General features: G+C 32.7%; 12 protein-coding genes and 5 long non-coding RNA genes across 19 annotated transcripts; 9 read left to right on the top strand and 8 right to left on the bottom strand.

Annotated features, from left to right (window-relative positions):
• Positions 1–95,155: 95,155 nt before the first annotated feature.
• On the bottom strand, positions 95,156–96,502 carry LOC126744608 (putative nuclease HARBI1). Its single transcript, XM_050452100.1, has 2 exons — positions 95,632–96,502; positions 95,156–95,570 (listed from the first exon to the last, which is right to left on the bottom strand). The coding sequence occupies exons 1-2, from the start codon at positions 95,706–95,708 to the stop codon at positions 95,186–95,188; spliced, it is 462 nt and encodes a 153-aa protein (XP_050308057.1). The 5' UTR covers positions 95,709–96,502; the 3' UTR covers positions 95,156–95,185.
• Positions 96,503–148,936: 52,434 nt separating this feature from the next.
• LOC126744564 (gamma-aminobutyric acid type B receptor subunit 1) lies at positions 148,937–520,234 on the bottom strand. Its single transcript, XM_050452020.1, has 15 exons — positions 519,959–520,234; positions 299,548–299,811; positions 268,051–268,185; positions 218,102–218,328; positions 211,461–211,621; positions 200,470–200,556; positions 200,205–200,402; positions 200,016–200,143; positions 181,192–181,333; positions 171,974–172,124; positions 159,376–159,625; positions 153,337–153,576; positions 153,050–153,274; positions 149,332–149,469; positions 148,937–149,273 (listed from the first exon to the last, which is right to left on the bottom strand). The coding sequence occupies exons 1-15, from the start codon at positions 519,989–519,991 to the stop codon at positions 149,025–149,027; spliced, it is 2,628 nt and encodes an 875-aa protein (XP_050307977.1). The 5' UTR covers positions 519,992–520,234; the 3' UTR covers positions 148,937–149,024.
• Positions 514,484–516,089, top strand: LOC126744565 (uncharacterized). The gene is made up of 2 exons (XM_050452021.1): positions 514,484–514,804; positions 515,054–516,089. The coding sequence occupies exons 1-2, from the start codon at positions 514,618–514,620 to the stop codon at positions 515,779–515,781; spliced, it is 915 nt and encodes a 304-aa protein (XP_050307978.1). The 5' UTR covers positions 514,484–514,617; the 3' UTR covers positions 515,782–516,089.
• Positions 520,235–532,697: 12,463 nt separating the features above from the next.
• LOC126744813 (mediator of RNA polymerase II transcription subunit 22) lies at positions 532,698–539,519 on the top strand. Its single transcript, XM_050452376.1, has 3 exons — positions 532,698–532,903; positions 539,089–539,302; positions 539,363–539,519. Exons 1-3 carry the CDS (start codon positions 532,804–532,806, stop codon positions 539,466–539,468), a joined length of 420 nt encoding a protein of 139 aa, XP_050308333.1. The 5' UTR covers positions 532,698–532,803; the 3' UTR covers positions 539,469–539,519.
• On the bottom strand, positions 539,515–1,044,218 carry LOC126744810 (glutamate receptor ionotropic, kainate 2-like). Its single transcript, XM_050452372.1, has 18 exons — positions 1,044,014–1,044,218; positions 1,043,500–1,043,865; positions 1,032,331–1,032,805; positions 557,942–558,097; positions 557,516–557,873; positions 557,044–557,185; positions 556,084–556,218; positions 555,691–555,840; positions 555,382–555,632; positions 548,143–548,356; positions 548,000–548,084; positions 547,809–547,947; positions 546,561–546,698; positions 546,335–546,507; positions 540,291–540,548; positions 540,062–540,177; positions 539,697–539,852; positions 539,515–539,641 (listed from the first exon to the last, which is right to left on the bottom strand). The coding sequence occupies exons 2-18, from the start codon at positions 1,043,854–1,043,856 to the stop codon at positions 539,564–539,566; spliced, it is 3,381 nt and encodes a 1,126-aa protein (XP_050308329.1). The 5' UTR covers positions 1,043,857–1,043,865; positions 1,044,014–1,044,218; the 3' UTR covers positions 539,515–539,563.
• Positions 580,117–589,573, bottom strand: LOC126744812 (uncharacterized). The gene is made up of 3 exons (XM_050452375.1): positions 589,413–589,573; positions 580,366–580,596; positions 580,117–580,311 (listed from the first exon to the last, which is right to left on the bottom strand). The coding sequence occupies exons 1-3, from the start codon at positions 589,470–589,472 to the stop codon at positions 580,177–580,179; spliced, it is 426 nt and encodes a 141-aa protein (XP_050308332.1). The 5' UTR covers positions 589,473–589,573; the 3' UTR covers positions 580,117–580,176.
• Positions 623,910–635,400, top strand: LOC126744814 (uncharacterized). The gene is made up of 2 exons (XR_007663311.1): positions 623,910–625,679; positions 635,217–635,400. It is a non-coding gene; the product is annotated as an uncharacterized LOC126744814 (long non-coding RNA).
• LOC126744811 (uncharacterized) lies at positions 903,187–909,141 on the bottom strand. Of its 2 annotated transcripts, none has more exons than XM_050452373.1 (4): positions 908,993–909,141; positions 903,724–903,910; positions 903,510–903,669; positions 903,187–903,454 (listed from the first exon to the last, which is right to left on the bottom strand). In XM_050452373.1, the coding sequence occupies exons 1-4, from the start codon at positions 909,025–909,027 to the stop codon at positions 903,342–903,344; spliced, it is 495 nt and encodes a 164-aa protein (XP_050308330.1). In that variant the 5' UTR covers positions 909,028–909,141; the 3' UTR covers positions 903,187–903,341. The 2 variants fall into 2 exon arrangements, with proteins under 2 accessions (XP_050308330.1, XP_050308331.1); XM_050452374.1 differs by having other exon boundaries at positions 903,724–903,953; positions 908,993–909,113.
• On the bottom strand, positions 997,460–998,474 carry LOC126744816 (uncharacterized). 2 transcript variants are annotated; one of them, XR_007663313.1, is made up of 4 exons: positions 998,343–998,474; positions 998,099–998,274; positions 997,577–997,655; positions 997,460–997,520 (listed from the first exon to the last, which is right to left on the bottom strand). It is a non-coding gene; the product is annotated as an uncharacterized LOC126744816 (long non-coding RNA). The 2 variants fall into 2 exon arrangements; XR_007663312.1 differs by having other exon boundaries at positions 998,099–998,474.
• LOC126744817 (uncharacterized) lies at positions 1,022,360–1,025,481 on the top strand. The gene is made up of 3 exons (XR_007663314.1): positions 1,022,360–1,022,492; positions 1,022,925–1,023,275; positions 1,023,335–1,025,481. It is a non-coding gene; the product is annotated as an uncharacterized LOC126744817 (long non-coding RNA).
• A 6,822-nt stretch (positions 1,044,219–1,051,040) lies between the features above and the next one.
• LOC126744440 (cyclin-dependent kinase 2-like) lies at positions 1,051,041–1,059,342 on the top strand. Its single transcript, XM_050451864.1, has 5 exons — positions 1,051,041–1,051,268; positions 1,053,781–1,053,991; positions 1,054,047–1,054,319; positions 1,058,671–1,058,874; positions 1,059,083–1,059,342. The coding sequence occupies exons 1-5, from the start codon at positions 1,051,135–1,051,137 to the stop codon at positions 1,059,224–1,059,226; spliced, it is 966 nt and encodes a 321-aa protein (XP_050307821.1). The 5' UTR covers positions 1,051,041–1,051,134; the 3' UTR covers positions 1,059,227–1,059,342.
• Positions 1,059,343–1,071,729: 12,387 nt separating this feature from the next.
• On the bottom strand, positions 1,071,730–1,079,781 carry LOC126744684 (uncharacterized). The gene is made up of 4 exons (XM_050452195.1): positions 1,079,436–1,079,781; positions 1,072,569–1,072,840; positions 1,072,210–1,072,515; positions 1,071,730–1,072,154 (listed from the first exon to the last, which is right to left on the bottom strand). Exons 1-4 carry the CDS (start codon positions 1,079,602–1,079,604, stop codon positions 1,071,783–1,071,785), a joined length of 1,119 nt encoding a protein of 372 aa, XP_050308152.1. The 5' UTR covers positions 1,079,605–1,079,781; the 3' UTR covers positions 1,071,730–1,071,782.
• Positions 1,079,782–1,099,537: 19,756 nt separating this feature from the next.
• On the bottom strand, positions 1,099,538–1,101,816 carry LOC126744760 (uncharacterized). Its single transcript, XM_050452315.1, has 4 exons — positions 1,101,614–1,101,816; positions 1,101,269–1,101,428; positions 1,100,893–1,101,178; positions 1,099,538–1,099,723 (listed from the first exon to the last, which is right to left on the bottom strand). The coding sequence occupies exons 1-4, from the start codon at positions 1,101,741–1,101,743 to the stop codon at positions 1,099,538–1,099,540; spliced, it is 762 nt and encodes a 253-aa protein (XP_050308272.1). The 5' UTR covers positions 1,101,744–1,101,816.
• A 1,581-nt stretch (positions 1,101,817–1,103,397) lies between these two features.
• Positions 1,103,398–1,104,523, top strand: LOC126744751 (uncharacterized). Its single transcript, XR_007663305.1, has 3 exons — positions 1,103,398–1,103,638; positions 1,103,823–1,104,018; positions 1,104,079–1,104,523. It is a non-coding gene; the product is annotated as an uncharacterized LOC126744751 (long non-coding RNA).
• A 9,363-nt stretch (positions 1,104,524–1,113,886) lies between these two features.
• Positions 1,113,887–1,121,371, top strand: LOC126744677 (protein takeout-like). The gene is made up of 5 exons (XM_050452190.1): positions 1,113,887–1,114,129; positions 1,120,465–1,120,696; positions 1,120,762–1,120,895; positions 1,120,948–1,121,103; positions 1,121,156–1,121,371. The coding sequence occupies exons 1-5, from the start codon at positions 1,114,063–1,114,065 to the stop codon at positions 1,121,305–1,121,307; spliced, it is 741 nt and encodes a 246-aa protein (XP_050308147.1). The 5' UTR covers positions 1,113,887–1,114,062; the 3' UTR covers positions 1,121,308–1,121,371.
• Positions 1,121,372–1,136,031: 14,660 nt separating this feature from the next.
• LOC126744669 (SET and MYND domain-containing protein 4-like) lies at positions 1,136,032–1,149,246 on the top strand. Its single transcript, XM_050452182.1, has 7 exons — positions 1,136,032–1,136,370; positions 1,136,430–1,136,897; positions 1,147,405–1,147,756; positions 1,147,813–1,148,175; positions 1,148,545–1,148,682; positions 1,148,735–1,148,930; positions 1,148,985–1,149,246. Exons 1-7 carry the CDS (start codon positions 1,136,085–1,136,087, stop codon positions 1,149,195–1,149,197), a joined length of 2,016 nt encoding a protein of 671 aa, XP_050308139.1. The 5' UTR covers positions 1,136,032–1,136,084; the 3' UTR covers positions 1,149,198–1,149,246.
• On the top strand, positions 1,136,913–1,140,070 carry LOC126744670 (uncharacterized). The gene is made up of 3 exons (XR_007663280.1): positions 1,136,913–1,139,391; positions 1,139,454–1,139,761; positions 1,139,823–1,140,070. It is a non-coding gene; the product is annotated as an uncharacterized LOC126744670 (long non-coding RNA).
• Positions 1,149,247–1,153,433: the final 4,187 nt, after the last annotated feature.

Below are 1,153,433 nucleotides of genomic sequence, written 5' to 3'. Positions count from 1 at the left end.
ATGTATTTACGTATTATAATAACTATTCTCGTATATTACACTGGCGGAATTGAAAATTATAAATTAGTCTGTTTTATAGTAAGCAGGTGACACGGCATTAACTTTGTCTGGAAAAAGTGGGTAAAATGTAAAAGACAGTGCAACAATTAAGAAATAGGTGAGGTAAAAAACTGGTTAAACATTTTAATATTATCACTTAGCATTTCAAGAACATACTATATTCCATTTTTATTAACTGAAGCGAACTGCCCTATATTTAATTCTCTTAATATAGAACACAATACAGTGTAATTAAAGAAGTTTCCCTGACTAATTATTTGTGTCTTATATACCATAAATATCTAAAATGGAATCACTCCAAATTTAAAGCGAGATATTGCCTTGATGCTTGTTCGATGTTTATTAAGATTTAGTTTAGTTATTGATTAGATACATTATTGTTATATAAAGAAGACTATACCAGATTTCTTTAAAACCCTTAAATGTGTGTTACAGGTTTAATCTCCAATAGATATATTAACTGATTAATTTTTTTTTGCCAAGATAAAGTAAATTTCAACCATAGTTTCATTAAATAATTTATTAAAAAATCATATATAAATATATATACTACACAGATATGATACACCGTTAAGATGGTCCCTCCTAACATACCCGATCTGAAACGGAAGTAAAAACCATTATTGGATGAGGAAAGTAAATAATAATATGGGATATTGTTTCATAGTTTTGTTGATTGAATAGCATTAAGAACTGCCACTGATTTTACGTTCATTTTACCTTGCAGGTCAATTTGGCCTATTTTAGATTTTAATGAATACTGAGCACATATTAATTATTTGTTTATTTTGTTTAAGTCATAAGGATCAATAGTGATAAGAATGTTAATGTCAATCTGGTCTATCATTTTTTTTTGTAAATCATTGTTACTAAACCATGGCCTCAAGTTATAAGTTGCTCCATAGTTACAATTTACTTAAACCAATGTTGGTACCAGATAGTACCCAGTAGTTAAACCCATGTCAGCACCTAGGTACTTGACAGATAAGTGCATTCCTTAAAATCTGGGGATAACTGATAATCCTATTTTTAATAGATTCATTTTTTATCTGGTTCTAGAGTATGACAGATAGTTTCGCTTAATGCGGATGTGAAAAGGTAGACCCTATCTTAGCCTAATTTTTTGTTAGTGATTACTAGTATGTGCTAGAATGGCTTAATTGCTGATTTATCAAGTAGGCCTAAGAGTTTATAGGGCTCCTTGTTTTTTTGTGTTAAATAAACCACAGAAAAGACCACATGTGATATTGTTAATGTCCGGTCAATTTCTCTTTCGAAAGTTCGTTGCTTTGTTCATAAAAATTAGTGCCAATAATATAAATAAGCATTTAAAAATTTCCAAGAGAAATACAAATTTAAATAAAGGATTTATATAAATTTTTTTGTAACAAGCGTAACTTAGCGCTTGCTAAATTACCCAATGATATGTCTGAAAGCACATGTGCTTCACTACTCAACTACACTTCACAACATTATATTCTTATCCTAAAATATAAACAAATAATAAAAAATAAATAATATTAATAATAAATAAGTCTTTTTTGACATGGACTGAATTCCAGTTGTGTATAACTTATACAATATTTAAACTTTTTATCCCCTGATCATGGACACCGCTGTGTCAAAAACAAGTCGGGAATTATAAAAACTGAATAATGTTTAATAAATAAGTGGAAAAATACTATATGATTTTCATTTTACCTAAAAATTTTTAATATCTAAATTATTATTTCTCCTTTAATTACTTTTGTTATTGTCTAAAGCAGCAAGCTCTGGTTGTATTTTTTTGAACTTTTTAATTTATTTGTAATTATAACAAGACTTTTTCATACCTTTTGTGCTCTTTTTCTCACATTTAATATCTACCATATACTAATAGTGATATAAAAAATACCACAAGTAATAGAAACTACAAATATCCTCATTAAGCCCTTCCTAAATAATTTACAGACAGCCTAATCGTTATAACAATAATTGCAAGCGGCGCATCCCGGCCACTTTTATTATTATTATTGTTCCCCGCTATACAGGAAAACATTATTACTTTTCCGCATTGTTTATTAGATTATTAAGTAATCATAGTTTTAATAGAACATTAACTTAATTATCCCACGAACCTTATATAACAATGCTATAATTAAACGGCATTCATTATGAGTTTCTAGTTAAAGAAAAAGAGTTTTTTTTTTGCAGTGTAAACGTGCCGAATGATAAGTACTATACTTTGTGGCTGTTAGCATAATATACTGAGAAACTAAAAAATAAGCAATTTTTTACAAGACAGTTTTTATTACTTTAAGCAGAAACTTGTGTATCCACTTATATTCTTCATCAATAAGAGTATTTTCTATATTGTAATAATAATTTAATATAAAGTCAATAAAGTCACTTTGGGTTAGATGTACTTACTCCACATATCTATTTATTTTTTTATTTATACGTCAAAGCCATTTTACAAACAAAAAACAATACAAAAGAAATAATTATATATAAAGTAAGATTAGCTTAATAACCATTAAAAAAAAGGACAGAACAATGTCAGTAAAAATAAATTATATACAAAAAAAAATACAGTAACAAAATCAGTCTGCAACTTTTTATTTTATTTTAGATTTAAAGAAGCGTTCTTTCTTGATAAGTATTAAATAAAATTTCTTGCAAATAGTTGGACAATATAACCAACCTATAATACAATTTAATATTGACTGATTAAATTGTATTCTATCTTATAGTTGTTGTAATTGTATACCGGGTGGTGCGTCGTCGAGCGGAATATAGGAAATTCCATGTAAATTTTAAGGCGGTCAATTATTGGCTTCCCTGTACATTTTACAGAAAAATTGTAACATAACTTTTTGAAGAGACCAATCTGGCAAACGTTCTGCAAAGTTTCAAAAAATGTTAATAAGCGAATCCTGAATTATTCAATTAAATGTACTTGTAAAATTACCAAATTTTCGGTTCATGTAAAACCAAACACCACCCACCAGCCACCAGCAAACAATTTGTTATAAGGCTTTGACAAATCTGACGTACAGCCGAATACAAGAATTGTTTTTCGTTTTATCAATCTCACAACCATACATTCAAAGTAAGACACGTTAACATTACTTTTTTATCTAAACTTTTATTTAATATAACGATAAAGTTATATTAAATATTTATATCTATTTCTTCGTCGATTGAATAATTAATACTTGTTTTTAAATATCGAATGTCACTGATTTATTGACACTTTTCCTCACGTCAGTGACAATATTTATTTTACTGGTGCCCGTTTGGTTTTACCTGAACCAAAAATTTGGTAATTTTACAAGTACATTTAATTAAATAATTCAAGATTCGCCTATTAAAATTTTTTAAAACTTTGCACGAGGGTTTGCCAGATTGGTCTCTTCAAAAACTTATCTTAAATTTTTTCTATAAAATGTACAGGGAAGCCAATAATTGACCCCCTTAAAATTTACATGGGTTTTCACATGTTCCGCTCGGCGACGCACCACCCGGTATACAAACGATGCTATCTCGAATATTCATATACAACACACTGATCAAATTTAATTTAAGGGATTGTTGAGAAAATAAAGTTTATAGTGAACATAGTCTTTATCTATCGTCCAAACTATTTTAATCAGATAAAACATGAGTTGTCACTCTTACCACATGTTTCTATTATATTGAATAGTCTCTTGACACCTTCCATAAAGAGTTACAATACTGTCAAAATACGCTTGGTCCTTTCGAACATTTAATAAGAGTAGAGAATATATAAATCTCAAATGATTTATTTGAGTCCACCTAAATAAATTTGCCTTGCCTAACAATAAAACTAAGCCATAATCTGATTGTCCCATTAGTGCTTCAGTCGTGAAGGAAACAGATGGTGTCACTGCAACAATTACGTCAAAATTAGGCCCTCTTTGCGTGTCAGGCATGACCGCTCACCGCAAAATTACGACCATTCTGAGTGGAAGGGAAGGCTAAATACAGGGGCGTTCATTTTTCATAGTAATCTAGGGATTTTTTGTTACATTCATATTAGTCTTTTTTATTCTATTTATAGCAGGTTTTTTATAAAATATGATCAACAAATTGGTTATTGTGCCTTAGCTGTTATAATTGTAAGATAAATATTTGCTTCTTTTAAACTATTCTAACCTTTAATCTAAAGCTCTTTAATCTTATTGAGAGGTTATAGGTAACAGATTCTTTTCATGCCTTTTATAAGAATAGTTTTTAATTTTTTTTATTTAACATAATAAATATGACCTTCAGTAGAGGGATTACATACTACAAGCATGTTTGCATCCTATCTACTTTTGCTAAGTATTCAGCTATAATAATTTTTTCTTAATTTTTGCAAAAACTCCTAATAACACCAGTAAACGTGAGCATGATAAACATATTGAAGCAGAATCTTAAAATTTTTTCATATTTGGTTTTTTGTTAATAATTCATTTATAAAAAAAGAAGACTCAGAAGGCTCTCCAGAGAGTCAGGCAATTCATGTATATCCTCAGTTTAATATAGAGCCCAATGGGACATCTCTACATATGGCTGTAGTGACTGATGATTAATTTGTTCCATTGGTCCTTAAATTTCCCAACTGATGTCTATTTCCAACATATTGGTGAAACTGACTAAGTGCTACCCCTCTCACTCTAAAACTTTCAAGCTTTTTCAGTTGCAGTCAATGGTATTAATAGTAGGCCTTTGAGATGTTGAAGTAATTTTAATCATTTCTAATTTTAGTACAGTTTTCCAATAATTTTTGATCGGGCATGAAAAACAAAGATTTCTATAAATTTTCCTGGCAAAAATCCGAGCTGGTCGCCTTTAGGAATACTGATAAGGAATGACAGAAGTTTAATATACAAGATCATCTACTATTACGAGATCGACATATACGATACGACAACCTTCGATACCCAAGACAAAATTTGTATCAATATCATTTTAGTATTTTAAGAGAATTTGGAATAACGTCCATAGTGCTACAGTTATTAGTGATATACAAACATATTCAGCAATATGTTTAAGAATAAAAATGGGGATCCATAATAATTCAGAAAATTTTATATTCATCAACGGGTTCCAGGAAATAAAACTTTCCTCCTTATATCAATAATTATAAAGGACTCCTATTATAATTATTAATATATCGAGTGGTAGTGTTTTATTAAGGACTATTATTTTTTTTAACAAATCAAATTGGTCTTTAATAATGTCCACAATAACTGCTGGATCCTAACCATAATGTTATTGAAGATAAGTTTAAATTTATTTGCATACTATTGCTTTTAATGCATTATTTATATTTGCTGTAAAGAGATCAAACCTTTAAGGGACTGGCAGATTACAGCCACGATGCTTGATAATTGTGACATTTGAAAGTTGTCAACAGGAGGAAACCTGTATTATCATAGGCGTTTTAAAAAATTAGGATTGAAATCATTTTCAATTGACTATGACTTATAAAGGTTGCAAATGGATTGGATGCAATAACTGAGAGAATGCTTGCAAAAGAACGTTAGATGATAGCTGTGATGACAATGGTTGTACGTTTTATATAATGAAAGAGAATACCTGTAATATAATATGTATTTTTTTAAACAAAGGTTTTTAAATGTATTTTTTAGACATAATTATAGATGGCCAGATGGCAGCTATAAATTTGACAACTATGACAAGTATGACATTTAATTTTTAAACAATAACAGAGAGGATGCCATGATAATTATGATAACTAAGACCTTTGACAGTTATGATTTAGGTCTTTATCAATGAAATGGCGAAGGCTTGTGAAAGGCTGACAGCCATGACACTTGACAATTTTGACATTGGGTAGAAGAAGGATCTTTTAATATCATAAGCGTTTCTCAAAATCGAGGTTACTAATTGTCAATTTAAATTCACTGATACTGACATAATGACTGACATAATGTTTGACCGCTGTATTATTTGAAAAATAGTTACAACTGACCATACAATTTTCGAATATAATAAGTTTTTTCTTTTTAATAGAATATACTGTACAGGTAAGTAGGTACAAGTATTTATTTCTATAGAAAACTAAATATAGTGAATGGCAAAAATATGGAACAATTTCAATAAAAAATAAATGAGGGCGTGTTGAAAAAACGCTCGCACACGTTGATTAATATTTTTGCTTGCGCATTTTTTTTTATAAAAATTTATATACAGAATGTCTCATATAGCCGTGGTCAACACCAACTTTTTTATTTTTAATAGAATACCCTGTATGTGATAACATTTTTGGATTCTGCATAGAATTTTAAACATTTTGATGCATCACATGCCATACTTTTACTTAACAGTTTTTAAGATACGCGGTTTTGAAAAATGCTGTTTTTATGAATTAAAAAGCCTCTAAAACTTATTTTACTAAAAATAGAATAAGAAACGGATTTCACTTTTTTATTCTTACTTTTTCATTTCTTAGGAGGGGGGGAAGGTCAAAATAAAGCCGCATTTTCAATGACTCGAGATAAACTGTTGCTAAACCAACGGAATACAACACTGCGATAAATGAAATAGAATACAAGGTAAATTAAGTTACAGTCAACCAACACCTACTACGTAAGAAATATAAAGCAATGAAATAATGAAGTTAAATGACCCAATACTTAATATTTCTTATCAATAAGTAAAATAATTAACAACCAAAATAATCAAAATTGACACGTGACATTTTTCTAAAAACGTACAAAATATGATACATGCCAAAAATATGGACCAAATGCACTTATTGTTTAATTACAAATTGTTTATGCACAAATTGTTTAAGTATCTAACAAAAAAAGCAAGCATTACTTAAGGTATAAAAGATATATTATCACGATAAGTAAATTGTCAAATATTACCTATGTAAGTGCGTATTTAAAGTAAATATGGTTTTTTTTAAATGAAACTTAATTAATAACTAACATAACTAAAATTTTAATATTTAAAATGAATGAAAATACAAGATTGAATATTTTGTTAGAAGTGGAAGATAATTTTCATATTTTGTCGTCCGAAGTAGGCTCAAATAGGGTTGTTAGCCAACGAACAACTTTGCGTGTATTGAAGAAAGAAAAGTATCATCCATACACACTTAGTTTACTGCATAAGCTAAACGATGATGATCCTAATGGCGGACTAGAATTTTCTGAAAATTTGATGGAAATGTGCAAGTTAAATCCATTGTTTCATCGGCAGATACTATTTTGTGATGAAGCCATAAAACGTGGCTCTAAATAGTGTGGTAAAAAAGCAAAATCTTAGATATTGGAGTACAAATAGTCCCCATAGGATCATCTGCAAAAATTATATGTTTAGGTAGGGATTTTTAATAATAAAATCATTAGAATTTTTTTTTAACTTTCGCAATTTCTTTTCCATATCTAGATTAGCTTAATATGCCAAATAGATCTATTTGGTTTTAATGGGATGGTGCCCCACTCCATTTTGCTCATCCGGTACGCAAATATTTGAATGCGGTATTTCCCGGACAGTAGATTGGTAGGAGGGTTTCTACGGAATGGCCTGCAAGATCCCCAGATCTCATACCTTTGGATTTTTTTCTCTGAAGGTATTTAAAATCAAAAGTTTTTTAGGTGAAACCGCGCAATTTAGATGATATAAAATTTAAAATGAAATTAGTCAATTTAATGAACATACTCTTAGCAATGTTTTGGATGAATTTCTAAATTGACTAGCATGTCAGAATAGAGTTTTAGTTTAGACTTTTAATTTCATAATAACAGCAATTTTCAAAACTCTGTATCTTAGAAACACTTGAATAAAAATATAGAATTTGATACATCAAAATGTTTGTAATTGTGTGTAAAATCCAAAAAGATATTCACATATAGAGCGTTTAAAATAAGTAAGTTGATATTGACCTCGGCTACATGAGACAACCTGCAGACAATAAAATTTTTGTTGAAAAAAATGCGCAACCAAAAATAATAATCGAGGTATGCGAGCGTTTTTTCGAATACGTCCTAATTTATTTTTTATTGAATTTTCTCCATATTTTTGCCGGTCACTGTATAAAGGAAACATGAAAAAAACACTGAACCTAATAATTTAAAATAACTGATAAATATAAAAAATGTAACGAAACTCCGGAACACACTTCTGTCTGAAATACACTAACGTTACATTATTCGGATTACATATTTATATTAGAAACACATTCTTTTTATTGACAACGTCATGAGATTTTCACCTAATTCGCGTTGACTATCTATCTTTAATTGTTTCTAGGCTAAACAAAAAAACTGATTAAAATGTCGTGAAATGAGATTCTTTATAAAGATCTTGGAATAATTTGGAAATGCTTTAAAGTTTCTACATTCTTTTTATTAATAACGTAGATAATAATTTTAAAGCAATACTAAATAATCCAGAAAATTTTACCTAAATATCCTAAATTGGCGTCCAAATCAGCCACAACAAAATTAATAAAAACTAGACCCAAAGGGTGAAAATAATTAACTAAACGTAAGTAGAACCCTACATAAACTTCATTTACCAACTTAAAACTACAAAATAAGAGCAAAGCAGTGCAAAAACTATAGGAATAATTAAGGAGCTTGCGTTCAAAAGTGGCTACATCAATATTTTTGCCAATATATTTTTTTTGCAGCTATTTCACAAGATCTATCAACCGACACAATCATTTGCGATCAAAACGGTATATTTATATTTTAAAATGGTATATAAAGTCGGCCTTTAGCACCAAAATTGGTTATATCCTCTTTTTGCGATCAAACGTGATTATAACCAATAGTTCATTATATTCCAAAATACGGACACATAATGGTCTTTCTGGCAAGACCGTAAGATGTGTAGTCATACACTTGACGAGCTCACAAACGTCTCGAGTTCCGAGTTGACGATCAGTTATCATCTAAATACTGCGGAGAGTGGTGCTTGTCTGATCCCGAAATTAACGATAATTCACGTGCAATATGGATTAATTTACTAACGGAGCGCAGGGAAATAAAGGAAATAATTGCAGATCCCGTATAAAAAATATGACAATATCAGATGATGCTGAAGAAAGAAAAATACGATGACAAGCTAGTTCTTAACATAATAGAACCCAGAAAACTTTTACCAGATAAGAAGAATCTTAGGAGGATTTTGAAAGAGATATTAGGTGAAAATTAGATATCATGATCGGATCTAAAATGGTTTGAAGATTTACTTATTTTTGGTAATACAGATACCAAAACTAGCGACAAGGAAGGAAATGCAGGCAAGCAGCAGCAGGTTTGTTTAGATGATGATCTACTTTTTTGAAGAAAAAGAGTTGCTCTTCAAACATAAATAATTTATGCTTCAGTTGTTATTTGTCTGTTTTTGTTATCTATGTTCAAGCATTTTTATAATAAAATTATATTTTAGAGCTTTTTAATTTTTGAAGCTCTGCTATCAAAACCATGAATATCTAGATTAATATTTAATTTTTTAGAGGCTGTTCAAATATAAAAAAAAATTGCATTAAACTACTTCCCTAAAATACTAAAAACAACTTTTGGTACTATCTCCATGTATCGACGCGTCTTGATGAAAAGTTTTCATTTATTTTAAAACATTTCTTCAAAATGGATATAGCCGCTTTTAAACGCAAGATTCTTAATTAACGTATTTGCATTTTCATAATAATCTTCCCGATTTAAGTTTGATCGTCACAACCAATCAACACCTCTATGGTCAAACATGAGGCAACATGATTCATGACAATGCACTAGCTAAACGCGGTCTACAATTTTCATTGTCGAACATCTCCAGATCCAGTACATTAAGTTGTTGATTCTGGTGACCACTTGAAATAAACCCTCCTGATTTTTTTTTATCCTGCTCAATATTTTCTTTCTAGGTCGTCTCTCATAGCCTTGATGACGTCTTAATGTTTCTTGTATCGTTCTTCTCGTTCTTTTTGATATTCAGTCACGATTCTCTTACTCTTCTATCCGCTAATAGTCTCACTCTTTTTGATTTTTATTCTGCTTTTCAAACTTCTTTAATAGCAGTTCCATTAATTTTATAGCCTACTGGCCAGGAAATTAGACTTTCAGATAATTTTCTAGTTTTTACACCACTTGTAACGGAACTCAGAAACACACTGGAACACACTTTTATGTCAGGCAATCACTGTTTTTGTTGACAACGTCAGATTATAATTATCACGTTAAATAATTTTTAAGATGACTCACCCTCACGTGACTCGCTTTAACTGTCTACGTTTACTTGTTCGTTGCTGATTCCAGTGACCACATAAATTAGATCTTCCCATGTCTTCTTGTGATTTATCTTGCCCTTCATATTTTTTCTTCAGGTCATTTTATGGTATTGATCATGTCTTAAGATTTCTTGTCTTGTTCTTTTTGTTTACGATCTCCTTCCTTTTGTTCTTGGATCTATAAAAATTTTAAACTAAATATCAAAAAACCTCGATAAAAGAGCAACGTAGTACTAAAGCATTAAAAATAAATTAACGTATTTAAATTTTCATAACAATAAATAATAAAAGATAAATATAAAACATTTTACCGTTTTTTTTTAAATTATAGCTCCTATACCTGAGAAACTAAGGAACTTAAACTTTTTTCTTCCGTAGTTAGGAAAAACTGGTATATTTGAAAGATTATACTTGAAATATACTTATAATATTCCAGTGAGGTTTAATATTAATGCTAGGTGCTGCGCATGCAATAATGCTGATAAGTAATATCAACCTCCAAAAAAAGTTTTTCTAAAGATGAGAGGATGAAAAAATTGATAATATATAAGAGAATATACTGAGCATTTCAGATTAACAAGCTTTAATTCACATGAAGTTTTTAATTGGAATCGTCCTTAATACAATACCAGCAAATTATCTTAATCTTAAAATTATACTAAAATATAAAAACAAGTCAGAATCTACGACACTGTCGCCGGTCAGTTAATTCACACCAAACGCCGCATTATGGTTAAAATATCCAGGGCGCACGAAAATTAGTTCACCATACAGCCCTAAAGCACCTTTCTGACAACGAGCGCAAAGGGGGAGAGCTGAAAAAATGGTTATCTGATGCGATAAAAGTGGCGATCGAGAGATAACGACTCAAAACCTTAACACAATAGAGTGGGTTACTCGCACCTACGGTTTAACAAACAGCAGCCACTGGGAAAATGGCCATTTAGGATATCCTGCTTAGATTGCGATAAACGTACGTGTCCAACCACCATAAAAATTAACAAAACTTTTAATTTTCGTTTTAGCTATTAGGCAATTTGGATTTCTGCCTTAATTTAAAATATATTAAAATCACATTTGTAGATGTATTATGGCTATTCTACCTAGTTAATTCGGAATCGCTCGAAACAATTTGCAACGCTTTTAGTATATTATTTACGCTAGCTTGCCGCCGCCGTTTGTTATTTACTAGATAATAACGAGTTGCCCATTCTTTATTTAATGGTTTTAATATCTTGTAGAAACGGAATATCCATAATAGCGCTTAAACATTTTTATTGCTAATAATACTTTTTAAAATGGATTATTCAAGGTTATACAAATCATATTTTTATATGTGGTTATATTGCAAGATAATTTAGCAATAATAGCCATACAATCACCATTTATATTATTAATATACAGAGTGTTCATTTTTAGAGTGTGATTCCTGATGATTGCACAAACATTTTTATGATGAGGAGTTTTTCCTTTTGCCATTTATTATTGGAATTAGATGCTGTGGAGGTAAATTTTGATAAATAGTGTAAACATATTAATTTTGTTTAAATATAATTTTAATATAAGCTTTTGAGATAAAACTATGCTAATGAACTATTTGCTCAATATTAAAAAAAAAGACTGAATCTTAGATAAATAGATGCCCAACCCTGATTAGAGGAAGTTCTGCACCTTTCCGTTTATGTAAAAGTAACAATATTAGGGCTTTCAGTAATCTAAAGTTAGAGGTAATAAATAAAGAAAAATTTTAGATACTAGATTTAATAAAGTTATTTAATAAGTATATTTTATTATATATAATGCATGAATGCAGGATGCTGAAAAGGTGGTGATTATATACCCCAAATTATTTGCTTTGTAATAATGGCCACTATAAAACTATTCAACCGATTTTATTTTGTGCTATAATTTTTTTGGATATTCATATTATTAATTACCGATTTATTAAAATCATTTCCTCTGATAGCGTTCGATTCTATGCCAGTTTTGATCTATTGTAAGCTCTCTATATAATGCAATCTTGATTAAAAAAAAATATATATATCATTTTTATTGTCGTTTCTTTGATTGGAGGTACTATTATTGTTATAATTTGTGTGCGTCAAAGAGATATAAAGATATTAATTGCTTATTCTTTTTTAATAGCAAAGTGATATGATTCTCTCCAATAAAATAAAATTAATCGAGATAAAAAATATCATTTGTCATATTTAGCACTAAATAACTTACATCGGAACGAATGGAATGTAGTATTGGTATAGTAAGAAAAAAATTTATGCACAATTATGCATTTCCTTTAAGCACCATTGAGACTGATTTTGCATGGTACTAGTAGAAAATGTGCATACAACTATGAAGCACGTGACAGTGGAAAAGTCATAAAGCGTATTATTTTACATTTATTAAAATTTTTAAATCCTTGTGACAGAATTTAAAAAAATATATTTATAATTTTTAAAAACTTTTAAAAAAATATATTTATAATGGAAAAATTGAAAGAGTCTTGCTTCGACGCTGTTGGTCAATACCGATGACGCTTTAAAATAAATTGTAGATAATTGATTTGAACTTTTCACATGAAACAATCTCTAAAATATGACAAACGTAGTAGAAGATAAACATATTTCTCTTTTTAAGAATTGGATTATAAGCCTGTTTAATTTTGCTAAAGTTACTAAAGATGAGTTTGGCAAATATATTAACAAAAACCACCAGAATCTCACAAAATCAAAAAATCAAAAATCATTTATCGTCTTAGATATTAAAAACATAGCATAGACACGTCACGATTGCTATACAAAGCAATACATATGGAATACCCATACATGTATTCCTTATTCAGGAATTTGCTAAAACATATGAACATACATATAATAAAAATAAAATAATATATAAAACAATAAATATTAAAAAGATCTAACACAGATAAAATTACACAAATTAACACATATTTGGTATGCAGGATACACTCTAACATTTATAACATTTTAAGAAGGTTTGAAACTCTCCAACTGTGTAAAAAACATCGCTGAAGAGTAGTGTTTTAACTTAACGTAGCGATTTTGCCAATTTTACTTCTAACAAATTAAAAAGATGGCTTCCAGAATACAAAGGAGATTTTTTATAAAATTGGCGAGTATGCTTAGTGAAAAGTAAGTTGTTTTTTCCGCGAGTATTGTGCTGATGTCGATCACCCAATGTAATCAATTTACGCTTATTTTTCAATATAATTTGAAGAACTTTTAAAATATAAATACCCGCCACTGTTAAAATCTTTTTCTCCCCAAAGATTCTTCGACAAGACTGTCTGAATGGTATATTAAATAAAATCCTAATTATACGTTTTTAAATCACAAACGCTCTTTCTATATCCATGGCCCTACCCCATAATACTATGCAGTAACCCAACATACTGAAGACAGAGCTATAGTACAAGTGAATTTTTAAGTTGATTTATAAGATAGACATTTTTATTTAATTTTTTACATACAAGATTAATATGTTCCGACCAGTCCAAGTGTTTGTCAATCGTTATGCCTAGACGATTCTGAACCCGACAGAAAGTTGTCTTCAAAACTAAAAATAAATTTATTTGGCTTTCTATATTTATTATATATTTCAATCATATCAGTTTTCGCATGATTTAGCATAAGTTTATTCGATTTAGACCAATTATTGATTTCAGTTAGATATGACGTAACTTTGCGTTGTAAGTTTACCGAATCCGGATCTGAAATAACAGCTGTTGTGTTATCACAGAAAATAAAGATCTTCGCACTTTTAATACATTCTGCTTAAAGTCATTTATAAAAACTGTAAAAATAAGCGGCCCAAGTACTCTACCCTGTGGTGTACCCAGGTTCATCACGAAATCTGCAAATTGTTCATTTCCTATTTTCACATTAAACTGCTTATCGATTAAAAACGAAATTAAAAATGACCGAAACATTGAATTAATATTTCCTCTAATCCCCACTCTCTCCAACTTCTTACTCACAATAGTTGGGTCGACTGAATCAAACTCGCGAGATATCAAATAGCAATACAGCTATATGCTCATTTCTGTCAATGCAATCAAACATGTGCAGGGTCAGTTCTACTTCAGCACTCTCTGTAGATAAACCTCAGCGAAAGCCGTATTGGTTAGAGCAAAAAACCTTATTCGCATTAAGAAAATCAGTCATCATGAATCACCTTTTCAAAAATTTTGGAGAACACACTTAGAAGAGAAATAGTTTTTTAATTTTCTATGTTGCTTTGTTTACCCTTTACTGATCTTTTTAACTGGTGGGGAAAAAAGCCCTTTTCTACTGAGATATTGATAATTATAGACAGTATTGTTAAAAGTTCGTCAACACATGCTCTAACGAGAGACACTGGAACGTTGTCAGGTCCAGTGGACTTTTTGTTAGGTAGAGATTTTATAATATTTGCGATTTCTAGAGGAGTAGGCATAAAAAACATCGAGTTAGGGACATACTTCCCATAAATACATGTGCAGAGTGCAGATTGATGAGCATTAAAATAAATATGTAGTTTATCCTTTGCATCTATAGAAAGATATTTACCAAATTCATCTGCAATCTTCTTATTATTTGTTAATGTTTTTTCCGATGTTTTTATCTTATTTATTGTACTATACAATAGCGTTAGATACTCAATTGCTAAACGGTTTAGTTATTGTATTTTCTTAACCCTGATTATGTCCAAATCGTAAAAAGGAATAAGCTCCCAGCTTGCTTTAGTTTTATTTTAGCATCACCTATAACATATATAAATATATGTTAATTTATTGTTTACCTCTATTTTTTCTCTCCTTATATTATGTCGAATTTTTGGTTTAGGTTTGTTGTATTCTCCATGAATGCTGACTCTTTTTTTTCTTAACTAATTAAGGTTTGCTAGTTCTTCCCTTTGTTTTAGTTGTCCATTAGTGAAATGTATTTTGTACAATAATTTCCATTTTTTCCCTTGTTTTAGTGAGACATTAAAATAGCTCAGTAGTGTATCAAATAAAGATGATATTAAGTTAGTTTGATCAGTTTCATTAATCAAGTCATTCATAAAAGAACCAAGGCTTAGTTTAAAATATTCCATAGTTCTCCTGCTAAAATTCTAAAATAAAAAGAGGGTAGTAGAATTCGGACTAAAGGATTCCATATTAAAACTTATTAACTGGCTATAGTGATCTGAAAATCCTGGTTCAAAATTAATGGAACGAACAAATTCATTATTGTTAACAACATAATTATTGATGAAACAGATTTGTTATTAATTATACATTGACGAGTTGGCTGACTTATTAAAGAATTTAAATTGAATGAACAAAAGCCTCTAATGATTATAATCCTAAGGGTCGAACGATTTCTTGGATTTTCTAGCCAAAAATGAATCGAGCTTTTTCAGGCGGTTTTCAAGGTTAATCTCCAAAGTTCTAATTTGTCTTATCCGGATGTGCTCATACTCCAGTCCATGCGACATACTTTTATCGTAAGTAATACTCAGAGCATGATTAGTATCTGGACCTCAAACCCCGTCAATAAAACAATTCATATAAATTTGTTTCCGAATTTCTATTGAAGAAGGGTAAGCCAGATTTACTAAGCTAGCAATATCTGCCTCCAACAACTGAAGACCTGGCTTAAATGGAGGAAACCTCCTGGGCTAGATTAAGATTTTGTCTTGTCATACAACATTACTGTAAGATAGTGAGAGTTTTAAGCCGAAGTTATTACAATGTCATCATCCAACGACGCGAGTAGAAGGCTTCGTCCTCTTCTGTAAACTACGGACAGCTCTAAGCAGATTTCGCAGTGGCTATGGAACATGTACCAGGAGAAATACATGTAATTAAAAGATGTGAAACTATCTCAGGATTGCTCAAACTCTCCGTGCAGGACTGCTGAGAGAAACTTAATCTGATGAAAAACAACAATATTTTAATATAGGTTCCTGGTCACACAGAAGTGCATCCCTGGTCACAATCAACCATTTTTATAGGATTCCTGAGGATTTCTGGGGATTCTTACTTTTGGGAACACCGTAGGAACTTCAAATTAGAATGATCAAGGAAAAGCACATTCTATATGGAAGCTGATAAATTTTTGCGACATCCAATAACTGCAGGCAAAGCTGTCGCTGAAAATTGTGCCATAAATCCTGGCAACTATGAAGATCAAGAAAGCGATATACTTACAAAGGCCTTAGATATTATAAATATCTATTCAGTATGTTGGCATAGTAAACTATTTTCTATGAAATATAATAGATCTGTTTTTTTTTTCTCAAGTAATGACATAACTAAAAAAGTGCAAGTAGTATTTTTTACGCCATCCCAGCGTGCAGTTAAAATTGCGCCGTCTCTCCTCGCACTACTTCACAACAATTAAAAGTAATACGAGCTCAAATTGCAAGCAAAATTGTTATAAAAACCGTATTTACTTTGACGTAATAATATACAGGAAACCGATGAACATTCGTGTTACGATCATAATATGTATAAACATTGTGCTAAAGTCATGCACGATGATTATCACAGCCAGCAACAGATCCCATATAATAAGTGAAAGTATTACAATCGATATAGTGCGTGTTCAAAGAAACTAAATTAACATTATTAGAGCATAGTAAAGCACGTATTATGTTTAATTATGATTTGTCTATGGCCCAATTTGTAACAATATAGTGCGGGTTGTTTTTTAATTCAGTAAAGACAGTAATTTAGATTTAATGAAATTTTTATATAACTTCAAATGCGCTCAAAAGCTGTTCTCAATAATTCAGTATAAAATACCGTATAATGTATGTTATATTCGATAATGATCGGTCGCAGCTGTCTCCAGTCTTTGTCTCTAATGTCCTTTAACAGTCATTTAATGTGGCCCCTAAAAAGTTTATCAAAACGATAATGAAATATCATTTTAAGAAAATAATAAAACGGCACTCCGGAAGTGGTCACGAGTAAATTACAGGTTGCACGAAACCGCCGCAGTAGTATTTCGAAGGTACCCTTCTTCTTCTTCTTTCATCCCATTTTACACGATTTGACCAAATTAGGAGCGACGAGGCACCACTAAATTATGGGTTTAGAATTATACTTCACTAAAACACCGATTCATTCATAGAAATTGTCCATTTAAGGTTCTCAACGAACTTTTAAGTAACGTGGGCGGCCTCCGCAGACGGTAATTTGATAGTAGGATTTGACAAATTCTATGTAGTTTTCGTGCACTGGGAAAGATTTAAGTATAAGCAATAAAGAAAAATTTAAATTTAAGTCTTATAAATCGATTTAATTATGCATTTATGCATAACATAAATGGATATGGAGTACTTGTTTAGGCTGAACTGCACTTGATTAAGGTATACCTAATACAAATTATTCCCAGGAACTTGTACCCGATCCTACAGCGCTCGGCAAATTCCATTTTATGTTTTTTAGTTAAAGAACAGAATTAAGATCTACGAAATGCAAATTTTAATATTTCTACAAGTTTTAGTTGTACTGAGATATTGGTCCTGCATCATCGATTTTAAATATGCTTAAGAAATTTTAACAATATTTTATATATATAATTTATATAATCATTAAATATAATATTAGTCTATAATAATTTATCAATAATAATGCCAAGATATTTAGTGTAAGGAGCCTCTACTTTAATTCTACCCCACTCTACTCTAATTGTATTGTTAACATTTTTAATATATATTTGTAATTAAAATGAGGGCGGCCGGATTCTTTCTTATTTATTAATAATCAAACTTCATTTCAAAGTAAAATCCTAAAACTCTGATAGATTTAGGTGCTTTTGAACCTAGAAATTGACAAATGGGATATTTTATATTAAACAAAGTATCAGATAATTTACATTTTATAAATGTATCTTTTTGATGACGGGCCAATATTTAGGAAACTTACGAACGAATGAAAGATAAATTTAATTCGTGTAGGAATATTCACTTGGTTTGTTTGTTTTTTTTTGGAATTAATGTACAAGAACCCCATAGTAATTTTCCTAGAAACCCCTAGTATGTTGCCTGATACACTTTTATATATATTGAAAATACGAAAAACGAAGTTACATCTGTACAAGCCCCTAGTTCCTTTATAAACTTTGATTTATGTTCAGTGACCTACTAGCAAGTTTTTTAGAAACCTATTTTTTTTACAATAATTTTTTTCTAACTTAACCCGCTAGTATGTTTTTTAGAAACCTCTAGTTTCAGAATAAACTGTTTTTATTTTAACTACGAAGACAACTTGCTAATTTTTTTTCAGTAACCCCTACTTTCTTCCATTATACCTTTTTGAATTATGTTAAATTTTACGATGACCCACTAGTAATTTTTTTAGAACCCTCTAGTTTTTTCATGATGAACTCCTAACTTCAAACATGGAATCGAAATATGGCAAAATGTTATGGCTGTATTTTTAGTATACATTTAGGTTTATCACTCTGCAAGAAGTAAATATATCCTGTTTATCCCGGAAGCTTTGGAGATTCAAAAAAAACATTATTTATCACATTTGTTTATAATAATAGACAAAGATTGTACTATTTACTAACGATTAGCAACCCCATTTTCGTTAATTTTCTTAATTTTTTTATTGACAATCCCTGTTGTACTTATGCTGTTATTTTCTCTTTGATCCATGTGCAAATTTAACATAATAGGATAGTAAACAGTCAAATTAGATTATAAGATATATGAATTATATTTTATACTCATATGATCCACGCATCACCTTCTTCCAGAAGTTGTACGAGTTGGTGCATTAATATAAGCGACAAAACCAAAATATTTGAGTAAAGAAAGATATAAGTTTAGAGTATTTTTTTTTAATTAGGAATGTTTATATTTATATTCCCTAATAAGACATCGTATTAGGTATTTAATTTGTTATATTATTAAAAACTGCTTTAAAAAAATCTAAAATTTTATCATACTTTTTTAAAACAATACTGAATTTATAAGTAGATATTGTTATACAATATGACAGTTATATATGAGGTTGGACTTTATAAATATTATTATGCCATCATATATGCTTTAAGAAACATCCAGAATTCATTAAAGTGTATATTTCGGATATTTAAGTGTGATATATTTAAAAGTGTTTTATTCGATAGAATTTACCATTAATTAAATCCTGTTGTACTTCATTAACTAAAGACTTTAAATTTCGCAATATAATAATTCCATGCTGGTCAAGAGCTATTTTTATAGTTAAAGTCTATTTTCAACCTCACTAAATTCAACAGGTAAATATGAAAGATATTCTCTGTCAGTTGCTTTATGAATTATTTTATAGTTTAGTTTGTTTTAATTATTTGCTACAACATAATTTGCATACTTTTCATACTGTATTTGACGGTTTTTCGGTTTTAATAATAACATATTTGCTTTTATTATAGCTATTTGTTAGCTAGTTTTTTGCAACTTCTGGATCTTAAATAAACCACTCAACTTTTTCCTTTAAAATAAGAACATAGATTCTAAGTGTTTAAAGTCAATTATTCTCTCTTTCATGTATGACTTGCCTAAACAATATTGAAAATGGATTCAATTACCTCTAAGAAATTCAAAATTATTCTGTTAAAAATTGAGTACCTTTTTCAGGCACTTTAAATCACTTTTATGGGGTTAAAGATAATTTTTTGAGTAACTTTTAGGCGTTTAAAGTCAATGTTCTCCCTTCCAGGCAGGTCTAATCTGAATAATATTGATAATGCCATTAATAAAGTAAATTTTTTTGAGTATATTATTTATCACTCAACTGCAAGTACGGACTATTTCTTCGCTAAAAATTAAGTCGTTTTTTCAGGCACTTGAAGTCATTTTTAGGCAGTTAAATTTAAAAGCTATCAAAGTAAATTACTCTTTTAATTTATAAATGTTTCAGCTACTTAAACCACTTTTGGGCGTTCAAAGTCAATTTTCTTTCTTTCAGGTACGTCTTACCTAAATAAACTTGAAAATAACTGTCTCTATAACTGTATCTAAATTACACTATTAAAAATTGAATGGTATTTCCACTCAGTTGAAACATGAAGTTTTTCCGGCAAGTTATAGCTACTTGCAGGTGCATTTAACTGCCTGGACGAGACTATAAATTACCCTGTTAATAATTGAATATATTTTTTTAGGCAGTTGAAGCATTAAAAGAACTTGGCAAACTAACTTTTTATTCTTCCAGTTAGGTACTGCCTAAATATTATTGAAACTCATTTCAACTGCCTGGAAGAAACTTAGAATTAGTTCCTCGAAAATTCGGTACAGTTAAACCCTTTTTTTTCGGCAGTTGAAGCACTAATAGGCGTTAATTACTCTTAAGAAGAATATTGAAAAAGGCTTTAACTGCCTGGAAGAAATTTTCAATAACTCTGTTAAGAATTGAGTACAAATATAAAGAACTTTTAGACTTTTAGACTTTTTTAACTTATAAATGCGAAGGAAATTAATTAAATTTAAGGAGAACTAACGCGTATTTTTTATGTTACACTTAATATATCCCTAATTTGACCGCAAATGTTTAATGAGGTGAACGGAAGCCAAGCCGCCGGAAGCGGTGAGAAAATCGCCATTTAGTATACGCTAGTTGAATACGATGACGTGACGTACTCAACTTACCAAACTATTATCCCAAATCAGCTGCTCACGCTAATGCCCTCTAAAACTGCCTCTAAAACTTTTCAATTTGCATGTTTATGAGTGCTAACTGGTCACTTGCCACGGCGGCTATCGCATCTAAAACTTTAGATGAAGTAACCTTATCGTATATATACGGTCATTATTTTTCGATTAGGTCAAAACTTATGACTCAACTATGAGCCATGTATATAATAATTACAAGATATTAACAATAAATTATTTATACAGGGTGTCATTGAAATGGTGTAAAAAAAATCGGGGGGTGATAGTACTCCTAAAAATTTTAAAAAAAGTTCCTATAACTATAGGGCGGAAAATGCATATTAAGGGAGTTAGGGGCACTGAAAGGGTAAATTTAAAAAACGGTTTTTTGAAATTGTAGGCTTAAAAAACGAGATAAAATTTCGAAAAAAAATCCTCTGCCATAAATTTTGACCCAAAATTAAATGGTGATACTGAAAAATAATTTGGAAAATCGGAAAGGGTAGTTTTTGCAAGGGTAGGGGGTTAATTCGTGAATAACTTTTTTTAGGTTATTTTTTTCGCAACGTGGGTTCATTTTTTAAAAACTACATACTTTTTCCTATAAAAAAGGTACTCTTGTTGCACATCGCCCAGAACGATGGTTTTCGAGAAAATTGAAGGCAAAAAGTTTGCTCTGATGGGTTGCTAACTGGTTAAACAACATAAACCTATGAAAGTTATGGGGTTTCAAAAGTAAACAAGTAGTTATTAAATAATTAATTGAAAAATCTAAATTTCATGATTTTTAAAACATCGTATTGCTTTAAAAAAACGAAATAAACCAATTACCAAAATTCCTTATTAAATGCATACTTATTTGATTCATTAGCCTAGTTTACACCGCGAGTACCAAATATTCAATACGCGGACCCAATCCCCTATTCTCAAACTCAACGTGCGCGAGTTGACAAGTTTACACGTAAATTATTCCAAATTGTGACTTAATAGGTTTGAGAATATGTAGTAGAAAAAATTAATAGAGAAGTAAGTCAAAGCTGCTCTGCAGATTTTATGCTTTTTGTGCAAGTTTATCATGAAAAATTGTTCACTTAACTTATCATTTCAACACCGAGATGATTTTTTCTATTTTCTTTTATATGAAAAACGAAACTCTTCATAAAAAAATTAGCTAATGTTATGTTACAGTGTTAATGTTAGTTCATTTATTCAAACTTAAATAGATACAAATATTACTTTTGTTGGTTAAACTAGCTTAACTGGATTCAACTAACTTCACTGGAAATGAGTTATTTTAATGGTAGAACTATTAAAAAGGTCTTCACTTATATGCATAAAAATACTTCAATGAGTTTTAAAATATCGTACCAAAAAGTATTTTATGAAAAAAATGCAAAACAGAACGAAGAGAAAACTGGTCTTTGAAAGAGAATAGTAACCTTATCCTGATATTTTATATGTCGAATCATTAATTTATCAAAATGTTAAAATAGAACAAAGCCAAAACTACTTTTTAATAAAGAAAAATAATTCTGCCTTAATGTTTTATATAATAAGTTAATTACGAGAATAAATTCCCTAATATATGAATAAAAATAAGTTATGCATAACTTAAATGGATACGGCTATCACTATGATTTAGTATATCTATCCAAGTCTAGATCAGTGAACACCTTTGTTCTAAGATTCTCATCTGTAAATTGGCAATAACTGAATCAGACTTAAAACTATAAACATGTTAGACATATTAAAATTGAGTAAAAATTAATAAAAAAAAAACTTTTCGATATTTTATATTAAAATAAAAATTATTATCTCGATATATTTTTTTAATTAATTAATAAATGGAATTCATTTACACACAAGAGAATTAAAGCGTACTGTTTATATATCGAGTTGCGAATTCGTTTTATTTAAACTTTGTTTAGTATAGTTTTAAAATAACAGACGCCGTTTATTCTTTATCTCATAACATATTTCTCATAAACATTATCTTTGTACTTATTATTTGTAACAAGCAGCACAATATTCAGGTATTATCATGGTCTGCACAATCCTCTGACTACAATCCTATTGAGCACATTTGTGATCTGTTGAAAAAGCTTGTTTTAAATCGAAGATAAGTGTTCCAAACTCTTAGCAACTATTTTCTGGAAATCCTCAACTGTATGCAAGAGCAATTGTTATAGATTGAGCAAAACAACATCGACAATTTAATTTGGGGGATGTTAAACAGATGCTATTGACAACAAGGGTGGTTAAACAATTTTTCAATAAGGACTTTTTCTTTTATATTCATGTTTTCTTAAATCTTGTTATTTCGAATTTTTGTTATTGTACTTCTTCAAAATATCATACATTATTAACGTCCGGGTATACTACAAAGAATTTTTGCGTTTTTGATAAACTAATATTTGGCAGTATTTCCAAAATGAGTTTAGATATATATTTTCGATATATTCCATTTTCCAATTTTTTAACACCTTGATTTTTTAGACCATTTTGATGTGTGAATTTTGCGATATTTTAAATTATTGTTTACCTCTATGTAAGTAATTAATTCTTATTGAATACTGGGTGAAAATATTGCCTTTTTAACCTTATAAATTCAAATGTGTGCCCCTATCATTAAAAATTGATTTTTATTAAAAAAAATAATAATTTTAATTAATTTTGATCTAGACAAATTTGTGATTGTACAAAGTTTTAATTTTCGGACATATTATATAACCAAGTATCCAAAAAGTGAAAAAAGGCTATAACAAATCCATCCATACAAAAAAAAATTGTATTCGATGTATGTTCGATATATCGAACTTTAAGTTATTCTTGTAATACCGATATTAAAAAAAAAAACACCTAAATAAAATAGGGAAATTTATATTAAATTTCATTAGTTGAAGTTTTTGTATATGTGATATACCACTGTATCCACCCTATACATAATAAAACTGTAAAATACTAATTTCGTTACAATTACTGCCAGTTTAAATAGTTTTTATCTACTAAACAGTTCCATTATCCACTATTCTTTGAAAAAAAAAAACAACTTAACATTTCTTTTGAACTCCTAAACAATAATTCAGCCTGATATCATCATCATCATCATGAATGGCGATTACCGTAAAAAAGAATGATTCAATCCTAGTCGCATTCGACAAAGCAAGCTGGAGTGCCGCGATCGAAATAACTTATCCATTAACATTATGGTAATTTAATGGTCATTAGACCCGAACAAAATAGCTAAAAACCAAATTAATATACTTAAAAGGCCGGATCGGAAAGTCCTTGACTTTTTTTTTTAATTCATGTGCCTTGATAGCCGGTTATTAGTGGCGAATAGCATTTGCGTCTTGTCATTCGAATTTCGTTTTTAATCTGCCACCGTACCAATTATTTACTCGTTAGGTCCTATTAATGGGGTTTAATGGATTTCAATTTAAATATTATTTACTGCATTTAAAGAGTTTGCTTCATTACGAGTGTTCTGCATCTTTTTTATTACCTTTCTGTACAAATATTTTTCCTTCCTTCATCTCACAACTCCACTACAAAAATAGACTAGCTATTTCTCCAACTGTACATTTTAGAGTTGAGCATCTGTGGTATCCAAAAGACTGGCAACACGTTGATTTCACTGTTTTCGCTTTCTTTGGAGCCCATTCATCTTTGAAAATCCACTGTTGTTATTGTCTATTCATCTTTGAGTTGTATTAATAAATACATATTAATCCAGGTATGTAGCTCCGAAGAAACTCAACAGGCTATCAGAGTCGACCACACGATTTGGTCAGCTAACACGGCACTCATCTTGCCGAAATTTTTTTCAAAGACAATTTTTTATGCAAAAAAGTCAACTGTACTTCGCGATCATTTAAAATCATATGAAATTTTTTTTCAATCTGATGATACCCAATTTGGTAAAAATTTAAACTTGTATTTATATAATTGTGAGCACTAGAAATTATAAGAGCTAATGTGCCACGAACTGCATCTAACTCAGCTTTGATTTTTTTCAGCCTAATGTCTTTAAAATAAGCGCTCGAAACCCTTTTTTCTCTATTGTCATAAATAAACAAAAGTTGGTAACTTTAACCGACAATAGAAATAGCACTACGTAATGGATAAAACTAACATTTTCACAGATTTCTAGTTAATCATCCACTGTATTACATTTTCTGCATCTGTCGTCGACTTAAGGTTAAAAGCAGTGTTTCTCGTAATTTAGTGTTCTTATTACTATGGATGGCTATAAATAAACCCGTAATTTCTATGTAGAGGTGAATACTTACTAAGCCATGCTACCGAAGACGGTTTGTCAACATTTTCCGGTTGTAGACTTTTTGGGAATTTGCCATTAAGAGGTTGCTTCATCCATGCAGGTCGTTGGATTTAATGTTACATTCTGTGTAGTGTTACATCTCTGTATTGCATATTTAGAGGTGTATACACTGGGGCTTCCTGGGTTGCTAATCTCATTAACGTTATTGTCTTAAGACTTTGCACTTGAGTTTTCCATAACTTGTAGATATTTACCATTTCCCGATCATCTTTTTTTTTACGAGATAGATAAAGTCTTTTTATTGATGTCTAGTCCTTTAGATCTCCATTTTAAGTGGGTACCGCTACCACTACAGTTAAAAATTTAGGGCAGCGATTTGATTTTTGTCGGAGAGTTTGGTATTTTAGATCTTGACTACTCTCTTCTTGCGTAGTTGCGTGTGGTCAATACGTTGGTTTCGTGGAATTCTCAAATATTTATAAGTATTCTCTGGTTACAGATTATCAATGTTCTGAAACTGGTATATTTAGTTCTCCACTACGCCTTTCTTGGTGTTTCCAATAGCGCATTTATCAAGTTCAAATGACATGCATATGTCACTGTTAAATAAATTACCGATTTTAATTAAAGATTATAATCCGCCATGACTCTTTCCGTAAAGTCTCTTTCCAATCATCAACGTACACCATCTTTTATTTCTAATATTTTATTATTGGCATTTCAACGAAAATACTGGTCGGCTCCCATATACCATCAGACGAAAATCCATTGGACTTTGTTTAGACCATATATATAGAGTTAGGTGAACATGGATAAGTCTGCTAATTTAAGAGACCTGGAAAACAATCCAATAAGAAGTGCGGTTTATACCATAAGTAGTCATAAATGTTTAAAGAGCTGGACATTTGAATGCATTATTATTAATAAAATTAAGAGATAAAATAGCTAAAAGCTTAAAGAGCTAAGATGGAAGAATGCAAGCTTTTTTAAATTATGCTTTAAATTTAGCAAGGACTCAAATATAGTAACCATATTTTTCTAAAATACTGCCAGATAGTTCTAGAGATGAGATATAGATCTATTAAGAAAGACGTGTAAGCTATTTAGAACTCTCTGCATACAATTTTCTATAGAAAATGTGCAACGTGATGTCAAATTCTAGTACAAAGTATTTTTAATATCGATGGATCTAAGAGTTTTTCCGAAAACACACATTTAATTATTGTTGAATTTTTATCAGGTGGTATAACTTATAATTGTTACTTATATTAAGTCTATATTCAATATTTCTATTATTAAAGGGTGTCGCTAGAGTGTTAAATCCTAGGCAAAACCATGTCGGTGACAAAGAATTGCTTTAAAAAATTGCTCTTGAAATTTTTACTTTTCCCGTGTTATTGCTATTGAGAAAATTGTTAATATTAATAAAGATAAACTACAGCAAAGTAGAAAGAAAAGAAAAGAAAAGTTCCCCGAGTACCTACTAGCACCTATCTCACTATGAGGTGTACTTTGTAGATTTCCAGTACTTTTATTAGCCAGTTATGAAGGAAATAATAAGGCCCCATATTCGGTTATATTTTTTCGGTGTTATATATTCGGATGACTGACGTGAATAATTTGTATACAACTAGCAAGCATGCTATTCTTTAAAGTATCATCCAGCGCTGCTAACTATCTTTTTTGATCAGACATTTTTCAGATACTCATTTAATATATCTGCTTTTACATGGAATTTTCTGCATCCTGCGTCTTTTCTAAGCAGGACTATCGGTTTTTTGGTGTGTTCCTTTTTCTTGGTTTCTATTTTTCTTATTATAATTACTATTATTATTATTATTATTATTAACTTTACAGCCAGTTAAGGCTCGCACTCCCTCTAAGGAGGGGGGGGGGGCGGGGGGATCATTTACTTATCCCAGATACCTCCGATATCAAAAGAATTAAGTTCTGTGGTCTGTGGGGGGGGAGGCCTTTTCGGTACCCTTAAGTGACCTGAAATGTTGAGTTAGGTATCTCCTAGGAATTTTCGGGTGCTGCAAGCAGTTGCCAGTAGTACTGCCTTTTGCAAGTGCTTATATAGATGTTCGCCAGTTCCTAGTTGTTTAAGGTATTCCAGTAGACTCTTTGGTATTACACCCGTTGTCGATATAACAATTGGGATGGTCTGAACATTATCCATTCTCCATTGCCTTCTGATATGAATTTCTAGATCTCTGTATTTGGCGATTTTCTCAGAGTGTTTCTCTTGCAGATTATTGTTGTTCGGAATGGCTACGTCAATTAGAGTTGTTTTCCTGGAAATTTGATCTATTAAAATAAGATCTGGTCTATTATGCCTTACATGTTGATCGGTAAGTACACTGCGGTCCCAATATAACTTATATCGGTCATTTTCCACTACGGGTTCTGGAGTATATTTATAATACGGAACCTTCTCTTTTGTAATAAGTTCCAACTTCATTGCCAGCTTTTGATGTAAAATTTTCACAGCTGAGTCGTGCCGTTCTTTGTATTCTGTCGCTGCAAAGCGATGGCGAGTAGAAAGCCCTCGGTTTCTGGAAAGATCTTGCCTGATACCAACCAATAGTTCGAAGAAGCAGTGTCGACATGATTTTGGGTGATCTCATTAGGATACCGCCCATAAAGGGGCTTCTCCATCCAGATGCGGAGTTTTTCCTGGTCCGTATGATGGTAGCTGCGCGCTTCCTTGCTCTTAAGTTGTAGAGGAGTGGAATCGTCTATTTGATTTATTGCGCGATGCAGCGTGGAATTTTCTCCTTGCCTGTAAAAATAGGATCTTAAGTTAGTGATTTGTTTTTCAAGTTGTTTACCCAGATCTATTAATCAAGACTCCAAGGTGGCGGGGAAGCATTGTTCTTTCAGTGGCACTTCGAGGGTGGTGGTTGTGCATTTTAGTAAGTAGGGTCCTCACTTTTCTTTGTAGCCTTTCGATGTCTATCCTACTCCAATTAATTACCCCAAAAAAATAACTAAGAGCTGAACATGCGTAGGAGTTAAGTGCCTTAAACATATTTTTGCTGTTGAGATTGGTTCTCAAAACTTGTTTTACCCTTTTCACAAATTCGTTAGTCAGTTCGCATTTTATTGTTTGTTGTTCAATCGTTTGTGATTGTTTCATCCCCAAGTATTTGTAAATTTCGTGTTCGCCCATGGCCTCGATGGTCTGGAAATTCTGCATCTGATATTCTCCTGGCTGAAATTTTTCCTCGGATTATATTGAGACGGCATTTATCTAGTCCAAATTGCATGCCGATGTCGTTGGAGAACTCTTCTACTATATGCAGCATTTGGTTTAGCTGGTTCCTAGTTGCAGCCATTATTTTTAAATCATCCATATACAGTCAGTGATTTAACTTTGCAATCTCGGTGTTGTTATCTCGGATGCTAAACCCATAGTTGGTAGAGTTCAGACGGTTCGAAAGAGGGTTCATAGCAAGGCAGAACCATAATGGGCTCAGTGAGTCCCCTTGCAAGATTCCTGTTCGAATTGGAATGTTGTTTGTACTTACTACGCTTTTACCCTGTACTTCGAGCTGGATCGTTGTTCTCCAACTTGTTATAGCGCTCTCTAGAAAAGACAAAGTATTACCATCAACTTTATACACTTTTAAATTGTTTATAAGCCATTCGTGTGGTACTGAGTCGAAGGCTTTCTTATAGTCGACGTAGGCAGTAAAAATATTTCTCTTGTTGTGATATGCCTGGTTGTTGATGACAGAATCGATAATAAGTTGTTCTTTACAGTCCATAGAACCTTTAGCGCATCCTTTTTGTTATGAGTCTATGATGTTGTTTTCCTCACAGTGTTGATAAATGCGCTGTGTTAAACATGAAGTGATAATTTTATACAAAGTAGGTAGGCACGTTACCGGTCAGTACTTAGACGGATCTTGTGTGTTGTTCTGGTCTTTAGGCAGTAGATAGGTTACTCCTTGCGTTAGGAACGCTTGCATGTCCTGTGGGTTATGAATAACGTGGTTAATTAATTCTGAGAGTTTAGGATGCACACTCCGTAGTTTCTTTAGCCAAATGGTATGAACTCCATCTGGGCCAGGTGATTTCCAATTATGCAGTTTTCGGATAATCTGGTTGACTTCCTCGATTGTGAATGGTCGATGTTCCATCTGGTTATATTTATTACTGTTTTGTTTCTCTTCAGTAACCCAGCTTGCGTTGATATTGCATGTTGTTTGAGTTGCAAGTTGTTTGGCCCAAAAATCTTGAATTTGTTCTTTCGTGGGGTATTGCTTATCTGGGTGATCTGATTTTGAATTTAGCTCTCTATAAAATTGTTTTTCGGCCTTTTCAAAACGAAGATTGTCACGTTTTCGGTTATTACTGGTCTTGTATCTTTGTAGGCGCCCTGGAAATAAGGAAAGTTTCTGTTTTAGAGTATCCAGGCTTTGTTGAGCTATATTATTTTCTGGTTCATGCCGAGTGTGGATGTTATTTCTCTGCAAAATTTCATCAACTTTCTGTTTTAGTCTATTTGTTCGTGTACCCCTCAGATATTCTGTTAGTTGGCCGATATCTTTTCGAAACCTCTGAATTTTTCGTTGAAGTCTGGTCTCCCATGGCGGTATCGGGAGCTCGGTTCTTGCAGAGTCATTGTGGATCCTTATCTTAATCTTCATGGTTTTAGCAACGACAGCTGCTGCGCTATAAACTAAAAGGTGAAGAGATTGCATGTTATTAATATTTAAAAGATAAGGTGGAAGAATTTTGGTGTTCAAAAGTTCCATAATTTGACCTAGTTTTTTTGAAGAGCTTACTTTTGGATGTTTGGGTCTTATCATTGGGTTGGTTTCCTCAAATTCTAGCATCGCACGTGCCATTTCTGCAGATAGTTCGTGATATAGCTCAGAACTGTCCTCTTGGGTGTTTTCGGTATTGTTAAGTTCCTGTGTGTTATTTAATACGTTTTCTATTACAGGTTGCTCCTCAGCTGGTTCATTGTTAGCAGGGTCTTGTTCGTTGTTAGTTTGCGCTTGTATTTCTTCTTTAATAATATTGAGTCTTGTCTCTGGAATTAGGTGATTACGCATTATTACCCAATACTAGTTTGCTACTCTCTGTTCGGTGACTTGGAGATGTGGATAGATTCTCCTAAATTCGGCATGTAAAGGTTGTCTGTAGCCGATCATTTCTCGTCCCAGGTTGGTCACTTTATAAAAGCTGCGCATGACGGTTTCATTCATCGCAGATGTCCATTTGATGCGCTGTCTTTGTAGTCCCGCCTGGGTGAGCGCAGGAGGCTATTCTACCCCACGGGGTTTGGTTAAGATTTTATTAATATTATTATTATTATTATTATTATTATTATTATTAATATTATTATTATTATTATTATTATTATTATTATTATTATTATTATTATTATTATTAATATTATTATTATTATTATTATTATTATTATTATTATTATTAACGACTCCAGATGTAAATAATAGCGTCGACTTCTGCATTAGCTTATAGATGCTGTCCTTAAGGTTGAGCAGTTTTATGTTTTTGATCAGGCTCTTTGGTAATAAAAATACAATAATTGGAACTGTACGCACTTTCCTCATTTCTCATTGTCTTTGTATCTGGTGTTCTAGATCCCCGTACTTAATAATATGTTCGCTCTTAGGTTGTTATTATTGGGAATAGCTACATCAATAAGGGTTGGCTTCTTAGAAATTGTATAAGTTAGTATTAGGTTATAATATTATAGTACCTTGGCTGCTAATAAAAGGTTTGGAGGTTTTTCCGCGAGCTCTTATTATTACTATTATTATTAATTTGCTATTAGTTATATTTAAGAAAAAAACTAAAAATTGTTCATGGAATTCACGTCAGCTAGTTTCATTTTCTCAAAGTCAGTTCATAAGCCTTGATTGAAAAATATTGTAAATACTTCTATACTAAGTTTAAGTTTACTCGTGAAATTGGAAATTTTTTTAAGGATTACCTATCGGTAAAGTTAAAAGATGATGTTTTCATTGAAGTAACCTCTCCTTAGAATTTCTATTAAAAATATTTTATAATAAGTCATAAATTTTATTAGTTCACTTTTCCATTTGTTTTAACTTCTCTTCACAGACCCATGAGCTTTTGGTTCTTATTCTTTCCTAATTAAACATAACACGATTTAGAAACTGCTTGTTTGCATTCAAAGTTCAAGATTTAGTGTATTCGTAGGTTCCAACTGGTTCCAAATATAAAATATTTATTATGTTTTAGTAAAACTGATAATGTAAAAAATTTATATGATTTAAGATCGAATGTAAATGGGTTTATTCGATATAAATAAATTATTTTTATTATAATTCTAGGATTGTTCTCATTCTATTCACTTTAATAGGAAGCCTATAATACTAAGAAAAAAATTTATAATTTCTGTGAAATTAAATAAATATACTTCTAATATTTTTATATCCATAATTATTTTTTATACCTAGAAATCATTCAACCCACTTCCCGTCTCATTAAAGATGCATAAACGAACGTTCGAACGCTCAAACATAATGGGCATTGTATTATCGGTTATTTAGCCTATTACATATAATATAAGATTTTATATTTCTAATTAATGCTTTTATTAAATGCGGAAATTCACCTGTGGAAAAATATTAATAAAAATAATTTACAGAGAATAGTAATTTAGAATTACCTAACAAAATACGTATCGTGGGGTTCCGCATTTTTATTCGCGTGCTAGATGCGATTATTAATGCGTGTTATTTAATTTTTATTTAAAAATATAATATAGAATATATTGATTATACCCTGTAATAGACATGAGAAAACTCACCCTGTATAGTCTCATTAAATAATAACATTAAAATCATGACTCCTTGCCAAGAAGGAAATTTAACCGAGCAAATTGTTTCACCACGACCTTAATAGTTTTAGCATTATGTAGTGGAAGACATTCCGTTAATTATGAGTAATAAATCATATTCCCATTGTACTAGAACATTTTTTCTAGATTAACAATAAACTTTAACGAGGTCTGTTTCTACCTTATCTTATTTAAATAATCTCGGATTTGCAAACATAACGGTTTTTATTACCGCGATTTAATTGATTAAGTAATTATTTTCATGAGGAATATTTATTTATTTAAATTATATACCATACAAATCTAATTAAAAAAGGTAAGCTGAATTATTAATTTTCAAAAAGTAATTTAAATATAAAATTATACATGTATATAAAAAATTTAATATAAAGTTATAGAAGTGTATACTCTATATCAATTATAACTTTGAATTCCTTACGTGTTATATAGGTACTAGTTATACGACTATCAACTTGAAATTCATATGTGTCTAAAACGTTTACCTTTTCGACTTCGGATACCTTAATTTGTGTTTTGAAGCAAGTATAGATAGTGCCACATGTACACACTTATGCGAATATAATATTCTTATTTATTCATAATAAATATTCCTTATACAAAGTAGATTGTCGAATTCCACATATGTTATAGAGTACTTGTACCATTTTTAATTTTAAATTCATATTTATTTTAAAAAATTTACCTTTTCGGCTTCAAATACCTTAATTGACATTTCTAAGCAGGTATCTTAGATGGCGCGAGGCGTATAAAAAATATTTTAGTTGGCGTTTATAGGATTAGGTTGGTTCTTACACTTCGGTTCCTTTTTTATTTTAATTATAATATTAATGATAATAATACTCTTTAGTTCTTCCAATGAAAAGATTGAATTACATTATCTGCAAGGCAAAATATAAAAGAAAAAGGCCGTATTAAGTTGAGTAAGACTCAGTTTTCAATAAAGTGTTCTTCCACTCTACCAAATAATTGATGTGAAACCAATAATGATTTTAAATTAATTATCCGATGATCATTTAGCATTATAAAATATTCTTTCTAGTTTGTTCAATTTTTTTTTAACAAAGCCATAAAACCATTAAACTGTAGCAGTTACCGCGTTCAGATTCATAAACTACAACTGTAACAATTAACTTTCAAGGTTAAAGTAGCTTAACAGGAGGAAAACGGTTATTTAGCTCATCATTTTCTAAAACATGTGAACAATTAAGAAGTCAACCGAGTGTTACGAGCTTAAACGCACGGCAATAAAGTTTGCCCTCGTATTTTTTAACGTTTAGATTAAGATCTTTCTCATTACGATATGTTCAGTGGCTGACCAACTGTGCTGGTCTAATATAAAATTCTATAGAAAAAAAATCCTGTTTACTTCCTTAACAAAAGATTCTACAAACTTAGTGCGGACATAGAAAATTATCATTGTATAATTAAATTGATATTTTCTCTTATAGTGTTTTAAGAAGAATCGATTAAAAATATACTTTGCAATAAAAGGCCGATGCAAGGTTAGGAAAATAATTATAGAGCCTTGAAAAGTATTATGATAATAATTCCAATTAAAGTCAATTAATTTGGTATGTATTTAATTTTGAATTCATTTATGAAAATTAGTTCAAATGTATTAATAAATACAAGAACAATTGATTAGTTTCTTGTAAATTAATAATGGGATCATTCAAGAAAAGTGTTTTATATGTAAAACTAATAAACAACATAAATAAAGACTTGTAGGCTTTACAATGAATAAAATGATTTCCTATAAAAAAATTTATTCATATAAGATATTTCATTAAATATCGACTTAAAGAGTTGGCAGTTTGCGTGTTGCCTTGTTAACGCAAAGAAATTTTGGCCCTCTACTGAAGGTGCGATAATTCGAACTAATTTTGACATTTGTAAACCATAACTAATGGCAACCCGTCTAACCAATTTGATTTGAAAGAAGGCGTGGTCAAATCCGGCACCAAATTTGATTTCAATAAAACCCAACTTAAGAAACAACGTGCGGGTGCTCCACTCGATTAAAACAGATTGTTATCATTACTTGTATTATATCATACAATCCTTTTTTAGTTTTTTATGTTACGGAAAATATAAAAATATTATGCACAAAAAGAAGCAAATTTCAATGTTCCAGATACAAATCTAGTTTAAACAAGAGAACACCAGCTATCAATTTAATGTTCTTTCCTAAATTGGGCAAATATGTATAGAAGATAACTTGCAAATTTTGAAACTAAAAGAACTAAAAAACCTTCGTACTATTAAACAACTTTTTCTACTTCAAAATATGCCCTCGGGTAATATTGATACACCTTATGTCATGTACAAAAAATAATATTTTTTCAGTAATAATATCTGTTTAGATTTCAGCTATAAAAACAAGACATAACTGTATTATTTTAAGTACAGAAAAACATATTATTTAACAATCTAAAAAATCAAAATACAAGAATTCAAGTATTCTAATACAATACAAATTATAAAATAATAATAATAATAATAACGAGTATGAAAACTCCAAAATTCTAGGTAAATTATAATGTACTACATATTAATATGATAACAACTGCAATTGTAAAGCAAATTATGCAATATTTATTTATTTTTTTCTTAAGTTAAACATAAAGAGAGTATTAAGTTAATTGTTTAATAATATAAAATAAAATATCAATGTATAAAGTAAAACTTAAAACTTTCTAAAAAAGAAACATATACTAATTGCAAATAACAAAAAATATATTTGTTACACTAATGCATAAAAACAAAATATATTTTAATATATCAACAATCCCTATAAAAATAAATCTATATAAAAATTATAGTATTTAAATAACTGATATAAAGTCAACATAAAATAATAATAATTTAATTTATTTCCTCAGTACAAAGCACACATACAAGCATAAAGTTCTCTAACTAAAGATAAGTCAGATTCACAGTGTAAGAAAGAAAAAAATACAAATATTATTCAAACATCTTAATTCAATATACATAAATATACGATGTAATGACTTTAACTGGAATAAATTCAGTTAAAACTAATCAAAATTTATCTCGCAAAATTCCTGAGACCCGACGATTTTTGTTTATTTTTTTTTTACATTTCAAGATAGTCTTTGTATTTTTTCACCTACAGGGGGGGTCCAAATTAACCCCAACTTTTTTTTTTCAAATGGAAAGCCACTTTTTTTAAACTCTCATTGAAAAGAGCCCTTTTTCTTCATTAAATTGCCCTATTTACTTTTGTGATTATTTAAAGGAGAAATACGAAAAAAAAAAAAAAAACCATTAAATTATTAAAAGTTGCGTTTAATGTATAGGATGCTCAAAATGAGCACCATTTATTCGTTGGCAAAGCCCAAGACGATAATAAAATTCGTTTCTGACATTTTCTAACACATCTGGAGATATTTGTCGAATTTCTTGCCCAATACGTTCTTCGAGTTCGTCTAGGTTTCCTGGTTTGCTCATATAAATTTGACTTTTCAAATGTCCCCACAAAAAAAAATCAAGTGGGGTGAGATCGGGAGAACGTGCCGGCCACTCGATTGCACTTCTTCTACCAATCCATCTGTTTGGAAAATTGTCATCTAAATACTGGCGTACATTACGGGCATAATGTGGGGAAGCACCATCTTGTCGCATCCAGATTCTTTCATCATACAAATCTGGATCGAACTGACTCGGATATAAGGCACATAAGACTGGAACTAGTTCATGTTCAAGAAATTCTAGATATCTTTCCCCAGTTAAAGTATCATTGAAGAATATGGGCCCTATAACTTGCCTGCCAATTATGCCAGCCCAAACATTAGTTTTCTGGGGATATTGTGTATTAGTTTCCTTTACCCAGTGTGGATTCTCGTCAGACCAGTAGCGACAGTTCTGCTTATTAACATGGCCATTTCGGGTGAATGTAGCCTCATCAGAAAAAAGGATCCACTTCGAAAATATGCGATTTTCGTCAATGGCGTTCATCATTAATTCACAGAACTGAACTCTGCGATCTGGATCGTCTTCCAATAACTCTTGAACGGGTTGCATTTTATAAGATCATTTGTTGCTGTTGCTGTTTATGCACTTTTTAAAATTTTTAGCACAGATTTATGATGAATAAAGTTTTTGCGAGCTACTCTTCTGGCTGCAGTTACCGGGTTTTCTTCCATCGCTAATAATACATTTAATTGGGTGTTTTCATCGATTTTAGAAGACCTTTATCTTGAAACATTCCTCACGTGCCCAACTTCTCGAAATCTGCTTTCGATTTTACTAACCGTACCTTGGTTAATAGGTGGCAAATCTGGATATTTCCGCCTGAATAAGTGGACAACCTCTAGCTGAGTATGACTTCTGTCCCTATAACCAATCATCATTAAGATTTCAATCTTGTGGGATTCGGATAAATAAGGCATTTTTTCAATATAAGTTAACTTATTTAACAACTGGTTGAAAGTCACTTTAACAGTGACACTACAACAATGTCAGGAAATGTCTCGATACCAATAAAATAAACAAACACGCCAAAAATTTACCAACACAAAATATTTCGAGACTTAGTAATTTAATGGTTTTTATTTTTTTTTTTAGTATTTCTCCTTTAGATAATCGCAAAAGTAAACAGGGCAATTTAATCAGGAAAAAGGGCTCTTTTTAATGAGAGTTTAAAAAAAGTGGCTTTCCATTTGAAAAAAAAAGGTTGGGTTAATTTGGACTCCCCCTGTAGGTGAAAAAATACAAAAACTATCTTGAAATGTGAAAAAAAATAAACAAAAATTGACGGGTCTCAGGAATTTTGCGAGATAAAATTTGATTAGTTTTAACTGAATTTATTCCAGTTAAAGTCACCACACTGTATACATATATCTTATATACATATAAATTATTTAAAGTTCCAATTTACAAATACAACTAACTATTTAGTTCTAGAAAATTGCCCACCGGTACAAACATTTGCTGCTAGAAATGTTAGTAAAAAAACTCATTGAGAGAGTAGCAGCTTTTCTGGACCAGGAAAATGTTGAGCCTTTTCTTAAAAATAAATATATTTCAGGCATTTGTTATATTATGGTGCAAGTGACTATAAATCTTATAAGCAATATATACTCTAAAAATCAACAATAATTAATATAAAAATCTTATGGATAGCGCATGTATGTCAATTAATAAATTGCTGGTTGCATTGAATCGGGCCTAAAAGTTGAAGTTGTAAGAGTTGGCAAGTTGTATATAAAAAAATAAAAGACATAGCAGTAAAAGACACTATATATACTGGAAGATGTATTGTTCAACTAGTTGTTACACAACATTATATTTTATAGTAATAAATTGCCTATTAACAACAAAGTGATATAAAGTTGACTTGTTTTCAGTGTTTCTCTTTTGTAGTGGCTATATTAGTACTACATTGATTACAAATAGTTGCATAGACCTTCATCCAAATTAAGTGCAAGTCTTTAATGCAATTAATTATAGTTAACCTCCGCCTAAACCGTAAGTTGTGTAAAAAAAAAGACACTGGCATTTTATTAGTTTTTTAAAAACCTTAAATCATGAATATAAAAGCATGGTATACTTGGTTGGAGTTTTTACTTGGAGAACCTGAGCCTTTAAACCCTGAAATTCTTTGACTTGTCATAGCAATTGGGAGCTAATGAATTCCTTAGTTACTTCATTAAGATTTTCTTCTATAAACTGAAAATCTTTATCATCATAAAGAGACTTTAAAGAAGCAGTCTTTCATTTTTCAAAAGTTAATTTAGATAACTTGCTCATAATGGATTTATGGATGCTATACATTGCATATGTTTTGCTATACATTTTGTATAACATTTCCTGACATTTCCTAACAATTTCCTGCTCACAAGTTAAGCTACCTGAAAAACCAGCATTAGTTAAAATGCTTTTTCTATTTTCTAAGAGAAAAGAATACTTCAATCAAATTTGTTAAAATATTGGAGCAAACCCCGATAGTATTCGTAGTGAACTAAGAAATATTTAATAGTAAATAAGTACATTAAAAAAAAAGACCGGTTAACTTTCATATTTCTTCCATTCATTTATCCGATGTTATCAACACCAAGAAACCCTATGTCTAGAAAACTTACTACATTTCAAAGTCTATGCCCTAATTCCACAAATAATTAAACTTGAAACTAGAAATGTACAGTGAATAGAAAGTCGTTGATTTCTGCAAACTTTTTCTGACCCACGAGGCGAAAAAAATATCCCAAAACTAAAAATAAAAAAGGCAACGTCAAAAGTGTCACTACTGTCACATTTTCCTAATGTCAAGTCACCCTAAGATGGCCGCCGTCCGAAATGTCGTTTTTGGATGGAAATCGTTATCGTTTTTAATTTAATATATTAGCTGATCGTGCTTTTTTTGAATTATTTTTGTATGCGTTTTTCGTGTTACATTATATACATATCTCATTTAATTTGTAGACCTATTAAAAGGCTGTATCTCAGAAACTAATAATCATAGAACCTTGAAACAAAAAATTTTGTTATAAAAGCGGGAAAAAAAATGCTGGAAAATATTTTTAAGTTTATTAGTCGGACGCTAGACGGCGTTACAGCTACTTCAAAATTGAAAATTTTATTTTTTCCAAAAACCTTGCAATTACGGGCATCTTATAATATTATTGTAATAATCTCCAAACATTTCCACACAAAAAAGTTTACACAAAAATGTCTGTCACTTGTTAAATAAAGTGGCCGAGGGAGTTTTTAGCTGCAGTGAGAAAAACAGCTTAAACTCAACTCTGGGTGAGTCTCTTTACTGCTTTATTTTTATAAAAAAAAATATTGTTAGCTTTTATTAAAATCATATAGAAGGCGTTGATTTGGGATTTTTTTCTATTTGTCAAGTTATTTTAAAAAACTCAAATGTAACAATATATATACTCGTATATAATATATCCTCATGCTGTTACAAGCAGGTAATAAAGCTGAACAGATTGGTGAAAACCGCATTTAGATATCACTACTCAAACTATAGTTATTAAAAAAATGTTACCATTATAAAATAAAAATACAAAACTCGTCGTAAATTCCCATTGCCTAAGTTCAGTTGCTTTTAAATGAATGTTTACTTAAAAAAAGAAACTAAAAATACTAGTTATTCAAAATTCCGCGGGGCGGCGATGTTTAATACATTTATTTAGGCAGGACGTTTCATCGGGAATCTTCTGATCAATCTAATATGGGAAAAACTATACACAGAAAAATTGTAAATATTTGGCAAAATATTTTGATAATTGAGACACTTCTGGTAATGCCAAAAGTAGACAAGTAGAGATTAACTCGTTTATTTTAAATAGAACACCCTATATATAAGTTTATTTTTAGATTCTGCATGAAATTCCAAATTAAATAAGTTTAATAAAACATGAATAAAACATGTCATACTTCATTTGCTCGGTCAAAGCCATTTTGTCTACTTAGACCAGTTTTTTCTTATTAATTTTTGTTAAACATGTTTATAGTTTAAATGTAACTAAAAATATATGCACCAAATATATTTAAAAAAGTCAATATAAAAATGCAAATATAATATCATTCTATATCTGATAAATAGTGTTGATTTTACCATAGTAAATCTTAATTGTTTTTTTAGTTCAGTTTTGAAATATTAATCGGAACCAATTCCATCATGCACCATAACGATTTTTGAACTTTCTGAAGTTCTGATTTGCCTTATTCATGTCTGCCTTCTAGTTGCTTGAAAAGCCTCATACGCTAGTCTATGGGCCAAAGCCTGCGAAATAATTTTATGATGAGCCATCGTTAGAGCATGGCCACTATCTGGATCTCAAATTTCCCCAATAAAATAATTTATAGAAATTTGTTCTCGAAACTCTGTTGCGGCTGAAGGGTAAGCCAGATTTACTAATCGAGCAACATCGACCTCAAACTATTAAAGTCCTTCGTCAGATTGTTGTTGTCTCCTAGATTTTAATTGAGCTTGGCACACTTGCTGTCAGTTGGGTTGACCGAACACCATTCTTGCTAGATTGATTGCTTTTCCTTCATTATCCCAGTGGTAGCGGCCTCAACCTAATTTAAATTCGTAGGTACTCCATGCTTCTTTGCTCAAATTTTGGTAATTTTACTTTAATTATTGTTTGCATTCCAAAATCGGAATGAAGAGGGGCCCGCTGTTCTTAGACTTTTTTTTTGTACTTGGTCCCAATTCTTCTTCCACTGTTGCTTCGAAGTTAATCATTCATTGTTTCTGCATCATCTTCAGGTCTGCTCTAAGTTTTAAATCTGGTTCCTCTTGTTTTCTGTCTTATTCGTCCTGCTCCTTCTTTTAAATTAAGTAAGTCTTCTGTCATAATCTTTATAAGGTGTTCTTGTTTCTTGTCTCATTCTTCATCTTCTCTCTTCAGGTCATCCTTTATGGTCTTAATAAGATCTTCATTTTCTTTCTTTAGGTCATCATTCATGGTCCTAATCAGAACTTCATTATCTTTTGTTAGGTCGGATTTAATTGTCTTTAATAAATCTTTTTGTTTCTTATCTCGTTCTTCTTGTTTACAGTCTCGTTCTTCCTGTTTTACTTTTTGCTCGTCAAACTTCCTTAATAGTAGCTCCATCAATTTTTCAATATCCATCTACGCCTGACTTCTTGTTAAAGGCATCCACTAAAATAGACTTCCAAATATCCTTTACTTTTGATACCAATTTTCACGAGATTCAGGAACATACTTTTATTGTCAACATCAAAAAAACTGTAACCTAACTCGCTTTAATTGTCGTTTAATTGTTTCCAAGGTCAAAACTGACTAAACATTTAAGCGTGTCCTTTTTAAAGCCCGATGAAACAATTTTGAAATAATATACAAAAACTAGCAGACTAATTTACGTATTTACATTTTCATAATAGTATAAGAGTCCTTTGAGCCATTTTTTTCAGATTTTTAGAAGTCTCAGTATCATAGATTAGTTAAATTTAGGTAAAGTTCAATTATTATGATCAATTGTAAACATTTTTGAAAATTTCTGTTAATATCATTTAAAAGAATAATTATTGTTAATGACTATGATTTTATAGAATGTTATTTTCGAAATGTGATAGACATAAGTTTTGCAAAAAAGGAGTAATCTCGTTAAATAAATAAATAAATAAATTTAGAGAAGTCGAAGTATTGGAAAGTTTGTAGAACCCACCTGAGACATAGCTCCTAGCAAAAGCCTCTCTAGTTATTGACCTTAGAATATTGAAAGGCTAGAAGTAGTAAAAAACAACTTTTTTGAGTTTAATATGTATACACGTGCGTTAAAAAAACGTATAAAGAGTTCATAAACGGTAATATTGTTTATAATTCAAAGCATAATTTATATAATAATAAATATTTATCATTTTAATATTTTTTGACGACGTCACTGGTAAAAATTACTTGTGTCGGTGGAATCAACAATGCGATCGAGCGGCGTTGCGATGTTGTTGCCTTTTCCTGATATGCATTATCTGCATTTATTGAACTCTGAACGTTGACTTTCTAATAAAGTTTCTTATCATATTTTATCAAAAAAAAATGCTTCATATTTGACTAAAGAGGAATAGTATTGTTTTGCGCCTGTCAAAATAAGTAAAAAATGTTAGTGATATTATAAAGTGATTTTTTTTTGTCATTGCTACGTAAGCATTTAGCATCACTGCATAAGAGATGTTGCAAGCAAACAAACTGCCCATAGGCAATGTTAACTCTTTCAATACTCTAAGCTATTGACTCTTAAAATTTTTTTTCAGATTAAAATAATGGAGATGCTCCCTAAACTTTTATTTTTTTAAAAGAAACAAATAGAATTCTATATAAGTTAAGAATAATATGATTGTTCTCTTTATTAAATAACTATAAGCACTTAAGAGCCATATTTGTTAGCACACTGCTTATTCTGCATTAAAGCAACAAACCTTTTTCTTAATAATATATGTAAATTACTGCATAATTCTCAACTTCTTGGGCACATCCACAATGGATCTTAGAAACTCTAGAGATGAAAGTCGGATGCGAGGGAAATATGAGTAATTTACAGTACAGAATATAATAAGAAAATGTCTTGCTTACCAGTGTGTAAAATGTGAGTATTTAGGAAAGTCTTGCTGCCATTGTTCGTAAGATCTCGGGAAGTTTCTCTTGGCATGAGATTAACATATAAATTGGTGGGAATGGAGCTTGAGCTCGAAATAGTTTGCTACAGGAAAATTATATGGAAATTAAGTAGGTTAGTGTATTAAGTGGGTATTATAATTTACTTCCTACCTTCCTGTCGTTAGAAAGTTAACATTTTAATTATTTAGCTTAAAAGTCTGCTCATATAAACGTTAAAAAATTTCAGAAGTAATTTCCGTAAATGCCATCCCGTCTACCCAATCAATCCGACTAAGTCGTAATAACACACCTCGCTCGGCTCATATCAGCACAATCTTCGAAAGCAACAAATTGGTTTGAAATATCACGTAAAAGAATTAAATACAACATTCAAGCATCCTTTTACTTATCTCATTCGGGCTTTAGCTTTAATGTTCATCCGTTGCAATCAACCAGTTAAAATCTTAGGCCATCTTGGTACAATTTAAAATCCACTCTACGACTGACCGATTGTGTCACTTTAATGGCAAGCTCTTATTTTGTCATTACAGGAGTCTATGACTGAAAATTATACGCCAGCGTCATTCTTCGTTGCCGCGCCATTGGTCGTTTTGATTGCCAAAGCCCTCTCCCATCCAATTACAGTCAGCCATAAAACGTGTATCTAGGCATGGCGCTTATTATTATACTTATAAAGCTTATTGTCGTTTCGTGGAGGTATCATTTAACTTTCTTGCTAGGACGGCTTAACTAACTATGGGAATAGATCGATGATGATTTCAGTTTGAGCAATAATTGGAATTGACCAATTGATAGAAATAACCGTTTGCTTAATTAAAATGATTGGTCCAATAAATTATGATCCAAATATTATTATTAAGCTAAAAAGGATGAAGAAAATATTTGATGTTTTAATTTATGGAGCAGGTGCTGCGTTAAAGGGTTTCTATTGAGTCATTAGACAGTTTTTTGTAGAACAAGAAAATTTAACGTTAACCTTGCCACAGACGCTAATACTGACACTAATTGGCAGTTTATAACATAATTTTTGAGCCACGTATTAACTTCATTTTACGGTTAATGTAACCAAACAGCCAAGAAATTTGACTATTGTCAGCTGTTTACCTCACATTCTTTTTAAATATAAGGTTAGGTTATGTATATTGCGGTATTCTAATAGTAACCTTATTTACACAAAACAAACAGAGAAATGCGTGTTATTAATGATCAGATAAAAATTCCGTTGACAGCTCTATTGACGTTACTGACAAAGATGAAGGCGATCAAATTGGGTGGCGTCTGGCGGGAAATTTGAATCTGGTCTATTGCGCGATATTTGAACTCTATGTCATTCGCAGAATTACACAAGTTGATGAGTTTATAATGAAGATTGATGAGAGATATGTATATGCAAATAGAATTTAAATATAAATACGCTTATTAGTTTAAAAATACCCATATTTTACTAAAATTATTAATTTTGAATTTGAAAGGTGCGAAAGAAAAATAAATGGTAATACGGAATATATATCTCAGACATACCATATAATTTTTTTAAGAATTAACACACCTTTACATCTTAACACATTTAAGTCCGAACTTATGTGATGATAGTCACATGATAGCGTTAAAGACTGGGGTGATATTTAGATAAAGATACTTACTAATAATTATAAATTAGCCATAGGAATGGCAGCAAATTTTAAATTAAAAAAAAAAACCAATTTGTATTTAAAATGTTTTATTTTAGGTTGAAATAAAACTAATTTAACAAAGGGCTTTAAAACACATAAAATAGTTACAATACATTCTAAATTAAATACTTTATACTGGAAGCATGGTATTATTACGATCTTTTATGTATGAATATCGAATTGTTGCAGGCATAACGCATATTTTAATTGAAATCATAATAATTCATTGCCTTAAGAAAAAATTACCTGCTTTTTATTAATTCCATAAGTAATTAAAATATTATGAGAAATATGTTAACAGCACGTCTAAATAAAAATGATGATTTAAAAAATATCTGACCTGGGCTTTTACCATTATGTAAATAAAAAAAAATAAACATAGGTATATGTTTTTTAACCATCTATACAATCATAACAAAGTAATATATATCCACATATTATGGAACCAAAATATAAACCCTTATAAAACAAAACGAAAATCGTACAAAACCGTTACAATTACGTTTTTAAATTTTGTTCTTAAGGTAATCAAATAAAAACAAAATATAGATTTTATTTCATACCATGGATCATATGGATTGTAAATCTTTTATACGAGATAATATAGGTTTTTTTTCAATTCTTAGTTTTAATAATTATTTTGTAAAAAAATAGAAACAGGAATCTTGGAAGGTTTTCTTAGACCCCATTAAAACCAAAGCATGATTTGCCTGATAAGGGGACCTGCAAAACTCACCCAAATCCTTAAACCAAAGATCCTTTTCCTAGATTTTTCATAAAAAAAGCCCAGAAGTTAAAAAAAATGTTATCAAACATGAGTGCACTGCTGAATCCTACTCACAGACTTCACCTCCAACTACTATATTTAAGTATAAACTTAATGTGCTCACATTTAAAGAGAATATTGGACTGGAGTATGGACTAGAGAATGCAAGGTGATGATAATTGGAAAAAATGTGTTAAATACTTGTACAGTCCGGTACTACGTTTAAAAACTGAGGGAGAAGGCTTTATCCTTAATAGACTATGTACGGTCAGAAGGAGGACAATTTGCATTTAAAATTTGTAAATTTATAAAGTCTTTTATTACCTCATTAAGGTTTGTCTCGATGAACTGGAATGAGCTTAGACTTAAGCATAGATAGCTTACACATGACAGACGTACGCACTTTGTACCTAGACAGTCCTACCTTGCCCTTGTATTTATCACTAAGGTCTGTGTTAGTTTTCAAAACTGAGAAATAAGAGTTAAAGGATATTGGCGTACTATCTAGATTCACAATGTCTGAAGTAAAGTCTGTAGAGATGTTTAGTGAATTAGAACTTGCAAGTTTGCAACCCTGATTTTTGTAGATTTTGTTCTTGAATGGAACTTAAAGTTTCTTTATTAGCTGAATAAAGATGTTTTCTCTCTATTTAAGCATTATCAATAAATATAGGTTAATTCCGGGACTGTTTTGAATGACTTTTTTACATTAGAGGCCATTAAGTAAATATGCTTACCTTGTATTTTAATTTAATGTACTCACCATAGTAAAGCATCCCATTTAAGTCGCGCAGGATTATCAGGGTTGTTAAAATTAAAACCAGAAAAATGATTCGATATTTGGTGCCAATTTTATTACGTTTTTTTTATATTTTTACATGACAGATCTCACTCCTGGATTTTTTAAAGAATGGATACGAGGAAAATTTAAAAAATCTATGATTTTTGTGACTGTCTGGGCAATCACTGGTATACGAACTAGTAAATATCTTAGCCTAGATGAAGAAAAGGAAATGGAAATTTCCGGCACTTTGATCGGTGGAGGTCTAAGAATTAGAATTGAATTATAAAAATTGAGAACTGTGACATAGAGTTAAGATAGACGCTTGTGTCGGAATTGAACAATTTATCTGTCGTCTGCTTTGCGTAGTTGCTTGATAATTGGAGGTTTAGGCGCTTATAAGATAATTTACGAACCCATAGTACTGGAAAATCACAAAAACGTTATAAAATTAGTTAAAAACCTTAAATTAAAATAAAATCACGATGCTTGGCTTTGTTTTTGACCCAAATGGAACATTAAAAAAAGGAGTAGAAAGATAGTCGTTTATTACGACAGTTAGAATGTCATTGTTCTCATATTTGATGTACGTCAAATATTATCCATCTTCCGTTTCAGCCTATTTCGCTCTGTTATATTCAACCTTCATACCCTAGGTTTTATTTATTTAGATGTAGGCTTCATTCATTTGATACTGATGGCGAGTATAATTACATAGTTTTATTAAATGTTGAACATTTTTCTCAAAATATCATAAGCAGAATAGAGATCTATGATGCTTTTAATATATCCAATTTTACAGAGCAGGAATGCAAAGTGTATTTCCGTTTTAAAACAACAAAATATTAATGTCTAAAGACAACCAGATAATACTGGTCTTATTACGGATTCAAAAATATATTTTAGTTTGGTTTTTTTGCATTTTCCTCCTTTTGATAAAAAAACTTTTCTTTTTAAAATTGAATTTTTTCTTGTTTAAGGTTTAGCCTCTTCTCCTCCAACTCTAACTCTTTAAGCAGTAGCTTTAATTTCTTGGTTTATTTTATTTTTTTCTTCTAGATATTCTATAGTATTTTTTTTAAATATGGTTGTCTGGGATTCTCTATTTTTACGTTTTTACTAGGACCTGCAAAAGTGAAACTGATTTTCTTTTTAATACTAATAATAATAATAATAATAATAATAATAATAATAATAATAATAATAATAATAACAATAATAAACAGTTTTTATTTACCAGCATACAATAAAAAACATAATATCACAATCATCCTAAAACAATATCTGGTAAATAAAGGAGTATTGGTAGGCAACTAAGTGCCAATTCTTCCCGAATATCCTATTAAACTAGAAAAAAAATATCGAGACAAAATAGAATAACTATTATAAGTAGCACGCCAAAATATTACATATACTTATATAAGTTTAAAACATTGTTACTTAAAAACAAAAACAAAATAAATTTATATAGCTCGAGAACAGAACAAAATAAAGATAAAAACAGATATAGTTAAAATAGTTTCATTCGCAACCATTTCTCAAAATGAAATAAAATAAAACAAATTAAATATTTACAAAAAAAATATAATAATAAAAATTACACTTAGTAAACTTAAAATGGTATTACCATGTAGATCATACTCGCTGAGTCTGACTTGAAAACAATATATTCCACGTGCTTTTCCTATACTAATCAAAGGAAAACGAATAGTCGACAACAATATCCATAGCCACAGCCACATTGTAAGTAAAAGACTTTTAAATAATTTTTTCCTATGTCTTGGTATAGTTATGGTGTTTCTATGTATTAAATTTAAATTGTGAATGTCGGTTGGAAATGTTAGTCTATCAAAAAGATACTCTGGAATTTTCTCCTTTAGGATTTTATAGAAGAAGCATTTTTTTTGTAGAATAAATCTGTTTTGCATATTTAGCCACCTAATTTCTGTAAGCTTATGTGAAATCGGGTTTGGACTATTCTGGACAGCTATTCTGAACCTTTTGTACTCTGTTTCGATCAGCATAATCTAAACATGGGCTAAAGATAGGGCTACAAAAATTAGATAAGATAAGACTAGAGACTCGCAAAGCATGGTTTTTATTTTTTTACTTAAGCAATGTCTTTATCCATAAATAATTTTTAATGATCTATAGGCTTTCTTTAATAATAATAAAATGTTATCTTTGAATCTCAGCTTTTTATCTAATAAAATACCTAATCTTTTGCAACTTGTCACTCACCAATAGATATACTATTGTTACCATATGGAAGATACTCCTCACCAAAGATCAAAAAAGCTGACTTCATAGGATTCATTTTTAGAGCATCCTTAGATTTTAAATGAATATTTTGTAAATCTCAATTAAGATTTTTAATTGCATTAGCATACTCAGATTTTTTAAAAGAAATATAGAGTTGCGTATCGTCTGCGTATAAGTAATAATCACAAAAATTTAGACAAGAGTAAAAGTTTGCAGTATATAAAGTATATAAAAGGGGTCCTAAAATACTACCCTGAGGAACACCTTGCTCAACCGGAAGTGATAAAAAAAGACTATTATTAAGTTTGACTTGCTGTGTTCTACCTGAAAGATACGAGAAAATTAGATAACATGAATTGTCGGAAAAACCAAAAAAATGAAGAATAGAAACTAAAATTTTATGATTGATAAGATCAAATGCCTTCGTATAGTCCAGCAGTACAAGAATGGAAGCTTTGCTTTGATCTAAGGATCTTAGTATGTCGCCCGTCACTGCGGCCATTGCTGTGGCGCATGAAAAGCCTGATCGGAAGCCAGATTATTTTGCAGGTAATATCGCAGATTTTTGGAGGTGACTACGTATTTGAGACTCCAAAACCTTTTCCAAAACTTTTGAAAATGTTTGTAATATACTGATTGACCGAAGATATTTAAATTCTACAGGAGATGAGTTTTTCGGAATAGGTACAATAAATGCGTGTTTCCATTCTGTGAAAGGCGAGGTATTATATTGGTGTCAATCACGAGACATTTTTAGCACTAACCAAAACTCTTTATTTTACGCTCGACAAGTGTTTCATTAACGATATTAGCAGCTTCGAGAGAGGATTAAACACAAACTACAACTACTTACAAGTATTTTAAAGACTTAGAAATAAGATATATATATCCTAAAGAAAAAGATGGAACTAATAGAACGAAAAATGCAATGAAGCATTGCCGAATAAATCTTAAACACTAACTAAACTATACAATTGACTATAAGGGATCGGGCCTTCATTCCTATGAAGAATAGTCCTATGGTTGAAACCTTTGGTGTGATGCTCAAATTACGAGACAGTTTTACTATGAACCAAAACTCTTTAAAGATTTTGCTAAAAATTTGGTTAGTGACAAAACTGTCTCGTAATTTGAGCATCACACCAAAGGTTCCAACCATAGGACTATCAGGATGGCTTCACGGTCAACGGAACAGAACTTGTATTTTAAGATTAGTATTAAAATTAGATTAATTAATGCAGATGTTTTGTTTGTAAAATCTTGCAAACGCCTTTCAGTTTTTCCAAAGTTTATTGATGTATCTTTGAAAAGTAAATCTCAATTTGCCAAAAAGCCTGAAGTTTTTGCTAAGCAAAAATGGCTAGATTTAGAAATCAAACATTTATATAGTAATCGTAGCATTTTAAAATTAGAAGCAAACAAGTTTTGGTTAGTGGTAAAACTGTCTCGTAATTTAATCCTATTAAGAATGGTCTTTTGATTTTTGATTCTTTACTTTTAATGATTTTTTTTGAACTAATAACCCAATACGATTTATAATAATGTTGATTAATTAAACATAAATTTCTATAACCCAGATGCGTTCAAGTTACATATAATTTCGATTTTCCATTGCGCCCACTACCATTAGGTACCAGAGCATCTCATTCCAAGTAGGAGAATCATTATTATTCATCTACGTTATATTTCGTTTTCTATTATGTTTCGTTTTTTTCGTGTTTTATTAACTATATATTTTAGATGAATTTCGTTTAATTAATAAGTTTGTACCATCAAACAAATTGCATTAATATAGATTGTACCTTAGTACATTTAAAGGCTGGAAAAACTTCAATAGGTGGACAGGGGCAAGGCGGTGTTTTGTTTACAAACGATTCTCCGTTGTTTACATACATTTTCGAAAAAGGAAATTTTCAGCTATATATTAACACTTACAATAATAATTTAACTTATTGATGTAGAATTAAAAATAAAACGTAGAAATAGATATATGTTATCCTAGGCGCCAAAATACCAACCTTAAAGCAAAAAATATTAACATTCTTACTCCGAAAATCGCTTCTAAAAAGTTGAAAATGGCAACAAAAGTTGAACATGTCATCTTTTGAAAGGTCAACTTAACAAATGGCATTGTGTTTACTTTTGACATTTGTGAAGTTTTGTGTTTTTTCTTTAGTTTTTGGTTGAAAAAAAAAAAAGGTTGAGCCATTTCAGTGTTTTTAAAAACTTGTGCCGTTTGTGCCGTACCATAGGAAAAAGGCGATTTAGGCCAGTCTTTTCACAAGTAAATAAAGATATTGTCATAACATGATATTAAGGGACAACCGTCGCCATAAACGTAAAATAAAAAAAAACTTATTAAGAAATCTACAGGGTCTTTAAGAACTATGGGATCAAACTTGTAGGGGTTATTCAGTGCAACAGTAGAAAATATTTGAGTATAGAGACCTATGTCTGGAAAAGTGTCACTACGGCACTATGGCCCTAAGACGCGTTAAAATTTAGAAAGACAATGAATTGCTTAATAAGGATTTAATCAAAACATCTTGTCGGACTTGCATTGTCTTATTTATTTATTGTAACACGACGTTTCGGTTGGTAAGTATCTCCAACCGTTATCAAGTGTAAACTGACAGCAAACTACTATTCTATAGGCTTATATACTAGATGTGTGCAGCGATGTGGAAGGGGAGGGAAGGGAGGGAAAGTCATCCGTGAAAAAGAGTTGGAGGGGGGGAAGGACACGCGTCTCTCTAGATCCTACACTGTCCTGAGAGTAGAGGCTTCCAGATGTTGGGTATATCGACGCTTGGCTGGCTGAAGATCCTCTGATTCTGTGAAATGAAAGCTGCCTCTACGAACTTCCTCTTCCGCCAGTGCTGTTCCGTACACGAAACGTCGTGTTACAATAAATAAATAAGACAATGCAAGTCCGACAAGATGTTTTCACTGTACCATTGTCTACCACCTTCAAAAATAAGGATTTAATCCATTTAATTTCTGCGTTTTGTACATGATGTCATCATAACAATTGTTTAAAATGTGAACGTCAATGTCCTCCTAGCTCACCCGATTTTTTTTTGTGGGGAAATGTAAAGTTTTTGGTCTACGAAACTCCAGTAGAAACAGAACAAGGCTTAATTAGACGAAATTATAGTAGCATTTGAAATAATTTAAAACAAGGATCAAATTTTTAGTTATTTTAAATTTACAAAAGGCAAAAATTAAATGCATAAGATCCTAGGGTAAAGACCCCTAGATGCCAACTTAAGAGTTTGAAAATGTGTTGTGAACAGCAAACTTAATTAGTTATTCACTTATAATTTTTTTCAGTAAAATGGTATGTTTCTAAACAAAAGCCATAGACAGATCAGCTAAAAACATTTTTTTAATCTAAATTAATTTTGAAAAAGTAGCATTTTTTCACCAGTAGTTGCCAATTTTATCCAGTAGTCACCCTATTAAACACCAATAATTACCGATAGTTATTTTTACATAGTTTTTATTTAGAAAAAAAAATAAAAAAACTAGAGAAACATTTAAAGATCTAACATCTAAATTTCCTACCATGTTGGATTTTCTATTATAAATTTTTTGTACGGAATTTTAATTTGTCTTAAGACTGAGTTATGAATAGAAAACGGTCCAGTGCCGATCAGAATAATTTGCCCATATAACACATATTTTTGGTTTAGATAATTAATGTCAACTTTTTGGGGCCAGTTTAAACTGTTTTCGGATAATTTTTTTAAGTACTTAATTTTTAATCTAATTATATAAGAAAATAGATTCGTATAACATTCCTACCTATTATTAGAACCTAATATTGGGCAATTTATCGTCTTTTAAAATTTTGAAGAGTCTTAGGTCCGTGATGACATAGTGACCATTTTCCGGACATGGGTTCCTATACTCAAATGTTTTCTACTGTTACACTGAATAACCCCTACAAGTTTGATCCCATAGTTCTGAAACACCATGTATAATAATAATAAAATATGTAATTTCCATAAAAACGCTTTTTGTTAGATAAATATTGTTACTTTAATAAAGTACGTTAAAAAAAGCATAGAGTTCATAAACGGTAATATTAATCATAATTTAAAGCATAATCTATTAATAATAAATATTTATCGTGTAAATATTTTTTGAGGACGTCACTGATAAAGATCACTTGTGTCGGTGGAATTAACAATGCGATCAGGCGGCGTTGCGATGTTGTTGCCTTTTTCTCTAATATACGTTATCGAGATTTTACATAAACACTTATTTAATTTCTTTATAGAGTATTTTATCATATTTTATAAAAAAAATCATTCATTTTAGGTTCATATTTTATTAAAGGGGAATAGTATTTTTTTGCCTCTATAATAAGCGTCAAAATAAGTGACAAATTTTTATGATATTATAAGGTGTGTTTCTTTACCCATTGCTACATAAGCGCTTGACGCTTTTAAAGTTCTAAGGGTCCGAGTATTAATTTGAAAAAAAAACAAGTATATGAACTACTGAATTTATTCCAAGTTACAGACTCACACTGTACATATCGACGCCATCATTAATTCACTGTTAGGCAAAAAGCCATTTGTTACGAGACACGAAGAAAAAAGAGAAGCGAAACACAACATTTACTTGATAATTTGTGCACCCCCACGTACTAACGCTCATAATAAAGTGGTGATTAGAGAAAGCCAAGGGGAAAATGTGCCGCTTCATTGGCCATCTCGTTCCCTAATTCGCTGGAAATTGCCGACCATCCGACGCTGTCATCGCGAATCATGTTTCAGCATTGGAAAGAATTGCGCACCGGAGGAACTGAACTATAAAAAACACAAATTGGAAACTTGGTGATGTTGTTTTCCACTCTTGATTCTTTTTGAATATTAATATACTATATAACTACTGAATTTTTATAGTTAATTTGATTTTGAAGCCTTTGTTCTTTTTTAGTGTTTTAGAGGAGCACTAGCTTATTATTGTGAGTATTATAATATTAAATGTATACATAAAGCAATTGTAACTTACCTACAAACTTCGATATATCTCCCTTTAAACATACATTTAAGAATAAGACTTAAAAAAAGCGACATAGCATATTTACTATATTACTGTATTTGAGATTCAAAACCAAACAGCTCAAAAACCAAGAAAGCTAGAAACACGTGATGCTAAATTATTCTTTGTTTTGCTTGTAACCGCGTAGTTGGTATGTTTATATTTAGTATAACACTATCCATTTAGGTCTTTTTGAATTTCTTTGAATAGCTTATCTTTTTGGCTTTCGATACCTTAGTTCATGCTTTTAGGCATGACTTTTAAATGGCAACATGTTAAAGAATTAAAAACGGGACATTTTAGATGACTCCACACTTATTCTTTTTTTCATATTTTTCGTAAGAATGTTATGAGATACGTGCCTTTCTATTTAGGTTTTATTTAGTTATTTATTAATTTGAAATGTAAACTACAGTTAAACCAAATGGTCTATAGGAAAAAGGAAACAACTTGCAAAAACAATATGTATGAACTCAAAGCACAGTGTAGTACAATACATAAATCATAAATAGTTCAAACTTGACCTACAATAATAAAAACTAATTGTATTCATAGACAGTTTAGTCTCATACAAAAAATTTCGGGGTTAGTAAAGAGCTCCTTATCATAATTCTTTGCATAAATGCAGTTTGACCATAATTTGTCTGACAGCTCTGATTAAAATTAGCCTAGCTATTGCATTAGCCTAGGTCTCCTAGGTTCCTAGGTAGGATCCTAAATCAAAGATTACTAACGAGGTAGTCACAAGATAATAGATTGTTACTAAATTTGTAAAGAAAATAGCATAGGAATTAAATGGCGCTTTTCCAAGGATTGCATTCCATATATTAATAATATTTCTCTGCACTCTGTCAATCCTTTCCCTATTACAGGCATAAGCTCCGGACCATATAATGCTACAATATTCAAAAATGCTTCTTACTAAGGCACTAAAAAGGCATATTAACGCCCTTATATCAGTTATTACACTTAAACTTCTTTTTATAAGATCTTTTATTCTAGATGATTTGTATATAATATTATTCAAGTGTAGGTTAAAGTTAAGATGTTTGTCATAGATAACTCCTAATTAATTAATTTGATCCACCTCTCTTATAGGTGATAAATAGGACTTTATCCAGTAATAAAAAGAATGACACACGCCAGTTGCTAACAGCTTTCTCAAGAGGAGAGCATGGTTCACACTATTAAAGGCCTTTTATAGGTCTGTGTAGAAGGAGTCTACCTGACAGACCTTATCCAATGAATCAATAAGGTTAAAAGTTGATTTAGAACGATGCGATATGTATTAAATAAAGCTTTTGTAAGTATTGATTCCATTACTTTTTGTATAATGGAAACAAGAGAGACTCCTGTGTAGTTCGCTACATCAGACCTGTTACCGATTTAAAAACTAAAACTAAAAAGAGTGTAATTTTTTTCCAACAAGAAGAAAAGTGAATTTTGACGATAAACATATGATGAAACTAGTAAAAAAGTTTTGCCAGATACAGAGACCATAAGAATAAAAGATAAAAAATGCTAAATTAGCACATGTTAAATACGTCTATTAGATTTTTGATTATAATATGTTGGGTATCAACTTACATGGTTGGTAAATGTTCTTGTTAACGATATGTTTTACTTCATATGTGTGACAAAAATCTCTTAGTCTTTTGATGGTTGAAAACCTAAAGATGTCATCATTATATATTGTGAAACTAAAATGAACATTCAACAAATATGAGTATTTTTAGTCATATTATCCCACTTCTGAAAATTTGTACGAATCATTCGCAATAATATATTATTAGTTGTAAAGTAATGCTTTATTTTGCTTCAGAAATTTAGAATAGCTACAAACAAAAGACAAAATAGAAGTTGTCATGAAATAACCTAATCACTTATGGCAGGGACATTTGTGCTCCTTACTGTTTATGAGTATTACAAGTAGCTTTTCTATAAAAAAATATCTTATTTTGATTTAAATCTCTAAAAACTGTCTCTATTTCTAAAATAGATTCTAGAAACTGTTTACATCCAAACATGAAATATCCCACACAACAGACCGTGTTTAATCTATTAATTCGCGGGCACTTAAGGCTTTGAACCTAATGAATGGACACGTGTCGTTACAGTGAAACGCAACCGCTGAAACTTCAAGCTACACGTGACTCCCTTGATTTATATGATCGATTCATTAGGGTTAATGTGAAGTGTTACTTTTGAGAGCTCTACCATGAAACGTTTCTTTATTGATGTTTTGTGATTTAAGTCCAGGCGTAATTAGATGGTTGTTCAGTTTTTGGAAAATTACGTATATTAAGTGAATAAAACTTAAGCTTTAAAAAGCTTAAACACCAAGAGGTGCAGACTGTCCTACTGCATTGGAGGTACAAAACATCTTTATGGTCTAAGCGCTTTTAACTCCTACAGCTCATTATCAATGCCAATTCTAAAAGTTAAAACAAAAAATAAATATTTATGATATTATTAATTGAACTGTAGTTAGGATTTTATTAAAGATTTTTTTTCTACTTAATTGTCAATATTTATCCTAACAAGAATCCAAAAAGATAAAGATATGAACAGACATACTTCGGATGTAAATTAAGACATAAACTAACACTAGAGACTATTACAACTCACTCAATACTACTCTCTTTCTTTGACATCATTATGTCTTTGTTTAAAACAGAGATGACCTTCTGCGAGTGTCAACTTCATATGCTTCATAGCTGTCATGTAGGTCGATAAACAACAGCAAAATTGTAGGTAAAAATCATAAGAATGACACTTCAATAGTAAACAAAGTAAAACTCAATATATTAAATATTGCACCTTTAATTTACGAGAAAAACCTTAGACTTAGTGTGGTGTAGTGACGTTTTACACTTGATAACGGTTAGAGATAATTCTTAACCGAAAATATAGTGCTTAATTTAAAATAAAGACAACGAAAGTTCGAAAATTAGATCACACTACTTTACCAATGACAGATGTGAAGACATTTCAGAAATTAAATTATAATAAATTGGGGAATGGTTTTGCTCCTGGTATTGTAAGGATGTGAGCAAAGTTTGAGTTTGTGTGAGAGTTGAATAAAGCTTAAACCCCTTGTGAAAAATAAAGTTGATTTTTAGTTGGTGCCATAGAAAAATTGGAGCTGCAAATTTTTTCCGTTAGGAAAAATAGGAAACGAGGGCAACAATCATAAAACATTGAAAGGCGAGTTAGTTACGCAATCTTTTGTTATCAGGAAAGTAAGGTCTATTTAAGTTAGGTGGTTAAATATTTAGGCAATGAGGGCTATCAGGCATCACTCAGGTTAAGCAACTAGTCTTCATAAAACGAATTAGATCTTTTTTTAAGAATTAGCACCAAAATCTGACTAAGAATTGCTTAGATATTTATTTATTCGGGTCTCAACCAGTGCTACCTATTTATATGCAATTACTGGGGTCACAGTTCGGCCTATAGCCTAGAATCATTAATATTGCGGTCATACTAACTATTGTAGGTAATTTTTTTAAGGATGTTTAATTTTTGTACCTCTGCGTAGAAAGAAGGATTTTAAGGAACCATACCATTTTTTATTGATAAGGAGGATCTGACTCTGATAGATGGAGCATTTTAGTTTGTTAGGGGTCTGAAAGAGTTCGATCTAAATAAAAGGATTATGTCACTGCTTTCAAGTTAATGTATGAACAACAAATTCAGGGTATTTTGTTGAGATTATTAAGAAGAGCATTTGCCCCTTCAGAGCTGCAATCTAGGAAACAAAGGCAATTATTCACGTATCGGAACCATTGTAACATCTCTTTGTTGTCGTCATTAATTTAAAAGTTGGTTTCTAGATGGTTCATAAATGCATAGGAACGGTAGCATAGGAACGATGCATAGCAGCTAGGAACGGTGACAGGTGATTTCTTGGGAAAGACATAGGTAAACAGTATTGGTGTATTATTAAATTGTAGTAAATGACACAATACGAAATTGATTAAATAATTACTTTAATTTATATCAAATTACATGAAAATATTCTTATGTATTATTCGCGTGCCAGTTTACAGGTTGACTTTTTTCAAATTAGATGAAGTCTCAATTAATTGTGGGAAAAAGAGAGGGTGACTGTTCAGCCAATCCGCGTTACGGTATATCTGTACGTCAAACAAATTAGTATAAAGGGGAATTCACAATTGTTCTTGCGGTACGCAGCAACATCCAGCAATTTATAGTCCGCGCCCGCTGTTATTTAATCGATATAATGCCCGCATCTCCTGAAATTCCTAAGGAATTTTAATAATTTTTTATCCAGATAATAATAGTGAATAACTAAATCGATTTCTGATGGTAACAAACCCCTCCAAACCATGTTTTTTTAAATTAATTATTAAAAGTCAAACGTAAATTAAATGAAAAAGGCTCCTAAAAGATTTAGGTAACTCTGTTCTATATGTATAAATTATTATACATTATGAATTATTGCAAACCTACAAATGTAAGTTTTTTTAATAAAAAAATATTATATTGTAAGGAAAAGTTTTATCCATATCCTTTGGGAGTTTTAGGAATTATCGCCGTTTATATTTTTTAACATCTAACAGCCCAATAATTCTTTACCAAAAGACTTTCGTTGGTAGAGGTTTCCAACCATCTCAATTCTACTTAATTTATTATAGCGGGTGATACAGGAAAAAGGGAACACTTAATAACTAATTTACTTTTCAAGATAAACAAATAAAATTTGATATATTGATGGAATTGCCATAAGAGCATCTTTTGACATTTTTTAAAATAGCACGTTATTGGGAACAACCACTTTTAACCCTTTCAGCCCCAATGGGACAAATAAATACCAACATACATTTCATAACATCTGCGGGGCGCTATCTGTCCCGTTTTTAATGGAAATTGTCATTAGCGGGTATTTTAAGGTTTTAGCAATTTTTTGACAGGCAGCGACACGCTTTTTGGAGGTCATTCTAATTGTAAACGCCGAAAAGCGAGCACGTTGTTGGTTTAGACACTGTTTTTTTACAAATTTGATAGTTTTTGTGTGGTTTATAAAACAATCTGTTTAGGTAAGTTCAGCATATATAATAGCAAAGTATTTTGATGGTTTTTTTGTTTTGGTTTTTGCATTTTGGGTGTAATATTTGGCTATGGGATATATGTGTCCCAGTGGGTTTTCTGATAGGGTGATTTATATCCTAATGGTATTTTACAGTATGTCAAGAAAGAAGTTGACTAGGGCAGAGCTTCAAGATCTTGCTGACAATTTAGAAGAGTTGTCATCCGGAGAAGAGATGCAATCCCCATATGAAGACTCTTTATCAGAAGAAGACCCATTCCATAATAGTGAAGAGTCCGACGACTTGTATCAGCCCTCGGATATTTCGAACGAAGATAGTGGAGACATTGAAAGTGATGCAAACGAGACCCTAACCCAACCCAACGACGGCGTTATTTTTGCTGAAAATTCAGATCAAGAGGCTAAAACTCCTGTTACAACTGGTTATATAATTTGGTCATTACCTACAAATACCTATGTCCCAAGACTTAGCATTCCAAATGAAAGTCAATGTATCATACATCCTTCAATTTCTGCAAATGCCTCCCCGCTTGACATATTCACTAAAATTTGTCCCCGAAGCTTAATTACTTTTATTGCTAAATCTACAAACCAGCGAATCAAAATTTACAAAGAAAATAAAAAAAAGCAGGCGACTTTCACTGATGCAAGAAAGCTTTGATTTCTTGTCTAGGAAGCTGCGTTTTGGCGCGTTCTTGAATTATTTTTTAATTGACATAATACATGACATCTTGTCAAATTCAATTATTATTTGTCATTTGAATAAATTTGCCGCAGTTTTTTAAAAGAATTCTTGTGTTTACTATTATTTGAAATGTATACTGACTGTATTTCTGAAAAAGTCATTTAAGTAATAAAACACAATAAATATTATTTTTCCATGGTTACTTGATTAAATATTAAAATTTTCAATGCACTGTATGGCACCTTATTTTAAAATTTAAAAAATATAAAAGTATAAAACAAAAAGTAGCAAATGCGATATCATTATTCTCAGAATATTATTTTCTATTAAAATACATAATAATAGACCAACTGTCCCATTTGAAATAAAAAAGTTAGTGTCACTTCCTGTTAAACCGGAAGTAACAAAAAATAACAGAATAAGTCAAAAGATTCTCTTACGACTATTCTATTTATATACCAAATTTTATTTGTTTATCTTGGAAAGTAAAAAAGTTATTAAGTGTTCCCTTTTTCTGGTCACCCGGTATATTATAAAAAAAACTGTTTTTCAAATCCTTTGGGGGTTTTAGGAGCGTTTTTCATTTCTTTAATATTCGACTTTTTATAAAATAAATATTTTATAAATAATCGATCTTAGTTTGTAGAGGTTTATAACCGCCATAAATTAATTAAATTGTTCATTGTTAATATCTGGACACAAAATCATTAAAGTTCCTTAGGAATTTCAGTCATTAAATCTATTAAGTAACAGCGGGCCCGGACTATAATAGGTTGCTGACAAACGACATCTGCTGCGTTCTCGTTTTGGTTGCTACATATCGATGTAGTAGTAGTAGACCTAGCGCTAGTCTCCGCTCCACACACATTAATTTTGCGGCGTTTACTAGTATGAATAAGCAAAAAATTTGCCAGATTATAACAATATCCTTAATTACACAATTTTGTTAATATTTTCCTAAAAGGTAATATATAGTATAGTAATTAATATATGTGACTCATTTTAGACCTCTTTAATATTTTTCAGCAAAAATGAAGTTTTTAATTTTATTTCCAGGCGAAAGTTACAGCGTTACCCTTCTGTGTGGAAATTTGACGACTTAAAGAATCCAAATTAAAAATATTAATTATTATTAGTGATTAATATAAATATAGTAGAAAATAGTTTTTAAAGGTTATTAAACGAATTTTACTCTTTCTTTTGCTTTATAAAGAATGCAATTGAGTTTCTGCTAATTACAATAATTTATTACATTACTTTATTTTCTTTTGTTAAAATTAAGTATGACAGCCAATGTTTATTCTAATGTATTTAATGTTCTAAGCTGCCAAAATAAGTCCAATAATATAGCCTACTTTGGCACCCTATAAATGAAATTATTATACTTCGTCTATATAAATATACTACAATGTGTGATTTATTTTAATTTGTACAAAATAAAGTATGGTGAATATTTAGATTTTTAGTTTGTGAGTTATAGCCTTATAATAAGTCCATAGGTCCAAACCTGCAAAAATAACGCTAGAGAAGAGGCAGGGGGTACATCCAAGAGTGGATAAAACGGGCTGAGAAGGAGAAGTAATATATTTAATGTCCAATACGCCCTTAATATAACAAATATAAAATAATTTGATGTAATAGTAATAGGGTCTCTTTAAAAAAAAAAACATTAACTTAATTCTAACGACCTTTGAGCTAATCTCACTTTGTCTTTCACACAATCGTGGATCATCAAAATGACAAACCATTTCACTAATTTCCAAATATCCCTCGATACTACGGCAAGATAAAGGCCACCCCAAGCAAATTGCAGAAGAATGATGGTTGTCCGTTTAAGTGCTTATAAATGTTCGAGCCGTCGCCTACACAAAAGCCGGCGCCTAAGCGACCTACAGGTGCCGCGGGCTTGTCACCACCCCCCCTTCGGAAATTACTAGTCCTGGTACTATCGGAGAGAACCTGTTCATTCAGAAATTCAAAATTGGTTCTACCTGCTTCGAGCCCTCTTGCTGGGTTGCATCTAATTTGTTTCGACACCGCAAATTATCCGAGTCTCAGCTTGACCCGTAGGTAAATATTTACATATTTTTGGTTTTGTGATTGTGGCGTGAAAGCCGGTAGATTTTCTTTGTTTGCTTGATTCATATTTTAGAATCAATAAGGCTTACACCACCAGATATTGAGGCTAAATTTTATGTACTGCCCATATAAATCATAAACTGGAAAGGGATCGAGGCTCGAGAGATTCTATTTTATTTGATTATATTTTAAACTGGATTTAATGTATTTAAGCAAACTATAGTACTCGAAGAGGATAAATAGCGCTAGTGCTATGCAGATGTTTGTGGATATTTTTGTTCTGCAAGTTCTGCAACTTCTAATGCTCCGATAAGAGGTTCTTTGGAAGTTGATTCCATTTCAAAGGAGTTTCGTCAGATCACAGGACACTCAAGAAAAATATCATTAATGACCCAATATTTCGGACATTGATCGTATATTCGAGCGATAATTTTTGTAAAACATTGCTGTTCTGTTTTTGAGGTTTATTAAAAAAAACAGGAAAAATCCGCGAGCAGGAACAATAATTCTATACCTATAACGGGCGTCACAGCAACCATGTAACAGGCTTTCATTTTTTTGAGTGTTTGATTTTTTTTTCAAAATTTTTGATATGTTTATAAGCTAGGAATTTGCTTAACTAACATTAATAAAGTATTTTTTATTGCTGGTTTAACTGGAAATATCTAGAACTTACGAATCAATGGAGGTTACGTAGAACAAATAATTTAGGGGTCATTATTCTATGATTTTTATTATAATAAGTAATTTAGCATTAATTTAGAAAAAATTATGGACGTTTATTTTGTTAACTTGTTAAAATGCATCTAAGTTATAAAATCAAGATATCTAATATACGGATTCCCAGGCCGACATTTATTAACAATAGTTTTTTTACAAGAAAAGATTGAATAATTAGAATTTTTTACTAGAACTTTATCATACAGGGATACAAAAAAGTTTTGGTATTTTTAACATATGCAATATACTGCAGGTGGCGTCCTCTGCAAGGTATAGTGAATCCGTGAACGGATTTCAATTTCTCGTTTCCATCACACCTAATTTTAATTTAATATGTTATGAAACACTCGACTTACTTCAAAAAAACGATTTTATACTTCTCTCTTTGAGGCCCTGTATATTGAATACCGAGCGCCCAATTAAAAAATGGCATAACGAAAGTCGCATTAGTTTGGTCCACCCTATATGTGGCCGGCGGATTGGCCTCCTTTTTTCGGACACCCTGTATAACCGTATATATTTCTTATGCTATTCGCCGCGCATTAAAATTTTCTTTTTAGTGACATATAACAAGTTAATATTTAATTAAAAAATTACAGTTAAAAGTGATTTTAATGAAAATTATCTATATGGATATCGCTTTAGCAATTATTAATTGGTTTATTTACAAAAATTACTGATAAATAAGTCAAAATCAGTCAAAGAAGCATTATCTACAGTTCGCGCTTTTGAATTTACAACCTTATAAATTAGGCTTCAAAAATAATCTAAGAATTATTGCCCTTTTTCTTAGATGGCAATTTTATATTTTTAAAATGTTATGAGTACAACGAAATGCATATTATGTATATTCAGTAAAAGAAGCTCTTGCGGAATGGTATCTGTATTTCTAGTAGAATGATCTGGATTTTCTTGATTTAGGATAAAGTATATACTTGAGCTTAATAAGTTTGATAATCTCAATGATAAATCCCATTGGGTATTTTCTATTTTTTTAACGTAACCTACGGTAACGTGACGGTACTGATTTATCAAAAATTTCATTAAGTAGAAAATAGAAAGTCTCTGTGACAATATTAATATCAGTAGATACCCAAGATGTTCCTAATTCTGGAAGACAAAGATATTATACATTAGTAAAAATTTTGCCTTTCTAGAGTTAAATCTAGTAGTTGAGGTAACCTTGCAATAGTTAGGACGTTCTTCACCTTCAGGGAAATCACGTAAACATGGATGGTGAGCCCATTAACCCCAATATCATTAAAAGGTGCAAGAATATCCAAAAGTACATCATTGACTAGTGTAAAGTAAATATCACTTAAGTTATTTATTAAATTCAGCTTTACAGCAAAAACAGATAGAAAATTAGGTTGGGTTTAAGAGTCGCTGCAGCCGAGGTGACCATTTTAATGTAATCATCATCTCTATAGATCGTTATGTAATAATCTAAAAAATAGGGTCATTTTTTTATTAAAGACGTTTGTTTTTAATGCAACTATTTTATTGTCGGCATATTTTTTTTTAAATTTCTCTTCACATTTTAGTAATTTCCTAATAAAGTGTTTATTTTTTTACAAAAAAATCATAAAGCAATCCAGGAGCGCTTTCCAAATCTTATCGGTTTTTGAGAACTTATCGACATACCGGAAAACTCGGAAAAGCTCTCCGGATGATTACGGTAAAAGTGAATTTCGAACAGAGCTAAAAATTATGTCTGGATCGCGCGATTTCTGGATACTCGTAACGGCACAACGTCACGTATGTATCAGATAAACATTTCGTTGAATCGGCTCTATAGACTTGCGAGTTGCTGATGTAGTACGATGCTCTTGTATAGAAAAATTTGAAGGAAATTGGCAGAGTAGATATAAAAAAAATTAATTAAATTTTTAAGAAAATATTTTTTCTTATATAGAATGATTTCAGGAAAAAGAAATAAATTTAATTCAAGAAATTATATTGGATCTTAGATAGTTTATATCGTAGTTTTTAAAATAAATAAAGAAATAAAGAACGTTATTTGCAAAAAAATAACATTTAGATAAAAACACTTAATAATTATTGACAACAAAAAATTGTAATTAAATACACGCATGTCCCCAAATTCTAAATATCAGCACACTTAGCTTAAATAATTGCTAACGCGATCTTCATAACTATCTATAATTATAGATGATTTATATTGAAATTACTTTTAACTGTCACTTGTCAATTAAATGTCAATTTGTGATATGTCATTAAAAAGAGAATTTTATTGCGCGGCGAATAGCATAAAAAATAAGAAAGCTCTAAATTATCCCGGTTTATTCAAAAGTTAAGAATAAACATTTTTATGTAAAGTTAGCAAAATCATTACTTATGCACATATCCAGAAAAAAAAGATTCAAAATCGAAAAAAGTGAGAAGCTGTTACATGGTCCTGCGTAGTTATTCAAAAGTAAGCGAGATCCTTTCAGAGGCGTGATCTTTGCTTAAAAATAATGCAAAAAATTTCTCTTAACATGGGTCCGGAAACACTTTCTAAAGGAGTTATTCCCCTTTTAATAAATCATCTTAAATACGATTTTTTCTCTATAACTTTAAAACCGTTTACAATAAAATTTTGAAAATTAATGTACTGTAAAACATTAGATGGTAGTTAAAATAATAAATAAGAAAAATTACAAATTTTAGTCAGTGGGGTCACATACCGGGGGAAGAGGGACTAGGGGTTAAAACATCCCTATTTTTTTATGCTCTAAGTTATTGGAATTTTATTAAAAAATTATGAAACCTTAGTATTTTACGTAAGAAGGGTACTCTTAGTTCATTTCGATAAAGTGTACCATTTACGACTTTTATTCGTATTAAAACTAATACGCATTAAAAACCAAGTTCAGTACCTAATTTCAAATCGTGTATCGCAAATAGCTTCCATAAAACCCTTTTTTACTATCATGGTAATCATTACTATCATTGTAAAATACGTTTGACTTAGTCATAGCGATCAGTTAGAAGAGCGTTTTTCAGATTAATTTATTGATAATAAGAATCGCCTTTATTGACTTGATTTGTACTAAGTTTAAAGCGCAAAACTTAATTTTACTTATGAAGAACAAGCCGATATTCATATTATGCATGGAAGTGCTTTTGGTTTGGTGATTATAGGATAGAAGCAAGACGGTTGTATGAAGAGGCATTTCCTGATCGACGAGCGCCACGTTTTTCGATTTTCTTAAAAGCAAATACCTGCTTACATTTTACTCTAGGAAATTATTTAAAGACAGAAGTTAGAATGAAGAAATGCCTGAATTCTAGCAATAAAAGGACGAGTGCAAGCTGTTGAAAATTTAAAAAAAAAATAGTTGCCGGCTTTACAAGAAACGGAATTTTTAATTTCCGCCATTATTAGAGAATTTCCACTTCTATTACGAGTAGAAATGCGGTTTATACACGACGGGGCTCTAAAAAAAGCTTATATTTATAGCTAATAAAAGTTTACATAAGTTGTAGGGGTCCAGAGTCACGGCCACTACGGTCTGACCCAAATCCCCTTGGTTTTTACTAATGGAAACAGAAAACAGCTCGTTGATTCTCACCCAATATCCAATATTAATGTTTTTAAACAAAGAATAGAGGAAGGATTTTAAACACTTAAAAACAATCCACAAGTGCATCGTAATCTAATAAAAATATTAGCAGTTTGTCGTTAGCATCAGTACATCACATGGTAATAATTTTGAACATTTTCTCTAAAATTTTAAGTAAAAATGTTTTTTTTTCTCTATGAAAATGCAGAGTACATACTTAATTTTCATCAATAAATATACGCAAATTAAAATTATTTTCAAAGGTAATTTTCTCGTAAATGGAACACTTTATCGAAATGAACTAGAAGGACATTTTTTAAAGTTTTATAATTTTTAAATAAAATTACAATAATTTAGAGCGTAAAGGAAATAGAGATATTTTAACTCCTACCCATGCCTGTATGTGATGCCACTGAATAAGATTTTTAATTTTTTTTAATTTAGTATTTTAACTACGATCTAATGTTTTTATAGTACACCAATTTTCAAAATTTTATTGGTTTTAAAGTTATAGAGAAAAAATCGTCATTAAGGTGTCCTATTAAAAGAGGAATAACTCACTTATGAAGCGTTTATGGTCTCATGTTAATAGAAAATTTTGTCTTATTTTTATGCAAGAACCCCCGAAAGGATGTCGCTTACTTTTTCAATCACTCTTTATTTTATTAGTACTTTAAATAAACTTGCAAAAAACTGTTTGTAACTAAATTATGTATTGATCCTATATCATCTGAATTAAAAATCTAAAACTTAATATGCACATCGTTGCAAGCTTTTTCTGCAACGAGATTCGTAGTAAAAAGTTACTAAATGGTAAAATCTTTCTTTATCAAAAAACGTTGTGTTTCATTTTAGGTTTAGATTATTTTCGGTTTAAATCAAGGAGAAATATTTTCTGTGCATAAAGCATACTGTTCCTAGACTATGAATAACATTTTATCAAGTAATTAATAATTAATTAATAAAGCAAATTAATCACATATCATAGATAGCAATTATTAAAGAATTTATTAATTAATAGAACGCTATTTCGTTGTTTACAAATCATCCTGCTGAAGAACTTATATATCCATATCATGCTAAAGCAAAATATGTTAGGTAGTCAATTTTTTTACCATGTCAGATCGTTAACACAAAAAAGAATAAAAGCGAAGTAAGTTCAATTCCTACTGACAAACTCTCTTCAGTAGAGCCTGAGGTCAGAAGTTTCGTACTCTAATAAATAGAAAATAGCATCATAGTTGGAATTTAAGACAACTTACTTTTATGAATAATTGCTTTATAGATATAGTTAATAGAGATAGATTTCAGGAGATCTTTCATCAGCAGTTGCACGAGTAAAGGCACATGGCAAAAGTATGTCTTAAATAATTCAGAGGATCAATAGTAGAAAAGGAAATCTAATATTTCTCAAATCAATAAAAAGCCTCAATATTCACACAATTTAAAAATTTAATATTCACACTGGCACTATCCTTTAACCAACATGCATGAATGAACTAAATACGGTCCTATTGCACAGATAATGACCACCTTAAGTGCAAGTTCCCATCGGTCATAATATCCCAAAATGAAATGGGTTTCGTGGAGCTGGCTAATGTCATTTAATTTGAAGCATATGTTTAGGCGGCAATTCGGCGTGCACCTCGGTAATAACACTGTTCCATTTTTCGAAATGACATTTAATCGACGATTTTAAAGGACTAAATGACCATTATGGTCCTTCTTCGACCGACGAAATGATATCGAATTATTTCTTGGATGGAACCGCAAAAAATTGTCTGTGGGTTTGTGTGGTAAAATTGTTATGTTAGGTGAGTGATATCAAAAGCGGTTTATTTATTTGTTTTTTTTTTACATTAATATAGGCTTGCAGGTAAGTATCTAAAACGATTTTCGAGCAATGAATCAAATAAAATATTTGCTATTTTAGACAAAAATAAGGAGGCGGTCGGATTTTATTTTGATCTTTCAAAGGCTTTCGACACCATATTCGATTATCACTTTAAACTACAACAAGTTTTATATTGATTGTTTGAGTCAAGCATTACTGAAAATGTACTTTATCAATTTGCTATTAATAATTATACCCTTATAGCAGCAAAAAAAATAGAAATACTTTATTTAAAAAATGCACAGTTTTGGTATGGTCAATAAAAGGGTAGTGTGAGCTACTATTACATTGGATATGTATATCCATGCATGTAAGGTTTTTGGAAGTATATTATCATCCAGAATTGCAGTGGAATGGATGCATAGAACACTTACCAAAAAAACTAAGGTAGATATTTCCATTTCGGGTATTTTTGACTTATGAATGTTAGATTTTTGTTTTAAATATGATTGCGCTTCTTATCTACTGGAATTGCATTTGTGTATTTTGGCATAGTATAGAGACTGGTTTTTCATTGTATTTTCATTATAAGCAAGTGCTTTCTCAGTGAGTACTGCTAAGTGCTCACTGAGTTAAGTTTAGTTTTTTGCTTATCAATCATATGAGAAGTTCTATATTAACTTGCTGTAGTATGGTGTTGCGATTTGTATTTTTAGTAGTTATGACTTTCTTATTCATAGAAATCCCAAATAGAGATTTGGGACCTACACACTCAAAGAAGTCAATAGTTAGATCCAAGTGATCATATAAAAGAAACAAACTAATAAATACAAAGGAAATAAATAATTTAAAAGATTTAAGTATAAAACCAAAAATAGCCCAATTATATTTGGTGAATAGAAAAATGGAAAATAATTTAATTTTACTATTGTAGTACAACTCTTTCCCGCCAAGTTCAATGTGTTTTAGAATATTAAAAAAAAAGAGCATTCACACCAAATCAATGCGTCTGGAATCAAAGAATCGACCAAAACCAAATTATTTACTCGATTCTTTAGGCACAAATTTTTAATTTGACGCAATATTACAAGGAAACCGCACCGGGATGCGATCGAGGCGGATTTAGTAATGGTTTCGAATAATAAACATTTTTATGACTAAAGCAAACAAATCATTCATAAAATTGAATAATGGATTGAATTAAGTCGGTTTAAACCACAGAGACGGACTCCGATATTTTTCAAATAGTTCTGTTATACACTGGTAAGAAGAGTTATTAATTTAGTGATTGAATAATAAAAACCTTGATAAATAGATCGTTCATTAGATAGGGAATAATAACTTAATATGTGGGATAGCGAATATGTTTGAGCGAACCAACTACTTTCTTAAATCAGACAATTGGTAGAAAAATAGTAGCGAATTTAAATATAGTGTCAAAAATTAAATATGATAACATCGTAACAATCACAATATCTTAATGTCATACATATTTATTTAAACTAACTTTAAAAAATACCCTAAATCTAAAAGCGAACCTAATTTTCTATAAATAAAACTCAATTCATATCTAAAATAAAAATAGATTTATCTTAGGATATTAAAGATAATAAAGGTTTAAACACCGTAAAGTAAAGTACAATTTATATACAGTGTATAGCAATTTAGTGGTAATCTTCCGAGCTATCGGTATTTTTACGAAATTGTGCCACTTTTTCATCAAACTTGATCATATTTTAGTCCCTGTCTGTTCATAAAATTTAAATGAATCTATCAAAATAGAAATAAAAATAAGTGGTTATATTTGGCGCAAGTGTTATTAGTTGAATGACAAAATTACAAAAAAGGTGTCAAATCAAAAAGGGTATCAAAAAAGTTTTTCACATGGAACAACTTTTTTGATAACCTTTTTGTTGATTTCCTTGCAGATTGTAGCTGGCCTCATACCCTGCAGTAATTAGGCAAATGTGTTCCAGGATTCCCTGAGCTTGCCATACCTCTTCAATTAAAAGATAAATCACAAGACTAGTGGAATATGCTCATCAAACAGCCTTTGCTTTCCCATCTAGAGCATTATTCTTATGTCTAGAACATATAAAGACAAACGAGTTGAAACATACTGAAACTAGTTAAATCAGACCTAAGTAAGACTATACAATACGGATTGTTCACAGCATAGAACTATTCTTTAGAGCCATCAATAAGAGCGGTATTTCTGAACATCATCAAGTAAAGGCTTTGTTATTAAGTGGTTGACTACCAACCTTATTAACGGTTCTTTATGTTGCATAGTCCTTTTAATACAGTTTTTGGTACTTCCTTGTAGATTATATACGGCTTCACTTTCTGTCAATATGTTGATAAGAAACATGCCATTATGTTACCTTTTTGATTTGTTTACTGAAAAGAAAAGTTGGGTACTCTCTAACCTTCAATATCATCTCTCACTTAAGGCCTGAATGGCCTGAATAACGAATTTGGCAAGTTTATATTCTAATTCTTTTTAAAGTTGAAAATAATTAAAGTTTTCTAGCCATCCTATTACCACGAATATCATAAAAACTTTATAAAAATCTAGGGAAATCAAAAATATGCGGATTTCGTATATTCAATTTACTGAGATATACAGGGTGTTTGGCGAAGGGTTAGCTAAACTTGGTGGGCATATAGATAGGCTCAGATAGAAGATATTTTCTTAATAAACTTGTGTTCTAAAAGTCTCGGGTTTTTTTATATCATTGATTTTGTGTTATTTTCAGGATTTTCAAAAAATTATGCCTTTTGACATCTTTTTTCAGCATATTTTTCACGGTTTTTTTACATTTGTATTTAGTCTGTAATGTATCCTGAATATAAAAAAATCAATATCAAGTACAAATAATACCGAAATAATTCGTTTTGAGCTCAAAAAGTTAATACAAGTAGCAAAAAAAGTTATGAAAGGTAACTTTAACTTGACGCAAAAAAAAACTAAAATCTATCAAGATGTTGAGGTAGTTTTAAAAACATCTCCAGTTAATACTCTTTTCAATGATATACGACGTGTAACACAAAGCCGACTAACTTGCCACAATTCATGACTTTAAAGGACAATAAAGTAAAAAAACGAGGATGACTATCACTTTCTTATGAGTTTTCATACACCGCTTAAAAAAATGCGTTTTGAAACAAAGATATGGTTTCGTCTCAAGATGCGGGAACTGCTTTACCAAGCTACAGTGAACAAGCCCCATGTTGAAAATATAAGTTTTGCCAATAATATGTCAACTCATCAGCAATGACACACACTTTTGTAGCAACACCATTGGCTTCACCCGCTTATTCAACAGAAACAAATAGTTCTTACACAATTCTCCCCTAAAGAAAAAAGACATATTTTTACATTTACATTTCTATTTGTTTCTTTTTCTAAAATAACTATAACGAATCTGAAATAAAATATTTAAGTACTCACATATATCTAAGCATTTTTTTCTTACCACAACGTTACGGCAAGGCGTTCTTTAACGCTGATTGGAAGCCTCTAGTTTGTTGTGACTTTTTCCACTAATGGTGTTATACCATTTTTAATAAGTATGAATGTTTTCGAAATTTGTCAGGATATAGAGTTAATTCGAAGAACAATGATGAAATTCTCCGTAGGTTAATCGTTGACGATAAATTTCATGTACCCATTTATTTTTTTTACTTTTCATTTTTTTTATATACATATAGCCTAAAAATGAATTTTCTAATAATAATAATTCCATGGTAGCTGGAACTGACGCAGGCAGAGGTTTGAAAGTTACTACGCTTTTGTTTATCGCCTTGCATTAAAACACAACCAAAATATAGCAAGTAATCAAAAGCATAGCATCGCATAGCGTCGTATCTCGTAGCAAAGCTTATCGCTTAATCGCGTCCTGTGTGCACGTACACTTATGAGCAATATTTGAAAAAAAAATGTTAAATTCATCGGCAGTTATGTTACAATTAACGTTTTCTTTTGATTTAAAAATGCCCATATTAGATTTAATAACCTGCCAGAGTGCTTTCGATGTATTTTCAGATGAATTAATAAAGTGATCGTTAGCCTTGATTTTTGCTTGCAGTATGGCTGATCTGTAGATTATTCTGAAGTTTTTAAGTTTTCTGTTAGCAGCTGGAGAATTATATTGTCGAGAAACCTCACTTAAAAGATGCTAGTAGATGTTCCCGCATTGATTTTAGGTCAGCATCAAACCAGGTTATACCGCAAGTTTGATCAAAACTAATTTTAAATATTTTTTCTAGAAAGGACTGAATGTAGGTCTTCTTCAAAATTTCCATAAATTTCCTAAAACACTCACCAACATCCACATCAACATCCTACACAAAATTCCAGTCACACGAAGAGACTTTATCAAAGATTACAGACATACCTCTTCGCGTTAATGGTCGACATACCCTGTTACAGACCCTCACCCTACTATTGATATTGGCACCGATGGGTAGGTGGATTTTCTGTCCAAGATGATTAGATATTCCAACATTAACAACGTCCGATACAAAAGAATCCATCCCAAAGTTAATAAAGATATTGTATATACAAGTGCCAGAACTTGTATTGCTAATAATTGTTTTCTTGAACCCATAGCTTTTCAGGGTGTCAGAGAGGCTTAGAGCTTTTGGCTGGTTTGTGTTAAAGCGAACGTTGAAGTCCTCTTCCATAATAATTTTTTTTTATTATTAATCCCATTTAATAGTATTTCTAACAATTCCAAAAATGACTGAAAACTGCCTGATGTTGACCTATATAATGCTAAAACATACAAGTTAAAATCAGTAAGATGTACAGCACAACATTTAAGACATTTTTCTTTACAAAACACACTAACATCATAAGTTGAAACATTAAAACATCGTTTTACATATACATATACATACACCTTTGCCCTTATAGGTTGGCCTTGAGTAGATACAGGCTTGCTTGTATGAACCAACATGCTTAAGTGCTGTGGCCCTTTCTGGAGAAAGCCAATGCTCTGACATCCCTCCAAAAAAGCCTTAAAAGTAGTTCTATTTTGTTCCGTACTGAGCGGGTATTTATGTGCAATACATGTATGTCAAGTGCTTCTAATTTTTCTGCTGTCTCCTTTCTGGCCAGGGGTCGGCGCTGTAGGTTCCGAAAATGGTTCACAATTATGTCCTTGGGCAAAAGAGATGCAGACATATACATGTATTTCTTTTGTAGTGGAATTATTAGCTTAAACGAGCTGTATTACTTCTGTTTTACAGTAACTAGAGAACTTTAGTTATCATAGTATAATATATAACTATAGTTTTAAGAAAAAAAATTCTGGCTGGAAGCAATAGAGATTTACAAGAAGTATCTGGGGGCATAAGCCATGTCATAACTATTAAAGAGTGTGAAAATTATGGGAAAAATTTCAAAAGTTGACAACTCTTTTATAACACTTCTTTAGGTGCAACTTTAATGCACAAATTTAATCATTATTTCAAAACCCAACCCTGTCTCAGCAAGAATCAAACCGTGAAGACTGAATAAACCGCAAAAACTCGTGAACGTTTTCAATTTCGAATCTCATCTCGCTGGTATAAGACCAGGAGCCCTTATTTTTCTGTAAAGGTAAAAAAACAGCTTAAGCTGAATTATGTTTGTTTAGTGGTTAAGAGGCGGACGGACGTGACGATATTCCGATATCGTAATGGATTAAAGTCATCGGCAAAAACCAGATCTCGCTTAGCTATGCTCGCCAATTTGAATGAAAACTTAAAGGAAAAAAATTAAATAAGCCGGTTGGTGCAAACCGTCTCCTACTTCCACTTACGGAACTTAACAATGTCTAGCGTCTGTGAATATGCTCGACTCTAACAGTTTTTTGAATAATAATGTAAATTGCATTAAAAAAGCAGAAAGGCTCATTAAGTTATTCTTGATTAAGATCCCCCAACGATTAGCAGTAAATTGTTCTCATTATAGCAATTTTGTATTTTTAACTGGCTCATACATTATCTGCTCACTGGGCTCGCTCAACAGATAAATGAACACGTTCTTTTAGCGGAAATTCTTTTTTAAATGCTCGCCTTTGTTTACAAGTTAGTTCTGGCTCTAGAACTCTTGCTGTTAATTTATATTTTACTATATTTTTTATAACACACTTTAAACGAAAAAGAATTTAATTGTAATTGTAAAACTGTAATTGAAAAGTAATTTAATGGTAAACAAGGACTCTGGTTTGGGAGACTTTTGGTTCGTAGATCCCAGTCTAGCAAGGAAATCCGCTTTCTCAATTCCAGCAAAAATATACTTAAAATTAATGGGACAAATATTTTGTCTTACTATCAAAGTCAACACTTATTAGTAGATGTAAATTCTGTTGATGAATCCTAGAGACATTTTGAATTGTGTTCCACCATCTTTAAATGAAAACATAATTAAAACTAATTTGTCTTAATAGCAAGGAAAATCCTTTAAAAAGAAATGAGGTGATATTGGGCTTGTAAGGGTTTTTTTTAGGATACTTATTAATCATAGTCATATACGTATTAATCTCGGAATAATAAGAAAATGTCCATTTTAAAAGTGTAAGGAAGAGAGTGAAAAACAGATAGTAGCAGGGCAAGTAAAGAAAGTTCTTTGGATTAAGGAAAGGAAAGAGACAAAAAGAAAGATCATAGAAGTAGAAGGGATTATGTAAATGAAGGGAGTAAAAATATTAGGCATCAAGAAAATAGTATTAGCTATTTTCAAGGCAAAAATATATTTCTAGGGATAGATGAGATCTATCAAGATATAGTAGAGATCTACCAGAGGATAGATACAGAAGTAGGGATTATGGTAGGTACTTTTTTAAAGACAGGACTAATCGAATGGATTATTCAGGTAATAGATTTTATCGGGATTTAAGAAGAAATAGAAATAATTTCAACTATTCTAGAGTTAATAATTATCCTAGAGGAAATGTAAATAGAGAAATTATAGTTAGGGTGCCTCTAATTTTTCAAAAACTGACTGTAATAGGAACCAAGATATATTCTGGTACAAAATACCAAGGCTTAAATCATGTTACTCGTTTTTGTACAAAAAAGTTGGAAATCTTAAACAGAAATGGACCTTAGACCGTAATTGTGTTCCAAGTGTTAAGCAGTTGGTTAGATCTAATCATCAAAATAATGTTTGCTTTTCACAGAGTGAACTGAGCTTTTATAATAGTCACAGTAAAATTCTATTCTATCTATTCTCTCAGGTAGACTTTGCTTTTATTGGATTCTTTTTTTAAATCTACAAAAACAATTCCTTTTAATTATATACAATTTATGTCTTAATGAGTCCTGTAGGATTCTAGAAGTTCTGGATGGGTGTTGGAGTTTGGAATCAAGGAAGCCTTAAGAGTCAGGTGAAGTTTCTTTTGACAACTTGAAGACTTCACAGAGAGTCTAGAGAGTGTCCAAGGTCTGAGTTGCTCCTGCTTGAGTGGCTGTGGTAAAAGTTTAAGAAGCTGTTTCTCGGAATGCCCAAGAAATTTCTGGAAAATGAAATGTCGTACACAAAGTAACCTTGAAAAGTCTTATGGCTCTGTGGTAAGCTGGAGTATCGTCAGAATTTTCAAGGTATCTTGGGAGTCTCTATGGAAGGTTTTGGATAATCTGGGATGCTTAGATTCTAGGAGTTCCTAAGAAGCTTAGGGAGTCCTAAATCTTAGGTTAGGTGTTTGTGGGAAAGGTTTTAGAGACTGTGAAGATTCTATCTCATTTAAACATCTTTTGTGAAATAGCTATATGGCAACTTAATCCCATCGTACTAAATAAAATAGCAGTTGAATATTATTTAAATTATATTCATTAAATGCCTCAATATTATTAAATTACTTTAGAGTTGGATAGGATAATTGATTTTATTTGAAGATTTAGTAATTCCATTTAATTTAACCTTAAACAAAAATTTAAGTCCAATAAATTTTAAAGATAAAGTATAATTAGATGTCTTTAAAATTGCATCCAAGTAGACTAAGAGGAGTTATAATATGAAATTAAACTCAAAGTTGCTGTTCCATTTAGAACTGTAAAAGAACTTCTAATCACGAGAATAACTTAAGCTTAAGAAAAAGGTCATTGTTTTAAAGTGTAGTATTTAGTGATAGTCAATAAGATTTTAGTTAGTATTTCCTATGTTTTTCTCAATTTCTTTGTGTGCGATATTCCATTACTACAGTATAAGATATAGAGCTGTATGAAAATTATATCGTATCCTATACAGTGGTATATATTTGATATCGGGGTCATTTTATCACATATTTAAGGTGTTGTGATCGAATGTAAATCCGTTGTCAATTTTTTTAAACGCCAAAATTTTCTCCCTTGTGTAAAGAGAATTGTATATAATATACTCATATTCTACAGTTTAATAAATTTATCTTAATCATATACGGTTGACAAATATACCAATTGTTTTAATTTGAAAACTGTATTTTTGAACTTAGATAATGAAAAGTTGTCTAGAACCAAAAAAACTGAATTTTCACTTGTTTGCGATAAAAAATGGCACAACTACTGCAATTTTTATAGCGATACTTATACGTTTTTCACGTTTTACTTAAAAGTTTTAAGGTTATATGAGAAAAATATAGATACAAAAACTAGAGAGTTTTTATCACCTGTAATTTTCTTAAAAAGCATTTTTTTCTCAGGAAATTATTTTTTGTAAAAAAACGGTGAACTCTTTATTTAAATTTGATATAATTTTAAATATAAATATTTAGAATAAAAACAGCGTTATTAGATTGGATAATATGGACATATGGATAATATTGGATAATATGGACGAAAAACAGTGATTTTTGAGAATAATTTTATCAAATATTTGATATATACTAATCGACTTTAAAAACTAGATATGTTAATCCCGTGTCAATTTTTAAAAATGCGGAAATTTTCTCCCTTTTGTAAACAGAATCGTATATGATATATGTATATTCTACAATTTAATTAATATTATTTGACCCTATATGGTTGATAAATATACCAAAACCAAGAATTTCATTAAAAATCGTTGAATAAATATATATTTAACGATAATAATATCTGACGTCTTGCTTGAGTGATAATTTATGCAGATAGCAAGATACGTAAAAATGTTGTCCATATGTGAATGAGCATTCTATATTTTTTTATCGGATTTCCAAAAAAGTCGAGATCTTCTGTGCATTTGAGCTCTCAATATCATTTTACAGGTTTGTAATTGTACATTTATAGGTATTTATATATTTTTGTTTGAGTACGCCATAATAGTGTAATTCAATAATGAAACATGTGTTAAACTTCAACAATGTATAATTGTTTCCTATGGAGATTTAAGGCATTAAATCTTAAGTTAGGGAGTACTTAAAGGACCAAGAGATTACAAGACAAATGCAATATGGAATTCCACCCTTATGGTCACTTACGCCATCGTTGATTTTTAACAAGAACTTAGTTAATTTATACTAATTTTTTAGGGATGGATCAACTTGCACCAAAAGATGGCAACCTGTACTCTTTGATGTCAACTGACATTTAAGAGACCCGACATTTAATGTTAGTATTTTAGATTACTTATTAGTATTTCATTGGCAACATTGATGTTTATTTTATTTTTTGATTAGTCGGGTGCTGATTAGGTTAGAAATTATATTTTTGCGTTTTGAGGTTGGAATAATTTTTTTCACTTCTAGTGTGAATTACTAAATACCGGTAATTGAACATTGTAGTTGAACGAATATTGAGTATTTTGTAGTTCCGTTGTCTTTTTTGTTCGCCCGTAAATTTCGTTATATAATTTATAGTCAAACTTAAGCCAAATTATTGTATTCTCAAAAAAATGTATCTGTTTTTGATAAAGCATTTATTTCGAAATAACTCAGAGCTAGTAGGTTCAATAAAAATACTTTAAATGTATGAAATGGAAGCTACATTATAATAATAAGTTATTTTTTTGTCAAATTGATTCTTATTTTCAAAATTACCATATGATATATAGCATATTGAAAAGAGTTTTTTTAATTTATCATCTAGGTAAAAATTTTTGTTAAAATAGATCCAAATGGCAACCTAGAAGCTCGTAAAAATACGCGTTAACCAAATTTCAAGTACAGTTTGACTGTACTAAGAAACATTGAGTGAGAAAAGTAATGTAGCAAATAAAAGGATAGGCAAAATTCTATTGAAAAGAAGGCAAATGTCTTTGACTAAGCAATATAAAAGTCTTATTGAACATAAAAAAACAGATGGTACAACTAATATTGAAAAAATTGAAGTCTGGCAAAAGGTGGCAAACTCCCTTAAAAACTAGTTACCCCGAAAATAACCCGAGAAGTATAAAAAGTTCTTACAGGACCACCTCCTTCCTAAGTAAACCCATAATAAGATTCGATCTTGTTTATCATTAACTCAGGAATGGTTGTTGGTGTGGAAAGTCCATTTGATTTTGCCACGTCATCTATGTAATCTTCTTCTTCTTCTTTTATTTATTTGAGATCAAAGTAATTTGCTAATTCTCGGCTTGTCGTCGCAACATTTCGTGTCATGTAGATTCTCCAAATTTTTCATAGTCTTGTGGTCTGTAGGTGTTTCCTCTAGTGCTATGCGTGGTAACCTATGTTTGGCCATTTTAACATGGTTGTACCATTCTCTTCTTCTTTGTCTTTCCTATTTTACTATGTCTTGTCCATGTTTGTATTTCTTGTATGGTCTCTTCTGCTATTGCCGGCTATAGTTCTGAGCACCCTAATTTCTGACATGCGTGGCATGCTTTAGATTTTGTTTGTGTCTTTTCGCACTTCTATTGCATACATCACGACGGGTCTTATATATGCTTTGTACCTCCCAGGATTGCCACTTTTTCTATGTAGTCAGTAATATAAATTATGTAAATTATCGGTGTGTACAGAAAAAAAAATATAAGACATAAAAGAGTATATAGAGTTAATAACTCGAAAAATAATCATAAAGTAAGACTTAAGTAGTCGATTTTCCTGACTTAAAAATAGGAAAGTAAGGAACAAATTAAGGGAACCTTAACTTTGATATAAGAGACCATTAGAGTAAATCTCAGGAATGCCAGAAACACATGCATAAAGTAATCGTTTATGTCAAAAAATAACTAACATTTTTGATCTATTATTTTATGTTTCGGTAGATTGGTTATAAATAAATAAATGAAACAAATAAATCATTCTTCCTTAACTATATCCGTACGTTACCTATAAGATTATTTTTATAAGTCTTTAACGTATGGTTCCTTTAAGACATCAGTCTTCTATGTACCTATAATCTAAATAAATATATTTAATAATTAAATTTGCTCTCCTTATACCTCGAACTAACCCAGGCCTCACAAACAACTCTTCCAATTACTTTCATCACACCGGAGATCACTGATCACTAATTAGGTCCGATATCACATTTAAAAAGCGACTTAAAACGTAAATTAATGAATTGTTTTATCTGAATGGTGGTGTGTCTTTGGGCCCACGCGATGTTTTTGATGCGACTGAGATAGCGAGAGCATTAGGCTGCGACAAATCGTAAGTAAGATTAATCAGATATTTAGGACAGGGTACAAGGCTCACCTGGCGCCAGACTGGCCAGTTTATACTCAATAAACTCTACTCGGGGATGTAAAATGATTTAAAAACTTCTTTGTTCTATATATTTATTTAAGAATTTTTAATTTAATTTCAGAAGTTATTCAACCATTATTATTTATTGTAATAAGACTGGGAGAGTAAAGTTCTGCTAATGCTCGTATTCTTTGGAAGATAATTTCATTAAAATACGGGGCAGTATGCAGCTAAACACTAAGCATATGCAAATTTAAAAGAGATATTTGTGCCACGTGAATAAATTTAACTAATAAAGTAAAGGTATAACAGAACTGTGATAGCAGACCCGTGGTCATCTAAACCCAGTACAAAGCCTGCATTGTCCTAATCTATTTTTAACTTGGTATCATATTTTTGTATTATGTGATCCAAACCTAAGGATAACGCCCCTCTTTATAATTTAACGTTACGAAATTATAACAAAATATTTGCATATTGTTCCTATAAATATAAGTATTCAAAAAGGTACCAGACATTTTATTAATCTAATTATTCTTATTGGATATAGCGTAGATGGAGGACGCAGGTTAAGGACCAAGAAAACAAAAACTTTATTTTTTAGAAAGTAGCCGAAGTTTCGATGTTTATTTTTTCGAATTTTTATCTTGTAAAAAATAAAAATTTATGTCTTATAAGAAGATATTATGTTTGCGCTTCAAATAACATATATCTATTTAAATTTTTTTAAAATCAAAATCTAACATCAAAAAGTGAAGTTAATATTGTAATATATGGCTGAAAATTTTCTCTATTGAAAATGCGTATAAACTTGACAACAGAGAATCAATAAATATGCTCGTAAACAAAACACCCCCTATGCTTCTGTGCTCTTTGACTTTTTGTTGGATTCCTTGAGGAAGGGATATTAAGTAAAAACAAAATACACTGATTTTTCTAAGGCATTCGAGAGAATACCACACAAACCAAAAATGATTGGGATTGATGAAGCTACTTGTCTGATCGTAGACTGATTGTTAAAATTAGTACTTTTCTTTCTAAAACTAAACCTTTAGGTTCCATCTGAACTACCTTAAGGTTGTCACCTTGAGCCACTTTTTTCAAATATTTTTAATGATCTGGATTAATCCGTCACTATCTGGCCGTTTGGTGTAAAAGAAATCGCTTTCTTGTTCAAGAAATACTATTGATTTCGACTACATGATTGGTTATAACCTTGAAGGAATTTTTCTTTTTAAAGATTTGGATATGACTGTCGATATAAGCCTACAGTTCTCTGATCACTTAGACAATGTGGTCAATAAGGCTTTCCAAATTCTTGTTTTGTTAAGAGGTTTAGTCAAGAGTTTATAAATATGTTTATATGATGCACTTTAACTACTTAAAAAATATTATATAGCATATAAATTGAATATCTTGAATAATTTCAATGATACAGATATACTTAATATGCTAAATATGGCTCCCCTCACTCTTGGCCATAAGAGGAGAGATCCTATCACTTTTTCAATATCCCACATGGGAAATCTCAGCTCTGAAGAGAACTGCTTCAAAAAATTAATATTTATGCTCCACTGAAAACAACAAGAGCTACTGACATTTTAACTACACAAAACACCGTCTGTGATCTTATTAATTTACTCTCTAGAACCATCATCTATTTAGAAAAATAGTGAAAAAGTAATTTCTAGGTGAAGCAAGTCAGATCGAAATAAGAAGTAGTGATAGTGATAACGAGGTCTTGGCGGAGGTGCAAAAAAAATTAAAACTTAAAAAATCAAAAACGATAAAGAATTATGTAAAACCTGTGCCAAAATGGGAGTCACTAGATCTAAATTCAAGATCAGGTAAACGAGAATATTTTGAAGAAGTTTTACCAGCTTTTGCTCAAACAAGTGGTGAATGAGCACCCATTGATTATTTTAAATATTTCTTTAAGGATCAAATAATAGAATTCATATGTCAGGAAACAAATAAGTATGCGTCACGTAGAGGGTTTTACGATTTTTCTATTACTGTAGATAACAAAATGTAATTTTATCTGGCATGTTCCAGTAGCATTCAGCCAAATGTATTGGCAAACTAAAGCAGGTATGTACAACTCACTTGTCAGCAACTCGATGCTCAGAAACAAATTTAAAAATATTCGTCGCTTTATACATTTTTGTGATAATGACCTAATTGACAAAAATGATACAGCAGCAAAAATACGGCTTTTAATCAACCATCTAAACTGCTTGGATGAAGAATGTGTGCAATAGAAGAAGCTCCACTAAAAAAAGTAAAAAACGAAAAACGTGGATCTCATTGTACGCTGATTGAAAGAAACTTAAACATTACACTCACACATTGGCACTAAATAGTGGATGACAGCATTTTTAAAAGCAAGGATTCCAGTACTCTCTGGTCCAAAAACGGACGGTCAAAAGTTGCTATAGAGCACCTTTCTGTAGTAAGTTACTACAATAAAGAAATAGGCGGTGTAGACCGCTTTGATGAAATGCGTAGCCTTTATCGATCGAAAATTAGGTCAAAAAAATTATATTGGTTTGTTTTTTTCTGAACTGAGCCATCAACATGTGGAACCTACATAGGAGATGTTCTGTAAGCAATGAAAACCCAATATGTCTGAAAGACACATTGTCTTATTTATTCTACCCTCTCTACTTAAGAGAATTTCACAACAATTCTAGTAAAAATTACAAACGAAATTCGATTTATCATGAAAGCCAAATAGTACACCAACACGGATTCAGCGTAAGAAGTTTCTTAATATGATAGTCAATTACAGCGTTCAACTGACGAAATTCAAGACATTCGATTTGATGACATTTGATTGATAAAAATTTAGTTTAATGTAAATTTAAATTCGTTAAATGCAACGTTGGACTGCAGGCAGATTTCTGTTTCCAAGCCTATCATAAAAAATAAGTACATATGTTATGTAACTATATTAAATTTAAACATTAAATAAATATGCTTTTTCTAGTAAACTTTTTCATATCAAAATTTGCAATTTTTTATTTTCCAGATTCTCACCGTATGACGTCAAAAGAATTAAACTTAAAAGTTTTCAACAATTTAAAAAAAAAAACACTTTTTTTTAAAGTAAAGCCAAATACATAATAAAACCAAAAACTACCAAAATATATAAAAAAAATAATTCTGTGCATTAATAGGTTAAATTGTGTATTACTGTAGTGAGTTTAATAGTTTAACACAAATGTAATTGGGCTTTGCTTGTTTATAAATATATAAAAATATATGTCCTAAATATAAAATAAATATACTCAGTCTGAAATAGATATATTCAAAAAAAAATCGACAGAAAAGATTTTTAGCAAATTTCCTAATAATCGTGCAAATTTACATAAGCGCCCATACTATTACGCTTAGATAAAGAAAATAAATTAGCGATGACGGAAAAAGTAATCTATTTTGCGATATCTTTTTTTTGGCATCAAAGATGCCGCTATTGGTACGTTTCAGTGGCACGAAAGGTATATCTAAGCTATATCTATTAAAATCAGTAGTGGTGAACTAATACTCTGATTCTAATACTCCCACTGGCTGTCCTCTAGAATAGTTTAAAAGACAATTTTATATATTTAGTAAAGCTATTGCAAGTGTCTTAACAAATAATATGATTAAAATCCAGCTAAGCATCAACTCAATAAAAAAAATCCTTTCCTTGATGTTCGCCTTATTGCGGCAATTTTCAGTCAAACGTACCAAATCCGAATTGCTATTCATGGTCTGGGACCACGATGGCATTCGGCTCTTTTCTCAGGCAAGCATTTACATAATAAAACATATTCACAATCCGAATGCCACTTTGTACCGATGCCGTATTTGCACTTTTCTCCACGAAAACAAATTTAAAATAACCGCCATCGGTGAACTCGCAACACTTTTCATCTTTATAAAGCGGGCATCCATTTCCTTCTTCATGTCTCTACGGAAAACGCTTTTGAAGTTATTGCGCTTATGAATGCACGTGACAAAAATTTCATATATAAACAGTATGGGAACTTTAACTTATATGTAAAAAGTCCTAAAGGTAAATATATAATTTTTTATATTCAGATAATATGTTAGAACACAAGATATTTAGTGTTTATTTAAAATCTTCATATTTCTAATCACGGATAATAGATTAAAGTAAACACACTACAAAGAAAAAGTAGATCTAAATGTTTCCAATTTTTTTGGTCTGCTATATCAATCTGAACTATGATAGTCGTTTTAAATGTATTTACTTACAGGAACTCTACCCATATGCATCAATAAGCACAGAATTTTTAGTATTAAAAAGATGAACTGCATTGTATATAAAATAGAGCGGATAAACAGAGCTAACATATTAAGGAATTTTAGTGTTAAATAAACCATAAGAAAGTAGATGGCAGGCATTTATAAAAATAAGGTTATTTTAAGCCATTTTACAAATACTCTGAGACTTTCTAACAACAGAAATGAATTGGCAACAGTTATTTTGCACACGTTGCAAATGATACGGCGTCTTCTGGTCCAAACAATCAAAAAAAACTCTTGAACAATATTGAATTGAAAATAAAACAAAAGCTTTAGTAATTTTTTTAATATTGAAATTTAGATTTGATTTATTAGCAAAAAGCATGCGCATTAGCAAATAACACCTCTGCTTAGGAATACTGACATGATCTCTGAATATTAGAGAGTCATCCAAAGTTAAAGCCAGTACTCCAGAAAATAGAATTATTGTGTCGTTCAATTTAATATTGAGGGACAAAACAATATTTTTACGCGAGTTCTTGTTGAAAAATAGTATAATTTTGGTTTTCATGAAATAACTGAGTTATATTTTTTTGACTAGTTCGAGATTGAATTAAGTTCACTAATCAATTTGTTCTTAGCCAAATCATCGTCAGGATCAAAGTATATATCGTCAGCATACTGGTGAATTTCTATTAAATATAAAATACATGGTAGGTATGACGTGTAAAAAAGGAATAAAAGAGACCCAAGGATTACTTCTTGTACTACCATTGAAACTATACGTTTTGAATGAGAAAAGCTGTCGTGTATGCGTACTCTCTATAGGTATATCTTAAAAAATATAAAACACATCATTACACCCATAATATTTCAATGTCTTTGAAGGAAACAATTTTTTTGTCAAAGGTTCTTGTCAGTAATATTCCATAATGCACTAGTTGTGCTATGTCATGTTCTAGATTATGATTGCTGTACAAGAAGAATATTGTTAGTTATTAGGTAAGTAGAAAGTTGTATTAAAGCTACTCGTTCAAGGAATAACGATTGACTACCTACCAGGTTTTTAGAAAATACTATGTCAATAAACAACTAATAATATTATTTGTAATGTGAATACTGATATTATGAAGACACATTTTAACCATTGAGACAGTTATATACAGTTGTGGCCAGAAAAATAAAAGTGCATATTAAATTTCAAATTAGCTTCCCTATATCTTAGAATTTTGAAATAAAATACTACGCATTTTCTTCGAGCATTTACTTTGCTTACTTGGTCAAATTTATAAATAAACCAAGAATGCCTTATTTTTTAAAAGCATTTTTTTTTCATTATTGTTTAAAAATCTCGTGGACAAAAAAATAAGAGTATTTTTTTATTGTAACTATTTGGTCTCTGTTTATTCAGATAAAAGATTTGTTTGTGATATTTTCCATAAATACAAGTCAACAAAATCGTTGCATCGCGTTGGTAAATATGGGTCGCCCAAAGCATTGTAGCCCCGAAGAAAAGCGTCTAACTTTGCATTTAAAGAGTCAAAATAAATCCTATGGATTTATTGAAAATGTGCTTAAAAGATCGCCTTGTGAAATTTCCGGAGTTTTAAAAACACAAAATAAAAGGGAAAATGTTCCTGAAAATCGTGGCCGTCCAAGAAAAACCACACGGAAGACTGATAAGCTTATTGTACGCGAAACCAGTAAACAACCTTCTTCCACATCTATATAAAACGAAACTTAAGCTTAAGTATTAGCACTAGGGCAATAAGAAGACGTTTGCAAGACCAAAAATTATATGGTCGAGTGGCCAGAAAAGTCCCATTTCTAAGCAAAAAGAAGATAAAGCAAAGACTAACATTTATTAAGAATATCGAACCCTATTACAATTATTAGCAAAAATACAAAATCATAATCACAATACACAGGCATATAAAAAAACTAATTTACAAAAACTAAACGACTTTAAAAAACAGTTGATTTAATAATATTTTTTAGAAAAAATGTATAGAAAAAATTACAACAGAAAAACAAACAAATATAAAATTAAAAAAGCCTTTTTTAACCCAGTCAATTAAAAATAGAGACAAGTTATATTAGATATATAAACGATGACAAATACAAACTTCTCTTGGTAACTACAAAGATCATAGAAATAGAATGAATGAGTTGATTGATAAGCAAAAGAAGCATTACTGCAAGAACAAGATTATAGATGGAAAAAAGGATTCTAAAACCACTTGAAGAACGATTAATAAATTCACTTATAAAAACAAAAAGAAAAGTTTAATTTAATTACGGTAATTGTAGATAACCAAATTCCACTGAAAGAACCATATAGAATTACTAAAGTATTTAATAAGCATTATTTAACGTTTGTCGAAAAAATGGATAAGGACTTAAGCGATAAACAAAATTTATAACATCATCATGATAATCAGTTTACAAAATAATACAATCTTTGCAGTCCCTTTTTACAACCAGATACCGAGCAAGAAATAAGCAATATTATATCACTTCTTAAATAATTCGACCCCAGGACACCATCAAATAACAGCAAATATTTAAAAAAAACTCTGTAAACTATTTATTAAAGCCTATTATATTCTTAAAAAACAAAATATTTAAAACTGGAATTTATTCAGAAATATTCCTCTTTAGTCCTGATTTTTAAGTTTTACAAAAAAAAAGTTTGTTTTAAAAAATGGCTTATAAATGTGCTTACTTGGATAATAAAACATGAATTTTGAAAAAAGTTGTATATTTTTTAGGAAAAAAATTATGTGCATAATTATGCCGACCTGGTATGCACATATATACTTGATCTTTAAACAAAACAAAAAATATTTAAGTAAAAGACCTTGAGATTGAAAATTCTTTTTTATTATGCTAAAAACTAGCTTATCAGAAATACAAAAATGAATTTTATTTTCTATGATAAGCAACAAAACAATTTCGCTCCTTTTTAATACAGAGGTGAACACGACATTTTTCGCAATAGAAATGAGTTTTTTTGCTGCATTTTCCATTTTTACACCGTTTTCCTTCTTTGCATCCGTCGAGTTGAGGTAAAGGATCAATCAAATCATGCTGAACTTCAGGGAATGTTCTAAACTCTTCATTACACTTAGGAAATCGTTTTCTTGGAAGTTCTGGTGTTGCACTTGATGGTCTTCCTCTCTTGTTTTCAATTTTACTACCAACTTTTACCAAACATTCTGCCAAGCGAAAACGAAAGTCTAGTAAATCCATTTGAGCTTTTTTTGATATTTTCAAACGGTTACAGTCACGTCTGTACTCAAACCAGCTATTAACAATAGCAAAATCGACTGCATGGAATATAAGCCGAAGTGTCCATTTTCTTGAACGAATGTAAATTCTGTAGTGCCCGATCATTTGGTCCAAAAGGTCAACACCGCCCATCGCATGATTATATAATTTTACTATTTCTTGACGCGATACAGTAATATATTTATTTTCGGTTTTATCCCACCTGGACACTTCATCTTCACATCCTACACCTACAAAATTAAAAGCCAGAACAACGGAGCGATTATCCATCCACTTTACCAGAACGCCAGAACCAGAGTTCATCGTGAGATCCTCTGCCCCTATTTTTCAGGTACTTATCTTGTAAAAGGGGATGCTTGCTAAATCTATTTACTCGTGCTGTTTCAGCAGCAAATATTTTATTAGATTTTAGAATGTGAAGAAGTGGATATGAGGAAAAGTAATTATCGTAATACAATTTATGTCCTTCCTCAGAAATTTCTGGTAGACAAATGCACAACAGTGGCTGCGCCGAGACCAAACTTTTTTAGTGTTTCTTCACTCAATCCCGTTGAAGAACCTTGATAAATAATAAAATCATACGCTATCCTTGATTTTCCACAAAGGACAAACATTTTTACACCCCATGGAGTTGGCAATGGGTACAATCTGTTCATCAATGCACAAATTTTCCTCTAATTTCAACTCAAGGCAACGGTTTCTCAAGGCGTCATAAATGGGACAGACTTTATACAATTTATCAGTGCAATCATGAAGTTTCTCAAGGATATTTACACAGTGAAGGTTCGATCGGAGTTGGAGGAATCTATCTTGTATCATTATCTCGTGAAATAGATTGATAGGATAAGTGCTTTATCCCAGAATAAGCGAACTCTTGGAAATTTTAGACTTCCTACAGCTATATGCAGACCAAATAACTTTTTTATTTCTGCAGCGTTAGTGGATCTGAACTCAATGTTATTTTGAAGAGCATACATATTTGTGTATTCTGCCATTCTTTCAAATTCGGAGTCGCTAATATATTTTTGAAAGTAATCAAGAGGACTAAGAACCTCGGCTTCATTTTCAGCTTCATCAGAATCTTGCAATAATATTTCCGGTTCTACAAAGCCATCTTTAATCCATTTTATAAATTCTTTATGTGTATAATATTCTGAAGATTTTCTAACAAATGCAGATAAAGGTAAAAAATCTTCTTTGTCCCAATGTTCCTCAGGAATAAGTATGCATAAGTATACATGCTCCACATTACATTCCAATTGTAAAACCTTTTCATTTCGGTGCATTTCAGGGTTTTCTATAGTATTTGGCCCAACTTTATCACCTCCCAAACGAACAGCTTCAGTGTAATTATTAAAAATATTTTATTCTGTCCCTAGATCGTCATCGCTTAATTCAAGGTCAGACATGTCATCCAAGATATCAAGAAGAGTGGCAACATCTTTTTCATTATGTAACTCAAATTTCTTTCTAAAAATAAGAAAAAAAAGCATGTAAATTTGGAAAAAAAATTATAATAACACTCTTTCTAACCAAGTGGGCATAATTATGACCCTTAAAAAAAGACGCCATGTTTTTATAACAACCTTCAAAGTTTTCAAAAAAATATTGATACATATAACAATTTCAAATATTTAGCTATTATTTTGCAATAAAATACATCATTTTTTACAAAACATAACATGGATGATAACAGATTCTTTTTGTACTTACCAGAGGCACGTTTTATCTTGGCGGCCGAGCAAAACAAAATGTCTGTCTAATTGTAAATATTTTCACTATATTTAGAATTAATAGTGTATTATTATGCCGGGTTAGTCCAAGAGTACAGAAATAAGATTTGTATAAGCAAATGATGCAGTGTTATTTTTGGAAAAAATAACACTAAACATTTAAAGACGTCAATCTATCGCAAGCCAACACACCCAGGACAATACCTATACTAGAACTCTAATCGTCTTGGATTAACATAGGTGGGAATTATTAACACTTTGTGTAGAAGGGCAACCACAAAATGTAACAATAATATTAACCTTAAAAAGGAAATAGAAAACATCATCATCTGAGTATCCAAGCAAACCAATAAAGAACTATTAGGAGAAAAGCGGAAATAATAAGAAAATAGTCACAGCAACTAGAGGATCCTACAAGTATTCGTTACTACGGCACATCAAGAAATCAAGCGTATACAAAATCCCCTGTGAATGTAGAAAGTCATACGTAGATGATACAAAGCGACAACTGGAAATCAGGATGAAAGAACAACGAAAGTAAACTCGAATAGAAAAGGTTTCTAGATTAGGAATAACAGGACAAGCTTAGTCCAATGGCCACAATATATATTGGACAGAAAAAAATATTTTGTACAAAGAGGAACAATGGAAAAAAAGATTTTTGAAAGCAGCTTATATCACGCAAAACTAAGGACTCTTCAGCCATCCCAGTGTTAATATTCCCAACATCTAGAAATTCCTACTGTCAGGATAAGTCTGTAGAATAGTTATTGTTATTAGTTACGGTTGCAGACTTTCTAACCGAAGAGTCATGTTAAATTTAAAGAAAAGGCATTAAAAAATCGAAAATCTACCACTTTCAAAAACATATTATTGAACTTAGTGTATGCTTAAAATTTCTTTTAGGCATAAATCCCTTAGCTTATAGATTTCAGGCTCCTAAAAAAAATATCAAAAAGTGATTTAGCAGGATTTTACCGTTATTATACAGATCCATCGATTTTGATCCGGATTTTCCACGGTCATGCCGCTTTAAAAATCTAAAAGTCCCTAAAAGCACCCACCCCACATGTCGGCTTATCTTCCTTTGCTCTTTGTGTACAATAAAATTTAAGCGTTTCCTTATATGAGAGTGATTTATGTCTGTATAAATATTAATGAGTGCACCGATGACTATTTTCGTCCATTCATAGCTAATGTAACGTAAATATTCTTCAGTTCTGCACGGGGCCTCATAATAGCGATGACAAATTACCAATAAAACGACCCGACCGTTCGTTCTCCTACTTTGCTGAATTTTCGCTCTGATGGGGCGTTAATGGCCTAAATTCGTTATTTATTTATTGGAAATTGGATAGAAGTTCAACTTGATGTATGACCACGATAACTAGTTTATTAATATTTATTTGAAAATTACAACCCTTCTTCAGTTTATATAAAATCTAGATGTATTTTCGGGAACTAATAAATGATCTTTTATTAATCAGTATGTATTGTTTTCTTAAATACTGTTCGTTAGGTGTGAATTAAAATAATCGAAAATGGTCACGTGACTTATCTACACACTTTACTATAAAAACACGATCACTCACGACTACTAGAGATAATATTCTGAATTCGCTGAACTAACAACTAATAAGTATCGGCGATGCGGCTCCTTATATACTCGGCAGAACACTGTTCCGGAAGATTCCCGCTAATCTGCGAGACGTCGTGTGGTAAACCACATGTGTCATTTCGGAGAATCAGCTAGTTTCTCGGTGTTTACAATATCGTTACAATACATTTTGTTTTTGACGTAAATAGAGTAGAATAAGTAAAATTTATCTTGAAAGTAACAAAACTTGCAACAAAGATAAGGACAAATATTTCACGTATCTACAATCCTTTAGTGCTAGGTCTTTATAAACCACATACCGTACTTAAACCATGAAACAAAGGATTTACTTCAGGGTGGCACCTTGTTAGAAAGCTCTTTTAAAAAGGAAATTAGCGGTGTAATTTTCTTTTTGAAGAAAATTAAACGTGACTTTAAAATAGAAAAAAGCTCTTTAGAGGTATGAACATTAAAAACAAAACATCCCGACGTTAAATGCGAATTTTGTTTACCTTGAGAAAGTTATAAATTGAAAGGAAGTGACCTCTTGAGGTGTTTGTAAAGAACTAATAAATAAATAATATTGCCAAATGACCAATTTTTGGAATAATATACAAAACATGTTTTAAAATAGATAAAATTTTCTAAGAATGTATACGAAAATTCTTAATCTAGCTTTATCCATTACATGCAAATGGAGAAATATCCGTTTCATTGTAAGACACCCTGTATACTTCTACAGCTATAAGTAAATCTATTAAATAAAGTATATAATCTATTATAATCTAATATAATCTAACTAATTATACTTGATTCCAGCTTGAAAGCAGTTTCCATTATCCTTAAACCGAAATTTACACCACATTATGACTAAATACATATCCCATATGGGGTCAAAAGTAGGCACACGTGAGCTCTTAAAAATTCTATAGATTGAGCATTTGCCAGTCGAGCTGCGGTTTATCACGCCGTCGATCCGATCCTCTTAACGTGGGAGAGAGGGTGCAAAATGTAAGGGAGGTTTATAACACTGCATAAGTGACACTTAATCCGGCTTTTATTGCTTGCGAATAGTCGTTGTTCACTACATTTGTTATTCTTTCAAGGGCCGAAAGTTAAGTATTAAATTATGTGCTCTGTGAACTACCCAGAAAAATTAAACAGGAAGTTTATTTTTTAATAAAGTGTTATTTTTTTAGGGAGGTTTGGTTCATATTTTTCAATATTTGAACTAAATCGTAATGAAAGATGCATTTGTCAAAAATATCAAGGTACCTGCTTTGAATAAAATAAAGGCACTTTAAGTACTTGGTATTTTAGTCACTGCATCTTATGCAAAGTAGTAACGTTTTAAACCTTGTCAAGCTATCTTCTCTTTTTTTTGTCTCTAAATAGAATGTTAATTTTCTAGTACTGGTGATGTTAATCATTCATAAATTTAACCATTCAGTTACTGGTTCCACAAACTGTTTATTGATTTAGAAATAGAATTAAAGCTACGTAGGTTCTAAATATAAAATAAATTTTATAACTGAATATTGTCCTGAAAATTCCTTTGATCAAATTGCATTGACTTGCTATGAGTGCAGCTATTCGGAGATCACATATTAGATGCATACTCAGTGCGGTCGTACAACAGAAGTATATAATCTCAGACTAGTTTGATTATTGAAGTCCTTAGTATTACCAGTAATAAATCGAAGTAGCTTCAAAGCTTTACTTTAATATTAGTATAATGAGTTTAAATTCAAAGTTACTCTGAAACAGTATATCCAGATCTTAAATTTCAGTTGATCTCTTAAGTTTTCATTTCTAAAGATGATAATCACTTTTTAAAAAATTAAAATAATGCAACACTTCTTACAATTTACATGCATCCTGTTTCTTCTTAACCAGGATATAGCTAGATCTAGGTTATTTTGAATATCTGCTAGTGTCTTGATTATGATTTTTGCATTATTTAAGTGTTTAACCTAATTTATTTTTAATGCTCAAAAACGCATTGCTATATTGAGCAAAAAAAACAAAATTTTTCTTTTTAGGCATAACTTTTACTATAATTTATATATAAAAGATCAAAGTTTTTCGTAATAAAGTATGGAAAAAAGTAATGTTAGATAATGCCTTTTAAGTTAAAAAAATTTTTAAAGTAAAAAGTTGTTTGTATAGTATGCCACTAGTAACAGTATGTGAAATATAGAAATGTCGATAAACATTTTTCTGTAATTTATTATAATTTTAAAAAGTGCTATTTTTAGGGGATTGGAAATTTTTAGGATAGAATGGGACCTTTTTTGTTTTTGCCTGGTATACGTTATTATGACTCGAAGCGATATAAAGTATTGTTTTTTTGTGCAGATTATTATTTGTTTTTACAATTTTAAGCTTATAGTCAAGGTTGAATGTTTTAGTTGTTGTACATGTACCAGTTTTTACCCAGTTATAATATTTTCGTTTATTAGGAAATCAATGTCAATTTTGTTTGTGGAAAGTTTACTAATTTCAATTTTACTTACTTGTTACTTTTTTACTTCTTTAGTAACTTTTGAATGTCCTTATCCCACTTTTATTATTTACTTTTTCTGTACACTTCTCACTATCTTTTTAAAAATATCTATAGTTAAAAAAAGTAATAAAATTCACAAAAAAAATCGTTTACATGACAGATTGTAATCAGAAGCTGCTTGTTAATTTATATTTTTGCAAACCATTTTTTAATTGTATTTTATTAAGTAAATATTCTTATATATTCCTATATATGCACTATATAAATTTCACAATAATTTCAAAAACCAATAAAAAAGAACGTGTTGACTAAAGGAATCAAAGGTCCCGTTTCACCCGACATAACATGCTCCCATTTTACTTAAAGTAAATTTTTTTCATATTTTAACGAATTATTGGTGGACAATATAACCTTATATCAAAAGCATATACAACAATACAAAGTTTTGGCAGAATGTTTTTTTTTAAATAAAAAGGTCGAACTCCAAAGCACCAACAATTGTTAAGAGCTATAAAACTTGTTGGACAGTTCGATTACACATAATCATTAATGAAAGTTTATTGGAATTATAATAATAAGCAGATACTGGAGTGTAGAGTAGATGAAAAACATGAAAACATGAAAGATTCCATCCTATTTTTTTTATATATATTTTTTTTGCTACAGAGAAAAAAACTCATCTATTTGTCAACTGTAACTTACACTTTTTGATCTTTTCCGCTAAAATTTTAAATATTTGACCAAATACCTATAATATGAATTATCGTAAGCCATTTTTTCGACTTTTCTGAAAAAAATAAAAACTTTTTAAGGAAATTTATTGTTGTTCCTTTAAACCTTATAAATTTTTAGTTCGCTTGTTTTTTATGGCTTATAAGTAACAAAAAATAAATATAAATACTTTTTTTATTTTCTAATGTACTCCTTCCTATATTTTTTTTTATATAAAATTAATTACCTTATTTTTCGTAATATCAAAATAAGAACTTTTTAGGTAAGGCTTCGTTTATACGTTATAAATAGTAAAAAAATCAATTTGGTAAACTTTTTGGAATGAACATAAAAATACGTTAAAAATTAAAATTGTTTGAATTGGTCAGATGGATTTTTTTTTGGAATTTTGCAATCTTTTTAATTTTATTATTTATAACAGCCAAATAATAATAATAATAATAATAATAATAATAATAATAATAATAATAATAATAATAATAATAATAATAATAATAATAATAATAATAATAATAATAATAAAAATAATAATAATAATAATAATAATAATAATAATAATAATAATAATAATAATAGAAAATGCCTGCGCGTACCGGAGACAATTCAACATATAACATCAGGATGCATATCTCTATCTGCTGCCGAATATCTGCACCGACATAATTGTGTGGCAAAAAATATTTACCAAGAACTTTATCATCTAATTGGCGAAACTTGCCCCTATTACCAGTACAAAATAAGAAACTGTACTTGAAAATGACGACTTTCGCCTCTACTGGGACAGAACTGTTTTGACCGATAGGACGCTGACTTCAAACAGACCAGATATAATCTTAATAAACAAAGCCCAAAAGAAAACTTTTCTAATTGACATAGTTGTGCCAAATACCAATAGTGTCCTAGAAACGACATACACTAAACTTGCTATATACGCAGGTCTAGCTCACGAGATAAAACAACAATGGAGGCAGGATAATGTATATATACTCCCTCTAGTTATTTCATCCACTGGAATTGTCCCTTTAACACTGTCCAAAAACCTTGACGCATTGGGTCTTTCGTCCTGGACGATTGTCACTATACAGAAATCTGTTATACTGAATACATGCAACATTGTTCGAAAGTTACTAAAGCTACCATAATAATATTAATCTGCAACCAGTGGTAAATAGCTTTTCTAAATTAAACTGTAGATTCAATGCTTCTAATATCAGCAGGTAGCATTCTATAAGCCCAGGGCCCTATAACACAAACACTACAATTGTTACAAGTTTACAAGTTACAATAATTAATTTACCGTACAAGTCGTGATGAATTCAGTAACACATCAGAAACAACTACAATTGTACTTTTTTTATTGTAGGACTACGCGTACATATGTATAACAGACTTGTTAAAACGAGTTTAAGCTGTTTAGGATTAAAAGTTATGAGTTGTTTGTTAGTTTGTTCGTTCGTTTAAGCGATACGGTGAGAAGGCTGATTTCGGTTAGTAAAAATGTCGTCTAAACAATTTATTTTTAAAAGAAAAATGCACTTTTTGACAAAAATTAAAGAAAACAAGGAAATTCTATTTGGTGTTTTCTCAGATAGACTTAAAAAACAAGACAAAGTTGAAAAATGGAAGGAAATAGCCCAAGTAGCCCAAAGTATATGCTTAGTTTCAGTAGAGAAGGATTGGACCTACGTAAGAGATACTGTGTGGCAGAATTTGAAGAAATCTGCAATGGTGAGTCTTTCGTTATTGAGCAACCAACATAATTTATTACAAGTCATTTTGACATTAGGTACTAAACCCATTATAGATAAAATATACACAATGACATAATATACTATTTCGCATTTTAGCTTAAAATAGACAACGCGAAAAAAATAGGGACTGGTGGGAAAGGCATGTTAACGGAAATAGATAAGATGATTTTGGATATTGTTGGATAGGAATCTCCAATTATTTGTGGACTTGGAGTCTCTGAGTTATTCGAGGTAGCCCAGACTCAGTCAACAGAAACGCCTGTACCAAATGAGACTGTCCACCCAAGCGGACTTGAATGTGGACCATCTACTTCAAGGAAAGCCAATAAGTCATTCATTATTATCAACTCGTATAGACTAGTATATGGGTTTTACGTGTCTTTTGAAATAAAAAGTACAGCAAAATGCAAAATTTTATAACAAATCCATTTCCAATCCATCCATCTATTCATTTCCAATTTCCACTTTTCAATTGTAGGAAAGAGAAAAGTTGTCGAAAGCACGGGTGAAAGTGACGATAAAAATGAAAAGCTGAAACTACAAATTGAATAATAAAAAATAATATAATTAAATATAATTAAATAAAAAATAAAATTACAAAACTATAAAACCAAGCTGGAAATATTAAAATTAGAAAAGGACCTCAGGTTACCGTTTTCTAAATTTACCTCGCAGTTCCAAAATAACTTCCAATCAGAAAACGGCAAGACCTATTTATCTTTATAATAATTTATCTAGTACCTGTAGTTTAGATATAGTTTAAATCCTTCGCTAATAAAAGTTGTTAATAAATGAAATAAATATTTTCGTCTTTATTTTGTAGATATGTATATTTTTGAACTTTAGTGTAGAAATGAAACACGTTTTTAATAAATTTTAGAGCACCCTATATACATATTTTACTAGTAGAGTCTGTTGTTTCTGTTAAAATAATTAATCAGTTCGCCTAATCTAGCTTGCGCTCCAATAAGGGGATTGTCATCGAGATGTTCATAATTTTTTTCATTGTCTGATAACTCACCATTCACCATCGTCTACCATGAAATCATCCGCGTCCCCATCACCTTTTGAAATGTTGCATAAAGTGGCACAGTATTTAAAAACATTTGCAGCAAAAACAGGGCTTACGCGTAGGTAGTTCAAACAAGGAAATTTTTCTTTTAAAATCCCAAACGCATTTTCTATTACTCTTCTTGTTCGTTTGTGAGCTCTGTTGAAATCCTGTTGGGCTTGATTTAGTGGATTTTCAGATGTTGGTGGAATCAACCATTGTTTTAGCGGATAAGCTGAGTCTCCCAGAATCACTAAATTAGGATGGGGTCTCCAAGCATTTTCCATTCTTCGAAATAAATTACTGTTACGAAGTACTCTTGCGTCGTGAACGCTACCGGGCCAGTTAGCACTAACATAATAAAATTTTAGGTCAGGACCACAAACAGCCATGCAATTAATTGAATGTTTACCATGGCGATCTACAAAGGCTGGCTCGTCTATAGTCGGGGCATCTATATTTATCAGTGTTCCATCGACAGCACCACATACTTCGGGAAAACCGGCGATGCCACGAAATCTTTGAATAATATCCAATGTATTATGTGGCCATGACACGATTTCGTCAAATTTTATATCATTTACCGCATTAACAGTGTCATGTACGCATCGGCACACAGTCATTTTTGAAACTCCATGCATATCGCAAACGCCATGATAGTGACCTCCATTATGAGTTACTGATTATATTGGGTATTACGTCACTTATAGCAAAAATCAATTTAGAAATTTTTATCTCACACGCTCAACAATTATTGAAAAGAAGAAGAAAATAGACTTATTCACGTATTTAAAAGAAATATGAACTTAAATCTGTAACGATACCGTTCGATATACTTAATTTAATTTAAGTTCAATAAGTTTTAAATACAATAATTTACTTGAGGTATAATAGATTTTTTTATATACCTAGGAGCTGAGGTTCAATCTATTAATCTCTGAGCTCGTTTCTTCTTTTCAATATCCTACCTAATTTTGTTATGAATATTATAATTAAAAAACGATAAAATACAACAAGAAGACCTACTTTTTTTAAAAATACCTAATTTGAACCAACGTTTCGGTAGTTATATCTACTACCGTTATCAAGGTAATTAAAGTAAAATTAAATTAAATTAAAAATAAAATATACTTATCTTTCAAATTTTTAGTAATCCAGTCTCATCAAAATTTCTTCCTAATTCGAAAATACTTTATATACTTTTTTATATGATTTGACGGTTTATTAATAGTTTGACAAACTATTTTGAAAGATAACAAAATTTTCAAAGGTTACTTTTTTTAAAAATTAAAGGGGTGTGATCTTAATGTAAATTAATCATAGAAAATACATGAATATCAAATATTTTAAATCATTAATTAATTTTGAGAATACCCTGATCTACCTCTCTCTTTAGCAAAGGAATCCATGTATTATGAAAATCAACCGAACAAGTAGCTAAGCATTTATCTTCATTTAACATTATAAATGCACTTTCCTTTAGCTTACGTAATTTTGAAATTGGTTCCTTTGCTAAAATTGAGGAAGCATTCCAGTCTATTCTGTGGTTATTGTCGAATGCATGTTGTGTAATTTTTGATTTTTGAAAATCATTGTTTTTTATGTAAGATTTATGTTCATTAATTCTTTTTGGTAATGGTCTACAGGTTTCACCTATGTAAAATTTACCGCAAATACAAGGAATTTTATAGATTACATTTTTATTAAATTCATTTTCATTGAAAGGTTTAGTTTTTGTTAATAAGTATCGTAATGTGTTTTGTGATTTAAAAATAGTTCTTATATTAAATTTTTTAGCAATTCTTTTTATCTTATCAGAAAAACCTGGAATAAATGGTAAAATAAGATTTGTCGTAAAAAGTGGTTGATTCAATTTTATACGTGGATTATCAAACTCTTTAAAGCAATTTTCTAAAAATTCTTTGGGATAATTATTTTGAATTAAGATATTTTTAATAAAATCTTTTTCAGTTGTTAAATATTGATTATTACAAATAATGTGTGCACGATCATATAAACTTTTTACCACTCCTTTTTTTACCATTATTGGATGATTAGAATTAAAATTAAGATATCTATTAGTATGAGTTGGTTTACGGTAAATTCTAGTTTCAAAATTTTGTAAATCCTTTTTAATTAAAATATCAAGAAAAGGAAGCTGACCATCAGCCTCCTTTTCAAGAGTAAATTTTATAGTAGATTCTTTTGAGTTAATGTAATTTAAAAAATTTATAAGATCTATTTCGTTATGGTGATATATTGAAAAAATATCATCAATATATCGCCACCATATTTTAGGTTTTTTATCAAATGCATTAATAATTTCAGATTCAAAATTTTCCATAAATATATTACTTAAAATTGGTGAAAGAGGAGAACCCATAGCCATACCAAAGTTTTGTTGATAAAATTCATTATTGTATTGAAAATAAGTAGTTTTTACACAATAGGTTAAAAGTTCTAAAATTGTATTAACGCTTAGTGTTGTACGTTCTGCCAAATTATTATCATTCTCTAATTTATTTTTAACAATATTTAAAGTTTTGTCAACAGGAACATTAGTAAAAAGACTTACAACATCAAAACTTACCAATAGATCCTGAGGGTTAAAAGAAATTGTAGAAAGTTTTTCTAAAAAGTGTTGAGAATTTTTAATGTAAGAATCAGAATTATTAGTGTATGGAGTTAAGATATTTAAAAGATATTTTGCAAGAGGATGAGTAGGTGAATTTATGCTACTAACTATAGGTCTTAAAGGAACATTTATTTTATGTATTTTTGGTAAACCATAAAAATGTGGTGATTTACTATTATGTGGAGTTAATTTAAATCTATCAATATTAGAAAATTGGTTTTTATGCTTTTTAAGTAAATTATAAATTTGTCTTTCAATTTTTTCTGTAGGATTTTTAGATAATTTAGAATAATTGCCATCATTAATTATAAAATTTAATTTATTTTCATAAGTGTTAATATTTAAAAGAACAGTAGCATTACCTTTATCGGCTGGAAGTATTTTAATATTATTATCGGTTTTAAGTGTCTTTAAAGCTTTTAATTCTAAAGAGTTTAGATTTTGTTTAATTTTAATTGGTTTTTCAATTTCTATCTTTGCCCTAATTCTAAATTCATCTTGTTGATCCCTTGGTAAGTCTTTCGTTGCGTTTTCTATAGCTGAAATGATATTTAATTTTGGCAGAATTTTTGTAGTAATTGAGTAATTAAGACCTTTAGAAAGAACAAGTTTTTCTGTATCAGATAAAACTCTATCTGACAAATTAATAACAGTTTTATTTATAAAATCATTATTATTTGTGTTTAAAAGTTCTTGATTTATATTTTCATTATAAAGTAGATTTATTTTATTTATGTGAATTTGTTTTTGTTTTTGAAAATTATTTAAATAACTATTATTTATACAGAAACATATATGATTGAAATCATTTTGATTAACTAAATTAAATAAGTTATTTTTTAATTTTTGTATTTTATTATTTAAATTAATTTTATTATATCTATGAAATTGAATTCTTTCTCTTAATAACGCTTTACTTGCTCTTTCTAAGATTTTATATGTTTTATTATTTTTGTATGATGTGTGTAATCTTAAGCATTTTGGTATTAAATTATTAATTTTGCATTTATGTAAAAATGTTATACTATTTTCACTGTGAGATAGTTTAATATATATTTTTTCTAAACGTCTAAAAATATCTAAACAATTAGGCCCATACCTTTGATTTAAGTAAAATCTGTATTGTTGTGACGAATTCATAATGAGTTACTGATTATATTGGGTATTACGTCACTTATAGCAAAAATCAATTTAGAAATTTTTATCTCACACGCTTAACAATTATTGAAAAGAAGAAGAAAATAGACTTATTCACGTATTTAAAAGAAATATGAACTTAAATCTGTAACGATACCGTTCGATATACTTAATTTAATTAGGAAGAAATTTTGATGAGACTGGATTACTAAAAATTTGAAAGATAAGTATATTTTATTTTTAATTTAATTTAATTTTACTTTAATTACCTTGATAACGGTAGTAGATTTAACTACCGAAACGTTGGTTCAAATTAGGTATTTTTAAAAAAAGTAGGTCTTCTTGTTGTATTTTATCGTTTTTTAATTATAATATTCATAACAAAGTTAGGTAGGATATTGAAAAGAAGAAACGAGCTCAGAGATTAATAGATTGAACCTCAGCTCCTAGGTATATAAAAAAATCTATTATACCTCAAGTAAATTATTGTATTTAAAACTTATTGAACTTAAATTAAATTAAGTATATCGAACGGTATCGTTACAGATTTAAGTTCATATTTCTTTTAAATACGTGAATAAGTCTATTTTCTATTGCTATAAGTGACGTAATACCCAATATAATCAGTAACTCATTATGAATTCGTCACAACAATACAGATTTTACTTACCTCCATTTCCTAGCCAATGTAGAGCAATTAATATCTTCTGCTGTGGAGTCAATCCATACCACCGAATTGTGTTATTATTTAGTACGGCTTCAATATCCCGAACAAGACTTTGACATTGCTGTCCTTTCTTGAACCTTTCCTTGAACTCGCCATCGCTAAGAAAATTAAAGTCTGTTCTTATGTGGAATCGGTATTCCCTGTGGGGGGCACCTTCATTGTCACTTTCCGAGTCACTTGACCACATACCGAGAACGAAAACTAATGTTCACAGTGAGAAAGTTGATATTAAAATACTGCGTTTACCGAATTTACCCACTGATATAAATGGGTAGAACATTATTTACAATTGTGGGAAATACTTTAACACAAATATACAAGTGCTGAAGTTGTGTTACAGAATACGTCTACATATGTAAGAAATCTTCCGTAATTACTAGAGCCGCACAGGTAATTACAAGATTGTTCTGTTACGGAAAAATTACAAGTGTAGAAAATATTTTTACAAATGTATAACTTGTAGAGGTTGTATTACAGGGCCCTGATGGTGATATAATGAGAACCCCTTTCATAGTAAGCTGAATTATACAATGGACTGTGGAGATCGCTTCTATGTCGTGTATTTATAGTCACATCGTTAGTGTGTTTTTTCACTAATAACACTAAGGAAGAAAAGTATAAGGAGGGAAGGGTGAGTATTTTTAGTTTGCTGAAGTAAGGTCAACAGGAAGTTCTGTAGGTCAGGCCCAATAAAAAGCAAATGATACGCCTTGGCATTCTAAATATATCTAGAGCTCTTCTTGCTGATCATCAGAAACAGATACCATATTTTAAGATCAACTGTACCTGTCCGAAATAAAGAGCTTAAGAAAAAAATATGGAATTTTTTTTAATTTCAGAGTATTTATACATTGTGTTGCAATCTACAGTCCTTGAAGTAACGCACAATTTTATTGATATATTTGAGAGCATCTGTTCAAAGGGTGACCCCCTAATTTTATTTCTTTTATTTAGCCATTTTAGTCTTGTGTTTAAATTCATTTGAGAATTTTTATTTATTTAGCGTTTTTAAGGCTAGACTAATTCATTAAAAATTAATTGGGAACATTTTTCAAAAACTCGATGTTAGTGTATTTTGTTTTGACAAAATCGATGGCCCGAGCCTTTTTTTTGGAATTTGTTCTCATTTAATTTTTTATTGATTCAGCCTGACCTAAAATTGCAAAATTAATAGCGAATACGTTTTATTAGAACATAACTAATACAATATTAAGACCGTTTTAGTATGGAAAATACACTATCTTAATATGACATTAAAATATCTTAAGGTGATACTAAAGAAAAAATTTAGGACCTTAATATATCTATTTAACACTAATAAGATCAACTTATAGTCTTATCAAGACGTATATTGATAGTCACTAACCAATCTAGGATGGTCTTAAGATTATGTCTTATGATATATCTATTAAGGTGGTCTATTGATGGTTAGTGAGACGAAGCTGATAATTTTTTATCAAAAAACGACTAATAAAACCGCCATTAAAAAAGCAATTATCTTGGCTATAAGAATCATCTTTTCCGCATCAACAGAGGCGACATCCTTCGCCTCACAAAATGGTAACCGGATCGGCGCTGTAGCATTAGGAAGGAGAGCGAGAGGTAAAATATTTTCAAGAAAGCCCTACGCTATGTCCCAGTCCATGAATAACAATGTAAAACGAGCCCCAATTATCTTATCGACAAACAGATCTCGAACATATGGGGGTCCCTTTCCCGATTTAGCCCCCGCTTCATATCCAATAACCCTGCGCCCGGTCCTTATCATTCCTTTCGCGTTTAGGGATTCGAAATTTAAATTTGTGTCCTTTTGATATGCGCGTCCGATATCGTTTGATAATTGTTTTTTTTTGCCGATTTAAATGTTTGTATGGAAATACGAGAACGCTTTTTACCATCTGGTTGCAGTGTAAGTTTGCGAGTGCCAACTGGTGATATTTCAATTTATGAGATCTAATTGATTAAAGTTCTAAAAGAAATAAGGCAAGAATAATCAAAAAACAAGGCACACAAATAATATTTGCAATAAATAAAATATACCCTTTGTTTATTTGAAATTAAATGACCGTAAAGAAGGCGAAGAGAACAAAGGAGGAAAAGGCACTAAGCAACGAATATGGTGATGTATTATGGCAAAAAGGCGAGGCCGAGGCCCGGAGCAGCAGCCAGAAGATAAATGCGAATATGTAGTATTGTTTCCGGGTTCTCGAAAAGAAACCCTCTTAATTTGGCACGTTACTTAGTTAACGGGGGAGAGAAAGACGTCAACAATGGGGTTTGTCACCGTCGAAATTAGCCTTAAGTGAATTCTTTGGATGGTCGTTTATCAACTCGGGACTCGGCCTTCTTCTTTCCCTTTTATATCCAACCCCGGCTTTTATTTTGTCCTTCCTATATTGATTCACGACGACGATTTATTTTTGTGGTTGATGGTACTTAATTGACGCAAATTCCTTTTTTACTTAATTTTTTATATAAAGCCGATCATGTTGATTTTATAAATGGATTTAAAGTTAAAAAATAAAAATTCGTTAGAATATGATTTTCAGATTTCTGATTATTAATTATGATAAAAACAAAACTGATTTATCTCTTAATTACCACATTGAGCCAGCGGTTTATGAGACCTTCGAGTTATTTTAAATCTGCACTACTTTCTTAGTTTGGATAGTACACCTTAGTGCATCCACGTTACTGTACTTCTCTATACACAAATATAGAGAAATGCGTGTTGCCTAATGAACAGTCAGAAATTCCAGTGACGTTGTTGACAAAGACGGGTGCAACCATCTTGGGTGGCGTGTGGCGGGAAATTTAATTATTACGCGATATTTCAATTTGAAGTAATTTGCAGAATTACAGAAGTTGATGCGTTAACTGACGAGTGACGAGAGATATATTTAAATAGATTTTTTTTTAATTATTAAAATACGCTTATCAGTTTATTAATAACCACATTTTATTAAAATTGTTGATTTTAAATGCTGGGAAAAAAAAATTGCATCTCAGATATTCCTCATCACTTTATTCAAGAATTAACACATCAACTAAAATATTATTTGATTTAACACGTTAACTGCCAGTCCCAATTAGAAAAAAAAATTACCGGGTCCTACGGGCCACGTAACTTTTTTATTAAAAACAGTGTCTGTGTGCATCAAAACGAACACATGTGTAAAAATTTATGTAATTTTTGCTTTTTTTAGTTTAAAAAAGCTGTGTCCAACTATGGTACACATGGCACCTGATTGTACAGGTTTTATTTTTTGATGTCGTGTGCCATGTGTACCTTATCTGGACACATACAAGGTCAATGTTGATTCGCCTGGAGAGATGGCTGCAGTTGTACGGTTTTCACCAGAAGCGCAAATACAACGTGCATTTTATGTTTATTGCCTTTTTCAGTCATTCTTTCTATAAAAATCGGTGTAAAAACATGTTGTTTTGTGGGCTATAATTTGGAGGAGCAATGGCGTCAAAGAAAAGAATTATTTCTGATACTGAGATGCAACAAGCAGTAGAGGCTGCAACAGAAGAAATAGAGATTTATAGAGACCTCGACATGAGTGACGAGTTTTCAAATATCTCAGATTCTGATTTGGATCCGACATATTTGGCCGGCGAGATATCTTCAAGCAGTTCTGAAGAAGACCGCCCTAAAAAGAAAAAGATGAAGTATGTACGTCAGTTAGGTACGTAGGAGGTTTGGCAATTTCATTTTCTATACATAGTTTATTTTCTAAAATGTTATTAGAAAAAAAGAGTGTTGTAAAAAGTTTCAATATACTAACTCGCGTACGAAACTAAGTGGAATACTTATGTATATCAAATTTAACGTCTAAAATTCATATTCGCTCTTTCTAGTAATGATTATCTTCTTATACACTACCCTTCATTTTTTAGATACTTCCGAGCCTTCAATATCTGCTCAGTTAGATATAAACATAGATTCTTCAGGCAATGATGAAAGACCGGAGTGGAGACCAGCTTAAGGAAATTTTTCGACATTCACTCTACCAATGAATATTGGAATTTTACTAGCCTTGCAGACCCAAATGCGCGGTAAAGATGAACTTCATTTTTTTGAATTACTTGTATCCGATGTTATTAATAAGATCGATGTCGAAACAAATAGATACGCCGAACAGCAAATTATTTTTGCCATAACGAATGAAAATATTGTATGAAAATATTCTCGCCTAAATGCATGGGTGGATACTAATTATAACGAAATACGAACATTTATTGCTATTTTAATTTGGATGGGATTGGATAAAAAACCATCACTAAAAGATTATTGGCGCAAACATCCATTATATAAAAACGAAATATCAAAATATTTGCCGCGGAATAGATTTGAGCTGCTTTTACGTATGTTTCATTTGGCAAATAATGAAGATTGTCCTCCCAATGACCGGCTTCATAAAATTCAATGCCTTGTTGATATGCTGAACAGAATGCTTCTTTCTGCATTATTCCAGAAGAGTCTCTTTGCATCGATGAAACCATGATACCTTTCCGAGGTAAATTATCCTTTCGACAGTATATCAAAGGAAAACGACATAAGTTCGGCATTAAAGTTTATAAAGTATGTCTAGATGGAGGATTTACTTACAGCCTGAAAGTACGAGTATATTGTGGTAAAGAGAAAATAAATGGACAATCGGTTGCAGAATCTATTGTTATGGAAATGTTGCAACCATTGCTTGATAGTGGCTGGACCCTTTTTGTAGACAATTGATACACCTCTATTCCTCTTGCGGAAAACTTGCAAAATAGATCAACTCATCTAGTTGGAACGATTTGTAAAAACAGAAGAAACCTACCAAAGTCTGTAGTTGATGCAAAATTAAAAAAAGGGAAAATTGTTGCAAAACAAAATTAAAATAAAGTTGTTGTTATGAAGTGGCATTACAAGAAAGGCGTGCTCTTATCCACAAAATATATAGATGAACTTAAGGAAGTACACCATAGAGAGGGTCCTAGGCTCAAACCTTCTGCAATAATCGACTATAATAAGGCATTGTTGATATGTCAGACCAAATGTCAGCTTATTCAAATTCTCTTAGAAAGTCAATTAAATGGTACAAAAAATTGGCCTTTGAATTTATCACAGGTACCTCAGTCGTAAATGTCTTAAATCTGTACAATAAAATTAACGAGAAAAAAATTTCAATAACGACTTTCAAAGAAAATCTTGCCATGCAACTTTTGAAAACGGCAGTACCGCCAATCCCAATGAATCCCTGAAAAGAGTACAAAGTTTCCGAAAAGACAGATAACGAGAAAAAGCTAAAAAAAGGCAGGTGCAGATATTGCTATGAAAAAAACTCACGAGAACAGGGGCGTAATTATGCTGTAAAAAATACCAAAAGAGTTTCCTACATATGTCTAGGTTGTGACGAAAATATTTTTATTTGTGTGGACTGTTTTTTCCAAAAACATGTTTTTAAAAATATAAAATAATCTTTTTATTTTGAAGTATTTTGTTTTTAAAATTAGTTTTTTTTATTTTATAATTATAAATAATAATTTTACATGTTAAATACTGCCCATTGAAAAAATAAACGTATCATTTAAAAACGTCAATATTTTGTATCATATTATTTCGAAAAACAAAAATATTCCCGAGCCATTCTCAAACAAACTATTTCCTACGCCAGACCAATCCATACATACATTTCAATCAACGCTTAATGTGGCCGCCCCATGTACCCATGGCTTGGAAGGTAAGAAGTTCTGTGTCCACTGGTGGTACACATGGCGCTGAATAAAAATTGACTGTGTCCATATATGGTACACATGGCAGTTAACGTGTTAAATTTAATTATCAAGATATTACTTATTTAGGACATTTAAAATATTTAGATATAGATACTTACCAAGAATTATAACTTGGCACAATAGGTATGGGAACAAATTTGAAATAAAAAAAGCAAAACTAAACTTTTAAATATTTTATTGAACAAAGGGTTTTAAAACACATAAAAATAGTTAACAACATATTCTAATTTAAATACTGTAAACTCTAAGTATGGAAATAATAACACCTTTTATCTAAAAAATGGAAATGTGATGTTCAAAGCATATTTTAACTGGATTTCTGGATTTTCAGGAAAAATTTCCTGTTTTTTTTATTCGATTTTTTTTTATTTATATAAGTGTTTAAAACATTATAAGAAACATGTAACAAATATATGTAAATAAAAAAATTAAACATATATATTTTTTAACCATCTACACAATTGTAATAAAATAATATATATCCACATATGGAGAACAAATATAAACTCTGATAACAATGAGAACTGAACTTATTTCTTGAAATAAATCTGGCTTCTCATTGTGAATAAATTAATTAATAATGACTAGATATAACACAAATACATATGTATAAGTTAATATCCATGTTTTTTTTCTTTTTTATTTTTTTTAGTATAAGCAAATAAAAAGAAAATACAACTTTTGATTTTTGGTTAGTCACAATCGGGTATAAATACCACAAGTCAGTGGGGTTGTCTCCAGTAAATATGGAACATGAAACATAATAAAATAGATTAAGGCAGTATATTGTGTATTCAATATTATATCCTAATTGGGTAAAAATTAATTATCCTAATAAGTATTTTATCGTAATGATCCAAAATATGTAAGTCTTTATTATTAGTAAGTATTGATTATCACAGTAGTTATGATCACAATTAAGGTTCTAAATGATTATTAACATTCTTATTCCTAAAACTGCTTCAAAAATATTGAGAATGGCAACACTACAAGCAAAAACTGATGTTATCTTGTAAAATGTCATCTTGTCAAGCGGCTTTGTATTTACATTCGGTATTTGTAAAGCTCGGTGATTTTTCTTTAGTCTGTGGTGTAAAAAGAAAAAAGGTTTTATGTGAGTGTTTTTGTGAACACGATGGTAAAAACTTGTGCCGGTTTTGCCGCACTATGGGAAAAAAGGTGATTCAAATCGACCTTTTCAAAAATAAATACACGATATTGTCATAAAAATTATATTTATCACGTAAATATTTTTTGACGACGTCACTGGTCAAGATTCATTGTGTCGGTGGAATCATCAATGCGATCAAGCGGCGTTGCGTTGTTGTTGCCTTTTTCTCTAATATACGTTATCTGCATTCTTTTAACTTTAAGTATTGAATTGTTTATAAAGTATTTTATCATATATTATTAAAAAACGCCTAATATTTTATCAAAAGAGGAATAGTAGTATTGTTTTGTGCCTGTCAAAATAAGTGAAACATTTTTGAAATATCATTAAGTATTTTTTTGCTATTTCTACATTAGCATCAGAGATGTTGTAAGGAAACAAACTGTCTATGGTTCCACGGCAATGCTTATTCTAGCCTTTTAATATTCTAAGCCTTAGACAACACAACCATGTAGCAGCAAGCATACATCAACAGATTTGCATTGAAAACAATCTAAATACCATCCCCAACTATAAATATTCACAACCAGATAGTTGAGAATAATACGTGTTAAATCTATTGGGACACAGATATAATAACAAACAGAAAAATGAGACAATTGATCAGATATTGTCTAACTATAGACACAAAGAACCCTTTAATCGAAGTTACCATTCCTCCTGATGAAAATATCGGCTGCCCCAGCACAGAACCAAGAAGTACCAAGATCTAACAAACGAACTAAAGGGCATTTACCAGTTAAGGGAGGCAAAAATACTCCCAATAGTAATATCAGCAAACGGGCCCGGTTGAAAAAAAGCGTCATCTAATACCTCAAATAGCTAATTCGCATAAAAAGGCAAATATTTCAGGAACGTGCAATATTTTTCAAAAGGTTATGGCACCAAATAAGTCCCGGTTTGATCAAACACAACAAACCAAACATAGGTTGTGATTAAAAAAAAATATTATAATAACTTTGAAGCTAAACCAATCCTTTCAAAGCCTGATCCGTCGGCCCAGAGCATCTTATAAGGATTTATGGTTTTAATTTTAAGATGTCATCAACACGGCTTCCGTTTTAATTCCTATGATTAATTCCTTCGGTTCGGTAGCCGTAACAGCTTAAGAAATAGTTTTTTAATAATCGTTATCTAGCGAACGTCTATAAATAATCCCGAACCACTTTTTGAAATTTCAAGGTAATGTGGTGCTACCGATTAAAACGCTACGCCACAAATCGGTCCATTTAGATTAGCCTAATAGTGTTTGGTTGTTAGTTGCTTTATTAAATATTTAAATCTTTTGAGTGTGTTGATGGGACGTTGGTTTACGATAATTATCGCTGTTATTAAAACGAAATATTAATGGCTGAGTTATTATTAGGATACTTATGATCCAGGTCGTTGAATTAATTATCAGGGTCGATAAGAAATGTGTGAATGAGTGACAGAGATGAAGAATCTGATGCATTAAAATTTTGTAGAAAAAGGAAGCAGATGATATGTAGGAGAATTTGATATTTAAAAAAAAATTTTGAAATATTACTTAGAGGGTTTAAAACATAAAATTTGAAATTATTTTTTAACAAAATTGGAAAAGAAAGATATTTTTTTTTAAATTAAATTTTTTCATAAGTTTAAGGATTTTTTAGACTAGTTTTAACATTTTTATTTTTTATGTATTTTATTTTTCCTTTTTTAGCTTATCTAATTAAATGTTTAAATACCTAATCTTTTTAAATAAATTTCTTAGTATAAATACATGAACTTTAATTCTTATATTAATACATACGTAAAACTACTGAAAATCTAGTTGCTGACTTACACCAAGGCAAAAACATACCAGCAATATTAGTCCTCAATGACCCTTATAAATAGATATTATTATAAAGATATATATTTATTATTTTAAATAGATATTTATAATATAATATATATTTTTTTAGTTTACATATAAAGGTAAATGCATACAGTACTATAATTATATATTTTACAAAAAAAACTATAGGATTAAAAATAAAACAAACATTTAATACAGTGCAAACTTATTATAATATTTTTTTATTAGTTTGTGAAAATATATATTTCTTGACTTATAATATTTATTGGTATACCCCTGTTTTACCCTAAACCTTGCATTAAATAAAAATTTCTGGAATATTACAGGAATATACAACATCGAAAAGTATTAGGTACTAACTAGGACCATCATGTAACATCTGTTTAAAAAAAAGTTTCATTCCTTTTGATAGTAATTCTTATTTTATTATAATAAGATTAATTTAACCTTTCTAAGGTTACAAAAATTTAAAAAAATAGGTACCAGAAAATTATTAAAAATTGTTAAAATTCCTAATTTTTTTTTTCACTTTTAAGTCACTGTCCTTACTTGTTTGTTCCAATTTATAAGTTAAATAAAGATCTTAAAATAATAAAATATGATTTTTTACTCAAACTATCTAAATGTTGCATTATGTTTTAATTTTTAGATTCATCAAATGAATTAACTAAAAGATGCAACTGATGCAATGATGCCAAATGCTTATGTGGCAATGGCAAAAAAAACTTCATAATATCATAAACATTTGTCACTTATATTACTGGCACAAAACAATATTACTGTTCCTCGTTAATAAAATATGAAGCATTTTTTTAAATAAATCGTGTTAAAATATTCTTTAAAGAAGTCAATCTTCAAAAGTTGAATGAATGTAAATAAGGTATATTAGAGAAAAGGACAACAACATTGCAGCGCCGCTCAATCACATTGTTGATACCAGCGACAGAAGGACTTTTCACCAGTGACGTCGTCAATAAATATTTACATAATAAATATTTATTAATAATAGATTATGCTTTAAATATAAACCAAATTATCATTTATGAACTTTTTATCCATTTTTTTACGTATACTTTAGAATAAAGGTACCTGTATAATAAAAAACATTTGTATGGAAATTAAATACTTCACACAAGTCTTAAGATTCCAATTCTTAACATTTTAATATGGAATTCTCTGCAAAGACAACAAAAAACATAAAATTAACCCTGTTATTAAACCCATGGACAAACTCGAGTTTTTTATTCTTTATAGCCCATTGATAGAAATGAATTTAAACATATAAAGATTCTTGTATTTCACACATACTTTACATTCAAGTGTTTATTTAGGTGTGTTTTTACGATCCCCTATTCTACGATTATCATGATGGTTCTTCCTTGATTTGATGTTATGACAGTATCGATATTTAATTGTGAAAAGATCGGCTTCAATCGCCTTTTTCCATGATGAGGCTCAAGTTTTTACCATCGTAACACTTCACAAAAACACTCAAATGAGACCCTTTTTATTTTTCAATCAAAAAAATGAAAGAAGAAATACAAAACTTTACAAACGCCTAGTATAAGCACAAATCCGCTTTTGACTAGATGGCATTTCGCGCATCACTGAGCTTTTGTATGTCGCGTTGTTATTCCAATATTTTTAGATGCGGTTTTAGGAATACAAATTTTAATATTTCGTTTTTTTGGTTCAAAGATGTTATTTTTGCTATATGAATAAGTAATATCTACTTTTACTTTTTAGTTTTAATCCAAAATCCACCACAAATAAGTAAAAACAACATTATTATATGTGTTAATATATAGCTGAAAATTTTATATTTTAAAAATGTGTGTCACAAGCCCTTGCCTCTGAGCACATAATGATCTCAAACAAAGTTGGTGTTTACTAATTTTAGTCTTTTAGTTCTAAGATATAAAGATAAATATAAATTAGAAATCTTTAAAAAAATACGTACATACCCAATTTAACAAAAATTAACTATTTAAGTACATATTTATTAATATTTTTATTTTTATTTTTATTTTACTGAGAAGTATACCTAAAATAATCCTGAACGCACCAGCAATATACTACAATACCGAGATACTCCTACGATAATATGAGAGTATCCTACTATAATACGAGTTGTAACAAGCTTTATAATATTATATTAATTATTTGTTCCCAGTATAATATCATACTTAACTATCTGATAGAAAACAACCTTTTAACTTCCCTTTACTCCAAGGAAGTTTTAAAACATTCCACATAGCAAAAAAACTTAAAAACCTATCTCTCTCTCAATCAGGTCATATTTGTATTCTCTTGCGGCATCGGCCATTCAGCCGATATCGGCTCGTTTTACTGGATTTTCTCGATGTTGCTTCTCGCAACCTTTTCGATCACCAGTACCCCTTAAAAGCCCTTTCAATTTTTCAATATAGCCGTAACCCTGTTACGCTTCCGACCGGTCCTGTTTGTGTTTGCTCTATTCCAGACAAAGTGGCCCCATTCGCTTTTAAAATGCCTCTTTCTACTTGAATAGAGGCTTTTATAGTTCGCTTTGTGAATACCGATTCCGGGATATATCTGTGGAGTGCCGTTTAAGGTCAGATCGGTTACGTTCCGATACCCTGGAGGATTTTTCCTTTCAAGATGCTCGATATGACATGAATATGTTACAAATGTAACTTTTTCTCTTTGTTGATAGGGCTCTGGTTTTATTGGTTTAGTTTAAAATATACAGGATATTAGACATTCGCGACTTAAGGAGACAGGGCCAATAATTATTAAAAGAATGTTGAAAATTAAGGAACATTTTGGAAGCTTATTAACTATTTATTTTCAATTAGCTGTTAGTATTATTTCTTAGACTATGCGTCTTGGTAGTGCTACATAACTAACCTATTGGAAAACTCCTTTTCTTTGTACATGACACTAATTCAAATGTAAAGATGTATACAAATTCGCACTTTACTGTCTCATATCGCAAGGTCCAAATTTTTGGAGCGTAAAGTGCTTTTCTTTTTAAGTTAAAAAAACGCAAAACTTGTACATCTATTTTTATTTATTTCAAAGTTATACGCTTATGAATGTTATTTAAAGATAATATTAAAACTAAATTCGTAAAGTAAATAAAAAACTACTACAGAGATCACAAATACAAACGAAACTGTTTTGTGATAAACAAGATATTTATTCTCGGAATAAATATTTGCATGCAAGCCATAAGTAATAAACAGTACATAGTTATATAAATCAATAAGCCCTCAAAACAGCCACTAATAATTGAGGAGTTTGGGTGCAAAACTGGATATATCCACTTTTGACCGAAAATCGTTTTTTGACGGTTTCTGGATCTTTGTTATCATTTCTATAGGTTCATATATTTGTTTGGAAGCAAAACCGAGTAAATCCTATTTAAAACATTAAGTAAATTTCGACATTGGGAGCAAAACCGGATATATCGAAATTTTGATAACAAAAGCGGATATATTCAAATAAACAACTTGTGTGTATTCTATTGCACTTTTTATTATCTATTCTAGTAGTTGTTGTTTGGACGTTGAGTTGTAATTCCACGCGCTTTTAACTCCTGTAATATCAGTCAAATAAAAATGTTCTTTTAGGGATTTAAGTTCATAAGAAATCCATTGAGATATCCAGTTATTACAACAAAAGAAAAATACGTTGAAATATATTCGGAACTGGGTTTGGTAAAAACACTGGGCCTTGACTGGCAAATGTATAATGTTAAAGAACTGAAAAGGTATATAAAAAATAAAGGCAATTTCAGAATGCAAAAGAATTCACTTAAAAAAATTGAGAATGCACATAGCAAAACCACTGTTAAAATTAATATGTCTCAATTTTATCGGTTTACATCGTTGGGTGATACAGTTTGGGAATCACTTCTTAAGAAGGGAAAATCAGAAGACAACACACACTAGGTAATTTCATACCAGAAAAAAAGTTAAAATCATTTGATGGGACATTTTGGGGATGATTGGCGAAACAGGGGACATTTTTTGTAATACAAAAACCTATAACAAGACCGAAGCCATTGTAAATACTTCGGTAAATTTTAAAACCTAAGAAGAAAAAGAGCTATGCGAATGCCTGCATAAAGAAAATGCAATACATATTTAATCTTCCTTTTATTACTTTTGTCAAATTAATTAACTTGATCCAGTTTGTTTAAAGAGAAATAAATATATATTTTTGCTTACTATGTGTCATTTGTGTGCAAAAACGGATATATACAAACTTTTATTGCTAATAATGACGAATTGTTAATTTTTTTTGTTTCTATTTATGTTAATATTGGTCAACCCCGCCTAATTAAAGCTATTTTCTTAAAATATTGCCATCTTTAAATATAAATACACGGGGTGTTTTTCATGTTCTCTGGAAATTTTATGAAAGTGGATATATCCGGTTATGCACGCGAACTCCTCAATTATTGATATACAAGCGAGCAAGTTTAAGTGCAGCAGTGCAAAAGTGTGCTTCTCAAGAGTACGTAGACATGCATTGTAACGATAGAGCTCGTCAAGCATTCATGGAATATCGATAATCGGTTTGGAAATAGATGCAATCCTCATTACAGGACATTTCTGGGAGTACACATCCAATTTCGGGAATACGTGATGATCTTTTTGATCGAGTGTGAATTTACTAGCAGACTTGCATCAGTAAGTACTAGACACTGTTTTAAGGGATCCAATTATCAGTGTACGTCGAATCTGTAGGCAATGTCGGAGTTGCGAATGACTATTTGGTAAATTTTAAAGCGTGGAGGCTTACATTTGTATCATTATCGTAATGTACAAGGTTTGCTTAAGGCAAATATGCTCGTCTAGCTTATTCTATTAGTCCTTTGGACGGATGAAGCGATATTCGGAAGGCGTGGTATTATAAATCTGAGAAACCTGCATAGGTAGGAATCAGAAAATCTAAAAGCTGTTGATCCATGTAATTTTTAACATGAATTTTCTGTTAACGTTTGGGTTGCTCTAATCGATGACTTGTTAACTGCCCTTGTTGTGTTTCCTGCAAAGTTAAATGCGAACAGTTACCTTGAACTTCTTATGAACGAACTGCAAGGGCTTTTGGTGGATGTCCCACTAAATATTTGCCTACACATATGGCTCCAAATGGATGGAGCTTTATCACATTTCGGAATTGCTGTCCGAAATTAGGTTACCCTCAACTATCCAAAACGGATTAGTTAAGTAGGTCCTGTTGCCTGGCCACCAAGATCACCCGATTACAACTCTCTTGATTTTTACATGAAAAATATATTGTAACATATTCTATGATAACTACATCATCAGTTGGCTTACTGGCACAAGCCTGCATTGAACAAGGAGGTGGACATTTGGAAAATATTAACAATTTACTATTTTTTTAAAGTAAAATCAGTCTCTATTTTTTTTGTATATCTTCAAATAACATACATGAGCGTATAACTTTGAAATAAATAAAAATGGATATACAGGTTTTATGTTTTTTTAATTTAAAATGGAGTATACCTAATGCTCTCAAAATTTGAACATTACGATACGGGATACCTTGTATATTCTAACTGGTAATTTACAGCTTAGACATGAGAATAAAAGAGCTCATTTCCTAGTTTAGTTCTTCTTCTCAAACTTTCTTTTTTCTCCAACTCTCTTTTGTTATTCCTTTTTTTAACTCTGAAGCTCCTACTTGCACATAGCCTAAGTATAGATGATTAATCATCAACCAGAGTGTGAAATAAGCGATCAAATTAGTTATTCTTCTAGAGTCGATTTACTGACTCCATATTATCAAACTTTCATCTTTTTTGTTCTTGCTTCATACACCAACGACCTTGTTAAAATTAATATGTCTAGAGAATTCACATCCTTTGCAAATGACACAGCAATCCTGTGAAAAAGTAAATAGATTTTTGAGTAAACATAAAACTATAGCAAATGACGTCAAGAGCATTAAAGACTGGCTTAAATCGTCTTTGTTTAAACCTGGGTGAGACTCACATAGTCAGATTGAAATGTGACGTAAATGGTCTCCTCTCGCATAGTGATTCATTGGAAAAAACTGCAGTATCTAAGTTTCTAGGTATTCCAATCTACCAAGAAATGCGTTTTAAAAAACTTTCATTAGGATGGTTTGCTGTGCTGTTTTTAAGTGATAAGAAAAAAATTACTAGTCAGAGCCTACTGACTGTTTTTTTTCGTAAGTCAAAAAAGAGCACGTAACTCAAAGGGAATCTCGTAGATCACACTTTGTGATTCGAGAAATTTTAATTAAAAACTAGTAAAAAAATCCCTAACTTATAAGGGTCAAAAATTTGGTATTTATTTGCCAACAAGTTTGACAGCAGTTCGCTCTATTAAAACTTGCCTATTAAAGAAACTACTTTTACGTAGACCATATTACAGTGAGTTGAAAGAACTCGTCCATAATCTCAAACAGACCTACGTAAGTAAAGAAAAAATAAAAAACCATTTTAAAAAAGTCTCGATGTCAAAATATTTTTTGTATATCCCGAAGGTTACATGTTTCGCTTAAAAAAGCATCATCAGACCTTATAAACTAGTACTAACACTCACAAGATGACCTGCTTAGTACTTGTACTAGGGTTTTTTATTTTTTCTCATATTACAATAAGCATGAATTCTATTAGGACATGCTATAATGATAAATCTCTAATTTTATTGTTCAATAAAAATTATATATACTATTAATGTAATATTTTTTATACATTAATTAAATTTAAAAGTTTTATTACGTATTTAGTAGACCTTTTGTTAGGCATTTCTTATTAAGCACATAAGAATCACAACGAAGTGGCAAAATACAAAAGCCATCCAGTTATACAAGAAAGAAGATATAAGCAACATAGATAATAATCGATATATCAACTTATTATTACACTTATATAATATAATACTCCGTTTAGCCTTTGTCGACCACCAGAAGGCTTTTGATTCTGTCGAAACTTGGACAATTCTGGAATCGCTAGACAATGCAAGGATCGTCTTTAGATGCTCACGCTTCATCAAATATTTCTACAATAATGGTTCTCTTCATGTAAAAATAAATGATGATTTAAAAATAGATAAAATCTCAATGAAAGAGAATCTTCTTGAACTTTACCGAACATCGCTACAAATTGGACAAAAGACATCTAGGACTAGACTACCTAACTGTTAACAACTAATCCCTAAAAGTTGTCTCAGAATTCGGCCACAAAATTCAGCTTGATAAAGAAAATCAATCTTCTAAAATCACATAAGAAGAATAGGCCTATCCTGTGCAGCTATTGGCAAACTAGGATTTGTCATTAAATCTCATAAATTTTTTATATTTTTATAAATTTAAAAAGGAAAATGTTGTGTTGGATTTCTGTGTAATGCCGGCAATTACCCAAAATTTGCCGATAGGCTGCAAACCACCCAACGAGCAATATAGAGGGCTATGATATAAATGACTTTAAGGGCTAAAGTTTTCAATGAGGAAATTCGTAAAGGAACTAAAATAATAGATGTACTAAGGCTTGTGGCACAACTAAAATTAAGATGAACTAGTCTTATAGTAAGACAAAATGACCAAAGATGGGCAAATAAGATATTCATTTGGGACCAAGAGAGATTCAACGGAGCATCAGTAGACCCCAGAGACGATGGCGAGACGATATCCAAAATGTTGCAGGAAGGAATTGGATTCGTATTGCTAGGGATAGAAGAGCGTGGAAAATTTTGGAAGACGCCTACATCCAGGAGTGGATAAGCACGGACTGAGAAGAAGATGTGAGCTATGCTATACTGGTGCTTTTTAAAGAAGCTAAGGATTTACCCCTAAGAAACACGGCTTTTACTATTTGTAAAAATACTTTACTTTGGCACACCATCCATTGTATTGCTGGTAGATCTGCAGCTGAAATAATCCAGGACAGCATAATATCTATATTACACCAAATTCCTGTGGGCTTTGAGCCTGAAGGAGAACTTTCATTGGACCTACTCATATATTGTTAATCCTGTTCTTACATACAGAGCTATCGGTCAATAGCCCTGCATGGGTAGCTGGATAAAGTTCAATGCCTCCCTATGCCAAACCTAGGATCTTTGCGAATGATTTCAACAACTAAAGCCCTTGAGAATGCTAATGTTCTTGGTGAATTATGACACTGGCAATGCTAAAAACTGAAAGCAGGCCACACAGGAATTACGTCTCTATTTCAGTCATTATCTGGAGTCCAACACTCGACTATAAGACCTTCGTGGTCCGGTAAAGATAAAGGGACGTCTAAAAACCGATTTTTTTTTAAATTTTTACATGGAATATTAGATGTAGCTAAAGTAATAATAAAAAAGTGAGCGTATTTGGAAAAAATACAAAATATTGGAAATTATGAAGATTTTTCTACATACATTAAATACGTAATTATTGTCGGCTTGCACAAGGTTTTTTAACTCTTGATTTTGCTATAATTAAAAAATATATATATTGGGGCTATTTTGGAACATTTTGGGGGCTAAAATTGTAAATTTAAAGAATTTTTATCGCTTTGTACCCCTAAAATTACATATTTTGTAATTTACATACACGAAAAATAAAACAATTTTATTGGCAAAAATGGGACTGTTCATTATGTCCCCAGTAGTATTTTTTGGTTTTGTCTGGAACACTTTTTAGTTGGATGGGTGGGCTGTGGAGTCATTTTTAGATAATACAGGCATAATATAGTTAGATTTCATATTACATAAACAAAACACATTTATCAGGTGTTCAAAAATATACAAGGTATTATTTAGTTATATTATTTGATATTTTATGCAATTTAATATGTTATAAGTATAAATTTTGAAAAACAAAATGTTATTAATAGGTAAATAATAACGATGAGGTTTAATGTAAATTTACTTATAGTCAAAACAATAAATATTTTTATAATAAAACATTGATATAAATAACTTAGCGCAATTATACCTAATACTAGAACACTACTATATTATAGAACCTATATCCTAAACTATAATCTAATGATTAACAGGGTTACCTCCCGCATGTCAAAGATATTAGATTGGGATTTGACATGCACATGAGGCGTACGCTTGTAGATACATACCCACTCATATATAAGCACACCGGGCGCCAGCCCCGTGTAAATGTGTATACAAATTTCCTTACTACTATCCCATCCTTAAATAGGGTTCAAACGACTATCTAACCCACTATTTAGCGCCAACCCAAGGTATCAATCCCTTTTTACAATCCTAACTTCACATGTGCGTATGATTATATAAATAAACAAATACTTACCTATAATGAGCCAGAAAATTACGATAATTGTACTAGTACAGTAGCCATTTATGAACTTATCCGTATTTACATATTTGATATTCCTGATTCGGGTGTGGATATTTGTGTTTATGACCTAAAGAATTGATGCAAATCCTTCTAAGTTGCAGAATTTGGTCAATTCAGGGTTTACATTTGAACTAATAGCATATATATAATAATCAGTGTGATGGTTAGATGAATAGAGTGCAGTTAAACCGGCTGAATTTGTGAATTATACGTAAGTAAAAAATCCTTTAAAATTTCTAAAATTTTGCATTTTTTTTCTTTATCCTCACTTTATTATCAATAAAATGTTTCAACTCATTTATATATGTAAAAATTTAAAAAAAATCGGTTTTAGACGTCCCTTTACCTTCACCGGATCCGACCTTCGTGACTCATATGGCAGGCAAAGGTGAACGAAAGGACTCTTAAGCATGAGTACACTACATGTTGCAATATTAAGAACATGTTTGCAAATTATGAAGCTTCAAATTCCAACCCCCTTTTCAGCTTCGCAAACAATTAAAACTGACTAAAAACCCTCATCGTTGACAAATTTAAAATGCAAACGAACCCAAATTTATGTTGTAGATACTAATACTGCTCTTGTGTCCGAAGTAGTAACAGCAAATAGCAGGGGGTGCAATTCTATATTATCTCGCCCTCTTTAATGATCCTCCCTCGGCGCTTTAGATGGGTCGGGGGCGCTAATATTGAACTAATAACGCCGGTTTACACTTCCGGTCCGCTGAACCTAATTCTCTTACTTTATGGAGCATAATCGACGAGAGGAGAGTCGTGTTATTTCGGTGTTGTGTTACTTATTTTAAATTTGTGTAATTTAAAAAAAAATATATCTTTGCTGCTTGCTGCTTTATATCTCCTCTTGTCTTTGATAAATGTGACCAGAAAATTGTCATGTGTTTCTATTAGGCAATTTTTGCTGACTTTTCTTTCTATCTTCATATCTCTTGTCCTCTTCCAACATTAACAATAATTATCGCTATCTGTACTTTATTCACAACTTTTCTAAATAACCTGGTCATAGTCTCACCATACTATTATCGCAAATTCTTTAACCTATACTTGGATGCCCCAGTCTTCTTTTTCCTTCTATTTGACCTTTTATTATTAATTTGAGAAGTCTGTATTCTTCCACGACGTTACTATTTTTATTTTTATAAAATATGTGGTGTACTATTAATGTAATATTAAGATCATTTTTGGTACACAATACATTAAAATTATCAAAAATTTTAACCAGTTTTTACACCCGCGACAGGGAGTCCTATCCTTCTTTTTTGAGTAATATTCGTGATATAAATAGTCCTTTAAGCCCCCTTATGAATAGAGTAAAATAGTTCTTGTTCCAGCAAATTAGTTCCTAAAATTCCAAGCCCCATAAGTTTAAAGCTCCAATATTCTAAGTTGAAGTTTAGTTGTTAATGAAATCGAGATGACATAAGTGGTGGGCACATTTCGCGACATCTGTCAATATACGTGGAAGGTTACCGAACCTTTCGGAATAATGGTCAAGCTATTATACAAGGAGCCGGTTTAAGTGAGAATATTGCCGCAACTTTTATATCAAAATAATTAGTAAATAAATATAATATACATAAATGTTCTTAGTAATGTGTAATAAATTAGTTTCTTATTCTATAAATTAATAATTCAGTTATTTTTATGCATTGAGTGCAGCCACTGTTTCCGTAAAAAATCAAAGCTTATGGAAAGCAAACCTGCAGTAATAGTAGTACAACCGCTACTGTTCAACTCATACTTTGGACAAAAAATTTAAGAATTTAGAGGGTAAGTGCAATACAAGCCCTATAGCATCTAATATGCCGATGACACCGTGATCATAAATAAACCGTTGGAACGCTTGCAAAATATATTGAATAAATTGGTTCAATTCAGTGAGAAGTATCTCTTAGTCCTTAACGTACGGAAAACTAAATTTTAAAACATTTCTAAAATACCGGCGTTTAATGAACCTATTCAAGTAAAGGGAGAAACAGTACGAGTCGATATGTCCAATAACCTAGGGACATTGGTCACATCCAGAAATGACTACATAAAGGAAATACTTCTAGGTCCCACTTTCTTCAGGTAAAAAAGTTTATGAAGTAGAGAACTTAGTTTAGATCATAGATTTAAAGATCTACTTCTGGATTGATTGGACGATTGGTTAATAGCTACATAATATTCTATTTTCTATGGAGTGCTGAAGCTTGGACATTTAATGTAGACATATACAAAAAAATTAAGGCTTTTGAAATATGAACATTGTAAAAGAATACTAAATATATCTTAGGTAGACCAAGAATTACAAACGTTTGAAGTCCTAAGGCATTTAAATAAACAAAAGTCTATAAGAAAAATCAGAATTCTTAAATACCTAGGCTCTATCTCAAGAGGACCGAAATACTCATTGTTGCATATGACTATGTAAGGTAAAATTTAAAGCAACATAAATATTAGTAGAAGACTTACCTCCTGACTTGGGCCTTAAATACGCCTAATATAAATATTGTCACTTTATATAGGGTGACCAAAACTGCTACCCTTTTATTACTTAGAACCTCAGTTATTTTTGATAAAATCATATCATCATAAAATCTGTGGTCCCCTCTATTGACAACAGGCATAATTTTACTAAATTATTGACTTTAAATTTAGAGAAAACTATAGTGTTACGTGCGCCATCTCTTATTCATCTTATTCTACATACAGTGCTACGACTATTGATTTAACTTCATGACAGGGGATAAAATCAACATATGGATGAAAAGAATACTAAACCATTTGATTTTTTTTAATAATGTTTGTCAGAAAGATCGATATGAAATTTATAGAGTATAAAATATTTTCATTAAATTAGAGATTTGCTTTTTATTTAATAGAGGGTGCCGACCATTATCATGGTAATCAAAATAGTATAAGAAACCTCGTTTGTTTTTACTTTAAGTTTCAGTCATATTCTTGTTTAATATTGAGCAAACTATAAAAGTTAATAATCTACTATAAGCACTTATGCTAGGTAAATTTAACAGGCAGCTAGGAATACCTTTATATCCAAAACCAATTTGCCCATTAGTCCGCAGACTTTAAAAAGAATAAGTCAGAAATTACACACGACGCCTTCAAAAACCTTTTAAATAGTACTAAATATGATAATTGGCATGTAGTTGGTTACCTGAGATTTATCTTCTGTTTTGTAAATTGATGTTATATAACTAGTCTTGTTATATATCCAGTAGATTAAAAAGACTACTGAATATAGGGATTAAAATAAAATACAGAAAAAGGGACTGTTTTAAGAATATGGTGGGGAAACGATTTGAACCCTGATATAGCAATACTTAGGCTGCTTAGATCTAAATTATTAAAAATCATTTCAATGGCTATACAGCATGTTTTTTTGCGAGACATTTTTGAAAAGTATTCAGCAAATAGATCAACTATTTCTCAACTAAGCTTTTGCTTTATAGAAATTAACATTATCATATGATTTAAGCTCTATGTAGAATAAATGCATGAAGGGATACTGTATGTTTTTCATTTTATTCTAATCTACTACTCCACTGAAGGAATGGACTATTTTTTTAATATAAATTAGGAATTAACCTAGAGCTTATGTAGTTTTTTCTTTTCAACAATAAATGATTTAAGTTCACTGGAAAACCAAATAGTAAACCTATTTAATGAATATATTTTAATGATTCAAAATGGTCTGTTGTGCATAAGTACGATACATTAAAATAAACTTTACTCATATAATAAGGTTCATTCAAGAAAAATACATACAAAACCGGATATAAATATTAAAACAATTATAATCAACTAATTTTAAGTCTCTATAAAACTCGTTGCCTAGTTCCTTATTTCTCTTAATTGATCTTAAGCTTAACAGATAGTGAAAATTGAATATGGTATTTATCATCTGGGAGCACAATCTCCTTCTTAGCCAAATAGAGCCCAACGTCTTTATCTGCCGTAAATACCAATTTCAGCAAATAATTTTCTTCATATAATATATAGTTGGCTTGAAATAAGCTTTACAGAGAATACATATTTTGCAGCAATTCTGCTCTATCTTATTAATTCTGCGAATATCGTATTATCCTGGGAACCTCATTTATATGCCCAATTATAATACAGGTTAGTAATAATAATATATAAACAGATACAGGGCCACAAAGAGGTATGCAACGTATGCTTATTTGGCTTACATACATACGCCAAAAAATATTTGGCAACGTTGGATTTATTTCAGTTTTGTTTTACCGGTACATGTGTTGTGTTGTAAATCATGGCGTTGCATCAGAAACTAGGTAATATTTGCATTATTTTCGATGGTTTTGATAAAATACTGATTAAAATCAAATATATTGACTGCTATTTAGTAAATCAACAAATATACGTACAGAAAATATAACGTCGCTCTACAGAGTGTTCGGCTTTTGATTTTGTGCAGTATTTTGGACGTCGGGATTCCTGTATTTGGTTCAAGTTTTTACTTTTTACCAAAAAATTTTAAATTTTATTGTTGTTATTATTTCGTTTTTTTTTAAGGTGGTATGCAACAACTGACGGATAAAGATCTTAAAGAGATTCTTAATGACAGTGACTTCTACTTGAGCGATGATGATGAGGAAATCACCGCCGAAAATAGTGAATCAATTGAGGCAAATGATAATGAAGACGACGAGCCGGCAGACGCAGATTCGGTTTTTGATACCATTGAAGAGGAGTCTGATGACGATAATGTTCCCTTATCCAGAATAAGAGAGCAGGTTCTCAAGGAGCAAACAAAAAATAAAACCGCAGAAGGAAAATGGAAAAGAAATGTTTTTGAAAGTCGAGAAGATATCTACCTTGATCCGGAATGGCAGTTACAAGATGATCATGAGTATTGGATACCCCTGAACTATTTTTATGAATACTTTCCAGAATATTTTTGGGAAAATTTATCAGAACAAAGTAATATTCGTGCCATGCAAGCAAATGAAAAAAAAACCACTAAAGTCAACAGCCAAAGAATATCGATTATTGACTGGAATACATATTTTAATGGGCATTTTTGGACTTCCACGGCTGCGGTTGTATTTTATGAAGGGAATTGAAATATCTTGCATTACTCAGCTACCTAGAGACCGTATTTTTAAATTAAGAAATTTTCTACATGTTGTTAACAATCTTAGTGTTTCAAATGAGGTAAAGCAGTTAAATCGGCTATGGAAAGTTCAACCTATCATCGATGCGATTCGTAAAAAGTGTATTGCTTTACCAAGGAGTAAAGAATTGAGCATCGACGAGCAGATGATCCCCTTCACAGGCACTACTGCTCTCCGACAGTACGTTAAAAACAAGCCAAATCCAGTAGGACTCAAAAATTTTGTTTTAGCTACACCTTCCGGATTGGTTTTAGATTTTATGATTTATCAAGTTGCAAAAACTTGGCCAGATAATTCTCCCGATCAAAATTTGGGAATAGGTGGGTCGGTTGTAAAGAAGCTTTCAGAAAATTTGTCGCCAGGGCACATAACTTATTTTGATCGTTACTTTTCTTCAGTCAAGCTACTGGATCATTTACTAACAAAAGGAATTTTGGGAACAGGGACAATTATGAACAACAAAATTCCGCGAGATCTTAGGAGCAAAATAAAAAATGATAAAGAGCTCCTCCCAAATGGTCGTGGTTCCTTTGATGAGTTTGTGCGAGAAGACAAAAAAATTACCATTCTGAAATGGATGGACAATAGATCAGTAACAATGGCATCAACATCTTCAGGCTCTGTGCCAGTAACAGAAGTACGCCGATGGGACAAGAAAAATAATAAGTACCTTTTTGTTTCATGTCCAAACTCTGTCACTAGTTACAACCATTCTATGGGAGGAGTGGACATGTGTGATAGACTAATATCTTACTATCGCATTTGTATGCGGACAAAAAAAATGGCCGGTAAGAGTTTTCTGGCATTTTGTGGACTTGGCAATTACAAATTCATGGGTAGAATACCGCCAAGACTGCTTCGCTCGTGGAGATAGAAAAAACTCTATCATGGATTTACTTGAATTTAAACTGTATATCGGGAAATCTCTTGAAGCAAAAGGTTTTCAAGATCCAACTTCTTCATTAGATGAAGAAACAAGTCAACCTGCTGAAAAATGCAAGAAGTCGGAGATGCCACCAAGAGATGTCAGGACCACTGGTAATGAACATATACCAATATGCAGTGTTAATAACAAAAATTTCTATATGCGCTGCCGTAATCAAGGCTCTACAGAGAAAACAAGATTTTTTTGTGTAAAATGTAAGCTTCATTTATGCATTTTTCCAGAGAGGCAATGTTTTTTTGAGTTTCATAATTAGAGACTTAAGTCCAATTATCCAAAATACTGGACATGTCATATTTTTTCTGTAGGATTTTTTTTTTGCTTTTTTTAAATCTCAATAAACCTATTTTATTAAAAGTTTCACAAAAAAAAGTAAAACAATTTCTTGGGACTAAAGAGGTTAAGACTAATAGTTCGTAAAGGTAAAATACTAAAACGCAACTCCTACATTTTTGTTACACACCGGATTTCTAAAAGGAAAATTTGGAAAAATTCAAATTTTTTAACTCCTCTCTTGTAAACTCCCAAAAATATAACGTATACTTACTGGGTAATCTATCCAATTTAGTAAAACTAATTATCTGAATTAAAAGAGTATGAAAACCAATTCTGACCTGACCAGTCTTTTTCACGAAAAATTACTATACCAGTAATTGAGGAAACTATAAATAGTAGAATATTGGGATATCAGGATCATTATTGACATATGGTTGAAATATTTTGATAGCTTCGACATTTTTTGATATACCAGCTTCGTTAATTTAAATAAAACACCTTATTTACTATATTATTTCTACGATCTACATGAAAATCTAAACACAGTAAATTAGGCCACAACTTAGATTACTAATGTTATTTTATTGTTAATTCTGGTAGCTTCAATTTTCTTAACTTGCATATTTGCTTGCTTTGACTGTCAATATTCTCTTGAAATTATTTGTTTCCATCTGCAAAACAATCCGTCAAGTAAATATTGTAATCGGATGTTGTCAATAAAAAAAGGAATGTTTCTCTGATATAAAACTATATTCCTGGCTCAAGTGTTCTGTAGACAGAAATGTGTACCTGAGTTACGCTACAACTGGTGTCAGAAGCTAAGGATATTCAGAATTCCAATAAAGTGGATGCTTTTAACCAGAAGTCAGCCAAAGATGGAGACCAAAAAATTAATGGAGCAGTTATTAAAGAAGTTTGACAAGCAGAGAAAAAAGCAGGAGGTAAGGACCCATAAACAGAGAGAAGCACATAAAAATAAGAACGTAATGTTAACAGAGAGAAGAAGGAGACCCTAAACAGGGGAAAGAGCAAGAAAAACAAAAAGATTTATTAGACAACTAAAGAAGAAGACAAATAGATCCAAACTGAAGAAAGAAAATAAATATTTTATTAACACCATAGAAGATGACCTGTTGAAAGAAACTAAAGATCGAGATCGAAAATAAGAACACCTATAAAGACCATATGAAAGACGCCTTAATTATTTAAAAAAAAACAAGATGTGTTTTCCTTGCACGATAAGGAACTAGGAAGTACTAATTTGCTGCAGTATTGAATTAATACTGGGGATAATTATTTTATAATGCAAGCCCCCGAAGAATTTCGATAGCAAAACAAGGTAAAGTTTTATGTACTACAAGCTTTTTTGTAAACTACTGACAACTAAATGATATTACCAAGAAAGATAGTTATCTCCTATCAAGAACTGACACGACACCTTGGACACACCATCAGGTTCACAATGATTTCAATGCTGGCAGGTAAAAATGCATTCAGAAAATAAGGAAAAATAAACATTCTCGACTGGAATAGGACTTTGCCAGTTTACGGTCGTTCCCTTTGTCAATCCTTACTCTGTTATGCTCAAGCCACCTTTAAAGGGCTTATGGAATTATGCCTAGTTACCTGAATGAGATCATTATACCGTAAAAAATATTAAGTTACGGATAAATAATAAACAGTGAAGCTCCGAGAACATAACCTAAAATCCTAAAAAAATTTGTTTCTTTCAAAAAATCGGTTTGGGCCCTTGTATGGATTACAGAAGATTTGTAAGAAATTTCGTTAAGCTTAGAAACCCTCTACATAAGCTCACGAAGAACAAAATGATATTAAGTTGTGCAGCAGACTGTAAAGAAGCATTTTAAGTAGTAAAAAAGTACTGCAAACATCTTCAATTTTAACGTATCCAATTCCTGGACAAACGTTTATTTTGGAGACAGATGCCAGCAATGTTAGAATCTTGTATGGTGAACGATTCATCCCGACCATGCTACTCTAAAATGACTATTTTACTTTGATAAACCTAAAAAAAAGGAAGGTGGCTTCAACGGCTACCAGACTATTTCTTTACAATAGAACGTAGAAATTTACTGTTTTCTATGTTGTATCCTCGATGATTTACACAAAAGACCTTGTATTGAAACATGTCAATATTGTCCTTAAAATATATTGAAACATCAGCCAGAACTTGTCATCGTATTGGCACCGATCGGCGCAATGACCCAGGATTTAGCTTTATTTATAAACTAAAGTCTCGAGAAATTTCAAAGCAAGAATACAAATATATTTCTGACAACTCTCCAGAACTTAAAGCTTATTAGGTTCAATGGAATTCGTTGGTTTTTAAGATGAAGTTTAAAAAAAAGTCTAGGAAGATGTAGATGGAAAAGAAAAGATATGTTGGACAGTGGTGTTGGAGCTAGTAAAACGTTCGTAAAGTAAGGAAAAGCTTTTACTGGTAAAACCATTATGAAGATGTTGAATGCTGGTGCTGACAGTGTGAGCGATGCTCATCAACCAAGAGCCTAAGAACCCCAGACCAGAGGAAAAATTATGCGATATATTATTTGTGCATGTGCATTTGTTTGAATGAATTTTGTCGAAATTAGATAAAAATTCCACATTGGTTTAATAAAATTTAATGTGAATAGAAAAGTAAAATCTAACTAATAAAACAAATATAACCGACTCTCAAAGTTACAGGACAGAAAAGAAACGTTAAACTAAAAAGCCTCTAAAACTGGTAACGTAACGGTAAAGTAACGTAGTAATAGTTTGTGAGTCATATTCACATATAACTCTATAGTTTTGAAATCTTCTAGCTATATTCTCACTTACTACCTGATTAACCTTAGTCTTCTTAATAAATCCTTATTTGCTGACGCAGCATTTATTACAAGTGGATAAGCACAAGGTTGTACCATTAAACATATTTTAGATAAAGCTCTTTGATCTGCCCTTTGTTTTACCTCAACTTTGTTTGTATCTTCTTTTGGATAACCCTCTATGCAGAGCAATAGATTTTTATTAATAAGTGCCATTTTCATACCAAAGTCCAATTATTAGAGTTCTTTATACCGGCTAACTTCTCAAATTCCAAGGATAAGCTACTGCCATATGCCAATTTGTATAGTACAAGAATACAGTACATACTTAATTGAATACATGTCTGTATGTTTAATATGAAATAGTATCATTATTTTTACAAAAAATTTTCCACATTTGAGTTACGGGTATCAATTTTATCGAAAAAAGTTTACTTTTTTTTTCAACTTTACCATCCTGTAGTGTAAAATCTAAGACGTTTAAGACATATATTCATAGGAACTGTTTTGCTTGATTTTATCCAAGGAACCCGCTTCTGCATTTTGTCGCAATATTAAAAGAACACCCTGTATAATGTTGTATTTATATGAGAATGTAATTATATATAGAATATGCAATTTATGTTGCAAGTAAGCAACGAACTTCTACTCCCTGTATAACCAGAAATTCTAAAACAATATTTTCTATTTAAAATTTTGTCTATAATCCTTTTTTTAAGTCTTCGAATAAATAAGTTATTTCAGTTTTCACATCCTTAAAAGTTACTTTATTTATATAATTGGGTTACTATGGCCTCAAAATAAAACACAAAAATCCACTTTTATCCGAAATTTAATTTGACATAAGAATAGGTAGGTGATTGAATCTGAACACATATTTCTACACAGTAAACACTGAGTAGACTTACTAATGGATACTGGATACGCACAATAGATCTAGATGTATACACAAAACAGTGAAGTCTAATTTGAAAAATCACTTCAACTTTTTACATGACATACAGTCCTAAGATTTACAAACAGTAATAAATGACACAAACATCCAAAAACAAACTTTGTAAAGAATATAATTTGTAATATGAAAATTTGATATAAAAACGCTTGATTCTATAACATTCGTGGTTGTTTGTTATCTAAACATTTATCTATAATTATATATTATATTAAACAACTATTTAACATTTTTTTAAACCTATACAGCAAGGTTGGGTTGGGTTGAGTTTGGTTGCAGGATTTTTAATTACATATTTACACAGTAAGTTTACAAAAAAGAATCTGTCATAAAACATTTCAGATTTGAGGAGTGATTAAGAGATTTGTTAAAAAATTAACCAATTACAATAAATTAACTATTTTTATAATTCCTATTTAATTTTAGTCTAGTGCTTAAATTACTTACAATGAATTTTGCTATCTCGTTATAACAACCATCAGCTTAAAGAATGTTTTTTTTTGTAAATTTTTATACGTTAAGAACGTCATACTTAAAAGCTTATTTTTGAATCCTACAAGTCTATAACAATCTATCACATTATAATTTAGAATTTCTTATTTAAGCAATTATAAAAATTATCCTAAAGATAAGCCATATTCGGTTGCTCCTTTGAGAAATAATATCGATAAGAGAAATGTATTTGTAGAAAAAAATTTAAAGTTAGTAGGCTTTTATGCAAAAAAATTGCGCTATATGTCCCATATCATATAGACAATTTCTCGGATTTGGAAAACTTGGAAAAAAAAATTAAATATTTAAATACTTCTTCAGCAATCGACTATTAGATTTTCCAAAGAATTAATAAATAAATTATTCGTTAAAGAATATTTTAACATAATAAAATATTATATACGTTACAGTTGTAATAAATGTTGTATAAAAAAATTAATTATCTATATGTATCACTAACACCTTGAGCGACTCTATTATTTATACATTTTTCTTTACACTAAATGAATTTTAAATTAAGAAGACCAATGTTAGAATTATTACTATATTACAAAAAGATTTTTTAGACAATCCATGTAAGGCGACGATATAGTTCTTTTAGTGCCAAATTTTATATGTTTACATTAATTTATTATTATAGTCGAACCATTTTATATCCATAACTAATTAGGGAGAAATATAAATAAACTTCTAAAACTATATATTTTTTTTAACATCTATGCACACATCAGCTAATCAATACATTCAGGTTCAGTCTAAAGGTTCTTAAAGTTATTGATCATGTTTAGGTTTATTTCACCTAATAACAATATTATCGGATGCCATAAGTATTTTAGCATCGGTGGTTGTAATTATTTTTATGTTGTTTATTTTAAGTAACAAATATTGTCTCTTTTCTACTGAATTTGGTATCTGTAGTTTGGTGGTTTGACTAGAGCTTCAAAAAAGGTTTTTAATTAATATTTTGATCTTTGTAACATAATTCTGAGTATCATTCACATGTACTTTATGAACTAAAATATGGGCTTATTGTTCTATTTTTATTCTTCCTAAAATATATTTTTTATTTTTTTGTAAGTATTCAATTGGTACACAAAAGTTCTCAATAAAAGCATGTAAATCTTCGAAACTTGTCCTACTCTGCTACAAAGTTTCCACTTCCAATGGAATAAAACATTACTACCACTTTAGTCCCTAATAAAATAAACGACGTTTCAGTTTTAAGGATTTTATCATATTTTAGGGCTACAAATGCTTCTTGACACCCACATACTTTAAGTGTAAATAGCTCTTTGATCAGATTCTCTTTATCCTTGGGCCAAGATAACATAGTTTATTCCTAATAAAAGATCTCATAGGCACGACTATTCCAATATTCATGCCATATGCGTCCAAAATCAAAAAATTTTTGCAGAAATATGTGATTCAGTTAAAATGTATCTGTCAAATATGGCCTTTTCTATATCAGCCATTAAACACTTTTAAATTTTAAAAATATTTTATAACTATGGTGGATAATTTATTTGGTCATTGAGGTTTCCAGAGCTGAATCTTCGTAATTTTTTCTTAAATGCTGCTTGAAAGAAAATGGAGGAACCAATTAGTTATATAGTGAGGAAGAGCACGTGTATTTAGAACTTTCCAAAGGAATAATATTCGACGTTGCAGTATGGATATATATTAAAGCAGATAACAAAATTATAAATAATTAGACGACATATCCTTAGAGAAACTCTGAGAACCTCCAATTAAACAAAGGCTTTGATCTTTAAAGTTCGCTAATCTTATAGCTCCTATTATCTTCCCCTGAAGATGCTAACATAGTTTACGAAACATGTAATTAGGTAAGTAAGTTGATTATTATTTACTATACAGATAGATGTAGGCCACGAATTTCGAAAAGATTAATATTTCATTTATGTACTATTACAGACAAATTAACTTTACTGTCTTTACCCCGGATATGCCTTTTTAATAACTAACAATGTCAATGTCTTATTAAATTAATAATCTAATTACCTAAATTTGGTTACACTCCTATCTATTGATCAAGGAGCTTTTGAATAAAATATAATGCCGCTTAGGAGTTCAATTTCATAACCAAATGTTGGTCATTAAATCAAAATTCAGTCAGAGGACCAAGATTTACATAAAGTTGTCTCGATGTTGTAAGAAACCAGTTACAGTTTTTGGTAAGTATGCGTTTAATCTAGTGCTAAAGGTGGTTTAACTAAATGGAAAAAGAATTAAAAAATATATATATATTTGTAAAAATAAGAGAGTCAAACTCAGATCACCCAATATTTCTATTTTTATTATTGGTAATTTATTCCTCCTAATGTTTTATATACGCCTGGAAATTTTCTTTTCATGAAAGAGAAGTGTCCATGCGTTATTAAGTATTTAGTAATTAACTAACAGTTGAATCTCCTGTTGGGTCTCAGAATATCCGAACCAATCATAAAACTCTGATCATAAATTCAGTGTTACAAGTCCGATGATAATGTGCAATTTGCAGGAAAAAATATTTAAATTTGCTTGAGCGAATATCACTTGTTAATTCGGATACTCAAAATTAAATCACTAACTTACTTTTAGCAATAATAATAGAAATGTCTCTCCTATTGCGATTATAAAACTAAAGTATATTTAAGCAAAATATGAGCATGCGGCGCGAATTAACATAACACGCAACACAACCCGAAAATATAACACATCCTTTATTTTTAAGTGTGTAACTTGGACCTGTTGCAAATTAATACGAGTAAAGAAATTTAAATTAAGTGGCTTGGTGAAATTCGTGTGACTATTTTTATTATATAGATAGATGCAGGGCGCGAATTCCTAAAACTTTTCTATATTAGTCACTATTATAGACACTTATCTTTTAAATTTGTGACTTTGATTTGACAGGATTTGTTGTTGCAAGTTAAAATATTAATTCCTTGAGCAAAGACCCTAGTTTCCTCAGAAGAATATAGGCTTATCAGTAAAACTGATCTTGGCTATTCGATCCTAGTTTTCAAAATTTAATTTATATTAAGTTCCAACAACCATTAAACGTTGGACGACTAAGAGCAAGCCAGAGCAATGATTCCATTCCATTTTCTTGCCTTTATATAAGAAATGTAGCAGAATTATGCTTGGGATACTGAACGAGAGGCTGAAGAATGTCCTCCTGAGACAAATACCAGACGAAAAGACTATATTTGTTCCAAGAAACTCACGAACAGATCTTGAATGTTTTACAGATCATCGAAAAAGTCAGGGTGTTATATATTAAAATACTCATTTATTTTGTTCTTTATAAGAAGGCTTTTAATAAGGTTAAATGGTCGAAAAGAGTGACGGTACGAGTCAATAATACTCTATGACTATCGACTGCTGCTGGGTTGAGACAAGGCTACATTTTATCTCCCTACATTTATTCTCCTCAATATATATAGTGACAACACTATTGACAGATTTTTGAAGAGTAGCATCTTCAAATAATTGGAACGATAGCATCGCTGTTCAGTGGCAGAAATATTAAGAACGTACGGTACGCGGATTATCATGGTAATAACAAAAGACGAGCATGAACACATTAATATAATGCCTAAACTAGATAAACACAACAGACGATAAAGAAATCTATAGTTCTAAGACTAAAGTAATGATTGTTTACCGTGCTTATAACAACAGACCTGACATTATTTCAATCACAATTAATATCTTGGATCTGTCATGAGTAATACCGGAGATTGCGAAACTGAAATCCGTAGGCGTAACGAAACTCACTCATATCTGGAAGGACACTTCTATCACACCGAACTTTTATCTGCACTCTCATTTTCCTCATAGCGACTTATGTAGCAGAGACGTTGACAATAAAAATGGCAGAGTGTCATAGAATTGAGGCTCTAGAAATGCTCTCCGAATTCCACGGACAATACACCATACGAAGTCAACCAGAAGCAGTATTTATAATTGGACAAAAGACTAAAGGAAAAATCTAATAGAAAAAAGCCGGCAAGAGGCAATACACCATGCCCAGGATAGAGATTCCTAGGGGCAAACGATTGATGGACTGATTATGCCACCACTCCCCTCCAAGAGGCTTACGGATGACGAGCGAATAAATAAGCTTCTGCAATAATATGTAGTTTTGCCAAAAACGAAATTTTTCATGTCAGCAAGTAAACGGTTTTAAATTTAAAATGTTGGAAACTTATAATAACTATGGTGAAAATTAATTTAATCATCGAGGTCCTAGTGTCTGAATCTGCTAAATTTTTTAATGCTGCTTGAAAGAGAATTAAGGAAACGAATTCATCATGTGATTAAAAGAAATACGAAGTAATCTGTTGTATTTAAAACTCTCCAAAGAAATTGTATTAGACATTACAGACTATATAATAAAGCTGCAGCATGAGATAATTATTTATAAAAAAACATATATATTTAAAGATAATCCGAGAAACTGCAATTCAACAAGAGGCTTTAACAGAGTATTTAAGAGTTGAATCTGCGAATGTTCTACCAATTTTTTTTTAATAAATTGCATCAATTATAGCAGAAAAAACAGAATATCGATTATTATCAAATTACCTTTCCATACAGTTCATTGTACCACAGTATCCACTCTTACATTTTCTGCTTTATTGCATACATTTCAGGTCTTTGAAGTTCGCTTATTTTAAAGCTAATATACTTTTTTGTAGAAGATATTAAAATAGTTAGCGAAACTTGAAAATTTCTTAAGTAAACTGGTTTGGTGATATGGTAAGATTATTTTTATTTATTTTACAGATAGATGCAGGCTATGATTTTTTTAAAACAAATGATTTCACTTTATATACCAATTGGAATAAAAATAGTACTCTACAAAAAAATGGCTTTATGTTGGTTTAAGTATAAACAAATAACATTCTTTACCCCAACTATATTAAAATAATATTTATTTATAAACCATACCTTTTTAATTGATAAAAGTTTCAATGGAGTTATCAATTGCCCAAATTCGCTTAGTAATTTTTTATTAAAATTTAAGTTGTTCCTATAGAACTAAACTACATACCAAAATCTACCTCAATATCATAAGAAACAATACCGAAAATGGTTTTTTCCTATTATAGATTAAATCTTAAAATAAGGTACAGTTCCAAAACTTGCCGTATTTCTATCAAATATACTGCACCATAATGTTACAATTAATCTAATACATAAATTAACTACTCTTTTATACAACCGTATCGAGTATTTATGAATATCGAAAAAAACGTAAATAAGGAAGAAACGATACTAGACACAGAAGAATATTTAAAATTTTTTGTAATATTTGGTATTGCATTACAACTTTTAAAGGATTTTACGGTTTCAGATTGGAAGGAAACGTGTTAAAAGACTTGAAACTCACATAAGCTGGCACTTTTTATTTGCATCGACTAAACGCATTTAGTCGATGCAAAAGTCTGGTCGTTCTATAGTAATAATATAATTATGTATGGAAAGTAATGTTGAGCGAGAAAAATTGCAAAATTTTACCAAGTTGTAAACCCTTCACTTTGAAGTAGACTTGAAAGAAAATTCTTAAATATTACACTAAGACTATATAGGATCAAAACAACCTAGAGGAACTACATGTGGAAATTATGCAAAACAAAGTAGATGAAGCAGCTATTAAAATATCTAAAGTGGAAGAATTACTAGTACCATTTTATGTATTAGACGTTTTCAACAAGTCAAAAAAATGTTTTTTTATTATTCTGTTAATACTACTTTACTTTCACGTAATATAGACTCTTTTTACAAGCAAAATATGGTTTATTTTGCAATGAGTTATTTTCAAAAAATAGTTTTTTTATTTTTTTTTAAATTAATTTGACACACTTCTAAAACTTTTTTTTTCTTACTACAGTTCCAAGACTAGTTTTTTTGTTTTTTTAACCGTCATTTTATTGGAACTTTTTTTAAATTTTAATCCATATAATACCAACATAAACAAAAATTAACAAGTGACCTTATAAATTTTTGTAATAAATTAAAAAAAAATCAGTTAACAATAAATGATAGAAGAATTTTAGAATATCTTAAGATTAAGCAGAAGGGACAAAACGACTTATGGAAATAGCTAACCCAATGCTCAAACATTAATAATTTAATAATAAATTAACTTAAATTTAGCTGGAATCCTATTTATTGATCAGGGAACTTTTGAACAAAATATAATGCTGCTTAGGAGTGTAATTTAATAACCAAATGTTGGTCGTTAGATCATACTTGAGTTAGAGTACCAAGATTTGCGTCAAGTTGTCTCAATATTGGAGCGTCCATCCGCTATTAAGAATATTCAAGTAACAGTCCAATGTCCTGTTGGACCTGTGAGTACCCGAACCGATCACAAAACTCCGATCTTACATTCCGCGTTATGAATCCGATGATAATATGCAATTTGCAAGACTTTCTTTCACTTGCTTTATCCCTTTAGCCCTTTACTAATATTAATTAAAATTAATTTTGGGTTTTTAGAATATCTGTTTATTAAATCTTCAATTACCAGCAAAAGGCTGAAGTAGATAGGCAAAATCTTAGCAGCATGAATTAACATCGCACGGGCACAACTTGAGATCCATTGAACTCATCCCCTCTCACCACTTTAACTTCTGTTGCTTTAATGGGGATTGAACTTTACTTAGTAGAAGGAAAAAAAAGAAGAAACGCTATCTGCCGCTTTTATATTTGTGAGTTGTTGCAAATTAGTACAAGTGAAGAAATTTAAATAATGTGGTTTGCTGATATTTATAGAGCTATTTTTATTTATTAAACAGATAGATGACGGTCGGGAATTTTCAACATATATTTATATTTATATTTTAATTAGTATGAAATTTCTTTTTAAGCTTGACAACCTATTGACTAATTCCAACTTTATAGGTATCAATTCAGAGGCTTATTAGTCAATACTTTACTATATATTGCTAAATATATTTATCAAAATTAATCAAGATATATGTTAATTCTCTTAAGAAGATTATTTCAGTTTACGGGCAGTAATAGGGGTTTTTGAATGTTGGAATGCTCTCTTCAACTAATCGTCCTTCAAAAAAATACTCAATTACGCTCAACTCCTTCAACCTTTCTATATCGCATCTCTATTTCCTTCTATTAGACTTATTTTCTAGTTCAAACCACCCAAACCAAGATCCATAAATATTTCAAATACATTCGTGATGAATTTTCAAAAACTCTAACTAAACTCTGACTCGTTAATAATTTCGATTATACGTTCAATAAAAACACAATTTTTCACTGTTTCTATAACCTCATCGTCTCCTCGATCCGTCGACTCCTCTTGGACGTTTCTTCTACCGAAGGCCGATGCCTCAAAGTTGATAGTCATATCCGCTCATCTTTCGTATCTGCCAAAAAGAAAAACATTTTACTCCCAAAGAATGTTTAAATATGAGTATCTCGTTACAACATAAATTTGGCTGATAAGTTTTTGAGTGGGAGCAAAACCGTTTTTCTTTTTAACTTTATGTTATAACGAGATAGGGTGTCTACTTAGGTTTTAGTTAATGCTACTTAAGCTACTCTAGGACTACTATTTTTGAAACTAAGCTAATTTGTTAGATATATTTAATTTGTGCAAGATATTTTTTAAGATTTTTATTAAGACTTATACTAGAAGAATTACGAAATTAGATATAGAGGATAACGAAGCAATTATTTCAGAAGTTATTAGAGTAAAATTTAAGTTTACTGATCAGAACAATCAGAATACCAAAACAAGAAAGTAATAAATATAGTCAGCGATTAGGAAAAAGTAAAAAAGTAAAAAAGGCAGAAATAATATCACCATATAACGGACTAGTTTTTTAATGAATAGATTTTACCCCTAGCAGTAGACGAACATAAGTTGTAGATTTGTCGGGTTTATGCATCAGTACAGCTTTTTTGACTTTTTTATACAAAACCAACCTACCGTGTAGTCTCTACATCAATATTTAAGCTCATTTCTTGCACCCATAAGTGAAAAACAATCAGACGATAATGTAGATACCAAATTCAATCCGATCTCTAAAATCACATTTAAAGCCTTTTCAGTATTAAAAACAAGTCTTAGTAATTAGCATATAACATTTTTAATACCAACCTAAGAGATTCCTATGACTTCATATCATAGCTGTATCATCTGCAAACAAAACCTCATCATGAAGTCTCAAAAAATCAAAAAACATTTCTAGGAGCTTATTATAATAACAACAGCTACAACAAATGTTGGAAATGTCCACCATCCATTTCTGTACATCTTCTTACTCGACGAATCATTAAACGACGCACTCGAGCTAAAATTCGAGGTCTTTTTTACTTCTTCGCAAGCATTTACAATTTTATTTTTTAACTCTTCTATTGTTCATATGGGACTAGCATAAACTAGACTTTTAAGGTGTCCCCATAAATAAAAATCTATTGGATTTAGGTCAGGAGAGCGAGATGTCCATTGAATTGGTCCACCTTTAAAACGGTATTAATTTTTTTTTATCGAAAACGAAGTGAGATACGAAAAAAATACAAGAGGCAAAAAATTTGTACTTTTAAATGCTTAATCAAACATTAAATATTAAAGTTGCAAAAAAGGCAGTGGCGTAAATTTTGTTGTCAATAATATGTGCCCCGGAACACCACTTGACCTTATAATTTTAATCTAATTAGGGCTAAATTGGCCTCTTAATACAACAAGGAATACTGCCAAATTTCAAAAGAATCAAGTAAATATTTTGTTTAATAATAATAAAAAATTAATATTAAAAAAAAAATTACACCCTGTACCTTGAAAACTGTGAATTTCCGGACGAAATGTTTTAAAAAACTTTTTCTCATATTTTTTTACAAGGAATCACCCATTGAAACATCTCCGTCTTTTTTTCGAACACCCTGTATATGAAATCAATATAGTGGGGCTCAGTATAATGACTTTTAAGAAACACTACTACAAGTCAGCTTTCTAGTTTCTGATAAAGATACAGAGACCAAAACATTCTGAGTACGAGTATCTCACTAAGATTTAATCTCATTCAGAGCCACACCTCTGACCCATGTTTTACCAGATCTTAAATAATAGTATCAAGTGATTAAGGGCTTTGGACCAATCATAAAATACTGCTGCGGTAACCTGTAAATCGCGGGTTCAGTAAGAGTGGTATGGCTTACACGAATTTTTCTCTTTTGGCAAATATTTACCATAACGTAAACACTGGCAATTGATGAGATCGTTTTCTCATTATGTTTTTGATCAGCTACTTAGAATATACTTGGACCACTTCTTTCTAGTAGAATAACCCTAAGTACACCCTCTCTTAACTGTGAACTTTATTCATCTTACAATGATATTCTTTTTTGAAAAGAATCAGCCTTCTCTATCACCTTTATGAACTCATAGATAAGTTTAGGTAGTAAGTATTAAGTGGATTATCGGCGAATGTCTCCTCGGAGAATCAAGAATGCTGTAATAAAAACAATTAATTGTAATTCAGCAATTTGCTCAAGTAGTGCATCTCTCAGACTCTCCTATAAAATTATAGGAAGTTTCCTTTGTCATACTTCACCTTAAGCACAACGGATTGAAAACTACAGCTAAGAGATGGACATATCTATTGAATCTACAGTCATCAGTTAGGTCTGCTATTATTCTCCTATGCCAAATAAGCAGCCAAGCTGTTTAGCTTTCGTTGGGTGTTATAGCAGTTTCTTTACCTGTCGGCACCCCTTGTCCGATTCTCTCTAGTCTTGTCTTATGCCCAGTTAACGAAAAATATCTCTTCAGTAGGAAAGATCGTCGACTCGCTGTTGACTCTGTACTCTACTGTACCTGGAAACAACTTATTTGCTCCTACGCAACTTATTCAGTGGATCTCTGCACTCTTGCACTAGTTTGGAGCTGACTCAGGGTGTTTGGATGTCCTGGATCTTCGTTTTGTCATTTTTTAGATCTCTCATAACTAAAGAAAATTAACCTTTTTCTTAAGTTTTAATGTTTAACAATTTCAACCCATAGATTGACTAAAATTTTATATTGATGTCGGCTGATGATGAATGAATGAAATTGATAAAAAATACTGGCAAAGGCTATTTATGTCTCAGGAGCTCCATTAGATATGACAACAAAAAAAGTATGGTTAGATGTATTCAAAACAATGAGATGCGCATATAAACCGCCTTCTTATTATCAGTTGTCAAGTCCACTACTCGAATCCTAGTACAATAGAGTACAAGCTGCAGTTTCTTTAAAAATTAGTGATGCACCTATCTTAAGCTTACAAATGGATGGTTGGTCAAATTGTAGAAATGACTCTATATCCAATTTTGTTATTAATACACCTCTTTCGGTATTTTATAAATCAATTCATACCAAAGATAACAGACATTTAGCAACATTTTTGGCCTCAGAAATTGAAAAATTATTGGAAGAATTGGGAGCTTTAAATTTTTTGACTATTGTCACTGACAACGGAGCTAACATAAAAAAGGCTCGTGAAATAGTTAGCAGCAAGTACAATTACATAACTTTATGGTTGTATTTGTCACGGTCTAAACCTTCTGGTTGAAGACTTCTTGAAATTAGACAATTTTGCCAATTTTAAAAAGCACATAATTTCAATTGTATCAGAGTTGAAAAATTCGCAGATTTTACATGCAGGTTTGAAAAAATCCAGTTAAACAAAACGGGGCGATACATCTCTTTAAAATTGCAGGTAAAAACAAGATGGTGTTTCTTTGTTTCTTGTTTAAAAAGCTTTTTGGACACTAAACATTCATTGAAAAGTTTAGCAGTTGCTGATAACCCAGATATTTCTGATGTTCTTTCAACAAATACAGTAAGACTTCTTCATCAAAATGAATTTTGGTTACAAATAGAAGCAACTTATGACTTATTCCAGCCAATCTCTAAGTGGATAACGTTTTTTGAAGCTAACGGGCCAACAATCTCAAAAGTGTTTATCTGCTTTTTTGAAATAAGATCTATATTACGTTACAAAGTATCAAATTTATCCGTTACTATGTTGGAATTCCAGAAAATATATTCAATTCTTGAAAAACGAGAAAATAAATGTTTAAAACCCGTTCATCTTGCTGCTTACCTATTAGAACCAAACCAATGTGCCAACAATTTAACTGAAGCTGAAAATTTAGTTGCGATGAAGTTCATCTATGAAACTGCAAGGCGTCATCCAAAATATTCTTCAGAAGTAGGTCTTATTATGGAAGCACTTGCACAGTACAAAATTAGAGGTGGTAATCTTTTTGCTAAGGAATTCGTTATTGCCAGCGAAAAATCTATGTCTGGGCATGTTTGGTGGGCAGGAATTTGCTCCAGTTCTAAAATAAGTAGATTGGCTGTAGACACTGTAGACACAATTTAAAAAAATTTACCATCCACAATAGCCCCAACCGAAAGAACGTTTAGTACTTATAGATTTATTCATCGGCAAAGAAGAAACAGACTTACCGTGGAAAGAGCCAGAAAACTAACCTATATTGCCCATAATTATAATTTACCAAACGAAGATCATTTAAGAAGAGAAAAAGCTACTGAGGATTCTGAGGAAGAAATTGAAAAAGAAGATCTCGGTTTTAAAATTATAGACTTGACTGAATTAACCAAGGAGAAAGAAGAATCAGATGAAGAGGTTGGGGATGATGAGGATGATTTACCATTATCTACTCTATTACGTAGTTCATTCTGACTCGTATTTTTTTGTGTTTCCTAATGTTTTTACAGTTTTGAATTAAAAAAACTAGTATTAGTTAAAAAGCTGTTTTTTTAATAAATTACCAATATTACCGTAATATTACCAATATTACCGTAATATTACGTAATATTACCGATTTTTAAATTACCGGTAATTTTACATCTATAGTCCAGAGTATATAATTCACTGCACTCTATTGTTCTATTTATGAGATTTTGTAACCCCTCTATGCTCTCGGCAAAAACGACGGTATCATCAGCATAACAAAAATTGTTACCTCTTTCTCCATTCAGGAATATTTTTGAATCTGTGTGTGTACTAAGGTTTCCCTAAATATTAATTCTAAATAAATATTGAATAATAAGAATGAGATAAAGCAGAGAAGCCTTACATCCCTCAGTATGTTCGTTTCCTCTATTGTTTCAATCCCGATTCTGACAGAAGCATATTGATTCCAGTACAGGTTGACTATTATGTTCTGTCTATCCAAGCCTACTTTTTTTAAATTTGTACCGTTTTTTGATGGTTCACTCAAACCTGTACAAAAACCAAGAAAGAGTTAAGAAAATATGCAAACACGCTCCAGTTTATGTCTCTGCAACGTTAAAACTTGGATGCTATATAGAACTGTGTAGGTGCTATGTTCTCTTCGCAGATCCTGTAGATTATTCTATGTATGATTTTTCGAAATAGTTTGAGTAGATGGCTCATCAGACTTATTGTTGTAAACAAAATTGGTTTTCTATAAGATACTACTTTATAAATTATTTAACCCTAGCAATAGTATCTGATAGCACCTGGTAGACTTTTAAAAACCGTTTTTTCTACAATAAGTAGGATTTGATTTGAGCAAGACCAATTCTGTGCTCTGGTCTAAGTCTCGATGGATCCCTCGAAAGCCCGTTGGTAATTATCTAGAGTATGCAAAATTGTTATGTCATCAGCAAACAGCGTGTACTCATCACTGGTGTCACTTATTAGCAAGTCGTTTATACCTACAAATAAGAAATAAAATAGGACCAAGCACAGATCTTTGTGGAACACCAAAATTAATGACACTATCCGCTGTAACACTATTTGGCTCCTAATTTTTTAAGAAAGGTGTTGAACTCCGATAAGAGCTACTCCTGCGGCATTTTAGAAAAACCGTATATCTTATTTAACGCAATTGTTAACTATACCTTCATGCTGTCTTTACCAAAAATTTTTAAGAACTCTTTATTTATATTATAAGATCCCGGGGATTTTTCTTTCTTCATGGATATTATGACTGCTCTGACCTTGTCAATCAAGATACCTGGACCTGTATCATTATCTACTTTAGGAGGTTCGGGTCCGGTCATAAAGATAATATTCTATATACGTTTCTCATGTGTCTTTTAAGTCAGCAACATTAATTATAGGTTTATTTTATAGGTTTGTTAGGGTGGTCACATGTTTAAGTATAGAAGTCCCAATTGACTCGTTATATTTATACATATATTATTCTTTTTAGTATCTTCATCTTTATCCTGAATTTCTTGGTATAACCTTAATATAGTTACTTGATTAATTGGGATTGTAGCAAATTTTTCTTTCTTATTGTTGAGTTTTCTTCAAGTTTATTTACTATCTGTTAAAAATAACTGATTAAATGTAATAAATATTGAGCGGGACGGGCTAAACGGGATAGTGCGGCAGCAAAAAACCAAATCGAATTACCAAGTGCCGAGTGTCGGCGTGCAAAACAAAGACTTATTTGTATCGGGCCAAGTGTTCATTATTTTAGTTTTTAGCTTAGTTAGTCTTTACTTAGATTTGTTCAAAGTCGGGTGTCGCTTAATAAAAGACTTGTTTACGACCCGGGCGTTTTATTTACCTTTTTGCGTAACGAACTGCATAACTTGGGTAAAATTTAATACTATCGTTTTTTCGATTTCTATTCTTAAAACTGTTGGTAAGCGTTCATTAGCAACAAATTTTTAAAAACTGCTATTTTCCGACTGTATATAAGAACAATGGTAAAAGACGGCTTATCACTAGTAAGTATTATATTTCCCTAATATGCGTGATATTTTAGTTAAATATTTGCCAACTCAGATTCAGTGGGTACCGATAACCGAACCAATACCGATATTAATTTTTGCTTCGCTATCCTTTATTTCTTAAATAAAATTCCACAGAATTTAGTGACAATAAATTTTAAATTTGACATAAAAAAATTCTTTCTAAGATATTTAATTGATATACTCTATATTATATTAACATTGTTTTAGAGAATAACCACAGTCAGTCTGATATATGAAATAACATTTTATAAAAGCGTTGACAGTATTTGTAATTTATTTAAAAAGTGGCGATATAAAAATAAATATAAAGTATATTTTAATAAATATTAAGGAGGTTTTTGATAGTTAAAGCAGGGGATAATTGACAATAGATTAGGATCATAAGGGTAAAAATGTGCTACTTATTTTTAGTTTAATTATTTATACCTGAGGTCATAGTTATATTATATAAGTGTGAGATTTGCATATCATTATCAAAGGAAATTCTCTCTAGGTGTAACATAGTTCTTTGCAATAATTATACATACAACACTATTAATAATTTTCTACAAAAAAGCAGCAGGTTAGCTAACATAGACAAACCATAAACTTCCAATAGTATATATAGGTAGAAAAATCGATGAAGTTATTATTTTAAATATTCCAGTGAAATGCTATAATCTGTATTATATAAGAGCTTCACGATTTTAACATGCTATCCACTTCTTTAAAGGAATATGATACATTGGTTGTTTTTGAGACAAAAAATTAGAGCTTGTGTTTTGTTTTTACTATTTTAATTCTATATTTTAGATGTTTCTATTGTTTTATCTTTTTTTTTGCATTTAAATACATTTATGTTGTCTTATTTTACTATTTTATTTTAAGGTTATTATCGGTTTTGTACGTAGCATTTTGGTTAAATAAATTATTGATTGATTGATTTTTTAACTTGTAATAGTTAGTAATAATAGAAATAATTTAGGAAAATTTGTTGAAAAAAAAAATTACAATTATATTATATGAAATACGTAAAATTTGAAAAAAAAAGAAATAATGATAATTGGTAATATATTAATTTATTAAAAAAAAATATGTATTTTTTAAATAATTAAAAATTTTTTTAGCAACTTATATATAGAACAAAATAAAAAAAATGTATTACGTAAGGAAATATAAAAGGTAAGTTTTGGTTGGTAAGCTTTTAGTAAGTTTTGCTAAATTAAAGAGACACATTAAATATATGAAAGAAAAAAATATTTTTTCAATAATTAGTTTTCAAAAAAATTAGATATTACGAAAGAAGGAAGTTAAATAGGTCCTAAAGTTTTAAATTAACCTATGTACTTATTTGCTTTTCAAGAAAAGTATAAAGGTATTTAAGATATTTTTAAATTTTTATTTATTTTAAATTCCACATAATACATGTACAGTGTGCTAATCAGTATCAAGCTTTAAAAGCTTTTATAATTTTGTTATATATTATTAGTTTTTTTAATTTTAGTGTTTTTATCTACTTGCTGATAAGCATGTCATTTCAAACAGGTTGTAACAAATACGACAATAGTACAGAGACCAGGAGGCAAAACACAAAGGATCAGAAATTTATAAAATATCAATTTTTATCCGATTTAGTAAAATGTGACGCCCTGTGTATTGTGATGAACTATTTTGATAATTTATTGTAGAGTTTGTAAAAAATAAAATTAAGTACCGAAAAGAAAATACAAAATATTAGAAAAAACTTAAATTTCTCACCCTCTATAGGTTTCTCAACCAATAGTAAACACTCTGTATATTCAAAAAATTACGTTAAATTTCTGTATTAAAGAACAATTTTCGAATAACAAAATATAAGGTTTGGGAGTTAAAAAGATATACCACGAAATTTACCTAAACGACAATGCAAATAAACAAACACGGCAAACCCAAAGCAGCATGTCATTTGTTACCAATAGAATCGAGGGGCGGGAAATTTAAATTTACATAGAGACTTTATCGCCTGAAAATTTATACGGTTGGCAGCTAAATTACGTCAAACGTGACCTGCAGCGAAGTTTGTTTGCTATGTGCTACTGTAATACATATGTTAAAATAAAATTCGGAATTGACTGCTTGGATGCCACAAGTTTAACATGTAATATCTCAGGAACCTCCTGGAGTTCTATAGTATTATATTTTATAGATAAGTGCATATTCCTGTAAAATTTCTGCACGGTTTCTCTCTATTATTAGAACAACAATAAAGTAGTGATTTACTTATTTTGTTGGGTGTTATGTCTATTTTATAATAAAAATCAACCTCAGGTGCTCAAATATTTAAAAAAAAAGAGAAAATAGACCTATTCATGTACTCAAAGAAAATATGAACTTAAATCTTTAAGGATACATTTCGTTATGTTTAATTTAGTGTAAGTTAAATAAATTTTAAATAAAATAATTTACTTGAGGTATAATAGATTTGTTTTATATACCCATGAGCTGAGGTTTTCTCTATCGATCTCTGATCTCGTTTCAATATCCTACCTAACAAAATGCCAAAACTAAAAAATTACAAAACCTATTTAATTTAATAAAAATACCTATTTTCAACTCACGTTTCGGTAGTTATATTTACTACCCTTATCAAGGTAAATAAAATAAAAATAAAAAAAAATAGAGAAGGATATTAATTTTTTTTTAACCTCTCGTTTGCCTTTTTACTCTGATCCTTAATTCAAAATTAATTTTAGTATATTTTTTTTTCATTTAATAATTATATAGGGTAATAAGCTGTTTTAAAAAGCAACACATAATTTAAAGGTTTCTTTAAAAAAAAAAAACTTGTTCTTTTTAAAGGCTTACTTAATTACTCCAAAAATTCCGCCTAAATTAAATAAAACTTCAGCCATAGAAAATGCAACGGAAGACTTACCAAGGGATTAACAAGACGAATTTAGAATAGGGACAAAAAAGAATTTAAAAAACCAAAAATTAAAGAAAATTTAAACGCTTTAGAATAAAGAGCTTTAAAAACACTTGAATCCGATAACACTATTAAAATTCTTCTTGCAGATAAAGGTAATGCTACTATTCTTCTTAATATTTACACTTATTAAAATAAGTAATGATGGTAATTATTTTAAATTACCTAACTATTCTACAGAAAAGATTAGAAGGTAAACTAATAATTTACCTGAAAAACATAAGAACAAATTTTCTGATTTCTGATTGATAGATAATTAATTCTACATAATAGTAAAAAAGCACGTTTTTATGGTTTTGCAAAAATACATATATATAAAATATATTATAATAAATATTCCTGTAAGACCTATAGTTAGTATCATAAATTCACCTACTCATCCTGGTGCAAAATATCTTTTAAATATCTTAATTCCATGCACTAATAATTCTGATTCTTATGTTAAAAATTCTCCACACTTTTTAAAATAACTTTCTACAATTTCTCTTAATCCCCATGGTCTTTTGGTAAGTTTTGACGTTGTTAGTCTTTTTACTAGTTTTACATGTTTCAGTTAATAAAACTTTAAATGTTGTTAAAAAATAAATTAAAAAAAGATGATAATTTAGCAGAACACACTACAACTTTAGAATTTTTAACCTATTGTGTAAAAACTACCTATTTCCAATATATTAACGAATTTTATCAAGAAAACTTTGGGTTTTCCTTTTTTACCAAGTTTAAGTAATATTTTTATGGAAAATTCTAAATTATTAGTACATTTAATAAAAAACATAAAATATAGTGGCGGTACACTAATGATATTCTTTTAACATATCATCATGATGAAATAGACCTTAATAATTTCTTAAATTACATTTACTATAAAGAATCTATTATAAAATTGACACTTAAAAAAGAGGCTGATTGTCAGATTTGTTTTGTTAATATTTTAAATAAAAATGATTTAGGAAATTTTGAAACTAGACTTAACACTAAAACCAGTCCATAGTATGACTTAATTTTAATCATTTAATTATGGTAAAGAGAGGAGTGGTAAAAAATTCAAATGGTCGTGCAAACATTATTTGGAATAATCCACATTTAACAACTGAATAAAATTTTAGTAAAGATGTCTTAATACAAAATAATTATCAAAAAGAATTTTTTAAAAACTCCTTTAGAGAATTTGATAATTTGCGGATAAAACTAAATTAACCACTTTTTGCCACATATCTTAGTCTACAATTTATTCCAGGTTTTTCTGATAAAATCAAAAGAATTGCTAAGAAATTTAACATAAGAACTATTTTAAATTCGCAAAATAGATTAAAATATCTATTAGCAAAAACTTCTTTTTAATGAAAATGAATTTAATTAAAATTTAATATATAAAATTCCTTACCATACTTGTGGTCAATTTTACATAGGTGAAAACAAAAAAAATTAATGAACATAAATTACCACAAAAAAAGGTAAAAGATAAACAGTGCTCATCAAATAACCTTTGAAGGAGAACTGGTAAATCAAGGAGTGGTTATTGTACAAAAATTTAATAAATATTTTGTAGATAGTATCGGCAGTATTATTTAAAATATCCACAATCTCCAAATATGATAACTCATTTTACCAGGGCCCCTTAACCTAATAAGTTCTTATCCGAGTTTAAAAAAATTTCAATGAAAAGAGTGAAAGAAATTTTAAAAAACGTAGGAGGAAGTAAGAGTTATACATCCAAGGTTGTGTTGTCTGAGGTATCTTATGCTATAGGTGACCGTCTGTTAAATATCATAAAGAGTTCTTTAAGCAACGGTATGTTTCCAGAATCCTAGAAACTGTCTACTGTTATTCCTGTTTCAACAGTACAAAATTCCGTTAATCACAATGAATTCAGACGCATAACCACCGTACCTGTCTATGAAAAGCTCCTTGAGATTTATGTAAAAGAACAACTTCTTGATTTTGGCAACCAAAATTCAATATTCGTTTCTAATCAATAGGGTTTCCGTGAGAATCACTCTTGTGAGTCTGTGGTTGTTGATATTTTTGTGATAATTTTCTCAGAGCCATTGACAGTGATAACTATATTTTAGCAGTATTTTTAGATTTTAGAAGAGCTTTTAGAAATATTTTAATTTAAAAATTAGAAATATTAGAAATTAAGGGTACAGTCTTAAACTGGTTTAAATATTATCTATGTAACAGAGTCCAACGTGTTAAGTATGTTAGTTGTCTGTCTGGTGTTCTTGATGTTAAGTTTGGTGTACCGCAAGACACAGTGTTAGGTCCATTATTGTTTATACTATATATTAATGATATGATAAAAGTAGTCAAAAAATGTAAAATTGTATTATTTGCAAATGATACCATGATTTACACAGTTGGTAAAAATCTAAAAAAACTGGTCTCTTATATAAACACTGATCTTACTAACCTATTTAGCCTCTGCGACAATAAACTGGGTTTAAATACCAATAAATCAAAATTCTGTGTGTTTAACAGAAAATCATAAATAAAATACTTAGGTACTATTTTGGACGCAAACCTAAACTTTCATGCGCATGCTAATTAAATCATGAGGAAGTTTTCAAAGAAAGTTGAATTTATAGCACGCATAGGAAAAAATCTAATTTACATTACAATCAAATTTAATTTACCCCAATATATAATAAACCAATTTGAAATATTACAAAATAGAGCTATGAGACTAATTCTTAAATGTAATCGTTGAACTCCAGTAGATTCTATGTTAAAGGTCCTAGGTATGTTGTCTGTGAACCAAAGAATTATGTTTAATGTTTTTCTTTTTATTTTTAAATTAAAACATCGTCTGATACCAGACTATACCTGTGTAATAAATTGACAGTTTTTAGTGATGTTCACAATTATCATACTCGCAACTGAACAGATTTTCTAGTTGACAGATGTAATACAACTCAGTTGCTTAAGTAGGTTCGGTAGGTTACCGGCTAGTGGTAAATCCTGTGATAGTTTTTTAACGTGTTTAAACGGTTATTGAGAAAATTTGTTCTAGAGATGTATTATTTGTCTTTTATCTTTATTCTGTTTTATGAATTTTATATTCTGTGTTATATAAGTTTTATTTTATAGGTTTAAATTATTTTATGTCATTTTAAGTTTTATTTATTATTTATTTACTTTTAAGATGTTATTTGTATAATTTTATTTTTGCATTGTATATGTTTGTTCCTCTTACCTTTTTTTAAATTCCCACTCATATGTAAATGCATAATCTTAAACGTATTTATTTGCCAACAATACTCGTATCTTATACCAGCACTAATATTGTAATATTATCCTTATTTTTTGGTTATTTAATTTAAGCTTATTAATTTTAATATTATAATAAATGCCATACTATGTATTTTATTTTAAGGTAGCAGATTTTGCTAAATAAAGAAAGATTATTAATATACCATAAATCTTACATGAAACTCAATGATCTTAAAAAATCCAAAATTACACAACATGTAAATTATTGTATTTAAGATTTATTGAACTAAACATATAAATATAATATATAAGTTCATGTTTCTTCTAAGTAAGTTAATAATTAAATTTTTTTCTTTAAATATTTGAGCGTATGAGATTTTTACGATAAAAGTGACATAATACCCAACAATCTAATTATAAATAACTACTCATTATAAATTCATCAGAACAACACAGATTTTGTTTAAGCGTAAATTAAATTCGGATATATGTACATCTAAGAAATAATAATTTTTCTAACCCCAAGCCTGATTTTTCACAAGAGTAACCTTTTCCATTTTAAATTATAGACTTAATAAAACCTTTTTAGGTTGTTTACAAATAACTTTCACTAAACTCAATATCAGACTGACTGTATCTCGAAGACCTCGTGTAAGTGGAAACTCCTCCGCCCAAAGCAGAGTCTGAAGTGCCGGCATCCGTAATGAAATCAGCCACGATCAGCGTGTCCTTACCTTGCATTATCGTCGTTGTGTTCGGTGACACTATTTTTACCCTGTTGATGTTCTGGTTTTTTTCTTTTTCTTGGATACGCTCACGAAGTAGACGAATTTTGTCTTCTTTCTAAAAATATTTTAATTTTTTTAGTAATAGTTAATAATTATTAAATAAAGTTTATTACTTGTGCAATTAGTCGCTGTAGTTCCTCATTGTCACCCAACAATTTCTGATACCGTTCTTCGTCTTCCTTTGAGGGTCGCTCGTCGTGATTGTATTTGCTTTCTGCCTTATCACTAGCTCTACTTAAGACTGCTATTACCTACGGATCAAATAATTTAACATAATGATAATATAAATTTAGTTAAGGAAGTAGTATAATGTATTTTAGTTATATATAGAGTAATAAAGTTTCATTAAGCTTAAATGAACTTATCATTTCTAATCTGAACTTTATCGTCATCGTTTTAAATACACATTAAAAATTATTGAGGACTAATTTCTGATATTCAAGTTCTTCCAGATAGTTCTTGCCCTGAGGTATAGTCGACTTACAAAATTAAAATTTTATTCTTAATAGGATAATTTAAAAAAAAATTAACTCAACAAATTACGAAAATATATGTATTAATAGCTTTTTTATTTAAATTTTTCAAGATATTTTCCAAGGCGAAAGAAAGTTTCAAATAACCATCATAACTTTATTTCACGTATCGGCTTGATTTTTATTTTAAAAGTTTCTTTGGAGTATTATTAAGCTTGTTTTAAATGAAGATAAATTTTTTATTCACATCAGGATAAGAGCCAAGCATGATTCACGTTTTAAGTGTTTTTTTAATTTTTTCTTAAATAAATGTTATTTATGTTTATAATATTTATAGTATTTGTCAGCAGTCAATAACTTCTTCCCGCTGTTATCCTCATTAATTATCAAATGCCAATGACAGCCTTTAACATTTCAAAAACACAACACAACAAATCTACATAAATGTAAATTTTGATCCTATTATATATTTTATACGGAGCGACCGGGAAAACGAATTCCTTAATAAAAAATGTCACTTTTCAAACGTTTAAAAAAAAACGAAATAATGTTAAAGAGACGTGTGTGAAAATGAAACATAACAGTATGCCTATGTGTAAACAGGTTGTTAACTAAACATGTAGCAACAATTTAAGGGATAATTCCTAGGAATATTCTAAGGATATTTTGTCCTTTTACCATCTAAAGTAGTAGGTAGTTCCAAATCTTTCACGTAGCCAAAATAAAAGTACAGCGAGCACACATGACATACCAAGTAATAAAAAAATTAATAATTCCGTTGCTATCTTTTAAAAAAATTCAGATTATTGTAAGCGAAAAAACAATTTATGTCAAAATTTTAGAAAAATTTAGACGTGTTAATACTTAAAATCTTGTTAGTAAAGTCATCTATCGTGAATAAAGAGATGGCTGACATGCATTACATCTATCGACTCCTGATTGCAATTCATTAGAATCTAGTCGGTTGTACCGTGAACGATTTCCTAATCTTATTGTGCCCAATAGAAAAACCTTCCATAGTAGAAGTGGAAGACTAGGAAGGACAACGACAGCAATAACAATAGAACTAGAAGACAATATGCTGGCCATGGTAGAAAAAGATCCAGATACCTCAACTTGAAAAATTTCACTTACTTTAAATGTTTATAACGGGACAATTTAAACGATTCTTAGAGAATATTTGTTGGGTACAATACAGCATGTACCACGTACAACGCCTTCAGGCACATCTTCCTGCAAATTTTCCTTCACGTATTACAATCTGTCAATAGTTTTTGCACACGTTGGTTCAAATTCTTCAACTACTGACTTGCATTTACCTATGAACCCAGTTTCTTAAGAAATTCAATGAGGAATTTTCATAATAACCTTGTTTGAGTAAATTCACATGATGTGCTTAACTTAAAGTAAAGGCTTACTGACGAGGTATGCCGCAACTTTTTGGAACAAACGCTTCCTCAGCTCCGGGAGGATGTACTATTGGATACAAGAAATGCAATGTAGTTTATGCACAAACGCATTTTAGAATTTTGGCTCCACAGTTTTTAACAGTAACATACGGAGATCGCTAGATTGGTCGAGATGGACCTGGGCTATGGCCTGATTTATCTCCGGACCTAAACACCTTGGATTATTTCCTATGAAGACACCTAAAGTCATTAGTTTATACTACGTTAGTGGAAAATGTAGAAGATTTAAGAATTCGGACAATTACTGGATATAACGCAATCAGAAACAACCTTGATGTTTTGAGTTTGGAAGTCGATGAGGGGGATATTGGATTCTTGCATTCCAGCAAGGGGTAGTAATATAATTTTTGTAATAAATAATTCTATTTTGTCCCGTATCTTTGAAACAAAACATTATACCAAAAACCATAAATGGACAAAATATCCTTATGCCCAAGAAATAATCCCTTAAATTTTTCCCATACCCTGTATATTATAATAAAGTATAATAACTCTTTTTTCTTTAAAAAGGGTACCCTTAGGTAACTTAGGTATTAACGTATATAACTTATTGTACTTGTATATAACTTAATGTATATGCACAATGCATAAATACTGTGGGGAACAAAACTATGGAAACATTTTATAAATTAAGTTAAGTAAATTAAAACAAAAACTCTTCATACGGTTCAAATTAGCTGAATGGGAAGGCCAATCCAATTGTCGAATTTTTTCCCTTTGAATGCCAATTCTAAATTAATCAGGAGGTATATCATTATCTATAGGAGAATCCCCAATAATAGTTTTTCTCAGCATCCATATACCTATCAATTTTGATCAACCACTTCCCGATCGCCTAAAATACGCTCCATGCCAGATTTGATAGTTGAAATAAAATACTTTGGGTTCTATATTTAACCAGGAGACTTTTTTTACATATCTTGTGGAATCATCTTTAAATAAATTGAACTGGCTTCTATTGATGAAAAGTGCTTTATAGGATTAAGATCCAGTTAGCAAGACGGCCACTCTAAGACACAGGAACATTTTGACCTTCTAAGAAACATTTTGCAATTCTGCTGGTGTGTGGAGGTGCATAATTTTTTAAAAAAATCGCGAAAACTAGCCTGACTATAGGTTGCAAAACTAAAGCAATATCACTTTGACCGAATGGGAATTAAAGAAATCATATATCCACCCCAAATTATTATAATACCTCTCCTTTGTATTGGGGTAGATTTGGCAGCACAGAGACCAGCTCTATCTCTTAAAACCTAAAAGTTGTAAAGCTCTGGATGATAAGTTGTAGGATTTTTTCTTGCTATTTGAGCTATAGAGCAATGGTACCTTTCTGTACTGACTCTTTCACAACTTCTCCTCGGTTCAATCTTTAGTGGTTCCAGAAACCTTGAATACAATCCCTTGTGAAACCCACGCCATTCTTGCAATCTGCTTTAGTGCTATGCCTAACTCTGATAAAGTAATAATTCTTCCCCTCAAAACTTTTAATAATCCCACGTACTAATATGTTTGAAAATAAATAAATAATAAACTTAATGCGACTTGCAAGCGAAACAGTTGTGTAGAGCGATTAAGAAAACGAATTCTTCAACAATAAATGTAATTTTTCATCGATTACAGAAATTTAGTTATGTTAATTAAACGTATGCGAAACCGAAAGATAACAAAAGCGCAGAACTTTTATTAATTTTTAATATTATACGATAAATTCGACGATAAAAAACCAAAATTCCATTACGATTTGTAAAAACAAGTTTAACATTTTTTACGCTTTATCACTAAAATTACTCAGGTTTGACAAACAAAGAAAGAATAGATAAAGACGTAGATACGGTAATTGTAAAAAATAGTAAAAATATACAGGATGTAAATCAAAACCCAGTACTTACCTTAGGTAAAAATATTAGGGCCATACACAAGAAACAACAAAAAGTAATGGCCACCGAAATGAAGGCATAACTGGCATCCTGTTGGCTAGAAATCACCATCGTAACTGGAACAGTGATTAGGCACATAATCACCACATTATAAATAGTGAGAGCCACATATTGTGAATCATTTATTTGCTTTATTTTAAGTGATCTAGTTTCGTAGGCAAGAAACAATCCGAACAACTAAAAAATATATAATTTTTTTATATTTCGCATTTATGTATATTAAAGTGTTTAACAGTTACCAAAACTAATCCTTTATAAGCAAATATGACAGAGAGCCACACGTTATTATGTCTGCTCTCGCAGTGTTCTAGCTCAGGTCGTATTTTCGAATCATCCAGTTCATCTTCAGGCTCTTCCAGTGGAAACAGCTCTATCCGACGCTGTAAGGGATCTAACACTTGCCAAGAAATCATAATAATTAGATCCACTACAAGCAATCCAGATACCATCGAGTACAGCTTCCAGGGTTGTACTTTTTTCTGAAATTAATATAAAATTATGTTTTCATAGGAAATTTAACAAATTAAAGCCATTAGCCATTACATCTATTATTTCTACGCCAGCTATTTTATCTGCTGAAATAAAACGGAAAATTCCAGTAATTTGAGTTGAAAATTCTGGGTAAATATTTGGCAAAATATATAAGCTAAACAAAGCTTTAATTTTTTTTGTTACCTGTTTTTGTATTCAGCTCGTCCGTTTATAAAGCTTAAATTGTAAAATGGGGATTGTCATAAATGAATCAATACCTTTTTTTTTTGGAAGCATGTATTTATATTGCAAAATTTTGTATTTGGTTCTCTGGTTTTAACATTTAATAACGGAGTTTATTTAAAGCAAAAAAAGTTAAAACATCAACATTTTATACATTTATGATTTTGACAACTTTGGACGAAATTAAATATTTTAAACTCTTCGCCACATTCACTTTGTATTGCATAGGAAATTTGAACTTGATTTTCGTCCCCTGAGTTTCCTCAGATGAGGGTTTCCATCTAAGCTGCTATGGCTATTCAAACTACTTTCTATGTTCTTGTATATGTATACTGCGCTAGCTTCAACCTAAAATTATTTCTTTACAGGGCATATGAAGCTATAAATATAGAGTTATTTATTTCCAACTTAGTAGATATGCTCGAATTTGTAGATTCTTACAGATTTTAAATCAAATACCCGAGGCATGTTTATAAAGTAAGGGACGTTTGGCTACATGAGAATATATACTCATACAGAAAACATTTTATTGTCACTTTTAGTTAGCTGAAAACTTACTTTACTTCCATATATATGTTAAACTCATATCCTAAATTTGCTAATTCGCCGAAATTAATACGATATGATCACGGGCAAATGATCAATTACCGAATAAATGGTCTATTTCGGCATTCGAGTAACGCGGTTTGCACATTTCGCTAATTGAGTAACCTGGACTTACTCAAACGCCGTATATTAATTTGTTTTGGCAGGTTATTATTTTTATTTTACTACCACTACCATAACACTTGCTGCTGCATTTAATATTGCTTGATTTACAGTTACACTTTTTATTTTGGCTATGTTTCTTGCAATCACACTTTACAAATCCTTGTTTTGACCTAATTTCCTTAGCAGCGATCTGTTGCATGGAAGATGACGTTAAGGGAATATCTGCTGCCTACACAAATGTACTTTGAGATAACTGTAGGTAGAATTTGGATTAAGATACATACAAAATTTAAAACTAAAATTATACTCACTCGAAAATTATTTCTTATATTCGGTTTGATGTTTTTAATTTATAAAATCCTTTTTCTTCAGACATAACTACAGCCAGAATATTTCTTGGTGCCACGCCTCCTTTATCTTCATCGGGAATTTTTATACATACATTTTCTCTAACAGACACCTTATCTGTTGGCCATTTCAATCCATGTATACATGTAGTTCTATTTTGCTCCAATAATTTTGTTCGACCACTTATTTTTTTAAAACAAAAAAATATATAGTGAATGAAAAATCAATATTAACCTTGGAACAGCACAGTTATTTTATCTTACGTACACTGCACAGTGGGGTCTCGGAAACCCCACTTGTTTTTACGTTTAAATAACTATTATTCAATGTTTTTTTTAATGTGTGGATTACAGAACAAAAAACGTTGTTTTATTACCAGTAAATATTTATTAAAAGAAAATTCATAGAAGTACAAAAATAAAAATAAAAAATATTTTTATTTTTGGCAATATATTTTTATAGTAGGCAAGTGCCTTCTCTTGCATTTTTTACCAATATAAATTGCCATAACAAAAAAATATACATAAAATATCAACAAAATGTAACTAGTCTCTCAAAAAACCTTAAAACTATAGGAAAAACCTAAATTTTGTAACGAGAAAAGTATTTTGTTTTCTTAGCCAGGCACTTTTTGTTCTGACACTCACAACATAGTTCAGCCCTATGCTCCAAACAGTATGGTTTGTGGCACATTGCACAGGCAAAATTTGTTTTTCGATCTTTACCACATGGAGAAAAGCAGCATCTGACCTTTTTAGGCAAATTAACATCGAAACGTTCCCTTTGAGGTTCATCTACTCTTAATATTTCGCTTATTTTTAGACGTAGCGAGGTTTGCAAATTGGTAACTTGTAAGCGTTCCTTTAGGTGCGGTTCGATTAGTGCCATTGAAAGTTCTTTTAGAAATGTTTTTCTATTGTTTTTTCTTTCTTCTTTCCATTGAGGATTTGCAAGTGAAAATAGTACCATAGCATTTATTCCGCTAGCATCCAATATATTAAAAAACATTCTAAGAGGCCAGCGTCTGGTTTTCCGAGAAGTGGTGTAAGAATGACACATCTGATCAAAGGTGTCTGTACCACCTTTGGTTTCATTATAGGAATGTATAAGGTTTGGTTTTCCAATTACAGTACTAAGTGACAAATCAGGATGCAAAGTTGATAAAAGCAGTACCGTTTTATTTTCCTTTGGTGTGTATGAAACTAAGGTTTTGTTTCTGTCAAAAGCAAATAAGGATGTGCCTACATCTTTTTTCTGTATAAACTTCAGAGGTATTTCTCTTTTATTTTTTTGCAAAGTTCCAAGGATCATTAGGTGATACTGTTCCAACATTTGTTCACTTAGAGGTATTGACGTGAACCCATTATAAAGTGAGTACCGTGTATTGGTTCAGAAAGTTTTCTAACATAATATGTATATACTGGCTCATTTTTCTCAACATTAACTTTTCCAACGTATGGGATAGCATTGAGCACATAAAATGTTTTTGAATCGTTAATCATCATCATTTTGATTTCATATTTATCTGGCTTGCTTACCATGTATATGCGAAATGGACATTTTCCTCGATAACTCACAAGCTGTTTATCAATGGTGCAGTTCTCATAGGGCGTATAGTATGATTTGCAGTTATTTATAAAAATATCCCATATTTGTCAAATATGAGTAAACTTGTCTATCAGTTTTCTAGCATTTCTGTCCATTTTATCGTCAAATCTTAGACAAGGAGCTATAAACTGAAATCTTTGCTGGGGCAAGGTTGCCTGAAATAGTGCATTGCCGTACTTTATTGACCAAAGTTCATCTAAATTACAATTTGAGACAAGTAACGCACCAGCAAGATACAGTAGACCAATTAATGCCTTCAATTCTGTCGTATTAGTTATTTTTTTGTAACTCTGACACAAATTTACAGAATACTGTAAATTCTTAATTCTGTAATTCTGTAAATACTGTAAATCTGTGACTCTGAGGCAAGCCGCTCTGACATTTCCTACGAATTTCCTGATTGGTATGCAGTGCAATTATGTCCAAAATCTCCTCGGTGAACAGTAAATTCCATGATTTGACAGGGCTGTGAACATTTCTTGCCTCTTTCTTTGGGCCGGGCAAATGTAAAACAATGTTGTCTCGTCTTGGACGCCCTTAGCGTGCTGGCGCCTGTGTGGTCCAACGGTGCCCATTTTTTCCAAGTATACTGGTGACATTTCTTTATAACGTACTAGGGCCTCCTTGTTCTTCCTCTTCATCTTCACTTTGTTCATTATCGGCGTCAGACTGTTGTTCAAGAACATCGTTTTCTTCTTCATCTGATAAGTCTCCAAAAATATCTTCAATGATCTCGGGTTGTTCTTCATTTGTCCACAGATTTTCAGCTTCAAACTCTATCTCTTTTTCCGTTAACTTACGACGATTTTCTCTCTTAGAACTATCCATATTAGGAAATGACAAAAAAATCACCTCGAAACTTTAACAGTCGTTAACTGCACACTGGGGTCTGACGTACCCACAGATCCACTAATATCGTAATTTCAAAGTAATGGATAAACGTATTCAGCATAGCGACTGGCTCTTAACGCGGTCGGCTCTCTACTAAATTTACGTGAAACGGTTGATCAAAAAACGCACGCCTGCGTGAGTTACATTAAACAACTTGAGCGCCTGGGTTTCTTCAACTCAAAATAGATAATAGATAATTTCTCTTTATCTTCCTCTCCCTGCAACTTTTCAACAATTTGTCGTGGTAAATCAGAGTCCTAAGACCTATTCCTTTTGATCCGGACAAATTTTAAACCTCCAGTCCATTTGGTCGAATTATTTTCACTCATCCAAGAAACCTTGGCTTTGAAAATGACGTGGCTTTGCGTAAACAATTTTTGAGTCAAACGTCTGCAAAACTGATGATTACTGCATTTACAAATTCTCTACCATTATCGCTATGGAGTATACACGGTGCACCAATTTATGCAGAATATATCCATCAAATTCTAAGCCATTTCCTCAGCTGTTTTTGTTTTCAAAGGTCAGAAAAACAGAAGTTTGGTAAGGTGATTTTGATAATTTAATATAAAACTTAATTCTCCATCGTTCTTAGATTTCAAATCTCTAAGACCAACTTTTATTAAACTGGTTAGATAGAAGTGGCTTTGTAACCAGACCTTGTAAACATCATTTCAAATTTTTGTCAATAATGCTTCTACTAATATTACAATACCTTTTACTTAGCTCTTTTTCCATGCCGAGGGTTGAATCCACTGTCTTAATGAGGTTTCTCCAAAACCTCTTTTCTTTTTTGTATTAATTTTTCCACTTCCTTAATGCTAAGCATCGCAAAAATTTTTAATCTGCGATGATTTATTGTGGTAAGTTTTTAGTTTTTCATTATTTCATTAGCTTTCTTTTACTTCACAAATAGGTTCATTATATTTTTGTTCAGATAAAGGCAAAGTAAAATTATTATTTGGCGTATTAATATACTCTGATACCTTCTCATAGCATACAGATTTATCTACAAATGATTTCACTGTTTCAGTCTTGTTAGATCATTAGATTTACCATTAAAACACAAATTTGATTCAAGATCATTAAATTTAAACTCAAAATACAAACAATTAACCAACAATAACCCATTAGGTTTTTGCATATAAGGATACAAACTGGTTATTAGTAATTTTAAAATGAATAATATTTTTTTTAAGATTTGGCGAACTTAATAAACTATAAATAATTTTAATTTATACTGAGGCAATTAGAGGGCATGTCGAACATTTACTGGCAAATATGCATACTTCTTATTTACAGCATAAAATATCTTTAATAAAACATTTTAAATAGTTTATGAATGCGATTTTTTTTTTATTTCCTTTAAAAATTTTAAATGTAAATATCTCGAGAATATCGATTTGTAGCATTTTTTGAATTCTAGCGAGATTTTTGCAGTAGTTATAGCTATTTAGAGCATTACTATTTGCAAATGAAAAATAACATTATGTCTAAAAAAAATACGGAATTTAAATAAAATCTAAATGTTACTAGTAGCGCCCTTTATTACATAATTTTAAAAAAAGGTTAATTTTAGGATTTTCCATATTAAAAAAAATTAATTCCAAGATTTGTTTTAAACCAAGAATAAATGTTAAATTTACCAATGCCAAAATGAAAAAAATACATTAAGTTTTACATCACTTTGTCTTTGGTTTTCGAGCTGGTAAAGTTTATCTTAACTTATTTTTTTCAGATATACTATTTAATTATTTACCAATATTTATGCGACATCCTGTATGAAAATATTTTTACAATATAGATCTAAGAAACTTTATTTGTTATATATTCTATTGAAAGGTTCATAAATTATTAACGAATTTTTAAATTTTTTGCACACATTTACATCTTATAGTTACATCGATAGTTTACATCAATTTAAATTAAACCTGCTTATTTAAGACATAATTTACTTTACTGTAAAACCGAAACTTTGTTAAGTGCAGTTAGAAAGGGGGCCTTACCATCCTATTTTTGGGGTCAGTTTTGGCTTTAGTACTTAGCCGATGAACCCTCCAGACTTTGCTAAACATCGCACCGAACGAGAGGGTGAATCCGATAGCCAGGAGCCAGGATCTGGACTGGCAAATGCAGGGAAACGTATCCGGAGTCACAAATCGGCCGTCCAGACCGAGTAGAAACACCGAAGTTAAACATACAATTATGCCGAAGAGCATTATCGTGTTACATACTGGATGAGACGATTGGATTACTCTGAAATAATAAAATATATAATTATGTTTTGTTAATCTGTTTCGGTATTACTATATATCTTGGGAAATGGTATAATAAAAAATTTCTTATTAATACTTTAATAATATGGCACTAATAGGAAATTAACCTGCAACTGCTGATCATTTATGAAATCCCCATTGGTTTCTAAGTAAACACAATTTTTTTAGTAGGATGCAAAAAATAAAAATGTTTTCTTTGCACGGTCTCTTTCCAGCAATGAAGTCATTTAAATTCCCTGGAGAAATGAACATTGGCGGTATAAAGTGACCCGTGCTGCATTTAGACGACAGCAAACAAAAGAAATATTTTCAACTTACTGTTGTCCCGTAGGAGCAAGGAGTTTATTAGGTTTGTGTATGTTTGTAATACTTGTATCGTCAACTTTAATTAGTGAAAAGCCACTAGTATTTTTTATTAAAGTTCTTAGCATTCTTTTAATTTTTTTTTATTTAGCTTTAGCACATTTCAAAGTAGACTTTAACTTAACTAGGCAAGTTATTACATAAAAAAAGAACTGCCAAAGCCGACAAAGGTTCTTGCATTATGATAATTAGAAGATTGGACTATATTGCAAGAGTTGGGGTTTTATTAGACTTAAATATTTTTCGAAAGCTCAGCTGTATTGTAATCATTAAAATCTATGTTAATTTAATGATATTTTAGTAAATTTTTGGTTTTGGTGTATGTATCAACCCTACATGGTACGCTATATGGAACTCGAGTATTAACCATTACTACCTTAGGGGAATTATATAAAATTATTATCTGGCTATGATTACTAAAGTAAAGTATTTTAGCCTAATATGTTAAATCTAAAGGCTGTTTTACATTAATTGTATAATAACACTATCCGCTTATGGACCTACTTTTATAGATTTTTTATGTTTTTGCGTGAATAAATAAAAAATTTTTTTTTAATGTTCGTTTCAATAAATAAGGACATTATAGCAACGTATTTCATTATTATTAAGTGTCTTTAAATTTTGTTGGTAGGTTAAAAATAAAATGATAGAAACAAAAACAAGTTTAGATTAAAGATAATACTTAATTTAATTAATTAGTTGATTTTAAATTAATTAAATTAAGAAAAATAATTCTTCAGTTAATATTATCATTCCAAAAAAATTACCCTTATTAATTTAAGCAATAAGTACTACAAATAAAAAAAACTTAATAATACAAATTTTCCTAAAACCAAACAAGGAGAGGAGAACGCCGTTGTTATGTGTTAAGGAAAGCAACCCCATTCGACCTGTGGTATCCTTTACTAACTCACCAGTATATAATTATTGTCTCAATATTTTTAGAGAAACCCTTTAATTTGAAAATCCGTATTCCATCAAAAATTCATTTAATTTTGCTAATTGTCTTATAAATTTTAATTTACAGAATTTTTCCATTTTAATTTTCCTTAATGTTTAAAGTTTTTTTAGTTTCCCTCCAAAAGACTGTGTTTTCCTTCAAAAGAGACTACGCTATAATCACTTTAAGAGATCGTGATAGATAAGTTAATAATTCTTATAAGCAATTTTTAACAAGCAATAATATCAAGTGGCTTTTCTTCCATACAATCTGTAAGAGATGACATTTTTATAATATAGAGTGACGAACATTTGTCTTATTTTCTTAATAATGTTTCTTATTTACACCATGTTATACAGTTTACATTGGAAAGAGCGAATACTGGTAAGTTCCTTCTTCTTGACCTAATGATAATAGGTAAAGATAACAGGCGTGAATTTGGAATTTATAAGAAGTCTTGAATTTCTTCTAACTCCCAACATTCGCCCAAACTTTCATCTTTAAAATCCTTTTTTTACAAGATGTTCAGTTTACAGTAATAAAACCCTCATTCATTAACTTTTTGCTTAGGGTTAATATTTTATCATCCACCGTGGGTATCATTTTCATTACATCTCTTTCTCTATTATTCCTGGAAAATGATTGTGAGCTATAGGCAAATAGACTGCCAGAATTCAAAGGATTCTCGCTGAGTTGGTGGCTTAGTTTTAACATTAGTATTTTCCTGAAAATATTCATCTTTCCTTAAGGTTTTTTGCTCTATTGTCCTTATTGGTATCCTGTTAGTTGGCTTATTTCTTATCTAGTACTTTTGCCTTGGGATGCTCGACCTTACTCGATCAAACCCTCTTTTTACTTGGATAAATCCATTATCATCTTTCTTCCTACAATTGATATGCCACAATTTGACACATCAAATATATAATTTTCTAACTCGTCACACATTTTTCTCCATTTTTCGACTATTTTTTTGTTGTTTTATAAATCTAGTTTAGTAAGTTAAGAGACCTTTTTTGGCTTGTTTGTATACGTTTTTTGTGCGTGCACGTTGATCTGGATCTCTAGATCTTTGGTATTCCCTTCTTTTACTTCTTGCAATATCTATTTTTGCTTCTACTTCCTCCGTCCACCAGTAAGGCATTTTGTATTCTTCAGAGCTTCTTACCCTTGAGGTACTTTTTTTATATGCCATCCTAATTATATTACTATACTTTACAATGTTAGTCGAGTTTGCGATTTGTTGAATTGTGTGGTCACCAATTGTATTGGTTTTTTTAGACCTCTTCATTTAGGTAAACTTTTTATAGATTTTGCGCATACAAATGTTAGATCAATGAAAGACACTTCATTCTATCTTTCCAAGGTTGGTAATGTCCCGTCATTAAGTACATGTAAGTCAAGAGCTAGAATCCATTTTAGTAAAGTTTTTCTCCTTCTACCTGTAACATCGCTCCCCCCCAGTACATGTTTTTAGCGTTAAAATCTCCTATTAACACAGTTTTTTGGTGGTATTACTTTTTCCAATTTCTATTTCTAATTCCGCCTGGCATTTTTCAAACTCTGTGTAAGAGCAATTTGGACTGAAATATACACTGTTTTGTCATGTCAGTTTCTATATTTACATAAAATTCCCCTTGATTATATCTTAATACATTGTTGGCTTAGATTCATTATTGCTGTGAGACTTTGGTTATGGTAGATGTGCCACCGGTCTTAACATTTACACTTATGTGACTCACTTATAGCAATTAAATCGCTTTTATCTTTTATAGCTCTTAGTGTTGCCATAGCGTGGGCTAATATTTAGTTGCATAATTTTTAGAGCCATTATTTTTTATACATTTTCTCTTCTTTCGTTACTTTTAGCCAATTTTTGCACGGACTTTTTAAATGCCTGACAAATCCCTGATCCGCTCACATGGTAACTATTTTCGCATTAAGGACAAAAAGATTCATTTGCGCAATTTAATTTCTGATGTCTTTTCTGCAGGCATTTTAGGCACAAATTTATTCTTTCTACTCCTTTAAATTCTATACCTCGATGCCCAAACTCCCAACATCTGAAACATTTCACAGCCTCCAACCTTTCTATCACTCGCACATATTGAAACAATACCTTCTCTGCCTTTTCTCACAATAGTGATAATAGTGATGGCATCATCAGGATCCATTCTTATGGTAGCCATTTGGTTGCTATTTTGCATTGATCTGACCGATTTTACCTCGATAATTTTAGGATTCTTAAGGTTTCTACTTTCGCGTAGCTCCCGCTCTATTTCTTCCTTGTTTGCTATAATGTCAATATCTCTAATATGTAAAATTTTTGTTAGCCTATTTAATAGAATTTTGATTTTATGTTCCCCCTAAAGCACCTCTTGTATATGATTTCTTAATATTCCTGCTCCTCCTCGTTCCTGCCCTTCAGTTATTATAAGGTCTTCTTTTGCTGTTTGTCTGCCATTTAAAATTTTATTACCTTGTTTTTTTCCTTAACTTTTTTCTTCAGCAATTTCAATGTATCTACATATGTTCCATTGCCTTGTTCTATTATCATTGCTTGTTGTCATTCCTTTGGTGTACTATTAGCATTCCCAGTTTTCCATACGCAAAAAGAGGTCTTATCTCCGTAGAAGATTGCGTCTGCCATTTTTTAAATTGTCGGCTTGGTTCATGCCAGGCGGTTGGACTATTGTAATATCCAACTTTTGCCTCTGCGTTTTCTCTTATGTAATTTAATAGATCGAATATATCTATATTGGTTCTGCCATCTTGCTTACTATGATCAAAAAATGCAAAACACTCTACCAGTATTCTATCATCTTTCTTTATGGTAGAATTTTGCTCGATTGTTGTAATTTTGCCTCCTTCGCTTCCCTTTTGTCTTCCTTATAATACTTCCGGGTATCTCTTACAGTTTCGAGTTCGGTTTGCTTAGCTTATGTCGCAGAACAGAATAAGAAGTCTCAATTTATTTTAGAAGGCATCCATGAATTCATGAACGTGTTATTGTCCGATCAATGTGTTGAATAAGGTTTAGCGTAGCGAAAAATGGCTTTAATCTCTTAGGCGTTCATAGGTTTTAGAATCTTCAGTCATTGTTTAAACCTAAATATTTAATTGAGCCAGTCTTTTATAGCGGTGTAAGGGGTAAGCCAATACAGAAAAGCCACTCCCAATAAGAACCTCTCCAGCACGTGATGCACCCTCCTAAATAACCAACGAGGCTCTGTCAAACTAAATGAAATCAACATGCCAATAAGAGACTTTAATACCAAAGGGAGTATGAGGGCACAGTATGAACTGTGATTGAAAACTATGGCCTAGGTGACAAAAACGAAAGATTAATCCAGTATTGTGGAGAAAACAATTTCCCTATTAAAAACACATGTGATAAGTGACTACACCGTCGCCTCTATACTTGGACGTCACTTTAAGATAATGATCAATTGTACGCAGCCAAATTGATTATATCATGATTAATCATAAATTCAAGATAACCAGTGTTACTACAATTCTAGATCGTGATATCGAATCAGATTGCAACTTATAGTAAGGGCCAATATCTCGCTACGTATGTCTAGAGCTTAAAGAAAAAATAAGAAGAAAAGATTATTAATACACAAACATAGTCAGAATTAGTACACACAATACATAAATAATCAACTTGACACCATCAATTCAGTTAGTGATGTTAAGGGATGTTGGTATAAAAAACGCTTTTAATTTAAAGCAAGTCATTACTGAGTCTATACGACATAATTTTACCACAAAAACTTTGAGTCTTATTGATCTAATATTAACTAATCAAACCTCCATAATAAAAAAATCGGGCTCTATAAATATATCAGAAAATATAACTGACCACAGTATTAGATTTTCCTATGAATAATAATAGCATTAAACGAATTCAATATAGAAATTACAAAAATATAGATTTGAATCAGAAACATTTGGATGCAAGTCAATTAAATTGGGATCAAATTTATTACACACCTGATATAGGTAAGAAAATTGAAATTTGCAATAAAAATATAGTGTATTTAATAAACAGGCATGCACCTCTTTTAATTAGAAATATACGCGATAAACCATTTACGCCGTGGATTACCAATAATATTAAATTGCTCATAAAGGAAAGGGATAAAGCCCACCGTAAATATTTAAAACAAAGAACTGACGCACGCTTGCAATATTACAGACAAATTATAAGGAATTACACAAAACATGCCATTGCTAGGGAAAAAATTACTTTTCGGGTTTAATTTAATGTCTCAAAAACACGGCAAAGAATTCTGGAGGGACACAAATAATTTAAATCCCCGCCGTAACAAGGATTCTGATCTTCTTGGTACGTTTTCTGATTCAATAGGCTATTAATAACTATTTTACAAATTTGTGTAATACAGCTAATACAACATCTAATGAGAAAATACAATTTTATAAATTACATAAACATGATAAAATCAAATCTGAATTAAAATTTACTTTAATGGATCACTCAATTTTACTTAAAATTGTAAAAACCATTCATTCTAATGAAATTGTTGAAGATTTACATCTCTGTATGCCTTTTTGTTTAAAGCCATTACTTAATATTATGAACAGTTGCATTTTATACAATTTTTATCCTACAATCTGGAAAAAGGCAATGATAAAACCCTTAGCAAAGATCAGTAATCCAAAGGAATTTAAAGACCTCAGGCCTATAAGTTTACTGCCGTTAGTATCCAAAATTTTGGAAAAATGTATTCACCAACAAATTTGGGCATATTAGATCACATTCTTTAAATCCTGAATGCTAGGCGGGTTTTAAAAAGAACTTTAGTATTTCTACTAGTTGGGTTAACCAGAAAAAATTAAGAAAAAAAAACTAACATGTCTTAGGTTGTTAGATTTCAGTAGAGCCTTCGATACTACTTAAAACGATTACACGTTATAGTTTACACTTGATAACGGTTGGAGATACTTACCAACCGAAACGTCGTGTTACATTAAATAAATAAGACAATGCAAGTCCGACAAGATGTTTTCATAAAAAAGGGTGTAAGACAAGTATGCATTTTATCATCGATGTTGTTCTATATTTATTCGGAAAGAGTGTTTTTGTGAGTCGGTTTCAGATAACTTATAGTAATTAAAGTGAATGGGACACATATATAAATAATATCAGATATGCAGATGATACTGTAATATTGGCGGATAATGCAAACAAACTCTACGAATTATTAAATAACACGAAACAAGCACAAGACTAGGCCTAAAAATTAGTATTAAAAAAAAAAACGAAATTTATGGTCGGAAGTAAAACTGATATTCCGCATAACAAAATTCAGGTAAATGAGAAGAATGTTGAACACGTGACTTAACATAAGTATCTGAGATGAACCAAAAAATCTGAACTTCAAACTAAGATACAGAACTCTAAAATATTACGTTTGATTAATTCTTTTATACGGTGTGGAGACCTGGTCATTAAAAGAAAATTTCATAAATAAATAGGAAGCATTCGAGATGTAGTGTCTCAGAAAAATGCTTAAAATATCATGGGTAGACGACATAAGAAATTAAAAAATTCTTCGTAAAGAAAAAATAGAAGACCGTGTGTTTTTTGAAGTAATAAAACGTAAAAAAATATCATACTTAGGACATATTATGAGTGGAGAACACTATAAATTACAACGCCTTATCCCTTAAGGTAAGATCGAAGGAAGAAAGAGGAAAATAGGAAGAAGAAAGCTTTTGTAGTTGCGGAATATTAGACAATGGACTAGAATAAGTAGTTTTGAAGAACTTCAAAATGATAGAATTTCCAGAAATTTTTTATAATTTAGCTTAGAGTTAATAGATAGATGGTTAATATTAATTATCATTCTCCGATCTATTAAACGTTTTTTAGTAAAGTGTACAAGTCCGGAATGGATTTCTATAAAAGCTTGATGTAATATTGCTGTTACTACGACAGTTATTATTTCAACTTCAGTTACTTTGTTTATTATGTTATTATTATTTATTTTATACGTTATTATAGTTGGTGAAATAATGCTAATTAACAGTCCGGGGAATTATCAACAAAATATTTATTTTAATTAAGTTACCAAGCCACGATACAAAAAGCTCTATATAAAATTACAGCATACTAGTATTTGCCTAGCCCCAACTGGTATCTTTGTTCAGTTACAAATTACGCCCTTTATTTGGATACGTAATATTTAACCGGACCTGCAAGAACAATAAAAATAAAAAGCTCCGGGTATGTTTTAAAAGCAGTGCTGAATTATTTCACCGCCGGTGTAGCATAGACAATAACACAAAAAGAAACGTGGAGAATTCGTCAGCTGAGATCGCCGGCCACGAAAGAAAAGAGAGTTTATTCATTGAAATACAATAGCGCCTTGACACGGCCCACATAATATAACGAGGAAAAGACCTTAAAAGAGAGTTGTTCTTTAAATTGAACTTGTCTGTCTGGATCTCGCCTTCTGAAAAATCGACCCAGATAATGGCGGTTAAAACGGATTTGTATAGAAGTTTGTGAAGATTGAGCAATTAATATTCTCTTATTTTATTTATCTCTCTTGTTTTTTTTTCATTTATACGAATACGATAGAAGATGATTAAGAACTTTTTTTTTTTAATTAGAGTATAAGTTTGTCTAGCACATCATTTTAGAAGTGCTTCATTAGATATTTTTTTAGATAATGTTTGAGAAATATATGATATCAAATCCATGCAAGAATTCGCATTCTAATTAAAGCAATGTTGAATATTTTATAACATTTGGGGTTATAAGTTTTGCTTTTTGTTCATAAGTAGTTAGTAGGCTATGATAGTTTGCATTATGTTTAAAAATTATTCCACAGAACCTTCTAAATACAGTCCTTCCAACCATATTAAAAAAAACTTTAACCTAGCACAATCAACAGTTTAGCTCAACAAGTACTCATTAATGCGGAAAAAAACATAAGTTTTTAAAAGTCTTAGTCATAAAAAAATAAAAGCAATAAAATCTGTGTGATTAAAATATTGATAGCGCCTAACCATTATTGCATAAAACTAAAAAAAGTCTACTTTATTTTAATTCGGCCTGAATAACTTTTATTTTAAATTAACTCTAAAGATTTAAATAATATTTGTGAACATTGCAAAAATAAGTAGTATGAATAAGGAATCTACGTCGTATTTTTTTGCTACTTCTACATAAGCATTTGATATTATTGCATCAGAGATGTTGCAAGCCAACAAACTGCCCATAGTTCCATGGCAATGCTAATTCTAGCCTTTTAATGTTCTAAGAATATTATTTTTACGGTGTGACCGAAGAAACACGCGCACTCGAAGACTTTTAATAGGTTTTAAAATTTTAAAAGAAAAATTATGATCAAACTATCTCTTTGAGGATTTTAGAAAGTGTGCTCCAAAATTGGAAATCTTAGAGCACTCGTGAAGAAAAAATTTAGAGCACAGGAATTTTCATCGGTCAGGATTATATTTCATCATATAACAAACAAAAACAAAATTCTTACAGCTTATTTAAAGGAGGTAGGGTATCAAAATAAAAAAGCTTATATAAAAAAAAATAGCTGTTAGTGGAAGAAGTAAAATTTAGAGCTGAAACTCCGACCAGATGATTCAAGTCAAAGTAAAACCACGGAAAACAAACATGTGTAGGAGGAGCTAGAAAAGAACAATTAAGCTTAGAACAACCAAAGAAAGAGAAGGAAATTTCTTCGGACAACTTGTTCAACAGATAATCAGGTTAAGCGATCAACTAGGCAAAAAAGTACAAAATCTTAATTTTTCTATTTGTTTTGTCCACTGTGGTATTGTAATAAAATTGTAAGGCTAAAATTGTATATATAATTTTACGTTTATTTTTAGAAATAAAGTTTTTTAAGAACAAATTTTATGCTTTGAATTTATAACATTAGTTAAATAAATTTGTTTTATTTTGCATGATTTTTAACAAAAATATATTTTATCGTCCATTCTTATTTCACTGTATTATCTATAGAATATCTTGCTTTGTGTTATTTTAGTGTTTGAAGGGTTTTATTTAAAAAGTATTTGCTTACTTATTTGTTCGTTTTTTTAATATTAGTTGGTTCTGAGTAGGAAACACAAGAGATATAAAAATAAAATAAACTCTCATATACAAGACTTTGAGATACTGGATCAACTTTCTTTAAATATTAGTATAATTATTTTAATAGAAACGTATCAGATTGCTAATATTAATTCATTTCATAATAATGGTTACAATACGATTTATAATGAATGTGAAATGAACAAGTGTGATGCATTGTTGTTCTTCTCAAGGATACAATGAAATATACTGTAATATCATAGATATGGATCACAATTAAAAGGTTGAAATTAAAATAAACAAAAGCACTGGAGGTAATCTCAATACATATTGTTTACGATTTTTACAATTATTTGATGTTAATGTTAATCAGATTTAAAATTAGAGGTATGAGTCACAATGTTCTTTTTATCACATAGTATAGAGAAATCTAAGTAATCCATTGGCAGAATGGTTCCTTTTTACCGCTTTCTTTGTTGATAATATTAATTTCCCATTCCAGATTAAGATAGCACAGTATATTGAAATATAGAAAATAGATCGAGTCACTATTTTTTCAAAACTACGCCATGTTCAAAAAATGACACCGTACCAACTAAAGCTTTGGTAGTAGTGGTTAGACGTTTATACCAAGAACTTCTATTTACTCTTTTATTCTATTCACAACGAGTCGCTTACACTCTGTTAGAATCAATATGATATCCCTGACTCTTTTTTATTTAATTTTTTTCGTACGAATGAACCTTAAAGTAATCCATTAGCAGGATGGACTGTAAATGGTTTCTGTTTACTACTTTCTTGGTTAGTGATATGAGTCTTTTTATACCATCTATTATCAGTCCTGGGAAGATTAAAATAGTTCACTAGATTTAGGTGCAGAAATTTGTTGAAATCTAGACCATATTTAGGAAATGACACTAATGTGAAAATACCACCTAAAAAATACTAAAAAATCCTATATTTTCTAGTATCTATATCCTATTGCACTAAGTTTGAATTCAACTATAAAATCCATTATAACACCAGACAAAGAGGCTGTTGTTAAAAATTATACCGATTATAAAAATCAAAAAGAAATTTATCTAATGAAAAATGTCAACCTCAAATTTCATTGACAATTTACAATCTTATATTAGAAAAAATACACATACAACAAGACGAATAAAAGAAAATACGCCTAAAAAAAAGTGGATAACAAAAGGTTTAGTTAACCAATTTAATAAGAATAATGAACTATACAAACTACATCTGCAGCAACCACAAAATGAACATTAAAAAAAAATTACAAATAATTACAATCATTTTATCAAAAATTTATGCTAATGAGGCAAAAAAAAATCAATAGTCTTAAGCCAAAAAAAGGAACTAGATTAAATCGCTTGAAGGCCGAAATACTTAAAAAAGTTACATCATGAAATATAGATTATGAAAATAATTAAAAAAAAATAAAATTTATCTAACAGAAAAATTGTTAAGTGAAGTAAAAATTAGATGCGAAAATTATATGTGCAACATATGTTATTGTGGATTATTAAGGATAAAATAAGGTTAGATCACACTAACCATTTTCAGGTTACAAGAAATAGGCAAAATAGATTGCAGATAACAAAAATAAAAAAAGTATTGGTTAACCATATTCTATACAGCTCCAAAAGGTTACAATTTATTTTCTAGTGTTCTACAAGAAAATGTAAAAGAAAAAAGTTTTAAATCTATCTGTTAAATTCTGGATCAAATTATCAAGCTATGACTTTAATAATAAAAGTGACTAACAATTACCACACTGTGACAAAATATTTTATCATCACTAATAAGCTACACAATTGTGCAGCTTCTGTGACTAAACCGTTCATTAGCTCTAAGGTTTCTAAGTATATTTAATTTTATCTTAATTTAAGTAATTTTTATTTTTGGCTTAAAAAACGTATAATAATATTAAGTCATCTAAATAAACTGGATATTTACTATAAGATCTATAATTAGTTTTTATTAGGACACAGAATAATGTGGATGACCAACATCTTATTAAAATCGAGATTATTTGCGACATAGTAATTTCCGTTCTTGGAATGGAATAAGGAAATGGCTAAAGTTTGAAGTTCGCACCTTCAATTTCCCAGGCTATTGATTATAAATTTCATGGAATTATCCGAGATTGTGTTCAGACCACCGAGAGTTATCGGTTTGCGTTTTTGTTAAAAAAAATAAATCAAAAAGTAGCTGGTCTTTTAAAGATATATTTATTTAAACAAAAAGTATTGTTAATATAGGGTCGATAAATATTATATATTTCATTTATTCTTCAAAAGTTTCTAAAGTACTTAGAATCATGTCTCCAAAATTTAGAAATACTAATGCTTGAGCAATTTACGACCCAACGATTTTGTTTATTTATTTATTTTATTTACACCGCTTAAACAGATTTCAAAATCTAATTAACTAGTGCAGAAAACACACATCAACAACTAAAACTTAATTAACTAACTATAATACAACTATACAATAACCACTAATATAATACTTAATTCTAATTTACCAGGCCATGCCATGAAAGGTGCACAGCTTTAAAACCGAATTTAGATAAGTGACAAGTTACAAAGTTCTTTTTGTACTAGTGCGCCGCATTTGCTTGTATAAAAAATGCAAAAATCGTATCCAATAAAATTATGCATTAAAATAAAAAAAAAATGTTTTCTAGGGATTTCTTGTACAGCAGGTGCAGGTTTTATACTAGATATATAGGTACACGTATTTCAATCAAGCGCACTTTTTACCCAATTAGGTAGAAATTTCGTCAAAAGCAGCAAAAGCAAAAAATAAACTCCGACACCCTCGACTCCGCTCGGAAAATTTAATTTAGCCAAAATTGGATTAATACGAGCAGAAAATTAAAACGCTTCTATATTAAAAATTCTATATTAAGCGAAATTAATCCCCTTTACCTCCTGTGTTTGTTCCAGATATTAAAGATGATTAATCCCGTGGCGATTACGATTCCCAGGCTCGAAACGACGCACATGCAAATGAAGAGAGGCAACGAGACCATTCTTAGGGCGCGTCTTATTATTGTACGGTCCTGGGGCACCTTTCCACCTATAAGAAATAATTATAAAATGAATGTAAATTAATTTACACAAAATAAAAGTTTTATGGTAACAACTTTACATACTAATTTTATTTAAAAGACAGATAAAAAGAGTTCCAACCATAAGGTTATTAGAAAGTTTTCTAGTTGCTAGTAACTTATACGCAACGTAGTGCAGACCAATGTTTCGTTGTATATTTATTACCTTGTTCTTCTACTCTATAGCTCTCTCTCCCTTTCTAAAGCCGAGTTAGAGCAAATAGTAGAGGGCGAAGACTTTTGGAAAGACTTCCTCTTTGTTTTCTTAAATATAAATTTGATAACCTAGAGTCGAAGAGGCAGAAAGGAATAAATAGGTTTGTAATGGTTTAATCATTTTATTATTTATTTATTGAAAAATGCAAAAAATGGTAGATAAAAGGTTGGTAATCTTCCCAGGTCGTTATGGTTTCAGGATGTATCTCTAATAAACCTATAAAGTAGGTACGAAATACAAGTGCAGATTTTAGCAGATGCAAAGACGTTTTGCATACCAAGTTCTAAAATCTATTATGGCAAATAAAATCCTCAGGTAAATTTTTAGTAGCAACCAAAATAGGATATATGGAATAGGGATATGAAGCTTTAGGATGAAAAATAACTTATGTTGGTTCAAAGATTGGAGCATCATGCAAATAGTTGATTCATTGATTTTTTGAAGTTCAATGCACTTCAATTTGATCTCATATTCTTAAAAAATTAATGGTAATATTATTATCAGCTTTGCAGATTTTTTTATATAATAAGGCAATTTATATGAACCTCAAATGAAGATACGAATATGTAATAATAAAATCCCTTGCAAAATAAGAGATTTGACGGTTAATACATTCTGGAAAGTGCATTGTGCCGCATTTGTGAGTATAAGAAATACGAAAATCGTATCCAATTAAGTTATGCATTACAGTAAAAAACAATTTTTTTACAGTAATTTCTTGTATAGAAGGTCTAATACCTGGCATATATGTACACGCATTGCAATCAAGCATACTTTTTTATCCGTTTATACAAAATAGCAGCCTGTCAACAATGTTCTATAAAAATGGGACCAAACACAATTATTTTAAAATATTTTTTAGTTTCTTTTTTATTTGTTAGTTTTATTTCTAAAACATATTCCATATCATAATTAAAAAATGAAAGTTTATATGTTTATCGGGCTAAATTAAGAAGTTGCATTCTTTACAGCATATTTACATGTTATTGAAAAACTTTAAGAAACATCGTCGACTGCTCAGATATTTTTGAAAAACAAAAATGTTACATTATCGATCTTTTTTTATTTTTATTTTAAAAGGCATTCAAAACCTAACAATCTATTTTTATAGGTACTTTTCAGGTTCTACATAAAGGTATTTTTAAATTTAATTGTTTCGTTTTCAAAAAACCATTATCAACTGTTTTCATTTTATGTAGCCTAGAATATAACTGTTTACAGTATCTGCTTCCTTTTTGTATTATGAATTCAACGATATATCACATATTGCTAGCAACAACTAATATTCTGGTAATCTTCAAAGAATATTTTATAAATTTCGCGCTAAAAATACAATAAAATATTTTTATCTATTTTTTTATCCTGCCAAATAATTCTAATAATAAAAACTAATAGGTAAATAGTTGTAGTAGTTAGTAGTTGTAGTTGTACTGGTTAGTAGTAAAAATAGGTAATACCCACATAGTAACCTTAGACAGAAGACTTTAGCACTGTACAGTTGATCAGGTTAGCTACTGCACAGGAATCAACATTTTATTATACTTTATAAATCTTGTCATTTTGGATTTAAGAAGATTATTTTAAAGATCATCACTTGTATTTTATCTTATTTTTTTATGGTTTGAAATTACTCTTCGGAACATTGTAAGGAGAAAAAAAAAGCAAAAGCATTAAAAGAACCAACTAGTACTTATATTAAAACGTACAAATTTTTCCCACAACCTCTGCATATTTTTTAAATATATGCTATATTGTCATTACTTGTGGCTTTTTTTGCTTGGAGTTGTTCAATGCTTTTGAGAACATCTATCCTTTTTAAATAATAAAAACTTCCTTAATTTAGTGTGCTATTAAAACTATTTGATTTTTGAAAAACAGACCTCTATAAGAAACCCTTAATGGAATTGTATTATATACACCACGAGATATTTTAAAGGACCAAACGCTACTAGGGTCAGTCATTTAATTAATAATAGATGTTTAAACAGATTTCAGGTATAAGGTATAAAATTAGAAACCGTTCTTTTAAAACCATGTATTTTAAGCCCATGATTATAGGCATTTCCTTATTAAAAATCTATCTGCACTGTATTTAATAAATGTTGAGGATTACAGAATATTCCTCATATAATTCATTTAGTTTTTCATTACCATTTACCAAGGTATCAGTGTTTAAACAGCTAAGGAAAAAACGTCAATCCTAAGATTTCCTGCCAGAAAAATTTGCATAAACTTCAATTAAATTTAGTCTTTTGAATAGAATAGTCGAAAAATTGTATTGTATATTCTAAAATCAAATCATAAATATTAAAAATAAATAGAAAATCGAATTTTCCATTTACTTAAAAAACGTCGATAGCCGCGAGAAACGAGAATTGATAAAATGAAAATATAGATATTATTTTTGCAGTAATTGATCAGGAATTCAGATACAGGATTTTTTTTCTGTTTTATGTCTAATATGGCTTTAGATTGCAATAATATATTCTATTTAAATTAACAAAGTCAATATTTAATACCGGTATAACCAAAATTAATAAAATATTTTAATTGCTACCCCTTAATGAAGTTCTCAATATTTTCCTAATTATATTGTTTCTATAATCCATCGATGTAGTTCCCGAAGGTAAGTGTAACAAAACAAAAACAAAGTCTTTAAAATTATGATCAAGATTAAATAAAAAAATATGATTAGTATAAAGTTAAAACTCTATTACTTCAGAAACAAGATTCTTCTTTTTTTTACAATTTTTATTTCTTAAATAATACATCGCCTCTTTGGTAATTTTTAACAGCTTTTTTCAGTGGTTTTTTCCAATTGAAACTACTTTCTCTCATTACATTATAATTTCTAAAACGCATTTTTCTTTACCTATTTTTTTTTTCAAAATTTCAATTGATGAAACTTTTTTTTCTAATTTAATTTTCTTTTTCATCTAGTGGCCTTTTTACAAAATAAGCAACCTTTAGTGGACCGGGAATGGTACTGAGTGAAATATTTTTATCTGATATGTATATTTAAAATAATATTAAGAAATTAATTATAAAAACTATTTAAATATTGCTCTTTATTCAAGCTTTATTTTATTAAGGTTTAAAAAATATTTGATTAAGAGAGATCTGTAAATCATCGCATAAAGCCTAAGAAAAAATGTAACGTGTTTTTAAGTGGAATTTTCTTTAAGTAACGATGGCTCTAATTAGAGAAAAAACTAACAAAACCGTATAAATTTTCTTGACAGTCTGCAAGTCTCATTATTAATCATCTTAAGAATGTCTGCTTTTGTCTTCTATTTGCATAAAGACTCTGAGTATATTTGAAACTTTGTTTTAATGATAAAAGTTACCATAAAAACATCTGCGATGCTCAGCGTTAATTTCTTTCTTTGTAAAGAAATTTTTAATTAGTCAATTTGGGTTTGATTGAACTGCCTAGATTGTTAAAATTTACTATATAAAACTTATGTAAAATTAATCAAAACATTTAGGATATATTATATTATTGAAAAATAGGGGTGAGAAATTTAAAATTTCTAATAAGCTAAATCTAAGATTTATGTATTTTTTTTGATTATAATATATTAAGCAGTCATAGAAGAAACGATTTTGGCAAATAGAATGATACTTGAATCAAATTGTTTCTCAACCAAATTAGTAAATAAATATAAATGTGAATTATTTCTGCATTGAAGTTAAAACCGAAAAAATCAAGATTTACTATTTCATTTTATATTGATTTTCTTATGCATAGTAAGCTTTGCATCGATATTATTAACACACAGTACTTGATTTTGTAAAATGACAAGAATAATTATATATAAGAAGTTTTGGTGTCTTTGTTATTAATTTTAAAATTTTAGTCATTTGGTAGTGTTTTTATTCCTAAGAGCAATATTGATGATTACATTATTGCTATTAAGTTCACTTACAATCTTTTCAGAGAGATACAGTTTCAAAGGCGTTTTTTTTCAACAGTTTTGATTTGATTATATACATCCATATCAAGTAGTTTTTCGCTACATTTTCAAGTACGTCACTATCCTATCATATCCTTTAGTAACGTCCTCTATCCTAATTTCTTTTAATTTTGCAGCAAATAAACTTCTCTTCGTTGTTTTGCAATTATACTCCAGATCCATAGCTGTGGTGATAGCAGGTTTTTATTAATAGAAAAACGCTAGTTTGACAGTTTGACAACCTTTAAAAAACTATATAGTTAATTGGAATAATAGAAAAACTATAGTAGATCTATCTTTAATATATAAATACAATAGCATAGGTACAAAGGTGATCGCATCCCTATTTCTGACTCTCCTGGTATCTTTTGAGATAATTGCTAGGACACATTAATTTTTATTTTTAGAGGGACGTCTTTAAAGCAGTGCATTAAAAGGTGATACAAAAATTGAATATTGCGTTAGACTCTACATTTTTAAACAGAGACCCTTTTTACTTTTTTTTATTCTTCATATAATTTATAGTAATTTTTGTAAAATAATATTTATATCTATCTTCAATCGCTGTGGAACTATTTAATTTTATAATTTTAAAATTTTATAAGTGTCATAATACGAGATTATATTGTAACAAATATAGTCAATTTATATCCTATGGTTCGCTTCGGCGGATACTTTGTTTGGCATCCATCAACATCAATTAGATTTTACTATTCAACATTAATCAGATTAGATGGAGCACAATTTACCTTTTTACTGTATAAACTGTAAAATTATACTTAAATCAATAAGGATATAATCTAAATAATTAAGATTTTGTTCAAATCTATTCCTCACATTTTCAAGCAAGTATTAAGTTACTTGTCTTTATTCATTCGTAATTTGCTTCATACTGAAAGCTTTACTTTTTAATTGCCACCAAAAAAATTATCTATGAGACCTAAGTCCGGAGACTGCCGATCTACTGACTCAGGAAATAAGTGTGTAATACGATGCTGCGCCTGATCTTCTTATAAATAAATGTAATTTTTATTATAATTAACGTCGTTTATTTATTTTAATAATTCGCGACTCTCTTGTATTTTCTAACATGTCTAAGTGCGTCTCGCTCATTAAGTCACAGGAATAAAAAAAGGTCCTATCATATGATTTCCGAAGATGCAGGCCCACACATTTATTTTTTAGATTCAAGTCACTCCATTGAGAGTATAGACATATTTACAGCATATATGTTTATAGAACATCTTGTAATAATTAAATTGTAATTTGTAATAATAAGTAACAAATTTGCGTTCTTGATTGGACATTGGGACATTATTTGGCAAAACTTCAACTTTCTCTCGAAATCGTCTCTTCATGAAGCTCATGGACAAGTTTTATATTGTACCCGTAAAGTTTATTGTCTTCCAAAATTCTTCATACAGTTCAGCGTGTATATTCTTAAGAAATATCGAGCATCCTAGTATTTTGTGTGTTGTCAAGTGCTACGTTCCAAAACCATTTCTTCGGCTCAATCTGTAACTGATCGATTTTCTCGGTGGCAATTACGGAAAATATTAGACACAGATCAAGTTTCTTCAAATTTTCTCATTAACTTAGTCACATACATATTTTTTGGCATTAAACAACTGGGCAGTAGCTCTTGCAATGCTCCCATTTTGGTAATACACTCTTGTTATTTCAAACCAATCACAACTAGGGCAGGTAACTTAACAATTTAAAATTAAAGATAAAGTTTTTCAATGATACACGATGAAACTAACTGATGATAAATGCTCTTGCTGGTATTTATGGTTATTACTTTTTGCTGTCCAGTATTAATAAAATTATCATTAGTATTAAGTTACATTTGTTGAAGTTTATTAAATTAGAATGATTGAAAATTATCATCATTATCAATCAGCCCATATTCGTCAACTGCTTGACATAAGCCTCCCTCTTGGTAGTAATCATAGCATTCTCTTTCTTATGCTTCTTGTATCCAATTAGTGTGGATCCAGCTAATATGGTGATCGTCCCCTGCCTCTGTGTGCACCTTGCCTGTACTTTATTATCTTCTTGATCTATCTATTGACCTACATTCTCGAAATGTGTCGCTCCAATTCCAGTTTAGAATTGCTATTCTTTCTACTACGTCAATCATTTCTAAAGGTCAGTTCCAGCATTAACATTTTTATTAAAGGCTACGCCGCGTTGATTTTCTGTACACCCTTTTTTTGATAATATCAGTTTTAGGACCGGCAGAACATATTGTTTGAAAACCTTTATCTTCAAACAAATTCTCAATTTGAAGAAATGTATTTTATTTGTTATTTAATTCACATGAAACTCAATGTCCATCAATGATCATTTTCAATAAAATGTTTTCTGTATGTATTCTTCGGAGAAAGACTTGCCAATTCAATTACATAACATTTAACATGCACTTGATTTAAAAAATTAGCATATGAAAAAGTTGCAATATTTCAAACCATATCATTAGATCATTAGTTAGAAGCCACCAATTTTTATTGTTTTCTGAGTTACTTCACTGTAAAATCACTGCCATAGGTAACCAAACATATAATACATGTAAAGTTTAAATTTGATTATCTATAATTATTTCATATTATATAGTTGGCATTCTACTGTGATGTATTTATCTTTATTCAAAAATATTTTATTTTACGCCTATTTAAATATTAAATAAAACCTTCATTAAAATTGTCAGCGTAAATGAAAAAATAAGTGTACAAACAATACTCGACAACTATTCTACTCAACCATTGGTTAATAATTAATTTATAATGCACAAGTAAGAAAATATAATTATGTATTGTCATAATAAAAAATTAAAAAGTAACACAGAAATAATAAAAAAAGGATAAAGGTCTAGTTTAGTAACTTATCTGAAAATTGCACCTAAAATTATGGACAAAATCTTAAAATGTGAGCATTTTCACTGGATTATACACAATTATAAACCCAACACAAGTTGACTTTTCTGAAAACTGGATTTAAAATTATGGGAAAATAGGATCCAGATTTGACATTAAGATACAAGAAAATAATCCTATATATGTCATTTTACTATAGTATATTATTGCCTTGGATTTTAAAAAAAAATCACTTTTTAACCATTGCCCCTGGTAAAATTCCACACATTTCAAGCCTTTATTAGTGTGATTTACTGAAAAGTTGGTAGGGTATTAGACCTTTATCAAAAAAAAAAGATATTAAGTTATAAAAGATATTTTAGTAATTAAGCTGAAAATAGATTTTCAAATAGGATACTTTTAGGACAATATACCCATTATAAATTTAATTATTTTTTTTACCCAATCCCTGAAAATGTTTAATGAACACAAATTGATCATTTTCAGGTAAATTTCATTTTAATATATGCCTTAAGTTCGTAAATGCGACTCAAGTTACTCTTATTCGCAAGTTTGATTATATCTGTCTATATGGATTTCGTGGTCAAGATATTTGTTCGTGGTAGTTTCTTCTACTTGCTGTTGTATACTGCTTTATCAAGTACAAATTAGTCATAAGTTGTGCTTTTATCACATTAATTTTTGATCCGACTTTATGGGAAGTATAGTTTATCTGTAGTAGCATGGTCGGGGCAATATGATATTAGAATCATCTGCAAATTATAAGTGTGTCAGGCTTTCAAGATTTATGATTTTTCAAATTTAGAGATTAAAACATCAGCAGGTTTGTAAACAATTTTAGTCAAAAAGTGTTCCCCTTCTGAAGTACTCTATTTATTTAAAATTTATTTATTGTCTCATGCAGTTTTGCGTTAGCTATGGCATTTTTATATACCTATAGATGTTATTACTAAGATATACGATGATCTACTCTGCAATTGAGAGTGATTTGAACATCTGATAGGTACTGGTTTATATTGTCAACGGCTTTTTCGTATTTCTTGAATACTATAAATATCAGGGAAATCATTTATTGTATTCAATGGACTTTGTGTAGGATTCTTTAGGATCTGAACATAATCGTTCTTCGTATAACCTGCTTCCATATTCTCTTGTCTAATTAAGGTCCAGTTTCGCTTAGTAAATAGTTCGTACATGTGACACCGCAGAGCATGTTAATTTGCAAGATTGGTTATGTCCTTTTTTATGTAATGGAGTAATGATTGCATTGCTTCTTTATTGTGGTGTTTTGCATAAACACTTGAGTAAGACACTCATTAAACATTTTTAATACATTAACAATGTTAAGGCTGCAATAGCTGTTCGCCATCCAGATTAAGAGCTTTAATGACCTTTATCTTTTCCGGGAGATTTGTTGTTCTTCATTTCAAAAATTGTGATTTCTAGGATTTCCTCTGATTCCCGAATTAGAATGTAGGGAATCGGATTGCGGATAATTTTCCTTTTACTTGTAGCGTAGAGCTTTATGGAATTTTTATATTATTTTTAGAAATTCGGTTTTATTAGTTGTAATTTGACCGTAGAATAAATTTCGTAGTATAATTTTTTTTTCTTCGGAGATAATGTATCCGAGCATTTTTTCGAAAATATACCTGGAAGGTCGTAAATAGGGATGCGACCTTCTCGTTAGGCGTTAGAGATGAAGGTATTCTGCTGGTAGAGAGGATAATTGATTTTAGTTTGCTATGGATAAACTTGTCTTTTTGTCTTTGAACAAAAATAATTAAAGTAAAATAATCTAATTGAGTTGTTATATCTAAATACAAGTTTCTCTTCACTAGGATTTCTTTATTTAGGAGGCAATGTCTACCTTATCCTTGAAATTCCTATTTCAATATATACGAGTATAACCTTCACATAATAAATTCTATATTTATCAGAAATAATATATAAACTCAAAAAATTGGTGACATTTAAAAGCGCTTACCCCTCCACACCTCCTTATTCCTCCACGTCAAGTTATCTGCCTGTGTGTCGTAATATCCAAGCACAACGTAAGAGCCGTTTATTACCTGTTCTATTTGCGTGAGCGCTATACGGTCGCCTTGAGAGCTGAACGCCACTATTCCCTGAAATCGTAAAATTTCATTAGCGATTAAAACCCTTAGGTAATACTGGGGGGGGGTCTTTATAGAGACCCGTGTCGAATAATTAGAAAAAATAAATGAGATTGCTTGACCTAATTACGAAGCTAAAGACGATATGTTCCCAGTATTTAATTATTTCAGCTGTCTAAAGTATTTTGTTATGGTTAAAATGTCAAAAGGAGTAGAATTAACAGGTTTTCTTTGTTACGTCTTTGCTTTCTCGAATTTTGTTAGGGAGAATATAAAACCTTATATTTTAATTAGATATTTAGGAAATAGAGGTTGATTTTTAGCACACAGTCTAAAACTATTTTGTTTGTTTGCTATTTAAGAATTCATAGTCACGATCACTTTGTATAAAAACGTCTAATAACGGTAAGTTGACGTATGACTGACGAGGCTAATAAAACCTTAATAAAACAATAAATCTGATTGTATTTCTGGAAACTTGGCAAGAAACATCGAGCGGCTAAAAGATGAATTTACAAAAGCAACTGTACTAATTAGAGCGAGCAATAATACGGGCGATAACGTATAGACCATTAAAGTTACATAGAGTTTTGTCACGCGACCGCTTTTACCAACCTAATCTACTAAAGAGGCCTCAAACTGGCTTATCAGGGGCACTTTGCCGGAAGACAAGGAAATTGGATTTTATTGGCATTTATAGCAAAATTGATGTTATCGAATTTAACGATACAAGTTGTACGGTTATAAAGTAAATTAGTGCAGCTTAATATTGTGGTTGCCTCATGCAAGCAATACTGTAGATAAATTATTAATGAACAATATAAGGAATCAGTATCGAATAGAATTAGTTTGTTTTTCGAAAATGCTGGATGAAGTCGGTGCAGAATGTACTTGTGGTGTGAAGATGCTTTATTTATTCCTACAGAATCATTATCCAGTATTAGAGGCAGGTCAAGTTGATGTTACTTATACAGATTTCTCCATGGCGTAATAGAATTGACATGCACGATTACCAAATTTGTTAGTCGTGTTAACAGGTCTCTGAGAACCTGCTAACATAGCTGAATAGCAAAATTAGTTCAGTTAAGTCTTGACACCTTTGTAGTGTAAGTCCATAATAAACGTTTTTTACGCGAAATTTAAATCAGACATAAATAATTGTAAATAAAGACAGCGGAAATAAATATGTCTAGTACTCGTAAGTGAACGTGTTTAGTAGTATTAATGTGTTAATAAATTATTTAATCTATTATAGTGTATGGAATATTTTATTTCACACATTAATAAGCCGGAAAAAATGCTACATTATATTTGGCTGAATACTAAGAAAAAATGAAAAATATACCTTATTCGTGTTTTTAATAATAGTAAACGTACGATTTTTTTTTATTAAATTTGCTATAAATATATAAAAACAAACAATTTTAAATTTCAATACTTGTTCAGGAGTTAAAGTTCTAATTAAATTTTTTTTTTGTTGATTTTCTTGAGTTTTTTTTATGGTTTATAATATTGGAGTCAATTTTGTTAAGACGTTATGGCATCATTGGGTGGACAAATAATAAAATAGAAAATATTTAATCCCAAAAGAAAAATTAAAATGTGAGAGAAAATTAAAAAGAAAATAAACAAAAAATTTAAAAAATATGAAAAAAAAAACTCTTACATTTAAGTCTGTTGAGGAAATTAGAATTCTTATTTGTATTATGGAAAAAAAACAGCAAAAATATAAGTTTGCTTATTTTAAATAAAAGTGTTAATAGGACATCTAAATAACAAAACATGATTCAAAATTATTTAACCCAGATTTATTAATTAATAATAACTTTAAAAAAATTAAATATAAAAATTTCTCTTTATGCTGAGCAACTTAGTATGTTCTAACGAGAAATTAAAGAAAAAAGTAGTAAATAAATAACACTACAAAAAAACTCCATTATGACGTGATCCTTTAAAGTTTAACAAGAGATAAACAAACCGAAACTATAAGAGCAGTAACTCAATACGTCATTCAAGTAATAGTATATTTTAAAAACAAAAAATAAATTGACCCGTGTTTTCTTCTCCGATGATTTGTTTACTATCGAATAACCCCGACTCGATCCATCTTATTTTGAACTGCGACATTAATATTAAACTCTTTTAGAAAATATTTTGACATAGGTTTGGTATACCGTGTGTCCGAAGAAGATTGAGTACTTGGATTTTTTGATAAAAAGAAAATTAGCTTTTATGAATAATTTAAAACAATCTTTTATTAAAAAAATTAAATTAAAATCTCTACACTAATTTCGATTTCTTGCCAAGATACTTCTGGGGTGAAAATCTCGTTAAACACCAGGCCATTAATGAAAGAGAGAAAAACGGAAAATCATTTCAGATAATTAAGACTTTTTCTAGCAATTATCTTTCGGTAAGATAAAAGAAACCTGAGGGCTTAATAGCATGGCTCTTTGGACTAATAATAATTACAGCAGATTGATTTTAAGCTTGTTATCTGGATTGATGTGGGTTTTAACGTGGGTTAAAATGAGTTTTAAGATGCCTTTAAAAATGGTTGTTTTTTTTGTAATTTAAATTTTAAAATACTTTTTATTAGATTTTGTGTAACCCTAATAGTAATATTTTTAATTAATGATATTATACTGTTTGTGCTATTATTTTTTTTTGGAAAAAAATTCTTATAATTTTTACTTCTATTACTTTATTTTAATACTTTTGGAAAGTTTGTTCCAAGGGAGTGAAGATGAGAAAGTAAGACTTTGGTTTTTTTGGTCTGAATCTTGGCAGTCTATAGCAGTTACTTCAAGGTATTTAGCTTGAGTGAAAGTGCGAAGGTCAGCGTCTTTTATCAGAGCAGAATAAGAGATCGTAATGTTGTTATACGAAAGTAACATTGGTCTATCCTATAAGCAGGGACTTTGTCGAGGAAAATTTGACTCATCGTATCAAACGCCTTGGAGAAGTCAATGTAAATTAACAACCTCATCCCTTTTTAAGGCACCAGAAAACGGTGATATCACCGTTTTGGAAGTTGTACTCTAAAATCCAAAAGTAGATCGTCTTCCGTGATAATAGGAATATCTTGTACGTTGCATATGATTTCATTGCTATCTGAAGGCTCATGTAAAATATCTGAAGCTATTTTTTTTGGTGACAGAGATATCTTGTTTATCATTTGTAATTTCATTGCTCTCTGAAGGCTCATGTAAAATATCTGAAGCTATTTTTTTTGGTGACAGAGATATCTTGTTTATCATTTGTAATTCCATTGGTTTCTGTAAGCTGTGTTGTGGGTTGGTTAGTTTGAAATAAATTAAATATTCTGAAGAGCAATTTTGAATCTCCAATTAGTTCTTCGGAATTTTCTAGACTTTTAAATTATAATATTTTTGCGGCTCCTCTAATATTTGTTTTCCAGAAATATTCCAATTAATACCTTTGCTGGGGTCGTTAATATTTCCTAAACATTTGGAATAGTCGATTGCTTCGGGATTCCACGGGTATAATCCGGAAGCTTTAAAGCCATAAACGATGAAATCTGATTTTAATTCACTAATGGATGTATTTAGTACCAATGCAAAATTCTCCTTAGTAACTACTGAGTTTGGATTATCTCGTCTAAACTTTAACACTGCCCGATTCCAATTCACCTTTAACGGTTTAAATGCAGCCACATCTGCTGTCTGCATAGTTCTGGTCGCGTTGGGATATAATGTCACTAAAATGATTTGTAACTTTAAACATAATTCACTAGTTTGAATGGTTAAATGAGTCTTATGTCCATAAACAAATAAAATAACAGGAAATTTGGTGTTTTTTGCTCCTAAGTATTTATATAAGACATTTCCTATGTATTCATAGAAGTTTCCATTTTTCATCCACCCCGTATTGCTACATCCTACGCCCCATTCTCGTGGAACTGAATTTACGACATTGCCAGAAATCTGTTTATAAGGGTAAAAAACCATTGGGGCTGTTACTTCTCCGGATGCTGCGAAAGTAAACATAACTGTCAAATTTACTTTTGAGTGATGCTCTATTTGATATACATTTTTGCTTCCCCTGACAGCTAACACTCGTTTATCCTTGGGGCACAAGGAAAAGCAGGTTTCATCCCCCTTTAAAACACTTGAAGAGTCTTGAAGAACTTCACTGTAACCTTTTTACCATTTTTTTAAATCTTTTTTTTGACACAACTGAACTTGCTGCTGTCACTGCCTCTGCAGTTCTCTCGCTTAAACCTGGGTGTCGCTTTAAAAAGGATCTATACCAACCTCTACCGGGCCGATTGTCAGTAAAAGGATTGGCACGTGGATTTGCGTCCGGAAAACCTTTAACTGAATCTTGTATATCTTCTACTCTTACTGGAAAACCTTTGTCTTGGCATGTTTTAATCCCAATTCTCTAAACGATTCTCTTCCTCCAAAGAAAGAATAGGATTGGGGCCAAGGGCCGTTTTTTTCTCGCCTGCTCTAAACTGCAGTGTTGCTCATAGCACACTAAATTGTTCGGCGACTTTTCGTTGGCTCATGCCATTTTCCATGGCCTGAAAAGCAGATTGCAGATCTTGTTCGATGTATTTTTTGCAATAGTTTTTATCTTTCTGAACTTTTGGCATTTTAATCTAGAAATAAAAATAATTTAATACTAATAATATTACCTTTATAATTATATTAGCTAATAATTGGCCAACAATTGAAATGAGGAATTCAAAATTACACATTACAATTATTGGCCACCCTGACTGCCAGTCGGCCAACCACTGGTAATTGCCATAATTTTTCTAAAAAAGTGCATAAGATATGTTTTCTTGGACCAAACTAGGCTTTAATAAATATTTTAATTTAAAGTAAGTACAGTAATTGGCCGGCAGGCCAATCAGTATAACACGGATATTTTTTAAACACAGTCGTTGGCCACTAAATTTTCATCGCCAAAATATATAACCTTACTTTTGAAACCACCAATAATCTAAGAAATATTCTTCTAAATCGCTATAAAAGTGTAATATACAAATATAGAACAATACTATTACCCAGGATAACTAACCTTGTTTATAGCTTCCCTTAACAAATTCCTTGTAAAATCCTTAAAAGTGGATGCACCTGTTAGGCTTCGAACCACACATGGCGTAACAACAAGAAAATCTTGACTGAGATAGATGACAGAGAAAATAAATATCAATGTTGCCAGATTGCAATGCAAATAATAATATTTCCTTTTAATTTTTAAAAAGCTTATTATTTCGGAATTTTGTAAATCACTTTGGCTAATCACTAGTGACCGGCCAACAACTGTACCAGTTACCCTACATAGGCAAAATTTCATTCAAAATGAGATAAGCGTTACTGATTGATAATTCTCAACATTATTTTTATCTCCGCTAATATTGTAAATTAGCTCTAAAAAAGATTATTTTCAATACCAAGGAAATACTTCAGTTTCAAGAGTAATATTATAAATTGGCCATTGATAGCGCAAATGCACAAGAATAGTAAAGGAATACTATCAAGGTGTATGCGAATCTATATGACGTAACTTCTCTACGATGTCAGAGATTTTGTAACGGGTTCAGTTATAGGCCAGTTAAGCAATGTTCCTGTGTTGAATAGAGACCATAATTAAAACAATTTAGAATAAACCTGTTTTATTTAGTTTAAAGCATCGAGGACACATAAGAAAATAACTCAAATAAAAAATTATTAACTAAACATAACAAATAAAAAAAATATTTAAACATAAAAGAGATCCTGATAAAAACTACAGTCATTGGCCAGCCTTATATAGTAATCAGCCATGCGTTTTGACAGTAATTGGCCATTTATAACTAGAGATACAAACATAAGTAGAGATTCTAAAAACAAAAATATCTAAATACCTACAAGTAGTATAAAATCTATAAAAGATAAAAAAATTAAAAATATCACTACAACTTTCGCACTTACTTTGGCATTATAACAACGATATAGGTATTAAAAATAATAGATAAGAATAAGTAAGGATATATAAGAATATATGGATATATAAGGATATAGGTTGTTATAACAACGAAAATGTATACTTAAAAGCTAGTTATTTATAATTTACAAGATTTACATAAAAATGTATTGTTAAGTATTAAGTTATCACAATTTTTTTCTACACAAGTGTCATGAAACAGTCGAGTACAATTAATGCAACGAATTCCAGTTTTCCTTATGGTCATATTAAATAAACAATTGTGACATAAGCCCGTTGATACTTTTATATTTTTTAGTAGCATGTTTAAACTATTTGGAAGTTTAATAGAAAAATTGGAAAGAACGTTAACTTGTTTTGCTTTCTCATCAGGTGTGAATATTTTTTTTTTGTTGAATAAGGTAAGCTTAAATAATTTACAGGTGAAACATCATTGATATCAACTGGTTCTATTGGTTTTAGTGGAGAAGACAGAAAATCAGAATTTTGATTTAAAGAGGTTTTATAAGAAGTCTCTGAAGATTTGGGAAAAATCAATTCGACCTTTTTAAAATCTGAGTTTAGTGTGTTAGAAGAAGAAGTAGTTTTTGACAAATGTACTTTTACATTGCTTTTTAAAATAGTTATATTCTAATTAGAAAAATGTTCGTTGGTGTTATTTGTTAAATCTAAGTTAGCATCAGAATTTTCCTTCATATCAGCACTTAGTTTTTCTGAACAATTGGATGGAATTTGTTTTTCCTGAAGGTCAATACTGTTAGTAATATGTCTTTCTAGTAATAAATTAGGAATTGTTTTATCTTCTATATAACTAGAACTTTTTTTATTTGCTTCTCCTTTTACCATTTTTCCCTTACTCTTTATTTCTTGTTGCCTTAAACGTTCTTCTTTTCATTTTTTCTTTTCCTCTAATTCAATTTTTTTTTCTATTTTAGCTTTCTCTGCATTTTTTCTAACTGTAGATGTTAACACAAAGGGAAGTTTTTCTCGCTCAAGGACTTATTTTGTTCAGATGAAAGAAGCAAGTCTTCTGAAGCTACATGATCATCGTTTTTAATACTTTTGGTGTTACCACTAGAGAAATTACAGTAGGGATTTGCACTGTTAGCATCAGTTAAATTAAGTTTCTCATTTAGGTCTTCTTCTAATATTATAGGAATATTTTCTATCTCAAAATTTTTGAAGTTTGGTTGATCCTCGGGTTCATCTATATTAACGATATTGATTTTTTTCATGTATTTATTTAAAAACATCTTATATAATTTAAACAACATTTGAAGATCTTCACTGGGACTACTAACTTCATTCAAATTTTTAAAAAGGGTAATTTTTTCTAAACCAACAACTGAGGAGAATTCGTCGAAAGTTATTGATCCGGATGCAATAGAATTACTATTACCAACCAATGTATTAAAAGGATCCAAATTATTATTTCTAGCCTTTACTTAGCCCGTACATTTGGAAAAATCTATGGCCGAGACATTCCATGGAAAAAATGCTCGAAAACCGTTTTGAATAACTTCAGGTCTTAATTCGTTCAAAGCTGTTGAAAGTATAGGGGCAAAATTTTGGAATGGAAAAAATGCTCGAAAACCGTTTTGAATAACTTCAGGTCTTAATTCGTTCAAAGCTGTTGAAAGTATAGGGGCAAAATTTTCTTTGGTTATAACACTCTTTGGGTACTCTCTTCGAAATTTTAGTACTGCTTTATTCCAATATAGTTTTAGGGGCTTAAATGCAGATACATCGGCCGGCTGTAAAATTCTTTTTGCATTTGGATATAGTGCTACAAGAATAATACCTAATTTGAAACATAGTCCACCTGTTGGATATGTGAGATGAGTAACGTGACCGTCAACAAATAAAATTATAGGAAATTCAGTTCCTTTATTAAGCAAATATTTATAAAGAACATTTCCAACATATTCGTAAAAGTTATTGTTCTTTATCCAGCCATTATCACTACACCCAACCCCCCAATTATCAGGAACTGAATTGGTTACCTACATAGGTAGCCTCTTATTAGGGTAAATAATCATAGGTGGTGTAATTTCACCCGCCGCAGAAAAAGTAAACATAACAGTTAGATTAAATTTAGAATTGTGTTCTATTTCGTATACATTTTTTGAACCTTTGGCAGCTAAAACACGCTTATTTTTTGGGCAAAGCAGAAAACAGGTTTCGTCACCATTAAACACTCTGGTTGGATCATTTTAAATGTGATTATATCCCCTTTTAACCAAATAGTTTTCAATATCTGTAAATCATTTACGTAAATCACCTTCTGAAATAGCAAAGCTAGCTATTGTTATAGCTTCAGGTGTTCTAAAAGTAATGTCGCGGTGTCTTCGTAGAAATGCTCTAAACTAACCTCTTCCAGGTCTATTTTCCTTAAAAGGTACATTGGGGCGTGGGTTATTATCCAAAAACTGCTTAACGCTATCTTGTATGTCCTCTACATGCAGCCTTTGGATTGACTGGTTTTAATCCAATCTTTTATTTGATCCAATGTTTTATTTTTGAATTTTTCGCTGCAGCGGAACTGCATAGTTGATCTAGGAACACGAAATTCTAGTGATGCTCTTCTCTCACTTAAACCCTCTGCAATAGCTTGCAAAGTCTTCGAAATATCATCTTCGTTATACTTTTTTTGATAATGTTCGGACTTCACAACTTTTGGCATGGCTGAAAAAAAACCTTTACTTTACGTAAACATGGTTATTTTTAAACTTTAAGAGCAACTTGCCCAGCACATTAGAGAACCGTGTGAAGTTTGACTAAAGTTAAAAAACCGATGTTAAAATTTAACTCAAGTCAAACTTAAGTTACGCCAATGAGTGTTGGGCAGTGGCCCTAAATAATGCAGATACAAATGGGGGAAAGGGTATAAGATTTTCATTTAAATTTTAAATAGGGTGTTTTTTAATTTAAAAAATAAGAATTATAAGAAGGTAAACAACAATAGGTAGCTAATATTCTAAAACTATGTAGGTATCGTATTTATTAAAAAAAAATAATTTTGCTATAGTTATTGGCTATTCCAAAGTTACAATTATTCATGGCCAGTCATGGCCAATTATTATTAGTAACATAGTTAAAGCCACAATGTTTTAAGAAAGTTGCAATTAACGTTTAAACGATAAATAAAATGTTGCATTTATAAAAAAAAACATGTTTCTAAAGAAAATATAGTCATTGGCCACCCGGCCAATGACTGCAATAAGTCAAATAGACAAACTGCAATAAGTCAAATTTTGTGGTTACAGTCATGGGCCGGTTAAAAAATACGTACATTTAGATAAATTTACTGTTAAAAAAGTTAGAAACTATTAGGTTAACTATATCTATAAAACATGTATGCAAAAAATTCTTCAGAATAATAAATAAAACTGAAAATATACATACCTTTCTAGATGCTATTACCACAGATGTAAATAGCTCCGCACGAGCTATTACATGTGAGCTATTACAGTGCGAAGCTATTTACATCTGTGCTATTACACACGTGAAGTTCCTAAAAATGGTATCAAAAGTCTATACCGACAAAGCAGCGTGACATTAACATACCTGCGAAAGATTTACGACTGAATTCATTAAATTTTGACAGATGCTTGTCTGTTTGTAAAATGTTGCCACTATTTAAAGAATTTATAATTTTTCCAGGATTTGATTCCAGTTTCTTAAAATATACAGTAATATTAAGTGGACAATAACTGTCCCCTGGCCCACAACTGTACCCGTTACCCTAGAGTTTATTAGTTTGTACCATATTTTTGAATACAGACATATTGCTATTAATTATTGATACTTGCTGCTCAGTTGTATGTGAATATGTTGAAGAGAAATACTGCGCAAACAGATTCGCACTTAGAAATCTCTTCTGAGTGCTCTGTTGCCAAATTTATCACTCTTGACTTACAACTTCTTTTAACTGCTATTAGTACACCCGTATTTCTTTTAAGCTGATTTGATAAACGACCTTTAGCAATTTTATTTATTATTGTCTAATATGATTCATCTTTTCTATGATTTTTTTCTTTTCTGTAAGATGGAATGGCAGATGTTATATTTTGACCTGTATTAGTTTTATTTTATTTTTTTCTCTACATGTATTTACCCTGTCAGGTAATGGTAAACTTATACTAAATTAAGAAAAAAATACACAAGTTTAAAATCAAATTAATGCAAACAAACTTCAAATTTATCCACGAATGCTTTTTATATAATACTAATTAAACTAGAAAGATCCAGAAAGAATAAGAACTTTACGTTTTAAACAGACTGGAAACACAGACCCTTTGATTTTAATCTTTTAAATTTAATGTTTGTACTTGCTAAAAGCTCTATCTTTTAAAAATTAAAAAGTAAAATAGTGCCTCTTTAAGGGGAAATAATTAAAGAAAAACTGGAGGAAGTTTTTAAATATTATTAGTTTTAATTTAAAAGAATGAAAACTATCAATAACGATATCGAAATGAGCTCAAGGTGGTAACGAACAACAAACTTAAATGGTTCCAAAATTAACTCTCAATAATTATAGTTAGACGATCGTTAAACTTTCAAGTATTGATTAGAAACCCGAGTTTCAATTATCTTCCTCTCGTTGATGGATAAATCCGATGTCGGTTTAATGGAAATCCTTTAGTGTTCAGCGATAGAAGATGCTCCTGATAAAATTGAATTAGTCTCTTTAGAGTGAGGTAACATAGATGTTGTATTATTTTTACACTGATTGTTAAAAAAAGATGTAAATAATTGAATATTTTTTAGGTTTATAAAACAATAAATAAATACATGGAAAGATTCAAATAATTCATAATCAACTATAGTCTCTAGAATACGAAATTTACAATGTTAGGTTATAACAATTCTACTTATGGTGGTTAAATGTTCGATCAGGAAAAATAAGCCCTAAAGACAACCTGTAGATTTTAAGATTAAAGCGTAAACAGGATTGCTATAATTTTTCCAAGGATTTCATACTTGTATAGAAATCGTTATTTAAACTATATAATGCTGACCATTTATGTATGACTTAACAATTTCTTACTGGTAAGTTGTATGGAGTGGGTGGGTAAGGATAGGGTTTGATTATGAAATTGAAAATGATTACCTGTGAAAAAAAATTCTTCTCACGAAAATTAGGTGAAAAGAAAATCTATAGTTTTTGGATCTATACTTTTCTGACATAACCTTAAGCTTTTCAAGTAAAATGTGAAAAAACTTTAAAGCAGGCATGAAAAAACCCTATATAAAAGCAAGGTCTATTGCTATGAAAATTGCAAGAGAGTCAAATTAAATGCTTGGGAGTAATATTTGATTGTAACTTAAATTTCTATGCACACGCTGATTACATAACTAGAAAATTTTCCAAAAAAATTGGTTTCATTGCAAGAGTAGGAAAATAATTATCAATGGCTACAAGACAATTACTGTATAATAGCATTGCAGCTCCGCATCTTGAATTTTACTCAACAATTTTATACAATTTACAGTTTACAGAACAGAGCAACGAGAACTATTTTGAAATGCAATAGATATACACCAATCGTAATGATGCATACCGTCCTGAATATGATGTCTGTTAAGCAAAAAATTATGTTTAGCATCTATGTTTTTTTGCATAAAGTTAAAAATAATATGTTACCATCATATATTTGTAAGAAGGTGAAGTGTTTTAGAGATGTTCATCATTATCAAACTCGAAACTGTAACAATTTCATACTGCTCGATGGGTGTAACTCTAACCAGATATTAAATTCTGTCCTACAGAGAGGCTTACAAGATTTTAATAGATTACCAACAAGCATAAGAGACTGTGATTCTGTAAATAATTTTAAAAGGCTGGTTAGGGCACATATATTATCCTAGGATTTTGTTACCTTTGCCTAAATGTTTTAATTGTTTTTTTTTTAATTTTCATTTTGTTTATTTTTTATAGTATGTTGTTTAGGATCACTATTTTAGTTTAACACTTATTTTAAGTTTAATTTTAGTATGTGGCTTGAATTATTATAGTAAATATATGTGCAGATAAATATTGTAGTGAAGCGAGATCAATGATGAGGTGTTTGTGGGTGGCAGAAGAGCTGTGTTTGCTATCCATGGAACAACCGGAATACTGAAAAAGTATTCATGGATTAACCGGGATTTGACATGGTCTCTTCCAAAAAACCAGGACACCCTGTATTCGATCTAGTTCATCAGCCCGTAGGTAATTGACCTCATGACCGAGATTCACCTATTGGCGTAACATTTTATGGTTATATGCGAGCACTGCAAATTTTGATTACATGAATTGTTTTTGTTTAGATCCATATGTTAATAGTAACCTCAAGTGCATATGTATATTATATTTTTTACACAATAAGCGTATATTGATTAATTTATAAGGGTATATGAATAATTAATTAATTAATAATATTATTGTAAACTTAGTAAGAGCGCTTTAGGGTATGTGGTAATTTTTAATAATTTCTGAACCAGTTTTGGTGGCGGGGTGCTTAGGTCGCCGACATGGCAACCTAATTATGTATTTTTATTTTTGTTAATTTTTTGGGAAATTTGTTGTTTTTGTATGTAGCTATTTATGCTAAATAAAGAATATTATTATTATTATTATAGTTGTGACCTAATTTTATGGCAAATAAATGAAAATTCAGTTTTCTTAACATAAGTCAAAAAGTTAAAAAAAAAATCAGTTTTTTCTTGTTCTAGACAGCTTTTCATTATCTAGGTTTAAAAATACAATTTTAAAATTCAAACAATTGGTATATTTATTAACCGTATATGGTCAAGGTATATTTAATGAACTGTAGAGTATACGTATTATAATATATACCACTCTGTTTACAAAAGGGAGAAAATTTTGGCATTTAAAAAAATTGACACGGAACTTGCATATTTGGTTTTTAAACTCGAAAATTATACCTCAAATATTTCATAAAGTTTTAAAAAATCACTGTTTTTCTTCCATTAATCCCATCTAATAACGCTGTTTTTATAATTAATATTTATATATAAAACTATGTCAAATTTAAAAAAACAGTGTTTTTTATCAACACGACCCTTACCCCCCCAACCACCCCAAACATTTGTCCAGTAAGAAATTCTTTTAAAAAATCACCGTGTTTCATCCACCATATCCAATCTAAAAGCACTGTTTTTGTATTAAATATTTATTTATATACATAATATAATTATTTTAAATTTTAATAAAGAAAATGTGTCATTAGATTAGATATTAAAGACGAAACCAGCTGTTATTCATAGGTATTATTTTGGAAAACAATTTCTTAGTGGTAAGTTGTATGGGGTGGGTGGGGGGGTAAGGGTAGGGTTAATGAAAAATGGGTTTTTTGCAAAAAATTATTATCTAAGAAAAATCTATATTTTTGGTATCATCTTTTTTGGCATAAGGCAATAAGTTTTGAAAAAATTCAGTTTTTTTTTTGGTTCTGGACAGCTTTTCATTATCTATGTTCAAAACTACAAATCCTGAATTAAAACAATTAGTATATTTATTAACCGTATATGGTCAAGGTATATTTATCAAACTCTAAAATATACGATTCTTACGTATATCATATACGATTCTTTTTACACAAGGAAGAAAATTTCGGCATATAAAAAGATTGGGATTTACATAGCTAGTCTTTAGACTCGATCACTTTAGACCACTGTGTAGGATACGACATAATTTTCATACATGTATATATCTTAAAGTGTAATAATAGAATATCATACACAAAGAAATTTACAAAAAAATCGGAAATACATTAATGTGTACGCAACAACAATTATACCAAATAAGATATATAAATAAAAAAACTCAAGAATACAAGTTTGCTCAAAACTAAACAAGGATTTAAAAAATTAAATTTGTCTTAAGAAAACTCAGTAGTGTACTTTTTTTTCTTAAATAATATTTGCGATAAATCCCTTATCCCTTACAGTACCGAGATAAGAAAAATTGAGTTTGGGGTTTATATTTATTTCTACGCCGATAAAGTTGAATCAAAAGGTACGGAAAATTATTTTAAAAAATATTCGAAAGGGTTAAGGGAGGGATTTAGGGAGTACACAATTGTGTGTCTAGGGAGCCAATATTAGAAAAGCACAATTGTAAAACAAAATTTATTACTTTGTATGGAATAAAATAAAACAGTTTTTATCTTTGGTTAAACAAAGAAAAACATTACATTTTAGGCAACGCATTCTGGACCGACTTTTGCACTCTTCTAACCTGCATTTAATTGGGTTCTTCATTTCTTTGGCCAGTGTTCAAAAGCATCAAAGCGTTTGTCTGCACAGGGCAAACTGAAAGGCATTCTTCTCTTTTTTATTTCGTTTCCTTTAACGCTAGTCTCTTCCTCTATATTTTCTTGGCATTCTATTTCCTCCAATACACGCTTCTTAGTAGCGGCAATCAGATATTCTCCAAGATTAAGTCTAAATTCCAAAAGATCCATAATATCTTTGCTTTGAAGGTTTTGATATAACAATCCCTTCGATACTTCATCCAGCTGTTTACTGTTGCTAAGTCAAATAAATGTAGGATGGCTTTAAGAGTCCATTTCCGGGTTCGAAAGAAAGATCAATAGTATTCCATCATTTGGTCGCAAACATCTACACCACCCATGTTTTCACCTCAGTTTCTGGCTGTCTTCCAAAAGCTGTGGATATCATTAAAACAGATTTATTATCTTTCCACTTTATAATGCAAAAATTATTATCGGTTCTACCAACTTCTTCTGACTCTCCCCTATTCATTAAACTGTCTTTTTTAAAATCAAACCCTCACTTTCACTCTGTTGGACATAATTGTAGCAGTTGCATCTATATTCAAACTCATCAATTTGTTCATCAAAGCTGTTGAAAAGTATCTGTCAAAATACAGGTAACTATTTTGAGGTAATGTTTCTGCTATACGCAATATTATTGAGGGTCCCAAGCCTAAATCCCTATCTTTTAGTGGAGTAGTATTGCCCTGGTAGATTTCAAAATCCAATACCAGTCCGTCGGATGTCGTAAGAACGAAATTACTCAGTCCCACTGGTCTTGGTTTATTTTTAACAAATTGTCGAACTGGACATCTTCCCAAAAAAGGAATCATTTGTTCGTCAATAGAAAAAGCTGTCTTTTCTTTTTTTTCAATGGCTTTACATCTATTGCGAACCAAATCAATTACCGGCTGTATTCTCCACAATCTATTCTTTTTTTGTTCCTCTTCTGATACGCTAAGATTGTCAACGACATGTAAATTTACACGTATCAAGTAAAACCTTTGTTGGGTCATGACTCCATCAATTAATGGGAACTTATATTTTCCATTCCAATACATATGTATCCTTGGAAGATGAATACATCCCATCAAAGCATTCATTCCGAAAAATTTCTTTATTTCTTGAGAGGTAAAGTTGTTTTCTTTTGCATTTTGTTGCAAGAAATACTGGGAAGTGAAATTTGCGGCGGACTCAAAAAAATCATCATCCAAATATTTAGCAAAAAAATCATTTGGAGTTTTTACGATGGATGGAGTATAGTCCTCTTTTACAGGAAAATCTTTGCTTCTAAAGTTTCCATGCTTCCACTGGAGAGTCTGGAAATGTATGAGGGGTAAATCATCTTCTGAATCTGAAGAGCTATCAGCTTCATTTGGTGCTACAATTGGGATCTCTTCGTGAATTTCAAACTCATCTTCTTCATCCTCGGACTCTAAATCCGATCCAACTTCGTCTAGAAGTTGGAACAATGCCTCCTCGTCATCCCTTAGATGGTCCAAATCAATAATTTCCTTACTTCTTCTTGTAACAAAGAATTAATTGTATCCAACTTAAGTAAAACCAAACCACGTTAAGTCCCGTGGCTCACAATTGTGATATACATAACAAAACCATTCTTAGAATCAACAATTTTAAAGATATTTTCAATCTCTAAAAACAATACACTTAATTGAAGTTTATTATTATACCTATTTAATATTAGGCACTTCTTTTTTCCCCTAAATTCTATAAATAAATAATAACTTACCTGCACGAGCCATTGTTGAAAATAATCTGAAACTTTTCAGGTTATGACAAGAATGCACTCCCGGCAAAATAAACGATTTGCGGGTGCACACCTATAAAATGCACTATTCACAATCATGTCGCATGGTTCTCTACCCAGATTAAAAATTTTTTGATCCTTATAACACTAGTAAATAAGGAAGTCACAATTGTGACATCGGGTAGTGTAAGGGTTATGGACCCTCAAAACTCATTTTTTTTTATACATCAAAAAGTGCTCCATGATGCAAAAAAAAATCTGTAAATTAAAAAAAATATCTTTATTGACAGTTGTAATCTTCGCTTTTAAGATAAATAAATTAAAAAAAAAAAGTTATTTTCATGCAGTCCACATTTAACTTACGTCTTAAAGCCACCTGGTGTGTATTTATGAGAACTACCGTAAAATATTTTAGCGGTTAATTTAAAAGTATCCCAAACCAAACCCGTCCCAAACCTCCCGCCTTTCCCCTAGTTTTAATATACGTAAATTTTATGGCTTAAAAATACTTATAAAATATAAATATAAAATATATTATATATTATATTGCTAAATATATTATATTGCTCTTAAATTATTTTCCTTTAATTACTGTTGGTTTATTATTTGATACAAAATCAAACCAAATACGCGTTTGGGCTCCATATATCATATGCTGCGTATAAAGTTAAATAAAGTATTTAAAACCACAAAAGCAGATTCTCTTCAATTAGGCAAATTAATACCCGCAGTGTGTGCAGAAATTAAGCTAATTGGAAAGGATGGGTTTCCTTTATTTTAACTAACAAAGGAAAAGTATAATGGCGGACCGAGACAAAAACAATTGGATCGCTGTATTCAGGATCCCAATGGCCACTCCACGAAAATTTAATAAACAAGAGCATTTTTCTCGATGGTCAATTGAAAATTGCTTGCTAGACTCCGAAAGTGAAATCCTCTTTTTTTTACACGAAAAGAAATTGCTTTAGTTTGGTGTTTTTTTTTTGCTAAATGGCTCAGTTTATTACGTTTAGGGATAAGTAGGATGTAAGGGTCTAAAAGTTATTAGATTCCATGGTATGAAAAGAGTTTTATTTTTTAAGAATGTTATAATAAAAACGAATTTAGAAAAGGTTTTTGTGTACATTAATCGATCGAATAAAACCTATTACGCTCAAAACTTCAAAGAGCATTGTAAACAGAAATCGTTTACCCGGTTCAATTGACTGTAAAACGTGCAAACTGCCCTGAACGATCGACGGAATCTAATTAAATATAGTGCTTCGTCAAAAGGAATTTTGTAATTTTCAGTTTTTTGTCTTACTTAATTAACACGTCATCAGCCTCGTAGTTAATTAACGGACGGGGCTCTAAATTATATAGTCTCTTCCCTTGGGAGAAGATGTTGGTAAACGTAATTAAAAAGTTTTTTAGAAACTTAGAATTTGTATTTAAAATAACCAAAAATATATCGCGTTTGGAACATTAAATAATATTCATATTGATGGACTGAATGAAGTTTTCTCTTTCTTTTACAAATTTATAAATATTTTAGTTCCTGAGTTTAGTTTTTTGAGAAGAAAAAATTATCCATTTTGTACTTCCATTGACATATAATTAATGCCAAATAAATTTCGATGTACATCATTGTATAACATATGCAGCGTTGCTAATTTTTTCATATTTTCTCTTAACCGAAATACTGACCCTTCAAACGTATTTACGTCAAAGATTTTAGAAAAGGATATAATTTCCGATTGCAGGTCGAAAATTTAAAGCTCAAAAAACACAAAATTTACTTAAAACTCAAATAAATAAACCAAACTACGAGCAATATGTCTTTGTTACTGACAGATACGAAAAAGTTGTATTTTTAGTTGCTTAAATACTAAAAAATAAATAAAAAGCTGCAAAACAATTAACTATTGGCCTTGTTTTTTTCTCAACAATAAGCATGTGGTGCCCACTGACACGCCACTGGACCTAATAATTTCAATCTAGTTACAGCTAAATAAGCGTCTTATAACTCCAAATAACTGCACCAAATTTCAACCAAATCGGTTTAAGGATAGTTATAGTATTTTTAAAATACCGTTATTTTTTTTGAGCCTTTATCGCCCTGTATCTCAGAAACAAAGCAACTCCCGACATACGTTCATAGGAACTTTTTTTCATAAAACGACCTAACAATTCACCCTGTATAGTTTCGTACCGTAGTTAGGTAACACCCTGTATATAAATTAATATATTTATCCTAGATGCCCATATACATTTTTATTTAAATCCTATAAGAGTTTTTATAAGAGAGCCGTTTTGCAACTAACTACTTATATTGCGTTCAAAATTTTGGCTGCCATCAACCGATCGGACGTTAGCTTCACACGCATATTTGATTGACTACCGTTAAAACGAATCGAGTTTCACGACTTTTTTGCAATTTCAAATTATTAAAAAAAAAACAAATAGCGGCAATATGTGTATCAAAAAATCATTAACAGCACAATTGACTGAAGTTGTTGCGCGACATCGTCATAAGATCGCGCCACTAGCGTTGATTCAATAGCATATAGCTCTAAATAAACTTTTAAAGGAGAGTCATGCCCATGATAACTCTTGATCAGAATCTCACCTAAACTTTCCCAAAGTTTAAGGGAATCTGGATTTTCTAAATGTTTTCTATTCATTTCTTTAAATTAATACTTACCGAAACTCCTAAAAATTGAGTAGAATTCATTGCCGAATAAATATTATCCGCTATATCCTTATTATTATAGTTAAAGTCTTTTAAGCTTTTTCCAATTTGGCTGAGGCGGTCCATCGTCTTATTAAAGGCTTTAATAAAAATAAAATATAATGTAATGTAATTATTTATTAAAAAAAATGAAATATTTACCTAGCGCCACTGACCAAACGGCATCATAAGCAAGCGGCGCCTCCTGGTATCCCTCGGGATAACGACTTTTATCAATATCGAATCCGCTACGTCTTAACGCGTCGTTCAGTTTATGTCTAAAGTCTCTTGAGGTCATTCCCGAGATTGTTTTTTCGTCTTCGTCTTGGTTCCACATTAAGGCCTCTGTGGTGAGATGTCCTTAAAAGAAAATCATGTATTTTTATAAATTATGTACTGGTAATTAAAATTAATAAGCTGGAAGTACCTTCTGACGCTGTCCTCATCTGTTCCGGGGAACATTCGATGTTTTCTTTGTCCAAGTTCATTTCCCACCAGTTGTCCTCGTACCAACCTGAAAATATGTAGCGATGTTTTTTTTTGTATATTGTTAAGATAAAGTCATAAGTTTGTTATAATTTATTTAGTTATTATGTAAAAGTATATGAAATCATTCTTTGCTATAAATAGGAATATATTCATAAAAATGACGTAATTTTAAAAGTTTCTCTTGTCTTCTAAATTTCTCAGTATAAGCATGTTGTCATTGGAATAAGAAACTATTGAAGCATACTGTAACTTTGATGCGTTTTTATAGTAGGTGGTTTTTAATGCAGCGTTTTTACCGTTCGCTAGGTGTAATAAAATAAAAACACTCGATGCACAAAAAAAGTCGTATTATTTGTTTACACATTTACTCTACAAAACATAATTACTAAGACTATGAGACATATATATTAACATGGTATTTATGTCAGTTTAAAAGTGGTGCCAATATTCCCACTGAACTCAAACTGAACTGTCATCTGGCCTCCTAGCGGCGATGCGGCTTCTTATATACTCGGCAGACCACTAGTTTCGGAAGATTCGCTAACTTTCCACGCATCTCCAAAGATGTCGTGCGGTATGCACACGTGCTTTATTCCGAATAAAAGTCAAATTATATAATAGTGATCACACACGTCGTTATTCAAAATATGAAATAGGAACTCTTAGGAATCATCGGATATGCAAACCTCAGCAGCATATAGAAAGATCATTAAGTTATCAAAGAACCTAAATATTTGGTTTTGTTCAGTTATGGTTCGTTCTTCGTATTGTCTATCTAATCTAGGTGAACCCATGGTCTAAGCTTTTAGGCTATTGAAACCCAATTTTGTACCTGCCTCTAAGGTCTCTACTTCAGTGATGGCTCCTTTGTCTTTTCTAACCCATCCCCCGTTCCAAGGTGTGTATTGAGTTAGAGGGAGATAGAGTTCGTGATGCATCTGGCATAATTCATAGTTAATATACGTGATGAGCTGTTTAGAATTCCGACATAAATATTATTTATTTACTACTATTGATGTCGATTTAAAAGTCGCGCCAATATTCCAACTGAACTCAAACTAAACTGTCAACTGGCCTCCTAGCGGCGACGCGAATCCTTATATACTTGGCAGACCACTGTTTCAGAAGATTTGCTAACTTTCCACGCATCCCCAAAGATGTCGTGCAAGTAGGCACACCCCACTTGCTTTATTCGAAATAGAAGTCAAATTATATAATAGTATTCACACACGTCGTTATTCAAAATATCAAATAGGAAAGAATGTGATGCCTCTGGCATAATTCATAGTTAATATCCGTGATGAGCTGTTTAGGATTCCGACATAAATAGTATTTATTTACTACTGTTTATGTCGATTTAAAAGTGGCGCCAATATTCCAACTGAACTCAAACTGAACTGTCAACTGCCCTCCTAGCGGTAACGCGGCTCCTTATATACTCAGCAGACCATTGTTCCGGAAGATTTGCTAACTTTCCACGTCTCTCGAGAGATGTCGTGCGGTGTGCCCACTTGCTTTATTCGAAATAGAAGTCAAATTATATAATATTATTCACACACGTCGTTATTGAAAATATTAAATAGGAACTCTTAAGAAATATCAGACATACAAACGTTAGTAGCATATAAAAAGAATTTAAAGTTATCAAAGAACCTAAACATTGGCTTTGTTCAGTTATGATTCGTTCTTCGTATTATCTATCTAATCTAGGTGTACCCATGGTCTAAGCTTCCAGGCTATTGAAACCCATTTTTGTACCTGCCTCTAAGGTCTCTACTTCAGTGATGGCTTCTTTTTCTGTTCTAACCCCTCCCTCATCCAGAGTTTGTACTGAGATTGAGGCAGATGGAGTTCGCGATGCATATGGCATAATTCATACTTAATATCCGTGATGAGCTATTTAGGATTCCGGCATAAATAGAATTTATTTACTACTATTTACCTCGGTTTAAAAGTGGCGCCAATATTCCAACTGAACTTAAACTGAACTGTCACCTGGCCTCCTAGCGGCGACACGACTCCTTATATACTCGGCAGACCACTGTTCCGAAAGATTCGCTAACTTTCCACGCATCGCCAGAGATGTCGTGCGGTGTGCCTACTTGCTTTATTCGAAATAGGAGTGAAATTATACAATATTATTCAGACGTGCCCAAATAAGAACTTTTAAGAAACATCGGATATGCAACGGTCAGCAGCATATAGAAAGCTCAATAGGTTATCAAAAAATCCAATCTTTGGCTTTGTTCAAATATAGTTTGTTCTTCGTATTGTCTATCTACTCTAGATGAACCATGGTCTAAGCTTCAAAGCTACTGAAACCCATTTCTATGCCTACCTCTAAAGTGTCTTCTTTAGTAGCTTCTTTTTCTTCCTCTATCTAACCTCTATGCTATCTCTTTCTAACCTCTATGCAACAGTGTATACTGAGTTAGAGGATGATTGAGCTTGGGATATATCAACCATTATCCATAGTTAATATATAGAATCAGCTAACCACTAGCTAGAAGAGGGAAGGACTCTTGGAAACGCTTTAGGAGGAAAGGAAAGGACCATCCGTTGACCGAGAGAAAGGCAATGCTTTCCAGTTATAGTTTTATATATCGAATGCCTTTAAGAGGTATACATGAGATATAGCCGTGATAAACTAATTAGGATTTCGGTAATAATTTGAGGTGTTATCAAAAAGTTGGGAGTAGCAAAGCCCTTTTTGAAGAAGCAATACCGGAACAGAGAAATTAATCTAACTAATATTGAGTTAATTAATTTTAGGCAATAAAAATACATTCCCAGAAAACTTGAAAATGACAATTGTTTTCCCACTATTCAAGAAGGGCAACACATAACTACCCAAAAATTATAGCCCAATCTCTTTGTTGCCTATCATATCAAAAATTATTGAAAAATTTATTCTGCGAACTAACTATATCTTTGCCGACTGCCAAAGTGTAGTGCAATTTAATTCTGTAACGTTTTGCGACTTGATTAAAGCCTCTGATTGCATAAATCTCCAGACCCTTCTCAAAAAACTAGGAAAGTATAAGTTTTTGTAATCTTGTCCTAATCATATTTGCGGGACAGATCATAGCGCAAGTTACTGGTGTGTCATTAACAGAAGATAAGATAAATATCAGAGTTTTACAGTATTCAGTGTCTGTGGCATATGGCTGTGGCTCTATTAAGTAACAATAGCAAAACAATGGCTTGTCAGAAGTAGCTCTTCCTTTATGACACTTAAAGAGATCAGATAATATTTTCAGTGAGAGATGTGGATGATCTGCATAAGAAGATGAAGAGTAAAAAGTTTTAAGGAGGTTGAAAACTCTCCAGCTGTGCTTCTCAGAGAGCGTTTTGAACTGCATGATATTCACTATTTCACTTGTACTCTGTTTTAGCATGGGGGCATATGAGTGATACAGATAGGGTATTTGCATTGTATCATTAGGCAATAAGAGCCTTGGATGGCCTTGGTCAAAAGGGTCGGTTTTCATATTGGATATTGGTTATAGGAGTGACTGTCGTCAGACATTCCTTGATCTTTGTATTTTCTTGCCTTCCAATATATCCTTAAGAACATCCGTTTTTTTAGAAAATAACATTGGCATTTATATATACCAGCAATATGTTCATGACAATAACACAAGGCATAGGAATTATATTATCCCGGCTTTTTGTAAACTGAAGAGGTGACAGAGAGGGCTGGATTTTAGGCTACAAAGTTTTTTTCATTTAATTCCAGATTTCATAAAATTACATAACATTTCAGAGAAGCATGGTCAGTTCTAAGGATGATTCGTTGATTCTCTTGCCTAGTTACATAATAGTTTTCTTCTGGTTTATTAGGGTTTTACTGAATTAAGATTAATTTCTTGCTTGCCATTTTTATATTTTTGTGGAAGGACAGGTTTAATTCCAATATTGCATGCATCTGTATCCAAATTAAAAATGTATCTAGAAATAGGATATGATGAGGCAATCTAGATAAACTAAGAATGATTCCCATGTCATGCCAAGTAACACAGTTTCCATAAGTTTTTCAAAAGCAGCTGAATCATTACGGAGTCAAAAGGGCATCACTGTAACCTGCCAAAGTCTTGTTTCAGTCGATAATGCAGTCTTTTTCTTGCCTTTTAGATTCATTTTTACCTGCCACTCTCTTATTATCCACTTTTCAAATTGAATTGTCATTCAGTCACCGATAGTATACACAAAACCTGGTAGATCCGCCATTTTTCTTTACTAGTACAGCTGTAGTTGTCCAAGGACTCTGGAATGATTCCATCATTCTTCTCCTCAGATGCAATTAATGTATATTAAAAGTCCTTTCAGAATATATACCATCAAGTCTATAGGCTTAGTACCTAGCAAAACTGCCCTGCACAGACTCAATCAATTCAATGTGGCACTTGTAAATTGGATTCCACTCTATAAGACGAAATGCGTACTTGTATGTATAATAAAAATAATAAATGAAATTAAAAAAATCGATGGAGTTTCGCTTCTGGCTAATTTAAGCTTTCTAGCATTTAATTGACGAGAAAATTGATCATAATCCACATTTTCAGCAGTTATATTAGATCTAATTATGCATATCTCGTAACCTAATTTCATCCAATTTAATACTGAATTATATAAGGAAACGTTGCTCTGGAAATCAAATTAACAAACATTCTTAGTGGGGTAAGCTTCATTTAATTGATATAATAAAATACTCACATGTACGCAAAACTTTATACACTTTTACCAAACCCAATATATTAGAAATTCTATCCAGTTTGTTCCAAGCCACAGCAGTCAATAGCAAATATATATACGTATATATCCGAAAGCGTATTTCCTTCGGTTTAAATATTTAAAAACGGTCCATTGTCCAGGGTCGATATTCCGCTTTGCATGTCAACTCCGGGAAATGCACAATTGTATACCACCAGTCCGGGATATAAAATGTAACCGACTCTCTGAATATTGAGTTGGTCTTTTTCTCTGGTTGATGCACTTGACGGGTTACATTTTTAAGCTGTCAAGTTTAAATGTTTTTTTGTTATTTAAATAATCATAATTTTACATAAATAGAGAGTTTGTTTGGTTATACGAGGACAAATGTTTGGACTACGCGACTATGACATATAACTTTACTTTTTGTATAATTATGAATTTAGGTTTGTTTCAATTTCCTTAAATTAATTTCTTGGAATAATTTACCTTTTTGCCTTTAGATACCTTAATTAATGTTTTTAAATATGATTCTTAGATGGCGCCACATTTATAAAATCATTCTTTTTTTTTCTTTTTTTTTGGAGGATTATTATGAAATATATACATTTATTTTAAGTTTTTATTTATTTATTTATTTGAATTATTTACTATACTTAAATCAAATGGTACAGAAAAAAAGAAAAAAATCTACAAAAAGAATCAATCAACAGTTACACCAATCAGTATGTATGAACTCAAAGCATGATTGTACATGTACAATACATAAACAGTTCAAACTTAACCCACATTGGTAAAAAACAATATTATTTTAAGACTGTTAAATCCAAAGCAGAAAATGTCGAGGTAAGTAAAGTTCTCGATGTATACAGTCATAATTCTTTTTATAAATTAAGTTTGATGATAATTTGTGCAACTCTAATTGAAATAGTTGCAATAGCATAGTCCTCTTCGACGGGATCATAAATCGAAGGTTACCAAAAAGGTAATCGCAATGTATTAGATTATTAACGAATTTGTTAAGAAAATCGCATAGAAATTCAAAGACTGCATTCCACATAATAACAGTCTTGTCCCATATGCAATAACTTCAACTAAGAAAAAAAATATTTAAAAAGAAGATTCTAGCAACTTTTCTCTGCACACTTTTAATTGTTTCCATATTACAGGCATAAACTGGGGACCATATAGTGCTACTATATTTAAGAATGCTTATTACTAAGGCATTATAAAGACATGTTAAAGCTCTCATATCAGTTATTATACGTAAACTTCTTTTTATAAATGGCAGAATTCTAGACGCTTTGCATATAATATTATCCAAGTGTAGGTTAAAGTTAAGATGTTTGTCAAAGATGACTCACAAGTCATAAATTTGATCCACCTGTCTTACAGGTGAATTTTCTATGAAATAGGTGTAACTTAGGGGATCATTACTCTTAAATAATCTCATGTGGTTCCACTTCAAGGCATTCAATGTGAGACATTTAATATAAATATAGTTCGTATCAATTACACGAAGTAATAAAACGGTCTCCCTGCAAGCTCGTATCTATAGTAACTGCACTGAATTTCAGGTCATCGGCAAACAGTAAGTTAAAAATTTTCCTCAAAATAGCTAACAGCATTATTCCTCCAATAGAAATAAACTGGGTGCAGCAGTAAGAAGAATGCCAATCACCAATGCTAGTTGGTGACAGGTTTCTCAAGAGGAGAGCATGGTTAATTGCAGGCCTTTGATAAGAGGTCTGTGTAAAGGGAATCTGCCTCACCCTTCTCCTCAGTTATTATTTTTGGTATAATGGAAACAAGAAATTTCCAAATTAAAATATCCAATTTAAAAACTAAGAAAAGTGTAGATTTCTTTTAACAAGAAGAAAAGAAGCTGTTACTAAATTTTCCATGGAATATCCTATACATAGTAAGAGAACAGTTAGGCAGCCCTTTAAAAATACAGGTGCGATTCCGTAGGATCCAGCATTCTTACTTACATTTACATTTCCTAGATGTTATTGAACCTTTTTCTCTGTAATGTGATGAGTATAGAGGCTATTGGGTATAATGGAGAGCTCATCGATAGCACTCGCAGAATGGTCTTTTAAAAAAGTATCAACAATGGATTGAGAATCACACAATCTAAGGTCATTATGATATTATATTTCGACAGAGCTTATGTATATCGAAAATTGCTTAATATTGCAACTGTGTGTTCTATGTTTGGGATGAATTCAGCATCGGACAGGTCAATATGATATTTGGATTCTCTGGGCGGATTTCAGTAAAGCAGATAATCATTAACTGAACCAGATCTTTTGTAATTTGCGATAGGCTATATTTTTCTGTATTAAAAGCTTTCGTGTCCATGAGCTGTACTATTTTGGATATTTGTTATGTTTTGTTAGCTTTTTGGGTACGTACTGTCTTATTTCTTAGCAATATGTTATAGAAGGTCTGTACTTGTCAATGCTAAAATTGCTTACTGTTGTTTAGAAGTCACAAATCAGGGCTCAAAAAAATGAAAAACTGGTGATATTTGCATATATCCTTGATTACTATTTCTTATAGTTAGAATCACTTATTGAGCAAAAGTGAAGGATGATGCAGATCGGATTTGATCGGAGGTATATACATCACGTTTTTCGATGTTATAAGAGTTCAGGTAGTCCATTAGTTTATAGTTAATAATTCTCTGCAAAAGAAATAAATTTTCGGTTCGTATAAACAGATCGTTCTCTTTACCCTACTTAACATGATGCACATGTTTATGCACACAAAATCCAGTAAAAAAAACCATCCTTCATTTGAAATGCAGAATTGTAATTTTTTATGATGGTTCATTCCATAATCAATATGCTTCAGAGGTCCTGAAGTACAATCTAAAAGTCAGTATTAAAACAGAAATTAAGGTCACTGGCCCTGAAAATATTGTGTCTCGTTTTTACTTTTATATTGTGGCACCCTCTTACAGACAAGTGCTTAAACATGAATTAAGGTATCTGGAGCCTAAAAGGTAAAATATTAAAACATATATCAATTGAAATAAATAAGAAGGACTAATTGCCTTAATCAGAATCACACTTGATTGATTGATTTGTTCTTGTAACAGGACAAGGTCTTAATAAATCTCTGACACTGGAGCCAAATACTTATTGTATCTCCTGTTGTAGTTTTTCTAATTGAAAAGCTCACTTACCTTTGCTAAGCGCAGTAGCCTTTTTATTAGCTTCTTCTCAAGTTGGTTTTGTGATAAATATACATAAGACATTTATGTCATGCATAACATTATTCATGTTCTTTGTTATTTTTAAGTAATTTTTAAATGTTATTTAGTTGTTTAGCGATAACAAGCTTAATTCCCTAACAACTGTGCATTAATTGCTGAGCGCAACAGCCATAGTTCCACACAGTTACACATCGAGTGCGGGACCCTGCATTGATGGCTGTCAAACGAATACGTCGTTTCTTGTAGCTTATTGTTCTTAAAACTGCAAACTTATGCTTTATAAAGATGGTGCCATCTGTATATCAATTGCGTACTTTTGGGACTTTCTTCGTACACGCTAGTGAATTGCCAATTTTACTTTTATCTATAAGTATAGTTGATAATATTTACTGAGTATAATAGCATTTATTTGTTAGACTTAAGTTTTATAATATAATATAATGCTTTATAGTGAAAAAATTTAACAATTTATAGGCAAGGCGTAAGAAAAAATATGTGGATACAGAACATATAAAAATACAATAAAAAATACACATAGAAAGAAAACAAACATACAAAAGTTTATACAATTTAACAAAATTGTATGAGCTCAAAATACAAACAAAAAATAAAAAATAAATTAGTAAATAAATAAAAAAAAATCAATATACACTAAAATGTATACAACGTCAAAAGGTAAACAAATCAAGAATATATAGCAACACAAGGGCGTACAATACAATATTGTAAGTTTTTTATTTTAATTAAAAAATGTGCGAGAAATTAAATTCAAGTATGAATAAAAAAGTCGTTGATTAAAGGCTCTCTCTACAGTAGGTACGATTTTAATGCTTTGCGAAATAAGGGAAAGGAAGATATGGACTTTATTTCTAATGACAGGTAATTATGCTTTTTTTTTTCGCATTATACTGAATCGATTTTTTGACTAGCTCTGAGCGATAAGTTGGAAGAAAAAGATCATTCCCTGCGTTCCTAAATAAGTAAAGTGGCCCTTTTGAAATAGCTGTAACATGCTTACGGCTTAAACAAATAGATTCGAATATGAATAAGGAAGGCAGTGCCGAAAATTTTGAATCTTTTAGAGAAATATTGGTAGTGGGTTCTACTGTTAAGGCCAAGTAAGTAACGAACATCTTTCTTGTGAAGCTTGAAAATACGCTCAAATTGAGCAACGCAACACGTACCCCAGAATAGAAGAGCATAACGGAGATGCGACTCAAAAAGGGCATAATACACTGTTCTAGAAGTGGACAAATTAAGCTCTTTAGAAACCGATCTGAGCACAAAATAATCAGAGCTTATTTTCTTTGATAAAGCATCAATGTGCACATCCCATTTTAAGAAGTTATCCACTATAACTTAGACTATGTTTCGCTCTTAGCTTATTATTATTAGAAATAGGCCACTCCTTAAAGTACTAATTAGTGTTATCCAAGAGTGCTTTTTAGTTGCTTAAAAACGTGTCTTGTACTGTAATTCAAAACTGTTCATTGCCTACCTTTGTTTCGTCTCAAGATCTTTTCTAACATGTAAATCTCGTGCCTCTTATTGTCGGCTTCTTTCTTGTTCTTTTCCATGTCTGCTATCCCGTCTTTTTTTATTCATTATAAGATCTGCTTTAAAGCTTAATAAATCTTCTTTCACGGCCTTTATCAGATTTGCTGATTTCTGGCTCGTTTCATATTTTCTTTTTCTTGCTTCTTAACTTTTTCCTTAAACTTCAGCAGTAACTCCATTTATTTGTAAATCTCCATCTTGGCGTGACTCCTCTTTAAAGACATCATCCACATCTTGCACAAAATAAAATGGAACTCAGAAACACACTTAGCCTGAAAGACACTTATGCCAGGAATACACATACATTTTTAACCGTCAAGGTCAAACTACAAAACCTTCATCAATAAAGAACAAAACTGATGTAAAAGTCATCCCAAGAATCTTACTGAATCAACGACGTCAATAGTGGTGCTATTTAGTATAAACGATTGCAACGTACTTTTATATGATAGAGCCTTAGTTTTAGAAATGTTAAGGCACAGGAGATTAGAATCGCACCAACATTTTATAGTCAATAAGTCTATAGAAACGATACTATGGAGTGTCCGGATTGTTCCAAGTAAAACTGGTATTTTCCGTGAAGAGACAAATGTTTCCGCTAATATTCAGGTTAGCAATGGGGTTGATAAACAGCAGAAACAAAATAGGGCCTAAAACTCCACATTCAATTGGCTTGCAAGAAGACATTGTCGAATCAACCCTTACAAGCTGACTTCTGTTATTAGGATACGACTTAAGCCATTCATACCTTTAAATCCGTAATACTGTAATGTATTAATTAGAATGTTGTGATTTACACAATCAGATGCTTTTAAAAAATCACAAAAGATTGTCGTATTTGTTATCCAAACTGATGAGGAGTGAGAATTTTATATTTAGACAGAAACGATAGGAGCCTTTTTTTAACTAATCGTTCAAGGATTTCGACTTCCTTTTTATCTCCTCCTTAATGCAAGATACTAATTATTGCAGTCTTAAGACAGTTCGGAAAAAGTTCATTTGGGAATGATAGGCTAATAAGAGTAGTCAGATTATTATTTTAAAGTGCATTCCGGCAGGTTTGCAAGCATTTTTAGTGTTAGTCCTTCAGTTCCCGATGAAGATTTGTTTTTAGTGTTTTTAATTTTACTGCTAAGCTCTGCTGTTATCACGGGTGTGAAGAAGAAACTATGCGAGTTTACATTAGAATTAGAAAGTAATCGTTTAGGCTATTCGGTGAAGTAGAGATGTTGCTAGATATGGGAGCCTTATTTCTTAAATCATTTACAATACACGCTTCTTTGCCAAGATTACCGGAGTTAGTCAACCTCCCATTTTAATAAATGCACCTAGCAAAGTTTAGGCAAAACTTTGCTAAGTATTGATTATTCTAAACGTATTTTTTTGTCCATTTATTTAGAGGACTTATTTATTACTTTATATACACTTAGACTTACCAATGAAAAACCACGTATACGACTTTCCATACAAAGTTTGCTTGTAAATCTCGCATAATACACGCCTCGCCTCGACGACATAAAAAAGGCCCACGATCACCCTGGCATCTTGTCTCCGGAGATTTCGGACGGCGTCTGTCGGATCCGACAAGAACGACTGTCTGAAAAACAAATAAAATTTCAGTTAGGACACGTTTTTTTATTATTATTTTAAAACAACTTGCGTGATCCTTGCGTAATATTAGTTTCCAGGCAAGCGAAAGTCGAACGGGTTTGCCCCATAAAAAGTTTTTTATTATCCGGAATACAAATAGGGTTGCAGGTTTTCTGCTTTGGCTGTATAGGGGCTATTTGACCCAGTTTTTGCTTATTTGTGTTTTTCTTAGGAATCACTCCATAAATAATCAATGAAGTTTTGGGTGATTTTATTGGTAGGAGCCTAGGTTTAGCAAATAAAGTTGGCAAAGCTTTAGATAGGATGATTTCTACACGGCTCTTTAAAAGTTTCAGCATACTATAACCTCATTGACAAAGTCAAATAAAAAGAATAAATATTACAACAGAAGACTAATTCAACTATAAATATATCGTAATTAAAAAAAAATTACCAAACACGCTATCATATGCGAGGAAAATGTTTATTTTCGCAACTTATCTAAAACTTCTGCAAAGCCCTTTTGGGATACAGTAAAGAAGTTAAATAATATACAAAGAAAAAATGATTACATCATACCTGCCGCATTATCTGAAGCAAATGTACTTAATGAATTCTTTGCGACTTCTAATAAATCGAATGACACTACTTGCAAAGAAAAAATTTTCTTTTATGAAAATAACAAAGCTTCCAATTTCCCCAATTCACTAAATTTTAATCTTATGGATGAGACTACTTTAAAAGATATTATAGCATTAATTGGTACTAATTAAGTAGATTTGCCATGACGGATTGGCAATAAGGGATAAGGATATTACTTGTTTTCTATTCTGTAGCAAACCGCTCCTCAATATTATTACCTGTATCTGAGAAAATCAATTCCTAGACTTGTGGAAAAAGGCTATCATTAAACCATTTGCAAAATCTCAAACCCTAAAGAAGCTAAAGATCTGCGCTCTATTAGTATTTTATCTGTTTTGTCTAAGGTTCTAGAGAGGCACATGTATAATCAAATTACTGCATTTTCAAATTCCTATAAAATTATACCCGCATGTCAATCCGGGTTTAGGAAACATTTTAGTGCAACTACTTGTCTGGTAAATCCTATGAATGATATCAGGCACTATGAAGAATAAAAACAAGTAACAACCGTATATTTGCTGGATTTTAGTAAGGTATTTGACACTCTAAATCATGATATACTGCTAGCTAAATTAAATTTCTTTGGTTTTCTAATACTTCAATTGCCTTACTAAAGTTCTACCTGACCAGCAGGTTTCAATGCGTGAAGATTGATTTTCACCCCCTATACTTACAATCTGAATTTATTTGTGTTACCTCAGGGATCTCTATTAGGACCCTTATAATTCTCATTATACGCTGCTGAATGAAAAATATTATATCTTATTCAAAACTACAACAATACGCAGATGATTCTAAAATTTATACATCGTTCTCATTAAACTCCTTACGATACTCACAAACACAATTTAATTTCGATTTAAATAATTACATATACAGGGTGTCCCAGAAGTCGACGATCAAACTTAAGGAGGGAAAGGAGGAGGTCATTTAGAATCTAAATATCTATATATGTGGTTACCAAACTATTGATGGGTAAAAAGTTATTCACCTTTTTGTATTTTTTATTAAAATTGAATACTGCGAACAATAAAAGAGTTATGCAAAATAAACGCGGTAAACTATTGTTTTATTTTTGATTATGTTTAATTCTTAGGGCTGCTAGAGAGTATAAGGCACGATTTCCTAACAGAGCACATTATCCTGATTACAGAGTGTTTCAAAATGTTCATAGGATATACGTGAATGGTCAAATTCCTGGCCAGCATTTGCCCAGAGAAGGAAGGCCTAGAGTTGATATTGGTGAAGATGAGATAATAAATATGGTGGCAGAAAATCCAACCATTAGTATTGGTCGTATAGCAAGGCGTTTGGGATTATCATCTTCATCGGTGCATCGTATTTTGAGAAGATCTCTGTTACATCCATATCATGTGCAACGGGTGCAAGCATTGTTACCCGGAGACTACGCCACAAGAGTACGATTTTGCAGGGATATGTTACGTCGCAACAGAACCGACCCTCAATTTTTCCAAAGAATTTTGTGGAGCGACGAATCATTGTTTCAAAGGATAGGAATACTTAATATTCACAATTTACATCATTGGGAATATGTTAACCCTATAATTGTGCGCGCTTCCCGTTTTCAACATCAATTTGGAATAAACATGTGGGCTGGAATAATTTAGGGTAAGTTAATTGGCCCTTTTGAATTACCAAGACGACTCAATGGCGAAAGCTACCTCAATTTTTTACAAAATCATTTAAATGGCTTACTAGAAGACGTATCCTTAGAAACACGTCGAAACATGTGGCTGGAGCATGATGGAGCTCCTCCACACTACGCTCGAGTAGTGAGAGTTTATATCAACCAACAATTTCCAAATCGTTGGATTGGAAGGGGTGGGACTATCCGCTGGCCACCGCGGTCCTCTTAACCCATTGGACTTCTTTTTGTAGGGTTATTTTAAAGAATTAGTTTACGCTACAGAAAGTCGCACTGAACAGGAATTGCGTCAAAAAATAAAAGAAGCGATCAGAGTGATCAATAACAACCAGCGGAGATTCCAACGGTTAAAAAGAAATTTTATTCGACGATGTAGATTATGTGTAAGGGTAGGCGCAGACATAAAGTAGATATAAATTAAGTATTTTCCATTAGAAATTAGGTAAGACAAATCTGTATTCAACTCTTTAATTATGTTATGAAACTACAGCTCGGAAATATCGAAATGGCCAGTGAAATTTGGGTGGCAGCGGCAAAATCCTCGAAAGCCCATTTTAGGCCGTTGGTTTATCATTTTCTGTCTTTATCGCACACTGACTCTCTCACTCTTTCTTTCCGCATCTCAAAGGCCATTTCGATATGGGCGAGTTGTACTTGTTATCTTCTATTCAAAAAGTGCAAAATTTCTGTATGCGTTTTTCATTTAATATTTGCTACAGAAGTCATATTAACCCATATCTTAATAATCATTTTATTCTTTCAATGTCAAATAGACGCAAATATCACATGGACCCTTTTATTTACAGAATTTTAAAGTCGGGAAACCCACCATATCTGAGAAAACTTTTCAATGTGCATGAACACAACCATAATACCAGACGGTTTAATATTTTTAGGGTTTTAATAATATTGTTAAGGTATTCCCATTTAGCAGCCAATTAAATGGGAGAACGTATATTCCGCTAGGACTAATATTTTGTTCAAATCTCCTATTAATATAATATGTCAGAATTATACAGGGTGATTGATGGTTGATGGTACCTTAGACGTTTACGGAGAACGGAAAATAGAATTTTTGACCATAACCCAGCTGCAAATAAATATCTATTACTACGGCAACGCGAAGAAAATTGAAATTATAAGCGTAATTTACGGAAGTATTGTACATTAGTCTTCACTATAAAAATTTGTTCTATAATCTACAGGGTTGGTTAACATTACTGATTCTACCGCTAGATACAAAAATTGTGACAAATGTTTTTTTTTAAATGGAACACTCTTTATGTTATAACATATTCTAAAAGAAAATTGAAATCTCTTCCTAACGACGTATCATGTTCCTATATTTAAGTAGTTCGGTTTCTGAAATAAAAGCAAGTTTCTGTAAAAATCGGAATATTTTGACATATTTGCTTTAGGTGGCCATGAAAGGTCAAGACCAAACAATGCTATGCTATTGCCGTTTGACAATTACATTTAGTTGATCAATAACAGTAATACACGTGGATGTTTCTTTAAAATAGGTTATTCAAATGAAGGTTTGATCAATATATTTATTATTCATGGACAATGTGACAAAATTGTAGCAAGAACATGCGGAAAGTTTAACGAAATCTACCCTAATTTACAAAAATGAATAAAAGAGAATTTGTGCGAATACAAAATAACTTTATACAATTTGTTATATAATTTAAGAATGATTTAATTAGTTATCCTAAGATCATAAGTATTTTACAATATTTTTTTTCAAAATGATTGCCATTGACCTCTAAGCACTTCAAAATCCTGCACTGTACAGTATGTGTTATCGCTGCTTCTATTTCAGAAGGATTTTATTGACCAATGCAATTGGTAAGTCGTCGACGTAATTCCTGTTTACTATTTACCGGTGTCTTGTATACTATTTGCTTCAAATTACCCCAAAAGTAAAAATCAAGTGCTGTAAGATCAGGTGATCTCGCAGACCAGTCCCATGGTCCCAAACGCCTAAACCAGCGATCATTGAATTTCTCAAATAACTCACGTTTCACCTCCTTAGTGCAATGAGCGGGTGTCCCATCCATTTGAAACCAGCAAGTGCGATAATCTTTAAGCGTTAAATTTTCCAAAAAATCTTCTACTACTGAGCGCAAAATCTGAAGGTATTTATGGAAGTTTAAATGTCAGAATATTCCGACTTTTACAGAAAATTGTTTTTATTTCAGAAACCGAACTACTTGGATATAGGAATTTGATACCTCGTTAAAAAGGGATTTCAATGTTGTTTTAGTGTATGTTATACTGTGCAGTGTGTTCCATTTAAAAAAATTCACATATCACAGTTTTTGTATCTAGCGGTAAAATCACTAATTTTAAGCAACCCTGTATAATGTAGAATAATTTTTTATAGTGAAAACTAATATGCAATACTTCCGTAAGTTACGTTTAAAATTTAAATTTTCTGCGCGTTCCAGTGCTGTAGTAATAAAAAATTATTTGGATCTATGTTTTGGTTAAAAAATAAAGAAAATAATTAATTTCTCGAAAACTCTTCACATACATGCAAGATCTATTCGACAGGCAGATGTGACTCATGGATATCGAGTGCATCTGCAGATGCCTAGCACGTCGCTATATCGGGACTCCTTTTTATGAAGAAGTGCAAATCTGTGGAATCAACTATTTCGAACATTACAACTTGGAGAACTTTAATATCCACATCCACTTTCGTAGCAATGGCACTACTCGTGATACTCGAGTATTATTGGGCTTGCCACTATTTGTTTGTGCCTGTTCTTGGTGTACAATGAAGTCCCGAGATCAGCTATGCAAAATGTTCGAAATATCCTCTTCTCCTGATTTAGATTTCTCCCCCTCAGTTAAGTATAGAGGCTTTGTGATCTATATCGAAGAAATGTAAGAAAGACTCTACGATAACAATACTCTACAATAATAAAGAGAGGTCTACGAAGGATCATAATATACCAGTAAAGCATCTTCATGCTGAACTTGTCTCTCAAGCACATAACTAACAAACTGGTCTTAATTTGCTTGGACACCAGTTTCAAGGAAAGCTCCAAGCTAAGGGTAAAAAGATCCTAGATAAGATGATGAAGCAGAACTGCAGGATTCCTTGTCAGACTGAGATCTGTATAATTGCTAGTTTGGGTATATAAGGTGTCACTAAAAAGGCGTTGCAAAATAAAACAGTATAAATTTGATAAAAATCCAGGACTGCCTTCTAGAACTTGTTACTTCGAGCTGAGTAACGTTTATTTTTTGTTTTTTTCGACACTGTCTCTCATAATAATAACACCAGCATTCACGTCATCGTTATTAATTTTATTTCTCGTAACCATAACTTTTGTTTATCTAAACTATTTTTTATTTCTACAATGTATTTGATTTGCTGCATTGTTTGTTCCATAATAGTTTTTATAGCTGACAATTCTGACAACTTTCGAGGTTAACTCAATAATCTCGGTTGGATACACGTAACCAGCATTTTTGTGGTTCGCCGTAATCTTTAACACGCTCAGTGAAAGGCAATAAATGTGACACTCTTATAGTTTAGCTCGTTGCACCTTTGAAATCACTGTGGAGATAAATATTTCCTTTATATCACATTATTTCTTAACGATTCTGATAATTAATTTAATAATGCGACACACATTTCTGATTAAATTATAGGTTGTTTATTGCATGCAATATTAAATAATATTATTATCGCAAATCACTCTAACCTAGATGCGAAAGTCCCGCAAGAACGTAAATCGATTTTTGTAGCCTTGAGAAAGTGGTCTGAGATAAACCCTATGGATGACGAATATTCTAGTATAAGAAAAGCAGCTGCAAACAAGCTGCATGGATGTGACTATCGCTTTGATTTAAATTGAATATTCATCATTACCCAAATTAATGTAGGTTATACTTAATGCGCTAACGTAATTCCAGTGATATAACAATTAACTATAATAATTTGAACGCAATTAATTTTATCTAAATGAGAATAAAATATTAAATAGCATACAAATGAATCGAAACATAAGTGCGGACGTAACGAAATCATCATAATTCTCGTACTTGAGACCGCCTGCTAAAATATGGGATACTGTGGTACCTAACAGTAGTTTCAATACAGTACTGTCAAGATACATGCAAGAACTTTTCCATCTGGGTAAAAATAATTTATATAATTACCTAGTCACTATTTCAATTCCAGCCTCTGAACAACGTTGCTCCAAATCCTCAACGGTCGAAATAAAGACTTCTTCCGCTTGTTGTAAAATGGCTACTCGAGACCATCCAAACTTCTTCATTAATTTAATCCTAGTAGGATTATGGACTGTGGCTGACGGATGAGTACGGAACAGAGTCGGAAACCTGTTTCTGTCCGAGAGGGCCGGCGAACTGGCTCCGTAACATAACTGAAACAATACGGAATTAAATTAAAAACTATGCCATATATAGGCCCGTTTAAATTTCCAATGTTCAAACCGTTTGGTTAAACTGAGCACCTTTTGTTCACGTTTACCGAACAGAAATATTAACAGCAATCCTAATGAACGCTTTATTCCGGAACAGAGAACGAATTTTTTCTGCTTGGAGACGGCAATGTCGAACAAAGCAACAATATACCTGATCCCGACAATGGCACATTTGGTTCGGAGTCGCGTTACGAATTATTATTATTATTTCAAAAGGACCTTTTATAATCACTTCGGTGGAAAGAGTACTTATTTCTCTCTTTTTAATAACTGGGTTATTGTATTAGATGTAGATTTTATGTTTGTTGAGTGTACATTTTAAAGTTTCCTAGTTTAAAGCTAGATTTTTGAGCTATATACAGGGTTTCGATCTAATATCGCGGTGCTCGATTGCGGCTAAATCTTGAAATGGAAAAAAATTGGCATCCGTTACTTACCAATTAATATTATTTATTACCGATATTATTATTTTATTACAGTTATTACAATTATCGACTTTTTTCTTACTAAAAAGTGTTCGAAATAGAATTAAACAGAGAGACAAAGTCCTTGCCACTCTGATTCCATAAAATATCTTTCCGTCGTAAGTGTCGCAATGCCTATGAAAAAAATATGTAATTTTTCCTTTAAGAACAAATTTTGAAAATACGGTTAGAGATAAAGGTATACTTGTTAGTATCAAATTGAAGTTAAAAGAATGCTTTATCCAAACGCATTACAAGATTAGGGTGTTTCATTTTAAAAAATAGCCCAAAATTGAATTGAAAATTTCATTATTTGAGTAACGATTTTATTCACCGTGTATAAAAAAAATAAATTCTGAAATTTCGAATGATAAAATGAACTTAGCCAAGGACTGTACATAGATTTTTTAGAAAAATAAAAAACGTGGGTGGTAAATATTAAAATTTAAGTGAAACACTGATTTTTGTGAAAATTTCTTTAAATTGTTAATAACAAGGCAACATTGCATTTAAGAGCAAAACAGTTTTAGGGTTAAAGAGAAAGTCAAATAATACTCCCATTTTAGAAAAAAAAAATAGATTGTTCTATTTAAAAAAAAAACAAATTATCTACCACGCTTTTTTGGGACTCCCTGTATCAACCAAACTAATTTTAAAAAGTAGCCCCTCTAACATATTTAATATTCCCCCTATTTAATGTTTGTTCCGTTTCATGGTTTAGCCGCAATGGAGCACCGTGATATTAAATGGACACCCTGTATATTTAGTGACAGTATCGAGTGACAATAAATAAATATGTGATGTGACGATGGACCAACACAACTTCGAAGTCCAAGAATTTAAATATCTCCTTGCCACTATCACGGCAGACAATAACATGATCAAGGAAATTAACGCATAGAAGTTTTGCATTATAGAAAATAATAACATCCAAAAATATATCTTCGATGACTAAATTACGAAAAACAATATATAGCACTTTATTGTACAATCAATTATGACTTACGCCTGTGAGATTTGGACCATGTTTAAAAAGAACGAGAACAGAATTTCAGAGAAAAAAATTCTTCAGAGCATATACAGACCTACACTGTATGAAACTACACAAGTACCGTAGTAAAAAAAAAACAAGGAAATAGTAGAACTATATGACCAAGTGGAAGGATAACATAGCATCAGATCTTAGAATAATAAATATTTTAAATTACTGTTCTATCGTAAGATTTACTAATCTATCCTTGTCTTGATCAAATAACCCAGCAGAAACTGCAACGTGTACAAAATACGTGTTGTCGATTTATGTGTAAATTAAGAAAATTTGATAATGTGTCCATATATATCTATCGATTGCAGTGGCTAAAAATGTCATTTATTTTTAAATTTCATTTTCTTACATTTATGTATCGGCTCTATAAAAACCAAAAGCCAAAATATCTGTTAGAGAAATTAATTCCAAGAAATGCGATTCATGATAGAGATATAAGACATAAGACTTTGACATTGCCAAACCATAGCTCAGCTCTTTTCTCACGTAGTTATACTTACATTGCCGTAACAATTTATAATCGATTTAGACCTATTTTTTAATTCCAATATCTCGCTTTAAAAATGATTCTAAAACTTTGTTCTAGGAGGAACAATTGAATAATTAATTTTGTTCTCTGCGAATTTACAAATGTATTTAATTATTATTTTTAATCTCAATTTGTTCTTTGGTTAATTTTTATATTACTATTACTGCCTGTTTGTCAAAACATTTGGAATTATTATTATTAGGGTTAAGAGATAAAAGTAGCTTTAGCTAATTTTCGCTTTTTTGGGCAAATGTAATGTAATGTGCATTTGATACCAAATAAAGACATATTTATTTATTTATTTATTTAAATATCGCAAAAGCTATAGAGCTAATTATGGGCAGAGTCCAGTAGAGGAAAATTGTTAAATCAGCCAAGACCCACCTTGAGTTTTAAGAGCTACAGAGCGTGAGTGAGAATATAGAGAACTTAATGCCAATTACAAACATTCAATCGTAATACTTTGGTATTTAAATCTTCATGCTTATTTCGTATATTACACAAGCAGCTTATGCTTCCTTAGTTTTGAGGCTGTATTTTTCGTAAAAAATCAGAGGTACTAGAGCTGATGACATAAATTGGATGTTCGCCTCTGTTCGTGATCCCTTATGTATTTTTTCCAATTTTTGTTTTCTGGCTGCCTTGGCCTAAAAAAGCCAATAAATAGAAATATGTATCGGCCAGTACCATTTTTATTTTTGCTATTTCCTTTCTAGGTTGTATTTTTTTGAAGGTAGATCACCGAAACTAATTTTTGCTGTTGAGATATCAAAAGACGTTAATTATGGGTCTATAATTTGTAGAATAAGATTTCACTTCCTAATTATGTTTGCATCTCTGATTAAAGACTTTTAAATTTTACGTTATGCAAATTTCTTCTAAGCGTGATCCAAGAGATCAAAACGTCCTAGAAGAATATAAGGCATGTTTCAGGAATTTTAGATCTAATATTGACCAACTTTTACAGTCTGACAACTCCTAGAGAAAAAAAAGGAAATTAAATAAAATCCTGGTCTAAAATCTATTTATAGATTTTCATAAAGCATATAACTGCTTTGAATGATTTTAAGTAAAATATACAACGTCCGAATCGGCAATCCCAAGAAAACTCATCTTATAGACATAATTGATATATTAGCATGTATGGCAGACGGAAAACCTAAAGTGCGAAAAAATAATAGGCTCTCGGATAGTTTTAAGATACGTAGCGGATTAAGATAGGGAGATGCCTTATCAATTCATATCTTTAATATCGTTCTATGGGAAGGTCGGAACTTCTACCAGGTCGGCAGAAATTCAAACAGAACTCCTTAATGCCCGAGGCTTGGAACTATTGTAAGTAATAGCAAATGAGGTCTTTAGACGTACCACATAACTAAATAGGATTCAAGATAGCCCAAAAGAAAAAGACCAATTATATGTGGATAAATGGACAGGGCTGCAGGGATAGAATACAGTCGAAAATAACAATAGATACCTTTGAACAAACAAACATTTTTAAACGATGGAGGCATTTTAAATATTTGGGAGCTTTACGACAATAATGTCACAGAGAACATAAAAAGCAGAATAAAAACCCTAAAAATTAAAGTATGTTTTCTCTAAACAAATTTTCCAAATCCAAAATCATCTTAAAGGTGAAAGTCTATAAAAGCATTTTAAGGTCAATAATCACTAACCGTTGTGAGACATGAATAATGATTAAGGCTACTAATAAAAATTTAGAAGTTTCAAGAGATAAATATATCTTAGTAGTTTCTAGTAACTAAAAGATATAGAGATTTTAATTCATCTCTATCTCTGTTCATCCCAGTGGTAGCTTTACTTAGATGGATTGGCTTAAGGAATATACAAACAATTGCTCACTATAAATATAAAGGTTACATTTATCTATCATATGATAAATTGGCACACATCATTACACTTACGACCAAATTCAGTATGGAAAAAAAGACTAATTCAAGTCTGCCTTTTCTAGATATATTTGCAAAAAATAATAATGGGAACAAAAAAACATCTCTCTATAGAAAGCTCACTAATTAAGGATAGTAATTTTATTTTGAGTTTAACCATTCTGCATTTAATAAAGTGGTAATCATTAGCAATAACGATACTGGTTTTACCTTCAAATAATCCAAATACACTGAGGGAATATACGGGACTTCTCTCATAATCCTATATAAAAGAAGAACATCAATTGCATCACCAGAAAATATAATCCAATCAGAAACGCAGTGTCAAAGAACAATCCTGAAAGCTGGATAAACAACAAAACCTAAAGCTATTGGATTACTTGTAGTGAAAAGTCTTCCATGGATCTTTAGAAATTTGGTCGAAAAATCATCGTAAATAGACCAGAAAAGAAAAGGTCTCTAAATCAGAAACAGCAGAGCATGCATTAATCAAATAATTATAATATCCACGCATTATTAGACTCTAAACACTTGTTGCTTGCTTTTGTTAATAAAAATGACCCGTATCCTTTTAAGTTATGCACTTAAGTATTCAAATGCCTATTAACCGATTTTTATATTACCTCTAGATTAGGATTAAGTTAATACATTAAACTAGCCCAAAGAGCGGCAGGATTAGTTTAAACGTTATTATAGCTTTATAAGCCGACAGTCGAAAGCTATAAAGTTTCTACTTTAATGATCAGGCTTGGCCATTTTAATAGGATTACAAATCGGAATCACAAAGACACCTTCAAAGAGTCAATGAGCTTTAGTTATCCCTTTATTTAATAGTAGAGGGAAATTTTCAACAGTATTAGGCTAATATTTAGTTACGGTTGTCCTGATTTAAATAGAATTAACTTATAAAGTCATATCGTATTAGCTAAATACTCCTGGAATGAGATATAGTTTGCTACTAGAATTTCTTTTTTCTCCAGTGCTAGTTTCTGTGAAAAATCTTGGATTCATACTAGTCCTAGTTGTTGTGGTGGCTATTTGACTAAGTACATAAAAAGTACTGTAGATCATCTTGGTGTGTAATGTTCCTTCGTGTTTCCTCATTTTTTCTTGCTATGCTGGTCGAATTTTGTAGTGTTGTGCAGACATTTCTTACGTTGGTCTAAAATATTTCTAACTTCATCTGAAAGTTCGTCAAATTTAGTATATGGTAGATCTTATGCTATGCTAGAATTAATTTTATAAGGAATGAAAGGTTTTGAAGTTAAGTCATTAATCTAGGATCCTCTTTTCAGCGTTCGCGATGTGTTTAAGGTTGTTTAATTTGACTGGTGATTTGCCTTTTGACTGCCTCTTAGCTTCTGGAAAACATAATGAGTTTTGCCATAAATTCGTAGTCCTCTTCCAATATTAGTCTTTAAATTCGGCTGCTAGTTGCGCTTTAATTCAATATTTGTAGGTAAATTGGAATTGCAGCAAATTCCTACTACCACACTCAAAAATGTGTCTAATCTTGTTTCTGGGGTTTTTTCTGCTAATATGAACGAAATTGATTGCCATGTCCATTTAAGTTATGCTCTTAAACGTAATGATATAAAACCACTTTTGTTGTTAGTTTTCAGCATAATAAAACCAATTTTTGAGAAGTCAATCGAAACAAATGATATATTAAAAACTATTTTTAACTGTATATAAAACCAAAGAGAAGCAGGCATAGCAAAAACTTAGTTATTGATTCATAAGCCGATAGTTATAGGGTCGAGAATTGCAAAGTTCCTATATTAATTATTAGGATAACCTTAATTCTGCTCTAAGTTCAAAACTATTCATTTAGTATATAGAGTGGTAAATATTCAAGGAATTTCTTTTTTGGTATATATAATAGATGTTATAATATATAACATCCTTAAAATATTATATAAACTTGGTTTTATTTTTTAGCAAAATAAAACCAATTTTAGAGAGATCATTTAAGGCAAATAATATATCAAAAACTTATTTCACGAGTCTGTAACACTAAAGAGAAGTAAAGGGATAGCAAGAACGTAATAATAGCTTTATAAGCCAACAGCTAAATGGTCAGGAATCACAATAGGATCTTTGTGTATTAATTAATAGACATTCTGCTTTATATTCAAAACTGATGAAAAATATCTAGCATATCAACTATCGGATTACTCATTAGAAGTAGAGTGATTAATAGTCAGGGAACTTTTTTTACGTAAAAAAAGGGAGAACGAAATTAAAAGTAATTATTAAGCTAATAATACTTAATGTTTACCCTCACTTAAGCAACCTTTTTAGTTAAGCCTAATTAAGACTGAAGTATCATCTAGGTTAGTTAAAATTATTTAAGCTGTCGTAAATTAAAGGAAAATACCGAGTTTGTGAAAACTCGGCAAGGGTATACAGAAAATGGAACTTTTACATTTCTTACTTAAAAAATGTATTATTTTCCATTACCTAAAATTAAAAAGGTTGTACCTATAAGGGTTAAGAGGTATAGAGGTTTTTGAGGGTTTTATTATTCTCCTTTAATTTTATAGATCATTATTTAAGATTATGCGTAGATAATTAGTTGTCAATAAACTTCATTTATATATTATCGTAACAAAATAAAAATTACTAAAAATAATTAATGTAATATAAAAGAAACTGTAACTTTATAACTAACCAATATTAAATAGAGAAAGAGAAATGACACTAATTATCATCTAAATTATCCCCAACCAATTTAAGTATATGATTTAAAAGAAATAATGTAATAGTCCATAAGCTACTTAGTATTAACTAACCGATATGCTACTAGTTCTACACATTTTAATGCTCTCTGAGTTTCGTCCTGATTGTAGGATAAAACCAATATCGGGCAGACTACTTGAAATACATTCATTACAAATAACTACTTTAAAAAGTAAATAACTTCAAAAAACAACAGGATTAGTTAGAAGCTTATAATTGCTTTGTAAGCCGACTCTTAAAAGTCGAGACCCGAGACTAAAGTTGCTCTGTTTACATTGTGCTTCAATTACAAAAGCATTAGTCTGGTACATTCATTATCGGTTTTTAAATCGAAAACAAACCGGTAAGTTCAAATAGTTAAAAAAAGCTTTATTTATACGTAAAGGCATAGGGAACCAAAACTAAATTTAAAAAATCACTTGAAATTTAATTTAAGTGTATAAAATAATAATGAATTATTAATTTGACTAAGACTCAAAGGTTTTAGTAAGGCAATTTAATCAGTCTACTAAGTATGATAGGAAAAGACCGGAAAAAGAAAATAATGTTAATGCATTTATTATTGAGCTACAATATGGATTTGGACCAAAACAGGGGTGGTTCTGGCTTCTCAAGTAAGTTAGTCTATGTGTTACAATTACTGGATATTCACAAAGAATATTTTTTAATGATCGTTGAATCTTAAGCCTGCCAGTATTTCTTATTACAATTTTACTATTTTTCCTTGACAGATAAAGGTCCATTGATCCTACTCGGTTTCGGTTGGTGCATTTGTTCTGAGGCTATTATTGGATTCCAATAGTCTTATGTAGATCTAGTGCATGTTTTATTCCTTAACTTTTACCACTCTACATAGGCTTCTTCAGTTCAGTCTGGTAAGTATAACCTAAGATTCGGAATGTAAATATAAGTCAAGAGGCATTAGGTTTTCATCGCTATTATTCGTGTGGTTTTTATAACTCTCGTAATAGAAACTCAGGCAGTTTTTTGTTTTGATTGTTACTAGCAGATCAAAACACCAGAATAGAAATATGACTTTTATAGAAATACATACTTGCAATGCATTAGGAGTTTATCATGGCAGCAATTTAGTTCTTTTTTACATATATCCTAAATATTTAATTTCTTGAGAATGATATAGCCCTGTAAGAGAAGAAGACAGGCTTAGATGTAGTTTTCTCTTTTATCGGAATAACACTAATTTTGGTTGGTTAAGATTATTACGTCAGATGAGAACATTAACATTGCATCATCTCTTTAGCATCATGAGAGCTCTGCTGCTCATAGCGTCAAATGTGTCTTCAAATTTCATAATAATAATTATATCATCAACGTACCCTTCCACGAATATCTGAACTCTCTACTTAGTGGAATTAGTAGACAATTTCGTAAATTAGGCCATGTTATTTGCAATAATTTTCTTCAATTTTGTTATAATTAATAAGTCTAGGGATTGGCATGTAAACAGCTTCTACCGAAATGCTAATTCACTTCATTTATTGAAGATCAAAGTGAATTCTGTTTTGCCAGTCCTGCGTTTATCAAACCATAGAAAATGAACTTAAAGAGCTTGGGTATTAGACGGATAACAGATGTAATCACTATCTATTCACATAGTTTTAAAACTAAGATAGGTTCGGGCTGTGGAGTACTCCAAAGACCTTAAGTTAAAAATAATAGAAGCAGTAGCCCAGTATTCTTTAAACGGAAAATGAATATGGTAACTCTGACAACAAAAAAACGTGTCACCAGTTATATTTTTTGATCTATCTAGGCCACCCTTTATCTTAATACTAGCACAGCAATGTCAGCATATCCTTGTACAAGAAGTTAGCTGGATGAAGAAACCATAGCAAGGATATTTGATTGCCAACACTTGGCCTTATACTCCTAAAAGCGGTCTAGAAAATGACTTTACAACTATATTAAAGCACCGAATGCATAACTTAAATGTGTATTGTAATAATATTCATATTGTGAATATTAATGTGTGACATAAAAATTAAAAATGATGTTTATTGAAAATAAAAAAATTTGTAGTTGCATTTTATAATTGATATGTGAAAAAATATTAGGTTTTCAAAGTTTGATGCATATTTTTTTTTAGAAATTAAAAGCATTGTATATGATTATATAAATTTAGTCACATATGCTCACTATTGAAGGCATGTCACTACGAAAACGAAAATGAAGGGCATATTCTATGATTGTCCTACTCTCTCGTAAATACGTAACACTAATACTCGATATATTCCACTCATTCTTTGGAGAGATCAGAGCATATGCCTTCGGCGATCGATACTTTCGTTGATTTGATGGGCTGAAGTGCCAAGTATACTATAATTGCCAATTACAAGTCCACCAATTTTAATTTACATAAAAATTACAGCAAGTTAGCTGCAATACTCGAGTCCAACCTGCTAGCTAGAAGAGCAAGATGGAAAGAAATTAAGAGGTTGTTTCCTTAGAGGATAGATGGAAATAATATATTGGGGAATTTTTCGATCATGAAGCATCTAAATGTTATACGACTATGAAAAACTTTCGATATAGTATACCATCGTAGAATGCTCCAAGCCCTCGTGGACTCTAGAATATAAATCCGTTATACCAAACTTATCGTGCATATTTACAAGGAAGCTAATGCTGTTATTGAACTTCATTAAAATACTCCTGACTTTAAAATAAAGAGAGTAGATATGAGATTTCTCAAATTATTGACTAAGCTTTTATAGTACATGTTTAATTATACTAAGACTGAAAAGTGTGTTCCTTTATTTAATCGATTTCGAAAAGGCTTTGATAAAGTACGACATGACAAGATCCTACACCTTCTAAAAACAACAGGGATAGATAGCAAAAGAGTAGAATAATGGCAGCAAATAAAATGTAATAATACCTTTGCAAATTTATAGTTATATGATTAATGTTAGAGTTTTTGGTTCCTTTTTCTTCTTTGATACTCTGCGTGTAAAATGTATTTTCAGGTTCGTGCTGCGGTGTACTCCAAAGACTTTAAGTTAAAAACAGTAGAAGCAGTGGGTACTAAGCCCAGTATACTTGGCCTTATACTTCTAAAAGAAGTCCAGAAAATGCAAGGAACTAAACAACTATATAAAAGCACCGAATGCATAACTTAAATGTGTATTGTGTTAATATTTATATTGTGAATATTAACGTGTGACATAAAAATTTAAAGTTATGTTTATTGATAACAAATAAATTTGTAGTTGCATTTTACAAATGATATGTGAAAAAAATTTTAAGTTTTTCAAAGTTTAATGCATAGTTTTTTTTAGAAATTAAAAGCATTGTATATGATTATATAAATTTAGTCACATTCTCACTATTGAAGGCCTGCAACTAGGAAAACGTGAATGAAGCGCATATTCTGTGATTATATTGCCTCTCTCGTAAATACGTAACATTAATACTCGATATATCCCACTAATTCTTTGAAGAGATCAGAGGATATGCTCTCGGCGATCGATACTTTCGTTGATTTGTTGGATTTGAATGACGATTGAGGAGTTACTCCTTTCCTATCTTAATAAAGATATAATAGAAGGCCTAATAAGGTCTAGATGCATTAGTGCTCGCACAACAAAATAGGATTTTGCTTGAAAACCACAGAACAATTCTCGAAGATTGTCGAAAAACAAATTAATTTTTACAAAAGTTAGCGGAGTGGACCATCAAAAAATGCACTAAGCCCTCGTGGACTCTAGAATATAAATCCGTTATACCAAACTTATCGTACATATTTACAAAAAAACTTACGCTATCGTTAAACTTCATTAAAATACTTCTGACTTCAAAATGAAGCAAGATGATGACACCTCTCAAATTATTGACTAAGCTCTTATAGTACAAAAATTCAGACATTAAAGGGACACAGAGTCAATGGTGTAGAGGGACACAAAGTCTTTGTGTCCCTCTAATCTCTGAATTTTTATTATCAAGAGGTCTCTTTGAGAAAAATGGACTACTTTTTTGAATCTTATAGTACATATTTCAACATACTAAGATTGAAAAGTGTGTTCCTTTTTTTTCTTTTTTGTGTGTTTCTTTTGTTTATTTAATCGATTTCAAAAAGGCTTTGATAAATTATGACATCATAAAATGCTACAACTTCTAAAAAAACCCGGATTAAAAGGAAAAGAGCAGAATAATGGTTTGCAGCAAATAAATTAAGGAAATACTTTTGCAAATTTATAGTTATATGATTTACGTTGGGGTTCTTTGTTTTTTGTTTTTTTTTAACACGCTGCATATAAAATGTATTCTCACTATTTTATATATATATATATACGAACAGTCGATGTGCTACGATGTAATTATTGTAATACAGCCTGTCACATTATATAAAGAAAGTTATGATGTAGATATTGTAGCTAAAAAATAGTTTTGCATTATGATAAAAATAACTATATTATTTCAAAAATCAGATTACCAAGATATATCAAATTCCAATAATGAAATCACAAAATAAATTCTGAATAACTCATATTTATTTATAATTTTGGGGGCAAGTTTGTAATATCGCAAGCTATATAAATTCTCATCATTCGTAATAAACTCGTTATTCGTAATTAGAATTGGAAAGCATACAGTCCAAAATCCAACATATTGACTATAATATTTCTATTAAATTCGGAGAATTTTTAATATTTTGTTTTATTTATTTTTCTAATTGGATTAAAAAATCAGATATATTTCGGATCGGATTATAAACAATTTGAATTTTAATGATACCGTTAGTAGTTTTAAATTTTAAAAAGTGCTTTTCTTACTAGAATTAAAACAAATGGCTCTCAGATCCATTTAAGTTATGCCTTGAATTTTAAAATAATTGAAAAAAATTACAATAACGGTTTAGTAATAATTAACGTTTGCCCTCACTCAAGAATTTCATCTAATCCTAATTAAGACCAAAGTACCATCCGGCTAAGTTGAAACAATTAAAACCGTCGTAAATTAGAAGCAAACATATAAGACCCTTTGAGAACTCGACAAGGACATTCGAGAAATGGAGCCCTTAAATTTGTGCCTTGGAAAATCCATGGTTAGAGCTACTACGCTTTAGGCTATTATAGTTTTGTTGAAAAGTAGATTTATTGTGGAGCTATAGGAAAAATATTTATTGGAACAGATTTATTTATTATAGGAAAATACCAATTTTATGATTTTCAAAGATTATCTCGTTCAACAAGGAACTTAAGAAAATGCCATTTAAAATCGTTTTTTTTCGGATGACTCGCTAAGGGTGTAATTGTATTTCACCGTTATCTTTCAGCTGATAATTCAAAAATGTGGCTTCTTTGTTCAATTGATTGCTTTCTGATTTACCTTTTAAAAATGTAAAGTATATAATAATACAGTAAAGGTTTTGATATTTGTAACTAAATCTAGAGGTAGAAAACAAATGTTTATTGTTATGAAAATATAAAACGTTATTATTTTTAATAATTTTTATACGGTTTTTGTTTTATTTTATAGCTGAAATTCTCTTGTTTAGTAAATTTAGAGCCTAGTTTTAAGTACTTTACTTTGTTTAGTTTCTATTTAGTTAATGGTTATCCAATTTGGGTTATGTTATTGTCAATCCTTGTAGTTAAACTATTACGAATCTTTACTAGTGAATATTACTCACGAGTTAACCAAGATGAACTATGTTTATTTTATTTAAAAATAAAGGCATATAATATAAGTAAGATTTTCAGACTTTAATTGAAAGAAAATACTCCTATAGGTGGCTGATATTACCAAGAATCATAGCTGTCAAGAAGAAAGCTATCAAATTTACAATGGTTTTCCACGTTAGATCTGAAATAGTCATGTTATCTAAATAAAACACTAGGTATGTTCTGGTATTTTATTAAGCTGACATCACTATCCTAAGAAGGTTCAAGAGAGATCCTGCAAGAGTCATAGACTATCTATCTACAACGAAGGTATATCATAGATTTGGATTTCAATACTTAAACATTTTTTTTTGGATTTTCTATCACTTTTGTCCCATTGCTTTTAGTTATTTTAACTTTGCACAGTTTGTATCTCGAATGTATCTAGAATATTTCTTATTTAAATAAAAAAGAGCATAAAAATGAACTTAAGTCTAGGAGATTTCAGATCGAGATAGTAGTGTACAAATTTACATATTTTCGTAACATTCTGGCTTTGGAAAGATCAGATAATCCTCTTGAAATTAAATATTAATTTGTTATTGATGCAGAAATCTCTGAACGTACTAAAAAATTTACCAATTTAAAGTATCTGGTTAGGTCATTTACAGGCTCTGCAAATTAATCCAAAAAAATTGATTGATAGATACAAACACGTACTTACTTTGTATGAACTAGAACCAGCTTTTTTAAAATAAGGCAAAACTTTTTAATAAGGGAAAGACAGTTAATCTTCCAATGAATCCAAATTTCAGAAACATTAGGTGCTTAAAATAGAACTTTCTTGGTTTTGGAAAATTCTAGCTCATCTAAGTCTGACCTTAAGAATAATTCTCTACTTCTTATACTTGTGTTCTAGTCAAATCAGTACCAATATACAAATTAAATTTGAATTTCAGTTCTTCATATATCAGTTTCAAAAGTTTCTTGTAAAGAGTTAAAGAACTCAGTGGGTCGAATTGTTTTTGTCGGCCCATGATTTATTTAAGGGGAGATGTTTTAAATTTTTATCACATGGTTGTGAAATATGCTAATGATTGGAATAGTTCGATTGCCTTACTAAAAGAATAATTTGTGCCTACTCATATCTCTGAAGAATCAATTGGTTTCCATGTTCTTGCCATTAGTAAGTTGTTTGATAGGGTACAAATATCAATAGATGACAACTTGCGGTTAAAAGTTCTTAAATCTAAGATTCTTTTATTTATCTTTAACCTATGAATTCACCATTTAATCTTATAGATACAGATTCCAAATTAACGTTTTTGGCGTTAGGGGTACTTTCAATATTGGAATTAAACCGTTTTTTACAGAAATATGAGGGTAGTGAGTAATAGCTTATTATAGAACTTAGGCTCTAGAGCCAGAGAGAAATTAGTGCATACATGTATCTATACATTAATAGTGAGAGCTGTTGGCAACAGTAAAAACCTATTAAACCCCTCTGTAATTATTTTTATGGTCTACGATGTATTCTTATAACTCACTATGGTTTTTTGCATTAGTTACAGTTAGCACAGTAGATGTAACTACTGCAAGTGTATGATTTCTCTTACTGCTGCTGCAGTAAGCTGTTTTCCTCGTCCACTGCTTGGATCTGAAGGTGCAGGAAAGATGGAGTAAATGGCAAGCACACCTCGCAACATACGTGAAAAGTCAGAGAATGTTCCAGCACAATAGACTATTGTGGATAATTATTGTACTTAAGGACCCCTTGCCGCGAAGTTTAAAGTCTTAAGACATTTTGTTTATTATGCATGTGTGTAATAAATCAATTGACTATTTTTGTGCATCGAGTTTAAAACACTTATGCTTAAGCGAACAGTAAAAACGCTACGTTGGTATCAGGTATAAGGTGTAGATTGGACGTCAGTCAACGAGACATTGGTGAAAAATAAATAAAAATTTACTAAAATAAATAGGAGCGATATAAGTTAAATGTTGCAAGGTCCGGATAAAAAAAGGTTTGAGAAATAAATTGAAAGTTCCGCTAGTGAAAGAGGCCAATTATTAGCACATCCATCTAAGCTAGTCGATGGCCCTAAATTTGAAGCTGCATAGAATACCAACAAAGACCGGACTCGTATCCGGCAATTGATTCTAGAAAACAATGACTTTGAGGAATTGGTTAAATGAATCATTAGCGAGGTTAATGAAGGGCGTAAACGCCAGAACCAACAATTGGAGTACATAAGAAGGTAGTAAATCACATGGTATGGTCCCACTTCCGCAAACAGCAATTTTCTTCATTTTAGGGCTTAACAAGTGTAAAAGAAAATATATATTTCAGAGCAAAATATCAATTTCTTAAATTAAAAGTGACAACTTCTTTAAATTTAAGCTTATTATCGATAATGATCCCTACATTTTTAGAAGATGCTTTACGCTATAGCGTTATTTTTTACACCCAAATATAAATTTTCCCAAATGTATGCCCGGTGATTATCCCTACAGAAAAAAATGGCAACTGAATTACTAGAATTAATTTTTTAAAGCCACTTTTAAGTAGTATTTAAATCTTCGTTAATACGTTGATTAGCATTTTGCACCTAGCATCTAATCCATAGCACCTCAGAACTTTTGAACGAAAAGTAAAGCTGTGCATCATCAACGTAGCAATGATGTTTGCAGTGTACTAGATTATTACCTATTTGTAAGGTATAAAGGTTTAGAATAATGGACCTAAAATACTATTCTGAGGCACTCGCAATGTGAACTTTTGCTTACGGTTAATTAAAAAAAGATGCATCCAAAGCCAAAGCTGAATTATGATATATTCTAATACAGCCAATAATATCTTATGGTTTACCATGTTAAAAGCCTTTTTGAAGTATGGCAATACTATAACTGTAGCCTGATTATTATCAAGGGCCTTAAAACTATTGTCAGTTACTTGTGTCAGAGCAGTAGCACAACTATAACTTTTACGGAACCCAGATTGATGCTCGGGCAAGAAATTGCTTTTGTTTAATATTTAAAAATTATTTTTACCATTTCGGCAAAAGTGTTCCAGAGCCTCGACAATTTTACCTTGTCAAATGCCTAGTCCACGAAAAACGTGAACATCCTAATATTCTCCTTGGTTTTTTTGATGATCTATCGAACGTTCGCAAGTTCCTTCCCCACGAACAAATCCAGTGTGTTCGTCTGGTATTTGTCTGAGGAGCAAAAAGTGTACTATCTATTACACTAATTTTTGCAAATTAATTATATTTACTACAATTCAATCTTGGTTCCTGTTTTCATGATAGGGTTCAAATCGATTTCCTACTTTTTGATATTTAACTTTTCAGACTGCAAATGTCAAAAGTCAGACGATTTGTTTGGTTCATGTATTCTGACCTCGTTGTTCGTATTTAAATTTTCTCTAGTGAGTTGTTTCAGCATTTTCATTAAAGACATCCTTTTCTCCCATTGTGCTTTCTACAGCCTATAAATGAATGTGTTTTTATACATTTTTCCATTATTGTTTGTTTTCCTACTTTATTATATTTAGGAAAACTCTTAGAACATTGAAAGGCCTTTCAATGTTCTAAGGGAAAACTAATATCTCCTATTCCAGCCATATACAGACATTCTAAATTTATGCAGGTATTTATTTTACTCGAAGTATGTTTGTCTTATTTTTATTTTGTTGGAATTCCAGATAAAATTTGAATTAACATATCTTTTTTTGCCTGTAATTTTTTTTGGTAAAATCTATCATTTGTACTGAAAATTTATATTTGTGAGGTACAGTAAAGTAAAGTGTTTATTATGGAACGTCAATCAAGAAATATGACGCCCGAAGAATGTGCGCAAGCAGTTATTTTACTGGAAGAGGTATAGAGCTTTCGAAGAATTGGTGAGAGATTTGGTGTATCGCATACATCCATTTTCCGTATGATTGAGCATTAGAAGGAGACAGGTCAGCACTTAAGAAGACCTGGTCAAGGCCGACATCACATAACTACTCAAGTTCAAGACCGTTTTACAAGACTCTCTGTTTTAAGACAAAAGTTTGTGACGGGAAGATTGCTGCAGACACAACTACAGGAAACTGATGAACTCAGAATTTCAACTGATACTATTCGTCAACGTCTAGCTGAATCTAATGTGAGACCAAGAATCCCAACGCGAGGAGCAGCTTTGACCTCAGAGCATCGTAGAGCACGGTTAACTTTTGCTAGGGAACATATCGATTGCGCTAATGAAGACTGGAAAAGAGTTCCTTGGTCAAATAAAATCAAAATTTATCTCTACAACGGATATAGACGTTTAAGAGTTTATCGAAGACGAAATGAAAGATAACATTCAGAACACGAAATAATTTGGTGGAGGATCTGTTATGTTTTGGGGAGGAATCTCTTTAACTGCTCGTACTGACTTGGTCGCTATTAATATTGATAGTTTAACAGCTGATAGGTACATAAGGGAGATCCTACAAGAACATTTGATACCATTTAGCCCTTATGTTGGTGAGAATTTTTTGTTTTAGCAGGATAATTTTAGACGGCATGTTGCTCTAATTTTTACTTAAAATTATTTTAATAATGTTGGAATTGAAACTATGGATTGGCCAGAACAATAGTTCTGAACTCTCTGTTTGGGACATGATCTACCATAGTATTCAAGAACTTCCTAACATTCCTAACACTTTATATGAACTCACTGATGATATTGTCCAAATATGAAATAATTTGGATCAAAATGAGATAAGGCTCATAATTTTAAGCATGAATAATCGCTGCCGTGCTGTTGTTTAAAATAGGGGAGCAAATTCCAGTTATTAATTATTTTTATTATTGTTATTACTCTTTTTAATTTTTCACTTTTCCTATTTTTTTATATACTTTTTTTACGTTCTTTAGAAATTTTTTCCTATTGTTAATACTTTTATTACGTTAGAATAAGAATATACTTAATTTAGACACAAAAATATTTCATCAATATTATAATTTTTTTTTCAAAATATTGCCGTGGTGCCCAGTGTATTTTTGAGTGCTTTTTCCATTAATAAGGGAATAAAAATAACACATCTTGAAATAATATATGACACTTAGCAATAATCATTAAACCTTTGACCAGAAATAAATTGAAAACAAATTAACATAAACAAATGCGACTTCTAGGCAAGTGATATGATGGGACCATTTTCAGTTCGGCAAATGTTTTTATGGCAATTCAATCCGATACAATTCCAAGAAAAGCCAAATCGACCTTTAGACTCAAATCAGTTTTAACTCTTGTTTTCATGCTCTTTTTAAAATCGAATCGGAATTCAAATCCTTCATGAAAACGTAGTAATTATGGGTCGAGTTTCATGACGTTTTAATCAGTTTGATTGTTTCTCTTGGAAATAATTCAAAGGTAGAAACTCAACACAAGTCAAAAGACTAAGTGACTAGGTTTCTGAGTCCGTAATAATATTAATTAAATTATAATATCTAACGTGTTGTTGGTTTATTTGTAACCCTATCCAAATAAATCCTTCTGACTGTAATGCAGTTTAACTATCAGTAAGACACCCACGCAATGCGTGATCTGTCGGAACTCGGTTGCTTCTACTCCGCACTTTAAACATGTTGTTTAGTAGTATTTTTTTAAAAGTTAGCGAAACATGCAAACATGCGTGTGTAAAGCACAACTTGTATTTCAGCGACGGCTCTATAAATTATTTAAAAAGCGGTCTTTATTTTCATTGGAAGAGAAAAATATGAGAAAATATTACAGTAGTTTATGTTAAAAGGATGGCAGATACTATATACACGTCTCGTACATATTATAGCATAAGACGTGTATACCCAAGATAAAAACGACTTTTGTAATAATACCTAATGGAGGTGTATCATCTGATATTTTATTTTGTTCGGTCTTTATATTCGGTATGTATGTTCATGTGAAAGGCGCTATAAACTTAAGTAACTGTATGCTATTTATTGAATTAAGGACTGAGCCTTAAAGAGAGAAAAGCCCTTTAATTATGGATTTTTGAAATCTATATTAATTTATTTACATTTTGTAGCTGTACAAATGTATTTCTAAGTCTTAGAATTTAGACAATTATTAAAACTGTTAAGAGTGGAAAATTTTTTTAGCAATAATCAAATTTATAAAGTTTAAATGTTTATCTTTTAATTAAGTTAATGAATTAGTTCAAAATTATAAATACTACATTTATTTTTTCTTTGATTTTATGCCTGTTAAGGATTTTATTACTAGTATGTCAGAGCGTTTATTTTTTAATTTCAAATGAAAAACAATTTTAATTGGTATCTGCTGTTTTTTTTTACATTTAATAAATTTATTTTTTTTGCAATTTTATTATTTTTTTTTCGGTTTTTAAAGTTATGATAAAATTTTTTTCCTGTATGACCACAATCTGTTTTGATACCCTAAAAAAGCCAATACATAAAAAAGAACTATTTTTGTTACCATTCTTTATGATACCCCATACTGAGATAGCGATATAAGAATGAAAATTACATCTTCCACTTTTCTTCTATATCATTTTTTTTTTCTATAATACTGGCTCGATCTTTCAAAAATTGAGCGTTTCTTAAGAATTGTATCCGGCTACTAAATTATTCTATGATCACATTAGATTTTAGTGTTTTGAATAGGGCAAGACGGTCTACAGTCTAAAACAAATTATCGAAAAACCTACCCGTGTAACTAACACTTTTAGCACACTGATCGATTAAATTCTAATAACAACAGAGGCTTTATCTCCAGTACTTTACCCTGAGAAAACCACCACTTCACTTCTTTAAATATAAAACTTTTGAAAACAACAATTTTACTTATCTAATTGTTTAAAAAATGAAATCTAAAGCTCCATGGTTAAATAAAGATATTCAGGAATTACAAAATTTAGGAGATAAAAGCTAGCAAACATATAAAAAATCTTAACTAGAGATAGACAATAATTAATGTAAACTTTTAGAAAGTTACACTTTCTTACGAACGATAATAGAGAAAAAAAAACTCGTACTTAATATTTCCCAATTAAAGAATTCCTCTAAACTTTGGAAGTCTTTGCAAGATCTAAACATGACTTCACAAAACCAAAACACCTTACCGTCAAATCTATCTAGCCCTTAAATGATAAACAAATATTATTTTTGCAATCAGTAAATAATCGATGTAGGAAAACACAACAACACAATTTTATAATTAAATTAGCTTCAACTTTTCTCTAACTACACAAGATGAAATACATTTAACGATGCACACAATTAAAACAAATGCTATGAGCATAGACTCATTAAATATAATAATGCTCAAAATGTGTAGTTCTTTTATAGTTAATAAAATTATCTCTATAACTCTATAACTGAAACTAGTGGATGAAAAAAATACCTACCCTAAGGACCACAACTGGTATCCCTCTTAAAAAATTATTAACCTATTGAATTTCTCTGTTTTAAAAATTATTAGTATGCTACTCACACTTTACAAAAAGGTCTTTACAATCGGAATTATGCATATTTTACAGACATTAATATTCTAATCGTGATTTATAGCGTAGGTTTAGAAAGGGGTTTAGTATATCCTCGGCTTTAGCAACTAGAGAAAAAAATAAAAAACTCCAAGTCTCAGTCTCAAAACATCTTTTATGTGTCAATCAGGTTACATGTTTCGCTAATAAAGCATTTTCAGACCTTATAGCTAGATGATCTGCTAAGTATTATTTTACTAAAGCAGAAAAATACTAAATAAGGCAAGCATATTTAGCTAAAAGTTTATTTAAAATTTGCCTTTTATGGACTAAGTACTAATTTTATTTTCCTTGCAAAATAAAGTTGCTGTCCTATATAATATGGCAGCGATATATTGAAAATATTTAAGTAGTCGCGTGATGCCGGCTTAAATTCAAGTGATTGTGTCTTAAAAAAAAAAATTATCTAGTTGTTCATCTAGTGGTGTTTTAAAAATGATATAATCGAATTTGGTTATTTGACAAAACTTAAATTTTTAAGTTTTATCAATCTGCAGTACTGCTGATATTTTAATTTAACTTTTACTTGACTTATTCAAGGCATTTAATACGTTAGATCATGCTTTTTTACTGTAAACTTAATTATTATGGCTTTGGTGTTGCTGCATCTGATAAAATCTTATCTCAAAGATAAGTCACAAAATATTAATTAAAATAATTCTATGTTCAGGACCATAAATTATGACATATAGGTTTATTATAACAGAATTAATAAAATTACATATGAAATTAATGATCAAAATATAATTTTCTTAAGTTTTATTGACTGCTCGCCATACCGTTTATACCGACGGCACAAAAAATCAACGTATAATTTTAAATGGGACCTACGATTCTATGAACATATGCAAAATATTAAGAGAAAGAAATACTATCCTTTAAAAATTAATATAAAGTGTTTTTTTTTAAATTAAAAGTCTATGTAGTCATACAGGGGAACGTTTAATTTTTTATATTCGACAAAGTCTGTCAATCACCTCCACATTTTCAGCTAACCTCACTACTTTGATTGACAAAAAATGATGCGATTCCCTGTATATCTAGATTGACGTGTTTTTTTAAATTTTAAAGCATAATGTCTCTCTCTTTCAATATTTTGCATATGTTTGTGAAATCGTAGGTGCCATTTAAAAATATACTTACATTTTTTGCCGTCTGCACAAACGGTATACGTGAGCCCTCAATATCTAAATTAAATATTTTAAATATTTCTTTTCGGACCGTGTTAGTGAGAAATGTAAATATGACCATGTATCATCTCTGATTACAATTGGCTAAATATGAACAATCGTGGCAAGTAGTTACAAATCTTCTTGCCTCCCAAATCTTTAAATTTAAATTTTTACCCCACACAGCAGCTTAGGATAGGACTATTAAATAAAAATAGCGATTCACAATTTTTCTTCTCTTTCAGGTACTTATCGTTTCGAATGTTGGCAATTATAATTTTCTGGTAACAGCTAGAAATAAATCTACTTAGCTTTTCCCAAACCAGGTTCTTAAGTACCGTAACCATGCCGTTCTTCTTCTTTGGTCCCTCTTTGACCCAATACCTTTCCTTGTATTATGCTTTGCAGTAGGGACTATCCATCTTTATTTCTCATACCGTGCCTTAGGTATTTTCATTTTCTTTTTTTAATAATGTACATTGCTTCTAGATCTTTCTACATTCTTCTTAGCAGTTCTATGTTTGTATTGTGAGCTGTTTGTGGTATTCTAAACATTCTCCTATACAGCCCCATCTTAATTGCTTTTATATTTTTAGTGGTGGCTCCTATGAGTGTCTAGAATTCTACTCCATACAAAAAAACATAATAGATATATCATTTTAAGTGCCCTACTTTCGTTTTAAGAGATTTTTTTAAAATGCCGTTTTTGCTTTTCCTATACGACATGTTATTTCATATCCACTGCTTCATTGTTCCTTTATGTTGGTCCCAAGGTAGCAATATAGTGGAACATGTTCAATTCAAGTTCCATCGACATATAATATTCGAGCACATTTGTTAAGAGAATTATTTCCCAAAGTTGGAAGACGTTTACAATTTGAAATGCAATTATAAAACTGGATCTCAGATAATGTACGGGTGTTACATTAAGGCATATTCCATTTGAAAATAATAAATAAATTAATATTACTAATTTTTGATTGTCTAAGACTTTGGAACCATTCGAAGGTCGGATGGAGAACTGAACGGTGCACCCCTGGCCTTGTTCGTTTTAAAATATGTAAATTTTAATCTAGCGTGCCATGACTATGTAAAGGAAAAATAAGTAGGCTTTTAAACATTTTGTGGACAGTCATTTTTTTAAGCCTACTTAGAGGCGGTCCATTTAACACAGATTTCTTCTTTAATGACATCAAATGCCTCAAGGAAATTATTGCATTCTTCTTGAATAGACAGTTGACTTACTAAATCCCTCACTTCTGCCTCAATATCATCAAGTGCTTGGAAGAAATTATAAAATTTTCCTTTTACAAACAATTTAATTGTCAAAGGAAAGAAAAAAGAACATGTTCAAATTAAGTTCCATCTTCATTGATATCTTTTTTCCTAATGATCATTTGTTTCATTTTCTTTGCGTTAATATAATGATTATACTGTTGGCTACGCGATATAGTCCATTAACCTTTGCAGTGCTTCCAAGCTTTCTGCTATCACCATGGTATCATCGGCGTATTAAATATTATCCTGTCTAACTCCGTTTAAAAGGTTACCTTCGCTTACTCCGTGAAAGGATTCGTTAAAATTTTTTTGGCATACAAGTTGAACACAAAACGTGATAGGACACGTCCCTGTTTGACCACACTATCCAATTCTGGTACCAAAATCTAATTTTCATCAAACATCAGTAATTTGCCGACTCACGCAACGCGTGTATTGATGTCCAATATCGGTCCTTCCTATTTCACAGTTTCTTAAAGGAAGTTTCGCAAATAAGCCGAGTTGAGCCATTAAGGATATTCCTAAAGTTAGTTGAGCATGCGAACATGCGTGTCTAAACCACTAACTTTATCGCCAAAAATGTTTTAATAAAACATAAATTTTATGAACTAAATTTTACTTAAGTTTTATAGTTCGATTCGAAGTAGTAAATCCTGTCAGCTCATAAAAAGTCAAAAACTAAAATTGACTTTAAATTATTTTTTCTTTAAAAAAGGTAGATTTTCTCACTATGCCGTCGACTAAATTGGACGGAAAGCACTTTCCAACTTCGTTATCCGATTGGCATTATAGTCATTATAGCAGAACTTCACTTCCGGGGTAAAAGTTTGCACTGAATTGAGAATAGCACCGAAAAGAGCGAAATAAGTCTACTTTAACAAAGTTCGGAAAATTCAAACATTGTGTAACGGTCCTATGTAATGAAGGGAAAATTAATTGACACGCGTATTTTTTTAGAATCTTTAGGCTTAAAAAATTAACAAATATATATTTATCACTAATTATAAAATAGAGACCTTTTTGTTTGCTATAATAAACATGTTGGGACATAATAAGCAAAGATTTATTATTCTGAAAGCAACATTATTTTGCTTTTTTTTGCAAAGCTAAGAATAAATTACGCAAGATCCTGATAAAATGACTTGTTAAATGGTATTATGAGCAGTAAAACACGAATTAAAATCCGACAACGAAATTATTAAAAATGCAGTAAAATATTAAAAATAGCAAAAGATAAAAGATAATATAAGGGCCTATAAGTTAATTTATAATTTTTCAAAACTCGCTTATTAAGCTTGCGTGAATTGTTATCAAACTAAATTAAAACTATAACTGGTATTGGCCGACGGAATAGAAAGAAATGAGGTTCTTGTCTCTTCCTATAAATTCCGCAAAACTATATATGTACATACGACCCACAATTCCAAAGATAAATGATTAAATTCCTTCACAAATTTGATTTAATAGAATAACAGAAAAAAAGCAAATCTGATTCCCATGATTCTTTAGTGTTTATATCCACTTTCTTATAATTCTTTTCTAAAGTATCAGTGTCTTCACTTGCTCACTTGAAAATTTACATTTTTTCATACCTTTATTTGCGTACCAATAGACAAAGTTTTTTTACCATATATCAGCTTAAATTATTGATCTAAACCAGTTTAATCCTTAGCAATAGCTGTATTTTTGATAGCATATATAGAGCATGTCGTAATTTTGCAAGGTCATCACCAGTATGGAATTAATTGGTTTTAATTAATTTGGAATTTCAGTTAGTGGCGTACTAAGTTCTACACTTAGTACGCCATCAAAGCGTAGCGAAGCTTTAATGGATCAAATAATTTGACCAATTAAACTATTTAAGTTAGTATATGTGGGACGCTCCTTATCCAAATTTCAATAGATATGTTAAAAAGCGTCACTTTAAACCATGAATGCTGACTTAAAATGCTCCAAGGCTAAGTGTGTTGGTAAAATAGAATTATATTATTCTACCACTGCAGTTGATACTTAAAGAGGTATTGAATGTTTTACCATTATCAACTAATTGTCGGTCCATAAGTAAAAGAGCAAATCCTGAGCATCTAAATATCCTTGAAGTACAATAGATTAATCGGCTAACTTTCTTATCTAGCCAAGTACAATATCAACAATCTTCTTTCGCCTTTTTATATCATGAATACATCTTAAGGCTTCTACTCAAGGAGTTCTTTCTGAAGGTCATACTCAAAAAATCTCAATGTACAGTTTTAAAACCTCATTGGAGGTATTTACTTTCAATTGCTCACTGGCAACTATTATTTGACTGAAGTCTCTTATAATATTATGTATATTAGCCTTTGTGAAGTTGAAACCTAACCTGTTGATTTTGCACCGGTTCTTGACGGAATTTAGACTTATCCTTAAAACATTGAAAGGCTAGAAGTAGCATGCCGTGGAACTATGGACAGGTTTGTTTGCTTGCAACATCTCTGATGCAATGATGCCAAATGCTTATAGATAAATGGCAAAAATCACTTTATAATATCATAAAAAATTTCAGTTTTTTCCGAAGGCTCAAAACAATACTACTGCTCCCCTTTAATAAAATATCAAGCATTTTTTTAAAATAAATTTGATAAAATTCTCTATATCGAAGTCAATATTAACTTTAAATAAATGAAAATAAAGTACGAAAAAACGAGAAAACGGTAATGGCATCGCAACGCCGCTCGATCGCATTGTTGTTGCCACTGATACAAGCACTCTCTACCAGTGACGTCGTCAACAAATATTTACCTGATAAATTTTTATTAATTATTATAGAGTTTGAGTATAAGTAATATTACCATTTATAAGCTATTTATCTGTTTTTTTAACGGACTTTGTTAGAGGAAGGTCCTAATAAAAGGCACCATTTTTGTCAAAGCATTTTTCTGGAAATTAAATATTTTATTAATATTATAGATTTCTTAATAAATCAAGTTTTAAGACACAAATTATTAACATTTTGCAAAATTTTATTGTTATTATTATATTGGACAAAACTCAGTTTTACATCACTTACTTTATATCACATAATATATACTTCTATGGTGCTGACTTTTTCAAAGGGACGGTATTGATTCAGCGGAAAGAGTTAAAACTACAAGGATGTTCAAATTGTGAAGGAGTTGCAGGTTTTTTATAGGTTATAAGATTTTTATTATGAGTATTTAGCCTGTACAATGGTTTTGAGACATTTAACAGTGACCTATATAATACCTAATACCAAATATTATATCATATTAATTTATACTAAAAAACAAAGCTTACCTAAGAATAAAGACTATGTACAATAGATTAGATTAGTTTATTAGTAGTAATATATAAACAAGTACTTTTACAAGTCAAATAAAATATGTAGTATGTTGGGCTTTTTCGAAAATCATGTTATTATTTCTTAAGTATTTTAATAATGACTTGAGACATCTAATTCAATTTCTTTGGGGCAAATTTGTTTATTGCAATCTTCGAATTTTAATTTTTTGTTCTTAATTTTTTTTCCATAATTTGGTAACAAGTGATTTAGCTTTTGAAACGGTGGAATCATCAGTGCTTAGGTCCTCAGGATATCATTTTGATTTTACTCTAGAATAATATACATAAAAATATAGTATTACCAAAATTAAAAAGAAAAAATTAAAAAAATGTATTATAATAATCCAATTGATCAATAAAATGTATGTTATTATAAAGAATATTTGTAATATCAGACATTTGATTAATTGCATTTAGTTAAACTAATATAACACAATAAAATACTATATCACTTTTAAATAAGATATATAGAATAGGATGACACATGGCATAAAACTAGTAGTCTATTTTGAGTGTATTTTTACCTTTTCCTTGGCAGAGTCAGGGAATGTGTAGCAGTTAAACAAAAACGGCTTGGATGAGAAATAGTAATTGTTGACCTAGACCCCACGGTTACTGTAGAACTATTAATCTCAGATGCAGTTATTGTTGATGATGAATGATCAGATCTGTAATTATACAAAATTTGGTGTATCAAGAATATTAATCTATTTTAATTGTCCATACTTGTCTATATTAGCTTCACTGTTTGTACTATATACCATTTTGGAAGCTAAAGAAGTTTTTGCACTCTTCAGAAAAGCTACCCCTGCAGCTTTGAAGGGTAAATCACTTGGTAAATTAACTGAATTATTGGCTGCTGTATTTTTAACCAGTGCATCATAAATCCTAGTAAAAAAATAGTTTTACATACATACCTAATTTAATAAGTATTAGGTATAAATAAAGCTTATATGAGTAACACTAATCCTTTTTTTGACAATTTTTTTATACTAGAAAAATATATTTAAAAAAAAATTACCTTTGAGGTAGAGCTGATTTTTTTAATAAAGTCTGGCTACTGATAATATTTTCTTCCTTATATAAGAAATCACTTCTAAGGATGTGATCTGAACAAACAAATATGTTCTGTTTAATTGTGTTGATTTCCATTAATGAAATCCATTGTTCCCTTTGGGCATATATTAGGCAATCTATGATAAGTATTTGATATTTATTCAAAAAGCAAAAAAAATTACAGTAATGAATTAATATGTGGTGCCAATTACTATATATATTATTGTAAGTTGCAATGTGATAAAACAAAAAAAATTATCGACCAAATTTTAGGGAAAGACAAAATTAACTTTATACATAGATATCAATATCTAAATAAATTTCAAAATTCTTTAAAGGCAATAAAAAATTAATAATTTCATCTATCTACCTAATGTCTATATTAAAAAAACATAACTATACATAGATAGGTACATGGGTATTAGGTATGCCTTCTTTCTGCCAAAACAACAAAAAAAAAACATAAAATCCTGTAATAAAACCAGGGACAAAATTCTAGTTTTATATTTTTTATAGCCTATTGATAGATGAATATGTTCAAAAAAATATTTAGATTTAAAAATATAAATATTTTGGTATTTTACGCACACTTTCACATTCAAGTTTTTATTAGGTTTATCTATAGGATCCCCTATTCTACGTTTATGATGATGGTTACCCCATGATGTGATGTTATGAAAGTATCGGTACTTACTTGTGAAAAGATCGGCTTGAATCACCTTTTTATCATGATGCGGCACAAACGACGCAAGTTTTTCCCATCCTAGTAATTTAAAAAAACACTAAAATGTGGCCTTTTTCCTTTTGAAATCGAAAATTAAAGAAAATACACGAATCCCGAAAATAAACAAAAAGCTGTTTGACAGATGACACTACGCGTATGGCTCAGGCGCTTAAGCTTCGGTATTGTCGCTTCAAATTTTTTAGAAGCAGTTTTAGGGATAATAATGTTAATAATTTTGTTTTTTTTTTGCTTAAGGATATTATATTAATTCTTAAAATAGGTTAATTGTAGTATTTATACTTTTTATTTTAAATTTTCCTATAAAATACAACACAAATAAGTTAAATTAACGTTATAATGGTTGTTAAAATATAGCTAAAAATTTCCTCCATTGGAAATTTGCGTCGACTTGACAACAGACAATCGGCAAATATGTTTGTAAACAAAACACCCCTCTTGCCCCTGTGCACATGTTGGACTCAAACAAAGTTGTTGTTTACTAATTCTAGCCTTTCAATGTTCTAAGGAATTATCTGCATTTTTTTCAAGAGAGCTAATCCTTGATAGTGGTATCATCAGCGAATGAATAGATGTGCCCATTTGAGATAACAGGAAGAACACATATATAAAGAACATCAACTGTCAAACAATGTTTCATTGACTGCTCACTCTCAAAACGAACAACCTATTGTCTTTTAGTAACGAAAAGTTTAAGCCAATTCAGTATTGCTTCTCCAAATCAAGTCTACAAAGCTTTTTCTTCTTCTTCTTCTTCTTACTAGCGATGTTACATCAGTACCGGATATTGTGTGTCCAAGAGTGTTGTTTTCGTTCTGGTTCTCTTTTTCTCTCGATTTCTTTCATTGTCTATTAATATTTTAGTAAATTAAAGATGTCCTATGTAGGATGTCGTTCGTTGTTCTACAATATCTAGCAGTTGCGGGTCGGTGTTTGTTCTCTGTAGCATTTGCTCATTAGTTACATGTTCTATCCAGGGTTTTTGCATAGTGTATTTTATATTGTAGCGTTTTTACTGTTAGTTTCCGAGAGAATTAAAACACTTGATGCACAAAAAGGTCAACTGATTTATTACATACTTAACACGCGAGTATTTCACACACACACTCAACGCGATGTCTTAAGACTACTAGAGAAATTCATTTATTTCGATTTAAAAGTCGCGCCAATATTCAGACTTAGACTTGCCTCCTAGCAGCGAGGTCTTCTTATATATTATAGACCATTGTTCCGGAATATTCGCCGAGTATCCCAAGATGTCGCGAAGTGTGCGCGCCTTTCGTTACATCCTTGTCGCACATTTCGATCTAGGCTACGTACGACAAGATTTCGGAGAATAGGTGGTATATTCGCGGCTAGTAAGATTGTAGCAATTTTTACTTTACTACAGTATAAGAGTTATATTGGTTTTTTTAAGAAACACATCACATAAATATATCTAACGTCATATATACCATTTTTAATCGGCGTAGTCTGAAACTGCTTATTTCAAAGGATAAAAATTAATAAATTCTCTGTGATTTCTAAATTTTATTTTCTTATTTGCATTTTGTTGTTTAAGTAAATTTTATTATATTTTTTTTTAATTACAATTAATTTTTTTTTAAATATTGAATATGTTACACTATTTATTTAAGTTAGATAAATATTTATAAAAGAGATATACAACATTTTCCCTATATATTTTATGAACGTTGCACTTTTTATTTTCAGCTTAATTTGCATTTCACTTTATTTTTTATTGTATTCATTGCTTTTCGTATTAGTCACAGTAAGAGAGAGAGTACAGTCAGAGTGAAGCCATAAAGCTGTTCATTTAGATCTCTTTTAAGTTTATATTTTTTAGGAATTTTATATATTTTAATAAAAGTGTATTTTTTAAAAAGGGATTTTAGTGCTATCATATTCAGTTTATGTTAATGTATTTTTTATTAATAACGTTCAAAAACATCAAATGTTTTTAAAGAAAACTACACAAAAGGTACGCTGTATTATATGTATATTTATATTTCTGTATACCTTAAAATTTAGTTGGTCATGGTAACTAAAATAACATTACTTATATTGAAATTTATTTTTTAATTATATTAATTTTTTTTAATAAAGTTACTAAACTTTTGTAAATGGATGCTTATATAAATATTTTTTATCGTGAAAATGAGTTATTTGTGAATAAGCGTGTAAAATGATCTTTTTTTATGAATGGAAAATTCTCCTAAGCATTAAGCGACGATTCTCTTGAAAAAAAAAATGAAATTTAAAACGCGTGTAATATAAAAAAACTCCTCTAACAAAGGAAACAAAAAAATACCAATTTACTTTAAAGCTTTACTTTACGTAAAAAAAAAATGATTTTGAATACCCCAATAAGGCAGTTAATGGCAAGATACTACACACTTTTACTTTCTTATACGTTTGTAAATAACTTACTATAATTTCTATTAAATAAGCAGACGGAACTAGCGGAAACACAAATTTAGAATAATGACCTACAAAAAAACCGCCTATCGAGTCTCAACTAAAGCCTATTTTTAATTTATAAAAAAAGGTAAAGTAAGGTACATCTTGAGGTAGTTTCAGTATAGATATACCAGACTCGACTAGATGTCTTATATAATTTAAAATTTAATTGATTTCTTCATTTTTGCTTCCAGACCAAAACAAGTCGGCTTACTTAGCCAAATATTTCCAGCAACAAGTAATGCCCATATTTAAATAAAAGGTTAAATGCACTAAACATATTTAAATGTTAAAAATACGTGATTTACTTATTTATTTGAAAAATGGGCAATATCGAAAGTCTGCAAAATACCAGAAGCTTTGCTAATCTAAAATAATGGCATAAAAGAATTTATGCTATTTTGAAATCCTAGTACTAATAAACTGAAATATGATGACTTAAAATTGCGAGTTTTTTAGCTCATTTTCTAATATATCCCCTATTTCGTTGATATAACATAAAATTTTTCGAGATTTTTAAGTGATCTTTATCTTTGATAAAGTACACAGTACATGGTTGTCGGTCTGGTTTGGTCTTACCCTACTTAGACAATTTGCCAGATTGCTCTGGCTCTAAGCCCTGATGCAAATTCTAAAATACGTTTCCTTAATTTCTACCCACACCAATACCTCGAAAATATAAAAATAGAAAGTACCAATATCTCCTAAAGAAAAGGCCTGGTTTCATAATATTTAGGCCAAAGGTATTTAGTAGTGTATGGAAACGATAAAGAAATGACAAAATTAGTGAATTATATAAATTTTCATAATCATAATAAAGTTTTCCGTTTTAAATATAGCATGTAACATTTGAAAATAAAAGCTCAACATATATAGAACTACGAATATGTAGAGCTCTGCATCTATACCATTTATGAATTACTCTCCCTGAAAGAATTAGACACATAAACTGTTGCTTTTGTAGAAGTTTTTTATAACACTTTAATGATTACTGATTTATTTGGGCATTTGTTACTACATATACAATAGAATAAGATAAGTCAGGAGCAAGAAACTGATAATCCTAACTAACTTATTTACAGGAGCAAAACTATTATAAAAAAATCTTAATTACCTACATATAAAACTTAAAAACTATAATAACCACAAAAGTGCCAACAAACAGTACAAAGTACAGACACTGACTAGGCAGAAGTGACTTTCAGCATGTTGCTGAATTCATTGATATCATAGACGACAGAATGTATAATAAGCCCTTTTAGTCTATTTTTAAATATATTGAAGTTACGAGTATCTATTCGTTTCAACGAAGATGGCAATTGATTAAATAAGCAAAGTTAAATTTTGACAGATAAAGTGCATCCTTACATCTAACCTTATATTTATTAAAATCACTTACTTTGGAGAAATGTTCGTGATTTTTAAATATGTACAACAATAATTTAAATATATAGATTCGGGGCATTGTTAAAATATAGGGTCCAGCAAAATGATCTCCCACATTTGGCGCCGCCACTCAGCTCGAATCACTAAAGAGGGAGCCTGCTTAGCGTAGTCGGTTGGCTGCGCGCGCCTTCGTTATCGAAACATTTTTCAAAAGTAACGAATCTGTGATTACGACACAAAGAAATTTTCGTACTCACTTCGCGCTTGGTAGACATGATCCAGTTCCAGATCGCAAAACAATACTGTTGTGGGTTTCAAATTTTAGAGCTACAGGTTCAGCCTTAAAAAGAAAATCAACTGGTAGACCCAGAAGTGTTCGGATACCTGAAAACATTGTAGCTGTAAGAGAAGCAGTTGAATGATCTCCTAGACCTTCAGCTGTTAAATATGCCTCTGCTTTGCGTTTGTCAGATCGTTCTGTGAGGAGAATTTTGCACACCGATCTAAAGTTCCACCCATATAAAATGATGATCGTGCAAGAGCTTAGTGAACGGGACTGGGAAAATCGCCGAGAATGTTCCAATGATATTCTTCAAAACATCCCATAAAATTCGCTTTTAATAACGAGTGACGAGGCTCATTTCCATTTGTCTGGCTGTGTGAAGAAGCAGAATTTTCGCTACTGAGCACCAGAAAATCCGCGGCAGCTCCATGAAAGGCCACTTCACAGACAACGTGTTACCGTTTGGTGTGCTGTTGGTTCTTTTGGTGTTTAGGGTCCCTATTTTTTTGAAGAAGGAGGGGTAAAGGTTACCGTAACTGCTGATCAATATGTCGACATGCTACGTAATTTTTTGGAACTAAAACTTGAACATCCAGATGTGTGGTTTCAACAGGATGGGGCTACAGCTCATACGGCAAGAAGGACAATGGACCTGGTAAGAGAAATGTTTCCAGGACGCGTAATCTCGTTACGTGGAGACGTTGGGTGGCCAGCGCGTTCACCCGATCTTTCCCCATGCGACTTTTTCCTTTGGGGCTACCTGAAAGAGAAGGTTTTTCAACATCATCCCCAAACCATTAACGAATTTAAAGCAGTAATAATACGCAAAGAAACTACTACTATAGAAATTATGAACTATAGAATAGTAACGTACAGGCCTAATTTAATTTTTGGCCTCAGGCCTTTATATAGGAGGTAATGATTCAGGTATTGGACCAGATAGGGTTACAGTTTTCTGTAATAAGATCCATCCTGGCGCAAGACAGTTCCCAATAAGAAAATACCAAGTAAAGATATTGTCAAGCTCCGATACGCTTTCCAGGACATTTTACCTAGTATAGTAAATTTAGGCAATGGTCTAAGAAGAAGAAAAAGAAGAATTTTATTATTAGTTTTATTACCGGTAACTTTATATGCAATGTCAAAATGCAGATTTATCCATATTTCAGTCAATATCATTTAAAAAGACGAGAAATCAATGGTTTATCAACCTAATTTGCTTTTTGGGGTTCAGGCCTTTATATAAGAGGTACTTGTTAAGGTAATTGGTAGGCAAGTATTAATAGATAAATTCTGAGGTAGTTCTATTATAAATAGATTAAAGTTGACGACACAAACACAGGAGTACCTTGTTGGCAACAATATGGGGATATGGGTCTGAATTAAAATGAACGAATAAATTTTATTACCAATTTCATCACCTATAATAAAATATGCAAATGTAAAGATGCGGATGCGTACACACTTCAGCTACTATCATTCGAAAACGGTAGAAAACAATGGTTTATTGACATGTAGGATAATAGTAAAACTTTAAAAGGGTCATGAAACACTTAAAATATGAGAGTTTTTTCTGCATCTTTTAACTTGCATTCTAGTAACAAATTATCTGATTATATTACTTTAGCCATATATCGCTATATTTAAATCAAGGGCTGTTCCATCTTTATTAAATTCCGACAAAATTTCGAGATTTTGCCGTCGGGGGAAATCATTTTGCTCTCCTGTGGTTAAATTAAATTCCTAAAACAAGCATTCGTCGCAGCGGCGAACTTTTTGTTTTCCCTTATCTAACTGGGTTTCTTAAGTAACGAGAACTTTCTCGTTATTACATTTAAGTTTAATGTCTCTTCTTTTATTTTCTTTCTAAAGTGAAGTCATGGTTCTTTTGATTAATGACTAAATTAATTTAAATCCTCAAAAGTTTAAGGCTTTTCTTAAAAAAATATTTGTCAGGCTCAGGTTCCAAATTCATCTGTAAAATATTATTGACACAGAAGATAATTAGCTGAGAACTTTAATTGGCTTAATCAAAATTCCTTTATTTAGAGTAAACATAACCAAAATATGGGGTGCAAATTAGGCTAAAGAACGTCTTCAGTCGAAATTAAATTATACGCGAAAGGCGGTGAGCGAAAAGAGCGAAATTCAAATTCGTTGGGTTCATAATTGGGAAAGTTTTAAAGATCCTAACAAGGTTAGTCGGAAATAACAAGATTCCTTGTCAAGGGGTTTGTTAAGGTGTATCAATTTGCTTATTAATGTACTTATGAGAGTATATGTTTTCCATATAAACTGATAAAATATTGAAGTAAGAGGAATTTGGCTTCAGGGTCAAAAATGGTTACCGACATGTTTAATATATAGAACATTACTTTGGATTTTAGAAATCATATATTAGTGATTGCAATATTGGAATCCTTGTTTGAGTAATCTTTCCACTTTAGTGTCCAGAAGTAAATACAATTAAATAGTAATCATTAGGGAGTCAAGGAATCCGAGTGAGTTTTGGAACATACTATGTTTATAATTAGTCTTGCCTTGATTTATTGACTATAAGAGTATACCGCCATTTTAACTGATATATTGAGCAAATGTAAGCCTTAATATAGTTTTTTTTAGGTTGTATATTTTTTAGAGCGTCATGTAAAAAAAGTCTTAAAGAAATCCTATGTGATCGAGTTCATCTAATTCATTTCATTCATATTATTAATTATTAGCAACCATTCTCTTCTACCATATATTGATGTTTTACAAATTGCTTATTTTTGCCAGTGTACTGTATGACCAATTATTAAAAACATATTCACTAAAAATGTTTAATAACTTTTCTTACACACTGCAGAAAAATTTAACTCTGCTGGAAAATGAAAGTCTTAATACAGCAAATCTAAAGGAGAGCTTTGTCTCCCTTATATACTCTTTAACTCTATAAGATTATCCTAAGAGGAAGATATATCAAACTTTTGTTACACCATCCAAACATCTGCCCCTTATACCTGAGAGACATCCATTATTCCACTCCTGTTGCCTCTAGGTTATAAGAAATAAAACACTCCGATCCATAATTTATTTAACAACTATCTTTGTCTTTTTTCCTGACCTCCCACAAACCTTTAAGATTACTTATGAAAAATCAGCTATAGGTACCTAGCCACCGGTCTTAATCATCGCAAACCAAAATTCCTCCAGAATGCTCCTTGAGAATATTGTCCACTAAGACTTGACACACATTATGTCAACCTGCCAAGATTTCCTTCTAAGCCCTTCCAACCCTTACCACCTATGGTCTGACAGCCGCTGATCCATCCTGTGAAAGCCAATATTACCCGCAAGGGATTACTATTTAACAGGATTTGAGAGGTAAGCAATATACTTATATTTCTTTAACTTAAGATTAATGAAGGCAGTTTCTAAGTAGTAGTAAGAATAGAAGGCAAAAAACGGCAATATACCAAAAATAAGGTAATATATCAAAAGTTGGACTTTTAAAGTGTAATAATTATACTAATTCTAATTATTAGACTAATAAAATTTAATGCGACACTAAAAGATTTTTCTCTTAATGTGGATTTGGCTTTTTTTCTTTTGTCGTGTGTGTGTTTTTAGGAGATATTGTATGTGTAGTTTTGTTTAGTAATTCTGCCTCCAAGTCCCTGTATAAAAGGGTGTTTTTGATGAACCAGGGTGCTTCCGTGATGATACGGAAATCCATCTTTTCGACAGGTTTAAATCGTCTGTTCATTTCTGTCCAGAAAGAACAGGTATATGAACGGATTGTCCTTATATGTACCTTATATATCCTGAGTCTTAGTGAAACAACCGCGTAGAGTTAGCGAAGCTGCGGATCTGCTTACCGTTTAGGAGGTTGGGTCCAGATAAAGTATTGGTCGAGGAAAACTCCCAGATGCTAAACTTGAGTAGCCCAAGAAAGATACACAGAAAAATATACATCGTTTTACTTCAGGCTCTCAAGTGGAGGCTTCTTCAAATACATAATTACTTGAGCCTTCTGTGGATTGACGTATAGTCTTCATTGGTTTATCCATAGTATTAGCTGATCGAGATGGCTGAATCGCTGGCAAAGTGGTAGATCTTGGAATACTCCATTATGGGTAGGTCGGACATGTAGACTTTGAACAGGAGTGGTGAAAGCTATAAATATTGTAGAGCCTCTGCTAGGATTTGGCGAGGTATGGAAAGGCGTTTATCGTCATATATAAACGTCTTGTTCTGCAAAAAGGAGTAAACCAGTACCAGTAAAATTTTGCAAGTTGTAGTTTGCGTATCTTATTATATTAAAGATCTTAAGGAAGACTGCATCTCTGTTGCAAGCACAATTAGATTAAACCAACAAGTCATAGTGAAATCTCGTATTTGGTGTACTCTAAAATGCTTTCTCCAGAATCCCAACTGTCCGGCAAGAAGTCTTTTTATATCGGCTTCAGGATTCTTTAGGATAAGTCTTTCCATGACTTTTTCCATGGCTAATGGTTCTATAGCTTTCAGATCCGCTGCTGATTCTCTTTCTATGAATATGGAGAAAGATAATATTTGCGGTATTCCAATGAGATGGGACATCCCTAATACCTATGTTTAAAGACTGCATTAAAAATTTGAACTCTTCCAATTTAGAGTTCATCGAGCTCTTTGCCAAGTAGATCTTTAAATTCTTAAAGTTCATTTGTAAATGTTGTGGCACACTGAAACACATTCATATAATCAATTTTGCACGAAAGCGAAGACAAACAGAAAACGATAACTATTGTGTCATTAAGCGAAGTTATCCTAATCGGCACAAAGCAACTGACTTGAGGACTTTGAGATATTTTGATTTATGATCGTGATATACGTTATATAATATATTTCAATATAACATGGCTTAAGGATAATTTGGGAGACATTTATTCTTATCCTGTAATAATATCTGCCTTGATAATTAAATAATTTAGGTTTGGTCTAAGTTTACTATATTTTTCATTGTTTGGTATGTAAAACCTTTAAAAAGGCGAGTTACGTTCTATGATAAGAGAAAAATAATAAATAAAGTTTATGCATAATTTAAATGGACGTTTTACAAAATAATATCCAATAAAATATATATCCATAAAAAAATAAAAATTTTAAATCCCGAAAATAAATTAAATGTATCTACTATTTAGTTAGAATAAAATCCAATAAATGATTAATTACTTTTAAATTTAAAAGTGTTATCTGGGGAAATCGAAAAGCCCTAAAGCTTTCAAAGTTGAATGGGCACCGTTAAAGGACGAGCGATGCGAGCTATTAGATAGCTTTAAAAAGTGACACGTAATCTCTTTTAAAATGGGTAGATGTGCTATTTTGCCATTTGGCGTTTTAAAAATATGAAGGCAATCTTAAAAAAAATGAAATTAAAAAACATAATCTGTGAAAAATAGAAGCTAAATTCGTATGTATTTAAAGAAGTGTGAATGTCCGGTATCCTTTAATTATACTATTTTCGTAATATAACGTTATTTGTAAGAGGTGCATGATTATTTGACATTCGTATTCACCCTGACGACAAAGGTATGTAAGTATTTAAACAGACTTATACATATTATATAGAAGATACTATACTACTATAAATATTTAATTAATAACTTATTAACAGACTTATAGGAAACACCTGTGTCTCCCTCCTATGGAACTCTCACTTGAGCACCTACTTAGGTGGTACCTACTAGTCTGGTACGCATACTAGTGTCAGGTTATTAGACGCTTGTTTTTAACAGTTATTTTTCTTTGTAATTAAAACATTTAAGCTCATAAAAATTCATGTATTAACAACAAGCTGTTTTAAATAAATCTAAAATCTGTGTCTAATTAAATTTTGCCCTAAATTTTTCAAAAATTACATAATTAAAATCCTTAGAATAATTACATTTAAACTTGGCGAATCATGTCCATTTAAATTATGCAAATATTAAACTAAATTTGCAGGCAAAATTGTATATAATATATAAAGATATTATTTTGAAATTAACGATTTTAGCAATTCAATAAAATCACGATCCGTTCCACAATGGGAGTATTAGCCTACGCCGTATCGAAATAGCCGTTTCCATTTAGTTACCAATAAATGCTCGTCCGCTTAATGTTCGTATATTGTGCGCAATATTCGGGTCGTCGAATATATTAAATCCCTATTCAAGGCTGCCTGTAACAACTGTTGCTCGAGCTGAATTTATACTTTAATGATTATTGGCTCTATTGGAATTTAGAAATAAAAATACTATTAATATATTATACATTAAAAGTTTAAAAATTTAAAAAAAATTGCAGAATAATTTCACTTGTATTTGCAGGTTATCCTAGAGCCTTTTCCTATAAAGAATAACGTTATTTATTGAAATGTTATCAATTGTCAAAAAACCTCTTCTCCCCTGTCACCCCCATCCTGGTAGGAGGTGACTTAAATGCCAAACACCTTGACTGAGGTTGCAGGCGCCAAAATCCTAACGGTCTCCTCGTACAGGAAATGGCAGAAACCATTCCATTTAATATATGGCCCCCCCAGGAACCCACTCACGACTCGTCAAATGGTGCACCAGATATACTCGACATGTTCTTCTTTAAAAATATTCCCATGCCTACGCAAGTCCGCGTATTACAAGAACTCTCGTCCGATCACCTCCCCATCTACATGGAATTAATTCAATCGTCAAATAACCTCATCCCTCCCAGCCCCAGATTCTTCACAAATTGGGCAGCTTACAGGAATCACCTCCAATCTTGCCCCCCGGTCCCCCCTATCAACGACCCCCCTTCTCTCGAAGGCGCCATAAACAGGTTAACATAAAACATCTCTGAAGCTTTATCATCAGCTAAGAGAGAGCTCCCAAGGAATTTCAATAAAACACACATCCCAGACGATATAAGAGAGGAAATAAAACGTCGAAACCGTCTTAGAAAACTCGCTATAAGATCTGGCGATCCGTTCGTAAAACAACAGTATTACCGCGCAAATCGACGAGTACAATCACTTCTGGAAGACTTTAACTCTGAGAGATGGGATCAAAAACTCGACGATATTGAAAAAAATATTGAGTATCCTTCGGAGCTTTTCCGCCTCGCAAAAAATCTGGTTAAAGGGGGGAGGAAACCCCTCCGGTTCATTAACCACAATAACACCAAAATATCCGACCCGCAACAAAAGGTTGAGGTCTTCGAAAATTCACTTGAAGAGCAATTTTCCCCCAACCCCCCAAAAAACCCTGCAATAGCTCTCAGCATCTCAAATGCTGTCCAGACAGCCCTTCAAGCCCCTACCACAGCGTCGGTACCCCAGGTATCCCAAGTCGAAATCAGTGGAATAATTAAAGCCACTAAAAATAAAAAAGCACCCGGCGCGGATCGCATCATAAAACATCTTGTCGACACTCAGGTTAACGATCTTACCAGAATCATCAATGATATATTTCGATTCTCTTTTTTCCCCTCGCAATGGAAATCCGCTGATATCATCCTTCTCCCCAAAAAGGGAGAATCAGCAACAAACCCCTCGAGCTACAGGCCAATAAGTCTTCTCTCAGCAATGGAAACAATTGCCGAAAGAGCTATCCTTAACCAGCTCACCACATTCTGCAACAGGCACGAAATAATCCCGGATGGTCAATTTGGCTTCAGATCAAAGCACTCCACCACCCATCAAACGACCCGGCTTGCCTTCCACATTCTCTCAGGAGCAAATCGTGGATTGCACACCGGGGCTGTTTTTCTGGACATAAGCAAGGCTTTCGACAAGATGTGGCACGACGGTTTATTGCATAAACTAGTCGATGCCCGTTTTCCCGACTACCTTGTAAAACTTGTCCACTCCTTTCTGACCAACCGATCCTTTCGTGTTTGTGCTGACGGTTTTGTATCCACTCCCCATCCAATAAGAGCAGGTGTTCCCCAAGGTTCCCCTCTGTCCCCTCTGCTATTTAATGTTTTAATGCGCGATCTACCCCCGTCCCCACACAATACTATACTCCAATACGCTGACGACACCGCAATACTCACCACCTCTCCCAAAAAGAGCATATTAAAATCAGGATCCAGAGACACCTTAACTCACTCCACTCCTGGATGGACTGCTGGAGATTGGAGGTCAACCCCAGGAAGACCCAGCTGGTGTTCTTTTTCAAGAGGAAAAGAGCACCCGCTGGCCATCTGAAATGGGGAACCACTAATCTCGGCTGATCCGTCCAGGCCCGTTATCTAGGTATAATCTTCGATCGGAAGCTTACCTGGGAAAAACACGCCAAGGCCCAAGCTGGCAAGGCCAAAGGCCAGCTTTCGACCCTCTACTCCTTCCTCTATCCCAGAAACAAATTGTCACTTAAGACCAAGATCCGGATCTACCAAACATACATCCGTCCAATCGTAACCTACGCCTCCCCCACCTGGGAAGTCATCCAGCCCCGCCACATGCAGAGGCTCCAATCAGTGGAAAACAGGGCTTTCCGGATTATGTCAGGTACACCATGGTACGTGCGCAACACCACTATACTACGAGATCTCCAAGCTCAACCCTTGGCAGACCAGCTAACGAAGCTAAAGACAAGTACCTGACCACTGCTCTGAAGCACCACAACCCCCTGATCCGGATCACTCATTCCACCCGACCTCCTGCCCCGACCTACCCTCCGCCCCCGTCCAGGTCAGCAAACCCCCCCACACCAGGTCCGCCAGCCCAGGACCCACGAAATGCGGCAGCCAGTATTAATATTAGTATTGTGTTTTGTACATATTATTAGTATTAGTTTTAATCCGCCTAGTTTTTAAGATCTATGTTATATAAAATAAGATACACTATAGATACACTAGCAGATCAGGAAACAAATACTGTGCCTACTCCGGTTCTTGTGCAGGAATACACAACTTGGCTAAAAGATAGGCGAAACCAGTCTAAATCATTTATACCTCAGTGGGAAAAAGGAGCAGACTATGCAGTTGTACCGCCAAAATATTTTCCGCCACCAATTATTCCAGATTTGAGCAAATGTCCGTAATTCAAATTTTCGAAGAGTTTATAGATGATGAATTTATAAAACATTTGGTGGCGGAAACTCTTAGGAATGCATTGTTTGTGAACTGTCCAAACCCTAATATTACACCAGATGAAATTTGTTGCTTCATAGCAATATTATTTGTAAGCGGCTATAATAATTTGCCATGTAAAGGGGCAATATTGGAGCAGTGGCGAAGATCCTAAAAATTTAGCTGTGTCTCAAGCAATGCGTCGTGATCGATTTTTACAGATCACTCGGTTTCTTCATTGCTCTGATAATACAAAACTAGACATAAGTTCTACAAGATTCGGCCTGTCATAGAAATGTTAAAAAAAAACTGTTTGAAAAATTTCGTTCCGAAGCAAAATTTGGCTTATGATGAGAGTATGGTTCGATATTTCGGGCGACATAGCTGCAAGCAATTTATTCGTGGAAAACCCATTAGATTTGGGTATAAAGTTTGGAGCCTAAATACTACAATTGGTAACTATTTGGTAATTTTTGATGTTTATCAAGGTCAAAGTCCAAAATCTAATGCGAACTACGATTTACTATTTGGCAAAGCTGCAAGCCCTTTGGTAGTAATGTTAGATGAATTGCCGCCAGAAAAAAAGGATTGAATTTTATATGGATTATTTGTTTTCAAACCCAGCACGTTATTCTGCAACTGCAACAATTAGTGAAAACCGAATGCCCAAACAATGCCCCCTCACGAATAAAAAAATGTTTGTCAAAAAAAACCGTGGATATTTCGAAACAGCCATGGAGAAATCCGATGGCCATTTGTATGTGAGATGGATGGATAATTCAGTGGTAACTATGATGTCTACTTCGCATGGAGCTCAAGAAATTGGATAAGTTAAAAGGTACTCACAACAACAAAAGAAAAATATAATGGTTACACGACCAAAATTTATTGCTAAATATAATGCCCATATGGGAGGAACTGATCAGATTGACCAGAACCTTGGCTGCTATCGCATCGGTAATTGAGGTAAGAAACGGTATTGGCCTTAGCTAACCTGGATTTTCGATGTTGCTCTTTAAAACTCCTGGATACTATACAATCGATCTCGAAAATAAAATATTTCACAGTTAGAGTGTAATAGAGAGGTGGCGACCGTATACTTGAAAAAATTTCAAGTTTTGCCGAAAGGATCTGGGCGACGAGCTTCTGCATTGGAATCTTCAGATTCGCGAGTTTCGGATAATATCCAGTTTGATCGTTTTGACCATTTAGTTCAACAAACAACACAAAACAAACGACGACGATGTGCACTCAAAACACGCAACTCCACAGTAAGAACCATGTGTTCAAAATGTGATGTAGCTCTATGTATTTCTTGCTTTGCATCTTATCATTCCCGTTAACTTAAAACTGTTTACTTATTTTATATTACTTAGTATAACGTTTTATAATAAAATTTTAATATTTTCTAATTTAAAAGATTGTTTCAATTTTAGGTAGTGTAAGGTCCTAGCGTTGCCATATGGTAACGGTTAAAATCTCAAAATGTAAGTTGCTAAAATTAAAAAACTAAATTTTTACAGTTTCCTGAACGTATTTTTAGTAATCTTAAAAGAGCATAAAAAAGTAGCATAAAAAAAATAATTCCGGCGCTAATGGATTAAATTGTTATGGTTTTTATTTTTTTAAGAACATTTTTGGTCATAACTGGAGAACTACTGGAAATAATTTTAGAATTTTTTCACGAGAAATTAGTGCGATTTTTTACGATGAATCTGAGGGCAAAATAATGATTTTCAAATAATTAGTTTGGTAGTTAGCGCTATTTTGGTTGGAGCACTTTTATGGCGATTAAAAAAAATAATTTAAATTGATTTTTTTAGAAAACTAGTGATACTACCTTAATTAAGTCAACTACATTTGATGATAGATTAACTATTCTTAAAATGTTGCTTAAGGTCCCAAAGTGCCTTAGGTAAGATTTTTAAAGATGAAAGATATTAAGTAAATTTTTTTTAAAGTTTCTACACCCTGTATTTTGGACGCAACAGACATTTGAGCATCTCCTTAAATCATCCCTCTATGGTGCCTGTATAAACTCTAGTAATTATGGCCAGTTCAACAGGATACTTTGTATATCTAAAAATACACCGATAATGCTGCCTAGCACTTTTTGGATGTATGACAATATTGTTTCCGTCTTAACATTAACTATTGTTAACAATGTATACAATATTATTAATTAATTAAAAAATAAAATTTAATACTTGGTGTCTTCAGTCTGATCTTATAAAGACCAAAACGCGTGTCTGAATAGAGAATTCCTCTGTTAATTGAAACTTTCAACTTCGTACAGTATATATTTTTCACCTTTTCTTCGCGTACTTATTTAATATTAATGCACTAAATCCCTGCTTTCAAGCTAATTTAATAGACTTAAGCGAGTTAAGTAAATTGCGGATGTCTTGCTTAAGTTAAACTTTGCCGAGCGAGGCGTATATCTTTACAAAGTTAAACTTAGACTTTGAGTCATTTTGAAGCTACAAAACGGCATTTATAATGGAGGAACGTAAACACATTAAAATTAAGCAAACGGTATTAAATAATCATGTTTTAATTAAAATACTTTTAAGTGAAATTTCTGTAGCAAAAAAAAACGATTTAAAATCTGTTTTCATGTTATTCAAAAAGCATGTTGTAAACGTTTTAAATAAAAATAAAAAAAATGGCGAGTAAAAAAGTTCGAGCACGTGCAAAAATGGATTCGGTGTATTCTCCGAACCTGTTTTAATTAATGTTTGCACCGGGGTTGATGCTTTTGCTTCCTGAAATTCAGGTGCGCTCTTTTATTTTCGTTTCCGCTTCTCGCTAGGACAAGCCGGTTTGATGTACGCTGGTTTTTCTGTGGTCGTGTTTACCGCTAATATTTTTAAAAGGGAAGTATTACATCAGCAGTATAGAAAAAGGCTTATACTTGTAGGTATTTCAATAGCTTTTAGTGAAATAAAAATTAGGAAGTCGAAATTTAAATGTATTATATGCCGAATTATTTATCTCTGTAAATTTAAGGGACGGAGTTAGGCAAAACGAAGTAAAGGATGGATATTATATAACAAAACGGAACGAAATAATTAAATAATAATAAGGCTTGTTTCAAGTTCTTGATAATGAAATCAACAATTAAATTATATCCTTTTTTTTAAATCTTGACACAGATATATTTATAATAATAACAATAACAATTTTTTAATTTTTTAAATTAACAATTAATAAATACGATATAATCTAATAACATATTAACAGGCTATACCTCAAGAACGTTTGCTGAGAATTAAAAAGTATTTCTTATTTTTTTTTTTCGAAATGTAAAAATATATTTCAAACTAAAATGTTTCATATACTAAGATACTATATTATATGTAAAACAACGTTGAAAATTTGCCTTCTGATGATTCGCCATAGAAAGAGTATTAGATCTAATGGGTACTATATGAACATCTTGTCGAAACAATAATTAGGATCTTGAATACTGCGGAACAGATGTTTTAAGTAGTTTAAATGCATAAATCATTAAAAAGTAGTGATACAAAAAAGAAACATTAAGCCACTGAAGCTGATTAATGTTGTGAGAAATATGATCAAATTTTTTTAAGTTGTAAATAAATCTACCGCAATTATTTTGGATTATTTGCAATTGTTATCTGTCTACAAAACTTGGATAATATAAAATTAGGCAATAGTATACTTTTGACAAAACATAAGACTCGCAAAGCTTTTTCTGAACTTTAAAATTTAAAATATGTTTGTTCGCATACAGTACCTTTGGCGATAAGTAGCAGGCCTTGCATAAGTTAGATATATGTTATCATTAGGAAAATCTTAATTGAGAATCCAAACAAACACCCAAATTTCTGGAAGCGTTAGCGAACTTTAACACTTTGCCATTCATTTTAAAGTTAAGGTATTCCTTAAAACTCAGGATGTTGCATAAAGGAGAAAAGTAAAACTTTAGTCTTCCCGGCGTTTAAAAAAAATAGGTTATATAAGTATTTACTCCTTATGTTTTTAAATTATTTAAAAACCTGCCTTGCCCAGGGCTATATCTCAAAGCATTAGCCAGAGGTAAAACTGATTTTGATTCCGAAGCTAAGCAACCACTGATCCGAAATCATATCGACCAATTACCCTTACCAGTTTTCTGCTAAAAAAGAGACTAATTGATGAACTAAAAAGTTTTATTTTTAAAAGTTTTACTTATTTTATTTTTAAAAGTTTTACTAGGTGTAACAAAAAATTCGAAATAATCCTTTTTTTAACTAAATACACTAAAACATCAGGGCAAACCCTATGGTACTCAGAGGCATTTTCAGAAACAGAGGCAATTTTGGTATTAGAAGCATTTTTTTTTAAAAACCTCGTACAGATCGATTTTATTTTCGAGGAGAATAATTTTTAATGACAACGTACCTTCAGGTTAGTAACTCTCTAGGAGAGACTAGAATCATTCCTAAAATCTTAAATGGAAAGAAAGGTCGTAAGTAGGGTCGATATTATATTTTAAAGTTCTCCTAGTTCTGAATATAACTGCCAAGTTTAAACTGGATGCCATGATTTCTCTGGACATAAGAGCTTTTCAAAATTCTAAAAATAGCAATAAATTAAACACAGGCATTTTAAGTAATTTATCTATTTTAATCTAAACACGTTATTTTTTTTTTCACAGAACTGCCTATTTATAAAATAATCACCTTTAGCCCTACAGCCCTCTACGAGGGGTTGAAATAACCCTTAATGTGTATTAAATTATTATAGTTAATTTATTCTTAAAAGAAAAAATCCGTGCCACCTACTTCTAATATTTCTTTTTTCCTTATAATAACTATTTACTTTATTACTTTAAAGTGACTGAGGCCTTTTTTTTAATAAGTGCAGCTTGTCACAATTCTGAAAAGATTATTTGATCTTGATTCTTAATAAATTAAAAAAAGCAAAGGATAACTGCCTACTGCCAGTAAAAAGTAGATATTATGATCCCAAGGCGTAAGGCGTCTTCCAGGGTTTCTGGTTGGGTAGCGAAAACTTTAGTTTTTAAATTTAAAAAAAAATCAAGTGGCGTCAAATCAGGCGACCTAGCTGGCCATTCCATAAAGGGCGACTTTTTCCTTTCAATCCAATGATTATGAAATATCTCAGCAATATATTGCCTCATATTAGCAGCATAGTGTGAAGCTTCTCCATCTTCTTGGAAAACAACTTGATCTTCATCTTAATTATTTCCGCCTTCAATTATTTCTATTATTCTTGGATTTACCGTATTTTCCAAGAAACCTTTATATATTTCACTGCTTAAATTTCAGGGTAGAAAAAACAGCTTAACAGTGGAGTCCCCAAAGATTCCTGCCCAAACATTTAACTTCTTAGGGAACTGATATGACTGGTATGAACTTTGCGAAACTCTCCAGGATTGGCATCTGACCAATAGCGGCAGTTAGGATGATTTTTCATTAATTAAAAACATTTATTTATCTGAGTTGCAAATCTTAGAAATTAGACGTGGACGCGCATCATAACCTTCAAAATAGGCCTTATTCTTATGTAAAATACAGTTTGTTTTAGAGGTTTTAATGCCAGATCATTATATTCCTCGATAGCCAGTACTAGTAGCTAATATAGATCACCGATAGACTTGTGAGTTGTGTTTTTGAAAGTCGGTATCGATTTGTAGGTATCGATCGTCTGCTCCACTACTCTATTTCTCAAGGCAACAAAATTGACACCATTTGCAGGGCTTGCGTCTTGGTGTCATTTACAAAAACCAGCATTTTTTTTGCTAGCTGCCTTAATGCAACTTTTATCGAACCACGGTTTGCTGTCTGAAGAGCTTTTCATGACATGCCCCTGACACACGCTGAAGGATTATTAGTCCTAAAACGGATATCAATTCTATTTTAAATATCTCCAGTTAGCTGATCTACAATGCCAAACTTTACGAGGCAAGGATGGATCTTGAGGTTTCATTTCCATTGCAGATGTTGCAGTTATTAATTTGTGATCTGATGTTCTTAGTTAGAATCCTTCGAGAGAAACACAGCCAGGGGGCTAACAAAGTCTCAATCAGGGATTCTGATTCAGACTTTCTGATTCTGAGTCCTTTGCTTAGCACTTATCAGTCCTGCTAGAGTTGTGCTAGAATATGTCAACCAGTTGACATTGTGGACGTTAACGTCTCCCGCAATAACATATTCTGCACTTAGATAGTTTGCTTGCAGATCATCGACTTTATCAGCAAGTTTGGTAAAAAGTTCTGTAGTATGTATCGCTGAGTGGTCTGAAGAGAAAGCAGAAATACTTTGTGGATCTTTCGAATGTTATATTCAAATACATAACGTCGAACACTGGGGACTACTTCCCGCTACTTCCCGCTGGCAAGATATGTCGTTTTTTATGAGGACGTCGAATCGAAAGTTGTGGGTAAATCGGATATGTAGGTCGTATCCAGAATACGACACATGGATGCCATGATTATGTAAATATAAGGACCAAGGCTACTTGTGCAGTTTGATCCTGCAGTAAAGCTTTTAGTAGCACTATGGTCCGTCTCTCTAGAGTTTTTATTGGATTTACTTTTCCATTGTTAGGCTCCACAGGTCTTCTTCTTCTGATGAAGAATCACTAATAGCACCTGCAAGAGTCAATAAGATCTTCGTAACTCTGAATAAATAAATAAAAGGAATCTTATAGGCATGCATTAATAAATGGAGAAAACATCTGGTATATAGAAGAATACACTATCTTTAGAATGAATATTGAGGGTCTATGGAAAGTCCCTAAATACCAGCAGAGCCTACTTACTGAGAGAGTACTGTCACTGCCTTCCAAGTAGAACCATTCGCTGTGTTCAAATGTAAAGAGAACATTTTAAATTGCAGACACTGCAACACAGTTGCTCGGACAACATTAAGGCTAGTATTGTGACTCCAAGTCAGTACTAGAGTGTTTCAAGACCTCAAATGAATTAGTGAAAAAGAGCTGCAAGGTACAGGTTTTCTGGGCGTCTGACCATTCAGATAATACTGGAAATGAGAAAGCAGACTAGGATAGGAATAGGCAAATATGTAGCTATCGCGCCACTAAAGTGTTTGGTTAACAGAAGGAGCAGCTGGACTTTCCGGAAGTAGGTAAAAGTACCTAGCATATGACTGGTTTAGGATATAGCTGTAGACTTTGTCTATCTTACCAGATAATTACGACCTCTAAACAGAGGTAAATTTTGCCTACTGACTGGTTTTTTATCTGAATACTGACACTTAAGATGCTATTTCTAAAACTAGGATTTAAAGACAATCTGGGCAAAAAGGGCCGTTGGTGTGGAAAGAATAAAGAAACTTTAGACCACATCATTGAGAAGGGCTTGGTGCATATAAGTGCTAGGCTTAAATATCTACATAATATTTATATTCTATGTCTATGTGTATATGATCTTTACGTACATTATTATTCTTACTTTTAGAATAGCGAGTGCATCCGATTCATCGGTGTATCCGATGTGTAAGCCATATATACCCTTAAATAATATGCCGCCTGTTCGATCTTCAAAAGTTTTTTTCTCGTTCTGGTAAGTAATTACATTAACTGTATTATCCTATGACGTTCCCTTGTATTCTTCAAGTTCCACTAGATATTCCCATACAAGGTTTAAACCTATGCCTGAGTTTACCTAAGCCCTTACAGTTTACCCATTTGATTTATATTTCTTTATTTGTCAATTTGTTGTTTTTTATGTTTATATAATTTGACCTCACTTAGTACTTATTCATTTTTTCTACCAAAATTTACTATTTTTTAACTACCATTAATTTCTAATTTTTACCTTGTCTCGTTTGATTATTATTTATAGTATGCCATATATTCTAAATGTAATCTTTTTGTAAGAAATAAAGCCGTTGGTGAAAAACGTCATGAAAAATATAAAATAAGCCAAATAAAAGGTAGTTTTTCTAACTAGAATGAAAAATATAACAATATGCAAATAATCCCCATTAAAGTTATGCCGGTTATATAATATATTTTCAGGAAGTTTTTCTATTATGCCACAAACACTCCACGATTTCAATTCAACTCATATTGCGCTTTTTGCAATAAGGATTCTCTGATTTATTGTAAAGTTAAAATATAATTTACAAGGCACTTACAAGAAGAAACCATATGAGTTTGAAACAACAAAAAAAATGTTACATGTCAATAATTATAATTTGGACCACACAAAAAAAACTTGTAATAAAACCTAAACTTTGACAGCTATTAATGACTTAAGTAATTACTAATTTGAGAGGTATAAAAAGCCTACTAAACTAAAAAAAGTTTGGCAAAGAGTTTAAACCCCAAATGTTTAACGTTTGCTATGAGAAATAGAAATGGTTTAGTTCGTATTTAGATAAAAAAGAGTGCCCTTTAATTAATCTTAGGCAATTTTTTTTATTTAAATTTACTTAATTTTTGCACTACGTACATAGTATCCATTAATAACCTTAACTTTTTACTTTCGTATAACATGTTTTTCTTTTTGGCTTTTTTGGCAGTGTTTAATTGCCAAAAAGGCCGCAAAGCAATCACGAGTGCGAACAAAGAACTTAATCAAATTAGACCCTTACATTTTGAAAAGGGATGCGGGTTGCTTTTAACTTTGGGCCAAAGGACAGGGTTTCCTTTTTCTATTCTAACAACATTTCTCAAATAATGGCAAGTTTGTATATACGTAATTTATATTAAAGCAAAAATCATTAAGCAGGTCAAATGGACTGAGACATAGACGTGAAAGTCAAGTACATAAAAACAAATTTTCTTGTAATTACTCACAAAATAACAAACGAATTCTAAATTATTCATTTATCCTTATATATCCGCCGTAAATTACGATGAAAAACAACCCGATTAATAAATTATTTGCCCTTATTATCCGTTTCTCGAGTGGCGCTTTTCCTTAAGGACTTGCCACTGCATTATTTATAGCCGTTTAATAAACCATAAGGTTATAAATGGCTTTTAAAGGGTGAATTTAAAAGATAAAAGTATAAAGAGAACTTAAAGCTTTAAGGTACACTTACCACAACGAGATTCCACATTTTGGCAGCTTCGGCAACGGTGGTGCAAACGGTGCTACAGCCGGCTAGTAGCATTAGTTTTGTTGGTTCGTTGTAAAGCAGGTTGTACATTACGCTTGCTGCTAGGCCTGGTTCACACTACAAATATATGTAAGATGTTAAGGTTTGTATAAGCCTTAAAAAGGTTTTTTTTACAAGGATTTTAAGTTAATATCCATGAGTATATTGTCGTCTACAGTAGTAATTAATATTAAAATTCAAACCAATTATTTTGACAAAAAAGAATCATTGCTAAAAGACCCTTAAATATAGGTTATGTAGTTTTAAACTATTAAGGTAGTTTTAGTCTATGCTGCATGACCTACAACGAGTAATAATTGAAAAGTAGACTAAATAATTCTTGCAAAAAGAAATAATCTAATAAATATAACATAATAGCGTAAATGTAATAATAATTAATGTCTATTGGTTACTCTTTAAAACATGAGCAATTAAAAAAAGAAAGTTGCTAGTTATTATTGGTATAGTATGCAGCCATAGTCGAACATATTAAATATAAATAACATTGCAGAACACATGTTTAAATTTAAATTTGAATAAGAGAACCAAAGAAGTCTATTTTTTTCCAGTTTCAACTGACTGGAACAAAATCGAAATTTTCCAGCATTTAAAAGCTCAAACAACTCGACGTCTTTAGAATTTAGAAGCTAGAATATAATTGACAGCATTTCAGGCTTGTTTCCAACAATTAGTTTTTCTCATTTTCCCCAACTATTCTGATCAAGGAGTCATTCTGGTTAAACAGTTTCATTCAAAACTCATTTTTCCCTTTTATTGAACTGTAATATAAAAAAAAGTATATCGTATCCATTTAAGTTATGCACTTTATATTAAAAAAATTTTTTTTTTAATATTTATAACTAAAAATGGCTCATTCTTGAGACAAATGCCCTATTACGAATAGTTTGAAATTAATAAATTTTAATTATTTAGAATTAAAATTTAAATATAACTGCTGGAAAAAAAATATTTTTCTGTTAATATAAAATAATTAATTGCCTTCGAAGTTGAAAATATTTTTTAATTAAAATTTTTAGGGGTAAAATGCCCATATCTCTGAAACTATGAGTCTTAGAAACTTAAAAACTCAAACACACATTCGTTAATAATTCATGATCTTTAAGTTTGTTTTTAGCATTTAATCTCATTAAGCTACCTAAAATTATAATTATTTTGTATTTCTGCACTTAAAAGCATAGCATAAATGAATATGATACTCAGTTCTATAATTATAAGCAGAAAAAGAGTTTCACATCGTTTATTTGTTTTTATTACACGATGATTAAATAAAATTTCAAAATGCAAAACTTTTTTAATTGGCATTTAAAAAGATAAATCGTATCTCTGATAATTTAATAAATATAGGAAATACGTTAAAAATATTTTTTTTAAATCAATAAAATAATAAGAAAACATAAAAGCTTTTCCTTTAATATAGATAAAATTTAAAATTTACGATGTCATGTCCAATTAATTTGTAGCAAAATACGTAAATTTTTGCCTTTTAAACATGTTTCTGCGTATACATTTTACTTTCTTTAAGTTCTGCTTTTATAAGTTTCATTCACTTTCCTCAAAAAAAAAACACATTTTAAGTTACAAAATCAATAGCAATAAGAAAATTATAATATAACGAATTTTCATTTAGTCTAATAGAGTTATGTGCTCGAAGATATAAAAAAGTAGACACAGCTTTCATCAAAGTCTAGATATTTTAGTTTAGCCTACAGGAAATCATGGTCTATCAGATCAAAAGCCTTAAAATACTCCAGCAAGACTAGGAGAACTGCAATGTCTTTGTCTAATGCCCTTATTATGTTATCAGTTAAGTTTAGAAGAGCTGTAGTAGTAGTACTATGATCAGACCTAAAGCCTAACTGATGAACAGAAAGTAGGTTACCAAGATTCAGATAATTTAATACTTGTGTGTGCACCGTTCTTTTGAGAATTTGAGATAAGACAGCCAAGAGGCTTAAAGAAGGGACTTCATTCACAGCTGTTACTTCTCCGACCTTTGGAATAGGAAATATTATGGATTTTTTCCAGTACTCTTAAAAATACCCAGCTATACCCAGCTTCAAGGCAAGAATTAACTATATATGTCAAATAAAGTAGTATAGCACGAATGCGAAACTTATCGTGAAACTAACACGAAATTTATCATAAAAAATGTCAAATTGTCATGACCAGAAGCATTAGATTAAATGGAGTATATATATTTTTGCACTGAACTAAATTGTATTATATTAAATTGAATATGCAAATTATCCGTTTATTTGTCATATAGAAAGCTGTTTTTTAGTCACATTTATTTATTTGATGTTCTAAACTCCCCTTAAGAAGTAGTCGTTTACATGATTTGGACTAATAGAGCCAAGTGGAAACTCACTATTTACGGTTTTTGAACTTATATTTACTACGTTCATATTTTAAGATTTCTCCAGAGCAATTTGCTGCTTTTGTGCTATCCAAAAAAGTCAAGTAGTCAAAATAGCCCTTTTTCCCCTTCGAATAGAAGCAAATGCAAAGTGTTACACCTGCCTATAAGCTTTGAAATCAGTTAATGGTTTTGATTTTTTATATTTTAAGTTAGTTAAAGGCATAACCTAAATGGATATGATACTCAGTTCTATAATTATTAGCAGAGAAAGCGTTTCACATCTACGATGATTAAATAAATTATTAAAATGCAAAATTTAAATTGGTATGTAAAGATATACACTAAATATATCTTTTGTTAAATCAAAAAAACACAAAAACATGAAAACTTTTCGTTTATTGTATAAATAAAATAAAAAAATTAGTAAATTACTTTAATGGAATGTCCAATTAATTAATCTTATAGCATTAAACATTATAGAATATAGAGGAAATATTTTAATTATCAAACATATTTAATCAAAATATTTTGTTTGAGAGATTCTAATTTATATTTTAGTTTATAGTTCTATGGTGTTTTTAAAATGAGCGAAACATGAAAATAACAAAATATATGAATATTTATCTTCTAAACAGTTTTCTGTTTTAATAAATGTCATTTATCAAAAAACACTTTTTAAGTTACAAAATCAATAGCAACAAGAAAATATAAAGAATTTTCATTTAATCTAAGAGGACTTAATTCTGAAAGATATGAAATAGGAGACCAAGTTTTCATCAAAGCCCAGATATTTTAATTTAGCATACAGTAAATTATGTTCTACAAAATCAAAAGCCCTAGAGTAGTCCAGGGAGACTGGGAAAACTGCAATGTCTTTGTCTGTGACCCTTATTATTTTGTCAGTTAAGTTCAAAATAACAGTAGTAGTACTATGATCAGACCTAAAGCCTGACTAACGAACAGGAAGTAAGTTATTAGGATTTAAATAATTTAATACTTGTGTGTGCACACTTGTTTTAAGAGTTTTAGACAGGACAAGCAAGAGGCTTATAGGATTAAGTTTATTTACAGCAGTTACTTTTCTGGCCTTTAGAACAGAAAGAATTGTGGACTTTTTCCAGGGTCTCAACTACCCAGCTATAGTCAGCTTCAAGGCAAGAATTAACTATATATTATGTTAAATCAGGTAGGATATAACTAGTGCCAAGTTTTATCTGAAAAAAAATTATTTAAGTTTTAGATAATTACATACTTGCGTGTGCAAAGTTCTTTTAGGTAGAACGTCCAAGAGACTTATAGGAAGAAGTTCATTCACAGTTAGAAACAGAAAGAATTATGAACTTTTCCAATACTCTACAAAATACCCAGCCTCAAGACAAGAATTAACTATATGTGTCTAATGAAGTAGGGTAGCTCAAATGCTAAGTTTTATCATAAAAAGTATCAAATTTTCATAAATAGAAGCATTAGATTAAACGAAGTAAATATTTTTTTGTACTGAGCTAAAATGTGTCATATTAAATTGAAATTGGAAATTATTCTTAAGTGCATTTGTATTCTAGAAAGCTATTTTTTGCTAACATTTATTTAATAAAAAATCAATCAAATACACTCAAAAGTCATCATTTGCATGACCAAGGTTCATAGAGAAGTGCAAATTCACTATCAGAGGTTTCTGAACTTATATTTAGATTCATTTTCTTAAGATTTCTTCAAAGGAACTTGGTATTGTTTTGCTATTCCCAAAAAATTTAAATAGGCACTTTTTTTCTTTGAATTGGAGCAAAAACTAAATTTTGAGCCTGCTTTTAAGCTTTGAGATCAGCTAATAATTAGTTAGTTAAAAACATAACATAAATGGACATGATACTGAGTTCTATAATTATTAGAAAACGTTCCACAACATAAACGCTTTTTCGTTCATTGTAAATAAATAAAAAAAAATAGTAAAATTTTTTTAAACCTGCATATACATCTTACTTTCACTAACTTGCGTTTTGACATATTTCATTCAAGTTCATCAACAAACAGTTATATCTTTTAACTTTCAGAAGTAGTGGCAACAAAGCAACATAACGAGTTTTAATTTAGTCTGAGAGAATTAAATGTTATTACAAGTTCCGTAAACTCAATAACATCAAACCTACTCAACTATAAATTTACAGGGATATTAATTAACATCAGCAACCAGAAACGGTTATTCCTGCATGGTAACCTCAGAACGCATACAACGGCGGCACCCGTGCCAAAATCTTATAATCTTATGGCGAAATCCTTTCTCCGTTATTGCTTCGAAAGCTGCTCTTTGCCCTCGGGATTACCCGTAATAGGATACATTATGTCATGAAGCTACATGCAACTGGGATATCATTTAGAGTACGTTCATGTGTATACGGTGGTTTTCTTATTACCTTATACGTATGGGTGAATTAATTTGGAAGCTTAAGGTTAGGTACATAGTATGGTATTTAATAGGAAACGGAGAAAATGTTAAGTAAATAATAAACACTTTGATCTAGTAGTCTATCTTGAAAGTAATAATGTTAATATTCAACTTAATAATTAAATGAGTAGGTAGGTATGCATTTTTAGCAACTTGAATACACAGAAATAAAATGACATAAGTTTTTCATTTTAAACAGTATTTATACATAGATATACAATAAAGCAGATTAAAATACAAAATATATAAATTCATACAATGTACCACATTTTTTACAGAAATGGGAAGTGGCAGCTTTTCTTGTATTTAAAATTCGAGAAATTCTTGTACTGATATTCTAGAAGGAAATGTTTAGTAGTATGTTTGAGTTTTCATGGGTTTTTAACCAACCCCAGAATAGTTTTTATTTTATTTACACATTCAATGTACATATATAGGAAGTTCTAATCCACCGTCAGTCTGGAGTAAGGAAATCTGATTTCTAGTATTATACAGGGTGATTTTCAACCTATGCGCATAAACTTGGGAAATGGTAGATGAAGATCAATAATGAGTAATATAATAATGAGAAAAAAATGTATCAGACGAGCTTATTTTGTTTATTATTAACTGATAGTAAACAAGTCATAATGTTTGGAATTTGTTGTTTGGAATCTTTAGCAGTACTTAGTTTGTTGGTGGCTGTGAAATGGTCTAAAAATTGTGATATACTATATTTTAAACATTTTCCTTTACTGTAATCTTTGGCCTTGAGAAACCTAAATTTCTAATTTAGCGTTTTGTAAAAAATTAAGAGATTTTTGAGAAAAAAAAATTTTTAAGGTATAGATTTTTTTATTTCAAAAATTTACAAAATGTCCATAAGTCAAAAACTAGTACAAATAAATTTTAAACATTTCTATATACATTTCTGCATTAAATTAGCTATATAACTATTTCAAGTTTTTAAAAAAAATTAAAAAATTTTGAGAATAATTTTTTTAGAAAGGTAATTTTTTTTTATTTTATTTTATTGTATTGTTGTTTTAAGTGCCCATATAATAAAAACCAATAAAAATAAAATTTTGAAAATTTTGAAACGGACTCCTGGGATTATTTTTATAGACACATTATTCAGTATTTAAAAAAAAATTTTAAGGTTTTGAGAAAAAAATTAGTTTTTTCTCAAAGTTAATTTTTTTCGCAAAATTTTAAAAAACTCTTAAATCGCAAAAATTAGTAAAAATAATATTTTGAACATTTTTACACAATTTGACTACATACCTTTCAGCGCTTTTCAAAAATGTACAGGAATTTGAAAAAAAAAAATATTTTTTTCTAAAAATTTAAAAAAACTCTTAAATCGCAAAAACCAGTTAAATTTTTTTTTTGAAAATGTTTATACATATTGCTAGGATAATTTAACTGGATATCTGGTTTAGCGTTTTCAAAATATTCACAGAATTTTGAAAAAAAAAACATTTATTGGAGAGGTCGATTTTTTTTTTAATTTTCACAAGATGCTTATATAGCAAAAAACAGTAAGAATAAAATTTCTATACATATTTCCAGAATAATTGAACTGGGCACGTATTTCAACGTTTTTAAAAAAAGCGTACAGAATTTTGAACAAAACAATTTCTTGGAAAAGTCGATTTTTTTCCAAAAATTTCACAAAATATTGGTAACTCAAAAACCAGTAAAAAATTAAATCTGGAAATCTTTATACAGGGTAGCCATTTGAAAACGAAACAGAGCCTCAGAACATTTGCGAAAAAATCCTCGGACCCGTCAATTTTTGATTCAAGGGGGAACCATTTTTTTGCTAGTTTCAGGGCTTTGCCCTCAGGGGGGTGACAAGGGCCCCCAAAATTTTAAATGGAACGGGAGGTCGAGTGATACCTTATTTTGAAGGTATTTTTATGTGGTTTATAACCCTAAAGTTTTAAATCGTTACTATTTGCCTAGTCGATACAGGGGATAATAAAATTTACCAAAAAATTTTAAAAAGTATAATTTTAAATAAAGGGCTTAAAGATAAAGTTAATCAAGTAAATGTTCAAAATGTTGGCTTTCAACTTCCATACAATAATACAGGTTTTGTTCAAACCTTTCCCGTACATTTTGCAAAATTTCTGGGGTGATGTGACGACATTCATCAATTATTCTTTGTCGCAAATGATCTAGCGATGTCGGCTGACTAGCATAAATTTTGGTTTTTAAATGGCCCCATAAAAAAATGTAACGGGCTTAAGTCCGGGGAACGAGGAGGCCATTCAATAGCTCCTCTTCTTCCAATCCATTGTCCTGGAAACGTTTGGTCCAAATATTGACGAACCCTCGCAGCATAGTGGGGTGGCGCCCCATCTTGCTGAAATACTAGACGATTTTCCAAGTACTCGTTGTTATTTTCTAGTATCTCCACTAATGCTGGATGAATTGTATTTTCTAATAACTCCAGGTACATCTCTCCTGTTAAATTGCCAGGTAAAAAAAAAGACCTACGATATGTTTACCAAAAATGCCAGCCCAAACATTTAATTTTTCAGGATGTTGTGCACCTCACGAAATATTCTGTAATTTGAATCAGCCCAATAGCGACAGTTGTAACGATTCACAGTACCGTTTAGGAAAAAGGAGCATTCGTCAGAATAACATATATTAAATAGAAAGCGTGGATCATTAGCAGGATCTTGTTCAGATATAGTTTTACAAAATTGTACTCGCCTATCAAAATCGTCTTCATTTAGTTCTTGTACGAGATGCTTTTTGTACGGATGAAACTTGTTTTTTTTTTAACATCCGAATGCTGCTTCTCTTAATACCAGACACGGTTAATAACTTCCTTGTGCTTAGTGTAGCATCTTGCACAATATGGCCTAAAACAGCTACTTCTGAAGCTTCATTCACCACTAGATTATTCATTTCGCGCTTTTTATTAGCCACAGACCCAGTTTCCCTAGATTTTTGAACAAATTCCAAAATGTACTTGCGATGGACCTGTCGATTAGGGTGTTGTAATGTGTTAAAAAGCTGGGCAGTTCAATTAGCATTTTCATTGTTTGCATAGAAAAGAGAAATAATTTCAACTCTTTCAGCAAGTGAATAAACCATTATCACACTCAATGTTGTAATTAACTAACTTTAAAGAGCTATTTGTTTGACACACTATGATCTGACAGCAGTAATTGACAACCACTATTAAACCTCAAAATGTTGCTATAATAACAGTCTCAATAATAACCAAGAGTTCCCTTGCAGAATTGGCATAGATACCTACGGGTATTAAAAAAAAAACAACAGAAAGTACGGTTCACAATGTAGGAGAACAAAATTTTTTGTATTTATTTAACTGCTAAATTTACAAGCATTTTTTTTCATAAAAAATTTTAACATGTTTTTGTAACTTTTATTAGCCCCTGTATCGACTAGGCAAGTAGTAACGATTTAAAACATTAGGGTTATAATCCACATAAAAATACCTTTAAAATAAGGTATCACTCGACCCCCCGTTCCATTTAAAATTTTGGGGGCCCTTGTCACCCCCGCTAGGGCTTTGCCCTCAGGGGGGCGAAACTAGCAAAAAAATGATTCCCTTTTGAATGAAAAATTGACGGGTCCGAGGATTTTTTCGCACATGTTCTGAGGGACCCAAATTGGCTCTGTTTCGTTTTCAAAAGGCCACCCGTATATATGCCTAGTATAATTTGACAATTTGACTATATGCCTATTTCAGCTTTTTTCAAAAAATTAACAAGGTTTCCAGAAAAAAAGATCCTTTGAGATAAATCGAGTTTTTTTTTCAAAAATTTGAAACTTACAAAATGCCTATATATTAAAAACTAATTGAAATAGAATTAAAACAAATTTTTACACATATTTCTGGTATAATTTGACTGGATACCTATTCCACCGTTTTTCAAAAAATCAACAAGAATAAAAAAAAATATTTTTAGATAGGTCGTTTTTTTCTCAAAAACTAGTAAAAATAAAATTTTAAAAATTCCTATTCCTATAACTTATTCCTAAGATAATTTAACTAGGCATCCATTTTAGCATTTTTCAAAAAAGGGACAAGTTTTTAGAAAACTTTTTTTTTTAAAGGGTCCATTTTATTTTTAACATGGACCAAGTGGCAACAATATTCTGAAAATTTTTCACATATTTCTGGAATAATTTTACTAAATACTAAAAAAATTTTGGAGGGTAATTTTTTTTTCAAAAATCTTACAAAACGGCCACAACTCCAGTGGAAATAAAATTCCAAAACTGTCTAGACATATTCTTAAAGTAATTTAACTGAATACCTATTTTAGGGTCATTTCAAAATTTTCCTGTAATAATTTTGTTTTTTTCAATTTTTACGTATAACTAACGAAGTATTTTGTAGTATAAATACGCTTTCATTATCCGTTTGTAGTAAATGTAGATACAATGCATTTTGTATCTACATTTCAATCTTAAATTTTCTACATGTGCTTTTTTTTAATTAAGAATATGTTATAATAAATTACAGGTCTTTTAACTGCGTATTAGGAAATAAAATAAAATGTAGGGCGTTCCTTTTAAAAAAATTAACTTTGTTTCCATGTTAGTAAATGGAAAATTTTAATTTAATAGTCAACGATTCTATATAATGCTCATTAAATTAGGCTATAAAAAGTTACATAAAATGGTTTCAAAATCATGTTTAAAATGTTTGCTTTTTAGCAACTTAAATAGCTGAGAAATAAATAATTAGTTATTCCTTGGTTTTTAAGAAAAAACACACAATTTTTTTCTTTTCTCAAAACCGCCAGAGATAAATATAGTATGATTAAAAAAGATTCAAAACCATACAGGGAATGAAAATATTAAAAAATATATTTGTTGTGTTCCAAGTGACAACGCTGCAGTTCTGAAAATATTTTATACCTATAGAGCATCGTCTGTTACCAAATTATTAAATTTTTAGAAAAATGCTATGCTCTGTTTTCCATAATCAGCTAACGTACCATCGATCATCAATTACCCTGTATTTCTCTATAACATCGGTGTTTAAACACTACTGCCCTTCATACATTAATTACAATAAAATAAACGCCGGAAATAGAAATGAGCTCAGTGAAACAGAAAAATTAAAAACTTATTCGACGACAAATTCCAATTTCGAAACCAAGTGCTTATATGTAGTGTTTCACTCGCTTAACTGATTTGCCATTAAAGGGGATACAAAATGATCGGACAGCAAATAAACCAGGACAAAACCAATAAACAATTTATGAGCTGTTATGAGTAAAACGAATTTACTACCGGCGTTTAATTAATGTCTAAATGGGATATTTATTTATTTTTACCGTGTTAATATAATTCTACTGAAATTATTTAATTCTCTTAGGTGCCTCCGGTTAAAAATTCGGTTTTAAAAAGTCAAAGAGGAGCACTCAAAAATTATTTCACGACGAGCTTTTTGATGCAAATATTCTTTGATGCAATTTTCTTTACGCTTTTCACCGAGATTTTTGTGCGCTTTTTTTCATGTTAATAATTGCAACCGGTCTACTTATTTTCATTGAAGATGAATTTTAAAACGATATAACGATATAAAATGTTTTTTTCTACACATTGATTTATTCATAAAAACCATGAATTTCAAAAGAGAGATTTTGATTTTTACGAAGATTTGCAAGATGCTTGCTTGTGAATTTTAATAGTTATAGGACCTTAAAACGAACATGTTGTCTACCGTTTTATAATTGATTATATCGTTTGGTTTTAAATACTATTTCTGAGCCTTCTCTTGCGAACTTTCGAGAACCTTTTAATCTCATTATATTCCCAATAAAACCAAACTTTACATTTCTCCCTTCCTTAATAGAACACCATTAGTTTAATAGTTTAACACCCTAGTTGGTAAATTTCTAACTAAATTAAGCGTCGCAGTGTCAAACGGATCGGGGAATTCCCGGTGATTGAGTAATTCGCTTTGGGAATTCGGGATCGAAACAACCACTCGAATGCGGAACCGAAGACCTGTATCTGTATGCAAACGTTCATTTTAGTTACACCGTAAACAAACTTTGATCGCAAACAAAATGCGCAACAGTAAACATTGAGTAGAAAGCTGTGGTAATCTGAGATAAAGTGTAATTTATTCCTGAAATTAGGGAAGCTTATTATAGAGGAAATTTATTTATTATTTTGTATTTAAGCTATACAAATCAAAAGCCAAAAAACTACTTTGTAAACATTATTCTATTAATTCAACAATATTTTTTAAATGGTCTTTTTATTGCAATTAATTTTATGGCCTGTATCGAATCGGTTTGAGCTGTTTGGACTTCAACTCCCTCTAAAAGCGACACACTTCAATTTAGAAACAAGAGCTTTTATGTACCATTTTATTAGTACAACTGATTTGCCATTAAAGGGATATAAAGCTGAATAAACAATAAACCAGCAAATAAACCAGAATAAACCAATAGAAATTTTATGAGCCATTAATATTACATATAAAAAAAATTTAACGGCTGTGCTTTATTGTTTAATTAATTTATTTATTTTGAAAGTCAAAATATTATGTATATATAATATTGGGATGAACGTTTTAGTACCTTAATTTGGATTGTTAGTTATTGTAGTGTTTCTTATTGTTCATTTAGGTGTGAAATAGAACACTTGATAAACAAAAATTGTCAACTGTTTTATTACACACAGAATTTATTTTGTTAAATGCTCAACATGTTCTCCGTTATTCGCGAAACAATAATAAAGCCTGTTTTGAAATTCCTCACGAATATTGGCAAGTGTTTATTCGCGAGTAATGTGATCCTTTAAATCGTTAATTATTTCAGGTATAGATTTATAAAATTTGCTTTTTAAATAGTTTAGGAAAAAAGTCCAGTGGTGTTAGGTCTGGCGAGAGTGCGGGCCATTCAATTGCACCACGCCTGCCAAACCACGTCCCTGGAAACTATTCATTAGGCCACTCTCAAAGTGCCTAGTGTCAAAGCGTAGTGCGGCAGAGCTCTACCTTATTAGAAATACAAATTATTTTTTTTAGTATTTCAACACTAATTTCACACACTGTTTGTTACTATACATTAAGAGGTAAATTACTTTAACTTAAATCAAGTTTTTTGGCGATGTAAGATGGATAATTGTTCGCCATTAAAAATAATGTGTAACACTATGAAGCAACCAATTGACCTACCAATGTTGAAATTGATAAAATGACTTTTATTACCACACATTTTGGCTTACTATTGGCTTATGTCATTTGATTTTGTTTTTTTTTTTTTGTTTGATTAGATAGGAGAATAAAAAGAAAGGGTAATATAGGATAGGGAAAATAATATATCATGCATAGGGTAGCCATTTAAAATACAAAAGTTTGAGGTTGGTAATATTACCATTATTCCCAGATATTTTTGGTCACCATTGGCTGGTACGTCAACAGATCTATTTTTTTTTTGTCACTGTTAAATAGACATTTTATTTCTGCTGATAATGACATTAATAATAATAATAATAATAATAATAATTAAAAAATTGAATATATGGATATGCAATAAGAGCGAGGATAGGCAAGAGAAATTCAAATAGATATATAGAGACCTCTGGGGTACCAGAAGGAATTATTTTAGGTCCGCTCTTATTTACCCTATTTATTAATCTCCTTCTTGGTTGATCTTTAAAATAATAACCAAATTAAAAAACTGCTTTACTCTAGAAAGACATAGATAATATCAATTGATGGTTTCGCAATAAGAATATATCTATAATGTATCTAAATGCTCCGTTATGATTTTTACATGAAAGATAAACCTCACTTAATATGACTACAATATTAATGGCAATAACCCAGACCGTAAACCATTCAGAGCGATATAAGTACTAATGTATATTAACAAACATAGTTAATGAAGCTTAGAATTTTTTAGGGTTAATAGTTTTAATATCCATATCTAATCTCATATAGGGGCATGCTGGTCATTTTTCAGTTCACACACCCACAAGACAGAAAGAACAAATAGGCTGTCATATTCACATATGGTATACTAAATAATGTTAAATATAAAGTTTGTGGTTGAGTCCGGTACATACTGTAATGATATTGGCAACACTGTAAATACTAGCTGTCTTTGTCATTATGGAATGATGCTAGTAGGCACACCGCACGACATCTCTCGAGACCCGTGGAAAGTTAGCGAATCTTCTGGAACCATGGTCTCGCGAATATATAAGGAGCCGTCACCAGTGTTATCAAATCGGTGTGTTTTTCAACAAGACTGAAGAATTTTAGTCTTTTAAAGAAAATTATTGATAAAAAAGGGATTTTTTTGTAATATAGACCAGATCCTTCAGTATCACGAAAGCCCATCAGTTGATCCAATAAGTCTTCTTGGCATCCTAGTTGAAAACTCACTTTTCTTTCTTCCTACTAACAAAGATGAGGCCTATGGTAACTTTTCCAACATGTCTAAAATCAGAAAAGGCCATTCCTATCCAAAAGGCTGGAAGTGTTTATGATCGATCAAACTTTAGCTCATTGTTTTCAATCCTTTAAAAATCAATTGAGAAACTGGTGAATACTCGCTTAATATCTTTTTTCAAACACAAGTGAGGATATTTTAAATTTTCTTTGTGAGCTTTGTTTCTAGATAAATTGTGGTGGAGCTTCCTCAGCTATTATGTGTGACCTTTCAAAATCTTTTGACTACGTTAGCCATGAGATCTTGCTTCGGCTTTTACACTATTATATAAGAGGAGTAATTCTGCTCTTATTTTAAGAATCTTCGACAGAGGGTACTTCTGAGCTAGCTGCTTGGATTATAGAGATATGTTCAGGGTCCATCCTTGGCCCTATAATTTTCCTCCTATCTTATAATGACCTGATAAGCCTGGGTATATGGTTAAAATATAGCTTATTTGCCAATGACACCATGATTGTCAGGCATTGTTCTGACAGTAAGTTCCTTCTTACACCTTTAACTAAAAACTTTTTGCTGACTTAACATTGGCCCAGAGGACTAAGGTTTTGTACTTTGGGAAACACGAGTTGCATAATACATTGCAGAAAGGTTTCTTGGAGTCATCATTGATGGCAACCTAAAGTTTGATGCTCACATTACGGAGCTTACGAGGAAGCTCTCATCTGGATGTTATGCACTTAATATGAGGAGAACTGGAACCTGAGGTAAACAGGTACCATGCTCCTATAAAATCCCAACTTCGTTATGATATCCCTTTTTGGGGTATTGCAAGTGGTTACTCGCTACAATTAGTTTTTGTCAGATAGTAATACGCATTAAGATATATAAGGGTTAAGTCGCGTGATTCTTATAGCCTTTTTTTAAACAACAGACGATCCTCACGATGACTGGCCTATATTTCTTGAAAACATTTTGAATTATTTATAAAAGTTGTACCAACCTTACTACCATAATGTAAAACACAATCATTTTATACTTGTATCTACCGATGCCTAGATCCAGGTTTACCCAGTGGATAAATTTTGTTGAGAATCCATTGAACAATTTTCATAATAGTTGATGAACGTTAGTTTCCTGAAGGACCTTCCATAGTTTACTTCTAGGAACGGTGTCATAAGCTTTTTGTAAATCAATAAACATTAGATGGATCTCTTAATTGAGGGCTCTTGCTTAATTTTTTGCTCTATAAGTGGTGTTAAGGTACAACACATTGTTGTTGCAAGATCTTCCATCTCTAAATCCCGACTCCCAATTAGATCCCAAATAATTCTTCCGTAAGGTCGGCTTATTGTCCTGTTAACCGATATACCTATTTAGTTTGTGAAATCTAACTTACTTCCTTTTCGGTCAATGGATTACCACTATGATCACCATGTGGATCGTCCATTTTCAGTTGCCTTATTGACTTTTTTACTCCTTCGGTATTGATTACGTATCTCAAACCATCACTTCTGATAGTTGGAGATTCTATTGTATTTCTTCGTTCTTCTGTTAATTTTGCATATTGATTATTTTGGATTCTTTTACTGCTTTTCTTGTTGTCTTCTTAATCGTCTTAGATTAGATAGATTTCTTTATTCACTTATTATTCGATATTTAGCCATTTTAACTAGGCTTTCCTTTTATCATTTATAGGGCTACAACTTTTTCTGCTTGATCTTTGTTTTTATAATCCCAAGGCTTCCTCTGCGGCCTTTTAATACTGCTTATTACATTGTCATTCTTTTTAATAGTCATTATGTACTTACGTGCGTTAAACTGCCTTAAAGTTGTATTTTGTATTTGTGATTATTTCTGTGTATGCTTTAGTACTGTTTAGTTTAGTATGCTACATCATTGATCTCTGGCATGGTATTCAGTCTAACAATATTATAGATAATAATGGATCTTAATGTGTACACACTTATAACTGATTACATTATGTACCTATGTGTGAGTGTATATTGTGTCGGTAGAAGCTGTTTGTGTTTCTTTATTATTGATTTGAAATTATTTTTCATAAGAGCCTATCAATTTCTCGACTCTTTCAATTTTCGTTATTTCGTCATTCAGATAAAATGTGTAAAAAGTGTAATTAAATTACATCAATACCGCGATGTATTTTTCATTTAACGTGTTTGTTTTGATATTTTCACGAAAAAGCAATTTCGTAAAATATGAAAACAGACGGTAGATACTGTCAATATTTTGATTTGATTCCTAAAATCCAGCAACCAATTTATTTAAAGTGTTTTCAATAAATTCTAGATATATTAACCTGGCGTTTATTTTTTAACTCTACTTCACCCCTAATTAAAATTTGTTTTCCGTACAATATCTCTAAATACTGTCCAAAAATATAATTAAAAAAAAACCGACATGCCAAAAACTTTTTGTCCTAAATTGAAATTTTTATTAGACCAACATACAATATTATTTTCCTTATACTCCTACAGCACTAAACAGTCCATGATAACTTTCAGATTAGTTTAAATTCTCTATTCAAAACTTTGTTAATGTTATGTAATGGATCGTTTATCTGAACTATCGTAAACTATTAACGAAGTTATAAATGATGCACTACAATAATGGTTATTATATTGGAGGAATTTTGCAAAATAATAATAAAAGCGGATAATGTTCATTTATGTTATGCTTATTAAAATATACAACTTTATTTTTAACCCATAAATAAAGTATGGAGTTCAAGCAAAAGGTCTGCCTGAAGCATGTTAATGAAAATGTTTTATATTTAATTTGTTTTTTAGGTAGATGGAAGTATAAGTAAAAAAAAGGAAGAAAAAACGCGATTTTGCTGCATTTCAATCTACTAATCGCGTCACCATATAATTTGTCCATTAGCAGATTAAATTTTTTCCATATATCGGGCGAAAACTGGAAAATTGATAGTATTGCATGTCAAAAAAGCGCAAGGTAATATTTCACTTTACCATTTAGACGTAATGAAAAATGGCTTTTTTATTCAAAAAGCTGTACATGTATAGTTTGATATAGTGGAAGAAATGTATTGAAAATACCATAATTTTAAGAGTTAAAGTGAATTGTTAGAGAGCCTAACGTTTTGTTTAATTTGCATCCCGATGTACATACAATAATAGTTTATGTATTTATATTTTTCCAGCCTATGAAAAATTCAGCAGATTGCTAGAATGTACGTAATTATAGAGCTATCAGCAATTCATCTCAAACTGATTTATGACCAATTAAGTTGCTCTGGTACAGTCCTTACTAGACTGTCACAACTATGTTGATACGATACTTGCATTTATACTGTTTTTCGGGTTCTCTGATAGATAACTAAAAGCAATTATATTTAACGGCAAGTATAATGTATTGCCAGTGATAGCCAGTTCGGATTTTAAAGATGTTGTTTATTAAACTGATCTACTGGAGACCCTAGAAATTGAATGCTAGGTAAAATCTATCATTATCTAGTTTTCTAACAGGAAGGTTAATGTGACAAATTGCAACCAATTGCGACAGTTTCTTCGCCATGTATTTGAAGTAACTTCAAAAGTATCTCAATCCATACTAGCATACAATAAGACTTGCTTAGACCCTTGGGTTTTTTTGTAATTTACACTAATTCTAGAAAGTTTTGTTTTTCTGTAGTGGTCTATACAAAACTTTTAAACTAATAGATATTGTTGTTTTAGGTTCAGCCATTTTTAGCTCCTGATCTAAAAACCTTTTCTGTGAGCGTCAATTTTTGATGCTCGTTCGCTTTCGTTGATGGAGGGCGTTTGGTCTTGCCCATGACTCATCGATTACAAGGTTACACTAGTTTGGTAGTTGATATTCGTAGTATCCACAAGGGTAAGTATTCTTATTGACTCTTATGTTTAATTGTTGTTGTTTTCTCTCTGACTTTGTTTTTGGAACACCTACCAGGACAGATTTTCTCACTCGTTACCATCTATATTTCTGATTAAACTATTTAACAAAGACAGCGCAAATTATTTAACAGCCTTAATCTCCATAGTATTTATTAGCCTTTAGTTGTTAACGCAGTGCAGTAAGGACTGAAGTGTGTATTCTTTTCTATTCCACATGATGAAGGTAATATTTATACATATATGGAAGTCAAAGCTCAGGTTTATGTTGGGCGCCAATAATTTGCTTCTTCTCGGACCACTCTATGCTAATATGTGTTACCACTTAAAATAATGAGGAACGTACCTGAGCATAGAATTATTCTTTCACTTTTAAGTAGAAATTATAAAGATACACCCCTAAGAACTTTTCGATAATTGGGTTCGAGTTAAAAACACTTCGTCACTTTTATCTATCATCATCAACACAGAATTTCAAATGATAGACTAACTATTATTTCTTTGCAAACCTTTTATTATGTTGAAAATAAATTCAGGAATACAAAATTAGACCAACAGTCCCTTTTCTAATTTACCGTTTTCTTCCACTTTTAAAAATATTTACTTATAGGCCACATCAGCGGCTTTGTTTTTCAAATTTGTTTTTATTTAATTATATTGATTATTACTTTTTTGTATTAGTCGGAATAAGAGTAATAAAATACTCAATTTTTTTTGTGCCCCAGTGAACTTTTCGTATAAAATGCTTTTTATTTGTTATTATGTGATCGATAAACGTGTGGCTTTTGTGAACAATCCCAGAGTGTAATTTTGTTGTACCAAATATCTAAATTATCATAGTGGGATAATTGACAAAGGCCATAAGGGCCATATATAATGTTCTCTATTATATTTTTGTAAAATGAGCTTTTTAAAAGATCAAAGTTGAAATCATTAATGATAATATTTATGCTATTGAAACTGCTGACCTTAATACAGATAATCTTAAAAAACTTAATAAATCTAGCATAGGCAGTATGTACTAGAAAACGATATTTCAAAAGACAATTTAACCTTTAGTTTTTGGTGTTATATTTTCTTTTACTCAAAAGTGTTATTAATCCTCTAGTTCTGTTACCCTTTGTAGCACATTTTTTAAATGGATACCCGACGATGTATCTTAAATAACATACATCGATTGTGCATTCAAGTTCTTAAATTAACACTAATTTATTATTTAACTAATATCGACATTTTTGACAAAGATATCCGTGGCAGTTAAAATCTGCTTCTCAGTATTTTTATCCTCTGGAGGTTAAGTGATACTATTTTAGGTATGTGTTTATATTTGTTGTTCCCATGCAATCCTATCTTATGCTAGATGTATTGCATCGTGCATTGAGTGTCTCATCGTTTATTTTAATCTGCCAATCCACCTCATTAAAGACCATCCTCGAGGTCTTTTTTCCAAAATAGTTGTATGTTATATTTACAAATAGAATTAATAACATAATAATATATTAAAATTTTTAGAGTTATGAAATGTTGATTATTTTATAATTCTCAAGGCCAGTGTTATATGCACTATTTTGAGTTTTTATGTTAAATCGAATTGTGAATTTGTTTTTTAGAAATATATACTTGTTTCCAAAAAAAATGGTTTTTATAATACTTGGGTATATACCTTTCAATTTAGAAAAAGTTACTGCATTTTTACTATCTTGCAATACAGAAACAATAATTTCATATCAATTAACTAATTGATTTACGATGTAACTCTGATTCAATTTAATAACATTCCATCTAATAACAATTTAGTATTATGATTAATTTATTCAATAACTGAATTAAACTTTTTTAATAAACTTGAGAACATTTTTTTTTAATATTTGCCATTATATGAGAAGGAAAGAATTCAGGTGGCGAGTTCGTCCAACTCCAAGGTCCAACTCCTCGCAAAACTAATTAATACAGTCCTGGGTACACTACTCAGGTAAATTCACAATGTATTTAACTGAAAGTATACTCTCTTAAATTGTGTTCTATGTGAGTAGTCCAATACTCACTTAAATTCAATACTCACTCAAGTTGAATATTGATTTTTGACAATCCTACTAACGACTGCGCCAAGTAAAAATCGATAACAATAGAATTCCTTTTTAAAAACCCAACTTATTGATTAAAAATATAAAAGTTGTAAAATACATATAAACTTAAAGTGATCTAAAATGAACAACATTATGGCTTTGCTCTGATTGACAATGAAAAGCATAATGAAAGCAATAAAGAGTAAAATAATATGCAAACTTAGCTAAAAATAAAAATGCAACGTTAATATTATTTTATTAAGTGGTGTATAATTCATGTGTTGTCATGCATGTGATGAACGGCTTCGTAGTGTTTTCTTAATTCATCATTGGACGTAAACTAGTTTTTTAAACAGAAATAGGTATATAAATTTTAACAATTTCTATATTTTAATCAAAAAGCTATAAATCAAAGCCTGTTTTTTACTGCTCTTATTTAGACATATAATTTTCTTATATATTTATTTATTTAATGTGTTCTTGAATAAAAAAGCTTCTATTTCAGGTCCTAAACCTGCTATACTTTGTTTCTGTTTAATACATATGACGCTAAACTTTATATATAGAAATAATAATATATGTCAAGTGATTTATATAGAAAGGCAAGAGTCTATTTTCTTTCTTTTGTCCTCTATCCTACCCTTTTTCCTTCTGTCACTATCCTTTCATTTTCCTTAGCTAATTTATTAGACTTTTGATCAAGAAGCCGAAAATTACGCGCAAAGTTATTCGGATATTTAAATATATATAATTTAAAGCTTCATTTTAGAATCCCTTTTAAGGAACAAAGTCTTTTATATCATAATCGACCTCACATCCCACTAATGATGCTTTTAATTAACGTTTTGCAATTAAGTGTGCGCCGGATTGCTGGTTGGCTCAGTATAGCTTTAAACTTTGCTAATGCGGTGTTACGGATCGGCGTCTAAAGTACCATTAACTAGTTGTTGCATATAAAGTGGGTCATAATTATTTAAGACAGCAACCGGTTATGTATAATAATGCATAATTCATTTCAGCGTATTAATTTGTGAAATTTAACGTTTATTGAGAGGAGGAGAGGTTGATGACTTGATCGGTCAAAGCACATTTTTGGCGCCCACCGTATTTGGTGATCCGGTATTTGGGTTTGATAGTAATGGCACTATTAATTAAAAAAATTTTAAATTATTTAAAGTGTAGAAATTTGATAGTGATAGTTTATGTTGTAAATTTGATAGTGTCTTTTTTTAATAAAATGTTATGTTTAGTAGTGCAGGTAAGCTTAAAGGATAATTTCGCTATTTACAAAATTTTATAATACAAAGTCCCAATTTAGGACCTGTGTAAGTCAAGGCTGCTGTATTGCACCCATACTCTTGAAGATTCAACCTGGAAAAAAATGTGAACCTATACGTATTCCAATTAAAGATCATAAACTGATGACCAAGCAGAAGTTTAGGAGAATGTTCACTACATATTAAGAAAAATAGACGAAAAATACAGCAAGTGAGGTTTATCAATTAGGTCATCAATAACATCAACAGAGTATGATGTGGTGGGAGACGCTGAAAAAATATTTAGAATTTAGAAACACAAATATTGCTAATAAATAAGAAATACGTCTCCAACATAAAAGCAATGGAAATGAACTGCTTGCGTAGATATTGCCAACTAACCAGAAAAGACAGAATAAGAAATACTAAAATTCGAGAGCTTGTAGGCATAGACATCAACTTCCTGGAAACTATGCAAAACTATGCAAAAGCTGATAGTATGGCTATTTCGAAAGGATGAATGATGGTCAAAAAATGTTACAGTGGATCCAATCCAATCGTAGAAAAAAGGGTAAACAAAGAAGATCTCGGTGAGAAAAAGTAAACAGTGCAATAAAAGAAAGAAGTTTTGCAAGCTAAGATGCGAGACACATTGAGAACCGTAAGAAATTCGTTGTTATATAAGTTTAAATACTTTTTTCCTGAACTTCTTCCTAAGAAAAAGACGCCCATTTAGCGTTGGCACTGGTAAAGTGAGAGCAAAGCTTAGCATTTTGCAATTGGATAATTCAGAAGTGGGTAGAAAATTAAAACTATTTATCATCTAAACTGTTCATCGATGAATCAGAACTTATAGGAAATCGTATAATTAAACCATACCACAACATGCACTAGTCGCAAGTTGAAAATCTTTACGTCATTATTTCATCAAGACATCAGTTTTGGGAGGGATAATTAAGGATTTTATATTTGTTTAATTTTTTCAACCTTACCCATACTACAAAATGTATTGCGAATGAAGAGGAGATAAAACATGATGGTGAATCTACCCATTTTATTGACACTTTTTAAATGAAGACTCAATTATCGGAGACGAATCGGTGAACGAGGCCCAATACACTGGCCGGCTTGATCTCCCGACCTAAATCCGTTACACTTTTATTTGTCGGGTCGTTTAAGATAATTTGTTAACTCCACATTTGTTGACGATATGAATAACCTCTGTGGGCGAATTGAAAATGACTGGAAAGAAGATGTGCGGATAAGTGTATTGACGCAAGTGTAGTCACTTTTAGTATTTACTTTAATACACGCACTCAAGCCGCTGTTATTATAGACTATTTAACAGTAAAGTAAAAATTTGAAAAATCATAAAATATTTTTAAAAAAGTCTAATCTAAGAAGCAATTTAAGTCATTTATACATTTTGGAAGAAAATTATAACCATTTATTTTTGAACAAACCAACTTTTTAAATTTTCGGACATTAATCCAATGTTAAAACACGTCGATTTCTCTCGTTATCCTCTACTTCAAATTTCTTACTTAAAGATCTACTTAAAAAAAAAACATTTAAATATTTAAACTTTGGCGCCCTCTAACGGCAAAACAAAGTAATTTTGATATAAGCAAATTGGCCTTAATCGTTCTATTTTTTGTCAAGGAATCTATGGTTAAGGTTGTACTCATTTTGCAGACACCTTGTATATTTGATAACATTAGACTTTAGATAATTATAGAATAAAACAAGAATAAATAATTTATATTCAAAAGAAACCAATCATTGACTTTCCTAGATTGCCTTTAAAAACCTTATTCATGCCCACGAATATCAGCTCTAGTTAGAATTTCCTTCAAGGAGTTTAAATATTGTTTAAGAAAATTCTTGATTTAATTCAAAGACCGATGAGGTAAGCTCAAGCTCTTAAAACTTCTCCAACACGTTAAACCAAGATGACTTATTACTATTTCCAGGTGTTTTAGCCTCTGATAGCTCCAGAAATTCATCTGGATCCTGTGAAGTAAACTTCTGGTTCATGTCAGTACCTCAGAATTTATATACGCTGTCCAGCTTCTTTAAGGACATAAAATCCATGAAATAAGAATCCTCTATTAGCTTTACCGTAATTCGTTTTGACTTTTAGGAACTTTTAGTGAAATTCTAGTCATGAGTTTTATGTAAGACGTTTCGCATTTTGATCCTAAAAGTACATAACCTTTAATTTTATCTTTTTTTTACAAACGATTAAGGCATTTGAATAGAGATGAGGATTCCAACTCATCATTAATTCAGCTGGCTTCAGTAAAATTCAGTTAATAATCATTCGGATAATCAACCATTTTTGCTTTAGCGCAGTCTATTTGTCAGGATAAAAAACGACTTTACCAGCCACAACTTATAACTGTCAATAAAAATACAGTAAAGGGATACTATTATTGCAAATTAAAATGTTAACTGTTTTTGAAAATTTTAACTGTCAAGGGTATTTAGCTGTACAGCTAACATACTTCCAGACTTCCAAGCAACCTAAAACTATGCAGACTCCAAACTTTATTTATTATCCAAATTCCAGCTTGAGCAATATTCCAGAGGAGACTAGTTACACCATTAGACAAGTCAAAAACTAACGGTAAAGATCCGAAATGATTAGGCTAGGTTGCCTATCTACAAAACCAAAAATAGAAATTTTTTAGTGAGAACTCCTTTTTTTTTAAAGGAGGTATGCTGGGATACATGCAGATTCCCGCAAGATCCAAAAAAAAAATCTAAAAGAATTGAGAGCCTTCATTATTGCTTCATAGTGAAAAAATATACCAGTTGTTCCTTACCTCTATACCAGAGGATATAAATAAAACAAAAAAACAAATTTTAATAATTACTAAAAACGCCATTTTTCCCATGTAACCGAGCAAGTGCAAAGTTTTAAGAGTTAATCTTTATTATCTTAATCTTTATAAAAAGCTAGTAAAAGTATAAAAAACAAAATTACCGAGCAAACTTTTTAATAGATTTTGACTTAAAACCCTTTAGCCAATTACATCGCCTCAAAAATCGGTGAAATTTACTTAAAATTTCAGAGAACGAATAAAGCACCTCTTGATGACTGTCGTTAAAAAGGAGTGAGAGATAGGCAAGTCCTTTCCAAATCTTTACCAGATCAGATTTATCAGTCAACATCTAGGCTTATTCAAAAAAAAAACAGCATTTACACAGTTGGCTAGCCTGGTGAGGCTACGTGTTTCAATCTTCTCTATATAGTCTAACTCCAACTTAAAATCCCATAATAAGACTGACAAAGACAGCTAATCAATTAAAAAGTGACAAAGTTAATTTAAAATCTAAAACTGAAGATAGACACAAGGTACGAATCCTCCAACTAATTCCTAAGAAGATCCACCATAGATTTGAGGATAACACTAAAAATAGTACAATTTATTACAAAAATAGTACAAAATGAAAGAATGTTTTAAAAGAGAAGCAAAAATTAGTGCAATAGTACAATTTCATATTACCTTGAGATTTTTGTTAATGTTCAAAAGAGGGGCGGTACTACTACGAATTTACAAATTATTAATATTGTTCTGAGAAGTCTTTAAAATGAACCGCGTTTTAGAGCAATTTAATTAATTTTGTTGTTTATCTTGGAAACAATTAAGCAACAGTCAATGCGAATGTGGTAAAAAATTTAAGTTTCTGGCAGAAAAGAGTATTATAGAAAAAATGTGTATCAAAAAAAAGTGTGTTCCTAAATTTACTTTAACTATTTCAATGAAAATTAAAATTTAATTGTGTTCTATATTTATTGATTTTTTTGTATATAATTTATTAAAGTATTTTTCGCCATTATTAAACTGTAACAAGATCGTAAGAGAAAGCGTCACTATTATAAAGGCTTTCCACGTGGTTAATAAATTACCGAGATAAAAGTGAAAACTGAGGCATCAAATATCAACAGCGCTTTAAAGAGATGTATAATCTCTTGATGGGAGAACCGCATTAGCAGAGTTTGGTACAATGCAGAGGCCGCAGCGTGCAGGAAACTGCAATTTGCGGAACGGCAATTAAAGTCATATTGATCACCGGTTAGGGAGACTGAAATCGCGCGATATAGGGTAATTTGTTAATTAGCGAGATGAGGCAAAAATATACTTTATAGCTTGGGGAAATAGTAGGGGGATATAAAGGATGACTAGAGAAGTTTATATGCAAAAGGATATTTGTTTTAAGTACACAAATATCATACAAGTCGCTTTTAAAATTTAGACTTCTACGCAAAGACGAGAAGGTCCCTTGATTGATGTGACATCAAAATTTAGTTGGAGATCAGACAGCTGGTGTTTGTGTTAGTTGCTACTTTTTAGTGATTAAATAGTGTATTTTTTTTGTAATATATTTGATTCTAATTATATTGATTTTAGAGACTACCATGACAGAACGCAATTTTATATAGAACATAAAACTGTAAGAATAAATAGTGTATTCCAGGTGTCAGTAGCCATGTTTATGAATTCAACTATTATGTTGCTAAATTTTATAATTTTAAGCTTTGCTATAAATCAGTTTCCAGAGAACCCTATATAATTTAGAAGAAAAAATATTTTTAATTTTAACTATTCTATTATATCTGGTTTTTTGCTTAAAATGTAGTTCTAAATAATTGTAAATTTATTACATATATTATGTCTTATAAATCGAATTAATTAAGTGTGAATTATTAATTTTATTCTAAATTCATTGATCATATTTATTAATTTTACCTTACATTTCAAGAAATTAATTACGTAAGAAAAAGTCTATTACAATAGCAACATACGTAGTCCTTTCCGCATGTTATTAATAAGAAATTCAATAAAAATCCTGAACGTATCGAAATATTTTATAACTTTTTCTAACCTATGTTGAATCACATCAAAATATTCCCCGCACATAAAAAACTTACTTTTATTAAACAGTCCTTCGGTTCTTGACAATCAATTTTAAACCATAACTTTTAATTTTTTTTGTGTCCTTAGGAAATTAAATCAAAGTTTTCGCTGGCGTCCTTTTATCTATTAACTAACAAGTGACGTCACGGCCTCTACTATTTTCTGAGCAGTATTTTGACGTGATTATTACGAATTCAAAATTTAAAAGTAATCTAACGTATTTAAAAAAAAGGATTTAAAAAATTGTTTTTAATTTGATTTTTATTATTAGATGGGCTATTGAAAAAATGCGTTTTTGAATTTTTTATGTGATAATTTCACTATGTAAAAACATCACTGCACATAATTATCTGAGGTATGCACCTAGTAATGCATATAGGTAGGATAATAATAAGGAATAACTAAGCCTTAGCTCTATTAAAATAACAGATTGTAAATTATTTAGTTTAAAAGAAGCTGCCATAGATAGTGAAGAGGAAGTTGCTGCTCAGTTCTATTCAGCTGTTTTCAGTACTTAGTTTTGCTAATTCATTATTAAACATAAATAGCAGGTACAAGTATGAATACACGAGTATCCACTGCTCTGAAAATTCAGAAATATCTCCACAAATGATAGTCGTTAAATGTCTCAAATTTAGGGGTGCACATAATTGTCTTGGAACTGTAAAGGATATAGAAAGTAATTACCTTAGAGCGAAGTTGTCTTGTAAAATTTATTGATCATCTAGAAAAAACAGGATTTGTCATAAGATTGGGAAGCATATTGTATTAACAGTAAATAAAAAAAATTATCTTGATGACCATCGTCTCCGTCATCGTATTCCTAATAATAATCGGTCGTCGTATTCATAATCCTTAGCCAATATGTTTTAAAATACAGAATTTTTATTTTTCTTTTACTCTATTTCATGTCATAAGTTCTAAAAGACAGTTCTTTGTTACAAATTCTTAAGTATGAGGAATATTTTATAAGTATGAAGAAGCCGCTTTATACGTTTTAAATCTTTTATCCTTATCAATTTTTAAAATCTCAAGCTTTATAGAAAAAGGAGTTTTCTGACTAGAAAATCAAGAACCTAATAAGCTTATATGGTATATTCAATGCGTTCGCAAAAATCTGTATGTTTTAAAGATATTTCGACACAAAAATAGACTTACTGTAAATATTCAGATAAAAACTTTGGCAACTTTAAAACTTACATAGAATCCAAATTCCTCAAGCTCAAATCAAAATTATAAGTTTTGCAAAGTTTTACTAAAATTTATTGAGATTTTTTTTCAATTTTCGACAACATTAAAGTAATAAGTTCAAGAATTATTGGATTCTAAAAGGCGGTCTACCTGTTTGCCCATTTATGTAATTATCAAATTCTTGTGATCTTTGTATTTAGGATTTCTCAGAAGTAAATGCTGAGGTATTGAAACCCAAGACCAATAAATTTATATAATAAATCTTTTAGGAAAATTTGTTGATCATTTAAGTTCGTTTTGTCAATGATGCATAACTTAATTGGGCCTATGGTACTTTTTACGTTAACTCATTATTTAAATTAGATTTTTTTAACATTACAGGTTTTTTGAAATTAATTTTATTGTGTGTAACAAATTTTTCCAAATTTGTTTTTTTTATTAGGAAATCTCCACTTCTTTCATCACAAACATTATTTAATTAATTTCTGTTAGAAGAAAAAAATATGCTAATTGAGATTTTATGAAACTATTGAAACCAGCAATATGGCCCAGCAGAAGTAAAAATGAGATAACATATATTTGAGTAAAGAAAAAGTCAAAAATATTAATAAAATGTATGTAAATCGCTATGTATTTTTGAGCGAAACAAATGCAGGCTCCTTAAAGACTTTTGGCTATTGTCTCTAATATAAAACAGAACGGTTTTCAGGAGTTAAAATTGATATGGGAATTGTCATTCTCTGGGTGAGGCATAAACTGACCTGCAGAAGTTGGTGGCTAATGTCATCCTGGATACACTCGATTTGCATCTATGATATTGCATTGTTCTCAATTTAAGCCCTAGGTCCTTAAGTAAAACATGTCTTCCTAAGGGAATTTAGGGTAAAATATATAACAGGAAGTTTTTGTTGTGGCATAACAAATATCATAAATGTTCTTCTTTTTATCCTATTACGTAGCACTTGACTACAAAATGAAAGAGTGGATCTAGTTACTGCAGTCAAGACAATGGCCACTTAAACGCCAACTAATGTCATCTTCTGTACGTTGTCTATTTAATTAAATACTTTTGTCCCACATCAAGTTGTATAATGTATAACATTTAAATTTATATATCGAGTCAAAAGTTTTGCATCGCCTTTTTTATCGGCAAAAATAGATTAGAAATTGATTACTTGATTAAATTTAATTAAGAAAACAGCTAAAATGCTCATAAAAAAACTTTATTGCTCTTAAGAGTTTTTTTAATATAGGGTTATTTCTTCTTAGATATTGAAATTAACAAACTAATTGGCCAATGTTAATTGACCAAAACATAATGTAAAACAGAACACATTTTAGGAGTTAAAACTGATGCGAGAGTTATCAATTTCTGATTAAGGCAAAAGTTGTCCTGTCAATCTAAAAAGATCCCGTGCAACTTTTTACAATTTTATTTAGGTCATTATACAAAACAAAATAAATGTCTAAATCTGCTGAATTCCTTTAAATTCAGAATATCTTAATAATTATTTGATTAAAAATATTTTTTACTAATTTTTATCTCAATTATTTCCGAAAACCCAATTTAATTGATTTATTTAAAATATATATGAAAAAATACTATAAAGTTCCTAAATTTTATAAGTTAAAACACGTTTTTCTACTTAACACATATCAGCTTTTTCTCCCCAACTCTGTCTATCTCCCTGTCATGTTTCGTTAAAAGACAGCCATCAGCCTAATGTCCTTATCGATTAGAGTCGAGCGAACCATCTCTTCTGATTAAATTTGGTCCAAACACTTCTTGTCAATTCGAAAGACTTTTTCGATACTGGAAATAGCTATAAAAACGGTCGCAAATTTTGACACGTTTTCTTTTATATCATAAAAAATTGAACTAAGTAAATATCAATGTTGGGCAAGTTTAAGCAACTGTTTTTATGAAGTATCAGCTCGATTCTGGAGAAATGACTTTGTTTATAAAATATGGAATAAAATAAAAAATTGTCAATTCGGTTTTTATTGTCAGAGATAATCCTTTTGATTATAAATATTTATAAAACATGTATTTTATCTTATTTAAAATCAACCAAATAATCATTATTAATTTAAGGTTTTTTTTAAATATTATGTGCATAACTTAAATGAACCTGATGTACAAATTCTTATAGACTTAAGACTAACAGTTAAGAAATTATTTAGCAAAAATCATAAATTTATTAGTATATTGAAATAGTATGAAGAAAGTAAGAACGATACTTTCCCATATGTGATTTTACTTATTAGCAAAATTGCATAATAGGATTTAAATAAACTAGCAAAATAATCATAATTAAGTAATAATAATAAAAAAAATATTGTTTAAAATATTTGCTTTAAATATTTTTAAATATTATATAAAGATTTTAAATTTTAGCCATTTTAAATAAAAATTAAGAGAAATTTAAATTGGACTGAATTATAAAATGATGTTATGGATTTTAATCAAGAATTATTACTAATAATTAGTTCCATTTTCATTTAGCTTGATAAAAAAAACAGTGAAATTAATTTCATAAGATGATTTTATTGGTTTTTTTTTCATAGTTTAAATGCCTCTCTAACTAACAGTTATTTTTATACATTCCAATATAACGAAATATTCATTAGGTTAATTTTAAGATGATTTCATTGAAATAACGTATTTATTAAAAAACAACAGTTAGTAAACAAGGTACTTTGTAACATTTGTTTCTACTTATTAACATCTTCAGATCTTTCCAAAGATTTTGCTCTTTTTATGAAATGCTAAAAGAAATCACAAAAATTATGTTTAGGCCAAAGAAAATTAAGACAAGAGCCATTATGAAATTTAACATTATGAACAATTTTTCGTAAATTATTTTTTGCAAAGAATATAAATAGTGCCACCAATATTACATTTTCAAAGAAATTGTCTACCTCATTTAACAATAAGCCAGTTTTAGTAAAAAAAGGGAATGAATTTAATTAAGTTATTAAAAAAGTGAAATTGGACATTTATTAATCTATGACAGTACACCTAAATTAAATATTGTTATTGACAAAATGTTTATTGCAAAAAATATTTTATTTTAAATATGTTTAGCTTAGATTAAAATTGTATGCATAACTTTAATGAATCTGTTGCACATTTTCTTAAAAACTCAAATGACACCAAACCTACATTAAAGTAAATTGAAGTAAGGTTTTAAATAGGATTAATAAAAAATCGCGAAGTAGATGCATAACAATTTGAAAATATTTGACATGTATTAAAAAATCTTGTATCTTCTCACCATTACTTTTTAATATTTTCTCAACCAAAATACTGGAAGGTACCCTGAAAAACTATCCTGAAGAAATTTCTGTTAATGACGTAAACATAATAACTTTAAGTACTCTGCTGACACCGCCATAATCGCAAACTGGTTTCAGACGTTCAGGGATTTTCAAACCTTGCTAAGAGTAAGTATTCTGCAGGTACAGAACCAATAAATTGAACGTATTCAGACGTACGAATATCTTAGATGCTAGGTCAACGAAAACTGGGATGCCATGCAGTAGGTCCGTTCTATACTTAAAGTTAGAGCATTATTTGTGAAAATAAAGTCATTATTGTGTTACTGAAGTTTGTCGCCCTTTGTTCAAACTCAAGTTGTACATTTTTTATGTCTTTACAAGAAATTGAGGCGTGGACTTAAACAGACGCAATGTGTAACTAAATAGAGGCTTCCAAAATTGACGGATATTCAGAATATTCTGGATGGACAGAGTGCGAAATATGAATGTGCTTACCAGAATTTGAACGTCATGCTCACACATAAAAAACGAAAGTTGAAATACTTTGGACACATTTTTAGAAACGAAAACTACAGATTTTTTAAATTAATAATAAGTTCAATCAAAGGCAGAATAGGACCCGGGTATCAAAGAATATTGTATCTAAAGAATTAGAGACAATGGTAAGGTGAGACTATGACAAGTCTTTTTAGAAAAGCCGTCGACAGAGAAAAAGAACAAGGCAGTTAAAGAAGAAAAAGATGTGCATGTTTTTGTATGCACTAAAAGATTCACTTGGAGATTAGTCAAGATCTGTCCACAATTGTTTTTTTTTCACACTGACAATGGAACACACTTTATGGGAACTAAACCTGAACTTTTTAAGCTTGCTCATCTATGCATTTACTGGGCTCTGTAAAATCATTTGAATTGATAAGCTGAATGTAAAATGAAAAATATAAAAACCTTTTACGATGAGCAACAATTTTCATAGGGATAATTTATTACCTAATTATATCAGATTGAGACTGTAATATATAGCAGATAATTACGTGCAAAAATTGTCTGATCTCAAGGATATAGTTCATTTTACTCTGGTCAGTAGTTTCAATTATTTCCGAGGGTGACTTAAATATGCTTAATATAATTCATCTCTGTCGCTGGGATATTATTCAAAAGTTATACGAGAATTTCGGGAACAGATGTTCAGTGTAATAGATATTTAAATACTTTACAACAAAGATAACATTGGTTGAGTTCTAGTAATTAAATAGGCATCGATGACTCTACTTTCGATTACTATTACACTTGTGATAGTAATTAGTCTCCGTGAAAGTGACAATTCAGGCGAGCAGCAAATATTTTAAAGATTAATAATAAAATTGTATGCTACTACTATAAAGCTAATATCAATTTGACTGTTATTTCTATATTATTGGTATCTTTTTTTTTCAATATTTCTGTTCAAAATACAGATTTTGGTTTAAATTAAATTTTTGCGCATAATTTAAATGGTCTGGCGTACACTTTGTTTATTTATAAATTTCAATCCAATCCTCAATTTGTATTGAACTAATTTTTAAATAGAATTCTTCTTTTTTCTAATATTTAGTAATAACTATATATACCCACCTCGCTATCATTGCTATGTAGCTTTAAAATATATCCGGGCAGTAAATCTTTTCTTGCATTTACGTCTTCCATAGCCAAATGAGCGGCTGGCATACAAGCCTGTCCCCCCTGCCACCCCGCCTTCCCATCGATAGGGAAAATGGCGCCAATGTGCAGGACGTTTCCGTCGCTTTGGGCGCCATGGGTGCGCCCACCGCCCACCACGGCAAAATAACACGCTAGTAATAGCAACGGTATCCGGACCCTCCATAATAACGTTAATTGCTGAAACAAATAAAAAACGTTGAACATTCTAATGCATGAAAACCCATTGTAAAAATTAGATAACAGATAACCCTGACCAGGGCTTATACGAGCCCGCGATCAATAAATTAAAAGTGAGGAAAAGGTAAGCTGTTCTTGACACAGTTATTACTGCATGCATTAACCTAAAAACTGGAAGTTTTCACAGCAATAGCACCTGTGGAGTAAAATTTGGGTAAAAGCTTTTTAAGAATAATATCTGAGAAGTCCAATTTGTCATTTCTGTCAGCTATATTCATAATAATTCTTAAAAACAGTTGTTATTTTTAACACATATTTGCTTTGTTATTTATATCGAATAAATTGAATTTTTATGCATAACTTAAATGAACCTGATACAGATTTTTTATATACTCCAATAAAACCATACTTGCTTCTTCCTTGAGTATTAACTTGTTTTAATCCTGATTTCTGGCCACGACTTGTTGGCATGAAGAGGTATATTTTTGCCAGAGAGACTTTGTTAACGCTGCAAGAAATATTTGAATTTTTTAACACAATCTTTGAAACCAGAAACAAAGACATATTAATTCAATTAATGATTTAGGCCTAACCTGCTTATTTTAATATAGTATTTATCGAAAATAAGGTCAAAAGACTAGAAGCTTTTCGAAAGAACAACAAATTAAACTACAATGTTTTATGTTTTACTGCAAACATTATCTTCTGCCGGACGAGATTACACATCTAAGAATTATTTGTTTCGATTTTAAAGTTCTGCAGGATCCATAAACATGAAGGATCTGCCATATTAGCTGAGCATAATCTTAGGACTCTATATTCTTAAGATCTCTAAATAGTATTGAGAGCATCTCCAAAGAAACCCTTTGTGAAGTTTTGAAAGAAATTTGATAAGAGCTGAAAACTAACATTTTAAACTTATGCAATAAGATTATATGCACTTGGATACTGTGTGATGATTATACAATTGTTTTTCTGATCAAAATTAAGAAGTTTCGGAACTAGTTTTACTGCATATGTATTGTATATTCAAACACTAAAAAAATGATACGAATCTCTCGAAGCTAACATCTTGGGTAACTTCTCTAATAGGAACTCGACGGTTTTTCAAAATACCATTACTTTCTGCCTTAACGTTTTCGTTTACTATTAGTGCTATTGTTGAACATTTCGAAAGCCTTCGATACTATCAATAATAAGTTGTTATATTGCAGGTGAAACTATAAGGCTTTCGAGCGACAGCTTAAAATACTATCATTTTATTCTTGTCATATCATTTTTAATATTATTTTCTGATAACAATTTGTTTTCAAATATGCTGAGGGGTTCCATAAAGAAAACATAATAGTTCTTGTGGTATCCAAGGCGTCACTTTTGAAATGCTAATAACTCAAAAACAATTTAACGTTCACCAAAAAACTTTGAAAGTATACTTTGTCTTTGTCAGTTGTTTACACGCATTAACCTGAAACCCGGAAGTTTTCCCTATAATAGCACCTGTGGAGTAAAGCTTGGATAAAAGCTTTTTATGATGATTATTATTTTTATTCTCTAACGGAAAAAGTGGATAATGATAGAAATTTAAGCAAATAGGTACTCATTTGTAAGTGTAGTATTAGTACAAGAATATTATTAGTTGACATGCAAGATGTGAATGAATATTTGAGTCATGAAATAATTAATTTTAAAGAAAGATAAAGTCATTGAAATTATTTTGCTGTATAACACAGTCTCACATTAATAATTAAATAATAAGGAATGTGGAGGACATATACATCAGATTATTTTAAACTCGAATATACCAAGTGGAAGAATGGCCAAGAGTCTAAACTTCGCTAAACTTACATTTTGATATGTTTTTGCATTGTATGTACAAAGAAATACTTAAATAAAGGCTTTATTAACTTATATACTAGATATAAACGATAATTATTTAACTTTTAATAAAAAAATACTAATATCCAATTAGGTTATGCTAGATTTTGGTCGGACCTTGTAGGATTTAGTCGCAACGGTTGTATCTTGCTTAGACTGAAAAACTAGAAAACAACTTCAGCAGTTTTGTGAATCAACCTCGTTAAACGCTTTGGTGATGGAAGAATTAAAACCTATCGCATTTTACAGGGAAAATATAGATGGTAATAGTTTCAACTTGTTTTTAAATTTTTAACGTTGGAAAATTAGAGTCAAATTACCTTCCTATCTTAGTAAACGCTACAAAAAAATGTCATATTACTAGTCAGAGCATTATGTCCGGGTCAAATAAAAATGTATTATTTTTACATTGGTTTATTGCCCTAAGGTTCTAATAGGAGTTCGTACAAACATTACAAAGGTGAAAAGAAGCGTTAAGTAAATATTAATAAGCACTAATAAAAGTAGGAATAATAGTACAAAATTTCTCTTAAGAGTGACTGTCCTACTTCCAACTTAAACTACTGTATAAATTAGCATAACACGTGATGTGATATATACTGTGTGATCAGAGTTCATTCGTAAGCTGAACCATTAAGATATCTTAATGTTAAATATGTCATGTACCTTAAAGGTTTATCTCAGTTCAAACAACAATTTTTAGTAATTTGACTCCAGTAACATGATATGGTAACGACCCAACCGCTACTAAAATACTACTGTTCTACTGTTAAAATACTAATGTTCTCTCACATTCGGGAATCATCTCATCCGTTACTTAGACCCGAAAGTGCAACAGAGATAAGCCGAGCGGAATACCTCGCGGCATCTCGGAACATAATGGAAAAGTTGAAGAAGGTTCCGGATCAGTTTTCTACTTTGCATAAAAATTCTTCCAAATCTAAATATTAGCGCCACATATATGAATTTTTGTTCAAAATAGAACAGATCTAATAATAAATAAAAAGTCAGAACCGAATTTTCCGTAAGAAATTTTTTAATATCTTAAGAAGAAATATTTTAAGCGTCGTAAAACAATTATTTACAGTAAGTCTCCCGTTAAAATAATTATTAGAAGCAACCCAAAGGTACAACTATAAGTTAAATCTCTGCAAACAAATCTGCGATCATTAATATTCACCACACCCTTACCAATATTGTGTAAATACCTACCAAACCACTCATTTGATCGCATTTTATAGTCTCTCAATTAAATCAATGAAAGATTGGTATTTAGCCCTTTAAATGATCATATTTTATTAATTGGTACTGTGAGATAACAGTATCAAATGACATATAAGTTGTAATTTTTTATAAAGCAGTTGTACAATTATGATTTGGCTTAAAATCAGATTGACGTCTACGACTTTAACAATTTTTTTAACACTTTAGACAAAACCGTTAGCTATTGCGGTTTTTATGCACATGGTTCATCTGATAGACTTATCATGCCACACCGACTATTACCAAAGAACTAACTATTATAGTATTATCAAGATATTTAAACCTAGTGCACGTGAAAGCTCCGATGACTTGGTCTGCACTTTTTCCTCCCCCAATATTAAGGGCAATTCGAAATATCTACAATAGAGTATGGAGATGGTATCTTAACGGTCAGTGTCAGTCTAATTAAAAGTAAGGTCGGAATATGTGTACCTTAGCCTAACTCAGACTCTTCAGTGACTCCACAGCTAGCTATTTAACTACGCCGTTTATAAGTCCCAGTCTAGCAAATGGATCTAGTTTCTCAGTACTAGTATTACCTAAGTGGCCAAGCACCTGGGCAACCTGTACTCTACAGTCCTCCTTCACCAATATCCTTCATAGAGTCTACTACTAACTTAAAGCTCATCTCGACTTAATGGCTGGTCTGCTGACTTAGCAGTTTGGAATAATTTTTTTGCGGTATCTAGGATTTAGAATGTTTTCTACACATTCAAACATAGCAAATACCTCTTTAAGGCTTGGAAGACAATGTCCTGCTCTCCAGCCCTAGATCTTGCTAGTATTTGGGACCCTATAGATGCCAATTAAAGTTTACTATTTTAGGGTAAGTAGACCATGGATAGTAGGTCTGATATGTAGATAAAAGTTGTCCAGGTTTGTTTTTATTTTAAAATTTCTCTCGATCAGGGACGATAAATTGCAATAATTATAACTGGAATGAGTTGCACTGTATAGCGATAATTTATCTTTGTAGTTTACTGTACCTCTATCCGCATTTCGTGGTGCTTTGTTATCGCATTTCGCGTTTGAATGATATTTCACCGCTTTACCTCAATTCGATTATCTCTGTTGTATAGACCAAAGTATCGTAATAAATTATAAATTTACAATACTACTTTTTAGTTCACCTTTATTAGCCTAAAACTAAATCCGACGACCGAAATTTTACATTTACATGTCGACAATGTCACCTTAATAAGATCCGACTGCAGATCTCCCTAATACCATTTACATAGTAGTTCAATTCGAGATAAAGAGAGGGCTTCTGGTGCGACCTCGAGCCTCACTTTATCCTTTGTACTATGACATACTTAAATTTGGATCTCTTCTTGAGCTGTATAGGCCGCTTTGCCCTCCGTAATCCTTGTCTTATCTTGCTTTCTGTTTAGAGCACTAGCAACCCGGGTTTTGGATTTTCAGTTTGTTATAGGGAAAATAGAAAAATCCTTTAGGCGAAAGTAATTTGATTCGGGCTAAAGAATGACATAAATTTTTGTAATTATTTATTTTTTTTTGGAAAATATATAAACAATAAGTTACTTGTGCTTAAGTGCTGTGAAGCATTTTAAAACCAAGATTTAAATTTTAATATTGGATTAAATTAAAGGGCAAAGTTGATTAAAAGGATATTTTGCTTTTCTTTTAATATAATCAAATATTAACACGACTTCTATTAATCAATAATATTGCTCTAACGAGAGATAATCAGCCAGAGAAACTTATTCATTTCAATGGTTCAAATGGTTTCTTATTACACAATAAATTTTCTTTAAATTTCAGAGAGGGTTGAAAATATAATTTTCGTTTGCAAATTTGCAAACTAAATTATTCCTATATCTAAAGCCGGTAGAGATCTAAATAGTTGTTTTTACGGTCGCCTATTTTTTTTATTCAAATAAATGACATTAATATGCATACTGACAAAGGTAGAGAATTCCTTAGACGCCTATAAATGAATTTCTGCACAATGTTGCTTAATTTCAAAAAAGGGATGTGAGCACAGATAATACGTAAATCAGAAAGCAGCAAATATAAAATAAAACCTTAAACCATTTAATTCCACTCAGTTTACCTAGATTTTGAGTGATACATTTTATTTTAATTACTTTTAACTTCGTTGATAAATAATGATACTGAGCCGTTTATAAACGCCTGTTGTGTGTGTATAAGAGTTGCAATAATGATTAATCCTCAAGTGACCTTGATAGGAGTACATTTATATCGTCTAAGGTCCGTTCCAGAGATTTTTTGTCTATACACTTGTCTAGGCTTTTCGATGCGTGGATGTGATGCTGTCAAAGGTTGACATATGCGCTTCATGCATTCATAATTTTATAGTTAGGTCAAAGTCAGTTATATGTAAATTCTGTCTGGAAAAATATCATGTGCAGTGCGTTCTAATGAGAGATCTAATGGTAAAAGCAATAAAAGACTGTGCAAACTTGGTTTGGTATTATGATTTATGTATTTTACTAGTAAATGACATGGTATATATAGCGAAAATAATTCAGAAATTGAAAAAACAAACGGAATTATGTATTTAAAATTCGACACACTTTCTGATCAATTTAGATAGAGAACACAATATTAATGAAAGAATCCTGATCAAATGTTGGGAAGAAAAATAGCTTCCCACCCTTGTCAAGATTGTCAGATATTTTGGAATCCACCAACTGCACATTTGCTTGAGACGTTTTAATAATACCAAATGTAGTGTCTGTGTAGTGTATGTATATACACAATATTTTTGATAAAAACTGTATATGAGTCAGTATATAAGTCAAATCATCTATATTTCTAAAACACCAAAGAAAAACGTTTTGATTATGCATAATAATATACAAGATCTAGTAAGTAATTGGACTTAGTGAGTGAAACACATATCTCACAGAGAATATCAACGAAATTGGAATTTTAATTCCCAAATATAAAGCTATCATTTGATTTTTATTATTTTTTAATTTCAAAAAGTTTTTAAAATTAAAAAAAGTCCTAGGTAGAAAAATCTATTTTTTATTAAAAAACTTGGGTATATAAATTCAATATTCATTAAAATGTGCATAACCTTACTGGATACGAACAACGTTTTTTTTAGTAAAATATATTAAAAAAAATCTAGGATTTTATATAGATTATAGATAGAAAACTATCTTCCAATATTTTCAAAAATTATAGTTTGAAGTCGCAAAATGACTGATTAATAAGAATTTTCTAAAAGGCCTTAAAATTTTAATAAAATACAATTAAGACCCTTAATTTATCAGATTTATATAAATGTTTATGCATAACGAGACCTTAAAAAGTACAGTAGCACTTCCACCATTTTATCAGTAACATATATCTTATAATTCGCGTTTTAAGAAAAAAACTCAGTTGAAATTGTGCATATTTTAAAGGAATATGACGTTTCTTCAAAAAAAAAAAGGCACACAAGGCAAATTATAGATAAATAAATTTATTTTGAAAAAATCTTATTCTAATTTCAACGTCTTATTTCTTATAGAGAAAAGTAAAAAATATTCTCATATTTATTAAAAAACGATGTGTCACAGGAGCCCGGTTCAAACTCTGTAGCTCCAGCGGTGCCTTTACCATTTTGTTAACGTCATTAAAAAGATAAAAGTATATGAAGAGTCAGGGGGAAGAACGATGAAAGTCCACATTTAACGAAAAATAAAGTATTCAATGCAAAACGATGCTTGTAGTCTCTATTTTGTCGGCTTACAGTATAAGAAGAAACAAAGATGACAGTCCAAAGTTATAATCGAAATAAAATTAGATGTACTAGGAAAGAACGCTGAAAGTCCATGCGTCAGCGGAAAAAACGCTGAGAGTCCCATATAGATTGAATGGCGCCTTTAAAAATATTACTTCATAATATTATAAAAATATCACTTTTAAATCAGTGCGACTGTGTTTTTGTGAGTGATAACTGATAAATATTGTAAACACGTGCATTTTTAAGGTTATGGAGAATAGTTTGCCTAGCGCTCTGACGAAAAAACGAAGGAAATATGGACGTATTTCTGATGCTACAAAGAAACTTCGCTTGAAATCTCTTGAGACTGGCAGTGATTGTAACTGTAAGAGTTTGAAATGTTTTTCTGTTGTAAATGAAGAAACGCGTCGTATAATTTTGCGTGAATTTAATAATTCTTTAATATTTAATAACACGAATTATATTTAATAATTCGTGTGTAAAGCAGCACATCTTGTCTTTCAAATCCCGTAGCAGCCATTACAGCTTAAGTAAGTCCAAGAAAACGTATCTATCGGAGGACCTAAATGTTGCAAAAACGCATAAACTGTTTAAACAAAAACATCATGATATGAAATTATCTTACGACAGCTATCGAGAAATTTTTAACAAGAACTTCAACATTAGTTTTGGGTACCCTCGTTCAGATAGCTGCTCTTTCTGTGACGAGATAAACGTTAAAATACAAAATCTTCAATCAAAACTCTCATAGACGGAAAAAAGTACTGCTGAAATTCTCAGAGAATTAAAGAAACTGCAACTGAATAAAGATAGTTATTTGAGGAAAGCAGATACCTTTTACAAAAGGAAAACAGCTGCGAAGAATGAGAGTAAAAAGACAATGAAAATGGAATCAATATGCGTCGATTATGCCAAGAACTTACCAGTTCCAAACATTTCCACAAATGACGTGTATTATTGCCGTCAATTGTCAACTTACACATTTCTTATTCACATTTTATCGGATAATCAAGCTATTTTCTATACTTATCCAAAAGTAATAGGCAAAAAGGGTAGCTCGGATGTTTGTTCGTTATTGCTGTACAATCATCTAAATCAGCAAACGAGGAAACTAAATATTTTCTGTGACTCATGCCCAGGACAAACTGGACTATGTTTAGATACTTGCATTATGTTATACATTTTTAGAAACGTTTGGACTTTATTCAAATAACATTTCCGATTCGAGGCCATTCATATATGGAGTGCGACAAGGACTTCGCCGCAGTGAATCAAAAGCATAGAGCAGAAATACCGCAAGACTGGATAGAGGCTTTCGAGTCAAATCGGAATAAACCGTCGTCCTTTAAAACTGAAAATGTTCAACAACACTTTTTCCGGCAATGGGAAGTGCTTCTAAATACATTTTACAAAAAAAATGTCCCTTTCCAACTAGAGTTATTAGGGAAATAAAATTTTCAAAGGAAAATCTAAGGCTTGTGTATTTCCGGACAACATTCAACGGGGAGTGGCAGTCAGCTGATATTGTCGGAAAACCATTGGTGCCAAACAATAGGGGGGAGTTTGAATAACCTGGAATTTCTTACGAAGGTATAAATTTGTATGCATTTTCCGATGAGATTTTACCTTATCCAGTTTGTCTTGTTTCAGGTCTACTCCCTTTATCAGGTGCTAAGTTCAAAGATCTAACTAAGCTTGCAAGATTTTGTGGAGAATCGCCACAGGAGTACATTTGCAGTCTGCCACACAATTGAGAATTTCTATTTCATTTCGTAGTCTCCATTTTGTCACCAAACAATAAAGATTTATTTTGTAAAATTGAGCTTTTATTGAAAAATCGTATCAGTTCTTGATAAGAAGAGGAAATATCGATAAAAGTCACTGGACCCTCATCTTTCTTTCTCAGTTTTTTGCGATCTCTTTTAGAATTTTTTGTTTTTAATTATTCTAGAGCCTTACAATTTTTTTTCGGGTAGTAACGCCGTTCAGCTACCCAATAGTACATATTTATTCATTGAATAGTTTTTACGCTAAATATAGAATGGTTTCAAACTTAATTTTATCGATATTTCGATTTTATGTTTCATGAACTTTCATCCTTATTCCCCCTGGCTCTTCATATAATATAGATATTTTCATAAAGTGTTATACATCATTTTAAAGGAAAAAAAAATCTCTTTAATTTAGCAAAAAAACAAAATGGCTGCTATAAGAAAAAAAGAACTTGAGGATGGAATCTCAGAACCGAAACGTCGAAAATAAAAACTGAATTCAGGTATGTGTTGTCCTTAAAAAGTTTTCCTAATATTGTTTTTACAGATTTTAAAAATACGTTGAAATAAAAAAAAATACAGGCCTTTTTAAAAAATGCAACTTTTTAATTTTTTCCAAATATTGTAAAATCGGAAAAAGATAAAATCGTTCTAAAAGCGGCACTAAATTGGTAACTAAATGCCTTACAACTTCTCCTATTTAACCAATTTTATATCTCTTATAGCTTCCAAGATACCCATACATGTATACACAATTTGGGCCACACTGTATAGTAAAAAATAGCAACTCAATCAGCTATCTTGGCCCGATAAACTTATAATCAGTGGTAGGCAAAACCCTAGAAATTACGATTATAGTACGATTATTACGATATTGCGATTGTAAGTTTAGAGCAATGTTGTAACAGTTTAATACTGCTGCATTCAATTTTTTAGAAAAAAAAATTACCTCATAATGAAAACCGAGCTTAAGTCACAGTATTATATTCCAAACCTAATTCCATAAATGCTCAAGAACTCCCAGAACTTTCAGTCTGAATATGTACTAATATTCTTCAAAGGGTTCAAACATTCCATAATGTTTTCAAATTAATGATGAGGTAACAAAAAAGTTTTTTTATTCAAAGTTGCGTTCGTACGGGCACACAAATTCCATATCTAAAACTTTTTGAAAAAATGTTTGCACTTATCCAAATAAACTCAAAATTCCCCTCGAAAACACGTCATAAATAAAATCCCGTGTGATCCCGCAAACTGTAAAAAAGTCCCGTCGCGAATAAATCACGATGGTTTCGATATCGTCACGGACGTATAAATATCATTTGGGATATAAATAATGCTATATTCGTATTCCCATTTCACGGGAGACGCATATGGAATCAGATGTCAAGTGACGAAATTGGATGTTGACATGAGAGATTTGCTTTTAGGTCCTTCAAAGCCAAATAGAAAAAAATATGTTTTTTTTGACTAAAAACCTGCTATATTAGATGATTTTTTAGGTGTTTTATTAAAATCCTATAAATATAAGACCTTGCGGTGAAGGTCAAAACACGAGTAAGGTCTTCACTATTTAATTCACAGCAAAAATCAATATTTATTTTTAGCAAATTGAATAATTAAAATCTGAGGGACATCAAAACCTATCCATGTTAAATAATTTATTAGTTTGTGGTATTATTAGAGGTAAATTTAGCATGAACATCGATGTTTTTTGCTTAAAATTAGTTTTCATTTTTCAAAAGCTAATTGGACCTATTGTCTATAATTTCATAAAAGAAGATATTTATTTATAATCGGTCAAATAATGCCCATCTAAAGCATAACATAAACTTAACAATATGTAACAGTTTTTAGCGTTATATCTGGGATGCTCTACATCAGAACCCTTTTATGAATCCAATCCTTAAGGTGGTATAACGACTTTCGTGTATCTTGCCAGTGACTCGTATCATTTCGGTTTATTCGTATGCAATTTTCTATTTTATTCTTTACCATCTCATTTGACCATCATACAAATTACATTAACGTAGGATATACAATTGAGATAAAAAAAAATACTTAAAAGATCCATGCGGTTTGCCTGCAGCCGCTTTTTCTAGGCTAGAATATTGGTCATTCATGGGGTTTACTTGAGACCACTTTCTTGAAATTACAGAAATCGATTCATCTGGGTTAGACTAATTTGTGATACAATTGTATTTTATGGTTTTTTTGGGTGTACTTTAAAGAATTAAGTATACAATATAAATATAAAAGTTTATTTGGAGATTAAAAATAAAATTACATTGAGGGAGATCAAAGCCTAATAATATAATATACCCTACATAAACAAGTACATTCAAACAAAAGGGTTATCAAAGTTCTTTATATGCCCCTTGACTTCTCTTGATATCATTAGGGCAATAGATATCGATTGCGAAATAAAGAGTGTTGGTAAAATGGTAATGCCTTTTTTAATTCTACATCAAAGCATCCAGTCCGTTATATTTATAGTTAACTATTTCCTTACTTAAACAACTCATGATACTGATTATGGATATCATTAATAACATTAACACTTTTATAGCACAAATCTTTCGAGATCGTATTTTTAATGACCATAGCGTGATTGTGAAGATCGCTGCTGAGATAGAAAATATTCCCGGTAGTACAAATCCTGGATTTGCAGCGCTCAGTTTTTGTTCCGAAGTACTCCTTCCATCTCCACACTGTCCTATTACCATATTTTTTAAACGTCCTATATGGCTGATTGTCCAGAAACAATTTGGGGTTCTTGATGCAAGCTTCGAAATAGACTATAGAATTTATAACTAAAAAGGTGGTTGTTTATTGGGTTATAAAATGTTTGATGTTAAATAAACAAAATATAATGTTTCATTACTATGTCCTATTAAAAATTAAATTGTCATGTTCAGGTCAAAGCTTTAAATGCAAGAGATCAGCTCTCAAAAGTTTAATAGTCAAAGTGGTCCACCAGACCAACGGTAAAGGTTCTTTAGGTTTTATAGGGAATTGTTGCTCGTATCCATTTATGTTATGCTCGAGCATAGGCCCGAATAGGCTCCTGATCATTAAAAGAAAATTAAAGGGCATTGAGCTAATAAAGACTGAAAAGGGTTGTGTTGGGTTAAATCTGTGATAGAACAGGTTAATGATATAAATTTAAAAAATTATTGAAATACGATGGATTTTAAGTTGCTAAGAAAATTGAATAAACACGGTTTTAAAAAACTATTGAACGTTTACGATGAAAAAATACGTCGAGTTATCCTTCTTTTCATATTGAACCACAAACTAAAATAACAATTGCACAAGACAAGTTTTTGTCGATTGACAAAAAAAAAGTTGAATTAATAAAGAGGTTGTCTGCAGACTTTCAATTTGATGGATATTCGATCAAACAAATTTAGAGAAGACGCAGATGTTTTAATCGTTCACACAGCAATAGAAATAGCAGAAATTTATAAAAAAACTGTCATTATTATTGTTCAAGATATTAATTTATTAGTTTTATTACATCAATTAAATGTCAAAAATCTTGCAGTTTATTTTTTAAAAGCAGGATCACAAAATGTAAGTGACTGCTTATATTTATCAAATAGTTTCAAATTCTCAAATTACTGTTCAATTGTTGCATTCTTACACTGTTTCACCGGTTGCGATTCACCGCCTGCGTTTGCTGGAAAAGGAAAGAAGAAAACAGTCGAGTCGTTCATAAAAAATACAAATTTAGCTGAATTAGTACAGCCTTTTTATAAACAGAATTCTGATCCAAAGCTTATTGCTCGAAATGGTTGTGTATTGATTGCATCTATTTACAATTCAACTAAATCAACCTCATCTCTGGATGATTTGCGATTTCAGCAGTACCAGGTATTGACTGCAAAATCTAGGTTTCAATTGGAAAAGTTACCTCCAACTGTTGGAGCAGCTAGCCAGCACTGTTTTAGACGTATTATCAACTGCAAACCTGGCTGGAACATGAATTAAGCGCTACTAAATGGGGCTGGAAGGAAATAGTTGATACTTCTAAAATACTCGTGCCTCGCTTCACTGACATCGCAGTCATACCTGAAGAGCTCTTGAAAAAATCTCGTGTAATTGCAAAAACAAGCTGCTCAACAAATAGATGCGGATGCCGCAAACACGGATTAAAATGCACGGTATTATGTGTAAAATGTCAGAATTCAGATAGTTGTTGTAACACTGAAAAAATTGTGGAAGATCTAAGTGATTCCGAGGATATTTCCTATGAATTAGAGCCGCCAAGTATTAATTTGGATCCAGAATGTGAAGAACAATTCAGTGATATTGAAGAAGAGTATGAAGATGAAGGAAGCACGGAATTCAATGAAAGTACGGATCATAAGCAAGAAATTATGATTTTGTCTAAAAGAAAAAGATTGATATAATTTTGTAATATTCCACAATGTAAGCTGTGATACGCTACATATAATAAAAATCTAGTTTCGTATAAAAATAATACAATTTTCTTTTGTACTTTTTCCTGTAGAATTAAATTATGTAATTAGTTTTTTTAATTTTATAAAAATTCAAACAAATTAATAAGAATAATTGTAAAATTTACAATGTTAAAAACGATTTTTGACTTTTTTGCATGTTTTTTTGTTAAAACTGACAAACTAATGATTTTTGCGAATAATATTTTGAACAAAAGTTGTAGACAATTTGATTTTAAATAATTTTTGTCTCTTGTATTTTTTTCAAAAAACAATTATTTTCTATGAAAATCGAGAAAATATGTAAGAATGTGAATGAATTGCTCTTCCTCATTTACAGTTCTGTTCAACATTATTGTTTAACTTGCCACAGTATAGAATTGACCAACTAAAAAGAATTCAAAATAGGGCTATGAGATTGATTCTAAATTGTAATCGTTACACGCCTGTTGTCTCTATGTTGGGTGTCCTAGATATGTTGTCTGTACATCAAAGAATTTTGTATAACGTTTATTTGTTTATTTTTAAATTAAAACATCAGATGCTCCCCGATTATATTTGTAATAAATTAAGAGTTTTTGGAGATATACATAACTATAATACGAGAAATCGTATAGACTTCATACTAGTCGACAGATGTAACACAACCCAAATGCATAATTCAGTTCTATACAAAGGTTTAATCCTATTTAACAACTTGCCTGCTAACATCAAGAATTGTATTACTTTGAATCAGTTAAGAGGGCTCTTGAGAAAATTTATTATGAATAAGTAAAATTGTGTTTGTTATTTTATTATTTTATTTTAATTATGTAGTTTATTAAGTTTTACTATAGTATGCATTGTTTCCGCTCCAATCATCATCTTGATTGTTGGTTTATCTGTTGACTGGGTATTTTTGGGCCAACCGGTATACTGGTTAGAGCTTCTTGGAACTACCGAAGCATTTCTAAGTGTTACACGGGGGGACCAATGTGTCTAGTCAGCAAGGTCAACCAAGTTCCAAATGTGTGTCATCGGCTGATTGCAACCGAACCGACTCGATCAACCTGAGTCGACATTATTTTTATTATTATAAGGCAAACAACAATTAACTGTGCTTTTAATAAGTGGGCAAGGAAATAATGTTTAAAATAATGTTTAGGTTAAGTCTAGTTTTAATTTATGGTCTACCTCTGATAGGATATTTCTGGAACCGGGATGCTGTTTCTGGATTACCGAGACCATCCATGGACAAACCGGAGTGTCCTGATACAGTTATGGCCAACTTATACTTTTACTCTATTTTTTATTTATGTTTTTATTGAATGTAGCTTTTGCTAAATAAAGATATTATAATTTTATTTACACGGTGTACAAAGCCCAAATGTGCCCAATTAAGTTTCCGGTAAAATAATGATACATAGTTTCTTTTGAATTTTTTTCCGTAGAATCGAATGGTGTAATCTGTTTTTTTAATTTTTTAACTAATTTAAATAAATAATTAGCAATTTTTAAAAAATTTATTGCTGTAAAAATCATTTTTGATTTTTTGCATTTTTCGACGTTTTTTCAAATGAAAAGTATATAGTTTCTTTATTTTATAAGAAAGTACATGTGAAAACAAAAAAATGAGCCCCGGATGAACCCTGTACCATGATTTTCTGAAGTACAATTTTCATTTAAAAAAAAAAACGTTTTTTCCGAAAAAAAAACATATCTCTAAAAAATTGAGGTTATTTAAGACCTACAAAGGTATATTTTCACAAATTTTTGAAAAACCCCTCTACCAACTTCAACAGTCAGTTTCCGGATAGCAATTTGTGCACTATTAAAGTCTAATTCGCCTGGTCTATTCATAGGGATGCCAGTTGAGTTGGTTGAGTTGTATAACTAGAAAAAAATTAGAGTTGGAAATATCAGAGAAGAAATTGATAGTCTAAGAAAAACTTTAGTGTCACTGGAGGTTGTAAATCAAGAAATGAGATAAAAACCTTCTATACAATAAAAAAAACTTGGAAAAAAAGACTAATAATTTTTGAAATTATAGCAATCGATTCTGCATCTCTGAAAGAAAGTGTGTTAGATGAACCAAATAACAAACTACACCTTAAAACTGAAAAAAACGACTTGGGCATTTTTTTTAGAGTTGAAGAGAACAGAAATAGACAAACTAAAATTCCTTAAAGAATACAAAGTAAGAGATACTATTAAAAATGCCAAAAAAACTACAGGGCAATAATATTAGTATCGCCTAGGATTTTACTGAAGAAAAACGAACTGAGAACAAAACACTTTATAAGTATTTAAAAATTTCCGGCAAAAATAATAAACTGAAAACTTATTATTGGAAACGACGATTACACATTTAAGGAAATAAAAAACTGAACATTCTTAGAGCCAGTTGTTAATAAAAGTTCTCTATTTCTCAGCAAAACTGATCCTCTAACTCCAAATCCAAAGAGGTATCAAATTGAATTTTAGCCTTATTTCTGATTTTAATTTTTAGTCCTAATTTGATTTTGGTTTAATTTCTATTAATTATAAGAAATATTAATGGTTTTACTGAGTTTTGTTGCCTTTATCTTGCTGTGATTTAATTTTTTGTTAGGGTTTCTTTTGAAATTGTACTGTTATTATTTACTGATTAAGGATCTTGGGTGTGATGAATGAAATTGATTGCAAAATATTACATGATATTTTTTAAGTGAGAAACTAGATTAAGTCTTTGTGCAGGGATTTAGTAACAATTTTGCAGCAATTATACTTACAGAGTCTTTTATTATACAAAACTTAGAGTTATTGAGAATTCCAGATTGTAATTTAATTTTTAATGGAGGCAACCTCAATAATCATGACACTACCGTTATACAGTGCTTTCATTGCAAAACGAACCACCCTTAATATCTTCTTTAAAAAAAATTGAAATACCTATCATGTGACACATCATTCTAAGCAGCATTAAAGTGGAAAACATATTACATATTGCAAAAGCTCAGTAAACAGGATGGTTAGTAAGTCTTATTTCGGCAAGCTCTCAGAAGTTGAACCAAAGATAATTCAAAATTTAAATCTCGGTCTTTCGGTAATAGTTTTTGCAGTCGCTTTTTTAATACTATTCCTAACCAAATCCATTCTGCCTAATCTCACGTTGGTGATATTCATCTTAGTGGAACATTTTAGCCTCGGCTTAGATCTCGACCTCGGTGAGACTCCGGTAGCAAATCTCTTTATGGGACCTTTAGAGCCTTCGGTTACTAGTTGCGAATTAATTCTCAACATGGGGCTTTGGGAGCTGCTTTTTCTCCATTACAGGTAAACGTCGAGTCCAGAGAAATTTGGCTGTCTGTTTCGATTTTACGTTTCCGTCTGTTTTCGTCGCCGATGGCCGATTCTAGAAATAGAACATTGTTTAGACCTTCACTTGCCACAAAATTCCCAGCAACTTCTTCAAATTTAAAATTTTTTCTGCCATTTAAAGTGGCCACTAAGTTATCGTAGTCCTTTGTGACACTTTCGGGTGCATCGTGTATTTTCCACCAACTGATAGATACAAATGTTTAATAAATTTTGTCATGTATTCAATCGTCACGCATTTGTCCTTATGGTCATCTAGGAGTACTTCTGCTTCCTTTTGTTTTAATTCAGCCTTATATTTATGACTTAAAATTTCTAATTCGATAGTGGCTCGATTAATCTCTTGTTTCAGTGAAGGATGTTTTTTTAATAAAAATTGAATTTTTCCTTCTACGTTCTTTTTCTTTAGTTGAATGTCTGACAGTTCCTTTTTGGTGGTGTATTCTTTTTTCTCAAATCTTTCAACTTGTTCGTTGAGCTTTCGCCTCATCTCTTCTTTGTCCGGTGTATCTATGTATAAGTTGCTAAGTCGATCTTTGGCCTGAGTTTTTAATTCTCTCTTTAACGACATACCCAACTTACTACATTGTAGTCGATATTCACGCTCCAATAGGTCTTTCTGATCTTGAAGAAAAATCCTTAAAACTGTCAGCGTTTCACTGTCAACTTCTTTATTGCACGACGATTGACTTTGATTTGGCTGAGGGCGTCATGGATGATGTTGGCGAAGGAGATGTCTGGAATGAAGCTAGTGCCATGTCTCTTAATGATTACATAGAGGGTGGAGATAAAAGTTATGAAAGCCTTGATGATGTTGAGCCCGATTTGTACCAATCCCAAATTGCCGATGAAAGTTTTCCATTTTTAAATGTTTCAGATGAAACACCTTCCTTTGATTACTCTGGCGGTTGTCAATGTGAAGGTGAAGCAGACTCGTCTGATGCAAAAGCTGCAGAAATATCAGCACTAGCAGAAGCTCCTAGTAATATAAGTATTTATGACGCTGAAGAATTGAATTTAACTACTGCTCCAAGAAATGCCAACTGGGATATACCGAAAAATTGGGATATACCGAAGAATTTGGCAAAATCTCTCTAGTAGTTTAGATGAAACGGAAAAGCAGGAAGAGGATAGTTATGCTGACTTTGTGGCCGGCTTACAGACTGAAAGGTGGGATTTCATTGAAACACCATGAAGTATCAAAAATATTGTATTGTTAATTATATATCTTACTAAATAACAAAATATTAGTTGCGTCTATTAAAGTGTCTAGTCAACAGTGCCAAAAAAACGTCAAACCGATACTACACGAAAGGGGTTCCTATTTGACTTATTAAATTGAGGTGAGCTGAATGTGATTGATAGAACATTGTCAAATAATAAAATTAAACGTACCTTTGTATATCTAGATTAAGTTTTTTTTTTTTTTTTTTTTTTTTTAATGAAGTTTTGGTGTTTTTTTTTAATGAAACTGACTTACAATATGATTTTGAAATCGCAGATATAAATGAGTTTAAATTTATTAATCTAAAAATTTTAATGTCTAAAATAAAAATTAATATTCCCGCTAGATATCGCTCACCTCTCACTCTTATTAAAGACTTCAATCAAAAATTAAACACATTTTTCTCTAGTTACAGTCAAAGATATGACACGTATGTATGAACGGCTGATGTTAATATTATTCTTTTTAATGAAACTGATGAAACTGAAGGGTATAAAAGAAAATATAGGTGAACATGGCTTTGATCAGCCATAAATGAAGTAACGCGTACCGATAGTAATACTTGTATTAAGCACATCGTGGTAAAGATGAAAATATCTTTAAATCATATAATACTGACTATTTTTGCTTTATACTTGACGTTGTAGCAGATCCTCATTTGAATGTGCAAGAACAAGCCGGAAATTATTAAAAAATTGATTTAAATAAGGAATATTTAAACATATTAAAGAATATTTTTGAAAATAAAAATTAAAGCGTTGTGTATAGGGCTCCTAATCTTGACAAAGTAAATAAAAATTTTGTCTCATGTCTGAAGAAACACTTACCTAGGTGTTTTTTTATGGCAAAAGGTCAATAAAGAACCATGGATTACATCGGGAATATTACAGTGTATTAACAAAAAACACGAATTTCATCAAAATATGTTAAAATATCCCCATAGCTTCGATTCCAGATCCAGTAACCTCAAGTTTTTAATTATCACGAATCAAAAATTAATAGAAAATTTAAAGAAGTTGCTGAAATTAAAACATCATATAAAACCGTAGCCAATAAAAAAGAAAAAGCAGAGATTACTGCAACATATTTTAAAAATATATTGCTGTAAAAAAAATGGCAAATAAAATAAAGCCTTATCGGCATGTAATAATTAGAGCAAAAAATAATCCAAATACGCTATTTTGGGAGCCAGCCAATGAAACAGAAATAATTATTAAAATATTAATATTACTCACATAATATTAGATTTCAGTCAAGGTGGACTGAAATCTAATATCTCTAAACAATTTTAGAGTATTTCGCTAAACCCCTTATATTCTTAATGAATAAAAGCTTATCAGAGGGCTATTTTCCAAACATTTTAAAAATAAACCATTGTATAAGAGCGAATCACAGATAGATGTTGAAAACTATAAATCAACTTCTTTATTAAGTACAATTAGTAAAATATTTAAGAAAATGTTAAAGTGCCGTTTGGTCAAACTCTTAAATAAACCTGACATTTTATCCAAAAAACAATATGGATTTAAAGAGAGAATATCGACTGATGATGCTTTGGCAAATGTTGATGATGCTCTATATAATTTTCTAGACAAAGTTGAAAAAGTTCTTTCTGTATTTTCAGATTTGGCTAAGGCATTCGACATGGTTGATATACTTATTGGCCACTCTGTATAAGAGAAGTATTAGAGGAATTTCCTTGGCTCTGTTGAAAGGTACTTAACAAATAAAATGCAGTGCGTGGATATTGACGGGACCGTCAGCTCAGAAATATTAGTCACCGTTGGAATATTACAGGGGATAATTTTGAGGCCCATGTTGTTCAGTTTATATATTAGTTATGTTTTTAACCTTTAGTCTTCTGAAAAGACATTTTTTGCAGATGATTCTGCTATAATCTAAAAAAATACGTCTTGGGAAGCTTTAAAAAAAAATCTGGTACTGACTTGGTAATTATTTTTAAGTGGTTTAACTATTAGAATTTTACAATTCTTCAATTAATTCTGACAAAACATTCCTTAGTCCCTTTAGGTTTAAGGCGGATTTGTTGCCTCATTTTAATAGCTTGACAGTGCTTCTTCCCAATAAAGCTCTAGAAATCAACTGAACTAAAAAAATCACGGGTGTAATTCTAGATTCTAGTTTAAAATGAAATAATTACATTACATATGTAACAAATAAGCTAAGATCTTGGATAAATAGGTTTAAAGAACTAAAAAAATACTTTGACTACTATTATTTAAAAATACTATATTTGGCATTAATCCAATCATATTTAACTTAAAATGGGGTGGTGCGGTAAGAAGAAATCTAAAACCATTAAAAATAATGCAAAAATGGTTATTAAAAATATTCTTAAAGAAAAACAGGTATTACTCCTCCGATGCTCTCTTTCACAAGAGTGAGATCCTCGATTTCAGGCAGATATTATTTCAATGAATAATTGTAAGGCAATTTAAGAAACGCATTAATTACCATTTTCTAAGAACTATTTTTAATGACCAGGGAATAGGAACATATGGTTTCCCATCCAGTGGCCTCCCAGGTCTAACCCCACTTGATTACTTATCGTGGGGTTACTTAAGGAGCCAAATTTAAAAGCGAAGATATGATAACATCGATGCTTTAAGAACTGCAATAAGGGAAAAAAGAACCATACTTAAGACAGTTCGCGCAGTTGAAAAACGTGCCCAAATTGATGTATTGAAGAACAAGGTGGTGTTTTCGAGCATGTTCTTTAAAAAACTTTGTTATTTTATTTTGTAAGATTATAATTTGGTGGTAAAAATAAAGTTTGTAAATACAATTTAACTATTTCCGTTTGGGTCACATAACTTTATTAATTTGTAACCTAGAAGAAGAGTCATTATAAACTTTTTTTTAATATTTGAAATTTAAAAAGATAAAAATAGAATATCCCGGGGTTTCCATTTAAAAAAATGTAATTTTACTAAAAAGCTCAAAAATACGATTTTTCTCAATTTTTTTTCTTCTCATTATCATTAAAAATGCTAATAGTATGCTAAAGTCAGTTTTTAAAAATCAAATAGATCTTTTTATAAATAATAATAATTTTTTCTATGAAATAAGTCTTTTAGATCTTCGGATGGTGCTACGAATGGACATTGTCTTTGCTTTCTCTATCTATATCTCCATATTATGACTTTTATTAATTTGGCTTATCTAGTGCCTCTCACTAAAAATACCACCTTTTATCAGGACAGGTTTTATCTTTCTGTCAGTCAACTTGTTTGGGATAAACCTTACACAAAACTTTTCTGAGGCCAAAATATCGGTGAAAGATTCTTCATCTTCATCAGTCTGTATTAATATACTGCTGGACACAGGACCTTCCAATTCCTTCCATATTGGCCTGTTTTGCGCCGAGAGCATCCACTTCTTCTTGCTCTTCTCTGTATCTCATCCTAGCATCGTATCATTGCACGTTGACAAACCCGTAGCTGCATTTTTCTTTATTATGGTGACTGTTTCGAGCCACTACAAAATAACTGGTAGTACGTAGACACCATACATATATATATTTTTCGTTTTACATAAATTGATATCTTCGGTTCTTTGAGAATATATGCGAGTTTTCCAACTGCTGTCTATGCCAAACTCTTAAGCATTTCTTTTCCCCCCCAAGTTATTAACGACTTTCTTTTATCACTTTTTATTTGTTTTATGTTTAATGGTATTTTTTAAGATCCTATGTGTGAAAAAAAGAAATCGGATAATAAAATCCTAAGATCAAAAAATCTGACTTGAATGAGTTTTACATAAAAACGATATTATCGAAGCCAAAACCTATCGTTCGGAAATTGAAAAAGTATTGGCGTGCTTACATTTTTCTTTGAGCCGGCGATTTAAGCGGCGGAAAGTCAATTTTTCCAATTTAACTTTAATGAATTCGTTGGCGAAAAAATTTTAAAAGCTTTCGGTAACTTTGGGTAGAAGTTTTAGGAAGTTTTTGTAGGCAAAGTTATTTAAAATGTATATAAAATTCTTACTTACGTTTTGTTTATTTAAAAATAATAGGATTTCTATATAGCTATTGTTGAAATAAAATAAAAAAACTGATGACAACGATGAAGTTTTTAAATAATTTTTTATAATAGTAGCAATATTTGCAAAATCTGCAAGAGTGTATGGTAAATTTAATGAAACCGAGAAGGCTTCTAAAAAACAATAAAAATGGATTCATCTTAAAGTAGCAATTTCTTAAGGATTAAGCATATATTTTTTGCGACATAAAACTCTCTTTATTTGATTAAATTGTATGTTTTTCCACTAACAGTTTACTTAAAGAAAAAGTCAAGGCACTTTTTTTACATGAGCATAAATCAATAATTATAGGCTAAAGTAACTTTTATGCTCATCTGACATTCATTGCCTTTTTAGAAATATTGAGCCATAATTTAGCGAGTAAGATGCCGTAAGACGGTATAAGCGTCTTTATGTTATCGTTTGTGCTTTTTCCTATAGAATTACTAAATAGTGGCTAGATGAACTTTTTTTTATTACAGAAGATAGAAAGATAAGATTCTATCCTTAGGATAAATTATAAATAGGGTATAAGGCAAGAGTTGTTTGTTATTCAATTTTGCAGTGAATTCTGGTAGCTCGGGTCTATCAAGTTAATTTAATAAGAAAGTTACATTGAATCTATGATGTTAAATCTGTTTTTTGTAAGGAGCATTTGGTGCAACTATTAATTTATTTGGTCTATCAGAGAACCTTGAAATCGAGATATAAATGCGACATTTTTTTAACTAAGAAAAAGATTTAGAGTAGCTTGATGATCAAAGAAAAATATCGTATAGAACCACATAGTTATAAAAATTAACAAAAACTAATTTTTTATTGGTACTGAAGTAAAAGAGAAATAATAAACAAAAATTCTTGGATCTACAAGTTTATTATAAGAAAAATTTTAATTAGAAAAAAATAGGTCAAGGCAATATAGAGAAACTTCTTTGACGAACAAGTGAAGAGTGGAAAAATATATTAAGAGAAAAGAGCTATAAAACGTCATTATGAAATCATGGCATACTAAAAAACTGACTAAAAAAAGGAAAAGAAAAGACTCAACCAGTAGAGGCCAGATTGGTTCAGATTACCTTTAATAAAACCTAATAAAATTTTATTTTTATATAATTTTTTTTTGTACACTAAATAATTTAAATTTTTAAACTTTCTATATATTTAAGGTTGTTTTTGTAAAAGTCTCATTCTCTGTTAGCAATATTTGATATATAAATAAAATGTGAATCCTATTATTTTTATATATTAATTAAGGTAAGTATTATATTCCAAACAAGCTTTAATTTAAAAAAAAAACTTTGTTTAAAAATTATTTACTCCTAACAAATAAGTTGCAGATATGTTTCTTCTTCCTTATCCCAACAATCCATTGTCATTTTTCATCTCATTTATTCATTTCCAAAACTTCATAGCAAAACTTATGTGTTGCCTTTTAATATTCCAAATGTGTGTTCAACCTTTATTCTTAATTTAAATTTTGATAATTCTTTTTGATATCGATTACCACAAACCGTAAAAGATTAAAGATACAAATATTAATATCTGACAAAATTTGAAAGAAATTAAATATAGATTGTAATCAGTGCCTAGGGGCCAAATTTCATTTATGTTTGATTGCTTACTTGTTGGGTGTCAAAAACCATCTAAGATTGAGGTAAGCTTTATCATCTAATGGATGGTAGTAAGAAGAATGCGTAAAAGAAAATAATACATTCTTTTACTGCAGCAAATATTTGACTATTTTTGAAAGTCTAAAACTTTGCTTCAATAATAACACTACAGCTCATCAGTTAGTAATAGTAACATCATAATTTTAAATGATAGTCGTACAGGTTCGCCAATTAAAAACGCATATAAAAAACACTGCAGCACCAATTAACATAAACTCGTTAGAACAAAATAAATGACTGAACTAAACAACTGACAAACGATAGACAGCTCGATATGACGTAATTCGGATGACAAACACCAAACAAATATCCACGTAGTTAATACAAGATATATTTTTCAGAAATCCAGATTTTTAATTTGTTTATAAAGACCTTTCATGCTAACATCCTTTTTTGAAAGTTAGCAAAGTTGTATAGATTTTGTGGTTTTAAGGAATTCGTTACCCTGATCAGTATGCATATTGAATGGATTCATTCTTAGTCAACTTAACTAATCAACAAATCAAGTTAATGAACTTCTTCTGTAGTTAAGTTGGACGAACCCGCTGGTCATCCAACTATTTTTAGCTGCTGTAGTCAATAGACATAAAATTATGAAAGCAGGTAGCCGCTAGCTAAGTAGTTAAGAAAATTTGAGGTCTCATATATAATTACATTTGCTTGTGAGAAATTGCTCTCAACTTCCCAATAGCTTAAAAAAGTTCAGGATAATTTAACTACTTTTTTGTTGCTTCAGAACGGCAACTGTCAACTCCGGTAACAGCAGAGTTCGTTAGAGGACAGGTTTGATTTGACTCTCTTGGCTGACATTGACAGGCAATAATATGAATAAAATCTAGTGCTAGTGGAGTTGATAATGTATTTCTTTGGAGATGATTTAAGCTCCATTAGTGTCATTCCAGTTTTAACACATATTTTGTATTAAGAGTGCCAAACTTATCTGTATTGGGATCTAAAGCCCTATTATCTGTTTTAATCAAATATTTTAAAAACCTAATTTACAAACGAATAATTAACTATTTTGATAACAATAATTTGCTTTCTAAGACTCAATTGAGATTTCGACGTGGTTTCACTACAGCTTCAGGTTGGATGACATTGTAACTGTACGCTAGTGCTTTTGGATTAAAGCAAGGCTTGTGAGTGATACCCTCCACCATAAGTTAGTTCTCAAGAAACTTTGTCACTATGGATTTATACCAAACACTTTTGTGATCATTATCCTACAGAGAGATACATTAACTGAATTCCTAAATCGTTATTTAGGGATTTTAAAAGATGCTATACACCATTATAAAGGGTGTTTCAGAACTATGGGATCAAACTTCTAGGGGTTACTCAGTGCAACAGTAGAAAACATTTGAGTATCGGGACCTATGTTCGGCAAAGTGTCACTGCGGCCCTAAGACGCGTTCAAATTTAGAAAGGCGATGAATTACCTAAATAGGATTTAACGCATTTAATTTTTGCCTTTGTACATGATACCATTACAACAATTGTTCAAAAATATCAGTGTCAATGTTTAAAAATTTTATAGCTGATGATTTTCAACATCAGCAACGTTAGTCTGTCAACGGATGAGTAGGCATTATTGCTGATTTTCTGTACAAGTACATGAGAACTTGGCTCAGCGGTTTGGGCACCGTTGTATTGCCAGAGTTGGCGCAGTTACTTGGCCTTCTAGGTCACCTGATTAAAGTTGATAGATTTTTCATGTAGGGAAATAAAGTCTTTGCTCTACGAAACTCCAGTAGAAACAGAGCAAGACTTGGACATTGGACGAAGCATTTGGAATTATTCAAAACGAGTATAAAGCCATCCATAATCAGGTGCGACGTTTAAATCGGAGTATTCAGGGAAAAAATGAAAACTCTAAGTCTCAGTCTCAAAATGTCTTTTTAATTAATCAGGTGACATGTTTCGCTAATAAAGCATCATCAGACCTATAATAAACAGAAAAACACACGTAACTACAATAAAACCTTACACTAAAACAAAATCAAATATTAGAAATTAGATAAAATTATACATATTTATTATATAACATATTTTGTAATAAAAAACAATAACATGGCACAAAAATTCAACAAAAAATATAAAAAAGGAAAAACGTGACAATTCCCCTAATAATAATGGACTAGAACTTAAGCCAACAAATTTGCTATAATTTATAGATTTGCAATATTCTGAATGTATTGGTTGGCATTTTCAAAAATGATATTTTGTAAGATATTTCGTTATTCCTTAACGGGACTTAGAAAATAATACTAGAATAGAAAATATACTATAGGACCAAGAATTACCAAAAGAGTTGAAATTGACGTTAATTACAAAGAAAATGGCACTTATTTCCAACAATATGTGGCTCCAGGACAACCGCTATTAGGCATCCATTTTCCAAATCGGAGGATCGGTAGATCTATTGTGTGGCCGCCGAAATCATCGGACTTAAGTCCTTTAGATAACTTTTTTTTGGGGTATTTGAGAAGTAAAGTTCTTAGTACGAAGCCAGAGGGAGCGGACTAAAGCGAAATTTTCACTAATAACTGAGGACATGATTCAAATCTTTATTATTGCATAGAGTTAGATGAACACCATTCATCACATATTTCAGCAAGATCTTATAATATTGATTTACCTCTTTATAGGAAATAAACACTTTGTTCTTCATCTTTTTATTATTCGGAGAGTTGTTTAATTTTAAGGCAAAGTATCAGGGGAATTATATCGATTATTATCACTTTTCTAGAATTTTATTAAAAAATCAAATATTTCCACAATAATTGAAGATAGGTATATATTTTATAAAACAAATGTTACTTAAAACTGAAAATTAAAATGGAGCTCATCATTTAATCTAAAGTGTAACGCAATTTTTTAATTTTTGGGTCACACTGTATTGAACAAAGAATATTAAACCGCATGTGTCTAACTTTTAATGTTCGTGTAAAAACAGTCTAAAAAATTTTCAACATATTTAAAAAATCAAATTTTACTGAAAAAAAAATATAATGAAAAAGGTTTCATATCCATTTAAATTATGCCACTTTGCATTTATTATTTACAAAAATAAAGAAACATTGTAATGTCCTTTTATGTTCCCCTTAGTCCTAGAAGTCTTAACTAATTTAATTTATTGGTAACTTCAGTTAAATTTTAGTAATATCTTTGACTAAGGAGTTTAACACATACAATAATTCTACTTCCATTTCGTAACTTATCGCTTTCTAACCTAATAAATTAATTCACTTGTTAATGCAAACAATACCAATTTATAGCAATTATTATTCTCATGTATACACTAAACTGTCATTAACTCTTAAACTCCCTAAAATGGAACAGTGAAGTTCTTTCCATTCTAATTTACAGGAAACATTAGGAAACTTGGGCACTTACGATAATGCTTCGAGAAAATTAATAATCAATAACCAATTTATTTGGAAGCATCGCTTGCTGTAATTAATTTTCCCAGTTCTCGAGACTATCCGGAGAATTTCATAAAATAGGTTTTAAGGAAATATATTTAAATTGGACTATATCGAAATTAGAATCGTAATGCAATTTGAAACCTTAAAAGACTCATAGACCTAAAGACATAATAGAACTTTTAAAGAAAAATTTACGTTTTAGTCCTCAGTTGCTGTAAATAATTCAATATTTTTGACCCTATAAACCGAGGAAACATTAGTGTATTTTAAGGGAAGATAGTAAATAAAGAAGCTGCACCAATGCTAACAATTGGCCAAATTTAAATGGGTCTCTAAACTAAAAAGTCTGGTAATAATAAAAGCAGAAGTAAGAATATAACTGAAATACTTGGCTACAAGGTACAATTGAAACTTTTAGTCGAAAAAGCAATAGAAGTAGTGAACTTTGATTAATGCATGAAATCTTTGTCCAATAATCATGTAAGTTTAATTGTACTTGGCTAATGGTTAATTTTTAAATTTTTTATTAGCTAAGTAACGATACATCTTTAACTAGGAAAGAGTTTTTAGCAAAACGTTAACTAATTATTTAATATGATAGTCGTTAAAATGCTATCAACCTAAAATTGTAAACTAAATTTCAAGTAAATGTATAGTCTTTATAAGATATTCTAGGTATAAACAAGAAAAGATCTTTCTATCGACAAAGTAAACATTTCTAAAATATCGTTAAAAAAGTTGAATAAACCAGGTGTTATAAAATGCAGTATAAATATATTGTTGAAGTAAGAATAAAACTTTTGTCTTAAAATGCCCATATCCTTAGACTTACTTACAACTAGACTTACGTTCTCTAGGCTAATTTAATTTAGCATAACTCCTTGACTTTCTGATTGAATCTTAATATTGAATTTGAGCCACACCTTAAGCAACCCTAGCTTTAATTAATGAAGGCTCACAAATCAGGCAGAAAATTAAACCCATTCATGTGCACCGATCCTAATTTCGGTATGGTTAGTCGGCCAATTCTATCTAAATAGTATGCTTCAACTAATATTAACAATGCCACATTATGGCCTCTGGAATATGCTATATACGGACTAGTAATATATTATATATGCTTGGTATGTATTATTGTATTATATCTTATTTTTAAGAATTGTAGGATATGTTTGATAAAACTTTTAATGATTATTTAATGAATTGTGTTAAAATATTATTACTTGTAAACTATTAATGAGATTGCTTTTTTAATCCTAAAAAGTAGATTTATATTGTGAAAAACTTTTTTTACGTACTGCTTTTAATGTACTATTTATTTACTAATTTTTACAAAAGTTTACACTATCCATTACTAAAAGTTAAAGTAACTTCCAGTTCGAGGCTGCGTTTGCAAATAGGGCCAGAGAAAATGTGTAGTAAACTTTTGATCTACTCGTATTTTTATGCCTTTGCACGTAAACCTTTTTTAATTGGCACTAATACTAAAATATTTTTAAAATGATCAACTAAAACATAAAAAGGATTTATTAAATATCCATTAAAATTATGCGAAATTCATCTTTTAGGATGAGATATATAAATTAATCAAATTTTATACTCAAAAAGACACTGAAAAGTTTAGGTATTAAAAAAAGTAAATATATTATATTACGGCTTAACTTTTTCACGCAATAGTATTTAGAATGACTTTTTGCCTGCGTAGAAAAATATCAACTAATTAAGAAAGGCTCTAGTTATATTGGAAAAATAATGATCCTAGATAGGTATAATTTTTGTTTATTATTAAACCTAATTTGTATTCTTGTATTTTATTCTATTTTGTAATTTAATTTTGTAAATTGGATTCGGTTGTTACTTTAAAATTAAGATTTTTTCCGTTTAATGTATACTGAGGAAAAACTACGTTAAGAGTTTAAAAAATCACTTAGCCTAATCAAAAACTTAAAGTAAATATAAAATAAGACATTTTACAGATCCTATAATATTTCTTATTTATACAGCGGATTATTTTTTCATATAATTTTGTAGTATTTTATTCCATAGCACCTAAAAAGGTGAAATAAAGCAGCAAAAGGTCGCAGTAAAAAGGAGGTTGTGTTTTCTTTGGAAACATTTGCCTTTAGCCATGTAATTTATAATATTAGAAAAAATTTCTTAAAAATGCAACAGTTTAGCTATTGTTATTGCTGACCGTCCTTAAGAACCCTACCTAGGCGACCTATCCTCCAAATAAAGTAAAGTGAGACTTCCCACTTCAGGTTATAAATTTTTTTCTGGGGAAGGTATGGACGTTCCATACTTTTTTTTTAATTGATTTATTTCAATTGTCTAGTAAGATATTGGGTTTTGGGATTAGAGAAATAAAAGTGCGGTTTAACTTAAGATAACCGATGATTCGCAAGATATATTTGCTTTCTCAGGGCTCTAAAAATACAGGAGTTTTTGTTGAGAAACACATTTAAGTTAATAAAATTCAAACATAGAATTTATTTAGAAAATGCTTATAAATAACAACTATCCATTATCGCTAATTAGGAAAATTCATTACAAAAAAAATAACACCATCATACAATAATGAACAATTTCAAACAAAAACTTAAATTTAGATGAGAAAAAAAAACAAGTTTTACAAATTACCTTATTTCTTGATATCCAATCCATCTATTGTTTTACAAGAATTTTGTTGATCTCTACTTCATACGTTCATACATTAACAAAATATTGATTAAAATGATTGGCTATTCTTTTTTCTACCATGTAATTAGTTGCTACTCTCTTAATGTGATGTTTTATTATACAAATTTTTTTAAGTGCGATATTTATAGGAAAATAGTCAGTGATATCAGCTTTATATATAAAAGAATCAACCTGATTCCCTGTCAACTTTTTTAAATTAAATTGCTATTTCTAAAAACTCAAATACAAGTAAAAATCTATGGAAATGCATTCGAAGTGTATGTAATTTAACTATAAAGAAATTAGTCACTACTTCAGGCCAAGTATTGAAAAATAGTGACCGAATATCAGAATATTTAAAAAATTTCAGACTACTTTAACGAAACTCATAAATGTTTGGAAAGTTTCATTATTTTATTAAAACCAGATGCTAATTAGGTGGAAAAAATTATCAATAGTTTTAAGCCAAAAAAAGCACCTTCTCTGATTAAAATGCTTATTAGCTCTAAGGTTTCTATGTGCCTTCAATTTTATCCCAATTTGACTAATTTGTATTTTTTGCTTAATAAACGTTTATTATTAGATAATCCCTCTTTCAGTACGAAAGGTCTTCAATACTCCATATCCTCGTGAAGCCTTGCATAAGTTATAGCATATTTATGAATATTGCATGTCTTTTCAAGTAGCCTTTTGGTGGTGTGTATGTTGATGATGAAGTATATAATTTTGGAACAACTTCTGTTCAACTGACTAAGGAAACAAACACACATGTTTACTCCTATCCCACTTACAAACTAAAGATCAAAAGAAAAAAAGGTCAAACCATATAGAAACTAACTCAAAAAAAGGATAAAATATGATAATCAACATAAGCTTTACCTAATTATTATATCATACTATAAAGGCAATACAAACAACGTACTAATCTGTCATAACAACTAAGTTATCAACAAGCAATTTGACACATATCACATCGAAATTGGAAGTTTTCTTATAAAGCTCAAAGTTAAAGTAAATCCATATCGGCAGCCGAACTTAGCGAATACGGCCAGAGTAAACTTAATAAAGTTAGTTTTAAACTCACAATGGCGATCCATTAAACATAGTTCGCGGCAGTTTTGTAGCGTTCAAGGCTCCGGAATAAATTACGTCAAGTACGTGACCTGTGTGCCTCAAGTCGTACATACGTGGAAAGTTTTCCGGTCGGTTTATAAGAAAATCGGTCTGACAGTAAAAAAAACAATTATTTTAATTAAACATTTATTTTAGAGGTTACGATTATGTAAAGAAAATCACGAAACTAGGACATAAAAAAAATTTTACTTGTTTGTTTAGCAACGTTTTGGTTATATCTTTTTTTAAAATCAGATATTTCATAGACACATCGCTGAAATATGTCAGTAAGGCTTTCTTTGCTATATGCTACCCCTGAGGGCTGCTTTACTTTATTATGGATTTAAAATGGATCGTTAATACATAAGTAAAAAAATAGGTATCGTATCCATATAAGTTATGCAATAATTAAACTAAAAAATTAATATTTAGGCCCGTGTGAGATTGCTAGTGCTCCATCGGGTGCCTCCGATATAAGGAGGAAATTAAATACCCTGGTAAAAAAATAGGTATCGTTTCCATATAAGTTATGCAACAATTAAACTAAAAAAGTAATATTTAGGCCCGTGTGAGATTGCTAGTCCTCCATCGGGTGCCTCCGATATAGGAAGGAAATTAAATATCTGATCAAATCAATATCTGATAAAATTAAGATCTGGTCGGACTAAAAATAACCTACTCTTAATGAAAAATGATTTAAAGAAAAGAGTTATTAACAGATAGGGCACCTTATTACCCTTAGGATGAGAAATATTATTTCTTAAGATGAAGAAACCAAGAATGCCAGGAAGATACAGAAGGCAATTGGAAACCACTGCATTGAAGATCTTAATGGATAGCCCTAGTAGTAATGGACGACTTGATTCTAGTACTTGCAATACTGTATCCTAATGAAAACAACCCATATAACTAAACGGTTTTTAACAGAATGAGATGTTTCCTCACTATGCTGTGTCTGTTAGAAGCTTCCTAAATAATGTTTTCATAAAACAGTGCATAGACAAACAGTGGATTAATAGAGTAGTCACCTAGGTTACTCGACCTTAATCTGTTGGACCTATACTTTCTTTAGGATTGTGTCAAAAATAAATGTACAAACGTAAAGTAATTGAAAATATTTCTCTAGGCACAGTTGAAAATGTACAGCAAAAATGTTTTGATTGTCTAAGGTACTGAAGTGCTGCTAATGACGACTACTTCCAGCACTTTTTAGAAAATGGAATATAATTTATCAACTTGTGTTGTAATGAAGTATTCCGATCTACTGATTCTCTGGAAATAATAATAAAAATGTCCCGAATTACCGGGACGTTTGATTTTTTGTCTATCATCTTGTCTTTTGTTTAACTCATATGTTTGGTCTTTAAATACTATACCCCTAATTAAGTTTTTAGATTTGAAGGTAGTCCTGATGTTATATTTTCCAAAAATGCATGTTTTAAATATTTGCGGTGAGAATAATTTCTCCTGTACCTCTCCTTTTGTATAATGTTTTCAATGAGCTTCTTTAATAACTGTACGGTTATAAATCTCTGCTAATATTTTGAAGAACAGTCAAGATAAGTATCATTATTGTATGCAGTTAAAGCTGCTTGAAAAAAATTAATTTGGTAGATAAAGGACAAATGCTCTTATTTTTCTATTAACGTTTTTCGTGAAAAAATTAGAAAAGGCAGCCTTTAATCAGTTGCCTCTATCGTGAATTTGATGCTATGGCAATGTAAAAGTTGATTTAAGAATTATTCTCTACCATTTGTTAAACTTATGCTAACTAGTTCTGATTGTATATTCCTCAAACCAATCCATATAAATATTTGCTATAACTGTAGACCGAGATTAGCCAACTGGAAATGACTTGTCCCAAATATAAAATCTTTTACTATAAAATAAGTGGCAAAAGTAGTTTTCTTCCTAAGTTTGTCCCTAATGTTCTTTTACAAACACCATATAGACAAGTTAATACATAAACTTTTCACATTAAGCATGAAAATTCAAGACTTTCATGACTAGGGCTGATGTTTATTGTTCAAAGTAGATTCACCCCTAAATAAAGTAGATTTTCCATGAAATCCCACTGAGCTAAAAACTCACAAATTATCAAATTAATCTACAACTTTGGCACAATATAGAAGTAGCGTAAGTAGATAAATTATAATAGTAGTCGAAAAAATTATGTAACTAGAAAAAAGTAAATATATTATTTGTAATATATCAACAACCAGTGAGAAAATAAGGACATTATATACATTGATTTTAATGCGGTATTATAAATAAGATCAAAATGACCCAGTTTTTAATGATAATTAACAAAGTCCTTAGCAATCTCTCCTTCGCATTTTCCTGAATATTAAATCTGCACATGTTTACATGTTTTTATGATCCCAAACAGGCCGCAGCTTTTCATGATTTTTCCCTTTTATTGTTGAAAGAGAAAGTTCCCGGCTCAAAGGCAATTTATCATATTGCGAGTAAAAATAAACACAAAGAAATACGCCCCATAAATAACAGGTTTTTCTTTTAGAAAGTGTAAAACGTTGAGGTAAATGTGAATATATTATATAAACTCCTGTTTTTGGAATATTTTCTATGACCATAAATTACACAATCAGATGTAATATTTTTATTGTTATCGCTAGAAGAAATAAAAAAGTGTAGTTTTTATATGCATAACTTAAATGGACGTGGTATTAACTTTTTTTTATTAATAGTTCTTTAGCAGTTAAAACTTTTTGAGCACTAATACCATAAGACTAATAGTACTTATACCAGGTATTCTATAAAGAAAATTCCGTAATAGTAATAGGAAATACTAAATATTGCCCAGTATATTTAGGTTTGAGCAAAATGTTACCATAAACTGTGAATATATATTGAGACTTTAGAAATTGCCCAAGGCGCAATTAATAATTTACGGCTTCGATATTACGAAACTTAGTTTTATTATAGGTGTAATTACAAGTAAACTGTAAATTTAGGAGCAACAGAATATTGACCTCTCATAATTAATAATTTTATTTGGAAAATTTATAAAAATTTCGGTTTTCTGTATAACTAAATAAAATACAGTCATTAAGGCAGAGCTTAAATATGCGAATTGTGCGAACGATTACTAAGATAAGAAACTATAACTGCTAACTAGTCATGTTGATTACTATGTTCCTGCATTAAACACTTCCTCAGCAATTGATTTCCCATGCTAAAATTGCTCAAAATAGTACCTAGACTCTTCCAGAGAGTTCTCATTTAAATACTTTTTTTGTTTTGCTTAATAACTTATGCATTAATTCTGTCAAAAATAGAAACAAATTGTAAAAAGACTCATAGAAATTTTGTGCATAACTTAAATGGATACGATATTAATGTCATTGCCATAAAATCATAATAAAAATAATTATTCTAAAAGTTAAGCGATCCTAAATTCTAAGACCTCAAAATTTATGATGCAGCCATAATAACCAGATAAAATCCGGGATAAATAAATGGTTCAGGTGCGAGCTCCTCCATTTCCATTTCAATAAATTTCCTGTGCCCCAAATTAAATGGACCAGCATATATTCAACCTGTTCTACTTTACTATTGTCATAACTATATAAACCTAAATTTAAACGTATTATATTAAACTATTTTTATCTAAAGATAAGTTGGACCATAAATTACATTTTAATTTTCTTTGATTATTAAGTGAGCTATTAACTAGCTTCAAAGTGCAATTTAGCACCTATTGTTTAGGATTTATTCATAAATTAAGCTTTATTGAGTCAACGTAATAAAAGAAGAAATTTCTTCAGAAAAGTGGGACACATCGCCTCCTTGCTAAAATACGCATTTTTATCCTATGGGTAAAAAAATAGCATTGCATGAAAAATTAGAGTTTACTAGTGTCAAGAAAAGTCTTGTACTTTTTAGTGTAATAACGATGTGCTCAACTTTAAATACCATGCATGTGATGTTGCTTAGTTTTGCGGCATATATGTAATCTGGCTTTAACCTTTCGATTACATTTTCGATTACTAAAACCTTGTCTTAGAGTTTCCTTTATCGTAAACCTCTCTTATAACAAACATACCTTATAATGTAATTCGTGGGGTGGTACAAATCGATCTTGCTAAATTATGGGCCGCATTGGTACCTAATAAATAAATAAATACCAAAAAGTGTCCTTGAAAAGTCACATTTGAAATTTTTTTTGACGTTTTTATGATTATTTATTAGTAACACTAACCCAATAAATTAGCCTAAAAGTCATTTTTAAAAGACTTATGTTTCAATTTATCTTATAGGGTTTTAGGTACGTTGAACAGTTTCGGTGCGATTTATTTAAAATGTCTTTGACCAATAACTTTCCAGTTTTTCGGAATCTTGACATATTTATTATTCTTTTTTCTGGTGTTGTAGATATTTGCTAGAAGACTTGTTTGATTTGTATGTTACCGGTTTGTTAGTCACCGCACCTGAATCTACAAGGCCATTGCCTAATTAAGACTGAACTAGATAATACTACAACGCTTTAAGGTGGTTAATACTAAGGTACTATTTTAGATACTTACATTTCAAAACCAATCCTCTAATCTTTCTCGTAAGTTCTTTAATTTATTTATTTATTCCATTTTAGATACTAATTAATATGAATACCTAAATATTTTATGTTGACTATCTCTGGAGAGATAGGAAGACATATTTTCTACCTCTTGTGGGGTTGTGTCATAAAAAAATATTGAGTGCTCATTGCGTTTATTTTCTTTAAAAGTTGTATTTTTTTTGCTTTATTTTAGAAGCATGTTTTTTCCCTATTTCACTGAAAAAGTCGTTAAAGTATATTAAAGTTCTTCTTTTGTCTGTTATTATTTTACCTGCATTTGGTTTTAGTTGTTTTATTTTTTTAAGTTTTAATTTTCTGGTTGTCCAATATATTTTATGAAATAGATTTTTCTTTTGAGTAATTGACTTGTTTATGATCTTATTAATCCAGTTTTGTTTTCTGTATTTTTTCTGTTTTGAAACTTTTAAAGGAATTTCTCAAATATTCAAGGCATTTGGAATGGCTTTTGAACTAAATTTAAATTTTCTTCCAGAATGCTTATTGTATTTGGACGGCATACAGAGTCATTGGAGATTTATCACAGGTATTACAGAGTATATTACTTATTCCTTTTGGATCAAATAAAACCTTTATTGTATTCTGGAGCATTTAAAGTCATTTTTTATGCTTTCTCGGCATTTGGAACTATTTTTCAGTTTAATTAATTAATTATGAAACTTTATTAAAAATCTTTTTGGAAGATTGAAAACATTTAATTGGGGTTTTCTTAGCGGCAATAAAATTATTTATCGCATATATTTAAGGTATGCATCGCATTTCTGCTAATTGTGGTTTTCTTGGGTAACTTCCAAATACAATAAAAACACGTGTATCATGTTCCTTTAAGTTATGCACAGTTGATTGATTCATAAAATATTATTTATTCTTAAACTTCTTTTAATTTATAGGAATTTCTCTAAACCGAAAAAATGATTACATCTCAGAAACTTTGTGATAAAATTGCATTGGAATATGCTTCTTTAAACGTATTTAATTATCTTCCTATGCTATTATTTAAAATTAAATTTGTTTCTGTCTATATTTAGTTTTAATTTTTGAATAAAAATATTGGTTGCTATATTTATGTTTTTCTTATTATACAGAGAGGACTAGTTTTTGTTTATTAAATTGTTTATTAATTTGTAATTTTCTATAAATCTTTTAAATTTATAGATTATGACAGACAAAATTAGGGAACGTGCGATTCTTTAGGTTTGGAGGGTAAATAACATTCCGATAATATTATCTATTATGTTTTAAGTTATTGTTGAAATGTTGTCGTTTAGTTCGAATATTAAAGAAATAGAATATAGGTCTGTCAGATCATAATTATGTAAAAATCCGTGACCCTACATTTATGTAATGATCAAGGCAAGTTTTTGAAGCCAGTCTTTAAATGTCGTTAATATAAGATGTGAATTTAAAAAAATTATAATGTATTTTTTTATTGTACATACATGTTATGCATGTTGCTACGACAATATAATTCGTATAAGCAAAGTGTTTTATTTTAAAATGTAGGAAACTTTTTATCAAAACTACAACTCCATCGCATCTGTTAATATCTCCTTTATGGTAAAATGTTTTATAACCATGCATAGGATAAAACTCCAAGTTTCAATCGTGTGAGTTTCAGACAATACAATAAGATGAATTTTCACTAAATTTTTTCTTAGTAAGCATTGCTATAGGTCATTATTTTGGTGAATGCTCTTAATATTCTATTGTATTTTCTGCTCAGTTTTTCAAAAATGTCTGTTCTAAAAGCATATAAATTTTGCTGAATTATTACTCTTGTTTTTATAGGAAGATTTTGATAGTCCTAATGTTTGCATCAATTTTCTTTTAATGTTTTCTTGGGTAATTTCCAAATACAATAAAAAAACGTGTATTATATTGCTTTTAGTTATGCACAGTTTTTGATTAATTCATAAAATATTAAGCATTTTTCAATCAATTTTTTATACCGAAAAAATGATTTAATCTCAGAAACTTTGTGATAAAATTGCATTGGAACATGCTTCTTTAAACGTATTAAATTATCTTCCTATTCTATTACATAAAATTAAATTTGTTTCTGCCTATATTTACGTTTAATTTTTAAATAAAAATATTGGTTGCTTTATTTACGTTTTTCTTATTATACCCATTATTCACAGATGACCAGTTTTTGTGCATTAAATTGTTTGTTAATCTGTCATTATCTATAAATCTTTTAAATTTATAGATTATGAGAGATAAAATTAAGGAAAGTGCGATTCTTTAGAATCAGAGGGTAAATAACATTCCGATAATATTATCTAATATGTTTTAGGTTGTTGTTGAATTTTGTCGTTTAGTTCGAATATTAATAAGCAATAGAATATAGGTCTGTCAGATCATATGTAAAAATCCGCGACCCTACATTTATGTAATGATCAAGGCAAGTTTTTGAAGCCGGTCTTTAAATGTCGTTAATATAAGATGTGTATTATATTAACGACAAACCGCGTAAAACCTTTTTTACGCGGGTATTGTTAACCTTACTTGCCGAAGATATAAACAACGACTGCCAAACGACTAATTTATATACGCGCAACATAACGACAAAAGTGACTTAACACGTTTTTTCATTGTACCGCGTGGACTTAACACGTTCTTTCCTAGTACACCAATATTTATTCTTGTTAAAACTGGTGACTGGTCAAGTTATTCCCCTGTATGGTCGTGTATATAGATAATATACCTTTTAAACTATCATTTTTTCTGATTAGTTCGATTTTACAAATTTCTTGACTCCACACGTTTTTCCCCTGTGGTCTTCAAATAGATCACTTTAAAAGTAGCTAATTAATTTTTTTTTAAATATGTTTGTTTCTTTTTAAAAGTTTAAAATTGTAATTTTAAAAGTTTAAAGTCGTTAAACTCGAACGCCTCTGGTAAACTTAACGTAGATGGTTCGCTAACTGGCCTGGAAATTAGGATTGGGTTGCCTAGATTCATTTGACTCTTCTAACTATTTAACGTTAAAAGCCGCTCCTTTTATTAATAATTTGTTGTTTTTTATTTTTGGCAATAATATATTTCTTTTGAGGAAATTCCCCTTAATTAATCAAAATATATTGACAAAAATGACTCCTAAAAAGTACCTTTTTAATACAACCGTAGAAATATACAGTTTTAAACAACTTACAGTTTTCTTGGCGGCAATAAGTATTAGCGACTACACACACTCCTAGTTTTTAAAATCTAAGTTAGTTTTTATATACACTGACTGGGAAAATGAATTTTTAATTCTCTTATATAATGTTTTTTTTATATAGGTTCTTTTGTCTCTTTAATTTTATAGAAAATATGAATCTTAATACATACGATTAAGGTGCCGCCTGTATAAAAACGATAATAAAATATCTATGAAAGGGGAGTTTACTGCAGCCTAAAATCCTTTTATTAATTATAATCTATTGACAATAATGGCTCCTAGAAAGTACATTTTAAGTACTAAAAGTATCTTTTCACTTGAGGTGTAACATAAGATTTTAGTTCTTGAAGAAAATCGTTTAAAATATAGAGTACTTTGTACCTCTTAAATTAAGACACCCCTAATATGCCTTGTGACCGTTAAAAAACTCTATAAGGACCAGGCCTTATTTTGAATAAATCTTTATTTGTTTTTTGTTTTCTTGTGCTAATAATAAATACAATTTCTGACCGTGATTATTAATATACTAAGTACATCTCTCCGTACAGTTTAATTTTCTCGACCGTTTTCAGTGAGTTTTGCTATTTGATACGATTAAAAAAAAATCAAATATCAGTATATACTTAATGATAGCATACAATAATTGTAGTCTAAACGCAATAGAAAACCGAAATATATATAAGAGACCGAAGGATCCAAATCTGGATTGGAGTAACTACATTGGTAAAAATGTATTACTTATATGACAACAATATACAGAATGTCAACACGGTAATACCTAAAGCACATAAACGAAAATCAAAGGATTTGTTTATTCCTTAATAAGCAAATCACAAAAAACAGAAGTGTATCGAACAAACTAGGTTAGATGATCAAAAAAGGAAGATTATAACATAGTAAACTCTATTGATCAATTCAAAATCTTACATATAATTCATATACTGAGCATAAATTATTAGATATTTAATATTTTTCCTAAACCCTTTAACGGTTCGGCCAAATATCGTTAATATGCTGGCCGCAGACATTAAGGTTAACTAATGCATGCAAAATAGGTCAAGAGCATGTGAGTATGCCTCTAGATAGCATATGGCAAGTTGTATTGATTTTATATTGCGGTATTTTAAAAACGCTTAAAGAGTCAAATCGTTATCTACCTGGACCGATATCTCTTATTATGTGTGACACGTAGCCTGTAATGGCTTAGCTTCGTGTAAGTTTTATGACATAGAAGATAATAGAAATTGATTGAGTATCTTTTAGGTTGTAAAATATCTGCTATAAAGGTTATAGAGATTTGGAAGCATTTTATTTTTTATTAAAGCATAATTATAATGGGTGGGATATGCATTTTATTAGTAAAGTACACAGCAGATGCAGAAACTGTGTATTTCGATAGTTTTATCAGTTATTATCGTCTTCGTAGAGCAGGTGGTACCTTAATCCTATGTCTTGAAATGCCTATTTCCTATAAAGTTAAAGCTAACGTTGATTTAACAAATTAATGTAATTTTAATTAAAAAGACAAAAGTACTTAAATTATATAAAAAAATTCAAGATTCGTTTTCTCAGTCAGTGTGTATAAATACGAACTTAGCTTGTAAGAACTAGGAGTGTGTACAGTGGCTAATAATTATTGCTGTTAAGAAAACTGTAAGTTCTTTAGAACTGTATACATCTACAGTTGTATTAAAAAGGTACTTTCTAGGAGCCATTTTTGCCAATACATTATCAATTAATAAAGGGGTATTGGGCTGCAGTAAATTTCTTTTTTCATAGATATCTTGTTATCGTCTTTATGGAGCAGATGGAACCAACTATATAAAGGTAACTCTCGGTTAGACCACCTAACACTGATTTAACTGGATAATATAAATGACATTATAAGTCAGAAAAGGCAAAGCATAATTTCATCTTATTTAATGTAGCGAAAGCGAATTTTTAAATGTGTCTACCTATAAAATGACTTAAAAATGATGAATGACTTGAAACTAAAAAATGAAAATGAAATAAAAGCAACAAGCTTTTAAACAAAATTAATTATAATTTAGTAAATATAAGGTGAGCTGAACTTGGAAACGCGAAAGAGAAAAGAAAACGGTTAAGTGCTAATCTACTTTAAAATCCGCACAAGAGCTGCTAAAATTAATTTTTATTATAAGGAATAATCTTAATGACGCGAGACATAAATTAAAATTAAATGCAAAATTTCTTTACCACACAAGTTTAAAGGAATGATCTCAACGAAAGCAGAGCTGCGTGCTGCGTGCTGCGAGCTGCTTGGCGTGCCACTAATTAACTTCTACTTTATTTCAGGTATTACTCCCATTAGCTTTACTAATTAGTTTTGCATTTTTTTTTCGTAAATCAGCTTAAAAATGATTAAAGCAGATCCACTGAGGCATTTTTGTCCAAGTAGTAAACGTGATATTAAAAAGGATTTTACTGAATCCACAGTTTGGCTATAAGGGTTTTATAACAACAAGTTTACGATGCAATCTTATTTGGAGTTTTGCTTTTTGGCATAATTCTTTTTACTAGCCTTTCTTAGCAGTTTTATAGATCTTATAAAATTTATAACCGAAAAGAGTAAAAACTTTAATAATTTTGAAAAATGTGCCATTCTTCGCGAGCAGCATGAACTAGCTCCTGTATATTCCTAGGTGAATTTCTGCGTACTGCCACTGCCCTGGAAAGCATGTCCCAAACAAGTTCTATGGGAGTCATATCTGGCGATTGTGCGATCCAAACGATTGATGCCTTCTGATTCCTGATAGTCATTTACAGCATTGGTATGGTGAGGTCGGCCGTTATTATCCATAAAAATGAAAGCTTCACCAACAGCTTTTTGCTGACGTAAGGTTCTCATGTATCTGTCACTAGTCATTGTGCATTGAATATAAATTATTTCTGTGCGACCATTAGACATGAACATAGCACTTTCTTCTGCAAAGGGTGATACATAATGTATATGAGCAACTTCTACAGCTCTTGATGGTTCCCTTTATACCCGTATACAAGGACTATCTCATACCAAATTGAATCCTATAAAACAACCAAATTATTGTTTTATCAGAAAAAAACACCAATTTCCAAAATTCTGCAGATAAAGCCATGTGTTCTTATGCCTATTGCAGTCGATAAACTTTGTGCTCAGGTTCTTTTATTATACTTTTATTTACAGCGACACCTCAAACATGTTGCTAGTATTCGCTTCCGCAATATAGAGACCAATACTTGAATTCCTAAAGCATCACTCATATCTCTTTGGAATGCTAGTATTTCCATAGGTAGCTTACTTCGAATGGTTAAGTAAGTATAACGGTTCTCTTTTTGATTAGTTCCACGCCTGCTATTGCTTGTCGGTCTATCATGCAAAAAATTACTCTGGAGATAACGATTTCAAGTGCGAGATACATCCCTTAACTCTATTAGCCACAAACCTTCGAGAGTGGCCTCTTTCAGGTAAAGCCACTATTCTTGCACGGTCAACTTACTTCTGACTTGTCGAGGCATCTTTTCACGTGAACTCGTAAAATATAACTGTTTTGACCTTAATAATTGAACCAAAAATGTGCTTACAAAAGAAAAATTGTTAATATTTTTGTCGGGCTTTAAAGATACAGGAAATACGAAAGATATACATTGGTAAATCAGCTCGCGAAAAATTTCGGACTAGCTAAAACATAAAATGATTTAAAATTCGTTCTCTCAGTCAGTTTGTATATATACTAATTTTTGTTGTAAAAACTAGGAGTGTGTATAGCCCCGAAGTTATTATTTTAATTGTTTTACTTGAACAATAAACAAATTGTTAATAAAACAGAAATGCACAAAATAAAAAATGTACAGGTGATTCATTATGAAGATCAGACACAGATATAAATGGAAATTTCTCGTCTATTTAGTGATCAGTATGTTATTCGACAAAACTATCACTATTGGTTTAGGGAAGTTTATTACTTTTGCGAGAAGAACACACGGAATAATTATTTAGTATTGCTTTAAAATAATATCGTGTCAACTTGACTAGCAAACTTTCAAGTTCGAACGAGTATAATATTAGCAATAAGTCAACTGAATATTTTAAGATCCATGCATCTTAACCTGACGCTATAAAACTGCTTCTTATACGGATTGTATAGGTTGAAGTCGAAAAAACATATGCGAAACTCATTTCCTTAACAAAGCTAGCTCAAAAAACGAATTAGGCTTACTTTATTATTTTATTACTATGTTTACTTATGGTGAAGTAATTTTACTATTATTTTTTACATTGAAATTAATATTTTTTCATTAATTTATCAAGAAATATATAGTATTATTAGCAGCGCAGTATTAGAGGCAGGCGAGCTATCTTTGCATTATTCTGCCTCTAATTTTATCCATTTCCGAAGAGTCTTTTTATAAAGCAAACTCTTGAGTGGCTATGTGGCTATTTATGCAATTATTAAAGTTAAAGAGCTTAGCCTAGTCTAGCCAGGCATTATCAGTATAGAGTCCAAGGACTCATAAGTTGATCCCTATAGTTTTTGAAGCACTGTAAACAATGTAATTTACGCACAAAAGTTTAAGATGATAAGCTTAACGATAACAGACTATACGTTTGCTTTATCGCAATTTTTACTTTCTTTCTCTTAGCAATTAGCATTTTTTTTAAATTTAGGTTTTATCGGGGAGACCATTAAAACATTTTAAGATATTCTTTTATGTAGCTTCATAAAAACTTTATTACTTAAAAAGTAAATTACTGATAACCCAGTTTAACTGTAAAACTTTTATAGAAACAGATTTATGACGTTTTATTTTATCCAAATATATTTTAAGAATTATGCAAGATTATGCAAGAATAAAAGAAGTCAATATTATTTTTGTTTCTTTATTTCGTGAACTCGTGAACTTCAAATGCTAGTAATCTAAGGCATATCTCTTTTCACTTTATTAATATTTTTGGTAATATTGAATTTCTTTGCCGATAATGTTTATTTTGCTTGTACTAGCTTCTTCAATAAACAATAATATTAGCATTACTTCTATTTACCAATTTCGCTAAATCTTCTCGCATCACCCTCGAGTTTGAATTTATTTTCTCCCATCACTTAGTATACTAAGCTTCTTCATCAATCATAAATTAACCAAACCAAGCTCAACATGTTAAGATCTATTTCAAACAAAAGGCATTAACATTCATATCCTACTAAATATATTTGTTAATAGTCGAGTGAACTAGTTGCTCTCTATACTACCTATTGTATGCGCTTAAATTTAATGTATGTATATTCAATATGGAATACCACTCCCCTCTTATCAGCGTATTGATTTATCGTGTAAATACGGACATTTATATTCTGATACAAAAAGGATAGTTTGCGCGTGCTACATTCTATTAATGGTAAATATGTTTTTAATTAAATATAGAGAAAATAAACTATTGAATTCGTTCGCCCAATCATCACATTTGTATAATTTTATTTATTGTAACTAGGAGTGCGTGTTATTGTAACTGGGAGTGACTATTAAAATTTATTTTATAATTACAGTTAATACGAAAATTTTATCATCTGATTTATTACAGCAACATAGTGGGATATTATTTATCCCTAAGCTTGCAGCTGGTAATATCCTCTATCTCATGCTCTATTGATTTTAATTAAAAAGATTAATTTTAATAAACGCAGCAGTTTGCTTATTAATTTCGTCTATAAATTAGCTTTATGGATATTGGCGTGCCTAAATACCTTTAGTTTTTTTTTACCTTAGAGTTAGTATTAGATTTGAGAGGTTTCGCAGTTTGCTAATTACAATCAACACAAATAAAGTCCAGAGTATATATTATATTCTGTACATGACAAATTCCAATGTCATCTTTTTAATTTTCAAAGGACAAATAACACCAAAGAAGCGCAAAACGACTTAAAATTCTCTGCAAGTCGGTCCTTGGAGATACGCGAGGCACTTAAAAACTAATTAATAATCGAGTGGGAGGGAGAGGGAAGAGAATCGGGAGGTCCAATTTTTGCTTTTTAATCTTTGAAAGAAAACGCGTCCAAAATAAACCAGCAAAGACAAGCAGAACGTTTAGGGAGAAGATGAGGGGAGCGCGTCGATAAAACTCCATTAAAGGCCCTTAGAGTTAAGCAGTGGATCGAAGTTTGAAAAATCAGGGATATTTAGGGCTAATTTGAATTCTGAATTATTTATTAAGTAGTTTGCTTAAAAGTCTTATTTTCTTTATCCTGCACATGACAATAAATCGTATTGGCACCTAGAGACATAGGGGTCACTTTCATTTCCTGGTTTCAAGAAAATCAGATAGTTAATTTATTATTGGTCACAATATTAAATTCACTTAATTCCATTATAGGAAAATTAAGTGCCAAATATTTCTGGCGTTATTGTTATATCATTAAGCTGACATTCAAAAGGTCTCAGGTTCAAATCGGCTCAGTATTAAATTTTTTTTTAAATGTTAGTTGGACCAGCAAGGAAATTTTGCTTAATACAGATGGATATGTTGTTTTTATTTTCTTTTTAAAATATTGGAATGAGTGTAGAGCTTTTTCCAAATGTTTGGAAAAATAGACTCTCCAATAATAATTTTGCACCATTGGTAATTAATTGGTAGTTTTTTAAACTTTAACAAAAAAACTAAAGCAATCCTTGCTATTTTCTTTGCTGAACAACGTTACGCATCTTAGTAAAGGAAGTTGCAAAGGCACATTAAAAGTATTAACCAAGTAAATGGGTTATATAATAATCTAGTAGGAGTACTTAACATTAAATTTAAAAGTGTATCTATAAAAAAAACATCAAATTCATTGTGTGTGAAATTAGGTGCTACTACTTTTTTTACGTCAATTTCTATAAATATTGATTTTCCTTAATTCCTTAAATATAAGAATACATTGGTGGTTGTTCTTACAGATTTGGAACTAAATAATCAGATAGGCGCAGGCTCCTCATGCAAACCTTTGGACAAAGATATATTGACGGTTTTGGGGGAAGAAGAATTGGTAACAAAAGACCCGGTCGGAGAACCAATACAACCAGAAATAGCCGAAAGATGGTTATATGTGCAAAAGAGGCACTAAATGATGGTGTTAGACAGCAATTATTAAATAAATACCCCTCTCCCGAAAATATAACTAGTGGGTCCACTACAATTAAATATAATGGTAAAAGAGGCTATACATGAATCGGTTGCTCGTAGAGACGAACGATTAATGAAAGTTCAGACTCAACTAGTGGCTAGTCTTTCTGCCATTGGGCAGGTCGTGTCAAAAATATTGGAAAAATAAGGAGGGGGGGGGGGGAGGAAGTAAAGCGGTATGTGGAAGGACTAAATGATGCAGGGCGTTTAATTGCAGACATAATTAATGCCAAATCCATATCTAGAAGAAGCCTGGTATCTTTCGACCTTAATATTCAATTCTCGAAACAATTAACTTAAATTTTTTTAACTGAAAATTAATTAATTGAGGCACAATTCATCTAAAATCAATTCCTAGTATTAAAAAGAACCGAATTGTATGATTATCAATTTAATTTGAAAACAACTGTTTAGAGATTTTAAACTAGGAAAAACGTGAAAATTAAACACCATCGAAGCATTTGTGTATAGGCAGTTCAGGTTATTTTTTTTACAATTTCAAGTAGTTAAGTCATATTTTTTTTTGTATTATAGGAGTATAACTTCTATTTATCTCTATTATTTCATCTATACTATATCCTTGCAATTTCTGAAAAAAATCACAGCTATATTGGCTGGAATAATGCAATGAACAACTTGACTGCCTGCATCTAGTAATTGAACCGCTTGTAATTAATAAAAAATCAGCAGTTGATAGCAAAATAACTCAACTGCTTCGAATAAAAATTTAAATTTATGGCTTAACTGCTTCAATTTTAAATGAAAAACTGCCTCGAATAATAAAACCCCTTAACTCCCTGGACTTGACTCTGAAGTGGAATTAACATTTGAAATTTTAAATGCCTAACGACAAGCAAATTCGACGAGTACCTGAAATAATTTAAAAATTACTGTAAATAAATAACTGGAAGAAAGTTCTGAAAACCTCAAAAACCTTAATTGCCATATCCGGATTAAATAAAACATTCTTTAGTACTTTTGGCGCCCAACTGTGTGGATCTCAAAAAACTTTTTTTTATTTGAACATAATTAACGTATATATTTTATGCAAAATTATATAATGATAAATGTTAAGATTTTACTTAATTATGTAATAATAACGTCATTATTACTTATTAAAATGAGCCACAAAACGTAATTGTAATGCAACAAAAAATTTTCTCTAGCATTTTTGGCGCCCAACAGTGTAGATTTGAATCAATTAACTTCAAATTTTCAACTGGAATTTAATTAATTGATATAAATGAACAACTTGACTGCCTGTAACTAGTAATTAAACTGCTTGCAATTAATAAAAAATCAGTAGTTGACTACCGATAGCAATAATAACTCAACTGCCTGGAATAATGAAACTCCTTAACTTCCTGGACTTGACTTAGTGAAATTAAAAGATTAAATGCCTAAAAAGACAGACAAATTTGTCAAGTGCCTGGAATAATCTAAAAAATTACTTCAAATAAATAGCTGGAAATTCTTAAAATTTCAAAAACTTAAATGCCATGCCTGGATGATATACAATGGAGAAATGCCTGGAATAAAACTAAAAATTACCTGAAAACATGAAAAATTATTACAGAGGCCCGAGGAACAATAAGAAATATTTTTATTGCCTTAAATTTTTTTTTAAATGCCAGAGTGGGAAAAAGATTATGGCAGAATGCCCCATTAATAAATGGTTGTTTAAGGAAGGTTTAGAGGCGAGATTAAAATCAGCGAAGGAACTGCAGGCATCAGCTCGCCAATTAAAGTCTGTGCAGCCGGCTAAAAATATTTTAAGAACCACATTAAATAAACCCAGATCTCAATCGCTGCCGCATTTAAACTCTCGAAGTCTGCCTTACAATTATCAAGAAGCAACGCAGGGCAGACGCAGAATTTAAGCAGCTTCTCGCAGCGGAGAACGGCAGAGCCGCCCCAATGCTCAAAAACGATTCCACACCAAATTCAATTCAACAACTCAGCAGAAGGAGAGCAGGCCCAGATATTTGGATGATTTCTTTCTATTAGATGAAACTGTTGAAGGATGTACACGCAATGCATTAGAAACAGTTAAATTGTTAGAGTACTTGGGTTTTGTTATAAATCTAACTCCTCAAAAAATATGTATATTTTTGGCCTTTCAATTTAATTCTATAGATATGACTATTTCGATTCCACAAGAAAAAATTTACTAAATTACTTATTAAATTAAATTAGTTTTAATTTATGAAAAAATGTAGTATTAGAGAATTTGCTAAACTGACAGGTAAATTATTATCGGTATGTCCAGGAATTAAATATAGTTTTTTATATACCAAGCATTTTGAGCGAGAAAAGTACTTAACTCTTAAAAATAGTAGAGGAAATTATGATGCGCCCATGTTAATTGCCAACAATCTTCTTGAAGATGTACATTGGTGGATTCGAAATTTGTCAGTAAGCAAGAATTAAATTTTATATAATAATTTTGCATTGGAAATATTTTCAGATGCATCAAATTTGGGCTGGGGAGTTTATTGTAATCATAATAGTTCCTAGGGTTTTTGGTCTGATGCTGAAAGGAAATATCATATAAATTATAAAGAATTGTTGGCTGTATTTTTTGCTATAAAATGCTTTGCGGATAAATTGTCTAATGCCTGTATTTTATGTAGGGTCGACAATACTACTGCTATGGCATATATTAACCGTATGGGCAGTGCCCAATTTCCAAAATTAATTAATATTTATAGTGGCTTCATATATTAAATCTGAAGATAATAAAGATGATGATTTAGCTGCACGAAAATTTCAAATTGAGACGGAATGGAGTCTAGCAGATTGAGCTTCTGATACATTAGTTGTTCAATGGGGGTATCCAATTATTGATTTATTCACTTCTCGCATCAACAAGAAATGTAAATTTTTTTTATCATGGCAGAGAGACCCAGAAGCACAGGTAATAGATTCCTTTACAGTAAATTGGGAATAATTTAATTTTTATGCATTTCCCCCATTTTCAGTAATATGTAGAACCCTTCAAAAAATAATTTCTGATAAGGCGGAAGGTATATTGGTGGTACCGAATTAGGTCTCTCAACCCTGGTATCTAGTTTTTATTTCATTATTAGTAGATGATCCGATTATTTTTCCGGCTGATAAATGGTTATTTTACTTTAACAGAACCCCATATCCTATATCAGGCAGTCTTTCACTGATGGGAGGACGATTATCAGGCAAGCGCTGTTAATGGGAAATGTTCCGGAGAGATCTCTGGAAATTTGTATGTCCTCTATTACCGATAGTACGTTAGGACAATACAATTCGAAGCTTAGATTATGGTGGAAGTTTTGTGAGCTGAAAGAGCTAGATCCTTTCTAACCAAAATACGAAAGTTCTTGAGACCCTGCTACAGTTCTTAATTATTTAAAAGATTTAAAAAATACAGATTTTAGCCGAGAATTTCTTACACAAAAATTAGTTACTCTTATAGCGTTAGCTTCAGGACAGCGGTTACAAACGTTATCGCTGATCGATATAAAAAATTTTTCGAGAAAAGGATTACAAAAGAGTTTAGGTTTCCTCACGAATTAAAACATCAGGAAAAAATAGACTACAACCTATAATAAATCTGCCCTATTTTAAAGCTAATGCTAACTTAGAGAAAACGCGAACTTTTAGAGGGAATATAACTGATCTTTTTATAACTATCAAGAAACCTTTTAAAAAGGCGTCAACACAAACTTTAGGTCGCTAGATAAAAATCATTCTGGTTAAAAGTGGATTAGATACAAATAAGTAGATACAAATAAATAAGACATGCTGCAACGTCGGCAGCTGCTAGAAAAGGGTTAAATTTTGAAACCATTAGGCGGGATGGTCTAAAAATTCTCAAATGTTGGCCACGGTATATAATAGACCATTAGATCATAGCAGCAATTTTGCTGAAACTATTTTAAGATTAGAATAAGTGTAATGTAACAATTTTGTTTCTTTTTTCACTTGATCATTATTATTACATATTATAGTAAAAAATAGGGGAAATATGTATTACGTATAGTAGAAATTAAGCTAGGCTAATCAAAATTTATATCTACCATAGTTACTAAATAAAATTAATGTTGTTGCATATAGAGGCTTTAAAAATCTACAGTTTACTTATTTACGAGACGAGGCCTTCATATAATTACAATATTAAACGAACTTACCTAAAGTGAAGTTCAATCTTGATTATGTGAAGGCCTCGTCGAAGTAAATAAGGTCCCACTCATCCCAACCCTTTAATTCTTTAGCAATAACATTAGTCCTTTCAAGAGACTGAGGGACCTAATACAACGACGCCGCTTCCAGGCATGAGATTTTTGTCTTGGCTATGTTAAAAGTGTGATCGTAAGCACGTAGATAAAGGTACTACAGTTTATTTATTTACTTCGACGAGGTCTTTACATATTTAAGATTGAACTTCACTTCAGGTAAGTTCGTTTAATCTTGTAATTATATATTCTCCGATTGAGCAGATAATTTAAATGCGTTTGTCCATCAGCTTTTAAGGTATCAGATATTGTCCTGTATAATTGGATCAGAGATTCTTAAATGATTCTTCACTTTAGCTATAATTTACTTAACCAAAAAAAAGGTTTAACACAAAAGTTCAACTAAATTTAGCAGGTAAAATATAGATATAGCTGCTCAGTTAAATCTTTTATTGTTAACTTTAAAGTCCGTTAGTCTAAGGGTTCGATCACTTTAAACACTGACAATATTTGTTACTCACGAAGTAAACACTTTTCAATAAGGATGTATAGTCTTCCTTTTGCAATATTTGTTAGACGCTTCCTCTAATATTTGGTAAATATGATCAAACTTGTTAAAGTTGTTGGTTTTCGTCCTCTAGGCTAGCGTATGCATGTAATCCAGACTTTTGTTTAGTTTACTAGAGCCTCTATATAACACGCCTATAAAGGCTAATGCTATTAAACTTATCAGCATGGATCTTACAGTCGATAGTTAGTTAATAACTTGTTAGAATATAGTTATAGTATACTCTAGTTTATGGTATGCCAAGTTAATAAAATAGTTCATGTTAAAACACAATAAAATAATAAAAAAGTTACAAGCTCTAATTTTTTAATATTAGGATGCATAATTTATATGGATTCGATAAGCTTTTGGTAATCAATATTTTAATTTTTACAGAACTTGTTTTTTTTAAATATTTTTTCTATAAAAATTAAAAACAAAATAAAATAATGCTTCAACGCTTTACTTAAAAGCAAAACGGAGTAATCCCATTAGTAAAAGCCCCAAAAAGCTCTTATATTTAAGGATTGTAGCGTAATCCGCCATTTTCCTAATAATATTCTTTATAATCAAATTTTTTTGGCTATAAACCATTAAGCTCCTAAAAAGTATTTATTTAAGCCAACGTACAGTAGGCTTGACTTAAGTGAGGGATAGACAATAATAATTTTTTTAAATAATCATATATTTAAAATTAGTAATTATTAAGAGTCAGACATTTTCTATTCTGTAAGGCAACGTTTTTTTAATGAAAAAGGTTTTGGATATGTCAATGAAACTCCAATGTTAAAAGTATGTATTAACAAGTTTATCTTCTAATTTTATCAAAAAGGCTAATCATTAATTGAATCAATAAAGATAATGAGATTAAGGTTTCTTAATTTTATTCCAGTCCCTTACCAAAAGAGGCAATTAAAAAATTATTTATTTAACAACTGACCTGTGGGGGAAATCTGGATATTAATTCAAATTTCTCTCATCCAACTAGAGAGTTTGTTTACATTTATTTAGGAAATGCACGGAAAAAAGGCTATTCTGCCCTTAAATACCTCTGTTATTTAATGATTAATAACAAATAAGTGAAGTTTCATTGAATAATGGTGAGGTGTATTCACAATGAACACGCCTAAATAAAAAATAACTATTTTAATGATTGTTTCGTTCAATAGAATTAAATAAACATTAAAAATGATTTAAAACCGCCAAATCCTGGATAAAAACACCAGAAGACTCTTAGTCAAATCACGTTCATTTTTTGAGGACGGCACGGAGTGGTTTTATTGATTCTGCCAATCGAGCTCGTTGGAATATTTTAAAGATAAAACGTGAAATGGTCCGCTTTATCGCAGAACTGGTTTCCCAAATGAAGGCATATCAAATAATTTACATTTCATGAATCGTGAATGTTTCATAAAAATGCAAACTGGGAGAGAAAACAAACCAGATGAGAAACAATCAACATTTTGCTTTGTCGGTAAGCAGAAGGTAAATAGACGTAGCGCTCTCAGGAATAAAAAATTTAAATTGCGTTTTAATTGTTTAAAGTTTATTTTATATCAGTTTTAAAAATATAGTGCTTAGGTAGATGATTACTGATAAAAATTACAAACTTCTTTCGTTTACACTATAATGTCCAATTAAGTTATGCCTCACATTAATTAGGAGAAATTTTAATATCGTGTTTTTTAACTTGCTCGATTATTTACATTTAATTTAAAAACTAGTTTAGGTACTTTTTAAGCTTGATGAGCGAACAGTAGCTATGTTACTACTATTGTATTTATAAATTATATTACTAACAGATAAAATATAAAGTAAGAAATGCTTACTTGCACGAATGTCATCACACAATTTAAAGTTAATAATATTCAAATAAAAACGGATCATATTATATGGGACCTAGTGAGTAAACGTACGTTTTAGCAGCTTACCGCAGCTGATTTTGACTATTTTCTGAAGTTTATTAAGAAATGTATCTTATCTCAAAAATTGCAGGTTTTATGCTAGTTTTGAAAAGTTGTTTATTTCCTGCAGAATGCCTTAGTTCTTGTTGATTTATGGATCTTTTATATATATAAAATGTAATATTATTAGTTTCAAACAGTAGGGATTCTGATAAGAATAGGATAGAGGAAGAGAGCCCGATATAGTTGTTCGATGGCATTGTGTTATAAAGTGGACAATATTGTTACTTATTAAGATTGTGGAAGTACAGCTACCTTGATACTATTGGATTACTCCAAGGTATTTGATATTACGGAGCATAATTACGTGAATATGATATTTACGCTTTGAGGAAGCTTAATTACTTCATTTTTCTCAGACAAAAAACAGAGAGTGTGCACTGAGGAAAAAAAATTGAAATTTTTGATTGTCAAATCAGGAGTACCTCGTAAAGTATACTTTACTTATCATCTCTATGCCAATGATACTTAAACTTATGTATCAATATCGTTAAGCTGCAATATCAACGGAATAAATTAATAATTACTTAAGCGAATTACTGAATATCATTTACTAGAAATAAATGATAGCAAATCGGCAGCCATTTTATTCTGCAATAAACTTATAAAAGCCAGTTACAGAACTATAATATAAGACAAGTTATAAACTTAGAAACAATAAAATAGAATTTATGGACTTTAGGAATAGACTATACATAAAAATTTAAAGAACATAGTAGTCCTTATTTGAAAAAGCCATATTTAATATTGAAACTAATTTATCCTTAAAAATATTTGATATCGCAAGAAACTAAGGCTATGCTCTGTGAAACACTACTTTTATAATTTTTTAACAATTTTTCAAAAAATGCAAAATTGCTGTCTGAGACTTATATTTATTTATTATAGGCACAGGCAAAAAATATCTCACATATTGACCAAAATAGGGTGGTCCCTTTAAATTCGGCAGTTTTTTTTTATAATAATATTAAATTTGAATGTCCTCCGTATTTCTACTGTAAAATTAAATATCGCACTGACATTCATATCATTATTATCTGAAAATTAAACCTTTTTTACTTTACCACCTTATAAAACCAAATTAATAAGTCACTTATCTACCAAATCCCTTGTGTATGTAGTAAATACAAAACAATAGACTTCTTTTTATCGATACCTGTCTTCAAAAGAGACTTTACATATCTATCTATCAATTTAATTTAAGCTTTCGCCATTTTCCATGCAATCGCTGGGAACAAAGTGTGTCATGATTTTCTTTTTGACATACTGATATTAAGAGTGACTTTTGCTTACACCTCTTGCAGGTCTTACTACATCAATTTCTTTTAGATTCTTCGAGAATAGCACTATATCATCTGCAAAACACAAGTTGTTTAGGTTATTGCCAACTATGTTTATACCTCTCTAGTCCGATTGTTTGAATGCACTCTGCATGACTGTAATAAGTAGTTCTGGTTATATCGTGTCGCCTTGCCGAATACTACGTTCAATAGTCATGAAGTTGGTTTTTTCATGTAGTCTATATATTTTAATATAATATAATATTTTCACTGTCAATGTTGCATTTTTGTAGATATTGTGGATGAATTTAATATACCAGCATTCGACTCTATATTCCTGAAATGCATTTAGCTTTAGTATCCACGAATGTCATTACTAAAGCTCTGTCGTATTCAATTTTTTTTTCTATAAGTGTTTTGACGCTTTAACCCTTTCGCGTCGATTGGGACATATTTGTCCCATCAAAAATTTGGTTTTAAAAATGCGACTTTATTTATTTGTTAAACTTTAGTGTCTTTTAATTTATTTCTTTATTAGTACCTACCGCAATGACAAAAATTGCTTAAGTTTATTTTTTTAACGCAGTATAGTGTGGGCTATATATGTTCCAGCCGTATATTTGTTTGGGTTTTATATGTCCCAATAGTAAATTAAATCAAGATCAAGAAAATCATATTATTTATTTTTTTCAAAGAAATACAACATTAGGAGTGATAAGATGAGAAACATTCTTTACATAGTGGTACGTCACAGGCGGAGCATAACATGACCGTCCTTTTTTCTACTTTTTGCGGGGCAAAACGACAGCATTTTCTTCTGGTTTTTGAAAGGATAGGTAGATGGTCTCTAACATTAATCATATTTTGAGAGGATAGTGTGGTCCTACCAAATGATCTCTTGCGAATTAAAGCAGCATTTTCACGTCCAATTCCTATCAGTTGTTCTGCCAGATTTATCAAATATGTCAGAAATGGAGTATCTCTGTTACGAAGTTCCTTGAAGATTATCCAAGCATTAACTGATGTGGTTAACAATAGCTTGTAATAAACTTTTTTTCACCATTTTTATGACTTGCGGCCAATATCATATAGGCCTGTAAGTTGATCGGACAGGTCTACGCCCCCCATAAAGGAATTATATGTGTGTATTGCTTCGGGACAAATTAGCGTCATTTTTTTACCATCTTTTCCAGTCCCTGCAACCTCAACTACATGATCAGTATGACAGTTACTCAAGACCATTACTTCTTTAGTATCCATCCATTGCATGCTATTGTACCATAATTATTGCAAAGATACTGTATGTCTCCTTTTTTCACTGTCTTTTTATCAAATTGCTCAAATTTTGGCATATTCTTTCGAATGGCTATGCAAGTTTCAACTTAAGGGAAAGGCAAAGTGTTCATTAAATTTACAGAAGTAAAAAAACGGTCATAACTAAGTACCTAGTTATCTCTTAAAGTTTCTGTAAATTTTTTTACTACTCGTTCACCTAGGGTGCCATCAAAGGTACCTGGTTCTCTTCCAGAATAAATATTAAAATCATAAACATAACCCGTATTAGAGTTGCAGCGCTTCCAAATTTTTATGCCTCTTTTGATTGGTTTTAATGTTAAGTATTGTTTTAATGATGAACGACCTTTAAATTTTGTCATAGACTTATCTATGGATTGAAATTTGCTTTCGGTTCTTGCTTTTGGGAACGTCGATTTGAGGCACGTAACAATATCTTATAATATAATAAGTTTTACTGGCGTTAATTGGCTTTTGTGTATGGTTAAAATACAGTTTACTAGCCAGAAGTCTGGTTATTTATAGCCTGGTTGCCCAAAGTCTTATGGGAAGCCCAATAATGCTGCATTTGGGTCAATTTATTATAAGCCATTTTAAAGAAACACCTGTTATAATCATTATTTCGTGTGAATCAGTTAGAACTTGTTTCTTATTTCGAACCTCTTCAAGAATTTTTAGGCGCTCATTGGTACACTGGTCAATATAAATAAATAAAGAAGGTGGCATTAGTTTGAAAAAAATATCCAGCTCTGTACTTCCACGATTGACCTGAGCTATTATTGTACACTTGGCCATTTCTGGGACCTTATACTGGGGTGAAAAATTATCAATTTTTGTTCAGATCACAATTGAACGGTCAGCAGGAGAAGAGGCCGGAATATCATGTTCGATATTTTCCTCCGAACTGTTAGATGAATCAGGGGATTCATAGGCACCATCTGGATTGAAAGATGACGTTGATGGTTCATTAAAATCAATTTTCATTATCGCAATTTTTTTGTTCTTGCGTTTTTTACTAGGCTCAAGAAAATCTGAATCATCACTGGAATCCGTTTCTTCCTGCTCGTATTCGGATCCACCGCTCTTAAAGGGCTCTTCCTCTTTATTTGATGATAAACCTGCTTCTGCTAAAGCCTCTAGTTCTCTTTGTGTTAAGCGTCTCCTAGAAAAGAGTTTTATATAAAAAATGCTGATGGGACGATAATAAACCAAAGTAAAAGTCAGTGGGCCATATGTCCCATAAGAATTTCCTAATTTATATGTAAAACATAAACACTTAACTTTAAATTTTAAAAATACAAATATTTTTAAAAACTTACCTAGACATATTCGAAAAAATATCCGTAATTATTTTAAGCTGTATAACACGATGTTTGCTAAATTTGAAGCAAAAACAATAGCACGCTGTTGGTTAAATGACTGTACTACTACCTATTCTAAAACAATTGACTGCGCTGCTTGAATATTTTGTTGACAAGCATTGCTGAATGCGGATGGGACATCGGGCTATATAAAACTCATTGCATAATGTACCATCAGTATTTTTTGAAAGTTGGATGGGACATATATAACCCAACCGTAATTTCAGGCTATTAATTTACAAAATAAAGTTGACGCAAAAGGGTTAAAGGTGCTGATTTATTCAAAATTCCCGACGTAAGCCTATCTGTTCCACAGTTTGATAAAAATCTAATTTATTTTCAAGTAAATGAAACTTAATGCGCTTATTGGTCGCTAATTCTCTAGTTCTGCTATATCTCCTTATCGTGAAGCAGGATAACAATGGAATTATGCCAATTTGGGACTCTTTTATTTAATAAACAGAAACTTCTAGTCTTTAGCTTTAGCTTTTCTATTTTAAGCAGTAGAGCCTCGTAATTTTGCTGCGTCTTTATGTCTATAACTACGTTGTCTTGCCCTGGCGCTTTATTATTTTTTGTTTTGTTTTTGAATCAAAATTCTATTTCCTCCATGGCAATACTAGAAAGCTCTTCTAATTCTTAGTTAACAATGCCTCCCTTTGACGTCAGGATTTCGGATTTACGATTTTCTCCACCTCTATCATCATATTGACTTTTGTAAAAGAGTTAAGAGAATTCTTCTACTATATTTAATATTTCCTTTCTATTGGTCATAAATTCTCCATCTTTGTTTTCCATTTTACATATTTATTTCCTTTTATTCGTAGAAGTACCTTCATGCTCTTATTATTCTCTAATATTCGTTCAATTTATCTTAATTTAATACTTTCTTGTATTTCTTCTTATTGCTTTGAATAAATTGCTTTGGGCTATTTTGTTTATTTCTCTTAGTTCTCCCTCTATGGTTTCTTCTTTACTTCTTTTTTTTATTTCTTGCATTAGTTCCCTATGTCCTTCACTTATCTTTTCATATTTATTCATGTTCATATCTATTTCTGGTTCTTTTAATATATCGTAAATACATTATTGGAATTTAAAAGTATTAATTGACAGATACCAATTTTTTTTATTCGACGCTTGACCATTTTCTATTAATTTTTTTTAAATTAGGATTGACTTTTTCTCTAACCATAGAGTGGTCACTATCAGTGGTAAATTTATAAAAAGAAATTAAATAAGGTTCCATAACTACGTTAAATTTTCAATTTTTAATCTAGCAATAACGGAAGAATCGTTTTCATTGTATTTTATTACTTTAGTATTAAATTTTTAAATTACGTATTTTTGGCATTTATTTTATTTTTATAAGTAGCATGTTATTGAGAAGAGCCACTTTTAAAATACGGTTTTTTTCCCAATAATTTGATATGATTATTATTTAAATCGGATAATAAATAAACCCAAAACAAAGATAAAATCATGTTTGTAATCGCATTGAATAAATAGAAAATTTTAATAATTATATTATCAAAGGCGTTTGTTTCCTTGAATAGGATGCTGCGTTTTTACGCGGTTATCAATTAGTTTTCAATTGGTATCTTGTCAAGCGCAATTGTCATTTCTTATGTAAATAAATTTGCCGTAGACTTTTGAAAGAAATAAGTGTTTACTAATATTTTATATATTCACCTATTAGGAAAAAGATGATATGCTTTTAGCGTACGGCCATAACCAATAAAAATTCGTATGAGGTTGCAAATTGTAAGTAGTTTGCTATCCAGAATGTCATATTTACGACCATACGTGTTTTTGAAGATTAAAGAGAAAAATACGAAATCCAAAATAGCACCGGCAAAACAACTTTATTATAAATGAAGAGCAGGAGCTAAATGTTCTACTTTATTTTCGTATATTTTGGTAACATCATAAGTACGAGGTTACATTTTATGATATATTTGATATTTGTCCCTTTACCCCCCTAAGAGTCACTTTCTTATTTAAAATTACATGGTGAGTTTTTTAATTTAAAAATCGATTTTACGTCAAATGTGAAGTCCTGAAAGAATAAAAATTGCAGTCATCTTTAACACATCCCATTGTACCACTTTAAAAAACCTTACAATTTCCATAAAAGAACTGGCAATGGAACTAAATGCCAGTAAAGAGTTTGTACAAGGAGTAATAAGGAACACAGGTACCGATCTTTTTAAGTACAACCTTCATTAGCATTTTTATGAAAAGTATAAGTTTAATAATAGAAAATGTGTGTAATATTTATTAAATTATTTGTTGCATAAAAAACTTATGCATAATTTACTGGCTAGCCCATAAATTAATAGGTACCTAAATCATTGAGCATTTGAAGCGTAATTGTGTGCATCAAAGGCTAACAGATTTCAGCACCCTGATACCGTCGTATCATGTGTAAATATGCCTCCGGTGCTTGACCTGCAAGAAATACAACGGAGAATTTCGGAAGCTTTTCAAAATATAATTCCGGGGACATTAGAGAGGGTTGCAGCAAACATAATTTATGGAGCCATAGAGTGCGTTAGACAAGAAGGTGGTAATTCCGAATAATAAATGTAAAAGCTTTTATATCAGAATAATTGAAAATAAATCGTATTTTTAATTATTATAAGAACCTAATTTTTTTCATTTTCAGTATCTGGAAGACCCTACCGTCAAGACATTGCAAGATCCAATGCGCTTCTACCGTGACAATGAAAATTCGAAAGTTGGATTTTAATATTTTGTATTATATTTAAGCATAACTTAATCGAACTTTACTTCCATTTTCTTATTTAATTAGTGACCAGATTTTGAAATTACATTTGTTGTTTTTTAAATAATAAAACTTTCTCAAACCAATAAACCAGCCTCGGTCTCGACTCTAGACCCACTGAGGGTTTCCTTTGTAAAAAATTTAAATCCTTTTTTAAAACCCTCTTTAGATGTAAATTAAAGATTTTTAAAAAATATATTTTGCCATTATTAAAATTTGTTTGGATTATTTACAAAAGTTATTTTTTTATAAATTGGATGATGAAGATGAATTTAGTTATTAAGCCCTAATAGAAATGGTGAATTATTTTAAAAATGTTGGGAAGTTATTTTGAACTTACTGCAATAATTATAATTTTTTAAGATACAAAATAATATATTGTACTAATTTATCTACCTAATATTACAGATTTAAACGTTCAAAAGAACAATGCAAAGCATACCTGAACAAATAGCCCTTAACTGTGACAAATCGTCTTTAAACACTTAACTGTAATAATGGAAAGACACGTCTCTGATATTTGCCATGACTTTTCCATTTAAGAAGGCACGTCATGTCAAATAATCAAAACATATATATTATTTATCTAAGGTATATAGACGAGTGGAGTCGTGGGCAGTCAGCTGAAAAATTACGACGAAAATCGAAAAGACAAATACATTATTGGTTTGCTGGCTAGACTGGGGAATTCGGGATATTATTTTAGTAAAAATGACAATGTCAGAAAAAAGAACATTGCAGAGTAGTAGTTTTATTAAGTGTCTTTCAAATGAATTAATCCACTACTTTAAATAAACAGAGTTTTGAAGTCAGCTTGAAAAAAATTGCATGCATTTAATTTTTTTCACTTTGAGTCAGACTTTCAAATAGTCTTTATTTCCTTTTTAAGATACACAATATAATATAATAATAAATCTGATTCTTTATTTGTCTCTATTCTTTTAAAAAATACTTCCACAAAGACTGTTAATTTTTATTACTAGTATTAACGCGTATTAATTTGAGAAATTGTCATGATCTCATAGAAACAACTATAATATATATCTCGCAGTTAACTCTTCAAGTTTTCAACCATACACAAGCGAGAAAATAAATTCTTAGTGCTTGAAATAAGTAAATTACCCTCATAAATCCCGAAAATGAATAGATTTAAACATTAAAAGGACCGACTGCTCCTAGCGAGTAAGTTTCGCCTAAGAATTTGTTTGGCGTAAAATACGACTGTCCCGTAAATATAGAAATTTTGGAATAAATTTGTCATATTGGTAATTTATTGCTATCTAAGGAAACTATTTTAAAAGTGTTTACCACGATTTTATATAAAATATTGGATGGGACATTTATTGCGCGAATTTTATTCATTGGACTTTGTAATTTATTATTTTTGTATTTATAGCGAAACCAGAAATAATATAAATAGTATGAGATATTTAATTTAAATTTATAAAAATACATTTAATTAAATGCATTTATGTAGGGTTTGCTATATGCTGTAAAACAAATTTTAACAAATATTTTACATTATGGTTTAATTAAGTTGTAAGAGATTTAATCACAATTAGGGCCTTTACATTCAAATTCTAGATTCAATTTCAATGCAGCTCGTAATCAAGATTACAAATATACAATAATTTTAGTGCTCAGTGAATTTCGTAAATTTGTCAAAATAACTGATAATTATTTAATATTTAGTATTTATGTTTTCAGATATTTGTAATTAATTTATATTAACAGTAAATTTAAATCTATATGTTATAATTTATCTATACTTTTTTGTTATATAATTCAATTTCTCAATCTATTTGAATAATGACTATAAATCAACTGGAAACCAACATCAGAGGCGTACAACAAAAATATTATAATTGTTACAAGTCTATAAATTACAAATAAATTGGCGGATCTAAAAGTCGTATTGAATTCAGTAATACAGTAAAAATAATTTTGTCAAGGCAAGTTTTGAGTATATAGGATCGAGGCTTTTTGTTTAATTATTAGTTCATTCGTATATCTTATTATATCATGGACCATATTAGGATTATTATGTACGTATCTGCACATAGTCATTGTTGAAACTGAGAATGAAAGTCTGTTCTGGGGGGAGTACAAATTTTGAAAATGTGTTACGAAATTAGTTTCTATATGTAAAAAATATTCGACAATTACTAGCGAAACAGAAGTAATAAAGGCTGTTTTGCTACGAAAAATTACAGGTGTAAAAGTATTTTCACAATTTTGTAGCTTGTACTGAATGTGCTTCAGGGATTATGTTGAGTACGGATTACATTTTTACTATAACAGTTTTGCTATGTTGCTATTTAGAGCCTAATAGCTGTGACCTTACTGTAAAATTAATTTACTTGATCAGTTTTATTTATATTTAGAAACAATGCAAAAACATTTTAAATAAATAAACCGTGAATGAATTTTCCTTAAATAAAATGAAAATACATACGAAAGTAATACCCGTAGATGTTATTAAAACATCTTGCATTATTGCAAAATATTAAGATTTGTCTGTTAAATAAAATACTACAATAAGTGGTTCTTTATCGTCTTTGGTAGTCACTACTAGTCAACAACTTGCTTCTCATCATTTAACTACAAGGAATAGAACTCCAAGCATATTTTGATGATCTAATAATTCTAGGCAAAGGAGATAATAAGGATCAATTATCTTTAGCATGAGTACTTAACATCGTATTCAAATGGTACAAAAAGGAAATGTAAGGGAAAAAGTTGCCAAAATAGTAATTGTACTGCTTATAAAAAAAAGAAAATTAGGGCTCAGCACACGTTGACTCAAAGGTCAAACTATATCATTTGCGAGGTAAGTAAAATACCTTAAGATCATTTTCAAATATTGGAAATTGCATTTTGATAGAACTTCTATTGCATTTTGAGAATATAAAAATATGTCAAATGTAGCAATGTCAAATTATAGCAGAATACGTGGCAAATCAAAGGAATAAATCTAAAACCAATGCTCTGCATCTATACAACGGCCAAAAGATCCATAATAGCCTATAGTTCTTTTATGTAGGGAAGCAATAGGTTTTCTCATTAACTTGCTTAGACAAAACTAAACAGCAGACTCTACAATACTAACTACGAGTGTTTTTATAACAACACTGATAGCTAATGTCCAGTAGCAGCCATTAGTTCTCATTGTATAACTCTATTTCTTCATATATTTAAATAATGACTATAAATCAACTTGTTAACCAATATAAGGGGCCTATAGCACAAATAGTACAGTTGTTACAATATTCCAAATTATAAATTACTTAAAGCATCTTCAAGTAGGATTATTGAATTCAGTGATACAATAAAGATGACGACAATTCTATTTTTTACAACTGTGGGATGTATTCTTTACAATGTGGGGTGCTTTGATCATTTAAGCTCAAAGCTCATGGTTTGCTTATTAGTTTATCTATGTATTCATTTCGCTGATGCTATATTAATAAATTGTGTTTTTATTTAATGAAGGAAGAAATAAGTTAATCGACCACATAATAAAAACGATTGTTCACAGTTAGAAAATGAATATAATAGTGCGTACATACATATAAAAGGTATACCTGTACAAAAATATAAGTGAATGTAAAGGATGAACTTTATAAGTTAGAGCTATATTAAGATCAACTTGAATTCCAAATTTTTAGATACTAATTTATTGTTAATTTTATATTATTTAAGTAACGGCATTATTTAAAATAATATTTATAAAGGAAAAAGCTTAGCATCCCGTATAATTATAGGGAACATATTCATAATAGCATATTTGTATTATGAGTGATATTTTTAACTTTATTAATTAAGCCTTATGCATATTTAACAGTAAAACTACATGGAATACTTCAAGAAGAGGTTCTATATCCTCTTTTGTCTCACTATTAGTCGATATTAAAAGTAGTTTAAGCACATTTTATTGATCTGGTAATTTTAGTCAAAGGAGATGCCAAGGATTAAATTTTTTCGGTTATTAGGGAAGTCATACCACACTACCATGTGGTCTAAATAACTTGCCTCTCACATTTCAACTATAAGAGATAGAAGTCTAGGCATACACTTAAGACTGTTAATTCTAGTCAAGGGAAAAAATAAGGATTATATATTAATTCTCTTTATTTATCAGAAAAGTATTTAACATTGTATTCAAATAAGGTAAAGAGAAAGAACAAGGAAAAAGTTTTTAAGAAATTAAACTTTTACCCTTCGTTAGAAATGGAGTAAATAGTTTATCTTCCCTCAAAAGTAAAACTGTATCATTTGCGAGGAAAGTGAAATATCTTAAAGTCATTTTGAAAAATTGATTTTGAGAACCTAAAAAGAATGCAATTATAGCTCCTTTAAATTATAGCAAAATACGCAACAAATCAGAGAAATAAATCCAAAACCAATCCGTGTTTATTTACTGGCCAGAAGACCTATAAACGCCTATAGTTTATAATGTGATGAAGCAATATTTCACATTCACCTGCTTAGACAAAACTAAAGAGCAGACTCTAAATACTAACTACGAGTATGTTTAGAATAACACAGCTGACATCCAGCAGCAGCCAGAAGTTCTTGTTGTATAACTCTGTTGCTCCATCTCTTTAAATAATGACAATAAATCACCTAGTAACGAGCATCAGGGGCCTATAACAAACAATACAGTTATTGCAATTCTGCAAATTATAAATAACTTAACTAACTAACTAAGAGTAGCTTCAAGTAATATTAAATTTAGTAACACAATAAAATTCATTATATTTGTAATTTTTTTACAACTGTAGGACTATGCTTACATAATATATAAGTAAAGAATTGTAAAAGAATATTTTGAATAACTGGGATCGAGGTTTATCGTTGATTTATTAGTATATTCGTATAAACATTTCGCTGATGTTGTTAAATTTAAGTATTATTAGTATATTATTCACCGCATTAACAGTGTGATCTACGTATCTGCACACAGTCATATTTGAATTTTTTTTGCATCTACTAGGATACTGACTTTCATTTTCTAGCCAGTATAGAGCAACCTCTACTACAGAGTCAATCAACACCAACAAATTGTGTCAATATTTAAGGACGACCCAATATCTTAAAAAAGATGTTTACATTTCTGCCTGCTAAGACAGAACCTTGCCTTAAACTTGCCATTAGTAAGTAAATCAAAGTCTGTTTATAGATTCATTCAATATTTGCTGGGGGAGCAATTTTATTGTCACTTTCGGATTCGCTTGATCACAAAAATTAACGTTTCCTATTGAAATGAGAGTACGTGCAGACTCTCCACTTTGGAAAAAAATTTAAAATATTTCCCAATTTTGCTTGGGTATAGTATCCCATTTCGTAAATGTACAACCCTTTACTATATTTTTGACAAAGACATTCTGATATTTGAGTGGCCGTAGTTAAAATAGCTGGTTCAAATTCGAAACGCTATATGACCCACTCGTTATACAGCATTTTGAAAATCTAGAAATAAATTCAAAATTAATGCTTTTTTTTTATACACCAGCCAAAAAACCTATAATAGCTAGTTTGGTCACTAAATAGTAGACTTTACATACTAACTACGAGTGACTTTAGACTAATACTAATAGCTAATATCCAATAGCCGCCAGATGTATGCTGTACCATAGATCAAATTGCAACGTATATAGAACTAAGTTCATAATGGAACCAATAAAGCTGATGGATCAGTGTATTTTAGAGGTGATATTGTAGAGTTTTTCCCGTTCGTAGGGTATGATTAAAAGGAGCGAAGATAATCAATTTTATTATTTACACACATTACTACGAAAACGCGATAACTCGACAACGACAACCAGAGATATTTATTTTTACTAAATATTACAACTATTTAAATTTCGTGCTAATTCCAAAATTCACTGTACTGATAACTGAATACTGTCGACGGTGTGGCTCCTTATATACTCGGCAGAAAGCTGTTCCGGAAGGTTCTCGCTTAACCTTCGAGATGTCGTGCGGTGTATCACTTATATAATTACGGAATGACGGAGAATTAGCTGATTTCTTGGCTTTTAAAATATCGTAAAAATATCATATGCATACGATTGACATGGTAGACAATGCACTAATAAAGTTTCCAAATAGTGTCGGGAATTATTTTTAAGCCTCAAAAAAATGTCTGTGTGGAAGCTAAAAATTTCCATATAAGTGGACCTTAATAGATGTTAAGTAAATTTTTCGAGTAATAAATATAAATGCATGCAAAATTATTCACATTATTTTAAACGATTATTCGCTTATCACTATTAGGTATGATATCGAGATAAAATAACTTGCTCTAAGTATCTAAGAACTGCCATATATTAAATAAAGACTATGTAATTAAAAAACATCTAAATGAATAATAATAATAATAATAATAATCAGCTCTACTAAAAGTTCACATAAATGATACAATAGGAAACTTCTAATAATACCTACTACAAAGGCATCACAACTGCCAGCGCGTAGCTCTTTCAACTTTATAACGAAAAATTTTAATTAAACTGCTTTTACAATGTTTCTATTAGTTCTTAGAATGTTTTATTTATGTTCTCTAACAGATTTTTTTCCTAATAATTTAGATAATGCTTGTTTCTTCAACTTTGCCCTAAGATAAATTAAATATAATTTGAAACGATGGCAAGAAATATATAGCACTTATTTTTATATTTATATTACCACTATTTTTTTAGCACTTGACCAATTTCCCTAGAAAACACTATATTTAATTAAAAGCAAATGCTTTCAGTGGTTCTTTCAAATTTACATTACGTTTTGATAAAAATCAAACATTATTTTCTTTTTTAAATCTCATATGTGTTAATCGTATTTGCATTAAGGAGAAATTAAGTTGTTATCATAAATGCAATCGCCTTTATGTTATTCAAGTCAATAAAAATATCAAAATCATAAATGGGAGCAGAAATCCAGCTTATTTTAAAGGTCTTTTAATTCCAATGATAACAGCTAAAATGTTAAAATTTGAATCGGTTTTTTACTGTGCGTTGAAGTGTTAATTTAAATCGATAAACAAAAATAGTACACTGATTTATTACATGTGTACACACTAAACACAATGACCTAAGACTACTAAACATTATGTACACTGTATTTATTTTCTACTATTCATTTTGATTTAAAAGTCGCGCCAACTTTTAAACTTGAACTGGCCTCCTAGCGGCGAGCACTCACATTCGCCAACCTTCCATATGTGCTCCTAGATGTCACAAGGTATGCTTGCCGATCTAGATGCTTCTCAGTTGTTACTATAACGTTTATAAAAGCAATAGAGCAGAAATCTCGTGTTAAGCCAGATTTTTTGCTCAGAAATAAAGATATTGACTTAGATAGAGATCATATGAAAAATCATATCTTCCAGGATTACAGAAATAATTAACGGCCGAAATTATTGCGTGGAAGATCAAGTCATTTAACAGCATGAAGTTGTCAACGTTCTTCACCTCGATATTATATTTTGTTGATGTGGAAATATCTTGTAGTAATTTTCTTTCAATTAGTGAATTGTTTAGCCAGATGGATCACCGGATTTGTTGCACCTTAATTTTTTTATAGGTGCTCTTCAAAAAAATATACTAGAAGATTTATAATAGAAATAAAAATATTGATGTCACCTAAAATTTCTACAAAATGTCAGATATTATCGTAGAATTTAAATATTTGTTTTTAAATTAGCATGATTTTAATAAACTAAATGAGATAATTTTAATTAATTTTCATAGCTTAATAAATAAATGAGATAGTAAAACATCGTTATTTTTTACGTATTTTGTACAATTTATACTGTCTCTGTCTTTAAATAGAAAATAATAAATGTCCATAATTCTGATGTGTCCTTTTATCAAGGACACATATTAAAAAAATAAATTCCTTAACTAATTTGGTAACTCATTTGACCTAACATCAATTGGTAGAAACTGATTGATATCAATCAGATAATCTTTATTACTTTTTAATTTGTTTCATAAATTTCACAAGCACGCGATTATCTACTAATAATTTTCTTTTTTCGTGTTTTTATGCTGGAAAAACAAAATTAATACTTCGTAAAAAATACCTAAGTGATTGGTCTTTTATTATAAAAAATACTCATGTTTTACCATAGAATTACCTAAAACGCTACCAATTCCATAAAAAGGTAATTAGAGCCTTTATTATTTCACGGACGTTTTCCTTTTAATTAAATTTACCAGGCGACTATATGAAAACCGATAAGCCGATTAATGCTAAACAATAACAACCCTCCATAAAGTGCAAGAACACTATTGATTCCTCCCTATCGGTGTCGCCTGTATAGCATTAAAAAATATTACATTAACAACTGGCTCGTTAAATATAAATAAAGTTTAATTTTATGAGTGCAGGTGCCTATCATGTTTCCGCACGAGTTATAAAATTATTTATGTTGGAAATTGGTATTAAATTTTAATTGCGATTTTGCCAATCAAAATGAAACATGTGGCACTTATAAAAATACTTGTAGTTTTTAACTGATTTATGCCTTATGCGGCATCAAATTTAGGATTTTCAAGTTTGTCTTAACTACGTTTACTACCAGACTTAGTTAAGAGGTTTAGGTCAAGACATCTCTCTGGAAATAATCCTATTAAAGTAAATAGTTATAAAATCTTAAATCTTTTCCGAAAAAATGCTTCTGAATTCTGTTGCTGTTCTGCTATGAACTTCTGTTGCAGGTAAATGCATGCACTCAAGGAGGAAATTCGCCAGGTGTATATATTAGGTCAGTAAATTGTCTATGCAAGAAATCTTACAAAACCAAATATTTAAAAGTCTCAAGGATTAAATTGTCGGGTGCCTACTGTAACGTAAGTAGCAAGTTCATATAACGCCAATAATATATAGTGCAATTTTTACCTCTTCTTAGTAATTCCTTGTTGTATAAATCTGTTTTGCCATCAATTTAAACAATGAATATAAAAGATCTGTAAACTAACATTAGGGGCTTATAACAAGTTTAGCAATTACAAATAATTTTGGGTACCTATAAATCCTATTAAATTCAGTTACTATCAGTTTTACTTTGATGAATTTTAACATGATTTATGTTGGATTTTAATTTTAAATTTTAATTACCATTTTGCCAATCGAAATTAAACAAGTAGCACTCATAAAAATACACGTGGTTTTTAACTTACTTGTGCTTTACGAGGTATTAAGGATTCTCACGCCTATCCTAACTACGTTCAATGAGATTTAAATTGGAGCATTTTTTTCGCATATTTTTTATCAAATTAATGAGTTAAAAAGTTTTAAATCTTCTTTAAAAAAATTCTGAGAGTAAATTTTTACTTTTTTTTAGTAGTTTTAAATTGTTGTTGTATAAGTCTGTTTCTCTATCTATTTAAATAATGACTATAAATCAACATCAGGGGCTTATAACAAAAACATTACAGTTGTTACAAGTCTATTAATTATAAATAAGTTAGCGTACCTACAAATCCTATTAAATCTAGTAACCCAATAAAAATAACTACAATTGTAACTTATTTAAGGTTGTAGGACTACACGTATTTATCAAGGCGTGTTTGAACTCTTTAGGATCAAAGCTCATCGTTTCTATCTATTACGTTTGTAACTATATCGTTTATTCGTATAGCCATTTAGTTAAGGCTGCTAAATTTGATTACAAAATATGTTATATTTTTTACTATATCATTGATTGCATTAGCAGTGTGATACAGCATACAGTGAATGATACTGATTTCTATTTGCTAACCAGTGCAGAGTAATTAATTTATTTTGCTGCTAAGGCAATCTGTGCTAATTATATATATTATGCTTAACTATTTAACGAGAAGCCAATATTGCAAAAAAGATGTTTACAATGCAGTCTGCTATGATAGAACCTTTCCTTAAACTCGTCATCACTAAGAAAATTAATGTCTGTTTTTCTGTTTAATCGATCTTTCTGCCCTTCATTATTACTATCCCGAGTATGAAGATGATATGATCTATTTCTGATCGGTGGTTTGATTGGCCAGTAACATCACCGGACTTAACACATCTGCATTTTGATATAGATGGCTCCTTAAATGAACATACTAGAAGATTTACGTCACATTAATGAGAATATTAATATTACCTTAAATTCTACAAACTGTCAGATATTGTTTAGAATTGCCGCATTGAGAGGTTTTTGAATGCACCGCGTCAATGATGACTTCGACAGGTGCGCGTTTCCCCTCCATACGGAGGTTCTGTTCTGTCTGTGCTTCGAACCGACAAGCATCTCCAAAAAACGTGATTTAGAGACAGAGTAGCAGTGTGTAAAAGAATCTGACTGGCCCTGAATTAGCAACGAACACCAACAGGTAAGTCGTTATTGACGCCGTAAATGTGATAAAAATATAATTTATAATATTTACCTGATTCTTCAAAACCTAGCTACGCTAGCTTAATTTGTTTTAAACCTTTTAAACAGATATCGTCTTAGATAGACCTTAATCTGTCATGAAAATAGGTGGAGCTCAATTTTAATAAGAAAACATTAATTTATTTTAATATGAATATAATTAATCAGCTAGTTTAGTTATTAGGGTAAATGTTCATTATCTATAACTTATTCACTCTCAAATCATCTTACTTGCAATAAGTAAATTTTAAAATTTTAATTACTTAAATTTTTAGTAGTTGTGTTTTAGGATATTCTAAATCAATTTAAATTTACAGTGATTTAAAATTTACTAAAAATTATTTTTTTCTAGAACTTGTTGTAAAACTCTGTTTCTCCATCTATTTAAATAATTACTATAAATCAACTGTAAGGCAACATCAGCGGTCTATAATACAAACACTACAATTTTTACAAGTCTACCAAATATTTTTTTTTTTTATGGTAAACACAAGCACAAAAGGAAAGTCCTATGTCACTCTTGGAGTGGTGCTTGCGCGATATGTATAATATAAATGATTTAACGTATTAACAAGCCCTATTAAATACAACATCAGAATAACTCCAATTGTAGTTTTTTTACAATTGTGGGACTATCCGTACTTTTATGAACATGGACTCATCAAGGCGTGTTTTGACTATGTAGGATCAATTTCTAGTTGTATTATTTTTATTATTAGTCGCACGGCACCATAATGTATTATTACTGCATCAGTTTGTTACATAAGTTAATTGGTAGAACTTAATAAACAACAAAATTTGGCATTTGCATTGTTTTTTGAAAATATCCTCCTTCTTCTCTGTTCATGAGCCTCCAAAGGATGTAGCATGCTTGCCTATGTTGTGCAATCTTTTGACCCTCTAGCAGTCTAATATTTATTAAGGGTTTTCATTGTAGATCTACTTGGAGATCTGCCTCTTGGGCATTTGCTTTCTACTTTCTCTTTTACGATTGGTCGTTCTATTGTTCCTGATCTTCTAGCTATATACCCAAGGTACTGCAGATACATGCGGTTTATTCTGGTTAGCAGTACGTGGACCAATTTCTTGTAATACGGAGATATTGGTTCGGTTTTTTGTTTATGAGACTCAGAAGAGTCGTCTGTAAACATACATCATATTTCGAAATCCTCTATTCGGTATTTATCTGCTTTGTTCAAAGTCCATGTTTCTGCTGCATACGCTACAATAGAAGTATCAACTAGAAGGAGTTTTGTTGTTCTGGTAATAGTTTTTTCTTTCTATATATTAATTAGCTTGAAAGTCACTGATCTTACCGTAGTAAGACGACAGTGTGTATCGCTTTCACATTTCCCAGTGTTAGAACCTAAGATAGTTTTAATAAATGACCACTTCATAGTCTACAATTTCTGATATTTGTGGAGAATTTTTGTTTTGTCTATTTACTTTCATTATTTTAATTTTGGATTTGTTTATTTTTAGGTTAAATTTCGTTAATAACATACAGTCTGATCATAATTTCTGCTTGTTTAAGTATTGTTACTAGTGTATTGCCAGCGTAAATTGGGGTGTTGGTCCACTTTCTGCTAACTGCTCTAGAATCTCTCATAAGATATTGGCTATAAGTGTTAAATAAGGTACGTTAAAGAATGCAACCTTTTCTAACCCCTATGGTCATTTTAAACCTACGCAAGTAATTCTCATCGATTCTGACTTTACGCTATTTTACTTATAGAGCTTGTGCAGTTGAACCCGATGTTTTAGCGTTTACTCCAATATGATCCAAAGGTAGCTCCAGTTTACTTTATCAAATGCTTTTTGATAGTCTATAAAGTAGAGATACAGTGGGATATTAAATTCTCTAGCCTTTTAAATAAGTTGAAAGGGGTCGTTCATATTTTCAAAGAGACCTTGACATGAATAAATTAAAAGAGAACACCACTTTGACTCATAAAATAACCTTTTTGAGACCGAGACTTTGTGTTGTTCTCTTTTGATTTTTTTTAAATAAGTTGCCTGACATTTAATATTTATTCCTTAGTTCTTTTTTCTGGTACAAAACCTGCTTGCTCATGTGAAAGTGGTGAAAAAAAAATGGCTTAAAATGTTTGATATGCAGAACTCATTGATAAAGTTTATCTTGGAACCAATACTGCAAACCTAATTTGTCTAGTGAATTCCTGTTCTTAGACTAGCTCAAGAGTAGCTCCGATTCACAAGAAAGGTCTTGTAAATAATTCATTGAATTACCACCCTATTTCTATAAGACCAATAATATCTAATATAACTGAATCCGCAATTAAACGTTGACGATTATCATACTTTGAAAATTAATTTACTAGGGCACAATTTGGTTTTTGACCTAAGTCTTTCCCTATGTGACTTGAGCAAAGCTTCGATTGTTTCATTATTAATAAAGAAATTGGACTTCCATATGAATGGGGCGACTCTATCACTAATAAAATCATATATGTCTAATCGGATACAGCTGACTAATTCACACAATGAAAAATCAGACCTGTGCAATATAGTATTATCCCAGGGATCCATATTTAATATCTGATGATTTTAGGTCACTTTTATCCTGAAAACCTTTATTCTAACGTAATAAAGCAATGTTCTATTCCTAATAGATATAAAAAATCTAATATATTAAAGGAAATAAATCGTTGGTTTATCAAGATTAAAAACTTATTTCCTATTTAAAATTAGATACCTACAAAATTATACTCTTAAAAATATAAGCTGATTTATGGAAGACAATACTTTACTTACAAAGCGATTATTTAAATTAGTTCTACCATTGCAGATGCAAATAAAAATTCAATTTTACGAGGAAAATAATGGAGGGTCCTCCACAAAAGCGGTCGGTTCGAGTGCCGTTCAAATGGAAATCGCTTATAATCTTGATTTCTTTTTAATTTTACCAGCTTCTTCGAAGCCTATTATACGCAATCCAACCAAAAGTAATATAAATTTAAATATAATATTTTCTAACTTGAATTATAACTATGAAATATATTTAATTTGTATTTATTTACAATGTTTATGTGTATGTTACTAATTGCTTTTGGGAAATAATTTCAGTTATATTTCAAACTAACAAAAGAGCAAAAAACCATTTTGCGGGCTGCAATATTAATTAATTTCATGCGCATTATACCAAAATGTGGAATTTCAATAAAATTATTAATAATTTTCTTGATAAAAACGAGTTAGGAATAAAGGTCCGCGCATACACATGAAATTATTACTAAATTAACGCGGAATATTTGCCCATTATGTTGTAAATTTAATTAAATTAAATAGCCTTATAAAGGATCGCAAATATTTGTTAATAAATCTCGTTATTGTTTTAATAAATTATTTTGAAAAAAATCGTAAATGAAGCATAGAAAAAATCAATATATTTAAAAAGAGTAATTTATTGACTTACCAGTCTTTTCTAGTGTAACCTTTGTTTTGGGATATATTATTTAAATTCCAGCTGTTTTAGTTATTCTGAGCCTTATGATTAACTTAAGAAAACTACGGATAAATATTCAAATGTACAAGACAATGACAGATATTATTATTTAGACAGAAATACTAGAGACATATTACTCCTTTTTTTAAAAAGGGCAGTACGTTACTTAGTAATGTTTTCAGTGATGTACTGCAGTTTTCACGTGAAATGACCAGAAATGAGAAATGGTAACGTTTTACCTCGTTTAGTTGCAGAAATATTGCTATTTATATAATAACCATTCCGCAAAAGTTGTCTCAGTAAATGCTTTTACATAATCTCTAATTATCGGCAGATCCATCTTATTTTTCAGATAAATATAATTTTTTAATAATTTTTTTGAAAATTGATTCTTGCTATCAATGTGTACTGGAGTTACTGATATTTTAAAATAGAAATATTGCATGTCTAGACAAGTTAGTTTAGATTAATTCGAATGTCAGTAATCGAGTTACGAGTTTTGTCAGTAATCATTATTACTTGTAAGCATTTACATGTTTTGTGATAAAAAATTAAGAAGAGACTGAGACGTTAATAATTTAGGAGAGCCAAAAGCTGAATGACTAAGTGGAAACTTCTGAGTTGCACGGTCAGCAGGAAAATGAAAATGATGTAATAGATATGAATGAGGTCAAACGTTGGCTTTTAAAAAAGAAAGACAGATGGCTCTTTGGATGAGAACTTTTTCTTATTTTATAATGATGATGTGGTAGAAATCTTATGACAATAATACGAATCATCGCCACGAATTTCAATTGACCAAACATGAACTTCTAAATTTTATAGATATTCTTTTGTTTCTAGTATACCAATCTTTACCTAGAATTCAGCACTATTGGTCAACAGATGAAGAAATTGAGGGGCTTGATGAAATAAGGTACATAATCCACATTCTACTAAAAATCGAAATGTCTTTATCATTTAACAAGACTTTAAAGGCTACAAGCCATTTTTAAAGTAGTTTAATAAGAACCCAAATTATTCTCTTGTCTATGCATAAAACATTGGATAAATTCAGTCAACAGGAAAGCATTAAAACAATTTGTCTGAAAGCCATTTAACCCATTAGCGCCCAGCGTCATCAATTGGTGGGGATGAGAGCGCCCGAGTAGTTTGGCAATTGCCGACGGCTGTCTAACTCATTAGAGCAATGCCTACGCAATATTCTGCAGGTAGTATTTACTAGTGTTTGTGTTTACTTATCCGGCGAAAATCACGTTGTTTCTTAAAGATTTTGACTAGAAAGACCTGCTATAGGCCTATAGGTCATATTTCCTTTAGTAGTAGGGGTAAGATACTTTCTTTAGTGTGTTTTACAACCAAAGAGATGTAGAAATATTGTAAAAATATTATGATATTTTTAGTTGAATTTGTTTAGCCGAAAACCTAACCTAAATCTCTGTGTCCTCAAATGAGGACACTGGGTTATTACATATTTTTTTTATTATTTTTAGACTGGCAAAAAATGAATAGACATAGTTTTAAGAACTGAGACGATGCGGTGGAATATCTCTATTCTAACCAAATAGATGCTGATATTGCGCTATTACCCCCCGAGGTGGATGAATTGATGGACGTAGATAATATCGACGATGGTGACATAGGGGGGTTGATGTCCAGGACGTCCCAGGTGTTGTGGAGATATAGGTAAAAGAACAAAATGATTGGGAATCGGCAGATGATCTATTGCTGTCAAATTTTATAAAAAGGAAAAAGGTTGCAAGCAGCACTAAATCCTGGACACCAAAATCGACTAAGGAAGAACCCATGTATGAAAATATTAAAGAAGAAGGTTGTGCCGAAGCTTTTCACAAAATAAAAGAAGAATTACAGGAATTAACACCACTACAAATATTGAGACCATGAGATACGCCCAACAGAAAAATAAACATGATTTTTTTGTAACTTCGGAGGACCTCAAAATTTTTATCGGGTTTTTGGTTTTTTCTGGCTATCATGCTTTACCAAGTGAAAGAGACTATTGGTCTGAAAGAGAAGATTTGAGTGTTCCTCTAGTAAAAATGCATTTTCCAGAAATGCCTGCAAAGAAATAAAATCTTGTCTTCACTTTGCTGATAATTCCCTTGCAAATGATAACAAAGACGATAAGTAATTCAAAATAGGGCCATTCTTGGGGGCAATAAATACCAAATTTCAGCAATGGGGAGTTTTCCATACATTTCTATCGATTGATGAGATGATTGTAAAATATTTTGGACCCATGGCCTAAAGCAATTTATCTAAGAAAAGCCTATACGGTTTGGATACAAATTATGGGCGCTTTATAGTGATAATGGGTATTGCTACAACTTTGCTTTGTACTGTGGCAAGGATAATAAATCAACAGCAGAGCCCAAGATTCATCTAGGGACAAGAGTCGTAACAAGTATGCTGGAAACTGTAAAAAATCCTGAAAGGCACATTATTTTCTTTGACAATTTTTTTACGAGTTACAACCTCTTGTGTAGCCTAAATGAAAAAGGCTTCCAAGCCACAGCAACCATAAGGAAAAATCGATCATCCAAGTGTCCCACCAAGTCATCCAAAGAACTCAAGAAGGAACCGAGAGGGGCCTATGACTGGCACTTTGACAGTAGCCAAAAAATTCTTGTAGTCAAATGGAATGATAGCTGGTGCGTTTCGGTGGCAACCAACTTTGATACATTTTTAACAGCCACTATTGTACAAAGATGGAACAAAAAAGGTGGCCGGGTTCCAGTTGCACAACCTCTTTTGATTGCCAACTACAATAAGCATATGGGAGGGGTGGATCACCACGGGTTGCTTGAAAAACATCACATATCAGTACGGGGCAAAAAATGGTATTGGTGCCTTTTTACTCGAGTGATAGACATGTCGATCGTAAATAGCTCAATTCTCTATAACATGATCCATACCGAAAAAGAAAAAAAATCTTTAAAAGACTTCAGGATGAATGTGGCTTATTCATACCTAGAGTAGCCTTTGGTCGTCCGTTGAGTTTGTCAAATACGTCTCGGAGTAATAAACAGAAAACGTAAAATATGATGGCAAGAATCACTTGGTAGCCAAGAGAGAAAAGCAAAGAAGATGTCAATTTAACAAATGCCAAAGTAAACCCCGCACATTTTGTTCGAAATGTAATGTCACTCTTTGTGTACACCTCTAATTTTTTTATCAGTACATTAGTTTTATCTTGTAATATATGAAGTTTTTGTATTTACTTATTTGTTTTTTTTTTTACATTTTAATATGGGATTACATATATTATATAAGCCCAGCGTCCTCATATGAGGACGGTCTATTTTTTGACCCAATAATCAAAAAAATGAACCAAAAATTTAAAAAAAAAAATTATTTTTTTGAGCCAAAACAAACATGTTAACCAAAACTCAAATAGAAATTAAAAAAAAAAGTTGGGCCTTAATGGGTTAAGTTCAAATGAGTATAGCAAACAGAGATTACTATCTAACTGATAGTGACCTTAAATGACTACCTGAATCTAAAGTAAGGATTACCAAATAAAATTGTGGCTCTCAAAAAATCTCAAAAAGAAGTTTTTTGGGTGTCCAATAACCAATTTGTATAAAAACAGTAAAATTTAACTTAGAAGAGGCTAACAGTTACATACATTTTGGAAAGAAACTTGTTGCTATCTCAAAAAATTCAAGTATTGGATTGGCCTTCACGATCACCTGATTTAAACCAAATTAGAACCAAATTAGAAAGTAGTTTTTTTGTTTATATTTTAAAAATGGTTCCATATATTTGTTCGTTATGTTATGTATTTTTAAAGACTATTGATATTTAAAAATACGCTTAATGATATATTTAAACTTGAGTGTTTCTTATTTAACTAACAAATTTATAAAACTTCTATTGTACTAAGAGTTACCGATTACCATTTTTGAATGTATTTTATTAGTAACAGAAAGTGTAGTTTTATTTTGACATGAAAAAGACATACCACCTTTAAAGTCCTTTTTCTCAAAAGTTACTGAATGTGGCTTATGTACCTTGTTGCCCCGAGCGCTTCAATTGACATAATACAAAATGTATAAACAAATAATATTTTAATTTATCTGACAATTATTTGTTTAACAAAAATGAAAAATTTTTAAAGATTTTTTAGATCTACCCAATAAAAAAAGCAATTTGGTATATTTGCTTTCAGCTTCTCAATAGATGATGAAATGGTTTTATAATAATTTTATAACTATTGAAAAATGTTTATAAGGGGGAAGCTGGTGCGCTTTGACTTTAAATTATAGTACCTTTGCTCATTTAGTGGTTAACTTGCTATTTAAATATTGATAAGAAATTATTTATATTTTTGTTCATTTTGTACCTGCATTTTCAAAATAATTATCAGAAATTCCGCAAAAATTGTCTTAGTTAATGCTTTTACATAATCTCTGATTATTGGCAGATCCATTTTATTTTTCAGATAAAAATGATTTTTCATTAAATTTTTTGAAAATTGATTGTGAACGTGCATTGGAGTTATTAATATCTTAAAATAGCAATATTGCATGTTTACATAAGTTTATTTAGACAAATTCGTATGCTGAATCCGAAAATAAAAAGCCCTAGCTCTCGAAGGGGATATGTTCATGAGAGTATTATCTGTAAAAGAAAAGTAACAAAATCATCAAATCTTTTCTTTCGTCCTTCAAACTCTCTGATAATTTCAAACGAAACAGTTGATTTATGCTTCATTTGTGATTCAACAAGTCGTTGTTCTGGATTAGTCAATAAAACTATTGAAAAAGCTAATTGTAGTGCGGTTGATGTTGCTTAAATCAAAAATTTCCATAGTGCGTTCGAGTGGCATTTAAGTTGTCCGTTGAGGTTTCTTGGCAAGTAGTGTGGACCGATGAGGTGTCTCCCAATCACACCTGCCCATTCAGTAACACTGAATCTTGTTTAAAAAGACTTGGCTCTGGTCAAATGCGGATTTACGTTTTTGTTTTCCCAATAATGTAAATTATGTTGGTTAAATATCCATGCTCGTGTAAATGTTGATTCATCTGTCTATAAGATGCTGTCTAAAACGTGTCAATTTTCAACGTCTGAGTGAAGCAAAAAGCGGCAAAATTGTACCCGTCGCTCATAGTCGGCTTGTAGAAGACCTAGAATAGAGTATCACGATGCCAGTAAAAATTGCGGAATTAAGTTGTTGATGTAGTATGAAATTACCTTGCATTGGGGTGTAATGGAAAGGATGCCTTTCTTCTGCCTTGACAACTAACCATGCTTTCCATGTAGAAATGTTCAGATTTTTTTTGCGTCAAGTTAAAGTTACTTTTCATAACTTTTTGCTACTTGTATTAACTTTTTGAGCTCAAAACGAATTATTTCGTTATTATTTGTACTTGATATTGATTTTTTAGATTCAGGATACATTACAGACTAAATACAAATGTAAAAAAAAGCGAAAAATATGCTGAAAAAATTTAAAGATGTCAAAAGGCATAATTTTTTGAAAATCCCGAAAATAACACAAAATCAATGATATAAAAAAATCCGAGACTTTTAGAACATGAGTTTATTAAAAAAATATCTTCTATTTGAGCCTGTCTATATGCCCACTAAGTTTGGCTAACCCTCCGCCAAACACCCTGTATATATAATCGACAAAAAAACTTCTTCACAGTAAACAGTATTAAAAAAAACGTAAATAAACGTCAAAACGTCGGCACCTTTTCAAAAAAGGAAGTTTTTAATTTCTTGCCCAAACCTGCAAACTCCATCTAATAACGACCACCATATACGCTTATGTAATAGTCCAATATAACAAATTCATGGAGCCCATCCAGATGTACACGACAATGCCATTGCAAAATATAGGTACCAAATTTTGGGAAAGAAATACTAATGCCAGGTATTTTACAATGCACTATATAATTTCGTTTTCTAGAAACTAATATTAGTAGACTTCTACGAAATATTAGTACTGATATTCATGAATTGAAATTTGATAGCCAAGTTCACCAGGTTCACTTAGTTCTCCATACTCGCAAGTTTTAGCGTAGTGTAGACGTTTTAGCATATGTCATAATCATACAATAGACATCTGTATTATGTGTTTTATTCATTGACATACCGATTGTTTGTAGTAAGCTAATTATATCCGTGATTCTCATGGTTAGATTAGATTAAACATTTTAATATATTCATTAAACATTCCAAAATATGGTGAACTTTTAGGACTCTAAATAAAATTGATTTTATTTCAGAAGAATTGTTAATATTTCAGCCTTTATTTAGGCCATGTTTTGGGGCTATTTTTGGTTTAGATAATCAGCCTGTATCTAGTGATGAAATAAGCAAGTACATACATCTGAGTCATAAAATGTAATTTATTTTTTCTAAAAACAGCACAATTTAAGGGACAAAACAAAATACACTCATCGGCGACTGCCTTATTACTCGTCTGCAAAACACTTTTCGCCTCCACAGCTAAAGTCTCTCGTGTCAGTAAATCCGCCCTTTTATAAAGATTAAACTTAAGGTTTATGTTAAGTATGCTTTTTTACGCTTTTAAAATTTAATTTTTTATGTAACTGAAAATGACATTGGCCATATTTTTTTCTATATTTAAAGAGTTAAATTTCAAATGAATTAAAATAGAGTTTAGGCTATAATAGAGATACATTAGTAAAGAATTTAAAGTTCTATATTGGTACTTAACTTTTTCCTTTAACGAAATTGTTCTGGCGACGTCCACGTTATTTTTTTATACCTCAGGTTGTTGAATTTCAGGGTTAAACCGAAAAGTGAAATTATTTTTAGCAGCAGATTCTTGGATGCAAAAAGCTTCTTTCAGTAGTAATATATAAGCTTAGCTTCACTAGTATTTTCAAATATAAAAATCTTATCCATTCTTCGTAAAGAGGCAAATATAAAAAATTGACGAAAACAAAGAAAACACATAGTCACGGTCTCACAACATATAAAATGCTCGTATATGATAAAATAAAATATATTAATAAAATTTACAGGGCAAAAAAATCCACGGTACAATTGCTATTAATGTTAGTCCATAGGCGTAAAATCTACAGTTTTAATATTTCCTTTTTTTAGATTTCTACGTCAATAAAACAAAAGAGGTTTGGGATTTATATTCTCACTAAATAACTAATTCGCTATAAAAAGGTGCTCTTTATAAGACTCGGTTTGTCTAACCGTTTTCAAGAAATTTTCTTTATTTTTATTCTAAAAATTAAGTACTATTTTTAAAAGGTCTTTTCTAAAAACTTCTTTGGACTAAAATTAGCTTAGTTAAGGAAACTTATTTTAGTACAAAGTTGCTTGGTTTAGATACTAGAAGGTGCTGAATCTTTAAATAGTTTTCGATCTACTTGGTTTAAAAAGATCTTTTACAAGCACCCTATTTATAAATTAAACTTTTTTATAGTATGTCCAAAAAAATCAACACATAACTTGCCGTTATGAAGCCCTCTCAGATTATTTATTACATGGGAGTAAAAATTGAATTTTTTTGATTTATTATCTAAATGCAAGCTGTTACTTTTTAATTAAAAGTAACGAGATTGTCTTTTGTCGCTACTCCGCGCAAAGTACGGTATAAAGATGATATACAGTTTTTGCCGAGAATCTGAACTCGAAGCGGTGCATTATGAATTTTTCATTTGAATTCTTCTTTTTGGCACTGGTATTTTTCTAATAAAATTTATATTAACTAAAAATAATATTTATTAAGATTTACGAGGTTTTTTAAATAATTTATTGAGTCTTATTGGCCTGTAGGTTGTAACAGAAAACCAGAGATTTTCAATAAGAGCATTAGGTTTTTAAAGATATCAGATATGCTAACAATAATTAAATATATATTATTGTTATTCATCGCTCCGAATTTTGCGTATATTTGTTTTTAATGCAGATTTAGTTAATTTATTATATTTTCTTTAAGCAGACCTGGTCTTTGACATTCCGTTCTTAAGCCGTTCTGTTAAAAAACTCGAAATAATCTGGCTCTAGACATGTATATCGATAGCATCTGTGAGCACTTTTCCTTTCTATGATTAGATTCTAAAACTACCTGGAAAAATTGCCGCCAGTTTCCAAATAAAGTATATTATAAAAAACCTTAACAATATCTTCTATCAAATCCATGCAGTGTGTAGGAATTCAATGACGATCTAAGACATTTGGCTCTATGCCATTTAAGCCACACCACTCCTCATTACTATTACATTAGCGAATAAAAAAAATGTTGCAATTTTCTAAAAAGATATTAGTGCCCCTATTGTCTCTTGTAATGTAATGAGAGTGACATAAGTTTTGTCCTTTGTTATCTTTAATTTTTATTGAAAGTCAAAAATCAATTAATCTATGATAATCGGCTTAGCAGAAGTTCCTATAATGTCCTTTACTCATCAGGTTATTATCTTTAAATTTAGCAAGTATCTTAAGCTCAACTATCCGAAGCAGAATCGAATCTGTCTAATTTTTGTTTTTGTTACAGTAATATAAATTATAAAAGGAATATAAGTTGGACGAAAAGATCAGCAAATTAATTTTCCTATGATTGCATCTCGGTGAAACCAAAACTACTACTAAAAGTGACGTAAGTAGTAGTAGCTGTTAACTTTGAAGGACAATACAAAAGTTGCAAAGTGCGACAATGCAAAAGTTGCTTAATATCTGGCAAGGAGAACTAATGTTTACTCTTTCACCATAGGTGTGAATACTAGCGTTGAATAAACAGTTTCTTTTCTAAACATTAAAGCGCTCGAAGTGAAGTTTTGAGCCCTAGAACAAGTTTTTGCGGTGGATAATCAACAGTTTTTTATTTGAGTTTTTACCAAAGTATTTGTAAATCTACTTAGTCCTTACTAACCAACCAATAAACCACCTGATTGGTATAAACAAACTGTGATTGTGTGCTTTTTCAGAGCACTTCCTTTTGCTTCCTTCCTAGCCATGCTTTTAAATCATAAAGATTTACTAAATTAGTTATTAAATCTAATTATCATTTACTTGCTTAATTTTACTTAATTATCAATCGCTTGATGAAGACCACAATAAATACCTGTATAGAAAAACATTTTAAACATCGCTTGATTATACATTTTACCATTTAGTTATACCATGAACAATTAATATCAAATAATAACTAAATGTAATTCAAGCCCATTTAAGTTATGCATTTTTAGTTTTCTGTTAACCAGGATATAAATGCAAATAACTTATTTTTTTACTGCAAGTAGTTAATGTAATAAAATAAATACTTACATTAATTATCATTAGTGAATAATTATGATGACCAAATGAAAAAAAGTCGTGATTAGAAGTCAGAGATAACTCCACATTACATACCTGAAACAAATAAAATAGTATTAGCTTAAAAAAGTTGCGATAAATAAATATTTTTTTAGTATAAAAACTATATATGTGGTTTTTAATTAAATAGCGTTCTCCACATGGAAGTTTTCACTAAATTAATTCCAGAATGTAGCAGCTACAAAACTCATCAAAATTCGTTTATATAAATATGTACATATCCCAAGAGAGTTATAATTAAAGGATGCCGTTGCTATATAAAATATTCAACATTTTATATATCCACGACTCCTTATAGGTATTAGAAATACCCTTTTGGTGTCCACGAATAAATACTTTCATAAATATGCCCCAGTATTTACTTCTCCTTAATAACAATAAGTCCATTGCGCCCTATTCATTTAGTCGTAAATTCGTTATTTAGATGTTGGTCAATTTCTCATCAAAAATGTGGGAGAACTATTGTAAAGTAGAAACCAATTAGGCGGGTGAAAAAAAGTTGCGTTCAGTAGGTGCATGTATCTAATGCATGTTGTGCTGCAACACGCATTAGATACGTAAAAGTAACCATCCTCAGCAAAGTAACGAACCAGCGGAAAAATGACGGCAGACCAAAAACATATGACTAAATGAGAGCAAAGCCCGACATTATTAAAGAATACCTTAACGGAGATCTGTCAAAGAAAATCGACGAAGGATATATCGACGAAGGCTAAAATAGAGTTTAATTTTAAAAACCTGATAGACTACAAAGATTAACTCACAGAAAAATTAAAGCTAAGAGAGCAGGATTTGAAGAACTCATTAAACGGAAAGAGCAAAACAACAAGTTCAACTCTAGCAGGCAAAGGTTTTTCGTAGATTGCTTCTATAAATGGTAACAAGCTCGAAAAATACTGGAAGAGTATCTGATCTGAAGGAAGAGAACTCAAAAAAACTGCAACATGGTTGGATACCATTTTAAGGAAGCAATTGAATGTTAAAGTCATGGGATCTACAGAGTTTACCGCATTGTAGTTAGGTATATAAAGAGAACACAGGATTGGAAGACGTCAGGTTCAGATAAAATCCATAATTTTCTGTTTACCCATAAATATCCTTTACTACGAGTTTAGATTATTTTACGACAATTAGCAAATATTTTTTCGAAGCAAACAACTTACTGCTTTTCAAAAAGCATGACAGAGTAGACCCTAAGAACTATAGGCCTATCATCGCCTATTTATCGACGATCTACAAATTGTCTACAGCTCTAATAAAGGAAAAGATCTACAGCCATTGAATGGACAACAATATTTTTGCAAAAGAGCAAAAAAAAAAGAGTTTTCATTGTAAACAACATTTTATTATCAATGCAGTGGCTCTAAAGCAATTACAAAGTAGAAAACGAAATCTAAATGTTTGCTACATGAATTGCGCGAAGGTTTTGAAAACAAGATTGATATAAAGATAAGGGGAATCTTTAACCATCTTATGGCATTATAAAAGTCAGTTTATGGATGGATGGCCAGAAACGTCAGCATAAAGAGGAGAATCTTCCAAGGGGACTCGTTGAAACCATTTTGGTTTTGTCTAAGTTGGAATACGATGTTGATGCTTCCTAACCAGACTGATTGCGGCTCTGAGTTGCCAAGCGACAGAAGAGCTTTTCTCATTTACTTTATATGGATGACTTTAAACTGTATGGCGAGACAAAAGAGAAGCCTTTTGAACTGATGAATATCGTTAATGACTACAGCTAGAACATCAGACTAAACTTTGAGTTAGATAAGTGTGCAAGGATAACTACCAAGAAGGGAGTTGTGGAAGTGTCACCTTCGGAGCATCTTGATTTAAGCCAGCTACCACCTGGAGGAACTTACCGTTACCTAGGGATGCCACAAAATCCAGTGGCTATACACCGCAGTGCTGAGTGAGAGTGCAGTGATGAACACTTATTTTTCAGGTGGAATGCATCGGTGATACCTGATTTATGCATTTGCTTGAAAGCGTTAAATGGTCTCTCATAGACTAATTCGGAGACTCTTTACAAAATGTAGGAAGCTGCATCCTAATTCGTCAGCAGAAAGATAATCGTTACCAGGCAGGCCATGTTTTACTCCAAACAACAACGTTGAGGTACACAAGCCTGCTAAAAAGTCAAAAGCTCAGAATGTAGAATCAACAGATTATACAAGCCGTTCAATTAGTCCCACTTTTTTAGACTGTAGCAAAGAAAGCACTAGTACAGCCAACACCGTTTTCATTGAAGACGATTTCAATAACAGCGAATAATTTGTTAAGAAAACACCTAAAGTGAAGAATGAAGCTGCGAGATTAAAAGGAGCTGGTGGACAGCAACAAAAAAATGCTGAATCTTAAGGTACAGCATCTTATAAAAATATGGCTTATTTAATTTACGTAAAGACTCAAATCGCACCCAGACCGAGGATGGTACTAAAACACAACCAGACACCTAAAACATTATACAAATAGCATCTCTTGATGAATTAAAGGAGGAGGAAGACAATGGGTATACACCAGTCAGACTTTGTCAGCTTAATTACAGATTGGATATGCCAGCGAACGAAGAAAACTTGAGAAATTAGACAGAAGGGGCTCTACATGATAGGTACCCCTCACTTTTTTACAGTAAAGGAATAGATGTGGATACCTTACTAATTTGGCAAAAGGAAAATCACAGGTGATGGCAATTCAGGACAGGGTTACCGCAACTAACAACTACCAGCAGTACTGTTTAATAAATGTTGCGCTAGATAGACATCGGAAATGTGGTAACGTTGAAGAGGCAATAGAGGCTTTAATTTTTAAAAATTGTTTAAATTATCATGTTTTAAACATCCACATTATATTTAATCGTTATCGTTAGCCTTTAAGCTGGCTGACTATGAGTATATTCTTTCTGGTCCAGAACAAACGCGTTCAACTGACTTTTGAAAAGTGCAAATTTAAGAAAGCTTTGGTCGATTTTTTAATTTTACACTGGCAAAGTCAAGGAGTTATTCCCTGTCTTAAGAACAAATCTGTTTGCTCTTAATTAAATAGAGTGTTACTCATATCAAGTATATGCTGATGGTAATGTTATTTGCACTAAGAATACTCAATCTTGTTGCTCTCTACATGAAGAAGCTGATACATACAAAAATTATATACAATGCATTTAAACTCAATATAAATTTAAATATAGTTAATAAATGCTCCGACACAGATATTATCGTTATTTTGTTAGAAAGCTTATTGATATTAATGAGCTACATGAATCGCTCGGAGCAGACTTGTGCAGAGCACTACCAGGATTTTACGCTTTTGCGATTTATCCCGCATTTTACAGAAAAGGAAAACAACGTCCTTATAAAATGCCTTTTAAATCTATAGAACAATCAACCGCGTTCGCTAACTTAGGTAATACAGGTGCAAATAAAGAAAACACATTTCCGTCATTGAATTATTTGTCTGTAACATGTACGGTATTAAATCATGCGAGAAAATTAATCAAATCCGATATGAACTAATTTACTGAAATTATATGATTAAAAGTATAAATGGGACTTTAAAAAAAAACAATTAAAGAATTTCGATGCTTCTTGCTTACCACCTTGCTATATTGAATTACGTCAATATATGGAAAATTGGAAAACTTTGTTTAATACATATAAATTTGAGTTCAATGACGATATGAAAGGAACTAAGGAAATGAAACAAACTAATTATGCTTTCGATAAAAATATTAGTATTTGCATGATTTATTATTAATTGATTCATTGGTTTAATTATCCTGTTAGTGTTAAATGTATAAAAAAATGGTCATGTTATTATATACCAACGGTATATTTAAAATTACTAATGATATGAAGTTAGTCAAATTTTTTCATTTTTTGAATAATGAATTTATTACTAATTGGCAATCTCGCCAAATTTACTTCTGATAATTGAGCAATAGTAATATGTTCAAAGATTATAAATTATGTTTACAGAAGTGAACTTAATCAAAAAATAACTAAAAGAGATATAATATGATATATATATATATCTTCGTTATTCTTCTACCTACCCCTTCTACCTTCTAACGATTTGCAAGTAATTTCAATTTAAATTATAACAAAAGCATTTTATGCGGTTTCTGATGACCCTTTATCTTCGGCCTAGACTTCAGATAATTCTTTCTCAATTTAACCTCATACCCTCACATATTACATCCACGGCGACTTCTGACAGTCTGCCTATTGCTATGTTGGTAACAACCAACAACAACCATAGTATTTATAAAGTGACCCGTTTATCTACGTAGCTCTAGCTACTGGAATATGGTTTAAAGAACATGTAGAAATTGAAACAAGTGCCACCGCCATAGGAATATCAAACAACTTCTCTAAGAATCTGCAATTATTAGAATTACCAGTAACCATTGTCAATGTAGGACATTTTGCCATAGTGCTGAAAACCTACGACATAGTGAGAAAATTTTTAGGAGAGGACAAAGGAGTCTGGATGAAACTAGAGGATCGGCGAATATTCGGGTTTAAATATTAGAACTAAGGACTGGCATTTATGCCGAGAAGTGCACTTAACTCGATAATAATACTAATAATAATACATATGTTGAAAAGGAGTTCTGTGTAAAGAATTAGACTCTTACTTGATGATTGTGGAATATAAGTATGTACAAAATATATTTTTAAATATTTCTTCTAAAGCCGCTGACTAATTAAACTCTTGCTGATATTAATGTATAAAGTATTTTGTACATACTACTATCAATTTAATATAAAAATTTACATAAAATACTTCTGATATCACCCATCTAGGTACATTTTATACCGAAAATTTGAACGCAATATTTTGGGATAGATCTAACGTATGTTAGAATAAAAGCAAAAACAGAAAGCGTATTTATATCGAATATACAACAGGCAGATTGTACATTGTAACCGAAACAATTACAACGCAGCTCCGGCAACGGCAACAACAGTCAAAATGAGACCAACATGAAATTAAACACGGCCGAAAAAGTGCCGATCCCGCCGGAATAGAACACCAGCAACGTGTTAATAGCATTTGGCGGCACGAGCAGAAAATTACGACCATAACTGAAGCCAATATTGAAATAAAATACTCCGGGACCAGGCTTTGAAAATAGCGGGCTCGCAAAAATTTAATTGACGCCGTAGAAAATGTAAAAAGTGGAATGGAAATCTTCCTACTACAGAGCGTTTGTTCAATTTCAGTTTTAATTAAAGTTTTAAGAGACGGTTTTAACGTTTAAGTAATTTTTAGGATACGTAGGAGGATATAGAGTACTTCAATAATCAAGTACTTGTAAAAAGGCCACCTTGCCAAGAGATGCCAACTATTGCAATAACTTATATAAGATAGTTGGAATTAGTCCTAAGAAGTAAAATACTAGAAAAATGTAAAAAACTTTAAAGGAAACCAAGAATAATAAATATAAAAAGCAAGAGTTGGTTAATTATATCAGACAGACAACAAATAAAGTCAAAAATTCAAAGTTTCTACCAGGATCTATACACCTCCAGAACAGCAGATCATATCTTTTCGCCGACGCATATTCTCAATGTAAGATCATAAGACCAGCCAGAAATTGTGTCATTAAAACTTGAAAAATCTGAAAAGTCCTTGGGAAGATCTGATAATAATAGAAATGCTTAAGTTAGATGAAACTACTAGAATATAAATTAAAAATACTACAAATGTCATGTAAAACGTGGAAATAATCCGACTATTTAAGAAAGGTGACCTAAAAATCATTTAAAACTATGACCCTGTTAGCATGCTATCTCATTTATAAGAAAATCTCATCCATTTTTCACAAAGAGACCGACGTATACAACAGACGAAAAACAATGAAATACATAAAGTCACGGTCTCACAACATTTACTTAAAGCTACACATGTTTCGCTCTATTCAGAGCATCATCAGGCCTAAAACAATAATAATTAGTATTGAAAGAAAAAAAGAGGACATTAAAAAGACTAAAACCTTAAAAAGCCACTAACGTTGGCAAAACAGTAAATAAACATACATTTAAGATTAGGATGACTATACAGTTATTTAGAACCAAAAAATAAAAAATTGCAAAATAATATCACACCTATTGGGAATCGAACCCGCGACAACAAGCTTACAAGCCAGAGACTATAACCTATGGGCTACCGGAACACTGAGAAGAAGTTCAAAACATTTGTTGTTAAGCCAAGGCATTTTAACACAATATTAAACTTATTTCAGTTGAAAGAAAATATGTAAATATAAAATTGATTAAATAAGATTATTAAAAATAAGGTTGGGTTCAAAATTAAATACGTCGTTAACACAGACAAGAACAGGACTCTTCTTGGCTTTAGTAATTTCCATCCTCTCCAGAAGGTCAAGCTTTTTCCCTTTAGGGCATTCATGAAGTATTTCAGCTCCGACCTCTGGAGAAAAGTGATGTGTGGAAGCTAACAGGTGATTCGCAAACGCTGACTTTGTATCACGGACGTCTGTATTTTTAAATTTCTCAAACAACGCTACATGTTCTTTAACGCGTGTAGAAATTTTTCTTCCAGATTGACCAATATATACAGCGTCACAATCCCCACATTTCAAAGAGTAAACCCCTGATTTCGAAAAGACATTTGCCTTATCTATCACGCTCACTAACTGTTTTTTTAAATTATTCGCGGTTTTGAAAGCGATTTTGATATTAGAGGTCTTAAAAAATTTAGCTAAATTTAATGAAATTGAGCCGAAAAAGGACAAAGATCTAAAGGACTTTTTGTCGTCTTTCTCATGAAGAAGATTGTAAGTCAACCTGTATTTATTTAAGAACTTAAAGTATAATTTGTTAATTAAGTAAAGTGGGAATCCATTATTAAAAGCAATATGTTTTATAATATTAAGCTCTTTAGCAAACGCTTCCTTTGACAGGGCGATGTTAAAAAGTCTGTAAAAGAAAGAATTGAAGGAGGCAAACTTATATGGATAGGGAGAAATAGGCTGAGCAAGTCCAAGAGGTTATCAACTATAACTCGACTAAGGGAAGATTTTAATAATAGAGTTCTTACCAGATCAATACATTCTGTAGGGGGAATGCTAGGAAAAAGATTTTTTACATCCAAAGTAATAAATATAGATCCGTCAGGTATGTAAAGATTTTTCAGACTATTTGACAAATCCACTGAATTTTTAGTTGAATAAACACTCCTAAACTTAGTCACCTCCCTCAAAACTGTGTTTAACCAAGCTGATAAATGGTAGCAGGGGGAATTGATAAAAGAAACCACTGGTCTTATGGGAACATTGTTTTTGTGAATTTTTGGAAGACCGTAGAGAATTGGAGTTTTGCGATTCATAGGATACAGCTTTTCTTTCTTAGTGTTAAATAACTCAAGAGTTAAACTGCACTTGTCCAGCATTTGCTTAATTTTAGTAAAATACGAGTTAGTGGGGTCTCTATTGACTGTAACAAAGTCCTCTGAATCCAAGAAATCCAACACTTTCTGAATGTAATCATTCCTCTTTAGAATAACCAAACAATTACCCTTGTCTGCTTTTGATAATATTAAATCGTTACTTTTGATTTTATTTTTTAAAGAAGTTAAATGTTTTTTGTTAAAATTAGTATCATTAAGATTATCTGAGCCAAAACTAGAATTTAAGAAATTTATTATTTTTGCGCGTAAAATGTTCTTATTTTTTATATCAGTCGTTTGCAAAACACTCTCCGCCTCCACAGCCAAAGTTTCACGTGTATGTAAATCCACCTTCTTAGAAAGATTGAACTTAAGATTTAAGTTAAGCAAATTATCTTCCTCTGAAGTAAAAATAACATCTGATAAATTAAGAAATCTTTTATGAAATTGAAAGTGACATTGGCCCAACTTTATTCGGTATTCTGTAGAATTAAAAGACTTTAACTTATTATGGGCGGCTTTAAGACGACTTAACTTATTGCTTAATCTGCTAAAAGAGTCTCTAGAATAAACTGCTACCCTATCTCTGAACGAGCTATCTAAAACACTAAATTCATTTATATCACTCATTTATATCAACTTGTAACAAGAATTATTACTAACAGGGTAACGCACAAAAATTAGATGAAAGCTAATTTAAGGGATAAGCTAGATTTAGAAAAGGATATAATACAGTGGATCCAAACTTTGATTGAGAAGACCACAAAATATAATACTCCGCTCCATTTGACTCTTATCGATCATCGGAAGGCGTTTGAGAGTCGAGAAATAGGCCTTCATAACGGCAATGAATAATAAACTTTCGATACACTCCTATTATTAAAGACTTGCATGTAAAATTCATGAAAGAGTTAATAACAGATCAAGTAAACACAAAGAGGGGAAAAACAAGGAGATACTATCTCTCCCAAATTGTTTACCTTGATCTTGGAGGACATCTTTGAAAAGCTACCATGGGAACACTTTGGAATTAATATCGACGGGAATCACATAAGCACCTCCGTTTTGCTGACGCTATTGTATTCATTTCTAGCGATGTAGATCAGCTTCAAATTATGTTGTAACGACTAAAGAATGTATCGTGTCAAATTACACTGGAAATAAACTAAGAAAAAACAAAAGTAATGAGTATTGACGAAAATGAACAAAAAAATAGTAAAAGTTAGCGAGTACATATATCTGGAATATGAGGCCAGAATAGGAAAGGAAAATCAGACAACAGAAATTAAAAGAAGAATTGCACTAACGTGGGTGCATTTGGAAAGATATATGATAGGTATATCTTAGCAGCCACCACTTACGAAAATCACACAAAGAACTTCTGAAAAACGCAAAGTTTATCAGAAAGCCATAGAAGGAGCAAGGTTTCCTGTCGGCAAATTATATTGCAGAAATATTACATCTGCAATATTGCCTCTTGCAGCAACATTGCTGAAACATTATAGTAATATTTCATGGGGTATATTACTGTAATATTGCATTAATGTATGTGCTGTATTTGCGAGAACAATTTTCAATCAGGTTATGGAAAAAGATGGATATGTTGTTAGTATTATGGATGAGAAAAACAATTGTTTTCGTATATATGATAATACTATTGTAGATGTAATAAATTTTGCATATAAACAAGATAAAAATTTTGTAATTGGCAAAGAATTGGAAGTTTTACATAGTTTATACGAACTTTGCAGTTTTAAATCTTCTGATCTTGGTATGGACGTATGTAAAAAAAGTAGAGAAATACATTTATGGCCCTGCAAAAATGTACAATGTAAAATTTGAAAACTACCTTCTAGTAATACAACTTACGTTACTTTTCCCATTCTTCAAACAGTGAGTATGAATTAAGTTGTATGAGTGCCAATTAGAATATTATCAATTAGTTTAGGCATAAAGTTTGTAAATTGTGTAATATAAGTAATTGCGTTTTTTGTTGAATATATATGTATATTTACACACCTTTATAATAATAAATAATTGTACTATCTATATATTTCGATTATTAGTATTATATTTCATTGAAACCCACTTAATAAACATTTGTTTGCAAAATTTAGCAGATACCTATGAAATTAATCAGCTATTTAATTAATCATTAAATAACTTATATAAGCAATATGGCTACAATATTACACATCGAATTTCAGTTATATATATTGCATTTGTGATGGTATTTAAATACTGCAAAAGTATTGCAGATGCAACATAGGTGCAAATAAAGCTAACAGTATATACGCAATATTGCAGATGAAATATTAAAATATAAATTAAAATAAAATATTCCTAGAATTTTGTATAAACAATATTACAGCAATAGTGTGCTTGCAATACAGATGTAACATTACACTAGCATTTCACCGATATATTGCATTTTCAACAATAATGAAATATTGCAACAATATTACAATTACTACATATGTGCATTAATAACTTTGCAAAGTATGTGCAATATTGTAGCAATAAACATGTAATATTATATTTGTTATATTTTAAATGCGATGTTACTGTAATGTTGTAACAATATTGCAGAAGTAATATATCAAAAGAATTATTGCTGCAATATTTCTACAATATACCGAACGTAGCGGCAATATAACATGCCGACAGGGAAGCATTAGTTTAAGAGATAAAATAACAAATAAAGAAATAAGAGGAAGAATAAAGGTGACAGTTGTAGTGGAGGGAATAGCTAAACTTAAATAGAAATGGGCGGGGCATATAGCAAGAAGGAACACAGTTAGATGAACATCAAGAGTAAAAAGAAAGAGCTTTAGAAAAACAAATAAAAGCGTAGGCAGACCTCTAACGAGAGGGGGTGATTATCTAAAGAAATTGCGGGTAGAAACTAGTTACAGATAGCACAGGACAGAAAGACATAAAAGGAAGTTGGAGAGGCCTATGCTCAGGAGTGGACAAGCATTCGTAAAGAAGAAGAAGTTATTACAAAGTAAATGTTTCAGTAAATGAACTTAATAGAAACCTGCCTGTTGCTTCCATAGTTACCTAACATTTTTCTGAAATTCTCGATCATAATCAGGTTGAATAAGGAACATAAATGTTTTTTTTTATTAATCTTAAATTACAGTGTTTATTTTGATTGTCACTGTAAAGATATCAAGATATTCTTATCCAAAAATCCTAATAGAATCTTTAAGTTAACTACCACCGTGAAAGTTGCAGACAGAAAGTTCAAAAATAGCCAGCTGAGATAAGTTAAGATCTGGTATTAAAGAATTAAGAGATTCCATTGTTAAAAAGTATCCTGGAGTCAGAGTCTAAAGATAACTTAGATCAGAGGATTGAGAGGTAAGCGGACATAAGATTTTTCTTAACTAAAAGTTAATTTTAGAAATAAAAGTATAAATCTCTTTAATTCTCTAATATTTTTGTCTAACATCATTTTGAATCTTAAGTTTATTATTGAAGGTCATTACATTTGAGACCAGTAAATTTAATGATAGTATCAAAGAAATATATTATAAATAAAGATACAAACTTTTAAAATCACTTCTATGATAATAATGTTTCGGTTATCATTAAAGTTGTTGGTATATCGGTATTAACAGAAGAAAAAATAAGCCCTAATAAAATAAAAATTGCCAGTTTCTTATATTTCTAAGTCATTAATTCCTATTAAATCGATTTAAACTCGGAAGATTTTGCGTGTAAACCAGATGCCATAACTACTATACCAGTGATAACCAGTGTGTTCCAGAACGATTGCCATAGTAATTATTTTTATGTTAATAAGAGAAAAATTATTTACTGGTTATTTTATTAGTGAATTTTAAAATCGCCGTTAACGTAACTAAATTAACGCATTTGGGATTAATAGAAAAAAAGCCTTAGGTCAAAAAAATGCATCATTACCTAAATCCTGCTATTTCAAAATCGAGGTAAAACTGTCGGTATTTTGGGATAGAACGTGCAAATTAAAAAATGAACACGCTTTACTTCTAATATGGTGCATATTGGAAAAAAGTGCATATGAGTTTTGCAAGCTTTTTTAAGCTCTACATTTTGTAAATCCTGTTTAGAGTAGAATAATTAAAAAGCGTAATTAAGCAATTAAAAAAAAACTCGTCACATTTTATTTGCTTATCCCAATGCAAATATTGATCTATTATTATATTCAGATATTAAAGTTTTATGTTCTTGAGATGAGGTTTGCAGATGTCCGCAAAAATTAAAATTCCGGTAGGGCACTTGTACTTGCAGCAGAATTTGGTTTTAAACTAGTTTAAGGTTAACTTGTTCTCTCGAAATCATTCAAAAATTTTATTGATATCTGCATTTGTAATATTTTTAACATACGACAAAGTGTTTTCAGATTAAAAAATTTCGGTGTTATCAGCAAAATTCACAACATTGCCTCTCTAGTTTTTTTTGAGAAGATTATTTATAGAAATTATAAGTAATACAGGCCTCTGTGGGACATCGTCTGTATCTTCCCTAATAGCGATCTTTACTTTACCTAATTTTAGACACTGGATTCTATATTTTAAATAATTTTTACGAAAATTAGATGCACTGCCTCTAATGCGGACTTGATTTAATTTTTTTTTAATTCTAAGAAAGACCGTGTCAAATGCTTTTGCTAAGTCGACAAATATGCAAAGAACTAGTACCTTATGATCTAATGCATTATATCTTTCGTTAGTGACTTTGGTCGATTTTCCTTCTCTAAAACCAAATTGCTTATTTGGAAGCACTTTTACCCTCCTCAGAAATGCTAGTATTCTCTTGTTAATATTACTCTCAAATTGTTTGGAAATATTTGATATTAAAGATTTTGGCTTGTCTTTAATCTCTTGCTTTTTAATCCATTTTTGTATAATGGCCTTAACTCGCCTTCTTCTAAAATATTTGGAAAATTACTCGTGAAAAACTCATATTGATAAGATAGCAAAGAATTTCAAAATCAATCTAATCGACCTCGTATAAATTGAAACTGTGGCTAAATACGGGTATACTAGTTAAAGCGGATACGATTTCAAATATCAAGTGGTTTAATATTTGTAAATAACTTTTGGTATAATTATGATTTTATTAATTATATGATAATTAGGCAGAAACTCACTTAAAATGTATGCTCAGCATAAAGCCAATTGCTTAAACAACTATTTTGCTTAAAATAATTTTTAATTTAATGGTTTTCCGCTTTAAAACTATTACTTTTTTAGAGAGACACTTTATTACAGCTATTCTTTCTAACTCCAAAACCGGACCTTTAATAATTTAAATTTTCCAAGTTAGAAATTTTTTTTAACTTAATTTCCTTTTATAAAAATTTGCCACTAACTATACGATATATAAGGATTAATTAATTAAAAATGGTTTTAACAGTTTACCAGAATAATTCCTTTAACTCTGTACACGCGTTTTACTAATTTAGTTAGCAGCTCCTATCTAATTAACGTTTAAACTCAAGGTTTCAGATTAAGATTTACATAAATTAGTCATGAATTCTACTGTTCACTTAAGCCATAAAAAAATATTTAGTCAAAAATGTATTTCCTGATTTTGCAATCCTCATAACTTTCGTATAAAGCTTAAAGAATTTTCACCATGTCAACCTGTTGATTTACATAGATCATCGGAAAATTAAATTGACGGCATTTTATTTCTTATTTCCGCGCCAATAGGCCGCCAAAATAGAATCAGGAAATAAAATTAACGGGCTGGCGTGCAACTCGATAGACGAAGTCTCCGAGTCGCCCAACCTAAATCGGAAACAACTTAATAAATTACCAGATATCAGTTAGAAAGTGTTTATAGTTAGACACTTGAGTCCTGAGAGAACTACGAAAGATTAATTGTCTTGTTTGGGCTTTAAAAAGCGTTATTGTGTATTAAGTAAATTTGAGAAGTTTTGGAGTTATTGGTAATTTAGTTAGTAACACACTAAATAGTAAATTTATAATCAGCGTGTTCTTAAAAGGCACACGACTTTAATACATTATTAGTTATTTAAGTACTCACTGTCACATCAATCTGTATATCATTATTAACGTATTTCGTTCGACAAATTGTTTCGTTATATCAGCGCTAAAACTTAAGTTAAGCCTAGATACTCACGGATAAAGACATATATTTTGCAAGTAAGGGAAAGAAAAGAGTAAAGAAAAGTACACCAATCTTTCTGATGCATGTCCTCTTCAGTGTGATCGTTTGACATATAGGTAGTGTTCGGATACTAGAGCAAATGAGTAATACTATCTTACTTTCGATAAGAACTTAATATATTAGTAATAAACTTTCTTTTAATATACAAAAAACTAATATGTTAAATTTCAAATGTTCTCTAGCTAATATCTCTTTAAATCATAGTTAAATACTTTCCGCTACAAGTACTAAATTGTTAAGTCTCACAATTGATGATAAATTAAAATTTAAGGAACACATCAGGCTTCTTTTGGTGAAGCTGTCTTCTAGTTATTATGCCTTGAGAATGCTTCCCGATCACTTAGAGCCATTTATACTGAGATCTGTTTACTTCTCCCTAGTTGAATCTCACATTGCTTATATAATAGCATTCTAGGGTTGTTGTAGTACCACCAGTTTTTCTTCAACATTTATTATACAGAAACGGATTTCATGGTCATGTTTAAAATGTCTTTTAGGCAGTCTTGTAAACCACTTTTTATCTCACATAATATCTTAACTCTACCATACACGTAATTGCTTAAAAGTATTTGTGTAGTCTATAAGAAGCATTTCAATTCACTTCTTACTACTTGACCTTATGTTGCAAGGGAAGTAAATATTTTTCAATTAATGATCCCTAAGAAAGCTTTTAAACATCTTTCCTTTGGGCCTCCTTTTCCAGGCATATGTATAAGGGCTTTTTTTCTCCTTTTAAGTTATTGCAGAACTGTCGCTTTTATTTTTTATATCTCTCTAATGTGATTTTAATTTATTTATATATTTATTTTATTTATTTTTACTTATAATTATCAATTCAGGCATGTGAATTTGAAACTTTTGATTTTGTGCGATTTATATTATTTTGTACCACATTTATGTATATAATGCATATTTTTTGTAGCTTTTTTAAATAAGATTTGTTTATCTTTTTATAAAAAAGTATTTTTCGATTTGATTTGAGTTAGTCCCTGAAATATCCGTGCTAGTTTTTTACTTTAAGTATAAGTTTGTAAGTGGTTATCACAAATATGCTCCTCTTAATGCAAACTTCAATGCCCAATTTTGGCGCCCAACATAAATCGGAACCAGTTTAATAAATTACAAGATATCAATTGAAAAGTGCTTATAGTTCAGCACTTAAGTCTCTTGAGAACTAAGAATGGACTATTTTGTTAGGATTTTAAAAACTGTTATTATTTATTAAGTACATTTTATAAGTTTTGAATTATTTACTTATTACACTAAATAATAAATTTCCAATAAATTTTGAGCATTATTAGAGGCTTAGTAGTGTAATAAGATCAAATTTGAGTAACTCATAGGAAATATAATTTTGATTATCAGTAAATAGACTACTAATGGTGGCTGCTATGGTCAAGAGAGTAACCACCAATATACATTAAGTAAAAGATGGGATTAACAAAATTAATTATTTGTGTAAATTATTTATTTAGTATGGCTCCCTAGTGCAGTCAACGAGGTAATAGAGGTGGTCATATTAAGGATTGTGGAAAGTCCGATGGTAAAGATGGAGGCGATTATGGCAAAGGTAATGGAAATCTTATTGTTCAACAAAACACAGTATTTTAATTTGGTATCAACACAAATTTACCAAATATTATGAAATAGGGATAAACTTATCAGATATTCAATTATGCAATGGAGGTTTTGTTTAACTGTTGGGTATTGCTATTGATGTCAGATCATACTAATATCCATGCATTATTCAGCTTGTAATAAAACTGGCAACAAATATTTTTTATCTTAGAAGGCTGAAGTACCTTAATCAACGATGCCTATTCTGCACGACTACCATGCATTATTTTACTGTTATCTATCATTTCAGGGGATTTTCTTTTATAAAATAGCAGTTTTTAATTACAAGATATCCAATTTCCTTACTTATATTTTTGCAAAAATTGCGCAAAATTCCTTAACGAAATTTAGGTTATCTCCTGTTTTTAATCAGCAATGGACAATCCCCTGTGTGTTTGCCTCGAAACAAATTTCCTGAATCGGAGCAGACCGGATTTGACCTTTCGGTTCTCCGATTCGACGAGCCCGTAGGCGCTAATTCTCATTGATTGTCTATTGCACAAAATCCATCGGTAACAACGAAATAATTGTTTTTTCGATTAAAAGTTTGTATTTCAAAATTGCCTACAGTATGCCGGCATTAATGTCGAATCAACCATATAAACCATACTGAGTTTTTAGAATAAATAGTCGATTTACAGTCTATAATTACATAATTACTCTAATTATCACTCTATGTTTAAAAAAAAATATTACAAGAAAATTTGTGTGTTCATCAAGAAAGTTCATTTTTACATAAACAAAAGTTAAAAATGCTTTACATTGGGCTCACAGATGTGCAACAGGAAAAATAAATGCTCTTGTTAAACAAGGCATATCGTAAAGGCAAGAAGCAGTAATAATGAGTTTGACCCAAGGAGTTTCAAAAACCTATAATAGATATTTAGAACTAGGAAGTTCTTAAGAACAGGCCTAGACAAAGTCGCCAAGGGGTCACAACCGAACAACAGGAACGTTTTGTATGCCAAATTGCTAAAAGAAAGCCTAATATTTTGCATCTAGAGTTAGAAGAGGGTGATCGCTCATTTCTTCTGGAAGCTACCCATATAAGTGTTTCATACAAAAACGTCTATATAGCAGAAGATAGTTCTGAGCCATCCAGGCAAAATAAAATGCATCGGTCAAATTGGTATCCTCAACGTCAAAATATTACTCAAATGATTATCGAATTCGGTTTTTCGAAATCCAGGAAGACTGGTGGACTCCAAGCGAAATCCATTTCAAAATATAAAGCAGGAACTATAATGTTTTGATGGAATTTGACGGATCAGTTGTATGTAAATGTGGTTTCAAAATGAGTAGTCAGACTTTGAAGAGGTGCTATTGGAGATGATTTTATTTTCAGGCAAGATAATGCAGAGTGGCTTGAGGCTATCTTGACACCAAAGGAATTAACATTTTAAATTCTCGTGTATATTTACCGGACTTAAGTCCTATTGGAAATTTATGGGGTCAGATCAAAAGACGAGTAAGAGGTTGTCAGGATGATCCTGGAAACACCCAATAACTTATTCAAGCCGTAGTAGAAGAATGGGAAAATATACTCCAGGAGAATGTTGATAATTTAATTACAAACTTATCAGTACGTATTAAAGCTTGTAAGTATGATTTACATAGACTACTGATATTTATTACTTTTTTGACTTTTCCCGTTATTTAGAAATTTTTTTTTTGTCAAACCCAGAGTTGTTTTTGCTTGTTTACGTCGTATTTATATTTTTTTTGTCATTAAATAAAACTGTGTATAAGTAACGATCAGAATTTTTATTAAAATTTTTTAACAATTGAAATTACCACAAAATTTGAGGTGGTTCCATATAAGTTAGTCGTGTGTATATTTAACGCGACAGTCTAGCTGTTTAAAAACTCACTGTCGCATCAATCTGTATATTAATAATAACGTATTTAGTTTGACCAATTGCCTCGTCATATCTGCGCTGAAATTTAAGTTAAGCGCAGAGAATTACGAATAATAATGAATATTTCCAAGATTATTTGCAAGTAAGGAAAGAAAAAAGTAAGTAAAGCAATCTTGTCAACGCGTGTTTTCTTTAGTCATTTAAATATCTGTGGTGCTCTTTCACTTTAAGGATAAGTTTGAGATTGGGTCACACAGGTTATTTATGTCCTATCGATGATTACTAAAAGTCAATAGCCTTGGAAAGGCCAATGAGGTGCTTTGGTCTAAAAGCTATTGTTTGCCCAGATATTTAAGCCTAGCACGCCGGAGTTGCAGAGGTACTTAGCAGTAACCTGATCAGCAGTTTCTTCCTTCCAATACCAACCAATTCTTTGTACCTTGGTTCTGGAGTTACTAAGGCCTCTTAAGGAGCAGTACTGAACTGAAAGTCTCATAACTAGCCAGGTTTGGCATCTTTTTTGGGTGTAATAACTGTAATAAAAATAATAATAAAAAACAACGTTATTTGGGACATCACCTTCTCACAAGACACTAGTCTGAGGCTGTGCTTCTACCAGGTGACCCTTTCTGGAAACATAACTGCGAAAATAATATATGTTGTAGCATAATAATGCTATTGTCAGAAATGACTACATGTTGTCGTGAATATACAGATAGCTCCAGCTAGCAACCTTTTCTTTGCTATGTAAATATGCTCGAAAAAATAATGACACGAAAAAAACTGAGTAATAAATTAGTTAATTACACCATGTTACCTTTCCAATCTTGTTTGAATGGTCTTAACAAGCCTAAACGTCTAATGACCTCTTGATTCATCATCCTATTCGCATTACCCAGCCCTTAAAAGGGCGATCGCTCATTTCTTTGGCATCTACCTTTTTGCCAACTTTGATCCTTTGTCGTTAAATCGCCTATCTCTCCAAAACCAAAAGGATGGGAATAATCCCGGAAATATTAGCACGTTCCGAGATTTTGCGATAGGCAGACGGGATTATAGGTCGGCGTCGATATTGAACTCGTGAAAGCCGCTTTCGTTAAATGTTTTTCTGCACGTATGTGGGCCACAAATATCAAGTATAGACGTTGGTCTGTACTGTTGTAATTATCTCATACCAAGATGGCGTATAAAATACTTTAGCGTATCGAAGCCAACTTACTAAGATCTCCGATACCACATATTGAGCCTCAGGACAACATACTGAAATTCTAATGCATTTATTGTCAGCCCATCCAGTGTACGCTGGTTACAATCATCACTAAGGGATTCTCTCACGATATTTTACATATACCTCAAGTACTGTTACGCCTTAGGTGAAATATCAGTTTTGCCACTTGATCCAGGCGACATTGAGGCAATGGTGGCTAATGATATCTGCCGCTTTTATTGGAACTGCACTCTTTCTACTACATAAGGAATTCAGGCTAATGGTCTACCTCATTTTGCTTGATAAATTCAAATTCAAAAGAAATTTATTTATCAATAAAATTACAAACATAATTATCAATTTGGAATAAATAAACCATTATGATAAATAGGACCATGCTTCGATTATGAAACCGTTAGCACAGTTCGAAACCTGTGTAGCAAAACCCTTTTTTTTTTTTAAATAATAAATAAAAACAAGGTATGATAATAACTATTAACCTGGCCAATATAACTACTTTTCTTAATACAAATTTATTTTTTTTAGCAGTAAAAGAAATACCAGAGGGAGGTAAGTAGACGCGCAAGAAGTGCAAAGGAAAACGTGACATGTAACAAATGCTACTTGTAAATAAATTTCAGATAAAGGCAAGCGGATATCAAAGCCCTATAAAAAATGTATACAGCTATTTTTATCATTTTTAATACCTTAGGTTTATTACCTTAGTTTTTCAGGCGTATTTATGCAATTTTAAGTGTATTTTTGATGAGTTTGAGATGTAATACCACTGTAAAAATACACGCCCAGATTTTCGACCTCATTGACTACTGGTAGCTAAACATTTCGAATCTGTGCATGAAAATTGGGATAAATAAAACTAATAAATGAAAATGTATAATAGAGCTCTGAGCATCAGCGGAATATAACATCAATCTAAAAAAACGAAAAAAGTGAGCAAAATATCTAGATCTGACTTGTGAACTTCGCAGGCTTTGAATTTCAAAATTTCCCACAGTATACCTGCATTATTATCTAACTTACCATATTAAAGCGTTATGATTTATATATTTAACGTGAGTCTAGTTGTTTAAATACTCAGTTTTGTATCAATCTGTATATCAATAATAATGTATATCGTTCGACAAAATGTCTACGCTAAAACTTAAGTTAAGCAAAGATAGTCACAAATAAAGACGGATTTCGCAAGTTAGGGAAAAACGTAAAGTAATCTTGCCAACACGTGTCTTGTTTAGTCACTAAAATATTCGAGCCACCCTTTTACTTTAGGGATAAGTATAGGATTGTGTCGCACAGATAGTTTATGAATCCCTGTTTTATTTTTTTGTCTTAGGTCGATGCAAAAACTTTTGATTTTACACGGACAATAAAACAAGCTGAAAAAAAAATTATTGCATTTATATATGGAGTATACAGTGCGGGTATTAAATGTCCCTTTCGCCTCTTATCTTTTGAAGGCGGTTATATAAAAATTTAAAATTTGGCATACATCGTTAGCATCCTAAATACCACTTTTTGGTTCCTACCTCATTTTGTCAAACTTCAAAATAGCGGCGGGACGCGGACTATATGCTTTATGGTCCTAGAATATTAAATCATTTCTTCTACCCATCGCAAAATGGCAGGCTTAGCCGTGTTTATGTTGATAAATGATTATGTCATGCTAGGCTAGTATAGACAGTTCAGCTGCCAACCTTTCCTTTTTTATATAAATAGGCTCGAAAAAATCCATGACTCGAAAGAAACTGAGTGACCGAATAGTCAACAATACTCTGTTGCCCTTTGACCCTTGTTTGAATGCTTGTAATGAGTCTAAACGTCCAACGTCCTTAAGACTCATCATCTTTTATGGGTCGCGTCGACTATGAGTTGCCTTAATATTGAACTCGTAATAGCCACTATCGTTAAATACACTTTCTTACAAGTGTGTGTGCCTAAACCGCAGCTATGTACCATAGAACTGAATGTACAGCAGACTGCGTTTGCATAGTAGCGGTCCACCGACATTAGGCAAAGGCTTAACTTAAGCAAAATATGCCTTAGCGGTTTTTAATATGGCTAGGGACACGTCTTATACAGAAATATAGACACACCTTAAACTTTGGCTAGAACTCATTTTTGGGATTTTGAAATCTGCTGAGCTTAAGTCTGAGGCCGAAGGTTTCTTGGTCGCATGTCAGGGTCACCCATTAAATACCTTGATGTATCGGAGCGAATTTACATCACTAAAACCCTTATGCATGCTCTCAGAATACCTTACTTCTATCTCAAGCTCTATTACACCGTAGGTAAAACAACAGTTAAGGTTACTTGCTCCAGGCAACATTGAGGCATTGGTAGCAAACGACATCTGGCGATTTTATTGGAATTACGCTCTCCTACTAGACACCGAATTCAAGGCATTAAGCAAGACATCATTTTGTTTGATAAAGAAAGAAATTGTATGTTTGTAATAGACTTCTCTGCATCAGCGGAATGTAACATCAATCTGAAAGAACGGGAGAAGCGTAAGCTTTCGCAAGGCTTTATTTAGGAATTACAGTGGGATTATTTATCCTATTCGTCGGGGTTTTGGGCGGTATGAAACACAAGATAGAGGATTGGCAGACATTGGCAAACAGTTAGACCGACAAATTGCAATTCTGAGAAATTTCTTTCATGAAAAGGCTAGATCGTCCCCTCTGCACCGTGCTATGTGCGAGGTCGATGACTCTACACCTCTGAAGCTGAAGAATCGCGAAATCGAAAGTCACCACGTCACTGATGAGGAAAAACATCGATCATGGGCACAAAAACCACTGCACGGGAGACACGTCAACGAGGTTAGCCAGGGACATGTCGACACCAACGCGTTGAACTACTGGTTAGCTTCGGGACAACTGTTTCCCGAAACGGAAGGTTTCCTCTTGGCCATACAAGACCAAGTTATTCCAACTAGAAACTACTTGAAGTGCATTATTTCGGATCCTTCAGTACAGAGTGACAAATGTCGATATGGATGCCAAGTGACAGAATCCATCCAACACATAACGGGAGGATGTCAAACGTTTGCCCAAACTGAGTATAAGGCACGTCATAACTGCGTGGGAAAAATACTGCACCAAGAACTTGCAGTTAAACTGAACCTCTTGAGGATGGACAAAGTTCCATATTACAATTATACTCCAGAGCCAGTTCTTGAAAATGGCGAGTATAAATTGTACTGGGACCGAACTGTTCTCACCGACCAAAGAACTGTCAACAATAGACCAGATATTATCCTGGTGGATAAGCGACTAAGGAGAACCACGCTGATTGACGTTGCTATACCTAATAACAATAACCTCCAAGGAAAATACAACGAAAAGATCATCAAATATCGAGATCTTGAAGGGCGAATCAGACGGCAATGGGAGATGGAGCATGTTCAAACAATTCCGATAATAATCTCGTCAACTGGACTTATACCAAAAACCCTTGTAGAGAACCTCAAACAACTGGGACTAAGTGAGCACCACTACAAAAACATGCAAAAAGCGGTGCTACTGGGGACAGCACGGGTCGTCAGAAAGTTCCTGGGTACAAAAGACCGAACACCATCCAGGGCCCGACAACCTGGAAAGGGTCCCCTCAGAGCTTAATCCTTTTAATATCTTAGATATCTGGGATAAGTGAATGTTCCCCGTAAAACGGGAGTGTGATTGCCGCAAGGCAAAAATAATAATAATAATAATAATAATAATAATAATAATAATAATAATATAACTAACAGTAACGCTAATATATACATTGTAAAGATATATATTACGTAATCCACTAATATGACCTTTAAAAAAATTAAACATACATTGCTTATTCGCTTAAAAAGTGTACTGATATTTTTGAAAAAAATTTAAAATTTTAGCATCTTTCAAATGGAATATCAAGAAGAAGTTTAGTTACGGTTGATTCCGTTTTCTTTCATATTTTAAAGTTTTAAAGTGAAGATGTCATGAAACTTGATTTATTCCCATAAAAGTTTCTTTTTTACGATTAAATCTTACAAATTAAATTTGGATGTTTTAATTATAAAGTTTCGGAGATGCATGAAACTTTTAAAGTCGAAACTTTGTATCTTACTAAGTAGTAAAAAGTCACTAACAACTAAGTTTGTAGTCCCTTAACTCTCAGATTTGGCACAAAAAATGTAAATTATTTTTCCTCTTACAAGTAGGTAATTTATTTATTTTTTTATATAAAATTACCCGCTTAGTAGGATCAGCAGAACCTTCTTTCATAGTAAAACATTTAAATCTGCGGTTTCAATTTTCTTTTCATATTATCTATCGGCATTTTAAAACTATTTAAACATAACTGAGTCTTAGAAATTTTTTTGGTAATATATTAAAATGATAGTATTTGGATTTCTGAAGAAGACTGTTGCATAGCCAGTAATACTTTGATAACAAGTTATAGACCAATAAATCAAGATAAAACAACTGAAGAACCGATAGAAGCGAATTTCAACGCATTTTTGTGACAAAACACTCTTTTCTATTATTTCTTTTAAACTACCCTAAATGAGGAATCTAGAAAAATGTGACATGGCTTTTATGAATGTTAAACTAGTGATTATGAACGCTGCTGAGGAGTAATAGTAAAAAGAATAAGATAACAACAATAAGAATCAAGAGAATAAAAATTGCTCTAGGGAACATTTTCATTATATTTTAATTGACATATCCAGTAACTTTCGTCTTTTCCGAGTAAGAACGATATGTGAACGATAATGAGAACGAGAACGATGATGAGAACGATAGCTACGACAGATAAAAAAACGACTGCATAAATATTTCAAACTTACCGAACTTTTTAAATGCCTGTACTATAATTAAGCGGACGAAACAAAATTAGAAAAACAATCAAAATAAAATAAAGAAACCAATTGAGTCATATATGGTGTCCTAAAAACGAGCTTTATTATTGCTCTTTTAGAAGATAACCCTTATTTACAGTACAGGAATGTGATCCCATAATGGAAGGTAGCTCTAACCTTCATAGAAAATTGCATACTTTTTTTGTGGTATTTAATTTTAAATTACAAAAATTTTAATTACACTAAACACCAGATCTACACTGAATCTATTTGTTATTCCTTCAAATGGGTTAGGCACTTCTACTACCACAATTTTATAAGATATACGTTTTTTTATATCATAAGTTTAAACGTAAACCAGTAGCATTAAATTGCTTTGGAATAAAAAAGAAAAAAAAGTCTTAACATATATTATTTTCAGTCTAAGTTTAGACTTTATCTAAAGAGAAAACATAGCACACAGTAAAGGCAATTGAATTTTCCTATAAACTACAACAACTTACACATATAGGTGATCTGTATACCTTAAAAATAATATTACTACATAATGATTAGCTATATTATTATTATTACTATTTTATGTTATTATCTATATATCCTTTTTTTCTTGCTTTTTTAATAATTCCATTTTTTTAATAATTATTTTCTTTACAACAAACGTATACAACTCTTTTTATAGAGATATATTTTCTTACAATATTATGGTGCTACTATTTAAAAAAATTATAAACTGTTTTATTAAAAATGAATAATAATTTATTTATACTAAAGATTATTATCCACATTGCCACATAAAGATTTTCATCTTTAGTCCATGTTCATGTTAATTTCTTAGGTGAGAAATTATTAGAACAACATTTTTATTAGTTTTTTACAAGATTTTAAGAGTATGTATATCATGGATCTGCATTTCAAGAACTCAGGCCTAATTTATATAAGAGATAGTATCTTAACAATATACTATCTTACTTATCAGATAAGAAAGTCTATACAAACAGCCTTGGATAAGAAGCTTCTGTCAAAGTGTCCTATAGACAAAGAAGTGTCGATTCCGATGATGAAACTCAATGCACTGATGCTCATGTCAATTCCATCCACTCTCTCTATAAATCAATTGACGCTAGCCTAAGAAAGAAGACAGTCAGTTCAACCTTAACACAGGATAGGCAAGAGAAATGCGTGGCTTAGACAGGTAATTTGTCAGCAATGTATTAGGCAACCCTGGTGGATGATCTTCTAACGAAAATTTTAAAGCTTTTAGGAGTAAACGTATAATCTGCATTAGTCATATGAGTGAGAATAATATATAGCATCTAGTAACCAAGTTGCATACATATTGTCTATTAAACATTTGGTTTATTCATAAATTTTCCCTCGTTATAACTGTGAACCAGCATCACTTTTTGCCTAAGTAATTTCACGTCTACTATTGACAATACCACTACTCAATTCTGCATTGCTGTTATACCTTATGGCATTAATATTATTGTAACGATATTGGAAATGCTGAAAATATCAACCAAGAATGAGATGAATGAGATGGACGATTTATTTAGTTGAAAATTCGCGTTCCATATCTATCTGTATATGCTAATATTAGTTTTTAAATTATATAATAAGGTCAGCGAATCTGCCGGAATAATGGACAGCCGAGTATATAAGGAGCCGCGTGTCAGTTGGTAGGCGCGATATTTTAATTGGACATAAGAAGTAGTTAATATACGGTCAACCTACATATTTCTAAAAATAAATCAAAGGAGAACAATTCAACGCCAGTTTTGTATTATTTTGTGTTACTGGCACTTACTAATTTTTTTAATCCCCTCTCTCTTCTGAGTTATATAAAAAGTTTGTAGTTGGTTGTCCAACCATTATCTCGGGCGCCACCTTCAAGTTTAATGTGAATGAGGGACCACGGCCTATCGTGTAGCCTTTAAACAGTGGAAAAAGTAATCCACGTCTTCTGTGTGAGTAAAACAATAGGCAACATTGTAACAAATTCACATTTATTCATCCCCAAACCCAACATGTGATCTCTTTGCTAACACTTCTCAATAAGCCTTACATACGGCCAAATTCAATACGGTACGGTGCGCGAAGAGGAGGGGTGCAATGAAGAGAACCCATGTCGGTAAGTAAAATGTAAAAGCGGTGCGGTAATTTATGGCAGTGAATAAACAAATCAGATACAGCCCAAAGAAAATAAAGCATAAAACGGTATTAATCGGAATGGTAAGCGGTAAGTCACCCACAGGATATTTAGGCGATCTAATATGGAAAATAAATGCGGTCGCTCGTAATCTTGACCGACTCTGTTTAAAATGTCGGTAGACGCGATCTTAATTATGTAGGTAGAAGATGGCAATGTTGTTAGGTTGAGGTAATGGGATAACATCCAATGCAGGGTGCTATCTCGTAACGGTTCGATACGTAGCCCTCTGCACCTTATTAAGGAATACACAGTGTAAAATGGAATTAGAGTTTTTTTCTAAATCTAAACCTAAAATATACAGATACAAAATATAACGCAACTAACTAACTTATACACTAACTCCCTCAGTGGTAGTCTTTTGGAAGGCAGCGTGGATCGGGTTGGAGAAGTCCAATAGAGCAATGGTCTCTTCCTGGCATGAAGACCTCACCTCAGGTCTGGTCATCGGTCGATTTGTTCTTAAGGTCGGTGATGCTACGATGGTTGGTAGTACCTCAGCCGGTCTTGATGCTGGCATCCTCACCAACGTATTTACAAAGGGTTTGTCACTCCAAGAAATGGTATGAACGGTCTTATACTCGGTCATTAATAATGTCCAGGACATTCTTTGATCGGCAGTCAGCAGTCCGTTGAGTAGCATTCCGCTAAGAAGACCGACCGAAGCACCAGCAGTAACCGATCGAAGTAAGAGCCACAGTTGGCATCGCTCTGCCGCTGCCAGCTCCTTCACTCCGCCGCTGTTGCCAGCATGTTAGTATAGTAGGTAAGAAGGTAGGTAAATTCCTTTTTCCTATTCCTAGTATCCACAGGATACACGGGATTGCGTGCCGGACCGTTACGCTCTCATTTTTTTTTTTTTTTTGAGACCGAGACTTTGTGTTGTTCTCTTTTAATTTATTTATATCAGGGTCTCTTGGAGAATATGGACGACTTCTTTCAATTTAATAAATATTTCTAATAGTCATAAGTGAATGTGTTTAGTAATGTAAATGTGTAAATAAATCAGTTGACTATTCTTGTGCAATGATTGTTTTCATTCACACCTTAACGAATAGTAAAAACGCTTTATTATCTACTCGTTGTGTTGATACGGTGGTATTGTTCTCTGTGATTGTCGTGCACGAATGACCTTTCATATTAATTTCATGACCTTGACATTCAATTATCTATTTCATGTAGATAATTCAATATTAAACTACTATAGAATTTAGGGTAAGGAATCAGTCATTACTCGTCTTATAGGTATCAGCCACTACAGGATTAGATCGTATAAATCGAAGGTCAAAATCTAGGAAATAGTTGACGCACTGGTGACAATTCAAGGGAGTCCCGAATTCAACTTAATTATCAGGTATGTATGCTGTGTCCAAGAATGAAGTTTGGGATAAATACAAAACGTATCACTAAGGAATCTGACACAGTGAGTTTGATCTTAAATTAGCTTCTGAAGGTTGTTATAAAACTACCTTCCAGGTCATATTACGGTTTTTTAAATAAGAGTACAACTATACCAAAATTTCAAATGTAATTAAGCAACTCTTATCCCAAAAAATTCTAAATGCGGTCATAACTACAACTAGAGGTTGTAGTTATGACCGCAAACTAAGAACGATCTAGAATCTCCTTCCTCTAAAGAACATAAACTAGTGAAATCAAGAATACCGCAAATTCCGCATATAATGCTGAAGTAAATATGTGATAGAAATGCCACAACAAAATACTCCTAACGTGACATTTACAAGAGAAAAAGAAGGGAATGGCGTATAGGCAAATCCCACAATTGCCTTAAGATCAAAAGACTGCGGTCGACTGTCAGTTTGACTGTTAATTCAAAAGTAGTCAACAACAATGGCTGTAAGTGGATAAAAACTAAAAGAAAATATCCCAAAGAATAGTAAAGTCTATACTTCTCAAGGACTGAAGATAAACAACCATCAACAACGCTTAACAGAATCATTTCAAATATTTTTTCAGGCTTGTGTTCAAAGAGCAAGATGAGAGATCCAACAAACCAAAAAGTAAAGAAAATAAGCAATTATTAGCCCTACTCCAATTTAAACCTACTATTAGCAAAAACGTCTCAAAAATAAAATATATAGTGTTGGTTAGTGACAAAACTCTTAAATAATTTTAAACCTAACACTTTCTAAACACTGAGGAGAATAAAGTAAAAATTTTAGACTTTGATAACAACTTAAACCTAGAAAAACTAACAGTGCTCCACAGGAATGTAAGAAACATGTGTGAAAACTATAACTGAACCTAAAAAACTACTGAACAAAGGACAAGGAAAACTAAAATATAAGATACAATAATTAACAATGAGAATATAATATTATTAGGAGTTCAATAAATATATTGTACTGTAATTAACTACTCCACTTTTTTTATCTAATTATGATTTTATATACCAGACCATAAGACCACATTTAGACAGAAAATACGTCTTAAGGTTAAAGAAGTTATATTATGTTACAAGCTACAATTATTTGCTCATATATCTGACCTATATATCTTGAAATTAAAATTATTACATAAATTCCTGAAATATTAAATAAAACGTTAAATGTTTCTTTGTTTTTTTATATTATTTAATTTTTATTTACTTAAAAACAAGAAAAGACGTCGCATACTTTAGAAAGAATACACAAAGCTCAAAGTTTTTTTTATATAAAAAAATAAGGGCTTAAAATTAAAAAAAGCATCCTCAAAGGCCTAATATCGCCGTTAACGTACTTATGAAAGAACTTTTTCAAAACAACATTTTAAAGCAATAAGATCAGAACTTTGTCAAGCATTAATTTGAAAACCTTATTTTATTATGACTCCGAAGCGTTATTTCTTTTTTCGTAGGACGCGATTGATATTACAAAATATGAAATTATTTTATAAATGCGAAATTTTCGCGTATTTTCGTGACGTCGTTACCGCAAACGTCGCTTTGTCAGCAAATAAGCGCTTTCAAATCAGCTTCGGAACATTCTTGAAGTTTTAGGAAAATACCTCCTTTATCTGCTGCTGTTCCTCTGGAAAATGAAATGGGGCATTTCCAAGCATCCATAGTGAACAGGATGCTGCTGACGTTTCGAAGCTAAATAGACATATTACGGCTTTGTCGCTTAAAGGCTCGCTCGTTGCTGGTGAAGTTTGTTTTACAAAACAGTAGCTGTCAGCAGGTGTTTCAATTTCATTTTAAAAGATACTTTATATGCATTTTGGCAGGCGTTCTCCGCAGTGCAGTTTGGACGTCTGAGGTGAATGAGACGCATGAATTATTTAATTTAAAAATTCGTGTTCCTTGTCTATCTATATAATGCGGTTATAAGCTTTTATATTATAAAATTCTTCGTTTCTCTGAAAAACATAAATTTTCTAAATCGTGTAATAATTCCTTTTAAAAAAAATAAGAGGTGCCTTAAACGCCATATATTATGGAAGCTTTGAGAACAAAAGCAATAAACAAAGTTGAGTTTCTGAGCGGGCGGCGGAAGGGCGGTCATTAAAGACCGACGGTGTAATTCCATTTCGTCCGGACCTTCGAAATAACTTACCCGGAATACGTGACTGGCGAACTGATACTTTGAAATTTAAACATTTTCGGAATGTTATGATTCTTGGCAGCTTCGAAGTTTCTACGATCCTTTGCCAAAAAGTGTACTTGCTGAACTTACTTGGTCGTTAATCGGGCTTAAATTTATTTTCATGCTGGATATGATCTTTAAAATATCTATATACTTTTCAACGCTTTTTCAAATTTAATTTATTAAAATAGCAGCAATTTGTGTGTCAAAGATAGCCATAAAGACTAAAAATGTTACGTGTTAACGCCTTAAGAGGGCTCGTACATCGAGAAATTAAGATCATTTACTAGCTATAGCATAAAAGGTTTGTTTGGATTTTTATGTATGTAATCTAACAATTTGATGGTATATACAGGGTTTTTCAATAATATTGCTAAAAAATTCAGGAGGAGTTTCCTTGCTTAAAAATAATAATAAAAGTCCCTATAAACCTATGTCCGCAATTGCGTAACTTCTAAAGTACAGGGTGTTAAAGTTTTATTTTTGTTTTTCCTTAATAATTTTGGTAGTTATGCAGATATTTGATCGAAAATTGGCATCTGGGGGTTTTTTGATATGGTTAATTTAAATTTAATCTTACGAGGGTTCTTACTTATAGAGGACGCTACATACACGTTTTTTTTATAATTTAAAGCATGATAATTTTCTTATGGTTGCTTTGATTTTTTTTTACAAAAAAATTAATTTATTTATCATTTTCACGTTAGAAAATATTTTTGTCAATGTCGCTACGAGCCAGCGTTTTCGAGATTTTTAGAATTCAAATAATAAATGCATTACATTTAAACGTTTTAGATTTGAAAGATCATCAACTTTAAATATGGAATCTGGAGTTTTGATTCACTATTTAATGCTCTTTTTAAACTTCAAAATAAATGTGAATATTTTATTAAGTTTTATTTTATTTTTTTTTGCAATTTTTTTTTATTTAGTAAAAAAAAATTACTCTTTTAAAAAACTTCTTACGACAAATATCTACTTTTAAAAAAGCCACTTGATGGAACATAAGTTATAAAAGTTGTTCAAAATGTGAACCCCTAACTGCAATACAGGCCTCTATTGTACGACGCATCGATTCAACTCGTTTAAATATTCCGGGTGTGTGTTTAATTGTTTCACAGGATGCGAAAATGCGAAAATTCTTCCACAATATCTACTGGGGTTGTATAAACCAAATGTTTAAGGCGACCCCAAAGAAAAAAATCCAAGGAATTAAGGTCTGGAGATCTGCGAGGCCAAGGTTAAGTTCTTCCTCGACCTATCCAACGATTCGGATATACTGTGTTCAAATATTCACGTGCAACTAAACTGAAATAAGGTGGGGCTCAATTTCATATTTAACACATAGTACTCAACGAGTAAACTCACTCAGACACCTTTTAAGTTTTGAAGGCTTTAAATCCACTAAGTCAAAAGCCTGATTAAATCTATTTCCCAACATGTGGAGTCGATTAATTGGAGAAAATTTACCATAGTTTGTATGGTGATATTTAACCAGAAAAAGGGACGTCTCTCCAAAGACTTTGATATTGCACCTAAAGTTTATCCGCGATAACAATTCAGGGCAATCAATAGCATTATTAATCAACTAGCATTATTAATCAACGTCTTTTATTCAAGATGGTTCACATAACAGACGTTGTTCTATCAGCGGAATTAAAAAAGCTAAAAATCTAAAAAACCTTTCTGAGCTAAAATCGATTAGCCTAGCTTGAAAGTGCAATAATTGACTTAATTGTTCTTCAAAAATTACCATCAACTTTTGCTAAGTGCTTTGTGAATTAAAAGAAAGGCGGGTTGCATTTTTTTCTGTGCGAGAAAATTTATTTTCCGACAATAACAGTGGCTTTGAGGTTAACTCAGATCAAATCAATGTGTGTGACAAACAAGATTGCTCAAAAACAAGAATGGAGTTAAAATTTAAAAGCTCTAAGGTGAGTGATCTGTGTAAATTAATCTCTCACCTAGAAGATAGAATTTTGGAACAAAAACAATTTATTTTAATTACAAAACATTAACAAATCCACAGGTCAGTAACCATCAATGTCATCTACTAATAACTCCATGAACAACAAAACCTATAAACCTATTGACACTCCACAGTTTACTTCGCATAAAATTAATTCAACAGCAAAGCAAAAGGCGACATCTGACAGTAATGAATGGGAAATAGCAAGATCATCAAGGCGAAACCTACGTCCTCGCCTGAATAGCCAAGGAACCTTGTCGACGCCAATGCCAACAGGTGTCGTCCTGCCAGTACTGCTTCCAGCGAACCCAGCGTTAATCCCAGGCAACCAAAGGTCACGCTATCCCAAGTAAGCACCGCCGATGAAAATGTAGTCACGCATACGGTTGCGAAGCGTTGCATAGATCTAGGTAATACGGGTAAATCTATTTCACCGTCTACCATTCGACGACGCCGCAAGCCCGTCGTGGGAACTAATACGAGCTCCAATGTTTAATCAATGCCTAAACTTGGGTATTTACATGTATATCGGCTTCATCCAAGTACATCTGCAGAGGGACTAGCAAACCTACTAAAAGTTACAGCACCTGAGATAGCTTTTAAATTTAAAGTACTGAATAAAACGGAAAGGGGAATATCTTTTATTGCATCATTTTCATTACACCATGTTAATCAGGTTTACCAGCCATCAATTTGGCTTGCTGGAGCTTGTATTAATAGATATCGTTTTAGAAAAAGATTATTTCTGCTCGTAATGGGGAGGCACATTTTTCTAGGGAAGCCTCGCACCAAAGAAATACGTATATTCCCTTATTGATAAAAATAATGACGACAAAAATCGCCTATTGGTTTGTCATATTAACATTCGAAGTTTAAGGAATAAAGTATTAGAGCTTGAAAGTGTCCTAAATTCAGTAAATCTTCCTCACGCAGCTTGTATTTCTGAAATCTGGTGTGATTCAAATAAATCTCAAACTTTTTATGTAGATATAAATTTACTTTGTATTGAAGAATATTTTTTAGCCTCTTACTTTTCACGCTTTGATATGAAAGGTGGGGGCGTTGCAATTTATATCCGCAAGGATCTCAGTTTTAATGAATGTGAAGTTTCCTTGGATTGTGTAGAAAAGACTATTGAATTTACGTTTTGTAATTTAAAAATTAATAATCAGAAATATCTTCTTGGTTGTATATATCAATCACCCTCTGAGAGTATTGATAATTATGTAAATATTTTGGAGGGATTATTAAATGAAGTTATTAAGCCCACCACTTTGGCTATTATATGTGGCGACTTTAATGTACATTTTGATTTTTGGGTTGCATAAAACTATTACTGAACATACAAGAATTATAGAGAATCAATTGAAATCTACTCTTGACAATATATTTACATCTATTAATAACGATGACATTTGCGCTCGCGTTGTACACTGTGATATTTCTGATCACTTCATGCAGCTTATTTCAGTGTCCTTACTACCTATTAATATATCATCTTTTTATGAAAAAAGGTTCTTTACACGGGAATATAATATTAAAAAGTTTTATTCTATGGTGTCAAATCGTTGATTGAAAGAGTTCAGACTTCTCAAACTCTTTCAGTCAACGGTCAAATATAAATTGGAATTCATTTTTTTGTAATGAATCCTCCTTAGATTCTGAGTTCGACAGTTTTTTTAACACTTTTCAGTTTGCTGTATATGATTCCTTTCCTCTGGAAAGGTGCTATCCTAAAAGTCCAACCACCCGCAGGTCGTGGATGACAGAAGATTTGATTAAAGAAGGTCAATTTTTAGGAGATTTGTTTAATAAATTAAATTAAATTGTATAATAAAATTATTTTAAAGAAATATAATATTATAGAAAAACAACATTTTTTTAAAACGAAAATAGTCAAACGTACCCATTATAATGAACTTTTTGCTAAATCTAATAATATCTCGAAGACAGCATGGCAAGTGATTAAGAATAATTCCAACAATTCGAAATATTCCAAACAACCGGAATCTTTTATTAACGAAAACGGTTCTAATTTTAGTGATATGCAGGAAGCCACGGAACTTTTTAACCATTTTTTTATTGAGTCTGTAAACAAAATTGTAAATAATAGGAATTTAGCCTTAACAAATAAATCGTCAAAATCATTAAATAATAAAATAATTTTAAATTCATTATTTTTATTTTCGTATGATGAAAGTGAAATACGTGAAACTATCTTATCTGTCACTAACAAACACTGGCTGGTGATGATGGAATTCGCTGCTCTCTTATTAAACACGTCCTTGAATTTTTGGTGACACCGATTGCACATCTTGTTAATCTGTCATTTCGGAAAGGGTCATTTCCATCGGCTCTGAAGAACTCTCTTATTGTCCCTATCCATAAAGGAGGTGATAAGCATTTGATATCCAATTATCGAGGAATTTCACTCTTATCGGTGTTTTCGAAAGTTTTTGAAAACTGTTTCACTAAACGTTTGGAATCCTTTCTACTCAAAGAAATTTTTTTTAGTAAATATCAGTTTGGTTTCAGGACGGGTCGCTCTACGCAAGATGCAATTTTGTCCCTATATTCATATGTTTTGTCTAATTTGGAATTAAACAACAAATGTGTAAGCCTATTTTTTTATTTGAAAAGGGCGTTTGATGTAATAAATATTAACCTAATGTTAAATAGATTTAATGACTGTGGTATGCGTGGTCTTGCCCATAAATGGTTTAAATCCTACCTGACCGGTAGATATCAAAAAACGATATTAAAGAATGGAAATGTTTCAGTTGCGTCTGAGTCCCTAGCAGTTGTTAGTGGTGTCCCGCAGGGTAGCATTTTGGGACCACTGTTATTTGTTATATTTTTTGATAGCAACTTGGGCGACTTTCCTGGCAATCATATAGCTGCGTTTGCAGATGATGTTGTTATATCAACGTCGAGTGGTGACTTAGAAGAACTATCTAGAGGTTCAACCGGGGTAGTTGACCGAATGATAAGTATCAGTAGCAGGAACAGCCTAGTGCTTAATGAGTCAAAAAACTGAAATGATATTTTTTAGTCTTACCGATTTGAATAAAAGCTTACTTGTTAAAATGCATAAGAAAATCAAAGAACAAAATAAAGTTGTCAAGTACTTAGGAATATTAATCGATGAACATCCTAGTTGGTCTTATCATGTAGATATGGTTTTAAAGAAATTATCAATTTATGCCTATGTGATCTGGCAGTTACGTAATAAAATCGATATTGGCCTGATACTTCTTTACTACTATGGTTATGTCCAGTCATGTTTGTCATATGGCATAATGTGTTGGGGTAACTGTTCTAGAAGTGGTGAAGTTCTTACGGCCCAGAAAAAAATAATTAGAACTATTTTATTTAAGCCTTATACATCTTCTTGTAAAACACTCTTTCCAGACTTGAAAATTATGCCATTTCCTTGCCTATTTATTTTCAACTCGGTCATGCATATAAAGCATAACGTGTCTGACTATTCTTTATCTGGAGGTACCCACTATGAACTCAGGGTTAACTTAAATTTGGATATACCCAAACATAAATTAACCAAAGTGGCAAACAGCCCAGTAGTTTTGCCAATTAAATTATACAATAATCTTCCCATTGAAATAAAAAAAATTGAAAAGGTTAATAATTTCAAAGCTTCATTGAAAAGAATTTTAATTAAAAATTCCTTTTATACGGTAACAGAATATTTAAATTGCAGCGTCTCATCCTTACTCCCATAATTCGTATTTGTTTGTTTGTTTAAAGCTGTAGTTTTCTTATAGTCTTAGTCTTTAGTTAGTTGTAGATTTTTATTGTTTTTTCTTAAGGCCTTTTAAAAGTTGTATGTTTAGGTCGTATAGTTTTATTTTTTGACATTATCCGATACTTATTTGTATAAGTGCATGGAAATAAATATTTGAGTATTGAGTATTGAGTAACTTGTGAAGAAATATCATATCACACGTAGTTCGATAGTCCTCAAGAGAAGTCATATTTAGCCTTGACTTTCCGTAATTCGTGTTCTTATATCAAATTTCAGAAAAGTACATTTTAAAATTAATAAATTTGAATTTGCATTGTATCTAACAATCACATGGCCTTGTTCACTTCGAACTTACCGAATAGAAAAAACTTTTTTCTTTAAAACTACTTCAGAAGTCCCCATTTTCTATAAAGTATCTTCTCAATTCAAAAAAAGAATTGAATTTGAGTCCAATGGCCCGTGAAATTAGCACCGATGGACGGGACTCCCTCATTGGTTTTCTATCGGATACGCTTTGCAAAATCCTAAAAAATGATTATACGGGCAGCGCGTTATATAAAATTTTCAATGATCCTTCAAGGGAAACCAATTGAGTATGAAATCCGTAATTTATTGGTGGATCGGTCAAAGGCTGTTTATTTAATCGATCGATTTAGTTAAAAGGGTTATAGGCTCAGTGCGGATTATGGGCTTCGAACGCACGTAATGCGTGACAGATTTATGTATTATACAAAGTGAGAGGCGAATTTAAATAAACCTAAGAAAAAATGTGTACAAACCAAAATAAAATCAAAGTCACAGACACAGGGGTGTATTAAGTTTATGACACGTATTTTGCCCTGTATAAAGTTATGATCATATCTAAGAGTATGGTAAAAAATCACCAACATAAGAGAAATCAAATATATATCTTCTGGAACCTACCTTTTGATGAATCGACTGAATTGACCATTTAAATGATCCTTTTAAAAAATGTATACAATAACCAAATAATGAGTAGCCAAAAGCAGAATAAAAAAGGTGCAATAATTTGGTTAATCGCGATATAAAAAAGCCAATAAAGAATATATATCTTCACAAATAAATAAAAGTAAAAATAATAGTAAGCTCATATGGAAAAATGTTGATCGTTTTTATAGCAGAAAGAGCAAAGGCAGGTAACAAATTTAAAAAGCGAGAAAAGTGATATTATTTCTGAAAATAAGGATACTTTCAGAATATTTTAATAACTTCTTTAGTAACATAGGCCCAACATTAGCCTCAAAATTTAATTGTCAAGAGAGTTTAGTTGAGGGTACATTTGTGAAACAGTCTATGTTTCTGTTTTTGATCGATCAGCAAAAAGTTGAAAAAACTATACACCAACTAAAAAATAATAAGCCGCCAGGGCATGGCAACCTTCAATCAAAGATTTTGATAAAAATTTTAAATATATTTTAAAGCTTATATATCTAATAACAAATTTGTGCTTTAAAATTATTTTGTTCTCTATAAGAGGTATATTCTTCGAAATTCCTAAAATTTAAAAATGATGGTTTAATCGTTATTTTGTGAATATTAAAAAAAATGTTTGTTTAAACTTATTAACACTTATTATATAAGTGTTAATAAGTTTATATAACACTTATAACACTTATTAACTGTTATTAAAATAAGAAAATATCTAGGTATCTTTGCTACACATTGGACGTATAATGTGTTTCTTGTATTCCTGGTCAAAAAATTCTGGGTGAAACTTCCTAAGATGTCTGTTTCTTGTGGATGTGCTTGAAAATTTCTTCTCACGGACTTTGAAGATTGCATTTTGTTAGCTGGAAAATACATAATAATTTAAATTATATCTTACCTTAGTGTTGCCATAATTATCGTAAACAGATACTGTAGCAGCTAAAAAAGAAATTATAGAGGAAAGAAATCACTGGACAGTTTACTAGAAATTGAAAACCATAATCTTGGGAGACTACCAGAGCAAATGGATCAGCTGTAGACAATTAGGCAATTGCTAAAGAAGAGTTAGGAGTCCAGCAAATCAGATTTCCAGCAAATATACAACAGTGTAAGAAGGGTCAAAGTATGGCATACAATAGCTGAATTTGGCATCCCATCTAAGCCGATCAGAGTAACCAGAGCTTATGTGAATAAAGGATTGAAGTGTACATATTGACCACCAGCTTCATAAAAGTAAACGATTAATTTTACAAAACTAAAAATGAAGCGGTCAGAACAAAATATATGCATATTTTAAGATAGATAGAACTAGGATAGGATGAAATGTGCCCATGGACACATACATTTATAAAATTGTGGAACAATTTAAAGATTTAGGATCTACAATCATATATGACCACGTTAACTAGTTTTTAAGCATAACTTAATAGGATACGAGGCATATTCTGTAATTGTTCATAGGCTTGGACTTTTTGTATGGAAAATTATGATTTTTTGGGCCCAAATAATGTAAAATACTTATTGATAAAAAATCTATATTACAATAATTTATGGAATAAATAAATTACTTAACGAGTCAAAAATGATAACTCTAATCATACAGTTTTTAAGCTGCGTTATGGGTCTTTCGAGTCCATTAAATTAGAATTTTTTAAACGGCACAATATTGTGATTGGTTGCATCTTAGATGATGAGGAATTTATTATACAGGATCGCCTTAGAAGTTCATTTGAACGAGATTTTTGGTGCATTAAATCAACATATTTGGAATTTTTCGGTGAGCAACTTGGCTCCGAACCTTCCTCCTCATCTTCAGTTTCTCGTAATCAATCGCATGTAACTTTACCAAAAATTAAAATTTCCATCTTTTCCGGGAACGTCACACAATTTGCAACTTTTAAAGATATGTTTGATGCGCTGATACATAACAATGCCAGTTTGAGCAATATAGAGAAATTAACTTATCTTTAGAGTTTTTTGCGTGCCCAACCGTTAATATTAATTCAAGAGATACCCATGACCGACCTTAATTATTCAACCGCTTATGAAACACTGGTAAAACGTTACCAAAACACTCGTTTAGTTGCAGCTCTGCATTGGGCAGCTATCGAAAATGCTCCAAAGCTTACCACAGAAAAATCCAGTGATTTACGGCAGCTTTTGGATACATTTTCGGATAATCTTTCTGCTTTACGTAATTTTCATTTCCCTGTAGAATCTTGGGATTTCATTCTAGTTCAGATGTTACTTAAACGCATTCATATTTCTGTGGCTACTAAATTTGAACTTCAGTACGATCTAAGTGTTACCCCTTCCATTGCTCAACTCACTACTTATTTGCATAAGCACTGTGCGACTCTTGATAATGTTTGTTCTACGCAAGTTCATGTGGACAGTTTACTAGAAATTGAAAACCAAACACTAAAATGTTTGTTTTTGAACTCAAAATTAGTGTAGAACCGAATATTATAGACAACGGAGTCAACACACTATGATTGCTGTGAGCACTCAAATAGTGACAAAATCGATATAAATAATAATTATCCGCGATAATTAAATCAAGCAAATAAAATCCAAGCCAATGCAAATCGCACGCGAAATTTTACGGACGTAAACGAAGGGATCAATCAGTTTTTGGTCCCGTCTGCAATTCTCATTGGCTAGACATATTCGTCTTTTAACGTATGCTGATGTAAGAAGCTGCCTGGGAACAGATGCCTGGTCAAAAATAAATCAGAGTCAAAATATTTAGAGCAAAGGACAAGCAAACCCACTTCTTTCCTTCTTAGAGGTGTAATATCAGGAAGAACTAGAGCTACTTATCAGAGAAATTACTAATATTACATGCGCATTAAAAGTCTATATCTGGAACAATTACAGAGGCAGCTAAGAACTCGTAAGGAAACTAAAAGGAGGAAAAAGAAAGAATGATAAGGCTTAGTTCTATTAAAAGAAAAGGTAAAGAATAATTCAAGAACATTTTACCAAAATTTACGATCTACAAAGCAAGATTCAGACCCAGTACCGACAATATCTTAAAGAAGGAAAGTGACGATGTAATAACTGACAAAGTGAAAATATTGCAAAGATGGACTTGATGGAGGAACTGATTAAGAGAAGGAAACACTGGATCTACTGGCTACCAAATAACCCAATGAGACTTCTTCTAAAGAGGAAATCGTAAAAGCAATAAAAAAAGCTAGGAAATAATACAGCTCCTAGAAGAAGCCTAATCACAGCTGAACTTCTGAAGTATGGTGCTAGCAATATCAAAATAAAGCTGTAGAGCCTCAATAAAACTATATGGGAAAAACAAAATATGACTCTGATGACTGGAAGTAGAGTATTATGATATATTTCTATAACAAAAGGCGATAGAAAGGCCTGCAATGTAGCTTATGTGGTCCTATCAGACGTAATGCTTCTTAGACTAACCTCCTTTACCGAAGAAATCTTGGGAGACTATCAGAGCAAACGGATCAATGATAAAGCAGCTGTGAACCATTAGGCAATTGCTAAGGAAGAGTTAGGAATCCAGCAAATTAGATTTCCAGCAAATATACGACAGTGTAAGAAGGGTCAAAGTATGGCATACAATAGCTGAATTTGGCATCCCACCTAAGCTGATCAGAGTAACCAGTGCTTATGTAAATAAAGGATTAAAGTGCAATCAAACCTGTTGCTAGCATATGCCGACAATATGGACATATTGACCACCAGCTTTATAAAAGTAAACGATCTATTTTACAAAATCAAAAAGAAGCGGTCAAAACAGAATATATGCGTATTTTAAGACAGACAGAACTAGGATAGGACAAAATGTGCCCATGGACACATACATTTGTGAAATTGTGGAACAATTTAAAGATTTAGGGTCCACAATCATATATGACCACGGTAACTAGTTTTTAAGCATAACTTAATAGGATACGAGGCATATTCTGTAATTGTTCATAAGCTTGGACTTTTTTTCCAAAAAATTATGATTTTGGTTTTGGGCCTAAATAATGTAAAATACTTATTGATAAAAAATCTATATTACACCATATATGGAATAAATAAATTACTATGAGTCAATATTTGAACGAAAACTGCAAATATTTCAATGTATAAACCATTAAAATAATTTTTTTGCATAATCTAATTAGAAATGATTCACAAATTTGTAGGCATAACTTAAATGAACATTAGTACCATTTTTATACAACTTGATAGTATTTATTTACTAAATGTAATTTTAAAGGTTTGAAATGAACCATAAACTATTAAAGAAATCAGAGAACACCTATAATCAGCCAACAGATGGTTGTACTCCTTATACAATATTTTACAACTCTAATGTAATGTTGTAATGTAATCTGTGTAGGTCTAGGCCTGATGATGCTCCGATAGGAGCGAAACACGTGTAGCTTTAAAAAAATTATATGAATTTGATGAGACCGTGACTTTGTGTTTTTACCTTTGTTTTGTTTTCGTTTGGTCTCTTAGTGAAAAATGGATGATACGTTTCTATTCAATATTTTACAGTTATGTATTAGGCAAAATTGTACCGATGAATATAAAGAACATTTAAAGTCAAACAAGATCTAAATGGCTGATTACTAAAACTCCAAATTTCATTTAGTTCTCATTTAAAACCTTCCGTTTTTTATCTGAGATATTTCTCTAGAAAACGCATACTCTCGTTAATAGAGACGAGTCCGATAGTTATATAAATGTCATTAAACACAACTTGGATTAAGTATGAAATATGTCCAAATGCCCGTACACTCAAATACTAAATGCTCGAGAATATACATAGAGGAAGACCTGAATTTATCATTCAACATTGAATAATGTAGTTTTTTTATCTAAACATGAATTTTGCTGATAAATTTTAACCGCGTATATCTTAAACATAATTTCTCATTTTTTTTGTTAGATAAAGAAGTAGATCTTAAGAACGTCTGAGATTTATCTTGTAAAAGAAGTAATGAGACAATATTTATTATGACATGCTGGCAGTGTGCTTGGCTGGCTGCAAGCTGTACTAAGAAACGTCATTTATTCTAAGAAGACTTTGGAATATTTCCAAGCGCTGACTTTAAATAAGCGAACTTTTTGCTGTTTTTGCCAATGGCTTTATTGAGTTTGTTTAATGGGCAAGTTTAACTCCTATATACTCGTTTATATAGATTCTTCCAGGATGCAATGTTATACATACTCAATACGTAAGGTGTCTCCTATCTAGGTGTTAGTCTTTTAGTTTTTTTTATTTTGCTGAAATAATACTCGAGAGAAACATTTTAGGGAAAGTTCTTTAAAGTTAATGATTAAAAATGCATTTTTGGAAAAACGTGAATCCTATAACAGTTCTATGATGTTGATATTTTATTAAAAGCACGATTTTCAGAAGGATCGTTAAAAGGATTCACATCTTTAAACAATTTTAAAATTTTGACCCGTGATTGGCTTTAATCTGGTTAAATAGCGATATAGTTGATCGTGACTAAGGGATACCTACTGGTACCAAATTATAAGTTTGCCATAGTCAAACCTTAAATTAACATAACAGGTTCCGGCCCTAGTAATTAAAGAGCGGCAATCCTCGCTATGATTGTGTCCCTTGATCCCAGCTACCTTTTACCCTACTTTTGGGGGAAATACTTAGCACAGCATAATGGTTACATTATGATTTCTAAAAGAAGGATTAATAAGGAACAAGAAAACAAAAGATAGCGTCCGATCAGTTGCAAGCAATCAAAATTAAGAATGGAGCATATATTGGTCTTTTACACTAGTTTGTTATAATTACACTCTCTATCTAAATTTATAAGGTGAGTAGATTAACACTGTTCTTGAAATTCTTTACATGCAAAACTGTACTTTGCACTCACTTGTGTTAATGTAACACCTTGAAAATAGATAATCTCTTACTATTATCTTATTACCATAACTAAATCCATTTGCCCCATTTAAGACCCTTCTCCCACACAGTTCACAGTGAAGCAATGGAGAGTTTGACGAAAATTAATTCTATGAAACCGCAAAACGCGTCCGATTTTGGCACGCCACCGTGGTCGGCGGTTTTTGACTTGACAGCCCTCTGTGTGCAAACTTCTGTAGGATTAACTTTACCGTGATTTAATGTGTATTTCAGTTTTCTACTATTAATTAAAAGAATCTGTGAAAAGGTATTAAGATGCATGAATAAATAAAGAAAAATGTTTTTAGTTCGCTACATATGCATAACTTAAATGGACACAATGCAAGGTTTGTTTATTTATTATTTATATACAAATATATAAACTTGAGAGATTAGCTCGAAAATTATCGGCAACTAGATCATATATTGTTATTGAGCTTTGTAGTTAAAGAATGACTTTGGAGAGTAAGGCTACACAAAGACCAAGATAAATTCACATGTCCTTTAATGTAACCAAATTATCTGTACAGGTGTGATAATGACTAAGGGATTTAAAGATTACGTAAATATACTTTTTTTCCTTTTGTGCGTACTTAAGAAAAAATAAATGAAATTCTAGCCTTAAACTTTAACTATTTTAAGCACATGATTTTTAGATATTTAGATTATCGGTTTCTTAAAATTCTGAATCTTTTGAATTACCTAAATATACGTCTAGCATATACTGAACCTCACTATGATTTACAATTAGAGGGAGATTTATTTTTAAATGTCTTCATGGCTATTTGCACTTTAGTAAGAGACATTTGTAATAGTCCAGTATATGTGTTGAATAAAATTTTTGAATTAAATTGATTTGTTTGAGTAAATTATAATATTTAATAATTATTGGCCTTACATTGCATTAAATATAGTGAAAGCTATCGTTAAACATATAGATTCATACTAAAAACATAAAAATGTCTATTTTTTTCTTCTTTTCAATAATTGAGCGTATAAGTATAGTATTTTCTGGCATTATTTTTACTGAAAGTGACGTAACCTCCAATAAAATCAATAAATATTAAACCATTACTTAATAATATTATGTAACAAGTAATGTCACCATATCTTCTAGATTTATTATTAATTACTTGTAAATAACAATTTCAGTAATCTTGGGAAACTGGAATATGTTAATATTATCGGTATTAAGCAATATGTCACTGGTATAGAATTCAATTAAATTGGGATCAATAGGGGTAGGCAAGGCTAATATTTGTATTTGCTAGTTAATATTCTCTTTAATCCTTATCTCATAAATAATGGAAGTTTGTGCATGCATTACTTTAATAGAGTCGATAGTTACCTTGATATGTTATTTAATCGGGATTCTGCAGCAAATTAAACAAATAAAAAATGTGGTTCAAAGGTAAATATTTAAGTTCTTCTTAAAATAGACTATTGCCTTTGAAGCTTTCTCTAAATGAACATTTTTTGAAACTACACAAAACTTAATATTAAATTGTTCATTAGGAAATACTTCAAATCTGGATAGAAAGTATGTGAAAATACTGAAAATAAGTTATAAAATATTTGACAATTTTTTAAAATTTCATTGTTCATAAACAACAAATTAATATACCATTTCTGCTATGGAAAATTTATAAATTTTACCCTCTTTCTAATATAAAGAATTTTTCATAATAAAGAAACTCTTCGAATACATTTATTTCTACATTTTTTTCCTATAAGACTTGCGCCAACTATTGCATTTTTAGAGCTATGAAAAAGGTTAAAAACTATAAAAATGTCAAAAATAATTTAATTAAAAAGAATTAAGTAATAAATGTACAAAAATCTGTTTATTTTAAAAAAGTATAACATAACTGATTAAATAATTTAAAACTGCTATTTAAAAATACAATTAAGTATATATTCATATTTATATGGCAAATTAATTTTTATGTATATTTATTTATTTATTTATTTATTTATTTATTTATTTATTTATTTATTATGTATATTTATTTATTTATTTATAACGTTAATTTACCCTACCATATATGAGAATCTTGATAACTTTAATGTCTTTTATAACTTTTTTATATCAAAGCGAATAAATTATGGTAAATAAGGCTTATTTAATAGACTAAGTTATGCATAATATAAATGGATACGATTATAGATACTTAGATTTGGTGTTTCTGTTCAAGTCTAACGCGTCTAATAAATTTGTTTAGAAATTATCGCCTACATCATAAGAAATTTGTTTACACTCAAGAGAATCTTAAAAACTGTTTACTAAAAATGTTTACTATTTGTACTTTTATTTTTAAATGTATGTGTTTTTAATGTATTTTGTAATTTTTTGAAAATTTATAAATTAGTTTAATTTATCAATGACTGTAATATTTATTATTTGTTTGTATATTATTTCTATATCTAACTTAACAAATACTAAATTTCATTCAAGGTTAAACCCTTATTTATTTTTAGCTGTATTCCATAAAACTGGCTTTAACTAAGGCGTAGATATCAAATTGTTTATTAAAAAGTACGTAAAATTAAAGGAATAAAAATGGTCAAAATAAGTTTTAAGAAATTATCTTAAAACAAAAAATTAAAAGAGAAGTGAGTCAAAACTTCACTCTGGAAGGCTTCTAGGAAAGCAAATATTAACTATATTTGAATGTTTTCTGGTAGTTAGTTTATTATCAAAAATGGTTTATTTTATTTTCTATTTTTGTGTTTTCTTATAGGAAATACGTGCCTTTTTTCTAAAAAAGCGAGCAATTTCTGTATTGTAATTTACTTAACTTTTTTACTTTATGTATTCAGACTTAAAAAGCTTTAACTATTATATAACTAACTTTTACTTCGGTTTATAAATCTGATTTTAACTAAGAATCATTAAAGCTACCGAAAAACCTTGTATTAAGTTGAGTGTACGAAAATTCTTTTTTTTTAATAAGTAGTTTCATCTTAAAAAAAAGTGCAAAATAGTCTGATCGAAAACTGCTTCATAAAACGAAATATGAACTTTATTTTAATATTTATTTATCACAATGATTAATATGACAAATTTATAATAACTATTGTATTTTTTCTTTAATAAATTAGACTTTCCATCATTAGCTCATTCACTTATTAACCCGTTAAAAAGGAACAGAGCAAAACTGCCCTCAAAAAATAATTTTACCTTTATCTCTTATATGGCAAATTTATCATAGAAAATTTATTTACCACCCCTTATATCTAAATAATTTTGTAATTTTTTTATGAAAAAGTGTAAATATTAGACCAATTTATGCATAACTTAAATGAATACGATTATAAGTGTGATTTGGAGTTTCTGCCTAAGTCTATGGAGATTCTAACTATTGATTTCTGTCAAGTCCAAGATTTTTGTATTTTGCTTAAATTAGACTATATTATGGCAATTGTTAAAGCTAGCCTCCCATTTTTTTAGTTACTTATAATACAAGATATTAGTTTATATATGAGAGATGAATTTTCTTTAATATTTAAGAACAAATAATTAAGTAAAAATTATAATTTACTATTTGCATCATAGATCTAACAAATGAGACTCTTCAACAATATCTCATAAATTTATCATTATTATTATGTTTGTTCACAACAGAACCAAAACTACTCTAAAAATAATAAGAAACATTAATGCTACCTTGATTTTTATTTTTAAGGGCAAATTTAGCAAAATAATAATTATAATAATAAATCTACTTTTATTAATTCAAATAACAAAAAAATATAATAAATAATAAATAAGATCAAAGTTTAGCAAATCCATAAAGTACAGCAACATTCATCTAATCTTCCAGTAAACCTTTAGTTTGCAATTGTAAAAAATCAGCATTTTAAAACTATAAAATGAAATAATCGCTATTATCACATATATATCGTAGTAATAATTAGATAACCGTTTTAATATTAATTACTAAAACTAATTATACAGGGTGTCCGGAAGCTAGATGCAATCTTTAAGGGGGTGATAGCTGACTTAATTTCAAACATTTTAAGCCAAATGTGTATAATGTACCTAGTAGGTTTTGGGGTAGGGGTTACAAGTTAGGTACTCGCTTAATAAATAAAAACGTGTGATTTTAGCCTCTTGTTGCTTAGTTTCACTCTCGCCTCTAATTTTGTAAGATTATCAACTTCGTACTGACTGTATCCACTGTTTTTTTAAATCGAGTTTCTGCCCGTTTTATTAAACAGTATTGTAAAATGAAATTTATGAACCAAGAGTACGCTGACATTGTCTTCACATATGGACGCGCTGACGGTAATGGAGCTTTGGCACGACGCTTGTACCAGGAACGTTATCCAGATCGGAGGTTACCAAACTTCAGGGTGTTTCAAAACACCTTTCGCCGTGTTACTGAAGTTGGCATTGGAAATAATCCGGCACGTGGAGTCAACCATGGCCATAATAATGTAGAGATTGGGGAGCAAATACTGGAAGCTTTTACCGCAGACCCTACTGCAAACGTCAGAAAAGTAGCTGAAGACCTTGGCCTTTCTAGATGGAAGGTGTGGACGACCATGAAGAAAGATGGACAGTATCCCTTTTATGGTACGGGGGTGCAGGGCTTACAAGAAGAAGACCCTGCAAGACAAATTCAGTTCTGCCGCTTTTTAATGAACATGGACATCGAGGACCCGTTATTCTTATAAAGTATCTTGTGAACAGACGAGTCCAATTTTTCCAGGGAGTGTATTACCAACTTCCACAACCTCCACGAATGGGCTGCCAGAGATGCAAATCCGCACTGGAAAAAACAAAAATCACTTCAGAACAGATTTTCGGTCAATGTGTGGGCCGGAGTAATAGGCAGGACTATTATTGGGCCAAATTTTCTACCAGAGAATTTAAATGGTACCAACTATTTAGATTTTCTACAAAATGATATCCCCGTTCTTCTAGACGAAGCTGGATTATTGGAACGAGAAAGACCAATAATCTTTCAGCAAGATGGTTGTCCAGCGCATTGGTCCTTGGCTGTCAGGAATTACTTAAACGACTGTTTTCCGGACAGTTCGATCGATAGAAGCGGAACCTTTCTTTGGCCTCCTCGATCGCCTGACCTAACTCCGTTGGATTTTTTCATATGGGGCCGGGCAAAGGAGCTTGTATACACCACCGAAATAAGAACAAGAGTAGCGTTGATTCGCAAAATAAATGAAGCATTTGACAGGATGAAAGAAGATATTACCATAAGAGTAACCACCACCGAAGTAACAAAAAGGGCTCGTGCCTATATTAGAAATAATAGATTGCATTTTGAACATGAACAATAAATAGTTTAAACAAAATTGTGTTTTATTTAACATTAAAACCTAAAATAACCCTACAATCGGGGCTCTAATGCTTAGTAGGCTTATGAGAGGTCTCAGTCTAATAATTTTTGTTTACCTGACCTGCCGCATAAAAGAGGCCATAATTCTGAGAATTGGCCAGGCATCGGCATGAGTAATATCTAAAAATAAAGGGCGTTTCAATGTCTCTATTTTTTCAGTTTACACAGAAGCTTGGAATTGATCGTATTTTTATTAATACACATTAGACAAAACAAAATAAACTTTGAAACTCCGATACTAATTGTAACTTGCGCTCTATTACCGTTTAAGTGTGAAATTTTGGTATTTCTTGAGAAAAATGCAAAAATTGCCATAAAAAATTTAAAAACAAGTTTCAACCTACACATGTACAAGAACACAACAAATACAACAGCAAAAGCTTTTAATTAATATGCATCTACTGAATATTAGTTCTTTGAACATTTTTCAGTGTTATTTTAAATAAATTTAATTAAATTGATTAACAGCTTATGATATACTTTTTTATACAAAGCTAATCTATATAAAGCTGTCAAATACAGGTGGATCAGTGATCGTACTTCCGCAATCCACGTTTAAATTTATAACAATAGTTTTGTCGTTTTTCACGTTTTCTATCTAAAAAGCCCCAAATAATTAGAACAGAGCTCCGTAACTATATAATGAGAGGATCAGAGAATCACAGAGAAGAGTAGAGCACAGAGGAGCAACTTCAAAGCAAAATAATATGTAAAGTGACACTTGTTTGAGTTCAGCATTAAGTTATGCTAAAGAGAGTTAGTAACTATCATCTGTAAGTCAGCATTTAAATTTTCTGCTGCTGTTGAGGTACTAGTTGTCAAGAAATCAACAAACACCTGGGTATTATCAGCATATTATTTATTATTATTATTATTATTTATTATAGCATATATTTATTATATAAGTTATGCATATTAAGTTTGATATTAATATTTCGCACCCTAACAATATTATAGATCGGACAATTGTAAAGGGCATTAAGAAAGTCTAATTTTGATAAATAACAAACCTCTGTTCATATTTAAATTTTTCTTACATTTAATTCAGCAAATACCCAAGAGTGATCCGAAATATGATCTGTATTAATAACACTCCCCATACGAAAAAGCTATTTATTCGACACAAATATGGGACCTAATAAGGCTGCATTTATATCCAGTCTATTTTGTATTACAAGTAAACTAACATTTAAAGCTCAAAAGATTACGTTAAAAAAATAAGAAATTTTATTGATTCTCTACGAATAAATTCTGTAATACATGAATTTGAATTACTAATGCATAACTTAAATGGATACGATTAATACTATGATTTTGTATTTCTGTCCAAGTCTAGATCATTGGAAATCCTTATTCTGAGATTTTCATCTAATAATTTATAATAAATGAATAATATTTAGAACTGTAAACACGATAAACTTATAAAATTAATTTAAAAAAAAATGCTTTATTATAGAAAATATTACCACTATCTCGATGGTTTTTCTTGAAATAAATAATAAAAGAAATTCATTTACGTACAGGAGAATTAAAGGTTAGTATTTTTATTTCAAGCTACTAATTTATTTTGTTCAACTTTGTTTAGCATGGCTATTATTTTAGCGAAATCTTTCTGTATAATTAAAAATTGGTTGCCAAAGGGTTAAAAGCGTTTTGTGTGTTTAATAAATTAATTACTTGAAATACAAAAACCTTTTTTTAATTTCTTTATCTCATAATATATTTTACATAAACATTACCATTTTTGTTTTAAGTAAATAATATTTATTGTTTAATAATTACAGTTCTTTAGAAGCACTCATGATATAATTAAATGAAAAACAAATAGCCCCACATTTTATAAAATGCTACTATCCAGTTTATTTTTTTTTATCCAATCGAGTATATGTCCCGTGTCGCGTACGATATTTAAAAACTTTTATTGTTTTCTCTCTCTCTCTCTCGATATTTTTCAATTTCTTTGTTGACAGTAAACAACCACGATAAAGAACAAAACAGCGCTGAGTTTTTGGTGCCATGTGTCTTTTGGACAAATTTATGTGACATGTTGGACCGCGTATCGGGAGAATTGAAAACGGTACGTGAGGATCCAATTGTTTTAGCCGTACATGACTAAAGTTTCGGTTTTTATTAATATGATGCTAAAAGCATTGAAAGCATAGCATATATAAACAATATTTTATTCAACTTTGTTTAGCATGGCTATTATTTTAGCGAAATCTTTCTGTATAATTAAAAATTGGTTGCCAAAGGGTTAAAAGCGTTTTGTGTGTTTAATAAATTAATTACTTGAAATACAAAAACCTTTTTTTAATTTCTTTATCTCATAATATATTTTACATAAACATTACCATTTTTGTTTTAAGTAAATAATATTTATTGTTTAATAATTACAGTTCTTTAGAAGCACTCATGATATAATTAAATGAAAAACAAATAGCCCCACATTTTATAAAATGCTACTATCCAGTTTATTTTTTTTTATCCAATCGAGTATATGTCCCGTATCGCGTACGATATTTAAAAACTTTTATTGTTTTCTCTCTCTCTCTCTCGATATTTTTCAATTTCTTTGTTGACAGTAAACAACCACGATAAAGAACAAAACAGCGCTGAGTTTTTGGTGCCATGTGTCTTTTGGACAAATTTATGTGACATGTTGGACCGCGTATCGGGAGAATTGAAAACGGTACGTGAGGATCCAATTGTTTTAGCCGTACATGACTAAAGTTTCGGTTTTTATTAATATGATGCTAAAAGCATTGAAAGCATAGCATATATAAACAATATTTTATTATATGAATATACAGGGTATCCCACGTTTAGCTAGGGATATTTCTCAAATCTTATACCACAGTTATATTTTAAGAAAAAAAATTGTTCCAATAAACCGCAACGTATAAATACTTGCGTGCTATATTTTATGAAATACGTGACTTTTTCAGGAAAAAAGAAATCATTTAAATATATATCCCAGTCTCGAGTTTCATTTCGTAAGTTATTATCCATAAAGTCATAACAAGCCCTGCTATTCACCTCCTGTATCTTTCAAAACAAGGTGCTCTCGACGTTTCGAGGGGAGAAGACATTAACAATAAAGAGTAACTTGCAGACGCTTCGTCGTTATTTATCTGGCGTATTTTATCGACAAGATGGGGGAGCTGTATTGAAAATAATAATAAAAGCTTACTGAGGCTAATATAAGAAGAAATAATTTAATATGGATTTATCTAAATAAAAACTGATAAGAAAGCTATTCGAAAAAAAATATATAATTTATTCATTTATCGCTTATATGAGTCACAAAAAAAAATCATACAAATCAGAGCTATAGGATATAGATTTAAGGTTGGCTTTTTCCGATTAATGGTTATTACGAACATTGAATATTTTATCAGATAATTTATAAATAATGACTGTTTTGTTTTCGTGATATTGAGTGCCTTCTTTATCTTGAATTATTATTGAGGGAAATCAAATAATAATCACAATTTAACTGCACTTAACGAAAGTATTTGATTATATAATAAGTTATGGAATTTATTCGTGCATTATTCAGTAAGTGGTAATGGGTTCTATAAATTTTAAGGTACACATACAAGCAAACATTTAAAAATAGTCAGCGATAATAAAGTGAAAATTTTCAAATGAAATGGGGTGAAACAATAAGCACCGATTAGCACTCATACGTTTAAAATATAAATCAATAAAATGAAATAATAATTTAGCCATGGTGGTGACATGTTGGCCTGATAAGGACGGTGACAACACAAAAGTTAAAGCCTTGCCAATTTGATGATTTAAGGTCTATAGTAGTAATTGTTCATAAACGTTTGAACTTTGATAATGAAACAGTTAAATTATAGTCAACAATGATTTAAGGCATGTGTAATATGTCGTATAAAAACTATATGAGATTGGACGACATCCTCCGAGAAATTTTTATTGGCAGCTCTCAATATTTCAGTTTATTGATGTTTTTCAGATTGATTAAGAAACAGAAGTCCTAATTTTATCACAAAGTACTATAAGCTTGATGCAAAAATCCGATAAAAACGTGTATAGATTTTAAGAAATTTAATTGAATAGAGGATCAGTATTCTTGCTTAGAAAAAGCGGCTCCTTATAAGCCGATTAGAGCTTGCATAGGCTAAATAAATATATATGGGATGCTATGGTACCTAATATTAGTGTTTACGTAACAAATAAGGTCAAGACTTTCGCATTTGGGTTACGGTTTTTATTGTATTATTGTTATACATTTTATCTCTAAAACTTTAGCGATAGGTGATAGATTTAGGGATTTTGCACGTCGTCAATTCACTCTATCAAGTTGATCTATCATTGCTGATGGAGCGATGCTATTTTGTTCTACTTGATTGGTCCATTTAGGACTTCCTATTTTATCTAGAATATTCTCAGAATAAATAAGTCCCTTTAAATTATCTTCGTATCGGCGGGCTATATGACCAAAAACTGAGTAACTGATCTGGTTTTTATTTGGGGATAAGCTGTTCACGGTATTTGCTGCTTTTGCCTCCAACTCCACAGTTTAAAGTCTAAGAGTCTAAGTTTCCTGGTTTTAGAAGCACAAAGAGTCCAAGTATAAAAAAATAAAAAAAACGAGACGTTTAACTTAAGACGTCATTTTTCTATATTTTGAACTATCGAGCAGTCTTTCCATATTCTGCTAAGTCGCATTATAGCACCTTTTGCCATGATTATATGCATTTGTATCTTTGCCTCGCATTTTCCATTCCTTGCTATAGTAGGGCTTATGTAATTGAAATTGTCTACTAGGTTATACTGTAACGTAGTAGATCTACCGACTTATTATTTAAGTATTTTTTTAATAATTTTTAATGTTAATGTTCCACTCGTCGGAGAAGTTCTACCATTTCTTCTTCTGTCGCTGCTATGAGAATGGTATGGTCAGCAAATCTTAAGTTGGTAAGTTTTCCTGGCTATTTTTATACCTCCAGAGCATCCATCTAAGGATTTTCTCATCACAAGGAGGTTAAAAAGGTCGGGTTGAACCCAGTTGACACAAGCAAATGCCTTTTGATCAGCAAGGAAACATATTATCATAGGTACTTTATATTCTCTAGATTTATTTAATAACTACACCTACGTGCTCTTGGATATTTGGCGGTCTAAAGAAGCTTTCAGTCTAGTTTTTAAGATTTTTAAAATGCCTTTGCTGACGTGAGACATTAGTAACATTGTCCGGTATTTCTTGCACCTTTTTTGTGTAATGGAACGGATATTCAATTACACAAGTCTGTTGACCATTTTCCTATGTTCCATATAGCCAGTTCTCCTAGTATAGTATCGATTCCTAGGAGTTTATTTTGCTTTATTGATTGAATCGCTTCCTTTACATCGGAGAGTAGAATCGATGGTTTTCAGGGATAATTTATTGTCGATCTGTTCGTTCCTGTACAAATCTGCACGGCAGATCCTTCATGTTTTTGAGATTTTATCATTATCAGTTGCCTTTCTATCCAAAACAGACCAGTTCCGTAGCTTAAACTTTCTTGTTACCACTTTCTAAGCTCATTTCTATTTCTATCTTCTTCTATTTTATTATTTCTCTTTCCCTTTACATCATGGTCTTTGGACTTCTTTTGACAAACTTCTATAGGCATGGTCTATGTCTGCTTTCCGCTTAATATACTTCCTACTTTTCAAATCAAATCCTACGTGTGATGAGTAATTCATGGTTTATGCTTTTTCAACGTCAGCTACTTCACTAAACATTTCATTGCATAAAAAGTTGTAGGTTATTGATCTATTAATTATGGCAGTATAGTCAACTAATGCATTATGTAGTAAGAGACAATGAATCTTATAAACTTTAAATTTCAGATCCAAGCAAAAATTTTAAAATAGTCAGCGATGATAAAGGGCAAAATATTGAGTAAAGTGAGGTGAAACAATATGCAGCGATTAGTATTTACTATAATTCAGTCAAGGTAGTGATATATTGGCTTGATAAGAACGGTGGCAACACAAAAGTTAAAGGTTTGTCAAACCAAGCATGTACGCTGGATCAATACGATGATTTAAGATATATAGAATTAAGAGTTGATAAACTTGAGAAATGGAACAATTAAATTTTAGAAATTTACATTGGCAAATATCAACATTTATAGTTTCATTGATGTTCTTCACATTGATTAGGAAATTGAATTCTTCATTTTATCATAAATTACTAAGTCGATGCAAAAGTTCACCTCGTATGGATTTCTGTGGTCCGACAAAAGTAATTATAAATAAATTGCATGTATGACAACTATTGTGATCTAGCAAAAGTTACCGTAATAAGAAATAAGGTCGAAATTTTCGCATGTAGGTTACAGTTTTTTTTATTATAGGTTTTACCTCTAAGGTTAATGAAAGATATTTGATACGTCAACTGCCCTACTTAGTATTTAGTTATATAATAAGTTATAAGTAATTCATGCAATATTCAGTAAGTGGTAATTTTGAATGAAACGTGGTGAAACGATGTGCACCAATTAGTATTCATACGTTTATAATGATTTAAAGCATCCGTAACATGTCGTATAACAACAGTACGAGATTGGACGACTTCCTTCGAGAAAATTACATAAGCAGTTGTCAATATTTATAGTTTTATTGATGTTCTTCAGATTGAATAGCGTATTTATATTTACACATTGACAAGCGTATTTATTTATGTGCATATTTCGTATCCATCGCATATTTTTACCTATAAAAAATATTAACAATTTGTTTTATAAGTTTACGATTTTTGGCTCGATTATTAAGGTCAAGCCACTTACATTTTATAATACTAGTTACTTTACTCAAAAGTTCGTGGCTAATAGAGTTGGCGTTTGGCAAAGTAGTGTGTCTCCAGAATAATTAACTGTTATTCTGGAGACTAATAAATAACTGTTCATGATAGACAGAGAAGCGATAAAAGACGTGTAACCAATCAATAACAGAACCATTATATTCATTTAACCATCCGAAGAAACCCAACAATAATTGGTCATGCGCACCCCGTACCACCCTTTACATATTCTGGGCTGGTCATCATGTCTAGTAGTCGCAAAGAATTAATTTATATTTAAGGCATATTGACTGGTGGATACATAACAGAAATTCTAAATTCTCATATAAGATTATAATAATACCTACAAAAGATCTAAAACATAATCGAAACCCAACTTGTGATATACGGTTGTTAAGGAACATGGCAATTTTAGTTTCATCATCCTTTTTGTCAAACCCAGCAGCCTTCATATAAATGTTAAAGGAACTCAAAATTTTTTTAAAGTTTTGAGAAACCAATTGAACGAGATGTTCTTAGGTAGCTTAAAAATCGTTGCCATTTTTTTGATTTAATAAAGTAAATTTCACAAGTTGCAAGCTCTTAGCCTTTTATTGGTCATGTTGAGCATTCACTGACACCATGTTTTAGTTATATTAAAACTAATTTTATAATACTTTAAATACTTTTTATTTATCTTGAAAAGGAACGTAAATATTAAGTTCAACTCATTTCTTATTCTGCTGATCAACTAACCTAGAAGACTTCCAGGGCTGTCGTATACACCAGTCCGTACATACATAAGGGATGTTTAAACTCCCGATGAACATAAAGCATAATACATACTTATTTAATGCTATATGTTACAGTACTCATAAAAGATTATGTACGCTGCATGCAGTGGCGAATGGGTCGAACTATTTTATAATAATTTTTCTATTGATAAAATAACGTTTTTAAACAACCTGTACAAACTCTGTAGATCATCCTCAATAAAGGCATTTCCCATCTGAATACACAGCAGTTATATAGTCTAAGGTGCTAACGCGCACCTAAGACTATATAACTGCTTGTGCATGCTGCTCGGGAAAAATGGCACAATATACCTCAACAGTATATCTACAATCTGATAGACAGTATGGATAGGCGTCTCCAAGATTTCGAGTTTCTAAGTTTTTTAAAAGTAATACTTTTTTTTACAAGCATCTTAGTTGCTTTTCTAATTACAACCAATCAAGTAATAAATTTCTAATCTATTTCTTCCGATTAAAAAAATTAAGATTTAAGGTCTATTGAAGTAGTAAATGTCCATAAACGTTTGAACTTTGGTAATCAAACAGTTATATTAGGGTTAAAAATGATTAAAGGCATTTGTAATGTCTCGTATAATAAATAACACTATGAGATTGGACTGGACGACTTCCTCCAATAAAATTACATTGGCAGCAGTAAATATTTATAGTTTTACCGATATTATTCAGATTGATTAGGAAACATAATTATTCCTATTATTACAAATTACCATAAATCACATGTGAAAATAATCATATAGAAATTCCATAGATGATAAGTATTCTGCTCTAGAAAAAAAATTGCTACTTACTTAATATCATTTAATTACAACACTATTTAATTAAACGCAACTAATTTAAATTAGGTAAAGAACAAAATAGCTAATAGCATACGAATAAATCTATGCAAATGTAGACTAAAAATTATTGTACTTGAAATAACATCACGGGCTAAAAATTAATTGCTGTGGTACCTAAAAGTATTATGAACGTAACAAAGAATTGGGTCGAAATTTTTGCATCTGAGTTTTAGTTTCTTTTGTGTTTTTAATAGAGGTTTTGACTCCAAAAACTAAACCAAAGATATTTTGCTCATCAGCTCTCTAATGTCAGCTACTCAACCCGCTAGCTAACCTTATTTTTTCGATGTATGTGGTAATGATTACTTCGAAAATATATTTAAGGCAAATGAACATGAAAACCCTTCTTCGACTTGATTATTGGACGGTAGCTTTCGAGTTAGTAGTAGTCGAACTAGCGGTTGAAAACGCAAATATATTTTTTACTTGCCGAGGATATTCTGAGGCACTGAATAAAATACATTTTTAACTAAGAGTCTAGTTTACCATCGTCATCTGGTTTTTCTTGTATTTTATTCTTGTAAGTATCCAGGTCTATCACATAGACTCCAGCAATTGATTTATTCACTTTAGGTAATTTTGACTTTTAATAAGTGTTTAATTACCATCATTTCAATTTAAATGGTGTAACCTGACCCTAAATTATGCACCTTAACACAAGTTCTGATAAACTTTGACTTGTGTTAAAGAATGGTACATCAAATTAGGCAACGAATGCAGTAAACTCATGCCATCTACTCGACATTATTTTATCAGCTGATTTATCCATATTTAAAATCATCTCTTTTATTTCGCCCTAACTTATATAACAAATTTTATTTCGCCATTTTAATGAGCTTACTATTGGTGACAAAAGCCGACCAGATATGCCAATGAGCAGTCATATATATTTCTAAAAGTGAAGTCATGATAAATTTAACAGGGTTACGGTGATATCTCGGCTAGTTAATGATGGCGATAACATGAAACATAAATACGAATCTCGACGATTTAACTTCTATGGTTGCCCGGGATAATGTAAATAAATGTTTGGGCTTTAACAAATATATAATCATGATGAGCCCTAATTATGCTCTATGTTAACAGTATTTGATTGGACATTATTATACTGTAAAATTGCAATTCTTAATTTTATACTATAAATTATAAATTGTTTATATTTCGTTTTATAATTTAAATAATATTCTTCAGATTAATTGAGAAACTAAATTATGTACTTCTTTTTATAGCTTTTATACACAACCAGAGATTTTAAATAGGAGCAATAATTTCATGTTGCTGTGAATCTGACCAAATTTTGATGAAAACTCGTGTTTTATTAATAAAGTGAGAATATGGTCTAAAGATAGTTTTTCCTGAAATTTCAGTGTATATCTGATTTGGCTTTAGTGGTACCTCAATAGAGGTAACTGTATTTTTGCGATTGTTTGCACAAAATTTAAATTGTGCGGAAATTTGTTACAGAAACCTTTGGTTACCTACGAGAAATAGAATCTTAGACATGGCCTTAGATGACAAGTTTTATCTCTTTTAATTTTTGTTTCTGCCTCATCTAGAATTACCATTTTACTTTCTTTACTTTGGCATGATGGATTAATTTATACGAAGATGACCTTGAGTCTTTTCTTTTAAAGGATTCCTCGTCAAGAACGTGGCCGATTAAATGGCTACTCATTTTGTTTCTAAAGGGAAGTTCCTACTTTGGTTTCTAGTAAGCATGAATAAATCAATTTTAATAACTCATAATGAAGGAATAATAAACGTGAAATAAAATTTTTACTAGAAATGAGCATTAACTTGCGCAGTGACAAGAACTTCTACTTTTAATTCATTTTAACTGATCATCAATAAAAAAGACAAAAAATCCCCAAATTTAGACTACACAGCCCCGATATCCAGACAATAGATTCACTTGGATATCAAGTAGACTGGAAGATAAGCAAGCAAGGTTAAATATTTTAATATAACAGTGCGTGATGATTAAACGGGCGTATATACTTGCATGAGTCGTGTGACCCTAGGTTCAAGTCTCAAACTTGGTATGAGCGTTTGTGAGTGTTCGATTTAGTTCATTTATTATACTATATTCCTATATTGGAACGAGTGTACTAATGTACCAAACATATAAAAAAGAAAATGGGTGCCTGAATGTGGCTTTGAAGTTGTATGATAAAAATTTTGGGTTTAAAAATATGTGGTTCACCAAAAGGTTCTTAGCCATAAGCAACTTCTTAATATTGTCAACAATATCTTAATAATTGACAATGATTAATTTTAACTTCACCACACCATATAAATAAATCTTATTTATTCAGTGCACAATTATATTCAGTGTAAGCTATATTCTTCAAGCGACATAATTTCTTGATTTTAATAGCAAACATTTAAAGATCGGTATTAGTAATATAAGCCAAAGAAAGAGAACAATAGGCATCTGCGTATACTCATACATAATTCCAAAAAACATGTGTTAGACAAAGATGGCTAAAATACGAAACTTGAAGCTATGCTAGTAATTACGTTGCAATAATACCGCTCGGTGATTTAACATCTATTACTGGACGGGGTAAAGTCAATTTATGTTTGACCTTTGATAGTCATATATTCCTAATTAGGCCTAATGCTAACAATTTTAGATTGGACGATATAATACGATGCAATTTACACTCCGTTGCAAATTCTGGTTTAATAATCATAAATTGTTTACATTTTGTGTTCAAACTGATTGGGAAACGGAATTTCCCATACTTATTACTGTCAGATCCCTCTGACAAAGGCATTTGAAAACTTCAAATTAATTTTTTTTGTCTAGTTTAAAATGATATGGGTCAAATATAATAAAATAAAAAAAATTAAATACCTTCTGAGTAATTTCCAGGCACGTAGAGCACAGCTTTATCTATAAAATTTGTAAACATTTGTTTGACAATAAAGCAATAATTCAATTTTGTGCAACAAGCATTTACGCCTGTGAATTCAGCTTTTTTTTTTTTAAACTTATATCAATCAATTAATCACATATATAACAAATTATAAAATATAAAAACATACACAAATATTAAAATAATACTTGTGTATTTTGAAAATATATGCACATCATATGTGCATTTCGCTAATTCTAATAATTCTAATAATTAAATTATTTAAATTTGACATAAACTTTAAATAATTTACAAACAAATTGCTAAAAATCTGTAATTAAAAAATAGTCATAGACATCTTTTTGCTGATCTCTTCGTTTCAAACAAATCCTTTTCAACTTTAATTAGATTTTCGTTTTAAAACCAGATAAAACAAGTAGCTTCTATTTTATCAAATATTGCACAAATGCGCAGCCGGCCTCAGGCATGTAGTATCAAATAAATGGGGGCTCGCATTAAATTGTGAAAACCCCTTGGGCGCGACATTCTCCCGCGATGTTCTGTTTATTATGTTTCGAAAGTACTCTACCCGAAAACCTTGGAGCGTAGCAGAATATTGCTATGAAATAAAGTCGAGTGTTAAGAGGATAAACGCAGAAGAAAAGCGTTATTTGCATTTATTTAATGGTGCATTTGCCATGTAATTTATTCATTTTTACCGTGTAGCTTAAACGTCAGTATTAATGCATTAGTTAAAGTAAGACTAATATATCGACTAATTGCTAAAGGTTTTGAGAATTTGTAAAAAAAAAACACAAAAATAACATTGAGAAAATAAAAATAAATATTAAGACGAGTCGAGTTATGGTTTCACATACTCAAAAAGAACCAGTATTTAAATATTGCTAAATTTAAACATGTTTGATACTTTAAACATATTTAAATTAATGGGCTATATATGGTTGACTTAAAAAGAGCTTTCAATAGAAAGTTGCGATTGCCAAATATAAAGATCTTCAAAAGATGTGCAGAGATTTTTCTATTCTGATATGATTCATAATCTTTATAGGCAGATAAAAATATGAAAGACTATTTGTCTCTAAATTGTCCTAATACTTATATAGATTTAAATTTGCTTTTATAAACTACAAGATTTCTTTGTTGCCGTATAATTTCGAATGCGTAAATGTTTCTACCCTAATACTCGCAATATATCGTCACTTACCTATTCCTGGATTTCCTATTTTATAATCTATATTATACCTTATTTATTTAAATTTAATTATAGTTCTAAGTTATATATTATTCGTTTAAATAGTCGTTTTTCTCAATTGCATAAATATTCTTAGCTGTACTTCTAGAATCATTTAAATAATGATAGCTTATTATTATTATTATTATGAAAAATTTGTTTAACAAATTATTAATTAATAATATTGATGGTAATATTTAAATATATTTAATAGAGTATTTCAGTAATGCGAGGCCTTTGTCTATGCATAAGGCCTTTTTAGTACAATTTTAGTGAAAACTAGATAACAAATAATTATTAAAAAATCCCTTTGAAGTTTTTGCATTTAAGTTGAGACATTTTAAAAAGTTGAAAGCATTGTATTTTAGTCAAGATTTTATGGTGAAAAAAAAAAAAAGATATGGTGTTAGTTTTATTAATTAAGGTTTAAAATTATCAAATCATCTTTTTTATTAAAGTTTTGTAGAATAGCATAATCATGACAAGCGTTAAATGGAATGTAAAAGTTGACGACAATAAAGCTTAACACAAGATTTTTAATATTAAACAATAAAAATAAAATTCCGCAAAAAAAATAAATAACTGCTTAAACATGCAAATATTTCCAAGACTTTTGTACAAATTGATTTCGATTCAAAACAACCATCATCAACTAACATTTTTTAACCAGTTAATATAACGAAATAAGCAACGTAAGCTTTTAAGTTATGCATAAATTCTAGTTCGCCTTTCCAGGAGTTAGAATTATTATTAACTATTTATGGCAATTTAATGTACGTTAAATTGAAATTTATTAACTAAAAACCGTGTAGTCTTAATAGTCTCTTTTTGTTGATTGAATAGCTTGGGGAGCAATAGACAAGTTGACTCTCTATATTTAGACTTTTTAAAGATAATCGATAGATATTTAAGCTTTACTATAAAAGTAAATTGAACTATTAGTTGTTAGAGATCCAATCTTGCATTGGCTATCTAGTTTTATTGTAGGCCGAGTCAGTGAAGTAATGTGCAACAGTCTACAATTAAGCTACTATTAAAAATTAATGTTTTTTTCTAATATTTCGTCGGTCCAATGGCAAAACCGCGAATGTGCAAATTTACAGATTTTCGCCTATCTGCACTAACCATATCAACAAACTCCAAAGTTTCTAATGGCAAAAGTACGAATGTGACTGTGACGTCATACTCCCACCAAAGTTAAATAACCATTCAGCGAGAGCGGAGTGCTTAGTTTTGTTCCAACGCTTAAACAACGAATGTGCCATATTCGTGTTTTTACCATTGAGAATATTTCCACATTATAAGTTTATATTTACGAATGTGTCAATTTCGTGCTTTTACCATTGAAGGTATTTAAGAACATATCAATTTACATTCGCGAATGTACCAATTTCGTGCTATTAATAATTTGTATGAATAAGAGACTTAACTATATTAGTAAAGTGCTATATTTAGTTACATAAAAATGAGTTCTCGAGCAAAAAAAATTATGCAGCTTGGCCGTGAATTACATGGTAAGTTATACTTTTATATTTCGGATTATATTTTTAATATCATTTTTAATTTGTTGATATAGCTATGTAATTAATTGGCTTCAAGGGCTCATACCTGGAACAGGAGCATGAATCTAATTCAGAGTTCACATCAATTCATTTACCTTCTAGCGAAGAAGTATTACAAGAGTTACATTCAAATACTTGGCCACAGCCCTCTACCAGTAATGCTAGTGAATTAGATGATAAGTTTTCTGCTAATGCTCTAGGTACTTTTTAATTATTCAGCCTTACATAAAATATTAAACAAAATGTTTCCTAGGTTTGGTCTCTGCAAACACTTGTTATTACTTATTGGCACACAACAAGCGCGCCCATAATAGAACCAAATATTTGTATTAATCAACTTGATATTAAGTTAAGACCGCAAGTGGCAAACCTTGAGCCTTTCCCATCTGCGGCTAGAGATGAAGACTTCGACGACATTCAGAATTCCATCTCATCATCTGATAAGTATGAGCCCTCTTCAGAATCAGACTCGATCTTCTAAATCTGACCCAGTAGCAGAAAAGTATTATGATGAAAATAAACCACCAATCGTTAATGAGTTAAAAAAAAATACAGTTAATAAAAAAAGAAAACGAAATGAGTCAAAATGGAAACGGAATATTTCAAAATCCAAAAGAATTAAAGGCGAATCATACACAAAATTTATCGTATGTAGAGAATTTTTTATGGCAACGTTAAATGCTACTGATGCTCTAATGAGAAGCTCTCTTCAAAAGCAAACTAGTGGAGGAGTTTTGGAAAAAGACAGGCGGGGAAAGCATACGCCTTCACATAAATTATCTGCTGAGGTTGATGCGTTCAGAAGAGAACATATTTTGTCCTTTCCGTCCGTAGAATCACACTACTGCCGCAAGGGCAGACCTTGAAAGGGATTCCGCATTGAAAGGCTTCAATGACCGAAGATACTTGGATGCCTCTCTAAACATTTCTGTAATGTATAGAATGTACAAAAATGTCTGTAGAGCTAAAAATGTAAAGACTGTTACCCTAGAAAAATATCGGTCTATTTTTAGGGAATATAAATTAAGTTTCTTTGTTCATAAAAAAGATCAATGCAAAACATGTCTTGCACAAAAAAATATATCTGAAGAGGACAAAAATGAGAAAGAAGCAACTTTTAAAAGGCATTTGGAAAAAAAAGAAGCAGCTAGAAAGGTTCGAGATGATGATAAAGCTACAGCAAAAGAAAATCCCCACATTTTAGCATTTAATTTTAATCTTCAGGCCGTTTTGACTACTCCAAAAGGCTCTGCTGGACAAATATTCTACTTGAGAAAATTGGCGGTGTACAACCTAACTATTTACAACTTGGCCAATCAGGGTGTAAGATGTTACGTTTGGAACGAAACACAAGGGAAGAGGGGAGCTAATGAGATAGCATCATGTATTAACGATTTAATCATGTCCCATAATGGGATATCAGCTGTTCAAATGATGTCTGACAGCTGCGGAGGGCAACAAAAGAACAGTATTTTTGCAGCTATGTGTCTCCAACTTTGCGCTAACTACCCAACTTAGTGGATCATCAATTCTTCGAAACTGGTCACACAGAAATGTGCGACTCTATTCACTCTAAAATCGAGAGGAAGGCGAAACACGTTCCAGTCTATACACCTGACGGTTGGGCGCAAGTTATTCGTGACTCGCGCATATTTCCACAGCCATTTGTTGTCAAGAATTTTATGTTTGATGACTTTTTAGATTTCAAAACATTTTCTGTAGACTCTTATTGTTTTAGTAAGATTCCCTGGAGAAATGTATGCTCTCTTCACTATGAGAAAGGTGAGCCCTCAAAAATATCTTACAGGACCAACTTTGCTGAAGAGTGTAAACATGTAGATTCTTCTAAGCCGATAAGAAATCGAGAACGTCCGAAGCAAAGTTTATTGCACAGAGCCTACAAAGAGAGTCTACCCATAAGTGTGGCCAAATATAAAGACTTAGAAAAAATGTGTAAGGATTATACAATACCCAAAATACATCACTGTTTTTAGAACTCTTTAAAAACAAGTAAGGACGCGATAATTTACCAGCACCGGATCAAGGAGAAAGTGATGTTACGGATTCGGAATAAAACATAAAAGCGAGCTGAGGCTTTGAATTTTTAGTAGTATTATTATTTTTGTTTTTAAGTTACGTTGTTTTATAAAAAAACTACCTTTGGTTTCATATTTAAGATATTTTGTCAGTAAGTAGTAATTTAAATTCGTTAAATAAAGAATAATTTTGCATAATTTTCCAACGACAAAACAACGAATGTGCTGTAAACATCTAAAAAAAACAAAAATGTCAAAATTTAATGTAAACATAATTCAAACCTCTATTAGAAAAATGTAGTTGTCTAATATCAAACAAGAAAAGCAAAATATGAATTTTTGACGGCTTTGCAAAACTTCAAAAGCATTTTCTGCAAAACTATGATTTTGCACATTCGCGTTTTTGCCGTTTTATCGACGATTTGTCCTCTTAATTAGACACTGATACTTCCTATATGTAGATACTGTTTACAAATTTTTCGATATAATCCTTCTACCATGCATTGATATTAGAGATTAAATTAATCAAGTTAACCTTTAATACTCAAACTCTCATGATTTAAGCTACTTATTTCATCTGTAAACCGATTTTACCGAGGCATTTAATCGTATCGATCATTTTATCAAAGTTCTAAATCACAGTCTTTTGTACCTTTTAACTGTATTACTCGAAAAAGTAGACAAACTGAACACTTTGCTGTACCATTTCATCCCCTACTTTTTACCAGCAATTATCCTTTAACCTGTATATGGAGAGTTGCATATGCAAATCTCTATGATCATCCTGAGATACACATTCTGAACATTACTACCATGCGATTATTGTTAATAGATTTGTTTTAATAATTGATTGCTTTATTTGTTGCTAATTTTCTCTTGAATTATTTTATGTCAATTGAGTAAACTTATGGAAAAGCCTGTACCGTTTATGAATAAACAAATAAATAAACAAAAATTGTATGTTATGACTATTTTTCAAACGAGCCTCAACAAGTTTTCTCCGAAAGAAAGCTCAAAGAAACAAGAGCGTATTCTTTTCCTTTGTATTTACGGTCTGCTACGTGCCTTCCAAGCGGCTAAGATAAAATGGCAAATTGGGTACACATTGTGCCTTTTGTTCAGATAACTTCAACCTTCTGCTCAAAGTTTTTGAGTTACCTGCGAAAATACAATATATTTGGTCCGGGCTACCTTTCAAACTTTAAAAAGGTCTCCCGGTGGGAGCACGGGACGGAGAAAAGAACGTCTCTTATAAATACTTAAAAGAAAATGGGGGAAATATATGAGACGGTTTTATTCAGTGAGTTAATTGGATGCGAAGCTTCATGTTTTGTCTTAGCAGAAAATAAACGCAAAATATTAAATTGTAAAGAAGAACATTAACGGTGACAGAGCCGATATTTCACAGCGATGTGGGCACAGAATTCTCAATTTTGGTGAGTTTGGACCTAACTTTTACTTCATTTGTATTAACATGTAATGTTCATATTGAAATACGGGCAAGAATAGCAGATGATATAGTGAATAGGACGAAAAGTCTCTTTAGGGGTCTCGCCAGCAAATCCTGCATGTTCTAACCCATCTTATTTATTTTTAGTCCCACCATGTATTTTTAGTTCCATTCTGATATCCTGGCTTCGTATTCTATCCCTGAGGGAACCACCATTAATGTTTCTTAGTATTTTCGGTCGTTCTCACTATTCTTTCCACGCATGTTTTGTAAAATCTCAGATTGCTTTAAGTTCTCATCATTTTTCTTTGCTATATGATATATCTCAGGTATCCGCTGACTCTTGTTGCTTTCTCCAAAAGATTACTTTTGCGTGATACTTCCACTCATAGGTAGTTGAATCTTCTCACCTGCTATGATATCTTGTGTCGATCGGTTTATTAAAGATAGCTATTGATTTATGGTTTTTCTCTTGCAATGTTTGTGTTAAATGTATGTGCTGTTACTTTCGTCTTGTATAACAGGCATTGTGGGTTGTCTTTACTATCTGTTATGAGGATTGCATCGTCTGCAAAGTAAAATATTGTAATGGCCTTCAGTTTTTTAATATTTTCATTGATTTGGTCCATAATAATGTTGAATAGAGAAGGACTAACGCTTAATTTGCACTTTTTCAGATAGTCCATTGATGTTATTATGGCCTAGAATCCTGATTACGTCAGCTACTCGAATCCTGTCAAACTCCTTGGTTAAATCCATAAAACAGACAAATGAATATTGCCTCTACCGTAGATTCATTAAACCTAAATCCTTGCTGTGTTTTGGATATTGACATCTTTTTCATGAGCCTATTAGCGATGATTTTATTAAAAAGCTTAAGAAGCGAGCGTTATGTTTTTAAGATTATTGGAGTTTCTTCTCTCTCGTTTTGTATCTATTCGTCTGGTATGATTTCGACTCTTATTATCTTTTTAAACAGCTTAGCGAGTTCTTTCTATAGTTCCACTCTCCCTCGTCTTTAATGATTTCATTGTTGATATTATTATCACCGAATTTAGTTTTTCAACTCCTGTGCTTGATCTACTTCTATTGCTATTTCATTTTTAATGTTATCGTCTTTTGGTAGAGTCTCTATCCTTGATGTGTTTCCATCAGAATTTTTATATATATTTTTAAAGCGTTTTATCCATGTCTCCATTATATTCGTTCTTACTTCCACCTTTAATAATCAAATTTTTCTTATTTCGTAGCATGTTCCGCGCTTTTTTGAGTTTTATTATATCGTTGTTTGTTCCATTTCTAGTTATTTTGTATCTCTCGTACTCATTTGGTTTTCTGTTGTTAATGTATGTTAAGTAAACTACTTCCTTTTCCTCAGAAAGCTTTTACTTCGTTGATAAATATTTTTTTGTATACGTTACCATTACCTTCTTCGTTCGTATAATCCTCTTGTGCTGTCATGCTTAAGCAATTCTATTTTGAATTAAATGGTGTTACCGTTTCTTTCCTTTTCATAGGTTTATCAGTCAGTATTTGCATAAAACAAGTTTGGGTTATATTCCTATGTTTACTGCTGATATTGCTCTTATATCGAGAATATGCTAGAGGTCTTATATACTTTGCTGTTTGTGATTAATTACTCTTATGTTTTGAAAGGTGGATTTATGTTCGTTTTTGTGTTTAAAGTAAGTGTTATTGATCCTCAATATATGTATAGGTAACTATGAGCATGTTACCGTTCTCGTTTTTCACTTAATGTAGCATTGGCAAATTTTGTTATGTCTGGAGCATATCAGGTTGTTTTATCCGGTGTGTTTTAATTTTTTTGGAGCTTCATTGATATGCAAGTTTTGTTTTGGTTTAGATACTGTACGTATTTAACATAATGTTCTAGTATTTCGTAGTTGTATTTTCAACTCATGTCTGTGCCCTCATATCTTTATCAACTACACTACAGAATAAGAGGTAATCCCCGTATCCCATGCTGGCCGTTCCTTTATTTCGAAAAGAAGGTAAATATCAATCTTGGTTCCAAGAGAACTTTCTTATCTTTATTGGATAAGCAGGCCAGTATTTGTGAAAATTACGAGATAATATTATATGATTACTAAATAAAAAGAGCTATCCACATTTTATGGATCTGGACTTGTTGAATGGAAGGCTTTGGGCAAATCTGCTTTCCAGAAACCAATTCTTGGTTGAAACATATTTTGTAACAAACCTTTGCATTCTACATCAAAACCAACGTGTTATGAAGTTGGAAGGTCCAGTTTTAAAAAATCCAACCTCTTCTCTACCTTCTCTTATAAGCAAGAGAAGGACATAAGAGATTGAAAAGATGCAACTAAAAGAGAAGTCTTTTAATCAGAAAACCTGATCAAACATTAAAACTTCAAATATATCTATCTACACGCCAATTGGCAAAAGAACTAGAACCGTATCCTTTAGTATTATGCATTAAAAATTCAAAGTAAACAGGCTAAAAATAAAAATGTTCAAACAGTCAATTCTTCGTGGTGTTCTTTTATAATTTGATTTTATTTTAATGTATTTATCATTGTTGGTTATCACATTTTGTAGTTTCAATTCTTAAAAGTTTATTTTTATATTTTTTCTTTGACTGATTAGCTCATATACAAACTATGTGTATACACTATACCTAAAAGTTTATTCTCTCAGCATTAGGTCAATTATAGATTCAAAGATTTCATATAAATCATATTTGGTTATTCCTGAAAATTGTAAATATAATGTTAAAACTAGTAACGCTAGGCTCAAATTTCTCGCTAATTTCTTTCTAGTAAAACATATTTTTCTTTGATGTAGAAGTTAATTTTTCGACATTAAAGGCTTTTTCATATTTGCAGTACAAACTCTAGTTAAATAAAAGGGATTAGACCATATCTTCTTCAAGCAAATTCAGAAACCCGTGTAAATTTTAGAGAATTACGGCTCTTCTAGCTTCAATGTTAGTTTAGGATTTTCATCTGCCCTTAGAAACTGGCTATCTATTATAATTAGAATATTCTGTGGCTTAATTATTTTAAACTGCGCATTCGAAAATTGCAAAAACTACTTTGTACTAAAAAACACACATCATCGCCTGTTTTGATTTTTCTCAAAATATTTTAGCTAAAAGAATATACCTTTCGAACTCTCTCTATATCTAAAGCATCCTCCGACTGGAAAATGGGATGAGAAAAACCTTTTCTCTTGTAAATATTTAAGAGGAAATATTGAAAATGCATCAGTTGAGTTCATACAGGCAGTTACTTAGATATTGTATACCAAGTTTATTCTTGCATAAAATTTGATTTTTGCATAAAAGTTGTTGTAATTTGCATTATTTCAGATTAGACCTCAATAGATTACAGTAATGTTAGTTTATTTTTTAATTGACGTATTTATAAAAAATATGTCGTAAACCTTTTTATTAGGTTTATACGAGATTATGCATAGTGTCAAGTGTAGGTATATATTGTTAATCTAAGATATATAAGTAAATTATTGATTTTGTGTGTATGGAATAGATTAAAAAAATTACCACACATATAGAACATAATTTTTTTTATATTACACATTATAAAATACATTAATTTACACATTACACATTAATAAAACCTCACATTAAATTAAGACAAAAAATACTCGGTCTCAAAAATCTTATATTTTTTTTGATAATTAAGAATATTTCTACATGGATCACAAAAATACACAGATCGAAAAATACAATCTTAATCTTTTCCTCAAGATGCTAATATTTTTAGAAAAACACGTGTAAAAAACTAAATAAAGTGCAAAAACTATGTTTGTTTAATATTTATACATAACAATCTTAACAGCCGCGAATATACCATCTCTTCTCCAGCATTTGGGAATTATCTTAATGTAGCGAGCATCGGGCACTATTTGTGACATCTCGGGACACACGTGAAAAATAAGCGAATCTTCCGATCAAATGAACCGAGTATATAAGGAGCCCTTATCGCTAGGAGGGCAGTTCAAGTATGAATATTGGCGCGACTTTAAAATTGAAATAATTAGAAGCCAATAAATATATTATTGGTTATATACATTGGTTTCTAATGAATCGTCTAATTTCAAAAAGCAAATCACCACTGAAATGATAAATGTACTAAAATAACATATTTTTAATAAAATAAACAACGAGTTTTAGTTACTTATATCTATATGATTAAAATAGTTAGTAGATGGCCGGTTTTGAAACTAACTTATGGATTTGGCCGGTTTTGAAACTTATCTATATGGATATGGCTGTTTTGAAATTACCTATTGATTAACTGCTTTTGGCCCAAATTTATTATATTAATGAGCCACACATACTTTCGTCAGCATTTATAAAAAATAAAATGTTCCACTTTGTGATGTATTTTTACCGACTTTATAAAAAAAATCTTAACAAAACAAAAACAAAATTCTACAAAGTAATACTTATAAAAATTAAAAAAACAAAGTGAAACAAAAAACAAAACAGTGTATCAATATCTGTTTAGTCATTTTTTAAATCTTAAATGTTCTACTCGAGATTTAAATTTATACAATATTTTCTCTTTCTTCAATTTCTTCACACACCAGGTCATCTTCAGGAGGTTGACCTATGGATTGTTCAACAGTAGTGTTAAAGTTTAAATTTTCCAACTCTTGCCAGTTTTCCCCGTAGTGAGCTTGGAAAAGTGCGCTAACATCCTTGATCTTTTTGGCATTTGGAGCTATGCCAGTTGTTAGAAGACCAGGGACTAGATTATTAAGTGTCTTTCCCTTTTTACCACCAACTTATCACCTCCTAAATCCGAACGGTAAGACTCCTCTCCACGAATAGTTACATTACCTTTTATGGTCTTCTTCAATAAAAATCTTTTAGAAGGGTTGAATTTGAAGTGCTACTGTCCAGGTGGTTTCATAGTTTCTAATGTGGCACTTTTCCAGTCATTGATTTTAATATCTTTCATTTGCCAAACAGAGCCATGCCCTTTTAGAATATTTATGTATTCTTCGGATTTTATGATAATTTCGATATTTTTTATTTTTTTTTCGATTTGCGCAAATACCCTATCTGGTGGTATATACGAATGACCTACAATGGGAAAGATAACTTCAACAGTTTAACCGTTTTGTGGAGCTGATGTTACAAGCCATTTTGACAACATTCCCATCAAAGTTGTATTTTTGTTTTGTCCACCACAGCCATCAGCAAATAATCGAACAGTGTTATTATCTTGTAAGTCTGAGTGGCATAATCTGTGGAAAACGGCACTTGCAATTTGATTTGAGCTTTTCGGCCTTTCTATTTTATTCTAATAATAAATAGGAACATTGCTTGCAGTTAATGCAGCATGTGAGTTGCCTTCTACAATAGGGAAGTTATAGAAATTCCATTGACGACTGAAATAAGGTCGTTGGTCTGGTACCTTTGGTAAGCTCATATTCTTCTGGCAGTCAAAAGACATGGTCAGCAATCCATCTCTTTCCTGCTGCAACATTTGGAAAAATTGGCCTTTAATTTATGAATTCTTTTCTGTGTAATTAAATTTTGTTTTTTAGTTGGTTCCTTTTCTGTTTTGATTTTTTCGCCAAGTTCCAAGCATTTGGAGCACACATCTACTCTGGGACTGCTAAATCCCAAGTTATATTTTTTGTTAAAAATGTTGCGGAAAAAAGATTCTTTCACTTTAAGATTTAATTCAACATCTTTATTGTACATTTTCCACATAGATCTTATGCTTAGCTCGGACGGTAAGTGTAAGCTGACAGAAGTTTTCGAGCGACAGTAATGGGGTTCCTGGGTTGTAAAGGATTCAATAAATTTCATAGATGACAACTTTTTCGGTATATTTTTTGAACTTTTTCGATGTCCTCTTGTTTCCTTTCCTACGCTACCGCCGGATTTAAAAGAACGTGTTATAACTCCTTGAACATGATGTTTTTTAATAACTAAAATGTTAAGGAAAGCTGTCCTACAAACTGGAACTTTTTTGCCATCAGATTGCCTTCTTACAAAGTATTTAAATGTGTACGACTTTTCTGGACGATTAGATTGTGTTGGACGATGTCGTTCTGGTTTCTGTACGCTTGTATAATTTATTATGAAATTATCCTGAACAATTTTATCCTTGGAGATATAGAAATTTGAATGGAACTTCAAAATATCTTGCATTTTTAAAGATCTACATTAATAGGCATTAGTATTATGGTGACACTTCGGATATGCAGGGAGTTGTTTACTCGAATATCTAAAATAAAAACAAACTCATCAGGTACTTCTGATACTATCGTTCATTCTAATAATTTGATTAAAATTAGGTTTTGATATAAAAACCTAATTGTTTTCAAAAGGACCGATCGTAAACAAAACAAATCTAATACTAAATGAAACACGTGGAATCGACTCGTAAATAAAAACCGCGAAAATACAAAATCTGAGGCTTCCTATTGGTCAGCTGAAGATGGCCGGTTTTAAACGCAATGCGACATTGGAGATGGCCGATTTTGAAATTAACAACAAAGAACACACGACAATTTAGCTTGGATGTGGCCGTTTTTGTTAGGAAATGATTTCATAATATAATACGGTTTATGGTGTAGAATGTAACGTGATACTTAGCCTAAAAAATTAAAATTTTGGAGAACCGCTTTTGAAATTAGACGATTCTTTTACTTTGTGAGACATCTAGGAGCTTTTAGAAAAATCGGTTAATAAAAGTCGCCAAAAGACATTGCTAGAAATAATATTCCTAATTATTAGTACATGTTTTTTTACCTTTTAAAGGAAATTTTTCAAAAGAGTGTAATTTTTATTCTCTCTTTTTAATTTAATTTAAAATTCCAAGCAAGCTGATCTACTTTAAAATCTACGTCCTAATCCATATTTCTTTTGCAAACTATCGATACACAAGCAGGTTAACCCAAGGTGATACAACTTCAATTAATATACCTCATTTCACCTTTAAGTTATTTGATGAGTTTAATAAAGTACCTGTATTAAAGAACCAGTTCTTTTCAAAACAAAAAATTATTCAAAACTTGTAAATTCTTTAATTGGAGACTCAACTTTCGATTTTTTAGATCCGTTTGGTAAAGGAGAAAATTTAAGTGAGTTTAACATTTTTGTTCCTACGAGTCTCCTAAGAATAAAATCAACTACAGAAGGGTACTGATCTATGGTAGACTGTGGTTTGAGAATTTGTGAATAAATATAGGGTTTGAAAAAGATACCTTTAAGGTCTAAAATATGAGCGAGATCAATTAGCTAAATTTAATTACCTGGCATCTGGATTATATATTCGTAAATAATTGATTTAAAATATTATTTATTTTTATAACTCTCGATATTTTCATTCGGAATTTAAAAAAAAACTGTCTCTCTAATTGTTGCACTTTATTGCGGTAAAATAATTTTAACTAAAGGCTAATTAAAAACTGAAAGAAAACGTGCAATTATTGAACATCCAACTAAAATAATATCGACAATATTTTTTTGCCAAAATCCAAACAAGCATGATAAAAATTAGCAATTTAAATTGGAGCTGAATCAATTCCCTATGGCGCGGCTTTTTCGAAACCAAATGACATTTCGAGGTTTGTTCGTTCATCAATTCGGTATAGATTGTTTATTGGTAATTTGTTGGCACAACTGAAATTGCAATATTAGAATTAAACAAAAGTAACATTACATTTTTCGTAATTTATGGCAGCTGATGACAAATAAATATAAAGTGCAAATTGGATAAACGTAAACGTAAAAATACATGTGGAAAATAAATTGGCAGTAACTAAGGAATGGTTGATGAAATGTTGAATTTGTTATCATAATAAATATATAGGAGACAAAGTTGATTTAGTAAGCTCTGTTTCATGTCATAAAGGTCAAACAGTTTCTTAATGAAATATAATGCGAATATCCATATAAGAGTTTGGTTCAGTACTATAATCTGAAGATAAATGATATATATTAGATATATAAATAGATATATATATTTCGAACCAAAAAAAATGAAAACATTTAACGGAAATGCAAAATTACTGCAATATCAATATAAAACTTATAAATCAGATTTTCAAAAACTCTTCACAAATATTAAAAATACAAACATGACAAAAGGCAATAGGCTTAGGATTATTGACAAAAAACAAACAAAAAATCATTCCTGACAACGGAAAATTGAATCCGCAGGCAAAATGCTTGTTATTATTCTACTAATTTCCACAGGTAGCCTGTTGTAAAACATTGGATAATATTAGTTTATAAAAATTCTACTTCTTTAAATTCTTGTGTAGTTGATAGCTTTATTAACTCTTGTACGACACCCATTTATTACCCATTATTTATGTTGCAACGTGTAATTATCTAGGTTCTTCTTTAAACTTACTGAGCATTTAAGCATGTATACACAAGGTAGTGTCAAAATTCACAAATCTCTAAAGTATTCGTATCTCACTAGTCTTGGCTATAGACATTCTCTCTACAGCCAAGACTAGTGAGAACTCTAACAGCCCTACATTGAATAGCAAATAAAGTATCCATATGTGGTGAATGTCCATATGCCAGAATAGATTGGTACATTTTTACTTAGAAACAAGCTATCAAAAGCTATCAGAAGCACCTTCCGGTTCACAAGAGGTCACGGAGAGCAAAGATTATGCTTCAAAGCTTACCCGACATACTTCTAGTATGCTCTTTCTATACTAATAGTGGATTAAAACTTATACACAAGAATTTTACGAAAATAGATACTTTCATCTCAGAAACTTTGGGCTAGTGAATTAGCCAGAAATCAATCAAAAATCCTCGAATGCGCCATCATAAATATATCCATAGTATGTACCAATGGTTGTCTGCTACAACAGCCGTAGCATCGGCATAAAAAAAGAGTATTAGGCCCAGAATATATCCTTGGGGTGCACCAATACCAGAGGGAGCTTTTTGAGATGTTAAGAGTTTTAGGAAGAAGATGAAAAACAAAGGTAGATTGGATAAGAGGAAGAAAAAATATTCAATTAAACTTAACCTACTTAATCTATATTTTTATTTTTATAATTAATTTTTTGCTTGAAATAATTGGGATTTATTATTTTCATTTTGTTTTAAAAAATAAATATATATAGTCTTTGAATATTCTTCAACTTACTACAGACGCAAAAAAAAGACTTGCAATGGAAGCAAAAATGCCTACAACTAGCTTACCTAAAGTTGATATGGATTATGTAGAATCAAGTGGAGGAAGATAGCAGTGAAAAGGTTTGTATTAATTTTTACGTGTGGACTACTTCTAAAAGTTAAAGTTTTTGTTTATTAAAGTTTGTAAAAAAACGTGCTGCATACGCGCAACAAATTGCAAACAATAATAAAAAAGTTTAAAATTTTAGGTTAGGTTCATCCGTTCTTCCTCTTACTTCAGAATAACCAGGGATAACGACAACGGGTTTCTAGCAATAAAAAATATTTAGGACTAAAATAACATCTTTTTATAGTAAACTATGTTTCGTTTATAAATTAAGTGCTTGTAAATCCTTCAAAACGGCTATTTTACCAGTATAGTTTACTATATTAAACTACATACAAAAAATATTAATAAGGACTGTGCAAAATATGGATTAAAAAGGTTGTATTTTTGGAGTAGCTGCTTAACCTATTAGGTTATTATTAAAAAAGTAATTAATTTTTCTGTCGTTATGGCGTCTATCCGTCCAAAAATCAGTAACTCTTAAAATGTTACAAAAGCGTTTAAAAAGTTAACGGGTAGTCGCTGCGTAACGTTGAGACAACCAAAAAAATCTCTTTTAAATTGGTGTAAAACAGGGTTGTCTCTACGGTTAAGACAACGTAACAATGCAACGTCGTGTTTCAATTTGCAACGTTGTCGCGTCGAAAAATTGCTAATTGGGTATCTAGCTTGTACCATTCTTAGGACTTTATCCTTCGTAATTCTGTTTGTCCAAGGAATCTTCAGCATTCGTCTTTAGCACCCCAGTTCTAATGCCTTCAGTCTATTTGTCATGCTTGCTTTTAATGTCCATGGTTTCTATCTCTTTCAATTGAGAAACCCAGTTATTTAAAACGATTTACCATTTCTAGTACTTCGGCGTCGATTTGCAATGGAATTGGCTACTGTACCCAAGCAAATACGGTTAGCTTCATTGATCTTATAATATCTGATACCAAGTTTTCCATAAGAGATAGCAGCTGTATTACAGTTTCTAAGGAGGTATTAGACTACTGCTTGGTACATACAAAATTTTATTTAAATACTCAAAAATTAAAATATAAAACCCTTAAATTTAGGGACTACAAAAATATAAATTTTAATAATTTCCATTATGATGGTGAAAATTTGTCATGGGATCTTATATATAACACCGAGAACATAGATACAGAAGTTGACATTTTTAATAGAAATATATTATTTTTAACTAATAAGCATGCTCCAATTAAGACCAAAAAAAATTAGAAAAAGGCCATTTATGCCATGAATTACAGACAATATTAGATTTTTAATAGAATTAACGGATAAGCCACATAAAAAATATCTAAATAAAAGAAATGAAGCCAGTCTTCGCTACTATCGAACTCTTAGAAATTACACCAAACATGCAATTATTCGCGAAAAAGCTGCATTTTTAATATGGTAAACAGTTTTGGTGAAATATGAAAAAGCTAAATCTTACTAAAAACTAATCTATGAAAATACCTTCTGACTTAGCTAATCCATTTGACTTCATTACGTCGAGTGCAATAATATTACAGCCACTACATCCAATGAATAATTATTATTTTATCAAAATAATAAACACTATAGACAGACAAGCGAGTTAAAGTTTAATTGTATTAATGAAATAACAGTTATGAAAATAATAAATTCTATTAATACAAATGGACACGGAGAAGATAATATTTTAATTAAAGATCAAAATTTATATTGATAAAAATAGTATATTTATACTTTTAACGGGTAGCATCACGCAGATATATCGACATCTTTGTAGTGTTGCATGTATCTGTGTATTGGTTTTTTTTAGAATCGCGATGCTTTCCTTATTTGTCCTTTTTCGAACAATTGATAAGATTATTTCTGTATTACTTACTGTATTTTATGTGTATATTTTGAACAAATGAAAAGGATTTTTTTTAAATTTCTCTGGCTTAGAAATGCATGGATTAGCAAAACTCTCACAAATCTAGATTAAATAAATACTTACATAATGGCTAAGCATAGATAATAAAATAATATAAAACCCGCAATCGAAGGCTTTCGACAAATCACCAAAGAAAGACCCCACTGATAAGCCTCCCTCATAAATCTGATAGATAGCTTTAGTGAAAGTTGTGATTGCGCTCTTGCCAGACCCGCTTTTCCTATACCCAAATTAGCATTTTGTGAAACAATAATTATGATCGATATATATATGTTTATATAAAAAGTGAGATTTTTTTTAATTTTTTTTTTAATTTGCCATCAGGGGCATTATAAAAATTGATTTGTCATTTTCTAAAATAGTGGAAACATAAAATAGGGACTATACATTTAAAATATATGTATACAATTTTTTTCAAAAAATCTATTATTGATCATGAGGCATTGACATGTTCTGTAAAATAAGTTTGATAATGCGTAAGAATAAAGCTACTCGTCATAAAGTCGAGCGAATGAACTACTCGAAAAATCGAGCCAATGAACTAGCCTTCTAGCGGTAAGGGCACGTTATATATTAGGTAGACCATTGTTTTGGAACATTCGCTAAATTTCCACGTGTGTTCCGAGATGTCGCGAGGCTTGCCCCGGGTCTATACGACGAAAGAGTTTGTATTCGAATATCAGAATTCGGCTCGTATATTTGCAGCTGTAAAGATCGTTACATTACAATATAGGTAAATGGAAAATTAAAGACCAATATCCATTAAGAGAAACATCTAATCTAATAGCACATGTATTAAGACTTAATAAATTATCTAAATCATATTTTACTAAAAAAATTAACAAATCTGCCAAATCAGATGTAATTCTCTTTTCATTTAATTTTTGACAAATAAAGTTTTTTTAAAGTAAAATAATTAGTCAATCACTGACCAATGACTACCGTTGATTAAAATGTAAGGAGTTTCCAGGAATGATAGCTGGGTTGTTGACAATATTTTCTGAGCTATTTTTAATTTATCCAGGTTTACTTCATCGATAGTTCATTTTAAAGATTTAATGGTTCTTTGAATGTTCCAGGGCATACTGAAATTCTATCAATTTCAGTATGAAAAATATTAAAAATATAAATGTATAAAACTAACTAAAAATGTTTTTTTTTTACTTTACCATTTGTTTTCCATATTTCAGAAAATAATGTTAACGTAACAAGATCAACGTTTTATACGTCAGCCTTTGAACGCGAATATAAAATATTGACAATTTGGCCCTTCGCAAAAGCCCATTTACCTAAAGCGACTTGGCCACAGTGTTTTTACGTGCACCTCGAATGCCGAGTCCAAAGTAGAACATAAATTTTTTGAAAGGACACAATGTACCCAAACTTTGTGCCCGTTTCTTCGTTATCGCCGTTGTTTACTGTCAGCGGGGAATTGAAAAATACTGAAGGCGACGAAATGAAATAAGAAAAAAAGTTTGAAATTTCCTGACTTTTTTTACGTTAATGAAAAAAAAATCATTAATTTTTTTAAGTTTAGGTCTACGGTTTTTATGTTATCAAGAATGATATTTCGGATTTTCTGATCTTTTTGATAATTTTTTTATTATATTATAAACTGTATCCATTTACATCTTGCAGGCGAATACAAGCTACTAGAATGGATCTAGCATAACAAATAAGACAACTGTTTATAATAGTCCCAAAATTCTTTAATAAATCATGTAATTTAGTTTTTGTAATAATTACAGGGTTTTGGGCAAACATGCGATAAAGAGGTTATTTCTCAATGTATTTTTAAAGTACTTTATCCTACGATAATTTCTTAAAAACCTCTGCCAAACTCACTAAAGTTGTTTCTAATTAAGTTACATTCAGAAATTATCCATATTGCAAGCATATATGCAAGTCGTTCAAATGCTCTACTGAAGTAACGTAAACTAACGACTTCAGAGACCCCTATAAGAAATAATCCAGGATGTTTAAGTCTGGGTATCGAACAGGCCTTGTGTATGAACCACCTGCAATCCTGAAATCTCCATATGTTGCTGTTAAAAAATCACGAACAGTCAAACTGAAATATGGTAATGCAACTTATTGCAATTCTTCTTGCCAATGTAGTACATCCAGAAATTCGAGCAGTGGTTCTGCCTAAAAGTTACGATACATCTCACCAAAAAGCCTTGCTGGTAGAAATACTGGTCTAATTAGATAGTCACCCCAGCCTGAATACATGGAATTTGGTATGGATACAACAAATTGCTCCTACGAATTTTCCCAATAATCCATTGACTTACATTTAAAGTATTACTCGTTTCTATTTGATCCCTTACTGTTAATAATCTTTCTGGTCCTTCACTTCGTTTTATTGTGTCTATTTCTTAATCAAAGATTTTTCAGTCGAGGATATTACAGCTAGGAAATCGTTCATTCTAAAATCGTCGAGCCTCTAATGATTTGCCATCAGCAAGTCCATAAATGAATTGTAAGTCAGTTATCTCTTTCAGTAGAAGGCTTGAATAACTATCAAAGAGACGTGAGCAAAACAGTCTGCGACTATTATCGGTGATTATGACTGGTTTTAAGCACTTGAAGTCATTACACGTCACCTCCAGATAGTTGAGGCCAAAATGACTTTAAAAAATTAGTGCAACTGCTTGGTGGAAATAAAAACTGCCTGGAAAATAGAAAATGTTATCTAGATTAAAGGATCTAGATACTTTTAGTACCAGAAGAAAATAAGAAGTGTCTTATAGTCTATATTTATGTAATCCAACCATCAATATCTCTTAAATTGTAATTTCACTTTTCTTGCCAAAAAGCACGTCTCACGGGTCAAATGCACAATAAATTATATTTAATTCTTGCATCTTTATTTTGTATTTAATGTTTTTAATATTTCAGCAAATTTTACTCATATTATCTTAAACTATGAGAGAAAAAATTTAAAATGTAAAGATCCGAAATGCAATTCAAAGCTTGTTCATGAGGACCTGATAAGTATGAGGAATTTCATTTCCCGATCACTCTGAAAGCAAGATATTAACAATTTATGATTATTAAACCAGGATTTATGAGGGCGTGTAAATGCATCGTATTATAACATTCAATCTGAAATTGTTAGCATTACGCCTAATTAGAAATATATGACTATCAAAGGTCAAACATAAATTAACCTTAGTAACAGTTATTAAACCACCTAGCGGTATTATTGCTATCTAACTGCTAGCATAGCTTCAAGTTTCGAATTATGTAGACTATTCATGAATGCCTATTGTTGTATCTACTTGGCCTCTATACTAATACCTTTTAAATAGTAAAATAAAGCTTTTTGCTAAATATAGAACTCTAAGAAGATTACGTTAATTCCCTCAATACACAGCTGAATTCACTCCTCAAAGCTCTATATCATCCTCTCTCACTTATAGAAATGATATGGCTTGTGATACACCTACAATAATTGTTTTTTGTGTACTGAATAAATAAAGTTTTGTTGCAGGCTGTAAAATTGAAAATAATACATCGTATGTTATCAATACATCAATAATAACATTGATAATTGTACTGTAGCTAAAGTGATGAACCATATATTTCTTATGTAACCCTAAATTTATATCATAGAGCTTAAAACTACCTTAGACCAGAACTGAAAGCTTAAACTACTTTAAGTTCTGTTATTGGATAAAATTCTTCCTGGCCTTTTGCAAAATTATAGTTTTCCTAATTCATAACCCTTATAAACTATACAGTGTTGCACCTTGTACACGGTAAATTACTATTATATTCTCTAATTATTAAAAAACAATATTGACGTTCTTAACTAGTTTGTTTCTTCTAATGTATAGAATTTGATTAGGTTTCTCAGTAGAAAATCTTATGATATTACTCTGATTACCTTTGTGGACTTTATCTATATTATCTACTTCTCAAATTATATGCAGTATTCCTTACTTTATATCAAAATAGTCGTGGTATTATGTTTGAACATCCACTTATCTTTTTTAGAATTTATATCTTCGTTAATTCGTTCTTTTAATTTGTTGGTGTTATTTTGATCTCAATTATTGCATATGCATATTATCAAAGGATTCTTAAAGACTTGAATCGTTTTTATTAATTTTTGTACAAATTGCTATTGAGGTTCCAAAGGCACTCGTTATTTCTTTCTTAGGTTGTGCGTAAAAGCTATAAAGAATTCTGTTTCTCAATCAATCTGAAGAATATTAATCATATTATTAGACTTTTATATCTAAATAAAATGCAATGCAATATTAGCAAAATTTGAGCAATTTATGATTAATATCCTAAAATGTAGGATTGCAATTTTACAGTACAATGATGTCCAGAGACTGCTTTAGGTGTTCCTAATCAGCGTTTTTTTAGACTTATGAATTAACTAATTAGAATAGGAGAATAACTATTTAGAAATTAATTTATTGACTTTAGCCTTTTCACCTACATCTTAGTGTGTTTTTAAAGAATATTCTATACAAAAGTGTAAGGTTAGAGAGCTTAAAATTATTTTAGGAGCTCAAGCATGAATATCAGAGGGTTTGTTATTCAAGGTTACAGTTGTGTCCTGCATCAATTATTACTTACATCACTGATCAATGAGATCTATTCAGATAAAATCTACTTGTACTATAGTAGATAAAACAGACGTTCTAAGGGGTTTTTCAGTCATCATATAACAAAACATTTTTATAATGGGCTATTCTGGGCCTTTCTTATAAGTGTAGTAAAACCCTTAATTAATTAATGATTTAAGAAAAAATAAATCTAATAAAAATACCTTAGTTTTTTCAATTATAATGCTAAAATATTTACATAACTCGTAAATCCATCCTGGTTTAATGCATGGTTTGTTTTACGCGGCCATAATACCGCCAACGCTAAAACTCAGCTCGTTTTTGAGTTAATTTATTTTTAACGACCAAAATTATGCTTCGTTAAAGTTAGATGAAAGCGATTTTTCCATAGATATAGTACACAAAGCGAGTCTTGTTCATTAAAATTATTACATCTGGCACAATACCTCTGAAGATAATTGTAATCGGGTTAACAAACTTGGCTGTTTGGTATTTTCCAGGCAGCAAATTAGTCGGATTTTAATTACTCTCTGCACAGTTTATGATTTGTAATTTTCTAATAATACAAATTTATAATAGCTTTAAATACAATGTAAGTTTTGTTAAATTTTATCAACTAGAAATATAGAAATTTTCCAGATTAATAGACACACATGTACCGTTATTTTTTAAATTAATTTTACTGTAAATCAAAAGTTATACCGGTCTGGCAAACTTCTTTCTTGAATGTATAAATACTCATGCACTATTAGGCAACAGAAATTCACAGGCAAAGCATTAATTTAAAAGGAAAACGAGAATGATATCTGTAAAACATCGTATGATGAAATGTAAAACAACGCACGTTTCTGCTGGGGTCAATTGGACTGTAGCAAAAAATTACAAGAAAAGAAATTACGGGAGTAGGAAAAATCTCGCTATTTGATATTGCAAGCTTTACATTGATTTTTGCATCCAAGATCTTCACTGGTCAGGCCAGTATATACCTGATGTGTGCTTTTTATATTTTTAGTCGTAAAAATCACCCCTGAAGCTACTAAATTTGGACGTTTTATTTACGAAGAGTATATGAAAAAATGTAAAATAAGTAGGTCTTTAGATTTTTGATGATTAAAAATGTTCTAGTAGACGTTTCAATTCTTAAAATGTACCACTAACAATTTGCAAATAAATACGTTCATTCCGTTTCTTTTTATATAAAATCTTTTAATCACACTTTAATAAAATTCTATTTTTTGACACTTTAATTGCACCAAAGCAAAAAAAATTTAAAAAGACTCAGTAGATTGCAATAAAAAAGAAATTAAAATAGACAAATATTGAACGAAGATATACATACACCACACACCCTTAGGATCTGTACAACTTTTTTAGAAGATACACAAAAACAAATCAACACAATTGAATAAGGTTTTAGATAAATAAAAGATAAATATTTTTTTATTTAACATTCTCGACACACATTCTCGAATAAATTGAATAAAAATATCAAAAATTCTTGAGTTTCCTCTTATAATTGTAAAAATAGTACAGGCATTATTTTCAATTTAATTTAAAACCACCGAAGTGTTTGCAAGTTAATCGATTTTATCTACTGGACGTGGATCAGTCGACTGGAAACAGAAAGAGAAACTCAGTTACGAATGTGTCATAAGGCTTATCAAAGAAGTATCTGTAACTGAGAAAAATATCATAGTTTTTGGTTCATATAATTTTTTTTGTAAAAAATGCATAATTCTGTAATTTTTTTTTATCTATTAAGGGTTGCTTTTAGCTTGTGAGCAAAAGGACCTCGTAGTATTATATAACTTTTATTTTTTAACCTATTTTTTAGTAATAATATCTGCTTTAGCTTTATTTATATGGTATAATGTAGTTTTTTTTATGCATAACTTAAATGGATATGGTGTATTTTTTAACTATATCTGTTAAATCCAACTTATTTTCGTAAGAAAATCATATTTTGATCTCGAATAGCTCATAGAAGTTTTTAGTTTATGCTTAAATAAAACTTCTTGTTAGAATTCATCCCTATATCGATGTCTTCAGCTATTTTTAGAAGTATTTTTTTAATTCCCAGGGCTTATTTTCAACTAATTTGTTTTAGCACTATATAACCTTTTTGTAGACTAATTTTTACATTTTACCTTATTAACATAACGTAATCAGTATAAAGCTAGTGCAGGATGTGTTGGTATCTATTTCAGTTACTAGATATACCTTTAAGTACTTAGAATCCTGCTTTATTTGCAAAGATTTTTCGTAATCTGGTTATAAAAAGTCTGAGCTTTACTATAGTTGTTGCCAGACGTAATTATTGGTCACCTGTCAAATAAGCTGCTTGAACCTATTAAAAAATTTAACAAACAATATAAAGAGCCTGTATAAATGTAAATAGAAAAATGTACAATTTTTTATGAATAACTTAAATGGATATAGTACACTTTTTTAATAAAATGAACAAACCTTTTACTGTTATATACGATAACAGATGATTTTTGTTTTATATACTTGTACTTTTTTGTTTTGTTAATTTATTACCTGAGGTACATATGATACAACGTGTTTTTTATTGCAAATCTGGTTGGTCCGTAAAAAAATCATATATATAATCACAAATAATTGAGAAAAAACTGTTATATACTTAAATATGACTTTTTGCTTAGAATTCATCCCTTCATCGATTTCTGCAGTTATTTTTACAAGTATTTTTTTATCGGCTAGCGGTTGCTATTAACATGTAAGCGAAAGCACACTTTGGCACTAAATAAACTTCTTTTTTTACCCTAGCTTTTACATCTTGCCCAATATACCTATTTATAATATAGACATACGACTTACTCATTACAGAGCTAGTGCAGGAGATGCTGCTGCTGTATATATGATATACAGTTAATTTACTTCAAGTACATAAACTTCAGACCTCTTGTGCGAGCCCAGGAGTTTCATCGCCATGAAAAGCATAGATATTAAGTCAAATTCTTGATGAAATTAACGCCAGATAATATATTTTGATACTCTATAAAATTTTCAATAAATCGGCTCATAAAACTCTAAGCTTCTTCCATTATATATATGTGCCATAAAAATCTTTAAGCAGCCATATAACTCAAATGAAATCTCCCATCTGGCTCTATGCGCTAATTTATTTGCAACGGATCTAATGCTAGTGCTGGGGCCCATAATTAATTTTATAGGCTCAGGGACTGCTCTGGTAAGGTAGAATAATTTATGCGCCACCAGGACGAGATTAAAGTGCACATTTTACGCTGATAAAGCATAAAATGGTGCCGCGTAAAGCAAAAAATTTTGAGCTGGACTCATCCGAGCTTAAAAGTAGCGGCAATTAAATGTGAGGTAATTTTTTTTAAAGTTCGCCTACATATATAGAAAGCTGGCTGCAGTTTTAATATAATTTTTTTTTCTGTAGCGGTGAAGGTTATGAATTTGCTTTTTAAAATATTTAAATAAAGTTTTCTGACCATCATTACTATCTTAAGCAGCGAAATTTAATAAAGAAACTTTTAATTTTATTATATATTAACGAACCATTAATTTTTCTTTCAGTCTAAAAAATGCTTAAATAGACCGATTTTGCATTTCATTCTTACATTTTCTCGAGGTTTTTAACAGATATGATGTAATTATATTTTATTTATAAAAAAAATTAATTTTGTATTAAGCAGCTTAAAGAAAATAATACATTATCGACTCACTACTAAATAATTAGAAGAAATTCTAATTATTTAGGTAACTGTAAATATTAAGTAACTATCCAAATCTCCAGATAAATTCAGAAAATGCAGAGCCACAAATATATGGAGAAAACTCATCAAAATGTCACCAACAGCAAGATTCGTTTATTTTATTAAAAAAAGTACGATATCCATTTAAGTTATGCATAAAAAAGCCTAATTTTTTTAATGTACTTAAAGCTACAGCAGAGGTTAGCCTTAAAATCTTAAGGTTGGATTATTCCTATTTAGTTTTAGCTTTCACTCTTAGATTTAAAAAAAATATATTTCTACAGTCGAAAATAACAGATTTTGGTCTTAAAAGTTACAAATTCGTACTAGGAACAAAAGTTTGATCATTATTAAAATTAAAATACATATCCTGGCTTAGAAAGATACATAAGCGTAAGGATATATGAAAAAAGTATTTCTAATTCAACCAAATTTTAAGCTGTCCTTTTAAATCAGAATAGATATCTTATAAATATCATTCTTCTTCTTCTTCTTTTTCTTCCTTTTGATCCTATGCCTCCACTTAAATAAGTAATAAAATAAGTTGCAAATTGTAGCTAATCTCATCAGTTGATTATTTCAAATCTTCAGATCACTTCCATTATCCTTACTTAAAAGAGTCTGGTTATCTGTGCAGCTTCCTCTATTTCCAGCTTCTTCAAATAATTCAGAGATTCACGAAGGCTTGAGGAGACGATATAAGTGTCACCAGACTCTAAGTTGACTGCTTTTACCGAGTTTACACTTTGAAAAGAGTCAGTAGTACAAGGACTCTCCTTTAGGTTGTTCAAACTTTCAACCATTGGACTCTTTTTCACTTTCGTGAAGATTCTGGAGTTTTTGCATCGAAACTCTATCGTCAATGTTATAAGTTTTGACACTAGAACCGCTTTTGTTTGAACTATTTTTCCGAATATATCAGACCCTACATTATCCGAGGTTTTTTGATCCCCTGAACTAACGGACTTTTGTTCTTAATTTTTGAGGCATGAAGTCTTCGGTTAATTTTTTCATGGATCTCACTTTCCTTCTTCCGTTTAAGCTTAGAATTAGAAAAATCATTATCAGAAATCAGCTATTTCCGCACCACCTTGATCTTGCTCATCAAATTTATGTCTGCCATTAGTAATCAATATGTTGAACATTTCGACCAGAACGTGCCTTTCAAACGAGTTACTCTCGTTCGTATGCTGGGTATAAGAGTAATCATTAATATACAGATAAGTGCAATGGTAGTAGCTCAAGTGTTCCTAAGGCCTTTCAAAATTCTTCATCTAAGAAGTCTAGAAGGCTTGGTCATTTATTCACGAAGCTTAAAGCTTGCGCAAAAGGAACTATAGATGATCTTAAGGATAATAAGGAAATATCTGAAGTGACTAAATTATACTAATTTGTCTCTTTTAGAGTAAGCGAAACCACACGATTACTCCTATTACTAAAACTCCCTGGTCTGTCTTTAAAGTCTACATTGTCACGTTTTTTGTATGTGAGAGGTCGTTTAACCTTAAAAGACTTCTTAACCCAAGCAGTATGAGAATGGAAATGCCTGCATGAGGGTTGTAAGTTTTGCTTAACCAGTTCGAGTTTCAATTTGCTTGTTCCGTTGGTAAAATGACTTGGGGCTCTGGAAAGCAAAGCGATTAGAAAAACAAAAAGCGTAACTAAAAAAGCTGATACAACATTTTTTATACTCCTGATTTTCCTGTCATATGTTACTATTGGGCGAATTATTGCCCTGTACAAGGTTATTTTGAATTGTTTCTGTAGAACTTTAGATTTTAATAGTATTTTAAGAGAGTTTAATGTCCTATTTTCTGATTCTACTCGATTTTCATTCGTGATTAGCACTCCTAGATAGGTAAATCCCTTAAGCACTTCGAAGTTGAACTATTTAAAGGTTAGATTCTACTTGATTTGCGGAAAATTATAACTTTTTATACTGGTATAAAAATGTCCTAACTTTTATACTCATATATAGGAGTGTTAGCAAGACGAATACTACTTAATTTAATCCGTTGGAAATTAATGACAAACGGCAACCTCTACTCTAATCTTATAACTAAATCGAAAGCCTATAATAGCCTATTGCTTACAAATTAAAAAAAAAGATGTACCATAGCCATTTATGTTATGCATAAATAGCTAAAATAATAAATAATAAAAAAACTATTCATGTTACACATCATAAATGTGAAGTTCGGTAAAAAATAACGGTGCTCCAAACTCCAAACTCCAAAACCTGACTCTGAAGTGGAGTGGAGGTGGATTGATAGCTAAGTGTAGAGCTATCAATTAACCTTACCAAACATACGTCGAAATTTCCGGCGAATTATACTTAAAATAATAACTAAAAAGCAAAAATGTTGATATATTAACTAGAATAATCAGGTGGCACTGAAAACAACAAATGCACAAAATTGCCTGCAGATTATTAGCGAAGAAACAAAAATCCGTAGCGCCTATTTTATGTGACTAAAAAACTCTTAGCAGAACAACTTTGGAATTATCTGACTTTAAGATATAAATAAGACGTACAAATTTATATCCCGATAGATCTGTCAATATAATAGCTTTACATAGCTACTCTACTTATTTATTAACTAAGTCTAAGATCGAGAAATAAAAAGAGAAAAATTAAAAATAATATGCAAAGTAATAAATAGATAAGCAATATTCTTAGCTAAAAGTGATTGATATTAATGAGTCACATATTAAAATCAATTAATTAAAAAAAACAACATACATAGCAGGTAGTAACTATTTATTAAATATAGCAGAAAGGACTTAATCGATTTATTAAACTTTAACAGGCTCATATTTTTAAAGTTTTTATTTAGCGAGTTTTAGGTTGACAAAGCGATGTAGGTGAAACTATATTGAAAAAATGCGCGATGAAAATAAAGTATACTAAATCTCTGAATATATCTTAAAGCGACATTGTATGCATTATACATTAAACAATATAATACATTAATGTAATAGACCAGTGAGTTCCACAGAGTTATTTAATTCGCTTACTTACGTTTAATCTAACCCTACAGCAAAGCTTATCAGATTTGACTCTTCATTTTTGTGTTTTTTAAGATGGTTTAGTAAGGAGATAGCCAGATTTATTTCCTCTCAATTACTTCTTTTAAAGAATTGTCTACTTACCTAATATGTATATAACTAAAATAATAAATTGAATAAAGATTTTACAAAATTATTAATATTAATTATTTTTGTAACTTTTCTACGGGTTTTTCTTGATTCTGACATAACTGGGCTTTAACATACATACCCTGGGCAAAATTTTCTCTTACGTGCCAAAATGCCCATAACTTAACATGCAACATAATATCAAGAGCCAAGTCTTAAGTTAAAAAGGCAATCACAATGCTGCACCTATTCTACCATAAGTTCTAAGACAATACAGTGATTTGTGGGCAGAATATCTTGAAACTTATAGTTCAAAACAAATAATACCACGTAATTTTAGGTTAGTGCTTAGAGCCTTATTTAAAAAATTAACAAAACTAATAAAGACTAATGGTTACAACATAAAACTTATCAATGTCATTAAAATAATAAATATTATTCCAATAAATAACTATGATCCTAGAAATTTTTAATTTTGTTACACTCTTACAATTTATACATATATATGTGTAACTATTCTTGATCCTTTTGCAGTATATTTTACCTAAAAAAATATTATCCAAGACAAATACAAAGCTAAAATATTTAAATTGTCTAAAACAGTATTTACCTTGCGTTAAAGCCCGTTATATGGCTTACTCTTTGACAAATATATGAAAAGTATTTTCTACGTCAAATGTTTACATTGATGTAAAATTTTGGGATGAGTTTAGCCTTTTATATAGCAGTAAGAGTTTTGTTAATTAAAATATTTTAATAATTTAAAATATAAAATGCTAATCTACTTGTGTTGATTAATGTTTACGCAATTGCAGAAAAAATTACTTAAAAGCATACTTATGAAAAATTATTATAAAGTGGATAGTATATTAGATAATATTTACGAAATTTTAATTTCAAAAGCATGTTTTATTTTTACGGTCTGAAATGCAGCAACTGGTATGATTATAATTTGTCAGTCAAATGCTACTTTATACTTACACTTTTTACACTGACTATCATGCATAACTTTAATGGATACGATATTTTTTTAAAGAATATTATTTTGTCGATGTGGGTTTTTGCGCAGGTAACAATGTCATCAGCAAGTATCTTAAAACATTCCCTAAATAATCTTTAACTAATGCTAAGGCCTATTCAATAAAAGAACGGAAGTAATATATAGTTTACACATTTTTTTGATTATAATTGCTAATCTTTAGGCAAAGTAAGTATTAGAGTAAATACTTTTGACAGTGTATTAAAGTAAAATTAATAGGCATTTAGATCACGATCGATTTATGTTTAATTACACAACTCATAGTAATAAGAGGGTTTTTTAGCAACTTATGAATAACGAATTTAACAAATTTGGAAAACTATAATTCGCTATTTAAAAAAATTAAAAAGTTGCTGGTAATGCTTTATGTATTAATTTTTTTGATGTTTAACATTCAAATCAGAGGAATCTATAAGCCTTGACCTGAAAGTAATAAAATATTCTTAATACCATAATTTGCAAATAAACCCCAATAAGACCAAAATTGTTTTATGCTTTTGCTTCTTTTGATTAGAACGTCTCAGAATTGTAAATTTAATTATTTATTTATTTATTTATTTATTTATAGACTTCACAGGCATACAAGTAAGAAGAATACTCCTATTAAAAGTAAGAAATTAATCTAACAATGTTTACTCCTTATTTTTTTAAAACTATATATACTAACTGTCACAATGGTTACTTATTTTATTATACAATTTGCATATTGTTCTAATGATATTGTATTTATAATAAAGAATTTGTGGATAAAATTCTGGTTTTGTAATTTGTCGAAGTTGCATAACAAAAGTAACACCCATATCTTGCATTTCATTAACACAAAACAACACTGTTTTAGTTATTTGTTGAAATTGAAAAATGATCCATGGATATCTGATACTTTTTTCGTGTAATAAATCATTTTACAACTTGAATCAATACTGAATAACATGCTGTCCTTTGTAAATATTTAATTAAATCATCCTGCAGCTTTTGACACTATCCACCATTGATAATTCTTATATCCAATTACAAAATACGTCAGCCAAGAATAGTGCTTTGGACATATTAATCTCCTCTATCAAATCATTTACAAACAAAAGAAACAAAAGGAATTTCATTTGTCTATTAAACTGAATAACACTGTTGTTAATTCTTCAGACAGTATAAAGAATTTGGATTTAATATTGCTACTTGTCTCAGATTTAGAGATCACGTTAGCATGGTACTGTAAAAATGATATTTGCGTATGTGACTGATTTATGTAGCTAAATATATTTTAAAATGTTAGAGTCGTTAGTTAGGCTTTCTCTTTCTTATTGATATTGCATTCTAGAATAATAAATTGGTATTTGCACCTTTGTGATTTTGGTTATTTAATGTTTTTTTAATTTTATTAGTTTAGTCAGACTAATTTTTAGTTTCTATTTATGAATTGAAAATGTTTTTTATTTTTTAGGGCTACCTATTGGGTGTATGACTTTTCCAGTGATACTTAATATCCAGAAGGTTCAAAGTATTTCAAAAGCGTTTGCAAAAATTATTTTAAATTATTAGTTTTTCTAGAAAAACAATTAAAAATTGACCACTTTTAACCTATAGAAGTATAAAAGATCGAAAATATAAAAGGCCATATCTCAAAACTTCTTAAATGGGCAACTTTCCCAGTAGTGCCAAGTAAATCAGAAGGTTCCAAATATTTTTAAAATGCTAAAGCAACCGTTTGAAAGTTATTAGTTTTTCCAGGAAAAAAAAAGTTTTAAAGTTGGCCATTTTTGGACGGTAAAACAAAATGCATAATTCAATAAGATCCGACGCATGTTTTAATAAAACATTTATAAACGAAATATTTAACAATTTCGTCTTTGTATTTCTACTTTTAGTACTAATTTTTAATAAAAGGTTTAGTCGTACGAGTTTTCCAATGGTACCAAACAATACTAAAATGAAATCCAAATCCTACTAAAAAATTTAAAATTTTGAAGCCACAACTTTGAACGGCTATAGCTTGGAAACTATAAGACGAACGACTTTCCCAGTACTATCAAATGATTTGGAAGATTCCAGATATTCTATAAACTTTTAAAAATAAATAGTTTTTAAATAAGACTCTTTCCTAACCAGCGAGTCTTGTCTAGTCTTGATACTGATTTTCTGAAAAGAGATACAATATATTGAACTGAGATTAAAAGAAAGTCAATTATCTCCTCTCTCTTGGGTGCGACTTAACTATTTCCTCGGACTGATTTAATAAAACTAAATTAAAAATATTTTTTATTTTTTAGGGCTACCTATTAGGCGTATGATTTTTCCAGTGGTACCAAATATCCAGAAGATTCCAAGTATTTCAAGAGCGTTTATTCAAATCTGCTTATCATATATTTCAAACAGTTTATTTCAAATATGCTTTTAAATTATGTGTTTTGGTAGGAAAACAATTAAAAAATTAACAAGTTTTGACCTATAGGAATGTGAAAGATCGAAAATATAAAAGACCAAGTCTCAAAACTTCCTAAATGAGCAACTTTCCCAGTAGTACCAAGCAAATCAGAAGATTCCAAATATTTTAAAAATGTTAAAGCAAACGTTTGAAAGTTATTAGTTTTTCCAGGAAAAATTTTTAAAGTTTGTCACTTTCGGACGGTGAAACAAAATGCATAATTCAATAAGATATGACGCATCTTTTAATAAAACATTTATAAACGTAAAATTTAACAATTTTGTATTTTTATTCATACTTTTGGTATTAATTTTTCATAAAATGCTTAGTCGTACGAGTTTTTAAACGATACGGAACACTAATAAAATGAAATTCAAATCCTTTAAGAAAATTAAAATTTTTAAGATAAAATTTAAACGGCTATAGCTTGGAAACTAAAAGACGTACAACTTTCCCAGTGGTACCAGATGATTTGGAAAGTTCCAGATATTCCAAAAACGTTTAAAAATTATTAATTCTTGGGAAAGATTTTTTCTTAATCAGAGAGTGTCACACTCTGGTTGTGTAATCATAAGTTATTTACCAATTTGGGGAGTCTTACTAATACTAAGTTCGTCCAAAGAGATACGATATATTGAACTTGGACTAAAAGAAAGCCAATTATCTCCTATCTCTTAAGTGGTTTTTAAATATTCCTCGAAATCTCTTCCTGATCGAATAAAAAATTCCTTTTCTCTGAGATCACAGGACCATTCAAATACGTTTAAAATAACTGAAATTAGGCAGATTTTTGGAGTTTGATGCTGAGACTATAATGACCCTTTGAAGTGTTTATTGAAGTTGACCTCTACGTGGTCATTAGTATGTGTAGTTTTGAGTTTAAATTGATCTAAAAATTAGATAAGCCACTCCTTAGTTTTCCAGCTACTGCATCCATAAGTGCATGCGATTGAAGAAAAGGATTCAGGAAAACACCAACAAATTTTAGACATAGACTGAAAAATATTTTTTTTATTTTTGATAGCAGTAGGATCTGGTAGGCTCATAATAAATTAGTCCTGAATGCTACTTTGCAAATAGTGAATTTTAAGTTCAAAGGCCTTAAGAGGCCAAGCTACATACTACTGTTAAATGAGTGACTTTTTTGCTAGTCATACGGACGGCAGAAAGATAAATATGAGTGTAATGCATTGCGTGTTTCCTTAACTCATTACATAGTTTGTAATAAAAACTAGTTAAATTTATAAATATTCACAACAAATCATCGACTATTACTCCAACAATAATCGTTCAACTTATCTCAATTATCTTTAATATCTCAAATAAAACAATGTACCCGAATTGAGCATCAACCACCAAATTTCGGCAACAAATATTTAAGTTTTACGTAGTTTCTCAATAACATGCTTTTACCCAACTAAGAGAGGGAATTTGAAACCGCCGAACAAACATATTTGCCCCGCTTAAATTGGATTTCTTATGTATGCAAATATTTCCCCGCGAAATTGGATCTATGAAAAGGAGAACATTTTATGTTTCTGTTTACAAGGGAAAATGATACTTTTGTGTCATAAAATCTCGAACGGAGCTGCAATCGGAACGTTGTGATCTCGTTTCGTATTGCGAAACGTGGATGTAGAGGTGTGCAGCTTATGGGCCAGACGTGCTGTTCCCAATTTGAGGTTCTTAACAAGAAACTTTATAAGTGACGGAAATAAATATTTTGAATTTATTGTAGGCGCTAAGATTATGTCCATTTTATAAATCGTATATTGAAAATATTGAGAAAACCCAAAATAAATTCTTAAGAAATTGTTTTTATTGTTTTAAATTTAAAGTTTCATTAGCTAATAGTCACTAATTGCAATCGGTTATGTCAGTTCTCTCTTTGTACTCATTCATTTTGAATTAAGGCGTAATAATTCAGATCTGGCGTGACTATGATGATCTTTTAAATAGGCTGAATTTTCGGGCCTAAAAGTTCGCTTAACTTAAAAAACTCTTTTATGTAGATTTTGATATTAGTTCTAATGGACAGCACAATCCTATAACTAGAATGCAACATTCTTTGGATAGGTATAGTCTTGACTTACACGTTTCTTTTAACAGTTTTAGGACTTCTCTCAAATTCATTAGTGACTTTCACATGTTTCTATAAATTAATTTGTATCATGGATTTATGTCTTAGTATAATCTAGCTTAAGTTGCATTAACATTTTTTTGTAAAGTTGGTGGATACCGTTAATAAATAAATAAATAAACCTGTCACCAGTTTTACCATGTATATTTGGTTAAAAAAAATTAATTTATTTTTCTCCATAGTTCCGAGGGAGGATTTAAAAAACGATAAGTTTAATGTATTTAACCAAAATAACGGACATAAATTTGACGCTCCGTAGGTCCGTTAGTTTCGTTAATCTCGGGGAAGCCGGTCACATCGAGATACGAAACTTTCGAATTTAACGCCGCTGTTAATTAAAGAGCGGCTTTTGCTGCCTCGGCGAAATATGAGGCGGTCGGGCCATCTGGATTAATATTTTCGAAACTATTATACGGAAAACTCGGGACAACGAACGTAATTCAGGATAAAATAATGTGCTTTTTCAACGCGATATAGCTAAGGTTCCCTTTCCCTGTCAACTGTAATTTACATATAAAAATAACCTTGACACGCAACTCGTGCCAGCCCACATTACATTTTTACAATAACATATTTGTTTAGTATGCACACTTTGTCCCGAATAAGAAACGACCGGCTGAAATGAACAAGCTTACACCAAATTATATTTGCTACAATAACGCAATGGTGATTAACGACTTTTAGATGCTTGTTAAGCTTTTTTTTTGCAAATGTAATTTGCTTTGTTTTGAGAAGAGAAAAAGTAACTTAGCTTTACAATAACCATCTGGGTGATTTTAAAATATTTTTAATCAGACAAACCTTTAGTCCATATAACAAAAAGTTAACTAATTTGACTATCTTGATTATTGGAAATATTTCAATCCATCCATTTCTTAGAGCAATCGGGTCACATTGTCTAGTAACTTACCATAAGATATTTTTTACATGAATCTATTAATTTTTTAATGAATGAAACCGATTATTCAATGTTTCATAGTCCTAAACATTGCTCCCTAAGACATAAAAATGAACGACTAAGTCTTCTGTAGATTAATCTGTAGTCTCCATTGGTTCACCCATATAACTAGCTGGTTAATATTGCTCTGCAGTTTCTCTGTAGAGTCATGTTGAAATGGTTATGTCGTTGGCAAACCTGGTTGTCTCCTTCATGGAAGGGTGACAAATGCAGATTTTAAAAATATACATAGATGGTGAGAAGTACATAGAACTCCTATATGAACAGATGATCACAGAAAGTTCAACTTGACTAATAACGATGTTACAAAAACATCCATTGAAAAAAACAATCCGACGATCGGATATTGGGTTTTAATAGACGTCGCTTCCAATGTACAGACTTCTACATGGAAACCACAAAACTATAGAGAAGTGGTGGTTGCATACAAACTGAGAAATTCTTCTGACAAATCTGCTAGCGTCCTCTCGCTTGTCAACGGATACTGTTATAACTAACTCGTTTGACGTAACTAAACACTACCAATTGGTCCAATTAGAATCAAATTTCATTTAATAAGAAATCTCATAATTTTATAATTTAATCGCAATATCTAAGGCAAACGCGTAATCAAAAACGGTTACTGACATAGGGCCTTTTTGATTAGGTATTAGTATCAGATATTTATCAGGATAATGTAAGACTTTCGGCTTTGTTTGACATAAGGTAAATGTACCTATCTTCGGCACTACCCCAATTATCGGCACTTATTACAAATTATGCCCTTAAATAAGATTCCTACTACGAAATCGTTGAATAAAAATATTCTAAATATTTCTGTGAATCTTTATCTACGCCTCTGTAAAATCGAACGCTCCTCTGTCAAAATCTGAAAAGACAGCTCTCAAAACAATACTGGTCAGTTCGCGCAAAACTGTTGAATTGTGCGTTTGTTGTTACTTCCGTTAAGAAACAGGTAAGCTAAATCGTGTTATAATTTATGATTAAAAATTCGCATAAACATTCCATTACGTTTAATATGTTTCGAAACTATTGTTTTTGATATTCTTTCTGTTAAAAACTATTTTTCTCTTGCTTTTTCGAGAATTTTATGAGTGCCGATAATATTAACTTACCATGGGAAGTGATTGATCTTTAAATGCAGTATAAGACAAAGAAATTACACACCAATTTTCGGCACTCTATATTTTGTACTAGAATTAGCCTCATTTGACGCATGTTATATCTGCCGATAATACATACACTATAAGTGTCGATAATTAGATACGTTTATTTTTAGATCAGAATTACTTTAATAACAATGGAAAAGAAAAAACGAATTCAATATTCTACCGAAGCTATAAAGAATGCTGTTGGCGCCATTCAGGCAGGAATTCCTTTTAAAACAGCTAGCAAGTTATATCGGGTACCAAGATCGACCCTTCAGGACAAAGTAAAAGGTAGAACGAATTTAGATAAGAAATGTGGACCAGGAACTATACTAACAAGTGATGAAGAAAACTTACTGGTAGCATGGTTATTCCGGATAGCAGCTTCTGGATTTCCAGCAAAAAAAACGCAGTTGTAGATAGTGTTCAATTATTACTCAAAGAACTAAATAGGCCTAATAATTTCACAGACGGTAGGCCTGAACGGAAATGGTATGAACTATTTCTAAAGAGGCATCCAGAACTGGCAGCAAGAATTTCCTTAAACCTCACTTCTGCTAGAAACATTCTAACAGAAAATCGCATTCGTCAGTGGTTCATAGAAGTACGGGCCTACTTACAAGACACAAAAAACCTTAACATTACCTATGACCCCAGCCGTGTGTTCAATTGTGATGAAACAGCTTTCTTCCTCACTCCGAAGGGAGACAAGGTTTTAGTTCGAAAGGGGGTAGAATAACAAATAATGACAAAGAATGCTTGACGACTTTGGTGACATGTAGTGCCTCTGGTCAAATTTTACCGCTCATGATCGTTTACAACTACAAAAGAATTCCCAAATCAGTTGTCAAAAAAGTTCCAAAACACTGGGGTATCGGAAAGTCGGAAAATGGGTGGATGACTGGTGAAAGCTTTTTTGAGTACATCGCCAATATATTTCACCCTTGGTTAGTTGCTCAGAAAATCCAGACACACATCTCACCTGACGATGTCCCTTAGCGAATTTTGCAGTAAAAATAATATCATCCTAATAGCTCTTTGTCCCAACGCAACACATATTTTGCAGTCACTCGACGTGGCTGTGTTCCGACCGTTGAAACTTGAGTGGAAAAAGAGCGTACACCGATAGAGAATGGAAAACCAAGGCCAAAAGATTATTAAAGACTTATTTGCGCCTATCTTGGAATCCACTTTTCAAAAAATGACCAATATCCCAGATATAATTAAAAACGGAAACCGGAGCACAAAATCATCGAGAGAACCCTGAACAGCCTACAAAATCACAAGCAGCTTTAAGAAGCATGGAACAATATATTCCACCAGAGACCCTTAGATTATTTCAGCTTTATGGGCCAGTCTGGAAAGAACCAATAGAACATACTAGCCTGTTTTCACTCTGGATGAAAATGAAGACCGAAGGAGCCAATAAACATACCAATGCAATAGTAAAGTTTGTTGATGAAGCACAAGGTGAAAATGAACTCCAATAAGACTTAAATGAAAATGATCTCCAAGAAGACTTTGCCGCGGGTGATTCTTCTACAGAGGCAGAATTTTAAAACGAAATGGATGTCACAGGTGTCAATGAAAATGACAAATTAATGAATGACGAGTCACAAGTGGATATCAACTTCAAGAAGACACTGAAATTGATGTTACAGAAATGATTGACTGTACAAATTTATCTCTTCCAGTAGGTGTTGCTGAAGATATTCCCATCATAATTGCAAATACATTCGATAAATCTCAACATGACGTACATGTGGAAAACTCTTGGCATAATATTTCTTCTCCTGTAAAACAAAACTTTCAACAAATTGGCTCTGACCAAATTACGACAATGCCCAGCAATAAAACAGATTCTATAAGCGAGAAAAACTCGAATTTAGAAAAAAAAATGTCGCCTTTGCAACAAAATGTTACTTTAGATGAATCTGTTCCGACTCCATTCAAGAAAATTTTATTTTGACCTGCACCTAAGGAAAACAGTGCTAAGCCTAAACCAGTTAAAGATAGGGTACCTTCTGTAGCAACTTCATCTCAGTGGCAACAATATTATAAAAAAAAACAAGAAGAACAGCTAAAGCTAGAAAGAAAGATAAAGCGTAGCCAAAAGAAAGAAGTGGGAAACGAAAAGAAGAAGGTTAAGACTAAGACTGCTATTCCACAAAAGGTTTCAAGACGAATTTCTAACCGAAGAGTGACAAATAAAGTACAGAATGTTAAGAGGGACCTGTTTTCTACAAAAGAAAATATTGCAGTCACTGGGCATTTAACCACTGAAGCTTCAACATCTAAACCTTTAGAAGAATCTTGGTATTGTACATTGTGCGATACTGACGAACAGCTCGACATGCGTCTGTGTACTTTCTGTCTGAAATACTACCATGAGGCTTGTCTTGGTTTAACAGAGAGTGATAAAGATGAACTTCAGTGTCCCTTTTGTCAATGATCAGAAATTAATGGATACCTATATTTAATACATTTTTGGCAATTAAATAAATGGTGCTTTTATTTTAATTTTACCTTTAATATTTAATATCATTATTAATATAATATTTGAGAATGAACTCTTAACAAATTTCGTTTTCTAGGTACATAATATTATCTATTGACTACTTAGATACCTAAGTAGTAATATTCTATGCTGATAAAAGGATCTTATATATGCCGAAAACTAGAGCCTGTTTTTATTTAGGTGTGCCGATAATCTGGGCAGAGGAGGCTTTTATTTATTTCCTTTTGTGAGTAGCATATGTTTATTTTAGGTTAAAATAAACAGTCCGTCTAAAATATGACACATTTTACTAGCCAAATAAATACTCAGAATATAGGTTGGGCAAATATTTTATTTACTAAATGAATTAAAGTGATGCCCAAAGGCATTCTAACAAGCTAAAGGTGCCGATAATAGGAACGTTTACCTTATCTAAAGGAGTTAAATAGCAATAAATAGTTTTTAGTAGTGTACTACATAAGACCTATATCATGGACGCAGTTTAAAAATAAGTAAAGAATTATTAAAAAATGAGATTCTTCATATGTAATTGGTTAAATCACAATAGGAAAATACAATTTCAAAATGATACCGAACAAATTAAAAAACTGAGGCAGAGATATGTCCGAAAAAGTCGAGATTTTGGCTCTGGTCAGACCTATATCATAAGCGCAGTTTAAAAATTAAAAAAATTATCATAAAATTAGTGTCTTCGTAAATGATTTGATAAACCACAATAGAATAGCTTTTCCAAAAGTATGCTCTTAATTACTCTTAAAGTAACTTTATCTTTACTTGATCATTACTTACTAGAACACCATTGTTCTCAGACTATCCAAAGAACGTCTTCACAAAAACAAGAAAAAATCTAACAATTACAAGTACCACTCGCTAATTTTAGAAAGAAAACAATAACTCTCCGCCTTTTAGGTGAAGTTCTTTTAATGTACGGAATCGTTTAAAATCCTATAGGATCCTATAGCTGTGGCTCTTTTCTTGTTGTCTTAATTTACCCCTTTACCAAAGTTATGGAAAGAGCTTTTCTCATATTTATAAAAAAAAATTAAGGGACTAAGCTGTCATACTATCGTCTTGCCTCGGTTCTTCATAAACAATTTTTTCTGCAAATTTTATTCTCTAGGATAAGTTACTTCATAAGTTTTTTAAAAGACAATTTCTTTACATTACTTTATTTTCCTGCGACAAATAAAATGCAGACAAACATAAAATATATCTGTGATGATTTATGTGAAAACTCGCTACGGGAATATCGAAATCTAGGGGAAAGGTGGAAACGAAAGAAAAATGTTGATTCAATTTAAATAATGTAGTTTGAACAAGGTACCTAGTATGAAAAATGCATGTAGTAAAATATAAGAGAGCAAAAATTCTTTAAAATAAATTTAGTTTCAATAAAAGCAACTCACAACTTGTCAGATTCTCTTGGGTCATTAAGGCTTCGTCCATCTCATCACGTTATGAATATTTACTCATTCGTTTAACGTTGAGCCAACTGCTTTATAAATTTTATAGTTAGTGGGCAGTTAGTTGGACGCTTTGTTTTGAATATAATTAAGTGTTGGATTAGCCCGCCGAGAAGTTGACGAGATAACAAGTACAAACTAATTTAAAATTAACATGTGTTGACGATATATTATGTTAGTTATCTTATTCGTATTGTTTTATAAGGTACTTAAATAACACTAGAGAGAAATCTTAGTGTCACATTGCTTTGAATATTTAAAATTGTTTAAGTTTTAGTGGGGTTCAGTCTTGAAAGCGAAAACTTAGTTAATATAATTATGTTATGAAAAAATATGAGTTTCATGCAGATTTTGGCGAATTTTACCATATAATATTGCAAACACTCTCAATTCTTAAAATTAAATCTTGCTTTAATTGTTAATATGAGATTAGCATAGACGCATTGTTTAATAGTGCCCTAAACGTAAAAGTCTAGCGGAGTAAGATCAGGTAACCTGGGTGGCCAGACCACTGGCCACAAGGCCATTAACCACGTCAATAATTATGTCATCGCTAGCTGGCTAATCCATCGTAGAGGATACTTTGTATTAGGCCATTCTCTTATAGCTACTCCAAAATGCGAGAGAGCGACATCCAGTTGTACCCAACTTTCATGCCTTTTAGTTAAGACATGTTAAGTTATATAGTTAAGGCATAAGTTAATTTTTTAGGTAGTTGTACGAATTATTATTTAGAAGTCCATAAACCTGTCCGAAGTCAACCTTGGAGGTTGGAAATGTAGATCGCAAGTGCCAATAACCAAACATTAGGGAAAACTTTTTTTGAAATGATCTTGGCCGAATTTCTCGAGGATTCTGATGTGCCCAATTCTGAATGCCCTTGGAATGAATATTATAGACTTACATATTTGAAGGTGCTGAGCTGTTATGTGAGAGATCAGCCTTGGATTGTTGTTAAAAGTGCAAATCATAGGATTATTCTGATTATTACATCAACGGTTTCTGACGGAATAAGCGTCAGGTCAAAGCTACAAAATAGCGTCAACGATATTCACAAACTGTCGCTTCTATATTTCCATAAAAAATCTGCGTATTCATTGTTAAATAAATATATGAAGAGTTGATGTAATGATCTTAAAAATGTAAATAATTGTAACCCGTACTTAAGCTGATCTTCAAGGTGATCCCTCAATGTTTGAATTCTAGGTAAGCAAAAGGACAATTATTATAAAATAAAATAACATATTATTCAAATACTCTTTGTAAACGTACTTTAGGGTCCAACTCAATTTAAGCAAGGATTTCAGGGAGATTCGCCTTCTTAAGCAGTGCAGTCTTAGAATAACGTCTTCATTTAAAACTACCAACTGTGTTCAAAGCTCAATATGAACACAACGCAAAGAGATACGTTCATAAAACAAATAGCATGATATTAAGCAGAATGTTCTCTAAAAATGTTGCTTTGAGTAAAACATACCGCAAGTAAGAGCTTTAAAAATATCCAAGCTTTTAGGTAGTAAGGTCTAAATATCTGATCTCCAAGATAACCACTCACTTAAATGTTCAAACTCTAAGAACCTAAGAGGAATATCTTGAAATAAAAATGGTGTTATTCAGAAGAATATTAGCGTTAATAACACTGTTAACAATACTTCAACAGTAGTATTATTTTTTGTTTAACGGCAAAATTACGACAGATTGGATGTTTTTTAATATCAGTTGCTTAACAAATTTTAATTTTTTAATAGCAAAGACGTATCTAATGCAAAAAATTAGGAGTAATTATTTGTTGCAAATTAGGCTAGGAATCTAAAAATAATTTCCAAAATCAGTGGCCTGTCATTTTTCTTCATCACACACATTGTTAAACTTTATTTAAAAATACCCCGTTTCTTTAAAACAAAGCACGTTTTGAATATAGTTTATTATGAAAACTTGATTTTTTGATTCTCCGTTATCCTCTTAAGTTTCCGCTTTCGAAACTGACCAGCCTGTATAATTCTGTAATTCCCTCTAGTACATCCGTAAAGTTTTATGCTGGTCTTAAAGCTAAAATGACTATCACCAAAGCAAATGTACAACTTTCAGAGTAAAATATTCATAAATAAAAAAGAAAGCAGAGTGAAATATGATATCGTAAAAATTAACTATCTGAGAGAACCAGTTACATTTGAAAACTATTGTAAAGATATCAGTAGCTGCTAATATACCAGCAGTTCTCTCTAAATCATCTCGTCGGCTGCCTAGACTCGAAGGTGGGACAAGGATGGAGAGAGCGACAGGCACTTCTCGCGTCATTTCGCAACACATGTAGGAGGTTGGCGAATGTTCCGGAACAATGCTATTATACTGGGTGGTCCAGTTCAAACGTCATTAATTTTAATTATGTAATAGAGAATTGAAAAAGAAATAGACTTTCATTATAAAATTTTTCTCAGAAATGTTTACTAACAAAGATACAGGGTCTTAAGAATAATTATTTGTTTATTTATCATAACTTTTAAACTACCAGCTCAATTTTAATTAATTTTCTCATGCAAGTTATTGTAGTGAATTGTCAATTACTGATGAAGTCAATTTAAAAAAAAAACTCCAGTGGCGTCTTATACGAAGGGACTTGGTCCTTTTTTGTCTCAAATCTGCGAGGTATTTTTTTTATAAGAAGTCAACTGTTAGATTCTCTATTTAATTTGGAAAAAAAAGTTTCTCGTTTAAGTCAAGAGCAACGTATAGCTATCGTGAAAAGGTATTATGAAAATGCGCAATCGGTTAGAGCCTGTTATCGTGCTCTTAGAGAAGATTTTGGCCATCGTGGACGGCCTTCTGAGCTTGCAATGAGGCGCACAATTAATAAGTTGGAACGGGAGTACACTCTTCTGGATAATAGAGATAACAACCAATGCGACAAAAAAGTGCAAGGACCGCAAAATATCGCCGCTGCAAGAGAAAATGTTGACGCGAATAATAATGTGTCTGTTTTGCGCCGTTCTCAGCAATTAGGCATTTCACCAATGTCTCTGTGGCGCATTTTGAAGAAAGACTTAGGCCTACATCCATATAAGATGGTTCTAACTCAAGAATTGAAGCCTGCTGACCATGGTTTGCGAAGAACGTTTACCGACTGGGCCCTGTTGCAGTTGGAACAAAATGCCGATTTTGGGAAACAAATCATCTTTTCAGATGAAGCCCATTTTTGTCTTAGTGGCGTTGTCAATACGCAAAATTGCCGCTTCTGGTGTCAGAACAATCCCCAGAAATTAGTACAGGGCCATTACATCCGTTAAAAGTGACTGTGTGGTGTGGTTTGCATGTGGTGGAATTATCGGTCCATACTTTTTTGAGGATGCAGTGGGGCGTACTGTGACAGTCAACGAAGAGCGCTACCGCGACATGATAACAAACTGTCTTTGGCCTGCAATTGATGGTGGAGACTTCGAACAGAATTGGTTTCAACAGGACGGAGCAACATCACACACCGCCCGAACCACAATTAATTTATTAAGAGAGCGTTTTGAAGATCGAATAATTTCGCGACATGATACCAAGTCCTGTGATCTTACTCCTCTGGACTTTTTTCTTTGGGGATATGTGAAGTCGAAGGTGTATTCTAACAATCCTCAAACCATCAATGAGTTGAAAGTTAACATAACTAGGGTTATTCGCGAAATTCAGCCCAACTTGTTAGAAAAAGTGATTGAAAATTTGTTTAAAACATAATGTTACATAATAAACTACAAGAACATAATAAACTACAAAAACATCAATCATAGAAATTAACCAATTCGTTTATATTTTTTAGCAATTTAAACTTATATCATTCTTATTGGTAGACCCTATAGATAAAACCAGTGACAATAATAAAAATCATGCAAAAATACAAAAAAGAAAAAATATACATAATATAATAAAAAACAAAAAAATGGTTACAATTTAACAGATAGTAAAAGGTCAAAAAACAAAACAAAATGTGAACGTAGTCGGACGAGCACATATTGAAAACAGCTCCGTAAACATTTGCGTATTTAATAGTTTTTTGAGTTAATTAATATCGGAAAATTGTGTATGTGGATTATTTGGAACGTTGTTTTCATTGTGTGACTATTTTATTACACAGAAAGTATGTTTTTTGTCTAATATTTATTAATATATATCATCTTAATTGTTTACATCCTAGCGACACAGCTGAGTTCGCGTTTTACCAAGCTTCATAATTACTATAATCATTATTGACTCTGCAGAAAAATTAATATTGAGATGTTGCGCAACTAAAACGCAATTATTGTGTAGTTTGCTCTAGTATTATTCACACAAGTTGCTTGGAAAGAGACCTTAAATACCTCATAAAAATCAGTGAAAGCAAGATTTACTGTTTTGTAAAATGTCTTGATGAGGCAAACCCTAACAGAAACAGCAAACAACAGCTTGGTCTAAAAAGAATCGACATTTTAAAGCCATCCAAATACTTCGTTGAGTTTAATACCCATAAGGAAAAGCTTATTGATTCCTTCCGTGAAAAAATTGGCAAACTATTGCAGGATAATAACAGTGAATTATATCTGACTAAACAAATGCAAAACAACCAAGATTTCGCAGACCATGCTCTTGAACAGGAGAGAAAAATGGTAGAAACTTTAAACCGAAAGTATAATGAAATTGTTAGCTGAGAAGGTGAGATTTAGCAGCTAGTTTTCAACAATTCCACTTTACAAACTGGTGTTAATATTATCTGGTTCAAACCAACCGGTTTCAAAAAGAGCTGAATGATCTTAAATCTAGAAGCCAGAGTATAACCAGAGCTATTAAAGTACCAGAGGCAGATAATTATTTTCTTGTCTTAGACTGAAAAACTCTTAGGCTGAAAAACTTACCGAAAATATTTCTCAGACTGCTGATCCTCTCAATTTTTTCCAACTAATACAAGTGCCCGTTATTTATTTTATTTTTGCCCTATAATTTCTATAAAAATAGAGCAGATGATTTTGAGTGTTAAGAATAATAACAGCTTTGGTACTGATGAATTATTTATTAGATTATTTTTAAATTTACCCGATCAAAATGTCGAAGCTTTACTGAAAAAAGAATGTCTGGTACCTTCACTTCATGCATTAAATTGGCAAAAGTAATCCTTATCTACAAGAGGACTTCGACCAATATGTCTATTATTCAGTCTTTTTTTACTTGTCAAAAATTGAGTCACATCATTTTTGAGCAACAACCATATACTATATACCCTCACCAATTCGGTTTTCAAGAGGACCACAGTACTAGAGATGTCATTTTTCAGTTTTTGAGGAGACTTCACACTGGTATTACCAGTGGTGAATTAAGTATCGCAGCTTACTATATGTTCAACGTATTGGATTGCGTTGATTACCGAATTCTGCTACGGAAGCTTCACCACCATAGACTTTGACGCTTGATACTTTCATGTCTTTAGTAGAAATTATCGGGACGTCGCCAGAGAGTCTTTATAAGATCAACTCACTCTAATGCTATGGAGAATGACACAGATTTTAGGTGACCCTACAAAAAGAAGTCAAGAGGTGTTAGGTCCGGAGATCTAGCTGGCCATTTAATAGGACTTCTTCTTCCAATCCACTGGTTAGGATAATGATCATCCAACCATTGCTTAACGGGAACTACATAATGAGGAGGTGAGTGTTTTGTGTGAGTGAATTATAGTAAGCGTTCTTCTAAAGATACATTTCCATGTATCTCCCTTTGTTTTTCTAATTTTCGCACTATTAGTGGTTTGATAGACCTCTGCAGCATTTTAGCATACATGTTTCCATTTAAATTTCCTGGTATAAATATTGGGCCGATAATACCATCTCACAATATACCTGGCCAAACATTAATTTTCCCTGTTCCCCAAACGTCAGTTCTGGTTCCTGTTTTTATCAATGATCTTACGTTACCTGGAATTACTGGCAAAATTACCTTATTTGCTAACGATACTACTATTCTTTGGCACTGACCTTCTGCCTTTGAAAAAAGCTATTCTGGCTGATATTTAAATGCTTGGTATGATTCAAATCTCATTTAGTTAAGCTTTTCAAAGACAACTATTATATCTTCTAGAGGTGACTTTCTGACATCTCCATTGGAGCCAAATTTCTTAGTGTCATCATTGACTCTAAGCTAAGGCTCAAATCTCAAATTGTGGCTGTTTCTACTAATTTAACTGATTTGCAGATTAGTTTATTTTGCTCTTATCGACGCACGATCAAGGAATAGGATCTCTTTTTGAGGGAGGTCTAACCATACCTTATTGGACTCTATTTATTACCTTCAAAAGGATGCTGTAAGTAAAAGTATTGCAGATCACTTTTTAAAAAGGAAAACATGTTAACTCTTTATAGTCGATTTATCCTGAAAACTGTTACCCTAATTCATATAAATCCCGAAAAAATAAGGTCTCGTAATACTTACCACAATATTCGAAATATTTCGAACTTAATGGTTCCAATTTCTCATACACTGTTGGTTAGGAAGTCTATAATATACAAAAGCATTAAGAACTCAAAAGAGTTCTTGACCATTTAATTAACTTTATGAACAGTATAGGACCACACAAATAAAAAGTTTTAATATTTTGATCCTTTACAAAAGGTAACTTTATCGGTAGATCAACTCACTCATACAACATAAAGTCGAGCACGCTTTTATATACTACTGTTATAACGTATCAAATGTGACTGCGACATCACACATGGTTGCCGGTTTCTGTAGCGATAGCACTAGAGTGTAACATAAACAATAAAATGTTTAGTCCTTTTTCATATTTTATGTTTATGTATTGAGGCAAGTTCTATCCTAACATTTGTTTTTATTATTTTTCTAATTATTATCCTAAAAATCTAAGTAAGATAAAATATGGTCTAGTATACTATGCTGTATCAACTGTATTACCAATCTTTTAAAAATAAAGCTTGTTTTGACTTTATTTTTGAAAACAAGAAAGAATGAAAACATAGAAAATAAAAAAGACGAAGTAAGAAAGGAGAAAAAATATTGAAAAATACGTTTTGTTTTACAATTTAAAACTTCTTACTGTCAACTGACGTAATTATTAGGTTATTATTATAAACTCAAATAAATCCAACTCAATTGAAGTTAAACCCGTTGAGCCTTCACATATTAGAAAGAAAATATTTGCGAAATATACCTGATCCAAGCAATGCCTTACACATTGAAAATGCAACGAATTTACCTAAAGTAAACATGTGCCTATTTTAAAGTACGCCAAGATCCCCGCTGATTTATGCAGGATGTGGAATATCGGAAACCGACAAAATGTGGGAAGTGAATTTTCAAGGAAATGTTTAGTTAGTGGAAGTAATGCCGCATGAACGGAGGGTGGAATAGAAAATGCATGACTGCCTCGGGCATTTCGTTTATGCGAAAAAAATATCTTTCGACGAGCCTTTTAACTGTAAAAAAATATACGGGGTTTTATTATTTTGTTATCTCTCACATGAAAACCTCCTGAGGCATGAATATTAAGCAACTTAAGGCAGGACCTAAACCTTAATAAATATTTTAGGCGGCGAGTGTGTTCACCCTCGCTGCTATCTCGTTTTGGGTACATTTAATTACGAGAATCAACAAACTCGGGACAAAACAAATTTGATAGTCGCAGGGTCATTTGTTAGGGAGCTTTTCACTAAGTCGCTTTTCCTTTTCCGGTTTTTGTGTTGTTTGCTGCTCAGATTGTTTTGAAATTTTATTGTGATTTATCTGAAAAGATTGTTTTTTTATAAATTACTTTAAGCTAATATTCTTAGAGGTAAAAGTGTGTAAGTGTACTTCCCCTTTGATTTGATTTATAACCATTTGCGCCGTAATTTTGGAATTAGCTCATGGCATTCGTTTATGTTCAATTTAGAATTTTGTTATAAGTCGCATTCTCTATCTCTCTATCTTTTGGGCTTCTTTTGCTTGGATTTACCCACTTTTGAATATTCGCAACTTTTGCAAGCTTCATCCAATTTTCCTAAGATGTCTTCATTAATTTCTTTTGATGAGTACTTTATGACTGCTCCTATTAATTATCTTTATTTATGAAACATGAATTTAATTTTTTATTACAAGTTACTTTAAGTAACCTTTTTGGTATGTAAATGAGATCGACCCTGGCTAACATCATGGATTATCCAAGGGACTTACCATTATAAAATTTATTAGTTCACTTCTAGAATATTTTTACCTATCGTTCCTATATTAGTACCACTAGTAATCACTTTCTAAGACAATGAAGCTATCTTGATCACTAATCTTTTGACATAACCCAACGTACACGACTCAACAACTTCTGCTAGCAAACCATGAACATCGAAGGAATTCACCAATTAAATCCTTGAGCTTAAACTTGAAACTACTGATTTTGCAAACAAAATCATTTTTAGTAATACGGCCCCTTTTTACCTTGATGGTTGAGGTAATAGGCAAAACTATCGCATTTGGGGTTTGGAAAATCCACCAATGGTTCATCCGTAAGCAACGCATCTACAACATGTCACTCTATGGTCTGGAGGAATAATTGGATAGTTTTTCTTTGAAAACAAAGAAGGTAATGCAGTAACGATGAATGAATTTTATAATAGGCGGTATTAATGAGGAGCGTGATCGAATTTTAAAAGAAGTAGTCAAGAGAGCGGAGGAAAATTTTGTAAAATTTAATAGGTCCAAAGTACAATATAACGTTTCACACGTCAATTATGTTAGACAGGTATTTTCGTCTGAAAGCGTACTCTCTGATCTTCAGTACGTCAAAACAGTGCTTGCTCTTGAAGACCCTAAAAATAAAAAAGAATTGTTAAAGATACTGGGTATGGTAAATTATCTTTCTAAATACTTACCTAAACTGTCTGAATTGTTGTCTCCACTAAGAGGTCTGATAAAAAAAGATGTTGAATGGATTTGTACTAAAGATCATAAAGAGGTTTTTTTTTCTAAAATTAAAATTGTAATAACTAAAATACCAACTTAAAAAATATTTGATCCAAACTTACCAATAGAAGTACAAATTGATGCAAGTCAAAATGGCATTGGTGGGTGTCTTTTGCAAGCAGTAAGACCTGTGTCTTTTTGTTGCCGGAGTCTTACTGATACAGAACAGAAGTGGGCACAGATTGAAAAGGAGTATCTGGCTATTTCTTTCAGTTTGCAAACATTTACGATTTTATTTATGGCCGGAAAATATTAGTTAAAAGTGATCACAAGCCATTAGTGTCAATAAATAAAAAAGGCATTTGTAAAATAAGTTCTCGGTTACAATGTTTAAAATTAAAAATGTTGAAATATAATTTCAAAGTTGAATATTTACCAGGCTAATATATAATAATAATATTAATAATAAACGACTTTTTATTAAACTCGGCGAAGGGCAGCCAAAGCTGTTTGCTTAACCGAGCATACAGAAATCAGCAATACATAATATTATAAATTACATGGATTGAAGGACCCTTGCCAATTGGCTGCGAAATCGTAACTTAGAATCAATTATGATGCCGAGATTCTTACATTCTCTCACGATCGGGATTGGAGTTTGGGATACATGAATAGCCAAATTCTTCGTTGCCCACTCATGATCAGGACCAATGTATATTACGACTGACTTCGACGGATTCAGTCGCAACCCAATATTTTTAGAATATTCAGCTACTGACTCTAAACACTCATTCAATCGAAGAACAGCTTCGTCCGCATTTGCTTTAGAAAAACTGGTACGTATTTGGGTGTCATCCGCGTATCGTTAAATTATACAATTATTGACAATAGAAACCACGTCACACGTATAAATAACAAACAGCAAGGGTCCCAAAATCGATCCCTGTGGCACGCCTTTAGTCAAAGGCCTCAAAGATGATTTTCCATTCTCAAAACGCACTGACTGAGGTCTACCTAATAGGTAGCTCTCAAAAAAATAAATGAACGAAAGAGAAAATCCCAAAGAACTCAACTTAGCCCACAGAAGCTTGTGATCTATCGTATCAAAAGCCTTGCTTTAATCAAGCAGAACCAGTGCTGTAGTATTACCCTTATCAGCTGCTTCATATATGTCGTCTAGGACGCGGAATAAAATAGATGTTGTACTATAGCCTTTACGAAAGCCTGATTGATTAGGGCTAAGGAGAGAGTAGTGCTTTAGATAAGTAGTTTTCCAGGATCTTAGAGCACAGACATAACAAACTTATAGGTCGTCAGTCAGAAAACCTAACTAGTTTATTATTTTTGGGCAAAGGAAGAACCACAGATGATTTCCATAGATCAGGGAATTGGCCACACAGAAGGCATTCATTAAAAAGATGTGTAAGAAAAGGGACTATAACCGGGCAGCCAACGCAGCAAACAGCATTTAATACATCAATTTCTAAATACGGTGTAAACTGAAAACTGCGTATTGGATGTATTTATACAAACGTCAGTGATATCTATCGCTAAAGCATCAACTAATTCTATAAAAAAATTGTTTATATCTTCGGAATTCCTTAAATGATTTGGTATTGTTATATTGTGTTTTTGTTTACCATAAATATTAAGATCATCTAGAGCTTTCCATGTATCTGTACTACTATTATTTCGCGCTACAAATTGTAATTAGACCTTTTTCTCTTTTCGAACAGCATTTGTAAAATAGTTCCTGATTTCTTTATAAGCTTGCCAATCCTCTAGGTTTTTTGTTCGCTTATATTTAGATAATGTTTTATTTCGCTCCCTTTTCATAATTTTTAATATATCCGTAAACCATAGTGCCTATGGTTTTGTCACACATACTTTTTGAATAGGTGCATGACAATTAAATAACGCCAATATTTTGTCTATCATAAACTGTGCTTTTTCATTTATACAAGCAAGATCAAAAATGTGTCCCCAGCCAGTGTTTATCAAGTCAGAGTTAAACGCCTCAAAATCAAAATATTTAAAACTCCTAAATACAACAAATATAGGCTTCCTGCTAGGTATTCTACATAAGAGTTCACACGATATAAACTGATGGTCTGTTAACTCATGCATATTAAGATGTTTGATGTCACCGTGAATCATATTAACATTAGACAGAATAAAATAATCCAGCAAAGTACAATTAGTTTTAGAGAGTCGCGTTGGATCTTTTACGACCTGCGAGAGAGAAAAGGAATTAAAAAAGATATTAACTAGTTGAACTATTACAAGCCAAAAAATCGACGTTCATATCACCCATAAACACTAACTCATCACACAGAGGAATAACTGCAGCAATAGTCCGTTCAAATGCCGTATTACCATCAAATTAGTTTTAGGCGGACGGTAAAAATTACCAATAGCATCATTTATCCCTCCCACTCTGACCATCACCCAAAATTTCTCAAAGCTTTTTACAGATACAGTAACAATTGGTACCGCTGAAAGGTCGTCTCTTACGTATATGCCTACTCCCCCTTCCCGAGATCTGCGATCCTTCCTATAAAATTTAAAACCGTAAATAGCTAAAACCTCATCACTTATCGCGTCGCTCAACCAACTCTCCGAGACTCCGAGAATATAAAGTTTTAAATGATTTAATTTATCTTTTAAGGCATTTATGCAGGGCAAAAGTGAACGTATGTTAATATGACCTACATTTAAATTTTTTGAGTTATAAAATAACAGAAAAGAATTTCCAAAGTATATATAGAATAAAATATGTATCAGTATAAACTTACATCTAAAGAAAAAGGACAATTAATTATATAGAGATAAATAGAACAAAATATTCATGAGGTTAGTTCATTTAGAAAGGCCTTGCTTTTTATAAATATAGCATTTTCTCGGTCATTCTTCCTTGCCAAGACCTTGCCATTCCGATGCCAGACGTATTTGTATCCCAGTTCCTTTAAAGCCTTGGCCTTTTTGAATAGGCGATAGGTATCCTTAGTTAACTCTTCATCTATGTAGATTGCAGCATCAGATATTCCCAGACCACAAACTCTAGGCGTAATTTTCCCCTTTTGAGACCGAGCAGACAGGATGCGGTTTTTAAGTTCTGTGTCTTTTAAAGTTAAAGATATTTTGGTTCCAGCCTTTGTATTAAAAGAATGCACTCTAACAAAGTCTTCAAGTACCACCTTAACATTTAAAGTAGAACAAAGCTTAACAAGATCCCCCGTGATTACCCTTGTATCACTTTGACCATTAAGGCGAAATCCAGACAGGCAAATATTTAGTTGGATTTTTTTCGTATTTTCTAAATCGGCAGCTCTTTCTAGCCTCTCCACTTTTTCTTTTAGTATTTTATTTTCCTTTGATAATTCGGAAAACATTTCAGACATAATTCGATTACGCTCTCTTTCCTCTTCAAATTGCTCATTAATGAAATCCATGGATCTTTTCACGTCTCGTACCTCGCTCTGTAGTTCCTTTATCAGCGTCTTAAGTTCCATCATGTCACCTTCGGACTTAGAAGATAAAGCCGGTACCGCGAATAGTCGTCTACTGCTGCTGTCACAATCCTTGCAGTTTTGGAGTGTTTTTTGGGCTTGTATCAATCTAGCCTCCACCTCAGTAATGCCTCCACAGTCGAGATGAAACATCACAGAATAGCGCCCACATTGCAGCTTAAGACCGCTGCTCACACTTCGGCGACAAACCTTGCAGTTTTTATTAGACATGTCCTAAGGTATATGAAGAAAGAATACTTTTGGCAACAATGTCGCACGGGTAATTTATATGCGACTAACTAACAAACAGTCCAATATGCCGTGCTAAATCTCAGTAGTTTACAGGTTATTCATAAAAAACCTTACAAAACCAGGAATAGCTTACCAGTTACAGGTTATTTTAACCCAAGTAATAACCTTTTATAAATATAACTGGCCATCAAGTAACAAGGCAATTGTAAATCTTGAAATTAAATTGTATTTTAAAGTAAAAGAGAACTTACACGTCAAGAATGATTTGCTTCTCCATAATTTTAGATTAGTAATTCCGAAAGCTCTTAGATTAAAAATGCTGTCTAAATTACATGTTGGGCATTTCGGAATTGAGAAATCAAAGTCACGAGCCAGAAAAATATTTTACTGGCCTGACCTCTCAAGAGATGTTGAGGACTTCGTATCTAAATGTCAAACCTGTCTAAAATTTAGTAGAAATAATGTAAAGGAACCATTAATTCAGCATGACAGGCCCCAAGTTCCATTTCAAAGGGTAGCAGCGGACATTTTAACATATGCTGCTAAAGAATATCTTGCTTTAATGGATTATTTTAGTAATTGATTAAAATTGATTCCTTTATATTATAAGACTGCAGGAGAAATTAATTAACATCGAAAAATAATCTTTTCCACTCATGGAATTCCTAAAACTTTCATATCAGATAACATGCCATTTAATAGTAAAGAATTTCGAGAGTTCACTAAGAGTTGGGACTTTGAATTAGTAACATCTAGTCCAAAATACCCTAAATCAAATGGTCTAGCTGAAAAAGCTGTAGTCACGGCCAAGTCTATTTTAAAAAAGTGTCAATATGCTGGTGAATATAGGACTTCACCACTAACTGGACTTAATGTATCACCCTCAGAACTATTAAATAAAAGATTGTTAAGGACAAATTTACCGGTTACTGAAAATATTTTAAATGAAAAAGTAAACATTAATTATAAAGAGATTGAAAATATACGTTCCAAGTCGAAAGTTTATTATAACAAACAGGCTAAACCAAGAAAGGAATTCTCGGAGGGGCAAAACATATTGATTAAAAAAGACAGCTCTTGGGTACCAGGTAAAATCCTCAGAAAACATATTATTCCCTATTCTTATCTTAAAGAAGATAAGAACGGGGAAGTAATGAGATCGTTTTCAGACGTAATTCATCCTTTATACGTTCTAATCCAAACCCAGTATTCTTGAGTGCAAGATCTAATGATGATATTAGTAATAGCGATAATTTTAAGACATATCCGATAATTAAAAATGACGTTCCAGTGAAAGATAAAACTTTAACTTTGACAAACGATGATGTTCAGTGTGTGACGAACGACAATATCCCGACCAGTGACAATTTACCCAATTATGACAATGCTATGGTAATCCCTGATGGTGACACTAAAGTGAATGCTAATACTGAATATTACATAACTCGATCTGGCAGAAGTGTTAAAGTGCCTAGTATGTTGCTATGCTAGTATGCAAATGTAATTTTTAATTATGCACTTGTCACCCAAGAAATAGTTCCCATCACTTACTGAGTGATACTGTCTCCATCTTGTTGATAATGTTTGTTTATATAGACAAAATAAAAATATAGACGAAAGGATGGATGGAGGTACTAGTAGAACTATTGAAATTAAATTTGTCACTCAAGCAACGACTTGGACGGACACAATTTTCAAATAGCATAATCTTTATATTGGAGTTTCTTGGAGGTTTCCAAACATCATAAAAAATCCTACTCGCTATCTAATATAAACCTCGGAATTTAAAAGCAAATACTAATCTATTTATTACACTCAAAATCAGATTTGTATAGCAATTTGGGTAATTAATTACGCCGAATTAATTAAGGTGTTTAGCGACAGAGATGTAGAGCAAATGAACGAATTATTTGACAACTTCCATGTAAATGGAATTTATCCACTATAAATCATTTGAAAACAAAATCCAATTTGAGCAGATACGGTAACAGCGGCAATAAATCACTGAAATTCAGGATGATGCACATCAAGGTATTTTAAGCCAAGAGATAAGGCCGCAATCGTTTAGGGCACATTTAATTTTGATTAAAGTGTAGCATGAAAACGCTTGGGTTTTTTTCCGTCCTATTAACCACAATGAAATTCGCTGTCTAGAAAACGTGCCTCACAATATCCAGAAGTCTTGGTTCAAACTTTATAAAGTTTCATAAGGCACCCTATCAGGACAAATTGCTAAATATTCATGACCGGCAGAGGGTCAGACTTAAACCGGCGCCCCAGGGATTCCGATAATCAAACTGGAATTCCTTATAGTGCGAGAAAATGACAATTTAAAACCCCTGAAGCCCCATTGGGGTTTCAAAAGGCCCTTTATTACGAAATCTTATGTAAATTTTTTTTCTTGTCCTTTTTATCCGGGCTTTTTTTTTCTGATGCTCGTGAAGTAAATGTGGCTTTTAGCTGAATTTTATGTTTTTGGATCTGGGATTAGATCTTAGAATCCGTACATCAATTATTAAAAGGGTGTTTCCTTGTTGTTTTAGGATAATCTACTTGTAACCTTACTTTTTACTTGTTACAGTTTGATAGTCATGTAAATACTATATAGCCAATATTAAAAATACTTTAATGTCTTTACTATTTGTTTAGATCTAAATTAAATTATTCATTATTCAAATTTTACTCTTTTATCAACTGGATTTTCACAGCCCTACACACTAAACACAAGAATTTAAGACTAGAAACATTTATTTATACTGTATTTACTTCCAACTATTTATTTCGATTTAAAAGTCGCGCACAATTAACAGAACTGAGCTGGCCTCCTAGCGGCAGAGGCTCCTTATTAGATACACCAATGTTCCGAAAGATTCGCTAATCTGCCACGTATCTCCCGAGATGTCGCCAGATGATTGACACTAAAGACACTGAAAAAGCTTCTACTCCTCGACATATAGATGGCGGTAGGAAAGCGAAATTATCTCCTTGAAAATACACGGACTTTCAAAAATTTGATATGTAATACAAAGTGTGGCCATTTTTCATAGTTCTTTAGCTTGAACTGTGGGATAAAGAACAATTTCTAAAAAGCAGTGAATTATATTGTAATTATTGTTTAAAACTAATAAATAAATAGTAAAAACTTTGAATCGAATATAGACATTGGATTTGTATAAGTAGTTATTGCAAAAAATTGTTATAAGCTTTTTTGTGCAAATGAGAAATTGATTCTAAAAAAAAGAAGCTGCTGTGTTAAATCTGTGGACAGCAAAAGACACATATTTTCTGTTATTTTTAACAGGCTCAATATGTTTAATATTTGGGTTCCGATTCTTGGGTGATAAACAATTCTACCTAAAGTTCTATGTGAAGATTATTTTACTTCTGATTCATTTATGTCTATCATTAAATCATTAAACTAGATGTCATACCTTCGGTAAACCTGCCAGGATTTAATACAAGGTTGGTTAGAATAGTGTTCGTAACAAGTTGCCACATCAGAGGTTGTAAGCTTAAGCTTAGTTATTAGCTTGGATTAAACTAAGCTCTTTAATTGCTAATTTACCTTCGTCATAATAAAAAAATATTACATATATTTTAGTAATGTGTCTCTTAAACTGGCACAGCTGTTATGTGGCCAAACGATATTTAATATGATCGATTTTAAAAATGAATACTTCAAAATATGCTTTCAATTTCTAGACATTGGAGACCAAAATAAATTACACAGGAAAGCTCAATAAGTAGCAGAATTCATGTTGTTTCTCTATAGAATTTTTGACAGGCTCAGTGTTAAAATTTACTCTAAAGCCGATACCAAGAAGAGCAATTTCACCAGATTCAGTGCATGGGCAATTTTGGATTCTATACAAATCTTAGAGTCTTTTTCAAAAATTTTCAAAGGAAAATGGAAAAATAGTAACTCGTCTAAATTGTATATATAACATATTTACTAATTGCCTCTTTCATTCCTAATTTGTTAGTAGTTATTGAATTTATAATGTTTACTAAGGAGTATTGAACATAGAGACTTATGTGTCTAGTAGGAAATGTATGGGCTTTCAGAAACTATAGTATACGCAAATAGAAAAAATAATAAATGGAGAAGTTGATTTATGATGAAGACAAAAAACGCCCCAATTTAACACTCTTTGTATTTCTATACTTTACTTGCCGAAAAAAACATGCATTTTCCACTAATTTTAAGCGCACGCTATGGTAGAGCAAAATTCAAATTTGGCGCCATAATACCCATTACTATGACGTTACAAGCTCTTTTTTTTCGTTTTCGCTTAGAACTACTCCTGGACATTCAGAGGGCGCAACATTCAATTGATGGTTCAGTGTTGTATTGGCTCTTATGCGAGTTTCCTATTTAAGAAGTATTGATCTATGGACTACAACTGGGACTACTATGTAATGCTGATTAGTGTACCCCTAGTCAAAAAGGGTTCAGCATGCGTAACTTCATGTATTATATCGATGATTTCCATCTAAAAGATCGAATCAACTAAAACTTAATTTTACAGAATTTAATTAAAACGTTTTGAAAATGTATAATTATGAATAATTTGTAGGTATATGTTTTAAATACCATTTACTTGACGAATTTGGTCAAAACAAGCCCTAAAAATGTGTTTATAAAACTTTCTGGTTTGTTTATTATTAGTGGATAATTGGAAATTAAAAGGCTGATATGCAAAAAAAATAAGTTTATTTAACAAAAATCGAAAAACTAACATTATTTTGTAACTAAAACTAATTTGTATCAACAACTACAAAAATGGGTACTCAAGTTTTAATTTTCGTGGATTTGATAAAATTTTCTTTCTTATTTCTTGCAAACCGATCTCATCCTCGTCTTCTATATTGATGTTTCCACTTTCACTTTGAATGACAGGTAGATTTTTATAAAAATCGTGGTATTCTGGTATAATAGTATGGTCTTTGCACAATGCCATTAAATCTTCATACTTTTTTTAGATATTGAACTGTTTTCTCTGTAAGCTGTTGGAGGTTCAAAAATAATGAAAGAACATCTCTCTCCCTTTAAGTTTGTATGGATTTCCTTCCAACTGATCCCAGTATTAGCATTTAACGAACAATCGGAAAATAATTGCTAAAGTCGTTAAATCAGTAGGCATTTGCGAAGTTTCAAAGTTCATGAAACCCGGAATGTCAAACGATTTACTTTATACGGCAATTCTCGTTTCTTGGCTATTCTTACCTTATTTTTCCAATCAGTGAGCACATATATTTTTGCGTATTCTATGACAGAGAGTGAATAGAATCACACTCTATGTGCATAAAAGTCCTGACTCAAGAAAATTCATGTAAATTGTTTCCAATGTATTATGCTTCAAAAAGGAATATTGCAACCTACAAGCAATTATGGAGTTTCTATTTTGGCCTGGGAATGAGACCGAATATAATATTAGATGTTGTATAATTGTTGTTTGGTTTCTTAACGAAGTGAAAAAATAAATTTTAACAAGCAAGTTGCTATCTCACTGCTTTTTTTTGTCCATTTATTTCATCTCACAGAAACGCGTGTCCTTACTGGGAGGCAAGATAAAACAGCGTTTTTGCATTTATAATAAACAGGTTTCCCAAAAAATATAGGATATCTTCTAGGTTAAAATGTACGCAAAATATAGACTTATCTTCTTGCGCAAACTTTTTGTCAGCTTTTCGGTGTTCATGTACTGCATTCTTTTTTTTTTTAATGTAAAGTTCATAGTTTTCTTTTATCGTTTCCGTAACATTACTTTCGTCCGTGTCACAACTTTATATTAAACTTTGGATGTTAGAACCCAATGTTCTGCTTTCAACGGTTTCCTTGTATAATGTTTTTGTTACAGTTCTATTTCGCCTTTCTTGACAATTTTCTAGGTATACTTCATACATTATCTCTTTATTTAAGTTTGCTTATAAGTATTTTTTAATAATATATCGTCGACAGAAGTGAGAAGGTACTCTAGGAATTGAGTTAATGTGATTACTCATAGCCCTAAGGGCATCAATTGAAAGTTTATTGGACGCAATATGTCTGCCTCGTTTTTTATCTGGGCTTGGTACTTAAATAATTGATCTACTACTCTTAGTCAGAGCAACTCTTACTTTTTTATCTGAAATATTTAATATATTTAAATAATTACTATTATTTTCCATGCATATTCATTACCTGACTCTAATAGAAGTGTGTATTTTAATGTAAAGTTTTCTCCAGAACGTTCTGTTAAATATATAAAATCGTATAATATTTAATAATAACATAAAATCGTATTGCCTCTCAATATTTCCTAAACTCCCGAAATTTGAACCAATAGTATTTCTAGCAAAATCATTAAGTCTCTCATTGCATTTTAAAAAGCAGCGGCAAATTTCCTTTGAAACTTTTTTAACTTGAACTCACCTCTCACTCTTATACTCTTCACCAAGTGATCGTTTGATTTTTCGAATCGTCTTTTTTCAATTATAAGGATTTTTTTCTTCCCTCTTTTGTCACTTTTGATTGGTTCATCATTGCTGTTCTCTTGTTCATTTCCTACCTATTGATTTGCTTCAGTGTGCACACTGTCAGGTTGTATTCTGCTTTTTCAGTCTGTACATAATCAAGTTTAACATTAAAATCCTCAATAGGGTTAACGTTACACTCTCTGCAGATTTGAATATAATAAAATTCTGAATACGTGACTTTTTTAAGCCATTAGTCGAAACCGCACTTCAATATTTAACATCTTAACTATCGTATTGAATCTTGGGAACATATTTTAATAATTTAAATAACACAAACACAACTCTTGTAATAAAACTTTTTTAATCTTTTTAGCATGTCTACATTAAAAGAACACTAAAAAAATAACAGAAAATTGACCATGTGCACAGTGTCAATATACGGCTAGTGTAATTTTGACGCACCAAAAGGCCGGATTCATACGACCTTACAAATAATTTTGTCGTTTTGAAAAAAAAAGTACGAACGTACGACTTTCTAGCAAGTTTTACTTGGCGATAGTAATTGATATATCTAAATTATACTTAAAAGGCTTATAGCGTATTAAGGAGAATCAGGATCATTAATTACCAACTCATAATGAAGTGAACGCATACATAAGGAAACATTTCCAAATTCCTCTGGATATTAGTCAGCAGAATCAGAAACCCAAAGTGAGACTGAAGTAGAGGGATGTGGTCAATTGCAATCTATGCTGCTCGATACTAAGTGTCATGCAGTTTTATTCAAACAAAACCTTCTAAAAGTGCCACTATTTATTCAGCCTAAAAATGAATTACTAGCAACAGTTTACCACACCCCTTGAAAAACGTGTTCATCATTCGAAAACTCCCAACTTACAAACTAACTCATTTACACGAGCAGTTCGTTCCACATAACACGGTCAAATGAAAACAGTTAATGAAAATAAATTGATTGTCTGGCGTTTAACATAATTTTCATTAACGTTATAGGGAATTGCGGCGGAGTTTCCATTCTATTGAGAATTATAATGAATTATAATCTGATTATGTCGGAAAAATATGCGGTCAACGTCAATATCCGAGTAAAATTTGAAAACCGTATTTTCCATATTCTCGCCCGTGAAATTAAGCTGTCCGGAGCACTCACGTAAGAGAAACAGTTGTTGGGAGCAAATGAGTCAGTTGCTGCTGATGGGTTTTCATGAAGGTTTTGTTATATGCCCAAAATTAATTATTATTTAATCTATTTTTCATTATAAATTTATTGTTGACGTCAAATCCCGATAAAAAATTAAAACGAGTATACAAACTCGCTAGTTATACTGAAACTCGTGGACAAGGCAATACAATACACCACATGTCTCGGCCATCTGTGCGTTTAATTTGGGTTCGACTGTAGTTATTAGGGAAACTAGGTGAAACAATATTTTTTTTTAACTTGTGACTTCTCACTAGTAAACACGCTTCTGTACGCAAGATCTTTGTTGGCCTTGACGTGTGTATATACAGGGTGGTCCATTTAACTTGATAAACATGTATCCAGAAAATGTTTCATGTGAAGTTTGAATGGTTCTCAGGGGGCCATAAAATGACATCATTGATTTGACCCTGAGTGGACGTCTTCAAGGTCAAATGAAGGTCGTCTTTACTTTTTTGCATAGAAACCTCTATTTTTTTAATAGCATCTGATTTATCGTTAAAAAATAAGTAACTTTCATCTGACACTTTTTTACATGCGACCTCTCCTTTTCAAGATGTTAATTCTTGATTCTTTTACGAATTTATTTCTTGTCAACAAAAAAGCAAAAAAATTCTTTACTAATTTTAAATAAGAACAGAAATGCCCTTTTTAATGACCCCAAAGAACTAGCTAATTATTGCAATCAATATTTCATTAACGTAGAGTTAGATATGTACAGAAAATTAGGCCAACTCAAAATATGTTATTGGAGGATCCTGTTCGAGTAGTTGATTCATTATTTTTAAATCCTGTTAATGAAAACGAAGTAATCATACAAATAAACAGTCTTAAGAATGATAGTTCTCCTGGAATTGATAATTTTACATCTAGATTTATTAAGAAGGCACCTCAGTCTTTAACTTGTCCCCTGGTTCACATTATTAACCTAACTTTTGCCACAGGTAAAGTCGCTGAACAATTTAAAGTTTCAGTTGTTTCGCCTATTTTTAAATCCGGAGACAAGGCAAATATCAGCAATTATCGACCTATTAGCGTAATAAATAACTTTTCAAAAATATTTGAAAAGTGCCTTAAAGACAGATTATTAACATATTTATTATATATATTTTATCCTTTGATGCCGTGCCCCATGATCAGCTTCTTGATAGGTTGTCCAGGTCCTGGCATGAGGGGCACGGTCTTCAATTTATTGAGAAACTATTTAACCAGCAGACAACAATTTTTAAAAAAAGAAAATATTTTGAGTGATCCCCTGAAAGTGAAGATTGGGATTCCTCAAGGAACCGTACTGGGCCCATTACTCTTCATTTTGTATATTAATTCACTAACAGATCTAAAAATTGTGAACGAATTTGTAATATCTTATGCCGACAATAGAGCAATCATTTTTTCAGATAACACTTGGAATAAAGTAAGGAGAAGCACAATTATGGGCATTCGTAAAAATGGTTAGACACACTTAAGCTCTCACTCAACATAACTAAAACACATTATATTGCATTTTCTTTAGCTCAAGCAAACCGCCCAACATTCCATTCTTTAGATGTAGGTTACGATACTCAACATGAAGATGTAATTAAAGAGGTCTCTTTTACTAAATATTTCGGTGTTACAGTGGATAAGTATTTAAAATAGAGCGAACATATTTTAAATCTAACTAAGAATATTCGAAAGCTATTACGGATGTTTTATATCAAAAAAATATTAATATCCGTATATAAACCTACCATATCATCTGGACGTACGTATCATTTATTTGAGGGTACAATTACATTACTTAAATGATCACCTATACAAATTTTTATCTAAAATCTAGACTTACTTTTATTTAGAATATGGTTTGAATGTAGAAAAGCTTTAGAAGCTTCTATAAAGAAGAGAGATTAGTCTGAAATTAAATGAATCATCAGTATTTTCTTCCTTATACATATATTCTGTCATGTAATTGACGTTTTCTTGGAGTTTCTAAAAACTGAATATGATGTATGAGGCATAAGAGCGGTATTTATCCCAAAATGAAAGCAATAAATTCTTAATTGCTTTAGGAATAGAAGAAAGTAAACTGAAAAGAGATCTCTAAATTCTGTTTGATTAGATATGAATTAAAAAACTCGATGCACAAGAATAGTCAACTGATTACACACACAAATACACACTAAACACTTATTTAAGCTACATTTATTTCCTACTATTTCATTGGATTTAAAAATCCCGCCAACCAGAGTCAATCTGGCCTCCTAGTGGCTAAGGCTCTTTATACATTAAGTAGACTATTGTTCCGGAATATCCGAACCTTCTAAGTGTGTCTCAAGATGTCGCCAGGTAATGTCGCCGTTCGCTCCATTGAAACATATCGTCTTCAAAACATAGATTAACAAAAAAAATTTTATTGCATGAAAGAACAGGAACGTACTCAAGAAAAAACTCTGATGATGGACCTTTTTGTGCGAAACATTGGTAAAAAAATTTAAGTCGTATCTCATTTAAGAAGAAATCAAAGTTCTATGTTGGTGGTTAATAAATTAAAAGTGCTATCGATATATTAAAAACTGAAAATTTGATAAAATTCCTAAGCAGCCCATTTTGTATCGACAAGTTCCATTAGAGAAAAAAATACTGACAATTTTTTACGAACTTAAATAAATCGAAATATATAAAATTTTACATCCAAACAAATGTGGGTAGTTAGGTACAAAAATAAATAAATATTAAATACAAAATATAAATATGTAAATGCAATTACGAATCCGCAATAATAATTATAACATGCATATTCATGATTTGTAAACATATGGAATTTGAAAAACGTCATACACAAGACAATACTATATAAATAGTAATAATAATTACATGTATATAAAAACTAATAGGTTAATATATCTATAGCAAATAGACACTTTTAACTAAAAAATATCTTAATTTTATTTACTTCGTAGAAAATTTCTCAGAAATTATGTTATTTGCTATTTTTAAAATTATGCATATAGAGAGAGGATTGTGCTGATATTCCAAGACACTGAAGCCAAAAATCAATTAATTTGAAAACTTGACACAGAGATTCCTCTAGATTCATCCTTTATTCAAACATTTTTAGTGTAAATCTCGCTTTTCGTATCCTCGTTCCTCCCCTGCGTAATTTAAATAAATATTACAAGAGCCCTAAATATTGAAACTAAGAACCCCATAATCCCATTTGCACCCGCACACCCTAGCGTAAATAAATCTTTGTATCCACTTTAATTGCTGAAATGCTAATTTCACCCCTTCGGCCGCGGTCGCTTGTCCTCCCTTATACATTCGTTTTACGTTTCAAAGGGTCAAACCGACCTTTATCATTAATTATGTAGGCATCATTAGGAAAGTAAGGTCAGGGAAACTTAACAACGGGTAACAGCATATTCGGGTTTTACGTATTATTTAACTAAACGTTTGTTTAAGCCCTATATTCGCGGGCGTGTTTTTTTAAGGTAATTGGATATCTACAGGATGTTTTGTAAAAATAAAATTTAGTCTTCAAATTAATTTTATTGGGAAAATAGTCTGGAATTAAAAGCCTGCATAAGCTTGGAAGAATTATAGGAGAAAAGGTTGACTTAGGCACAAAATAACTAAAAATTAAAAGAAAATGACTGTTAGTTAGAGCCACAGTATAAAAGCGAAACCAAGACACATACAATTGTTTCATTGGCTTATCTTTTTAGAAATAGGAACCTTATTTATATTTTACAGCATGATTTTTAGAGGGCGCCGTAGGTAGTCTTTTCGAAATAAGTGAGGGAATCAATATTCTTGCACTGAAGCTTTTAATTTATATTGCGATGCCCACAAATAAGAGATTTTAAAAAAAATCCTCTTCGACCCTTGACGCTTTGAGCAACATATTTGTCCAAAAATCTGATATTATCATCAGCCTATGTTTTAGTTTGCCAAAAAAGAGTAAGGCACGGAACAGATCAGGGTAATTTATTAGACCAACCAACGTCAAACAAAATGGTCTCATTTTGTAAACGTTTAACTGACGTCGATTTCTTTCTCTGTAGATAAGTGTAATTTACCACTGAAATATGTCGACGAATAACTGAGGCAACGTCGTATGTTATTTTTAAGAGAAATTTGTTACGTTAGCTTAGTTCTAGTTAGTAGTAAAATAATTTACTGGAAGGTGTCAGCGACCAACCAACGTCGGTAAAAACGATCTAGATTTTAGAGAACGTTCTTAAGTTAAACTCACTCATTGCTTTAAAGATTAAGTGTAATTTACTGGAAGGTGCCAACGAGCATGGAAATAAATTCTAACATATTACGTCGATTTTTTCATAGCTTAGCTCCTTTTTACTGAGAAACCTTAATCAATGCAACACAATTTTTAGGATAAATTGTTACAATCCATCTTTATTTATATTAGTTTAAGATATACTAACGAATTGTGCAAAATAATACATTAATTGATTAATGCCTCGCTATATATTTCTGATGTAAGTCATCGACTCTCAACGAAACTTATTAAATTTTCTACAACAGCTTCATTATTCTCTAGACTAGAAAAATAAAAATATAAAAGGGATAACTAATGCATATTTATCGATTTAATTTATTTAGTGTGCAGGAATTTAGTTATTGCACTAAATAATCCATTACATAATCCAGATATTTAATGGGCTTCAGATGGAATGTTCAATAATTGATTACGCTGTTACATTGTACAACCGAAATTGAACAGTTGGATGTAGGTGTTAAATAAGTCAAGATTAATGGTCGCTAGCTAAAATGTATTGCGGTAAATCCTACAAAATATCGAATACCTTCCGCGTCATGAAATATTGGTGCCCAACGTGGGTCGAGAGCATTAGAGTTCAATTTTTACTCTATAAATAACAAAAACCTGGGAATTACTTGAACCTTAGGGGTTGTCTCGTATATTCTATATATGATTATTATTTAATAAGGCTTTATGTTTTTATGGATTGCGTGTAATAAACTGAAATTTCAGTGATATACATGGTGCCAAACTAAGAATATAAAAAGGATATTTTTTATTTATGAGATGTTACTTTTTTATAGCCATGATCTATTCTTTTAGATTGATTTTTCTATGAAGACGCCTCCTTTTGTGCAACATGTCAATGTTGATGTCATAATATCTTCCATAAGAATTTTTTGTTTGTATTTATTTTTTTTTTACTTTACTTATACAATGTTTTATTATTTTTTATATGCTCCGTGATCTTCCAGCTAATGTTTCTAGTTTTGTTACGACAATGGCAGGATTTATATGATAAGAGTAAATTCTTTAATAGCCACATCTCGCCTTATTATTTATCTAAGAATTTGTTCTAATACTATCTATCCATTTTTTATTTAGAATAAAATGTTTTACTTCCGAACCATTAGCTCTACTATCAAGTAAAATATATAGCAGTTTAGATGACTTGCGTGATCATATTTATGCTCTAGAATATCTAGATCAAAGTTTACTAATGATCAACTTTGATAAAACAAAATAGTTAATTTTTACAAATAGTGTCAATAGTTTATATTTTAATGAAAAAATGGAATTTATGTTGAACAACAGAGAAAATTATAATAAATGTACAAAAAGTGTACAAAATGCAACATATTTGAGCGTAGTATTTAACTGTCGCTTAAGGTGGGACAGCTGTTACAAAAAAATGCTCTTTTGAACTCTTTGTTATCCTATAGTTCTGTTGCATTGCAATAATGAATAGTTGAGCTTATGATAACTTAATAAAGCAATTGGACATAGTCCAGAAGAGAATAATTTGAATCATTTCGCAGTAACCAGCAGTCAGTAAAGCAGTACATTCTTTAAAATATATTTACTTCATACCTATTTAATAATTTAATAGTTTATTTAAAATTGCAAATTCCGTTACTCGTTATATAAATATAGATTGCTTGTTTGTACTTTTGTATCGGAACAATTATTGAGCCACGTCTATACACTTAAGACACTAAAATATTGTAACGAAATTCGGAAACACACTTTTATTGTCAACGCCAAAAACACTAACCTAACTCGCTTTGACTGTCGTTTAATTGTTTCCAAGGTAAAAGATGACTAAACAATTAAAACTGAATGAATTGTCACAAAGCGCGTCCTTTTTAAAACCCGATGGAACAGTTTCGAAATATTTAGAATTATCTTCATTGTTTTTGCCCAAAGAGACCAATAATTTTAGGAGAATACTGACAGTCAATGCAAGCAAGTATACAAATTCTAGAAAATTAAATCAACAGGGATTTACAATAATATAACCTAAATTGGGGCCAAAATGGGGCTCTCGAATAAGATGAACTACTTAAAAACTAAACACTATAGATAAAAATAATAAGCCAAACGTAAGTAGGACCCTTTAGAAACCCTACGAATCAACTTTAACTACAGAATACTAATAAAATTGTACAAAAACTAGGAGAATAATTAACGTATTTACATTTTTATAATACTGTTCTCCTCTCAAGTTTGATCGTCCGATCAAACATGGGACCACCTGAGTCATGATAGGGCGCTAGCCGGACGATGTTTACAATTTTCATCTTCGTTGTCGGATGTCGCTGGATACGGTACACCACGTCGTTAATTTTGGTGACTACATTGAATGGATCTTTCCAATCCTTCTGGAGCTTTGGTGACTTGCCCTTCGTCCTCCGTGAATTGTATAACCAGACTTTATCCCCAGGATTAAAACCGGTAGAATTTGCCTTTATATCATAACGTGATTTCATTCTGTTACTTTCTAGATGAAGTTTATCCCGTGCTTGTTCGTGAACAATTTGTAAACGCTCTTGTAAATGGTCAACGTACTCCTCAAGGCTTTCAGACTTATGAGGTCTTCCAGTAATAATGTCCAAAGGTAAACGAAGTTCATCACAGTAGACAACTTTTGCCGGGCTTTTTCCAGTTGACTTGTGGATAGAAGAACGATATGCCAATAGAAATGGTTGTATACAGGTATCCCAGTTGGTTTGCTTAGAGTTTACCACCATTCTCAAATAGGTTCCAAATGTGCAGTTAAATCTTTCAACCATTCCATCATACTGAGGGTGTAGAGTGGTTGTTCGGGTCTTATTGATTCCCAGCAACTGGCATACTTGTTGGAATATTTGTGACTCAAAGTTCCTTCCTTGATCTGAATATATCTCTCTGGGTACACCAAATCGACAAATCCAGTTCTGGAACAGCACTTCAGCTACTGTCGTTGCTTCTTGGTTTGGAATCGGATAAACCTCGGGCCACTTACTAAAGTAATTAATAGCAACAAGAGCATATCGGTTTTCGGAGCTACTAATAGGAAAGGGTCCTGCTACGTCTATGGCAATTCGCTCAAAGGGTGCAGCAACAAGATACTGCATCATCTTTCCTCTTGTCCGGGTTTTTGGGCCCTTGCTTGACGAACACTGCTCACCCTGTCGGCACCAGCGTTCAACATCTTGATGACTGTTCAGCCAGTAAAACCGTTCTCTAACTTTTGCCAAGGTCTTACTAACTCCAAAATGTCCCCCGCCGACACCGCCATGAACAGCTTCCGGAATCCGTTTTCGAGGAAGGACTGTCAGATATGTCTTTTATTTTCCATCTACGCTCTCCCAGACTCTTTTTAATAATCCATCTTTTATAACCAATGAATTCCATTGAGACCAATAAGCTTTTAGTTCTGGAGATTTGTCAGAAATATCTTTCCATTCTGGTTTTGAAATTTCTCGAGATTTCAGTTCGTAAATAAGACCAAATACTGGGTCATCACACTGATCTTGGATTAAACTAGCTACATCCCACTCTTTAGAACTGTGAAGGCCAATACGATTACAAGTAAATATCTCTGAATGCTGTTTTGATTCCTTTTTAAAACAATATTGACATGTTTCAATATAAGGTCTTATCGATAAAGCATCGACATTTTGGTGATATTCGCCTTTCCTATGTTCTATTGTAAAGTCATACTCTTGTAATCGTTGAAGCCACCTTGCTATTTGTCCTTCGGGGTTTTTAAACTGAAACAGCCATTTCAACAAAGCATGGTCAGTTCTAAGGATAAATCGTTGACCATACAAATATTTATGGAAATGTTCAATAGCTTTTACTGCTGCCAATAGCTCTCATCTAATGACACAATAGTTTCTTTCTGGTTTTGATAACGTTTTACTGAAATAACCTATCACTTGCTTGCCATCTTCATATTTTTGTGATAGAACGGCCCCAATTCCAACATTACTTGCATCGGTATCCAAAATAAAAGTTTTTCCAGGAATCGGATATGTTAAAATTGGAGATGTGCATAGTGCTCTTTTTAACCGTTGAAATGCTTCTTCATAGTCTGTTGACCAACTAAATACCATTTTGTCCTCCGTGAGCTTATGTAGAGGCTTTGCAAGATTAGCGAAATTTCTTACAAATCTTCTGTAATAGGTACAAAGGCCCAGAAAGCTTCTTAACTGGTGTTTATCAGTGGGTGGTGGCCAATTTTCGATTGCCTCTACTTTATCTGGATCAGTCTTGACACCTTTTCTTGATATTACATGGCCAAGGTATCGAACTTCTTTTTGAAATAAGCTACATTTTTTAGGACTTAGCTTCGGGTTGCCCTTTCGCAGTTTAACAAATACCTTTTGAATATTCTTTAAATGATCTTCAAATGTTTTTCCCAGTATGATGACGTCATCCAGATAAACTAAACATGATTCCCAAGTCATTCCACGTAAAACTGTTTCCATAAGTCTCTCAAAGGTAGCTGGAGCAGAGTCCAAAGGGCATTACTGTAAACTACCAAAGTCCTGTTCCAGTCGAGAATGCGGTCTTTTCTATATCTTCTGGGTGCATCTTTACCTGCCAGTATCCACTCTTTAGATCGAGTGTTGAGAACCATTGTGAACCTTATAGCGTGTCCAGCGTGTCGTCAATTCTTGGTAGGGGATAACTGTCTTTCTTGGTAATGTCATTCAGTCGCCGATAGTCTACACAAAATCTAGTGGATCCATCCTTTTTCCTCACTAGCACAACTGGAGATGTCCAAGGACTCTGAGAAGGTTCTATCACTCCTTGTGTCCTCATTTCTTGAAGCATTGAGGAAACTTCTCCTTGTTTAGCTATCGGAATTCTTTGAGGTGCTTGTTTAATCGGAGCATTGTCTCCAGTGTTAATTCGATGCTGCACCAAATCAGTTCTTCCCAGGTCATTATCGTGCAAGGAAAACACATCTTGATTTTCTCCAAGAAGACGTAGCAATTTACTACGCTGGTCTATGGTTAAATTGGCAGAAGATTCTTCAAATAGGTTTTGTAAACATACAGGAAAAGATTTGTTTGAATAACGACTTCTATAAGCATTTTTCATGACTGCCACTACTTCAGAGCATACGCCAATGCTCTCTCCTTGATTCAGGTGTTGATCATATCCTTTTAAATTTACCATTCGAACCAAAACAGTAGATTTCTTCTGTGTAGATAACGTCTTGGCTAGAAAAATTCCTTGACCATATAGTTTGCAGTTTTCCATGGGCTCAATCAAAACAGTTTCTCCCTCTTTTCCTCCAGTTGTAGCATTAACCACCACCTCTGAATTTCCTGGTATAGTAACATCCTTGAATAACTTAACGACTTTGGTATTTACTTTATCTTCATATAGGTGGTGCATAAAAATCTCTTAATTTCTCGTCGTCAATATCCGGTTATATACATCCATTTTTAACTGCTGAGCATTCATAACATCTAATCCTAATATGACATCATCCATGATTTCTGCTACTAGTACTGGCTATTGGAATGTTGTTAAGCCAATGGTGACTGTAGCTTCATGCAATCCAAGAATCGGAATGTTTTTTTCCATTTGCAGACTCCAGATTAAATTAGGTGGTGCTGAAAGCCTACAGTGTGCTACGATGTTCGGCTTCACAATAGTATGACTTGATCCTGTATCCACTACCATCTCACATTCACGGCCGCACGGCCAAGCTCTCTCCAGGATGTGGCAGCCGGTTTAGTCTTATACGTGGGGCTTGGTAGCACCCAGCCAGCGTGAAGTTGAAGTTTTTCTGGTTCCACTTTTTGCTCGTCAAACTTCCTTAATAGCAGCTCCATCAATTTCTCGGTCTCCATCTTGGCCTGACTTCTTGTTAAAGGCATCCACTAAAATGAGCTTCCAAATATCCTTTACTTATTGTGAAGGCAAAAACACTAACCTAACTCGCCTTGACTGTCGTTTAATTGTTTCCAAGGTAAAAACTGACTAAACAATTAAAACTGAATGATTTGTCAGGAAACGCGTCTTTTTTAAAACCCGATGGAACAGTTTCGAAATATTTAAAATTATCTTCATTGTTTTGGCCCAAAGAGACCAATAATTTTAGGAAAATACAGTCAAAGCAAGCAAGTATACAAATTCTAGAAAATTAGAACTACAGTGATTTACAATAATATAATCTAAATAACCAAAATTGGGGCTAAAATAGGGCTCTAAAACAAGATGAACTACTTAAAAACTAAACACTATAGATAAAAATAATAAACCAAACGTAAGTAGAACCCTAAAGAAACCCTACGAATCAACTTTAACTACAGAATACTAATAAAATTGTACAAAAACTAGGAAAATAATTGACGTATTTACATTTTCATAATAATATTGTATGTAAATTTTTAAATAAAACACTGCAGATTGCAGGCAACCGTCTAGATTTGTGGTCTGTGGAAGTTGCACCACATTTTCATTTACATTTGCTTTTTATACATTTATTGTAATAGAAATAGGTATTAGAAATGTGTCTAGATAAGCTATATAAAATAAATGTCTTTTTATATCTGGTATTCTTATATATAAGATTAATTAGTAGGATTAGAAGAGACAACTTTTTATAGTATTTATAATATTCTTTCTTCTGAAAGAAATTCGAATTTTTTAACTATTTTTTTAAATAGTCAGTTCCTTAAATAATTTTTTTCTCTCCTTTATTTTTAGTTTATTTCTTCTCATCCTTTACTCAAGATATTTTTTTATATTAAAGGCGTTATCCTAATTATCAGAGACTTAGGACAATTTTATGGACATTATGCGCAGTATATCAAAAACATGGAAAAAAATCCGATTTCACGTTATAAAGATCGATGTTTTATAGCCAAGATTGGATTTTGGAAAAAATGAATTATTAGTAAACTTCTTTGACTTTTTTGATAACCTAAAGGTTCTTATAAGATTGCAATAGATATTTTTTGGTTATTACGATAATGTCAAAATTTTCTTTATGGTCACCATGGTCTTTTGCTACATTACCTTTTACGGGCAATATAGCATTAACATGATAAGGTTTCAAGTTTCAAGTTCATTAAGATCGGTTCGAATGAAATAAAGAAAGGATTATGCCCATGACTTAGTTCTTTGATAAACGAGATTAATTTTTTTATAGTCACTTGAACAAAATTGCAATTTTTCTATAAACAAAACCTAAAGGTTTAAGTGATCTTGTTATCTTTTTATAGTTAATGGCACCTATATATTCCTTCTTCCTTGCCTTTACTACTGATACAGCCATATCACACTTGGATAGCAGGATGTGAACTATGAGATCGCAAAGGTGGTTAATTGGAGAACGATAATTCGACAATATTTAAATAAAAACAGCCTAACTAGTTGATATTAAAAGAAAAAAAACTATATAAGGCTGTTACTAGAGACTAGACTTAAAAACTAAAACAACAGATAAATGATCGGCAGTAGATAAGGGTAAGGTAATAAGAACTTCTCTATAGTAAAATCACAACTAATTTCAAGCAAACTAAAAGAAAATGAGTAATGGACAACTATGAAAAATCTTACGAGAATATTGAATTGGGCTGATTTTGGATTGATACCAGATCATAGCTCATTCTTCCATTCGTTAGAAAAAATTGTCTCTTACTTCCATGATTTAAGAAGTGAACTAGTACGATAAATCTCGTAAAACTCATTAAACATGAATACAATTTTTGATAAAATAATCTATTAAAAAGTCTCTGTCAACTAGAAAACCAGCTGGAAATTACAAAAAAAGTCTATTCAAAAAATGACCCTTTCTGCCCAACTCAGACAAGAAAGCCGCTAAGAGATACACATTCGGCCATAGTTGGTTAATGCTTCTTTCAATTTGATAAATAGTTCTCAAAAAAAGATTGACAGAAAACTATGCACAAAATGTTTAAACTGGCATTTCTTACAAGTTGTGTAATCACTGAGAATTGAAGTTCTTATGGAAACACTTCTTAAGTATATAAAACGGCAGTAATAATACGAGGTTACTATATATAAACTGAGTGGTATATACCCCCAGCATTCATTTAAAATTTATTTATGTCCACAGGTAATCTATTATAAAAATGTTTTTAAGTTCACCACCCTCACTTATATCATCTAACAATTATGAAATATGTGGATTTAATTTTAGGAGTTATAAAACATAATTTTACTGAAAAATAAATACTTTGTTGGAAAAAATAAGTGCGCATTATGCTTAACTTCTATTAATACATATATTACGGTCCTATATGTGTTGTCCGCTTTTTTATAAGATAATTGCACATATAATGCGAATGGTGAATTCGATAAACCTAATTCTTAATCTTGGTTTTTTTGGCGTTTAATAGTTGTATCAGTCTGAGGGCTTTTTCTTGTTTCGGAATTTCTAAAGTTTTCTAGAAGCTGTAAAAAGACATTGCTACAGCTCTGTTATATTATGGTCTTATAATTATATACTTACGTCATAAGACAGTTCTTGTTTCAAAATAGCGGTAGTGTGCTGGTTATTTACACAGCAAAGTTCCTTCTTCTAGTCACTTATATTTCTCTAATAGTAAGTAATAATTTTATAACCACAAACGTACGGCCTTTCCAAACATAAATTAATTTCCTCAAAATACTGTTGCCTGGTAAAGTCGAAATTATACCCATTTGTAATGACGTCATTTTTTGTTTATCTTTGTTTAGCATATTGCAAACAGCGGCGACAACAAACTTTTGAAAAAAATTGGTGTCTGATGATTATGTAAAATATCCGTTACTGTCAATCAAAAATATTGGTTTGTCAACTTGTTCTTAAAAGTTATTTCGAAAAGTGTTAGATAATGCCTAAAAAAAGATATAATAGGTATAATGAACAATCGCAGCTGATGATTTTAAATATATTGGCTTTTTTTCAACTGGAAAAGGAACAAGTCCGAAACGGAATTGCACTTCAAATTAAAAATGTGATACAGCGAGCCGCAGATGCAACAAAATTGAGCACAACAACGATCGCAAATTTAAAGAAGAATGGTATAAAATCAGATCAGGATTACGCAGCCCGTATATCTTCCAAGCAAAAGACAGCAAAAATTAAAATTACCACATATTTGAAACATAGAATTCGGGACACAATTTATTCTATGAACGCCAGAAAAGAATATGTAATATTGGCAACAATAAGAGAAAAGTATTTTGAGTTTTCCATTGACTCTTTAAGAAGATGGATTAATAGTATAGGCTTCAAGTGGAAAAAATTAAATAACAGAAAATATTTGATGAACTTGCCAAATATTGTTCATAAAAGAATCAATTTTTTAAGGGAGTATATCAAAAATAGAAATGTAGGTCCGGAAGGTTTTACTCCAGTTTTCATTGACGAGACGTGGATTTTTAGCAAGGCATCATTTCGTAGTAGCTGGCAAGATGACACCAAGCAGACGGATTCAAGAAAAAACAGTGAAGGTAAAAATTATCTGGTTATCTTTTTAGATTTTTTTTGAATAAAAATTACTGCCCTTGTAAGGGCTCTCTAACTTCATAATTTCATCTGTTTCATAGTTTTATATAATTTGTCTCTAAGACAATATGAGGGAATTTAACTCCATACACTACTCCTATGTTCATGGAACATTACTTATTAATTATATTAAATTTATGTTCTGGAAGAATGATTTCTAAAAGAAGAGAATTGAATTATCTATTATTTTTAAGGTCATCGCTATATCGTGGTCCACACCGGAACCAAAGATGGCTTCATCAAGGGTGCAAATTTAATATTCAAGAGTGGATTAAAGACGAGAGATTATCATGACAATATGAACAGGAAAAACTTCGAAAACTGGTTTAAAACTCAGCTGGTTCCAAATCTTCCCCCAAAGTCATTTATAATCATGGACAATGCAAGTTACCATTCTGGTTTGTTAGAAGAAATCTCGAGAAAAATTTGGACAAAGCAGAGACAGACCGAATGGTTGAAGAAAAAGAATATTGGCGTTCCAGAAAAAGCCATGAAAGATAAAATATGGAGTATTGCATGCAGAAACTGCTCTAGTGAAAAAAAGTACTTCCTTGATGAATATGTTAAACCTTTAGGACACAAAATTTTACGACTGCCACCATATCATTGCCAGTTTAATGCTATTGAAATGGTATGGTCGGAACGTAAACGAAAATATGATCAATATATTTCCAATTTGAAGGGGTCACCTTCAGAAGTTCTGACTACATGGGAAAGGGTAATAAACGAAATTTCTATAGATCATTGGCAAAAAAATGTTTTTCATACAGAAAAGGTAATTGAAAAGGCTTGGGAGGCAATACAAGTGTGTGATTCCTATGACATTCTGCCACTTGTGATTACGACTGACGAAGACGACGATGACGAAGACAATATCTCTGATTTCAGTTCTGACTCTGACAATACTGACGAGTTTGATTAAGCTTTTTTTGTTCTAGCAAATTTTATTTTATGATCGTCTTTTAAGTATTCAATCATATCGTTGCAATTTCATTAACTTGGTAATGTAATATGGCGTGTTTTTTTTGAGTTTGTATTTAAATTTTTCCCAGTGAGTGAAAATAATTTTATGCTGCTAAAATAAATCATTTGTTAATTTCTGAACGTATAAAAATACATAGCAGACTAGAAATTTCTGAAGGCGATGGTAAAGTTAAAAAGTTTCTAACCTAATATTGATTGTCAAAAATATCTACGCCATACGTTTCTTCTCACCTGGATGACGTAACTACAAATGGGTATAATTTCGTTTTACTTTATTCATATTTCATTTATGGTATTAGTTTTCGGATAATAGTTTTAAGTTCATACATGAAAAAAAAATTTCATCATAACCTCTTTTAAATTAATTTTTTTTTAATATTTACAGCCATGCTCTTCCTCGCATTGATAACATTGACTGGGAAAAATTTATTGTGGTTTTGATATTTCCTTACGAGATTCAAATTTTTTATGGTCATTGTTTCGTTACTTAGGCAAAAACTTATTTTATTTCATAGTTACAGCCTCATTTCATAGCCATGAAAACAGTTTAATATTTTATAGCCATCTTTCGAATAAAAATTTTTTTCAGGATTTTGTTACTTTAAAACAATATTTAAGTTTTATTTATGGACATTAGTTATTACTACATAATATTATGGCAATCTATATACACTTCTAACGAGATTAAATTTGTTATAACCATCAGTCAATTATTATATTTACCTTTTTTTAAATAATTTATAGTCATTTGTTTTTTAAATAATGGTGTTTTTATCGGCATTTTATTGCTTGGAGACAACATTTAAATTTTACTTATGATCACTATGTAGCTTTTTGGTAGTCATACTTGTAAAACTGCAATATTTCTATCGCCACAAACTTTTCTTTGTAACAAAATTTACATTTTTTAGGTGGTTTTAGGCGGTTACGACTCTCCAATAATTGGGTTTTAAGTTCACCATTTGGTCAAAAAATCTAAATTTTCTTCAAGGCCACCATAGCATTTAGCAAATAAGTCTATTATGGCTATGAGATATAAATTAAAATATTTTAAATATGATAATGTTGTTTTTGCATCCACCTAATTCTTCCTTTTTATAGTCAAGAGCTTCAAAAACATTTTAGGGTGAAAATTACATCTTTCGTATTAGAATTCGGCCTCAATATAATTGACCCGATACGACCTTAGCTTCAGTTTTAACATCGGCGAAAAAAGAGATCCTAATTTTCTGTAACCATTTTTAGTTATTCGGACAAATTTTCAGTTACCACCTTATTCAAACATAATCTTTTTTAGTACAATTTATTTTTCGAACTAAATTTCAATATTTTATGGCCATTACGTCATCTTCCGGACAAGAATCTAACTTTTATTTTACTACGACCATTATTTTCGTCCATTAACTCAGTTTTTATAGCCACTACCTTGTCTTTCAAGAATTCTTTTTATAGTTTGGATCTGGTTTTTCATTATAGGTTAAAATTGTTTACAGTCTCAGATAAGGACTATAAAAAATGTTCATTAAATGTTAAGTCTTTTTTTTTTAGCATAGTGAAGATTTCCATATTTTTAATATATTAATACAAGTTTATCCTTTGGATGATAATAACTTTTTTATGGTTACTACATAATCAAGATAAGGACAGGTGATCCCTTTTGGACATGATCAGGCTCTTGAATGAATCAAAATCTCAACTATTTTTTTTTAATACACTGAAGCCTATAAGCCCTATAAAAAGGTTCTTTATTCGATTAAGCTTCTATATTAGAATTCTTCAGGTTGTTTAAGTTAATATATGTAAAATATATTCAAATAAATAAAATTACCATATAACACAAAAAATAAGTAAATTCAACTCTCAGCTAAATAACTAATAATAATAATAATATATCATTTTTAATTTGCATAATATACATATAAACACGTACATATACAGGCATTGATAATAATACAGAAGAAAATGGCGAAGTTTAGCCTAAGTTGCTTAACCACAAAATACTCTCAGCAAGGATATAAATAAAAATAGAACTTTTAAGCCAAGAAAGAAAGGAAGAAAGATAAACGAATAATGATAGAGAACACTTTTTACACTAAGAATTTTGAACACCAAATAAATGCATTCTAAGTTCAGAGCGATGTAAAGCCAGAATTTTTAAATTTGTAATCAAAAGAATTATACAATATTAACAGAATTATAAGTACATCTTTGAAATAATGCTGCATAATGTTGAGGCATGGTAAGATGATCTCGACATCTTTTTTTCGTTTAATTTTGACTTAAACATGGTCGTACCTCTCTAGATCAAATATAAAGCGACAACAGTTAATCTGTACAATCTACAAGCGAGTCTTAGTAACCACATCTAAACAGAAATAAAAAAACATAATACCAAAATTAAGAATTTTTCTTAATTCAAAATGAATCCATTTGCATACAAAACTTTCCTTTTTGAAGTAATTTTTCATGTCACCATTAATTAGCTTAGTGTCAATAAAATCCCCAACATTTTTTGAGCTTGCGGAATTGCACTTTGAGCTTTATATGTAAGCCATACTCTAATGCACCACAGCTTTCTTCTGAGTAAAATAGATGCACCTCCGTCTTTATAAGACGTATCTTTAGATTGTGTTCCTTTGAAAAATCAGACATTAACTTAAGATCTTTATTAAGAAATTCGTCAGTTACTGCCAGATCATTAAGGTGAAGGCAATGCAGTAGCTTAGTGTCGTCAGCATAAGATTGAATATATAAATTTGCAGTCACTTCAGGGCAGTAAATAAAATATAGGAATAGTCCATATATGGATCTCTGTGGAATTCCGGTCAGTAATTTAATATCATTTCTGCGAAATGCATATAAGGCTATAAATTGCAAATATCAACTTGATGTAATCTACACAGTTTTTGCTAAGGCAAAACTAAACGAAGCAACCTTGCTTTATTTTTGTTTTTAATTTTTAACAATGACATTTTCACAAGTATCAGCAGTGAATTTTTACTAATTGCGAATGACATAAAGATTTTAAAACTTACTAAGAGTCTTTATGACCGCTTGCTGATCTTATAAGATTTATGAGTAACGTGAAGTTAGCAGACTCCCATTTAATCTTCAGAATTGTAAGAAGATGTCAATTTTCTTTGCTAAAAGATGAGATTGACTTTAATTACGTAATAAATGATATCACACTTCCAAATTGTGACTATGTTCGTGACCTGGAGGTCTGTGTTGACAAATTGTAGATAGTTGACAAAATATAGATAAATACCATCACAAGATCTTTTTTAAAGACGCTAGGCTTCATTATAAGATCAACAAAATTATTTTCTAATACTTCAAGCAGGACAATATTTTTAACAATCTACTGTTTGTGGGAGAGTGGTATTTTTATTAAAAATATGCAACAATCAAATTGATGCTTCCGATCTCGTATTAGCTTCACATTTTGCTATTCTCTACATCCATACAAGAAGACATAGTGTAATTCATCTTGACACTTATGGTACCAATTTAGTCCAAAAAGAGTCCATATATATAGAGCATGCAACTGGTTCAATGATGTTGAGTTACCTTGAATGACTTTGAATAATTTCAAATCTGTTATTTCAGATAAAGGTAATGTAGTACCTACTATTAGTTTGATATTACACTAGTTAATGAGTTTGATATTGTTATTTGTTACAATACCGAATTGATTACATTACATGTCGATATTTCAATAATTGTCTTCTTAGGATTTGTTTCCTGATGAATAATCAAATTTTCAATTTAAATTATGGTTAGCAGAAGAATAATTGTTCTCAATTCGAAGACACTGTCATCTAACTAACCAATAGGTTTTAAAAAGGGGAATAGAGGTGCCAGAAAAACCAACATGAATCATCTTCGACCAAAGTAAGTCATGGTCGATCATGTCAGAAACCTTAGAGCGACGATAAAGCTCTAATTATATTATCTGTCAGATTTAGTGGAGCTGTCGGGGTACTATGTCCGGATCTAAAGCCTGATGGATGAGTTGTAAACAAATTGTTGACTTTAAGGAAATCTGTAACCTGAGTGTGTGTGTACCACTCTTTCAAGAATTGACTTACTGATTTATTATCTGTTAAGCTTACCATTATGTCATTTCTTCCAAGAAGCGTAAACATAGGACTCGCAAACGAATTAAACAGCTCCCAAAACTAACTTTAAGTCATATCCAAAAAAAAAAAACACGAATTATGGCACACACACTACTACTTATTCTAAACGACCACAAGTTTATTAATTAAAATGCACACCGATCGAGAACAAGAGTTTCCAAATCGTCCAGTCCACGTTGGTTACACCACCGGGAGCACGTTCGAACGGCAGTTATAAGAATCGGGAGCAACAACGGGTCGACCACGACTGTCCCGAATCAGGAACAGGGAGGACGAAAGCGGGACAATTTTCGTGTCGAGCTTCGAAGTCGAGTCCTGCGCCTTGGCCTTACAGCACGTGTGCGTGATGCGAGCAGACAATGTCGAGGGAAGACCGAAGCCTTGGCCACTCGGAACCGATGAGGTGCACGAGAAGAGACCACGGACTCTTGGTTCGTTTTACTGGCGTCGAAAAACTGCTGAAGAACTACTCCTGCTGCCGAACGAAGGTTTTAGACATTTACGAGGATTATCGGTGTGAAAATGACTGGAGATTTATTTATGGGATGGTTAAAGGGGGAGTAAACGGATAAGAAGTGAAGTGATCCGAAGTAGGGAGACATTTTTAGTCGAAGTTTGAGTTAGGTTATGGGATGGATTTAGAGAAAACCTTAAGAGGATTTTTGTGTAGACTGTGATAACCTAAATTTTTGTATAATTTGTATTATTGAACTTTATACATTTTTTAAAAAGTCTGCAAGAATAACGGGGATTTTTAGTAAAAAAACCCTAAATAGTGGTGGTCCTTCAAGTCGTATTTTTTAGTATTAAATTACCTTTACCTATTTTTTCTTTAAAATAATATTTCTTTAATCTAAATCTTTAATATTTCTTATTTGAACTGAAGCTCTAAAAAAATGATTAACATAGTTGGTCCTTCTAGCCGGATTTTTCAAGTACATTTTTTGGAAGTAATTTTAAGAATATTTTGTATAATACCACTGTTGCATACCCACAATAATGTAAATATATGTTATTAAATAATGATATAGTTGCCGATATTACGTCAAATTTACATAATAGTATATCTAAATATGCTGATGGATTTAAGACAAAAGAAGGATTTGCTTATTTTGCTCCATTTAAAATAGTTTCAGACTTTTAAACTTAATAATAATGTTAGTATAATCACCGCTGAAATGTATGCAACATTAGAGTATGTTTTACAAAATCGGAGCTTCATTAGGTTCATAATTTAAGCAGACTCTATATCATCCCTTATGCTGATAAGTAATAGGAAAAATTTATATAAAAATCCGTTGGTTTTTGAGATTTGTAGGAAATTAAAAATTGTCCAAGGCGACAACATTGAAATCAGATTCGTCTGAACTGGGTGGCTATAGTACTAAAATGGTAGATAAAATCGCTAAAAATGCAGTTAGTTATGATAACATAAAAACTGAAGAAGAAATGTTTCAGCTCAGACGCTATTGAAGCATCTCGATTTGGCGAAGAGTGTGCACTCTCCCGATTATAGCCTGCAATATCTTTAGTCAGTCATGTATATCTTAAGAGTTTTAGATTCTACAGTAATTTTAAATATTTGGCAACCGACATATGCTGCGTGATCAATTTTCGTTGCTGGACACCGAGCCGTTCACACACATTTTTAATAGACACGTTCATACACTTTTTAATATGCTTCCTTCGAATAAGATCTTTTATTTTAATACTTCTTTCGGATCATAATTTTTATTTTTTGTTAATACAGCTCCTAATAGCAATAATCATCGTTCATTTTTACTCTCACAAGTATCATTCGGCTCCTTAATTTGACCGTTTGTCTTGGTTGCGTCGCCAAAAATACACTTGTCAGTCGTTTCAAAAAACTCCATCATCTTAATACTATCGATAACATCACTACAAGTGAAACTATCACGTAAGTTATGCTTCGATAGTTAAATACCTTACACTCGATAGTAAAGTAAATTGGAACGATCGTATCACACAAGGAGAATACAAAAAGCATACATCTCATATGAATAGTACAGGCGCACAATTGGCAGGACCTGAGATAGTCTACCCGACTATCACTAGACCATGTTTAAATAATGGCAAGCCTTAACATAAGTCATAGGAACCAAAGCTACTAGAGCCTTGGAAATAATGTTGTGTCTGTCGCCCCTTAACATTTATATCATGAAGCTCATTTCAGTCTTAACGACTCGCCTCTGTCCTGTTCTGATAAATGTAGGAATTAGCCTGCAAAGATCCGATGCCTACTGAAAATTAGCGTGGATTACCAATATCTGCATTTAAGAAACCTACCTACATGGCATTTATTACCGCTGGCCTTAAACCCCTAAGGTCGAGCTTTTTGTGGATCTGACTATAGCGATTCTCTGCTATCAAGACAAATCGAATGCAATTCGTAATGTTTTCTCTAACTAGATAGAAACTATGCCGGGTATCAGGTATCCTCACTGGTGACGTTAGACTATATTAAACTATTGTTTAGATAGGCATAGATTTTCCATTTTATTCCAGGCATTTCATGTGATTAGAGATTTAACCTATTTCTAATTTATTTTAGAATTTTAACGTCATTGTTTATGTCTTCTAGGGAGACAGTCTTTTTTATATAACAATTTAAAGTAATTTTGATTTTTCATCAGACATTTGATACAAATTTTATAATATCCAGGAATTTGAATATTTTTTCTCATATCTGCCGTTCTATAAATGGCGCGAATTTCTGGGAGTACCTCATCCAACCCTTAGAGAGACCAGCGGATCACCCCTCGAGGATGTCGTCGCAATCGTCGAGCTGGATGAAGAGTTGATAGTGACTTCCACACCTCATTCAACAGATGCGTACAATGCGCCTAAGTGCAGAATTGTTTGCACCACCCTCTGCACAGTACAGATGCAAACACAAATATATAAATGTCGCATTTTTTCAATGTCTCTTTGTTCAACAGCTCCTAATTTTTTAATCCAAAAAGAAATTATTGGATTGCTAGTCGTTTGTGCTGTAGCACCCCAGCAAACACTTCTGGCATAAAATTTTTAAATGGTTTATAGAGATATCAAGGTTGGTATTGAATTGTGAGACTCTAAAACTGACCTTTATGTCTTGATTCGTTCATTTTGGGAACTTTTTGATAGCTTTTGTTGAGTGGATTAAACATTGCAGGTTTCCTGTAAACCCAGGCATTTACGCACACCATTTCTATGCAATTTTTTCTTCTTGCTTTATCTTCAGCTATTAGAAATGTTTTCTTTTAGTGAGAAAAACTTTTGAAAATTATCATTGTCAGTAGTTTTCGTCTGGGTAACAAATTAAAACTACAGTGACTTGTTTTAACCACTATTGATTTGGTTCTTTTTGAATTCATAGTCTGCTTGAAAGAAAGATTAAAATTTTGAAAAAATATTAAATTGCTATCAGCTCGATAATCTTACATTGACATACAACCTATATTTTTTTGGCTGTATATGAATATATATTTTTTGGGCTAGTATGATCTCTTATACTTACGATTGTTGTTACCCCATTTTGCACTGCTGCCTCGGCTCAAAAATTTTTATCAGTACTTCGTAAAAAGTAAAATTAATTTTACTGGTTCTCCACCACCAATGATTGTTAATGCGATTATATTATTTTTATTACCTTTTCTTTTGGTAAAGTATAATTCGAATTACTGATTTGCCGTTTAAAAATCTTACTACTCTGTATATTATTATTCTTATGCCTTTTTTCATGATTTTTTTGACCATCGACAATAAATATCAACAACAGTTTGACACCGAATAACTCATAAAATCCAGAGCAACACCAAATCCGCCGACATTCGGAAATGATTCAGATCCCTCTATAATACTAAGGAATAGAGCAGGGTAGCTCAAGGCGATGTAGACAGTAAGAATGCGAAAGAAAAATACATCTTTTATAAGTCTTTTGTCAATGATGGGTTATGAAGCGGAAGCCAGGAGCAATGATGGCAAAAACTGCACCAGGGGGAAATAAAACACGTCGAACGAACAACGAGCGAATTGAATATTTTATGTTAGACATCCGCTAGATAGTCGGCGTAAGAAAGATTTGGTGTTTGGCGTCGGAATGCGTTAGATTTTATTATTTAGGATGTTTTTCGATTAATGCTTGAAGAATATACAGGTTGGGGAATTGAAGATTACGCGTTGTTCAAAATAATGGCAATACCGCTCCCTCTCGTCGATGTGCGGTTGTCTTCAATAGTCAATAGGTATTTTATGTTTTTAATATTTATAAAATAACAATGATAATTTCGGCATGCCTCATTTTGCTGTGACTGCAAGTTCTTTTTATGCAATTTTAAAACGCTATTATATTGTCTATTTCTCAAATTATTATAGTTTTTAAGATGCTCAAAAATACCTTGAGTTGCTGCAACATCAAGTTCTTCACGTCATTCAAATCCTCTCTGATTTAGACCTGCGAATTAAAAAATTTTTAACAAAGCAGCTGTCCTGCTCTTAATGCAGTAATAGAAGCAGAATTTTTAAATAAATACTTTTCGTAGCTGTCTTATTAGTTGAACTCATGGGGACTAGATCTCCATATTTGTATTCACTTGAAATTTCTTTCACTCCTTCCTGTTCACTCAAAATTTATATTGGTAGTTGTGATAGTGCTACACAAACTTCTGATAAACTATAAGCTATAAGCGCTGTAATGAAACGGCTTTTCAATATAGGCACAGCACTTTATACTGACCATTCCAATGTTGGTCTAGCTCATGAAGACCAACTAAGTTTCAACTATAGGAGATTATAATACAACTAAGGGCTTTATTTACAATTGGGATCTAAAAGCTTCTTCCCTAGTACTCCAAAATGATACCGAAAAATTGTTGTCAAATTATTGACAAATATTTTTTTTTATTAATTCGCTGGTCGCCTTTCGCATATTTAATACAATGTCTTATTAGATTCTGGCAATAAGAGGCATGATCTTTACCTTGAAGGTGACCATCAATCAGTGCGAACGAGCGCTATGTAAGTTTTAAATAGATTTACTACAAGGCTTCTGGGTCAACAATAATGTAGCTCTAAGTTAATTCATAAATACGTACCTCACTTGAGAGTATTGATTATTCCTCCTGGGGGAAAGTGACCACCTAAGAGAGACACACAGTTCAGGTTCTGACTGCCTACGGGAATACCGCAGTATGGGCGACTGTAAGTATACGCTAGAGTTTGTTACTACACTTAATCCCTACTAAGGATATTATAAAAGCGGTAGATACTAATAGGTGTTGATCTGTTTAACCGATCTGTTAACTGATACCTTGTCTAAATTTGGAACCTGTATGTTTACCCCTAAAATGCAAACGTTGTAGTTTTTTTTTTTTGAAAAATATAGATTTCGCGTCATCCTTCACCCAAACAATGCCTGGTTCTCTTTATCCTATGCTTTCCTTTGAATCACGTTCTGAGAAGATCGTTCTTACCGGTCATAACTAAACCTATTCGTGTCTGCAGTACTAATTCATATCTAGTGGCTTAAAAGTCATAGAATTGATATGATAAAGAGACATCAATTTAACGAAACGCAACTTCGTTAATGAAAAAGATGATTCCATTTCAGTTTTTATCTGTCGCTAATAATTGAATTCCATTGTAATATTTGCTATGGTCCTTCCGCGCGATGGATCTATGAGGTAGTAAGTAGAATTTCTTTCTATTCAAAAAACTAAGACAAGCACTTCATGTCTAAATTGCTTAAACATTGTGAATATGCTTCAGTTATTTAACCGAGAGCATCGTTTGAAGTTTGTAAATATTCGTCCCCAGATATATCGCGAAGCATGCTTCCAAAAAAAAATAAGCATTTCGTTAAGAGTTGTTCCAATAAGTGCCTTACTGAGTAAAACTTACCTGAGATAAAATTAAATTGGGTAAAATTAACCTTTAGCTTCGTGCATGGGGTATCTTGTCAAGTCCAACTATTTTGCCTTAAGCTGATTCTCAATGACTAGTACAAGAAAAACTTGGAATATATCTCTTTATTTATTTACACTATGACCCATTACTATACAAAGCATATATATGACAATTAAATTATTACAAACAAACATTCAGCAAATGTATATGTTCTATTGATCGCTAATAGTAAATCTTAAATCTGGTCTATCGTCATAAGCCATTTCTGTGCATTCATGTTTGACAGTTTGGTTTCCATCTGCCATGCTGCGTTCTGATGATTCTGTTTAGCATGAACCAGGTTTTCCTTGGTAAATGGAAGCCTGGTGGTGACTTGGTAATGCATGAAGTATCACTGTTTTTTTCGAGGTCCATTCCTGATACCCACTGTCGGTGATTGCTCCATTCGTCTTCTATTGCCTTTAGTGCGATCTTGGTTCATTGTTTTCTAAATCGGAGGAGGTTTTGGTTAGCGTCATCGATGTCTGTATGGATCAGTAGTTGTTTGTTATTCAGTATCTTGTTAAACACTTTTTATAAAGTATTTATGCGGCGCAGACTTATGGGTGGTATGTGACTCAATACTGGAAGCTATTATATAGGCGTCGACTTAATAACGGCAGCAATCATTCTCATTGTATTACTGTTCATCTATTTTGTGAACGTGTGGGCTGTTAAGCCATACCCGAGCACAGCATTCTATATCCGAGTAAACGAGGCCCAGGGCTGATGAGCATAGAGTAGAAGCTGAAGCCCCAAGACCTTCCGGATAATTTTGGTATTATATTATTTCTTATTTTCAGTTTATTTGCTGTTTTTGATAGCCCTTCTTATACTTAAGTGTTTTATGGAGTGACACACCTAGGTACTTTGGGTTTTTCTTAAATTTGGAAGTTGTATTTTCAAGCTGGACGCTGAGTTCCCTATTTACGCGTTTGTTATTCAGATGAAAGGGGGGTTACTTCTGTTTTGGTAGAGTTTCATTGAAGTCTCCATTTTCAGAAATATTTCTCTTACCCTCTCGACTTTAACATTTGTTTTGCTTCGTCGAATGAGCAGCATCTTATAGTAAGTCCCAAATCTTCTGCATATCAACGCCTTTTTGACCTAGTCTCGAGCATATCTGAGATATATAAGTTAAACAGAAGCGGCTTGAGGTAGACTGTTTAACAACAGCCTCCGGACTCACAGAGTTTCTTTGAAGAGCTTGTGTCAGATCCCATTCTTCATTATCAGTCAGCCTTTTGCATCCACTGCTAGATATATATAGGCCTCCTCTAATATTTTCCACTACCCCCATGTCTTGAGCTCTATGTTTTCTATGAGCTTTTGGTCATCATTCTACCATCTGTCATTAGAGTAACATGTCCCAGCCCAACTTTATTTAAGACTATAGCGATTCGTGATGTAACATCAGTAACGTTAGTTCTCCTGCCTAGATTTTTGTTTGGGATATGATACCGAAACGATACCCTAAGCATAGACTCTTGGCTTAAATTTAAACTCACCAGCACGTCTAACCTAACCAACGCGGTGATTTATAGCTAAATACGACTTGGAAAATTCTGTTGTTCAGCTCCGTCAAGTAGTCGGGCTGTTACTTTGCAAAAACTTATACCGTGCTACACCGTGTCGTAAGCTGATGACAGGTCGATAAAGGCGGCTGCTGTTATTATGTTTGGAACATTGGAACATAATAACGGCAACGCCTTTAGAACTGTGCTTCGATGTGTGTGGTGTCTGTATTTGAGCCAGTAATGGTAACATTATTAGAGGCATACATGTTACTTAGTCTTATATGATTTTAAACTAAGGCCCGGTTGTACAATGGGCGTTTACCGACCGTACATAAAGATATCCGGTTCAGTAGAAATAATCCGTTGAACTATGTTAGTTCAAATGATAATCTGCAGTTCATCTTGAACGTAATTCCAATTTCGAGCGTTCAAAGAGAGTTCAAGCAAATTTTTGAGGTTAGGTTAATATTTAGTTAGTTTTGACTTTAGAATATCATTTTGATATTTTCTAATTATCTAACTACACCCTAACATAAAATTTCTTAATAAATTTTATCTGTTACGGACAAGTATGATGATTTGTATTCCTTCAATTACACGGTTTATAGAACTTAAAAATACTTTTAGAAACCATGCATTGACTGCTACTGAAATGGTATGCGTTGTTCTACGCTGTTTGGCTACAGGAAATTTTCAGCAAGTTGTTGGAGACTTTGGAGACATACAGAAATCAACAGCAAGCCGAAAAATATATATGGTTTTAAAAACAATTGCTCGATTAATGCGAGAGTTTGTAAAAATGCCTAGAACTGAAGCAGAAATTAACAGCATAAGGCAATAGTTTTTCAATAATGCTAGGTTACCGAGATGCATTGGTACTTTGGACTGTACTCACATTAAAATCTAATCTCTTGAAGGGGAAGATGCAGAAAATTATAGAAATTAAATAGGATTTTTCTATAATGTCAAAGCTATTTGTAGTGCAGATATTAAATTCAAGGATATTGTCTGTAGGTGGCCAGGGTCTGCTCACGATTCTAATATATTTAGAAACAGTAGAGGCCGAAATAATTTTGAAAATAGGGTGTGTAATGGCAATTTTGTTGTAGCAGACACTGGTTATACCATCAAGTCATATGTTATAATATCTCTATTAAACCCTCAAACTCGAGCCGAACATGTTAATGAGTCTCAAATCTGAACAAGCATCTTTCTATAGGATTCCATAGAAAGATGCTTTGGAACTTTAAAAATAAGATTCCCTATATTCTCTTTAAGAATAAAAGTAAAACGGGAAAAAGTGGAGGCTATTGTTATTGCTGCAGTGGTTCTTCATAATATTGCTTTATCTATAGAAGATGCGAATCCTCCAAGTATCAATGAAGAACTTGCAGCTGCAATAGAGTTAACCAATAATGTTAATAACAATATTCAATTTGCCCCAGGAGGAATCAACAATAGTGTTCGTTATACATTCATAAATACATACTTTCAAAATTTGTTGAAAAAACAATATGTACATGCCATATGCCATATGTCTAGCGAAATAAAACAACAAAAATCAAAAACAAATTAGGCCCTATTTTGTCGAAACACCAAACAAATCGAAGGTAAGTACCTGCGGCAAAGGTAGGTGTAGTTATACAGGGTGGCCAGTTTATTATGGGCCCATGCCTTTTCTCGGAGCCTGTCAGAGATTAAAAAAAAGTTAAATGCGAAAGTTTTTTGGGGTCTTATTTCTAAAATATTATATTTTACATATACAGATATTTAAAATTTCGTAGGAAAACATCAACTTCCCTAAATAGAATACTAATTTTTGGATTCTTCCGAAAATTTTATATCTATTTTATGTATAATGTTCTATACTTATATTCAAATGTTGACAAGCTACAAACAAAACAATATTGTTTACACAACACTTTATCTACCTGCTGCGGTAAAATGATTAAAAGGAGAACAAAAACAATTCCATTTTTATTTTTTAAGAGTTATCGGATGCCAAAAAATTATCGGTACTAGTCTGGTACCCCTCACTATCCGATTAAGGACCCTTATACCCTTGAATTTAAGATACATAAAATATATCTAAGATTTTCCGAAAAATCCAAAAATTTCAAAATATATATGGTGTTCCATTTAAAATAAGGACGTAGACACTTCCCCAATAAGATCCAAATACCTTGTATATGTAAAAATCAAAGTAATAATATAATATCTTAAGAGCGTGACTCCAAAAAACTAACTTTTTTGTCATAACAGATTCCGAAAAAAAGCATAGGCCCTTAATAAACGGGCTACCCAGTACAAAGTAGTACATCGAGGACGTTACAAGTAAATTTTCTGACTTTATAATAAGCCAAAAAAAACATTTGTATTTAAACTTAAAGGGGTTAACTAGTGCATTTAAATAATGTAACATTTGACAACTAATACAACATATAGCAATGCAAAATATATTTTTAGAAAAATATTTTTGTGACATGCTCTTTTCTTATTCTTTTTTATTGCAGACTTTAAATAGAACCTAGGTTAACTAAACTTGTACTGGAACAACACACGAACCTCCGAACGACGTTCAACGAAGAACTGTAATTTAGTAGAACTTAAGTGGAACCACTGTTTGTACAACCGGGCCTAAGTGGGTTGTACTAACTGTTACTGACTAGTTCACTTACTAAAGGTTTTCCTTCATGGTGATGCGTAGAGAATAACTGAGGAGCGATCAAGCAAAACCAGATAAATCCAATTTATAACATTCCGAGATATTTGCAAAAAACGTGCCAATAGCGTGTCCGGGAACTTATCAAAATAATTTATGGTGTACGTGAAAGGTTTAATATTATAGATCTCGTAGACCATATTTTGGACCTTATTAATTAATTAACACAAGAATAATTGCTAATTAAAAAATTGATTTATCTGTTTTTGCTTGAGTTAAATATATATCGGATATTTTAAAACACCACAAAAAAAAAAGGGAAATTTTAAATATGCCTTCCTTCGTCATCCTCGAGGCAATCACAAGCTTCGCTTTCATCTTGTTTTGGTATTTCTCTTTCGATAGCATCAGCGACTGGTTCAAGCAATATTTTTTTGTACCACACTAGACTCTCATCATTTTCCCAGGTTGGTCCAAACTGTTGTGTCATCAGGTGAGCTAGGGATTTTTTCTTTTTTTCAGGTAGAGATCGCGATAAACGAATTTCTTCCAATACACTTGGAACTTCATGTTTTGCTATCAGAATCTGATGGGGCGTTTCATCAAAAAATGCCATTTTAAAATTCTTATGACATTGTACCTTTACAGTATTTTTTTCTTGTTTGTTTTGAGATTTCAGGATTAAAATTCGCTTGTAGTCGGAAATACCTGTGATCTTCTTTAGAGAATGTTGCAAATCTTTAATGTCGTACAGAAACCATTCAACGCCAAGTTGTTTCACTATTCCAAATTGAGAATAAATTTCTAAATATTCGTCTTTGCTTATTATTGTTGTGTTTCTTCATAAACGTTTTTCAACACGACCGAAAACTCTATCCGCAGGTAGAAAACTATGACCTCGAACTGGAAATGTAAGCTGGATTTCTTTTAGAGCAGCGGTGGACTTATTTTGGAGCCAAAAATAAAGAGCATGTACGACATGCGAGTTCTTGTTCTGTCCCCCGCAGCCATCACAAAATAATCTCACTACTTCAATATCTGCCAGTTCCAGTGAATCAAGATAATTTAGTAGAGCTGAACCTATTTGAATTGAGTCACGCCCAGCTTCTACCTCAGTCGAGGTGTAGAATGTCGGACTTTTTGAATCCATTTTGACGCAACAAAATACATAAAAACTCACTTGGTGGGAATAGAAAGCATCCGAAATTGGGGTGCGGGGCAATAATTGTACTTGCTGCATATCAAAGCAGAAAGTTATTGAATTTGCAGGATCCTCCTTTGCAAGTTTGTAGAAGGCATCTGCCCTTTTTCTATGTATTCGACGTTCGATCATAAGATCAGATTTTTTGTTAGGATCTTTTTCCTTTCTTATATTATCCTTAAGATGCATGCATAGAGCACAACAATCTGCCGCAGGTGATGAAAATCCAATATTAAACTCCACAAAAAATTCTAGAAAACATTGATAAACTTGATTTATATTGTTCACTTTGCTTCGAATTATAAATTTGGTGTAATTTTGCAATACTCAAGTTAGCTGGTAAGTATATCCTCACAGATTTTTTCCTATTATAATGACTTTCGGTACCTCTTAGTTCTCCAAAAAACTCTCTTAGTTTTTTTTTTATATTCCGTTTTTCTAGACACATGATCGCCACCACGAGTTTTCTTTGGCACGTCTCCTTCATTAATAGTTTTTGCCACTGTATTGATTCGATTTTTTGTTATTCCTAAAGTAGTAAAAAATTGTTGACATATATACTCTTATGGATTTTTTTTGACTTGTTTGAAGATGATAAGTAATATTCAGAAGGCGATTTTTTGGATTATCCTTATTCGACCGTTGTCTTTCTTTTGGACAAACACACAGCATATGACATAATTTAATATCCTGTGTAATTTTGTCTGGAACATTATAAAACTTTTTTCTAATAACTTTGATATCACGCAAGGCAATAGTATTATACTTATAACTGGTAGTATTATGATTACATGGTTTCGTAAATGTTAATAGTTCAGGATCCTTATCTGCATATTTTTTCTCTCTATGCAATCTTTGTTTCTTCGCGCCTTTGATATTTTGTTTCTTCTGCAATTAATGTGTATTTCACCGAATATAGAGTCTTTATAGCACACAAAATTTGGTTTTATAAACTAGCTGGCGATGAAAGAACCAAGATGAATACTGTCCAGAGGCATTGCGGTAATCCGATGCTGTTTTAGGTAACTGCCACAAAACAAAGATTCATGCCTTTGATAACTCATAAAGAACTAGTAATTTACTTTGCTTATAATAAGCTTAATAAGCTTATATTTTTCTTTAACATAAACTGAAACCCTCAATTGGAAATATGATATATTGTACGTGGTGGCGTATGTTGCAGCAAACAATTTCACACGATTTTTTTTTGATAAATTATCGTAATGCAACATTCTAATATTCTAAACACAAATTACTGAATTCATTAATTTGTTAGATGATTAAGGAAGACAATATTAGCCAATGTGTACGGGCCTTAAGTAGGAAACTTGGCGGCGTCGGCATCTTTAGCTACTGTCAGTGTAACTGACATGACTTCGGTCAATATTTGACGTTTCAGTTTTATTTACATTTCGTTTTTTTTTTTGCTTTGTTGTTTAAATTTGTATATCTTGTTCCGCTTAGTGTTACTCCTATAAATAAAATTTAAAAAATGACCGGCAGAGCTTTACCTCAGAGTAAAGAAGCCCTTTTAAAGTCCTACAGGACGAGATTGAAGGATGATGTGAAAAGTATGCTGGAAAACTTTGAAGGTAGGTTTATTATTTTATTTATTTAATTACAGCCATCAAGGGACTAAAATCAATTATTACATTTATCACGCATTATTTATTACTATTTTTAAATTTGTCCATTGTATAGTTTAATTCATTATCCTTGAAATTTTCTTAATTCAAATATTTTGATTCATTTAGTCAATTATACAACAATATAACATAGTAACAAGATATTGTCATAAAACCACACAGAAAAAGAGATCTAACATGTAATAAATATAATATTATATGTAAAAGAATTTGACATAATAGCTCATTATAGGTACTACACTAGGTACTAGCCATAAAATCATGTTCCTCTTCCAAAGGTTAGCCAGCCGATCTTTACCCAATTATACCCATCTTCAATCAACTCCGATTTTATTTTTAATGTTCAAAATCATGGAAAAAGTAATGACTTTTCAATTTTCCCCAAACAATAATATTTTAGCTGAAAAACAGTATTTTGTTGTGGTCATAGTTGTGCCACTACCTTCAGTCCTATTACTGCTGAAATAACAGGAGCCCTAGAAAAGGGCAAGGTAAGCGTTCTAATACAATGGACTAAACACATGATTTTGATTTGTTTAATTATGATTTTTTGTGAGGCATTTTATCTTATACTGGTTTTGGATCTAGCACTCAGGCCTAAGTCAAACCTTGGGTAAGTGATAGATCACAAGATAATAATTGAGGATAAATCATTAGAAGTCATGTCGATAGAGTCCGATGTACCACAGGGCAGTGTTGTATGACCTCTCCTTTTTACACTATAAGTTAGATTTTATAAATTCATTTCAATATTGCGATTATCATTTATATGTGCAATGTGCAACAAATCTCATATATTTTTTGAACCAGATGACGTTGTTGAGGGAAATTTTAGAATAAACTGAGATCTTGAATTAGCTTGTCTGACATCTCAGAGTCATCAAATGAACTGAGTCTAGTGTTGGTGGCTCAAAGTCAAAGTCAAAATATACTTGATTTGCCAAGTTTACAAACTTATGCTAAAAGCTTCCTAATCCTAGAATTTATAATACAAGTATTTATTTGGTTATACAGGACAAAAACAGAATACAGAATCGATTTTGATTGTACATAGAAGCATATTTTATATAAACAAGACAAAACCAAATAATTTTAAATATTAAAATTAATCGTTAAAATACTCTTCAATGCTGTAGTAAGCTTTTGGTAATATTAATTTCTTTAGTTCTCTCCTAAACTTTTTAAGGTCTGTAACAGTCCTAATCGAAAAAGGAACATGATTAAATATTTTACGACTAATAAATATAAGAGAATTTCTCGTAAGTGAGGAGGTGGGGATTGGAAGAGATAAGTTGCCCACTTGACGAGTATTATGACTGGTACAGGATGGTGGACTTACGGACTTATGTATGAGTGTTGCAGTTTCCAATATAAAGAGTGAGAAAACTGTTAAAATTCTTTCAGCTACAAAAAGAGGTTTACAAGAGACTCTCAGACCAACACCACACAGATACCTTAATGCTTTTTTCTGAATAGTAAAAATTATGTTAAGGAGTCCCTTGGAGCACAATCCCCAAAATGGCAACCCATAACGGATATGAGAGTCTATTAAGGCGAAATAAACTGAACGAGCAAACAACCCCCCCAGCTCATGCCTGGCAACCCTGACTGCAAAACAACCAGAAGAAAGTTTAGCAGCGAGGCCCAAAACGTGGTTGTCAAACCTTAAACTCTCATCAATGAAGAGGCCGAGAAATCGACAATAATCCCTACCATGTAGTGGGCTCTGCTCATCAAACAAAAAACCCTCTACATTACACTTAAAGCCCAGAACAAAAGTCTTATCAACATTGAATACAAGCTGATTGCAGATGCACCACTCTTTAATTTTGTGAAGGTCCTCTACTATGAGAGATCTGACTACTTTTTGATCTTTGTTATGCCACAGAATTGTAGTATCATCGGCAAACTGAACCATTAGTCCATGCAGTGATAGAGAGCTTAAGTCATTAACATATAATAAAAACAAAATAGGACCCAACACTGACCCTTGAGGTACACCACATTTAAGATGTGCTATCCCTGACGAAAATCCAGATGCAACCACCCTCTGTGTGCAGCCAGACAGGTATGACTTCAACCACCCCAAAGCCACTCCCCTAAATCCATAAAAATCAAGCTTTGACAGCAGTATTCCATGATCCACACAATCAAAGGCCTTGGACAGATCACAGAACACCGCTGCTGCAGCCTCCTTGGAGTTCATAGATAGATACACATTCTCCAAGAATCTGAAAATGGCATCCTGCGTGCCCCTAGATGACTGAAATCCATACTGATTAGGGGACAGCACATTGTATTTGGTCAAAAAAGAAACAATTCTCTTTTTTGCAAGCCGCTCAAGAACCTTGGAGAGGGTAGACAAAATTGATATGGGACGGAAGTTAGAGGGTCGGTCCAAGCTACCACCCTTATGAAGAGGGATAATCATAGCTTCCTTTAAACAGGATGGGAACTCGCCCTGAAGAAATGACTGATTGACTGCCCAAACCAAAGCACCCAAAGCGCTCGCAGGGTGCTTGATATTTCTTTCAAAACCTGCCCTAAAATCTTGGTTTGTTTATGGATGTTAAACTTAAATTTAGCCGACACATAAGGTCTTGCATAAAAAAATCTTACTTTGCAGTAAGGTCTTTTTCTTCCACATAGACACTACCTTGAAAAAAGAACCAAAATTTTAATATGTGAAGCACTAGTATTATCACATTTTAATTTTGCTTACATTATGTATTACTTAAATTCAGCAGAGACTCTTAGGGTGCAGAAAGTTCAGAACTCATGTACTCAGTTTATATGTGGTATTAGGAGGTGATAACATGTTTCTTATAAAGTAGAGGAACTTGACCAGTTGTCAATGTATAGCAGAAGGTCTTTGCATTCCACTTGATTTTTTTATAGCATTATTAATTTATGTATCACAAAGGTTACAGACTCAAAACACTACAAATAGTACTGTAAAAACAACAAAATCTTGTGTCCAATTGTGGCACAAGCCTTCTCTATAGTTGGTTCGATGCTGCTCATGGTAAAATAGTTGTTGTAGTGTGTGGCAGTAGGACTCATTCAACAGGTACTTGCATTCAATTTGCCTGTGTAACAGTTTGTAAAGCAAAATAACAAGAGACCTTTAAGACTTTCAAGTGCAGCCAATTGAGTTCTTGTCTGATAAGTAGTGTATGTATGAAAATTTGTTGAGAACTTATTTTGAACCTGCTGTAAAAGGTTGACATTATACAATGGACATTATATGATAGAACAATACTCCAAACCACTTCTGCCAACACAGTTGTACAGTGACTTAATAGATTAGCTAAGTATTGAGTATTGGTAAGAACCACTGTCCCACATGTCTCCTTAGGAAAATAGTTTACCACACTGATGTGCTTAATTTGAATATCTGGAGAAGGCATGTTCAGACAATCCGCAAGGACAGTAGGGAATTTTTTAAAAAGAGTACAATTAATAAGTTGAAATTTCTGAATTTAATATCACTTTGCCAATTTTTAAAAGCAAGATTAGACAGCAACTCTTTTAGCACAATTAAATACTAGTTTTATTAGATATAAGTTACTTTATTTGGTTTATCTAAATTCAATTTTTGAAATTACTGTATTTTAAAGCATACAGTAATGTGTATTACTAACGTGTCATGAATATTATATAAATTATAAAAATAAGGCTTCAACAGCACTTCTTTTGGGAGAAAACAGGAAAACAAAGCCTTTTGTTCCTAAATATTTTGTATTTTTTAAATCTGCAAATGTATTATTCTGTTGGATCAAAAAAATACTTTATTAATATTAAAATTATTATTTTATACATGTGTACTTAGATTGTATGTCAATCTTGAATAGCTTTGATCACATACATTGCGAATAAATGGGTCCCAGTTATTTTCATTTCATTCTTATATATTCACTGTATTCTGGTAAGAGGGAAATAGAAACTGTAATTGGCATGTTGGGAAGAAATCCTAAATAGAAATAAATCATGTTTTTGATGAGAGAAATTAAATTGAATAACATGTAAAATCGTTGGACATGAATACATTTAACAATTTTGTATAAGGATGTTACAGTAAGTCCTTCTCAAATATAAGGACTTAATATTGAAACAGCTGCTAACAAGATTAAAGTTAATGTGAAACCCATTGTATATATCAATATTTGCCCTCAATGTAACTAACCTCAGAATCCTGCTCCACATCCTTTCAACATCTTTTATATGACAAGCATAAAATGGTGACCAAATAACAGAAATTTATTCAAGAATGTGACATACAAGTGAACAGCAGAGTATTAAAAGAGTCAAAACAAAAATTAAGACTAATTAATTATTAAGGTAAAACAAAATTTAAGTTCCAAGGTCCTTGGTTAAGAATATTCTCTATGTGTGGGGTTAGTTTACCATCAAACAATACTCCCTAAAAGATCCCTCTCAGTAAGTAGTGATATAACTCTGATGTAAACTGTTTCTGCACTATTGAACCTCTCAAGAACATGCAAGAGACATACTTAGTCATTTAATAAAATTGAAATTTACACCATTAGTATTACATTACATTTTGTACATTTTTAAGTCATATTATTATTCAAATTATAAGTGCCATGTATCTAAAATAATATCACTTATGATATTATTTTAAATCTGAATTTGAAACCAAGTAGATTACATTAATTCAGACAAATTGTGCGCATCCAGATTAAACAACTGTAAGTCCCTTTTACAAGGTTGAAACCTGACCCCAAACTTCATCAGATGTGCATGACTGTCCATCTCAAATGCCGTCGAGAAATCTGTGTACATATTATTAATCTGACAATGCCATGAAAAACTTTTAGAAAATAAGCTACCCAATAGTTTTTTAATTTCCATCATAAATTACTTGAAAATATGAGAAGGGATACGAAGTCCTTGAATTACACTATTATTGCCTAGACTTTAAATGCCTGGAATAAAATCAAAAACTCCAAGACATTCCAAGCCTGAAAATGTATTTAAGATTCCAAATTCCTTAAGGCATAAATGACTCGAAATTCTTGAAAATATGAGAATAGTATCGCAAAATCCTGCAATATACTTCAAATGCCTGAATAATAGCTTCGAATTCCAGGAAGATCTCAAAAATGGCTCCGAAAGTTTGGAAAACATGAAATGTAATGTCAGAATTCTGGACAACAAACAAGAGGATTTCAAATACTTGAAATACATTAAAAAAATAATTTAAAATTCCAGGAAGGCAATAAAAATTACTCCGGTAGTCTCGAAACAGAATCCTAGAAGACAAATTAGTTTAATTACCTAGAATAACTTGAAAAGTTACTTGAAATATATAAAAATTATTTTTAATCCTAGGAAGATAAATAAAACATTCAACAATCTGGAAAATATGAGAATATTGAGGCAAAATGTTGGAATCTACTTTAAATGCCTGGAATAAAATAAGAAATTTCTTAAAATGCCTAAAATATATATTAAATTCTAGTAAAGTCACACTGGATACAAATACATCTTTAGATAGAAATATAATTTTTTTTTCCACTCTCCTATAAATCTGTCAGAAAACTGACATTCCTTCCAAGTCCCTGGTTAACAATATCAAACCGTCAATCAGTACTCCATGATCCTTCACAGTAGGCACTGATTTAAAATGAGTCTGATCTAACTGTAGAGTGTGTGAAAGGGAAATACTTAGACAGTTACCAACATTGAAATTCAAACCATTAATATTATGGCACTGGGTCATCACATCCAAATCCTCTTGCAGGAGCTGAGCATCAGTCTCTGATTTATTCTGTAGATTTTTAGGTCATATGCAAAAAAATGCTGGCAAATGTATTTTCTGAGACAGTGATGGTTGAAAAATATGTTAATGCATTTAACTGTTTTCTGCTGAAACTAGAAACACTATTTTTGGTTCTATTAAGCGAATTTTCTCAGGCTGGTGACACTTTTGTCATGCAGTCCTTAGTTTTCTATAGTTTTATCTATAGACATATCTATCTATATTAAATTTTTATCTAAGCTCTCATTAGTTTCTAATTTAAGTCAATTTGTACTGCTTCTACCTAATTGTGCAGTACAAGTTAAAAATTATGTATAGTTTTTAATTTGTATATAATTCTTTTTAGAAATAATAAAGTTAGCAAAAGGTGAACATGATACACAACTGTCCAGGTTAACACAATGTGAGCAGGACACTTACGAAATGCATGTAAGGGCGGCCAATATCGTTAGAGCCGGCGAATCCTTAATGAAATTAGTATCAGATATCAAACAGTATTTAATTTTAAACGATTTTCCGTCGGTGAATGAAGCTATAACGCAGAATTCGAAACTGTTTAGGTAAGCACCAATTATTTTTAAAATTAATTGTTTTTGTATAATAAACTGTTTTTTTTTTAGGACGAAACAAGCAGAATGTGACCAAAAACTGATGTCACTAAGGGACGACATGGCGGCAGATTTATACGATTTAGAAGAAGAATATTATAGTAGTATTAATAAGTAATTTTAGAAATAGATTATTTATATTTCTTGGATATTAAAAACTTGGGACTTATGTAAGGTTTATTTATTATTATAAAGCATTACAACAAACAATTTCTACTGAACTTTCTTCTGTCGTTCCCAAATGTTGAAAGCAAACGTGAGTTCTTGTATTAGGGCATGTTTGAATGCAATCTGTAAAATATTAAATATAAATAAAATACGATTTATTAAAAATTTTATTTCTTACGTGTTCCCTGACAGCAACTTTCTTAACCATCCAAGTGAATTCACATAAAGAGAATATGAGGCCCAGTCCGACTCCGACAGCTAGAACAACAAATACGCCTCCGACATTGTCGAGTCCTAGTTCGGCGGCAGCTTCATTTCCTGAAGTTACTTCTGCCTTAAAAGATATGAAAGAAAAAACATTAATTGCTTTTTCCTGAACTTAAGGTGAGAAATCTAGGTGTGGAGTGGTGTCTAAGGTTATTTAAACCCTTTCAAATTGGAAATATTTGCTCGTGTAATCTGTTTCTCGAAGCATACAGAAAGAAATTAAACGTTAAGTTTGTTAAATTGAAATGAAAGTATTTTTTATATTAAATATCTTACTTCACAAATTCCACCACCATGCATCTGTTTCCACCATTTCTTTTTTAGATGATCCAAAGCGCCGCTTTCTTGTAGTTTTAAAATGGCCGCATTCAAAGGTTTTCTATACTGGAAATCTAAAAAAAAGTTGTTAGTTTTGTTTTAATTTTAAATTAGTTTTTTACTCGATGCACAGATTTTCTATGCAGTTAACAATACAATAATAAAAAAAATAACTAGGGTGACTTACTAGCCGTCATAGCGATCCCATACCCCTTCGAATCAATCTCGCTCCCTACTTGGATCAAATCGCAATAACGTTCGGTAACGTATTGGATATTAGTACTTTCCATAAGGAAGGCGTATTTTCTTTTGCTAGTTTGAACCCGTTTGACCCCATCAGCGTTACTTAGCTCGAACACGGAGGGATCGGCCGATTCCATTTGTAGCCACATCTGATGGTATATTGAGAAGTTGGTGTCTTTGAAAAAGGAACATGTTGAACCACCTGACAAACAAATATAGTTTATGACCTATATCGAAATCTCAATTATTAATATATTATAAATAGGTAGAGTTGCTGTCGACATATAAATTGCATATACCACATAAGGCATCAAAGCTATTATGACTATGATGGTCCTTAAGACATTTAGAGGCAAGTTAAGAGAGTGGACATCTGTTCTAAAAGTATTTTGTTGTACAGGTATGGAGGCGTTTAAGTATTGATTGGAATAAGTACCCTCTATGCAATAGTACCTTTAATTTATAACTAAGGGGGCTACATTTTGTTATATCATACGTACCTAAGACAAGATTTGTACACCGTTTGTATACAGTTTCTTTTACTTTTTTAACTTAATTTTTTGATAGTATATTCCTGCGAGAATATATGTTTAAATTTCCATATGCTCTTTTCAGGCAATATGTAACGTGTTCGGAGAAGCATAGATCACTATCAAATTTCGATGTTGTTGATAGTTGTTTACCATTTATAAGATTTTCCAATTGTTTTGTATTTCTAGCAAAATAGTTGTGTTTTTGCTGAATTAATGGAAAGAATACGTTTTCTCGAAATATCTATTAGAGAATGCAGATCTTTATTTATAAAAGTACTAGCATCAAAGCTATATAAAAGTATATATACAAAAATTAATAAGGACTAGAATATTTTACCTTTTACCGAAACATTTGTTTTTACTTATTGAGCTCGGTGTTTTAAATATTCATAAGTTGAATATTTATTGTAAAAAAACTATTAACTAGTATAGAGTAATTGAGAGTATAGCAGTTTATGTTTTATTCTACCAAATAAATTAGGAGTAATCCAGCAGAGTAAAAATCTTATAATATTTTATTTTTAACCGATTTAATAGCAAAAGCTGACAAATTCAATAATTAAAAAAAAATCTTAATACGGACCTGCTTTTATTTTTTTTAATTATGAGTATTGACTTATTATTAATAAAAACTAATCCACTTCATGATTTAATTTTATAAAATACCATGAAATATCATCAATTATACATCAAATTTAATATTAAAAACTCACATTTTTTACAAAACAGTTAAAATTACTAATTATATAAATAACTAAATAAACTTTACTTTCAACATCTAGCATCTTTTAAAAAAACTAGTGTAACAAAAATCAAAGAAATATATTAGTAGGGGAAAATGACATACTTATTATAATATGTAACTTGCTAACGTCGTAACAATATACGCATGCGCTAAATTAGATCATAAATTATTTACCCAACAGGTTCCAACCATTTCAGTTTATCTCTGCTCACTAACGGAGGTGTACGCTTGATATTATTTCTAAATTTGTGGTGCAAAAATATTTTTCGCGCTTTGTTTAATTTGGTTATAATATTAGACAACATTTCGCTAGGTAAGTTGCTTTATTTTAGCTGATTATTTATTATGATTTACAAGAGGAATAACGCAAATATTAGAAAAAATATATTTTTTTGTTTTCTCTAGTCGTGTAAAATGACATAGTGCGTTTTCGGCTAAAATGACATAGTATGTCATTTTGCTCGACTTATAGAAATAATTTTTTTATTTGTTATTGCAGATTGTCATTCCCCGATTGTACGAAAGAAAGACAAATAGGCAGTCATGAAGTACAGATTCGATGTTAAAAGCCATAGAAGCGGTCAATAATGGTGAAATAGGCGGGCTAAAAACGCCTTGGTAGATTTAAGCCTACTTTTCCACCAGAAGTAGAACGGCAGTTAGTTGAACATCTAAAACTTCTAGAGTCAAGATTTTTTGGACTCACAAGGAAGGATGTGTTAAGCTTGGCCTACCAGTTAGCTTTTAAAAATGGCTTTCAATACAACTTTAACCGTGAGAAGAAAACAGCAGGAAAAGATTGGCTGCGAGAATTCTGAAGAAGAAATCCGGATATAGCATTACGTAAGCCAGAGGCGACATCTGCTGCTAGATCCCAGGCTTTCAACAAACCACAAGTTGCTCGTTTTTTTTGAGATTCTAGAAAAGGTGATTAAAAAAGAAAATATCAACCCACTTAACATATATAACGTCGATGAATCAGCACTCTCTACTGTGCAAAAGCCTCAAAAAATATTTGCAACAACAGGTTGTAAGCAAGTAGGAGCCATAACCAGTGCCGAAAGGGGATCCCATGTAACCGTTGTCTGCTGCATGAGTTCCAATGGTAATTTTATCCCACCAGCCTTAATATTTCCCAGAAAAAACATAAAGAACGAACTTACTGATAATGCTCCCCCAGGGACTCTTGGCATTGCTCAGGAGTCTGGTTGGATGACTGGACCAGTATTTTTGCAATGGTTAAAACATTTTCAAAAGTTTACGAAGGCCTCATCACACGAAAAGGTGCTTTTAATTGTTGATGGCCATTTCAGCCATAAGTACCTTGATAGTCTGATTTTCTCCAAAGAACATGGTATTGTTCTGCTCTGCTTGCCTTCTCACTGCACCCACCGACTGCAGCTCCTTGATGTTTCATTCTTCGGTCCCTTAAAAACCTATTTCGATCAAGCTATAACCAAGTGGCTTAAGGCACACCCAGGCAGAGTTGTAACGCAATTTCAAATAGGTGCCTTACCTACTAAAGCATATGGAAAAGCTGCCACCATTCAAAATGCAACCAACGACTTTTCTAAAACCGGAATATGGCCACTAAATCCTGATGTATTTCCAGAATACATGTTTCAAGCAGAGGAGACAACAAATATTCCAGAATCTGAAGGTAATATAAATATAAAAAACACTCTAGCTGGAGAACCTTCCGCAGCACTATCTCTACAAACTTCAAGCGGGATGGGCAATTTAAAGGACGTAACTTCAAAAAGTAATCCCCAGTACATCAGATCAACAAAATAAAAGATTACTTGCCGTTACTTTCTCCGATCTGAGTCCCATTCCAGTAGGACCATTTATCTCAGGCCAGGGAAAGAGGAAGCCGAGAAAGTGTCAGGGAACTACCGTGCTAAATTCTACTACAAATTTGGAGGAAACAAAATCAAGAACTACACCGACAGTCGAAAATAAAAAAAGAGCTGCAACTAAAAAGGTATTTGTTGACACTAACTCTGAATCGGAAAACAACCCATTAGAAGACGACGAAGATTGTACTTGCATTTACTGTGTGGAAGAATTTAAAAGGTCAAAGGCAAAGGAAATTTGGCTGCAATGTTGTTCTTGCTCGAAATGGGCACACGCTGAGTGTGCTGGAGTCGACAAAAAAACTAAAATGTTTGTGTTGCGATAATGAACTGTGTTGCGATAATTAATTTTCTACAGAAATCTTTGGCAATATTTAATAGGTATGTCATAGGTATGTAAATAGCTCCGCACGGAGCTATTTACTGTGGGTATGTCATTTTACCCATTTAGGAGGGTAAAACGAACTTTTACCTTTTTAGATTAAATACTTTAAAATGAGAATTTCTTGTTGAGTTTTTTTAGTAATTTTTATTTTGGAAAATAGAGTAGAGATGCCTGTATTTTTTTGTTACTTTTGTAGAATTAAAATATATTTTGTTCATAGACAATTTTGGTTTTTGAAAACCCTACGTCATTTTGTACACCCTTCCCCTACCTATTAGTAAATATATTAGAGATAAATATGACGTACTTTATGTCGAATCCTGCTACCCAAAAAGCCAAATAACAATTAAACTTGTAACACTAATTAAATTTTGATTATAATAAAAAAAATACATGAATTATCCTCTTTCAACTTCGATGCATTTTTGGCCATTTGAAAGGGGACACTCTGTATAATAAAACATTAAGAGAGACTGGAAAATGAACAGTTATACGCTGATTAATAACTAACGACTTCAAAACGACATTTTTGATTTAACATTTAACATAAATATGGTCAAGACAAGATTTACTTTCAGGTGAACATTTATAAAAAATAAATGTTTCTATCAGAATGATTACTGGAAATTCTCTATTAAAACCATGCAAAAATAATTGCTTTTAAGTGAAGTGACGCGATAAATTCTAATGTTATTTTGATAGACTAAGAAGTTTGTTTCATCCAACGTAACTTTGTTTAAATAATGCTTAACTTCATTTAATATTTTAAATTCAATTTTATCATGTTTAAAATTTCTTATGTAACTATCCATCCTTAAAATTAATGATAAGACGTATATATGTGAAATACAATAAATATATTATTAACAGTAGCCAATAAAATTCAATTAGTCTCAAAATATGTATATAACTAAAAGCCTATCATAACATAACTTTCGATATCTACATGTGATATCTAATATAAAGTGTATGGAAACTATTTCGCATGAATAATCCCAAGTTAAGTAACTGGCAGAGAAATGTTCCAGTACTTCCATATTCCAGGGTAGTTCGCTTATATTAGTTACAGCAGTTACTAGAATATTTTTCAGGCAAACCATATGCTAGTACATTGCATTTTCTCTATTTACCGTCAAGTTTTCCTAGTTTACGATCAAATTTATAAATGATAGTAAAACACTTTTTCTCGTAAGTTGTAGTGTATATAAATTGTAGTAACTTTTTTTTTACATTTTCACACTAATAAGGTGAAAAATCTATGTAAAAAAGAAAACGATTTAATTATTAAACTGTTTCCTTCCACCATATGCAGAAATATTTTTAACAGTAGAAGTCCATACTCTACAGATGAGTACAACAAAAAATATGATTTAAGCTGTCGATCTGTTCAAAAGGATTCTATATATTTTTACAATACATATAGTGAAATTTGTTCAGATTTTACTGCTTTATTGATATTTCTTAACATTTATTATTTATGAAATATAAATTTCGTATAAAATACGAATTATTTTCTTATTTTAAATGGTATGGCTCTAGGTGAAAATATTTGTTTTTGATTTTTTTTAATTAACTAGTTTTCATCATAAATCACTATTATATTTGAATGCTTTTATCGTATAAACAATAATTACATAATCAGTATATATTAATTTTATTTTCAGGTTATATAGAAAATAAAATTTTTTTAATCTTTTTTTAAACAACTATTTAGGGATTCGACATTTAGATTTATACACTTTATAGAAAACCCAAAATGGACATTTTTATTGCATTTGACGTACTTCTGACTTTAATCAGTTTTATTTAGTAGTTACGGTACATTTAGAACAAAAAAATAAATAAATCCCCATTATCGTGTTCATAAATGACCCATGAAAATTGATATTAATTTAACAATAGACAATAAAAAATATACTATGATTTTAAGCTAAAGGTTAAAAAATGTGTTCCGAATATATTTTTATAGTACAAAATATAAAGAAATCACAAAACTTAAAGATTGAGTTTTAATTTTCTTCCGAAGATGCAACATCATTAGCGAAACACATGTCGATAGTAAACATAAAGAGTTTTGGTTGCTGGTAAGTTGTAAATGCTTTATCAAGGTATTAAATTATGTTTATAATGCTCTAAAGTTCTTATAATTGAAGCAACATTGAATTTATTTGATATTAATTTTTTTTGATAATGATTCTTTAGTATTTACTTATTAGAACTTTGTTCTTTAAACATACCCCATATTTAACTTGCAAGAATTTGGCTGTTTCAACACTTAATTTTGAATCTGTCCATATCTTCTGTTCATAATAATAGCCTTTTTTAAAAAGACTTTTCCTTCATAAAAACTAACACAATTAAAGAATAATAATGTTTAAAACCTCTATAAGGAATTTCATTTTAATATGTTAAGAAAACTTTTTTTTGAATAGTGTCACTTTTGAAATGCCGAAGCGATATATGTATTACCTTGAAGACAACCATATTTTATCTTGTTCTGATTGGCTAAATCTTCAGCACTGTCGATTGTTAGTTCCATACGAGACATTGTCAGGAAGGCTGCCATATTTGCTGTGTACGATGACGTCATGATTAATGAAAAGAACCACCAAGATGCTGTTGCCATTCTAGTCGAAATGCCCCTGAAAACGAAAAAATTAAACAAACGTAAAGGACTAGGGATATATAAATTTACTTTGGTAACAGATCGCATCCTTGAGTCATGATCGATCCTAAAGTTAACCAAACGCAGTTTCTAATGGTCCAAATGTTTTCTAGCTCTTTGGGCTCGGGATCACATGGATGTGGGTTCTCCCAGTCATTAGGGTTTAACCTGAAATATATGTATTCAATAATAGGCGGAATGACAAATTTATTAATTTTTTCTATTTTATGAGAGTGACTGTTAAATGACCGGATTCTATAGAAGAATTAGAAAACTTGTTTAATGTGGTAACGGCAAATTTTTGTTGGGAATACAGATAAACTATTTGGTGATGTTTTAAAGTAGAAATAGATCATTTATTTTAGTAAACGGGCACCACTTGTATGATCTAATAGAACATCTTTTTAATGTTAACATTTTTCAAAATATCTTATTCGCATGAGATAAAATCGCAATATTTATTGAGTTCAATTCAGCCATTCACAAACCTCAAAGTTTTTGAAATCTTCCAACATGTGCGTGGCTTTGTTAATACTGCATATTTTAAACGATTCAGAACTTCGCCGTTTATGTTTACGTCCATGTTGTCACAATTTATGTATTCCTGGAAAGTCGAGAATAACTTTGGCGATATCGAGTAATCCTGACGGATACCGCATTTGATGTTAAATTTTTTTCATCCTCATAGAGTCTTGCACATGCAGTTGCTGTTTCGTAGATATTCTCAATTATTGCAATGTATCAATGGTCGACTCCACGAGGAGCATTCGGAAGTGTCAAACGCTTTCTCGTAGTATATCAATACATGTATAAATGGCTTTTTATGTTCCACACATTTCTCTATTAAACTTTAATGAGTTGCAAGTGTACCAAAACCTCAACGGAGGCCAGCCTGTTCACGCGGCTTATGGGGGTCTAGTTTATTTGTGAGTCTCTTTTGATTGTCATGAATAGCTTTTAAAGATGCGATAAAACACTAATAGGTCGATAGGTTCTTAAATCAGACGCTCTTCTCAAACATTTCTAATACATAGTCCGTATTTATCAATGAAGTTACGTAAATGGTTGTCGATATATGTCCTACCTATTTTGGCACTGATATCTCCCATCATTATCAGTATATCTTTTTTTTGGTGTTTTTGCAATGATTGTACTATAGTCTCTAATATCAGGAAACTGTACCATATTACTGCTTGCATAGTAGCACATAAATACAAAAAATGCTATCAGGAATTTAGTTCGATTATTTAATAGCTGTACCTCGTATAGCAAACTTACCTTGCCACTAAAAATATAATTATTGATATAATCAAATAGGAGGTGGCCATATACAACCAAACGTCCAAACTCAGCGGAAGGGCAAAAGACAATAGCTCTGGTGGTTCTTTTACAGCTTTCGCATATAAAATGCTTATACCTAAAATCGAACTTTTCAAAAGTGAAAAAAATTCAATTTAAAGTTTCTTTACCTAAATTCATAAAAGGATTCGTAAAGTCCACGGCGGTTTTTCGTTCGTAGGTTATTGTGAGATCGGCTACGGCTAAGTCAGCTTTCTGTAATTATAACATATAAATATTTAATAAATAGTCGGTGTACGCTTTTCATTCCTACCCTATCTAGTAAATGTCGAATCAATCCATTCCATTCCTTCTTCTCCAAATCGTAGTTTCCATATTTACCATCGGGGACCACTTCAAACGTGTAACTGCAATTCAGGAAATTGCAAATTTCCTTAATTAAATCTACTGCGTAGCCTTCGTATTGGTCGTTTCCATAAGTCTCTTTATTCACGTCTTCTCGTAACATAAAATAGGGCGCTCCTAACCTATAATTCAAAAAAGACATTACTTACATATACACTTTGATAGGCGTACAGATATCAATATTTGAATATTTGAACTCAATAACCACTCTACTATTCTATCATCTATTTTTCTAGTCTATTTCAATGGAATATCTCAATTTAAACCCTCTCTTCATGCCCCAATGGGCCTGTAAGGTGCATTTTGAAGTTTCTTGGACCAGATATGGTAAAACTCTCATTTTGACTATCTATAGACCTTTATTGCAAAATATTCATATTTTTCTAGATTATAATGAAAGTTTTCGTGTTGGATTACCAAGAAACTTGTCATAAATGTTGATATTTGAATTAGACTCGAATTAGTTTGAATTAGTTATGGACGGTTGACAATATATTTTGAAATGTCTCTAACTCTACTTTTAAAGCTAATATTTGCGATCCCTCATTGCCTGATCATCTGGGAATAGTAAGTACTTTAATTGGGACTTTTTCTGGATAATTGTTTTCCAATATGTTAGCGGATAGACTCCATTACGATCTTGGTAAATGATAACTCTACTTCAGGGATTTTTCTACCGATGCATGCCTTGATTATCTCCCAATCAATATTCTGAGAGAAAACCATTTCCTACTCAAAGTTTCCATCATTTCGCACTGTCCCATTAATTCCGTTCTATACCTATTCTCCAAGCCGTTTAGTCAACGTGGACAATTAAGGCTAAAGGGTGTATTTTGCATACTATGGCGAATATAAAAACAAATGGACCGAATACTGACCCACACCTTCATGAAGGTCAGCCTCGAGGATTTTGGGAGAGGCCAAAAATTCGCAATTCCAACACATATCAAAAAATAATGCAAAGATCAAACTTTGCATTAACGCTTCACATGTAATATACGAACAATGAGATTAAGTGAATATTTAGAAGAACTGGAAGTAGAATTAGCTCGTATCAAATGGAATATCCTAGGTTTAAGTAAAACAAGACTGCGTGAAGATAAATGTACTGAGCTAAAATCACAACACCTTTTATATCAAAATAACAAAGATGAGGACTTGATACATACAAATATAATGTCACCAAAATGAAGTTAGTATCGCATAGAGTTTTATATAAAATATCGAAAAGATATAGGGGAGAATGTCCCAAAATTAGACAAAGCATATGTAATTTTAAAATTACCGCCACAAGTTTGATGTGTTTCGTTCGGATAGTAAGGTTACATCATAGAGAAAGTAAAATAAGAGAGATGCCAAGTGATATTTCGAACACCTTATTTTTGACACTTGACGGTTAGTAGTTCGAATGGCTAGGAAGGATGGCTACACCGACAAGGTGTCTTGCTAATAATAGCTAATGTTCATATTGTCGAAATTGAAAGTCATACTTGTCAATGTTGTGGCTTCTTTATAAATTTAAATTATAATATAATCAGTCTAATATTATATTTTACTTGTTATTAACTCAAAGAGAGATTAAGATCTTTGAATCAGGATCCTTAAAAAAATACTGTTTCAGCAATTCGCCAATTGTGACCCCAAGATACAATTAGAAACTCTAGTTAGCTTACAGACTCTTTTAAGACTGTTTAGTAACACCACTATCCAACAGAAATTGTTAATTAGATGATGGCTCTATTTTAGACAACTTACAAGCCTCTTTGGACATATTAGGATGAAAACATCTTACCATATGTCACAGGCTTTCTGGTCAACATAATCAAAACTCTAAACCGTCATGATGTTTGAACAATGTTCAAAGAGTTTACTGAAGATAAAGATTGACATATGTTACTAGAGAAATGAGTGTGGAAATTGCTAGAGTCCATGATTATGTAAAATTTATACTACAAACATATCTTCATGGCCAGATCTCCCATATTTAACCCTCGCCGTACCGAATATGGGTCTTCGATGACCCGAAACTTAAAAATCCTGAAATATCTTTTACTTCTCTGATTTTTTTTCAGTAAGCGTCCATGAATTCTCAAATTTTATCATAACAATGCTTTATTTGGTAAAAATTGAAGAAAAAACGAATTTTTTCTTCAAAAAATGATGGATGGGTCACCGACGACCCGGTTTTGGGATAAATAGGTATATGCTAAAACTCCCTTTTTTACAGATCTAAACAAGATAAGTTGCGTATATTTCCAATTTATTGCTTTGTTGTTCAGTTTACTGTCGAACGTTACTATGAGAGGGTTTTGGGTATATGTATTTAAAATAAAAAGTTTTAGTTGTTTAATTTTGTAATAAACGTAAAGCAAAATATAGAAACATCTTTTATTATGATTTCCATATTTTTTTAAATAAAAATTTTACAAAAAAAATGGTCAATTTTGACCCGGTTTTGGGATCCAAAAAAATATTATTATTTTGGGACGGCTAGGGTTAAAAGAAAAATAAGTTTGAGTCGTTTACACGTAGCAAACATAGAGAAAAGCCAATATATTGCGTTCAGCCATAGAGTCGGTAATTAAAAAAATGTATAATGATTTATTTAGAATTTATCAAGCAAATAAGAAAATACCAAAGAGCAAACCTAAATAATTTACACGTTAGGGTTATATTAGCTACAAGTACATTGAATTTTTAAGAAAATTCTTTAAGTGGGATATACTTTTATATACCCAGTACCCTCAAAAAATTAATGTATGGGCAGGCATTTTAGGAAATAAAGTGATTGGGCCATTATTTATTAACGGAAATTTAAATAGAGACATTTATTTGGATATGTTGGAAAATACTATCAATCCGCTTATCACTGAATCCATTGTAAACGAAATCGATGATGATGGAAACCCTATACTTGATGAGGCTGAAATATATTTCCAGCAAGACGGCGCTACTCCTCACTATGTTCTTCCCGTTCGGCAATGGCTAGACGACGAGTTTCCAGATAAATGGATAGGGCTAAGGGGGCCTATAGAACGGCCTGATAGATCTCCTGATATAACGCCATTAGACTTTTCTCTATGGGGTCATTTGAAATCTATTGTGTTTACTCCCCAACCTAAAAGTTTGGATGAACTTGGTCAACGCATCATCGACAGCTCCCATAATATCCCACAACATGTTTTTGAAAATGTCCGTCAGGAATTTAAACATCGCCTATATCATTGTTTGGCCAAAAACGGGCAACATTTTGAACACTTATTGAAATAAATAATGATATTTTCATGTTTTTGTTTTCTATCTGAACAAATGAATATAAACAAAGATTTGTCTAATTTTCTCGAAAACGAATTGGCCGATTTAAAAAAATCAAACGTCAAAATAAAAGACTTTGAAAGACCTTTTAAACAAGCTATTACTCGATACCCCTTGCCATTTAAAATTTTTAAGGGGATAACCCTGGGAGGCAGAGGGTGAAAGGGGGTGAAGTAATTTTAGGTTGGAAAGTTGTCCCCTTTGCCAAACCTTTTGACGTATTTCGGCGTTTTTTTTAAACAGTGGTTTTCGATAAATCCGTGGTGGGAAGTTGTCAAATGAACACCCTGTATAATATATATAGATTATCTAAAAGGAAACATTCTTTGTTAATATTTTAATAAATTTTTCCAAATATATTCCGAATTATATACGAATCCAAGAAAATATAAATATTTATTTTTCAAGGTGTTTATTATTCCTAAAAACCTTTTTTATTAAGGTTGCTTCTTTTAGCACTTTTATCTTGCTGTTTGGTATGGTTTGGTATGGCTGTTAAATACATCCCATGTGTTTCATAAATAAAATTTGTTATTATATTCAGGTTATTATATTAGGCTTTTATGGAGATAATATCTTTGTGGCTCTGATCTTTAGGTTTATAGTATTTATCTCGCAAACTATAGAAACTATAGAAAGGGTTATAATTTAGACTAATCTGTGCCTTTGAGATCACATTTTAATCCTCTTGGTCAAAACCTTAACTGATTTTATTACCCATCTTTTTAAATAAATCCGACATTAAACGTCAAATTAGATATACAGGGGGACGTTTAATTATACATTTACTGAAGTTCTGTCAATCACCTCCTCACCTCCAGCTAACCTCACTTTAATATGTCAAATGGGAACCCCCATCGTGTGATACATCATAGTAAGCAGCGTAAAATTCTCTATTCAACGGTACCAAAAAAAAAATGAAATCGGTAAATGTGTAAGCAAATAGTTAGCGAAAATGTCTAGAAATAATGAAATGAAATGAAATGCTCACAGAACCACGAGCAGAGCATTTAATGAAAGGTATCAAGATAAAAACGTGAGCCATAAATACGTATTAGAATTGATACGAAAATTTGAAGAGACGGGATCGATTTGTAATAAGAAAAAATATGAAAATAGAGTTGTCGATGAAGCATGCCAAGTTGAAGTACTAGGACAATTTGCTATGGATCCAACTTTGTCTATACCAAAGGCCGCAAAACTAACAAATATTTCCACTGGTTCCGTACATAAAGTTAAAAAAAAAAAAGTTCTTTCCTTATAAAATTCATATTCTTCATGAACTCGGAGAAGATGATTTTGATAGGAGAATTCAATTTTGAAATCTCAAAGTGATGTGCCAGTGAATTGACGACGATCCCCATTTATTGAAGAACATTCAGCTTCAGTGACGAATCGACCTTTTTTTTAAATGGCCTGGTGAACAGTAGATACTAGGATAATGAAAATCCGCATGTTTTTCGGGAAGGCCATACCCAATATCCCCAAAAAATTAATGTTTGGGCAGGAATTTATGGGAATGGAATAATCGGGCCATTTTTTTTGGAAGAAAATTTGACTGGCGAAATTTATTTAAACCTTTTAAAAAATGTAATATACCCTTCAATTATCTAATCTATGGAAAATCAAGTAGATCAACATGGTGCTTTATTATTGAATGAAAATAATATACATTTTCAGCAGGATGGAGCTCCCGCGCACTACACTTTGGTAGTTCGAGAGTGGCTTGGAAAATTTTCGAGAAAAGTGGATTGGCAGACGTGGTATAATCGAATGGCCTGCGCGGTCTCCGGACCTAACCCCACTAGACTTTTTTCTTTGGGCTCTCTACTTAAAAAGCAAAGTTTATAAAACCCCACCCGAGAGTATAGAGAATTTAAAAAATAGAATATTTCAAGAATGCAGAGAAATTAGCGGGCAGACCCTTGCCAATGTTCGTAAGGAGTTTGAAAATAGGCTTTTTTATTGTCTTGCTAATAACGGCGCGCATTTTGAACATTTAATAAAATCAATTTGTTAAACTAATTAAATTTGTTTTTCTACACTACCGATTTACACTTTAATTGCTTTTTGGTCAATCAATTTTATTTTTTTTTACAACCATTGATAGCATAATGAATGCCCTTTAAAATAATGTATTACACCATGGGGTAGCCATTTGACATACCAAAATTTGGTGTAAATAAAATATTCATTATTTCTAGACATTTTCGCTAACTATTTGCTTACACATTTACCGATTTCATTTTTTTTGGTACCGTTGAATAGAGAATTTTACACTGCTTAGTATAATGTATCACACGATGGGGGTTCCCATTTGACATATTAAAGTGAGGTTAGCTGGAGGTGATTGACAGAACTTAAGTAAATGCATAATTAAACGTCCCCCTGTATATCTAATTTGACGTGTTGACAGAAACAAAAAAACAAAATCAGAGATAAATTGTACTTTTTTTAATGTGCTCGGAAAGATTTGAAAAATCGTTTTGTTCTAATATGCGCATGTGTAGTAAAAAGTCTTTAATTTAAATCTCCCGATGATTTCGAAAATACCGCTTTTTTTTTATCTGACTCAGTCGGTATTATGGCGTCCTGTAATATCATATTGATTTCTCAATTAAATTCAATGGGTCTTATTTTACTTCATTGGTTATACACGTGGTTTTAGTAAACAAAGTTGGTAAGCTATTCTTTTGGATTTGTTTAAAAAAAACCGCTTTCATAGGTTTTCCTATCTTCCTATCTTTCCATCCTTCATTTGATATTATAAACCTTAATATTTCTTTTGGAACTAATATTCCTTAATATTTGTTTTGTACTACACAAAAAGAATTTGTTGATCAGTTTTTGGGATTTTTTATTTAGGAGCGAAAACTTTTGTAGGTTTATGGAGTTTACAGTTGAATTTATTTTGTATTGCGCTTTAAGTGCCACCTACAGATACTGTCTGTTCCACAATCAGACGCTGTCTGATTATGCAACACAATTCGTGTTGTTAAATAAATAAATGCTGTAGAAGAATTCATAATTTATATAAAACTGGCACTACAATCGTCCAAAAACAGAAAAAGATTATTGCCCAAAAGGGGCCATGGGTTTTCCATGAAAAAATGTTAATTCCCGAATGAGTTATGGTGCACTGTAAAATTTTGAAAACTTTTAATTGTTTTAGCTATAAGCTGTAAATGTTAGATGCATTTATGTTTTCTCTATTAGGCCCTAATTCCTGTACACATATATGGCGCAATAAAATATGATTCTTAAAGTATTTGTTTTCACTTAAAACTAGTTTTAAATAGTGGACCATCACTCGCGATTGTGTGGCCCTTTTCACCCTGACACTTTGAGTGATATGAGCCATTGCATAAAAAAATTAAATAATCAATAACACAGAAGTTTATTTTTAATCAGATTAGCCGTTTTTAGGTGTTACTCTGGAGATTTGACGTGGCGAACTCATGTTGGGGAATTGTAGAGCCATTAAAATATATTTTACTTATCCGCAATGTGCTCTGTGCATGGCGTATCTACTGATGCATGCAACAGAAAGTCATTTGTAAAGCTTTAAGTTAAAGATAGAACAATGCTATACCGATCCTCCACTTGCTGGCCGCTGCGAGGAAATATTCTCCTGGCAAATATTGTTGAACGGTAGTTAGTAAATAAGAGATTGAATAGTAACAATATTGTCCCCTTTGTGTGACTTGAGATTTCTTATTTCATGTTATTTGCATAGATTTCCGCTCCCAAGAATTGAGTTGCCAGATATATGGCCATATTACTAATAAATCTATACTCTCTACTCCATACGAATCATTTTTAGGACACTTACTTTGAAACGACCCTAAAATTCCTCTTTTGAAGCTCCGTTTCGATTTCCTTCTCTCTTTCTGCCGAAGTGACCACATAACTAATCTTCTGAGGGTTTGCAGAGGTCCAACTACCAGTCACCCTAAAACCCGGTTCGGTCTTCTTCAGTTCAACAATTTGCAGGTTGACATTTTTTCTTACGCCGTGTCGGTCGAACTGCAGGGGACCAGATAGAAACCCGGAGAGAACGGGTGGTTTTGATTTTTTTGAAGGCTATTATAGTTTAATAAAAAAAATAATCAAAGCCTGATAATTACTTAACCACACTCACTTTACTAATAGCCGTACGTATAAGCTCTCCATGTGAAGCTACTTCAAATCCTAAACAGTCTAATTTTTCATTGGGAAGTTCATGGGGAAACTTGTCGCGGACTGCTGTAGCGAAGAGATTGAGGGCGTCGTAAATAAGGGCTGTCTCGGTCTAGATAAAGAAAGACAATATTAGTCCTTATTCAATAAAACTCTTAAAGCAAATGAGATTTAAGATAAAATCTTTCTGGATGACTCCCTTGTTGAGTCTCTATTAAATGTTATTGAGCATTCTCTGATTATTTTGACTTCTATAGATGATCATGTCTAACTACTGAAATCGGAGTAACAGTATGATCGTCATTATGAGCGCAGCAGTATGATCGTCACCAATATCTCATTTAAGATTCTTTACCTTGATTTCTTTTGGATTAACTCTCCACAGCTTGGCAACCTCTTGTACAGTGCTGCCCTCAGGATCGACCATCCGAAAAGTGGTGATGTTGGATGTAAATGGCTTTAAGCTGGACCATTTTAAAGTATGAGCATCCTATAATATAATATAAGCTTTATTAAAAATTCGCATAAATGGTACAATAGTAAACTCCTAATAATAACAATGCGAGAGAATTTTAACAAGCAAAGAAATCACTACTAAGGAACGCAACTCTTACACTGGAAAGCAACTCTAAGATGACTAAATTCAAGTGATTTTAAATGGGTTCTACAATTTTAATTTTTAATAAGTAACTCTCCTTATTTCGTATGGTAAGGTATTAAAAATTTTTGAAGCCGTGTATGTTATACACTTTTGTAAAACTCTCTTTTTTTTTGGTATTTCAGCGACTTTTCGTGATATTTGTCAAGTTTGGTACTGCTTTGAACTTATTTCATTGATGATTTTGGGGTGTTTACATATGTATAGTAATATTTTATAAGCATATAATTGGCGCAACCTCATTACTGGAAAATGCCGATAAAATTGTTCTGTTAGATAAAGTGGGTCCTTGTTCAAAATTATCTTAGTACATCGATTTTGCAGTATTTCCAGACCGTCTAATGATATATCATAGCTGCTACCCCAGGCGATTATTCCATACTGCATCATTATACATCCAAAAATCGCATGGTACATGGTTCTAAGATTTGCTAGGTTTAAAAGAGGTTTTATCTTATACAAATTAAAATTTTTGAAGTGAAAAGTTTAATAGATAGTTTATTGTTTGAACTTTAGTTGACTATCTAGAGGTATGCCTAAATATTTAACAGTTTTAACAACTTCAATCTTTAAAGAGCAGTTGCAATCTTCTATCAATCTATATATAAGATTTTTTAGCATTGAATTTCAACATTTAGATCAAGATATTAGGCTTACCATGTCAGTAAGTAGATAACTGTGATATTCCTCCAGAAGTTTCTGCTCCTTGGCTTGTCGTAAAAATTCCAGAATACGATCCGCTTTGCAGTCCACTATGAAGTTGTAGTTTTCTGAGTTTTTGATTTGTTTCAACACCGATCTAAAAGAAGGTGAAGTTTCATTACCTAGAAGTTTTTCATAGGAAATTTGCATGGTACTCTTATTAGCAAACGGTAGGAGGATTAAGTTCTACTCAGTAGATCAGATGTGCAATGAGGCTCAAACAGAGATTTTTCAAGAACATACACTAAGTATCCTAAAGCATCAAAAGACTTACTATCTTGGTTTAGTATAACTTTAATTCTAATCATACTTTTCTAGTTGGAGGACCACAAGTTCAACAAAATAAGAGGCGAATAATAAAATTACTTTAAAGTTCTTCTACAGGTCATCTTTGACAAAAAAACAAGCCTATAATATAAATTCAAACCTGTAATTATATCCAGGCTCCAACTTCCTAAATGTAACGGCAACGTCGCTCGGCATCCTCGGTTTGATCTCCTTAAGGCTCTCCTGTAAGCGAACCAATCCGTGCTCGTCCTCGTAAATGACCGTGAATGTTTGCCAATCATTATCACGCACCAGCGTTGCCAGAGCGTAAGATAAATCCCTGGCACTCGGATATAAATTGAAGATCGGCGCGTTATGGTTCCTCAACGGTCTCGGATTGAACATCATTTGAAAATGTGGAATTTCCAATGAGGTGGAGATGGATTGGACGATCTCGTTGATTTGATCGTGGGCGGGTCCGAAGAGTGCTGCGGTGCCTTGGTTGACTGATTCACATACTGTAGTTTAAAAAGTTTGAGTAAGTTGTATGTATAACAGAGTTTTAGTGAAAGAAACGAGTATTTACCCTTTTGTCCTGCTTCAAACAAGCCTCGTTTAGGTATAGGATCATGTTCAGCAATGTTAATAAAGTTGAATTTGGTCTTGGTTCTTATAACATTTAGGGCATGCTCGATGGCCACACTGGTTAAGCCGTCGTACTCAGCTTCATGGGATAAAATAGCTGGATTAAGAATAAGTAATTTGTTAGTGAAGCTGTAACATAATCTAGAAAATACAAATCTATTCTAACCACCACATATATTGAATGAAGGGAAGAATAGATGTCTACATCCTAATAAAAAAAAAGAGTTTGAATTTTGCTGAAGTGAAATCAAAATTAAAGAGAAAGTGAGTGCTGATTCGTTGTACTAGGAATTTCATAGGAAGTTTTTAAATGGATATTACAGTTAATAGCCCACATGTTCAAAATTCTCATCATTTATCACCATAGACACATATACAACAAAGCACCTTAGTCCGGTAGCACATAAACATCAGCAGCACAACCACGAGTGAGTCTATCTTTTCGAAATAAATTGTAGCCATATATGCTTACAAGGTGATCAGAATACTCTGAAGGCATCCATGTCTTAGTTGCGAATTCCAATATTACCAGACCTCAAATCCTTTAATTGCTATTTCAGTATATGTGACCTGAGCTCATCAAGCTTGTTTTGATAAGTCGGGCATTTGTAATCCAGGCTGCATGGTAACAAGAAAGCTACATAATATTCAATTTTGAGTTGTATCTACAGCAACTGACACATGGGAATGTAAAGAAACATTTGATGGATGTTTCTTTACATTCCTTGACATTTCAAGCATCTGCGGCCCATCAAACACTCTGCAATCATACGCAGCACATATCCAATAAAAACATGACCCGTATCCATCGTGCGTTTATGAGTATGACGATCAATCTCAATTAAACAGCTTCAAGCTGCAATCCTTAGTTGTCTTATTCTTCTGTCTCAGCAAATCTACTGGCATATATGTGTATCATGATTTTCAGTTATGACTTCCTGAGATTCTTGTTCTATGACTAACATAGTCAACTGCTTTAACATATTACACATATTTACCTGGTAATTTTCAAGTAACTACTTGAGAAACAGTATCTAGTTCCTTTTTAGTGGACCAGCTAACAACCATGCCACCCCTACTAATATCTTTAAGATATTACACAGAAATATTTTCCTTTACGAGATAAAGGTAACAAAACAAATCACTTCTGGTACTATTTAGGCTCTAAGATAAATATTGATTTTATCTGGTTGAGAAAAAGACCCGATTACATTTGAACCAGAGCAACTCTATTTACTGACCTTTTTACGCAGAGCAGACACTTATTTCAATGGTAACAAAATCCAAAGCCGCAGTTTGCTCTTCAATAATTTTCTTCAAGACAGTAGAGTTGATCTTAGGAATAATATTTTCCCTTATTTCCGACAGAAGTACTGCATAGTTGATATAAGACAGTTATAGTATCATCTGCTTTACAAATCCTGCATCTCAAAATCAAAACAATTATTAATAAAAAAAAAATAAAAAAATACGGTACAGGTAGGACGAACACCTACAACTGGAAACACAGTATTCCCTTACAGTGAAAGAGAGAAATGATTCTTGGAGAAATTAAAGATTTTCAGAGATTATATGCTGACATCACTTCTGGATGAAAACTTATCCAAGATATTTAAAGAATCTTAATTTAAATGAAATGCAACAATGTCCTTAGATATCAAATTAGGTTTTTCTTTTCACAAATTTTCCATTTAATCCAGGAATCTTTACTTCAAGTTATCTGTAACACTAGAAATAAGTATCAAACAGTGTTTTATTTTCTAATTTCCTTGCATAATATATTATTCTTAGTAGTGATTTTTAAGGGTTCATAAAACCCGAACTACGAAAAACCGAAGTAATGCAACCCATTTTACTTCCTTAGTTACTTGGAAATTATTAAATTCTGATCTTATTCCACTCTTGGTTTATAAACATTGGAATCTAAGCAGTGATTTAAAAGGATCTGTTTCAATGTTTCCTATTGAATGGGCAAGAGTAAAATATTAATCTTAGTAAGGATTTTTAAGGTCATATGATCCGCTAGAAAACGATGAAATATTTATCTCAACAGAGATTTTTAAGATTTTTTAATTCGAAAGAAGTACAGATTCAATTTCCTTATCTCAGTAGTGATTTTAGAGGTATGTTGACCTAGAACGAGTACAATTATTATAAAACACTATTTCGTTCTATTATTGGTTAAAAAATTATTAAACAGTTATCGCAGCAGTGATTTTAAAGGATCGCCAAGTAGAAATTTTTATTCCCTTTTATTGGATTTAGAAATGTCTTGCATTGGTATAAAATATCGATTACTGTCAGGATTTAGATGTAAACGAATAATACTCGCCAGCGTTTTAGGATTTGTCAAAAGCTTTTGACACAGGTTGAGATTCGTATAGGCAGTTGGAGTCATTTGTTTGAGAATTGCCTGGAATTCACAATTCTGTATTTTTTAAGATAATTATTGATCCATCTTAAGATCATCAACAATCATAAAATATTCAAATCGAGAAATTGATGAGATCATGAGTTTTCTTTCTTATTAAAAAAGAAATGCGGAAAAAATTGGAAATTGATAGGCAAGAAATGCTTGGAGTGTTTCTGGACTTGTTAAAAGCCTTTGACACAGACGGTTGAAATAATTTTCTTTCTCTTCCAGGCAGTTGGAATCGTTTGATTAGGATTCCAACTGCCTGGAATTGGAAATGTTTTTAAAGGCTAGATACTTCATACATCTCTTTATATTCACAGGAACCTCAACCATCAAATATATAATATGAGAGGCTAGTGAGACGTTGATTTTGAATTATTTTTATTGTGATTAAAAAATTAAAAAAGAAATTTAAAAAATACATAAAATTACATTTTTTCCAGGCAGTTGAATGTTAATTTTTTTAACTTTCAGACTTTTAATTAATTAAAAAACTACCGCCTGGAAAAATTTAACATTTGCTTAACTGCCTAGAAATTATTCTCAGCTGTTTGAAATTTTAGAAAAATTCTTAGGGAACATAACGAAATTGACATTTTATACAATTAATCCATTAAAGCCTAATTTTTTCAGGATATTTTTTAAACAGTTCCAAACAGTAAAGTAGTGTCAAATGTATCATTTAAGGATGGTCATCGGCTAGAAAAGATGAAATATTTATCTTAGCGGTGATTTTACAAGTCGGTCGAGCCAAATTGAATATTTTATTTATCATGCCACCACAAGTTTAAAAAACTGTTATTTGCTTATTGTTTTCTATATTTTTTATAAATGTTCTAAATTTTTATATGATTTATTGTCCACCCAACAATAAATTTAGAGAGTTCCTTGAATCTGTTAAACTTCTTTTGTCTTTATTTCAAGTTAGTAGTAGATAAATTGTTTGCGGTGATTTTCATGTTAATAATTTAATAAATTTTAATCAAGTGAGTTGTTTAAAAAACCTCCTTGCCTCTCTGAATTTACAAATGCTTGTTACACAACCCATAAGAATTAGATCTCACTCACAAGCCGTAATAGATTATTTTTGTATACGTGTGATTAACTCAGAACAGGTTTGTGATTTACTTGTAATTTCCGCAGGGTTATCTGATCACGAGGCAGTTTTAACCAGGATTAATCTTCCCAAAGCAAAACCACGCAGAAAATCTAAAGTTGGCAGATTTTATAGTAAGTTGAATATTAATTCTTTGCGTAATTTGGCCAATAATACAGACTGGACAATGATATACAGCTCTCTTGTTCCCCTCGACCTTTTTATTGATCTTGTTTTTAACATTTTTAATAAGAGTTTCCTACTTGAAGGCATAACAAAAAAACTATGGATTACTTATGGTCTAGATCCCTTGAAAAAATTTACAAATAATCCATGTTTCCACTATTATTAGTAGAGTCAAGAAAAATTACTAAATCGGAGTATTATTAACGAACTCAATGGAAACTAAAGAATATCCAATTGATACAAACGTGTTTACTCAGTATTATAACGTATATCTTAACTATACTTAACGTATTTTTATCAAAGACTCCTTTTACTTCACTCAGATAAATTAGGTTAAAAGTGTTCTTCATATAGTTAAGATCATACAACGTTATTGGATTGATGGATTATCTGTTAAGATTCTTCCAAGACTCTCTCTGTTGCATTTGCAATTAATGTTTCTTATGAAACGGCTACATTTCCGAATAACCTTAAAGTTTTTTTCTTGTAAAATCTCTATTTAAAGGTGATGAACTGACCCTGCTAGTTATAGACCCACCTCACTTTTACCATATCTATCTAAGATCATAAAAATGTTGGTTAAGCAAAGAATGATCACTAAGCACGAATGATGCAATATTTGCCTTTCTAGAAGACCATTATTTAGGTTTGAATATTGGTGACGAAGCCACAGGGGTTTTCTGTGATTCCAAAGCATTTGATTGTGTGAATCACAGATTATTACTGAGTAAGCTCTTTTGCTATGGTTTCAGAGGCATTGTTCTGGAAGGACTCGAATCATTCTTATCTGGCCTATAAGGTAAATACACAATGGATGCCTTATGTGCTATAAACCTAATTGATCATGGAGTTGGGGTTTTATTTAATTTATTCCTTCTCTATATTAATGACCTTGCATCTCTTAATATAAGATTCTATAGATCCATAAAGTCATTAATAGAAATTGTGAATTGAGGATTTAAAACTTTGTTATTGGCATATAAGTTTGTTTACACTGATCAGAAAACTATACAGGATAAAGAACTGGAAATAAATAAGTGTAATAAATTTCTTTGAATTTTCATCAATCATAGGATGCAATTTGATGACCATATTTTAACTCTGATAAACTTCACTTCAAAGAGAAAATTGAGTAGGAACTCTCTTATTTATTTAAGCATTAAGATTTTTAAATTTCCGAACTAATATAATATACAAATAAAGTATTTTATATTCTTAATGAATATTTCGATCACAACTGGGAATAAGCCGTGTGTGCCAGCCTTTTTATTGCAAAGATTGCCTTTTACTAGCTTAAGTACATTTTCCCTTTTTAATTTTATTCCTCTGTTCTACTTATTAATACTTTCTTGATTTGGTTAATGTTTAGTTACTATTTAGTTACTTTTCAAGTGTTGAATGTTTTAATTTAGTAGAAAGATCTTTCTACAAAGACTTTGTACTTTATGATTCTGATTTATTTTAACAGGGATTTTTATCTGTTACTCCCACTTATTCAGTAGATAATAATTTATCGTATTGGTAATAAACAACACCTAAAACCAGATCCTGCAGGTTACAAGTAGTAAAATGACTCTTGCGATTAGTTTATGAAAGCAAGGGCTGTTTATTACCAAATTCCGTTTTTAATATCAGAAGAAATCCAAACAAGAATTCTGGAAAGTACATTTTTTTATCTCCAAATAGATTTCAAATATAAAAAAGGTGACATTAGGAGCAAATTAGATTTGTTTCTCTGATTAAATCAAGTGGATATAAAACAATTTTTTAACACCAGTAAATTCCTAATTTTCAATAAATGATTTTATTGAACATTCCTATAAACTACGTATAATATACTCACAAATATTAACGTTAAATCTTTGCCTGGTAAAAATGGAAGATACCTGCCCAACCAAGAAAAGGAATACCACTATTTTCATGAACATGGTGTTTAAAATTCAAAAATTTTTGCTGATAAAAACTGAGAAAAACAAATAAAATAAACGTGTTGAAATAGACACACCACTACATCTTGATCGGGTAAACGTGTGTATATGAGGCTGTCGTATCAGCTGTGTTTTCAGTTTGTTCTAATTATAGCTGCCTTGAGGTTTAAAATTAGAACCTCCTTTAAGATGACATAAAAAGAAATTCAGACACTTCTCATCAGAATTGTTACGGTTGATAATACTAACTGTTTCTCTTAGTCTTTGCTTTGCAAAAAGTCATATCTAATAGCAGGAAAGTGAAAGTAAGAAGAAATTGATGACCGCAGAAATACTATTTAATTTTTAACTTTATATTTTTGTTAATTTTTATCAATTCGAAAATCAGGTGTCATGCCATCCGATTGAATCAACCGACCTTGATGATCTTACATAAAAAGACTAATGACTCAAATTGCGATGAATATCGATCGATGATCTTTTTGGGAATCTTCTTTTTTGTATTTTTAGAAAATGTGACACTTAAGTGGATATAGCCACCACATAGGTGGATATAGTCCACCTCAACTTTCTAGTTTAGCCTTTAAACAATTTCTGGATCTGTTTTCGCACATGGTAAATGACTGCAAAAATGTCCTAGTAATGGGAGATTTTAATGTACCATTCTATGAAACTGAACGGCCTGACAGTAAAGCTCATAACCTAAAATATTTTTCAGACCTAACAGGTCTTACGCAGCTCAATTCAATATTAAACATAAATAACCGTAAGTTGGATCTCATATTCACAAACATATCCGGGATTGTATCTCATGACACTGCACCTTTGTTGGTTGAGGATAATTATCATCCCGCACTTTCAATATCTTTTGATTGGCAAGTAGCTAAACTTTCCAATTTTACAACAAATAATTTATGTAAGTCATATAACTTTAAGAGAGCTGATTTTCCAGGTCTTTATACATCTTTGTATAATGTAGAGTGGTCGTTTCTAAATAATTTTTTAATTTGTTTATAAATAAAGTTTAATTATTAATTTGGCCTGTCAACTATTTTATGATAGTCTTTACCAACTGCTTGATTTGCATGTTCCTTTATTTAAAATTAATAAAAAGAAGAGGTGGTTTCCATCCTGGTATTCTACTGAACTTAAACACAATATAAAACTTAAAGCAAATATCACAAGGCATTTAAAAATTCGGGTAGTAACTACAACTTTACTGAATTTAAAAGATTTAGAACCGTTGTTAAATCACAGATAAATACTTGTAATGCATCTTATATAAATGAAATTCAAAATAGTATATCTACTAATCCTGCTTTATTCTGGTCATATAATTATACAGACAAAGAAGGGTTGTTCAAGAATACCAGGTAGAATGCATGACCATAACGGAGTGTATGAGGACCCGAATCACATAGTAAATGCATTTGCGTTTTATTTCCAAAGTGTTTATACCTCTACAAACAATGATGAAACTGACCATCTGTTATTCAATCCAAATGATAACCATGTAGTTTCAAATCTCTGTGTGCATATAGATGATATTTCTGAGTTGGAAATTGAGCAAACTTTGAAAAATATGAAGAGTAAGTCTAGTTCGGGCCATGATCTTAGTCCCTGTTTTCTACTAAAAGATTGTAGTGCTGTTTTCGCTGAGCCTCTTAAATATCTTTTTAATTTGGCCTTAAAGACATGCACATTTCCGTCATACTGGAAACTGGTTAGGGTATGTCCGATATTGAAAAAGGGGGATGCTTCTGATATTGCCAATTACAGACCAATTACGATTCTCAGTAGTTTTGGAAAGGTCTTTGAGAAAGTCATATACAGCCGTATGTTTCCAGCAGTTCATAGACTCATCGCCACTCAGCATCATGGAATTATGCCCTAACGTTCTACAATGTCTAATCTACTTCAATTTACTCAATTTTTAAGTGATGCTATTGATGACGTTTGCCAGACTGATGTAGTTTACACAGACTTCTCAAAGACCTTTGACTGCATTGATCATTTTACTTCAAGGCAATAATTTGTTTCTTATAACGGCTTCAAGTCTGAGTTGTATTTGGCTTCATCTGGGGTGCCTCTCGACCCGAATGAACGAACCACTAGAAATGCTGGTTAGAATTTAAGAAACTAAGATCAGATACATTGTAATGAGAGGTCAAGAATATGAGTTTGCTGATAATTGCTGAAAAGATACATGGTAAAAGGTCGATTGCAAAACAACAGAAATTTTGATTAAAGCCCGTATTCGGCTTCATATCTATTGATATTTTCCAAGCAGCGGCTTCTAGAATCATAATATCCAAATAGATTGCTAGCCTCGTTAAGGAAATGGCGTACTAAGAACAAGACTTTCTAACAAACGAGTCAAATAGACATTTTGCAGAATCGATTGGTCATTTTTAAGAAGTAGTTTACGATAGACGATCTAAATTTAATGGTACTTTGCGAATTTTCAAATTTGTGAATTACTCTTTGACAAACCGTTTTTTCTTTTTTGTTTTTTGTTCTTTGGGTTTCTGAATAACAATCTTTAATTTTTGGAGGAATTCTTCTATGACAGAAGGTTTCGAAAAGATCACTAGTGCAGTTGCAATTCTCATAGAAACTATAGATCTTGGATTTGCAAGACTGCAGATCAATTAAACAGCGAGCTCTAAATGTATTTCTTAATTTGATTGAAAACTCTGGGACTTTATAACCACTATATATACACGAACAATTTTAGCTTTTTTTTGAAAAAACTCAATGGCCGATGTGATAACTACGATAGTTCTCTTATTCTGTAAATAAGAGAACATCTTAAATTTCTAGGTGATATACAAAAACAATATAAATACATAAGAGCCCCTTTATTATAAAAATCGCGGATTTCAATTATTTTTTCCACAATTGTTGTAGATATTGTTTTCTCTTTTACCGAAGTTTCTTTTAAAGCGAGAGATATAGTAAATGATCTTAAAAATAAGCAGATCCGTGCTTCCGTAAAAACAGACAGTGATCATAGCTATTCTTCGAAAAGAATATCCTTATTGATCAGGATCCTCAGTTCTTTATATTCCACTCATTGTTTTCTTAGCAACAGTTTGAACTCAGGAAGCAAAGAGACACAATTTTTGGCAATATTAACCTAATTTCTAAAATATTTGAGCCATCTTTTGTGATTTGAACAAGGCCTTTGACTTTGTCAACCATGATATCCTTCTGCAAAACTTGCACCTTTATAAGTTCTTTGCCCATAGCGCTAAACTCGTTAAGTCATATCATGAGAACCATCGGAAGGTTGTTCGCTGATCTCTAGTGACATCGAAAAGAGTCTGTGCTTGGTCCTATTTTTTTTATATACATAAGCGATCTACTCAATAATGAGGCAAATGCTAAGTATACATTGTTTGCTGATGACACAGCAATCTTGCATTCTGCGGATAATTAATGCACAAAAGATACATCCCGTGTTCTTCACCCAGAGAAAGCTTCCTTGAGTATCGTACTTATGGAAATATCCACTGCCACAATACTCACAATTGTTCCTAGTTGGTTTTTACTGACGACTGGAGAATATCTGGATGCAAATTGCACTACAACTGAAGGTCTGACCTTAAAGAAAAACAAATATAATTTCTCACTTCATCCCTTTATTTTGATAAAAAACTATTGTTGTTTTATAAGTCGTCATACATCATCAAAAGACAATAGTAAAGTTGATCACGTTCTTTTTTTGTTTGCCAATCAAACTTTGTAAACTTGCCTTGGCCTAGTTACAAGATCCAAAACCTCCAATAATATTACATTTAATATTTACAAATTAATTTGAAACATCTTAGGTTCCCCATATTCGATAGACACTCCCTCGAGTTTTGTGATTGCTGTTTTTTTAGACGGATCAAATGTTGGTGCATGACTGTGATCTCCGGTGATAATGGTGACAGTCTTCCCTTGGGTATGAATCTTGCCTTTGCATTTGTCTGGTTTTCGTCTATTACAAACCCAGACTGATCTTTGGCTTGATTGTTGTTCCAGTGTGTACTCGAATCCGTGGATAACCATCATGGGTTTCTTACGCCCTGGGATTATAAAAATTTCTGAAAATTAATGGTTGGATTAACATTTGTAAAAGCGGTACCTGGAATAATTTAAATATGAGAATCTTATAGCCTAATAATTTCAATTTCAAGTATACAATCAATTGTGACTAGTTTAAGGAATTGATAGGAAGCAGTTGATGCAGCTCTTAAGTAACATCTTATATTAGGTTAGCAAATCAATATAAAGTTTATATATTGTAACGATATTGGCAACGCCGTAAATACCAGCTGTTCTCGGTCATTTCGTATTAACACAAGTGGGCACGACGTCTCGGAAGACGCGTGGAAGGTCAGCAAATCTTCCGGAATCATGGTCAGCCGAGTATATAATGAGCCATGTCGCCGCTGGGAGGACAGTTGACAGTTCAGTTCGGATTATTGGCGCGACATTTAAATTAAATAATAAATCGAAAGTAAATAAATTAGTTGATTATAATGGAAACCTTTTTTTGGTGAGAGTTTTTTTTTGCAATCTTAGTCTAAGACATTCCTACTTTTATACAATCTTTGTCTAAAATAAAAGCTTGTTTTTATAATAAGACTTATATAATATGATATTTTCCAAAGTATTCAAAATTTTAAAATATATATATAAATATACATATATATATTTTTTAACTTTCCATTAATACCTTCTTTAAATCGTTGTCAGGATCTCTGGGAAATTGCAAATAGACCTTCTTTACGTTAAATTTGAGCTGAACGTTAGTTAGTAGAAAAAGAATATGAGAACCGCAGACTTGTATCATTATCTTGTGATTTAAATTTGATAATTCAAGTTAATTACCGCACTTAAGAGTTGAGTTGAACAAACGTTAATTTTAATAAGACGCTAATAGCCGCAGTCCGTCTTTTTTTAACTTGTGATGTAGCTTATGGGAAGTTGCTAGTCCCCCATCGAGAAGAGATGCATGTCGACCCAGAGAAATTATTACTCCTTGATAGCGACTGAATTTATTAAATATTTGAAACTTAACAGATTTGTTTTCGACGTATTAAAACCAAGTCGATTTGCATTGCACCATTCGTTAATCATAAGCAAATTAGCATCCAGAAATATTTTCAGTTAGTCAATGTGTTTTCCATGCCAAATGATGGTGGTGTCATCTACAAACTTAGTAACCCTACCCTTTATGGGGAGCAAAGGAAGATCGTTAACATAAAGAAGAAATAATAACGTCCCCAGTACAGAACCTTGGGCAACCCCTGTAGTGGTCTGTGGTTTTTCAGAGCAATGACCACCAAAATTAACCCTTTGGACACAACGACCAGTTAGGAGCTGAACTAACCCAAATAAGACCCTCTAAAGACATATCTTTCCATCTTCCACAATAGTATTCAGTAATCCATCCAGGCAAAGGCCTTGGATATGTCACAGAACACTGCTGCAGCAACTTCACCGGAATTAAGTGTGTTATAAAGTAATTGAAGAAGATCAAAAATAGCATCACCCGTACTCTTGGCCTCTTGAAACCCAAACTGTGCCGCGCAAAAAATGTTAAATCTCTCCAAAAATCAGATCTCCAGATATCATTCTCACCTTCACCAATGTGTCAGGAATCTTAAATATGGTAGGGAGGAGAGCTATTGGTCGAAAATTAAGGACTGATGCAGCTTCCTCCCTTATGACAAAGAACAATAATTGCTTGTTTAAGGTAATCGTGAAGTGTATTTGAAGTGAAAGATTTATTTAATGAATCTACAAATGCCTGAAGGGCATTGGGTCATAATGCCGAGAATATCCTTGAATGTGTGTTTTTTTAATAACATCTCTGACCTGTAAATTATTAGTAGGGTTAAAGAAAAATGACTCCTTCACATTTACATGACGTCTCATATCAACAATCCTGAGCTGTATATCTACTAAAAAAATCCTTGCTGTGTTCAGAAGCAATGTTTCAGCAGTAAGAGTTTAGAGTATCTGCATGTCAATTGGATTCCAATTCAAGAGTTTGCGGCTTTTCCCCGTTGATCGATTCTTTTGATTTATTTAGTAACTCATCGATTCTCCTACGATAGTACAAAGCTTTAGAAATAGCAATAGTGTTCCTGTAAATCCTCCTATGATTATTGAAACAGACCAGAAATTAATCTAGAACCAGAAATAATTGTCCATGGCAAATTTACGTATGTGATGCAAGAAACTTTTACGCCTCTTGTATACCATGACTTGTTTCTTTTAATATTTTTATTAACAATTGCGAAGGCTTCATTGAATTTGTTTAAGATAGAAAAGTGAAAATTTTTTAGTCGATTATCCGCATCCAAAACTCTATTCCAATTGGTTCTCTGGCAAAGAAAATCAAACTTTGTAAAATTACTCTTAGTATAAAGTCTGCCAAGTTTGTTCTTTGTTTAATAAAATAAGACAGCTTCATGTTCAGATAGTCCTGCATTTGTACAGTAATAAATAATATTACACTGCCCAAATTTGAGCACACATAATCGAGTAGAGAGGATGAATGACTTTTAAGGCGTATTGGTTGATCAACATGCATGCTCAAACTAAAGGACTGCAAAAGATTGCACAATGTCATAGTGTGATTACTGTACTGATTCAGAAAGTCTATGTTAAAATCACCCGAAACAACAACATGAGCATTGACTAACAGATGTGACAATAATGATTCTAATTTTTTTTTTTAAATAACAACTTTTAGAGGGGGATCTATAAACCGCCAAAATAAACAAATTATTTTCTTTTAATAGACTATTGAAAATTCAAACACTTTTTCTTTAAGATCTAGAGCTAGATCTAATGAAAGAAATCAATGACACGGACAGGGAGAATTAACTAGAACAGCTTACGCACTTAAAAAGTATGCGATAGATTATAATCGGTATCGATGTATGTACCTTTAACGGAAGGACCCGAGGTCGATAGCACTCGTAAAGTCTAGGAGTCTGCTTTCTGAAAAATAAATATTAAAGTGGTCCTACACATTTGGAAATGGAAAGTGGGAAGAGCTAATAGCCATCAAGCACAAGATAGTTTGCAAATGAAGTAACCTGAAGATGTAAAGACGACTCAGAGCAATATTAAGGTAAAGGCTCCCAGACCAGCTTCTTTCAAAGTACAAAGAGCTGTTTGAGATAGACAAATAGAAAGCACCATGCGTCATGTGACTAGTGATAGTAACTGTTGGCATAGACTGGTAAGAAATCTATCAATTGGCACTAGTCAGTCTGTCGTCGAAAAGTAAATGTTCAAAATTTATTCTCGTGTCTGAGGTAGTAAAATCTTAAATATTAATCTCAAGTATTATTTGCTTACCAATATTCACAACAAACTATAAAACACGGCGCAGTCGGTAGGATAATCGAAGTGATACTAATAGCAACGCGGGTGATCTTTTTATGGGGCAGGTTAAGAATTCAAATGTAATAAAAAACAAAAAATCTAATGTTTGGGATGAAAATATTTTAATAGAAAACAAAATGATGAAAGTTAGATTAGATACAGGCGCAGATGTAAATAACATACCCGAAAATGTTTTCAAAATATTAGATAAGAAAATGAAAATAAGAAAATTTGAGTTTATTTTAAGGGGTTTTGAAGGTAGCGAAGCAAAACCTTTGGGTTTGTAAATTTGCATTGCGAGTACAAAAAGATGGAAATTCATGAAGATTTTGTGATTGTTACAGGGGAACATCAAAACCTTCGTAGTGGGCAAACTTGCTTAAAATTAACATTATTGAAAAGATAGATAGATAGGCTTGTTGAGAGAAATGTTATAATTAAGGTAAATGAAATTGACTCCAAGGCTAGTATAAATAGAATGGTAATTGATGAAAAAGCAAATGGCAAAATAATGTTATGCCTCGACCCTTCTGATCTCAATTCTCAAATTATAAGAAAGCCATATTTGGCAAACTCGATTGAAGAGATTTGTTCCAGCTTTATGGGTAAAAGATTTTTTTCAGTTTTTGATTTGGCTGAGGGCTACCACCATTTCCAGCTAAACGAAGAATCTTCATGGAAGTCTTGTTTTACTACACCTTTTGGTGTATACAGATTTTTGGTATTGCCCTATGCTCTTTCAGATTTCCAAGACTTATTCCAGGAAGAGGTGGCAAGGAATTTTGGTGACATAAAAAAATTACAAATATGTCATGATGATATGATCGTAGCAGGAGCCATTATAGAGGAGCATGATAAAGCGACACATGAAGTAATGAAACGAGGACAAGTTCCAATTTTGTAGGAGTAAGGTAAAGTTTATGAGTTAAAATATTTTCAGCTAAATTTATGAAAGTCAATCCAGCTAGAGTAGAAGCCCTTCGTAAACTTGAAAGTCCAAAGGACAAGGTAGAACTCCAATGAATTACTGGCTCTTTTAATTATGTGAGACGATACATTAAGAGCATGGCTGAATATATGCATCCGTTGTGTGAACTGTTAAAAAATAATATTGAGTGGCAGTGGTTACCCAAGCATGAGAAAACTTTTAATATTTTAAAACGATTGATAAGTGAAGCACCTGGTTTAGCACCTTTTAACCCTGAAAAGAAAATTGTTTTACAATGTGATGCCTCAAAAAATGGCTTAGGGTGTTGCATGTTTCAGCAGTATGAATGAAATGTGTTAGAACTCATTGGGTGTGCATCAAGAAGTATGAATAATCACGAGGTGAACTATAGCTAGACCGAGAAGGAATTATTAGCCATTTTTTATGGGACGCAAAAATTCTATGATTTTATTTATCGCGCAAATGTTCAATCTGATCAAAAACCAATCATTTCTATAATGAAAAAACCTATTCATAAGATTGGCTCAGTAAGGCTTCAGCGTTTAAGGCTTAAACTACTTAAATATTCGTTAAATGTAATCTATGTCCCTGGAAAAAACATCCAATTCGCTGATATGCTTTCTAGGGCTATTTTAAATATTACTGAGAAACTTGACCTGGAAATGCTCGAAATGGTACACAGTGTTTCCAGGCACCTCACAACAAACATGAGTAATCACAAAATTCATGAGTTTAGGGTTGAAACTTGTAATTGACTCGCAATGTAAACCCTTTTATACACTTAAAGATTCCATTTATGTAGAAGCGGGTATTATTTTTGTAAATGACAAAATTATTGTACCACTTGGTTTAAAATCTGAGATTATGAAAATTTTACATAAAGGCCATATTGGCATTTATAAAACTATACATAAAGCCCGTAAATTATTTTATTGGCCAGATTTACATTATGATATTGAAAAATTTATAAAACAGTGTAGAACTTGTGAAAAGTTTATGCTAACAAAGAACCTCTGCTGCCACATTCAGTACCAAAACTTAGGTACAGTAAAGTTGCTGCAGATATTTTGGAGTTTGGAGGTAAGGCTTACCTAGTAGTGATAGATCACTTTTCTCATTGGATCAAATTAAACATATTAAAGGACAAAACTTCGGTGAGTGTAAAAGACTCTTTTCTAAACATTTTCATTCGTTTTGGTTATCCTGAGTATATCATAACAGACAACTTATCTTTTGTATTCAGTACTTGTAAGAAATATTATAAATGTAGGCATATTTTAATTAAAACTTGTTCCCCATTTCATCACCAAAGCAATGGACTTGCTGAAAAAAGTGTCAGCATATGCAAACAGATTTTGAGGAAAAGTATTGAGGATAATTGTGATTTCAAGGAACTGGTAATGAAATACAATAATCAGTTTAGATGCATCTCCATCAGAGATACTAAATAGCCTTAGGTCACAATTACCAATTAACTTAAAAATGTTAGAACATAAAATCCAAAAAAATGTATACAAACGTTTATGCGAATAAAAAGATTAAATTAAACTATAATTTGACAAATTAGCACGTAGAAAACCTTCTGATTTTAAATAGGGAGACAGGGTTGTAATCAAAACAGATTATGATAAATGTTGGGACAAGGCTGTAATCTTAGAAAAGGCCAGGGAGTGTAGATCTTATTAAGTAAGGAAGGAAAAGAACAATAAAACTGTAAGGCGCAACACGCAGTAAATTAAACCCTCGTTTAGGAAAGATGAACATAAAATTTTATACGAACCTGAGTTGCTTCCTGACAATTTTGTTGTTACCTCTAATAATGATAAGTACCTAGCAAATGTTAGTCTTAGTAGTGTGTTTAGTGATGTTGTGGCACCAATCCCTTCACCCATTTTAAATGACAGTGTTAGTATTAATGATCCCCCTACACCACAAGTGCGTTCGCGGTTCGGCGATCCATAAGAGCCCCACGTAGACATTTTGTACTGTACGGCTGTTATGCAGGGTGGTAGAGAATAAGATGCTGATGCTTAAGAGAGTTAATCCTTAGGTGATTTTAAGAAGAAAAGTTCAAATACAACTATGTCCTAAACTCCTTAACTTTTGAGCTATAGAGTGTTCAATAAACTACAGAAAGTTATAGTGTTGTGGTGGCCTTTTTCAACACAACACATAAACTATTGTTGTCAAAAAATTGCATTCAAGCATCGCAAGAAGAAAATATTATTAATATACTTAAAAAAACTATTTTGCTATCATAAACTTCGGAAATAAATCAAAGCTTAACAACTCGGCTAAAGCAAGTTTATTGGCAATAAAAATGCACAACTTTCTTCCTATTTAATCTACGTCAAAGTTCTCAACGTTTGCGAGATAGCCATTGGTGATATCAACTTAATATCTTTTTCCGTCCATTTTTATTAATTTGTGCTAAAACACTTTGCACTTCTTTCCAGAAATTAAAATCTTAAATGAATCACCCTGAATATAAATAAAATGCCTTATTTATCCTACCAATAATTACTACATATATTTAACAAAGTCAACCTATTGATATTTTTCTCCTTCAGAGTCGGTTCATGATTATGCTCGCCTCCAGTCAAAGTAATCGTTCGATTTTTCGTAGCAATTCGTGCCTTACACTTGTTTTTCTTTTGATTGCAGCACCAAAAACTGCCCCCTAAAGTCTTATGCTCCAAGGTGTATTCGTAGTTGTTGAGCACCAATTGCGGGTGCTTACGTCCGGGCAGTATGTAAATATCTAAAAATATTAAGTAGTATTAACTCCTTAATACCACAACTTTAAGTGCCTTTCTTAATACCACAGCACAAGATAAAATGATTGATTAGGTATACGCTACAATTGCTACATATACAAAATATTTAGAATATACAGCCCTGGTGGTATAATATAATAAAAAACTAACATTTGCTAATAAGTCATTATTAACCAACAAGGTCATCAGTTCCAAGTTAATTTATCTTACTTACCTGGCCATGAGCTTACTTGACTAAAAAAACCACTGAATTGGGATACAGGGTTCAATCAATCATGCGCGTTGAATCCTACCTTATGCTTACAACTCTTCCAGTGATCCAGACAAATAACTTACTGGACAAACCTCTAAATATATCTGAAAAATCCCTCTCAATATTACTACAGCCCCCTTAGTCCAATCCTTTTTTGTCTTTTATTCTTGATAATAATATTAAACAAAAAATGAGCAATAGATATCGAGTAAAAAGACCAGTACCTTCGTACAATAAGCACTACGGTCTAACAAATATGACTAAGAGCTTGCAGAGTTCACTCAAGACGTTGACAATGAAACTGGCTGAGGTTTAGGAGATTGTCCAATAGATTAGAATCCAGAAGAGCTAGCTAAGATCTCTAAAGCTCCATTACTGTCTAACAAGTTTCCATCTTAGTGAAAGATGACATATATTTTCTTGATCCTTCAAAAAAGAGAACCAGCAGCGAAGTATCATAATATGGTTATAAGTTGTGATCTTATTTTTCAGAAGCTGAAATATACTACAAGAAGAACTCAAGTTATTTCATAATGACAAATTGGATTTAGGAATGTAACATTTTATAGTTCAGGAAACAACTTCTTTCAGAGAATTAGCTGTAGTATACTTAACGGCTCCAGTTTTCCTTGGTATTTTTAATAATCTAGGAGCTAGACCACGCCGAAAAGCTGTAGACCCAGCAGTCTCTTAGCTATAGGGAACATATACGGACAATTTGAATTCATAAACGAAACACTGTATGTTTTAAGAATTAACTTTTAGAGACAACTGCAGTATCACTGGATTGTATTTCCAGCACCTTTAACCACAGATTCATCAAAGCAACGTTTCAAGAAATCAGCAACAGTAATCCAGCCGAAATGCTAGGGATGGAGAAGTGTAAGCAGGAAAGTCAAGAGCTGAAAAGCCTTAAAAAGAGACCTCATCTGTTGTTCAGCCTTGATGAACCTTCCAGATCAAGTAGGAAGTTTTACTTCCACTCGGCTATTTCGCATCTTAATGAAATTTAGCAAAAATTGTTATGATCTACCAAAAAACAAAACTAGTAAGATAATTGAAAAGTCTCGATCTGTATCAGTATCTCAGCTATAAGAGACAACGAAAGTTAGTGATTATCAGTTTCACCATCAGTTGCAGGGTTCACTCGAGCAAGAAAACTTGACGAAGTTGCTTTCGATGTAATCGATTATGACTTGTTAGTCGCCAAGTTAGATTTTTATGGTTGCAATGAAGTTGTTCTTCCTCTTTTTAAGTCCTATCTCTGGAATCGTACTCAACGAGTACGTATCAACAACAATTACTCCGATTCGAAAGACATAATTTCTGGAGTTCCTCAAGGATCGATTCTAGGACCTCTTTTGTTCTTTCTATATACTTCGGATCTTCCTTTAGTCGTAAAGAGCTCTGAGATGTACCAGTACGCTGACGATACTCAATTAATTCATTATTTCGATCCAGTTGACATAGAACGGGCTGCTGAAAGTATAAATAGAGACCTAAGCTTAATCTTGCGCTACTCGAAAAAACACAATCTTAATAGTAATGCCAATAAAATTAATGTTTTACTTTTTGCCAATAAAAATTGTCGTGCTAACTTTGAAAAAAAATATATACATTTAATATGATTATAACCCCTTGGCTTTTGCTAAGAGCGTCAAGATTCTAGGTTTAACTATTGATTCTTCTTTAAGATTCCAAGGACATATTAGTGCTGTCTTGCAGAGGTGCTCTACGCTAACAAACATATTTTAAATTTTAAGACAAGGAAAAACTCTTAGTATCGTTAGTGTTATCCATTTTAAATTACTCTTTATCGTTTACTATCCTTGTCTTGATAAAATAACCCAGCAGAAACTGCAACGTGTACAAAATACGTGTTGTCGATTTGTGTATAATTTAAGAAAATTTGATCATGTATTTATATACATCTATCGATTGCAGTGGCTAAAAATATAATTTCTTTTTAAGTTTCATTTTCTTACATTTATGTATCGGCTCTATAAAAACCGAAAGCCAAAATATCTGTTAGAGAAATTAATTCCAAGAAATGCGATTTATGATAGAGATATAAGACATAAGACTCTGACATTGCCACACCATAGCACAGTTCTTTTCTCACGTAGTTATACTTACATTGCCGTAACAATTTATAATCGATTTATACCTAATTTTTCAATTCCAATATCTCTCTTAATAAAGACATATTTATTTATTTATTTAGTTAAGAAGATTATCCAGTATCCAATAAATCAGAACCTACAGCTAGGATCTCTAAGGCTTTATTCCTTCCTATCAATTTCTATACTTTTGATAGACTATTGACAGAGAAGCAGAAATATCATAAGGAAATCCAAGAAAAGCAAAGACTCAGGAATGGTAAAACTTATCCTTAATCAAGCCTTACTAACTGTGTTGGCATGGGCTTTTCCACGACCAGTTTTCTTGCTCTCCTCAGTAAAACACTGTTTTTTGATGCAGTTACAAATTTTAATTAAATTGTGATAGAAATTTATATTCTAAGATTCTAACCGAATCAACAAAGAGCAAGGATGCAACGTGCATATACGACTTGAGTAAAAACTAAAGTGACTGCCGACCAGAATGACAGACAGACCCAGTGGCGGGGTTATTAAAATTATAGTGTACGTATATATAGGCATTGGTGTACTAATTTGCTCTTCAAAAAGAATAAGTCTAAGCACTAACCTTATAGATCAGAAGCTGCAGGAAATAGCCACGATCTGTATAGTTCTATTTCTACCTACCTATTTTCCATCCGATTTTTTTGATCTTCTGCAAAGGAGAGCCACAATCATACGAAAAAAAAGACACAAGACTACTGTGTGAGAATTTGAATATTATTCACGTAGGTTGATCTACTAGTATAAACAAATAATGGTTTAATCATACTTTTTGATAATATATAGCCTGTAATGCAACGTGTTCAAGGGTAATTCGAAATATTAAGTTTTTTTTATGTTTGTCCAACCAATGTGAAAATTATTCTTTTTCTAAATAAATATTAATGAATTACTTCTAAAATTTCAACTTTTCTGCACTTTTTCTATTCTTGATCAATCTGAATATTGTCTTTTTTATATTTGCTGACATAAGCAATTTAATTCATGGACCATATTCTTAAGTGTATGCACTCGATCAAGGGATAACGAAAACAGAAGACAGGTGTCTGAATGAATAGAGTAGTGAAGAAAAATTAAATTTCCGAAAGACTGCCCACAAAATATGTGCACTTTAAGGTTTTTTTTTAATTAAATCTTACTAAATATACACTTAGTGTCTAGCACCTTTTATTTTTTGTATTTTTTGTTGGTTGGTTTTTATTGTGCGTAAATTTTGCATAACTAGAAGATAAATCTATATTAAAGAACTAAAAACAACTGCTCAGCCTTAGGAAACATCGGGATATAAGTGCTCAACAGTTTTGATTTTTCAGACTTGAAATATATGGTTACGAACACTTCAGTATTTTCAGAAGAACAATTTGCAAACACATCGTATATTACAGCGAGCCAAGTAAAGGGTGTTTTTTTTAGAGGCGGAGAACTTTAAATTGAAATTAAACACAAAATATTTTATTGAAATGAACGAATTTGCTTTTATATTAAAGAATTTTTTTTGGCATTATTATTTAAAAATGATTTTCGGCATGTGACCCCCACGGCTGGCGTGTACGTCGCGTAATCTAGAGGTCCAATTTTCACACACTCTTTCCAGTACTGCAGGCTGTGTTTCGGCAATCACGCGTCGTATGTTGACTTCCAAGTGCTCAAGTGTTTCGGGTTTATCAGCGTAGACATGTGACTTAACATAGCCCCAAAAAAATTATCTAATGGCGTCAAGTCGCACGAACGAGCTGGCCAGTTTACAGATCCATTCCTTGAAATTATTCGTTGCTCGAATGTCTCTTGCAGTAAATAATTGTTTGGCGCGCTGTATGGCACGTGGCACCGTCCTGCTGAAACCACATTTCAGCAACGCCTGCAACGGCTTCCAATTGAGGCACAAAAAAGTTGGTTATCATGTTTCTGTATCGCTCACCATTTACTGTAACGTTCTGACCATCAGCATTTCTGAAGACATAAGGACCAATGATTCCACTGGCCCATAAAGCGCACCAAACGGTTAATTTTTCTGGATGTAACGGTTTTTTTCCAGTAGCTCGTGGATTCTCATCCCCCTAAATTCGGCAATTCTGCTTGTTTACATAGCCATTTAATCAAAAGTGTGCTTCATCACTGAACAAAATTTTCATATGAAATCGTGGATCAACAGCAATCTTTCCTTCCGCCCATTCAGCTAATGTACGGCGCAAAAGATGATCCTGGGGTTTCAACTCCTGAACAAGTTGAATTTTATATGCTCGCAATCCGAGATCTTTGCGCAAAATTTTCCATAAAGTGAATGGACATAAGTTCACTTGTTGAGAACGACGACGGATTGACATATTTGGATCATTATCAACACTATGCTGCACAGCAGCTATCGCTTGTTGCGTGAGGCACTGTACGGCGTCTTACGGGATGCGTATTGTCGACTAGAGTAAAAGTATTGCAAAACGATCAACAGTTTCTCGAATTAATCTCTCTGAAGGACGATTATGAGCACCATAAAACTCACGTAATGCCCGATGTGTTTCTCGAATAGAACCATGTCTTTCAAAATAAATTTGAACAATTTGGAAACGTTGCTCCGGCGTGAGTCTGTTCATGATGAATTGCCAAACCAAACTAATCTAAAAATAACCCAGAACTGTCAGGTCGGCTGTCATAAAAAACAGTGTTGCCAAATGAAAGTTCTCCGCCTCTAAAAAAACACCCTTTATAATATACAAATGGGTGGAGTCTTCCACCCATTGGGGTGTGTTCGTCTTCTTAATATTTCGAGGAATAAATGTTTCATTTAGAAAACTTTGAGACGATCAGAACTAAGTGATTTACAGTCAACTCGTAAAAGGAATGTTCTGATGACCATATTTATATACGTGATTGAAGTAGAATGATCGTTGCCCCTTCAGGGGTTAAACCGTTAGAGCGCAGCATGAAATTAATTCAAAAGGATGTTGGCCTTGGTTTAATTATTTAACAAAAACAAATATCTTTTAACCATTTATTTTAATACAACAATAATTGTGGCTTATTTATAAAGTCTAAAACTACGGCTTTTCTGGTCTAGGATAGCACTTAATAATTTCATCAACATCATCACAGGTCTTCATTGGTTTGCTTATACCATCCAAGCATTCCTTGATTGAATCGGCTTTATCCGCAATCATAGATCCAAGATTTTCCTATAAATTAATATTATTATTATAAAACATATTTTAATCTTAAAAAATCCTTACCTTTACTACAGAAGTGTCAATACTACCATCGCTCTTTATGAGTTTGATTTTGGTACCCAGGCATTGTACCATACACTTTTTGGGCTCAGGGATTTCTGTACCTACTTCTGCTTTCATATCATCTTTAGTTAGACCAGTTTTTTTGGCACACTCGTCTATACTGTCTTCCGAAAGAGTTTTGAAATACAATTCAGAGGGGGGAGGAGGAGGTGGAGGAGGAGTGCTTAGAACCTAAAAAAGATGGTGATATAAAATAAGCGAGATTTTTGAAGACTTTTGATTGTGCTTCTCTAGTTATCAAAGAAAGCTTCTAACAAAAAGAGGGAATAACCTCAACTACGGACGGGCTTAGATCATTACCTTGAGTGAGTAAGGCAACAACTACATTAAATAAAATTACACTGATTTTAGAAAGTTCCCTTAAAGCGACCTAAATTCTAACGAATATTGTACTTGTGTAGGCTAATAAGAAACTTAAGAGAGAATATTTCATTACCATTTACCAGGGCTGGAGAACATAATGACAAAAGGGAATGAAGTACTGGAAAATGATACAGCACACAAATAATACGAGGATTGGAAGAGATAGTGTCGACGTCTTTTGTGTTCACATTGTTCAGTTAGTAAGAAAAAAAATAGATATTCGGCTGATGTTTCAAAGTTGATGTTCATCCACATCAAGGATCCTCCCAATATTCTTCATGGGATAATTAATCGGTATATGCAATTTAAATTCAATGAGTGTTAATAAGGCTAGACTGCCTCTATTCTATCCTAATAGACGTGGAAAAATGAAGACCAAAACCCTGATCTCTACTTAACAATTAATCTAGCACGTGAAGTCCTACACAACAATGTGCATTGATTGCAATACAGAAAGCTGTATTTAATGAAAAGCCTTGGGAATATAGTGGTTTTCATTTTCATTTCACTCAGGCTAATGTAATGTAATCCCAAAGCTAAACCTATCATCAAATAAAACCCGAAGAGGACCAAGGTCCTTGTAATAGAAGAGTGCAAGGGTATACGATCCAGAAAACAGGCATATGGATCGAAAAAAACAATAATAAATAATCAGGATTTGTTGGGTTAAGGTCTGTTTAAAGATTAAGACCATCATCCTTTCCAAATTTCCCTTTTGATAGTAATCTAAAACAAGGTAGTTTTTTCAATAGGGTTTTTTCAGACAAGGGTCTACAGAATTGTATTTTAAAAACCAGTGCTTAGTGACAAATGATTTTCGTACACTTCGGTGCACTCTCATAGCATAATGCCCATTCATAATTGTCCTACTGAATGCACTTGTTACAAAACAACCGCAAAGCTTCGGTTCAGTTTTACACTAAGCTGAGCTTAGTTCAACTGATATAATAATAGTATTGCTGCTATAGCTGAAATGTTTGGGACGAGCATGATCAATCGACTCGAGCTTTGGATTTCCCTTATGACATAATGCGGCGTATTTTAAAGCGACATTTTGGATTGAAGGCTTACCAATAACACCTCTTCCAACAATTAAAGCGTCCTATTTAGAATAGTGTTCCTCCAGGAAGTATCTCGGTTTTAATTTCTAGTGACCAGTTTTAATACGTTAGTTTTGATAATTTAATTAGTTGTTGTTATGATATCAGCCACTTTATCTCTCATATACTCAATCATCGGCTGAAAGATATGTCTCACAAATATGAGGTCTTAGAAAGTCGTTCTCTTTCGAAGACCGTACTTTGGTTCTATCCTGAGGCTAGAGTGCTTTAGTGGTTCCCTTTAATACTCGATTTCTTAGTTCTACTCGGATTCCCTTGTAACCTGGTATTTTCGTGATCTACTTGATGAGAACAATCCGCTAATATAGTTAGTTCGAATTCGAAAAAAAAAATTTCTGAAAAAAATTGATACGTGGGGGTATACCCGAAAAACGAAAAGACCCAAATTTTGAAAATTCATATCTCGGCTTCTATGGGAGCTATCGGGAAAATTTCAACGGTGTTGTCTTAGTTTCGTCATTTTGAATTCAACGAGACCATCCGCAAGGTCGTAGCTTTTATAGTAGCCGAGATCTGGCATTTTTGATGCCCATTTTTGGCCTCAAAAACGAGGTCGAAAAAATACTGGATTTCTTAGTTCTGCTCGGATTCCCTTATAACCCGCTATTTTCGTGATCTACTTGATGAGAACAATCCGTTGGTATAGTTAGTTCGAGTTCGAAAAAAAAAATATTTTTCTGAAAAAAATTTATCCGTGGGGGTATACCCGAAAAACGAAAAAACCCAAATTTTGAAACTTGATATCTCGGCTTCTATGTAAGAATACTAAAGAAATTTTCTCTGTCTCCACTCCTCTTGAAGCTCCTCATAAGCGTCCCAATTTGGTATCATTCATCATTTTACAGATGATGACTAACCTTTGATATCATCTGCAAAAAGAATAAATTTACTGATGTAAATTTTAAACAAAAGAGGTCCCGGAGGTCCCACCACAGGCCATTGAAGTACCCCTTGTTTAATTTGCTATTTTTGAGATTTCTGATTATTGTAGTCTACGTACTGGGTTCGGTCAGAAAGATAAGGTTCAGTTTAGAGTTAAACTTCTGTTGACAAAATTGTAATGAGCTAGTTTTTTAAGAAGAATTGGGTGTGAAACACAATCAAACGCTGTCGGTAGATCATAGAAAGAGGCATACATATCCAAGCCACCCTCAAGAATGCCAGCTATTAATGGCAGGAGGTAATTAGTTAAGAAAAAGAGTTATTTTTTATGATAATCCACATTTATCAAAGAAGCATGAGCTTAGCACTATAAAGGTCTTGCCTGTAAATTTTTTTACAGTTGCTACAAGTGTTTAGGGATCAAATTAGGATTTTCTTCAAGGAAATAGAGCCTCTCTCATAAATACGTGATTTTATCAAAAATGGTCCTCAGATAAGAAGCACGGGTCATTCACAAAATCCCAGTCCACACCCTCAACGACTGGATCGCTTTCCACCTCCAGTTCCATCTCCTTTTTCTTTAGTTATAGATGAACCAGATGAGGTTTAACAGTCAATTCAAAATCAGTTCTTCTTCAAGACAAAATGTAAATTTCCGGCAATTTTTAGGTAGAGATACACCAACCTTTCCTGGTCCATCTATGTCAAATACCTTGTTCTCATCTTTCACCTCTAATTATCCAGAACCCACCGTGTTAAGACCCAAGCCGAAAGAGCAAAGGCATGGCTCTTCAACATCTATGCCTTTTTTTCAGAAAATTTACCCTATCCTCATCCGCACATTATATGTGAAGCCAGTCTCACCTGGGGCCATCCTTTAGTAAGACTACTGAGAACAGCTGGTCGCCAGGCAAGCTAGTTGAGTGGTCCAGGTGGATTAACTCAACCCCTTGAACTACTCTGGATTGTCATTTTAATTGTGCAAATTATCTCGCTATCCGTCAATTGGCATCAAAGATCAAGTGATTTGACAACGTCAGACTACTTCTTGTGAAATCACAGATCTACGCCATCAAACCGCAATTAATTAATGTTTTAGAAGTGAAGCGAACATGCGTCATTATTGGAATTGCAGCAGTTGTTCAAAAGAGTTCAAAGAGTTCAAGTGTGATTGACAAAAAGCACAAAAGAAAGGCCTAGCAGTTTTCAATGATCACAATATCAGTCCTTGTTGCTAAAAAAAAGTCTTGAGTTTCGAACATTGAGAAGCTAGGATTAGCATTGCCGTAAAACTATGGAACTATGCTTGATGAACTATGCCAAATGCTTATGTAGAAATGGCAAAAAAACACTTTTGACAATACTACTGTTCCCCTTTAATAAAATATCAAGCATTTTTTCCAAATGAAATATGATAATGTACTCTATAAAGAAGTAAATATTCAACGTTAAATGAATGTAAATAACGGATATTAGAGAAAAGGGCAACAACATCGCCACGCCGCTGGATCACATTATTGATGTTGCCGATGCAAGGAATCTTTACCAGTGACGTCGTAAAAAATATTTACATGATAAAAATTTATTAATAATAGATTATGCGTTAAATATAAATAATATTACCATTTATAAACTCTTAATGTAAAAAAAGCATTTTTATGGAAATGAAAGATTTTATAATTATTATAGATTTCTGCCAAGGTAACAAAAAAATATATAATCAGGCATATTAATAGAACCATGGACAAAATTCGATTTTTTATTCTTTAAAGCCTAGTAATATACAGGGAGTTTCAGAACTATGGGATCAAACTTCTAGGGGTTGTTCAGTGCAACAGTAGAATCCATTTGAGTATAGGAACCTATGTCCGGAAATCTGTCACTACGCCACTACGGCCCTAAGACGCGTTTAAATTTAGAAAAAATATGAATTACCTAAATAGGATCTGGTGCATTTATTTTTACCTTTTGTATATGATACCATCACAATAATTGTTCAAAATATCTTCCTTCAACCTCAATACACCGACTACACTAAAAATTTGATCCTCGTTTTGAATGATTTCAAATGCTGCTGTTATTCGTCCAATTAAGTCTAGCTCTGATTCTAATGGAGTTTCGTAGACTAAAGACTTTACATGTTCCCACAAGAAAAAATCGCGCGACGTTAAATCGGGTGACCTAGGAGGCCAAGAAACTGCTCCACCTCTAGCAATCCAACGGTGCCCAAACCGCTGAGCCAAATATTCGCGTACTTGTACAGCAAAGTGAGCCGGCGCTCCATCATGCTGAAACCACATTTGCTTTCTAGCGTTTAGTGGAACATTTTCAAGGAGTTATGGGAGAACTTCCTCCAAGAAACGCAGATAAATAGGTCCTGTTAACCGAAAGAGGCTTCATCGGTCCTCAAAACATATCGTAAAAAATTTGGTTGTGCAATGATGTGATCCAGAAGCCATCAACAAAATTGAACTCTAGGATGATAATCGGCTGCAGTCATACCTTGAACTTTCTGGAAGTGGTAAGGATGGAGTTGTTGCTCGTGTAATACCCGCCAGACAGAAGCGTTACTCGTATTCATATTCTTAGCGACGTCACGTGTACTATTTGATGGTTCATCGGCAACTCGCTGAAGCACCTCTTCTTCAAATTCGACCGTTCTTGCGGTTCGAGCAACACTAGTATCGTGCATTTTGGTCTTAAACATGCCTGTCTCAGCGAGCCGCCGATGAACCGCAATAAACTTTTTGTATCCAGGATGCTCTCGTTCGGGATAACGTTCATGATACAACCGCGATGCTGCTCGTGCATTGCAGTTTGTTGCTCCGTATGCCAAATGCATATCCGCCAATTCTTGATTGGTAAAGTTTTCCATTAGCAATAAAAAATGTTTAAAAATTGTAAGCTATAAAATTTTTAAACATGACATTGAGAATTGACATTGATAAGCCTTGATTTTAAACAATTGTTGTTATGGTATCAAGTACAAAAGGTAAAAATAAATGCAGCAAATCCTATTTAGGTAATTAATGTTTTTTATAAATTTTAACGCGTCTTAGGGCCGTAGTGGCGTAGTGACGCATTTCCGGACATGGGTTCCTATACTCAAATGGATTCTTCTGTTACACTGAACAACCCCCAGAAGTTTAATCCCATAGTTCTGAAACACCCTGTATAAGTATTTTACCAATACAATTTACAATCAAGTATATTAGGTTTTTTTTATTTAGGTTTATTTCTATCATCCCCTATTCTACGTTTATGATGGCGGCTCTCCCTTGATGTTGATGATTTTATGAACGTATCGGTTTTTACTTGTGAAAAGATCGGCTTAAATAATCTTTTTTCCTTTTTCAGTCTTTTAATGTTCATGAGCCATCTCCTACTATAAGCAACACGATGATCTGATATCGTTTTGCCCTTATAATAATAAAAAATCCAAACTACCTTTACAAGACCTCATTGGTTATAGACAATACTTTGAAACAATTGTGATATGCCAACATTGTAATTTATTAAAAATTATGTATTTATTGTAAAGGATTTAATATAGTGAAAAATGCATTGTCTCATTGAATTGGTTTTAATTGGTATTTATGAGAGGTATTCTTGGTATTTTTTCTAATTAAATTGTTTTAACCCTCAGCTACTATCGATGGGTCCTGAGGACCCAACGAGTCTTTTACTTTGTCATATTTCTTAGGAATTTTATTTTTGCGGGTTGTCCGTCCCTGTACTCTCCTACTTTAAGAATTGTTTCGCAATGCAAGTAAACACGCGTCAGTCAGATTTAGCGGTGCTGAGCAGTAGGTCGACTGGGTCCTCAGGACCCGTCAGTAGTGAATTTGTGAACATAGTTTTAATAATTTATCTCCTAGTTTGTGTCAGAACAAGGTGTTATTTTTTCAGTGTTTGAATATTGTACAGGTAGGTGATTTTTTTGTTCTACATTATAGGGGTAAGGGTTAAAAAATTGGCTCAAAACTATTACACTAACCTACATAGTTATTTCAAGTTTTTCATATACAGGGTGTTCTGGACTCTCTAGGTTGTTTAGGTTTTTTTTTGTATAAAGCAATGAATGATGGATTTGATAATATTTATATGGATGGGCCATGTATTTTGTTGTTATTATAGGATCTATATACAGGGAGCGTAAATAGTAAAGGAATATGGTATAATAATATGAATTCGTAAGCATATGCTTTTTTTGCACCATACGTCTTACTTTCATAGAATCTTCATCCAGAATAAATTAGTATCACCTAAATTTTTTTTATTTTCAGTATAATGGCGTGCAGTTCACAAGGTTTGTCAAAGAAACAGTTGGAAGAAATTTTAAACGACGAGCAGTTTTGGGAAGAAGATGCTGTGGATGAAAATTCCGACCAGGAGGATGAATCGAATAATACGGTTTTGAACGAAGTTACTATATTGAAAGAACTAGAGACCTTTGCCGATCAGAGTGACCTGGATGATGACGAGGAAATTTTCAGCGACCACAACACTGCCAGTGAGCAAGAGATTTCAGACTCGGACGAAGAAGAGCTTCCAATTAGAAATGCTTGGTATGGGAAAGATTTCACCAAATGGTCAAAAACGCCAATTATAAGGAGGCGCACGGCAGCTCATAATTTAATTACTGTTTTACCAGGACTTAGAGGGACTGCTCGAAATGATCCTCCGTCAACACCCCACGAGGCTTGGCGTTTACTGCTAACTGATGATATGCTAAGAAAAGTAGTTACTTATATTAATATAAAAATAGGTATGTGTCGAGAAAAATATCGAAAGTTTCGAAGATACCCATATTTAAAAAAAAAATTTAGACCTGCATTTACGAACGATACCACCTTATCCGAAATGAGAGCATTTTTGGGCCTCTTATATTTACAAAGAATTTTTAAGTCTGGTCATGAGGACATTAGATCAATGTGGGCGACAGATGGAACTGGGAGCCCTATTTTTCGAGCCACAATGAGCCTTGCTCGGTTTTCATTTCTATTAAGTTGTGTCAGGTTTGATGACGTTACCTCTAGAAAAGAAAAGATTAAAACAAATAAATTGGCTGCAATATCGCGAGCTTTTTGATGAATTTGTAAGAAATTCTAAGTTATCCTTTAGCCCCGGATATTATCTAATAGTTGATGAGATGCTAATACCGTTTCGGGGTAGATGTTCGTTTCGAATGTTTATTCCCAACAAACCGGCCAAATATGGCATTAAAGTTCAAATTTTGGCAGACGCAAAGACTCATTATAAGGTGAATGCAGAAATATATTCCGGTGCTGAAATAAAAACCGTTGAACCGAAATCTAAGCTATCCAATCCAACAAGAGTTGTTTTACGACTAGCGCAGTGTATTGATAGCACTAAAAGAAATATAACTTTGGACAACTAGTATAGCTCAGTTGAACTTCTTGAAGCACTTAAAGACAAAAAATTTACATATGTTGGGACATTAAAGAAAAATAAAAGAGCCATACCTCCTGAATTTTTGCCTCATAAGAACAGACCTGTTCATTCTTCAATTTTTGGATTTTCTTTATCTAATACCATAGTCTCTCACGTACCAAAAAAAGGAAAAAGTGTCATTTTACTTTCCAGAATGCACCACAGCTCTTCAATAAACCAGGATACACTAAAGCCAGAAATCATTCATTTCTATAACGAAACAAAATCAGGAGTAGATGCTTTAGATGCAAAGTGTGCATTATACTCAACGAGAAGAACAAATCGGTGGCCAGTAGCCATTTTAAATATTGCCAGTGTCAATTCTCGGGTAATATACCAATTTTCAAAAGGTGGTGAAGAAATTCCACGATATAACTTCATCAAACAACTTGGAATGCTGTTAAACACTTGCGTTCTAGAATGGACAACCCTAAGGTGCCCTTGAAAATCCGCAATCTTATAGCTGATATTTTGCACATCGAAATTCCAGTTGAAGAGGTAGTCACAGAACCTACAATCAAGAGCAAACGGAAAAGATGTAGCATTTGTCCCGCCAAAAAGGACAGAAAGACAGCCATTAATTGTGATGCAAAACACCAATTTGTGATCAGTGTTGCAAAAAAATTTGTCCTAAATGTTTAGATAAGTAGATTTCTTATTTTTTTATGCTAGTAGGTTTGTTTTACTATTTTCGGTAATAAAAATTAAGATTTTTGCATTTTTTCATTTTTTTCATACGTCGATAGTACCAGTGTAATTACAATTGCTAGATAGTAGCTGAGGGTTAAAGGCCTTTAAGAGTATTTTTAACACAGTTTTTAAAAACCGCGTATTATAATAGTTTTCTGTTACTTAATTTTTGAAATAAATTTGAATTTGAATATATATTTTGGACATTTATTGGAGCGTTCTGTATCGATTTTACCTTAAAGAATGATGTCAAATCTATTAGTTCGAGATGATAATAGATACATGGTTAGAAAAACCTTTGAAACCAAACTATGGATTTAAAAATGAAAGAAAAACCCAATGCATGGTAAAAAATAAAAAATAAATAAATAGTGTTTAAAATGCCAAAAAAAATACAAAACTTGATTTATTGCTAATTTTTACGAAGTACTAAAGAGTGTCACACATACCAATCCTATAAAATGTTTTTATACTTACATTTAAAACGAAACACGAAAAGCAGGCAACAAACAGCAAAAATTCACACTTAATCAACATGTTGAAGCTGTTCAGAAATAAAATTTGAACAAACTAATAAATGCATCTAATTTTTCGGTATAACATCTCTCCTTTATATACCTGCAAGTGATTCATACGTTTCATCGAAATAATGATTTTGATATTGTTATATTATGTATTTAATTTCATAATCACACATCCTTCCGTTCAGGAGGTGTAAAAGGTTACTTTTCAAAGTCACCCGCTCATTATTGCTGCAAATGTGTTTTTTATCCATCATTTAATTTAATTAAAAAATAACAATTACTGGGATAAAAATATGCTTATCGAAGGTAATATCAAGGATATATTATTGTACATAACATAGATTTGGTTTTCTGTGAAAAACACTTTAAGTCTTTATTTAGAGAGTAACAAATTAGCAGAATAAATTAAAATTATTATGCAAATTTAAAGTATTTGTTAAGACGGTGCTCAGCCACAAGATAAAACAGAAAATAAACGTAACATGATATAGAAGAGAAAATGAAATTTTATCACATAAATAACTTAAAAGGGGATGTATAGAAGTGTATTATACGATATACAAAACACGTAACGTAGTCCCTTCTCTTTAGACATGCCAAATAACGCATACAAGAAATTTCTTGTAATAGCACCTGAATCCTATGCTCATGAAGTCTAAGCAAACATGGCTTATACACAATAACGCAATAGTCCAAAAGTGACAATATTATCGATTCAGTTAGCTTTAACTTAATGTTTACGTCTAATATGAATTTGAACCTGTAAGTACATTTTAGTCCACTATAACATAAATGTAAGACATTAGTTATATGATTTTAAGCCGATCCTGGTGGTAAAACGTAAAACGTCCAAGTTTTTAAAAATCAGATAATATCAGACTGATATGTGAGGTATGATGTATACATAAATGTTTTATATCTTCAAATGGTTTAATATAGACCGCACATTTAGGTAAGCGATTTTATAAGTTAGATCGGTCATCTACCACATCATATTCGAGCAAAGACACCTAAGATTAAAAATAAGTGGAAAGATTTCAGAATTTATCTACAAATTAAAAATATGAAAAATGTCTAGAAGAATTAAAAAAAATAAAAAAGAAAAAAAATCTTTATCACAGACACAAATCCCTATTTTATTACCTAGAAAATTAAACTAATAGCTGTGAGCAGTTAATAACGAGGAGTAAATATTAAAAAACAATATAAAAGAATGCAATACTTTAAGATTTCTTAGTTAAAACTCCAAACCTTCTGGAATAAGATATTTTCTAAAGTTTTCTTCAATAACTTCTTTCCTTAATATATTTCTAATCTAGTAAGTAGTCTTAGAAATTGTACCAAAACTGGGCGAATTTTTCCCGCTTGATAAGGCCCTATACTATACGGTGACACTTCTCAAAATCCCTTGTTGATAAAGATATTATTAATGGCAAATAAATTCAAAAGTTGTGTCAGAAGTATGATATTCAGTATTGTTGTGAAGCGGACGTAATATTTTTAAGTGTGAAGGTAGCTTTAGTGTTAGCTAACAATGTGAGGGTAACCTAAGGTGTCAATGTTGACAAATGTACTGCACATGTCTTTCATGATTTCCATGACTGGAATAAAGAAAATAATAATAATAATAATAATAATAATAATAATAATAATAATAATAATAATAATAATAATAATAATAATAATAATAATAATAATAATAATAATAATAATAATAATAATAATAATAATAATAATAATAATTCGTTTATTAGGACCAACAATATTAACCAAAAATACATAATGGCCAAAGCAAACACATAATTTAAAATCATAGAACCATAAAATACTTAGAATAAGTTTAAAATGTAAAACAGAAATACAGAGATAAAAATAGAAACACAAAGCAAAAACAGCAAACAAAAACACAAGAAATCAAAAAAAAAAAATACAATAACTCAACACGTAATTTAAAAACCGTGTTTTAAGAAATCACAGCTATTTAAGAGATCCAATTAGACAAGCTTACCCCTATAATTCAGTTAGAGCCTATTTGTTCAACAATCAGAATTTGTTTAAGTCATTTTTTAAAGTTCAACAGCGAAGTGTTTGAAAATGACGGTGAAAATAGGTTTATAGTTTTAGCCGCACAATATGAAAATGATCTTTTAAATATTTCTTTTCGATGTCTAGGTATGGACACTTTATCATTAAAACGCAAAGGTCGATTACAAGCATCAACTCTAAATTCAAGTTTCTCAAAAAGATATCCTGGTTTTTTTGTTTTAAGAATTTTAAAGCAAAATGTATTCATGTGTAGTTTTCTACGATTGTACATGTTAAGCCATTTTGATTTACGTAAAAACGGTGAAATGTGTTCGTGTCTACGGACGCCATAAATTAAACGTAAACATGAATTTTGTACTTTTTGAATCCTTCTAGATTCAAAACTATCAAGACAAGGCCCATAAATAACATCACAGTGATTGAAATGGCTTAGCACTAACGAATCACATAGCAATAATTTAATATCTTTTTGTAAAAAATGACGACTAGAATAAATAAGACGAAAAGTTGAATAAGCTTTTTTCAATTTTGAAGTTATATGTTCCCGAAACCGCAAATCACTATCTATTTCCAATCCCAAACTCTTGGCATGTTTTACACAAGGTATATTCACATTGTCAATTTTAAGACTTAGGCGCTCCTGGGCAACTTTTTTTGACACTTCATTAACAAAAATAATAAAATTTGATATGGCAGGATTAATTTTTAAATTATGATCAGCGGAGGTTTGACAAACTCTGGGTCAAAGTTTATAGGGTTTAAGGGGTTTAAGGGTTTTAGGGGTCAAGGTTTATATTCTCGTTAGCAATGTCGACTTCACGTATATTAAAAGAATAGTAGAGCTGAGTATCATCAGCGTAAAGATGGTAATTGCAAAACTAAAGACCGTCAATAAAATTACAAGTATAAATTGTATAAAGGAGAGGACCCAATATGCTTCCTTGTGGTACCCCAGCAATAACTTGAAGACAGTCATCAAAAAATAGAGATGAACCTTTGGGTTTGGCCTTGGGTGCAACCAAGTAGGAGCACGTTTTATTTCTTTTACGTAACCCATCACGTATTTAATCGTGCATTTAAATAAAATCAATAACAAGAATATCTCCAGAAGTTGTTCTTGGTTCTCCCTAGGAGCGTCGGTATAAATAAGATATAAATAGTTTTCTACGAACAATCTATAGTTAAATATAAAGGGTCTGCATAAAATCACGGCTTGATGTTACGGAAAGCTTTGATGCGGACGGTTTAGCTACACCTTTAGGCTTATAAAACCCTGAAAAGGGAGAATCCATTTTTTCTTGTTCCCTTTTGATTTAGGTGCTGTCTATTTTAGAGGATGATTCTGAGGATACATCTCTCAGCTTTTACCTCCGCATCTTCTCTCAAGTGGCAATCCAAAACACTGAATATTTAAGTAAAATTCATAAGCTAACACAGCTTTAGTAAAACACGAAACTTCATTAAAAAACTGTGGTCAGGACTCAATTGCAATAAAAATCAAACCAAAGAAGTAAAGCGTATATTTTTGTACAAGAACTGCCTAATAATAGTAACTGTTTTATTATCAGAAATAAAGAATATGTCAAATATAGGTACAACATAGCCAATTTTTTATATAGGTATTTACATTTACATTTAATGCAAACAGCATTATGGTCTACTAAAGTACGTTGCCACATAAACATCCTGCGATTTTAGCTTATCCAAACTTCCACGATACGGAGGTGGATGGGTATGTTCAATATCTTTTATATAAATGGTGTTTCCCAGCGAATATATTCTCGCCCTACAGGATTTCGTGGTCTCACTGGAGCATGCCCATAAAGTTTTATTTGAAACTCTGGATTTGTATCTATAGATGTAGTTTTTTCTTATCATCATGGGGTTTTTCACTTTTACGAAGAAATGAATTTTTTCTGAAAGAAAATATTTAGGCATTAGTTCGTTGCACTATCGGAAGTAGCATTGGTAAAAATCAAAATCATATTATTGTAAAAAACGGATAATTTATTGCTTACAATGTGACGATTTTTTATACTTGGGGTCTAGAAACATAAACGTAAGAAGCAGAGAGTATGCTGGGATCCCCTTTGAATGTAGGCTCGTGAGTGTGCTTGGTCTCTCGAAATTCCAACTTGTTTTGCTGCGTATAGAATTTGGCTCTACATTTATTTGAGTCTTCTTTAATGCAACACCATAAGGTTTTGGCTCCAAATCGTTTTTTCATGCGAAACTCATAGTTGTTAATTACTATGCCAGGGTTTTTTCTTCTGAGAGTGAAGTAGATTAATTCTAAAAAAAAAGAATGTTGAACACTTTTCTATATATAGTAAACTAGTTTTTTTCAAATTTAATTCAGATATTTAGAACTTACATCGAAGTATTGGAATAGCTGCTATATCAGTTTAAGCAGAATAAAATAGACATTAATCTATTTGGAATGCTTTATTTAAAAAAATAGCTTTTCTGAATAATTTCTCATCAGTTACGTTATTTATATAATCAGTACATGTTATTTATATAAAACAAAACTGTCGCCTACTACCTTGTGTGATTACTTTAATAAGTACATACATGGATTATGTGCATCTATATACGAAACATTAACAATATGAGACTGGAGACCTGCGTAGCTGTCTTTAAATGTAGGCGCATGAGTGTGTTCTTTTTTCAATATTATATGTCCTGTTTGAGTTATGGCTCGAGCATTACAATGGAAACGATCGATACCAGAGCACCTCCAAGCAGTTGTAGAGGTATTAGTGGAATTCCTTTTTCGGTGAATCTTGAATTCATAGCCGTTAACGATCATTTTTGGGAACTTTCGGCCGGGTGCAAAATATATCACTGAAATATATGTAAATAATTTTACTAGTAACAAGAGGTTGAAAAAGTTGATAATCGTCAAAACTACGAGACGATGTTTTTGAAAAAAATTTCTTATAAACGAATTAAATGAAATAACAAGACTTTCCTTGATATTTGCTATATTCGCACTATTATATTGGTTTCTTAAGTTAGTTAATTTTTGTGTAATTGTTGTGTTTAAAAACAACTTATTAATTATATAAAATCTATTTTATATTCAAATAATACAATATATATAAAGTATATTTATATTGCAATCGCTTATATACACATTAATATCCTTTACACTTAAAATAAGATATTAGGGAAAAGAGACATCACCTTAAAATACTAAACAGTTTGTCTATACTGAATTGAAATGTAAAATAAAACATATTTTCTTTAGATATTTGACAATTTTTCAAATCCTTATTAATTTCTATAGGTTAAAACATTATTTTTCGAAAGTCTTCCCTTTAAATACACAATATTAACATAATGTTCCTCGAGATCGTTGTAATCACCTTGGAAAGTTCGCTCGTGTGTATGCTGCATGTTTTTTAATAAAACCCTATGTCCCTCGGTTAACATTCTCACTTTACATCTATCGCTATTATTACGTTTACATCTCCATCTATTTCTTTCCGGTAACTGGGATGATCCCTCTAACTTAAACTCATATCCGTCCACTACTATCATTGGGAATTTTTTGCCTTTTGTGAAATAAATGACTAGAAATAAAACAAGTTGTTAATAAATTTATTATTTATGACTGTTTTTATTATAAACTATATACGTAAAATTTGACGTTCTTACTTCAGTTACATAGTCTGCTTTTCAAATATAATTGTATGCCTAAAATGTAGCCAGTTATAATAACAATTATTAAACGTACAAAATGTGTACCATATGCATTTAAGTTATGCCTGAAATGAAGCATTCAAAAGTCAATGTAGCCAATTTTGACTTGTTTGCACGTTTTAAAGGGTTCATTATCATTATTTACTTCGTATTACATATTTTTCGTAACTACATTTTGCCCCTCCCCCTGTAGTTAGATGGTTATCAGAGATCTGAAGTCACCAAATGACAATACTGTTGAGAGGCAAGTACATCAACTGAAATTCTCTGGTAGTTCAAATAAACTGCAAGTTAGTGACGTTCATGATATTGAAAGCATTGGCTTTGAAAATCGGTGAAAATCGCAACATAAACAAATTTAACTACAGAAGCAAATGACGATGTGCTGGAGTCCCGGAGTATTATGATCTCTGAGATCACACTTGACAACGAAAATGGTAAACGAAAAAAACCCTAATGAAAATGAATGAAAGGCAGTTACTCGTAAGAAGAAATCAAGAGCTGATCCGAATAACTACAATAAAGAAGAATAGAGAAACTGGCACAGGGTTGATAGTCGCAGATAAATCAAATCCAGTCTGGCTATTTATATCAGACTTATATGCACAAACAAATCCTGATAAAATAAAATCATATTTACATGAAAATGGAGTAACAGCGACTATATGTGATAATTTAAAAACTAAGATTGAGCACAAATAGATCGAAGCTTTTAGCCAACAGGTGTAGTGGCTACTGATTTTTAAAGTCTAAAGAACATAGGGCTTCAAATGAGGAGAACACAAGTTTGCACATAGGCAACAAATGTGCTCAATTTATCAGAACATATAATCTGTTAAGGAACAAGACAAGCGTGACTCAGGTTTTAGTTACAAGGTTTTAAACAAAGTCCGGTTCTTTAACGTAGAGAGAGTCGTAGAAATTTGTGGCAAAAATATACATGAACTAAATTTTTATATTTTCAATGTAAAGGTTACAGGAGAGATCATTGAACATAGTAATGGGTAATGGTTAGATATTAGTGAATGGTGATTTTAAAATACATTTCAACATCAACTTAGGAGAATGCACTCAGCTATGTGAAAAGTTCAGTTTGGTCTATCCCAGCTGATAGTGGATCCCAATCGTAATGGAAATTGTTTCGATAATATTTTCGTAAGCTCTATTCAACGTGGATTTCTCTTATCATCTTAGCCAACTTATGGAGTTTTTCATTTCATTCCAAGGTCAGCATTAGGCCTGATTAAGGTTGTGTGTAAGCCGATAACACAAAGACGAAAATCATTATTTTTTCAATATGTCAGTGAGATCAGTTGGAATTTTATCATGCAAGATCAAGTTTCAGCTGATGCCAAATTTTCCATGTTTCTGGATATTTTAATGCGGGCCTCAGTAAACTTTCCACAGAAATCTGACATCAAAGGTAAAGGTCAGAGTCGTATTATCAACTGGTTCAATGATGGTTTGAAATCTTAGAGTCAATTTCCAGTTAGAAAATAATTCAAAGTTAGAATCAATATCCATCAGAGGACACTAGGCAATAGTACATGTAATTTAGAAAGTCTTACTAGTAGTCCATAAGAGCAGCCAGAATAGAAGCTAATGATAACATCATCATGTATGTGGAATATTATCAATGAACAGCCAAATATACCAAGCAAGAAGTCTGAACCATTCAATATTTCACCAGATCAACTTAACGGTTTTTTCGTTAATGTATCTCCCGAACTGCAGGCATAGATTATTGACACAGAATGTGCTTGAAAACATATTCTCTTTTCAGGAGGCTATTTTTATTGAGATTAAAGACATAATAAAAAATCAGAAAAAAAATGGGTTGTACTGCTTTGGACTAACAGTTGGAAATAGAAGGTATTAAAGAGCTAATAAAAATTTCAGTAATAAAATTAATAAATTAGAGTTTTCGAGAAGATAACTTTTTAATAGTCCTGAAAAAAGCAATGGTGGGTCCCAGTGTATAAAAAGAATGATACTGATGATCCCTCACATTGTAAGAGAATATCTTTCCTACCAATGCTGTCGAAGATTTCTCATAAGTTTCCTGCTGTGGATCATGAGAACCCGGTTTTTGATACTCAGTTTGAATTCAGAAGCGGTCTTAACACAATATTGGCTATTCTCCACTTCGTCTCTCAAATACAAAAAGCCTTCCAAAAATTAAATGCATTTGTCCAGTACATTTTGCTTCTTCCCATGAACTTCTACAATAACTAAGGCTTTCTAGTTCATAAGGGATTTTATAGTTTTAGTGAATTTCTTGAATGTTTAATATAAAAAAAATATTTTATTAAAGGAAACTTTTGAAATGTTGATTTTATACTTTTTTTAAAATATTTTATTTAGGGCATTTTAAAACTATATTTATAATGCTAACAAACTATTGACGTATGTATGTTTCAAGAGCATGATTTGTCAGATCACACATTAAATTTATGACAGAGAAATGATCCACGATTTACGTGGTGGATATTGGAAGTAGTGTAATACTTATCACCTATTCAACAATAAGAATCCAATAAATTAATCTACTGATCAAGAAAATCCGTGAATTCAAATATACTATTTAACAGACAACTTTATTCCTTAATGCGAAAGCTTAAGGAAGAGAGTTGTGCTCTATTCCATTCCTAGTTCTTTGCTATTATTATTTCTAGACCTCTTTGTTTTCATAGTTCTAGTAGAATGGAACGAACGCCATACACATCAAGTGCGCTTCTGCTACAAGTTTGTGACATTGTTTTAGGCAAATTTAGAAGAGAAGATACATCTTGGCTTTGTTTCAATGCTGATTTGACTTTGATGGACTTTTTACTTAAATATTTCTCTCCAATTCAAATTCAATATCTCCTACTACTACCTTAAGATCATAATAATTCGCTAATATTTTTTGATACAGCTGTGTGATATGACTTTAAATTTTTTTTTAGAATCACACCATTTCTTGATTTAAATATTATCTCTGTTATCTGTGGTATTTAGATTTATTGCATTATCATGCCACAAAATTTTTGCATCATCTGCAAACTAAATAAATTTTCCCGAAATTCCTAGGATAACCATGTCATTAATACAAATGAGGCATAGAACTGAACCCTGTGGAACACCAGGAGTCAAAAGTTGCTCTTTTGAAGAGACACACTCAAATTTCCACAGCAGTATTTAATGACCCACACTCAAATGCCTTGATCAAATCACAAAACACGGCAGCAATAGCATCACAACTGTTTAAGATTAAAAATACGTATTCAAGGAACAAAAAGATTGAATCTGATGTTCCCTTTGCACTTACCACCCAAACTAATGATTTGCTTTTTGCTAAATATGGCGAAATTCACTTTTTAACCAGAAACCCTAAGACAATTGAGAATTTGGCTATTATTGAACTTCAACATTATTTTAGTGCAGCAACACGTAAATTGAAAAATAATGGTATATTAATAATCGTTCATCTTAGGCAGACGTAGGCAGACATCTTCCACAAAGTAGACTTAAGCTCAAGTAGATTAGCAGTCAAAAGGAAGAATGAATCTGGTTCAGCCCTATACTCGAGAAACTGTTCATAGTTCGAAAAGCCCTGAATTTGATTTGCTGTTTTACAGCCTATGATGGTACAGTAGATTTATTTAGTATTCATTTTCGCAATATTCCCTAGTTTACTTCTTAGTTCATTTACTATCTTCCAAGCCTCCACGTGAACATTGTTTAAATCATTTAAGCGACTGTTAAATTTTCACAAATAATTACATGAAATGACTCTAAAGGGTTTGTAGTAGACAAAATGAGATGCCAATCTTCTGATCTACCCAATTGCGAGATGTCACTATTGTTATTTTTGCTATAAATGCTATTTTCCTGACTCTCACTCGACATTTGTGACCTATGCAAAAATCACATGCAATGTCTTCATGGTCCGAGGGCCCTGAACCACTGTGCAGAATTTAGTTGAACCAGAGGATCAAATAGCAACTTAGACTAAAGGACCATGAATTAACGTTTTCGATGCTTCCGGGTGCATTGCCTGGGTACCTAAGGTAATTATTCTATTACTTATATTTTTTTTAACCAAATCCTTTGGAGTTATTTAGTCCATACGAGGAAACTCATTTAAAAACTGTACATGTATACACATTATTTTAAACTATTATTTAATAAACCACCTTTTCAAATTTTAATGCAAAAGAAATCATCATATCACACACACCAAGTCCTTTGAAGTTTTGCCGCTTTAAACCTATTTAATTTATTAGTTACTTTCTACACTGATTAAGGTAACGAATTTACAAACAAACACAGAATAAGCATTTACCTTTCAAAAAATTAATTTGGATTGCCAAAGCAAAAACATTTTTGTACCTCAATTACTAAAATATTTCTTCTTAATAGTGAAATAAAATCACAAAGTGTAAAGTATTCGGCTGGGTCTTTGAAACAAATAATACTACGTTAACAAAGTTAAATCTTTAACACACAAATATTTACAATACATTTTTGTGGTCGTTATGAAAATGTATCTTAATATAAATCGTATTATTACAGGATTGGCTTTTCGCTTTACATCAGAAAATGCCTAGCCCTCACTCGACATTTATGAGTTAAACAAAAATCACATGCAGTGGTTTCATGGTGGGAGGACCGGTAATTAATAACATTGCACTTAAAGTCACTTTCATCTACAATGGTCAATTTGAGTGGCAAAGTAGGAAGTTATTCTTGTTCAACCATTAACTGCAACATTCAATTAAATATTGAATATATATATCTTTGGCAAAAATATTGTTTTTTATTAACACAACCCTTACCCCCCGACCACCCCAAGCATTTGCCCAGTAAGAAATTCTTTTGAAAAATCAGCGTTTTTCGTCCATAATATCCAATTTACCAGCACTATTGTTTTTATATTATATATTTATTAATATACATACCGATAATTATATCAAATTCAAATAAACAAACTGTGTTATTAGATTAGATGTTAACGATGAAACCAGCGGTTATTTATGCATATTATTTTGGAAAACTGATTTTTGAAAACAATTTCTTACTAGTAAGTTGTGTGGGGTGGGCGGGGAGGGTTAAGAATAGGGTTAATAAAAAACATTTTTTTTGCAAATAATTGCCTCAGAGAAAAATGCTTTTTAAGCAACTTATAAGTCATAAAAAAATCTATAGTTTTTGCATCTATACCTTTCTCACATAACCTTCAGCCAAGGTTTTCGAGTTAAACTAAAAAAGTAAAGGTCCAAGACCTTTAAAGCTAAGTTACTTAATGTGTAGAATTATTGGAGAAATCTGACAATCTGTCTCGAGACAAAATTACTTTTGTTTACATTTTACAAGCGTTTACAAGTGTTTGTGAAAATTTATTTTAATTTTGTATTTTCCATAAATCAACTAGGTCTTATATTACTTACATTAACGTATATTATGAATTCTTAAACTTTAACGACACAAAATAACAAAGAGCATAATATATGTTTTACTGCTGTCATTTTCATTACTGAGTGAAAGCTTTATAATTTATAAAAACTTAGCTAAAATAGTTTTTTTCAATTCAAGATTTTCTCAATAGGTAATAAAAAAATACACATTTTTTTTATTATAGCATACTTTGTTATATTTTGATGTTTAATCTATCTGCGTAACTGATAAACACCCTATGGGATCTTAACCCATCAAGTCCTTGGATTAACCTGAGATGTGTATGTGCAACATTTTTAAAAGTAACTCGGTGCCCTGAAGTTATTAATCTAACTTTACACCTATGCTTCGTATGTTGAGTGCACTGCCAAACGCTATTCTCGGGATTACGAGCTTGCAGTTTAAATTCGTGTCCGTCTATTATTAGTTTTGGGTATTTTCTACCTTCCGTAAAATATACTATGCCTAAAATATGAGCATATATATTGTAACAGTAGTAAAAGGAATTTTATTGAACATTTTGTCAAAATATCTTAATGCCATAAGGAAAAATTCGTTTTGATTCAAAAAACCTGAAAACTGTGTACAGGGAGTGTGCCAAATTAAGATCTCATAAACCGTAAAATATAAAACATGCAGATGGTCTTTTTGCTATCATTTAAGGATTAAATTATTTTATATGAAACATTATGAAGCCGTCTTTCTCTCAATACGTCAATATACCTCTTATTAATGCTTAAGAAGGTAGACTTAATTTCGCCATAATATCGAAACTTAGTGAAGAAGCCTTTAAGTTACTCGGACCGAATTTGACAAACGTCAATATGCAATTGAAGGAACAATGTGTCAATCTCCAAAGAAGACCAGTTTAAGGCAAATTAAAACAGACAATAACATTAAAATTTTACTAAAAAATAAACTTATGAGAACAAGGTTAAGAAAGTATTAGTCAGCAATATAGTCAATAGCTATTATACCAAGGCTCAACAACCGCCGTAGAGGAAAAGATTAACAAAGCTTTTTTAAATGAGCTTTTGTTCCTGACTCTTTAATGTAAGACAGAAGCTAAATGAGCACACCATGCGAATAACAACAGTCTGATCACCAATACCGGAACTTTCCAACAGCCCAGTTGTCCCAATTTGTTTTTTTGATTTTGAAATTCTACCAAGTGCGATCTACTTCAGTCCATCAACATCAGCTTCACGATTTTTGATATCGAAAGTCTGTACACCAATGTTCTTTCAGGAAAAACATCATTCGAGACAATATCAACAACTTCCAACTCGGACTACATTACCACTGGAGAAGTTGATGAAGCTATTACGCCTTCAATTAAATTCACTCTAAAGACTAAGGAAAATTAAAACTTGCCAGTGCCGGATATCCTTGTGAAGAATTACAACGCAACCAAGAAGATCGATCTACATTACTCAATAAATTTAATTTTATTAATCGTTTTTTTCGAAAGGGTACAGCATTGTCAGAAATAAAATCCGTATCCAAAATAATATTTAAAAACTTATAGTCTTAAAAAACTTAGTTCTTATTGTAACGCCCGAGTCAAAATACTGATTGGTCAAGTTTACACTGGAAGCCTGAAAATTCGGAATAATACTACTTACTCTCAAAATCTCATTAACTTTTTTTATGCTTTACGCTGTGTCCATGTAGTTACTACAATTAACACAGTATATTCCGATCCTTCTACTTCCTTCTAAATCGGACACTCACAAACAACCATACTAAAATCCACCAGAGAATGATTATAATGAAAATTAGAGAACTCTGTTCCTACATCAATCTGAATAATGAATAATATACCAATTCTTGGAAGTATACTTTTACAGTACGTGACGTCCAATGTATCAAAAATTGTCCTCACATCATTTAGAACGCAAGGTAGTACCTGTAAAGCCTTACCTTATATTAAGCTTTTATCTATAACGATAACATATTTGTGACTTTTGTTTAAAAAAACACACAATATAACTTATGTTTTCGTTTTTATTCGATCAGTGTAACTTATCAACACTCTATAAGACCTTAATCCGTCAAGCCCTTCGCTGAGCCTTGGATGGGTATGTGCCACATTTTTAATCGTAACTCGATGCCCAGCAGTTATCAATCTAACTTTACATCTATGCTTCGTGTGTTGAGTGCATCGCCAAACGCTATTCTCAACATTTCGAATTTGCAATTTGAATTCATACCCGTCAATTATTAGCTTTGGGTATTTTCTGCCTTCTGCAAAATATATTGTTCCTAAAACAGACAATGCCAAGGTTAAGTAATGCTTTATTGGAGAAAGGTCCTGACAAGAAAGCATTAGAGTTAATAGAAATCTGTTAAGCATACATAAAAATGAGAACAGAGTACAAACGAGATGCTCCAAGGTGGTCCTGGTGGTTCCTGTCGTGTGCCTTCTTCTAAAAGTCTTCTGTCTAGAAGTGTTGGAATTTAGGCATCATGATCTGAGTCTGGGTCGGAGGGATAGATATTATAGTCTAGAAGTTCTTTTAGGAGAGGGTGACGTGTCGTGTTTTTATGACGATCTTCTAGGCGTTGCTCTTGAGATATTGGGTTTTTAGAAATCTGATTTTTATAAACATAACATGGTACGTTCGCTGCACTTATCAGAACCTGGTTTTCCCATTGTTCTATCCCAAGCAGGTGGGACCTAGCTGCGAACCTTTATACAAGTGATGCATAGTAGAACCTATTACAGGCAATTATGAGTTTAGTACTCAAGCTCATAATTGCTCTTTCCATTCATGACTATGTAGAGCTGGGTCATTGCGTTCCTTGTCTTCGGTAACGTCTTGGTGGTGTCCTTCCAGGAAAGTCCTCCTTATAGTAGGTTAGTCCGAGGTGCCTCTCCACTGGATATCCTTCAATTCGTTAGATACAGGATGTAGAAAAAGCGGTTTCTTTTGTTAAGGAAGACTTCAAAGTGTCTTCCCAGCGTTGATCTGTATCTTCTACGTGATATTCTAATCCTCGATTCTATGAACACAGTATTGCAGTATTCCAAGGATAGCTTTACTAGCTGCGGCAGCATAGATGATGGTGGCGTCATCGACGTTCCTTCCAGATTCTAATGCAATTCCCTCCTAATATTGTTTAAGGAAACAATTTGCAAAACTAGATATCAAGTGATATCCTATATTTTTACAGAGCAGAATGGCCAAGGAATATAATTGCTGAAATCTCAGCAGATAAAATGTATTTATCACTAATTTCGACGCTTCTATATGTGTTAGTATAACGTGTAGAACTAGATCCAAAAGGGAATCTAAGAGATTACGATGCGATGATTACTTCTGATGAAAGAAAAAAATCAGGGCAAAGCCACTCCTTCAACAACTATAACGGTTGATATACCAAAGTCACTATATAAAGTCTGATACAGTCAAAAGCCTTGGACAGGTCATAATAAATAGTGGCAGGACTCCATCGTCAATTATCTGAGAGAACAATTGTTGAGCTAGTTGTTAGAAGAATACTTTCTTTAGATATTGATTGTAATGTATAAGTGATAGTAGTGATCAAAGAGAAATAGGCCTGAAGCTAGATGGATCATCCAAATTTCATCTCTTACGAATTGAAATAATGTTTGCTGCAATTAAGTATTATAAGAAGGTTTCCAGTACTCATTGTTACACTTTTTTTTAAACTTTATTATTGGTAGAAAGGAGAACGGCTCTGAAAAGGTTAATTATGATGAGTAGATCATTGATTGTGAAGACTATCTAGCATTTAATCCATTGCAGGATAGAGCAATGGTTGGGATTCCCCTTGAGTAATAGAGAAGTAAATAAAATAACGAAGTGTTTGTTGTAAAAAGCCAATTTAATTAAAATCCATTTATTGAACAATAAATCAGCAAGTCTACATTAATCAAAATTATATAATGACCCACTTAAATTCACATAATATTGACAACTTTGGAAGTCATACAGTCACTTATTACAACATCGCTTTCGTGATTGTGCCAGATGTGTTTAAAAACTATGTTGGATCCCATCGAATGACACCTCGCTCGACACTTCCATTTCTCCTTATTTTTGCAGCACCATACAACCTTGTTTTCGAGTTTCTTTTCAATCTTAAACTCGTAGTTTCTTAGGATCAGGACCGGATACTTCAAACCTTTTTTGAAATGTACGAGCTCTAAAAATTTCAATATTTCAGACTTTTGACCGAAAGTAAAGAAAAAAACCGAGAGAGAAAAGCTTAAATCGACTAAAAAAATTAACTTCTTGTCACCCTTTTCACACTATCCTTCCAAAGGTGTTTCAATCGTTGAAAAAAATACAGAGTTCCTCCCATTTTAAGATAATGGGAATATTGAGACAAATGTTAATGAATAAGGGGATGGCCAAACAAATTATATCCTAAGCTATGCTACTTATTATTACTACTAAGTAAAATTAATATATTGTTTGGTCACGAAAAGCCGCCAGTATTCACAAATCCTTTGAAGTTTTACCGCTTTTGGCCGACTTAACTCACTAATTAATTCATTCGCTGATTGGGATGATGAATTTTCATATAACTATAAATTTTCCTACAGTGTGTTAGGCTAGACAGTTAGTCCATTTTGAGACTTTCACTTTTTGTCTCGGTCTTTAAGTACAGTCGGAGTTGAGCAATTGGAAATTATTTTTCGAACACCTCTTTATGGAATAGCATTTGCATCTCAAAATTCGTCACAATTTTTGATCGAAATTATATAATTGAATCCCAACACTTGCACATACACTGATGGCACATAAACTATGGCATCGATTAATTTTTGGATTAGTTTAGTTGGAGAGGACCCTCACCTTCCTAACATTAAAAGATAAATTATAATTTATTAAATTAAATAACAACTGAGAGTAAAAGGCCGTAAAATAACGTTTCCAATTCCTTGGAGAAATGTAGAACTAATTTATTTAGTCAAAGGCCCGTACGAGGAAACTTACTTTTACACGCGTATACATTATTTCAAACTTTCATTTAATATAAGGTTTAAATAAGTTATATATTAAACTTTAATAAAAATGCAATACAAGAGTAAGCATATCTCACAGAAGCCCCAGTACTTTAAAGTTTTGCCGCCTCAAGCCGATTTAATTTATTAGTTACTTTATTCACTGATCAAGGTAACGAATTCACAAGCAAATATAGCCGAGGAATTTTCCTATCAAAAATAAGTGCATTGCCAAACAAAGAATGTACCTTAATTACTAAATTAAATCCTCGTAATCATGAAATAAAATTACTAAGTATAAAGTCAACACTTTATTGGATCTGGACTTTGAAACAAGCAGTACTACGTTGACAAAGTTATATCTTTAACACACAAATATTTACAAATCATGTTAGAAGTTATCGAGACATCACTGCGATGATTATGAAAACTTTCCTTAATATAAATCGTATTATCAAAGGAGTGACATCTCGCCTTACATCTGGATTTCAATTTTCTTTTACAGCTCCATACAGTTTTATTTAGTCCTCGCTTCTCAATACAGAATTCATAGTTTCTAAGGATTAGTAATGGATGTTTTGCCCCTTTTGAAAAGTAAACTAGTTCTAAAAAAATTAGTTATTATTACCTAATTCCTATGTAAAGTTACCTATATACTAGATAATTAATTACTTTAAAAAATTTAATGGGTTTATTTCGTTTAATCAAAATTTTTTTTGATAAATTCTATATATTACATATGCTACTGCCAAATGGTTTTACTGAGCTTTAATTAAAACTTCCAACCTAATGTATCGGCATAAGAAATGCCCACCAAGCACGACTCTAGTTTACTATAGTCCCCACTAAAAGTTCTCTCGTGAGTATGAGTAATTCGTTTCATTTGAATTCTTCGTCCGGTAGTGATTAGTCGTACCTTACACTTGTGCTTCACTTGACGCACGCACATCCAAGAACTATATTTTTCCTTACGAATATGAAGCATATACTCGTATCCATCTATTATCATTTTCGGATGTTTTTTGCCTTGTGTGAAGAATACTTTCACTAAAATTTTAATGTGGTTAGTAATTAAATTAGTCCCAGATTTCCTTACACAAATATTTATATTACTATTGTTCACTAGTAAATGTGAAAATTCTCGCAATATCGTACAAATAAATTTTTGTTACGTGAATTCAGTTTAGAAAGATCAAAAGATACTAAGTACTAAGTTATAAACTTCTAATATCTATTACCAGTGGTCAAACATTTATAGCATAAAATCATCTACTTAAAAAATTCTCTCTGAAAAAAAAAAGTCGAATTTTATACGGTTGATAAAGATGTTGCTTGATGTCGCTCACATATTCTTTATAAACTTCAGATTTTCAAAGTCACGCAATTTTATTATTCTCTCTTTCCAGAAGTCTATCCGTAAAATTAATTTAGAAGCTATGACGATATCAATTGTTTGTAAGGCCCATGGTTTTACTCTTAATCAGACTAAAACCCAGTTAACGGTTTGTGAAAAAACGAAAACTCTACACTTTGGTCATTTAAATAAATAATTACTTAACCCTTTCACGACGGTAGATAAAAGTCGGTTTCGTGCCACACAGACGGAAGTTTTTACAGTGGCATATGGGCGGCTGACGAATATATTCGTCACTTCTAAAAAATGGCTTTTTATTACAAAAATTACGTAAAAGCTGACAATAAATTTCACTTATGATTTTATTTATTCCACAAATCAAAAGATATATTGACAGACTGAAACTTAAACTCTATACAAAAGAAAGAATAAAAATAAATTTAAAAAAATAATATTCTAAAAGTCGACTTGCTCGTGGTATATTCGGAAACATGGCGTAACACACAGTCTGACTCCACAATTGTTGCACATATATTTTGAATCCTTTCTCTTCTTAGGCCCTTTTGTTGTGTGAGAGCATACCCAACATCTTCTGAGTTGTAGCTTGCCATTTTTTCGAGGGACTTCGAGAGACTCGAAGCTCCAGGTTTAGGGGTATAATTTGTTGGATGCCTATAAATACTAATAAATATTAATCCATCAGAAAAAAAAAACATTCTTACTTTTGAAGTATCTGTCGGATAACTTGTAGATGAAATGAAAAAAATGATGTGTGGTTGGGGTTTTGAGTCTTCCATAAAGCGTGAGCATTCAGCATAGAAATATCTAATATGTGGAAAAATAATTTTTTATACCACTTAATGGTTTTTCTAGTACAATCCACACTGCTAATCATCATGTCAGCTCTATCTATGGCTTCCATGTTTTCGTTATATGCAAGTACACATAATGGTTTCTGCTTATTTTCCTTGGTAATCCTGTCTATTTTAGGAAGAATAATCATTTTATTCTCATGAAAGGTTGTGAGCATCTGTACGTCACGACAATCTTTCCACTTCAGAGCTAAAATATGGTTACTGCTCCTCCATTCAGTTTCTCCTTTTTTTAACTTTTTTTCAAATATCGGCATGTGCTTTCTGTTGGCACGTACGGTCCCACAACTATTAGTTTTATGCTCAAACAAATAGCTTGCCAAATATGGACTGGTGTAATAATTATCACTGTAAAATGAATGTCCTTTGTTGAGATAGGGCTCTAGAAGTTTTACAACTATATTTCCCGACAAACCTAGACCTGTGTCAATATCTGCATTTTTATTTTCCTCTTTGCCAACGTATACGATGAAATTCAATACATACCCAGTTACACAGTCGCACAAAACGTATAATTTTATTCCAAATCGATGCCTTTTGGATTTTATATATTGTTTGAATACTAGCCGACCTTTGAACAAAACCATGCTTTCATCTATTACGATGTTTTCGAAGGGGTAAAACTGGCTTTGAAATTTGTTTTGAAACATATTCACAATGGATTCAATCTCGTATAGTCGATTACCTTCCACTGCTGCTTCGTTGTTGCTAAAATGCAAGTATCTCAATATTTGCACATATCGATCACGAGACATCGCTTTCCGGAAGAATGGAGTTCCAATCAAATCATCTGTAGACCAGTGGTCTTTCAGGTCCGACTTTTTTACATATGGCATCAGCATTGTAAGTGCTATAAAAACTTAGAACTCTTTTAAGTCAATATTGTTCCATTTCTTAGCATTTTGTTGTTGTGCGAAAAGATTGGTTTCTTCAACAATAGCATTGGCTATTTCTTCGGAGAAAAAGTTCAGAAAATACTCCACCTCTCGGTTTTCGTTCAATAAGCTTTCGTTTTGGAGGCCACTATGAGTGCTGTCAAACTGGTGAACTGTGGGAACGAATTCATTTGAATCCCACTGTATAACAAAATCTTGTACATTTTGAAAAGTATCAGGGGTGTCTAAATTAGTATCAGTGTTCTGTTCTGGGATACTCTGGTTTTCCAAATCATTCTCATCTTCTCCGGAGCTAAAAATCGCCTCACTGTCACTCTCAGATTCAGGAACGTTTTCACTTCCACTGTCTTTAAATGGTTCATCCTCGCTTGCATATAAGTCACTTTCACTCATCTCATCTAGAATATTATTCACTTCTGACTCAGTAAGCCCACAATATGATTCATCACACTTCCTTTTTTTTGCCCTTTCAGAGCTCCTTGACGGACCCGCGTGGTCTTCAGAAGCCATTATAAATCAGACTGGCGCGTAACTCCAGTAACTCGGCGTAACTAGCACTAAATGTCTCGAAATATCACACATTGGGTTGATGTATCACCTGATTTTGCCACATTGCCGGATGCCGTCAATAATCGGCAGCGCCGAAAATTTTCGACAGTCGCCTATGTGACAAACCAAAACAAACGAAACGGTTCGGCAGTCGCTTGTACGCCAAGAAAAACTTTCATCAATGCCCTGACCGAGTGGGCAGCCGTTCAGAAATTGATCTAACACCTGACGAATATATTCGGCACTCGCCTGTGTGCCAAAAAGTCTAGTGACCAATATATCCGTCAGCCGTACTGAAAGGGTAAATTTACTTAAATAACGTTTTATTTAGCCTCAGCAAAGATTATAAAAGCCTTGGTCTGATTATTAATACTGATTTGTTTGGATCTGTCGAAACATAACATCCGGTTTTAACGATACCTTGAGAGGGTAAAACTACGATGAACTTCTACCATTTTTAACAAATTGGCGCCCAACGTGGGGCAGATATTGGAGCTATTAGTACTCTAAAAACTCTGGATTAAGGGAGACCCCGTATGCGTAAGTAAGGTAAAAATGCGACGAAATTAATTTGCTTTGGTACTAAAATCAACGTTTTCCAAATCCTAAGATAGGATGATCAATTTTCCTCGTATACTATTAATAAAGTAGCCACAAACAATATAATATAAATTAAAATAACTAATAAGAAAAAATACTATTTTAATTAATTTTAACAAATTGGCGCCCAACATTGGGTTTGCATTGGAGTTATTAGTACCCAGAATTTTCTGGTTAGTGGACTCAAGTTGATGATCAAGGTTTAAAGTATTGTAAGATGGCACAGGAATGTGGTTTCCTTCTTTTACAAGCATCAGACGATCAGAAAGTCCATTGCATTTGCTTTTGATGTTTATTTTTGCATCTCGTTTTTCGATCTTTCGATGTATAAAAACAGGTTAATGCAAGTCCTTATTCTTAGTTCCTCATTTCCGTTCTATCTCTACTGAGAGTCCATCCCAGTAGCGACATTTTTTCTTTGGAATGCTCTAAATTTGGTTACTATAATTTAGGTTATGGAGAAAGTTTTGGCATCGTAACTTATTAATGAGACCACGAATTTATCTAAGGTTTTATTTTTTAGGTGATTTGTTATATTGCTCTTGAACATACCTGATAGAGCTCTACATTCAGCCCATGCTAAGGTATGTTTATTTTCTGGTTTTTATATTTGTAGACTAGTATTATTTCGTTACCACTGAGCTTTCACTGGGTATCATATTTGTCATAAATTCCTTCCATATTTCATATTTAAACTGACTTTTTTACAAACGGCATCTATCTCAGTAATCATTTTTTTCAGTATTTATATAATCAAAGGTTTATATTAGTTACAGATCATAAGCCGTTATTAATCATTTTTGGTAAAAAAAAGGGCATTCCGGTTTTTGCAGCTAATAGGTTACAACGGTGGGCTCATATATCAGCTTTCAATTTTGAAATTCAGTATGTTTATTCAGAAAAACATACAGCGGACATTTTTTCTAGAGTTCCTTTAGAAAATAAAATTAAAGGGCCAGATGAAGATAAACTTTTATTTTTTTCAAATTTTCTCAAATTTAAACTTTTTACAAAATCAAAAAAATCCTTTGAGCTGCCCTGACAATGATTCTCAAATTGAGCTAACAGTAAAAAAGTGTCGGGCTTGTACTGTATTTTCCAAATCCCAGCAAAAAGTTCCTTTGCAAGTTTGGGAATGGCCACGCTGGCCCTTGGACACGCTTACATGCAGATTTTTTGGTCCATTTTTAAATTTTTTTGTCAGGGATGCCACATCAAAGTAAATTTAATCTTTCAAGGTATCCAGTTTGATGGCTACAGCAACAATTAAAATTCCACGCGATCTTTTTGCATGATTCGGACTTCCCGTGGAATTTTGTACTGATAATGCAAAAAATTTTACATGCGATGAAATACCATTTTTTGTTTTAAAGGAAAGCGGCATAAAACATGTAATGGGAGCTCCATACCATCCATCTACAATGGCTCCCAATCTCTCCCAAGTTGTCTATTATTAGAACGACGTCGTCGGCAAATCATAGGTGGCAGAGCATTTCGCCGTCAATACAAATTCCTTTGGTGCCTCACTCTACCTCCTTGAAAGCATATTTCAGAACGTAAAAAGTTTGGGAGATAACGTGTCCTCTTGTCTAATTCTTAATTCGACTTTTATACATTCTGTATCTTTATGCAATCTTATAGTCATGTTAGCATTGCTGTAAATGTCTTTAATCAGTTTAGACTACCGATAGTCTATAGGGTTTGCCTCAAGCGCGTTCATTACACTGTTTGTTTCGATTGTTCGATTTTTGCCTCTTATTTAATTATGTTTTGTCCCATTGTTTAATTTTCTCCTTACAACTTTGAGACTTTTACTATCTTCGATTATTTGTTGGATTTATTAATTTTTGTGTTTTTGGTTATCTCTTCGGATACATTTTTACATTCTCTTGTTTATTTCTCTAAGTTCTCAGTGTTATTTGTTCTTATGGATTTGCATTTTTCTCTTTTCCAATAATTCTTGTATTTGAGGACTTAGTCTTTTGCTATTTAATTTCTAAACCAAAACAAAACAGTAATAAATAAATAAATATATTACTTTTATGAGTTTTTAACAAATTGGCGCCCAACGTATGGCAGACATTGGAGTTATTAGTATCCAAAATACTTTGATTAACGGATTTAAGTTGATGTTTATTTAGGAATGCAGTTTCTCTCCTATAAAAGACTCAAGAAATCACAAAGTTCGTTGCCTTATTTCTCGATTTACTTTGGCATCTCTTGAAAATTTTTGACGCATAAAATAGGGTTTAAGCGAGATATGGGTAAGTATGGTAAAATTGCCATTAAGTTCGTTTAAATTAATTTTCCTTGTAAACAATTAATATAATCTCTATTAAAACAAACTAATAAATAAATGTATCATGTCTATCATTTTTAACAAATTGGCGCCCAACGTTGTGTTAGCATTTAGCATTGGATTAATACTTTGGTTAGCGGATTCAAGTTGATCAATAGGGATTAACGAACTATGGGTTTGTGCAGAGATACGGTTTCCCACTTTTACAAACACCCAGTCATCAAAAAGTTAATTGCATTACTATATGATTATAAAATTATATGTATTAAAGTTCATTGCATGTTTTCCCCAAAGAGTGGAGAACGATATGCCATCGATAATCCGTTTCCAGATCTTTATTTTTTTTTTAAACTACTAGAAAATAATGCACCTAAATTAAAAATGTCATGGGAAAGAAAAACAAGATTTCTGTACATTAAGTTTTTAATAAATAACTGCAGCTTAACTGCTTAATTTCTCAGAATAAATAACCGATACAACTTGGCTAGGTATTCCAGTCAAGGGGCCGATGTACACTTGTTCGTGGTTGTGCTGAATGTTCTTGATTAAAACTTGCCTCCCTTTGGTGACCACTCGAACTTTACATTTATGTTTGTTTTGTTGGGTACAAGACCAATAACTGCAAGATTGACGACGCCTATGTAAGTTATACTCGTATCCATGTACAACTAGTTTTGGATATTTAGACCCGGATTTAAAATAGCAAACATCTAAAACTGTTTTATATGTTAAAATTATATATATAATGCTTTATTGTGAAAAAATTTTACAATTTGTAGAGTATAAGAAAATACAGAACATAAAAAATACACATAGAATATATAAAAAAACATACAAAAGTTTATACAATTTAACACAATTGTTTGAGGTCAAAATACAAACAAAAAATGAATAAATAAATTAGTGAATAAATAAAAAAACAAAATACAATATACACTAAAATGTGTACAAAGTGAAGAGGTAAACAAATCAAGTATAAATAGCAACACAAGGGCGTACAATACAATATTTAAAGAAAAAGAGATTTTTATTTTAGTATTTCGTTTTAATTAAAAAGTATGTGGGAAATTAAATTTAAGAATGAATAAAAAAGTCGTTTACTGCATACAAGGCTCTCTCCAGTAGGTACGATTTTAACGCCTTACGAAATGAGGGAAAGAAAGGTATGGACTTTCTTTCTAATGGTAAGTAATTATGCATGTTTTTCGCATTATACAGAATCAATTTTTTCCTTAGAAATTGATCTAAGCGCAAAACAGGCAAAGCTTACTTTTTTTGATAAAGCGTCGATATGCAAATCCCATTTTAAGAAGTTCTTTACAATAAGTCCCAAGAATCTTGGATCTGAGTCAACGACGTCAATAGTGGTGTTATTTAGTATAAAAGATTGCAACGTACTTTTATATGATAAAGCCTTAGTTTTAGAAATGTTAAGGCACAGGAGATTAGAATCGCACCAATACTTTATAGTCAATAAGTGAATAGAAACGATACTATGGAGTGTTGTGTTGTCCGGATTGCTCCAAGTGAAACTGGGATCGTCCGCGAAGAGACAAATTTTCTCGCTAATATTCAGGTTAGCAATGTCGTTGATAAACAGCAGAAAACAGAAAAGAGTAAACATAGCATCATTTGTGTATTTGTAATTCAAAAATCCAAACTGATGAGGAGTGAGAATTTTATATTTGGATAGGAACGATAGGAGCCTTTTTTAACTAAACTCCTTTATGCAAGAGAATAATTATCGCAGTCTTAAGACAGTTCGGAAAAACTCAATTTTGGAATAACAGGCTAATACGAGTAATAAGATGATTTAAAGTGCATTCCGGCAGGTTGGCAAACATTTTTAGTGTTTTTAATGTCTTTAATTGTATTGCTAAGCTCTGCTATTACCACGGGTGCGAAGAAGAAACTATGCAAGTTTACATTAGAAATAAAAAGATATGACATTGGATCAATTGACGGGGTTATGGTACTCGTTAAATTTTTAGCTACATTTACAAAGTAATCGTTTAAAAGTAATCGTGAAAAGTGGCTAGATATAGGAGCCTTATTTCTTAAATCATTTACTATATACCACGTTTCTTAAGCAAGATTACCGGAATTAGCCAACCTCCTATTATAATAAATGTCCTTGGCTGCCTTTATAGTCTTATGGTAAACTTAGTTTAACGTAATTAAGAAAGAAAGTGCTGTCTGAAAAATTTTTTAGGTGGGATAATGAGTGCATATTTTTAGCTGATGTACGTAGGCCTATCCGTGGTTCAAGGTTTATGTTTTTTAAATTTGACAGGCTTAAGAGGCAAGGATTTAAATGCTAAACCAGGTAATGCTTTTATAAAAGAAGAGAATTCGATATCAATATCTCCAGAAAGAACATTCCAGTCAGTTGTTAGACAAAGGTTCTTAAAATTTAGAAAATTTCTGTTAGAAAAAATACGGCTCAATTTTCACGAGGAATTTTTGCCTGTGATTGACGACAACACAAAGTTTGTCAATACTGCTTCATGGTCAGAGAAACCTGAATTTAAAAAAGTACAGTCAAAAAAACACACCCATTGAAAAATATGTTTAATATTTAAAATAGCTTTGACAAAATTTCAAAATAAAAAGGATTAATAAATATCGGTATTCCTGATATATTAAATTATCCAAATATTAACATAGCTTACATATATGTTTTTAATATAATAAAAAATATCCTTTAACAAGCACCTTAGAGTATAAAAGTAGCAGAAAATGGAAAGTCATGAAAACCGCCATTAACCAATGTGCTAAAGAATCTTAATAACCACCAAGACCTCCAAACCAATAATAGACAAATATAATTTTGTTCTGAATTTGAAAAAAAAACTGGAAGAAATTAGCATTACCCATCATCACCTATTATACTCATTAACAACTATTAACAACAATCTCTTTCTAAAGTCCATTCATATGTGGATTAATAAAATGTGTTTTTGCAAGCGGATTTTTATATGCACTTTATAATTAGACGTAGTTATCATCGCGGTATCATCTGCATATTGCAGCAGAGTTTTAGTCTATAATTGTCATAAATAGTGCATGACTATATTTTAAAAAATGCGATAGCGGAGAACCTTGTAGAATTCCTGCTCCTTTTGAAATTATCGGTTGTTGAAGAATGTACGAGCTTAACAAGATAAAGAACAATTTTTCTCCTCTTCGTCACCCTAATATTACAAGGTTGTATGTAACAATTATGATAATTTAGGAAAAATCGATTTAAAAAAATGGACTTCCGTAAAACGCAAACTATTAAGTACTTTTCTTTTTTATTAAACAAGAAAATTAAATGAACAGTAAAAATAAATTATTTTGATATAAAATTCAAAAAAAAACATTTTCTTCAAAAAATTATTTATTGAAAAGAAATATAGGATTCCGTTTTATCAAAAATAAATTTTCTTTCTTCCAAATGTAACATAGAATTTTGTAACACAAAACTAGTATTTAATTTAACATATACAGCAAAGCATATAACTTTTATTTACGGCTAAAAATACTTTCATAGTATTGCCTGTCCATCTCGGGAATCCATTTATACATAGACTTTATTGCCTCCACTTTACTTGATGCAAGGGGAATAGCTTTATAGCATCTTTTTAATTCCAGTGGAATAATTAGTTGTTCTGTTTCAGCTGTAACATGCCCCTTTCTCAATTTTCTTTGATGTAAATTTAGAGATTTAAATTTTTCTGTGGGGTTAAAGATATCTTTATACTTGAGTTCGAAAAACGATCTAGAAAACTGCAAAGAAACTACTTTTGAAAATGGCACAGCATTGTAGTTGAGTTGGCTTGAAAAAGACTGAAAGTCTATAAAATCTTCTCCTTTCATTTGGATAATTGTATATGGATTATAGAGGTTTACTTTTAAAAGGTTTCGTAAAAGACATAAAAGAGAATAGTATTCTACCTTATTTAATGACCTTTCGATTGAGCTGTGGATTGCATCTACTTCTTGGATACAAGCATTACCACGAACAGAAAATTTCATTGTGATTTTTGATAGGTTGTTGTGTTTTTGAATTAGGTGACTAAGGCCTATGAGACTATTTCTATTTTGCGGAACGCAGCTGTCGCCCCACAAAATAATTTCTGTAAATTCTGGATTGTCCTGCATAACTTTATCAAGTATTTTGTAAACCGCACTTGTAATGTCATTTCCCTTTCTTCCATGTAAAGCTTCGCTCCACACAGCACAGTATACTTTTTTGCCTATGGAGAGGTGTCAAGTCATATTGTAAACATTTAGTTTACTTTTATAAAAAAAGTTTTTTATGTCAGCTTTTGGGCATGTTAAAACGTTTTATAGATCAAAACACAGTATTGGGATTTCACTATCCTTGTCTTTTTGTTTTTCGTTTCTCATGTACTCTTTTTCATTTAAATGATCAGCATATTTTTTTTCCCAACTGTCATCCATCTTATTTTCTATTTTTTTTAGTTTTATTTCCTCGCACGTATCACATCTGTCTTTGCGTGGCTTATGAAAAGCAATGTTAAAATTATTGCAGAATGTTTTCCTATAAACAGAAAATGAAACTGAAGCTTTTTCGCATTTTTTTGCCAAATCCACATAAAGTTCATATAATTTTTTAAAGCTTAATCCACTTTCGACATATTCTTTGTTACTATTCTTGCGACAATAACGTGATTCCATACGAGGAACGAAGTTTATGTGCTCTTTAATAAAATCTATAGCTTCAGGTGACGTTACCCTTTTCTGATGTTTTCCCTGTATACTTTTAGTCAATGTGTTAGTTACCGTTTTATTTTTGTGAGCTGTATAAATTGGTTTCTGACTTATACATAAAGTTCCTGTATAAAATTCTTTGCAAACTTGAGTTGGTTGACCATTTAACTCAAAATAATATCTAAAGGTTCTCTTTTTTCTTGAATTATCAGGATTTTTTTCCTTTCCTTCTCCGCCAGAGACTAACAACTTTAGTAGTGTTTAAAATATAGTTCTTTTTTTCAACAGCTGAAAGCAGATAATAATTTTTTAAAATCTCCTTTCGTTGTTCATCGCTTATTATTCGAGAGCATTTAAATAAGCATTTTTGTAAACAATCTTTTTTGTTTTTAATCTCCCTGGCGGGAACGACCTTTTTTCGCGAAGAAATATATTCAAGGCCCCGATCAAATTTAGTTTTTCTTATATTGCATGCCCATTCGGATATATATTTTTGTCTTTTCCGTGTTAACTTTTTGTTTGTCTCATTTATCAAATTATCTTCTTTAGAATCCGTAGTATCATGTGAGGTTGCTGCGTTATGTGAATTATAATATTCTGTTTCAGGGTCTTCAATATTATCATCTTCTACTGAGGGCACTTTTTGTTTTGAGGTGTTTAGCGTTAACGTAGTGGAACAACCGGGAACATTTCTAAAACAAGAATTTAAAACGTTTACAAGCTAATATCTTGTAAAAAAATCGTTTTAAAAAACCAAATAAAACAATAACAATTTACAGAAGACGGATGAGAAGATTTTTTAATCTCAAATTTTGCTGATGAAAATGCTGTTTACTTTAAATTGCATTGCAGAATTAGAAGCCTTATACGAGCTAGTAGAGCAGCCAGGATTGTTTCTAAAACAAAACATAAATCTACATTATTGCGTTTTCCTTGACTATGCAGAAAATTTAAAATGGTTAAAGTAATATACATATAACATAACAATAAGTTAAGAACCAAAAAGTAATATGATAACTTATATACCTAGTTAAATGGCTTTAAATGGCTAGTTAAAAGTCTGACTCTTCACATTCGCTTTCACTGCTACTGGATCGGGTTGGAATGTTAATATAACAACCAACGAATTTTAATTCAAAAATCAATAAAAATTGAAAAAGTAAAAAAAGTAGATTAAAAATTTAAAAACCTAAGCTTACATAGATAAAATAAAAATTTAAAAAATCTTAACTGCATTCTTTTTTCTTTTTTGATTTTTCAGGTAATGTATATTCCTTGCCTTGGTCAGAATCATAACCGTAGCCATCAATAATATCAGTCTCATTTAATGCCATATTTTTAAATAAACTGCAGGGTTCTATGTTAGTATATAGAACCCTGTAATATTTATTATTTTATTAAACATTTATATTCTAAGGTTCTATGTTTAACTTACAACTATGATATATCCTTTTGTCATAATTTTAGGTATACACCTTTGGTTTTCCTTATATTACTAGAGTTCTATGTGAGCTTTAAATTTATTTCCAAAATTATAGTGTAGGGCTCACCACATGGAACTTTGTGATATTACAAACTAAATTTCCCTGGAAATGTTACATACAACCTTGTAATATTAGGGTGACGTCTTGTTAACAATATCCAAGGCATCAATGACAATTTCTGATCGAGTAAACCAAAACCAAAATGGTATTATTAGCAAGAAAACCAATAGACATCATTAATAAGATTAAATATTTTGAAATCAAAAATCCCCTCAGAATCCCACTTCGAAAAGGAAAAGCATTAAAAAATTAAGCCTAAGCTCTGCATCTATCAAACTTCCTGCATTACCCCCTGATATAGTCGTATATTCGCCTTGTTTAGTAAAAAAAATAGCAAAATTTAACTATCTTACATCAAGCATCCAGAACAACAAAAACTGAAACTATTAATTTCTGAAGTAACTTTATTGATATCAATTCATTGAATTGGTGAGACAATTCTTCTTTAAGATAGACTTATTTTCATTCATTACATTATTGATACTAGCGTGCACATCTCCATGAATATTTGCTCAGCAAATTCTTCTGTTGCAGTTTTGTACCTTTAAGTCGGTCTTTTATAGTCAAGATAATTTTAATTTCGTTGGTTCTATTCTAAGCTCTTTTCAGCGTCTACCTTCTATGATTAATGTATTTCACTGAGCAGTAAGTTCTTAATTTAGGAAAGCATTGACATTTTTTGAGATGACCTGTCAAAAATAAAGCTACGATTCCAAATTATAATACTAGCAGCATCTCACTCCTTGTTGAATTTGATAGTAATTCTTTGACAGGCAAACATCTTGAGCCGTCCTTTTCATGCAGTGTTGGCATGTTTTACATAAGGTCTTCTGAACAAAACATTGTCACTTTTTTGCTTTAGGTAATTAAATATATTACAATTAATTCGCTCTCATAAAGTATATAAATAGACAGTTTTCTGAAAAAAAAAAACAATAAAAACTTAAACAATAAATTATTTGCTAAAAATCTAACTGTTTAACTTATCAGCATAAATAACCAAGACAGGATGGCAGGGTAATCCGTTCGTATTGATGTCGGTCTTCTTGTGGGTATGCTGAATATTCTTGATAAAGACTTGCTTCCCTTTGGTCACCACTCGAACCTTACATTTATGTTTAGCTTGTTGGGTACAAGACCAAAAGCTGCTCGTTTCATAGCGACGATGCAATTTGTATTCGAATCCCTGTATTATCAGTTTGGGATTTTTGAATCCCGATTTAAAATAGCAAATATCTAAAATAGTTACAAAATTATTGTTTGGAATATTATTGAGAATGACAAAGAACGACTTTGCTTATAGATGCATTGCAGTGCCTAATACACACAATCTGCAAGACACTATTACTTATAAGCTGGAAAACAATTAAGTATTGCTGTTGTTGTCCCGATTGTACTCTCAACCACAGGTATTATCCCTAATTAATCTCCACCTAGTCACCTTTCGTTGCTTGGTCTTTCGTCATATTTAATGATAAAACTACTGAAATCAACTTTATTAAACTTGATTAGGCCCGTACAACACCGCACAATAACTCAAACCAGAATAATTAACATATACTTTATTCAATATTTGGCACAGCTTGTCTGAAACAACTTTAGTAACTAAAAATACTAAATTAAGTAATAGAAATGTTATTAACACTAAAAACATCCTAACTTAATATACCCTTTATTAATTTTTCTTAGAAAGAGCATTTCTTAACTGTTCACAATAATATATCGAGACTTTTTGAGATGGTAAGTCAGCCAAACTTGCTGGATCTCTATGGGTCTTCTCATGGTTATGTTGAATGTCTTTTATATAAACATTAAGGCCACTAGTAAGGGCTCTCACTTTGCATTTTTGGCTTTGATGAGTGCAGTACCAGGAACTACTCGAGGGTGAGCGGGTGTGCAGTTTGTACTCGTATCCGTCTATGATCATTTTTGGGTATTTTAGTCCTTGGCTAAAATGTACGATGCCTAAAAGAATGTTTGTTAAGTAAAGCAAGTTTTTGTAGAGAAAAATAACAGTTTTGTTTTTGTATTACAGTTTGTATGGTTTTATCTAGTTGTGCGAGCATTAAAAAGCAAAGTAAATCAATTTTAGGAAAATAAGCTTCACGCCCATTTATGTTATGCATTTTTATAAGGAATATCCGCCTTATCGGTGTTGCAATAAGCACGTTAACAAAAGCTTCATCAAAATGGCTCGCATTAATTACATTATGTTGTGTCTCCTTAATATTATTATTCAGGGCTTTCATTATTCACGTAACCTGAGCAAGAGTATTTGCCTAATTACTAAAGTTATCATTGACTTCTATTTTCTTGGTCTTAATTTGAGCTCGATATTTGTAGTGATACATGCAATAGGTTAAGATACAAAAAATCAGGCCTGGCCAGTATCATTCTGGTCAGAAGTATTAGTACCACAATTTGAACTTTGAATTGTTCGTAAAAATATTATTATCAAGACAATTCAAACCCGCTTGTAGAATTTTAATACCATGATGAACTCCAAAGTTAGAAAAGAAATCAATGACTTTCTGGTTCAAACGTAACATTAAAATTACCAGTAATGATTTTTTTTTAGTTATTCTTAAACACTCAAGGCAGTTAGTATATAGAAATATATCATGATCTCCCAATAATGATATATAGAAAGTAGTAATAAGAGACACCAAAACTGACCCCAGTAAGTTCAAAATTTACGTCACATGCCTTGGGATAATGAAGGATCAAAACAAGCACTATTGAAGTTATGATCACTGAAGAATAAATACTTGAGATAAATTTGGTAAACAATATTTTAATTACCTATTTTACAAAAGTTGAACAATCTTATAAAGTATATTTAAACAATGTAGTAGATATTTCAAATACAAACCTAATAAAATAAATTGTTGTAAACCACTCAGCTCCTCTAGTGTACGACTCTTTTTTATAAAAAATAAATCCTTATTTCCACCACTACTTTCTTAATTAAATAATTAAAAAATGACTGAATCAGATACAATTAAGTTATGCATATTAAGTAGAAAATGACCGATGGGCTTATCAATTTTTAAATCAGAAACAACTATATTAATAAAAAAATATGCGATTAACATTAATAAAGAAGCCGAGGGTAGTACTTAGCTAGGTCAACAATCTAGGCTTACTTAAAAAATCTTACATTGTACAAGTCATGTTAATATTTAACAGTTTTTAAATTTTCACAATACTCATATTTAACTACTTGCGAATGCAACCCTTCGTAATTTCCCTTATAGGTACCATCGTGATTGTGATAAACGTTTTTAATCATAAGTACGTTTGCTGCAGTTAACACCCTCGCTTTACATTTCACTTTATCACTTTGTAAACATACCCAAGTGGTGCTGGTCATTGTTCTTCTGGCTATTCTGTATTCGTGCTGTCCTATGATGAGTATCGGATTTTTTCTTCCAGGTGTGAAATATACTGTAACTAAAAATATATTTTTAATAAAGATTTTAAGAAGTGTATTAATATTTAATGGTTTCGAGAATGAACAAAGGAAACATTATTGGAAAAATATATTTATTAGACTTAAGTACATTTTAACTGGGAACAGTATTCGACATTTAAAATTTGCGCAAATAAATTCGCTATTTTACTGTGTGGATCTAAGGTGGCTCCATGGTTGTGTCCTACAGTCTTGATTCTTAATAGTTGTCCTGTAGTCAATACTCTGGCTTTACATTTAGTTTTATGGTCATTGACACATACCCATACGGTGCTCGAGGGACCTCTTTTACCAATTTTATATTCGTAGTTATCGAATATAAGCATTGGGTGCTTTTTTCCTGGACTAAAACGCACTATTACTAAAATAAAAGTTAAGTTTAGCTGAGGGAAGTGATTAAATGTAATAAAATTATTTAAAAGTTGTCCACTTTTAGTATATAGTATTTTTAACATTTGGGTCCCACGAATGAAATTTTATTTATCTGGAAAAATCTGGCTTCATTTTTAATCCGAATTTAAAATGAATTTCATATCCTTAGTGTCATTTTTCCTTGACGATTTGATAGTTCCTTTATTTCCCGCTTCAATTATATATTATACACCCATTTACTGCAAGTAACTCAAATAGTTTTCACCTATTTATCATAAGAATAATATTGTGTAAGGCTTTTGAAATGAAATTCTATTCAATATTTACTAGATTCTAATAAGATAAAAACATTTGTTTATGTTATTAATAATTACATCCCACGTATTAGTAGTCTCTATTGTTATAAATGTAAACACATTAAACATTTTCATGGTTTTTGTTCTGTATATTGCCCTTACTTTCAAGTTTAAGTTGATAAGTTACGCTAATTCAGGTTATTTTATTGTAAATCTCGGTAGTTTCCAAATTCTTCCATGGGTCTTTAGAAATAACCGAGTTTTGTGGCATTTTATTACGTATCGTTTATCTTGAAAGCAATATTGAATGACCGTCAACGCGAGTGAGGTTAGTCTTTGACGTTGTCAATCAAAAGTGTGTTCCTGATATAAAAGAGAATTTCTAGAGTAAATGTGAATTTCAGAGTGTGTTCCTGAATTACTTTACAATATGGTTCACTCCACTGAGCTTTATGGTAAAGTAAATGCTCTATAAAGTAAGAGTTATGGGTACTGTCGGGAAATTCCGCGGCTTTGACTTAGTTTGGTCCTTCCGAATCCAACGCGGTAATCCGCAAGTTCGTAGCTCTCATATTAGCCGAGACGTCCTATTTTTATTTTTATGTTTATTTTTGTTTTCGTAATGTAGGTGATGGGAGCAAGTTGCTGGTATAGTTAGTTCGATTTTGACAAGAATAAATTTTTGGTGGAAAAATTCCATATTTTAGAGGTCAATATCTCGGCGTCTATGGGTACTATCCAAAAAGTTCCAACGGTTTTAACTTAATTTCGTCTTTCCAAATCCAATGAGACCATCCGCAACATCCTAGCTTTGATAGTAGCCGAGATATCGCATTTTAGGACCTATTTTTGAGCTCAAAAACGAGGTCGAAAAATGGCTTTTTTTGAATTTTCCTTCCAATCGTGTTCGTGACTTCAGGGTCTGCGTTAATAAAGAGCTTTTCATTATGCTTATAATAGATACTCTCATAAGCATAATGAAAATGAAAAGCATAATGCTAAAATCCCTAGGCTTTATTATAAGATCAATATAATAGCCCGTTTACACGCTCATGCAATTTGCGCCAATTGACTTGTACAAACAAATTTGCGCAAGTAAATCGTTGCATGTAAACGAAAGCATGGAGTTTGCGCAAGCCAAAAAATATGGCTTGAGTAAAATCTGTTCTGGCAGAAAATTTGCATGAAGTTGGTGTATTTGCATGAGCGTGTGAACGATAATCGCGCCTTCCGGTCAATTTGGTACATGCGGAGTAGTATCGTGACACTTGTGACATTTTCACCTTGGTACGTTTTGTGTGCTTGCAATAAAAAAGTACGAAGGTTTAGGCACAGCATAAAGAAACCAGCAGTCGCACTTCAATAAAAATACATTGGCTTGAATAAGCGAGTTCGGTGCATGTGTACTAACGCAGGCGAGGCATATTTGCTTATAGTAGGGATGCCGCTGACACTCGCTACGGTCCACGCGGCTTTTGCCTTGGCTAGAGCCGGACTTAAACATTTTTTTAGATGTTATTATCTTGTAAAATAAAAATACCTACATAGTACAAATAATGATTTTTTAATATAAATAGAGTTCATACATTAACAAAATATTTAAACAAAAATAAACATCGCATTTCTACATCTAACAACGACGATATAGAAGAATACGTGCAGGAAGTTAATTAGGTATGTACCATAAATTTAAGAGACCATTCTTTGAGTAATTTTAAAACAAAAAGTTCATATAAACATATGTCCAGAAATTCTTCGTTCTCAATATACAGGGTGTTAGAATTTAACAACAACTAAAATATATGCCACTGACTTTTGTGCAATTTTTATTATGTTCTGTGGATTATACAAATAAAACTTTTCTGTCTGTTGAATTTTTTTCGTATCTTGCTTAGTTAATAATAAATTCCAAATGAAACTTTTCCCCAAATTCCTTGTGTGATCCAGGGATATGCAATTAAGTGGACTTTTTTTTTTCTCGAAAAATAAGCGAGATACGAAAAAGTTGTATTTGTATTTGAGTAAATCAAATAAGATATTAAAAATTGCACAAAATTCAGGTGCCCCAATTTTTTTGCCACAAATATTTCTTCAGGTCCCGTTTGAGATTACACTGAATCTAATAAATTTAATCATGTTAGGGGTAAATTAGCTCCTTAATGTTATAAATAACACCGCCAGAGAATTTGCGGACCTATGTTCATATGAACTTTTTGTCTTAAAATTACTCAAATAATCGCCTGTTAAATAATTTATGGTACATACTTAATTAACACCCTGTATAGTAACGCTTTTAGATTAACATTACAACTTTAATTGATGCTTAATTATGTTATTTAAGCCATACAGCCAAATTTGCAGCTATTAAAAACTTTGGCAAAGTCAATTATTTTGCTTCATTAATAATTTTTGACATACCCCTCTTTTAATACAAAAGTTTTTATAAAAAACGCTACGCTTTGTAAAAACGCTATCAAAATAGTCACTAAGTACGGCGCTGAACTAGGCGATACACCTATGAACACAGTTCGATAAACAGTGAGCTCGGCATCCGGAGAACATGGCTGCGGCATGGCTAAGGATGCTATTAGTTCGCTTACATTTTCGAGCGGAGTGAGACTGCTGGTTTCTTTATGCTGTGGTTTAGGTGTTTTTATGTGGTAGTTTTGTTTTTATTGTTAAATGTTGCGGGCTTGTCTCAATTGTTGACACCCGAAATGTCGAAAGAAAAGGAATGTCTCCGTGAGTTTATCGAGCTATATAAATCGTTTGTGTGTCTATGGAAAGTAAAGAGTAAGGAATACAGTGATCGAAATGCAAAAAATCAAGCCTACGAAATTTTAATAAAAAAACTGCAGACCTTTAACCCAGAGGCTAACAGAGAGAGTGTTGTGAAAAAAATAATTCGCTACGTAGCACATACAGGAAGGAACTAAAAAAAGTGCTGGACTCCGAGCGATCAGGTGCAGGATAAGAAAACATTTACGTACCCCACTTATGGTACTATGATATGATGAATTTTATAAGGGATCAGGAAACTTCCAGAAATACAAAATCGAATATTGAAGATATGCAGGTAAGTACATTGAAAAAATGTTTAGCAGTATTAACTAAATATTTAGAAACTGTTATTAAAATTTGTATTAAATAGGCCTCAGACGTCTTGTTATTTTAACTAAAAAAAAATCTTGTTATATTGGCTACATTTTGACACATTAGACACTGTAGAATTAAACATTTCCAAATTTTAAACAAATACAACTCAATTTCAATTTAACAAGATTTTCTTAGTGGTCTTAAAAAGTCAATTTTAATTATTCTAACGATTTTAAACTTTAGTAATTTAATTTTTTCAGTGTAAAGTATAATAATCAAACGTATTTTTTAAATAATTTTTAATAAAGCATCGCTATAAATTATGTATCAATAACAATAATTAAGATTAATATCTAAATAGATACCATTGCATCCTGCCAGGATACTTTTCCAGAATTGTTAAAGTGTATTTTAAATTGTTCTCTCACTTCTTTTGCCTCGGCAGTGTGATTTCGTTGATGGCCTCTTTGAAGATCCAACAAGTTATCTGAGTCTGTTCGTAAACCAGGAATAATTGTACCGTTATTCTATCTTCAGTATCAAACACATCACTGGATGTATATGTGTGGAAACAATTCCTTCGCAGAAAATTGTGAAGTGCACAACAAGTTAAAATAACTTTGTCAATATTATGTACTTGCAAGTTGATTGTGGTATGAAAAATTCTAAAACGGTTAGCCAGTATTCCAAATGTATTCTCCATGATTCTTCTGGCCCTGGATAAACGATAATTAAAAATTATTTTGTCATAATCAAGTTCCTTTTGACTGTATGGCTTTAAAAAATCTGGCCTTAAAGCAAATGCCTCATCTCCGATAAATACGTAATTCAATGGTGTTTCACCCTCACCTAATGGTTCTGCTCCCGGTAAATTTAATTTATTTTCTATTAATTTTTTCATAAATATAGTATTACCGATTACTCCTCCGTCAGAAACTCGGCCGACATTTTACTTTTGACCATAAACAAGCATGTAACTTTAATATGCAAAACTTCAATAAAGATTCTCCATCCATATTGCCCGGTAAGCATATTACCATCCATATCTAAAGTATTTGGAAGGGTTATTTATCAAACAATTATGAATTATTTAACCCACCATCAAACAATAAATAAAACATAGATAAAGATCAACGGAAATGGCTCTTTACAGTGCAATACAATATATTATAGAAAATCTTTTAAAAAAAGCTACAGTAGCTGGACTATATATTCGATTTGCCTAAGGCGTTTGACATGGTTGACAATCCGGAATTATATTCTTTTTTTACAAAACTCAATTATCTGAACATAAATATCTTGTTCAAAAATTTAAGAAATCACAGGCAAAATCTGTGGGTTCTGTAGAAGTAGATGGTAGATATTTTGTTTAAAGGTATAATAATAATTATAAGCACTTGCTATGTCTTATCTGTAATAGCAGCAATTACAATCTTTATGCCAGAGTCAAATTTTCCCAAGTGGGCCACTCAAAAGTGAGTTTTGGATTTCCATGTACCTTTCGATTTCAAATGATAGTTCAAGGGACAAGTTAGTTTTGCAAAATATACATTTTTTTATTGGTTATAAGCAATTGAAATTTTTTAAGTTTTTTATTTTGACAATGGTTGATACTTGAAAAAAGTGAGTAATCTTACATTCTTCACGTTCTAAAATGTTTTGCGCATCAAGTGAATCATTTGTAAATTTAATTGTTTATGCATCACAAAAATTAATTTTACAATAAACAAATACAAAATTTTACATGTTCTCGTATGTTTACGGAAAAAATGAAAAAAGAACATTGTTCAGATATTCATAATGAAGATTTAAGCAGACGAAAATTTTTGCTAAGTATGAATAAGCAAATACGCCAAGCGTTTGTTTATTGACATTCGAGCGCTCGAATCCCCTTATCTACAGACGCATTACGTGTTGCGGTCTAGACTAACGCAAGTCACTTAATTCCAAGATTCTGCACAAAATCTGAATTTTTTTCGGTGTTTCATACTCGACTTTCGTACAAAAATCGAAGTTGATTTTCTTAAAATATCCCCGTGCCCAATCATAAAGTTCTTTGGTCGTCGTAATTGTTTTGGTGTTTTTTTTTCTGTAAACTAGCACGATATGCGCACCTTTTCACGGTGCCGCCAATACAAACGCACGCCCCTTTGCCGCGTGCAGTGGCGAACAAGTGCCACTCCGCCGGCATACCAAAATCGCTTTGATGATAACACAAATTGATAAAATTAGGGTATTGAAATCAATGCGGTTTTGCAAACACAGTAAGTTTACAAATACTAACAGATTTGGAAACCAGAGTGTTTAAGCTAGCGAGGTGTTGTAGTGGCTATAGGTATATGCACAGATACTAACGGAGACTTACACCAATTAAAAATACATACTTATGCGAAAAAATATTTATGTGATTGGGTATTATTACACAATTAAACGGTTTTGGAACATCAAAAAAAATATATATTAAACATAAAATAATATTAGGTTAATGAGCTGATCCATGCCCTTTAGTGTTAGGTTGGTTCTGTGCAATGTTTCTAATTAGATTTTTAGTTCTTTTTTATACTTTTGATGTCTCAGTTTTAGACAGATGTCCAAATTGAATCCTACGAGATCCGCAAGATAATTCTTCACGATGTTTTCTTCTGCTGACAGCAGTTGGTTGAATAATTTTTCTGCCTTTGAATAGGAGCTGCTTGTTGACTAATATGCAAAAATCAAAAAAATTTGAAGGATTTTTGATTTGGTTTAGCATATTATTAAATAGTTTCAGCATTTTCTTCATATGACTGTGTTATATTTTCTATGTTTTTCTCGAATGTGTTCAGTTCTTCTTCACAATTTTTGTCATCAGGGAGATGGGATCTTTTGGCAAATTTTTGACAGAAAAATCCATCGAAGAAGTTTTCATTGGATGTGATTTGTTGTTCAGGGGTATCTATATTGTTATCTGTGTTACTAAAATTGGTCACGGTTTTAAACAAGGACTCGTCAACGTGTCGCCCTTCAGTCCATATAAAGAAAATGCTGAAACTATTTAACAAAAAGCTAAACCAAATCGAAAATCCTTTAATTTCAATCTCAATTTCAATTTTTTTTCATTTTTGCATGTCAGTCAACAAGCAGTCCCTATTCCAAGGCAGAAAAATTGAGGTTCAACCAACTGCTGTCAGCAGAAGAAAACATCGTGAAGAATTGTCTTGCGGATCTCGTAGGATTCAATCTGAACGTCCGTCCAAAACTGAGACATCAAAAGTAAAAAAAAGAACTAGAAATCTAATTAGAAACATTGCACAGAATCAACCTATTAACGATAAAGGGCATGGATTAACCTAATATTAGTTTATGTTTAATATATATATTTTTTTAATATACCAAAACCGTTCAATTGTGTCACATAAATATTTTTTAGCACAGGTAGGTATTTTGAATTGGTGTCAGTTTCCATTAGTATATGTTCCTATATAGCCACCATAAAACCTCAGAACACTTAAACACCAGAGTGTCCAAATCTGTTAGTATCAGTAACTGTACTGTTTTTGCAAAATCTCACCGATTTCAACACCTTGGTGTCAACACGTGGTAGCATCTGTTAATATGCGACCCGGCGCCATCGGAAAAATAATAAATTTTCTTAACACCAATTCGGCCGAATTTCTCTTCCAAAAATGCGATAAACTTAGTGTTATATAAACGAACTGCAGTGGCGTCGTGGTCTGATTTTTCGGAAAAGACGACATAATTAGCATGTTGCAAATAACCATTTTCTTTGAAGTACACAACGTAAACATGTAGAGTTGCTTGGTTTTTTGACCAATATTGTGATTGTATGGCATTTTGGATTGATTTTTTGAGTTTCTCAAGATATGAAGCCGGGGATTTTGCCAGAAAATCACGTTTTGCAACCACAATAAGATCTGCAAAAAATTACGCACCAAAACAGCAATTTTCTCGGAAACAGTTACAATCTGGCATCTGTAAAATAAATACTTTAATCTTTGGAAAAAAAGATCAAAAATTGTTTATATACTGATCCGTGGTCAGGCATTGAGAAAATTCAATGTCTTTGATGTTTAAATCTTTCAAAATGGATTTTAATTCTTGAACTACATTTTTTGTGCCAGGACATTTTTTACAATCTGAACAATGTTCTTTTTTCATTTTTTCCGTAAACATATGAGAACATGTAAAATTTTGTATTTGTTTATTGTAAAATTAATTTTTGTGATGAATAAACAATTAAATTTACAAAGCCTATGATTCACTTGATGCGCAAAACATTTTAGAACATGAACAATGTAAGATTACTCACTTTTCTCAATCAACTAAGAAATTGTCAAAATAAAAAACCTTGTTAAAAAATTGTATATAAAAAAAAATTTATATTTTGCAAAACTACTTTAAGGCATCATTTTTCATCCCTTGAACTATCATTTGAAATCGAAAGGTACATGGAAATCCAAAACTCTCTTTTTTGAGTGGCCCACTTGGGAAAATTTGACTCTACAGTAAAACAATATTTTGTTAAAAGAGATGCAAAGAAGATTTTTTATAGAGATAACTAACTGATTAATCATTGATTATAAATAATACCATTTAACCCTAATAACGATTTTTGTTATAGAACATCAATGACAACAACGGTTTGTATGTAGTAGGTTGACAGGTTATGGGTTGGGTTGGGGAAATTTTTAACTTTTCCTGTCTTGAGTAGCAAATGGCTGATACGTTGGATTTGGCTAGTGCTTCTAATTTACCTTTTGTAGCTGGTTTGTTTGTGAGGTTTTTTTCGTTATAATAATACTGTAGCCATATAGGCAACGCCGCGTATACTAGCTGTTCTTCATTCCAGCATGACGGCAAGTAGGCACCCCGCGCGACATCTCTGAAGCCGTGTGGAAGGTTAGCGCATGTTCGAGAACAGGCTACCGAGTATATAGGGAGCCGCGTTGCCACTGGGAGGGTAGTTGACAGCAGAATTCCGTTCAGCTCCGAATATTGGCGCGCTCTTTAAATCGAACAGAATTAGTAAATAAATACGCCGACTATTTTTGTTTATCGAGTGTTTTAATTTATAGGTACCTTAAAGGACGGTAAAAACGCAATTATAGCATAACATTAAGTAATCGTTTAAGATGAGATTTTATATTGAGTAAAATATTCATGGTGATACCACAGAGACGATGAGCTATATTATAAATCTGAAAGTACCTATCTGATGGCCAAGAAAAAGAAAATCAATAACGGTGCGAAATTATATCTATAATCTGATTGAAAATAGAGCCAGGAATTTTCTTTTCAAATTTTTTTAACACTATTCTACTGCTTTTAAATGCAACTTTGCAACAATTCAAAATTTTTTATATCTCCTATAGCTATCAAGATCTCAATAAGGAACACTAAATTTATAAGTAACTAAATAATTTATTACAGATCTCATACAATTTGATAATTACATACTGAATACCACATTAAACCCTCTTTAAAATATTATAGTATTGAATCTTAAACTGTTTAGACGGTAAATTAACGTAATCATCTCCAGAAGTCTTGTCATGATTATGTAATTCCATATTCTTTTTTATAATATTTCCAGTGGTGACCACCCTGGATTTACATTTTAAGAATGCCTTTGTACAAATCCACAATGTGCTAGCAGATTCATGCCGATTAATCTTGAATTCGTATCCGTCGATTATGAGAATTGGGTTCTTTTTTCCTTGTCGAAAATATGCTGTAACTTTAAATAAGAAAAACATTAGTAGTTTTATAATAAATGTTCTCGACGATCAATGAAGACATAAATGAGAAGCCGATTTGTGGTTATTACCTATTTATTTTCAACTAAAAGTATTTGTAACCAAATTGATATTAGCCAATGCAGTATCAAAGAACTTAGAAAAGACCTAATTTTTGGTGATAACTTAAAATGTTCTTACATTGTTATAAAAATTCCTAATAAACTATACGCTATTCAAGCATCCTAATTATTGCGCGCCCCCTCATGGCGGTAGAGCAGAACATCTTCAGTCAGTTGTGTTAAAGCTCTCTTTTCTTATTATTGCATTTTTTATTAAGTTACGCGTGACCAAATTATTATTGAAGCACGGTTTGCTTTGCTTTTGATGTCAAATATCATGCATCAACTAAACATATTATCTCACTCTAATTAATTACAACACACCTTGTGTACTGGGAATAAAAGAGCTAGATCAAGGAAACACTCAATCACTTCTTTTTTTCTATTAAATGAGTTGTTAAAAAAAAAGTACAAGCAATTTGTGTATCATTAGTGCATAGAGTCCCTTAAAAGGGACGCCACTGGTTTCAAGCACATGCGCACTTCTAATGTTTTCATAACCTCGTGCATTTGTCTAGACGTTCGCTCTTTGTTGTAAAATCAGTTCATGTTCAGAAATCGGAGATAGCGTTTTGATTTTGTATTTTTATGTGACCATGGATCCGGAACTTTACTCGAAATGGAGGGTAAGTTTTAATTTTTTATATCGATAGGTTTTGAAACCAGGGTAAAGAAATTCAGTAAATATGTTGTGTTTGAGGTTAGAATCATCATACAATTTTGTCTGCAAAACAAAAATGTGTTATTGTTTTCTTAGACATAAATATTTGTTCTTTCCCTTATAAGGGACTCTATGCAAAATAGACAATCCTCAGTATAATTCGTAATTTGTATTTTGCAGATTATCTCTGCATGAATTGCAGACATTATTTGAAGAAAATGACGGTGAAGTTCAACGTCCAATGTAAACATCAAAAACTTGATGTTTACATTGGAATTCCTGATAACCTAGGCGAAGGTACAGAAGAAGACAGCGACAACTCTAATGAAGACATTTCGGAGATGTAAATCGCTTATGCCGTGGAATACTTCAGCAGAATTGTGAAGTAAGAGCCAGAAAACAAAATGATTTTGACGAAGAAGATCTAGTTCCTCTAGCCCAACTATTTCCAAAGTCTAAGGGTTTATCTCGTCAAACCTATGAAGTCCCACCTAATTAACAAGATGATTTTGATGAAGAAGATCTAATACCTTTAGTAGATCTGCTTTCTAAGCCTGGGTCAAGTATAAGTCAAGGCAATTTTTTAACCCCTAAACGTAGAAAGCTATACGATTGGATCTCCCCATTTTTTTTATGAATACAAACTGTGTGCCACGAGAGCCATCTCAAGAAGCAAAAGAAACCCAAAATCCATTAGATTTTTTGAAACTGTTTTTCGATGAAGATCTCACATCGAAAATTGTTGAAAAAGCCAATAAATACGGCCAACAAAAAAATAAGGAGCTAAATTTCGCAAAAGAAGAGTTACATCTACTATTTGGAGGAATGCTTCTTTTAGGTTATGCAAAAAAACCGAACAAGAGGATGTTTTGGAATCCAACAAAAGATATACCAAACATTTTAAAAAATAGCATGCGACTAAATAGATTTGAAGTGTTACTTCGCCACATCCATTGCAACGATAATGCTAATATTGATCGCAGTGACCGGCTTTACAAAATTCGCCCTCTACTGAACTCACTGAATCAGTTTTTCAAAAAACACGGAGGTTCAGATGAACATTTTTTAATTGATGAAAGCCTGAACCCCTTCTATGGAAAACACTATGCCAAACAGTAGACCAAGGGCAAGCCGATAAGATTCGGCTTCAAAAACTGGGCTCTATGCAGTAGTAATGGGTACATGTTTTCTTTTGAGATTTACACTGGCAAATCAGATGCAGAAAAACTGTTTGGTCTTGGTGGAGACGTGGTTATGTACTTACTACATAAATCGGAAGTGCCTTCTAACCAGGGATATAAAAATTTTTTTGATAATTATTTTACAAGCCTAAGTTTACTGAACCATCTCTCGGAAAATTGCAACAGTAAGAGAGATTCGAACGGAAAAGTGTCCATTTCCTGAAAGTACTTCATGGAAATCAAAACCAAGGGGAAGCCACAGTTTTGTTTCTTGTGATAACGTTACTTTTGTACAATGGAAGGACAACAAGGTTGTGACATTGGGTAATAACTTCGAAAGTTATGACATTGATACCATATCTAGATGGTGTAAGAAAACTAAAACTAAAAAACAAATTCCACAACCAAAAATTATAGCTGGATACAATAAACACATGGGAGGAGTTGATAAAATGGATGGGCTGATTGCTTTGTATAGGACAAGAATGCGACAGCAAAAATGGTATTGGCCAATAGTTTCATATTTTATTAGATGCAAGCATCTCAAATGGCTGGGTACTTATGAAAAAGCTAAAACCAAATGATGCAAATTGTGCCTCCTTACTAGAACTTCGGAGGTATATCGCCCTAAGTTTTTTACAGTCCTATGGTAAAAAGCCAAGTAGAGGAAAAACTACATAAATCCGCTTGATTTGATAATATAAAGACATTTAATTCGGTACAATGAATCTGATCGAAGGTGCCAAGTATGCAAGAAGAAAAGTAACTTTATATGTGTAAAATGTGACTGTGGACTTCATCCAAAAAATTATTTCGAAAATTACCATATAAACTAAATAATATTAATTTTATGTATTTTATGCACACTAATAAAAACTATTATTTGATTTTTGTATTTTTGTTTATATTTTATTTAAGCCAAAATTTAAAGACAAATTCATAAAGAAAAAATACATAAAAAACAATTTTTATAAGTTCATGCACTAATGGGTTAAATCAATCATTAACAACACAGCTGACTGAAGATGTTGCGTGCCAACACCGCGAGGGAGCGCTACTAACGATGATGCTTCACTAGCCTAATTTAAATAGCCTTTAAAGAGTTACAGTACTGCAGATTCAATTGCTTGGAATAAAATTTCTGGCAATCCCCCTTGAAAGTTCTCGGATGCAAATGTGGTTCTTTTTTCATTTGTAACTGATCGGTATTGGTGAGTAGCCTGGATTTACATTTCAGCTTGGTACTTTGGGTACATATCCAAAACGTACTTCCCTTGAACGTCTGCAATTTGCTGTATTCGTATCCGTCTAAGATTAAAGTTGGATTTTTCTTGCCCGGTGCAAAATATATCGTCACTAAAAATGTGATATAGTAAGGAAGGATATTATGGAGTAAAAGAGTTAAATCTGCTTCAATTGTATCATTGATGACAAAAAAACATTTTTAGATGCCCTGTAATTAACTGAAGCAGTCGTTTTAATCATCTCCAGTTACTAAATACATTTTTTTCACCTCAAGTGGTACAAAAGCCACGCTAACCCAATATGTAACTTTTTTCTGGTTAATGTCTTGAGGAATGTTTTAGATAAAGCATAATTTTTAATTTTAATTGTCTTGAATATAACGAGGTTTTATAGAAATTTTAAACCCACAAACTTTATAGTCCATTATCTACTCGTTTCGATCTTTTGCAAAGTTTGAAAATTAAATATATTTGTAAAGATGTTGGTCTGCTAGTTAACAAAAAAAAACACTCTATTAAGATACTGTACGATATTTTAAAGGCCGAGAAACCAGCTGATTTTACCTTATTCCAGAATGACAAGTAGCACACCGCACGACGTTTGGAAGGTTGGCAAGAATCGTCCGGAACAGCGTTCAGCCGAATATATAAGGAGCCGCATCGCCGATAGTTGGAGTTCAGTGAAGTAAATTTCGGAATATTGCGCGAGATTTAAATAGTTGTAAATAAATACACTAAAAATAAATATCTCTAGTAATCTTGGGTGATTTTCGATTGTTTTAATTCACACCTAACAAACGGGAAAAATGTTATATTGGTATCAGGTGTGGGGTGTGAATTGGACGTCAGTCAACTAGCCATTGGTAAAAAATAAACTTGAGAGATTTAAAATAAATCGGACTAAAGTGTGTGAAAATGCCAAAGCTGATGGCTTTAAAAGTTGCTGAGCTAAAATGGAAGCTGGAGGAATAAAACTGATACGACAGAAAATAAAGCGGTCTTTAGGCTAAATTGCTGGAAAATTTTGCCAACCTAGAACCTAAATTGTTGGAAAATTGTGTAAAATTAAAAGAAAACTTAGCCACACTTATGAAATTAAAATGTGAGCTTGGGGAAAAGCCAAGAGAAAAATTCTGCCAGGTTGAAAAAAAGTTTTTGTAGAACAAGAATAAATTAAAAGAAGATCTGAAAAAAAATTCTCTACTGAAAAAAGAAATTCTTTCATTAATGGCGAACGGGATCCAAGATGTTCAAAACAAAATTGCAACACTGAACGTCGATACTATCGATAAGCTGCCCTATATACGTTCAGCAATGGACAATAAGAACGAAGTTTGTACCCATACGGAATCTGTTGAACTGGTACACCTCAAACCACCTTAATTTGATGATACTACATCATGGAATATTTATCAGCGTCAGTTTGAGGCTGCAAAAGCAAACGGTTGGTCATCCAGGAAGAAAGCTACTGATCTTACTTTGCTGCCATCCTGCAAAGAATGTCCCCATAAAAACAAGAATCATTCAGAATTATCAACAGAAGTGTACGGCCACCTAATGAGGCATTTGGGGGGTCAGGGGAGTCCTTGCAAATGCAATTTGATGCTGATGTTGCACTTTTTGTTCCACTGGCATATCCATATAACCAGGAAATAATCATGTAACCTTTGGCAGACCAAGCATTCCTGGATAGGCTCTGCGGTGGTGAAATGAGGCAGACTTTAGTACTACTAGCACATCCACCTAAGCTAGTAGATGAAAACATGAACCCTTGAATTCGAGACTTCCAAGAACACGAATAAGGTTGTGTTCAGCAAGTGATTCCAGGACAGGAAAAATGTAAGGAACCAGTCAAATGATAAGGGAGGCGATTGGAGGACATAACCGCCAGGCCGGAAATGGCAGTGTTGGAAATGTTCGAGTTCTACTAAGCTTTGTTACTAGAACGGAGTGAGATCGTTCTAAAGGGCTCGCTTGCTGGCAAGACCAAGGACGGTGAAATAGTCATGTTCGAACCTGCAATGCATGACGAGGCTGTTGGTCGAGGGATAGCACTCAAAACGACCCTTGTACGTGCTAAAATAAGTATTCCTGTGTAAGTAATGAATGACAATCATTATCTGTGTATTGTTAAAGAAAGGCACAGCGTTAGAACACTATTTTGCAATTTCATCAGCACTGCGACAAGTTGTGGCTGTGAACCTTAATGGGGAAGCCATTCTGAAAGAATTAAAAAAGCTATGGTCATGGTCTATGGTCAGACCAAGAAAGGAGGCTAAGGCATTTGGTCCATAGGTATCGAGACCTTTTTGATACTGGGAAGATAAGAAGGACCAACATATAGTCTAATACGAAATCAATAAAGGAAATGACTGGCCAAGAAGAGGCTGATAAAATTATTGTGAGTATGGCCAATGAAAGCCTCATAGAACCATCCGGATTGACGTCATTGAGGAATGACAAGTGACACTGAAATGTAGAAAATAGATAATGAAATTGAATGAGTGAATATAAAGTAAGAAAAATTGGATTTAATCGGCGCGACGCGATACGCACAAGTCTCTTACCTGATAAGGCTTCTAAATCGGACTTGGGTACTGGAATGGCGATTACTCAATTCATCACCCATACACGATTAATCAAGTATTTGGGCTGAAACCAGCAATTAGTGGTTCCGGAATCTCAACGCAAGAAAAAACGCGGACGGTACCGTCACTTATCACACCGGAGTCCGTTCTCGTTCTTTTTTCCCACTCAAATTGGGCTTGCCAAATTTATCATTTATGGGCATGCTCAATGCGAAAAAAGACGATCTGTGCGTATATTTAAAAGAAATTATACAAAGCGATACTGTATATTAGATGGGAAAAAGTAAGATAGATATGTGCTGAAATTAATATTTATTATGAGGTTGAAATGCATTTATTTTCAATATTCTACCCATTCAATAGTCTCCAATCATTTACCAAGAAAAAATAAAATAAAGATTTCTAAACAGATACATCGTACGACGCTAGAAGGTTGGTGAAAATAGTCCGAAACAGCGTTCAGCCGAATATATAAGAAGCCGCAGCGCCGATAGTTAAAGTTCAGTGAAGTAAATTTCGGAATATTGGCGGGTGATTTAAAAAGTCAGTGATCATGTTTTCTTAGCGCACGTGTAAGTTATTGATTATATTCGATTGTTTAATTCACAGCTAACTAATTGGAAAACCGCTACAATAGAAAAATACAAAATCATATTCACCAGTAGGTCCCAAATAAACTCCAAAAGAAGAGCTCGTACTTATAAGAACTTTTGGTTGCAATCACCCAAACTACCAAAAACCACCAAAGTGTGAGTAAACTGAAGACTTTTACATATTTAAAGTATCAGAGTCTTTTTTAGTACGGATTTCTCTTGATCTCAATATTCTTAGAAATATCTAGTGATTCTAACATCAAAATGTTGGTCATTTGTCCAAGCCAAGAAGTGGTTGTTCGTGTTATTGTGTTTACATGAGCACCTTATATGCCAATCCAAAATAACCATATCACATGTTATTACATGTAAATTCAGTAATATTTTCTAAGCACTTAACCCTTGATATTAAGGGTTCTGAATTTCGAATACCATATTTTTAACTTGTTCATCGGATCTGGTGTATTTCCAGATTACTGGAAAGAAAGTTTGAACAACCTTGGATTAAGTAGTTTAGTATCAAGTAAATCTCCGTGAAGTTAAAATCTTTATTGTAGTGCTGCCTTGTCATACTTTAATTAATAACGTTTTAATTTTTAATAAGTCACATTAATTGCTGGAGACATTTTAAAATACAACCATGATCTAAATGTTGAATTTTTATAAGACTTAAGGCTAGGTTGAAATCTTAGTGACAAAATCGTCTCTACATTTAATTCGGCTTGACCTCTTGTTAGTAAAGTGGGCAGTAAGAAAAATGTTATCACACCCAAGACCTACGTGATCAAAAAGTTTTTGATTTTAGTCCATTTCCACTAGGATTCGACTCCCGTTTTTATTTTGTTCATTTGAGTTAACCTTGATGCTGCCTAACTATGAAGTATGTAAAGTGAATCATATAGCGGCATATTTAATCGGTGCTGAAATCTACATTCAGGGATGTCACATAATAATAATTGGTTATATTAGGTGCTAAATCTATTTTTGTTTCATTAAAATGTCCTAGATTTGAAAGATACTCTGGAATAATAAGGAAAAAAGCCAATCACGCTTAAAAAAACATTTTATTCCAAAATTCTGCGACTATGACAAGATCACACTACAAGAATAAAATACAGCTTTTTATACATTAACTGAAAATTAATGAAGAAAACTTTCAATATATTGAATATCCAGGATTTGGGAGCCTAAAGTCCTGTAGTCCCCCTTAAAACTTTTTTCATGGTTATGCGGAACGGTTTTCATTAATATTTGGCGTCCAGTGGTCACCATCCTGGAACGGCATTTCACACCCACTTTGTCGACTTGAGTGCACACCCAAACCGATTTGACTGCGGTACTTTTGCTTTGAATTAATTTGAACTCGTATCCGTCTAATATTAGTATCGGGTTTTTACGCCCAAGAGAAAAGTAAACCGTAACTAAAATAATAGAAAAAGTTAAAATATTGATTCGTGTCATTAAATGTTTAAATCCATCATGTAAGTGAATATTTGGCAATTATTTAAGAAGTGATTTTCAATAACTTGTCCCAGTTTTGTAATAATGGGGGTCAGGTTTTAATTAAAAAAATTTTAATGTTTGTTACTAAGGATTTTACTGTTGCGGAAACTTAAAGAGAAAAAATGTAACTGCACGTCATTGTTTGTGTAAAATTGATATTCGACAGTAAAATCTAATTTTCGAACTTCCATTGCCTTTATTTTAAATTTAGCCTGACGTTTTCGTTGGGAAATATGTCCAGTCGTTATCAAGTATTAACAAACAACAGGGAGTGATGGACCCTTTGGAGGTTTGTCTTTGTAACTCCTACTTTCAATTCAAAGATTGGCTTTTGGACAGGACGAAAACTAGCCAATGATCTCGTTATTATCTCCAGTGGTAGTCAACATGGAGTGATTCGGGGAGCACGCACACTCAATCAGAACAGCTCAATCATACCCCAAGGTGTGGCAACTGTTATCGGTGCCGCTTTTACTTCATGGCATATAGATGGCGGTAAGATAGAGAAATTACTTCCTAGAGGCTAACTGGACTGTCAAACATCTGATATGTCATATAAATTGCGGCCATTTTTTATAGCTCTTTAGCTTGCAGAGGCTTTCTTTTTCCTTTTACCGAAAAATTAACTTTTGCGAAAAATCTTAACAAAATTGATCTGTTCTCATATTTCGCACAAGATTGACAAGTGTAAAAGAATTAAGAAATAAACAGTAAATACTTTGAATCAAAGAATCGAATATCGAATTGGCGACACTGAATTTGTATAAATAGTTATTGCAATAATTTTGTTTGTGAATTTACTTATTTAAAAAGATTATAACATACACTTACATTTTCATATTTTATGTAATGTTTTAACAAGCGTGTACAACTGTAATTTTTATTGTATAACTTTTTGCAATTTTTTTAAATATTCTATAATCTTTTTTTGTGTATATTTCTTGTTTAATTTCTGGAACCCAGACCTGAATTTTTGAATATCTCCATTGTATATCACATAAAATGAACCTTGCAGAAATTCCGTAAATACAATAGTTTATGAATATGGATTCTCTTTTTTTATGGGTTGGTATATGAAGCCGAATAATTGTACAAATGCATAGAATAGTTGTACATTTTTCGTTCTGTGGGTGTGTATAATCGTACAATTATTGTGTAAATTAAATTTTAATTTCAGGGAAGTTGAAGTATCTGAGTATATTACACATATACAGACTAATAACTATAAACTAAATATAACATTTTTTTTTTTTTTTTTTTTTTCATTATTTATTACATGTGGATCTCGTATAATAGTGTGTTTAGAAGGATGAATGCAAGTGAAGGTTTTTCTTTTGTTCATTTTAATATACGATCGTTATGCGCAAGTTTTCATGATTTTCAGGAATTTGTGACAGAGGAGAGATTTCAGGTGGTGGGTCTGTCTGAGACCTGGCTCAATGATAATATACCCACTGAAAGTTTACATATTTCAAATTACAATCTTATTAGAAGGGATAGAGATGGACGGGGTGGTGGGGTAGCATTATATATACATAATACTCTGAAATTTAAAGTTTTAAAACCTCCAGAACAAAGCAGTCTTCTTGAACAGATTTGGGTAAGTGTTAAAATACAAGGTAAAACAATATATTTTGGTTCTCTATATAGACCCCTAGTTTAAATGTTAATGAGTGCCTTGAAGATTTGGAAAATACCCTGGTGAGTTTCATGCCATGTTGCAATCATATCTTTTTTGGTTCTGATTTTAATATAGATATTTCACAAACCGATAGTGCTGCTTGTAAACATTTATTTCGCTTGTTAAACAAATATAATTTGTCCCAACTTATACAATCTCCTACTCGCGTTAGTGAAAATAGTACCTCGACTCTAGATTTATTAGTTACGAATTCGCCGGAAATGTCATCTAAAGTGGAGGTTATTAAAATGGATGATATATCAGATCATCATTTGGTTTATTCAGTTTTGCGATTAGAAAAAACTCGTATACCAATTTCATTTCGAACCTATAGGGATTATTCTAATTTTAATTTAGACATTTTCCTGGCAGATCTCTATGCTATAAATTGGGATCTTATTTTCTCTTTCAATGATGTTAATCATATGGTTTCTTTTTTGAATGAAAACTTAATCAAAATTTTTGATGCTCATGCTCCAATGAAAAGCTCTAGATTTACTAAGGCACCAGCACCTTGGATAACTCCTAATATAAAGTTTATGATGAGGTTAAGACGTAAAGCCCTATCAAAATATAAAAAGTTAAAAACCGAAGCAGCATTTAATGAATACAAGCAAATCCGTAATTATGTAACGTCAGCTGTTCGAAATGAAAAAAAGCGTTTCTACAACATAAATTCAAAACTGACCCTAAGTCATTTTGGAAAACGTTAAAATCTTTAAACATCAGTGACTGCTCGAAGTCATCAGAAAATATTCTAGAATATTAACCTTCAGATTTTAATAACTTTTTTGTTAATAGTGTACCAAAAGTAACTTTAAACTCTGGCAATGATATATTTCAACAATATTCATCAAATGATCCCGCTTTGAATTTGGAAAATCAATTTAAATTTAATCAGGTAAACGAAGAGAGCGTAAATAAAGCCATATCCCAAATTAAAAGTACTGCTATGGGTTCTGACTGCATTACCATAAAAATGATTAATCTCGTAACACCTCATATTTCCCCGCATCTAACATTTATAATAAACTATTGTATTTCCATGGGTGTTTTCCCGGATGCTTGGAAAAAAGCTGATATAATCCCTGTCCCTAAGATTGGAAATCCAACGGAATTATCGCACTATCGTCCTATAAGCATACTCCCTGCCATGTCCAAAATTTTTGAAAGAATTGTTAATGATCAGCTTAATGAATTCTGCTTAACTAAAAATTTGCTTCCAGTAACACAGTCGGGTTTTCGTGCAAAGCATAGTACCAGTACAGCTCTTCTTCATATTTGTGATGATATATTTAAAGCTCTTGATCAGAAAAAAACAACAGTTTTAGTATTGCTGGACTTTAGTCGTGCATTTGACACACTGGATCATTTAATTTTATTGGCAAAGCTCCAATATTTTGGGCTACATACTTCTGCTCTTAAACTGCTAAAAAATTATCTTTTAAATAGACGTCAAAGGGTAAGAATTAATTCTATTCTATCTGAATATTTGCAGTTGGATCAGGGTGTCCCGCAGGGAAGTATTCTTGGCCCCTTGCTCTTTTTGTTATATCTATGTGACTTTCATAAATTCCTTCGAGTTTGTGAATCGCACCAGTACGCCGATGACACACAGATCTATCGTTCATTTAACTTTATGGAGGCCATAAAAGCTGTGAATGCTATTAATTTGGATCTTTTAGCCATATCTGACTTGTGTAAGAGTCACAGACTCGTATTGAATGCTGCAAAGTCCAAACTCCTTGTCTTTGGCAAGCCCCTTCCAGATACCGTGAAGATCAGCATAGATGGATCTCCTTGACCTCCTTCTAATAACCAGAAGAATTTGGGGATTGTCCTTGACACGGATCTCAGGTTTGAGGGGCATGTGTCGAATTTGTTGAGGGCATGTTTTTATAAATTAAAAATACTCTATATGAACAAACAGTTTTTGACAGCTAATATTAAACTACATCTTTGTGATACATTAATTTTGTCAATTGTTAGTTATGCTCAAGTTCTGTTTTGGCCTGCCTTGTATCAACGTGAAAAGAATAGCCTTCAGAAAATTCAAAACGCGTGCCTCAAGTTTAGTTTTGGTATGAGTAAATGCGACCATGTCACTCCCCTGTTGGTCAGATCAGGGTGGCTTTCTTTGGATGAACGCTTTGTACTGCAAATGGCTACACTAGTTTATAAAGTTGTGCTTTTCGGACAACCAGCTTATTTATCTAATAAATTAATTTCAAACTCCAAAATTCACGGCAGAACCACACGAAACGCGCATAATTTTGTTATTCCAGGGCATAAAACTGCAAAATTCCAGGGCTCATTTAGTTACAATGCTCCAAAAATCTATAATGCACTACCACCTAAAGTTGAGTCTCTTCTCTCTGTAACAACCTTTAAACAAAAAACTAAAAATAATATTTTTCAAAACCGACATAGGTAATCATCTCTGGTCCTTCATTGAAGTACCTACTATGATTTATTGCGCATAGCAGATTGTATTATATTTATTATTTTACATTTTTATTCTGCTATTATGTTCTATAAAATTTTGCATTTTTGCTTATTAATATGGTTAGATAGACTAGCTTTAAGCTAGATCTCGCCATTACTTATTTAGTAGTTAAGAAAACATGCATTTTTATGCTGAATTTTATTATTATTATTATTATGATTATTATTATTATTATTATTATATCCAGTAGGAAATGTATGGGCCTTTCACAAATTATAGTATGCAAACAGAAAAAGTGACGAATCGAGGACTTGAGTTCATATGGGGATAAAATAGGTTCACTTTTCCGATAGAACCACACATTTACCACTAATTTTAAACGCACGGTATAGTAGAGCGAAATTCAAATTTGGCACCATAATCATATTTTAAATTAGCCGGTATTATGACGTAACAAACTCATTTTCGTCTCCGCTTAGTACTACTCCTCAACATTTAGAGGGCGCAACAGTCAATTGACGTTCAGTGTTCTATTGGTTCCTATGGTAGTTTCCTATTTAAGAAGTAATAATCGATGGCCGAGAGTCGTCGAGTCGATCGATCCGCGTTTCATAAAATTGTATAATACAGTCCTCTTTTTATTGGTGATTTATGTGTCTTTAGTAAAAACAAAAAAAATGACGTAAACAGAAATCTCCTGTAAAGTCGATGACACATTTATTATTTGGGGCAAAAGAGATGCAGAGCAACAAACTTTCTGAAGCATATTAATGACATTAGGATAAGCATAAAGTACGTCGCAAATTAATATACACAGGACCTTTTACCTGCACTACAACTCCAATCATCTTGGTTTAAAAAAGGTGGTAATTATTAAGACCTTAAATAGGAAGGCAGTCATAACATGCAACAACAATGTTAACCTTAGAAGATAAACAGAAGAACATAACCAAAAACTTAACAGCAGAACGGGTGTCCAAGCAAACTAACAGATAACTATTAGGAAATCAGCAGAGATAACAAGGAAAGCAACTGGAGGATCTAACAATATTTCTTATCATCATTTTTAGGGTTACACTGATATTACTTAATAGTTACTATAATAGTTCTTCTAAATTACTGTATACTGCATTTTTCATCATAACTCAACTGTTTTTTATTATCATTTTCACGGTTACACTGACACTATTTTATCATGCACTAGTAGTTCTTCTAATGTACTGTATACTATTCATATGGCGCAGAAGGAACTGGTTTATAGCAGCTAAGAAATTCAATGGACCAGTGGCATTACCAATTATCGGAAACGCTTGGCTTTTTACGGGTAAAAATTAGGGTAAGTATGACATCAACTGATAGCGTCAAAAGAAATTTGGGAACTAAATTAAATCAGATCAAGGTAAATACAACCTCTTTTTACATGCCTTTGGATGATGCTTTCTGTTCTTGGTAAAACTAACTCTTATTGTTCTGTATAGGTCTTCCAGCTCCGTATAAAAGTCCCGTGCACCACGCACGCCGAAGTATTAATTGTAACTCTGGTGTTTACTGCTGAAAGTCATCACCTTCTTGTATTCCTAGTGACTCAGCAAAACGTAAGTATTTATATGTATCGCCATTGTCAAGTGATGATCTTCCGTTCATTCATCTTTTGTCACCGTTCATCATTGAATCAAAATTTACAGAATATACTACTATATATACTATATTATATTCTGTAAACTGTGACCGAATTATCTGTACTGCAACCGGCAAGGTAAGTTGCAAAGTTTCTTTTTATTTTTATTAATATTGCTATCATTAAGGTCTTGTTTTTGAGTAACACTGACTGTACTGCGTTCATCTATTCTAGGCTGTTACTTTTGTGGTGGTGATATTCTTTTGTGTTATAGTACTGTTCGCACTATATGTGCTGAGTCCTATCGCTCGTTGCATTTGTAGGAGGTTGTGTTTCCGGGACTTTTTTACTAGTTCTATAGCTATTAAGTTAACGTATCAAATTTTTGTTGTGGTGGATTTAAACCCTACCACCAGGGGACCATACTCTCTCACCTTACTCAATAAATTGCTCTGAAAAAGATTTTACACGATAAATACTTATTTTATTCCAGATTATTTAAACAATCACTGTTTAATTATGAATATCGTAATAGATGCTCGTAATATTCCAAATTCAACAATTTAAAACTTAACCCTGCGTAATCTCCTTTGAACGTTCTATCGTGATTATGAGGAACAGATTTCATTTTAATGTGGAGTCCAGTCGTGACCAGTCTGGATCGGCATTTTGATTTCTCTTGAGTGCACACCCAAACCGTTTTCGATGTAGAACTTTGATTTTTTATGCAAAAATATTCGTAGCCCTCTATTATCAGTTTCGGGTTTTTTCGGCCCAGGCTGAAGTAAACTTTCACTAAAAAAAACAAACGTTAGTTGTAAGTTTCAGATTTTTTAAAATAATATAGCTATAGAACAAAAAAAAAATAATTAGGGAGTTTTTATATTTCAGGCACTACAATATTCAATTCCGTGATATTTACTTACATGATTGGACTAGCGTTCGTCAAATTCGACTAGGCAGTGGAGTAGCAGATCAAGTTTACTTTTGACAGGAATAAGTTTTGACGTAGAAAACTACGTCTATGTCTCGAAGCTTGGCGAGAATCTTCCGGAACAGTGTTTTGTGCCGAGTATATTAGAAGCCGCGTCGCCGATGGAAGTCAGTTGTCACTTGTCAGTTTAGTGAAGTGAAGTTTGGAATATTGGCGCGAGATTCAAATCAGACATAAATCGTCGTAAATAAATAGTTTAAGTACTTAGTAGTAGTAAATCATCATGTTTCGTAGTGTAACTGTATAAATAAATTAGTTAATTTACATGGAAAAATACGGGAAAAAAGGCTACAATAGCAAAACCCTTAACGTTCTAAGTGTGGTTATGATCCTCCAATTTTTTTCGAAAGGTTTTGATGGTTAAAAGATCCCCCAATAAAAAGGACTTTCATATTAATAACATTAGGCTAAGCATTAAATTCACGATGGAGTTGGAAACTAAGTCAGTACTGGTTTTCTTAGATGGACGCCAGTATGTCACCAATCAATACACACAGGACAACACTTGCACTACAGCTCTAATCATCTTGGTTCAAAAAAGGTGGTAATCATTAAAACCTTGTATAGAAGGGCAGTCTCAACATGCAACAACAATGTTAACCTTAGAAGGTAAACAGAAAAACATTACCAAAAACTTCGGGAGAACAACAGAACGGGATCCAAGCAAACTAACAGATAACCATTAGGAAATCAGCAGAGTAGTAGATAATATTGGTAATAGTGGTAATCGGGATAGTGGTCCGCCAGGTGTCTTTTAGATCTTCGGAATCAGGTAAGTATTTTTTTATTTTTTCTCTGTGTTTCTTTTCTATGTTCGCAGGAGCTGGAACGGCTACATCAACAAGAAATATTTCCTTCTCTTATTAAAATTATTAATATTATTATTATTTTTAACTATTCTTATTATGTTACAGGTTCCCAGGATTACCGCTTTCTGCAGTTCAAGAAAGAGCTCAAGGCTTTTCGGCTAACTTTTCTGTTCTTTAGGAATTTCTCCAGTTGCTCTTTCTAAATATTTATCAGAAATATTTATTTGTCGGCTTTATTAAACAATTTCCAGTTTGTTGGATGTCGCAGAATCCACAGAGTATCTGTGGATCTTCAGTGGTGTGAGGTTTCGATAAAGGTTATAATTCCCCAATGTAGGATAGTGTGTGTAGCCTGGTCATGAAAACTTTACGCACATTTTTTCTTTTTTCGTTTTTTTATGCCTGATTTACATGTCTGCTATGCCCCTTCCATCTGTGCTTCGAGGTAAGTACGTACCTCTTTTTGCAAGCCCTTGGATGATGCTTTCAGTTCTTGGTAAAACTAACTCCTAGTGTTCTGTATAGGTCATCCAGCTCCGTATAAAAGTCCCGTGCACCACGCACGCCGAAGTATTGATTGTAACTGTGGTGTTTACTGCTGAATGTTTTTAGTAAACTAATAATTCGCTTTTTTAGTTTTTCTTTCATTCATCACCTTCTTGTATTCCTAGTGACTCAGCAAAACGTAAGTATTTATATCTATCGCCATTGTCAAGTGATGATCTTCCGTTGATTCATCTTTTGTCACCGTTCATCATTGAATCAAAATTTACAGAATATACTATATTATATTCTGTAAACTTTGACCGAATTAACCATACTGCAACCGGCAAGGTAAGTTGCAAAGTTTTTTTTTCTTATTATTAATATTGCTATTATTAAGCACGGTGCCCACTGAATCGGCATCGACCGTCTCGGCACGGTCGGTACAATCGGCCGGATTTGCTTCACATGTATTTAAATGGGGCCGCGCGCACTGAATCGGTTCGGTACGTTCGGTCGGTTCGGTTTTCTCCGGCGACGATCTCATATTGTGGGGAGAGCAACTTTTGCCGATTGCACCGAAAGCCTGCGACTATTTTAGCATTTTTTCGCATAGAGTGAGGAACTGTTTCAAAGAATTTTAAAAACCGTTGATTTGATAAATATGTCAAACGAAATTTTAATCGAAGCTGTTCGCAGTTTTAGAATATTGTATCATAAACAAATCACATATCATCATGATAATTTAAGGAAAGAAAACGTTTGGGAAGAGATATCCAAATTAACTGGATGTTCTAGTAAGTGTCATTTATTATATCTTAAATCGGTGTTTTCGTTACTTACTGTTTGTTAAGTTAGCATCATCAGAAGATTTTAAACCTCAGTTTTAATTATCTGAGGGTGCCAACTTGGTCGGCGTAATGTGCGAGTGTGAAAATTCTCGTTTTGGTGTTAAGTGGTGTACAACTTTTGAATATAATTTAAGTTTTTACAAAAATACACAAAAAAGACAGCTTATTATATAGTTTCAAATGCACGTTGAAATGTTACGTTATAATTTATTTAAACGGAGTATGGGGTGTCCTACAACGAATGCCGGCTATCTAGTATATCTCGTAAAGTAAAGTTCAGAAAATTTTAAAATTTGATAGTAAACCAACGTTGAGGCGCTATTCAGCTAAAATAATTTTGAGATGGCGTAAAAACCAGTTCTCTTAATGACACAACCATCCTTTTTAAAAAAATCCAAAATCTCCTACGCTTTTCTACCGCTTCTACTTCAGCGCAGGCTACTGCAATCATAACATCCTCTTCAGAATCTGAGGAACTACTAATTTTTTTTTTAAAAACGCTTAAACGGGAGTTTAATCATAATACATACCTCTATATGCTCGAATAGTCGAACCACTTTTAAACGTCGTCGTGTCTTCATTCTACCGATTGTATGAGTGCTAGTAGAACCGACCGAGCCGATTCGATTCAGTGGGCGCCGTCCTTTAAGGTCTTGTTTTTGAGTAACACCGACTGTACTGCGTCCATCTAGGCTGTTACTTTTGTGGTGGTGATATTCTTTTGTGTTATAGTACTGTTCGCACTGTATGTGCTGAGCCCTATAGCTCGTTGCATTTGTAGGAGGTTGTGTTTCCCGGACTTCTTTGCTAGTTCTATAACTATAAAGTTAACGTGTCAACTTACCACCACGAGACCATACTCTCTCACCTTACTCAATAAATTGCTTTGAAAAAGATTTTACACGATAAATCCTTATTTTATTCCAGATTATTTAAACAATCACTGTTTAATTAGTAATATTCCAAATTCGACAATTTAAAACTTAACCCTGCGTAATCTCCTTTGAAGGTTCTATCGTGATTATGAGGAACAGATTTCATTTTAATGTGGAGTCCAGTCGTGACCAGTCTGGATCGGCATTTTGATTTCTCCTGAGTGCACACCCAAATCGTTTTCGATGTAGAACTTTTATTTTTTATGCAAATATATTCGTAGCCCTCTATAATCAGTTTCAGGTTTTTTCGGCCCAGGATGAAGTAAACTTTCACTAAAAAAAAAACAAACTTTAGTTCTAAGTTTCAGATTTTTTTTTAATAATATAGCTATAAAGCAAAAAAAAATTATTAATTTAATAAGTTTTGACGTACAAAACTACGTCTACGTCTCGAAGCGTGGCGAGAATCTTCCGGAACAGTGTTCTGCCGAGTATATAAGAAGCTGCATCGCCGATGGAAGTCAGTTAGTATAGTCACTTGTCAGTTTAGTGAAGTGAAGTTTGGAATATTGGCCCGAGATTGTAATCAGGCATAAGTCGTTGTAAATAAATAGTTTAAGTAGTAGTAGTAAATGATCATGTTTCATAGTGTAACTGTATAAATAAATTAGGTAATTTACAGGGAAAAATACGGGAAAAAAGGCTACAATAGCAAAACCCTTAACGTTCTAAGTGTGGCTGTGATCCTCCAATTTTTTTCAAATGGTATTGATGGTTAAAAGATCCTCCAATAAAAAGGACTTTGATATAATTATGACTAAACGAGTTATTGATTTTACTTTGGTATTTAATATGTATTATTGGGATACGTATATTTTCTTCTTAAATGGTTTAGTGAAGCGTCAGAACTATCACAAGGATTTTTCACGAAGCACCCACACAACACCCTCCCAAGGTGAATGTATGGAAGGTATCTTTACAAATTCCATCGGAGGTCCTTTATTCCTTCCTGGAAATTTAATAAGCAATATGTACGCTAGTTTATTATAAGATGCCATTAACCAGGCTCTAATAGACAACGACCCTGCATACAATGAACAACAACTAATTTTCTAACAAGACGGAGCTCCTTCGCATTATTCATTAAATATACGCAATTATTTAAACCACACGTTTCCAGGGTGCTGAACTGGACGAAGTGGAGCAACTAAGTGGCCCTCTCGATCACCAGATTTAGGTCTCCTGGATTTTTTAATGGAGGCACGTCAATTAGCTAGATTAAGACTTTTTGTTTCTGCTTATTTTTATTTTTTTAATTGTGTGATGCAACCAAATATGCATGTTATGTATCTTAAGGTTTTGAATAAATGAAATGAAATGGAATGAAAAGCAAAGTTGACGATACTCCACCTGATACCCTGAACTTTTGCAAGCACAAATCGTTGACGCAAGCTGTTCCAAAAACTATGACAATGATTGAAGATTATATCAATTGATAATGTAACCGTATTGAAGACACCCAGAATACCAGCTGATTATTTAGTAAAACCACATGAATTGCTTTGTCAAAAGCCTTGTTGTAGATTGACTGCACCACACAAGTCACACAACGCTTCTTCAAGGCGGTCGACAGATAGTTAATGTAAGATAGTCAATGGATTTCTTACAAATAAAGTTAAATTGCTTATCAATATGAGGGACTAAGATCAAAACTTTTGTACTTGGTAACCAATTTATTATTTGGAGTAACGTAGCTCAGCTTTCAAAATTCCGGAAAAAGGGAGTTATTAAAAATATAATACAGATTTACCAGATCTTTGGAGCCTGGCAACTTTATAAGTTAACCTGCATACTCCTTTTGCTTTCTTAGCCATCACTATTTTTACAAGAAATTGTAATAATTCTTTGTTTGCATTGTTTATAACATAATCGGTCTTACTTAATAGCCCCCAATAAAGAATGACTCAAGACTAATTTTTTTTATTATTACAAGAGCATGAGTATAATATACTCACTAGAGTTTGCTCACTACTAAACCAATCCCAGTGGATAATGAGTAATACTGTTGATTTTGACTTTTCTCTGACGAATCACCTATTGTTCCACAGAAAGCCAGAAGTTAAAAGACCTTATTTTTTAGTCAACACTTCACTTCAACTGAAGTAGTATCTCAAGACCCCATATTCCATAACTGCTCTGCACAAATTCTTGACTAAATGGATTCTGGAGAAAAGGAAAGTTAAGAATTAAATACTATCCCCAATATTAGCCCAGGAAGTTAAAACTCAAACTGCTTATGATCCAACCAGAGATGATGCCTTGTATCCTTCATTTTTGTCAGCAATTGTACTACTGAATATAAAATTACTAGATTTATAAGGTAAAAAAGTTCTTTATCCTTACTATAGCATGGATAGGGTATCGGTATTCTTAAAGAGAAGCGAAGCCACTATATATTGTATTTTGTTACTGGTATCAACCTGCAACCCTTTACCAATTTTATCTTTAGAAACTAGATTGCCCCAGTTCATCATCTTTGTTTTTTTTTTGCAAATATGAAATACGTCCATAAAACTTAAAACAAAAAACTAGTTTTTTATGTAGATAATCTCCTGCATTCTGCAGTGAGTAATGACTAACATATATGAATAGGAAACGGATAAGAGGGGTTACTCTAAATAATTAAAGACATACGTTCTGTAAACGTAAAATTTATTTAAAATAATTTTACGAGTTAAACAAAAATACAAAATTTGTTTTAGATTATTTGGGCGTTAATATTAATCTTTAATATAAACGCCCACAAGTATATTAATCATAAAATTCAATATATAATATTTTAAAACTTAACCTCTCATAATCCCCTTTGAAAGTTCTACCATGATTATGAGGGACAGACTTCATTTTAATTCGTCGTCCAGTTGTTGCCAGTCTGGATCGGCATTTGTTCTTTTCCTGATTGCATACCCAATTCGTTCTGGTCTTAGAACTTTCATGCATTCGGCATTTATATTCGAAACCGTCTATTATTAATATCGGATTTTTTCGTCCGTATGAGAAGTAAACCTTAACTGAAAAAAAATATTTATAAAAAATGTTGAGTTCCAAGTTTTAAGTTATAAAAGAAGAAGAGCGAAAACTTAATAGGGAGTCTTTATTTTTTATACCAACAAATATAAATAGTTCTATAGATCTCTACACAGATTTTTGCACACAAGACCTGAGTTGGCCAGGCGTGTATATGTTAGCTATTGACAATATATTTTAAATGTACAAAGCTCTTGGTCGTAACGTATACTCTAAACGTAAAGTTTATTATAAATAATTTTACGAGCAAAATAAAAACACATATTTTGTTTTAGATTATTCAATTCTAAATACTAACGCCCTAAATTTTCATAATATTCAATATCCAGTATTTTAAAACTTAACCCCGTATAATCCCCTTTGAACGTTCTATCATGATTATGAGGGACAGATTTCATTTTAATTTGTCGTCCTGTTGTTGCCAGTCTGGATCGGCATTTCTTCTCTTCCTGATTGCACACCCAATACGTTTTGGTCGTGGAACTTTGATGAATTCGGCATTTGTATTCGAATCCATCTATTATTAGTTTTGGATTTTTTCGTCCGTATGAGAAGTAAACTTTAACTAAAAGAAATTTTATTTATAAAAAATTGTATATTATAATAAAATATTAGAAAAGAAAAGCTAAAGCTTTACAGTAACTCTTTACTTCTTGCGCTAACAAATATGGAAATAGTATCTTTGGTAATATTAAGGTTTTTCTTTAAAAAAGGCTGATTGATTTATGATGAACAGTAAGCAATATTTGTTAAAATAATAATTATATGACACGATAAGCTACTAATAACCCAATAAGGCATTTCTGAACTGGGAAATATACATCAACGTCCCAAAGCTAAACAGCACTCAGGTACTCCATACTATGACAAGCGTTCTACAAACTGAACTGATTGCTTTACTGCCACAAACATAAAGTCAGAAAAAACATTATTGACCAAAATCCTATAAATCCACTACATACAGTATCATACAAATTTAGTACCAGTGGTCTGATGACTGGTCCTCTGATGTGACCTAAACTAAGTTTACACTACTCTCCCACCATGCCAGTATAGAAAAATCTCATAAAAAAATCAATGGAAAGAGCTGGATTCAATGAAATATAAAAAGATTGAAGAATCAAACAAAGACAAATACTTTAAGCCACGGTCTCATTAAATATATATAATTTTATAAGCTACACGTGTTTCGCTCCGTGTCCGCTGCCGGTCTCATGAGAACTGAGTGACAGTATTATTCGTTTAGTGACTGGTTTGGAAATGGGTCGAATATATGAGGTTTAAATAGGAATATCTTGATGAGAATTCCAAAAAATACCTAGAGTATTTGGGGTTTGGGAATCACTAGGTCTGATATCGTTGCAATCTAGATTTTCAGGAGATGATATCGATTTAATTTCAGAGTTATTAGACTGAATTTAAGTTTTCTGAATTTAAGTCCGTACTTAGGTCTGTAAATTTATAAGTTTTGGTTTTAGATTAATAGGGTCGGTTTTAGTATTTGCTGAATATGTCATCAACGTACACTGAAAAAGAAAGGATACTTTGCTATTAATGCGCACGGCATTATCTCAAAGCCGGCGCGGACTTGATATATGCCAAATGAATGGCCGATTTGCGGCAAGGATGCACTTTCCTTGATATAATTCAGAAGCTTCTTTTACTCTAAATACATATGAACTTCATATAAAATATAAATCATTTCTTTTAAGATCTTCTGGTTTGGTGACGAAAATATATGATTTTTGTATAAATCTATAAATACTTGTCTTAAAACCTAATTATTTTATGCGATAGAAGTCGTTTCTTCTTATAAGAACTTGAATATATTATCGAAAATAATTAGAATCTTGCAGTAAGTTCCCGATACTTTTAGCAAAAGTATGAGAGCATTTCTTACAAACTCCAAGAGACTTGTTCCAAAGTTCAAGAATTTTATCTCAAAAGCCCCATTCTTTTCGCCCAGTAACTGTGAGTTTGATATAAGGCTTCTAATATTTTGAGTCAAAAGCACTAGAATCTTGTTTTAATACTATGGCATTTTGGCAATAGTTGCCAAAATAAGAAATAGGTATACAGGGTGTCTAGAAAGTATCGAGACACGTTTATAACTTTTTTTAGGTTAATTTGTCTTTAAGTTATGGTCATTTTCGTAGTAGCTTTTGGCATTGCATCTATTGGTGTCATGCGTTTGACCTTATCAATGACATTTAAGATTATTTCAAGGTCATATTCGATTTTTTAACTGGACATATTTTTTATTATTTTTTTAATTTAGCATAAAATTACAAGAATTTTAATGCTTCACATGCCATACTTTTATTTAAGTGTTTTTAAGATACAGGGAGTTGAAAATTGCACTTTTATTGACTTTAAGAGGCTCCAGAGCCAATTCTATTAAAGATAGAGAAAAACGAATTTCGCTTTCCTATCTTAACTTTCCAATATCTATCTTTTAATATACATGTCAAATATGACACCCGTCAAAAATATCTGTCAAAGATTTTGACAAGTGTCATGCATCTCAAAAGATGGGTGTTAAAAAGTTAAGATAGCAAAGTGAACTACGTTTTTTCTCATCATTAATAGTATTGGCTCTAGAGCCTCTTCAAGTCATTAAAAGTGCAACTGTCTGTATCTTAAAAACAGTTGAATAAAAGTATGGCATATGGTACATCCAAATTCTTGTAATTTTATGCTAAATTCAAAAAAAAATAAAAATTATGGTGTTCCACTTAAAAAATCGAATATGGCCTTGACATAACCTTAAATGTCATCAATAAGGTAAAACGCATGACACCATTAGATGCAACGCCAAAAGCTACTACGAAAATTACCTTAACCAAAAAAAAATTAACCTAAAAAAAGCTATAGACGCGTTTCGATATTCTTTCTGCGGACACCCTAATATAATATATTTTTAAGGGAGTCAATTTTTTAAATAATTCTGATTAATACGGATCAATTATGCTCCAAAAATATGTTATATTATAATAATATGTTTGGAGCAATAATAATTTATATCTACTCTTAAGAAAATGTTTAATTATTTATTATATTCTTAAGAGTAGATATAAATTTTTGTTGCTCCAAAAATATTATGTACTTTAAAACATGATGTAATAATAGCTGGTAATAAAATTTTTTCAAGAAAGTAGTTTTATAATTTTATTCTACAAATAATATAATAAAATAGGCCAGCTTCCGATTTTAATTTTTCTGTTAATTTGTAGCAATAAAATTATAAGTTTAAATTTTTGCAAACATTCGTTAAATATTATATACATTATTTTTGGGATAGGTAATATATTTTTGAAGCATAATAATTGATCCTTGTTGAACATTATTAATCAATAAAATAGCATCTTTAAAAATATATTATAGATACATACCTACATATTTTTTATAGGATATTTTATAAAAAACATACCTACCTATGTATTATAATATATGTATCTACACATACTTATAGTTATTTTCTTTTTAAATGGGCCTACATAAAAAATAATACAATTTTTTTCTATAAATCATTATTTAATTATGTTTAAACAAAGTTTTAACATAACAAATGTATGAAATATTATATTAAAAAAAATATTAAGGTTCAAACAAAAAATAAAAAATCAACAGTAAATAATTATAGGAACAACGTAATAACATAGTCCTACAAATTAATATAAGTTTGGCTTCAAAAACCTTTCTCGAAATCAATTCTTATAAAACATAAAAAATATTTACATAGAAGAAATATGTAACAAACGAAGAAAAATAACTTAACACAGGCACATTCCTGTAAATCCATCAGTCTTTAGGGATTCTTATATTATATTGAATTTAAAACTATAAAGAGCATTTTAAAAATATATCTACATAAAAAACATACAGTATCTCTCAAAAGTCTAGTCGTTCCCAGACTTCTAGACTAAAGAGTCAGTACAGTGTCTTTAGACAGTGTCTTTCTTCTTCTATTGGCGGGGGTGATAAATTGGGCATATATTCATCTTCAGTCAGTGCCACATCACTAGTAATTTTTTGTTTTTTTTTAAAGGAATGGTCTAAAAATAAAAAATAATTTTTGTTAATTAGTTTTTTTGGGAATTTTAAATCATAGATATTTTTCAAAGGCCATTTTAAAAATGTGACTTATTTATTATATTTAGTAGGTATGCAAGGTGTTTTGCAAATTGCTAGTTCACTTCCAAGTTCCAAGTGGCCCAAGTTCCATTTTTCTAGTAGCAGTTTAAAATTATTTCCATCAATATCACCCATTTTTCAAAGTTAATATCACAAAAGAAAGTAAATTACTAAATTAGTAGATTACTCGCACTATGCACTATACACGGTACTTTGTGTGATGTCGCACGTCGAACCCCAACTGAACACTGACTGAACCCCGAATCTCGAAACGATGGAATACAATAATACAAAGGAACAAGATAATCAATCATATTCGCGTATGACAAAAATCGATATTTTGTTTTAAAATCATAAGATCTTGCTAAAAGTCCCATGCTAGCGGCAAGAATACCGCCTTTGTCAATAAATAATAATATAGCAAATGAATCGGGGATTTGATTGAAAAACTTTGGATCTCTTGAGGAAAGAAAAATACTATTAGTTTAAACTCGGCGGTTTTGCTATAAGAAAAGAAAATCCAAGAAACCCATTACTTTGCCAGAATCCAGATATTTTTTTCAGTGTAGCAGTCGTTTAACAGTACTTGACTTGCAGAAAGATATTCTGGTTTAGCCTGGTTGGCAATTTCCTTTATACAGCGAATGGCTAAGTAGGAAGAACCATGTCTATGTCGTAGTGTTAATCATAAAATGTCAGAGTCGGTTAGAATTGTTATGCTATATAATGCGTTGAACGTGACACTGGCTAGGATCTAGTAGAAACTGTCGGTACATTTTTATATATCACCCGTTAAGACAGAGTTGTGTTTTCTGATACTTAAAAGGAGAGAAAATAAAGCATTTTGTAGATTAGGACCCACCTTTAGAGTATCATTGAGAGATACATCACCAGCAGTAGCACAGGAGGCATTAAAAACCAATCCTAGGCAAGTGGTACTAATCCCTAACTTTTCCACACATTGATATGACAGATAGTAAGTTGGATATAGGGAGGTCATAGTTTGAATAAGATTTATTTCAGTCATATGTCCTAGGCTTTTTGTAGAATTTTCGCTTCGAGGACAGAAAGTGTTCTAAGGTTGGTTTTAAAGAAGCACCTAAATCAAATACTAAGACTTACTGAGTAAGTGTCTTGTTGAAGTGTTCTTCACACTGTTCACTTCACAAGTTTTTTCTTGGATAGGGTGTGAGGATGTTTTCCATAGTTTTTTCAATACACCAAAATCTTTCCAGACTGGTTTAAAGAAATTGCGGCACAAAACAACGATTAAGAAGGCCTTGGGTTATCAGAAACGTAGACTAGTAAGGATATTGGACGTTCTATAAGCAAGCTAAAAAATGCATAAAGGAACTATAGTAAAAACATATGATATATGATGAAGTAACGTAAAATAAGAGTGATATTAACAAATCGTCATCATTTATAGTAAAGTCAAATACAGTGTATTGAAATCTGCACTTTAAACAGCGAGTGTGACGTAATTTTTTTGTGAAGATGATATGATAGTTTGTGAGTTGAGTAGCTATTAAGTTAATAATTTGACTTCACTGAAATCGATGTTCGCTATAAATTGTTCATAATAATTCATTGCAGAAATAAAAAAAATAACAATTCTTCTGAAAGTTTAATTTTTGTACGTTACATCGATTAAGAAACTTAGAACATACAAACTACTTTACGACACAAAATACATGCAACAATTTCTCACAAACTAATGACCTTTATAAGACAACTTTTCACAATAACTAATCGAAAGTCTTTGACTGAACAAATTATTATAATCTCCTTTAAAAGTTGGTTGATGTGAATGTGCTACCGCTTTGACTTGTATGGTGCGTCCAGTAGTGTGAAGTCTAACTTTGCACCGGTGCTTCACATTTTGTGTACACGCCCATATACTAACGGTGGGCATGCGTTGAAAGAGCTTGAATTCGTAACCGTCTAGGATGAGCACCGGGTGTTTTATGCCAGCGGTGAAAAATACTGTCACTAAAAATAAAATGTGTAAGATTATAAGAGCCTTAGCTCCATTAGCATTTTAACAACTTGTTTTAAGGTCTTAGATTATTTGCAGTCAGATGAAGTTGGATAACTATAACAGTCTACCCGTAAATCAATTAAGCTTTACATGACAACTTTGCTGTCGGTCCCGATGACATAATTAATCTCTGCTACTCAAAAGGGAATTCTAACTTAAATTATTGTTCAAATTCTCATTTAGTTTTAAGCCAATTTGATTTGTTAATGTTGTTGTTGTCTTGTTGTTATCTTTTGCAGGTAAGGTGCCAGTTTGTATGGAAATAAAGTTTTTTTTTGCAGAAGACCCGCACTACCTAAAAAACAATATTATTGCAGATATCCATGATCCTGAGACAGAAACTCATAATTCCCGTTCAAAAACAATCGATTCACTAGTGAATTCCCTCCATTGGAAGAGTGCACCAAAGCATAAACTTTTGAATGTTCGAATGATTTTTAGTATGATTTTACTAAATCCAGAACTATGAATTTCTAGATAACTAATCGTTATTATTATCTTAATAATTTCCTGCTCTTTTTGAGTCCACTACAAAAACAGGGGTTCCCACTTAAAAAAATTAATCTGACCTTGAAAAATGACACCAAGGTTAAAATAACCCACATATACAGTGTGTCCAAGATAAGAATGTCTATCATGGGGATCTCGGCAGCTATAGGAGATACGAGGTTGATTAAATTAGAGAAAATTTGCGCATTTTAGAGCCTAATAATACGCCGTTTCGAAAGTTTTAAAATTTTGAGTAGTCCTGGAGATATTCGAGAAAAACCGAAATTTGCCGATTTTGTTTTTATTTTTTTCTGGCGTTATTTAAAGAGATATGGAAAAACAAAGGGCACTTTCTCATGGCCACTTTTTGAGCTCTAAAAAATAACATTGCGAGATTTTTCGTACGACGTTTCGTTTCGAAGAAATCAATTTAATTTTTTATATGGCGCGTAAAAAAAGTACACCCTGTATGAAATAGCATCATTTATTATGATTAAAAAAACCTATAATTTCTTCTAAATCATGGGTGCTGTCCTGTTGTCAGATTTGACCGCTAAGATTTGTCGAATCTAAGAAAATTGTTACAATACCAAGAGATCATGTTTAATTTTAAAGTGTTTCTTAATGCTTCAAAGCTTCATCTAAAATTTCATAGAAATATTTCAAGCAGTTCTCTTGTACACACACACAGATATATATCTAGGTGTACAACTATTATTTATGTTATTTGTAAATGTATCACTTTTTTTGTAATATATTTAATTTAATTTGGAAAATAAAACAAGCTAACATATAATAAATGAAATATATATTTCTCAGGTATTTCTGCATTATAAATCAATTTGCTTTGAGACATATACTTATTGCCATTAAAAATCATAAATTACTCATTAGCTACTGTACTTGATAAGAAAACTTGTCACAATAAACAATCGAAAGTTTCTGACAAAATAAACGTTTATAGTCCCCATTAAATGTTTGTTCATGTGAATGTGACACCGCTTTCATTTGTATGGTACGTCCCGTGGTGCGAAGTCTCACTTTGCATCTGTGCTTTACATGCTGAGTGCATACCCATACGCTTATGGTAGATATGCGTTTTAAGAGCTTGAATTCGTACCCGTTTAGGATAAGTACTGGGTGTTTTTTTCCAGCGGTGAAAAATACCGCCACTAGAAAAAAAAAGAATTAAAAAAAACTTTTCTTTTACTTTGGATTCGTAGAGTTGAATAGCAAAACAAGTATCGTTTAAATATTCTTTATTTTTAGTCTAGACATTTTACAAATAATCATTTCTTAACGAGCTAAAAGTTATGTATTAGAGTTAACTAATGTCAATAATTTTTAAAGCCATATTTTTAATACTTACAATCCTCATCATTGCTCTACTAACACAAAAGTTATTGTATGGCCTGCAAATATAATTTTAAACATGCCCGAGAGGATTTCATTTCAACTTCTGGCATATACCTTTATTAATTCTTATTTACTTTAGAATATTACCAAGAGTTAGTATAGTTCTCCCAGAAAATCAACCTTCTTATAATGGCAAAAGGCCTTTATAGTTATTTGATAAAGCTAGAGAGGACTTCGTTATTTTTACTGAACACTATAGAAAAAAAAATTGATAAGCTCTTAGTGAAAACCAATACCTTTATCAAGCAGAGGTTTATGTGATGATCAAGAAAACTCTCTGGCAACTATTTTAGAGATAACGCTAATAACATAATTTATCAATGTACTTCAGCTACTATTCCTAACTGGACTAACTTATCAAAAGAATTTTTCAAATAAGTCAAAATGATGCTGGGAGCAGATCTCAACCAAGCAATTCTAAGGGTAGACGCAGATATGTAGTAAAATGGTAGAAACTAAAATATAAGTTCAAAAATTACCCGATGTCTATCCAAAATGGTAGTAAAAAGGTTACACTCATTACACTTATCAGGTTGTTCAAAAGCTAGCATGCCAGTACGTTATTAAAGTTATAATGATGAGTTTGATATGACCAATGAAGCTGTTTCTTCATTTACCGCTAATCATGATACAAGCAGTACTAAAGATCACCAGTATTCTCTCAAACAAAATCTTATAAACAGACCTTGAATCCTGGAAGATGTAAGCGGTTCAATTGAATAAAAAGATAACATAGTCTCCAAGCACTCCAATTCTGTACCAACATAACCAAAGCCTGAATTTACCGCAGACCTTTTGAGCTATAACCGGAAAACTCCAAGGATAATAGTAGGTCTTCTCACACTGTAAGCTAAGCAAATATTTGACAACAATAAAAATCCAGAACCAAGGTAATGAATCAAAGAGCAAGTGTCTGGAACAATTACAGAGATAGGATTACATTCTACTATAGATGGAGTGAATTAATTAGTTCAGAACAGAGCAGAAAGAAACTCAAACAAGATGAATGTGACCCCAGCATGTAAGAGAAAATCGAACGTAAGAAAGTGCAGAATAAATGAATTGTTTTTCTGAAGCCACAACAATTGAAGCAAACACGTGATAAAACATAAACCGTTAGAAGCAACACGACTTCATGTGATGATTTCAAATCAAGGCTGAAAGAAATAAAACAATTATCCATTGCATTCAAAGTAGTTTCTTGACTCTTTCAGGAAGTTGAGGCAATTTTTACTTACTACTGAGTTCGATAACTTAGCTCTTTTAAAATCATCACATTAACTGCCTGGAAGAATTAAATCAATTCCTAATTAAGTGTTCCAGGCAGTTAATGTTTTACAGACCACTGGAACCTTTTATAACTAAGCAATACGTTTATTATGTGCTGATCTGAAAGAAATCTATCTGACAACTGTTTTAATTATAAGATAATGTTTATAGAGTTATTAACCAAAAAATGATGTATGGATCAGATCTTAATTAAGCAATCCTTAAGACAAGGCTCTTGGTAGACGCAGATATTTGATAAAATTATAAAAACTGAAAGCTATGTCCAGAATTGAACAGATGACTATACAAAATGGTACTAAAAACATTATACTCGTTACAGCAATTACATACTTAAAGGCTAGCAAGTATATGTAGTACTAAAACCATAAGAACATAGCATCAATACCAGTAATGGAGCTGCTTCTGGATTCATTGCCAACCACATCTTGATACAAGCAGTAATAAGGCGGCCAATATTAACTCAAACAAAGTCAATCAATGAATAAAGTAACAATATTAGGCTCCAGACAAAGTTGTATAAGATCGGAGATTTTCAAAACTTAAGCCTGAATTTACCGCAGATCCTATGAACTACTACAGGATAGTTCTAAGGATAATGCTATAGTCCTCTTCTTGATCTTCCGCTCTCTGTATCCTCTGAGTATGTATGGTGTATCTATGAAACAGTTAAGATTAGCATTCAGAGGCTAGGGGACAGAAAGGTAATGAGTCAAGGATTAAGTATCATACCTCTGGAATAATAACAAAGACATGATTATGCAAGGAGCTTTAAATACAATTTAGAGAAGACATGCTTCAATTAACTAATTAAATCTAACCTGTCTGTACTTAAAGCCTTTTATGGATGGAGTGAATAGTCTAATTCATAATTAAGCAAATAATAAACGATAACCTGAACAGAGAAGAAAGAAACTTAAACAGGATGCATTTAAGCCCAGTGTGAAAGAGAAAAGCGGTAACTATAGAAAATATAGAAAATATAGAACTATAGAAAATGCAGAATAAATATACTTATCAAAAATAAGAAATGATGAATGTGAATTATGAAATTTTTCTATAATTTCTACCGTTAGTTAAAATGGGGCACTTGCCCATCCCGTGGATTTGTACACCACCGTCGTGTATTTGTATTTATTTTTGATTTTAGGTTATGTTTTTTGTGTTTTATCGCCGGCTTTCTGCTGTTAAATATTGAAAATAGTTCATATTTACAAAAAAACTCGGGGAACCAGAACTTTACAAAAAAACCGGGATTAATCAAGAAACACCTTGTACCAAGCGATAGGTGCAGTAAATATAGGCGAATAAAATATGACGAGAAAATTAACAACTGAAACTTTCAAAGTAGAACAGAGTAAGTTACGTCGAAGACTTCTTGGTGCACACTCGAAATAAGTTGGTCGTCAAAAGTTATCAAGAATGTGCTCTCATTTCACATTAGGGACTGTAAAAAATTGGGAATTTCGTCTCCCAAAGGTTGATATTCGTGACATAATAAAAAATTCTTTGACAAACAATATTCGAATATTCAAAAATATCTTCACAGGACCTAATTTCTTACAATCATTTATAAAAAGGAACAATTTAAGCGTCAGAATCACTTCAAGCATAAAGAGATCAAGAGCACCAATGCGTGACTGACCTGAACTGAAACGAATGTGACTGATGATCCTGACTCCAGGAAAATAGTAGTGCCAAGGAACACAAAGAGAAAGGAAATAGTTCAGGAGCATTTTCGTGCCAACATCAGTTACATGCTTTGCGAAAATTCCAACGCAGACCTTTTACCATCAATGGTTGCATATAAAGCTCTGAATGTTCATGACAATTGGACCCAAGGTGGACCACGAGGAACAAAATACGCAAGCAACGAATTTATTCGAAATGGGATTTTTTCAGCTTTTCTAGCCTCACGTTCAATCCACCAGAGAGAATAACCGGCCAAGTGGATCTCGTTGGTGACAACCAGGCAAATAACTTTTCATCAAGGGTAATGGAGGCATGTGATATAAATAATATCTAAATGACTCTTTTCCCATCCAACGCCACACATGCAACCCCTGGACGTGGCTGTATTCGCCCTAATGAAAAAAATTAAGAAAGATTCTGAATCAGTGGAGAAAGGAGCCTTGTTTCCAAGGCTTGTTAACAATTTCCGACCTACTGGACAAATTGTCGGAAAGAGGTAGCTCCAAAATATGGCAAAGATTTTTAAAATCAGGATTAAGAGCAATTTGTTTGCATCCTGCAAATCCTGATGAAGCAAGAAAAGCGCATTCAAAGCTGATGGACTAGAAGATGCAAACACTGAAAGAGTCTTAGACAACAGCTTGGAAGAGACAATCGAAACTATGGAAATTGCAGATTAAATGAACGTATCAAAAATAATAAATGTGATCTTTGATGAATTGAATGATCATCTTTCTTTATCAACCATTTTAATGCATAGATCTCTTCTAATCAGAATTCAGTAGTAACAACAACAATTAAAATTTCGAAGATTAAAATGTTTAATAGTTTTTCTATCAAGAAACACGAGGAATTACGATATATTGAATGATATGTGAAATATACTGAATGGAAAGTGATCAAAGGAATGATGTTAGGAATGCTGATACATGAAATGAAATAACTACAAGACGAGCGCACTGATACCACATGTCAGCAAGGTACAACTCAACATAATTAACAAACGTAAATTACTGATACTGATCGTATTGATCGTAGGGAAAACTGATTATACTGACAGTTACCGATTTCCTATCCGTTTGATTTTCATTCGTGTTTGAATTAAATTCTGTCGCGTTCACGTGCCTTTCGTGTGCAAAAAGTAAATATCAACAGGTAAGTTGAGACTTTTTTGTAAAATTAGGTTGAATATTTAGCAGTTTGTTAGTATTACCATAAAGTTATGTGTAGATTAGCTAACAGAATAAGGCAGTTTAATAGAGCAAAAGAAATTTGAAGTTAGGGTTATGATGTTTTTTTTTAGCTTTAGCGACAATGGGTAACAGTGAAATGGGGTACATTGAGACATGTCTCATTGTTACCCAGATATTATTAAAAAATATAGAACTCGCAATGCCTTATGCAGTAAATAAAGTATTTAATAACGAGCAAGAAAAAATGCTGGCTGATTAGATTATTAAATGCTCTCAGATGTTTTATGGGCTCCCTCTTCGTGATTGCCGTAAATTACCTTATGAGCTAGCATTCATAAACCATTTTAAGATGCCTCCGAAATGGTCCGTTAATAAAATGGCAGGAGAGGAGTGGATGAGAAATTTCATAAGAAATCCAAATGTTTCTTTAAGAACTCCAGAAGGATGTAATCTATCACGGGCCACATCCTTTAATAGGCATAACGTTAATATGTTTTTTAATAACTTATTCAAAGCAATGAAACGCAATGAAAGATTTAGCGATGGGACGCGTATTTTTAATCTTGATGAAACGGCTACAGTGACTGTTCAAAAATCGGCTAAAGTTTTACCCGAAAAACGAGCAAAACAACTCAATAAAGTTACAAGTGGAGAAAAGGGCGTTTTTGTAACAACATGTGCAATAGTAAATGCTGCAAGAAATCATCTCCCTCCTGCTATGGTTTTTCCACGGGTTCACTTTAAAGAACACATGATTGTTGGTGCTCCGCCTGGTACTTTAGGTCTGGCGTGTCCGTCTGCTTGGATGAATGCCGACTTGTTTTTAAAAGTAATAGAGCACTTTATTAAGCACACCTCTAGTTCGAAAGAAAATCCAAGTCTTTTACTTTATGACAGTCATAAAAGTCATCTATCCATCCAGGTTATCAATCTTGCCAAAGAAAATTGCGTCACTATTGTGACATTTCCACCACACTCGACCAATAAGATGCAACCTTTAGACGTTGGCATTTTTAAGCCTTTCAGTATTGCTTATAATGCTGCTATAGATAGCTGACTGATGCATCATCCTGGAAAGTCAGTTACCATTTATCAAGTTGTAGGTTGTGTGGGGGAAGCATATCAAAAAGCAATGACTTCAGCAAATATTACCTCCGCTTTTAAAAAATGCGGAGTATTTCCCTTTGACAGAGAAATATTTACTGATATTGACTTTTTGCCATGCTGAGTCACTGATAGACAATCAAACTCCTCCTCGGGAACCAATTGATGATCAAACTAAACTAAAGGCAAATAGATTTATAACCCCGGAAGAAATTCGCCAGTTTCCTAAAGCTGAACCGAGAAAAAAGACATCCAAAGGAAGACGAAAGGGAAAAAGCATGTTACCCACCGATACTCTCGAAAAACTTGAGCTAGAAGAAAGACAGGCTAAAAAAACAATACCTTCAAGCTCAATAGATGTACAGAAAAAGAAAAATGTAAAGCGAAAGATTCAGGACAGTGATGAAGATGATAAAGAATGGCATTCTGATGCATCATCTGAACATCTTGAACCTGAAGTGGATCCAAGAGTGGATCCCACAGCATTTAAAGATCTGTCAAAATTTCCAGAGGTTGAGGATTATGTTCTGGTTGAATTTATACCAGAAAACACAAAATCAAAGCCTGTTTACTACATAGGAAAGGTGCTTTCTTGTGTTACTGAGACAAATGAGGCGAATATTAGTTTTATGAGGAAAAGGCAAAAGACTGATTCAAAATTTTACTTTCCCATTATCCCAGACATTGCCACAATACCAGTTAAGGACGTTAAAATGATTTTACCAAGACCCCTTAATTACGGTCATACTAAGCGACAGTATGCGTTAATCTTCTTTTAAAACATGTTTTCTTACTTTAAAAATTAATGTAAGCTTGAAGTCACAATTTCCTTTGATGTTCTGTTTAAAATCAAAATTAAAATAAATTAAGTTAGAGTTTTTATTTTGTTTTACTCACTAATATTTGGGCAATTAAATATAGTGTCTTAGCATGGGTAACAGTCAGACAAATGACAATTTTATGTGTCAAATTCAGAGATCTTAAAACAGGTACTGCTATATAAATAAATAAATAAATAATATCTTTATTTAGCAAGAAGCTACATTCAATAAAAATATAGGTGATATATAAATAAACTAAAAGTGTAAATTGGCTATAACTGTATCAGGACACTCCGGTTTGTCCATGGATGGTCTCGGTAATCCAGAAACAGCATCCCGGTTCCAGAAATATCCTGTCAGAGGTAGACCATAAATTAAAACTAGACTTAACCTAAACATTATTTCCTTGCCCTACTAATTAAAAGCACAGTTAATTATTGTTTGCCTTATAGTAATAAAAATAATGTCGACTCAGGTTGATCGAGTCGGTTCGGTTGCAATCAGCCAATGACACACATTTGGTTGACCTTGCCGACTAGACACATTGGTCCCCCCGTGTAATACTTAGAAAGGCTTCGGTAGTTCCAAGAAGCTGTAACCAGTATCCCGGTTGGCCCAAAAATACCCAGTCAACAGATAAACCAACAATTAAGATGATGATTAGAGCGGAAACAATGCATACTATAGTAAAACTTAATAAATTACATAATTAAAATAAAATAATAAAATAACAAACACAATTTTACTTATTCATAATAAATTTTCTCAAGAGCCCTCTGAATTGATTTAAAGTAATACAATTTTTGATGTTAGCAGGCAAGTTGTTAAATAGTATTAAACCTTTGTATAGAACTGAATTATGCATTTGGGTTGTGTTACATCTGTCGACTAGTATGAAGTCTATACGATTTCTCGTATTATAGTTATGTATATCTCCAAAAACTCTTAATTTATTACAAATATAATCGGGGAGCATCTGATGTTTTAATTTAAAAATAAACAAATAAACGTTATACAAAATTCTTTGATGTACAGACAACATATCTAGGACACCCAACATAGAGATAACAGGCGTGTAACGGTTACAATTTAGAATCAGTCTCATAGCTCTATTTTGAATTCTTTCCAGTTGGTCAATTCTATACTGTGGTAAGTTAAACAATAATGTTGAACAGAACTGTAAATGAGGAAGAGCAATGGCGTTGTAAAGTTTTAGTTTGATGTACATTGACAAATTTTTTCCAATTCTTGTGATTATATATTGGATTATATCCAATTCTTGTGATATTCTATAAATATTTTGTTAATAAAAGGATGTTAAAATACAGTCAATAAAAAAATTTCTTTATACATTTAATAGTAATGATCTTATAGTAAAAAGAAAAAAAAAATCTGACTGTTACCCAGTTTCCCCTATCTGATTCATTAGATACCAATCGAACAAGCAGATTTTATGCCTGGAAAAGGCTCACACGCACATATATTAAACACACTACAACTCATTGGAAAAGGACGCGAATATACTTTATTGACTATCTCAAGGCCTTTGATTCGGTAAAATGGGATAGTCTCTGGAAAATTTTAAGCGAAAAGGTAGTTCCTCATCACTTAATTCAATTCATCCAAAATCTTCACAAGAACAACAGCACTAAAGTCAATAAGGTAGGCACAAAAGCCTTCACAACAAAGGGAGGGATGAGACAAGGTGTATCCTCTATCCTCTATCTGTCTTACTTTTTAACACATACAGAGAACATATAATGCGCATAGCAATGGATAAGTGGGAAGTCCGAATAATTATTGTGAACTGACGTATAAATAATCTCAGTTACGCGGATGAAATCCTCATTATACGATCAAATAAGAAAGAATTGGAAACTAGTAGACGTCAGTAAAAATTTGGGCCTAAAACCTAATAAAATCAAATCTAATATAAAAATGATGATTATAAACAGAACAAATCCTTAATAAGAGCCAAAGAATCGCAAGATAAGAAGTAATGGAGACACTCCAGTACCTCGGATCAACGATAACAAACACACGATAATGCAAACTGGAAAGTCGACTTGAGAAGAGACACAACCATAAGTAGGAACATGAAACAAAGAACAATAAAAATGCTAATCTTGCACATAAATATTTAAAAAAGCACACAAGAATAGAATCAATGCTTTTGAGATGTGGTCGTACCATAGACGGCACATTGCACAAACCGATCAATGGGAGAAGAAATCGCCATAAAGAAAAGACTGATCACGCCCATATCCTAGTCATACCTCAGACTGTTTTGAACATCTAACTAGGCGTGATATTGCTATGGAAGCCTCAGTAATTAAAGAGAAAATGGAGGGACTGGATGAAATTGGAACTAAAGGGAATGGAACCAAATGAAAAAGAAAACAGCACAAACATTACGAGCTTCTCACTCAGCTCAAGATAGACATCTCCAAAAGGCGACTATCAACTCATCTACTTAACTCATGATGCCACCATATTCCTACGAGGGATAAATAAACAGAGCAGAGAGAAAGAGTAGCAAAAATAAGGGTAAAGTAAACAATATTAAGGGATAAGAGACTTAAACATGGTGAAAGCTATAACGGGAGCATTCTTTCAACTGAAATATAGGGTGCATATATACAGTGATGAATGATGATTGAAGAATAAAGAGAGATTACCTAAATGAAACAGGGCGAATTAAACTGAAGGATGAAATATTTAATGCAATCGAATGATCCAAAAGTTGTTAGATCATAGATCTAGAGGGGATTGCGATAGAGCTTCTGAAGCCTTCAATCTCTTGATAATTTAAAAGGAAGAGCTGAAGCTACGATGACAATACAAAAGGCAAACAACTCAAATTAGTCGAATCAGTCTAAATGGGGCTGTAATAGAGTGATTAAGGTTAGAATGATGGAAGGATAGATATTGACAAAGTGTTGGACAAGCCACAAAAATCAAAGCAAACACACGATAAAACACAAACCGTTAGAGACAATACCGAAAGGTCTTAAGATGTGCATAAGATCAAGATCCTAAGTCACGTTCTCGCACGAGAAGAGAGATAACAGCTGTTTCTGGATGGATAATAGAAAAGGAGGAGAAAACCATTGGCTCCAATAAAAACTTAGCATTACTTAAAAAGTTCACACAATCTAATCTTGAATATGAAAGAGTGCATCATGAAAACGAAATGTTCACTTTTATTAAATAAAATTTAGATAAAGTGCTGGGAGATGAAAGAGCTACACGAAAATGAACACAGAACAAGTTGTTCTGAATAAAAAAATTTAATATCTATTTAAGTGTGCCCAGGAAGCTATAGAGAAAAATAGAAAGAGTGCTTAGGATTAGCTATAAGCATTGCTCAGTATTGATGCTTTCGGAAAACTTCACTTTGGAATACTTGAGCTTTGCAAAATCAAGACTTAAGATATACATATATAGCGCATATAATGTTTTGTCACAAGATAAAGATAGAGAGTAATAATTTTCTTTCCTCTTAAAACTATATCATTTGATGAGATCAAAAAATCTTTAAAACCAAATACATGCAACTCCTTAAGTAACTCTCCTAAACTTCTTGGTATACTCCAAAATGACTTCGTGACATCTGAGCTGCGTGTAGTCTCCCTTGAAAGTGGCCTTATGAGTGTGCTCACATAATTTAATCTGAATAATATTTCCTGTAGCATTTAGTCTCACTTTGCAACGATGTTTCATGTCTTGGGTGCAACACCACGCGCTCCTGGTGTCGTTTCTTAGTTGCAATTTGTATTCGAATCCGTTTATTATCATTATGGGATGCTTGCGACCAGCTGAGAAATATACGATACCTGGAACTAAAAGTGGATTTTAGTAAAAACATTAATTGTTTGAAGATTTATTTAAGTGTTTTGAAAAAAATGTTCTACAGAAAAAAGTACCAGGAAACTTTAACCCTTTTTGGTAATATCATTTCAAAAATGTTTAGTCTTAAGGAAAATTTATCAACTTTGATGGTCATGATCGTAGATAAGCATTTTGAAGAATTGAATACCAAGCCATAAATACTCAGGCATATGAATCTAGAGTCTATAGATATTATATTGGTGTTTCAATTTGAATAAGAATCCTTTTCATAATTCCCACCTTCTTCGTAACTGGTTCAGTAATTTTTGGATTTCTCGAATCTTGATTCCCAATATGAATCAGGAGTTAATACAAATTAATATTACTGCTTCAGTCTCAAAACCCATATCTCTTTTTGTGTAAGACTCCATTTCATAATTTTCACCTCAACTGCTATCATCGATCACAACAGACATAAGTACCTTAGTTTTTTTCCAATTGTTTCTTAGAACTATTTTTATTTTTAAATATCTTTAAATGAGAAATCGAAGCAGTATTCCAAAAATGTATTCTACAAGAATGTTCAGCAGGATCCTTCTAAGGAAATAAAATGGTAGAGAAAAGATGATAAGAATCCGAGAAAGTTTAGCTTGAATAAGAGAACATCAGGCTATTAGCACCCTAGCATCAGCTGATCTGTATGAATTCTCAGTTTAATTAATAAGGCACAAATGTTTTGATCAACTCTAATTTATTACACTCGTACATATACTTCAAGATTAATGATTAAAAAAAATATTTAGATCTACACTTACATTGGTGTATCAGTTTCAGAATCAACATCAATTTTTATATAAGACTCCGTTTCATAACTTCCACCTCCACTACTAGCATCCATCAGAACGTTAGCTGCTTCAGTACTTTGTGACTCCTCAACTTCTGCAGTCCTCTTCCAATTCTGCCCTACGTTATATTTTAACTTCTTAGGTCTATTTTTATGTTTGGAAATCCTCAATGCTCCTGATTGAGATCTTTTAACGCTATTTTTCATAACCCTTTTGAAAAAATCATCGCTCTCTGTTTCAGTAAATCGCGAATCAGCCAACGTAATAATTTTCCTAAAGCATTTGCGGAAATTCTCATAGAACTTCAAAGGAATTTTACCGACACCCTCGCGACTATTACCGGTCCATGAACATTGGGTGGCAAAAGATCTTGTGATGAAGTAATCTATTAATTTGTAACAGCAATCTAGTCCCATAGCATCACCGTGCTGACCGCAAATAAATGACATCGAATCGATGACTTTTGTCATAAAAGTGTCATCTTTAAGTCTTTCTTCTAGTTCGTTAAGTTGCTCTAGCGAATCTACTGGTTCAAATAAATTAACGTTACTTGAAAGATCTAGGTCTGTAGACGATCGATTATTAGTAGATTCGTAATGTTCTGATACAGGTTTATTCAAGTAGTTACGCAGCAAGTTGGTAATCAGGTCTAAGGATCTTTGAAAGTGGGACTGGCGATGCAACATCTTTTGTTGGCTTTTGAATATTATGTCGAGGGTGGCTGCTTGTGGTTTAACTTTAGCTAAAAATTGAATAAATGAGTATATCAGATCTACAAGTTTAAATCAAAAGAAGGTTGTCTATTGGGTGCTTAGTTGGCATCTCTTAAAAAAAGAAATAATATGTGATTAGTTCTATAGTTTCTGTAATGATTCAAGTTGGTACAGAGAGACACATCCATTACTTACCTAAGAGTAAAAAAATGCCCAGGATCTTATTTATGCTATTTATTAAATTAATTAGGTTGAGGTTTAAGTGAGCGGTTCAAGGATATTTCTTTATCCCTCGTGCACTCAGCATTTTCTGCGAATGATTTAAGGTTCCACAATTTGGATGGCTGGCTATACATTTCTATTAGAGCTTTTTGGTCTTGCCTACTTAATTTCCTTATGCTATATTACCTTCTTTCCTGTTACCTTCTTTGCTTAATTCAGTATGGTGAAGACCTGGTCAACTCTCTTAATCTGTTCCTATTATTTGCGATTTTTCATTATTCTGATGGTGACTGTAAACATTGCTGTGAAACTTCAATCAGAAGCAAAGCTGCCATTAAAAAATACCAATCACGGAAACCAAAATCAGATGATAAAACAATATTTATGTTCTGCCAGCAATCTTGTACTATTTCAATAATGTATTTCTAAGGCTGATTGATTGTTCTACCATTGGCTTTCAACTGTAGATCCCCAATTACTAAGTCAGTCTGGCTTTAAGCCGTAATGCCATGGCAATCAGACTGTGTGTATATTACAGTTCCAAATATTACTTTCAGGTATAAGAAATGAGTTTTAAAGGCCATTTGTAGCTTAATGTTGGCTGTAAGTTAAAGTGCTTCAATATCTCTCGGAAAGTCAAAGATAGTTAAGTTCGCACTACCAACAAAGACAACTTTAAACATAATGCTGCAGATTCATTGTTTCAACAGACTTCATAGTCATTGTGATTAGCAAATCAATAATATATTAAGGGTTGATGGTCTTAGAGAAAGAAACTTGTATTTTCACTTCCTAGGCCTCATCCAGTTGTCAGTCTCGAGTGCACCTCAATCTGTAATAAACTAACCGTGCTCACTCCATTATCTCCATCGAGTCTTGATAGAAACCAAGCCTAACACTTTGCTACCCTGGACAGGTCTTTTGCTGCTATGGTATTACGTTCTTCTGGCTCTAGTATATCTTTTCCAAATATTTATCAATACCTCACAAGCGGTTTAATTGCCACGTGTTCTGTTCTAAGCCCTATAATTGTTTTGAGTTTGTCTTTTCTGAACGTGGGTCTCTGGCGGGTTTCTTTTTATGGAATAATTTCATCAACACGCAGGATTCTTATCTTCGTTTTTTCCAAAAATTCATCCTTTCGAGTCTTCATCAGTCTTTGATAACTGTGCTTACCAGACCAGATCCTCTCGTATCCTACGTTTTCTGCCGTTCTACTCATCTCTGCTTGCATATGTAACTTCGAAGGATATTTGTATTGTATCCAGCTTCTGCCTTGCTGTGCTTTGCAGAATTGCAAAGTCTTTGGCTAGACTTTGTAGTTCAAAGATTGCTAGCACTGCCCTGGTGTAGATCTAGTGTACGATCTTGCTACATCAGGTCATATCTGTCCATTCGTTTTAACACCACAGGCGTGGTTTTCCAAATCCTTGATTAATTTATTCAAATGTTGCTTCCAGCTTAACTTTTAGAGTCCAGAGTTACCCCTAAGTAATTAGCTTCTTCCAACAGACGAATTTCTCTACTTTGCACAGATCTCGTACTTTCCCCTGTTAATGTCTTCAGCATTAACAGGGGAAAGTTAGTTATAAAGTTAGTTATCTAGTTAGTATCTTATCCTCTTAGTATCTTATCCTCTAGTACTATGTTCGACTCTCTTTAATACGAAGAGTAGCTTGTTCATCACCATACTCTATACAAGAGGAAACAGAGTGCCTTGGGGCATGCACGATTGCACGTTTTACCTGTGCTTCGTTTTTCATCAAGCAATCTCTGTTTATTAATTTGCTTTTAAGAATGGAGTCAGTCTACCTGTATGCTCTATGTCCAGAAAGGTGGCCATCGTCACCTAATTCGAAGTGTGTCCTCTACTTAGGACAACAGTTCAACGTGGACTGACGTATATGCTGTCTCTAGTGAACTACCTGCAGTTAAGCACATTGGCCTTGAGGGAGAGGACAAACAATTAAGGCTCCATTCTTAATGTGTTTGTAGCAGTTTCACGAATGTCTTTAAAACAAATGACACTAGGCTGATTGGTCTGAAGAATTTTGTCTAAGAGTCTTGGATATCAATGATTCCATGACTGACTACCATCTGACCGTAATATAACCATAAGTTGGCTGACCCTCATTGTCTCATTGATTTTCGGTAGTGTGGGACTCCATGCCCGGTTACTCACTAAAACTTTGTCGCTGGGAGTTACTTGGTTGGTCCCGTCTGCTTAGTCCAATTGTGCCCCATTGATTTACTTCCACATGTTTAGTTCTGTTACTTCAAGGAAGTCTAATATTTTATCCAAAGATGTAGTTTTTATCATCTCTGGTGAAGGTTTGGCTTTACCCAGGATTGTCACCTTGGTCTGGTTGAATGCTTCCCAGAAGCATAGAATGTGAAGAGTTGTTTCATTCTCTTCCTCACAACATTCACATAGCGGTGTATCCACTTTCACGAGTCTATGTAGGTGTTTCTTGCAAGGTGCATGGCCTGTGAGCAGCTCTGCATTGCGAAGTTGTTGCCTGGAATGGTCCAGAATGTTCTCACCCCTCCTAAAGAGAAGGCTGTCCCAAAGTTGCTTGGAGAGTTCCAGCGTTGGCAATTATTCTCAGTAGTTTTATGCTGATATTTCTTTTCCAGGTTTAATTACTGACAGCATGTTTGTTCTGGGCTTATGAGACTGTTGCTGGCTTCCTTCATTGTAAGTTGTGTTACCTGTCTTGTAGCGCCATGGTTGGCCATATTCTGTGATAGGATTTCTTCTGACCTGTTTTGCTCTTTGGCTAGGTTTGCGAAATCCTAGCAGTTTTGTACAGTCTTTGACTTAGTCTCAAACTGCCCTAAAGAGTTTGTTACTGGCTGGTCTCCTGTAATGATTGCGAAGGTTTGAGCTCCTTTTCTCTGGATTCCTATTATGTTTACTTGTTAGTCTGTTGCTTCCATGTCCAGGTTCAGCGCGAGTTATCTCTAACTAAGTAACTTCTTCCAACAGGCGAATTTCTTTACTTTGCAGAGGTCTCTATATATCCTCATGTACTATGTTTGACTCTCTTTAATTCGAAGAATAGCTTGTTCATCACCATGCTCTATACAAGAGGAAACAGAGTGCTTTGGGGCATGCACGTCTTACCCGGGCTTCGTTTTTCATCAAGCAATCTCTGTTTATAAATTTTCTTTTGAGAATGAGGCAGTCTACCTGTATGCTCTATGTCCGGAAAGGTGGCCATTATTACCTAATTCGAAGTGTGTCCTCTACTTGGGACGACAGTTCAACGTAGACTGAAGTATATGCTGTCTCTAGTGAACTACATGCAGTTAAGCACATTGGCCTTGAGGAAGAGGACAAACAATTAAGGCTCCATTCTTAATGTGTTTGTAGCAGTTTCACGAATGCATTTGGAAAAAATAACATTAGGCTAATTGGTCTGAAGGATTTTGTCTGAGAGTCTTGGATATCAATCACTCCTTGACTGACTACCATCTGACCGTAATATAACCATAAGTTGGCTGACCCTCATTGTCTCATTGATTTTCGGTAGTGTGGGACTCCATGCCCGGTTACTCACTAAAACTTAGCCGCTGGGTGCTACCCGGTTAAGTCCCTGGTCTGTTTAGTCCAATTGTGCCCCATTGATTTACTCCCACATATTTAGTTCTGTTCCTTGAAGGGAGTCCAGTTTATCCAAGGATGTAGTTCTTATCCTCTCTGGTGAAGGTTTGGCTTCACCCAGGATTATCGTCCTGGTCTAGTTGAATGATTCACAGAAGCATAGAATGTGAAGAGTTGTTTCTTCCTCTTCCTCAGAACCTCTACATAGCGGTGCATCTATTTTTGCGAGTCTTTGTAGGTATTTTACGTGTATTTTCTTGCAAAATGCCTGGTCTGTAAGCAGCCCTGCTACCTTTAGAAGTTGTTGTCTGGAGTCGACCAGTATGTTCGCACCTTGCCTGAAAGGTGCCTGAAAGGCTGTCTTAAAGTTGTTTGAAGAATTCCAGCTTTGGCAGTTATTCCCAGTAGTTTTTATGCTTAAGTTCTAACCAGTATCTAATATCGCTTTTCCAGGTTTAATCACTGACACAGCAAGTTGGTTCTGGACCCATGAGTCTGTTGCTGGCCCATTTTATTTCAAATTGTATTACCTGTCTTGTAGTGGTGTGCTCCCACCAGTTTTGGACAATCTTTGACCTAATTTCAAACTGTCCTAAAGCGTTTCCTACTGCCTGGTCTCCTGTAATGATTGCGAAGGTTTAACCTCCTTTTCTCATCATTTGGATGGACACGTCTGGATTTCTATTATGTTTGCTTGTAAGTCTGTTAATTCCTTGCTTTCAGCGCGAGTTGCCTGCCCTGTTGTCTATCCTCTAGTACGCCGACTGCTACCCCGATCTTCGATCATATGGCCGCAATGTACTATACTGTGTTGTTAGTAGAGCATGTCATTAGATTTTGTCTCAGTTATTAGAGCTTGTTTTCCTAGTTGCATCATTGATGAAATGATATCGTCAGGGCCAGTGGATTTGAGGAGCTTAAATGTGCCTATTGTCGATTTGACCTTCTCAAATGTCACCTTTTTAAAAAAATTAGTTTTCCCAATGATCTCTGTGATATATTAAGATAGTTCCAGGAAAGCGACAATTTCAAGGTTACCAACAGACGCTTAATAACCTTTGCTGTGAAATATTTGTTAACTCTTCATTACGAGTATGCAGTAAACGAATTTCACAGGTATACGAAGATTGGCCAGTGTTCAGTAATGGCATTAGCATTACTTGCATTAATTGTTTAAATACTTATATCAATCTCACTTCTCTAAGTAAATTTTAAATGACCCCTATATCTAAAAATATGTCTGCTCGCTAACACCAAAATTCCTCATTCCCCTCCTAAAAATGAACGAGAAACCAGACGTGAGAGGAGTGGACAATCCCGTAAAACCTTGTCAAAGTTATCAAAATACCGGCCAGTAACAGGAGTGACGGGCAGCTCAAGTATATCAAAGAAAGGAATCAACAGCCTATGGTATGTTCATTTTTATTTCATAAATTTTTTGCTCTCACCCCCACAGCCGGTATATCTAAGGACTGATCATCAACCACGTGGCCATGATGAAAAAAGCTTCAAATATTTTGGAATATTTATTCAAATGAAAGTTTAAAGTAGAAGATGCCTAAGACTTATCAGACTAAGGATCATCCAAAATATCAATCACATGTAATTATATTTACATCGTAACACTTTATTTCTAGTTTCATGATCAATTCCAAGTTTTGGAATACTCAATATTGACTATTTGGGACACCAGTTTCATATAATTTTCATTATAAGTTAGTTTATGCTCATGAAACGCCAAAGATTTATTTCTTAAGCTTTTGTTGATTTTTGATTCATCTCTGTACTAGTTCTGATCCTCGCTGATCCTACTATTACTGTCATTTCACTCATCTCTGCTTGGGTATGCAACTTTCAAGGGTGAATCAAATATATATCTGGAAATCATGTAATCCGACCATTATACCTACATATACAAGGTAGTCTTTGTGTTGTATATTATACCCAGCTTTTATCTTGATGTACTTTGCAGAGCCCTTGGTCATCACAGAGCTATGTACGTTATGGCTGCTAGCACTAACCTGGTGTAGAGTCACTGTACTATCTTTGGTTATAAGTTCCATATCTGTCCATGCATCTAACCACTACAGGCTTAACTTTCTTTTTTGATGTCTCTGGTATACCAAATAGTCAGCATCAGTTACCTCCAAGTATCTACCTCTTACTTACCTCCCAACAGACCAATTTCTACATTGTAGAGGTCCTAAGCCCTGTAAATTCCAGTTTCCACTTGCCACATATGGGTAAATAGCACTATTGCGAATTTAAAAGAAGGGTGACAAAGAGTGGAAGCTAACATCTTTAATAAAACGAGAAAGATTTATTTTCTTTGAAGAGTTCACGGTAAATAAATCAATAGATTCCACTCCAAATCCATGGAATTGTCAATAATGTCACAAGTGTGTCTGACGTGGTTGATGGTTACGGCGCCATCTAGTATTAAATGTTTTCCACTTTACCGATATTACTTGCGTAGTTCACACGTTCAACAACAAACAGGACTATGTATAATTTCACGTTATTTAGGGATGTTGTTTAGGAGTGATTCTCGGACACCGTATAGACTTATTTATTAGTTTATATTTCTTCTCTGTATCTCATATCATTTAGGACCGATTATTGTTATAGTAAATTTGCCTTGGAGTACTATAACTAAGTCATCTACATATTCTTTAGAGCATTGTTTGGCTCGCTCTAGTCCGAAAAATAGCCTGTTCACCACCATGTTTCGTAGAAGGGGAAAAGGGCTCGATTAAGGCATCCACGTGTTTCCTAGACTTCGATTTTAAGCAATTATCTGTTTACTAATTTGCTTTGGACAATTTAATAAATCTACCTGTATGTTGAAGCAGCAATTCCAATAGATTCAAATTATGTGTTATGAAACGTGGCTTCTATGCCATGTAAGATCACTTAAATTCCATAGTCTTCTCTACTTTGGATACTAGTCCAATTAACGCTCCATTTCTAATATGCGTGTCTAGGAGTTCCATGAGTATCTTTGGAGCAAATGACACTAGGCTAATTGGTCTAAAGGATTTTGTCTGAATATGGTCTGTTTTTCCAGGCTAAGCTGAATATCAAAGACTCTTTGTCTCACTATAACTTGGCTAACCCTCATTGTCTTATGAGAGTATGCATACGTATATCAAATCTGACCAGTTCATTTAAAAAACTGATCAACCATATGATCATGGTAAAGACAGATTCAAAGATTTTAAAATATTTATTCAAACGAAATTTGAAAGCAAACAAACCCTAAGTTAAATAAATCCTTAGTCACAATTAACAATTCATGCTTTATTAGTTTAAGATCATTCATAATTAATAAATCTTCTCGAAATAATCACGTATACTCATATTTACATAGTAACACTTTATTCCTAAGTTTCATGATCAATTCCAAGTTTTGGCATACTCGATATTGACCATTTGAGGCACCAGTTCGGTATAATTTCCATTATAAGTCAGTTCATGCTCGTGAATCACCGAAGATTTGACCCTGATGGTTCTTCCGAATGTCATACATCTCACTTTACATTTGGTTTTGATTTCGTTGACGCATACCCAATAAGTTAAGCGATCACGTTTGTATTTGAATTTGTAGATGTGATTGTCCATTATGATTATCGGGTGTTTTCGACCTTTTCCGAAGTGGATCAGTTTGAGACCTTAAAATTGTTTCTTTTTGTTATTACACGTTTTTTAAAGTAACCTAAGGAGCTATTTATTTCTATAGGAAAACTGCAACTGTTAACTGAATATTACGTTTATTATAATAGTCAGCAAATATTAATCAAAAGTGAATGCGTAACATTGGACAGCTCGGTTTCGCTTCTTCGCCAACTTGTCCAGATCTGGACCGTGATTATGACTCCAGGTTCGAACGACTAATCTCTTGTTAAAATAAATTTTAATGGTTCCTTTACACTTCTTGCAGGACAAGTAATCAATGCAACGCCACAACTCGTAGCTGAGCGTTTTATATTTTAAAGAGTAGACGAAATTTTCGTAAACCAACTGTTTATGGCCTTTCAATGAAATCACTATTTCTAGGCCTAAAAAATAATATTGAAAAGTACTAAATATTAATAATAGCAAAAAAAGCAACCACTCACTCAATTTATTACTTTTGCACCTTAAAGTCACCTGAAAGAGATCAGTTCTTTAAGTGTTGTATAAAAAGTAAAAAATAAAGATTGATTGAGTTAAAAAAGAGTCACAATAGTGTAATGATGAATAATGCAGATTAAGTGCTGCTAAATGTAGGACAAGTTTATAATTAAGTAATTGCAAGTATAAGCCAGTTCAGCTAACTTTAAAGATTAATATTAACGTACTAAAGACCTTTATGTTAATTTAATTAAATTAGGGAATTATTTGAAGTATTAGGGATTCTAAGTGATGCTTCAAAGCGTCCCAAAGTACCAAAATACTTAACTTTAGACATAAAAACATAAATAGTAGTATCAATCCCAAGGACTATAGTGAAAAATTCATAGCTCGTATCTTTTCCATCTTCCAAGATCAAAATAATTATTAAGCTGTAAATTGCTTTAAAGGAGCAGACACTATATAAAAAAACCATTTTTACAGGCTAACCATACACCTGATGTAATGACTAATATTAATACAATACAAAAGGCAGTTTCGCATATACACCTCTGGCCAACTCAGTTCTTGGGTGCGGAAATTAATGTATTATCTTGCAATAACAAATCTGAAGTCATAAGAGAGACCAACTCTCCTGATAACTAAATAAATCAAAAGTTCTAAGTCGTAGATGAAAGAAAAAACATAAGTGTTTCATGATAAAAAAAAGAGAGAATATCAGCTGTTCTCCATCATTCTGGAATGTCACAAGTAGCATACCGCACAACGTCTCTGGAGATGCATAGAATGTCAGCGAAATCATGGTCAGCTGAGCATATAAGGAGCCGCGTCGCGTTGCATCTAGGAGTCGGTTGAGAGTTCAGTACAGGGACGTTCGGAATATTGGCGCGATATTTAAATCGGACATAAATTTCGCCAACTTGGAGGCTAAATTGTTGAAAGATTGTGCAAAATTGAAAGAAGAAACTTAGCTACACTCACCAATTGAAAAAGTACACTTAAGAAAAAGCTAAGGGAGAATTATGCCAACTTGGAATAAAGAATGTTGAAGAACAAGAAAGAGTTAAATGAAAAATCTTCTTCACTAGGAAAAGCGGATTCTTTTCTTGGCAGAGGATAGATTTCAAGCAGTTTAAAGCAGAATTACAATATTGGAGGTCAATACTATCGATGAACTAGCCTGTAGATCTTCAGCAGTGGACAGCAAGAACGAAATTTTTTGGGACAAAATGGAATCTTTTGAGCTGATTCGCCTCAAACCACCTCAATTTGATGGTTCTATATCTTGGAATATTTATCAGCGCCAGGTTGACTGTAAAAGCAAAGGGTTAGTCATCCAGGGAAAAAGCCACTGCCCTTACATTGGCCTTGAGAGGAGATGCTGTTACCATCGTTAAACGAATGTCCCCTGAAGAACAAGTAGTCTACGACCGTGATCTAAAAAAAAGAAAGAAATAATATAAGTGACGCATTTAGAGATGCGTTATGGTCAATCCCATCTGGGACATGTCTACCATATGGAGTTGAAACATCGGTGCCAAAAGTCAGGAGAGTCTTTGCAAGAATTTAAAGCGATATAGCATGTTTGGTTCTACTGACATATCCAAATGTCCAGGAAGAAACGGAACATTTGGCAATTCAAGCATTCGTAGATGGACTCCGAGACAGTGAAATAAGGCAGGTCTTACTTCTTACTTACACATTCACCTAAGCTAGTAGATGCACTAACATGGTCTCTTGAATTCGAAGCTGCCAAATAAAAACAGTGATTCCAGAAAATTACGACTTTAAGGAATCTGTCAAGCGGATGATTAGTATCCGACAAGACCGGAAGTTGGAATATTGGAAACGTGATAAAGCAGGTCACGTAAAAAGACACCCTCCAGAAGGCGTAGTGTATTCCATTTCCATCAACCTAAGGAAGGTTGATGCGAAGAGATGTTCCTCGATCTGTCTTCAGCAAGCCCTAGCAAAATAATCCTGCCCTGAGGACTTCAAACATTAACTGGCAGAGAAGAAAAATGCTAAATCGTTAAGGACCACAATCGTCGATGATATTTGGAAAATGGAGATACTCACGTATCTCCATTTTCCGGTAGATCACGGTCGTAAACTTCTTGTTCTTCAGGGGACATTCGTTATACGATGGTAGCAGCATCTCCTCTCAAGGCCAATGTTAAGGCTGTGGCTTTTTCCCTGAATGACTAATCCCTTGCTTTTGCTGTCCTCTGCTGAAGATCTATAGGGTAGTTCATCGATAGTGTTGACCTCCAATATTGCAATTCTGCTTTGAACTGCTTGGAATTTGACCTCCGCCAAAGAGAGAATCCGCTTTTCCTAGTAAAGAAGATTTTCCAGAATTTCTTTGGAAGAAATTGGTGAGTGTGGCTAAGTTTTCTATCAATTTTGCACAATTTTTCAACAATTTAGCTTCTAGGTCGGCGGAATTTATGTCCGATTTAAATATTGCGCCAATATTCCGAACGTCACTATACTGAACTGTCAACCGACTTTCAGTGGCGGCGAGGCTCCTTATATACTCAGCTGACCATGATTCCGCTGACATTTTACGCATCTCCAGATACGTCATGCGGTATGCTACTTGTGACATTCCAGAATGATGGAGAACAGCTGATATTTTCTCTTTTTTGTCACTTATGTTTCTTTTTTCCATTTAGATGACGCCTTAATGCAGTAGGGCAATTTTTATATATTCCTCTTAATAAGCTCTTAGGTTTTCACAGTTTTTGTTATTGTCAGATTTGATAATATTTTAAAGAATGTTACTAATTTAATTTGTAGATCTTTGGCAAGTCGCCTTAATTCAATATTATAAGAGATCAAGAGAAAGATCTCTATATCTAAATAGTCATAACCTGGATAAAGCAAGGGAAGAAGCCAACTTGAAAAGAAGTTGCCAATTATTCTCCCGTTGTAAAATCAAATTGGGCACAATGTAATTCCCTAATTATGGAAGATGGAATCTTGAGGCGTAAAATGGTTGACCACGAGGGCAAAGAGAAAAGAATGCAAATCATTGTGTCTAAATGTTAGATTTCAGAGTTGCTAGAGGAAATCCATTCCAGTGTGACACCATAGAGTAACAAAGACCCTGGAATCAGTGAGAAAAAGATTTTACCGGGTCAATAGCAAGGCAGACGTTAGGGACTGGTGCAGAAGATGCGTTGTATGGGCGGCAAGTAACGCATCAGAAACAGCAATCGGATAAAGGACGCATATGCCACAACAACGGTGACTTGGTTTGGCTCTATAACACTAAGAGGGAGAAGGGTCTGTCACCGAAACTTCAAACATCCTGGGAGAGCCTACACAAAGTGCTGGAAGCCATTAACGATATTCTTTATAGAATACAAAAGCCAACGAGAGGTAGAGCTCGAGTCACTCACTTAACCAAACTGGCTGCTTATTATGGAAACCACGAAGACACTGACCTGCAAATCCAACTAGAGTCGGATTTGACATTCGGTGAATTCATGGCTCATAATTCTAATGGTTGAAAGAGTCGGTGCCCCGTAGCTTGTGAAATGCAGCAAGACCTGTTTACTGCTTACACATTGTGTGGCTAAGGATTTACAAATGTTTAGAGATATAGTCGAGGTCTTCCGTAGAAAGTTGGCAGAAATTCACAAGCTGAATCTCGGTCTAATCCCAGAATCGTATAAGCACTTAAGATAGCCGATGAAGGGACTGATATAAAGATCTTCCTAATTACTAAAGAGGCGTCACATTTAAAGCCAACCTATAAAGATGTTTGGGACGCTTTGTATTTTTTAAAGGAACTCGCATGCGAATTTGATGACCTGGATTAGAGGTTGATTCGAGAAGTGACATTCATGTCCACAGGCATGCATGCATGTGCTGTTAAACTCTCCAACATTCTCTGAAGAAAAGTGTTGCTTGTTATTTCTATAAGAAGTCCAGTTGCAGGTGAGGAACCTTCTGCCGATATCGACATCCACCATCTTTAGAATTATTTCGGGACGAAATAAGCTGAATGAGATGGTAGTGTAATGATACTGGCATCGAGAATATCAACCGCTTTCCATCATTCCAGAATGACACAAGTGGCACACCGCACAACGTCTCTAGAGACACGTGGAAGGTCAACAAATCTTCCGGAATCATGGTGAGCCGAGTATATAAGGAACCGCGTCGCCGCTGGCAGTCAGTTGACATTTTAGTGCAGTGCAGTTTGGAATATTGACGCGAAATTTAAATAGAACATAAATAGTAGTAAATAAATACGGTAAATAAATAAATATTTTTGGTAATCTTAAGTGATCGTCTTTAGTAGTAGTAATATTAGTAGACTGTTTTAATTCACACCCAATGTACGGTTAAAACGCTACAATATAAAATTCTTAAAGAAAAATTCGAATTTAAATAGAAAAGTTGAAAATATCAAATTAACATGGAAATGAATGAGATAATTATCAAAGGAACTGGTTTCCTTAAAAAACTAAGATTCATGAGGTAGTTTTGCATATACATCTTTGGCCAACTCAGGTCTGGAGTGCATAAATCAATGTATTAACTTGCAAAAATTAATCGAACGACGGTTTTTGTATTCCCCCTCACTTACTAGAATTGATCCAAATTAAATGTAGAGAAGGACGAGACATCTGGCGTATTGCCTCTAACTTAAGTATTTGCCTATGATTTTCTGTTGTAAATATTTCGGCACCCAAAAAATAACTTAGAGTTAGCTTACAACTTAGAGTTATCTACCGGATCTTACCAGCAACTCATCAATACCATCCACAACATGAAACTTTTGAATATAACCTACAAATACCCTCGTAGTTTGAGTGAACTCACTAGTGGCTACTTTTAAGTTGGTAAAGATCGAAGGGTCAAAGATACAACGGTTGTAGTTCAATTCAGAGATCTATTAGAATCTTTGATGTGCCGCGAATAGTCCGTGTGCCGTTGCTTGTATTGTCACATGATATGCATGTTTAAATCGCAAAATTTTATGTGGAAAGAGTCATGAAGTAGGTAATATTCGCAGCGATATTTAATAATTTCATTAAATAAAGAAATGTTTTTAGCATTTTTTTAAAGAATTTATACATTTGATTCGTAAAATTTGACTACATGCGCCCACGTACTATTTTGTTAGACGCCTGACCTCAGTCACGGCCACTCAAGCGTGAAAAGTTGCACAGGTCCGGCCTTAAAATTTATTTGTATTTAAAACTTTATTATTCGGAATTTTTGGGTTTAGTTTTATTAAGTTAGAAATGCAGGATAGTTGATAGAAAGATAATATTTAATTTAAATATAAGATTTAAGTACGTAAAATGAGTTTAACCAAAAATTTTAATTTAATAAGTTTAGTTTTTAGCGCCATCAGTGGGCTGTTTATAACAAGTGCTGAGAGAATAGGTGGCCACAATAATGTTACTCGTTTGTAATATTTTGCATAAAAATCAATAAGGACAGTCATCCTCTGAGGTGTAAGTTCATTATACAACATCGTCGCAATTTTATCTAGGTAACTGGAAACTGTGGTAACTCGTCTTGTAAAATATAATGAGTATTTGACTTTTATCTATACTAAAGAAACAAAATAGTGTTTAATTAAGATATGAGGATGCATGGACTAATAGTATAGAGCTTAGAACTCAGACAGATGTATTGTATCTTACTAATTCTAATAGGAAAACAACGAAAATTATCGTCGATCTGATCACATAAAATGTTGATTTTTATGACCTATAGCCATCTCTTATTATAGCTCCAGGTAAATGTAAAAAAAACGAAAGAAAGAGACGATACCAAATCGTAGGCTTCATTGAAGATCTAATAAAGAAAGAAGGAACAGGCCCTGAAATATTACTGGCCGGTTAAGGTTAAATAAGGATGAAAAAGGCTGCTCAAGCCTGACAAAGGCTATTAAATTAAATTTAAACTGGGTTAAATCAATGAAGTAGTACTTGAATTTCAATTATATTTTATTGACATTAAAAAAAAAAATTAGACTGTTCTCTTAGTAATATCTTTGTAAGTATGATTGTGCACGTTCACTTTTAATAATTCGTTTTTCCTTTCGTTTATGGCAATCTTGCACGGGCATCCTATCTGGGTTCTAGATTGATTACATTTCCAATAAGTGGTATCGTCTGTTCTTTTGTTACAGTAAAACACGTATTTCTGATAAATCATGTGTTTATAACCTCGGTTATTGTAAAAATACGAAATTTCACCTAAAAATATGATTAACTGAAGCTCTAAACTAGGTCTAACAATATTTATAAAAAAAATAGTTTTATACAAATAAATCACGATTTTATTGTATACATTTCTTTACACAAAACAGTAAATCTACTAATTGCCATCGAATTCAGTGGTCCATGGTTATGATTATTCGATATGATAATCGATTGGTCATGATAAATTGTACACCTTGCTCCACATCTTGGCAGAATATTCTTATCGTACAACTCGCACTTCCAGTATGTTGCAATTGAATTGCTAAAATGTTTTACGTAACGGTATCCGTCCATTAACAAACTGGGAATATGCCTTCGGCCTTTGAGGTACAAGCATTCAACTGAAAAAAATGTTTTAATGAATGCAAAATTACGTATGAATATTAAAACATAAGACTTATTCAACGTATGGGTTAATTTATTTCAAATAATCCTTCCTGATCCAAATCAGTCAACGATAATTCAAGTATACTAGATATACATCGCAATTTAGAGTTTCTGGATACAAGAGTAAACATAAATCCAACAAGTTCATTTTAACTTCTTTTAATGCTAATCATTGCCTGCCAATGAGTTTTTTCTTGCAGTTTGATTATCTTATTTCTACAATAGGTAGATCTCTTCTCATCTATGAGTGCTTAGTAACCAAACCTAATTATTAAAGAAACTATCTAGAATCCAGAGATCTTTCACTTTTTCACAAAATAAACAAGCAGTTTTAGTAAACATTGATTGAAAACATGACGTAAGGTCTCAATCTATGGTAGCATCGACCTAGACTCTAGGACATAAGTAATGATGAACACTTGATAGAAATTAAGAATTTCTGATTTTTTTCTAGATAGTGTCTTCAATAGATACTCAGTAAGATATATCAATTCAGTGATAGCATCATCGATGATCACAGTCTTCTCATTAATATTTTGTCTGCTTTTTGCCAAGTAAAAAATATTATTCAACTTACTTCTTCCCACATTTGATTCGTTGTCACAAGGGAAGTCCTCGATTTTTAACTTTAAATAATACATCAATATTTATTTAAAATGCCTACACTTACAGGGACCAAAAAATATCACTCCGTAAAAAAGCATTGGACATGGAGACCCTTATTTTCATCCCTTACCTTGGATCACATTTCTTTATGGTTTCGCTATCATTACAATATAACGGTATGGAAACGAAAGCACTGACTATAGGAAATTACGAATTGTCGCTCACCCTAAAAATATATCGGCAACTTTGACCAATTACTGTCCTTTGGATTAAAAAGCAAATTTTACTAATCAGTCGTAAGCTATACGTTCAGTGGCTTTCATTGTTTATCTATCTTTAACCAGTAACTGAAACTACTTCATCGATGATATTAGTTCTATCATCTGCTGGATATTGGTAGTAATGGAATAAATTGGCAATCAAGATAATTTAATAGTTCATGACAAAGTATTACGATTTTCAGATTCAGATTCTGAACAACTTCAATACTAGTGACACTTTTTTGGAGGAACCACAATGGTTTGGCGTTAAGTAATTTTGATCTGACTAAAGAATTAGACACAATTTTTCGGCTTGATATGTTAGTAAAGTCACAAGTCGATCTTAATCCAGATTCGACCACTTCGATAAAGTGTGTATTGCGAGACAACTACATATATATATGGTCATTCACTTCCGAATGTCCTTATCGAATGTGATTTCCAGATCTCTTAACGACTGACAATCAGTAAGAGGCACTTCACAAGTTGGGCTTTTTCCACTTCTGTAAGTTTATAGGTAATTTATCCATTGAACACCAATCAAAAATAGCATCAAGGTCATTCTGCAGAAACAAGCAGTCCACACCACTACCAATCATACGAAATATCTTCTTAAAATCCGCAAATAGGACACAGGACTCACTTGATATCTCGATGACTATATATGAATATTAAAGATAAAACAAAAGAAAACATAGAAAGAATGCAAGATACTACCGTGGGGCAAAATAAAACCACCATACTTAACAAATGTATTCCCATTTGACCAGATTATTATGAAAGCGTTTAAGAAATTGGTCCTTATTAATATTGGGCAGTTCTTGATTAAACTTTTATCCCGTGGCTTGAAAATGGGTCAAACTTTTGCTACCTTCCACTTTTCAGGAAATATATCTGCTTCAATGGATAAACTACATAAGGGTCTTAAAATTGCGAAGGCATAGCCTTCAACAACAAAGATGGCACATCTTCAAACCCACCAGCTTCAAAACCCAGCAAGTCTTATTGCAAAAACTCTAGTACTATTACCAACATAATGCGTTTCAATTCATATATTATATTTGTTTATATACTCTGCAAAAATAATGGAGAAATCTGGGGTTATATCTAAGTATTAAAATAAAAATCAAGCTAACATACAGACCTAAACTGAAGTCCTAGTGGCGAGGGCTCCATATATATTAGGTAGATTATTAATCCGGAACATTCGCCATTTTTCCACGTATGTCCCGAGATATCGCAAGTTGTGGCTATTTTAAATTTTTGGTACACCTACAAATGATTCACGGTATTGAAACCAATGTGTTTTTTTTGTAATATCTATCACATTTGACCTGAGGATTCTTGGTTAAGAGAAGAACTTTTTATGAATTATAAGTTATTTAGGTAATAACTTGAGTTGAAGGAACTTGAATGAAAATTATCATCTTTAACCCGTTTTTTCCCAGAGTTCCGATATTGGAAATGTCATTGTTGTCCCGGTGTTCCAAAATTGAAACGACCACGTTGTTCCCCTCTCTTTTCTGAGAAGCGTGCTCTTAACTATCTTTCCGTCGCGCGGTCGTGTTAGTATCGTTCTGGCTAGCATAGGAGAAGGTTTGATGTGCGTTTTTGCAAATTTTCCGTATTTAGTGTGCTAATTACTGATTTTTTTTTAAAGTTTACAATATGGCGTTAAAAAGTAAGTATAATTTTGATAGTTTTGATAATTAAATTGTTCTACTGCAAAGAATTTATTGTAAGTGATGTAATTCAAGATATTTTATATACCCAATACGAATACTATTAAAAGTTACTAAATAATTTGATCATTTTAGGTTGTTCCTATATTAGAAAATTGGGACATATTTTTTTATTTTTATTGTAGGTATTACACCACCCAAGAACTAATTGACTTAGTTGAAGATGAGCAGTTTTGGACTGCAGATGTTTTTATCACACCTCCAAACGATGGAAGGGATTCTGAAGAGGATTTTGATGACGATGAAGTTCCTTCAGCTAATGTAAATCACCTTAGTGGTCGTCAAATGCAGCCAGAAGCTTGTGCTAAAATAAAGAACATTGATGGAGTAGTTTATATTGGAGATAATGATCAGGATAAAAATATTGAGGACATCTTCGCAATCGCTTCGCAACCAGGAACCTCAGGCCATTCTATCGTAAACCATAACTCTCCTGAATTATCTGATGGTAATGCAAGCGACGATAGCGATAATATACCTTTAGCTCGCTTGGTAACCCAAGTCAATATAAACAGAACATATTTAGAAAGAAGCTAGAAAAAAGTAGAATTGAATAAGTCCTTCCCACAATTTGTTTCTCCGAAAGAGCCTGGCGCAAAGGTCGACATATTTCCAGATGCTGCGTGCTTTGAATCATTTTTTGATATGGAAATATGTAATTATTTAGTAGAAATGTTTAATTTGTATGCCAGACAAAAAGGCAATCATAATTTTAGTACTGATGCAGGAGAACTAAAATGCTTTATTGGTATTTTATATTTATCCGGGCATTTACATCAAGTTCCAAGATAGCATATGCTTTGGGAGGTAGATACTGATACATACAATCGGTTTGAATTGTTAAAAAAATTGCGCATTGTGCTGATAATAATGATTTAGAACAAGACAATAAATTTGCGAAGTTGCAACCACTTGTCAACATGTTGAATGACCGATTTTTGTCTTATGCTCCGCTAAACGAAAAACTGTCTATTGATGAAAGTATGGTACCATATTTCGGAAGGCATGGAGCGAAGCAGTACATAAAAGGTAAACCTATTAGGTACGGCTATAAAATATGGTCCTTGTGTGAAAAATCTGGGTACCTAATACAATTTAATCTCTATCAAGGTAAACAAGCAAATAGGCGCTACATGGACCTAGGATTGGGAGGATCTGTAGTGATGACCCTTTTGGAGAATCTCCCAAAAAATGTCCCATTTAAAATTTACGGCGACAGATAATTTTCCTTCCTAAAATTAGTCAATTCGCTCCAGAAGATCGAAGTAGGATATACAGGTAAATCAACGGGAATAGATTAGAGAATTGTCCTGTGCGCAATAAATAATTTTCAAATAACAGTTACCTTATGGAATGATAACCGTCTTGTTCTAATTGTAAGTAGTTACGATCCGGTGAATCCTGTTGGTCAAGTTAGTCGGTGGATTTCCAGTGAGAAAAAAAAATGCCTGGTTCAAGCCTTTTGTAGTCGGGCAATACAATAAATATATGGGTGGAGTGGACCGAATGGATCAAAATATACACAACTATAGAATTGAGGTTCGTTCCAAGAAATGGTGGTGGAGTCTTTTCGCATTTTGCTTGGACTCGTGCATGCATAACGCCTGGCAGTATTACAGACTTTAACCAAATGGCGGAAAAGTGGATTTTTTAAAGTTTCAAAGAGAAGTGGTGCAGCTATATTTAAGAAAATATGGAAGGCCTACTTCAACTGGAGGACGCCCTAAAACATCAAAACCGTTAGAGGCTCGGAACCATAATCAAATTAGGTACGATGGTTTGAATCATTGGATTATTCCAGCCACAAAACAGAATAGGTGCGCCCTATATCACAAAAACTCGACTAAGATGTGTGAGAAATGTAACCTCAATTTACATGAGGCTTGTTTTAAAGACTGTTTTAATCATGTGTCCACTTAATAATTATTTTATGATTTTTTAAATTAAACTTGACTTTTGTTCATAAAAATTAAAGTTGGTTTTAATGCACCCATGCGTTACTAGTGTTCCAAAAATGGAACATCGATTTAAAAAATAAAAAAAAAATATTTAGAAACAAAAAAACAAATTTTCACAGAAAAATATAATTAGTTAAGTACAATATAAATCAAATGGAGAAAAACAAGCAAAGTCACGGTCTCACAGTCATTTATTGTGGGAAAATGCTAGTCACGCAAAGCTCATCCGACACTACCAAAAGAATCATTTTAACGGGATGTTTTTGTATAGTTTTAGACCTGATGATGCTCTAATAGAGCGAAACACGTGTCGTCGATAATAAATGTTTGTAAGACCGTGACTTAGTTGTTTTCATCGTTTGTTTATGTTGTACCTGGTCTCTGGAAAATGAATAAAGCCTTTTTGCATTTCTTTTGACCTGAATATTGTGAAAAAGTGTAAATTATGAGCAAGAATTGAATGGTCCATCTTATCAAACTAACAACGTCAAAGCGTCTTCCTTTCGTCGGAAGGAATCCGTGAAATTTTCATACAATTGTTGTTTATACTTAACGAAATTGAAATGATATCAAATTGGTACTGGTTGGTTTGACCTGAGGAAAAAGCTGTCTCACCTTAAAAGCCCTTTGAGAAATTGGTCCCTATTGAGATTGGGCGGTAGTTTTCAATCAAACTTTTATACCCTGACTCGAAAGCTTCCCTTAGACTCAGACCTTTTTCAAATGCGGTAGTTTTCTTGCCTTTATTGCTTTCTACTCTGTAAGTAGTGAAATACTAATATTTTGTGGTGGGACTTTATGTGGATAAACTGGGTGCCCAATAAAATAACCAAAAATACTCTCAAAGAACAGAAAACACTCTGGAGGACATGAACGCATTTGATACAGTCAAGCTTGCCTTAATCTAAAGTTGTGACCTTATCTATCATCTAAAAATAAAACTCTGTTATATTTATTGCATCACGTATATACCTACTACAACTAAAAAAATATTTTTATATTTTTATAATTCTCCTAAATTCTACTGGTTGGCATACAGCTTCACTTAAATCAACAGTTTCGGCAGCATGGTTATGATAATTGATTAAATAGGCGGTACCGTCTTGGGTCACAACACCAGCTTTACAACCAGTTTTATATTGTGCGTAATGGTTGCAGCGCCATCTCGTTTTGTCAATCTGCTTACGCAACATAACAAACTTGTAGGAGTCTATTACAATTTTGGGGTGTTTTGCTCCTGGGATTATGTAGATGATCCCTAAAAATGGAAGTCAATGTTAGCTTTTGTCTATAAATAAATTTGCTAGAGTTAGGAAGAGGTAAGTTAAGTAAAGGTGAATATAGTGAATATTTAGCAATCAGGAAGAATAAATGAGAGGTTTAACTTTAGTTATGTGTTCTTTTGGCTTCAGATTTCTCCAAAGAAGACCGCAACAAATGCACATTGGTCTCTATTCTCAAAACTATTAAAGATACTTGATCAAGTCCAAAAAACATCTTAGGACTAAAATTCACCTTTTTAGCATTCAGTTTGATCAAGAAAAATTCCGACGTTTCTAATACCATTAAGTACCACTGACTCTTTAATAATTTTAGTATCGGAGCAATAGTTAGTCTTAACGAAGTGTGTTGCCTGGAAGGTGGTATGGAGCGTTGGAGAAAGCTTAGATAAAGATGGTTGAGATGGTTCAGAGTAGTAGCTAGGTACTATCCTTGATGTTCATCAGGTGTTATGGGTCTGATATCATGAGAAAAGCACTATTTTCCATTACCTGGAGTTGCTGCATGTGGCGGAAAGAGATGTCTGTTCAGATTAGAATAGAGGAGGAGGGAGTAGAGGGCGAATAGCTGGACTTTGGCCTTACCAGCTTAACGATCATCTCACTAAAGATAATGACTTGATTTTTATCTTATTGAAAAGTGTCTTTGGAATGTTTTTCAAGTGACATTGAAAACTTCATTAGATCCATGCATTTGTTTTTTTTTCTTTAACTTTTTGAAAATCATGTCCAAGAGGAAAGACAGTTTCAGGTAACTTAAGTCATAACTCCAATTCTAGTAAACGGATCGCCTTGATTTTTATCTTAAATTTTCTGTGGAACGATCTTCATACTCTACTAAAAAAATCATTAAAATCCATGCTTTACGAATTTTTCAATAAATTTTTTTGAAAATCATGTCCGAGAGGAGAGATACTTTCATATTATTTGAGTCCAAACTCCACTTCTAATGCTCGGATCGGTCTAATTTTGTTTCTATAGAATGTTCTTTAGGTTTCATTAAGAAAATCATTAAAATCAATGCATTGGAACTTGTTTTATCTAATTTTTTAAAGGTCATAAAGAGAGTATAATAATAAAGAGAGTTTCAGGTAACTTGACTCATAACTCCACTTCTAAGGCTCGGATCAGCTTGATTTTTGTATTAAAAGCTTCTTTGGAATGTTTTTTAAGTTACAATGAAAAAATCATCAAAACCCAAGAATCAGAAATTTTTTTAATAAATTTTTTGAAAATCATGTCCAAGAGGAGAGTTACTTTCAGGTAACTGGACTCATAAATCTACTTCTAGGACCCGGATCGGTTTGATTTTTATCTTTAAAGTTTATTTAGAATATTCTTTAAGAGAATCGTTAGCTTTCGTTAAGAGAATCACGAAATTCCATGCATTAAACTTTTTTTCATTCAATGGGCATTAATCCAGTACCTCAATTTCATGCATGTTTCTTAACAGCTGTTTGAATTCTTTTTGAATTTGTTCCAGTAAGGTCATCACGAATTATTTGTATATTAGTACAATTCTTCATTAGAGTCCAAGTCGTCTTAATAAAACGGATCTTCTATAGAGACAATTGGATAGCATTTAATAAAATCTTGGTACATTGTCAAAAGTCTTTTTCCTTTAATCGAGTTTCTATTATCACTTTTTGGATTTTTAAAGTCTACGTCAAATAATCTATATTTGAAAAATTCAGAGGCTCATCACATTGATAACATTAAGCGCTGTTACTGTAAATATCTATATTATAGTAGCTCTCGTTTAGCTGCTCCTGCTTTACAGACAGCTATGGCTACTCCTAATATAGCATTTGCCCCCACTTTAACTTGTTATCAGTATCATCAAGCATATCCATGAAATGATTGATTTCTTCTTGCTGAGTTACATAACTAGTTCTAGTCCAATATCGTTATTTATATGATCAGACCTTTATTACACCTTTATTACAGAATCTTATCACGAAATTCTAGAGCCTCGTCCTCTCTTCAGAAGATCCGGAAGTGAATAAAGATGAGAAATAAGTTCTACTTTTACAGTACGTAAAACAAAAGACAACAACACAAAGTTTCAGTCTCGAAAGTTTTATTTTATGAGTCAAAGTGGTTACACGTGTTTTGCTCCTAAGAGCATCATCAGACATTAAAAAGGTTAAATCATCCACGCTCAGTGGCTTTGAGACCGAGACTTTGCGTTGTTGTCTTTTGATTTATTTATGTCAAGGTCTCTTTGAAAATATCGACGATGATCGAAAGAATTACTGAAAGTATTTTATAAGCGTCTAAGTCTTGGAATAGAAATTGTCCTAACTCGGACGTATTCCAAAACTTCCTAGGTTAGCTTGTGAAAGGTGGTTCCTAGGTAGATGCCGTGTATACCGAGCTGTCTAAGGCCTTTGACCCAGTATTTACTAGGCACTTGCTTCCGAAATTTAAAAGTAAGTCTTTAAAGTAGTAAGTCTGTAAGTAAAATCTTTTTTGTGTAATAATCATTGCTTGAACCTTAGGTTGAAAAATGTGAATATAAGATGTTTAATAGAAGATGGATGAAAGTATACCAGAATTATATAATAAAAAGGTTTTGTTTAAATAAAATGAAAACTTTTAATGACTTAAGAGTAATTTTCCTTAATCATTTAACTTTAAATTTTATTTGGAAAATGTGGCTATAAGAGACTATTTGTCCATCTTAGAGGCATATTTACATATGGTCTTTTTTTACAATTGCTCTGTTGATCTTTTAAACAAACCGAAACACAATACAAGTTTAATTAAGAAACCAACAACTCTAGAACTACCATCAGGACCCCTTACATATAAGTTAGACAGGAATGTTCAGGAACATTCGCCAACTTTCTACGTGTCCCAAAATGTCACGAGGTGTGTCCGCCGCTCGTCTATCCTTGTCGCACCTTCTGGTCTAGGAAATGAACGAGATAATTGTCGGCGAACGGCTCATATATTCGCGCATGTTAAAATCGTTACAATACTTAATGCATTATTATTTACCTGAAATATATCCGTATGGTACTTTTTTAAATTGTTACTTAAACATAACAGTAAGTCATGATGTTCCTGAAGCCAAACTGGTGTTTTTTTTTAAATATTTATTGTATTCAAAAATTTAATCTGATGTACCTTGCTTAAGGAAGGTACTTACTTTTAGTGAATACTCTAACTTGAGATGAAAGAACTTAAGAAAATGATTATCTTTAAACATTATAACAATATTTTATTAGCAGAAGCTTCTGGACAACAATGTATAAAACTCTATATCCTTATAAGTCTCTTAAATTCTACAGTTTGGCATACAGCCTGACCTAAATCAACAGTTTCAGCAGCATGGTTATGATAATTGATTAAATAGGCGACACCGTTCTGAGTTACCACTCCAGCCCTACAGCCTGTTTTATATTGTGCGTAATGGTTACAGCGCCATCTCGTTTTGTGAATCTGCTTCCGGAACATGACAAATTTGTAAGAGTCTATTACAATTTTTGGATGTTTTGCTCCTGGGATTATATAGATCAGTCCTAAAAATATGGGTTATGTTAGAGTCGAGACTAAGTTGGATGATGGATTCTAAAATAAAAAAAAGTTGCTCGACTCTAAAACAATCGAACCGAACAATTTCTGACTTAAACACAGAAGAGTTTCTCATATCGTTATACTAATTCTTCATTAAAACAAAAAAATACAGTATTTTCTTTGCTCTAGTGGTCTCTAACTTTTCGCTCTTCGATCAAGTTCGATCAGACTTACGTATTTTACGACTTAACGATCAAACTTAACTTTTAACTTATAAACTGTTTATAAGGACATACGTAAATTTAGACGCAAATCACTCAACTGACAAGCAAAATATGCATATTTAACACATCAGATATTTCCAGGACAAAAAAGTAAGTAGTTATTGCAAATAACCTCTCTTTAACTCTCTAATAACCTTCTTTGTCTTGTAGTGAATTTTAGTTTATTAATCACATCTAAGATTATAATGTGATGCATGAGATCCAAAAGTACAAAAGAAATGTATGTCTAATATCTTAGGTCCTAATGTCTCGTCTCTAATTTGATCACGCCATAATATAGTGGTATCATCCGCAAACAGGATGAAGTTTAACGAAGTTTTAAGGGACCCAGGTCGTTCATATATGGCACTCCACATTCAAGGGTTTTTGTTTTTAACGATTATGTGAAAACCATAACTCTCTCAGTACGATCCGAAAAATAAGGTTTGGTCCATTCCAAGACAATACCCTATAAAGTTGAGACAGCAGTTTTTCTGATTTCCACAATCAAATTCTTTAGTAGAAACGAACCGTAAACTTTCTGGTTGAAACAATGAATGCTGTAATGAGCAAAGGCCTACACAATTCTCTTAACCAATAGCCTAAAGATAGCTACCAGTCTTTGTTGATCTCTAAACCACTTTTTTTAAGATAAGTCCTAATGCCATAAGCCGGACTCAATCAGACTAAGGTACAAGGACCGAGCCACAACACCATTGAGCTCATTGCTTGCAACCTTTACCTCAGAACAAACCGAAGGCAACTTTGATAAGTGATCTTCAAATATGAGGCGGTCATCAATAGTAATTCTAAGGAAATCAAACATTAGCCCCTTTAAAATACACCGTAAGCCAAATGCCAAGGTCTTCCACACGTCACTTATTTACAATATGTAGGTCTTTAATAATTTGAGTCCATACACATAAATGATCTGGATCATGCCTTATAAAGTCACGTCGTTTGCTAACAAGAGCACCTTTCTTTCGAGTTTAGAGGCACTCAGGTAGTTAATATAAAGTAAGCATAAACTTAAACCCCGACATTCTCATTTGATGGTGGTGGAGCTCATTTTCGAAGATGATGCGGAAATCATAACTCTCTGAACATCTGTAAAGGCTTAGGCAATATGCACACAATCGAATGCTTTAGATAGAGCACAGAACACCGCTACAATATCTATATATTAGTACTTATACGAGTATTCTTATCGTTTCTTTAAATTGTGCTATCTGATACACAATACAGCCTGACAACCTCAGTTAGTGAAATAATATAACAGTTTTATGAGTACAGTTATTATTTATTAAATAAGCATGTTGCCAGCTTTGCATTGTACATAATGGTTATAGCGCATTCTCGTTTTGTAAATGTAATAACTATTTTACACATGTAAATGCTAAATACATGTTTTTTAGTTCAAAACAGTTTATCTAAGGCAAACAAGTGGTTAAAAATGATAAGTTTCTTTTAAATATTATTAATTTAATTTTATTTTATTTACCTGATAACGGTAGTAAATTTAACTACCGAAAAATTGGTTCAAATTAGGTATTTTTATTTAATAAATAGGTTTTTTATTCTTTTTAATTTCAATATTCAAAATAAAGTTAGGTAGGATAGTGAAAAGAAGAAATGAGCTCAAATAAAGCCTTAGCTCCTGGGTATATAAAAAAAATCTAATATATCTCAAGTAAATTATTATATTTAGGATTTATTGAATTTAAATTAAATATAATGAAATGTTTTGTTAATGATTTAAGTTCATATTTCTTCTAAATACGTGAATAGGTCTAGTTTCTTTAATAATTACTAATTAATATACTTCTTTTCAATAATTGCGTATGAGGTAGTATTTTCGAATATGATTTTTACTATAAAAGTGACATAATATCCAACAAAATAAGTAACTCATTAATAATACTTACAACTGTCGCGCATGGCCACGCGAAAATCCACACGCAGCAGTCGAAACTGATTTTCAGTACAAGTTTTTCGTAAACGTGTGGGTGATCACACGTTTACAAGAAAATTATTATAAATATCATTTACATAAATATATTATAATATCATAAGAAAGATACGTAGATATATACAGGGTGTTCCTTACAGACGTGCTAATATTTAAGGAGGTGATTCCTGGACCCATTTTAAGAAAAAAAGTTCCTATGAACATATGTCCTAAACGTCTTAACTTTTGAGATACAGGGTATTAAAGTTTAAAAAATCAGTTTTTTAATAATAACTCAAACAATTTTGTAGACATTTTTATGAAATTTAGTACAGGTAGTCTATGTATCAAGACTCATTTTTTGATGTGCAAAAAAATATATTTTCTCTGCCATTGGCGTCCCTACAGGTCTTTTATTGAATATTTTTAGTGAAAAAAAATACTACGCCAATACTTGCTTTAAAACAAAATAAAAATTATTTTTAAAATCCCCAATCACTTTTTAGCAAATTTGATCTCTTGGTTTTTGTCGTCCAACGCATGGTTTTCGCTTAAAAAAATAAAAACAATTTTACTTCCCTAAAAATCTGATCCGGTGTGAAAATGTTTGTTCGTCGATTGCAAGCAAATTAAGGGATCAGATTTATTACAAGAAGTATGAAAAGTTAAAAAATTTAAATAGTTTAAGAAGTACTCATGTTTTTAACTTGTTTAAAAAGTAAATGCAACGAACTGTGATTTTAAATGTCAAATTTTTCTTTATCTAGCTGTGCATGAATAAATGACGTTTTTATACATAAACATCGATGATGGCAATAGCTGTTGTCTTAAAAAGTAAGTTGTTGGTGTCAAATACCATTAAATGTTTTTTTTAGCTATTGAGTATGATTAATATCAATTGGCAATTAGTTCAGAAATACCTACCTAATTTTACTTTGAACACAACAGGGCTTTAAGTGCAAATAACGAGTTTTATTAAATTTCATGAAACTAAGGTTAAATAACGGCTCAAATGTATTTTATCCTAATTACACTGATTACAAAAATTGTTGAAAATGGCCACCTTCACTAAGTAAGTAGGCATGCTTCTGCTCGTCTGCGCATGGAACTACGCACACGTTCAAATATTCCCGCCGTATTTGGTATAGTTTCACACGAGGCAACTATTCGGTCTCTTACGGGAGTTTTATAAACTAGAGTTTGCAGGTGCCCCCATAAAAAGAAATCTAAGCTATTGAGATCGGGGGATCTTGTTGGCCATTGTTGTGGTCCTCCGCGACCGATCCATCGATTCGGATAAACGGTATTAAAATGGTTTCGGATAATTAAACTAAAATGAACAGGGGCACCATCGTGCATGTACCATATTCGATTTCTTAACAGAAGTGGCACATCTTCAAGAAGCCTGTAAACATGATAGAGGCGCAGACATTTTTTTTTGAGGTATCATGCCTTAATTATGTCACATTTCAAGATAAAAAGCATAAGAAGGTTGTTATAAAACTTAACTTTAACACACCTGAAATAAAAATAATTTATTTCGAAACTATTTAACAAATCTTGACCAATTTTTCGAAGACAAAACGAATAGAAACAAATCAAAACGTAAAAAAATATTTTTAAAACTTAACAAAAAATATATTACATACAAAAAAAACAAATAAAATAAAATCTTTTTGGGGACATACTACATATGTATGTCCCCACATATGTTTATGTATGTAATGTAATAGCAAAAATAAAATATCAGTAAACGTTGTTAATATTTTTGGCTAAATTTTACCTTTTTTATAATATTTCTACAATATTTTTTTTTAAATTTAGCAAATTATATTTGACCATTAACTCGGCTTCTAATGTTTTTATGTCCAGTCTGTTTCTCCCTTTTCTCCACACCAAACCCATTAAATTAAAAATTCTTTCGCCTATAGCATTTGCATAGGGGAGAACACTAACCAGCAATTTTTTTAAAAATTGGGAGTATTATTATTTTTTAAATAGGCCACCCATTGCTGATCTTTAGTTGGCACATCAAAATTTCTCGAAAAGGGAAAAAGTAAGGTAACGATATATTCATCAAAAAGTAAATCTTCGTTACCTTCGATATGGAAATCTTTATAAATTTTCAAAAAAATATTCATATTTGGCTACTTTTACAAGTGATTTAAACTTATTATCATGATTTAATTTAAATATATTTTTAACATATATCTACTATAGTATATAAAAAAATAACTACTATTTAATTTATTTAAGTAGATATAATTCTTTCCAAAAATACATCTGCTTCTCCGAACTTTCGTGTTATCATCGCACTTTCTTAAAAGAGAAAGCACTATGGATCCACAAAATTGTTGTTTCTTTTTTAGTTTTAATGAGCCTCTTAATGATTGCATAATATTAACTAATTCTGTTAATATTGTTTTTTCAGATTCTAAGTTAGTTATTGTATTGTGCATCGAATTTCCGATATCAACTAATAAACCTATAAAAAAGCATGTAGTTTATAAAAACTAAACTAATTTTATAAAGATCTTTCGTTGAGATAGAACTAGAAAAAATCTTTAAATAACAAATTTTAAGACTTTGAAATAATTAATACATGCTTACCTAAATAGGCTTCAGCAACCTGTTTCTCATCTTCAAAAAGAATTTCCAGTAATGGAGGGAATCGTTTTTGTGATTGAAAATAAGATTTAACGTGAGTAAAATATTTCAGTGGCACTCTAAAGTTAGCAGTTCTTAACAAATTGGGCCTTTCTTTTTCGCAAAAAATGAAAAATTCGTTCACTTCTTTTGTGCTACTACTAAATTCATTGTAACACTTAATAACTAAAGATTCAACATGATACTTAAGCTTCCCAGCAATATGCATGATATGACAAACACATCCAACAGGAAGAATATTTTCATTAAATGTTTTTGCCGAAGTTTACGGAAACGTTATCGCGTCTAAATTAAAAGTTCTAAATTATTTTTTTAAATATATTATCAATTTTTTTTTGCGTGAACCTTTAGTCGAATTTTTCTTGTGTTTCTCCGTTTTCAGGTGTTTAATTATATCGTTTTCTCCGCCGTGATTTGTTGTAAAATCTGATTCACAAATCGTGCATTTAGCTTATGAAATACATTTTCCCCTAACAATCCAAGAATAAGTTTGGCTTCACCTATTATTAAACTTTACATTCCATTTAGTTTTTTTAATACAAGTTCCAGCCTCTTCTTGATTTGAATTATTTGTCACAAACAGCAGATTTTTTGTTATTGCTCATCATTATCTTCGTCAGCACGTTAACCCAATCAATCACATCACTTAAATCACTACTGTACACTAAAAACGTGGAAAAAAATCCCGTATGTATTTTTTACTTGCCGAAAAGCGGGAGATTTGTTTAAGGTCGCGGTAGTCGGGAGGTCATGTAAAAAAGCGGAAGCCTCCCGCCTAAATCGGGAGGGTTGGCAACCCTAGACCGACCATCAAGGTGCCATGGTAGAAAACATGGGCCTATTAGGTAATCACCAATAGTTCCTGCCCAAACATTAACCAAAAATTGGTGTTGAAAATGGGTTTCCGTTATGGTATGAGGGTTTTCTTCTGTCCACAAATGAATATTGTGAAAATTTTGAATAGCGTTCCGAAAAAAAATTTGCTTCGTCTGCTAATAAAATCGGTGACTCAAAGTGCGGATTTAGTATAATATGGAGATACCACTGACAGAAGTTCACTCGCTGCGGAAAATACCCGGGAAGTAATGCCTGTACTCTTAAAATATGGTATGGGTATAATAACAAATCAACCAAAATGCGCCAAACAATTTGATGATAGATATGCAGAGTTCTAGCGATCTTCTTCGTACTCGTCTCAGGGTGTTCTTCGATTGCTTGTAGCACCGCGTTCTCAATTTCAGGGGTTCTGATAGTACTTTCTGGAGTACCTTTCTTGAAACAACCAGTTGCCCAAGTCGACGATGAATATTTGAAAAGATACGGCTATCTGGTAGGACACGATTCGGATACCTTTTCTGATAAATACGTCTGGCTTCTGTTGCGTTACCATCGTCGAGGCCATATACGTAATGCATTGCTGCCATTTCTCCATTGGTATAATTTGCCATTACTGATGTTCAAAAAAATAACGTGGAAACGAAATAAGTTTAATAAATAGTTAAAAATCAAATAAATGACGCGCTGTTATGGTTTTTAACAATTTGACATTTAAAATCACAGCTCGTTGCATTTACTTTTTAAACGCTTAATTATTTAAATTTGTTAACTTTTCATACTTCTTGTAATAAATCTGATCCATTAATTTACTTGCAATCGACGAACAAACATTTTCACACCGCATCAGATTTTTAGAGAAGTAATATTGTCTTTATTTTTTTATGCGAAAACCATGCGTCGGACGAAAAAAAACCAAGAGATCAAATTTACTAAAAAGTGATTGAGGATTTTAAAAATAATTTTTACTTAAAAAAAACAGTGACGTAGTATTTTTTCACTAAAAGTGTTTAATAGAAAACCTGTAACCACTGGCAGAGAAAATATATTTTTTTGCACATCAAAAAATGCGTCTTGACGCATAGACTACGTGTACCAAATTTCATACGTTACATGTCTACAAAATTTTTTAGTTTTATGTTTAAGTTATTATTAAAAAACTGATTTTTTTGAAAACTTTAACACCCTGTATCTCAAAACTTAAGACGTTTAGGACATATGTTCATAGAAACTTTTTTTCTTAAAATGAGTCCAGGGATCACCCCCTTAAATATTGAGGAACACCCTGTATATACGTGGGTACGAAAAACACGTACACGTAGGTAGTTATTTAATTGGCCCGCACATTTTAGAAAATTTATTTGCGAAATGAGTTAATAGTATTATTAGAGAAAGTTCCTCTAAACATCAGAATGCAATTATATTATCAGCACGATGAAGCTGCTCCATATTTCGCTGGTCAGGTCAAGCAATATTTGGACTATTAATTGTCCTCCAAGATCCCCAGACCTCACACCACTGGACTATTATTTTGTTAAAGAAAGACATGAATTAGAAAAGCAACAAGGGTCATTCGCAGGCGAAGTCTAATATGTTTAAAGGTTAATGCCGGTATTTTGGAACATTTATTAAAATAGCGCTATAATTAAAATCGCGTAAAGGTAGGACATTTGTTGGGTTGTAATTACGCTATATCTTAAAAACAAATTATTATTTTAATTATTTTCGTGTACAATACTCACCTGCGTTCCTCCGAGTATATACCTCTGATATAGGGTCAGACGATTAAGAGGCTTTAAGGATTTTTTACCCACATTTAAGCTTCAAGGATCATTTGGAGTTCGTTTCAAATAAAACTATTAAGCTTCTTCAATTTTTAAAACATAGTCTCTTTAGATTTGATAATGTTTATTGGTATTACTCCTTAATAAAAATTTAATAAAGATCCGTTATATAGTAAAGCTAGTATGCTATACTTATTGAAAAAAAAATTAACAAAGAAAATAAAAATAAAACTCTAATATGGAGTCTAAAATAAAACTAAAGTATTTTTTCATAATAAAAATGTACCGTTCAAAACCTCTTTACATTATACAACTACTTCTTCATAAACTTATCTATTTTTTTTTAATTATGTATCGATTTTAACAATTCTAAATTTCGCGGGTGGCAAAGCTTCATAATTCATCATATTGACGCGAACGGGTTCGTGATTGTGTCCATCTGATTCCGAAACTGTGTTCTGGGAAGTGATTAAATACGCCTTACACCTGGTTTTCTGGTAACTCATACACCTCCAGCGGCTCTTTTTTATTCCTTGGGTCAGTACGCAATATTCGTTGTTGTTTAAGTAGATTTTTGGGTATTTTCTTCCTCTACTTACATAGACGATACCTAGAAGGTTTCAGTGTAAACAAAACCTATATAAATTTTATTATAACTATATGTTTATTTTAAAGTAAAAATTATATTATTATCATAAATCAGAATTTCCTTGAAATTGTGGGCAAATTTTGTTGTAACCCGAACTCGCTTTAAATATCAATGGTCTCTATAAAAGGTCTCTATGAAAACCCACCACGTATTCTTCAGACTTAAATAAAAAATTACCCTAGTATAACGTTGCTTAGTTTAATATTTAGAGATTTTCACGCCCTGTATATCATATTGACGTTGTCCATATAATAAATTACACCTCATTTTTTAGCAAAAACAATGTTGCTGCCTTAATTTTGCGAAGCTTTGACTCGTGTATTTGTCAAAAATATGACTTCTTATATAGGATAACGAAGAATAATTATAGGAACTCTCATACATAGTTACAGAAATAATCAGAAACATAGAAATAGTAACAAACTTTTCCATTCAATTTTTTTTTAAATTTAAGAAATCGAAAATATTAGAGGTGTCTTCTTTTTCACTTAATTTTATTGGAAAGCATTGATTCAAAAATAGAACTCAAGTCCGCAACGAACGAGAAACAACAATCAATATCGTTTTGGCTAGTAAAAATTGGCGAATGCGCTGGAAAAGGGGGTGGCAACCCTCGAGAAACAAGCCGATCAATAACAACAGATGCGCACTCTTACCGGCTTTACAGAATGCAAAAGACACTTTTAAATATTGTTGTATAAAAACGACAACTAATTACTAGACCCCGTTTAACTTTTGTCAATTTGGTTTCTGGATACCTTTTGCTCCATTTTTTGTAAAATGCCGTAGGCCAATGAGCCTTAAACCAAAATGATAGAGAATTCTCTAGACTTTTTAATGGTATTATCAAAAGTATAGGTAACTACATAAGTTTACAGAATAAAAGACGTTTTTCCTAATTAATGTTTAGTTATGCCCTCTATCGGTGAAATACCATGAGTGGCCTCATGGCCAATTTTACACTAGTAAAACAAATTCCATTATTGCCAGATGTACAGGTCCTGAGATACAGTCGCTAGCTTCGCTTATTTACCCACCCTATACATAAATGGCATGGCTAGATTGAGTATCCGTAGTAAATTAACGATTTTTGCGGACGACACCACAATCACATGACGTGCAACGTGGAACTTTCGGAGATGGTTTGTGAAGACTTGCCTGAGATCAGGAGATGGTGTGACTCCAACAGTTTGTTGTTGAATATTTCAAAAAATAATATGTTGCACTTTCATTGCTCCCTAAATAATATCTGGTTAGGCATTGATCTGATAAATAACCAGAGTAGCGGCAGGTTTTTGGGAGTAGGGGAACTAGGGGCAAGACGGGATCATGAGGTAAGATGGGGTACCCCGATTACATCAAAACCTAAAAGTGTGTAACCACCTTTATTGCCTAGAGTCACATGTCCAGGCAATACCAGCGCTCAGTGCATCCGAGACATTCGTTCGGTGCGCGTCTGCTCGAGTTACACCCAATTTACCATTTTGACCTTCGTTGATCTTAGTTTATGGCATATTGTATCGCTTGCCATAAAGTGTGCAGGAAGTTAAAGTGAAACTTATTATTCCTACTGCAGTGTCCCTGTATAGAAGCATCTTCACAAAAAAAATTGTTAGTTATATTCGCCTATAAAAGGCAAGAAAATACCTTTTGAAAAACACGTGATTTAAGGCAAGTTGGGATACCCTATTTGAGGCAAGATGGGGTATCCAAGTACCCTATCTTGCCCCAATATATTTTTTCATGAAAAATTCAACGGAAAAATTGATTTGTTAAATATTGGTCAATTAAAATATTATTTTATTTGCAGCAGAATGGTTCGCAATTATAAAAAAAAAACAACGAGAGGGTCCAAGGAAAGCATGAAACAAGCGATTGAAAAAGTTTTGACCAAAGAGATGGGTTATCGTCAAGCTGCGTCGCAATACTCTGTGCCACAAACAACGTTGGAGAGACATATCAACGCTATTAAAACCAAAGGTGAAATGAAATTAAATCTACCTTTAGGGCCAATTACAACTGTTTTCACTGAAAAGGAAGAAAATGAATTGGTCGGATATTTGAAAGAAATTGAAGCAAGATTATTTGGACTTAGCATAATGGAACTGAGAAGTTTAGCATACCAACTGGCCGTCAAAAATGGCAAGAAACATAGATTTAATGAAACAGTCAAACTCGCCGGTGTTGACTGGGTTCAAGGATTTTTAAAACGTCACAGTGATTTATCTATAAGAAAGCCTGAGGCAACCTCAGCTGCTAGGGCTATGGGCTTTAATAAAATTTCCGTCGCAAAATTTTATAAGCTTTTGGGTGATATTTTAGATAACTATAAACTAGGACCAGATAGGATTTATAACTGTGATGCAACGGGAGTCTCTTCGGTTTCAAAAACAAAGTCAAAGATAATTTCACGCAAGGGTAGGAAGCAAGTTGGGTCGCTATCCTCAGCTGAACGAGGACAAACAGTTACGGTCGAGATTTGTGTTAGCGCAGCAGGGAATTATAGGCCCCCTATGCTAATCTTTCCTCGGAAACGGATGAAAGCCGAATTAATGAATAACTCGGCACCAGGAACAACTTTTCATTGCAATGCCAATAGATGGATGACAACAGACATATTTGTCTCATGGTTCAAAACTTTCGTCCAATTCAGTGGAGCAACTAAAGACAACCCGGTGCTACTTTTACTCGACGGCCACTCTACGCACACAAAGAACATCGAACTTAAGACTTTGCTAGAGAAAACAGTGTGATTATAATCTGCTTCCCACCTCACTGCACTCATCGGCTTCAGCCGTTGGATGTTTCTTTTATGAAGCCTTTGAGTGTATATTGACTGTGACCAAGCTGCAACAGCATGGCTTAGATCTAATCCAGGTAGAGTTATTAGCATGTTCCAAATTAGCGAAATTTTTGGTAAAGCTTTCATACAAGCTGCCACTATATCTACAGCGATTAACGGATTTCGGAAATGCGGCATATGGTTATTCAACTCTGAGAACTTTACAGATGCCGATTTTCTTGCTGCAGAAACAACAAACATAAGCCTAACGGAGGATGAGCAAGTTCCTCAATCACAAGCAAATGCAAATAAAGATGGTCTTTTATGATTAATGAAAAAAATCAGCCAAACTTAACTAAGGAATAGTAATCACTCAACCATAGGTTCTAGTGATGATGTTCAGCCATCTACCAGCTATCAGGCTCATACAGATCATCATCTCACATCTCCCGGCTACCAAAGCTCAGATGATGAAGATAATTGGCCTTTGAGTAAGCTTGCCACATTATCTCATAGTCCGTTACATAAAACCCCAGAGGCAAGTGGGTCGCCACCTAAAAGAGTTTGTGCCAATTTTACAAAAAATGTTTGCCGTGACTTAAGTACCAGCTTTGAAAACTGTACTCCAGCTCAGATAATGCCTGTTCCTACTGTAGAAATAAAAGCCAGAAAAAATAATTGCCGTCGAGGCAAGACGGCCATCCTTACGTCAATGCCGTATAAAAGATCTAAAAACTTCGAAGGAAAAAAACACGAAAAGTGGTTAAAAATAAAACGCAGGTCAAAAATAAAACTAAAGGAACAAATGGTGCTTCAGAGAATACAGCCCAAGACGACACCGAATGTTTATACTGTGGTGATAGGTATGTGGGGTCCACTGGGATGGATAGCTTGTGAAATATGTCAAAAGTGGTCCCACAATTCTTGCGCCGGAGTAGAAGATGACTGTTTAGATATCTGCCATATATGTGATGTTTGTAAATAAACTCGTTACCCCCATCTTACCCCGAGGGCTGTCCCATCTTGCCCCGTGCCCGGGGCAAGATAGGATTTTTCCTATCTTGTAAAGAAAATTGTTTTTTCTTTGTTTTTTGGTGTAAGATATGATAAAGATAAGTTAATTGTTTTTATGCCAAGACAGTTACGGATGTTAATGAAAGAGATTTTAAAATAAACGTTATTTTTTTATTGTAATGTTACATTTTTATTGATATAAATGCTTAGCATCTCCGTCTTTCCCCATGTTCCCCTACACGTTGATAACAAACCAAAAGTTTAACACGCAGACTTAACCTAATTTTCTTTTCGTGTGGTTATAAATGACTTGTCCTATGAGGCTGCACGGATAGTTTACTTTGTTGGTATTATTTAAACAATTTATTGGTGACCTGATTAACGAAACAATTTACTCAGAAAACTTACAAGTAAAAAATACTAAAAATAAGGGTGACTTAACTTATGTTAATAAGTGTACCTAAATCGTGTAAGTTATGTCATTTAACGTAACATAATTTAGCCGTTTAATGTCGACAATCTTCGGAATCATTTGTTTAATCTCTCCGGAATTACGTTTGGCATAATGATTGTGATTTCGAATCAGTTCCACTACGGACCCAAACGTATAGAGACTACCTTTGCAGCAACCTCTTGGGTCTTTGTCACATCGCCATTTTGTTTTGAAGTCGTTTTGTTTATCCATCACGTACATATAACCGTTTACGATCATTTTCGGTGGGTCAAATCCTCCTCCTACGTATACCACTAAAATGTAAACAAAATATTTAGAATTACTTAATTAGAATGTGAGGTTATGTGATAACATTGCACATAAGTTAAATATTATCACACTTCTTACAAATCCACTTAGTAACTTAGTTTTTTTTAATTACCGTTTCCGCATGTTACATGATTTAGCTTTTTTGTAATAATTGTTTTAAAAATCAGTTCCTCTGTAAATTAACTCTCATCTGAATTAAGATTTTTGTTGCGACTCAGCACAACCAGTAAATATGTACCTTAAAAGTTGTTGCTACTGAGGCCAACCAGTGAAAATGTATCTTAAAAGACTTTGATTGACTGTTGGCTTTGAATCGTGTGAATGTGAAAAGTACAGCGTCAAGTTTGACATAAATGACATATAAGTGGTAAATCCCCAAAAAAAGGGGAAGATGATGTGCCTCACTGTTGTAAACTACCTTAAGTGTTATAAAATAAAGTATTTATAACACCTGGGCCAAGATATGCCGACAAAACAGTCGTGACTATCAGCAATCTACCTGAACTAGAGCAACTTGTAAAAGTTGTACGATCTACAGACAAACATCCCCAAAATCATACTTGGTTGGTGGTTGGTTTTCACGAAAGTGCAAATACCAGCTGTCCTCCGAGCATACAATAAAATTGTTCAACAAGTATCATCCTTCAGTTATTCAGGGGTACTAATGAGTAATAGTAATAACTTTTTTATCAGGCGTGACCTAGACCTAAGTCTTCGAATCCGAATACTATGCTGCTACGTACTGCCCATTATTCTATACGATTGCGAAAACTGGATACTCAACCCCTTGCTAGAAAAACGATCTTTATTGGAGAATAATACACATATCCTAGATCGAAAGGATAAGAAACTCCGAAGTTCTCAATAGAATGCAGAAAAACAAGTAGCTGATGCTAAAAATCAAAAAGCGAAAACTAAGATATATTGGACATATAAGAAGAGGAGGTAGATATGAAATACTTCGGTTGATTATCGATGGGAAAATCCATTTCCAGATAAGCTTCCAGGTCGCGAACCTTCGGAACGAGACGCCGCAATAAGAAAAAGTGAGCCAAATCTGGTGAATACAATGGATGTTCTAACAATTTAAACTCTCTTTAACTTAAGACTCTGTCTATGATATTCTGTTGCATTCTGTTGATTCATCGCTCAAAAAATCAAATTACGTCCGTCAGCTGTAAATTAAAACAATCGATGCACGAAAATAGTCAACTGATTTATTTATACACTTATACTACTTAACACTAGCACTTACGATTACGAGAAATATTTATTGTCACTGTATTTATTTACTACTATTTATGATTGATTCAAATTTCGCGCCAATATTACGAAATGCACTGCACTGAACTGTCAACTGACTGCCCAGCAGCGACGCGGCTCCTTATATACTCGGCAGATCACTGCCCAGAAGTTTCGCTAACCTGCCATGCTCCTCCAGAGATGTCGTGCGATGTGCTCGCCTATGTCATTCAGGAATGACAAAGAACAGGTGGTATCGGCGGCGTTGCCAATATCTTTACAATATTTAATATACTAATTGTATAAATAATAAATAAAATGAATGCGTTTAAAAAAAAAATGATTTAATGGAAATAAGTAGGGACATGCATATTAAGCATCAATAAATTATTTCTATATGCTAATCATCCATACTAGACCCTGGTAAATCGAGCTTAGTATAATATACGGATACTACATTCTATAAAAATGTCCCTACAACTTTGACTCGATAACAAAATAAATAAAAAATTCACAACACCGCGAATTTCTGTCATATCACACGTTGCCAATGTTTTAACAGAAAATCATTAATGAATATTCGACGTGAAACAAACGGTCTATGATAACATTTACATCATGCGATGTTGCCAACGTACAGAAAACCGAGAAAAAACACCAACTACTTTTATTTTATCTTTTAATATATTTTTTGACAATTTTTGCGAACTTGGTCTAAATAACATACAAAACATTTAAATGTGACCTATAAAGGTGATAATAAATAACAAAATTTGACACAATTTATTTCCTTACTAACCTAACTTTTATAATATCTATATCTAAAAATATATTAATCATAAGAATTACATCAATCGTCTTATCCAAAACATTCTGGGTATCATTTTATCCAAAATCTTCAAGTCCTTTAGAGGTGCGTGATTGTGTTGTCGCACTATATCAATGATTGTACCGTGGGTGTAAACGGTCGACTTACATCTAGTTTTATTACAGCTTACGCAGCGCCATCTCGTTTTAAGGCCTTGTCGCCTTTGGCTGGAATACATATAGTTGTCTACCACTAATTTTGGTAGAAACCCTTGTATTCCAGAACCCAAATATACTGTGGACATACCTAAAATTATTAAAAAGCATAAGTTTGGTGCATAGGCAAATAACTGGAACAAATTTGAGAGCAAGTTGTCACAATGTGTTTGTGAAGTAACGCATTAAACGTAAATACTATAATTGGCATATAACATAGGAAGTGATTTTTAGTCTCACTTCTACCTGTATTATCAGAGGCAGTAGCAAAATGTTGCCCATATCAAACGTTTGTTACCCGAACAACTTATTTACTGTCTTATGATCTGTTAATTTCTAGAGAGTGAAAGACCTACTACTCTTATAATATTTCATTTTATTTTAAGCCTAGTCAACTCTTCATAGCATGCAATATTATTCTGTCCTTTCCTGTGACTTCAATGAAGTATTTAATTGTGTCAACCATGGTATTCGGTCACAGAAAGTTTTTAAGTTTGTCTCAGTAAATAATCTAAAATTTAAAGCCCTACCTGCAAAATAGAACTCAGTAGTAGAGATGAATACAATGAAATGAGAATTGCAACACTCGGAATATTAGAAATAGGATATGTAATTATTTATATACTCTCCGCAGCATAACGTTGTTCTCTCCTGCAAAGAAAAACTCGACTGGTTATATGATGAGTTCGCTAAAGTATAATCTTGATTAATATACCACAAGCTTATATCTGTGCGTTTGCTAATGATACCACCGTCTGTTGTCAATTCGCCAATAGAAACTCATACAAATTTTTGAAAAACCTGGACAAGAGCTGTGATCCTCTACCAGTAAGCTTTTGGTTAATGTAAAGACCAAAGGATCAATGGGTGAATATCAAAAACAAAGTTTTCAGTTTTTGGGTGCAAATACGGCTTCTTAGCGGCACACATTAAGGCTCTCGGTAAGAAACTCGCAAGAATTCGTATATTTCATCTGTATTCTTGAATGACCCATATCTGCTAATATCACTGCACATAATACCCTGCTCAGATATACCATATGTTATAATAATAGTCTTTATTTCCAACAGGTTATAAATACCCAGTTATAGGAAAATTAATTAAATATATAAATGTACAAGTACAAATGCATAAACTGTATTAGATCCATGCAACTAAACTATAAAAGAATTACTATATAATAAAAGAAATAGTGAGTTTAAGAAAATAATAAAAAACTCAACACTAAATTAGGATAAGAATCAAGAATTAATTAAAATCAAAAGAGCAGAAAAAAAATGAATAAATAAATGTATTCAAACTTAAAACTAAACAACCTAGCCTCCCCCAATGACCATATGCAGGTGACTTAAAATAAGTGCCAGATTGTCATGGTGAATATCACAAGAATCAGCAATAGTGTTAAAGTTTTGACACATAAAGTGAATAGGACTCTGGTACAGAATGTTGGACCTGGTTGTGTTCAAGTTAAAAGCTGGACACTGTCTAGATCCTGGGCGTGGTATATGAAAGCAAATCCTTTGCGAAAAGGATGAACACTCAATTTTATGGTTAAGTAAATTGAACAAGAATTTCACCGAATGCATTTCTCTTTTTTTTTCGCAAGTGACCGTTCAGTATATCTAGAGAGCAGCAGGTTATGGTCAAAACCCCTTGGAGAATAGACTCCATCATTTATAAATGCCAAACATTTAAGGAATCGCCGTTGGACTGATTCTAATAGGTGAATGTGCTGGTTGTAAATGGGAGACCAAGTGAGGGAGCTGTAGTCCAGCCTGGATCTAACAAGTGCATAGTAGAGAGTTTTGGCACTGGCAGTGTTCGAAAAAAGTTTGCAATTTCTAATAATAAAGCCCAACATCCGAGTAGCTCTAGATACAGTATCTTCGATGTGAGCGATAAAAGAAAATTTTTTGGTCAAAGGTGACTCCAAGATCCTTAAAACAGGTAGACCTTGCCAGAAACTCTCCATTGACTGAGTAATTAAAGACAACTGGACATTTGATTCGAAAGTAGCTGGCCACATTACTCTTGGAAACATTAAGGTTAAGCCTGTTTAAAGTGCACCAATGGTGTACAGTATTGATGTTCTCTTGCAGTTGACCACAATCTGCTATAAAGTCAATCCTATGGAAAAGCTTTAGGTCATCAGCATATGCTAACCGAGAGCAACTGAGGGTGAAGTCATTAGCGAAAACGTTAAAGAGAAGGAGGCCCAAGTTAGAGCCCTGAGGAACTCCAGAGGTGGGTGAAAAACAAACAGACAAACTGAGAGCGGTCAACTAAATAGAAGTTAAGGAGCTTTATTAAGCGACCGGAGAATCCAAACTGGCGTTCAATCTTATTTAAAAGGATGAACTGGTCAATCTGGTCAAAAGCCTCTTGAAAGCCTGTGTAACATAACACCATCGATTTGACCTCTATCATTAAAAAAAATGTTAGGTTATTAAGCTAAAAATGCTAAAAAAATGCTGTTTGTAGTACATAATCGAACAGAAATGAAGCCATGTTGATCATTGGCCAGCATGGACTTAACCTTGGGAAAAATTAATTTATATAGAGCCAACTCGAATAACTTTGAGAAATTGCACAGAATGGAAATATGGCGGTAATTCTCTATCATCATCAAAAGCATCGCCCTTTTAAAGATAGGGCAAACTTTGGCTTGCTTCCAGATATTGGGAAAAATACCAGTCTTAAGGATCAGATTAAAAATGTGGAAAAGAGGGTCTGTAAGTGCAACAGAGCAGTCCTTAGCAAAAAAACTGGGAATTAGATCTAGGCCAGAGGTCATTTTGCTTTTGAGACACTTGCTCGCCGTTATAATGTCGGTAGCCGCGAGCGCGACGACGTCTATGCAAGTTAAGGGAGGTTCAGAGACGACAGGATGGTCGCTGGGAAGTGAGTTCGTATAATCCACTCCTGAAATAATCTCCGAAGGCTGACACAATGCTGTCAGGCCTATTGTATGATTGGTTAGGAAGCTTCATTGAGCCGAGAATTGAGATTGATTACGTTTGCTTCGAATAAAAGACCACAATTCACTAGGATCGAAGCTTATTTTATTCTCAATACTATGGATGTACATTTTGTAGGCTGGCGCAGTTAGAGTTTTAATGGCCTTGCGAAGAGATCTAAATATGTCTAGATGATGATTAGACTTGAAAATCTTAAAATTACGAAATGCTCTTTCCTTTTTATATATATTACGAATAATGTCTCCCGAAAATCAGGGAGGGAAACGTCTTTTACGTTTTACCTTGAAGGGTACCGCTTTAGAGAAAGTGTTGTTCAGTATATCATAAAAAACATCACATGCAGAGTTGACGTCCTGCCGCACCGTGACAGGCGACCAATCAGTATCTAGCAGCAGCTGATACAATAGCCGAAAGTTAGCCTTCCTAAAATTAAATTCTTTTTATTTAGCATTATTAAGGGGTAGGTTATTGAGAGAGGTAAGGCCTGCATGGAATTCAAATGACAGAGAAGGATGGTAGGTGTCCTCCGGGAGAGATGCACCGCTTTTAAGTACAGAGATATCAAAGCTTGCAAAGATTAAATCCAAACAGCGAAGATTGTTATTTACCACGTTATTGAATTGCTTATAGTTCAGGAAATCAAAAAAATTACTTAGAAGTTGACGTTTACTATTGGGAGATACCGACCGTTCAATATAACTGGGGACATTAAAGTCTCCCAGGATAATCACATGTTCAGAATAGATTGCATTAACCATGGAAAAGCCTTCGAGAAAGTATTCTAATCGCACGGAGTCGATTGAAGGAGGAATGTACAGTACAAAAATATACAGTATGAAATTATTAAATTCGACTTTACATCCTACCAGGTCAAATTCCGGTATTTCTTGACTGATCGCAGAGAGGTCGAGGGCAGAATCCCCAGCAGAACACCACCACCCCTTGATGCAGCAACAAGATCAGTTCTTCTGTCATTACATATGATTTGGGAAGGATTTCACCATCAAGTATATCATTTTGGAGCCAAGTTTCTGTGATGGAGATAATATCATAGCCAGAAGTAGACGCAGCACTAAAGAAGATATTGGTCTTAGAGCGCAGGCCGCGGGTGTTTTCGTAATAGCAAGTAACTTGATTCTTTAAGGAGTGGGCGGAGGGAGGGAGGTGGTTGCCCTTGGTTTTTTGCCATTACGGTTGGCTTTTCCAAATCTAGACGCCTTGGATATAGGAATATTACAGCCACACACATCGTTCAGCAGAGTAGAGATCTCTGCTGTGAAAGTCTGATCTTCAGACGACTCGGACTTTAGGTTAAAAAGCATTAAATTACAGTTACGTTTTTGCCTCTCCATAATTTCCTGCAACACAACATTACTAGCCTCGGCGTTTGATTGAGTAAGTGGTGGTTGTTGAGACTTGCCAGTGGAAGCCAATGGCATCTTAGAGGAGGTAACCTCTACCTGTAATGCATCCACCTTTGTCCTGACCCTTTCAAGTTCATCCAGTACAACAGGCAGTATAGATATTTCAGTCTTCACCACTCCAACATCCCTTTCAAGTACTCCCACACGATCGATCAGTCCCAGCTACTGCTTGACGCTGCCTAAGCAATCTTTACAGTAGAAGGGCATAGATCTCTTGCTTAACACTTTTGCCCTAATTTCGGTAGTACTTAAATCACTGCAGCTCTGACAGACCATGCTTTTACAATGGTCGCAAGGGTAACCAAAAACCTTGTTATCATTGTATAGAGGCATTCAGCTGTGATGAAAGGAAAAGTTTGTTTCTAGAGAAGAACAGTAAGAGTTATGGGAAATATTGGTTTTATATTTGGCCAATTCAACGTTCGAAATACTGCTTAAGTATATCTTATCAGTAGGACTCCAACAAAATTTAACTTTAATCATAATTTTGGAAAATTGACTTACACAACTGGTTTGATTTTTAGAGTGAACTGCGAGTGACATACAACTTGGAAAATTATTTGACTGATGATCATTTTTATCTAAAACCAAGTCCAGTTTTGTCCAAGTCCCTTTAGATGCTCTATTGATTTTACCCTCTCCAAGATCCGGTAATGAACATGAAAATCCTATAGAACATTTGTAACTACCCTAATTTCTAAAGATGTAATGATTTACAGATATAATTCTTTTGATAAACGTAATAGAGTTACTTCTAGAGTCATCACGTTGTTTGCCTAAATCAAACCTTTAACTATCACAAGTTTTTTTCACAGGTCTTCCAGACATCATGATTTGATGATCATAATGTGATGAGTTCTCTTAAATAGAATGTTTTTCCATCCATCCATTCTCCTTTTTTCCTTCGTGTCCTCTGAGTGCCGGGAGGAGGACGATTATGGTCTAAACTTTTATAACTATTCAAACCACTTTATGTGCCTTTGTCTGTATGTATATGCATACTGAGCGGAGACTGGTTCTTCTCAGATTCAAAGGACGATAGTTTACTTCTCCTACCATACATCCGGCCTCGTTACTGGCGTCAATAGGTTCGCATAACCAATGGTGTAGAAAGGAGTTTCGAAACGGATTTTAGAGAAAAGAAGGACAATAATAACCTAGTATTGATTGAATGAAAAGTGACGTGTAAGTCAACGAGAGCAAATCAATCAGTCTTTAGAAAATAAGAGCTGGCACTCGAAGCATCGCAAGTAATCTATTTTTAGTAAGAGTTACGCCTCACTAGGTGTCTGGTTGCCGACAATTCATAGAGTGGTTTCGTTTTCATCGTCTGTTAAAGTAAACGATTGCATTGGAATGCTTGTAGTATTCTCGTTATGACTACTTGCAAAAGAGGATCACTTGAAAAAATGGCTTAACGAACAACGGGTAGAAGACAAATAAGGTGGTTATCGCTGACACAAATTCTTAATTTGTTTAATTGCAATGTTACTTTCTCGATAAAATATTAAGAAATATGCAAAGTGGATCTATAGCACTTAATTAAATTCAATAAGTTCTAGTTGATAAGTTATATCTACAGATGTCATTGATCCATTATCTAACAGGAGCACACCTGGTACTTTCTCGCCCCTCGATTTTCACTGTGTTTAAGATCGATTATATCATCGCTTCACTGTGTTTAAGATCTCGGTCGTTGTAATTAGACGTAGCAAGAGTTGGACCCTCCGTACTCTATCAGTCCAGAAAATTCTGAGTATACCTTGTATTTTAAAGGCTTTAGTCATTTTGTAATTTCGATCCAACAGTGTCCATCCCTCTAGTTCATAATACAAGATGGGAAATATGTAGCATCTGACCAGGCGTAATCTTAAATCGCTAATTAGCTGTCTACACGTAAGTATTTTCTCTTCACTGTTTAGGTAACATCCAAGGTATCAAGGTAGCAGGGTGGTCCATTCTTTCTGTTACTTCTTGACGAACTGACAACTGTAATCCAGCACATCAATATAGTTTTTTAGGCATAAATTGACGGTGTTTTTCGAACAACCACCGTAACAACACGAGAGCAAAGGAATGGCAACGATAATCAGTGAAAACAGGTACATGCACAAAAATTATGTTTGATCCAGCAATGAGTCTAACAATAACTCAAGAGAATCAGGAAAATTGAAACAGAATCATATAAAAATCGTGAAAGCAGAGGACGAGGCTAATGACGAGGATCTCATTGTGAATACTGCAATTAAGTTGACAAATGAAAATCGAAATATAATTGCTGGAAATGGTGCAGATTTATTGGTTTTATTGACAGATCTTGGGCCTAAAAATAAAGATATTCAATTTAATAGACATCAAATAACAAATAGGTACATCACTGTTTAACCACAAATTTTATTTGTTTACGATTTGACTGGATAAGACACGACATCCGCTCTCTTCAATAAAATCAAGGTGAAAGTCATTAAAATGTTAAAAAAAGAAGTGACATCAATGATGTAGCTTAAGTATTTAATGAGGAACAATGCTCTTTACATAATATTATCACAAACGGTATTAGCCATATATGATGCTTAGTCGTGCAAAGAATCTTTTCACCATCACCAATTTAAATCCCTCGCGAAATCGATAAGATACGATAAAGCTGTTAAGCTTTCAATCCTACCACTAACATCGAGGGCAGCTTAAGCACATATTTTATGTCGTGTTTATTATTAAGTCCAGAAATGGTTTCGTAATAATTTGAATTTATTGGATTGAGGAAGAACTATGACTGGTGATTATTTACAGCTAATAAAAACGCTATTGCCACCTGCTCCTGATGTTTTATTAAACACAATCTTTTGTATTTGTCTATTGGATGGGGCCATAGTATAAAAGTGAAAAAAAAACATAATCTTTGTACCTTCTTTGTGACCTTAATGAATGTTTGGAAGCTTGACTTTTAGATGGCGCCGCAGGTACTCGTTACGAAAGAAGTGCTAATACTCTTACACTGATTACGAAATGAAGCAGCTTCTTTGGAATGGATATATGGCTACATCCAGAGGGAAAATCCAGCACATCAATATAGTTTTGTCGGCATACAACCGTGTCCAAACAATCGCCGTAACAATACGAAAGCAATGAAACAGCAACGATAATCGGTGAAAACAGGTACATGCACAAAAATAATGTTCGATCCATTGGATGAATTGAATTGAATGAATTGTCGAAACAGTGGGCTGCCAAGGCAGTTGTGCATGTAGGTCTCCTGATGGACTCGTCATGCCCCACCGGGGTTTACCAGAGCCCAACGGCCTTAGAGAAACCGATAAGGCTCTCTGGTCTGAAGGACTTAAAGTCACTCGGTACACTGAAAGTGTTACCCAAGTATTTGAACCTGGCGCGCGTGAGTGCTGGGCACTCCCCGACTACATGGTCAACGGTTTCATCCTCCTCATCACAGCACCATCGGCATTCCGGGTTGTCCGCAATACCGATAGTATGGAGATGGCTTCTTAAGTGCCAGTGACCGGTTAAAAGACCTGTTACTAGCCGAATTTCGCGTCTTTTTAGGCGTAGTAGATTTTTGGTGAAGCAGGCAGAGGGCCCACCTATGTGCGCTTTGTCCTGTATCATACCAGAGGACTCAGTCCATCTTCGGTGGGTCCACTTGTCCAGCGGACCCTTCATTGACGCGACCGCAACGCATTCGGTCGCGAATCCCAGTCTGGCAAGAAAGTCCGCTTCCTCATTACCTGCATGGCCAGGTATCCAGACGAGCTGGACCCTGCAGCCAACCTGTACCAGTTTTTTCAGGACTTTTATGCACTCTAGTACAAGCTTCGGGCTTACCTTTGCGGCCGTGATAGCCTTAATGGCAGCTCTGCTGTTCGAGCATATTGATACGACTGTATTGCGGTGTCCGCAGCTTAGGATTTTCTGTCCATGTCTGCATTTTAATACAGTGAATACTTCAGCCTCGAAGACAGTGGCGTGCTCCCCCAGCGAGTATGCCCTACTGGTATGTGGGATCCCAGCACAAAGCCCTGATCCAGCTCTGTTGTTCATTCTGGAGCCTGGGGTTAATCCTGAGACCCCCCGAGAGGCACCATATGTCCACCATACGCACGGCTCTCATCATAGGGCCCCGCATTGAGACGGCGTCTCTCCCTGGGCAAAGGATTACTAGATCATCAGCGTAGGCCTGTATCTATAGGCCAGCATTGTTTAAAAGATTTATCAGGCTCCACATCGACACAAGGCACCACAAGGTAGGGGACAATACTCCTCCCTGCGGGCAACCCCTAGCCGCCAACGTTTCGACAATCTCGTTGTTGAGCTGGGCAGATACATGACGTTTCGAGAACATGGCCTCTATCCAGCTCACCAAACAGGGTTCTGAGCCGTTCGATCCATTAATGACTCTGACATTAACTCAAGAGAAATGTCTCTCCAAGGTCAACAGAGGCTTTATTACAATGTAATCAGGAAAATTAAAACAGAATCATGTAAACAACGTGGAAGCCGAGGACGAGGATGATCGTCATATTATCAATACTGCAATTACGTTGACGAATGAAAATCGAAGTATAATTATTGGAAGTAGTGTAGATTTATTGGTTTTATTGATAGCTCTTTTACCTGAGAATACATATGTTAATTTTAATAAAAATCAAACAATAGATAGTGTTAATGCATGATTAATCACCGTTAAGAAGACCACAACTGTCTTATTCCGTAAGTGTCCATATGAGTAGTGTGGTACATTCGTTTTTTTACAATTTTCTTACTTGCATTAGCAATTACTTACAATTTTCAAATACAGTCCACAACCTTTTCAAATTTTCTATTTATGCGTTGACAAATAGATACATAGAATAGATAGCTAGATACTCGCATCAGTGTTAAACCACAAATTTTATTTGGGTACGTTTTGACTGGATAAGATACGACTGCCACTCTCTTCAATAAAGGCAAGGTAAAGGCCGTTAAGATTTTTGGATAGAGAAGGGACATCAAAGATACAGCTAAAGTATTTATTGAGAAAGAATGCTTCCTACATAATATTATTACAAACGGTATCAAAGAGATATTAGCATAATATGGTGTTTCACTGCGCGAAGAATCTTTTCACCATTATCGATATAATTTCTTCACGAAATCGACAAGATACGATAAAGCTGAAAACATCTTGTCGAACTTGCATTGTCTTGATTATTTAATGTAACACGACGTTTCGGTTGGTAAGTATCTCCAACCGTTATCAAGTGTAAAACTGTTTTACAATCTGTATCGACAAAGCGATACCAAGAACACTTTACGAAGGATAGAAACATTGATTTAAATGGAACCGTAGAAGTACTCAAAATTACAAAGCAGAATGGTTCTGTAACTGACTTCACTCCAGTTCAAAAAAGAAGTACAAAAAAGAAAAATCTAGGCTCAGGTGAAATGGATCCTAAATTTGAAGGTGGAGGGTTTGGCTCTACGTAAATAGGGTAAATATTTAAATGGTCAAGACAACCTGGGATGATTTTGAATGCTAACAAGAGCACATACTACTCATAGGTTCTAATACATTAAAAAACACAATTTCATCAATTTAATTTCACTACTTTGCATATAAATAACAGTGTCCTTCCTTGTTCAGCGTCAGCAAAACATCTTGGTGGTACAAACAACTTTCAGGTACATGTCAATAAAAAATTATCGTGCACGTATGCTTTACTTAAAAGTCTGTATCAATTTAAATATTATTTGCACAAAAATATCAAATTAATGCTTGTGGAGGCTCTTGTTTGGTCACAGCTAGATTACTTTAAAGTTATTTTTTACAATTACCTCACTCTTGAAATGAAAATCAAAATTCAGTTAGCTCAAAACGCCTCTTTGAGATTTGTTTTCAACATACAAAAATTTGATCACATAACACCAACATACGTTGACAATAAAACACTAAAACATGAAAGGAGAGCAGCTTTACATTTTGGTCACTTTGTTTATAGAATTTACAAGTCGAGGTACCCTAAATATTTTTCAGATTATTTCACAGCAAGACAAGATTTACATAGTCACCGCCTAAGAAACATAAGATTTCAAATATCAGTGCATAGAACTGAAGGTTTTTCAAAAACTCATTTGCCTACCAGGGTGTATTTTTGTTAAACTCTGAAGTACACAACTTAATAAGATCATGCTCACTTTTCACTTTCCAGAAGAAATACAATGCTTTTCTGCTAGATTTACATATTGTAATGTTAAGTAATTTTAAGAAACGAGCTTAGTATAAAGTAGTATTGTATTGAAACTGCCCACTGATACTATATTTTTTAGGTAGCATGGAAGAACACATTATGTGAAAGTTACCTTTTATGTAATATTTTGTTGTTGCATAATAAACGTTTATTTATTTATTTATTTACGGCTGCTGCTTACAATGAAGATTCCAAAATATTGAATTTGTTGAAAATTTAGATCCAATTGATTTTATGTGTTCAACGCTTGAGGCTAATGGAGATGACGCATCATGTCACACTAATAATAGTGTGACAAAAGACCCATTTTCTTAATTTTTTCATCGAAGCTTCATGGTTTAAGAGTATTAGGGAGACCACATGAAAAAAAAGCGTCTAATTATACTTTACCTCTTATTGTAACGTGGAAAAAAAGAACAATTTTTTTAATGTCCAATGCTAAAGGTAAAATTTCAAAAAATACATATATACGTATGAAAAAATACATAAGACCTGTTTATAGAGAATTTTATACTCAACAAAAAAGATAAGGGGGATGATTTCTAATGTCCAACAGAAGCTCTAGTAAATTGAGCCAGATGGGAATTTTTCAGCAGATTGGTCCTCTTTTCGTCTGATAGTCCTTCTGCAGTATTAAGTCGTATAAAGAAACATTAACAGATATTTGACGTTCCTGGATTTATGAGCTGTAGTTAAGGTTCAGTATTATGCGTGTTCCGAATATAAGAGTTTGAAAAAAACATCGGATGCCAGTCGACATTTACTGAAAAAAATTTGTTTTAATTCAGTTTAAAAGAATTTTGGATTTTTGCTTCTACAACATTTATTTAAAATCGAAGAATTTAGATAATTTTACAAAAGCAACACCACAATATCGTTACGAATATACTTCAATGACAAACATTTTTAAATTATAAAAACATATTAACAGTAATTTTACATTAATGAATACTGGATCATTCCTTATTTAGGAATTCCCGGATCGTCCAATAGCTTGATTAAAATCGGTTGTTCTTGTCCAGCCACATGGAACGACATCTCCCTTTCCGCTCGAACATTCACCTCCAAATTGTTTTCGTCCGGCGGTTGCTCTTTTTGCACCGATTTTCGTTTCTTTGGTAATTTGTCCAATTTCACCGGTCCCCTTTTACAGGCTTGAGTAGGCCGTTGTATCAAAAATCTTCTGGCGATCATTTTCATTTTGTCCCACTTGTCGATGTTAGCGTCGTGGTTGTGATCGTAGAGCACTTTAATGGCAGTACCCTCTTGTAGAGTCGTGTAGAGTACCGCTTTACATTTGGTTTTGAAGACGTTGAAGCAGCGCCATCTGATGGTGATTCCGGTTTTCGTCGCTTGCGTCCGGTGACGTAAGAACAAGTTATTGTCTACTATCAGTTTGGGATGCTTGCCAGGTTTTGGGTTTTCTATGTAAATTGTCTTTTGTTCTACAAAATAATCTAAGTTAGAATACTATTAAATTATTCACGAAGGTTTTTGATTTATTAAATTATTTCACTGTTAAATACTTTATAGATTTATTATAGTCTTTTTTCTGATAATTCATGTTTTTCTTATAATGTTAACACTTTGAGGATAGAGAATACCGGTACTTATTCTAGGACGCGCATGATTATGTCCATGGGTGACCTCCACAGTTTTTCCAAAAGTAAACAAGGTTGCTCCGCATTTGGTTTGAGGGGCATTCGGGCATCTCCACCTCGTTTTTCCAAATCCTCTGCTATGTACTAAGTAACAGTATCCTTCGAACATCATTTTTGGGTGCTTTCGCCCAGGCATAAAGTACACTGAACCTAAAAAATGCCTCTAGTATCATTTAGATCAGTAGAAATTAAATCCATTGAGAACCACGCGTCAAGCAAGCATAATATTAGTATAAACTGTATAGCTCTACTTCCATTATTTCCATTATTTCTACTCTATTAGCACTACCTGTTTCACCCTGGAATGCAAAGGACCTATAAACATGTCGATAGTGTCCATTTAGGTTATGCAAAAAAAAGCCTTTTAAATTTAATGAATATTTTTATTATTACAAACATAGTTAATAATTAATATATATTTTACAGGACCAAAGTACCGAGAAAAACCTGAAACGCATACCCCAAGGTCACATGGAACTTCGTCTAGGTGTGGAATTTGTTGGAAATGGTTCGGATTCTAAATTGACCGTTAATGATCTTAATACGTATGTACTATTGCAAAATAGCTGAACATTTGTCTAGGTACCTACAGTGTGGCACAAATTTTGAATTCTTCGTGTGTGCCTTAGATAATCTTCTTTTCCCTAAATAATTTATTTGACCTTACCCAAACCATTTCCGAATTAAGAAAAGGAAAATCCTCTGGTTGAGATTGATTTGTCTCAAGAATTAGTAAGCTGCTCTCAACTCTTCCAAGTTGCTCTAAGGTTGCTAACATAGTTCTACTATTTAAGAAAGGGGTTGAAAATATTCTTTATAAGTTTGTGGAAAATTTAGTCAAAAAAACGATTTTAAATTTTACATTACCACAGTTCAATTTTGAATCCTACAGAACAAATCTTCTAATATTGCTTTTTTTTATTTGTTGGTGAGGCTTTATCTGGGAATATATGATCATGCAACGTTCAATAACTTAACAAAAGCATTTGATTGTGTGAGTCACAGGATATTACTGGGCAAATTAGAGATTTGTGGATTCAGAGGCAGAGGAGTGGATTAGTTTCGGTCATATTTAAGTATTAGGGTACAGTCTGTCTCATACAATGACCAGAGAACCTTTTATATTGTTGTACCTCAAGCTTGCTAATTAAAGTTAGTTGCTGATATGACACTAATAAACTTAATTTCAATATATCGAAAACAAATATTATATGTCTCTTAAGTGCGCTCTAGGTCCAGTTTATCTAAAGAATCAAATTTTAGCCAGTAGGTACCGTTAAATGTAAATTTCTGGGTTTACAAATTGATAATAATTAAAAATTTTAACATCAAATTAAACTTCTTATAAAAAAATGTCATCCAATTGCTTCGCTTTAATAATAATTGCATTAGAAGAATTCCGTTTTTGGGGTTCTTATTCTAAATGGCTAATTCATACAGTAGTTGTGTTACAAAAAAGGTCCATTAGGTACATGAATAACGACAAAGTGATTCAAGTAAGCCAGTTTTTATTACAAATAAAATTCTAACACTACCTTCTCTGTATATACTTGACTCTGAAGTATGGTAATTGATTGAGGCAAGATTCCTCCAACTCAAAACCCATAGAAAAATATTTCAATAAAGTTCGCACTTCCTATTCCTGAAACTGCCCAGGTACATGATTCAATTATCTTTAATGGTCCGCTATTTTTTAATCATCAGCCTGTGCGTTTGAGATGAATTTCTTTACAACGAGCTTTAGAAGAAAAGTCAAGGGGTTGCCTGTCGCAAGATCCTATTACGGTGTGATTTAAAATACTCGATGCACAAAAATAGTCAACTGATTTATTCACGCACTTCCACTACTAAACATGATCGCTTACGACTACTAGAAATATTTATTTATCCCTTATTTTACTTTTATTTATGCCCGATTTAAATGTCGCAGCAATAATCGGAATTGAACTGTCAACTGACCTCCCAGCGGCGACGCGACGCGGCTCCTTATATACTCGGCGGACCATGGTTCCGGAACATTCGCTAACCTTTCACGCATCTCCAGAGATGTCGTGCGGTATGCCCGCTTATGTCATATGACGAAGAACAGCTGGTATTCGCGGCGTTGCCAAAATCATTACACTAGATTCTAAATTACTTGCTAACTAAAGCTTGTTAGGTTATATGTGGCATTATGTATTGTCCTATCTGGCACGTAATTCTTGATCACTTTTAACTACATAGGTCTTTCATTTTTAGTTTAGTCTAGATAAGAGCTTTGTTTCCAACATAGAAAGTGATAAAACAATACAGAATTTTCGATTTGATTTACTTCAGAATGCGTTCAGAGCTACGAATGATCGTCTCTGCTCTTTATTAAGATAATTAAAAATTGACGTATAGGTAGACGAAATCTGCTGAAAATATATTCAACCTTTTATTATTTATAAAATTTGATAAAGCAGCCACGCTTGCATGGGTCTTGAACCTTCGTGGACATGCGCGAATTTTTCGCACCTGTATCTAACGTCAGTTGATCTCAAGCAGTGTTTAAGCGAGCTCATATGTGGTACTCGCGTCTATTTTTCAGTTTAAGTAAAATGGCTACATCAATAATTTTGCCAAAAACTCGGTGACAGACCACAGACAGATAAAAACTATGGGTATAACACACAGTATGAGTTTTTAGTCCCTAAAATATGTTTCTGGATCAACAAAATTAAAAACGACCCTTTGTCCCTAGAATCTGGAAATGTCAAAGCAGTATATGCAATTTTCTATAAATTATCAAAAAATATAAATTTAATAAATTATTAAAATTTGCGGTTATCTGCAAATTCCCATTGATAACGACAAATTTCTAGTTAACAAGCTTAATAAATACACTAAAAATTAATATTAAAAAAATGCCTGCGAATTAGAGAAATTTAGTCCATGTGGTTGGTTTTTGAGGATCGTTAAAGAAAAATCCAGATTTGATCGCAAACAATTATCTGGATTAAAAAAATTATCGAATTGTTGTTATGCGGTACAAGAGACAGAAGTTGCGGTGTTTAAGAAATTACCGACTTCAGCATTACAACGCACACTCCTCGCACCTAGTTTAGACCTTTTTGGCAAAAAAACAGATTCTTCTGATTCAACACAAGCTTCCATACTCTCCTGGTATAATCTTCTGCGAGTTTTGACTGCTCCCTGAAGTCAAGAAGCCATTGAAAGAACCGCGACTTCAAACAAGAGGGGATGTTAAGGCTGCAACAACAGCCTAATAAAACTCCATTCCGAAAGAGACTTTCTTTAGATGCTTCCAACAATGGTGGCTTTGCTGAGAGAAGTGTGTCGAGTCCTATGGAGACTATTTTGAGGGTGACGAGGTTTCTAATGCATGCAGAGAGATAGTAAACTAATGTGAATGTAAATCACTGATAAAGAAAATCATTTCATCCTTGCTACTACCTTATCTCAAGCCGAAGATATCGATAACACTTCTCTCAGACAACTTGTCGAATTTCTAAGGAGGTCGGATTTGCTCACAGATCTAAATATCAATTGAGAGGATCGAATGATTAATGCCTTCAGTACTTCTTAAACCAATCGTGTGCTTTCCTCTTGGTAAAAAGAAATAAAGAAAACAGAACGGAAACCACTGACTCTCTCAGTCAGTAGGGTGTGGCTAGTTGATCCACGCACCATATGACAAAAACCTACCACTTTTTAAGGAATCCGAGTGAACACGAAGCTACGTAGACCGGCCGTATTTGTTTATCTCATGAATTTAGTTGATCGCCAATAGTTAAAGCGGAGGTATCGTCAATTTTCTATTTTTGCACGCGAAAGTAAAAAATGTGTGTGTTGTTATTTTAAAATTGTGAACTTCAAAGTAAGTACAATATTTGTTCATAACCGTATTATTTTAATAATATTTAGTTGAAAAATAACAGTTCTAAATACATTTTTTATTATGCGTTGAATTGTTCCAAAAACGTGTGTGGGGTTAGTTGAGCCAAAATTAACGGGGCAAGTTGAGATATGGCTCAACTAACCCCCTTTCATGTTATGTTTTATTTTATGTATAAAATAATATTTTTGCTATATTCCTGTGTATTTACAAGAGGACGACCGCACGTAGAGAGGCGACAAAAGATCAGCTATTTAATGCAGCAAAAGCGGTTGAAAATAAGGGAAAAAGTATTAGAACCGCAGCAACTTAATTTGGAATTGATACTGGGCCGATATATAGAAAAATTAAAGAGTGGAGATGAACCAGACGAAGTAACAATGGCATAGGTTGCATCTCGTCAACTTTTTTCTGTAGAGCAAGAAGAAATTCTTCAAGATTACTTGCTCAAATTGGCATCCATTTTTTATGCTCTATCGCCAATTGATTGACAGTTAGACGCCTAGCCTTCGAATGTGCAACAAAATATAACTTAAACGTTCCTGAACCTTGGAAGATAAATAAAATGGCAGGAAAGGACTGGTTGACGGCTTATTTAAAGTGAAACTCTCAGCTCTCAATAAGAAAACCAGAAACGACAAGCTTAGGTAGAGCAACCTCGTTCAATAAACATAATGTTAATATGTTTTTCGAAAAACTTGCCAACGTTTTGGACAAATATAATTTTTCGCCATCAGGAATTTGGAACACAGACGAAACGGGCGTGTCTACAGTAACAAAATCTTCAAAAATAGTTGCAGTGAAGGGAAAAAGAAACATAGGTGCTGTTACTTTAGGAGAGCGTGGAACTAATGTAACCCTAATTACCACCGTATCAGCAATAGGGAATACAATACCACCCATGTATGTCTTTCCCAGAAAAAAATTTAAACCCTATTTTATTCTAAACGGTCCTCCAGAATGCATTGGTGCAGGAAATGCAAGTGGTTGGGTGACTGATTTAGAATTTTTTTGATTTTATGAAGCATTTCGTTAAACATACAAGCCCTACTAAACAGTCTCCTGTTTTACTTTTACTGGACAATCATTCATCACATTTATCAATTATGACCGTAGAATATGCAAAGAACAACGAAGTGGTAATGCTTTCATTCCCACTACACTGCACCCACAAACTTCAGCCTCTGGACGTGTCAGTCTTCGGGCCTTTCAAGAAGTATTTGGCTTCTGCCCAGGATGCATGGCTTCGTAACAACCCCGGACAGACAATTAGCATATACGAAATACCAAAAATTGTTGCCACAGCTTTGCCATTAGGAGCTACAAGTTTCAATATAATAAATGGATTTTCAAATACGGGTATATATCCTTATAATCGTGATCAGATTTCGCGCCATCATATGTGACTGATCGTCCAGTTCCCGAATCTATATCTCAGCCGCCGTCGACAGAAAATAACAGCATTTCTGCCAGCACTTTCCAAACCATAGCTCTAGAAATACCTGATGACAACGCCATACCATCTACATCTACAGGAGTTTTTTCACCTGAATGCTTGCGGTCTTTGCCTAAGGCAGGACCAAGAAAAACACAAAACCAGAGAAAGAAGAGAGCTTGCGCAATTTTCACAGACACGTCAGAAAAAGAAGCACATGCTGAAGAACAAAGCAAAAGGAAAATAAAAAGTTCTGGTAAAGTAGACAAAAAGAAGAAAGAAGCTGCTAAAAAAGCTATTTTAACAGATGTGTCCTACTCAGGTAATACACTATTAAAAACTAAAGAACGACGGTCCAATATTACTTCTTTACATTCAGACGATGGAAAGACTCTAGGAGCCGTTGCTCGAGAAAAAGAAAACAAGTTTTCCAAGAACATAAAATAGCATAAAATAAATAAAAAATCTTTTTCCCCATTACCATCATCTGAGTCTGAAGATGATTAATGTTTATCTCTGATATGCCTAGCAGCATTTACAGATAGTGTTCCGGGTGAAGAATGGATACAGTGTTCCAATTGCAAAAAATTGGCTCATTTAAGGTGCACTCCGGGTACTAGTATATATTATATGTGTATAAACTGCGACAGCGATTAGTTTTTAATTTCCAAAATGTTTAATTTAGTTTTGGTAATAAATTTTTTGAGTATTTCTAAAATTAGATTTTTATTTTTCATCAGAAAACTGACTTAACCAGCCATTATGCTAGTTTAGTTTGTATGGTTCAACTGGCCCCATGTGTCGGTTCAAGTTGCCCTATATGTGGGGTAAGTTGAGTCAACTGTACCCAGCCATATTGCAGTCATTTTTACCTAAATAAAACAATATTTCATCAAACTTATTAATTTATTTTTAAAAACAAATAAATACATCAATAATTCCTAGAATGTTTAATTATTTATATTAAATAATAACAACATGACCCTTCATTTTTCCAAATCCTGCTCAATTAGCCCCTTCCCTACCCTACTTCTGATTAATATAAACTCGAGTATTTATATTAATCCCTCGAGTTAAAAGGTTTTTCGTCTAATTCTATGGAGCCCTTTTCGAAATAAATTGAAATGGCTTAATTTTGTATTGAAAAAATTGACAGTTTTCCAATATAAATAATTTTGTATAGGCTAAACTATTCACCTAGGAAAAAGATAGTATATGACTTTTTTGTTTGTATTTTAGTGCTTATAAAATATCTGTAAAGAAACTTTGAGAAATAAAAAAAAAATTAAAACTTTTGTTTAAAATTTATATCCACACCTTTCCGATATAAATAAATTTAGTATAGACTAAACCAATCACGTGGGAAAAAAGTGTTTTTTTTTTTTGTTTATTTTTATGGCGTTTTACAATATAAAGAATTTAGAAAAATATAAAAAAATTGAAGTTTTGTTAAAAAGTGGGAAAAAAGCATTTATTACATTTGCTTGATCTTCAAGAAGCTTTCAAATATCTATACAAACATTTTAGAAAATTAATACATATGAAAAGTTGGATTGAGTTAGGTTGATTTTCTTCAAAAGTGACAAAAACCGCATTACAAAATTGTGTATTCCCGTAAATACTTAAATGTCATTTTTGAATACCAATGTTTGTTAAGTTTACCAATTATGTATCACGCCGAAATTTACCAGCGTTCAAATGTCTGATACCAATATTTACCCGCGTCAACATTTCCTACGCCAATAATTACCTGCGTTAAAACATAGAGAAAACGTACAAAGCGTAATTTACTTAATAAACAGTGCTATAGACCATAAGAACGAGATGATTAAAGAAACGACAAAGATATCGGGAAATAAAATCCAATTTTATAAAGAAAAACAAAATACAGTATGGAAGATAATTTTATTTAAAGATAAGATAAATTATTAGATTATAAGATAAGATAAAGCCAAAATTATAAGACAAATACAAAACGGCATAGGGATAGACAATACAAATAATATACAAGACCCAGAAAACTAAACACAAAGAAACAGCAAACTTAATGTCAACAAACGAACAAATAAAACTAAAAACAAAATAAACGCAAAAGCAATAACGAGAACAGAAAAGAAAAATACACAACTAGTACAATCAAAGAGCCTGACAAAAAGACAAGACCAAACAAACAAGGAAAAAAACCATCATAACATGGATAGAGGGACACACAGATGCTATAGAAATGCTCAGAAAGTTTAAACAAGAGAAACAGTACAGGACCGGAATAGTAATTGCAAAGTGAAAACATTAAGAGGGGAAGATGAAAAATTACGAATAAATAATAAAACTACTACGAAAAAACGAAGACTACAAGCAAGAACAAAGAGACATAGGAAAACCAAAAATAAAAATAACGCGGGTTAAAAAACAGGGTTACACAGACGAAGAGATGATACAAATACTAAGAAAAGACAATGAATTACTGGACAACTTATTCTCTGGAAAGCACAAAGAATGGAGGGTAGGCCATCTGAGCTTCAAGGAGAATGTAATACTGGAAATTGACTCGGACTCAGTAAGACATTGAACTACAGGTGTCAGGACTAGGACACACGTCAAGACACCAAGGGAAACAGAGACATACTGCTACAAATGTGGCAAAGACAGACCTAACGCCAGAGACTACTAAACTGCACAAATTGCCAACTAGCTGGACAACACAGAGACAAATGATGACACACAACAAGAGATAAAGACTGCTCAGTCTAAAAGGAATAAGTAAGACTAAAAGAAAGAAGAAAGAACGATTCAGAAAAAAACGATTAACCCAAAAGGACAAACACAGGTGAACAAGGACGAGGAGTAGACATAGGTTGAAAATGAACTTTAACTACCTGGCAAGAGATTCACTTATCTAACATTTTCCAAAGAAGATTTTCACAGAAGTTTTTTTTTTTAATTAAAGGTTGATAAATGAGTGGTCAAATAATGTTTTCTACATATCTGTGTGGGATTTGATTTGAAAAAATAAAATAAATAGAATAGAGAGATATAGTCTATAAATTATTTATAACATAAAATCCACGCAAAATAAAGAACATCAAGAAGCGAGTAGTGCAGCTTCAAATCTGAAAGTATATATTTTACAGTACACGCCCCATAAATTCCTTTTCGAGACAGGTAATGTTGTCGTAGTTTACCTTAGGAGATCTCCGATCAATTAGTCTCCCGTCAATGTTGTCTAAAATTTTTACATATTTTGTCTTTTTTGAATGTTAATTGTTTAATTCCTATATGCCTAGTGGGGCTTTCGAAAACAACATGACAACGATGGCGTTGCCTGAAGTAATAGATGTCTTGGTAGTAGACATGACGAAAGAAAGACCACTTCAGCAAAACATTCAATGCTCTTGACCATTCTTTTATTTTGCCTAAGCTATCACATGGCTTAGTTTAGGATAGTTAGCTGGTAAAACACTGATGGCTGTGTTGGGTAATAATTTGTCGGATAAACTAGATGTGTTGTTTGGAGTTCCACATCGATTGATTTTAGGGCCTCTTCTATTTGACTTCTTCTAGAACGTGTAAGAAACCATAATATACACCAATATGCTGAAGATGGACAATTAAACCGTGAAATAGATAAGGGAAACTGTTTTAAAACTAAATGGGTGGTTTATGAATATTTTTGACTTTTCAGTAAATAATGGGTTAAAAATTAACGCAAATAAGTCAGCTATTGTGTATTGTGGACTAGATCGTGATTAAGCCAATTTTTTTATGTAAACATTGATGAAAGTAAAATCGTCTGGAAAGAATAATATTAAAAGCGAATTGATAAAGGATTGTTTTCTTTATACGTCAATGACCCGTTAAAATTAGTTAAAAAAAGTCGATTTTTTCACTTTCTACCGCATCTTACGTCTCAGAAATATTCTGGATCATTATGAACTTGTTCTTTTCTTACGTATTTATGAATTTTACACACGAGAGAAATAACTGCATAGCGATCGTTCAAGATTTATGAAACTCAGATTGGTTTATATGCCCAAAAGAGGGTAAAAAGTTCACTTTTTCACTTTCTACCGCATCTAACCTCTCAGAAACCTTCTAGATCATCATAAAATTCCTCTTTTCTTATGTATTTATGAATTTTACAGAGAAAAATAGTTTCATAGCGATCGTTGAAGATTCATAGAACTCAAATCGGTTTGTATGCCCAAAAGAGGGTAAAAAGTCCACTTTTTTATTTTCTACCGCATCTCATCTCTCAGAAACATTCTAGATCATTGTAAAATTCTTCTTTTCTTACGTATGTATGAATTTTACACACGAGAAAAATAGTTTCATAGCGATCGTTAAAGATTCATAGGACTCAAATCGGTTTGTATGCCCAAAAGAGGGTAAAAAGTCCACTTTTTTATTTTCTACCGCATCTCATCTCTCAGAAACATTCTAGATCATTGTAAAATTCTTCTTTTCTTATGTATTTGTAAATTTTACACACAAAAAAAATAATTTCATAGCGATCGTTGAAGATTCATGGGACTCAAATCGGTTTATATGCCTAAAAGAGGGTAAAAAGTCCACTTTTTCACTTTCTACCGCATCTCACCTCTCAGAAACATTCTAGATTATTATATAATTGTTCTTTTCTTATGTATTAATGAATTTTAGAAATGAAAGAAATAATTTTATAGCGATCGTTATTTTTGAATTTTACAGATGAAAGAAACAATTTTATAGCGATCGTTGAAGATTCATAGAATTCAGATTGGTTTATATGCCCAAAAGCGGGTCAAAAGTCCACTTTTTCATTTTCTACCGCATCTCACCTCTCAAAAATATTCTAGATCATTATAAAATTCTTCTTTTCCAACGTATTTGTGAATTTTACCGACGAGAGAAATAATTTCATAGCGATCGTTAATTAATGGAACTCAGCTATAACATATAACGATTAATGCAAGAACAAAAACAAAACAAAGACCTGAAACGCGCCAAATTGTTTCGTGCCAATATTGACCTGAGCCAAAATGTTTCTCGTCTATATTCGATCCAAAAAATCCCTCAGGTCGTACCTCAGGATGAGTTGGGTTGGGTTATACTAGAAATTAGGGGGAAACAAATTACCCAATTGACCCAGTGTTTCACAGTACATGGGACGTATGCGATATACCTCAAGAACATCAAGAAGAAAACTGTTCTTCTTCTGCTAGAAAGAAGACGATGCGCAGCACGCAATCCTCGAATAGGTAAAAAAGATGAAAAACCGAATAATTCACTAATGTATGTAATGCTATAAGGATGCTAGTCTGTAAAGAAGTCCAGGGACCTGTAGAGAACTTCCTTACGTAAGTAATTCAAAATAAAATCAGCTTGGATAAGGAAGATAGGTCTTAATGAAGGACATAGGCTCAATGTCAAGTACACACCAGGACAGTTTCAAATATCGTCACTAACAATGAGATCCAAAGACGACAGGGTTAAGTAGTTTGGGTGCATACTGAGATAAGCCTCTCCAACCCCACAAGCCCCCAGGTACTTTATCGACACCTACTAAACTTCTATTAAAAAAATAGGTACTGATTATTTATTCCATTCTTTCATTATATATAGTAGAATCAAGGTTTTATTAAACAGATAACTTTCTTATTGTAAATGATTGTTTTTTTCTTCTCAGAAAATAAATGCAAGTAAGCGTAAATAAGTAACAATCTTCATTTTTTTCCACTTCTTTTACTTTAGAAGAACTTCTCCTTTCACTACCAGAAGAATTGAAACACTAGATGACCAACTCAGCCTTCTTTATTTATTGATTAAACTTAAGTTAAATGAAAACAATCCAGTCAATTCTTATAGCATACAAAAAATCATACTAATGTTAGCCCTTAATAATCGATACAACTTGACCCGTACTTATAGTTTTTTCGATATTTCTGTGTGGGGCAGGATGGTTATGACCCTTAGTAATATTAACAACCTTATTATAAGTGAAGGCCACGGCACTGCAATTGCTGTTATAATTCGTGCAAGTCCATCTGGTTTTTAATCCGTCCTTCGTTTTTCGTCTACTCTGCACTTTAAATTTGAAACCTTCCACGATGATTTTCGGGTATTTGTAGCCTTTGGTAAAATATATGACACCTAAAAATGTCTGATTTGGAATAAAGAGATTTTGAATAAAAATAAATGCATAACTTAAATGGGAACGATTCTCATTTTATTAATATACTTTTTATTTAAAGGGGGTAATTAATTTTTAAACGAGATTAAATACAACCTGTTTATTATACACTAACAAAAAAAAATTAATAAATACGATATATATTTAAATAAATACTATAAAAAATTACAATTCAATTCAAACAAATAATATAAACTTTGCACAATTTTCCGAAATTACAAAAAATCTTTTGGTCGGCAAGAAGATATATTTGCGTCACTACTAACAAAAAATGCCTGTTTTAGAAGGTACTTTGTTACACAATACCTTTTACTATTTAGAGATTTGCTTTTTACACTTGGTGTATCAGATCCTGTTACTGCACCTCAGTACCTTTTGATAATAACTTGTTTTGTCGATATAGGGTCAACATTCGTAACCATTTTTGGTTCATGATTATGCATATTTTTTACCCACACGCTATTACCAGTGGTATAAAGGACCGCACTGCATTTTTTCGCTTGGTTTGTACATCTCCAGCGAGTACGGCCCTGGACTTTTATGTGCATGGTATAAGTGAACCCATCGAGTAGTAACCTAGGATATTTTCTGCCTTGAAAAATACTTATTGTACCTGAAAGTATGACAAATTTAGAAAAAAATCAATAGTAAAAAGATATCTTTATGGCATAGAAATCATAAGATATATATTGGAATAATGATTATAGTACGATAACCTGGAGTCAGCATTATACTGATTACTTATCGTTTGAAAAATTACTTAAAATATTCATAAAATCAGCGAAATTAAAGGTTTTTGCGATTCAGATTAAGCATAAAATCTGTTTTCTTCATTAAGAAAATTATGACTTAATATTCAAGGTATTATTTGATGCAATTTAATGCTGTGTCATATATATCCCAAAAAGAAACACACATATCCTCGGACAGCTAGGCGGCCATCAGCTCCCATAAGGTAAACTCCAAATTAGTAACACTGTACTAGTGGACAGTTTTTTCTGTCTACTTTCCAAATATAAAATTATCATATTTCATGGAATTTTGTTTTAATTTTTCAAACTTGAAGGCTGGATACTTGATGTTCTTCGATTGTTTCTTTTTTCAAAATTGTACATATATATACAAAGCTATAACTTATAGTTTTTACTCTTTTCAATATTTTACAAACAGTTGAAGATGAAACACAGATCATAAAAATAAGTGATAAAGGCATAACTTAATTGAGCACCAAGCACCTTTTACTAATAATACCTGTTTTAATGTAAAAACTTATTCAAAACGTGAACCGTCAAGAATGCTTCTTTACAAATACTCAAAAAACACCCATTACTAAAAATATTGCTTTCCCAGTAAGTTTTTCTCAGTAAATCCCTACACCGAATTAATTTTTTGCACCTTTTCCTTGAATACAAAACTGTTATTTAGTAATACAAATATTCTCACAAAAAACTCTCTAAAGAGCTAATCTAATCTTATGCTGTAAAGTCATTTATTACTCCAATAAACCTAGTTCTGAGTTAACAATAACTGAGATTTTTTAACAACTTTTGTTTAACAACAAGCTATAAAAAATAGTAATCAAACACTAGTCTACAAATATCACCAGGCCAACTATGAGGTCTTAAAGTCTTATTATATAAGCACAAGGTCAGTTCTAAACAACAGTGAGCAGTCTTGGAACTTACCAGTACAGACCTTCTATGACATACTGACTAAAGTAATAGAACAGTATGTAAACATGCCAAATAAATAAACTGGTACAACCTTCGACACGAAAACTTTTAACACAGAAAAATGTAGCCTATCTGGTTTAACTATTGATCATCTGATTTACTCAAATCTGCAGAAAGCATCCAAATATCATATGGACCAATCTTATGTGATGAATTTTTCTTAAACATAGAACACACAATTTCAACTAGTATCAAACAATTTTCGATATTCCTAAACTCTCTTAATAAGAACGATGGTCTATCTGCCAAAGATTGCACTTTGACATTTAATTGTGTGATTCTTACTCCATTGTTAATGCTTCTGCAACAAATTTTCAAGCATATTACTCGTTCAACATACCCTATACTAGCAGCCTCTTTACTCATTATTTAGAGGAAGAGATTCACCAACACCTAAGAAATTTCAATGTAAGTAAAAGTACTGGACCCAAAAAAGTTGAACCCTATGAATGTGTTGTGAACAGAACTTTCATCAATTAAAGATAAAGAATTCAATTTTTTGAACCCTTGAAAGCATTTTTCAAGGGAGTGTATTTTTTAACTGCCTGGAAGTAATTTTACATTTATTCCAGTCTTTATTTATTTAGGCTGCTTATACTTATTTCAATTTAAGCCAATTCCTTTAACATATACGCAGTCAAAAAAAATACTAACTTGCCAGGGATTTCTTATATCTTCCAGGCATTTGAGCTTGTCGTAACAATTGAAGGGACGAGGAAAGAATGTTACGAATTTTGAACAGTTGAACTATTAATCTTTAATTGATACAAGAAGATTAGAAAAGCCAACTAATGGTACTATTGAGAAAGAACCTTCTTAAGCCTTATTAACATCAGCCAATGACATTAATATAACTGCTTCAATAGACACCTTCGAGGTACTTATTTCTGGCAGGTGCGTGTTTTTTCAGTTCAGTCGTTAGAAAGAAAAGGGTTTGGTAGTTGTAGTCAGTTTCTATGAAGCAAAAAGAGGTTTATAGATTTTCCTGGAATTTTCTAGATACATGGAATTACTGTTTTCAGTAATAAGAAGCTATAGCAAAGGCAGTAGGTCTATAGAGAATATGTATCTACAGCAACCCATATATGAAAGAGTCCTTTCTCTTTAATTGCAGTATTCAATGCAAGGGATCATTTAATGACAGCTTATTTCTTACTTGTTGCAAAAAATCTACACTCTTCCTAGTTTTTAAATCGAGTAACAGGTCTGATGTAAGTATATGACCATGTCCAATTAACTATTTCTAGGTCATGAAGATCACAATGGAAATGAAGTCACAAGTTAATAGGCTCTGAGCAATTCTCCAGCATTGCAGGGGGACTCCGGTGGCTCTAAGTATCAGGACAAACGCAGGCAATAGATGGGCAAAGATAGAATTTTCTAGTATAAATACCAGCCCGAAATCTGTGGAAATCATTAGTTTTTCGATAACTACTTCGAGCTGATCTTCTACTCCTACGCATGCCCCTCTGCTAAAATAATCAATCTCCTTCTAACGATATTGGCAAAGCCGCCATCGTCATTATTCTAAAATGATACAAGCGAGCACACCGCACTACCTTTCTGGAGACGCATGGAAGGTCAGCGAATCTTCCCGAACTATAGTCAGCCGAGTATATAAGAAGCCGCGTCGCCGCTGGGAGGCAGTTGACGGTTCAGTTTAAGTTCAGTTCCGAATATTGATGCGAAAAGCATCATGGAACGTTTGGCAGTACAAAAATTCCTGAATGGACTCTGCGATAGTGTAGTGAGGCAAGCCTTGATACCAGCACATCCACTTAAGCTAGTAGATGCACTAATATGAGCTTTTCAATTCGAAGCTGCCTTCTCGTGTTTGGAAAATGATTCCAAGAGAGGACGACTTCGAGGAATCGGTTAAGCGGATCATGAGGGAAAATATTGGAGGCTGTCGCCACCAGGACCTGAAGTAGGAGTGTTTGAAATGTGACAAAGCAGTATCACATAAGAAGACACTGTCCAGAACGCGCCCGAACAACTAAACAAGGTAATCGAAATGTATTCAGTAAGCCTAAGTAAATATTGCCCAGGTCTCCTTCCGCACTGTGCTGCTGGATATAGGTGCGACAAAGACATATGACTCGACATTAGTAAAATCTGCAGCCAAGGATCGGCAATCAAAATAGCGTCTACCAGCAGCGACGAGAGATCGACCAAAAGTCCATGATAAAACAAATGTCACGTTCCCCATAGGAAAAAGCCACATTTGATCATCATATGATAGTGGCACAGATTGAGGATGAGGTGATCATGGAAATGGATACCAAGGGTTTTGAATTAAGCTTTGAGCAGAGAGTTCTAAAGTTGTTTTACATTGTGAAAAGGATTACAGTATTCGAGTCCTACTTTCGGAGGAAACTTTGATGCGTTTATAGCAAGTCCACCGATATTGAAATAGTTCATAGTTGGTCGACGAATAGTAGTCGGCAAAACCTTGTAAATGCGGGAAGGAGTTTGCATGTTAGTGTAATGAATATCAATAATTATCCGGTATTATTAAAGAAGGCAATGAAATTAGGATACTGCTCTGCCGTTTCAGTAATACTTCGACGAGTTGCGGCCGTGAAAATCAACTGGGAAACTAGTATAGTCCTCAGGCACCAGGCTAAGGCTAAAGTGATGCTAATTGGACTGTGTAATTCGGCTATGTGAAAGACTTACCCGGTTTACCTCGATGACATTATTATGGTAGGAAAATCATTTGAGGAGCCCATGAAAAATCTAGAAGTGTTCTTGAGGCTAAGGTTCTGGATTAAAGTTGAGCTCAAATATATATCATAGTGCAAAGAGCAGTGCAGTAACTGAGTCACGTCGGTTCCAGTCAAGCATATGCTGTTGAAAAGGCAAAGGTCCAGACTGTCAACGATTGGCCGGTTCCCACAAGCCTGAGATACGCAGCTTCTTGGAATTATACACTTATTCTCGACGCTATGTGAAGGGATTTTTTAACATTGCAAGACCATTGACCAAAGTAGAACGAAAAATCCAATGGTCTCAAGATTGTGAGAAAGCTTTCGATCACCTTAAAGAGACACATATCCTAAGTATCCTCTACCTTAAGGAAAATGTTTACTGGACACTGTCCACGATAGCTAAAAAAAAGTCATTGCCTATTTTATTAAAACGCTGTCCAAGCCAGAGGGTAACTATTGTGTCACTCGTCGAGAGTTGCTAGCTGTTGTGCAGATGAATACCTTTATGGGAGAAAGTTCCTGCTGCGAACTGACCATGTAGCTTTAAAATGGCTTCTTCAGTTTTAGGCAAGATGGATAGAGAGGCTACAGGACTTTGACACTGAACACCAGCAGGGAGAAGCATTGAAAATACAGATGCCCTATCAAGAAGACCCTGTCCAGAGATGATCAGATGTTATGAGCCACCCTCGTCGATGATACTTATCAAAACGGAGATCTTATAAGAGACCAAGAAGAAGATCTCAACATCCATATAGTCCTCACCTGGATAAAGGAAGAGAAGAAGCCAAGTTGGAAAGAAGTTGCCAAGTGTTCTCCCAATGTCAAGTCATATTGGGTACAATGAAACTGGCTAATTTTGGAAGATGGACTCTTGCAGTGGAAAATAGTTGGCCATGACGGCAAAGAGGAAAGAAGGCAAATCGTTGTGCCTAAATGTCGGATTTCATACTTGCTAAATAAAATCCATGCCGTTATGTTAGGAGGACATTTTGGAGTAGCAAACACTCTGAAAAAGTGAGGGAAAGATTTTACTGGGTCAATAGCGAGGACTACGTAGGAGACTGGTGCAGGAAATGCGTTGTATCTGTAGCAAGTAATGGGTCGCAGAGAAAGCAGAAGGCTTTGATGCGTCAGTACAATGTGAAACATTTCTTTGAAAAGATTGCTATTGAACTTGATGGTCCGTTTCCCGAATCAGCAGGGAATAACTACACCGTGGTCGTGATGACTTACTTCAGGTGTACCATCTAACAAAACAGGAAGCCTCTACTATCACCGACACCTAAATAAAAAAATGGATCAGCCTTTTTGGTGTAGTTTTTGAGCTATATTCACCAAGAACAAAATGCTAAATCTAGCTTGTTCCAGAACATCTGTAAGACGCTTAAAACCAATAAAACTGACTGAGACTACTGCGTGCTAGGGATTTAAAAATATCTGAAGGAATTTGATCATAAATTGATCAGACTGATGTCAGCATTAGATATTTTGCAACAGACAATTCCCATACAATAAAATCAGAAATTTTAATTCTAGAAGACCTACATATACCAAAAATATACATATACATATACCTACATCGAGCAAAAGGTATATTGCCTTTACTATTTTTGCTATTTACAAACTTTCAGATATTTTTATCTAGGTTTTTTTTTGTCACCTACAACATTGTCGAGATATTTTGCAATATCTCGATTTTCGGGTCAAAATACCTCTCTGGGTGGCCGGAACAGACATCAACACTCGGCACTTCAGTGGGAATTCAAGATGGACGAAGTAGAAGTTGCTTGAGTGTTTACTATGACTGCGTGGGGTATTATAATTATTATTGTTTAAACTATTTTCAACTAAGAGTTAAAGTGGATAACAAGAATAAAAAAGGAAGATACTGAATGACAAAATTACGTAAAAATAAAACACAGTAAGTAGTAATGGTGGGAGGAGAGTGTCCGGCGGATAAGCGTAAAAGTCCAGAAGGAGAGCAAGCCTTTCCAGTCCTTTAGTTCCTCTCGTAATCAGAAGGAAGAATCAATGGTATCTCTCTCAATTGATCTTCCGTATTCTTCTATAATACGATAGGCAGTTTACCTCCGCTACGCCACAACTAGGGCACAGCGAACCGGGCACCACGCTTAAGATATGCAAATATCGGTTGAGTCTACAGTGACCTCTGAGAACTCCAGTCAGAACGCAATAATCTCTCTAATACCAGACAGTAGCCATGCTATCCTAGCTTTAGTTGAATTTTATACCAGTTCTTTGGCCTGTCAGCAACCGCCGTTCCTACTTCAATTTTCTCTAGTTTTTTCCTATGTCCTGTTGTCTAGGATACGGGAAATGAGTCTCATACTTAGTCCAAAGTAAGGCACGGGGCTGAATGGTGGGAGAGATAATTTAAGTCTGACGAACTAGTCCATATGCTCATTACACTCCACTCCGCTGTGTTCCAGAACCGAACACACTCAATCTGTCTACTATTCAACGTGTTCATGGCATCCTTGCATCTTGAACCAGTTTGAAACTGGTCCTGGGTATTTGGATGACCTTTAAGACAGCCTGACAGTCGGGGGTAAATGATTATTTCAGTTTTCCCTCTTTCACTTCTTCGCTTATGGCAACCTCCAGAATGGCGACCACTTTCGCTTGAAAGCGAATATTTTCTAAGCAAAAGATCCAGCTTCAGGCAGCCCTGTGTGGGTCATTCTTGAACCGTCTGTATACCATATGTGCAAATCCTTTCGAGATCGAGTCTTTATGTTTTCTTTTTAGTCTTTCTTATGCCATTCACCTCTGCTTGCTATGTCAACAATAAGGAACCTGCTTGCCCAACAATGTACTCTGGCTTTGTATTGACAGGCTGCAGAATTGGCATTTTCTTCTACATGAATTTGATAATGGATGTATGCCCTACTATCAGGGTAAATTATGCCACGTGGCTATTATTAATTATGCTATGCTTGATACATAGGATGCAAGCGCCTCTGAATTTACAGTGGGAATTTCGGCAAACCTAGGAGAATGTTGCTGAGCGCAGCATTTGGGGTGGTTCTCATTGCACCTGTAATTACGAGACAGGCCAAGTAATTTTTAAGTACCACATAAATTATTTATATGTTGCATCTATGTTGTTGCTTGCTCAAAAACAAAATAAATGATAATGTATAAACAGGGTGTACGGTAGAAGGAGTGCTAAATAAAAAAGAGTAGCTTGGTGCAGTCGTTTGCCACTCATTGAACCTATTGACTCCTATTGAAACCTCGTTATTATTTTTTTTCTTTAAATGTTTGCGATACCTTTTAAATAACGAACAACAGAAAACAGAATGACGTCAAATACGACAGAAGATGATAGAGAAGAAAGTCTAAACGCTATGCTCGTGCCTCACATCCTCGTGCCTCGCGCCTCCTTAAGTAGACATGCCGAGGCAAGGCGAGGAAGATGGAGACAAGACGATCGCACATATAGTTGCCGTCAACGATAATTTATTTTATGGTTTCCTTTATTATAAGATATTTTGCTGGCGGAAAATTTGACAAATAAGCCGCAAAGTATAATTTTGGGGAAGGCAACTATAGGAACACTCTCGCTTGGTCTTGCAGACAAAAGAATAAAAAATAGCCAGGGGTGTAAAGGAAGTATTAGAGGTAATTAATATTCGGTAATATATAAAAGAGCAAAATACCAGACTCCTGAATGCGTCTCTCGAGAAAACCAGACTTTTACCAGCCAGTAGAACAGTCAAAATGGATTCCGCACAATCGATCATTTATAGATATAACGTATCCTAATAGAAAAAACTACCTGATACAATATCCCCATATGTCTGGCATTTGTGGACTTTCACGAAGCATGCGATTTAATAAGAACATTATTTTTTTTATTCAGATTGTTTTAGGTAATTATATTATTAATCATGTCACCGAATATATTTACCTCGGATAGGTTGTTAGGCTATGGAAGGAGAACCAGAAGCCTGAAACACCCAAGAGGCATGCATCTCCCTTAAGCTGCTTTCTGTAAACTGAAACACATTTTTAAAAATCTAGATATCCCAATAAGTTTTTTTTGCGTTTTACTTGTGCAAACATATGATAGCCAATACTGCGCTAGTCGGTTTAGAGAACAATGGAGTAAGTAATGATGAGAATCTCTTTAAGAGATAGGATAAGAAATCAAGACATAAGGAGGATAGGAGGGACTAATCTCTAGAGTCGTTGATATAATCAAAAGAATTGCCAAGGAGAGATGGATAAAGAGAGTGTTACAGTGACGGCCTAGAGAAATAAAGAGAAAAAGAGAAAGACCACAGATAAGATGGAAGAATGACATTAGAACGATAGTCGGTAAAGCTTAGCATTGCCTAAAACCGACACGAATAGAAAACTCACGGGGAAGCATATATCCAGAAGCGGGTTGGAGAAAGCTGATGAAGAAGAAGATATATTCTAGAAGTTTACATTAAGCTTTGAGCATTGTAATTACTAAGCAACCACACAAAATCTTCAAACTAATTCCAAGGATTACTTATTACAGCGGTGATTTTTATGTTTGGTAACTTGATGGCGCAGTTATTGACAGGCTTAAATATCAACGTACTTTTCAATAATAAATAATGAAATATATAATGTATCGGCTATAAAAACAAATTGGATGTACTCTTTCATAAAGGTTCCGTACCCCTTACTTTTGATGAACGCATAAATCTGATTGCAACGTTTCTTCCAAACATCAACATTATATTCAATTTTAACAATAGTTATAATACACCATGACTTGTTTGCTAGAGATATTATTGATGGGCTCTGTACAAGGAATGACGGGAGGATGAGTATGACCCCTCCTCACTTCCAAACAATTCCTCGCAGAGTACAGAACGCCTGAGCATCTGGCCTTATTTTCCAGAGTGCATCTCCATCTGGTCCTTGAGGGAGTTTTTTTGTGCATGGTATACTCGTAATCGTCCAATCTTATTCTTGGATACTTTCTTCCGGGAAGTATGTAAATAGTCTTTTCTAGAATTATCTAAGAATTATTTTAAATAGGTCATAGGGAAATAATTGAAGTTTGGAAGTAACTGATTTTATTAAACGAGTATTATACTGGTATAAAGTATATTGTTACATTTGAAATTTACACAAAATCAAAACTTCATTTCTCTAAGTGAAGCTCAGAGATCAATGATTACATTACACAGTTCATTTTCTTAAAATCTTGACATGCTGGATCGAACAGTTGGACAGATTACGCATAGTCTGCTCAAAATGGTTGTGCTGATTCAAAACTTGAACAATTTTGCCAAAAGTTACCAGCTTCGACTTGCATCTGGTCTTAAAATAAAAGCTGCAGCGCCATCTGGTCTTTTTTTCCTCCTTTAAGTAGACACTGTACTCGTGGTAGTCCAGAATGATTATTGGATTTCGCAGACCGCGTATCACGAAGATTTTATCTAAAATTTGACCAATAAAATAACAGGGATAATAAGTTGAATAAGCTACTTAATAACTAGATTTACGTGGTTTATTAGCTATTATATTAATAATAAATATTCTGATTTAGATTCTTATTAAGTTGCAAAGTAGTTCAATGATTTACAATCAAAGGACGCTTTAATTAAAAATGACAGATTTGTTTGAAGCCCTTCAGCTTAATTTGTTTAAAAACCCAGCCATCTGCGGTCATATTAAAATAGTTTCATCTTTTAAAGGATTACATTAACTATTCGTTTGATCTCCTTAATTTAAAATAGGATTACGCGATTATGATCAAATTAGTCCAAATTGTGTTCTATTTACTAAAACGCCTCTTAGCTTACTACATGCTGCAATCCATTCTGGTTGTAACTGCAGAGATTTCTCTTAACATGTTTCGTCACTTTTTAATATTTTAATTAATCTTGCCTGGACCCAAAGGTGCAACAAGGAAGGAGCGAGCGCACCTCGCGACATCTTAGGATGCACGAGGAAATTGGCGAATGTTCCGGAACAATGGTCTTTAAATACTTTTCAATTGCATAACAATTTCTTGAAACAGCAATTTAGACAACGTCAACTTCATAAGGGAATCTGCAGGAGTAGTCGACCTAATCTAGAGAATTCGAATAATGTCCATAATAGGCATATGCGTCATTCAAATTGTGTTTATTAATTTAGATAATTATATTAATTTAGATCAGGTTCTGTATTTGTGACATGCAAAGGATGGTGCAAACATCACTGCACTTATCTCAACATCTATTTCAACGAATCAGCGAGAGCGAGGACGTCGTCGATCTTCTGATCTCACTAATGAATGAATGAGAAGAGATAATGATACACTATGAGTAGTCAGAGCTACGAAAGTTCCAACCATAGTGGTCAGTGAAGAGGGAAGGTCCTCTTAACTAGAGAACCGGCAGCTCAATCACGCTTTTTTTTCTCGTTTGAGGTTCGTCCATCAGGATATTACATCTATACTACCCAGCCTAGCACCTCGCTGCTCTGTACCAGCTAGTACAGGTCATTTGCTGCTGTGGTACCTCTGGGTCCAGTGTGTCTTTCCCAAATATTTATTTCTTTTTGCGGCACAAGGCCTCGCAGTTGCAAATGACATGTCGGACTATTTCTGGTTCCTTCTCGCACAATCGACAATTCAGATCTCCATTATTCATTCCAATTCTGTTCAGGTGTCCTTTAACGACCATGTGCCGTTCTATTACCTATCGGTGTTCTAAGTTTGTTTTCTCTCTTCAGCTGTCTCATTTCGGTCCAGTGAGCTTGATATTATTTTTTCACCCAGTCCCTGATCTCACTTCAAATGGTCCTTCTTGGCACTCCCAGTGCAAGTTTCGGTCCGAAGTAAGAAGCCGTAGAACCTTTCCTTACTAGTTCATCGACTTTTTGATTTCCTGGAATACCTGTTTGACTCAGAACCTAATACGCCTAACTGAGTTGCAGTCTCCTAAGGTTTTCAGCTCTAGGGCCCTTAGGGCAGCTTGGCTATCTGTTATTATCAGGATCTGCTTATTAGTGTACGCTCTCCTAATGTTTTTCCTACCACACTCTAGTGTCGCAAATATTTCTGTCTGAAAAACTGTGGCATGTCTTCCAAGCGGATGAGACGTTTCATGCTTCTCAAAAAATTCCAGCTCCCGTTCCCTTGTCGGCCTGGATCCATCTGTATACCCAATAAGATCTCCGTCTGGTCTGCGATTGCTGTCATTCCATTCTTTTCTTGTTGGATATTCAACTTTGACAGGTGTGCGGAAGCAATACTTTGGAATTATGTGATCCGAAACCATTTCTGATTTGTTTGTCTCACACATTCTTGATGTCCTGTGTAATTAGCTTGACTGCTATGTCCCATTTACTCCAATCCAGCTTTGCTTCTCCTTGAATCACCAGATGTAATGGTGGGAGGTTAAGAAGAACTTCCATGTATGCGGTTGATGTTGATTTCATGGCTCCTGTTATGCCTTTGTATTTTGCTTAACTTAAGCCTTGCTCTTACTTGCAAGGTTTTTGGCCACCACGTTAAAGCAGTAAAGTTATATTGGGCACCACTACTCTGGTATAGATTCAGTGGGTCATTTTGGGCTGCAGTCCCCAAGTTTGCCCAGGCATGCGTTGGTCGTCAATAAAATCGATTCCGATCGTTTGGTTACTTTGTCAAGATGCTGATTCCAGCTTAAGTTGGAGTCCAAGATAAGCCCCAAGTATTTTATCTCTCTAAAGATAGTAATTTATTTATCATGCAAGAATAGTGGTTCCATGTCCTCAATTTTTCGTCGTTTGGTAAATGGTACAATTGCGGATTTAAGGGGACTGATCTTGAGACCTTCCCTCTCTGCCCAGCTTTTCACGATGTTTAGAGCAGTTTGCATAGGCTTGCTGTGGTTGTGTCCTTTAATCCAGCTAACTCCAGCCATGTTTTTGGAGGAAGCCTCTACAAGGATGCGGTAGCATTGCTACACTAACCTGAAGCCTGGTCTAAGCAGCACAAGAACTGCCTATTTGTAGGGTAAACTGTTGCACTTAGACCATAGTGTACCCTGGACCACTTCGGGTCGCTAGATAGTGCTGCTTCCTAGCAAGGCGATGATGAACCCAGTTCACAACCTTGATCTAAACAACTGCTCAGTTGAGTTATAGTAGTCCAAATGTTACAGTTTTGGTGAAAGAAAGTCTCAAGGCGGAAGCTAAAGATATTTTAGATTGAACACCTGGATAGACGACGTTTTGGTGAGTAAAATGCTTGCTGTTGTTTGTAAATTTGTATAGACAGTATTATATGAGCAGCCATGAGAGTCTAATCATCATCATGTACCTTGGGCCGGTGGATCTTGGTACAAGACGTTGTAACATATGGTAAAGCCAAATCGTGCACAGTGCGGCCATCATGCATTTCTCGCACTACTTGCCTAATATAGTATTATTTTGTTTTAGGTACTGACGTTACTTTTGGAACATGTCTAGAAGTAAGGAGAGCGGTAAAAGGAAGCCAGTGAACGAAAATTTGCTCACGAGGCTGTGAGTTCGAATGATTGGCAGGTGAACGCTTAGTAGGCCACTACCGAAATTTCGAAATACAGAAAACACTGAAGACCACTATTCCAGCCAATTATGCTGTGATTACAGATGAAGAGGAATTAGGCCTCGTTACTTACATTCAAACTATAGCCAAAACGCAGTATGATTTAACAAAGATGCAAGTACTTGTAACCGTACATTTTCTCCATGTACCTCACACTGGCTACAGCCTTTAGACCTCTCTGCCTAGGGACCTTGGAAGAACTATTACAACCAAAACCTAGATTTTCCCCAATAAAGGAAATACTTTTGCCAAATAAAACATTGCAGGGGCCTTGAGTACATATTCTGGTGCCTTTACTCCGGGTAACATCTTGTCCTGCTTTCGAAAATCAGTAATATTCCCGTTCAATGAAGACATCTTTACTGATTACGTGACCGATAGGACTGCAATCACTGAAGAGACTTATACTACTAACAAAGTTGGAACTGGCCCTCGTGCTGCTCTTTCAGCTGTAGGTGCATCATCCTCTTCGTTATTCTTATCTGTGCCATCTAGGTCTTCAGCCTTACATCCAGCTACAGATGTATCTTCAGATCCTGGGCCCTCAACTTCAACTTGCTGTGCTTTAGCTCCGCTTTCACCTGTCGTTCCTGATACGCCAAGATTGACTATAAAATCAGGATTATTAATTGTTAATGATCTTTGTCTTGGTTACAAACAAGACAAAGATACTTCTTACCCCAGAAAACGTTTTAAGGCTGAAGATCGCAAGAAGAATAAGAGGAAAGGAGCGAGACAATCGGGAAGAACCAGAATTGCTACTTAGACGCCAGAAAACACACAATTAAAGAGAAAAACTGAAAAAGGAAAAAGTCAAAAAAGTTGGTAAAAATTTAGAACAAACATACTAAAATAGAAGACAAAAAAGAAAAAAACCCAATCTCTTGTATCAACACTAATAAGAACACAGCAGATAAAGAATTCTGCTTGTACTGCTTTTCCTCGAAGTTTAGCGACAAAAGTGGAGACGAGTGGTGTAAGCACACCTCTTGTGGTAGATGGGTGCACTTTTTGTGCACAGGGGTTAAAGGTGAAGAGTGGAAAGACTACTAGAGTAGTCTTCGCTTTTTTCGCTTTTTTCGCAAAAATGATCCAAGGTACAACAGTATCTCCTAATCTGTATGGATATACAATATTTTGTCAGTAATGTTTCTGCTAATAAGTTGTTCTGCTGCCAAGGTTATGCCATCTAAAACACTTCATATTATGTCATAGTATCGTTATGTTTATTTGGAGGTCTCTAAAATATACGCCACAGCTACTGAGTATATGTTAGTAATACTTGACATATGATTGGTACCAATGGAAAGATTGGGGAAAGCAGAATTGACTCTAGCCTCCAGTTGAGCAAGGGAGCTCTTTGTAGGCTAACCTCTGAGTTCATATTGATTCCAACAGAGCGGAAGCAAGTCATTGTGGGTATCTTTTTGACATAGATATTCAGGGGCATCAGACAGCCTTACCGCCAAAGCTCTAGTTATGTGGTTTTATTATATTGTTATTGGCACAGCTAAAGACGGCTAAAAGATTAACTCGCTGTACGACCCTAAGCGGGAGATACGTTCTAGAATAAAGCAAGTCAGAATAAAGCAATTCATCATCAGTCTTGATTTAAGCTTGGTGCTCATGGTGAGGTGCTATATCTTTAATACTGTACGGTTCTGAAGGCTGGACTCTCGATCCAATAAGTGAGAGAAGGATCAAAGCTTTTGAGATGTATGTACATATCCGCATGCTTCGTATCTCATAGATTCACCAAGTTACAAATGAAGAGCCATTGAAAAGAATGAAAAAGGCAAAAGAGTTATTAAACTTCATAAAAGAGTGAAACACAAGATACATAGGCCATATCATGAGAGGTGAAAACTACCAATTACTGAGGCTGATAAGTGAAGGAAATATTCAGAGAAGATGTGTTGGAAAATGTCAGAACACGTGGTTGAAAGACATTAGAAGATGGCTCGGGTGTACTTTGATTGAGATTTTTAGAGCTACTGCATCTGGAACAGTGTTAACCATATGAATCGCCAACTTTCGTGAAGAGAGGCGTGATAAGAAGAAGAAAAGAGACTTGCAGTCTATCTTCACAGTATTCTCCCAATATTCCCACCATCGAGAGTTATTCAAACATCCTTTATTTCATTGATACTGTTTAAAATATCTGCCGGATTTAATTCTCTAATTCTAATTCATAATTCTTGCCAATACCCTATTTATAGCTCAACTAGAAAGAGCTATTAACTGCTGACTTCTTTCTTTGGTCCAAAGTGTAGTTCTGATATAACTAGTAAACTAGGAACAACTCTTCTTCCTGTTTCAATATCAATTTAGTTGCTTTCTATACCTGCATACATTGAAGACTACTTTTCTCTACCACCGGTATCTCAGCTCATTGATTACTCTTAGTAGTTTGTTAAATTTTAGGAAATTTCCTACTACTAGGCTTATTGCACAGTTAGTAGGAATAATTGTATCTGTCTTCTGTGCCTTTATGTTTGGATCTGAAGACTAAAGTTCAAATCAAGGATCTTCCGTAAAAAGACTTCTTCAGCAACGAGTTTCTGCACTTATAAGCTTCATCATGCTGGCTATAGTATCACTCTGAGGCATCCAATGTCTACAAGTCATGATTCTCATTGTGAAGGTTTGTTCCCATGTTAAACTAAGGATGTGAGGTCTCTAGTCTTCGTATCAATCTGTATACCATTTATAGAAGCGACAAATTTGGTATGGATGGAAGGAACACAGCAAGACTGAGAGAGTAAAATTGAAAGTACCTAACTGTAAGATGAAGTAAACATGAGGGTTTTAATCAGAGTCTTAATTGGTCATGAAGAAGGAGGAGTGGAAGCTATTCATTTAAAAAAAAAAGACTCACTGAATAAAAGGAATCAGGTAGTCGGTGAAGTAGAAGAATCTAATAGGAAGGAATATGAGAAGACATATTAATGAATGGCATTAGAGACGACAAGCAGACATTGCAGAGCACTGGGGAAAATGAGAAAGGGAAAGCAACTAGGGATAAAATGTAGTGGTTGAGTCAAGTGGCATATAAAAGACTCAGGACCGAAAGAAACCAAATAAATGTAGATGGGAATATATGGGAAGTAACAATGAAAGTTTATCTTATGCACAGAAGTAAAAAAGTGCATCTAAGAGTGCTGAGAAAATGAAGAGCTCATTCAACATTTGAAGACGAACTGTACCTCGGAACTAAGGGTGAATGGTAGGATAAAATGGTAGGCACAATGCATACTAAAAGGAAGGGAAGTTTCATTTTTCAGTAGAATTCCTTTTTATAACAAATAATAATATGAGATAAAAAAAGAGCCTCATACCTCAACATGACTAGTAAATTACAGCAGCAGGGCCATTGTATAAAAAAGTTTGGCTATATTGTAAATATACGGGGAATTTCATTATTTTTACTCTTTTTATTTTTCTTGGTCCTTTTCTTGTACTTTTTTTCATTTTGAAACCTAAAGGCTACTTGAGAACATGAGAACAATCACTTATATTTGTTTCCTATAAAACATTTAGTGATATCCTCAAGTTACACATGTATTCAGATTGAATTTTCGATCATCGTCTCTTAATATATTCAGATGATCTTTTTCCTCATGCTTTCTTACCTAGAGATCATCGTCTTTTATACATTGTACAGCAGTGATTCACTGCTAGTGATACCTAGACATGCGACTGATTTTACTTAAGATTTTAATTAGAGATGATCAGCTAATACTGTACATCTATCTTCAAACTAATAAGAAAATTTTAAGCTTAATGTGTATTATTGCATATTTCTACTCTCGCAAAAAAGAAGCATTATCAAAGGCCAAAAAACCTAAAGCTAGAGACAAACAAAGAAGGTTAACAAATAAAACAACCTCAGAAATAATAAATACCACAGATATCATAAAATTCATCACTTGAATGGTTAACACTGCATTATTCATTATTATCTCAAAATCTTAACATGCTGAATTAGAGAATTAGACAAATCACGCGCAGTCTTCTCGAAATGGTTATGCTGGTTCACAACTTGCACCATTTTCCCAAAAGTGACTAGCTTGGACTTGCATTTGGTCTTGAAATAAAAACTGCAGCGCCATCTGGTTCTATTTTCTTCTTTCGAATAGATAGTGTACTCGTTGTAGTCTAAGACAATGATAGGGTTCCTCACTCCGGGTATTACGTAAATTATATCTAAAACTAAATTTTATATTTATTAGATAAAATGAGTTTGTTTATATTCTATAGACTTTTGCGGTCATATTCACATTACATACATAGTAAAAATACAATTCAAGAGAACTAAAAAAAACAATATAGAGCAACTAGTGTTTAGTAAGCACTATTTTAGTCAATCTGGCACAGTAGCTAGACATATTTGAGTTCTCTATCAACCAACACCTTTTATACTAAACCTGCATTGGTCAACTCCAGGTAACACCACAAGAGTTCTAGAAAAAACTTACGAGTCCTGTAAACAGAAGCTTTTAAAACTATCAATAGAGACTATGGTCTCATACTCAGACTATGGCCTAGTTGGATCCAAATTGCCCTAAGGCTGCTAGACCTAAGGAACTTGCATTTAAATTGATAGGCTAAGGAACATGGAAAGCTATTAAAAAAAAACAATTTTTCTACTATCCAGAGACAAACAATTAAAATGCAATATAATGCTGATATATGATTCAATCTGCAAATATTCCTTGAAAGAGAATGAACTACAAGAGTAATAACGAATAAAATAGATTATCTTCAAAGGGTGTTATTACAAGAAAAATATTACATGCAATAAAAATTTTAAAAAGATTCATTGATTGGTATCCAAGGAGGTAAGTCTGAAAGACAAGCACTGCATAAAGAACTAAAAGGAATTTTTGGGCACCATTCGTACGACTTAAATAGTCTAATTTTAATTTTTGATAGATGCAAAATAAAAGACTTAATCATCTTTAAAATGTGTGAATAAAAATACTGTTTGAACGAGGTTTTGGTTATCAATGAGTTTTTAAGCAATAGTAGACTAAGTTAACCCTCACAGGACCGAATTCATACTTTTCAAAGAGAAAACATCAGATTGACAGACAGAAAAAAGGAGATTCTGAATGAAAAAGCCATTTGTCATTTTTTTATATAAGAATATAAATAATAGGAAATATTCGGAGGAAACGCCCAATTGCAATCAAAAAAGAATAAAAATCTTTTTATCTAGACAAAATCAGTTTAGAATTAATCTAGAAGAATCTGAATGGACATAATTTTTTCTCTCATTACAGACGTTCAAGTCTCTGACATGACTTCAACTTTCTGGAAGAAATTAGAAATATATTTAAAAAAAATGATCTCAACTACCTGCAAAAAATATGCCATTTTATGGGAATTCTCAACTGTTTCGAGAGAGACGACTTAACTGCTTTGAAGTAATAACGAATATAGTATCAAAGATGGTATATAGATAGATAGTATACAGGGTGTTTCAGAACTATGGGATCAAACTTCTGGGGGTTGTTCAGTGCAACAGAAGAATCCATTTGAGTATAGGAACCCATGTCCGGAAATGCGTCACTACGCCACTACGGCCCTAAGTTAAAATTTATAAAAAACATTAATTACCTAAATAAGATCTGCTGCATTTATTTTTACATTTTGTACATGATACCATAACAACAATTGTTTAAAATCAACGCTTATCAATGTCAATTCTCAACGTCATGTTTAAAAATTTTGTAGCTTACAATTTTTAAACATTTATTGCTAATGGAAAACTTTACCACCCAAGAATTGGCGGATATGCATTTGGCATACGGAGCAACAAACTGCAATGCACGAGCAGCATCGCGGTTGTATCATGAACGTTATCTCGAACGACAGCATCCTGGATACAAAAAGTTTATTGCGGTTTATCGGCGGCTCGCTGAGACAGGCATGTTTAAGACCAAGATGCATGATACTGGTGTTGCTCGAACCGTAAAAACGGTCGAATTTGAAGAAGAGGTGCTTCAGCGAGTTGCCGATGAACCATCAAATAGCACACGTGACGTCGCTAAGATATGAATACGAGTAACGCTTCTGTCTGGCGGGTACTACACGAGCAACAACTCCATCCTTACCACTTCCAGAAAGTTCAAGGTATGACTGCAGCCGATTATCATCCTAGAGTTCAATTTTGTCGATGGCTTCTGGATCACATCATTGCACGACCAAATTTTTTACGATATGTTTTGTGGACCGATGAAGCCTCTTTCGTAAGAGACGGTATTTTTAATAGTAGGAATAGCCATATTTGGGACGAAGAAAATCCTTATGCAATTTTTCCAAGAAAACATCAGAATCGTTGGTCTGTCAACGTATGGGCAGGCATTGTTGATGATTATCTAATTAGGCCATACCTTCTACCGGAACGGTTAACAGGACCTATTTATCTGCGTTTCTTGTAAGAAGTTCTCCCAGAACTCCTTGAAAATGTTCCACTAAACGTTAGACAGCAAATGTGGTTTCAGCATGATGGAGCGCCGGCTCACTTTGCTGTACAAGTACGCGAGTATTTGACTCAACGGTTTGGGCACCGTTGGATTGCCAGAGGTGGAGCAGTTTCTTGGCCTCCTATAGGTCATCCGATTTAACGTCGCTCGATTTTTTCTTGTGGAGACATGTAAAGTCTTTAGTCTACGAAACTCCAGTAGAATCAGAGCTAGACTTAATTGGACGAATAACAGCAGCATTTGAAATCATTCAAAACGAAGATCAAATTTTTAGTGTAGTCCGCCGAAATTATATACAAAAGGTAAAAATAAATGCATCAGATCCTATTTAGGTAATTAATATTTTTTCTAAATTTAAACGCGTCTTAGGGCGGTAGTGGCGTAGTGACACATTTCCGGACATGGGTTCCTATACTCAAATGGATTCTACTGTTGCACTGAACAACCCATAGAAGTTTGATCCCAAAGTTCGAAACACCCTGTATAGATAGTAATAGTATTAAAGGCTGGAAAAAAATTCTAAAAAAAAATTAAAGATTATTTTAACTGACTAGAGGAAATGAGAAAAGAGGTTTCAACTGTATAACAATATCCAGGAGCCTGGAAAATTCAGGTACTTTTTCAAGAGATCCTCTTCTTCTTTCCATATTGCAGGTTGTAAGTCTCTGGGATTAGATTCTAATTTATTTATTCCAGGCAAATGAAAAAAAATATATTTCAGGTCATTTTTGATTATGGATCTCCAGGGGATTGAAATAATACAGTTTTAACTGCTTGGACGACTTACATCATTTTCCATATTTTCTAGCAGAGACTTATTCTCTAAAATTAGATCATAATTTATTTCATCCAGACAGCTGAAAAATGAAACATTTAAGGTAATTTGGAATTGTAGAGGTCTAAAGAATTGAAAGAATGCAGTTTTACCTGCCTGGGCGAATTAAATAATTCTTTCTCTACTCCTTTTCAGTCCCTGGGCTTAGATCATAATTTATATCGTCCATGCAGTTGAAAAAGTTCACATTTTAGGTAATTTTGCATTGTGGAGCTCCAGATGATTAAAAGGACGCAGTTTCAATTGCAAGTTTGACTAAATTGAATCATTCTTGCTCTTCTCCTTTCCATATTTCATTTCAGGTTATAATTTTTATAATTTGTATATTAAGTCCCTGGTCTTAGATCATAATTGATTTCTTCCAGGCAGTTAACAAAGGAAATATTATTTATTATTATTATTAAATATTTTAGGTAATTTGGGATTATAGAGCTCCATGAGGATAATAGTAGTAATCGTAATATGCGGGGAGTATTAAGGTTTGATAACATTTATAAGTAAAAATATGGTAATACTAGTGGTAATACAAAACCATAATAATAATATTATTACTAAAATGCAATATATCAGTATCAAATTTAAATTAAAAAAAAAAATTAGAAAAAAAATTAATTTTACTTAAATATTTATTAATTGAACGCAAATACAAAATTTTCACGACAAATTCAATACTTATAATGAAATTCAAGTTCAAACAAAAACGAATCAAATTAAATTCAAAAATTTCAAAGAAGCAAAAATTTCAAATCTGATTAAAATTAAAACATTTCAACTCAAATTCAAATTAAAAGAGCCTTCCGACAAGGGTGTATATAGAAATCCTTTGCTGGTAGCTATTCATAATAAAATTTAAAATTTTAAATTTTTGTTAAATTAATATTCAAAACTTCAGATACAAGTTCAAATAAAAAAGAAATAAATTAAAATTTTAAAAAATCGATAATATAATTATTCAAAACATTAACAATTTTACAAATTCAAGGCAAATAAAGTTCATACGTAGATTTATACTTAAAATGAAATTAAACATTCAGATTAATTATTAAATTCAATTTCAAAAAAGTCACAGAACCAAAAGTTCAGGAATAAAAAAAATTTAAAATTCAAATTAAAATAAAAAAATTAAAAATTATCATAAAAAAAATTAATATTTATAATAATATTCAAAAGCGAAAAAAGGTTAGGAATTAAAAATATTTGAAAAAAAATAAATTTAAATTCAGATTGGACATAGGTTTGAATTTATTTAAAAAAAAATAAATTAATTTAAATTCAAAAATGGTAAAAAATTATTTTTATATTAATTTTTATTTATATTAAAAAATTTGAAAAACTATGAATGATTTTTATGAATATGAATTAAGTTACATTTAATTTAAGGAAGCAAAAAATCTTCTATTGAGAAAAAACAAAAAAATCAAATTCAAATTCAAAAATTCGTATACAAATTTAAATTAAAAAAAAAATTCTAACAAGATTGTATATAGATATCCTTTGCTCGCCTAATCACTACATCTTATAATCAAGACAGTTTATATAGGCAGAAAAACTAAAGTTTCCTGGAATAATATTCAAGACTCAAAATGACAAACAGCAAAAATTACCCATACGCCAAGGATCAACTTTTATTTAGCAAACAGGAGCTGCGTTGCATACATTAGAAACTGCTGATCAAATAGAACAATTCTTCACAGATACAACTTTTTTCTAGAAACACCTTTTCAACAGATCTGTAAAAGAAGCTTTTAAAGCAGGGAGATTAAAGAAATCTTTAGGTAGAACGACTTTCAAACTTATCAGTAAAAGAAGCTATTTAAGCTGGAAACTTAAGGAAATCCGGAATGATATTAAAGGAAAATGAATATTCAAAATGCTGCGCAAAAGTAAGAGAGATTCATTGCTGATGTTGGATAAGAAGGAATCAACTAAGGCTGCGATGTTCAGCATAAAACAAAAAAAAAATATATTATTAAATAAATGTTTTATTACTACCTGTAAACTATTACACAAGTTCCTCTTTTATAATTCCGTAAATTTAGGTACATAATTACAATCGTAATAGCCATAATCAACACTAGAACTGGGCTCATTATTATAAGCCTGTCCAACAAATCTCTGCGCCTTCCTAATTATTTCCACATACTGAGGTATGGCTTCGTTAACATTTACATTAGAAGATTCGTGGTTATGATCGGTGATAATGTTCACAGTTTTACCGTATGTGAGAAGTTTAGATTTACAGCCACATAAGGTGTATTTGGAACACCTCCAAGTGGTCCTATTATCAAACTTCTTATTAATTGTATACTCGTTGCCCTCCAAGATGATTTTTGGGTTCTTTTTGCCAGCTCGGATGTAGATTATACCTAAAAAAGTGATGCAGAAGGTGAAACTATCAACAAACATCCTCAAAAAATAAGATAAAGCTACTAAGTATAACGAGCCAGATTTATTTAGCAGATCTTATAAAAGCCTTAACCTAAAAAAAATATTTATAAAATGTGTTTAATTTTGTATGCTGCGTAGTATCGATACTTTCTTAAGTATAGCGTTAGTTTTATCTAGAAATGTTGGTGGGTGATTATGGATGGAAGTAACCTTAACAGTTTGCTGATAAGTAATGATTCTGCCTTTGCATTTTAACCTTTGATACTGGGAGCAAATCCACATGGTTCTTCCCTCCATTTTACGATTTATCGTGTACTCGTAGTCATCCAGAATTATTTTCGGGTTTTTTCTGGCCGGCATGACGTATATGATATCTAAAACAAACAAAATTAAAAATAGATTTTAAAAAATAATATCTTTTGCAATTAAGTTTTAACACCAATTTGCTTGAATATACTGTAAATACTTAAAGATATTAGAATTTTTGTTACAAAATATCATTTTTTGTCTTTATCGCTGGTGTAATTATTAATGCAAAATATTTTTAACTAAAAATTTCATAGACTAATCAGCTTTTGCAAAAATTTGCTAAGAGCTGCATACATTTCTCCTATTGCCTTCCTAAGTCTGCCTCTGTTAAAATATTTTCATATTGATACTTGGAGTTGAAACTTTCTAAGGTCCTAAAGTGTCTCACTTAGAGATGGTTGATAAATTACCTTCGGATAGATGACTCTTCCTATCTGGAGTGTCATTAAAAAAGAAGCGAGTTTTCGCAAACTGTAACGTAAATAAAAAAAGAGAAATATTGCTATAACATATACACGTGTATACTGTGTTCCATTTTAGTAGTAACTGCAGGGGATCTCGATCATCTTTAAAGATAGAACTTTTCGCTTTCATGAACTTGTGCCATTTTTTTGTGAAACTTATAATACTGAAGATAGAATAACGCAAGACTAACTCGTTTTGCCTCTGAAATTCAAAGTGAAAAAAACTTTATCTATTAAATCAATAGTGCCAGCTTTATTAAATGTATTCCAAAAAATTATTCTAACCTAGATGCTAAGAAAATTTCAGTCCCAAGATTTAATGCAATCCAATATAAGCGCAACCTAAATATAACTTGGATTGACTACCAAAAAAGCCTCTCAATCACCTCCTCACCTCCAGCTAACCTCACTTTGATAATCAAATTGGAACTCCCATCATGTGACACATCATTGTAAGCAGTATTATAATGTCAATTCAATTGTGCCAATAAATCGGTTGACGTATAAGCGAATAGTAAGCAAAAGGGTGTGGTAATAAAAGACATTTTATCAACTTAAACTTTGGTAGGTCAAATGGTTGTGTCACTTATTATTTTAAATGGCAAACCATTTTCCATTTTACTTTGCCAAAAAAATTGATGCAAGATAAAGCGATTTAACAGTAAAAATTTATGGCAATAACAGTTCATTTAGTCCAAAAAATACAACATAGCCTTCAATCGTCCACAATACCACAATAAGATGGAGCACCCCCGCATTACACTTCGACAATTCAAGAATGGCTTAATGAACAGTTTCCTGGGATGTGGATTGGCAAGCGTGGTACAATTCAATGGCCCGCACGGTCGCCAGACTTAACACCACAAGATTTTTTCCTTTAGTGGTATTTAAAAAGCAAAGTTTATAAAACCCCACTTGAAAATATTAATGATTTAAAGCAGGGCTTCTTAAACTATGGGTCTGCGGTCCCGAGAGATTTTACTGTCAACTATTTATATATACCATTTTATAACAACACCAGAGTTGTTGTTATAAAATAGTAACAACTTTTGTAAAAATAATAATATTACTTAAATAAATAATAAAAAATTAAATATTTTTTTATCACTTAAAAACTTGTATTTTAAATTAAAGATTGTAGAAGCAAAAGTTTTAAATCCTCAATTACAATTTGATTAAATTGGGCTGGCTTTTGTACTAAATTAATTAATAAAAATGTTATTATTTGTTATTAAAATTGCAATAAACTAAAAAAAACGAATAATTACTAGAATAAAGAAAGTCTAATTAAATCTGAACAACATGTCCATAGTTTTTAATTTTTTGTGCGAAAACCGTGCATCTAACGGACAAAGTCCAAGGGATCAAAAATGTTGCAAATAAAACGGGGAATTTAAAAATATTTTTTAATACAAGACAAACCAGTGGCGTATTATTTTTCTTTATAAAAGTATTCAGCGGAAAACCCGCACACACGCCACTGGAGAACATAAAAACGTTATAAGTATGTTGGTAAATGGCTATGGATACACAGACCCTGCATACCAATGTTTGGACAAATATCTACAGGGGTATTTAAGTTATCGAAAAAAAATCATTTTTTTGTTAAAACTTTACCACCCTGTAGCTCAAAATCTAAAAGGTTTAGGACCTATGTTTTTAACTGAATTTGTTAAGTAAATACAAGCAAAAATTTAAATAAAAATTATTAGAATAATAAAACGAATATTTTAAAGTGCATGCATCTATTCCAAGTTGATTGAAACTTTGTCTCATTTTACTAAAATTTGTCAGAGTGACCAACATCGAAAGAACACAATCACGCAAAATGGCGGCCCCCTAGTAGTGGTCATTTACTTTTCATTGAATTGGCAGCATTGTTAGTTCATTTGTCGGTATCATACATGTTGAATAAACCGCGCGCCGCTGACTTCCCACTCTGACCGTCACCTCTAAATATCACACACAATCAAAGGGAGATTAAACAATGATTCAATAACACTGACTGTAATGTGAATTAGTAAAGTGTTGACGCTCTTCTAGTGTGGTTAAATGTCAGTATTCCGCCGAAACAAGAGATTAGTTTTTTTTTAAATTTATTTGGTGTCCTCATTTTGTCCTCGTGATAAGCAAATAGCCAACTTGCAAAAGGATGCACATGAAATATCAAGTACTCCTCTACCTACATCAGCTCTTGGCAGCGTTACTCGTTCTATCGCTGATTTCAGATGCGTGGTTACTGAAAGGTCGTAAACCATTGAAATTTTCTTTTCTTTAATATTTGGTACATATATCCTAAGATGATAAACTGGGTTAACACTAAGTTACGTTATTCACAGCATTATGGCAGCTTTGAGCCTGGTTGTTGATGGTCGAAAATTTCAAGAATAGCGTAATTTCAAGTGAGTTCTAGACTTCTTCAAATAGTAGCAGAGAATTTTGTACATCCATTTGACTTCATCTCCTATATACAGGATATTCCAGGTAAGCTAATATAAATCCTAGTTCTTCCTTGGTATATTGAAATATTCGTTGCCACTACAACAAATAACGTCGTATCCATTTAGGTTATGCTACATAAATTACACAATTTAGGTGTCCGGTAATTTACTATATTTTTAATGTAAGGGCTATAACATATTTATTGTTTTTAGAAGTCTACAAAGTTTTTGTCCTATGTCAATATTGTTTCAGTATAATTATTTTCACTTTCCACTTAACTATTTCAAACGTGCATGTCAGCACTGGTATAGCATAAACGTTGATGGCTTTGACCATATTCTTACCAATTAGCCTTGATTTCAAGATATTGCTAAGACGGAGTAAGAAGGAGAAGAAAGAGATTTTGTTTAAAGATTCTATAATGGGTTCAAATAAATTGCGGAAAATCAAGGATTTGTATATCTCATCTTCTTCATGGGCACGACTAGTTGTGTGCTTTCAAGTTTAAATGCAGTGGTGCTGTGGACACCTTTAAACATTGTTTGTGTTCTACATTTGTCTAGTCCAGAACCCATGCATAGGTCATTGGAAAGATGCATATATTTAATGCAAGACTCGTGTTTACAGTGTCGCCGGTATATAGTTTTATGTCATCCGTATACATCAGATCAGATAATTTATACTATACTCCTCGATTTATCTTTAAAGAGCAACCGATCTGACTTTGGTTGAGCATCTCCTTGGAAAATAGCCTTTTTTATATCGATTAACGATGTCTTCAATATACCTTCGCTGTGTGTAAGGGACTCTGCGTAACCATGTATGGGGTAATGAGTCTGATGCTTTCCTGTAATCTATATATGCTGTGTAGAGATTTCCTTGTTTATCACTTGCTTGTTCAGAAATAAGGCAGTCGAGTAATAGTTGTTCTTTACATCCTTGAGAATTTCTCACGCAGCCTTTCTGCTCACTCGCAATTAGATCACATTAGCTATGCATAATGCAAGTGTTTCATATATGGTCGGTAGGCAATTTATAGGTCTATATTTAGCTGGGGTTTGAACTCTCTTTTTCTTTTGAAAAGGGGTACGTTAAATCTTGTGTGAGGAATGTTGAAACTAAACTAGGGTCTTGCTTTTGAATTCCATCTACGCCTTCCAGTTATCGGAGTTGGATATAGCCTTTGTAACTTATTCCAATGATAAAATAGAATGTTCCATTTGGGGAAGATGTATCAGCTCATCAGCCTCATATTGCATCCAGTTAGCTTCATCATTATGTGTTGTTAGAGTTGACGGGATATTTGACCAAAAGTCTTGGATTTGTAGATGGCCAAGTTTGTTATTCGTGCCAGAGTTTTGTTACATTTTACGGTAGCATTGTTTTTCATTTGTAATGAACAGTGTAATGCTTATTCTTCTGAGGTTAGGTAGTCTATATCGGCGAAGTATCTTTGATAGAGCTGTCAACTTTTATCAGTCTTTATGCAGCGGTTTTGTTGGGTAGGTTGTAACTAGCGTGTATTTGATTTCTTTGAAGAAAAATGTTTACTTGCCGATGTAGTTTTCTGCTTTTTTGCCCGTTTTCAAAAGCTGTTAGCTGTCCTATTTATTTTCTTAAACCGGTCAGGCAATCTTATTGACCAAACGTCTGTCTTATAGCCCTATTGATTTTTTTTCTTGTTGTTTCTAGTGAAGTTGTACCTTATCTTATTTAGTCGTAAAAAGATAACAAACGCACCCACCCCCATAAAAGGCATATAATATCAAAAAAACTTTTTGCCCGAGACTAAAACGAAAACATTTTTGTGTTAAAAGATATTTACCTGATGCTGAAGAACGAACCCCATATCATCATATATACAGATTATAATTGAAAAGGTTATTTAACGTCAGTCAAAGTTTGAGGTTTTTTTTGTTGTGTGGGCGCCAGAGGGCCCTCGAGAACATGTGAAAGGGCAATTATATATCGGTTATCTATGCAACCCCCCGGGAATAAGTATCTTGCTAAACATCCATCCACCGGTTCGCTTTTATATTGTGAAAAGCATCCGAACAAATGAGAGATGTAGTAAAAGAATTATAATTTGATTATACAACCTGGGTCTATTTTGGAAGATATCCTTGGAAAACACACTTGTTTCACAGATGTCTTAAAAGGAATATTTCTAAATATTCTTTCACTGCTGTATAAAGTGCATCAAAAGAGTTGTATTCTGTTTAGTAAACAGGAACAATTTTTGTATCCAGTATTATAATAGCAAGTTTCTTAGAGTTCTTTTATTTAGGTATCTGGGATAGTACTGTGGTATCTGTCTCTTCGAATTCTATTATTGCCCTGTTAAAAGAGGCGTCAAGCTTCTCGATCAGCATATCATTAGTCCCTGTTTTATTAGTTTCTGGAAGTGGTGGCAGTGCATTTTAAGATTGTTGCTGTTGGTGGTTTAATATTCTGCAGAAATTCCTCTCTAAGCATGCCTAATTGTTCTCTTAATGGACGTTTATTATTGATTCTGAAATAGATAGAACGAGTAACGCTGCCAAGAGCTGATGTAGGTAGAGGAGTACTTGATATTTCATGTCGTCGTGATAAGCAAATAGCCAACTTGCAAAAGGATGGACTTTTTCCAATCTACAAAGCGGCTACTTTGGCGGACGAGAGATATACCCAATTAAACCTAAAGGCAGCTAACGTGGAACCAATTGTAGAAAAAGTTAACCAAATTCAACAGCAAGTTAACACCTGGAAGCAAAAAACCCTGCTCATCATGAACTCAGTGCCGAAAACGTCCATATAGTTGCATCGAGTTACTAACCGACTCATAGGGATCTATTCCTGAAAACCGAGGGATTAATGGGCGCGATCCAAGATCAGGAAATAGGCGCTACAAATTACTAGTTGTACTACTATTAGGTTGTAGATCCCTTGCTTCACACAAAATCTTAGTTATCTCCATCGTCATAACTGTGTAAGTAAGATAATTCAGCAGAAACTTGTTCAGAGGTTTCAGCTCACGCACTCACGTTATAGGAAGCCAAATAATAAGGATAATAAGAACCTGTGGTTTTATGATAACACTTTTACCGGAAAGAGATATATTGACTTCATAATATCTGGAGCACTGGAAGATTATTTGAATAATGTTAGCATAGAGAGACGGCAACAATCTATTTCCAACAGGATATAGCACCTCTCCATTAACTTAATGATATTACTTAATAGACTGTTTAACGAGAAATGAATTGCAACATGTCGCCCGATTCGTTGGCCACCTAGATCACCAGACCTAACTCCTCTCGATTTTTATTTTTGAAGTTACATATTAGGCAAGTAATTGAATCAATAGATGGAAGATCAATTTTAACAGCTACAAGATGCGTGCCTAAATGTGCTCAGAAATGTATTGAAAAAGATGGCGATGTTTTTGCTCGTTTATTGTAATTTAAGTAGGTTCACGTGATGTTATTTTTATATTTCAAAGCCAAACTTCCTAAATTAGGTAAAATTATTATTATAGCTATTACTTTGTTATTTTAGGCTTAGGCTATTAGTGTAAATAAAATTTTTTAATAGGAAAATTATTATCTTTTGATTTATGTAAAAATATACACTGGATTCCATTTAACAGAAGTAACATTTTCAGTTTTTAATCTGTTTTTACCATTTTAATCAGCAAAGAATCCTACTAGTTTGCTACTTTAACCAACCCTGTATCTTAGTATCTTAAATATTAACAAAGATACCAATAGTGCCGACTTAATCGGAGGCACCCTGTATATAGTTGGAACAGTATTTAAAGGGACTGTTTAAATCTAGTATAAAAGTAACAGACAAGTAACAGACAAAAAGATATTAATGATAAACGCGCTAAAGGACGAAACGTTAAATTTTAAATCACCATCATACAGAAAGACAAAAGTGGGTATTTATGTTCCTCTACATCGTGAAATAACTTAAACAATTCTTACATACATTTTGATAAAATCAAACGAAAATAGCTTAAATAAAATGATAATTTTATATATTTATTAAATACAACTTATGTTTTAATTATGTCAAACTAAAACTACTGAAACAAATTTAATAATTTAAATTAGCGCTAATAATTGTGACACGTTGAGGAATGGCATGAGACATATCTGGACACAAAGGCGTATGGTTATGACTACCATGAGTTATTTTGACGAACGTTCCATAAGTAACAATTTTAGATTTGCAACGTGTTTTACCATATTGAGAACATAACCAAAACGTTCTGCCACCTTTTCGCTTATTAATCAGATATTCGTCTCTATATAGGATAATTTTTGGGTGTTTGTGGGCTATTATAGCATGAATTATTCCTAAAAAATAAATTTTCTTATTGTGATCATTGGTTGATTATCTCCGATAGTGGTCTTAATACAATTAATTCAAAAACAATTACATTAATCAAATAGATAGAATTATACTTCATAATGTCTAACAATATTAACAATTTGAACAGTAGCATTTGATAGGTCCGGATTAACTGGATAATGGTTGTGTTGGGCCTTATTGAATTGAACAGTTTTCCCATAACTCTTAATTCTGGATTTGCACTTTGTTTTATAATACTGAGAACATCGCCACCTCGTTTGTCCAGCAATATCCTTTCGGTTTATAAGGTATTCGTTATTGTTCACTATTAGTTTTGGGTTTTTTACGCCAGCAACTATGTAGACTTCTAAAAACGACAAATACATTAAAAATATAGTAAATTACCGGATACTTAAATTGTGTAATTCATGTAGCATAACCTAAATGGATACGACGCGACGTTATTTGTTAGAGCGACAACCAATATTTCAGCAGACCAAGAATTTTAGACAGTTATAGAAGAACTTATTGTTGAAGTGAAATAGAAGTAGGGAATTCTGCAACAGAACTCTTTTTCTTAAAATTGTTGATCACCAGCAACCAGGCTCAAGGCTGCCATAATGTTGTGAATAACGTAACTCAATGTATATACCCAGTTTTCAGTTTTAGCTTAGCTTATAGAAAAAAACGCTTTCAATGGTTTGCGAGGCCCATCAGTAACTACGCATCACTTGAATCAGTCTGGTAAGTAACATAATGTAGGCAATGTGAACGAAGGTTGTGTTAATATCCTAAAGCACTTTAAATTGCAAGGACATATATTGACAGATATGCGTTTTGAAAGATCGCATCACCCATAACCAAACTGACTCTGAAAATAGCATCTTAGACGTAAGAAGCCTCAGAGGTGTAGATGATAAGCACACAAGAACAAGCAACCAATGGAACATAGATGAGTGGCAGAATCCGACTAAACAACAACAATATAAAGAACTAGAGAATCTTGAAGCAGAATGCAACCTATGGAAGTAAAACCACAGAAGCGAGGAATAAAATGGCTAACGAGGTATGAGGATATTGAAGCAGACCACTACAAGCAAGGGCACAAAGAATTGTATAAAGTTATCTCTTAAGAGAAGAAACATATGGGACCAAATCAATCAAGTGTGAAAAAAAAATAGTCAAGGTCAAATGTTTAAGTAATGAAGAGGAACTAGCTGAGAAATAGAAAGCTGGGAATATAGTGGAAGAATATCAAGCTATCAAATTAAAGAAAACAAATCCATTACTTGACAGTTTCTAGAAAAAGGATACGAATACTACAGACACACAGAACCGATAGACTATTTATAGATTTTTAAGAAGCATATGACATCATAAAAAAAAAACAAATATGGGATAGCTGATCTCTCAATGGCATAAGCAGACGATACTTGGTACAGTAATACATTATGTTTATTGAAACTGATCAGATAAAACCTAAAAATATTACAAAGAGATCAAAAATCAAAATCTACCAATTTATTATCAGACCGGTATTAAGGGTTACGAAATATGGACAATGACAAAAACGAATAAAAAAGCTCAGTAAACAATAATACTAAACAAAAATAAAGTATTATATCAAACGTTAAAGTGACACACCGCACGCCATCTCTAGAGATGCGTAGAAGGTCAGAGAATCTCCCGGAATCATGGTCAGCCGAGTATATAAGGAACCTCGTCGCCGCTGGATGTCAGTTGTCAATTCAGTGCAGTGAAGTTCGAAATATTGGCGCGATATTTGAATCGGACATTAAAAGTAGTAAAAAAAGTGTGTGCAAAAGGCCAAAAGTTGTTCACCCAAAAAGTGAATACTGGCAAGTTGAGTTGAACCCTGAAGATCGGGAAAAGATGACTTTCATGGAGGGTGCTGAAATATGGTAAATCAACGTGATGCCATTTGGTTTGTGCGATGGAAACGATTTTAAAAGAATTGTCCTGGAAGACTTGCGTAGTTTACCTTGATGACATCGTTGTAGTAGGAAAATTGAGTTTGAGTGTTCCTGAGGCTACGAGGTTCTGTATAAAAGTTGAGCCCAAGGAAATGTCATATGCTTCAAAAAGCTGTGCAGTATCTTGGTCACGTCATTTCCAGCCCAGGAGTTGCGGTTGATAAGGCCAAACTGTCAAAGATTCGCCAGTTCCCAATAACAACCATAAGCTAGGCAGCTTCTTGAAATTATGCACTTACTTCCGACGTTACGTGGAGGGATTTGTCAAGATCGCAAGACCATTGACTAGGCTGACAGAAGTAGAACGAAAATTGTAATGATCTCAAAACTGTCAAGACCAGTAGTTTGGCTCTATGACCCTGAGAAAATTCACACATAATGGAATGGGCCATACAAAGTGCTGAAAGTGATCAATGATGTTCTGTACAGAATACAAGAGCTGCCGAGGAGTAAAGCTCAAGTCATTCAGTTTAACCGACTGGCTCCTTCTTAAATGGAAACCGCGAAGATGCTGAGTTACGGCAAATCCAAGCAGAGTCAGATTTTACATTCGATAAATCCATGGGTCATCATTCAAATCGCCGAAGATCTGTTTACTGCACCAGCTGAGTATGCTCTGGAACATTGTGTAGCTAAGGATTTACAAATGTCGGAAGGAACAAAATCAAGAGAAGTCCAGAGTCGGGCAAGCACTTAAGATAACCGATGGAAAGACTGAAAAGATCTTCGACCTGGTTACCAAGCAGGAGTTACATCAGAAGCCAACCTATAAGAAGTTTTGGGACGCTTTGTGTTCTCTGAAGAAGAGTTGCTTGCGGAGGATCTAACAAGTCTAGCAATTTCCGAACTAGCATGAGGACCCAATAACCTGGACTATAGAATGATTTGTAGCATGTTAGAAGTGGTCAGGTATATAGGCGTACAAGTTCTGGTGTTTTGTTATATTCTTCAATGTTGTTCATTAAAAAAAATCCTTAATTGTTATTTCCTCAAGAGTTCCAGTTGCAAGAGAAGAACCTTCTGTCGATATCGACATCCAGCTACTTTTGTATCATTTTGGGACGGCATAAGCTTAAGGAGGGGCCAGTGTAACGGTATTATAAACACCGAGAAACCAGCTGATTCTCCGTCACTTTGGAATGAGGCAACTGGCACATTATAAGACGTCTCGAAGGTTAGCGAGAACCTTCCGGAGAAGCGTTCTGCCGAGTATATAATGAGCCGTATCGCATATAAGTTCGGAATGTTGCGCAAAATTTCAATAAATACAGTAAAAATAAATATCTGTAGTAGTTGTGAGTGATCGTGTTTTCCTAGTGAATTGTATAAATAAATTTAGAACTCAACAATACTTACGGTCTTTTTGGACGTATTTCAAGAAAAACGAAAATTTCACCATACTCTCTCGAGAGTAAAAGAATAAGAGAAAGAGTCACGGCTGATCTCTCAATGGCAGAATATATGCAGATGATACTGATCTCATAGAAAATTAAAGACAATAATAACAAAGTTAAAGGAGCAACAAGCGACGTCTCAAATATTTTGGAGCAAATATTCACCGTGGATAAAGACGTCACAAAAAAATGTTAAGAATGAAATACATTATGTTTATTGGCACTGATCAGACAAAATTTAAAAATAATACAAGAAGATCAAAATCTACAAATCCATTATCAGATCGGTATTAACATATGGGCAGTGACAAAAACGAATGAAAAAAAAGTCAGTACACGATACCAGCAAAAATATAGAATCATAACAAACGTTGAAATCATATAAGAATAAAAGCCAGAAACAAGGATATGCAGAAAAATAGAGAGAAGAAAAGAGTTTATGACGAAAAACTGGAAAATTGATATGGGAGAAGTCTCCGACAGAAAAAGAATCATTTGGTCTTATATCAGATCTCTAGGAAGTTAACATCCCATTTGACTGATGAAGAATAGCACCTGCTAAATAGAACTTTTACAAATCAGCCAATACCTACCCAGGGTTGTACCCTAGATGATCATAATGGCATGAAATACAACGTTCGATACTAATTTACGTATTACTGAGGGGTTACATTAACTACCAACTCAATTATTTACTCCACCAACTTAGCGTATTAAATAATTTAAAAATGAATGTTATATTATAGGTGTTAAAATGTCGAAATACCAAATGGTTCCCTTGTTTGCCAATGAAGACCCTGCGGAGTCCTGCCACTGCTCTTTGCCTGCAATATATTTCAATTCACACTCTTTAAATGAGATAATAGTTGACCTCATTTGGAAAAGCTCAATGAAAAAGGTGAGGGGTTGCGTCTTAATTACTACCCTGTTGTACATAGTGAATTGAACAAAAAGTTAATATTCACAGTACGCGGTGATCAACCGACAAATCTCTAGAGTGTCTTTCCCAAAGGAACATCAAAATGTTTCAGTGGCGTAATGTAGGATTCCCAAAGGTATGCAATGCATATGATAGACCGATCATGACCCATTTACATTACATTTTTAGATTCAGAGTTAGTTTTCTTATTGACTTATACTGTACTCAGCATAAATCAATCCATATACATCGCAGTCCAGTTACCATTTTAAGTTTAAAAAATTGAGGATCCAGTTCTAGGGTACCATAAACTTGTAAAATTATTTGATATTTTGCAAGCATGTCTGAAGATTATATTATGGTGAGTTGCAATATAGTACAATAAAGATATCCGAAGTGGGTATTTAGAAGAGTACTCTCAAGAATGTGAGGCAATTTGTCATGACTTGTAAAGTGTCTTGTTCTTTTCATGTCATTTTCCATATCTGAGAGGCATTTCAAGTAATTTCTTATATTTTATCTACCAGGAGGTTAAAGTAATTTTTCATGTCTTATGACTCCTTTTCAAGAGAACATTTCTGCAGAACTGCATCAACTACTATACCATGTTAAATGTGTCTTATATATAATAAGAAGTGCTTACCTAAAATCCTAAAAGACCTCAAAAATTACTTTAATAGAAGTGCCCCGTTTCAGATTATTAAAACAAGGCTGGTATGTAATCTGCATGCAAAAATTGTAACCGTAAAAGCAATCGCTCGCAATCTGGATAAAAGACATCTTGTTCTTGGTAAATAAATTAGCATGATAAGTATATACACAAAACTAGCACTGATTCCGAGGTCCACACACTCAAACGCCTTACTAAACACAATAGTATTGAATAGTGTTTTATCAAAGCATATCAGGATATGCTTTTTTATTGAATGAGCATAGCAGGCACGAGGATTACTTCAACTGCCTGCAAAATGTTAAAAATAACTTAAAATGCGTGAAAGACACAAGAGGTGTCTATAAGAGTCTACAAGAAATGAATAAATGCTTAAACTGCCTGTAAGAAGTTGAAAGTACATTTCATGGTCCATATTGCATATTATGATGCGTTTCAGGATGTGTATCATTATTAAATGAGTTTTTAAGGACCCTGATGGTAATTCGAATAACTTATATATTTAGTGAAAATGTCAAACAATCAATAAAAAAAACTGCTTTTAATAGATTTGGATTATCTCATCAGCAAAAGTTAGTTATATAAGTAAGGTTAAATCTATCGTATGACAGTCCTAGAAGATGGAATATTAAAGAAAATTCTACAACAAAACACTAGTAAAATAAATAACATTTCTTAACATACAGTTGTTTATTTATTCTTACCATATAAAAGTAACCATATAAAAAAGTAAGACAAAGCAATACTAAACTAATTTTAATTAAGTACCAAATGGAATCCTTAAAATATGATGAGTATAAGAATTTAAATAAATCACAGACATGAATTTCGAAAAGTAAAAAATACTGGAGTTTTACCTAATGTTAACGTATTATTCGAGCAAATAGTTGTAATGGCACTTAAAATATAATTCCTTAACGCTAAACAAATTAATACTAATCTAACAGTAATGGAAAAAAGAGTAACTTAAAATATATAACAATTCAATGGATGCATTTATAATAATATAACAATTGTTAGCAATTACTAATTTATCCCTAAGTAATATGAGGCGTCATTTAAGTAATATTAGCTTGAAGTTCGTAATTACAAAAAGGTAATTATGCGTATAATTAGAAATAGTTTTATTATAAACTATGATCATGAATTAAATAGTTCAGTGTATCCGGAAACTCTACGAATTTAAATGCAAAGAACACTTTTAGTGAATGTAGTTTGTCTATAGATTATACTTTTTGATTAAAATACAGGCGACTATAATAATTAACACATTTATAAGGAATCAATCAGATCCTGCTGTGCCAAACCTAATTTATTTTTTTATTAAAAATACCTGTTACGGTTGTCGGTTTACAACTTCTAATTCTTTTTCTCAACTCAAAACATCCATACCCTCCTATCTATACCTGGCTAGCCCGTTTTTTATGGATCATTGCACTCCATGGTCCATTGAATACACCTCTATATAAATAGACTGGAAGCTCCACAACTCATTCTATTTTCAGCTACTGTGCTATCAACAATGATGTACCAACTGCTCCCCTTTATTAGTGCCTGCTCAGCTGTACTGCCCACTCTTCCAATTGAGGTTTGGTGCTTGATTTTGAGACAACTGGATCAGAAGTATCTACTATCAGCGGTAAGAAGTTCAATTTTTTTTAAATCAATTTCTAATGAAGATCCTGTTTTACGGAAGACCGTGAAAGAAGGGATCAAACAGGAACATGAAGAAATTCTTTCTGATCTAACAAGACCTGAAAGGAGTGCTGCTGTGACTAGAGAAGAACATGCCCAACTATTTGGAACTAACGGTCGAAAGAAGGTCTCAGTTCGTAAGACTCCGCATATTTTCCAAGTCACTTCAAAGGAGCTTACAATAAAGCCAGCAGGAAAGGTGATGAAAACTAGTAGCAAGTCAAATAGATTTAGGCCTTATAGAATTTAAATTGTATTCAATAAAACTTTAAATTATTTATGTATTTTTTTTTTATCTAGACACTTAAAGTATCACTCTCCTAACAGACACGATTTGATAGACCACCTACTTGAAATTACTGAGATATATCTAGTGGTTTAAAAAATTTTCTTAGGATATTTTAAGCAGTAAGGGTTCTATATGCTACTGGAAATACAGACACAATAAACTTCCTTGATCAGACAGTAATATTTCAAAATACGATTTTGCCTCTAAAATTTAACGACAACAAACTGCCTAAGTGTCTCATATGATTCACATATGAATTCGTTAATAATGTCCATTTCGACCACTTTCTATTGAGGCAATACTAGTTTCTTTTTCTAAATAATTGGGAATCAAACATATCAATTCAAACACCTGTGATCACGTCAGAAAACAAGTCTTATTGCTACCTCAAACACTCTCGAGGCCGAAGAAATTAGAGATAACAAGTCTTTAGTAGGCACTGAAGGAGAGCAGTTGGTATATTATGCTTGTTGCTGTCAAGGTAAATAAATACGATGCTCCCCTTCATTGACAAATATAGATAGAAGTATTTTTATTTACTTCTGCATCAAAGTTCTTTAAGAGAGCAATATATAATTCAAAATTCAATATTTTCCAAGCCAATATCATCTTGTATTATTTGACTATTCTACTCAGAGACATGTTATCTAAAAATATCACAGGCGTTGAACTTAATCTGATTAATTCCTATTTATTTAAACAAGACCGGAGTATAGCAGTACTGCCTCAAGAAGAGGTGGTTTGAATACACATTGCGGGTAAATTTAAAGTTAAATCAGGTAAGACACATGAACAGTTTGTTGTTATTGATTCAAAATAGAATACTTTCATATTTGGATCATATTCCCCATCAAAACCATATACTTACAAATATCAAGTGCAAAGTGTTGACCGTTCGTAAAAATATCTGTACAAATGTTGCTGGATATTTGAACTTGCCCAAGGTTATGCAAGCTTTGTAGATAGGCAAGACTTGGTTTTTGTACAGGATGCCTTATCTCCAACAATCACAGCAGCTGACAATGCTGCAGTACCTAGTAGAGAATAATCGCGAATAAGATTTTAAGGTTTTCGACCATAAAACTGAACAGTTACTTCCTTTTTCATGCTTTTTTATGGAATACTTTCTGGTAGTAATAAAATGAAACAGCATCCAATTATTAAAAGAAATGAGTAATATTTATACTATCTAGTATCAAAGTAGCATGTTTCAAAAGATTTAGTTGCATAGACTTAAAGATTCTTAAAATCGTGATTTGTGAACATGTTTATTGAATATTATTAAATAGAAGAACTTATTTAAACAGTAATTGCCACCAGTGATATATTTTGTCAGAAAAATGAACATTGAAAATTCTTCATATCTATTATTAATAAACAACAGGTAATCAAACAAAGCATTATAACATTCAATAAGTGAACTATATGAAAAGCGTAATTAAAGAAGAATTTTACTATGATTTTAATTGAGCAACTTCAAATTGTTTTATTTTTTTTTTCTATAAATGATAAGTTGAATACTTCTTATGGTGTTCTTTACTTAGCAACACTTTTTCCATTTTATGGTCAGAATGCTATACTCCTCGGAAAACTTCATAGTTCATGAGGAAACATAGCCTATGTGAGCAACTATAGGCCAGTTAGTAATTATGTAGTGTTCATTCAAGCAAGTCGACAGAGATTAACTTACTAACGTAGACAGAAAGAACCTAGAGAATACTGCCGTTTTCAAGGCTTTTGACAGAGTGAGTCAGAAGTATTTGTCAGACAGCTGGAGCTAATTAGTAGCTATTTATTGGAAAGATTCTTAAACGTAGGTCATATGAAATACAGATACCTTCTGGTGTGCTTTCGTAACTAACATATAAGTAGTCAGAGGTTTCCCGAGGATAGACATAAAATGGACTTATATCTAACTAAATGTTACAATATTTATTTTTCTAACAGAAAAACCTCAACTTTTAATTATTAGTCAATAAATTTCTCAACACAAAACATCCATCTCTTCCTGTCTAACCCACTTCACATTTTCTGGATCACTGCACTTTATGGTCTATTGAATACACCTCTATATAAATAGATAGCTTGAAGGCTCTACAAGTCATTCTATTTTTAACTACTGTGCTATCAACAACTCAAATATGATGTACCAACTGCTCCCCTTTATTAGTGGTTGCTCAGCTATGCTGCCCATTCTTTCAATAGAGGTTTGGTGCTTGATCTTGAGACAACTGGATCAGAGGTCTTTACTGTCAGCGGTAAGAAGTTCAATTTTTTTGAAATCAATTTCTAATGGTGATCCTGTTTTACGGAAGACCGTGCAACAAGGTATCAAGCAGGAACATGAAGAAATTCTTTCTGATCTAACAAGACCTGGAAGGAGTGCTGCTGTGACTAGAGAAGAACATGCTCAACTATTTGGAAGTAACGGTCGAAAGAAGGTCTCAGTTCGTAAGACTCCGCATATTTTCCAAGTCGCTTTAAAGGAGCTTACAATAAAACCAGGAGGAAAAGTTATGAAAGCTAGTAGTAAGTCAAATAGATTTAGGCCTTATAGAATTTAAATTGTATTTAATAAAATTTTAAATTATCCATATGCGTTCTTTTTTTGATATAGCTAAAGCTACCTAACCCTCTTATCAGAAAAAAGTTCTTTATTTTACTATTCAGCCTTACAAATAACTTCAAAACTACTAACACTACTTTCTTTTATAAAAACATCTGTCATTTAGCTTCCTTACATTATACTAATAAATATAATTCATAGAATATGTCGTAGAAGGTACGACTTGATAAACCATGTACTTGAGAATGACCGAAATATGCCTACTGATTTAAGAAATTGATTGATTTTGATGATTTCTTAAGATTTTTGAATATAGTTTAAGCCGTACTGGAAATTTAGAAACAACCAAGCTTTTAAATCAGCGAGTAGCATTTCAGAATACGACCTTCAGTTATAAAGTCGAAAGTAGCAACATTGCATGTAAAACCTAGATAAGTTTCTACTGTTCTTTATTGCTTGCTAACAAAAACTGTAGAAATTGATACAACAGAAGTGCCCTCTTCTCGACCTAAGTGGAAGCAATCTTGATCTGAGTATATATATCAGCAGCTTAAGTGTATCAACAAAACTGGTATGCCTTTAGTCATAAAATACTGTAAATAGTACTGAATTGTATTTTATAAAAGCATATCATAATCAATGACTTTTAAGGATTCTGAAAGACATAAAGAATCACATTGGCTGACTGTAAGCTGTTAAGTACGCCATTAAATGTCTAGAAAACACAAGAAGGAACCACTAAAAACCTTAGAAGACTTTAAAAATTGCTTTAAGAGAAGTGCCCTCTTTTAGAAGATTAAAACAAAAAGCCGTCTGCAGTAAAAAAGTTTTACAGTAAATCCATCGTTTTCGATATAAGAAGAAAACATTTTGATTTAGATAAATAAAAAGGATCTTAAATGTATCATTAAAACTGGCAGTACAGTAGTTAAGATAAAGAAATATGATGTAGCAATTGCTCCCTTTCCTTACCAACTATAGACTTGCACCTTTATTTTTTTCTCAAACGTCTTCGAAATACTAATACGTAATTCAATATTGAGTATTTTGAATTATATATAACTTGCAGACCACCTCAAAACTCAAGACTTGGTTCCTAGCAAATTTAAATTTAAAACAAGTAAGATACTTAAGCAGTTTGTTCTAGATCAAACACTTTTATGATTGGACCTGCATATATCCCACCAAAATCTTTGATCTCTGTTCCAAAATGTTGATCTCTGTTTCTAAAAATATTTGTTCCCTATCTGTTGTTGAGTATTTTATTATGCCTTAGGTTACATATAATTTGCATTAGTTTTGGTCACACAGCATCTGCATACCAGATATCTTACTACAGAAGTTAGTTTAAGCTTGCTCGCTTTTAATAATTTTTACTAAAATTGTACTTGGTTTTTACATAGGATGTCTTATCTACAACAATCACAGCAGTTGAAAAAGCTATAGGACCTGAAGATATTTATCATTCATCCTTGATATCGACTGAAAAAATAGCGAGTAGTCATAATAATATGAAAAGTGTAATTAAAGATGAATTTTATCAATTTTAATTGAGGTACTTCAATTTGTTTCAAAGTTTTAGTTGTTCTATAAAACATCGTTCCCTAAAAGAAAGCCCATGTCCCAAGGATACTTTCCAAGACATTTCTCTTTGGAAATTAAAACTATAATTATTTTAAAAACAGGAATACACGCATTTAAAGAGTCAGGGAATTAAAACGATTTTTCTCTTAATTTTTCCATTTTATGGTCAAAATACTAATTCTTGTAAAGTTTCTTTTATGATCAATTTGTATTCTCCTTGTAGGTAGAAGTCCATAATTTATCAAGCAACAGTTCCGATTCTATGAGCAAATTATTAATATAAGTGTAGTTTTCAGTCTAGCAAGTGACAGAGCTCAACTTATTAACCTGTAAAGAATTCTTGTCAGATGCCTTAGATAATGGTGAGCAAGTTTCCACTATCTATACTGACCTTTCCAAGGCTTTTGATAGGGTGAGTCAAAAGATTTTATTAGACAAGCTGGGGCTGATTAGTAGCTATGTATTAAAAAAATCCCAAATCGTAGGTCCTATAAGATACAGATACGTTCTGGTGTAACCCAATGTCTGCTTCTGATCTAATTCTTTTATCAACCACTGCATTAGTAGCCAGATATCTTAAGACTAGAGGGATTATATCCAACTAAATGTGACAATATTTATTTTTCTAAGAGAAAAACCTCAACTTTGAATTATCAGTCAATAAATTTCTCAACACAAAACGTGCATGCCTTCCTGTCTAACCCTGGCTAGCCCATCTTCATATTTTTTGGATCACTGCACTTTATGGTCTATTGAATACACCTCTATATAAATAGATTGCTTGAAGGCTCTACAAGTCATTCTATTTTCAACTACTGTGCTATCAACAATGATGTACCAACTGCTCCCCTTTATTAGTGCCTGCTCAGCTGTGCTGCCCACTCTTCCCATTGAGGTTTGGTGCTTGATTTTGAGACAATTAGATCAGAAGTCTCTACTATCAGCGGTAAGAAGCTCAATTTTTTTTAAATCGATTTCTAATGCAGATCCTGTTTTACGGAAGACCGTGAAAGAAGGGATCAAGCAGGAACATGAAGAAATTCTTTCTGATCTAACAAGACCTGGAAGGAGTGCCGCTGTAACTAGAGACGAACATGCTCGATTATTTGGAACTAATGCTTTCAAGAAGGTCTCAGTTCGTAAGACTCCACATGTTTTCCAAGTCGGTTTGAAAGAGCTTACAATAAAACCACTAGGAAAGGCTATGAAAACTAGTAGTAAGTCAAATAGATTTAGGCCTTATAGAATTTAAATTGAATTCAATAAAACTTTAAATTATTCATGTATGTTTTTTTTTTAAATTTAGACACTTAAAGTATAACCCTCTTATAGTTTTTTAACCCGGAATTTTACTTCACATATAACTTTCTTTTTCTAAATACTCCTATAAGAACATCAGTCATTCGACTTTCCAAATTTAAGGTCACAGAATATGTCCTGGAATGATGTACACGCTTTGATAGACCATCTATTTAAGAATGACTAAGATATACGTACTGATTTAAGAAATCTTCTTAAAATATTTTAAAGATAGCTTAAGCAGTAAGGGCTCAATATATTACTGAAAATACAGAAAAAATAAACCTTCTGGATTAGCGAGTAGCATTTCACAATACATTCATCTATTTTAAAATCAAAAATATTGACATTTGATACTAAGCTTCATTGTTTGCTTGCTTTTTATAAAGTCTAACGTATGTACAGGCGTTATCATCGCATATTAAGATATGATTGAAATTGCAGCCTAAAGAAACCTCAAGGAGTTGTCAGAAGAAACTGTGCGTATACGATTAGTAATACAATAAATGCCTAACAGACCACCACCTGCAGGATTTTTCTTATCACATCCTTGTTTATTCAGAATAGGAGGTTCTAGAAGTCGATTGTTCAAGGGGCACACTTGATTCACATTTAAATTTCTTAATAATCTTTATTCAAACCACTTCCACTTAGGGCAGTTCTAGTTGCTATACTCTGATCTCATCTAAATATGTAGGGATCAAACATATCAACCTTAACATCTGTGATGTCATTTGATCACATTTGTCGCTAATTTGTTCAATTTGATTACTACAACTCCAACATAATACACCAACTGCCCCTGATATACCTTCATTGGCAACCAATATCCAATTAGTAGAGGTGGTTTGAATAAAGATTCCGAGCAAATTTAAATTTGAATCAAATAAGATACTTGAGCAGTCTGTCTTTATTGGTTCTAGATCAAATACTTGTATAATTGGATGTGCATATTGCCCATTAAAACCATCTTCTAATTTATCTATTTGTCTAGTTTGTTTATCTAGTTGCTTCTCACTAAGACCTTAACGATTGATTTAATAGATGTGCTCTCTTCTAGATAATTAAGACAAGGCTGTTGAGCTCGGGTGGGAGAAATCTTGTCCTTGGTAAATAAATTACGATCTTGTATCACAAAAACTGTATAGTATATAAAAAGTGTAAAGATGAATTTTATTATAATTTTAATTGAGGAACTACAATTTGTTTTACAGTTTTAGTTGTTCTATAAAACATCGTTCCTTAAAAGAAAGTCCATGTCGTAAGGATACTTTTCATTAAGACATATCTCTCTGGAACTTAAAACTATAATTATTTTAAAAATAGAAATACAGGCATTTAAAGAGTCAGGGAATTAAAACGATTTTACTCTTAATTTTATGGTCAAAATGCTAAATCTTGTAAAGTTTCTGTTATGATTTGTATTCTCCGTGGAAAAGTCCATAATTCATGAAGTAGTTTTTAATCTAGCAAGTGACAGAGCTCAACTTATTAACCTGTAAAGAATTCTTGTCAGATGCCTTGGATAATGGTGAGCAAGTTTCCACTATCTATACTGACCTTTCCAAGGCTTTTGATAGAGAGAGTCAAAAGATTTTATTACACAAGCTGGGGCTGATTAGTAGTTATGTATTAAAAAAATCCCAAATCATAGGTCCAATAAGACACAGATACGTTCTGGTGTAACCCAATGTCTACTTCTGATCTAATTCTTTTATCAACCACTGCATTAGTAGTCAGATATCTTAAGACTAGAGGGATTATATCCAACTAAATGTGACAATATTTATTTTTCTAAGAGAAAAACCTCAACTTTGAATTATCAGTCAATAAATTTTTCAACACAAAACGTCCATGTCTTCCTGTCTAACCCTGGCTAGCCCATCTTCATATTTTTTGGATCACTGCACTTTATGGTCTATTTAATACACCTCTATATAAATAGATTGCTTGAAGGCTCTACAAGTCATTCTATTTTCAACTACTGTGCTATCAACAATGATGTACCAACTGCTCCCCTTTATTAGTGCCTGCTCAGCTGTGCTGCCCACTCTTCCAATTGAGGTTTGGTGCTTGATTTTGAGACAACTGGATCAGAAGTCTCTACTATCAGCGGTAAGAAGTTCAAATTTTTTTAAATCAATTTCTAATGGAGATCCTGTTTTACGGAAGACCGTGAAAGAAGGGATCAAACAGGAACATGAAGAAATTCTTTCTGATCTAACAAGACCTGGAAGGAGTGCTGCTGTGACTAGAGAAGAGCATGCCCAACTATTTGGAACTAATGGTCGAAAGAAGGTCTCAGTTCGTAAGACTCCGCATATTTTTCAAGTCACTTTAAAGGAGCTTAAATTAAAGCCAGCAGGAAAGGTGATGAAAACTAGTAATAAGTCAAATAGATTTAGGCCTTATAGAATTTAAACTGTGTTTAATAAAATTTTAGATTATTTACTCATGTTTTTTTTTTCAATATAAATACTAAATGTATAACCCTTTTATAAAAGTACTTGCAACCGTACATCAGCAGAGAGACTGCAGGTCGATATGAATAAATTCCTAACAAACCACCTGCAGTATTTTCCTTCTATTGAACACTAGTATTATGGTGCTCAGTCTAGCAGGCAGACAGAGCTCAATTTATTTCTCTAGGCAGAATTCTTCTCAGCTATAGTGGTGGTCAACTTCAGACAATCTATACTGACCTTTGCAAGGCGTTTGATAAAGTAAATCAGAAAATTTTGTTGGATAAGCTATGGCTACAGTGACTGGCAGATTGTTAAGGAGAATTTCTGGCTGCATGTTCAAAAGATCCCAAATCGGTAGTCCTAAAAGATACAAATGTGTGCTTTTGAGCTATTTCTTCTTTAACCTACTGCATTAATAGTCGGGTATCTCCATATTAAATGGATGATATTGACTTAAATCCAACTAGATGAAAACTCCCAATAGTTTTTGCCGAATTTGTTAATATCTCCTTGGTCAAATTGGAGGATTTTTAAGGATTTTAGTATATCAATTGGGACCACCATCTGGATTGCATATTTTGGATGTTACCTCCAAGGTTCTTAATATGTGAGATTTTGTAGAAAGATCTACAAGGGGCTGTACAAAGCTCACTGTAACCTTATTCAATATATTTTCCCTTCGTATGCTAGTGGTGGATTCCTACCTGTAAAGTCTACAGATAAAGCAATTTTTTAAACTGTAACAAGCTTGATGAAGTTACGGCCAGCATTTATTTTGACCACTCCAAAGCTTTTCACACCATAGAGCATTTCTCAGTAGGCTGGAATAAATGTAGCAGGAGAAATAGCTCTTTAATTGATTAAATCGTACTCAAAAGACATGTTTCAGTTAGCAAATATAAAAAAATTATTCAAAATTAAATATAGAATATAGATTGTTGATTGTGTTGTAAGATTCAGAAAAGTGGCTTCTACATTCGCTAAAGAAAATATTATAATTGACTTAATTGATAGGATACTTCATTTAAAACAAATGAATTTGTCATTTGCTTATGGTATAAGAGTTTCTGGATAGACAATATGCCCTAAATTAGATAATCTACGGTTCCTAAGTTTAAGAAATAAAAATTAATATAAAAAACACAATACAATTAATAATTTTTCTACAACTTGACGCATTTTAAGTCGTATTACGAAAATAATAATTATAATTATAAGCTCCTTGAGATTTCTGCTGCTTAACAAAAAACCTTCGGTATCTCAAGCCTTGTAAATTAATAGAAGGAGGATCGTGGTTATGGTGCTCCCTTATCCAGATTTCTTGTCCCTGGGATGTCAAAGCGGCTCTACAAAAGGTTCTACGGTCCGAGACGCAGCTCCAATAAGTTTTCCGATTCGATTTATTCTTCATTCCAAATATGTAATTTCTAACTATTAGTTGGGGCTGTCTTAGGCCGATTTTAAAATAAACCACCTCTAAAATTTAAATTGGATTAGTAAGTAGAATTTGATAACTATTACATTGGATTTGGAATATTGAAATGTGAAATCCTCAAATAAAATTACTCAAAATTGAATCATTACACTTTATTTTGAATGAACATGAGATATGGACTTTTATGAGATACTAGTAGAAAATGCATATTGAATTGTGCTTCGCTTCAACCTAAAAAAAAAATTTGATTTTAACAAGAGTCAATTATTCTCCAATTCAAAAAAACTCGAAATCACCCAGTTTACCCGTTTCTATATACTCTCTTATACGATCAAATTGCTCTCTGGATTAGTGCACTTGACGGTCTTTATGACATACCTCTATATACATAGATCCTTAGATGCTCTTATCTGTAACCGTTGCTCTGTTCAACAACTTCAATATCATGTATTAACTGCTCCTCTTATTTGTGCGTGTTCCTACTAAGGTTTGATGTTTGGTCAATTTTGAGACAACTGGATCAGAGGTTTTTACTATCAGCGGATATTAATTGTTTTCTGAACACAGCTAGTGTCGGTACCAATTTAATATTGTTTGATGGTTGGTGATTGAAAACCTTTATGCCTTCATAAAAGATAGAATTCCGCGATAGGGTGGAAGTAGGAATAGGCTGCTGCAAGTTGCATAGTTGGTGTGTCACATACCTAGGATTGTCTGCCAGGAACCTATGGAGATATTTGTATAAAAGGCTTGCAACTGCCAATATAAATAAACCAGTGACAGTAAGAAACCTCTCTTAAATAAATTGAGGCGTGCATATATTCATAGATTTTCCATTACAAATAGAACGAAGAGCACGTTTTTGTAATATGAAGAGCAATTGTAGAAGCTTTTCTCCATAAACAGATTCCATATCTAAGACGAGATTCAATGAATATACTAACCTACCAGCATGTGAACCTGGGTTATAACTCTTACTGCAAAACAACCAACAGCAGTCCTCTTGGCAAGATTTTCTATCTGTTCTTCAAACTTCAGTTCCTTATCTACGATTAAGCCAAGAAACTTATTAGTTATTTTCCCGTATAGTTGGAACAGCTCCAATCGAGATCTCAACCATAAGACCCTTGAAACACAAAACCTTCGTTTTATTTGAGTTTAACTATTTACAGGTCGGTAGACACAGAAGAGTAAAGAGACTTGTAGGAAGAGCTGGGCTACAAAATAGACGTATCGTCGGCAAACAACGTAAACTTTTCCTGTGTATCAAAGGCATATAAAGCAGAGATTGAATATAATAGAACAAGAAGACAAAGAGAAGAATATTTTGATATGTTGAATATCCAAGCAAAAAGATGATGTCAAATCGAAAAAATTAATCTTTAGAATGAATAAATAATAAATAATAGGAGATACACAAGAGATTTGCACAAAGAAAGCAGTAATTAAAATTAAAAATCACAGCTACTGAATTAACAATGAACTTATTAAAAAATTTAAGTAAACGGATAAACTGTATGAGAGACGGAGACGAATTCGATTTTGAATGAACAAACACAAAATTAATTTAAATGAATAAGTTAACTGACAAAACTACAAAAAACAATTTTTGACAAATACGAGGTGAGGGTAGGACTACTATACTTAATATACATGATCTAGGCAGTAAAAACATCCACAGAATTAAAGATCAAAATAGGAAAGTGTGTGACAGAAAAGCACGATATTACAGGTGAGAGGAATCAAAATTTTGCCACAATTGGAGACAAGTTAGCAGTTAAAATATTAAGAAATTGAATGAAATATCACGGTGCACCACTTAGAATAGGGGATCATAGAAATCACAATATTTTGTAATGTTTTCTATTTCCCAGTTGACGGCAACATTATTGCTGCACATGATGGCTGCCCTTCTGTACGGTGTTTTAATGATTCCTACTTTTGTTGAACCAAGATGATTCGAGTTTTAGTGTAGATGTTGTTTTGTGTGTATTTATTCGCGAATTTAGGGCAATAAATTAGAGAAATAAGCAGAATACTTTTTAGAAGCTCTGAAAATTCTTTCCTCCACTGTTTCCTGGTAGATGGACTGAATGACACCCCTTCATTCATCAGATAGTCCACGAAATTATCGTTTTTGACAGAATAGTGTAATACCGAGTTTGTTTGAACCAAGCCAGTGTTATTTGATGTCAAAAGTGAAAATCTAGAAGGTTAATTTAGCCTTCAACGACGTCAGACCAAGATAATGGAGACACTTACTGGAGTTGCTGTTGAAGATTAGGGAAATAGATAAGTAGTAATAGAAATATAATTGGAATCGGCAGAAAGAGGTATAATCTATATCAAGAAGGCCTTATTCAAGGCCATCAAATAAGACTTGAAGAAAAAAATGTAGATTTGATAGAGACCATGAAAGAAGATTTACGAACCTTCACTAGATCACTAAGGTCCCAACTATGGTGGCCATTTTGAGCAAGTAGGGTTCGTGTAGGGTTTTTGGTTAGTAGTTCATTCACGAATTCTTCAACCTTGTTTTTGTAGTTTTCTGCATTACCTTTTGTCTGCTGGTAGGATCTTAATATTGGTGTTTCTTTTTAGATCTTTGACTGCAGTCTATTCCTCTTGGAGATATTCGTTTTTGGTGGATTCCTTACCCGTTGGTCCAGAGTCTCTCTTATCTTATAGCAAAACTTGTCTGCTTCTGCCCAAGATGCGTGTAGTATTTGGAACCTTGATTGGTATTCTTAGTGGAGTTCTAATGCACTTCATACTTGACCGAATGTCATACACCTTTAGCTTATAAGCCCGCAGAACAGTTGTTGTTAGTCTGCACTTGTAACGATTGGAGTTACTTCCCAACCGAAGTCTAGTGCTAAATTTAAAATATAGACAATGGAAGTTCGATCGTTAGACTTTATTAGTTTCCCAATGTCTATCACATTTAAAAATAAACTTTTATATTTAAAAAAAGCTGCAAAAAAATACAGTAGTATCTGAAACGAACAGTAAATTAATAGGAATATATAACAACGGAAATAGATAAAACTAGAATGTTACTACTGTGTTTATTGTCTTACAAAAAGCTTTCTACATTGTAAACAGTTCTATACTTCCTAAAAAACTGCAAAAAATTTAATTTAATGGAAATGACACACACATATATAAAAACAAATTAAATACAAAGATAAGAAATCCTTTGCCCTCAATAAGTCACAATATAAAGATGGTGGTTTTGCTCCTTATTTAATTTAAATATAAAAAAAGATGCAGATTGTGCTACTGACAGGAAATTATATTACTATTTTTTTCTATATATATCTAACTAAAAACCATAATATGAATAATTCAGCACACAAAAAAGGCCTAGAACCTCACTAATACAGCCTATTAATAAAAATCGTACGATAAAATGATTTCTATGTCAAAAAAGTCACAATATTTAGGTTAGGTACTTAATACTATGATTATATCGGTAAACGTCAAAATGGTTAACTTTTTCTCAAGCATACTCAAAATTCACTCTGCACAGGAGTTTTCACCCAGATGGCTGTTTACCACTGTTACTACCCCTCTGGAGTTTTTTGCTGCTTAACAAAAAACTTTCTCTCCAACCCTTCTAAATCAATAGAAGGGGGATCGTGGTTATGATGCTCCTTTAACCGGATTTCCTGCCCTTGGGACGTCAGAACGGCTCTACAAAAGGTTCTACGTTCAGAGACGCAGCTCCAATAAGATTTCCGAAGGGACTTATTCTTTCTTCCAAATATGTAATTTCTGACTATTAGTCGGGGATGTTTTACGCCGATTTTAAAGTAAACGACCTCTAAAATTAATACTGGATTAGTATATTGAATAAAAAAGCTTTATAATGTGCAAATTTATATAAATTATCAAGTGACTCAAAGTATTTATTTTTTGTATATTTTTGTTGGTTCAACAGCTTTCGGTTCCAATTTTCAATGAGTACATCAAAAAACTGCTCTATTAATGTTATAATTATGAATCTGCTTCTATCTAAAAAAGTCAATTAATTCTGTAACTGAAGGTACTCACCATCGAAATCACCCATCCTTTCTACAAATGCTATATCATCAGATCAACTTTCTCTCTGGATCACTACAGTTTACGCTCTATATAACACACCTTTATATAAATAGAAGCTCCTTAGGCTATCTAAAGATAATTCTGTTATTATCAATAAACAGTCAAAGCATTTTGCCCACCACTGGATGCCCTATTTTCTTTGTTAAACACCTCAAAAAAAAACGTTTTTATTAATTTTAACAATATCAGTGATGCTCCATAAAGATAATTGATCAGAAAAAGTGCCTGCTACCTATTAATTGCTGAACTTTGCACTCCATTGTATACGACATAGAAATAAATCCCTCAGAGGCTCAAGAACTATTGTGCTGTAACTAGTTCCAATATAATCAACTGCTTCTCTTTATTAGTACCTGGATTAAAAGATCTGCCAACAGTAAGAACTTTGTGTTGTTTTTTAAAAGACTGTTCAACTACTTGAAACGAATGGTGCAATTCTTTGTTTGTTTGGTGAGTAAACGTCAGCCGTAAGTGGAAAGAAAATAGTATCCACTCCAAGAACTAATGCTAAATGTGCAACTAATTGTTGATAGAAAATTTGAGAACTAACCTATGAGCTATCTACTTTTTTAACAACTTCTTATATCTTTGCAAATTAATACAAGGAGATCATGATTCCATAATCATGGGCACTATTCTAATCCAGATTGTTTGTTGAAGTTCCTCCAGTAGATATTTTGATTTTTTTTTTATCAAACATATTATATGTCAACAGCATTGGACAAGCTTGAAAGATAGATGTGGTGAAGATATTGAGTTACGAGGCTAATATTATTCGTAACTGACTTTTACCAAATTATTTTCAATAAAAGTGTTGACTTATGCCAACTCCTGCATACCTCTGAATACTCCATTTTCTAAAGATTTATCTTTCCGGGTCACTGAACCCCATACTATATACATCTCCATATAAATAGATCTCACAGAAGCTCTGAAAGTCATTTCAATTTCAACTATTATGCTCAACTGTCACCAACTCCAATAAGATGTACATACTACTGCCCTTTATTAGTGCCTATAGTACTATGCTCTCAGTTTGATAAAAAGTCTTTACTGTCAGTGGTAAGCAGCCAATTTTTTTAACTCAATTGCTCACAAGGATCCTATTTTATGAAAGACCGTGAAACAGGACAAGAAGAAATTCTTTCTAAACTAACGAGATCTAGGAAACGTGCTGCTATGACCGTAGAAAAAAATGTTAAACTAATTGTAACTAATACTGGGAAGAGAGTATCAGTTCGTAAGAAGAATCATTAACCCATCCTGGATATAATGACTTTGTTAAATAAATAGTTCAGTAGTAGTTTTTAAGCCATGATATTCTGTAACTGGTGTTCTTCTCACGTCATTCACGAACTATCCTTTGGAGACTTCAAAAGGTGTAATTTGCTTTCGTTCCTCATAATATAGACGAGCTACTCAAGCTTTTTCTCCTAATAATATTCATTACCTCCAAGTCCTTCTTCATCCTCTCCATTAATGGTTGTCACTATTAACCCATAAGATTCTTAGCATTCTTCTGTAAAACCACATTTCGAAGGCTTCAAGTATTCTCTCTACTGCATCGGTTAATGTTCATGACTCCATCCCGTAAAAAAGAATCGAGAATATAGAGCATCTGAATGTAAAGTCTGATTTTGATTGAATTGATTTCAATTTAGCCATTCTACACCTAATCTCCTGTGAGTGGTCCCAATTATCATTGCTTGATCGTGGTTCCCAAGTAGGTGAATTGTTTTACTCTGTCTATTAGTTCATTGTGTTAAGTTGTTATCTTCAACCAATTCGTCTACTGTTGTACCATGAATTTGGTTTTACTTACTTTACTTGATAACGTTAATTTCTAAGCCCTATGTACTGCTGACATCTTTTATTTTGCTCATTTGTTCTTGCAAGTTGTTGATGTTATCAGTAAAAGCCACTGTATCATCTGCGTGCCGGATGTTTTTCATTAATTCACCATTTCACAAAATTCCGATCTCGGTATTTTCAAGGTCCTCTTTTCTCTATGTAGAGATTAAATTCCATGACAGGCGGGCAAATCCACGGACCTGGCCCTACACCACCTCGTGAGGAAGGTGGAGGGTGCTCTGGGTAGTGGCAAGGCCTGCCTGGGTGCGTTTCCAGATATTGAAGGGGCGTTAGACAACACCCCTTTCGCACTAATCTGCCAAGCACTCGAAAGTCGCGGCTCAGAACCCTGTTTGGTTAGCTGGATAGAGACCATGCTCTCGAAACGTCATGTATCTGCCCAGCTCAACAACGAGATTGTCAAAACGTTGGCGGCTAGGGGCTGTCCACAGGGAGGAGTATTGTCCCCTACCTTGTGGTCGACAGCCTGAAAATCTTTTAAACAATGCTGGCCTATACGCACAGGCCTACGCTGAGTAGGCCTGTGTAGCCTAGTAGAGGCTGGTGTATGGTGCTACGAGCCCTGCGTATGGTGGACATATAGTGCCTCTCGGAAGGTCTCAGGATTAACCCCAAAAAAGCAGAGCTCCTACTATTCACGAGGAGATGTAACTTTGGCACGCCCCCTGTTATATCTCTAGGTGGCGTGCAGCTGCATTACTCCAGGACAGTTCGATTTCTGGGAACCAAATTAGATTCAAAACTCTCCTGGTACGACCATGCAGACCCCAGAATTAAGAAGGCCACCTGCGTGCTATGCGTACAGGCTGGCGAGATCGGACACGCAAAAATTTGGAAATCCAGAGCTCAGAAAATCTTAGCTGAAAATCCTAAGCTGCGGACACCGCAATACAGTCGTATCAATAGGCTCGGACAGCAGAGCTGCCATTAAGGCTATCACGGCTGCAAAGGTAAGCTCCAAGCTTGTACTAGAGTGCATAAAAGTCCTGAAAAAACTGGTGCAGATTGGCTGCAGGGTCCAGCTCGTCTGGATACCTGGCCACGCAGGCCATGCAGGTAATGAGGAAGCGGACTCTCTTGCCAGACTGGGATCCGCGAATATGCCGATGGGGCCCGAACCCATAATTGGTATCGCTAAATGCGTAGCGGTCGCGTCAATGAAGGGTGTGCTGGATAAGTGGACCCACCGAAGATGCACTGAGTCCCCTGGTATGAGACAGGCCAAAGCGCACATAGGTAGGTTTTCTGCCTGTCTCACCAAAAATCCACCACGCCTAAAAAGACGCGAAATTCGGCTAGTGACAGTTTTTTTAACCGGTCACTGGCACTTAAGAAGCCAACTCCATCGGTATTGCGGACAACCCGGAATGCCGGTGGTGCTGTGACGAGGATGAAACCGTTGACCATGTAGTCAGGGAGTGCCCAGCACTCACGCGCGTCAGGTTCAAATACTTGGGTAACACTTTCAGTGCACCGAGTGACTTTAAGTCCTTCAGACCAAAGAGCCTTATTGGTTTTTCTAACGCCGTTGGGCTCTGGTAACCCCCGGTGGGGCATGACGGGTCCATTAGGAGACCTATATGCATAATTGCCTTGGCAGCCCACTGTTTCGACAGTTCAATTCACAATTCATTCCATGACTCCGTTGATCAGGAGTGCAGAGTTAAGAGTATCGGTGAAGTGATCAATACCATCCGCAATGCTGATGACACCGCAATCTTATGATGATCTCCAGGACCGCCAACGTCTTTTAGACTTGGTCAAAGTGACGGGTCTAAACATAAATACCACTAAAACCAAGTTTATGGTTCTCAGAATCATCAGAAAATGAGATCACTCTTCTGCAATAATAACCTAAATTTAGACCTCCATCAGACAATGATCAAATGCTACATATGGTTTATAGAGAGGTAGAGGGCAGAGATTTAGACCTTTAAATGCCGAAGGTTATGCTATCTAGGTCACATACTCAGAGATGATCGATACCGTATCGTTTAACTTGTAATGAGGACCTTATACGGCACCAGATGAAGAAGAAAAGAAGAAGAGATTAAATATCAGTGGTAACAGAATACAGCCCTGTGTAACTCCTCGAATGTTAACTATATGGGTTGTAGCTGCATACCCTTCATAAATCCAAGTTGTGTAAGTGATACTCTTTCCTCGCTATAGAATCTATAGATTCTTTGATGAATGAGGAACAGCTTAAGCATGTCACTTACTAACTAATTGTTTTGTAGTCACCACACTGTTTAGCTCCCCGTTTCTTTGGTAAAATCATAGATTCAAATTTAATTTGGAATGTTCCCAGTATCGTAAAAAATGTGATGGACTCATCGTCAAGAAGTCTAAGGAATTCTGAATGTTCTCCATCCGGCCCTGGAGCTCTTTTCGTGTCTTAAAGTATTATATTAATGGCAGTTTTAACTTAAACAGACTCAGCCTAAATGGAGAGTGGGTTTCCTGTTTCCTCAAAAAACAACTGCTCAATATACTTCTTTCAAGTTTCTTTAATATCTTCATTTATGAGTTTTCCAACAATTTTCTTTTTGAACCCTGTAACTTCTCTAATTTTCCTATGCAAAACTTCTATTTCTTAGCATTTGTTATCCAATTCTTTTTTGTTTGGCCTCTCGAATTTTCCTCTGTATGTCTCTTTGTATGCTTTTGTATGTTGAGGAACTGTACTTTTTCTTTTTCCCCTCTTCTATGAGTAACAAAACTTCTTCTGTCCTCCATGATTTATGTTTCACTTTATCATTCTTCAGGTATCTGCCTATCTTTGACATTTAGTTTTTGTTTGAGCAAGTATCATTATTTATTCTTATGTGTGCGTCCGCAATCCGTCTGTCGTTTTTTGTTGATGTCCTTCCTTACTAAGTCGTTCTTAAGGTTCCTAAGATTATACAGATATTAAGATTACTAAGATGTAATCTATCTGGTTTCGGATGGTATCGTCATCTCTGGCAGAAGTTTAGGTGTATAGTGGTATGTCTGGTAAAAGTAGGTAACAGGTTCGGATACAAATAGACTGAGAGTACGTTTCCAATGCCAACCGGTGTTTTCCTTCTGTTCCTTTGCCTATTTTGGCACTAAGATCAAGATTTTTTGTTTAGGAAGTCTCTTTATAAGGCCTTTAATATGAAAGTAAAATTCTTCTACTTCCTTCTTACTGCGATCAGTGGTAGGTGCCTATACCTGTATTATGTTGGTGTTTATTGATGACGAATTCAGTTGTAGGAGCGCGACTTTTTCGTTCATAGGCACAAAATTAGTGACATGTCTATCGACTAAAAAAATGATATTTAGTAAACAGAAATGGACATGTTTTGAAGATATGGGGATTATTAAAACAACATTCAATCTTAACACTTTATTCTTGATAAAAACTGTTGCGATATAGACTATTGATTAATAAATGATTATTGTGGATAAACTACTAGAAATTACACATTCATAATATGATAAAAATTAAGCTGCATAAACAAATGATAATATAACAGCAGGAGTACAATCTTATTTTACTATACAAGTATAACATTAACGTATAAAGCAATGGCAAGTAAATGACCTAAATAAAATAATCACATTAAATTCATTGGTTTTAATTTTGAATTAATTTCAGTCTCTTTTAATTGCCCTAAAGTGAAACAATTAAGCCTATTCTAAATTAAAATTTAAAGAACTTATTGTGAAACTTATAAATAGTAAACCGAATTAAAAGCGTTATCATGAACATACATTAGCTTAACCTAACTGGGAAAGTCCAAAAAAAGTGGTCTCAGATAAACTGCATGGATGGCGGATATTCTGGATTGAAAAAGCGGCTGCAGACAAACCGCATGTTAAGTATTGTTGTTTTTTTTTCATGGATTTAGAATAACTTACAATATTGTGATTCGTATGATAGTACAAAGCTATTTAATTAACTAATGCAATAAATCTAAACTATGTAATAAAAAAATGGAAATAACCATTAATATATCGTTCTTAGAGTTAAGTGGAGAGAAAGTGTAGCAGGTTTAGGACGACAGATTTTCCTCCAGAATGTCGACTTTTCGGCCTTAATTTAAGCCATCATCAAGGCTTCAACAGAGAATTGTCGTAAACCTGCTACACATTCTCTCCATAGTAAATAACATACAAATAGATCATTGTTAACACATCACATTGTTAACATGAGATGGCGTGTTAACAATGGGATGCTCTGGTACCTCTACCATGCCATTTCACGTGAACAATGTGAATACTATTACACAAAGAATCAAAATAATCCGTAAGTAAGAACAATTTACTCTAAAAAGATGACATCAATGCCTAGATATCCAGTTGCTTTTATGTACTTACCTTTATGTAAAATAACATACTGTATATAGTTATTTTGATCATTTTAGACTAACAATAATATTTTCTATAGCGTATAAGTATAGTCTTACAGTAAAGGTTTACATTTCATATACACTAATACAAGTGACATAAAATCATTTTTCAGTTGAAATAACATATTTCCAACGAGTAGGTAAATAAAAATAATTTTCACAACAAGCAGGGGTTTCTCAGAACATAACGATAACACGAGTAAGCTGTTCTGAAAATCATTTAAAAAAACACATGGTTAAAAAATAATGTACAAGAAGCTGATTCTGTGTCATTAAAGATCAATTACGCAAATGGATACATTCCAGTGAGATAGATCAGTTCAAATTTGGAAAAATTGTGAAAAATTGCGGCTTTAAGTCCATTAAACAAGAGAGTCCTGGTTTTTCCATGGCTATTGGCTTCTGATAACTCTCGGTGAGGTCCAATCGGTCCATAAGGAGACCTATGTGCATAACAGACTTCATACACCCACTGCACTACCGTAAACCGGAGTGACTTTTCCACCCCCGTGGGGACTTTGCTCCATTTAAAAAAAAAAATGTATTTTAATTCCCGCTCAAAAACGTGTAAATATAACGCACCCAAACCGCGAGTGTATCCAACATTACCAATTTGGCTATACGGAGCGCGCTGCGCACGTCGATACCTTCAGTACCGTTCAGTCAACTGCAGAGGGAAGATACGCTTAATATTTTGTTATAATTTAACCTCAAACAATTTTGTGTGTATTTTGGTTTTTATTCTAGGTGTAACAAGTAAGTATGGCAAAGTTGATATTGAATTACCTTGTGATTATTTTTTACCTAGTAGAACTATTTAATAGTCGTAACTAATTCTTGAAAAACGAATTTCGGTTTTACTGTCAACATTTCGCAGTTTTGGGGGTTACTTTTCACCGGAGCAAAGCCACCTCAAACTACAAGTCTGGGGTTACTTTGCTCCGGCTAAAGTATTTCAGATAAATAATGAAGAAAGCTTCTGTTTGTTTTTTATCAAAAAAAAAAACTAAAGGTCGGCGTCATGAATTATTTTTCTTATTTCAGCATGCCTAGGAAATACCAAAGAAAAGCTGGGGCCAGAAGGTATGCAGACTATACCAAAGAAACATTGGAAGAATGCTTGGCTGAAGTTAGATCAGGGGCACTATCACACAGAAAAGCAGAACAAAAGTACAATATACCTAGAAGAACGATTTTAAATAAACTTACATAATAGAAAACCAGGTGGTCAACCTGTTTTTTTCTTTACAAGAGAAAGAGGATTTTGTTGAGTGCATTATTGCTTTGGGAGACTTTGGTTTTCCAGACGATACTCAAGAGCTGCGTCATATTATTAAGGATTATCTGGACAGATGTGGGAGAAATGTGAAGATCTTCCAGAATAATTTAACCGGCATTGAATGGGCAAATTCGTTTATTGCAAGACATCACCATTTGTCTTTACGCTTTGCCAAGAATGTAAAGCGGGCAAGAGCGGCAGTAGATGAAACTGTTCTACGCAACTTTTTCAATAATTTGGCCAGTGAATTACGTGATGTTCCTTCAACCAATATATGGAATTTTGATGAGACAAACCTTACGGTCGTCCATCTTTTGTCAAGAAAGGTTTTAAATACCCTGTATCCAATATATTCGAAATGCTTCGAAGACATCAATATCTGTCATGTTTGCAGGAAATGCTGCTTGAGAACTGTTGCCACCATATGTGGTTTATCGAGCTACTAATATGTGGACTACATGGACAGAAAATGGGCCAAAAGGATGTCGCTATAATGCTAGTTCTTCGGGTTGGTTTGATAGCAACCTATTTACTGACTGGCTCGTATTTTAAATGATGCCGAGATTGAAAAAATTAGAAGGAAAGACAGTGCTAATATGTGACAACCTTTCTTCTCATTTGACAGTTCATTCCCTTAGATTCTGTCGTCAAAATCAAGTAAGTTTAGTTTGTTTGCCGGCAAATAGTACCCACCTAACACAGCCTTTGGATGTGGCATTTTTTCGTCCAATCAAAATAGCTTGGCGCAAAGTATTATCAGAATGGAAAGGCACTGAAGATGGTATTAGAAACACAAACATTTAGAAACAAAATTTTCCTCCACTCTTATCAAAAATGATGAATATGATTGAGCCAACCATCAAAGATAACTTGCTTTCCGGCTTTCGCAAATGGGGAATATTTCCTTTAAATATTGAGTAATAATCTTTAAAATAGTATTTCTTTAAGATGTTTCTTGTATGTAGAATGTAACTAGAGTAAAGAAATTTCGTAATAATTTTAGCAATTTGTAAATTTATCTTTAAAAAGAGGAGCAAAATCACTTCGTTTTATGGTACAAATCAATCATCAATGGATTTCTTGAGGAAACATACAAACTCATTTACGAGCAAAGAGACAGATGTAATGCAATGGAAAGAAGTGGAACAAGAATCCTTGAGTAACAGGCACTAGTCTGGAAGTTGAAAACATGGATAAACTGGTAAAATTAAAGTGGTAAGCTTAAGATTATTAAACTGATTAAAGACTGACTAACCATTACTTGGTATAAGAATCTAGAAAACTGACCACTCTGAGCCCTAAAAGGGTCTTCACATCAATAAGAAATTTTTCATTTAATCCAAAGACCTTCGAAAAACAATAGAGAGAATCAACAGAGTATATAGTGAAGCAGCTTGTAGGCAAAGTAGAAAAAAGGATAAGAGCATCTATAGTATAAACAAGCAGGTTCTAAATATATTGGATATCCAAGTAGTTCCAGAGGCATGTTGAATCGGTCGTACTGTAACAACAAAACTATCCAGATGCGAAATGAAACTAAAAACATTAGGATACTAGAACCTTTAAACCAAAACTTTCTGGACATGGTGGAATCACAATGAATGAGACAATTGATGAACTTATTAAAAGAAGTTACTTATACTTATGAGATAATACAGTGATTAACAAACCATTTTCTGTATTTTCTGTATCCCTTTACTTATTCTTCTTTGTTAACTGATAATAAATTGTGCAGTTATAAGACTGTATTCAATCAGCACTAGTCTACCAAATGTGATGACGCATGAAGATCGAATGGGCAATAAGAATAAGATCAAGAGCTTTAATTGAGAGCAACTACAAAAAAAATAATAGACACTGTAGAAGCTTGTAGACAAAGTAAAAAAGACCCTGAAAGAAAAAGAAATCAGGACTAATAAGTCCTAGATGTTCATTTCATAAATCCTTCAAAAATGTCCATTTCTAACTACAATCAGAACAAAGACGGAAGCTAGACCTTATTCCAGTGATTTGCATGAAATGAATATGCGTTATTGGAAATAGGTACTAAACTGAACAGAGAATAGAATAACCAGTTCTAGATTTTATGAGGATCTTATAGTACGCAGATAGTGCAGGAACTCTGGTGAGAAAATATAGAGAAAAACAAGATGAGAGAATATTTTCTACTACTTGAAAAACCTTTGTCATTTGTAGAAGAGAAATCAATATGAGATATCGAGGCAGTTCCAAGGGCATGATGAGTCAAAGAAAGGAAACATCAAAACTAACCAGATGTTAAATGAGACTACGAAAATTGAGGACATTAGAACTCAGGATTGAAGGATTGGGTGTCTGGGGATGATGGAGTGCCAGGAAATGAGAGAGCCGATACACCTATTAAAAGAGGATCAATTCACTTTCGTCACTCTGGGTGAAGGTCTTTTCTTTAAATTTTATCTGATTAGTTTTGATGATAACAAATAGAATGTATTAACTAAGAGGTAATACAGGGGTAAGCAAACCATTCTCTGCATGAGGATATATTTTACTACTTTAGGGATACCTTATCCTTTTACTCATATTTCTTTGTTAACTGATAATGTTTTATGTAATTATAAGTCAATGTTTAATAAGCACTAGCCTACCAAAGCTGGCAATAGCCAATAGCATTTCCAATGTGTCAAGTTGATCGAGTTGGATCTTGTGCTATTTCTTTGAAAGGTAAACCAGAATCCAAATCTTTTAATTTAATGATATCTTACAGGCTTAGACTAAAAGCTTATATTTCATAAACACTAACACAAGTAAAATAAAACCAGTTTTCGGAACAACCATAACCTGAACTAAATTTGCTAAAAAGGTCTGAAATAATTAAGCAGATCGAATGATAAGAATCAGATCGACAGCTTTTCTTAAGAGCAACTACGAGAAAATCAATAGACACTGCACTAAAGAAACTTAGACAAAATAGACCTTGAAAGAAAAAGAAGTTGTGAGGAATAATGAGTCCAAGATATCCGTTTTATAAACCCTTAAAATAATTCAATTTCTAACAACAATCAGAAGACATAGACGGAAATTGAGTCTTAGTCAAAGTGTGTAGAGTGGATATCGGATTTAGACTTCTTAAAAATCTTCTGGTACATAGACGGATTAGAAACACTGGTGAACTTGGATAATCTTGAGAAAAATAAGAGGAGACAATATTTTTCACTGCAATATTTGTAATTTATTCAAGAGAAATTAATTCAATGAATGTTTCTAAATGTATTGGATATCCAAGTAGTTCCAGAATGATGAATTAATCATAAGGAAACTTCAAAGCTATCCAGATTTCAAATGAAACTGGAAAAATGAGGATACGATGACGGACATGGTGCAATGCCAAGAAATGAAAGACCTGATGAACTTAAAGCAATATGATGCAATGTAAGCTCAATCAATTCCAACCCTTTCATTAGATTCTGAGTGATGATAAATTTTGATACTCCTTGGATGAGAACATTTCATGTAGTTAAGAGGACATTTATAAGTGTGTGCTCAATGAGCGTTAGCTTGAAAGATGTGACAAAACTGGCAATAATGAAACAAAGCTTGATAATAGCCAGTAGCAATAAGCAAAGCAGAGCAAAGCCCAGACCTTTCAATTCAATGATAACTTGTGCGCTGTAAAAAAAAATTTTACCTCCTAATCCTTCAACATCAAGCTTCAATGCATCTTCATTATTGTTTAATATAAGACTGAGCTAACAAAATCAAGAAGTGCTGCTCCAGTTTTTGGAGATTTAAGCTACCTACTAAATCATTTCGACTTATGTTATTCCAACGATTTCAGTTAATATACTAACATTGATTTAATTCTTCATATTATCAGAAACTACCTCCTTATTCTCCCCTTTTACCTTCTCCTGGTTACAAAGCATATTGTAATAAAAAGTGTGAAAATCCGGTCCGGCATTAGAGTCAGTCTTATTTCTATTCACTACATAAAAAATGCGAAATGGCAGGCCTGTGAAATTAACCCTGGGTGGTAAATGGTTGTGATCCTCTCCGAAAAATATCTTGTTTCCCTTTGACATGATCCTGGATTTGCATTTGGAGTCCTTCTTTGAGCGACACTCCCAATAAGTCCTGTCCGACGGTTTAGAATGTCGGGTGTACACGTAGTTGTTTAGTATTAGTTGGGGATTTTTGCGGCCGGCAAAAAAGTATACTTTGGTGGCTAAAAATATGTAGGATTAGTAAAAATAAACGCAAAGTCACTTAATGGGTTAGGTAGGATTGGTCTGACGTTTTAAAGGACAACAACAAAGTTCGCAAAAAGTTTTTCTGTTTTCGTTTATTAATTTTGTATTGCAGAGTGTGTCATAAACGGGAAAAACATTAACTTGATCTTTTTTTAATGATGAAATGTCACTACTTATAGTTCTTCTTAGGAGTTGAAAAGAAACGTGAACGGAAAATACAAATCTCTACTCTCTACTCTCTAGACTAGTTTAGGTCTTGTGTAGCATTGCAACATTATAGTACAGCATACATTTTAGGTCCAGCAGATCTTCTTAACTTCATTTAACGTAATTTACCAAAAGGTTGAGACCATCCTCGTAAAGTTTAGTTATCGCTTGTGTCTTTTTATAAGTCATTTGAAAAACGTCAAAAATCCAGAAGAATTCCATCATTTCGTTATACTTTCAAAAAAAATTAATAACTCTGAAGATCAAAGTAATAAATATTGAACTTTGATTAACTAAATATTAAACTTTAATAAACAAAAACTCATTAACAATAAACATTTTTATTAATTTTAAACAAAACTCCCAGCAACTAATAAAGATTCTGAATTTCTCCTGTAATTTTATCATCTGTATCTCTATTTACACCAATCTTCCATGTATTTCTTATAAACATCAGCAATCTCATCAACAATCTCATCTAGATTCATAAGGTCTTTCTTCAGCAACAGTTCATACATGAGTCTTCACCATGCTCTTAGATGTTTTCATGTAATAATATCTCATTGTCATTAGTATATCAATAAAAAAGAGATAGCAGGATGATCGAGGAAAACTTTAATAGTGTACGAGTAGCAATGGAACACCTCCAATATGTACCATCGAATAAGCTTTTTCTTTTGGTGAATACTTAGTGATGATAGCCATAAAGACTTTGACTGTTGTGCAGTAGATCTGAAGATTGAAGAAATAAATGAGTAATGGGGAAGGATTATTAAATGTATCGCAATGATGTACTACTAGAGGTGCATCTGACTTCATAATACTCCCTTACTTTACAGTACACCCAAATTGATCCGGATGATCAAAGATATTAAATTATATGCACACAGAACTGAAAACAACCAATCCAAACTATAACCTTTAATCTGTGACTCACACAATCAAATGCCTTTGACAGATCATAAATAACTTGCGGTCATACAATGTAAAATATGATAAATTGATAATCAGCACTAGCCCCCCAAAAAACCTGAATTAGCACTTGTTGAGGAAATTGTTTGATTGCAGTAAGGTGAGCATTCAAAAAAGAAGTTTATCGCAGTATAACGACGCTATTTGCCGACACGTATTTCTACTCATTAGCTTCTTCAGGTCAAAGCAACTAGAGAATCAAAGCAAAAGAAACAAGATAACGACCATTCATTTTGCCTACCACGATAGAATTTGAATTTCTCCTGTGATTTCCTCATCTCTTTTTCTCTATTCACCTAAATCTTCCATTTATCGCTTAAGAAAATCAGCAACACTCTTCTTGAAGAAACTGAGAGCTCATTCTTCATTCATTCTTGTATCAGGAGAAGACATTAGAGCTCATTACAATCATTAACAATCTTATCGAGATTCGTTAAGACACTGATCCCAAATTTTATTTTTCTCTAATGGAACAACCGGTACATGACTCTCCACAATGCTCTTCAAGGTTCCAATATAATAATGGCTCATTGTCATTAGTATCTCAATGGAAAGGAATAGTTCTATGAGTAGCATCGAACATCTCCAGTAAGTCTGACTGTTGGTTTTATAGTAGATCTTATCTTGGAAATAGTTTTGCATAGAAGATCATAGAGATTTTCAAGCTATTAGAAAACTGCTGGGCTCAAGGTGATATTACGTGGCTTTAAGGTTAAGGTTAAGGTATCTGGAGGCAGGATCTAGAACTGATGCCAAGAAAATGCTAAGGAACAGAAGAAGGCTGGTTTTGTCATAAGACTTAACTGAGGTAACATTGTTGTATTTTAACTAATGACCTCGTTCTATTTAATGAATAATGAAGATACCCAAAAGGACCTTGATCTTGTCCAGTAGATCTTATTATTGAAGAAATAAATAATAATGTGGAGAAGAATTATTAAATTTATCACAAGGATGTAAAAATAGAGATGCATGTAACTTAACAATATGTGATACTTTAAAAATAAGTTTATTAAGATATTCCGTCAGACGAAAAGCAGAAAAACAAGGACGGACTTGCCGACACGTGTTTCAGCCAATTGGCATTTTCAGAATTAGCCCTGCTACCTCCGACATGGAAGGAAAAATAAAGCATCTATAATGTGGGAAGCATATACTACCTGTGTGATATAATATCATGCCAATGTTCTAGATCCGACTACACTAATTCGTTATTCGCTCCTGTTGATGATTCATTTATATTTTTCTTTCTTCTTTTTTTTTGTTGCTTTGCCCTGAAGAAGCCAATAAGTAGAAACATGTGTGGGCAAAGACCATCCTCATTGCTTCCTGACCAGATATCCCGATAAACAAAGATTCTGAATTGCTCTTATAAGTTTCTCTATTTACCTAAATCTCCCATTTATCCCTTATTAACGTTAGCAAGATTCTTTGTGATGAAACTGAAAGCTTGACCTCAAATTAATTCTTCTATAGAAAAAAAAGGTGATCAAGAACTTACTGTATCTAAATGGAGTAATGTGGAATATTGTATTTTAAATTCACAGTGTTTATTGCTGGTCTCGGATGCCCAAATTATGAGACGCAAATGATTCCGTCGTGTCTATTCATTGGCCATACGTATGACCTTTTGAATGGAATCCTTGACTGAATAGAATACAGACGTTTTGTGGCCTGTTGTATATGCCGCGATTCTTAAACCAAAAAACGTATCAAATAATTGTTAAGCAAATACGCAACTATGTGAAAGTTGTGGCTGACAATATTTTTAAACGTGTTGTTATAGAAGAAATTGCGCAGACTTAGAAACAACTACCGAACTGAACGTTTCAGGTGATGGAACGTGGAAGAAACGTGGGTTCAACTACCTCTAGAGCGTCTCGTAGTTGATAGGGCACTGTATCGGTACATTTGTCGAATTTATAGTGAAAAGTGCTTACTGCAAACAGTGTGAATACTAGAAATAGAAGAAAAATGCCGAAGAGTGTTGCTGATCTGCTGGTAAAATGGAGATGGCTGTAATCATTGAAATGTTTCATTTTTCAGAAGACTTGTTAACTATATTGGCGATGGAAATTTAAAGACCTACAGTTGACAAAAGGCTGCTGATTTCAAGCCTCTCTATTTCATACAACAAACACTAGATTAATAAATATCACAATCTTTTTAAAATAAAATCTTGAAAACCCCCGATTTTCCCTGCCTGTCTGTAACTCCTTCCCGAGTAAGCAGTTTTGTATTTTAAGTAACTGGAAGGAAATAGAAACTACTGAAAGAAACAATTACGCCTCTAAATTATATTTATGAAATGGTTCACTCTTTAGTGTCACACTCGCACTAAATAGCAAGCTTTTTCCTTTTAGTGGATACTGATGATGATTTAGTGGATACTCTAAAAAACTTTGACTGTGGTCCAGTAGATCTTATTATTAAAGAAATAAATGAATAAAGTGGAGAAGAACTATTAATTTTATCACAAGGCCGTTATACTAGAGATGGATAACAGAGAGAAAGTTTATTAGGATATTCCATCAAACAGAAAGCAGAAAAACAATGACGAACTTGCCATGTTCCTGCTGGTTGGCTTCTTCAGATTCAGCTCTAGTACCTCCGGCTTGGGAAGAGATATAAAGCAACTATAATATAGTACGACCAAAAACGAGCAGTTATATGTAGCAGAATAAGTTACCTTATTTAGTGCAGGTTTTCATACGATAAAACATTTTATTAGAAACATAAACATGCTTTTTCCAATAACTTTTAAGCTCCACATACCGATGTTTCATCGCATGGGTTCGTGTTTTGTGAACAAGTTAGGCTTGTTTATGAACCTTCTGTCACATATTTACTGTACACTTTAGGTTGTTTCTCTTTTTGGAGTTTGTGGTGTTTTCAGTCCTATGCGACTATTACAAGTAAACCTTTACAAATGGCTTATATTTCTTGCGAATATGTGGAAATGCACTATGTTTATGGATTTTATGATGGAAACGCTCGAGTTGCTGTCCGAGAATATGAATGACATTTTCTTTGTGAAAATCGCTATCCTGGCCATAAAGTAGGAAGGCCTAGAATAATGAAATGAAAAAGAATAATGACGATGAAGAAGATATTGTGGATATTACAACAAAGAACCCAGCAGCAAGTGTTTCGCATATCAAGACTTTAAATCCATAGTTCATCAAATTTTACAAAGGAATCTGTAATATCCTTATGATGTTCAATGTGTTCAAAAAAGGATTCAGTTTTGTCAGGAAATGCTGCATCGTAATAGACAAGACCCTCTTTTTCAATTTGGTAGAGTGACGAAAGCAGTTTTAAAAGAACGGAAATATTTATTATACACAATTTACATTAGTGGGACTTTGTTTATTCTTATATGGTGAGAAATGATCGTTTTCAGTCAATCTATGGACGGGTGTATCATTGAAGCCAAATGAATCGGACCAACTTAAGGAAGAGAATTATTTACATTTCTTGCAACATAACTTGAACGGTTTACTTGAAGACGTATCTCTAGCGTCACGATGGAGATCCTCCTCACTCCGCTTTAATTCTAAGACAACATCTCGATACTACTTTTAATAATCGATTGATTGGAAGGGGAGGAACCATCCAATGGCTGCCGCGCTCACCTGACCTGAACCCTATAGACTTTTTTCGATGGAGATATTTTAAAGAACTTGTTTTCATCAATCAAAGCCAGGTTGAAGTAGAATTGCGAAGAAAAATAAGACAAACGGCCAACGTAATTACCAATACTAAGAGCGTATAAAAAGTAATTTCATCCGCCGTTGCCGAATGTTTAAGGGCAGATGGTTAGAATTAGTTGTTGGGTAAATAGGTTAATTAAAAAAATCTTGTATCACTTATCTGAAAGTATTTCACCGTATAAGAATATTCATTAAATAAGTAACTTTTCCTGATAATTAACATTTTGTAGTAAATTTGTTTCTGCCAGCATCACTTGCATTGAAACGCATATAACTTGTATGATAAAATTAAACATATTGATAAATTATTTTTTTCTTACTACTCAAAGAACAATTATGCATCCAACTCATATTTATGAAACGGTTTACTATTTAGGGGAGAATGTTCGACAATCAGACAAAGCATGTAATTTTGAAATTCCCGCCGCAAGTTTGACGTTTTTCGTTCGGATAGTGCGGTTATACACACCGATGTGGTAAACAAAGTTTGAACGCTGTTTTCTTGGTTTTGTGCATTTTTTAATAAAAAATCGTTTTCAAGGTAAGTTTTTTCTATCATTGATATGATATTATATGCTCGAATTTGTCTTCTGAAACTAGTATTACAAAAACAACCTTTACATCAAATTTTGGGCTATTTTGTCGACATTTTATAAGCAAGTTTACTTTTGTAGGTTATGTATGAAGGTCACAGTTAAATTTAATTTTGTATTGTAGGTTGTGCTCCACCTTCAGACAGCATGTTTGTGGAACACAACGCTTGTTTGGAGTGTTGTTGAAAAAGTAATTCTTTTTGTAAAAAATTAATTTATATTTCAGGAAAAATGGCTCGAGGACCTCAGCGAATAAGCGATAAAGGGCAATTTGATGAACAGTCTATGAGAGCTGCTATTGGAGCAGTCACCGAAGAGAAGATATCTTTAAGGCAAGCAGCTGAAAGATACAATTTAAAATTTTAAACGGTTTATTAACGGAATATGTAAAAAGGCAAAAACAGAATCCCACCAAAGAGATTAAAATGACTCCAAATTATGCTTGTAGAAAAGTTTTTTCTGAAAATCAAGAAATAGCCCTAGACGATTACGTATTAACTTGCTCAAAAATGTGTTACGGACAAACGGTCATTAATATCAGAAAACTGGCGTATGAAATGGCAACTATTAATAATTGTAAAATTCCGGAAAATTGGCAAACGAACAAGGAAGCTGGACGCGTTCCTTGGATTTATGTCCAGATATGCAGAATTAAGTCTTCGCCAGCCGGAAGGATGTAGCCTCTCCAGAACGACATCATTCAAGAAATACAATGTTGGACTTTTTTTCAAAAATTTGGAAAAAGTGTTTCAGAACCATGGAAATTTTTACAGCGGTACAAGAATTTATAATTTAGATGGAACTGCCACCACAACCGTCCAAAAACCGAAAAAGATTGTTGCTCAGAGAGGGATCAAGCAGGTCTCTTCCTGCACGAGCGCCGAACGAGGTTTACTGGTCACCACTTGTTGTATTATATCAGCATCCGGGAATACAATACCACCAGTCATGATTTTTCCACGAAAAAAGTTTAATCCTCGAATGACTTATGGAGCACCGCATGGTACTTTGGGATTGGTTTCTGATTCTGGATGGATGACTGGTGAATTGTTTCCAAGCGTTGCAAGGCACTTCATTAAACATAGGTCGAGCACAACAGAAAACCATTCTCTCCTAATTTTTGACAATCACGAGAGTCATCTAACGATAGAAGGAATAAATGTAGCCAAGGAAAATGGAGTGATCATTCTGACCTTACCGCCACATACTTCCAACAAGCTGCAACCATTAGATGTCTCGGTATTTTTTTCGTTTAAATCATTCTACAATACTGCCTTACAAACATGGCTTTTAGAGCACCTTGGGATACCTGTTTCTATTTTTGATATCGCTGGCTGTGTTGCTTATGCATTTGAAAAATCGATGACTCCCGCTAATATCAAATCTGGTTTTCGAAAAACTGGGATTTATGCCTTCGATAAATTCATATTTACAGATAACGACTTTGCAATTAGCAGCGTAACTGATAGGAATGTGGATCAAAACAATGAAGAAGCCAAACGACTTATGGATCCAAATCAACCATCAACATCAAAATGCATTGAAGAAAATATAATGTCAGACTCCTTAGTTTCAGTATCAGTTAGTTTAAACACAACACCTACACAAAATCACAAAGAAACTTTCGTAAGTCCACGACAATTTAAAGGATACCCAAAAGCTGAAGAACGAAAAAATCAGAGAAAGAAGAGAGAAAAAGCTAAAAGTATTATCGCCACGGACACTCCAGAAAAGATCGCCCTAGAAGCTAAACAAATGGAGCGAGAAAGAAAAAAAAGTGTTAAGAAGAATACGGTCGTGAAAAGAAAAGTAATCGATGAAGACTCAACAGACGAAGAAGAAAATGAAGATGCGGCGATGCTTGTAACCGAAAGTTCCGATGATGATATTGATTTTGTAGGAGAAATCGATCCACCACCACTTCTAGATAAGCTTAATAAAGAGCCAGAAGTTGGCGATTTTATTTTGATAGAATTTATGGACAAAAAGAAAAAAATTTATTACATAGCTGAAGTGTTCTGTAAAATGGATAAGAAATGCGAGATCAAATTTTTGAGAAAGTCCGTTAAGTATAATAACAGCTTCATTTACCCCGAAATAGAAGACGTTGCATTATGTTTGGAAAACATTAAGATGGTGTTACTAAAACCAGCACATGTGGGAACAACAAAGCGGCAACAATTTTATTTGATGTTTGAAGTAAATGTTTCAGCTTTAGAAGTTCGTTAAAACATTATTACCTTTTGTCTTATTGTGGAACATGCAGTGTGTGGATGTGAAACATGTGTGTTCCACTAACAGACAACTGTCCTTCGTTTGTTAAACAAACTGTTTTTAAATTAGTTTTTGATGTTTATGATGTTTGTTCTACCATAAAAACTTATGTTTAGTCTTAATTTATTTTAGTGATAATCATATTTTGGTTGGTTCAATAAACAAGGACAATACTTAGCAAAATCTATTTTGTATCTGATTGTGGAACACTCTCCCCTACTTGTTCACTCTTTCTTTGATATTCTTGCTATACATTTTCTACGTAATGCATGAAGCAATTTCTATAAAAATCGAAAGAACGACAAAAACTTTTAAACCATCAAAAATCGAATGATATTATATACGGTTGTTTTTATTGCAAATGAACTCTGTTTCTTTGAGATGTTCTTAGAAGGTCTAACACAATAATGTCTCATTGTTATCAGTATCTAAATAAAAAAGATTAGCAGGATAATCGAGGAATACTTAAAGTGTACCAGTAGCAATGGAACAACTCCAGTGAGTTCGACCGTTGGTTTTATAGTAGATCTTCCACGTCTTGGAATTAGTTTTGCATAGAAGATCATATATATAACATCGTGTTTCAAGCCAAAAGCTGTAATTAAATTTCTTCAGTCTGGGAGGAAACAAAAAGCATTTATAATGTTGAAAGCACATGCTCCCTGTGTAATGCAACCATAAGCAACAGTACTAGAGCTGTTCTAATTTTTTTCTGGTGCCTGACTGACATAATATTCCGATAAACAAAGATTCTAAATTCCTTCTGTGATTTTCTCATCCCCCTCTCTATTCACAAAAATCTCCCATTTATCCCTTATGAACATCAGCAAGACCCTTTTTGATACAACTGAAATCCTGACCTCAAATTAATTTTTCGAGTATCAAAAGAAAACACGAGAATCCATTAAGATCATTAACAATTTCATTGAGATTCATTAGGATGTTGGTTTCAGTTACCTTTTTTATAAGGGACCAGCTCTTACATGAGCCTTCACCATGCTCCTAGAAGTTCCAACATAATACTGTCTCAATGTCATCAGTATCTCAATGAAAAATGTCAACAGGCTGTGTACTAACTAACCATACAGTAAGAAGTAACAGTGCAACACAGGAGGAAATCAGAAGCTTCACTCCCAAAGATCTTATTTTCATTTAATCACTAATTCGGTTTTCTTATAATAGAAACTACTTGCGATGCCAATCCATAACAGTCGGGATATTGTTTTTCATGATTGTGTTGACTGGATGAATGTTTGATCATCATCATGCGACCTGTCGTAATAAATCTCGCTTTGCATTTGGTTTTTTCCCTGTAAGAACATCTCCAGTAAGTCCGACCGTTAGTTTTATAGTCGATTGAGTAGTATTGGTCGTCAAAAACTATTTTCGGATGCCTACGTCCTTGGGTAAAAAATAGCATCGCTAAAAAGGAAATTTAAATAAATCTGTAAGAGCATAAACGATATGAGAGATGTGGAAGAAGAAGGGAAAGGAAAATGAAAGGAAAAAGAGAAAAATATTTTTTTATTTTATTATTTCGTTATTTTTTGACTACAATATTAACGACTTGGGCCGTAAAATTTGAATAATCACAGGTCTCCTCTGGATGATTATGATAACTAGTCGACGAATTTTTCTCTAAGTTAGATCCTCTGGTAATAATCCTAGCTTTGCATTTATTTTTATCAGCTAGAATACACTTCCAATACGTACGATCGGGATATTTGTTTTGCAATTTATAGGAATAGTTTTCGAGTGCTATAACGGGGTTTTTGCGGCCAGGTCTAATGTATATTATAGCTACAATAAATAAATGAAAATATTTAAAACAATTTAGTGAAGGTTAAATCAAACTTCAATGAGGGTATTTAGGGCTTATATTAAAATATGCTTTTGATCCGTTGCACTTTATTGGATATGATTTAAAAATTTTAGTAGAGCAATTAAATTTTAACCAGTGGACCACAGTTACTGGTTAAATTGATCATATATAAAACTTTGATACAGTATCCTAAAATTAGAAGCAACTTCTTCGGGAAACGATATGTACATCATAGTCATTCTGTATACAAAAGCTAAGATATTATTTATTTACTCATAGATCATAAATCGACTCTATAGTCGGTGCTGCCATTTACCCTGAAACCCACTTTATATTCCTCATCTAGTAAACTTACCTATGAATTTCTTGCAACTCTTACAGTCACTGAAAGTATTAAAGAAATAACCGCCGATATCCTAATGTCCTGTGCCAAGCACTGAAGAGTTTACATTATCGCCCTGGATACATGCTTGAGGTTAATCAAACTGATGGGATGATTTTGGGTCATTATTGCACTGTGGATATGTGTAAAACACACAATGTTTTATTGACCTAGTTAAATGTGGTTTTTTTAATTGTCTAATAATGACAATTAAAAATCCCTTGCCTGGTAAACGTTGCTAGTTTTTTAGTTTCGTAGAAATGTGAGCATTTTATTTATTTGCATCAATGTGGAGATGGCGTTTATATTCTTGTGCTGCTTTCAGGATTCAAGCAGTCGCACTAAAACTTCTTTCTCTTTTGTCACTGATACCAGCTTTGGACAGTCAGCATTATCTAGAGTCAAAATTGTTACATTGCAGAAGTTTCTTTGGAAAATTTTAAGAGAAACTGATTATTTAATAAAAGATGGTTGCAGATATGTAAACTCTTGGATACCGGAAATTTCCTACTAGGAACCTAAAATGATACTAATTATAAAAGATGCAACTAGTCTCAAGAAAATCTGGCCGTCTGGCCAGGGATATAGAGGGCAGTGAAAAATGATGATACGGATTACCGGAGTTTGTGGAAAGGAATTTTTAAGGTTACCACCTGGACTTGGTCTCTTGAGTCTGTATGACCGTGAATATAATAACAAACATAGATATGATTTGCTGTCATGAGTGCTGATGCTCTTGATAGGTTTCTTATTAACATTTCTTAAAAGCATCCCAATCAAAATCAGCCTGGATGAATTGGCTCTATATTCGTAAGGAAACATTCAGATTCTGGATCTTCCTATTATTTATTAAGACTGAGACAATTTGTAATAAACTAATTTGCATCTTAGTTTGTAAATCTTCAACATCTGGAACATCTAACCCTCCCAGACGGTAGCACTACTCTGGTACCATCTGGTACTAGTACTGTATCTGCAAACAGTTATAATAAATGTTTATCTGTTCATGTGTGAAACAAAACATATTTTTATTGTAAAGATATTGGAAATATGACACAATTGTACACACTGCATGATGTCTTTGGGGACGTGTGGAAGGTCAGCGAATCTTCCGGAATCAGCCGAGTATATAAGGAGCCGCGTCGACGCTGGGAGTGCAGTGCAGTTCGGAATATTGGCGCGATATTTGAATTGGACATAAATAGTAGTAAGTAAATAGGGTGGAAATAAATATTTCTTGTAGCCGTAAGTGATCGTGTATAGTGTAAAGGTGTAAATAAATCATCTGACTATTTTTGTGCATCAAGACTTTAAATTTATACCTTGACAAACGGTAAAAACGATACATTGGTGTCAGGTGTGGAGTGTGAATAAGACGTGAGTCAACTGGACATTGATGAAAAATAAAAAAATAGTGAACTAACATTCTACCAACCTGGAAACTGTTGCAAAATTCTGCAAAGATGGAAGAATGTTTGAGCAAAGAATTACTAGAAAATTTCGCCAATCTGGAAGTTACATTAAAGGAAAATACTGGAAAACTGGAAGAAAACTGTGCCAGGTTGGAAGAAAAGCTTTTGAAAAACAGAAAGGAATAAAAAGAAGAAATTAAAAAAAATCTTCATTGGAAAAGCTGATTTTTTCCTTGATGGAGGACAAGATCAAGAAAGTTGAACAGTATTACAACGTTAGACGTCATCAACACTTTCGATGAACTGTCCTGTAGACCTTCAACAGTGGACAACAAGTACAAAGTTTGTGCCAATACGAAATCTGTTGAATCTGCCAAGTTCTATTAGGCCTAGTTCATATTCAGGCCTTAAATTGCCTCAATTTAATGGTACTACATCATGGAATATTTATCAGCGTCAGTTCGAAGCGGATGCAGAAGTAGATAATAAATAGGTCATCCACGCAGAAGGCCATTGCACTTACATTGGCCTTACATACAAAAAACGTCTCCCGAAGAACAAGAAGTCTACGACCCTCTAGTAAGGCATTTCGAAATGCGGTATAGCGACTCACACCTGGAACAGGTTTACCACACGCAGCTAAAAACTCGGTGCCAAAAGTCGCATGGTTGGTTCAACTAGGATATCCAGATTTTTCGAAAAGAATCATGGAACGTTTGGCAGTCCAAGCATTCCTAGATGGACTCCGCATTAGTGAAATAAGGCACTACGTACTACTAGCATATCCACCTAAACTAGTAGGTGCATTAAACGAGCCCTTGAATTCGAAGCTGCTAAAAACACGAAGAAGTTCGCGTTCGGGAAATAATTTCAGGAAACGACGACTTTGAGGAATAGCTTAAGCAGACTATTAGGAGGACGTATGCACCAGAACCGAAAGTTGAAGTGTTAAAAATGTGACAAAGCAGGACACCCTCCAAAAGGCGCTAGTTCCACTCTCGCCAACCTAAGGAAGGTCGATGCGAAGAGGCTATCATGATGGACTACTTCAGCAAATGGGCTGAAACGTACCCTCTGCCAAATCAAGCAGCCTCTACTGCCACCGACGCCTTAGTGAAAGAATGGATCTGCCGAGTTGATGTACCTTTGGAGCCTCATTCAGATCAAAAATTATATTTTGAATCCAGCTTGTTTCAGAACATCTGTAATCTGAGGACTACTGCATTGCACCCGCAATTAGATGTCATGGTGGTACAAATGAATAGAACCTGGAATGATACAAGTGGGCATACTGAGAGATGCGTGGAAGGTCAACGAATCTTCCGGAATCATAATCAGCCGAGTATATAAGAAGCCGCGTCGCCGCTGAGAGACTGTTGTCAGTTCAGTGCAGTGCAGTTCGAAATATTGGCGCGATATTTAAATCGGACATAAACAGTAGTAAATAAATAGGATAAAAATAAATATTTCTAGTAGCCGTAAGTGATCGTGTATAGTAGTGTAAGTGTGTAAATAACTCAGTTGATTATTTTTATGCATCGAGTGTTTTAAATCACACCTTAACGAACGGTAAAAATGGTATAGGAATAGTAGAGGTCCAATATAGATACAATAATTTATAGACACTCATAAGCATATAGACTCCTTTAGTACCCCATATTGCAAAGACTGTCGATTGGATAAATACCTACAGCAAAAAAGTAGAACAATAATTAGAACCGCACAAACGAAATACTGTCTTGCAAAGGATGAATTATGATAATTTTCTTTAAAAAATGTCAAAGGATACTGAGTGGAAGGCCTTTGTTAAATCAAGAAATGAAACCTATGTTGAATAGGCAACTCCCAGGCCTCAACAATATAGTGGATCTACTAATGTGGAAATGTCGCAAGTAGAAAAGGTCTTTGATCTTTTATAGGTAATTCCAGAACTTTTGTTCAATGATGGTCTTATGATGGTTTCTTCAATTTTTTAACTGGACTGTTATTTTTTGCAAAAATGCTAGAAAAACTTCTTCTTTTTAAGAATTAAACATTTTATTTTTTTAAATTTAAGTAGAAAATATGCTAAAATATTATAAACATGTTATCTTTCAGCTTAAAAATTAAAAAAGGGATAACTACTTTTAAGAAAAACCTAAACAATATCAGTACAGATACACAGGATATTTGCCAAATGATAATGCACTTCATACATGATAAATACTCTGATTCATTTAATCTAACGCTTTGGAGAAGTTACAAAGTATACACCGGATCGCAAACGTTTAGATCCAAGAATTCTGAGTTGAAATTGAAGCAAAGGTATGCAGCAAACGATTTAATATGAGATCAGCTTCAAAGAAATAGATTTAGTTGAATGATTAATAAATACCCTATGATCTAGTTAGTCAAACGCTTTAGAGAAATCATAAAATATCTTAACGACTAGATCTTCAACATTAAGATGCAAATATACTTGTTTGAGTTCTGATTTGATACTAAAGTGAACGTATTGCAGTAAATATTTTTTTTTCTAAATTATTATAACGTTTGGCAAACTATTTGGCAAATACCCCGGATACCAATCTAGGTACATTTCTAATATTTAGGTAGTTTATTCCTCAAACCAAAAAAAATTATTTAGACATGCTACACATATAGATTACGATCTAAATAGAGGTCTTTATGACCTAGAATGACGTTTAAAAGAACAATAAAAGACAACATAATCATTAATAATCGTTTTGACTATTCTTTAAGTTATCATTATTACTCAAAAGTTTGATGAAATCATTATAGGTTTGTAAGGCACCGTTTCAAATTAGTAAAAGAGATTTTGCGATTCATTTCTAAATGATAAAAAACTAGAACTCTTTCCCCGTTGGTTCCATAGCTTGGCCTTCAAACCTTCTAGCACCAAGCTACTTAGGATTAACTTTGAACTTCATTATTTAATTTGACAGGTTTGACGGTCAACATTTCAAGTTCCAGATTTTTCTATTTAGAGTTGATTCTAACTTCACTTTCCAAGAAAAAGATAATGTGCCTACTGCTACCATATCAACACTTGACTTACATGTACTGATACTGACTATAACACTCCTCTGACAGAACTAAGGGAAAAGTTAAAGAAGTGATCCAGGAAATGACGAAAACCTTTAAATCCACCCACAGAACTAATAATTTCATGTCAAATAATAAATATGTACTAGACATAATTCGCAGTAAGTCAGAGATTTATGGTATTATGGAGATATGAACCAATTATTACTGGTCCAACAAGCTTAAGCAAAACGATTAAAAAAATGTGCACTAGGCAAGGAACTAGTGAGAAATGAGCAGGAACTCATGATATAATCTCAATACTTCTATGCCAATCCATAGATAGGCCTTTTCTTCTGTAGAAGTAGAATCAGTGAACATGGTTTGAAGTTAAGATAAAAAAGCTCAAAGTACGTTCTTGTATCTTAATGGAATTCAGTATTCCAATCAAAGGAAGGAGGCTTATGAGAAATGTTCAGACTTTTTGGAAAAATCTAGTCCCAAGCTACTTAGGTTTAACTTTGGACTTTGGTTTCTTAGGTCCACAGGTTTGACTATCAAGTGCTAGATTTCTCTATCTACCAATGATGCACTTCGAAAAATGTCGCAGAGTTTTCTCAGCGTTACAGTCTTGAAGAAATTTAAAGTAATTGGACCAAATGATGTGACAACATACTAATAAGCAGCACATACTAAGATCGCCAGTGTTTCTTTCAATTTCGTACTTTATGATGTCCAAAATATTAGAACTGTCATATTTTGACTCTTTTCCTTCTTGATGTGTCTTCTTTGCAGCAACCTCCAATTAGTGACAGTCAAAAGTGAGAACAGAAAATGTAAAAAGTTAAAAATCTGGACAATAGAAATACTTGGTTAGCCAATAAAGTTCAAGGCTTTTGGACTATTTGTTACAGAATATAAAATGCCATTAGGGATCACATTTTAATCAGAGTCTTTTTATTCCCTCTATTGAAATTCCTAATCAGAATTTGGATTATTACTCAGGTTATTCTAGACACCTTAAGTATTTCAGCTGAATGTAAGAAATTTATGGCGCTATCAGATTTTTGGTTGCTTAAGGCAATATGTTTAGCACTCGTGTTGATGATGTACCTGACCAAGTCTTAGCTATTGGAATTGACATTGACTTTCAGTTACGTTTAAAGGATTTCAACTTAACTCTCAAAGAAAAAGATGAGGGGCCTATAATTACAAACCAGATCTTGCTTCAGATCGTGACACTGACTATAACACACGTCTGACAGAACTAATGGAAAAGTTAAAGAAGAGGTCCAGGAAATGAAACAAACCTTTGAAACCACCCAGACAGTAATTTGAAAAACTAATAGGAAATCAGTAACTATAATATTACTGTAGATAATTCATGTCAAATATCAAATGGAGCCTCTGAGAAGGTATTTGAGGATCAGTGGTGAAAAAATTAGCAGCATATGTTTACTCTAGGGACCACAATATTCAATGACAGATATTACATCTACGTTACCTTAGTAGATTATTTTTTATCAGACAACATCAGACAAACAACAGTTGGTTGCCAAAAATTCTCAAAAGTAAATTGATAAACTTAGTTAGATTACCAATTAGTAGATAGAGTATAGGATGGACAAGGACTGGTGACAATCGTGATGAAACCTTAATGAATGGTTACAAGGGCCTCTTCTGTAGGAGCAAAAGTGCAATTATTATAACTTGAACAAATATAATAATGCAATAGAATAAGCCAAGGTGAAGAGAAGGAGAGAGATATCTGAGATACATTAGGGTGATTCTACCAATACTGAGTAATTTTACATTTTATTACATTTAATCATTATTATCTAGATAAATATATTTATATTATTCATAATATATTATAACCTACTTGCTTTTGTATTGCAGGATATTTTTATTTACAAAAAAATTAAATCAAGTTTTTTTGCTAAGAATGCTATTAAAATATCATTCCCGTGTGTGTCCCTAAGAGCTAATTTTATTTTCAATTAGACTTTATTTGTTTAATTACAATAAAATGTTACTGCTTTTCTTAAATACTTAAACGACTTACACTTCTTTAAAAGATAATGTATTATTATATCCATCAATATCTAAAACAAAACAAAAATTACATACGTTTTAAATTTGTCACGTATAGACGTCATCATTCCCGTGTACATTTGTATATTCACGATTTAAACCTTAAACATATTTGCGCAAGTCCTTGAAACAAAACGTATATATTGCGGCGTTGGTCGGGGAGCCGGCAGTATCAAATTAGTTGCTCTAGTGATCACATCCCTTTTTTTTTTAATTTTGAACTTTTCTTTTTGTTTTGTAACGTGTGTCGTCATTACCATGGTAAGTCAATATAGGACAAAATCTGGTATTTTTAAAAATAAATTGCATTAACTACAATGATTTATTTTGTTTAAATATATTTTTTATAATTATTTTAGCCTTGTTAAAACCTTAATCGATTTTTTCTAAAAAATACAATTAAAATATCATTCCCGTGGCGTCATTCCCGTGTTATCTAAACGACACGGGAATGATAAGTTTGCCACGGGAATGATGAAAATAGAAAAAAGTACATAAAATAATATTTTAAATAGACCTCTTTTTTTAATTAACTGTTTTTACTTACTTTCAGGTACGACAACGGAACCAAAATAAAAAATCACGCGAAGAAATATTACGAGAAAAAGAACGTCGCAAAAGGATACGTGAAGATCCAGTAAAACAGGAAGAACAAAGAGAAAAAGAGAGGCAAAAATATATAAAGCAAAACAAGGTGAAAAAATCAATTAGTGAATTAACACCCAGACAAAAGCGACAGCAAAGCAAGAAATGGAAAGAAAACTCAAAAAAATATCGTTTAAGAAAACACAACCAACTAGAAGAACTTGCCAGGATTCAAGAAAACACCCCCCCGGTCTCCTCAGAAGATGAAAGTGACCATGAATATTTAGAAAACAGACGAAAAGAGGTGGGACGAATACTTGCGAATAGGAACAAAGTGAAAAGATTATGCAACAACTCAAGACCAAGGCTGATACATATAAGAAAAGGTACTACAGATTATTAGAACAAACCAGAACAAGCAACACATCAAAACCAAGTGTGCAGGCTGGATCCCTAATAGCAAAAGTAAATGAACTACTAGATAATGTTGTAGAAACACCCACAATTGAGAAGGTCAAGAAAAACTTTCTTTTTGGTGAAGTCATAAAGCAACAGCTAAAGGAATCATATTCGCAACTAAAATCTGATAAAGATAAGCAAATTATAAAGAAACTTTTAAATGGTAATGTAATAAAAAAGTACAAACTTAAAACGCATTTATCGAATATTATTAGATATAGAAAGACACCTAATTTAGTTTCCTCTGCACTCAGGAAATTTGATCGAAAATGCAGTCAGAAAAAGAAACAGCTTAGCAGGATAAAAAATCAAATTGAATTGTTTTTAGAATCCGATGATAATAGTAGAATGTGTCCGGGTAAGAGGGATTTCGTAACAAAAAATAAAGTATCAAAACAAAAACGCTTTCTTTCAAATACATTAAAGAATTTGTTTGTATCCGAAAAATAAAATTAGCTATGCATTCTTTTGTCGCGCTCGACCATTTTGGGTCAAGCAAATGAAGGTGGCAGACCGAGAAACGTGTAAATGTATTGCACATGCAAATATGGAACTCTTAATATCCAGTCTTCATAAAAACAGTTAAAAAAATTGCCAAACAACCACACGAATGCAAAACTGAGGAGTTAATAGTCATCCTTCACAAAAAATTGCCATTATTTATAGCTCATGAAGCTAGAATTACTCATCAATACAGAAGTATTTCTGAGCTTAAATCAAGCCTTACAGACACCGATATGTTACTGCACTGCGACTTTAGCGAAAACTACTGCCTTAAATATACAGAAGAAGTTCAATCTTTTCATTTTGGGAGAGCGAGACAGCAAGTTAGTCTTCATACAACAGTGGTTTACACAAAAGGAGAAACAAAAGCTGTTCCAAAGAGCTTCTGTACTGTTTCTGAAGATTTAGATCATGGCCCACCCGCCATTTGGGCGCATTTAAATCCAATTTTAAGTGATTACTGCAGTAAAGGTATAGAGACTGACATTTTTTAAGTGACAGTCCGGTCACACAGTACCGAATAAAAACATGTTTTCGTTTCTGGGAAGTCAGCTTTGCAAACACTACCCCCAAATAAAAATGGCAACTTGGAACTATCACGAGGCAGGACACGGAAAAGGTGCACCCGATGGGATTGGGGGAACTTGCAAAAGAAGTGCTGATAGGGCTGTTGCGCAGGGTCCAGATATCTCAACTTTTGATGAATTTGTTCAGGTATTAAAAGAGTTTTGTCCCGGAATAATATTCTATGTTATCTCCTCGGATGACATACAGCACTTTATAAAATAAAAGCTTGATCTTGCTTTTTAATGGAACCTTGAAAGTTCACCAGGTTGTATTAGGAAATTCGAAAGTTTTTTTAAGAAGTCTGTCTTGTTTTAATTGCAAAGAGTTTTGCAAACACTATGAACTAGGAAACCTTTCTTATGGACAAGTAGCGTCATCATCAGAATCTGATACCGATTGCTTACAATCTTCAACAAAGTTGCCAACACTGCAATATAATGAAATATATAGCGACAGTGAGGAAGAAATTCCCTCAACTTCAAATAATGCTGAAATAAAACTGGGAACATTTGTGTTAGTATCCTTACAAAGTATGCAAAAGCAAAGGGCTTGTTACAGGTATGTGGCAATATGTCAATCAAATTTGGAAGATGAAGAAATAAAAGTGGCTTTTCTGAAATTATGTGATTTAGAAAATGGGGAGAAATTTAAGTTAAGTAACGAAAACGATACAAGTTATATAAATAAACAAGAAATAATTGAAGTTCTTCCTCAGCCTAAGCTAGTTCTATGTGGTCGCAAGACCTATTATAAATTTCCAAATAGAGTTAATATATTAGAAAGTACATAGTAACTATTTGAAAAGTAAAGACTGAGTTGTGATTACTTGATCTCAAACTTGTTCTAGATTTTGTTAGTTTTTTATTACTTAGCGTATAACTTTTAGTGACATAAAGCACTTTTAATTTTCTTACGTGCACTTTTATTCGGATAATCTATATTTTGTTGTCGTTTTTAATAAATAAAATGCCTTATTTTAATAATGTGTGGAAATTTCTCATTCCCCTGTTGTATTCGTCATTCCCGCGGCAGTATAATTTATACTAAAATCTAATTGGTTCATTAATAGGAAATTTTTAAGTAAGCTCATAGCTAGCTTTATAATTTATTAGTTTACTTAAATTAAAAAAAAACTTAAGTCCAAAATTCTCAGAGGAAATTACTCAGTATTGGTATAATAACCCATTAATGTCATTCAGATCTGCATGAAATATTCGTGATAACCACTTCTTAGATCGTCCAGAAATTTTCTGGCAGGAAGACAAATCGTTGGAATGTAACACTTGTTGCAAAAATAAAAAGTCAGATAATGTCGGGGACTTTTTCTAGTAATAAAGAAAATAAATAAATCCGTTTTAGCTCCCAAATTATTGCTCTACCATCAAACGACTTATTCCAATATAAAGGATTGTTTTCTATGACTATAGAGAATTAAATGATTGATGATTGACTTATGCTATTGATTTGGATACAACAAAATTGGCCTTTTTAATAATTAAAATTAAATAATAAACCAGCTTCAAGTATAATTAATAACCATTTCTTTATATAACTTGATTCTATAGTGTGGTACGAACCTACTTTCAAGATTCAAGTTCCACAAGATTTCAATATTTTTAAGCCTAAATTCTTACTTGCAGCTGGTTTACGTTTCCACAACTAAACTGAAAAACTCTTAATGTCCTACATGGTCATTACAAAAAGCCACCTTAACCCGTCCCGACTTAAACCGCTGCACAATAATTTTAGCCGGACAAAATCCCAAACGGGTCTGAGTGCAGGCATATCGACAAATGCCACCATTTTCATTGCCGTACTCCTTATATCCGGCCGACGAAAACCGATTATTCGTTTCCTGTTCCAAGAAGCTCTTCCAAGATTTAAAATCATCCATCGAGTCAAATTCCAGGGTTTCTTCCGTAATCTGGATGCCATGGTCGTCGATGTAGTGGTTCGAGATGTTCCGCTTTGATATATCGCGATACTCGCAGTAACTGCAACGGTATTCCTGACGTTTTCTAATGCAGGACGCCCGATGAGATCTGAATTGTTTAAGGGTTTTAAAGGTGGTTTTGCAGGCTTTGCATCTGTATTTTTTTCCAGTGTTCAAACCTAAAAAGTACGATTGGTCAGAACATGTATATATTTTTATAAATAATTTATTACTAAACTGGGATATATTTTGGTATTTATATATATCAGGTATATATCATTGCAAAATAAATTGACCAACTATCAGAATACCTCTAAATTTATAAGCTTTTATTATTTTTTAACAGATAATTTGGCGATGACTGAAGTGATGGTTCCAATTTCTTCTTAACATTTTTTGAACATTAATCATTTCAACAAAAAATAAATTGAAAAATTATACAGTGCGTCCCAAAAGTTATGTCTCAATTTATTTAAAATTAGACTATAAGTTTTTGGCTTTTCAAGTTGCGCTTTTTTGTACGTGAAGTTTGTATATACAGTGTTGCTCAAAAATAAAGTTCGACCATCAACCTTATTTTTTCAAATGAAAGCACCTTTTTTTATTTAATTTTTGAATTTCGCATGGAATTCTACGTTTATTCCATACATCATGTGCTATACCTACCTAAAGTCAATAATCATCGACAAAACCCGATTAATTTAAAAAGAGCAAAAATTTACAATATCCAATAGGGCAATCAATAAATTCTCGTTGCACAGTTTCAATTATTTCCTGAGTTATATCACTTGTCTGCGAATCCTTTCTTTCAAGTCGTCTAAATTATTTGGCCTCTTAGCAAATACCTTTGACTTGAGGTATCACCACAAAAAAAAGATCCAGTGGCGTTAGGTCAGGCGACCTAGCAGGCCATTCGATGGGTGCTTACGTTCCTATTCATCGACTGAGAAAGGTTTCATCTAAAAATGTACGTATAGTAGCAGCATAGTGTGGTGGAGCACCATCTTGCTGGAAAATTAGTTCCTGGTTAGGAAAGTCTGGTTCCAATAATGCTGAACCAAATTCAAATTGGAGATGCACTTGTCCTGTTAAAGTCTGTTCAAAAAAAATGGACCTATTGCTCTTTTGCGCACTATTCCACATCAGACATATAGTTTTTGACGGTACTGGGTGTTCACCTCCATCATCCAATGCGGATTTTCTGTTCAACCAATCAAACAGAACGCGGCTTCACCGAAAAAAATAATATGTGTTGCTAAACTATTATTTAGATTCGGACCAGAGGATGAGCAGATTTCGGCAAGTCTCTAATATGACCAAATTCTCTAAATTTATCATCTATTCTACTCACCACCTTTTGACATATCGGAGGATTAACAGGATGGATCACATTAAATAATTGAGCAACTTGTATTTGAGTACGTGTTCTATCACCAAACCCAAGCATGCACGAAATTTCTATTTTTTCTTGTTCCGTTAACTTCACCATTGTGAAAACCGCAACTTTGCTCATACACTTGACTTAAAACACACTCACTACAACTCGTACATAATACGCGCTCATCAGACAACATTAAAAAAATACGAATGATCGCCCGTGTTTTTTTCGGTAACTGTTGACTTTAGATATAGCACATGATGCATGAAACACGTAGAATTCCACGTAAAATTCAAAAATGAAATAAAAAAGGGCTATATTTGAAAACTATATATTTGAAACAATGAAGTGGATGGTCGAAATTTATTTTTGAGCAACACTGTATATACAAACTTCACGTACATAAAGCGCAATTTAAAATAAAAATCCACTGTATGGACCATTTTCGTAAAAAACTCATTCCTTAATTTTAAATGAATTTAGACTTAACTTTTGGGATGCGCTGTATACCACGAGTAGTCAAGGCCTTCCTATTAATTCTTTATATTTCTAGTAATAGAACTCAAAACTCAAATGAATTGTTTTAGAAAGGGCTCAAAATCCATTAAGATCCATTCATCAACTCGTCTATAGTCTAAGAAACTGCTTAAGAGAGTCATTTCGAACAACATAGAAAATACTGAAAACAAAAAACTCGAAGCAAGAAGACTCAGATCCAGAATCTACTAGAACCTAAAATCTTGTACAGATATGTATCCAATTATTTAATAGAAGTATATTCTTGTTCTGCTGAAGATTCTAGGTACCCCTAAATATTATAATATGTCCACCATACTTGTTGAGTTCAACAAACTCTATGTGAACTTGGATATTTCAAAGATATCGCTTTAATCAATGATAGCACAGTTTTTCTGTCATATCCTTCTTGTAAGTACATATTACTAGTGAATGTTCTTCTGGAATCAGTAAAGTTAGAATTAGGTTTAAAGTAAGTTGAATTTTCGTCCTTCCACTACCAGTTATTGTTAAACGATATTTGATGAGCTTTTAGATAACGCTTTTTGAGTGTCTTGCCTGATATTAAGTAGCTCTAGATATATCTGACTGAATTGGGAATTTTCAAATAGTAGCTTAAATTCTATTTCGAGAGGTCTGATAAGAAAATTATTTTTTTTTCGTCTTGGGAATTCTGGAAATAATCATCATCATTCATGATCATCATGCAGTCTCTTTTACGTCCATCGTTGGATATAGACCTTCTCCAAACGTCTCTAGTTCTGTTTGTCCATGGCTGTTGCAATCCAATTTGTCACTATCATCTTCAGGTCATCCGTCCATCGAGTGGGATTCTGCCTCAGCTACGCTTGTCAGCTCTTTGTCTCAATTGCAACAGTTTTTTGGCCTATTACTCATCTTCCATTGTATCAATATGCCTAGCCCATTTCCATTTCCGTGTAGTGATTTAATGTATAAAATCAGCTACTCCAGTACGTCGGCGTTCTGCTTAATTCCTCATTTAATCCCTCAGGCCCAGCATCAATCTCTTAATTCACCTTTGTGTTACTCTTAGTTTTTCTGCGGTTTTCTTAAGGTTAAAGTTGGGGTATTTGCGTCATCGGTCAGAACCTGTAAAACGCACTGGTCAAATACTTTTCGTTTTATGTGAATTGAACTATTTTCTTCAAGGATGTCCTTCATTTTTCTGTATTAACCACAGCACGCCCCAGGGAATTGATCTGTTTAGTTAAAATTTATTGTTAGTTTCATCTTGTACGATATCGTTGAGTTTTTGGAGCATATCTCCCTCAGATTGTCTGACAAAATAACGATGTCATCCGCAAAACCTAGATGATTGAGTATCTTTTTAGAGTTGTTATATTTTCGTTTTTGTGGCATTGAGTCTTTTAGTCTCTCTAGAAATAATTTTGGTTTTTCCAGGCTTTCCTATGACAAATAAATACTTTTTTCATTAGATTTACAAAATATCTAATAAATTCTTATAAGATTTTTTTTTAGGTTACCCTAGGGAAAAAAAGACTTTTCTTGAAATTTCCCAAATTTCCATTACAGTTGTCAGTTTTAATTTCAAAGCTTTTCTAGGCGTGTTTCTGACATATGACGACTTTTATCACATGATTCCCAAAATTTCATATATAATTACACTCTTATAAGAATATTTTATTATACATGCATATGAAATCCTGGAAAATGTAAGAAATTGGAAAATACTTATTTGAAGAATGTTATGGAAATCTCGGAAATTTTATATTAAGTCTTTTTAAAGACACCTGGAAGAACTACGAAATAAAATACTTTTTTCAGAACGTAATGGAAATCTCGTAAGAACAGTCTTTTTTTGCCCAGTGAATCCGAACGAAAGGAGATATAAAATATTCTTATTAATTAAAAAATGCCATTCTAAAAATGTTAAAGCAGTTTTTCTATGAAATCCTTCTTAAAAGTGCATATTACCACTGATTTTTCTAAATTTAGTAATATTAGTTTAGGTTTAAATTAGCTAGCTCAAATTTTCGTCCTTTCACTGCAATTTATTGTTGAACGATATCGGATGAGTGATTTGATAATCTTTTGAGTATTCAGTCTACATTCAGAAAAAGTCTACATTTCCTGAAGTATCTGCATTTTTTCCTTTTGTCTGAGATTGTAGGAAGCACTAAATATTACAATATATCTCCTACACTTAATGAGTTCAATGAGCTTCAACTGACTGAATTGGGTATTTTCAAATAGTAAATTGGATTCTACTTCGAGGATATCGCCTTATCCAATGATACCACAATTTTTCTGTCATATTGTTCTTGAAAGTATATTTTTGGATTTAGTACAGTTAGAATTAGGTTTAAAATGAATGGCTAGTGATTTTCGTAAGCACTCTGTCATATCACAAGCTTCTCTTCCAGATAAGCTCACAATCATTTAATCACCTTTTTTTGCGAGAAACCGTCAAACGGACAATTTTGTTTTAAGTTGGCTCGACGATCTTAAAGAGTCTATAGATGGACATTTAATAATGTATACTAAAATAAGGAAGATAAAAACATTAAAATGTATTTTCAGGCAAAAAAAAAGGATAGCAATATAGCGTATAACGTAGAAATTAATCGTTTCGCTTAAATATTTAATTCGTATCCATTTAAGTTATGCATAAAAAAGCCTAATTCGTTAGAAATTTAATAACTAAAAGTTGATTTCAATAAAAAAAGATTAGATTCTTGCGTTATCATATTTTTTAAAAATAAAAAATAGTTTTCATCTAAGTCAAAGCATATCATATATTTTCCTTCGCTTTATTATTACCAGATAAAAATATAAACTAGGATGTAATAACACTAACAAGTTTGGTAGTGACGATCTCCGGAAGGTTATCCAAAGGCGCATGGTTATGACCTTCCTTAAATAAGATGGTGTAACCCTTTAAAACAATTTTTGCCCTGCAAAGAGTTTTCGAGACGCTCACGCACTCCCAGTTCGTTCTATCCGGATGCCTTGTCCTGATTCTATAGAGGTAATTGTTGACAATCATTAGAGGAAGTTTCCTCCCGGCACAAAAGTGAATAGTTGCTAAAATAAAAATAATTTTATGTAAAAGGAAACATCTGAATTATTAAATCTTCTTATTGATTTATTATACACACGTAAAAAAGGCAAACAAAATTGGATATTAGCAGTGTCTTTAAAAGTCCAAACGTCTAGAATCCAAGATCTATTAGACCGAGTCTCCTTATTAAGAAATTTATTTAAATTCTAAGGTTTATCTTAACTATGCAGAATAATAGTGAGATGGGCTAAAAGTTTTAAGAATATCTTACGACTGGTGCAATATTTTACCTATATACACAACTGGCAAATTTCTTTCTTAAGTGCCGATATCCATGCATTAACATGAAAATCATAAGCAAAGCCCCCCTACATTCCCTAGATAGGAATAGAACATTCCCACCATTTCTTTCTCACCTCTCAACCTTCTTTCACTACAATTGGAACAGAAATCTAGTATAAGACAAGTGTTTTCGTTTTTTCTATAACTTGTAGCTTAGATTTGTTATTACAAAGTAATACATTGATTTCCACACCCAAGACTGTCTAGAGCTGTCCAGACTTGTATATAAGGTACATCCGAAAATTTAAGTTCCTATCACCTCCTCCAGATGCCGAGTAATGCCTGTGAGGTATGGACGTAACCAGTCTTCTTCTAAGTCTTCATGAAGACTGTGAAAGCATTTGCTTTGAAAATGCTATGATCTAAGATTGAAAATCTGCTTAAAGAACACCAATATTCGTCAAATATTATAGAAACAAGCCATTTCATGGTGTAAATTCTTGGCAAGGTATCTGTAAGCTTGTAAATAGGTTACGACAGCGATTTCTTCTGAGACCCTCGAAAATCCTGTTAATGCTCCCCAAATACAATACCATATCCAATTCTTAGGCAAAACTAAGCATGATAAATTGTCAATACTCTTACTTGCTATCTACTTGATAGTCTGCTACCCATTTCATTAACATGAACTCTCCAATTAGGTGCGCCCACCAAAGCCAGAACGCTAGTGTGCACCACTTGTGCAATGGTCCGACTATCTGACTTAATTAAAAAGACTTCATTCATGTGGGAATTCTTAGGGGTAAACTTTATTCATCTATGTTGCATTTTCCAAGAATTGACATCAGAAAACACGGTAAGATCTTCTATGTGATCTACAGTAGATGGCGATTATTAGAAAGAACAACGGTCCAAGAATGGATCTTTGTAGAACCCCAAGATCCAAAGCCATTGCATCACATTGGACACCATTAATTTCAACAATCAAAGCAAGTTAAGATTTTAGCCATTCCTAGACTCGCTTTAATTTTAACTTTCAATTTTATTGATTAGTTATTTATTATTGATTAGCTGATGGTTATGGACTTCGTCCAGAAACTGCAACATATCCGACGTGCACTTCTGACTGAACGAAATCCATGCTGACAGGTTGTAAATAAATTGAATGAATTAAAAAACAGCTGCAATTTGATTGAATACAATTAGAATACACTCTCAATAGGGATCTTGGACCACAGAGGTTGTTTTGCAAAACTGTTATCTGCGTTTGCGTAATCAATTATTGTCTAATCATCTCTTAGTATATTATTTTGATAAAATGTCACAGCAAAGATTACAGCGAATACAAAATATATGTTGTCGACTTGTCGTTTTGTTCGCTGGTTAAGCAGGTTTGATCAGGTTTCTGGGCATTAATGTTCCTCAAGATATTTAAAAGACCTTAAGGTGACTGCAAATGAACTACGAAAAAAAAACAAAAGTAATGAGTATTGACGAAATTGAAGTGTTTATTGATAACAAAAAAATAGAAAGAGTCAACGATCAGAAAGGTGTATCTTACTAGTGATAACTTATATGCGGGAAACCATGAGTATTACAGAAAGAACTCCTGAAAAACTGAGAGTTTGTCAGAGAGCCATAGAGAGAGCAATTTTGGGCATCAGTCTAAGAGACAACATAACAAATAAAGAAATAAGAAGAAGAACCAAGGTGACAGATGTAGTGGAAAGAACAACTAAATTTTAATGCAATGAGCAGGCTATATAGCAAGAAGTGAAATAGATAGATGAACATCAAGACTCGCAAGCAGACCGAGACGAACAAAAAGAAGCGTAGGCAGACCTCATAAAAGATGGGCTGATGGTGTAAAGAAAATTGCGGGTAGAAGAAGTTGAAAAAGTCTATGTCCATAGGAGGAAGGATAAGAAGAACCTAATTAAAGTAATTCGTGTGATATTAAAAAATGGTTTAATTACCTATAAGCCACTGGAAGTACATGAATAGACGTAAATGGCAAAAGAAGAAATCAACTGCAAAAAGGAGTATAGCAGAAAATTAATAACAACTAAAAATATCTAATGCTTTATGTATGTTTCTTGGTCTAATATACTCTGTAAGATCAAATAAAAACTAAAAGTCAACATGTTCCTCATGTATATTTTTTATTTTCCATAATTTTGCATAATATTCAAAACTTTAACTTTCCTCGTCATCAAAATCTCCGGTAGAGTTTCCTCTGGGGGGTGATTATGATTTTGCCTGAACGAAACGGTGGAACCATCTAAAATTAGCCTGGCCCTACAGTCTTCTCTGGCACGTCGATTCGCTATGCATTCGTAATATATCCTCGTATAATTTTCCTTTTTAATTTTGTGTATGTAGTTATTTACTATTAGAAGAGGTTTTTTTCTTCCCGCACAAAAATGAATCAAAATATCTAAAAAAATGTTTAATATGTTAGTAGCTTGATCATTTTTTTGCCAAGTATGAAGAGATACACAAGAGTAATGCTGATCCATAGTAACCAGCTGCTGTTTTTAATAATTCAATAGTTTATTGATATCGCTCTTATTTTAGAGTCTTGCATTACACATAAGTCGAAAAGGCCTTAAAATCCAAGGAAATAGCCCTGTGTGCGTTCATGGATATTAAGGTCACTTTCTATAGCGCGGAGTTCCTTGTAAGTTCCTTTTTATAACCAAAAATTCATACCAGAAAAAACGACTCATGAAATGAATTTATGCAGGGTAGTTAGTAGTAAAGGGGGAAAATCATATAATTACGATTTACGCTTAGAGTTGACGTCGAATTGAAAAGAATTAAATTCAAAATTTGTCGAGAATAGCAAAGCCTGCAACTTTTGTAAAAGTCACTTTTCAACATAACCTCAAAATTGCCAAGGAAAGTACGAAAAACGAAGATATTTGTGAAACTTGGTTCAAATGTTTGTTTTAGTACCTTAAATAACTACGAATTTTCAAATTAAAATATTTAAAATTTTCCGAGGAATTTTCGTAAAATGATCATCGTACAGGGTTCGTGAACCACTTATTTTCTGGAATTTATTAGAAAAGTAAATTCCATTTATTGGAATCTACTTTTCAAAAAAATTAAAAAAAAACTTATTTTACTGTAGAAAATACAGGTGAAAACTGCAATAAATTCAAAAAATTAGTTTGCAAGACTAAAATATGCAATAATTGTTAATTATTTCTTTAAATTTTAATAAAATAAGAAAAGCGATTGCACTATTGAATTCTACGGGAAAAAAATACAAAAGAAGCTATATTTCATTGTTTATTACATATCGTGTACCTTGCACATTAAAATTATTAATTAACGAATGCTAATACTCTTATACTTACTATGGTAGACATGGTAGTTTTTAAATGGGCTATTCATAAGTACTTTTAACCACACATACTTCTCTTTTATATTTTTTCCCGTAGATCACGAACTTACACTCCATGAATATCCATTAACAAATTAAGTTGCAAAAATACAATTTTTTGCAAATAAATTGTAAATAATGCATTTTATAAAAAAAATAGGAACACTTTTTTGTAGATCTTTAAATTTTCTAAAAAAAGTACGTATACCTAAGAATACCTGAGTTTTTTCGTAAAATACGTTAAACAGTTAATAGTAATAATCGGAAATTATGCAGTAATTAAAAAGTACTTAATACATATTCATATCGAAACGTGTAATATCAAGCATAGAAATGAAGTTGTATTTTTTACCATAAAATTCAATAGTGCACATAATCACTTTTCTAATTTTATTAAAATTGAAATAAATCATTAACAATTTTTGCAAAATTTATTGTTGCAAAACTAATTTTTTGGGTTAATCGCATTTTTCAGTTGTCTTTTCCACAGTAAATATATATTTTATTTGTTTAGTCGAAAAATAGATACTATAACGAAGAAAATGAGTGGTTCCCGAACCCTCTACGATGAACAAAATCACTATAGGGATCCATTTTACGAAAAATTCAATTTTCTGGACTTGTACCAAGTTTCACAAAAACTCTAAAACTTTTCTAAAAATGGAAAATCGGTTTTCCGTGTTTTTTTTTTTGAAAATTTGAGGTTATGGTGAAAAGTGACTTCTATAAAAGTTGCAGATTTTTGTATTTTCTACAATCTTTGTATTTTTGTAAAAACTGTTTAATTTCGACGAACTGCTGTCTGCACACCTCCCCGAAATTTCGTTCCGATCTTTTATAAAAACCACTATTATGTACTCTGCATGTCCTGGGTTTCACCGAAACTGTAGTAAACGTATGCATCGTCGAAATATATCTAATGTATAACAACCCGCAACACGCCGGGTTAATTGGTGTTGCCTATCCATACGGCGGTGGACAGAAGCAACCGCTACGTAGACTCAAGTGGAACAGAGGAAGCCCAAAAGGTCAATAATGGTCGCAGAGCAAAAGGCCAACTTGGACCAGACCCCATTGCACTACATTACATTAAAATAGTTAATAAACCAGTGAGTTTTTTTTATTCTAATACATGTGGATTGAAACTGGAGCAGCTCCAACGATCCCAGAATTTTTTTTCTAAGCAAACTACAAGTGCGACAAACCGTATAGAAAATATATTTAAAACATAAATCTTTACATGTCAAACTTCACTTAAACAGCACTTTAACCATTTTCGTTATCAGAATCGGTGGTAGTGTCTCAGAGGGCGGATGATTGTGATGCGCTCTGAAAGCAATGCTGCTTCCTCTTAAAATAGTTCTGGCCTTGCAATTGGATTTTCTTGCAAATAAACATTCGAAGTACGTCCTATCTTGAACTTTTTGTTTTATTTTGTACGTGTAGTCGTGGCAAATCAGTAGAGGTTGTTTCCTTCCTGCGCAGAAATGAATGCTGATTTCTACAAGAAACGATTAAGAGGAGCAAGACTTAGTAATTGACTCTGAAATAGTAAATTATATCCACTTCAAAGTCCTAAAAACTTGCTGATTATTAAATAAATATTAGCTTACTAGCTTTAGGGTTTTGTACCCTTAGATTAAATTTAAAAAGCATTCTCATGAATCAAAATATTTATTAGTAAATAAGTTCATAAGAAATTGAATTGCCGACGTTTTTTGTCAAGTGGCTTTAAAGATCATACCATCTAAGGCCAAAGAGTCCAAACCATCTTGGTAACAGATTTGGAGAGATCAAACTTCTTGCCCTAGAGCCAGTATGCTAGAGTAAGCAGTTGCAAGATTTGTATACAGTGGAAGCAAAACAATTTTCCTAATAGCTCACAGCAACGTCCCCAATATTGCAAATGCTATTTGTATCATTCACACATACTTAAGATACGATTTGGATAAAATCCGAATTATTTCACTTTGTCTCCGTGTAACTTGACTCGCCTCTTATATAAACGATTTGACTTAAAAAGAGATTCCAGTTCTTTATTGCATTTACCGGAGAAAATAAAATCGTAAAATTACTCAACAAGACTACGTTTAATAAAAAATGGTTTGGCCGACAAATTGCTGCAGTCTCTTGGGTAAACTGCATGGTTATGCTGATGCGGTCCCAATTGAGCGACCCTTCCGAAAGTCGTCACTCTGGCTCTACATTTCGTTTTGTAGTAATAAACGCACATCCAATAGGTTCTGCCTGTTTTCGTTCGCTCGTGAAGTTTATAGGAGACATTATTTAAAACGATTTTTACGTTTCCTTTGCGGGTCGGTTCGAAATATATAAGACCTAAAAAAGAGTAATAACAATTATTCGGAAAAATAATGTGAGCAGCGTCCAGCAGAGTCGCTATGTTTACCTCAAAAGGTATACGCACTGTGAGAAGTCAATGTTTTAGTTATGTTTTAATTTTGTTCACATACCAGAAGTATTTTTCCTTTGGCCGAAATCTTCCAAGCTACTTGTAGATCTAATTCTAAAAGTCATTGATCATCAATTCCAATACCGAACTTAATAAGAGCACAGTCTCGTATCATTTCAAACAAGTAAAGGTTTTTATCTGAGAAGCTTTGTGGAGTGCCGAAATACACATGCATTGACATGAAACAGAAAGTCTAAGGTTCCAAGAGAACGAGGATAAAATACTACATGTAATGGAGCTCTGATCCATCGACAAAGTTTCAGTTCAAGACCAAGGCTTTCACACGCCAATGGTACAGAGGTGGTTCAACAAAGATAGACAACCGCTGCCGTTGGTTCTTGTCTTACTGCCGTAAAACGAGAAACACCTATTTGAACTTACAGATTTAGCCGAGGTCTGGATCAGGGTGGAAGCACAGACGTCTAGAAGCAATGGACACATCCAAACGAACTGCCAATCCCAGATGCGTCAAGTATGGGCAAGAGCACCTGACTAGGATATGCGAGAACTCTCGCGACTGATAAAAATTTCAGTGGAAAAAGCAAGGCAACCAAAAGTTGAAAGCCTCCATCTACAAACCTGCAGTCACACAGCTGAATCAGCCTTTGGCCTCAAGTTAACAGTTACCAATTATTATTACAGCAAACACTGTTTCAGTCTCAAACAACCTGATCAAACCAGGCTTTCTGAAATTAACATCCTTCAACGTGCCTTCACTTGGCCAGTTACAGAAATTCATCGAAGAAGACGATATCAACGTCCTTTTTCCTCAAGAAAATGTCCTAAAGCGACAACCCGCTTTACACTGGCTAACTATATCATCTTAATAACTGGCTCCATGAATGTGGCACACTGAGAGCAGTTAAAAAAGCTATTCCACATTCCCAACCTTGATACAAAGCTAGAAGTCATCCTTATGGACTCTGGCCCCAATAACATTGGCTCTCTTTACAATAAACTCAACCTGCCCATCAACCAATTATAAATCACTAACTCTTTCTCAATATCAGATGCGCTTGTGATCATAGGCGGTGATCTCAATGCAAATAACACACTATGGGGATGCCAGGAGCCCAACTCAATGGGACTACTGTTACAAGAGCTATCTAAGGAGGTGCCATTCAACATATTCAAGTGACGAGGCCACACACTTAAACCCAATTGGCAGAAATGATATCCTGGACGATCGATGTTTAATCCTTTTCACATGTGCAAGTAGTCCAAGACCTATCGTCGGACCATTCATGGAAATAGACAGCAACCACGGCCAAGGCCATTTACTCACTGGCTATTCTACAAGCAATTTCTGGGTCTCGTTCCACCGATAGGTCCAATTACCTCCATCCTAGAACTGGAAGATGTAGTAGAGGACTTGACTATAGAAATCCGTGTAGTACTAGACATGGCCAAAGTGCAGCTGCCCCCACAGGTTTAGAAATCCTAGCTTCTCCAGAACTATGTTGCAAGGAACCAACTGAGGAGGCGATCAATCTACACGGATGGTTCCTTCATACGAAGACAGGCATACAGGAAAGTCCGGTCATTACTGGAAGACCACAATTCGAAAGCATGGAAGGAAAAGCTGGGTTGAACTTAAATCTGGTTGACCTGTTCCTGCTAGCTAGAGCACTAACTAGAACGCTCACAAACCACTTTTATTCCTAGACATTAAAAATGTAAAAGAATCCAATCAGCAAGAACAAACAGAAAGTACTCAATAAGCTCTCCCCTCAACCCGAACCACCAACAGTACTACCAGGGATGGTTTTTGACATTATACGAATAACACACAATAGATAGACTCCAGGAGCGGACGGTAAAGTTCGTGTTTGCCGTTCCAAAGCTCTCTGTTCCCAAAGCCCTGAAACACACCCCATCATCGAAGCTATCAGACCTGACAACAGTAATTAAGGCGGTACTAAAACTGTGTCATTTCCTCTTCGTGTCATTTACTCTTCTTGAGTATTAGGATGCGAAGATCATCCTAATACTCAAGAAAAGAGAATCACCCACACTTCGCTCTACCGATCCATTAGCCTTCTTTTAGATATTTAAGGAGGACGCCCACTGAATCGGATCGGCTCGGTCGGTAGCGCTCGTACAATCGGCAGAACGAAAACACGACGACGTTTAAAAGTGGTTCGACTATTCGAGCATATAGAAGTATTGTGATTAAGCTCCCGTTTAGGCGTTTTAAAAAAATGAGCAGTTCCTCAGATTCTGAAGAGGATGTTATGGTTGCAGTAGCCTGTGCTGAAGTAGAAGCGGTAGAAAAGTGAAATAGATAGCTGGTATTCATTGTGGGACACCCTATATAGAGTCAAATAAAATAAATTATAACATAACATTCCAACGTGCATTTGAAACTATACGATACTATATAATAATAAGTCTGTCTTTTCTGTGTGTTTTTGTAAAAACATAAATTAAATTCAAAGCAAGAGTTGTACACTACTTAACACCATAACGAGAACTGCCACACTCGCACATTTCACCGACGAAGTGGTATCCTCAGATAATTAAAACTGAGTTTTAAAATCTCCTGATGATGCCAACTTAATAAACAGTAAATAACGAAAACACCGATTTAAGATATAATAAATGACACTTACCAGAACATGCAGTTAATTTGGAGACCTCCTCCCAAGCGTTTTCTTTCCAATTGTCATGATAATGTGTTTTGTTTATCATACAATATTCTAAACTGCGAACAGCTTCGATTAAAATTTCGTTTGACATATTTATCAAATCAACGGTTTTTAAAATTCTTTGAAACAGTTCCTCACTCTATGCGAAAAAATGCTAAAATAGTCTCAGGCTTTTGGTGCAATCGGCAAAAGTTGCCCTCCCCACAATATGAGATCGTCGCCGGAGAAAACCGAACCGACCGAACGTACCGAACCGATTCAGTGGGCGCCGTGCTTTAGACAAAAATTGTGGAACGGGCAATCCTTAGACAAGTACAGTAGGTGGACGACGAGAGACACATTATCGCAAACATGCGGAGCGGTTTCCGCCAGGATCACTCTACCACGAACCAAATCAATTTCACACTGGAGGTGTATTCTTAGACATCAAAATGTCCTTTGACTGTCTATGGCACTAGGGGCTTTTCGACATACTGATCACTACCCGGTTTTCCAACCAACTGGTGAAACTGATGCACAGCTTCCTTTCTGAGCGATCCTTCAGGATCAGGCCTGATATGCACCAGTCTACTATTCGTCCCATAAGATCCGGCGTCCCCCAAGGTTCACCGTTATCTCTGTTTCTCTTCAACACTTCCAACATCAGCCTGAATAAGCATTCTTAAGTATGCAGATGACATGATCTTTACAGCCACACGAGGAACGGTCGTCCCTTCAAGCGCATCTGAATAGAATGGTGTTGTAGATGAACCGCTGAAAACTGGCCATGAACCAGGCAAAAATAGAAATAATATAAAATAGCACCCAGGGAAAAATAAATAGTCAATAAAATAAACAATCACTCAAATAAAAGGACACAGCACTACAATGAAAGACATACGCCAAGTATATGGGGGGTAATGTTTGAGCCCAAGCCTCAATTGAAGAATGCAGGCCACCCTACATGCCAACAAAGCCAGGAGCAAAATGACAAAACCTGTATACCTTCCTCATACCAAAGAGGCTCTATACAATCCAAAGGAACGTTCAGACTACCACACTGTAAGATCAAGTGAGGAAGCTCACGAATAAATACTTGGCCGCAGTCCTTAATCACCCCAACAAAATGATAAGGGAGACCCACATCGACGGATTTCGGGAGACATCCTAGGAAATTACTAAGCAGCCCTTCATAAATTACAGTGGGAAGTCGTCTGAAAGCTAAAGGCAAACCCCATTACAGCGACAGGTAATCTGTTTCTGCTTCTTCTTTCCCCGTTTTCCACTTGCCTTATGAGAGGTAAATGTATATTAGATATAGTAGAAATGCTATCATTCCGTCTTAACTTGTGACTAAGATTTGTTTTTATTTCAATAATTTATGCACCCAAAACATGAGTTGCCTAGACCGGTATAAAGGTTGAACTTAATTGTGACCTCGGCGTTTATGGCTTACTCTACAGTAGGAATTATCCAGTGAGGTCTCTCGTTTAATTTGGATCGAATTCTAGTTACCAGAGAGAGAAGTAGTAGAGATGCTATTATTCTCTTAACTTTGTAACCTAGATTTGTTATTTCAAGTTTTTACATTTCTGCACTCAAATCATGAATTGACCAGACCGGTATAAAGGCTGAAGGTGGGCGAATCCTCGGCGCACTAAGTTCGACCCTAAGGTATGAGTATCCCAATGATACTTGGAATAGGATGTCTCGATTAAGATTGTTGACGTCTTATACAATATCAATTTTCTAATTTTTCTGAGGTAAAAAAAGTATTTGGTTATACGAGGTGTATTCCAAAGTAAACAGAACTTTTTTCGTTGATCAAGGTGAACCATCAGTTAAATGACGTTCATGCAGTAAAACGACGAATTTAACCGATGGAATAAATTATTTGTTGATAGTACTATTGAAATTGTAAACTCCAATCAACATTACCTTCACTTCTGACGTCTCCAAAATGTGATTTTTTAGGATTTGGTTCACCTGGTACCTTCCAGTCGGCACTTGGTTTCTGACTCATACTAAAAACATCACCACCATGACCATTACTATTAACAATTGGATTCCTTGAGCAATTTTTGGTCAACACACAAGTGAACTCAAATTTGTACACACAAGTTTCAGTTAACTTGACCTAACTCAGTTACTTCTCCTATTAAGTTCTTTCAATATACTTCGTATCAGAACTACAGGGACTACCATAGATACTGGAAGTTTCTATTAAATAATGTTACCTGTATAAGAAAGGAAAATATCAGAGCTTTTTAGATGTGTGATATTCTAAAGCTATAGACACTAAATCTCACACTTCCCACCAGCATAAGTGAAATCTTCAAACAAAATTGGAACGACCATTAGAGCAGTTAATAGTAAAAACATAATGAAATGGTACACTGAACACTTATTTCAATGTCACATGACTATAGTACAGCTGTTAGTCAGTCCATTGAACTCCTAAGGTTAGATATGCTGAAAAAATCTAAGTAGGAGAAAGGTGTAATGATGGCTGACTGATGTAACACCTGCCTTTTAAGTTAATCCTATTTTATCCTTAAAAGAAGCTGGAGATACTAACCGCCTCTCTGTATAGAAAATGATCAGTCGCGCTCAGCATTACAATAAGGAACCCAGCAATAACAACCAATAAGTAAGCTACCTACTGAATGTCTACGTAGGGAGAAAAATATTAAAAACAAAAACAAATTTTACCTAAAACCTGTTAGAGAAGTATGAGGAATAGCAGCGTTCATAAATGCGACATATTCAGTTATGTGAGGGTTTGAGAAGGATTATAAAAACGGGTGCAACTGAAATTGTTTTATTTCAATATAAGAGATATGTAAATGAAGTAAGTAATGTACTGACTCCTATTATTCTTACTAAACAAATTTAAGGTTGCACGCTAATAAAAAAGGGCTTCGCATACAAATATTCACAATTTCTCGGTTGAACAGTGTGATTGTGATCGGCTTTTCCCAACTGAGCCACTTTTCCGTATGTGGTTAATCTTGCTTTACATCTGGTTTTGTAATAATGGACGCATCTCCAACATGTTTTTCCAGTTTTCGTTGGTCTAACGATTTCGTAGGAGTAATCGTTTAAAATTATCTTCGCGTTGCCTTTACGTGTAGTTTCGAAGTATATCATACCTACAAAATTAGTTAGTTAAGAACTTTCTTAAATTTGTTTATATTTTGATATGTTACTACGGATTACTTGTTAGTCTTTGCAGCAGAAGGATATCGTCGTGGAAGGAGATAGAGTTGTAGGTTTAATTAGTAATATTTTGAGAGATTTAGTCTTACTTATTTATTCCTCATTGATTTAGTCCAATCTATTGTCAATACTTATCCATTTCCATCCTCAGCACTTGGGATATTGATATCCTTTTCTTTGACCAGATTGCTCGCTACAGAGGACGACAGGCATAGTCCAAGCCTAACAAAAATCCATTACTATTAAAAATACAAAAATAGTGATGAAGTGGGAGAATGTGGATACTTTTCCTCTGGATTCGGAAGGTTCCATCTTCAATAGTAAGATATATACCATAAAATTACAACTAAAATAGGATAAAGTGTACGTGATCGTCACACCAACCTGTGCAATGTGAAGGCATGGGTTGATCTATCCTTGAAGCTGGCTTGGTACACTATTGGGGTGGAAAAGTCCTTGGAGGAAGTTAGAGTTAATAAACATCCTAAAAGAACTGGTGAAAGAAGGTTGTAGAGCTTGACTTATCTGGCTGCCTGGCATCTTTGGTGATGCTGGTAGTGAGTAGACTCTGTTATTAGAATGACAACATCGTTGGATCCGAGAAACTACCCCATAACCGACGTAGCCAAGAGTGTAGCTGTTGAATCCCTAAAAAATTTGCTCGACAGCATGACACTCCGAGGATAGATCACCTGGCATTGGCACACAAAGCGAGTTTTCTATCTATCTCATCAATAAATTGCTTTAATTAGTGGCTGGTTTCTTAAGAGGGGCACTGGCACCCTAGGTATTAGGCAAACAACCCGGAATGCCGATGGCCTTGAAAGGAGAAAGAAATTACAGATCACATTATCGGAAAGTGCCTAATACACTGTTACCTCGATATACGAGTGCCCTTATATACAAGTGTAGAGATACGAGCAAGGGTATTGTGCATTAAGATGAAACCAACATTTGAGATACGAGGAATCATACACTGCACGGTCGTGTGCAGCGTCTAACAGTTTCTCCCTCTTTCATATTTTTGATATTTTTTTATATCCATGGGTCCGAAGAAGAAGAAGATGATGATGTCTATTAAATTAAAAGGTGAAATCATAGAAAAACAGGGGCACGGTATGCGGGTAATTGACTTGAGCGAGGATGTACGGGCGTATCACGTCAATGATATGTACTGTGCTTAAATAGAAGGAGTTGATAAAGGGAATGCCGCCAGCTAAGGATGTTGCAACAATTTATAAGCTCTGGGCCTCTCTCCATGAGAAGATAAGCACAAAGTATTTATGTGAGAAGTCACGAGCAATTACGGTGAGTTGCTAAAGAAGATCCCACTCACTTCCATAAACAAGGAATCGGAAGACAAGTATTTTGAAGAACTAAAGCCACTCGGGGCTGGTTGAACTTTAGAAAAGGACCTGCATTCAATTAGGTTTTAGGCATAGGAGGTAAAGGCAGCTAAGGTTTACGTTTTAATATTTCTAAGCTGATAAAAGTCAAAGGATAATTCAAAATAATAAATTCTCCTCATCTAAATACAAAAACTACACACTTACTCTCACTAACATAAATAAAAATATAAAATATAATATATCTACAACATCGTGTACCGTTATTGACTGAAATATGAACTTTAAAACGCCAAATATCACCGAAATAAAATGTACTGGATTACTAGGTAATACCAGGTAACAAAGCCATGAAGGATACTACTATATATATATTTTTTTAATAAACTGTGAGATAATCTTTAATAAAGTTATTCGGGGGAGAACTGCTGCTTGGCTTCTTCCCCAAATAGAGGGGGATATAATTGTTTAATTGTGCCACTGGAGAGTACTAGTAGACTGTACTTGTTTATTTTGTATGTTTATCGAAGGACCACAGCTTATATGGCGCTGAAAATATGCTCATTTATTAGATCCGAAGACAGGAAAATAGAACAGTTATTCATTAAAGTAGTTGTAAACTATGAATTTGTTCATATTGTGTTCATGTTCGTCTTTGCTGTCTTTTTGTATACTTAATTTTCCCTTATTTACACTCACTTTGCTTCTTAGCAGGTAACTTCACTCACTTCTTATACTCTAATTACAATGGGTTAATTACTTTAACCCATTGTATTAACACACGACGACCGAACTAATAACTAGCGACAATAATAGACAAGTTTTAACTGGGTATAAGGGTGTATAAGGGTGCTTACGGACCTTTCTAGGTCACTAAAGGTGTAAAGAGCGAGAGAGAGAGAGAGAGAGAGAGAGAGAGAGAGAGAAAAGAGAAAAACCCGTCTTGGGTATTAGGGATAATAGAGATAACTTCCGTGAGCAACTTCTCACTCCAATCGCGACTCGACTCACACACTACTTCTCGACGACAGTGCCTCAACTTGACTGTACACTGCAACTCTTGGACTAGTATTTAGCCATCAAGAGTCTGGAGAGAGAGAGACCCATATTAGGGTTTAAAGAGTAAAGGGTATACGGGTAACTCATGACCCAACCTGATTTCTACAACAACTGAGATCAACTGTATGACTTTTGACCGTGCGACCTTTTTACCAGCATGTTTTACTTAGTGGGTGTAAAGATGTTCAATAAGTGCATCTTTCATCAACAACCGGCTTAAGACCTAAGAGTCTGACAGATTTATGGCAATTTATGGGTTATTCTTCTGAGCTATGGGAACCTTCTACGAATCGATGATGTCCTTAAAATTATGAACATAGAGCAATTAAAAAATAAATACATCTCGATGACAGAAAAGGGTGTTGTTGGGTTATTTCCCAACAAAAGTCGATGTTCAACGTTTAATAAATGTAGATAATCTATTTTAAAGAAAAAGGTAATGCCATGGCAACGCCGCTCGATCCCACTGCTGATGCCACGAACACAAGGAATCACGACCAGTGACGTCGTCAAAAAATATTTACGTGATGAATATTCATTTTTAATAGAGTATGCTTTAAATATAAGTAATATTACCCTTTATGAATTATCTATTTGTTTTTTCACGCACTTCATTTCAACGAGTAAAGCTACATACCTAAGAAATATAAATTAAATATTTAATACAATTCTTAATTCATGTTTTAGGGACATAAATGTTTTATTGGAACCTAATCTACTTAATGTCTTAATTGAAAATACATAATAAATATCGATAAGTGTATGTACAGAGGTATTATGCCATTTTTTGGCCAATACAAGTACAAAAAATGAAATAAATCCTGTTAGTAAAACCATGGACAATACTCGAGTTTTCTTTTTTATTATAGTCTATTAATAGTTAAGTATTTTCAAAAAAATTCTTAGATTTAAAAATATATTCTTATTTCACTTAATCTCGTTTTTCACATACATTCACATTGAAGTTTTTATTCAGGCTGATTTCTAAGATCCCCTGTTCTACGTTTATGAAGACGGTTTCCCATGACGTGATGTGACAAAAGTATCGGTATTTACTTGTGAAAACATTGGCGTTAATTGCCTTTCAGGCACACCTTTTTTCCATCGTAACAGTTCACAAAAACACTCAAATGAGATTTTTTCTCTTTTTCAACCAGAAACTAAATAAAAAACACAGAACCTTACAAATACCGAGTGTAAACATAAATCCGTTTGAATTTGACAAGATGGCATTTCGTTTATGTTTACGGTGTTGCGTTGCTGATTATGTTAAAAAATACCTAAAGGAAAACCACCTACCTACGCAAGCCCTTCTCGTCCTCAACAATGCTTTTCTTTACCTACCAAATCTCGAAGATGATTTACTCGAAGAATTCAAGTTTATAGAGAATCTCGACCTACCACCTAACACTACTTCTATCCTGCAGCCTTCAGATCAGCAGGTGATCTAATTTTAAGAAGTTGTACACCAAGCACAATTTTTGTCATTGCTTTGAGGTTATTGAGGATAACAAACTTTAACAATCAGGCTGGGTAATACAATATCAGCATAGTGTGGTTCAATAAAAAACTGTATTTGAAGAGGAGAAGAATTGCTTTGAGATACGATCAAGTTTACAAACGAATTAAACTTGTATGTCGAAGTGCCACTGTACTTACAGTTTGGCCAGCAATTTTTCAGACCAATGATTCTTATTGACCCCTGATAACGCTTGGTTGCCCACTGTTCTGTCAGTTCAAATACTGAGGCTCTATAACAGGCTTATCTGCCTTATGTAGGTTTTTGATAGAGCTGGTACGTTATCTTATTATTCTCTGTATGACACGTATTACGTGGTTGTGCCAAAGGTATATTGAGATGCTGTTGCTTTTGGGCGAAGGAAATTTAATTTTTAATCTAAAACCATAGGTGCATTAAGTGCTGAAAAAAGAAAAAATTAAAGACACTCGTTTTGAGACTAAAAATTTATTTAAAATCTATAGGTGCTGTGACCCAATCAAAAATAATACAATATATAGATATTTACACTTCAAAATGTGAAATTGTGCCTTTTCTAAACTAAATAATAATAAAGTATATTTCATCTTCATTTAAACACATATGACACATTAACTTCCTGACCCGTAAGGGTGCTCAACTCCTCAAGAGACGTGTTGTGTTCATGGTTATGAATGTGCTTAGCGATGACACACTTTCCTGTAGTCACCAATTTAGCTTTGCATCGTGTTTTTCTATAAGATGTACAAATCCATACGGTTTTATTGCCATAATGGTTATTTACCGAGTACGAGTTGCCTTCGAAAATCAGATTTACTGATCTGATCGATTTTCGAAAGTGGATCATTGAGCGAACTGAAAATTAAGATAATGGTTAATAGGAATAAATGATAAAAATATTTTTATGCGGAAAAATAGTTGTTTGTGCAGAAAACTCAAGGTTTACTTTATAAATATTTATTAATATTAGTTTATTCGTAACCTACTGACGAATAGAGATTTTACCTGACTCATTTTTAGAAGTTCTTAGAGGATTTCAGATATAATTATTAATAATCGGCCATCTAGGAAATAATGATCTCTTTCTCTATTACCATTAGAGGTAAATTCATATTAAAATATCAAAACCTAAATGGGGAAAAACCTAAAGGGAAAGCAAAATAGCATAGGTGGTCAAAATTTATATTTTATATACAGATATATGTGATGTACAGATATTGTCAATTAATTCAAAAACAAGCAATTGATTCAAAACCTATACAGAAAAACATATTAATTACCAAACTCTCCAGACCTGTCTATACGATCTAAATAACAACTTTTTGTTACCGAGGTCTGCTGAAAACAACTATAATAACTTCGTTAAATGTTTTACAAAAAATACCTCAACTAAACAGAGAATCTATAAGGTAAGTAGCAATAATAATAAATGATGGTATATTGATAGAGATGGTGCGGAAACCTAACACAAAAACCTGGAGGGTTTTAAAAAATTCCAATGCAAGTAGCTGCAGGGATGGAGTAAAATTTCTAGTTACCGACAATGAAGAAAGAGGAAATCCAAAGGACATATGTGAATATTTCAATTTTTACTCTGTCAATATTAGGCAAAAACGTGCTATACTCCACATACTCCACTTCATCCTGCCACTGATTCATTTGTAGAAAAAATTTGTAACTTGATTGATAATTTTCATGCATCGAAGGGGTATTAACAGTATTGATCTGAGGACAATTAAAATGTGTAACCCCAATTCTCTACAAAATCATTAATCAATATTTATCAAGTGAGGAAGTTACTAAAAAAATTAGGATAGCTAAGATTTGAACAAGAAATTTAGGAGAGTGGTCAATAACAGACTTATTTCATATCTTAATAAGCATAAATTCTTTCGTAAGTGTCAGTATGGCTTCCGTGAGTCGAATGATAATGCTTCGGCAACAGTTGATGTAATAACAGAACTTCAAACTGAAATAGATCATGGTCGAAAGACTGCAGTGATGTCTCTTGACCTGCGAAAGGCATTTGACACTGTTGACCATGATATTGTGCTGGGTGAATGCCGGGTGAACCACATAGTTGGTTTTTAGAATATTTAAAGGATGGTAAATAAATCGTAGAGTGTCATAGCTCAACAAGCTTAGAGTCAATGGACAAATTAAAGTTATAAATTTAATTAATTAATAATATTTACAAGAATACGAATGGCTGAATGGCTAAGCTATACTAAAGTTCATACTAAAAATAAATCAAGAATAAGCATGTATCCTTAAACTCGTTATTATTAAAACGCGATGGGTCAAAAAATGAATAATTTTATCCCAAAGCAGTGGTAACTCTAACCCCTAGTTAAACTCTGAGGTCACAGGAATCCCGAGTTAATAACCTCCTTAACTTTCACCCATAAAACCTAGTCTTCACTATATCCATGCCCTTTACAGTTCAAAAATCGTACTTTAGAAAAAATATTAACAGATGATGACGTGAGAGAATATACAGATGATGATGATGGATTTGGACTAAAGCAGTGTTACCAACCACAACGACAGTGTGTCTCTAACATATCGTCCTAAGCAAATATAGGTTATAAGATCAGGATAACGGAAGAGTTTACCTGGAAATAAAAAGTGGATATTAAATCTACATCCATAGCAGAAGTATTTATTGATTCTACACTCGTTATCAGTTAAAGGAGAAACAGGACAACAAGAGTCAACACTGATGGTCAATCTGAGAAATTTCATAGAATTTTTCTTATTAAGTTGAATTCTCAAAAAGATAGTGGAACGGAAGGTATTGCAGAAGCAGCGCAAATAACCAAACAGTGCGTTAAAATAAAACATTTAAGATATCCTTGCTTATCAATATCTACTCACTTATACCCCCAAACCCTATGGAGTACTTTCACCAGTTTACATAACCAAAAGGTTTTACAAGCTTCGTATGAACTTCATCTGGAATCCCTCATAAATCTCATCTCTATTTGACATTTAAGAAACAAAATTCAAAAAGTTGAAAATATTTTTAAAAAACCATAGTGTCTTCTTTAAAATACCTTCATCACATTGTACTCCTCACCGTCAAATCGAAGCTATGTACGAAAGTTGTCCTGCCATATTTATATTATTCTAATGATAAACAAATAGATCATATATGAAGAATAGCTTACCTGGAAATAAGAAGGGCTATGAAATCTACATCCACAGCAAAACAGCTCTTTGATTCTCCTATTACTTTAGCCGTTTAAGAAGATGGCATGGAAGTTGATCAAAGACCAAGAGCTAACCTACATTTGAGAAGATTCATAGAAATGTTTCTGTTAAACTTAATTACTAATAAAATATAGAAATGAATGGCACCTCAGGCTGCGTGTGAGCCTCATAGACAGATGGAATAAAACAGAAGGTAACACTGAGGCAATGTTCCAGAGGTTGTAGAAAATTTGGATTCTTAAGAAAAAATGGAGAAGCAGAGCTAACAGCACCAAGCAGAGATTAAAACTAAAAAAAACCACAATAAGGTCCATCCAGTTTTACCAATAAACCATAGTTCTCATCATATTTATCCTTAGTATCTCTACGCTCTTCTACAGTTCTAAAATCGTACTTTAGCAAACATCAATGGGGACTGTATATAATAGATGTAAGTTGCCCTGTCATATTTGGCTTAATAATTATTAGAAAAATTGGGAAGAAAATATCGATATATCATATCCACATTTTTGTGACAAACCACAATTTTCGATCATCCAAGGATGCAGGTTTTACAATCAAAATAGCATACGAAGAAGGGTTAATCTGGGAATAAGGAAACTTTGATTCACTCACCATTTTACTCAGTAGATCAAGGAGAACCTAAAAAGGGATTAAATCGGATAGAAATCAACAGTCAACCAACGTTTAACATCAGTCTGAGAAGCTTCGTAGGCTATTCTTATGAAATCTAATTCCCAAGAAGGTTCTTATTTAATAGACCGATGAATTGAGAATGGGTGAATAGGTTAGGAGGGTTCGAATCTCTGAAGAAAACCACGAGATAGGTTTTTCACCTTAGAGTGAAACGTCAAGGGAAACGAGATACATAGAGTACAAGTAGATAAGTAATGAATACCAACTGGTTGCTGTTAGGCATTAGGCGTCTCATTTGAAATGGTTGCTGATCTACTATTATGCTTAACAACCTTAAACTTGAATTGAGCATTTCTTCTTGTTTAATAGCCAACTACAAACAATTCTACATACACATGGCCATTAAAACACTGTCACTAAACAGCTTTTAAAGGTGCAGCAGTAGAGCTAGAATCTTTATTTGAGCTAGTATCTCAATATTTAAAAAAATAGATTCACAAATCAACTGGAATAAAAACACATCTTTGCTTTGTATTTTATATTTCAGTATTTCTTACAAAGACTTATTATATATTAACCAAAGACACTTAGAATCTACTCAAATAAACGTAAAGAGTTTTATTCAGCAGGAAGTCGAACGATCTGCACCGAAGTAGACTGCATATTAAACCTGTCATGCCTCGGTTTAGCCTCGTGTACATGATGTCCATAGATGGTAACGATTCTACCGCTGGTAACGATTCTACATTTGCAACGTGTGGTGCGCATGTTAAAGTAATGGTTGCAGTACCACGTGGTGTTGTTTGGGCCTTTTTTGTACATTAAGAAATCGTAGCCGTCGACCACCAGTTTTGGTTTTTTGGTGCCCATTTCGAAGTAAACTACGTCTAAAAAAATGTGGATGTTAGATTAATCTTGACACTATACTTGTTTAGGGAGTAAAAGTTGTTGCAATAAACACGCATTTCTATTTTTCGGTTTATTGTTGATGAAATTAAAGTCAGCTTATAACGGTTTAGGTCAGTAGTCAAGATTTTACATAAGGTTATCCAGTATAATCTACGTGTAGACTTCATCGGTAAATAACACCAGAAGGAAACTTTTTTTAAATAAAATTGTTAAATGAAAAGATGATTTAATATTATAATAAAAGCAGCAGTCCAAGAGCTTAGTCTTCTAGTTACCAAAATTACTACTTGGAAACAAGTCTGCCACTCTTAAATCCCATCTTCTTGCTGATAGCATTGTTCTTCGGAGGTCCTGAGAAACGTATCAGTCCTAAATAAAATACCTTTGCTTCCTATACAATAATTTAACCTTTCGTAAGATTTACGAACGTAAATACTTTTTTCGGAATTAGCAACTCACTATTTGGTGTAAAGTCTGGACCGCTCATCTAGCTTGTTAGTCGTTATTAGTGTATCCTGTACAAGTGCAACAGAGGATGACTTTAATTCGCTGGCGAATATGTTATTGCCAATAATAAGTTTTTTATATTTTAAGAAAGAATTAGCTGAAAGCTTTATCTGAGAAGAAAATAGAAGTTCTATTACCCAATTCTGGTGATGAATCGAAGGTGTCTTAAATGCTGTCAAGCGGGTCAGAAAATAAAGATTGAAGGAATGTTATAGCCCTTCTGATTCAGAATTTTAACCTGACAATTCTGATGAAGGACTCTGGATAAAGGTAATAATAACTATATAAAGAGAACAAGATCTAAAAGAAGTTCATGAATGACACAAACAATTTCTACGGTAAATGGCAAGCAAGTTAACAAAGACCGAGCAGAACAACTCATTTGACAAAATTTAGAAGGTGAAAAATGTATATTAAATGACGGGCAGCAGGTTAGCACAGCAACCAAATCTAGGAAACGTTCGTGATGAACGTGAATCAGGTAAAGAAGGAAATATTGAGGAAGCTGAAGAATACGAAAATTTAGACTACCTATTTAAAAAACAACAGGGAGCTCAGTTCGAACCTGGAATTGTGGGAAAAAATGGTCACTGGTGTGTTTCTTAAATATCGGGCAATGTGATGCAAGGTCCATCTGTTGCAATACGAGCATTTCAGTGTTTACTCAACGAATCTATTTTTTGAAAAGATTTTAGAACACACAATGTGCTTATGTTGCAATGACAGAGAGTTATAGCAACGTGTTTTCAGATTATTGCAATCTAAAAACTAGAAGGTATCTGAATTCTCTATTTCTCGTATGACCATGAGATGAGCGCTCTAATTGGTCTGCTTGTACCAGGGTACAGGAAAGATGTTTGACTAAAAAAATCTTGCTCATATTATACGGCAAAGACGACTTGTGAGAGGTTTGGTTTTCTTCTCAATAATCTGCGTTTTTATGATAAAACGACACCTGTCGAAAGAAAGGAAGTGGATAGCTCTGCACCTATTTGGGATATATGGGTTGATTCATTGTAAATTGCAATAGATCATATAAGGCGGGCAGTTACATTACCATAGATGAGTAGTTGTAAGGTGCAGCTGTTCATTCAAAATGAATAGGTATACCAAGAAAATCATCGAAATATGGCATAAAAATTGTTATGACTTGATGAAAAGCACACCAACACTAACTCTCCCTCTGGGAGAATATTACGTTAAAAAGTTGATTAAAGGTGTACATGGAAGTCACTGCAATAAAACTATGAATAATTGGTTTACTTCTGTTAGCCTAACTGATCAGTTATTAAAAGAATCATAGGACCTAACAATTATTGAAGGCTTAAGATAAAATAAAAGAGATACTCCGTCCGAAATGCTCAATCTTAAAAACAGAGAAGCTCTTTAGTTTGTTTTGGTCAGCAAAAGACTTAGGTGTCGTACAAACTAAATTTTTTTGGGATATATCTTTTCGCAAACAACATGGATATTTAAAAAAATCAAACAGTTACTGGCAAAAATATAATTAATTAAAGATGTTTTGGGAAATAGAAGATGTTTCATACCAGCAACTATAAAAAGACATGAAAATGGAGGTAAGATCCCTAGCAAGAAATCTCAATGTTTTGCCGAAACTATAGCAGTTTAAGCTAGTGTATATTTGCAAGCAATGTAGGTCACTCTAACTTCTTAAAATAGCACCCATCTAGGATCTATCTAGTCTCAAGATAGTTCATCCAACAACCGAAGACTAGGCAGCCAAAACCGATAGGTTTCAGGATAAATTACGTGATAGAAGACATTAATAGCTAACTTACTCTTGAGCATAGCAGAACTACATCAAATCTTTAAATTACTCGGCAGTTGTACTATAAAAGCAAGTGGTGCTCTGAAGGGTTTGCAAAACCAGGCTAGCTATATAATAAAAATTAACCTATAAGTCAAGAAGATCCATGAAGAAAGTGTTTGGACAAAAACCAACTATTACCAATCATGCATCAGCAAAGAAAAAAAACTGGGTTACTCTTTCATTCTTGGCTGAAATTTGAATAATGTGCAGTGCAGAGAGAAGAGAGAACTTAAATAGAAACAAGAGGTGAACATCGTGAAACAGAACGAGATGCAGAAAAACTCACAAAACAAATGCAATAAATAAATGTAGGCAAGAGAAACAAACTCCAGAAAGATGTTCCTAGACTTCATTTAAACATAGTTAATGGACTTCAGTAAAAGCTTACCAATTTAGTGAAACATGAACTGTAACCTAAATAATGAAGTTAATGAAAATAAATAATATGAAGCATTTTAAGCACTTTCTTTAATAATAGTGACAGCCTGTGACAACATATTCTTATATCTATCGGGTTTATAAACAAATTGATGATTATGTGCATCAGCGCTTACAGTTACTACACGACCGGTTGTAGTCAGTCGAGATTTGCAGCGGTTCTCTTTAGATCGGAAATAGTGAGTGCACTTCCATATGGTTTTATTAGGATCCTTTTTGTATATCAAATATTCGTAGTCGTCCATGATGATTTTTGGGTTTTTGGTTGCCATGTCAAAGTAAATGAAGCCTAAAAAATACTAATATATTAAAATGAGAACATTTTTTAGTTAAAATAAAAAGTGAGATTGTTCATTGTAGTCCATAAGTTAAATGTATCATTTTAGAAATATCTAATTATTAAAGAATACAATGCAAAGTTTATCGATGAATACAGACAATGGTCAGCAACTAATTACTAAATTCACTAGATGCAGTAGGCTTGATAAACTTCTGAGTAAAGTCCAGTTCAGAGATCTATTAGAATCTTTGATGTGCCGCAAATAGTCCGTGTGCCGGTGTTGTCTGTATTGCCACATGGCATGCATGTTTAAATCACAAAATTTTATGTGGAAAGGGTCATAAAGTAATATTCTAAGCGATATTTAATCATTCAATTAAATAAATAAATGTTTTAAGCATTTTTTTAAAGAATTTAAAAAAAATCGTATATTTTGAATATACTGACTATAATTCGTAAAATTTGACTACATGCGCCCAGGTACTATTTTGTTAGACGTCGGACCTCCGTCCCGGCCACTTAAGCGTGAAAAGTTGCACAGGTCCGGCATTAAAATTTATTTGTGATTAAATTTTCATTATTCGGGATTTCTGGGTTTAGTTTTATAAAATTAGACATTTAGGATACATGATATTTAATTTAAAGAAAAGATTTAAGTACGTAAAATCAGTTTAACCAAAAATTTTTATTTAATAAGTTTAGTAAAATTTATCTGGGTACGGCCCCGTAATCCTCAAAATCAGTGGGATAGAGAGAGATACACAATCGCTTGCACAGCCTAAAGTAGGAATTGCCAGAACACAGGCATCTTTGTTTAATAGACTGGCTAAAAAAAGGTGAGAAGTCTGTGAGTGCTGGGAGTATTTAAAATGTTTTGTAAAATGCTTAGATTTTAGTTGTGACATTTTCGAAAGAAAAAAAATAGTGTAACACATAGGGTTTTACGTATATTTAAAATGATTTCATAGATAAATCATACATAATTTAGGCATTTAAACATGTATATTATGCGATAATAAATACGACATAGGCGCACGGACTATTTAGTGCGGCATGTGCGACACATCAAAGATTCTAATAGATCTTTAAACTGGACTTTAACTGCAAGGCTCAGCTTGTATAATATAAAGAAAAACATGGCAGAGAAATACCTGTAAAACTTGTGACAATACCATAAAACCAGACTTCTGACATAAATATAGAAAAACTGGGTTATATAGACAATAAAAGAACCACTAAGATAAAACTATCAATATTCAAATCTAGTTAGAAGAAAGCAAAGCATATTTAAGAAGTATATACGAACACTTCCACAGCTATTTATTAGATCTGTTGTATATAAACAGGAGATTTGCATAAGCCACATCAAATTATACGTTAGACGTTATATTTTCTGATCAGAGTCTTTCTGCACACTGCTGTTTCGAATGATCACCTCCTTCTTCAACGGATGTTTACCAACCTCTCAAAATATGATGCTTCTCTTTTCTAAGCTATTGGTACCCAGCCTTATAGGTGACTGCTGCTGCTTGATATGTGATGCCTACTCTAAATTCTCCTACTCTAAAGATTAACATATAATAAATATAGAAATGAGGCAACAAGGCGAAAGGTAACTTTATATTTTCCAACCTCAATCTAACTCTATACCTTCTGGTGGCTTAAAGTTACCCTGATTAGGGCCTTCTTAGCTGATCGCACTGGAATAAATAGAGAATCGTTATCGTAATTCTATACTCAGGAGGCATTTGGTCACCATAAGTAAAAATCATAAAACCATCCAGTTTAAAAAACAACGTTGTAATGTCTAATCACACGTTGGGCGCCAAATGTTAATTTCCAGCTCGGTTGGACTCAATATCAGTTGCTTCTTTGAATGGTCTTTTAGCCTCAATTGACACGAAAGGTGTTTCTCGAAATGACAATTAGACTTTGATAAATAGAAAAAGTCTCAGAGAGCCACATCTGGTGAATACGATGCTTGTACTATTAATTGTATTATCGTGTTGCAAGCTCTTTGGTGTGACGTGTCTCATCTCTAAAATGATGATACGAACTGATTTGTGTGAAATGTGCAGCTCTTGTACTAGCTTTCTATAGTGCTTTGTAACATTCATCAGAACATATTCTGGTTTTAGGTTAATAAAGTGAGATTGGAATAATAAATGTATCATTTCAGCAATACCTAATTAGTAAAGAATACAATGCAGAGTTTATCGATGCAAAGAACCTTAATTTTTGTTTATGCCTTATTTTATATTTCTGTGGGTTTAACTGTTTCTTATTCAGTCTGATTATCTTATTATTTGTTTTGATCTGACTTAAATTTACTTACTTTAAGTAGATTAAGAGACAGTAATGGTAAAATTATATTAAAAGGAATATTAGGGTTAGTCTTTTTGTTATTTTTAAGGGTAGAGTTCTTTCTTGGTTGTTATTTGAAAGTCCGAATTTTTTTGTTTTACCATTTTTAATGAAATTAGGTACGGTTTTTAAAATTTTAATTGGGGCTTTTTTTGGGTACGAAGTATCACAGATAAAATATTTTTATGCCTCTAAATCTATAAAATATACGTTAGTATCTCATCTTTGAGCTAATATGTAAAATTTGCCTATTTTGTCTACTTTTGTAGATTTTCTAAAAATAGGAAAATTACATTTTAAAACTTTTCATTCAGGTTGATTAGAGTATTATGGTAGAAAGCATTTATTTTCTAGATTGAACTCTTTAGCCAAAATTTCCCAATTGTTTTCTAAAAATCATTTGAAAATTCTTTTATTTATTTGTTTAGGAACTTTAGCCTTAGTAACCTTATTTTTCTATCTAAATAGCTTATATAGAGCTTGGCTTTAAAGCCGCCAGGTCTTTAGATATTTATAAGATTAAATCTAATTTTACAATTAAAATGTAACTTTTTTATAAACTATATAAGCAAAGCTAAAAACGAGAAAAATCTTAGCTTTTAATAGGAGTATAGGACTCAATTTAATCATTAACAGTGATTTACCTCTTGTTGGTTTCAATTAAAAACAAGGATTAATAAAAATCAAAAATTTAGGTCGAAACTAAATGCAAATAAAGTTTTTGCTTTTTGTTTAAGATAAATTGTACCCAATAATTTTTAAATGCAACTTAAACGTTATAATTAACTATTATCCTATTTTACTCAATTTAGAGATCCTTGGTTTTGTTCATGGAATAATCCGAGCAAATAGAATAATAATAAATAGGTTTAAGGTTAGAGAGAATCTGACTCAATTAGAGATTTTTATTGCTAAAATTATGGGAAGGAGAAGAGTTTATTCTACGTCAAAAATAACAAAAATGACAGCAACTAGAAAATATTGTAAAGAAAACGGTAAGCGTGCTAGATTTTTGGGGTCAAGTCCACATTCAAGTGGTCTATTTTTTTCTCGATCAATAAAAGTTTTCTTTGAGATTAAACTAAGGATAATTATTAAATTAGGATTAAAATTATATTTCTTTGGAAAAAAATTAATTTTATAATTTATACTATTAGTATAGATTTTTTGATTGGAAGTCAAATATAATAAATTATATTATATAAATAGGTTATCTCCCTCATCAGTAAATAGAAATATAAAAGAATAGTCATACTACATCGACAAAATGTAAGTATCAAGCAGCAGCCTCAAATCCAAAGTAATGGATTGAAGAAAAATGGTTTAGGTAAAGTCGGATAAGGCAAATTGTTAATAATGTTGAGTCGACGATTACATGTAAACCATGTAATCCAGTTGTTATAAAGAAAGTTGAGCCGTATACTCTATCTGGAATAGTAACTGGGGCTTCTATATACTCCAATCCTGAAAAATAAACCTGTAAAATTCACAGTGACTGCAAGGCTCGGCTCTATTTAATATAAAGAAAAAAAATGGCAGATACTCGTAAAAACTTTTGATAAAACCATCAGCATTCAAATCTAGCTAGAGGAAAGCGAAGCAGATCCAAAAAGTATATACGGACACTTTCACAGTTATTTATCAGATGGGTTGCATATAAACAGAACATTCGCATGAGCCACATCGAATTATAGGTTGGACGTTATATTTTTTGATAAGAGTCTTCCTGCATACTGCTGTTCAATTACGTCTTTCAATAGATCTTCGCCAATCTCTCAAAATATATTTCGTCTATACTGAGCCCACTTAATAACCAACAAAACATTTCCTTTTCTCGGGATATAGCAAATACAGAATTAATTCTATAACTTCTGATAGCTTTAAATCGCCCTCAGTCAGGTCTTCTTAACTGGTTGTACTGAAATAAATAGAGAATCATTATCGTAATTATATGATTTAGTCAAAAAGCTAAGACTAAAAATAATAAAACCATCCAATTTAAGACACAACGTTCTAATTTAAAATCACACGTTGGGCGCCAAATGTGGCGCCAAATGTTAATTTTCTGGATCTTTCTATCATTTTTTCTCTTTCAAGAAATACTTCTTAAGCTCCAGCATGTCGTGTAATAGATTCTCATACATTTTGTCAAATCTCTACTCGGAATTAGTTAATAAACCAACAAATTTTATTTATTCTTCAAAAATTATTTTATCCTTTTTAAAATAGTTCTTCTTGTGGTCATTACGATGTTTGTCCGATCAAATTAATTGACCTTTTGGGCAGAAACTCGCTAACAATGGTGGGATTGTGAAATTGTTCATTCTCGTATATCAAGTCTTGTCAGAACAAACTTTGTTGAGAGATAAGATACGTTGCATCTCATCTCTTAAATAGCGGCCAAAAGAGTAAAAACTAATTCGTGTGAAATGTTGCTCTTTGAAGCTATAGTGACGATTATCAAGCATAAACTATTTCACTTTAGCGAATTTTCCTCAGTCACAGTTTAGCTTTTGTAGCACTCATGCGAGGTTTATAATTATTCTCTTCACGACTTGTTTTGAGTGTTTTGTACCATTCATATACTTGTATTTTTCAATAGAACTGATTTGACGTAAGGCTTATTCAATAATTCATTCTGCATAAGAAAATCCGTAGGAAACCAAATTATTCATTATAAAAATCGAAAAACGTACTTAAAGTATACAATAAAATCAGCAGCTATACAGGGTGTTTTAGAACTATGGGATCATATTCTGGTGGTTGTTCAGTGCAACAGAAGAATCCATTTGAGTATAGGAACCCATGTCCGGAAATGCGTCACTACGCCACTACGGTCCTAAGACGCGTTAAAATTTATAAAAAACATTAATTACCTAAATAGGATCTGCTGCATTTATTTTTACCTTTTGTACATGATACAAATCAACGCTTATCAATGTCATATTTAAAAATTTTATAGCTTACAATTTTTAAACATTTATTGCTAATGGAAAACTTTACCAATCCAGAATTGGCGGATATGCATTTGGCATACGGAGCAACAAACTGCAATGCACGAGTAGCATCGCGGTTGTATCATGAACGTTATCCCGAACGACAGCATCCTGGATACAAAAAGTTTATTGCGGTTCATCGGCGGCTCGCTGAGACAGGCATGTTTAAGACCAAGATGCATGATACTGGTGTTGCTCGAACCGTAAGAACGGTCGAATTTGAAGAAGAGGTGCTTCAACGAGTTGCCGATGAACCATCAAATAGCATACGTGACGTCGCTAAGAATATGAATACGAGTAACGCTTCTGTCTGGCGGGTACTACACGAGCAACAAGTCCATCCTTACCACTTCCAGGAAGTTCAAGGTATGACTGCACCCTAGAGTTCAATTTTGTCGATGGCTTCTGGATCACATCATTGCACAACCAAATTTTTTACGATATGTTTTGTGGACCGATGAAGCCACTTTCACAAGAGACGGTATTTTTAATAGTAGTAATAGCCATGTTTGGGACGAAGAAAATCCTTATGCAATTTTTCCAAGAAAACATCAGAATCGTTGGTCTGTTAACGTATGGGCAGGCATTGTTGATTATTTAATTGGGCCATACCTTCTACCGGAACGGTTAACAGGACCTATTTATCTGCGTTTCTTGGAGGAAGTTCTCCCAGAATTACTTGAAAATGTTCCACTAAACGTTAGACAGCAAATGTGGTTTCAGCATGATGGAGCGCCGGCTCACTTTGCTGTACAAGTACGCGAGTATTTGGCTCAGCGGTTTGGGCACCGTTGGATTGCCAGAGGTGGAGCAGTTTCTTGGCCTCCTAGGTCACCCGATTTAACGTCGCTCGATTTTTTCTTGTGGGGACATGTAAAGTCTTTAGTCTACGAAACTCCAGTAGAATCAGAGCTAGACTTAATTGGACGAATAACAGCAGCATTTGAAATCATTCAAAACGAATTAATATTTTTTCTAAATTTAAACGCGTCTTAGGGCCGTAGTGGCGTAGTGACACATTTCCGGACATGGGTTCCTATACTCAAATGGATTCTACTGTTGCACTGAACAACCCCTAGAAGTTTGATCCCATAGTTCTGAAACACCCTGTACAATGGAACTAACTTAACGGTAATAAATTGTCACGAAAATTTTAAATGGAAAATTTCTGGTAGACATTTGACGGAGTGTACATCTTTCAAAATAAATAATTTCTGTTCCGTTAATTTCTGTTCCAATCCATATTATCTATAAGAGATTTTTCTTTTCTTCATGCAATTCCTTATTTATTGGATGTTCCTTCTCTATTTACTCATGGTTCAAAATCCAATTCAAAAATTAGTGTATTCTGATATAGCTTTTGATAAAGGAATAACTTCATTTCGCGCACTTAGAGAGAGTATTCACTGTCGCAGTTGTTCCGAAATGAGCACAAATGGCGCCATCTAAACGTTATGCTTTCAAGTATGAATTAAGGTCACTATATCTGAAAAGACACATTTTTCATACACTTGCCGCCAAACCCAATTTGTTTTAGACAGCTGTTAAACTCCAGCTTTTTATCTGTAACAACTATGTTGCCTCCTGCTACTTACATTGTTTGTTACGTGAGCAAAATAGATTCTACGGCGCCATCTAACAATCAAGCTTTAAAACATAGCTTAAGGTATCTGAAACCGAAATGGTAAACTATATAAAGAGATATGGATTAAGAGAACTAGTACAGCTGTTGTACTTACATAACGGCTCAGAATCGATTAAAATTTTGCTTTTTGACATTATATTTAGCTTGACTATTGTTTGCAAACTTAAGGAATGAACTGAGAGACTGGTTTAAATCATTTGTATGTTGTGTTGTATATTGGGAGTCATTGAGTCATTGCGTTAACTTATGATGTGGACGATATAACTGCTTGGGAAGAGAGATATAGATAATAGGACACTAGGTAGCTGCATCTGTTCTCCTTCACTAAGAGTGCAATCAACATATTTTCCAATAAATGTTTTAATAAGCTGAAATAAATTAAGCTCTTTTTTTCTTACAGTTCCAAATCCACAGTAAACAAAATTATGTATTCTTTCTTTGACCAAACTATGTTGTGTCATTAGCTCCTTATTAAAATGGGATCTTCACACTTATATAGCAATGGTTTTTGGATAGTGAACCATCCATAGGGCTCCTCTACAATATATCAATACTCCTCTATAAGTTCAATAGAGACTTTCATGTCATTTCAATCACCTGTTTCCTAGTGACGCTAATCAGACCTAATCAGTATTTGTCTGAGTAAAAATTACTTCGGTTTTGCATAATTTTTGTAAGTCCAGAGATATCTACTATTACGTTAGTCCCTGACGCTGCTTCTTAACTCAAATGCTAGTCCAATGTCTCCTGCAATGAGGCTGTAAGTGACTGGAAAGTTGTGACTACCAGTAGCTTGTATCAGACTTTCATCTTTGAACTGAAAGATATTTTGCCTATCTAATACATACATACAACTGAACCAGATACTTTTTGGTCATATTGCCGTTGTTTTCCAGTACCAGGAGATTAACCCGGTGATCCACCAGAGGTATCAACTTTAAGCTTTTTAAGTAAATCTCTTAATAGAAAATCATCTGAGGGTGTAATAATTGAGTGTGGGTTTTTAAATGAGTTTGTAATTCAAGGAGTTTGAATCCTTGTTACCGAGCAGCCAGACTTCTTACCACTCGGCTACACAGTTGACAAATGTAGATACATAAATATATATCTATAGATAAACATTACAAATGAGAAAACAAGTAAAGTTTCTGATATGTCACTGATAGAGCAAATCAATGGTTTTCTTCAGAAAAATGCATTGCTTAAAATTTTGGAACTATCTCACAATACAAGGTTTCTACTAAGTTATGGATACTATCCTGTTGAAAGAAGATATCCAACAAGATATTCAAGGCGAACCCTTATCGAAAATATTAAAGCCGTAATCAATACTGGTTATAAATAAAGGTGACGTGGTTGTCAATGCATAAGTCTTTCAGATACGGAGGCACCATTGGATAAAGCGGAGTAGAATCAATAAAGTAAAAATTAAAAAGGGTATTAATTTAATTGACACTTGCACTTGTTTTATAATATCGTAGGGTGCAAGGTGCCTGTTTCATTAATTGCTAATAAAGTTTAATACAGTGAAGTACTCTATCCAGCTCAGACAATTATTATAAACGTGCCTTTTTTAAAGATTCTTTATAGTCACAAATTAGTCTAACCCAGATGCATAAGTTCCGACCTACTACTCTTAGGCATTCCCACTACTCTTGGATACCAGAGCATCCAATTTCATGTTAAGTACGAGAATTATCAGTGTCTACGTTTACGTATAGCTTATGTTTTGGTTTATTCGTATGCAATATTTGTTACCATCATATTTGATCAAACAAATTACATTAAAGTAGGCCATACAAGTGAACTAAAAAGGATACTCAAAAACATCCATGCGGTTTGCCTGCAGCCGCTTTTTCTAGACTAGAATATTAGTCAGAAATCGATTCATCTGTGTTAGACTAATTTGTGATACAACTGTATTTTATGGGTATTTTAGGTGTACTGTTAAGAATTAAGTATACATTATAAATATAAAAGTTTATTTGAAGATTAAATAAATTAGCTAAAAAATAAAATTACATTGAGTGAGATCAAAGCCTAATAATACAATATACCTTTTTAGTTACATAAACAAGTATATCCAAACAAAAGGGTTACCAAAGTTCTTTATTGACTTCCCTTAATATCATTAGGCCAATAGAGTTCGATTCCGAAACAAAAAGTATTGGTGAAATGGTATAATGCCTTCTTTTAATTCTACATCAAAGCATCCAGTCCGTTATACTTATAGTTATCTATTTCCTTACTTAAACAACTCATGATACTGATTATGGACATCCCTAATAACATTAACCATTTTATAGCACAAATCTTTCGAGATCGTATTTTTAATGACGATGGCGTGATTATGAAGATCGCTGCTGAGATATAGAATGTTCCCGGTAGTACAAATCCTGGATTTGCAGCGCTCAGTTTTGGTTCCGAAGTACTCCTTGCATCTCCACACCGTCCTACTACTATATTTCTTAAACGTCCTGTATGGCTGATTGTCCAGAACCAGTTTGGGGTTTTTGGTGCCAGCTTCGAAATAGACCACAGAATTTGTAACTAAAAAAGTTGATGGTTATTAGGTTATAAAATGTCCAATATTAAATAAATAAAGTCTAATGTTTCATGGTCAGGACTCTAAATGCAAGAGATTAGCTTTCATAAATTTAATAGTCAAAATAGTCTAAGGTAACGATTCTTTAGGTTATATAGGGAATTGTTGCTCGTATCCATTTATGTTATGCCCAAACATAGGCCCGAATAGGATCCTGATCATTAAAAGAAAATTAAAAGTCATTGAGCTAATAGAGACTGAAAAGGGTTGTGTTGGGTTAAATGTGCGATAAAACAGGTTTATGTTATAAACTCAAAAAATTATTGAAATATGCTGGATTTTTCCTAGGTGTGATTGCTCAGAAAATTGAATTAACACAGTTTATAGGGGCGCCACTTGAGTTTGGGGTTGGATTACTGGAAAAAAATTAGAGACAATATAAATATAAAATAATAAAAATTCAGTATTCAGGGTTATAGTGGAAGATTTTGAGGGATACTTTTCATTTATAAGGACAGGTAAATTTAGTTTATTAGTGAAGTGAGTTGAACACTGAATGACCTAAATCAATGTCCCAGTGAAAGTATCATTAAGTTCAGAAAATTGGAGTCTACTGGTATGACTCGAATTAATGCATGACCTAAAACCAAATGACCTCAATTCGGAGTATCATCTTTAGGAGTTTCATCAATACTCTGTTTTTAAATAAATCCCATTTTCACTGAGTACGTCAATAAATACGAATATCCACTATTGGACCGTAGTAACCTTTCATTCCATTTCAGAATATCGAAACATCGTTGTCGTAAGTCAAATGTTTGTAAAGGAAACTCACATCGTACCGAGGAGACATTGTATGGCCGCCCAGATATCCGGATTTAATACCACCAGACTTTCTTATTGGAATATTTGAATAGTCGAATGTACTTCAATAATTCAGCCACTAAAGCCCAGTTGAAGATCAATATCCGACAAGAAACCGCTATGAGGACCACGATTGGGACGATAATGTTTTATGTAGAAAATTACCAGTGACTCCAAAAATTTATTTCCCTGAATTCAAGAAGTACCTGGATGTCGAAAATGACAAAAACACAGAAGTGTTAAGGTATGCATTTTTAGTAAAGATGCAAGATAAGTTTATTTAAATGTATACTCAAATAAAAAAAGGTTTTTTTTAATGTAAACTTATAGTTTATACTAATTTGCAACAAAATTTAAAATATAAAATAAAAAGCCTGAATAGGAAATAAAAACATGTAAGAAAATAACTATACAAAAATTTAATCCGGATCTGTACAGTTGAACACCTGCGTATTAGTCCGGTAAGGATCTTTAAATTTGGAATAAAGTGTTTTTGGTAAAAATGCAAAACAATTTTATGTATATTAAAACTTAATAAATGATCCTAAGAAGTCAATGTTTTATATTCGAAATGTCCAAAAAATGGGCTACGGAGAGTAAAACAAGGATAGATGCAGTACAACCAAAGAAACTTAGTATAGGTATTGCTAAAATGTTATTATAAAGAACAATAATTACAAACAGTTTAGATATTCTAGCAATTTTAGTTGGTCTTATCAATAAAAAATCTCCTATTTTGTGCCTGTATCCAATGTCCGTGGATCTGCTTAATATCATCGGACCATCTAGTTGCTGTTCTACTGCTTCTCTATGCACCCTGTCTAGCTTTTCACTCCATGATCCTTTTGGTCCATCTGTGAAACATCATCTCGCAATGCGCCTCGTCCAATTTCATTTTAAAATTCATATTCTTTCTACTCCCTCAATCACTCATTATACTGGTTCTTCTTCGTAGCTCACAATTTGTGATGTGATCTCCGAGGGTCAGTCCCAGCGTTGACTTTTCCATTGCACATTAAGCAATTTTGATTTTCTGTAAAGCCTTTTTTGTTAATGTAAAAATATCAGCACGATAAGTTAGAACACTTTGGTCAAAAACCTTTCTTTTCAAACAAAATTGTTAACCTGACTTTAATATGTGATGAATGATTGATTATCTCTGTTTATACGGATTTCATAGCTCCTTCACCAAGTACATGATTAGTCATTTTAATTTTTAGTCCGACGTTATAGGACGCAGAGTTTATCTATTGTGGCATGATCGAGTCGATCTGATATTAGGACTATGTCATCTGCAAATTTTTAACGGGTCAGGCTTTCACCATTTATGAGAAATCCTAGATTTCCAAATTTACAGATTTAAACATATATTCAAGCAGGTTCGTAAACAGTTTCGACAAAATGGTGTCCACCTGCCGAAGTCCTCTATTTATTTTGAATTTATTCACACTCTCCTGCAGTTGTACATATTTTTATATATAGACTATTATTAAGGTGTATCGATGATCTATTCTACAGTCGAAGAGTGACACTGGTCTATAGTGGCAAAGGCTTCTTCGTAGCCTCCGAATTTTAAGACAAGTGATTTATTCTATTTAATGGACTTATTTATAGGATTCGGGAGTGTCTTTAGACCTAAACTAAACCCAGGCTGTTCCCTTGGCCCATACAGGTCCAATTTAATCAGTCGACTTTGAATATATTTAAGATGATTCGATTGAATAGTTTCTACATGTGAGACAACATTGGTGTTTTGCCTTGTATAAGATACTCATTTAAGAGATCTCTGGAATAGGTTTTCACCATCCAGTTTAAGAGCTTCCATGACCACTTTATTTTCTCCAGAGGATTTCATTTCGAAAATCGCCTTGTGCCTATCATGAATCGTGATTTCTGGGATGACTTCTGATTTCTGATTTAGAATTTTGGTAATCGGATCCCGGATAATTTTCGTTTTATCTGCCTAGGTACTTTCAGACGCATATTTCCTTTGATTATTTTGGTAAACATTTCATTGTTGAATGTTTTGATTTTGGATTTAAAAAAATTATAATAGGTAATAAAACGCCAACAATTTATATCAAAATATTTATTTTAAAGTTTAAACTGATATACAGGGTGGTCCAGTTTAAACGTCATTCGATTTAATATGTGATAGAGAATTTAAAAAGAAATAGATTTTCATTATAAAATTTTTCTCAGAAATGTTTAATAACAAAGATAAAGGTTGTTTAATTTAAGAATAATTAATTGTTTATTTATCATAACTTTTAAACTCCTAGCTCAATTTTAATTAAATTTCGCATGCAGGTCATTGTAGTGAATTATCAGTTACCTGTGAAGCCAATTTAAAAAAAAATTGCCAGTGGCGTAACATACAATAACCTGTATGGGAAATTTAATTAAAATTAAGCTGGTACTTTAAAGGTGATAAATAAACAAATAATTGTTCTTAACTTTAACACCCTGTTTCTTTGTTATTAAACATTTCTGAGAAAAAACTTATAATGAAAGTCTATTTCTTTTTAAAATCATTATCACGTATTCAAATTATTGACGTTTAAACTGGACCACTATATACATACTAATTATATGTAATAATTTGTCGCAAAATCATAAATATAAAGTAAAAATTTTGAAGCACAAAAAAATTTAAGCTGGACTTGTACAGTTGAACACCTGCATATTAGTCCAGTAAGGATATTTAAATCTGGGTTATTAGATTTATTGAATTATGGTAAAAGGTTCTGTTCTTTTTAAAAAAAAAGCGACAATTTTTGTTCAAAATTAGTTTTATCCATAGTTTAAGTTGTATTATGAGTATTGATAAGTATATAAAGATTCCTATAAGCCTACAACTATCGAAGCATTAAAAGCCAAAATTAGACGCTTTATCAATAAACAACCACCACATATATACCATAACTATTATTATTGAAAATTTGATCTATGGAATGATAAACAATGATATAAACAATTTGGTCTTTGGTCGAAGGGTATATGCCAGCATGTGTCAGCAAAGCCGTGGCAGCCGTTTACAAGATATTTTGTTTCAGGCATTATTCCAAAATGTATAATTTCTAAATCAATAGATATTTCAATATTTTGCTACAGAAAATCATGTTTTATTGAACACTGAAATCTTGCGCTTTTATTGAAACACCCTTTAAAAAAACAAAAAAAAACATATCAGGCCTTAAAACTTATATGGTCTAGTATGCGGAAATAAGCAATATATTAAACCAGGAATTAAAGAAAAAACGATTGAGTTACTTCACTTCCCCTGTAGTAACTATCGTACAACCCAAATGGACCGAAAAAATATCGGAGAAGATTTGCCTATGTTGCATATTAAGGCTCCGCTACCTATCTTCTAGCCACACAGCTGAGGGGCAGCGGTGAGAGACGCGGTAATAATAAATGTCTATTTTAGAACGGTTGATAAAATTTCAGTCATCCTCTTATGCCGGGATCCGATGTAATTTCAGGGTTGGCCTACATAAATTTGGTGCAGGTTATGCAAGTATAATTATATACCTGCATTACTACCTAATATTGCTATTATATATGCATTTTGGGTTTTTTTTTGTTTAGTGCGTGATAGTTCCGGGATGTAGCCGTGTGGTTTCGTTGCGATCATTTTTTGCATTTTATTTTGGTGGTTAAAAAACTGAAAGTGTTCCTGTGTTTTTACTAGTATTTTTTTTTAAATACTTGTAAAATGTGGATGCTAAAAGAAAAGGATTTAAAGGCCGACTTAGGTTAAATGCAGTTAGAAAACGTCCAGGTCTGAAAAAAGGACAGATTGTAAGTATATATGTAATTACAATGTTTTTTGTTTGCATAATTATAATTTTTAATGTCCGTTTAAATTACCATTGCTCTTTGGTAAGAAATAAAAAAAAGTACGATCCGCACCAAAGCACTATGTTGGCAGAATCATGACGTGCGCATTGTTCATTTAGAGAAGAACCAATAAAAAAAGCAGGAAATATATTTCCGGAATTTTATTTAATTAAAATAGAGCGTGTGTTGTGTAATAGAGCTCTGGTTTCTTTTTAGACGATTATGAGGGACAAACTACCTAGATATTTTCAAATGATAGTTGGGTTGGGTCCTGGTTGGGTTTATCTGGTACTAATAAATAAAAAAAAACAAATTTATTTGATCAAATATTGTTTTGTTTATTTAGATCAACTCAACTAGGGAAAAATGTTTATACAGCTGTATTCCAAGCCAAAGAGAAGTCTGGACTTGATAGCAGTTATGGTGATCAATGTCAAAAGCCTGATCTAACACCTGAGGAGTTGCAAAAAGAAAAAGAAGATTTTCTAGCTAGTTTTAAAAAAATGCAGAAGAAATCAAATTTATTGAAAAGCTCACAAAGGAACAGAGCCAATCTGATTTGTGGCACTTAGAGCGAAGAAAGCGTCTTACGGCATCAAATTACTATGCAATTTGCCCTAAATTTAGTGCCAGAAGCAACGGCGATACAAAAAAGCTCGTGGAACAACTTCTGTACCCAAAAACAATTCATTCTGCTAGCATTGAGTGGGGCAAACAAAATGAAAAACGGGCAATCAATGTTTTAGAAACATTAATTGATGAGAAGATATTACCATGTGGCTTATTTGTAAGCGAAAATATTTCATTCTTGGCAGCGACTCCCGATGGCCTTATTGGGAAGAAGGGGATTGTTGAAATTAAATGCCCCTTTAGTGCTAAAAATCTCACCCCTGAAGATGCGATAATGCAAAGAAAAATATCATCTTGGAAGAAAAACGGAGAAATTAATAAAAACCACAAATGGTTTTACCAAATACAAGGCCAATTGTTGGTAACTGGGAGATCCTACTGCTGCTTTGCAGTTTGGACACCTTTGGGCATTAAGAAGGAAATTATTTTAAAAAACGATGTATTCTGCGAAAATATGAAAAAGAAATTAACTATATTCTATTCGATATGTTATTTACCTGAGCTTGTAGATCCTCGCAAAAATAGAAATATGCATGTTGGAAATATTTCCCTAAAAGAATATACGATTGTATAAGTTTTTTTTATATGTAGCCAACTTTGTATATTTTGTAATAAATGTCTTGTTTTGTTTGATTTATGTGTTATTGGTCTTTATTTTCATTATCATCACATTTTACAATTATACCAAATCGAAAAAATTTACCATAAAAACTCTTATTCAAAGTATCTATTTGAATTGGATATTAAAATAAGAAGAAGGTATAGGATGGAGTACAATGGAGTCAAGCAAGTAGGTAGGTAGGTATGAAAAAAAAATTGTGTATTTTTAGAAACAGTCAAAGAGAACATTGTATGCCAACTTATAGTTTTTATTCTTTTACCTAGATTAAAAGTCAAATATTTAAAAAAAGCATGATGTGGGTATTAAGTTTGTAAGAATATAGATATCAAAAACACGCAAGAATGTTGTTCTTCAAATGTTATTTTCTACCAAAATAAACAGAAAAGTATTGTTAGTGGTATCATTTAAAGCAATTTTCGAACCATTGTCACAAAAAAAGAAACAAAAAAATAAAAAATAAACAAGGGCGAACCACCTAATTGCGATACACAGTAGATCGACACAAACTATTAAATAGTGATTTTAACTAAAAAGCAAGTTCCCTTTCTCAATAAAATATAATAAAGTATCACATATTCAGGGTGACAATTTAAAAACTTGAAATGGCCATATATTAGGAACGAAAAACTGGAATAAAAAAACGCCCAAATGAGTTTCTATAAAACGAAAGAGAAACAAAACAAGCATATTATCCCACCCTTATCTGCAACCCCTTGGACAGGGTGACATACACCCCTAAAATCTAAAATAGAAAGGGGAGTCGAGTGACATCAATTTCCTGAAATGTGGCTTTCTATGGTATCATTGGAAAGCATTTTTCAAAAGCTTCAAGATGATCTATTACTAGACCCCCCTTTCTATTTAAGATTTTAGGGGTGTATCTCACCCTGTCCAAGGGGTGCAGATAAGGGTGGGATAATATGCTTCTTTTTGTTCCCCCTTCGTGTTATAGAAACCGTTTTGAGCGTTTTTTTATTCCAGTTTTTCGTTCCCAATATAAATGGTCATTTCAAGTTTTTAAATTGTCACCCCGTATATTATTCCATTCCTAAATATTCCTAATCACTACAATAAGTTCCTTTTTTTCAAATCACTTCCTTTTTAAGAATTGCCAAATAGAGAATAAAACCGTTAAATTCGTATAATTTTTACCATCCAAGAAATTTGGAATTTAAGAGAGATTGATAGAAAACTGGAATAATAACAATCCTGTATTTTGTAGGCTATTTTAATAATAGTGTTGATTTAATTTAATAGGCTTTAGTAATCTGAATTTTTATTCTCAGCGTAATTAATTAATTTAATACATTTATTAAATTAATTTACTGCCATTTTCATAAAGTCATAATGATTAATCAAAACACGAGCACAACTTTTTCCTTAAAAAATAGTGGGTACCTAGTTGATTCAAATATGCCTTTACTAACATATAGATCTGATTCCAATATGACTCTTATATTTAAATTTAAATAAAATATTTAGAATACGAACCTGAAAACCACCCATCTCATCAAGTATCAAGTACTCATATAATCAGCAGAGGCCGCCACGTCGCTGCTAGTAAAAATGCACTTGTAAGGCTCTCGAAATCCGCGAATATTTCAGCAATGGTTTAACTTTTTTTTTTAAAAATTTGACTAGCCTTTAGACAAAGGTTTGGTTGATGTCTATAATTATGTTTAAACTTAATTTAAAATTTATAATTACTCTTAAATGGCGTTTGAATATCAACAATGTTTGATTAACAAATTTATATATTTCTAGGCATATCCTCAGACTTTCATATAATTACAGACATGTGTTGATCCTTTATCCATAAAATAAAAAAAAAATTGAGTCAAAAAGTCTAACGGTTTTCAAATTATACCCGGATTTCTAAACCCTTAAAATGATATTTTCGCATGGCCGTGATGCGGAGCCTTAAAGCACCCACGAAAGAAACTTGTCCTGCCGATATGTATATGGCCCTACGTTAAATGTAAAATACTGCTAAAATAAGCTATTATGCATGTAAATGGTTCTATATGCGTTATTTTTCGGTCAATTAAGTTTGAGTAAAAAAACCTCGTCTTGAAGTATTTTGAGGGAAATATTTGGGCATTGTTTAGCGGAAAGCCTTAAATGCTGATACATGTGTGTTTTGGAAATAAAAAAAATATAAATAGTTTTAAATCATTGCAATAGATCTAATAGTAAGAAACCTCATATTTGGATTAGTAACTAACCTTCATAGAAGAACTTTGAGGAAAAATTTTCCAGAAGAAACAACAAATAACCCTATTTATGCCATAAAACATTAATTTTGTAAGACATTACCTATAAATACAGCTACAATGTTCCACTGGCCTAAAAATATACAAACGTCCAGAATAATCCGCTTATAGTATTGATAATAAAGGGTATCTAAGAAGATCGTATTTATCGAAAAAAATTTACCAAATCTGGACTGCAGATTCTAAGACGTTTGGGATATAGGCACTTTTTTGCTTTGGATTTTATTCAATGAACGTGTCCCTGAATTTTGCCGCAATATAAAAAATCCTTTATGTGTTAGTAGATTTTTCAGATTGGGTATGATTTATGTGGTTGATTTAGGTGTGGTCAAATGTATCCATGTATGCTGTCCGCTTAAAAAAATATTGGTAAATTGTTCAAATAATTACAACAGCACTGTTTCAAAATTCGCGATTTATTTTTAAAACCTCTACATGTTTTAATTTAAAATAAATAATATTAAATATTAAACCAATATTTTCTTCAACTTCACTCAATAAACACTTCTTACTATTACACACAGTAAGCAAATTACGCTACTTCGAAACCTTATCAGTCCTAATAATATTGACTTTCTGGGACAAACTGTTCTTCCCAATATGACTGATCATCGGTTCATGGTTATGAATCCCGCTGACATAAACGTCTCTTCCGCTGGTGATGATTTTCGCTTTGCATCTGTTGTTACGTTGACTAAAGTATCTGGCGCACATCCATACAGTCTTAGTCGGTTCCTTCCTTAGGACTATAAAACTGTTCTGGTCCAATAGGATTTTCGGGTTTTTAGTTCCTTGGTCAAAGTGAATTACACCTAAAAAGTTGGTCACTTAAACAGAGTACATACAAGCAAAATTCAAATTTTTTTATGACTTGAAACTTCTATTTGATATCAAATTTCAGTAGTAATTTAGTATAGTATAGGCTAGTTAATGAGGGTTTCATATCCGAGTTTTCTGACATAAATTTCATAAATTTGTAAATTAGGTAGGAGAAAGAAAGTCTTTGTAAACAAAAATTGTATGGTGTCAAGTGGTGCTTCTAGGCGAAGAAAAACAAAATTTTAAAAATATCTGCATCATTCACATACAAATCAAATAGATAGTCTTTCGAGTTGTTCGTAATCAAAAATATGTTTTCTTTTATATTGAATTGGGTCTGTAAGTAACCAGTCTGTATCGAATCTTCCGTAATGCTGGAAGTGTATATTGGCAGCAAATGTGCCATCCTCCCTATGTAGCTTGCCTATACCTTAATTGAAAGTGGCTCTTTATTGTCGGTGGCTCCAATAATGGTGCCAGTCCTCCGCTGTTCTGGTATTTTTTGCTTTATTGAAAGCTTTTCTTGACACTGCCCTGAGATTTTCCAGTTCCGAGCATCACCAAACCTAGGTTTTACCAGAGTTCTAGAAACGCGTCAATGAGCATGACTTTGTGTGACTTTATGATGGATGTTTGGATGCTAGTAGCGTGTTGTTCCAATTCGTGCTCATCATTGGAATTTAAAGGCTGAATATTAAAAGCGGATTCTTATAACCTGTTCCAAAAATGTGAAGCTGACACTTGACACAAAAAAAGTGAGGAACACTAAATTTGATGCTTCAGACTTCAGAATCTTTGGCGATGAGAAGCTAACCAAGGGGACAAATTATTTAATTAGAAACCTTAAGCAAGTTAAGAATGTTGGCGACAAATATGTGTGGCATCGATAGGAGAAAATTGTCGCTTGCAACAATGATGACTCGTATTTATCTAGCTTTTCCTGCTTGTTTCATTTATTTAATGTTTATAATTTAACATGGCTATTACGAATTTTCAAAATAATTTAAAGATAGGATATATTAACGAACGCTCACTGGGGACAAGTTTTTATGAAATTAAAGCTTTAATAGATAAATTAAAAATAGACATATTAGGTGCAACTGAATCATGGTTAACTCAAAGCGTTAGTGAATACGTTTTATTGTGGTGAACACAGTTTTATCGTGTTAATGGGGGATCTAGGAGAGGCGAAATAGAGGTTTAAATTTGATCTGATATTACAGTAGTCGAATTAGGTGTAATTGAAAACCCAAGTGGAATTTGAGTAGCTTATTCTTGAAATTAGCAAAATAAAATTGGAATTGTGCATCATTTATCGTCCTCCTCGTTTCATTGTAATCACTGCTTTATGCCAAGTGGAAGAATCTAGAGCTTATTTGATTTAATTGACTGATTTTAATTGGGGATATTAATATTAATTTATTACGACATTAATATTAATAATTTGCCTGATACTGTAACGATATTATAAACACCGAGAAACCAGCTGTTTCTCCGTCATTTCGAGATGACAGAAGTGGCACACCGCACGACGTCTCGAAAGTGGGCGAGAATCTTCCGAAACAGCGTTCTGCCGAGTATATAAGGAGTCGCATCGCCGATAGAAGCCAATCGTCAATTCAGTGAAGTAAAGTTCGCAATATTGGCGCGAGATTTAAATCACATATAAATAATTGTAAATAAATACAGTAAAAAATTAATATTTCTAGTAATTGTGATCGTATTTTCATAGTGTAAGTGTGTAAATAAATTAGTTGACTATTTCCGATTGTTTTAATTCACACCTAATGAACGGGAAAAACGCGATAATACTTTTGAGTTTAAGCAAGTTGTAATTAAATAAAATGTGGCAAATAAGGGTTGGGTTGGGTGGGCCTGGGTACAACAATTACAATTAAAAATACAAATATACAGTTATTTTATTTTTGATTTTTCACCCGCTAAAAGTGAAAAACACACACATGAGGCATATACAGGGTCCGGCAAAATGATCTCCCACATTTTGATTTTTAATAAAAACGCCAATGTAAATGCTATTTATATTTTATTTTTATTAATTAAAAATATATAGTATGCCATTTTGTTTTTATTAAGTTTTGAAAATTGCAAAGTCCAAGTGGCGACCATTTCTTTCGACACACATTCGAAGCTGATTTCTGAAAGCTTCCATTACTCGAGCAGTAATTTGAGGCGATATTCCTGTAATTTCTTGGCGTATTGCTGCTTTCAATTCGTCAATGGTTCGGGGATGATGTTGAAAAACCTTCTCTTTCAGGTAGCCCCAAAGGAAAAAGTCGCATGGGCAAGATCGGGTGAACGCGCAGGCCACCCAACGTCTCCACGTAACGAGATTACGCGTCCTGGAAACATTTCCCTTAACAGGTCCATTGTCCTTCTTGCCGTATGAGCTGTTGAAACCACACATCCGGATGTTCAAGTTCCCTAAGTTTTGGTTCCGAAAAATTACGTAGCATGTCGACATATCGATCAGCAGTTACGGTAACCGTTACCCCTCCTTCTTCAAAAAAATAGGGACCCGAAACACCAAAAGAACCAACAGCAGACCAAACGGTAACACGTTAGCTGTGAAGTGGCCTTTCATGGAGCTGCCGCGGATTTTCTGGTGCCCAGTAGCGAAAATTCTGCTTGTTCACACAGCCAGACAAATGGAAATGAGCCTCGTCACTCGTTATTAAAAGCGCATTTTATAGGACGTTTTGAAGAATATCATTGGAACATTCTCGGCGATTTTCCCTGTCTCGTTCACTAAGTTCTTGTACGATCATCATTTTGTATGGGTGGAACTTCAGATCGGTGTGCAAAATTCTTCTCACAGGACCATCTGACAAACGCAAAGCAGATGCAGAGCATGTTTAACAGCTGAACGTCTAGGAGATCGTTCAACTGCTTCTCTTACAGCTGCAATGTTTTCAGGTGTCCGAACACTTCTGGGTCTACCAGTTGATTTTTTTTTAAGGCTGAACCTGTAGCTCTAAAATTTGAAACCCACAACAGTATTGTTTTGTGATCTGGAACTGGATCATGTCTACCAAGCCCGAAGTAAGTACGAAAATGTGTTTGTGTCGTAATCACAGATTGTTACTTTTGAAAAATGTTTCGATAACGAAGGCACGATGCTCGCCCGTCCAGTTCATAGCGACAACAGAAATGGCAAGGCGCGCGCAGCCCACCGACTACGCTAAGCTGGCTCCCTCTTTAGTGATTCAGGCTCAGTGGCGGCGCAAAATGTGGGAGATCATTTTGCCGGACCCTGTATATTCTTTGTGATAAAATTAACTTCCAAATGTTGTAAAGATCACTTCAAGCAGCTTCATAAATTTAGTAGTAAGAGATCAGAAATATGACCTGACACCAACAGCCTCGGACAGTTTTTATATCTAAACAAAAAAAAAAACGAATATTTTGTAAATTAAACAATTTTTTAATATACATTGAATAACCTTGAAGTAAAGTGATTCAAACCTTTTTCATTTTTTCCTTAGAACTTTCGTCTCCTCTTCGTTTTCGCAACTGTCGTCGTCTACTCTTAAACAAACAACTAGGAACCGTAAAGGTGTCAAACGAGATCTTATAAGCAGAATAATATCTTTCTTGTAACAATAATGCCACTTCTTTAAATTTGCATCTTAAGATTCCCTTCTCGAGGCCCGAGTTCTTTTTTAAATGAATAGCCCAATGTTTCAGGATCTTGTCCAAATGTTCTTTGCTTTGCTTAGCATTTAAGGTGTAACCTTTTGATGAACAGAAACTATCGAACTCTTTCCACAAAAGGCTCTCAGTGTAACTGGTGCCTAGGATTTGGTTTGGAGCTTTGTCTTTTGTATCTAAAATTGAAAAACAATGTCGTGTAAAATCAGCAGATTCAAGTTAGTCGATGCAAGAAATGAACTTTTTTGAAAAAGTGATCTGTTACCAAAAATAAATTGAGTTCTTATGACTTGTGCATCAGCTGTGATCAATATCAATTTAAGTTTGAAGGTTATCCCTGATGGAAAAAAAAACAAAAAAATACAAAAAAATAGAAAATTCAGAATAATACTTAATTTCTTGCTTATCAAGTATTAACTACCAGCTAATCACTACTCTACAGGAAAGACAAGTCATGAAATGGAACTACGGAGGTCCTAAATATTAGCTAAAAACTCCTGGGTTTTGTATAATTACTCTTTTTCGAGTACTGCTCTTGGCTTTAGAAGAACGCATGTTGTAGCTTCTTTCTAGTGTAAACTTCTCCTATGAGCGCATATTTCTCAAACGAGCTTTTAAAGATAGAGTGCACCAAGAATTCAAATGACACTAATAAGAATTTTATCACTTGAAGAAGAAATGCGATGTATCAAGTTTCGATAAATATACTGAGTACTTACTACAGGTTGTTGAATTTATCTGTTTATGTTTTATGGAATTTAAAGTTGCAGCTCTACAGTTTCTTATTGTCTAGATGATATTCTATTATCACTGTTGTCCCTACGTTCCGGATTCTTTTCACACATTCAACACCAATTTTTAAAACATGATCGGCAGGATATAATGGTCTTTAGAGCAATATATCGACAATGCCAAGAAGCTGTTGATTCTTAGGTAGATGAAAAATTAACTACTACTACCAGAAAAATCAGTTAAATGGATTTCTATAAAGTATTTGATATAATAGAGCGCAGTCTTTCATAGGCAAATATGAAGGCCCTAGGATTAGCTTTCTAATGGAAATAACTCAATGTCTACATAATAGTACATCGCCCTTTCCGCTACCAAATTTTATGACTGTCTGATGTTTGCTTACCATCTAAAGGATTTCAAGCTTAAGCGGTGGTGAGTGTTAGAAACGTGTCATCCATTTTTCTCCAAGAGACCAAACAAAAACAAAACAAAGGTACGAACACAAAATCACAGTCTCATCAAATCCAATTATTTTTTTTTAAAGCTACACGTGTTTCGCTCCTATCGGAGCATTGCTGTAAGTTTACTCCGATAAAAAAAAAAAAAAATTACATGAATTTGATGAGACCGTGACTTTGTGTTGGTACCTTTGTTTTGGCTGGTGAGTGTGACATATGGCAATTTCAAAATAATAAACTGACTTAATGATCAGTATCTAATAGGGTTGATATCATGATATCAATGTTGGAATTACCTTTTATAAAATTGGTGACCTCACTTTTTTTGAATTATGAAATTAATAATGAATTACATTTGCGAACGTGTGTACTTTTGACAGCAAACTAGCTTTCGATAGTCAAGATTGTGTAAACTGCAAAGCATAAACTCTTTCAAACTGCAGACAATTTTTTTTTTCAATAAAGTAATATAAGTGAACCAAAAAGGCCTTTATATTTATCAATACCAATAACTTAAAAGCTTTGAAATTTAGCCGACGTCTTTACTATTCGTTATCACAGTTTTACAGTTTTACGCTATAAAAGCATGCAGCTGATCGAGATGATCTGCGAAACATCACCACCTGCAATTACAAGTAACAACCTAGCACAAAATGAATGGCAAACATCAGTTGCTCGTATTTGATATAGCTCAAGACGTCCCATTTTCGGTACTTTTGCAGGATATCTCCGTGATTTTTAAAGTTTTTGTAAAAGTCAAAATGGAACACCCTATACATTTATAGTTCATAATATTGGCCTTTTTTTACCTTTTTAAAAATATATAACAGTATGGACTTATTTTCAAAAATACGCAAATAAATAACAATTTTCTAAATTTAAATGATCAAATTCATAATTTAATGGGAGGCCCTGGCTATTTATAACAAGAAACAAAAAAAATGACAATTAAATTATTTTTTATTAAATTATGTCTTACTATTATCAAGCTTAAGTTGAATTAATATTAGTATCTTTTGTATTATTTTATTTTTGTAAAATTGGTGGATACCGTTAATAAATAAATAAATAAATAAATTAATTAATGTCAACTATCTTCGGGTTTTGATTGACATTTGTGATATTGTGAATTTTGCCAAAAAAATGGCAGCATTTGAAAATTATGAAAAATATGATATGCTTGTTTTATACAAAGCAATGAAAATGCTGAAGAAGCTTCTGAACTTTATTTCCATAGGTAAGTTAGAAGCCGTTATATGACTACCTACCAATTTCTAATGTTGTACTTTTATCCTTGTTAGATATCCAGAGAGAAGGCAACCGTTTTTTGGTATATTTGCTCGATTAAAGGACAAATTACTTGAGCACGGATCTTTTGCTCAGCCGTGTCCTAAAGCATACAATAAAGAAAATAGCAGTTGGAGTGTCTTGTTTTATTTTGGGAAAACAAATAGTATACCGAATTTTTGCACGTAGGTATCTAGACATACTTGAGGAAGTTATTCCAGAACTTCTGGAAAATATCCATGGATAGGTACCAACGGACCTGTTAGATGGTCCCCCGATCTCTCGATTTTAGATTTTTTTTATTGGGGTATATAGGGTAAAAGGATGGGAGATGGACCAGGACGGTAGACAGTTTGGCAACAGGGCAAGACTAACCTGTCCCGTTCTGTTTCTTAGCGTCAGTTGCCTTTGAGACGGCGACTGGAACGCATTATAACGCACCTTCGCGAATGTTATTTACAATAGTTAAAATCACCACGTGCAAAAATTTTATATCAGTTTTGAGAATCTTATTTATTTTTTAAATCAGGTAAGTTTAACCGATTTTTGTTGGATTAGTGTTTAGATACCATATACAAGGTGTACTAGAGAGCACCACCACGTAGCTCTAATCGGCATATTTTAGAAGCTAGACACTAGTCCATCTATCCTCCTATTTTAGGATAGATGGCCCACTTAAGTGGAGGAGAGTTGGACCAGCCTATTTTGTTTTAGGATTATGCCCAAAAAATATATCCGAAAACAAAACGCACCTAAAAGAGGTTCTTGGACGGCTAGAGCATTAGGTGATGCAGTTGATGCTGTGAAGAATGGCGGTATGGGCATTAAAGAAGCCGCGAAAGCATTTGGGATCCCAAAAACAACTTTTAAGCGCAGATTAAAAGCAAATAACATCGATAGCTGTAATCGCCTGGGGCCAGATTGTTCTTTGGGCTCGAACGTCGAAACAAAAATAGTCAGTCACATAAAAAAAACTGCAAAAGGCAGCCTTTGCACCCACCAGAACAGAAGTAGGGAATCATGGCGTTTAATTTAGCTGAACGATTGGGGATTCCAAATAAATTTAATAAAAAAGAAGGTATATTAAAAAAAAAACCACATTGCTAATTTATTATCGTCTTTTTTAGGTAAAGCTGGCCAAAAATGGTTAGAACTGTTTTGAAGACCTGAAATTTCAATCAGAAAATCCGAGAACACCTATTGCGGGAGCTTTGGGAATGTCAAGAGAAACCGTTAATAATTACTTTTCGAATTTAGAGAGAATTATGACTGAACACAATTTTTATGATAAACCCGGGCATATATTCAATACAGACGAAACAGGATTACAGCTGAACACTAGAGCTGGTCAGGTACTAGCCGAAAAAGGATCAAAATGTGTTCCAAGCGTAAGCCCTGGGGAAAAGGGTGAGACAATTAGTGTCATAGCATGTTGTAGCGCAGAAGGCACTTTTATTCCCCCATATTGTATTTTCAAAGGAAAAAATAAAAAAGAAGACTGGCATGAAGGTATGCCACCGAGTTCTAAAATTAGAATGTCGGAAAGATCCGCTTACGTTATGAGCGAGATTTTTTTAGAATGGTTACGAACACATTTTCCACCAAGAAAGCCCTCGGGTAAAACTTTACTAATAGTAGATAGCCACACGTTCTATACGACCAACCTAGACCTACTAGAATTTGCTAAGCAAAATGATATAATTTTGTTTTGTTTACCATGGCATACCACTCACTACCTGCAGCCTCTTGATCGCGCCTTCTTTAAATCTCTTAAAAGCAATTTCTACGCTGAATGCCGATTTATGGTTCAAAATAACCCAAACTGGGTCTTTAATCGTCTTCAATTTGGTAAGCTGTTAGGTCGAACATGGGGAAAGTCATCAACTGTTCAAAATGCGGCCTCTGCATTTAAATCTACTTGGATTTATCCATTTAATCCGTTAATTATCCCGGAATATGTTTTTTTAACACAGACACCCCTTGAAAGTCCTGAAACAGAAACATTACAGACGGTCCAGAACGGATAACTTATCAGTTAGAGCTGAGGTCTCAACCAGGCCCCTCCGGAATTCAAAATCTAAAAGCCTTACCCATCAACCCTAACAAGTTATCAGTACCTGATGAAGATGTAACTCCCGGAAAGGATCTTGATGAAGTAAAGCATGTACCTGTTTTATCTGCAGCAGTGAAAAGAGTTCGTAAAAAAATATCCGGAGAGATAACAGCTAAGGAATTTATAAAAAATAAGAAAGATGCACAACTCAAAAAGAACGCAAAACCTGTAAGAAAATTAAAAAGTAAGAGAAAGGTGAGTGAATCTTCAGTGTCTGAAGATGACGTTACTCTTGATGACAGTTCCAGTGGTGAAAAAAACTTTAGTGATTTAGAAAATGAATGTGTCGGTTGCAAGGAGGACTATAACCAAACGTCTAAAAAAGATGAATGGGTGCAATGTATCATTTGTAAACGTTGGTTACATGAAACTTGTGTGTGGAAAGTGTGGAAAGACTGTAGCCACCAAAAAAAAAGAAAGTATAGCATGGTCCGTCTATCCTACCCCTAGTGGTCCACCTCATCTCCACAGAGCAGGATAGATGAACCAATGGCATACCTGCAATTATGTATATTTTTTAGTGCCTAGAATTAATATTTCTAATTTCTAATTATACCAAAAGAAATACCAATTTTATGTTATGTTATATATATTTTTTTTAATTTTGTTATTTTTTTTATTAAAGAAGCACGTTTTAAAATGTGGTCCACCTCTCCTCCTTACTTGTTACTACTCTATTGTCTACTTACTTACTTACTCCTTTGTTACCCTACAAGATCAAGCGTATAAAAGACAATGCAATAATCTCATAGAACTTCAAGACGCAATTCATTTAGCATTTCAAAATCTGAGAAGGAGACAAATTATTATTTTGAATGCTGTTTAAAGGGTACAAAGATGTGCCAATTTTGTATCAAAGAAGATGATGGTCATTTTGAACATCTCTTGTAAAAATGTTGTTTAATTATATGGTTGTTTTCTTATAGTGTTTATTAAATTTAAATATTTGTTTTTTATGTTCCTTTATTACAAAAAAAATAAGAATGATGCAATTCCCCATTCGTCGTTATTAATTTGAGTTATAACTCAAAAACAATTAATCAAAAAAATATATATATGTATACCACTAGATTCTACGGAAAAAATCTATAAGAATGAGTTTTTACTTTTACAAAAACTTTAAAAATAACGGAGATACGACGGGGGTCCCAAAATGCAAAAATTTCAAAAATGCCCTGTATTTTAAAAAATAAAAGAGCTATGAAAATTTTGTTAACAGCATCTTTAGTTTTACGAAAAAGTAGCACAGTGTCGCGAAAACCGCAACCCTCGCGAAAACGGAGATATTCCGCAAAGGTACCCAAAATGGGACACCCTGTACATTAGGTTAATGATAGACCAAATGATCAACCACTGCATTTTTTTCTACTCTAAAGATTAAAGTGTGAGCATTCTGGGTTTGTTCGCAAACCGTCATTTATCATTGGCTTTAGTTAAGAGACCTTCGAGATTACGCTATTTTCAGTTGACTTTAGAAGAACTTGGTGCTGGCTCTCTGTGAGTTCGATTGTCTAATTTTATTTAATTCATTTTAGTATCCTGTAGGTCAGTTACTGTTCCCAATAGTGATGGTGTTCTACGGATACTGCTTCATATTTTAAAAGGATTAAGGAACAGTTCACTGTAATTGGATTTAGCTAGAGTGTGTACCAGCTCATTTAATCTACTTTAGGCGTCACGTGACAAAACGAGAAGAGAAAGAAAATTACCTATAAGTCAAAAATAGCTGCAAACTAGATCAAATCATCAAAACTAAGTAACTGTGAAAGAAAGAATTGTTAGAAATTACAAAGAAGGTGCATAAGGCTTGTGGTCGGATTAGGAAATACTCATTAATCATTGAATTACGTAAAGAGTTTTAAAAATGCTACTAGTGCTGCTTTTCCTTACTAGTTTTAAACATTTAAATGTCTGGATGCAGAATTTGCTATCCATCTGCTTTCTATAGAACTGTAAGATCATTTGGAAACGTGTTGAGGGATGAAAAGCATTATTTTGCAAAGACAAGAAATTATGTCTTTCAAAGACTTCTAACAAATCTTATGATTGCTTTCCTTCTGCACTTGACTTCTTCCGGAAACTTACTTAATTAATAGGATGTGCATTATCATCAGAGTTTAGATAAGAGCTTATACTGCTAATTGCTCTATATTATGAACTTTGAATATTAGTTGTGATCAGCAAAAAATGCATTAGCTTTGACTATAAAAGATAAATCAAAACAGACTTTGACTACTTTAGCATTGGAACATTTCTATTAAATATGAGAAGCTGGAAAGAACTTCCGAATTTAAACAGTTGTCTGGTGCTTGGTCAAATGTGAATTTTCATTGTTCCTTCAAGTTCTGAATGTTCCTATAGTAAAAAATCAATCGACTGAAACATGATTCCTCTGTTTAGTTAAACTAGGAAGCACTAAAAATGTCTTCTAAAAATTTTATTATCAAAAGTGCGAGAGCCTAAAAATACGAATACACAGAAAAATGCACACAGTCTATTTAACTTGCTTAAAACTTAAAGGTATACAATTTGAACTTTCTGAGATATAGCTTCAAATTCTGGATTCTGTTTTAGAATTCTGGGTTCGTGCAGGTGAGATCCGGTAATAAAAGCAGCTCTTTTAACAGTTCTCACCGTGACTTTACAGCGTTCTCCCTTGGGATGATAATATTGGGCACATATCCAAGAAGTAGAGTCCGCTCCTTTTTTTCTTAGCAAATAATCGTATCCATCAATTACTATTTTGGGGTTTTTTTGGCCTGGATGAAAGTAGATGATACCTAAAAAATATGGAATTTTTACCTCAAATTTAGATGACTTAAAAACACTTTTAAATTTTAAAGATGTCCATTTTATATCCACTCTACTTACCAGATGAACTAAGTAGTTTGATAATTTTTTTTTCTAATAGAGCAAACAAACCTTAACCAATTACGGACATCAATTAGTATCAAAAGATGTCTAACAATTTGTTAACTTAATTTCTAGTTTTCTTTTGTCCAGTTCTACTAATATTACTTTATTATAAAATTTAAAAAATCCCTAATGCCGATCCTGTTAAAATACTTGTCCATTGATAGCCAACAGCGTAGAAGAGTATGCGTACGCGTTGCATAAGAGTTGGGTAAATCAGGCAGGATCGTACTTCAAGAAAGTATTTTGTTAATAGGTCTTATGAAAATAGAAAACGTTATTTATTAGAATATTGCGTAACTCTTATTTTGTGGATAAGATTTACTATTGGCATATGTAAATATAGGCTTCTACTTTAATTTTCGCCTGGTTTACTTTAATTTTTGTCTAGTTTTCTACTGCCTCTTTCCATAGCAAGAGAAATTGGAAGGAAATTTTTCTTTCCTATAGGCGAGGATCTAACTCGCAATCAGACACTATCTGGCTAACATATAACTCGATGAGCTCGCTAAGGTCTAACTTCACAACCACTTTCCATCCCAACGGAAGTCACGCAATATCATCCGCAAAGTAAATCAGCAATGAAACCGATAAACTACAAGCCCATCAGCAGGACAATTCTAAATGTGACAAAACTAATGGACTTAAGGGACTTCAACTCCTCCTTGGAAACTTTAGATCAAAGAGAATCTGGCTTCAACCGCACCTGTAGAGTAATGATATGCATGGATCAATCGAGACTACTTACAGGTCCGTCCACGAAAGTTACAAAAGATCATGTTTAACGAAAGTCGCAAACGACCTCTACCTAAGAGACTGAAGCGGTACAGACACAATAGACTTTTACTGACGACTGGGATTCCCAGAGAGTATCTTAGTGATCACACACAAGACATACACTACCCTCACTTTACAAAATGTAAGGCTTCCAAAAACAGAGTTTTCCGTATCATTAACGAGAACACCCTCGTTCGTCAGGAGCAACGTTTTGTACAGACATAGAGATATACGACATGCAAACAGACAGTACCTTTAAGTGGTGGTAATATATGATAACCTTCTCACACACCCAGGGGCGAGACCTAACCTACTACCAGGAGACATTTAAGAGTTGCTAAGGCTAGCCATCTGAATACCCATTACCTGTTTTAGCACAATATGATAAAATTTAAGGGACTTCAGTTCCTCCCTGGACCGTTTTGGATTAAAGAGATTGACTTCAAGGAGAAACTGGCTTCAACCGCACCTGTAGAGGCCATCTTATGCAGTAAATGATATACCTGGACCAATCGGGACTATAGGTCCATACAGGGGTGTTACAAGGGAACGTATATATTTATTTTTACCTTTACTGGAGAGACTGATGCAAAAGAGCCATCTTAACCAGTTACTGGCATGCATGCACCGATGGAGACTACAGGTCCACCTATAGAAGTTGCAAGGGATTATGTTAAGTCGAAAAGAACTTCACCGCAGACTTCCGAAATGACTGAAGATTAAACACATACAACAGACTTACACTGACGATTAGGATTCACAAAAAGTAGTCTAGACTGCATACATAACCCAGCCTCTTCATAGGACTCAAGGCTGTCGAAACCAGGGTCTTCCGTATCATCACGGGAACACCCTTGCTTGTTCATCAGGAATACCGTTTTGTACAGATATAGAGACAGAAACTCTGTAAAGAGACAGTACTCTACAATGGCGGTAATAACCTTATCATGCTACACTTGGCGAGACCTAACCCTCTACCGAGAAAAATTCAAGAGTTGCCAAGGCTAACCTACTGGAGTAGCTACATCTAAGTCATGACTTGTCTCAGCTTAAAGAACACTTTACCTGTTACCAAAGCGACATTGCTTTTAACCGAGCAAGACATGACAAAGAACTTTTTAATTTAAATCCAGAGGCACAGTGGCTTTGGTAGTTCCTAAATTCTACTAGAAAAAGCCTGGCAAAAGTTGTCTTTGGGCTGATAAAGAGGAAACTCTGTCCACTACTTACAAGAGCGATTACAAATGGTCCATCTCCCGGACCATGTAAAAACAAATTTTACATGGAAACTAAAAGAATTAATTCGTCTCCCCTGATTAAATAATCAACTAGGTGATCCAATGATGAAGATTTTTAAGAGAACATAGATCTTGGAAGTGAAGTTGATTGGATATTGAATGTTTTTTTGGTGATAAAGGGTGTTTTTTAGAGGCGGAGAACTTTCATTTGGCAACACTGTTTTTTATGACAGCCGACCTGACAGTTCTGGGTTATTTTTAGATTAGTTTGGTTTGGCAATTCATCATGAACAGACTCACGCCGGAGCAAGGTTTCCAAATTGTTCAAATTTATTTTGAAAGACATTGTTCTATTCGAGAAACACATCGGGCATTACGTGAGTTTTATGGTGCTCATAATCGTCCTTCAGAGAGATTAATTCGAGAAACTGTTGATCGTTTTCGCAATACTTTTACTCTAGTCGACAATACACATCCCGTAAGACGTCGTACAGTGCGCACGCAACAAGCGATAGCTGCTGTGCAGCATAGTGTTGATAATGATCCAAATGTGTCAATTCGTCGTCGTTCTCAACAAGTGAACTTATGTCTATCCACTTTATGGAAAATTTTGCGCAAAGATCTCGGATTGCGAGCATATAAAATTCAACTTGTCCAGGAGTTGAAACCCCAGGATCATCTTTTGCGCCGTACATTAGCTGAATGGGCGGAAGGAAAGATTGCTGTTGATCCACGATTTCATATGAAAATTTTGTTCAGTGATGAAGCACACTTTTGATTAAATGGCTATGTAAACAAGCAGAATTGCCGAATTTGGGGGGATGAGAATCCACGAGCTATTGGCGAAAAACCGTTACATCCAGAAAACTAACCGTTTGGTGCGCTTTATGGGCCGGTGGAATCATTGGGTCCTTATGTCTTCAGAAATGCTGATGGTCAGAAAGTTACAGTAAACGGTGAGCGATACAGAAACATGATAACCAATTTTTTTGTGCCTCAATTGGAAGCCGTTGCAGGCGTTGCAGAAATGTGGTTTCAGCAGGACGCTGCCACGTGCCATACAGCGCGCCAAACAATTAATTTACTGCAAGAGACATTCGAGCAACGAATAATTTCATGGAATGGACCTGTAAACTGGCCAGCTCGTTCGTGCGACTTGATGCCATCAGATAATTTTCTTTGGGGCTATGTTAAGTCGCATGTCTACGCTGATAAACCCGAAACATTTGAGCACTTGGAAGCCAACATAAGACGCGTGATTTCCGAAATACAGCCTGCAGTACTGGAAAGAGTGTGTGAAAATTGGACCTCTAGATTACGCCACGTACGTGCCAGCCGTGGGAGTCACATGCCCGAAATCATTTTTAAATATTAATTCAAAAAAAATCTTTAATATAAAAGCAAATTCGTTTATATCAATAAAATATTTTGTGTTTAATTTCAATTTAAAGTTCTCCGCCTCTAAAAAAAACACCCTTTATTAGCAATTGGATCGAGTTTTCTACTTGTCAGTTCAAACGAGGTACAGTGCTCTTATGGGTTTTACTTGAAAAAGCTAGTTTAGCAGAAGATGTCGTTAACCTGGAAGAAAATGCCGACGTGACGTTTTAGGTGTAAGGCCTGGCTCTTGGTCGTTTATCTTGTCTGGCAAACTCAGTTAATTAATTTACAAATAAAAGCTTTTATTATATACGCAGTGTTTATGTGGTCTCGTTACAAAAAAAATGCTTACAAATAAAAAACTAACATTTAATACCTCGCTTAGGCATTTCTAAAAATTTTCACATATTTCGAAGTCAACTTGTGGCATTTCCCTTTATATTTTGGAGGGTGATTATGGACGCCGTTTACTACGATTGTTTCGCCAGTGGTGGACGCTCGACATTTGCATTTGGAAACGCAATACATGCCGCAAGCCCAGATCGTTTTTTGCGGACCATGTCTGGCTATATTAAAGTTATGCTCGTCAATTATTAGTTTTGGATGTTTGTGACCGTAATGGAAGTAGACCAGCTCTAAAATTTATGTAAAAAGTGAGTGATAACTTTTTTGACGTAGATTCTATATTAATAAGAAACACCTATAGAGATTTTATTATTTTTTATTTAGTTACTGATTTAAAAAAATATACCTAGAAGTTGACCCTTAATTTTGACATCAAATAAAATTAAGAGATTAACGTTTTTTCCAAATATATTTTTGAAATCATTTATTTAATAAAATGTTTCAAAATGTATTTACTTGTTTTCTGTTGTAACATTTTAACTTCGGATCGGTAAAAAAATAGTGCGCTATTCTGTCCTGGCGTGCTCTATCTCACAGATACAAATGTACTTATCTATGTAAAAAGCATAATCAAACTGAAAATTTTATATTGATACCTTATTGTAAACTGCTCCAAGAATATATTTAATAAATTCTCTAACATAAATACAAAAAGTATAATAAACAACCTAAACTATGTATACAATCAATAAAAATAAAATAACCAGAATCAAAACAGATGTTGTTCTTAAAGCAAATGTTCAAAATGTTCACCACCATCATCCCTACATATCTGTACCCTTAGTATTATTACTTTAATCAAATTTTCTAATTGTTGTTCTGAAATTTGACCTACTGCAGCTCTTATACGTCTTTCTATGAGTTGGAATCGTTTCAAAGACTTTTTCTTTAATATGTCCCCAAATAAAAAAATCTAATGGGGTAAGATCCGGCGATCTTGCTGGCCACCTTATTGGATCATTGGTAAATGAATTTTCTCCAAATCCTTCCCTTAAATAATTCGAGACTATCCTGGTGTTATGTGGGTGCTCCATCTTGTTGGAATATAATGCTATTTAAATTTTAGGGAAGTTTATCGAGAAAATTCTCATTTTTGTGTTGGAGAAATTGTAAATACCTTTTTCCATTCAATTGTCATCCTCAAGTATAATAGGGCCAGTTTTTTCTTATTTTAAGGACATCCAACCACACGTTAAACTCAAATCGTTCTTGAAAACCATTTTCTCTTCATTAAAATGACCAAGAAAAAAAATTACAATAATTTAACCGTCTTGAATGATCGTTTTCCTATAAATGTTGGTGTATTTGCTATTTGTAGGGTTTAAATTTATACTTTTTAAAATGCGGCGACCTTTGTTGGATCAATTTGAATAAGTGCCGAGACATTCACTTCTTGTTCTTCACTTCTTTGGAAGATTCTTTGGGGATATCTTTCTTATCATACGTTAATAACATGTCCACTTTTTTTCTTTATGAATACGTAATATAACCTCTTCAGTCCACACGTCCAGCCCGCTGTACATTTTTCAAAATATATTAGTACGGGCTCACGACGACTTAACGTGATTTAGAGCCCGCCGTGCAGCGGACTGGACGTGCATACATACGCCAAAAAATATTTGGCAACGTTGGATTTTTTTCAGTTTTGTTTTGACGGAACAGGTGTTGTGTTGTAAATCATGGCGTCGTATCAGAAACTAGGTAATATTTGCATTATTTTCGATTGTTTTGATAAAATACTGATTAAAATCAAATAAATTGACTGCTATTTAGTAAATCAACAAATATACGTACAGAAAATATAACGTCGCTCTACAGAGTGTTCGGCTTTTGATTTTGTGCAGTATTTTGGACGTCGGGACTCTGTATTTGGTTCAAGTTTTTACTTTTTACCCAAAAATTTTAAATTTTATTTTTGTTATTATTTCGTCTTTTTTTTAAGGTGGTATGCAACCACTGACGGATAAAGATCTTGAAGAGATTCTAAATGACAGTGACTTCTACTTGAGCGATGATGATGAGGAAATCACCGCCGAAAACAGTGAATCAATTGAGGCAAATGATAATGAAGACGACGAGCCGGTGCAGGCAGACGCAGATTCGGTTTTTGATACCATTGAAGAGGAGTCTGATGAAGATAATGTTCCCTTATCCAGAATAAGAGAGCAGGTTCTCCAGGAGCAAACAAAAAATAAAACCGCAGAAGTAAAATGGAAAAGAAATGTTTTTGAAAGTCGAGAAGATGTCTACCTTGATCCGGAATGGCAGTTACAAGATGATCATGAGTATTGGACACCCCTGGACTATTTTTATGATTACTTTCCAGATAATTTTTGGGAAAATTTATCAGAACAAAGTAATATGCCAGGGCATGTTATTGTTAAGGAAGGATCTAAAAATATCGCAAGTATCAGCTCCGGTGAAAAGGGAGAAACCATTACGGTTATAGCCTGTTGTAATGCAGAAGGCCTTTTTGCTTCCCCCAACCTGTGTCATGAAAGGAAAAAACAAAAACCAAGAGTTCGAGAATGGGATGCCTCCGGGATCCTTGGTTTATATGTCAGAAAGATCGGCTTATGTCAACAGTAACATATTTTTTCAGTGGCTCAAAGATCAGTTCGTTTCGAGAAAGCCAACAGGGACAGTTTTGTTACTGCTTGATGGTCATGCTTCACACTGCAATAACGTTGATATGCTAGAATACTGTATTGAGCACAACATCATACTGCTTTGCTTGCCAAGTCATACGACGCAATTTTTACAACCACTAGATAGATGTTTTTTTAGATCGTTAAAATTAAACTACTACTCAGCTTGCAGTTTATATATTAAAAATAATCTAGGGCGAAAACTCACTAGATTACAATTTGGAAAGTTACTTGTTGAAGGATAGAACAAGTCTGCAACTGTAAATAATGGAACTTCGGCATTCAAGGCTACGGGAATTATGCCATTTAATCCTTCTGCTATCCCAGATGACGCCTATTTGACTAAAAATAGTATCGTACTTGAGGCTTCCGATGCAGGTGAAAATAAAATTCCAGATGGTAGTTCTCAAAGTTTTACCAAAGCTTTATCTGATGATAATCAATAACCTTGCTGCAGTTGGCAGACTGACGATGATTCTGTACCAGAAAAACAAAATGAATCGGTTACAGAAACTCATGCAAATACTCCCGTCAAAAGTACCCCTGGAAAAATGCTAGATATAATCTCACCCGTTCCAGTTGCTTCCGCTAACATTAATTCGGTTCGCAAAAGGAGCAAGCAGCTGGCGGAAATTTTAACTACAGAGACAAGAATTGGCAAAAAAAAGAACAAAGCGTCCAAAAAAACACAGAAAGAAATAAAGACCAGTAAATTAAAATCAGTTTTGAAGAAGCCAAAAGTGACCAAAAAGAAAATTGAGAAAGCTGCCAAAAGACTCATCCTCAGACGAAGATCTAGAGCCACCGACATTGGATGACTCTTCAGATGATATGGACAACGATGACCAAGCTTGCACCGGTTGTGGCGAAATATATTCCCAAACCACAAAATCTGACGACTGGGTTAATTGCTTGCGTTGCTCCAAATGGTTTCACAAACTTTTGGTTTGGTTCTGCTCCAAGTTCGTGAACTTTTGCCACGACTGTGGTGTGGTTGTATGCAAAACAAAGTGACATTTTGGCCAAAAAATTTTTTTTTTCGTTGCGCTTTCTCACCTCAGCACCGTGGGGGAGATGGTTTTTGTAAACTATTTTTTTTTTTTTTTTGTGAATTATAAGTTTTATTTTTTAATGCATTTAATTGCTTAATACATGTTTCTAAACTCAATAAAGATTCGTTAAAAAAATTAACAGTAATTCTAATTCAACATATAGAAATGTTACCATGACATTTCAAAACCTGGGCTATCTATCCTCGAACTACCCTATAGATGTAGTAACTAGTTGCAACGTTTTCCCGTATCTTGTTGTGGAGTTTGACTCTTTTGGAAAAGACGATAGAGAAATTTGAAAAGAATAACACAGCTTAGAAGAATTTTAGGATGTCTTAATGGTGTACTATGGAGAAATGACATTGAGACAACATATATGAAACACTCATTAAAATCCTATGAAGCAGAGACATGAAAAATATGGGAACAAAATCAAAGAAATCTTGAAGCGACTGAAATGGATGTTTTAGGAAATCACTGTGTATATCAGGAAGAGATCCGAATAACGACGTACGACAACGAATGGGAATAGATGGTTCGATAATGATAGATATAGAGCAAAAACAGCTGATATGCTACGAACGTGTCCAAAGGATGGAAAAGATAAGACTGTCCACAGTTGCCTTGAAATGGATACCACCAAATCGCAGAGAACGAGGGAGACTGAAGAAAACTTGGACAGAAGACATAAAGAAAGCCATGAGGATCAGAGACCTGAGAGAGGAACAGTGGAACAAAGGAAGGGAGTGGAATAATAAAGTTTATTAATCCATATAAACTGTATATCGGTGAAAAAACGTAAGTAGAGTAAATATTATATTATACACCCAGGATAAATATATATTTTACCAACATCGTACAACAACAGTTCAATTAGATTAGTTCAAGTCCAATTAGATACATGATCTGCTTGTTCACTCTCCTCACAAATCATATCTAGCTCGTAGCTTAAATGTATTGTCAACTTTCAGCGCATTAAGGATACACCGGATAACATTGCCTGAATAAGTCAATCACATTTCAAGTTTTATTGAAAACCGCATTTTTCTTTTGACTGTTTCCAAGATTGAAGGTCAGGACTTGTGTGATCTGCAAACAATTGCAGTTTTGTATATTTACTCGAATATGGAATATTTATACGCGGATAAAATGTTCAAAAACATTTATATATTAAGCTGAAAAACCTCGTTTTTATTGATACAATAAACAAAGTTACATTTTTTTATGCATAACTTAATGAAGCATGAAACATATTTTTTATAAAATGAATAAAAAGCCATTTCTACTTAGTTTTCAGAAGTAAAAAAAATTATTTACATAAGTAATACTTTATCTGATCTGTCCTTAATTCTACAATAAGAAGCAAAAATGACAGCGAGATTTTTAGGTATCTACATGTTAACACTATTATAAAAATCTCTACCTATTTTTAATAAGGAAAAAAAGCCTACTATAGGGTAAGACAAATGACAGAATATTACATTAGATCTTATATTAGAATCTTCTTACAGCACTAAATTTTAAACAGAAACAAAAACGATTGTTCAGATTTTTCTGAAGCCCTCATTTTCCAAAACAAATAGATAGCATCCTTAACCCTTGAGCAACACTTTCTGTCTCTCAAGACATCTCAAACTGAACATAGATTTTCGCTCTTTAAATTCTTTAGCAGCAATCTATTAATTTTGCAATAATTTATGAGCAAAACTACTAAACCAACAAATAGCAACAGACCTATTTTCTTCTATTCGTATTTATAATTCCTACAAACCGACACGTTCTGAGACAACATATTGGCGAATTTACTTCTGAGTCCCTTCGGTTCGTGGTTATGCATCGGTCCCGTAATATAGACCATTCGACCACAAGTGGTGGCTCTGGTTTTACATTTGGTTTTAAAATAACTGGAGCATATCCAAGTGGTTTTGGTTTCGTACTTCCTTGCCATATTAAAGTCGAAGTTGTCGACGATGATTTTGGGTAGTTTGGTGCCCACGTGAAAGTAAATTACGTCTAAAAATGAAGAAGTAATTAAAAAAAATATATTCTAGTAGTAGTGAAGAGTAGAGATATTTTATAGCTTGAAAAGGGTACAGTACTTGAATTAATTTTATAGTGTAAATTAGTTTTTAAGCATCTTTCCTTGCGACCACATCCAAAAATTACATGAGTTGTCATTTAATGGCAACTCATGTAATTTGTGAATTATTTAAAATAAATGTTAGAATATATCCATGAACAAAAGGAGCCATATGAGTGGGAAACATCGAGTTTTTTACCTGGATAGGATATACTGTGTTACTTGAATATCAAGGATTTAAGGACATGGGTGTAGATTTACAAGTCACTCTTACATCCTACTCGCTACTGAACAAGTTATGAGCCTTTTTCAACCGTTTTCCCTTGAGGATTGTAGTGATAGGCAACAGACTCTGGATGAGGCTGTAACTCTCCTTGGTGTTACTCTGGATTCGACATTGACCTGAGGCTTGCATGTTGAAGAACTCTCGCCCAAGTTATCCATTCCTATACTAAATTTATGCATCTCAGTTTCAGCTTGTACATTCCGTGTTAACGTATTGTTTGTTTGATTAGGGTCACTCTGCCCATATGTTCAAGATAGTTGCCTTATAACGTAGATGTATAAGATTTATTATCTGCTAGTCTGGGCTATAGTGAATGATTTTACCCTGCCATGTTCCTATATTCATTTATTCCACTTATTTATCAGGGAGAATCTTCAGAAGTTTATTATTTACTCATACTGATATTCACTCATATTATATCAGGAACGGTGAATGACTTGGTTCAGATGCTTTCCAGATCCCGCAATAGCAGATTCTATTATGGCGTATAGTGCCTCGCTCTGTTAAGAATCTGCCTCTTACTGCATTTAAGGCCAAGATTAAGGAGTACAGTACAACTTCGATAGTCCAGGCAAATATAGTTTAAATTAGTTTGAACCTTTATTAATGTAGTAATATTGCATGCTTTTTTTAGCCTCTTTAGGATCAATACATCTTTAATGGGGACTACTATTCCTAAACCAGTTGAACTTTTTCCTTTCTACAGTAAATTTGGAGATACCGATACTAAATATATAAACAATCCCGTCTAACTAATCATTATCAGGTTTCAGTTCTTTAATTAAATAATCTAAATAGTTTAACTGATACAATTAATTATAATGTTACATTAACATAATAAAACAATTACTCTAAATTATTAATTCATTTTATGTTTATAGCAAGAGGATCAATATAACTAAAAAGGACATATATCATGCGCACTACACGTTAATAAACGCTTATTTAAAAATATAAATCAATGAAGCGGGAAGCCAGGTAAATACTCAAGAGTAAAATGGGTAGTAGTGAAAAATATCATGCTTAATTAAATAATTATTAAAATTAAATAAAAATAGGTAATTGCAGTACTGTTTGTTATCTAAACGATACTGAGACTGAATAGAGTTGAATAGAGTTATTTTATTTTATAAATATAATACATGGGCAAACCCCAAAGTAAAGTTATATTATAGAATCATGCGTATTTTATAAGTTAATTAATACACGAAACACAATAAGTTACATAACAGACACAAAATTAGTAAGTCTCGTTAAACCGTTTACCGTTTAATATATTTAGCTCAAAACAAGGTTATGGTTAGTGTAAGAACATGTCGAATTTCATAAATATACATAGATTTATTTCAATCGTCATATTTTAACCAAACGTGGGTAAGTAGGTTGTAATATTAATGGCCACAATTTAAAGAGGTGTGAACATTACAATACAATAATTATTGTTGTAATTCAAATTGTTACAAATATTCTCTGCAGATTGTAGGCCGCTGGTGTGTTGCAATCACAAGGTTTAATGAGATTTGTTGTAGAATTAGAAACAATGGCTGTATAGATATTTGACCTATATTATATTTCAATTAATTAGTTAAGTCAATAGTGTGATAGTCCTATATACCTATTTAATGGGTTGTGGATACCACAGAGTGTTCTGTGGAAAGGAATATTGAAAATACTGTCGCAGAATAATCATGATTTTCAATGTTAGTAGCAGCATGGTATGCAGAATACCTCAGAAATCTAAGTGGGTTCTCTCTCATCAAGTGTCAACATGATTCTAGACATAGGAAGACCGTACAACTGAACAGTATTTCAAGACAGTTCCTAACCAAACAACAATAAGCCATTCGTATGGAATCTATTGAAAAATATTTACCAAGAGGTTTGGATGTCTTTGTTGAAACAGTGTTTATATTTTCCAGAAAAGTGGGCTTCCTATCTTAAATGACACCCAAACCCCGAATAGAACAAACAGACATCAAAGGTTGGCAACCAATGCTACTGGCTTTGCAAGAAAAGCTTATAAAATAACATTTACTTGCATTTAAATAAAGTTCATTTTATACACACCAGTTGTGTAGTCTGATTAGATCACCCTGCAACAGTGTTTGGTCTTTTAAGCTATCTTCTTCTTCTTAGTGTGCCTTATCCTCTCAGCACGTATTAAATATTACTCTCGCCTTTTCTAATCTAGCGTTTATCTTAAGCCAATGATACCAACTACAATCTATCTTTGAGTACGCATTATATCATTTAATAAGCAGCCCAGATATGTAATTTTTATCACTCTTTCTAAGATGTTCTCGTTTATGGTTATTTCAGCGCTAGCATTTTAGTTTTTACTGACTACCATTGTTTTAGTTCTATTTGTATCAAGTTTTATGTCATATTCTTCGCAGATGGTAACTACTCGACTCATAAGCCGCTGCAATCCTTCTTTGATGTTGCTGATGATCACCGTATCATCCGCGTATCGCAGACTATTCAGACATTGATCATAGCACCATCTGTTGAATTGTCCAATGCTTTTTTAAATATTTCCTCCTATACATTAAACAGCAAAAGTGAAAGATGCACTCATGTCTTATTGCGTTTTTAATATTGGCAATGTCAGTTGTACTTTTAATTATTACTTTCGCAGTTTTACTCCAATATAACTTTAAGATGATATGAAGGTCAGCAGCCTTTACACTAGACGCAAACACTTTAATAAGTTTGTCATCTTTCATAGGGTCAAAGGCTTTGATAAAGTCTATCAAGAACATAGGTGTACATGTATGCATTTTTCAATAAGTACTTGTACAGGGTGTCCCAAATTCCATTCCACGAGGGTGACCATTGGAATCTCGGAAACTGTAAGAGTTACGGGGTCGGTTAAATGGAGGCAAAGTTGCGCAATTTGGAGCTTAATAAAATAACGTTTAAAAAATTCCAGATACTTCCGAAAAAAATCGAAAATTGTCAAAATCGTTTTTACCTTCTACCGATTTTATTTAAAGAGACATCGGAAAACTAAAAACAGTTTTTCATTGCCACTACAACATGACGCAAAAAAAATCAATCTGACGTTTCGTTTTTTTTTCAATCATCATCAATTTTATTTTTTCTTATAGGCGCCATATTGGATTTTCTCATTTTTAAAAAGTATTTTTAATTGCCTTTAAAATGAGGTAATGCACTTGCATATCCGATTACTCCTTCTAAAGGGTGTTTTTTTTAGAGGCGGAGAACTTTCATTTGGCAACACTGTTTTTTATGACAGCCGACCTGACAGTTCTGGGTTATTTTTAGTAGATTAGTTTGGTTTGGCAATTCATCATGAACAGATTTACACCGGAGCAACGTTTCCAAATTGTTCAAATTTATTTTGAAAGACATGGTTCTATTCGAGAAACACATCGGGCATTGAAACCCCAGGATCATCTTTTGCGCCGTACATCAGCTGAATGGGCGGAAGGAAAGATTGCTGTTGATCCACGATTTCATATAAAAATGTGGTTCAGTGATGAAGCACACTTTTGGTTAAATGGCTATGTAAACAAGCAGAATTTCCGAATTTAGGGGGATGAGAATCTACGAGCTATTGGCGAAAAACTGTTACATCCAAAAAAACTAACCGTTTGGTGCGCTTTATGGGCCGGTGGAATCATTGGTCCTTATGTCTTCAGAAATGCTGATGGTCAGAACGTTACAGTAAACGGTGAGCGGTACAGAAACATGATAACCAACTTTTTTGTGCCTCAATTGGAAGCCGTTGCAGGCGTTGCAGAAATGTGGTTTCAGCAGGACGGTGCCACGTGCCATACAGCGTGCCAAACAATTAATTTATTGCAAGAGACATTCGAGCAACGAACAATTTTAAGGAATGGACCTGTAAACTGGTCAGCTCGTTCGTGCGACTTGACGGCATTAGATAATTTTCTTTGGGGCTATGTTAAGTCGCATGTCTACGCTCATAAACCCGAAACACTTGAGCACTTGGAAGCCAACATACGACGCGTGATTGCCGAAATACAGCCTGCAGTACTGGAAAGAGTGTGTGAAAATTGGACCTCTAGATTACGCCACGTACGCTCCAACCGTGGGGCTCACATGCCCAAAATCATTTTTAAATATTAATGCCAAAAAAAATTCTCCGCCTCTAAAAAAACATCCTTTATATTAATGATACCAAATAGCTTGAAGTAACATTGCTTCTTAGATAGGAATAACTAAGTAAAGAGTAAGAACGCAAGATTTGAATTGCGCGCCATGTTTGACAGTCAAAATGTCAATAAAATATTTATTGACATTTTGATGCTATTTTACTATTTGCTTACACATTTACCGATTTCATTTTTTTTTTGGTACCGCTGAATAGAGAATTTTACGCTCCTTAATATGATGTATCACACGATGGGGGTTCCCATTTGACATATTAAAGTGAGGTTAGCTGGAGGTGAAGAGGTGATTGACAGAAATTCAGTAAATGCATAATTAAACGTCCCCCTGTAATCTAATTTGACGTGTTTTTTTTTTTTTTTTTTCTTTTTAAGAAAGTTATTAAGGATGGATCGTTTTGAAATGAAAGCACTGTATACTATTGCAAATATAACTGAAAACTTGATATCCTTTGGAAAAAAATATTGACGAGTGGTTTTGCTATAAATACTTACTAGTTTTTTGTTTTAAACATAAATCTATTATTTATAATATTAGTTTTTCTTCAACAAGATTTTCTTACCTGTCTATCTAATAAAATATTAAATAAGATCACTTTTCATTATCAATAAAAAAATATAATCTTGATATTTGTTTATTCAAAAATATTACATCGTTAAGTTTTTCTTAAAAAATACTAAAATAAATTTAGGATTTTATAACAATAAAAATTTAAAATTAAGTGAGTCAGAAAACTTAACTAGGCATAACTTTAACTAAAACTGTAATATATAAATTTTATTAATAAGGTTATAAGTTTTTATCATTTGTGTATAAAGTTTTTTTTATTAATATAATATAGAGCAATATATAAAAATTGCCAAATAAATAAAATTTCTTAAAATAATAACAGGAAAATTTGAGCTTAATAAAAAGTATATATACTTTTTTTAATAAATTATTTAAGAACTCAATTATAGAAAAAATATAAATTTACGAGTATATATTATATACTTTAGTATAAATTATAGAAAGTTTTTTTTTAGTTTTAATAAACAAATTAATAACAACAAAAAGCCACCTTACATTTCTATTTTTTTTTCATATACAGGGTTAGTTTTTATTAATTTATCTTGTTTAATAATTAAGTTTATGTTATTAAAAAATAATTAACTTTTTTTTTTCAATTAGTCATACAAGGGACACACTATAAAATAAAAACGTCTTGTGCTAGAAAAATAAAAAGAAAAAAGTTTTAAAGAAATTTTTTTGACTTTCACTTTGGACATGTGAAAGGACATGTTTTGCCATCTATTCCGAATAGGGAGATCACACATAATTTGATGAGCAATTTTAACTCCAAGGTTGAGATCACAGAACTGTTCAGGATGATTACGTAAGGCAAACAGTGGGCAGATTTGGGATCGATGAACGTCATCCTGGAGTATTTAAGGAAAGCGTTAGTTATAGTGCTTCTCCGTTATAATGCAAGTCCATCAGATAAGGCAATTAAAACTTGGATAAGCTAGAATGACATTAAAAAAAGTGTTTGTGAAAATACAGTTCGAACCCCTGAAAACATTGAACGTGTTTCTTCAAGCAATGGCAAGAAGTTCACGCCTTCCATCACCTTACAAGTTTTGGAATAATTTAAGGTTTGTTCATAAAGATCTTGGACATCATCCTTACAAAATACACCGTCGTGCAATCTCTTAATCCCGGCGTTTATCACGTTGTTAATATTGTGAAACTATAAAGTTAACAACTTATCGATGAGTGATGAAGGGCACTTCCACCTCTCTGCTTTTGTTAATAAACAAAAGTTTAGATACTAGGGTGGAGAAAACTCTCGATTTCTCACGAAACACCAATTACTTCTCAAAAAGTGACAGTATGGTGTGCGGTTTAAGGAAATCGAATCATCGGTCCCTATTTTTTTGAGGATGAAGGTGAAAATACCGTTACTTTTGAGTGATACCTTGCAATGAATCAGAACTTCCCCACAGCACAACTTGACCGTTTTCCAGTGATTGAAAGGAACGTTTTTAAACAGGAAGGCACCCTGCAAGAATTTCAATGAATGTTTCAAATGACTTGTTCCCAGGGTGTATCTGTCCTCGAAACAGAGATATCAGTTGGCCACCTCGGTTAACTATATGCGACTATTTTTTGTGGGGATACCTAAAGACAAAAGTGTTTGCATCAGATCCACCCATTACAGTCCCAGCCCTGAAACTACAAATTCGTAAAGAGATTGCAGCAATACCTGTCGATGTGCTGCAAAGAGTTATGCAAAACTTTCAGGATCATTTCCAAAAATGCATAAATATCAACAAAAGACATTTGGCAAATGTAGTTTTTCAAAAAATACAAATTTTTGGTAATAATAATCAAATGGCTTCTTTTTAATTTCCAATTATGTAACAAAAAATATTGCTTTGCCAATAAAATAATTTACCAATTATTTTTCAGACCTAGGACTTGGATATCAGCAAATGGTAAATATCGAAGCCAGATTGACTATATTAAGATGAGAAATCGTTGAAGATCATCTATAAGGTTCTATAAGACGTTGCCAGGCTCATATTGCGGCTCCGAGCACCAACTCCTCATGTGCACATTTCAACAGTCTTTTAAAAAAATGTTAGAGAACCATACATAACACCCTACCCAAAATCGCCGATGCAGCATCCTACCAGACCCAGGTTAGACTAGATATAAATCCCAATATTAAGTGGCAATAATTCAAAGGATGTATTAGAGATGCTATCATCATTCTAACTCAAAGTGAACGAGACCCTATTCTCTATTCAAAGACACTCATGGATGAAACCACAAACCCTTCGTGTGAGAGAACGACAAAGATCAATGAAAGCTTCGAATCTACATGCAGAAGACAAAATAACTAAATATTATGAAAAATACAAAGCTTGTGCTGAAGGAAGAAAAACATTTACAGCCAAGAAATATGTAGACAAATACAATATCATTTCAACTCTAATATTACCACAGACAAGTTTCAGAAAATCACACTTCCTACCTGAAGCAAAAAAATTGGACAGTTAGAGATAGTGAGGAAAACTTGGCCGATCTGGATCAGATGACTGTGGTCTGGCATCGGTCTTGTACGGATCTGTATGTTAACAGTGACTATCTTAAGAATCATGGAAACAACATCTCCAAATTTGAACAGGATATTCTGCTCTCGGAGGTTCAAACTTAAAAAAAAAGGAATTGATGCTACCACAGCCAAGGCACTAAGCAATCCGTGATAGGAGGTCTTGAGAATAATACATTAGTTATGTCAGGGGATTTAAAGGACTGGTTTAAGGCCAGATAACTGGAAGACACCATTCTTTGCTCCACTTCATAAAAAACGTATAGACACCAATAACTGTCATAACTATATAAATTACTTGTCTTGATATCTCATACCAACCAAGTTTTCCTGTATATCCTTCGATATTGTTTGAAACACTATCTTCTATAGCAGATATCCCCTCAACAAGCTGGATTCACAAGGGTAAGAGGGAGCAAATTCTAAATATTAGATAAATGATTGGGAAGTGGAGAGAGTCAATGGTTGTCCGAGTTCATCAAGTATATCTCACTCAACAATTATAAGATAACAATAATGCCGGGGTTAGTGTTGACAAATGCTTGTCTGATGCCACATGCAAGGGTTTGAGATAGAGGCGTGTTCTCTCACTGCTTCGTTTTAAGACTTATATTATATTTATCATGAGACAGGTTCTAGAGGACTTGGCTCAAGATTGTCTAACTTAAGATTTTCCGATGATACGACCTTGATAGCTCCCTCACAGAGAATAATTCTGGAACTCCTGTGTCAATCAATGGTCATTAATAGAGAACGTAACAATTATCCTGAACCTCAATGGCCACTGACTGTTGGTAGTGTAAGTTTAGAGCCCTAATAAAAAATACCGAAGGATGTGATGGCAAAATAAGACGGCGTATTCAGCTTGCTAGGTCAGCAATGTTAAATATGGAGGGATTGAAATGTCACAAAACAAACCAAAGTCAATCTAGTCAGTACCTGGGTCTTTTCGGTATTTCTATATGCTTCAGAAATTGTCAGAGAAGTAGATCGTTGTCGGAATTATGCGTTTGAGATGTGGATGTGTCGACGAATATTGAAAGCGTCCTGGACCACACAAATGCTTCGTTTCTACAAGAAATACGTCCTTCAAAATGTTTGTCCAGTATCGTGTACTCTCCACTAAAATTTTGGGATAGCTACCCAAAACATTGAACTTCGTTAATATGAATTGCACCACATTTGTTAATGTATTATAATTAGGAAAATGAAAAAGTTTTCAAAAATTCAGGCATTTTTCAAATATTTACATGTTTTGTCTTCCACGAAAATAAATTCGTAACGATGGCCAGTATTCTTATTAGAGCATACAGCGCACAGCGGCTCGGGTGCACTCGTAAGGATTCGTAACCAACCAGGATAGCGTTGTTGCCACATTATGCACGAAGTATTAAAACTCCGAAATTTCAGCACCTCAATAATAATTAATCAGAATTAAAGTAAGTTATTATGTCTTTCTTAAATTTGGAATAAAACAAAAAAAATAACAGTAGAAAAATATTCGACGTTGTTTGCTGCTTTTAGGCCAATTTACACATAAATAATTTATTTAAAAACGACATATTTTTAAGAAAAAATCTAAATATGTTAAATCTGGTGACCGGGATAGTCGCTGACTACCTGGATGATGAACCCAGAAAAAATTGGATCTATTAAACTGTCTCGGGAGCCACTCTCAAGGAATTTTATATTCAAAAAGGGCTATGAGCTTAAATTGTAATAATCTCTATAAAAAAATAATAATTAAAACTTATTCCAAAATATTCAAATGGAAGGCATTTGATTAATACTTGTCACGGCCAAGGACCCTTACACTTCCTTTAAACACGATTAATTTGTCCATCTTAAAATATATTATTTCGGTTTTCAGTAAATAAATTAAAACAATAATGGAAGTAAATTTTTATTTATTTATATTTTGCAGTATATGGCAACATCGCGATCAAACATGAGTCGTTACGACTGCGCTCAGTTCATAATCAAGCGCTTGCACCAATGAGAATGGCCTTGTGCGTTACCAAGCGTTATTGCCAACTTTTGACCAAAATATGGAAAGGAGAAATTAAAAAAAAAAAACTTCCTGGATTATACACTGAATTTTTTTTCGGTTTGGGGCTTAAGGATATAAGCATTACTAAAAAAACCTGAAATTAAGTGTTGAAAATGCTTATTAAGTATTTAGGGTTTTCCAATTAGGTATTCTGGAAAATATCATAATTACTAGTTCTCTTGAACTTAACATTCTATTATTCATGAATATTGAGGAAATAAAAAAAATCTTGAGTTTCCTGGTTTTACTACTTAGCACATAATATGGCAACAGCCCTCGCACGACTAGTCACGATCTTTGTAAATCAAAGCGTTGTTGCCATGTTACACCAAAACACGAAACAATGGAGGATAGAAAATGCTATCGAGTATTAAATCAGAATAAGATAACATAAAAGGTTTTATTAATTTGCCTTATTTTGCAAAATAAGCATTTGGGCTTCTAGTGTTCAGAGTTATAAACCGGAATTTAGGGAAACTTGTTACTCTTATTAAGGTCACAACTGACAGACACAGAAGTGATTGCCAATTATGTAAATTGCCTCTTTGTATCACTACAGGCATTCTCAAAAGTGATCATTGCACTAAAAACTAACCCTGTACTAAAAAAACTAATTTTTTCCAATAAAACCATCTCCTACTTAGACACATTACACTATCCCTTCGTATCTTTAAACTATTAAAAAAAAAAAAAACATTTTATCCAGATGGATCCAACATGGGATTAATACTACAAATAATATTCTCTGGCAAAGCGGTGGTACCACTCGTAGGCGGTATAAACCTCGGAAATCTAACCCATTTATCAGGGTGAACTTTAAGAGGTCGTATGACGGTCACTTTTTGAGGTTTCGTGTTCTCCATCGGTACCAAATCGGTCCTGGTTTGGTGGTTGTGCTCGTTATAAAGCCTGACAGTGTTGCCGCTGGTTGACAGCTTCGCTCTGCACTTGGTGCGGTAGTAATAGCTACACCTCCAGGAGGTTTTGTTTGCCGATTTGCAATCGATTCGATAGTCGACTCCTTCGAAGATGATCTTTGGATGTTTGTATGCGATATTGTAGTATATTATACCTGAAAATGTTTAGATTAGGTAGGAGTTGGCATATTATATAGACGACTTGACGCTTAAACAGCTTTAATTGTCTTTAAACGTTTGACATGATTAATAAGTTTTGATTTTGTCGATTAAGAACCAACAAACAATATTTAATAATATTCCATTAAATTGACGAAATGATGGTAAAGTAATAAGTTATGTATGGTCATTTGATAGATGAAACAATTAATTTAACATTACTGAAGAAGGCACGTATATGCTGGTTCTCTAACAAAATTAATTAAACATACATTTCGGCATTAATAAAGAAATTAGAACAATTCACCAATAACGAATCTGCAGTATGTGTTAAAATCTCAGATACACGTTCAGCCTATTTCTTTCTCGGGTGCCGAAACACCTATGCATTTACATGCAACAGAAAATCATATGCAAATCCTTAAGTTAAAGCGAGAACGCGTCGCTGGCCGCTGAGTGGAGAAATGTATTTTTGCCTAGTGAACACAAAAAGTCGAGGCGATTCTCTACGTTTATTTTGAACTAAACTCTGATTACTAGAAGCGTAGTAACATTATCATTCTCTTTTTAATTTCTCTCTTAGATATTACATTGCAAGTGCATGCATTGAGTTTCGCATCTAAGATCAGAGTTTGCCAGACCTGAATCTCCTTATCCTCTTTAATCTCTATATGATTCAAATTAGCAATCTCTTTGCCACGCACAGGTTAATAAAACTTATACCAAACAAGGAATAATGCGTATTGTAATATCTAAAGGTGTCAAAATGAGCAGTAATCGAGTATTCAGAACAGTGTATTAGCTGCATTTAATCTAAATTTTGCTTCTTCATTAAATTGTATTGCCGACCTAAATAACCAGAGTCTTTCATATCTAAGAAATCCAAAGATTTCATAACAGAATGCTCTTAGACACTTTTTAGAAAACGACGGGAGGAAACAATTTAATGCAAGTTCTTCAGAAGAATCCTGACTGCGACCTTCGAATCCTGCCATCACTGAGAATTAAAAAAGAGAGACCAGAAACGAGAAAAGAGAGACAGGGTCAGTTACGATCAGGTTCCAGATCAGGATGATGCTCTGTTCGCAAAGATTTTATGTCGCTAGAAACTGTAAGTACTATAAGTTGTATGCTTGGAAGTTACCGAACGACGTAGTCAGCTGCTTTTTCCTCCTCCCAAAAACAACGACACGGCAATACCAAGTGTTGAGATGGTGTGTTAAGTGCGAGTGTCCTGCAGTTGCCAAGATCACTAGTCGAATTATGTATCTTTTTAGATGCAATTGGCGTATTGCAAGAAAGTGCCATATCTAGACCGCATCGAAATCCGGGAACATCTTAGAGGCACAGTATTATGGACCAGACATAGGGTCAAGGAAAAACAAAACGTCCATGTGAGAACGAAATGGACTAGAACATGAATGGAAACTCTAAGAATATCATTACATTAATAGGCCAAAATATCCACTAGATTGCCAAGATTCTCTGCATAGAGCAACGCTAATGAAAGATGAAATTGTAGTTAAGATTAAAGCGATTCGAGGGTGCGCTTCGTTTAAAATGCGCATTGATCAACCAACGCATTATATCTTACTCATTGTGCATTGATCAACTTCGTTTTGACTGGGATCGATTGCGACCAAGATATTTGGCATCTTGTTATTTTTATTACTTGAAATTCTATAAACCTGGATGCGATCGTATTTCTTTCTCAAATATGAAAACGATAGTCGCTCGGTTCTGTTTTCCTTCTAAATACCGATATTACGGCAAAGCGCCGCGAATCCTGTCGGCATGATTTCTACTAAACAATAAATCCTGTAATACTTATTCCCTGCTTATGATTCAAGAAACGGACCGGCTACATCAATAGCAATCCTTTCAAAAGGGCTTCCTCTGTTAAACTGACGCATCAAGTCCTTCTGCTTTCTCTATGGCTCATTACTTGCCGCACATACAATGCGTTTTCTTCACTAATCCCTTACGTCTGCCTTGCTATTGACCCAGTCAAATATTTCCGTTCCTTTGTTACTCCAAGATGTCCTCTTGACACACCGGCATGGATTTCCTCTAGCAACTCCGAAATCTGACATTTAGGCACAGCGATTTGTCTATCTTTCAAAATTATAGAGCTCCCTTGTTCCCAATATAAAAGAAAATACTTGGCAACTTTTTTCCAAGTTGGCTTCTTTCCATCCTTTATTCGAGACCATCTGGATTTCGGGATCTTCCTATTAGTCTTTTATACGATTCTCAATAAGTCAAGTATTATCGACGAAGCTGGTTCTTAACAAATGAGCATCTTTCTCCTCTGCTCGCTGCAATGTTTGTAGTCTTCTGGACAGGGTATTCTGAATAAAGTATTTGCATTTCCATAGATTCTCCCTGGTCGATGTTCAGTGTCAAACTCCTGCAGCCTTTATCTTGCCACTTGACTCTCCGGATTTTTAAACTGAAGGAGCAGCAGGAAACCATTGAGCTACATGTAAAAGAGAGCCATCGCTTTGACAACAGCTAGCAACTTTCGACTAGTGATGCAATAATGACACTTGGACAGTATTTTACTAGTTTAGCCAATGACTTTTTCTTCTTGGCCATCCTCAATTTGAGATACATTGCTAGGGTTAGTGTTCAGTAAAAATGTTTCTTCAGGTAGTGGATAGCTCAGGATTGGTGCGCCTATCATACCCTCTTTTAGGTGATTGAGTATTGGGACCACTGGAATTTTTGTTCTCCTTCTGTCAGCCTTGTCAATGGTTTTGCGATGTTGGCAAAACAAGGGCATAATCCTTAGAAACTGGGTAGGAACTGACCCATCTTTGACAGTCTGGACCTGGAACCGCAACTCCTCGACCAGAAGGACCTGAACCAGATAGTGACCTTTCTTTGGGCTTAAGTAAAGTTTCCAGAACCTCGTAGCCTAAGAAACAATTCTTTCACAATTCGTAAGCAATCATTGCAACGCATTAACGAATAGTGTGTAGAGCACAACGCTGTCCCATGATCTTCACCATTGGATAATGTGAAATGTTACAACAAAACTGTTCAATAGAATAGATTGCATTTTTTTTCTTCAATTAAAATAACAATATTTTTAGGTTTTAATACGTTAACTGCCATGGGACATAAATGTGGTGTCTCATATTACTTTCAATCCATACTCATGTTACTTCCAATACCATTGGGTTCGTAGGCAAGCGCTAAACTTACGTGCTATCCAGGTCGTGATAAATATTGTTAAAAATTAAATGCGGTTCAAAGGTAAAAACATCATTCACACAAGACAGTACAGGACTCATTTTTGCCCTTGTGATCTCCATCTTCTCTAATAAGTCAAGTTTCTTTCCCTTGGGGCTCTTATGAAAGATTTTTACATTTTCCGGGATGGAAGGAAAAGAAGTGTTTTGAGGACAATAAATGACTTGCAAAAGCCGATTAAGTCTCGGTGATTTCGGTATCTTTGTGTTTATTATATTCTCTTAAGTGTTCCTGCACTCTCGTTTTTATTTTCCGTCCAGACTGACCAATGTAAACGGCATTACAGTCCCTGCAGTTAAGTGAGTAGACTCTCGATTTTGTTAAGGGTTCCCTTTTATCTTTAATGTTTGTAAACATAACAAGCTTGTAAGCTTTTTAAATAATGTGTTGGAACTTGAATGTTTGTGGTGTTAATCCAATAGCTTCACCGGTAAGTCATATCTCAACATTGTAATTTATGTCTATGCATTGTTGTTTTTATACTAGGGTTGCTTTCTATTTTCCTTTAGATCTGACGATGCCTTAGAGCGAAACGCGTGTAATCGTATTATTTTTTTTAATAAACATAATTTGAGACCATTGATGTTGTGTCCCTCCAATCTCTGAATTTTTTTGCGTTATATGGAACTGAAAGAGCGCGGCTGTAACTATCTGAAACTAGTTTTGGTTTTTAAATTTGAGACTCGAAAGATCCACTTTCATGGTTTCAAAAATAAGTCATTCATAAAATCAAAATGTATAGAAAATAAACATTTTTATTGATTAAAATACAGCATAAAAGCAAGAAAGCTTGAAAAATAAACGAAATACATCAAAATTCAAACAATTAAAAATTATTTGGTACAGTTATGTACCTAAAAAAAGCGTTTAGATTCTCTTTGCAGTTCTTGATAACAAAGAACGTATCTGTTACCAACATCTTCCAAAGAATGTTGACGCCTTAGAAAATTGAAAGGCTTTCAACGTTCTAAGGTTGACGCTCTTCCAAAGCAACATTTTGCCTGAGTTGCTCAATATCAAGACCTAAGAGACTGTTTACGATCTCCTGCTTGAACTTTGTGATGGACAGTTTTTCATTCGCTACTTCTTAATGCATTTACGAAAGAACGAAGGAATTTAAGAAGACTTCATTTGATCCGAAAGATCAATGTAGGCTTTATGTTTGTTTTAGTCAACAATCGTAGCAGGTTTTCGGAATTCTTTATCATGGTTACTAACACATCAGTGGTTTTATGGATAAGGTAAGCACATCTCTTTTGTCCTTCCACTTTTGGAGAATTATACCTGAGATGCTTTCAGATGCCTGGGTTTCTCCTTTCCTGGGCTTTTTGTTAACAATTTGCTTAGGATTCATTTTACGATTTGATAGAAGAGTGCCAACTAAATAAGTGTTCCTGGCAAGTAGAGCATGTGCCAAAACCACACTTGTATAATAATTATCTTGTAAAAATAATCCGTCCTTTGTCAAGTAAGTCATTTGTAAGAGTGAGTACTACTTTTGGTGATCCAGATCCCTTTTTGATGCACAGCTTATAAAGTTTTATTCAACGAACTTGTGCATTCGGAGGAAAAAGGATGCCTAATGCATACGGATGCTACGACTCTGCTTCACGAAATGACAGGCTCAGGTAGGTGTACGCAACATTTGTTGCACATCGCCATTGATTTAAATTTTATGTGTTGAGGCTGCGTGACCATACGAAGAGTCTCAAAAAAAATTACCAAAAAGTTTCTTATAATTTTTTTTTAAAACAAAATATTCATGAATGTTCTAGAACACCACAATTACCTTTTGAAAGAAAGAAAAAAGTTGGCCGGAGGGACTGATTTTTTTTCAGCATTACGGCAGTCAACGTGTTAAACGGAATTTTCTTAACAAACGTAAATTTTTTCCAGAATTTGGTTGTTTCATAAGACTTTTTCCTCGATCTTTAAAAAATATCCTTTGTTTTCGCTTTCTACCACTTCCTATATACACGATACCGTTAACATAAAATGATCGAACATTTGGATGTGTTTGAATGAAACGGTATGCGGCTGTGACATAATAAACGCCATACGTAATAAAGGAAGTATATATATAGAGATATGACATCCTCCGTTGGACTGTGAATACCTTCGCTCCACACATTCGATTTCGCTACGACAAACGTCGCGAGTTCTAATTTTTTATTTTATCACAAACGAGGCTAGCCTCCGGACATTTCGACTTTATTCATCGGGCAAATTTAAATACATATTTAATTTTTATTATTTTATTTTATAATGAATTAGCATAGAAAATATTAGTTTTTCGATTACTCTGTAAAATCGTCTTTTATTAATTCTAAGTATAGAAGGTATGAGAATGGCGAAGTTTACTTTGACTATTCTTACATTAAGCTGAAAATACAGGATTTATTTGTCTATTGTTATCCTTTTCCAATGCATATTTTTAGAAAAGACTATTGTATATATGACTTTCCTACACATTTACGTAAGGTTGGAGTCGGGTTGGATTGGATTAAATTGAATAGGGTTGGTTCAGTTTTTATTCGGATTTGTTCAGTTCTATGCTATTTAGTTTTTTTAAATAAAATAATAGAACACTATAGAACTCTCCAGCAATTAATTTAGTTTTCATTGCATTTTTAATGTACTCGTATATCGATATTTACATAAACATTATGGAATCTCTTCAACTACGACAAAATTGCAAAATATATTTGCCGAAAATTGACAGATTGCAAATTCACGTCGAGCTAACTTGTCTACATTATTGTTTGACCATGACTTACACCACTACAGCACTTACTGTGTTATTGTAAAATCAGTGCTGAATGAAAAAAAATTTCATCTAAATTCTTCGGTCAATTGATGGTACCATTCGCGACACAATTGCTGAACTTCACTTCAGTTTTTTTTAATACTGGACATCATTACATCAACTGGAATGCGTAGAGAGCATTTAGCTGACAACAGTGCTGCTGTAGCTGGTTTAGAATCTTACAAACTAAAGCTTGTCCAAGCCACTCGAAGTCGTTTTTTTTTGCTGAAACATAGTGTTCAGCAACGAGGCTCATTTCTGAATCAACGGTTATGTAAACAACTACTGGACACCTTTGAATCGACTTAAATGCGTCGATGCCATTTACCTGAGAATATTGCTGCTATAGTCGAAACTGTTCGGGAAGATCACGATCAAACGACTCGCTGACATTCTCAAGCTTTGGGTCTCGCTTGTGACCTATTGGGTCTAATTTAGAAGCCAGATCTTGGATTTGGATTGCTCACGAAATATAGCTCGTCCAAGAATTGAAGCCAATCGATCTTCGTTTACGACGGGACTGTAGCCAGTAGTCACTGAAACAGGTCAGCTCACGATTAACCGGTTTTTTTTTACTTTGACACATTGCTTAGCAACCAGGCTAATTTTTGGATTAACGGGTATGTAAACAACCAAAATTTTAGTATTTGAGCAAAATATTCAAGACGTTCAGTCTCATACTGACTTGTGGTTTCTTCAGAATGGCCCAATATGCCACCGTTTATTTAAGGAAGATTGTGATGAGCAAATAATCTAGACACAATGACCAGTCATGGTATTTGTCGTCTTTTTGTGGGGCTATATGAACTTACAGGTCTATATAGACGCTTCGTTAATGGGGTTCCAGCTGATATGCTTGAGAGGGTGCTTAAAAATTGGACACAATGGTTTCGAACATAAATGAGACAACAGTAATTATCTATATTGGAAAAAAAAGTGATTTTGAGTTAGAGTTTACCTAAAAAGAAGATATAAGCTTAATGGCTTTATGCAACATTAATTCCACATTTTTGTTTTAAAATAAAAACACAAAAGTCTTCAAAAACAACTTTACGTTCTATTTGGAGAAACTGTTTAAAGTATAACCAGAGGTACCTTAAGTAATATCAACAATTCTTATATATTTTAAACTAAAACAGATTTTCTTGAACTAATAACCCGTCAAATTGCCAACACTACCTAAAATTTATTTACTTTTTATTAAATTTGTTGTTCTTTCGGTCAAACGCCCTCCTCAGCCATAGTTGAATTGCAGTTTCTGCTTCCTTCCTTGTATTTGCCAATGATGTAGCACTTAATGCTTCTAAAAGAATATTAATTAACGTAATTAAAATTAGAAAAAAAACTTGAATAGTCACCGATAAGCAAATTAGCCACCCTGGTATCAGAAAAGATTCTTTTGCCCTTTCGGCCCAGCCAACTGTATTTTAAAGCTTGCTCGTTACTAATTAATAAAGTTGCCACCCTTGATATAAAATCATAAGGTCTTGAACCTCCTATTTTTGCAAGTTCTAACACCTAAAAAGCAAATTGTAGCGTATTGAGTGGAGAAACTTCAACCACAATACTTACTGCATTATGAAAATCTATAGATTCTGTTAAATATTCTTCCAAAATAGCCATATCTTCATCAGACGATATGGGAAAGCTCACTGGTATTGCATTAAATAAACTGTTGCGTGCCGTAGGTTCTTTTTTTATCAAAATCAGCTCTCGCCTTAGTTCCATCACTTCGGTTAATACATCGGTCATTAAGCCCCTTAAAATATGATTTTGATGTAAAATCGTTTTTAAGATTTCACCTAAAAATGATGCATTAAATAATAAGTAATTTTAATAGAATTTATAAAAATATATACTACATATTTTAATACCAAAGACCTGGCTTTCTCGTTAGGTTTTAGAAAGAATAAACAGACTCAATATTAAAAGCTGCTGACATTTCGCCAATCATGCTATCAGTTTTATAAGAGGTTCGTTTACAACAAGACAGATCAGATACTTGCAATAATTTTCTTTCTCGCATAACATAAGCATCAATCTTTACATCTTCAAATTAATCCTTACATAGAGCACACTTCTCCAGGATTCCATAATTAACAGATATTCCAAGACCAGTAATAGATTAAATCACCTTTGAAACCACAAGTCCTATTTAAATTTCTGTTGCAGCTACCATAAGAAATACTTTATTCACTATCGTCGAAGCTCCACCATTTAGACTTAGTTTCATAGGGTGATCTGTACTCTACTTTTCCAATCTCATAAGATCCTGTTACGATATGTCCGTGTTTTAGCCTGTAGTTAAGTTTTCTTAGAATAGAAAAATAATTTCTTCGATATTTTTTTCACTCTCAATGAATGTTAGTGTTATATATTTCATCTGAGTCTTGTCATCTCTGCTTAACCAAGTCATTGGGTCATCGGGTGGGTTAGAGTTGGCAATATAATTGAGTCATTTGATTATCTTAACATTATTGCAGTGCCCGAAAACTGTACTGAAAGCTCTTTATCAAAGCCGTTCAATTCCAGTCCAAAGGTATGACTTTTGCAGATATTTCCTTGATTCTGGCTTATTGATTGCTCAGCTCAGCCTGTATAAAACTTCATAGTTGCACCATACATGTTCAGATATTTCTTCTTATTATTTCCAATGCAACTTTCCGTTTATGGCTCATGGATATCTCCTATATGAGTTATAGGGTTTTACAACCTTTGATGATTGATCTTGATGGAAATGATCTCTCTCTGGAAATGACTTTTAATTAAGCCTTTGACGGTACTCTTCCCTTATTCCCTCATGATCTTGATGGCCTAGTATCAGTTTATCAAAGTAAGCCTTAGTTTCTAGGACATTTATTCAGTCTCTTACAAGCTTTGCTACTTGACGCTATTTGTATTTGTTTCTATAGTGTTTATTTCTTTGGTATATATGATAATTACGTCTGCCTGGAACACTGTAAATTAACCGTAAGGCATTGTCGGTCTTCACCAATGCTGGCATCGGTTTCATTAGTCATTAGTCAAGTCAACTTTAAGTGAATTTTCAAATCTGTATTTACTATGGAGAAGTATGCATTAAAATATTACTTTATCTCATAGTTTCTAATATTTCTGGCAATATCCCATATGCCAATTCTTCTCCTGATAATCTCTAAAATGTTTGTACTTAAACTTTATCATTTGTTATTCCTTCCTCCAATTTATTCAACTGAACATTCAATAATTATGAATATTCAACAGTTTTTTTTTTTTAATTTTTACTCGACTGATACAGTCGAATGCTTTGGTAAAGTCACAAAATACAGCAGCAAAAGACATTCCATCGTTAGTTTTTGCATAAGTGTCTTCCAGAAAACTGAGTAAAGCATCAACTGGCATATAAGATAGTGATAACCTGTAACCCTCGGGGGAACCTGTAACCCCTAGAGGACGCGTCCCCAGGTGGCGGATAGGGGAATGCCTTCCAGATATGGGTGGTAGGAGGGAAATCAAATACCTCCCGCGGACCAAACAGGTGTGGGTGTCTGACTCCAGAGGAGCGACCCAAAACAGCGTCTGACCCAAAATGGACGGCTGAAACCAAAACTGGCCAACCCGCTAGGCAAGCGTGGCCTTTTAATGCCAAAACCCTTCCAATGTTGAGTTCTAAAACAGATATACCCCAGGCAAGTAGAGTGAAAAACTCAGAATCTCGCACTGATAGGTCAGGCCGCCTCATGGATTCTGAGGGAGGCAAAAACTCAATAAACCCGAACATCTACCCTGCCTCAAAGATCGAAATCAAAATTGCTACGTATAACACCCGCACTATGAGATCAAAGGAACACCTTGAGATCCTGGAAAACGAACTAGAGCATATCAAATGGGATATAATTGGCCTAAGTGAAACTAGACGTCAAGGAGAGAGTGTGACCACCCTTACGTCTGGACACCTATTATATCAGAAGAACGCTGACACAAACTCACATATGGGTGGAGTGGCGATTATGATAAACAAAAAACTAAAACACCTAGTCACTAAAACGGAGGCTGCTTAATTCAAACAGAGTAATATACATTATATTAAAGATCAATAAAAGATGCTCCATGCAAGTAATCCAAGTATACGCCCCTACAAGCTCCTCTCCAGACCAAGAAGTCGAACAATTTTATGAAGACATCGAGACAGCTCAAAGGTCGGAAAACGCCAAGTTTCAAATCATTATGGGAGATTTTAACGCGAAAATCGGCCGGAAAAACGAAGACGATCCACCAAATATAGGATCATATAGTATAGGAAACCGAAACGACAGAGGAGAAATACTACTAGAATACCTCCAACATCAAAATCTATACTGTTTGAACACCTTTTACAAAAAACCCCCCCAGAGAAAGTGGACTTGGAGAAGCCCGGACGGACAAATAAAAAACGAAATAGACAATATAATTTCCTACAGACGAGACATATGCCAAGATGTGTCTGTCTTAAACTCTTTCGATACAGGCAGCGACCACCGATTGGTCCGAACAAGATTGCTAATCAACACTAAAGCTGAAAGGAAAAAGATGGTTCAAAAAGGAAACTATCCAACCACTGAAACATTGATGTCAAAGGTACACGAATACCAAACTATTCTAGAAAACAAACTGCACAACTTAAATTACCTGAAGAAAATAGAACTGGACGAGCTATCAACAACCATAACGAGCAGTATCCAGGTAGCAACAAAGAAAATTTGCTGTAAGTACAAAGAAAAAAAAACCATCCAAACTAAGCCCAAACACACTGAAGCTAATAGACCAAAGGAAAAGAACTGCCAGAGACTCAAATGAATACAGGGAGATATGTAAAACAATAAACAAAGAATGTCGAAAAGACCTAAGATCTCATAATAAACAGCTAACAGAAAGAGCTATTGAACTCAAACATAAAAGTATTCAGGTCAAATATGTCTGGAGGAAGGAAAACACTTTTTAAAATAAAAAATAAAAATGGGGAAACGGTTACAGATAGACAAGGTGTAATAAATGTCATTCAAGACTTCTACAAGGACTTGAATACATCAACCCTGCCTAAACCAAACATCGCCTGGCAAGAAATTCGGAACGTTGGATCCGAAGATATACCAGAAGTAAACAGAAGCGAACTAAGAAAGGCCCTGAAGCAAACGAAAAATAGGAAAGCACCTGGAGAAGACCGCGTTACCGCTGAGATGCTAAAAATGGGAGGAGCAGCGCTTGAGCATGCCCTTTGTCTCCTTTTGAACAAATGTATTAGCAAAGAGAAAATACCGGAATCCTAGCAAAATGCCGAGGTTGTTTTAATCTTCAAAAAAGGAGACAACACCAATATTGCAAACTATCGACCGATCAGTCTTCTTTTACACTTGTACAAGCTTCTCACAAAAGTTTTACCAACCGGCTGACAAAATAAACTTGACTTCTATCAACCAGTCGAGCAAACAGGATTCAGGAAGGAATTTAGTACAAATGACCATCTACAAACCGTCCCTACTCTAATAGAGAAATGCTCCGAGTATAACATAACTCTGCACATGGCGTTCGTCGATTACGAGAAGGCTTTCGATTCTGTCGAGACCTGGGCTGTCCTGAACGCAATGGACGAGGGGCAAGAATTGACACAAGATACTCCAAACTTATAAAACACATCTACGACAATGCAACACTACAAGTGACCATCAACGAAGAAGCATCAACAAATAAGATTAAGATAGAAAAGGGGGTCCGCCAAGGAGATACCATATACCCTAAGCTCTTCACGATGGCACTGGGAAGCTCGTTTAAAAAGCTGCCATGGGGAAATAAAGGTATCAACGTAGATGGAGCTCGACTAAGTCACCTTCGATTTGCTGATGATATTGTTGTCATTAGTGATGACATCAACGAGCTAAAAGATATGTAGGAAGAACTGCAAGAAACATCAAAACAAATCGGACTCAAGATGAATCTAAACAAAACCAAAATAATGACCAACGAACAAACAGTAATAACTATCGAAGGCCACGCTCTCGAAAACGTCGAGGAATACATGTAACTAGTCCACGCTGTGAGACTGGGAAAACAAAACCAAACAGCCGAAATCTCCCGGAGAACAAGACTTAGCTGGGCAGCATTCGGAAGACTAGGATACATTTAAAAATCCCAAAGCATCCCAATTAATCTTAAGCGGAAAGTCTACGAGGCTTACATATTACCCTTTACAACGTATGGACTCGAGACGATGACACTGACAAAGAGGAGCGCAGAAAGACTCAGAACAACCCAGAGAGCCATGGAGCGCGCCATGCTGGGAACTAGCTTAAGAGACCACATTAGAAACGATGAGATTCGAAGAAGGACAAAGGTAACGGATGTCACGTTGCAAGGCAAGACCCATCTAGATGAACTAACAAAATCATGCAATGGCGCCCAAGAGCCACAAAAAGAAATGCGGGAAGACCACCAACGCGGTGGCGGGACGACATCCAACGAATAGCAGGGAGAAACTGGCTCCAAACTGCCATAGATAGACAAACACGGAAAGCACTGGAAGAGGCCTACATTCAGGAGTGGATAGATACAGGTTAGAGAAGAAGAAGAAGAAGAAGAAGTTGTAAGTTTGATTGGAGCGATGACTATTTTTGATAAATTAATTATAGCTGACTTAAAATATATATAGGCATCAATGGAGAATATTCCTCTAATTGAATAAACTGGAGGAATATTTCGTGATTTATATAAAATATTTTTAGATGCTCCTTGTTTCTATCTCAATGAGTGCTACTTCACTATTTTTATTCTGTTATTGCTGCTTTTGGAATCACTGTTGATTTTTGTCTACTGACTTCTTAGTCCTTACCTAACTGTTAGTCCTTTGGTTCGTTGGTTATACATACATGTACTGGTTGTTCATCATCAAATACACTGATTGTCGGAGAAGTATGTAGTAATATATTATTTTATTAAATAGTTTCTAATATCTCTGGAAATATGGCAACAATTCTTCTCCTAATAATCTCTATTATTCTTCTTATAATTTTGTACCTAAAATTTATCATTTGTTACTCCAATTTATTCAATTGGACATTCAAAAATTATGAATATTCAGCAGTTTTTTTAATTTTTTTTTTAAATATTAAGTCTTTAGGAAATGTATCAAATAGTTCAGTCATGGTTTTCGGGCCAGCCAATAGTCGTATCGCCTGTAAAAATCTTGAATATTCAGCAGTTTTCTATTTTCACTCGAGTGATACAGTCGAATGCTTTGGTAAACTCATAAAATACAGCAGCAGAAGCCATTCCAGCGTTAATATTGGCATAAATGTCTTCCAGTAAGCATCAACTAGCATTTAAGATAGTGATAGATGTGAGTTCTTTTGTAGTGTTAGCAGAAGGCTTTGATATGGTCTAAGACTGTTAAGGGATTTAAATCAAACGTTATGACTATTTTTTTTTAATTGCAGATGACTTAAAATCTATATTGGACTCAATGTACTCTCCCAGGAGAGTACATTTAGTTGTTCTTGTTGAATTGCTCAAATTGAATAAATTGGAGGAAAATATCGTGATTTATCTAACATATTTTTAGATGCTTCTTATTTCTATCTCAATGATTGCTACTTCACTGTTTTTTTCTTATTTTGCACCTTTTGGATTGATTTTTGGTTTTTATCTACTGATTTCTTAGTCCTTGTCTAGTCGTTCTTTTGACATTCGTAATAGCTGTTTCTTGGTTTTGTTGCGTTAGGTAATCTATCCATTATAATCGAGTCCACTACATGAGCCAGACCCCTTTATTTTATCTTCAACTCTTCACTTATTGAAAATCATTTTCCCTATTATTAGAAATCGAGCTTAATATCTCCAATATTTAAATCTGGAGATCGATCACTCTTAAACTACAGACCAATAAGCATTATCAGTGCTATAACTAAGCTTTTAGTTAGTTTTATCTATGACTGTCTTGTCACATTGTTTGACAAGGGTATATATTGGATAACCAATTTGGTTTTTGTCCTGGGTTATCTGCAGAGCTGAATCTAGTTAGTTACAACTACCGGTACCTTGGAGAATGGGTTCACACCATATATACCGACGTTTTCAAGGCCTTTGATCGTATCAACCATGAGTGAACTTGAATTTTAATAATTTAAGTAAAAAATATACAAAATATTCAGATACTGATTTTATTGATAAATGTATACATACTGAAATGCTTTTGCAGATTGGTAATTAGGGATATATCCTATCAAGAACCGCTTAAGTCCTCACCTAAATATGCAGTTAATATATGAACATTTACCGACTTGTAAACGAAACTAAATCACATTTTTTCTCTTAAAATATAACCAAAGTATTGACTTCTTATTAAATTATCCAAATTATGGCACCTCATATTAAATATATAATAACTTAACAGTATTATAACTATCTTACGTCCGTCTAATAACAGTAACCTTCTGCGACAACATAGTGTCCATCTTCTTCAACAGTCTCAAATTCTTTTCGTGGTTATGGTACCCACGCACCAGCACCTCCCTTCCCGTACTAATAAGTCTTGAAGGACACTTAGTCTTGTAAAACGAACTGCACCTCCAGTCCGTCCTGTCCATGGTTCTTTCATAAAATACGAAATCGTATTGGTTTAGTATTAGTTTTGATTGTTTTTCGCCAACTTCGAAGTAGACCATGTCTAGAAAATTACTTCGGTTGGTTTTATTTATTATCTTTTTTTATATGGATATAATACAGGTTATTTAAGATTATTGGTTTGTGTTTTAATTGTTTAGGAACTGGATATACAAACAAGCGGTTGCCCAATGGAATTATTTATTAATATTTTTAAAAGTGATGTCATTTTTGTATCAGGTTGCCGCTAGTTACTTTGATTAAACACACATTATTAATTTGTTTTATCAAGTATGATCAGAAATCGAAAACTCCACAGTTAGGTTTTCTGGACGAGGTGAGACTTTCTGGATGCCGTCTCCTCTGATTGTTCTTCCGGCTGTTTCTTAATACATCCTTGACAATAAACTGAATTTTGGGTTTGATCCAGTCATCGACATGACGGATCTGTGGTATCTCGATATTGGTTTCAACTCTAATCATCGCAACTCCAATTGAAGTATCTCCTTCTCGTCTTCGGCCTAATGACAAGGTACAAACGTTTCTGCAAGTGAAAATGAAACCAAGCAAAACTTCTCCTTGTTCATATACAATTTAATTAAATTAGTGTGTTTACTTGATAAGCCAGCAGTATAGTTACAAAGGGGTGAAGATGAATCAAGATCAAAAAGATGAAACAATACAGGTTACTTCTAGTCATCTTCCTAATTTAATATCGGACAAATCTGAGAACTTGCGATGAAGGTAATGTTTATTCGTCGACAGCTACAGCTCATCAATTAGTTAAGATATTTTTTCTGGCTCACTGCACTTTACGGTCTACATACCACACCTCCATATAAATAGATCGCGTTGAGCCTCTAGAAGTCATTCCATGTTCAACTATTGTGCTATAAACAGCTCCAATATGATGTATCAACTGTTTCCATTTATTAGTGCGTGCTCAGCTGTGCTGCCCGTTCTTCCTACTGAGGTTTGGTCTTTAATTTTGAGACAACTGGATCAGAAATCTTTACTATCAGCGGTAAGAAGTTCTAACTTTTTTCACTCAATTGCTCAGGGGGATCCTGTTTTACGGAAGACGCTCAAACAAGGGATTGAGCAGGAACAAGAAGAAATTCTTTGTATTCTGACGAAACCTGGTAGGAGTGCTGCTGTAACTAGAGCAGAACGTGCCCAACTATTTGGAAGTAATGTTCAGAAGAAGGTCTCAATTCGTAAGAATTTACATATTTTCCAAGATGGTCTAAAGGAAAAGGGAGTAACATCAATAGGTAAAGCAATAAAAACTAGTAGTAAGATACATAGATTTAAGCCCTATAGATTGTAAATGCTAAACCCTTAAAATATAAAATAAAGAAAAATATATTTTTAGGAAACGAAACCATATTTGTTTTATTCCAATACGATATCCATACTAAGAGAAGGCAAATGAGTAAACGCCATGACAGGGTCTTTCTTAGTCCTAGCCCACATTTATTTCACTTGAGTTTGACCCATTCGTAGCCATGGGACAGGTGAGGAATATCGATCTTGTTTATTTGCATTGCAATTCTAATTCGTTCTTACAACTCCAATTGACATCCTTCTCTTTCGGCCGAATGACAGGTACTAGAGTAAGCCAATTATATTTGGTCACCATGCTATAATTCTTTTATTGATCTAATTCACGGTGTTCAACGGGAATTCCTGAGTCACATGGGCTGTTTACATTATCGAGTGTTAGGAGCTTGGAATAATGCAGAGTGAACGCAATGACCTCTATTTTCTCTGCTCTATAAGCTGTTTAAAGACATTGTTCATCATTGTAGGGTGCAGTCGGCATTGTTCCAAGTATCATAACATGGAATAAATTATGGACACCTCTATCCTCTTGTTGATATGCAATTTATTAGTGTATCTCCTAGATGGGTCTGTAATCTTTGACAAGGAAAAAATAAATGATTTACCTTTTAAGCCGTATCCAAATGACCTAGCCAACGTGAGCCATTCAGTAGTTTGCCATGTCATGTTGATGGATGACAAATGGCTAATCATCGCCAATGGTGGTGTTGGAACAAACTCTGCATGTCGAGTGATAAATTGGTGCGCATTGGCCATTTGTACTGCATCCACGCAGTATGGTAAACTTCCCAATGGTAAATGTTGGCTCACGTTGGAATTTTATTTTTGATATTAGATTTCTTTTGAAGGGTACTGGATTAGAAGTAGATGTATAAACATCACCAGATTACTGGCTTAAGTATTCAATCAAAGACTGCAACTTTATTTGTCAGAGAAGCCATTATAACCAACCTCTGCTTGTAGTAACAGTGATGGTTTAAATCAGGTGAGGCTTCTGGACATCGTTATGGATCATAATCTGTTATTTGGTAAGCACGCGAATAATCAAAAAGAACAGTTAGTAGAAATGTTTTGTTAATGGTTTACCATGCCTTAATACAATCTACCTACAACTGCTTGTTGTGGAAGATCTGAGTTTAAGGGATAATGATAGAGATTCTTTTAAAAGTCCCCATCTCCTTACACTGCCATCACATTATATCTTTGGATGTTTATTAGATGCAAAAAATAATCTAAATTATTAACCATAGGTCAGAAAATCGTAAGCGAGTAAGTCCTCTAGAGATTCAATTCCTAAGACTCAATAAGGCCTATATCTTCACTACATATTATGTCTGAAGCTTTTTTAATAAGCTTCCAAATAACCTTAAACTTTTAAACGAAATACATTTTTCTTCCTCTGTAAAAAAACTGCTTGCTAAATTTTATAACTTTGATGAGCATTTACGAGAAGAATTGTTAAATCCCAGTAATACCTTATGTATCTACTAGGATATATCATTTTAAAATTAATAAGGTCGCCAAAGTGTTTAATTTTCTTTTATTGAAAATTACTTACACTTCCACACCCTTTCAGTTATTCAGGATTTGTATAGATTTTTCCAGCAATGCCTTCCTGTGAAAAATACAGGTTTCTTTTAGCCATCTTGTGAGCATTTTCTCTCTGTGCCTACTAAGAAGTTTCTTTATCGCTGAAGATGATGTTTACTCATCTAAAGCTATAGCTAATCAAGTAAATACCTTGTTTCTTTCTGGATCATTGCACTTTACGGTCTACATACCACAGCTCCATATAAATATATCGCATAGAGCCTCTAGAAGTCATTCTATCTTCAACTATTGTGCTGTCAACAACTCTAATATGATGTACCAACTGTTTCCCTTTATCACTGCGTGCTCAGCTGTGCTGCCCGTTCTTCCTATTGAGGTTTGGTGTTTAATTTTGAGACAACTGGATCAGAAGTCTTTACTATCAGCGGTAAGAAGTTCTAATTTTTTTCACTCGATTGCTCAGGGGGATCCTGTTTTGCGGAAGACTGTCAAACAAGGGATTGAGCAGAAACAAAAAGAAATTCTTTGTATTCTGACGAAACCTGGTAGGAGTGCTGCTGTAACTAGAGCAGAACATGCCCAACTATTTGGAACTAATGTTCAGAAGAAGGTCTCAATTCGTAAGAATTTACATATTTTCCAAGATGGTCTAAAGGAAAAGGGAGTAACATCAATAGGTAAAGCAATAAAAACTAGTAGTAAGACACATATATTTAAGCCCTATAGATTGTAAATGCTAAACTTTTAAGATAAGATTAAAGAAAAAAATATTTTTAGGAAAAGAAACCATATTTGTTTTATTCCAATACGATATCCATACTAAGAGAAGGCAAATGAGTAAATGCCATGACATGGTTTTTCTTAGTCCTCGTCTACATTTATTTCACTTGGGTTTAACCCATTCGTAGCCTTGGGAGAGGTGCGGAATCTCGATCTTGGTTATATGCATTGCAATTCTAATTCATTCTTACAACTTCAATTGACATCCTTTTCTTTCGGCCGAATGACAGGTACTAGCTACAAACGCTTCTTCTGATGGAAAAAGATGCAGTATTCTTTGTTGCCGTGTTTGCGTAGTTGAGTGCAGCTGTGGCCAGAAAAGAACATGCCCAACTATTTGGAAGTAATGGTCAGAAGAAGGTCTCGATTCGGAAGAATTTACATATTTTTCAAGATAGTGTAAAGGAAAAGGAAGGAATATCAATAGGAAAAGCAATAAAAACTAGTAGTAAGACACATAGATTTAAGCCCTATAGATAGATTGTAAATGTTAAACTCTTAAGATATAGGTTAAAGAAAAATATATTTTGAGAAACAAGACAATATTTGTTTTATTTACGATCCATAGTCTGTTTATATTTGAGAGAAGGCAAATGACTATATAGTATTGAGAACTAAGGATGACCTTATATCTAAAATGCTTTGTCTCGGTCTTCGTCTACACTTATTGCACTTGGGTTTGATCCAGCTGTGGCCAGTATGTGAGAGCTATGGTATTACCAGACTTTATTCTTTGAGTTTTAACTCTAATCCATCTTTACAACTTAACTGAAATATCTCCTTCTTCTTGGCAGCCTGAATGGCAAGGAGTATTTTTTGTTGTCATCTACTCTGGGGTAGATCTATCCTGACAAAAAATACAGGTTACGTTTAGCCATTTTTATGGTATTTTCTCCCTGTGCATACTGATTTTACCTCTATTCTTACAACTCCAATTGAAACATCTCCTTATTCTCTTTCGGCCGAATGAGAGGTACTAGGTATACACGCTTTTCCTCAACGAAGAAGATGCAGTATTCTTTGTTGCCATCTAGTGTAGTGTAGATACAGTCTGGAGTAGGCCAATTATATTTCATCATCATACTATTATTCTTTTATTGGCCTAACTCAAGTTTATAATGAAGAGTACAAATAGACAATGCATTTTGATGTTCGAACATTTTCGCTTTGATAGCGGTTTTCCCGATGCACATCAAGGGGCAGTAAATTTTTTTAAAAGGTACTGGATTCAGCAGTGAATATATACAGCACCAGATTACTTGTTTGGGTATTCAATCAAAGACTGCAACTATATTTGTCAAAGAACCCATTAAAATCAACATCTCATTCCACACCCTCTTAGTTATTCAGTATGCTTATAAATTCTTCCAATAACAGCTAACTGTCAAAATATACCGGTTATATTTAACAATCTTGTGAGCACTTTCTCCCTGTGCATACTGAGAAGAACGCTGAAAGTGATGCTTACTCATCGAAAGCTACAGCTGATCAAGTAAAGATCTTTTTTCGTTGTGGATCATGTCTGCGTAACACACCTCCGTATAAATAGACCCCGCAGAGGCTCTAGAAGTCATTCTATTTTTAACTATTGAGCTGTAAACAGCTCCAATATGATGTACCAACTGCTTCCCTTTATTAGTGCGTGCTCAGCTGTGCTGCCTGTTCTTCCTATTGAGGTTTGGTGTTTAGTTTTGAGACAACTGGATCAGAAGTCTTTGCTATCGGCGGTAAGAAGTTTTAACTTTTTTTACCTAATTGCTCAAGGGGATCCTGTTTTTCGCAAGACCTTCAAACGAGAAATCAAGCAGGAACAAGAAGAAATTCTTCGTATTCTAACGAAACCTGGTAAGAGTGCAGCCGTGACCAGAAAAGAACATGCTCAACTATTTGGAACTAATGGTCAGAAGAAGGTCTCTTAATGTTGAAAGAACGAATTGTAAATATTTTTCCTTTTTTTTAACAAGAAAACTTGATGAAAAATTGATCTTAACTTTTGCAAAATTACAAAACAGTTACCACTAACCAAGTCTTTATTTTACTCTCGACACGGGTTTCGCTAACGATGTTAGCATAGCATTAGGACAGTAAAATCGTTGACAGTTCGGTAAAAAAATATTGAAAACTTCAGATATTGGTGCTAATGGATCTGTTTTACGTCTCTCGATTCTGTCGGCTGGATTATCAAAGCGCAAAGCTACTAATAAAGTTGCAAATCTATTTTTGCTCATTACACATCGAAATATTTCACGTCCTGTCCCATCTGTATTAAATATTCTCTCTAGTTTTTTATGCTTTGATTTGAAAGCTGCTGAATAAAATAATAATCAAATAAAAGCCTTAATTCAACTCTATCATATCTATTTCTTGCAACTCAGATCTTTCAGAATTTTTATATCTTGCTCTCATGCTTTCTAGTTTATTGTTTGTCCATTGAAGTATTGTTTGTAGAACATCGTCCGTAAACAAGAGATTCCAGCAAGTTACGGGATCAGCTTCATTTCCTAATGCAGCAGATGGTCGCAATCCTGGTATTTGCATTATAATGTTATGTTTCTCAGTTCTAAACCGAGAAACAAAGCTTTGGGACGACCACTTGTAGCGGTTTTTTCCGTAAAAAGACACTCCCTGGTTTTCATCAGGATTATCGTCGTATGGCAGCTCACCAATATCTTCCGCTTCAATTTCTGAATCTGTGTCATGTTCACTTTCTTCGCAATAATTTTCGTCTATACTGTCTTCGTCACTAAAGTCCTCCTCCTCGTACCAATTTAAAAGTGTCGACTCAAAATCTGGGTTTCCTAAACGTTTTCTGGATGTTGATGGAATATTACTCATATTTACCTGTTAGTGATAAAATCTCAATAAACAATCCAAAAAACATAAAAAGTCCGAAATATAAATACTTACGTAATTGTAAATATTTTTCCTTTTTTTTAACAAGAAAATTTGATGAAAAATTGATCTTAACTTTTGCAAAATTACAAAACAGTTACCACTAACCAAGTCTTTATTTTACTCTCGACACGGGTTTCGCTAACGATGTTAGCGTCTTCGGGAGAAAATTAAAACTATTTGTTAAGTTTCTGAAATTTCAATTTTTCAAATTTCTGAAACCTAGGATGTCGACATAAATGAGAATCTGCCTTAGTCGAACTTGTGTATGCACATTTTAAGGCATCTTTTCAAACTTTTTTGATGGAATCTCGGCGTTGAGAGGAGTCAGAATGGAAAAGGCTTTGCTTTTCTTGGGGTAGGTTTCAGGGAAGAGAAAAGAGTTGACTATGGTAGGTTCGAGACAGGACCAATTTTTCGACCCCGCCCCCAAACCGTTTAGTTCTCCGTCGGACCTACTTTATATACTCCTCCATGTGTTGCGGGACCAAATTAGATAAATGTTGACTTCTCGCCACGGCATATTTGGGTCCCTTTTTGCGAAAATTTTTAGTTTGAATTTATGATCTAATTTGAGCACTCTACCTTAACTTTGTGTGCAAATTTAAGTATGGTATTGATGTTCCGGTCATCATGCAGATTAACATTGCGCAGATGTTTATTTGTTCCAGAGAAAGCTTGCTTATCTTTAATTAAAAATGGATATAGAGAGTGAATAACCTCGTTATGCAAGTTAGCCTGTCTTTTTGTATCATGATTATAATTAATATATATATACGACTGTATTATACGTGCCTCCTCCGACCCGACATTTCGTTCAAATGATTGGATGGCGAAACGTAATTTGGTATATTACGTTGAGCTTGATGGGTCCATAAAAAAAATTTTGGTGCATGGTCAAATTCCTTTCTTGGGACACTAGAACTTAAATTCAAAACCCTTAAACGACTTCAAACTTTTACAATTCATAGGTTCCAGGAGGCTTAAGAACTGTTTATTTTTTAGACAAGATCGGTATACGGGGTGGGTTATTATGACCTAACAATGTTAAAAAAAATCAAACTGCTACAAGGGCTAAATGCTTTGCAGAAATTCTAATTCCTTTTCAGTCCATTATTTGGACTCTAAACGATAACTAATTCGAAAAATTTTCTTTTGGCAAAAAGCTTAATACCATATAACCGAACTTTTGTAATTTATACAGGACGGGCAATAATGAACTTGCAATGTCCCACTCCCACTACAGCATTCTGCTGACCCATAGATAAAGTCCAGTTCAGAGATCTATTAGAATCTTTGATGTGTCGCAGATGCCGCAGTAACTAGTCCGTGCGCCTATGTCGTATTTATTGTCGCATAATATACATGTTTAAATGGCAAAGTTTTATATTGTTTATCTATGAAATCATTTTAAATTTACGTAAAACACCATGTTATACATTATTTTTTATTTTTCTTTTGAAAATGTCCATTTTTAGAAAGAAAATAATATCACAAGGAAATAATATCAAAAAATTGACCGCGGACTAAAATCCAAGCATCTTACAAAATATTTTAAACACTTTCAGTACTCATAGACCTCTCAACTCTTTTTAACCAGTCTATTAAACAAAGATAAAACACCTCCTTTTTAGGTTTATTTACTTTCTGGATTAGTGCTATGGTATATAAGAAGGCTATTTCTAGGTAAAAACTAACTGTATCAACCACAAGATTGCGCAGCTTTTTGCTAGTTCAATCAACAACGTATATCTTACCCTTTTCAAAATAACCATAGTATCACACTGGCAAAATAAAAATCCCATTAGTATTTTAAGACACCCTGTATATTTAAACAAATCAATATTTCTGGACAATTACTTTTATAATAATCTCTAACACTTAAATTCTAAACATGTTCTTTTTCATATGTTTTTAAAGTTAAAACATAACGCAAGACATAAAATTAAAAGTGAAAACTATCGGTTTCGCTATTCTAAAAAAGCAAATTAAATTTGTGCTATTAAACCAGAGGCAGTCCTTAAAGTAATTAAACCGGCTAACGAAAAATGGCACCTTTACCCGTTATTTTTTAAAATAATAAAAGCAAATATTTAATAAGTGGTCGTACCGGAAATTGTCACTATTTTATCATTCAACACTTAACTATACTAATACATTATATGTAATATCATAGATTTTTTTTTCAAATTTATTTATATTTTTGCGTTTTATATAGTCTGTAGAATGAAATGATAATATATACAATAAAATCAAAACTATTGAAATAGCTAGCATTTATTATAATTAAACAAAAGGATGAAAGGTGAAGGATATTGTCGATTTTTATTGTTGCTTTACTGCCATACAGCGTAAACCTTCGGAATTCTATTTTATTTTAAATAAAAAGACCATCAGCCTATATGGACAAATAGAGATCTCATCTCAGTAAGAAGTGGGCCAGTATCGCCAGTAAAGACAATTAAAAATTCTGAAGGAATTAGAGCAAATAGTCAACTAGTTCAAGCAAATTTGGTATTAGAAGTGGTGACTAGTATCCTCACAAGTCTGGTTTCTATGATACCTACCCAAAAACTAGAAATATCTTATCAGGAATTTATTTAAAATAATGACTAAAGACCGAAGTTCATATAGCAGCAAGAAACTAGAGAAAATAACCATGTGCTATCCAATCTGGCAGCTATGATCTGCGTAAAACATATACATTCTTTAACTCATGAATTATGCATTATGGTGTCCAGTATCTTAAGATTGATGATCTTCAGCATGTTCATCATTCACTCAAAGGTAAAATCAATACGTGACAAGAATTCAATCTGTAGTTCATGATTATCGTTAGTTTTAATAAAACTTTAGAGACTACGTGAGTCCTGACTATGGTGCTGTTATTTATGATGACGATTTCTGACGTTGTTCATCTATACTTAAGTGAATTATAGGAAATTTTTCATAGAATTCAAGGAAAATTGAATATTCTCTCTTCAAGCCTTAAACTACTAAAAATTGACCAAAAGCCAAAAAGAAAAACTTGAGATCATATGATCGTAACATAGCAGGTATGATTTAAGTATAACATGAGCAACAATACATCCGCCATTGATGTATACTCAAGGTATAATAATTAAGATGTTTTAATTGCAGTAAATAGGAAAGCAAGGAACCATGGTGCTATGGATATTCATTTAATTTATTCATGTTACTACTAAGAAGAATAATTGTTAAATCAATTTTGTAATAACCATTTAACTTGCAGTTCATGATTTGTATTTTGATTTAGACGTTATATTGATACTGGCTGTTAGGATCAAGATTTCTAACATTATTCAACTGGATTTACATTCCGATGCGCATTTTTGAGCAAACTCTGATACACACATTGTGAAAATAGAATAGGACAATTTGGAAGGAACAATTGAAATATTGTACGAATTGCTACTTTTAAAGTTTGGAATTAGAGAAGACAGACCAGAATGAAGGAATGAATGAAAAAATGAATGAGAGGAATATTCCCAAGGATCAAGATTTGTGACGCCATTGAACTGGATTTACATTTCTATACTCATTTTTGAGCAAATTCTGATACATATATTGTGAAAATAGAACAGGACAATTTAGAAGAAAAAATTGAAATATTATACGAATTGCTATTTTGAAGGTTTGGAATTGGATATTTCGAGTGCAAGATTAGTAAGGAGAGACTAGAATAAAGGAATGAATGACAGGTACTAGAATATTCCCAAGGTACAGGATTTCTGACGTCATTAAACTGGAATTGCATTTTTGAGCAAACTCTGATACTCATATTGTGAAAGGAGAATGGGACAATTTGGAATAAACAATTAAAATATTGTACCAATTGCTATTTTAAAAGTTTGAAATTGGATATTTCAAGCGCAAGATTTGTAAGGAAACACTAGAATGAATGAATGAACAAAAGGCCCCATCAATCGATTTTGATAAATTAAAACGTTTTCTAAAGAAAGTAAGTATTTTTCTTAAAAAATCAGCAGACTGTGCTGCTGATATGAACAAGTTCGATCAATCTAATCGTGAAATATTAGTGAGCAGACAAAGAACTAATGGGTATTGATTATTTCAATTGACACAATATTTTATCTCTCTTAATACTGCTGATAAGCAACATAATCACTTCTTTGAGCAACTCTAGAGCTATTTATTTATAGGAAAGCAGATTAAGATAACTCAGCAAAGAAGCAACACTCTAACGAAAAGAAGTTATACGAGGTAATCAGTTTAAGATACATTAAATCATGTATCAAATACCTTAAAACCCAATGAATTGGCATCACCAAAATCTTAGTCAAGTGTATATTCCTAATTATGAAATCCATTGAGAATAGCTATTGCTAGCTAAACCAGTAAAGAAAGATCACTTTATTAGTTCGAAAGGTCCCAATAACATCTAATAACAGTTTCGATGTATATTTTTTGTGACAGGTCAATGTAACTTATCGCATTTATCTTTGAAGACAAGGATTAAACAAGAAATTTTGTACCATTAACCGAAGAACAACCATTGGAGCCTGAGAAACAGATGACGTTGAAGAATGCTTAAGAGACAGGACGAAACATCAGTATATTGATTAACAACATCAGTTTTGCCCTCACAGTTAATAACAACGTTTTAAATCATCATGGAACAGAAACTTCTTAGTGTATTGATTAGCAGTCTCGACAAGATTATTTAAAAAGTTACACTGTACCGAATGATTTAAGCATGTTAGGTGTTTTACAAAGCACAGTTCAAATCCTGAAACTTTTTCTTAATTCAGTCGATCACTTAACCAAAATCAGCAAAGGGTAGTTGGTTTATATATATCAGATAATCGCATCTCAGATTCCAAATTCGAATAGCAACTCGTCAAACTTTGTTAAGTGTGACACAAGACAATGAGATTTTGAATGTTAATGAATGTATCACCTAACAGTACTTGTGAACTTGTTAACAATATTTCTAAATAAAAGTCCAAGATCAGTTAAACTTAACATCCATATAGCAAGTGCTTTACCACCAATTTTTTGTGGAAACCCGGACTGTAGAAAATTGATAATGAGTAAATGGATGCTAGTGGTGCAATCGATCACCGAGGAGTCCTTGACAATAAATTTATTGTAGATAATCTTAAATTTAAGAAGGCAGACGATATCGATATTCAGTGGCTAAAGTCTTAGTAAACATCGATTTAGATCAGATAATAAATCAGAGCTCAGGATGAAGATGATAGCCTTATAATCAAAACCAGAATATCCACTCTTGTCAAATCACTGTATGGTTGATAGACTGATCTGACTGAGAACCTGTCGTCCAAATTTGAACGTTGAGGACAGGTTCTTACAGTAAACATCATAACTGAAAAATCGTTTGACTTTGGATAACAGGTCTTTCCGAAAAATGTACAGTTTTTTTAGCAAAAATAAAAACCGAGTTATCATAAACTCAACCTCTTTAAGACAAATTCTTATATTTAGCAAAATCCAAATTAAACGTATACTGTTGCCTATTATTAACACTCGGCTGGGTCAATATCTCAGCTATTTCATGCAGGTCAATGTTCGCGATGTCATCAACCAATGGAAAACTGAACTTATTTCCCAACGCTTTCCTCATAAACTTCGCGACGAATTCATCGTCTTCGGTCTTGGACATGATCACGGCGACGTAGTGTTTCACGCTTCTCTGAGTCAGCAACTTTACCACCACATAATCGTTGATCTCTGGAATCTTCGATCTTCCGTTTCTGGGTAGGAGTTCTGATCCAAAAGTTGGTAGTTCGGCGTGCCTTTTATAGGCAGAATATAAATCTAAAACTAATATTGCATTTGGTAGAATGGGAAATGAAGAGCCTATAAAAATGAGGGAAACCTTTAACTATAGAGCGATATATCGTGAAATGAAATACGTTTAATAGTTAGAATTTATTGGTACTTTTATATTTAAGATCAAATTAATTCAAATACATTACTTAAAATTGTACAGTATTGTTTATTATTATATTACAAGGTTAGTGTGTATGCCCAAAGTCTCAAGTGACTTGTGGGGACACAGTGTTTCAGAATACAATAATAATTTAACAATAAATTTGAGAGCATGTTATAAAAATCTAAATTAAATTTGTAAAAGTAATATTTTAATTAATTCATTATTTTATTCTATCAATAAATAATATTTGCAAATATACCTGTAATTATAACATTTGTTTACGTTAGAAAAGGTAGCTTTATAAAATATTTTCATAGTTACACCTGATCCATTCCATTGTTTATATAGATCAAAAATAAGAGTGGCCCCAGGACTGTACCCTGTGGCACACCACATTCACATGTACCCATCTCTCCAGCAAGAATATGAATTTTTACTTGTTGTGTTCCATCATAAGATATGATTTAAAGACTAAAACTCAGTACCTCTTAGTCCCATGTCACCCAGTATTTGCAAGAGAATGTGATGTGCCACAGTGTGAAAGGCTCTTGCGAAATCAATAAAAATGCCTAAGGTCTCATAACCCTCATTAAAACCATTCAATATTGGCTCTGTTAATTGTTGAATTGCATCTTCAGTGCTGCAAATTGAGAATCTGACAATAATTTATTATTTTCTAAATGTATTTCCAATTTAATTTTAATGCACTTTTCAAGTAATTTATTCAGGGCACTCGTTATTGCAATAGGCCGATAGTTTTCAACGCACTGGCTGTCACCAGATTTGATTATGGGAGTTTTTCAGATTATTTGGGTAAATCCCTGTTTTTAGTACTAGATTTGTAATGTGTAGTAAGGATTTCATTAACGCTATATGATTGTCCTTAATTATCAATGCAGAAATACCATCGTTGGTACATGAAACCTTGCTTTTAAGAGAATTTATTTGCATTATCAATTCATTTACCATGATTTCCGAGAAACTCGCTGGATTACAAGGAGTAGGCTTACTAAACACATATTTATTTTTAGGTATTTTTTCACTAAGGTTTTTCCCGATATTACAGTATAACAGTTCAGAAATTTTCGAGATATTTTGTCTTTTTCAGTTACTTCCTTGCCATTTTCAATTATTTTTAAGAGTTTAAAATTAAATTTTTATTTACGGTTTCGTTGGTTACTTCCCTGATGGTTTCCCATATTTTTTATGTATTTAATTTGTTTTTAAAAAATAAATATTTAGCTCTTTTAATTAATTTAGAGAGGACATTTCAAACAAGTTTTTTGTGTTTGGAAATTTAAAGGATGTTTCAGGGTCAGCCTCTTTAGTTTATAGCAATTTTTAATGGAATTAATGATCCCAGAGATAATCCATCCTTTTTTTACGAGCGTATTTTATAGTTTTCGAGGTGGTACAATTTGCAATTATAGTTCTCATGGTTTTAGCAAAATTATTCATGCAACTATTTAGGTCATTACATTGCAATATATCGCCCCAATCAAAATTTATTAGACTGCTATTTTTTGAAAGTTAACAATTTTTTTAGTATTAATTTGTACTTTTCCGGGTCATTACTTTTGCTTAAAAACTGCATGCTCAATAGTGTTGGGAAATGGTCCCTCAAATCACTCATAATAATATAAGAACTGACAATTATATCGTTGGCGGTAGTTTTTGAAAAGATGTGGTCTATGCAGGTTGTTGCATTTCCTGCTACCCGAGTAAAACCATTTATTTGATTAATGTATTCCATGAGATTTAGATAGTTGATATATTCTGTAGAGTTAAGGAAGGCACAGACTGGCGCGATCGCGGTCGTGATCACGATCACGATCACAGCCGCGATATCGTAAGCGATCATTTTAACACAAACTAAATGCGACTACGGTGGCGACCAGTTCATCTTTTTGCCATGAAAAAGTTTCATACCATGTGGTTGCTTCTGAGCATGTTTGAGAATTATCCGATTCCGGTGGTGAGGTGGCAGCATATGAATTAAGTGGTGAATTCGAAAACTGATTGACATGTCGAATTTTGCTGATAATTTACGCCAGAAGGTGTATGAAGTCTGGTACCTGTAGTTACTGAAAAGGATGAACCAGTTGTGGTTTCCTCTATATCACGTATTTTACTTCCATTATTACTTGCGCAACTCGATATTTTTCAACAGCTTGACGTTTTGAAGATAGTTTTTTAATCGCTTTAGCATGTCCCAAAAATAACAAATCAAGGTCGTCATAACTCGTACCCTGTGAATTGTTATCTTTATTTTTCAAATATGACATAACCTGAGAAACGGATGATTCATTGTTCTCTCGTACAAATTTTCGCTTAGGTGCAGTTTTTTTCAATAGATGAGGAGTAATGGTTGAATTTTCCGTAGTATTTGCGGATGACCTAGACCGATCTACATCAGAGCTATTTTCATATGTTTCGGTTAATTCATATGTTTCAGTTTCTCTTCTACTCAAGTGATTCTCCTCCTGACTACTTTGAGTATCTTCATTAACTGTTTCCTCAACATTACTTGACGTTTGAGCAAACTGCAAGAACGGCTTAAAAGCTGACATCTGAGCAGCCCAAGGCCAAGACTTCTATATCGATCAATATTTTTGGCTTTCTGACCTGTATGAGTCTTTTCAGATCGAAGATGCTTTGCGTAGCAGTCGCGAATATTTTTCCATCTTTTCTTTGCCTCTTCACCTAAAAAATAATTATAATAAATAATAAAAAATTCACAAATGCACCTGGCAAAGGTGAATTTGCGACAACTCTGCGTAATTTCATTGATTTATATTTGCAGGTTTCTTGCGACTGGAGATTCTTTAAAAACAATCGGCCACAGCTACAGAATGGGATTTTCAACTGTGAGTCAAATTATTAATGAAGTGTGTGATGCAATATGGAAACATCTACAGCCTATTTATATGCCCGAACCATCCACAGAGCTATGGGAAAGAACAATTTCCGGATTTGAGAATTCATGGCAGTTTCCCAACTGTATTGGGAGTATAGATGGCAAACATGTCGCAATCAAGTGCCCTCCTAATAGCGGTTCAAATTATTACTGTTATCTTAAAAAATTTTCAATTGTATTATTGGCTATTGTGGACCACGAATATAAATTTGTTTTGTGGATATCGGCGGCTATGGTAAAAACAGTGATGGTGGCATTTTTGAAGCATCCTCTTTTGGACAACGGATGTCCAGGGGATTATTGAACATTCCTCCCAATAGAGCCTTGCCAGGTCAAAATGAAGAAACTCCTTGTGTACTTATTGGCGATGAAGCATTTGCTTTAACATCCTTTCTAATGGGACCATTCCCTTACAGATTATCACGTCACGATGTTCGAAAAGAAAAATACAATAAGCGCCTATGTCGTGCACGGAGAGTAGTCGAAAATGCTTTTGGCATTTTAGCTCAAAAATGGAGGTTATTTTACAGACCCTTAGAACTCAAAGTAGAAACATCTATAAAAGTTATCAAAGCAACATGTGTTTTACATAACTATTTACGTACGGAAAAAAGAGATCTACTTTTTTCACATCTATTAGAAGATGCAGAGCCCATAATAGGAGCGTTAGATCCTCTTCCAGCTGACGGCCGAAGAGCGACAAACTATTCGTTTCAAATACGAGAAAATTTTGTAAATTTTTTTAATACTTAATATTTTTTCTATATTACTTTATCTTCTTAAAGCTGCATACAATATAACCTGATAATAAAATATTACTTGTTTCATTTAAAGAAAAAAAAATCAAATTAAATAATTTAAAAAAAACATTTTTACAAACAAGCTTTTATTAAAATGCCCTAAAAAGTGAAAAATAAATTTTAAATTAAATCAAACTATAGTCAATTTATTATATTACAAAATTTGTATGACATAAAAGCTTGTTGCAAGATTTTGGTAATGTCAAATATAATATGCAATTTTGATCTTGACTCAAGTAATTTTGTGATAATTTACAAAATAACAAAACGAACTTCTCGCGTCAAACTTTTATGTCATACAAATTTTGTAATATAATACCGAAAAATAATGAAAATACCGTTAAATTTTGTAATATAATATAATATATACATACCATCTATTTTCAGCAAAGCTCCTATTTCATCCCAAACTTTATTTTTGATTCTGGTATTCTTATATTCCAAATGTGATAAATCATAAAGAATTCTATGTTTTTTAATCAATTCAATTAATTGTTCTCTTGTAGTATCCATATTTATCAAAAAAGGTATGAAATGTACCCAAAATATAGTTGACGATCTGCGGCCAACCTCGACAAGTTCCAACTGATCGCTACCGCTGTCTGGAACGCTGTCAGGTCGCGTTTTTCGTGGAGTGGTATCGCGTCGATATGAATAAAGACGTTTATTTTCCCCAGCTGCGATCAGCCGCCACCGCGGTCATGATCGTGATCGCGAACGCGATCGCGCCAATCTGTGCCTTCCTTTACTTTATTCTCTATAATATCAATACTTATATCTCCACAAAAAGCCTCAACTGGACATCTCCGAAAGTTTAATTGCATACATAATCTATTAATATCGAACTCAGATCCAATGGAGATCTTTTCCTTTCTTCATCTTTAATCAACATTGGCGTAAACCTTAAACAATGTCTTGGATTCATTTCTTTAAGATTGTCTCTGTGGATGTCCGGTTGATCCAAAAGTCCAACTTCTAATTCTGCTGTAACACATTCACCCTTCCATGTTCCTTCATCAATTGAAAAAATGTCTGCACCTGTGTTTTCTCTTCTTCAGTTGCTTTTGTAAGAGGTGGTATTAAAGAGAATGAAAATGGTCAACATTTATTTTAGTTATATGATAACTCTAGAGAGTCTAACCTACATTCCTTCTTTGTTGAAGTACTTAAACTCTAGATAAAAGGTCTGTTGAACAAGGGATCGAATGAGCATTTCTTAATTCAACAAAATAGGTTGACATGATAAGTGTCTCTAATGAATACGAAGGTGAAGTTTTTTTTTAACTGCTGATGAATGAAAACCAATAATTAAGGCAATGGGAAACAAAATAGCAGTAGAGTGCAATAAGAGAGAATGAAAATGGTCAACATTTATTTTAGTTATATGATAACTCTAGAGAGTCTAACCTACATTCCTTCTTTGTTGAAGTACTTAAACTCTAGATAAAAGGTCTGTTGAACAAGGGATCAAATGAGCATTTCTTAATTCAACAAAATAGGTTTACATGATAAGTGTCTCTAATAAATACGAAGGTGAAGTTTTTTTTAACTGCGGATGAATAAAAACCAATATTTAAGGAAATGGGAAACAAAATATCAGTACAGTGTAATTAAATATTTTTAAAGACAATTCATCTCACGCAGTAGTCTCATTGGCCAATATTATTTATTACTATCTTAGAAAGGATTTGGAGCAAATATATAAAGGCAATATTAAGTGTGCTACTAGTTTTGATGTCAAGATCAGTAGGAAGAATGGATACTTCAGCTATAGATAAAGAACTTGCATCTAAGCTATTTATTGAACCAAATGAAATTCTAAAACCGAAAATATAGATGATGCACTATTTACTTAGTCTGAAAATTGTAGAACTAATAAAGTAGATAGAAAAATTAAAGTTATTTTACAGTCATATGAAAAATAACTACTATCTAGCATTAGGTAAGCCTTAAGGGAGATGAGAAGGATATCATACCAGGAGCAAATTTTCGCATAAGCGAGTTATATTTCTAGAAATAACATCTTGAGCTACTTTACCTCTATAGGATTGTTTGAAATAAGGTGTAGGAGAGTGACGTTTTCGGAAAATCACTGTGACAATATTTAGGAAATCAAGAAACGAAATACTCCTCGGGTGTTATTCTATCTAGCCATAGGAATGCAAAATCATTTCAAGAATAGACAAAATGCCTGACATAAGGCATAACACTACCTTCTGGTTATAACAAGCAGAGCTTAAACTAAATCAATTATAGAGGTACGCAAATTACCAGTCAGAAGTAGGTATGGAGTCATATAGCAACTAAAATTTGAAAAATGACGCCCATCCAACTAAGACTTAGGAAAGGTATGTATGATGAGATTGCTTTCATTCATTTAACAACAAAAGCTCGGATACTTTTATTCGACAAGACACAGATGATTGGCTTCTCTTTCATAAACTGAATTCTGATCTAAGCAAAACGATTATGATCGATTTAGTTTTCTGAAACCTGTCACTCGCATCGGAGTTTATCAATTAACATGACTTGTTAGACAAACTTTTGAGCTTTGACGTATCTTCTTGCTTGATCTGTTGAATATAATTTATTTAAGCTTTAAAGAAGTCATTTGGTCAACATACATATTTGATCTTCACGGAGAAGAAAAGTACCTGAAAAAATTACTAGTATTTATTTTTTTTTCAACTTAATATTGAAGAGGCCCGTAGAGACGAGCTGGGATATGTACCAAAAAGTTCATCGAAAAAATCGAAATTCTTAAGAGTTCACCAATTGATAAAGTTTATTTAAGCTGTTTCATGTTTCCTTCTAGATCCGTCTGATAATGTACTTAAGGAGTCTAATGGATCTACAATTTATAGGGCAGATTCGAAATTGAAAAGAATTTAAGTAATTAAACACATTTTTGCGGCTGCCAATAAATTAATAAAAATGATATTTATTTTCAAAGAAATACTAGTTGACATAGAAATCTCATTTAGGGCTTCTCAAACGACACCGGTAGCGTTTTAGAAACTAGGTCGTCGTGATCCAAAACGTCGCTCTCATGATTATGGTACCAGTGTTTCACTTGAATCTTTTTTCCAGCTGAAATGCACCTCGCTTTGCATTTGTATTTTTGTTTGCTTCTGCAATACCACACTGTCCTTTGTGCTTTTTTCTTTTCGATTTTGTATTCGAAGTTTCTGATTATCAGTATTATGTTTTTCTGGGGCTTTGCGAAAAACACGACCTCTGGAAGAGATATTTAGGTTAATGGCATATAAGAATAGGAGCTAATAAGCGATTGAGTATAATTTATAATTACCTTAAAAAGTTATGAGACTGAAGAATAGGAAATGTGATCTCTTCGTTGCCAGGCTGTTAGGTCTTTACTACAGCCTCTTGCTAAAATTTTTTCCAAAAATATCACTGCGTTGTCAATCATTTGCATGTTTATAGACAAACGTTTTTGAAACTATGTGAGCTACATGTATTTATACTAAGGTGGTCCTCTGTACAGATAAGTGATTGTTCATAGAACTTTAACTTCATTATAATCTTATCTATATTGGCTCCTTACCAGAGGTTCTCTCTATCTTGGAGTCTGGACATCACCTAAGGAATTGGATGCATCAGTAGAGGGCGTGCCAAATTCGAGGGTGACCATTGGAATCTCGGAAACTGTAAGATTTACGGGGTCTAAAATAAAATGACGTTTAAAAAATTTTAAAATTCCGGATACTTTTAGAGATATCCAAAAAAACCAAGATTTGTCAAAATTGTTTTTACCTTTTACTGATTTTATTTAAAGAGACATCGAAAAACTAAAAACAGTTTTTCATTGCCACTTTTTATGCTCTACAACATGACCCTATACAGAAAGGGCTTATCCGACACAGACGTCTGCAGATTCTAAGATGAGCAAGAAAAGTCGATGCAACACTTGATTGCAAATTGTGGAACACTAGGACACAAGAGATATAGGATGCTACACAGATATACACTGATGAAGAGGATCAGCATCAGCTCCCACTGAACGAGCTAATCCTGCTAGAGAACGTATTGAATAGATAGCAACAGGGGAAGCTCAATAGATCAACAATTGTCGCAGTACAAAAGGCTACCCTGGACCAGACAGAGCCCATTGCACTGCATTATATCTCAGAGTCTGTCTATTATTGCATAGTGAGTGATCTAGAGCATACTTTCTTCTATTAACATTTTTATTATCTTCATTTTCTGCTAATCAGAGACCCAATTACTTCCTTAGTCCTTGTCAGCTTTTTTTCAAGCCTTTCTTGGCAACTTCAATTCTGTGTAATGGTTCTGATTATAGTGTACTGGAGGCCGATGATGTCTATGGAGCAAAAGCTATTAACTGCCAAGGAGCATTCACTCTTTTTTGTCCCAATGGGGACATTACATCTCTATATAAAATATAGGAGATATGCGTGTCGTGAGTAGCACTCCTCACTTACGAGAATATGTTGGTGTTGTTTTAGTTTAAACTATTAGTAATAAATAGTAATATGAATCCCGCTACAATTTTTGATATAAAAAGTCACACTTCTAGACATGAAATAAGGTAACTGGATCTTAAAAGGTAAACCATTCAAACAAATTAACCACTATTAATTTAATAAAGAATAAAGTGCAGGTGCACAGAGATTGGAAAAAATACAAGCTACAGTCTGACTACGATATTTTCTCAAATTTACGTAAAACTGTAAAACTAAATATTAGTAAAGACTATAAAGTTTACATTACTAAAACAGAGGAAAATATTAAGCATGACACAAAGTACTTTTGGTCGTTTATTAACAATAAAAGGAATACAAAAAATTTGCCGTTAAAAATGACCTTTAATGATCAATATGCTACGAATAACTCTGACATTTGTGAACTTTTCTCAAAGTTTTTTAGCAGTGTTTTTGAACCATCTAATACTCCATCATTAGTTGATGTTGTCCAATCAAAAGAATGTTTTACTGTTGATCATGTTCGAGAAGACGATATTAGAGAAGCATTATGCTCTATGAATCCCAACGGATTTCCTTCAATATTTCTGAAATCATGTCCTAATCTTTGTGAGCCTCTATATTTATTGTATAATCAATGTATTTCAACTGGTAAATACCCTAAGCTTTGGAAAGTGGCCCAAATTGTGCCTATTTTTAAATCAGGAGATAAAAGCGCTATCAATAACTATAGACCGATTTCTCTCTTGAGCCATTTTGGGAAACTGTTTGAGTCTCTTATTTTGGATCAATTATTTTTTATTGTTAGGAGATCGATTGACTTAAACCAACACGGCTTTTTTAAAAAAAGATCGGCACTGACTAACCTTGTGCCTTACGTTCAACTCATATCTGAGAATATGGAGCGAGGTTCTGAGACTTGTACAGTGTACACCGATTTCTCTAAAGCTTTCGATAAGGTCCACCACCCAACTCTTTTAATAAAGCTTGAGAATTTCGGGGTACATGGGGCTTTGTTTGAAATTTTTAAAAGTTACTTAAGTGAAAGATCTCAGTATGTTGTTGTAAATGGCCAAAAATCGAAGAGTACAGCTGTGACTTCAGGTGTGCCTCAGGGGTCACACTTGGGTCCTCTGCTGTTTATCATTTTCCTATATGATATAGAGCAATGTTTTTCACATAGTAGCTATGCTTTATATGCAGATGATTTTAAAATCTCAAAAACTATTAATTCGGCTGCTGATTACTTTACTTTACAGTACGATTTATCTAATTTTATGAATTACTGTACTTTGAATAGACTTTTTGTCAATTTGGATAAATGTAATTATATTTTGTTCTCTAAAAGGCCTGTTCCTCTGCAAGTTAAATGTGATCTTTACCTAAATAATGTTAAGCTTAAATATTTGGATTATATTAAGGATCTTGGGGTGACATTGGATCCTAGGCTTTTGTTTGAAAAGCATCTTGAAAATATTGTACAAAAGGCTCTTAAAAATCTTGGATTTGTTTTTCGAGCAACAAAAGGATTTAGCAACATAAATTCCTTAACAATTTTATTTAATAGTATAGTAAGACCTGTACTGGAATACGCAACAACAGTTTGGAATCCAATGTACGCCAATTATATTGGCCGACTAGAGAGTGTGCAGCGCAAATTTGTTAACACTTTAAATTATAGGTTTAACAGACGACGGCATTTCTTTAGTTATGATGATAATTTAAAATTTTATAATATGCAATCGTTGGAGGTCCGAAGAAGAAATTTTGATTTAATATTTATATACAAGGCCGTAAACAACTTTATTGATTCTTCATCTGTTTTAGAAAAACTCAATTTTAACATCAATCCTTACATCCTTCGTAATAGACAAACTTTTGTAGTATCCAGGTAATTTTCCAATTACTTATCGAATTCTCCAATTATTAGATGTACCCGTATGTATAATAGTTTTGAGTTAAACCATCCTAATATTGACTTATTTTTTTTGAGCTTTGATGCCTTTAAACGACACCTAAGACGGCTTCCTGATTAAACTACATAAGTAATTCTTTCTAGATTGTGATGTAATTTTAAGAATTAATTCTCTGTAGTTGTAATTATTATTATATAGAACTTGTTTACTAATTTGTATTTGTGATATAACGTGCTTTCTTATTATTGGATAGCTGTGCCTGTCTGTTAGAAAGCCTTGACTGTAAAAAAATAAATAAATAAATAAATAAATGTACATCTCGTTTTCAGTTTTAAACCTGTGGCGACATCGAAGAGTTATATTCTGAAACCTGAATTAAGGTATCTGAGACTGAAAATTGTTGAAAAAAAAAGGCTACAAAATACGTTGAATTCAGAGACTTGAATTCTGTTTTACGGTGCCTGATGATAATTGGTCTGTTAATTGAACGATTTCTGGACTGTATATTCCTTCTCCGTTACATCCCTTACAAAACATACATGCTTTAAAACATGAATCATGAGCCGCCGTAAATTTGAGATTGTATAAAGATAAAGTCTAAAAAACGTAGAATTGAAAATTTTCCACACTTAGAGCCATTATACACGTGAAAACAAACATCTCTGCTAGTGTAGATTTTTTTTGTTTTCAAGGGATTAAGAAAAGACTAAATAATCTTGGCAAATATTTACTTTATTAGAAAAAAAAGAGGCTTTCTTAAATTCTATGTTTATATAAAATACAAACTATGTAAATGTTATATAAGCATAGTCAAAAAACAAACAGAAAAGTTTAACCTAATTCGGTGAGTAATTGTAATACAGCTTTATTGAATAAGTTGGTTGCATGTAGAGCACCATTATCGGTTCTTCTAATCTAAAAATGTTAGTTTTTAATATACGTATAATATTAATCTAAAATGGGAAACGAGCTGTGCACTAGAGAAACACGAGAGCTTAAAAGTGAGATGCAAAAAAGTACACGTTCTACAAGATCCCGAGTAAACAGGATGAGAATATCAGGTTTTTCTTGTTTGACTATTTTACTCCTTTTTTTATTCCTACTCCTCAATTCAATTGTCAATTGGCAATTTCACTATTCGCGAACTTCTTTCTTTTCGTTATAGTTGCTGTCAATGATAATATCTATAAAACCAATTGAATAACAAAAATCATCTTTCTAATGACTGTTTAACAATAATTCAAAAAATATAATAATCCACTCGTAAAAATCCTTACCGTACTAATATTCTGACTTCCACTATGTATTCAGCTGTACAGGTCCGGCTTTAAAATCTTTGATGTCGGTTTTTTAATGTATATATTTAAATTAGTTTCCAGATTTTTGCCTTATATTTAAGACTTTCTTACAATTTGGTTCATATTATAAATTTCAACTTAAAAAAGACACAGTTTACATACTCAGGCGATTGTTCCGTTTAGTTTCAATAGTTGCTGATTTAATTGACGGTACTTGCCTGGGTAGTTAAGGGTGCTTATGTTCAAATGAAAGCGTAAGAACTCATCCTAAACCTGACTTAGTTTCGGATCTAACTCCGTGCACGTCTGAATCGTATACAATTTAGGATCACTCGCCAGACTCTCAACTTGCCCTTTTCAATTCAAAGACTTCATAAAAACAGTCGATTAATGAAGGTTTTCAGCATTTAATTTAGAATATGCTCAATTGGTTTTAAATTTGAGATAAAGTTAATAATAATGGTAGGTTTTATTTTTTTTTTAGTAAAAGGGGCAAAAATGGGTAACAGTTTATTTATTCTAAGAAAGACATCAACGATCTTTTAAAATGACACCCAGCTATGCCCTGGAGGTTTATAACCAAGGCTAGAAATGATCGGTTCTACTAGGAAAGCTGTAGCTCCTGTAGACCTTTGCTATTGTCACCACTGTATTTTGTATACCAAATACTACCAAAAGGGTACTTAAGGATGCTAGCCTAGGCAATGGCAGAGGATCTGCTGACTTTTGAATGTTGCAAAGCCAAGCAACTTGTATTTTCAATGAGGAATGTAGATGGCGTAAGTGAAGGGTTGATTGAGGATGACGTAAAATTTAGAGGTTAACTTATAATATAAGCTCATATGGAGCCATATATAAATGTTTTATGCAAAAAACCTTAAGTACTTTTCTATATTCCACGCTTATTTATCTTATGCAGCAGCAGATTGTACATATGCCCTGGAGATCAATAATCAAGGTTTAAAAACTTCTTAAACACTTCTGTTCCACTAGGAAAAATGTACCTCCTCTAACATGAACTGACCCACAAACATAATTTTTATTATGATGAACCTTTTTAACAGTAATTATAATACTTCACTGGTAAAAATCCTTACCGGTCTAATATAATGACGTTGGCTGTGTATTCAGCTGTACAGGTACGGATTTAAAATCATTGATGTCGGTTTTTAAATGTATTCGTTTTCTAGATTGCCTTTTAGTTTCAATAGTTGTTAATTTAATTGACGGTATTTCTCTAGGTAGTTAGTAGATTGCTTATGATAGGTCACATTCAATAGTGTCGCCCTAGAGTATTCGGAAAAGCCTGGAAGATGGTTCGTTAATATCTTTAGCTGACAAATAGGTGAGTCCACGAAAGGCTCTGATCCCAAGTCTGCAGCCCCAAGTCAGCAATCTTAACGCCTGAGTAATGTTCGGTTGAGAGCGTAAGAACTCAACCTGAATCTGTCTTAGTTTAAGATCTTTTCACATAGATATTAATTATTTCATCTGCCATGTTGTTAGATCACATATCTGTTTATCTTGAACACTTAAGCTTTCAGTTTAAGTTTCCTTTTTAACTCAATCTACTTGTGAATCGTATAAAATTCACTTGAGTGGAGAATGAGTGACTGGAGATGACGTACATAATTTATATAGTTATTTGTAACGTAATTTATGGTTTAATTCAGACTTACAGTTCATTTTTGTTCTCCGGTTATTTCAGTTACTTTTTCTATATTTTTCTTTGATTTTTAGGGTAAAACACTGAGGATCTTGCAACACTTAGCTATAGGGAGGACTACATCAAAATGATCTTCCACAATCATACCCGAGTGTGTCATGGATGACTATAACCAAGGTTTAGAGCCTTCTTAAACGATTGGTTTTACTAGGAAAGCTGCAGCTCCGGCAGTTTTTTGCTATTAACACCATTGCGTTCTGATGTGTCCAAATTGTACCAAATGGGTACTTGACTGGTATAAATATTTTGTATAAAAGAACTCTCCAATTGTGTCTCCCTTTTAAGCAAGTGGGGAATAAGAGAAGCATTGTCGTTCTCTGTCCAACTAAATGCTTTCGCTAATAATTTAACGCTATAGTTTCTGTTGCATGAAATTGAACGTAGAGAAGATCGAGATGTTCGACGTATTGCACTTCCTCTCTCAGCAGCAAGCTCATGTCGAAAATTGAGGAAGGATTTTTACTGTCTTTACGGTTTCCCTATTAATAAAACGCTATAATGAAATGCATGGGTGTTTCAGCACCACACGAGCTGAAGCATTATTGTTCTCTCTTTAACTTTAAACCTAAGATCTTTAGTAAATTTACTAGATTTCCTCTGTAGCTCGGATACTTATCGGGTTTATGTAACTTTTACGCTAAAAGATCGGAATATTATTCTCGGCTGCATATACATACTATCTCCATAAGACATGAAAAAAAAAATCAGAAGGCCGAGAGACGCCGTAGATGACACGTCAAGGTCGACCTGTTTTTATTGCAACTCCCCAAATAGGACACGAATTAATGAAATTGTGTGCGGAAATCATTGTATGAGTATTCACATGATTGCTGAGACTGGAAATGTCAAAAAAGAAAGGATCAGTGGGACACGATGCATGCAATGGAAAACTCCTGTATTCTCAAAATTAGAAAAAGCAAAAATCCTTCATAGGAAGACAATTATTGTGAAACACTTTTATATGATCAGTACCCAGGTTCCTTTGTCTTGGTGAGAGACTACAACTTACCTAGGGCCAAATGGAATAATGATAGTATGGGGTTGATTGTGGAGTTTGCAGAAAATGACTTTGTTCATTATATAGCAAATAAATTTAGCTTTTATAACCTTTTCCAAATTAATTCTGTACTGAATAGTAAGTTTTTAGCAATTTTGAAAACCTTGAGGTTCACCCAGCTGTAGATCAAATCTTCGATAATATCTTAAGGCATTCAGTTATATGCTTGATACTGAAGTCTCTGGAATATGAGGAATACTTTTACGATTTTAAATATGGGGATTATATTTCGATCAATAATTATTTAGCCTCTGTCAACTGGTATGACGTATTTCTGGAAAGATCTGTTGAAGAGATGGTTGATCAGTTTAGTAAGATCCTTTATAAAACACATTTATTCCATTAAAGAGGTATCGCACATCTACGTTTCCAGTGTGGTCTAGTTCTGAATTGGGTAAATTAATTGTTAACAAAAAACTAGACCATGAGAAATTTAAGGAAAATATTAATCAAACTAAATATATTCATTTTTCAAACCTAAGAAAACAACATGAGGAGTTGCATAAAACCTGTCATCCACAACATATAAATAAAATTGAACATATAACATTAATCGTAAGAAGAAGGGTAGTGATTTTCCACAGAGAATATCTTATGCAGATAGAGCTGGTGACAGCCCAGAAATTGTAGCAAATTTAACTGCTGAGTATTTCTCTTCCGTTTATGTGCATGATATAGGGAATGAGTCTCCAACTTTCAATTTTGAAACTTCAGTAGGTTAGTTAATTGACATTGCGGAAGGTTTTTGAGTTCATTGAGGCCTGCATTTTTTATCAAGCAGTGTACCTATGTACTAACCCCACCCATCTCTCAAATATTCAACAAATGTCCGGACAAATGTTGTTTTCCAACCTTTTGAAAGAGAAGCTTTTTAAAACCCTTATTTAACTTCCGAGCAGTTTGTAATCAGTCAGAGATACCTAAATTACTGGACTTATTAGTGAGTAAAAGGCTTTCTAGGTCTTTTCGAAATCTTATTAGTCCAAAGCAGTTTGGCTTTATTAAGGATAGATCTACTGATCCGAACTTGTCCGAGCTTTTATTTGTTAATTTCTCAGGTTGATTCCGTCTATGCGGATTTTGCTACAGTATTTGACCGGATCAACCCTGGGGTGCTTCGTGGCAAACTTAATACTTTGGGGGTTTTGGATTCTTTTCTTTCCCGGTTGCGTAAATCCATTGTCCCGTACAGCACAGCCATAGACGCGAGTTGTATCGGTTAGGAGAATAGAGAAGGTAATTAGACATTGCGCCGAGACAAATCCCTGTGTGGTACAATACCAACCTCGGCGCGCGGCAACGTAGTCATAAATCACGCCATAGTTAGTTGACGAATGCGCTTGAAGAATGAAGAGTAGGGTAATCTGTGGAATGGAGTTGGTAGATGTTTGTTTTGTTTACTTAGTCAGCTATGTATTCATTACATCTTTAAAACGGCAGCGTGTATTCGTACATGCAAAACCATTGATTTTGTGTTGTCTAGTTAACCTTATTATTTTTCTACTGCGTTTTCGTGAGTTCTTTGGTAAGTAAATCGTAACAAAATTAATTTTTCACCTGTTATGTTTTCGTTATTTTATTTCAATTTAGAGTTTACCAAATGGCTGAAAAAAATACAACGGACATTCTAAAGAAATTATGCATAGACTTGCATATAAAAATGATAAAAGTTGTAACTAATGAGCAATTTACAGTCGCTTTGCAATGTAAACTAGTAGATGGAGAAAATTCTGAGGAGCAGTCTGACAATTGGGTATCAAAATTTTCTGATCTGACTCATAGCAACTGGATTACTAAAAGACTTTTTGCAAATCCTACACGATACATATTTCGAAAAATATATTCATGCCAGCATGCAGATGTAAGTAAGGTAGTTATGCGGCGAAGGGTAGATTCTAGAAACAGAAACAAGAAATGTGGCGCAACTATTGATCTTAAATGTAAAAAAATAAGTCGGGATACAATTAGAAACGATCCTTTATTAAAGGAAGGAAAAAATGTAATTATAAACATTAATTTCTGCCATTCTCATAAAGTTCACGTTGCAGAAGCTTATAGCGATTTAAGAATGAATAATAGTACCAGAGAGACATTTATATCATATTTTAAATCTGGAATGACGCCGTCTGCATCTAAGGCTTATCATGAGATAAAAATACTTGAAAACGAGGAAGGCGATATTTTTTCCATGTTAGCCAATACGCAAATGAATCCAATGCAAAGACAAGTAAGTTATCTTTACGATAAATGGCGAACATCTGAATATGGTAGTCGTGAAGAGACTAGTGTTATACAGGTACTGCATTCAAAATTTTCAGAATTTGAGAAAGCTGGTATTAAAGTAGTTTTACAAGAAAATCCTCTTTTAATAGTTATTGTTACCCCAATTAGGCAACGAACTGTGGCTGAAGAATTTTTCAATGAAATTGTTTTTATAGATTCCAGCGGGTCATGTGACCAAACAAATATTTGTGTCACATTTATCTTTACAGCCAGTAAAATTGGGGCATTACCTGTTGCCTGTATACTAGGCGTTTTGTCCCCAAGTTATCATGTCGGACGATAGCGCAGCAGAGCGAAATGCATTAAAAGCTACATTTCCAACTTCTAATCTATTACTTTGTACATTTCATATATGTCAAGCCCAGTGGAGAAGGCTATGGCAAAGTAATCATAATGTTCCCAAAGAAAACAGGCGGCATTATTATGCAGATGTTCAGAGAGGTATTATATTCTACTACACCGGAAGAAGCTGAAGACAATTTCTGTGCTTTAATGTCGAGTGAGAAAATAGCTAATAATAATTTGGTAAAAGAACACTTTACAAAGTTATGGGAAAGAAAATTAGAATGGTGTATTACCTGCAGAAGCAAATTACTTTACAGAGGAAATAATACGAACAATTATACGGAAGCGTCTATTCGTATCTTCAAGGACGTCATTTTAGAGCGTTGCAAGGCTTTCAATAGTTGTGCACTGGTCGATTTTATTGGTACCACGTTTGAAAACTACTATAAACGAAGATTACTAGAATTTGCAAACTCACGACGAACCAAACATCAAATAGATTACAAAAATTTTTGTGTGAAAGTAAAACACATTGAAAACATTTTAAAAATTGAAGAAAACTTATACCATGTAGCATCGGCGACAGACAAGTTATTACATTATACTGTTAATACAAGTATTGCATTTTGTGACTGCCCTCAGGGCAAAAGTGGAGCATTCTGTAAGCATCTTTGTGTTTTAGAGCAGCAATGTGGATTTCTTTTCAAAAATTCTCCAGCCTTATTTTATGAAGACAGAGTGAAGTTAGCTAAAATAGCTGTAGGGACTGACGCTCCAATAGATTTCTTCAAAAATATGGTTTGCTGATCATCCCTTGAGAACCCCTGATAAATCATCTGAAGAAACTGCCACGACATCACGCATCCAAGAAAGTATCACAATTCCTATTCACATTTTGGTGGATGATCCCTCTTACCACCAAAAAGTTGTCGAGGAACTTCGTGAAGAATTCAACAGAATTGGTAATATTTTTGAAGAAAATTGTTCACCAGATGCCACTGCTGTTTTAATAAAATTAAACGCATTATTAAAAATGTTCATACCCCAACTCAGGCATTAAATTTTGCAGTAAATGCATTTACTCGGTTCAGAAAGATTCGAGTTCAACCAACATCTATAGCCAGACGTAAGAACCGAGGTTTACCAAAGACTAGTAATAGAATTCAAGCAGGTCGATCGACAAATATGGAGAAGAAATCGAAAGAAGCCCGACAAACTAAAAGAACTCATAATTTATCCAAAAATATTAAGGAAAATAACCCAAACGCAAAAATCCATTAATTTGTTGCATGAGTTCTTAATTTTTCTGTATCTATATCTATACTTTAAACAAGGTGTCATACTTAATGTTATAGAACCAGTTATTTTAAAATAATAAATAAATCATTAATAAAACGTTATAAGTGTTTTTGTAACTATTTTTTTTTTTTCGTTTTTTTACTTATTCAATCAACAAATATCGACTTCAAAATAGTCATAAGTATTGACCAAACTTTTCGATATTTTTTTCCATTAGTTAAAAACATAATATTTATCAAAATAAACAAATTTTTTTTTAATTTCCCAAAAACTAGAGAAAATGGAACTGCCTCCTTCTTGCAGCAAAGTCCTCAATTATGTATTAAATTTATTTCATCACCTAAATACAATGAGTCGTATGCATAAAAATGTAGCAAATGCTTTTGTTTAAGATCCTCTTTACCACCTAATATTGTAAAAGTGTGCCCAGAAAATAGCCATTAGAAATTTGCAGTAATGCGTACTCGGGTTTGTCAGAAATAACGCAGCGTTTACTAGTCCACTGTCGATGCGAGTACAACCGTGTTATAATGCAAGTATGGTTGTACTGTGCGGGAGAATGGATTTAGGCTTCCCGGTTCTATGATTATATAATGATTATTTATGATTATATTATGATTATAATGATTATATATAATGATTATATTATGATTATATAATGATTATATTATGATTATATAAGAGGTAGAACCTAGGTGGTGAAAATGGGAGGTTGCTTCTGGGGTGCCCCAGAGTTTCAATTGCGCTCCTGTACTTTTTTATGTTTTGCTGATGATCTGAAGCTTTTCAGGGAGGTTAAGTGATGCGATTGGCTTCCACGAAGATGTTTTCAAATGATGGAGTGTGGAAAATAAAATTACTTTAAATGGTGGAAAGTGTCATAAAATCAGATTTTCAAGATAAAGAAATCCAATCTACTTTGTGTACTCTGTGGATGATACTCCACTCAATGTTAAAATGAGAGCTCTGAGCTTGACGTCCTGACGGATTCTAAGATTACTTTTTACTGAAGGTATTGGCATTTATCCAAAGATCTTTGACCGATTTTTTAATATTTACGTTTAAGAGGTTATACTGTTCTCTTGTACGTCCGATTTTAGAATACGGTTCGGTTGTATGAAGGAGTCCTCATATCACTGTTTTATCCATTAAATACAAAGAGTGCAGAATAATTTTTTAAGAGTTGTGGCTTTCAGGTCTGATTATCGGAGAGAGGAATATGGATATGAGTGGGTTAGATCAAGTCTGAATTTACATTCTTTGGAATTAAGGAGAGCCCTGATTGACATGTGTTTCTTACATAGGGTTGTCAATGCTATCATTGACTGTACCTTAGGACATTGAAAGGCTAGAATTAGCATTGCCTTGAATTTACCATTGTGGAACTATGGGCAGTTTGTTCGCTTGCAACACCTCTGATGCCAAATGCTTATGTAAAAATTGGAAAAAAAACACACTTTATATTATCATAAAAATGTGTCTTTTTTTTTTGTAACTTATTTTGACAGGCGCATATTATTCCTCTTTAATAAAATATTTAAATATTTTTTTTTAAATATGATAAGATACTCTATAAAGAAGTCAACATTGAAAGTTAAATGAGTGTATATGCGTGGAATAAATGTGTTTCACGTATATTAGAGAAAAAAGCAACAACATCGCAACGCCGGTCGATCGCACTGATGATTCCACCGACACAAGTAATCTTTAGCAGTGGCGTCGTCAAAAAATATATGCTATATATGTGTTGATATATAGCTGAAAATGTTTTTATTTGTATTGATTTTAATTAGTTTGGGAACTTGCTTTTTTTTTTTTAAGTTTTGGATTGTTATTAGCTACTTAAGCAACTTTTCCTAATATGTAGACTTATGGCTTGATGACATGTTTTATCTGCTGTTGATCTTGATTTATATTATTAATATACAGTATTTATTGCAAATGGTTTGCCGTAAATCAATTTAACAAAAAATCAGACAGTTGCAATTCTCTAGTGCTCAGCCTCTCCCAATAATTGACAACACTTACCAAGAATATATCTACTCGCTCTCACCCTCATAATAATACTTTTTTTTCTTCACTTTTGCTTTACCCGCCGCAAATCTAATTGTGACGTTTTGCTGGTCCAAGGGTACCTGGGTCCCTTTAAAGGTCGGACCGTGGTTGTGATCGATCCGTTTTACTACCACTTGAGTGCCACAAGTAACAACCCGTGCTCGGCATTTGTTCTTTTCCTTAGTGATGCAACACCAGCAAGTGTTTGTCGGGGTAGTTTGTCGTTCCACCTTATACTCGTAATTATCCATGACCATTATCGGACGTTTTTGTCCTCTTCTAAAATGTACTACACCTAAAAAGGGGTTAGGTTAGTGTCAAGAATTTGAATGATGTTTAAAATTAAACAGTTTTTTTAACGAAAACGTCTTGACTGAACTGAGGATAAAGATTGAACCAAAATCACAATTATCTCAGTAGATGTTGATTATATTTCAAGAATCATATGCTTTAATTAAGTTTACAAGTAGACTTATTGACAAGATTTAAATATCCAGGATACTCAGACCTGTACACACTACCATATAATTTCTCCTTATCTATCCACACTTTCTCTATCACCAACTTTTCACCTCTATTTGATTTGAAATTATTTCATTTTAATGACTTATTTCATTATTATTTTTTAATAAAGTAGACCATCTAACTAAATTTTTATTTGCTTTTCATTAAAATATATTTCTAACAAAAACCAGATGTAAAACAATGTAATAGATAAAAGAGAAAAGTCCTATTACTTAATTTAATATGGGCCTATTTGGGGGCGTACTTACAAAACAGACATAAAAAAACGCACCCTTAAAGTTCTGCAGAGATTCCTGTGTTCCAGAAAATCCTAGTCTGTGATATTCTACCAAGCCTCACAAAAAAAAAAGAAATATCTAACCTAATTATTGAAGAACGAAAATTATACATTTTCTTAGCTTAATGTGCGGCCGAAAACCTTATGTATTTATTTGTAATAGGGGAGACCGGGGTTGGTTGTTACAGGGGCTGGTTGTTACACTTAGTTTAAATCGCGCGCCAACATCGATGCAGCGCCATCACATCAATTGTCAATTCGTTGTGCGCCGGTAAACCGACCACTGTAGTTCTGCTGTTCCATTGCTCACATTTATTCGATAAATGCAGTGTAGGATGTGTTTTCTAACCTTAAAAGCAATTATTAGTTTACCGCGAATTTATTTTATAATTTTTCCTGTGTAAGTGGAAAAGATTTGCTATATCGTAAGGAAATACATCTAAATGTAAGTAGTATTAATGTCCGGTCATTTCTTCTGATTAATAATAAGGTTAGGCTTGAGATCCTTCGTTTGCTAAAATATACGAACGGGGTTGGTTGTTACATCGTCAACGGGGTAATTTGTTACATTGTAACAACAACGAATTTGTTTCGGCTACAATTCTTTGACGTTTTTATCTTGTTTGATAGGCGATAATATGAGAAACTTCAAAAGAAAAACCGAAAGGGGACGTATACCACTAGACACCTTTCGTAGTGCTGCAAAAGAAGTATTGGAAAATAAAAGATCTCTTAGGACGGTTGCTGAACAATATGGTGTAAATGTCATGACCCTGCCGAGATATTGCAAAAAAATTAAAAATAAAGGTAACTTTACTTTTACAGTTTGTTAATAGAGATTTTTTTTAATTTATAGAGCTAAATGATCCGGATCCTACGGTTGGCTATACAAGGAACCGTCAAATTTTATCTGATGCCATGGAAGCTGAGCTAGAGAAGTACTTAATAGAGTGTTCTAAAATGTATTTTGGTCTGTCAACCAAAGAAGTTCGAAGATTGGGATTTGAATTGGCTATTAAGAACAACGTAGAAGTTCGTCAAGCTTGGCATGAAAACTCAATGGCCTCAGGAGACTGGTTATCTGGATTTCTTAAGCGTCATCCAAAGCTATCTTTGCAGACTCCCGAAGCAACCAGTCTGAGCAGAGCAACGAGCTTCAATCGGTAAAATGTATACAGATTTTTTGATCTATTGGAGGAACTCATGGATAGGTACAAATTTGAATGCCAAGATATTTACAACGTAGATGAGACGGGGATTACTACGGTCCAAAAACCAGACAGCATAATAGCGAATAAGAATGTAACACAAGTGGGGAGTGTGACTTCTGCCGAAAGAGGTGCTAGAGTTACAATAGCCCTGGCTGTAAGTGCTAGTGGAAATACAGTTCCTCCAATATTTGTTTTCCCTAGAAAAAATTATAAGTTATTTTGTTGCAAATGGCCCAAGCGAATGTATTGGAACTGCAAACAAATCAGGCTGGATGATCCAAGAGGACTTCGTCAAATTTCTTGAACATTTCATAAAGGATACAAGGTGTTCAAAAGAACGACCAGTTTTGTTAATCCTAGACAATCACGACTCACATCTTTCAATTAGAGGAATAGATATTTGTAGGCATAATGGTGTTATAATTTTATCTCTACCTCCACACTGTTCCCATAAACTGCAGCCCTTAGACAGGTCCGTCTATGGCCCACTGAAGAAATCTGCTAATAGTTTGTGCGACTCCTGGTTAAGAAACAATTCCGGCAAAACCATGTCAATCTACGACATACCTGGTATTGTGCTTGATGCTCTACCATTAGCAGCGACACCAAAGAATATTCAGTCAGGTTTTCGAGTTGCAGGAATATATCCATTGAATAAGCACATCTTTAATGATGATGAATTCCTCTCTAGTTCTGTAACTGATCGCCCTGATCGAACTGATCGCCCTGTCATTATCCAAGAAAATGATAATAATCCTCCCGGAAATGAAGAAACTGTTATACAGAAGCCAATAAATAATATTGAAACCTCCAGAGATGGCTTAAAAACGCCTGACCCTAAGGAATTTGAAGTTGTTGCCGTTTTAAAATCCCCTAATACTTCAAATATCCCGCCGTTTTTTGCCCCTAATTCCAAACCTAACATCCTCCAAATACCAACTAGAGTTGAGTCGCCGAAGCCTGGTTCTTCACATGATATATCGCCGAAGCCTGGTTATTCACGTGATATATCGCCGAGGCCTGATTGTCCACAGGACCAAAAGTAATACGCTCTATTTTAGCCCTTCAGATATACGTTCATTTCCAAAAGCTGGAATTCGTAAAACTAATTTCAGAGGTCGTAAACGGCGCAAAGCCGCTATCCTAACCGATACTCCGAAGAAAACAGAACTTGAATTGGAACAAGAAAAACGAAATGCCAGAAAAAAGAAACAAGAGTTAAAAATTATCAGAGTTAAGAAGAATCTTACCGGAAACACAAAAGGAAAACAAATAAAAACGTGTAAAAAACCTGCTGAAGGCGAATCGAGTGGTGATGAAGATGACCCCTTTTGCTTGGTTTGCTTTGGACTTTATTCAAAATCAAAGCCGGCTGAAGAATGGATCAGATGTACCAAATGTCACCAATGGGCTCATAGTCTCTGTGTAGATGCCGATTTGTTCATTGTATGTATCAACTGTGACTCAGATGACGATGCTTAATAGTGTAACAACCAACCCGAAGGATATAACAGGGGTTGGTTGTTACATTTGTCATTACTTGTTATAACCATTGACAGTTTATTTTGTGTTTGATATATATTTATTTTGCATTATTTGTTAGTTACAGAAAAGTATAAGCTAAATAAAACTATTATAAGATGTTCATAAAGTTTTAATAAAATAAAATTACAAGTATTTTTCTTCAAAGTGTAACAACCAACCCCGGTCTCCCCTACTGATTGTTTTTATTATCACGTTCTGCTATTGAGCTTAACAGTTTTCTAGTATATTAATTTTTTTATAAGGTATGCGTTGTTGTGTGGGTTGACCTTAACAATTTGATTAATTTAAGAGAAAGGGGCGTTTGTCTTGCCATCCCTATATTTTACCAATTGCTTAATTGGCAAGAAAATAAAATTTACTTTCAGGTCCTTTTCGAAGAGTTCATAGGAGAAAATTTGAACTCGAAATTCATCAAGCGACTTTTCAAGTGCGTGTAATCGTTAATGGAAGCGGGTAAATGGTTATGTTCAAAATTCATAATAATGATGCTGTTCCCTTCGGACAATAAACGAGATTTGCATTTAAGTTTTTCTTTGTTGCGACAGGACCATCTGGTTTTCTTCTCCGTTCTGCTCTCTATCCTGTACTCATAGTTGCGGATGATTAGCATGGGGTATTTTACTGCTTTGGTAAAGTAGACGAGTTCTAAAAAGTAAGATTAGGGGTTGTTATGTTAAACCTGATTCTGCATTATTATAAATAATCATAATAAAATAGTAAGACGATGACTTGGTAATAGACGGGTCGGATATACACAACGAATAACAAAAGTTCCAGTTCTAAATCTAATACTATACCTCTATTTGTAAGTGTCCCTGAAGAAAATATATTAGGACCACTTCTTTATACAATTTATACTTGCCGATTTAAAGACTTTTTAAAATTTTGTAATTACCAGTTGTACGCCGACGATACTCAGCTTATCTAATTACAGGTTCCAAACAACATGATTTAAAAATAAACCCCACAAAATCGTCAGTTACCTTATTTGGAGAACATAAAAGCCACAGATCAAAAATAAGCGAGGAACTCAAAATAAAAATAAATGACACCCCTATTATAATAACTAATACTTCGAACTCCTTGGATCTTATTATTGATTCTGATCTTCGATTTCATAAGCATATAACTGATAAATTAAAGAAAGCATATAGTGCACTAAAACTTATCTATAACCAAAGAAAAATCTTGTCGAAAATTACATTATGCTTCTCTTAGTTACAAAGTTTTAAAATTAAAAACACCTTCATATTTATACAGTAAAGTCCAGTTTCGAATAAGTACTCACTACCGACGCTTTAGACAATTACAACTACTAACTATTTCGCGACATAGAAAAAAAGTTTTTCATTTAATCTCGCCAATACTGTTAACTCATTAAACATTTCAACATTTGTCTTATCCTGTGCTACCTTTAAAAAACAAATTAAACAATTATTATTCTCTCGTTAGAAAAAAAGAAAAAAATAAAAATAAATATATATACATTTTTTTTCATTCGTTATATATATGTATTTATTACATTAATCCTTTTTTCTCCCCTTTTCCGTTCCTTATCCCTTAATGCATTAAATATGTGTATATGTGCTTGCTTCTTGCTGCTTGAATTTTTAACTTATATTATCTAACTTTTTTTTAAATATAAAGCGTCATTGTTATATTTGTTAATAGGTATTTATTTAGGCCTAAACAGTTTCTGGCATCGCCTGAAGGCTGCATTGACATGGACTTTTTATTTTTCATGTTCTATTACTATTTTCCGTACATATTATTGTAAATATGTCATGAAAAATAATAAATTTTGTTTATTATTATTATTATTTATTAATGGTACCTAGGATCGCATTTTTCAAGCAAACATTTCAGAAAAAAGTTGTTCAGTTTCGACTTATGGAAACCCCTATTTTTTATTCCGCAATCAAAAAGAGCAGAAAATTTCATTCGGTTATGTATTTAATCTTGTGGTCGTAACTCGTTAACCTCGTAAGGTCATTTTAGGGTCAAATGGTTTTTGAACCGAGAATTGGCATTTTTTATTCAGAATTTTTTTAACCTTGGGGTCTCAAGGTCATTTACATCAAGTTACTTTGCTACAAATACCATCAATTACTTGCCATAAATCTCCGAGATTGTGACATTTTCGTGTAAATACATTAAAAATTGATTGCTTATATTTATTTTTATCTAAATATCGTGGTTAATGAGATGCAACGGAATAGGATTTTAAAAGTACACAGCTTTTAAAATCATATTAATTATAGGCACAATTTTGAATAAATAATAGAAACTATATAAAAGTAAATAATAGAAACTATAGACAATATAACTAATCTATACAAAAAATAAAAAATATATAAATATATAGTTTAATTGTACAGAAACGCCAGCTAAAATGCTGCAAAAACTAAAAAAAAAAGAAAATTAAAAGAATCTTAAATTAAACCTGTCAAATGAAATAATGACGTGAGATAACTTTTGATCATCTTTTATATTCATCTTTTTTACAAATCCAAGCTCGATTTCCTTTTTTTTTTATACATTTTTGCACCATTTTAGCAGGTATTTCTTAACAATCAAATTAATATATTTTAAAAACAGTGCCTTAAATCATAATTTTGCAAGAGTAACTTTTTTTTCCAAATTAAATGGAGAATCTAACAGTTGATTTCTTATAAAAAAATATTTTATCACCTCGCAGATTTGAGGCAAAAAATGACCCGCCGTATCAGTATTTGACAATTCACTATAATAACCTGCATGCCAAATTTAATTAACATTGAGCTGGTAGTTTAAAAGTTATGATAAATAAACACAAAATTATTTTTAACTTTAACACCCTGTATCTTTGTTATTAAACATTTTTGACAAAAATTTTATGATGAAAGTCTATTCCTTTTTAAATTCTCTATCACGTAATAAAATTAATGACTTTTAAACTGGACCACCCTGTATAGTTATCGAACCCAGAAAATCCCTTATTAATTATATCATAATGACAATTAAACTCGTTTCCCAGCATGTGAAACCTATTACTAGGAGAATATTTACCATAATTCGTATGGTGTCGTTTAATTAAAAATAGTGGCAGCTCTCTAAAACATCTGATATTGCATCTAAAATTTACAAGCAAATTATTTAAAAACAAAGTTCTATTAAATCGATTAGTTTCTCGTAGCTAGCTGTTATTATTATATATCTTTAAAAGCTCTTATAATAACCAAAAAGAAATTGCTTTATACCACATTTTAATTTTTACAATACTATAACCTTTGTTCATTTCAGTTAATGAGAATATCCGTTCTTACATGGGTAAGCTGATCATCAAAGATCTTATAGCAATGTAAAGGTAGACGTTCGATATTTGCGACCGCGACAAGAGACAGCGATAAGCGACCGAGGCAAGCGACAGCGACAACTTTTAAAGACACCGAATCAATAGAACTGAATAGGATTCAGTTCAAAGGAAGCGACAGTTTGCTCATTGTCGCGTGCGACTAGAGACATTACCTCCTTTGGAGCAGTCGTGTCGCAGTGTCTCGCGAGTGAAGTACCAGCATTTTTTGTAAAAAATGGTGTCTTCCTCCAATCTCTCTGTAGAAGACAACGAAAAATTGATAGAATTAGTTCATCAGAACCCACCAATTAATGATCCTGCATTAGAAAGTTACAAAGACGGGGTGCTACGGGAAAATATATGGAAAGATATTGGAAAGGCCTTAAATAAAAGCGGTATGTATCATGTAGTACATAAGTGTTCTGTGAAATAGAATGTACAGGGTGTCCCAAACTCGATGTCCCGGGGCATTTACGGGGGAACCAAAACCGATAATGATAAATTGACTTCGTGTATTTAAATGGATCAGACATATGTAACTTCTTTCAGGGCAATTAAATTTGACGTTTGCAATATCAGGATATATCGGAAATGTCTGTTTTGATTGTTGCGTATGTCAAAATTCATATTAGGCGTGATATTGAGTAATCACTTACCTTTTATAAAAACCCTGGGGCACATCCTGCACATACAATTAAACTATAGACCCTAAGTAATGAAATAATTTGCAATTTCTTTTCTGACACAAAATATATTGTTTTATTAGCATCGTCGATCTATAATACGTTCTTGCCAAAAAACTTCCCCTTCTTCACTTGAAAAATACTCTTTTAGTATGTCCCTGATTCTTATACCGCTACTGTTAGCAAATCCACCACCATGGGCCTAAGGTACCATAATCAATGTGGGGGTTTGTTGATTATCGTTATTATTATTACATTGAAGTAAAGCAGATGGTTGGGTTTCTAAATATCCATTTCGCAAAAGATTGTGTAAGCAGCAAGCAGGCATTATCAGATCATCGCATGTTTCGAGTAGTATGTCTATTGGAGTGTGAAAAACTCTAAAAATTTGACATAACAGTCCAAATGCATTCTCTGTAACCCTGCGAGCACGGCAAATACGATAATTAAATACCTCTTTTTTTTTTGTCAGATTTTGCAACTTTTCGAGGATAGGGCTTCATCGTATAGGAATCGATTGCAAATGCTTCGTAACCGATTAAAAAATGTGGTACTTCCAGTTCTTTGGTAGTTCCGGGTAAACATTTTTCTTTAGGAATATTGTAACTGTTCGTGGCTATTTTTCTTCCAATTGCAGATTTCTTAAAGATACTGCTGTCTCCCTCTTTGCCATATGCGCCGACATCTACTGCAATTAATTTGCAATTTGCATCTACAGTTGCTAAGAGGACTATCGAGAAATATTCTTTATATTTGAAATATAGGGAGCCACTGTTCTTGGGGGCTTTAACACGAACGTGCTTGCCATCAATCGCGCCTACACAATTTGGAACGTTCCATTTATTCCAAAATTCCTCAGCGATCCTTTTAAAATCATTTTCAGATTGTGGTGGCATACTTTGTGAGATAAGGTTTTTACTTAAACTTCTTAATACATTTTTCACTATCTGTGATATATAACAATCTGATATGCGATAAGCGAAAGATAAAGATGGGAAAGTTTCTCCCGTCGCCATCAAGCTGAAAAAAAACTTGGATTACGTTTCAGTATTTTTTTTTTATTTCAGGTGATGAATGCAGGAAAAGATGAAAACATGTGAAAGATAGATCGATTTAAACGCAAAAGAAAGGGGGGGGGGGGACAGGAGATGCAGCTAAACCTAAGAATAGCAAGTGGCAGTTTTATGAACGTTTGAACTTCCTGGAAGTGTCTTCTCAGAGGGATGGTATTTCCAATATACTAATTCCTCTGAATAAAGAAAGTGAGTCAGGTAGTACTTTACAGAACGATGTACCAGATCCCAAAATAGATTGCAAGGATGAGTTCAGTCAAGTCAGTAAACAAGACAATAATAGAAAGAAACAGGGTAACAACACAAAAAATAAACAATCACAAAAAAACAAAAGTCGCGCAACACATAATATAAAGATCGCGAAGAGAAAAAGGCAAGAAAACCAATTTTTACTATATATGAAACAAAGAGACACGCAAAAAGAAAACGTGATGAAAAGTTTATGTGGACAACAAGTTGGACAAAAAATTAACGAAGATGACATAGTTTCTTTTGGTGAACATTTGAAGTCTGTTTTATATAAATTGACACCAATTTTAAGAATTAGGGCAAAGTCTCACATGTCCAATGTATTCAGCGCCTAATATAACACTATCAAACAGTTCTTTGTCCAGCAATCCACAATATAGCGGATATTCTCCTATAAGTACAGATTCTACAGTATTTGAGCCTGCCAATTTGACTGTGGACCAGGACACCAATTACGAAGCTGATTATTTAAATCCTACTTTTCTAAACTTACCTTAATGTTAAAAACAGTTTTTCTTCGGGAGTGATTACCGACCTTGTACTTTTTGATGCTCTATCTTTCTCTATTAAACTTAAAACAAAATAAGACTGTTCTTTATTTAGTCTGCAGAACTTCCTGAACATGTCGTCATCACATTTCACATATTGAGATATTAACATCTTAAAATATCCCTCTTCCCTTCTTTTTTTAAACAAGGGATGCATGGGTCCTCTTTGGAGCTTGTATATGTAGTAGTATAAAATCAAATAATCTTCTTCCTCTTCCTCTAATAGATATAACAGAGCAATTTTATTGCACATTTTCGCCAATTTTAAATTAATAAAATGAAATCAACCACCACGGTAGTCAACGCCCGCTCCACGACTGACGACAGACTGTCATTGTCGCTTGTCTCGGTCGCAAACATCGAACGTCTACCTTAAGACATCTATTTAATGATTGTCAATAAAAGATAATGCGAAACAATAAAATGTGATCCCAGGAAGTTACAGTAAGAGTTACTTTTGTTACACCCTATATATCGAACATTCGAAATACAGGATTTTTTTGAAAGAAGGAAATTCATAATCTGGGGTGCTATTTTGCTTTAAGGGATGCAAAAATTAAGAATTTCTTCGGAATAAAATAGAAAGACAAAGGGAAGAAGATTAAATTTTCGGGCCATAGGGGTAATACGGTCAAAAATAACAACAGAACTAGTGTTGACAGCTCAATTTTCACATGATTGCTATTTGATACTGGATGACATATCACATCATGATAGATACACCGCAGTAGATGCATTTTTTCCGCATTCAAAGAACTAGCCGCCATTTTGAGTTTAGTCACTACATGAATAACCTTTTCAAGGCAAAAAAGCAAACTTTTTCAAGTAACTGTTACAAAGATGACCTCGATCATTAAATGACCTTAAAAATGAATAATTTCATTTAAAGTACCCTTTAAATGACCTCTAGGTCAGCACATCCATTCTCGCAGTTAATGTCGATCATTCCTACAAAAATATCTTCACTCAACGCTTACGTCATTAAAAAAACATATATTTGATTTTTTTTAAAGGAATTTTAGGATCATTTGACAATTTGAAATAAATGAAATAAAATGTTAAAATCCGTTTTGAATGTAAATTCTGTCGCTCTTTCTGAACCTTCAAACATATAATTGAACAAAAAACAAATATTGAAAGTTCAAAAAAAATTAATAAAAAAAGCAAAAAATAACAAGAAGTAGAAGAGCTAACTCTACAATTTTAAAGAAATACAATAAGTGAATTTTAAAGCATAAGCGAAGGCAAAAATTACCGCCTTTCATCCGTTGGTATGTAATATATTTACTATACTAAGGGGTGATTTAAATTAATTTTTCACTACAAATAAACACAGCTAGGTATGTTATATTTGTATATATTACTATACATACAGTTTTTTGTACATACATAAATATTTTTTGTATAACAAATAGTTTTTAAACAAATCAAAAAAAATGAGAAATAAATAATTAAATTTTTTCTAAAAACTAGGTTAAGAATATGACCAATAATCATAAAATTATATATAGCTCGTATCACTTAAAAGGTAAAGACCGGTAAAGTTTATGACAAAAAGTTAAAAAAAAAAACATTTTTTTTAATAATTAGGACTATTTAAAATTAATTTAAAACACAAAAAAAATAAAGCAAATCTAGTAACAGGAAGGCACAACCATAACATAAAAAGTTATAAAGAAACGAAGTTGTTAAAGGATTACAGTGAAATATGAATTATTTGCTTTTTATTTTCAAAATGCATTTAAATATGTAAGCAAATAGATATAAATATTAAAAATATATATAAATAAGAAAAACAATATAAAATAAAAAAAACATTCTTCTGCTAAAATATCTACTTGTATACAAAAGTGTCCTCATTCAACTGGTCAGAAATACTATAGTATACATAAACCATACAGAAACCATAGAGAAATAATTTAAAACAGAGGGTTAATTTTATTCATTTGAAATCCAATCTTTAGCAAAGTAATACAGAATAAGGCAAAACCCTTAAAACATTTAAATTTTGTAAAAATGTAGACAAAAATGCGTAGATCAGGACACCCTGTATACCGACTGATTTTACTTGAAAGTGTAATGAGCAGACTATAGAAAAACTGACTTTGAAACTGTACCCAAAGTCCCTTAAAAAATATTATTAAATTAAGACAATACTCATTAAGAACATTAGGGACGAGTGAAAAATTAAATGAAACTTAAAAAATAAACAGGAATAAATAGAAAAAAACCCAAAAAAATAATGAATAAACAACAATAAAAAAAAAATTGATAATCGGAATAACAAAATTATTTTTATTTGTAAAAAAAATAAATAAAGGCTCAAAATATTTGATTATATTTCTAGTTTATTGTGATTTTCTATCAATCATTATTTTACTTATTATTTCCTTTGTACATTTTCTATGTGTATCTTTTATTAATTGATTGAGAACCCATTTTATTTCAATTCAAGTATATTATAATTGTTAAAATAGTTTATAATAGAAAAAACAAAAAATACAGAAAATTATGCACAATTTTATTATTTAATGCAGAGTTTATATTTTATTTTAGGTTTTTTGTACGAAACTCAAGATCAGCCTTTTGGGTGGAAATATTGAATTCACTATAATGGAAAATCGACAATTCTTATAGACAGGAAATAAAGGAACAAAAAATTAAAGATTTTAAGAGTTGTGATTTGTCAGTTGATGGAAATGTAATAAACTAACGGAAATATTTATTTCTTTTATTTCACAGCATAACAATATTCAAATAAAACATGCCTAATACTTAATACTAATACTAAAAAAACAGGATAAAAATATAAGATATGTAAATTAAAATGAGATGTTAAAATAAAATATTCTTCATGAAACAAAAAATTAACACGAAATCCTGTAAGTATCTTATAAAATCTTCTAACTTACATTTCATTTGAAAAAAAGAGCGGCATTAAATTTGTGTCCAATAACTTTTTCGACTTAAAACAGTTGGCATTTCTAATTAGCTCCTTCCCTGGATCATTTACCCCAAGAGACTCTTTGGTAAAAGAGAAATTATCCAGAGTCAGATATTTGTTGTTCAAGTGACGGGATATCTCTCTAAATGACCGGACCTTCTTCCCGCTAGGGGTGTAGTAATAAATATCGCCTAATGGTTTTCCGGACGTTGTGGTGTTCCTCCAAACCAACTCCCTTCTCCAACCATAAAAGAAAGGTTTCAGAAGTTTTGAATTCTAAAAACAGAAAACGCCTTACACATTCTTGTCAGTTTTGCTTTAAAAAAAGTTCAAACCTTTAAGTTAGAAGGTTTTTTTTTAGATGTTGTAGGTTTCTTGTTCAGGCCAGCATTCAAGGGTTCATCTTTAACTACTATATCAATTTGAGGTTCTAATTTATTGGTTTTGGCTTTTGTGGTAGAGGAGAGTAGATATCGTTTGTTTGGTATTCTCGCCCTTTTTCCTTTACGCATTTTATTGTTGGATTTGGTGGAACTAATATCTGTAAAAAACGAGGCAATTATTTACAGCTCTTTATTAGTAATGTAGCTCTTAATTATGTTAGAAAAGTTTATAAAGAACCGGTGACATCAACAGACGCCAAAATCCGCGCATCTCGTTATTCTATCGATCGGGTCAGATGACTATGTCGAGGTCTGAAGACAGTGGAGGCGGCACACTTGTTGAAATTATTAATATTTATTTGTACTAGAGTTTAATACCAACTAACAATGCATATATTTGAATTTAATTGCTCCGAGATTCGTTTAAAAAATGTAGATAAATTAAAATTATATTTTTTAGCATTGTGATGTGCCCATAAAAAATCTAATAAAAAATAGTTTTACTTACAGGAGGATGCAGTTCGCTAATTATTTTTAAAACAGGACTTCAAATAGGTAACTGAAAATTATTCGTTATTCGCATTTTTTTTAAGGATTAGGTATTTTAAACGACTTGTGTAAAGAAACAAATTGGTATAAGCTTAAAGTTTTATTTCATTATTTTACATATTATATATTTTTATTCACTATCAGATAGTGTATTACAACCTAAATCAGATTCATCCAATGAAGACCATTCGATCTCTTCATCAGATGAGCCTGTATTTACTGTAAATTTTAAAGAATCCAATGCTTCATCAAAAAGGTGATGACTTTCGAAATATTGTTTTTCTATGTTGTCTATATGGCTGCAAATTTTTATCCATTCATTATTCGAAATTTCCGCCTTGTTAAAGTTTCGACATCCGCCAATTTAAAAGTGGAATTTCGGCTTGCCACCCAATTCTTAACAGTTTTTTCTACCAAATTTTTTCTATCGGATTAAGCTCTGGGTGGTATGGAGGCAAACGTAACACAATGTGTCCATGCTTTTCCATTAGGTCGTCCAACTTGGTTTTTACAGGATACTTTTTTTTTATTTTCAGACACTATTTCATATAACTCTGTCTTAGTGAGTTTTGCATCAAATGTAAAATTACGTTCCTTGAGCCAGTCAACTATTTCCTGCTTTTTACTTCCAGATGTAACATTCTTAACTACAGGCACATTGTGATAAGCTGCATTGTCTAATACTAGGACGGAATTAGGTAGTAAATTTGGAATTAACTGATTTTCCGTCTATTTCATGAAGTTGTGATGGATCATGTCATCATGATAGTCTCCGCCTTTTGACCCTAAAAAGAAAAGAATAAAAGATTTTAAAATAATCGTATAAAGTTGTCAGTGTGGTATTAATTATCAAAATATCATTATTGATAATGGTAAAAGGTTGACTAAATATTATAGGTGAACATATGGGTAGGGAACTGGGACTGAAAAGTATAAGTACCCGCTTATCCAATCAACGAACTAAGAGTATCATTTCTGCGTATTACATTTTAATATCATTTTTGGTATTACTTTATATAGAAATAACTAAAAAATTTTACCTGAGCGAAAAATCAGTAACCCATTATTTACGAAACCATTTCTTCCTCCACCATGAAGAATTATCAGTCTCTGTCCTTTGGAAATGGGTTTTCTAATTCCATGTCGACTTTCATCAAACCACCTTTTGTCCTTTGTATGACTCCTATGTATGTAATTGTCATCAGTATATACAATATTACGGCCTTCCTCTTTATATTTTAAAATTTGCTTTAAATATTTGATCCTTTTCAATCGTATGTCGTAAGATTCCATAAGAGTTTTACAATAAAAATCGGATAGTCTAACTTAAAAAACTATAGTCTATTTCACTATTATACTTTAAAAAAAAACACACACCAGATTTTAAATGCCTTATAACACGATTAACTCACTTCCCGTACGAGACGACACTGAGTAGGCCAGGTACAAAGAAACGAAGTACGGCGGCTGCTTTGTTCTTGCGGTTTATTTAATAAGAAGCGAGAGAAAATATATTGCGGTCGTCTTTTCTCTCTGCCACCGGATTTTCTATCGATTTTGTGTTGAAAAATGGGTTTGTGCGCATATTGAGCAGCCGGTTCTTTATAAACTTTTCTACCTATATCACAACAGAATAATTTAATTATAGATACTCTAAATAGACTGATTTACATACTTGCATAAAAAATTATTTTTTAATATCCTATCCGATAACTAAAACCAAACTGCAGACCATTTTTCAATATCTTCTTTTATAAATAAGTAATATTACTTAAAAGTTTGAATTCGAAAAACTCGCGCCAAAATGCTGCCCGCAGAGCTATACTAGGCGTGACGTCACTTGTTAGTTAACCGATATTTTTGTGTGACAATTCACGTGTTTTGACAATAAAATGATTTTTTTTTCTTATTGCTTTCTTGATGCTTTTGTAAGACGAGAGACGTGTCACCGTAATTAAAAAATTTAAGAAAGATATTAAGATATGGATAAATTTATGATTTATTAAGAATCTTACCAACAGAATCTACCTAATAAGTAAAAAAAATGCTTAATCATACTTCTTCTTAAAGTGCCATGCATATTGGGCTGCTATAGATTTTGCATTTTTACCTTTTATAAAAGTGTATGACCAGCATCTTTGGGATAATGGAAAAATTATTCGAGTTACACATTATCAGAACATAGGGTGTTATTCTTCATAAGCTTCACCCCGTGTCTGATTTCTCCTATTAATATTCTTGGTCCTGTAACCTCTCTTAATTGAATCGTTGAGTTGTTTGGTCGGTTGTCATTGAAAAGCTGAATTACATATTTCTTTCAGATTTTCGATATTCTGTCTGTATTCTTTTTTATATATCCCAGCTATTTCTTTCACTTTTTTATGTATGTTGAAAGCATTGTTAAGACGATTCAGATGTTTAGCTTCTTCACATCGTTTAGTAAGCCATTTTTTCCTTGCTCCTCTAATTTCCGTATACCAAGCATATACGATCACCATATATCAACATCCTTCAGCATCACTGACTGAAGTTTTGAGCATTATAAGCTTATAAAGAAAAAAATAAAGAAAAAGATTAATGAAAAGGTAAGGAAAGAAAGAATATTTAAGTAAGAAAAAAAAACGACTTTTAAAAACAAAAAGTAAAATTTTAATACAAGATTGCACAAGAGAATTACTGTAAAATTAAAATAGTACATATCACAGGGATAAAATAGTAGATATCACAATATCTAACGTAGATTTTAATTTCGCTCGAGAAAACAGACTTTGACGTTTTTGAAAGTTTTCCTCTTTTTGACACTCTGTTACATGCATTTATCATTTACATACATAAATGTTAACTAATATTATTTATCTATTTTTTAACAAGTATTTAAAGAAAAATGTTAAACACCATTTCTTTCTATCTATTGTAAACAAATAGTTTCTTTCGGCAATTTACCGACAAACGTATTTTGTCTCCATGCAATGCTACCCGCAGAGCGATGCGAGACGTGACGTCACTTGTTAGTTAACCGTAGTATTTTTCCGACAATTCACGTGTTTTGTCAATAAAATTATTACTTTTTTTTTATTGTTAGTGTTTTGTGCCGGTCGTATTGTATTATACGAATATTACTAATAAAATCTACTTAACACATTGACGGACGTGTCTGCAATTGCAGACGAGTATTGGGGTACTGAAAATCGCGCGTCTCCTTTCGCAGACGCAATTCGCGTAAAGAATACACGAAGGGTAAATATTAGTGTCCCTATATATTAAGATTGTTATCAAAGAAGTGTCCCATGAAGGCATTTTATTTGACCTTGAATTCACCGCATCTCCTACTCTTAGATACTGTACTCATTGCATCGCGTCTGCTAAAGCAGTCTGTCATTCCGTAACGTTTGCACAGTGAGGTCATTAAGTACGTTTATAATTGCGAATGTTTTGAGTATTATAGACTGAAACAGAGCTAAGTACATTAAGTCTGATACATTATATTTTACAGTATTTTATTATTTTATTTTTCGCCAACGTGCGTTTTGCCTTTTATTTTTTTTTGTTTTATTTTTTACGTTTGGCCTATTTTTGAAATATAATGAGTTTGGAGAGTAGCCATAATTTATAAAAAAAAATTTACTTGAAACAACTTTGTTGTAAGATAAAAGGCTGTCTGTTATATTAGATAATAATATAATTATGACTATAATACTTGTTCCAGGCTATAAAAAAATGGACCCCAAAGAAGAACGCAGGTTGCTCAGTCTTTATGATGAAGTTGAAACTGAGTCAGGGGATGAAAATTATGAATGGGAGATCGTACCAGCGAGGAAGATCCCTATGCTGGATCAGATGATAGAGACCTTGAGACTATTCACCCACAAATGATAGTTATTTCGCTGATTCATCTGACGATTCTAACCTCAATCCAACTCCACCACCTGTCGTGAATCAAACTGTAGCAAATGCGGAAGGTTCCAGTTCCGATGAAAGTAATGAATGGGAAGAAACGTATGACGACATACCAGACTTTCAGTTTGATCATGCTGCTGCAGGTGTACAGTTACATTTTAACCATGAACCCGCACCGCTTGAAGTTTTCAAGTCGGTTTGGACTGAAGAAATAATGGATCTCTTTGTAACTAGTACCAATGGATATGGTCAGAAACTGAAAGTCTCAAATCGTCCTAAAGCTAAACATTCTAGAACAACCAATTTTGTTGAAACTACCAAAGAAGAACTTTATAAATTTATTGAAATTTCTTTATTGCAAGGACGGATTCAATTCCCAATTCTGCGAAAATTTTTCTCTTATGATCCATTATACTATCATCCTGTGTTTTCCTTTGTCATGTCGGGACGCCGATATGAGCAGTTGCTTAGATGTTTCAACTGCACAACCGAAAAAGATAATACTGATAGGCTCAATAAAGTAAGTGAATTATTGAAGATTTTGCTTGGTAACTATCAGAATGCTTATGCTCCTGAGGAAGCCTTGTCTTTAGATAAGTCATTATTACTTCACAGGGGAAGACTAAGCTTCCGGCAATACATCAAGGGGAAAAAAGCAAAATATGGAATCAAATTCTACGAGCTGTACACGCCAAAAAAAGGTATACTTGTAACATCGACATTTATAAAGGAAAACAAGCTGAAGAAGCTAATATAACAAAATTACAGTCTCTAGTGTTTAGGCTTCTTTCAACTTTCCTTGACAAGGGACATTACGCTGTTATGGACAATTATTATAACAGCGTGCAACTGTCAAACATATTACTTGAACGTAAAACTCACACAACATGGGCCCTTAGGTCGAATCGCAGGAGAAATCCCAAAAATATTACTACCAAAAAGCTCAAGAAAGGTGAGCATAAATGGCAGCGAAAGCGGAAAGTATATGTTTCCAAATGGAAAGATAAGCTTGAGGTATTGATGCATACAACCAAATTTCATCCAGAAATAACAGAGACCACTAATTCTTATAATCAAATTAAATCTAAGCCAAAAGAAGTCTCAGAATATAACCTAAATATTGCAGGTATTAACAGAAGTGACCATAGCTGACTTCTTAATATAGCTGTCCAAAAAAATCTATACGATGGTACAAAAAAGTGATGTTCCATCTGGTTGAAATTACTGTTGTCAACAGTTTCCTTCTTTATTGGGAAATAACTAAATCAAAAACAAGCCTTCTAAAGTTTCGAGAAGATATCATAAAAATACTACTTGAAATTTCACCAAATATAAAGATGGCCGAAAACTAGTCAAACGTGGGTCGATAAATAATCCCATAGGATGTTCAAAATCAATCGTTCCTGAATATATACCTACTTTACAACATACTTTGGAAAAAATTCCTGTGCCTTCCAGTTACAAGAGAAAAAGTTACTTCTTGCGATGTCAACAATGTTCACAAAATGGAAAAAGAGGACAAACGTCATGGCGTTGCTCTGGATGCGAAGACAAGATCCCCAATATGTATGAAATTGTTTTGCAAATTTTCACTCATAGATAAATTTTTGCAGGAACCTTTGTAAAAAAAATAAGTTTTATTTTTGCGTTGATATTGTTTGTTTTTTTGGTTTTTCTAAGAATGTACCAGTTTTTTTAAATAATTTTATAATAAAAATTACATGAAAGTACGTTTTTATTTATTTTAGACAAAATTTAATTCTACTACTATACGTCTGCAGTAGCAGTCGTGTGTCCCTTTACATAAAATTTTTTGATATATAGGGACAAGTCTGTAATAGCAGACACCTATTTTTTTTCTATAAAAAAATATAAAATCATTTTTCTAGATACTGAACAGTACTTATGCTTACAATAAAAACTTAAGTGATGTTCTGAATAGATTAAAGAAATACCAGGTGTCCGTGAATTTGTTAATGAGTAAACAAATCTTTACATCCTTAGAAGGGTATTAAGAAAAAAACAAAGAAAAATGTGAATAATGACGTAAATAAAAAAAATTTAAATAATAAAAAAGCATATTTTAAAAATTTAAGAAATTGGCCTTAAAAATAAATTGTTCAATTTGTTTATACAGAAAACGCTAACATAAATTATAAAAACCACTTAAAAGAATAGAAATAAAAATCATATAAGAATTGAAGAAAAAAAAATTTTTTTAAGAAACATTAAATCAAATAAACATTTTTAGTATTAAAACAAATATACACTCATATATTAAACAAAATGTAATTTTACGTTAAATGATATTGATAAAATCAATAAATGATGTTTTTTTTTTAAATTTATATTTATTATATTTTTTTGATAAAAAAACAAAATCGATAAAGATAAATATAAACAGAAAAAGGTAAAAAAACAATAAGAAGCGAAAAAATAACTAAGTAGTTATGTAGATCTATTACGTAAACGAACACCCTTTGATGTATTCACTTATTTTCTGTAAATTGCGATTTAATAGGAAATCGCTATAATTTTTTAATTTTAAACGTAATGTATTTTTTACGTGTTTCGATAGAAAATGATATTCTTACCACAACGATACTTGTCACTCGTATTATTAAGGTCAATAATTTAAACGGACCCATGAATCCTACTATAAAAATTGTTAACAAGAAATAATGAATGTAGACTGTTAGGTGCAAGGGTTAAAATAAATAATCCGCCACTGCAAATATATCATTTATTTCAAAACTAAAAAACACAAAATTCAAACTCCTTAAAAACATAAATATAGTAACATTATAAAAATATACATATTGATTAACCTTTCGAAAGAACATCCCATAATAAAAATATATCGTAATTTAAAAGCACCGATAAACAATATAAGGCACGATCAATAAAGCATTAATATTACTTAAAAAAATAATTAATTTTATTCTTAATAATATATAATGATAAAACTGCATAACCTTAATGGATATGGCGTCAAAATTTTTATTACTAAAAAAAATTATAATAATCTTAGCCCTTGGTACATGACTTTAATATTAAATAAAAAAATAATAAAAAGAATCAAATTTAATTTAAAACATTGAGAATGGTTTATATTTTATAATACAGAAGGTATTTAAAGGTACTGGTACTGTTATTAAAAAAACGGCAAAAGTTAACAACATTTAACCAGGAGACAACCTTTAAGTGGTTTTTACTTTTTTTCTGTTTTTCCATCTGTTACGCTTAAAAATTGAAAATTTTGTTATTTATAGACGAAACATCAACCTTAGTTTTTATACAAAGCAAAATCTAAGGTTATACGAGATGTCTCGCCCCTAATCTACTTAATCTAAAATACCATTTTTTTCCATCAACCAAATTTCTAAAATAGACTTCCACCCGTCAACCATTGATCCTCATTTATTACATAAACGGTATAAATAGAATTAAAAAAAAATTTTTTAAATTCATTCATTAGCTGAGAGTTGCAGATTGCACCCTCCAAAGGATCAGCAGTTTGGTTCTTTTTCCCAGTTCCTTAAGAAATAAATATATTCTTGGTACTTGGAAATTATCCTAGATATATGAAATTTTAAATCAGCTACAATGGGCACTTTTCCCGAACTGGATATACTTCAATTAATAAGGTAATATAGGGAGTATCCAATTCAGTAGATTTAACTCTCATGTCATCCTCTCGAAGTGTGACCAAGAAAGTGTGACCGAAGTGTGACCCGTATCTTCGTTGGATTTCTATATTTTCAATAATAAAAAAGTCCGGCTATAGCGTCGTCGCTTATAGTGACGACGCCGCTTTTAACGACTTTTTTCGCTGAATTTGAATTTTTTAGACCGGTTACTGCGACAACCGACGAGCATCGACTCGCCGCGATGAAATACAGGAGTTGTTTTCGGGGAATACCCTATTTCTGAACATCTGCATGATAGACGTAAACGTATTGTGCGTAGTTTATTCCAGTCCAGCGTGGATTAACAGTTCCAACAAAGGGTTGATGTTGCTTTTTATTGTTGTATGTGCTTTGATTGTGTTTTTGTGATTACAAACATTGTACAATGGCTTCGGTGCCAAAGAAAAGAAAAGTTATTTCAATTGAAGAAAAAGGTCTTATTATCGCAAGACTTGAATCTGGTGAAAGTAATGCTACTGTAGCTACTGAATTTGATTTATCTCACTCAAGTGTATCCACAATTTTGAAGAACAAGGATAAATTTAAAGAAGCGTTCAACGAAAATTTATTAGGCAAGAAAAAACTCAACACCCAGATATCGATCAAGCATTACTCAAGTGGTTCAAAAGTCAGCGAAGTCGTGGAACTCCCATAAGCGGTCCAATATTACAGGCAAAAGCAAATGATTTTAGAAGAATTATGGGTAAAGTGGACTTTAAATGTTCTGAAAGTTGGATTAAGCGTTTTCGTCAAAGACATAAAATAGTGTTTGGGAAAATAAGTGGCAAAGCTGCCAGTGTGCCTCAAGGAGTACGTGAAAACTGGTTAACAACTGTCTGGCCTGAAATACGAAAAGGATATAAGGATGACGAAATATATAATGCCGACGAGATAGGACTTTTTTATAAACTGACCCCAGATAAGACATTAAAATTCAAGGGTGAAACTTGTACCGGCGGAGAATTATCAAAGGAACGATGTCTTAGTTGCTGCCAATATGACAGGGTCGGATAAACCTAAACTTATTGTGATCGGCAAGTCGAGAAATCCACGATGTTTCAAACATATTAAGACATTACCTGTCGTGTACAAGTCCAACAAAAGGGCCTGGATGACTTCTGATTTATTTGTCAGTATTCTTCGTGAATGGGATGCAAAGTTGGTGAAGACCAAGAAAAAATTTTTACTTTTAGTAGACAACTGTCCTGCTCATCCGAAAGTTGATAACTTAAAAAACATGAAACTCAAGTTTTTGCCAGCAAACGCTACCTCTACCACTACCAATCGACCAAGGGTTTATTCGATCATTAAAAGTGCCTTTTAAAAAGTTTCACTTAATGAAACTCATAGAAAATGCTGAACAAGGCAAAGAGTGTTGTATTAACCTTTTAGATGCAGTATCAATGATCGCTAAAGCATGGGATAGAATTTCATAAACAATTGCCAACTGTTTTAGACATGGAGGCTTCGTAGAAAGGGAGGATGTTAGAAATGATAGCTTTGATGAAGAAGATGACATTCCACTGGCTAAATTAATTAATGTTAATTTTGAAGAGGAAGATGAGGTTCCGCTGGCTGTAATAAAAAAGTCTGCTGCATTGTCAGATGACCAATGGACCAAGTTCTTACATGCAGAAAATAGTTTGGAAGTATGCAACAATCTAAGTGAAGAACAAATTGTAGACGACATCTTATCCTTCTCTCAGGACAAGGAGGAAAGCGAAGATGAGGGTTCAGAAGGGGAAGAATTTCAACCTCCATCTGCAGCAGAAGCTCTTCAAGCCACTAATACTAATAAAAAGTTTGTTTTGTATAACTTCATCGGACGAAATATTGGTAAACCATGTTAATTATTTAGAGAAAAAAATTGAATTCATCTATTATGATACTCGAACAAAGAAACAGAGTAAAATCACAGATTATTTCAAGTCTTGAAACTGGAGAAGGTGTAGGTACTACATACATATGTATCTGTTAAATGTTGTGAATTTCTAAATTAGTGGTTAATAAATTGTTTTAAACAAATTGGATAGCGAATTTTATTTCTTCTGGCTATCGTAAAGTCTATCTTTTATTAATTTACTAGAAAAAAAATAGGTCGTATGTAACGAAGGTCGGATATAGCGACGTAATTTTCGTGGTCCCTTCACCGTCGCTATAATCTGTTGACAGTTGCACAATGCACTTCTCCAAGGCATCAACAACTTGATTTAGCAATCGAATTGCCATAACGTAGGATCTCCTTTTACCAGTGCCTATGAAAATGGTCCTAGATATATGACATTCTAAATTAGTCCTGAGAGTTCCTTTTCCAGAACTAAATATACTTCAACTTATAAGGTAATATAGAGAATATCCAATTTGAAACAACACTCTGTTGAGATTGGATCTTCTGTGACCAAAGTAGGATCTTCGACTCTCAAAACATCCTCATTCAGAAACTCCAAGTGTGACCAAGAAACTTTCACTTTCCTCAGATTCATGTATCAAAACGGAATTTAATTAAGAGCACTTTATTTCGGACACCATTCTATGATCTTCAATCGGTAGCTCCAAATGCTAAGTTTTTGCTGATCACAAAACCATATTTCTTAGAGTTTCCATGTTTTAATCATGGGCATCTATCCATTAACCAAGCCCACCATTCCTTTATTACAAATATTCATCGCTTTTACCATCGTCTAACCAATGTTATATTTCGTTGTGATAAGGTTAGTAGTGCGTTAGGAGTAAACGTTCAAGAGTCTTGTGTCTATGTTGTGTTGAACCCTTTGGAAAAGAGCAATGAGACTTTTGTCTGAAGAACGTCTCTTGATCTTCTGTGTATAACTTTAAAATACTCTGCTAAGTCATTATACAAAAAAAAGTCAAACCTTAGAAAACGTTGAAGAGCAATCAGAAAGTCACAAACTGAAGCAGTCACTTTGAGTTCTCGTTTCAAATTTCAAAAATTTTAAGATGGCAATAGACTATGATAGCGCATACAACAACATAAACAAATTCATTAAAATAAAGGTCCGTCAAGACAAGGAAAGAGGCATTAAAGAAAAGTGTACTAAAATAGAAACACTGCAGGTACACAAGGCACGATAATTCCAACGTACTCGGAAGATTAAAGAATTAACTGGGATGTGACGACCCGCACCAACAACAAGGTCCAATGTATAACTAATGTTGAAAGACACATGGAAAACATACACAGAACAACTCTTTTATGACACAATACCCGAACCTCCCAAAGTAGATGATGATTCAGGTCAGAGCAGCAATAGAATCCATGAAGAAAAGAAAATCCCCGGAAGCAGTTAAAATAAATTGAGTAAAGTTCTTGGAACTTTTGGTGAAGAAGATAAGGTGGTTCACAAATGTGTTTGGTAAGATATACAGTTCTGGGAAGATTCAGCACGAGTGACTTACATCTGATTTTATCATTATCCCCTTGCCTCAAATATCTGTGAACTTTGGAGCAGTAAGTCTGATGAGTCATCTACTAAAGATATTTCAGTAATAGATGCAGTGGGACCACGAGAGTCCATATATATGAATCAAGATTGATTTCAGCGATGCAGAGGCATGAATTGTGACGTGTTCGCATATTTTGTTGACTACCAAAAGGCTTTTGATAGATTAAAGCATCGAAAAATTGTAGAAATTTTTAAAACTGTGGTCTTGGATGCAAAGGACATCAAGATAATAGTCAATCAGTACTGGAATCAATCAGCTTTTGTCAGAAGCGGAAATCAAGATACTTGAGGGGTAGAAGGCAGTTCTACATTCTCTCTCCATTATTGTTCGATATTTATTCAGAATTTATATTTAGAGAAGCCTTAAAACACCCATATCCAGGAATATCTAGTGAACTCTGGTGAACCAGCAATGGGATCACTCGCAGGAAATAAAAAGAAGAATTGAAGGGAGGACTGCATTCAGTAGGATGAGAAATCTGTTCACATGGCATCAAATGACATTGCCCACCAAGATAAAACTCATTCGCTGTTACGTGTTCTCTGACCTGTGTTTACTGGATAGAAGTATGGACACTTACTGGAGCCACAATGCATAAATTGGAAGTACTTGAGTTGTGGTTACATCGTAGAATATTGAAAATATGATGGACATAACAAATATCGAAGTTCTCAGAAGAATAGACAAGGAAGTGGTTAATACTGTGAAGGAATGACAGCTCCAATATTTGAGAGACGTAATGAGAAATGAAAATAAATCTCATCCTTAAAAAACGTTAGAACCTGGTTAGGTATGAGTCCAATTGACTTGTTCCGAGCTGCAGTGAACAAAATTATAGCATGTATGATAACGAACATCCCAAACAGATAGGAATTATATAGGAGAACTAGATAGGAGCTATATCTAACACTCTTCATATCCTATGTTTAAAGCAGTTAATTCTAACGAAAAAGAGATAGACAAACTTCGTATTGCCTCTGATAGCTAAGATAGGACTGGTCTTTATCTGAGCTGTATAGTTATTTTTGAAATTTAATCATAGATTTACGCCGAGTTCTCTCTTCAAAAACATAGTCATACTTTAGAGCTCTCTAAGAGTAATCATTCTATTTAAGTTTAAAGTCCATGGTATAATTTATCTTGAGATAAGAGGTTGTCAAATATAATCTTGGAGAATTTAAACAGATTTAAATATGATGGGGTCATATCCCACTTCTGAGACTCTTCATATCCTTTAGAGAGATATATTGTTTCTATCTAACTTTAACTGATTTAACGTACTTTTCAAAATCTGTAACATCTTGACATTTAACAATGACCTCTCGGCCTAATAATTAACCTTCACTTATGTGTTATGTGATCACATCCTTCACTAAAAAAAGTACTCTAAACTATTTTTCTTCTCAAAAATCAGAAGCAAACAACTCTGGTTACATCCAAGTTTAAAGTATCTAGTATCATTAGTGTTGCTTTGACACGTCTTAGGCCCGAAGGATCTTAAGGAAAACCTTGCAATTTATTAGAGCTCTTCTATACGTTTTACAAAATTTGTCACAGGTCGACACTTAGTGATGCCCTCGTTGTGATTCTCCCTCCCAAGACGTTATATCATAATTTCATTCACTGAGAAGTTACATGGAAAATCTGTTCATATTTCAGGTCGTCAAATTTATTCCAAGAGAAAACGTTTGGTTTTAGTTAAATGAATCGTACTTCGGATACAAAAAGAGCTAGAAGACGAAACAATGAAGAAGTCAACTGGTTTATTGAATTAAAGTTAACTTTAAAATAATGAGCTCTCCTATCTACTAATCTTAAATATCTTCTGTGAAAATTAATTTTCCTCTACTAAAGTTTTGACATTGTTCGTATTCAGTGAGTCCTCTGATCCTTTTCGATTTTAATTCTTAACACAATATCTCTTCCTTATTACATCCATATCTTTGATTAACGATTGCGGCTAAGCAGTAAAACAATTCAAGAAAACCAAAAATGCTTATTAAAGTTAAAATTACTAAGACCCTTAACCTAACCTAAAAAACATAAAAAGAAGACAAACCGAACTAGTTCAGTTTCTTCAACTTAATCCTGTTTTCCTTCCGACGCTGTTTAATTATAGAGACCGGCGCCGGATGGCTATGTAACCCCAAACGCATGGTGACTTTTCCATTTTGAGTGTTACACGAGGCGCTGCACTCGTTTTTGAAACAATGCCATAACTTGGTGTTTCCGTCACGTCTTAAAAACTTGTAGATCTGGTTCATCAGGAGTAAATGGTCGGGCTTCGGTCCGGGATTTTCGATGAATTCGTATAAGTTTTCTAAAATGTTCTGGTTTTAATCATTTATATTTTAATTCACTAAATAAAAGTACATCATAAAGAAGTTTATAGACCCAACTTTTGGTTGTGAATAAACTTTAGTTTAAAAAAAATAATCATACTTGTCCAAGGTGTCGAAGTATGCCCTTCCTATAAAGTGAGAATAGGCTAAAACATTTTTTTACCCACCTATGGAATGAATTTAAATTGGTTCGCTTAGAACATCGTCAAATCATTAAGGATTTAATATTTTTATATAACAAAGTTAATACAAATATCAATTGTATGCATTTATTGTCAATGATAAAACTAATACCTAATAGCTATTTCACAAAGACATTTAAGAAATCCCTCCCAATGGTTTTGGCAAATCCAACAATAAATAGGATGTTGAGATCTGCTAATGCTACTCTGAGGAAATATATTTTAATCATGTAATCATGTATATAAAAAGATAAAAAAATCGCGTTTACAAAGCTACAAAAAAAAACACATGAATAAATGTAATATAAATTTCACAAAATCAAAGAGTTTCAAATTCATGTGCCTGAAATGATAATTACAAGTAAAAAGATATAGAATAAATAATCATATCAGTGGGGATAAAAAGATAAAAGCGGCAGGTCTGCAATAACTTAAAAGGAGAAAACAAATAAACAATATTCATTAGAACGCTATAATCCGCTACACAGAGTATCATCATTAAGGAATTCAGCAACGTCATAATAAGCTTTGCCAAAATCAATATTTTTACCCTCCTAAGATGATTAAAGGCTTTCTTAGCAAAGTAAACAACAGACTTTTTCACCAAAGTCCTTTTAGAAATCATTAATCGAATATTATTAACTTGCCTTGTAACATATGGTCCAGTGAAATGGAATGCTTCTTATAGACCAGGTAAACACTTTCAAGCAAATATAAGCCTGGTGGAGTTAACATATTTTATGAGATAAAAATTGGTTAACAAGGCTGTAAGTTAAATATTGAAGAAAAATTGGTGACTACAACAACCCCAGAATACTATTCCATAAGCAATATGAGACTCAACTAACGAGAAGTAAACATACTTAAACGTAATCTCAGTACTTAAGTGGCTTTAACTGATCGGAGCACTCTCAAGGTATAACAACTAGCGGGAAGTATATGATTATGGTTTAAAGAGACGTTAGCTAGAGAACATTTGAAGTTTAACATCAAGTTCTTATAGAAAATAATAATTTGTTCTAGTACCACGACACTACTTTCAGGCCAAACCATAGAAGTATCATTAGCAAAAAGCATAATACCTTCTCCAATCTAAGTAGAGGCAAGATCGTTAATATACATCATACAAGAGGGGACCAATGATGAAGCCCTGAGGAACTCCACAACTGTTCTGCAGTGACACAGAGATTTTTCCTCCATATACTCACTGCCTAAGTTCATATAAATAAGACTTAAACCAATTGAATCCCTAAATCATAAACCTCAAGTTTTTGGAGCAACACATGATGATCGACACCTCACAGAAAATTACTGCTGAAAGGAGGGTTGTAATTGTACAAGAAATATCTCCCAGAAAAGAGAAAATAGCATCAGATGTTGCTGTACCACTTTGAAAGCCAAATTGAGAACTGCAAAAGATTTGCAGTGATGAATGTATGAACTCTCTTCGTGACAAGTCGCTCTATTAGCTTACTTAGGGAAGAAGGAAGTGAAATTGGACAAGTTTACTGGAGAATCAGAGTCACCCTCTTTATAAACAAAGCATAGAGACATTTATGGCGTACTTAAGTGTGAAAAAGGATCCTGATCGAGATGTCATCATAGCCAGAAGAATTTTTAGTTTTGAAGAGTTTAAGGGTTCCTTTAATTTCAGGAATATCTACTATCGCCAAGGAGAATAAATTAGGAACCGTCGTACCTATCAGAGAATCGAGAAATAAAAAATACTTTTATTTGTTTTCAGAAGCCTTTATTACATATTCTTTAATTTGTTTTCAAAAGCGTATAAATAAAACATATTTTATGATAACATACAGATTGACTATGATATATTAACGTGTGATTTAGTTTATAAAAAAATTATTTATAAAAAGTGGAGAAATGGATAAATGTATTGACATAATATAAATGTTTCCAATTTTAAAGTCCAAGTCATACAAATAACAAAACTATCTAATAAAAACAACAAACAAATAATTAGCCGGATAATTTTAGTATTTTATTTATATATTTTAGTTTGCAGTTGTACCTCTTTGAATTATTCTACAACTTTGACATATGCAATGCATTTAAAAATATAACTAGCATTACTAAATAAGTTAAATTTAACAAACTGGGCTATAACGGTTACACAAAAACTAGGTTTATAGAGGGATAAAAGACTACAGTATCTTATCAAGTCTGACATCATACTTGTAGTTTTCAAAATATTGACAATTGTATACAATAAATAAAAATCTTTGGAAATTTATCCTTAAATGCTAAACAGGAGAAGATAATAAATATAGTCAATTAACTAACACCGCTCTATTAGTGCATATTTTAAAAATTTGATTTAATTAATTTAAAAGTGCCATTTTACTTTTATTTTGTAAAAAGCAAACATAATAAAGCAATTTATTGCACTAACAATAAATATTAAATTTTAGAGCTTAGTTCATAATATATAAATAATTTAAAAAGCACCTATAAAATTTAAAATTATATAGAGGTTGTGTATTCAACGATTACGCACGCGGCGACTTTATTTAAAGGAAGTGTATAGTCTGCCGACCGTTCGGCTGTTTAGTGTATTCCGCTAGTCTACCGACCGCTTGGTCGGCATATTATGATACAACCAATACAACACACTATTCTTCCGACAACTGTTTTAATGTTATGTTTTTGTCAATAAAAACGGTTTTGTTTTTTGTTAATGTTCATGTTTTTATTGTTTTTGGTTTGCAATCAGCTTATGATGTAGTCTATACAATACATATCTATTTAAAATGTGTGATTTTAGTGTAGGTGATAAGTTTTGTACATTTGCCGATTTAAGTGATAAAATGAAAGCTTATGAAAAACATAATTATGTTCAATTGTACGTACTGGAAACTTTAGAGAATGCAAAGAAGAGTAAACCACAACGTGTGGCCAATGCCTAAACTACTTTAAAATACTACCATTTAGTATATGCCTGCAATAAAGGTGGAAGACAGTTTATTTCGGAAGCTAAAGGAAAGAGAAAATCTAGGTAAGTTCACACTTAAATAAGTAGGTATACAACACCTTTAAAAAAAAAGAATTTTTTTCAGTGATGGGAAAAAAATTTGGTTTCTAAAGGTGCTAAAATGTAACTTTATGAAGTTACTTATTACCCCGGGAAAAAAGTAACAAAAAAATTACACATTTTTTTCCCTTGTATAATAAATAACGATAGTTTGTGTTTCACATTTCAGTACTTTCAAAGAAGGGTGTCCAATGAAACTCCGATTTGCATTATCGGAATGTGGCCAATATCTTGTTGCAGCAGAGGTTTTCCTGCAGCATTCTCATGATGTAACAGAGGCTTTATTTAAGTCTTTTCCAAAACAAAGAAAACTTCAAAGTGATGATGTTGAAGAGGTCCAGAAATTGTTGCAAATGAAATGTAACAAAAAACTGTTAAAAGAATATGTTACCAATAAAACTGGAAAAATTGTTACTTTAAGAGATTTAACAAATGTAAATGCCACAAGGTTAAAAGACATAAAAAATGATGATTTAGCAGGATTTGCATAGTTAAACAAGAATAAAGACTCCACTGTAGAAATTGTAGTGAATGAAAATAATGAGTTAGTACGGTTATATTATGCTGAAAAGATACTTTGAATTTTACCCTGAATTTCTTTTTTATGATGCAACCTATAAGTTGAACAATCTAAGAATGCCTCTATATTTACTAATTATTATTGACGGAAATGGACATTGTGAAATAGGCCACTTTTTTGATGGCTTTTGAAACAGCTGAAGCAATTAGAAAAATGCTAGAAATTTTTAAAGCATCAAATCCAAATTGGCATATGACCCATACAATCATGACGGATAAAGACATGACTAAAAGAAAGGCATTTACCCAAGAATTTCCTAATGCCAAACTACTGCTCTGTCTTTTTCATACCCTGAAGGCATTCAGAACTAATATCACAACAGAGGCAATGAGTATATCTGCTGCACAAAGACAAGAATGTTTAAATATTTGTCAAAAAATGGCCTATTCATACACCGAATAGGAATCTTTTAAAAACTATGATCTCCTAATAGCATTAAATGTACCAAAGGATTTAAACTACTTCAATGAAAATTGGCATAACATACGGACAGAATGGGTTGAGGGGTTTAAGAAAAGTGCTGTTACCTTTAACAATTGTACAACTAATCACTTAGTCTTTGAATCAAAAAATCAAACAAGTTTGCTCGAAATTTAACAATATAAATGCATTTTATGAAGATTTTTTAACGTTCATTAAAATTCTTCGCAGTGAAAAGGATCACGGATCACTGTTCAAATAGTTCTAGCCAAAATTCCCGTGACGGATTTTCAAGCAAACTCTGTAGAGGGAAGGTATCTAAAACTGGTAACACCCTATGCCTTCCATTTTATTAAAGGCAACTTGAGTTAAGCATGAAAGTGGATGTTCTAAATTTAAATAAATTTAATAATCTAGAATATACAGTGAAAACACGTACATATGGAGAACTCTCTATAACACAAAGTGACTGTCCATGTGGATTTCGAAAGGATATGAATCTGCCTTGCAAACATATTTTTGCGGTAAGGCGAAAAATGGAGTTAAGTCTGTATTGTGAGAACTTAGTTGCCAGGCGATTTCAAAAGTCTCATTACATTAAGAGTCGCGCTAATGACTTTGGAGGTGATAAGGAAAATATGGAAGAAGACCATCCTATTGGGACTATAAAGATTAAAAATCATGTGAAGGTTTTATCTCAGCAACAAAAATACAAAATAGCCATGAATGCATGTCATAAATTAGCCAATGTTGTTTTAGAATGTGGTGCTAAGAAATTTGAGCACTACATTACAGTTATAAATAATCTATGTGACATGGCGAATCATTACAAAGACGTAATAGTATAATAGAACATATTGAAAATATGGGTTAGTTATTGTTTGGTTTCTTTCTATTCTACAATAATTCACTTATTTTCTATTTATATTTTAGATATTTTATCTCCACAATCAAATGCTGGCGAAACCGAGGGCGAAACGGTTCTATGTGATAGTAGTCCTTTAGACTTAACCGACGGCGATGTCCTGGTGAATCAACTGAAAGACGTAGTGAGAGAAGTTATTGAAAATATTGGTAATGTTACTATTTTATTTCCGTAATTCGTTTTAGTATCTATTGTTTTTTCAGAAACTTCAGATCCATAATCAAAGATTGTTGTCTTTTAGATTTAACCGAACAGAATAACGTAGTAGAAGTTATTAAAAATATAGGTATATGTTATTACTATTTTATTCCAGCAAGTCGTTTGACGGTCTATTGATTTTTTATAGAAACTTCATATCCAGGATCAAATGAGAAATCAGATTTATTGGAAATGGGGAATCAACATAACCCAGTAGTGGCAGAAGTTATGCATAATAAAGGTATATGTTATTATGTCATTTTGTCAGTTATTTTTATAAGTATTTATTTGCTAATCACTTTCCAGAAACTTCATACTCACAATTAGATGCTGACATGAACATGAATATGATTATTACAAATAATGAAATAAACTCATCAGAACTATCAGAAGGTAATAATCTTGAAAAGTGCAATCAATTGTGCAACGTAAAATTGCCTCTCAAAATGAAAAGAAGAGCCGTCCTGGGGGCATTAGTACCACCGCACCGTTGTGGGTCTGAGGAAGAAACGTGGAAAGTGACAAAAAAGTATTGAAAGTTTGTAATTATTGTTTTTATTACTTTCATGTTAAATAAATAATAATTTTTACATTATTACGTATTAATAGTTTTTTACTCAATAAAAATTGACATTTCCTATAAACTTTTTATAAGCAAGCATCTTTCGTTCTGTTTGTTTTTTTGTATGTTTCGAGTGCGGTCGGTAGACTAGAGGAATACACTAAACAGCCGAATGGTCGGCAGACTATACACTTCCTTATTTAAATGTTCAACAAGGGCAATAAGGGTTGATAAAATTTTACGCGAAACTCGACTTATAGGACACGATTTTTTTAAGTGCGTAATCATTAATAACAGAGCCTGTATTTATAGGGTGGTTAAAAAAAATGGAATTTTATTAAGGAGCTATAATTTGGAGCTGTCATTATCATGTCATGTCCTTTAGAAATGTACTAATTTTAGATTAAGTAAAATACATATGTAAAACATACACAAGCAGACTTGCAGCAGCACTGCTCTGTTCAATGGAAAAAACGAATAATGAAAAATTGAATTGCGAGCATTCAATTGTAACATAATTTTTAAAATATTTTTTTCCATAAACGGTCTCTTTGTTTAATAGCCAGACCTAGAAACCTGATATATAGCAATTAATATCCAGCGACTTCCAACTGGCTAAAGCTAATCTGGAGGAAAAATGGATGCCATTCATCTATTTGCAATGCTTAATTTTTTTCTATAAATCAACTAAAAATACATTATTTTGTTTTGTATTAAATGCCTATCTAGAGGAGTTGTCCATAAATTAATGTCTCCAACATTTTCCACATAATAAATTTCATATAATCTTGCGACGTATAGGCGTGTACGATCTGAACAAGCGTGCATAAAGTACAAACTTTACGCACTCCACATTTGATGACTTTAGAAATGTATACCATTTTTTAAAAAAGTAGATGGAAAGAAACAATTCATTGGTTCAAAGTTTAAACTGAATCACAAAACAGTTGTGACGTAATAAATTACAAAACTATCATAGGCAGCGATCCCTGTATTCTACATCAAGACTAAAAATAAATAAATTTTTTGTCCTAAAAAAATCTCAACTACCAAGTTTCGTTGGAAACGATTTTTACAAGCGTGCGTACCTTCTCTAAAGTAAAAAATACAGAAAAGGCATTTTCTTATTGAAAACCTAAACATACTGAGTCAGAAATACGTTGTGACCTAATAAATTACGAAAAAATCAAATTTTGTCCTGAAAAAAATACATTTTGCTGGAAACATTTTACGATTTATACAAGCGTGCGTAAACTGCACTCTTTGCGCACTCTACATTATGTGACAGCAATGGTGTTTACTTTTTTCCAAGTAAAAATTATTGAAAAGGTTTTTCTTTCTCATTTAAAACCTAAAAATGCTAAAGGGCAAAAAAATTTACCTTAATAAATTACAAAATATGCTACAGGTTGCGCCCTCTGCATTCTACATCACAACTAAAAAAATTCGATTTTTTGTCGTGAAAAAAGATCAAATACCAAATTTTGTTCGAAAAATTTACGATTTTACTCCATATTACATGACTTTTAAGTTGTATACTTACTGACATTATTTTTTGCCCTCAAAATGTCCTAAACACCAATTTTTGTTGGAATAACGTTACAATCTGTACAAGCGTGCGACCTAATTGCAAATCAACTACAAATTCTGAAAGCTTGACTTTTTAGCTTCTTTCAACGCAGTCCACATGACAATCGATGCAATTTTTGAATCACTTCGAAGCTTTTTCATACCTGCCAATCCGATTTTGGAACAATAAGGAATCACTGGAAGCCAAACCAGGTCTGTTTAGAGGAGAAGAGTCAATGATTTCCCACCCAAATTTGACGATAAGAAGCCCCTTTCCTGTGCCAAATATCGAAGCCACTACAACTAACGGCGTTTGTCTGAACTTCTTCAGACTTGTTTTGACATTGTTTTGGTGATTCTTTAATCTCTGTCGTGAAGTAATGACGTAAAGTCTCGTCCCCAGTTACTAGAATAAAAATTGGTGAAAATACTTTACCTCTTCCCCGTAAAGCCTAAGAAACTCGCGAACACTTTTAATGCATTTCTTCCCTCCATGTGCCCGATCAAAATATCCTTCAAAATCTTGTCCACGGTAATCCCCTAGCTATTCGACAATTGCTGCCAAACTCCTCCACTTTCTTCACTATCTGAGTCCGAAATTTGCGCTTTTAACTCCTTACACAACTTACCCATATTTTTGCCTGTACACGTCAGTCAACTAACGATAGGGATTGACTCTTTGAACCCCATAAATCAAATCACAAACCCCAATTGACCCGGGAGCATCGTGTCTCCCTTACATTGTTAACGACTGCTAAGGCAAGACTGAGTGTTGCAGATATGTACGGATTGGCAACAATGATGGTAAACGTAAACTCTGAAATAACGTAGATGGCTGTGTCGTAGCTGTCAGATTTGAAATAGCTCATCGAAACGCAACCGGAGCTCATGGAGACCTTAATTTACGAACAATGTTAAAAAATTAATATGCAACTAGAGTAGACTATAAAATACTTGACAACAAAGTTAAACAATGATTTATAATATTGCAGCAAAAGATAAAATGTAGACGATCTAAATCGGGGAACAAGGTGGCCGGTCAACCACGCTTAATCAATCCCTCAAAAAATACCAGCGTTATTCACAACTTGGTAACTTTTTTCATAAGTAACATTTTTCCATTTTCCGACCAAACAGTAAAAATTTTTTAACATAAATATAAAATTCCGTTTTTTTGGACCACCCTATACATCAGCATTTGGTAACACACTAGATACGAGCGTCTATAATTTTGTTTATTTTAAATAAGTATATTCTATTTTATGTATGATAGAACCGTCGTATTGCCCCGCAGGCTCAGTTTGCCTTTTCCATCTGTTCATTTTATTTCGTATCGATTCAAACGATATTTCTTGTGCAGCGACAGGATACCTAAAAGCACGACGAGAAACATTTAAATAATGGGACGATTTATGTATATTAAAAAAAATCATTTCTCCAATATACGGGGTGTTGGAAAAGTACATACGCAGATACTTTTATTGCTAGATCGTGTTATCGGAAAAATTTTTTGTTTAAGTATGTAGATATCAGAGAAATATTCGAAAACGTTCGTGCTGATATAACTCAAAGCACCACTCCTTTAACTCTGCTTACGTACTTAATTTACACCCTGTTTAAAACCAAATACGTTACCAAACCATGAATTTCTTACAAATTTTGCCAGACTTACAATTCTGCCAAACTCTGATACACCGTCCTACTGGATACGGTCGGATTCTTCTGTAAAACCTCCTTCATTTCCCGAAGAAAAATGATTTTCCCCTCGGCCCCATGGTCCGGTGCATGATTGTGAGGAGTATTGAGTTTAATATCTAATAAAGAGCCATCGTAAGGGATAATCGCACGAGCATGACAACCAAGTCTTTTGTATTCCATGCAGCGAAGATAGCTGAAATAAGATTATAGGTTATATAATAGGAAGGCAATTGAAATAATATTTACAATTTGTCTAAGTATAGAAACAAAGCTACGCTTACTACACTCGAGCAGGAAAATACAAAATTTTGCTCTATGGGAGGATTCAAGCCCAGGTCGCAAGCATTACAAACACAACGTCTCTCTATTGAGAAACGAACCACCTCCTCAAAGCATAAAATGTTTATATTGCAAACGATGAATCTCTTTCTTAACATGAAGATGCTAACTAAACTTTGTCAGAGGAAGCACCTTTAAATTGAATGAATTTGAGGGACTGTGGTCAATTAAGGAGGCGGCAGTGCATAAAGATCTTCTGATGGACTCGTTGTACCCCATGGAGCTTTGAAAAAGCCAATCAGAGACTTTATACCATTGGACCAACTGTAGTTATTGCCTAGATAGGCATTCCCTAATGATGTGTTCAACAGTGTTTTACTTCTCCCAACCAAAGGCACTCCTGGTTGTCTGCAATACCTAAAGTGTGGCGATCAAAAGAGCCGTCACTAGCCGGATTTTGTAGCTCTTTAGGCGCAGTATTTGTCTGATGAGACAGACAGAAGGTTAAAATGAGACAAAGGGTACGTGTCTTATCCTGGATGCTTTCGTGAGTGTCTTTCTATTGAGCAGACTCTCTCGTGATATAGTAGCTACACATGTGGCTATCTCGGTTACTAGTTTTGCGGATCCCAATCTGGCAAAGGCATTTGCTTCCTCCTTACCAGCATTACCCAGACAAGCTCAACCTTGTAATCCTCCTTCAATAGTTCCCCAAGCTTTATAGATGCCAGTACAAGCTTGGATCGCACCTTTTTAGACGTAATGGCTTTAATCAACTAGATGGTTTTAATATCCCAATTATTTCATGAAAATATTCTTGAGAATAGTAAACATAAGCAGGAAAAAAGGGCTCAACCAAAATTGCTCTAACCACTGAAATCCTTAATTCAGAACTTTAGTCTTATTCTCAAGTGCATCCTCAGGAACTCCATTATAAAGATCCACATGAATTATTAAAATATTTTAATTAGTTATGTCCAAAAATGCATGAAGATGAACAAATGTCCCAATATGCATTTTGAAAATTTTAAATTTGGGTAGGTCTTGGACCTTGATTGACAAAATTCTCTCTAACTCTAAAAATAATTCTCACATCATACTGTTGGATAAGAAATGCCCTTTCTTTTACTGAAACCCTTTCAAGAATATTCCAATTATTTTAAAATATTCTCAAGAACACTGACGTCGGTTTGTCTTTCTGATTTTCTTACTTAAAAAACACATTTAAGTTCCAGAACGTGTTTCCTCAAACAGTTTGCTTTAACAATGAACAAACAAAAACCTTGAACATCACTCTCTATTTTAATTCATCAAGGATAACTGACTCGTTCGATTTTTGCAATGTCTTTATAAGCACCATAGTGCCCCTTCCATTGTACCTAACTATATTTGCAGTTTTGGAAATAATAACTAATCACAATTTCACCATGACTGGGGCATAACTCGAATTTTACATGCTATCCTGGCCTTTTGATATCTACTTACGACTACGAATGTTGCATACATTAGTATCCAAAATGTGGATCTGTTAAAAAGCATGATCAGTTTTATCACACTTAGTCTATTACAGAATGACGCATTGAAGTTCTGCAAAACTTATATTTGTGAATTCCCTTTTTTTTCTTTTAGCCGTTATTCCCTGTCTTTCCCTGTTTCTGTATCTCTGTTGATTTTACCATCTCTTTTTATAAAATATGAATTTTCTCACCATCATCTACTTACTTTATCTTATTTTCTTTTTGTTTCGTTTTACTTTTTTCCTCGACTCATCAGTTTTTTTTATATGTCTGCCTTTACACTCTTATCGTTTTATCATAGCCTCCTCTTTATCTTTTCTGTCACTAAGTATTTTCTTTTACTTTCTTTTATTCTATCCTATCGATCATTCTTCTTAAGACCTGTTTAATTTTCTCTTCTTTTTTCTGCAACTTCATATCCTTTCATTCTGTCTCTCCTGGTCTCCATTCTCCTTTTTATCTCTTTATTAATTGTCATTGGGTTGAATTTAGTTGTTTCATTTCATTGGTTAAAATTTGTTGTAAATATACGCAAGCAATCTTACATATTTTTTGACTGTTACGCCAATCTCAAATCAATTGCTCGGCTGTCCTCTACCTGCCTGTATCTCTTTCCGTGTTTATTTTACATTAGCTTTGTCTAATATTTCATTGATCATTCATCATAGCTTCATTTTTATATGGATTTCCTTTTTATAAGATTTTTTCTTGGCAATTTTCTTCCCGTCTATTATTTTATCATTTTTTCCTTTACACTCACTCTAGCTCTTACGCTATGTCAATTTTTTTAGTATTTGCATTTGATCTTATCTAATATCTTGTGTTGGTCATCTCTTCCTTCTTCCTTTTTGTTCTGGCCTTTTAGCATCCCTCCACTTCCATGTTCTCTCTTGCTCTCATTATTTTTCCTCAGTTCAACATTGCTAACTTCTGCCTTTGCCCATTAGGCACTTCTTGGTGATGATCCTGGATAAACACAGTATGTGCCCAGGCTACGTGGCAGAGAGCTCCAAGTCCGCACATTAAGCGACTACTCGCTATAAATACGATGACCTTCAAGGAAATTAATTATTTTTTTATTTCTTCCGGGCAATTGAAGTTTAATAGTCTTAGGTTCTTCCAGGCAGTTGGTGCCATCGTTGACTTCTTTCAGATAGTTGAAGTAATTTCGGATTTCTTCCAGGATCAAACGAGTTCAACTACCCGGGAGAAAAACTCTTTTGAAGTGATTTGCGGCTTCTATAAGGCAGTGATTGTGGCTTCTAGATTAGAAGCATTCGAGATCATATCTTTTTTTCATGTTGGTACTTGATTTATGATGTGCTGATAAGTGGAAGCTCTTGGAGATGCTCCAGGCTAGTGAGCGGAAGCTCCAGGTTAGTGAGTTAGAGGTTTAGTCTGTCTTTGATTATTTCTTATATGAGGACTTTCTAAATTAGGACTAAATTATTGTCCTCAACGTTTGGAGAATCCACTCTGACTCAATTTTCCTCCATAATCTGTTTCCCATATTTTCATAGTGTGCCATATGAAATGAATATGTTGGCGCAGACCGGTGTGCAATATGTCCGATCCGACCGTTCACTCCTCCGTCCGACCTTTTGGCAAATTATATAAAAGCCGTTCAGTCCTCCGTTTGTTCAAAGAACACTTAGGCTAATATGGTATGACTTCTTTCAGGTAATTAAAGCCATATTTTGTAGGCACCTCTAGCAGGAAGTCTCCTTGACATTGATGATTTATTGGGTTTGTTTTAAATAGCAATTAATTGACATGCGAAATTGTGCATATAAAACTAGCAGGGTGCAAGGAAATTCGATTAAAAAGCAATTATTGGATAGAAAACACGTCTTATATGAGAATACGAAATATTTTAATCAGTACAACTTACATCATTTGAGGGCTGCCTTTCATGACATTCACATGAAACACAAATCCATCTACAATGTACCTGGGCATATTCGGTCTCTTTTTTATTTTCTGGATCAAATCTTGGACGCCAAACTCTAAAAATATTTGTATGAAGTCTCCGAATATTTACACTATTGGTGGATAATGTAATTTGAGGTATAAATAAAATAAAGAAAAGTAATAAGGCACTTTATTTCATTGTTTTTTTAATTCAACAATTTCGGATTTTCATCCTCCATCTTGTCATGGTGGTTCGGATTTTTGCAAATGGTCTTTGTTGGGCACCCTCTGGATATCTATTTATGAAATTTAAGTGAGTTCTATTGTAAGTTTATAAGTGAATGTGGAGATATATTAAAGGTGTGAAGCAAGTAGGCAAAATTGAATTATGATTAGAAGCAGCCATGTTGTGATCAAGAATATGTTCTACAGGCACTCTAGCGGAGCCACCTCAATCAATATTAAGAAATCCAAAAAACCCATGTAAAGAAATGAGAGAAATTTACGCAAGGAGGAATACTGTCAACCTCCCAAGAAAGCACAGAGTTACGATTTGCTACACATCTTATTCAACATTTTAACAGGGTAAGTAAGGTACCCTCAGATGTGGATTGGATCTGATCAGATACATTAAATTTTGAGTACTCTCCAGATTCTTACTCTTTAAATCCCCAAGGATTGACAGTATCTATCCAGTACTTCGTGAGGCACATTTATTTCCGAACCTGGTGAGGATGTTCAAAGCGTCTCTGGTGCTAAGATACATCCCCAAGACGTAAAGAGAAGTCACAGTTGTGTTCAAAACGAGAGAGGTTGATCTACAGCACCCCCAAAACCTAAAGCCCTATAAGTCCATCATCATTTTACCCGAAATCTATAAAAAGACTATGCCAAGGATACGTGCAGGATGTCAACAATTAAGAGCATGATGACCAGAGGCTGAGTGAGACGTTATTACCTCTTCACCTGTGAAACTTGGTTCGGGATAGTCTTCTTAAGCAAGTTCGACAATTTTCCGCCTAAATATTGATTGCCACTACATAGAAGCTTATGTAGATGATTTAGTTATTCTGCAAATAGGAAGGTACAGCACGTGTTATTCAGCTCGGTTGCGCAGTAAATTCGTTTACGCCGCTGCCAAAGCAACGGTATCGATCGCCGCAATTTGCATATAAACAGTGCCGTTGCGTTAATTCTTATTGTTGCGTTCTGTGCCTTTAAATTAAATTAAAAAAGGCGCGCTACTGTCGCTAATCGCGCGTTATTAGGGGACAAAACTTGGCGCAGCTTTGAAACATATGGTGTACCTTTCCTTAGCTAGACAAATTCTAAGACCACTTGCATGCAAGCAGCTATTAATATAATAGAGAAATGGAGCACATACTTCAGTATATCCCATCCCTTGAAGAGACCAGAGGATCAATATTCACGACGTTGTCGCTCTCGTTGATTCACTGTGCAGATTAAGGGTGAGTTCTCTCCTCTTTCAACAATCAGGGATGAACAAGAGATGTCATTACAAGCAAGTTACGTTTTAAATATGGTAGGTCTGATTTGTCGTAAATATACTATTACTATTAATATGGCTGCTCCACGAATACCCTATTTGCTTCACAGCTTGTTCACGATAATTAAATCCAAATACCTTTCAGCTACATCTTCGTAAATATCCTTCAAAGTCCGCTTCAAATCGATGCTTTTCTTCAATTCATTTAAAAAATTTAAAACTTTATCCTCAACCAAATTTAAACTGTGATTATGGGTGCCGAATAACTTTATCTCCTGAGTCTGGCAGTTTTGTACTGCCCGAGCTTTGCAGCGTAAACTAGAGTACCGGCTGCAACGAAGGTACCTGCAATTAAGAATCTAAATTATGCTCAATTAATTTAAATAAAATCCCAACCTTCTGCGAGGACTCTCGGTGAAATAACTGGTTATGTATGTGTACCCGCCATAGATTATTTTGCCTAATCGGTTACGTTTAATTTTAGTTTTTATCCCTAAAATGAAAAGAATTAATAGTAGCTGGACAGTGGAAATGTTTTAAATAATGGAGAGAGTTCCAGGCAATCAGCTGTTGCTAAAATACTTAAGATGTAGGTTAATTTTAGCTTTATTTATGCTTTTTTTATATTTTTTTGTCCTTAAGAAGTACCTGTTTGTGCATTTTTATGTTCATCCATATAAATTTTATTTTGTATTTTCTCATAAATTCTTTTGTCCTAAACGAGTTCTATTGTTTAATTTACTATATTTTTCCTTGCTTTTGATATTTATTTGTAATATTTATTTTTGCCTTTGGTCCTTTTACTTCATTTAAATTTTCTCGTCTTGTCTTTTCTTTGCCTTAATTTCTCTATTTCTAAAATTGATAATTATTTTCTTTTGGTCACTCTATTCCTATTCCCCTTTCTCTTTTAATTTTTTTAAGGCTTAATATCTCTCCAACTCTTTACTATCGCCTTTCCTTTTCATTAACAAGTTTTTTTACAATTCAAGGTTTAAACCTTTCACATAGTAAGTAAATATCGATACTTTCAAAACATCATGGGGGAACCGTCTTCATAAGGAGATCTTGGAAATAAGCCTAAATAAAAACTTGAGTGTGATAAAATAAAAAATCTTGTTTTGCCTTACGGTCTGTTGACATTGTCTCCTTAACTGATACTTTCAATAATCTCTTTTTGTAGTTTATCTGCTTCATAGTCCACTTTGCTTTATTGTCACGTTATTAATACTCATTCTAACGATCTAACGGATTAACAAATTAATTCATCTTATATTAGTGGTGTCCTTGTCTTTTTTACTTGTATTTTTCTTTTTTTTATTAACGTTCACCATTTCCAATACATGCACCCAAATTGCACCGAAAGTGAGATACAGAATAACTTGGTATCTGTGGAGGTCATTTTGACCTTGAGGTCGTTTTTCAAGGTCAATTTGAGGTCAGAATATTTTTTTTAAATGGGAACTTCCATTTTTTGTAGCGAATTCGAAAAGAGTGAGAAATTTTACGTTTCAAATTATATTTCAAACTGTGCCATAGTAACCTTGAAAACTGCGTTCTAGCGGTTAAAAAATGTTTCTGTTTGAACTAAATATATATCCTTGACTTAAAGTGATCTCGTTTGATCAGGACTCTGTTCAGGCTGGCATCCATCTTGGATAACACTTCAGTAAACCAGGTGTTGAGGATGACCAATAATAACAAAGCACAAAAACACATTCATAACATCTCTCATTCATATTAGTAAAATTAAATAAAGTCTCAAAATGGCTGATTACTCTCCTATTGAAATTGTGTGTGATGATTATGATTTTTTGGAGAATAATAATGCTGCAGCAAGGAAGTACGCTGAACATTTCCCTGATCGAACACATCCTTCTGATATTAATAATTACTTTGGTTCGAGCATTGAATTTTGCCAATGGATTTTACAGGAGATTGCAGATAATTCAGACTTCTTTAACTTTGTCTTGTTGGTGGGATAAGCAGATCATCAACATGGCTGGAGCCTGTATGATCTGTCATTTGATTGGTCCTTTCTTCTTTGAAGCTAATGTTGATCAACACAGCTACTTGGAATTTCTAATAGATAAGCTGCCAGAACTGTTGGCAGACATCGACTAAGAAACGAGGTGAAGAATGGTACTTCAGCAAGATGAAGTAGTTATTCGACATTTTTTGTACGAAAATTACGCTGGGCGGATTGGACGAGGGGATCCGGTTAACTGGCCCGCAAACTCACCTGATATAACCTCTCTAGATTTTATTTGTTTCGTTGTTTTACCTTTGCTTACTTCTAACTTTAATTAACCCTTATTTTTAAAATTATTAAAGCATGATACGATAGGACCTTATATGAGGGCTCTTGGAACTAAGAGATCGCGGGATGTTGCTGTAAAATGTAAATAAAACAAAAAAATTGTTGCTCTAGAAAATATATTTATTTTTATCGAAATTCTAATGTAAATATGTCAATTAAAACGAAATTATTTATTATACTAAACAAGTCACAATATATGGGTACAATACAACTTAAGTGACTAAAAAAACCTTTAAAAGCAAGCATTTTTAATAATTTTAAACTACTTATTTTGTTTGAAAGGAGACGGTCTCATAAATCCGGTTTTCTCTCGGATTTTGTTGATGCAACGGACAGCTCGGGAAAATGGCCAAATTTGTTGCACTTCTGGATAACTAAAATAAGAGGGAACAACTGGTCAAATATCGATTTTGGTTTATATATTAGGAGGTTAGAGGGTCAACATGAAGCAGCGAGATTCAGAAAGCTCTTTCTCAATCTGGTTTAATTTCTAATGAATATCTTAATTGATGTTATGGAAGGATAATGGTGAAAATCAGGATTTAAAAAGTTGTTTTATTTGAATGGATTAAAAAAAGGTTCAAGAAACAGGTTTGATACGAGTATATCAGAAATTCTAAGATTATATATTAATAAATTAAAGAAATAGAGACGGCTTCACAAGCGTGAAAACATACCTGGATATAGACAAATAGTAGGAACCCAATCCACTTGCCGGAGAATAAATGATAAAAAATTTAAGATTATGCATAAAAACAAAACAACCAAAATATAATCTTAAGGAACTTAAAACGGCACAGAAAGGGACCAAGTAAAGAAGGACATCAACGGCAAATGGAGACTGATTGCGACGAGACTGAAGAACAAATATTGATACTGAAACAACAACTGATATCAAAGATAGATGGAGCAAAACCTAAATCATGGATGACAGAAGAAATTCTGTTACTCATGGAAGAACGGAGAAAACAAAAGAACAGTTCCTCAACATACAAAAGCACACAAAGAGACATATTACGGAAAAATGGTAAGAAATAAAAGTTTTGCAAAGCAGATTCAAAGTTCCAAAAAAAAATGTGAGAAAACTTATAAATGATTCAAAAGAGATCGTGGATAGAGAAGATATTAAAGAAACTTGGAAGAAAAATTATAGAACAGTTGTTTTTTGATGAGAAAGGAGACCCACCTACCATTCAGGACCTGATATCATTAGAAAGGAAGTTAAAGCTTAAGAAAGGAAATGCTCTAGGGCTGGATGGAGTACATTTGCAATTCCTCAGGTTCCATTCCTGGGACCATTTCGAAAGAATGGCCTATATCTGAATTTGTTACCAAAGAAACAGAGAGCCAAAAAGTGTGGTGACTGCAGAACAATAAGTCACATACTAAAGCTGATCCTCAAAATCATTCATATAAAAATCTATAGGATCTGCGAGGAAAGAGTGTCACATACACAATTTGGATTTGTGAAAGGCCTGGGTACCAATGATACACTTATCTGTCTCCAAGTATTGTGATTCCAGCAATGTAGGGATAGAAGCTCTGATATTTTTGCCTGGTTTATAGAGTACCGGAAGGCGTTCGATAGAATAAAACACGAAAAGATGACAGACGTCTTGATGAATTTGGGATGGATGATAAGGATCATCGGAAATCTTTAGTGGTATCAATCAGCAACTGTTAAAATTAATATTAATACTGGGACGTCTTCATTTAAGAATATTGGAGATTCGTTATCTATTTTAGGTCTTTTATGTAGAAAATTGTTGCCATTGACATTGCTCACAGTGATACAAAGCCTTGCAGGTCTGGATTTTTGACATTTGCAGAAAATGTACAGAATTATTAGTAAAAAATTTAATTCGACTGTCAAAATGGTCAACCAGGTCATGTCTTTTTGAATAAACGGTTGATTGATAATCTTATCAAGTTGTTCGTAATACTGATTGAGACTGTGTTCCGTAATGTTCAGGTCATCAATGTAGATTTCATTGATGCATAAGTGCTTCAGTTTTAGCATTGGATGTTTGTCTGGTTGCACACAAACAATGGTACCAACGTTTGTAATTAATACTGGCATGGACGCAAACGTAACTAATTCATCGATAGGGATATGGTTCAGCTTAGATTCTCGTACATCCAACAAAGGCTGATTATATGATATGATAATTGGGATCAGACCAGAGAATGTAAATAATCATGAGTTTTGAATGTAAAATATGTTTCTATTTCTTCCAATTGGGTTATTTGATCCAGTTTGACGAAGAAAATGGATTATTACTAAAGCTGATACAGTAAAGGGTAAAAGGAAACGGAATGCAAAAAATCAAGTAAGAGTAGCATTATATAATCATTGTACAATTATTTTTCCTATATATGAAATAACTGATACCAGATGAGTAATAACTTTTTTTTTTTTAATAAATTACTTAATTACTTAATTAATTAAATTACTTTTGCTCCTCAGAATATTTGCCCCCATCGTACGACAATAGACAGTAGCCAACATAACTTCGGAAAAGCAGGCTGTCATTTCTGCATATTACTGGGTTATATGAGCGTGAGAGAGGCAGAGTGTATGAAAGAGCGAGTGGTGGGGAAACGTTCGTGCGCTCTGATTTTTTCCTAGCTGTATACACAGCACAGCATCGGCGTCGAACGTCCTGATTTGTATGGTTTATGATACTGAGTTACATGAGTGGGAGTGAGAAACAAACGTGTGAGAGAGACGTTCGAGCGCTCCGATTTTCGCCTCGCTGTATACACAGCTTATTTAAAATTTTAAAACTTCAAAAATAATTTAAATAAAGAAACATACAAAAATTAAATTAATTCAAAAGCATTAAACTCGAAGATGATTGCAAAAAAAAATTGAACTTATCGAAAAACGTCTGAGATATCAACTTTTACTAAAATTTTGTACGCCTCAAGTACAAAATCCCAAAAAATTCAATAATTTTAACAATATTGTAACTTAATTGCAACTCTATTTATAGTGGCCCATCTGGCATGAAAATTTCTACAAAGCTTGTCTCAAACACATGACTCATAAATTTAAAAACTCAGATATGGTAGATATAAAGTTTCTTTTGCACATTAATTGTTGTCTTGTCATCATTCCACCAATATACCGAATAATATGAAACTTATCCACGCATGCCCTAACGGTATTAAGCTTAATGTATTGGGAAAAATCAAAATTACTCAAATGCTTGCAGAAACCATAACAACAATCAAACTACTGTTGTTCCCTTTTTGCCTCAAGAACATAAAAAAGTAAGTTCCTTATAGATCATATGTAGATTTTTTTTAGAATTTCAACCCAAAAACCAGACGGGAGTGTTCGATGCGATCAATCTAAATCAGAACGCAGAATTGCTCTATCACGTTCAAATTTTGATGTCAAATAATAAACGTGCAAAACAAGTCGTTTTTCACACTTTCTTACACTTTGCATTTTTTCCACACAGAGCTCGTAAAAATACCTCTATCCTTGGGAGCTACCATTGACAAATCAAACAATGACTCTAGCTGCAATATTGATCATTCTTTAGAAACATGCGCACCAACATTACAAAAAAAAAATTGACAATTCAACCTTCCAAACCCGCGAAATTTAAAAATTGCCATAGTTTCGACAAATGATTTTCATTCGCTGAGATTCGCAATTTTAATTTTACCAATTCTCCCTATATCCGAAAAAATCATGGAAATAATATAATTATTATACAATGTAACGTTTGTTAATGTAGAAAGTTATTTTGCATTGTACCTATCCTATTTCCAAGATTCCCTGAAAATTGTTTATCTCAACAAATAAACAAGGTATTTGAGAAAAGTCAGCTCCATTGAATTGAAAGAGAACGACTAGTGCTTCACCTCAAAACTAGGCAAGAAATAAAGCAATTTTATGGCCATAAAACTGAGCTCAACACATCAGAGTAATTTTTGGGTAAGCAGATAGGTTTCATTCAGAAAATTAATAGTTTCAGCAACTCACATAGATGCTACACTCTTGTAGACCTCGATTGGCTTCCCAGGAATCGTAATGGCAAACTCCCTTAATATCTTCGATATTTCACTACGACGCTCTAGCAAATAATTGGGCGGATGACTGTGTTGCTCCGTCAACACGAAACTTTCCATTCCTTGACCTCGCATTATGAAACCTTTGCCTGTGCATCCAGTACTGCGAAACCCCGAGCATCTCAGGAAGCTAAAAACCGACCTCGGTTAGCTGAACATGCTATATAATTTTCAAGATTCTTACACTTTCTTGGAGTACACTCCACTGTAAGTTCCATAAGTGTATCCGTCATGATACGAAGATGTTCTTCTATTAATTCCAGTAGTGTTATCTAAAAAAATATTCGTTTTAGTATATTGCGTTCGGTGTTTTCTTGTTTTGATCGCTATTTATAGATTTAGGACATTAGTAAAACAACTTTTTATGTATAACGATTTATTTCGGTTACAAATTCAAGAAGTGCAACTTATGAACTCGCCAAGGTCCTTGGTGTGCCACGATTGCCTATACTAAACAATCACTTATTATTGCAACAAAATACGACAGCAAAGCGACGAAGATAAAAAATAGTCGCCTTGATTCACTGAGATCCTTATAACAGCATAAAAACTACTTTCAAATTGAGGTATGGTCAATATGCAACGACCTATTAACATATGTAAAACAATATATATTGATCGGTCCTTGTACATCCAAGTGGCCCACTAAGAACACTGATTGTTGTCAGACAAAGCGAGGAACGCGGATGACGGAGATAGACGAAGAGAAAGATAGTCAGTCTATGCGCTGGGTTTCCCCTAAGTCACTATTACATCCGAAATCATTTAGAACTGTATAAAAACCGCTTTTAACTTGAGGTATGGTCAATGTACAACCAACCATTAACACAAGTAGAACAATATATACTGATCGCTCCTTGTACCTTCAGGTGGCCTGTTATGCCCGGTTCAGACGCAGCTAGTAATTTAGTCGAGTGGTCAAGTAATTTAGAACTCGGCTCGTTAAACACATTCAGTTTAGTCGAGTTTAGTAAATAGAAGCCTAATCTATTTTTCTAGTCGAGTTGCAACTCCACCCCTGAGGACAACCCGCTAGCCGGTCAACTGAACACGTCTGGATACGAAGTTTAGTTGAGTACTACACCACGTCTTATTAAGTTTTAGTTTAGTACTGCACCATTGTACTAAGCTGCACACTCTCGACTTCCTATTAAAATACCAGCCACATATAAACGGTTGTGTCAACTCAAGAGAATGAAGCCAACTCGACTTGTGTGAACGGTAGTGTCAATCGACTAAATTACTTTACTCTACTAAATTACTGGCTGCGCCTAAACCCGGCTTTAGGAACACTAAATGTTGTCAGGCCAAGAAAGAGTAGAACAATACATACTGATCGCTCCTTGTACGTTGAGGTGGCTCACTAAGAACACTGATCGTTGTCAGACAAAGAGAAAGACGCGGATGAGAAGAGACGAAAATAAAAAATATACTCAACCCAACCCACGCACTGGGTCTCCCCTGTGTCACGGTTATATGCGATGTCACTTAAAACAATATAAGAATGGCATTTTAAGATATATGTAGGTTACAGTAATACATACAACCACCCATTAATCAACAAGAAAAAACTCTCAAAAAGTTTCGCAGTAGCACATATCCTAATTGGCTTTCTTCTGAATTGAGATGCTTCTCTTCCAAAAAGAGAATGTTCCATAAAAAATACATAAGATCAGGTCACAGTTAGATTATCTTCAGTTTTCTAAGTGGAGATCCGAGTGTAAAACAAAGAGAGAAGTTTGCAGGTACCAATTTATGTTCAATGTTGATTCAGAGAATCACCACTTCGAATCCTTCTCACTCCTTGTTTTATAATAAAGAATCTGCAGATGATGGACAATCCATCGTTAACTTGTTTAAAAGTTACTTTGAAACTGTCTATGTAAGGAGCAGAATTTTGGAATGAATGTCAATCCATCAACCAGTAATCTTTTTAAAATTTAAATCTGGCAGCAATTTCAGACATTTTTAATAAGATTTGCTGCTTGACTAATAGATACACATACTTTAAGATCCTGATGGCATATCAAATGTGCTTCTTAAAAAATGTATTTGCGCAATAGGTAAACCTCTTCACATTTTTTTCAATATGTCATTAAAAACTTCTGTATTTCCCCGACAGATGGAAGTATAGTTCTGTAATGTCTGTTTTTAAGAATGGGGAAAAGAGTGAGGTCAGAGACTACTGAGTTTCTGCGTTCAGTCCTCTATTCCCAAACTCTTCGATAGCTTGGTGAGTGATTAATTGAGCTGAATGTGCCGAAATTTGGTCAATATGCATCAGCATGGCTTTTTTTTGGTCGATTGCCAGTCACAAATTTGCTGTCATATCAAAATAGGCTAATCAGTGCCTTGGAGCAGGTTGACTCAATTTATACAGATTTTTCAAAGGCCTTCGATCGAGTTGATCATCATGGGGTTTCTTTGAGTAGGTTGTTTAATTTGAGTTTTGGTGCCGCTACTCTCGCTAGTTTTATTGTGGGTCATCTACAGAGGGTCACAACAGATTCTTTTTTGTCTGAATCAATTATTGTGACCTCAGGGGTACCTCATTGTTCTCCAATTTTCTTTAATTTATTTGCAAATACTAGCTTTAATTGCTTTTAAAACAGTTTTGCTTTGGCTTTCGCTGATGACTTTAAAAATAGGAAAGTAATTCACTATCAACGGGATCAGAGACTTTTGCAGGAAGACTTGGATAGACTTAATTTAGATTTGATTTAGAGGTCATTTTTCAAGAGAATGTATCTTTCAAGGAACGAAATTACAGTCAGATCATCAAAATGCTTGGATTTGTTCTCAGGCATTGTATGAATTTTTCATTGGATACTTTCATTGGAGTCTATGGCTCGCTGGTTCGTTCTAAGCTCGAATATGCCTCTATAGTTTGGTCACCTTATCAGGCAGTACACAACTTGACTGCGGAAAGAGTTCAGCATAAATTTTCAAGATTTTGCGTAATCAGCATGGGGTTTGCTAATTGCTGATCATGGTTATGCATTAATTATGAGTTGTTTATATCTGGTTACGTTAGAACGTAGGCGGAATATGTCAGATATGATGTTTGTACAGAAGCTAATTATTAGTTATATAGATTGTAGCAGCTTGTTGGAGTGCATAAACTTAGATTTACACCAACTAGGATTAGAAGGGGTGCCTTTCAATCTTTCCGTATTCCGCTTCACGTACTATGCTCAAAATCCCCCCATAAACTATTAGCGTAAACCCATAAATAGTTGCAACATTGTTGTGTTTGGCCTGTCAGTGAATTTATTTAAGAAGCAATAGCTCAATTCTGTTATTTCGCTTAAACGTTTGAACCTTTAAGTTTATATCTCGGCTTATATATTATATATTTTTATAATTTGTTTTGTTTTTGTTACAATACAGGTAGAACCATATATACTGATTGCTCCCTGTACGTCCAAATGGCCCTCTAAGAACACTGATTGTTGTCAGACAAAGAGCAAGAATGGGAAGAGACAAGGATGAATATAGTCATTCCATACGGTGAATTTCTCTTATACCCGACACTTGCTTTTTTTTGTGGAATATCAAAACAACTTTCAAATTAAAAAATGGTCACTATACTGCAACTTTAACGGATAAAAATTAATGGAAAAATATATATATTGATCGGTCCTTGTACATTTTTCATGTGGTTCATTAAGAACACTGACTGTTGTTGGACAAAGACAGGAGCGGATGACGGGGAAGAGACGAAGCTGAAAAATACTCATCCCATGCGTTGGGTTCGGTTGGGTTCCACCTGTGTCACTATTATATCGTAAACGAAGTCAATTGGCGCAGGAACAGTATAAAAACCGCTTTCAAATTGAGATATGGTCAATATATTGCAACTACGAAGTTAAAAAATACCAGGTCTGCTTGCCATGGGCTCTCTTTTGTCCATCTCGTTCTTAATTGTAGACAAGCTGATTCGATACAGTGGAAACCAAGAGTGCTGGGCACAAAATTTGGAAATAATTGTGGTAATTGAGCTTCATCTAAAGAATGTTGATTTAATTTTTTAGGTAAATATCTTAAGAAAATACTCGTGATAACATGGAGCTTGAGAAATTGTATAGAATATCAGACAATAATGGTGTCCCGACAAATCGTAAATAGAATTTGTGTCCTGGCAAAAATTTGCTGTTTCGGTTTTTATTTAGTGATTTATTTTATGAAAAACCCCATTTTACATTAGGATACAAAAAACAGATATCTGAGACTGAATCGTGCAATTCCATAGAAAACGGTATAATTTGATTAACGAAGAAACTATCAATTTCCCTCTCTCTCTGATGATTGCTGAGTAAGAAGTATGAGTTCAAGGTCAGTATTTCCGAGTTACCAAAGCGAGTTCAGGATCCTTTACCATTCTGGAATTCCACAGGTGATGCCAAATAAACTCCGCTTTGTTTCCTACCACAAAAGCAGGAAATATCCCACAATTATATTCCCTGCATTTATTGTCGTTTATTGAAACAAATATCTAGCATCCAACTCATTCTTCTATCAAAATCGAGAACATTCGACATCATCAATACGAGACTCGACTTATCTCATACTTATACGAAAACAGCTCGTCCGCGAGTCCTTATTGGCTAGCGCAGATGACACGCCCACAACAATTTCATATACAGGTCTGGCCAACTTAGGTCTTGAGTGCTAAAAGAGAACGATAGCGTTTCTGCTACTTTCACTTTTCTAACTACAATTTGACCTAAATTGAACGATCTTGTCTGATCAAGTTGCCGCCTGTGGTGTTCACTACGTAAAAATAAGCATAAGTGGCATATTGGGAATTCCATTGTCGTTCTCTCTTTAAATTAAGGCTACGCCTATGACTTCTATCTTGATGCATGAGTCCCTCCCCCCCAAGAAAGAAATTGACCAGTCTTATATGAGAGCGCCTCAGTGACACAATTATTTATTAAGACTAGGTCCTGAAAAAGCAAACCAAATAAACGCACATATATGATAATAGGTAATAAAACAACACTATGCTATAAAAAAAAGTTCTTTATTAAATATAGAATAATGGTCATTCCTGCTGTCGGGATTTATTTATAATCTTGACTGCTTTTGAATAGGGCCAGTATTTTTCCATGTCTGGACATCTAGAATAAATATTTCCTATAGAGTTGTGCATTTGTCACGGAACTTCACGGTCGGGAACGGTCTTGGAAACTTCAACCAAAGCAACACCAACCCATTAAGTCATCAATGAAAGCGCTCATTTCTCTGGACTTTGAAAGGTTGGTGGAATGATGGTTGAAGGTTTAAGAAGTGCGTCTTTGAAGAATAAATTGCAAAATGGTTCGTTTAAAGCTTAACGTGTAAAAACTGGAAAACAGTTAGTGAAGATACGGGGAGCTTTTAGAATCTATATTTTGAGCAACAGCAACATCGAGTAAATAAATATGCACCTTTGCACCAGGGAGTCCGTTCAGGAAGAAATATTAGAGGTATTGGAAAAGAGTATTAAGAAAGAAAAAAATCGATAAAGAACTTAGCTCTGGCTAATTGCAATTAATTGCAAAGAAAGTCTGCTGTATGCCAAAAAGAAATGATAAGACGTGCCTTAGAGTACGTTTCTATATTATTTTCTTCATAACGTTGAATATGATAACAGAGAACGATGAGCTAATTTGAAAAATGAGCAAAAAAGCTCTTTGAAATTTGTGGAAAAATTGAAACCTCCGTTACAAATATGATTTGAAATTATCAAGAAAACCTGCCACAAGAAGAATAAAAGATGATCATTCAAAAAGTCATCACCTCCGAGAATGTGAAAATAACTTGGATAGCATGGACTTACTGGATTACAACGCTAAACATTCTGTCACTCAACTACCATTTTTCGAAAACAGACAAATAATCAAAACACTAAAAACCAAAAAAATTTTGCTGAATATGGATCCTCTAAACAAAAACGACACAACTTGTGGATCTTCAACGCAAAAACCGAGAACAAGTTAATTAAACTGAATTGGTGTCAAAAAAGCAGAAGCTTACTAAAAAAGATATCTCAGAAAATAACCGGAATCAAAAAACCGTCTTCAAAGGATTGGGGATATCAATATCATTGAAAAATCTCCCTGGAATCTCACAGTTGATCTCTGCTAACTTAGATGAAAACAAACCTTCTGGATCAAACGAGGAATTCAGGCTTGAAGGAATTTTATATACTTGGTTACTACTTAGACCATCTTTGCTAGAAAGAGAAAAAAAGTACTCTAAGTGACACTCATGCTGCCACCATCATTAGGCGAGAGCTTACACTAGTGGAGGTGCAATTTAATGAGATGTAATGGCTTGTAAAGTAGCAAGCTGCTGCTCATTAAAATGTTTCCCGAAATAACTCTACTGTGAAAATCTACCTAATAAATAAAATGATAAAATATATTTACAAGCAACAAACTGCTCCGTAGATTTCGATTGGCTCTCCCGAAATTTGTTTGGAAAGTTGCCGCAAATTGTACAACATTCGAGCCTTTTCCTCTTTTTCGTAATCCGGTGGGTGGTCGTGTTCCTGCACCAAAACGAAGGATCGCTTCGTGCTTCGACCCACCAACTTGTAACCTTTACCCTGACATCCGGTTTTCCGGTAATTCGAACACCTTAAGAATCTAAAACCCTTTGTCCATTAATTCGAGCTTTTGACGAAGCCAATATTGTATCTCACATTTTTCCAGAGCCGTATCTATTATTGATTCCGTAACTGTAGCCTTCGTGGTATGTGGACGTTCTTGATGTAGTTCGGACTAAAATTTTAAGAAGCATTATGACAACGGTTGTATTTTAATGTTAGGAAGATTAAATAGCAAGAACTCGGAAAAGGGTATAAAAGTTTTTCTATTTTTTCTATAAAGCTTCACGCTTTCCCTCTGTCTCAAACAGTAGACACGCGCAAATTTGCTTCTAAATTTCTCATGTTTCTAATGGTTATTTCTGCATCAATAAGTTTTGTTTTATATGTTTGGGTGTTTGTGATCAGTGATTTCATATAATAAGAATGGGTCATTCTTCTAGATAAGATTATTGCTTTTTTGACTTTAACTTTTTTATCTCATTGCGTCATTCTCTGAGAATTGCTAGACTTGGGTGAACTGTGAAATCAAGCATAAAGTGTTTCTCATGTTATAGTGAATGCACTAAAGAAGAAAAAGGTAGCTCAACAGATGATTCTTATAAATGACCTATCTACCTGTTCGTCATCTTCTAACGACGCGTTCATGTCTTTTCGTTCCTTAAAGGTTTGAGTGCATTGAATATCGTCAAGATCAATAACAGTTTCATTTCCTTTAATTTGATTCATCATGATGAGATACTGGACGTTCTGAGTAAGTTTTTAAATTGATTTTATTAGGCCTTTTAATATGGCTGAAAGAAAGAGGGTTCTTATTGATTGGGCAAATGGAGTTGATAGGGTTTCGCTAAATACAACTTACTCTGTAAAAACTTCTTACTAAATCAGCTTAAAATTTAGTAGAGAAATTACTGCTCATTAAAATTATTCACATTTATTAATAATGATAGTGGAACGTACATAGAGTGTATATATGAAGAGGAAGAGCTTTTATACGTACAGAAGTTATCCTATATCATGATGAATGCTCTGAAAAGGGAATACATTATGCTATTAATGTTCTTTTCACATATATTTAGGTGTACAAATAAAAAAAGAGGTGAGTTACCTCTTTTCTATATTTGGTCCGTTCCTTAGCCTTGACAAGCCATAATTTGATTACGTTAATAATTTCAGTCTCAGTAGCCTCCTTATACTGTATCTTGACAGCATCTGAAACCGATTTAAATGCTTCATATGAGATAGAATGTATTAAATTAAGGGTCTTTACCCAATATGCCCTTGGCTACAAGTAAATGCTTAAAGGGTCGTTTTTGTTTCGCCCCATCCCAGGAATAGTTTTCCGCTAGTTCGTTGGTTAGTGTTCGATACAGGATGTTTCTTACTGAATGAGCTAGATTTGTTCCGCCGATGCGGTTTAGTTCTTCAACCTAAAAGTAAGGAACATGCGAGGTCATTTTTTTTAATTATAATGATAAACGTGCATAAAAGTGAGAAAAAAATTAACTTATGAATGAGAAAAATTGTTTTTTTTAATGTATTTTTTTTATTTTTATTCATCCGATAGTATTTCATTGATTAATCATTCAGTTATTTTTTCTGTTAATTTTATTATTAATGAACAAATTAATGTTTGTGTTATTGTGTTTTTTAATATTAAAAGGTATTATTTTTGCCCTTGTTTTGATCTTTATTCTTGGTTTAAAAAAAAGTGTTTTTCTTTTTTCTTTCTTAATTATGTTTGCTTTTTATGAAAGATTCTAAAGGCCAAGATTCATAAGGAAATTCCCAAATTTTATTAAACGATTAATTTCTTATTTTTTTAAGAACAGTTTATTTCAGACCTTAAAACAGTTATTTTGATAACTGGTTCCAACAGTAATTTTCCATCCTTAACCTAATAAAGACTGTAATCCATTGCTAATAAATTTACAACATTATAATTTTACGTATGAACACTATTATTTAGTCTAATTTATATTAAATTGATTTGTATATTATGATTTGTAATTGATCTATATGTATTGTAGCGCTTTTACCGTTCGTAATATAAATATGAATTAAAATAACCGATACACGAAAATAGTCAACTGATTAATTTACACTACTAAACACGATTACTTACGACTGCTAGAAACATTTATTTTCATCGTATTTATTTACTACAATTTATGTCCGATTTAAATATCGCGCCATTATTCGGAACCGCACTTCACTGAATTGTCAACTGACTTTCCAGTGGCGACGCAGCTCTTTATATACTCAGCAGAACACTGTCCGAAAGATTCGCTAACCTTCCATGCATCTCTATAGATGTCGTGCGGTGTGTGGTTGCTTGTGTCATTCCAAAATGACGAAGAACAGGTGGTACTGGCGGCGTTCTCATTACACTGCCCCCTCCCTTCTTTATCTTTGGAATCATATCTGGAAGCTAATTTCAAAGATAGTAGATGTCGATATCGGCAGAAGATTCTCCTCTTGCAACTGTCTCTCTTGGAGAAATAAGAATCAACGGTGTTCTTAGGTAGGCGAGTGTAACAGCACATCAGAATTTGCACGCCTGCACAGCTGAAATCCAGTCCAGGTTATAGAGCCGCAGGCGAGTTTCAGAATTGCTAGATCCTTGGCAAGTAACACCTTCTTTAGGGAACACAAAGCATCGCAAAAATCCTTATAGGTTGGCTTCTAGTCTGATGCATATTTGGTAACCAGGCAGAAAATCTGTCTGTCAGACTCTTGGGTTAGACCGACGCAGCTCTTGAGTTTTTCCGAAGTTTCTACAAAAAAACCTCAGCTATTCCTTCAGACATAAGTACAGGTTTTGCTGCACTACCGACTCTTTCGGCCACTAGAATGATTGGATGCATCCATCGCATTCGACTCTGGTTGGATTTGCCGCAGCTCAACGTCTTTGTGGTTTTCATAGTAAGGAGCCGGTTAGTTAAAATGAATGACTCGAGCTTTACCCCTCGGCGGTTTTTGTATTCTGTAAAGAACATCGTTGATGACTTCCAGCACTTTATGGCCAAATCCCAGGAAGTTTGAAGTTTCAATGACAGACCCTTCTGTCTCTTAGAGCCATAGAGCCAAAGTAAGTCACCGTTGTTGTACCTCTGGTCTTTGGCATTGACATCATATGCGTCCTTCATTTGATCACTGGCATCTTGAATGGTAATGCGCACTGGATAATGAATGACATCCATTCTTCTACGCAGCTCAATAGATATAAGATCAATAAGATAGCAGAAACAAATGAAGAAACCTATCCTAGTCTCTTTAAGGGCTAGAGACTACTTAAAGCTGGAGAGGGATTTTATTCTTTAAATTATTTAGATTTTTGTCTGCGATTCCCTAGATATTTACTTAATTATTGTAATGACTTTCAACTTCGTATATTTTTTTGCATCATTAAACTTCGTCAAGTTGAATTTGTAAGGCAGTGGGCCGCTAAAAAGTGGCCAATAATCTTTGAAAAACCAATGAGGCACTCTGGTTTGAGCGACTTAATGTCGCTGGGAAAACTGTATGTGTTACCTATATATTTAAACCTAGTGCCCTTAAACGCTGGACGCTCTCCGTTAACGCATCTGCAGTTTCATCCTCTTCCCAACACCATCCGCATTCCACAATACCTATGGCGTAGAGATGACCTTCTAAACTACAGTGTCTGGTTAAGAAAACTGTCACTAGCCATTTCGCGTTTTTTTAATCACAGTTGTTGTCTGGTGGGACAGGCAGAGGCCCATCTATGTGCGCCTTAGCCTCTCTCATGTCAGGTGCTTCCGTTTAGCAGTTTAGCAAGGTCATGAAAGTCTGGGTGGCCAAGCAACCAGATAAGCTGAAATCTGCAGCACACCTTCACCAATTCCTCCAGGACCTTTATGCACCTCAGTGCAAGCTTGGAGCTCGGCTGTAATAGCTTTAATGGCGACCCTGCTGTCCGAATAGATTGACACGACTGTATTGCAGCGTCCACAATTTAAGCTTTTCTGTAGGCGTTTTTAATACAGCGAAGTCTTCAGATGGTGATATATGCGGCCCGACCACAGAACCCTGCACCAGCTTTATTATTCAATCTGGACCCATCTGTAGACCAGATGGTCTCAAAGTTTAGCAATGTGGGCTCATTAGAGTCCTGCCACTTCTCTCTGCCTCTGACATGCGTCACGAAACTCTTGCAATCCACTGTCTCAGATGCCATATAGTCACTGGCCATATGTGTGAAGAAGAGACCAGATTTTTGATCAGTCTCACCAGCCCGTCGCAGAAATCGAACTGTCCTGGTCTATTCCAAGTGCATACCTATCACAGACACACCAGGTGGTGTGCCAAAGTTATATCCCCTAGTAATAGTAGGCGTCTCTGCTTTTTTTACGGTTGATCCTTAAGCCCTCCGAGAGGCACTATTTATCCATTTGGTCCTCACCATTAGGCCCTGTATTGTACCGACGTCCTTCCCCGGTTTACCAGGTACCACAAGGTTACAATACTCCTCCCTGTAGGCAATCTCGCTATTAAGCTGGATATACTAAACTTCCTTATTTTGTTGAATATTGTGTATGATCACTATATTTTTTATTACTATGGTGGATTCATTTACGCTTTCATTCTTTAACCTTTATTATTATTTATATACTCTGTCCTAATGTAATGCAGTTTTTTCATTAAAAAACGCTCTATTTGGTTAATACCAGTTTAATTTGCCCATAATAATGAATATTTTCAAAAAAGGCAGTTTTTAACATGTGAAATTTTTCGTAAAAGTTCAAATCTATTTTGTCATTTTTTGCTTTACGATTACCAAAAATTTAATTGTTACTACTTACCATTGTTCTATAATTTTCTTTGTTCTCAAGCCACTGCTCAACCATCACCAATTCCTCGACACATTTAATCGGGATCTTCTCGAAAAACTTCTCTGAACTCGACACGTCAAAGGAAGGCTTCATGAAATGAGTATACGATTTCAGAGTAACTATTTCCGTAAGGCAATCCAACTTCGAATTTATTAAATACAATTCCTCCATAACGGCTCTTTTGAACGCTACAATACAGAACAAATTACTTAGTAGAATTTAGCAAATTGTACAAGAGTGTAAGAAAGTGTCTTTCTTACGTGCTATGTACACGATATGTCCTTTATGAAACAAGCATGTGTTAAAACTAGCTTCCGCTCATGTATTGAAAAATGTGTAGTAGTTTATGGGTAGTCAGTAACTTTTAGTCACAGGAAATATGACCGCCGTAGCCTCTAATGTTCGCTTTCCATCATTTCCAGATATTTCCGTCCAACAAAGCATTTTCCCTATATTATATACATGTGTAGAACTCTTAACAAACTGAAAAATCAAGAATACAAACTGTGTTTGCTTATCAGAGTTGAAAGTGTCCTTTCCTGGGACAATTTACAAAAAATTAAGAAAAATTCCAACAAAAACGCGAACCGATGTCTATGACTTGAAAATGTGATCTCAGATAAACCCCATGGATAGCGAGTATTTCGCAGTACCTGCACACCATGCGCATGGATTTTGGGTATCTGTTATTTAAATGCATCTGCATTAATGTAATTTGTGTAATAGGACAAAGCTATTTAATTGGCTAAGCACTTAAACGCAATCAATCTGAACTACGCTAAGACCGCGTGCTAAAATATGTTGTGCTAGGATGATCTGGTACCTAATGGTAGTGTGGACGCGACCGAGAATCGAAACACTTATCGTCTCGACATTTTTTGACGAAATCCATATTAAGATTTCATTACACTACAAAATTTAAGGGTGGGTATCGCTTTTTCATTTAAATTGAGTAAGCATTATCTGCATTCATGTCATTTGCGTAATAGGACAAAACTATTTAATTAACTATGCCCTTAAACGCAATTAATCTAAACTAAGTAGGGAATAAATTAGTAGACAGCAAAGGAATAAATCAAAACACCGAATAATGATAATTGTTGTATTTCTAACATAAGAGCGCGTGCTAAAGTATGGGATGCTCTGGTACCTAGTAGTAGTGTGTACGATGTAGAGTCGAGCTACTTATCGTCTCGGCACTATCACAACTGGTTTAGATATAGAATAATTTGTGACGAAATCCTTATGAAAATTGCATTACACGACGAAATTTAAGCAATCACAAAGTGGTGTACCATGGGGTTTGTTTCAAAAATCACCTTCAAACAATACATTAAGTCGAATCCAGCTGTGCAAGATCAAGAATGACCTCAAAACTCTTTCAAGACGTCTAGTATTAACACTAAGAGAATAGAGCACCTCGCTTCCGGAAGCTACCAGCAATTACTCCCTAGGTTAGGATTATAGATTAGGTTCTTAGAAGATTATATGTATAAAACCAATCAAACTCCCTGTATAAATCTGTTGTATGTATCGAACGTACTCTTTCAGCATGCAAAATTATTAATAAAGATTGAGCTTACCACAAAAAATATAATTTGTCTTTGAATTGATGTCCACATTGCCGATCATACAAAAGAAACTTTGTCTAGATCTAAAGTGCTAATTTGGTTGAAGGTGACCAGCATTCAGCGAGTAGGTTTAAACCACCACCCTCTTTTACCCATACCAAGTGGGAGTCCTAATATAGGAAAGCAGAACCTCCTAGTCGATATCCCACTCATCTATGTTTGGCAGCTCTGCCTTTACTCTTTTTTTTTTAATAATGTTAGTAAGGCGTTTTGGCGATTTACAGCCATGGTATTTACATATTCGCACGAATTAATTGGGAATCATTTTCGTACTCAGAGATAATAGAAAATAACTTTGAGACTTGAAGATGGTCCGTTGTCCGTTAACGGATTAGAATCCGCCATTTACAGTTACAGCCTGTTCTTTTGACGTTTCACGGATCCTATCGACTGCACACATTGTTATTTCTTTAAAACCCTATTTCGCTTTTTAAAAAACCGTTTGTTTCTGCTATGTATTCGACGCTGTATTTCCTTTCTAACATCATTTGTATCGTTTCATCAGTCATGTAAGCCCAGGTACTTAAAGTCCTTCACTCTTTCAAAAGACCTATTATCTGTTGTTAGGTTTATTTATGTCTCGTGTATTTCCCTTCGATCTAATTTCATGTACTTCGTTTTCTTTTTATTTATCCTGAGTCCTATTCTCATTCCTCTCTTCCATTGACGTATAGAGCCTTTTAAGCAAATATAAAATCCAGAACAACCCTGTGGAGGAAACGTGCATATGGCGAAGTAAAGAAAATTACTAAACAATCATGGACAGCACGATAAGATCCAGAAGGCTTGCATGGACAGGTCACGCAGACAGAGCAGAGAATGTAGTGATGTTGGGACTGCTGCTGGAAAGATGATGTAGAGAGAGACGACGATATGGTGGAAATACGAAATTGGGAAGTAGCAAGAGATAGGCTAAATGGAGGGCAGTGGCCGAGGAGGCTAAGACGTTTGAAGTATTGTTTTGCCACGTTAAATTATTAAGTAATATGACCGATTTTAAACCGTTCATTAATGACGCTAAAGATACTTGTTGACGCAAATAATCTTTCTTTGGTAAGAGGTAGGTCTCCAGCGTTTAAAATCAGCCAACGTTCTCAAAAATGTTCGTACCATTTGTCTGCTGTTCACGTTGTCGACGTTAATTGAGAAGCTGATTAATATATGTCTCTTAAAGTCCAACAGTATCTGGACCCCATTCCTACTTGGTGACAGTACTAGTACAAATGATGCCATGTTCAATTTCTTGCATGGTGGTAGGTTTTTGCAACAGTTTTTTTGTGACTTATCAAAAGCATTTGACTGTGTCAGCTACGGAATTCTGCTGCTGCATCACCATGTCTTGCGGAGAATTGCATCTTCCTGGTATACGTCACGTCTACAAGAACAACAGCAATGGATGTTTATGGGGTTTGAGTATTTTGGGTGACATTACACTGTTCTGCTTTCAGCCATTACTGTTTCGCCTGTAAATAATTGATCTTACCAGTCTCTGGAGTAGTCTCAACGCGGGTTACAATAGCGACTGATCTGCAGGCATTAAGTTTTGGTTTGAGTCAAATTTGCTGTCACTAAATCCTCAAAAAACAAGATTGATGTGCTCTAAGTGTGTACTAGTAACTCATTAATGCAGCAATTTGATGACAATGTATTTAGGAAATAGGCATTGAAGGAAGCTCTGATTTGAGAATCATGTACTTGACTGTCTGCAGATTGTTACGCAGTCAAAACGGCTACTCATTAACTTGGTAAAGAGGGTCAGCTTAGGCTTCGTTGATTGAGTCTGTGTACTCCGATTCGATACTCTGTACACCTTCCACAAATGCTGCTTGTTTTTCAGAATCATGCTGTACGTTTTTGTAGGGCTAAACCAAGAGACTCCTGTCATCCGCTGTTTACTGATTTAGGCATCTCCTTCCTATCCACGGAGTTGCCTGCTTAATTTTTACGTATCGTTTTATATTTCTCACTTTAAATCGAAGGTACATTGCGCGCCAAAGGAATGATTTAAATTTTCCAATCCCTTCCTCCCCATTAACTCGAAAATAATGTTTTTTCGAGGGAACTAAAGTTTTTAGTCATCTGGCACGAAGCATTAGGAAGATGGCATCTATTAAGCTTTTTTAAATTTAAGAGACAGTTTTGGACGTTAACTGTCGTATCGTAAGTAGTTTAGGAACTTTAGGTTTGCTTATGACAAATATTGGTTAAATAACTTAATAAAGCATACTTTAATTTTATCTCATCATTGATTTTAAAGGTGTAAAGACCCGAAAGATGTATAAATATGTATTTTGGTCCTATATCCTCTCAAAAACATTAAAATATACACTTTGGCAGTCATGTAACGCAAGAAAGAAATTAATATTAATCGAAGAATCACCATTTTAGGCAAATGCAGGGTATTTTTTGTTTTTCCCTTAAAAATACCATATTTTAGCGTTGTGTAAAAACCCGGCCTTTTAAGGATCTAAATAAAACACAAATAAATATATAGAGATATAATATGAATAGCATAATCCTATAAATCTATTATTGTACCATACTTTTATAAAACTTACTACTATTAATTTGAGTGAAATAACACTTATAAATATAAATAAATATTAGGTGTGTAACAATCAATTCTTACATAAATAAATGTACATATATTTTAACAACTACTTATTCGGGGATTTTCTCCACCTGTGCATGGTGGATTTAATGGAGTTAAATGAAATTTCCTCGGCAATTTTAGGGTGGCTGAAACAGAAAATGTATGTCTTACGTTAACTGCTTCGAGACCCTGCAAGTCCAGAAAATTATAGAATTTTAATATTTTTGGATTTTCTTACTACTGGATATTATTTTGATATTTTTTCAAAGATGTTTTATGTATCGGTTAAACTGAAAACGTCACAGTGTGACGATGCAATATATCCGCACCTAATTGGTTGTTATGTCGTTTTTATGGAGAAATTCGACTCGCGATTGGACATAGATCCTGTGACCACACATATCATATTACCAGAAATAACAATATAATTATTACTACAAAAAAATGCAACGAAATCCAGACTCATGGAAAGCATACACAGAGCAAGTCAAGAATATGGCCCAAAACTAAATGCAACCTATTGGTTGTATAAATGCATGCGGAACAAAACAACCTCCAATTATGCAATTGACATTAAACAACCAAAAGATAGAACAAGTAGACACGTATTTTGGAATAACAGTCAACATAAAATGGCATTAGTCAACAGAAATAAGAACACGAATTTAAAAAACGCGTTCAGCATTATGAAAAAGTGGTTCACAAGCAAAATTTCAATGGAACTAAAATAAAGAATGGTCAAGTCATGTCTTCCCAGTCTTATTCAATGGAATAGCCTATTAACCCATAGGGCCATAATATAAAGTCATAAGAATCTTAACAAACTACATGAAATTCAACTTTGAATTGAATTGGTTTAACTGCTTTAAGTCAAAGAGCTACTGAAGAATTTGGTAATTAACTATATGATAATAAAGAAATATTCAGGGCTTAACTGCCTGGAATAATACATTTATTTAATCACCATGAATAATAAAATTAAAAATCTCTGTAATGAAACAATTAAATGACTTGACTGCCTGGAATTAAAAATTACATTTGTGCCTCAACTACAAATATTTATAGTACCTGCAATATAAAAAACCACTGCACAACTACCTGGAATTAAAATTAAATTGATTCAACCGCTTTAGGTCCTAATTAACTATTTGAAATCAATGGAAAATTCAGGGCTCAACTGCCTGGAATAATAAAATGATTTAATTATAATGGACCACAACGGAAGCCATCTTGAAGAAATTAGAATCCTTTGAGTATGTGGATATACCTGATCCTGGACAGACCACATCACCAACGTGGAAGTAAGCAGAAAATAGGCAAAAGCAAAGAAATAATCTTCACCATAAAGAAACTGAAGCTTGAATACGTCGGACATATCATGAGGCATGCTAAGTACAGCGTGATATAGTTAAAAGTCCAAGAAAGAGTTGAAAAAAGTTGACATCGCACGACATCTTTGGAGACACGTGGAAGGTTAGCGAATCTTCCGGAATCATGGTCAGCCGAGTATATAAGGAGCCCCTGGAGCAGTTGACAGTTCAGTGTAGAATATTGGCGCGATATTTAAATCGGACATAAGTAGTAGTAAATAAATATTTCTAGTGACCGTGTTTAGTGTGTAAATAAATCAGTTGACTTTTTTTACGCATCGACTGTTTTAATTCACATCTAACGAACGGTAAAAACGCTACATTATCAAGGATACACCAGTACTAAGTAAATTTACCACTGGCAATGACCACCGTATGGTAAAAGCAAAAGTCTATCTCAATTTAGGTTGAGAGGACCAGGAAGAAGACGACACTGATGGATGCAACGTCCGAAACGGATAAGGCAGCGTAAGAATAACTATCCAAGATGTTTTCGGCCTTCAGTGGCACCCAGTTGAGTAGTCTTTTTAACAATTGACAGACGTTTACAAGACGATGATCCTTCATCTTCTTGGTTCAAGAAACATAAGTAGTTTGCCTCTAGTTCTTCTTTTTTTTAATTTGTAGACATCCTATTAGGGTTGAATATATACATATACATGATCTTATTAGAAAAACTTTTGTTTCAATTTTCAGAACACTACCTTTTTTGGTTTAGGAAAACCAAGAACAAGAAATATATCCAAATGGATGACGTCAAATGTCTGGAATATATTATAGTAAGTAACGCTTATACCCGTTGATAATAATAAGGATAATACTGTTCTTATCATATTGTCTTCCACACTTTACTATGACAAACTTCAACTTGAGCTGCTATGGTTCAAGTACTCATTGTTGGGTCGTCTTCGACAGCAGTTAAAATAAATGGCTCAATTTTAAAAACACGTGTCTGAAATAGTCCCCTTATTTAAAATCTTAGACAATTAAACGAAAAATTGATAACTGTGATTGATCTATGTCTGTCTCTATATCTATCTGTTGTTGTCCAATTATCAAGTATTTTAAAGGCGTTTTAATAACTTCTGATCTTTGAATATCTTTTTCTTATGAATGTGTGATCTTTGGAGTATTAGGATAGATTATAAATTTTTTTAGGAAATAATGTTTTTGTTACTTGCCTATTGAAAAACGTACTTTTTTCTTGGTGGGATGAACAAACAAAATTTAAAACTGGTCGCTTTAATTTTGTACCATACTGGTTACAAATTCCAAAAAGCGACATACAGATTAGATTATTGCCTAGTCCAATAGGATTATCCTGGTAACTTTTACAAAGACAATCTTTTAGTAATTTTATCAAACCTTCAATTTTTTTACCTCCAGTAGTTCCGTCTTACATGATATTGATTGATACGATGTTTCGTCTTTTGCCTACCATTTTTTTTTTTTTAATTAAATTACGGTTGTTATATTAAATTGTACCAGATTTAAGACATAAATATTTGTAAAGCCTTTGGAAGCATCAAGATTTGGTCAATTAATTGCGAGACCAATTAAAGAGGCGTGACGTCACTTGTTAGTTAAGCCGTTGATTGATTGAAGAGGCGAGTTCCCTTTTCAATCAACGGTTAAGCGATATTTTTGTTGCAGACATCAAGCGTCAGCAGCGGATGATGTTGCGGTTTCGTAAATCTATCTAATAGTAAGGATTCAGGCTGGATGGTACAAATTACACGCGATATCTTTCTGAATATTCCTAATTATTTTAAAGAGCTGTACTATTATATTTTGAAGAGCTGACATTTTCAACAATTAATGAACAAATAAACGTAAGTACTATTCTAGGGCTACTTAATCCTTTCAAATGTTGTATCAACTTTTTTCCAACAAAAAAAAATTGATCCCAAGTTCGTCTTACTCCAAGGAAAACCGTAGTTTAAGAAAAGACGTATTACGTACTACGGAACGTCTTATGTACGTCCATAGTAATACACCTTTTGGATTACTTACGCTTAATACGTATTTAGTATGTGATTAATACAAAAAAGCCCGGACAGACCGTCGGATATATACTTACTTACAACTAACCATCTCGTAGACATGTTTCAACGTAGACGCCTCTAACGTCCTCACGCTGTTTTTCAAATCCAACAAAAAGGCCAACCTGCCCGCGGCTCCCAAATCCGGTTCGTGATTATGCGGTTTCGTAATTATAAGAGAACTGAAAGTGTCGTCCATCGGCGTTATTGCTCTAGCGAGACATCCGAGTTTCTTACGCTCCGCACAACATAAATAACTATTAAAAAAATGTGTCTGTTAACCATTTAATTATCCTTGTATTATAAAAAAGAGGGAACTTAGCAGCTTTTCCTTAACGTGCCTCAGATAGGATTTGTATCTTATTGAATTCACGACCGACTAAATTCTTTCTTAGGGGCCGAAATAACCATACATTCAACAAAAAAATCATAGGCAAAGCAAGTAAGTTAAAGAGGGAACGATTATGCTTTACGGGATCGTCGCTGAGTAAGGAAATGTATTCTTGCGTAGTCAACACCCACGCCACACAACGCAGGATTTCCGGATAGAACATTCCTTCCAGTTATCTGGCACCTCTTTAATTTGGTCCAAACTCTAGTTACTGGAGAAACAATACCGTTCTCTTGCTAACTTGTGCCTTAAGAGTTGTTAGTGCTAGTCCATTCATTGATTTCAGCACTTAAGACCTAAGTTTACCAAACTTCTAGAGTGTAAGTGGTACAGGATGAACACTTAGAAACAAGACAAACCCTTATAACACCGATTGTACCGCCAAAACTGTACTATTGTTTTAATATTCCGTATCTTAAGGATTGGAATGGCAATACGCCACTGCAAAAGAAGAAATAGACGATGGATAATATAAGAGAGTATCATCTACTACGACGGTCAAGCCTCTCTTAGAGCGATCCTAAATCCGGCCGCTTAGCTGGTTGAGGAGTGCAGAGAGTGAGATGTATCCCAAGTGTCAGTGAGTAATGGGCAAGTGTCGAGAGTAATGAGTGAAGTGTCGAGAATAATGGGCAAGCGAACAGAATTGACAAGGCTAGACTCTGCAACCTCTCTCGTTCTCCAGAATCTTCCTACCAAATTTCGAAGACTGAAATAAGTGCGCCTCGGAAGAAACGAGAAGAGATTGAAAGATCTACCCAAGTTACGGAAATTATACTATAGGGTAGTGGTTTAGAAATCGGTAATAGGTGTAGTCGCGTGAGAAACGATAAAGCCACGACACTCAGAATGATTCTAAAGATAGTACTCTGACGATATCCACACATTTAAGATTAAGGCCGAGTGGTAGATGGATCTGGTGGGCAAAAAAGGTCTTGTCGGACCACGGTTGTACTACTACACTAATAGTGTAATGATTTGAATGTCCCAAACCTTGATGGAATGAATATAAGATTAGAACTTGTCAAATTGTTTGGTATTGTTATTATCTAAAAAGACGTTCTAGAGAAAATGTCTTATAAGATGGAACACTTCTTTGGAATTTAGCAAATATTCATGAAAAGTTTGGCGTGAGTTTGTGGTGAATGTCCATGGAATATTTACTGACATAAGAAGTGTTATACCCAGAAGGAATAATTTCTTCAAGTTGATTTTTCGACAGCATAATGAGTATATTTAGAGCGTGTTATAGTACAGTAAATCTGTCAAATTTGTGACGAAAAATTACCTACACACTTTTTTTTGCGGAAATCGTTAAAAGAGCATACAAAAAGCTTAACTTGAAATTTGTGACCTCTTAAAACTGTGAAAGAATTCGATGAAAATTGTTTCTTTCATGATAATCTTCTTTTAAAATGTTTTGTACTTACACTAATCCTTGTTCTGTCAGCTTGTTGCGCTTATCACTATTATGTGGTTATAATTACAGTGAAATTAACTGTTGGTATGGTATCCGACTCAGGATATATAAACACAGACTGGTTTAGGCAGTGGCTGTATCACTTTAAGGATCATGCCTGTCCCCAAAAAGAAGCGCCAGTTTTATTAATATTGGATAACCATTCATCGCACATCAACCTAGAGGCATCCAATTATTGCAGACAATTGGGAATTTCTCTCACACACCAGCCATAAGATCCAACCCCTTGACAGAAGTTTTTTTGGTCCTCTAAAAGCTAAGTATTCTATAGAATGTGAGCGCTGGATGAATCAACATCCTGGAAGAGCAATAACGCAGTACCAGATAGCTGGCCTTTTTAACGAGGCCTACAAACAAGTAGCAACAGTTGGGAATGCTGCATCTGGTTTTTCTGTCACTGGGATATTTCCGTTTAATGACGGCAGAACATGACTTTCTGCCCGCTTCGGTAACTGATGTTGAAAATATTCGTCAGCAAGAGGAGATAACCACCAACGCTGAAAAATTAAATGAAACAACCGAACTTCCTGCGACCAATGAGGAGAAGGTAGATGCCCATGTAGCTCTGATCACTATTAGCCCTTTTCTGGAATTTTTGTGTGCGATTTGTGTCAATAAACTAGTGCGTACACTTATACCTAAAGCTGCGAACACTTACCCTTATTCGCGGACAAGTGTGCGCAAACTGCCTTAAAAACTTTTTTTTGTATTATCTGAGAAATGTTTAAGTTTAACTGTATATTATGTTTATGTATTTATTAGGCATACCTAAACGTAATAAATATTCTTTTTATACAATTTTGACTTTTACATATTTTATTTTATGCGATAAAAAACACAAAAGTGCGCACACTTCCCCCAATCGACTCTACTACTATAGTGACGACTACGCTTTATCTGTACCACTCTTAAAATGTCATCTCTTTGTTTTTCTGGAGAAGGCATTTTCTGAGAGCTGATTAGTACAGATATTTTTAAATATTGCTCGTCAGTTTAAAAAAATGCCTCGAGTTCGAAGATGTCAAAATTATCACCGACTTACAAGATTTTGACATAGGTAGAATTAATGCCTATCGAGACGCTGGCTTGTCCCATCGCCAAAATAGCTGCCGTGGTAATTTTACTGCAATAATGATAATGCGTGTGTCGAATATGGATAGAAGATAAAGGAACAAGTGTCAAGATAGACGTTCAGACAAATAGCCCTTCGAGACCGTTTTGCTACTATGCGTCAGATTGCTGACCAATGGTTTGGAGTAAGTAGACCTGTACTATGCATACACTCTATCGTCGAATTCGAACCTTTGGACTTTTACTGTCCATGGTTAGTGCTTCCTCTGCGGACCAGTCATCAACGTTTGAACTGGAGCAGAGAACGGCAACATTTGGAGGCAGAATGGCATGTCATATTTAGCGACAAATTGCGATTATGTCTTGGTATGCAGGATGGCCGTAGAAGGGTAAGACGTCACCATGGAGAACAGCATTACATTGGATTTACCTGTTGAGAGGCATGTACACCCGACTGTTCGCCTAATGGTTTGCAGGGCTATTGCCTATGGTAGCCGACCACCCCTTCTGTTTGTTCGAGGCAATATATTAATGATATCTTACAAAAAGATTTACTACCTTATCTAGAGGCCCGTTCATACTTTCGTTTTCAACAAGACAACGCACGTCCCCATATTGCTCGTCGAACTACGGACATTCTTCAAGAAGCAAGCCATCAACTTAATTTTTTCAAATGAAAGCACCTTTTTTTATTTCATTTTTGAATTTCGCGTGGAAATCAACGTATGTTTCATGCATCATGTCCTATACCTAAAATCAACGGTTATCGAAAAAAAGACGATCAAACATTAATATTGAAGTTCAACTTACGAGTCACCTTATCTCTGAGAATTTTTATACAGAGCAAAATTCCATTCATTTGTGTTTTTTTATTGATGGCTGGTGACCATGTATTTTCATAGAAACTGTATGACAGTTGTACGCCAAACAGATATTGTCAAGTGTGAAGTGTACGAGCAAAGTTGCGGTTTTCATAATGGTAAAGTTAACGGAACGAGAAAAAATAGAAAATCTGTGCATGGTTGGGTTTGGTGATAGAACACGTACTCAAAGAGAAGCTGCTCAATTATTCAATGAAACCCATCCTGATCGTCCTCCGAGATGTCAAAAGGCGGTGAGTAGAATAGAGGCTAAATTTAGAGAATGCGGTCGTGTTAGAGATCTGCCGAAATCTGGTCGTCCTGCTCGAGATGAAAATGAACAACTTCACGTTTTTCTTTCTTTGGAAGAAAATCCATGCACTCCGATGTAGCCACGTTCTGTTTGAATGGTAGTGTGAACAGACAAAATTGTCTATATTGGGCAACAGAAAATCCGTATTGGATGATGGAGGTAAAAACCCAGTACCCTCAAAAACTAAATGTGTGGTGTGGAATAGAGCGCAGAAGAGTAATAGGTCCCTTTTTCTTTGAAAAGACTTTAACGGGACAAGTGTATCTCGATTTTCTCCAATTTGAATTAGTTCCAGCATTACTAGCTTTATTTCCAAATCCATTGGACCCAGACTATTCTGACGAAGAACTAATTTTCCAGCAAGATGGCGCTCCTCCGCACTATGCTGCCACTGTGCGTACATTTTTGGATGAAACCTTTCCCAATCGGTGAATCGGAAGGAGAGGACCCATCGAATGACCTGCTAGGTCGCCTGACCTAACACCAATGGACTTTTTTTTGTGGGGATACCTCAAGTCGAAGGTATTTGTTAATAGGCCAAATAATCTGAAAGTTGATAGCTGACCGACTGATACTGATACTCTGACGTTTTGTTGTTTTCATCTTGAATTGCCACACACGATTGTCTCATTTTATTTTCAAATAACCACTATATATTCAGCGTATACACTTACTTTTATCCGACTTTGTAAGGGTGTCCGACTTAATCGCATCACCTACCAGCGACTTCAACGAACTAATGAATTGGTCTAGCTCCTTATAAGTTCCTTTTGAAACAGAACTGAATTTCTTAGTTTTGTTTTGTAAACTGAGAGATGTAGTTTCAACAGGATTTTGGTTTCAAGACTAATATCACAGCGTACACCCACTATGTTACTGTAATCTGTGACAAGTAGAGAAATTCTTACATCACCGGTATAGCAGGTCGGATGGGGGATTGAACGGTCCCGGTCTTCTGATTGATATTACGTAAAAAATTGAGCGGATGACGAACGAATATTAGATGTTCGAAAAATAGAATAATTCAAATTTCAAAATAAGAGTTATAATGAGTAGTGAAACCTTACGATTTCATATATATTTTATTTGTATAAGCAAGTAAAAGAAAAGCCGCCAAGTTTTTTTTTAATAAATTGTTGCCATTATTCAAAAGTGCAGCCCAATCATATTTAGAGACCATAATTCATTTTATACGAGCTCTTATTTAAACTAGTTATTAGATAAATCCTATTAGTAATATCCTTAATTCGTTCTATTTTAACGGATATTCTTCAAATATTTGATCTTTTCCTCAAAATAAACATGAATTTCTTGATTAATCTCGCTGAATTTAACTGCCACGAGTAGAACAACCTTTATTACCGTAAAGGTGGATCGCCGTAACAAACATTGTGATGGTACACATAACCGTCGGCTACAAATTGTACATGACTCGTTAACCTCTTCGTCTTACTGCGCTGCTTAACTTGCTCTTGTGCGACATCACTGCTAACCTCTTCCAGGTGAACGTAATCTACCAAAGTAAAATCCTTGTTAACAAATCGTCAATTGGATCCATTGGACAACTCAAATTACAATTTTTAGCCATCTAACCTTTTAACCAAAATTAACTATATTTATGAGAGGTAGTTCAAATTTAAACCGAACCATGTTAAATAAGTATACAAGCTTGACCTAAAGAGATCTTGGACATCTCCAGACATGAAATTCAAATTCTTGTGACATGTCTCAAAAGGTCATTTCTGCAGTCAGAAATTCATCTTAATAAAAATCGTGCCCAAAGGGAGAATAATAATTCATCATCATTGTAATGTGTTGAAAGTAGTCGTCCATTTTTTTATTTAAAAGACTTACTTTTTACAAACTACAAGTTTGGTCAAAGTCTCGATCTTCTAAAGCGCCAACTTAAGACGTGCACACTATGGAGAGATTACGAATACTATCTATATATCCATTAAAATGGACATTTTAGAAACTGTTGATCACGTCTGATGATGCCTTTCGAGGCGAAAGACGTATTGCCAATTAATCGTAATAGAAGTTCGACACTTTAACTAAACTTGTAGTTTATTGTAAATTGTGTTCATATTAGATTATTTCTCTGGACCTTATATTGGAAGTTTTGGATACTGCATATCTACGTCGGCAATAGGATTTCGAACTCCGTCGAAAATTGCTGTAGGAATCTTACGGTTATTCCAACCAGATAAGGAAATATTTTGTACATTTTTCATTGAATTTAGCACCAAAGATAGGGAAAAAAAGACACAAAATGTAAATTTTGTTTATAATTCATTGTTTATGACAATAAGTGCTCAGATGTTGGCCTGCTGCATCCATATAATTATAAGATTTTGTTTAAAACGTCCCCGGACATTATGAAGCATTCTGATATAATGGCTCAACATTCATTAATGATGCGCTGGCGTAAAATTAATTTATTGACGCTGGCTAAGTTTTATAAACTTTAAGTGACCCCATAAAAAAAAGGGGGTCAAGTCAGGTGATCTTGCGGGCCACTCTCTTCGGCCGAGCATCTATCAGGGATACGTTACGTCCGTTTTAAATATTCTCGATTTTAATTAATATTCTTTATATATAACAGCAAGGGTGAGGAGATGCACCATCTTATTGGGTCCTAGCTCTTTGCTAATGTAATTATTATTTTCTAACGTTTCTGTCAATGTAGGATCGATCGCGTCTTCTATGCGGTTCTCCTTTAAGATTCCATTGGATCAAAAAAAGACCAATAAAACAATCGCGATAAATTCCAACCCAGACGTGTAATTTCTCAGGATGTTGAGTGTGAACCTCATGGACTAGATGTGGATTTACGTCACAGTTAACAGTTCCGTTTAGAAAAAACGAATACGCATCGGAAAAACAAATGTTTAATACTAAATTTGGATTATTTATTATTTGGTTGGTCATAATCTCGCAAAATTCCAAACGTCCGTCGAAATCATTTTCATTCAATTGGTGCATAAGATGAATTATGTAGGGGTAAAATTTATGTATCTTTAAACTTCTGCGAATGCTTATACGATATATGCCACAAATAAAGGTAATTGCCTGTTGCTTAATGTAGGGCCCATATTGACGTGGCCCAAAACAGCAATTTACATAGGTTCGTTTACAACTATCCTTCAGTTTGCAACTGATCCTGTCACCCTAAACTTTGCCACCAGCTCAATTATGTATTTTCGGTGAACATGTTTATCTGGATTCATTTCATTAAATATATGAGCTACATTAGCACATCTACCATTTTGGTAATACAGTTCATTCGGCGATAATCTTTCTGCAGTTGAATAAACCATTTTAGAATTAAATAAAATTTAGTCAAAAACACTTCGAGACACTAAATTGAGATGAATAAAAAAAAAACAAAAATAAACAAAACAATATATAAAGTTTTGAAGGATACATCTAGAAAACATTAATTTTTATGTTGGGTTTCGTTGTTGGATATGTTGAAAAGAGAATTGATGACCATTAAATTAAAGTATCACCTTAAGTTTTACCCGATTTTCTTGTAAGGGATAAACTTTACCTCTGCGTAGGGTTAATGAAGAAGTTGAAAATAAAGCAAAAAAGACTTCTTCGATATAAAAATTCACATGTTTTCAAGAAGCAATAAATCGTTTCATAAAGAGAAGTGTTTTCATAATCGTGTTTTAATTATTCTTTCTTTCCTATTTTCTCAAAAATGGCTGCATACAACTAAAAAAAAATTAATTGAAAGGAGAATTATATTGACTTTAAATTAAGGTATCACTTGACCCCTAATCCCTTTTACTACTTGCTTTACACATGGCTCGAATTACTCCTTTCTCTAATAAAAAAAGCGAGTTGACGAGGAACCGAAAAACCCAAGATTTTAGGGATGACTCTCAGTGTAAGGCAACCAGAAGAAACCTTATTACACACCCTTTTAATATGTTCTTGATACCTATTGTCAGTATTAATTGTTATACCCAAAAACTTGTTTGACATCTGTCTCAGAACCCTCCCATCATTCATACCAAGATTATCTATCTGTCATTTAAAGCACAATAAGTTAGTTTCAGAAGTGTTGAAGCACATATTATTTGCATTACCAACCTCCAATCCTTAATCTTTACCAAGTCACCATACCTTAATCTTTATGATGCCATATAATGCAAGTCATCTGCAAACATAGTTACTTTTCCTTTCACAGATATTAGAGCCAGGTCATTGAGGTACAACAGAAATAATAGCGGTTTAAAGACGGAACCCTGTGGGACACCACAAGAAATCTGCTGTTCATCTGAGCAATATCTATTAAATTGCACCTTCTGAACACCATCTGATAGGTATGATCTAAACCAGCTCAAGGTAGAACCTCTAAACTCATATTTCTCCAACAGTATTCTGTGATCCACACAATCAAATGCGTTGCATATATCACAGGACAGTGCTGCCGCAATATCACTAGAGTTGAGTCTGCTATAGAGCCGCTCAAGCAAATTAAAAATAGCATCGCCTGTGCTTCTGTTGGCTTGGAATCCGAATTGTTCAGGATTCAGAATAATGAATTTATTTAAAAACAAATTGATTCTTCCCTTTACCGACTTCAATAATTTTAGACAGTGTGGGCAAAAGTGCTATGGGTCAAAAATAGGAGTGTTATTGTCTCCACCCTTCTGAAGAGGTACAATTATTGATCTCTTAAGACCACTAAGAAATATATTCGTCACAAATGAAACATCCAGCGAGTCTGCAAGTACCTTCAATGCGTTGGTCGGTAGAGCTGAGAACATTTTTAATGAAAGTTATTCCCATCTCGCTGAGGTTTTATTTTTATTTTCTTAATTATGTCTCTTTATCTCCAAAATGTTAGTTGGATTAAAGAAAAAAGAATTCCTTATAGCAATATTCTTCATAAAATCTTCAGCTTAAAATGCTGCTTGTTAGATCAGTTGCAATGCTACAGTAGAATGAATTGAGTTTATTTGCACTTAATTCTGAAGCCATTTGAAAAGCAGTGTTCTTTCCCCTAAGCTCATTCACAATCTAGTAGAACTCTCTTGATTTGTTTGAAGACTCATTAATTCTCTCAGTAAAATACAGTTTAAATTTTTTTAATTTTTTTTATAATATAGTTTAAAAATAGATCATTATTAAAAGAAAATGTACGAATGTAACGCAGAGATCGCATGTTCTTTCCTGAAATTCTTAAGACGTTTGTATACCAAGATTTTTTTGACCTGACCTTCGTTTTGAGCAATTTTTTGTCAGCACCACGCCTAAACTGCGCTACGGAATAATACAAAAATGAGCAGACTTAGGTGTTTTTTTATGGCCTTAATCCCGGATTCATCGTCGATTTTGCAATAACATTACGCGAATGTTGAACAATAGTCTTGCGGCGTCATTAGGTACTACTTCAAAGTCAATATTCATTCAACTTCCACGCAAGCGAATTCGCTGGTTTAGGCTAAAACTGCATAATAATAGAAGGAAAAATGGTTTGGTTTAAATTTGCACGCCCCTCGTATTGAATGATGACAATCTGCCGCCTTGATGAGATTTTATATTGAGAGTCGGAGTACACTGGGAAACTAAAACTAAATTTTACTATGACAAATTTATTCATAAATAATGTACAGTTCAAAGGGCTGTTGATGGCCTCCTGCTGGGCTGAATTGGTAAGGGCAGAATCTAGCTGATTGAAATTTTCTGCAAAATAGTGAGAGAAATATAAGGATTTATAACGAAAGGTCTGACAAAGTCTTGGAAAAGTAACGAGTAGTGTACTTTTAAATTATTTGTGTCATACGGGTGATAATATTTAAAAACGATGCTCCCTAGAAAAAAATGTAAGATAAAGGAAACTACACTAGACTAATATACCTTGGCAATAAACTGCTGAAATTAGATTTATTTAGATATTTCGAAATATATTCATTGCGATGGTTTTTGGTAAGAAATGGATTAATTTTTAAAAATGAACGAGTATCTGTGGCGCCATTTAAAAATCGCGTTTCAAAGCATTAACTAAAGTCACGAATATTTTATAACACGTGTGGAGTTCAATATTTTCTGACCGCAAAAATTAAAAAAAAAATTTAAGACTTTACGCGGTCAGAATCAATTTACTTATGCAGTTAATTGCATTTTTCTCCATGAAATAGAAGGCTCCTTTAGAAAAAGGTCTAAATCTCCACAATTTCAAAATAAATTTGTATTTACGTTATCAGTTGATCGTGTTTCGGGGTATCCCCATTATCAAGAACTGTTATAAATTTTAGTATATCTATAAAATCAACCATGTACAATTTTTTAGTCTGATAAAATACAACCCATTCTAAAACTTACGGAAACCTACTTATGATTAAATCAATTACAGCAATTAAATACGTACATAAACAAAAGCTTCTAACCCCGTTATTTATAAATATGCCAGTCAAAGTCAAAAAAGTTTATTACCACAAAAATAGTTATAAATATAATTAGCTACATGAGAAAATAAAATTGACAATTTTTGGTAAAAGGAACTGCTTCGCGATTATATAAAACCGATAGCGCAATTTGCGTGAAACAGGCCTTGAAAACATTATAAATAAACACAAAAAAAAATTCCTAATTAACCTAAAAAAGAACGAAATTAAAACTAAAAATGGCAGAAACAAAAAATGGCAAAGCAATTTGGCTGGCATGCGACGGAAGGTAACAAGAATAGACAAAAAAGAACCACAAAAGAAAGATTGCCAGTGTCTGCGGCCCAATCATATAGATCTAATGCGATTCAAAATCCTTAAGGATACGCGCAGCATCCAAAAAGTGATTAATGACAAAATCTAGAGTTGATGCATACAATGGCAGACACTACCAAAAACTTCAGAAAATGCTTAAGGCTTTCAATAAAGGATTTTAGGATAAAACCAACAATAAGAAAAAATATTCGGATCATGTTTTCCATCAGAGAATTTTGAATCTATCGGACTGCGAATTCACCGAACAAGAACCGACACTACTCAACAAGGATCTAAGTTCAGTCCTGGTGAATGCACTCCTCGCAGATATCGAGGTCACGTTGCAAACGACACAAAGTGATATTACCAACACAATCAGAGGAAGCTGCCGTTAAGAAGAAGTCCGTAACCTCAAATCCAATTCTTCCAGATCGAGATAAATAATCTCGACTACCAATCAGAAATTACTGAAGGCAATTAAAATTAAACAAAATTATTTGGTGATCAGGAAAATCAGACAAGGGTACTTGTATGTTCATTTGCAAACGGAGCGAATAAACAGAAAAAGTTGAAGATTTTATCAAAAACAACGATTCCATCACATCCCCCAACAGCGATCCCATAAACATATATCTGAGACCTTAGGGCCACAGTAAACTGAATGGAACACTTCTGCAAAACTACAATATGAGAAACCAAAAACTCCATTAAATCCTCACAAACCATGTTTTTACGGCATGATTAAAATTAATAAAAGCGGTTACCCTGTAAGACCCGTAGTAAGCTTTATAAATGCCACTACTTACTTTCTGTCTAAATGGTTGAACAGCTTTCTCAGAAGCTCACTCAAACGTTCAGAATAAATTCAGCATTAAAAACACAATGTTTGAATGGATTGAAACTTCTGAATCAGGTTCTCCTAGGGTCATTTGACATCCATATTCCACCAATTTCAAGTAAATAATAGAAGGATTGCTGGTCACAGGAACAGATCTAGATGGTAAAGAAAAATCACATATCATTTCATCACGTAACACCTTTGGAAAAGTGTCTAAATCTACATCTCTTCTTAATTAAATAAAATTAAAAGGATTACCGTGTCTTTCTCCACTCTTAGCAGAGATCCTGTCCCATTTCGAAAATAAACTGCTGTTTCAGAATAAAGACTTCTCTTCAAAACTTCTCTTAAACCATGGCATAGATATATGGCCGACACGTTTGAGATTTGGACAGGTTCGAGAGAGCAGTTAGATGATTTCTTGAACAGTTTGCACCAGAACATCAAGTTCACAATGGAGGTATAATAAAATAACCAACTCAATTTTTTGGATTTGTCAAAAACTAGAAACAATAACACCTTACAGTATTTATAGAAATCCATTTATAGAAAGCCAACCTAGACAGACCACACAATTTCATCAAATTCCAATAACTTGGCAGCATTTCATTCAATGATTCATCGTTTGGTTTCAATACCGTTGCTTCCTAATAATTTCATAACAGGAAGAAATAAAGTCTGCCAGATGGTCTTAAACAACGAATACACAACACAGCTTATAGACAGACACATAAACAGAAGATATGGAAAATTACCAAGAGATCTATCTAGTCGCATCCATAGACGAGTCTTGGCAACCACCTAGATATGTATCTTTGAGCTACATAGATCGTGTTTAATTAAAATAGGTAATATTCGCCCCTTAAAAAATAAAACCTATAAACGGTTTTATTGCTCTACACACTTCTGAAATAGAGTATAAATTACCCGTGCTTGCCGCGCCGATGTAGAATGACGCAATAGCATTAGTTGTTGATCGGTAGTACAGCTACTCGCGTGTGTGTTCCGTTTTTTAAAAGTTATCGAGTTATTTTGTTCTGAATCGTCATCGAAATTTTGCATGGTTTTTTTCTTTGAACAGTTACTTCACTTGAGGTAAGTTTTAATGGGATAGACATGTATTAGGCTAGTATGTATTTCGGCATGCACTTAACCTCAAAAATAGCGTGCACATGTTTATTTGCTCGAGGATTTACTGGTCCATCTATCCTTTTTTAGGACAGACGGACCAGCACGGGATAGGAGAGATGGACCTATATAATAAATGATTGTTTTTTCAGGATAATAATGCCCAATCAGTATACTCGCAAACGAAATGTGCCCGAAAGGGGTTCTTGGTCTGCAGAGGACTTATGTTCTGCCATTAATGCAGTAGTGTTTGGCGAAATGGGTGTTAACGAAGCAGCAAAAGCATTCCACATTCCAAAAACTACTTTTAAACGCAGACTTGCAGCTAGCAATCAATCTAAATAAAACCGATTGTTTAGGCCCTGTCAGCTTGCTTGGGAGAGAAGCAGAGGCCAAGCTCGCTACCCACATCCAAAAATACAGAAAAGAGGCTTTGCACCGACTAGACCAAGATAATTTAGCCGAACGTCTTGGAATTCAACATAAATTTAATCGGGAAGATGGTGAGTAGATGGATGATCTTCATACTTAAAGACTCGCTAATTATTGACTGAATTTTTAGGTAAAGCTGGTAACGTCTGGCTGCTTCAATTTTTAAGACGGAATTCAGACATTACTGTTCGCAAAGCTGAAAATACCTCAATAGCGCGAGCTTTGGGAATGTCTAAAAATGTGGTAGACAACTATTTTAAAGAACTCGATGCTGTACTTTCTGAGAATGGTTTGTTTGGCAGGCCTGGCAACATTTATAATACGGACGAGACAAGAAAAGTATACCTTCAATTAGCCCGGGTGAAAAGGGTGAAACGATTACAGTAGTTGCCTGTTGTAATGCAGAAGGAGTTTATTTGCCTCCTTACTGCGTGTTCAAGAGAAAAAATGCTAAAGCGGAATGGGCTGATGAAATGCCACCCGGCTCACGTGTACGCATGTCAGAAAAGTCAGCGTACGTGACATCAGAAATTTATCTGGATTGGCTACAGAATCATTTCTACCCTAGAAAAGCACCTGGAAAGGTTTTGCTAACGGTAGACGGACACACTTCCCACACGACTAATCTTGACACGTTGCAATTCGCTGAGGATAACGACATTAGTATATTTTGTTTGCCGAGTCATACTACGCATTACTTGCAGCCGCTTGATCGGGCCTTCTTCAAGAGCCTTAAAGGGCATTATTACGATTCATGCAGAAGGATGATCAAATGCAGCCCCACTAGGAAGTTAAATCGATTACAATTCGGCAAACTTTTAGGGGAAGTCTGGGGCAAATCGGCTACAGTCAGCAATGCCGTATCGGCCTTTCGGGCAACAGGAATCTAGCCTTACAATTCAGATGAAATACCCGATTACGCTTTTCTAACGGAGCCACCAAATGAGGCTGCATTACATTCAAGAAACACATTTAGGGAACAAGGTGTCCTCACAGAAGTGGCAACAGAAACTGTGTTGCAAGAAATTTGTTCTCAAACTTTTCCTCGCGAATGTGACTCACTTCAACCAGGCCCTTGTATGGAATGCAGCAGAAAAGTGTGGAAGAACCTACTGAAGAAGAATTAACACCTGGGAAACTACTTCAGGAGCTTTCTCCTGTGCCTCTTATAACACCAGCAATGAAAAAGGCTCGTGCTAATCTAGTCGGTAACTTAACATCACCAAGTTACATGGCTCGAATAAGCGAGAAGACGCAGAGACAAACACGACAGCTTAAAAGACAGAAGAAAGAAGAACCTTCCAAGAAGAAATCGCCAAAATCTACTAAAAAAGTGTTGCAAAAGAAACGGAGGCATGGGTCTACCTCTTCAGAATCTGATGAAGACGTACTTTTGGATGATTCGTCTAGCGAGGAAGAAACCTTCGATGACTTAGAGAATCAGTGCGTCGGGTGTCTTCAAGATTATCGCCTTACAAAGAAAAAAGAGGACTGGCTACAATGCATTATCTGTTCTAGATGGTTGCACGAAGGTTGCACATCCTACACCAACACATGCCAACTCTGCGGTGCCGCCCCCATTATGAAAAAGGGGAAGAAAAGACTAAATTAGTGTACACAAGATCTCTTTTAAGACTTTCTAGCAATGGGCCAATTTAAGTTTTCAATTTTTTATGTTTTACATTTATTTGTCGAGTTGCATTCATATTTAAACTGTGTCAAATAGATCACCAACATATATATTTACGTTGGACTTTTTTTTAGAGATTAATTCTTATAAATTAATAATTTTTGAAAAGTGGTCCATCTCTTCTCGATTTACCCTTCTTTCAAAACTTAAAGACAAGGCAGCAGTAGGATGTAAAAGTGGCGTTTCTCATTTTCAATTTAATGATTGTGAATCAACATATATTGGCAAGACGGAGCGCAATTTCAAGACTAGGTTCCAAGAACGTTTGAATTCACTAAACAATAAATCGTAATTTGGAGTTTACTTGAAGGAGAAAAACCGCTCATAATGATTTTCAGAAAAACTTCAAATCCTTCAAGAACTTTGGGATGGGAAGAAATTGGATGCCGTAAAAGTCGATTGAAATAGCAAAAGAAAAACTAAGAAAGGATGTGCGTAGTTTAAAATGATCCTGCCATTAATCACTTTTTGGAGCCTGCATGTATCGTAAAGGATTTTGAATCGCATTAGATCTATACGACTGTACCGTTGTTTAAGACGTTGCCAAATTTATAAATAAAGAGGTTGAAAGATTGTAAGTTTTAGAACGGGTTTTATTTCATGAGCCTAAAAAATTATATTTTGTTGATTTTATAGATATACTAAAACTTATACCAGTTTTTGATAATGAGGCTACCGCGAAACGGGTCGAACTGAGTAGATAAATATATTTTGAAATCGTGGAGATTTGAACCTTTTTCTAAAACAACCTCCTATTACTTATCCAAGCAGTTTGAAATTTACACATCTTATCATTGAGATTATTCATGGTAATTTTTTTTTATATTCCTCAAACTGCCATTCATTCAGTCATCCCTTATTCGTCTAATTTTTGAACCTCGACTTACATCTCAGTAAACTTCCCGTCGTATCCTACGATAATTTGCCTACATTTCTTTCTAGGATGCGTCGTTTATAAAATAATAAAATATGTAAATTTAAATCACATAACCTTTACTATACACTGTATTTCAGATCACTTGATCTTGACATATGGGTTTCTTTAACTTTTTTTTAATATAGTTTCGGTCCGATTTAGATGATTAAAAGAAAAACATCCCTCTTCACACAAAAATAAAATATTTGTAAGGCAACGGCCTATAAACCCACTAAATCTTTAGATTTTCATAGAAAATTCTCTATACTTCGGAGTATCAGTTGAAAATAAGTATACAACATGACACCTCAAGTATATTTTCTAGTCCAACCTTTTTCTTTAATCAACGGCCTAAGTAATTTTCAATGTTACTTTTCTTTCTTTTAAACCGATTTAATGCATGAGTTGAAAGGAAGTATACAACAAAACGCATTAAATCGTATTAAATATAATTACTAAAAAAATTGTTTGTTATTTAGGAGCTTCTTTTAATACTGTGAGAGCCAATATAAAGATTGCTTTTTACAAAAATGATTAGGCAAGTAAAATTTCATATGAACATATTCCTTTTGCCTACCCGATAGACTTGCATAACTTGACATATCTTAAACATATCTATAATGGACATTGTTAGGGTGTATTTTAATATGTTAAAGAAATCCATATATAAAAACGTATTCTAATTACTTAAACGATAATTAAAAACACTTACATGTACTGCATCAGGTGGCCCCTCAGGTGGTTCCTGGTTGTCATGCTCCAAAGGCTGTTTTCTTGCAGCTCTTCTACTTAAATATTAATTCCTTAAATTACATTATTTTATACAAATTTAAAGCTCTTATAGTCAATCACTGCTTTAATCTTATGAACTACAGTACATTGTACATTTTTTACTGTCTTACAGATAACATTGACTAGTTTCAGTATTTTCTATTTACATAAATATTGTCCAATCATTTACAACAGCCGGAAAACTTTGAGGCTTCAAATTCTAGTCGTAAAAATACTTTAGCAGATGTTTCTCTTCTTATTTCTTTGAGACATTTTGATTTATCACAACTTGAGATAATCATTTAAATTTTTCCCGGAAGTTGAAACAATATTCATTTCTCTCTTGTCTTTTGGTTAGTTTTCTTAAAGCTCTTCCAAGCTATTGAAATCGAAACGACAAATGACTTAAGTCACTTATTTAAACATAAATGATATCAAGAGCATGTTCTTAGAACACTGAATTCAGTAAAACCAGAACTGAAAGGTTTGTAGGGGACGATATGGAATAAAATATAGAAAAAGCACTTCTTTCAGAGATCTTGCACCTGAATAACTTGTTCAGTTTGGCAACCAGTAATTTAAAAAAAACCCATCCACTTTTCCAACCTTATACTTCATGAATGTTATTTAAAATGATACAGAACTTGAAGAACGTATAGCAAATGTCAGAAATATGTTGGCACAATACCTATAAAGCCGTGTCGTATTTGGATGATAGGGCTACCAGCCTCCATACATTTCAATTTTCGTATTCTGATGATTCTTTTCGGCCTGGGCATGCATAGTGGCCGAAGTCCGTCTATAGCAATGCCCAGTAAACAAATGTGCGTCCGGTTTGTTTAAATATTTCGCGATCCTCCTCGGTATTTCCCCAAAGGTGTTTCTACCCACCACATTGGTGGTGCACCTATTATTTTTAAAATATACGAAAAATCTGTTGTGTTCTGTATGGCCCGGTCTTAAGGCCAAATATTTCCGATATAACCCCAGAAAACTTGGCAAAGGTTCTTTGCCGTCTACGACGATAAACATGCGATCTATTTTAGTTTTGGACTCTTTAATAGAAATCAGCAATGAAGTGTCGAGGTCTTGGATATCGTTCGTTTCGAGTTTGGCCAACTCTTCGCGCCGACAAGCGCCGCATATCCCGAAAATTAAAGCGACTTTTAAGAATAAATAAATTTCATCCGGGGCCTTGATCAGGAACGTTTCGACCTCTTCTTTCGTTAAAAACTTCGATTTAGATGGAGCGTAACCCTCGCCTTTTTGCCTTAAAAGCTCGAGCAATCTCGGATATTGATTGATATCCACGTTATTGAGAAGATTTATCGTGGTTTTAAGCATCGAGTAATAACACCATAGTGAAGACGGTTTATGTCTCTTCGATTGATCTTCGAAATAATTGATTAAAGTGCTTTCGGTTAAACCCTCATTGAGGGATAACGATTTTTCTTGGCACCATTTTAAAAAGTCCTTATAAGTCCTCTCGTAGGTATGGCGGGATTTAGAGGGGAGTTGATTCAGTTTCGATTCGACGTCGAGCAGATTTGACGGTTCCGTTCCAAAAAAGTACGCATTATCTAAAATAGAGCGACTATTGAGAACTGAAGTTCAATTTGGTTAAGATCGCGTCAAATCAGAAGTGGGATTTTGTATTTGTATTCTTTTCAATGAGAGTTCATGATTAGTTAAGCGGAAGGAAGAGAAATCAGTAAAGTTTAAAGAAGGTTCGCGCCTAAGACTTAAGTTTTTTATAATGTAACTAATCCAATTAATTAAAAAAACTTGCATTATATTCAAGCCATCGGATACGAAAATATTAAAATGGCTTTAAACTGTCTATGGTAAAATTCCATAATAAAAGTAATAGGCTATTAAAAGTATTCATTAACGTTAAATCCGAGGTCGTGACAATATATAACAACTCTTACAGATCTTTTACGACTAGAAATTAAAGTGAATATAATTTAAAAATTAGATCATCAGAGCTAGCAACACCGCACATTTAAAAAATGCATTCTGACCTACATATCACAAGAAATCAACCTTGTTGCCTTATATTACATGAAATAGTAATATTTTTACAAATATAAACTACCAGATTTGTACCTTTACTTCACATGGCTTCAAATTTACCATTGAGAAACAATATTATCGGTATTCGTAAAATAATCTTGTAACCACTTAACAAAGTATAAAAAAATGTACACTAAACTATTAAGGATCCTTTAACTTACAACCTATACATTCATTTGAATATTTATAGTTACAAAACACTTTAAGAAAACACCAATGAGACTGATCTGTTCCCAAATAAGGTGACGCGTACGCAAAATTGAACAATAACTGAGTTCGCCAAGTTGCCACTTCGGCGCTGTTGGTCAGAGGTGTACACAAAAACACTATCAAATGTCTAACAGTGAGCCGAGCCAATTAGAGTGAGGTAAACTTCTGACCAACAGCGCCGATGCGGATACTTTCTGAAACTAGTTATCGTTCATTTTTAGGTACGCATGCTTATTATTAACACATAAAACATGAAACAAATTGCCGCACCTTTGTCGAAACGTTGTGTTAACACTTGTCACCTGTCTCGAACTGTCATCTGATTATCAGACAACAACTGCTAACACAATTGCGCAATCGCTCCTCGAAAGGCACGGCAATTTTATTTTTATTAAAAGTGCAAAGTTACATTTTATTATTAACCATTTTGATAGTGTAACCTTACATAGAGGGGATTTGTACCACTCCCCATGACACTTTTCATAAGAAACCGAGAAAGTTTTGTCACTTTCACATGTGGTGACAGTTGAAAAGTGTAATTTTTTATAAGCAAAAAATGTCATGTTAGTCATGGGTCAACAATGTGTCGTGTGTGTCAGTGTGAAGGTCCTCAGTTTGTCTAAACTTCACAGTTTTAGAAGAAGAAGACCTCAAAACTGTTGTTCTGTTTGAGGACTCCCTAAAACTGTAATTTCAAAAACAAAGGTAAGGACACAAAGTCACGGTTCTCATCCAATCTATATAATTTCTTAAAAAAACTTAAAAGCTACACGTGTTTCGCTCCTGTCGGAGCATCATCAGGCCTAGACCTACACAGATCACATTACAACTCATTGTTGTCATCACATTACAAATTGTTGTAATGTGATCTGTGTAGGTCTAGGCCTGATGATGCTCCGACAGGAGCGAAATACGTGTAGCTTTTAAGCTTTTTTAAGAAATTATATAGATTGGATGAGACCGTGACTTTGTGTCCTTACCTTTGTTTTTGAAATGTGATCTGTGTAGGTCTAGGCCTGATGATGCTCCGACAGGAGCGAAATACGTGTAGCTTTTAAGCTTTTTTAAGAAATTATATAGATTGGATGAGACCGTGACTTTGTGACCTTACCTTTGTTTTTGTTTTCGTTTGGTCTCTTAGAGAAAAATGGATGATACGTTTCTATCTGTAATTTCAAGGTGAGAATATGTAAAAATTGATGATTTGCATTCATCAAGGAGATTTGAATAATTATAAACTACTCACATTAACCCAGTTGGCTAAATGAATTAATGTGAGGTTTCAAGAAAGTGTTTTTTTTTTTAATGAAATATTATTACTCAACAAAAAGAACTCAAAAGTAGGTTTCTTTTTATTGATGCCTGACACTAAAAATTCAAAAGCCTTGAATTTATGAAGGGTTTTACAGTCAAAAGCCAAAATGACATCCTTGCTATAAAGGAATAGAAAAAATGTAATTTTGGCCAATTACCATAAAAACCTGTACTTCCTTTAGCAGTTATATAATTCTTGAGTTTTAAATTTTAAGTATCACAATTACCAACCTAAAATTAAGGTTACATACATTTTTAGTATTTAAATATATGTAATTAATATGCAGGGTTATCAGCTAGCTAGCCACTGTATATATAGGAGTATGAGAACTATAATTAGATAAAAAAGATAGTGAATTGGTAGAAATACCATTGAAAATTGATTAACTAAATACATTTTTTATTACTCTTTTTATATTCAACATTAAATAAGTCAGTGCCATCACAAATGTAAGAATGGCATTCACTTCACACACAAAATGTGAGGAAACAAAGTGTTGCCTAAATAAAACTACAGAAGACATGGAATCTAAAGACCATCCCTTAACCTCTATAAACCTCTCAAGAGATGTAGGAGTCACTCTAAAACAATTTAGAGTGATAAAATATCCCCTAAAAGGCTCACAGTGGCAAGGAGGATGCTAAAGAAACCATTACAAAATTATTCCAATCAAAATAGAGAAGCCAAAGCTTGTATGGTGTTTTTAGAAAATTCCAAAAACATAATGTACAAGCCCTGTTAATCACTGAATGCTAAATGTAGCACTCAAAACTGATCAATTTGGAAATATCAAAAAAGACACTTTCAAAGTAGAAGTCTACTAAAACAAAACTGCTTTAGTATAGGAAGTAAATAAATTGACTTATGCAAAATATGCATAAGTCGTAATGAAAAATGCATTTGTAAAAGAATACAAATACAAAAAAATGGATATGACAATATAAAATTAAAAAATGGATTTTTTTACACTTAACAAATTAAACATCACCTTACTTGACCAAATGAAATAGCAATAAGTTTTAAGTTAGGGTTTCAAAAATTTCAAAATTCAAATGGTTATTTCACCAAAACTAGTCTTGACAAAAACAATTTGATTCAAAATTCAAAAGTAAAAAATCCTAAACCTTTCCAAATTGTTATGATTATGATAACTTGGAAGTTTTTCTTGCTGTTCTATGATTTAGTCTTTCATATGTTGAGAGGGTCAAGTAAAATGATGTTACTTATGCAACATGTAACTGGATCAAAAAACAAAAATAAAATCAAACGAATTGAATGCAAAAGATTCTAGTAAACAAACCTAAATATATGGGAGCACATTTTAGGACAGCATGCAATAATATCCTAATAGTACCAACCTGAAAAAAAATTCTCAAGATTACTTAATAATTTAATAAAGCCAAAATACAAAAGGTGCTATTTGTAGGTACAATATAACAACTTAACTGATAAGGACAGTTAAGGCATCACTGTGAACATTTCGATTTACAGCACTTTAAAGTAAGTGCTGTAATTGAATGGGTTTTATTGCTATGATATAACACATTTAATTACTTGCACTTTATTAAACATCAAAAGTCATATGATACATCTTTTTATAAAGTACTAAAAAGATATGGCATAATGATTTTTGCATTAAGTAATCTTTTGAATATATTTAAAATGCAAAGAGATTTTAGTCATTAATAATAATATAAATAAGATTTTTATAACCTAGCATGATTATTCTCTATAAATTGTTGTGTTAAGCTATTAATGCTTCCTTTAATATAGAGAAATTTTTTTACAAAATGCGTCGCGATCATTAGAAATTGTTGTTAATCTTAAAGGCATGCCCATATAAAACTGAGACATACACAATTTTATTTATTAAAATAATATTTTCAGCAAAATATTATCTTTCCTAACCTTCAAAAGAGCATACTCTCTTTTATGCATTAATTACTTTCGGAAAGTAAGCAGCAAAATTCGAAATTCCTTCTGACCAGGATGACAATACTAACATAAAAATTATAGACATTTCTCTTATTGAAAAATCACTTTTATAAAACAAACAAAAGCAACACAAAATAAGTCCCTCCATGTGCTACCATACCAGTTACAATATGCACAAGTTTCCAAATAACGCAATAAAAAAAATCCACCTACCTTGGCCTTCTCCTGTGCCGTCAGCACTGGTACCTGCCTGTGGTTCCGTTTCCTCGCCTTCCATCATAGAATAATCCTCAGTGTCATCAACAGTGGTATCATCCAAAGTGTCATCGCCAAAATTATCGTCTCCGTCGTCTGGTATCGTTACCGATTGGTTTTGATCATACGGTTCGACTTTAAACTGTTGCATAGAGCCGCCGGTTGAGCTCGTGTTCGTTTCCGGTATAGCTGAGATCGGTTCGGTTTTGGCGGTAATCGAGGATACGGGCGGATTCGATTGAGAGTCGTTCGAGGAGACGCTCAATCGCGGTCGTTTTTGCGCCTTTGAGGAGATCGGCGCGGGAACCGAGATTGGAGACGGTGCCGGTTGTTTTTTCGGTCTCGGTTTGTAATCGGTATCGACGTGTTGTCGACTGCTGCTCGTGGTCGATTTTACGTCGTGTGTCGAGTCCGATTCGGCATCCGCGGAACCCTGAAATAAATATAAAAATGTTTGTAAAAACATGAAAGATTTAGTTTTTACTAGAATTGCAAACGCTAATAATAACTATAAGTTGTATCAAATAAAACTAAATTTCACTGATTGTGTTGTTACCAAATGACATATTGCTCTAAGATTGGTTCAAGTAAATTTTGGGTTCTTTTAAGCATTATACAGGGTGTCCAGAAGCTAGATGCAATCCTTTAAGGGGGTGATATTGAAACGTAAAAAATAAATATGGAGTTAAAATAAAAATGCTTTGTTTTATGTTTAAATAATTGTTATGAAAATGCTTTCGCCGTCTTACTGAAGTTGGCATTGGGAATAATCCGGCACGTGGAGTCAACCCTGGCCATAATAATGTAGAGATTGAGGAGCAAATACTGGAAGCTTTTACCGCAGACCCTACTGCAAGCGTCAGAAAAGTAGCTGAAGACCTTGGCCTTTCTAGATGAAAGGTGTGGACGACCATGAAGAAAGATGGACAGTATTTTTTTCATGGTACGGGGGTGCAGGGCTTACAAGAAGAAGACCCTGCAAGACGAATTCAGTTCTGCCGCTTTTTATTGAACATGGACATCGAGGACCCGTTATTCTTCAGAAGTATATTGTGGACAGACGAGTCCAATTTTTCCAGGGAGGGTTTTACCAACTTCCACAACCTCCACGAATGGACTGCCAAAGATGCAAATCTGCACTGGAAAAAACAAAAATCATTTCAAACAGATTTTCGGTCAATGTGTGGGCCGGAGTAATAGGCAAGACTATTATTGTGCCACATTTTCTGCCAGAGAATTTAAATGGTGCCAACTATTTAGATTTTCTACAAAATGATATCCCCGTTCTTCTAGACGAAGCTGGATTATTGGAACGAGAAAGACCAATAATCTTTCAGCAAGATGGTTGTCCAGCGCATTGGTCCTTGGCTGTCAGGAATTACTTAGACGACTGTTTTCCGGACGGTTGGATCGGTAGAGGCGGAACCTTTCCTTGGCCTCCTTGATCGCCTGACCTAACTCCGTTGGATTTTTTCATATGGGGCCGGGCAAAGGAGCTTGTATACACCACCGAAATAAGAACAAGAGAAGAGTTGATTCGCAAAATAAATGAAGCATTTGGCAGGATGAAAGAAGATATGACCATAAGAGTGATATCTAAAAATAAAGGGCGTTTCAATGTCTCTATTTTTTCTATAAGTTTACACAGAAGCTTGGAATTGATCGTATTTTTATTAATACACATTAGACAAAACAAAATAAACTTTGAAACACCGATACTAATTGTAATTTGGGCTCTATTACCGTTTAAGTGTAAAATTTTGGTATTTCTTGAGAAAAATGCAAAAATTGCCATAAAAAATTTATAAACAAATCCCTTAAAGGATTGCATCTGGCTTCCGGACACCCTGTATATCCATACAAAATATTATTCATCAGAGTAGTCAAAGTCAAGATAAGCTTTATTATCAAAAGACTCTACATCTTGTTGATAAAGCATAGTATACTAGTCAATATTTTGTATCCTATACTTACATAGGACCTAGGTTCAGATATATAAAAATAATATAAACAAATATTAAGGTAGAAATAGGGTCAATGCATCAACATAAATTACTCAATTAATTTACATGGGTAAGAAAATGTTCTTACACCACCTTCAATCACGAGAAATCACTTTCCTCTTCAAACAAGAAAACTTCACTCTAATATTACATATATTCAAAAAGACATATTATACTCTAGACAAGTTTTTTTAATGATGTTCTATCTTGATTACCGAATATGTATACATGATTTAAAAAAATAAACTATTATTATTTAAAGTTTTCCTGACTTAGATTAACCCTAGAACGCACGCGCTTGGGTAAAATATACCCACGCCTTTTTCTTTGGTCCGTATCTTTGTGAAACGCGCGAATATCCGCCCCCCACCTATAGTACCTTCCTAAAATAGATTATTCGTCAGTTTCGTTTCGGTGACCATCTCTGCCGAACGCTAAAAATTTTTTTGTCTGCTATTGTTTTTGGCTGGGTAAAATTTACCCATAGCGCGAGCGGTTACGTTCCAGTTTTTAAGTGTTTTGTTACCAACAGGTAAGTGTTATTTTTTTATTATTTAGGTGATGTCTGCATTGACATATTTTTTGCAGGCATAATATTATTCTAACAAATGGATAAAAAAACTAAAGATCAGTTGCTAAAATGGTACGACGAGTTAGAAAGTGACCAAGGCGAAGATATTCTAGGAGGTCATGAAACAGATGAAGAAGATAATCTACACATTAGTGATCACGACTCGGCTTCAGAGGAGGATCCTTTTGAAGAAAATGAAGCAATAATGAACATACCTGATGATATTCCCCTTTCCAATTTTGTGCGGAACTATGTCGGACGCCTAAACCCAATAAGGTAACTGATCGACACAAACCAGGAGTACGTCCTGAAGCGAAGCATACAAAGACGCCTCTAGAATCTCTTAGTCTTTTTTTATCTAATGATTTGCTTCAAAAAATTGTAGATTACTCCAACATTTACATTGATAAAATTAAACGCCAGTACTCACGTGAACGAGATGCTTTGCATACAAATTTACATGAAATAAAAGCCGTTATCGGGCTTTTGTACCTGGCTGGAGTTGCTAAGTCGTCACATGTCAACATATACAATTTATAGGCAACTGATGGTATGGGTTTGGATATATTTCCTGCTGTGATGTCGATATCTCGATTTAAATTTTTGATGAGATGTCTGCGTTTCGACAATATTTTGGATCGCCAAGGGCGAAAATTAGAAGACAAATTAGCTCCAGTTCGTGACATGTTTGAAGATTTTGTCCAAAAATGTCAAAACATGTACACCGTATCAGAGAATGTGACAACAGACGAAATGTTAGAAGCCTTCCGTGGGCGATGTGGGTTTCGGCAATATATAAAAAATAAACCGGCCCGTTACGGAATAAAAATGTTTGCCATGGTTGATTCAAAAAACTTTTATACATCTAATTTGGAAATATATGCAGGTAAACAGCCTCCGGACCATACTATCTTGATTACGATAATTGCATTTGAAGTAGTGAAGAGGTTGGTTTTTCCCATTTCAGGTACAGGACCGTAACGTGACCATGGATAATTGGATCACTAGCGTTCCTTTATCCGAAGAGTTGATGAAAAACCATAACCTTACCATGGTAGGTACAATAAGGAAAAATAAAAGAGAAATACCAGTTGAATTTTGCTCTAAAAAGAAGAAGTCTGAAATTCCTTGTAATACATTTGGTTTCAAAAATTATATAACTTTGGTTTCGCATACATCACCAAAAGGCAAAACCTTACTACTCTCGACAATGCACCACAATGATGCTATAGATCTCGAAACTAAGGAAAAATTAAAACCTGAAATTATTACTTACTACAACAAGACAAAAGGCGCTGTTGATGTTGTAGATAAATGTGGGCAATACTGTGGTAAGAAGAAAGTTTCTGAAGGAGTTGAGGCTTTCTTTTTGTCAAGAACACATGAAAAACAGAGCAGCAATCACTACATTGCCAACAGACTTACTCCAAAAAATAAGGAAATATGCTGGAATTGAAACCATCGATAACGTTCAAATAGCAACTGTTATCAGAGGGAAGATGTGCCATCTGTACAAACAAAAAAGTCAGAAAAACTACAATTTGTTTCTACAGTTGCAAAATTTATATTTGTCGAGAGCATTAATACTGTTTTTGTGAAAATTGTGCAAAAAAAAAAGTTTTTTGTGTATTTAGTTAGTTCTAGTTACTTGTATTACCTGAAGGTTTAATAAATATTTGAAAAACCTCTTTGTTTAAATATGATCGCGAGCGTTTGCGTCTGAAAACTAGCGCGACCTCTGTAGGGTTAAATAAGGCTTTGTCAATAACTTGTTTAGGGTAATGAAGCTACTTTTTGAGTTTTAATTGGAAAAAAAACTTAAATTGTAGACTTCTTAACCAATGCTGTGTAAGGAATTAGTAGAATATTAAGTCCGAAATATTTCAAGTATTGTAATTAGTACAGAGTAACAGTTTCCAGAATAAACAAACTATAAAGAGTTACAATTTTTTCAGTCTACAAAGTCAGTCTCCATTCTTTGTGGCACAAATATACCTTACAGCAGGCTTCTGAAAAACAGAAATAGAGTTCACTAAAGAATGATTGATAAGGGTAAAATAAACTAATCTGTATAAGGAGCATCCAAGTTCAATGACCACCATTTGAACTGCAAAGTAACCAGATAAAATTTTATTTCAAAGAGCTAAAATATGGGATTTAAACTAAACAGATCAGAATCAATGGTTGTTCCAAAAACCTTGATTTCAGGTCAGCACCCAATGAAGATGTCAAAAAGCCCCAAAGCAGGGATGAAAGGAAAAAATAGTTGTCTTTGAAAGGTTTACCAAAAGATTAGAATTACTATTAAAGATTAAAATAAACTATTTATTTAACAACAAAAAAAATGCCAATATGATGAATTTGACAGAGTATGCTTAAAGGAATGCCCAATAAATACTAAATACAATTTTAGAAACACAATTATTAGTCTAAAAATAAAAGGGCATATGGAGTTCTATTGACATTTATAATCGAGAATACTTTTTTGGGTCATATGTTGAAAGCTGTAATCCAGGTGCTATAGGAGGACTTAAAGTGATGGAATATCTAGAAGACACACAAGTACCATATTCTGAATTTCTTGACTATTTATCAGGATTATTTCATACTATATCTACGGGTAAATCCCACAACTGCTACAATTTTTCCAAAGAAATTACTCAATTCCTGTGTGGGGTAACCATCCCCAAATACACCTTAGAGTTACTTAATTTATTATTTATTTTACAAGTATCAACAGCTACAAGTCCAATTTATCTGAATGCCTTCAACCATTGCCACCCAGATACTGTACTGGAGAAACAAAATAATGGACCCATATTCCAAGATTGACAAAACCAGCTATTGAAAAGATAGAGTCTCACTTTAACACTTAGCTCCTTGGTGGTTCTAACAATAAATCCAGAAATTTTTTGGGCATTTTTTACTTTTGATTGAATGTGTTTAGAAAGTGAAAGAGTCGGGTCAAAAATCACTCCTAGATCCTTCTGCTGGGGTACTCTTTGAGGTTGTTCACCATTAAAGGTGTAATTAAAAATTATGGGACTACTATTAAGGGTGAATGACGTACAAGCACACTTACTGACATTTAATCTAAAGTTATTTAACTCCAGCATTTAATAAGCACCAGCTCAAAACATCTGAAGAATTTATGTTGCAAAGCCTGACAATCATACACAGATTGAATCTGAAGGAAACACTTCAAATCGTCGGCAAAAAATAATCCCTTTGCATTTTTAATATTGCAAGTCAGACCATTGACAACAGCCAAAAACAAGAGTGGTCCAAGATTGTAGCCCCGAAGTACTTTTCAAGATACATGACTTGGAACCTTTAATTTCAAGATATTAAAACCTATAACTGAATTAGGCATGTAATAGATGAGTCTCCTACACAAGTCTGACAAAGATTTCAGGATTGTACAGTATCTCACTGTATCAAAAGCTTTCTCCATATCTGCATAGATAACATCAACCTGGGAATTACCATTAATAGCCTCATGGACATATTGACAGAATGAGACAAGATTAGTGAAGGTTGATTGCAACCAGCTATTTCATTAAATACACACTCAAAAATAATCAATTCCAAGACTTTAGAAATAGAGCTCATAATAGTAATTGGGCAGTAGTTCTTAATTTCATCTCTAGCACCAGATTTGTATATAAGAATTATTTTGGTAATTTTCCTTAATGAGATTTTTAACGCGAATTTGGGTGGACGAATCACAATCCTTGTTAGTCAGTTAGGCATTAGCATCCACCCCTTGTAGGTGAAGTCATCTCAATCAACCTACAGGGAAAACTAACCTGATTTATCCAGGAAATCAAGGAGGCCAGATCAGATTTAAAAGAAAATAAGGGAAAAATTGTGTGCATAACAAATGCATTCATTTACTAACAAGTGAATAATGTTTGTTGTTTATCAAATATAATTATCTAATCTTTTATCATTTTTTGCAGTAGAATAAGCATGAATGGTATCATAATTAAGGTATTAAATCATTATAGTATTCAGCTAATATATTCCATGCATTTTCCTAATTGGCAACATTTCAATAGTTGTAAAATATATCTGTTCTTTAAGCATTGTAATCAAAAATACAAAAAATGATTACTACAAAAATAAAATTCAGGAAAATAGTAATAGCATAAAAAAAAATATAAAATTTTATAAATGAGGCTGTAAATGAAAATGGGAATGAGGGTAAGGGGGAAATAAAAATGATTAGGTCGCAAAATGGTGATCAAATAATAAATCCTATAGAGATCGCTAATCATTTTAACAAGCATTTCATGAAGGTTGGTTTAAACCTATCAAAAAGCATTAATACTCCCCCTCACCCCTTCACAATAAACAGGACATTCCCAAATTCCATGTCTTTGAAACCCGTTACTCAGAATGAGATAATTAAATATATAAATTCTTTAAAAAATAATGGCTCACCTGGTAAAGATGGAATTTCTGCAAAAATCTTAAAACTGCTCCATATGCACATTTTACCACCACTTGTACATATTATAAACTTAATTTTTAAAACTGGTGTAGTGCCAAGTCATTTTAAAGTATCTGTGGTGAGTCCAGTTTTTAAGTCCGGAAGTAAGGAATTGATGGATAATTATAGACCAATAAGTGTCATCTCTAACCTGGGAAAAGTCTTCGAAAAATGCTTTAAGGATAGACTGTTATGTTATTTTGACCAAAATAATGTACTATCAAAAAATCAATTTAATTTTACTCGAGGAGTCAGTACAATAGATGCTATATATGAGCTTGTTAGTGATATAACTAAAAGTATGGACAAAAATAAAAAGTGTCTTGCGGTGTTTCTCGACCTAACAAAAGCATTCGATACAGTGTCACACCAAATATTATTACAAACATTAGAAAAATATGGCATCAGAGGCAAAGTATTACAACTTTTACAGAGTTATCTATCAAACAGAATGCAATACACCAAGATAAAAAATAACCTTAGCGATCCTGATATCATTAAAATTGGAATACCGCAGGGCACTGTACTAGGACCCCTACTTTTCAATGTTTATATAAATGCAGTGAATGATATAAAAACTCCTGGCAAAGTAATATCCTATGCAGATGATACAGGAATTATATTTATTGGAGACACATGGCAAGAGGCAAAAGTTAAGTTTCAAGAAGGTCTATCATTAATCAAAAATTTTTTCGACACCTTTAAATTGTCACTAAATCCAAAAAAATCTAAATATATAGCATTTTCCATAAACAGTTCAAATAGACCAAACTTTCAAAATATTATCGTAAACAATATTAATGAACCAATTGCACAGGTAAACTCTATAAAATATTTGGGAGTCCATATAGACAAACATCTAAAATGGGATATACACATTGATTATTTAACAAAAAAGATAAAGGCACTCTTACATAAATTTTATTTAGTAAGGGAAATTTTGTGCAGAAAACTCATTGTGTTGATCTATAAAGCTCTCGTGGAACCCCTATTAAGGTATGGGATATTGATTTGGGGTGGGGCATATGAAAACAGTCTAAAAAATCTTAAAACAATACAAAACTCAATAGTAAAGATAATGTTAAAGAGACCTAGGTTATTTTCAACAAAGCAATTATATAATTCTGAAATACAAGATTTGAAAACTCTTTTTATAACAACCTGTTGCTCTTATGTTCATAAATTCTATGGTAAACAAAGTATAATAAACCATAGACACCAAACCCATATTGAAGTTGAATATATTGAATTGTTAAATACATCAGTTTATTGTGTAAAAAAAAAACCTCAAGGTTTGTTAGGGTATATTGCAATCATGAGTGATTTCCCAGATCAAAATTGTTGTCACTACTCAGGTGCAAAAATGTTTGTTTGGCAATATCTTAAAAACAAGACCTGAACCGAAGAAATAAATATCACCTCCAAAATCAGTGACACCAAAATATCCTAAAAACCATTCAGAACTTTGCACCCAACAGAGTTTTTTCTTATATACAGTTTATTAAAAAGGGCTGAAGTTTGGGATGCAAAGCTTGCCATTTGTAAAATTTTTGAAACCCTGCCAACTGCATAAATAACTACATAACTTTCAGATGGGGGATTTGCAGCTAGACAGCTGAAGTGTTTTTTTTTTAACAAATCGGGATAAGCTTATCAATTGAGAATTGATGTGCCCCAGATGACATGCGGTTTGTTATCTTGCTTTTTGAAAATATGTAGCAGAGTTCTAGATAGTTTTTAACAAGGCAGGTTAAAAACATGCTGGCCAATGCAAAATTATTTTGCACTGCTGCAAAAGTTTGTCAGTTATGGCTTAAACTGGAAACTGATCGGCAGTGCATTTATAACACTTTAGAATAATATTTTATGTGACTATTAGTTAATCACAATTATAAAAGTTAGTACTTTAACCTACACTCAAAGACTTTTTATCTATTGCCACCCCTATATCTCTTCAGATGATGGTACTAAAGCTGATTTGGACCCAGATTAAAATTGAAGACATCTCCATATGAATACTCCAGCACAATTTTAGAACCAAATCAGTAAGGACCATCTTCACTGAATAAAAATATGATTAAGTCAATTAACATGAATCAAATGAGCCAAGATTGATCCCTGTGATCCTACAGTTTTTTCTAATGGGAGAAAAACTTGTTTGAAAGCTACTATACTGTGATATTTTATACTGTGGCAACTTCATGACAAATCATGTACTTATTAAAAGCCATATTAAAAAATATTTACCATGCATATCTCTTTGCACGAATTCTTTGCACCCTAAGATTTCTTTTACCTTTGAGGCAGAACAAAATGGTAAACTGCCATTCCTAGACCTCCTTATAGAAAGACTCAATAATAAACTAATATTTGAAATATATCGTAAACCCACAACTACTGATAATGTCATTCAATATGCTTCTATTTCTCCCTATCCATACAAATTTGCCTCCTTCAATTCTTTCTTTTACAGACTTTTTAACATCGCCCTGTCAAAGGAAGCGTTTGCTAAAGAGCTTAATATTATAAAACATATTGCTTTTAATAATGGATTCCTACTTTACTTAATTAACAAATTATACTTTAAGTTCTACTAAAGGGAAAAAGCTTGACCTTCTGGAGAGGATGGAAATTACTAAAGCCAAGAAGAGTCCTCTTGTCTGTGTTAATGACGTATTTAATTTTGAACCCAACCTTATTTTTAATAACCTTATTTAATCAATTTTATATTTACATAATCTCTTCCAACTGAAATAAGTTTAATATTGTGTTAGAATGCCTTGGCTTAACAACAAATATTTTGAACTTCTCCTCAGTGTTCCGGTAACCCATAGGTTATAGTCTCTGGCTTGTAAGCTTGTTGTCGTGGGTTCGATTCATCTCTGAATCATTTTTGTTCAAATTTTTATTTTTAAGAAAATTGTACTGTCCTTTTATTATTTATTGTGGTGGTTATTAAAACATACCTAGCGAGCGGTACTTTCCACCTTTGTATGTATATAGAATAGATGTAATTAATTTTTTGCATACAATAAAGATTTTTTTTTAAGTTATATGGTCCTACTAAGGGAGCTAATCATAACATTTAAGAGCAGAATATTTTTTTAAATAATTTACAAGCGTAACATGAAATGAACAAAAAAAAAATGCTTTCAGAATTTATCAGTAACTACGTTAATAACATGTTTACCAAATATTTAATACTTGGATCAAATGACATCCTGACGACTAGATTTCAGTGTAAATGGAGGCACATGCATCCCAAGCAGGGTAGATTGAATTTCATTTTTTTCTGTGTAAACACCTATTTTGAAGTACCAAAATGACAAGTATGACATTTTATTGGATGTTAGGTTATGAGGTTTTTATTGTTGTACACAAAAATAAAGATGAAAATACAGAGGACAAGAGCCTTGAAAAATAAATTATTAGTTTATTTTTATTATCTTTAAACAATAACGCTTTTAAACAATTTAGAAGCTATGTCCTATAATTCTTTATCTAAACTCACTTTAACTGACATTTTGATCCTAATAATCCTGGACTAATTTGACCCTCAAAATCAATCCTTGTAAACAGTAGCTAATGGCAGCCCAGTAAAATTCGATAAGGGAATTTGATGCTTCCCAAACAGGGTAGATTACATTTTTTTAAAGGTTAAGCCTTAAAAAAAAAATTCTTAGTTTATTTTTATTATTTTAAATAACAAAATTTAAAGATTTAGAGGTTATGTGCTATAATTCTTCCTCTAAATATACTTCAACTGAAATTTGGATCCTAGAGATAATTCCACACTAATTTAACCCTAAAAAATCAAACCTTATAAATAGGGCTGTACTAAATAAAAATAGTCTATCATTTGATCCATGGACCTAATAGAGCCGGGTAGCTAGTCAAAAGGCCGCAAATTCTCACTGCATTCAAGAAAATGGCCGACTATATCCCAACAAACTGCATCCAAGGTCAAAACAATAACACTTGAAAAATCAATAATAAACTTGGGGGGAGGGGGATTTTCAACACTAGATAAATAAAAAAGAAACATCAGGAATACTTACATTACCGTCCCCAGTCAGGCCTTTGATTTGCAAGGCCTCTGCAGTCTTAATGAAGGTAGTTAAATTATCCTGACTAACTTGTACTTCTCCCTGATACATAAACTGTAACAAATCACTAATGGCTACGTAACTAACGTCTTTCATAAAAACGATCGGGTGCTGGCACGGGTTCGCTTTGAAAAGTTCTTTAAAATAGGGACTGCAAACCGAGAGGACCATTTTATGGGCTTTCAAGTATTTGCCCTCGACCGCTAAGGTAACGTCCACCAATTCCTCGGTTTCGAGCAGGGCGTTCAAGCCCGAGCTCATATTTTTGTGGAAATTGTCCCAACATAACGAGAATTGTTCCGACGCCATGGTCGGTGCCTGCAACAAAACGGGAAACTAATTAATTATTAAAAATACACAATTGCATACAATGAAGGGACGCCATGATGGCTTCCCTGCAAACGGCAACCCAAGCCCACCAAAACAATAAAACGGCCTTTGAGGCAATTGTATTGTAAATACGCACCTAGTTTTTAACTCCCTTATTGGCGAAACGAATTAAAGACACTTTAGGGAGAAATTTTGAATAAAATCGGCACTTTTTACCGGTTTTCGCCACAAAAGTAACGGTGACCACCGGTGGGAGAAGCTGAACCAGAGACAAACGAAAATGGAGAGAAGCTGCGCGACGCGACACTTTGCTTATGCTACGGGATTGCCGGCGCAATGCATTATGGGTGAAAGACCGGGTTAATAGGGGCGTAGTAGCCGGAAGTCGAGTGGTGCCCTCTTGTGGCGAAATTATCGTGTGGTGTTGCTACAACCGGAAGGCTAATGGTGGAAACAGACTGTTGGCACGTCGCGTGAGGTCACGTTGACGTGATCAACCGAGATATCATGCTTAGAAACACACTACTATCATGTTTTATATGTACACATGTTGCTAGGAGCACTCGGGCGGTTTTTCGTAGTTCCGATTTCCATTTTGTTTGTAATTTCCGATAATGGAAAGTGCCAGCTCGATAAGTTCTTCGGATTGGGAAGAAGAATTGGAAATTGTGGCTGCCTTTATTAGTCTTGACGAGGAAAATAAAAAAGAGGAAAGCATGGGTCCATGACATAAATGTGAGAAGAAGAGAATTGGGTGAATTCCATCGATTGGTTCAGGAATTAAAAAATGATCCACAGCGTTTCCACATGTATTTTCGTATGACTAAAGCAGAATTTGACTTCTTACACTAACTAATAAAAGCGCTATTAGCACTGAAGAAAGATTAGCAGTTTGTTTGAGGTAAGTAATAAATAACAATATAGGTAGGTAGGTACCTATTTGCGAATATTTGAGGAAAATAATTTTTATTTGAGAAATAACATTACTAACTACTTACATAAAACGAAAAATGCTTTATTTAAAAATATTATTAAATATTTGTAACTAAATGCGGAAAACAGAGTTAGAAAATATTTTTATTTTTTATATTATTGATATTCTGGAGTGGTATTATGATATTGTGTATGAGAAAGGGAAACTAGTTCAAGTAACGTTGGTCTGCGATCGTTCTCTGCTGAGTTAGCTGAATAATCGCTTGCTTGGCTGAAACTGTCTGAAGGTGACCTAAGTGGTTCAAAGATACTTGGAGCTGGCGATACAGGTGACAAATGCGATTTTTGTGACATGGGCATAGGATTGTATATGGGCGTGTGTCGATTTGAAGTTGAAGCAAACGATAATTCTTCATTGCACTTTATTTCTATCGAATACACCATATTACTCAATGCAAGCTTAAAATTCGCCTGTTCAACCTTTGACAATTGTTTTGTCATATTAGACATGCTTAGAAAAAACATATCGTAATCGTCTATAGTTTCCAAAGCGCTATTTATTTTTAAAACTTTATTTGCTTGTATCCACTGTTCTTCATAACGTTGTTTTCTTAAAGCAGCATTCTCCTTTAAAACATTAACCATTTCTTGTGCTGGAGTATTAGTTCGTTTTTGATTTCGTAAAAGTTTTACCTCTTTGTAACGTTGTTCAACAGTTTCTGCATCAGTTCCTGTGTCATCACCATAGTTGTTATCCAGATTATCTCTTCCGTTTTCTGCATTTAAATCTACATTTCGGTCCGAATGACCAGGTGGATCTACTTCTGCTCTCGACCCTTCGCGCAGAACTTTTGTCTCAGTCGCCAAATTTTCAGATGTTTGAGATTCATTTAAATTGCTGTGTGTCCTGAAATAGAAGAATATTGCATAAAATCCAATCCACCAAAATCCAGGTGTGGTATTCAAATCTATTCTAATCTCACTTTCTAAAAAAGGTATAATGAAGGACATTTGCTGCTCTTATTTCCAAAGTGTTTTTTTTTTGCAAGCTATTCCACTTCTTGTCTCATCTCGCCGCCTATTTCTTGCATTACAGAAGGATCTTCGTAGATTATCCCAACGTTCTTTAGCTCTATTCCCTGAAAAACCAAATGTAAATACTGCAATTATACAATATAATTTATATACAATGCTCTTTTAGTTTCAGATTTTTGGCGACACGCAATTCTTTTAGAAGTATTAGAAGTATTGGCTCTAGGTTAACTATAGGTTGAGATTTAGCACTGTAAGAGAAATTGTAAAAGAAGTCTGTGGTGCTATATGGAAAATGCTGGGACCAATGCTGCAACCCACAGAAGAATTGTGGAAAAATATCGCAGCTAAATTCAAGAAAATATGGCATTTTCCAAATTGCATTGGGGCTATTGACGGCAAGCACATTAATATCCAGTGCCCTATTAACGCCGGATCTACGTACTACAATTATAAAGGAAGTCATTCTATTGTGTTATTAGCATTAGTTGATGCCGATTATAAGTTTATAGCCATTGATATTGGTTCATATGGCAGGAACAGTGATGGTGGGATTTTTTCTAAGTCGACAATAGGCAAAAAATTACACAATAAAACATTTAATGTGCCAGAATCGACACCTCTCTTAGAAAACGGACAGCCAGAACCACATGTTGTTATCGAAGATGAAGAATTTCCCCTAAAAACTTATCTGCTTCGCCCATATAGCAGGTATTATTTAGGAGACAATGAGCCCAATAAAGTATTTAATAACAGATTGTCACGGGCGAGACGTGTAGTGGAAAATGCATTCGGTATTCTAGCTGCACGTTGGAGATGTTGTCGGAGGTACTTAGAAGTGCAACCAGATTTTGTAGATAAAAACGTCCTTGCACCTTGCTGCTTGCATAACATGTTATGTACAGACAATGCATTTGAAGCAGATATTGAATCACTTCGACTTCCTGAATCAGCTTTATTGAATATAGATCCACTAAGAAGAGATAGCACTCGCGAAGCGTTTCAAGTTCGAGAAAATTTTAATTCAGAAGCCGGTAGTGTAGTTTGGCAACTTAATAGTGTACGCAAGGGAACAATTCATACATAAAAACTGTTAAGTCTGTTTCCACCTTAAGGCCCACTGTCACGGAGGCGTAGTATTCGTCACTATACGCTTGTTAGTCCTATAGTTGGATCCTTTGGTGACACTCAAATTAGGAGACAGTTTTACCACTAATCAAAACTCCTTATTTTTACTCTCGACACGTGTTTCGCCAACGATGTTAGCATCTTCAGGAGAAGATTAAAACTCTTTTTTTTCTCTTGAACTTTTCTGAAGAGGAAACAAGGTTTTTGCAGTCATTAAATGCTGTATTAACCTGCAAAATCGTTTTTGATAAAGGGTTTCTAGAAACTTTTTTATATAGGCCATTTTCAAGATCATCAACTCGTTTAAAATATTTTGTTTTGTCTAAAATAACAATTTTATTTCCTTTGTCAGCTTTTAAATAAAACCAATCTTTTTCTCTCCGTCGTTTAATAATATTACAACCCGATGTGTTTTTTGATTTGGTAAGATTCCTTGTAATTTGGTTGCGAATCGTTTCTCTAGCAAAACCTTTCGACGACGATTCTGACAACTACTGAATTAATAATTTAACACTTACGATAATCTCCACTGCAATTTAAAACTGGTGCAAAGTTAAGACCCTTATTAAGAACATCAACTTCTTTTTCATTAAAAGACCGATGACTAATTTTCAACGATATTAATGGGTTTTTCCTTTTGTGGTTTATCCTTTGCTCACTAAATCAAGAACATTGTCTCATAACCTCAAACATGTTTCTACACTAACCAAAACTCTTTATTTTTACTTTCGACACGTATGTTGCTAACGATGTTAGCATCTTCGGGAGAAAATTAAAACTAAGTGTCGAGAATGAAAATAAAGAGTTTTGGTTAGTGGTAAAACTATCTCGTAAGTGTATACGCTTGTTGTAGGCAACACCAAAGGATTACGAAATATTTGATGCAACATGTGACTCGTGCAAGGAATGGATTTGTCGCCACTGTGCGAATATTAACACTACTTAAACCCTCACACATAGGGCGATTCTGTTTTTTGCCCTTAATGCAAAATTACACTAGAAAAAACAAATGACACACACTCAAAAAATTTAAAACAGAACTGAGAAATGAATATTAAGCCTTTATTTCCAACAGACGTATTGCCCTATTGTTAGGAAATAAATCTCCCAACAGTTTATTTATTTTCTCGGTCTGCTCGATGTTAGGTTATAATTATATTGCATCGAAAAATCTAGAATTATCGGGTGCCAGCAGTTCTTTGGTAGCTCGGGTCCACTGTTCTCGGTAACCGCTGACGCTAACACCGCAAGCGCAAAGCCCAATAAACTGGGGAAGGGGATCAGTCGAGTAGTGGTCGTTAGTGTTGTAAAAATCCGGATTAATTCAATGTCCGGACAGCATTGATTCGGATGAATTGAAAATTCGGTTTTTTCATCCGGATTAATTCATCCGCTCGATGTCTCGCCCGTTCGGCAAATTATGCCATGTTTCGGGCTCGATGCTCGACCGTCCGATAAACGTTTTTTATAGCTGTTTTTCGAATATAAGGTATGCATTATGCAACCCATTAGACATTTCGTTTTTACGCATTTTTACATGATGTTAAAACTAAAATAGCTAATTATGTATGTAATAAATCAAGTGTATTTTAAACGATGCAAAATATCCCTACAAAAATGCTTTGTTTACAAAAAAACTTCTGAAGGTCAGGCGACCCTTAAAAAGTTTGAGCGTTCTCATAATGTCTCTTATGTTTCTAAATGAGTACAATAAGGATAGATAAAGCAATAGGTTTAGACAAGGCGACGCGACTATATTGCCGATTGCCGGGTTATTTGTTCGGACGATTTAATTCGGATTCTCTTAGCCGGTGGAACGTGGAACTTCGTGTCACTTCGTGCAAGCTTTTATTTCATTGTGGGTCGAACGGGCGGCGTGTATCCGGACGCTTTAGATATCCGGATTGATTCGGACTAATTTGATATTCGGATTGAACGGACGATTAATCCGGACTCTTCGCATCACTAGTGGTCGTTGCCCTGAAACGTTTGTAGAGCTCCCGTTTCGCGTACGGCGAAAAGTTGAAAATGAGAAGTTGCTCATTGTCCTCTGTTTAACCCATAATGCCCAAAACGGGTCTCTCTCTCTCTAACTCCTTATTTTGCCCTACATTTATTGTCAATAATAGTGGTAACCTAGTGCGGGTTCATCACACTCTCTAAACTCTTTAAACATTTTACTAATTACATAAAAACGTTCCCGGTCGTCGTTAGTTGGTGTGAAGTTGACGTATGGTAACTGTTAACCTAGAATTATAGACATAAGTAAATTGTTGTTAGTTTTTTAAGGAATGAAATTAGTGAGTGTAATAAAATTAGTGAAAGTAGCAAGTGTAAATAAAGTAGAGTTAGTACAAGTGGTTAGAGACAGTTTATAGAGACTGCATAGACAGCGGAAAAAGTGGTAATTTAAGTCTACCCAATTACTGTTATTCCAAGTTCCAGTGACTACTAATAGATGTACATATTTAGAAAATAAATGTGTTTCATTTATTAGATTACAATTAATTCTTCAAGGGAAGAATTATACAGTGCACCGCTTCTTCATAGACACAATTATACAATTGTGTTCCCCTTGTGTTTGGGGAAGACGCCACAGAGCAAATCTCCCTCGATCACCTATAACAGGAAATTGATATACAGTATATAATCATATTATTCATAAAAAAAATAAAATAAAAATTAAAATGCCTAACAATTAAAACTTACTAACAATTTAAACTTGGCTAAGTAAATGTTGTTTATATTCTTTCTTAAATGTCAAAAATGGTAGGTCATACAGTTTGCGAAAAATATCAGTGTTGGCTAACTTAGGTATCAAATAGGAAAACGAACGTTGTAAAAGTTCTGTTCTATGCCTAGGAACATCAAATAAATCATTAAAGCGCGTGTCTCTGCTATGAAGTATTTCTTTTATTAAACTTATCAAACAGATAGCCTGGACAGGAACTATCAAGTAACTGTTTTGCTAGGCAACTCAGGTGAAGACTCTGACGATCAAATATTTTAAACCAACCAAGTTCCCAATATTTTGGAGTGATATGCTCTCTTACACTCACCCGAAAAATGAACCGTACACAAACATTTTGTATTTTTTGAAGCCGCTATTTTTAATTTGGTAATCCTACACCAGGGGTTGAGAACTAGCTCCAAAAAGGTGTCTACATAACTCAAATTTTCCTCGAGCCTGATAATAGCTATATAGCCGTATTATTCGACTGTCTATATGGAATCAAGTACCGATTGCAGGGACATGTAAGTACCACATACTATTATTTATATATATTTTTTCTTTGCGTATAACTTCATTTCTTGGCTTAATTACGTAATCGTTTTGGCAAACGTAAAAAAAACTAACTTTTTGAAACATATTTTGAATTATATTGAATTCACACTTGTAAACCCATTGTCATCACGTTCGGTAAAAGTCATAAGTAATCGGTGCATTTAAGTATTTAATTGTTCTTCCTTGTCCATTTTGCTCAATTTAATGAGATAGTAAATTACGGTTCATCAAAAAAAGGTAAGACATTGGCATAATGGTTTAGGAATGTTTCAAAGGTCTTAGTATTAAATTCTTGTAAGTTGGTGTTAATTAATAGTAAAGCTGATTAAATGCGATATTTGATATATTGAGTTCTTAACAACTTTCTAACGACATAGTTTTCTGGTTTCTAACAACCTTTATAAAGCAGTGGCGCAAACCCACGAGCCGGCATGTTGCTATCTACACAAGGGCAGGCCCAATACTGTGTTATTGGTTTAAATTCTTAATTAATTCTGATAAGCTAACAAATAAATGAAAAATCAATGGGTATAATTTCATAGTTAAATTATGTTTCTATTTTCTGTATTTGAAATTTGTATTGATCAATAATTAGGTAGTAGTTCTTTAATGAATTGACCAGGGATGATTCAACGTCGCTAGTTGATTGAATATATCAGTCGTCTAGCGACATGTGAAAGCACCCTTACTAAAACCAGCAATATCTTATTAGAACGAGGGATGCCGAAGTAGCAACTTTAAAAATGACATGGACATTTGACAAGTGACATTGACATTCTGAAGTAAACAAAAATGGATTTGGTTTGTGGTAAAAGGTTTTTCCCGCTAAATATAACAGGAACGACGTTACAGAATGAATATCCAATAAATTCTAAGTTATGGACAATGACAATAAATTGGACCGTTTCCTCAAATTGGGAAAAGCTGGCGAAGGCACGTACGGGGTCGTTTACAAGGCAAAGAACAAACTGACCGGCAAGAATGTTGCACTTAAGAAAATCAAGTTGCAAAAGTAAGTAAAAAACCCCCCAAATATTCGGTGTTTTGCTTCACATATTTAACTTAACGTTGCCTTATTAGTGTGTATGTGAGTTTTAAAAGCTTCATGTGGCCATAATATTTATACCCATGCAATAGACTGGTCAACAGAAAGCTCAAAAAATGCATGTTACCCTATCATATAAAATAACCTTTATGCCAACTTATATATTAAGTTCAATTGTGTATTAGTTTTTGGTTAATTGAATATTTAATGATGGATTTGGCAGCTTATTGCAGTAATTAACCGATAAGTAGCAGATTGCGCTGAATAACTGAGTTGCCACGTTAATTTGATCGTAGCACCATTTATTCAGCTCATACTGGTATTTTTAACTTCGCCTACCAGAAAGAGGGTGCTTTATGTGTTTATAATATAATTTATGTTTGTATGTATTTGTAAACTGCTTCACTTGATATTAAATTATAGACCTTTATTACAGTATTATATTTTAAGTTTTATATTTTATATTTTATAATTACAGACTGATGGGAGAACCAGCGATGTTGTTGAATACTTATACCACCTTACAATTTTTTTCCTTGCAAGACACAATTACAATATCAACACAAATTATGACCTAACTTTGTTGGGACATAGGTTATAAAAATATTATATAAAACTATTTTTGCTTTTATATTTTTTATACATAGATGTTTTTTTTAATGGAATAGAGAATTTATTTATTCAATTTAGAGTATTCAAGGGGTTAGTGGTATTTAGGAACTTATGCACACAAGTTCAGTGCTGGTAGTTATGTGATCACCAAAGTTATTTTAAACTCTATGTATACTTGCCTATTACTGCTTGCCGCTTCAACAATAAGAATGAATAAATTCCTTTTTTCTATCTTTTGTCTTTCTAAGGGTAACCAATAGATAATTTTTTTTCTTTTAAGAACTTTTTGATTTTGTTTTCTTTTGCTCTATATTGTAGACATATTTATAGCTGGTTAAGTAGAATAGCATTAGCATTGCTTTATGTCAAAAATTTCCCACAAATAATTATTGTCACATCCTCTTGGAGGGTACACACTAAATTTCCTATAGTACATACACTTTGAGAACCTCCTTTGTACTCATTTACCCAATGTTATTTAGATATTATATTAAAGAGAACAAATGGTATAGTCCTACTTTTAGATTGACAACATAAATAAATCAAAAAGATGAATATTGACCTCTAAACCACACTAAATTGCTGGGTAATAAATCCTAAAACTGTCTGGGCACCATTGATGGTATGTTTCCAGAAAATGAAAGTAGTGTAAAAACTAACTCCCTGTGTATTTATTCTTTATAAGGGTTCCTTATTTCATGTGTAATCAAAAGTATTGGTATTATCATTTAGGGTAAATGTTATACACACATGATCTGAAGGCATATAGACAATAGTACTCTACAGAAATGCCATGGTGCTTAATGTCTGGCACTATGAGATACTTCTTATTCAATTATCAATGTCATATTAAATTGAGGTTGAATTGGTGAAAGATTTAGGGATCTACTTAGCTCCTAAGGTTAACACATCACTTTAATCTTCATTTCTGTTTTTCTTGTTTTTGCTTTATAATCCTCATATAATTTCTTGGTTAAATTTAATCTTGAATTTTCTAACACAATCTGGTCAATCTGATTAGTCATAGTTATACATCAATTATACATTTCAAAAATTAGGTACATTTGCTTTTTAATTTCTTAGTGGTATTGTGAGGCTCTGTGAATGTTTAGTCAGCAACTAAAAATAACTATTTTCTGCATATTCCTTTCTGCACGACAACTTACTTATTTAATACAGTTAATACAATTTCCGCAACAGTTAATAAGAATCTTGATTTCTTGAAGCCATCAGGCCATGTCTTTCTTTTTGATGTTTCATATTATTTTTGAACATTGTGAACTTATGGAAGTAACCTGAACCTATCTGACTGATAGGAAACAAGTAACTGAAGTTGGTAGTTCTTGTAGTGAACCATCAGAACTACTTATCGTCATACCTGAATGCACTGTTCTAGGACTCCTATTTTTTACACTTAAATAAATTCTTTAACATATATAATGATTGAAGAAGGTATGGTGGTGACACAGTTATGCTCTTTGTACATGATACTTGGGAGGAAATTAAAAACAAACTTCTGTAGGTTTTGCAAAGATAAAAAATTGGCTTGATAAAAAATCCTTTATACATATTTCAAAGAGCAAAGATACATTTAGTTACTAATTAATTTCCTTATTACTTTTTTTTATAGCAATCCTAATTACCTAGTTATGAATTATTGCATTAGCTTTAATATGTAGCAGGTGTAGTTGGTTTTACAGACTAAGATAAACTGACTTTTTTTTTTACATGTAAAAATTTTGGCACTTACAGAAATTTAGTATTCTAGGTGCCAAACAAGAGAAAATTAGCCAGCATTGTAAACTTATTAATTAGTTTAGTATTGAGTATTTTATTAAATGTTGATAATAATATTGCTTATTTTCAGATTTTACAATAAAGGATGTTCAGAAGGTGTCCCATCAACAGCAATGCGAGAAATCACGTTATTAAAAGGGGTGCGTCACTCATCAATTGTAGAACTCCTAGATGTAATGTACACTACTGACAAACTATATCTAGTCTTTGAGTATTTAGATTTAGACTTAAAAAGGTACATGGACCATTCCAAACAGCCTTTAGAGGCCGAGTTAGTAAAGGTATTAGAAAGAAAAACAAGTCATTGCAACATATAAACTTTTTAATGTTATATAGAATTACATGAAACAACTGTTGGATGCTATTGCATATTTGCACTCCCACCGCATCTTGCATAGAGATCTCAAACCACAGAACCTTTTAGTTGATAAAGAAGGCCACATTAAAATGGCAGATTTTGGGCTGGCCAGGTCTTTTTCCTTACCTACTAGAACATATACTCATGAGGTCATCACTATGTGGTATAGGGCACCCGAGTTGTTATTAGGAGAAAAAATGTACTGTACAGGGGTGGATATATGGAGTTTAGGCTGTGTTATGGCAGAAATGGTAAGTGGAAAGACTAATAACTAATATTACAATTCTAATAGTACTAAAAAGGTAACTAAAGGTGAATACTATTGAAAGCAAGTCATATACCTACCCAGCCAAAATGATCCAATTATCTAGCAAAAAGATAAATAATGCAAACTATATCTCCAAAACAATTTGTCATTTACAAATTTTGTGAATCTGTCCAAGCTAATTAAAGCCAAATCTAGCATAAATATTAAAAAAGTTGTGCACTTTATAGATTGGTGAACCATTAAAAATATTTGTTCTGAGAAAGTCCAAGTTAAAAGTCTTTTTTTGTCTAGTGCTACCAGTATTTTCAAAGAATGAAAACATTATACAAGACAAATCTTGGTGTGACAATTTTCCAAATAAAGCCTATTAAACTCCTGCCATAATAATAAGTAATTGTAGCCTTGATTCAGATATTATAACCATGCTTTTTGGAAAAACATATATTTCAAGAATTGCACATGTTCCATAGTTCTAGTCCATATTTCATATTGTGGAGACTATACAATGCAAGCCATATTCCAGCACTGGCAACAGCTTAGACAACACTCAATGCTAAAACCCTTACTGGATCTGACAATGAATCTCATTTTTTATATGCCTTATAAACTAATTCAATAATGTTATCTGTAAATGCCAGTTTACAGTCTACTATGACACCCAAGTCTTTCTCATGCTTACATTCCTTTAATTATGTACCATTAATACTATATTTGATTTTATATGACATTATTAGCTTACAACTCTTTCTAAATTTCTTTGTAAACTATGACGATCCATAATTGAACTTATTTCCATGTACATTTTAAGGTTATCAGCAAAAAATAAGGTCTTTGAATTACTTAACTTAACACAGCATTTATAGCAATTAAAAAGTGCAGAGGACCCAAATTGCTGCCTTGGGGAACCCTAGTGGTGCTAGTATAAGCATTCGATTTAGCACCCTTGACTTCAACATATTTCTAGCTATCATTTAAACAGGAGATAAATAATTAAAATATTTGTCACTTTACTTTTATAGAGAGAATTTACTATAAGCATTATGTAGATATTGGCAAAATGGTATTAAGTTAGTTAATGTTGATTTTTCCGGTAAAAAGCCATGTTGATATTTGGATATACTATACTATACTTCATCAAATAATATAATTTCGAAGGTGGTACACTAGTGACAGGTCGATAGTTTATGGTCTGTCTCCTTTCTTTAAAGTCTTAGGATGGATTGAAATTTGTGAGCCAAGGTTAAAATGTGCAAAATAGGCTTTACTTAGAAATCACCGCGGTGATTTTATGTGCCTTTAATAATAGAATCATTAGGTTTATGTTTTAAAGATATATGTTAAATTGGAGTCTTTGTTTCGTTTTTCGTTTATTCAAATAAGGCCTGTAAAGTTATAAAACTCCTGACGGATTATTCCTTCATAATTACAGAGGGATACAAGTATGATTTATCGGTTTTACGAGGCGCTAAACACACTATTGTCCATATATAGAGCAAATTTTAAAGAACCTAATTTTTTCTCAATTTTTGAAAAATAAGTTTGCTACTCGAATATATTGTAATAATAAAACAACTTTATTGAGAACTCAGTTTTCAATATCCTATACAGATCGTGTTTTCGTTCGTTACTTATAGGAAACCGCATAGAGGCGAAATTTTGCAACGTCGCGCGTGTACGAATGCCTGCGACAGAGCACCGCCCAGGCCGGCCCGAGGACGGGTTTAGTAAACATCTTACTTTCGTGGGAGCTGCGTCGTTTGGCGACAAAATGTCCCAAAATATTACGCGAAAATCCAGGCATTTTTAAAACATTTATTCTAATGCGGGTTTTACAGACATGACAATGTGTAAAACCCACATAGAATTGTAATCTTAAAATGTTTAATATGCTATGTTTTACATAATGAAAATTAAAGCGTTATTCTAATAAAAAATAAAATATCAATTCTGACAAAAATATAATAAAAAATCAGAAATAAAACTCTAATAAACAAACTTAACAACATATCATTTTTTAAATAAAAGGCTCAAATAAACCGCCTTCTTTCGCTAAACAAAAACTTAACCTATCGTAAAAGCTATTTCGCACCTCCAAAAGAGTTTCAGGTAAAATGGAATTGGCACCTTCGACAATTTTATTTCGCAACTCCTCTAAATTTGTTGGCCTACTAAATTCATGCTTGTAAATGGTCTGCTTACTAGGTCTGCTACTTAGGTAACCCCACAGATAAAAGTCATTTGGAACAAATCTGGAGATCTAGGAGGCCATTTAATATCGCCAGTCCTACTAATAAGGCGGTTTGGAAAAGCTATTTCGCACCTCCAAAAGAGTTTCAGGTAAAATGGAATTGGCACCTTCGACAATTTTATTTCGCAACTCCTCTAAATTTGTTGGCCTACTAAATTCATGCTTGTAAATGGTCTGCTTACTAGGTCTGCTACTTAGGTAACCCCACAGATAAAAGTCATTTGGAACAAATCTGGAGATCTAGGAGGCCATTTAATATCGCCAGTCCTACTAATAAGGCGGTTTGGAAAAGTAATTGTTAAAAATTCTTTTACCCTAGCCGCGTTATGAGCAGGACAGCCATCTTGCTGAAAATAAACCGATCGCAGGTCTACATCAGGTAGGATTTGAATGGCAGGAAGAACTTGGTTTTGCAGCAACTCAAGGTACTTTTGGGCGTTTAAAGTTCCATCAATAAAAAATGGCCCTATAACATTGTCGCCCAAAATACCTGCCCAAACATTCAGTTTCTGAGGATACTGGGTACGAAACTGAAAACTTTTGTGCTCGTTTTCCTGAGACCAATAACGAACAATGGAAGGATTGTGTTTGCCATGTAATGGAAAAGAAGATTCATCAGAAAACAAAATATTTTTTAAAAAATATTCGTTTTCATTTGCCTTTTCCATTATGGTTTCACAAAATTCCATTCTTCGCCACTGGTCTTCAGGAAATATTTCCTGAGTTTTTGAATACTTGAAACATTTGTACCCATATATTTTTTTCCAGATACGAGCAACAATTTTATTGCTCATTCCCAGTTCCTCTCCAACACTTCTAGTGGACCGTGTCGAATCATGTTCTACGGTACTGAAAACCATTTCTTCCCGCCGTTCTATATCCTGGACCACTTCAACAGGTAATTAAAGTGGTCCAGGATAACAAAACTTGACGTTTTGTGTGGCATTTTTTACAATCTTGACAAAAAGATGTCTTAAAATTTGTAACCACATTTAAAACCGTTTTTGCACAGGGAATCGGTCTATTCTCAAATGTCACTGAAAATAAATCTCTACATTGTACTGCCGAATTGCCTCCATAAAACAATTTAATTAGTTGAACTCTTTCAGAAGGAGTATAAACAGCCATAGTGAAAAAAACACGAAAATAACGCCCAAAAATTATTAATGCAACGTGCAGTAATACAGCAAAGTGAGGTCTGCTGACTCCCGGTTCAAAAAATAAAAACGAAAAATTCCGCCGCCTGCAAGCCGCAACCAAGCGGTGTTATTTGGGGCCATTATTTTGGGTAATACGTAGCTCAAGATAACACGATCTGTATATATGTGGATTGATAAACTTTATTATTATTATTATTATTAATAAATCATCACTAATCTCCTAATCTAGCAAATGCCACCTCATCTACATAGTTTACAATAACTTTAATCTGCAAACACTACTGTTAACCATTTTCCATAAGACCAGTTGGCAAATCAAAGTCTGGTCGCTCTGTTCTTTATTAGGATGAAGTCTTCGTTTTTCCAACTCTCGTTTAACTCGAAAAGTACTAATGAATGGATCCCGGACAACCAATCTCTTGATATTTCTATCACTCACTCACAATTCATCACACTCTCAGTTTTTCTTTTTCTGCCACTTTTTGGAATTCCTTCCAAGATACCTCTTCTATTAAACTTCGAACTAGTTTTGGATACTACTTATTTATTTAAATTTGTCTTTTGCTATTTACATTGCTTTCCACTGTTTTTTTAGTTTCGCCAACGTTTTTTCTTTTTATTTTCACAGACACACCACTTAGCATGTTGTATCTTTATACTTTTAAATTCAGAGTACAAAAGATAAACTCAAGAGTACAAGCAAAACTTACCAAGAAATAAATATAACATTTAGTTGCTCTATACATCAACTGTTGATAAATGAAACAAATTATCAGCCAAGAATGTGGTCTCACAAAGGTAATGAAAAACCATTGGAATCAATGGGAATTTATTCCAATTAAGGCCTAATCTTATTTATGTCTAAGTTTCTAAATATTATGGTATTAAATATGTTTATTAAATGTCGCTTTTTTTTGCTATTTTAGCTAATGAAAAGGGCACTATTCCCGGGTGATTCCGAAATCGACCAACTATACAAAATCTTCCGGATAATGGGAACGCCACAAGAAGACGACTGGCCGGGAGTGCAACTGTTGCCCGATTTTAAGGCCGCTTTTCCCAAGTGGCTTCCCAAGAACTTAAGAGATATTGTGAAGTTTAATAATACGGAAGAAGAAATACTATTGAAGGTAATACATTAAGGTGTCTCAAAAGAAATTTTATATTTGTTTAGCTTACTGTGTAAGCGCAAAGCATCCGGGATGCCATTCTTTTTTAAGAAATACATTCCGAAAGAGTGTATTTTAATCATCATTAAACATTCACTTCGATAAACGGCTTAATTTAGTTATTATCGATTTTTATTAATACATTTCTCAAATCTTTTATGGTTTTCAGGAAATGTTGACTTATGACCCGGCAAAACGAAAAACCGCAAAAGAATTATTGAAGTACAATTATTTAAAGACTGCCAAACTGACCACTCCGGACTTGACCGCTTTTCCGGTTGAAGAAACGATCGACGAGGCCGGGCCGAGTTAGTGTTTCAAAAAATTTTACCTTTGTATTGTCTTATAAAATAGATTTTCGTGTCCAGTATGATAAAGTTAACTGTCAAATGAGTGTGCTTTTTAACGAAAATATATTTATTTTTTTAGGTGGTTTGCTTTTTTTTCCTATTTACCTAATTTAAAAAAAAAAAAAAAAACGAGCATTGAAATCTTAAGATTAAAGTGTGTCCACGTTTTTTTTTTAAATCAAGATTTCGAAAAAACCTGTAAGCTGATTGAATAATTTAATTAGAAGCAATTTTTGTGCTGCGCAATTTAATAATCATACGAAGGTCGTGTTCATCAAATTAAAAAAACCTTTGATACAAACTTTTGAGGCTTCTTCAAGTGCCATAGACGGTATACCTGGCGTTGCCAATTACTTGGGCAATCGATTGTTGTAATCCTCGACTCTGCATCAATCGGAATATTTCCGCTGCGTATACCGGTCCATTTATGCATGTTCCACTCCTCTAATGGTGGCTACACACACAACTGCAAGCTTGACAAGCATGCATGAACAATCTTTTTGTACAAGCATGCATAATTTTACTTCGCCGCCACACGGTACATGCATGCTTTAACAAGCTCAGTTTATGCCGCGAAAATGTCTGATTCAGACGATACCTTGCTTGCTTTGGCCGCTTATTACCTTATCCGTATAGGCAGAACATGCGAGAAAAGAAACGTGATGTGTGGTGTAAAGAGTGGTTACTGAAAAGAAGAACCTATTCCCATATTAATTTACTGTCTGAATTAAAGATATATCCGCGTGATTGGCATAATTATCTCAGAATGAGTGAAGAAACTTACCTGAAGCTTTTGCCACTTGTAACACCTTTAATTAAAAAGCAAGATACGATTATGAGACAAGCTATAACTCCCCCCGAAAGATTAACAGCAACATTACGATTTCTCGCAACCGGAAGGAGCTATGAAGATCTTAAATATTCAACTATAATTTCACCACAAGCTTTGAGTTGTATAATTCCTGAAACGTGCCAAGAGAAAAGAGATTTTTTTGTTGTTTTTAAGTAATTTATTGCAAAAGTTATAATTTCTAGTAGATACAAAACAGGAAAATAATTGTCAAAAACAAAATATTAAAAATTTAGTTTGCGAAATTTGAATAATACGAAGATAGGGACTGAAGGGAACTATCGCTTTCCTCACTTAAAGCAGATTGCAACTGAAAATATGTTGATCCAGACTGCTTGGAAAAACCATCGTTATTATTATTATTAATAATATGCTGACAAGATAAAGAAACATTCTTGTGCTCACTGTTACCAGATTGACAAATAGAATGTGTCTGAGTCAACTGACCCATTTCAGCCATAAATAATGTCTCATTAATTAATTTTTCTGCTACCAATCTTTGAGTGTTATCTGGTATATCTCTCATTTTTAGAGCCACGTTTTTTCCAAGAATGTCATATCTATGTTCTTTCGGCTTAGGTTTCTTAAAATGTTGTTCAATTGTTTCTAGCATAGCGCCACTTTTGTCTCCACCTCTCTTAATAGGTCTAGTAGAAGGCATTGTTTTCGGAGTTGATTGAACAGATGAAGTGGATGTGTCTTGTGCTGTTGAAGTAGTTGCTTCATTTCCTTGGCAAGATTCTTCTGAACCTTCTGTAAATGGAGTTGGTTGTTCTTCATTTTTTTTTCTGAAAATGATAATATGCCTATATTTCTTTTCAGTTTCCACAAAATGAAAATGACTGGATCACGATAGCGAGGGAGAGAAAAGAGGTGGAATTTTTCACATTGCCTTGGCAGCCTAGATGGGAAACATATCGAGATTGTTCCTCCAGCTGGAAGTGATTAATTTTTTTTGAATTATAAACATAGACATAGCATGGTGCTACTTGCTCTTGCAGATGCAAACTACAGAATTTTTTTTTCGATTTTGGTACGAATGGCAGAGTATCAGACGGGGGCGTTCTTCAGAAAACAGATTTTTTTAGGAGACTACTAAGTAATTCACTCAACATACCAAGGGAAGAGAAGTCATTCACAGTTCACGTATACTGCCCTATGTTTTCGTTGCAGATGATGGTTTTCCATTAAGTCCTGACATGTTAAAACCATTTGTACAGAGCGAACTGCATGGAAATTTTTTTTTTTAACTACCGATTATCTAGAGCACGACGAATTATAGAAAACGTATTTGGGATTTTGACAACGCGTTTCCAAATGTTTCATATAACCATCAATTTAGAATTAGAGCATATTGATGAAATAATTAAAGCAACTTGTTCTCTGCATAATTATTTAATGAAACCTACGCTCCTTCTGACTCCTTCCACTCTGAAAACATCGAAAATGGTACGGCACGTGTTGGATTAACACCAGAGTACCAGAGAATTCCAATATGATTCCTCTACAAAGATCCCATATCGCTGGAGATATACCCTTTGATGCTAAACAAGTAAGACAACAATTCATGGAATACCTACTTCAGCATTGAAGGACAAGTTCCATGGCAGCAAAACTTTGTACATTAAAAAAAAATATACGTGTAATTAGGTTATATATTTTACTTTTTGTGTAAATAAAAAAAATAATTAGCTAAAAATCGAAAAGTTGTTTTTTGGATTGAACCTTATAATTCCCAAGAAATTTGTGAATATATTATAAAAAAAAATTATATAATAAACTTACCTCTGTATCATTCAAATTGAACGTAGAAATTCTTGGAGTCTCTTGATCTGCCAAAAAGCTAAATAAGTGGTAGTGTAGGTTCATGTAAGTCATCTGTGCCACCGCCGGAGCGATGAGATGCGTCAACTTTTTTTTTTTTTCCTATAATTCGTTCTGAAGGCCTTTTTAATAAAGGCATCCTTATCGGCTTGGCTGTCAATTAATTTATACTTATTAAGTAAGATTTTGTATGCTGTATCCTTCTTCGTCCTATCATGATATTCTGGTGATTTAATTCGCCAAAAACACGGCAGATTTTCGTATGTACGAATAAAATCTTCCAATAATTTTCGATTGCTCCTTTTCAAATCGCTGGACATGATGATGACGACGCAGACCGACGTAGAGCCATTCACGGTCACGGACTGACTAAATTGTTTGTACAAGCCGAATATCTGCGGTACACACGTACCGTTTAGCTTGCGTACGCATGGCTTGTCCAAGCTTGCATGATTCAAATTCAATCAATCATCAAGCGGCTTGCGACTCAATTAAAATGCTTGCGCAAAAGTTCCCTACAGATGTTACAGTTTGCTTGTACAAAAAGATTGTTCATGCATGCTTGTCAAGCTCGCAGTTGTGTGTGTAGCCACCTTTAGTCCTTCCGCTTTTCCTATCATGATCAGCTGTAGGATTCCTGGTGAAACGGGATATAAGGTGAACGTCAGCAACATTTTATTTTAACTTAAATTTTTGTGGTGTTAATTTAGTAGTTTTATCAACCTGATGATGCCTTAGGGCGAAACCCGTGTAATGTTTTTAAAAAATAACTATACTCTGAGACCGTTGACTTTGTGTCCCTTCAATCTCTGAATATTCATTATTAGTAGATCTCATTGAGAAAAATGGACTAGTTTTTTAAATTTGTAATTGAACTGGGCTACTTATGTTACTGGAGAACTAAGACCATAAATTTTGTATTGATATTTATGCTGAGTCCTATTTCTTGCCCTACTGCGTTTTTACACAGTTTAGTAGATGTTGCGAGTCTTATCGTATCATGTTTATATATTGTCCCTTAATTTGTTGTTTCTTACTTGTCTCATTTCTTCTTCTTGAGTAGCCCATTTAAAGATTTTATCTGAATATATATTAAAAAGTAGTGTATATATTGAAAGTATTGCTGCTTTCTGTCTCGAGTATAAATTTTCGGTAATTCTAACGCCCCTGCTATCTACCTCCTTGTTCTTTAATAATCTTTAATTCTGTGTATAAATTGTACAAATTAAGTGGACTTATATGTTAAGTCCGTAAGGGAGAAAGTGGAGTTATTCATAGCTGACAAAGACATTGTCCTATGTTCAACACAGCTCTGGTTAACTAAAGATAAAATAAATGTGATAAATATTCACGGGTATAAACTGGCAGCATATTCAACTAGATCTCACTCTAGGTACTACAGGTATATTTTTGCTAAAATTGAGTTTGAAATTTGAATTTTCTATTTCAAATAGTCTTATTGTTAAAAAAATGCTCTGAATATTGTGGTATTTTTTTAAAATAATTTTAATATTACATAATATTTTAGCATTGTAACATAGCATATGTGGAAATTATAGCATTTTCTTGGAGTCTGTTGAGGGGCTTTTAGGTAGGATAAAGGTAAACAAGTGGGTGACTTTATTGTTCGCTTTAATACAAGTCAAAAAGTAAGAAATTTCTGCGTATGGCCTTTATCTATGTCTAAAATATATATGTTTAGGTCTCCACCTAAGGCAACTCGATCACATATTACTGAAAATTAAGTCAATTAATCTTCAGATGATTCGAAAAACAAAGAGTAGTTACCTTTTTATTGTAGTCTATAAATTGATCCTATGCAGTAGGCACATTTATTAACTTTAAAACTGATCCATATTTGTTCAATACTCTCAATTGATACCGAATCTAAGAGCTCAAAATGTATCCACTTTCGAAAGTACATACATCCAGACGCCTCGACTGAGAAATTTAATATTTTCAATGGAAATTCTCTTATAATGAATGTATAGGTAAGCTTCAATTTCCGAAGGAGTAAAAAATTGCCAGTCGTTATTGGATAATAGTTGCATGATGTCTGCCAAATGGACTGTAAGATATCTTATTAAAAAATATAGTTTTACATAAAATTTAACCTAAAAAAATTGCACACAGAGGGTAGAAATCACTTTAAAAAAACTACTCGAACATTTAAAAAAACAGACACTGGAAGCCTTTATTTTATGTGGGTGCCCTTTTCAGAGGTTATTATTTTTTATTAATTATTATCTAAATTCCCTCTTGATCTAGTTGACGTGGGCGTTTGTGCCTAACTGTGGGTGCGGGAGGGCCGCTGTTATTTGGGAATAACGTTGCTTTATTCACTACCGGTTCCAAAAAGGCTTGCTTGTTTTGCTAAGATTACCATAAATTTCTCCAGGGTGAAGTACCATTATGCAAAGCAAAATAATTTTAAGTTTAATAACAACCTTTTATATTCTACTTACATAGTTTTCCCTTGACAATGGTTTTAACAACAGAAACGCGTCGGGATTCTTGAAATAAAGATTATGAAGTAAACAGGATCCTTCGTCTATTATTTTGCTTTGTTTTGCTATTTTAAAGTTACAACTGTATACTCTTCCTTATCTACGATTTATGCATTGAAATGTTTTTTTCTTTATCCACCTCGCTAACATCTTTTTTCTTTTAGCTCTCTTTTCCTCTGACAAATCTTGACCAACGCTAATTCCACTACATTTTAATTTGTTGGAGTTTCTCAGGGTTTGCTGTGCCGATATTTCTGTATCAAACTTAATCAAGATCAGCCTAATTTTGTTTGTTGGTTTTTTGCCAATCGTCTAAACTATTGTCTGCAGTGCACAGATTTGCTTGTTTGTTACATTTCGTCTTTCCACTTGACCAAACCCATCAGCGGAATTCTCGTACTATTCTTTTTCAAAAGTATAGGGCATCATTGTTTAGAATGTAATTTTCTATCAGAATATGTAAAATCCCATTTAAAATTTTAAAATAAGCCATGGTTAAACCAGAGATGACAGAAAATACCTGAATACGTCAAGAACTGAGCATTTACCTACCAAATTTTATTTTTTTTCTTAAAAGACAACGAATATGTAAAGTGTTTTCTTTATCCTCCCGGTATGTTGAACAAGCTTCACTAGCAAATGGGAAAAATTACGGTGATATTTTTGGAGATTAAGCAGTTTCTGGTCTACTATTCATCTACTGAGTCTGTAGCCGGCAAAAGAATGTTAGGAATGCAATAGTTGGGGTTCAACCGAGTTGCCAATTTTAGCTATAGTATGCATACTTTTTAATTTATTCTATTTGAATCTTAAAAGAAGAAAAATAGGGCTGGCAACAGTGCATTTTTTAACGTAATATTCGGAGTAGCAGAAAACATTAGTTCGAATTGTCGCTACATTGCAGTACATGCCGGATACGAAAATGATTTTGTCAATGGTGCATCTTTAGTTTTTAAAGCTAGACTATCTACGGGGGATTATCACGAGCAAATGAACGAAACAAATTTTACGAAATAGAAGAAAAACTGTTGTCAAATATTCCAGAACAGACTATTGTTATTACAGACCACGCTCTCGATCTCTCTGTATTAGCAAGTAGTGTCCACAAAATCCTCGACAAATGGTGTCATAGTAAATTGGCTTAAAGAAAAAATTAATTTTGACGAATCAAAAAGAACAGTTTGAGCTTTACGATTAATTATGCGTGCATAAGCCTAATACGAGCACTAAAAATTTTAAAATAGACAACTTATTGAACATGGACATATTCCACTAAAAACGCCACCCTACATGTGCGAATTAAACCCTATAGAATTAGTGTGGGCCGAAGTAAAGCGATATATAAGAAATCATAATACTGGTGATTTAACAGCTATACCAAATTATTAGATTTATTATATAAGGGTATCGAGTCTGTCAGTTCCAATCATTGGAAAAATAACGTCAGTTATAGATATAGAGAATAGGTGTTGGAAAACTGATCAGATAATGGAGGACATCCCTGAAAAATTAATTATAAAAGAGGATGATGAGGAAAGTGATGAGTTAGACGATTTGGAAGATGAAAACATTGATCCTGATTCTGACTAAGAAATAATGAATTTTTTTTATGTTTATTGTTTATAAGTATAAATTTGAGTAAGATTACTACAGTGAAAGCTCTCCTTGCGGACAGCTCCTATAAGCGGACATCTCTTTTAACCGGACAGTTCTGTGACGGACAGACATAAAAGTTCCTGGAACCGAATTTCAGCATATCATTTTCAATGTTAAATGCATTCCAATAAGCGAACGCTCTTATAAACGGACGCGGACACTAGATTTGTCTGTATGTGATCAAAAAATCTCCCATAAGCGGACGCGAAACTCTAATACCTGGACGATTTTTAGTTCCGCTTATTGCAATGCACATATCTACATACATAAAATTCGATAATTCCCCGATAGCCAGTATGTAATCTTGTGGTTTATCTTCAGTTCAGGCAAATTCGTAGCTGATTGAGATATTTTATTATTGTAACTGTAAAATGGCACCAAAAAAAAGGATGCTCTCGTTAAAGGAAAAGATGGAAGTTGTTAACGTATTAGACAGAGAAAGTGTTTCAGTTCGTCATTTTGGCAAAGAGGTTTAATATTGGGAAAACGCAAGCAGCTGAAATTGCCAAAACTAAGGAAGATATCAGGAGTAAATGGCAATCAGGAACTAATTTAAATCAAAAGAAGGATTTTTTAAAAAAGGAAGGTTTTGCTGAAGACAAACACATGAGTGGTTTGTAAAAGCTAGAAGTCAAAACATTCCAATCTCAGGGCCGTTAGTGAAAATGAAAGCTAAAGAAATCGCCATTACTTTGGACTATAATAATTTCAGTGCGTCCGGCGGGTGGCTGCAAAAGTGGCGCATGAGACATAGTGTGAGTTTCAAATGCATATCTGGCGAAGCTGCTGCAGTAAATCAAGTTGATGTGTCACAATTTTTGGACAAACTTCCGGCCATGTTGTTTGGCTACAAACCAGAAGACGTGTACGGCGCATTGCCCGACAAAACTCTGTCCCTTAAAGGAGAAACATGTGTGGGTGGAAAGTTGTCTAAAGATAAACTAACCATTTTATTCTGTGCAAATATGGCCGGTGAAAAATGCGATTTGATTGTGATCGGGAAAGCGGCTCGTCCTCGTGCTTTAAAAAACGTTGCTATTAAGGATCTACCAGCGACTTGGAAATCCAACAAAAAGGCATGGATGACCCGAGAAATCACGTCTGAGTGGTTACTGGAATTCGACCGCAAAATGGGAATTCAAAAAAGGCAAGTTCTTTTATTTTTATACAATTCATGCTCTCATCCTTGTGATTTGAAAATGGAAAAATTATATTTTTACCGCCAAACACAACTTCAGTTTGTCAGCCCTTGGATCAAGGTATTATACAGAACTTTAAATTTTATTATCTTGTTGATTTTAAAACATATTTTTACCAAAAATCGACGATGTCCAAAGCTTATCTGAGCTTACACAGTCTATTAATGTGTTAGGAGCTTTGTATTTTATAAAAACAGCATGGGATAAAGTAAATTCCTCTACAATTAAGAACTGTTTTGGCAAAGCTGGATTCAGAAAAAGTGGATGTAGCTCAGAATTTGCTGAGCAAAATTATTGCGATGCTGAAGACGATCTGCCCTTAGCGACACTTGCTCAGTTACTGCGACATGCCAAACATTTAGGAGTAGCAGACCCCCAGAAAGTAGATGATTTCCTGGCCTTAGACAATAACATAACAACAGAAGAAAATGATTTCAACTTTTCGAATTTGGATGTAGAAAGCCCAGGCCAACTTGAATATGGTAGTCCAAACGACTTAGAAGAAGAAGTGCAACTGGTGGACTCACTAAGATCGAGGTTCAAAAACTATAAATTCATATGGGGAAGCTCTAAATCATATTTCTAAATTGAAAAAAATTGCTAAATATGATAAACTTTTTTCAAAAAGCTAAAGAATAATGTTTTTTTTTAATTCTCGTACCATGTCAAAGTTTACTGAATAAAATACAAGTTGCTTCACTCGGCGAAAAACCTTTTATCTTTCGATGTCAAAGGCAGGCCGCCGAGCTCCTCGCCGACGGGGAACTAGCAAAAAATGTAAAGGGGAATACTGGTAAAAGATACCTATTATTTTACGAGTTTCGTCTAATTCGAACTGTAGGGGAAGACGGAGCACGATTTATAATAACTTTATTATCTGGAATAAAATTATAATGTAATGGACCTACTTGGGAAAAATATGTAAATTGATAATACTATAAATTATTTGTTTTTATAACCACCAAACTAAATAAATTTTACATTATCAAAGTTTACCTAATTGAAGAACTAAATGGTTAAATTTTTTTTGTTAATAATTAGGTACTTAGGTATCTTATTAAAGGCTGTTTTGGTACGACTGGTTTCATTAGGATTTATTTTTAAATCAAAGTCAAAAGTTTGTGTGAAAAAATGCATATATTACTGTTACTAAACTTAATAACTAAAGATAGACATAACTATTAAGTAATGACATGTTTGAATTTTAAATGATTGATTACTACACTTTTTGACGTTTTTGTTATTTTTTCAGACTAATAATAGCATTACCAAAGACATTATAAGTAATAAACGTAATGTTTCATTCATAACCAGCCCAATAATGTGGAATTTTATTGTTTTAAAATTAGTAGTGAGAGAGAAAAGGATGGAGGAAGGATTGTGTAGTGTACAAATAATGTTCTATATCAATACGTGTTGTTTTCGTCGCTCTTGTGCAATTTTAAATAGAGGCGAAAAATGTCATTACATAAGTAATTAACCGTAATATTTTTCATGTGACGACGCTGGTGGTAAAAATACAAAAGTCTTCTACTGTATAAACATAAACAAATAAACTTACCGATGAAATTTGGATTTTAATGCTCTAATCTCCTTACTACACAAGAATGCACCATGATCGTTTATTTTGGCATTAATTTTCTCCAAGAAAGTTCGAAAACAACAAAAAACTGATAAAATACACTCTAAACACAAAATACACCCTAGACTCAATAATTTAAAGCGTTTTTGTTTTAATTCCTTGGTAACATCGCTCGAGATTCATTCATTCATAATTTTTGACAGAACTCGAAAAATAGTAAAACGTGCGTAAGACTGTAGCGCAACGTTGCCGAAGTGACTAAATTTTTTAATGCTCCAAGATATTTTTGTTTGGACTGCTGCTTTTATTAATATTTTTGCTTTTAAATTAAGTCGATTTTTCTATGAATTTTATTAATATTCGATTAGTTTTTTTTCATTATAAGCTCAGTTATGTTTCCGACTCAAATAACCTTTAAAAGGTATTACATTTTTTAATACTTAAAAAGCGGATAAATAGCTCTGGCAAAAGTGCAATATTGTAAAAGGACAAAAGATTGAGAGGAAAATATATTTTGCCATTTTAAAATGTAAACAATGCAGTCTCTTAAGCTGGATTTATACAGACAAATAAAGTAAAATAAGAAATAAAATAAAAATAAAATAAGAGTTAAATATACAAAAGTTCCATAACGCATTTACATAGCAAAATAATATAATAAAATAAGAAGTTGACCAAAATCCAACTTTCATATTTTATTTTATGTGAAAACGAAACTGCGCACGTTATTTTGGTCACAACACACCCTCTCAAGACATAGAGGTACTATAACCTGGCATATAATTGGTTACCCTTATTTCTTATTTGTTATTTTAATTGCCTGTTTTTGTGAAACGTTGAAGAGTGGACTTTGACGACAAAGGGATGACATTTTTTTATAGGCTTTTGGTCCAACAAGGTATAAACTCATAGCAAATTGTTTATATTCATTTGTGTGCCTGCTTCCCAGAGGAGACTTGTTCAGTAGAGATAGCTGACTCTTAAGGAATGCACAAGAATCTGCTGGGTAGTTGTCATCTTGGAATTTTTGAACATCGTCCAAAGTAACTCCTACTTCCAGGAATCTTTTTGCGTGAGAGCCTTCCTTTTCCAGAGTTTTAATTTCTTTTCTTAATTGAATTTTTCTTGGAGTTATTGCCGAAATCTTCATTGACGTTTGACAGAACTTATCTTGAAAGTAAAATTTATTTTAGATATACGATACCTGTTTTAATACAACATCAAAATTTAACTCAACAACAAGATCAAAATAATTTTAAAAAATTTAAGGTAATGTTTTTTGGAATTTATTGAACTTTACCCAAACTGAAATAATAAAATCTAACAAAAAATATAGATTTTTTTACTCAGGAGCTAAAAAACTATTATAGGGGTAGCGACGTATTCATTATTAAATTACTAGGTTTTTCTTAATTTTTATTGTACTTTAAGTAAAACATTTGAGTATAGTGCAAGTGTAATTATTTTGCATATTATAAAAAAGTTCACAGTGCCGATTCTTTCACTTACCTGTATTATTACATACATCCGTCTGGACAGAAACATTAACCTGCATCGGAGTGTCAGTTTTCACGGAAACGTCACTGAATTCCTTCCTTAATGTGTGACCTGCAATGATGTTAGAATTATCTGTGCCTGGAAAAATAGTACGTACATTTGTAAATAATTCTGATTTCCCTATATACCAAAAAATTGTAAATATTAAAAGGTACCTTCTATTATACATATTGCCATTATAAGTGCACAAATTAGAAGAAAAGATAAAACATACTTGTCGATGCTCTGGTCAGGAACAATGTAGGAATTGCGTCGGGTCTAAGACGTTGATTTGAAGGGGACATAAAACTGCTCTCCGCAAAATGCAAACTACAGATATTAACCCTTTTATAACATTGTTTCGGAGTAAGATCGGCATATCTATGTTCGCCAGTAAATCCAAAAATACCTTTCCAGAGTTGGCACCTATAATCCATTTTTTATATTAATTTAAAAAAAGAAACAGGAACCAGATCATAAAGTAACTAGGAATGCAATCATGAATTTAATAAACAACTAATTCCAACGTACTTACCTATTTTCATTTTTTGGACATCTAAAAAACATTAAATCACTTCCACGCTTTGTAAAACAACTGTCTACCGAACAATAAGTCGACATTTTAATATAATAGATTATAATAATTTGCAATTCCACTGAGTCCACCCGGTACAATTAGTAATAAAACGCTCGCACATCAAAACGATTTAAACTCTACTCACTGTGTAACCCAACAGATTCGATTGTAGGAGCGTCGCCCGGCAAATGAAGTGAGGGGCGATGAATAGGTAATTCGGCGCGTGGAGCCGAGTGAAGCAACTTGTATTTTATTCAGTAAACTTTGACCATGTATTGAAGCATTTATGTTTTTGTATGCGTATACATACATATAGATATATAGCATAAATACATACTTTAAAAATGTGGAGAGTTTCTGTTTAATTTTCCTCATGATTATATACCCCGTTATTTATACTCTATACTCACATACTCTCTTTTAAACGGACACCTCCCATAAGCGGACAAAAGTTACGGAACCGTGAGTGTCCGCTTATGGGAGCTTTCACTGTATATGTATAATTATACATATATATTATTTATTATGTATAAAGTCTTTTAAGTTAGATTTTAGTGTTTAATTTTACTTGTGTTTTGCTTCATTTTTTTGTTTTATGACTAAATCAAAACATTTAAAAAAATTCCCTTCAAACCCTGTTCGAAATGGGTTTTTGTACAGTATTTATGGCCTTCTTACCCCTTTCGTCGCGGTTACAGTTACGATGAATAGTAGTTTCTCAGTAATATAAAACAGTTACAGTTCATACATATTTACATTTAATTAAAACAACAAGGAAGACTAAACAACTAAGCAGTATTTATTTCTTCAATCCGCTTCTCCAGAGCTGCCGCAAGTCTTCTAAAAATCTCCAACGTTTCAACCGGACTACGACCGAACTCGTCTTTAGCGGCATTTTGCTCCGGTGTGTTTCTGCTTATGTGTAATTCCAACTCTTCAATGTACATCGAAATCACCGAATATCGAGCGGTCAAGTCTAAGTTTTCAAAGTTTTCTATCCTCATTAGTTTGGTCTTCTCTTCTTCTGTTAAAACTCTTGGGTGCGACTTAGATGGAGATAAAAGTCCCAAGGTAACACACCTGTCCAAGTTTATACAGTCCTCAAAATGTGTACTTTTTTTTGCATGTTTTAGATAAGAGAAGAGCGGAGGTTTTAGTATCTAAAACATCATTCTTTCATAAATTTTTTCGCAGCGGCAATAAAATTATACATACCTTACACTCGATACTTTTATAATCATACTCCTTTCGAAATTGTGGATCGCAAGGTGCTTCTTCAACTGGAATGGCTCTACGCACAGGAGTTCGTGCTAATAATTGTAGTTTCTCATATTCTCGTTTTAAATCGTCGGTCAACACCTGTTCTGGAACGTCTACTTTAGATAAATCCGATATATCCATGATACTTTCAATAGTTTCTTTTGGACAATCCTCTTCAGGCTTCTCTGCTTTATTTTCTTCATCAGGTTCGATTGTTTTATGTGCTACAAGCTTTTCTTCTCCCTGATCGTCTTTCTTGACCTAGATTGTAAACAACAATAGACTTAGTAACTTAAACAAAGATTGATCCTTACCAAATCGTTTAAATCCAAAGTTCCGTTTTCAAATTGTTTAAGTAACTCCTTATAATCATAACTCCAATTGTATTGAACGTTACTTTTAGCTATAAATAATTGTTCAATAGAAGTTGGAAGTTTCATTTCCTTAAGGTTTAATATTTTTGGGGTACATTCGGTCAACTTAAACTTAAAAGGGGCCTTTTCGGGAAATGGAAAATCGTCTTCTGCGGGTGGTTCGGTTGATTTTTCCAAAAACATGTTTGTGCCTAGACAGTAGTCATATGAACCTGTAATTTTCAAATAAAAATATTAATTATTAGACTTATTTTCCTTTAAATTTCTTAAGTGATAATATATATAATTAAGTGATAAAAATAAATAAACAATAAATTCAACAAGAAATAAGAGATTTAAATCCCACCAAATAATTTGATTGAGTTTGTGAAGCACTAGCAAAAACTATCATTCGTTGTAGTGCCCTGAAGAAGACAATTAATTTGTCAGTGAATTTAAATAGACTATTATTTAAATACTAATAGCAGGAGGAAAAATGATACTAAATTAATAGTTCCATGTAACCTATTTATTACTACACCAACATTTCCTTTCTTGACCACTATTTCATTATTGTCTAGCAATTACTTCTAGAAATAAATTACTTTTTAATTATCAGTTTTCACAGAACTAACTGTGGGATTGATGCTTCAATAATTAGAATGTGTAATTTGGGAAATTCTGTTATAAAAAATAATGATATTGACCTGTTCTGTGATTGAATTAATAGACATGGCATAATTCATTAGTTGCTTACAATCATCCACATTTCCAATTGCTTCAAGACTTACATCATGCCTTTATGTAAGAATAGTTGTTGGGATGTCCTAGATATAGCTGTATATGTATTTAGTCTTTAATACCTACACTTACTGACAGTGTACTAACTAAACATATACATTTCTGCAAGAAGATGGAATGGCTCATCTTGTCGAAAGCCTTGGAGGAATCAGAATAAATTGCATTAACCTCGCACCCCTATCCAAGAGTTATAAAAGTAGAACCACAAATATATAAAAAATATATAGTCATTAATAATTGATCAAGACAGTAGTTTAAATTGATCCAAGGATATATTGAATATATCTATATCTAATTTCTTTGCCATTCTATTTACAGGTGCACTTTGGCCACAGATGGTTCTGTGACACAAAGATCAGCTGATATCAAATTAAAAAGTATCCATGAATTTACTACTGTGGGTCGATCTTCAAGAGTATCAATTCCAAGTAACTTTTGTAGGAGACTATAATCTATTTACTATATGGGTATTTTTCACTTGAAATTTGTGACTCTCAAGGAACTGAAGTAGGAAGTGAGTTGACACCATTACAGTCATAGTCTGCTCAGGTTATTCCTAAAAACGGACAGTGAACTACTACATAAATCAATGTTATGAGCGTTTAAGACACTCAGAGATCTATCGATAGGAGAATGACGGCCATATTCAGTTCTGTGCATAGGAACATGATACAGGTAAAAATTGCGTAGAGTTCTATTTGGAATATTGAGACCCACCTTAGAAAGAAGGTCAGGAGCATTAATCATGCCATTAACCGGTTTAAAGATAAAACAAAGTTCAGCGTTCACACGCCTTTTGGCCAATGTATCCAGGTTAAGTCTTACTCTCATGTACTCACGATGGTACTCGTCAAAACTAATGCCCATTCTAAATGCAGCACACCGTAAAAATCCATCTTGCACTCTCTCAATCATATCTATTGAATTCTGATATAGAGGAGACCACACTACTGAAGAGAATTCAAGATTAGATCTAACCAGTGAGACATAAAGGAGTCTATAGGCTTGCAGAGAGAGATGTGAACTATACCTGTTTACAGCACCCAACACTCTTAGTCCCTTTAAAGTTAATTTAGAGATGTGACAAGGCATCAAGGTCTTTCTGAAGTTTGGCTATATCATTAACCTGTTTAATCTGCATGTAGAGCTTCAGGTCATCAGCAAACATACTTACAGAACCATGATTGATCACATTAACAATATCATTCATAAATAGATTAAAGAGCAGAGGGGCACAGTGAGATCCCTGAGGAACCCCTGAAACTACATTAGTAGGTGCAGAAGTACAGCCATGCACCTTCACACTCTAAGTTCTTCCTATCAGAAAACTCTTTGGCCATTTTAAGAGGGAGTCATGAAAACCAGCACTTTCCAACTTGGCCAGCAAGAGACCAAAGTTCACCCTGTCGAAGGCCTTGGAGAAGTCGGTATAGACCGTATCAGTCTGAACCCCCCCCCCCCTCCAAAGCCCCCAGCAGATTACACTTGAATTGAACCAAACTGCTGGTTGTGGATTTCCCAGAAGAGAATCCCGACTGTTTTTCACTAATGATTCCTTTGCATTGCCGTGTTAGCTGATCGCAAACCAAACTATCAAGCAATTTGGCCAATGAGTTCTGAATACATACTCCACAATAATTGGCAATATCCCCCCTATTGCCAGCCTTAAATATTGCCATGCTGAAACTGTGCTTCCAAGCTTCTGGGAATGTAGAATCCTGTAAAGACATATTATTAAAGATCAGCTGGAGAGGCCTACTAATTGTATAAATACAGCTCTTTAAAAAGACATTAGGTGTATTACCTGGCCCACAGATAAACTTGTTACGTAATTTCTGGATCTTAGAAAATACCTCCGCAATTTATATTATTAAACTAATTCAGTGATCAGCATATAAAGGTCTGAAAGTCTGGGATATATTGTTTATGTCTTCAATGTGGAGGTCAAAAGGTAACATGTGATCAACTGATCCCTATTGCAGACTGTGGTCAGCTCTAGTTACTGTCTCTTTGAGTATTCATAAATTGCAGAATATTTAATTCTATTACATAAACATATACTTCCTAATATTTAGAAAGAGTTTGTTATCAATACACCACACTCCAAACCTGTCCAAGTCTTTCTAAGTGCACCTGTCTTTGTGGTACCAGAAATGAAACCAGTTTCCTTGGTTTAGTAAACTGAGGCACTCTATCTCAGATTTCCATCATGATTTTTATAAGAATAAATCTACAGCTCCTAATTTGATCTGTCATCAATCTAATCTCATAAACAAGTAGGTGCCATGTCATATATGAGCCGCTCAGAGGAAAAGTAGTATATGTCAGTATTTTTTAATTTTTGAGTTATAGCATTAATTATGTTTCTACTGGTCTAATATATTCAGTCGAAAACTGGTATAAGTGAAAATTTTAACTTAGCTAAGATAAGAGCTTCCTAACGTTATTCCTCTCAACATAACGGATTTGTTCGCTGGAATAGTGGTATAAGTTAAGGCACCACACTGTTCTGATGTCGCGCCAAGTCTTATTAAACTCGCTTTTCTTGTTTAGTCAGGTTTTTTAAGTGTTATGGTACGTAGTGTGTAGGTCAGTTACTGTAGCTAAGAAAAAAGATATGATAGAACTTCTTCAGTGGATTCCCCCGATTCAGCATCAGTTCTTCCTGGACTTACTGACAAAAGAAGATGCTGTTGACAGTGGTCCATTATCCGATTCTGATGAAGATTAATTTGTTTAATAACTTGTTCTTACTCTCCTTACTGTAAGTTTAGTATGTAAGATAAGTAGTAGTAATGTTTTGCTCTTCAAGCTCTATATTTTTTTAACACTTTTATCAGTAATAGATATCATAGTAAACATACTACAGCTATTATTTTTCTTTGGTTCATCAGTTTTGTGAAATTTGGTTAACTTTTACGAGGAAAAGTGATATAACTCTCCAAGTTATACCACTTTTCCGCTATGTTTTTGAAAAAAACTTACTGGAAGAATGACATTGGGCGGCAAAAATGTAATTATTGGGCGCAATCAGTAAAAATGTTTACCATATGAAATTTTAGTACAGGGTTATTATAAATATGTACAAAAAAGTTAAGAATATGTTACTGTGATTTTTTAATTCATCCAGATGCAAAATATCAATTTTCTAAATTTCTACTTTAAGGGAGTTAGACCACTTTTCCGCTGAACGGCTCATATACAGACTTTACTAAGGCGTTTACTCCACAGGTAATAAGCCTCTTAACTATGTGGCCTCTATTAGGGATTTGGCAGTTATTTGATGAGAAGCTCTTATAAAGTCTTCAAAATTGCTGGAGTTTAAGTAAAGAAATTGTTCATATCTTTTACTTTATTTAACCAGAATGGTTTTTGCTGCCTAGTAAAGAGTATTGGATAATTGCTTAGAGATTTGGACTTCATGTTTTCCAGACTCTTATTGATGCTTCAGAAAAAATTCAGCATAAATTCTTGAGATATTAGACTGATAGTACCTATACTTTCATCGAAAATCGTGACTATTCTAATATTGAACAATAAGTATCCATACCTGCTTTGTGTAAACACCATAATATCTCTGGTTGTACCTTTATAAATAAAGTTTACAGATTGTCTTGTTCTTTTGAGTTTTATAAGGTCTAATATTCTTATCATGGCGTGACATCATAATATAATTATTTTCCTTCTTAGTGTTCTTAGCCCTAGATTTAAATTTACTTAGAACTTTATATAGTTGCAGAGGTGCCTTTCTGGGATTGTATTAAAATTAATATAAAATTAGTATTTTTTCTTTTCTTTTTGGGTATTTTTTTCTGGGACCACTCTTACATGCTTTCTTTGTATTGGGCTTAAGACAGCTTTATTAGGGCAGTATTATACCTTTGCGGATAATCCAGTGTTGGTTTACACAAGTAGTGATGTCGATAAGCTGACTAATTTATTAAATAGCAATTAGATAGATTCATACTATTAAATAATAAATTAAAATTAAATGCAGGCAAAACAAAATATATATTTAAACAAAAAAAAAAGAAAGTTATAAGTAATTTTAAAATAAGTATTAATAAAACTAGATTACAAAAAGTGGAAAGTATAAAATATTTAGGGTTTGTGCTTCACGAGAAGCTAACATGGCTAGGACAAATTGATCATATAAAAAATAAGTTAATTTCCTTTATTGGAGCCGTTTTCAGAATTTTTCCTAAATGTATACCCTTTGAGTAGTATCCTTAGCATAGAGAGGACAAAATTAGTGAATAAGATTATAAATAATAATTAAATTCAATCTCATAATTTAAGAAATTGTAGTGACATTCAGTAAGGTGAAGTTATGACTAATATTCATCTGCATAATCCTATAAGTGAGGCATTGAACTTTCAACAACCTCCCTAACTCTGAAAATTAAAATATGTGCACAATTTCTTTTAAATTCATTACACATTATGCTCTATCATTTTTAGTCGCAGTAGTTTTTATGTAAAATATCTTGAAGAATAAGTATTTTTTTAAATTGTCTGTTACAAGTACTACAGGTACTGTTCAGAATAATACTGGTAACTTAAGCTAGACCAAAATAAGAGATGTATTAATATCTAAAAATAATTTGTTGTAATTATAAAAGCTGGAATAAAGAATTGTTGTTAAAAAATATTGTGGAGTAAGATGGAAATAAGATGTGCATATGGTACACACACATCATTTAAAATGCTATAGTGTACTAAACTTAGCTGCATTAGGGAGAAGATATGAGGAGAAATATTGTTTTAGTATATATTTTTATCTGTAATTTATTACCTTTAGTTGGAATGGAGATATGTATATACAAGTATTGTTATTGTATTTTTGCTAAACATTATTATTATTAATTTAGTGACAACATTATAAAAGGTGTAACGTTAAAGTTATGAAGTATCAAGAAGGGTTGAGACACTTAGGCCTGTTGTATTTGCCCCAAGGTTTTGTGCCACCTTGCTGCTTGCCAAACAGTTTGGCTCTGCTTATCTGACAAGAAAAAAATTAGGGCAAGCAATTTCTCTGTGAGCGAAGGAAAGGTTCTTAATAATTTAGTAAAGAAATACAAGGAAAGCATAGAATGTAAGAAAACAGATCGCAACAATAATGAAATTAAAGCAGAGACCTTGGAGAAAATTTGTCAGGAATTTAACAGTGTTCTCAGAGTTCAAAAAAAAGGCCAAGCAAAAATTTATAACAATAACTGTAAGTGATAGTGATATCCATGAAATATTAGGAGGGATCAACTTACAGGGCTAACATCAAAATATGTCATTGATGCTACTGCAGGTTTTTTTAACTTGTTTTAAATCACTTTCAACCTTAAATACTGTAAAATTTTTAGAATCAATCTCTATTCAGATAGAAAGCAAAAATGCTGATGATATTTTATCTAAAATCTAAAAGTATTTTTAAAATCTATAAATAGTGTAATTGAACTAATACAAACCATCATACTTGTCCGTAACAGATGAAATTTGTTCAGAAATTCTATCTACTATGAATCTTACAGCTTGCTTTTCCAACCTAAATGTAGCCTTAAATTCTTTATCATCCCAAATGTTCAAATGATCCAGTCTATCCCTGTACACCTGTGATGATCTAGGGTGTATAATTTTATTTACTAATTCCAGAAAATTTTTGTCATCTGTAATATCTTCCTAAATAGGATCCATTTTTATATTTTGGTTTGTAAACTAAACCTGGGGTACCTAGTAACTAATAAATGACCACCTCACCAAACACAATAATTATTGAAAGGTGGCTGTATTTACATAAATAAAAAATATCAAAATGATATACTAAATATTAATTTAATCTAAAAAATTTGCTTAAACTCCCTTTGAACGCTACTAATTAGATGTTCAAGATGACCGCAGGTTATCGTCTGAATTAACATTGTACAACGGATTAATTCCGCTGAACCGAAGATCTTTATGAACTGTTGTTGAACGCCCATTGTACATTTGGGCCTAATAGAATTAAGCAATAAGAGAGTTTAATAATTAACTTACCTTCAAAAATCATGTCGTTTACTTGAACAACTGGGTGTTCATCATTTAAGTTGGCTAAACGAACAAAAATCTCATTTTTCAAAAGGTGCTTTGGTAATTTACTGTTGAAATCTAAGTAGAGCACCTTTTCTCTTATCGGGTCTGAATTTCCCTCAGGATCAGCTTCCATTTTATACTTGTTTTGTGATCACTATTGGCTATAGGATTGGAAGTTTGTATGTGAACTTATTAATATTATTTTTCCCATAAGTTTACTTTTTGTTTGATGTAGATTTAGTTTATTTACTAAAATCGGTTTTATTTACCAACAAAAATTAAAAAACTCAAGAGAGAAATGAGGTTATGTATGGTGTGGTCCGTTATTAGCTATTTAGACTTTGATAGTTCAAAACGGCTGATTTCTTTTGACACATAGGGTCAGAGAATGGATAAAAGTTTTTATTAATGATTTTTGTTAGTTGCTAATTTTTATTTGCTCGTTTTTGACTTCATGTTCAATTTTTTTACCGTATTAATTTAGTATAAAATTGTTCTTATTCTTGGTGCCATGTCATATAGTATATATATATACAGGTTGGCGAATAGAAGACTACACACAGGCATTATAAATGGCAACACCGTTTCTCGCTTTCTTTCCTGTTGATAAGGGGCGCGGTAGATTTTGATCGTCTGATCAAACTCTATATATCGATACCAATATTCTAATAGGATGTATCCCACAAAACACAAATTTTTCAGGAGGAGGAAAAAACCGTATATTTTTTTAAGTATTTAAGAAAAAAATGTTTTTTTTAATACCTTTTTTTTCTATTATTTGTTTTAGATTATGAGTTTTTTTTCACTTGTTTTTTAAATTGGCGGCAATAAGTGGGTTAGGTCTTATTATAATATTATGACTTTATTGGATACGACATATTTCTTTGTAGTTGTCACGTTAGCACGATAACTAAATTCTAAATATTGTGGGTTAAGACAAATTAAACAACGATTATATTTAAAACGAATTTACTTTATTCCTTATCAAAACTGTTTTAAAGGAAAAAAATTAGGAAACAGAAGTTTAATTCAAAACAAATATTGAAAAACTAATCCAAATCTTTACAAAATGGAACTCTAATATGACTATTTTGTTCCCTTACTTTTTTTTAAAGCCTTATCAGTCTTTCTTGTGGAACTTTTTTGTACTTCTGTATTGTTTACCTTCTTGTTTGATACTTCTGTTTTTTCGTAATATTTTATTAGGTCGTAAAAGTAGTGCGTGTCTTTTGGAATCACTTTTTTTAACTGTTGTAAATCCATCCATTTTTTCTTTGAAATTTTTAACCTTTTACTGTATAAGGGCCTGGGTACGTATTCATCCAAGGTAATTCCTTTTTGTCTTTGTGGTAAAATTGCATACGGGTCGTCGTATTTAGTTTTATACAAGATTTCCCCCGAAGGTAAATACTTTAGACATCTTAAGTCTGCCACCTTTAACGGACTGTTTAATTTTCCTGGGCGAATTGAGTTATATATTATAATAGACATCAAGTTCGGGTTGTCAAAATTAAGAAAGTACGAGTGGTCTAAATATTCAACTTCTAAAGGCATTGGGTTTTTTCTGGCATCTTTTATAATATTAATGTAGTCTGTAGGTAGAAAAATATATTTTCCCTTCAATCGTCTCTCAATAAGGCTATGAGAAGAGTCACACTCCATTTGAGTGTGACCCTTCTCAAAAAATTTTTGTTCAATCTCAATATTAAATTTTGTTGCAAGAAAGGACAATGCATTGGACAGAACGACATTTTTATTTTGATAACCGCAACTGTCCGAGTATAAAATAATAGGTTTTTTGTCTGCCTCCAAAGCTGATGTCAGATGTTTGATGATGCAGGTTACAAAAACTGAACAACATAGTTCCCTTTCTGTTTCATTCCACAGGAAATTTTTGCATGCATGGCTTGACAAGTTGTAGATGGTAAAATTGTGTATCTGCAATTTTGTTTTATAATACAAGGAGCTTGCTTGTAATTGAAGACATAATTTGACGGCCTGTACGTCCATTGTAAAGCAATAAATAGAGTGATCTTGTGCTTTCTTCTTGTCGAAGTCTTTTTCCTTTCGAGCATGATCTTTTGCTAAAATATGATTCTGATAAACATTTTCGTCAATCTGATTTATTTTGTATCCACAGCATAAATCGCACTGATCCTTTCTAGGCTTAAACAATGCAAGATTCATTTCGTCAAACTCTTTTAGAAAAGTACTCATTCACAAGGGCAGCACATCTTCGTTTAGACATTTGTTTTTATAAAGTTGAAATACGTCAGTTTTTGATTTAAAATCTTCCTCTAGATATAACTTGTTTCACTTTTTGCGGCAGTAGTGACTTTCAATTTTAGGCAAACTATCTAAAAATAGGTGCAACTGTTCTAGGTTTTATTTTGTTCTACTGAATGTACTGATGTATTTTTTTTATTAGTCTTATTTTTGTTCATGTCCTCCTGATTATTTTGTGTTCAAAACACTGATCCCTCATTAACCCAGTGCCTAACCATTCGTTCTTTTATACCTAGCGTACCAAGAAATGTTTGCTAGCACACTTGGTCTTTTCCGTCCTCAATTTTTAAATAGTACTGAAAGGAACCTTGTCTTCTGGATGGATTTTTTGTGCAACTTCTTTTTCTTTCAACGTAACTAGTCATGTGCTAAACGTAAAGCCTTTTTTGCTTCCAGGACATATTCCAAAATGTTTTAAAAATTGATTGTCGGATTTCTTCTGACATTAGGTGGCAGAAACGATTTGCTGCTTTTTTACAAAAACTCGACATACCGTTAAGTTCCAAGTATTCTGTTATTTCTCTTTGTATCGTGTTTAACTGTCCCGTATTTAGATCTTGTGTATCCAATGTACTATTCTCCCATCATTCTTTTTCTTTTGTTGACATTTTTATCCCATAATTCTTTATTAGCTTTTTTCTTCCTCCTTTTTTCAGCTATTTTTGTATCTATAAAAAAAAGAAATTGATTCTCAAATAGGTTTTGTAACCCAAAATCGAATAAGATGGAACAAGATTTTTGAATAGGGGTCCAATAAAAGTAAAGCTTCTTTATTTAAATATCGACGTTCGACTTTTATGAAGTTATCTTTAGGACACTACAATGGTAAACGGATTTAAAATGTTTATTTTTTTACATTTCAGAAAAAACTACTATGTTCTTTAAAGTCCTGAGGATGACTTTACTGAAGTCGAAATCTCAACATTTAAGTCAAGAAATTTTAGATTTATTGGGCCTCTACCCAACAATTTTCTCCCATCTTTAGTATTTTACTGATTAAATTTTACCTTCAGACTGTACTAAACCTGGGCTATCTTCATCTGGGTTATCTTCGTCTGAGTTATGTTCATGCGAGTTTTCTTTATCAGGGTTATCTTCATCTGGGTTATTTTGATTTTGTTCTTCATTTAAGTCGTCTTCTTGTGATAATCGTATAAATTCGGAATCAAAATTATCTTTGGGCTCTTGTTAATTTTTAGCTTGGCAAATCTTGCTTTTAAGTTCCAATAGAGAGAGTCATCTTCATTTATTTCATTCGTTTGGGGTGCTTCAATAGTATTATTTAAGTCGTTTAATTAAGTCGTTTAAATTATTATTTAAGTCGTTTTTATTATTATTGGCAGACTGTCATAGATTACGTCTGCGGAATGCAAAAAATCAACGTTCACGCTGTGATTATCAAAGGGGTGTTGAAAAAAGTTATTGTCATCTTCGTTAATTACTTCTCAATCGTAAGGCACATTGTACATCATATCGTTAATATTTACTTCGTCATTGATGAATTTGGGTTCATTAGTAATAGTTTCGGTTTGATTTAAAGCCATTGTCATTATCTTTGCTACTCTATTAGAGATCTAAAACAAATAGTTCGTTTAAGTAAAAGGCTTACAATATCTACCCATAACAAACTTTAAAGGTAAAATAAAAAAATAAATAGCTATAACCAGTTTTACTCTAAATAAAAAAGTTCTTTTTCGTTCAATTTCTATAGGTATCACAGTATTTTTTTAAATTTATAATTTGGCTTAAACGTCTAAATTATAAATTATTCTTATAGATTTTGCTCAGATAAACCCATCATACAAATACATTTATTTATAGCTCTAATACGACCTAAGCCACAAAATACATGGTATCGTTACGTCGTATTAAGCAGTAATTTTTATAAATATGTCGTATCCAACATGGTTATTCAGAATTACAATACGACGTATATGACCTAATTATTTAAAAAGCAAATATTGTTACTATAATTTTATAGTATAAATAAATTTAAATGCGTTAAGAAAATAATAAATATTACAATGTAACTTACCTTCGACATTTTGAAAATATAGACACTTAAGATATCCTTTTTAATTGTAGTAATGTAACAAAGTATAGACAATGTATATACTATCAACACTCACTTATTAAAACCATGGAGCATGAAACCATGAAAATAAAAAATCAGCTGTTTTATTTACGATATATTAGAATTCGAAGGAACACAGTGAATTGAAACCATTTTTGTAAAAAACGTAAAATCGGTAATTTGTGGGATACGTCTTATTAGAATAATGGTATCGATATTTCAACTGAAATATATAGACTTTGGTCTGATTTGCTATTTTTGGCACGGCACAATCAACAGACCTCATTTCGCTGAGTGATTGTATACTGCACTGTTGAGTCTTACAGCGCTATTTTATTTTTTTTAAATATTTATCATTATGGCTGCTTATACCCTTTGCGAAAAAGTTCAATTGATTAAATGGCTAGAGGCAAATCAATATTTTCCTGAAGACCAATGGCAAAGACTGGCATTTTATGAAACCATGACAAAAAAGGCAAATGAAAATAAAAATTTCTTAGAAAATATTTTGTTTTCAGATAAGTTCTCTTTTCCATTGCATGGTGAACACAAACCTTCATTGTTCGTTACTGATTTCAGGAAAACGAGCACAGAAGTTTTCAGTTTCGTACTCAGTACCCTCAAAAGTTGAATGTTTGGGCTGGTATTATGGGCAACCCTATTATGGTCATTTTTCATTGATAGTACTTTAAAAATACGTTGAGTTGCTACAAAATCAAGTTCTTCCTGACATTCCACTCCTCCCTGATATAGACAGTCATCAGTCTATTTTCAACAAGATGGCTGTCCTGCTCATAATGCGGTTAGAGTAAAAGAATTTAAAAAGAAATACTTTTCCTAACCGCCTTATTAGTGGGACTGGCAATATTAAATGTTCTCCAAGATGTCCCGGTTTGTTATCAAATGACTTTTATTTGTGGGGTTATCTTAAGTAGAAAAATATTATACCAATGCCGCGTAATATTTTTTTTTATTTTGCCGAATGTTGCAACACCTGTTAGGAACTTAATATGTGTAGTGATCAATTCGCCAATCTGTATACGGAAGAATTGTATCCTGTCCAGTGAAAATGAGGCTCTCAAATATCTTTAAAAGCATAATATATTCCAGCAATGAATATTCCACGAATATATTTGAATGATGTTAATTTTGCAGTGGTTGGTTTGGAGTTAAATTATCATTATTCAATTGGATAGAGGGATTTTGATTGTTGACCTAAAAAGTATTGTAACGATATTATATCTTCCTGGAACCTAGCGTCCATTTAAATGGAGATGCCAGTTTAATGTTTCCAGTTTCGTTAGTTTATTATTTAAGCAGCTTAGACCTCGCATCCACTACGTTGGACACTTCGGTGCTGCCTCCCAGTTCGATTCGGTCGACTTTAATTGTGTACATGTGCTGGGAATCAGTTGTTTGTTTTCTGTTGTGATGGCGGCTTCACGTGACTCGTGATAGATTTTTTGCTATAAGAAGTAACCTTAAAATCGTCATTGATGGCAGCATCGCTGAAGAGGTACGCAGGTCTGACAAATTTTGGAAAGTACGTCCTATTATAAAAGCAGTATGGCAGGGGTGTTTGCAGCTACCTAAAGAGAAAGTGGCTGCTGTAGATGAACAGATGATCCCATTTACAGGGACTTGTAAAATGAAGCAGTTCGTTAGAGGAAAGCCAAATCCAGAGGGCTTGAAAAATTTTGTTGTTGCTGCCCCTGATGGTCTTGTCGTAGACTTTGAATTATATCAAGAAAAAGATATTTTTCCAGCTGATTCTGTAAAACGACGCGACTTGGTGTTGGACCTTCTGCTGTTGTTCGCCTTGGAAGGACAATATTTCCTGGAAGTCATGTGTACTGCGATAGATATTTCACGACAATACCACTTCTCGAATATCTTCGTCAACAAGAGAAATATTGTACTGGAACCATTATGAAATCTCCAGCGGCAGCAAATTTAACTTCGGAAAAAATGATGGCCAATATAGGTAGAGGCAGCTCGGAACAAATTGTAAGACAAGATGGCGAAATAGTAGTTGTACAATGGTATGATCTGAAATCTGTACTTTTGACATCTACTGCTCTAGGAATTCAACCTAGCGATGAGTGTAAAAGGTGGTCTAAGAAAGACTCTAAATACGTTCAGGTTAAAAGACCTTATGTTGTTACTAAATACAACGATCGTATGGGAGACTTGATAGACCGAATAGCTATTATAGAATTCGAGCCAGATCAAAAAAATGGCCTGTAAGGGTCATTTTCCATTTCTTTGATCTAGCATGTATCTGTCAAAGTAAGAAAAAAAATAAAAAAAGCTATTAGTAAACAATGTTTATTTATGTATTTTTTATTATATTTAAAAGCCTCACAACCCTAACTTAACAAAAAAATGTCCGGGTCCCAGGAGGATATATACCGAGAAACCAACTGATTTTCCGATCATTCCGGTATGACACAAGTGGCACACAAAATTTTCTGGAATGGTCAGTTGAGTATATAAGGAGCCGCGTCGCCGCCGGGAGTCAGTTGTCAGTTCAGTTCAGTGAGATTCGGAATATTGGCGCGAAATTTAAATTAGACATAAATTGTTATAAATAAAGACGGTGAAAATATACATATTTTTGATTGTTTTAAGTCACACCTAACGAACGGGAAAACCACTATAGTACCGGGATCTTTTCCGCAGTTTGGCCATCGTATATGTCACTAATTCCTAAGATATCTATATTCATTTTGTCCATTTCTTGCACATTGTTTATTTTTCCTGCTTCATATAAGCTCCGCACGTTCCAGGGGCCTATTTTGATGGTCGAGTTTCTTGTGATGTTGATCATCTTTTTGTTTTGCTCTGCGTACAGTGGGTCTACTAAGGCCTAAGTGTAGTGGTGTTAAGCTACACAGACGTGACACAAAGTAGAAATATAAATCTTCAGCCCATGGAGAGAAAATCACTTTTGCCCTTACTAGATGATTTAAACTCGATTGGTAAGTCGAGGTAATTAAAGCTTGATTAGAGCTAATAATATGTTTATTTGAGGTTCAAGGTTATTTAATTAAGTAAGTACCTTTAATAGCAACAATTATCAGGCAAATAAATTCAGTGGCTTGTCCGTTATGACTCTTTTTTATGATATCATAAATGATGATTGATGAATGGGTTCTCGCTTGATTGGTATGATTTTTATTTTTGATTTATTGATTTAAATTGACAATCCTTGTCTAATTAAAATTTAAAACAAATAGCATTTACAGGCTGTCTATGTACACAGACTTCTTAAAGACTCTTATAGATATAATACTAAGCTCAATATATTACAAAGTTGAATGAAACAGATGCTTGTCTTTTCAAACACAGTCAATCAAACGTCAAAGACTACCTCCATTCTACAGGTTAATACGTATGGACTCCATTTATGTTGGGGATATCTACACTTCTGCGATATAGATTGCCCCTTTACCAGTGTCGCTCTTTGCAGAGAACATTGACTCCAATAGAGATTGTAGCACTTTGACTAAGCATGTTCTATTCTTATCCATTCTCCACACTCTATTATGTTTGGTCGGGGATACTACGTCCGTGAGTTTTGGTCCTCGATTTGAAGGCAGTTCTGACTTAATGAGTCGATAATTCCTATTTTGAAAAATGCAGTATGGTTAAACTTGTAGATGTATCTGTAAGTTTTTTTTAAATTAAAAACTGCGGAATTTGACTATTGGAAGGCGAGATATTCTTAATGATTTTGCTCATAATTTACTTAGTTAAGTATCATTAACAGTTTTGGTATACTTCAGGCTCGCGTTTACTTGTGTTTGCTGGTACAGAACGTTTAACTTTGCGTAAAAACCGTATATACAGAAGAAATCAGTTCCTGTAATTTCAGGTCGTCGGCAAACATTACATACTTTTGAGCGTAGCATGCGTTCAGTGATTTCATTAACAAAAAACGGGCACAAAAGGGGTGCGAATCAAGTTGCATCCGAAATAAACCCTCAAATCTGCACAATTACTCATACACACAAAAAACTATGTAAATATGAAAAGGGCTGATCACTTAAAGCAACAAGCTTGGCAATCAGGATACTGAAATTAACTTTATTATCAAGATAGCCTCTAACTAGATCACTGTTTTTCAGAGCTTCTAACGGAACAATCTGATACACAGAAAAATGTTCAGTGGTTGTTCCTCTTGAAAAGCCAAACTGGTGGTTATAGATGAGATTGTCAAACAATTCTGACTGAATGCATACACCTATAGCAGCTTACATCACCGGTGTCAACGATATCTTTTTAATGTCTGATTCATTCCCATTTAAATGGCACACTTACAAAAATAGTGCGCAACGTGTTAATTAGTTTATTCCAGAAATTAGTCATAACAGAATTTGTGTTCTTGTTTGCTGCCTTTTGGCCTTTAAGACGTACACCATGTTCATTTCTGCTTTCTCATGCCTGATTAGCCTCATTAGGGTTTAAAGCATATAAATAAGATTTACTTGAGTTAATTAAATGTTTATTTTACAACCTAAATACACGAACTTGAATCAATTCCTATTTAAATTCAAAAACTGTATTGTAACGATAAAATAGCTGGCGACAGCTCCGATATGCATCATAATTAAAGATTTATTTACTTCAATCTCTTTAAACATAACAAGTTTAATATCCCGAATTTTCATTTGTTCGACAAGATCTTGTAGCTCCTGGTGCTCTTCACTGGTTTTCTCCTCATGTTCCAAGACCTCCATACAGGTTTCCGTAAGTTTCTTAAATTGTTTCATCGATATGTCACATCTATATGCTACCCAGTATGGAAATAACTGTAAAAAAAGATATTTTATTAATATACGTTTCAATTGCAAGCCAATTAAAATTTACTGAGTTGACATTTCAAAAACAAATATAAATTTGTAGTTTTATTTAAATGACGTCTCAATGGGAAAAAAATTATGATTCGAATACTCTATGATAAAAGCAAAGCAAAGGATTTTTTTTTAAAAACCCTTAGAGAATAATCATAGACTGATGTTTCTCCGGCCATCCATCCGACTTCTTTAGAGGATAGTCTAAGACGATAAGATTTCAGAATGTTCTTTCTTTATCACCATGGGCTTTGTATACCAGACCAACTGAAACCTTTCATTCTGATAGATTCTATCATAGAGTATGTGGTTTCCACTTTTCAATTAGCGCTAACGGTATCTTTTGGAATGATTTAAATAAATTATTCAAAGCGAATAGTTAGACTGATAATTTCTATAGCAAGATATAGCTACATAATCTTTAAGCTATTGCAAAAAATTTAATGTACTATTTATGATCGTGTAGCAGATCTGAAAAATATTAAACTGTATTTCAGATCTACAACTTAAAAGTAAGCATCATTAGCAGATACCAGCAGGAATTGCTATTGATAAGACAATGGGGATGATGATGGAAAAAACAGATATAGAAATTGAACAATTTAAGAAAAATAAATATGGGGTGATACTTTCTTATAGCACTTATGCACACATACTATTTGCAATTGAGTTTCTTTTATTTAAGGCCTGTTGCTCCTGTCACTACTGGTATGCTCTCGATTATTGTATTTCTGTGAGCAGATTTTGGTATTTATTTAAACTAATTTACGTCAGAAGGGTTTCATTCATCTATAATTTGTAAAAGAGTATTTAAGAATTTAATAGCTAATAATTTAACTTAATAGCTGTGCACTCTTAAGGACCCTTGTATCAATACGATCCACTGTCTGAAAGCAAGCCTACAGTTTTTGTAATATTACTTGTTCTTCGGTATTTCGGAATTACAGAAGCGGGCACACGACACGACATCTCTGGAGACGTATGGAGGTCAGTGAATCTTTCGGAATCATGGTCAGCCGAGTATATAAGGAGCCGCGTCGCCGCTGGGAAGTCAGTTGACAGTTCAGTGGAGTGCAATTCGAAATATTGGGGCGATATTTAATTCGGACATAACAAGCAATAAATAAATAGGCTGAAAATAAATGTTTCTTGTAGTCGTAAGTGATAGTTTGTAAATAAATTAGTTTTGTGCAATCCAGTATTCAGTTAACGAACGGTAAAAAGGCTACAATAGAATCAAAGAGACAATGATAGGATGCAACTGATACTACCCTTTTTGAAAGCAACCTTTCATTCAGGATATATAGAGCCTTTTCAAGCTTAGTTGAAAGCTGGCTGATATGAGCATCTCAACTGAAAGAAGGATTAATGTACGCTTCAAAAAACCGTACAAAATTCTTTCCAATACTTATATTCTCCGTATCTCTGAGGGATAAAACCATTCCAACTATTTTTTCTTCGTTCGTTAGGAGCATATTGGCATCAAACCTTTCCTGCATGTCCACAAGCCTCCTTATTGCCTGGTAACCATCCTACTAACTGTGAGGCCGTGGTGTCATCGTATTGAAAAATAAGAGCAAAATTGGGGACAAAGTAGATCCTTGAGGCTCTTCTTTATGCAACAAAATTTCTGCTTCATCCACCCTGACAGTTTGGGGTCGTCCTATTAAATAGGAACCAATAAGTCCAATACTGTCATAGCTGAAGTTGTACTATAATGCCAATTTACTTAGCAGAAGATCATAAAAAAGTCGAATGCTTTGAGTGAGTCACAAAAAATAGTTGCATTATAGTTTGTGGTGATCGAAAGAAGAAAGAATATCAGAAGTAAGATTAAAAATACTTATACGAGAAATATCCCTTAAGTAGTACAGTTACCCGTACTAGTTCGTTTACCTATTTTTAAGCTTTTGTTTTAAATAATCTGAAATCAAAATAATACAAACAAAATACCTTTTCTTGCTTCCAAAACAAATACAGAAGTTAAACACTCAAGAAAAAGCTCAAAATTACATTTGGTGGTCTCTATGTTGTAATTATTATACAGTTCTGCTCTATTATCTCTATTGCTGCCAATTCGCAATGGAATTTTATGACTAAATCTACTATTTGCTCTACATTTTTAAAAACAAAGCTAGGGTGATCCGAAATTATGGAATCTCCATGTCTAGAGTCCTTTGAATAGAAGGATGAAATGATATAGTTTTTTATTTCCAATACTGAAACCTCGTCAGGATTAAGATGATGTTCGGTGAGGAACCATACCTATTTTTTTAGTCTAACCAGGCCTCCACATTTTTAATTTTATTCCAAATAGATAATATTATGATATAATACCTAGCCTTACTGCTGTGAGTCTCTACAAGAGAGTTTATTTGTGTAAACCTGGGAGACCTGCATGTGGCATGTGAGACTGACGGCGTTGCAGATTGACAAAATATCTCTTCATGGAGGCACCTGTTGCTGAAATTCTCCTTGATCCTCATTTTTTTGCATATAAATTTCTTAATGTCAAAGTTGTGTAATTTAAAAAAGTTAAGGATATTTTCATTTCCCATCACTCTTAAATACCCAGATAGGAAAACCCAATACTTTGAGCAACGATCACATGCTTTGGAGATGATGTCTTAATTGCCAGTGTGCGGTTAAAAGACCTATCACTAGCCGAATTTTGATGCTGGGTGAGACAGACAGAGAGCCCATCTATGTGTGCCTTAACCAGTGGTCCACTTGTCCAGCAGACTCTTCATTGATGCAACAGTTACACACTTGGTTATACCTATTATGGGTTCAATATCTCCCCTCCGTTTTGCAGATCCTAATCTAGCAACATAGCCGACTTCCTCATTTAAGCATGGCCTGAGTGGCCAGGCACCCAGATAAGCTGAACCCTGTAGCAAACCCTCACCAGGTTTTTCCAGGACTTTTATGAACTTCAATACTAGCTTGGAGCTCACCTTTTAATAGACTTAATAGCCGTAATAGACTTAATGGCAGCCCTTCTATCCGAGCAGATTGATATGACTATATTACGGTGTCCGCAGTTTAGGATTTCCTGTTCACATTTCTATAAAGTGAAGACTTTAGCCTGTAAGACAGTAGCTTGCTTCCTCAGCGAGTATACTCTGCGGGTATATGGGGTCCCACCACAGAACCCTGCAGCAGCTCTATTTTTCATTCTGGACCGATCTGTATACCCGATGGTCGCTCTGTTTAGCAATCTAGGCTCATTGGAGTCTTACTACTCTTCTCTGCCTCCGATATGGGTCACGAAACCCTTGCAATCCACTCTGTCAGCTGTCATATAGTAACCGCCCATCAGAATGAGAGAACTTTCTTGCAGTCTGTGACCAGATTTTTGCATGACCATTCTCAACAGCCTGTAGATCACCAAAGACACTTAGCATATGCGCATAGCATATGCAAGTACTCTAGTTGCGACTGTTCGCATGGAATCCGTTATGTATGCATGCAAATTGTTAGACTCTACTCAGTTTATCTCACAGCAGTATTTTTCATGCAATTGCGAAAACCGGAGATGTTTTTGAACCTGCTCAGCTGCTACCAATTATTAATTGGGTAAGACGCCAACACCTTCTGAAAGTTTTACTGATTGTATTTTATACTTGTCAAGAATTTGAGGGTTCATACGAAAAAGCGCATCAGGAAAAGCAGTAAACTGGACAATTATAATGGAAATTAAGGTAGATATTATGCATGCAAATAAAATCTTGTAACGATATTGGCAATACCGCGAATATCAGTCGTCCTTCATGTTAGGAATTCTTGAATTAGAATTGTGTAACCTCAATTTAAGAATACCCTAAAAAGGATGAGATTCAATAGAGGTGCGGGAATTAAGTCAAAGAAAATTAAATTCCCCAAATTAGTCGAAAAACCGCCGTTTGTTTCGTCATGTACTGAAATAATATAAATAGGTAGAGTGGTATTTTTAGGAAATATTCGCTTTAAGTTTCTTCAGCTGTGCACCTTTCTTTCGGATTTCATTTTTCATTACGTACAGCTCTTTTCTTTATTCATACTACCCCAGCACCTCCTAAGTTTATATAATGTATTGAGTATTACTAATTAATTGACTCAACTGCATTTTTGTTGAATAAAAAACAGTCCACCTAATTCACCTCTTATACACCAGCGTTTTATCTGCAAAATACGCAACACTTCGCCATGCCAGAATTATCCTGGTGTCGCAAGTTCGTCTTCAGAGATGTCGTGCAGTGTAAGACATCTCTGAAGATGCGTGGAAGATTATCGAATCTTCCGAAACCATGGTCTGCCGAGTATATAAGGAGCCATCGCCATCCATAGGAGGCCAGTTCAAGTCGGAATATTGGCGCCATTTTTAAATCGGACATAAATACAGTGTAAATAATAATTTCTAGTAGTCTTACGTGTTTAGTGTGTACGTGTAAAATAAATCAGTTCACTATTTGTGCCTCGAGTGTTTTTATTCGGACTGAAACGAACTATAAAAACGCTTCAATATTTTTTAAACTAGTCATCTAATTGACGTAATCCATAATTAAAGCGAGGTTTTACCAAAAATCGATTGAGATATCTAATTTTCCTGTGTGCAATGAAAAAACCCTTATAATTCGGTTGCACAAAGTTAAGGCATTTTATAAAAATCTTCTGCACGAAACTAGTTTTTTCTGTTTTTTTTATTTGATAGAAATTACAAGTTGTTTACTAGAAATTAATAACAATTTTTTATAACTTGAAGTATTATGTTTTTTATGAGCTTTTAAACAGGATATACATTATAATTATCAGCGTAGTGTCAATAAAAATGATTTAAAATATAGTTATTGCATACCTTATTTATTTAGCGTTGTATTGCTATTCAAGAATTATTGGGGAAACACGAATTAACGTAGGGGAACTATGGACAAAATGACATACAGTTTTCATATTGCTCCATAAAACTTTAATTTAAACAGTGAAGAAGGTCAAAATATGTAACAAATATCTTTGACAAATCAACTTTTTTTGTAACAAAATATTTTGCAAATGATTGAAAAGGTATAAAAAGTTAACAGCTAAACACTAAAATGTGACAGAAAACCATTTTGTCCATACTAAATGGACAAAGTTCTATGGATAAAATGACATACACCAAAACTACTTTGAATCAGGAACACATAGTTCGCAAATAAACATTTTTGTCTTTTGAGGCATGTCGGCGCAAAGAGCATGAGCCCACTGTGAACATACCTTACATCGTAACCAGTTCTCACCAGGTTTCGAACGCCAATACAGGTCGTTGCAATATATACAAGGGCAATCGTCTTCGTCAATTTGCGGATCACTTGTGAATGGATCTTCATCATCTTTGTCATTCTCATTGTAATCAAATACAGTTTTTGTAACCCTTCTCTTTTTTGTTTCGGAGACGACTTTAGTGTCATTTTTGGCTTTTACCTCCACCATATTTGGCGTAGAAGTGAGGACTAAATGAGTTTGTTGCTTCTTTGGTCTTGTCTTTCCTTGACCTCTGACTAGATTTCCTTGCGGTATAGGTGATAAAACTTCGAGCGGAACAAGCAAAGCATCTTTAGAGGGTCCAGGCTTCTCTTTATCACGGATTATTTTATCTGGTAGGGTCGAAGCAGTTTCATTATTATCAGATCTTCAGCTTGCTGATATCTCTATGGACATAGGTTCAAGAGTCATTATTGGAACAATTGTTGTCTCGGCAGGCTGAAATATGTATTCTGGAAATATATCGAAAGCAATAGGCAAGACCAGTGTTTTTAAATCCTTGGCAAGCATTTTGCACGGTAGCGGATTTGCCATATGCCTGATTAAATAAATTCTCTATTTGCAGATGAGTCATTACGCGGCCTGGATGAAGCTTTAACCACTTGATATTTCCTGATTTAAGTAGGTTTTTAAAGGTCCATAAAAGCATACATCCAAAGGTTGCATTCGATGGGTGCAATGTGGTGGCAGACATAATATGACTATACCATTGTCTTTAGCATATGTCAGTGATTCTAATCCTTTGTGTCTAGCATGACCATCGAGGATGAGGAGAACCTTTTCACTAAGATTAGCCTTTGCATAGGTTTAGCCCGATTATTGTGCAATTCCACGAGTGCCAGTTGGAGCTCCATCCAAAAGCTCATTTTAAAAATTTTTCCTCGGGAATATTAAACATGGTGTAATATAAGAGCATGTTGCATTCATGCAACAAACAACACTAACACGAGATCCACGCTCAGCACTTGTTAACCATCTGACTTGCTTCCGACCAGCTGTTGCTAAAATTTTCTGTGGTTTCTGAACCGTGGACAGACCGGTGAAAAGTTGTGTGTATCCAACAGTTCTTGATATGCCCTAAAGAATTTGTCAACCTGCGATTTATTAAACGCCTGAGCCCTAGCCGCTGAAGTCGGTTCTGGTTTGCGTAATGAAATATCTTTATTCCTATTTAAAAATCCGGTTAGCCATTCTTGTCCAGCTCTTTGTTTTTCTACATTAAAAATATGGGCAAATTAATTTTTTTCGGCCAACTGGAAAGTTAAGTCTTGAACGTCTTTACGAGTTAAACCAAAAAGTCGTGTTTCTAGTAGTTTTAAATGATTAACTAGCTGCCTTTCAATTTCAGGGGGAAAAGTAGGTTTGAATCTGCCTAATCCTTTATCAGTGGCATTTAATGATTTGTTCTTTCCTAATGCATGTCGTCTAAGGGTCGCCTGAGGAACACCAAACGTCTTGAAGACTAAAAGCCAACCCATTTTATTTTGCTGAACAGCCTCGATTGCATTTTTCATGGACAGGTCACTCCAAGATTGCCGATTGGTTTTTCTTTTATAGTCGCGCGGCATACTAGCACTGTTACCTGTAAGCGAATAAATATAATGATAATTTTTAGCGTGTTAAATTATAACGGACAAAATGACATACTATGTCATTTTGTCCATATTGAAAACTTAACAATTTAATATTGAAGTTGTACAATAAATGTTATGTATTTATCAAAGTAATGGATCCATGTCTTACAATACACAATAGAGCATTGATTTACACCAAAATCAATTGATTAAATAATGAACACTTCCAAAAAATCGAAAAACAAATTCACACGTGGAAAATTTTCGAACACCATGTACGTTCACTATACGACTGCCTTCGCTTAACTGAATTTTGAATATTGCCCGCTTCGCAGGTGATCGCCAATCGTTTGGAGCACGTGACATACTAGTCGGTAGGTGGTAAATGCCGCGAATTATGAAATAATGGTCATATGTCATTTTGTCCATATATGTTATTTTGTCCGTAGTTCCCCTATATATAACTTAAATATGATTTTTATTAAAAAATTATTGCGGTACATATATTGTGTGGTACTTAGTCCGCAAAGCTGAGATTCCATTAACTACTTCTGGTTTCGAGAAATTTGGAATCCAACAAACAAACTATTTTTATAGTTGGATACCTGTAATCTTCCAAATAAGAAAGTTCCAGGAACATTCCGATAATATAACACCAACTGGAAAATATATATACTGAAAGACCAAATTGGGCATATTTACCTGTTTAATAAAGTTGTAACAAAAAGCCATATAATGGCGCCAGTCTTGCCATACAGTTAAACCATCAAAATAAGAATTCGACATGGCATTCTCGAAAGTTACTATTGCCAAGATCACTGAGCGACTCCAAAAGTATCCGTAAACAAACAACATAGAAGTACCAAATAAATCATGGAAATGATTAAAAGTAATTTGTGTTTCTAGGAAAAAAGTTCTACATCTGCGAATTCTTTTTATAGACCTTAAATGATTCCTTTTAAGCAAGTCTAGTTCGGTTTTTAACTTGTTCCATTGCAAAGTCATTATGTCAAAGCAATCTTTGAAGAGCAACATGGCTGTGGTGTTATAAAAAAAGAAAATTTCGCGATAAATTAAGAGCCATGTAGGATCCACTTTTACCCAGTAACAAAACTCCATTGCTATGCCCAATAGCATTAGGGCATTTCTAATGACGAACCATAATAAGGTTCTTGATAGATTATTTTCACTTTCTGATGGTAATATTTGCCTCAAGAGGAAAAATTGCCGGAAAAATGCCTTCCATATATGTTTCTTCATTACTGATGTTAGTAGCATACTAGAAATTCCTAAAAAACCTGTGAGTGCCAACAAATATTCCCATATAATAAATACAAGACTATTTTGTTTTAATGAAAAATATTGGACGCGATAATGAATCCCTTTTAATGTACAGACAATAACTGCAATTAACTCAACTAATCCTATCAAATTCAAATATTTATTAATTTGTTGTCCCTTACGGTTCATAAAGGGCAACAATCCAAAGAAACCGTGATAAGTATTCAACAATTTAAAAAAAATATAAGTGTCTTTTGAACCTTTTGCCAAACGAAACGTCATATTGACAACTGATTTAGAACACTTGCAACAAGTACAATTTAGATGAAGGGGAGATAACAGGACTTTAATCATTTTATTAATTGAGGCATGTAAATTCTATTTGCTAAGCAAACGGGCAGAACGAAATGGGAATTTTTGATTAATTGGAAAGTATGTAACCTTGGATGCAAATGCAAACACAGATAAATCTATAGTAAAATTACTAAAACTTCATCAAGAACTAATTAAATACTACAATACGATTTGGAAGTTAGGTGTTTATTTTTCTTAAGTGGCCCAATGTGAGTTAATTCTCCTGTGGTCCTATTATTGTCCGACGTTTGATATTTTGGAGCCACGACTGCCTAAACCTTTATTTTTTCGTCTATTAATAGTTGGAGCAAATGGTACTTTTCATTGCGTCACACATGACCGAATTACGCGTATTCTCCTACGTTTTATCGTGCTTAGCAATTCGCCTTAACTTCCTATCGTCTTCAAAAGTTCCTCGTTGGTATTTTGCTGTCCATGAGACTTTCAAGAATCTTCTGACTTATTTCAAATACTTATAGCCTATTCATTGTGCTAACCTTCAATGTCCATATTATACAACAGTACGTGCCATACGTCACATTTTGTTAATTTTATTCTGAGATGAAGGTGAAAGTGAGAGTTCCTAAAGACGTTTTTGAATCTCATGATAAAGCTTCTCGCTTCTTCTATTAAAGCATTTGATTTTCACGTCTAAAGACCAGTACATAAAGGCAACCAAGTCCCCAGATATGTCTTTTACGTCCTCATTATCATATGAGGGTTTTGCATTCTGGAATTCATCCAATTTGCGGGAGAGTACTAGACATTTTATCTTTCTTATGTTGTAAAGTATCTGCGTAAGGTATATTATTGATCCATGTGCCATTTACTTTGACACCTAATTGTTTTTCCTTCGAGAGCTTTTTTGCGGGATGTTTTCAGAGTAAATGTTAAGCAGAAGTAGAGAGAGGACACATCTAAGGATCTTCTGTGCCTTTGTAACTTCGTCGTCAAATCTAACTGCAGCTGATTGGTTCCAGTACAAATTTCTAACACAGTATATGTTTTTGATCTATGTCAACTCGTCTCAGCATTTGAAGGAGTTTATGATGTTGCACTACATCAAATGCTTTTTCACGATCCATGAAGCACTTCGGTACATCTTTTGTCTGATGGTACCAGTTCTGAACTTTGGTTGCGACCAGTGCCTCTCTCGTACTGAGACCTCTTCAAAATTCGAGGATCCCACAGTACTTTCGAATTTTGTAGAAATTCTGTGGTGAATCAAAGAAAGCATCAAGCTGATCGATTAGTAATCTTCATATTTTGTTTTGAGAATGGGGTAAAAAGAGATATAAGTCATGTGGTTGGGAATTTCTCTGTCTTGTCAATTTGGTTGAAAAGCCTTTGTAGTTGTGATATATACTTTTTATTCAGTTATGTAAAAGTACCTTTAGTAGATACGTCAATACAGATTGACAAGTACTATATGTTATTGGCCATAAATATATAGAGCAGGAATTTTTATGAAACAGACCAGTTGCTATCCTATCGACTGCGCCATGTAGTGTGCTTTTAGAGGTTGGGAAGAGAAATAATAGATCTGTTGGAATGACCACTGATCTATGTCATGAAAATGGCTACTTTAACGATCAAGTTACCCTTAGCAATAAAATGTCAGTTTTATAAAGGTTCCATTTCTTCTTCTTCGCCTTTGAGACGTTATTAGGGTCATGTGCTACTGTCAAAAGATGAATTTTTCGTGTTTTTTAAAGAAAGCCTCTACCAGCTAAAGAACTATGAAAAATGGCGACATTTTATTTGACATGTCAGATGCTTGAGAGTCCGGTAGTCTCGAGTAGATAATTTAATTTTTTACCGCCATCTATATGTCGAGGAATAGAAGCTTTTTTAGTGTTAGGTTATATTCAAAATTATTGACAGAATATATGCCAAAAACCAATAATTTTTTATGAAGTTAACTTTAACTGATACCCCATTCACCCGATAAAGTTAACTTCTAGATTTTGAAGTTAACTGTGACAAGTGACGTTTTTCCACAAGTTAACTTCAAGTTATCTGTCAAAATAATTTTATAATACCGGCTCTTATATATTCAAATATCACAAATGACATATTATGCCACTTGTCAATCTGTATTGATATATCTACTAAAAGTGCCTTTACATGAGTGAATATAAAAGCATATATCACAGTAGCCTCTTAATACTTTCGTTGTCCAGTAATCTCATCTATTGCAATTGACAATTTATTGTAAAGGTAAACTTTTTGAACCTTGGATGAATTTTACGCCAGATACTTTTACTCAAAATTTGATTTATATTATTGTTATTTTGATCACTGACTAGTTTTAATATTTGTATTTTATAACCTTTCCCTGTTTCTGATGGGAAGTGACTAAATGGCACCTGCAACAATCAAGGGCTTCACGACCCATATAGCAGTAAGAGAGGAGTGGAAGATCTCTAATAGACCTGTGTTCAGAGACAGGGAGCCATCTGGAACACAGACGTCTCCAAAATTAACGACAGAGTTAGGGCTTCTGAGGTCTTCTGGAACCCGTATATGACCAGGGTCTATTCGCTGGGAGAACAAGCTACTGTTTTTTAATCTAAAGTATTGGTGGAGTTAAAATGCGGAGAGAAAATCCTAATTTGTGGACACCGCAACACATTCCGCTAGGATGGCAAAGCCGCCTTTGGGGCTATTACGGCCAAAAAAAAATCAGCTCCAAGCTTGTACTTAAGTGTATAAAGGACCTAGAGGAACTGATAAAGAACTGGGTTGCAGGGTTGAGGTTACCTGGGCAAAATAAGAAAAAAGTGAAAGAGAGACGTGTACCTACGCCAAGTATTCAAAAGCCGTATTTACAAAAGGCCGCCATTAAGGCGGAAACAGACTATGGTCACGTCACGTGAGCTCATGTGTTGTCACATTAGACGAAACCTCACATGCTGTCACCCCTATAATCACACTATTTAACATGTCATATCACTTGTAACCATACAATTTGATGTTTATATTTTTTGTGTGTCTTGCAAAATGGAAAGTGAGACCTCAACCAGTTCCTCAGATTTTGAAGAAGACTTAGAAAACGTGGCTGCAGTTTTAATAGTTGATGGAATAAAAAGGAAGTGGGTGCACGAAATAAATAAACAGAGGGAAGAATTAGGAGAATATCACAGATTAGTTAAAGAGCTGAATGAGCACCCAGATCGATATCATATGTATTTCGAGTTACCAAAGAAGAATTTGATTTTTTGCACGGACTGGTTAAAGAAGATATCAAAAAGCAAAATACCCAATTCCGAAGAGCGATAAGTACTGAAGAGAGATTAGCGGTGTGTTTAAGGTGAGTTCAAGTAAATAAATGCAGTTTCATCATTTCGAAACAATTATTTATTGAAGCATAGTATAGTTTATCTCAAATGAGGTCATTTCTAAAAGCGTCGGTTGTCGCTCTTGTCCTGTTTCCAAGCAGTCTGTGTTTCTAGAGTTTGATAAATGCCCATCATCGTGTTCCAGATAATTTTCTGGTGAAAAAAATGATTGCACTGTAGACGATGACTGTGTAGAACTTAAAGGTGTAGGAATGACTCTGGGTAAGTACCGCATTGCTAACCTGTATTTTAACAAATGTTTATTCAGGTTTAGATATTTTTTTTGTCATTTTTGCCATACTCAAAAAAAAATAAATCGATCTCGTCCATATTTTCCAACGAATATTTATTTTGTTCTTTCTTGGCTTCTACCCTTTTTTCTCTATCTTCGTATTTTCTTTTTCTAAGATTGCTATTCTCCTGCATAATTTGAACTACTTCTGCCGCAGTATTTTTTTTGCTAACCTGTTTATGTTGTTGTCTTTTTTGTTTAAGTTTTTGTAACGCGTCCGTATTTTCATTCATATGTATTTGTTCCGAGACTTGTTCTTGATATTGTTCGACATCTGATTCTCCATTATCGTTGTCAATTGTGGGATCATTTTGCGCCAGGATATTATCCGCATCATTAACATCGTTCTCCAGATTGCCGCACATCCTTGAAAAAAGAATAATTGCCGTCAGTATGATAATAAAGAATCATATTTACTCAAGGTATTATTATTATTATAAGAAATTTGAATTTTACCTTCGACCTTCAAGGTAAGGCAAAAGAAATGCCATTTGTTGTTCAAACTTCCAGGGGGTAATATTCTTAGTAGCCTGACCACTTTTGGTTGCAAGTCGCCGATTCCTGGCATTGTTAAAGCATCTTCTAAGTTTGTCCCACATTTGTTTGGCTTTATCCGCTAAAATAAAAATCACCTTCTTTGTTCACCTTTCTTTGGTACATTTAGAAGTATGGATTTCAGCTATAGACTAGGATTTAGCACAGTTCGAGAAATAGTCATTGAAGTTTGTGATGCCATCTGGAAGAACTTGAGACCCATTGTAATGCCTAAGCTAACGACAGAGATATGGAAAAAGAGATTACGTGTTATTTTTAATTGTCTGCCTATTTCTTCCCAGGATTCCTGTCGTACTCGCTGATCCCTATATTCGCGCGATGAGTGATTATATAAACAATCATGTTGTTTCACTGTTTCAATTAATATTTCTTCCATATTTTACACTTTATCCGAAAAACACTCCCACAAACCTTTAAATACGTGACCTCATGCGTGCCGAAAATGTAAATTTACAGATATGATTCCGTTCTATCACTTATAACTTGTCGTGACCTGCGTGAGGTGACAATAGTCTGTCTTTAACCTATTATTAAACATGCAAAAATTGACTGCAGAAATTTCGCGCCTGCCATGAGCTCACGTAACAACACGTGAGCTCACGTGACGTGATGATAGTTCGTAGGTTCGTCCTCACAGCAGTAAGAAACAAGTTTTTGACAAATAAACATGCACAACAGAGTAAAATGCGTTTGCACAGAAACTTCTGATCGGTTTCACATCAAAAGTTTTATGTTCTTACACAAATTTCTGATTGTCATCTGATAGTGAGACTTGTTTTCGGATTTATTTCAAGCAAAGTGTCCGAGTAATCGTGTAGCCCATATACTTATAAACCTAAGAGTTTAATTTGAAAGAACTCGTCCATTATCTCAAAGAGACTTATGTAACTAGAGAGAAAAATGAAAACTCCAAGTCTCAGTCTCAAAATGTATTTTTTTTTTTTTTTTTTTTTTTTTTTTTTTTATTATTCAGGTGACATGTTTCGCTAATGAAGCATCATCAGACCTATAATAAACAGAAAAACACACGTAACTACAATAAAACCTTACACTAAAACAAAATCAAATATTAAAAATTAGATAAAATTACCTTATAGCTAGGTGACCTGCTAAGTACTGACAAATAAAATTTAAATTTGAGAAACTTTAAATTATATTTGTCAGTACTGCTATTAAAACTGCTTCATTAGCGAAACATGTCACCTGAATAATAAAAAAAAAAAAAAAATACATTTTGAGACTGAGACTTGGAGTTTTCATTTTTCTCTCTAAGAGTTTAAGTAAAAAAAAATTATATATGGTGTAGCCAGTCAACACCGATCTTCGGAATATGAACATAAGCTCTAAATTGGTATTTGTGTTTCGTCGATTGGTATAATCCCTGATATTCGTTTTGAAATTGTTGTATTAGTCTAAAAATACACATTAAGAAAATGAGTGAATTTGAATCGCCGGCTGAATCTGAATTATCAGAATTTTGTTGATTCCGACACAGATTTTATTGAAGATTTACTTAAAGAAGGGATAAGGTGCAAAAATCAAAACTATTTTGATGAAACTGTGTCCTAATTTAATGGAATAGATTTTCTCGACTATTTTAGAGTAAGCCTTAAAGTAACAAATAAATACATAATTTTATAAATATACACCTATTTTAAGGTTGTATTGTAATTTTATGTTTTATTTATTTTCCCGTTTTTCACTGGCCTAACAAAGTGAGGATATTTTTCTTGCTCTTCTTTTTTTAATATGGACTCATTTTACTTAAGCCGCATTTGATGTTCGCACAGATGGTCTCAGATCAATGGTTTGGAAACAGTTTCAAACATGTAAGAAATTTGCAGTGATAACAAACCTAGTAAAGGCAAGCAAAAAATTCAAATTTTCACGGGCAACCCTTCAAATAAAGTTGAACCTACGAACGGCGCCCTGGTCACTCAACTGTGTTTACACTGGATATACGGCAAGTGTTGCATAAATATTTGGAAAAAAACGGTCGTGCTATAAATGAATTCAAAGATAATGTTTCAGGTAGTGATTTTCTAAAACACTTTCTTACCAGAATCAACCTTAGTGTTCGTTTAGCCGTGAATATCAAACGGCCATGTGCAGCGGTAGGGGCAAATGGTGATAATAAGTTCTTTGGGAACACTAAAGACCTTTTAATGGATGCAGATCCTACACCGGTCTTTCCCTATGATGAGACCAACGTTCTTCGAAGGTGAAAACGAGTCCAGGAACATTCGAAAGCATCGGTTAGCATTATGGCAGGTAAACTTTTGCCGCATATGGTTGTTTAAAAAGCTAGAAATTTGTACACCTATTGGAAGGGTTTATGCAAATACATCTAGTGGTTGGTTTAATATAATTCTATTAAATATTTAGATATCCTTTAGATGTCCTGAGAAGAAAGTCATAATCGAACATAACTTAGCCTGTTATTACTCTCTTTTAGTAATTCAAGCATTCGAGCAGAACAACATTTACATCTATACCCCCAAATAGCATGCATCTACTAGATGTTGCAGTCTTCGATGAATAAAAATGGCCGAAATCTTGGACAAATGGAGAAGTGAAACTTTGCAGAGAAGTCCAGCGCCTCAATTCCTAAAGAATATTTTCCTACATTGTTAACCGTACTATGGAATGCTGTGAGTGAAAATGTGAGCAACAATCTTAAATCGGATTTAAGAGCTACAGGGCTTTTCCAGAAAATACCGAAGAAGTCCAACAAACAATGAGCCAAGGCCTAATTGATGTTCTTCAGGACTTACGTGGTTCTAATAAATGTAATAACGCATTATTTGAGGAAGACGAAGACCCAGTCAACATTGATTTTTTTCATGCAAGCGGTATCAGTCAATTGTTGCAAGGTTTGAAAAATTTGCTGGAAAATCCACCAACCTTGAGGTGAAGTTGCAAGAGAATGTGACATAGTAAAATCTGCAGCTAAGGTTCGGAAATCAAAATGGCGTCCACGAACAGGGACGGGAATCGAGTAACTGTCCATAGTGAAACAAACGTCACGTTTACTATTGGAAGAGCAACTTTCGACATTAAAATTGAGGATCAGGTGATTATCGGAACGAACATAATAGACACTAAGTGCTTCGAGTTAAACAGAGACTCATTAATCGCTCTCTATCAAACCATGCCTAATATGACCAATTTTTTAAGAGTTCATAACGGTATTTTAAAGAAAAATGTTTTCGTTTAGTATTTAGTATATTAAGGATGAATTTTTCCACAACTTAGAAACAATGTTTTATCAGTAGTTTTTGAAATATTTAGATTTAAAATAAACCTAAAGACTTGCCAAGCAAATTATTATATAAATTTACTGATATTATACCTGTTTCAAAAGATTGTAACAAAACGCCATATAATAGCGCCAGTCTTGCCATACAGTTGATTCATCAAAATAGGAATTTGTCACAGCATTTTCGAAAGTTACGATAGCTAAGATCACTGAGCGACCCCAATAGTATCCATAAACGAACAACATAGAAGTACCAAATAAATTATGAAAAATATTCAAAGTGAATCGGATTTCCAAAAGAAATATTCTGCATCGTCTAATTCTCTTTGTTGTTTTTAAATGAGTCCTCTTAAGCAGCTCCAGTTCATCACGTATCTTTTTTCCTTGTAAAATTATCATGTCAAAGCAATATTTAAACAGTAGCATAATAGTAGTATTGTAAAAAAATATAATATCACGATAAATTAGGAACCATCCAGGGTCCACTCTTACCCAGTACCAAAATTCTACTGCTATAGCCAAATAAGTTATTATATTTCCAATAAAAAACCATATCAACGATTTTGTCCAATTGTCATCAAATAATGATGGCAATAATTGTTGCAAAGTAAAAAATTGTCGAAACAACTTCTCCCACTTATTTTTCTTGAGCATCGATGTTAGTATTATACAGCAAATTCCTAAAAGGCCTATAAGTCCCAACACACATTCCCAGATGATGAATATGACACCACTTTGTTTAAATGAAAAATAGTGAAAGCGGCAATAAATCCCTTTTGTGGCGCACGTAATCATCAGACATAGCTGAATAATTCCAAATAAATGTAAATATTTCAAATTATAAACTGGTCGCTCTTTAAGATGTATAAAGGGTAATATTCCAAAGAAGGCATGATAAAATATTACGACTTTTAAATATTTATAAGTGCCTTTTGAGGTTTGTACCGAATACGGCGTCATATTTACTCTACTAATCATTTAATATGACCAAAACTGTATGCATGGAAAAGAAGTTAATTAAAATAAATTAATGGTATTGAGTCAAGTAAATATTACTTCGTAAACAAATGGAATGGATGAGGTATAATTTATGCATGCCAATGTCATTCATTTAATGTTATTATTTTAGTTATTAATTAGATTAATCGTATTAATCAGCTTTACTAGAATTAAATTGAGGCACAATTTATTTATTGCATTTTTTTGTAGAGATTGTAGCGTTTTTACCCGTTCGTTAGGTGTGAACTAAAACACTCAATGCACAAAAATAGTCAACTGATTTATTTCGACCCTGAGACTACTAAATACGATCACATATTCATGTCGAGTTTAAAAGTCGCGCCAATATTTCAACAATAACTTGAACTGAACTGTCAACTGGCCTCCCAGCGGTGACGCGGCTCCCTATATACTCAGCAGACCATAGTTTCGGAAGGTTCGCCGATCTTCCACGCGTCCCCAGTGATGTCGTGCTGGTAATAGCTGGTATCGCGGGGTTGCCACTATTGTTACGATGTAGTTGTTTCTAATCCTAGATATTGTGTTGTACCTAAAGCCAGTCACTCTCTTCTGAATACGAGTTTTACTATGACTTAATTAGTGCATTATTTGGATTTAAATATTTATTTATATTCTATTAATTGGGTAGAATGTAAAAAAACACCTGTTTTTCTTACTAAGCTGACCCAACATACGAATAGCCTAGCCAGGTCTATGTTTAATGGTTATCAAGCTACTATGAGCGCTCAAGACAAGGCAAATTTGTGCCTTATTGTATTGATGACAAGAAATTATGAATATTCATTAGTAATTATATCACAAGTGCACAGAAGTATTAAAAATGTGATGTTGAAGGACATTGTTTAGTTTGCGAACGAGCCTATAAATAGTCCTAGCAGAGTCCAATTGTCTATGAGTAAAAGAATTGTGTTAGTGGGCAGCGAAGATGGCTGTTAGGCACATGGCTCTCTTAATGGACCCTTCGTCCATCAAGATCCGTCTATATCCGAGGGTCTGTCTATTCATCAGAATCTCCATTCATGCAGGAACTACGCATTTGGCTATGCCGATTATAGGTTTAGGGTCTACTTGCATTTTTGAGGATCCCAATATAGTGGGAGAATTAAGTCCAGCATTGCCTAAGTGACCAGATACCCAGACAAGCTGAACCGTGCAGCTATTCACCAGTTGCTTTAGACCCTTTATAGACTCTAGGACAGGAGCTTAGCTCTGCTGTTTGAGAAAATTGATACGACTGTTTTGCAGTATCTGCATTTTAAAATATTCTATCCGCATTTTAACACATCAAATACTACAGCCTGGAGACTATATATTTGTACGATGTGATACCGGACTCACTGTAAAGATAGCCCTCGGTAATAGAAGAGAGTTGCGTGCCCTTCAGAAGAAGGTTCAGAAATGGGAGAGCAAGGAATGGCGTGAAACACCCCAGCAGAGTCGTAGACTTGGTTAAGACTTAAGGTATTTTGAAAGGTCGCACAGTATTCCAGAGGAAACGCTTGCGACCATGCTATTCATCCCTAAGCATGTTGCCTTCATATCTTATAATGGGCTAATGGAGAGAAGAGGAAAATGGTACAAACACAAACACTCAGAAGAAAGAATGGTAAGGGAGGCGGCCGACAAAAAGTAGAAGCCTACCTAAGAAGAGTGGAATAAAGCTGTGATTCTAATCTGACAATCAGAAGCATCATTGCCTTGGAGCTAATCGACATCAAGCCTAGATCCGTAGGATTTAGGTTCAACAGCTGGAAACGAGGAAGGGGACTCCCTCGCTAGACTGCGATCTGCGAAACGGTCAGTAGTTTCCGAACCTATAGTCGGTTTATTGAAAGATCTTATGTGTATAACAGCCCCTTTGTCTGGGCACTGACTCACAATTCACCATGCTTATTAACAGGAATATCTTGCGATCTCTTCGTTTAGGTCCATTAAATTACCTCTTGTGTGCTGCGGTGCGTTTAGCCTTACGCCGATTAGAACCCAGACCAAATCAGAGCTACATTGTCTCAGTTTTTAAATCCTTCATTCGCTTGAAGATAGACATTGACTATTGCAGTATCTGTACTCAATCTGCAATTTCAGAATACACATAAAGATTTCTTGAATGTGTAGTAGTCTGATATATCAAAAGCAAATTTCTCCAAAAAAAACCACAAAAAAATTATCGACGGGGACTAGATTGATCTGCACAGATTTTTCTACGACTTGTGACCATATTGCGTTTCTTGGTGGAAAAGCTCTTTCACTGGTCGAATTAAAATAGGCTGTTATTTTTTTAAATTTTGGTCAATAATTTTAATTATGGTCACATCTAAAGTTCTTTAATATTTTTGTAAAATATGTAGTTACATGTTTCTTGTATAGCTGGTCTGAGCAATTTGCTGGTGATCCCAATTATTGGAAAACAATTAAAGGTATTTTAGATCAGGATTCAACTACTTCAGGATGACTTGGATCCTTAGTAGGATAGGTCCCAAAAAAAACGTTAATTAATAACAAAATTTAAATATTATCACACGCAGTTTTTTCAGAAAACCTACTAGGTTTGGATCCAATTACTTTTGATAAGCAGACACTAAAAAACATATTTACAGTAACAAATTGACGTGCTATTTTGATAACAAATTTGTGTGTTGCCAGAATATTGGTGATTCTTTCAGTATTGTAACGGTATTAGCAACGCCCGAATACCAGCTGTTCTACGTCATTCCGGAATGATGAATAACCGGAAACGTGACAGTTTAGCGAATCTTCCGGACCGATGGTCAGACGGGTATATAATGAGCCGCTACGAGGCCAGTTGACAGGTCAGTCCAAGTTCAGTTCGGAATATTGGCGCGATATTTAAAAAGAACATAATTGGTAGTAAATAAATATGGTATAAATAAATCAGTTGACTAGAATATGTTATAAGGTTACTTGGATAAATATTAAAAGCAAGGGATCTTGAAATCTTCTGAATTACCCTGTTAAAAGCATTATGGCATCTTCGGAAAAGCTGTTAAAACTTATGACTTCAAATATTTGCACACTTAATATTCTCTTAATAACCTTGGACATACTTGCGACATTAGGTCCTACATTGAAAAGCTCTTTGGAGTTCTGGATTAGTTGAGTTGTTGATTTAGGACTATATTATTTGGAAAAACTCTTTATTTCTCATGATAATTAAAGCATAGAGGAATCATCTGTTTTGAAATCTTTATTGACTTTTTTATTAATCTGTCATAATGATTGTATTGATTGTTTTAAATTATATTTTTTATTTACATAATTGCATTTTGTTTTGTGACAGCTGAATGAGCTGGAATCGCAGATACAGAATCACAACTTTTATATTAAGATGTGGTTTTATTACAAAAACAATTAAAGCTTGAAGATGAAAAATTATTTTTTAAATTATCATTAAAATTAAAAAATTGTATGGTGACAAAAAAATAACTCGTCACCGCTCCAATATGTAAACAAATAAACGCCTTATTTATCTCCAATGCACGAAATATTCGAAATTTAAAGTCTCCATCCTTAATTTGCATCACCAGATCTTGTAGTTCTAGTTGTTTTTCAGACAATGGACGTTCACTACCCATTAAATCCAAACAAGTTGTTGAAAGCATATTAAAATGTTTCAGTGATCTGGCACATTTACATGCAACACAATACGGGATAAACTACAAATAAAATAAAAATTATTCCAAATTTTTATTATATAATTTTTTTTTAAATCATACTTGCTTAGCGACGTTAAAAGGAAAACAAATTAAGTGATGCCAATCAATAATATGGTCAAAATACGTATGAGTGAGCACATTTTGGAAAATTTCTGACGCCTGCAACGCTGTTCGACTCCAATAATATCCATAAACGAAGAGCATAATGCTCCCAAATAACTCGTGAAACAACTTAAGAGAAATTTGCATTTCCAACAGAAAACTGCGACATTGTCGAATCTGTTCATCAGACCTCAAGTGGGAAGTTTTCAGACTTGTTAACTGAGCTTGCAACTTTTGCCACTGTAAAGTAAAAATATCGACAAAATCTCCAAATAAAAATGACGTTGTAGAACTGTAAAAGAATAACATATTTCGGTATATAAGAAACCATGCTGGATCAGCGTCTATCCAAAAAAGAAACTCTGCTGTACATGCCAAGTTAATACAGAAGCTTCTTACTATAAATTGCAGTATTGGCCAAAGAGTTTTCGGTTCTCTTTCAGATAATAACGCCTTGTGCCTAGTTATTTTGCTAAACAATGTTTGCCATTTGTTCTGTTTAACTACAGCAGTTAAAATGATAAAAAATATCCCCAAATAGCCTAGAGAAGCAATCGCACATTCCCAAATAATAAAGATGTGCCTGTTAAAGCTTCTGTGCCTCAAAATGTAGTCTATTCTTTGTGCAACTCCTGCACCTGTAGAAACGGTTATAATAATCAATTCAAACAGAGCTAAAATTTTGTAAAAACTTTGTTTCTGAAAGTTCTTGCACGGTAAAATCCCATACCAACTATGATAATTCCGCAACAAATTAAAATACGTATCGCTATCTTTTGAACATTTTTCTGAGTTAAACGGCATAATGACTGTCTTCTATCATTACTTTCATTAGTATCTAAACTCACTTCTGAATAATTATCCTAATTGGCGTGTTATCGAGTAGAAAAACACCAATCGAATTCAAATGTTTGTGTCTACTTTTGTGAACTTAAATTTTAATATTCATTAATTAATCGATCATGGCTTTTATCCAGTGGCGTAACGAAGAGGTAAAGGGTCTATATGTAAAATGTTAAAACAGGATTTTACTTTCATTTTAATTAAGAATCAACTTAGGAATCAAATGTTTTCCATGAGGTGTTACGACTGGCCTAGTATCCATGTTTTGCTCACCCTCATTATAAGCAATTTTGACATTGTGCAATGATCGTGTCTTTGGTTCACAACGTAAGATGATTGCAGATTGGCATAAAGGACTTTGGAAATTCTTAAAGATTAAGACTGAAATGCCTTTAATATTATTCTGAAATTTGCCTAGAGGCATATCTCTGATACCTTCCTGCAGATGATTAAAAAATGTCACACCCTGATATTCGGAAGCACTCTGACACTTCAAAGAGCCGGCAATATGTTGGAATTAGGTTGTTTTTATTTCTGGTATCATGGTTGTGAACATCATTATGCGTTGCAAATATGGCTTTTTTTAAAATAAGGTAGTCAAAGATGTTCTAAGAGGGTAGTATCATTATTCTTAAATCCGTAAAGTCTGTTTAAAGTCAGCCCTATAGTTCAATTCCCCTATTACTCAAATAGCCCTCCTTTGTGGCCCAAAGATGAGAGAAGTATTCGCCTCGTTTCTCCATATTTATAAATATTATAGAATGGAATGGACATGGAGAAGGGTGTTTCTAACACCAACAAGCACACGGAAAGTTTAACGTGTCAGTGCATAAATGCTATAATCAAGTTTTTAGCTACATAATCTATCCGAATATCCTATTTAAGCAGTGGGTCAACAGAGTCAGTTGCCTCATTAGTTGGTGCACAGATCATGTAAAGAGAAGACCAACCTTTGCGTTTTATCCTGATTAAGCAGCAGTTGATTTGCATCAAACCAAGCCGTGGTACCTGACTGTGTATCCTCTAGAACCAAGAGTGCTTCATTAAAGGATAATATCGTCTGAAAATAAAGTAAAAGCAGCTTCTACGTTAGAGAAGGGAGATCATTGCTGAATAATATAGGTCAGAAAAAATCCTTTCCGCACTTCCCTTTCGCGAGAGGTGCTGTGTCCTATTTTTACTACCTGTGACCTATATTCTAAATAAGATTTTAAAAGACAAGCAGCAACACGATTAAAATTCTAGTTTTTAAGTTTACTGATCAAGATTCACATAATCAAATGCTTTACTTAGATTACAAAAAAGCACTGCACAGTATTTTAACTGTTCAAATAAGTCCAATATTCTGAATGAGCAATGAAAATTTGGTGCAGCAATATAGCAGCTGAGAATTTCGTTAAAACTGCGGGAATTAAGTCATGGGTTTCAACATTTCTGGTTTTATTTATGATATTTCACATTTTTTTCGCTGGGTTATTTGCAGATTTTGTATCTTTGTTATGAATATTATGTTCGGAAGCAAAATCGTCAAAATCAGATCCCCGTGAATATTTTAGGCTTATGGATGTCCTGCTAAATTGCGTTGACTGTTGTTATATCCTATCCGTTTTAGTACCTACTCTGGCTTCACCTTGAACAATCAAATCAGTAGGCTTAGTCGGTAGGCTGGCTTTAGTAGGGGTCCTATGAGCTTATGTTCCATGCTTGATCAACCAAAATATTAGTTTCGGCTCCAATGCCGTTAGCCCAGAGTTACCCCCACGTATTTAACTTCTCTAAACTGAAAAACCTTACAGCATAAAAGCAGCTGTAACTTTCGACTGTTGGTGAATGGCACTACTGTAGGTTTAAGAGAACTATGATAAGGCCTTCCTTCTCTGTCCATTTTTTAAAGCATTTAGGCCCAATTGTACTTGACCTCTTATTGTTGTATTAAACTTGCCTTCATTCAAGTCATCTGCTTTTCCTATATGTGCTGTGTTTAGCTTCCTTTCGTTTTAAAAGCAGCCGGTTCACGATCTTGTTCCACAGAAGGGGGGCTAAGATCTCTACCTTAGGGCATTCACGTGGTATCCTCGATAGGTTCATTGAACAAATCGCTGTTTGCTAATAGTATATAGTACTCTCGAAGTTCTTACCGTAGTTTCGCTGTATAATTTTAAGAATCTTATTCTCTTAAGCCTGTTATAGTCTTATTGTACTTACTTGATGTGGACGTGTAGATTTATGTTATAGCCATTTAGTATCGTTCTTTACAACAAATAAAAGTACTTGATAACCTTTGAGGTTGCTGGATTGACTGAGCTATTTCTTCTTCGTCAAAAGAGTTGTTGTAACTGTGTTATGAATACTATATATGGAAGCACCATTCCTGCGAATGCTATGGTCGCTAATTATTTCTAATATTTTAACAGATTCTTTGGTGTCATGCCAAATCGAGCTGACTGTTGTTATATCCCATCTGCTTTAGTTCCAATTTGGCTTCGCCTTGAACAATCAAGTTTTATTGATACCGTGGGCACAGTTCTCCCTGTTATACCGAGACAAGCAGGTCTTTGTATTTTGCCTACCTTCAGTCTTGCTGTACTTTACAGTATCAATGGCTTCCATGCCAGAACTAAATATGTTATGGTTAAAACACCTGTGTACCATCTTAGGTTGTAAGTCCCATATTTGTCCATGCATTCGTCTAATTATCATAAAGATGGTGTCCGAACGCTTCATTGTTTTTATGTAACTTGGACAGAGGAACTCAGTTTTCAATACTTCAGCTACACCTTTAATTTTCGTTCTCTGTCTATTTTCTCGTACCATTATCTATCTCTTACTTTCGTTTTAAGAGATTCTCCGTCATTCCTGAGTATACCGTACGATGCCAACGTGTCAAAGGTTCACGGGAATATTCCGGAACAGCGTTTTGCCGAGTATATAAGTAATCGAATCGCCCATAGTTGTCAGTTGTCAGTTCGGTGAAGTAAAGTTCGGAATATTGGCGCGAAATTTAAATATCTCTAAGTAAATGCAGTTAAAATAAATATGCCTAGTAGGTAGTCGTGAGTGATCTTGTTTTCGTAGTGAAGTGTGTAAATAAATTAGTTGACCATTTTCGATTGTTTTAAATCACACTTAATGAACGAAAAAACGCTACAATTTTTTAATAATTCTTAGCGTATTATAATGTTAGTAGCTTTTACTTGACCTTTAGATAAGTTTTTAATTTTTAAACCATTTCTGTTGTCCTTTTATTTTGACATATGCAAACAAAACCTTTGTATTTACACGACTGAATGAGTAAGCGTCATTACAGCATTTCACTAAATAACATCGTCATTTACATAATGCATGTACTAAATTTATATAATATATGAATTAAAATTATTTTAAAAAGTATGTTTTTCTTAATATATATATTTTTTAAAGCCAACCTTGACATTGTAAACTAAAAGCGACATCATGATTTAATTTGTAACCATTGCCAATTTAAAAACTTGCTCGCAATTGGAAAATTAGTGTTTTTTCTACTAGGAAAACACCAATATTATAATGACATAATTGCCCCTCGCAGTCAATTAATTGCTGATTAAACATCGACCTTATAGAACGTCGAGGGCGGCCCTGTGTGTAATTTCAGAAAGAGCAAAAAAGCCTAATTTTCTTAATTTGCCAGGTTCAGGTTCTCCTTTTAATAGTTTTTGAGAAAATTATATATGAGTGCAACCTAGTATCTCGTTTACTTGTTTAAAGGTTGTGGTCTAGATAACATTTCAGACTCTTTGGTTTTTGGGGAAAACTGTATAATGAAACTAATACTGTTAGTTTTGTGTTTAGTGGAATATATTTTTGTTGTTAACAGTGCGGCAATACGTAAGTAATAAATAGTAGGAAAACTTCTTTCTGCATATTAGCCCTTATAAATAAGAAAATGGCGGCAGTTTAAAAATTCGGAAAAATGCCATTTTGACGAGTTCTTTGAGCATTAAATTACTCATAAACAAACCAACATATACTTCTGAAAATTCATATATAGTTTGTCCTGTTAAATTCTTTGACCACCTATATCAGCGTTTTTTCAAAACTTACAATTTATTAAAAAAAAAATTTTTTTTGGAATATTCAAAATTTGTTCATAGCTCAAAAACAAACCAACATATACTTTTGAAAATCTATATATAGTTTGTCCTATTAAATTCGTTAGACATCTATGTCAGAGTTTGTTCAAAAGTTTACGATTTAGTAAAAAAAAAATATATTTTTTGGAAATATCAAAAATTGTCCATAGCTCAAAATTCAGGTGAACTATACATTTTTGAAAATTTACAGTTATGTAGATTCTCCAATTAATTTGATTAGACACCTATTTCAGTGTTTTTTTCGAAAATTAAAAATTTATGGAGAATTTTTGTTGAAATGCTCATAATTCAATAATCAGATATAAAACAATTTTAAAAATTGACACGTATATTTTCCAATTAATGTAGTACGTAATTTCAGCGTTTTTTCGAAAATTTAACGATTTATTAAGAAAAAAAATATTTTTGGAAAATTCAAAAATTGTTCGTAGCACAAAAGCAAACCAACTTTTGAAAATTCATTTACAGTTTGTCATGTTAAATGTATTAAACACCCATATTCGCGTTTTTTCAAAAAATTACAATTTATTGAGAAAAAAAATATATATATTAATAATAATAATAATAATAATAATGTCTTATATTACCAAAAGTTACAAACATTATTTAAAAATCAATTTATTAACTAAGTATGCATAAGTGGCGCAGTCTAGCTGTATTAGCTACTCTACTGAACCACATACGCACACAGAAATGAGTTAAAGACAACTAGCATGATAAAAATAAAAGAAGTATCTTAATTAAAATTACAGAGAAGAGTTCAATAAAAAAAAATAAAAAAAATAGAAAACAACATTATTCAAAGCACAAAGAATGGAGATCCAATTAACAATTTGAATTTAAAAAGTCTAAGATTTGATACATTATAAAGTTTAAAAAAAAATACATTAATGACTATCTAGGCGGGAATATATACAACCACTATCTTGCAAGTCAAAAAGGTAGGTTTTTAACTTTAGTTTACACAACTGAACATTTTTTAAATTCATTGTCTTGAGAGGCACTGAAAGTGCGTTATAACATTTTACAAAATTATAAGTAAAAGAGCGGTGAAAAATTGCACTTTGATGATGTGGCATAGACAATCTATCTGAAAATCGCACGTTGACATTGTGGACATCATGACAAAAAACAACTCGTTCTTTAAGGGAATATAATTAATATAATTAACTATTTTTAGACAAAAAATGCAAAAATGTAAGACTCTCCTATAATCCATTTTAAGCCAGTTTAAAGCAGTATACAATGGAGAAAAGTGATCAAATTTGCGCATGCCACATATAAGTCGAACACAAGAATTTTGCACTTTTTGTAACCTATATTTACTACTAACATCTAAACAAAATCCGTATATATAATCACAATAATTAAAATTAGACAGAACAAGTAACTCGCATAACATTTTTCTTAAATTAAAATTTAAAATATGTCTATTACTATAAAGTATTTTTAATGCCATACAAGACTTTTGAATAAGTTTCTTGACATGTTCTCTAAATCTAAGTTCACTATCCAATATCAATCCCAAATTCTTAGCAGAGTCGACAAAACATAATTTATTATCGTCTATAAAAATATTTAGATTATTCTTTAAAGAAAATGCTTTACTTTTATTGCCAAATATCATAAGATGTGATTTAACAGGATTTATTTTTAAATTATGTTGTTTACAAAGATCACTCAAGGTATGTAAGTTTTCATTGACAAATTTTTCAAAAACCGCAGAATTATTAGCTTTAAAAGAACAATAAATTTGGGTATCATCTGCAAATGCCTGTATTTTACAATATTTAGTTGCTTTAAGAATATCAGATGTGTAAACCAAAAATAATAGTGGTCTTAAAATTGACCCTTGTGGAACACCTGATAAAATGTTTTCTTCTTCTAGTATTATCTGAATTAATTGTCTGAAACCTGTTATCCAAATATGATTTTATAATTGAGGATGAATGGAAATCAAACCCATAAAACTGTAATTTAAATACAAGAAGCCGATGATTGATTGTATCAAACGCCTTAGAAGAATCTAGAAGTACAAGCAGGCTATTCTTTTGCTTGTCTGAGGCGCGGAATAAGTCATCAGTGACATTGGCCAAAGCCACTGAGGTACTAAACCCCTTTCTAAACCCACATTGACTGCTGGGAATAATATTATTTGAAATAAAATAATTGTACATTTGGTTATAAAGAAACCTTTCAAATATCTTTGATAGAGTTGGCAACAAACTTATAAGTCGAAGGTCGTCAAAGTCAGTGGGGTTAAGAACTTTGGGCAAAGGCTTGGCAATAGATACCTTCCATTGATTAGGAAAATAATTTATTTTCAAGCAGCAATTTATTATGGGCGTGATATATTTATCAATGAAAGGACTATATGGAAAATTCAAAAATTGTTTATAGCTCAAAAACAAACCAATATATTCCTTTGAAAATTCATATGAAAGTTGGTTAATTAAATTAATTAAACACCTATTTCAGCGTTTTTTCAAAAATTTGAATTGAATCGTGAAAAGTTTTTGGTTGAAAAATTCAAAATGTGATCATAACTCAAAATCCAGGCAAAATACATTTTTGAAAACTTACACGTATGTAGATCCTCCAATTAATTTGATTTTAGACGCCTATTTAAGTGTTTTTTCGAAAATTACAAATTTATTGAGAATTTTTGTTTAAATTTAAAAAATGCTCATATTTCAAACATTAGATAAAAAACAATTTTGAAAATTTACACGTAGATTTTTAAATTAATGTAGTGCGTAATTTCAGCTTTTTTGAAAATTATTAATTTATTGTGAAAGAAATGTTTTGCATTTGCAAAGTCGAGAGGAATTTACAATGTATCAAAACCTTTCAAATATCGTTCCTAAATAAATCGAAAAGTAGAGTGCACTTTAACACCAATGATTTCAATGACTATGGATATAATATTCTCAAATTTAACCCTTTGGGCACAACAAAGTACCATGAATACCAAACCGTTAAAGTCTTTTTCCAATAATATTGTGTTCCACTATGTCAAATGCCTTGGAGAAGTCAATATAAATCATAAAGTCACGCTTTTGTGGTATGATGAGGTTTTTGAATAATGGTGTTAATTTATCTGTTATTATGGCCTCAATATTGCAATTTTTAAAACTGGCCTGGATCATTTATGTGTCCACCACTATGTGCAGACAGATAATGAAAGAAACAGAATCTTTTATCATGAACGTCCATTGGATCTATTTTAGATTTTCTAGTATGCATATTTATTAATTATCCAAACCGTATTAGAAAATAGTGAAATGTCTAAAACTTTATATGTTTCATATAAAATTTCTATCCATTCTATCCCATCATAACCTGGTGTTTTCATGATGCATGAGATGAGAACAAGACGTTGGTGTTGTCAGTTTAATATCGTAGAAAACAAAATTTTTGGTAAAAAAAATGCATGGAAGTACCCGAAGAATTAAAGTAAAATACTCAAACTTTGAAGTTCGATATCTAGTCTTCTCTAAGCTCTATCGTGATAATCCCAACGATTGTCACTTAGGTTCGGCTTTCCAAACCGAATGAGACCATCCACAAGGTCGTAGTTCTTTTATTAGCTGAGATTTGGCAGTTTTGGAAGCCAATTTTGGTCTCAAAAAATCGTAAAAATGGCACTTTTGCGAATTTTTCAAAGGGCTCCCACTCCCATATTTCTGTGCGTATTCCGTTATTATCTGGTATTTTCGTGATGTATGGGATAATAACCAGACGTTGGTGTTGTTAGCTCGATATCGTAGAAAAATTTTTTTTGTTGAAAAAAATGCGTGCTCCTTGAAATTCGATATCTTGGCTTCCATGGGCTTTATCCTAATAATTCCAAAAGTTTTCTTTTAGTTTCATCTTTCCAAGCCAAATAAGACCATTAACGAGGTCGTAGTTCTCTTATTACCTGAGATCTGGCATTTTTAGAGGCCAATTTTGGGCTCAAAAAAATTGACGGAAATGGAAATTTTTGCGAATTTTTAAAGTCCTCCAATTGCCTTATTTTTGCTCGTATATCGTCATAACCCGATGTTTTCGAGATATATAGGATGAGAAAAAGACGTTGGTGTTATTAGTTTAATATTGTTGAAAAAATTTTTTTGCTAAAAAATTATGCCAGAAACAAAAAATCAAAAGTTTCAAAATTCGATATCTCGGCTCCTATATAATCTATGGTGATTATTTCAATGGTTTTCTCTTAGGTTCATCTTTCCAAATCCAATGAGACCATTCCCAAGGTCGTAGCTCTCTTATTAGCTGATATTTCGCATTTTTGGAGGCCAATCTTGGGTTCAAAAAAATCTTCAAAAATTGCATTTTTGTGTATTTTCAAACTGCTCCCATTCCTTTAATTCTACTTATATCCCATGATAACCCCGTGTTTTCCTGATTAGATGAGAGCAAAATGTTGGTGCTATTAGTTCGATATCGTAGAAAATAAATTTGGCAAAAAATGCATTTCCAGAAGTACTCAAAAAAGAAAAATCCCAAATTTTGAAATTCGATATTTCGGTTCGCATGGGCTTTATAGGGATAAGTTCACTGGTTTTCTCTTTGTTTTGTCTTTCCAAACTCAATGAGACCATCTGCAAGGCAATAGCTCTCTTATTAGCGGAGATTTGGCATTTTTGGGAGCCAATTTTAAGCTTAAAAATGTCATCAAAAATGGAATTTTTGGGCCTTTATGAAATCTTCTTATTTCCTTATTTCTGCTGGTATCCCGTCATAATACGATGTTTTATGATGATTGAAATGAAAACAAGACATTGGTGTTATTAATTTAATATCGTAAAAAACACATTTTTAGAAAAAAAAATGCGTACCCGAAAAATAAAAAATCCGAAACTTTGAAATTCGATGCTTTGGCTTCTTTGTGTTCTATCATGATAACTCCAGTGGCTTTCTATTAGTTTTACCTTTTTCAAACCGAATGAGACTTTCTGAAAGGTCATAGTTCTCTTATTAGCTTAAATTTGGCATTTTTGAAGGCCAATTTTGGTCTCAAAAAATCGTCAAGACTGGAATGTTTGCAACTTTTCAAAGTGATGTAATTTCCCTAGATCGGTTTATATTCTGTCATAACCCTGTGTTTAGGTGATGTTTAAAATGAGCGTAAGACGCTGGCATAGTTAGTTCAAAATTGAGGAAAACAAATTTTAGGTGAAAACCAAATGAGCCCATCCGCAAGGTTCTGGCTCTCTTATTAGCCGAGATCTGGCAATTTTAGGAGCCAATTTTGGGTTTAAAAAAATCATCAAAAATTAGGTTTTTGCCAATTTCAGACTCTCTATTTTACTTTTTACGAAGAATTATTACTGTAGGTCTATAAAATGGCTTGTTTGTAAACGTAGACTTTCGAAATCCATCACATTAGCTTCCTAAAATTTATTTGACACTAATTGACTATAGAGAACGACAGAAACAGCCAGTTACATTGACCTACCATTCCGAAAACAAAAATTTCATTTTTATTATTAAATTACGTAAAAAATCAGTAATCTTAGATAGAGAGTACTATTAAATTAAAAATTATTATGCTTATTGTTTTTACCTTATATATTCCTCACATTATATATTTCTCGATTTGAGCAAGGCATTTGACTGTGTGTGCTTTTCCACTCTTGCAATGAAACTGAAGCATTGCAATGAAATATTATGAATTTTCAATTCATTACACTTTAAAAGTCTCACTTGTCAAACAGATTCCAAATAATTAATATTAATGCTTTACATTATATCAATGGTTTGATTTCTGTCAATTACAGTATAGTGTACCACGAGTATCAGTGTAAAATCCAGTGCAACGATATATTAGAATGGTCACCCGTCAAAACACCAGCATTTTACTTCTCAAACAATGTAAATAGAAGGAGGATAACATTGTTTGGCAGGTGGAATGCTGGTGTTTTGACAGGTGACCATTCTAATATATCGTTGCACTGGACTTTATCAGTCACGATAATAATTACATAAAGAACTGTTAATACTAATGGGTCTAAAATTGTTTGCCGCTTTAAAAAACTGTTAACAAATTTTTACTGTTTATATTTTCAGCTTCGTACATCACACCATGCCACAAATCAGATCCAAACTTCCGCAAATGCTGCATCGAAAATGGCAACAAGGCTCTTCCACATTTAATGAACGGAGATAAATCTATTAAATTACCAGTTTTATCTCCATTTAAATTGGACAAAGTAGAAGTTAATTCCGGACCAAACCTGAAAATTACTTTAACCGATATCTCTTTATACGGCTTTGACACTTCTACTTTAAAAGATCTCCTGTAAGAAATATCCAGACTACGTATTTTATATGTATATTGAGTGATTTGTGTTGGTTCTTTTTTAGATTTGATTTTGACAATAAAATAATTGAAATTACCATGCACAGTGATATGGTTCAGCTGATTGGCACCTACGACATTAAAGGTAAAATCTTGGTTTTGCCCATCACTGGAAATGGCCCAGCCAATATTACCATACGTAAGTGATTTTTTCTTAACTGAAGCAACAGTGACTAAAGTTTTCATCTTAGATGATGGCATATTCAAATATAAAGTCAGTTATAAAATGGAAAAGAGAGGTGGTTTTGACTATGTTAAACTGGATCAGAAAAATGACAAATTGGACTTTACTATTACCGAAGCCTACTTCCAATTGGACAATTTGTTTGAGGGCAATAAAGCCATGGGTTAGTACAATTTGTTAGGAGTAATACTGGAATATATTAATGATTATTTTAGGTGATAACGTAAATAAGTTTTTGAATGCGAACCAACAAGATGTACTTAAAGAGGTGGGAGGAGCGATCTCAGGAACAGTTCGAGCCATTGCTTACACTGTAGGAAATGCTGTGCTTAGTAATATTCCCTATGATCAGTTATTTTTAGACTAGAGTGTATACACATTGTGATAAATGTTGTATTTTGTCAGAATATAATAAATACTTTTTTTAATAAGTCAAATCTCTTAATTCAGAGTTGAAGTAGTCATTATTTTAATAACCCTCAAGATCATTGTCACAACAAGGACATAAGACATTCTATTCAGAAACGATTACCAAACGGACCAGATGATTGACACGATTTTTTTATCTTGCTTAGACAATGAGACTGATGGAAACTTAAGATTACTTTTAGGAGAGACGAAGAGAGGAGATAAAAGGTCCGAACTTGATTTGAGAAAAAGCGATCGGTGAGGCTTAAAAATATATACATCAAAGTCTCTTTGATGAAATCAAAATTTTAGCCACTAAATCATTCTTCTACTTACGGAAAATAAGGGAGTCTATCGTTGTCTTTAAGAACTCTGGGACCTGGACTTCAAAAATAGCCAATAGAAGAATAATAGACTCTTTTGAACTGTGGGTCTACATGAGAATGCTGCAATTATCATTTACAGAAAGAACATCGTACTAACATGTCAATTCTTAAGGAAATAAAAATCACCACAAGGCCATCAACCAGGATAAACCAATCATATCTACGGTATTTTGGACACAACAAAAAAGGAATGGACTGGAAAAGAAAATTGTAGAGGGGAAAATCGATGGTTAACGACCAAGAGGAAGAGACAAGACTCTCACAAGACTGCATTACAATTTTAAAATAACAAGTCTAAAGATAGCCAAGAGCACTTCTGGCTTTAATTTTATTTTTTTTAACAAAGAAAGAAGTGGACCCAAGTTACTGCCATAAGGCACTCCTAATGTTGCGTGAATATAATGAAACAGATTTCTGCAACTAGTACATTAATAGTTTTCATAGAAAACTCACCTAGGCCATTGAAGGTTTTGATAAAATACTGCTATGCCAGGACAACTTAGATTAGATTAAGAGAGGCTTTAGAGTCAGATCCTGTAAAAATTTAATCACCTTCTAACTGAGTTAGAGCTCTTTATCTAGGTCGGTTTTTTTGGTACAATAGCTTTTAAAAGCGTGACACTGGCTCCTGCATGTATCTATTTAGTTCCAGCTTGTTATTTCCTAATCCTTTTGACAGAGCGTAAAATGATCTGTGAAATTTAATGTTAAAAGATCTGTGGTACGCCTATTAATTTGTGACCTGAGCCTTTCCTGGTTAACTTGTCCGCTTCTTCATTTCATTGTGACCTTCATCATCTAGTACCCTACCTAGTAGAGTTTATTGGAAATAGCTATACTCTTCAGATCACTTCAATAGTCTTTGACTGGGCCGACCTTGTGGGTTACCTTTAAGGCTGCTTGGGTGTCTGAAGATATAACTCGATTTTTATGGCTCTTTTGGATATGCCTAGGACAGTATTGAATGGCTGCAAGTTCTGCCTGGAACACTGTGATATAATTTTTCAAACTAATTGCAATATTTGTCTTCGGCTTATCACTAGATATGCCTAAATACGACTCAATGACCAATCATCTGTACCTTGATTGGTTATTGAGTCGTTTTTGTACCACATTTCATCCTTGCACCTTATCAATTATTATGTTCAGTGCATCCTGTGTTCTTTCTAAAACCTAGTTCATGGATTTTCCTCTAACTACTATGACCAAGTCGTCTGTAAAGCTCAAACAATGTATTCTTTCATTTCTTATTAATCAGTATAATAGCGATAGAAAACCTCCTTGAGGACAGCCTCAGTTAAAGAATGTTCTAAGAAATTAAGTTCTAAAGATTTCGCATAGGGGTGGCAGTAGAGTTTTTTCACCGTTAAAAGGACAATGGCAACCACGTATTGACTGGACGAAGGACTATGCGGAAGTCCATTAAAGTCTAGGTTATTAGTGGTACTTACAATTGGTTTCGGAACATTTGTGTTTATTAGCGACGTCCACCTTTCCTGATTCACCCATGCCAAATTCTTTGATTGCCCAGATACATCAAACCTAACATCTCATCTAACATCTATGGTTTACTTTTTCCATCTAGCAAGCTCTCCAGCAGAACAAAACTTCGTTTGTTCGACACCTACGTCATCCCAGTCTTCACGTAGACCTCTTTCATCTGAGCAGGCATCCAGCCTCGCCTTTCTAAGGACTTCAGTCGCTTTCTCCCAAACCACTTTTTCCTTCCAAGCTTCTCGCAATTATTTGTTGGAGTCACTCGTATTTTTCATGCTTTTCATTTGATGATATGTAGTAGCTCTCGCTCACCACCTATTCTCTGAAGTACTTTATCATTCGGAATTTTTTTTGTCCAAGCAATTCTCAGTATTCGTCTGTAGCACAAGAGTTCAAACGCCTCCAGTCAACGTTCACGATTTAATGGCGTCTCAATGACCAGACGTAACACCCCAGTTCAACATAAGTCGCTCCCTTGGACGTCCAAGTGAAAGAAAAATGGGACATAGATTAAATCCTAGGGATGTCCCCTTACATTCCATGAAGTCTATGGGACGTTCCAGGGACATGCTTTTGGAACAGTACGGGTATCATTCACATAGATGTCCTTTGGATAGTACCATAAACTTATAGGGGATATATTGACTGTCCAGTGGATGTTGATGGGGTCACAATAATTACGTTTCTTAAATATTTATAGGATATAAAAGGGATGGAAGAAAAAATATATAAAGAGGTAAATTTTTGAAAAAATCACATTTATTTTAATATTAACAGTAATAATTTGTATTTTCCCAGTTTAGCCTCTCAGAGGCACACCACGACATAATTCAAGCTCAATATTTTTTTGAGTAACTTGTAATTTTAGGTTAAGCATTAATCTATCTAAAACAAAAAAATATTACGAAATTAAAAAATATATAAACGCCACGGTGTACCTATCACAACGCACTTGCAATGTAACAGATAGGAATACGGCTGACACCGTTATTTCTATAAACTTTAAGAGAATTTCTCCATTTTAAACTTACCACTTAGTGCGTCACAAACTTTTAAGCTTTCAAAGCCTTTCTTCTCTCGTTTTGTCCTTCCAGCTTTAACTGGAAGCAGCATTGTTGATAAATATTCTATATATGTATAGGCCTACTTGCAGCACTATACTGTGACACTGTAGAATCAAACTAAAGTTGAGGGAGTTCAGTCGAAAACCTTTAATTTAAAATCCGAGTTAAAATCACCTTTGCTTACCGTCGCACCACAAAACACCGAAATATCGACGAAAGCGAAAGTCTCAAATTAGTTATTACGAAAAAGGATAGAATCCATTAGGAATCAAACGTCCCAAATCAAAAAAAAAAAAGGAGGAAGGAAAACAACGCAATGAACTGAACGTTCCCAATGTGCAATAATAACAGAGAGAATTGTCGACAACAGCGACCTCTCCATGTCGTGGCGTAGAAACGACCGGAAACTGAGTTTGATGGTGACTCCACAATAAGGCGCCAAATTTGAATTTTACAGTATAATAGCGTGCACTTAAAATTAGTTGGGAATGTATGGCTCTTAGGGAAACTAAAGTAGAACCATGAACCATAGAAAAAATTTTACATGGAGCCCATTTTATGCATGCTTGGTGTCTATGTATTTATATACATGCAGGGTGGCTAAACGAAAATGAAACAGTGGCTATGTCGAGCTCATAAAGATTTAAAAAAGAAAACGCTCAGACACGTCATGTATATTACCAGGTGGAAACATTTTCAGAGTATAATACTACCCCCATCTGTCATCCCTTAGCCAGGGTGGAACTAACCTCAAAAATTTTAAACGGAATAGGTGGTCGAGTTATACCTTATTTGAAAGGTTTTTCGATTCTCTTTACGGTTATACCTAGTTTAAAGGATTTTACTTCGGCGGTTCTTAAACTATTGAGTATTCTAACACTTAATACAGTTTTTTGGAAAATAATCGCAATTCTTTGTGAAACTATTAATTTATAACAATCATACATAAGCACTAGTCCAACAAAGGCTGAAAAGAGCCACTGTTAACTTCCATGCAATAATACACATTTTGTTCAAATCAACGTCGCACATTTCATCGGATAACAGGAGTTATCTGTTGGCATTCAAATTTAATCCTTTCACGCAATTCTTCTATTGAAACTGGTTGGGTAACATAGATTTTACTCTGCAGGTGACCCCCACAGAAAAAAAATCCAGAGGTGAAAGATCAGGCAATCACGCGGGCCATTCAACAGAGCCGCTCCATAGTGTGAGCATGTTTTTTGAACGCTATCAGTATTGTTCTGAACGCCAACGTCTATGTCGGCCATTAGTACTGTATATACAACGATTTTTGCACTTACTTTGATTCCAACCGAAATATTCTGCAGTGCGGACTTAAACAGCTCTTTCGTGAAGGCATTAAAATGACCGGTGACAATATGTATCCCTGTCGCACTCCTTTACAAATCTCCATTTCCGCAAATGTAGTATTCTTCCTTTTTATTTTTGCTATTTGAAGACTTATATAATTGGATATCCCTTCCATCGATTCTCACGTTGACAAGGAAGTTTAGGAGACCTATATGTGGAACTTTGTCGAATGCCTTTTCGAAGTCAACAAAGCATATGTATAGGCTCTTTTGCTGGTCCATGTATTTCTGAGCCAGAATTTGTAGGCTAAACAGTACTTTACAAGTGCCCTGGCTCTCTTGGATTCAAACTCTTCTCTCTGTCAGACTAATCAACCTAAAGTCATTGCATTGACGAGGATTTGTTTTGGGAATGGGAATGAAATGACTAGAGTCTACAACTCATTCTTTTTAAATTTTACCAGAGTTATATATTTGGTTTATTGGCTTTGAGAAGTTTTCTTAATCAATTAACTTAATAACTTCTGGATAAATATTGTCTGGCCCTGGGCTCTTATTATTCTCCAGTTAGTTAATAGCACGTTCACATTTAATTATGGTAGGACTTTTGCTATAATTACTAGTAGATTGCACTTCTCGTAAGTCAGCAAATAAATCTTATGACTTTTTCCTTGGAGGTGTCTTTTGCTTGTTGTGGTTATTTTAAAAAGTGTATATTGTACTTGTATATTTCCTTTATTTTTTTGGTGCAGGTTGAAACCATTATGTTTTTACTATATATGTTCCAGTTCCTCACACCTTTCCCTCACCCAGTCTTCTTTTGCTTTTTTTCTTTTCTCAATCTCTGACTCAAGGTGTTTAGTTGTGCCTTCCTTAAGATATGTCAAATATTTAAGTCACGACGGTGTCATCTGCTTTCAGTTGACTTCGATTTATTTCGGTGGTGGTTGACGTTAAGGTCGATCTGTAGGGAGTTTTTTTTGCTCTTGTATTAATTGCTGCACCTCAGTTTGTGGTGGTTGGTTTCTTTTCTTCGTGAGCTTAAATAACATAGAAGAATCAATTATCATAGGATTATGATGACAACCCGTACATCTGTCAGTTTATTCAGGCAGTTAAATATGAGTGCCAAGAGTTTTTTCCGGCACTCTGTAGTTTGTCTGTAACATAGTCACGTAGAGTGATCTGAACTACTGGAATTGGAAGAATTTTTCTCTAAATGATGAGTTTCTGGTTTATCCACATCAGTCAGGTTCAGAGTACGATCTAAAAAAATAAGGGAACGAATAAGGGTCATTTTAATAAATAAAGTTGTGATTTTTTATATTACGTCAACAGTAATTTCTCGTAAGATGTTAACAAGTAAATTCATATATAGTAATTAAATATAGCACCTTCATTAAAATCATGTATACAAAAAAAAGTGTTTTTTTTTTGAATATCAACCTTGTTATTGCCAAATGAAAGCGACGTCATAAAAATTAAAGTTTTTTTGCTATCGGGCAAATAACAATATTTTAATGACATAATTGTCCCTTGTAGTCAATTAAATGCTGATTAAACCTCAACCTTACATATGTATTTTCGTTGTGGAGGGTCCTCTATTTAATTTGAAACCAAAATAATTTTGTCAAGTTGGTTTTTGACGAAATTATACACGAGGACGAATTATTATCTCGTATACTAAAGCCGGCCGCACACCTAAGTTACAAATGTGGCGCCACATTTGTCTTTCGGCATAATTTCGTTCAACATTTGGTACATTTCCACAAATGCGGTACAAGCAGGCACATCAGGGCTTAATTCTGTTCCGCATTTGTAGCGATGTCGTCGTCTTCTGATGACGATAATTTTATGATGTGGCAATTATTAAGTCAAAACCGAAGAAAACGTCAGTACTGGGTTTATAATGGTTGTTCCAAAAAGGGAAATTTTGAAGTATCAAAGAAATTATTAAATGATGATGAGAAATTTCAAGCTTACTATAGAATGTTACCTGCAAAGTGTGGTCATATAATATTTCTTTACTTCTTGAATAAATAAAATGGTTTGTGTAATATGGTCCTTCATTTTTATTTCAAAACGTGACACGACACGCCTCAACAGATATCGGACAGGCTGATTATCCGGGGAGTAAACATAAATGCGGTGTGGCTTCAAATGCCGCTGGTAGCAAATGCATCTTAAGCCGCGTATCCACTGGCATTAACATTTGTAGCAACATTTCTAAACGTTTGCGAATATTGATAAACGCTTGCAAAACGAAGTACCCACCGATCAGCACATGTTGTTTGAAATTGTTCACAAAGCAGTTTTGAGAGTGTTTGTCGCGTATCCAGGTCTTTTTTTATTTTGAGGAAAACCGAGAATAGAAAAATTGTAAAAATGGCCCCGTTAAGTAGAAAGAAACTTGCCGCCTGTGCTGCATTAGTATCTTGTGCACTAATAGAAAAAGAAAAGAAAAAAAAAGAAGGAAACATAGATCTTGTGTGTCTTATTTTTTAAAAACTAGAATTTCTATGCAGCTAATTTCTGATATCAAAACTGACAGGAGTAGCTTATTCAAAAATTTGACTCGAGTTTCGCCAAGAGATTTTGATTTTCTGCTCTCAAGAATTTCTCCAGAAATATCTAAAATTGACACGAACTATCGAGAGTGCGTCTCTGCCGAAAGTAGACTGGCCATCACCAGTGGCGAAGCGTAAACTTTTTTTTCGGGTAGACAAACAATAAAAATCGTTAATTAGAAAAAAATGTGTATTCAATATTTTTCATTTTAATGAAATAGAGAATGAAAGCGCATGAAATATTAACTCAAAGAGAAAAATTATGTAGTGATATAAAAAAGAAAAAAATAATTACTACTAGCATAAAAAGATAGATAAATAAAAATAAATACTACTTACAAAAAAATACAACATAGGTATAACTATAACTTATAAATCCATAATATCCATTATTTTAAAATTAATTAAAGACAAACAAAAACACAACTAAAATACAATTATTGCCAATATCGAACAGTCGTTCATAAATAACCACTAAAAAAATCTGTAAGATGTATTGCGGCCGTCCAGATCAAGTGTGTCCATAAACAATAACCCTCAACAGCATAATAAAATAGCTGGTCGACTTCGATAGACAAAAGCTCGAATGTCTTTCCCGCGAGTAAATTTTGCATACGTAATAGGCTGAATGTTGTCTGCCACCTGCTTGATGCGTATATGGTTCGATTAATTGCTCTAAATTTCGGAAGACAAGTATCAATGTGTCTTTCTGGGGCTCGTATACAATAATTGGGTGTCAGCCCTGCAGTTTTATTTTAATTTTTGCGTCAGGCGGGGCGTGCCTTAGATATTATAGATATTATAGCCGTTTAGATACCATATAATAAAAGTAAGGAGCGACTACGTTCTGTGTTAATTTTTTTTAATTGTAATTCAACAGTTACATGAAATAATAACGTAATAAATAACTGGATAATTTTGGGTAGACAGTGTCTACCTTGTCTACTCGTACGCTTCGCCACTGGCCATCACACTTTTCTTTCTAGCGACAGGAGATTCCTATGCCAGTCTTATGTACCTCTTCAGAGTTTCGAAGCAGCTCATTTCTAGAATAATTCCTGAAGTATGTGCCGCCATCATGAAAGCATTAGCGAGCTATGTAAATATCTCTTTATCTACAAACGTAGAATATCGCGTCTCCACTGAAATCAAGCAGAAATCCACAAACAAGTCAAATCATTTGAAGTTACCGACTTTTCGCGGAACAGTAACAAACGCCTGCAAACGTTTGCAAATGTGAGTGACCGACGTATCCACCGGAGAAACATCGTGTTTGTAAACGATTGCAAATATTTCTAAACGTTCCGTTTGTCAGGTGGATACGCGTCTTTAGGTGTGTGGATCGAAATTAAGTAACACGCGCGAGTTAAATACTGTCCGATAAATTCGTAGAAGAGCATTTGTGGCGCAACATTTGTATCGTAGGTGTGCGGCCTGCTTTATAGAGAGCTTGTCGTCTGGTTATTAGTATTATGCTTGGTGGAATATATTTTTATTGGTAATAGTACGGTAATACGTAACTATTAAAAAATAATAAAAATTATGATAATAATAATAATTGTCTTTTTATTTGTTTCTAAAATAAATACGATATAAATATTTATCAAAGTCATGTACTAATCTACTGCTCTTTTCTGTAAAGCTAATGTATTAAAATTAAATTAATTATATGTTAAAGCAGTAATTAGATACATATTAAGAGACAAATCATTTATAAGTTTTCCAACTTATACACAGGGCAAACTGTAATAAAGAAGCAGTAAAACTTGAAAAATGTCAAAAAAGTATTTTTTATATAGTGCCAAAAATATGTAGTATATAATGTTTCCATTTAATATACAAAATAAAAACTTTAATTAAATAATTGATACATGGCTACTTGTAAATAATATAGATTGGCATACTAAATGACTTTGTTCGTGCTTACTTGCTACTTAATTTTTTTGGTATAACTTATTCCTTTCATCATTTACATATTTGAGTACTAAGTGTAAAATTATATTTACCATTACTTATAATTAATTCTTTTTTGTATTTAATCAAGCCATGTGCACACACAGATTGTATTCCATTGTGAATTTTAAATAATATTTATATTAGATGTATATCACTTGTAATATTTACAACATATTTGAATTTGAACATGTACCTCACATCTATGGTCAATCATTAAATTTTTTTCATAATCACTAGAAGACATAAACTATCTTTAACTATTTTTGTCGTATCAGAAGGTGGTTGTCCAGATACCAGCAGCTTGGACTTTAAAACTAATTTGAGACTTACATATAGATTAAATACAGGGTGTTTCAGAACTATGGGATCAAACTTCTAGGGGTTGCTCAATGCAACAGTAGAATCCATTTGAGTATAGGAACCCATGTCCGGAAATGTGTCACTACGCCACTACGGCCCTAAGACGCGTTTAAATTTAGAAAAAATATTAATTACCTAAATAGGATCTGATGCATTTATTTTTACCTTTTGTATATGATACCATCACAACAATTCTTCAAAATGTCTTCCTCCAACCAGTAGCGAAGCGTGAACTTTTTTTTCGGGTAGACAAACAATCAAAATCGTTAATTATAAAAAAATGTGTACCTATTCAATATTATTCACTTTAAAGAAATAGAGAATGAAAGCGCATGAAATATTAACTCAAAGAGAAAAATTATGTAGAGATACAAAAAAGAAAAAAATAATTACTACTAGCATAAAAAGATAGATAGATAAAAATAAATACTACTTACTAAAAAACACAACTAAAATACAATTGCTAATATCGAACGGTCGTTCATAAATAACCACTAAAATATCCACTAAAAAACCTTTTCTATACACCCAAAAATAAAAATACTAATTATTAAATTAGTATAAATATATTGTTATATGTGTATATATTGTATTAGTAATTAAAATAATATAAATACTATAATACTATAGCACGCGCCCCCACCAAATGCAGATTCATCAAAACAAAACAAAAGTGAAGATGTATTGCGGCCGATCAGATCAAGCGTGTCCATAAACAATAACCCTCAATAGCATAATAAAATAGCTGGTCGACTTTGATAGACAAAAGCTTGAATGTCTTTTCCGCGAGTAAATTTTGCATACGTAATAGGCCAACCCCTGCGTAATAGGTTAACCCCTATAAACTGTTTATCTATGGTAATAGGCTGAATGCTGATGCGGCCGGACCTCTGTAGCCTGCTTGATGCGTATTTGGTTCGATTAGATGCTCCAAATTTCGGAAGACAGATATCAATGTGTCTTCCTGGGGCTTGTATACGTTAATAGGGTGTTAGCCCTGTATTTTTATCCAAATTTTAGGTGCGGCAGGCGGGGGCGCCTTCGGATTAATCATGTTTAGATATATAATAATAGTAAGGATAGCGACTACGTTCTGTGTTGATTTTTTTTTTAAATTTTAATTTAACAATTACATGAAATAATTACGTGACAAATTAACGACAAATAACTGGATAATTTTGGGTAGACAGTGTCTACCTTGTCTACTCGTACGCTTCGCCACTGCCTCCAACCTCAATACACCGATTTAAACGCCGCACATGATTTCGGCGGACTACACTAAAAATTTGATCCTCGTTTTGAATGATTTCAAATGCTGCTGTTATTCGTCCAATCAAGTCTAGCTCTGATTCTACTGGAGTTTCGTAGACTAAAGACTTTACATGTCCCCACAAGAAAAAATCGAGCGACGTTAAATCGGGTGACCTAGGAGGCCAAGAAACTGCTCCATCTCTGGCAATCCAACGGTGCCCAAACCGCTGAGCCAAATACTCGCGTATTTGTACAGCAAAGTGAGCCGGCGCTCCATCATGCTGAAACCACATTTGCTGCCTAACGTTTAGTGGAACATTTTCAAGGAGTTCTGGGAGAACTTGCTCCAAGAAACGCAGATAAATAGGTCCTATTAACCGTTCCGGTAGAAGGTATGGCCCAATTAAATAATCATCAACAATGCCTGCCCATACGTTGACAGACCAACGATTCTGATGTTTTCTTGGAAAAATTGCATAAGGATTTTCTTGGTCCCAAACATGGCTATTCCTACTAATAAAAATACCGTTTCTTGTGAAAGAGGCTTCATCGGTCCACAAAACATATCGTAAAATATTTGGTTGTGAATGATGACAAAATTGAACTCTAGGATGAAAATCGGCTGCAGTCATAGCTTGAACTTTCTGGAAGTGGTAAGGATGGAGTTGTTGCTCATGTAGTACCCGCCAGACAAAAGCGTTACTCGTATTCATATTCTTAGCGACGTCACGTGTGCTATTTGATGGTTCATCGGCAACTCACTGAAGCACCTCTTCTTCAAATTCGACCGTTCTTACGGTTTGAGCAACACCAGTATCATGCATCTTGGTCTTAAACATGTCTGTCTCAGCGAGCCGCAATAAACTTTTTGTATCCAGGATGCTGTCGTTCGGGATAACGTTCATGATACAACCGCGATGCTGCTCGTGCATTGCAGTTTGTTGCTCCGTATGCCAAATGCATATCCGCCAATTCTTGATTGGTAAAGTTTTCCATTGGCAATAAATATTTGAAAATTGTAAGCTATAAAACTTTTAAACATGACATTGAGAATTGACATTGATAAGCGTTGATTTTAAACAATTGTTATGGTATCATGTACAAAAAAGTAAAAATAAATGCAGCAGATCCTATTTAGGTAATTAATGTTTTTTATAAATTTTAACGCGTCTTATAATCCCTTATAATTCCTAAAAATGCAGAGATTAAATGTAGACTATCAACATCACCTTTAAACATTTTCTTTCCTCACTTATAATTTTCCATTAGTGCTGCAAATATCAGATAGTTGCTAAAGTTGCTTGTCATTTTTAATATAAATATACTGGATTGTTGAGAGAATAAAATTACTCATGTAACTTAATTTATAATATTAACTGATGATGATAACTGCTATCTTTTCTTAACGAATAATTTAAGCCAGTGATCTTCATTAAATCTTGTAATGAGTGATTCAGTTGATATTATATATATATCTACAACCTGAGAAATAGTTTCACGGAACTTTTACTCAAACAAAGCCATTATTATATTTATAAGGGGATATTTTCCACATCAAGATATCGACTCTTCGATCTATTTTTCTTCACGCCACTGGTAAATATTACTTGTGTCGGTGGAATCAACAATGCGATCGAGCGGCGTTGCGATGTTGTTGCCTTTTTCTACAATATAGGGACGTTATCTACATTTATTTAACTTTGAATGTTGACTTCTTTATACTTCTTATACAGTGCTTTTCTTTGAAGTCCCCCCCCCCCCCCCCATTTATTTTTTGAACGAGTCAAAAAAAATTTTTGAAACTTGGCATAAGTAAATTGGTCTATAGATACTATTTTTCACTGTAAGCTAGGTAGTTGTAAATTCCAAGATGGCGGCTGGGCGACATCTTCAGAAAAAATTTTAAATAGAAAGGGGGGTCGTGTGGTACCTCATTTTAAAGGTCTCAATGAGTACTTTATAACCCTGAAATATTAGACCCATATCTTAACTCGTTTCAAAATGGCGGCCTAATAAAAAAGTATTTTTTTTTATTTTAACGTTTTACATTTTTATGATTTTTGAATAGGTAAAAATCAGTGTACGAAAATAAATGCGTCACTATTTTATTTTGACATAAAAACGACAGTTCTAAATGTCAAAATAACACATAAGCGCCATCTTGAATAAATGCATTAAATAGAAATCTTGCGTTACCTCATTTAAAAGGTTTTATTGAATACTTTTAATATTTATTACATGGACAATTTTTAAATCCAAAATTCAAAAATTATAAATTATTTGTATATTATTATTAAAAACGTTAATAAAATCGCAACAGTGTATTTTTTTGGCTGTTACTTTTAGACAGGTCAAAACGGAGTCCACCGAGTCCATGTAATAAATATTAAAAGTACTCAATAAAACCTTTTAAATGAGGTAACACAAGATTTCTAGTTAATGCATTTATTCAAGATGGCGCTTATGTGTTATTTTGACATTTAGAACTGTCGTTTTTATGTCAAAATAAAATAGTGACGCATTTATTTTCGTACACTGATTTTTACCTATTCAAAAATCATAAAAATGTAAAACGTTAAAATAAAAAAAAATACTTTTTTATTAGGCCGCCATTTTGAAACGAGTTAAGATATGGGTCTAATATTTCAGGGTTATAAAGTACTCATTGAGACCTTTAAAATGAGGTACCACACGACCCCCCTTTATATTTAAAATTTTTTCTCAAGATGTCGCCCAGCCGCCATCTTGGAATTTACAACTACCTAGTTTACAGTGAAAAATAGTATCTATAGACCAATTTACTTATGCCAAGTTTCAAAAATTTTTTTTGACCCGTTCAAAAAATAAATGGGGGGGGGACTTCAAAGAAAAGCACTGTATAGTATCTTAGCATATTTTATAAAAAAAAATGCGTCATATTTTATTTAAGAGGATAAGTATTATTTTGTGCCTGTCAAAATAAGTGACAAATTTTTATGATATTATAAAGTGTGTTTTTTTTGCCATTTTTACATAAGCATTTGGCATTATTGCATCAAAGATGTGACTCAATAAGTAATACAGTCTCATATGATTGATATTGTACTGACTTAGACATAATAATATAATTAAAGCGATATCTCTGGCTTATTTATGTTTCTCTACCTGTTTGAATGCAGTAAATACTCAATACTCAATACTCAAATATTTATTTCCATAGACTCATATAAGTAAGTATCGGATAATGTCAAAAAATAAAATTATAAGACCTAAATATACAACTTTTAAAAGGCCTTAAGAAAAAACAATAAAAAATTTACAATTAACTAAAGACTTAGAATATAAGAAAACTACAGCTTTTAACAAACAAACAAATACGAATTATGGGAGTAAGGATTAGACTCTGCAATTTAAATATTCTGTTACCGTATAAAAGGAATTTTTAATTAAAATTCTTTTTAATGAAGCCTTGAAATTATTAACCTTCTGAATTTTTTTTATTTCAATGGGAAGATTATTGTATAATTTAATTGGTAAAACTACTGGGCTGTTTGCCACTTTGGTTAATTTAAGTAAATATGATTCCCATTTGTCCAGTTGCAGAATCTTTAAGCCAACCAACTTTTAGATTAATTATTTTGTTAGAAGAAGGATTCTATGAGTATAATAGAGCTAGCACGGTAAAGAGCTAGTAGTTCTATGTCTAATAAACTTTCATTAAATGTTACCCTAGAGTTCCTCTTGAGGTACTGTTATGTTTGCCTGTTCTTAATAGATCTTGCTGAACCTCTTTAAAATGATGAAATATTGAAGTTGCTGATGACATAAGTCCATTCATACCATTTGCCGTCAAAAAAATCTCTTTTAGTATTAATATCATAAACAGAGGATCGTTAATCTTAAAAAAAGAAAGTAAAAAGACGTAAACCTTTACGTTTAAGAATATCTCTTGCTCTGTGATACTGACGAGCAATTAATCCGGAATGAATAATTGATCTGTGGTTTACTTAAATGTACAATTGGTGTTCAACAAATAGAGAAGTTTAGAGCAAATTCTTAAAGGCTTTAGAGAGAGGTCTGTAAAAGAGTATATTAGCAGTATTTACATTAGAATTTGACGAATGAGAGATACTGCTCATAATTCTTTAAAATATATAACACCACTCCATTATAAATGACTCACATTTTCCAAAATATAACACCCGGTATATTATCTTCTATCCACTAGGTGCAATAAGTAAGGCAGTCTTAAAATAACACACTACACACCGCGAGCGTAATTTTATTTATAGAACAACCACATTATTACCGAACACAATCCGGTACGCGTATCCCAATTTTCCAGAGTTTCAGTTTCGGTAAAATGAAAACCAACATCACGGATTTTCAGAAGTATTGCGAAAAAGCCATCGGGAAATTATCGAATGACTGCATCGAGTCATTTAGGGAAGCCAAGGATGATATAACGCGAATTAAACTTATGTACGATGTCGCCCAACAGATTCCCTTAGGATCAGGATCGAGTGATAAGGATGTTAAATTGGCCGAGGAGAAGAAAAATGAAGGGAATCGGTTCTTTGCTAAAAAAGAGTATGGAGATGCTATCAAGTGTTATAATCACGGGATTATATATTGTCCACAAGAAACAAGTAAGCGTTTGTAAAATACTTTGACAGACATTATTAAACTTTAATATGTTTACTTACAGTTCAAGATAGAGAACTTCTAACGATTCTAGTATCAAACCGAAGCGCCACCAATTTCGAATTAGAAAAATACAGGCGGGTCCTGGACGATTTGGACTACATAAGTGAAATTGGTGATTATCCCAAGCACCTAAAGTACAAATTATGGCTGCGAAAAGCTAAATGCTATGACGCATTGGGCAACATCAACCTGGCGGCTGAAGCTTATGCAGAATCCCTTAAGACTTTAAGGCAAAGCAACTTAAAAGAAGACGCCCTACAGTCCAAAATTAAAGAAATTGAAAAAGCAAAAATAGATAATAAAAAGGGAAATCAGAAAAAGGCGAAGGAGTACCAGGAGCTGATACCGGCATTTACTGAAGAACGTTTTGTCGCTGGAAGCGAGTTTGTTGCTGCAAATCCGAAAATCACCGTGGCACAAGATAGTTATCAGGGCCGATATGCTAAAGCTGTCGAGGATATTGAAGCGGGTATGAATTTTCATAGTAAATCATTTTTAAAAGCTTAGAAGTAAATGAAAAGATAGCATTTAGTTATTTTTTGATAATGGCTTTGTTTAAGATTCTGTTAGTAAGGATAAGGACGATTATATATTTTTTTAAATTTACCTAAACTGCTCAGGTGTGCACACGCGCGTTTTCACGATGTAAGAGGAGCTTTTTCTCTTTAAATTTTACCATTTTTCTATGATTGCTTCGTTACTGCATTTTCTATAGCTATTTGTTTTCTTTTTTTTCCGCTCATCACTTTTTTTTATCTCTGGGTTTTACGAATTCTAACCAAATTTGAATTTGTGGACAGTTAACGTTAGCTATATAAGTTACTTATTTCATTGGGTATTAATGGATGGTAATTATTCTAAATTATCTAAAGATCTTACAGAAAAAATTGAAAGACAAATTTATAATTTATCTAAAAAGCATAAAAACCAATTTTCTGATATTGATAGATTTAAATTAACTCCACATAATATGTCGTTTAAAATTTTCACTATCCATTGGAAAGTAATAATTGAATTCATGGAAAGTCACAAAAACTTGTTGTGTTCATCCACTGTTGATTTTAATATGGCAACATGGGTGCAATCAATAGGACCTATAACACCAGGGAAATTGGATCTTTCCATAAATGTTAATTTTTTAATTTTTCTTTCATCTCTTATATTTGGAAAATTAATAAGTCGGTCAGCAAGGGGATTGTCAATAATTTCAGTAATTTTATGGATCCAACGACTTGCAGTAGTTTCGCTAATAGTGGAATAAAATCGCTCCTAAAAGTCGCTTATTTCTAAGGGTGCGTGATACAAAGGTATAACTAAATGAAACTTATACCATCATGTAGAGGACCATCTGGGGCATCGAAAATGATAAAGTACAACTTTTTTTAGTAGGCTAAACTTTGCAAATGGTCCTTAAGCGTGTCTAAGCGCAAATTAGAAAAACTGCGTTTTTCTAAACATAAACCGTTGTATTTACATAAATATGTGACATAGAAATCTGAATTTTTGCACAGATATAGCTTAAACATAAGCGCATCTGGTGACAATTAAGGAATTTTAAAAATATAAAAAGGTTTTTTGTTTTTAAATTAGGAATATCAAATTTTCAAAATGGGGCATCTAAAACTTCACCCTGCGGTGAGCTATGCGAAATATTGAAAATTTTTATACATATATATCGAATGAAATGAAGCCATAACATGTGGAAAGTTTAAAAAAAAAATTAAGTTGCTAACTTGAAGGGTTAGAGAAATATGATTTTTCTAATAGAATCCAAAAATGCGCTCTATAAATTCAAATGAACTGCAGGCGCGGCGCCGGCGTGCGTATACTATAAAAGGGCGCTCGTACATGGCGTGTGGAGTGTCGTGTAGAGTGGGCACTGCTAATCGATTAAAAGTAAGTCTAAAACTAAGTCTGAATTACTATCCAAATTTGAGCCATATGGAGCAATTAATTCAGCTGAAATTGTCAATTCACTTATAATAGATGGTATGGTACTTATTCGAGGACTTAATGAAAAATCATTTTCCACTTTTAATGAACTCGCATGTATTTTTCTGAAACAAATTCTTTCAATAAGCCGAAAGGATTGGAAAAATAAGAATAACAGTGGTTTTTGATAAATATGATAAATCCGTCACGTCATTGGAAAGACGTAGAAGAGGTGATTTTACAGATGCGCATGCATATGAAGTTTTTGGATGTAGGAAGGTGGTAAAATTTAGGGATTTTTGGAGATTGTCAGAAAATAAACGATCTCTACTAAAATTTCTGACCGCTTATCTTCTAAAAAATTCACCTGATCTTTTGCAAACAGAAGAAACTCTGATCATTGCTGGTGGTTTTGAGAATCCAGACTCATGTTTTTTAGTTGACAAAAATGCTGTTACCGAATTAAAAGATCTGACATCAAATCATAATGAGGCTGATACACGAATTATACTTCATGTTTCATATGAATACCAAATGCTTCAAGAAAAGGTGCTAGTAAAGTCTGTAGATACCGACGTTGTCATATTACTAATTTTTTACTATTCTGAATATATAAAAGCTAATTCGGAAAAAAAGACCTTTTGATCGAATTAGGACAAGGCAACAAAAAAAGGATTATTTCGATATCCGAAATAGTAAATAAACTAGGATATCAAATTTGCCAGTGTTTACCAGCCCTGCATGTGTTAACAGGGTGTGACACAACAAATGCAATGTTTAAAATTGGTAAAAAAACAGCCTATGACGTATTTTCAAAAAATATACAAACATGTAAAACCCTTTCAAATCTACACTCTGACTATAACTGAAGCAGTTGATATTGCCACAAATTTTGCACTGGCTTTATATAAAAATAAAAACAAGGACATTAATACACTTAATGCACTGAGCTACCAACTCACAACAACTTCGAATAAGTCCGCATCAGAACTTCCACCAACAGACGACGCATTTTATCAGCATGTACTAAGGTTAGTGTAGTTATAATTTAAATTTAGATACTATTACAAAACAAAACTTATAAACATTTTAGGTGCATATTGCAACTGCGTAGGATATGGACTTCCAGTCATATACCTATTATGCCTACCCTTGACTCCATTAATTTTGGTTGAACCAAAATTAACCATATTCTGGAGCCCGTTCTAATGACTGCTGATCCCATACCTGGGGATATAAGACAAATATTGGACTTCTTCTGCAAGGATAAACAGTGCTCTGATAATAAATGTGTATGCCTAAAAGAAGGGTTAAAATGCTGCAGCGATTGTTCCTGCAAAAATTGTCAGAACCATAACATCCCTGACGTATATGATGATGACGAAGAGGAAAATATTTAGGGTAAATCTCATACAAAACTTTCTTACATCTTACTCCTTATGTTTTTTTTTTTAATTTCTAGATGCAAAAAAAAGTTTGCACCGCAAACCTTGGTCATATTTAGACTGATATTGGGGTAGCCGCTGCCAGCATCAGCGCGCGTCCAATGGCCGTTATATAAAAATTCATATTTTTGTAACTGTTTAAGTTAGCAACTTAAACTGTTAATTTTTTTTAAACTTTCCACATGTTCTGGCTATATTGAATTCAATATATATGTATACAAATTTTCAATATTTCGCATAGCTCACCGCTGGTGAAGTTTTGGATGCCCCATTTTGAAAATTTCATATTCCTAACTTAAAAACAAAAAACCTTTTCACATTTTTAAAATTCCTTAATTGCCACCAGATGCGCTTATGCTTAAGCTATATCTGTGCAAAAGAATCAGATTTCTATGGCACATATTTATGTAAATACAACAGTTTATGTTTAGAAAAACGTAGTTTTTTTAATTTGCGCTTGGACACGTTTAAGGGCCATTTTCAAAGTTCGGCCCTACAAAAAAAAAGTTGTACTTTCCCATTTTCGATGCTCCAGAAGGTCCTCTACAATATGATGTGTTTCATTAAGTTATACTTTTTTTTATTATGAGTTTCATTAAGTTATACTTTTATATCACGAAAAGTCATAATTTTAAGGCGATTTTATTCCACTATAATTCCAAATTTAAAATCTTGTTCAACGCTTCTTTGGTAATAATCTGTGGCATAAAATCTTGACATACTAAAACTGCCCATTCAATGGTAACTCTACTTCCTCTGTCTCTATTATTAACAGATGGTTGTGGAAAATAGGATCGAATTAGATCTAATAGTTGTTATGTTTAAGAAAGCTTTTTGATATACTAATGAAAAATTGGTATGATAATTGGGAAACAATCAATGAAACAAATGTTTTAAAAAAGGATGCTGACACATTATGCACGCATTATATAAGGAAGAAGCTATATCGTCTGGTGCATACGATATACAGTAAGAGTTCTGGATTTACACTAGGGACAGTCGGGTCCAAGTCTGGGGCAAGTCCCCAGAGCGACAGAATTTTGAGGGGCGGCAAATCTCAAGGAAGAAAAAAAAATTTTCAACGGTTATACTTATAAATTACCATGGGGAATGTTTACATCTCAAATATTAAGAGTAAGATTTGCTTTAATGAAGTAATTGCTCACAACACAAAAAGTCAGACGCGTCTTTCGATGAAAACGACACGCTTATATACATCTTTAGATTTCTATAGCTGTCAGCTCGTTTTTCGAAACTGTTAATAATATTTTCATTGTCTACATGATCAAACAAGTCTGTAATTAAAAATTCGTCTCCATTTTGCAATTGTATTAAATGACAGAACATTTTACATCTTTCAATTCTTAATAAAAAGTATTTTTCTCCTATTATTTTATATATTTTTTGACTTAACCTCCATTCGTGATAAAAAAAAAGACGAAAGCAAATTATATTTAATTGGATACAAATTAATTTCTAAAATAAGGATTTTACTAGTGTTTCAATATGATAGTTTTAGATAATAAGCAATCTAATATTCAAATTGATCTAGCAACACCTTAAAAAAAAGAATGGTCAGCTAGGATATTGTATTACCATCGAGGTTAGATACAGAGTTTTCCTTCAACTACAGTATTACGGCACGTTATTATATAAGTAGTGTAAAACCATTTGGGTCAAACCATAGGGTTTTTAGGAAATAGAAATTTATTTTAGGAAAAAAAAATGGTACCGTAAAACGGGGTTACTTTGCACCATTTTTTTTAGTTTCATTTTATTAGTTAGGATATAACGTCACTCGAAAAAAGATCTGAACTTTTTATTATAAATATCAATTGAGTAGGTTGTAATATAACTCTGATTATAGCTATTTGTTACGTATATTGTCTAATCAAGAGAACAACCTAGTTTTATTAGTAGAGCAAAGTATACCCCAAAAAAGTCATACTTTGCACCACTCAATATTTTATTAATATTTGGCTACTAAATGCTTGCTGGTGCATAGAAAACCCTTATGATTTCAAACTTTGCATCAATTAAATGCGAAAAAATGTTCGTGGGCCAAGTTTTCGTGGATATAAATCTACCTACCTACATACATTTATGAAACAAGCATAAAAGTAAAGAAAATTGCTACAATTTAAATGAACAAACTTTATTATTACATTATAATAGTAAAAATACAACGTTTGAAACTAATCCCACCACAATTTGTCGCATTCTGGGACAATGTACAATCCTCGTTTGGACATTTTCTTGGGAGGGCTAATGGCGCCAATTACGTTGTCCCACGAATACCATATTTCATCAGGTCTTTCTGGTAATTTCCAAAACTTTATCGATCTGGCCATAGCATTGATCATCGCTCCATCGTTTTCTATTGCTGTTATCACTCCAGGATAAACATGATCTTCATAGGAAAATAAAACGTACTCACCAACAACTTTTTTAACATCATCTAATCCAGAGTTTTTGACTTTTTCGACAATATTTGTTCCATGAGAACCTGAGACGAGTTTTTCATTAAATTCTTTTTCTTCTTCCATCTCTTGCATCTCATTATTTCATCATCTGATGAATCCCTGCCTAGTGGAAAGTGGTCGTCCAAAACAATGTCCTCTTCTGAATCATCTACGATTTCTGGTTCAACAGCTTGAAGAGGTGTGGATGTAGATGCTCCAGTTAGATCTGTTAAACTAATTTCAGAATGGGCAATACTGTTTCCTGCTGAAACCGTTATTTTCTTCTTCCTACACTTCCCGGCTTAAACTGTGTGGCTTCCTGTCTTTTATCTTCTAAATACTTAATGAAAGTGTTTTCGATATCCGACGAACTTGATTTATTTGTGTCGCTAGCAGTTTTCATATTAGATTGCTTAGTTGTTGTTAACCGCTCCAAGAGCGGTGTTACATCGCAAGGGACGATACCGCATTTCCTAAATCCCGACTTTAATATCTCAGCGCTATTCTTTTAAATTTTTTCCATTAATGATCGTTAAAGCATTGGAAAATGCTGTTTCGCAAGTACATTCGATCTACTTACTCCCTACATAAGTTTTCTTATATTGAGATAAAATGTCTCTCCAGGCTCTTTTCATGGGGGCAAATAATGCACCATCTAGCGGTTGTGTAACGTGGGTGCTGTTCGGAGGCACATACGGAACATACAAAATCAATGTCGTGTCTTCGACGTAAATCGAGGACTTCATCATTAATATGAGAGGACAAATTGTCTCCTAAAACGACCTTCTTTCCCTGATTTTTTTTAAGCCTGGGCAATAGGAAAGTGCTGAACCAATTTGCAAATGTCTGTGATTCGAACCAACCAGATGCAGTATTTGCATTACGCGTACTAGGGGGACCATTCTCAGTCCAGGTGTCCCACAAATGCTTGGATTTGTACACCACATAAGGAGGTAGAAGCTCACCAGCTGCATTTCCACAAATCATAAGAAAATGCTACTCTTTGAGGAATTACAAATTCGTTCAGGATAGATAACACCACGTTTAGTTAATATCTTTTTTTGACCGGGGTCATCGGTTAAGTTTGTCTCGTCATAATTAAAAATAGCGGCTCTACATCAGTTAATGTTTGTTTTAGATTTTCTATGTATTCAGGCATTTGGTTTGCATTGAGTGCTGTTCCTCCCTACTTCTTTTTATGTTCGAGGCTATCCTTGCAGTAAGGTCCTTATTACGAGTTAAAAATGATTTGACCCAATCGATACCTGGAGTATTTTTTTTCCTTTGCGATTTAAATAGCTCTTGATTATTTGTCGCAATTCCATTCCAGTAACAGGAAAACCTGAATCACTAAGGCTATGATTGCATTGTACGAAACATCTTTCCTCTTCATAAGAGAATATTGATGGGTATCCAGGTTTTCAAGTGTGTGTTCCTTTTAATTTGTAAAAAATAGTTCTCCTTGGAATGTTAAAGGATTCAGCGGCAACTCTTGTGCTCATGCCACCTTGTATTGCTGACAAACATGCCTTCAAAAGTTCTTCTGAGTAGTCTGCATATCTGCGAGATCCCAGTTTCCTTTTATAACGTCTGGGCATTTTCTGAAAACCATTTACCTATTTAACTTTTACTCTTGCGAATGAAAATAGTTTGGACGTGACAAGTAGGGGATACTTTGCACCACTTGCAAGTTGGGGATACTTTACATCGCACTTGAGCGATGCAAAGTATACCCAATTCCACGTGATAAGTGCACATGTAAACAACGTTTATTTTTTATTGCTATCCTTGTTTAAACCCGTTATTTTAACAACTACAAATCGCAATCGGTTATAGTATAAGCCTTTAGACGTATAGTTACCAATTTTTGTACTCTGGGACTTTCTGCACAGTATGATTTTACAAAGCCAGAAAATCATAGAATTTCTAGGTTAATATTCGGACGGTTGCTGATAAACAACTGGCGACCAGAACCATATTCGCGCGCGTGTTGGTGACGTATTGCATGAATATGAAACATGAAATATATATAACATGAATTCTTATGGGACCTAATCTTTCTCTTTATATTGTGGCACTCGTATAAATCGTAAAAAATTTTGTCATGAAGCTTTTTTACTAGTTTTTGAATGGCCTTTAACAGTAATGTTTACCAGATTTGGGAGTTCTTCTTTTAAGTTCTTCAAAAGTTATGTTAGTTTTTCTCAAAGTTAACTTAGGTTAAAAAAGGAACGTTTGACTCTTAAAAGTGTAAAAAAAAGATGGAATAAAAAAATTATTAATTCAGCTTATTACAGATCGTATAAAGCAAGAGATAGATCGAACGATAAAATATAAGTTTATTTACATACAAGTAATTTTATCTGTAGAAACTTGAATAGAATTTGCTACTTCTAGATCGTTATTGATAAGGCACAGTTCACAGGCCACAAATATAATCTTGTCACTTTTTACTGTTTATTTTGCTATTCCTGTTTTGCAAAAAACACAATAATATGTACATCTGTGATGTAAACGTAAATGTACAAAATAAATCAGTTGACCAGCGACAAATAACAATCCTTAGCATACGATTTTACCTACCCTAACTTCGCAAGCTAAAATCACCTCAAAAAAAAAGGGCGGCATTTTTCACAGTGCTCAGGGCGGCAATTTCCACAGTGCCCAGGGCGGTATTTTTTGTAAATCCGGGCCTGGTGTCGAATCGTAATTTTAGAATCCCAGTGCAGGGAATTTTGCGGTTTTTTTAAAGCGTTTCTTGGGTTTTTCGAAAAACTAAAAAATATTGCGCTTTTGTGTCTAGTGAGTAAAAGAAAGAATTAATTTTATTTGTGGCAGAGCACTCGGAATTAAAGTCGGGGAATTTCACCCAAGATTTTTTAGCTAAAGCTGCACATGCCTTGTGGACAAAAGTAGCGGACAGATTACACAGTCTCCCTGGAGCACATCAATTCCATCGTAATAGGCTTGCTTAATCTATATAATTTAATAAATTGAGCATCTAAATACACTTCAAATGGGTCAAGAAATGAAGAGTACATTGCATTCTTTCGATCTGCCGCTGAGTTTCAGTCTCTTCCAATGCATCGACGTTTCTTTGCACAAGATTGATCAATCTTGCCGTTTGATTATAGTTGTTTTTATTCAATAAACCACAAAAAAAAACACTACGAAAATGCTTAACGAACTCACACAAATTAAAAAAAAAACAAAGCTAGCTTAAAATCAAAACAAGACAAGTGGCAGAATCAAATTGAAAATCGCACACGAACTTTAAAATTCGAATGGTACCTATATATACCCACACCGCATGCGAAAAAGTTCGCATACGATGCGGTGGAAAATACGAATATCGATTTTTCGTGCGAAATCCTCTAATTTCGTATGCAAATCAAATTCGAATGGTTTCAAAAATACGGCCCCCAGATCTTCTTTGTAAATTCCTGTATCTCCTGTAGCCCAGTACTCCACAATTTGAAATCAAGCATTCCATCGACGCCTTTTCCTCACCGTAGAATCTGCACGTGTCTATGTCAGAGAAGCCTATTCATTATAGGTGGTATACCTTACCAGCGTTCGTAGGTTCTTAAGCTCTGGTACTGTTTAGAGTGAACTAACCCATCGGTGACACTTCAATATCTCCTATAGGTGAACTTTTGTGAACTCTTTAGGTAGAGTGGATCCAATAAAGTTCTCCTTAGCCCTTTTATTTTGCGTAGATGTCCGCCATTTTATATCCGGCGTACCCCTCACGTCCTGGTATCCAGACTAGAGTGATCTGATTCCGAGCCGCCAGGTCATTAAGCCTGCTGTGACATACCAATAATAATCTGGACCTGTATGTATAGTCGCTCTAAGACCCGATTGGCTATCCGAGAATATCTTAACTCGTATTGCCATCTATCTTCTTCCGGATAGGATTTCCACAGTCATCAATATCGCGTGTAGTTCCGTTGTATCCTTGTTTAGTGCTATGGATTTGTGTGCTCTAGACCCTAATATTCCTGTCCCAAGTCCTTGGAGCGTTTTGATTTGCTTACTGTTCCCAGGTGAATTTTCTAATCAAGACGGAACCCAGATATTTCAACCTGGAAACAATCTTGATGCCACTTATCCAAAGACTAGGGACATTCATTACCCTTTTCCTGATAAATGGTACAATAGCCATCTTCGCCATGTTTATAAATATTAATCAGATATGGCGTCCCTGTGCTTTATTTTGTTTCCCAAACTTAAATTGCTACTTCGAATACTTTATTTCGAATCGATTGAAGCCACTTAAGACAATTCGAAGAACGAGCTGAAGTTCATCCAGAAAAAGGGCATGTATGATTGGATTAATCGTTAGCATAAGTACAATGCATGGAAATGGGAAGAACGTTTGATGACGAATAAATTCAAATTTGTTGTTTAATCATTTGTTGTTGTTGATAAAGTGTCTATGTGTAAGATCTAGTTTTATTACCACACTTTGCTTTTTAATCACAAACTTTTTTTGAAAGTCTAATAGTAACCAATCTTAATGGTATTGTTTAGATCTCGTGAATTACCTGGAAGAAGGAAGAAGCTAAGACTTCATATTTTTAATGTCTGAACCGTTTAATGATTTCAACAAATGTGTGGTGTGTGATTAGCCGTAGAAAATTAGTTTTTGCAGAAATGACTGAACACTCTTCATAATGATATGGACTGAACTCTCAGAGGCCTTTAATAAAACCACAAATTATATCACAGTTACTATTACTGAAAATAGCATTAAAAAAAGTTAACACCAGTCAGAGTAAACTTTTGATGGTCCCTGGAATGTATCATATTCTGTCTCTCTTGAGCTTATTTTAAATTGATCTCTTGTCAATGATCAAACCAGAGTATTTAAAACTTTTCTGTTTTGTAAAGAAAAAGAAGTACTTCATTTATGAGTTGTCAAAGGGAACAAATAAAAAAAAACCTCCTTTCCCTCTATTTTTATTTAATGAAATTCAAAGTTTCTTAAGTAGCCGACATGTTTCGAACATATAAATGGTCATCCTCAGTGATACGGTGAGAATCTGACGATAAAAATAATTTTTTTCGGAAAGAGTTTAAAAATATAACTACTAATGATCAAAATTATTTTATCTATTATCATTTTTTCTAGGTACTATTCTAGTAGAAGAACCTGCTTTTTCCTCAGTGGTAGACAAAGACCACGCCCTAGTCAACTGTCAAAACTGTTTGACCTCAGTGGAACTACCAATAGCTTGTCCAGGATGTGCAGATGTTATATTCTGTAGCACCCACTGTAGCAGAATGGCCACAAAATCCTTCCACGCGGTAGAATGTGGCTTTCAGAGAAACTTATTCGATTCAGGGGCTTCGGTGAATTGCTTGTTGGCTCTACGTATCATCAGCCAAAAACCTGTACAGTTTTTCCTCGATAAAAGAAACAAGTTGAAGGATTTCTTGAAGGATTCTTGCAAAAAGAACGTAGTCAGAAAAAAGATTTATCGGTATGTAAAACAAGCAAACATATTCAATAAAATTATTAAATTTATATTTTTTTCAGTTCAGATGATTATGACAACGTATTCTTCCTATGTCGGAACCAGGATCTCAGGAAAAAAGAGGAATTAATCCACTACTCTTGCATGTCCATATATCTCCTAAGAATTTTGAAGCATGGCTCCTATTTTGGAGACTATCAAGACGACATCCTAACTGAGGATGAGCTCTTTATCGGATCATTAATACTACGCCATTTGCAAATATTACAGTTTAATGCCCACGAAGTGTCCGAGCTACAAAACTCTACTGATCTCGCACAGAAATCTCCAATAATGTTTACAAATTATGAGAATGCCACAATAGGAGCCGCACTGTATCCTACATTAGCTTTGTTTAATCATTCTTGTGATCCTAGCATTGTGAGGTAAAGATGAAAGTATTCTAAATAAGTTTCTTGATATCCCCATATAAACGAAGTTCTAAACCTTTAGTCACTCTGATTCTTTACTCATTCATCTGGCTTTTTGTCTCTTTGAGGACTCGTCGTATATGATCTGTTCTTTGAGGAGGTCTGTACACCCTTCGTATTCTTACACTTAAGGTCAGTGTGGAAGTACCCTCACTGGGACATCTAGTGCAGTGCTTTTGGAGCTCAAAAAATGCAGATACTTTAAAGAATGGATCACAACCTACCCAGAACTGCACTGAAGATATTTAATCATATGTTATCTGGAATACTATGTGTTTAAGATACGACCGTTTAAGATTGACTAATCCTAATTATTTTTTCCAGATATAATATTAAAAACAAAATTATAGTTCGTGCAATCAAGCCAATTAAAGCAGATGATATTATTTATGAAAATTATGGTCCACTCTATATGACAGATACCTTGGAAAAACGTCAAGAGGAGCTGAAAAATAATTATTGGTATAATTTTACTCTTACAGAATTGATAAAGAATTCATCCTCTTTCTGTTAGGTTTGAGTGTCTTTGTCAGCCCTGCACGGATCTATGGCCGACCTTTCAAGAAATGAAAGAGAACGAACTTAGGATTCCATGTAAGACCGATAGATGTCCCTATATATTTACGGTTAAAGATCAAGATGATCCGTTTATTACGTGTCCATATTGTAATAATACCACGAGTTTGATACCATACCTCAGAGGATTGATGGTGAGTAAATAATATAGTACGCAAACAGATGATTTAAAATCCATTGCATTTCAGAAACTCGAAGAGATTTTACCAGAAGCAGAACACCAACTCAGCATGAAACACTTTGAAAATGCTTTGAAAAAGTTTGTGCAGGCTTTGGAGATTTTGTTTAAGTATTCGAGGCCTCCCCATCCAGAGATTATTAAGATACAGCAACGGATGAGGATATGTATGCTACATTTTGGAAATAAGGCCTTTGATTATAAACCAGAAACTCAGTGTTAGGAGGAGTTTGTTGAAGATTTTTTAATATATTATGGTATTTACCTTTTCAGGATTTATTACTTATTTCTTGGTTCTCTTTATTCTACACTTTTCTAAAGGAGATTACTCCTTGATACCTGACCTCCTTAAAAGTCCATGATCCTGATCCCGATTTATCATTTTGATCGCTCTTTCTTTTGTAACGTTGTGACCACTCAGGATTCTTTTGAATAACTTGATGCCTATGTGTACAGTTACAACAGTGACCTGTATGTATTGTTTGCAATCAGATCAAACATAACTTCTTTGTTAATGCTACAGGACAGATAACAGGTCTTTGGCTTGTCTTCACTGCTTGGCATGTCCATGGAAGGTCCAGGACCTGTAGGTTAAAGGGAAGATCTGAGCTTTGAGAGCTCATCCTCTTTCCTAATACTCTCTCAGCTAAGTTGGAACCTTTGGATCTTCAAGATCTCTTTGTGATGATATTTTGAATAATAAGTCAGCTTGATAAAGGAGCAAAATCAGCAGCAGGAGCAGGATCTAAATTGAATGGAGCTAATATGCTGTTAAGACTATTCGAATACTATTTTTTCACTTTTATACGTCAATATGCTCGTATCGCATTATTTCTATTTCTGGTTTTGTGTGTACGTCTCTGTCTGTGGCATAGGTAGCTGATTTGAACAAAATAGAGTATATAAGGTAAATGTTCGGAACTCTAGATATCAAGCTATGCAGTCAACCTTGAACAGAGGATCCTTCTCTATCCTAATGCTCATCCTCTGAAATAAAAAAAAGTGAGCATTTGGACCACCGCCTCACACAAGTATAGCACAGCATAGTTGTGAATGGAAAGTGGCAAAAGAACCAGCTGTAAATTCTTATGGAGATTATTTGAAGGATGATGAAGAAGATATATAGATGGTCTCATTAAGTTTCATAACTGCACTTTCCACCTGTATCTGTCAGTTAGCTGCAGAATCAATGTGCACCCCAAGAATCTTTGCTTGACCAACAGGGTCAGCTACAGATCCAAGGTCTATCATAGTAAAAATTACTTTTTTAGTTATACTATAGTTTCAAACGTCTATAGTTTTGGTTCGTACAGAACTGGTCGAGTCGTCAGCGATACTCTTTTTGAGTATAATTGGCCTCCTGATCTATCAAAGTCAGTTAGTTATGTAAGCAAGAGAATTGGACTCAGAAGGCATCAAAACCCTGATTATTCAAATAATTCATTATGTCGCAGATCAAATTCAGAAATCCACAAGATGCGCTTTGATTGCTGAAGAAATCAATTTGCTCATAGGTAAACTAATCAAAACCCTTCTTGAAGGAGCTTATAAAGGTCGTAGAAGAAGTGGTGAAGGAGCGCTGAAGGGTTCAGCTTATCTGAAGCCCCCGGACACTCAATTAATGCTGGTATAGAGGAAGAGGACTTTCTTATTATTCTCAGGAGAAAAAGGGGTAGCTGACACAAATCTGACACTCCGGAGGTAGACGAAAGTACCTAGGAGAGACAGGCTTACATAGTTGAGCCCTCTGACTGTCTCACCAGACAATTACTAGATCAAAAAATATGCAAAAATCGACTAGTGATGGATCTTGGAAAACTGGACTGACACTTAAGATGTTGTAGACACTTAAGTATTGTAGTGCGGTCGTTATTGGGAAGCGGAAGAAACTGCTGACCACGTCATTGGGTAAGTTCCAAGCACACATGAGCGCAAGGTTCGAATATCTATGCAATATTTACAGTGTCTCTAGCGACCTACAATCTTTGCGACCAGAGTACTATTCTGATCCTGAATCTGATCCAAAGTGATCGTTCTGATCTTTTTCTTTTTTTTTAATTCTCAGTGATCTCAGGTCACGGCCAGCATTCTTTTGGATAACTTTTATCAAATTATTTCCTCCCATGGCTTTCCAAAACGTGTCTTAACATTCATATTCTGTTATTGAACCTTTGGTTTTCTAAGATCTTTTAGACACGAAAGTCCACCAATACAATTTGATGAAGGAACAAGATTAGCGGTAGGAGCAGGACCTAGATTAAATGGAGCTAATACGTTGTTGCGCCAACTTGATTACTGCTCATTTTGAGCCCTTTTGATAAGTCTAAGAACACGTTGAGTATTGGGATCACGGCCTCCACTACGTCTAGCATAGGATAGTTGTGAATGGAACACAACTGAAGTGACAACAGAACCAGCTCTAAATGACTAAGGAGTTTCATAGCTGTACGTTTCAGTCAGCTCCAAAGTCAATGTGCTTCCCAAGGAAGTTTGCCTGACGAATAGGGTCAGCTATAGATCCAAGATCACTTAGTGAAAAAACCGCTCTCTAAGTTTTACTATGATTTCAAACCTCTTTAGTTTTGTCTCGTACAGATTTGGTCGTGTTATCGGCATAAAGGATATAATTGGTCTACTGATCTATCAAAGTCAAGTCATTTACTTATATAAGCAAGAGAATTGGGCCCAGAATGCATTCTAACCCTGATTATCGAAAGCATTCATGATGTTAAAGACTAAATTCAGAAATCCAGAAGTTGCGCTTTTGTTCTTGCAGAAACCAAATTGCCCGTATGGAAACAAATCAATATCCTCCTTGGCGGAGTCTATAAAGATCCTAGAGGACCTAGTAAAGAAAAACGAAAGGGTTTAGCTTGTTTGAATACCTTCACACTCACATAATACCGGTATCGTCTTAGACCTCGAACCTATAATCTGCATAGAGAAATGTGTAGCTGTCGCATTACTAAACAGTCTGCACGACAAAAAGGAGATGGAAGTAACTGGGAGAGACAGGCTAAAGCGTACATAGCTAGGCCCTTTGCCTATCTTACTAGACAATTACTGCGTCAAAAGAAACGCGAAATTTGACTCACTAAGGACTGACTGCTGACTATTTCATTGGGTGAGTTCCAAGCACACACGAGACCTAGATTTAATTATCTGGGCAATACTTACACTTTCCCTAGCGACATAAAATTTCTGCGAGCAAATCACCATCCTGATCTTGAACCTGATCCTGAGTGATCATTTTGATCTCACTCTCTTTTTTAAATCGCAGTAACCTCAATTCACAGTCAGGCTTATTTTGGATGCCTTGCAATCTTGCATCAAATCGTTTCCTCCCATCTCCTTCTGAAAAGTGTATGAGAGAATTCTGTTATTAAATCTTTGGGTCTTCAGGATCTCCTAGACCAAAGTCTCTGGTTATCTACGTTTGTTTCGATATCAAATGACTTGTTTCAGTCGGCAATACAATTTGATGAAGGCGCAAGAGGAGCAGCATCAGGAGTAGGATCTAGACTAAAGGGAGCTAATATGCTGTTGTGACTAGTCGATTACTACTCATTTTGATATATTGCGTTATTGTATTTCTGGTTTCGTAGGTCTCTATGTGTGTCAAATACATGGCTGATTTGCACAAAATAAATTATAAAGGGGATATGGTAAGTATTTCGATAGCAGTCATCTCTGAAGACTAGATCACGCTCTATTCTTACATCCTCTGGAAGTCCGTTGAGTATTGGCTTGATCGCATAGAATGGTTGTGAATTGAAACATGACAACAGAACTAACTCTAAATGTCTATAGAGATTATTTCAAGGATGACCAAGACAATATATAGAGGGTCTTATTAAATTTCGTAGCTGAACTTTTCATTTGTGAATTCCAAATAGGTCCAGAGTGAATGCACATCCTAAGGAACTTTGCCTGATAAATAAGGTCAGCTGCAGCTCCAACAGTGTAAAAACCACTTTCTCAGTTGAGGCTATGAGTGCAATATCGGACTAGCCCACAAAAATTCAAAATCGGCTTTATTGTAGAATATTATCCGTCAAGTTAAAATCTATTTACTGCACAGTGGACCAAACGACCTATTCCTGGCAGCACTAAACAGGTTATTGAACTTTATTATTGATAAAAGTTTAAAGAAGCAAAGTGGACTATCCTCAGTTAGTCCACTGTGCTGCTAAAAGTAAGATGTTTATGTGCTGTTTGTGATCGAAACTTTTTTCTGAATTATTTTCAGTTTCGGTTATTGTAAGCAAGCTATTTATATAGTATGAATATCCATTTGTATTTGCATTAAAAACCCATAAAAGTAGAACCCACTTTTTTTAGGTTAGGTTATGTTCTTATTTTAAATTAATTTTTAAACTGTTTTCGTGAGATACTTATTAGATAGTTTATCATTGCTTATTGGCTTTACTGTTATGCCTTGCAATATAGTATTAGTGAT

Source organism: Anthonomus grandis, chromosome 14, assembly GCF_022605725.1.
Source record: "Anthonomus grandis grandis chromosome 14, icAntGran1.3, whole genome shotgun sequence".
Taxonomy (NCBI): domain Eukaryota; kingdom Metazoa; phylum Arthropoda; class Insecta; order Coleoptera; family Curculionidae; genus Anthonomus; species Anthonomus grandis.
This window is presented reverse-complemented; position numbering and strand designations above follow the sequence as displayed.

Coding starts and splice junctions, on each gene's coding strand:
- LOC126744608 (XM_050452100.1), bottom strand. CDS start 95,708: ATGTGGTGCTGTCGATGGAACACTGATAAATATAGATGCCCCGACTAT. Junction 95,571..95,631: donor AGCCTTTGTAGATCGCCATG/GTAAACATTCAA, acceptor TTATTATGTTAG/TGCTAACTGGCCCGGTAGCG.
- LOC126744565 (XM_050452021.1), top strand. CDS start 514,618: ATGAACTTGCCAAATATTGTTCATAAAAGAATCAATTTTTTAAGGGAG. Junction 514,805..515,053: donor TTCAAGAAAAAACAGTGAAG/GTAAAAATTATC, acceptor ATTATTTTTAAG/GTCATCGCTATATCGTGGTC.
- LOC126744564 (XM_050452020.1), bottom strand. CDS start 519,991: ATGTTTACGCTTCTTGGAAGAAATGACATAATG. Junction 159,626..171,973: donor ATCTGGAACAAACACAGGAG/GTAAAGGGGATT, acceptor TTATTATTTCAG/AGTAATCCAATCGTCTCATC. Junction 153,577..159,375: donor CTGACCCCAAAAATAGGATG/GTAAGGCCCCCT, acceptor TATTAATTTCAG/AAAAAAGTACAACCCTGGAA.
- LOC126744813 (XM_050452376.1), top strand. CDS start 532,804: ATGACCGGCAGAGCTTTACCTCAGAGTAAAGAAGCCCTTTTAAAGTCC. Junction 532,904..539,088: donor TATGCTGGAAAACTTTGAAG/GTAGGTTTATTA, acceptor AATTCTTTTTAG/AAATAATAAAGTTAGCAAAA. Junction 539,303..539,362: donor CAGAATTCGAAACTGTTTAG/GTAAGCACCAAT, acceptor TTTTTTTTTTAG/GACGAAACAAGCAGAATGTG.
- LOC126744812 (XM_050452375.1), bottom strand. CDS start 589,472: ATGTTGATTAAGTGTGAATTTTTGCTGTTTGTTGCCTGCTTTTCGTGT. Junction 580,597..589,412: donor TTTCGTGTTTCGTTTTAAAT/GTAAGTATAAAA, acceptor CATCTTTTTTAG/GTTCTAAGCACTCCTCCTCC. Junction 580,312..580,365: donor TTGACACTTCTGTAGTAAAG/GTAAGGATTTTT, acceptor ATTAATTTATAG/GAAAATCTTGGATCTATGAT.
- LOC126744811 (XM_050452373.1), bottom strand. CDS start 909,027: ATGTATAACCAACGAACCAAAGGACTAACAGTTAG. Junction 903,670..903,723: donor CTATAGATTTTCATAATGCA/GTAAGTATTGTG, acceptor TTTGCTTTTTAG/GTGTTAGAACTTGCAAAAAT. Junction 903,455..903,509: donor GGTGGCTAATTTGCTTATCG/GTGACTATTCAA, acceptor ATATTCTTTTAG/AAGCATTAAGTGCTACATCA.
- LOC126744810 (XM_050452372.1), bottom strand. CDS start 1,043,856: ATGGCGTCGGAACAATTCTCGTTATGTTGGGACAATTTCCACAAAAAT. Junction 546,508..546,560: donor GGATGCGATCTGTTACCAAA/GTAAATTTATAT, acceptor TTTCGTTTTCAG/GGGCATTTCGACTAGAATGG. Junction 539,642..539,696: donor AAGTTGCTGTCAGGGAACAC/GTAAGAAATAAA, acceptor AATATTTTACAG/ATTGCATTCAAACATGCCCT.
- LOC126744440 (XM_050451864.1), top strand. CDS start 1,051,135: ATGGACAATGACAATAAATTGGACCGTTTCCTCAAATTGGGAAAAGCT. Junction 1,053,992..1,054,046: donor TAGAGGCCGAGTTAGTAAAG/GTATTAGAAAGA, acceptor AATGTTATATAG/AATTACATGAAACAACTGTT. Junction 1,054,320..1,058,670: donor GCTGTGTTATGGCAGAAATG/GTAAGTGGAAAG, acceptor TTGCTATTTTAG/CTAATGAAAAGGGCACTATT.
- LOC126744684 (XM_050452195.1), bottom strand. CDS start 1,079,604: ATGGAAGCTGATCCTGAGGGAAATTCAGACCCGATAAGAGAAAAGGTG. Junction 1,072,841..1,079,435: donor AAACGACATGATTTTTGAAG/GTAAGTTAATTA, acceptor TGAAAATTACAG/GTTCATATGACTACTGTCTA. Junction 1,072,155..1,072,209: donor ATAAAAGTATCGAGTGTAAG/GTATGTATAATT, acceptor ATGATGTTTTAG/ATACTAAAACCTCCGCTCTT.
- LOC126744760 (XM_050452315.1), bottom strand. CDS start 1,101,743: ATGGAAGAAATATTAATTGAAACAGTGAAACAACATGATTGTTTATAT. Junction 1,101,429..1,101,613: donor CAGACAATTAAAAATAACAC/GTAATCTCTTTT, acceptor TTTTTATTTTAG/CGGATAAAGCCAAACAAATG. Junction 1,101,179..1,101,268: donor CCTTACCTTGAAGGTCGAAG/GTAAAATTCAAA, acceptor TCTTTTTTCAAG/GATGTGCGGCAATCTGGAGA.
- LOC126744677 (XM_050452190.1), top strand. CDS start 1,114,063: ATGAAACTAATACTGTTAGTTTTGTGTTTAGTGGAATATATTTTTGTT. Junction 1,120,896..1,120,947: donor CCCAGCCAATATTACCATAC/GTAAGTGATTTT, acceptor TTTTCATCTTAG/ATGATGGCATATTCAAATAT. Junction 1,121,104..1,121,155: donor TGAGGGCAATAAAGCCATGG/GTTAGTACAATT, acceptor TGATTATTTTAG/GTGATAACGTAAATAAGTTT.
- LOC126744669 (XM_050452182.1), top strand. CDS start 1,136,085: ATGAAAACCAACATCACGGATTTTCAGAAGTATTGCGAAAAAGCCATC. Junction 1,136,371..1,136,429: donor ATATTGTCCACAAGAAACAA/GTAAGCGTTTGT, acceptor GTTTACTTACAG/TTCAAGATAGAGAACTTCTA. Junction 1,148,683..1,148,734: donor GAGCTGAAAAATAATTATTG/GTATAATTTTAC, acceptor TCTTTCTGTTAG/GTTTGAGTGTCTTTGTCAGC.